Source organism: Rhipicephalus microplus, chromosome 7 (assembly GCF_043290135.1).
Source record: "Rhipicephalus microplus isolate Deutch F79 chromosome 7, USDA_Rmic, whole genome shotgun sequence".
Classification (NCBI taxonomy): domain Eukaryota; kingdom Metazoa; phylum Arthropoda; class Arachnida; order Ixodida; family Ixodidae; genus Rhipicephalus; species Rhipicephalus microplus.
The window spans coordinates 7,129,236-8,189,977 of NC_134706.1; the positions used below are offsets into that span (position 1 = coordinate 7,129,236).

General features: G+C 46.1%; 18 protein-coding genes, 2 long non-coding RNA genes and 1 other non-coding gene across 55 annotated transcripts in view; 9 read left to right on the forward strand and 12 right to left on the reverse strand.

Annotated features, from left to right (window-relative positions):
* Positions 1–8,939: 8,939 nt before the first annotated feature.
* On the reverse strand, positions 8,940–52,506 carry LOC119179898 (mitotic spindle assembly checkpoint protein MAD1). 2 transcript variants are annotated; one of them, XM_075868563.1, is made up of 18 exons: positions 52,180–52,504; positions 48,839–48,993; positions 44,953–45,135; positions 43,740–43,792; positions 41,772–41,843; positions 39,804–39,885; positions 37,812–37,942; positions 37,332–37,505; positions 36,115–36,201; positions 34,863–35,007; positions 31,454–31,585; positions 28,454–28,539; positions 28,328–28,346; positions 27,193–27,315; positions 26,338–26,425; positions 21,629–21,819; positions 11,583–11,756; positions 8,940–9,053 (listed from the first exon to the last, which is right to left on the reverse strand). In XM_075868563.1, the coding sequence occupies exons 1-17, from the start codon at positions 52,361–52,363 to the stop codon at positions 11,592–11,594; spliced, it is 2,070 nt and encodes a 689-aa protein (XP_075724678.1). In that variant the 5' UTR covers positions 52,364–52,504; the 3' UTR covers positions 8,940–9,053; positions 11,583–11,591. The 2 variants fall into 2 exon arrangements, with proteins under 2 accessions (XP_075724678.1, XP_075724679.1); XM_075868564.1 differs by lacking the exons at positions 8,940–9,053; positions 11,583–11,756 and adding an exon at positions 17,558–17,990 and having other exon boundaries at positions 52,180–52,506.
* Positions 15,320–17,920, forward strand: LOC142767266 (uncharacterized). Of its 3 annotated transcripts, XR_012884794.1 has the most exons (7): positions 15,328–15,687; positions 16,599–16,728; positions 16,858–17,033; positions 17,491–17,550; positions 17,622–17,664; positions 17,729–17,833; positions 17,889–17,920. XR_012884794.1 is itself a non-coding variant. In XM_075868566.1 (6 exons), the coding sequence occupies exons 2-6, from the start codon at positions 16,613–16,615 to the stop codon at positions 17,751–17,753; spliced, it is 420 nt and encodes a 139-aa protein (XP_075724681.1). In that variant the 5' UTR covers positions 15,325–15,687; positions 16,599–16,612; the 3' UTR covers positions 17,754–17,838. The 3 variants fall into 3 exon arrangements, 2 of the variants coding, with proteins under 2 accessions (XP_075724680.1, XP_075724681.1); XM_075868566.1 differs by lacking the exon at positions 17,889–17,920 and having other exon boundaries at positions 15,325–15,687; positions 17,729–17,838; XM_075868565.1 differs by lacking the exons at positions 17,491–17,550; positions 17,622–17,664; positions 17,889–17,920 and having other exon boundaries at positions 15,320–15,687; positions 17,729–17,871.
* Positions 52,507–61,583: 9,077 nt separating the features above from the next.
* On the reverse strand, positions 61,584–75,979 carry LOC119179670 (uncharacterized). Its single transcript, XM_037430794.2, has 3 exons — positions 75,712–75,979; positions 71,222–71,537; positions 61,584–65,288 (listed from the first exon to the last, which is right to left on the reverse strand). The coding sequence occupies exons 1-3, from the start codon at positions 75,794–75,796 to the stop codon at positions 64,997–64,999; spliced, it is 693 nt and encodes a 230-aa protein (XP_037286691.2). The 5' UTR covers positions 75,797–75,979; the 3' UTR covers positions 61,584–64,996.
* Positions 75,980–77,175: 1,196 nt separating this feature from the next.
* On the reverse strand, positions 77,176–86,961 carry LOC119179986 (myophilin). Of its 3 annotated transcripts, none has more exons than XM_075868567.1 (4): positions 86,919–86,961; positions 81,934–82,043; positions 78,247–78,457; positions 77,176–77,722 (listed from the first exon to the last, which is right to left on the reverse strand). In XM_075868567.1, the coding sequence occupies exons 2-4, from the start codon at positions 82,011–82,013 to the stop codon at positions 77,528–77,530; spliced, it is 486 nt and encodes a 161-aa protein (XP_075724682.1). In that variant the 5' UTR covers positions 82,014–82,043; positions 86,919–86,961; the 3' UTR covers positions 77,176–77,527. The 3 variants fall into 3 exon arrangements, with proteins under 3 accessions (XP_075724682.1, XP_075724683.1, XP_037287013.2); XM_075868568.1 differs by having other exon boundaries at positions 86,888–86,925; XM_037431116.2 differs by lacking the exon at positions 86,919–86,961 and adding an exon at positions 86,254–86,719.
* Positions 86,962–90,255: 3,294 nt separating this feature from the next.
* LOC119179431 (polycystin-1-like) lies at positions 90,256–166,059 on the reverse strand. The gene is made up of 45 exons (XM_037430498.2): positions 165,443–166,059; positions 162,712–162,900; positions 160,794–161,107; positions 160,380–160,575; positions 159,193–159,368; positions 157,501–157,720; positions 155,016–155,246; positions 152,408–152,617; positions 150,424–150,603; positions 149,519–149,742; positions 148,078–148,225; positions 146,661–146,755; positions 146,352–146,483; positions 145,548–145,900; positions 143,520–143,740; positions 142,563–142,747; positions 140,473–140,683; positions 139,639–139,807; positions 137,559–137,743; positions 132,127–132,396; positions 129,447–129,598; positions 128,098–128,266; positions 126,608–126,777; positions 123,852–123,974; positions 116,155–116,263; positions 114,999–115,072; positions 112,800–112,930; positions 109,604–109,730; positions 107,854–108,033; positions 106,313–106,532; positions 105,648–105,883; positions 104,261–104,485; positions 103,518–103,619; positions 103,137–103,252; positions 102,063–102,228; positions 100,576–100,854; positions 99,507–99,636; positions 98,614–98,960; positions 97,883–98,003; positions 96,379–96,617; positions 95,254–95,425; positions 94,146–94,483; positions 92,962–93,318; positions 92,190–92,381; positions 90,256–91,264 (listed from the first exon to the last, which is right to left on the reverse strand). Exons 1-45 carry the CDS (start codon positions 165,540–165,542, stop codon positions 90,668–90,670), a joined length of 9,081 nt encoding a protein of 3,026 aa, XP_037286395.2. The 5' UTR covers positions 165,543–166,059; the 3' UTR covers positions 90,256–90,667.
* Positions 166,060–177,131: 11,072 nt separating this feature from the next.
* On the forward strand, positions 177,132–177,204 carry TRNAS-GCU (transfer RNA serine (anticodon GCU)). The gene has a single exon. It is a non-coding gene; the product is annotated as a tRNA-Ser (tRNA).
* Positions 177,205–213,728: 36,524 nt separating this feature from the next.
* On the forward strand, positions 213,729–242,259 carry LOC119179543 (vitamin D3 receptor). Of its 2 annotated transcripts, XM_075868573.1 has the most exons (7): positions 213,729–219,410; positions 229,269–230,331; positions 231,921–232,077; positions 236,149–236,313; positions 238,543–238,905; positions 240,669–240,914; positions 241,743–242,259. In XM_075868573.1, exons 2-7 carry the CDS (start codon positions 229,271–229,273, stop codon positions 242,088–242,090), a joined length of 2,340 nt encoding a protein of 779 aa, XP_075724688.1. In that variant the 5' UTR covers positions 213,729–219,410; positions 229,269–229,270; the 3' UTR covers positions 242,091–242,259. The 2 variants fall into 2 exon arrangements, with proteins under 2 accessions (XP_075724688.1, XP_075724690.1); XM_075868575.1 differs by lacking the exon at positions 238,543–238,905.
* A 15,326-nt stretch (positions 242,260–257,585) lies between these two features.
* On the reverse strand, positions 257,586–402,483 carry LOC119179430 (uncharacterized). Its single transcript, XM_075868569.1, has 15 exons — positions 402,447–402,483; positions 302,470–302,529; positions 289,837–289,946; positions 285,241–285,434; positions 275,606–275,862; positions 274,800–274,974; positions 273,365–273,439; positions 272,407–272,517; positions 269,648–269,701; positions 267,529–267,600; positions 267,185–267,259; positions 262,159–262,227; positions 261,508–261,607; positions 260,381–260,571; positions 257,586–257,751 (listed from the first exon to the last, which is right to left on the reverse strand). Exons 2-15 carry the CDS (start codon positions 302,493–302,495, stop codon positions 257,680–257,682), a joined length of 1,581 nt encoding a protein of 526 aa, XP_075724684.1. The 5' UTR covers positions 302,496–302,529; positions 402,447–402,483; the 3' UTR covers positions 257,586–257,679.
* Positions 366,682–399,402, forward strand: LOC142767136 (uncharacterized). The gene is made up of 16 exons (XM_075868355.1): positions 366,682–366,734; positions 369,001–369,148; positions 370,102–370,164; positions 370,796–370,857; positions 372,411–372,537; positions 374,895–375,012; positions 382,057–382,238; positions 383,068–383,363; positions 383,797–383,872; positions 384,719–385,000; positions 386,748–386,902; positions 387,344–387,413; positions 389,073–389,171; positions 389,568–389,644; positions 390,714–390,887; positions 390,979–399,402. Exons 1-16 carry the CDS (start codon positions 366,682–366,684, stop codon positions 391,061–391,063), a joined length of 2,067 nt encoding a protein of 688 aa, XP_075724470.1. The 3' UTR covers positions 391,064–399,402.
* A 3,893-nt stretch (positions 402,484–406,376) lies between the features above and the next one.
* Positions 406,377–458,352, reverse strand: LOC119180380 (transmembrane channel-like protein 7). Of its 4 annotated transcripts, none has more exons than XM_075868570.1 (20): positions 458,219–458,352; positions 445,555–445,769; positions 443,874–444,014; positions 442,417–442,520; positions 435,078–435,147; positions 434,320–434,401; positions 433,140–433,305; positions 432,705–432,768; positions 431,979–432,119; positions 428,608–428,759; positions 425,514–425,661; positions 423,023–423,184; positions 422,216–422,382; positions 420,850–420,973; positions 419,412–419,509; positions 418,428–418,535; positions 416,881–416,956; positions 415,330–415,460; positions 413,322–413,492; positions 406,377–408,062 (listed from the first exon to the last, which is right to left on the reverse strand). In XM_075868570.1, exons 2-20 carry the CDS (start codon positions 445,561–445,563, stop codon positions 407,909–407,911), a joined length of 2,268 nt encoding a protein of 755 aa, XP_075724685.1. In that variant the 5' UTR covers positions 445,564–445,769; positions 458,219–458,352; the 3' UTR covers positions 406,377–407,908. The 4 variants fall into 4 exon arrangements, with proteins under 4 accessions (XP_075724685.1, XP_037287466.2, XP_075724686.1 ...); XM_037431569.2 differs by lacking the exon at positions 458,219–458,352 and adding an exon at positions 455,709–456,129; XM_075868571.1 differs by lacking the exon at positions 458,219–458,352 and adding an exon at positions 449,061–449,206.
* Positions 458,353–464,713: 6,361 nt separating this feature from the next.
* On the reverse strand, positions 464,714–481,845 carry not (ubiquitin carboxyl-terminal hydrolase nonstop). Its single transcript, XM_037430723.2, has 12 exons — positions 481,461–481,845; positions 480,006–480,138; positions 479,322–479,435; positions 477,412–477,513; positions 476,808–476,980; positions 476,561–476,708; positions 475,689–475,791; positions 473,931–474,022; positions 473,248–473,293; positions 468,470–468,787; positions 467,273–467,422; positions 464,714–465,132 (listed from the first exon to the last, which is right to left on the reverse strand). Exons 1-12 carry the CDS (start codon positions 481,578–481,580, stop codon positions 465,090–465,092), a joined length of 1,542 nt encoding a protein of 513 aa, XP_037286620.2. The 5' UTR covers positions 481,581–481,845; the 3' UTR covers positions 464,714–465,089.
* A 10,249-nt stretch (positions 481,846–492,094) lies between these two features.
* LOC119179656 (THUMP domain-containing protein 1) lies at positions 492,095–500,185 on the reverse strand. The gene is made up of 4 exons (XM_037430777.2): positions 499,789–500,185; positions 497,322–497,465; positions 494,977–495,237; positions 492,095–492,627 (listed from the first exon to the last, which is right to left on the reverse strand). The coding sequence occupies exons 1-4, from the start codon at positions 499,975–499,977 to the stop codon at positions 492,196–492,198; spliced, it is 1,026 nt and encodes a 341-aa protein (XP_037286674.2). The 5' UTR covers positions 499,978–500,185; the 3' UTR covers positions 492,095–492,195.
* Positions 500,186–500,299: 114 nt separating this feature from the next.
* LOC119180015 (uncharacterized) lies at positions 500,300–504,985 on the forward strand. Of its 2 annotated transcripts, XM_075868577.1 has the most exons (5): positions 500,300–500,462; positions 500,879–501,034; positions 503,576–503,670; positions 504,538–504,650; positions 504,944–504,985. In XM_075868577.1, exons 1-5 carry the CDS (start codon positions 500,366–500,368, stop codon positions 504,951–504,953), a joined length of 471 nt encoding a protein of 156 aa, XP_075724692.1. In that variant the 5' UTR covers positions 500,300–500,365; the 3' UTR covers positions 504,954–504,985. The 2 variants fall into 2 exon arrangements, with proteins under 2 accessions (XP_075724692.1, XP_037287039.2); XM_037431142.2 differs by lacking the exon at positions 504,944–504,985 and having other exon boundaries at positions 504,538–504,740.
* A 1,535-nt stretch (positions 504,986–506,520) lies between these two features.
* CSN3 (COP9 signalosome subunit 3) lies at positions 506,521–535,892 on the reverse strand. The gene is made up of 15 exons (XM_037430656.2): positions 535,701–535,892; positions 535,437–535,566; positions 535,248–535,360; positions 535,133–535,182; positions 534,965–535,057; positions 534,581–534,655; positions 534,382–534,486; positions 525,098–525,187; positions 523,103–523,153; positions 521,600–521,701; positions 519,418–519,489; positions 516,763–516,849; positions 515,234–515,347; positions 514,650–514,730; positions 506,521–506,764 (listed from the first exon to the last, which is right to left on the reverse strand). The coding sequence occupies exons 1-15, from the start codon at positions 535,753–535,755 to the stop codon at positions 506,690–506,692; spliced, it is 1,293 nt and encodes a 430-aa protein (XP_037286553.1). The 5' UTR covers positions 535,756–535,892; the 3' UTR covers positions 506,521–506,689.
* Positions 535,893–541,428: 5,536 nt separating this feature from the next.
* LOC119179960 (RNA-binding Fox protein 1) lies at positions 541,429–947,083 on the reverse strand. Of its 18 annotated transcripts, none has more exons than XM_075868585.1 (13): positions 946,708–947,083; positions 945,346–945,783; positions 628,955–629,086; positions 613,299–613,415; positions 579,961–580,173; positions 578,555–578,608; positions 561,568–561,660; positions 553,835–553,901; positions 551,181–551,322; positions 548,983–549,064; positions 547,683–547,789; positions 546,496–546,580; positions 541,429–545,306 (listed from the first exon to the last, which is right to left on the reverse strand). In XM_075868585.1, the coding sequence occupies exons 2-13, from the start codon at positions 945,499–945,501 to the stop codon at positions 545,262–545,264; spliced, it is 1,293 nt and encodes a 430-aa protein (XP_075724700.1). In that variant the 5' UTR covers positions 945,502–945,783; positions 946,708–947,083; the 3' UTR covers positions 541,429–545,261. The 18 variants fall into 18 exon arrangements, with proteins under 18 accessions (XP_075724700.1, XP_075724701.1, XP_075724705.1 ...); XM_075868586.1 differs by lacking the exon at positions 946,708–947,083 and adding an exon at positions 945,952–945,967; XM_075868590.1 differs by lacking the exons at positions 945,346–945,783; positions 946,708–947,083 and adding exons at positions 683,494–683,541; positions 776,923–779,312.
* Positions 587,429–590,299, forward strand: LOC142767268 (uncharacterized). The gene is made up of 4 exons (XM_075868595.1): positions 587,429–588,099; positions 589,585–589,758; positions 589,814–589,906; positions 589,978–590,299. Exons 1-4 carry the CDS (start codon positions 587,816–587,818, stop codon positions 590,282–590,284), a joined length of 858 nt encoding a protein of 285 aa, XP_075724710.1. The 5' UTR covers positions 587,429–587,815; the 3' UTR covers positions 590,285–590,299.
* LOC119179961 (uncharacterized) lies at positions 871,688–876,991 on the forward strand. The gene is made up of 3 exons (XR_005110922.2): positions 871,688–871,911; positions 874,454–874,515; positions 876,202–876,991. It is a non-coding gene; the product is annotated as an uncharacterized LOC119179961 (long non-coding RNA).
* An 11,400-nt stretch (positions 947,084–958,483) lies between the features above and the next one.
* Positions 958,484–998,810, reverse strand: Arpc1 (Actin-related protein 2/3 complex, subunit 1A). Of its 6 annotated transcripts, none has more exons than XM_075868606.1 (9): positions 998,672–998,810; positions 991,206–991,290; positions 988,943–989,224; positions 983,069–983,246; positions 982,349–982,458; positions 978,310–978,488; positions 969,991–970,091; positions 963,512–963,692; positions 958,484–962,197 (listed from the first exon to the last, which is right to left on the reverse strand). In XM_075868606.1, the coding sequence occupies exons 2-9, from the start codon at positions 991,267–991,269 to the stop codon at positions 962,156–962,158; spliced, it is 1,137 nt and encodes a 378-aa protein (XP_075724721.1). In that variant the 5' UTR covers positions 991,270–991,290; positions 998,672–998,810; the 3' UTR covers positions 958,484–962,155. The 6 variants fall into 6 exon arrangements, with proteins under 6 accessions (XP_075724721.1, XP_037287173.2, XP_037287171.2 ...); XM_037431276.2 differs by lacking the exon at positions 998,672–998,810 and adding an exon at positions 993,219–993,404 and having other exon boundaries at positions 958,484–962,194; XM_037431274.2 differs by lacking the exon at positions 998,672–998,810 and adding an exon at positions 993,219–993,403.
* LOC119180295 (transmembrane protein 104) lies at positions 993,554–1,018,643 on the forward strand. Of its 2 annotated transcripts, XM_075868605.1 has the most exons (13): positions 993,554–993,780; positions 997,439–997,560; positions 998,753–998,891; positions 1,002,993–1,003,127; positions 1,004,625–1,004,697; positions 1,005,339–1,005,406; positions 1,005,483–1,005,513; positions 1,006,466–1,006,565; positions 1,008,205–1,008,331; positions 1,009,594–1,009,687; positions 1,010,989–1,011,281; positions 1,014,215–1,014,460; positions 1,015,290–1,018,643. In XM_075868605.1, exons 1-13 carry the CDS (start codon positions 993,736–993,738, stop codon positions 1,015,596–1,015,598), a joined length of 1,782 nt encoding a protein of 593 aa, XP_075724720.1. In that variant the 5' UTR covers positions 993,554–993,735; the 3' UTR covers positions 1,015,599–1,018,643. The 2 variants fall into 2 exon arrangements, with proteins under 2 accessions (XP_075724720.1, XP_037287351.2); XM_037431454.2 differs by lacking the exon at positions 1,002,993–1,003,127 and having other exon boundaries at positions 993,556–993,780.
* An 8,402-nt stretch (positions 1,018,644–1,027,045) lies between these two features.
* On the reverse strand, positions 1,027,046–1,044,130 carry LOC119180017 (uncharacterized). The gene is made up of 2 exons (XR_005110943.2): positions 1,043,688–1,044,130; positions 1,027,046–1,029,474 (listed from the first exon to the last, which is right to left on the reverse strand). It is a non-coding gene; the product is annotated as an uncharacterized LOC119180017 (long non-coding RNA).
* The window catches only part of LOC119180016 (actin, clone 403), a 24,897-nt gene continuing 3,617 nt past the window's right edge, over positions 1,039,463–1,060,742 (forward strand). Inside the window, exons 1-2 of one of the 2 annotated variants that reach the window (XM_037431145.2) lie at positions 1,039,463–1,039,619; positions 1,060,388–1,060,526. In XM_037431145.2, coding sequence (XP_037287042.1) covers positions 1,060,401–1,060,526 — 126 coding nt within the window. In that variant the 5' untranslated portion in view covers positions 1,039,463–1,039,619; positions 1,060,388–1,060,400. Of the gene's footprint in view, positions 1,039,620–1,059,164; positions 1,059,315–1,060,387; positions 1,060,527–1,060,742 lie in introns of those variants that run through there. The other variant, XM_037431144.2, reaches the window with a different exon arrangement.

Genomic DNA, 1,060,742 nt, shown 5'->3' on the forward strand with positions numbered 1-1,060,742 from the left:
TAATAAACCTGTTAGTTGGGGTAAGCATTTGTTGTGGTCACTTCTTGTCTTATCATTTGCACTGCTTCAAACAATATGGAACCATACCAACTGGCCCAGCTGTCGACCTTGCTAAGATAACTGTGCATTTTGATCATGCTACAAAAGATAAGGCTCCACAAAACACTGACAGACCAAGCAATGTGCATCTAGCTAAAGTAGTGCACAAAACATTTAAGTCTTGCAGTGACCTTAGAATGTTTTACGGCCTGGATTTTCACTCGGCCAGCAGATTTTAGTTTTGAGTGAGCAGTTTTTCTGTGCATTTGCCTTGAGGTAAAATGGTATTACGAGACAGCTAAAGATCTCTTGACACCTGCTCAGGATACACACAGCATTTTGCAAAATGGAGGTGCAGCTCTTTCTTTTTGATAAAGGAGGGGACAGAAAAGGAAAGGGACAGCCCAGACAGAGTCTATTTTGACATCCCAGAAACCCCTAGACTAAATAAATTTAAGAATCTATATTTGATGACCCGCAGGTCGCGTGATCAAATCCCGGCTGTGGCGGCTGCATTTCCGATGGAGGCAGAAATGTTGTAGGCCCGTGTACTCAGATTTGGGTGCACGTTAAAGAACTCCAGGTGGTCGAAATTTCCGGAGCCCTCCACTACGGCATCTCTCATAATCATATGGTGGTTTTGGGATGTTAAACCCCACAAATCAATCAATAGAATCTATATTTGAGAGTTTGTTTAGGCATGATGATTGTTTACTATGGTTGTGCAAATTGTGAATTTTTGGTTTGAAGCGAATTCAAAGCAAATAGTGATTTCGATCGAATAACTTTGAATCGAATTCGAATGGTATGTATGACACATAAAAAAAAAAAGGAATATTTATCATGACCCAACTAACCTGCACAATATTTCTATCGAATTGAAATAGGGGCTCTATGCAAATGCCATTTTTTTTTTCGTTCAAAGGAAGTTGAAACAACCTTGACTAGTAGTTTCAGTAGGATGCGAGGAATAACCTGTAAGATACTTAACGTCTTAAAATTTATTATACTTGGATCATATAAGCCATCATAACAAGCTTAATAAAATGAAGAATTGATTTGAGGGTAACATGTTCTTTTAAAGGGGCCCTGCCACACTTTTTCAAGTAGCCTTAGAGCCAGTCAACATGCTTGTTGCCTCACAAATTTATGGCCGCGAAGTTTCTATAATCAGTCCAGTACGAGTGAAGTTCGAAAAATTCTCTCTTCTCAACGCGACGAAATAGCTGGAACCTAAGCAGGGAGGACTGCCATGGCAAACCTCGTGACTTTGAGCACCTTTTTTTTTCACCGAATATGCAGCTTTTCAGTAAGATCGCGCACATACTCATGGACAAGCGGCGGCCTCCCGCGGTGGCCTCGGTAACGACGAGCGCGCCATGCCCAAAATCAGCCACTGGCTGTGACCAGAGCCGTATATTTATTCTTGGCTGCAACAAGTGATTTTTGAGCTTGTAGTGTCATTTGCTGAGGAAAGAAAACAATTTTTAGCTTTGAAAATTTGTTGTGAATTACAGGCCACATGCTTCGCTAAAATATTTGCGTCGCGTGTTTTCGGTAGCCTCGACTACCGATCGGCAGCATTTTCTGGCCATGTTCAGTAAGTGTTGCAGGGCCCCTTTAAATTTGAAGGGAGGCTTCGTGGCAAAGCGAATCTTTTAGTATGTGCTTTCACTGCTTAGCACTCCTACATTGCAATAAAACCACCTTTACAGGCTGTGACAAACTGACTAATATACACCTATTCGCTCATTGCAAATACTTCGTCGATAATTTAAATTCGAATCAAAGCTAATTCGAATACTCAACTATTCGTTCGAATATTCGAAGCATTCGAATATTCGCAAAAGCCTATTGTTTACTTATGGTAAATTTCAGCAGTACACATGTCTAGAACATAACGTAACCAGTCCTTGGGATTGTCTTAGTAAAGTTTTCAGTCTAAAATGGAAGGAGAGGGCTAGAACCCTTGCCCTAACCCTCTTTCCTTCATGTAACTGACACCCCTCTTGCAAAAGTTATACTTTATGGTATTGTTGTGTTTGAACCAATCTTAACATGGGTACAAAGTCTTTAAAGGCTTTGTTCTACATTTAGGTAAATATTAATGTTCAGGCACCTCTGCCACAGAACACAAGTGCCACCAGCATCAACATATCATGTCTTCCTGTTTGCACACTTGTAAATATTGCTGTATTCTGAATGTCGAGATGCACCTTTTGTCAGTAATATGAATACTTGTGCAAAAAGTTATCTTTCTTCTGGACCCGTCTTTGGTCACGCTAGTGCCACTATTACTGCGTCTCTTCTGGTTTTTATATCTGAACTGCGCACTGCATAAAGAGGCTACCTTATGCAGTTAATCAGCTTCACTGTACTTTAGGCCATTTCAGACCATGCTTGATTCAGTACCACTGCTTCATCTCAGCATAATGTTGCATTAACTTGTGGACACATAAGTAACACATTAATAAGGTCAGCTGAATTCACAAACTCTTTCTTCTCCATTACACTTGTGATCAATCCTTGTTTCTTCTATTCGCATGCTGAAAACCTGGTAGCGACCTGACTTTTTACTGTGCTTTTTTTTGTGAAGGTCGTGAGCAACTCATGTAACACAGCAGATAGATAAAAAATGTGAAATGTATGGCTGCAACTAAAGAAAGCAGAATAAAAATTTTGTGAATGCAACACAAGGACGCGAATGAAAGTTTCAGAAGAATCGTTTGTGTGTGCAAAATTTTCATTGTGCAGCCAAAGCAGCCAGCCCGCCTTTACATATTACTAACGTGAGCAGAGCAGCTCTTCACAGTCTGTACCCCTCGCTCGAAATGAGTTGTGCAGTGAGTACTGCATGTTTTTGTATGTTAAACTATTGTTTGAATCTTACAAATAGATGGACCAATGCAAGGTTCAAGTGCTGCTTTGACTGGTGTTACTCCCTGCTAACTATAGCTTCACCATGCCGCTGATTTTATTTCTGATGCTGAGCCTCTGAACACGTCAAGCTCCACTAGCGTGCATTTTCACAAAGTTGCACCGCGTGTGTGGTGATGTCATGGGAAGTGTGGTACATAATATGACCTAGGCTGATGTAGTGCTTGAGTATTGCTATGTAATGTAGATTATTGTTTAACAATATTGTGCTGTGCCAAGTCATCTCAATACTAAGTATGCCACGTGGGCCTAGGCCCAGCAGCTCCCTCGTATCACTGCAAAGGTTAGCGCAACTAGATTAAGTCTGCACTTTCGCTATCATGTTGGCCTAGTTTTGTGGGCATTCTGAACAGCTTCTACAGTTTAAGATGACAGTTACTCAAGCTGCATTATTGCTCGGTGCTGGCCGCCTGTATCAAAGGTTTCTCGTCCGAGTCAGTCATAAGCATCTTTTATTTTTTCTCTCGTTAAAGGTTGCAGCCAAAGTCTTGATTGTGCATGCATGTGTTCTGGCATCTACGTGTGTATGCATGCAACAAATGCTTCTGCACGAGCAGAGTTTTTCACAGGTGTTGTTGCCGTCATTTGCGTGTCACGCAGACCATGTTCATATGCGAGACCCCGCTTCGCAATGTTGATGTCTGATTCACTGTATTCTACTTAGGCCGCACACTACTCCAAGCACGAATCAAAGTCCTCCCACATTTTCACTCGACCAAGCGCATGCGCTGCACATTGCTGTGTCATCATTTCTACAATTTCTCTTTTTTTTCCTAGACGCACTGACATAGCTTCTTGGATGTGCGCCGAGTTAATTGTAGGTGCATTTGCGACATTTCTCCCATGCCCAAATGCATCGTTTTTTCAGTGTAGTGAACGGGGATCTCTGCCAGGTGTCAAGCGTCACGCTCGGAAGTTGACCTTTCGCCTGCTACTGGAGCAGTGAATGAGCTTGGGGCAGGAGCATCACGTGTGGTTTACGTTACGATAGTGGTGGCCCCTTGTTACAGGCAGGCCCGGCTGACTGACACTGCAGAAGGTCTCCTCGTTGTATCATTAAATGTACATATTGTATCTTGGTCCACTTCTGAAGGAATAAAAAACAAATACAGGGCAGTAAACAATGTCAATCTAGTACTAGACACACTCCCCCCTGTTCAAAGATTGACCCGTGCAAGTTGTGTTTGCATTTCACCGCATGACAAGTGTTGTGAATGCTTGCTGGGGGCAAGCCATACAGCAAAATCATACCGTGAAACCACACAGTGGTAAAATGAAGCAAATGACGCATTAGGGATTTTACCAAGTTAATATAATATAGACATATTTTGAAAAATTAAGTCGGGGAGTATCAGAAACTTACACTCATGTATCGCTGCTTTCAAATTATCATCCAAAATGCTACAAAAATGGCTGAGACACAATTTCCAATGAGTAAGTGTCTTTGCATGCAACTTCTCGGGCAGTGTTTTGCAGTACAAGAATAATGTATTTTGAAGAAATGCACCAATTTTTTTTTTTATAAGCTTGGGCAAAATCAGCTAGTCCATGACTGCAGTGAGTTAAATGCAGACAAAGCATTAGTGTGTACAAGGTATGCTTTCCGTTCGTTAATGAAGAATAGCAATGGAGGTAGCTAAATATGCCACCAGATAACAGCATACAAAGGCCTGCAGTTCTTTTGGCATGCAAGTTACTGGTGAAACAGTAGTGGAAAGTTAATTTGTGGCACATTGTTTGTGGCAAGTTGGCAAAGTGGTTAAAAACAAAACCGGAAGACTATGAGTAAGCAGAGTGGAAAGTTGGTTAAAGTTCATTATAGTTGAACTGCGCGATGGGACGATACAAGAAAAAGCAAGACAAACAAGAGCAGTTTGTATTGCTTCTTTCTTCTTGAATCGTCCCACTGCTCAGTTCGGCTGTAATGTACCGGTGTACTGCCTGGATAGGCTGCCTAGGCTGCTCACACAACCTCCAGAGAGCGCCATCGGAGCCATCCACCTTTGTCAGGGTACGTCTAGAAAGTTCATCAGGATTCGCAAGTTTTCAGATGCATTGTGTCCTCTGACGGTTATTCTGGATCTTTCCATTGTACTCTCAGTTAATTGCAGAGTGTGACACCTAGCATTGAACCTAGTTGTATCGGCATGTACCTCTTGCTCAGCTGATTGGTATGCACTGAAACAGGATCCTGTGCTTGCGTATGGCACACCTATGTGCTGAAATTGGTGGGATGGAGGATGCAGAGTCAATCTGAGAAGCTGCTGAGTGATGAATGTGTCTAGATTAGTGCCGCAGTACACTTTTTGTTCTAGCACTACAAGCTGACGTTGTGTCCTTTTGCGAATTGTTTCTGCCACATTTTAGCAATGTACAAAGATCATTTTTTACCGATTGCAGCTAATAGTTTTCTAGTAACACTATATACCTGAGATTGATTTATAGAAGTATTGTGTTTGTACAACCTTGTATTTGTAGCTTCCATAAAGTGCTTGATCTTTTGCTGGACTACTGATGCAAATTACGCATGCGATATTTTTTATTCATGCACCAAAAAAGTGTGCTATCGACGTTTCTTTTCGTACGTGCGTGAGAGTACACATTCTACACATCCCACAAGCTACATGTCACTGAGTTTCATAGATCTTAGTATGCCATTACCGATTGACCATTTGTCCGCAAGAGATTTTTGGAATTCATTTTTGTACAAAGAGCTTTTTTTTTTTGCATGGATTGGTTTGCTTTTATAGTCATTTTCATAGTTATAGTCTTTCATTTTCAGGTCTTATGGTTTTTTTGTTTAATTTGGGGAATAAAGGTCAGGCATCATTTTTTAAAAAGAAAAACAGAGAAAAAGTTGGATTTTTATATTCTGGCAAAAAAAATGTCGGGAGCAATGAAATTTTCTTTTGTTAAGCTTGTGATATTTCAAGTGTCAAGCGACGATTTGGTTAACTGAGTCGTCGGATGGTAGAGTCGAGCAATGAAAAGTAACACACGGGACAGCACCGGATCAAAGGTTCTTGTTTGCCTATTAACTGTAGCCCATACTCACAGCTATGGACAATTCTTGGAACAACGGTTTTATAACCAGCCCATTAGCCTCTTCTGCCCTTTGCTGTCCAGTACACAAGTAACTTTCAGCAATGATTAACATAACACAGGCGGTGCTTTCATGCTGAAGGCAAATGAAAGCAAAATCACTGACAGAAATATCATGAAAGATAAGAGAGGTGCTTGTGACTCATGTGAGAAACTTGGGTATATACACATTCTCACTATCAGGAATCTTTTACATAATAGAAACACATTAAAAAAAAGCAAATGTAGCCTTATTGAAGGCAGTTTATTTGCCTTATTCTCTTCACCCTTTTGTTGTAAAAAAAAAAACATACACAGTCATGCATAAGGGTCTGGTTTTTTAAAGTTGTGATGCTTAAGAGGTTATGTTGACACACATTACAATGCACATTTTGTCTTTTCCCTTCACCCTAACCACAGATGCAGGAAAATTAGTGAAATACAGAATAGTGCAAGCCGCCACCATCAATAAATGTAACTTGTATGAAAATGCCCTCCAAACATTGCAACTATGTTTTTAATACATAATAACAATGCTGCATTTGCCACCTAGAACAATACCACTGTTAATATGTACACAACGTAGAGAAACTGTAGTGCTGTCCACAGCCACCACTTTTGCAGTTATGTATGAAGTGCAGCTTATAAAAGGGCAGAAAATTTTGCTCACTTAAGGCCAGATGACACTGAATAGATTTGTGATAAATGCTAGTTTTTGCTTTAGTGTCGATCAGAAATGTAGATGTTGTAAACATGGAAAATATGATTCAAATGATAGATGTAATCTTGATCACTTACAAAGTTAGCATTTACTGGTTTTGCATTGCCTTTATTAATTTTTTTTTTTTTGCTTTTTGCAAATGTGTGAAGGTTTGGAAAGAATTGAAGTTTACCCACACTTTTATAACAGCCGCCTGGGATGCGAATATTTGATGCTATCAATTATCTGAAAGTGAAGGAGCTTATCATATATGAACACTTTTATAAACATCCTCATTTAGAGACTCATTATTGCTTTCCCTTATTTTCATTTGCTGGCAAAAATTTAGGCAAGCACATTCAAGCAGTGCTGCGACTGTTTTCTTTGATGTTCTCTTGAACAGCTTTGGCTGTATTGTTCGTAAAAAATCTTTAGCGGAATGGTCTGTCGGAAACATGTGTTCACACATGTTCATGGCGCCAGTGTTGAGTTGTTTTGCATTTCCCTCTTGCTTATGTAATATTGTTCAATGCTGAAATAACTGTGAACAATTATAAACATGGTGGATAATTGCTCCGAATTTCTGCATGTTGTCGGCGCGATCACAGACTTCTTTAGAAGATGAGACTGCAAAGTGCAGCTGGTGTTCAAGGATCGCATGTAATGGGGTGAAAAAAAAAACCTTCTTGTTCAAAGTCATCAAAGAGTTGAAATAAAATAGTCTACAGTTTCGTGTTGGTTGTTTCCTTTTTGTTTTCGTTTTGTTCTGGTACAGAGCGATTGATCCCAGCAATAAACTTAGTTTGTTTAAAAGCATTGCCATTTAAGGGCAAATGTTATTTTGCTTAATGTTTTTTTAGCTTAGAGCTGTCGCGTGCTGCCATACCTACGCAGCAACGAGAATGAAGTGGCTGCAGGCGTGAGCAGGCATGCGCAGGCCATGAAATAAATCAGTTGGTTTCCCTCATCCGATGTATCATTCTTTCTCTGCCTCACTACTACAGTGGTGACCTGGACCATGGAATGACCTTCCACAAGATTCCACTGGACAGTGAAGCAAGCAGACTCGTGCCACTTCGCCCCTTCAGCTTTTTTGTCCTCATCGCTGCGTAGGCACAGCAGCATGCGACAGAGCTAAGAAAACTATATAACGTCCGCATAAAAATATATAAAGATTTGTTAATTTGTACTTGTGGCGTTTCATGCATATATAAAAATGATGTTCATCCCGCCATCAGTTTCCACTTGCTGCCTTAATAAGACAAAAAACTTTCCTGTAATCTCTCTGGTTTTTCTGGTGGTGGATAGTGCTTCATCTGCTAAGCCAAATAGTAGTTCAGTTACAAATTACATTTGAATTGGCTACTTAATTATGAAATTGCAAGTTCAGTCCTAACGCTGTAGCTGTTATAAGCTACCACTGCATACATACTTCTTTCATGTCAACAGCAGCTATATCTGTCTTCAACATGAATGACGGTGCTATAGGCTTGAGGTGAATTGATGTGGGCCCATTGATACGGATTTTGTGATGTTTCTTTGTTTTTGTTTGAATTAGCACTGCTTTTGCAGATAGAGATATCGAGCATCAGCAGTTAATGCTGCTGCTCTGAATGAAGCAGTTAGTGGGACAAAATAAACCCTTCATTTGGTCAGTGAAATTAAAAGATTGGTGAGTAAAACACAATTAGCATGAATGGTGGTGCCATCTAGGAGCGGTGCAGCAAAGTAGTGAATCACAGGCACTCGCAGTGCAGCACAAGTATGAGCGAGCGCCAACACTAATGCTGTTGTCATCAATGATGGCGCCATCTGGGAGTGGTGCAGTAAAGTAGTGCAACACGAAAGAAAACAAGCACTTATGCTGTTACCGTCAAGAAATTGAGTTAATATGGTACCAGATTGACAAGCAGACACCAAGTTGTGTGCATTGAAGTGCTGGGTGTAAGACAAAGTGTGAAGGAGGTTCACTACTATATATGTAAGGGGAACTGCGTTCACTGTAAAATTTTTTTTCCAAGTATATCTACATGAAACAATTTGAAGAGGTGGAGGACGGTGTCTACCCTTGGGATACACACATTAGCGTATTTCTTCTCCAAGAAAAATTATAACCAAACTTGTGGGCATTGCGTTTGTTTGCGCGGCCTCTAAAACCACAATGAAGTCTTGGGGGCTTCAACAGGTTTGAATGGAATTTATTTCAGATGATGCATGCTCTTATCATACATTGCAAAAGCAATTTGGTGAAAGATGGGGTTTTATGCGATATTGATACGCTGGAGCACCAGGTTCCCTAAAAAAGAAAAGAGAAGGTTTCACGGCCACCGCACACATAGATGCCGAATCATATTTCAATTCAGCACTTGAAAGCGACAGAAGCTCGGAGGCAGAGAACAGGAGGGAACCCTATGACATTATGCAGCAAGCCTTGCAAGTTGTGGAAACTTTTCACATGCTATACGCTAGCAGAACAAGCCAAGCAATTGCACTAAGTACAAAAGGTGCACAGAAACACAATGAATGATGCAATAAGGTTGTTGCATCTACTCCCCCCCCCCCTTTTTTTTTCATCTTGTTTCAAAAGTGAACCGAGTGACATTTTGCCTATATTATCACTACGATTGCCGACTGTCGTTTGTGGTTGGTTAAAAGAAAAGAATTGGTTTCATAGAAAAAAGACAAAACAGAGGAAACACCGGCCCAGTATTCCATTCATTATATTAAATCTACACTCAAACTTCTATATAAGAAATGCAGATATAACGAAATATCGGTTATAATGAAGTGAGAAACAGTCTTGCAATAGATGCAGTGTTAGGAACAACCTCAATAATAAATTTTTGAATATAACAAACTTACTTTCTGGTAAGATGCAACTTTGTTATAACAAGGTTTCAGTGTATTCCCATTCCCCTAATCTCTCCTGATATAATAATCATCCCTGCTCCTCAAATCAACCAGCAGTACACATCTGCTAAAATGACAGGCTGCAATTTTACCGAAAGCTAGGCAGGATCAATAACACCCACATTCATGAAAGCAGGAGCGATCAGCAGTGAAGAAAATGCTGCGTGGTTCTTCGAAGTGATGTGACAACTTCTCAATAAATGACCCAACTTCTTTTTGAGCCTGCTACTATACACTCAATGTGGGCATTTTCTGTAATTTTGAAGCTGAAGTTACTATGTTTAACCTATGTGTTAGCTATGTGTTAACCTTATGTGTTAGCTAGATTGAGCAAATACAGTAAAGGCCAATTATTTCAATGTAGAAATGAAAAATATTAGACAAACCAGAAAACAAGTGACCTTATAACACAATTCTTCAGAAAGTGCAGGAACTATGGTCTAATGCTGTATACTGCTCGTGTTGTATGCTGAGCTGTTCACTGTTGGAGTTAGTTAATCAACACGGCCGAAAATAGCGTGCGAAGTCTAAATGCATAGGTGCACACTAGCACAATGATGGCATGGGTGTGATGACAAACTGCGCACAAACTGGACAGGGCCATCAGCGTCACCATTCGCTGCGAAACTCTAAACAAAGGTTTTGTAATAGGCCTTTGCAGATAGTGAATTTTAGGTTGAAAGCAATTTGAATAGTATATGTAACATATTATACAGAAAGATGTGCATACATATTGGTCATGACCCAACCAACCTGTGCAAATGCCAACCTTTTTGGTTCAATGAAAGTGAAAACAGCTTTAAATAGTACCAAGATTTGACTGTTGGTAAAATGCAAGTGCTAACCTGTAAAATATATTATGTTTCAAAATTTACTATCCTTGGAACATATAAGCCAGTATAACATGCTTTTAAAATTAAAAAAAATATGAATCGATGTGAGGATATTTTGTTCATTTAACCTTAAAGAGGAACTTTGTGGCAACACGCATTCCCTCTGAATAGTGTTTTCACGGCTTCGCACTCATTTGATGCAGTGAAAACACTTTTACAAAAAATTACATGCAAATTAGTACACACCTAAACAAATGCTTTCGCTACTTAGCACTCGTACATGGCAGTGAAACAACGCTTAAAAAGTTATATGCGGAATAAAATTCAACTATTCGTTCATTTCGAATACATACCTCGAAATTTTCAACAATTTAAATTCGAATAGAAGCGAATCTGAATACATTATTATTTGAATAATGTCTACTTTACAGCCTACTTTACAGCCTACATTTCAGAAGAGGAGTGACAAGTAGAGTTCACTGAATAAAAAAACAGCTGTTAAGGCCAAACCGCATAAGCGGGAAAATGCACGCAATAGCAACGAGTGATAAAACAGGATGTTCGCGACTGGTTGTTCCCGTGCAATTGCTCGGTTTTTCAGATTTGGAAACTGTTGCTGATCGCCCGGAAGTGCTGTGCTCAAAGCGCCGAAACAGGATGTACATGAGTGACGTGCTGCCACTGTCTCCGTGTACCGCGAAACCATGACCAATTCTTGGCTCGAGTCACATGTGCACAAGGAAGAAATGATGTAAGGTTTATGCACGTGCATATAAAAAAGAAAGTGATGCAAGGCAGTAAAAAACACCTTCCGTTCTATTATGCTACAACACATTTTATTTCTACATTGCATACCCCTGATTATGCAACATTTTTAGTATGAGCAGATGGCCTCATGTCACCAACAGTGGAGTTTGCTCGCAGAAGCCGTCGCGCGAATGAGGTTTGCCTGGGCAAGCAACTGTTCGTGCGAAGGTGTTCTAAGTAGTGTCGAGCGTCACTGTCACGTGCATTTTCGTGCTTATAGGGTTTGGCCTTTACTGTCAGCTTGAACAATGGTGAAAAAAAAAAAGTGTACTTACGGAGCAGATTTACAGCTGTGAAAATTCCAGGTCATTCCGACGCTCAAAAAGCTTCAGTGTCAGGGCACTGAGAAAAGCAGGTATGCTGTCGTACTTCTCGAGGTAAGTGCTTGCTAGTTCACCGAGCTGGCACAGATAATCCGTCTCCAGGACGTTCATTTTCTGCTGGGCATTCTAGAGACAGTTCAACAAAACAAGGTTGTTCCTTTGCCGACCTAAAGACTCATTGGAAAAAAAAGAGTGCAAAAAACGAGAAACCAGACAAAGAAGAACACGTACAGAGCACTGTATCACTTTAGCTAAAGGCCCACTTATAGGTCTTCTGGTGGGAATTATCAGACACACAAAATGCCATAAAATTAGGTGAATAGTGACTTTAGTCGAATAACTTCAAATCGAATTTGAATAGTGTTTATCACATACTATAAAGACAAATGGGAATATTTGTCACTACAGGACAGGAATATCTGTCAATACAGGACAGCGAATGAGCAAAAGTATTTTTGCTGGTGTTGTGCTGTAAGTAAGTCCACGATGGATCCTAACCAACTGGCCCAACGTACCGTCTTCTCTCTCTCTCTCTCTCTCTCTCTCTCTCTCTCTCTCTCTCTCTCACACACACACACACACACACACACACACACACACACACACACACACACACACACACACACACACACACACACACACACACACACACACACACACACACACACACACACACACACACACACACACATATATATATATATATATATATATATATATATATATTTAAACTTGAAGCAAGGCTTGTGCAAATGCAATTTTTTTCATTCGAAGGAAGTGGAAACAACTTCAGATAGCAGGATTTGACTTTTGGTACAATACAAGTGATTACCAGTCAAATACACAATGTTTTAAAGTTTACTATACTTAAAGCATGTAAACTGGAATAACAAGCTTTTAAACTTAAAAAATCATGAATCGATGCGAAGGTAATATGTTCATTTAACCTTGAAGTAAAACTTTGCGGCACTGTGGATTTCCCCTGTACAGGTGTTTTCACGGCTTAGCACCACTTCACTAGGAAGTAACATGTGGACTAATGTACACCTGTAAAGGCACAGGGCGGCCGCCGTGCGGCACCAGCTGCGCTCCTCCCGAACAGCGCCGAGAGTGGCGGCAGGGGCAGCGCTGGCATGTGAAGCAGACCACGCGGAGAAGGCTCTGCAACTTTCGCCATTGAATTCGTAGAGTAGCAGCGGTGTTTCGTTTTGAGCAATCCGAAGCTGTACGGCATTACGTTTGTTGCCTAAGGCAATGAGAAACAGCAGCAACAACACCAGCCTAACGGTGCACATTTAATAAGCATACATGCAAAAAAAAATATTATGCTTTAACGGCAAGTCCATGTTGCAATAATAATAAAAAAACATTCCTTGAACAATGCATGAAGCTTTCAAATGTTGTACGCGTGTTCAAAAAACGGGACCCGTCGTGGGGATTTTGAAAGAGTCCCACACAGTCATTTGCAGTCGTGACAGCGTCTAATGGTCGCCAAGTCAACTAGAAAGGATGACACGTGTCCCTTTCAGGTGTTCACACCGAGGAACGCCTTCGGAACATCAAACGACTTGGCTTCTCTGCGTGGTGCTGTGCTTTTAAGCGTTTACGTTCGAACAGAAGGGGCAGGATGCCTCCTCCCTTTTAGGTCAGCAAATGAGACAGGCCCGACTGGCAAAACATTGTAAAATAGACATTTTTTAAGCTTTAAATGAGTGAGTGAAACAACTTTATTTCAAATTACAAATTTTTTGTCTCGCACTACTCTACTGGCGAGCCCTGACAGTGCAAGTGCACCCATAACGATGCCAGTTGTGTCGTGACTTTCAGAGCTTGACTAGCTGTCGTATAACATGTTTTCATTTGTCTGCTCTGGAAAAGAGTTGCTGCTTGCATGAAGCAGGTCATGTGCGTGAAATCCCGTAATATAGAGGCGACGAGCGTAGATCGCGTTGCAAGAGCACCCCACAGATGATGCGACAAGCTGCCATGTAGTTGCACCATTTCTATTTCTATTTTAAATGTGCAGGAATTCTCAGTGAACTAAGACACTTTGAGTGTTCCTATCTACATGTATATCTATCTACTAGACGCCGAAGTCAATATAGACGTTTTCATGGTCGCCTCCTTAAGCTAATTGGTATTAAGTAATACAAGAATAAGTGGTTACAAGAGTATGACGAACATGAGCGTCTAGTTGTAACATGAGTAGCATGAAAATATTTTCCTGTACGTCATGAAATCCTTTCCTACAGCCCCGTGTGGCCAATACACGAGCCGCGGGATGCATGTAAAAGCTACAGGTGATTCACAGCTTATATCTACCCTGAAGTGGCAAGAACAGACATTGGTACCTTAAACGGGTGCGCGCCAAGAAAATGGGGCATCAACAGCGATGACCCGAGGTATGCAAGGAATGTAAATCAGGATACCAGAAGGAACCGAGCCCAGGCATTCTTAGTGGCCATCAAATATTTTACAACAGAGCCAAGTCCGGTGTTGAAACTGCTTTTGAAAAGACCCTATGTGCAAGAAGATGTCTGTGCAACCTACATCAGTCTTGGCTGTAGTGCTGGCTTTCTAATTTCATGACAAGGTAATAAACATTACTTATGTACACCTAATGCTATGATACAGACGTTATGTGGGCTTAACGCCAATTTTGGTTACAGTACGTGTTGGCTCTGCTTTTATAACCGTCAGATAAAAATTACATATGAGCTTCTATAACTCAGCAAGCTATAGTTAGGCGTTGTTTAACCCCAGAGAAACACTGACGAATGCTATGTACGATATTCACAGCATTGCACGCGAAATGTGAATTGAATCGTAGCCTGCACTTTGTTTCAATGAAAATTACGTCTCTTCCTGACATTACGTCAAACCATAAGTTACCCTGAAACGACAATGTAGTCAGCATGTCTGGCAAGCTCACTATGTTCACACAACTACTCTATTTACAAAAACGCGATGCATTTCGTTGCGCTTGACTCAAAGCTAAAAAATGCAGCACAGACTCACTGGCTGCTTCGCATAAACCTATCCACAATGTGTGGGATCTGCCGAATCTTTCCTAATACATTGTAATTGCGTCTACTCGTTAAAATTGTGGTAACTCGTTAACAGTGCAAAAATGACAGGGAAGAAAAGGAGGAGGTCTCCTTGTTTTCTTTCCTGTCGTTCTTGCGCTGTGTTTTTTACTATGTATGAGAACCTAATCGCCCAGGCTTTAACCTTAGCATGATTACACTTATTCCTTCATTATAGTTCATGCTTGCTCCTGTTTTCTTTTCTTTTCGATGCTTTGTTGACCCTGATATGTTTTTTTAACAGATAATGTAATCTTCAGTCCTCGTATACTTCACGTCGATTTCGGCCTCGCACAACAGAAGCAATGGCAGCACAATGAAAGGAATGTAGCATCCAGCCTTGAACCCCCTCAGCGAGCACCTGCACCCGTTCTGGCCCCCACGTGCCATTACCGTATATACTCGTGTAAGGGCCGCCCTCGTGTAAGGGCCGCACCCCAACTTTGAAAGCGGATATTTCGAAAAAAAAAAAAAAAAAGTTCAAAATGTCCCGCCAGAAAAGTGTAGTTAGTTCATTTACAGCCAGATGGCGCTGCACGCTTTTCCGCTTTTATTCTACTTCCGCCGACGCGCCGACCACGCTGTTGACAGCGCGCCGCCATATTTGCATAGAGAAAGAAGAAGACAAGAGCGGACACTCCGCGAAACCTGGCCTCAGGAAGTGCGTCACGACTACGTAACGAACTAGTGCTCCCACCACACGTCAGAGGGCGCAAGCGCAAAAAAAAACACAGTTATAATCAATGCAACAGAATTGTTTTCACAAATTAATAATTACACGCCCAAATTTGGTATGTTCTTTATACATAAAAACGATTTATTCAACACACCTTACGCGATTATTTTTCTTCAGCCGTACTGTCATAAACACCATCTACCCAGCGACAAGCCCATGCATGACTGACAGCGAGAAGCTTTCGTCGCTTTCGTCAACGTCGGCTGCGTCGGCGTTTTCAAGCGTGAGATAACAGGTGAGGCACGTTTTCAAGCGAAGCTTGTTGAATGACATGTTGTTTGTCTTGTTGGGTCATTTTTTCAGAAAACGGTTACGCCTGCGCGAAAAAGACACCATGCAACAAACATAGAAAGATGCACACACACACGTTGCGCTTCGAGTGTGCTAGTTTGTTTCTTACGCGGCGTCTCATTCACGCAGTTGTAACCTTTTTCTGAAGCTTGTAAGGACTGGGAGGTTCGCTAAAAAGAAAGTTTGTGGCTCTATGCGGCGGCTAGACGGGAACATTGTGCAACGTATGCAGTATAGCGAAGGCGGCACGGCGTCAAGCCGAGGCGACGCGTGCTGCGTCTGCCACGGACGCGAGCGTCTGTGCGCTGAGCATAGCTGGGCAGCTAGGTCGTAGGCTCGGTGCAAAATATTGAGAAGCGTTTGTTGGGCCTCGCATGCTTCACGACGCATTTCCCGAAGGCTCGGAACACGAATAATTCTTGGTGTGCCGGAGGTAAATCTGGACTAGCCAAGTGGCCATCATCTTCGTTTCTTCGCTAGCCTTGTGCCACTAGTGCAAGCTGCCCACAAATTTTTTTGACGTTTCCAATATAATTTTACCGCACAAATTTCAACTACGATTTTTCTTCCCAATGTACTGCTGATACTGCGTACGCACGAAGGTGTTCTAATGGTCCCAGGCCGCGATACCATTGCATTACAAGGGATAGCGGTCTGGAAACTTCTGAAGATCTTTGTTCGTGGTCTTGACGTATATCTTTGTAAGTCAGAGTTTTATGGGTCAGAGATGTATCACTGGTTTTGTATTGTGCATCGATTAGCTAATCATTCAAAGGGGTTTGCTGGTACACTTATGACGTGCACATATCTTTTTTGTAATTTGACAGCGAAGCATCCACTTACTAACATTTTCAGACCGCGCTGACGCCATGCCGTCCGGCGGTCCAAGCTACGGCAGCTACTGCTGTGTATCGTGGTGCTTCAACAATGGCAGAACCCACAAGAAGCCTGGGACGAGTTTCTTCCGCGTACCACGGGACGGCAGGTGTGTTAAAGCTTTTGTATGGTTTGCATGTCTGTAGGCTTACTGTTCGTACTTGCTAAGTGAGGGTAACAATAAAAAATCACTATTCAAGCACTTCCCCTTTCAGCTGATAGTTCATTGCCAATGCAGGATGAAAGCATGGATGCAGTATGCTGGACGCGATGATCTCCTGAGTAAGCCGGCCAGCCTATTGTACGCAATGTACAGGGTTTGTAGCGACCATTTTACTGCTCAAAGTTTCATGGACCCTGGGCACACAAGGCTTACAAGAATGGCTGTTCCCAGTGTGCAACCAGCTGCACCATGTAAGTGATTGACTGAAACTCAAATATGTGCAATAGCAGCCACTTGTATTGAATCAGTGGCGACAGTTAACCGTGAAGATCTCTGTAGCCGATAGAGAAACCTCACTACAGAAGTAACACTTGGAAAGTCTTAAGTTCTGTGAATTGTGGGCTATTACCTTCCTAACAGCAGCTTTACATTTCTGTCATTTTTTGATGCTCTGGACCTGTGCAACTTGTTTTGAAAGACTTTAAAGGGCTATTTCACGTTATCTTCAAGCCTGAGTGCACATGTACGTATACCTTTCATCAGTGAAAGCTGCCACTGTTGATAATTCCAAAAATCACAAATTACTTGTTTCCTAGTTGGTGCCGTCTCTTTTCTTCCACGTTCGACCAATTTATGCGTTTGAAAGAGCTGTTTAAGCTTCCCCATGCTACAAGCTTTGTAACTTGTACCAACTGCACATATATGCAGGTTCTCTGAGCGTCGCTTCAAGTAGTGACTGTGACATGGCTGCAGAAGCTGCACTGCAAGGTGCGGATGAGCTTCAGTTTGTGTTATTATAAGCCTCTTACTGACACATTGTCGTAATTTCATCTCTTCAGGACCTGCGGTAGAGGCTTCAGAAAGCGGCTCCCACACATTGAGGTGCGTTCAGTGTCGCGATTTCTTTTTTTTTTACCGAAATTGACTGTTGACCAAACCTCTGCAGGTGGCAGCTCCCTTGTAGCTGGTGAAAGAATTTCCGCTGACTTCGTCTTGCCGGAGAAAACCTTAACCAGTCATTCAGCTGTCACAAAAGGAACTTGTGTGACCGGTAAGTTGTATGTTCACTTTAACACCAGAGTGGATTGAGATAGAGACTTCCGCAGGCCGCTCGCAAGATTGTTCCGACAGCACTGTCCGAGGCACTGAACAAGCTTCACAAAACCCTCCAGAAGACGTCTCCGCCAACAGCTCCACGCCTGAGTGCCCTAGAGAAAATGGTGACTATGCTTTTATTGCAGCTGTTTTTAATGTGCTATTTTATGTTTAGGACATTCTGAGGAAACTATCCTCAAAAGGACACTACGTGTGCACTTACAAAATGTAAGGGTGGGCTCTCAGTGATTTTCATTTTTTTTGTGCATTGTCAACATTGTGAATGGTTTGTTTTTAGGTAGTGGAATCGAAAACTTTGTACCACAGAAAGTTGTGCACCTTGGGTCTGAAAGAGCGAGGAAAGTGCTCGTATGGGATTAGTTGTTCTTCGCTTTTACATCAATTTTTTTGTTTATTGCAGTGCGTTCCCACTGGCCCGGTGTGTCATACTTCACCAGTTTCTCGGCTTCTGCCAACTCTAGCGATGTGTGCGTTGTCTGTGTTCTCTATGTATTTGTTACAATATTTGTTACAATTTATTTGTAAAGCGAGATGCATTTGTTGTCTACCTTTGTCATATTGTGCTTTTTATATTCTCATACTCTACCTTGCCTTTGAATAAAACATTGCGGATGCTCTGTTTCTTTGACTGATATATACATTGATCACTTGTTCCAAAAGAAAAACACAAGCGCGATGAATAAAACGATAGTGAATTATCATTACCTGCATCTCTTTTTTTTATAACTTAATCAAAATAAAAATTACGTCACGACCGATTCGCACGAACCACTGAACAAAACAAAACAGGGAATCGCTAAATCAAAACGACCTACAAAAACTATCCATTTGGGCGATGAATAGTGGTCTGAAATTATGAACTTACGACATAGCCAAACGTCGGTTATGCAAAGTAATTCAAAAGTTGCGCCAGTGAAACCGAAACCGGAAGCGCAAGCCACTTGCTCTCATCAACCACTAGGTGTGCTAGAGTCGATTGGGCCGCTGGGGTCTACGGGAGTGTCCACTCTTCACCTTTTTTATTTCTCTATGATATTTGCCTTGTGCGGCCTCTTTGTTGGCATCGTTCCTAGCATCGTGTCGATACGTTGGCAGCGCGACTTCAGATCGGTGTCGTCGGTGTCACTTTGTTGGTTGTAGTGAACCCTGCAGAAGCCAGCGCACGTGACGGACGATGGGCCGGCATCTGAGATCATTCACTGCAGCATTTAAGCTGCAAGTGATTGACTATGCCGAGGAGCACGGGAAGCGGGAAGCTGGACGAAAGTACGACGTCGATGAGAAGCGCGTGCGTTACTGGATGAATCAGAAAGATGCCCTCGCCGCTACTAACAGGAGCCGAAAGGCGTTTCGCGGGAAAAAGTGCAAGTACCCGCAACTCGAAAGCGAGCTCGTCAACTACGTCGTCGACACACGAAGGGACGGCTACGCCGTATCGACTGACATGATACGCGTCAAAGCCCTCAGCATCGCTCGCCACATGGAAATACCCCCGGCACAATTCAAGGCAAGTCGGGGCTGGGCTACGCGGTTTATGAACCGTAACCAGCTTTCTATTCGGCGCCGAACGACGATTTGCCAAAAACTGCCGCGCGAGTACGAAGACCACGTCATTAAGTTTCATCGCTTCGTGAATGCTCTCAGGAGGGAGCATGAATACGACCTGTCCCAAATTGGGAATGCGGACCAGACACCTGTGTGGTTCGATGCACCGGAAAGCACCACAGTGGATTTAAAAGGTGCGAAAAGTGTGTCTGTGCGCACGACTGGTGCAGAACGCCAAAGGTGCACTGTGATGTTGTGCATCACGGCAGACGGCAGGAGGCTTCCGCCGTACGTCGTATTTAAAAGGAAGACTCTCCCAAAAGAGAAGTTCCCTCAGGGAATCGTCGTACGTGCGCAAGAGAAGGGCTGGATGTCCGAGGAACTGGTCGTTGACTGGATTAAGACCGTCTGGGCAAACAGACCTGGAGGGCTGTTACAACGGAAAGCCCTCCTTGTTTTGGACAGCTTTAGGGGCCACTTGACCGACCGCGTCAAGAACCGAGTTGCCGCAACTCGTACGGACTTGGCCGTCATTCCCGGTGGCCTGACGAGTGTGCTGCAGCCGCTCGACGTATGCGTCAACAGACCATTCAAAGTGGAATTTCGCCGATGTTACTCTGAATGGATGGCTGGAGGCGTCCACGAGAAGACCCCTACAGGACGGCTGAAGCGGGCGTCGCTCCAACAGGTGTGTGAATGGATTTTGAATGCGTGGCGTGCCATGTCAGTAGAAGTAGTTGCTAAAAGCTTCAAGGTAACGGGAATTTCGAACTCCATGAACGGCACCGAAGATGACCGTCTCTGGGAAGACGCGGACGCCGAGGCGAGCTCCTCCGAGAACGAGGACAGCGAAATGGAATCCGAATAAAAACATTTCTGGCATGTCATTTGTGACTCTTGCACTCTGCTACTGTTGCATAAACAGTACAGACCTTTGGCCTGTACTGCCTGTACTAAATCGGCCTGATTCGTGTAAGGGCCGCACCTAGCAAAATTTTCGAAAAAAAAGTGCGGCCCTTACACGAGTATATACGGTAGTTCCCTACTGCCACAGATCGAGGCGCCATCAGTTTAAAGTCGCCCCGTGCCTGGTGCCTATAGATGCTTTCCCGGCTTAATACCCCTTCACTGCAGCAAAACCATCTTTACAGAGAGCTAAATGCGCACTGATTTACGCTCATTCGTTCATTTCGAATACTTCGAAATTTTCACTATATAATTTCGAATCATAGTGAATTTGAATGCTCTAACATTCGTTCGAATATTTGTACAAGATTACATAAATAACTTGAAGTTTCAAAATTCCTAAATTTGTGTTGGAGCAAAATTAAATATTGTAACACAATATTAAATATTTGAAGCGTGTAGCTATTCATGTAAGCCTAACAAACACCTCAGTTGACCAAGTGTATGGATACACATTACATGTGCAGTCGTGAGCCATACTGTATGACAAGAAACACCACACTTGTTTTCTTAACTAATGGATAATTATAATGTACGTATGAGTGTGTTACACTGAATTCTGAGAGGTACCTTTCAGAATTACCTTTCAGAGGTACCTTTCAGAAGTTACCATAACTTTATCACTAGACAGCTGTGCTTGCCAATTGCATTTAGCTGCTATGGCCTTTAAAAGTGTTTTCAGTATTTCCTCTCCTATTGTAGACGCCTGTAAGTACATATAAAGTAAAATCAAACTTATGTTTCTCTCAACCTTGCAGAAAGCAATAACTGTAAAAAAAAAAAAAAAAAGCTGTGAGTCAAATGGCTTCATTTGTTCACAGCCAGAGAAGAATAAATAAAAAAAAAGGCAAGAAACATTCATAGTGGTAATAGCACCATGATAAACATGTGAATATGACACTTTACGGGCAGTGTATTCAAAATCAGTCTTCCTTTTTTCCAAACACACTCAAAATCAGACTTCCCAAAGAAAGGTTTAAGAGATTCAAAAACAAAATGATTGGACTGTGTAAAAAGAAAAAAAGAAAAGAAAAAGTGCACCATGAAATGAACTTCACACAGGTCTTATATTTCTCTTTCTTTAGAGATGAGAAAACATTCGATTGAATAATTGATAACTTTTCTTGATCTTAGTACACTTGACTAGATGGAGGCACTTCAATATTAAGACACCCCTTCAGGTTTTAGACTGGTTTCAGTGGAATTATTTGCAGCTTACCTGGAACAGCAGGTAGTCGTCGGGAGAGTCGGCATACATGTGTGTCAGCTTGTAGTGGCCATGACTGAGCACATCAATCCGGTAGCCAGTCAATGCATAGCAGCCTTGCCGGAAGTCCTGACTGGTGCGCCGAAACGCATCCATGAGACGCCGGTTCTTGGCCTCAGCCGAAGCCAGCTGATCTTGAAGGCCTGTGCACAGCAAGAAGTTGCAGGTATAGACTTTGTAGCCATTTTCCCACGTAATTCAGGTACTTACAACCAAAACAATTAGTACTAATGATCACCGTAAAGAATCGCCCTAAAGGAGCACTTGTTGGGCGCTTATGACGTTGACACTCGTTACAGCTAGACACGTATTGTTCCGTCGTCTGGCGCATTTTGGGCCAGTAGAATCTTTCTTGAAGATGGCAAAGAGTTTTCGCTGTGCCTAGATGACCGGATGTTGGGTCATCATGCATAGCCTGCAAGACATAAACACGAACACTCTTCGGAACCACCAGAAGATATCGTGAGCCAGTGTTGGTGTAGTTCTTTTTGTGAACTAGCCCGCCTCGGATACAGAAGCGCGTAGGCAATGATTTTGGTTTCGTAGCAAGAAGCTGTTGTATGGTGCTGTCCCTTTGTTGCTCATCCTTAAAGGTCTTGTTATCGGGAAATGGTTGGTCGAGTCATGCAATGTAGGTATCGAAAGTGTCTGCGTCACATTCCGTCGTTGGAAGCGGTAGTCGCGAAAGACAATCTGTGTCAGCGTGATGTCGGCTGCTTTTATAGGAAACCGTGAAGTCATATTCCTGTAGACGAAGTGCCCAGCGCGCCAGCCGACCAGATGGGTCACGCAGATTGACCAACCAGCAGAGAATGATGGTCTGTCACGACGGTAAAGGGGCGTCCGTACAGGTAGGACCGGAAGCGCTGCACTGCGAAGACTACTGCAAGGCATTCTTGCTCTGTGACAGTGTAGTTACGCTCAAACTTGCTGAGTGAGCGACTTGCATACGCTACGACGTGTTCTTGATTATCCAAGCGTTGAACCAGGACAGCACCTACACCAACACCGCTGGCGTCTGAGTGAATCTCAGTGGGAGCCAGAGGATTGAAGGGTCGAAGAATCGGATGAGACGTCAAAAGAAACTTCAACTCCGAAAAAGCAGACTCGCATCCCGGGGTCCAGTCAAACTGCGCACCTTTCTGAAGCAGACACGTGAGCTGGTATGCGATATTGGCAAAGCCAGGAATAAATCGGCGAAAATATGAACAAAGCCCCAAAAAGCTGCGCAGTTCTTTCACCGAGTTTGGTTGCTTAAATGCCTCCATTGCGGCCGTCTTGGAGGGATCCGGTCGTATGCCTTCTTTGTTTACTAAGTGTCCAAGGACGAGTGTTTGGCGCTCTCCAAAACGACAATTTTTTTAGTTGAGCACCAAGCGTGCTTTGCTTAGGCAGTCCAGTACGAGGCCAAGGCGTGTGTTGTGCTCACAAAAGGTGCGCCCAAAAATTACAATGTCGTCCAAGCCACACAACACAAAATCACCATGTCCCATCCTTCTTTTTCACTAGAATTACTGGAGCAGCCCACGGACTACATGATTCTTGAATTACATTTTGCTTGAGCATCTCGCAAACCTGTTCATTGATCACTGCGCGTTCCGAAGGCGATACACGATATGGTTTCTGTCGGAGAGGTCTGTGAGATGTCGTGTCGATTCGATGCTTTATACGAGAAGCAGAGAATGACGGTGAATCATGCCGAGCGAAATCAAAATTACCGGCATGTTTGCGCAGAATACTCGCCAGTTCATTACGCTCCTTGGTGCTGAGTGACTTATCAATCATAGCCATAATGGTGGTGCCCCTGCCGTGCAGATTATCGCAACGGGTCTTATCCGGGGAATCATTGCTTTCTGCAAGGGTGGCAAGCGAGAATACTTGGTGTTCACGAATCTCTGCAAGTTTCAGACCCTCCGGCAGCACTGTAGGTTCATTAGAGCAGTTAATCACCCATAAACCAGTATGCCCTTGTGCAACCGATAGCGTGCAGTAGGGTATTAAAACTGTCTTTTTTATGCAACTGAGATGCACGGGCTCCACAGTTGCGTCAAATGTTTTCTCACTTGCAGGTGAACAGACAACAGGAACACATTTTGCAGACAACGGCGGCACAGCTGTGTCCATAGACACGCAAAGAGCACTTTCTTGAGAGGGCGAGTTTTCCATAAACGCAACTGGGATATCGGAATCTACTGTAATTTGTCCTGTGCATCAATCGACAGTAGCACCACATAGCTTCAAGAGATCAAGTCCCAGAATGACGTCATGCGTAGTATGAGAGAGAACAGCAAACTCTGCGACAAAGTTCTGGCACGCCAAACAAACAGTCACAGTGCAGACACCAACAGGTTGTAACACCTCTCCGCTCACTCCATGAAACGTATCAGGACGGTCCCAACGAAACATAACCTTTCGTCCAAGAAGGCGGGTGAAAACTAAACTCATTACTGACAAGGTTGCACCTGTGTCCACCAACGGCATTGTTGGTACACCATCGATAAACACTCGAACCTTATTTCTAAACATAGAAGCTAACGGAGGTATATCTGTTGAAATCGAAGACTTTCCGGCGACCTCACCTCCAACGGCCGCGCCGGCTAGTTTTCCGTAGGAGGTGAGGGGTGGCGGCGCCGAGGAGACGGTGATCGGTTGGTGCGGGGGGCAGGTGGTGGTGTCACACTGCGGTCAGAGGCCGGAGATTGGTTTCGTAGCGGTCCTGGGATCTCGTAAGATGCGCTTCCCGGAAATGTCAGTGCTCAGGTAATGCCAGAACGGTTAAACCTCGGCGATTGGTCGTACTTTGGCGGCTGCCGGTAGTTGCAATACCTGGCAATGTGTCCTTCGAAGCCACAGTTGTAGCAGACTAGTTGAGGACGCTCGCCGAACCAATGCTGAGACCACTCAGCTGTGAATGGTCGGTGACGAGCTTGCTGAGCGGGGGCTGCCCACCCCTGTGTGGCGGGGCCGTGACGAAGGCGTTGGCCATATCGCTAATCGGCCGCGAATGAGTCACGACGTGGCTGCGGATTTCCAGTTTCGCTGATGTCTGCCACACATACCGATGGTGGCAAAGGAGCTAAAGGCGCCGCCGTGTAGTAGGGTGTATTGGTAGGTGGATGGGGAATGGTTTCGTCAACCCTACCACCTTGTCGCTGCAGCTCTTCACGCACAATTGCCCGAATAGTAGCGGCAAGGTCGGTGGGCGGGCTCACGTCGACGCTGGCGACCATTGTCACATTTGCCAGCCTACCAAATTTCGGGGCAATGCGACGAGTCTTCAATTTTTCAAACGTGCGGCAGTGATGTTAAACCTCGGAGGCAGAGGTGAGGTCATCCCTGCCTATATGAAAATTGTAAACATCTTCCGCTATGCCTTTCAAGAGGTGTCCGACCCTGTCGTCTTCAGACATCTGCGGGTTTATAATCTTGCAAAGCTTAAGAACGTCCTCTATATAAGCAGTTCACGTTTCTCCAGGAGTCTGAGCTCTTCCAGCCAGAGTCCGCTCTGCGCTTTTCTTTTTTGAGTCGGAGTCACCAAAACACTTCTTCAGTTCTTGAGCAAAAAGAGCCCATGTTGTCAACGACTCTTCGTGGTTTTCATACCACATCAGGGCAGTGTCCGTGAGAAACAGCGCGACGTTTTCCAGCTGATCGATAGAGTTCCAGTGGTTGTACCAGCTCACCCTTTTGTAATGGGTTAGCCACGCGTCCACATCTTCTCCTGCCATTACCGCGAACGGGCGGGGTTCCATGTAGTGATGCCTAAGTGTAGCCAGCGTAGACCTGCGCAAAGTCGAGGCGGTTGATTCCTGACCTTCACTCTGGGCCATGACGACTGTTGTCGGCGGCAGACCGGCAAGACGACGGCTCCGGCGAACTCCGAACAGCTGTGGCTCTGTGGTACGTCGACGTGCCGTACCCAGCACCTCCTCCACTCTGTTACGTCTACGAGAGGGGTTTATTCAGAGCGACGTAATGGTCGACTCAACGGTATACAGTAGTGAACGCGCAGCAGCGAGCTCTTGCCACCAACCGAACGTCCTCTTCTTCTCCCACCACCATGTTCCCCGCTACACAGGTGCACATACCTCAATTCCACATGTGGTAACAATATTATTACATGAAAAAACAGTATCTGTTCATCTTGAATACACTTCATTTTGAATACAGGTATCATGTCAGGCAAGGAATCTCATTAACATTCATATATAGCATGGAAGAAAAGTAAAATAACAAGCAGGAATCACATAGTTCTAATTGAGCAACAAATGTATAACTAAATGCTTCCCACCTACCTGAAAGTGCTCCATTATAATTCTTGATCTTGATCAGACACATGCAGCATCAACAAAGTGCATATACTAGTGCCTTAGAGATATGTAGTGGGTACCTTAATTGTCCACAGAAAGCCATAGTGGGTGCTTCCTTGATGGTGCAATGGATATACCTTGAACGTGTCTTTCTATTAGTTGCTCCAAGAGTTTGACATTGGCTCCACAGAGGCCACTCTTTCAGCTTTTACTATTAATGTTGTGCGCATTTCATGCAGGCCTAGTGTCTTTTTTTTTAAGTACATCACTGGCATACATGACTGCCATGTCAGTGTTGCTTTAAAAATGGCCTGAAGAACTTCCAGGTGAGAAAATATCAGAGCTGCTTACTTTTTCGGTCAGGTAGCGCACCGTCCTGTTCCAACTTCAGCTGCACCTGGGCAGTGATGTCCTGACAGTGCCCAAACTCCTCCAAGATCTGCCAGTGCAAATGATGCGACAGACGAGATGAATATGCAGTACAATCTGGTTAACATGACCATTGTTAATTAGGAAAGTCAGATAATTTGGACGTGCTCCTCGGTTCTGGCCAGCATATGCACTGTTTAATGCATCGAACAGTGTTGCTAACAGCTGTAACAAAGTTATAGCATGAAATCTGCAAGAATTTATTTAGCACTTAATTGCCATGACACAATCCTTGGATTTGTAGTCCATTAGCTTCATATTGATGTAAACCAAAAAGAAGTTAAACTCTCCGATTACTCTCGTTTTTCTCATAGGTAAACAATCGCAACACTTGAGCTTCACCACAACATCGCACTTGACACGGAAGGGCCTTATTTATACAAGAAAAAGTGTTTATAGTTAGTAACAATGCATGAACAGCAACACAACTACTCATTTACTTCATTTTAACCAAATTTTGTTAAATTTGAATTCGTTATATTAAGGTTTGACTGTACTTTCCAAACTGGCTGTTAGGAGTGTGGCAGCTTGGGCTAGTTGGTATGGCATGACGATAGTTATAGCGCGAGAACAAAACGACGACACAGAGACAAGAAGGTGTCTTTCATGTCCTTCTTGCCTCTGTGTCGTCGTTTTGTTCTCGCGCTATAACTATCGTCATGGCTGTTAGGCTTGTTTATATGCACAATTTACCAAAAAACAATAAAAAAGTAAAATGAAAGATTCAGACAACAAATGAGCAGTTAGCAGAAAGACATGTAATGTTGTCACCCTTACCTTTATTCTAGCACGTAGCCTCTCATTCTCCTCTTCTAATTTGTTCAGATTCTCCACGCGTTGCCGAAACGCCATCTCCAAAGGATTCTCTACTAAATGCACGATGCGGAAGCTCGGGTCCTCCTAGAATAAAACCCACTCTATGTCACAAAAGCATGCCTGTGTTCTATGCTGAAGCAAGAAAAAAAAGAACACAGTAAATTTTAAAGCTATCTTTAATCTCAAGAACACTGCAAAGATGAAGTGATTAATATTAATGCTCAACTTTTGCCACGTAGGTCATGTGATACTTTTGGTGCCATATTCCCTACAACAGCAAAGCGTACAATGTACAGAAATTTTTCAACTAGTGTGTGCAGCGGCCAATTTATGGGCACCAGTGCTAAATGATGGAACAAAGTTGCAAAAAATTGTGTTGTGCGCATGTGCTTTGTGGGCATGCACTTCCCCTCGCCATTTTCGGAACATAATCTTGTCATATGACGAAGATACACACAGAAAAGTGCCGCTTGCGCTCGCTCGTTAAAGATTTGGGTGACTGTACATATCAACGGCCGAGGGGAGTCGCACACTGCAGGTTTTTTCAAATGGCTCGAAATGTAATTGCGACGAGTTCCTGAAAAGACAACTAGTGGTGATTCAAAGTCGCGGTGCTACGTATTGTTGCAGAAGATCAATTTGTTAGAAACACTAACATCTTTGACGACTGTTCGAAATGCCATGTTTCGGGACCAATATCAATTTCCTCTTTGCTTGGAACGAATACAACCAATAAACAAACTGCGCATGCACTTTGGACTTAATATTTGATTTTTTCATGCAAGAATGGAAGCTGACTGACTTAATAAAATGCTAATCAAAACTATTAATAAATCCAACTCACACCAATAAACACATTCTTTCATTTTCTTTCTTGGGATGTAATATTGAGTGCCTTAGAATAATGACATTCAAATCTGGCATACTGCAGACAGTGCTCCATAATATGTGTCTAACGGGGATATGTGTTGTCATCAGTGTGTTGTGGATGTTTCTGGATGGTCACATTTTGCTCCTCATGGGCCACATGAGGCTTTTGCCCAAGTAATTAGCGCTATAGCACTGCGCAAGAGAAAAAAAGTTCATGCACACTTACCGGCTTGGCCTCAGCAAATCTGTCGCAGAAGCAAGAAAAAAAAACAAGCCATGTTAGAACCCTTCTTTTAAACGTAGGTGCAATGCGGCTGCCAAATGAAGAATGAGAAAGAATACAGTTGCTCACTGAATGTCGTCAGTTTGCACCTCGACGCTGGTTGCAGCGGAATCGGATATCCTCCGACATCGCAGCTCATGCAACTCTTTGTCCGCCTGAAAAGCAGCCAACAACATGATTTCTACATGGTATATACCAACATGAGTACAAGTTTTGCTTAAAAGTATCTCAGGCTTCCCTTGGCATCTTCCGAGGAGATGCAAGAATTGCTTGGCTTCTATAACACGGCCGCTGATCGACCCAGGCATGTTGACCAATATGGGTTACATCTTGGCAAGCATTCTGCATTTGACACATCATGTTGGCTGCAATGCTTTGCCATGTGACTGTAATGTGACTTATATAAACCAACCCCATTGCGACTTTGTTACGCGTGTCATGAAAGAGGCGGGTACAGCACCTCTCGTTGAACACACTCTTTATTCCCCATTGCCGCTAACCTCACTACCCATTTGCAGTGTCCATGACGAAGATGATGACAGCCCCCAGCTGCGGCGCCGTCTAGCGGCTTTACGGTTGCCGCCTCCACCACACAGTTTTTACACAAGTTTCAAAATCAATTGATAAAGAAAAAATTGAGTATCATGTACCTTGCTAAAGAGACCCTGAAATAGTTTTTCGAAGTTTTGTCAGTGTTTAGGCTAGAGCATCATCAAACCACTCGCACCACAAATTTAGTCACACGCCGTGTGACGATGATGAAGATTATTCCCGGAAGAATGGCACGATTCACCACGGAGATTGGCCACAATGCTTGCGGCAGTAAAATTTTGAAACAAAATAATGAAATAATAAAAAGAAGAAAGAGAGAGGAGAAAAGAGGGCAAGAAGTATGCGAAAAAGATAATCTGAACAGAATCAAAATGGCGACTTTGGCACAACCCGCGTGCCAAGGCCACTACAAACAATTCCATCATACCCTCCGTCTTGCCTCTGCCTGGCCTCTTAAACTCATGAGAAACGCTGGCGATTGCGGAGCTCTCATGAACGTGCTCGACGATTTCAGGTTTTACCAGTCCAGACCTCCGAGATTGGACACTGACAGGTTGCACGCAGTCTCAGAGGCCATCACATAGAGCATCCGGCAGCACACACGCTGTCTGGCAACAGAGACGAAGGTTGCGGAGTGGTTTATATGTGCTCCGACGGGTGCTGCCACCCTACCAGCTGATTTTTCTTTCGGGCATTCTAAAGGCCATGACAGCCAATCAGATCAACAGCCACAGTGTCGCGACTGCTGATGTGCTCTAGTCTTGTAAAGTGGCCAGAGCATGTCGCTCCGTAGATTGGCGGCAGCAAATGCGTATGGCCGAGTCGCAATAATCTGCACCGACCTGCAGCGATTCACAGCTTTAAAGCGTTGCAATAAATTACACAGTTTACACAGAGAGCTCAAATCAGTCTCTAAATAAACCTTGGAACTTGGTCTACTGGCCCAATGTGTTTGTACAAGTTCACCAAGACCGTTTCAAGGTCCCTTCAACTCTTCTTTTACTGTGAAAAAAAACAACCTGAATTAATGTACCAAATTAATTATTTTAATACTCAATTTGCAGAGCATTTTTTCCTAAATAAACTGGTACCATTACTTTAATTCAATGGTGTTCCTTTACTTCATCAATTTCCCCTCAAAAAGATAGCTCTATAACAGCTTTACTGCATGGCAACAGAATGAAAAACGGCGATAAAATGAAAGCCCATACACAACTTGTGAAAATTTAGGCATAGCGTCATGTGTTTATTTTGTTATGTTTTTGTTTCTCCTTTGTCATCATTTTTTTTATCAGCAGTAACAGGGCTGGACTGAGGTTAGCTGTCGCTCATAGCAGTGTCATTTTAACTGCATGGGTGACGTTCGGCTGCCTTTTGCAGACCGGTAAAGGGCAAATTTAGGAGAGGGGAATGTGGGAATTGAGGCTAGCCCGCTGCCTTTGCGCGGGCTTTGCCGCCTTTTCTGCCGTTCTCATGTCCCGACATGTCTCCCCTCCTTTGCTGTCTGTCGCGCTGAGAGAGCGGAGTGACGTTTAACCCCCTCACCCGGTAGCGGATGTTGACAGTGGCGCCGCGCGCGGAGTCTCCCGAGAGGTTTTCGCGCGCTGCGTCGGGAGCAAAAGATAGATACTCTCCGGGACTGCAGACCTCATTGAGGTCTGCAGTCCCGGAGGGTATCGCATGTGTGAGCCACGCAATCTTTTCTGTCCGTCGACCCCCCTCCCGTCACTCGGGGCTCGTCGGACTTCGCTGACGGCGCCTCACGCCCGAGGCGAACGCTCACCTTTTTTGCCCTTTTGCGTACGCTCGGCCGAGGAGTGGTACAGTGTCCTAGTGCGTGGCCTAGCTACGCCGACCCGTCTTCCTCCGAAGCCAACGCGAGCGCCTTTGCCCTCGCTCGAGCAAACGGGCCTTGGTCCCGGTGTCTCCGTGGATCACCTTTACCGCGGAGACGTGCTTGTGGCACCCTGTGTAGTACTTTTATGCCCGTGGCGTGGATAAGCCTACTTGCTTTCCCGCCGCACCTTTGCAACGAGCTGTACTGGTGTTGCCACAATAAAGTGTTGCGACTTTGAGCAGTATCGTGTTCTCGCCACGGCGACGGTTAACGCGTGCCCTGCGGCTCCCTAGGACCGGACCCACGCTGGTGGCCGTACTCCTTCGGGATACGTGTACACCACAAACTGCAACAACATGGACGAGTGTGGCCACCTAGCATCGAGAAATATGACTAGGACGAGCACAGCAGCACCACATGGGGCCAATTTTCGTTGATGACAAGTGTAGTTGTCATCGGACATTTTGGCAGAAAATCTTAAGATTACTATACTTGCCAATGGGAGGGAAAGGGTAAGAGGCTGGTGAAGTACCTGAAGCAAGGTACTGCTTTGCACACACACAAGCATGCACAGGTGTTTGCTCCATGCATGCACACACATGCACACACAAAATTCAGCATCAGTGCATCGACTTTCTCCAGCGAAAGCTGCGAATTCTAGAGTAAGAGCAACTGCACACCTGTTCGAGGGAGTGGCGATAGTCGGTGATCACAGTCTCCAGAGATTGTATCTGCTTGGCAGCTGCAGCTGGCCAATCGGGGCCAGCTTCTTTCTGGTAGCTCTCGATCATGGCCCGGTAAGACTCCCTTTCCTGATGAGAAAAACCAGAGCAAGCCTTTTTTTTTTTTTTACTTACTAGGGCTACTATTCGGAACCTACCATTCAAAAAATACCGAATAGTTGCTTTTAAGTTAAATATTATACCAAATAAAAAAAGGGTCAAATATCGATCCAGACATAAACTAAAGTACTAAAAGCTAATTAATTCAGATTTATAGGGACTGGAAAAAACTGTCCGAATATAACAGAATGCCAAATTAACAAAAATATCAGGAAAACAGTGATTAAGCGTCGATTGCTGAATGCACTTTTTCTTGAGAAATATGCAAGTCCTGTCATTATTTTGCATAAAAGCAGTAAAAAAGCCACAATGTTTGTCATTTGCGAATTCCCCCCAAATTTGAATGCCGTTCAACAACCGTCAGTCTTAATCTGAATATTCTGAACCGATACCTTATTACGTACCAATAAGGCGATTGCAGATTGCAACCATGCCTTTCTGTTTCTGAAAGCCCGAGAATGTTTCAGCTGTCTGCCAGCGCAATTCTAGTTTATTTGCATTGCACGCGTGCGACACTTCAGGCTTGGCGAGTCTGATCTAAATTAAACTGAGTTGCAGGTAAATATGACTGAATTAACGAGAACTTGATGCCATCAAATGATGCATATGCTGGCCAAGACCAGAGAAGATGTCCGAATTTCAATTTTCATAGTTACTGAGTGTCAAATCAATGAGCGTTTACTGTAACGAAATTTAATTTCCATAGGCCTCAATTTTTTCAACTTCACATGCAAATTAATTTTATGTTTTGGAAAACGGTTGTGGGTATCGTTTTTCATTCGTTTGTTTGCAGGATGCGTGACGCGGGAACAGTGGGTAGCAGGGGTTACATTACCAGATCGTGCACTTGTTTCAGTTGTAAACCAGCTCGGGATTGTAAAACTGGAGGAGAAATATCAGTCTGGAATACTGTTCAGCTGTGCTGCTGCAACGCTGTTGGAATGATTGAATAATCAAGCTGAGATAGAATCTTCTTAATAAGTCCCGCTTCAGACGTAACAGGTAAAACGTTTGCAACAGATCCTTGACGGAGTCTTTGAGCCTTAAATGTCTGCACTATTAAAAAATTATCACCCCATTAGCTCTTTCAATCACTCTACATACAGTCTAGTACTTATAATAAATTGGACATGGGGTTCCCCGCATTGAGTTATACACAAATGCGTTAGATCTTTGATGTTTAAATGTAATAAAGACCTCATAGCATTTCTTCCCTGTGAACAAGGCACCCTACACTGGTTACCAAACACCAGTTCTGTTCAGCATACTCTAGTTGATAGAGTGCATGTTTTCTTCAGCCTACAGTGTAGCTAAAGCATTACTGAATACTGCAGCATAAGCAGCAAGGAATTACTGACACTACTTTCAGTGTGGATGTGGCTATTAGCCAGTGCCACTTCCACACCAAAGAAAAAGGTAAGGCAGCTTGGTAGCCTTCTTTGTTTCTCTTCAGTTTTCTCTACCTTTCCTCCTTTCTTTCTCTTTTTTCCAGTTTTTTCTTTGTTTGTTCTCTTTATTTGTAACCATTTCTATTTTTTATTTCTATTCCTTTAGGAGCTTGCTTGCTCGCGCGTTGTTCGGTGGCCGATGGTGTGTACACCAGTGTTGCCAGTGTACACTTCTCTGGTCGCCACTCCAAATCCAAATCCAAATTTTATTTTCGCATTGCCCAAAGCCCAATGCAGTGCAATGTTCATGCGAAAATAGGAGATCAGAGAAAAAGCTGCACATGTGCAGCTTGACTAGGCGCTGGTCCCCCCGTACAGCAGGAGAGACAGTACGAAACATATCGGTATCAAAAATATTATTGTCCACAATGTTGTAACGTAAAACAAAAACAGCAAACATCAAAACAGAATAACAGCAAAAAGAACCATGTCTAACGAAAAAAAAAAACTGCAAGAGAAAGAAACTACTGCTAAGAACTACTAAAGAATCATAAGTTGATCCATACATTCATATAAAGACATACATTACAGAAAGAGATCCAGCATGATTTTGTTAGTACTGTTATAAACATCAACATTTTTTTGGTATACTTCATTTAGGGTGAGAGTGAGTACATGATCAAGTTTTTCTTCCCCATAATGAGTACGCCCGAAAGGAATGTGATATGGAGGGGTGATACCTAAAAGGGCAGGAAATTCTATTTGCTTGAAGATTCGCTATTCTTTCAAATAGTTCTATTTTGCCTAATAAAGCAACTTTATATGTTCTAAGCAGTTTATGTTTGTATATGTTCTGAATCTTCATGATTTTATGTTTTTGAAATAAAGGGTCTGCATTTTCCAGACACAAGAAGTTTTCTATTGCACGCGGTGATTTTTTTGGACCAAAAATATTTGCTGCAAGTTTGATAATGTTGTGTTTAACCATATTAGTGTACAATAATACAGGTGCGAGTTAAAAAATATAACATTCTTTTAATGCCCTAACAGGAAAAATGTGGTATCCTCTCCAGTCAGGCATCCTCTCCAGTGATTTTAACAAAGCTCACAACATATATGGCTTGCTGGCACCCAAAGCGTCGGTTTTCGATGGCCCTCGTGACTACGTCCACTTCGTTATCGTCGCTTCGTAGGCACAGCAGCAGCAAGTGAAAAGTTCCCACCATGCGTGTGAGTCTTACATACAGGTACCGATATTCTACCGGGCACCTCCAACAGGCTCACCCTCAAACCCGTTGAAGAATGCGTGCCAGCTCTACGCCTGCCATTCGTGAGCGTCAGGCATTTGACTCACGGCAGAAGCCAGTATGCCACGAAGGGGCAGGTGGTTAACGAGCTGATCGACAGGGCCAAGACTGAGCAGTGTCAGCCGCAGAACGTGCCTGGAAACGCTGCCTTCCACGTACACATTATGGGCCGGTTCGTTAAGAAGCCTTCCTACAGAAACGGTCTCTCTGAGAAACACCCTGCGCTCATCCGAGCACGCTCCTCTAACATCCTTCACTTTGTGTTTATGGCAATGATTTTCTTTTTCTCTCTATTTTTCACTTGCTTTCTTTTTTTTTTCTATAATTTATACTCTCTTTCCACTGACAACTGTTTGCCTGTGTTATGTGAAGAAATGACAGCGTACGACAGCCCCTAAGCGCTCTGCACTTGAGATCATCAAGGCGCTACAGAAAACCAAGCTTTAAGTAATTTTGCCACTGTTACAGCAGGCTACATAAGACGACGACAGCATACAACAGTCCGGGCCCCTAAAGGGCTCTTCTGCACTAGATATACAAAACGCACATCACCTTGCCCAAGAGAAGTAGGCGCCTCTGCATTCGGCGCAGCAACGCTGTCTGCTCGTCAAACTGGGACTGGTTCTTTACAAACTTGGCGTTCATTCGGCGAAGTTCTTGGGTGCAGGTCTCGGCCTTGCTCCGCAGGGTTTCGTTCCTGAACAAGACCAGGAAAGTACGGATAATCGCAAACACACTGTCAAGTCGGTAATTTCAGTAGCCTACAGAGAGCGGCACCACCATGTAGTGACACCCTGCGGTGGCCGTGGTACTTAGCCAGCCCAAGAATGCTCAAATGAGCCAACAGCCAAATCCTTGCCTCTGTTAATGTAGCCGAGCCCATAGCTGATGTGATTTTCTGTAGCACATGCTTAGGTGCTAGTTGGTGCATTCTTTCAGAAAGGAATAAAGCAGTTGCAAGTCTACAAAGATGTTGCTTTTGTTTTTGGTGAGCTGTGTTTTTTTGTGGAATCCTTCCCCTCTGAAAGAAATTGATGTAATTTCTAATGAGAAATTATGCCAAAGACAATTATGCCAAGGTAAGTATAGGGGATGTTATTAAAAGTAACTGTAACGAAGAAAAAAAACTGGATGGAAAGATAACTTGCTGTGGCCAGGTACTAAACCTGCGACTTTCGAGAAATGCATCCGATGCTGTAGCAACCGAGCTACCACGGTGGCTATCGCCCGCCCACTTTATAGGGCACGTATGTGTATTTAAATGTGGGATGACTGATGCTTCCACGTTTAAATGCACATACATACCCTATAAAATGTACGGGGGGAGGGGGGGGGGGATAGCCATCGTGGTAGCTCAAATGGTAGAGCATCAGATGCATTACACGAAGGTCGCAGGTTCGGTGCCTGTCCACAGCAAGTTATCTTTTTGTCCACTTCTATTTCATCAAAATTACATTACAATTACTACAAAAAACATACCCTGTACTTTCCTTGGCCTAATTGTTTGTCAGTTCTCATTAGCCTCGTGTCTAGCCAAAAAAATGAGCCCTTAAATTTGCCCTTCTTTCCGGCTGTCTTTGAAACATAATTATAAACTCCCTGGCATGTGCAGCACTTCCCTGTTTGGCTCACACGTTTGCAGAAGCCACGACCACTGATCGGCAGTGTTTCCCGGCCACGTTCATGTTGGTGCTTGGCTCCTTCAAATTAATTGTGAAGTTTTGCGAGCCAGAAACCCTGTGTTTAGCTGCGAACTGCTGTGGCCACTACAAAGCCCCCATTGGGCCCAGATGGAAATGCTTACTCTGCTAATAACGTTGACTGTCGCTCTGTCAGAACCAACTCAGAGCGCCGCAGATCAGCCAGGCACTGCAGCACTGCTGTTGGACTCCTGCAAGGAAAGAGAAACGGAAAACAAAAACAAAAAATGACCGATCCCTCTGTCTCAGGAATCCCTATACAGTTAAACCTGGATATAACAAAATTAGTAGGACATTTCCCCAAAATCCATTATAAAGAGGTTTTAATTATAAGCAGTCATGGTGCAAAGTTTGAAAAACAAATGCGCAAATTATACAAAAGGGAAACTGAAGGTAGAGCTGGCCAGTAACATTTATTTATTAATGAGTTATTGCAATAGCAATTATAAGGACACTATAGACGAGTTTTTGCCATCATGATTCGTATGAAGTCCAAATTGATAACATCTGCCTGCATATCATAAGGGCAACGAGCGCTGCTGAAGCAGAGATCAAACGATCCGACCTATCTCCATCGCTCGGAGGGCGCACACTGTGACCTGCCAACAATTGTGATGGAGGGGGGGGGGGGGGGGTCACTCAAATAGCAATGAATGAGCTTTAATTCTAAGGACGCAGTCGCGATCACTGCTGCGTGCGCTATCTAAGCAAGTGTCAGTGCATGGCTTGTATACCCTTTTATGTTGCGCTCTCAACCCGAAGAGACTGGGCGAAAAGAGCATTTCTACCTAGAGTGGGTGTATGCTCTTGCACCAGCTTTTAGTGGAATTATGTAATATCGTATCCGAAAGAGTTAGCTGCAGACTTTACTTCGTAGGGTTGTGCCTTGTCTTCCTTGCGTTCGTCGGTGTAGTAAAGTGTCCATTGGTTTTGCTTCAGTCATATAACCACGTAGTTGTGATGGTGAAGAACCAAGCAGTGAAACCAGCAAAGGTTATTTATATCAACAGCAAAAGGAATCACTCACAGTACAAGTAATACTCGAGGTACAACATTAGATACAAGCTTAGCGAATGGTCACTGATCTGATCGTTGGTGAAACACATCTTTTATGCATGTGTGATCAAAAACACTTAATAAATGTAGGCGCAGGCACTAGCAATTGAGCCAGTTGGTGCACCACAAACTTGAAAAGTGAGGTACCAGCGAATGCACAAATACATGCACCCAAGAAGACACTCGTAATAGTTTTTGTCAGTTATGCCCGGTCACACGAAAGTAAAGGAACAAGTATGCATAAAAATACGTGAGAAGAACTTACGCGAGACCGTGCGGTTCAGCAGCCAACTCCTTCCATTTTCCCAGTTCCTCTTGAAGCTGCTCCACATTCACCTGTAGCTGTGAGTTGAGTGTCTGCAGTTCTTTCACTTTGGTTGTATTGTGCTGAGCTGCTATTAAGCGCTCCTGTATCAAGTGCACATTCATACGCGCCCGCCTGCAAGAGAGAACAAGTTGCATTGAAAAACGATGCGCCGACATCACTAACAATTGCAATTAAAGTTTGAGGGTTTAGATCGCAACGACAGACAGGGTGATTCTTTTGTACACTTTAACTTCTTTCAAACTTAGATCAAAATCATTGCATTACAGCTAAAGAGGCAACAATTGGTACCTCCTGTGCATTTCTTGACTTACTGTTAGCTCGTTTCATCAGTCCTAAGTAACAATAAAACAGGCCCCTCGAACAAACTTCTCTCGTATTTAGAGCAGTAGAAGTTTTAAGAAAAAAAAAGTAACTAACCGGTGTTGCTCAACTTCCTCCTGAAGCTTTGCCCGCTCTTTCTCAACAAGCGGTAGCCGCTTCAGCTCATCCTTCATTATGCGTGCTAGTTCCTCTGCCTCCTTCAGCTCATCGAGACGTCGTTGGAGTTCCTAGGACAAAAGTGAGTGACAGACACAAAGCACATATACCACTTTTATGCCCCCACACCAGGACACGATCGGGTGGGACACTGCAGTGGAGAGTTTCGGAAACTTCAACTGCTTCACGTTTTTTAACATGCACATTCTTAAAATCTAAGTGCATGGGGCTCCAGCAAGCTCTGAGCCGAGCGTGAACTAAATTTCCTCGAGACAACTCGCTCTGCCTTTTTTCCTTCTCTCGTTGAATTTACTTCATGTGTAACGTCTGCCTTGTCAGTACAATTTTATCTTGCAGTTATAAATTTTTATTTCGACCCCCTACTAACCTGTGAGTATGAGTGCAACCAGTGTGGTGCACTATCATGTGCTGTCCTAATGGAACTTGTCATAAAGGAAAGTAAAAACAACAAGGTGCCGCTACCATAGTGTGCACCTAAACTTCAGGACTAATGTTGACGATAGTTATAGTGCGAGAACAGAACCACGACAAGGAGACAAGAAGGACACGAAGGACATGAGCGTGTCCTTCTTGTCTCTTTGTCGTCGTTCTGTTCTTGCACTATAACTACTGTCATGTCATACCAACTAGCCCAAGCTGCCCCACTTCTAATGTTAAAGCTGTGAGGAAATATAAATATCGCCAAAACACGAGTCAGCTGGCTCACCCATCGTTCGATCAGACTCGAATAGAGGCACGAGTCCAAGCCTGAGTCAGTCTGGGTGAGGCATACTTTGGTGAGCCCAAGTGAAACCCAAGTGCAAGATATATTTTTTGAGTGGATTCGAGCGAGTTCCACTTTTTTCTGGCCTACGCCTGTGAATTCTGGGCTCTGAAAATTTTCATTCTTGACTACACTCAAACCTGAATAGTATAACAAAGTTGGGTATCACAAAATATCAGTTATAACGAAGTAAATGAAATATAATGATGCAATAAATGCAGTGTTAAGAATAACCTTTATAAGAATTTTCGGATATAACAAACTTATTGTCTTGTAATATGCAACTTTGTTATAATGAGGTTTAAGCATATAGTTTTCCCATAATCTTGCCGAGCTATTTGATGCTACTTGTCCTTGTCAGGGTAAGGTAATCCACACAAAATTACACAAGTTGCAAAACGAATGAGCATTCTTTTCCCTATGATTTCGTCACTAAAATAAATACTAAATACACAAGCAGCACTAATCCTTAAATAAACTAGCATGAATAGCTCGAAAAGGACCAGGTTAAGACTAATTCCAATGTACTTTATTTTCTCCCTTCACCAATGTGTTATTTTTCCACAATTACATCATGCATGCATAGCGCAAGGCCTTTGCCATGTTAAGCAAATGGACGAGTAGCGGAACAAGATTGCCTTTCCATGAATCCTCACTTCTGTGCCCCAAGAAATGTGCTGTGACAATACGATCAATTTTCAACACAACTCATTCACAAAATTTCCTGGAAGCATCAGTATTACAGTGAGGATTTTGCCTAATTACAAGAGAATGAATCAAAAATGCAAGACGTGGGGCCTTTTTTATTTAAATACAATAAACAATGAACAATTCACTTCGGGCATGTCGTAAATAAAATTTGATGCGACTACACCAAACCAACAAACACATATTGGTACCTTTGTTGATTTTTACGTGTGTCGAGTCATAAAGTATACACTCGAACCTTAATATAGCGAACCCAGATATAACGAAATATCAGTTATAACAAAGTAAACAAAAAATAGTCTTGTAATAGATAATTTGTTAGGAATAAACATTTATAACAAATTTTCGGATATAACAAAGTTATTTTCTTGTAAGATGCAACGTCGTTAAAATTAGATTTGAGTGCAGAACCAACAGAAAAAGAAGTTAAAAAGCCTTACCCTGGCTTTGCTTTCAGACTTTCGAAGCTCGGAATTTTCACTTTGCAAGTGGGAGATGAGAAGCTCCTTCTCTCGTATATGTCTGCATTTGGAACAAGAGATGACATTGCACAGATGTTAGCACTGCACGTAGCAACATGGCTATCGCACATGTGCCATAGATGTCCTTTACAAGCTAAAGTAGATAATGAGAAAAAAAAAAGGAAGGTGTCTGTTATTGACATAGGAGGCCTGTCCCAGCCACTACGAAACTTCACAAGGCACGGCTGGAATGTTAGGCCGATAAAATGGCATCAAAGCAGGTACATACATTTCTCTGATTCAAGGCAACACTACAAAGACTTTACTGCCGTACTATAATCAGTACCTTGAGATCAGAAAGCAGTGTGCTAGATAGCAATTTGTTCAACAGCTAATATAAAAAGCAAGCGCTGGAGTTCAATTATTATTATATATTATTTATTTATTTTACTTATAGATACGGTACTGCAATCCCTACTGGTATTTTAATAGAGTAGAATACAGTACATAAAAAGTTCTGGAGTTTATTTATTATTATTATATATTATTTATTCATTTTATTTTATTTATACATACTGCAGTCGCTACCAGGAATTCAGTAGAGCGGAATACAGTACATGAAAGAAAATACAACATAATGGCACTCATAATATATGTACACGCAAAGTCTGCAAATAAAAAAAAACGCCAGAAAAACACAGATTAAGGTTCAGTCATTAAACAAAACATTTATCAAATGCACAATTAAAAATGGAGGAAGAGGCAACACAGATATAACACACACAGTCACTATGAAACTAAACCAATTATGTTTCAGCCATCAATAAGAGATGAAAATGCTGACAAAGATCTGCTTGAACGATGTGGCTGCTAAAGTTATGTGGCTGCTAAAGTGTTTGCCGAAAAAAAAAAAAGAAAGAATACCTGAAAGAGCCATTATGACGACAAAAAGGTGTTATTGTTAGCCCATGCCTCTGACACATCGAATAACCAAAAGAAATGAAATCCATTTACTAACGTCAACATTGTAGTGCCCCTTTACTAACTGATACACGAATTTTAGATGTGCTGAGCGGATTCTTTCAGATAAAGGGGTTAGTCATCGAGCAGTGTCAAAATCGTTATAAATGAATAATATGGCTCTCTTCTGGACATTTTCGAGCTTAAGAATATTACCTTTTGTATAGGTGTCCCATATAGCACCACAGTCTAAGACTGGAAGGCAATGGACTTGTATGCTAATCTTCGCGGAGCAGTATAGTGTTGTTCGTAAAAAGAATAATTTTTGTAAGCATTAGCTGTAACGTAACGGATATGTTTATCCCGTATAAAATTGTTTGATATCCATAGCCCAAGCTATTTTTATTTTGACACCTCAGACAAAAGCACTTCCTTAAAATTATACTTAAACATTAAGGGCTCTTTTTTTTTCAGTTGTATACATAAAAAAAAAAAAAAACTTTTGTGAGAACTTATACACATCTGCCACCGCTGACACCATGAAACAACACGCTGAAAACCACTGTTTCACACTGCCTCATGAGATTTATTTTCCACAACCAAGACATCATTGTCAAGCATGCCACAGTGGGGGCTCGGTGTCAAATATGACCACCTGAGGTTCTTCAATTACCACCTGAACCTGACTACATGGCTGTTTCTGCACTTTGTCCCCATCGAAACGCGGCTGCCATGGCTGGTAATCTAACCCACAACCTCAAGCTTATCAGTGTGACAGCCAACCTGCTGAGCTTGTTTAACAGCTAAAGAAAAACGCAAGGGAAATGAAAAAGGGAAAGTGCTGACTTCAAAACAATTCACTGGGCATAGTGTAGCTCTTTCTTTTTTTTTTTTTTCAGAGCAGGTATACCAACGATGGATATCGCAGATATGGGTTCGGTTTTTTTTTTTTTAGCAGTGGTAATGACCATGGAACATGCTACTAGCCTTTTGAGCATTTCTGTTTGGTCCTTCGCTTCTTCTAAAGAGGTGCGGATCATCACTTGGCTTGCTGACAGTCTAGAAAATAAGTGAACCATACACATAAACATTGCACTTTGGTATGCATGTAACAAGAACACTGCCTTAGTGGCTTAAGAGTGTGGCGGTAAAGTAAAGCAGTAAGTTAGAGAAGTGGACGTCTTGAAAACTATGCATACTTGGAAAAATCAGTGCAAATATGACGTAGACACAAGACAAGAAGGACACAGTATGAGTGCTATCTAACACAGTACAAACACCATTGGGGTTGTTTATAGGATTCCATTCTCCCACAGAAAGGCATACATACGCAAGTCCAGTGAATGCATTTATGAAAGACTTCACCAGCACAAACATACATCAAAGAGAACGTTTATGTTGCATGTTTTAGCTCACTGCAGATCACGAAGCTATAGGCTTGTGCTAATATTCAAGCACTTGGAATTTTTTTAACGAATATTACAGCGCTTGAATTCAGTTTGAAATGAACACTAAATTTTGAAGTATTAGAAATTAAAAAATAGACATACAAACTGCATGTTACTCCCTGTAAAGAACAATTCACTGCAGTACAGGGCTGCTACACCATGAATACATTTTACCAAAAAAAAAAAAAAAAGAAGCTGCAGTGCCGCGAAGCCCCACTTCAAGGTTAAATGAACATACCACCCTCACGTCGACCCAACCATCATTTTATGTTTAAAAGCTTGTTATGCGTGCTTATATATATGTTATGCATGTTTATATGGTAAATATTAAAACCTAACATATTTTACAGGCTGTCAATCGCATTCTACTGAAAGTAAAATCTTGCTACTGTTCAAAGTTGTTTCCACTTCTTGCCCCGCATGCAACGAACCGCGGAGCTACAGCACGTCATGGTCGACTGCCAAGATTCTACTCGAAGCATAACAATGGAGAGTGGTGTGAACTCCTCACAAGTTCCAACTTCGGCTCTCAGCTCATGGCCGTCTGGCGGGCTTGCGAGGTGGCCGTCTGTCTGCCCCGATGTGAGACTAAGCTGGTAGCGCGACATCGTCGCACCTGTTAGACCTAATAAATGTTGTTTTCATTCATTGAACTTCTTTTCAAATAAAAAATAATGACATTTCAACATAACACGTTTTGATCATACGTTTTGATCAACCACAGTAAAACAAAAATTAAATAAAAAACAAATATGCTCATTGTTTTGTATAAGATATGATATATACCATAGATTCAAAATTATTTTGTCAAATCACTACTCGATTCGAATTGCAAATTTACGATTTGCAAGAGCCTATGTGAGTATAGCCCTTTTATGAAACAACAGAGTCATTATGTTGAAACATAAAGACAAACAGGTGCATAAACTCGCAGAAGCCTTCTTCATAAAAATGAAGGAAGATGATCGCATATCTGAGCCTTCTGCTAGTTTGCTAGATTGCAAGGTATGCGCACTTAGTGAACGATTTCTTTTACATGACGTAAAACTCCTCTGCACACCAGTGTTGGCTACCCTGTGTTTGTTTTTTGCTTCAATAAACTTCAGTTGTTAGACAGCGCTTGTAGCCCCGCCGCCGTGGTCTAGTGGCTAAGGTACTCGGCTGCTGACCCGCAGGGCGCGGGTTCGAATCCCGGCTGCGGCGGCTGCATTTTCGATGGAGGCGGAAATGTTGTAGGCCCGTGTGCTCAGATTTGGGTGCACGTTAAAGAACCCCAGGTGGTCTAAATTTCCGGAGCCCTCCACCACGGCGTCTCTCATAATCATATAGTGGTTTTGGGACGTTAAACCCCACATATCAATCATTAGACAGCGCTTGTACTGTGTTCTTGTCTTGCTTATCGGTCATGTTGGCACTGATTTTGCCCAGTAAATTAAACCAATCACATTCGCTTGAGCATGTTGCATACTGTTGCTTCAGCAAGTGGATAAAATAGTTTGACGAATACCTCTGGACCTCTTGTTCAAGTGCAAATGTGGTTTCCTGGGCAGACTCCTTCGTCTATCAGGAAAATAGAAAAAAAAGTACTTTTACATAAAGTAAGTGCCTTATATTCATTTCATCCACTTTCTTGGCATGCACAGAGAACCTTGAAGAAGCACTGACACAAAGATACAAACACAATTTGACTGTTACATCACACTGATGGCCACAATGATGTGCTGTCTATACAATACCAGCCGTTATTAACAGCCTAAAAAGTATATGAATTGAATTTTGAAGTTTGTGAGAGTGACAAATCAGAAACAGAGGCAAGAAATGGTGAGGTTATAGAGCATGCCCCATTTGTAAGATGTACATCACGAGTTTTGGCCGGATTTCCAAATGCACGCACAAGAGAGACAAGGCTGTTAGTGACACTTGATGATGCAAAGCCTAACCAGAGATCTACAAAAATAACATCGAAGCTACTTACCTGCTTACTGACTCTGTGTAAAGCAATGGCAGTGAGATAATTATTAAATCACGTCAAAACAGTGACACAATTAAGAAAGAGGAATAAACTATTATTGTTTGAAATGGTATAGCTGTGTAGGTTCAGCTTCTACCCGAGATGGGAGACTAAGAAAACAGAAAAAAATTGTTCTAGTTAGATGAAGTGCCACAATATGTTGCTACCAGTTCCACAGCAGCTGCTGCTGCTCCTGCTTCAGCCATCAAAGGCGCGGCTAGTGGGTGTCTGCAAATGTTAGGAAGTCTACAGACTAACTAAACCTCTCCACTGCCGGCATCGTACTGTGCTACGAAGGAATAACTTCTTCAGCACTCTAACATGCGTATGTGGAATTTGTATACCTTTAGAACGCAGTGTTGCCCGGTCTAAATATGAGACAGTAAAGCGTACATTACACCATGTGCATGCCGCGCGTACTCACTGTTACATGCCAATGTAGTGGTTTCACTGCATTCATCATCACTTCTCAACCTGCTACTTTTCTGTACTGTTTGAAAATGGCTCGATATAAACGCCAATTTATATTAGTTTGGTTCAACACATCCATGTTTAATTGTTAAACTTTTTTCTGAATTTCTTTCTGAGCTACTGAAATGTTCTTTATGTGACATCGCATTCAAGACAAAAATAACATGCTTTAACTCTTGGTGGACCCAGGCATAAAGCACTTTCGCGATAAACTACATGAGGCACCCCGATTTCCCACCTGGTCTAACTGCTGTTGAAGTTCCAGACATAGCGCCTGGGAGCGTCGCCAGCGCTCCTCCAGTTCCGCGACACGGTTCTTCATTTGCTGCCGCAGCTGTGCAATCTCTGCCCGGTCCTCGGCTTCTTTCTCCAGGGCCTTGATCACCTGTTGCTTCAGCTCGGCATTAACGTCTCGCTCTTTCTGCAGGAACACGTGATTCAACCCGAAATTTTTAAGGTGAGACAACTGGCGGGATAGATCTGTGTGGGCACCCATGCATCATCTATAAAATATCAATGGCTAATATAGCTTAAAAAATTTTAAAGTGTGTGTCGTGCAATTGCACACGAAACTCCCTACCTCACGACACCACCTTGTTTTTACGACGAACCGTCTCTTGCATCATGAGTTGGTAATGCCATGATCAATCCGAGCCCTGAGCCCAAGCTCACCTTTTTAACAAGATGAGGAGTCACCTTCTTTATGAACTGGAAAGGCACTACAAAGGCTGGTACTTGCCTGGGCAATGCATTTTTGGGGGACCACGCATACTTACAACAGTGCATGAGGGTTATAACAGCACCAAGGGAGCATTCAATGAAAGAGTTGTGAACACCTTGCCAATGTGAACATACTGAGTCCACCCTCAATCAAAGCTTTTTGAAACTGTGAGTGGGCACTATAAACGGTCTCCAAATAATGAACTGTTGCACGTTAGAAGAAACAAGGTTTCCAGCCTTGATAAGTGGGTTGTGAGTTAGCTATTGCAAAAAAAAAACAAGGTATAAAATATTTATGTTAGGACTTCTTCAATTAAACATAACAGTTGCATATGAGTTGCATTAGACTGGCATCCTTGATTTTGTAGAAGTCTCAACTTATAAACACCACTATAGTACCTATATCATTATTGTCTCTTACAATATGTTAAGATTGTGGCAGAGGAGTATTTAAAGGCAAACTAAAGACGAAAAACTATTTTTCTCGTATTAGTAAGATACCACCAAAAGCACCCCTTTTGTCAGACAAGATACCTGGCAAGCGAAGAGCAAATAAAATGTGCACATAAAAAAATACAGGTAATGACACCACTTTGATGTTCCCGTACCAACTTGGTGCAACGTCTCATTACATTTTAAAGGAGTCAAGTAGGATCTGCATAGTTCTTAATTGTCGGAACTTATTCCAAGTTTTAGAAAATTTTGTAAATCCCTTAAAAGGGGGCGAAAGTAGAGAGGTAAAGAGTGGGAGGGAGGGTGGTAGACCTGTTTTTTCGCACCGACATTTATTTAAAATGATACGTTCACGCTTCACTTTTTTATTTATAAGGAACCAGCAATCTCCTATTTACTAACAAAGTTGCACTTGAAGGATACTAATATATCAGTCTAAAATGGTTTATTGCTTTATGTTACTGTTCTCAAGTAAGTCCCAGACTTCAATATTGAGTGTGTTCATGGTTTATCTACCTATGCAACAGCCGGATCAATATGGCTTAATGTGGCAACAATTTCATTCTGGCTGTGAGAACTGAACCACCTATTTAGTTATTCGAATGCCCTCAAGCCCTACAGGTTATTACACAAGCGGTGTGTTAATTTCTCTCAATGAAATAGTAGAAGAAACAAAATAACACCAAAAAGAAAGTCAAGTACATCTAACTACAGTTTGCAGCCTATTTAGATGCATTTCAATATGATTAATCTAACTTACTACATCTTAAAAGGACACTAAAGTGAAACAATGCATATGTCTAGTTTATGAGTTCTATTTAATGCCATTAGTTTTATAATCATGTTCATTAATAGGGGATAAAATCAGTTTCATTTCTGAATTTCAAACTGAAACCCTATATGTTCTTCTTATTTTGCCTACGTTGGCTCAAAGAAATTTTCTGAAGCTCAGTGTGTTATGTCTATGGCCTCCTCAGACGATAATGTATACCTACTGACAAAATAAGTCAGGTCATGCAATAGGCGACCACAATCAGATAAAACTGCATCACTATGCCATCTGACATTGTGTGCTTGGTGCCGAGACGTCGCCGTGCATGTGAACATCCTTTTACACTCGCAGTTACGGCTTTTCGCTCGCTTGCAAAATGCTAGCTGATTGCATGTAGTGTTAAGTGGTAGGGGTCACTTTCTTCGTACAATACGCAGTGCGCTCAGTTCAACGGGAGTACAGTGGTGGTGAAGGGTACACCGCTTGCTTGCTTTACCTTTATCAGACAGATAACACGTAGCAGCTGGACCTTTTCTTCATTATTACATGTTCAAACTGGGGTACCACTAGATCACTCTTCGAGTAGCTCTTACAGAAACCAAACTGCTCATGTACAAAACACCAATCTGTCCTGTCCTAGAATATGCATCTGCTGTTTGAAATCCATTTTATAGAAACGATATTAATAGGATTGAGTCCATTAAAAAAAAAGCTATTCGTTTTATCTACTGTCGCTTAAATTGGAACTTTTCACCCTTTTCCAAACTTTCAAATCTCAGTCTGACCACTCTGGCAACATGTCGCCACAACAAAAGCTTAAAGTTCGTGCCTGCTTTGATTGAGTATCCATGCTATGCCCACTTAAACCAGTACTTTCAGTTTGCCCAACCTTCCTGTACTAGTAGCTCGCATAATCTCAAATCTTTTGCATCTTGAATGTAGAACTGATTTGTACAAATATAGCTACTTTCCTGCAACAGTTGAGTGTTAGAATGCCTTACCTGGATTTGTTCGTGCTTTGAGAATGACTGGTTCTTTTTGTCTGCGCTTGACATGTGATGTTATTGCCACTCCTGCCATAGCCCATGATGGGCTGCAGCATGCATAAATAAAAATAAAAAGTTAGGGGTAATCTAAAAATTTTTCCGGCTCCGGGCCTCTGCAATTCTGGTGCGCGGTACTGCGCGGAACGTTTCCACCGAAAATAACATGCACAGAAGGCAACTAATAATGTATGTGGCAACGTTTTGTCCCCGAGACAAAGTTATCTTTATCTGGTAAAGCAACCAGCGTACCTGCTTCATGCCAACTGTGCCACCGTTGAATGGAGTGCATGACAGATTGAAAAAAAAAAAGCACCTCTACCACAAAATGCTACATGTAATCAGCTAGTATGCTCCATGCCAGTAAAAATATGTGGCAGTAGACATCAAAGGATGTGTAGACGCACCGCGATGTTTCGACACCGGACGCTCAATGTCAGATGGCGCGGCAATGCAGTTTAATCTGATTGTGGTCACCGCTTGTGCTTCCCAATGTATTTTGCCAACAGGTGTACTTCATTTTTTACAGACTAGGACCTTGAAGATGCTGTCACAATCTATGACTTCACAACATTTGGCGCGGCAATTTCAAAGTGGCGTCCCGCACTTTCTCGCTTGCTAAGTGCCTTCTTGTGACATGCGTGGCGATTTCAGTATTGTGAAAGGTAGGTTATTAAAATGACAGGTACCTCATATGAATTTCCCTATCAACCCGCATTTTACTGTAGGCACATTGGCGTCTCTTACACTGATTGTCTCTTATATCAGTGTGTCTTATAAAGGGGTTCGACTGTATTCAGAAGTAGTGGCAATACATTAAAGTAAAATACAGTATAACAAACAGAAAAAGTAGTACATTTAAAATGACTGCCAATTAGGCAAGTTGGTATAGGTTCTTAATGGTGAAGAGCTACAAGGAACGCATACTTTCGAACACAGGACAAAGCAGTGCTGACAAGTGAATGTTTTAAGTAGAAATTTTTATTTAAACAAGTTTTGTTTAAATAAAATTTTATGTTCCTAGTATCCCCTTGTCCTGTGTTCTCCACTCTTCTCAACGCTTCGCCATAACAAAAGTAACATGAAATGAAAATAAGATTGAAAATCTGGTCAAAAACGAGAACCACGGCACCAACCTGCAAGTGCTCCTGAAGTGTGTCCAGCTCTCGCGTGTAGCCAAGAACAATTGTTTTTCGTGCAGGTTCCTCCTCATTCTTCTGCATGGTGAGTCGAGCGATTTCTGCTTTGCACTGAAGCAGCTCGGCCTTCAGCGCTCGGATTTCAGCCTCAGCTGGAAAGAGAAAAGCAGGCTGTCAGTGAAAGTACATAGTACACAGTAGGAAGCTGGCTGCACAGTTGGGACATCTCTCTCTCCTGCAACGATAATCATTGTTTATTAGTGTAAATCACAAAAAAGAGTGAGAGAGAAAAAAAAGGTTGGAGCCAGCTCCATGCCTGTGAATTATGAGTAAACAGCAGAGCTGGCAATCAAGCACCATTATCTGGCAAACGCAGACCGAGTACTTTCTTCTTTCTTTATCTCTCTTTTTAAATTCTTTTCTTCTTATATTGCTTTACCTCGATACAAAAAGGTATTCGGCTATATAGAAAGAGAGAGGTCATTATAGAAAGTGGTATTGCCATAGCTCTTTCAATATATTCCTCTCTCCCAAACTCCCTCACCTTCACTTCCCATCCCACCCATTGCTCTGCTGAAGGGTACATGGCTATGCCATGCTTTAACCTCTCTCCCACCTTCTCTCCCTCACCCTAACAATATCACTTCCCTTTCCCACCCCTTTCGATGCTGTACGATGCACAGCTACTCTATGCTGTTTGCAGGACATAAAATGTATTATAAAAAGCTACACTATGATTTACCTTGTGCTTTCCTCTTCATGCTCATAACTCTTCGTTACCACCCCATTGCTATACATGCTATATATGCTAGAAGCTGCTTCGCCATTTGCTTTCTGTGGCACATACCCACCGAGTTTTCTGTCCACGACAGCAGCCTCCCTCCGAGCTTAAAGAGACACGAAAGAGCGAAACAATTTCTCGCATATTAGTAACTTGCTATTTTACAATCCCAAAAACACCACTTTGACCATGACACGATGCTTGGCAAGTGAGAAAACGTGTGAAAAGAAAATGCAGGTAGAGACGCCTTTGTGATATTCCCACACCAAACACCGTGATGTAGTAAAATTTTAAAGGTGTCTACTGGGTTTTACATCATTTATACTCAATAAAATGAAGTACATTGTTCTGTGGGTGTTGTAGATCTAGCATATGATGTTCGGAAAATTTCGATGAGCCAACGTCGCGAAAATACAAAAAGTACATTTTGAAATTTGCTATATCACATGCGGTGATATTGGCATGAAATTTAACCTTAATTTAACCTTTAACTAAACTTTAACCTTGACTTTCTCTACTAATAATAAACTTATGCAACTTGTGCAAAGTGCAAGTTATGGCATTAGAGTTCTCAGAGTGCAGTTTATCAATCTAAACGAAGTCATTGATTCTCTGTAGTGTCCCTTTAAATATCTCAGGCGTTAATAAAAAAACTCCATTGACAGCTTCACCTGGAATCTTTGATGATCCAAACCACTGTACATAAGTTAAATAAAACTAGCAGTAATGTCTCGCCAATATATATGCGCTGCTCGAAACAGGCGATAAGTAACACTGCTATTGTCACTTCACTGTCAACAGAGCTCTTGTGTGGGAGGCGATCCGTCTCCTTTATGGATGTATTTTTACTTTGGCCAGCACTGTACTTTTCTTCATCAATGTCCAGATGTAATTCTGTCTAACTCTGGACTCCATAAACCTGTTCGATATTGCTTTTTTCTCAAAATATTTTTAGAGCACCAAGTTTTATATCTCGAATGTTACTTTTACACCATGCACAGACTACACATGTACGATCCATGCTCTACAAATTAATGTTCTGATAGTGACTACTGCGGAAGACCCCGTTAACTGCCTGTATTGAAGAGAAAACACTTGAAAAACACAGCTGTTCTGAAACTTTTCATAAAACATTCAGGACCACACATTTTTTTGTTTATTTTTATGCATACAAAGTTATGCCTTTGTAACAACCGCCTTGGCTACCTGTGTTTTGTACCGTTACTTAAGCCTGTGAGGTATAAATGTAAAGACATGTTTGAGGATAAGCAACGTTTCATGAAATCCCTCACATATAAAGAGTGTTCTTGACAACTTAAGCAGTTATTGTGCTCAAGTGGAAGAAAACGTCACGCCGAAGGTAGACACAACACAAGGCTACCAATCATGTCGGGACTTAATTGCTGCATCTGAATGGTGCTGCCCGGTTGTGCATTTCTAGAGGTTGGTAATTAGTAGATGAGTTCATCCCTAATGCTAGACTTCACATTCAAAGCTGTGTGACGGCTGTTTCAACCATTGTGGACTGGGAAAACGTGAACAACCTAGGCCATAAACAACAGCCGCATTTCGTAAATGGGTGCAGTGTGCTTGACTGGGCTTATCGGTGTATTACTGGCAAGGAATGAAAGAGCATTTTAAACAGAACAAACTGAACGACAGACACAGCACCAATTAAAAAACCAGAGAACAAAGACCAATGTAAAAATTGCAAATGTCAGCCAATTATTTAAAAGTATGCGTCTATGGTGCATGCGAGATAAGTGCATAATTCTATGGTGCATCTTTGACACCTAGAGTAACTGCCACCAATATGAGAAATAGCGACACGTGATATGTTCCTCAGTTTCATAATAAATATAGCCTACAATCATTACACCACAACTTGCCACATAATTTAAATCAACATCAAAATGTCGAAAACACTTCATATGCATTTTGTAAAGATGTGCCAATTAAACATATATATTTTTTATTTTTTTAAATTATTGTTTTCAATGTTCATTTGTCAGAGCCCATTGTGTATGGTTTCCTGTAACCCTTGCATATATTTCAGTCTTCTTGTGGATCGAACTTGTTTTCATCATTTCTTTATAATATTTACATCTTGGTTTGTGCATTAGTGTTCATATTTAACTTATTTAGTGCTTCTAACAATGCTGCTATCTTTTCATACAACCATCCCGTATGCCTTGTAACGGACCCTCGGCCCAGCCGAGCTGTTTTCCAGCGGTGTTTTGCCAATTCTATCCCCAGAACCCTTGTATTTCATATCCGAAGTTTTGTACATACATGCAACAGCACAACGGTTATTGTGTCAGTGTGCCTCCCATCCCTCTACACACCATTGAAACGAGATTTCATAGGAAAATCGTGTGACAGCTTGCTGGAAAGGTACTTGAGATCGATATCATTGTCGTATGGCTCGTTTATGCAGTGCAAGTCGATTCCTTCTCCCTGCCTGATGGAGCCGATTTGCCGTAAACTTTGGTTGTTTGCGCCTCACTTTGTTCTGTACGAAGCGCTCTTTTATCGCGTTCCGCTGACACTGGCTCACCTGACTTTGCTTCTGAGCTGCTGCTAGTGTCTATCCGAGACTCCAAGATGCTTTCGCCAAACGAGAGCCGACGTGCGATGGTGTCGTCGACACTACTAGTGGAATCCGCTTCTTGGGAACCGAACATGTTTTCTAACTCGCGAAGAGCGCGCAACACGCGACTGTTGTCACGAGTGGCTGACATGGTTGAACTGCGCCAAACCACGCTTGCGGTCTTGCAAACAGAAATGAATAACACCCAGTAACGCGCGTTACATTACACTGCAACAAATTATGATATCGCAGATATGGGCGCTACCATTACCGAACACCGGCATGAATGAGCTCGTGTCGGCTTCATGGTCGGCTCCGAATGGTTTCTGGCAAGCTCTAAGATGTACTGATGGCGATGATAGACAGTTAAAAAAATAACATTACCATGCTGCAAAACATTTGTTGTGGACAACGCGTTTTGGTCTAGTGGAATAGCGTTTACAAAAAAAATTTAAAAGAATACCTTTTCGCGTTTATGTAACACTGTTATGGTATGTATTTACGTGTCCAAGTTGGAATGGTGGCGCCACTTACTAGAAGATATATGCGTTAGAAAAGTGAAAAAAGAAACAAAAAAAACGAGAGTGCTTGTTTGTATATTTGTATCTTCGCGCGCAGCAACGTTACTTTTGTAGATGCGAAACAGCTTATGGCGAAGCTCAATCCACCCCCCTTACTGCGCCCTCTTAGAATGGTCATTTTTCGCTCCCTATGCCATAACCAAAAATTTTCGGGAGAAGCGGGGGGGGGGGGGGATTTCGGGGGAGCAGGACACGAAGCCACAACGTGAAAGGTGTCGGGTAACACTTGACAAGTTGGACACGTGCCAGAGATTTCCGGTATGAAGTGCCGGGCGACCGCTGAACTGAGGAAAGCATAGAGTTAATATACAAACTCTAGAGGAAAAGCTCCCCATGGGCCCATGCATTAAAACTCATAACCGCCTGAGTGCCGCCATTATGGAACGATACTCGGCTTTCGGGTGGCGTTCACTCGCAGTCGCCCCTGCATGCTGCAATTACACCCGGCATTTTTTTTTTCTGTTTCGTGGGTCTCTATTACATCACAGTAATAGACTGTCACATGTAGTCAAGTTTTTGCCTCATGGCAACACAAAAGTTGACAAAACAAGGACGTGGACTCGCCCGGCGTGCACACAAGTCGGCGCAATCGGCCGCACTCCCCATCGCCCCGCTCTCAACGTTACACATAGAGATAATATAAAGGAAAGTGTTAGTCTGAAGTTGGCGTAGCTGTCGTTCGTCTGCTTTCGCGTGCGGGGCCAGGGTTAATTAGAAGTGTGGCAGCTTGGGCTAGTTGGTATGGCATGACGATAGTTATAGCGCGAGAAGAAAACGACTCTGTCTGAGAAGGAACTCAGGTTCCTCGATGGTTTCGGTGCACGCAAGTAGTTATATTATCTTTACCTTTCTGTTTCGTTTTCTTATAGATTTTTCTTTGCCGTTTTTTCTGTGCTTTTGTTTTTTTTGTCTTTGTTTTTCTCTTACTCATGTTCTGCTCTTTGTGCCATATGGTTTTTATCACATGGTTACTGTCTCCTCTATATATTTTCGTGCTCTGCGCAATAAACTCAGTTGGAAGTTAGCGCTCGTGCCTTTCGTCTCCTTCTTGTCTCTGTGTCGTCGCTTTGTTCTCGCGCTATAACTATCGTCATGCCAGGGTAAAGTCGACGCGAACTGTGATAATATCACCGCACCTCCTACACCCTACCGGCTACGAAGGCCATCGCCACTCTGCCATATAGAGTAACATATGGCTCTGCCCTTTCGGCCTTACTCAACTTTCTTGAGGACACCAGCTTGACCAAGCGACATTTAAAAGCCGCTCGCCATGGTGAAACGTGTCCTCCTCCCATCACGCTTGTTTATTTTTCCTCCTCCTTGACTTGACACTCCCCCCCTTTTATTTTTCTTTCTACCCTACTATCTTTTTCTTAAGTCTTACTGTCCCTTCATTCCCCGTTCCCCCGTGAGTGTATCGGTTGAGGTGTCCTCTCACATGAGAGACAGTTATTGTGCACATTCACATCCCATTTTCTTACCTCCCCGCCTTTTCCTAAATAATCACCCCCGCCCCTAGTCAAACATGCTGGCACGCGCTAGCGCGTTCGCGCTCTCCCCCTAGAATATACCCTCGGCACTACACCCTTACACCCTCAGCAATCACGTCATGGCGTCGGGGAACAAGATTCTGCAGACGCGTGATGAACCTCCTGCATCGCGCAGCGTGTTCCAACAAGAGTTCAGGACGAGTGTCAGCAACAGAAACTACAGGGAATTCATGGTGTGCTGAACTTGCAAGGGCGCGTTAACATCGGGCAAAGTGCCCGTGACGAACGGAACTTTAAGTCGACTCAACGCTAAATTCAATTCAAAGCGGGCACGGGCGTCCAACACCACCACCGCCGCCATGTTCTGTCACTACGTAAACCACGCAAATACGGCAATGATTAATCTGGCCATTTGGCGTGCTGCTTTCATGCATACCTCATGCGCGTCTGTGCGTTCACGTTTGTGTCTATACACCGGCAAATTTGATTGATTGATTGATTGATTGATTGATATGTGGGGTTTAACGTCCCAAAACCACCATATGATTATGAGAGACGCCGTAGTGGAAGGCTCCGGAAATTTCGACCACCTGGGGTTTTTTAACGTGCACTCAAATCTGAGCACACGGGCCTACAACATTTCCGCCTCCATCGGAAATGCAGCCGCCGCAGCCGGGATTCAAACCAGCGACCTGCGGGTCAGCAGACGAGTACCTTAGCCACTAGACCACCACGGCGGGGCAGCCGGCAAATTTGAAATATTTGGGAAGAGGGGGGGGGGGGAGTCCAGCACCCCCGTTCTTTGGCACCCGCTTCCTGACTATCTGCAAATCATGCAATCAGGGGTGGTTGCCAAGAAAGCAACAAAGCAGAGGCAACGAATTAGATGTGAATGAAAGAGAGTCGAATAGGCATGCATTACGAGAGTGGTCTGTTGCTAAAGGTGGGAGGGTCCGTTGTTCCAGGTACCGTCTGGCCTATACCACCTGCAAGTCCTGGCCGAAGAGTTTACGTCCTGCTACAGCTTGGAGGTCCACGTCAATAGTTCCCACGCTTCCGAAAAATGGTCTGTATCTGTTGCTGCTTGATTAATCTGAGTGATGCTTGCTTGGATGTGCCCGCATTGCAGCAGGTAGGCTAGAATGTCGGTCGTCGGGCACAGTTGACGGGTGCAACTGTAAAACGTCGGTTGGGCGGCGGGTAATTCAGAATAATATGAGTGAAGGCTTTATTAGGAAGCCGCTTGTAGTGGGTGCAAAAGAGGGAGACATTTGAGACATTATACCGATTGTAAAGAAACATCTGTGCGATGATATTAAGAGCAGCGTTGTGTCACTTGAAGCTTGAACAGACCCGAAATGCTTTTGAAGGCATGCTGTTATCTTTCTGCATAAAACAAACGACACAGGATCTTTGTTACTCAGAGCTTTATGCGTCACGCTAAAAAATTTTGCGAGGCCGGGCCACCCTGGAACACATGCTTTGGGAGGGTGGCAGAGGTGGGGCTCAAGGCGGGGACGCAGCCTCGAAGACAAGCTGTGGGCCGTCCAGCGGGCCGAGGCCACCGCCAGAGCTTAAGGGCGTGGCCGATACCTAGGCGAAGATATATGCCCATATCCCCGAATAACTCGCTAGGCGTTTTTTTTTAAATAAAGTTTCGTCGCTCTTTCTCAGGACGTCGCAATTTACCGAGTTCACCTACCCAATCTCCCACTTTCTAGTGGGTGTGTATCAACAACAGCAAGGTGAGAAGCACAGCAAGAGGAAGCACGGTGCCGCTGCAAGCGGGCGCGGTTTCACCATGGCTCCGTCGCCACACCCGGACGATTTCGGCGAGAGCCGCTTCTTCATCACCACCAATCACATGAAGGCATTCCGTGCGCGCCTGCTCGGCGAGCATGGCGGCAGAGAGACGGCCGCCTACCATTCAAGTGACCGACGACGCATCCTGGACAGCGACAAGTACTGCTGGTGGTTCATCGTCCACAACCACCTGGAGCGGGCCGGGCGCATGGCCGACGTGGCGCTCAAGTGGCGAGCAAAGGCGCTTACCGCAAGTATATATCTGAGCAGCTAAGGGAGCAATTTAGACATTGATCGTCCGTATACCCAGTTATGGTAGGTGTAACCTTAAGAGACAAGAAGAGAGCAGAGTGGATTAGGGAACAAACGGGGGTTAAGGATATCATAGCTGAAATCAAGAAGAAGAAATGGACATGGGCCGGGCATGTAGCGCGTAGACAGGATAACCGCTGGTCGTTAAGGGTAACTAACTGGATTCCCAGCGAAGGAAAGCGGGTTAGCGAGACAGAAGGTAAGGTGGGCAGATGAGATTAAGAAGTTTGCGGGTATAAATTGGCAGCAGCAAGCACAGAACCGGGTTAACTGGCGGAACATAGGAGAGGCCTTTGTCCTGCAGTGGACGTAGTCAGGCTGATGATGATGGTGATGATGATGAACCAGTTACCAACGAAGGAGGGTCGGACTTGCTGCCAATACGATAAGGTTTCAATGTAAAAAATTATAACAGCTTCACACCAGTGAGGCCAAGCCTAAAGGGGAGAGCGGGGCTGCTGCTTTTCTCAATTTTATTCAATTTAATTCAATTTTTTTCTCTTCATCTTTTCTTGTCCTTTTTCCCCTATTTTTTTTTCTTTTTCTGTCTTGCTCTGAAGAGGCACATCATCGTTTTAGCTTTTGTTAATCCCTCGTAACCAACTTGGAGCTTAAACAGCTCCGTTACTAAAAATTAGTTTTATCGCAAGATATAAAGAATGAATCGCTAGAAACAAATTCAAATGCTATATGAAGGCTAGCAAATAGCTCATTTTGGATCCCACCTGGCGTAACTCTACAAAACGGTGACATAAGGAAACATGGCCGCTGCCGCCAATGAGGTGACATCCATGCTGCCTATGCACAACATCGCTGTGCAGAGCTACAGCAGAGCGAAAGCACAGAGGCCTAGCAAGGAAATGGGAGAGGAAAGGATATTGGAGGGAGTAAAGCACAGGCGGACAATGTCCAGGCAAGGGAAGTGGGAAGGAAGGGCAAGGTGGTGGGAGCGAAGTGCAGGCGGCCGAGTGCAGTGGCCAACGGGTTGGAGGACGTTGATGGTGGCGTAACCTCTGCTATGTAAAACGCAGTTGGTGTTTGGCAAGGCGTAATTCGTCAAACCTTGCTAAACAATGCTCGCTTGCCTAGCTTCATTAGTTCCCACTTCATCGCAGAGACTTTCCCGCAGCCCCGCTTTCCTTCAGTCTTTCAACCTTATTAACTGAATTATTTACTTACCACCTTAGTTGATGCATCCTCGCTTCAACTGCACATGTACAGCTGCGACTTCACGAGCGCTTGTCTTGATCTCTTTCTGTCCCCGTGTTTTGTGCGCCCTGTTTTATGAAGAACTGTGAATAACCAACACGCTCAAACCTTCTCCCTTTTGTGATGCACGAGCTGACCGAGTCGAGCCTGCCCAGGAGTTGTCTGCAGGCCGGCTTCGTGTACCCGTTCAACGTGGACCGCTACGGGAACCACGTGCTTCTGCTGAGACCGCAGCCAACATCCGCAGCCTTCCTACGGCTGACGTCAGTCGCGTGCTCGTCTTCTTCGTGGAGACTGCTGCGGCGACAGAAGGCCTCGCGCATAACACTGCGTCGGCGGCGACTGCCATCAGACAAGCCATGTCTTGCCAACCTTGGCTTTACCTCACTTTTTCCTGAACTTTCTGTTCTGTCTACATGCGTTGTAAGGGAATTAAAATGGTAACAGGATAACTTTTCTTGCTAACGAAGGGAAGGCTACGGGGGCGGATATAGTGCACATGTACTCCTCCGCCAAGTAGTCCGGTTCGGGTCGTGCTTCGAATGACGGCCATGCTCGAATAATAACACTGCATTCAATTTACCACGTCTGCTTCAACAGCCATTAATTTTTGTGAGTGACATTCGTCACAAGCTTTTTCAGCAAGTTGTCCAAATAGCTGGATGGCGACGAGCGCTCACCCAAAGAAGAAGACGCCATTTTGAGAGTGAGGCACGTGTACGTAAAAGGAGCGACGTTTTCAGAAGTACAAAAACTCGAAATTACATTGCATGAAGTAAAGAATTATGAATATGTGAGTGGTGTGTGCTACGTCTACTTATGAACAACCTCCAGGAGAAAATAAAATGTTTTTTTTATGATATTCACATGAAAAATACGGACGCAGTTGTGCAATTGTGAGACTACATTCTTAAGCGGTCCTTGGCATCTTAAGCGGTCCTGGGCATTTTTGAAAAAAAAAAAAAAACAACTTATGTGAAGTTTGCGGACTTTTCGCCTCCCTGTTTACTAAGCAAGCCCACCCCCTCCCCTCCTTTCGCCCAGTTCTGGGCAAGACATTCTTTCCCTACCCTTTTCCATCATCCCCCCACCCCTCCCAGCACCAAGTGCTGGGGTTGTGGTGTTCTCGCCTGAGACAGTTACTGCGTCACTAACCTTTTATAATTCACCTTTGTTCAATTGAAGAATCCCCCCTTCTCCTCATCACAGTGTATGCAAATTGTGTTCGTCCCGTAATAGTGTCGTACTAATGCAATAAATTGCGGCTATTAGTCACCCTCATATTTTTGTTCACTGTCTTGGCCTGCGCTGTTTTGAGCATACAACTACAAGATACAACCCGAAAGGATACACCGACCAAAAAATCGTCGGGTAAACTTTCTGTTCTTTTTGGCAGTAGTATCCTTTCGCGTTTGCACTATGGACTTACCCGGTCAGACAGATTGCCGAAAAACCTTGAATTTTAACTGCAAAATACAATGACCTTATGTTTGTGTTCCACTGCAGCTAGACCTTGGTCGGTATCTGATGGCCCTATTCCGCTGCTACTATACCCCCGCTCGCTGGGCTTCGTTCTGCTATGGCAGCCCCCGCGCTTGTTCAAGAGCGTCTGGAGGCCCTGCAAGGGCCTGATGTCCGCCGAAGCCCTCTGGAGGGTACACTTCGTCCCGTCCAGGGACTTCGATCGCTACGTGGACCGCGAAAAGCTACCCGTGCGCATGGGGAGGCACCGACAACTACCACTACGAGTACGTGCCCGGAAGGCCCCTCGGAGAGAACGGTGTCCCAAGCTCGCACCCCTGGAACCCGTCAGCTGCCCGATGGCGAGCCTGCATGTCTACGGTATGCTAACGGCATGACCTGACACGTGTGTCAATGATCACGTGATCAGTTTTCAGAGGAGACAGTGGCGCGCTACGAAACGATGTTTTGATTTGATTGATATGTGGGGTTTAACGTCCCAAAACCACTATATGATTATGAGAGACGCCGTAGTGGAGGGCTCCGGAAATTTAGACCACCTGGGGTTCTTTAACGTGCGCCCAAATCTGAGCATACGGGCCTACAACATTTCCGCCTCCATCGGAAATGCAGCTGCCGCAGCCGGGATTCGAACCCGCGCCCTGCTGGTCAGCAGCCGAGTACTACGAACCGATGTTATTTAGACTGGACGCACGTGAACTTGTGGTGTTTAGTGCCTCGGAAAAAGTGTGACAGCAGACAGACGCACGGGCCATCTTTGGAAGCCATGTTGTTGGTCCCCAGATAAGACTCGAGCGGCCAAAAGCACCGCTAACAAGCGATTAGTGGCTATGTGACAGGACAGAGGTACTGTCGATATCAATGTTATTTGTTAGTGAAGCTGACTAGCATATTGTTTAATAATATGCCTCGCCGGTGCTTCGAAAAGAGCGAGGCTTGTGGACCCAGACAAAAGGTACTGTGAGGCTTAAATATTTTTTTTTACCGAGAACAGCAGAATTCTTTCATCCACCTGATGACGAGCCTGCACATCGATGGCATGTTCGCGGTATTACATGTGTCCCAAGAATCACTTGTTTAATGTTTAATTCAAAAGTGATGTTGAAAATCGGTAAATATAACGAGCGATTCGAGAGGCATTTTCTCGTTTCAGTCGACAATGTGAAATAAGGTCACGCAATGAGGTCACGTAAGAAAGGGCAAACTAACGATATCGCACCTTAATGAGCGAGAGGTTGCGTCGAAAGCTCATGGCTTAGCGTGCAGGGGCGGGGCGTAGGCAGCAACTTTTTCTCGGGGGAAGGGGTGAGAGAGGAGGCACGTCCTTGATTTGAAGTTTGGGCTGGGTGTGCAGATGTGGGCGAGTGCCATTTCGTGCTATTGTATACCACGACGGAAAAAAAATGGGGGGGGGGGGGAATATAGGCCCGGTGTGCCACCACATGGCTACGCCACTGCTAGCGTGTCGCTGATAGAGACCACAAGGTACTGTCGGTACGAGGTAGTTGCCATAAGCCACACGGATGTAGGCCTGTAATAGTTAGAGGGCATAAAACCGCTACCTCCAAATTTTTTCACTTTGCAATCAGCTACCCATCTGCATGCATGGGAGAGGGAACATCATCGCCCCCCGCCGCTCACTCTCCTTTCTCACCCTCCCCCCTCCAAAAATAAAATTGAGTGCCTTCGGCGGCACGGAGTGGGCTTACTAGCCAAACGTTTCTTAATGTTTATCAGTCTTAATTTCTTTTCTTTTTATTTTTATTAATTCGGATTTAAAAAATTTTTCAGTCTTAATTTCTGTTCTTTTTTATTTATTCATTCTGATCTTTTTATTTTATTTTAAATGTTTTTTTTTCTTTTTATTTTCCCTGGCTTATACCAGCCTACGGTATTGATATGATCAATCGTGATTCAACTGACGCGCATATGTTGGTGTCACTATAGCTATCAATTATCAAGGAAAGAAGTGTACATTTTGGGGCTCGTTTTCTTTTTTTTAGACACAATTTTAATGGTATCTAAAAGAAAATCGTGCCAAGGAAAGTATAGGGGATGTTCTTAGAAGTAATTGCAAAGAAAAGCAGGCGAAAAGATAACTTGCCCTGGGCAGGATCCGAACCTGCGCCCTTCGAATAATTCATCCGATGCTCTACCAACTGAGCTACCACGACGGCTATCCCCCGTTTACTTTATGGAATATGCATGTGCATTAAACGTGAGTGTGTAATGTAAGTTATCTTTTTGCCCACTTTTCTTTATTCACATTTCTATTACAATAACATCCCCTATACTTACCTTGGCATAATTGTCTGTTAGATCTCATGGCTATCAGTTATATTAATCATATATTTATATCCGACCATGTTAAAATTGACAAGCGAGCGAACGAGAGCTTTTTTCATTTATAAAATTTTTTAATGTCTTACTTGGGGCTTGCTTAAAAAAAAGAAAGCTTCGCCCACGGACGCTATTAGAAGCAACAAACACTAAACAAAAGCACAGCACACACTTTATTACACAATGACGCCTTGCGAGATTTAACAGAGCTGGACCCTGAGCATGCAGCATGGAAGAACGAACAACAATGCACGTGTCGGGTCAACAGTTCATCGCTTGGTCTTGACGTGCCTGCATAGCAGGCACCGCCATGGCAGTGCGACTCAACTCACAGATGATGTGTTGGGCGGACCATATAGTTTCTTAATAAGTAAATGTATAATAATAAGTAAATGTATAGCACTAGTGCCTATGGGAGCTGCAACGCGTGGCGCTCAAGCTAGCGCGGAAATTTGCAAGAGCTTCGCTTTTTTAGGCTTACCCCCGTATTCAGAAACGCTCCTCGACTCGAATTCCATCCTTCACTTGACTGAGTTGAGCACTGCGCCGCTGCTCGACTGAAATTGACGCTGCGCTTCTCAAGAACCGCTGCAGAATATTGCCGATATGCAGTGACTTGGTCTGCCAAGAGACGGCGCTCCCATCGGTTTTTTCAAGTCGAGGAGAGCTCTTGAGTGAAGGAGCGTTTGTGTATACGGGGGTTAGAGTGGCTTGAAACAGCTTTGTCTCAAGACGAAGCTCACGGTAGGCAGGAAAAGTTCAGAAGTCCCACTTCACCACCTTGACCCACTTAAGACTCGCCAGTTCTAATCAGCTCACGAGGTTTTAGAACGAACGAGTCTTTCGTCCGAAACAAAAGCCCAAACAAAACAAAAACCACGGACACAAGTGCGATCGCAGCCTGAAGCACAAAGGCGCATTCATGAACGACCGATCGTTTCCATGGTGGCTGAACAATTGCGACGCCAGTTTCCTCTAGTAAATATGGCAGGAAACTCTGTGGTACCAACATGGTGAGGAAACAGGCAAGTGGAATGGTTTCGCGGAAAGTTCTCTTGCTAAGGCTGGCTGCGTTAAGCCGTGTCCTCTCCTAAGGACAGCTTAAGTTGTTGGCGAGTACTCCACATAATAGAAGGTAAGGCATGCAAACAAGGACACAAGAAGAGGGAACAAGACAACACAAACGTTGACTATCAACTGAAAGGGTGCACTGCAAAAGCTAATCTGCGCATGCGCTGTTACGGTATTACCACATGCCAGTCCGGCAAAGGGAGTTTACGTAGGAGATAGATCTATGAGCATTTTTTTTAATCGGTCTGGAAAACTGGCCCACACGAACGCTTACACCTCTATCAATATAGGTTTTTTATTGTTGTGCCGGTATATTAATATTAGTAGTAGCATTACGGTTCATTATCGCAAAGGCTACTATGGCCACAGTGCACCAAGGGAAATTGTAAATGTATCGGTGTGCCAGTGTAACATTATGCATTCGTCGAATTTCATTCACACACTAAACAATGTAAACACATATGGAACGGCGAGTATCCGGTTAACGACCTCTTACGCTCCATCAGTCTCCGGTTGTCTGCTCGGCGTAAACCACCGCAGTTAAAATGCCTTTTTCACTTGGCAGGAAGGACATTACCATGACTTTGCTTTAATGAGTAACGTGGCAAACTACTTTTGTGGTGAGGTAATTTAGCAACACAACGAATTACATTGAGCCTGTAAATAAAAAAATACTATTACTTTCCAAGTTACTTTTGACCACCCGGTTTCCTTGTGGCATAAAAATTAGCACAGAGAAGAAAAATTACAAATCCAACCTAACCTGTGTGCCAAACCTCTAGCAATGAAAGCTGAAGAAAGATTTCAATATACATGTGCTGTAAACTGCACGTGAGTTAGTGCATCAGTGATGAACTTTTGTTGGGATAATTTCATTTATGCCATCACTTTACGAAAGTAATAGCGACGCAGTGTCATCACTTTCAGGCCGCTGTAACTTGTGGTGACACTTAATTACATTTCAGAAAATGTTAAAGCAGGCTAGTCGTTATATTCAGCCTGTTTTATAGTCCAGGACAAATGCCTCTCCCAACGATCTCGAGTTAACCCAATCCTGCGTTAACTGATTCCATTTTATACATTTGAACTTCCTAATTTCGCCGCTCCATCCAACTCTCTGCCTTCCCCGACTGCGTTTTCTATCCCTTAAATGGTAACAACACTGTTGCTCTTACTTTCTGTCCACCAGTTGTCTGTTCTACGCATCATGTGGCCAGTCCAGGTCAATTTCTTTCTCCCGATGTCAACTAGAATGTCTGCAACTCTTGTTTGCTTCCATGACCTATTCTGCAGTCCTACAATCTCTTAGTGTTATTCCTATCATTTTACATTCCATTGTGCGTTGTGTGGTCCCCGGCTTTTGCTCTAGTTGCTTTGCTCTCTTCCATGTCAGCCCCTTTGTCAGAACAGGCAGTAGGCAATGACTGTATACTTTTCGCTTTAATAACAATGGTAGATCTTCTGAAATTCAATAAAACGTTATTCAGGCCTAGTTGGTGTATATTCCCGAGTTAAAATTAGCAGCACAAACCTACAGAACACTCTACATAGAAAAGACATGACACGCACAAGAGTTGTATGTCGTGTTTTTTCTATGTGGGGCGCCTTGTGTGTTTGCGCTGCTAATTGTTACTTTTGACACTATTCGGAAGTGCCTGCCGAACGCCTTCCAGCCTATTGTCATTCTTTGGCAAGCTTTCTTTCTGTGATTGAGCCCACCTTTTTATTAATCGTAGCGTAAAACAGCGGAATACAACGAAGACAAGAAAGGCTAAACAGACCAATGACCAATGTAGACAATCAATTTTTCCTTTCTTTTTATTTTTTTATCAATGGGTTTCTGGTCTCTTTTACCTCTTCTACTTTTTCTTTAAATTGCGTTTCATGCTTGTTTCTGTCTTTAATGTTGCATATCGTTTGAATTTTCCTTAATATTTGACAGTGCGACCAACTCCCCTTGTGGGTATGAGCCATTTTATTTCTCAGCTGCAAAACAAACAAAGCAGGACCAGCGCGGGCTTTTACGTTCCATTGATGCGTCGACCAGCGCTATTCGGTCTCGTGTCCATTGTATTGCGCTGTTTTACGCCGATTATGTACGAATAGGCTAAAGTTGATACGCTTTTAAAACTCTGCTTTTAGTACTTGTCCTAGATATACAAACTCTAGTAGACACTCTCATCTACAGTTTCTAATCGTGAACTCTTTCTGTTTCGCACGGATTTTCAGCATTAGCTTTGTCATCATTATAATCAATTATTGCCCTGCTTTCTCAGTTGTTTGTCAACAACTGTGATGCTTCGTCACAATGGTTTGGTGAAGAGTACTATATTGTTGTAATTAGGCAGCTTAATTAGATTCTAGGAGTAATTTATTAATATATGACATTTGTGTCTTGTTCTCAACTCTTCTGTCCACGTTCGCAACGCCTTACCTTAGGTTAAGATGCCCTCTCCTAGAGTATTCCCCCCTTCCACGCGTTCCACTGTCGTACGGTCAGACGAAGTTCTCGTCCAAGTAGTGCTGGAATCCGTTCCGCAGTGGATCCGACACCAGCGCCCTCGCTTGGACCGGGAAACTCTTGAGGAGCAGGGTGGCCGCCGCCGACATGAGTAGCCCGTACGGCCACGGTCCGCTCACCGTGACGTCGGCTCCGATCAAGTCGGTGACACGCACCGCCACCACGCGGATGGGAGACGCGGCGGAACGGGCCGCTTGTCTCCGAGGCAGCAGCACCGACGTCTTGAGCGACATGTGTCGAGCGAACACGGACACCGTGCCTTCAGAGCTGCGAAAATCAAGGGAACTCGGCATGAATTTCCTCTCCCGCTCGGCAATATCGAGAACGTGCAAGTAACTCCGCGCCTGACAAGCGAATGACCGAATGTGTAGCTAACAAGCGCACTCTGCATTGGCAGATAGAGAGGGCTTACTGGAACTTGCGGGGTGTCGAAATGAGGTCGCCGCTCCCGAAACACACGGACAGGTCAGACGCAGTCGAACCGAACCAAAGACAACGTGTACATTTTCTCGATTATTTTTTACATCAACGTTATCGTCAGCTGAATCAAATACATCACTAGTGATGAACACGCTAAACACAACCTTATACAATATTCTAATGCACTCAATCAACATAAAAAAACGCAATGTAACGTGACGGCGTCGTCATAGAGTTTCCCACAATACTAACTAGAGGGAACTCTGGCGCTAGTGTCTATGGGAGCTGCAACGCATGGCACTTCAACGAGCATGGGAATGATTGATGGGTAGTACACACATTTGTCTAATTTTCGTACTTCTGGCCTGCTTTTGGCTCCGTGTATGTTCGTGTGGCTTGGAGCTGTTTTTTTCACGAAAACATAAATTAGCAAATGTTCACCGTTTGTGCTTCACAACCTTATTCTTTTAAGCTTACTATTTCCAATCAAGTCCCTAAGTTCAAAAGGGTTTGTTCTTTCTTTCAAAACAAAACCGAAACACAGCAATAAACAAAGCCGCAAGTACGAAGACTAGGCAAATGTGTGTACTACCCATCATTCCCATGGTCGCTGAACGATCGCAGCGCCAGAGTGCCCTCTAGTTAATTTTGAGAAACTCTATGGGCGTCGTGGCCAATGCTCGACTCACCACGGAAAACGATCAGTGGCGCCATCCCCGTGAGCCCGCCGGCGGAAGACGACAGTTCACGCCTGTCGCCACACGCCAAAAAGAGCCTCTCATGTCTCGTGTGCGTGCCTCGCCGCCAGGCGCCGCCAGTTGGCGCTACCGCGCTTACCGTGATGGCGATTACGGCGGTGAACTCTCGCGAGCAAACGCGCCACCCACTACGTAAAGGTTGTTAACCCTAAATGCGGCCTATCCGCGACACGTGTGTGCCACGAGGCGCAAATGACTTTATAAATGGGTGATAACACCCCCACAAACTGCACTAAGCGCACCTAAACATCTCCTGAAAATACGAAGAACAAACGCGTTATCTTGTCCCAGCGTCTCCCGTCTTTGTGGCGCAATTGATGACGTCAGCTGTTTCTTCGCGTGACGTCAGGATGAAATAAGCTTTCGTTTCGTCCACGGAGGAAGGAAAAGGTAAGGAGAGGCCCTGACGTCACTCGTTGTGAAGCCGCGATGAAGCCGGAAGTCGGCCATAGTGAGTAGGCAAATGCTCCTCTCTTGTTTACATATGAATGCGAAGCAGAAGGCGCGACTCCCTCTCCGGCTCGGAAAGCACGTGGGCTGCGCAGCGCGTGTGTCGTGACGATCCGAAACTAATGGAACTGGGCTCATCACTCAGAGCCAGCGGGACACCTTCAGCGAAATCGCTTCGTCCGAGTAGTAACAAAGAGTAACAGCTCGCTGACAACGAAGCAACTACGAAAGAACGCGCGCTAGACGCACTGACAACGGCGAGTGCTTTCACGTCATTAATTCAGCAACTGTACAGACAACACGATCGGTCGTGCGCCTTCTACGGTTGCATTCCACCACGCGACTGACGCAGCGTCCTGCCACTGTGTCCGTGTTCCGCGTGAAACTCACCTGCGTCAGCATTCTGCGACCGTGGTGACTTTGAGCACGGTGCTAGTGACAGTTGAACGTGGTTGCTGTTACGTTGAGATTACATGCAATGCTGGTGGAGAGTGTACCAAGCGGAACAGAAAAGGTGTTTTAATACGCACATGCAAGTTGTTACTGTACACACACAACACGAAACTACGTATGGGCACATGGTCCTCACGGCGTCTTGCTGGGCTCAACAGCGTCGTCCGTTGTCACAAGCAGGAGCACTGCTCAACCGTCACTGACCTTCAAGGCGTTCGTCGTCATTCAGCTTCGTCATGGTGCCCAACGCCATTTCGCTGAACACTAACTGCTTCATCCGCGTCATCCGCCGCACGACACATGGATATGCACTTGTTCTACGCACTGTTGAAACCCCGTGATGGACAAAGAGATTTGTAAACGTTGCTAAGAGTAATGTAACAGCCAGACGAACACTGCGTAACCAATAACGCGGCGCAGAGCACAGATATTGTCCGCCACGGCTCAGCACGAGACCGGCGGAGGCACACATTCCGCCGCCAGCCGCGGCCGCTCACTGCTAGACCAGCTTCACTGCGCAACACGTAACCATAACAACGCCGCCATTGTGCCTACTGAACATGGCCGCCATGATGTCATTTCCGCCACATTTTTTACGCCCTGCGCTGGCTGGGCATGCCCTCTCCTTACCTTTTTCCTTCCTCCGTGGTTTCGTCGATGTACGAGAGATATCTGTTGTGAATTACAGCCTATCAGGTTTTGCCATACAGCAGCTTCACGGTCTAATTGGTAGCTCGCCCGTTCTGCCTTGTCTCGCATGAATGTCGCGAGCGATGAACTGATTTCACTTCGCTTTCTGCGTTTGCGACTGCGCAAGCTGAGATAGTAGCGTGCAGTCGAAAAGCGCAATATCTTGACTGGCTAAACGCTCAGTGTTGGCATTGTTATCTAAAGAAACAAGGGCTAAAGAATAGATAGCGCTCGTAGGAAGGGAGGCGAAAGCCTTTCAACACGATGTGGTTTAGGGCCCTTTAAACACTGATTGATATGTGGGGTTTAACGTCCCAAAGCCACCATATGATTATGAGAGACGCCCGCCCTAGTGGAGGTCTACGGAAATTTCGACCACCTGGGGTTCTTTAACGTGCACCCAAATCTGAGCACACGGGCCTACAACATTTCCGCCTCCATCGGAAATGCAGCCGCCGCAGCCGGGATTCGAACCCGCGACCTGCGGGTCAGCAGCCGAGTACCTTAGCCACTAGACCACCGCGGCGGGGCGGCCCTTTAAACACTCCCGAGTTTAAAGACGAGAGAGCGGTTTTCCTCCTTACCTCTCCTACCCTGAATTCCTTCAACCGCCATGACCTCGTCGTCACTGATTTCATCATACCAGGTTAACTATGTAAGCGCCAAGTGCTGAACTTATCATCATTTCGTGCTTTTAGGCTGCACGCAGTTATCTCCGCTTTCGCAATTAGAAATGCTCAAAGTGAAGTCGGTTTATGATAATAATTCTTGGGGTTTAACGTCCAAAAACCACCATATATGATTATGAGAGACGCCGTAGTGGAGGGCTCCGGAAATTTCGACCAACTGATGTTCTTTGACGTGCACCCAAATATGAGCACACGGCCCTACAGCATTCTCGCTTCTATCGAAAATGCGGCCGGGATTCGATCCCGCGACCTACGTCTCAGCATCCGAGTCCCTTAGCCACTAGACGATTATGGTGGGCGAGTCGGGTTGTCGCACGCTATAGCCATGCGGAACAAGGCGGAATGCGCGTCGACTGCACTGTGGAGCGTGGTGGGAGAGCGTTCGCAACCGATAACCCTCGTACAAGGTCCAGTCGAGAGCTTATATCCTCGTGACGTCACGCCAGCTAACTGCTGGCGTCACAAATTGGGCCTAAAACGCGGGGAGCGCCGTGAAAAAATACCGCACGTGTTCTTCGAATTTTCGGAATGTTTCGGGGTGCTTTAACAGAGTAAGAATAATAAGCAAGCACGTAAGAGTAGCAATAGGAGCTGAAGTGACTTACAAGTGAGGTGAATTAAGTGTTACCTCAGCGTCGATTATGATGTCTAATAAAGAGCTATAATTTATCCGAAACAATGTTAACAATTAATACGGATAGTTTTAAGCGCACAAACAACAAACGACGACGAAGTGGGTGCTTCTCCGACATCTTTTTTGTGTGCGCTGAAAATATTATGTTTAACGAGTTCCCATCGACTCGGCAGTTTTCATCACATTTTCGAGGTTTAGAAGCCGACGAAGAGCGTCAAAGCAGTGACATGCGCAACGACGTGGTCCTTAACACATTTGTGACGTAGCCAGAATTTTTTTTTAGAGGAGGGCTGGAAGGCTCAACCATATTTTACGTATGTTCGTGCATGCGTTTGTATGCGCACATGTAACTTATGCACATGCAAAATTAGTCATGTTACATGACACACATGTCATGATTATCATGTTTGGACGTGTCATTTACCTATGTCATCCGTTTGTGTCACGTAATACCAAATTTGGTAAATGTGAAGATAGCGAAACGGCTGCGAGCGCATCATGAGCGTAGCATGTAGTCATCTTGGTACGTGACACGTATCTCATGATTATGTTTGCCCCAGTCACATACATTCGTCATACATTCACATCCCTTAATACCAAATTTGGTATATGTGAAGCTAGCGAAACGGCCGCGAGCATATCATGAGCCTGGCATGTAGTCATGTTGTTACATGACACGCATCTCATGGTTACAATGTTTGCACCAGCCACATACCTTCATTATCCATTCATGTCCTGTAATCCCAAATTCGGTATATGTGAAGCTAGCGAAACGACCACGAGCGCATCACGGGTGCGGCATGTTGTCATGTCATGTTGCTACATGACACGCATGTCATGATTTTCATGTTAGAGTGTCGCTTGTGTTTTTCATGCAGTCATGTCATACGATACCAGTTTTGCAACTTGTCATGCGAACAAAACGACCGCAAGAGCCGCAGGACCATGAAATGTAAATAATGATATTCATGACATACATATCATCATTTCCATGTTGTGACCAATCACTTATGTTCGTCATACATTCATGTTAATACATACCAAGTTTGGTATCGATACCATTATCGAAACGGCCAGGAAAGCTAAATGTCGTAAGCGTCTCGATAGATAGATAGATAGATAGATAGATAGATAGATAGATAGATAGATAGATAGATAGATAGATAGATAGATAGATAGATGTGAAGCTAGCGAAACGGCCGCATCATGAGCGCGGCATGTTGTCATGTCATGTTCTTACATGACACGCATGTCGTGATTTTCATGTTAGAGTCTGTCGCTTGTGTTCTCCATGCTGTCGTGTCATACGATACCAGTTTTTCAACTTGTCATGTGAGCAAAACCATCGCAAGAGCAGCAAGACCATGAAATGTAAATCATAATATTCATGACGTACACGTCATGATTTCCATGTTATGACCAGTCACTTATGTTCGTCATGCATTCATGTTAACGCATACCAAGTTTGGTATCGATGCCATTATCGAAACGGCCAGGAGAGCTAAAAGTCGTAAGCGGCTAGATAGATAGATACGCTCAAGGTCGCCGAAGTTCGCTATGAAATGCTTCGCATTTAATAATATCGTGGTTCTCGGACGTAAAACATCAATAATTATTAAATTATTGCATTTTGGCAGGGAGTGTTTGAAACGCCACATGTAAGGTTAAGATAAACTGAAAACTCGACTGGCTGCGCAAGCAAAAAGGAATGAAAAAGGGAGAAAGGAAGAACCTTCCTTCTGCAGGCCAGAAAACTGCCCTGATTGCGCAGAAACTCGTGTTTCCAGAAGTGTGGCAGCTTGGGCTAGTTGGTATGGCATGACGATAGTTATAGCGCGAGAACAAAACGACGACACAGAGACACAGAGACTTTCGTGACCTTCTTGTCTCTGTGTCGTCGTTTTGTTCTCGCGCTATAACTAACGTCGTGTTTCCAGTGGGAACCAACTAGTGTGCAAAGAAGTATAGCAAAATGATCGTCATTAGAGTTGCACGTAATACAATTGATGAACCTAAATCGAATCATTGTTTCATTTGGTGTCTCTTTCGCATACAAGACCGAGCTCTTTTTCTTTTGTTCTTCAACAATTGCGAATACGTACGCACCCGAGCAAGGTCTTGGGGGAGGCCTCCCAGTCGAAGGAGATCTCGCTGTTGTTCAGCGCCACGTGCACAGCGACGACCATGCGCTGGGCGTCGCAGCGCAGCAGCACGGGTTCTCGCAGGTGCGCCGAGGCGGCGCCCCACAGGCGGCCGCGGAGCAGTCGCACGCTGCCGATGCCGCACTCGGGACCGTCGCCCAGCACCAGCGGCTCGGTGGAAGAGAGCGCGGGCCGCAGCTCGTCCATCGCGGTGCGCACCACGGCGTTCACGAACTGCTCGTTGCCGCACAGGGCGTCCACGGTCCTGCGCACGCGCCGACCTGAGGGGGTCAGAATTCGCGCTCTTCAGCGAAAAATACACATGTTGAGGGTCTGTTGATTGATTGATTGATTAATTGATTGATAGGTGGGGTTTAACGTCCCAAAACCACCGTATGATTATGAGAGACGCCGTAGTGGAGGGCTCCGGAGATTTTGACCACCTGGGCTTCTTTAACGTGCACCCAAATCTGAGCACACGGGCCTACAGTATTTCCGCCTCCGTTGGAAATGCAGCCGCCGCAGTCGGGATTCGATCCCGCGACCTGCGGGTCAGCAGCCGAGTACCTTAGTTACTAGACCACCGCGGCGGGGCAAGTTGGGGCTTTGTTACGCCTATAAATATAATCTATGTGCAACAAGCGTTGACAACTGGGCGAGTTGGTTAAGGGTTCAGCAAACTAGCAAACTTTTAGCAAACTGCACAGCAGACGCTACACAAAGAAGCGTCGATTACATCTTCAATACGCAGTGTCTATTCTCCCGGCAACCAGGATAATTGATCAAAAAAATTTCTCCCGGCAGTCGCCTCCCATTGGCTCTCATGTCACGTGACTAACTGTCGTGGGGAGAAGAGAAAAAAATTGGCTGCTGCGGGACAGACTGGGCATACGTATAGCCTAGCGTGCGTTAGATTAGGTTAGCTTAGGTTAGGCTGTCAGAAAGACTGGACAGACATGGCGCAGCGTGCGTTGGGTTAGGTTACGTTAGGTTATGTTGAATAGGTTAAATTAAGTTCTACTGGTTGCCGAGAGAAAAGACACACCATCTCCAATAAGTTAGTTGTGAGTCTGCGCTCGTCTGTCGAGTTTCGTCGACATACTGAGAGGCTTGTAGCGATGTCGGTTTTTTTTTACTAGCAGGCGCTGCCTGCGTCGGCCTTGCGAGGCGAAAGAGGGGGAAGGGAGTGACGGTCTTGCCGGTATCTTCCTGCGCCGGTACCAGACGCGAGCATGCGCTGTGGGGGTGTACGGAGGGACAGCGTTACAGAGGCTGGTCAAAGAGCCGCTTCGCATCTAAAAAACGGCCGCGTAATTATCAAGGAGTAAAACTCCAATTCACCCATTTATCTCGAGTCCTTCGTAATGAAAATCCTCGCCGTACACTCTTCTCCGGTGTATGCCAAATGCCTTCATCACGTCACGCACATAAAAAGGGCGAACAGCTGAGCCGATGTGTTTTTTTTTTGTGAATATAGCTTCCGTGGGAGAACTGAACCATGAATAGATTCGTTTTTAATAGAATTTTGGTCGGTACCTTCTTTTAGAAGCAAGAAAAAAGTTCAGTCCAATATAAGCCCTAGAAGTCGCCGGCTGTGTAACTGCGATTACTGAGCGAATGAGATTTCTGGCTCGGTGATGCACGTCTTTATCATCTTCTTAAATAGGTGACAGCGAAGATCACCATTAATTAAGGACTATGTTCTCAGTCAACGTGAAGATTCAGTGTTAATTTTTTCCCATATGTCTATGTCTTCTCGAAACCTTGCTGACTAACTGTTATTTCATAATACCTGGGTTTAAACGTCCCGAAACCACAATGATTATGACAGACACCGTAGTGGAAGGCTCCGGACATGTCGAGCATCTGGATTCTTTAACGGGCACCGACTTCACTTATAGGCCGACCTAAACTGACCGACTTATAAAAAAAGCAACTTGCTTTCTAACTTTATTCAACTCTCGGCCAACGCCCATCAGTGACTATGCAATGCCGTGGGGAGAAACCATGCAAATGCGAGCACGAGTATTCACTCACCTTTTATTTTCACACCTGAGTGATAACTTAGGTTCCACTATTATTACCCAAAATATACGCTGTACTCACGAAAGGACTGCGAGAATTCATCGAATTCCACCGACAAACCAATGGGCCACGATGCCGAGAAGTTTGCAGGCACAAAATGCAACCAACTCACGCAAGATTTTTTGTAAGTCGAGACCATAGATGGCTGTTTTACCCCCGTAATCACAAACGCTCCTCGACTCGACTTTCACCTTCCACTTGACATAGTTGAGCACTGCGGCGCTGCTCGGTTGAAAATGACAGCGTTACTGAAGAATAGCAGCAAATTATCGCTGATATGCAGTGACTTTCCCTGCCTAAAGATGGCGCACCCACCAGCTTTCTCAAGTAAAGGTGGAGCGTTGAGTGAAGGGGCGTCCTAAAATACGGGAGTTAGTGTTGATGACGACGTCACTTGGTCGCGACAGGCTAGCTTGTACCCAGCAAAAGAAGCGACAGTTGCAAGCAATAGATGCTACATACACCTGTAGCGGCAGGCACAGCCGTCGGTCTGCTCGTCTGTGTCAAGTACTGCTGGAGGCGGAAATGTTGTAGGCACGTGTACTCAGACTTGGGTGCACGTTAAAGAACCCCAGGTGGTCAAAATTTCCGGAGCCCTCCACTACGGCGTCTCTCATAATCAAATGGTGGTTTTGGGACGTTAAACCCCACAAATCAATCATGTGTCAAGTACTGCAGACGGGGCAAGTTGGTGCACCCGGAATCGCTTGAAACGAGAAATTAGCGAAGCGAATGCTTTTGCGAAATCTGTCAAGTTGTGTGCGACCCGTCGCGGAGGGGGTCTAGTCTGCTGATCAGCAGGTCGCAGGGTCGAACTCGGGCCGCGGCCGCCCCACTTTCGAAAGAGGCAAAGATGCTCGAGGCCAGTGTTCCTAGATTCGGGTAGAACCCCCCGGTAGTCGAAATGTAAGAAGCCCTCCGTGACCGGTTTCAAGAATAGCTCGGTTATAACAATGAGAAGCAGCTGCACCGTCAACTTTTGTACGTTTTCTACGGAGATATAATCGGCTTACAGCATTGCCCGTGTGCGCCGTTGTCGTTTATAACAATGAGTTCTGGCTTTTAGGGTGGCTGTGCCTAAACGCAATGGAAAACGAAATCCTTGAAAAGAGAGAAGAAAACGAGCGATTCTAGGTACTAAATGAAACCTGCACCCACAACCCCACTGTCCCGCAGTGCCCCTTCAAATTTGCGAAATGCTTCGCTAAATAGCGTTGTAGTATTGCGGCAAAGCAAACTTTCAAAATCACCAATGGCGCGGGAGCAGCAATGACTTCTGTCAATACACTTTCCGACGTGCAATTTAGGTAAAAAGTTGAAGCTTGGAAGGGCTTCGGTGTCCGAGACTTCGCTGTGAAATAGTGGCTCTGTGGAGCTTCTGGAGGAAAAAAATTGGCAGCTTTGACATCCTTATCACTGATGTCTTTTGGCATATATCGTCGGTTTTCTCACAACAGCCTGCTATTCTAATATTTTGCTTTTTCACACAATTCGTTCACATCCATTATTCCGACAACAATAACACATTCGTGGCATTTCAGTATTGTTATAAGTGGCTTCGACTGTAGTGTGGTTTTGGAACGTTGAACTCCGACAGTTAAATCTTGATTATGATGATGATGATGATGATGATGATGATGTGGTGCCGTTCCTTTTATAACAAGTCGCCGTGTGTAGGGCGTCCTGGCAATAAGGAGTATAAAAACCCCAGCTAATGGTAAAAGACAAGAAAGAAGAAAGATTAAGAAGGATGTGAGGGACAACCTACTCTGAAAATAAAAAGGAGGGTCAAGTTGCGTGTGAGTACGCCATTTGAACTTGATTCTCGTGAGCGATCAACATGTGTTCAGTGAAGTGATCGCTTAAACGGAGTTTTGTCGCCACGTGTCCAGCATCACATGTGCGAGCTACATAATGCGCTGCAGGGTTATAGAATAAAGTTGGAATTTTAGAGCGCATCTTGTTGCCTGCCATTTCCTCCTTTGCTATCGTTTCTTTCCGTCATGCTTGAACCAAGCTGCGACTCTGCTGGTCTGCGAAATTCATCAGCTTTTTTATAGATGTCTTTGGTTTATGGAATTACGATTATGAACGGTGCTTGCGTAGGCTCTAAAATAAATCGCAATATCAACAGCGCAGTCTTTGCACGTAATATTAACAGGAAAGTCAAACACACGCCAAGTTTTCTTACATTGCGGCGCGGTCTACGAAGAGTGAAGGTACAGCTCGTTTTTTCTGCGCGAATGCTGTTCAGATAATGCAATTTACAATAAAAACGAGTAGCATAAGTGCGCGTGGCATTCAGCTGGGAAACGGTCATTACAAGACGACGATGTTGATGATGATGGCGGATGAAAGCGTATGACCCACCTGCCATCATGCGTTGTGGTCCGTAGCTTCCGGTGGTCGTAGCAACGGCTGCCAGGAAAGCGGTCACGGTCACCAGAAGCATCATTGTGGCTGTCAAAGCGAGCGTGTCGATCAACGACAAGATTCGTTTCTGAAAAGAAAGCACCCCGATTACAGTGCCGACGCTCCGTGCAATCACGTTGCCGGTCTGATGCTTTCGGTGGCGCGCCTTCGGCAGACGCTCTGCGCACCCTCCAGTGCCGTTGTCAGAGTACACGAGAATTCGCTCTCGCAGAAAAAAAAAAAAAACGTCCTGTGAGGAGGGTGACGACGACGGGGCAATTTCCAACGTGGGTTCCCCGACGGCGGTTCGTGAAAAAGTTGTGAAACACGAATTTTGCAAGGCATGCCGAGGCATGTTGCAGTGGAGGAATCTGCTGAAAAAACCACGCCAAACGCGAACTCAAGCTGAGTGCGGTACCGCAGAAGCATGCCTCGATATAACCAAGCGCGTTTGATGAAGACCAGTTAAAAAAAAAAAAAAACTCTGGCGTTACGTGCCTTCTGTGGGTCCATGGATAACAATACAGTCATAATGGGCATGTGGCTATTTATTTTTTGTACACGCATGCCCGGAATCACGTGACTACTCCGAGTACAACGTCGAGCTTTCACCATCTTTCACTCGGTAGCCGCAGCTCTTTGCGGCCTCCGCTACTTTCGAGCTTTTTTTTGGGGGGGTGGGGGTGGGGGGGTGGACACGGATCGGCGTCTGTAGGGGGAAGGGGGCGGAAAAGATGAGAAGTGGGGAGACGGGAATCGGCATGGATGTGCGACGTCCATGCCTCAGGACCAGCCAAGAGACCTCTGCCACCGCGCGCATACGGGGCAACAACAAAGGCGGGCTTTGTTGAAGGGATTTGTTGTTGTTAGTGGTTCATGAGGAAAAGGAAGAAGGCACCTAATTTCTGTCTGCCTACAGGCGACACGGCGCAGTGCCTTTGGGGTGGGGTGGAGGGGGATGAAAGAGGAAGGGATTTGCGTGCAGACTGTGGTAAATTCGCTACAGGGTCTATCTCTCTCTCTTAACAACGGTGATTACTTCCAGCCATTCTGTTCAATAACATGGCAGTCGTGCAGCACATGCATTCGAAAAATAAAGAAAAAAAAGAAACACGAAAGAGACGTCCGCAGGGAAGGAAAAGACTGCGTAGGCGATGGAAAACGCTCGAATACCTGAGAACACAAAAACCCGTTCGCTCTTGCTTAGTGGCTGCTGTCTGGCCATGGAAATTTCCTGAAAAATGGCGCAGTTTTTTTCCTTCCTTGGGTTGTCCCGCTCTTTTTCTCTCTACGGGGCTTGCCTCGTAGATAAATAAATACCAATAAGAACCAAACATGGTGACAGTTGACTTAAATACGTATGACGTGTGAATGAGCTCGTAAGTACGAACGGGTAACCATTGTAAATGGGTTCCTCCAGAATCTGTTTTTAATAAAGCTTTATTGCCGATATTGTTGACAGCAAGAATGCGTTAAACACAAATGTCCTGCCTGCTGAAACAAAAGTGCATACGAAAAATGACAATTTCGCTGCATACTGAAATGAGATGTGCGCATCGAAAGTAGCAGACGTGAATGTCCGAAACCAATTGAATGGTACTACGCTGAGGCGGAGTTTATGACCACTGCACTTGGTGAACTTATGACCAGCCACCTTTAAGAGCCAATCAAGTGGACACCTCCTTGCACTCCGATTTCTTTCGATACGTTGGCATATGTCCTTCGCAGGTGGCTCAGGTTTCACTGGGTTGAAGCGTCACGCTGCTTCCGTGCATCACCCGACGGATATGACGTCTTCTCCTTCGGTGACTGAGGGCAGCCGGCGGATGACGTCCCGAACATTGACGTGTGCCACGTAGATGTCATCCCCGATGGGCATGCCGCCGCGGCGTCTCCCCGCCGCCGCGTTCACGGGGTCGTAGGGCTCCTCACCCAGCTTGGGACCCGAGTAGCCAGAGTCCTGGTCCACCTGCGTCGTGACTCCTCGTCATGAACGGCCAGGTTTCGTTCAACAGCTGTCGTCATGAATGGTCATTACTGCCACCTTAATTGTTCTTCTATGCGCCAAAACTATGACATTGTCAGGCACGCCGTGGTGGCAGTTCCCGGGTTAATTTCGACAACCCGGGGTTCAGCACACGAATGTTTATGCATTTTCTCCCGATCTATTACCCGCCACGGTGGTCCAGGATGTCCGTGCACTTAGATTTACGTTAAAGAACCCCAGGTGGTTGAAAATTTCGGAACTCTACACTACGGCGTCTCCCATAACTATATGGTGGTATTGGGATGTTAAACCCTAGCAGTTATTTCATGCCCAACCAGAAGCGGCCGCCGCTGCCGGGATTCGAACCAGCGCCCTCGAACTTCGCAGCGCAGCACCAGCTGCCTTTTAGGCGAATGCATTGTCAACCCTGCGAGCTCTTGTTATCAGAGTGGGAGGGAAACGATAAAAGCGATTCTGAAGGCAGTAGCGACCGATCGCGCGCTCACCAGCTTTCCCAGGGCGTAGATGCACCTGGTGACTCTGGGTACGTGTCGCAGGAAGAGCAGGTCCTCGGGTTGGAAGAGCAGTCGTTCCTCAACTCCGTACGCCTTGGCGGCTCGAAGGAAGAGCTCGATGTTCCGCCGCTTCTGGCGGAAGTCGTTTCCGCTGCTCACTTCCTCCATGTTCACCAAGCCCGGTCGCACGTGGTTCATCAACCTGCGGCACGAAGGCAAAGATCAACTCGAAAGGACAAGAGCGATTTTTCGATGCTGCTGATCGCCATGAGGAAAGAAGGTCATACACAGAACCACGTGCACTGTGTCTACATTACGGTGGGGTGGTACGCAGGAAACACGTCATCGTAAACACTCGTGACGTGTGTTCCTTCTACTTAGTCCTGTTCCTGCGCTGTTTACACGCAGCATCAGCTACCAAGCAACTGGGCCTTCAACATACCATTTTGTCATCGCAGACAGTGATACGTTTCGGTTTCGACACATTTCCTTCCCTAAAATTGGTAAGACAGGGCAAAATTGGGCGTGCGGCAAAACGCAACATTTGGACTTTGCTGACCTCTGCAGCTAACACAAAAAGTAACATTTGTTTCTCTATTCCAGTGTATACGCGCTGGTATAGTTGTCCACGTGTTTATGCGTAAACGTTGATAATTGGTCACAGCGTTCGCGCGGGAAAAATTACTAGTCTGGTGTCACTGTTTTCGTGACCCGTCAAAAAGGAGTGAAATTCTGCTCGGCCAAATTTTTTCGAATCCGTGCATGATGCTACTCCGGCATTAGTACAACAACATAACTACATGCCACCAAAAGTCTGCTTCATTAGATGTCTGTTGACAAAGCAGATTTTTTTTTCAATTCGGACATGTGGGAGGGGCGAAACGAGACAAAAAGGCATGTAATTACTTTGCAGTGTTCAATCAATCAATCAATCAATCAATCAATCAATCATTCAATCAATCAATCAATCAGTTTATTCCAGTTTTTTTACAGGCAAAAAAAACTGAGGATGACAAGAAAAAAGCAGTCATTAACGACTGCTTGACGAGCCTCACCACCCCTACAAGTCAGCATACACAACAACACTGTGAAATTTTAAGAAAAAATAATTGTCACTATTTAGAGGAAACAAAAACAGCACGAGTAATTGCAGGCATTCGAAACATTTGTTCACAACAAATATGTACACATCAGATACAGTTGTTCGTACAAGCATATCACGAAATACAAGGCGAAGTAAAAACGGATACACTGGCTAAAGTCGCAGTTAAAGAGTTTAAAAACATTAAAAGCAAGAAACAAGACGCTTCGGCTTGTTTCTTGTTAATGAGTCCAGGGAACAATTTTCCTGAACTCATTATATATTACATTTCTTTGTTTCGGAGGTATTGAACTTACAAAAGAATATTATACGAAGCTTCCTGTAAGGAAAAAGGCATAAAAAAGCACTGTCTGCTGTTCAGGACAGGGCTCACTCCATTCGCGCTCCATCGAGGTTGTTCCGCGTTCCCAAGGATGCTCTCCGGAGGCACATAAAACTATGAGAAGAATCTCTAAAGTAGTTCAGAAGTGCGTCTTGTAATCAAGTTTTAATAACATTTCACCAGCACCAAAAATTAAAAAAAGCGCTAGAAAATCCATATGTCGTACAGCTTTAAAGCCCAGCTGAAGAAGTTGAAAACTGCAAAGCACCCGCGAAGTTCTGCTTATAAGCAGCAAAAAAAGAAAAAAAAATAGGCGTCAGAGCGTATCCAGCATCCAATTAATGAATAAGCGAATGAATTGCAAATATTAAAAAAATATAACATTAGCACAAAAAAGACTGGCGTTGTTTGATATGCAGGGAGTTTGGAGCATCAGAGCGCCGAGTTCAGTCTATAGATTCAGGGCATGGAGTGCAAAGACTGGACCCATGAAGACTGCGCCGCGGGGTCTCACATAGTAAATTTAAAGTGTAAATTTCTATTGCAAGAACGGAAGAGCCCCGCAGGTTGGGGTAAAATGAGACATCTGGTGCATTTTTTTTATTTCTCTTTAAAACAAACTTTTAAACCCCGGCAAGATGGCCGAAAGTTTCTGCATTTATGTTTTATGGCAATGAGTGAAATAGAAAAAAATGCATACTGTCAAATTGTTGCCGCATTTGCCCCACCGTACCCTTACGAGTTTTTATGCAAACTTAACTAACCCACTATGTTACACGACCACCAACACGCTTTGAAAACGGCGCTATCATAACAGAGTTAAAAAGAAGCCGTTGTTCCACTTGACGATGCATTAAATAAAATCAATAAATCAATTTACACAAAATTGTTATTTGAATATTCCTTTGTCGTTAATTACATCATCTTGCTCTTAATATAAGAAGAGAAAATAAAGATTAAAGCTTCCTTTTAAATTTCGCGCCGAAGTCTCTGCACAGAAACATCAATGTGACGTCGCGAATGTGAAGGTGTTTTTTAGTGTTTTCGCCTCCTTGGTTACACAGTATGCGCCGAAACTCTGACCAGATCGTGTGATTAGAGCCTGGTTGAAAAGAAAACATTGTGAAATAATATGTTGACATATTGCAGCATCACTTTCCCGTTGAGAGTAGGACTATAATTTTAAATTCGGTTCAAAAGTAATGCAAAACCGGTATGTCACACAGCTACCAGAAGAGCGTTGAAGCGGGATGATGAAGTTGATCGCTTTGCATAACGCAGTCACGTAGTCTGTCATGCTCGCCATAATTAGTCCTCAAAGCTCAAAGTTGGAGAAAATATCTCGTCCCGCTCTATTTTGTGCTGCTTACGAGGTTCATAGAGTAGCACGGTGAGGAGCTGCGCTGCCTTGACCAACGTTTCTATTTGTTGTTCTTGACAGCGGCCAGCCGGTGCGCCATGTCGATCGAGCCACGGCGCATGCGCACAGAGTGCGCGCATGCGCAATAAACCTCCGCGCTCGAACTCGAACCGCTCTTGCACGCACTGTTCGCAGCATGTGTTGTCACGTGCCTATACCACTTATTATTCGCCGCAAATAAGAAAATTTTGATGACAAATGTTGAATAGAATTTTACACTTCATCATTCCGTGATTAGACACACTGACCCGTAAGCTTTCAGCAGCTCTAAAGAAAATAGGTACCGTAAAAGTTCGTTGTCGGTCATGTCTCTTGACAGTTAAGGGGATAACGTGCTTTATTATTTATGGATGAGGCATACGCAGACCTCTCTAGACTCCACCGAATCTATGACGTCCCAGTGAGTTGTCGAGGGAACATCAAATAGGTGGCGACACTTGCATGCTCTTTATGCGCGTTCGCTGCCTTACCAAGCGACTCTAAGCAAAACAAGCGGTATTTTAATTTTTTTTTCGTATTGTGTCAAACTGCGAGGTTTTCTTCCACAATGGAATTGATTTTAGAAACTGTCATATTGCTCCCAGTTGAACAACACCTGTTTTGGCATGTATGCTAACAGTATAAATAAATAAATAAATAAATAAATAAATAAATAAATAAATAAATAAATTTTGTATGGCGAAAGGATAACTTACTTACGCAAAAAAAATTTTCGTTTAGGGTCCCTTTGGGAAGCTTGAAAACAGCATCGATGGTTTTACAACATTACGCATATATTTCGTCTGAATATATAACCTATATTTACATATTTTTTTTCTCATCCATGCCACTCACTTGCAGAGAGCGACGCCATCTTTGAGAAACTGTTCGTAGTCGAGGCAGCTGACCATCTCAAGGCAATTCCATATCCACATCAGAATCTGGCTTTCCTTGGTGTTGTCGCGCTGCGATAAAAAAAAAAAATCGATCCTTGTCAAGAACACGTGTACTGCCAGCGATGCTATTTTTGTCAGCACATAACGAGAAGGGAAGTCGGGCTACACGAAAAAAACACCGAGCTCTTGCCGATACACACTTCCAGGGTTTCTAAGCGACTCGCTCACTGGATTCCGTGCCGACCGGTTGTGCCCTCGCGATCACCGACGTCAACGCAGCTCTGGCCGACTGGGCTGATCCTACGTCATCTCCTGACGCCCACCTCCTACGACAGCGAAGCTCTGACCCACTGGACTTGCCCTATGCCACCTCCCGACAAGAGCTCTCGCAAGTGGTGCCCCGTCCTCGGACTCCTGTGACCGTGTTTCTATCTTTCCTATCTTTCCTGTCCCCACGATATGTCCTTGCTCGCTGGCTTAGCGCATCTCTTGTGAGCTACTGTTGAGGTGTCGCTCCCTGAAGCAGACAGTTACGGGGCTCACTTTTCTTTTCTTTTCCTTCTTATAACATAACCCCCCCCTCCCCCCCCCCCCCCCCAGTAGCATTTGCCGAAGATGACTTGAACGAAACCCGCGTTTTCCCTCTCAGTCGATGTATTGATGCTCGACCGCCCTTTTCACGAAAGCGTTCTCCATCTAACGTGGACTTTCACGTGCCTCGTCCGCCTTGGCGGAGCAGTGGCTACGGTACTCGGCTGCTGAACCAAAGGATGTGGGTTCGATCCCGGCTGAAGTGGTCCCATTTAGATGGAGGCGCAACGATACAGGCTCGTCTACTGTGCGATGGAAGTGCACGTTAAACGATACCAGATAACCAAAAGTACCGGAGCGACGTCTCTCATAATCGTATGGTGGTTTCCGGACGTATTTTTTATTAATTTGCACTGGATGCCTCCTAGATCAGGTGCACTGTGGGCTTTACGCACCACCACGTCGTTGTTGTTGTAGCTCATCCTATACGGGATCGGCACACGTCAGTGACTAAGCGACGCTGCCACGCGATGACGTCGACGTCATGCGACCGTATACGCAATGTGGCGTGATGGTGACGTCACAAACTCTGGCTATCTTTGACATCACGATGGCGTCACATGTCCCCATATTGCGTCATCCCCATATTGCGTCATCACGTGAGGACTTTTTACACCGCTCGAGCTTGCCACGACGACACGGGACGCGTCGACGGTTAGTTATTCGCGTTAAACGAGCAATCTAATGGCTTTCGCCTTAAAGCGCTGAATGATTGATATGTGGGGTTAAACGTCCCCGAACCACCATATGATTATGAGAGACGCCGTAGTGGAGGGCTCCGGGAATTTCGACCACCTGGGGTTCTTTAGCGTGCACCCAAATCTGAGCACACGGGCCTACAACATTTCCGATGCAGCCACCGCAGCCGGGATTCGAGCCTGCGACCTGCGGGTCAGCAACCGAGTACCTTACCCACTAGACCACCGCGGTGGGGCAAAGTACTGAATATGTATTGCATTAACGTCAGACACGTGCATGTAAAAATTTATCATTGTAAGAAATTTATTCTAAGAATCTTTTTAAGGGGTACCAAACTGAAATAGTGAACTGGTTGAGACTGGTAAATCTTACTCACCGAACTCTAACGTCGTTATTTCATCCTCATAGGTTTATCAGCAAAGAAAAAAACAACCAAGGTTAAAGATCGATTTTAAGTTTAGCACCGGTATCGTCGAATGGGACGTCACAGATCACGCTCGTCACGCACGAACAACCCCCTTAGAAACAATTTTCTCGCTACGCCACTGGTACATAGTGTCGGAGAGAAACATCGCGAGAAGCTGAAATAAAAATGAAAAAAAATCCGACAAAGAGTTTCCGAGCTCTGTCAATTCTAACCGACAGCTTTTACACGCCACTTGCCTGGGTTGGGCTGATGCAGTCAAATTTCCCAATGGCAGGGCCGAGTCGGCTCGCATGCCATCGGACCGACTCCAACAGCAACGACGCTTCGTCTGCCCGACCCGTCAGCACTTACACAAATTCGACGAATAAATTTTAGTGCGACAAGCCAAGCAAGGCCACTGCTGTCGCATTGATGTCAATGCCCCGTATAAATGAATAAATATAAGTGCGCTTAACACAACACGTCAGGGCGCTACTGGTTAATACATTCTTACCTGAAAATCTCTACATTTGAGGAGGACAAGGAGAGAAGTGCATGACATGACGGGTGTTGTCGTGTCGTACGGTTATCTTGCATTCAAATGGAGCGCTACAATTTTCAAGTAAGAATGCATGTTTTGTAATATGTGGCGTTTCACTCGCCGGAACAGCGATATGTTTATCAGGCACGCTGTAGCGGAGGGCTCGGGAAATTTTGATTATCGCACAGCACACATACCTCCAGCACGTCGCCTCCATCGAAGCGTCAGCGCCACGACCCAGATCGAAACTGCGACCTTCGGGTCAGTAGCCGAACACTGCAGCTACGCCACCGCGATCGACTATAAATGTATACTCTGTCGCAAGATCCATAAATACTGCATGGGATGGTGTTTTAGACACGGCCAGTGCAACGGTAATAGGGAAATTGGGTGAGCCAGGCGCCAGATAACCAGTGCCTCGTTTTTTGATCGTGCGCATATCAACCTTTTCAATATTAATTAATTATATATGGGGGGGGGAGGTAGGTGTCAGAAAACGTCTCTGTCTTTATCACTGCGCATTACTGTTTGTTTGCTTATGAAATTTACCGTCCCAAACTGGCCCATACTACGAGAGACACTGTTGTAAGGGGCTCCACATAATTGCGAACAGCTGGGGTTCTTCAACGTGTACAGACATCGCAAAGTGCGCGGGCTTCTACACCATTTCGCCTCCATTGAAAAAAAAAAGTGACAGAAGTGGTCATGTTCGAACTCGCGTCTTTCGGACCAGCAGCCGAGCACTGTAACAAGGGCTCCACTGTGGTTTCGCTCTGTATTAACGTTCCCGTTACCCTGTAATTGATTGATATGTGGTGTTTAACGTCCCAAAACCACTTATATGATTATGAGAGGCGCCGTAGTGGAGGGCTCCGGAAATTTAGACCACCTGGGGTTCTTTGACGTGCACCCAAATCTGAGCACACGGGCCTACAACATTTCCGCCTCCATCGGAAATGCAGCCGCCGAAGCCGGGATTCGATCCCGCAACCTGCGGGTCAGCAGCCGAGTACCTTAGCCACTAGACCAGCGCGGCGGGGCCCCGTTACCCTGTATTACGGTTGCATGTATTACCATAATTACCGTGTATCATCACCCTTACGCTGAATGCCTCATCAACTATAGCCAGACAATAGAATGCCAAGTTGGGCTAGTCGGAATCAGCGAGGAAGCGTTGCCAGTCTGGTTATTTGGAAATTATCACACGGTGCAGGAACCCCGAAAGAAGACACGAACGCAACGCTGGAATATTTGCGGGGTCGACGCTGCTCCGAAAAGCGAAAGACGCAATTTTCTGTTCTGCGCGTGTCTTTTGTGGTCGGTTTCTCTCTCTCTCTCTCTCTCTCTCTCTCTCTCTCTCTCTCTCTATGTGGACTTGTATGTGTGTGCTTAGAAATAAAGCTTTCAGTTGTAAAAGAGCGCACGTCACGTGTTTTGTGGTTAGGTCGTCTTTCAGCACTCCACGCGTAGTCGTGCTCGCAGGAGGGCACCCCCTCCCCGTCCCCTGATTACACCTGGGGGAGGAACGCAAAGACAGCCCCCGGACACATTGCACGTCATTGTTTAGGTAGCGGGAATGTGACCATGCAGTTTTTTTGACGATATGGTGGCTGAAGGGCCCTGATGTTTCATTCCTATAGAACTGTTTATTTCCCTTATCTATGCTCCCAGAGACCTAGGGACCAAAGGCCGCCCTTAAGAGAAGCGCAGCATCGCTACATTTTAATGCTGAACACGTCTTTTCGGCCCGACAAACGGGAGAGGGGGGTGGCTGCGATGAGACTTTGCCCCCCCCCCCCCCCACCTCCACGTTTCTTCCTTTCTGACATATTCACAATTTCTTCCAAGTGTGCTGAGTCCCCTAACCTTCTCAATAACCACTTCCTAATGAGTCAACCCAGCGCGCGTCAATGGCTGCACGAACCCTGCGGATAGCCCGAGCAACCACTTCGTTCAGTTGCACAGAGCGACCATGCGGTGCAAGGCGTGTCTCGAATTCGGCATACGATACACCGTCGCGCCTATTCGGGTAAAGCGCTCACCTGGTGCGGTTGCAGGTCATCCTCCCACTCCTTCTGTTGCACGTCGGCCTTCTTGAGCTGTCGCATCACTCCTTCCGGCGTAACTAAGCCTAACCTGGTCCGCAGCGAGCAGGCGCCGCTTGCCACTTCTGCGACGCTGCCTCGCGAGCACTTCCCGCGGGAGGAGGCGCTGGGCGATTTGGCCCGGCCCGAAATAGAGCTTAGCGCGCGCCCCCGAGCGAGGAACAAATAGAAACAATAAAGGTTACGGGCAGAAGCAAGAAAATGAAGCCCGGGCGCTGGGCTCGGTTTAAAAGGAAAGCGACAACTGGCGGGAAATCTCGCGGGGTGAACCACGCAAATAGCGCATCATCGTTGCGCACGCATGCATCGTCGTGTTGTTTCGCGCGGCATTCAGTGCATTCTTTCAGGTGCCAATCACGTCGGGGGCTCCGCTTGTTATGTCGTCACGGTGTGTCGTGAAATCACTGTCCATCGTAAAAGCGGGTGTGCGCCATTTAAATAGGATAAATCCCCCTATACCGGTCTACCAATAACGAAGTAGGCCGACGACGTTTGTGGGGCAAAAACACCCCTCCGTGTACATGCTACGCCCCTACCCACTTTTTTTCCCACGCATCGACAGGTTTCTTACCTTCGAATAAGTGCGTATTCAGTATACTCACGGATTGAAACGAGACAATCCAGGACTAGTAACGCACATACTTTAGCTAGCGCTGTCTTCAGCTCGGGTCGTATCGGCTTAATTTCCCCTTGAAGGCGTACCTCAAAAACAGCCTTACTTTTATTGGCCAGATTGATCGCGATATGACGCACTTATCTAGAGTGGCTGCGCATACTAACCGCTATACACGCAAAAAAATATAAAAAATAATATCGCGTTTTAATCTTTCAGTGCTGTACATTACAACGGCCTGTAGCTGCTTAAATAAATACATTTTCAACTAAACCTTGCGTAATGGAACATTAAACCATCCATCATTATTTCACGATCAGTTACTCTTCGTTCGGGGAAAGACAGTGTTTCGTTAGCCTTTGAATTTATGTCGTTATTTCTGCTTGCAGTATGTCTATACTGCAAGCAGTATAGACATACTGCTTATAGACATACTACTTGCAGTATGTCTATAATTTTTTCGCTCTTGTTTGTTCTGTGCATGCCATGGTTTTTATCGCACATTTAATTTTGTATCAATTGTATGTTTACTCCTCCCTGCGAGCCGAATATCAGATCGACGGTACGAAATTAAATAATTATTGACTCATAACGACGCATTTAAGAGATGAGTTGTTGTGAAGCACGTGAAATGAACTTCTTGTTCCCCTATTAATTGTGGCGCATACTCACTGTGTGGGATTGGCCAAGAATTTAGTGGTTTTATAATATAGTATAAAGTTTCGGAATAATGTAGGGTATGTCATAGAAATATTACAGATTACCTATAGAAAATTATGGTGCATGATGTATATATGTATTACACAAAAAACACCTTTTTTCTTAATTAAGAGCTTATAAAATAAAGAAACACACTTATTTTTTATGCGTATGCAATGTTGTAAGCGCGTTAGGCTAATAATACTGATTAATTAGTCAACCTTGAGCAACTTTTTTTAGAGCTTGTCTTACGAAATATACCCCCACGCACCCGCTTCTGTTGTTTTATTACCGTGCACTCGAATCCATGGTGTAAGGTCTTCACAATATCCTAGTCTAGAAATGAAGCGACAACGAAAAAGCGGCAGCTTCGTCCTACATAGTGGTGCCACGTCTGAAGGAACCGCGGAGCTGGGCGGCCTCGTTGTTTTTGTCCTCCGGACGCGGCTCATATCCAATGGAGGGGATTGACCGAGTAGAAAGGGAACTTCCGCAATACTTTCTGCACGGTGTCATTCCTATAGGTGCGCTGAATAATAAATCATCAATTATTTTTTTTTCTTTCAGCTGTCATTCTCTCTCTTCCTCTCTGTCTATCTTCTATTTTCCAGCTTTCCTGCGCTCATTTTCTTAGAATTTTTATTTATTTGTTTTTCTTTCCATCTGTCGTTTCTTCCCGTTTTTGCATATCTTGCTCCCTTCCGCTTTTACAATATTTATGCGTGGTTTTGCCTGCGTTACGCCCATGGACGACAGCATATGTCTGCCCGAATATCTAAAGTGCTCCGTACTTAAAAAAAAATGTTACAGTGACATTTCTTGAGCAGAGCGTGTTCGTACGTACAATAAACGATGAAATTGTGAAGAACTATATTTACGGTATTTACAGCTCCATGACAAAAATAAAATTGCATTATGGATTCTTTTGAGTGCGGTAATTTCTGGCGTGTCACGTGTGCGCAGCCTGGCCACTAAAAATTACGACTCCTTCTCCTCTTTTTTTCTTCTTTTTTTGCTACTTTTGTGATCCAAACAGTGTACAACTCCTTTTAAAGAAACAAGTTCACTTTCTTGTGAAGATTCGTGCGTCTCCCAACTTTTCTAAAGAGAATCAGGGTGACTATCAAAATAGAGTTATACTTGTGAGAGCCGCATATGCAGCAATGAAGGTCAAATGAACTTCTTTATCTTACAGTGGATGATGCTCGAAGTCTAGTGACGTGATAGCAGAAACTAATTCCTTGAGCGCATATAGATTAAAGGACTGCATTTGGCCGTCTCATACGATATGACAATAATTATTGCAAGCGACTGATATGATAAATCTACTCTGTCGATCGAACGTTGGCTCAGATGTATATTGATTCGGTCAATTAGATGTGACGCTTTCGATCCGTATTGAAGTATTTTTATTTCGAACATTGTTGACGCAAGCAAACGCTATCCTGTGGTTATAGTAAAAGCATCCGAATTTATAGGGTTACGGTCACGACTTATGGCCCAACTAGAAGTGATAAAGTTGCTTTTTTATACCTGAATAAATGTATAAATAACGATTTCTTCAATTGTTCAAACTGCGGCCCCCATGTCAACAATAATTATTGTAATAATTTTTTTTACGTTACGCAGCGCCTTTCTTCCATCTTTGAGCATGTGAAACCATTAATGGTATTTCACCAGTTTGAATAATTTTGCCACAGTTCTTACTTACTGGTAATCAAAAACAGAACACAAGTTTTTTATGTCACGTGATCTCTATAGTGGCTTGTTCTACATCCCGTAACGTAAAGGGTCTCACGTGTAGAGATACCCTTACGGAGCTTTCATTCCGATACCTTCGCTCACATCATTCTCATCAAGATAATTTGCCAATAAATGCACTTTCAATACCACTAATATACTATGCGAATAAATTGATCCTGCCGTTTGATTACAGAAACAACCTCGGCGGTTATCATGAAACAAACTGCGCGGAAGGTGAATTGCTCCGGGAAGCATTAAACATGTGTGATTAGGAGGACATAGCACAACTACATACCCTCGTGAAGTTTTCCCCTTCACTTATTAAGAGCCTCTGTGACAGCAGTCAACTCATTTTTTTGCATGTAATGCATAAAACTTTGAACAAGGAGAGCACACTCGAAAATATGTCGCGCGTCGTCAGTTTGCCAGACAGCCTCACCCAATTATGCGTTGAATGCAGTCAGTAAGGAACAGTTAACAATTGTAACAGCATGCAGAGGCGTCCTTCATCTCGGCTTGAATCAGTTCGGATTAGCGAACCCTGAGATCATCCGTATATCGAAAACCGTGTTCAGGCGTAATCAGAGTTCTAGAACAGCACCGCGCCATTTACGGTTCGAGCCATGAAGAGTCAAGTGCGACGCTGAATACGTTGTGTTAACGGGTCGCTGTGCGCATATTGTTTGTAACAGCTTGAAATGAGACTACAGTCTGCAAGACGTTATTTAAGTGGTGCACTTCATGCCATAGGTTTTATTGAAGGAAGATTTTGTGAAATCGCTGAATTTCTCAGCAGTCTTGCAACCGTAACCAACACAAGTGAGCATCACTATGCAATCAACGTGTACCAGCACATGCCGGAAAAAAAGAATACCAAGTCATCCTTCAACGAAAATATATGTATTGAAATCCGTTACATCAGGCCGACATTCGCGTACATACATTTTGGCGCGAAACATTAAATACGAAACTCTGACCATCATTTCGTCGTTTAATAACGTGAACGTAATTACAACCGCGGCGTCACGAATACTTTTGCAGTCTAAACTGGCTCATCTTCTTACATTAGTGTACCGTTCAACAAAACCGAAATGTTTCTATAGCCTATGGCCATGCAGAATTTCGAGTTAAACGTGGCAGCTCTGCCGAAAACGAAATTCATTCAGGAACTTAGTGTTTTAAATACTGAGTGTAGTTTCTCGTACCCGAGTGGCACGAGTAAAAAGCTATTACCAACATGACAAGGGGACAGATGAGACAACAGGTTTCCGAGTGGGGTCAAGACTGCTCACGGCCTTAGAAACGGTTCTTCTTCCTTCGTCGAGGGGCGCTCTGCGAGTCCTCGAGTGGTTCGTCAGACACTTCCATCCAGTCGAGCATCGGTGCTTGCAAGGGTGCCTGCTGTGCCTGTGTCGGCTCCGGCGCCTTGTACAGGGCTCGCAGAGCCCGCTTGCCGGACAGGTCAAGCTGACCGTCGAAGTACATGTCGTTGATGTAGAACAGAAGCCGATCCACTTTCTCCGGGAAAGTGCTGATCTGCGCCTCCAGCGTGGGCGGCTTGGAGGTCTCGGGTTCGAGGTCGGCCGAGGCCAGCCCCAGGAATCCCTTGAACTTCTTGCCCACGTAGCTGACCATCTCGAAGTCGTTGCACTGCTTCTCGACGTCCTCTTTGACGGACTGGAAGGAACTGATGATGAGCGTGACGAAAATGTTGAGCAGGATGACGGAGGTGACCAAGGCGAAGACGAAGAAGACGAACGGTCCCACGACCGGAGAGGCCATGGCGATGTCGTCGAACTTGAACTGACCTCGCGCCATGTCGAACGCCGTTTCGGCGGCCGTGACAAAGGTGGAGAACTCCGCCATCTTGGTTCCCAACAGAATGTAGAACACCTGAAATAATAGTAGATGCACGGCAGGCCATTTAAATTTCATCTTCACGACGTGAAACGAGGGCACAGGTACAAAAGGGCAAAATAAGTACTGATAGGGAAATTAGTGCGAAAATAACTTCGCCCGTGGCCCGAGGTTAAAATAGTAGATTATTGTGGTAAAACAGTTGTCATCATTCCGTGCTACTGGCCCTGCTTACCTAGGCCGGTGGCCTGCTGAGGTTATAATATAGAGTTCCTTGTTACCTCAATCATAGTAATGGACGTGCCAGCTATCACATGACTGCCTCATTGTTATGTAGTGAGATCGATACTAGATAGTAAAAAATGAATGTAAAATAAAGCGCGCATACAAAAGTGATTTAAGTAAAGGATGCTGACATGTGAGGACAAGAGGCAGAGAGGAACAATAACTCAAAACATATCCGACAAAGAGAGATGCCGAAGAAATTGAAACAAGACGATTGTCAACGTTAATGCAATAGTATTAGCGTAGAATCAACGTGTCCACACACCCTCTTACCGCCCAAGTATATAACCAATGTAATCTGGACTGCATTAAAACACTGCCGAGCACATGCTACTTTGCCTATATGTTATTCGTGGACATTTCGATTGTATGAAGAGTTGTGTCATGTTAACTTTCGTGCTGTGTGGAAACATTCTCGCATTAAAAACAAAAACTAGGGCTGACTGCATGAGTGTACAGTACCGTACGCCTTCGTATGTCTTGCAATTGTACTCTTATTTGTGTCAACTATTATGCAAAAGCAGAAGCGTAGGCGGCACCATAAATTGACATCAACATCTCCTTAAATACAGTTATTAAAAAAAGCCAACTCTTAATGTGTTGCAGCCTAAGCCTCATGGTATACTAAATGCAGCAGCGGTAAGGTGCACCAGGTCATCGTGAAAAGAAAACCAACCTGCACGAATGCGAAGAATATGACCCAGAAAACGACGAAGAAGGAGCTGAGGTCCCTGGAGCATTGGGCCAGGGTGCTGTAGAGGATGCCGATGCGCTTGTTGAAGCGCAACAGCTTGGTGAACTTCAGAATGCAGATGAATATCAAGAAGGACATCAGATAGCCGAACAGCTCATCGATGGCCGCCACCACCTGCGAAAGCATTTGCACAACTGTCACTAATCGGAATGTCCTTAGATGACTGTAGACGGGAAGCACCACAGGGCATCTCGCAAAAGGGCATGGTGCGTGTTTTGTGCATCTGAACGAACGCAAGAGCCATCCGTCCAAAATAGTCGACTATAGTCAAAGCTCCTTCGTGTTTGTGCAAGAAAAAAAGGGAGAAAACAAAAAGAAGAAGGCAAGTAAGTTAACCAGACACCAGTCCGGTTGGCTACCCTACACGACGGGAAAGGGAAAAGGTATTCGAAAGGAGAGAGAGAGGAGCGTTCACAAAGAGAGAAGGAGTTCACAAAGGCCCGTAGCCTTTAAAAAGCATGAAAGTGCTTTGACATGCCTTATGGGCTGACTAGCGAAGAAGACTGTGCTCCTGCAGAATCTGCTCGGGGAGTGGCCAATCGTACAATCGTCACATCGGGACAGAGACTTATGAGCTCACTCGAAACAGTTGATCATGTCACTAAATCATCACGTTAATCATTGCCGTAATAAATATTCCAACCACTGCGTGCTTGTTACTGCCAAGTCTAGAATAACCAAGTCGCCACGATACCTGAAGCTTGACGTAGCCGTTGCCGTGACTGCGCTCGAAGGTCTTGAGTATCTTGTTGGTGACGACCATGCGCGATATGTAGAAGAACATGGCCGAGTAGGAGAGCCCGAGCGCCACCAGTTCGGCGATGTTCCAGTAGCTGCGGAAGTAGTCGATCCTAAGGTTGAGGAAGGTGCGAAACTCGTGCATCGTGAAGTAGACGATGAAGCCGACGAACACCAGTTCGCAGAGCAGCACGAACAGGCCGAAGCCCTGGTGGTAGCGCATCAACCGGATGGCATCGATGCGGACGTTCGGAATGACGCCGCCTCCGGGATGGAACTCGGCCACGATCGTCACCACGCCGAACAAGTTCACCTGCGCCGCACAGATGGAAGTAATTGATTGCGCTATAGGTTATGCATCGGAAACATGATAGGCAAAAAACAGTTACAGCGCAGAGAAAAAAAACTACCATTTCGCTTATGGGTGAAGCAATGGATGTGATAGCAAAAAAAAATTGTCTTGCTTTACGAAGTGCAGCGAACTCCTTATGGATGCAATCTCGTGTTACTCAACAATGCGCTGGTTTAAAGGAATACGACAGCTCTAGAGACTGATGGGGTTTTGTGCTGACGGTTATTCAAACCTGAAGTACGCATTGAGAGCACAGCAAGTCTGTGAGCTGTCTGCTGATGCCTATATCGAAACAGAGCGCGCGCCAGCGAACGCGCGCTTGGGACTACGCAATCCTACGAGGCGTACTTCTAGAAGGCTCTTGACATAGCCGTGTGCAAAATTATCCATTAGGTGCAAGGAAAGCTTGACCGCAGTGACCCCTCCCCAGCCTCCCATTCGATTAAGTTCGGAATGTATGAAGCGTTGCAATATATGCAAAAATAAAAATGAAGTGATGACATTCTTTTCACAATGACCTGTACCTGGAATCGGATGGAAGTGGAAGTAAACAGTCCTTGGAATAAAACATCACGATACCGTGATGCTGAAATTATAATAGAAAATCACCATGGCCATAGCCGTGCACACGAAGCTGTTGAGGTGCAGCCTCCCACCTGAGTAAAGGTACAGGCAGACTCCGGCCCCATTCAATGGTTAGGAGCGGTGGCCCTGTTCCCTCCACACTTCGCGCGCACGCCTATGACTTTTTGGCACTCACCGTACTAAAACGTTAAAACTGTCATCACCTGGGCATTGTAGACACTGAACTCGACGAATACAGCTCGGGTGCCACCGTCGATCCAGTCGGACTTCTCCAGGTAGTCCAGCCTCTCTTTGATCTTGTCGTTGGGTCCTCGCAGCGGCACCACGTATCCGCCCCCGCCGTACACGTCCAGCCTCCCCCAGAAGGGCAGTCCGTTCAGCTCTTTGGCTCGGCGGTGGTGCCACTCGTCCACGGGGCTGTCCGGGTCGGCCCGTTCTTTCCAGCCCGGCTTGTAGCTCCACTTGTCCTCGTTCAGCAGGTTCGACTGGCCGCGACACTCATCCACGAGGTTACGCATCAGCTTTTCCACTCGGCAGGAGTCTGCGTGAGGCGCGGAACAGCTGCTTAAACTGGAGCGTGTGTGAACTTGAGGTGCAGAGTCGCACTTCTCAGAACTCAGTGGGAAGAGTGGTAATGATCTCCAAAAAGATAGCTGCTGTATCTCTAAACGAAGTTATATATTAAGGCGAAAACCCCAGATGCCTTGACAACTGAGAAAAGCGACTGTCAGCGCTAACACAAGTGATGCAGAAATCATCATCACCATATGCACCATCATGGCGACGCGACGTCGCCATGACTGCGGTAAAACCTACATGCGAGCGAGTTGGAGCACATTGATTCTTGTGCAGCGCACAAGACAACACGCGAGAAAGAATGCTTGTTCTGTGTTTTCTATGGAGTGTTAATTACCTTGCACGCTGCATAAGAATGGTAATAATGACGTCACAGGCCTCCCAAATTTGTGACCCCACTATGACGTCATGACGTAGTCACGTGTCGTCATCCAGGTGTACCAATCCCGGACTACGTTGGGCACAAAGCCTTCGAGGAGACGTGGTACATATGGTCGACCGACAAGAAGGCTCTCGTCTTTCAGGTGCCTTGGTCAATTGCAAAAGGAACTGTGTGGCAGTTTAGTTCAGGAGTCATCAAAAATAAATGTAACAGGTATTTTTTTTCGAGACCAAGCCTCATACTGTGGGGTCAGGAATTAGCGGTGTGTGGAAGGACGCGAAACAAGCACAGTAATCTCGCTACGCCCTGAACCAGGGCGCACGTAATGTGGTGAATTCGCAATGCATACTCACGGGGCCGAGCGCGTATCTGCCTCAGCGATGCGAATCCCATGATCCGGTTCACCCGGTCACCGAGGAATCCGCGCAGTCCGAAGGGCTGGTCACCATTGTACCAAGGGCCGGCCTTCAGGTTAGGCACCAGCACGTCCCGCGACCACTTCCAGAACTGTTGGGCGCTGCTGATCTGCATTTATTATTGAATTATACTAGTTGAACAGCCGTCACGACAATTCACCATTGCCGCTGCTGGAGGGAATATCTGAGGGATGGCGCGTGACGTCATGCTAATCAGGCATGCTTATTTGTTTGTTGTCCTGCTGCGGTAGTTAATTCCAAGATATCTTCCGTTTGTTAGCCCTCAGCTATGCCTCAGTCTCCTACTTCAGCATTCTAGTTCTTTTGTTTTAATGAGCGCCACTTGCGCTTCGGCAGGTCTTGCGCAAATGAGAGGCTTCATCTCAACGAAAACGCTATCAATGTCGACATGTTGAGACCATGGGACTGCTTGCCACACCTCTGAATGGCAACGAATGAAATCGCTGCCACGATGATTTCTTCAGAGGACCGCATTGATTGACCCTTTGTGGCGCTAAGCGCGGTACTGTTGTGACGTCTGCTTGCAGTAACAGTGACCTTTATCTCCTCTTATAACCCTTTCTCATACCCCAGTGTATGGTAACCAACCGAGATCAGCTGTGGTTACTATTCTTCACCTCCCTTCATTTCACTCGGCTGCCTCATGTAACCAACATTTCACCAACTCGCCCTATACAGCAAGTCTGTATGCATTTTTCGGGGCGTAATGATTGATTGATTGATTGATATGTGGGGTTTAACGTCCCCGAACCACCATATGATTATGAGAGACGCCGCAGTGGAGAACTCCGGAAATTTCGACCACCTAAGGTTCTTTAACGTGCACCCAAATCTGAGCACAGGGGCCTACAACGTTTCCGCCTCCATCGGAAATGCAGCCGCCGCAGCCGGGATGCGATCCCGCGACCTGCGGGTCAGCAGCCGAGTACCTTAGCCACTAGTCCACCGCGGCGGGGATTATCGGGGCGTAATGTGTATTTAATAAAGCCCTTACGAGTGCACTTCGGTTTACAGTGTCTGCTCCTGTACAAGGCTTCCTACCTCCATGAACTTTCCATTGTCGATGAACTCGTGCCTGAGGCTCTGCTGCAGGAAGTAGGCGCTCGGGTCTCTGTTGCCGTACGAGAGCACGGTGAGGATCCACAGGAAGAAGAGGTAGCTGCCAATCTCTCGGAGAATGGCCGCCATCTTGAGTTCCCGGAGGCGCTCTTCGCGGACGCGGTCCAGTTCCCAGCTGTTCTGCGGCTTGTACAGCCGTCGCCGCCGGTGGTTCGGCGCATCTGCGAGTAAACCACGGTTTCGATTCATACTCAGCACGCAGGCGACAAGCCTTATTTTGCACCTAGAAGTCATGTATAGTCAATACGTTAACAACTACTATTACTACGCCTACTACCCCCGCCACCACCAACGCACTACTACTACTACTACTACTACTACTGATAATAATAATAATGTTGATGATGATAATAATTATCATTCGCCTAACAACTTCCAGTGCTGGGCCTCTCCCATGTTTCGCCAATCAAGCCGGTGCCGTGCTTGCTGTGTTCACGTGATCCCACAAAACTTTCTAATCTCATCTGCCTGAAGAACTTTCATTCTCCTACTAACGCACTTGCCTCCAACTGGAAGGCAGTCGAGCCATTCTCATGCACATTCTTCGATCCATAGTGTGTAGGGATTGAGAAATTTGATCCTTAATCAGGCCCGATTGCCGTCCAAAATTTCCACAATATGAAGACGGTAAGATGACCTGTCACTCGATTAGGTGAGTCATGAGTTTACACCTACATATCTCTCTTTGAAGATACATGTTCACTCCATTTTGGAAATTTGAACCTCTCACTACTTCCCAAAGAGAGCATGACTTCCAAACTCTATATTAGAGTTTTACTGATTTGAAAAATTTGCAAGGAGAGTAATGATTTTCAAAAGATAGTTAACATGTATTTTTAAAGAGAGCTATATGTATGTGACAACTCCATTTTATCTCTTTCACAGAGCACGTGCGAGAGAAAAGAAATTTTGAGGGCTTGTTTTTATTTGTTAAACACAACCATAATTAGAACAGACAATACATTCAAGTAAAGTATACGAGATTTTATTGTGATGCAATAAGAAGAAAGTAAAGTGGACGAAAAGATAGCTTGTCACTGGAAGCTCGGGACCATACCTGTGACCTTCGAATACGCCTCCGATAATCTACAAACTGACCTACAGAGGCGGTCATACCTCCATCCACTTTATGCGGCATATCTGCACATTTAAGCCTGGGAGCGGTAATCAGCGCCCCTGGTAGCCATGATGGGGAGTTAGAACACTTTCTTTTAAAGCCACAGCTGAAGCTTCAGACGTATTATTTCAAGGTTGCAGCTTGGTTCCTACTTTAAATCTTACTCATATCACCACGACTACAACTAACACGCCCTATATACTTTACTAGGCTTGATTGTCTGCGGTTGTTAATTAATGTTTTTGCGCACCACGTGACACTCACAAGCCTGCCGCTCCTTACACTTCGCCTCTCGGCCACGCCACTCACCACTGTGCAGCCACTCCTCGTGCTCGAGGAGCTCTGGGTCTTCTTCGTCCTCTTCCGCTTCGTCGTCGTCCTTGTCCGGAGACTTGAACAGGCTCGAGAAGATGATGGCAAGCATGAACACCTGGGCAAACGACACGGCGTGAACTGCCGGCGCGCCGCATCTTTTTCCCCCGCATGTAGAGTAACCTCAGCGCCAAAAACTCTCTGATCCGAATAAAAAAAAAACAAACAAACAACAAAGAACTAAAGGGCAGTTGTTCACGTACGCATAACGAGCACCTCTCAAGCTACTCATAAATTATAGAACGGAGTGTCACGTATTTTTTTTTTGCGCGTGTGTGACACTGGTTGTGTTAGCCATGTACGAAGTATGTGTAATGCAAAGTGACGAAGTAACGAGAATGAGAGGAGGCACGTAAACAGCATAGACTCGTGCTGCGATAGCAGCGTTAGACTGTGTTAGCGAGGGCGGCTCCACTCGTAGTCATGGTGGCTAATCTGGAGCACTTCTGTACCAGCTGGCGTCACGCACAATGCGATTTTTTCGCAAGCTGGAAGCTGACCAATGAACACTCGCATGCTGCCTAGACGTCAAGTATGCCAGGAATGACACCCTAGTTACGGAAGAAGGGCAATGGATCAGGACGTGGCGTAACTACAGGACCATTGTCTCTTCTCACCTTGATGGGCTGTGTGATGGCGTAACTACAAGGAACGAACCATTGTCTCACCTTGATGGGCTGCGTGATGAGTACGGACATGAAGAAGGAGACGAGCAGCGAGGTGATCCACTTGCGAGTCTTCTCGTCGCCAAACTGGACGCCGTAGGCCCAGATGAAGAAGATCGAGACGAAGATGGAGGCCAGGCAGAGGAACCAGGCCACGTAGCGGCACCACCAGGGGAACATGAACTTGCCCTTGCGCTTGCGACGGCCCTGCTGCAGGCGACGCCGCTGGGGGCGCTCCTCGAACACGTCGTTCAGCTCCGTCTCGGTCAGCTGCATCGTCGACTCGGACTTGCCGGCACGGCCCAATGGCTTGGCAGCCGCCGACGAAGCGCGGCTCACCACAAGGGAGTCTGCGAGTTGAGAAGAGTGTAACGCACCGATTTGTTGACGATGGGGTTCGTACATTCGAATCGGCGCGGACAACGACCGAATACACCAGTGGAAATAGCCAGAATTTTTTTTTTGAGGAATGGAGCGTCTTACGTTTCTTTCTATATTTGAGTATGTATATATGTTTGCATATGTTTGCGCATATATAGTCGTACAAAGTTACGTAAAAGCTTCATGGGGCGTGACGTTTGAACCCACAAACCTGGCTAGGCCCCTCGAAGACATACACATCAAAAGGCTAATGGACAAGCACTCGTCCTGAGTACTTTCTCATGCTTCTTTCCGTGGTTGTCCGCACTAAGTTTAAGTATGCATTCACTGAAATGGCCCAACTATATACCTTTATTACTATACAAGAAATGACCATGTCAGTGGCTAGGTTGGACTTTTCAACATATTGAATTGAGGGGTAATTATTAAGAATCCAACGTATTAAGAATATCCTTAAGATATTCACTTGAGTGTCTACACTCATAACCGTAAAATGCGTGAGTGGATGCCGTCACCTCTTTTCTGGCGAAGGGCCTCGGTGATCCTGTTGGGTCTCTTGCGCCTCAGGCGCGACCTCCGGAAGAGTGTGATCATCAGGAACGTAGGCGGGAACACGATCAGGTTGGCCATCACTCCTACGCCCACCTGTTGTGCACATGAGACAAACGGTTCAATGGAAATCTCGTACAGGGCGCGTCTCTGAATTGTCAATGCTTTCGTATCTGGTGCCAAAAGTGGGGAAGTGAATTTTTCTGTGGGATTTTTAAAAATTTTATTTCTATGTTGTGTTAGAAAAGCTGAGAAGTCGACCTGAATCGATGCTCCATTGGACTCGGTTCAATTCCGTAGGTAGAAGTATGAAGGTGAACGAAGAAAAGATAAAGAGAGCTAAATGTAAAGGAAAGAAAATTATGTGAAATGAGGTAACACGGTATAAAGATTACTAACTTAGTGCATATATATGCAGTTCTTCTTAATTATGTGCACCCCTCATTGGGTACCTTATATGCTATAGTAGTAACAGTTAGCAGACGGTTGGTGTTCGTGGCACTAAATCTCGCTAAAGTTTATATCGCGAGAACAGAACGACGACGCAGAGACAAGAAGGACACGAAGGACAGGAGCGCTAGAAGTACACAATGGACATAGCGCTCGGGTTCTTCGTGTCCTTTTTGTCTCTGCGTTGTCGTTCTGTTCTCGCGCTATAACTATCGTCATATCATACCAACTAGCCCAAGCTGCCACACTCGCTAGATTGTTTCAGTGCCAGGAAGTCATAGCCATTGGATCCGCTTGTTCTTGTGTTCTTGAGTTTTATTGTACATCTCCTCGCTTTTCCACTGTTCGACAGCCACACCCAAAACAGACACAAATAAGAGTATAGCCTTGCGTGCGCAAGTACTTTGGGGGCCCAAGTTTTAATGCGGGAGCTGACAAGCGGCTTGCGTGCGTAGGAAGCCCTTGCGTTCCTTTGTATTCTCGATGGGTGCGGTTTGGAGTATAAAACAACGCAGGAGCGCGGGAACGCAAGTGGCTTGGCGTCCCTAAACCAGCAAAGCTTTCTAATGATTAAATTTCGTATACCTGTTCCGGGCTGAGCGAGAAAGGGCCAACGTTGAATGAAGAGGCGGACGGCTTGGAAGGCACGCGTCCGTACCACATGGCGTTCACCAGCATGGAGAGGTAGAGAAGCGCCACGCAGCAAGAGACACGCTGGACGCGCGTAAAGCGGCTCTTGGGCGGACGCATGAAGACGCTGAACCAGAGGTGGCCGTCTGCCAAGTTCTTCTGTGACTTGAGCTGGAACAGGTGGCTGAACTCGGTCGCCTCGTCTTTGCCGGCCACAGGAAGCAGGCGGTCAGTCTGCGTTGAGCCCATGAGATTAACATGTTAGATGGTAATGCACGGAAATCACAGGCCGATGCACCGCCACGACACATCCACCTTATTTGGGAGATAATTTAGACCTTGGCCTAGGAGTCCCCCAACTTAATGTGCCCCCAGGGCAGCACTGACATCCACACTCCACCAAATGGGCAATACGATTTCATTTCCAAAGCTCATGAGGCACACAGTGAATTTACTTGGGCTTTCTATCTAGTCCGATGGGGCTTCACTAACAAATTATGTGGAGCTCAAGCTATCAGCTGGTGGCAGCTTATCCAAACCCATAGGCGTACGTACCATAGTTATCTATTACGACAGCACCTTTAAGGTCACCGATATTATGCTTGTTATACCCTCAGACACATTCACTAGAACGCGAAGCGAATATTAACGGCATCAATTCTGATGCTCTCTTGTCGAAGTGGGCTGATGACCAGCACAAATTTGGCTTGATTGCCAGCCAAATCTGAGTGGTTTGGTAAGTCCTCGAAGTGCACATTAGGCAAGGCCTGGACGTCCCAACATGGGAAATTTGAGTCAGGGTCATCAAACTGCAGGGCACGGAATTGTTTTTAAACAGACACCGAAACGTACTCTGTGCATTTTACAGGGCACTGCGAACTTTTATTTATCTAGCACATAACGTCAGCAACAGTGCCACTACAGGCACGGATGACAAGACGAAATAAAAAATGACGGCGACCAACATTATATCGTTCACCTAAGTTTCACAGATGAAGCTTTGTTTGCGAGTGCTCTGGTGTTCTCATTTACAACTTCAATCTCACAGAATACCAGATACATGTGGATAATTTTTACCAACTTAGACACTGTTAAATCTCAACGCTCTTGCTTTATGATAAAATATCTAAGACGTCTTGAAGATGGCTCGACGTCTGAAGTCGAGTGTTCTTTACTCCGTTTACTCTGGGTGGCGTAATCTGGTGCTGCTGTCAGTTGCCGAGATCTTCAGTGCAAGGTGTCTATAGGGTTGAAACGCTATATGGCATCTCACATTCATCATTTAGCTGCCGTGCTCCTGTATACTGTATTAGGCGTTGTCGTTATGAACCTGCATGAGATCCAGATGACACAGATGTTTTCTTCGATAAACCATTTTCTATTTCGTGTCTAGGGGAGAAGTCTTTGTAGTCAATGAAGGAAACAAGAGCTGCTGTACGTACGAGGCCGTCTTCCTTCTCGACGGCGAACCACTTGTTGGCGATGAAGTCGTAGCGCGCGTTGGTCTGCACGTCGCGAACGGAGATGAAGCGCAGGTGCCAGGAACGCATCGAGCCTTTGCCGCCGTTGTCGTGCCAGATGCGCATGTAGTTCAGACGGCCGAGAGAACTGCGCGGGCCAAGACAGTGGACAGGTAAACTAAAGAAAACTACGTCAGGCTGAATTAGGCAAGGTCGAGGAGCACCAGAAAGGTAAAGACAGGAACGTACAAACAGGTGTATAAGAGATCAGCACTGGATTGAAATGCTTCTTTCGCGCCAAGTCGTACGTATGTGTAAGAAATCACGTCCTTGCAGGCAATGGAAATCATATAGTTATCGCCCTGACAAAACCAAGTCACCTGTCCAAACTTCGGTAATAGCGACACCATTGTTCAGCGTGTTATGTAACTTATATTGTGGCAGAAAAGCTGAAACGCCAGCCTGAATTCATTTCCTGGCCTGCTACTCAGCATTAAGAAAGGGAAAGGGGTGGAAGATGTAATAAACTATGCAGTTTCTTCAGAATAGTATGGCGTCATCTATGTGAGAACACGCACACCTAATGTAAGGTGTCACTGACATCCGATCGAGTGCAAGGTTAAGATGTCCGGAAGCGAAGTGCTGTTGTGTGCTGACATAAATTTCACTTAGCATTTTACATTCTCAGTTGTCGTAAAGCGTCCGCGATGTCGCTAAGTTCACAACTACACGTTCGGCACATACATATATTCCTTACTGCAAAGTCTTCCCAGTGAGAGAGAAACATCTTTATTAAAGAATAGGACGTACTGTTGGTGTAATACGGGCTCCTAAATGCTATTATCTCCATGAAAGGTGAGAAGTTCGCATAAATTGACACAACATAGCTGAATCAGCACGTTTATGATCCTGAAAGTCTGGTTCTGAATAGCGGTGCACATACAATGCAAGGCCTAGCTAGGCCTACAGTTCTAGAGTGCCAGAGTCGGGCTCAGTACCGTCCGCATTGTGAGCCGTCAAGGGGTGTTTAGAAAGTGAGTTGTCAGTCATGCTTACCGAGGCACCGTCATGACGAACGTGTCCACAGCACCTTTACGGAATATCTTGCGCTTCTGTTCGCCGAAAGTGCGAACCTCCGTTTCGTCATCATCCCCGGAAAGAATGAAGAACACCTGAGAAGGCAAGTTGCAACGGCGTCATTGAGAGTGGCAATGTGGGCCTGTCTCTATTGTAATTCTGCTTGGTGGCAGCCCAAGCTATAGTCGTATACAAACGAATGCCGATAAACTCGAACTGAAACTAATTGAAGGGGATGACAGTTTTGTCTCGAGTGAGCCTTTTTGTCGTCCCTGTCAATTAGCTTGCGCTACCATCAAGCAGGATGCAACGACGTCAACCTCGCCTTACGAAACAGTACGTGTGATACTGAGCACTTACATTGGAGTCAGTGGCTGCTCCTTTCTTGTCGCCCGTAAATACGACAATTTCATAAATGTACTTGTCCTTGAGATCGTTGTCTTGAAGTGGCAGTGCTCCGAGCTTGAACGAAACCAGGGAAGAGCAAGTTATTAAGAGAGACTTGGTGTGGGCGATTGCGTGAGGTGAACTTTTTAGAGAACCGGCCGTGAATACCAGCACATAATGGTAACGCATACACAGCGTAACTTAATATGACATAATATAATACAGCATAATAAAACAAAAGGTATGAATGTGCAATACGTCAGTAAATTGCTTTCTGCAGGTGATCACATGCATATAAACATAGTATAGCAGTAATATTAACTATTGCCTTGACCCTTGAAACACTAAACCTATACGACTGTTCGTCGACGCTTATGTTTAAAGTAATCCTGGTGATAACTCTTGTGATTTATTGAAATAACATGAACATGCATGCAATGGCTATCGGAATAAGTACTTCTGGGGTCCAACTGGCCGGGTTCGACTGCTAGCCACAGCGGTCGCATTTAGACAGGGGCAAAAGTCAAAACCTGCCGTGTACGTATAGATCTATGGGTGCACGTCGGAAAATCATCATATTGATATTCTTGTTTTGGCACGTGAAATCTAGGAAACAGTCATTCTTTTTGTGAAACAAACATCTGCAAACCTGTGAGGCCGTGTTAAAGCGACCGTTGTTTACTGAGACTGCATGAAGCGGCACTTGAAGGAGTTACCTTCTCGACGTCTTTCTTGTCCTCGTAGCGCGCCCATATGAGCAGCATGATGTACACGAGCATGGTGACCACGACGGTCATGTAGATGGTCACGTTGTCGGCGAAGCCCGCGTTGGCGAACACGTACGAGAAGTCGATCGTGTTGGGCATGACGAAGAAGCCGCTGCCGAACGAGGTCAGGTGGTTGCACTTGCACTTGGTCACCGCGTAGTTGGCGTTCGCCACCTGCGCAGTTCGATGCACCATCTCTTCTATTCCACGAATGACGGCAAGATTGATTGATTGATTGATTGATTGATTAATTGATTGATTGATTGATATGTGGGGTTTAACGTCCAAAAACCACGATATGACTATGAGAGACGCCATAGTGGAGAGCTTCGGAAATTTCGACCACCTGTGTGGTTCTTTGACGTGCATCCGAATCTGAGCACACGGGCTTACAGAATTTTCGCCTCCATCGCAAAATGCAGCCGCCGCAGCCGGGATTTGATCCCGCGACCTGCGGGCCAGCAGCTTAATACCTTAGCCACTAGACCCCTGTGACGGGGTGACGGCAAGAATGGTAACAAGCAATGTTGACTTACAAATTGGCGCAGAAAGCTTTATACAAATGATATTGCACCCTAATTTTTTGCTAAACATGCTATTTCTGGCCCAACGCTTGAAACAAGATGAAAGGTCGGAGAGGAGTCGGAGCAGCGCCAACTACCAAGTGTTTATCGATCGTCAAAGCCGGAAAACAAGTGAACTTCCGAGCACGCGCCGTGGCGAGAACGAGTGACGTCAGGCATGTCAAGCTGTCTATTAAGAAAGAAAGCATTATTAATATCTGTGCATTGCCCTAAAATGTACCGCAGAGCCAAACCATACCATCATATATGCAAGCTCTCACTAATCTAGTCGGTTACCCTTGATGATTGGAAGTTATCCTGCCTAGACACTACACGTTCTGTCCATGTCCTTGATTTAATATTTTTAATTTTTTTATTTAGAACAAGATGTCCTTGTTCTAAACTCGTTCGCTCCCTGGCACTCTGCTTTCATCCTGTCGCTTAATGTTGCCCCTACAATTTTAATTCCCACTGCTCACTGCGTTATCCACAATTTAAGTTGAACATGGGAAACTTAAAACTACGCATAGAAACAATTGATAAAACAGGAAAGAATTTGGCGGCATATGAGCCGGTGCCGTCGACTTCTTTCCTCTTGTGTCTTGTTTCAAGGCGCAGGTTGAAGTTTTCCATGTCGTACCATCTAGCCCCGTACCGCACGCTTAAGTTGAGCCCTCTTTATAAGCCTGCAAGTGTCTGCTCCCACTTAGGTGAGCACCCACGTGAGTTGCACCCTAACAAAGCTCGCTCAACAATTGACAGAACGGGCTTACGTAGCAGCCGTCGGCTGACCACATCTTCAACTTGGAGTTGAAGAAGTAACAGCCGGAGGTGTAGATGCGCACGGAGTAGTTTGTGCTGAACTCCCTGCTCACTTCCGACAGGGTCAGGTTGACCGGGTCTTCCATGCTGAATCCAGGAACGCTACCGTTTGGCTGGACCAGGCCCAGGTAGAAGAAGCCAGTTCGGTTGGCAATCAGAGCGTTGTCCAGGAATATGTCGTACGTGCCTGCCAGAGACGTTCCAAATGACATACGTGCCATATCGCGAATGCTGCGAATTTCAAGTGCAAATAAATGAGCGCTGTCATTGCGCATGCGTACACGAGCTTAAAGAGGCCCTGCGACAATTATCTAAGCATGGTCGAAAAAAGATGTCATTTGGTAGTCGAGGCTCCGGACAACACGTGAGCCAGACATTACAACACAGCACGCGTTTTTTTTTAATTTAAACTTAATACTCAAAATGAGCTGGTGTTGGGTAGAATTTGTTACTGGCAAGCTCTAGGGCTCACTTTGCAATGAGCTGTTCCTTTAGGGTCCATTTTTTATGTGTGTACATGCACAATAGACCCTCTACATCTATTTTTTTGCTGAAAACCAAAACTTTGTGGGCGTCTGTATCATGGTCCTTTTAAGTTTGGCATTATACTACTCACCATTGACGCTGCGTATGGTGGACAAGTTGACCATGAGGTCGTACGCGTTGAGCTGGGGCTTGACCCGGTGTTTGATGTAGACCAGGAACTGCGCGCTGGGATCGTGCGGCGTAATCTCGATGTTGACAGCCGAGTCCGGCTTGGGCACCACGAACTGGTGGTACACCATCTCCTCGTTCCACTTCACTTGCGGCGCGAATTCCGTCGGCTCCGGGAGGCCCTGCGTTTTAGCGGACGCTGTACACTGAGTCCGACTTCCACTGAACGCACTGTTCTTATTTTTTTTGAGATTTTGAAAACTCTTTTTAGTCACAGTACTATGCAGTCTCATGAACGCACTTGTGGAATGCGAGTTAAGTGCTCCACTTTTCACAACCCACTGAAAGCAGCGAGCACTATAGGCAAGGTGTCCCACAGAAAGCGACCAGTATATGCATGGTCTTTCTCAGAATCTATAGAAGCTACCAAGTAAACCAATGAAGAACCGAAACTACATGCACACGTACTCCCATTTCATGTCCCCTGCTGACCGAATTTGCATCATCGTGCATGAGCTGGTTCCATTTTATGCCTGAGATCTGTTTGATTTCGTCGCTCCATCTAACTTTCTTCCGCCGTATACGTTACGTTTCCAATCTCTCAGTATCGATTCCGTCGTTCAAACGGCTATCTGTCCTTCGCATTACGTGATTTGCAAAGACTCATTCTTTTAAAATACTAAATGATAAACGGGAAGCATAATATTTAGTAAAACTGCACACATCTTCTTTCTATGTCACCGTGCTTCGAACGGGTACATTACAAACATTCCCTTCCACAACAGCACCACGTGAATTTTCAGCGGGTATGAGAAATGGTTGTTATGAAAACACGAGTTCACTTAGGAGCGAATAGATTTACACGTTGCCCATACCTTTCGAACAGTAGTTGTCTGGTCAAAGTGACTATAGGCGTCACTTAGAGCTAGGCAAACTTCTTAAATCATAGCAGTTGAGAAAATCTCCATAGGCTCCATAAGCGAAATGAGGACACACCACTGGAAGAAATCGTTGAGCTGTGCTGATTGTAGCACTATCTTTACGCGGAAAGGGAAGCTAATAAACGATACGTGTGTGTGTTGCGTTGTGCGAGCCCGCCATCGATACCGCATTGATAAAGCAAGCAGTGCGTTTACGTTTTGTTGCTTACATTTTCATACTGTGTGGCCAAATCTTGCTGTGGCAATACATCCAATAACAGCGAAGATCAGCGATCGATGCAATGAGGCGTGTTTTCTATTGTCGCTCAAAGGTGGAGCGTCAGTCGCTCCACCTGTCGCTCCACCTATTGTCGCTCACAGGTGGAGCGTCACAGGTGGAGCGTCACAGGTGGAGCGTCAGTTTACTATACAATGCTCCACAAGTTAGTTCATGGTCCAGGTTTCGGAGCAGAGTTTCGCGACTAGTACGAACTAAGAACTCTATAGGGCCTGGATCTGGTGTCGTTCGGAACCGAGTTACCATCGACCGCAGCCCCAAATTAGCGGGGTGACTCTCGCCTACCGTAGCGTTTTCCTTGGCCCCTTTGCGCGGCACTATGATCTCGAAGTAGTCCGTGGTGTTGGTGACGTCCACGCGGTACAGGTTTTCGTCCAGGACGACCAACTGCAGCGTCTGCGTGTCCTCGGACAGGACGTCCACGCTGCCGCCGAAGGATTGCAGGATCGACGGCCACGACACAGCCTGCGTTCGCGAGAACGTCAAGGGGTTACTTACGTGAAACAAGGGCCGACGTGGTAGTTGTGACCTCGAATGGGGTTCAACACGAACAAATTTAAGCTCGCTTTCGGTTGGCATTGTCCACCATCGTCACACTTGGCCAGATAACATATTCACATCCTGTCTTTGCACAGATACAAAAAAGAGGAAAAAATTATTCGCGGAAATGTCAGGAAAAGGACTTCATCCAAGGAAAAATGCCCGGCATGCTTGCAGACGTCAATGCTTCTAATTGAGCGGGAACTTGACCTTTTCCAACCACAGGCTGGTGAGTTTAATCTTTGCCGCTTCCCTTCCTGCAAAAGGTTGGTGGGGCATACTAGCTTTTTGGTAAACAAAAGGTTACCGAACCCTGATATAGAGAGTCTACGAACAGGGATAAGCGCCTGAGAGAGACAGGCCGATGTTTTGATAGCAGGATCTGTATTCGCCAAATGAGCATCATCATCCTCGTCGATTAAGCTTTGATAGCATCACTCACTGACGTCACGTCACGCGATGTTTCTTTTGGTACTCATGACAAGTGCCAATGACGTGTCTCATGACAAGTACCAATGACAGTATGTCATCTGATGACAATAACCGACGATGACACCACGTGACATGACGTCAGTAAGTGATCCTTCTTTAAACCTTTTAAAAGTGACTTTCAAAGGAAGATCTGGCGTCTGTGACAAATAGAAATCCAACTATTCAAACGTTGGCACCTGCCTGTACAGAGAACCTCAGTAGCATGCTGCGTTTCCATCCGTCGGCTACGACCTGTACTGAATGGGAGGGACAATGGTATATTTGCCGCATGGGTTAGTTAAGGTTCTACATGTAATAGGCTACATGTCATGCTCACGTGGTAAAAAGTTGCGAAACACAAAGAAGTGGTTCGTATAAGGAAGAACCGAACATTGTCTTGCATATATCATGCACAACTTTATTTTTAATTCAGAGTGCCCTCGTCTTTTTATTCAGCCATGGCGTTATTCCAACTGCACGCAATGTCTTACACATCATCGAAATGCTCGTGCATAGTTGTCACGTATTTATTACTTTTCGCTGGTATCTTGTGTAAAGTTTTTGAAACAGTTTATGAGGCTTTTCCATGCTGTCACAACCAGAAAACAAGGTACAAAAGGGTGGAGGAGGCAAAACACGACAAGCGAGCATTGTATACATAACCTAGCTTATCGGCCTCGCCTTTAACGTAATTATTCAAAAGCAACTCGCCCACTGCTATAATATTCAGCGCTACTGCTCTGCTGCTCCCGAAACTCTTCTTCGTGCCTATAGCCCGGACTTGATTGGGCAGGACGCCAAGTCAGCTTCGAGCAATGGCGGCATCGTAACTGACCAAGTGCGAGCTAGTCCTCCGCCTCACCGAGGAGCGCGTATCAGATCGAGTGAAATGAAGAATCTCCCGAGGTTGAGAGATGAGAGAGAGAAGCGAAAAGAAAAGACCCGAAGGGATTTGTAGACCCTATAAAGGCAAGCTTATAAGTGGAGTGCGAGCTGTAAGCCCAGTGGCCTCTAGCACTCTCACCATGACGCCTAGCGTCTCGTTCCCAGCGCAGGTGGGCCGGCTGGCGAGGACGTCACAGATGCCGGGAAATATGTACACCGCATCGCCGTGCTGAATGGCGCGGCCGCTTAGCGCTCCGCCGCTGAACCTGCACGGAGGAAACGTGCCGGGAACGTCAGCGAGAGCCGTTCGTTCAGCACTGTAATAGCATTGCATTATAAAGCAGACAGCCTTAAGTGCCTCATCAGACACCTCTTGACGATGACGTAGCCACACCGGAAGGCTTTCGCCCTCGTCTCTCACGCGAATAAGTAAGGGACCCCGCGAGCTTCATATCTACAAGTGACGAAAAGTCGTTGATGCATAATGCGTGAAGACGTATCGCTTGCGCAAGCGGACTTGTCTTCTGCCTCCCTTGCGGGTATATGCGTCGTACCTTTTCCTCCAGCCCCCCCAAAAAGGAGGATGATGGTGCAACTGCGTATCAATAAGGGAACGAGGCGCCCTGAGGAACACAAGTCACTTTGTCGGAACGTTGGATGCAGTGACATTCTGTGTTCGAACCATTCATTCCTCTAAGTAGTCATATTTTTTAACAGCTTTAGCTTATTATTGTATTCTCAAGGTTTACACAGTCACATTCAAGCATAGAGGCTCAAAACAAGGCTTTTAAGTATTTCACTTTCAACTATAAATACACAATGGAGTGCTATGTATGCAAGTAAAATGTTAGTTAATTCAACGCGCTCAATCAGTGCACCCGTTGTTCAAAATTTTATTTCAAATTTTGTCTACCTCGGAAAGATTACTTATTATTGTTGATTTATGGTGAAATGTCAGCGTGCACAAAAAATAAGGACATACGTGCACTCCTAATCAACTCCTGGCTAACGTGCGCCCTGTAGGCGAGACACTTCAAGATGCCGAGGAACTCATGGCTGTAGTATGCCTCAGGAAATTAGTTAGCCGTCACAAGTATATATAAAAATCGGTCACCCTTCACCACCGCCTCGCAGACAGCCCACAGTATTTGTGGCTCATTGGTGTAAGCCTCGTAAATAGAGAGAGAGAGAGAGAATAAAAGGAGGGAAAGGCAGGGAGATCAGCCAGAAATCGGAGCGTCCAGTTTGCTACCCTGTACTAAGGGAAGGGAGAATGGGGAACAATGATGGGAAAGAAAGCGAAGAGCGATATAGACGTGCGAAAGAGAAAAAAATAGTGATCTGGGGTGCTATAGCCTATTCAATAGGCCACTACCACGCAAAAAAGTTCATTAAGGCCTTCACTGATTTTCTGTGCGAAGACAGATTAAAGCCTTTCAAGCACTGACTGTTTAACAGTTTAACTGCCTCGTAAATGGAATCATTTATGCTTCCGCGCGTTGTAACTTGTCGGCGCAAGCGTCGGTGCCGGGAACAGATGTTTGTCCACTACACTTTGTGCTTCTCTTCTGCACGCGCCTGCATTTCACCGTGAGCCAACTCGCTTAACTATTCATTCTGCTTCAATGCATGTCCCTGTTGTCCGAGTTGCAGCTGTAGAAAAAAAAATTGCCCGCAGCTTCCCTCGGGGGAACACTGAGGAGGATGCGGAGCATATAATTGGTTAACGGGGTGTTAAAGTGCGACTTATTTGGGTCGATGGCTAAATTGGTTAACGTGGTTGTGAAATGGGGTGTTAAATTGCGACTCACTTGGGTCGATGGCTAAATTGGTTAACGTGGTTGTAGGAGGGGGTGTTAAATGAGTGAACACGTACACACGTATGCGAAAGGGCGGCGCTGGTCGAAGGGACGTCGATCATTGTGTTTGTGGATTCGTTGGAATTCATTTCACCGCGACCTTGGACGTCGACGCGCCGTACAAACCAACCGACGAGCGGCAACTGAGCGAGCGAGCGCCGACCTTGAGTATATATACAGCGCGACGGCGCATGCACTGTCAGCTGTCGAATGTTCGAGAAGGGGGAGAAGCGCAACGGCGCATGCGCGCGCGTCAGCTGCCGATGTTCTCGAAGCGCGACGGCGCATGCGCGCGCGTCAGCTGCCGATGTTCTCGAAGCGTGACGGCGCATGCGCGCTACATTATACAGCTAGCGAATGTTCGTGAAGAGGAGAAGCGCACGCGGTGTGTAGAGGAGGAAGGGTGCACAGATGGTGAAGGAGTGAAGCGCGCGCGGTGTGTAGAGGAGGAAGGGATGCACAGATGGTGGAAGAAGGAGGAGGAAGCTTGCGGACGGCGCCGCACTACAAGCCTCGAGTATTAGATGCTCCGCATCTAAAAAAAAAAAAACTCTCCAGGCCTGCGCGGAAGGCGCAGCACAGTCACAGCGAAAGCTGGAAGAGCGGCCTTTCAAAGCCTTTTCTAAAGACACTCTTTGGACAACTGCTGCCACTTTCTGGGTACTCACTTCGCCATAAATCATCATAATTTTTGTGTGGTAGGCCAGCATTTGTTTGTTTGTTTGTTTGTTTATAGCCATAAATTCATGACCCATACTCACTCTGGGGTATTGGTCAAGAAAACATATAGTATCATATTGATGACAACTGCACTATTGCTTAAAAACAACAACAAAAACAAAGATGTAGAAGAAAGACAGTATAATAATATTATTAAAAAAAGATTCAGAGAGTGAGGAAAAATTACTATGCTACCCTTCGTCATTCTTCGGAAAAGCGTGGCATCCGCTACACGCTAGCTAGGAATTGTGTGCGATTTCATTATGCAGTGGCTAACGACGAGAAAGAAATATATGACTGAAGTGGGTACGCGCCACACTAAATAGGGGATCAAGAACAGGTTTTCTAATGGGTTGGGGCCTCTGTTGCCCCACTAGTTAAGCAATTCGCATTGTGTGACAACTGGTTGTTCCTTTGATGTTCTGAAACGCTTTATATTACTCGTATCGATGCGATTTCTTTCCTGACATCAAGCCTGCCTAAGGCCAGTTCAGAAACGCGTTCAATGCAACGGCGTGTCTCAGTGGTAGAATGCTAAGCTGGCACGCAGCGGACCCGGGTTCGAATCTCATTGTGTCTTTCGTGTCTTTTATCTACTGAGAAGTTTATTTCCTATTTCTCGCGATACTGGTTACGGACACCGGCGGCGGTGGACAACTACGGCGTCCGAAGTGACCCGTGTTCTGATCTCAAAACAGATTCCACTGTAAGAACTAGCGTTCGAAGTAAACGGCGCGTAAGGCGGCGACCACTTACATGGATATGGTGAGACCGAGACCGCTGGGAGCTCGAAACTCCAGGGGTTTCTCTCCGACGATGATGTTCCGAAGAATGGCCAACACCAGATCCACGGTAAGCTCCACCATTGTGCTGATCTGACGCTCCGCCTGCGTTTGCCGGGAGAGGCGACTGAGGAAGCATTCCGGGACAAGCTTAGCCACTCGCTTGATATTGAAGTTATACTAATTGCTGGGGTTTCTGAAACCAGGAGGAGGAGGAGGAGGAATAAATGAGGAAGGACAGGGAGGTTAGCCAGTTCTCAGACCGGCTGGCTACCCTGTACTGGGGAAGGGGGTAAGGGGGATAAAGGATGAGAGAAAAGAGGCGTTGTAAAAAAAGAGAGAGAGAAGGTCATCAGACGATCCACGACGCTGTTTACAGTCTGTCTCTAAGACCACTTGCTTGCAGAAAGCGCAACAACGCTCTCAGTGCCTTGCTTGCAGAGGACGGTCTCGGCCAGTGTCCTAATACCCTTTCTTCCGACAATTGGCGATTGTCTATTCTATCTAAAGCTTTTGACAGTTCTTTTCTTGGCACGCTGAAGCGGGGACACTCGCAGAGAACTCTGAAACCACAATTATGAAAGATGCCGTAGTGGAGGGCTCTGGAAATTTTGACCATTTGGGGTTCAATAAAATGCACCTCAATCCAGTACGCGGGTCTCTATAGCATTTTTGATTCCATCGATAGATATCTGCAAAAGGGAAATTAGACAACCAATCATTTGTGGCACGAAGCCACAGGGAAATCCGCACGTGTTTCTCAGAAAGAAAAAACTTCTTAGTTGCCGAAAAATTCGTCCTAGTGCGGGGACCATGGAGAATGCTTACTCCCCGGACCAGGAGTGATTTTACAACCAAGAAGTTTTTCTTTCCGAGAAACCCACACGGGTTTCCTTGTGGCTTCGTGCCACAAATGGTTGGTTGTCTAATTTCTCTTTCTTAACCTTTCCGCCACCTTGCGGGTCTCTGCAAAACTCATTTGCAAAGATATTTATGTGTGAAGTTAGGTTGGTTGGTACACGTTGGTACACTCTGCATGCATTCATACGCGTTAATTGGAAAATGTTAGGGCGATTGGTGCAGGTAACTTTTAACACGAGTGTTATGGAAAGGCACTGAAAATGAAAACAAATGGTGTACGAACGCGAAATGTTGGCATTTTCGTGGCGGAAAAAAATTGTTAAGTGATGCGCTTTTTAGCAGCTGCTCGCCCTTCTATGTAGCAGCGGTTACTTATTTTCAATAATCACTTGAGTAGTAAAAATCACTTCCATTAAAATAAAAATTACATAAAATCACCACTAAACATACCTACCAAACGAGAGAAAAAATAACTTGAATTACAAACAATTGTGAAGATTTTTTTTCTTCAGGAAACTTTTATAATGTGTGACGCAACATTGCATGATGTGAGGCACTAACATGTAGTACACTTGTATCATTTTATGACATCTTCATAAGAAAGCACATCCAACATCAGCCCACACTAACCAACAAAAGCCAGCGATAATCCGGCCCAACATGATCTTAAAAAAAACATTGACCAGTGTTGGATCTCTGTGTGCAAGTGGTGGAATTTGGGCTCTTTGTGTACTTTCTTGAAAAGTCAATAATTGACATTTTGTCTTGGTACTCTTATGCAATAGTTAATTTGTATAATACCTCATATGTCTTCTTTTACATTCCTATAGGTGAATACAACCTGAGAAGTCAGGAGAGGCCTATCCCAGATTCCCGAAGCACAACAGCCGATCACCTCAACTAAGAAAAATAAAAATAAAAATACAATAAAATCCACAGCCACTCAGGCGTGCGCGCTCATTGGTGCATACTCATGTTCATTCAGATACGCGTATAAAATGCCGCTATCTTCTAAAGTTGTTTACGACTTAAGGGGACACTTTCTTTTTTTGCCATTTTTGATTGATATGTGGGGTTTAACGTCCCAAAACCACTATATGATTAACCACTATATTTGCCATTTCAGCACAAAAAATGTTTTTGTTTATGTTGCCCCAAGGACTGCTCTGAAACCGCAGTTTACATCCAATGTTGTGCTTTGCATTTAAGATGTGCCCTGCCTGCTTCATTATGGTTACAGCGGCTGCTAGCATAATGAAAACCTTTATAGCAATCGGCACCAGTCTTCGAACATTGTGTAGAGACGTCGTACCTGCTTTTTTTCATTGAGGACAACGGCCCTCGCTAAGGCGACATCCATGGGAACTGTTCCATCGAAGAGGCTTTCTGAAAAAAGAAGTTCATTTGCTGCTGGTTAGAGTTCTTAAAAATAAATGTAGTAGCTAGAGCGACAAAGGAAAATTCAAGCTGTGACATACAGGACACAATGATGTGTCCCTTATATTCTTAGTCCCATAGTCCGCGCTGTGTCGCCACAATTTTCACCTAATAACTCTTGTTCGAATTGTCATCCTATCATATTTCTTGTGCCATATATTTGGATGCATTCCGCCTTGTTTAGCATAATAACTGAGCCAACAACAATACAGCCGTCAAAGTTGTACATTCGAGCACAATTGTAAAGATATTGCACGAGTGTCAACCGGCCTACAGCATCCCAGAAGCCTACCGCTGTTTTAAGGAACAATGAAAATCATAATTCCGCACTCTCCCCTCCGAGTCTTGTTGGCCGTTCCACGCTTAAATAATCATTTCCTACAGCAAACTATTTACAGTTTTTCTCAATTTTAAGCTTTTCATTCATTGTGAGCATGGACATAGCTCATTGACTACTATGTCCATGGACGACAGGGAGAATGATGGGGAAGATGTGGTAAAGCCGGTGCTTGCACTGCTTCATTTGAACGACTTGCTAAGCTGTACACGATATAAAACGTCACACCGTAACTCAAGAAAAAAAAAGAACAACGAAAATGCCCTTCCCTTATAGAACAGTGTGAGAGAAGCAGGGGCGTGGGCAGAATTTTTTTTTTCGGTCCGGTAGAGGGCACCTCCTTGGAATTGTCGTTTTTTGCTCTGTATTTCATGGCCGAAAACATTCGGGGAAAAGGGGGGAGGGGGCATGGGCCCCTTGTGTTACCACTGGGCTATGCCACCGGAGGCAAACTTGTCTCACACCTCCCCCTTCGCAATAGAGTATTCTATTGCCGCGGCGCAGTCGTAGACCTTGGTCGAAGCTCGCGCGACCACCTTCAAGTGTTGCTAGACCTTACAAAACGGCCGCCTTCCTGAGAGTATGTTTGCGAATCATCGTGCTAACACTAGATGTCCCCTAGCGCTGGTGCGATGTTAACTCTTCCCACCACGCACTCGTTTTAATGCAGTTTGGTGGCACAACTGGTGAGTACCTTTTTCAGGCTCTCCTTCCAGAGCGATCTCGGTGTCGTACTCAATGTTGACGGCCTTGGCTCGGTCGGTGGGCATCACGACGCCCGAGATGAGTTGCTGAGTCATGCGCTGCAAGGCAATTGGAGGGTAGACGTCACGCACTGGAAGCTAAGTCTACGTACACTATAGCCTCTAGCATTCATGTCTCGATCGAAATTAGACCGCCGCAGAAGATTGAACCGGCGACCTCCGGCCTATAGACACCCGGCAATGCAGTTTACGAGATCTGATGCGTGAGCCAACCTTCGGTGGCCTTGCATGACAAAGAGTTCGCGCTTTTAGATAAGGGTTCGCCATTTTATCATTGTACCTTCTTTTTATCAGACCCTTCCCAAGAATATGTCACGTTGCTCACGTTTGCTGTTAATAGATTGCCTGTTGTATATATCATCATGTGTGCTGCGAATAATAAAATTCAGTTGGTAGTCGGCGCTCGTGTTGTCCTCTTTGCTTTCCTTGCCTCGCCTTTCGTTTCACTTTTCTTCTAGCACCTTCGTGCTCGCGCTGCAGCCCTTATTATCATGATGGTAGCGCCAGAACACACAGGCTAGCGAGTAGGTGCAGCAAAACCGAGTCGTCCAATGCGTAGCCTAGCGAGTAGACGCAGCAAAACCGAACTTGCACGTGCATATTATTTTTAGGGGCGAAGCTCCTTATAGCGGCACCTGTTCGTCCCTCGTAGCCATTGTAGTAGTGTGTAACAAGTAAACATTTTGACCTCCAAGGTGGTGCCTGTGAGAGATTTCTTCTGTGCGTTGTTGAACAATAAAAAATAATGCTCAATGTACATGTCAATGGCTGCTAAGGGGGAATGAGAGACAGGATAATTTGGCTTTTAGTTAACGCGCACGCTGCGAATTTTTATTGTTCAACAATGCACAGAAGACAAGAAAGGGTTGCTACGTTATACTCGCTGGGCGTAACCTCCTAGGTTTTAGAAAGGTCTAGCGAGCGTTGGGCCGCAGTGCCATGAATACAGTGAACTAGTATATACCATGAACTCGAGATGGTTAAAGGTGGGAAGTAGACACGAAGCGCAAGCCGTAAGAAAGTGTGCATGTGCCCCCTCACGTTCAGTCCTTGGAATGTCCGCTGGATGGCGGTGCTTCTATATGAGGAATATATCATGAAAAAATGCGAGATGGTGGTACTTGGAGTGTTGAATAGGTGGACGAACGGACACACAGACATATGCATGGACGGGCGCACGGATGGCTGCACGGACGGATGGACGCATGTACGGACGCAGGAGCGGATGCATGGACGAAAGCAGGGACGGACGCACAGATGAACGCGCGGATGCACGAACAGACGCACGCACGGATGGTCGGATGGACGCACGGGCGTCCACACAGACGCACGCAGGAATGGACGGAAGCAAGAACGAATGGACGGACGGATGCTTCGCCTCACTATCCATCATTCACTCCGTGGATATGCTGCCATTTTTTTTAGTTGTGAGCTAAGGGTCATGGCTGATTATGCAAGTGCCTAGGAAGCGTTCTTTGAAAACGTGCCAAAAAAGACATTGACACTTCAGCGTCTCAATGTGTTCAGCGAGAATTTAATTTTCTTGGTATCCCTGGCGGTCGGTACCTAGGAGGATTAATAAAATATCCTGGAGTGGAAATCATTGCCTAGGAGTAATGCCGTGCCTTTGGCAAGATGGCGGCTGCAGCGGCCATCTTATTAGAGGCATGATAGAGTATCACCGTTCGGCGATTAAGAACGGGGTGTATCTTTCTCGCGCTTAACGAGTCTAACGTGGAAACTTTTTCGGGTCACTCAGAGCTCCAAGTGCGTCTTAGTGTTGCTAGTTTTTCTTAGTGAGCGTCTTATTGAATGCAAAGTTCTTGGGAAGTTCAGTCACCCATACTCGTTTCTGTGTGTTATTTCGTCGAAAACAACTATCTTTTATTATAAAACTAACGTAGCATTAACACTAACATATCAAAGCCACTTGATCTCCAAGTGGGCACTATCAGAAAAAAGAGCATGTTTCCGCCATGTTGGCAGTGGCAAAAGCTGGCTTCGCTTCTGCTGGCAAGGCACTGCGGGAGATTCCACCCTAGCAATTATTTTCAATCCTCCTTGGTCGGTACCAACAATGCTGAGGCGGGCCAAAAAGCTTCGTCGTGCCCTCTGGTTCACTGTCGGGTGCCTATAGTGAAGCCTTATTGGTTTATGCGTGTCAAACTTGACGACAACGCTATGGCAATAATGCGAGGACACACGAGATGGTGAAAGGGTGCTCCCTTAAACTGTTCCGTAGTTATTAGCCAATACTAAGTCGTCATCAACCTACTCTAGTGACATGCCCTGTCCACGTGTAGCACGTGAATCTGTTGGGTGAACAGTATACTATAGTAAATAGCGTGCGTACCCAAGCAACGCACGCCCTACATACATGAACCCGGCTGCAGAACTTTCACCGTAGCATGGAGGAGAAGCAGAAACCTTCATTGAAGCAGGGGATGGTAGATCGCCCTAATCTCCACCCGGCTGGTCGACATCCCTATAGGTAGTGCGGGACGCCATTAGTCGAAGCCGCCGCCCGAGCCAGCAGGACCATAGTTCACTGTTCCTACTGTTCTGACATATTGAGCAGGGTCGCCACCCAGTACTATTTGGTTGGGCTGGGTATTGGGGTTACTTTTGGGTGCAGTTGGCAGGCCCTGGAGACCATATAGGCACACGCGCTCCTTTCTTTCTATGTTTATGTTACCACTTCATTACACGTGTAACTGCGGCATTGCGAAAATCGCGTCCATAGGACTGTTAACCATTTAGATAATCTTAGAGCCTTCCTATGAGACTGCGCGCACAACACGAATATTGGTTTGTTCTAGAAATTACGCGGCCGCTGGTTATATTGCTAGAATCTTTGATGGCGCACGTGTAAATGGCGACGCGCTTCGCCGCTTGTCAGATGATCGACCTCCGATGCTCGATTCGCCGCTATCTAACACCATGCATTGCTTACGGCATTGTTTGATGTAGTTAGAATTCCCGTTTCCAGGCCACAAGTTTGAACAAATAAAGATGTTTCAATTTTAGATACGCCGACTGCTGTCTTTGTCAACGTCACGACCACGTGACAATGTGGAAAGTGTTAAGAAATCTCCCGTGTAACGAAATAACAAAGAGCGTGCCGGCATCTCCAGAAGAAGAGAAAGACGACTTGGCATCGTGATGCGTGCCTCGAGGTGGCTTGACGTCATTCGCTGGCTTGCTCGGTCTCTGCACGAGCTGCGCGTTCTGGGCTCTCGATCAAATCGTTCGACGTCCGCCATCAGAATATGCCCATCAGAATCGAGGCTTCGCCTATTTCGCCTTTCCCGCGAGGTCCCAGCGAGCTGCACGACATGGTCACCATGGGCGGTCGAAAGCGCGGCAGGCGAAGGAAGCCGAAGGCATCGGTCAGTTCGTCAAGCAGCTGTTCCAGCGACTTGACGTCGTCGAACTTGCTGGCAAAGCTTCCAGAACTCTTCGCCCGTTTCACGCTGCGGCAGACAGCGAATGGAGAAAAGCGTCACTGCGATGCTGCTGGGCACGGTCCACCTGTGTCCAAGCCCTGCTCAGAAGGTGAGCTTCCGAAAATGTCCCCCAACGACGCGAACGAAACGCACTCATCACTCGACAACACTAAGCCTTCTGTGAAGGAGGGCGAAACAAGTGCGCGTCAACTTGTCGAGAATGAAGCCGACATTGTTCGAGAGGCAGGAAAGATCGTGAACGAAAAGGCCAAGACTCTCACCGAGTCCTACGTGATGGATGTCCTGGCGCGCATGCGTGAATTCTTGCAAGAGTGGGGCCCTTCCCAAGAAAAAGACCTGTTGGAGGCGCTGGGCTACGTGCGGGCCAAGCCAGTCCTTGAAGCGCACGGCACGTTGATCGCCTTCCTAGACCGGTACTCGGAATTCCGAGTGTTGCACGAGGACCTCTACACGTTTGTCTACTACCTGGACCCTGACGACGAAGAGGGTGGCTGCTCGTCCCTCGACAAAGACAGAGCTACCACCACGTCATGTATGGCGTCTTTCGCAAAGGACGGTGGCGGACCCCGGTACACTGGGGCAGACGTCAGCAGACCCCAGCGTTCACGTTCTAGTTCATCGAGCAGCAGTTGTTACGAATCGGCTTTGGATGAAGAGGAAGACGACCGAGAACCGCGTCGACGTTACCCGACAAAGGTCGTCTGGAGCCAAGGGCCCTCAAATCCTTGTTACCAGTCGCGAACTCGGCGGGAGGGCCAGCAGATGTGCGACGCCGTGGCCCAGACTCAAGGGTGGGTAGTCCATGACCGCATCATCGAGTTGGAGTTGATGTTGCGCAGGCGAGACGCCAAGATTGCGGAGCTCAGAGAAAGCTTGAAGATTCTTCGCGAGTGCCACGTCCGCCAGGTGCGTCAGCTTCGCACGAAGATTGAGAAGCTAGTCAGGAGGCGCTCGCCCACCTCACCGCGGCTGAAGAGTAACCGCGCTGCTGTGAACGAGCGGAAGCTTAGCGCCGCAGACGGGACGTGCGCCGCCCAAGACCTCCCGCAGCCACGGCGAGTGTTTCGTCAGACGTCTCCACCACCTTGTTTCAAGCCCGACAAGCTGAGCGCACGGCCCCCTGTTCTGAGCCCTCGGCTGGTGCACAAGAACCTCAAGACGTCAGTGGTGACAAAGTGGGCGCCGATGCTGGATGTTTACGAACTTCCAGAAAGCAAGATTAAGGCCACTGTCCAGTGCTCGAGCGTCGAGTCTAGCCTCGGTGTATCCTCCACGCAGACCAAGACAGAGCAACTGATCTCGAAAATGGTACAGATGGTGAAGAAGCAGCAGCCAAACTACACGGACCAGGAGATCCGCAGGAGGGTGGACCACTTGCGTCGCGTTCATGGCGGGTTCTCCGGGATGACCTTCAACGCCATCGTGGCACTGATGCTCGGCCACTTGAAGACAACACCACAAGTGAAGCGCTGAAAACATCGGGACACAGCGATCTTCAAGGGCAAGAAACAAGTTTTCAGGTGGATTAGAGGAATGAGAGTCTTTTTTTTTTCTTTTTGTTTTGGTTATGTTTTCACATTTAAGTGTGATCCGAAAGGAAAATGTGGAGATGTAATAAAAGCATTGTCATGGGAATATTTCTCTGGTCTGCCAAAACTGCATGTTACGAATAAGTACAAAGTGAAACCACAGAACATGTGCACCTACCAGTTGGTGAAACTTATCGATAACAAAAACCATATGACCTTCTTAAACCACGTTTGCGTGACGATCCGGCTAGCTCAGCATTGCAAGATAGTTGGGGGCCACCTAGCAGGTCCGGGAAACTGTAGAAAGGCCAAACGGCTAAATCTTACTGCGAGCATCTGGGCTGCCTTGACAGACTGACGGCAAATCTGCAGCTCTTAAAGAAACTCGTCCGATGTAAAAGGAATTCGTTAGCATTACGTGTGAATGGGGTTGGTCTCTCTCGGAGGGGATTCGATAAGCGGCAATGGAGGCAGATTGGGTCTATTACAGAAGCATATGGTTGTGCTCTGTTAGGCTAAGTGGTCCTTAGTAGGGACGTTTAATTACAGCGAAGCAAAAATGTAGTGTGTCTAGCGTGCAATGAACAGCTTCACGAAATCTTCGTTCCATGCCCACGAGTAGGGTGGTCACGGCTGATGGGATACTGCACTGAGTACGGTATACACACTCGGGATCTGTCGAACGGCACTGTGCTTTCTCTTTATTGAAGGGAACAAACGGTGTATGTCTTATAAGGAGGGTCCCGTGACTAAATTTCAGAGTGTGCGAAAAAAAAGTCAGGTGCCGCCCGTGCGGCTCATGCAAGCGAGCTGCGTGATCGATTCTTCGCGGCTTGCGTGATTAAAAAAATAAAATAAATAAAACGATAACCGCGCGACTTGGCCTAAAGCCACCCGCGCGTCTCGTGGATCGAAGTGCCCCAGCTGGGCGTTCACTTCGCGGCATTCACGTGATCGAGCGAATAAACCTATTTGGGTTCAGCAAGACGCGTCGAAATGCGCACTCGGCTGATCGCAAGACTGGACTGATATTTTTAGCCGACCAACCCGATTACGGGCGCGCTGAACGACCAGGAATTTGGTCTTCGGCAACGAGAACTGCATTTTCAACAGCGAAACTGCCCTTAGCTGAGCTTTTCATGTCCGCCGTTGTGGAGGGCTGCATGTGCTGCGAGAGTCGAGGGTGGAGGATGTATACAGAGGGGCAAACCTTTGAGACCCGTGCCAAGATGGTGTGTTGGCGAAGCGCGGTGGAGTGGGTAATATAGCGTGCCAGTGTTCAGGAGTTGGCGCTTTCAAGTAAACGAACATTTCTCCCGGTGAAGAACGCGCTCGACGTCAGCGAGAGTTGACGCGAGAGCGGGCATGTCGTAGTCGAGCTAACCGCGATGTTCGCGCAAGAGAGGTCCAAGCTAAGCGCCAACGAACGGAAGGCTTGAAAAATATTGTGCAACCTGATAAAAGACGGGCCTAAGTTTCGCTGCTTCTATAGCGTTCGTCCATTGCCACGGAGTTGGCTGTAATTTTTTTCTAACAACGGAGCTCATCTAAAGGCTTGACCTGACAACTTCTGGTCTGGTAGGTTAAATATACCCATCGTGACTGCCTCGGTACATGTACGACATGACAGCCACGCAACAAAGCGGGGCAGGACGGCTTGGGCGTGAACAGGCCCAGAAGTCACTGGGGCAGGTCTAGCAGGCACTGCCACACGAGCGTTAGCGTGACCTGCACTCTACAATTGACGCAATCACTGACACCAACACAAAATCACAAGGTCAAGGCGAGGGAACCGCAGCTTCTGTTTCTGCAGATTTCACGCTGGTGGAACAGGGCCATTTCTTTACTCGTCTGTCTTGGCTGTTTAGGTACTTGTTGTTGTACTGTTGCCATTTATTATTACCACTTCATTTACCTTTACACCATCTAAAGTTATCAATGGGAGCTATTTCTTGAACTCTTCCAGCCAGGCGGTGCCGCCGAGTGCGCCGCCATAGCCGTGACCCGTAAGTGACCCGGCATATGACAACGTGATATTCGGTGGTGCTGCACCTAATTAACCCATTTTCATAGGAAAATGTGAACATAACACGTGCTGCCGAGAACTATGCGCTTGTGGTACCGCGTTTCCCTCTTTCACAAGTTCTTCTACAAATTATCCCAAGCTGACCTCATTGTTCCCGCACATTACCACTCAAGTCGGACCAACCACGAGAAGACCGTATACCCCCTTCAAGCTCACACTGTTTCCCATGCATCCTCCGTCTTCAACCTGACATCAAGGGTCTGGAATGGCCTTCCCACCAAAGCAGTGCTTCAATCTGACCCAACCATGTTCAAACGTATCATAGAAGAGCTGATGTTGTAGATGTGCCCGCCCCTCATAATAAAAAAAAAATAAATAAATTGTGTTCGCACGAGACCACAAGTATGGCGACTGTCGCGCTAGTGTCCCTCGTGGATGACGTCGCGTGAATATATCCTACCGCCACAGATTGTCTTGCAGAGCAATCTAGTCGGCCTCGGCAATAGAAGAACAGCATCCCGTGACTCGGGGCGCGTGAGCTCAACCCAGAAGGGGCGGGAGACGACTTCGCTCTCATGAATAATTGCGCCCCGCATGATACGCACCGACACGATGCCACCCATGGTGCCGACGGCGTACATGCAGAAGTCGAGAAGTTGCTGGGGTGCTTCCACTTTCAGGTTGGATGCGAGCGACACGGTCTTTTTCAGCAGCTTTATGATCACTTCCTGCGGAAACAGCAAGAATGCCCAGTTAATGTAACTTGCTCGGACCATTGTAGTTTTCATTACATAGAAAGCATTTTATTTTTGTTCGTTATTATTCTTTTTTTGCAGAGCTACAGTAAAAACCTAGCTTGAATGTATAGTCGATGTTCGTAGCACCGCTAATTCAGTATGCGCCACCAAAATTGCACTAGCTTTCTTTTACACTACTCACCAACGCTACACTGATAATATCTGTAGGTTAGCGTCCCAAACTATTGATATGATTATTAGGGATGCCATAGAAGAGGGTTCAGGAAATTTTGACCACTCGGTGTTCTTTAACGTGCTCTGGAATCGCACGGTATACGGGCATCCAGCATGTCGGCTCCGTTGGAGTGCGACTGTCGCAGCCGGGATCTAACCCGAGACATTCGGGTCCGCAGCCGAGCACCCTAACCACGAGAACACCATGGTGGGCATGTCCACTAAAAAGCGATTGTATACTTTTCGCTTCAATAGCAGTTGTAGATTTTCTAACATTATTTGGGAGTGCCTGTGTAATAAGCTCCGCTCCAGTTCTATTCTTCGGTGAATTTTCATGATTACGCTCCTCTCCTGATAGTCATTGACCTAGATACACATATTATCGTATACACTCCAATGCATGGTTTCCAATAATAAACTTTTTTTCGCCAGGCTATTCGGCATTATTCTTGTCTCTACCCTGTTCGTTTTGAGGCATATTTTCAAGTCTTTCTTTGGATGCTTCGACGCAAAATTTCAGTCTGTCTGCCGGTGTTTGTCAAACGATTCAGCCCCCTGGCGAACGTTTAACTCCTTGCTCAACGCCCACCCATTTTGATCTGGTGGCTGCGTCCATACTTGGTGAACACTGTCCATCAAAAAGCAAATGTTACGCATATTTGAGTCGCAACATCAATACACGAGTGTTAGGCAGTGTGTCTTCTTTATTTTGAAAATGCATGGATACGTAATATTAGAAATGTTTATTACGCTGTGCTGAAAAACTGTGACACTATGAATGAAAAAGCGGGTGTTTCTTACGCTTTGCTAAAACATTCAGCGGCTTTAACTAAAACAGCCCGGTGCTTCCACCTACCAGCGGCTCTGCGTTCTAAAAAAGCTTTTGTTTCTTCACACTACTGCCAGATGGCACCATATCTCACATAACCCCTCCAGACGGAAGATTATCGTCTTTCAGCGTCATTTGCAGCAAAGCACGGAGATACGCGGCCAATTTTATAAAAACATGGTTTATGACCTCGATCACATTTTGCAATTAGTTTCCATTATTATTGAAAAGCACTACGACATCAGCAAATAGTGTTGCTGAGACTATCACGGAGTTTTATTTCTGCCTTTTTCGAATTTTAGTTGTGTAAATACTCCTCCCTACGAACGCAGCGCATTTTGAGAGCTTTTTTGAGGAAGAACCTCCACTGCTGGATACATTAAAAGAAAAAAAAATAATAAATTGGTGGTGTGTTTGCGTGCTTCGCTGGCAAAGGTTTTCACAAGACGATGATTTTCTGTCCGGAGAAAGAGAGAGAGAGAATAAAACGTTTATTTGCCGCTGTACGCGAGAAAATTGGCAAATAGGCGCTTCGTGAGATATGGAAGCCATCTAGCAGTAATTTGAAGAAACGAAGCTATTCTAGAACGCAAAGCAACATGTAGGTAGCAGTACCATGTAGCTTTAGTGCAGCGTATGAAGCACTCGTTTTTTCGGTCATAGCGTCACATTGCCAGTGCCACGTAATAAGCACCGCGGTGTTGGTAATTACGTATCTATGCATTTTAGAAATAAAGTAACACACTACCTAATCACCCCGCACTGATGCTGCGCCAAAACATGCGTAATATTTGTTTTTTGGTTGACATTGTCAGCACGTATGAACGCAGAAAGCACATCAAGATGGCTGATCACTTAGAAAGGTGTTCAACTTTCGCTATTTTACTGAATTGAAGGGTGACAGACACAAAAGCTGAAAAGAATTGCACACACAGGCATAGTTTTCTTTGTGCCCGTTAGAATTTCTGTTTACAGGTACAAACAGCTCCTGTTGTGCATTTGAACGTATATTAGGATATAATAGTAATGACTTGAGAACGAAAAATGCATCATATGAATGTCTTTTGTGTATGTATGCTTCTTTCAGAAATAAATACTCTTAAACACACACAGGCAGACAGACCAAAATGTCTGCGTTGCAGTTTTCCAATGTAGACTACCGTCTTTTAAAAAAAATCACGTTAAATACATATCATTTATTTATTTTTACCAAGTACGTTACAGATGGACGACAACAACAACAAAAAAAGAAAGCTGCCAATTTGGCGGCCTAACTAGTCCTCAGCCCAATGAAATATACGACGTGCTGCCAACAGCAAAAAAAATCAGAGTCAAGTAACAAGTGAGGACATATGTTTAGTGCAGAATAAAAATAATACACAAGTGTGAAGCAAAAGCGCACAATTATCCAACGTTTGGATAAATGTTTTTTTCTAGAAACATCAATCAAGGTTTTGCGGAGGAACTGAAGAAATCAAGAATGATTAACCGAATAAGGTTTAACAACGACAGCAAAGAATAAGCACAAAAGCTCCGTGCCAGTATTAAAGCGTGTACGTACTTTTCCTTCGTTGTCTACGCCACTTCCGTCTCCGGCAATGGCGGTGAGGGCACTGCCAACCTGCTCCAGGCTGCTCAGCGTGTCCACGTTCATGATGGAGGACACGGAGCGAACCATTTTGGCCCGAAGCAATGCCTGCTCCTCGAGCTCTCGATCCAGCACAGAGGGGTCTGCGATAGGAGCAAGCCCAGGACCAGTGATACCATGTCGACATATATATATATTGTGAGAAGAGCCTGCACCACTACTGTATCGCAGGTACCATGTCGACAGCTGGCGCCATAAGTAACAACACTGCCGTATAGGATGCAGTGCTGGGTTCTCAGAGCAAAACTTTCGTGGTACGTCAGACATGCGCCATTGCTTGTACTCGTACATTCAACCACTTGGATCACCAGTAAGGAGCAGCACTTGGCCTGACGTGCAGGCGGGCCGATGAACAGGGCGAAAAACAAGCGAGAAATTGTCGAAGTGAGCCAGGGCTGCTTTTGGATTATTAAACGAGTGTAACTCCGCTATTACGACACCGTTTTACAATTTTTTTATTGCGGCTTTTTGTTTGTTTAAGGCTCGTGCGCAGTTGCAAAGCTACAAGTATATTTCGACCTTGGAATAAGTTAGGGCTCCTTAAAATATGAAGACTCTATATTGTTGACAGAAAAAATGAGGTTTGGCGGCGAACTGCTGTCATGTAAACTTGTTAACAGCGTGCTGCCATTGTCTCGTTGAAGTCAAGCTTTTTTTTTTTCAAATTCAAATCAATATCAATTTAACCGTCACAAATACGTTGTGAGCAGTGAAGACAAAACCTTGAAATCTGGCTTGAAAGCATCTGCCAACCGTTACTTTTAAATGACTTGAAGTTTAAATACACGCCGGGCAGGAAAAGGACAGGACAAGCTCTGTCCACCATGTATTTTTTTCGCTCTGTTAAACCTCGAGTACGCTAAACCAACTAGCCCAGTCAGCCACTTTGCTAAATTTCTTTATATGACATTCTCCATTGGGAGGTAAGGAAAAACAAATCCTCGGCCCGCATTATAAACATATAGCAGTCAATGCCAATTAGAAAAAAAATAGCTTTTATATGATAGTGTAAAACGGTTAAAAAGTAATACTGTATTATGATTGTACACAAGAACATAAAACATATATATACATAAAACGATACATACATATACATAAAACGATCAACGAAGTACTGCTGACACGTTCATGACACGAATACGAAAAAAAGAAAACAAAAAAGAAGAAAATGAAAAAAAGTCAATCATGACTTAATAAGGGCTTAACAGTGTGTTCAGTACATGCAAGTGAGTCAATAAGCTAAGCTTAATGCACAAAATTCCAGGAGTAAAGTATGCACCCTGCTAAGAACAGTCAGCCTGTGATGCTCATGACATGTGTAGTATAGGTGGCGATGCTGCATCGCATTATTTCCCTGACGCTTCGGCAGTAGACCTGCTACAGGATCTTTGAGAGAGCCTTACCCGAGTAGTTTATCTCGTTCTCAAGCTCGTCGGGCAGGCGCACGTTCATAAGCGACGAGATGGCCTGCGACATCTGGTTCATGCGAGCCTGATCCCCTGCGGCGTCCGCGTTGTCCAGCGAACGCTCGCCAAGGTACCGCTCGAAATCTTGCTTGGTGGGCAGGTACGTCTGCGAAAAAGTGGGCGAGGGAGCGAAAACATTATTGAAGACGGACAGAACACTCGCAGGGCATACGCCCAAGACGATTCGGAGGCGACAATTGTTTTTTTTTCTTCTTCTCAGGACCAAATGTGGGCCGTCCAGCGGGTCGAGGAAGCCGCCAGGATTCAAGGACTCCTGGCCGTAACCTAGGCGGGGCCAATCGCCCACCCCATCTACTCGCTGGACTCTGAATAAAGTTCTTTCCTTCTCCTCCTCCTTCTTCTCAGTCCATGTACTGATCATCCTTCGTCCTTTTCCCCCCACCCAAAACATTTCTACACCTAACGTGGTTTTAGAGAGTCTTGATGGTCGGAGGTGTTTCAAGGTTTTCGCACCTGACCTGGTTTTGAACTGCCTCCGTGATAGGCCTCCATGTGACGGGGCGACGGGATCAGGCGATGGCAAAGAAGCGTCACAATGACGTTCATGTGTGTTCCACATTATGACTAGTGAAATATGTTCTTTATACAGTAATGTTATGCCGTACCAAGTTTGGCGATATCATTATCGAAACGGCCAGGAGAGCTAAATGTCGTTGGCGGCTAGATACATAGATAGACACGCTCAAAGTGGCCGAAGTTCACTAAGAAATGCTTCGCACTTAAAAGTGCTCCAGGTCATGACGCGTGCATGACGTAACTTCCTCTCTGTTTAGCTTCCAGCGCACTCGTCGGGGAAGGTGAGGAAGCATTAAAGCGCGCTAAAGATCCCTACAACTCTTCTCGTACCTGACAAATTCTATTTTTTTTGCGACTGTTGATTAGTGAAGCAATAATCTTTACTGAAGCCGATCGATGATTACATGGGAAAGAGTTCCTCTAATTCTCGGCCTTAAAAAAATATATTAAGGCGACTTCAAACGAGGGTTCTCTGTTTCTCTTCAGCTTCCCTTTTCTTTCCTCGTCTTTTTATTTCTTCTCTTTTTTGTTTCCCGCCTCTATTTCCGGTTATTTCTTTCCCCCTCTTCATTTCTTTCTCTCCTGTGCTCTTTTTTTTCCCATTTTCTCCTTTCTTATCTCGCTCACTTATTTTCTTTTCCTATACTTATGCATGGTTCTGCCTGTGTTGCGCCAAGTTAGGACCACATAGGACAGCCCGAACCCCTAAAGGACTCAGTAGAAGAGCCTCGTCGTGTAGCAATGCTCACCAATATGGTGGTCATGTTGACGCGCGTGGTGGCTCCTTCCTTGTCCTTGACGTCGGCGCCCACCTGGAACTCGCCGTAAGGCAGCACCAGGGTCACCTCGCTGTCCGGACCGTACGTCAGGAATGTCAACGCCCCGTTGGCCACGTTGCGCACTGCGACGTCGTCATCCAGCAAGGTGAGAACAGTGATGCATAGAGGAAATAACAACAAGCAGGGCTGACAGGACGCGGTCAGCATTATCTTGTTACGGCTCACAAGAGGCACAAGGCTCTGCAGTTGCCAATAATACAAGTGTTGGAGGAAAGTGCCCACCGTGTGATATTTGCGTGTGAACTGCTAGACGCTTGTGTATGTGAGCCATGAATCATAGTTTTGTGGTTTCGTTGGATGTAATCCCTCCTTTTTTCAGGCAGTGCCGTCATAACTGGTCCAGGCCGGCGCATGTCCGTAATAGTTATTGGCTTACAGGCCGCTACGGACGCTTCATTGGCGCAATATGAACAACTCTCCTGGAATAGCACATGAAGATCCCATGCACGCTTTCGCTATTGTGCTGTGCTGCAACTATTTTTAACTTCATATATGCTGCGTGCCAAGCCATCTTTTCATTAAAAGGACACCAATGAGATACAACGACTTGGTTTAGATTGACGAACTGCACTCTGAGAACTTTAATGTGATATGTTTTACTATCATAAGCTCTTATTCGTGGAGAAAATCAATGTTGAAGTTTTATTTTCATCAGATTTCGCACCAGTCTCTCGGCTCTGAACATCAAAATTTTCAAAATGGATATTTTGTATTTGCACAATATTGGCTTGGTGAAAATTTTGGTGAAACCAGTTCGTCTATAAGGTTAACCTCCCTGTCTTTTCCTTTTATTTATTTCTCTCTCTCTCTTGGTGGCTCCCTAAACTAGGTCTTTGGCACAAACATGACAATGTACTTGCTTTTTATAGATTAGAGGCAAGCTACGCAGGAATCAGTAGGCAACGCCAAAACCTATGACGTCATGGTGTTGAAAAGGCCACTCACCAGGCCCCACACCAAATTTTAGTTTGACAGTGAAAGTTGTTGGGTGTACGATGAGGAACATTTTGTAACAATACTGATTGTTGGCCTAGTTGGTACTTGCTTACTGACATGATTTGGCCGCAAATAATACACACACAAAGTAAAGAAACACTCAACGACAAGCACAAGCGGCACTTCCAACTAAACTAGACCGGGTGGAACTGAAGTTCCACGGTGGTCGTCTGCTCCATGCGCTGACCGCGGGGACACAAACGCATGCGAAACGCTGGCACATTAGCCCCGCATCTCGTTGCAATTCACGGGAGCAAAATGGAAAAAAAGACGCTCACATCCCTTATTGCTTCTCATTATTTATCTAGAGTTTTATTGATATTTTCAAGCAACAAATTACATAAACTACGCATGCCGTGTTAAATAATTTTCGCCATGTCACGTGCCACTGTTTGCAACGTCAGAGCAGAGTCATCTACGTAGAGGACCAACGTCACTGCATTGCCGTGTACGTAGGGTCAATTATACGCGCACGTCATGCCCTCATTCTCTGGGCGCGCGCTCGCAAAAAAAAAAAGGGGGGGGGGGAGGGGGGAGCAGCGTTCATCTTGAAATTTATCCAATTTCAGTGGAGCGTAGCGTTGCAAATTTTGGCAGACGTGATTGTGAACGCCTCGTCTACGCGTTGCGCTTGTCAGCTAGTGAGTGGCCCTTTAATGTGGCCTCTCCCCCGTATTTTCTCTTCGCGCGTTTTCTCGCTTACCAAACGCCATGGATGCGATGAGAGAGGTGTGTTTGAGATTGTGACACTGTACTTTACTATTAAGCTAAAAAATAGTTTTGCTCTTTAGAGTCCTTTTGAAGTGACATACATTGCGTGGACTACGAATCCCGGTCTATGTGCTCTGGGCGAAACGACCGCGCTCCCCATGAAGAAATTCCCCTTGAAACGTCGGTTTTTGTTCAAAGCTTCTTAAGTTAGAGGCTTGTCCGTTGGCATGCGTCGAATCCGTGATTAAGATGACGATGACGAAGATGATTACGGACAACGACTGACTTGTGCAGTGCATGACGTCTCGATACAATGTACGATGCATTTCGTATGACTGAAGACGAGCCACTAGAATAACGTTCACGGGCCTCGCCCTTGCCGATTTTCAGGCTATATCTGATACCACAAAGCAGTAATATGAAGGCGAAACGAAATTCACAACTCTACACAACATACCATTCATGTTGAATAAACGTATATAACTGTACGTCGCTTTGTCACGCATTAACATGCCCGAGTGATCAATGTGACGAAAGATGGCATAGTGAATGCCTCCCTACTACACAAAAAAATTACGATTTATGACGTAGTTGGTACCTTGCAAATGTGCTTGTAGCATTTACTCAAATAGTGTTTAAAAAAGGCTCTGAAAGGCCGCTCTTTCAGCTTTCACCCGTGATTGTGCTGCGCGTTTCGTGCAGACCGGGCGGTTTGTTTTCGAGCCTGTCTTGCTCAGGGGGTCCCCGTCTTCCCCCTAGAAGGCGAGGAGGGGCTGCGCTCACTGAACAATCAGACACGTTGTCACGTGACCCGACATTTCCCCTTCTTCCCCCTGTAGGAATACCATTTCTAAAGTGAAACGAGTGACACTGCTTGCCTCACCCCAGAAGGCGAAAAACTCGATGTCCTGTCCCTCGGGGTCAGTCCATTCCGAGCACGAGGCCTTGAACTTGTCCATGAGGGCACGTCCTTCCTGTGGCTCGAAGGAGCAGATGCCGTTTTCGGGAGGCTTGTTAATGTGCAGGAACAGGTCCGAGATGCCGCTCACACCCCACTGGTTGGTCACCGTCAGCCGAGCCACGAAGTCGCCGAACGTAGGATAGTACACTTTGAAGAACTCGTCCGACAGCGCCATCTTTTGCTCCGTGGCGCCTGCGTAGGAAAGTCGTCAGAACATTCTACGGGGTGTCCTGCACCATTCTTAAGAAGACTTGAAAATGAAATCACTACGACATAATAGTTGTTGGGGGTTTTAAGTCCCGAAAGCCCGATACGATTATGAGAGACACCGTAATGGAGGGCTACAGAAATTCGAATCATGTGGTGTACAGGGGCGTCTAGCACATCTACGCCGAAATGCGGGTGTCGTGGCCGGGAATAGATACTGCGACCTTCGGACGAGCAGTCGAGCACCTTATCCACTAAACCACGGCTTTTCTCAAAGTGGGTTCCGCGAACCCTAGGGCTTCTGCAGGTTTCTCCAGGAGGTTCCGCGAGTCACTCATAAATTTTTCCTGGTTCCACACTAGCCGAGTCAACACAGTGAACTTGAGATGCGATCGAGTTAAAGAACCTTTACTACGTGCCACTGTCAATAGTCACACCTTCGTGGAGTCGGTGCATAACAAAAACGTGCGACCTGCGTAATAAATGCCACTAGCAGTTTATAGCCAGCTGGACTCCGAAAACGTGCTGCGTGGTTGAGCTACTGCCCTTAAAACTCAGCAGTCCTATATTACCCCCATGCGCATTTCTCCTATTTGAAGATATCTGTCGAAGATGATGCAAGGGATATGCTGCAGCCATTTGTAACATATTCTTGTGCGCAGGCATTCTTGACACTATTCTTTCTGAAAAAGATGAAAAAGTGGACTACAGCCACTCTCCGTCAGACGGTCATCTTACTTTTTGGCCTTCTAACAAATAAAGTTTTTCACCACCACCACCGTCAACTGCTACTTTTTCTCCTCGTCTGCAAGGGCCAGCAGCGTGGCCGAGTCTTGGCTTCGACCGATACGACAACAATCCCGTCCTTAACAAGGCTTCTTCAGTACAAACGGGGCCACGCGTTCGCAGTCCACCCAGTGACAGGCTTGGTTCAATGAGCTGGCGTGTGAAGAGGATGGGTATAACCGTCACCCCAGCTCAACATTCAGCTTGATTTGAACCTGCCACCTACCGACCAGTGAACGCTACGAGAATGACTATTCGATCACTGGTCGGGTGATCGCTAAGTAGTTTCGTGGCAATATATGCCTGCTATGTGAAACAAAAGGAAAGAATTACTTCCTCGATTGACACTTAATGGAGCTTAGCAGGGTTCCATGGGATTAACATGCTTGAGCACCCCTGAAACAGACTACCGTGGTGCATTTGAAGGCGAGAGTTTGAGCGCCGATGCAGATGGGCGTGTAAACACATGTCGTTTGGTGTGTAAGTCCGATGCAACGAACGCGTGGCCGGTGTTTGTGACTGATAACACAGACAATAATGTGCCCCTTGAGGTCCGTTCTCCATTATCCTGTTACTCCATCTGGTGCCATTTTATGACCGCCTACAAAAGCGTAGCTAATTCTTTTAGGGGCGAAGCTCCTTATAGCGGCACCCGTTCGTCCCCCGTAGTATGTAACAAGTATAACATTTTGACCTCCAAGGTGGTGCCGGTGAGAGACTTCTGTACGTTGTTGAACAATAAAAAATAGTGCTCAATGTACATGTCAATGGCTGCTAATGGGGAATGAGAGACAGGGGCATTCGGCTTTTAGTTAACGCGCAGGCTGCGATCACCATTAGCAGCCATTGGCATGTACATTGAGCACTATCTGACAAGAAAGGGTTGCTACGTTATACTCGCTGGGTGTAACCTCCTTAGCTTTAGAAAGGTTTAGCGAGCGTTGAGCCGCAGTGCTATGAATACAATCAACTTGCATATACCATGAATGAACTCGAGGTGGTTAAAAATGGGAAGTAGATACGAAGCGCAAGCCGTAAGAAAGTAAAAGCCGAATTCTCCGCCTCTCATTTCCCATTAGCAGCCATTGGCATGTACATTGAGCACTATCTGACTGAAAAAGTTTGCTACGTCATACTCACTGGGCGTAACCTCCTTGGTTTTCGAAAGGTTTAGCGAGCGTTCAGCCGCAGTGCCATGAATACAGTGAACTAGTATATACCATGAACTCGAGGTGGTTAAAGGTGGGAAGTGGACCCGAAGTGCAAGCCGTAAGAAAGTGTGCGTGTGCCACCTCTCGTTTAGTCCTTGGAATGTCCGCTGGATGGTGGTGCTTCTATATGGGGAATAAGGTCCCTAGATGAAACAAGGTAGCGTCACTCATTGTTCTCGAGCCGTCCTCCTCACTCTCGATTACTCCTCTTTTTCTCCGCCATCCGCGTCTGTAATTGGTGCATTACTTGCACGTGATTTTGCAAATGGCTGGTGGTGTTATTTATTATTATGCAAAAGGTTCAAAACGAGTACGCATGCGCATATGGCTCCAGCCGGATTCTCGCCGTGACCAAAGACAAAATCGCAGCCAGAACATAAACTGAAGAGGAGGAGCGTTTCGGTGTGCGCTAAGTCGACCAAGATTGTTTCGCCATGCTCGTTCAATGCAACATCTGCGTTTTTCAGCAATGCTGCGTTGCCGTAAACAACAGAAAATGGTTTCGCTCTCTTCAACTTACCTCGTGCTTTCCGAGATGAAGCGCACCATGAAGTGCAACGATGAACCATTTCACGCGAATGCTTTCGTGCAACTACGTCAACGTATGTCGACGCGGATCTGCGAAGCGAGTTCACTTGTCGGTTTTTATTGAAACGCCAGGCGCGCGTCTAATGCGTGTCTAGTGCATGCCAGTTGGTACAAATACATGTGGGTATGCACGTATACAGAGCAGCTGTAGGTTGTAATCAACGCACCTTCAGAAACATTTCACTCTTGACAGGTCCCGCTTGAGCCGAAACGCGCTGCTTCGAGACACCTCACCAGTAGAACTCTCACTTTTCAGGAAGTTCCCAGCACCGCATCAGAATCACTTGGCATCACGATTGTCCAAATGGACACATTAAAAAAAAGCGTCATCGCAGTGCTGCTGAACGAGTGTTCGTACCAGTCTGGTCGTAGTTTTTTTTCTTGCGTGTGCACAAGCCGGTTGTAATCAATCGTCACAACGTCACGCCCTGTGGCCACTTACAGGATCCAGCAAGAAGCACGTTCACTGTGTCACAGCACGAACAAAACACAATCAGAGAAGTGGACTAGTTAGAACTGGACGAAATACCGCGGCCGTGGAACTAAAATGTACTACGCGAAACGCCATGGCTAGTGGTGTAAAGTATAGAACTGCCCAACGTTGCCGGTTGAGTAACGCACATCCCGCTTGCTCTTGTGTTGTGCTGTTTATGTTCATAAAGGTAACTGTTTATTCTACGTCTTATTTCGTTCCATTTTGTTTCATTTACATCTATTCACCGTAGCAACAGAACCCAAACATTCGCTTTTGGATGAAAGTTTTAAACCTTCTAGGGGGCGCTTCAGGCAAATAAGCGAGGAGGAAAAGGGAGGGTGTCGCTACCTTGGAAACTTGTTTCATCTAGGGACCTTAATGGGGAATATATGATGAAAAGATGCGAGATGGTGGTACTTGGAGTGTTGAATAGATGGACGAACGGACACATAGACAGACGCATAGATGGACGCATGAACGGACGCAGGGGCGGCTGCAAGGACGAACGCAGGGACGGACGCACGAACAGACGCACGCACGGACGGTCTGATGGACGCATGGACGGACGGAAGCAAGAACGAATAGACGGACGGAAGCAAGAACGAATGGACGGACGAATTCTTCGCCCCACTCTCCATCATTCACTCCGTGGATATGCTGCCATTTTTTTGAAGCGAAGCTTCTGCGAGTTGCAGGTTACGGTGCCGGTGGCATAGCTCTCAAACACTGGGCGCCGTTTATCTCACAGACATACAAGTGTGCACAGACACAGCCCTCGCAGGGGCGTCGGTCACAAGCGCGTTTGTTACAAAATGCTGTTATACAAGCATTGCTTGGTAAGGTTGGCTCATAACAATGTATTTAGTAATGCAATGCATGTAGACTGTAACGCTTTTACTTCACTTTACAAAATGCTCCATGAAACGCAACAGTCCTTACGAGAATATTTGCCACTTTTCTCCCTCACCCTGATCTAGAAAATCTATTCGCAAAAAAAATGGACCATTTCCCCGAAAGAAATCCTGATGGGATGCGAAGCAACCACGTTTCGCACGGGTGGCGTCAAGGGTTGTACGGCACTAACGCGGGTGCTGCTGTGAGCGTTGGAAGATTAGTTTGAAGCGATGGCTGGCGTAGGTCTCGTTGGTGACACGCACAAACATGTTTCAACGCGTACATCAGGTGCACGTTGAATTATTGCGTGTGAACCGACAAGTAGGCGGTGTAGCAAGCAGCCGTCGTGGTAGCGGAGCGAGCGGCTGTAGAGGCATATGTTGCGAGGGAACGGACGAGGCAGCAGCTGCATGTGGGCACTGCGGTCAGCGCGCGGCAGGCGAGAAAGAGAGTAACGTCAGCGCGCTGCGAGGGCAGCATGACGGAAACGCGCAGCTTCGGGTGACCTAATTGGCACCGCTCCAACACCCGCGGCGAGGGGAACGCGTTGCGGCGCGTTCCTACGGACGCAAGTACGTACGGCGTTACGCACGTGAGTCAAAGAGCTGCTTCGCATCTAATAAAACTGCTGCAGTAAGCCAACGGGTGAATGTCGCGCATTGGTGGAGCGAAACTGAGGACAGCAAAACGTGAAACGCCGGCACGCGTTAGTGGCTTAAGATAAACTTCTGCGTTCCACATTGCTGAAGTGCAGAACGCGTGAGCGCTGGCGTAAGTTTCAGGAGCTCACACCACGCTGTTTCTCTCCTTAACTGACGAACGCGCGTATCGAGTAGTGGTGTGTAATGTGTGCTTTTTTATGCCATTTTTGTTCGCGAAGAAAGATACGCTGTGTTCAGGTACATCTGTTAAAAAACTTCAGTTACCACAACGGTTAAATCAAGATCATGGCTGGTAGTCGTTGCGATGGAGATGTGCCACTAGAAATAAACGTGGCTTTGTCGACGTCAAACGGTGCTATAGCTGCGAAACGCCAATAGAAATTGTACAAAGTCTCAAATATAGTTTCACAATAAGGGCTACTTCTATGAAGACATCATTTTCGTGTTATACCGATTCCTATGACAGAGGGATCAGCCATGTTTTTTTTATATCTACATACACGATATTTTAGAATATTCAGTGCTTCTCACCGACAAGGTAGTCCCTGGCATCCTCCAGGTACACCTCTGTGAGATTGTCGCTGCCGAATACTTCCCAGTTGTAGATCATCTCCCCGTCACAGTTTTCGATGCAGAGCCCGATGAGGCCTACACGTACGGGGTTGATCTTCTGGCCGATAGGGTCGTTGGGGTAGCAGAGCTTCTCCGTCTGGCACCTGCGTGTACGATTCATCTCGATGTCTCGCGCTTGATGGCCAAACAATAGGCATGACCGAATAGCACCGGGATTGATAATTAGTGGAAGCTGTGAGAAACGGATTATAGATCTCATGCGGCTCTCCAGAACCTTCAAATCGTAACCATGAAGTGCGCAAAATTTACGTACTAAAATAATAAGGATTACTTGTGAATTGCGTCATATATGTGTGATGTGCTTAACCTGATACTTTAGCTTAGCACGCGAACATTTATACATCTGCCACATCATCAAAAGATCACGTGTCACTTGACGCCCTTTGAAAAAAGTAATGTTCCCAAATCGCCATCCTAAGGTCCCTAGATAAAACCTGGCTACGAGCGACACAGACTAGCACTCCAAGAGATTACACGCGCAGAATATCGTCGTGTAGTTCTATTGGCACATGGGGATGAGAATGCGTTGTAAATTTCCAAAGGCAATTACTTTTGTCGTCCATGATAGCGCGCGGCTTTCGCTGTAAATGAACGCAATAAGCAAATACCACACATTTCGCTCAATATGCGATTGACAGCTTCCTGTGCTTGCGTAACATCAGCAGGCCTGCTCCACGAACTTGTAATGTAAACGTTATTTTATTTTCTACGCCTTCACCGTTTGCTTATCACTACAGCTGCTGGCACAAGATCGATTGTGTGCTTATATAATTAATTATAAACAAAATAGTTGTTCTGATTTCCTGGCAATAGTTGCCACCTTATTTTTGTTTGTTAAAAATGAATGAATACATTCTTCCATTCGGCAAGTTAAAATTTAAGAGTTATATTTCTGAAAAAGAACGTGAAAATCTAATGCACCCAAGTGCGACTCGCACTCTTATTGTAGTCCGTTGAGCACTCATCACAAATGCAAACCTCTTCGAAGAAATGTTCAATCACTTTCAGCGTTTTGTAATGCGTTATTACGGCGGCGGGCAATCTAATTCGGCAAGTGAAATAATTTTAGCGTGAACCCAGTAAACAGATGTCCTATTCGAGTTACAGTCTATGTGTGATGGGGCTTAATTGAGACATTCGGGCAGCAGGTGAGCTGCATTCTCATTGTCGTGTAGTCAAGAGTCTCTTAGAAATGGCAAGCTTTGCCATTTCAAATGAAGGCCACAGGTTCGGATTATGCCGGTGGCAAGTTATCTTTTCGTCCGCTTTTCCTCCTTTACATTTACATTACAATCACTTTTAATGACAACCCCTATACTTTCCCTGATAGTATTGTCTGTCAGTTCTAAATAATATTGTGTCTAACAAAGAGCCCTTAAATTTACACTTTCCCTCACATCTTGCATAAGCACCACAACGTGTGAAGGCGTCGACGTGATGGTACTTGAGGTAATACTGCATGTAAGATTGGTTCTCCAGCGCCCTCGTTGAAATGGTGTGACACCGAACGCACTCCAAGTTTCTGTCCTAGTAAACTAGTGTGAGTCCTGTAAACTCACCTGTAGCCGTTTTCTTGGGGACTCCGCAATTACCTTTAACCATTGTTTGCATGCCACTTCGGCTAGGATTCATTTTACGCTCGAACGAACTGAAAGCCCACATAATACGACCGAACTACCAAAAGTGTCAAAGGGTCACTTCCGAAAGCGATCGGGCCTGGTCCGCATGGAAATTCTACAACTTTTTTTAAAGCCCTAAGCTCTCTTCTTTAAGCAAGCTGCAGAAGGCAGCTTAGGGCTATTAAGCAGTTTCATCAGTATCGGGCTTTATAACGATTAGCAGTGCCCCTTGTCACACCACATCATATCTTTAGCTGCATAATCTTTGCTTCGAAAGAATGTTCATAATTTGTTCTAAAGGTACTTTTAACCTAGCAAAGACCAAGCAAACCGAGCGAACCACATGGACGGACTCTTACTGGACGCTGATGGAAGGTGGCACTTTCTCCATGAGGACAAGTTGTATGGCTCCCCAAGACGGCGGTCGATCCGGCTTCTCCAATTTCGCCAGTATCTCGTAGGTGGCGTTAGGCTTGTAGAACACGATGGTGCTCCATTCGAGGTCTCCGCCAGTGATGTTGATGCGGCCTGGTGATAGGATGAGAGGTCAGTCCGAAGCCTAGCGCAGCTTAAGCGCAAGAATCGCAAACTTAATTGCGCTAAACCACGGCTGAAAACGCAGCATAAGTAAAAGGATCCCAGAAACGGAGTATTGGGTTCCCTTACGCATTTTTTTGATGACTTGAAGGTGAAAGTCGTTGTTTTCTTCTTAGTCATCGTACTAATTAGATAAATTATTATAATGAAACATTACGTACAGGTTATTCGGGTTCCTTGTTTGATAAGAAATAAAGTATATTTCAACGAATACTCTCTTTGGCATTCACAAAGAGCTATGTCTTTAATCCTGACTGTATAGTTGCGTAAATTGCAGATGGAAATAAAATATGTTATGTGTTAGTTTTATGTGTTAGTATTGCAATAACCATTTTCGAACTGATAAAACTGAAGCCTACGAAAAAACGTTTATTTTAGTAATTGGCGCGAAATCAGCTGTTTCTTTTTTGTTATTAGTTCGCCATAGCGCTGCGAGTCCATCAGTTGTGCACGAATGTTGGAGCCCTTTTTTTTCTTGCATTCTTTCCAATTTTTCAATGTTTTATTTTTGGCAGTGTCTCAAATCATCAAAGCATATTCTTTAGCATGAGGCATAGAAGGCCTGTCCGAAACGTTTCGCAAGCAAACGTGGGCACCTGGTCCTGTGCCGAAGCATCCTCCCCGGTCCTCCATGTTCTCGGCAGCGAGGAAGCCGGCCACGTCGAAGTCGTGACCCTTGGCCGTGATGTTCTCCAGGTGGCGTAATCGGTGGTACAGGGGCTCGGTCACGTTCTGCTCGTCGTCCGGGATGGTCCGGTTGATGACCTCGTTTGGAACTCGGCGGCAGAACCACGTCACGCTGAAGTTCTGCGCCACGAGACGGACACTTGTTACCGCACCGAAACAGCCAGCTGGGAATCTCGGTATACACTTTTGCGCAAATGAAATTGTCAGGCAATGGGCTGACGCGTATGTGCCACCGCGGCATACCCGTCAGCCCATTGACTGACAATTTTTTTCTTTCTCTTTCCTCTCTATCTCTCATCTTTATGCCCCGTCCCACTCCCCCAGCGTAGGGTAGCAAACCGGGCATGTGCCTGGATAACTTCCCTGTCTTCTCTCTTGTTATTCTTGTCCTCCTCCTCCTCCTCAGAGCTCGGACACAGAGAATGTTCAAATCGGCGTCTGTGTGCTTGTGTGTGTACGTGCGCTGGACATCTTTATATTGCATCTTACTTTGTAGCATGTTGCTTCTTTTCTTATTTATTCCGTTTCTTATCCCGCACGTGTGTTGCGTTACTTTGTAGAATAAGAGTCAGAATGCTTTATTGATTGCCTTTAGGTAGAAAGAATGTCGAGTTAAAATCAATATATGCATAAGAAAAAAAAAGAAAGAACGTGAAAAAAAACGAAAAAGAAGGACACAGGACGAGCGCCGTCTATCAACCGGTATTCACCGAACAAGCGGGAACACACGAGAATCACACATCGAGCATGCGCAGGGTTCCACATCACTCGGAAAAAATTTCCTGAGCATGCGTACCTCGCGATGGAAGGCCCATTAAATGACCGAAAGTTCGCAAAGACCGCGCCATAATTGTGTATCTGAACTTAAATAGCGAGGTACACATGCTCAGCAAATTTCTCCATTAGACGCAGAACCATGCACACAGATGGTGTTGGTTATTAGCAGCAGTAATAGTGGTTAGTTAAAAAAAAATGACGCTTATTTCTACAGCCCAATAGGGAGCATGGTACAGAAACAGGGGAATGGGAAATAAAGATGGGAGAAGTGAAAGAGAGACAACAAGGTTCTCGTCCAATCGGGGGGGGGGGGGGCGAAGGGAGACCAGCGAGTTGCTGGTGCTCAACGTTAGGCACAAGTTGCGATGCGACGCGTTCACGTACGTCCTAATCCATTTGTTCGACAGCACTCTTACTGTGGTCTTCTTTAACTGTGTGCTGCTATTTTATCGTTTGTATTCTCTTGCATTTGTACGGCAACCATGGCTGACAATGATCCATTTGCTCTAAATATAAACTCGTACGATAAATAGAATATATGTTATCCATATGCTGAAATAGCATTAACGATTAAAGTGACATATGGCCACTGATATGTGAATATGTGAATATTCATACCTTCTGAATAAAATGGCTACACAATCCGGAATTTCATCCTGTTGCCGATATTTGGCGTCGAAAAAACTACCGTGCACTCAGGTGCCATGAACCAAACTCTTTCCTTGACTAACTTTCTGTGCACATAACTTAACTTGCTCCACTTCGACCTGTGATATATTTTGTTTGATCCTCTTTTTATTGCAGGTTCGGAAGCACTTTTTGCAGCAATGCAGTGGCACGAAACGAAACCATTTTATAAACGAGGCAGAGCAGTCACCGGAAAAAAATTAGGGCAAAGACTGTAGAAAGGTGGCCTTGCTCACTTCCCTTTTCTCGGGAAAGAAGTAGAAGATGCAACCGCATCATCGCAACACAATTCGCAAGTTCTGCTACGTGTAAGTGTTTAGATAAATAATACGGTTATCCTTTGCCACTTTTGGAATTCACCTGTGTGGTCTGCTTTGGTTCGAAGAAGGCGCAATGTTCACCCGAGGATGTGAGCATAAATGATGGCAGAATAAAAAAATGACAATAGCTTCCAAAAGCACATAAAAATATTTTTTGTGCTTTAAAGATAGCAGCTGTTTGCTACCTTCGGCAACGCAGCATTAGGCGCACTTACCTTATCGGACGGGTCATCGGGGTTGATGGAGTAGTTGCCTGGATTCAGAATGAGCGTTTGAGGAAAGCCTCTGGTTATCCTCGACTGAGCTCCGTTGGACATTTGAGGCAGCAGTGGCGAGGGCTTCATTTCTATGTAGGTCTCGGCAAATCGCTTGTGGAACATAGGCGGCTTGGCTCTCGGTGCTGAAAGGACAACGTTGAAGGTCATTCGCTCGTCGTCTCTCTGACATCGGCCAAAGGCTTGCTGCTAGGCCTTCGCGAAATTCGACGATCCCGGCGGACTCTATTTCATCACGAGCAGCGCAAGAAAAAAAAATGACACACAAGGGAGTGCCATGCACTCTTGTGTTTTCGTGATGAGTATATTCCAATTGGCCCAATTTGCTACATTACTTAAGAATCTATTTCTAACACCACTAAACACTGTCGCAGAAGCTGTTCTTGGTAGATCATTTCGCGTTTGTTATGACATCTGGTGTCACAAAACGAACTATGAACCCCCGTTAGATCGGCTTGATCTAAGTTCATTGGGCTAAGCTGCTCGTTTACTCGTGTCGTTGATAATATTGCTACGTAGCTAACACACCGAGGTTTAGACATCCTGCGTACAGACGACGGCAAAGTGAGCTGGCCTGTCCTCCATTTTGATCAGTGTGTAAATGCATTTGCAAATAGCCACGCCTCGTGTCATTTTGCGTAAATATATCATATAGTTATCTTGTCCACGGATGATCTCGTTGTGTACTTGCCTTCCACATGGGTTAACACTTCAGCCGCGGTTAAATAGTAGTCGGCATCACATTGGCAAGAATAGCAAATTTCTAGCTTCGGAAATTTTCCTTTGAAGTAACCACACGAAATATTTTTCATCATGTCGGCGACCTTCTCCCGTCTGGCTGTTAAAGGAAGACCTCCTTGGAAGTGCTGCACAGTAACGAGATGCTGCCAAACGTACCGCTCATGTTCACGTTGTAGCGCAGCTTGTAGAGCCCGGCTTCGAGGAAGAATTCGGGCAGGAAGATCATGGACTTGGTGCGCGAGTCGAGCGTGGTGAGGTCGATCTGCCGCACGGGGTCGCCCGTCTCGTTCAGCAGGAACGCCTCCCAGGCTCGCGTTACGTCGATGGAGATGTTGCACTCGACCGACGTCAAGGTGTACAGCTCGACTGGGCGCAATCTGGCAAAACACGCGTGCATTGCTCCTAAGCGCAACGAACGTTTTAAATATAGGGGGTTACACCTTGTACATATTTTTTTTCTTTTTTTCTTTCTCTTGTTGTTGTTATTGTTGTTGTCTGTTTATGTACTGAGAACACCGTTGTACGCTGGTGCCAAAACGAGGGCCCGCAGCTTCGTCAAGCTATACTTGCGATGGCTTTTTCTGCCGGCCTCCGGCATTGTGTACTATGTACATGATGTCAATAAAGTTCACTGTTCACTGTTCGCATTGCGACTTAGAACTTTCTACAGTATCTTAAGTGTTAGGCGTATACAGTTTGTGTTTCTGGATATGGCAACTAGACGCCTCAAAAATTTCAATATTTTATTGCAATAGATAAGAATCAATGGGCGAGAAATTTTTGTTGATGATTTGTTGAACACTATGCCATGTTACCCATGCGAAGGCTTGTTTCATTGTCAAGCTGCCACGATGACAGATTTTTTTTTTGCAAGCATCCCTCGTCGTGTATGTCAGTGATGGAAATTATTATTATTATTATTATTATTATTATTATTATTATTATTATTATTATTATTATTATTATTATTATTATTATTATTATCATTATCATTATCATTATCATTATTATTATTATTATTATTATTATTATTATTATTATTATTATTATTATTATTATTATTATTATTATTATTATGAGCACTTTGCAGAAAGAGGAAAGGCTTAAACGACACACTAGCTGCGCAGTTACCATTGTGTTATGACTGGTTGTTATTTTTCACTCTTCTGCCACACGAAGACCCGTGTTCGAATCCCATTCAACAACGGGCTGTTTTTTCTTATTTCATTATTTCTCGTGTCATCTATCGGTTAATTTTGCATGTCAGTGGGTTACGTACGCTATACTAACAGCAACGAGACGGCTACGCCTCTCAACGCAGGAACGGGTGCCTAAGAGCTGAGCCCTTAAAATTCAGCTTGTTGCTGTCAACTTAAATTGCTGTAATCTACAAAAGAACTATGTCACAAACTTTCATTCGGTGAGGCGACTTTGCTGGAAAACAAACCTTAAGGATGACTGCCTGTTGGGCGTGTTGGTAAAGGTTCATGATGAAACAAACGCAAAAATACACACACTCAGAGAGGACACAGACAAGCGCTTACTAGCAACTGAAAATTTTATTTCGGAACGAACACTAATAAATACATCACACGCATGTACGTCATTCCCAACTTTCCCTGTCATCATCAACAACGTGATATAACAGAATATGCACTCCCATAATCTATGGCACACAACCGGAAACAAACACGTGTCAAGAATTAAGAAAGGAAAAAGTAAAACACAAAAAACCGGAAAAAAACCCCAAAAAAGCACGTAAAACAGAAAACGCAAAAAAAAACAAAAAACACTGGGTTATGTGACGTCCGTGTTTTACGTGTTTTTTTGTTTTGTTCTGTTTTACTTTTTCTTTTCTTAGTTCTTGACACGTGTTTGTTTCCGGTTGTGTGCCATAGATTATGGTAGTGCATATTTGTTATATCACGTTGTTGATGATGACAGGGAAAGTCGGAAATGACGTACATGCGTGCGATGTATTTATCAGTGTTCGTTCCGAAATAAGATTTTCAGTTGCTAGTAACCTCTTGTCTGTGTCCTCTCTGAGCGTGTGTATTTTTGCGCTTGTTTCATCATAAACAAACCTTGTTCGTACAACGGTTCGCCCAGCTTCCACCACGTGACAAAACTGTTTCACACTTGCCTATTGCGACCTATACCTTCGAAGCGGTGCAACTCACATACCTGTAAAATATGGTGGCGTTTTCCGGGTCCAGCACCTGGTTGCGGATCTTGATGATGGGCGGCTTGCAGGGTTCGTTGTTGACGGTGAAGTTGAGCACGCTCGTCTGCTCGCTGATGTCGTTGAAGGCGGTCAACGTGAATACGTAGTCGAACCCGCGCTCGTACACGTTCTGCAGCCAGAGCGGGTCCTCCAGCTCCCCTTCCAGCTGGAACTGCTCGGGCCGGTAGCGCGTGAAGCACTGGGAGCGGGAGCCGTAGGCGCGCTTGGGCGACTCGTCGCCGTAGTCCACCACGACGCACGTGTCGGTGCCCATCAGGTCGAAGGTGACCATGAAGTTGCGGATGTGCTCGTCCTGAAGCACGATTCACGCGTGGGAAACAGTTTAGAGGACAAACGATGCGTGGAATCGCCTTAAGCACTGTATCCATCGAGGACAGTTGTTATAAGTTTCCTTTTAGTTTAACCGAGCACAACCGTTATTTCGTAGTTCAATAATCTATCTTCGCTTATACAACAAGTTCCGCATTATAGTTAACAATTGTGATGCCGTCTATCTTGTTTCACAGAAAAATATAAGTAAGGAAAAACAAGGAGAAGCAAATACATGACTACCCAACTCCGCTCTTCTTAAGAAGTTTGGCCGCACCAGTGCGAAGCTGCCGCAACTTCTTTCGCTTCACTTATCTCATACCGGATTTTCATTTAAGAGCATGCGTTCGCGTGAGACATAAACGCCGTTGGTCTTGATATCCTCGAATGAGTATGCGTTTGTGTTAGTCAAAAGACAGGAATATGCCGCATACCTTCGGTGTGGTCTGATTCATGTACACATCCAGTCCTTCGATGGGCTCCATGCTGCGGAAACTGACGACGAAGGGATCTGTCCTCTGTTGGACGTGGTTCCAGGCGTACACAAACACGTCATTTTGGCCGGGCTGCGGGTACAGCCGACATAAATGAGAGTTAACAACACTGGTGACGTCACGAAACGGGCGAAGGGCTGCGTAGATTCAACTCGCACATGCAGGAGGTGTTTTTTTTCTTTCCTCGCTCATTTAAATGTCTCATGCAGGTGCTGTGCGCATGCACTTGTGCAATGCAACATAACGTACCTCAGGAAAGTTGAGAGTGTACTTCAGCTGCTTGCCAGTGCCATTGGCAAGGAGTTGGCCCTTGGCAGTCTCGATGATGAACATCTCCACAATGCCTGAAAGCCAGAATGTCTTGTGTACAATGAGTCGCAAGGGACGCGTTTGAAGTACACGATACGGAATACTTTTGACGAATTCTTGTTGCACACAAAAAATATTTCGCTGCGTGCTTACGGTAATTGTATTTGAACATAGCTCCCACATCTGTTCCTCTGCGTTCTGTGTTGGGTTTGGATTCAGCGCAGGCCTGGCGTTTTTTCTTCGTCCGTGTTGTTTACGCTGTTTTAACCATAACGCTCGTTTATATGACCAAAAGGCCGCGTAATTGCACGTCAGTTGTAGCTAACGCGCATCAAGTATAAAAAGAAAACGTTTCTGCGCGAGAGAATGAGTGTGCATTGCTGTGAACCACCTCTAGAAGTCCGCATTGCTGGGCCTTGTTCAACAGTAAAGGATCAATAAAAAAGTTTAATTATTTCAACACTGCGAATAACTCCTGCAGAAATTATGAAGGCAGTGCAGTTAGAGTGAAAGAAATACTCAAGTTTAGCCGACAAGTATACAGGAAAGCTTAAAACTTGATTTAAATATTCCTCAAAATTTTGTTAAGTACTTTTATATGGATGACAGTTGTGTACCGAGTGTGAATTATGTACTACAGCTAATTAAAAAAACAGAACAAAACAAGATTTTTAATATCCAGGGAGTGCAATCATTTGCCTAACTTTATTTTGCTCGTTATGTAAGGCACTCTAAAGCGAAACAATGAATTATTTTAGAGCAACAAATTATTCCCTGAACACTCTGTTGTTCTTTTAACCATCATACTAAAATTTGAGGATAAAATCAAGCCCAATTTAATTTTTATTTTTGGGGCTGAAATCTCTGCACGTGACTTCATAGGTTCTAAACTTTTTTTCGCATTTTGGCAGCATTTTTTCAACAAAGGTTTACAGAACTTTGGTATGTTGACTCTCCGCCCTCCTTCAGAGGACAACGCGTACTTCACATTGGGCGATCACGAAGTAGGCCCTCGTAGAAGGTGCCAGAATTTATGACGCCACGGTGATTGGTCCGTTAGCATCAACGTGGTGTGACCACGTACTCTTTCTTTTTGCCGGTTTTGTCGGGGCAAGCGGGAAATTAGGAATTCGGATATAGTAATTCATTATTATGAAAAGAGGTTGTTGCGCTCCTTAGTGTACTTTAAAAAGGCCAAACGAAAAAGAAGTTCAAGAAATGCCGAGCTTCGTGTTAAGTATAGTCTTCGAGAGAGAAATTTCCCTGTAGCCTCTGTTAGGAGAATTCTGATCCATTTGGAATGAACAGATGTCCATACATCGTCGAAAATAGCGTGAATAGTGCGCGGCTCGCTCACCAGTTCCCGTCTTGACGGTGAAGACCACCGGCCGCGTGGTCGGGAAAATGTCGTTGGCCGAGCCGAGACCCACCCGCAGCGGAGCGTCGTCCGTGGGCTGGAACTGGACCCTGGCCACGAGACCCGTGGTTCGCGTGGCTGTTTCCACCTGTTGACCAGAGTCGGAGATCCTTACACGCGCTCAACGCTTTCAGCAGCGGACGGTAAAAGTTGCGCCCTATTTGACTTGTTTATGAACACGGGCTAACCTTCCTCTCTTTTTCATTTCCTGTGCTCCTTTTTGTTCTGCATAAACTCAAAACGAGCGAACAGGCTCTAAAGCAAAGGAGCAGGAGAAATCTTGGACTCAGCGATAGCGCAACTCTTTAACGAACTTCCACAGAGAGAGAGAGAGAGAGAAAGAGAGAGAGAGAGAGAGAAAGAGAAAAGAAAAAACGACCCAGTGGACGCGTAATAGGGAATATAGGGAATAATATTGTAGGGAATATTAGGGAAGTTAGCGTACACTTCGCTCTTGCAACGGCACTGTTGTCCATCGTCAAGCGGTTTGGGTCACGACTGCTGGCTCGAATGTAGTGGGGTCGAATACCGGCCGCGGCAACCGCATCTCTTTGGGTGCGAAATCTTAAAGGCCCGGGTAAATAGATTTAGGTGCAAGCTAATAATACTCAGATGCTTCAATAAAACTTTCTGTCGGGCTAGTTGGTGTTCTATCTCAGACGTCATATACACATATATATGTATAATTGCGCAGACAGGAAAAAGAAAGAGCTAGTCGAGAAGAAAAGAAGATGGTGAACAGGGCAAGCGTGATGCTGATGATCTCAGATGGATGGCGCTCACCCACAGAGGGGGATGAGCCAAGGACCGGGCGAAAGGATACCTTAATGAAACTAAAATGAAATTAAAGCCAATCTTAAAAAATTACAGATCAAACTGCCAATAAACAAAAATTCTTGCTGAGCAAGCGGTCAAACCATTTCTTGTTCCTGACAGACATAGCTACGAGTTATAAAGATCTGAAAAGCTTAGGGTTCACTAGCACGATAATCTTTTAGTTGCATTGATGTAGTCAAACACAGCGGAGCATGAATTGTCTCATGCACCATCGTCTTCTCTTCTCGGCTAGTTCTTTGTTTTTCCTGTTCGCGCTAAAAGATTATGGCATCTGAGATAAAACCTCAGGTGGTCAAAATTTCTCGGGACATTCATTAAGGCATCTCTTATAATCATATTTTGGTCACGGGACGTACAGCACCAGCAATTATTAGTAATTCATTAATAGCTAGTACCTTAATCGTGTTGTGTTCTGTCAAAATTTCGCGCTGTTTTTTGCCGATGGCGCCCTACCCATCTCGCAACATTCAGCCTATATCGCGAATCGACTAGTTGCTTATATACAAGAAAAGAAAAAGACGAAAGCATTCAGAAAGCGGCCTACCCTGGTGGTGAGAACGTAGTGTGATATGAGGTTGGAGATGTTGACGGCCACGTTGTAGTAGCCAGGCCGCAGGTACACGTGACTGAACTTCTGCGACACTTTCTCCGCGGACTCGCTGGGCACTTTCCACTTGGTCTTCTGCCGGTCTCCGAAAGATATTCGCGCCACGGCGTCTGTCGGCAGCTTCTCTGTCTTGGGATAGGTCAAGGTCAGGTAGATGGCCTCTGTGAAACGCCGCACATGGCAGAAGGCGGAGCTATAGTCACCCTAAAGGTTCATCTTAATCTGCACTGTGGACTGAGGGCTGAGCACCTCGTCATTGGACATTCGTGCTTAATTATAGAGAGTAAATTTTTCCGAAACAACTAAATGCTAGTTAAGCCAAAATTAAAGTTGACTAGAAATTAATTATTTATAGACGATTGGTTGTCGGCTGTTGTATTCCTGTTGTCTACGTTGTCTATTTTTGTAGTTGCATTGACTAATGGTACGCATGCTTCGGTAGTACGCGGGAAGCGGTTTGGCTAGCTATTTTCCTATATTATATAATAAAACATTCGGTTATACGAGTGAGCACTCAGGCTGTGCCCTCTTCTTGTCGAGGTGGCACTGAGCTTCTCTAAGTGTGGGTCGCCTTACCTCGTGGACATACTTAACACTGCAAATTTTGTCTGAAATAAACATATTGATATCTAAATTGAAAATATCCGAAGCCATCCATAACGACGTTCCTTGTAGCCTGAATCTCTTTCACACGTTAAACCTTACGAACCAACCACCAGTTCGCCATGTAAGCTAATGGCAGCAGTGCTTTCTTTCGCACTTTTATGCATTTTCCCCATTTGTTATCGTGAGTGGTGCTGCTGTGTCACCGATCTATCTTACATCCGGCCGGCCTGACATACCCGGTAGGATGACTGGAGAGTTCGTGAAGAGCTCCCACGCCTCGGTGACGGGCCTCTGGACGGAGATGCTTCGGCGGGCGATGAAGTTCCCGTGCAGGTTGGACGAATTCACCTGCACCACGTACGTGCCGGGGTCCTTGAAGACGTGCTTCTTCAGGAAACGCTGTCCAGCTAGGACACCTGCAAGGACAACGAGAAAACGTTCCAAGAGAATCCACTACCATGTAAGGTCGAGGTAGGTATGTAGCTTCAACTTGGACCACCGATTCAGATTCTTAACCTGAGTAAATGAAAAGCATCATTCCCGATTTCATTTTGTTAGGTCCTACCTTGCCAGGTACAAAAAGTTGTTATATAGATTCAAGAACTTGGTTTTTATGCATACAGTAAATGCATGCATGGCAATTGGTGTCTTGCAGCTCTAACAGCCTCTTCCGAAGATAAGTGCGGGGTTTTTTGGTAGGAAGGTTTAATACTTGAAAAGGGAAATAAAAATGTTTCGATATCTGGTGGTGGCTTGTCGCTTAACTTAGGAGTAATGACACTATTAAGAGATGCCGTCATCTTTTTACGTGACCATGTTGTACTCTCACTGTCATGCACATCGACTGAAAAACGCGCAAAGCAAAAACCACTCTCTCGTGACAAAATAGTATAGAATAAAAGTAGCAGGCCTTTGGGGATGTGAAAGCTATACGACCTCAGTAGAAAACCAAATGAGAGTGCTAGTAATGAAGCAAGAAGACTGTTAAATTTATTAAAAAATTAAGATATTTCATTGTCATCTCTAAAGTCTAAACGCATGACACACCCAAGCCCAGTGTGGAGTTTAATCCTGTCACTATCGTATCTTTGGTCTTTGGCTGCGACACCTTAAAGGTCGTTATTGATTAAATTCACAATCGTTCTCAATTATTATGGGTCTCAAGGCCAGGTTACTCGTTTTACGTATACCTGTTCGATGTGCCTCATGGATGCAAAGAGACCCCCCTATATGCGTAGACCACCTTGAAGTATTACAGTATATACATAGATTTAATATCGCGAACCGGCGTAACCATAGTCGTGCGCAGAGCTCTCTTCCCTTTTTTTGGGAGGGGAGGGTGAATGTTCGTCGCGGCGTTTTATTCATATTATGACAAAGTATGGGGCTGACTTTGCACCCCCTCCCCCTTTTAGGTGACTATGGGCATGCTCTTCTGCACCCCCCCCCCCCCCCGTATTGCACCACCGGTTGGTGTAACTGAAGTCGTACGAATTAGTGATGAGCTCAAATATTTTCCTATCATTACCATATTTAATATATTTTACTTGTTTTTTTGCTTACCTTTTAGATCTCAACTTAAAAAAAAGAAAAAGACAACCACCCGTTAGTAGCCTGAAGCCATAAAGAAATCTATATGGATTTCTCAAAAGAAAAGCTTTTTAGTTGCCGGAAAATTCGCCCTGGTCCGGGACTCGAACCCGGGACCAACGTGGCCCTAAGAAAGAAGTGGCCCTAAAAAAAGAAGGCGGCCATAAGCGAAGCAATGAATGCAATGTCATTGTCTTCTTTCTCTTTCTTAACCCATCCGCCACCTTGCAGGTTTCCGCAGAACTCACTTGCACACCTCTACTTAAACTTGAGAACATTTTTGGAGACCCTAGACATCTTTTTTAGGCTACAATAGATAATGTTTTTCAGTCTATCGCTTATGTTAATACGGCCACCTTTGCATACAAGTTTTAAGCAATAAGAAATAAGGGGCGTCTCAAGCTCCCAAGCATGCTACGTCTGAATATTTTCTTAAATCCCTAAAAGTACCTGTGGCCATAAACACTACATATGCCGACACGACACACTTTTAATTCAGTATACTATCTACGCTTTATATTTCTCACATAAAAAAAAAAAACACATGTGAGTGCAATTGGACTCGTATTGGGTTCTACTATTTTTTTTTCATATGGCCGCCTCATCTTTAATAACATCGAACAGACTTACTTTTCACTACTTCCTTAGTGGTTTGACCATCACCGAAATTCCACACCATCGTGACGTCACTTCCTCCAAACATGCGTGCAGTAATCTCGACTTCGGTCCCCGTCGGCACTTGGTTCCTGGAAACCTCCAGACGGAAGCTGGTCAATTTCTCTTGACTGCTCACATCGGCCATCTTGCGCACGGTTGTGTCGTGGTGCCTATTCTGCAGGCCTGAAAGAAGCGAAAGAAAAATCTCAGTTTCGCCTCAAGAGTGAAACAATGAATGCGAAAGCGAGGAATAGTAATCCTAAAGTAAGGCTAGCAGCTAACTACTTTGGATTCGTTCTCGCGTTCTACAAAATGCTGGTGTAAGAAAATACGGCCACTCCAGGGTAATAGTAACGGCTTTCATGTAGCCTTTGTGAGCGCAGCACATGGAAGGGTATACAGGCCGTCCCCTGACGCCTGCCGAGATGGCGCATTCGCCAGCGATCGGGACCACTCCCTTATAGCAAATGTTCACAGCTGCTGCTCGAGCGACACTTCCTGTCCCGTATCCCAGCGTCTCTTCATGCTCCTTCAAGGCAGGTGGCGCGTATTTTGTCTCTGCTTGAGTCGCAATCGATGGTAGGCCTCACAGGCGAGATGTTATCGCATCCGGCCTCCGTGCGACGCAGATGACCGACTTGTTTCATTTCTATTTTAGCCGCGTTCGTCTACAGTGCTCACGCGCTTTTACTCGTCGGAAGAAAATACAAAGCGAGGGGTGATTTTGTCGACTCTTTGCCCCACCGGGGTGGTCTAGTGGCTAAGGTACTCGGCTGCTGATCCGCAGCTCGCGGGATCGAATCCCGGCTTTTCCGTGGATTTCCGATGGAGGCGGAAATGTTGTAGGCCCGTGTGCTCAGATTTGGGTGCACGTTAAAGAACCCCAGGTGGTCGAAATTTTCTGAGCCCTCTACTACGGCGTCTCTCATAATCATATGGTGGTTTTGAGACGTTAAACCCCACATATCAATAATATCAAACATGATTTTGTCGATTTGAACTTCCTAGGAACATGACGATGCCACCAACAGCAGAAACCCGTCGGGAGTGTCTATTTGTTGTTAACGAAACAAAACGCGATCATGTAGATGCTGTTCATATATCAAGGTTCGTGTTTCTAGGCAGCTATCTCAGGCCAATTTTCTTGATGTGAATAACATTATGGCGGAAACTAGTATTGCCAATTCTTATCTATCACGCTGAATAGTCGTCAAATTGTGCCAATCCTTCATCCGTATGTACTTGAAGCACCCCGAAGAAACTTGGCTGCCAAGTCTGTCTCAACCCACACTTTCGCTTTTCCCAATTTACTTCGTGGCAGAGTGGCAGGCCAGAAACACGGCTTTTTACTAATATTACTAGGAAAAAACCTCGCATTGCGATCACATCGCTATGAAGGAATGACTTCGGGCAGTAGATTTTTTAAGTATACGTGCTTTTGTTTCCAACTTTTTTTGTCATTCTTATTATTTATGCCTTATCTTTGTAAATATTCAATGAATCGTACTTTGCGCAACGAAGCAATGATTTACGGCAAACATGAGTACTGATGTTGGATCTGTAGTATAACTTTTCGTATAACATGAGCTTGCACTAACATGAACGTCTAACTCTTCTGAAAAAAAAAAATGGCCTTAAGCGTACCCATGTGATCATTTTTTAAGCCGACTAATTCTTCATGCGTGTAACTCGTGTAGACACTAACACCACAGTTCCCTCCCCTTACATTTAGATAAATATTCACTTTTTTACATCTTTCAAACTCCCTCATCCCTATCCCCAGTGGAGGGTAGCATACCGGTAATTGTAGACTGGTTAACATCCCTGCCTTTCCTTTCCCTCCTGTTCTCTTCTCTCACTGCTAGATTTATTTACGTCTGAACAACCCCTCCATCCTTACAATCACTGGCTGGATACCCAAGGATTGCATGGATACCCAGATGCTCAGGTTGTACAGGTCCCCTTCATTCACGAACTATGATTCACTGTCTGCAAATGCGTCATATTGGCATAGCCGGATTCCCAGGCACTCAGTGTTGCATTATAAAAAGAAGACAAATCAATACGTTGATTTGTGTGAGTTTCAGTAATCATAGTGAATTAGCCTCTAAATATGTAATTATTCTGCCACCAGTCAGTTTTCAGTTTCTGTATAAGAAGAATAAATCGTTGATGCCTAAATGCACGCCCAGATTGTGTTCTTGGTTGTGTTCGTTTTTGATCAAAGGGGAAAAAAAAAACTAGTGAAATCGGTCCTGGAATACGGCACGTCGAACGATCGTCGTACGTGGTAGTGTAACCTGCAAAGCAATCTTCAGCAGCAACTACACAACATAATGAAGTTAAATGACCACTATTTGTTTGCTCAGTAGGCCTGCATGCACGAATGTACACACTGAGTTTCAGGCCATTTGATGAAACACGTAGTGCGTAATACGCCTTCGATGTTTATGCGCACAATTGTGTATAACGTGCCTGAAGGGGCTAAGACACCATAATAGAGGCGCCTAATACATGCATTCTGCTAGCGAGGAGGTGCACGAATTGATAGGGATGCACGCAACAACGATAGACCACTCACTGATCCTGAACTCGTACGCGCCGGGCTCCACGTACAGGTAGTCGTAGGTGAGGTTGACGGAAGAGGAGACCAGCGCGCCGACGAGGTATCGCCGCCCCATCTCCAGCAGGTCATCGGTGCGGACGGCCTGGCCTTTAAGCTGGTTCCGTTTGACCAGGTCCGAGGGCTCGCCACTGTGGGTGGCCCGGTACGCCAAGCGTCCACCCGAAGTTGTGAAGCCCAGGATGTCGCCTGTGAGTGGTTCGATCGGAGACGCGGTGATCAAAACGAGTTCCCAATGCTGACATATCTATTTTTCACGAGTGTAAGGTCAAGCTGAAGGCAAGCTTGTAGCTCAAGAAATAATAACCGCTACGTCAATGTCGTCTAGTTGCTTGAATTTATGCGAATTGGCACACGACTGTCTTATTTTACACAAAAAATTGTTGTTGCTGATCGAGAAATACACCTTAAATAAGATTAACTTTACTTCAGCTTTGTGAAAAGATGTATTTTAAGTGTAGTAACCGCACGAAGAACACACCCTTGTACCAGTTTGTCTTATCGGCTACGTTGTCTGTGAAGCTAACCAGGGCCACCTCAAGACAGTTCCTATGGCGTACCATACTGCCTTTAATAGTGAACTCTGATGCTCTATAACGCCATCTAGAGTGCACTGTAGCGCCGAGTAGAGTGTACTATAGCCAACATGTACTCTATTCTTATACCGGGTGTTGAAAGTTAAGCTTTATGATTTTCTTAAAACTCAGCACTGGGAAAAACACCAAAACCACCTTTGCAGACCGCTCATGTATCCAGGAAGACGCAGAATAAGAAAATAATTAGGATTGTCAGTGTCCCAAATAACTAAGAACAATAATTAAGTTTTCAGGGAATGCAGCAAGTAGGCATATTTGTATTGAAAAGTTGTAGGCAGTCGCGTTTCTACACAGCTACACTTGGAAGAATTCTCCTAGCATGCCTGTTCACCGAGATATGCCGCGGCAAAGTTTAATTGCGCTTTGCATTATTACGCATGCAATACAGTCAGCGCTGGCGCGAAGCACCTCCTCGATGGGCCGCGACAGTCGCGTGCGTCGTTTGATATAACAACTGGTCGAAGGCATCGGCAAAGATGATAACGGTTGCCCCTTTACTACTGGCTAGCGATATCAAGCTATGACTGTTCGTCACATCGGGCAGGAACATTGCGCCGATCTTCACCGCCTTGCATGCGTCAATCATGCACTGCACAATTAAACTTTGCCACGGCATACCTCGGAGCACCGACATGTTAGAAAAATTCTTGCAAGTGTGACTGTGTAGAAACACGACTGCCACTGACCTTTCAATACATATATGCCCGCTTTCTACATTCACTGAGAAGTTAATTATTAAATCTTAGTTGATTGAGATAATGTCAGCCGTAATTATTTCTCCCTTTGCGTCCCCCTGGACACATGAGTGATCTGCAAAGGTGGTTTTCATTTTCTTCTAAGTGCTGAATTTTACGAAAATCACAGAGCTTAACTTTGAACACACGGTATACCCATCATATACTCAGTGCACTGTACTAACTGCTGAAAATGCGGAATAACTTTTGATAAATGCTGTGTATTGGAAGTTCATTGCCCTGACCCGGGTACATAGTTCCGTAGGGTATGGCACAATTCAATCAATGCTAACTGCATCCCTGCCTTTATTGCTACAATTCCCATAACAGCGACGGTCAATATGAATAGCGTATGTACGACATCCGTCAGCAAAACCTTATGTGCCACAGAAATTGGGCAAACTCCAATGCTCACCACTGGTCCAATAAAAATAAGAGAACACGCGGGCGGCAAACAACAATTAAAGTTTTTGCCCCTAAAACCAAGCGTGTGCCCAGACAACACGATGCATGTCATGAAAAAAAAAAAAAACACCTACTGTTCAAATGGAAAACTTTAATAGGAGCGTACAATAGGGACATACTGTAAATTCAATAGGGACTTTCTGTACTGACATTTCGAATTCAGTTGCAAAGTGTGATGAGCTATGGTTGATTCCATGTTTCCTTTATCTTTTCTCTTCCCGAAGGAACAGGTAGGCATTGTGCCCCTCTAGGTGCATGGCCGCTCTCAGCTGTGCCTTATATATTTCCTCTGAGTCCTCGCATTTTCTACGTATACAAGTCAAACCAACAAATAAATTCTGTGTCAGCTCTGTGCCATATGCCAAACAGCTTCGCTGGTCCTTCACATTCGGAGAGTGGAATGGCTTCTGAACTTATAACGCTAATATTATCGTAATGTAAAACGCACACACACATAAAGGACAAAGTTGAATTGTGAAAGCCGTGGGCTGGGAACTGTTCTCCAGAGGCGAACCTAGAGTGCTTGTTATTCAGGGAATATGCGTAGAAACTGAAAACTGGCAGGACACAAGTAAAAAGAAGATGCATTTAGCCCGCTTGCCTTGTTGCTAATGTGACAATACTGATAACGGAATAATCATTACAAACCAGCGACTATGGACACTGGGCTGGATAGACGTTGCACGAAGTAGCCCTTGTTGACCATGATGGAAATGGTTTCGACCATCTTGTAGATGGAGTAGACCTGATTCTTGGGACACTGGTCGTTGCGCAGACAGTTGGCTTCCTGCGAGCACAGCGAGGCCCCTTCGTGGCAGGTGATGTTGTTGCCCAGGAACGTGCAGCCTTGGCACGTGGGACGCAGGAGCTGCGCATTGGAAGCAGGTTATACAGATACAAGACTCGACAGATGCGTTCAGTCGATACAGCAGCATCCCGTGAGTAACGCACACTTTCTTTATTTGACTTCGTTTTGCTCGCCAGTACATGAGCCCACATTTGGGGAAGACAATGTAAGTACGAGATTTATATTATGCTGCGGCAATCGCAAGCCGTGTCTCACTACTTGCTGCACCTAGCTTCATGTACAAAGTGAAAGTATGAAAAAAAAAAGAAACTGGGCGAGACAGATTTTGTGGAGCCACTGACGTTTACTATCATGCGAAGTAACTGAATTTTTTTACACCAAGAGATGGGCAGAAAACTGCGTAAGTTAGCCATTGATAGTACTAGCAAAGAATTCTTCTTTTTACTGGCTTTTGACAACTTTCTTTGATGGATGATATAAATTTTATTTTCTGTCCACTGTTCTTGGTCATATAGCAAATTTTCGCATTACCTTACACATGCACTCTCAAGTTAGCCTGGATGTATGCGTCTACTCCTTTTTCGTCCATAAAACAGAATTTTTGAGTCAGTGCATGTTTGTTTTCCCTTACACCTGGGTTGTGTGTGCGCTGAAAACTTTCCTTAATGCCCAAGCCCTGTCTAAACCTTTCATCAAGTTTTGCCTTTGTGCCAAGGAGCGGGGAACACGCACTGCAGCTTAATTTATCCCTTTGTGCTCTTTATTTTCTAGCGAACACAAGCACAAATTCTTCACCTGTCTATAGGTACAGGCAGCAAGTTCTTCAAGCTGAATACTCCTTGACGGAATCGTCCGATCGTCGATTCAAGCGAAGCTAAATGTCACCGTAGCTAAAGACAGAATTCTAATGTCCATTTCTTAGCGATTTGCGTAAATAGCTAGATGGGATGGCGCACATTCGCCAAGAAATCTCCAAATCCGAATGGTAAATCACCTCCATATCTGAGGAGGGAGTTATATATCAGCTTCATCTTACCGTTACTTAAGTAGCAGAAACCTCGAGGCTTATAAAGAGGGTTCAACTGAAGACGACACAAAGTAATACAAAGAAAAGTAATAGCTGTAACCTTAAGGGACAAAAACAGAGAAGAATGGGTCACGGAACAGACTGGTGTTGAGAACATCGTAGTCAAAATCAAGAAGAAAATGGACACCGACAGTGAAGGTAGGGCGTAGACAGGATAACCGCCAGTCATTATGGATAACCGACCGGAGTCCAAGAGAAGGCAATCAAGTTAGAGGGAGACAGAAAATTAGGTGCGCAGATTAGGTTTAGAGGTTTGCATGTATAACGTCACTGCAGAAAGCGCTGCAGGTTGATTAGCGAAACATGGGAGAGGTCTCTAGCCTGCGATGGGCGTATTAAAGATTATTATTATTATTATTATTATTATTATTATTATTATTATTATTATTATTATTATTATTATTATTATTATTATTATTATTATTATTATTATTATTACACTCACCAGTACGTCCATTTTTCCTGGAACACTTCCGTATCCGTGGATGACGTCAATCTGACCCGAGTGCGCGGTTCGTGCCATCGGCAGCACGCCCGAGTCGGCAGAGTCGTCCTCGTCCGCCACAATCTCCTCCATCTGGAACTGGGGCACCGGCTCTCCCATCAGCACGGGCACCACGTCTGCGTCGTAGTGCAATCGACGCGTGGAATGTACTGCGTTGAACTTGTCTACAAGTGGCGCGTTGGCGGAGACTGGACAACAGTGATGACGAGTTCCATGTATAGAGAGCCAGTGACACTTCATTGGCATCCTGATATGCGACAGAGATTCGGTACCTCGGAAATGTTGCGAGTACGATATTGAGATAAAAAAAAAAAAAAAAAAAAATCGGGCATTGACATTTTGCAGTCGCGCGCGTAGGGAAGCATGTCCTACAATGGCTTCAGAAAATGAAGTTGTTTTCTCTTAGTGGTCGAAATTTCCGGAGCCCTCCACTACGGCGTCTCTCATAATCATGTAGTGGTTTTGGGACGTTAAACCCTACACATCAATCAATGTTTTCTCTTAGCTGTCCTGTCGTGCGCTGACGGAGTTCAACCAGCCTAATATGTATGTATGTATGTATGTATGTATGTATGTATGTATGTATGTATGTATGTATGTATGTATGTATGTATGTATGTATGTATGTATGTATGTATGTATGTATGTATGTATGTATGTATGTATGTATGTATGTATGTATGTATGTATGCATGCATGCATGCATGCATGCATGCATGTATGCATGTATGCATGTATGCATGCATGCATGCATGCATGCATGTATGCATGTATGCATGTATGCATGTATGTATGTATGTATGTATGTATGTATGTATGTATGTATGTATGTATGTATGTATGTATGTATGTATGTATGTATGTATGTATGTATGTATGTATGTATGTACGTACGTACGTACGTACGTATGTATGTATGTATGTATGTATGTATGTATGTATGTATGTATGTATGTATGTATGTATGTATGTATGTATAACGACCCAAGATCCTCTACCGCCCCGACTCCCCGTAGCTACGTCAACAGTGTTGTGTGTCGTCTCTGTGCCACTTCTTCGAAGATGTAAACGCATGTGGCAGCGCAGGGAAAGCACGTAACCAGCGCTATAGCATAACTTATACGCACCGGGCAGTTTCATGACCTGGCGTCGTGAACCATCGCCAGGGTCAACATCCGCGGTCATGTCGGCGCCCGCGCTCACGCTCAAATGACAAGTGAAACCAGCCCCAGGCTCCACCAGCGCGGGGCAGTTCCAGTGCACCGAGTCTTCGTCGGGAGCTGTGGTCACCACCACCATGGCCTCCGCCCGAACCGTGTACAGCTACAGAGCAAGCAAGAAACTCTGCAATGTCCGCTCAAAACGAATTTATACGTTATAACGCATGCGGCATGCACGCAACGCAGATGACTATACTAGATCCACTGAGCTAGAACATTGTACGTTCCTATAGAGTCACTGTTACCGAGAGATGGACGTTATTCGTATATATGCATAACGTCTATAACGCGGGCAGTGCCGATACAATAGACTCCACTCACGTCCGAAGCACCGACGGGAGTGGCGAGCACGACAATCTTGTACGTGCCGGGCCTCCAGTAGATGTACCGGGGTTCGGTGCTCAGCGTCCCCCGCGTGCCGGGTAAACCTTCGCCGAAGTTGAAGAGCACGGTGGCGTTGCGGCCGGACTTGACAGCCAGGTGCAAAGTGACTTCCTCGCCGACGTTCACCACCGAGGCTGAGGGCATCACGCGAAGACCCTCGATGGGCGAGAAGAGGTCCGAGTGGAAGAAGCGTGTCGACAGCTGCTCGCCTTTGTCGCACACATCCTTCTTGGTGGCCGTCAGACGCTCCGCTGAAACCGAACGACACCTCTTAATAGGCAGCGCCGCATGCGCAAGAGTGGCTTTGAACTTGGCGCTACGGACGCTCCTTAGCTCCGACAAAGAACCGCCCATGAGGTGAAGACAAGACAGCTGTCCTGTCTTCAACTTGTCCTGTGCTCGTTTAGTACGCTACGGTTTCTGAAGTACGATCAACCGCCAACACGCCAACACGTCATCCCCACGATTATTGACCCTATCAGCTGCGTTTAAAGTGTGGGCAAGCACCCAGAGACTGTTGTGCGATCACCTCGATGAATTCAATAAAGCATGAATGCTTCGGGTATGTGGACATCTGGACGTGCGAAAATTGCTGCTACTTCGTGTACAATTATATTGCAGTGCCAAGAATATGAATGTTATTGCTCACTCATGTGTGATTTTTTTATTATTGTGTGGTTATTGCCAACTTTACGATGCAAACTATTGTGTAAGACAAAAGAGGTAGTCGGGGTCACGCCTATAGGCACGAGCCTCTCCTTAAACACATTTAATAATGAAGTGCTGCTGGTGTACTTTAGCACTTCACACCTTGACGAAACACAAGAAACCACTGGCTTGTATAGAAATGTGCACGTGTGAATGGGCGCGTTATTTGTGCGCACATGAGATCATTGTATGGTTTATTTCGCACACAATAAGTTGATCATTTTCATGAGCCAAGTAGGCTCTACGCAAGTCTTGCTAAAGTCGTTTGTACATACGATAGTTACCCTGTTCAAAGAAAGTACTTAGGTATTATTTCGTAGTGATGGCGTAGAAGGTGTTTTTTGTTGTTTAATGTATGACATAGATTGACAGAGAGATTTATTGTGGCATAAAAGCTGGGAGGTTGGTCCGACTCCTAGTTCTAACCTGCTCCTTAGTATTGGGAAAGTGGTGTAAAGATATATGAAAAATGTGGTGCTAAGTCGACAGATGATGATGATGCTCAAAGGCTCTTCAAAGCCCCATCGTGCTCGCTCCTGAGTGACAATTCAATGAGAGCACTGGTTGTCTGAAGTACATGTCAATAAGCCGACCACAGTGCCAAGAGAACCTTTTCAGCTAAAGGTTTATGAGTGAAGTTCGGCGAAAAATCTGGCAGTGATAGCCTTCGAACATATGAAGGGTAGGATGGAATAAAGCCAATGGCTATCTCAATATATTCTTGAGACAATTAGACTTCCCATTTCTGCATAAGTACACATAACACATCGCACGAACAAGAAACACACTTTGTAAGAATGCTTCACCTCCTACAGAATAAACTTCTTGTAGCGGGACGGCTCAGTGCTCTCCCATAGTTGAGTATGAAGTACTCGAAATCGTTAAACATTATTTCTAATACACAATAAACTTTTTTTAGCGGGACAGCTCAGTGCTCTCCCATAGTTGGGCACGAAGTACTCGAAATCGTTAAACATTTTTTTTCTAAACACGTGCGTAACCCTCATGGTGAGACCCACGAAATGGCTTTATGCCCTGTCATAAAAGAGAACCAAGTACTCTAAATTGCTAACCACTCTTTCTAAACACACTTGTTCCGGAAGGACATCCCCGTCTTCGGAACGAGGCTGAAGTGAACGGGACTCACCGAATGGGTCGTCGGAGCAGAGACAGTACCGGTTGGACTGTATGCCCGAATAAGGCGCCGATATGGAGGCGCACAGGTTCTGGCAGCGGGCGCCGTCCATGCCTTTGGTCGGATCGTAGCCCCCGGGTGAGAGCTGGAAGTACGACGCTGAGTCCGAGCGCAAGCAATCGCCATTCTTGAGGGCGTTCCCTGGGTGGGCACATCAGCGTAGTTTGTTTAACTTAGTTTTTAAGCGTTTTGCTAAGTAATGCGAATGTTTATCAATATTTGGAGATGTAGCGAGACGGCATGACACCATGCAACTCCTGGTGAGAAAAGAAAGAAGTGGAGTGACGGTGAAATTCGCGAATAAAAAGAGTGCACTCTTGGTATCATGAAATTGACATCTCTAATTAACGTCGAAATGAGTTAGGCCTTGCATGTGCTCATTTTTTCCGTTGTCAATGCGGCGATGCTGTCAATGGCTCTATCTTATAATGTCACATAAAAAATTTTTCTCAAAAAGAACCCTGATCGGATGCGAAACAGCAGCGTTGCCAACGTTTACGATCGGCTTACTGAACGTTTAAAGAACGGCAGATGGATGAAGTATGGGTCTCAGCTTAACATTTTTCCTGTTGACAACCACCACCTCATCCTTCACATCGAGGCTCTGGTATTTGTTGTACGTCTAAGAAATGTCTTAAGGGGCCGCTGAACAGTCTATCAAAATACAAAAGAACAGAAAAGAAGAAAAACGAGTATGTTATTCTCTTTTGGTGTATCTCGTTTTTTCCGGTGCACTTCCTGACGCCAAAAAGATTATTCAAGTGACGTCATTGAGGTACATATTCCCGATAGGTCATCATACGAGAACTATCAATTGTGAATTGTCTGCTACTATACTTTACTATGCAGTAACCCGCCGGTTGTCACTTGCCTTGCTTGTCGAGGGTGGTCAGCGGGACAAGAACCTTATTTCACTTCCTTTTGTGTGTTTCCGACTGAGAAAGTGAAGGTAACATCGCATAGTCGACGAGCGTGAAACATCGATAGGCTCAAGGATTAGCGCTGACATTGTACACGTGTTTTATGAAGAGATAGGTGGCGAGGAGAAGATGTCACCAGTAGGAAAGGCAGCGAAGGCGAGAAAGAAATCATGCTGTCTTCTTTGAACTCGCAGTGGTTTAGGGGCCTGCTTTTCTGATAGAAATGTTTGCTTCAACATTTTTTTTTCTAAACATAGATACTATGTCCTAAATGCATTTGCGATCTCAGTAAACGTTCAAATACCCATATATGTTTAGGTACGTGCTGATTGACCGAAATATGACAAAAGGTGAGCAATTCAACAAGATTCCTTTCAGCTAAACACAACAACATGTACCAATACATGAAGCTCCGTATGTCATAACCTGAACCAAACTTGGACAAACGATGCTATGACATACGAATATTATTGAGGTTTCAGTTTATTATCCATTATTCATGGTGGATGATGAAATAGAATTGACTGTTGCAGGATATTTGCGCTAATATGAGTACCATACGCGCCTTACTCCGCAATTCTCACTTATTCACGAGGCTTCTTATTTCTTTTGCTCATTAGTTGACACTGAAATACCAAGCTCATGAACTATCAAGGCTTGTTTTAGTGGCATAAAGCCTGAAAATTGTAAAAAAAAAGGCATGGCGAGTATCTCGAGAGAAGCATTCTTAAACTTCCGCGTACACTGACGTTTCGGTGATATGCCAGTATTTCTCATTATATCGACTTGTAGGCCCAATGCAGGGAACATGAAGACCACCGCTCAAATGCAACCAGACAAAATGACAAAGGAGTTTGTGCAGTTCTGTATATTCTTTCTAAAAACTTTTTGATATAATAATAATTAGAAAAAGTTTTTCATTCGTGAGTACAAGTGACTACATACCCCTTGACTCCACTTGTATCATGTGCAACAAGACTATTAGCTTCCACCTCCTCATGTGGGCAGTCCTCACCTAAAAACATTTCGGTGACTGCAAACATGACCTGAAGTTTTTAAATTGTACCTGAGAGAAGGAGCGTCTACGAGCAGTACATTCTAAAAATATTTGAATTCAGCTGTATAAAGTGCCAAAACAATATGATGCAGAGGCATGTAGTAATGGAGGACTCCGGAATAGTTTTCACTGTGATGTACTCTTCAAAGCAAACTTAACTATAACTACACCGATGATTTCGCCCTTTGGCGCTAGTGAGATGCAGTCTACAATTGAATCCATGTCCTCTATAAATTATGTAGCTTTTAATAGCAGCTTGGCTATAGAGAAAGGTTAAAAAGATTTCACGTTTCTTTCTCTTTAATATTTTCTATTGTTTAACGAGCCAAAAGAGTGATATGATCATTGGGGACGTTGTAGTGAAGGGTTCCAGAAATTTCAACCCTCTATATAACATGCACTTACATAGCAGAGTACGTGGTTACCCAGCATTTCGCTTCTATCTAAATGCAATCGCAGTGTTCGAGATCTAACCCGTGTTCTTCGGGTAAGCATCTGAGCATACGCTTGGCTGTAAGCACTGACGAAAAGTCATCGGTAAGTTCGCTCGCTGTTCTGTAGCTGCTATCAGCGTGCCTGCAGAGCGTCTTAGTCTTTTGCCTGCGTTTTAACTTTTCACTTTTCTGCTTCGTGTTGGCTCCTCTTGTAATAGCAAATTCATCGTCTCCCCGGACAACGTGAAGTAATTGAGCTTATCGCATCTTACCATTCTGTACGATGGCTCCGATTACGAAAATCCAGAGTCCCAGCCGCGCAAGAGCAGCTTTTGTTGGAGCACCTCCGATGGAGGCAGTCGTTGATGACATGTTCCACCACTAGCTCTTGATGGCTGCGGTCGCGCGAACGACTACCACCTGATTTACTCAATCAAGTCAAGTATACTGATTATCAGAAAATAATCATTGCCATCTTGAAGATAAGCAAGGCGGTGGCTTTGCGTCTAATCAAATTGCCAACTGGACTTATGCTTGAATAACTCCTAAACCGCAGTGATTTCCCTTTGGAATTGTCTGTTCGGGCAGTCTTCTAGATATTATGCAACCCAAACACTGAATGCCAGCTCCTACTTCTAGATGAGGTTGAGATTCTGATGCGGGTTTTGGAGATCCCGTTGAGTAAGTGAAGAACGTTGCGTCACAGTTCCGATTCCAAGAAGAATGATCCTGGTTGACTTCAACATGGGCACCCACGGGTAAGTTTTTCAGTCCAGAAGCACGGAGGCCTCGCCACCTGGAGACCAGAAGGTCACGCGAATATTCTTCGCAAAGTGGGGCTTCCTTCTGCCGACGATGCTTGGCGGTTTGGGAACCGCCGTGGAACTGCGCCTCGCTGGCACCGTGAACGAGGCGTGTTGCGCGCGCTGGAGCGCTTCTGTTGTGACCCCGGTCACCCTGGTGACAACGCATGGTCAACCACGGTCGCGCCAAGGTCGAGACATCGTGGCGCGTCGTCGCGAATGGCGATGAGCCTGTTGGCTTCAGTCGCCAGTGCATGTTGCCCATCCGTGTGCGCGCTTTCGTTTGTGACCTATACGGACCCAGTGTTTCGGTACACGTACGGCGTGTGCCGCAATTTCATCAGGGCAACAGCCAAGGTTTGACGTCACACAATTGACGTCAAATGGTGAATGATGTGATTCGGCTTTCGGTAGGGCGTAAAAATTAAGCGACTGAAGAATGTACTTGTCGTACAGAAATATGCTGATTTGGCCTGTACTCTGCTACTGTTGTCGAACACATTTTCATTTTATTTATTTATTTATTCAATACTGCCAGCCACCCTTTGGGCAGGGGTGGTACAGCGCAGAGTTTGAATACAAAGTTTACACGTGACCAGTAACACGGTCCGCGGTACACAGGGAAGCAATAATGCAGTCAGCTTTCAGATTGTCACGACACACACACAAGCGCGCGCAATCAGTAGCACGACCCACGATTCGCATTAAGCAAACATTACATTAAGCAAACAAAATCAGCTGGCCAACCAGGAATTCGTTCGCTGGTTTCTTTCTGGTTTCCTTATTTATATATAAGTATGTGCCCATTCTCGGTCAATCAGCAACGAATAATTCCGTAAGTTCTCTAACCTTGAATAACAGTTTACTTTTATGATTGTTACATAACCCTCCACCATATTTAGGTTATACAACTAGGCCTTCAATTGATTCCGCCATAGTGCCTGGCTTGCCCTGTAGTGGAGCTCACCATACCGGGAATCTCTCTCTCTCTCTCTCTCTCTCTCTCTCTCTCTCTCTCTCTCTCTCTCTCTCTCTCTCTCTCTCTCTCTCTCTCTCTCTCTCTTTCTCTCTCTCACACACACACACACACACACACAAACACACACACACACACACCTGTAATCACTTTCTCAAAGAAATGAAACTGAGGAGAGGCGAAGCATCTAAGGAAGGGTGTTTCATGCCTGAAAACCAGGCGAGTAAGGAAGGATGTTTTCGCTTTGCTAACATCATCGGAAAATGCGGGGGAAGTAGGCTTACCCTCAGTTGCTACTTCTTCTGATAATAATTGATAATAATTGATAATAATTGTTTGGGTTTCACACCACAAAACCACGATATGATTATGAGAGTTGCCGTAATGGAGGGCTTCGGAACTTTCGATTACCTGCGGTTCTTCGACGTGCATTGATATCTAAGTACGCGGGCCTCGATCATCCTCCACCTCTTCCTACTTCTTCCCTAAATGTCCAGTTTCAGTTCCCTACGACATCTATAGGGAAGGGTGTTTCCTCTCTACGGACGTCGTCGACCATATTTTGGGCTAACTAATGCCTTCATTTTCAGGAAACTCGCTGCGAGTAGTGGGACTTATAAATTTTTTGTGGCGAATACCCGTTTATGATGAACTGAGACTACATGACACACTGTGACAACATTAGACGACGATAAGTCGATATCCTAACGTTCTTCGCGCCTAACAATTTATCTTTGATTGTTATTCTGTTAGCTACGTGGGCCCATATCTAGTACTGTGGCCCAGCAGGCTTTATTGACACACTGTATTCAGCGGGTGACAACTGAAGCCATAAAAAATAACGGCTGTGACCAATTAGCGCAATAAAGAGAACTACAAGCGGCACAAGAAAGAAGAGGAACACATGAGTTGCTTGTTTTGCAATCGATCCTTCAGACCTTTCTCTTTCCTTTATCCCTTCGTACCACATGGAAGTGATGAGTGGAATCACTTTATGGCAGATGCTGTATTTAAATAACGATACTAACCGTTTTACAGAAATCTTGTGCAATATCTTGTTCCACGTTTTTGTTGTTCTTTTTTAAAGATCCCCACCTTATTACAGATGCAGTGGTGAAGGAACAAGGCAATCACCAGTGGGGCCGCCCCTTGTTGCTGTGCGCTAGCTTTGGACGGCGAGCTCTTTCAGCTGTTCTTCACGGCTGTACCAGCTGTCTTCGTGCTACCAGGCGTTGTTAATAAGCGCCCTTTCAAAGGAAGTCAAACTCGTGCAACAGGGTCAGCAGCTGCCCTCGTTAAGCCGGAGCGAGATGGCTGTCGATAGAACGGTGAAATGCACCAGAAGACACGCCGTCCGAAGCACATATAGATATTAAATAACTACCTTCATTTATATTGCAAACTTTGCAAAGTAAACGCGATAGCGTTTAAGAGCTTGTTTTGCCGAAATTCCAGCGTTGGCGTCAGTGTCGGCCTAGACTTCGTTGGTTGTGAGAGAAAAATCCTCATCTTATGCACGACCGAAAGGCCGTGAACGTTGCAAATAAAATAAAAAAACAAAAAATCCTGAGCCAGAGTGGGGATCGAAGCTAGGTTGTTTGGGTTTGAGTGGGGATTCAACCCGGGTAGCTTTGAAGCCTGAAAATTTGGGCAAGCTGGTAGGACATGACTGAATATACGAACAGTGCCACTAAGTTAGGCTGTAAATGCTAATTGGTTGCACTGTTAGTGTATTCAGTCGGGTCGTTTGCGTGACAAGCGGATGTTCCACCACAAGGCCACGCTTCTGCTTGTGAATAAAGGGAAAATAACATCATCTGCTTGGAAATGCAGTGAAAGCAACTTTGAAGTTTTTCACAAACACGCGACCTGTATACATGCTTCATAATACAACACGAAATATTGCAGGACTCGCTCTATGTATTTGGGGCCGACCGGTTGTGCCCCCGCGATCTCCGACGACAGCGTAGCTCTGGCCGACTGGGCTCGCCCTACGCCATCTGCTGACGCCGACAAGAGTTCTCGCCGGGTGGTACCCCGTCCTCGGACTCCTGCGACCATGTGCGACTTTCCTATCTCCTCTTTACTTCCGTCGTTTTTAGTCGTTCGCTGTCCCTGCGCCTCGCTCTCTCCTTGCTCTCTCTATATATCTCTTTACTTTTTAATCCTATCCTTTTAATCCCTCCTTTACCCTCCCCCCTTGTGAGCTACTGTGGAGGTGTCATCCCCCTGGGAAACAGTTACGGGGCTCACTTTTCTGTTCTTTTCATTTAAAATCATTTAAAATCACTCACAGTATTATTGCGTGCTACAAGCGCCCATTGTCATCGAGTGTCAGAACATGCGATTATCATATCGACTTTATGGTTTAAAGCGGGCCACCCACTACAAAAACGACCCCCGCTACTGCACCATTAAGGTCACGTAGTGGGTGCACAGCAAGTCCTAAAAGATTTCATGCACTAAGTGGTCGAAGAACGAACTATAGAAACAGAATATCGCTTGCACGTTGAGCTCCTAAAGGCGAAGCTTAAGAGTCCCGCAATTGTTAGTCCCTTATTCTGCTTTCTTTTAGTGCCGCTCAGTATATGAACTGGCGTAACTACTTCTCATCTATTACGCATTCATACATGAATTGCTGGGATTAATCTTTTAACTATCCGCTAATATAATGTAACTTCCTGTGACCTGCTGCCGACGCATTTGCAACTTTCCGGGCACTTTTGCACGGTCTCAGGGATTGGAGGCAATATAACTTTTCTGCATTTCAGCTGGTTGTGCATGGCTTTGTGATCGTCTACCAAGCGAAGTTGAAACATTGATGACATCACCACTGACGTCGTTAGCACGCTATCATGACGTCACAAATTTTCGCTGCCTGTGGGGTCGTCACAGGAATTCTTTTCCATCACTCGCATTAATGCCACTGGCGCTGATGCCGACGGTCAATTCTCGAAATGGACAAGGCATTGGAGGCGTTTACTTTATTAAATTTATTTTTATTTCTCGGTACTGCAAACCTCTCTCCGAGCTTAAGCAGAGTAGATATAATGTATACATTCGCGGAATTTACAAAATGCCAAATAATAAAAATAAAATTAATAAATGTAGAGAAGTATACCCTTTCGAAAAAGAAAACAAAGCCTCGGCATGTTATGCATGATCAACAGCAGCTGAACAGTTGTTATTTCTATGGAACGAACAGTTTTGACAAGGCGCCCCTGATGCTCGGAGAGCAGCACATGTAGTGACAAGGCTTCTGCGGGGCAATTTCAACCTGCCTCGTCATATTGGTATGCCACTCACCGCACCACCCCGACTTTCACGGCATTTATACGACGCAAAAGTCGACTCTCGCTCTCGGTGGTGCGTGGCTATCCGTGTACTCGGCGAAATGAGAGCGCGCCGGGCGCTCAGCCATGCGGGGCAAGCGCGTTCTTTTCGCCCAGGGCACGTATACCGCATAGACCGCGGTCAGCGGTCCGCACAATGTATCTCACTTAAATGAGAAGATGCCTTGACTCGCAACACGTTAGGAGTTAAAAAATGGTTGCAGCACAATACGATAGCGAAAGCGTCCATAAGGTCCCTGTGTACAATCTGGAGATAGTTGTCTGTATAGTGCGCAAATGATGCGCCCGCGGCTACAATCAAGCCTTTATTACAGGCATGTCCTGGCATGAACTAGTTGTGAGGAAGCCATCGAAAGACAGAGGGCTTGCACCCAGCGAGACCACAAGATTATGACTCATGGATGCACGAGCCCAAACATAAAATTCTGTGGACGTATATTGCGGAAACCGGCCTCTATTCATACATCTACCTGTATAAAACCATTGGGGAAATTTTGAAAAAATAATGAAAAAAAACGTTTTTTTCCAAAGCAATACACTTAAAATGAAAGGCCATAAAAAAACACGGGCGAGCACTGACATTCAAATGTTTCTGTTTTTGAGAGTCCAAGTAGTATTTATAGCTGAAGCCATTCAATGCACGAGTCGAAAACAAACACCTTTAAAATTACAAATTTATGCAAGTTATGTCTTGATGGGTATCCCCGGAAGGCTTGTGCTTCGTCTAAAGTTATGGGATTGACTACTTTTTATTGTTATCAAGTGAAGAATCAAAAATCGCCTATCAGAATTTGCGTTTACTGCATACAAGTGCTCCCATGCAGACCCTTGTATGCAGCTTAGTGACAGGGATAAAGGCGACCTAGAAAGGCTATCGAATAAAAACATATGAGAAAGTTTAGTGCTGGGAACCTTGAGCCGTTTGAGTACGCTGCTCTTGCGTTCCTTGGCACTCCAAACCGCACCTATGTGAAGAGTAGGAACGCGAAGGCTCACGAACGCAAGTCTAAGAATTGGTCAAAACGTCTGGTCTACTCATGACAGGTAGTCTGTGGTTCCCCGATTCGACTTTTATTTTTGCTTGTAACACACTATAACCATTAAATTGTTCCATTGGATGTATCGGTGGTACTGTAATTTAAAGATGACGATACATGTGCCCACTACAGTGTGGAAATCACGGTACTATGCACACATGACTGATCGGGCAATCGAGGCGTAAACGTCGAGACCTGTGCTATCCACGTCAAACAAAAAATATCGCAGAGCTGCGGAACAGGATTACAGCGCCTGCCAATCGTGATAAGTGGAAGGCTCACAGTATACCATCGCGATTGATTGGCGTTGTTCAGGCTTCATTTGGCGCGGACAGTACACAAACAGTGATTTGCCATCTATTTGCCTTTTGTCATCTCTACGTGTTTATTGCGCTGTGTGGTATGGTATTAGAGAGTTTTAGTACTGCGTACGTGGCGGCGTTGCGTACGTAAAGACGCCACGTTCTGCGTAGTGCGCATGCGCAAACCGCAACGCGCACGTATCGCGTTACGTACGCAGCTGCTACGTACGCACGCATGAGATGCGTGCGTGCGTACGTATGAGGTGATCGCGCCGCTCTCGAACAAATTCGCGACAGCGCGAGACTTCGTTTTGCAAAATGGCGGCATCGAAGGCAAGCACCGACCGGCTCTGTGGTTTAAAATATGGCCATAATCTGGCTATAACACTTGGATTGGCTCACATTGGCTGTCAACAACACGTACTTATACCAGATGACGCAACACGCTTCACGCTCGTTACGTGCGCGGGTACTACGGCGTACTAAAAGCCGATTAGTGGCAAACGACGCCACGTAACGCTAGGCGCTTGCGTGATGCGTACGTAGCACCCTTCCGCAGTACTAAAACTCTCTATTATACGCGTTAACCTCGGTTGCTTCTGTACGGAAAGTGCATTGGTAACGGCCATTTGGCGCGTGTTACAAACCACTGTCATAGAGCTTTCACTCTATCGTAGCCTTCGGAATCATAAAGGCTTGGGTGCCTCTTCGAACGCCAATATTGACCGTCGGCGTCGGGTGCGTCGATACGAGTTACGCAGAATCGTAATCACGTGATCATGACCTCATTACCACGAGATGACGCCGTCACAGACCGCAAAAACGCGTGACGTCATTTTGACATCTCTCCGAAGTAATCACGACGTCACACAACGATGCATCACATGATGACGTCACCAAGCGAGGCTGTCGTTTGGTCCCTGATAGGCCGATAGCGGAGGCAGTTCAAAGGAACGTTTAGTAGACAAAGCCTTCGGAAAGTGACACGAGGGAGGATCAATACACGACTGCGAAGAAAAATAAAGGCATGTTTTTCGCCTTCGAGTACTTTTAGGCGAATGCATATGGTAACCTGCGTGCCCGTCGCTCGTCTACTTTCGCCTTTCGTGAAACAATCGTGCGCCCACGCGTGATGCGTATTAAACAAGGAAGTGAACTATAAAAGGAAAGGCACTTACGTAAACCTAGCTGAGCGCAATATTAGGATCACTACCGTGAAGTAAAGGAGCGACACTTCGTTTCCGTACTTATTTGGTGGTGAGCAGTATTCCCGCACGGATTGCAAACGAAAGCGCCATTTGTCATCTTTTTCGGGAACCACTTCTCTCTCCCTGCTGAAGGAGAAGCCGGCGTGCGATTCTGAATCCTGATTCCTCGAGTTGCAACCGTAGGTCGGAAAAATTGTGGAGCTCACGCAGACTCACTCGTGAAATATATTTCGCACTAAGGGAGATCGCTCGGACTCAGACTCATCAAAAAAAATTACTAACCAGGATTCACTCAGACTCTGACTCATGGCTCGATATTAGTCTGAGTGAGTTCGGGTAAGTCGACTCAAGAGTACGTTTGCCGACCTATGGATGCAACCCACCCAATGGTGCTCTCGAACAGAATTGTGAACTCTCCAAGCGTTCAAAAGCGCTGTGGCGTTTTCTTAAAGACACCGGCCTGTTTCATCGTTTGTGGTGTAAAATTATTATGCGTCGGCCCAGTCAGTGACCTTTTTTCTCCTCCTCTATGACTTTCCTCTCCCTCTCCCCTTCCCCAGTGCAGGGTAGCCTACCGGGGTTCAGCCCTGGTTAACCTCCCTGCCTTTCTCTTTATGTTCTCCCTCTGTATATCTCTCTCAAAGCATCGACGGAAGCACTGTCCGAGAAAATGCGGGGCATGATGTCAAACGAACACGTCAAATGACAAAAAAGGCCTTCGGGGCAACGCTGACGTATTCTCGTGGCGTGGTTCCAGTGCAATACGTGTCCGCGATGGTTGGTAAGGCTGTCATTTTCTCAACGCAGTAACGGCAAACGCACCATTTCCGATGCACCAATTTTCCACATACCTGTGCCGAGTGTGTCTGCAGGCTGCTTCGGCGTACAAGTGCTCCGAGCGACGCTAGCTAATCCTTTGCTTACAGGGCACCATGACCTTGTTGTGTGCAGCTCCATTGGACGCTTACTTGCGTCTTACCTGAGCCCGAGTCATCAATCTGGTGGACAACTAGGTTTTTTCCACCCGTCCATTCACAGAAGCAGTCGTGACACAGATATGAATCGCCGAAAGTTGTCTTAAGACCAAACGTTTCTAGCCATTTGTATAGAGGTATAAAAATAGGCGAAATATAGCTTTGGCTGGTCCTTTTAATTATTCAATTATTTCGCATAATATTTGATGAGAAATAGCTAATACGTTTCATGTATACTGCGTCAATGACTGAAGTCTGCTCCTGGGCCGTCGACTTTGCCGTCACCACGATCATCATTACGATAAAGTTATTGCTAATAATAGAACGATTGAAGTTGCCGTTATCCTTGAAGTGCATGTACTTATATTTAGGTGCAAGTTAAAGAGCATCAGAGTGTGGAACTTTTCGGATCTCTCCACCGCAGCATCCCTAATAATCGCATGGTTGCTTTTTTTGGGAAGTAAAACCTCCTCAATTATAGAAGTCGGCATTACAAATTTTGGTTGTATTGTTTGTATTGTTGAATGCTCTATCTAGTCGAGTCTGAATGGTCTGCTGATCAGCAGCTCGAGCCGCTACAACCCCGTTGGTTGCGTCAAAACGCAGCCGTTTCAGAACAAGGCGGTGTGGTGGAATCTTGAAAGGCCCAATGTTGAAATTTGCCATGTTATCATATTTAAACAGGACGACAGGGCTCTTATGAGCTGTTCAACTTGTTCCAAGTGACCGCGTGGCTGAAGTGGATGGGGCAGAGAACAGGAACGATAGAGTGATAACCCATTGCGTTATTGCTGCTTACTCGGCAATCGTCACCAAACTTACGTGAGGTCACTTTGTCGCATATAAGAGGGTTATACAGATTTACACCAATGGCCTCTTTGGTTCAGCGCTTTGTGAACGGTTTTGCCGTGCTGGCACAAAAACGTAAATTTGGTCATTCGGTGGAAAGTGACAAGTTATAAGTGCTGTGCAGTGAATTTACTTGAAAAAGGAGGAAGCTTGGGAGGGCTGGTAGTTCATGGTGCTGCAGACACCACAACGCAAAAAAACATAATAAAGTAATAAACAGCAAGGTACAAGATGAGGACAGGATGAGCGCTGCAGTTTCAGATGTACATTCATATATGCTCAGGATGTACAGTGAGACCGTAGCTGAATGTAACGCTTGTCCCTTCCTCATATGAAAAAGGTTTACGTCTCGCGCTGAAGCTTTCTGCAATTTGTGCAACGATGTCACCTGCTGGACGGTCTCCCGTCAAGCTCTCGACTTTCTTCGGCATGCTGCACAGAACAGCGTCGGCAAAACGGGTAGCGGACCGTCGATCGACACGAGTGGCCTTTTTTCCCCAGAAGTAGTGCATCGTTCTGCTGAACACGATGCGAAACGCCGGCGGCCACGTCTTACGTGAGTGTAGCAGCGACAGCGACGACAATAGAGAGTTTTAGTACTGCGTACGCTGCGTACGTGGTGGCGTTGCGTACGTAAGGACGCCACGTTCTGCGTAGTGCGCATGCGCAGACCGCAACGCGCACGTATCGCGTTACGTACGCAGCCGCTACGCGCGCACGCATGAGATGCGTGCGTGCGTACGTATGAGCTGATCGCGCCGCTCTCGAACAAGTTCGCGACAGCGCGAGACTTCGTTTTGCAAAATGGCGGCATCGAAGGCAAGCACCGACCGGCTCCGTGGCTTAAAATATGGCCATAATCTGGCTATAACACTTGGATTGGCTCACATTGGCTGTCAACAACACGTACTTCTATTTTGATCTACCAGATGGCGCAAACCGCTTCACACTCGTTACGTACGCGGGTACTACGGCGTACTAAAAGCCGATCAGTGGCAAACGACGCCACGTATAACGCAAGGCGCTTGCGTGATGCGTACGTAGCACCATTCCGCAGTACTAAAGCTCTCTATTGCTCCGCCCAAACCAGCGTCTGGCTCCATGATCGCCGCAATTACGGAACCGCAGCGCCACCGCTTCTTCTTCGGGTGCATCGCGCACCCGCTGACCTCGAGACTGAGGCGTCCGTCTCCGCCGCGGATAGACATTCTCAAGTATTCGTTACGGTCGTTTGTCATTTGGTGCATGGCCTCCTCTCTCTCTCTTATCGTGAGCGTGCATGTTTACGCGGAAGGAGGAGAGAGGGAGATATATGCATCCTTCTACGTGAGAGGAAAGTAACTTATGCATCGCGTAAGGACTTTACGGGTAGCCATTAACCACCATCCACATTACCTGCCATCTATATCGGCTTGAGTTTCTTGAGTCGGTATATCGAATGCGACGCTATATGTACAAGTTGTTTCACATAGAACATATAGTAAAGGAACAGTCACGTAGGGGTGTGCGTGTGTGTGCGTGCGTGTGTGTGTGTGTGCGTGTGTGTGTGCGCGCGTGTATGTGTGTGTGTGTGTGTGCGTGTATGCGTGCGTGTATGCGTGCGTGCGTGTGCGTGCGTGCGTGTGTGTGCGTGTGCGTGTGTGTGTGTGCGCGTGTGCGTGTGCGTGTGTGCGTGCGTGTGTGCGTGTGTGCGTGTGTGTGTGTGTGTGTGTGCGTGTGTGTGTTCGTGCACGCACATACGGTTCACTGTTGAAGGGAACACTACAATAGGCTCCGTTAATTTTGCCAGCCTTGCAACAGCATGTGAACAAGGTCGCAATGATCATGCACGACATTAGTCTGTAAAAAAAGAGTCTGAGCTGTAAATCACCAGTACAGCGTTATGCAAATTCAAGCCACTATGCTTTGCAAGAGCGTGAAATCCAAACCGTGACGTCGGGCACGCAAGTTGCCCCTTCAACGGTGAACCCGTCTGTACATTCTGCGTTCTATTCTGTACGACGTAAATTGCGACTTATTTACTTTTTTGTATTATTTATTTTTCTTTCTTTATGCCACCTCATTTTCTCTCCGTTATATAGCCAGGACAGACCTCGTTCAATTTTTCATTTCTGCCAGACCTTTTGAGGAATGCAACCTCACAACGCTGCAACATCTGAACTCGCCTGAACCAAATCACAATGATGCTCTCAATACTTCCCCAGCAACATCATTTGTAGCACCCAAGTGTGCTTGCTTCCTCTTCTTAGTTTCGTATATTTCGGTTGTATACTTTGTACGCACACTTTCTACGTAACGCCTTTGACCTCCACCTTGGACCTCGCTAGTGACATTGAGACATAAAAAAAATCTGCAGAGTAGAGTGGCAGTAGTGATAAAACTATTGCTTCATTGCTGATGTGCGGTGCCTAACGTTGGCATACATTTAAACCGCCCCTGAAAATACAAAACCAAGCCCCGCCGCGGTGGTCTAGTGGTTAAGGTACTCGGCTGCTGACCCGCGGGGCGCGGGTTCGAATCCCGGCTGTGGCAGGTGCATTTCCGATGGAGGCGGAAATGTTGTAGGCCCGTGTGCTCAGATTTGGGTGCACGTTAAAGAACCCCAGGTGGTTTAAACTTCCGGAGCCCTCCACTACGGCGTCTCTCATAATCATATGGTGGTTTTGGGACGTTAAACCCCACATATAAATCAATCAAGGGGCATAGCCAGCTTTTCCTTCCAACCATGAAACATATCACGGCGTTATAGCGCGCGCCGAGCGCTTGGGCGGGGAAGTAGCAGACGACGCAGGGCACGAGCCGCCCTTGCGTTGAGTGCGCATGTTCCGCGTTTCCAAATCTCGCCAGCAGATAGCGTCCCGCGGATCGGCGGCCACGCGCTCGCGTGTTCCCCCTAACAGTGGACCGTACTGTACGTAAATGCCATCGATTGGTTCCTATAATTCAAAACGTCATACGCGAACAGTCTCCTACACTGCTTCGCCATGCAGCCGCTCATCCGTTCCTTCTTGTCTCGCATGACTATAGTGCACGGCGAACTGATTTCACTTCATTCTGTGCGTTTGCGACTGCGTAAGAGGAGATAATAGCACGCAGCCGACAATCGCTAAATCTTGATAGGCTTAGTGCGGACATTGTATTGCAGGCACTTTCAAAAGTGGCAAATCGCCCGTTTTAAAGCGTAGTGAAGGCGAGGAGAAACCCACTCCGTCGTCTTCGAAAGCGGGGTGCCGAGGGTATACCTTTGAGAAACCACCAGCCGGATAACAGGAATAGTAATCTAAACAGCGGCCCGCTTTTTCAGGGTCGCCAACGTTTCCTGACCCTTCTTCGATGCAAGGCTCGGTCCTGCATGCATACAGTACGACCTTGCAGTCTTGTCTCGGAAACGCACCGCGAACTGACGCCAATTCCCGGTTGGTTAAGTGCACCCCTTTGGTGAGAGGAAGTGATGTTGGACGTCCGCTCAGCACAATGCCAAGCTATAGCTTTTCGCCATTGATTCTTTCTTTCTCTCTTTTTTAAAGGACATGCTTTACGAGATTGTCCGTGTCCGGAAGCCCCGGTTACGTGAGCGCTCGTTTTGCGCACGATTTCTCACCGAGACCTATCATCAGCTTCGGACGGCACAGACTTCTTTCGCTTGTCCCTGCACGTAAGAGGCCTTAACCAGCCAACATATGCGCGAAGGAAACGAGACGCTTGGACGGCTCCACACGGGTTTTCGGAAAGCTACCGTACTTACTCGGGCAATGGCAGCGTCTACGTAAGACGCGCACTGAACACCGTGTGTTTCAAAAATTTTGATGAAGAAATAAGGAAGAATGAGTGAGAGAAAAACGCATGGATGTTAACAACATTGGCATAACCAGTATGCTACCCTGCAAAGGGGAAGGGGATATTGCAAGAAGAGTGATTAGAGAGAGAGAAGCACACACGCACACACGCACATAACGTCCCCGCGCAGAGCGGCAGTCTTGTGCAGTATATATATGGCATCTTTAAGAGTCTAACGCCACTGGTGTATGTCTGTTGTAGTGGAGAATTTCAGCAATGCCTTCGGTGCTTGAGTTCTCGACGATTTTGCAGTATGGCGTGGGAGATTAGTCTGTACTGTCATTGTTCGGTTGTCAAGACGAGCGAGAGCGCATGAGAGGGATCGTCTCTGCACAGCGTAGCGAGGGCAGTCGCAGAAGATCAAAGGCGTTTATTTACCGCGTGATGCTACAATTTAGAAATATAGTTTCCAATACACTCGACCAGCTGTTCGGAAGTTCGAAGACGATGATATGTTTGAATGACAACACAGTGATCTTAAACAAAAAAGAAACAAAAAACGCCAGGCCTGTGTGGAAGGCGCAGCACAGTCACAGTGAAACCAGGAGAAGTGGCATTTTAGAACTCTCTGGATAAATTTTATAAGCAGGTGTGTATAATTAACACAGTTCGAACAAATTGGTTGTTCATACTGAGGAAAACAGCGCGCTCGTACTGATGAAGCAACGCCTGAGTTTGTTTCCTCGGTCCGTCCTCGTCAGTATACGCTCTGTTTTAACCTCGACATGTAAGCATAGCATGCTCCCGGAGATACATCATTTCTGCAGTGCCTAAGAACGACGCGGAGCGACGGCTACGTCACTTCTACGGGGATGCTGCGGCCGAAAGCGTCCGGCAGCGCGCGCGACAAATCGTCGGAGTGGCAAGAGCATTTCAAGGGACCGACAACAGGCCAGAACGTGCGATTAGATATCGGTAGAAATGAAAAGACCATGAACTAATACACACAGCGACAGATGCCGACATTCATCTCGCGTTGGGAGTAAAATTGTATTTTGAAATTGTGTCAATTGATTGATTGATTGATTTGTGCGATTTAACGTCCCAAAACCACCATTTGATTATGAGAGACGCCGTAGTGGAGGGCTCCGGAAATTTCGACCACCTGGGGTTCTTTAACGTGCACCCAAATCTGAGCACACGGGCCTACATCATTTCCGCCTCCATCGGAAATGCAGCCGCCGCAGCCGGGAATCGAACCCGCGACCTGCGGGTCAGCAGCCGAGTACCTTAGCCACTAGACCACCGCGGCGGATTGAAATTGTGTCAAGGAATTACAAAATACCGGTATGATACGCAGCCGGAAGGGCCTTGCAGGTGGATTATAGAGTCGATAACTTTGCTGTACGTATACACTCTGAAACTCTCAAGATCGCCACACAATTATCCCTTAAAATTAGAGTATATGTAATGTTATCTATCCACGCTCTGTTATGCACCGATTGCGAAGTACCGACTTCGCGGCAGCTATACTGCAACCAGTCGAGCCGCGGTGGATGCGCGGAAAACCACCACGTACGAACACAAACTCTTCTAGCACCCACTGTTTGCAGCGCGTGTTGTGTATGACTTTACATTAGCCACATGAAACATAAACTCCAATCACAAACATTTCACGGCGTTTTTCAGGGAACCAGTTCATGATTAGACGGTCTGACCATGGTGAACTATATAAAAACAAAAAAAAAAGCAAGCGGGTGATAAATTCGGTCCTTTCTGAAGCAAAATAACTTTTTTTCTCTCCACTGTCGCGCAACACCCGAAAGAAAAAAAAGCTTTTTTTTCTTTCTTCCTTTCTCCATGTACAAGCGAGTGCGACAGACGAACAAGGTTAACAAGCATCAAAGTTATTTACGAGAAAAATTATGGCAGCTGTGCACTGGTGGCGCCAAGCACGAAGGAAGTGCTGACAAACTTCTTGGTTTCTATTCAGTTTTCTTTCTTAACTCCTCCCTTTATTTTTTCTTTTCGAGTGTTTTTCTGTTTTTCCCCTTTACTGCTACCTTTTAAAATCACGATCAATGCGCCCGAAGAATGAGAGCGAGCAGAATTCTCTTTGGCGTGAGCACGCGCTGAAATGGCTATAGGCCATGGTTTCAGCTGCGTTACGCCAATCTATGACAGCATACTACGACGATAGCGACAGCCTGACCTCCTAAAGTGCTCGGCGCTTGAAAACCTGCGGCCGTTACACGAGAGTGTACGGTACACGCGCACGATTATGACGGCTGCCTTATGATGGGAAAGAAGGAAGGAAGTGAACCCACCCCGCCGTGCTCACGGTTTCCGTTGGGACCGCTTGTGCCCTTGGAGGCATTAGGTGCACGTTAAGTAACGCTCATAGCTATCTAGATGGAGGCCAGCTAGCGTAAACCAAGGTTACTGCCTCTAACGACAAGACCGTTGGGAGAGATTGCGTAAGCTCTCTTCCCATCACCTTGGATTCGCACCAAAGCATCTTCGCGTTGCCTTCGCAGCGTGTTTGTTACCTGCCTTGCGCAGAAAGCCTGCGGAAGGCACGAGCGCGCATTTGCGCTTTAGGTGTGTGTGCGCGTGATCCACGGTCCTTATTACATTTTAACGCGGTATTGTTAACGTGGTTGCTTGGGCGAGTTGGTACGACATGATTAACTTAAAAAAAAACAGCGCCAATAACGAGGGACAAGAGAAAGAAGGAGACAGACAGCGGCACTGACTTACAACAAGATTTATTTGCCAGAACCGCACAATATATACTTGGGCAGTATCTAACAAAAAAAAGAGAAAAATACAAAACAAACAAAACAGAATGCACCTAACAACCACGTAGTCATCTCCACAACGCACCATGAACAACACGTGTGCTAACGTGCCGAAGGAAATCTATTTCTTTTAGTGATAGTGCAATCGGTATTGTTAAAGAGCTAGTGTCCCAGGAATTCCGGCGTTGGTGTCGGCGTCGTTGGTTGTGAGCGAGGAATAATCTTATCCGTGACAGAAAAAAAAACAAAAAACGGAAAGGGTGCTAATAAAAAAATAGAAACTTTCGGTTTGAGGTGGGACTCGAGTCCAGGCCGCCTGCAAGCAAGTGTTCTACAACAGGGCAACGTCATTGCTTGAAGCTCCGTTGCAAAAAAAAAAAGAAAGAAACACTATGAATGCAACGTAGGAAGGAGTTTCTATAAGGCAACTCAGCGTGGCAGTATCCTAGAATTGCACCAGGCATCAAAACAAGTGCATTGTGCAACGAGTGGGTGGTTTTAGGCTGCCCACCCGTTTCAAGGTGTGCAGCTACTACCGAGTAGTGGGCCCTTCATCAATTAGAGAAAAAAAAAGAACTATGCAGTGGGCATTTATCAGTTGTATGTATGGTAGATATTCTCGGGTAGTATTAAATGGCCGACGTTATACGGACAAACATTGCTCTCCTTGCGGCATGGATGGGAACGGAACCTGCTTACGCTTCAACTTTTGAAGGCAAAGCTGAAGAAACCTCTTTTTTTAAGTGTGAATACACTTTATAAGCGACCCCAAACCATCCACCGCCGTCGGCGGCGTCCGCAGTCTTCTCTCTATCTTTAAAAGAAAGAGGACTTGGCGGGCCGCAGCACGACGCTCTACCGAATAAGCCACGGACGCGACGCTGATATCGGTGTCAGTAACGCGCCTTATATCTTTAACGCCGCTGCGCGTTAAAGATATAACGATTACGAAAGATATAACCAAAGATATAACGATAAAGATTGGCTTTCAGTAGGAACTGTACGGTCCGCTCCGTCTTGCCGGATCCGCTCACCGTACATTTTTCGGATCACAAAGCGCTGGTACTAACCGTGAGCTACAACGATAACACGAATAGGCGCTAATCTGTAGTGTAGTTTGTGTGTGTGAGTGACGCGCTCGCGATGTGTGCATTTAATGCATCGTACGAAAATTGTGAAGTGTACATAAATAATACTTCGTATATAATGTATCTGTGTACAAATGCTTCATGACAAACAACACTTGAATTAATTAATTACACTTTAATCATCATCATCAGTAATAAAACTCCCAAGCATTTCCCCGAGGGTGAACATGGTTAAGTGCGAATGCACGGGGTGATGCTATGAGGTGGAGTAAAGTTAAAATCCGTTGGCATTCGCCAGTGAGTCAACGTAAACTCCCCCGTGTGATCAAATTGCGATTCCCAGGAACCATTACACCATAAAGGCACCATAGTGTGATTAATAAATATAATAGTGCGAATTAATAAATACCCCTCATAGCATCACCCCGTGCATTCGCACTTAACCATGTTCACCCTCGGGGAAATGCTTGGGAGTTTTTTTTTTGTACAAGCATGCATATGATGCTTCATAAGATGGCGTAGCACTGTGCAAGAAAACTATCCCGCACTTCATCGTGACACACGCTCAGGTTATACCATGACACGCGCGTAAACCACTTTTGCAGTAACTTTTTGACTGAGACTCTGCTACGTTGTAACAGCTCAAAAAAAGAAGAAAGAAAAAACGGATGAGAACAAGAAAGAGGACAAGAATGCGCTATATGGTTGATGCTTCGGCGGTTTATGTAGAGGTGGCTCCTCATCGCCGTTACAACCCCCTTCCCCACCTTTACCTGTCATGCAATCCATGTATGTCATCGTGACTTGTCCTTTACATTGGCTCGGCCTTTGGAGTACACCTTCAGCTGATGGTCATCGCATGTTGGCGTCTCCTTTTAGTGTTCTCGTCATTTTCCTTTTCTTTATCAACTACCACAACTTGCCATTACCCTTACCAACTATCCCAACTTACCACTCTTTTACTCCTAATTACCCCCTTTTTAAAACTATACCTTACAAAATACCACAATGCGCTCGTCCATTTGTTTACATAATCAGGAAATACACCAGCAAGAAAATCACATGGACTTAATTTATTTCTTACTTTGAATTTTGCTAACATCTAACGAATGCGTGTCACTGAAAAGAACTCCAGGCGAGTGCGGCCAAGTGGACCAGGTTGGCAAAGATGCATTAGTGCATTAAAAAACGGAGGCAGAGAAAAGTGACGCAGACAGGACACGCACCGATGATCTCTCGCTTGTCGCTAAACGCGTCCCGATTAGCGGTTGTTTTGTCTACGTGTTCTTCTAGGCATTCATTTTTTTAAATGCTCTACTCATTAGAAGTAATTTCACTTCGTGCGAGCGAATGCAAACGAAACACTCGTAAGCAACACCGAACTTTTTCGGAGTTAATTTTTGCGACAGCATTACTTCCCGATAGGGCATAATTAGAGCTAACAAGCAAGAAAAGGAAGTATAGGGGATGTTAATGGTGGTAATCAAGATGTAAATGCGGAGGAAGCAAAGTGGACGGAAAGGCAAGTTAAAACTGGCAGGAACCGAACCTGCGACCTTCGAATAACGCGTCCGAGGCTCCACCAACGGCTCTCCAATTAATGGGGTATATATGTGGATTTTAACCTGTAGGATTGTTAGTCAGCCTCGCTAGTATCCATGACGGTGAGCGTGGAACATTATTTTCAAGCTGCTGGCATGAAGTTGCACGTGATCCTTTTTTACGAGCTGGCAGTCGACCAATAATCCCTCGCATACATAACCAAGGGCATCGTGTCTGCGAAAACAAAACTCCAAATTCATGTTGTGTCTTCCAAAGAAAGACATACGTTTCTTCCTGACATGGTTCCTCATGTAGAAGCCGCCAGGATATGCGGCTACCGGAAGGATAAAAACATTCACTGCGTATGAAAAGTGTTGGATGAATTGCGCAGTGGAACTCAGCGACGCGGTAGCCTATGTTCGTGTACCCTGCGCCAATGATAACTCAGGTTCTGCAGTTTCGTTTTTCTGAAAGCGGCAGCTCCAACTCAGGCTTTTACGATCCGCGTTTGAATCTGCATTTTTTCTATGCACTGCCGTATCTCGTTACCGTTTAGTAACGGCAGCACATTTCTGGCTGCCAGAAAGCCCGATAGAAACCCTATGTAGCTGTAATTCAAGGTCATTGAGTTCCGTAAACACACCCGATGTGCGTAACTGATAATGTCACGCAAAACGACAAAGCACCGAAGAGCGACACGCAAAACAGCCCATAAATGTATGCGCCTCGAATTCTCGCGCAAAACGAAAAAAAAAAGGCGCGTATACACGGTGTAATCAGCCGATTCAAAAACATCGTTTGAAAAGACGCCCGGCAAACTTACCGGCGCAACCAGAAGAAATTCCTTAGGTGACAGCCGTGACGACTGTTGCTCACCTCACCGATGAAGCTTCACTACTGTATCGCAGCCTGTTGAAGGTTTGTTGCGTCCTTCTACTGATGATCGGTGTGGACTATTCCCAACCGGAAATCACGTACACTCTACCACAAAAGTTTACGGAGCACGCAAGCGCGTAGCCTTCGCGACACTTTCGCTACGTCAGCGGTGATCGACAGCACTGCATCGCCCGAGACGCATCCCTCCCTTAGTATATGGCCTGTCTGCTTTCTGACTGGGTGAAATAATGTTCACCTTCCACTTTTTAACGCGATGAGTTTTCTTGCATCTTCGTCTACGTGCATCTACATCGAGAGCAGTTTATGATCGTAAGTGTTATCAGCCGCAATCTTTATCAGAAAGTGACACCTAGCCGCCATAGGCACCCCGTCATATAGTGTCGATCGTGCTATGAAACCAAAAACGTGACGGTCATGCTGCAGCTAAACGCTTCGCGTGAAAACTGCTAACTAACAATGTGCCACGGGGAAGTAAAAAAATTGGGATGTCAGTGAATAAGAACACCCATTCCGCGGCCTGCGGTCGACGGTAGATGGAGCACCGTTGGGTGGCGCGGATAGGCAGTCTGGCATGAAGTCAATATCCAGGGACTTTCGTTTGGCGCGCTCTCGCGTGCTCCGCAAGATTCTGTGGTGTACTGTACCTTTTCTTCTGGCCGGACGCGGTATAGAAGAAATCGTGGCGAGGAATGTTGTCGCAGTCGCAATGTCGTGAACCGCCCGACACTCGTTATGTCCTTCAAGAAACGGTGACGGCAAGAGCAACGCCCGAAATGCACCGAAAAAAAAAAAACGCTGTAACGCGCTATCGCGTTGCCGAAAAAAAAAAAAAACGCGCGATTCCAGCGACATCCACAACATCGGAGCTTCGCCCACTAACTCACTTTGTATTTCTGACGAACACTATTGCAAGCCGCCTTCAGGTAACACTCTGTCATGCTTTCTATAGAAAAACAAGCATTTCATATTTCCCTTTTGTTATATTGCCGTGCCTTAAGGTAGAAGTTAAGGGGAATATGGATGCTTGAAGAGATGAAAAATTTATAGAGCACTTATCCTAATCCAATGCTATAGCGGTGTTATTATGGACGCTGTTGATTCCGACATATTGCCAAATTTCGTAATGGCCAGATTTCAAACCGTAGAGGCCGTAGCAGTCCTCTTGGCCAACCAATGTTTACCACTGGCTTAATCGGACATGGTACGATTTGACAATGTCCAGAATAGAACCCCCCCCCCCCCCTTTCAAGTCTGTCACACCATCATATGCAAGGTATTCCCGTGCAACGTTCACTGTGCTTGCCGCATTCTACCATGGGTTCACCGGATAAGATTGCCCCGCTTGCTGTATTATCAATAACTTATCATGCTCTCTTTTTCCTTCCTGCCACCCTCCGATCAGCTGCGCAGCGTTCAAGAACGCGTCCCACGATGAGTAAACGGGGGGATTTTTTTTCCTCGCACTGCGTGCGTCGTCTGTTCCTTGGGCCGGCGATCATCCGGCCACCGAGATGGTGGCAGCAGCGGGATAGATAGAGCCACGCTTAACATACGCTCTGTGAATGTGAGGCTGAGCAAAAATGCATCGTTAAACTGAAGCAGACGCGCACGATGAAAGACAGAAAAAAAAAAAAACTAAGGCAGCTTCGCACTATAGGACTGCCAAGCTTGAAGGAAGGGCAAAGTTGGGAAACCTTACCTCCGTATTCACAAACGCTCCTCGACTCGACTTTCACCCTTCACTTGGCAGAGTTGCGCACTGCGCCGCTGTCCGGCTAAAAATGACGCTGCGCTACTCAAGAATAGCAGCAAATTATTACTAATATGCAGTGACTTTCACTGATAGGAGATGGCGCTCTCACCGGCTTTTTCAAATGAAGGTGGAGCGTTGAGTGAAGGGGAATGCGGGAATTAGTTTTTCTCCAATTTTCTATTTTTTCTTACCGCCTGTCTTTGTTTCCTTTTTTTTCAATTTCTCTGCTTTTAGTCTCTTCATTTCTATTTGTTCCTCTTTCTTGGTATTTGCATTTCTTCTCTTTCTCTCACTTTCGACGACACGCTTGCTCACTTTTGTTTACTTTTATACGTCCTTATGCCCATGTTACGCCAAACGCTTTAGTTACTTTCTTCCTGATGATGAGATCATCATCAAGGCGTTCAAAGAAGAAGACGAAAAAGACTCCTTTTTGGCGCTAGCGCCCTCTCAATATGCTATGCATGGAGCGTTACGTTAAGCGACAACGGCAGCATACGACAGCCCGACTTGAAGTACTCAGCACTTAAAAGGAAGGACAACGGTGCTTTTCAAGCAACTAGCCGAGTTTTCGATTCTATTTCAAACACAAGACTGCTAGTAGAGACCTTAGTTTCGGCGACAACCATGTTCAAGTATTTTTCATCGCTTGTTATACATTCAAAGAGAAGTGAAGAGAAAAAAAAAAACACAGCATATCCACGGAGGGAATGATGATTGGTGGGGCCAAGCGTTCATCAGTCCGTGCGTGCTTCCGTCCGCACATTCGTTCTTGCTTCCGTCCGTCCATGCGTCCGTCTATGCGTCCGTCCATGCATCCGTCCATGTGTCCGTCCGTCCGTGTGACCGTTGGTGAATCCGTACTTCCATGCGTCCCTCCATGCGTCCGTCCTTACGTCCGTTCTTGCGCCTTCTGTCTGTATGTCCACGCATCTGTTCGTGAGGCCGTCCCTCTGTCTGTATGTCCATACGTTCGTCCGTGCGTCCGCCTTTTTATCTGTCTGTGCGTCCACCAGTCCGTCCGTCTATCTGTATGTCCGTCCGTCCTTCCGTCTATCTGATGATGATGTTTGATTTTTTGTGGCACAAGAGCCATTTCATGGCCAAAGAGCGCCAGTTCATCTTACTACTTTTTGTCTATCTAGATAACACTCCAAGTACAGCCATCTCACATCTTTTCATCATGTGTTCATCATATTATGCAAGTGCCACCATTCAGCGGACATTCTAAGGACTGCTCTTTCGGGTATGTGCCGCCAGTGGCTATATACACCATTGAAGGATAGACAAACCCACACCCTAAAGAGCTTCGCCCCTTAGAAATTCGGAGGATACTTTGTGCATTAGCCCCAGTAGACTGGAAGGAGACAGCCATTCGTTGCGGCCATATTACGGTGGGCATTTCTTGCGCTAAACGGTGCTGAAACGGTGTTGTGGTGGTGTCCTGCTGGCGGGTTCAATCCCTTATGCGGCAGTGGCGATTCGATGGAGGCGAAAAGATACAGGCCCATGTACAGCCACGGCCACGTCTGTGTAGAGCACGCGAGGAGCCGGTTTCAGGCTATATGATGTGGTCAGCCAAACAGCTAGGCCGCACATGCTTCTGATACAGCCCTGCAGAGCCCGAAACTGCCTCGAGGTTTCACCCCGCAGAGCGAAAACCGGCTCTTCACGTGCTCTACACAGACGTGGCCGCGGCTGTACTGTGCTATGTCCGTGTAAGGTAAGCATCACATGGTCGAAGTTGCCGGAGTCCTCCACTAAACGGCACGTCTCTTAACCATGTCTCCGTCACGGCGTGCAAACCCCAGATGCTATACATTTTCTGAAGTCACACAGCAAACACGGGGCTCCAACAATTCGCCTCGAACGCGCCATCGCCATCGCCATCGAACACGCGTATTTGGTTTGGTTTAGTTTGGTTTGGTTTGCTTTTATTCAAGGCAAAATTGAGCAAGATTGCCTTGGGGGACACGACTAAAGGCTAAGTAAAAGCCTGACTTGGTCGTGCCACCCTGGCAGCAAAGCAGAAACATACCGCAAGTACAGTACTCAGAAAATTACAACGTTCGCGTCATCAGCCGAACATCGTAACCACAGAGTCTCTGCGGCACCTCAAAATAAACGAATTGCATCACTTAGCCAGCGAATCATCCACATATGCTCCGATAGCAGAGCGTTGTCGTTCGCCAAGCAACGCGCGCGTTGTCCTTGCGGTCACGGCCCCAGTGTTCTTTGTTGAGAATCGGTGCACGCGGAGTTCCGGCTGCCAAGTCACGATCCTCTTCGCGCATTCTGGGCGCGAAATCTTCCCGCCTTCGCCTACAATCGCGTCCTCGCAGTGCTGGCGCGTCTCGCCTCAAGGCTTCCTGAAAAGTACGAGCAAAACAAGGCCACATTCCTTTTTTACATTGCATCCTTCTGTGTGAATCGTCGCCTTTTTTTTCTTATTTCTTTTTTTTCGTATAACATTACCGAAAGGAGGCGTGACGTTAGATCTCTAAATAGCAGCAGCGGCACTCTGATGAAATCGCCGTTGCAGTCTACGAATACCCGATGAGAGACCGTGCTCGGAAGAAAGGAAAATACACGCCCCGAAAACAAGTCTTCGATGCGCGCGGCTGTTTCTTTCTCCGTCGGACGCCGAGAACGACAACGTCGAGAGTCGTGTAACACGTTGGCGTAACTTCAACTGATGCAGACGGCGAAAGCCCATACAGGATGTTTCACGAAACAAGTTTAAACTTTATTAAATGCGAAGTATTTCTTGGTGAACCAAAGACACTTCTATCTATTCATCTATCTATCTATCTATCTATCTATCTATCTATCTATCTATCTATCTATCTATCTATCTATCTATCTATCTATCTATCTATCTATCTATCTATCTATCTATCTATCTATCTATCTATCTATCTATCTATCTATCTATCTATCTATCTATCTGCTGTTGGCTCATGTGGTCAGATTGGGCATCTGACCACACGGGCCTACAGCACTTTCGCCTGCGCCGAAAATGCAGCCGCCGCAGCCGGGACTCGAACCCGAGACCTGCGGGTCAGCAGCCGAGTACCTCAGCTGCTAGACCACTACGGCGGGGCACGTTCACACCATAAGCTCTCCCCTCAACATAATAGAATACTTGACTACAACTTATCGTGGTAGCGATGCGAAAGCTATAGCTTGTAGTTGATTTCGATTTTGCTCGATCATATCGTTAATGCTCTCTGAAAATTACCTACTCGAAAAAGGTGAGTGGGTGAAACACTTCGATGGTTCAGTGTACATTTTAGCGTTATATTACGACCACATTTTTTCTTCGAGAACTAAGCGGGGCGTTTGCTGCTGGTCGCTGACCCACAGTCATTAAACATGGAAGCCATGTTTAAAAACTGTATTTTACCAAAGACATTCGGCACCTGTTTGGGTCTCATAATAAATAAATCAGCATTTATTTCAACAAGGCAAATAAAAAATATTACTAAAGTTAAGTACTATTTTTTGGCGCGGTATGAGACATGCCAATAGTTATAGCGCGAAAACAAAACGGCGACACAGAGACTGTGTCGTCGTTTTGTTCTCGCGCTATAACTATCGTCATGCCATACCAACTAGCCCGAACTGCCACACTTCTATGAGACATGCATTTTGGTTGTGCAGCTTCTATGCTGCCACAAAAAAAAAACAAAAAAAAAAACGTTGCCGTGTATAGCATTGAAGTGACACATAAAGATAAAACAAGCTCACTCGAATAAAATAATGCGAGAATAGAAAAATAGAAGCACTACGTACATTTACAATATGTGGCGTATAAACAATGAGCAGAGTCCAAGGACATAGTCCAGCAGCTACAGCGTGGTCACACCGCTGATAAAGCTCGTATGGATATAGTCTTTGTGAACTTACATATATCGCGACTGTGAGGCGTGTTCATTCTGCCTCTCTTCACTTCTTAGCTGCATCCTTGCTAAGCATCGAGATGTTGTCTTTCGCACGAATCACGGCTCATCACTTTGATGAGCTCACGCCTTTTTCTGGAGCTGTACATACGTGAAGTTTGGGTCACAAAATAAAAAGAAGATAAGCATGTACTGCTTGTCAGTCTGTTTTTCTTCTTTTTCTTTTTATTCTGCGTGTGCACTGCCGCGTTTTCTCGAATGCCAAGGCTGCGCGATGCTTCTCGCGAACTCGAGCAGAGGCCGCACTGCCTCTGCCTGAGTTGCGGCTTTCGGTGAAGATCTACGTGCCCCGAATACGAATACATCCGAAGGCGGACCTAGCCGGCATTGCCGATTACACTGTTTCCTTCTTTTGTGTGCCTGTTCTCGCACGTCTAATATTTCTTTTTCCTCCGGCCGAAGGTGAAGGTGGGGAGTCGTTTATCCTGCACTCGCGTCCTCTCAACTCGCTTGAAACTTCAGTGTGCGTTGCACAAAAGAAACAGTTACAGGAATTAACGAAATTTCTCGCCGCAGGGAGCCAGCTGTTCCCGACCGTGTATGTTCCGTGTTAGGTGTAGCGTACAAATCACAGAGCCGTTGCTGCCCCTCCCGGACGACTACGAGGTTTCAAGGATTTGCAGGGACGTTGAAGTCAGTTTACACTGATACATTAGAAAAGCGAAAAACCTCAGATGCTTCATGAATCACGAAAACTGACCGTGGCCATGAGCGTGAGTCATGTGACAAAATTGCTGCAGATTCTCGAGGTGAATGCTGATGATGAGGCGAAGCAGCACGTGTTTGTTAATGAATCGGGGCCTTCAATTGTGTTCTAGTAATCTGTTATTTTTTTTATTTCGTTCTTGTTAAACTTTTCTTCTCTTACATGTTGTGATTGATGGATGGTTAAATGTTAATACAGAAATGTGGCCGTTTATTTTGTTCGTTGTGTTTAGCAACCTTTTGCCACCCTTTTTGTTGTTTCTAAATGTTTTTATTTGTTCCCATGTTGTGGGCGTTGCCCCTATGACGGTTGGGTGGTGTTTTGTTTAACAGCATTTCATTTTATTTTTGTCAGTAATTCCTCTGTAAATGCTTTGATTGATGGGCGGGTAAATGCCGGTGTTCGTACGGAGGTGCAGGCTTTTATTTAGTTTTTTTTAATTATATGCGCCTTATCTATGCTCTGTCGACGCACAGAAGCACGTTGCGTACAGATATTTCGCACTTGCGCCTCAACTAGGGACTGCAACGAGCCTCGACAACAACGGTTTTCGTGCGACCCTAAGAAGCACAGCCCCTAAAAATCATGATCACGTGATGACATCAACTTGTGACGTCAAAAACATCAGTCCACCATCGCTCGGTCAAATGTGGGCCCATCTCGGAGGCAATGCATAAACCAGGTGAGCTAGAAAGCTTGTCATACCACCGGTCTTATAGGCAGTGAAAGGCGGGCGCAATAAAGTTTCAGGGAGTGCCAAAACGGATCAATACACCGACTGAGAAGAAAAAGAAGATTGTCTTCACCTGAAAGTCATCTTAGCTGAATGCATAAGTGATCTTGGGAAATTTTCAGTGGCAACTTTACGGCCATTTACTTTCAGACCAAAAGATTTGTTTTTGAAAAAAAAAATAGTAATTTAGGTTCAATGTCTCATTTCCTGGTTTCGCGTAAAAGTCTGCGCATAAAGGTTAGTGCTATGCATGATCGACTTTTGAATTCAATTCAATTTTATTTCATCCCAAGGATGAGGGCAGGCTCGGGAGAAAAGTGACGTTTTGTCCCTTGAGGAGAACCCGAGCCTCCCTAATACATGGCAAGCAACGTGGACATGGGTGAAGAAACATAGGCCATGAACATATAGGCAATGAACATAGACCATGAGATGTTTGGCGCAGTACAAGTCGGAAGATGCACGTACAGTAATGCTATGTACAGAGACTAATATGCGTAAGTAGTTTCTTTCATTTTTTTTTCTAATTTTAGCTAGACTGGCTCGATCAACTGCTGAAAGTAGCTGCGTAAAGTTTCTGGCTCTTTTGCAACACAATATAAATGGCATTTTCTTTTACGATAGCCACTTATACAGTTCCCACCAGGGACTGCATAATTGAAACAAAATTCTAGGCAGTGGTCATCCTCTGTTTCAGCATCCACACATTCCACAGTTACTTTCAGCGCAGCAAAGCCCTCAACGTCAAAGGTTTAGCGTCAGCGGCAACGTCAGACGTTGAGAGTCATTGTCGCTTAACGGGGAACAGCATATGGCCAACCGCGCCAGCAGCTTTCGACATAGGCACTACTACCATACTTCTGTACTGTGCAGTGTTACACTCTGGTCTTCCTCAGTCTGACACACACACACACACACACACACACACACACACACACACACACACACACACACACACACACACACACACACATATATATATATATATATATATATATATATATATATATATATATATATATATATACATGTGTGTGTGTCGTCTGTCTATCTATCTATGAATCAATCAATCAACCAGTTTATTATCGTGTCATAAAAGGATGATACAGGGAGTAAATCTATCTATTGGTATCGGTACCCAAATTGGTATGGCATAACATGATTGTATGACGAGAAAAAATGACTAGTCATAACATCAAGATCATGAAATGTATGTCATGAACGTCATGATTTACATTTCATGGTCTTGCTGCTCTTGCGGTGGTTTCGATGCAAGACGGTTACGGCCTTCCTTACATGACCGTTATACTGCAAAACTGTTATGGTATTACACGACTGCATGACGAACAGTGACAGACCCTTACGAGTGACAGACCCTAACGTGTAAACCCTGACATGCATGTCATGTAAGTCATGACTACATGTCAAGCTTATGGTGCACACGCGGTCATTTCGCTAACTTCACATATACCAAATTTAATATTACGGTACGCGTGAACGGATGACTAAGGTATACGACTGGTGCAAACATGATAGTCATGATGTGCGTGTCATGTAAAAAATGGCTACATGCTACGCTCATGGCATGCTCGCGGGCGTTTCGCTAGTTCCACATACACCAAATTTGATATCCCGTGACGTGAGGAGACGACGAAGGTAAATGACACGTCCAAACAAGATAACGATGACATGAAAGTCATGTACGGCACAATTTACGTCCGCCTCGTAACGTTCTGCTTATTTTAAAGTGACATATCAACCCTCCTCCTTCGTGCTTCGCATATCATCGATTCCCAGTGTACGTAGGATCTGCCAAATTTTCTTTTTTTTTTTCCTGTCATATTAAAGATTTATAGGCTTCACAAAGAGATGCATTCAGTGCGGGAAATAGAAAAAGCCCGAACAGGGTTTTTTTGTTTGTTCAGTGTCCATGTGGGTCCGGTTTGGCGATTATACTGCAGTCACACCTGCATGGCCTGGCAATGCCATGCGAAAGCGCCTATACCGTGCTAGGATCAATTAAAGCTTATCGAAAGGAACCGGAGCGGATGCGGCGTAACACGAGGTACAGCCAAGAATGAGAAATCGAGGGCTGCCGTCCTGTATAATAAAGAAATAATGAACCGTTTCGAGGACGCACGACAGCTGAAAGCTAAAGACGTTACGTTCTGTGGGTGACCAGCTAGAAAAGCGTGTTCCGTTAATCCCCGAAGGTCTCGATGAGCGGGACGCGTGCGGCGAGTTGCGTTTCCAAACTGCGGAGATGCTACGAAGAACAGCGCGAAAGAAAAGGAAGCAGCACTTTAAGATAGATAATAGTGCACTTCAAGTTGTAAAGCCCTAACCACATAAGCGCGAAAATGCACGCGACGGCGACGAGCGACGCGACGTAGATCGTCGTCGCGCGATCAGTCGCTAGCGCAGGCAAACCTCATTCACGCGACAGCTTCGGCGAGCGAATTCCACTGTTGCTGGGATGAGGCCGTCAACTCGCACCAAGAAAACCGCGTAGCGAGCGGTTTCCAATTTAAAAATAAGATATATTGTTGTGTAATGAAACGGAAAGTGTTTATTATTGCCTTGCAGCATTTTTTATATGCGCATGCGTAATAAACATTGCGTTATTTCTTGTTGCACATACGTGACTCGGGCAGGGTCACGTGCACCTATGTAGTCTTCGTCTTTTCAGGTTTTTCGCTATTGGCTGCTTGAGCCCAGCACTTCCGGGCGATGAGCGACGGTTTCCAAATCTGGAGAACCGAGCGATCGCGCGAAAACGAGCACGCGACACGTCGCGCGAACGCCCTGTTTCGTCGCTCATAGCGTCGCCCGTCGCTGTCGCGTGCATTTTCGCGCTTATGTGGTTTGGCCCTAAAAGTCTAGGGTGCACGTTAAAGAACCCCAGGTGGTCGAAATTTCCGCAGCCCTCCACTACGGCGTCTCTCATAATCATAGCGTGGTTTTGGGACGTTAAAACCCCACAAATCATTCAAGTTGTAAAATTCTATGTCTACTTAGCACAGGTAATAACCACGGAGCCGAACCACGAGACTGAAGTAGCTAGAAGAATAGGATTGGGGTGGAGCATATTTGGCAAGCATTCTCAAATCACGACTGGTAGATTGCCACTATCCCTCAAGAGGAAGGTATATAACAGCTGCATCTTGCCGGTACTTAGCTACGGAGCAGAAACCTGGAGGCTTACAAAGAGGTTTTAGCTTAAACTGAGGACGACGCAGCGAGCATTGGCAAGAAAAATGGATACGGCGTCTCTCATAATCATATGGTTGTTTTGAGACGGTAAACCCCGCATATCTATTTATTACCAGTAAGGGAGACGTGTTACGCGCAGTGCACAAAAGGACCCGCATACTTTGATTTAACTGCTCGGTAAAGAAAATAGTCCAATTTATTTAGTCCATCTCTGCAACGCGCCTCATAACTATATAGTATAGTTACTTCACGTTACAGCTATAAAACGTAATTTGTTTAGCGTTATTGGCGTTCGTAATAGCCTCGATATTCAACTACGGGGCACAGATGCTATTACGAAGCGCCAAATTACCCATTTCTGAGGTGGCTAATGAATTATGCGAGCGCAAAAAAAAATGCTGCACGTGTTAACAATCAATATTACTTTAGAAAATACTCATTTCTCACATAGAATGTATTTCTGGGAACGGTGTGAATATTGTGCTATACTTTTGCACATTTTCTGGTTTGTACAGACAGAACAAGGTATGTACATGCAGTAGTTTTTTTTTTCTTTTACTGATACAGTCGTCAATTCAAAAAGCAATAAATCCAGGCCATAAAATGCCCCAAAACCGGTAATGTCAGTAAATATCTTTCTAGAAATCAGCACACAGATGATGTATAGGCCGAGCACTGCTGCCAACGAAGTGTGCAGCCCGTCCGATAAGTTCCACCGCAGGAGCGAGCTTGAACCGGCATAAAACATGAGACTATATGGCATTGACGATAAGTGGCAGGGAGAGAAAAAAATGTTAATGGCTCGCGATCATGACGTAAGAAAGAAGGCGACGGACGCCGTGCACTGAGGTAATTATAGTTACGGAGGTGAGCACGGCACCGTGTAGAGCACAGGGTGCAGTAGAAGAAGAAAATATAAAACCGATCATATGGCTTCGTTGTAGAACAATGTAGCCTCGGCTACGTACTTCTATGTAGGTTGGTGATTGGGGTTATGGTGAAGACAGCTCGGTCATGATGGTGATCAGCGCTCTAAGCGAACGCCAAACAACCAAGGTTGTTCTCATTTACGACAGCGCACGTGCAGAGCTGATCACCTTTTTGCCCAAACTGTCCCGGCTAGCACTGATCACTACCCTGCACTGAGTCATTCAGTGGAGGCTACATTGGTTACAACTAGCCGAAATGATCGATTTTCTTCTTCGGCTGTATAAAGCAGTCATTATATGGGGAATGGTCTCAAAGAGCGTGTTCGTTATTGAATATGGCGAAGCTGACACTATGGTAAGCAGCGTTGTTGTTGGGTGGAATTGAAAGGGCGCCAGAACTCGGGACAAATGTAGCCACAGTAGCCACGTAATTTTAGATAGTTTATTTATTTACAGATAACCTACATCGCCATATAGGAATTGCGTGGGGAGAGGGGGGACAAAATTGTTATCAGTGCAAAGGAATGCATAGAAAAATATATAAACACTTGTAGAAAAATCTCCGCCATATTTATCAGAACACAAGAATGGATCAGGAAATACATTTCTAATACACGTAGTACATACATAATGCAAAATGAATTTCACAGCATTGAAAAAAAAACATTTTTTGTTATATTACTAAGTCTTCAGTTAAGGTTTAACCTTAAGATACAAGAAGAGAGCCGAGTGGATCTGTTAAGGCTATCATAGTTTAAGCAAAGAAGAATGAATGGTCATGGGCCGAGGATGTAGCGCGTAGGCAGGAGAACCGCTGGTCAATAATGGTTGCTGACTGGTTTTTTAGAGAAAGAAAGCGGGTTTGGTGGAGACAGAAAGGTACGTGGGCAAATGAGATTAGGAAGTTTGCGGGTATAAAGTGGCAGCAGCGAGCATAGGACCGAGTTGACAGGCGGATTATGGAAGCGGCGTTGTCCTTCAGTGAACGTAGTCATGATAATGATGATAAGCACTCTCTTATTGTTCTTGGAAAGAATGCGTATACAACATGGGTTAGACGTGCACTTGAAGATATATATATATATATATATATATTGTGAAGAAGAAAACGCATCGTTGGCAAACAACATCGCCACCGCTTGGGTACTGGGTGCTTGGCTTCGCTCGCTCGGCTCGTGCTGATCATCGCCGGCTTCTGCTCGACCGTTGCTCTTGTCCGATCGTGTTTCATCGTAAGACCACCGTCGCAACAGTCGCCAATAAACCCTTTTTCAATTGGTGGAGGGTGCTGACATTCCCCGTTGCCTGAACCTGGGTGCTGCCATTCGCCGTCGCCTCAACCTGGAGCTGCGCAACCGAACGCTACCTACCATCATGGCTACCAACAACGCGCAACCTGGCTCTTCCACTCCATCCCCCAGCAACCCCGGCGTTCTTCGTTTGCGAGAGCCCAAAGTCTTTAGCGGAGCTGATGAGACTGACGTGGAAGACTGGTTCGCTAACTACGAACTGGTAAGCGCAAACAACAAGTGGGATGACGCGGACAAATTGACTTACGTCATCTTTTACCTCACTGACGTAGCCGAAATGTGGTATAACAACCACAAAAACGACATTACGACGTGGTCCATCTTCAAAACGTTGTTTGCTGACGTTTTTGGCCGACCCGCTGTCCGCAAGTCCAGAGCCGAACAACGCTTGCGGACTCGCGCACAGAAGCCATCTGAATCGTTCACCAGTTACATCGAAGACATTATTGGTCTTTGCAACCGTGTGAACACCACCATGCCCGAGTCGGAGAAGATTCAACACGTCCTCAAAGGGATAAATGACGGTGCATATCAGCTGCTCCTGGCCCGTAATCCTGCCACCGTTGCGGAACTTGTCACTTTGTGTCAAAGTTTCGACGAGTTGAGCAAGCAGCGCGCCCTGACTCGGCCATTTTCCTCACACGCCGACTCGCTCTCCAGTCTCACTTCCGTTCCCGACCACGCACCAACCCTGCAAGAGATTAAAGACTTCGTGCGAGAAGAAGTAGCTCGGCAACTGTCGTTGATTCCCTTCACGCAGCAGCCGCCGTCCTCTCGTCTGCCCTCACCACTCCGCGACGTTATTGCCGAAGAGGTAGCTCAGGCTGTTCCCGTCGCTGCCCACCAGCAGCCTGTGGCCGTGACTGTTCCCCATGCGCCGGCTATGCAGCCCGTGGCCGCGCCTCTTACTTATGCCCAGGTGGTACGCAGCAGACCCCGCCAGCAGCTTTTGCCACCCATGCCTGCAGTTGCTCCCCACTCTACCCCTCTTTCGACACCTTGGGCTGCACCGCGAGTCAGCAATTCCTGGCGCACTGCTGACAATCGACCAATCTGCTACGCCTGCGGTACTCCAGGACACGTGGCACGATATTGTCGTCGTCGTTTCCAATCGCAACACAACGCTACTTGGCCGTTACCGTATGACCCGCCGCCCACGCACCTACCTGCTCCCTATCCTTCACCGCAGTATGGCTACACTAATCTTCCCGGGTCTCAGTCACCCCAGCGCCCAGCTCCGACTCACTCTTCCCGCTCGCCGTCTCCTCGCAGGCGATCTCTGTCCCCAATGCGTCCCCGACCCGCTTCCTCCAACCGGGAAAACTGAACGCCGCAGTTCCAGAGGCAAGAACTGCGCCGTCATCGAAATGCCCAAGTCCTCGCACTTCACCTGCTAACGTCGTCGCCATATCTGTCGATGGTGTTTCTACATTTGCCCTCATCGACACAGGTGCTGCCGTTTCTGTTATAGCCGCCCAGCTCTGCCGCTCCCTACGCAAAGTGACCACGCCGCTCTCTGGACTATCGCTTCGTACGGCTAGCGCACAGCCAGTCAGACCTCTCGGCACCTGTACAGCCCGCATTTTCATCCAAGGCTCTATGTACGTTGTCGAGTTCATCGTCCTTTCGGTGTGCTCGCATGACGTTATCCTCGGGTGGGACTTCCTGTCACAACATCATGCCGTCATCGACTGCGCACGCGCTGAAGTTCAATTTTCGCACCTGTCTGACGAACCTTTGCACGAAACTCTTGAGCGGTCTCCAAAACTCGTCGTACGTGAAGACACTGAAATTCCGCCAGCCTCTCTTGCCGTTGTCCCTGTTTGCTGCGATGACCATAACGACGCTACAGTAATGTTTACACCTTCCGACATTTTCATGAGCCGCAGAGCCGTTTCCTTGCCTTTCGCTACACTCGACGTCACTGCGGGCCGAAGCAATATTTTCGTCCACAACCCCCTTTCTGCACCGCTTACGCTACTTGCCGGCGAATGTCTCGGTCGAGTGGAGTACCTCGATTCCTCTTTATTCCTTAACATGCCAGACGAATCGTGCAGTAGCGCCTCGACCGAACTTCATGCCCTTTCCCCACTGGAATGCTCATCGAGTGACACCTTCTCGAGTTCCATCGCCGACACCTTAAGTGCCCATGAACGCGCCGAGCTTCTTAATCTTCTCCAGCACTTCGCGAATTCATTCGACGTTTCTCAGCCGCAATTGGGTCGGACTTCCGCAGTGCACCACTACATTGACACCGGTTCGCACCAGCCATTGCGTCAAAGACCGTACCGGGTCTCTGCAGCAGAACGTCACGTCATCAACGACCAGGTCGAAGAGATGCTACGCCGTCGCGTTATTCAACCATCGCACAGTCCTTGGGCATCTCCTGTCGTTCTAGTTCGAAAGAAGGATGGATCGATTCGATTTTGCGTCGACTACCGGCGATTAAACAAGGTGACGCGGAAAGACGTCTATCCATTACCGCGCATCGACGACGCCCTTGACAGCCTCCAAGGAGCTGAATTCTTCTCCTCCTTAGACTTACGATCTGGATACTGGCAGGTTCCTATGGCAGAAGCTGATCGCCAGAAAACTGCGTTCATTACACCAGATGGCCTGTACGAATTTAACGTAATGCCATTTGGGCTTTGTAATGCTCCTGCCACGTTTCAACGACTCATGGACAACACACTGCGTGGACTGAAGTGGTCTGTGTGTCTATGCTACCTCGACGACATTGTCGTTTTCTCTCCCGATTTTCCTACACATCTGCGTCGGCTCCAACTGGTGCTGACGTGTTTAACCAACGCTGGGCTCCAACTGAACCTTAAAAAGTGCCGCTTCGCCGCGCGAGAGCTGTCCATCTTAGGGCACATCGTGTCCAAGGATGGTGTTCGACCCGACCCTGCAAAACTGCGAGCAGTCGCTGAGTTCCCGAAACCTACTACACTGAAAGAATTACGCAGTTTTGTCGGACTATGCTCGTACTTCCGGCGCTTCGTGCGAAATTTTGCGTCGATCATGTCACCACTGACCAACCTCCTACGCGGTGATGCAGACCTTTCATCCTGGTCTTCTGACTGCGACGTCGCGTTTGCCACGCTCCGTAGTCTGCTAACATCTCCTCCAATTCTTCGGCATTTCGACCCAACAGCTGCAACGGAAGTTCACACAGACGCTAGTGGGGTTGGTCTAGGCGCCGTCCTCGCCCAACGCAAGCCGGGCTACTCCGAATACGTCGTCGCTTATGCGAGTCGCACACTTACTAAAGCTGAGGCCAATTACAGCGTCACTGAAAAAGAGTGCTTGGCGCTAGTGTGGGCGCTTCGCAAGTTCCGCCCTTATTTGTACGGTCGCCCATTCGACCTGGTAACGGACCACCATGCACTTTGTTGGCTCGCCACATTGAAAGATCCTTCTGGCCGCCTAGCTCGGTGGGCACTGCAAATCCAGGAGTACGACATTCGTGTCATCTATCGCAGCGGACGCAAGCATTCTGACGCCGACGCCCTGTCGCGTTCGCCTTTACCTCCCGACTCGGCCTGCGAAACCACTGGTACCAACTCCGTCGCATCTCTCGACCTCGACTCCTTTACCGGTGAACAACACAAGGACCCGTGGATCGCTTCCCTTTTTAACTGTCTCTCTGGATCGTCAACCACTGCGGTACCACGATCTCTCCGACGTCAAGCTGCTCATTTCGCGATTCGTGATCGGCTGCTACACCGACGCAACTACGCCCCCGAAGGTCGTAAGTGGCTCTTGGTTGTCCCGCGCAGCTTGCGATCACAAATCTGCGCCTCCTTTCACGACGATCCCCAATGTGGTCATGTCAGAGTTTTCAAAACTTACGAACGCATTCGCCATCGCTTCTACTGGCGCGGAATGTATAATTTCGTTCGAAAATTCGTTATGGGCTGCCCTGACTGTCAACGCCGCAAATCACCGCCTTTCCACTCGTCCGGTGCGCTTCAACCGCTCCCGTGCCCTGCCAAACCTTTCGATCGGATCGGAATTGATCTCTATGGCCCTCTACCGACAACATCAGATGAAAATCGGTGGATCATAGTCGCTGTGGACCATTTAACACGCTACGCTGAGACCGCCGCCCTTCCAAGTGCCACTGCGCCGGACGTAGCATCCTTCATCCTTCATCGCTTCATACTAAGACATGGTGCACCTCGAGAGCTACTAAGCGACCGAGGTCGAGCCTTCCTATCAGAAGTCGTCACGTCTCTGCTTTCTCAATGCCATGTTGTTCATCGCAAGACCACTGCATACCACCCGCAAACCAACGGGCTCACGGAAAGATTTAACCGCACCCTTGGCGATATGCTCGCCATGTATGTGACATCCGATCATACTAACTGGGATCGCATTCTTCCATTCATCACGTTCGCATATAACACCGCGGCACAGTCTACCACTGGATTTTCACCTTTCTTTCTTCTTTATGGACGCGAACCATCCCACACCATCGACACTCTCCTTCCATACCATCCTGACACATCCGAATGCCCGTCTGTGTCCGAAGCTGCCCGTAATGCGGAAGAGTGCCGTGAACTCGCACGCACCTTTACGTCGCAAGAACAACAGCGCCAGAAAGAAAAAAAGCCGACTCTTCACAAAGCCCCAGCTATTCCCCGGGATCACTTGTATGGCTGGCTGTTCCTTACCAAAGCCCCGGCATATCCTCAAAACTCGTTCCAAAGTACGAGGGCCCATACCGCGTTTTGGAGCAAACCTCGCCGGTGAATTTTCTCATCGAGCCACTTTCCCCATCTGACGACATGCGCCGGCGTGGACGTGACATCGTCCACATCGCCCGCCTTAAGCCATATCATAGCCCTCTGCCTCCAGACTCTTAGGTCGCCAGGATGGCTCTTTTTCGGCGGGGGCAAATTGTGAAGAAGAAAACGCATCGTTGGCAAACAACATCGCCACCGCTTGGGTACTGGGTGCTTGGCTTCGCTCGCTCGGCTCGTGCTGATCATCGCCGGCTTCTGCTCGACCGTTGCTCTTGTCCGATCGTGTTTCATCGTAAGACCACCGTCGCAACAGTCGCCAATAAACCCTTTTTCAATATATATATATATATATATATATATATATATATATATATATATATATATATATATATATATATATATATATATATATATATATATATATTGTCGCAGTACAACGCGAACAAAGCACAAGTACGCCTTGAGGCAGCGAAAGCAGCGTGTTCTCAACAGCTGAGCCACAAGATCTTCTTCGTTCTCGCGTCAAGCCAGAGGCCCACTACCTGGTGTCCGCTAAATCCCCCCATCATCGTTTTTGTCCAATGTAGACACGGGTCATTTGCCTCCCTCTCAAAGAGCATCGACCCGATGCGAAGTCAATAATGCAGTTTTTGTTAAAAGATAAGTCTCACGCAATCACTCGCTGACGTAAGGCTTGATGCGCACTACGTGAACGAGTTCAGGATGGTACTGGCGACGATTGGTACTACACGAATTGTCGGGAACAACTTCGTAGGTGACGTCACTCAGTTGTCGCAGCACTCGGTATGGCCCAAAGTATCTTCTTAAGAGCTTTTCTGATAGTCCTCGTTTCCGTACGGGTGTCCAAATCCATACTTTGTCGCCAGTTTGATAGACAACTGCTCTGCGGTGAGCATTGTAGCGGCCTGCATCGTACTCTTGCTGCTGGCGGATCCGTAAACGTGCCAGTTGTCTAGCTTCTTCCGCGCGTTCCGTAAACGTGTTGGCGTCTGGGTCGATGTCGTCACTTTCGTGCAGCAGCATCGCATCTAACATAGTTCGTACTTCTCGTCCATGAACGAGGCTGAACGGGGTCATGCGGGTCGTTTCTTGCTTGGCCGTGTTGTACGCAAACGTTATGTATGGCAAGATTTCATCCCAATTTTTGTGTTCAATGTCTACGTACATCGAAAGCATGTCTTCAATGGTTTTGTTCAGACGCTCCGTCAGCCCGTTTGTTTGTGGGTGGTAGGCAGTGGTCTTACGATGCGTTGTTCCACTCAGCATCAGGACGTGATCCAAAAGAGCTGCCGTAAATGCGGTTCCTCTGTCTGTGATCACGACGGTTGGTGCACCATGCCTGAGTACAATATTTTCGATGAAAAATCTTGCCACCTCCGCTGCTGTACCTCTCTGAATAGCTTTTGTCTCGGCATAACGGGTCAGATAATCCGTCGCGACGATAACCCAGCGGTTTCCTGCAGTGGAAATAGGAAGTGGGCCCAAAATGTCCATGCCTATCTGGTAGAATGGAGCTGTTGGGACCTGCACGGGTTGCAGTAGGCCAGCTGGTTTAGTCGGTGGTGACTTGCGTCGCTGGCAGTCGAGACAGGTACGAACGTGGTGCTTCACGGCTGTGGTTAGTCTCGGCCAGTAATACCTTTGCTGTACTCTGGCCAACGTTCTCATGTAACCCAAATGGCCAGAGGTCGCCTTGAGGCAGCGAAAATATATATATATATAATGCTATTAACACAACGATTAGGTGTGTGGAGTGGTTTATCAAGGTAGCTATGATGATTGATTCCTGTGCGTGATATATCTAGTGCAACAATTTAAGCCATAGATTTTGTCTAAACGTACATGTAGCAGATCAGAGCCCAAAGTGGCCTTCATTGGTTAAACGCTGGCGCACGGTCTATAATTATTTAAAACAAACCTTGCTGCTTGGTTCTGAAGTTCTTCCGTTCCATTTATAAGATGGTCTTGATGGGGGTCCCATATTACGCATGCATTGTCAAGTACAGACCTGACCTGCAAAAAATATAATGTTTCATGATTTCACGCGTCGCCTGTCTGGTATTCCTGCGAATAAAGTAAAACGTCCTAGTAGCTTTTGTTGTGGCCCTGTCAGTGTGTTTGTTCCATGTAAACGATTCTGTAAAATGAACACCGAGATAATTATAATTGCAGTGTATGTTGATAAGTACGCCATAAATGTTATATTGATGATGTGATTTGAATATTTTTCTTGAGGTACTCACGCTGTAACACTTTTTAATATTTAAATTCGTTTTCCAATTTTCACGTTTTCTAGTTTGCTACGTGATCTAAGTCGGTTCAAAAAATGTGAATGTCAGATTCAGTTGTTATTTCTCTGTATATGCCACAGAGATCAGCAAATGATTTTATGGGAAATCTAATGTTTGAGAAGCACAAACAGCTGGGCGAGTTGGTAATTCATGTTAACTGAATTCGCGAAAAAAAAAATTGACGTACAAAAGGGAGGCACCTGGACGCAGCGCACATTTGACGACAAACATCTACATCTAGTGTTAGTCGCCAAATTCGCATCCAAATAGAACAGGAATGGTTTCATGAACAGAGCCTTAACTATTGATGAATAAATAAAACCGTTTGAATAAACAAAACGAGAAATTCAAAAGTAGCCTGTAAGTAAGCGTGGAGCCAAGTGGTGATTTCTGTCACCAAAGGGCTCGAAACGCAGCCAATTAGGCACGAAACCAACGACAACCCTGACTCCGAAAAGTCCCGCGAGGGTTGGCGGAACGAAGCTGGACGAATCTGAAGTCTAGTAGTAGCGAACAACTTCATTATTTTTTAAACAACTTTATTAATTTGAAGTCTAACCTATTTGCTTCTACGTTGTTGCTGTAGGCTTCAGCTAGGTCACGCTAGGTTGCTTCTAGGCCGCTGCTTGGTTGTAGATGCTAGCAAGTTGTTCTAAGTTTGCGTCTCAGCGCAGAAACGTTCGACACGGATGTCGAAAATGCAGAGATAGATACCCGCGCCGAAACCTAGCGTCCACAGCTCCCGTAGATCTACAGGCACGTCGGTTTCCAACGATTCGAGGTCTGTTCGCAGCCGCCATTGCCCATGCCGATCACTAGTCGAGCCGTATAACGACGTTATCTCCCTGCACTAAAACGAGCAGCAGCTGTGCAAGATGATAGTCAGTCAAGGACAGGGGACATTTAAAGCGGTGTCTAAACCTCCTGGTCTTGGCGTTACACCTTCTTCAACACGTCAGCCCACTACGGCGTCTCTCATAATCATATGGTGGTTTTGGGACGTTAAACCGCACATAACAATCAATAAATCAGCACATCACCCCATGGAAAGAAGGAAGGAGATTAAGAGGGAAGAGAGGTGAACATGTTAACCGGCCTAGAAGAACTGTTATACTCCACAGTTAGAAAAGGAATAAACCTATAGGCCAGCGCTGGTTCTACATAAGGGGGAGGCGCAGTTTCATTGCAGCCCCCCCCCCCCCCCCCACACACACAGTCTAGCTGATCTACGGGCACGTCGCCGTGCTCGTAGGCCTTACATCACTCCGGAGTTTCTTCGTAGTCATCATAGCCTTTTCCGTTCCCTATCACTGTCTGGTTGCACGCGGGGCAGAAGCCAGGAATTTTTTCGGTGTAGTGTTCATGAATCGGACGGCGAACTTTGGCAACTGGAGAACAATGTGAGGTCGTCTAGATTATGAATAGCAACCTAGAAGTTAAATTTTGAAAAAAAAAATCGAGAAGTATCAGGACACCCCCCACCCCCTTCCCCCTAACTCGCCCTAGCTACATTTATCTACGTGCGTACTTGGCATGTTCGACTAGTCACAGACATTTTTGGGGATAACTGTTTTTTTTTGTCAATTTTATTGGGCTAGCGGTCAGTCGTGGATTCACCCGAATTCAGTGTGATGTACTGCTTTGGGATGATGATGATATTTTTCGACCATCGACTAGCTAGAAACAATTTGTTGAACAGTTTATGTGATATACACAAAACTACGAAGCATAGTGTTGTTGGCCAACGATCTAAAAGCGCCACCTCTTTGCTAGATAGTGCAAGAGATGTCGCGCTCAAATACGTGTTTTCCGCAAGTGCAATGTTCATAGCCTCCATAATCTCTCTAACCTGCTTGTCAGTGTCCTGACTTCCTTCACTCCTCTGGGTAAACGGCTTGCTCCTGAGGACCCGGATTGACCTAGTGATCAAGATGCAGTTCCACATTCTACACAGTGCATGCTTAGGTGTCCCTGTTTTATGTCTCGTATTCTCTTACACTTTGTCTTTCTTCTTTCGCTATTTTTTGTAATTTTCTCTCTCTATTTGCAACATTTCTTTCTATGCCCTTTTATTCCCCTCACTCCTTTCCCTAGTACAGGGTAGCCAGCCGGTCTAATAACTAGCTAACCTCCCTACCCTTCCGCCTAATCTTTCCTCCTGCTCCTCCTCGTCCTCCTCCTCCTCCTGTTGACGTGTCTACCTGTCCGTCACCTATACTTATGGCCACAAAATAACGGTGTGTGGCAAATAACACTTTCATCACAAATTGAACACTTTCTCACGTGGTCAAACTTGTACTGTTTTCTTTCTTAGTTCTTACACGGACTTGTCTTTTTACAAATATGTACAGTTTCACGCACTGAAAACTCCACATTAACCCCGGCTCGTCTCCAAATTTCTTTTTTTTTAGATTATGCAAGGCTTGGTGAATCGGTGAATGATCCCAGCAACTTTCACTAAATGCTACCGTAAACAAAGATGTTCCTAGCTTGAAAATGTCCCAATGTCTCACATCATTTCCCCTGAACTACAGCCAGGTAACAGCTGTGCGTATATAGCCTATTGTGGGCTTCGCTGTAGGTGCCCTGACAGTGCGTCAAACTCGATCATTTGCCAAACATCACATCTGTCCGATGGCAGGTGGCAATAAAACAGTTTTGGACTGTAAACCATGGCGGGAGTACCTTCCGCCTCACCGCATGCCAAATTGTGCCCACTTCCTTCAGTGGCGGCAGCTACCAACAAGAACCCCGTCATCATGCACCACATATATACCAAAGTCTATAGCACTAATCTATGTCAGTAATGCTATGGAAATGTCCAGCGTTAATGAGCAATTCTGGGCCCCATGTGGGAGCCCAGCCCAGCAATCTGTCAGAAATTAATGAAGATTATCCCTTTCTCTCTCTCCACCACGCCCGCCAAGCTGAGGAACTCGGCCTTTCGGTCTCGACGTGGGAGTGTTCCTCCGCTTAGAATTTTCTACAATACTTGCGAGAGAGAACTCGCTTGTTTCGATCATTCAGCCACCATATCAATCACGAATAGCATACACTAATTTGCCTAGTATTTGTGCTTGCAAGACTTCGAATGCACTCGTGGCTTTGTATATCTTTGCGTTTTGGCGGACGAAATTTGAATCAGTAAAGAGGTCAAGGTTTGGAAGTGCAACTGCTGATCTTTGCAGAACATCGTCTCGCGAACAAGTGGCTCTACACCTCACGGAGCCAAACAAAGCCGGCGCCCCGCCGCGGTGGCCTAGTGGCTAAGGTACTCGGCTGCTGACCCGCAGGTCGCGGGTTCGTATCCCGGCTGCGGCGGCTGCATTTCCGATGGAGGCGGAAATGTTGTAGGCCCGTGTGCTCAGATTTGGGTGCACGTTAAAGAACCCCAGGTGGTCTAAATTTCCGGATCCCTCCACTACGGCGTCTCTCATAATCATATAGTGGTTTTGGGACGTTAAACCCCACATATCAATCAATCAATCAAACAAAGCCGGCAGAACGAAGATCAGACAAATCAACGCACCACCCCATCATTACCTTGCTAGCGTTAGATTTCCTCTAACACTAGCGTTACATTTCCATCTTGTGTATTATAAAAACACGCTATACGGCCTGCGACACAGTGATCTGTGGTTTGTAGGGCCCAATAGAATTCTGTCCCTTCCAATCCAACCTCTTTGGCATCTCTTGGCAACGGCAGTCTTGTTTGGTTAGCCAGTATAGATAAGTGTCTTGGGCCCTGTTTAGAAAAAGTTTATTCTCTCATGGGACGCAACAAACTTAAGGGACAAGCGTCAGTATAACAGGCACAATAACAAACAAAAGACAACGCACAACATACATTACACATTTAAACAAAAGTGTCCTAGTCCGTAGGATGACCATAGTTCATTGTACTAATAACTGTACATACACTACATAAACGCACTAATCACAATATGGACAATGGCCCTTCCCGAGAGCGTTATAGCTCGGTTCCGCAACGAACCATATATTTTAGCACCGGCCAGGAGATACAAACGGCAGCGTCCCCGTTACACTATCTGACAGCTTAGTCGCACGCTGCACTCGTGAGAACGAATGCATAATGCACTGGGGAGCGGCGTCTCGCCGTCGTCCTTGTCGCGTTGTGCTTTCTTTTCGTTAGCGGCCCCGACGGCGACGTCGTAACACATCTCGCAATGCCAAGGTAGGCTGCAAACGCCAAGGTTGGCGGCCGCCGGCGCCAGTCCTAAACGCACCTCCCGTCACCAACGCGCAGGCTGTGCGGAGCGTTGCCGATGTTTTACGCCACAGCTGCCACAGCAAAAAAAAAAAAAAAAGGCCAGCTTCATTGACTGAAAACTATCGAAACACGAAGCCGATGCTCATCGAGAAAAGAAAAATCGAGTATTTGGGGAGCATTTCTGCCACACAACCGTGTAGCCTAACCATCTATCTCGCACGTATATACTTTCCTTGCGTTATCACCACCGTCTTGGCACTTCCAGGTCAGGAAAGGTGTGCGCGCGAACAGTGTGGCATAGACTTCACGATAGGAAAGCCGGGTTTTCAAGATTTGATTGATTGATATGTGGGGTTTAACGTCCCAAAACCACCATATGAATATGAGAGACGCCGTAGTGGAGGGCTCCGGAAATTTCGACACCCTGGGGTTCCTTAACGTGCACCCAAATCTGAGCACACGGGCCTACAACATTTCCGCCTCCATCGGAAATGCAGCCGCCGCAGCCGGGATTCGAACCCGCGCCCTGCGGGTCAGCAGCCGAGTACCTTAGCCACTATACCACCACGGCGGGGCGGGTTTTCAAGAAATGAAACACGAGTAAGGCAGACGACGATTATGGTTGCGGGACAGAAATACTTCCCAAATGCTCCATTTTTTACAACTCCTTCTTACTATTTAAATGTTTTAAAAGTATTTTCTAAGCATTGCGGGTTTGTGTCACTGCTCGTTATTTGGCACTCTATATGCGGCTGCGCTCTGTTCTGCGCCGTTTTCACTGAAGATTTCTTTTTTTTTTTTTTGTTCAGGTCAAGAGGTGCTGTTCCGGTCAAGCCATATACATTCCTCTCTACGACATGCCCATTCATGGCCGCGCTAGAACGCTACCAAAGCGTCTACGCTGGAACGCAAGCAGCGTTGCAAGCGCTGATGCTGTATGTGATATGCGCGCCTCCAGTGCAAAGCGTTACAAAGGCGCCGGCGAATAGATAGATAGATAGATAGATAGATAGATAGATAGATAGATAGATAGATAGATAGATAGATAGATAGATAGATAGATAGATAGATAGATAGATAGATATGGATAGACGGATAGATAGATAGATAGATAGATAGATAGATAGATAGATAGATAGATAGATAGATAGATAGATGGATAGATGGATAGATGGATAGATAGATAGATAGATAGTTAGATAGATAGATAGATAGATAGATAGATAGATAGATAGATAGATAGATAGATAGATAGATAGATAGATAGATAGATAGATAGATAGATAGATAGATAGATAGATAGAGAACATTTACTTGGTCCGAAAGGAAGAGAATGAGGGACGTGTAGATTCAACTCCTGACTGCATTGGCCGCGGGGGCCTTCACTAGAGAGGCCAGCGCTGCGATCGTGTTGACGTCACATATAGGATGGTAGTTGTGGAATACGGCAGCTTTGCTTTCGCGACACCACTTGCATCGTCCCCTATGGCTGCACCGGTTCTTAGTCGTGATTTTATACGATGCAAATTAGATACGACAGTGCCACCAGGAGCACCGATTTGTAGTTCGCTTGCCCGCATATATTATCAGGTCTTAGCGCTTCTTTAATCACTGAGCTTTAAAACAAAGGGAAACACGCACGGTGTCCACAGCAAGAGCGCAGGAAATGTGGTTTTCTAGCAGACAACACAACCCGGCATACCATGAGTGACGTCATCACGTAGGTGGCGCCCCGGTATGTACTCGAGGTCAATGGACCCATGTCGGGACGGCGAGGCCGAGCCTCTCCACCCTGGCCTTCCGTACAGTAAGGAGCTGGACGTCGAAGCTGGGGTCGTGGAGAATAGCGGTCTATAGAGGGCTTCTGGACAGCAAATGATTTATTAAGTGTCCGGAATATTAATGGCCCGGGATCAGGTCTCCCAAGTCAGGACATAAAGGCTTTGCCTCTCCACCACTTCACGGGCCTGCTGGACTGCTCGATTTGTTGATCCCGCGGTGAGTTGATCCCGCAGCCATCCGATCAGCAGTCGAGCACACACTATACCACCACGGGGAATACAGGCTAAACATGTACAAGTATACATCAGTCTTATTCTGGAAATCTACCGACAGCTCGCATGTCCCTGTCGTTGTCACTATAGATCAAACTCATGGCATTACAAAAAGGCCGAGCACGATGTGAGGTAAATATTTACGTTGAACGCCGAACATCATGTGATGGCTTTTAATGTTCGGCACGTGCTTTGCGAGACTAAAAGATAAGGAATGTTTCTGCTTCTTTATTAAGTGTTCCCACAGAGCATTAGGCGCTATCACGAGCCATCACATAAATATTAAGTGCCTTTACAGTTTCACCTTAACCCTTTCCAAGAAGACAGGTGAAACGCAATCGTAAACAGAGCAATGTCGCATTTTTTATCTTGTTTCCCTGAAGCGATATAGCGTGTCTAAAAGGCTGGATCTCGCAGCTTATGCCAGCTCTTGTGTTCAGACTGTCAATGAAAGTTTTCGCGCACCTATACAGTGACGCTCGGGTGCGATTTTCAACAATGAACCACTCCTGGAGAAAAGTAAATAAAGAAATGAACGCAAAAAAAGAAAAGAAAGAACACATCAAACGCACGATAAGGTCCCATGTATTGCGTACCAGAGTTTTGGGTGGCTTCCAAAAAGAAAAAAAGACCGCGTATCCAAATTAATGCCACGGCTCCACCTGCTTTCCGGACCCTCTCGTTTACAACGCGCTGTTCTTCTTATAGGTCGCGATGAGTGCAGCTCCATCGCTAGCGGGTCTCTCATTGGTCCTGGGCAGTAGAAAGGGCGTGGCCTGCAGCAGGCATGTTCAAGGACGAAACATGTGTTTCCGCCTTCGATGCTGTGTTACCATTCTTAACTTCGTCGCGATCTGAAAACAGTTTTAGGCGAAGTTTGTTTCGTTGTTAAAAGCGTATATATGGGTCTAGCTGTATCTGCATTCGAAGCCATAACTGGTCCTTGGCTTTGCGTAATAATTAGTGCTTTTATTAATAGTCGTCGTTGATTGCAAGCAGGTGCAAAAACGCACCTGCTAGGTTTAAGTGAGCCGCTCTGAAACGTTTGACAATTACACATCTCTTGACGCGCGTTCAACTGCCACCTGAGATACGCATCATTAAAAAAAGGTTTCGTAGGACCGGGTGTTTTGCTGTAACCTTGAAAGGCTACTACAAGTTAACGCAGACTAGGTATACTATACGGGCTTCCTATAGTGTCGCCTAATACTCATACAGTGACAACAAAAAGTTCAGTTCGGCTAAGTGTTTAGTTTTAAAACTTGAATTGGGATGGTTGTAGTGGGGACATCTTCAACAAACATCACAAGAGCGTACAATGCAAAAACAAGGAAATAGAGATATGCGGTAACGTGTTTAGTATTTATTTCTAGCCTACGATCGACCATTCAGTGAAGCCATTGGTGAAAAAGTCATAGGATGTCCCGTAAGGCGAGAAGCGATCATAGGTTTAACTGGGCGTTTTCAAGACGATGCGGTGCATTGCATGTTAAGTTGAGAGAGGGAGCGTCTGGCGAATATTGTCAAGCACACGGCTACAGCTAAGACGTATCTGCTCATTCCCATATCGAATATCATCGTGAATGCTGGGAGCGGAGCCAAAGCGCAAGCTTTCACCACAGAAACCGTGCAAAACAACGGAATGAGTCCGTTGATATAACATGTTGCGTAACTGGCTCTGTCGACCAAATACGTCTGATTTATCCTCGTACGCTACTAATTCTGGAATAAAGAGATGGTGCCTTTGGCTAACGTCAAGGTCAAAACAGGCTCCCTAAAAGTTAATGATGTTACGTTCCATCAATTGCTTCCTATCCTACCTTATAAACATCGCTTGCAATATTGATAGTAGTTCATACATACCTCTATAAAGTACGTGGGTTCCGGTCAAGTGGCCGCAGAAAGCATAGGTACAGGATAATAGTAGAATCAGGGGAAAGTAGGCTTTTGCCCAGCAGGGTGCGTGGTGAGACCGATGGTAATGATAAAAGTATGCGAGTGTGAGATGCAATCAGTACATAATTGTATATAATGTTACTGCATACGGGATTCGTGTATGAGCCTCTGGATAGCGGGGAACAGGGAGATTAGAGCAGACGTTTGGCTAGCGCCTCCGGCGCGCGACATTTTCGGCTCCAACGCTACGTCACAGCGGAATAAACCCATTCGTGGACGTTACAATACCACAGCAGTGCTGAAATCGCAAAATGGGCACTTGCCCCCCTCAAGCCATACCAACACATTCCCTCACCCAAGCTACAGCAATGCTCTCCCGCTCCCCACCCGCGAAGCAACACTGGTTTGCACCCTCCAAGAGAAAATCCTGCCGAGTACCGTGGCGTCGAAACACGTGATGCAAAACATTACAACTTGGTTACGTCACCATGGCAACACAGACCAAATTGGAGAAGTCATTATAAATTCACATCAGATCCCACGGTAACTTGACATCAGCACTTGACATCGTCTCTAGGTCAAAGATAGGCCAATCACGGAGGCCGTGTTCAACAAGTAGGTGCAGGAAGCCTCCGATCTCGGGGGCAGTGTAAAATCACGTTGGTTGCGGAAATTTCTCGTGCGAAGGAAGGGCGGGGGGATAATTAATACATCAACTGTGTAGAAAAACTTATTGTTTTTGCCGTCGAGCAGTATTAGGCCATTGCATAGGAGACCCTGCGAGAATCATCCTTCCCTGTTTGCGTTCTCCTCTTGAATCAATGTATCCGTATAGTTCAGGTATCAATACTAAGCCCCAGGCTGAGTCGTTGGGTGCGACCAACGTATTGTGGCACCTTCAACGTTAGATCACAGCTGATTTCGAGAAACAATCGTTACATGCTTAACGGGAGACCGTCAAGCAGTGAAGTGCCGGCGGTCCGCCAATGCGCACAGCGAGTAAACGGGTTTTTCCCGCGCCCAGCGAGAGGAGCAGCCTTGGCCGTCGTCGCCAAGCCGACGCCGGGGCGACTTCGCGCCGCTTCGGTTGCGCAAGGCCACTGCACGCAAAGAAGCGTGCGAGCGCGGCTGCCCGGCCGACGTTGCTCCCGGTGCTCTGCCTCGGAGATCCGATCGCTCATGTCTTCACCAACTGTGGCACGCAGCGCCCCGCCGACTTCGCGAACTTCCATCCCAGAGCCGCATCACGAGAAACCACAGCCACTGTGACCTCTTTGGACTGATCCAGAACTAGGAGGCGCCCTCGGCCCTAAGCTACATTTGACAAAGACACTCGCGGGCTTTGACTGCTCCAAGTGCGACACTGATGACGTCATTATTTCTTCGTTATGGCGGATATGCCGAAAGAAATTGAAAGAAACAATCCACTAGGGCAGTGCCATAAGGATCTACCAGATGCCTCAACCCAGGCCAAAACCACATTGTTGACTCCAAAGTAGAGCAAATCCCTAGACCGGAAATGGATTACAAGACCCTGCGTGTGATGTGTATTATGCTTTGATGGCGCCTGCGTTGCTGTATTGCCAGGATTGCATCAGTAATAGGTGCGATGGTTAACTCTTTCGACTTTAATATGTCACCGGATTAATATGTGCATAAGGCCTGTGGGCGAATTGTTGCCACCGGACATCATCAGGTCAAGCTTGCGGAGTCATCTGAATGCAGTTCGCCAACTGGGATCGCAAATCGAGACTGCAAAAGCTTGGTTCCAGGGTCGACGACTTCGTGCGTGTGATACCCTCGTATGCGACGTTCGCGAAGAAGTATCAGCGTACACTGAAACCAGAGGCACATTGCTGGATGTCTGCAGTTGTGAGACCACCAGTGCAATCGTCGATGCGACCGTCATGCACCTGCTCCAGAGGTGCCCTGCTGTGGCCTGCTATGTTTCTCTTCGTTCAGTGTCTATTTACTCTAATTGCCATCGTGAGCCCTTCTGAGGTTGGTTGGCAATAGCCCGCGGACTACGTGAAGTGACGCCGGAACCGTGGCCCGTGAGCGACAGCTTCCGGCGTGACTGTGACGTCTACCGGTAGCCCATGATTGCCAACCGGTCCCCCAGGCAGCTCAGGGTCGGGCTCTTTCGTCTCTCGAGGTCACCCAGACTGTATCGTCCCAGCCGTGCCGGATGACGTGAACGACATGTGTGTCCCCTTCGGCAAAGGATACCTTCCACGGAGCTTCTCGTGAGCCGTCCACAGTTCTTTACGGAGCATCCTCCTGTCCGTTTTCTCGATCTATCATCTGGCGCTCTAGGGCGCCCTTGATGCCTTACTTCTAACAACATAGGTGCGACGCAACCGTTGTCCGCCATCTTGCCGCGGTTAGAACCAAGCCGACAGTTCGTCACGTCAGGAAGCATTGACGGTGAATCCCAAGCCACTTTGAATGCGGAATGAGATGGACCTAAAACCCTTATGGCAGCTTGCGGAACTGCCTGCTTCCGTGACTGTGTTTTCACGACGTAAGATTAATCTTCAGCACAATTAGAGCTGCTTCAGCGTTCACACGATTTAAGAGCTACGTAATAACCTACGACAGCAGAGCCGCGTGGCGAATGCGTCATTTCCTCTGATCTCAGTCCTGTGTTGCTCGGCTTGTGACTTTCGTCGATGTTTCAACCCGTTTGAGACAGGAGGTTAAGACGGGAGGATAGTGTAGAAATTGCGAGATCATCAGTAAGTTTTCGATGTACTGATTTTCCATCGGTTGCGGAAGATACTTGAGTAACGAAGGTCTGCTCAGGAATTGATCAAGCTGTGATAAGTTTGAGCCAGTGTCAAGGCTGAATCGTCATTTCTTTTTTCTTTCGGCACATTGTTTCACGATATAGCTTAAATTTTTGAACTCTTTCACCTGATCAGCTGTCACTTCTCCCCCGAAGCCCATCTCCACTTTTTGTACCTGACACCATATTTAGGGTGGTCAATTATCGTTCAGTAGAGTGAGGTATTTGAAATATCACTTCATGTTAAATTATTTAACCAGCATATCTGCTGACTTCAACATCATCAATCACAATACAATACTGAAATCTACCAGCCGTTACGCAAATGTTATCTTGAAATACTGCACGTTATCAGCCTCAGCTGACCACAACGAAGCGGCACATTACACAGTTTATTCATGTTTTAAGCATAGCATGCCTACGCTCTATTGTGTCGAAATCTTTGTTCTTCGATCACAATTACAGCTTTGGACAAATTCACGCGAATAGCGCCTTCTAAACTTTCGCGGTAGTTCAAAAGCAGTCTTTCGAATACATCGTGTTCATCTACATGTCACGAACAGGCAGGCGTTCAGCTGAATTCGCGAAGATACTTATTCTGACAAGAGCATCGGAAAAGATGAGAAGAGATCATACTTGTGTATAAGTACCACTCATAATTCGGCTGAATTTATATGATACTGCGAGGCGAACAGATGTGGACATCTTAATGTTGTACAATCATAGAACGATGAAAGAAACATCAGGTGATGATATTTTTAAAGAAAGACATGGCCGGCAAGTTCTGAGAAAATATATGTAAACAGCGAGTCTGAGCTTTGACGGCGCCAGTTGCTTCGAAGTATCTGTCCAGAAAGATAACCCGAGCGGCGCTGAATAACACTTTAACATCATCGAGAGCTACTAAGAAACCTATATTTGAGGTTGCATGACCACATAACGTCGTCGCACGCACAGCGCTGCACCTTTCGTCAGTTCTACAGGATATAGCATCTGGTCAACCTCCCTGGCTTGCATTTTTTCTCTTTTCTCTCTCGTCAGTTCTACCGTATATAGCAGGTTTCCTCGCGTTCCGTAGTGCTTTGTCACACCAAATTGCGCGTCTAAGTAGTTCAGTGGACGATGATTCTGCGGTACAACCGTCCCGCTAGATGCAGTATATATATACATTTTTTTCCCGCTCAGCTCGTTGTGATTAGGTTCACGAACGGCGGAATCGAGGGAAGCTCAACGTCACGAAAGCCACTCCCTGCAATATCACGGTTGGGGCGACGGTGAATAAGTATTTGCTGCGCCTGACGAAATCGAACAAGCTTCTTCGTCAGTCGTGCCTTATGTTTTGATTGTTTACTTCGTGAAGAATAACGAAGTGAATGTGTGAAGATTACGGCGTGCTGGGTAAAATTACCAAGCTCCGCTGAAAAAAACAACACTTCACGGTCCTAAGTTTGTCATTAGGACACGGCAAAGAGGTACCGAGTTTTTTATACGTAGGTTCCCAGTACCCCCCAAAATTATCATTCATACAAATATAAATACGTTAACTTTATGGAATCAATGTATTCACTTTATCACTATTTCACTCAGCCTTCGATTGCGTCCTGCTATTATGCCGAAACTTGAATTCATTTCGGGTACTTAGGTCCGAAGTGATAGGATCATATGTACATCTATAGAATTAACATCAGAGAGCAATTGTCAAATCTACAACTGTATGCCGCACGCTATACGTTTAGCAGTACACTGAGCTCAGCTATTTAGTCAACAAAAAATACGATTGCCCTTACGAAAATTTTCCCGACCCATATAATTTATCCAAAGGCCCCGTTGTTTGTGAGCTGATTACGGCAGATGTCCTAAATGGCGTATTTACTTTACATTAACTAATTTGCGTCGTATAAACACTCGTGGTAAGTGTATTCCCAGCGGGAAAAAAATACATGCTCTCAAGTAGTGGGAGGCGGTCCTGCAGCGCAGCTTTGATAAACATTTGTCGTTCAGTCACTAAACATGCGCAGATTAATTTGCGTCAGTGCCTGCACACTGGTAAAGAGTCAGCGTGTGAAATTAGTAAATTAACAGAGGTGTTTCTTCGTGCTGTATGAGATGCTCCGCATTATCATGTTGTGAAAACATTTATCTCACTTTCCAAGCTTTTCCTGACCAATAATTGGCACAATGAAATCAGAAAATCTCTAATCTGCGTCAAATTTCACTAATTGTCTAACACATCAGGAAGGTTTCAACGTAAGCCTGCTTTCTTCCAAATACTGATGTAGTTAGCATACACAAAAGCGATTGTTCCTTTCTTTCAGCTCGATTGCTCACATCGACATTTAAGTTGACATTTCGCAAGCGTAGCTCGCTTCACGTGCCGCTTATCAGCCAGGTTTGTTGTAGAGCGACTGAAACGAATTCGAATTCCGGATTTACGACCAGGCACCCACTAAAGTGCAGATCCTTGTGAGGTGCCCTCCAACCACCGCTCTAGCTCTCCACTTGACGATAAACAGCCAGTGCATAATTGAGCAATAGTGCGCTTACAACACAAGCTTTCCTTTTTTTTCTTTCCTCCCCAAGTGAGACTGCGTCACCTTGATCTCTAACTGGCTCTGGAAGCGAGGCCTTCGAGTTGACGCGTCCTTGCTCATTTTCTCGCGAGGCTTCTATTTTTGTTCCTTCTTTTCGAGGGGAGCTAGTCGAGGGTTGCGGATCTCTCTCTATCCAACCAGACTAACTCGTATTGTGCGCATGCGCGAGGAGGGTGCAGAAAGGTGCGCGATCGCGCCTGTCAAAAAAAAAAAAAAATTCAGTTGATCGTCGCTTTGAATTCGTGGAGTTTGAGAGGCTATTTGTCTCTCTTTAATTCTCTCTCAAAATCGTTCTTTCTTATTTCTCTTGATATTCGTTCAGTGCTAAGTCCTCCCGGTGCAAGTCTGTTCCTGTAACTCTCGAGTTGTCACAGAGCCGTAGTTTTTGGGCACCATCCGATTGATAGCGTTTTAATTGGCTCACTCGTGCTTCTAGCGTTCGTATTCCAAATGTATGTGCAGCGAGCGTGCAAAGACCAGGCCACTTCATTTAACATGCCGGTGCTTTCAACGCCGAAATCACGCAGGTGTGCCACCGGGACTGCTGAGAGGCCGACACATATTTCGCGCAGTCGCGGCAGGATACTCTACTTGCTCATGGGAGAATCGAAATGGAAGCACGCAATTTGAGCAAGTAGTCGCCTCCTCAAATCATCCAGTGAAAGTTAAGGCCAACGAGTCTTATGATCGAGACAACGTTCACTTAACAAAACGCGCCTTATCATCTGTGCAACCTCGGGAGACGAGCATTCGCACCACCCACTCTGTGCCGATTGCGCGCAGGTTTCACCGGAGAAAGCAGTTTAGTCTTGCAGTGCATTCAAGAAGGCAGTGAAAGAAAATATTGTAGAGTTACAGCACATTCTAGAAGCCCGCACTTCAAACCCCAATTCTTCCATCATGTGATGCTAACGTGAACGCACACTCGCCAGCAATGCGGTCTCAGTGCTCGCAACTCTGTCGCATGTTAGAACGTGCCGCGTAATGTGACGGAAGCGACTGGCTTGAAAATTGTCTTCATCACTAGTAGCTCGACAGTGCGTGTCCTTTGTTCCCGGCGTTCTCCTGTGGTGTTTCACAAACCTTGCATCGCCGAAAGTGATGCCACGCATGATCTCATTCTGACGTATCTCGAAACAAACAAAGGGGCGAGCACGTCGACTATACAGAACGGAGATAGGTCTTCATCTATACTTTGGATTCTTGAGCTTCGTATTTTTCTTTTTGTTTTTAAACGTGAGCGCTTTTCATAGACCAGGACGGCCAGAAGTGTTCTTCTCGTGCACCCTACGCATGCCGGTGTTATGAACAACGTGTTCCGTCGTCATGCTGGATATCCGCCGCGTAGTTGCTTCTCGTGCAACCTGTTTCGCTGGCCTGGGAGCACCGTGAAGATGTGATCCACGGGTAAGTCAGTTCACGAGTCGTCTTATTCTACAATGCATGGTATCTGCATGCCCGCAACACTTTTGTTGAACTTCTATACATTGCTTGTTAACCCTAATCTGCAACGGCTCTCTTGTTTATTCTCACGCTGCTGCAGAACTTACTGAACATTTAAATTGGCGCAAAATTGTTTTATGCTCCGTGGAAATAATGAATGCGGAAACCTCATGAAAACAAAGTCACGCATGATAAACTTAGACATTTACTTAGAAACATGACGCCCCGCCACGGTGGTCTAGTGGCTAAGGTACTCGGCTGCTGATTCGCAGGTCGCGGGATCGAATTCCGGCTGCGGCGGCTGCATTTGCGATGGAGGCGGAAATGTTGTGGGCCCGTGTGCTCAGATTTGGGCGCACGTTAAAGAACCGCAGGTGGTCGAAATTTCTGGAGCCCTCCACTACGGCGTCTGTCATAATCATATGGTGGTTTTGGGACGTTAAACCCCACATAACAATTAGAAACATGAAATTTTAGTAAGGGACTAGGTCTACTTTATCACAAACGCAACGATTGCGAGCGTACTTTTTCCGCGCGGGCCTTTGTGTGCACCGTTACGTTGCTATGTACAGCTAACGCTTAAAGTACCACGCCATTTTGCCTGTATGTCCTTCATTGGTCCCGCTGGTATATCAAAACGTCATCTTGAGCTTCACTCGACGTAATTACGCGCAATAAGTCAGGCGAATGAGTCCACTCAGAAAACTTAAAAAGTTAGCACAGCTAGTAAAAAAAATTATTGTTATCTTTACTAACTTCGTAAAATTAGTGGCTTGCCGTGCTAGTCTGAATGTGTTCATGAAGCTATACCAGCGATGCTTCTTCGGATATCTGTGAGTGGCTTGCGAAGAATCTCGACATAACACAAAAAACTGACGTAAGCTCTCCCACCACGCATAGAGACGTAGCCTCAGAGGTTTACTCTGGAAGTAGTGCACACAAATTGTTTTCTGCACAGTACACTTTTCTAACTTACAAGTGCTGCTGTGTGCTTATAAAGTTGGCTATGTTTGTTACTTTCGTCTGAAATGTGCAAATTACATGAATGGAAAAAAAGAAAAAAAAATTGTACTGTGAGGGGCGCAATTTTAAACGTGCGCCCCTTCACAATACAAAATTTACTTGCACAGTGTCCTGTATGCATATGAGTTACCCACAAGGTGGTGGAAGGGTTAAAAAAATGAAGATTAGACAACCACCTATTTGTGGCATGAAGCCACAAGGAAAATCCGTATGAATTTCTCAAAGAGAAAAGCTCTTTAGTTGCCGAAAAATTTGTCTTGTTCCGGGAATCGAACCCGGGACCAAGTTGCTTACTTCCACGTTAGCTTAGCTGGTAGAGCGACAGCCCCAAAAAGACGTTGGTAACGGGTTAGATCCCCGGCAGAGAACAAATTTTTCGGCAACTAGGAAGCTTTTGTTTCGGAGTAATCCGTACTTATTTCCTTGTGGCTTCCTGCCACAAACGGGTGATGGTCTTCTTTCATAAAGAATTTTTCTGCTTATTGAACTGGGCATGCGTTCGGAATGAACAGCCATATGGAGTTCTTTTGTGTGTGTGTGTGTGTGTGTGTGTGTGTGTGTGTGTGTGTGTGTGTGTGTGTGTGTGTGTGTGTGTGTGTGTGTGTGTGTGTGTGTGTGTGTGTGTGTGTGTGTGTGTGTGTGTGTGTGTGTGTGTGTGTGTGTGTGTGTGTGTGTGTGTGTGTGTGTGTGTGTGTGTGTGTGTGTGTGTGTGTGTGTGTGTGTGTGTGTGTGTGTGTGTGTGTGTGTGTGTGTGTGTGTGTGTGTGTGTGTGTGTGTGTGTGTGTGTGTGTGTGTGTGTGTGTGTGTGTGTGTGTGTGTGTGTGTGTGTGTGTGTGTGTGTGTGTGTGTGTGTGTGTGTGTGTGTGTGTGTGTGTGTGTGTGTGTGTGTGTGTGTGTGTGTGTGTGTGTGTGTGTGTGTGTGTGTGTGTGTGTGTGTGTGTGTGTGTGTGTGTGTGTGTGTGTGTGTGTGTGTGTGTGTGTGTGTGTGTGTGTGTGTGTGTGTGTGTGTTTTACCGTGTACACAACATAGACAAAAATTTGAGCGTTGAAACGTTCCATTTTAAACTGAACTCTTGCCAGCGAGCTGTCCAGTAACGCGTCATTTTTGGCATTTGTTTCAGTTTGCTATTTACTTGCCTTTTTGTTTTACTTGTTTCTTTTTATTTTAGTATTACAAGTCTCTGACTGTGATTGTTGCAGAACGCAGAGAAACGGATTACATAGCCAACGCTCTGCATATATGCGAATATTTTCAGAACAAGCTTGTTGTAGCAGAACAGAACAGAAGATTGATTGATTGATATGTAGGGTTTAACGTCCCAAAACGACCATTTGATTATGAGAGACGCCCTAGTGGAGGGCTCCGGAAATTTTGACCACCTGGGGTTCTTTAACGTGCACCCAAATCTGAGTACACGGGCCTACAACATTTCCGCCTCCATCGGAAATGCCGGAACAGAAGGCAGATAACTATTCTACGCTTAAATTTCATAACAGATTTCCCACCTACCTACAGCACGAAAAAAAAAAACTAATGAAAGGTGTTGAACCAGGATGAATGACAATACGCGATAATTTTTCCTCAGCCTTGAGTTTGTTTTATTTTGTGGCGCAAGTAAGTATCCAAATGCATAACGTTCAACAAGATATGGTGCTTCATGACGTCATCATCATATCGTGCGGTAAGAACATTCCTGCAAGATAATACGCCACACAAACTAAATGCCACGTTTGGACCAACAAAAGTGGCGAAATGCACGCCTTGTCCTGGAAAGTTTAAAACTTCAGTGTTTAAATATTATAACCTCCTTCCCGGGTCCAAATCTGTGGTCCCAATTCATTTTTTTTCTCCTTGTTTCTTTGTGTACGGATAAGTTGCACCTCCTGCATTATCTATGCATCTTCTTCTGACATGATATTTTATGTGTGTTGCTGCTGAGGTCACAGAGCTAAATGCGCTACTATGTTCGATGAGTCATTTCCGATGGAGCATTTCCGATGGAGCATTTCCGATGGAGGCGGAAACGTTTTAGGCCCGTGTGCTCAAATTTGGCTGCACGTTAAAGAACCCCAGGTGGTTGAAATTTCCGGAGCTCTCCAGTACGGCGTCTCTCATAATGATAAGGTGGTTTCGGAACGCTAAACCCCGCATATCAATCAATCAATCATTCACAATCCACGCACGAAGGGGACATAAAAGTTCCCACGAAATGTCGTTACCAGTAAACATGATAGCAATAGCGTAATTTGTTAATAATAATAATAATAATAATAATAATAATAATAATAATAATAATAATAATAATAATAATAATAATAATAATAATAATAATAATAATAATAATAATAATAATAATAATAATAATAAAATAATAATAATAATAATAATAATAATAATAATAATAATAATAATAATAATAATAATCAACAAGAAGCAGAAACGCTGTTTCGGCGTCCCAAAACCAAGAAACTTTTTTTTTAAACATGATTATGAAACACGCCGAAAGGGAGCGTTCGGAAAATTTCCACCAAATGCGGCAGTATAGCCTAACCAGAATTTTTTTTTTAATTTGGGGGGAGGGGGGAGGGCTGTCAGCCGTTCTTTAGATATGTTCATGTGTGTGTTTATATTTGTGCGTGCTTACAAACACACACAAACATGTACGTATGTATGCATGCAATATTTTAAAATTTTCGGGTGTAGGTTCGAGCGCCCGACGAACGCTCCCACGGTCTACATCATTGACCTGGGATTCCTTAACGTGACGTAATTTGTTTCGAGGCGAACTTCTGGGAGGTCAAGTACATGGTTAGCGATGCCAGGTGATAACGTGCGGTCGTGCTTTTTGGTGTAATCGAAAATAAATGTGACGCTAAGCTGGTTCGGCTGTTTCCCCAGTGCATATGTGCAATCTGCTACCCATAAAACGTAGATTTCATATGTATACCAGCTGGTGCGGCTAAAAAAAAAAACTTTTTGATCCCTCTCGAGAACTAGAAGTGATTAAGAGAAACAACACCTTCCTCCCCTTTTACTTCTCTAAATTATCTTGTAGTAAAGGCACGTTAAACGAGAAGTACAACGGAACGCCCACTGCGATTTCTATTGATTCTCTGCAAGTGATAACGGCTAACCGCGAGCGGAAGCCGCAGTGGCAAGTCTTCGTGCACTGCCTACGATTTTCAAGGTCTCGCAGATTCTCGGCGAAAAAGAGACAGATACGATCGCGGCGTGGCTAACGACGCACAGGGGAGGAAAAATAGATGTTGACGCCTGTTTATTTCGGAACCTTGACGGCGTTGTAGTGTGCACGGTCTTTCACTTTCCTCTTCGCAATGCAGATTGGGGGGGGGGGGGGGGGGGCATTCTCAAACGAGTCACTCCCATGCGTGCATGCAGCATTACGAGAGGACGTGCCCGCTTGTCTCGTGATCGCTGGAACTCGGACGCATCAGTTGCAGCTTCTTTAGGCGATAGTCTTTCTTGGGATACTTAAGCGTAGAAATTTCGGCCGGCCTGTGTCCGTTCGTCCGTCTCCCTGTCGCATAATTCAGACACACGACGGTAGTTTAAGCACTTGCTGAACGCCCAACCGCCTTGAACTACTGGCTGCGTTCATACTTGCGAATATTGTCGATCTCTCTCCTCTCTTACGCTCCGCTCTCGCCTCGCAACGCCCACGCAGGCAGCATGTGCTAGCCTACGCTCGTTGCCCCCGTAGAGTTTCCAAGAATTAACTAGAGGGAACTATGGCACTGCGATCGTTCAGCCACCATAGGTATAGTGAAATGATGGGTATACCCATCAAATGATGGGTATACCCATCAAATCTATGTACTATAGTACATGGATTTGCCTAGTCTTCGTACTTGCAGGCCTCGAATCGCACTAGTATATAGGCACTACACCTTTACCTCCAAGGTAGTGCCGGTGGGAGATTTCTCCTTTTGGTTGTTGAACAATGAAAATTTTCAGCGTGTGCGTTAGCTGAAAGCGGACGGCTGGTCTCTGTGTCCAGTTCGAGTCTTCTGTCTCTCATTGTCCACTAGCAGCGATTGGAATGTTGCACTAGGATACACCCGTCCATCACTGCGTACTTTGCGCATCCCCACGTTTCTCTCCGGCGCAACGCCGTTCTCAGTGTGTTAGCATCCGCTGCTTCGCATCTACAAATGGTTCCATGTAGAATGAGATGGTGCATACTTTTTTTTTTTCGTCAGACAGCTTATAGTGCCTACTCCATGGCAGTTTTTGCTGACGCGTAAAGCCACCCTCGTGATTTTATGCATTGGTTACTGGTGTTAACCACAACAACTCCGCGTGCTTAAAGGGGCCCTGAAACACTTTTTCAAGTAACCATGGAATGAATTCACTGGAAGAGCTTATTTTCTCATGAATTCAACGCCGCAAAAATTTTAAGAATCCGTCCAGCGCGAGTGCAGTTACACAGGTTTGTCGCATGCTGCAATTGCATTATCTCGTCCCGACGAAAGCACTGGAAGCTAAGCAGGGAGGGATGACAGGGCCAAGAAAACCGTCACGCACGCCTCGGGACCTTGAGCACTTTTTTTTTTTCCAATGCGCGGCTCTTTCAGGGTGATCGCGCGCACACGCATGAACAAGTAGGAGCCTCCCGCGGCGATCTCTGTAACGAGCGAGCGCCCCATGTTCAAATCAGCCAATGGCTGATAGATGGGCTTTTTACGTGTGATTTTTGGGCATATTGCGCGATTTGTCGAGAGAACAGAAAGCAATTTTTAACTGACTGACAATTTATTGCGAATTCCAGGCCGCGTGCTGCGCTATAATATTTGGCTCGCGTGTTGTCGGGAGCCTCTACTACCGATCGGCAGCCTTTTATGACCATTCTCAAAAAGTTTTGCAGGGCCCCTTTAAAAGGAGCGAGGAAGCATCACTGAAGATACAGTGAGACAAACCCTTTGAGAAACACTTCGTAGAAGCGTCTTCAATCCTGCTAATATTCACATACGTCTAATGTGTAAACACACAGATGAAGTAAACATTAAAAAAAACCTAGAGAATAAAAATGCAGCGTAACATGTATGTCGTCATGGTATTTAGAGATCGAAGCGGGCGACACGCGCTACAAACATGAGCGCAACAGAACACCAGGCATTCAACAGTGTATACAAGATTGCACAAACACAGATCAGTAAACACTTTGGGCTAACTGGTACACGTTGAACAAAGGTTGGGTAACTTCCCGCTCCCTAGGTGGTGCAGAGAAAAAAATATTATAACAGCTTGGCACTTGTGATGCCAAGCTGGAAGGCAGAGCACAACTGGATGGCATGCTTATCTTTATATTTTTTTATTCCTTTCTTCTCTTTCTTTCGCTGTATCCCCGTTTTCTGCATCTATTCATTTCTATATATTTGTATCTTTCTGCATTTATTGCTCGCTCTTTCTGTCTTCATTCTTTTTTTTCTTTCTCCCTACCTTTGTTTTTACTGCGCTCCTTCGTGCTTTCTGTCTAGCTTTCTTTTTATAATCTGTTTCTCGTGTTTCCTTCCCTCTCTGCCTAAGCTTATCACTCCTTCTGCTTCTCTTCCTCTTTCTCTTTGTTTGTGTATTCCATTTTTTTTACTTTGTTACTTTCTATTTCTTTCCTTCATTCTTTCACGCTTCGTTTTTCTGTCGTTTTACCGTGTCATGGATCTATACTTTCCTTATTTATCTTTTTATCCTTTTCTTTCTTCATATTTGTACTTTTCTATTACATGTTCTTATGTCCTTGTTCAAATGATCTTTCTAATTTTGCATTCCTCGTTTTATTACTTTCTTTCTCCCTATCCATTTATTTATTTCTCTCTATATTTCATTGTCTTTCCTTCTCGCTTTCTTTGCCCGTGATCATTTTTGCTTGCAGGTCGCGGGTTCGAATCCCGGCTGCGGCGGCTGCATTTCCGATGGAGGCGGAAATGTTGTAGGCCCGTGTGCTCAAATTTGGGTGCACGTTAAAGAACCCCAGGTGGTCGAAATTTCCGGAGCCCTCCACTACGGCGTCTCTGATAATCATATAGTGGTTTTGGGACGTTAAACCCCACATATAAATCAATCAATCATTTTTGCTTGACACTTGCGTCTTCTGTACACAGTAGGAGAACTTACTCAATTCGTGTGATGCCACTGATCTAAACTAGGGGAGGTCAGTGTGCCCACCTGAAAAGTTGTGCACGATGGAGCACAAGTTTCCGATAGCTTAACGGGGAACTCCGGCGCATTTTTGACCACATTGAGATAATCGCGTTTTCTAGCAGTATCAACAGTGCCATAACAGCTATAAGGGTGGTTAATTTTGCCTATACCATCGTCAACAATATCAAATAAGCACTAAACGACGGTTCGAAACCGAAGCAGGAAGCTGCTGCGTGTTGGGTATGCGATGACATCACGAAATGCGCTCCACGCCACCACGGCTGGCAGGGTGTAAACGTAGATCACGTGCCTTTTTTGTCGCGCGAGAAGAAAGTTGGCCATTCGACGCGGAATCGAGCTGTACCAGCTCCCGTTAGAACTAACCGGCGCCGATATAATGATAATATCAGCAGTTTGACGTCACAAAACAGCCGTATGATTATGAGAGATGCCGTACTGGAGGGCTCCAAAAACTTCTACCACTGTTTTTTTTTTTTTTTTCGTAACGTGCACCTAAATCTTAGTACACGGGCCTCACACATTTTCGCCTCCATCGAAAAAGTAGCCGTCGCAGGCGGGATTCAATCCTACGACCTTCGGGATAGCAGTCCAGTGACATAACCACCGAGACGAGATTTACCAGTGCCGAGTTCAGCGATGACTGAAGCTGCTATGTGAGTGCGGAGGCGTCGCCTTTTTAACTTCAACCCACCGGCGTATGATGAAGCTGACGTACCACGCATCGATCTCCTCACTGCTCAACATTGTGCGTGCAAGACCCGATGTCAACGACGACTATCAGGCAATATGCATCAAAATAAAACTGGTTCCCCGTAGTCGTCATCTCGTAGAAAAAATCCCGCCCTGCCTTTTAATGCTGGGCAAGGCGGGGTTGCAAAAGAGTAGCAGCGTTACGTCACACACACAAGGTGATATGCGTTCACGTGGAATCGCCTACGAATTATGTATGTTCGTATTCTAAACAAATAAGTGACCTGCAGTTGAACAGTCAGGGTTCTGAAGAGACATATGTTGAAAGCTTTAATGGAATCAGTGAAGTTATTTCAGTCAATCAATTCATTCCAAGCCTCGACGTTGCAGATTACACGAAAGTGATAAGAATAATAGGTCAGGTCCGGTGCAGTGTAAAGGTACAGCACTACTGTTATACTCCACAATCAGATGATTGAGTACGCTTGTAGTCACGATCACCACAATACGAGTTAAAATGACCCCTCCTGGCCTTTACGCAGAAAGCTGAACTCTTTCTTTTTATTTAACTCATGCCGCAGGGTACACTGGCGCCAAAAAAAAAAGGGAGGGGGCTACGCTACGCGGCTCGAAGTAAGTTGATGTGGATAAGTTTATCCCGAGCTCATTCCCAAGGTACTTCATCTTATATTATATTATTGTTTTTTCAACAATGCCTTTACCTGACCAGACGGCATTCCGTCGAACTTCGAACTCTCGACTACTTCATCTTATATTAGCGGCAATGTCATCTTAGCTCATCGGTTCGGGATAACTATTGCATAAGTCTCTCATATTACGAAGAGGAAATAAAACGATACAAGTTGAGAGAAAAAAAAAAGGATTCGACTGATGAAAGAATTCATGAAAAAGCGATGTCAACATTTTTTTTTGTTCAACCGTTTCTCATGCCAAGCAGAAACTTGAGGAATCCGCTCTACAAAAACATGTGCAACCTTGTATCCTGATAGGCGCTGTTCTGTCCTAACTGGCTTGCCATGGAAAGTTTGGCACTTATATCAATTCGGCTAAACCATTTCTGTAAGCTCTAATTCATTTCTGTGTGCTCTGCAGTGCAAAATGAAAAAAAAAAACGGTTACTCAAAAGCAAAAAAACATGAAAAATGTTTGAATGTACTGAAAACTGAAACGGAGGAAACGGCAATGCCGCAGTGCAGCATAATAGTCCTCAAGCCAGGGATATATGCCAGAAAAGTTCTTGCAAATGTTTCAATTGTTACAGTATCAAGTGCGCGTTGGCCAAGGTATTTTCTATCTATGTATAAAGGCTGATTCAAACCTGCGACTAGCACCAGTCTCGCAACTGAGTTATTCGCATAGCGGTCGCGAAGAGATGCTGTTGTGGCAAAGCGACTACTTTGGCTCCCTCGCTGGCGATTCGATTCGCGTTAGGCGACTTTCTTTGCACTAAGCAGTTGCGCGGGAACACGACAATGGGGCCAGACATGAACGTGTCGGTGGGTATTTGCTTTGAACTTAACTTGCCACCGCCTTCAAGGCAGCGCGTTCGAAATGCGTTTGTGTTTAATAGTTCGAGACACGTTTGCGCTGCATTGAAGGCGGTAGCTAGCCAAGTTTAAGTCAACCCCCGTATTCAGAAATGCTCCTTAACTTGATCTTGTTTTGCCATCGCCTTCAATGCAACACAAACGCGTTTCAAACGCGCTGCCTTCAAGGCGGTAAGTCAACGAGCGTTTCTGGATGCGGTGAAGTCGCAGTGTAGAGGCGCATTGTGGTCGTTATTCGCTAATGGATGCGCTACCGATAATAGCCCCTGGTGTGAACGATCCGATCCTTAATACATTCATGCGGGTAGTTTCAACCAGCTCTTTACTCAAACGATTCCTACAAAATCTATGTACGCGCAGATATGAGCGACGCCCAGGAAAGCCACCCGCAGCAACGCCAACGCCCCAGTGAAAACCAGAGGCACTGCGACGCGACGACCCCCACAGCAACCTCTACCACTCTTCGGACCGATAGCACGATTACCTCGCCGTCCGCAGAGTCCAGCCTCGCAGCAGCTGGCTCGGTAAATCCGGAGTCGGGAACCAACAAGCCATGGCCGCCGCGGATATGCGGCGTGTGCGGCGACCGGGCCAAGAGCTACCACTTCGGCGGCATCTCCTGCGACAGCTGCAAGGCCTTCTTCCGACGCTCGGTACAGAACGAGTCGCACTTCCAGTGCCCCAACCGCGGCAACTGTCGCATCACGCTCGCGTCTCGCAAGAGCTGCCAGGCGTGTCGCTTCGCCAAGTGTCTCGCCATAGGCATGGAAGCCAGTTGGGTGATGACCGAGCAAGAGCGCAGGGCCCGAATGCAGCAGCGATTGATCGCAAAAGGTGACAGTGGCGGCCGACCAGCGCCGCCACCACGGCCTCCGGAGACGCCCCCGTCCGCCGAAGACGTCGGACTTCTGGAAGAACTCGTCCACGCTTACGTGGCTGGTTGCGCCGGTGCCCCTTTCGCGGCGCACCTGCAACGCGAAGAGAAGTCCAGGACAGAACTCCTGGACGTGTTCTTCACGCTCGTGCACCAGATAAGCGGATTCGCACAGGGACTGCAAGCATTCGCCAGGGTTCGCGAGTCGGACAGACACATCCTCCTGAGGACCGCCGTGCTCGAACTGTGCTTCCTTCGAAGTGCGATGAACTTTGACGACGAGGACGACCGGTGGCCCTCGAGGGTTCACTTCGGTGATGAGGCAACTTCGGTGCCGTGTGTGCGCGCTTCCGACGTGGAACGCTTAGTACCGGTTGAACTGTGGGCGCTGCACCGGAAATTCCTGGTGTCCACGCGGAGGCTCAAGCCCGATCCTCTGACCCTGCTCTTGCTGTCGGCGATAGCGCTCTTGTGTCCGGACAGGGCTGGAATCAGAGACCTGGAGACCCTTGCCCTTCAGCAGGAGCGTTATTGCGCGCTACTTCGCAGGTGACGTTATAGGCGTATGCGTCCACAGTGTGCCTGCCTGTTTGAGCTAGCTGGTACAGTGGTCAACTCTCATGTCTATAGAACGACGGTGTGTCACGGGAGGAACTGCACGAGCGACAGTCGTAAACAAGCCGCATATGAGCATATGTGGCAGCAATGCCGCTCCTCCGTCGCATTATCGATCCTTGTTTATCCCCGCGGATGCAAGAACCACTTTGGCCGTGGAAAGAACTCTCAACGGTGTCGGGCAAAAGCAAAGACTGACGACAAAAACAAGAAAAAAACCCTAAGCGCCCATTGCAAACTGTGCTGTACTCTTATTCTCTGTGTGGTCCCACTTTCCCAAGAGCAGATTTGTGCCTTCTTGTCAGCTGAATGACCTTTTTGTGGTTTCGACAACATTCAGTTGACAGCGCTTCTGACGGCCAAAGCTGTTGTCGCGTTCGTGGTGATAAACAAGAATGGAAACAGCAAGACATGCAGGCACTTCGTTGGCGTCGCGCATGCTCAGATGTACGTGGCCCGTTTCAAATAGCAGATTTCGCTCATGTTCCGAGCTTGACGCACCGTCGTTCTAGACGGGACAGTTAAGCACTGTACAACATATTCGACTGGTAGTCTTTGAGTGCGCAGAATTCTTGAAGAAAGGGCAAGATAGGAAGAAACAAACACTTACAACCACGTTTATTTTTCCGACGCCGGAAATATGTGTGCAATAAAGTGGGGGTTAGGGTTCAAAAAAGACAGGGGAATACAAATGTGCGAAACTGCTAACATGTTGAAATGCATGGCTTGATCTCAAGCGATACTCTAATTCATTATCTAACAGATGAATAGACGGTGCACTCGCACTCTCGTTTCATGCACAAGAAAAAAAGAAAAAAAAGGTTTTTTGTAGTGCGCAGTCTCCACGCTAGAAAAAAAAAGTTTTTTCTTGTAAAGCAGGGGTAGGGTGGTGGCAATAGTGCTGATGAACAGTTACAAATGTAGAATAAAAACTCGTAATGAAATAGAAAAAAGACGCGAGGTAAAGCGTTTCTGTAGCTTCCCTCACCTGCATTTTGCACCATGTTCTTCGTCTTCCTGCATGTATCCTTAGTTTTTTAGTGCAACATATCAACCACTTTTCTGCACAGAGACTTGTAGGCTATAAATGACGTGTTTTATTCAAAGCTGATTGAGATATAATTGGCACAGGGCAAGTTTGTTTAGCATCTTTAAGCTGCAACGGTCATACTCCAGCTTCGAGCTGAAAAAAGAAATTGCTATTAAAATTTCAAGGCTGTTACAAAATTACCGCAATATAAAAAAAAGGCCAGCCTTGTCATGGGTGTGACGCAATAAATTCCATAGCGAATATAAAATGGAAGGTTAACGACCAACTAAGGAGAAGTGTGCAAGGTTTTTTGCACTGCCGGACCGCATGGACATTCATCGGTGCCACTGTATTGCTTGCGGACTCGTCATCATTATTGGCTGAAGAGTTCACCAATGCGAATTTCCCGTTAATGTTGAATAGAAATTACACCGGTCTTCTCGAACAAACTCGAGTGATCGTCTCTAGACTGACAGTCGATCGTGTGTCGCAGGTACGTGACGTGGCGCAAGGTGGCGCCCATCGAGTTCGCCAAGGTTCTCATGCGGCTTCCCGACCTGCGAGAGCTGGCGGACACGCACGCCGACTCGGACTTGCTCTTCGATGCCAAGGAAGCGGCTGACGTGCAGAGACACCTTTCCAACGTCATGGTGGGTTGGATTGGGGTTACGGTAGTTGAATAGGCGAAAACGTACGTTCAAAAGGCGTTCAAATGGAAGCGCCGTGCGAAACAACAGTGTGGATGTAGGTGGAGCCTTTATTCAAAGTATACATCAAAGCATCATGGAGGAAGTGAACCAGAAAATTGTCTGGCAAATACTTAGAAAACGGCAGGGGGCTGAACCAAAAAGAATTATCGGTTAAGAAGGTGAAGGAAGCTGAGACCGATATGTGGAGAATTGGCATGATTAATAGGTCCGCACTAGATATATATCGAACCTTTAACCAGGGAATTGCGAAGGAAAGGATCTATGATAATACTCGGGGTAGTTCTTAACTGTTTGAGGCCAGGACGGGAGTATTGTGAACCAAGACATATCGGGCCAAATACGAAGGGGTAGACGCGGTATGCAGTGCGTGTGGAGAGGAAGAGGAAACTGCCGAACACTTGATATTGTTCTGTAAAGGGCTTCACCCTATAGTTCAGGATGATGGCGCAGAGTTTTTCAAAGCACTAGGGTTTAGGGACAGGGAGGGCAAAATAGGCTTTAAGCGGGTATAATTAACAAGATGGAGGTTATCTGATTGGTGACTACAGTCAAGGCACGAGTGAAAATTAAACCCTTCACTACAAAGTACGAGTCCTCAACCTCACTATTTAAGAAAAAGTAAACTTAGTTTTTGGTTCACTAAGTGTTACGGCTCGCTGGTGTTAGCCACTGCCCGATCTAAAGGGTACAGCCATATCAATCCAATCCATCCATCCATACACTGCGCGCCTGACCACAACGATCATGAACAAACCGAAGAACTTGTTCCCAGAGTTCCATTTAGTTTGTTGTCCGAGCTGAAACCATTCCCTTTTGGCTTTGTTTGTTTGTTTGTTTGTTTGTTTGTTTGTTTGTTTGTTTGTTTGTTTGTTTGTTTGTTTGTTTGTTTGTTTGTTTGTTTGTTTGTTTGTTTGTTTGTTGAGGGAGCCAAAGGCGTGAAAATCACAGCCTATGAATGGTAGCCGGTTCAACGCCTTCCGCTGTCAGAAATCGCATAACGTGTCGCTACTTTTTAATCGTCTGACTTTGCAATATGAACAATTTTCTATTCTCACACGCCCTGCCGCGTCAATTGAACTTCGCTCTCTATAGATTGCCCTGCTCTCTCTTACGCATGCGGGCGCACGTGCATAATCCAATTCACGGCGGATAGTCCAATCACATCTCTATATGTCTCGCTATAGTCCTCCCATGCATGCATAAGGGGCATGCCATATATGTAAACGATCATCTTATTACGATGCTACATACATTTTTCATCTGAAACACCTCTTGTATATTTACGGGTATCTGAGTTCTCATTGCTTGATATGTGAGATTTAACGTCCCAAAATTACCGTATTATTATGAGAGACGTCGTAGTGGAAGGCTCTGGAAATTTTGACCATTTGGGGTTCTTTAACGTGCAGCCAAATATGAGCACATAGGCCTACAGCATTTTCGCTTTTATCGAAAATGCAGTCACCGCAGCCGGGATGCGATCCCGCGACCTGCTGGTCAGCAGCAGAGTACCTTGGCCACTAGACCACTGTGGTGGAGTGAGAATCCGAGTTCTTGGTGGCTTCTCAGAAACACATAATCTCGTATCTTATCAATTATCACCGTATTCGCCCGTCACTCCAAGTGCTCTTCTATTGCACCAATCGCAAAGTTGTGCCAGAATTCGTGCCTGAAGGTTTGTCTCATCTAGTCTCGTGCCCAAGTAAAAGCCGGTCATAAATAAGTATGTTTGATGTATATGTTAAAGAGATATTACCCGTAAAAATAACAAAAAGCGAGGCGAATGCCGAAAAAAAGCACGTCAAGTTGATAGCTGATCACACGGGAGCAACGTTTGTAGTACAGCGGGTAAGCAAGCTACAGAGTACTTTTTTTGACGTTACTCAAGTGATTACCTAGCGCTTAGAGAGTATACACCAGCCTTTACTCGTGACTGCACTGGATTGGATAGCAGAGCAGATCTTTATATAGCTAAGCGCATTTACGTGGTGTACACAAAATTTCTCCATCCCGCTTAACTTTACAGACAGTTGATCTGTATATACCAAGGTTGAAAAGAGCGTGATGTTTTTCACGATAGAGAGAGAGAGAGAGGGAAAATAAAAAGCCGGGCGCTTTCAGGTTTTCGTGAACAGTCTGCTATCCTGAATTGGGGGAGAGCAGTGAAGATGATAAAGCTCAAGGAAACAGTGAAAATACAACAATTATTGCTAACAAACGTCACCGGTGGGTGGACCACCTCGTCCGGAAGACCATTGGCTCTTGCCACCGTCTGGGCTTGGTCGACCAGGGCCTGTTGCTGCATGCCATGGGTCAGAGCTGGACTAGGTCGCTTCCCACTAAGCTCAAAAGGACACAAGATTTATTGCGCACTTGAGACTAGCTAGTTAGTTATGTTGGGTTTTGTGGTGCAAGAGCAACTAAGGCTATGCTGCGTCAGACTCATGGTGAGAATACCTACAGCGGACAGGGCTTTGACAATGACTCTGAAATGTCTTGACGGCGATCACATGTGGGATATGATGAGCGGTGAAGCGTGGCTGTATAAAGGCCTAAAAAGATTGGCTCCGTAAACGCGTGAAGTATATATCTCGTATAAGATTATGTGTGTCCTACTAGCCTCCAGACTAGCCTCCAGGGAAGTAGATAGGACGTAGACAGCATAAGCGTGCGCAAGGTTGCCCTTCAGAAGAGCCGAAGGTTCACCGTAGCACCCCTCCCCCCCCCTTTTTTAAGTCAGTGCATAGTAGGTAGTTCTTAAAATTAATCTGGAGAAAACGAAAGTAATGTAAAACAACCTCGGAAGAGAACAGCGCTTTCAGATATGTAGCAGTGCACTTGAAGATGTAAAAGAGTACGCCTGCTTAGGACACCTAGTAACCGCGGAGCCGGACCACGAGATTGAAATAATTAGATGAATAAAAATGGGGTGGAGCACACTCGGCAAGCATTTTAAAAATCATGGCTGGTAGATTACCACTATCCCTCAAGAGGAAGGTATATAACTGCTGCATCTTACCATACATACATATTGTGCGGAAACCGGGAGGATTGCAAAGATGGTTCAACTTAAGTTGAGGGCGGCGTACAGAGCAATGGAAAGAAAAAGGATAGGTGTAAATCAAGAAAAAGAAATGCCCATTCGCAGGGCAAGTAGCGCGAAGGCAACATAGCCGCTGGTCATTCAGGACCACCGAGTGGATTCCATGAGACGGCAAACGGCTGAGGGGGACACAGAAAATTAGGTGGGCAGATGAGATTAGAAAGTTTGCGGGTATAAAGTGACAAGCACAGGACCGAGTTGACTAGCGGCACATGGGAGAGGCCTTTGTCCTGCAGTTGGCGTAGTCAGGCTCGTGATGATGGTGGTGGTGGTTGTGGTGCAGACTTTGCACTCGCCCCCTTCTTAAGTCTCGTACGCGCGTCTACGGTAGGAAGGTTGGCGCCTCATCCTGTCTCACGACTCTCATCTCTGGTGTCTGTTCACAAGCGCAGTTTAAGTTCGCATAATGATTCCTCACCAACTAGTCTCCCTTCCCATCCCCCCCTCCCCCCAAACACAGACGATCCTTGGGGAAAACTACACAAAGGTACAAAGGTATCAGTGAGTCTGAATTACGTGCGTGAAATGTGAAGCCCGACGTGGATGGCGTAGTAGTCAGCGCGAACTTAGCCAAAAGGCAGGACGTTACCAGCACTGACAATTGCAAAACCACGCTGGTTTGCACTTTTTAGTCATGAAATGATCAAATGCTGCGTTGTACTTTTCAGTACACTTTACAGAGGTACCTCTAGTTCGGATGTAATATTGATGATACCTAATATACAATGATACCAAGAGAAGTATACGAATACTTATAGTATACTTCTCTTGGCACCATTGTGCCCAAAGAATATTTCGGTGTGGTCCAAAATAAACCAACAGAGAAAGCAATGCGTTCATGCAGGTGCGTACCGTTGAGGTTCCGGCTCAAGTTGGTGACGTAACGAGCGAGTCCCCGTCACTTCCAGCGCCACCAAGGTGGAAGTTTCCGGGAGACCTGCAGCCGCTCAGCGCCGCCGAATCAGCCGGAGAAGATTCGGCCGAGGAGGAATCGGCCGAGGAGTCGTCTAGTCAGGGATCGTCAGACCGGTCGGTGCCAGGAGCCCGCAAAAGCTGACGCTCCCGGAACGGAGGTACGGGGTCTACTAAATCACACGGTTATATATATATATATACGCATGCATTTATGTTATGGATGCTCGTGTGTACGTGAGCAGTCCATCCGCCTCGAGAAAGTGCTAATATCTGCTGCCTGTTCATACCGGTGACGCGAGCTGGCGGCCTGCTACATCAACATCTCGTTCCAACACAAGGTAAAACAATTGACGACTGTCTTCGTTGCCTCAGTGTCGTTGTATGAAAGTCCGTTGCCTCGTCGGCCTAACCCGGATGCTTCCAAAGACAGTTCCGCATAATAAATAATTACGACAAAACGCCAACCTTCATTACCAGCTAAGAAGGGTTTACTTGTTAGAGAGAAGGAATCGAAAAGAGAAATCAAGAAGTAAATGAAGTTAAGCAGTAGCGCTTGCTGTTGGCAAACGACATTTATTGAGAACTTATCCTGCGGGGCTTCCGCCTATTCGTGTTCCTCCGCAAATAGTAGCTTGTGGCTGGTTTCGGTTTTGCTCACCCGCATCGTTAACGCGTTTAGAGATTCATATACATTCTCAAATCGTGAATGGCAGTTACATAAGCAGCAGACACCTAGATGATTACAAGAAGTGTTAAACTTAAGTTGAAGACGATGCATCGAGCAGTGGAAAGGAAAATGATAGGTGTAACCTTAAGCATAGGCGTGTGCAGGGTTGGCCTTCAGGAGGGGGCGAAGTTAGTATATGGTGCTCGAGTCAGTGCCCCCTCCTTGGATTTGCGCCCCCTTTTCTAGGCAACCTGAAAGGCGGCCGCCCCCCCCCCCCCATGCACACGCCAATGACCTTAAAAAACAAGAAGAAAGCAGTGGACTAGAGAACAAGCCGGGGTTAAGCATATCATAGTCAAAATCAGGAATAAATCGTCATGGGCAGGGCACGTAGCGTGAAGGTAAGATAACCGCTGGTCATTAAGGATCACAGATTGGACTCTAAGAGAAGCCAAGCTGGTTAGAGGAGATAAGAAAGTTAGGTGGGCAGATGAGATTAGGAAGTTTGAGGGTATAAACTGGCAGCAGCAAGCACGGTTTGAGTTGACTAGCGGTACATGGGAGAGGCCTTTGTCCTGCAGTGGGCGTAGTCGGGCTGATGATGATGATGCCCGAAAAAAATGTGAATTGGAGAGACATTTCGCTGGTAGTTGCAAGGTGAGACAAAGATAAAGGTTACGTGGGACACCGGTGGATTGGCTGGAAGATCAATGTCCAATATGCTACGGCTCTCCGGGAAATGGTAAGCGGACTCAGTAATCCAAGGAAGAAATAATGATAATATTTATGAAAAAAGAACTAGCACACACTCACTTAAGCATGGGAGTGTCATAGCCGTTCAACGTAGCCGTTTGATCGCAGGAACTTGAGCAGCGCCATCGCCAACTTCTGCTTGGACGCTGAAATGTTTCACAGTTCCAAGACTGATCGCCCCCGCATACTTGTCGTCGAGGTCTGATAACGTTGCCGAGAGGAACTGTCTCCGGGAGCTGTAGCGAAGGCACGTAATGACAAAGGTTGTTTTCAGTGGTTTAATCACTGTCGCACTTATCACGGAACGGCATTGTCGGCTATTTCGATTTGGCATGCAAAGGTTTTCATCAATGACATCAATCCCCGGGAGCTGGGGACTGGTGTAGTGCAAGTTGATGTTGAAGCAATACCTAGTCGATGAACCAATAGTGAAATGACCTCAGTGAAAGTCTAATCATTATGTGGCAATTCATTACAGTCACAGGTTTGCGAAACCGTTAAAACTTAAAACTTCACTATTATATGTCAATAACGCAACTGTGGTGTTGAGGCCAACATGTTACGCGACTAGTGTTACATGATTTTACGTCACCTGAGCAGTGTTCAGCAATTCTTACGTCATGTGACTTGTGTTGCATTACGTCGTGGCACGTTCCCACTGTGTGTGACGCAAAAACCATAATTATACAACGCTGTGCCCTCCATTACCCTCTCCCCACCTCATTTACTTCCTCATTTTCACATTGCTCCTCTTCATCATCACCTCCCTTTTCCACCATTTTGTTATAGTATACCATGCATATCTGTGCTCTGCTTGTCACTTACGTGCTTTAAATGGTACAGGCCACTTACGATGATAGTTTTCTGGCGAGCATTCTTACATAGCCCTCCTGTTAAAGAAAAACAGATGAATATCCTCGAGTTTCCACCCACTAAAGGTGATTTCAAAGCATTTTCCAACGCATAGCCCAATCTGCAACCTCCTAGCTGGCACGTGCCGTTCGCAAAGGAACGCGGAAACAAGGTTAGAAGCAGAAGAAGAGGAAACGTGGTGCGGCTGCAGGCGAGGGTCGGTTGCACCATGGCTACGCCGCCATACCCGGACGTTTTCGGCGAGAGCCGCTACTTCATCACCAGCGAGCACATGAAGGCGTTCCGTGCGCGCCTGCTCGGCGAGCATCGCGGCAGAGAGACGGCCGCCTACCACTCGAGCGACCGGCGACGCATCCTGGACAGCGACGAGTACTGCTGGCGGTTCATCGTCCACAACCGCCTGGACCTGGAGCGGGCCGTGCGCATGGCCGACGCGGCGCTGAAGTGGCGAGCAAAGGTGCGGCTGTTTCAGACGTAATCATTCGGCAGAAGTCTGCCCAGCTCGCTTCAGTGCAGTAGTGGTCATATGAACACTGTATGCCTCAGCCCCAGTCACCCCCAAAGAAGCGTCCGAGTTGATTTCGAATTTATCGGGGTTTTAAAGTCAAAAGTCCGTGCAGTTGCACTCAACGTGAAAGCCGTAAGAAGCGCGGAGCAGAGGTTCGCCTGCCCTTCGGTGGCGCTCAAATTCACGGACAAGCGCGCGCTGGCGTTCAAAACGTACAACCTACTCGGCATGCATGGCTCTAAAGGGCCCCGTTGGTGGTTCAATAACGCCCTGTCCTCTCCCCCTTTTCTCCCCACACTCACGTCACCCCTTTCTTCTCCCACTACCATGCTATATTATACTACAGACGGCTATGCAGTGCTTTCCTCCCCCTTCCTTCATCTAAACACATATCTTTCTCAGTCCTTGCTATAGTGTATACACGGCTATGGTACTGTACCCTTTCAACCTCCTCCTCTCCCTTCTCACACGAAGTTCCCTTTCCCAACAGCCTGATATAGCATACAAGGTTATACAGTGATTTACTGGTGTATTTCGCCTGCGTTACGCCAACAGGCTAAGACGTGCGACCAGGGCCCATAAAAAGGGACCTGCACATACAGTGACAGTCTTCCCGCAATAACGAAACGCCGAGTACGACAGCATCAAATTGGTAATATACGCGATGTAATGCGATAGCAGCTTCCTCATTCACGGTCCACGCTGTTGTCTACAAAATGTTAAAAGAAAGAGGAGAAGGGAAAGATGAAAGCTTACGGTGAGAAATTGGTAAGCAGGGGTGTATGTGCTGGATCTGGCGTTCGACAAGTGAGCTTGCCTCTTCAAAGCCTGCAACAGCCTTGAAAGACAAGTCTACTTGCCGACACTTCGGCTTCGGCTAGCAGCATCCCCTGTTCATCAATGTCTCATCTACAAAACGTTACAAATCCCAAATTTCGAATGGTAGGCAAAGTAAGACTAGCAGCTAACTCTTTCGCCGAATTCAATACGGCGTAACTACAAGATGCTACAAATAATGAACGAAGCAACGTTCGTGCTGTCTATTGTTCTGACAAGTAATATGTGATTGTACAACACGAACTAATGCATGACCAGTTTCCTGATCTCCGATTAGATAGTGTACGTGCGACCACGGCCGCTGGATCACAAGTTGCAGCATCTAACGTAGTGACACAGCCTCCCTCCCGCTCCGCCTTTCTCCGGCATTCAAGCCATGCACACGGGTGGTGCGTCTGTTACCTGATTGAGCCGCGGACAACGGCTGTCCTCGCACACTTTCAGTCACACATATAACGCGGGGCGATGTTATGAATTTTGAGTTTATACGGAACATGGAACAAAAATATCATACTCGGGAAACGTGTTCATATGGCCGCCGCGGTGGTCTAGTGACTAAGGTACTCGGCTGCTGACCAGTAGGTCGCGGTTTCGAATCCCGGCTGCGGCGGCTGCATTTCTGATGGAGGCGGAAATGTTGTAGGCCCGTGTGCTCAGATTTGGGTGCTCGTTAAAGAACCCCAGGTGGTCGAAATCACCGGAGCCCTCCACTACGGCGTCTCTCATAATCATATGGTGGTTTCGGGACCTTAAACCCTACATATCAATCAATCAGAAATGTGCCTCGAGTTTTCATATAACTGCTGTTACAGTAAATGTTTTTTTTTCCTTGCAACCTTGGCTCATGCCGTATCGTTTCAACTACACATATACAGGTGCGACTGCACGAGCTGACCGAGTCGAGCCTGCCCAGGAGTTGTCTGCAGGCCGGCTTTGTGTACCCGTTCAACGTGGACCGTTACGGGAACCACGTGCTCCTGCTGCGACCCGCCAACATTCGCAGCCTTCCTATGGCCGACGTTCGTCGCGTACTCGTCTTCTTCGTGGAGACTCTGCTGCGGCGACAGAACGCCTCGCGCATAACACTGCTCGTGGACTGCGTCGGCGGCGACCGCCACCAGGTTAGGTACCAGATGTTTTGCCTCGAACCGACAAAAATTGATTTCGGCAACAAAAAGAACTCGCACGGTATCTTGTGCATTCGAATCCAAAAGCGTTATCACGCCTTTGCCTTGCGCACACGGAGCGTAACGTCCCGACGGGGGTACACTCTTTGAAAGGCCCACCATTGACGGAAGGAGTTCTTCATTTGAGCGGACTCTTACCCTGCACGCCTATACACACATTCATTAAACTTTCACAAACTAAAATTGTAAATTGATAATATAACTCATTTGAATTCACTGTATATCAACACTAATTAACCATCTATATAGTTAATATTCATTAGGTAACCGTCACTTATCACATATTCCTTTGTAGAGACTTCGTCGATCAGTAAGGCCATGACTACGTATGCCCACAATGAAACTGCATGCACTCTGCGCTAGATGAGATGCTGTAATCAGCATATGGTGCCATAAAATACTAAGAGCTGGATGCTGTTGAACGTGTGGAGTGGTTTAAACGCGATAAAACAACATGGGTTAAGAAGGAACACGCCAGTGCTGTCCTCCCAACTAACTTAATTAGCACATGATGTAGTTGCTCCTTAGTTAGTCCACCTTTAATTCTTTGTATTTATCACCTGTTTGACGTCACCGGCGTGTGTTCACGTGGTTTAAGGCCACGTTTAAAAAATGCGTGTATCTGCGCTTGTGAAGTTAGCTGTGAGAACAGCACTGGTGTTCGTGCCCCGTCTTTACCTCTGTCCTCGTTGTACCGATCTGAACTTACTCAACATGGTTAAACACAGAATACATTGAGGTTCTTTTTGTGTCCAACTGCAGCTGGACCTGGGTCGGTACCTGATGGCCCTATTCCGCTGCTACTACCCCCGCTCGCTGGGCTTCGTTCTGCTATGGCAGCCCCCGCGCTTGCTCCAGGGCATCTGGAGGCTCTGCAAAGGCCTGATGCCCGTCGAAGCCCTGGAGAGGGTACGCTTTGTCACGGCCAGCGACATCAGTCACTACGTGGACCGCGACAAGCTACCCGTGCGCATGGGGGGCACGGACAACTACCATTACGAGTACGTGCCCGGAAGGCCCCTGGGAGAGCGGTGTCCCAAGCTCGCACCCCTGAACCCCGTCACCTGCCCGACGGCGAGCCTGCACGTCTACGGCATGTTCACGGCATGACGTGTATGTGCGTAAGGCTGCTGTTTAGCAGTGAACCGCAGCCCACCAACACAATCTGCTATAGCCCTCTCTCCCACCACACGTTTACAGCTCTGTTACACGGGGCCTACGATTGCATAGGTGCTGCAGATTAAGAAAATTCTAATAAAAACTGTTTCGCTGCGTTTTACGCGCTATTACTACATGATTAGACACTCCAACCAGTAAGACATGTGCTGCACTGAGGAAAACAGCAACCATAAACCTTTGTGTTCGCCTTTTAAAACATAAATGGCCCCTAAACCACTTTGAAGGTAAATATGAGAGTTACCTCTTTCTCGCCTTAAAAGGGGAAGGGGTGTCCGGGTAGTTAACGATCCCCGTTATGTTTAGTCTAGGGGGGGAGGGGGGGGGTACGCTCCTGGAAAGTGTCACTCCTTGAGATGAATATTTCGAACGTCATATTCGAAAATTTTTACCGGTATAACTCACTATCCGTAAAACGAACCTGGAGACGCGGATTGCCCTTCCTGCGAGTACAACCGGCACCGGCAGAATTCATGTGGATCAAAAAGCCGCTTTTCGTTTAAAACTATCCCCGCCAAATCGACAAAGTGAACGATGTTAGAGGAGCTTGCTCGAAGATGATCGGATAACCCGCGAGTCCCACGTACACGTTCCTCTACCACCACATAAGGACGTGACGTGGTTGCTTGACGGCGCACCCACTTCGCTTCTGCTTCGCTTTCCCGCAGCGTTACTACACGTTGCTATAGCAACGTGTAGTAACGTTGGTCTTGAAGGCGAGCCTTTTTCGCTTCGGTCCCCCTGGCTCTCACCGCAATGTCTTGGCGGCGAGCCCGAGGGCCTGGTATACGTTGCTGCCTTGGCTCCTGAGGTGTTCGTACTGCGGGTTGGTGTTCACCGACTCCTGAGTGAGCTACCAGCGAAGCGAAACGTGCCAAACGCGGCTGCTGTGTACAGTCGCGGCTATCTGGCGGTCACCTATCTAACTTGATCAGGTGTTCTGCGACTAGACCCCGCGGCGCAAAGTGTATGCGGGGCCGCTACAGCGGCGGTGTAGCGGCGGCCCGCCGCTTGCGTGCTCACCGGAGAGAGCGCAGCTACACTGGCTAGAATATTCTAGCCACTGTAGCCACCTAGTTTTAGGGGCGAAGCTCCTTATGGCGTGGCTTGTGCGTCCCTCGTAGTACGTAACCACCAGTCACACATACCCGAAATAAAGGTCCTTACAATGACTGCTGGATGAGGGCACTTGAATACATGATGAAAAGATGTGAGATGGCTGTGCTTGGAGTTTTCTCTAGACATATGGACGGACGAACGGACTGACACTCGCACGGACGGACAGACAGAGGGGCGCACGGACGGATGGACAGACAAAGAGATGGCCGCAAAAAGAGATGGACGGACAGACAGACGAATGAACAAACGGACGGATGCACCAAGGATCACACAGATACGCGGATGCAAGAACGAATGGATAGACAGACTGACGAACGCTGTGCCCCATCAATCCTCATTCACTCCGTGGATATGCTGCGATTTATTTTTTCCTTCCTCTATGCTAGCCACTGTAGCGCAGCTGCGACCTGCACGTCCTTTCTACATGCCTCCACGTTAACGCAGCCAGCGCCTCCTGCATAGAGGAGGCGTGACGAAGTTAAGGAGGTTATACTAAGGCTTCTAGCGCGGCGGAGGGGCTCCGTGGCTGAAGCCGACAAGCCGCCATATTGCTCAGGGCAGTAAGCGATTGGGCGCATTGTAGCGTACGTGGCTTTCGCGTTGTTTTAAAGACGTTAGTCTTTCTTGGGGACCTTCGACGGAAGAATATTGGTCTGTCTGTCTGTCTGTCTGTCTGTTTGTCCGCCATAACGATACCTGAAACGGCATCGAACGGCCAACCCCATCCGCAGCGCCCACCAATATTGCTCAAGGTTTAGCGTTCATATATAGCTGTGTGATTGTCAATTAAAAAGCAATTATTGCGCATATCTGAGGTGCCACAACAACGCTTCGATGTTTTACAAGCGTGCCTTTATGCTAGAAGAAGCACACACAAGTAACTCTAAGGAATGTAGCGTTTAATCTCACTGCGCTGACAGTGCAACGCGATGCTCAAAAAGGTGTTTCCAACGCTTTGCTACGACGTCACGGTGGTGGCACCTGCCCGTCGCTTTGCGTTCTACACCTTATCACCTCCGAGACGGGCGTGCATTTTTCTCCGCGGACTGCTAGCTTTCGTTTTCGAAGGTAACTGCCAGATGGCACTTTTGTCTAACGTGCCTAGATGCGCTCGTTCACCTCCGCCACATGCTCGAGGCACTCTAACGCAGTGCCTGCAAAATACCATTCACCGTTTTTTTTTTGTGCTAATAATGTTGCGTGTGGTGCCTCTAATTGAACAAGATAGTTCTGACTACGTCTGTGATCACTTACGACGATGGTGGGCTCTTGGGTAGCACTTGGTTGAGCGAATCGTGTGAAGCGGCCACCGGGCACAACTTTCGATGCGTAAGTAGGCATGCTTCGCTCGCTCGCTTTTCCTCACATATTTTTGCGGCTACATCTGCATTCGCGAGTATATGCATAGATTTCCTTTTTGCGTCCGTGGGCACAAAGACACTTTGAATTATTTTTGTACGTTTCAATATTGCAAATTTGTCATACTGCGTGGCACTCGAGAGTGCGCTCTGAGGCGAGAAGGTCAAGCGCCAAAAAAGAAAGACGACTTATGTTCAGTACATATGTTGAAGCAGGCTGCTTCGATGAGACAGGGTAAATAATGAGACGACGGGCTAGTAACATTACTACCATGTTTGCACCATTTCCATGCAGATTTACCAAAACCCAGTGAGTGAGTGTGCCTAATACAAGTAAGCGTTTCGTTTTTGAAAGGTAGTTAATGTAGCACCGGCTCCGCATTTCCGAGATTTTTAGTTTCTTATCTTTGCATGAGCACTGCGCTCCTAATGCCAAAATTTCCGATGCTGTGATATGCCTCTCTTTTTGTAGGATAAAAAGGAAATGTGCTCCTCTGAAAAGTCAGGGAAATAAACACTTTCGCCAAAACTGAAAATCCCGCCCCCCCCTCAAACTTCACCCACAAAGAAGTTGTACAGGCAAATAAAAAAAACACCTGAATTAATCTCGAACGAGGTATAATCAACAGCTGAAAAAGAAGGGTAAGATATCATAGCAGTACCAATGGGGCCTTTTGAAATATACATATTGAGGCTTCTCGGAATATCATTGATCAGATAAGGGAGTACGTTAAACGAGCACGTGAAAAAGCAAATAGCCTCCCCCGTCTCATAATAAAAAAAGTTTGCACACACACTGCACTGTATTTCGCTGCATGTCCTCACTGGTCACTCCTACTACAGTGTAAACATATGATGTGAATTGGTATACCTGAGTGTTTTTGTTTTTTTTTACAGTGAAAGCTGTTATGAGATCAGAACACCGGTCATGCGCCGCGCCGTAGTTTTCCGCCGCCGCCCGTAACCAGCATCGAAAGAAAAAAAAAAAAGCCTCGATCAATAAAAACCACCAATGACACAATGGGATTTTAACCCGGGTCCGCTGCGTGCCTGCCCAGTATTGTACTACTGAGCTAAGGTAGTGCTATGGACTCTGTAAATAAAAAGTATCAAGCACCAATAACACAATAGGATTTGAACCCAAGTCTACTGCATGTCAACCCGTTATAATCTACCACTTTGCCACGCCAGTGCTTGAAACTAGTTTCTAAACTGGCCTAAGGCAGGCTTGATGTCGGGAAAAGGAATCGCTTTAATATGAGTAATAAAGCGTAGAACATCAAAGGTACAGCCAGGCGTCACAAAATGCGAATTGCGTAACGACTGGGTCGTCCTATGACCCAATTCGTTAAAAAACTTGTTCTCGATCGCCTATTAACCGTGGCGCATATATACCCACTTCACGCATGTTTCTTCATTGCCATCAGCCACTGCATAAAAATCGCGCGAAATTTTTAGCAATTGTGTAGCGGATACCATGCTTCTCCAAATAATGACGAAAAATAGCATAGTGAATGCTGGGCTACTACACAAAATGTATGATTACTTACGGTACTGTGCGAACCCAGCGGTGTGATTGTAGCATCGCTATGAGTGTTTAGTGTTTGGCTCAGAAAGGCCGTTCTTCTGCACTCTTGAAAAAAAGTTAGTAGAAAGGTAGCAATTGCAGGCAAATAGGCAGTAACTGCAGTGGTTACTACCTTTCTTCGACCGTTACTACCCTTTTGCTACCTGTTTACAGTGACTACCTGCAACCGTTACTAACTTTTTGCGACCTCTTTACTACCTACGTTAGGAAACAGTAACTGAAATGAAAGGTAGTAACTGCAGCCGTTACTACCTTTCTTGCCCCGTTACTACCTCTTTGCTACCCGGCTTTCGACTATCTATTCCAATATAGTGTGTGAATGTGATTCTGATAATTTGAGAGAAATCGTCTCGACGTACAATCATTACACAGAAAAATGACGCGGAAGGTATCCATAGACCAAGAAAATACATTTTGTTTTAAATTACGCAACCGAGATATGTAAACGTCATTCTGATATTGTCGCAATGAAGAAGTAAAAGTTAACAAACCATAAGCAAGTGCTACACGTATCGTAATAGACAATCACAACAAACTTAGTAAATCACAGCTCATATTAACAAGACCGACAGATCGAAATAACCAGACGGTCACAATTAGCCTCGAGGACAGTCACAGTTAATCCACTGCGGCGTGTCTCCAAATATTATCATTGTTTTGGCGCGCCAAACCCCTAAAACGATTATTACCTTTTAAACGCAGTTATATTAGTTGTGCGAAGCAAATGCACTGAGAATGAGTTCGATACATTGCTCTGGCCACTGTACGTAATGCCTTTTTGTGGCCATTTTATAATAAATAAATATGATATATAATTGTTTATAAGCATGCCTGATTAAAGGTTTTGTGCTACGTCACTAAACACACGTAATCAGGTAGTAAAATATAGTGCTATTGGTTTACATTTGTGAAAATTCATCCTGAAACGCAAGTGCTCCCCTGTGCCAGACATGCCCCTGCAAAGTAGGGCTATATATACCCCACGCTTACTCTTACTACATGTATACGTAAAAAATAGTGAACTTTGCTCGCTCTCCGGCGCGCCGATGCTGGTCACAGTGTAGCAGGGCCACGAAGATCTCACAATGTGAGGTCCCGAATTGAATCTGTACGTGTTTCAATGAAGTTTATCGGCCAGCCGTTCCGAGCATTCCAAACAGATATGACTCCTGACGTGTGGCCACTCACAATTACATCCCCTGATGTCTTGAGGCACGTGCACTTGTTCTTTGAAAGGTCTAAGGTTGCGAATGTGATAGGAAAGCTTTGAAACAACCCTTATGCTGTACCAACACTTATAATATACACTGAACCAGTCAACTTGCATAGGTCGAGCTTCATCCTTTGGACATGAATCATCGAGCAGTTCATACAGAACGTCATGGTGGAATTCTGACTTGCATATCATTCTCCAAATGGCATGGCCGTGTTGCAGTATCGTTTCCACCAGTGCCAGCCACCGCTTGCAAACCCGCTTGCACCTGATGAGATTCGCGCCATCCATTAATGTCAAGATGGGCAGCAGAACCTCGTTTGGCACGGCATCCATGGTTGCTTTCACTGTCATCACGTTTCGGCGTGAACGCTTCATGTGTAGCATACTGAGCGCGCGCTCGCGCCAAGGAGAAGTCATCATCTCGTTCTTGGAGCGCTTATGACGATATGTGATCATCATCAGTAAAAAAAAAAGAACAGTGCGATTGGTGTAACGCATGCAAACCCAAGTATAAAGACAGAAAAAGAGAAGCCAGTGCGAAATGGAAATTAACACAAAGAGAAAAATAGAGAGAAAATCAGAAAGAGTAAAACAGTGAAAGAACTAGATAAGAAGAGAGGCAGGAGTAAATAAAAATAAAAAAAAAACAGGAAGCAACGGGAAATGAGAAGAAAGAAAGAAAGAAAGAAAGAAAGAAAGAAAGAAAGAAAGAAAGGGACGATGAAAGACAAAGAAGAAAAACGAAGAGAAACAGAGAAGGTTTCGCAACTCCGCACTTCTTTCAGGCTTGACGGACCCAGTGTGCAGGCGCCTCAATTTTTTATCTCGTATACTGGTTTGTAGTGATTTACGAAGAAATGTCAATCCTCGATTCGCTTGATTGCGATTGTGTTATCTTTTGAAAAAAAAATATCGCCAATGAACATAAAAACGCGAAGAAACTAACTTGCCATAAACCGTACGCTTACACTTTTGACTACTCCCAAAACTGCTTTTTTTTATCAGGCGCCGACGATGAAGCTTGTTCTTTTTAATTAAAGCATGGCCTTAACATCAGATAATCAAAAATAAAAATTTCTCAACGATCACGGTACAACCTAGTGGGAATTTGAGTGCAGGTTCGTGTTGTGGCAAGGCCAACTGTATATTCGAAGCTTTGGCTTCCCGCAAAGTATCGACAACGTCATATATCATAATTGCTTCAAGTAGTACAGAACCCACTGCGCCATTATTAGTCTTTCTCCGGGTAAGCGAGGTTCCCGCTGCACACACTAAAAGTATTGTGAGCACTTTTATGATGACGCATGTGGCTGGTGACGATGAAGAATTACGGACGTATCTCTGCCTGTCATTTTGTCTTTTGGAGCTTCCATTTCTGGTTTCTCTAATGCGACAGTATGCGCGGCCGTCCGGGACTATATTGATGAAACTAATAGGTTGACTAATTAACCAGTTTCATTATCCTAACATCTCCACATAATTACATACGTATAAAATCAGATTATTGCTCTATTCTAAGAATAAATTCGTATATGTAAACATTTGTACGCATTACATTAAGCACCACACTTTCCTAGGCTATCGGTAATCTTTCTGTTAAACCTCCATCATACCAAATCTTAACAGTAAATTTTGAAACCACTCGATTCTTGGCCAATCTCCCACAATGGGTATGCGTCACTTAACAATAGGAGAACAACAATAACAACAACAATTACGGCTGAGCACGTTGCAGTTGATGGGAAGCATTAAACCGCACTCGCTGTGCAATTAACACTGGTTGATAATAGGTGGTAATTTTATTCTTTTGCCACTCTATACTGCATGGTTTAACCCGATTCCTTGCCCGACATGGCGCCTGTACAGGGTCTTTTTGCGAATTGCTTTCAAGCACCATGCAGCACGGCTCTGTGGTACTGGGTATTTTTTTTCTCACGTTTTGTTTCTCGTTGTAGGTTGGTTAGTGTTCAATGTCAATCGGTTACACCAACGACGGCAGCGTCCGCGCCACTCAACGCAGGAACGGGCGTCTTTAAGAGCTGAGCTACAAAGCATGTTTATAAAAAAAACACCAGGCCTGCGCGGAACGAGCCGCACAGTCACAGCGAAAGCTCGAAGAGCGGCCTTTCAGAGCCTTTCTGTAACACTCTTTGAGTAACTGCTACAAGCACACTTGCTGGATACCCAGTGCCCACTATGCCATAAATAATCATATTTCTTGTGTATAGCGGGCCAGCATCCACTATGCTGTCCTTCGTCATTCTTCAGAGAAGCGTTGTATCCGGTACACATTTGCTAGGAAGTTTGTGTGATGTTCTTATGCAGTGGCTGACGATGATGAAATATGCCTGAACTGGGTGCGCGCCTCTGGTGACCGAGAACACGTTTTCTAATCGGTTGGAGCATTGGACGACCCACATGTTACGCAATTCGAATTCGGTGTGACACCTGGTTGTTCCTTTGATGTTTTGAAACGCTTTATTACTCATAACGCGATTGCTTTTCCGACATCAAGCCTGCCTAAGACAAGTTTAGATACGCGTTCTAAGCGCAGGCGTGGCTCAGAGGTAGAATACTGGGCTGGCACGCAGCGGACTCGGGTTCGAATCCCATTGAGTACTTGGTATTTTCTAATTTCTTCCAATACTGGTTACGGACACCGGCGGCGGACTACTACGGTGCCACAAGCGGCACGTGTTTTGATCTCACGACTGCTTTCGCTGTGAAGGTCACGAGGCCCGCGTGCATGCAACGTGCAGCACATGTCACAGCGCGAGCTGAAAGAGTGGCGTTTCTAGAGACTTATTAAACTCGCTTGGCGCAAATACTTGTATGGCACCCCCTGCCCCATGAATCATAACTAGTGTGAAATGTAGACCCCTGCTTCACCGAAGTTATGTACAAAGGAGGGATCCCTACATCACAACAATGGTATACCTCAAGACCATTAATCGTAATTGCGCGGAGAAGCCAGGTATACGCACTGTATATACATATGCAAGCTCTGCAGGGTTACATCCTCGGCAGGGTCCCACTTTGCCGGTGAAAGTTAACATGTGTTTGAATTTAGCTGACAAATATGTTTACCTTTGAATCAATTTTTGTATACATCCCAATATTGACATTAACACTGTTTGCAAATACTTGGTTGACTCTGTTTTGGTGCTAATCTGCAATGATTGTTCTTTGTTGGAGGAGGCTCTATTGCTACTCTCAGGGGATGTAGAGCTTAACCCAGGCCCTATGAACTCAACCGAAAAAAAGCAGATGGCGAACATTGAGAAGATCCTATTGGATGTACAAAGTAGTCAGAAAACCATGCTTACTAAACTTGCAGAAAAAGTGGCGAAGCAAGCCGACCTGGAACAGAAAATAGACAGCGTGATAGCAAAATCAAATGTAATAGAGGAGCGCATTAAGATTATTGAAATATCCGAAAGAAAGATAGAGGCTAAGCTTGACGATCTCGAAAACAGGAGCCGCCAGTTAAACTTAATTTTTTTTTTGTGTGTGTGTGCTAGACAATGAGCGCAAAGAAACATGGGGAAAATCTGAGAGCCTGGTTGAAGAGATTTGCAGTAACGTGCTCAAGCTTAGTAACATTCTGATAGAAAGAGCTCACCAGCTGGGGGCATTTACAGAGGGGCGAATTAGGCCTATCGTCGCAACCTTCTCGGGGTGGAAAGCCGGGGAAAGTGTTATGCGTAATACTTACAAATTTAAGAACACCTCTTTCAGTGTATCTGAAGACTTCAGTCATGCTGCCAGTTCGCGAAAAACGACGGCTTCTTTGGAATTATGCCAGGAAAAAGAGAGATAACAAGGGATACCGAGTGCGCCTTAACTATGATAAGCTTGATATCAACGGAAAGACGTTCGTGTGGGACAGTGAAATTAACCAACCTGTCCCACTGCACGCACATGCGCGATCACAAGAAGCCGACTGACGTGACGTCAGTCATCGCAGAACTGGGAGAATCGATACTTCAAACACGTGCGGGCGCATACCACTGCTTCTTGTGAACTGTCGAAGTATTAATAATAAAGTGGACGTCTCTGCGTCCCTTGTGGCAACTACTCAAGCAAAAATTATTATGGGTACAGAATCTTGGCTGGACAGTGCGATACCTGATACTGAGGTCTTCCTACATATGGCTGCACTGCTTATAGGAAAGATAGAAATCGCCATAGGGGGGGGGGGGGGGGTCGTATTTATTTTTGTAGCGAACGAGTGGACTAGCGAGGAAGTTTCTTTCCACAATTCTGCCGAGGCAGTTTGGTGCCGTGTGTTTTTTTTTTTTACCGAAGGGAAATACTGTCGTGTTTGGTTGTTTTTATCGACCACCAGGCAGTGGTGATACTCCTATCACACTGCTTTCAGAAATGGTACAGTCAATTCCAGACAGTGTACTCCTGAGTGGAGATTTCAATCTACCAGATTTTGACTGGATAACCAGTGGTACACAAAACAGGTCGTCAGTGTATACTTTGGTGAATTCTTGAGAGTGTTTGGTTTTTGTCAATATGTGAATGTTCCAACGAGACATGATGCCATTCTGGATTTAATATTATGTAATGACCCAGATATTGTTTCCTCTGTGTCGGTGATTCCTGGTATAAGTGACCATAAGGCCATTGTGGCAGATTTAAAGACAACATACTGCCAAGTAGCACAGGCAATACCCAGACAAGTTTTCCTGTATGAACAAGGTGACTATGATTCTGTTTCTGCAGAATTCGAGTCGTATTACCCAACATTCTTGCTTTTGGCAGAAAGTCGTTGCTCTTTAGCTCTGTGGTCTCATCTTCGTGATAAACTACTTAACGCCGTTGAAGCTCATGTACCAAACAGAATACTAAAGAAGAGAACAAAACAAAAGCCTTGGTTTAATAAAGACATTCGCAGGTTAGTTAGGAAAGCACGATGTTCGTACAGAAAATTTCGCGATAGGAGTACCACGTCTAATGAACAAGAGCTTAGGCATGCAAACCTGACACTGGAATCGGCAATAAAAACAATGAAAGATACTTTTTTTGCCCAATTAAGGGATAGGTTAAAGCAAAACCCGAAAGAGTTCTGGAAGTATATGTGAAACAAACTAGAAAAGACGATATAAGTATTCCTGCTCTGACCGTGGAGAGTGATACTTTGTGCACCGATGAAGAAAAAGCTGAAGCTTTTAACAACTACTTCCCATCAGTTTATACTCAAAGCACACTTGGCGATGTGGGGGCACTTCCAGTCTCGTGGCCTTCCATGAAAGACGTGGAGGTTGGCATTACTGGTGTTGATTGCTTGTTACGGCAGATAGATACAACTAAAGCAGTTAAACCAGATGGTTTATCACTATTTGTTCTTAAAGACTGTCACAGCGTCATTGCAAATTATTTATGCATTATATATGAAATTACACTAAATACTGGAGTTGTCCCACATGACTGGAAAGTTGCAAACGTTATCCCGGTTCATAAATCAGGTGAGAAAAAGCTTGTCGAAAACTACAGGCCCATCTCGCTAACAGCAATTTGCTATAAGTTATTTGAGCACATCATATACAGTGAAACAGTTAAACACCAAGAGTCAATCAACTTCCTCACTCCATCTCAGCATGGTTTCAGAAATAGACGGTCATGCGTAACTCAACTAGTCGAATTTCAGCATTACATCGCACAATCTATAGACAGTGGCGCTCAAGTAGATGCAGTGTTTCTTGACTTCCGGAAAGCCTTCGATACCATCCCACACAATCTGTAAGAATTTGCAATGCTCTCTGCAAACACTAATCTTAAAGGTATCGATTGGGTAAAGAACTATCTAAACGATCAACAGCAGAACGTAGTGCTTAAAGGATCAAAATCATCTGTGGTAACCGTTACGTCCAGTGTACCACAGGGGAGCGTATTAGGACCTTTGCTTTTCCTGATTTATATTAATAGCATAGTCGATGGTATTACCTCTCCCATTAAGTTATTCGCAGATGATTGTGTAGTGTTCAGAGTGATTAAATCGCACAGATGCTGAAATTCTGCAGCATGATCTGTACCGAATATCAACGTGGTGCCAAAAATAGAAAATCATTCTAAACGTCTCTAAATGTTGCTGTGCATCATTCACCAACCGTATTAGTAAACTAGACACAACATACGAAATAAATAATTCAATAATTAGCAATGAATCGTATTATAAGTATCTGGGCGTCTATTTTTCGGACAATTTCAAGTGGAATAAACACATTGACATGACTGTGACCAAGGCAGGCCGGATGCTATACTTCATATGCAGAAATTTTAGGCAAGCTTCACAGACCGTGAAACAAACCCTTTATCTCATGTATGTAAGACCTCTGCTAGATTATGCTTGCGTAATCTGGGATCCCCATCAGCAATACTTGATTGACGCATTGGAAAAAGTTCAAAACCAAGCAGCCAGATTTGTTAGCAACAACTATAATTCATTTGCAAGCATCACAGAAATGAAACGAGCATTGAAATGGGAGACACTAATGGTAAGGGGGCAGAAACTCAGGCTTAAATTTCTTCATTATATAAATTATAATGGAAATGCCATTAACCCTCTTGATTATCTGTTCACACCAACGTACGTCTCTAATCGTCAAGAACATTCACGAAAAATATTAGAATACCGCTACAAAACCCACTCTTTCGGTGGTTCTCTTTTTCGTAAAAACAATACAGGAATGGAACCGTATACCGGATGATCTCGTCAATGAAACTGATAATAAATCCTTTTTTTCTTCCTTGTAACAACTGCTACAATATCACTGCCACTAAGAATGGTTTGCTGTCTCGAAGCGTGTGGGTGTTTACAAATGCATGACTGTGACGTTTTCGCTCAGCAATATTCGAGTGTTTTTTTTTTCTTCTCTTAAAATATTTTGAGTGCTGTTTTATTTGTTGAATCTATTGTTTCGATTGAAAACTATGTAGTCAAATTATTATGTGTACCTCCCCTACGTAATGCCTCACGGCGATGTAGGTGAAATGTGAATAACATAAAATAATTAACAAAACGACCAGGAGACCACGTAGTTGATTTTGGCTTTTTTTTTTTGTACCTACTGATTAACCTGTGATGATGAAATTAACAGTAACACAGTTTTGAAAGAACAAATTATTTGCAGGCGTTGACCCTTAGTTACACTTTAGTGGTCATTTAGGACACACTAAGGTGAAAACCATTTTCTATAACATTTGTAAATTACTCTGACAATCAATCCACCGCACCTCAAGCTTTCCGCGCAAAGACACTTTGTAAACAAGAAAATTTGCAAAAAAAAAAAACGAAAATGAAGCTGGTGACTCCACCTTGAAGTTCCCGTACCAATCACCGTGACGTCATACATCTTGACTGTGTAGAATAGGGTCATAGCAGTTCCTAATCAATAAGACTAAAGCATGTTGTCTTTTAAGGGTACCGTAGACCAAGTTTCAGAAAATTTCGTTTAGCCCATTCCACAAAAATACCAAAAAACACTTCATAGGCAATACCTTGAAGATACACATTATCCATCTAAACTAAACGAAGGAAAGAAAGTTCCAGTGCTCGTTTCTTTGTTTGACTCAATCGAAATGAAAATCAACGGGCTTTCATAAAAGTTGAATCTAAACAGACTCATTTGTTCACTGCGGTGTCTCTTTATGAACCTACGAAGGCAAAATAAACGATAGTCGAGTTCTCAAAAGAACATTAACTGGTCTCGCTAAATCATGACGCCGACAAGCGCGAGGTGGAGAAAAGAGCGGAGGGGGGGGGGGGGTGCAGGCAAAGTGTATGAAATTTGGAGACTCGCCAAGAATTCGCGAAACTGCATAAGTAGTCATCTTCATTTGCAGCAGGAATCTCGAAAAGTTGCGCTGAAACGTGGGTTATAGGTGAAAATTCCATTTTATGTCAAAACTGCAAAAAGGCTAACTGGAATAGGCTCTTGGCTCATTTCCTTCTTTGTTTTTATTCCTGTTGTTTATTATATGGACGAGGGCTGACGCGCGCGTAGATGTATTTACGTTCGTCGCCGCAATAAACTTCAGTTGACTGACAGCGAGCGCTACGAGTGGTTGTCCTTTACTGTCCTGCTCTAATGGAAAGATGGGGGCAGGGGGGTGGGGGGGGGGGGGGGGGGGGTTGACGTCGTGCTTGGAATCTGCATACTACTGCGCCGTGGGCTGCAGACTCAATCTCTAAATGAAAAAAAAAAAGAGCAAAAAGGGACGGGGAGAGAGGCCTAGTCGCCTCACGAGACACCGCACCCGGAGTCTCGCCCGTCGGGGCACCGGCTTTTTCCTGCCGCCGCGGCGACCGGCCCCCACGTGCGCCTTGCGGCGGCGTACTTCGGCAGCGCCCGCGTGCAGCGGCGTTTCAATCCGGGGGTCTATCCCGTGCAGGCGAGGGGCCTCTTTCGCGAGGCCCCCGCAATGCTCTGCGCGGCTTGGAGAGCCGAGGGGCTTCGGGACCCCGTCCCTCCCAGGGGCGACCGCTTGACGACAACCCGGCGCCACGGGTCAGCGGGTCCCCCTGTACCCGATCAGTGGAAAACGCGCCGGGTATGCGCGCGGCCCTGGAGTTCAAACGCACCCGCACATGCCGCGCGAGCGGGGATTCGAACCCACGACCTCCCGATGCCGAGGCGGACGCTTCAGACCACTAGGCCACGGCAACGGTGAGGAAACGAGCGCACTAATCGGCACCTTATCCGAGCTGGCGTCGTAAAAAGTTCACGTACGTTTCTCTTAGTGTTGCGCCCCCGGACGAGCAAAAACTCGCTTTCAGTATCTTCAAGTGTTTGCTTGTTGGCACAAAACAAAAGTAACGCACTGTAACCATTACAGAGCAGGATTATTGTATGATCACGTGACCTCTACCCCCTTCTCTATCTCTCTCTCTCTCATTAGCAAAAATGAAACACCTAGCCGCCCATTATACGTTTACATATGTCCTGGTATCTTCACAGAATCAGCCCTCTTTAAGTGCAGTGCGATGCTCAAAGGATGAACCTCAGTAGGTACTTAATTTATTTACTAAGACGGTCGAAACTATTACTGCCTTCAGACGAAATTTCGAAAATGGGAACCGCGAGGTGAAGGGGGCAAAGAAGCGATCTTCGTCAGTCGAATGGCGCGCTTTGAAATCTTCCGCCAACAGGCGCTCGACGAATGGCTGAGCAAATGAGAGCACGTCACGACGCCTCGCAACCACTGACGACCGAGACCAAGCAATTTCGCTCGTCGCCGCGGTGACAACCTGAGTTTTGTTCTATCATCTGCCCATAACAAAAACCGCCCCTAAACAGCGCTTGTTGGAATGGGTGCTGCCATCTAACGGTTGCATTTGCAACAGAAACGGTTAAATTGCAGCCTTCAAGACGGCAGACGAATGCTCCGCGCCAATTTCCCCGAGGCCGCGTTTTTACTACTACTCTGTATATTCTAGGGGCCGTAGTACTACGTATGAACTGCGTCGCTTGGAAATGTTTGTGGATACCATGGAGGAAGGAAAACACTATGAGAGGCATAGCGAGAATTTTTTTTCTTTTTCCAGTGGGAAAGGGGGGAGGGGCTCAACCTTACTTTAGGTAGGTATCCACCACCGTTTTTTTTTTTTTTTTTATGTGCGCGTGAATATATACGCAAGCAAAACTGAAAACATTTCGAAGGCGCTGCGCCGTGCTCCGAACCGGGCTGCAGAAATTAGGCACCTTCTGCTTCTTCTAACGACTACGACCACCAAATTTCGAAAGGGGCGGGGGATTTGAACCCCCTCTACCCCCACCTTGGCTACGCCCCTGGCCTCTATCGTTTTTTTTTAATTATTATTATGGCGGCTACTTTTATCAACCCGCGACAAGATGACCGACAAAAGAAATTCGTCTAACCAGGCCTTTTTACCGACACGGGGATGCTAAAAGAGAGATCGCTGATTTTGGCACCTAACTTCAGTCCAATGCCGACCTCGGCCAGACATACTGAGAATAATTATTGCACTAGCCAGTACCAGATAACTCTGTAGTTATTGTATAAATAACTCAACAGTTGATGGAACATTAACCAATTGAAGACAAACTTCACAGAGCGGTTTTTGTTCACTCTGCTATCACAAACTCCCCGAAGTTCTTAAGTTTCCAGCCAAGAAGTAAGCACTCAGGTAAAGCCTTTAATTGTAGGCCTATAGCAATCAATCACAGCCGAAACGCCGTATTTAACAAAGACACACCGCTTTTTTAACGCTCAGTCACTTCGTATTTCTTTCCCATTCATCCGTCCACTCTTGTCGTCAATCCAAGTCGGTGGTGGACCAATCTGGAACAAGAGAGAAACATGACAGCTTATCGGAGCACAGGAACAGAGCTGCCACCTTCAGGCGCGATTCACAATTATTTGTTAAATACTATAAAAGTTTCAGTGATTTATTACAGTTTTACTTCCTTGAAAGATAATTGGGGTTCCTGGTATAGATGTTGCTTTGTATTCATTTTATTGATGATAGCTACTGATTATTAAAGTTTCACTTAATTTGTAGTGTGATATACTATCGCTTTGCATAAAAATAATTTAATAAACTGCTTGGGTATACGTCCACAAGGTAAGTCTCATTGTCCGCAAACAAGGGGGTATACACAAATCTTTAATATTATGTCCCTCACTTCAAGTTTTCTGAACTCAAGCTAGTAAGTGTGTGGCTGAGCTTGAAGTCATCTACTTCTCAACGACTGTTGCTTGTTCCATCTCTGGCCAGAACTTGCAAATACCTTATAGTAATATATATCGTTACGGTTGAATAAAGGAACACACACGGAGCACCCGAAATTCATATAAATAACGAATATTTACTCTAACTCTTTTCGCCAAAGTAAACAGCGCAATTTCTTGTCTTTTTCCAGTTTCGTAAGATAACACTTCTTTTATCACTGTTTCGGTAATGTATAATGTGTTTCGTATGAATGTGCCCATAGTTATAAGCAGGGTGAATGTGCCTAATACTGCTTTTGCGGGACTTTTTTTTTTTTGTCGTCAACCTGTCTGATTCGCTAATCTTGTAGCGAGCATGTTTCCATGAGTGAACATGTGTAAATCGAAATCAATAAATCAAGTCAAATAATTATACCAGTATAAACAACTGTAGCGTATTAAAGGGACACTAATAAGAAAAAAAAATATCGTTTCAGTAATCTGTTCCTTCACACTGCCAAAAGCACCGCTCTTATCGCAAGACGGTTGGTAAGCGAAAAAACGCGCAAAAAAAAAAATGGTGGTGACGACGCGCCTTGGAATTGCCGTGCCAGTCAGCATGACGTCATAGATATTTAAAGGTGTGGTCTACTCAATTTCTAATTGGCAGAAATGAAGTTCACTGTCCTCTGAGGGGGCCACAGACATAACGTGCCAAGTTTAGGAAAGTTTCGTGTGGCCAGTGTCTTCAAAATAGGAAGAGAAAAAAAAAGACACTGAAATTTGTGACGTCACTTGCGCAAATCTAGCGCGAAATTTTAAAATGAAGCTTCGACCTGCACTTTATGTTCTGTCACTGAATCTACGGTGGTTAAATTAACGAGAGCAGAGTTTTTCACAGAGTAATTTATCATATCAATCTGACCCTTCTAAAACTGCTGCTTGGGCGAGCTGGTTCACGATTAAGCTGAGGAAGTCAGCTACCTATACTGCGCATGCATTTTCAATAGTAGTTTTACAGTGTTTTATACATTTCTTATTTTTCATATTACTTTTTAACATTTTTAACGAAGCTTAAGGGTCTCCCATTTCTTCTTAACATTCTTGTGTGGCTGCCTTGGTTTTTTTTTTTTTGGCTTCAGCGTGTTTGTAGGTTGGTTTAAAGATCAACTCTCTTCTCCTATTCTTTCGTAATAGGGGGCGTATACTTTAAGGTTTCAGAGTAATCGACTGCACGATGTTGCCTTTGGTTGATTGTCTTTATCGGCAAGCACATACCACGTGGTTTTTTTCATCGCTTCTTTTCATCGTGTGATCTTTCTGTTGCTACAATGAGTGTCTTGAAATAGGCCTTGCGTTCCAAGCAACAAATCAGTGGTGAATTCATAGCTGTGTGTCACCGCAGACATGAACTGCAAGTGTCACGCCCACGTGCTCACACCCTCACATTTTTCCTCTCAATTTTTTCCCCGAGCAGCAACAGATTGGAATGGCCTTTCCCACACCATTGCAGCCATTACTAATCCATCAAACTTCTTGGACAATGTAACAAACTTTCTTACCCAGTGAATTCATCTGGCTACACTGTATACCCATTCCTCATGTAATACCCCCTTGAGGAGTCTTTAAGGAAATAAAGTGATGTGATGTGATCATGTGTGTTGGTGTTTCGTATTTTTGCGCTAGTAAGTCTATCTTAATCTCAAACTGACTCGTTAATTGTTTCCTTTTAGAGGGACTCTAAGGAGCAAAAACAAGTTTTCGCGTATTAGTAGAGTATATAAAGTCACAGTCCCGAAAACACCACTCTCGCCGCGACGCGGCGCTTTGTAAGCGAGAAAACGCGCGAAAAGAAAATGCTGGTGGCGACGCCACCGTGAGATCCCCGCAACAAACACCGTGACGTGAAAAATTTCGGAGGCATATACTGGGTCCTACGTAGCTTCCAATGGATAAAATGAAGCACATTATAATCTGTGGGTTACACACTTAGCATACGAAGTTGTCTCATTGAATTTCATCGAGCGAATGCCATGAAAGTATCGAAAATACATTTTGAAATTTCCTACGTCACGAGCGGAGACTTTGCCACGAAATTTAATCATCAAACTTCAACCTTGATTTTCTCCGCGATTAATGAGCTTACGATAGTGAAACATAATACAGAGTTCTCAGAGTGCAGTTTGTTAATCTAAACCAATGAATCGTTTCCTCTTTAGTGTCCCTCTAATAAACGTTTCAAGTGCTCCCAACGTCTCACCATAAGTCTCCTCCAACCTTGAGAGAGTTTGACGAGCATCTCGTCGGACTCCATGACGTACGCTAGGCTGCCCACGGGCTGTGACGACGCCGACTTGAGGAATGAAGCGGCGTCTCTCCATGCCACCGTCTTCCTCACCATGGGACCCAGCTCCGGCACTGGGGGTTCGTCGCCGTAGTCCGAGTCCTCGTCTGAGCACGGAGGGTTGGCCGAGCAAATTTCATAAACTCCAAGTCACTAAAACATCGAAAATGGGGAAAGCCGGAGAAGAAGCAGAGACAGTGGCACAGAAATGGCTACTGACAAACTTTGGGGTGTGTGAGTGGTTCTTAAGAAAGAGAAAGGAAAAGAAAAGTGAGCCCCGTTACTGTCTGCTTCGATGAGCGACACCGCCACAGTAGCTCACAAGGGATGGGGGTGCGGAGGTATAAAAAGGGTAGGAGTAAAGGTGTAGAAAAGAGGAAGAAGAAGCGATAACAAACTGAGGGGATAGGAGAGACAGGAAAGGTGGGAGCACGGTCACTGGAGTCCAAGGATGGGGTACACTTGCGAGAGATGTTGTTGGCGTCTGTAGATGGCGTAGAGCAGGCCCAGTAAGTCAGAGCTTTGGGGTGAAAAATGTGTAAGCGCACCTTCTGTGTTTTCAACCAGGAAAAGGTGCGATTTTCTTGAACAATGGTGGCTCCCGTGGATAAGATTGGCGCGGGTGATTTTGTGCATGCCCGGCACTGACTTAAGTGGCGAGGTTTTTTTTGTTGTTGTTGAAATTAAATGTCGAATGTTAGTAGCCAACAGTGTATCAAACTGACCGTTTGTGCATCACCGACGGAGCCATGGTGCAGACCGGCCGTGATGGGAAGGCTTGCCGAGAAACTCGCTCCGTATTATGACGCCATGGTACAGTAGAAACTGACACAATCCTTAAAAAGCATGCTGCTGTTACTTTTTTCAGTTTGGTCTCACGCTTAGCAGTACATTTTTTTTACTGTTCAGGGACTGGCCTTTCATGTGAAGCAAAAATACAACTAAATGCTTTCATGTAAGTACACAGCTTTAAGAATAGTTGGTGCATGAATGACCCCTCAAACAGAAACTCGGTTGAGAAGAAAAACTCTACCAGCACTCACCTTTATTCTCCTCAAGGATGCTTCTGGTGGCGTCCACCCAGGGCATGGGCAGCCCCGGTGCACCAGGTGGTCCAGGTGGTCCCGGTGGACCACACTCGCCCTGAAAGATGGAGGGTAGACGCTGGAGTATATAGCACATCGGCTACGGCGTAAAGCTGTAATCTTGAGGTCACGAGTTGTTTCCAGCCGATGCGGAGGCCATATCCAGTTGGCACATCATGCAAGAACGTCCCTGTACGTTTATTTATGTGCACATAAAGAAAACGGTGGCGAAAGGCACGCTGGCTTGGGGGCGTGAGATGGTACGTTCATTGCGTTTATAATCGTATAAATGATCAAATGTTCAAGATCGAACCTCTATTACAATTGAGTTCTCAGTAAAGGGTTTGGTCCTGATTTCGATAACAAAAACAGCACAACTCCTTGAATAAGGAAGCTATCCTTGCTGAGAACATCTAATATGGATTCCATTGTGAATCCGTGCTACAAGCGAGTGGTTTCAATAGAACGTCTTCTCGAGTTAGTTGTGAGTGGTTGCCGATTATCCCTTCCATAACCATTCCCTTTGTCTCAAATAGACACACGGTTTGAATTGAAATGCAAACTGTTTTTTTTTTCTTTAGAATGGAACAGCGTCAAGAAGGCGCTCACCTTTTGACCCGGAGGTCCCCTCTCGTAGCGAGGTGGGCGGTGTAGGCTTTCCGCCTTCACGAAAGCACCCTGCAAAAAAAAAAAAATAAAAAAATGGGGGACCCTTAATATTCACCTATAAGTGTCGAACGCGATATTATGCTCCTATAGTGTGTACTTCAAACGCTTAGAGTGTGAAATCTTTTCGAACTTGCTACGCACCCACTCCATGTTGGGTGCAGTAGCGCGCGTGCCTTGTGTAGTGGCAGACTGGATTTAAACCGTGAAGTCGTGATGATAACCCCATGCTCTGACGTCCCATGGCATTTCACGCTTGTACCACGCATTATTGCGGCAATATTTCGTGTTGTATTGGGAAGCATCTATATACAGGGCGGGTGTGTTTGCAAAGAGTGGAAGTTTCCTTCACTGCATTCACAAGCAGACACGTGACTGCGTGGTAGAACACCTGCAGGTTATATCCCCACTCAGACCCAGAATTTTTTTGTTTATTTTGTGCGCATTTTTCTCAAATTTTCGGTCACGAAAAGATTATTTTTTCGCTCGCAACCGCCGATGCCGGAATTTCAGAGAAACGAGCCCTTTCACGCTATCGTGTTGAAAGAAGAAACGCGTCGAAAGCTTACCGACGGAGCACACTTCCACAGTACGCGGAAGCTTTAGTCAACCGAAACCAAACTGAAGAAGAATTTCTGAATTACTTATCCCTTTCGCAAACACACTCACGAGGTGTTGCGTGAATAGCGTCGGAAGCCTTGGCGACTTCGGACGTTTTGTAAACTCATGAAAGAACGTCTTTCCAAACAGGGTGCCACTCGTAAGCACACATGCCTCTCACGTCATATTCGTACAAAATCTCGCAAAACTATTCCTGAAACGAATCGTCCGTTGGTAGGGTCCGCTTTAATTGTTCGATCACTGATATTCTTACGGTACTTAAAGACACCCTTCTGCAAGGAAAGACAGTCTTGTTCTATATAGAAACTCGTCACTCGCTTGCTGGCCGAGTTGCGAACACGGAATCGCAAAGCACGTCTTTAAGTTGCACATAAAAAAGTTTATATTTCCCTTTTCTATTCATTACAACTCATGCTAAACTAACTTTTCGTGGAGCTCAATTCAATCAAGAAACCCGCCCTTACGCAAGCTTGGCATGCACGTGCCAGAAGTGCTACTTTTTCACCCTTTCCATTTTACATTCTTTCGATCGCATTGCGCAATGCTCCCTCCCAGCTGTTTCTTTGGTCGATCATCTTAGCAGCACAACACTTCAGTTGGCACAAGAAATAAGGATTGCCATGCGTCTCGGCAACAATGAAATGTGACAACGTAAAATCACACGTCACCTCATTAAAAAATCAAATTGCCACACCAAAAATGGCTGATCTCTGAGAAGCTTACAATCGAGAAAGCATCGAATATTAAAAGGCGGCAGATACAAATACGTATTTGGCCAGCGCGCATTTGAAGGCTACATTTTTCTACGTCCTGACTGGCACCGGTTTCTCCGCGTATCGTGACGTCACTAAAGTCTGCGTTATAAAAATATCGCATAAAATTTTCTTACGCCTATTTTATTTTTAAATATAACAGCATATCTACCGAGTGAATGATGATGAGTGGGGCGAAGCGTCCGTCAGCCCGTCCGTGCACGGCCGGGCTAGACTGCAACTACGCGCGCTTAGCGCAGGTCATGATGTCTAGCCCGGCCGTGGTCCGTGCTTTCGTCCGTCCGCGCGACCATCCGGTCGTCAATTCATGCGTCCGTCCGTCCGCCCACGCGTTCGTCCGCGCGTCCATCTAGTGAACACTCCAAGCACCGCCATATCCCATGTCGCAACCCCTGTGGCACATACCCGCTCTAGAGCGGGTATGTGCCACCGGTGGCTACATACATACATACATACATACATACATACATACATACATACATACATACATACATACATACATACATACATACATACATACATACATACATACATACATACATACATACATACATACATACATACATACATACATACATACATACATACATACATACGGAGGAGGAGGAGGAGGAACGACAGACCCAGGCCATAAGGAGCTTCGCCCCTAAAACGAGAAAGTTGACTCTAGCCGTCTACAGCTCAAGAAACTGCGAAGTTGGTCGAACTTAGGGGCTTAATGAGGCCTTCGCTTGGCTGGTCGCTGTTACTCGGCTCGCGCCACGCCGGACAGAGTTCTTATAATCCGCTTTTAAGTGTTTCCGCGTCCGCCACACGCTTTCGTCGAACACCCCCTCGTCGTTGCCGGTTCGTAACCGCTTCACGAGGCCCACGCAGGCGGAATCCAATCACCGTGGACGGTTGCGCTTTCAGTTCGGCTTTACAACCGGCAAGTCCACTGAAACTGCATTTTTGACATTAAAGGAAGCTATACTTCATAACTTTGAACAAAATAAATACTCAGCATCTTTCTATAGATTTCATTAAGGCATTTGACTCGCTTCATCATTATATGTTGTCAGACAAATTAGAATCAAATGGCATTCGTAGAGTTGGCAAATCTTTAATTCAGTCTTAGCAATAGGTGCCAAAGGGTCTACATTAATGAAAATAGCTCGTAATTTTTGACGTCACTCGCGGTGTGCCGCAAGGCAGTATACTCTGTCCGCTCATATTCAATGTTTACATTAATGATATCGTTTACATTAATGAGATGCGGACGATTCAACAACAATCCTTGATGGCTTAGAAGACATTGTAAGCAAAGCAAGCGATATACTTTCGAGAATTTCGTCATGGTCCGGAATGAACCGGCTTAAAGTTATTCTAAATAAAACCAACTTGCTATTGCTTTTCGTGCCAAAAATAAAGTACTCATTACACATCAACCTTTAGTTCTTGAATCAGTGCCGATAGCTATTGTTGATACCTACGAAATACTTGAGTTTAGTTTTCTTCAAATCTAGGCTGGGATACACATGTAAATTTTGTTTGCAAAAAACTTTCTTCGGTAACCAGAGCGATGCCTCGTCACCGTAGTATTTTGCTGCTCAAGGTCAAACTTCAGATATATTATGTGCTATTTAATTCGAATCTAATGTATTGAAGCCTTGTATGTGCCACGACAAGTATAGCAAACATAAATAAAGTCATTACTCTTCAAAAAAAAAAACATACTCCGCCAGATTGGAAATATTGAACGGTTCGTAACGACGTGTGTAGCTTTCCAAGAATTTAATTACAATACGAACTGACAACCCTTACACGTTTCGCTTATCGCACACTCTTTATTTTACGAATAGGGAGCTTTCCAACATCATGAGATTACTCTCCCGCCTAGAACGTTGTCTCATTACAATTCCCGCAAGAAATAGATATGTGGCTCGTAGACCTGGTTCTAGTAACGTTGGCTCGTAGCTCGTTTCCGCACTGCATATAGATGCCGATTCTTGGCCTATACGACGTTCCCACAACACTTAACACGCACGAAAGCACAGTCATCTATAACAGGAAACAACTTCACTCACACTTCTGCTATCTGGCTTCATAGAAACATGCGCAACAAACTACTCTCACAGTCTATGTACTTCTTTTTCATAGTTTAGTCTAGTGTAAATAAATTCCATCATAGTGAATGTTGTTATTTTGCGTTGTATTAGCTATATGAATATATGTGTGTTCACATAAATGTATATATGTGTTTTTTAAGCTTATAAGTGTTAATGTATTCGATCGTCTATGCACGATGTATATTGCTTCTTGGAAAACCGTTTTTTAGCATTTAAATGGGTGTTGTACGTAACATAATTAGTTTAGAAATCTTTTTTTTTTCAGTTAGTATGTACTGTTCATGTTCTATATTGTACTCGCATGTTATGTATGAATAATCAATTCCGCACTACTGCCATATGTGTATCTACAGGTCACCAAGGCCTTTGTCAAGCCGTTCTGACGGGGTTTCAGCCTTGGAGACCTTCCAGTTTTGTCTGGTAAATAAAACATCGGAATTTGAAAAATAAAATCCGCCGCAGGGCGACAATTACGGTAACCGGTTCCTTCGCTTGTGCGCAGCTTCTTCAGCCGAGCCATGGATACTCCTTAAATCTGGGTACTGCCATGAATACTGCCATGGAATCTGCGCTTATAGATGCTACGACGTACTCACAGTTGCTAAGCGATATAGTGCTGAGTGATTGATTGATTGATTGATTGATTGATTGATTTGCGGGATTTAACGTCCCAAAACCACCTTATGATTAAGAGAGACGCGATAGTGGAGGGCTCCGGAAATTTCGACCACCTGGGGTTCTTTAACGTGCACCCAAATCTGAGCACACGGGCCTACAACATATCCGTCTCCATCGGAAATGCAGCCGCTACAGCCGGGACTCGATCCCGCGACCTGCTGGTCAGCAGCCGAGTACCTTAGCCACTAGACCACCGCTCTAGACCACTAGTCATACCTACGGTTACGTGCAATACTATAGCTCGTCTATGCGTCGTCTGTGCTAGCTGCGACACGGTTAGAGTGCACATGGTTATACATAGGCCACACGCATTTATGCCATGTGACGGTGGCCATGCGCGGCCATACTACGTCCCACCAGCTACGGCGCAAGGCCGTGCGTGGCTATGCCGTTGTCACACCCGCCAGTAGGCGGAGCTCGGCTCGGTGGTTGCGCAACAATAGATGCACGGACTGTCTCCGACGGTGGACGTTGCTTTGTAGCGACTGCTCCTTGGCGCATGCGCGACTAGGCGAGGTTGAATCCAGATGGCGCGCCACTGTGGCTAGATTGTTGCTAGGCAACGGCTCGCAAAGCCTTTTGCGGTCAGCGAAGCACTAAGATATCTACATACGAAAAAAAAAATTCTGACAACACACTTATACATAATAGAGCTTACAGCAAAGTCACTCTGCAGAATAATAACGAAGTGTCAGTGCTGGACGAGTTACAGACACTACTTAGACAAAGATATCGATCACCTTTTTATGTTAAACTTTGGAGGACTATAGAGCACGGATAAAACCATACCGGAGGCCCAGGAGGTCCTGGGGGACCGGGACGACCGCGCTTTCCACGACGACCAGGATCACCCTTCTCGCCTTTCTGCAAAGCACACAGCACAATTGAATCAACCACGACTTCTCTTCACCGGCTTGTTGACGCGTCTCTCGTGTGGTCGCAAGATCTATCTTATGCGAAACTTCTCGAAAAACAATACATCCAGGAAAGTGAAGAATAAAAAAAAAGCGTCGCACACTGCGTATATTCAAAATGTATGATGCTGTACCCAAAGCCCGCCACGTGCTACTGGAACTCTAAATTCTGAAGATTACTACGACGAATAATGACATTCACGGCAAGGTTATGCTCACTTCTGGAACGAAGTCCTCCCTCTTGAAGGACGTTCCCGGTTCACCCTTGATTCCCGGCCCTCCTTTCTCGCCCTGCACCAATCACATCTTTCGTGAATTCCACGAGGTTGTAGACTCCTACGGGCATCAACCACGAGTTTCAAAGGATGAAACACATGTGTTCGAATAGTTGCCATAGACGGCTAAATAGACAGCAATCATCTTAAGTCCCATTCCACTTCTCACTGTAGTCATAAAAATAGACAGCATCGAGAAGGCGACGTCGCAGACCAAAACGATGCAGGCTACCTTGCTGCACAAACAAAAATGGTAGCTCATCGAATTGCTCGGATAGCTCGAGTTTCGCCGGAATGGTCGTCTGCACACAAGTAGATGCTGCTTCAGACGCTCAATGTCGGTAACGTTCAATTTTCTCAGATTTCAACATGAAATAAGCTAAAGAAATAACTGTTATGTTCGTTAATTTTAGCTTCCTGTTCTCGCCGCGAGGTGGCATCTCGTCGCGCAGATGACATGCAGACACCTTCCACTTCTCGAACAACATGATGATGAGCGCGTGCTGTCTTCTAAGCTTTCAGCGTAGACTGTCTACCATGATGTCTGGAATCGAAACACAGACTTAGTGAAACTTGGGAGCTTGCTATCATCATCATCGACAACATGACTGCACCCACTACTGAGCAAAAGCCTCTTCCATTCTCCTCCGATCCGCCCACTAGCCGGCGCTTGCTACAGCCATTTAAAACATGCAAACTTCCTAATATCTGGCCACCTAATGTTGATCTGCCTTCGCTCGCTGTTTAGTCTTGGAATAAGGTGCATGTGTTGCAGCAGCTATCTTGCTTTCGCGCTACATGCCCAAATACCCATTTCGATTCTTGATTTCGACGAATATGTTCTTGAAGGGCCCTTCGCCAGCCTATGAACGTACAAACAAAGCTTTATTCTCTTCTGCCGTTTCTCGTCTTTCTAACGCACTTTGTGAAGCAAGAGCAGTGATTCTCGCGACGTCTCCAAAGTACACATACTCTCGATTGCTATATACACGGGTATTATATCACGCGTGTAGATTTCCTCCTACACGCATTGCCATGCAATTGCCCACCCGTTTTTTGTCTTGCATGACTACCGCTCAACTGATTTCAGTTTGTTTTGTGTGTTTCCGTGTTGTACGCAAGCGGCAACGACAGCGTGTAGTCGACAAGCGCTAAATCTTGATAGTCTCAATGCTTAGTGCTGACATTGTGCACGTGTTTAATGAAGGAATTAGTGGCGAGGGGGGTACATCGCCTGTGCGAAGGGTAAAAAAGGTGAGGATAAAACCAATCTCTCGTCTTTGAACGAGAAATGGTGAGGTGCCCTTATTTATAGAGTTATTTAAATAGGGCCTTATAGTATCTGTTTAAAACATCGAATCGGCTAGCCATCCAGCGTTGAACTACACCCTTGTTCCGCCTAACACTGCAACGAGTGCGGCACAAGTGTCACCAATGCAAGTACGCGCCAACAAATTTCAGTAATAGTTCTCGCGGTTACAGCGTCACAGCCGTGAAATGAACTTTCTCACGAGTACGACCCTTCGACCTTATCAAAGCCCTAACGATTACTAGCGAGAGCCACCGTCACCACTGCTAACCACGTTTAAGAAAACCAACTCTTTTCATGTTAAGAGCTACCGGGAGACAGTGTTTTTTGCAACAGGAAACACTGGTTATGTCTCGAACAATTATCTTACTAATGCTATAGACTGAACTGAAAGTTCCGGAGTCACCGCATGGGTGACCCCGAAACTTTGTTGTTGCAAATCGTAACACTTTTGATGGACAAGCGATGACCTGCTTTGCTACTCTGTATAGGAACCGTATCTCGTAGACATTGCACCATTAGAGGCAGCGACACTCGATTAAAATTATCAAAACGAGACGATTATGACGACCTAAATGCATGACTCACACCCCCTCTATAGAGCATTGGCCAAGAAACGAGTAATTAGATAGAGGGGCTCACATTACTTGTAAATCATAATGAATTATAAAATGATTAGAAGAAATTCAATTTTACTAATTGAGAGATTTGCTATCTAAACTGCCTTGATTAGACTGAGAATCTTCCTACGTACCTTGAGCCCGATTAAGCCACGTGGTCCGCGAGCACCTTCATCGCCTTTTTCCCCCTGGCGAAAAAAAAAAACCAAGCAGTAAGACGATGTGTGACAACTGGTTAATTCCTTGTGCTTAAGCATATGTAGTACCTTAACCACAACAAGTAAGGTAATATCATTTTTGCGTGATACGAAGCGTTCGGTATTTAGTATTTCGATGGCAAATCAGTGCCAGCGCAAATACAAAAACGTTTCATTCAAGGAAACGAAGTTTCCAACACGCTTGAATGATGCATCTAGAATCCTTACCCATTCAAACCATGCTATGCGCTGCTTGCTTCGTCTACTGAAGCGTACTTGAATGGGCCAGGACACCCTATGTTCGTCATAATCTGTGGTACACGTGGGTTAATACTTGAGCATTCACAAACAAGCTGGCGATATTTCACTGCATTTAGCTAAATAACCTAATTTATAACGAGCATTTTTATAAAAGCAATTAAGACCAGCCTGACAGGCTGACAACTGTGGCGCACTCGTGAGCAGTGACGTATAGGAAGGCGCTTGCTTTGTCTGTGTTTCAGCCAACGATATTGTTTCGTGGTAAGCTGCGCGCTCAAGGGAGCTGCCAGTTCGGAGCTGCTGCGGTTGAAACTTGGAGGAGGAGGAGGAGGATACAACTTTATTTGAAAAAAAAAATCAAAGTAAATGTGGTTGGTCCCCTAGACGTCCGGGAGCCCCCTGGCCGACATCTCTAGGCAGGCCCGGTGCAACAGCCACAACTGGTCGTCCGAACCAGTGACCCGAAGAGCGGCCTCTTACGAGGAAAGGGAAGGGTTAGGGATAGGGTTTACACCGCCATGGGCTTTGGGCAGTTCCACAAGCAGTGGAAAAGATCATCCCGGAGTGCCCCGCAGGTGGTGCAATGTGGTTGGTGAAGAGTAGGGTAAAATAGGTGTGCCAAATAGGGAGAAATCAATGATTTTGTCTGCAGCTGGCGCCAAACCGAACTGTGATTAGGGGTGAGCTAGAAGTGCGGGGCAGGGAAATCTCGTCTGCCGTTCCGGTGATACCTCGTAATCTCATGGTAGGTGCGGATTCCCTCTTGTGGTTTTCTCACGGGTTTGGGTGAGCGATCCCCCAGGGTCCTGGTGAAAAGACCTCGGACATGCGCATGAACGCGCTCATTCCCGGGGATATTCTCATGGCCAGGCACCCATGTGATAGTCACCGGATGTAGAAGTGAAGGAATGTTGCTCAGTATACGTGAGACTGTCTTTGGTGCTATGCCTTGACGGAAGTATCGATAAGCGCTCTGGGAATCAGTGCGAATTTCTGTAATGGTAGAATCTGCGGCCGCATGCACCACTGCTAGGGCTAGTGCCACCCCCTCGGCCCCGTCGGGGGTGCCGTTTTAACGGACGCGGAAATGCTAATGGGCCCGTCTGCTGTCATGGCAGACGCCATGGCCGTTCCTTCAAGTGGGCCTACCGCAGCGTCGACATAGAGGACGTCTTCACGATTTTTGTACCTTCGTATGTAATAATCAGCGTGTGCCTTGCGTCGGCCTGGATGGCGTTGTGGATTCATGTTGCGCGGCAATGGTTTGAGTTGCATGGTCGCCTATTTTTTATTGGAATGGGCGACCATGCTTCTTCGTATCGCATCGTGTCTCTTGATTCAAGCCCCAGGGTTCGGAGCAGGTTCCGCCGTAGGTGTCCGAGAAAGGCGCAGGAGCTGATTGCTTCTCTGTGCTTCTATTATTTCTTGCACTGTATTATGCAGACCTGTCTCTAGGAGGAGAGGAGTTTTGGTGCGCATCTGAAACTTGGAAGAACGGCTCCACACCATGAAACATATGACGTCACCCACGCCATGGCGTTCACCGGCGGTGGATGATGCACTTTATTCCCTGCTACAAGGGTGGCCTACTGTTACATCTCGTATTGGACGTAGGGCATTACTGTTACATCTCGTATTGGAACAAAACATTTTTAGTACAACTTTTAATGCATATACAGTTAAACCCCTTATATAAGAGGCATGCTTCGGCCATCAATTCTTGTTTCTTACATGAGACGTCTCTTATAAGCAGGGTACATCATATGAATTTTCTTGTCAACCCGTATTTTATTGTAGGCACGCTGGTGTCCCTTATAACCATTTGTCTTTTATATATCAGAGTCTCTTGTAAAGGGGTTCCACTGTACTTACACAATAAGCCATCTACTTCTATATTTCGCTGCAAACCGCAATTTGGAGCGCTACTTTGGCTACTTTCGCGAATGTGCAAAGCCGAGACGCCATTATATTTTGTTATTTTGGTGAGCGTATACCTTGTCGCTATTCGCGATACATTTTGGTTGGTATACCTTTTCACAGTGTACCTTTCGAGATTTTGTTTTCCACATCCAAACAAGACGGAAGTCTCGCTTGGTTTTGCGCTGCAGCAGGCTGATGCCACATTGATAATGTTGACGTTAATGATTAGATTAACATTGAAATGAGAAGTCGCGGAGCATGAAATAGCGCTGAAGCCTGCGTTTCGACAAGGGAACTTATCTTCATTAGGGCAGCGCTTGCTGTCATGACGAAGGCTGCCATACCCTAGCAGAAACGTTGTCATCAGTGACATTCCTTGTTTGATGATTTTTTTGCCAAAGCCAGCAAAATAAATTTCCACGTCTAAGCGTGCTACAAATAGCGAGGGTGTATACGTCGCGAAAAGCAGATAATTTATAGCGGATACAAGCTCATCCCGAATGCACTTCTCTGACCTTGAGGCCCGGATCAGCCGACCTCTTCCAAGGTTCAGTCTCGGATGCGGGCTTGTCTTGGCTGCCATGTGGCTCGGCGCGTTCCATCCACGGTACTCTAGCTGCGTCGTTCTGCAGCCAAATGGGTTACATATATAATTAGTGCATGCAAGATGTCGCAGCGAAAATGACTAACACAAAGACACCGCCCTGAAGAAAACAGCGATAGTATAAACATACATCTGCAAGTGCTTCGAGTACATTGTTATGTCTCGCAAACGGGACGAAGAGATGTAATGTATCAGTTTGTGGCATTTTTAATGACTCACAAAAATAATTGCACAAGAGGCATAATGTGGTGCTAAATATTGCTGTTTGGACAACTTAACAAGTCTTTCATGCCTAAGCGTAATCATAACGTAGTATTTAAACATAAATGCTAAGATAATATTGGTCCGTATTCCAAAAACCTATTCTCGAATTTTATTTGCCATCGGCTGGTGGTCTTCGCTAACACAAAAATCATTCTGAGAGCTTAACGTGCCGAAACCACGATATGATTATGAGAGACGCCGTAGTGGGGATACCCGCAAATTTTCACAGTGCACCCGGTGTTTTTTAACATGCCGCTAAATGTAAATGCGCAGACTTCAAGCATTTTCGCTTCCATCGAAAATACCACTGCCGGCATTCGATCCCACGACCAATGGATTTACAGCAGAGCACCCTAACCACCAGTCCACCATGGCGGGTTCTTCGCCAATATGTCCGGCAGCAGCATCGGCTGTAAACTTTCCTCACTAACAATACATAGTGAATGTAGTGTCCATTGGAACCGATCGATCGTCCGAGTAAAATAACCCTTCTTGTTTTTCTCGGACCGCCACGGGAAATCTAGGTCTGCATGTTAATAAATTGTGTTACTCTTTATATTCAAGGTTATTGGTATTTCAAGGCAAATCTCAGCCATGCCACTTGCCTGATATCCTAGAGTGTCCTGGCAAAGAGGCACAAGCACTGGCACGCTGAAAAGCCGTAGAGTCTGAATGCGACCCTAAATGAGACAAATGTATAAAGAAATACTATCAGATTCGTTAAATATGCAACATCCAACTCTCATTCGCATTCGAATGTATCAGTTTGATGAGGCAGCGGTATCGGATGCGAACGTACGTGCCCACAGACCAGTAATCTGAAACGTGCGGCCCGGGACTCGCACGACTCGCTTGCGGCCTGCTCATCACAGTCTCCGTCCCGCATTTCTTTTACGACCTTGGGACTGTTCGCGACTCTTCTGAATGGTTTTCACGTTATTTTCTTGTCTATCGCGAATAACTCTTTTTGCAGGTAATCTGCACAGGCTAGACTGGTCTCAAGCATTCTTTTTCGTGGTGTACCTGATTCGACCAACTTGTGTTGAAACATAACCGCGGAACAAAAAAACTATACTTAGGATCAGCGTCCAGATTTTCGTCATAGTGTACCGATAATCGGTATCGATATGCTCCTGAAAACCGGAGGCCGAAGTCCCATTAGAAACGACCACATATGAGACATGAAAACGCTTTTTTTTTTTTCGAACGGCAACGAGCTGATATGTAATTCAAACTCAATATCCTGCTTACCGGTTCCCATTTGTTTACTGTGGCTGATCCTTAGCGGGACTAAGTTTCGCGACTGCGGCCTGGTAACTGAAAAGTTAGCTTGAGACTCTTGCCATATACGCTTTGTTTCATGGCAGCAAAGTGCTTTCAAGTTGCATTCAAAACAATTGCGAGTGAAAATACAAGCGCCGAAGTAGGATTATGATTATCAATTGAATATCAACAAATCAGCGGTACACGTACAGCTCCCTCCAAGACAAAATCAGCTTTATTTCTGTAACATTTGGGCATTTGGAGCTCGTCAGAATTGTTTGGTATAGAAAAAAAAAAGATGTTGCGCGCACTTTTACTCAAATCGCATGTTATGCTGACGAAAAGCTTATTGTTCTGAAAAAATAACCTACCGTCTATGATCAGCAGCGTATGAGCGTGTAGACGTAACGAAGCGTCACGTAATACACAATCTGGGATCGTATTAGGTCAAAACGAAATCACATATAAGGCCTGCATGATGTTACCCTATTGTACCACATCTAAGAGCTCCACGCACACCCAGACTTGATTAATTAAGAGCAGGCGGCCCCCTTACAAGCTTTGTGCCTTTAATATCGGTGACCAACGAGTATTTGGCATATAGCTATGCTCTTAGGTTGACACACAAAATCAAGCGATGGTCCTCAGTGTACACCGCCTGGAACGGCAGAGTATAGTGACGTAGTTATTTCTGCCTCTGCATCTGAGACTTGTGCATAAAGACCCCCCCCCCCCCCCCCCTGCAGCGTCGTGTTCGTAGAAGACAGAAAACCGCACCAGAAATGTGCCGCCCAGAATGGGTCCCGCTTGTGCCAGGTAGAGAGTGGAGGCGTGGTCGAACACGAGCTCCTTGGGGATGCGGGTCACGTGCTGCGCCATGCGCACGTCCTGCAGCGTGCTGCAGTTGAGCATCTCCAGGTTCAGCTGGTTCCCGGTCGCCGTCAGGCTCAGTCTGCGAACACGAAACACCCATGACTACCTTCATGCTTTCAGTCACATTTGTATGGTTTTCACTAATCTATACAGACGGCACGTGATCTTTTTTTTTTCGCTACATTTCTTTCAAGCTGGCGTTCCGCTCAAGGTCATGCTCACGCTGTACATCTAATTCAAGGTGTGGGAGAGGGCTAGTTAGTATTCTACAACGGCAAACTTCAGAGCAAGCCGTTCACAGCGTGCAATAGAATGAAGAAGACAAGCGCTAATTTTCTTGCCCTCATCGACAGTCCTTATCCACTGTGCTCTTGTTTGCGCTGAAGTTTCACATTATACACGTGATGTACCGTGGTCGGCTGTGCGTGCAATGGTCCCATTGAAGCTTTAGCCAGTTCGGCAGTAAAGGATTTAACGGTTCAGCTAGTTAATTTGCTTTGGACGACACCCTCTTTCTCTGCTGTTAGGAAGGCGAAGAGCCATCGCTGTCCGCCTTCCTCACGACTGCAGGACCATCAGCGTGGTTTCTTCAGGCGGAATTATAGTTCCAAGTTGCTGGTGTACGCTCTCAAGCTACGAAGTTTCACTCCACTGTCGCGGCACTCGCGTGTCGCTTTCGAAGGTATTCGGGGCAACGCGCCGATCATCACCTGATCCATCCGTGTGGCCCAGTGGCCTGTTTGGGCAGCCGGAACGTGGCCAGTCGTTGCGACTCGAGGTGCATGGACACGTCGGTGTAGTAGAGGCTCACGTGAGACGCGTCGCGAGACACCGCCAGCCCCAGCTGAACGAGCGTCTCGGACGGATTCACGACGGCGAACAGGAACTGCTCGTCCTGGATCGAGCTGGAAGGAGTCACGGCAGCGTGTCCCGAGGCATAGTGGGCTGTGGCCGGCCGGAAGACAGCCTGCACGGAAGATCATATGCGCGTCGTCAGCGTAGCGTGAACGCCTCGAGGGCGTGTATTATGTTGGGCAGGCTGGTCGCTGTATGAACGTAACAGCCAGGGAACGCGCGTGAAAGAAATCTAAAGAAAGAAAATGAACTTGCGCATCTTCCTGCGCATTGCGAAGTTTACAAGTGCGAACCACAACTTCATGAGGTGATGAACCTGGGTAAGATGAAGTATCAACAGCACTTGAGTTACTGGAAGCCTTACATCACTAACCCCCGTATTCACAAACGCTCCTCCACTCAACTTCTACCCTTCACTTGACAAAGTTGAGCACTGCACCACCACTCGGCTGAAAGTGACGCTGCGCTTCTCAAGAATCGCAGCAGACTATCACTGATATGCAGTGACTTTCTGTGTCTAGAGATGGCGCTCCCATCGGCTTTCTCAAGTGGAGGCGAAGCGTCGAGTGAAGGAAAGTTCTAGAATACGGGGGTAAGTTGGGTGATTAATAGCACTTCAATACAGCTGCGGTCTTCTGAGATAAGATTGTGCGAGAGCAGAGTAGATTAGGCAGTTCTGGCTATTCTGCGCATACGTGGGTCACTGTTTTATATCGCTCTTTCGTGTTTGAAATGAATCAGCTGGAGTGCCGCCTGTGTCATCGTGTTCATGTCTCTCTTTCGTGTGCGTGTTTTTTTTTTTTTAATGGTGGCAGATTGTGATTAAGTTCGCGCTCCAACAGGCGGTCGTATAGAGAAGTCAGGGGTGCCCCCCCTCCCCTTTTACCAATCATTAAAAATAGAGCACCAATTGGCAGCCTCTTTATTCGGCCAGATTTTACCTGTCATTGTTTAAAGTGCACGATTATGACCGTGCATGTTTTTGAAGATAATGACGGCTGCAGACCTCTGATGTTGGGAAATGGTATACTCCCCAACTTTGCCCCGTAAAATCGTGCACTAAAGACACGTCTTTGTGCGAAGGATATCTTTGCTTCATTTTCGTTTGCCCATCCATCGTGAAGTCTGTTTGAAAGGAGCGGTGGCTGCGATGATGCCTGAACCCCTCCGCCCATAATGTTCTCTATAATGGAGGTATAGTGAGAGTGGTGCAAGTGTCATCGCAGTTGCCCCCATAACGGAGAACATTATGGGATGAGGAGAGGAGGGGAAAGCACTCTCTCAGCTGCCTCTCTACCGTTGTGACCGACCGATCGCTAACAGCGAGTGACGCCCCACACGCGCGCAAGTGACGTCATCGGAGCGCACGTACACACTAGATAAAGGTAGTGAAATAAATATTCCGGCCGTGACATCTTAACTAGGGACCTGCAGTACTGAGGCGCGATGTTATAACCACAGCTATAGAAGCAACGCTGCAAAGTTGAGAACAGGAAAAAAAAAAGCTTGAGTCACAGACAAAGCGTATCTAACAAGGGAATTTAGTGAAACGAAAAAAAAAACAGAAGAAAAAGGGGGGGAGGAGTTGCATACAAAGGAGAGAGCCCTGTACGCAAACCGAGCATGATACTACAGGGGTGCTATCTATGGAGTAAAACACGCATTTATCTAATATAAACATCACATTTATTCTGCTTCATACATATATCAAAGATGGCACTATAATGTTCCGATTAAATTTATATTTGCATCGCTGAACATTCCATGGCACTTGCCTATCTGTGAGTACATAGAAGGACATGCGCTAAATTTCTCCGATATCATACTGTAAACTTAAATGATAGTGCTTCTGATTTTATCTTAGCTATTCGCCAAAACAGTAGTTTCCCTCAAAATTGGGTTACGTTTCCTATAGAACAGCGTTGAACGAGATTCCCTTCGATTGCAAGCCTATTACACAACTTATTGTGTTCCTGAAGCCTTTTATTTAGGCACCTGTCGATCTGCCCTATGTGAGATGCCCCGCAAGTAGAAGGGAATCCTGTATACTGCTACTACAACCAATGTTGGTAACAACTGACCCCAACACATGCTCTTCTCAATGTTATAGCCATTACGTCGCAGGCACATAGGTCTCACCGGGCAGAATAGAAAACAGTTTTATAATGTCCCGCGCACGAGCAATTTACGCGCGCTTAGCGCGTCTTCCACCCCGTCGACAGTTTCTACAAGAATTTCCATCGTACAAGCCATCGCGTTAGGATGCTTGGTGCACTTGCACCAAAATGGCGGACGGTCAACCAGTGGCTGTTCAAGAGAAAGTGGTTAGAATACTCGTGCATTAAAATGCGACCATGGGGGCGCGTTGCTGCTGGTACAAGAAGCGTCTCCATTGAAATGCGGTAGTATAAAACTCTTGTTACCTGGTTTGTTAATTAGTGTTTCATGGCGCAAAAGCACGAATGATATGTGGCCGCTTCTCACAAGGTATTAAATGGGCCCTGCAGCACTTTTTGAGCATGGTCAGAAAATGCTGCCGATCGGTGGTATAGGCTACCGACGACACGCAAGTTAAATATTATAGCGCAGCACGCGGCCTGGAATTCACAATAAATTATCAAAGTCAGCTAAAAATAGCTTTCTCTTCTCTCGACAAACGACTGAAGATGCTCAAAAATCACTCTTAGAAAGCCAATCTATCAGCCATTGGCTGATTTTATCATGTCACGCCCGGTCGTTAAAGAGATCGCCGCGGAAGGCCGCGACTTGTCCACGCGTGCGCGCGCGATCACACTGAAAACAGCCGCGCATTCGAAGAAAAAAAAAAGAAGTGCACAAGGTCACAAAACGTGGGTTACAATTTTTTTTGCCCTTGCCATACCTCTCTGCTTAGCATACAGCGCTTTCGTCGGGACGAGAGAAGAGAGAACGCAATTGCAGCATGCGAGAAACTTTTAACTCCACTCACACTGGACGTATTCTTAAAATTTTTGCGGCGTTGAATTCGTGAGGCAATAAACTCTTCCAGTGAATTAATTCCATGGTTACTTAAAAAATGTTTCAGGGCCAAAATGCGGCGTTGAACTTATGAGGCAATGAACTCTTCCAGTGAATTCATTTCATGGTTACTTGAAAAAGTGTTTCAGGGCCAATTCATGTAGTTTTCACATTCGTTTCAAAAGTTCAGCACGTCAGGCAAGGGAGAAAACAAGAGTGGGATCTCCTGGATGCAGAGCAAGGTGTAACGGTATGTGTTGCTTGTGTAGTGAAGAGGAATGCCCACTACTGCAGCGACATCGACACGTTGGCGCGAGGCACGAGCTAAGACTGCCTGGTTGCTGCTGCGACACTGTCCGTACATCCGGCTAGCTCTTGCTGCTTCTGTACCGACGCTGATACCGCTTTTGACCTTGCATTTACATTTTATTTCGGTGGAGAGTGCTGCGGTCTTCCCCAGTCCTGAAACTGCGTAGCCGAAAGTTGCCGTCCGTCATGCCTGACGACGCTGTCTTCACACCCCCACCGGCTTCGCCATGCAGGAGCTGTCCCGGTGCCCAGCTCTTGCGAGAACCCGACATCTTCAGCAGCACCGACGAGAAAGACGTTGAGCATTGGCTGGAATCTTATGAACGAGCCAGCGCTACTAACAAATGGGACGATCTCACAAAGCTTGGTACCGTGATGTTTTATTTAACGGATGTTGCCAAGCTGTGGTACAAAAACCATGAGGCGGATATCCCCACTTGGACTACCTTCAAAACCTGCATCGCAGATGTTTTCGGACGCCCTGGTGTGCACAAACTTCGCGCAGAACAACGCCTACGAGGCCGGTCCCAACAAACTGGTGAGACATTCACCAGCTACATAGAGGACATCCTCGACCTCTGCCGGCGTGTCGACCCGTCGATGGCAGAAACTGACAAGGTGCGACATATCATGAAAGGCATTTCCGACGACGCCTTTCAAATGCTCCTCTCCAAGAACCCTGTCACTGTCTCTGAGGTCATCGAGTTGTGTCAGAGTTTCAACGAGCTGCGACGACAGCGTCTTCTCACGCGACGCCCTGACGTCCCGGATGACACCCTCTCAAGCCTGACCACCACATCTGACCTTCAGTCGCTGCTATCGCAGATCAAGGTGTTTGTTCGTGCTGAGGTCGCTCGTCAGCTATCGCTGCTATCAACGGCCGGCCAACCACCGTCACCTCTGCCAGCAAACATTCGCCAGGTCATCCAGGAGCAAGTTTGCGCGGCTCTGCCATCTGCCCGTGACACTTCACCATTGCCGAGCCCTGTTGCCTGTGCCGAGGTAAATGCACCTCTAAGCTATGCTGAAGTAGCGGCTCGACCACCTCTTCAGATTTTACGTCACTTCCCTTAACCGTGCCGCTCCGACCCACTCCTCGGTTCGCTCAGCCAAGGTCCGTCCAGAGTAGTGGACAATGGCGTACACTCGACAATCGCCCAATATGCTTTGCCTGTGGGCTACCTGGCCACATAGCGCGATACTGCCGTCGGCGCGTCCCTGTCTACCGCCAGAGCTACGACCAGACCTTCGAACCTGCCCTTTATGTGCCACCGCGCCCTTCGTACACAGGCTCTCATCCCCCGACCAGACGTCATCGTACGCCGACCACCGCCCTCCTGTTAACCGCTCGACGCCGCTCGCCATCGCCGATGCGTCGTCGTCCTTCATCGCCGGAGCGGGAAAACTAATTGCCGCAGTTCCAGAGGCAGGAACTGCGTCGCCAGCGAAAAGACCAAGGCCTCTCACTTCACCAACGAATGTTCTGGACGTACATGTGGACGGCGTCGCTGCACTCGCTCTTGTCGACACTGGTGCCGCAGTTTCAGTGATAAGTGCTAGACTCTGCGGCTTGCTCAAAAACGTAATGACGCCACTGGCGAGAATATCACTTCGTACAGCCAGCGCAGATCACGTCACACCGGCCGCTGCCTGTACTGCTCGCATCGCGATTGATGGCCTCATTTATGTCGTTGAATTGCTAGTGTTGGATTCCTGCTCCCATGACTTCATTTTGGGCTGGGATTTTCTCTCCGCGAATAAGGCCGTCATCGACTGCTCTCGCGCTGAGGTGGCATTTGAAGTGTTTGACGACGCTCCATTATATGATGCTCATGAAACCGGGGACAAACTATTTGTTGCTGAAGACGTCATCATACCGCCGCACTCTTCTGCCCTTACCATGGTGTCTTGCAACTCTCTCGCCGAGTCTAGTGCCCTTTTCACGCCATCTGCTCTTTTCGTTCGTCGCAAGTGTTCGCCGCTACCTTATGCCCTTCCAGAACTTTATGGCGGCGTCAGCAGACTGCTCATCTCGAACCTGTTGAACTGCCCTGTAACACTATTTCTAGGTGAGTGCGTCGGGCGTGTTTACAGTCTCGACCCTTCTGCAATTATCGACATGCCGGCTGGTCCTTCCGCCGAACACGAAGTCGCCGGAGTGACCTGCGCCTCTTCGGCGCAGACTACTAGGCCGGACGTACTGAGCAGCTCCATCGCCGACCCGTTAACCGTTTCGTAACGTGCTCAGCTTCTACGACTGCTGAACAAGTTCCGTTATTCCTTCGACTGCCAGCATACTCCCCTCGGCCGCACGTCAGCCGTGTGTCACCACATCAACACGGGTACCAATGCGCCATTGTGTCAAAGACCCTATCGCGTGTCCGCAACCGAGCGCCAGGTTATCGATGACCAAGTAGCTGACATGCTCAAGCGTGGCGTCATCCAGCCTTTGAACAGCCCCTGGGCATCTCCAGTCGTTCTCGTTAAGAAGAGGGACAGGTCAATTCGCTTCTGTGTTGACTACCGTCGTCTTAACAAAATAACTCAAAAGGACCTTTACCCGTTACTGAGAATCGACGATGCCCTTGACTGCCTCCAAGGTGCGGAGCTCTTCTCTTCTATTGACTTACGTAGTGGCTACTCGCAAGTCCCTCTGGCACCTGAAGATCAGCCTAAGACGGCCTTTGTCACACCTGATGGCCTTTACGAATTCTGTGTCATGCCTTTTGGTCTTTGCAACGCACCCGCAACATTCGAGTGGATGATGGACAATCTTTTGCGTGGCCTGAAGTGGAAAACATGCCTGTGCTACTTGGATGACGTGATTATATTTTCACCGGATTTTCCAACGCATCTCCGCAGGCTAGATAAAGTGCTGCAGTGCCTGACGCCGGCCTTCAGCTCAACCTGAAGAAATGCCGCTTCGGCGCAAGTCAGCTCACCATCCTCGGTCATCTTGTATCTAAAGAGGGTATTCTTCCTGACACCGCCAAGCTTCGGGCAGTTGCAGAGTTCCCTAAACCTGCGTCTCTGAAGGATCTGCGCAGCTTTCTTGGCCTCTGCTCGTATTTCCGCCGCTTTATTCGGAATTTTGCTATGATCACCGCCCCCTTGACTGAACTTCTACGTAGTGACTCGAAAAGTTACGCTTGGTCACCCGCCTGTGACGATGCTTTCGAAAAGTTGCGCCGCCTGTTAACCTCGCCGCCAATCTTGCGTCATTTCGACCCGACTGCTCCGACGGAGGTACACACCGATGCCAGCGGTGTTGGACTCGGCGCCGTGCTCGCGCAGCGAAAATCGGGATACCAGGAGTACGTAGTCGCATACGCAAGCCGTACCCTCACAAAAGCGGAGAAGAATTATTCCGTGACAGAGAAGGAGTGTCTGGCCATTATATGGGCTCTAGGTAAATTTAGACCGTACCTATATGGTCGCCCTTTCGACGTAGTCACTGATCACCATTCGCTTTGTTGGTTATCCACGTTGAAGGACCCCTCCGGCCGTTTAGCTCGCTGGGCTTTGCGGTTGCAAGAATTCAACATGCTTGTTGTCTACAGGTCTGGCCGACGTCACACTGATTCCGACGCTCTATCACGCTCACCTATGTCCTTCGAAAGCTCTGCATGTTTTATCTGCCGTGGACGAAATGGTTGCGTTCCCAGAAAACTGTGACATGGCGTCTGAGCGACGCAAGGATGACTGGATCAGCTCTCTTCTGCGATTCCTTTCAGATCCGTCGACTTCTCCATCTTCTCGAACGTTGCGCCGCCAAGCGGCTCACTTTGAGGTCCGCGATGGCCTCCTTTATCGCAGGAATTACAAGTCTGACGGCCGAAAGTGGTTACTGGTCATACCTCACCATCTTCGTGCTGCAATATGTTCAGCTTTCCACGCTGACCCTCAGTGCGCACATGCGGGCATCTTCAAAACATACGCTCGGCTTTCCTCCCGGTTTTATTGGCGAAACATGTACAACTTTTTTCGCAAGTACATTCAGTCATGCCCGCAGTGCCAACGACGGAAAGCTCTGCCTCATCATACCTCTGGTCCGATCCAGCCAATCCCTTGCCCAGCCAGGCCTTTTGACCGCATTGGGATCGATCTGTATGGGCCTCTTCCATTCACGGCTTCCGGAAACCGTTGGATTGTTGTCGCTGTCGACTATTTGACACGATACGCAGAAACAGCCGCTTTGCCTGCTGCCACAGCACGCGACGTATCTTCTTTTCTCCTGCGGCACTTCATTCTCCGTCATGGCGCACCGCGTGAAATTCTCAGCGACAGAGGACGTGTATTCCTCTCTGAAATCGTCAACGCACTCCTTGCCGAATGCCGTATCATTCACCGAACTACCACCGCCTACCATCCGCAGACGAATGGATTGACGGAAATATTCAACCGTACCCTAGGGTATATCATATCAAAGTATGTTGCCTCAGACCACTCCGACTGGGACCTCATTTTGCCTTTTGAGACATACGCCTACAATACTGCTCCACAGGCGACTACGGGCTTTTCACCATTTTTCGTGTTATATGGCCGAAGTGTAGTGAAGAGGAATGCCCACTACTGCAGCGACATCGACACGTTGGCGCGAGGCACGAGCTAAGACTGCCTGGTTGCTGCTGCGACGCTGCCCGTACATCCGGCTAGCTCTTGCTGCTTCTGTACCGACGCTGATGCCGCTTTTGACGTTGCATTTACATTATACTTGTATAATTCGCTCAAGTATTGTTCACTGTTTCGACATCGGGACATGCTACTAAGATGTGCATAACTGTTAGCAGGTAATGGCATTTTTTTTACATGTTGGTTGTTCTTTTGTAAGCTGGAACTTTGTGTCAATGTGCCTGCTCAGGGCTGAGTTGGCATTATATGGCTTGAATAAATCGTTCTTGGTGATGGTCTATGTCTTCCCTTCACCGAGCATAGGCTGCATCAGATGGAGCTTGCTACTTCGCACAAAAGCTGTTGCATTGGAGCATGTACCGCTAGAGGGCGAGAGTTGTTGGCACATGAGCTTCCGGTTACCAATGAGCAGTTCTGCTGCTCACCGTCAACGTTACTAGAATGAGCTAGTAACGATGCTTACCGTAGCGCCAGCGATGTGCCGCAATATTGGCTCGTTTTGATATGCTGAATAAAGTGACTCGGCTACGTGCACCGTCATTTGAAGCCCGCCATGTATGCATCGCACCACTGGCGCTACGGTGACCAGCTCATTCGCGACTAGAAGCAGTCATTATGTTCCAGCAACACTCTCGCCCTAGCGCTATACCACAATACAACAGCTTCCTTCCACCGCATTTTTTTTCTTCCCCTTCCTGTCCTTTCTTTTTATTTATCCTACCTTATCTTTTCTCCGAATCTCTACGAGTGTTTCGGCTAAGGTATCCTCACTGAGACAATTATCGTGCAATCCTCCCCCAGTTCCGTACCTTTCCACTCCAACTTTCTTGTTTTCTTTTCTTTGCATTTTTTTAATGAATGAATAAAGAATCACTCACACACCGGTTACCATCCATGGCCGGCCGTCTCCTTGTACCAGAGGCCAACGCTCCCCACTTTCATCAAACCATGGGCACTGTCCAAAGTATTTTTTAAAATAAATGATTCATCAAAAACCATTGCACGGCTTCTAATTGTTACAGTGATCAGATTGTTCTGTACGGCGCTACCTTTTTGTGCGTGTTTTAACAACGATGTCACCTTATCCGGCTTAGCAGTAAGCATGTCATGACAATCATGTTATATGTTCGAGCAGGTAACAGTATCGGGCATCCACTGCACCAAAACAAGATACGATTGAGAGGCACGTCGTATAGGGCAGGGCTCTGCAAATGTCGGCAATTTGGGTTTTTTTTTTAACGTGCTTCTAGCATATTGCCTCCATCGAATTGAAATGTTGTCACCGCGATCGGGATTGGATCTCGCGATTTTCGCGTCAGCAGGGAAACACCATAACCACTACGCCACCGTGGAAGGTGCAGCGTGTTGACACTGCGGTGGACATGTGTTCGAGTGGATCACACCAGGCGCGCAGCCAGAAATTGTTTTCGGGTGGGGCGCCCCCATAAAACGGCCGCCCTCTATGCCATGGCGAAAAAATATTTCCGGGTGGGGTGTGCCACCCCCTGGGTCACACGGTGGCACTTTCGTCATGCAGTTCAGTAATACTCACGTGCAGGGCGAAGTCCCTGAAGAGGGCCGCCGGAAGCAGCAGACGGTAGGGGAACTTGACGTCCGCCCTGGGGCCGAACTCGAGCGCCAGAGAAGGTCCGGACTCCGGGTCACCGGCGGCGAAACGCACCGTCTCCGGCGACGCCGGGTTGGGACGCACGCGGCGTAGCAGGTCCACCTCGGCCGCTGGGTAGCCTGCGCGACTCTGGACGATGCGCTCTGTGCTGCTCGACTCGCATCACGCTCGACTCTTTTAATTGACTTTTAATTGACTCTTTTAATTGAATTGGCGGCTCTGCGGACGCAAGCTCCCGTTGTAAATGGCTGGCAGCATGCGCCTGCGGGGAGGCTGTGTACGGCCCTACTGTCTACTATCGCCTAGTGCCAAACGGTCGTCCTTTTAAGAAAAAAAAAGAAAAGCAACGACTACTTCGCCAATGTGCCGGTGATCTTAAAAAGACGGAAAGTTGATATAGTTGGTAAGAAATTCATTGTGGAAGAAGATAACGCCGCAAACACGGTCGCAAGAGAAGGGAATAGATTGGATAAATTTAAAAATTTGGGCATTTATGGTAATGCTGGAATAAACAGTGGTCTGTATCTCACCAGTTAGAGGTCACTTATACCAGACGGCGCTGTACAGTTCCATCACTAAATTATTACCTTAACAAAGTTCGACTCAAGGCATTGCCGCTGTGCATTTTTCGCAACAAAAATTGAAACAATTGAACATTTCTTTTTATTCTGTCATCGTTACTCTTATCAGAGAAAACGATTTTTAGTAGCCCCATCACAAAAGCTAGGAATACAAGTAAATCTACCAGTACTTTTATCACTTGGCGGCACTTCATTTGGTTATTGCCATAGGGATATATGCTCCGCTGTGTTTGATTACATCAATGCAACTAAAAGATTACCGTGCCAGTGAACCCTGACTTTTTCAGATTTTTAGTTTATAATTCGTAGCGATGTCTGTCAGGAACAAGAGATGGTTTGACCGCTTGCTCAGCAAACATTTTTGTTTATTGCCAGTATTATCTCTAAACATTTTTTTCTCTAAACTTTAATTTCATTTTAGTTTCATTTAAGTATCCTGCCGCCCAGTTCTTGGCCCGTCCCCCTCTGTGGGTGAGCGCCATCCATCTGAGGTCATCAGCATCAGAAGGGAATAAGATAACATTACCGCCGAACTGTGAAAGGGACCCCAAACAACGACTGAAAACACAAAAAAAGGGGAGCATGCAGGGAACGATGTTTCCACTCCACTAACTGGAAACCCAAAAAGTGAATGAGGCACGCAGTGTGCGCCGGTGTTTTCCAAAGCAAAATCTTTATACTGCCTTATACGGGCCACCGGTCCACTTACTCATCATCACTTTGCAGATGTCTTTCGAGATGTGGTGTTTCAAACAGATTGATTGATATGTGGGTTTAACGTTCCAAAACCACCATACGATTATGAGAGACGTCGTAGTTGAGGACTCCGGAGATTTCGACCACCTGGGGTTCTTTAACGTGCACCCAAATCTGAGCACATGGGCCTTCAACATTTCCGCCTCCATCGGAAATGCAGCCGCCACAGCCGGGATTCGATCCCGCGACCTGCGGGTCAGCAGCCGGGTACCTTAGCCACTAGACCACCGCGGTGGGGCGGGTTTCAAAGAAATGACGTCACCGTAAAAGTGCACGCTGGTGTCTCAGGTTTTAGATGTAAAAAAAAAAACAAAAAACAAGTGAGTGCCTTAGTAAATTTGGTGAGGTTTCCTAAACCACTGCTAAGTCAAACATAATGTTTCAGGCACTAACGATGAACCCTTCCCTCATAATATGCGTAGTATGAACCGGTGATGGGTATAGTAGGACTTACCCAATTGTTGTGGGTATACTCGCATGTGGGTCGCGTCAATTATAAACCACGACGACGACATGACACGCCGAGTGCCTAAGGTGCTTCGCCCCTAAAAACGAACGCGGCACTATTCTTGAAAAAAAAAAACAGTGCTAGAAACGAGAGACCAGACGAAGAAGTAGACATATCAAGCGCTGTATGTGTACAGAGTGCTCTGTATGTGTACCCCTTCGTCTGGTCTCTCGTTTCTCGCGCCATTTGTTTTTTCAGCTACGTCGTTCCAACACGCCCAAGCAACCACTTTAGTGCTATTCTTCTTGCATTTCCCGTATTTTCGGCTCAATTTGTGACTCCAGCAGTCTGTTCGTGCGACGTCACCAGGAAACACTCAGCTGTCGAAGAGTCCATAAATGAGGCATATTCGTCGCGAACGGTGTCATATCATTCGCTCTGCAGTCGCGCTATTCTGCCTTATCTCGAACGGCTACCGTGCGCGATCAGCTGATTTCACTTCAGCTCTAGCGCTCTCGACCGTGCAAGCGTGGATGAATTAAATGGCATGTAGTGTGTAGCCGAAAAAAGTGCGGAATTGTGATCGGCTCAGCGCTCGGTGCTTGCATCGTCCACGTGTTGTTCTGAAGATATACGTGGCGAGGAGGAAAAAGCGAAGGGTAGTGAAGGCGAGAGAGGAGCTTCTCTCTCACCTTTCAACTTAGATTGGCTGCACTGAGGCGGAAAGGAAGGTGGACCAGAAACCTCATCCTCGCATGCGCAGATACGGTAGCGTCACTTGTCGGTTAGGCGCCCTTACGAAAATAGGCCATATACGACATTGATATTTCTTCTCTAAGCAAGTAGGAGGCATACGCGGAAATTTTATTCCGAGGTGGGGGCACCTCATTGATCTGAGGGGGGCTAGGCAGTCAGGTATGGTCGAGTGTCATTTTGTGCCTTGTATGCCGTGGAAAAGGTTGTTATGGAAGGGGGGGGAGGGTACCTTTGGCTATGCCACTGATGCAAGTTAATCGACAATTTACTCACGGATGCCTTCCATACACTCTTATTAAGGTTTCGCTTAAAGTGCTAGATATAGCTAGTATACCAAACATTTTTCGTCTGGTTTTCTGGATATAGCCAGCATTTATCCAGGATCTTGATTAGGGTGTACGCCAGGCCATGGCTATTAGACGCGTTTTTTTTTTCGTTTCTGTATCCATACAACAAAGAAATTGCGGGCGCAAATTTATCGTATTTTGGTTTTGAGGCGTTAAACCCCACCAATTATTATGAGTCCACGTTTTATCTATTACCTGCTCACCTTTTTTTTATGTGCCAAGAACGCATATCTCACCGCATTTACTAACAGCCGTAAAAACAACGTTTATATATATATATATATATATATATATATATATATATATATCTTCCACTAGTGTCTGTTCAATAGGGGCCTGCGTAGTTGCTGTCTTGTTTCCTTCTTTTACGTCCGTGTGTGCACGCCCCGCAGTCTTCTACGATGCTTGAGATACTACACTTTCACCCGCGTGCAGAAAGGCAGTGCATCGCCTCTGTCCGGACGCTACTCCCGCCTTTAGAAGTATCCACCTTGTCATTTATCGCGCTGCGCGATAATTTGCAAGCTGTATGTTTCCGGAAAGTTAGTCCACGCGAGACATGCTGGCAAATTACAGCACTCTGCTGGGTCCAACAGAGTGCTCTTCCAACACAGCCGTTCGCAGTCACACGGACACGTGTGACTACGAATGGCTACGGAATCGAGTGGAAATAAATAGTCTTCGAACCTTATATAGTTTCCCTATTTTTACTAGACAAAACTCTGGCACTGCAATCGCTCGTCTACAATGGTAATGATGGGTCGTATACACCAATTCGCCTAATTTTCGCGCTTATGGTTTCGAACGCAATATTGGGGCTTTCTTCACTGTTGTGTTTTGGCGTTCGTTTCAGATAAAAAAAATAAGTAGTTGCAAGCTTCGTGACCAAATTTGAATAACTAAGCCTAAAATGGCATGGTGTTGAAGCGCAACTGCTAAACGTTTATTAAATCGTTCGTCTTGTGACAAAGCGAATACTGGACGCACGGTGTCAAAAGAATGATTTTTATACAAGTACAACAATTTGCCCTACCCCTCATTCTCATGTTGGCTGAAACACCACGCATTGCAGCTGCCATCGACCCTAGAGCCAGAGTTCCCTCTAGTGCACTCGTAGGAAACTACATTTACAACAATAGAATAAGTGTGCGAAATATACAGCATCAAAGGCGTAGACAAAAACTTTTTCCGTGAGGGTTGTGGGGGTGGGTGCGTTTACGCACCCGTCTTGTATGTCTGCTCATGCATTGATCTATGTGCGTGCTGCGTGTGTGCGCCTGTCTTTGTAAGTTCCCATATTCATCGCATCCGAAGTAGCAATGTTTTTTTTTCTTAGTTTTTTTAAGATCTATTTTGACCGAAGAGCTCGCTTCTAAACACTTCTAAGTACACGTACACACACTCAAAACGGAAACGTTCCGGGAGAGTTCACTCCCATCTCTGCGTCATCGATGATTAGCATAATTGTTTGCCTGTGGTTTCACTCAAGCATGGCATAACCAGAGTCTGTTCGGCATTGCTTTCGAAGACGAATAATACACGACAACACCATTTCTAAATTTTCATGGTATGTACAAGTGATCAAAGCTTTCAATTAAGGCAAGCTCGCCAATTGAAGAGCAAAACTAATCACCAACAGCGGCCGAGATGTCGCGCAGAGGGAAAGGCAAGGAGCGCGTGGATCTCTGCGATGTCGCCAGCTGGGTGGCCATGATGCAGATGACGAAAACCGTAGATACGTATCTGAAACAAGGAGATCGAGGACGTTGTAAGCTCAATCGCAAGACGTTTCTATAGTAATTTCAACCTGAGAACAAGTGCAAGGGTTTAAAAAGACACTAAATGGGCGCTGCATGCAAGTCATTTTTTTGCTATATTTAACAGTTTGCTTGATTTGATTTTGCTTGCGTTCTTTTTTAAATGAGTGCCTATGTATATCAAGCTAGTTACAAGCTAATAAGTATGGATGTTTAAAAAATTAAATGTACACGTGTATTCTCTATACGTATATGATCGTCTTTCTTTCTTCTCTCAAAGCTGACCTGTGCAGCGTTTACTGCACATTACATTGGACTGGCCACTAGCCACTTTAGGCTATCGGTTCAAATAATCCTTGTATTGGTATTATTTTTTTTCATGAAAATAAAGTTCAAGTGATTGATTGATTATTTCACGGATTGATTTATTGATTGATTCATTGATTGGATGATTGAAAGACCAAAATCTTTTTTTCTCGTATTAGTTAATGACTCTTCCACAATACCAGCATCACCCCGCTTGCCACGAAAAGACGCTAAGTTAGCGAAAAAAACCCGCAAAAACAGAACGCAGGTGGCGACGCAACCTTGAAATTCCAGCACCAATCACCGTGACGTCATAGATTTTGACGGTGTATGTTAGGGCCTTTGTAGTTACTAGTCCGTAAAAATAAAAAAAAGCATTGTCCTATGAGCGGGCTTGATCGTTAACACGTCAAGTCACAATAAATTTCCTTGAGCTAATGCCGCCAAAGTACGAAACATTCACTTTGAAACTTTCGACGTCACACGTGAAGATTTCAGCGCAAAATTCAAGAAAATTAAAGATGAAACTATCACGTTGGTTTTACAATACAACGATGAACTTAACGACGTTTCTAGTTTCCGAGAAGACTTTATCAATCAAACCCGATTCAATATTTCACCTTTCTGTCTCTTTGACCCTTTCGCCCCTGGCGATTTCGATTGACACCCCCACACAACATTTCTAAAGACCCCTAGCACATCGGAAATAAAACTAAACTGCTCATTGTTGGCAGAATACGTCCTCAATGATCCCCACTGCGATCGATAAAAAAAGTGACTTGCTTGTGGAGCTGGAGGCCACAATGTAGTTTCATCGAGGTCTTCGGTGAAGCCGAGGCCCGTTAGCTGAGGCGGGTAAGCGCGATTTTCGGGACAACTTACCGAAGCTATTTCAATGAGTATCGCCGACAAATAAGACGTTTGTTCACATTTCGTGTACTTTATAGCGAGTAGCCGGAATAAAGAATACATTTTCTCACTTCTTAAGAACTCAGCCCTGATGACCTATATCGATGTCATGTACATTAATCCATGAATACTTGCACCACTGGCTCAATTCTTCGTTTGTGATTGATGATTTGATTTGTGGGGTTTAACATCCCAAAACCACCATATGATTATGAGAGACGCTGTAGTGGAGGGCTCCGGAAATTTCGACCACCTGCAGGGTTCTTGATTCTTCGTTTGTGGTCTTATGAGGTACTAACACGCCCAAAAAAGTATCCGACAAAAAAAAAAAGTCCAGCGATGAAAGGACCAATAACAGTACAAACAGCGCCCGCTACAGCAGAGGAAAAGGGGCGGAAGGTACGTGGCATCGAATGTTGGTTTTAATTTCATTAAAATCAACCACAGCGTTCGAACGCGCTGCAGTCTTTAAAACCCGGTCGGTCGTAGAAAAATGACGAAAACATTTCGTTATTCAAATTCAAAGAAAAACGGGAAGGGTCCCCATTCCAGGACACCTATGGCAACCTCCGCGACTCCAACGCTTGCGAGTGCATGGGATATCCGGCCCGTGGTACCATCGTGTGGTATCCGGCTCGTGCGGGTCTTGAGGGAAACGAGACGCTGCCGCCCGCGCGCTCACTCACCGGGCATCGCCTCCTCCTTATCCAGCTCCGCAACCCGATTTTGAATCCGGCTATCACCTTTACAGAAATCACCTCTCTTTATCAATGCTCTCACGGTCTCCACCCTCCCCTCTGTAAAGGCCTCACCAGGGTGGAGGAGCGCTGGCTTATCCGCCTTTTTACCAAATACTGCACTGTACTCGCCAGTACTGAATCATTTCAGTTCAACAGCCCTGGCCCGTACAAAGAGCGCCCGACAAACCTCGGGTACGCCGTCACGAAGGGTGCCTTTCCACTGTTCATTTCATTCATTTTTCATTCCATTTATTGATACTGTCAGCCCTTTGCGGGCTATTACAGGAGTGGAGTCGACCCATATAAAACAGAAATGTGCATAAGAGAAACATAAGAAAAAAGGAACCTTCACAACTGGAACAAATCATTTCAGAGCACATACAACAAATATATCATAATGGCTAAGCATATAGTTTACAGAGAAGTTAGTAAAAAATAAGAAAAGAGACCATCATCATCAGCCTGTCTACGTCCACTACAGGACATAGGCCTCTCCCATGTTCCGCCAGTTAACCCGGTCCTGTGCTTGCTGTTGCCAATTTATACCCGCAAACTTCTTAATCTCATCTGCCCACCTAACCTTCTGTCTCCCCCTACCCCGTTTCCCTTCTCTGGGAATCCAGTTGGTGACCCTTAATGACCAGCGGTTATCCTGTCTACGTGCTACATGCCCGGCCCATGTCCATTTCCTCTTCTTTATTGCAGCTATAATATCCTTAACTCCCGTTTGTCCCCTAATCCACTCTGCTCTCTTCTTGTCTCTTAAGGTTACACCTACCATTTTTCTTTCCATTGCTCGCTGCGTCGTCCTCAATTTAAGTTGAACCCTCTTTGTGAGTCTCCAGGTTTCTGCTCCGTAGCTAAGTACCGGCAAGATACAGCTGTTATATACCTTCCTCTTGAGGGACAGTGGCAATCTACTTGTCATAATTTGAGAGTGCCTGCCGAATGTGCTCCACCCCATTCTTATTCTTCTGGTTACTTCAATCTCGTGGTTAGGCTCTGCGGTTATTACCTGCCCTAAGTAGACATAGTCTTTTACAACTTCAAGTGCACTATTACCTATCTTGAAGCGCTGCTCCTTTCCGAGGTTGTTGTACATTACTTTCGTTTTCTGCAGATTAATTTTAAGACCCACCTTTCTGCTCTCCTTGTCTAACTCCGTAATCATGAGTTGCAATTCGTCCCCTGAGTTACTCAGCAATGCAATGTCATCGGCGAAGCGCAGGTTACTGAGGTGCTCTCCATTAACTCTTATCCCTAACTGTTCCCATTCTAGGCTTCTGAAAACGTCCTGTAAGCACGCAGTGAATAGCATTGGGGAGATTGTGTCCCCCTGCCTTACACCCTTCTTTATTGGTATTCTGTTGCTTTTTTTATGAAGCACTATGGTAGCAGTTGATCCCCTGTAGATTTCTTCCAGAATGTTTATATATATTTCATCTACGCCCTGATTCCGCAGTGTCTGCATGACGGCTGTTATTTCTACTGAATCAAACGCCTTCTCGTAATCTATGAAGGCTATGTATAGTGGTTGGTTATACTCTGAGCATTTCTCTATTACCTGATTGATAGTATGAATGTGGTCAATTGTTGAGTAGCCTGTTCTAAATCCTGCTTGTTCCTTTGGTTGATTGAATTCTAATGTTTTCTTTACTCTGCTAGCAATTACCTTTGTAAATAGCTTGTATACTACAGAGAGCAAGCTGATCGGCCTGTACTTATGTATACGGATGATGTTAGCGTTCTTCCAAGACTCTGGTACTTTTCCAGTCAGGAGACACCTCGTAAATAGAGTGGCTAGTTTTTCTAACACAATCTGTCCTCCATCTTTCAGCAGATCTGATGTTACTTGATCATCACCAGCAGCTTTGCCTCTGTGCATGCTCTCCAAAGCTTTACTGACTTCTTCTATCATTACCGGTGGGGTGTCGTCTGGGTTACTGCTAGTTCTTATAATAGTATTAAGGTCGTGGTTGTCTCGGCTACTGTACAGATCTCTGTAAAACTCCTCCACTATTTTAACTATCCTATCCATATTGGTAGTTAATTTGCCTTCTTTGTCCCTTAGTGCATACATCCGCCTTTTCCCTATCCCAAGTTTCCTCTTCACTGCTTTGACGCTTTTTCCGTTTTTCAGAGCGTGCTCAATTCTCTCCATGTTATACCTTCTTACATCGCATACTTTACGTCTATTAATCAGCTTCGAAAGCTCTGCCAGTTCTATTTTGTCTGTTGTACTTGACACTTTCATGATTTGACGCTTCTTAATTAGGTTCTTCGTTTCCTGGGAAAGCTTGCCGGTGTCCTGTCTAGCTACCCTGCCTCCAACTTCCACTGCACACTCCGTGATGATACTCGTCAGATTATCATTCATTGTATCTACGCTAAGGTTGGTTTCCTCGCTAAGAGCAGAGTACCTGTTCTGCAGTGACACTCTGAATTCCTGTACTTTCCCTCTCAGTGCTAGCTCATTGATTTGCTTCTTGCATATCAGTTTCTGTCGTTCCTTCTTCAAGTGTAGGCGGATTCGAGCCCGTACCATTCTATGGTCACTGCATCTTACCTTGCCAACCACTTCCACATCCTGCACGACTCCTGGGTGTGCAGTCATTATAAAGTCTATTTCGTTCTTATTTACGCCATTAGGGCTCCTCCATGTCCACTTGCGGTTTTCTCGTTTTCGGTAGAAGGTATTCAAAATACGCAGATTATTGCGTTCTGCGAATTCTACTAGTAGCTCTCCTTTGGCGTTTCTAGTGCCGATGCCATAATCTCCTACTGCCTGGTCTCCAGCCTGCTTCTTCCCTACCTTTGCATTAAAGTCGCCCATTACTATAGTATACTGTGTTTTCACCTTACTCATTGCCGATTCCACGTCTTCATAGAAGCTTTCAACTGAAGCGTCATCATGGCTGGATGTAGGCGCGTAAGCCTGTACTACCTTCATTTTGTATATTTTATTCAGTTTAATTACAATGCCTACCACCCTTTCATTAATGCTATAGTAATCCTCTATGTTGCCAGCTATGTTTCTGTGAATTAGGAACCCTACTCCCAGTTCTCTTCTGTCTGCCAAGCCCCGATAGCAAATGACGTGCCCAATCTGTAGCAAAGTATAGGCCTCATCTGTCCTCCTAACCTCACTCAGCCCTATTATATCCCATTTAATGCCTTCTAGCTCCTCGAATAATACAGCTAGACTTCCCTCACTAGATAACGTTCTAACGTTAAACGTTGCTAAGTTCAAGTTCCAATGGTGGCCTGTCCGTATCCAGAGATTCCTAGCACCCTCTGCTGCTTTGCAGATCTGACCGCCGCCGTGGTCAGTTGCTCCGCAGCTGGTGGGGACTGAGGGCCGTGAGTTAATTGACGAATGCCTACGGGAGGGGGTGGCCAGATACTGCACCAGGGTGGCCAATCCTTCTCTGGTGAGATCATCGGTGCGTACCGGCTTTAAGCCGGTACGATCAGAGAAAAGAGACCATCCCTGCCGAAATACACATCATATTTTGCGCATAATAAAACACATAATAAATATCATAGCCTAGTTACAAAGCACGTAATTCACACATATTCACAATCTTAGCGCAAGGTATCAGAGTGCACTATATGTTTTATTGCTTCTAAAAAGGAAACTGTGAGAACTCTTCGAATTTCGCGCAAGCTCCACCCCTGAACTGCGCATCGCCTGCCATTTGTCTGCGCAAGAAAGTTGACGATTGATGCATGGGGTTGAACGTGCGAAACCCACCATATGATTACGAGAGACGCCGTATACGGCGTCTCTTGCGATCAAATCGGCGGAGCCCTCCACTATAGTGGAGGGCTCCGCCGATTTCCACTAGCTGCGGTTCTTTAACGTGCACCTAAATATGAACACAAGGACCTACAGCATTTTCGCCTTCATCGAACTACCGCAGCCGGCATTTGATTCCTTGACCTGCACGTCAGCATACGAATACTTTAGCCATTTAACCACCGCGGCGGGGCTGCGCAAGAAAGTCGTGCCGGCTGGTTTCTGCTCCAATTATAAGTACTTTCTCACTGCTAAGACAAATATTGCCCCCATAAATAAATAAAAGTGCGTAGCCCATCATTAAATTATTACGTTTCACCAAGCAGTTAGGTTTGCATGTTTGCTGAAATTGGCGAGGAGGTTAAAGCTTTTGACCGAAAGCTAGTGACACTAACACGGGTCTGCAGTCTAAGTTTGTTTCCTCACAACTCGCAAACAATTCGCGGAGTTAACACTGATTCTGGAGGATGGCGGTCTCCATCAGAAATAGGCGTATTCTACGGAGAGGCGCTACACTGTCTGTAGTCGCTTAGGCATGAATTTTTGGGGACGGCTTTAAGCTCTCCCATAGTAGAGTACCCTGTACTCTAAATCGTTACCCACCTTTTCTTGCACACGGGCAATGTTTCATTTTCTGTCCATTGAAATACCGATAGACGAACTGAATTTTCATTCCCAGGCGTTGGTCTTGATGTCATATTTCTTTTATCAAAAGTATGAACATCACGTAACATTGGGGCGTTTATAGTAGCGTTCGGGCACAATCTCCCTACTCTTAGGAGACCTGCATTTGGCCTCTTCTTTCTCCTAGCTGTCTTATTATACAAATAGCTTCGTAATCTCCAGCCATCTAGCTTTTTATTAGGAAACAGGGGCCCCACTCTTTTTTGCTTGAACACGTAATGCATTGTAAGACGCCTGTGCAGGTAAGATTGCTGTGGTCACTACTTAAATGCCCGATCGTTGGATAACAGTCTGTCTTTTTTTGTGTGTGTTTCCGTCTTCCGGAGTCTTCTCTTTTCTACCCCCTAGCCAAACGCAAGGAACGCAACAATTGATAAGTCCTCATTATGTGATAAAATCCCAAGTACTATGTCAGCGCCTTGACGTACTTCACTTCCTCCTTTGTCCTTTAGTGCCCTATCTCCTCATTTAACTTCATTCTTCCGTACACTCAGCCGACAAGCCTTACACGGCAAAGAGAGCGCATGTATAGGTGAGATATCTTTTTTTCTTTCGGGGAGTGTCTTACGCGACTTCGCCATAAGCTTAACGGCATATTGTTGTACCATAGCAGCCCACAATATTATTGGGGTCCCTGCTGAAGTGGCCTGCCGTCTCACCCACGTGCACGTTACGAAAACCGAGGCAACTCAAAGAAACACAAAGAAATTGACGGGACAGTGCTAGCACCTGCGGTGTCCAGCTCACTTTTTTTTCACCTTAATTGTCTGTATCTGACCAAAAAGTTTCGCTAGGCCGTCACTCGGACCTTTGAAAATCACCCTGAGCGGGTCCGTTGCGGTTTGAATGGGCATCACACATTCTTATCTCCTGGCGATAAGCATACAAGGATGACATGATTATCCAGGTGTCAGTGCCGTCTGCCCGATTAAAAAGCTGCATAAGCTCAAGACACAAGACGTTGTTTTACTGACAGTATTTTGATTGGCTGGCCTAACATCACGCCGTTACCGCTCAAAGACAGGGACTCGTTGTCAGAATTGAAAGCCGTTTCAAGGCGGACGCCTATACTGTGGGCTCTTAGACGACGTGCCGCTCCCATATCTCGTTGGGGGACCATTCCCAGATAACACTTTCATACTCCAGCATGATAACTCCACTATACATAATTAAAAAAAATTCTCAGCGTTTAAATAGTCGCGACGTTGCAGTTCTTGAGTGGCATGTACAACCACCTGACTGAAACATCATTGAAAATGTGTGGAGGAACATGAAGCTTGCGATCGTCCACCACCAACTCCATGCCGTCTCAGCGGATGAACTTTGGGCTGTTGTCCAAGAGGAGTGAGGGCAAAGCAGAGCCTACGCAAATATTTGTCGGTCCCTATACAGCAGCCTCCCCAATAGAATGAATGCTGATATTGGAGCTGGAGGGAAACCTACACCCGCTGCTGATAGTTGCTAACTTTGGAAAACGCAGCACACAAGCAACGAACTTGGCATCCTACTGTCTGCAAACTTCTTTACGTTTTTTGAACTGTACAGCATTCCAATGCTCCAGAAAAAGCACGCAAAAACAAAATGTCTTACAATTATGAATCTCGATACTTGCAGAGTGTGCAGAGCCGTCAGAATGACCCGCTGCGGAGGCTTACTGGTCGACAGTTCAGCTAAAATTAGTCGGGACACACAAGTTCAATCGCGGCAGCACGTGCCGTGTTTAAATGCGGGGGAAATGCAGAAACACTATAGCACACGAAATTTCAGGACACGGGAAATATTTTCAGGTAATTGAAACTTCTCAAAGCACCACTCAGCGGCGAAATTTTTTCATGGACAAAAACAACACAAGCCAAGCAAAACCGATACTGAAGAGTTTGCAACACTGTATACATCAAACCGGTATTCTGGTGCTGAAACAAGAGGGATCACCCACGTCTCAAATATCGTGACTGCACAACACGCTGCGCTGAGCTAAGCCCGCTTTCCTGCAATGTTCGTGGTTTCTAAGGTGCTTTAAGTTTGCTTCACGGCAAAACAGACACGGCGCGCTCCCGCGCTTTCAATCGAAACGAAGCTCCGCCCCCACGCTCTAGTGCACCTGCGTCGGTAAGCTTCGATGCGCGGCCGCACCGCTTGCACTGGCGCTCCGCGTAGCGAACCCAAAGAAGCATTGTTAAAAGCAGTAGAAAAAAGCTTAAAGGACGGACAAATACCGGACAGTTGGCGACAAAGTAGAATGAACTTAATCTATAAAGGCAAGGGAGAAAAGGACAAGATTCGCTCGTATAGACCACTAACCATTACATCGGTACTATACAGGTTGGCGATGCAAGCAGTAAAAATGAAAATAGAAACATGGGCCGAACATAACGATATTTTGGGAGAACTTCAGAACGGATTTCGAGTCGACAGGCGGTTAGACGATAACCTGTTTGTTCTCACTCAGTGTATAGAAATATCTAAAATAGAGAATAGGCCCTTGTACGTGGCTTTTCTAGACATCACTGGGGCATACGACAACGTTAATCAGGAAATTTTGTGGGATATATTGAAAGGAATGGGCATGGGCGACGACTGTATACAGCTTTTGAGGGAGATATACCGAGAAAATACAGTTTGCATAGAGTGGGAAGGAATGCGTAGCAAAGAGAACGTTGAGGTTAGCAAGGGTCTGAGACAGGGATGTCCTTTGTCCCCGCTGTTATTCATGCTGTACATGGTGAGTATGGAAAAAGCGCTAGAAGGTAGCAACATTGGTTTTAATCTGTCACACAAACAGGGCGGCATGATGATTGAGCAGAAGCTTCCAGGTTTATTTTATGCGGACGATATCGTCTTATTTGCGGACAGTCGAGATGATATACAGCAGCTGGCGAATATATGCGGAAGGGAAGGTGAAGCTCTTGGACTAGGATTCAGTGTAACGAAGTGTGGATTGATGGTATTCAATGATCCCTGTGATCAGACGGTGTCCATACAAGGCCAAGAAATACCGAGGGTAAGCGAATACAAGTACCTTGGAGTATGGGTAAATGAGAGTGATAGATACATGGAGGTACAGGAAAAAGCCTCGGCAGCAAAAGGAAAGAGGAATGCGGCAATAATGAAGCACAGAGCGTTGTGGGGATACAATAGGTATGAGGTGCTTCGAGGTCTGTGGAAGGGTGTAATGGTTCCAGGGCTTACTTTTGGGAACTCAGTGGTGTGCATGAGGGCAGAGGTGCAATCGGGAATGGATGTAAATCAAAGGACTGTGGGACGCCTCGCGTTGGGTGCTCACGGGAAGACGACAAACGAGGCTGTAAAGGGCGATATGGGGTGGGCAGGTTTTGAGGCGAGGGAAGCGCAGAGCAAAATAAGGTTCGAAGAAAGGCTACGAAATATGAAGGAGAGTAGATGGGCAGAGAAGGTGTTCCGTTATTTGTATAGGAAGAGCGTGGACACACAGTGGAGAAAAAGAACTAGAAGACTCACTAGTAAATATACGGCTGGTATTGTAAGCCATATGTCAACAAAGAGCGTTAAGGGAAAAGTCAGGGAGGCGGAGAGGATTTACTGGATGGCAGCTATGGAGAAAAAACCGGCTTTGAGTAACTACCAAAAGGGCAAAAATGAAATAAGGAGGGAGGCATTTTACGATAATTCAAGGGGAAGCGCTTTACTGTTTGAGGCGAGATCGGGTTGCCTTAGAACGCGTAGTTATAAAGCAAGATTCAGTAAAGAAGAAGAACAATGCACATGCTGCGGGAAAGATAAGGAAACGGCGGAGCATGTTCTGATTGAATGTGGAGATATCCACCCAGGTGTACGTTTGGGCACGAGCCTACAGGAAGCCTTGAGTTTTAGGGACAACAATGGAAAGCTGAACACACCCGCGATTGAAATAAGTAAGAGACGGTTAGAGTATTGGTGGCAGAACATTAGAGAGAAAGGACAAAAATAAATATTGGAAAAATAAAATATGGACAGTGTGCCGTAAATGGCAGAGAACTTAAGCTGAAAATTTACCTTTTTTCCATTAAGATAGAATTTATCGAAGTAGAGGCATTAGGCCAACATCAAAAAAGAAAAAAGGTTTTTTTTTTTTTTGTCGAGCCTGGTGGCATATTTGTCACCACCCCGTTATAAAGGGGACGCTCATAGCATCCATCCACTAGGCGCCGTGTTCGTACTAAGAGTGGACGGCCCTGCACATGTGTGTTTAGAAAAAAGTTTTAACGAATTAGAGTACGAGGTACTCTACTATAGAAGAGCATAAAGCCGTCTCGTGTGTTTAGAAAACGTGGGTAACGATATAAAGCACTCCGTACTCTACTATGGGAAAGCTGAAATCCGTCCCATTGACCTCGAGGAAAGCTACACTATAAGAGTCAGACGTGTGATCGCGAAACAGTAAACGAGGGAGAGAAAAGCGTAGGTGCTTGATTTTTACAGTTCAGAAACGTGCCGCTAGGACCCTGCACGTTGGCCAGGTCGATGCACATGCGAGAATCTTCATATTGCGCGCGGTTGATATCGAAGAACAGAGCGTCGGTCGTCGATTAAGTAATCACCGTCGGGACAGCCCGTCTTTTATACATCGCGTGTCAAACTTTCCAGCCTTATCACTGGTGGTCGCGCAAGCTCTGGAATAATGTCGGGTGTTCGCGTTTTGTGCGCAGCCTTAACCAAACGGTCTGTTCTCGAACACTGATTGATTGGTATGTGGGGTTTAACGTCCCAAATCCACCATATGATTATGAGAGACGCCGTAGTGGAGGGCTCCGGAAATTTCGAACACCTGGGGTTCTTTAACGTGCACCCAAATCTGAGCACACGGGCCTACAACATTTCCGCCTCCATCGGAAATGCTGCCGCCACAGCTGGGATTCGAACCCGCGACCTGCGGGTCAACAGCCGAGTACCTTAGCCACTAAACCACCGCGGCGGGGCTGTTCTGGAACACTGACGCGCGATCTGCGCCGAGTATTGCTCAGTCTTTGTATGTTTAAATCGAACACATCGAAATAACACTGCTGTCAATATCACAATTTAGCAGAAAAAAAATACATTGTAAGAGAATCAGAACAGAGGAGTGAAATATTGTGTAAAGGGGGTAGCGCAAAATTAAGACTGCCGCGCGCATTGCAACGTTTAGTGACATCGATACTAGCATATCTATTGCAAACCAAATAATCAATAACTCAGATGATCCCTCGAACATTTACTTAAGGCGATTCCAAGACAAAAGTCATTTTCCTTTTCTTGCTGGCAGGAACGGATACAGCGACGCATTTCGAGGGGAGTGGTCGTTTCAAGTAACACCGGCACAGGGGGGGGGGGGGGAGTCCTCAATTTTTTATTTTTTTTTCAAGTAGAGCGAAAGCCGCGTCAATGCACAAATAGTGTTAATTTGGGCTCACAACAGTACCACTCCTTTTTTATTATTTGGTGATAGAAGGTGGACGACAAGCACTGAAGAGAAAGAAAGGGAGGGGTGCTGACACAAGCTTTAAAAAGGGGCTATAGCACCTACCACCCCCCTTTGAATCCGCCACTGCTTCCTGATCAGTGTATTGTTCCTGCCCCACTACCCTCAAAAAGCTTTGTGCACTTAACGTGGTGTCTGAACTCCCTCCGAGATCGAAGGCACCTTCAGCCAAGCTACGACATCATGTGATTGACGTTATCACGCGACGTTACTTCGCCTGCCTTTATAGGACGTGCCGAAATTCTGTGACGTCATCGAGCGGTGTTTTCTTTTATTTTTGCGTCACTCGTGTTGACATCGTCTGTGGGAGTCACCGATGCCGGACAATTTTCGTGCTTGCTGAGGTAGTCTTCTGTCTTTATAAGAATAGAAAAATTTGAAAAACATCAATTGGGATACAAAAGCACAACAGTCGAGTAGAGGAGCGAAATAAGAAAGCAGCAGAATGTGACTACGCAAGAAAATTAAGTTAAAAATAACATGTTTCGGGAGGCTTCTTTTTTTTTAACTTGCTGCAAACTTAGACCTGACGGAGACGATTACGGTCCTGAATATAGAGCATGGCGTCTGGTGCATGAATGCAACTGTTGTAGCTTACCTGAAAACAGAAGGTGATCTCTGCATAATCTTCAGGAAATGTGGGGTAGAAATCAAGTTTCTGCAAATACACAATAAAATAACAAGCATGATAAGCAAGACCGGGGGGAGAGAAAAATAATGGCATAAGGACTCTAGTGGCTCAAGTTGCATGCCGACAGAAAAGTAGGTTGTGGTGCCTACACCCTTTCCACATATAGGGTGCGGGCAAGTATGTGAGAAAGAAAAAAAAATATGCGTGTGACCCTGGGTGATTGGTCAAAATTCAAGGAACGAATAAATGTCCATAGAAATGAACACATATGAAGTTGTGCAGTTATTCAGTAACAAGTACGCTGCAAATAAGTGGTGCACATTTTTTTTTCTTTTCACATATTAATCTTCAGGGCGTGCAATGCGTGTTACTCGGCCTACATTTTCAGGTGCGCCAGGAGGATAAAGATTTGACATCAAGTGCCTTAAAGACACATGACAAACAATGTCACTGAACATGCTCATATGATTGTACTTTATGAGAGTTTTTGCGCACAGAACATACATTGCACATTATGAGTACATTGCACATTATGGATTCGAGACCATACTTTTGATATTTAACTATCACTTTGAAGTCACGAACCAGTTACTTTTCAAGCAGCTCGCATATAATATTGTTCGAACATAATGCGTTTCAGACAGCAGCAGCCGACCTATGCTGTTGAAACTCAACTTGACCTCAACTAGAAGTTATTTCACTGCCCCGCATCCGATGTAGCGCCTGCAATCGTTGCAATGTCATCGCGCACCAGAAATGGAATGCAGCGCACGCAAGTCAACACTCTAGGCAGAATGTAAACTTAAAGCTTATGTAACATCATTTGGGTGAAGGTAAGTCCTCTTTTTGAAACGCTTACTCCATCGGCATACTTACTCAACAACTTCTGATAGTTAACAAGTATGAATCAAAAGGTATATATGTTATCATATATCTTACTCATTTCTTAACATACTGAACTTCATTCAAACTACAATAAAGGCTGGTTGACGCGAACTTGGTCTATTCGAACATACAGTTAATTCGATCTGACGTCCTGGTTCGGCACAACCTCGTTTATATATTTATTGGAGAGAACTCCCGATAATGCAAACTTGTTTTTTTTTTTTTACAACGGTTAATCGGAACTGAGAGTGCCTAGTTGCCATCGTTTGCCCCGCCGCGGTGGTCTAGTGGCTAAGGTACTCGGCTGCTGACCTGCAGGGCGCGGGTTCAAATCCCGGCTGCGGCGGCTGCATTTCCGATGGAGGCGGAAATGTTGTAGGCCCGTGTGCTCAGATTTGGGTGCACGTTAAAGAACCCCAGGTGGTCTAAATTTCCGGAGCCCTCCACTACGGCGTCTCTCATAATCATATAGTGGTTTTGGGACGTTAAACCCCACATATCTAGTTGCCATCGTTTCTTGCAGAAAGTTGGCCAATAATGATCACGACGTGTTGCAATTGATCAAACCAAGCTAACTCAATATGTAAATTAGCGAAGCATTTCTCAGCAGACGAGAACTCGGATGCTGAACTGGAGCTCTTAGGCAAGCTGCAGTCGCGGTAGAAGAAAAGCGGGCAAATGTATATTACTGTTTACTACTAGCATTGATGGCGTTATCTCTGCGTTTAAGCAAACTCAATTTAGTGCATAAATAACGTCATATATTCCGAGTATAAGGCTCACTGATCGCATGAATGCTTGTAGGTGCTTCTTTCTGGAGTATCACTCTCTGGTCAACCAATTCTGTTTGCTGTTAAGAGTACCATGTCGTTAATTTATCAAATCCCCTGCCACGAACATGTAGTAACGCCTTATTTACGATAACGCGTCCAGCGGTGGCTTCTTTGGATTCTTTCCACGCAGGGTGGCGCGATGTTCGTTCAACATTCTAGCGCCTGGTCGCAAATTCAAACTCTGTTTAGTTAAATCAATTATATGATACACTCCGAGTTAGAATTAACCATCTTCTCCTGCGTTGCATTAGCTCATTGCAGCTTTACATTTTCATGCAGCTGATCATTTACTTCATACGCTTTGCGAGCGACTGCAAAGTTTTGTTCAGAAAGAAAGCACAGGCGAGTGACTTGTTAGATTGACCTCTCCGAGCAAGTGTTCTTTTGCGAGCGATTTTTTAGAACTCGGCGTCGTGCACGATGGGCGTCCCACTTACCTTACGAAGGCGCCGCCAGTTATGTGCACGCATTAAACGACTCCCGGGGAGGACCACAACTGCGACCGGCGCCTCGCAGACGCGACTGGCCGTCGGCGCATGCGCAGAAGAAGGGAGACGAAGATCCTCCCCTTCTTCCCGAACCGTCCCACGCCGGGAAGAAAACGTCCCAGTTCGAGGCCGTCCGGTGCTCTCCAAGCATTCCTCAAAACCGATACAGCAGCGAAATTCCACTTCAGAAACAGATCACTCTCCATGAAGCATTCAACAGGACGCTTGAACAGACGTTTGCGCCACGCATGAATCAAATATTAAGCACTTTTGGTAAACGAAACTTTTATTTACGAATAGTATAGTTATATTTTGTAACAATAGATGACGCCACTCTTTTTAAGTAACAAAATCGAGTTTCCTTAGTGGTTGTTTTCTTGGAGCACAGTAATGATTGGACAGTTTTGCCACTGTCCTTAGTAAACGGCCCTCCCGCTGCATTTCGCCAAACAAATAAAAACAAAGAAAAACAAGAGGAAGATGGTCCCTAGCGCGCGTTCTCTTCGACCGCGAGCTCCTATCCCCGGCGTCTCCATCGCCAACTATATGCGAAGGCTCCGGCAGTTTTTCATTTACTCTTGCTCTCTGTGCTCCGTGTATGTGCTGGATGCTACGGTGCATGGCGGTGTATTAGCGTGTCTCCTATTTTATTTTTGCCCGACGTGTTCGTTCGTCAAAGACAGATGTTAATGCGAAGCAATTAGAAGGAAGTTAACTTCCGGAAATTTCTTTCTGCTCATGTTCTTGCCGTTCTTGGGACCATCTCCAGGACAAGAGGTCGCGACGGTTGCAAGAAAACCGCTATAGAGCTCATGATGGCTGCTTATGGCTTCATGCATTCAGCTTCTTTTTAACTTCTGTCGCGACTTCGGGCATATATGTCAATCACCAAAAAAAAAAAGCTTCTATGAATATATCACTCATACGAGAGCTTCTAAACCGGCTCACTTCTCATTGATTTGACAGCCTTGTAGATGCCTCCTCAAACACGAATATAAACAATTCACATTGGTGTAGTCGGCGGCGTCAGAGGTGCCAACGCGAATAATGCGAAATATCATCACATAACGTCACCCAAATGACGTCATGACGTCAGAGGTTGCCAAATTTTGTGACGTCATTGCACGGCGTCGTTTCTTGTTCAGAGGTGTGCCGATCACGGAGCCAATGCAAAACAAGGTGTGGTACAAAATAGCTTGCAACGCCTCCGATTATGGAGGCAATGCAAAGCCACGTTGAGTGAAAAAAGAAAAAACTATGTCAATGTATGTGAGGATCAATACACAGGCTGGAAAAGGACTGGAAAAGGAAGGAGATGGCTTCGGCCTTCGAGCCGTCTTAGCAGGAACGTAAGCAGAATTTTTTTTTCGGGAAGGGGAGGGGGGGGACCCCTTTTTTGAAATGGTAATTTTTTGCTCTGTATGCAATGGCGAAAAAAAAAACTAATTGGGGCTGGAGAATGCAGTCCCGGGCCCAATGTGCCAGCCCCTGGCTACGCCACTGCGTCTTAAGCCCTGTCAGTTTTTTTTTAAGCCCTGGAAGACACAAAAACTGAGACAGAGGTGGGGATAAGAGAGGTTCATTAAACACAGACATTGACCTACGCTTCGGGCTGACACAGTAAATTGACCCAAATTCGAGAACACAAAATATGGCACATAAACTGAGACTGCTGTTCACAATTCACACATGCTGTTTGTAGGACTGGCAAAAGTTTTAAAAGCGGCCCGTGACTAAAAAAAAATAGGCATCTTAAAATTTCTCGACAGAGAAAAACCTAGAGACACCCTAATCCAAAACTTGTAGGGGTCTGATAGCGGCACTCGCATCGTTTCCATCACCTTTATAGATGTCTTAAGCGTTCGTGTTTGGCGCCCAGCCGAAGACACGTGCAACAGAGCGTGGTTGAGATTTGATCCTTCAGGTGGCGCAGCAAGCCCCACTCGATTAACATTCGATGGTCTTCCGAGATGTAATTGCTGTTTCCACTAATGTATACTATTATGTTACTCTAATTTTAATATATGGTATGCCTTAGTATCCACGGTATTTATACACAACTTTTAGTTTACTCATTGTACATATATTTTTTGTATATGTTTCTATTAAGTGCGCAATACTTTAGGGAAAAGGTGTAAGACAAAAGGATACGAACCCTTAATGCTATTCACCGCGTGCTTACAGGAGATATTCAGAGGCCTAGAATGGGAAGAGTTAGGGACAAGAGTTTTTGTAGAGTACCTGACTATAGCCTTCGCTTTGCCGATGACATTGCATTGCTGAGTAACTAATGGGACGAATTGAAGTTCATGATTACTGAGTTGACAAGGAGAGCAGAAAAGTAGGTCCAAAATTTAATCTGCAGAAAACGTAACTAATATACAACAACCTCGGAAGAGAACAGCGCTTCGATATGGGTAGCAGTGGTTGTAAAAAGAGTACGTCTATTTAGGACAGCTAGTAACCACTGAGCCGAACTACAGGATTGAAGTAATTGGAAGGATAAAAATGGGTTGGATCATATTCGGCAAGCATTCTCAAATCATGAATAATAGGTTGGCACTGTATCTCAAGAGGAAGGTATATTGCCGGTACTTACCTACGGAGCACAAACCTGGAGGCTTACAAAGATGGCTCAGCTTAAATTGAGGACGACGCAGCGAGCTATTTATTTATTCACCATTATTTATTCACTTCAAATAATACTTTTTACCTGCTTCCTTCCTAGGTAACCATATGATTGTCCAATTTTATGTTCCCTAGATATCTGAATAACTCATTTTTCTTCATCAATATTTTAAATTACTTTTTTCCTATTACATTAACCACCGGTTTCATCGCCAATCTCCCGTGGTAGGTACGAGTCGCAGCATATAGGTACAAGCAAACAAGTAATATAAGCAGGAGAGGAGGAAGGAAAGCTGCCCAGCTCAGCGCTTTCTTCAGGCTTGCCACAACTATGCGGCGACGCTGCCTTATTATTATCCTTTTTTTTATGTTGGGGTTCCCAGACAACTCGCGCTGGCGCTAAGTAGCGGGATAGTCTGGAAGATGGGAACACGTGTAAATCGGTGCTCTTGCCTTTAAAAAACAGATTGGTTGCGATATACTCGGTTCATATTAAATAGAAGTTCATCAGATAATGAAGACTTAACGTGACAAGAGAATTTAAAAAAAATGCGGGGTGGTTAGCAAAAACTAAGCCTGGTTTTGTTTACAACCCTGCACTGGGAGAGGACTAAAGGACGAAAAGAGAGAGTGAATGTCGAGCTTCTTACTGACACACGCACACAATCTTTCATCACAAGCGTTCGTGTAAGTTGGTGCCTCTCAAGAAGTGCAGAAGCGCTTTTGTAGCCTTGTAAATCATAGACCCATGGTCAATACCTTATTTTATGTACGAGGCTGTCAAACCCTAAGAACCTGACAAACGAGAAGAATGGAATGGAATGAAAAAAAAAAAACTTTATTTCAGTCCTGCATGACGCGCTTAGCGGGCGTCTCCCACATAGGGACCGACAGGGAGTACCTGGCGGCCGCTTCGTGGGTCTGCTGGACGGCCCATTGCTGGTCAGCGAGAAGTGAGCTCCTGAGGGACCTCTCCCACTTGCTTGAGGTAGAGTCGGGAGGAGTGTTTCTACACTCCCAGAGCATGTGTGCCAGTGTCGCCGTGTGTCCACATGAGGGGCATGTGTCACTGGGGTATGGCCCCAAAAAAAAAAATGCGCCATGTGCTCGCCGTTTTGTTATTTCATCGGCCCTCAACGCGATTAATAGTGCCCACGTGACACTGGTATAATTTTCTTTCGGAGCTCCAGGTTTCACTCGTGTGGCAAATGTTAGGGCTTGCAACGCCAAATATGGCATTTCCGAGTTGTCGAGTTCAGTTGAATAAACTTCGTCTGCCCAACAGTTGTTGCTGCGTCCGGGGCCAGGCTGCCAGGAATCCGCCGCTCGAGGAAAATCTTCCGAGGTCATCGACCAAGTACTGCCGTACATATTCGGCCTCCGTCGCCCCGCCGCGGTGGTCTAGTGGCTAAGGTACTCGGCTGCCGACCCGCAGGGCGCGGGTTCGAATCCCGGCTGCGGCGGCTGCATTTCCGATGGAGGCGGAAATGTTGTAGGCCCGTGTGCTCAGATTTGGGTGCACGTTAAAGAACCCCAGGTGGTCTAAATTTCCGGAGCCCTCCACTACGGCGTCTCTCATAATCATATCGTGGTTTTGGGACGTTAAACCCCCCGTATCAATCAATCAATCATATTCGGCCTCCGCGGGTTCCCTTTCTCGATTACGTCAGTGCGTGGCTCTACGGTGCGCTCTTTCTGAATCAGTGGACGAGTTTACGCTGCATCTGGCTTTTGCAAAGAGAAGCTTAATGCCGCAATTTTATGAGGCACTGCGACACGCCGTTGCAGTAAAAACGCAGCCTTAGCTTTAGTGAGACGTTCTGGCGGGCGAGTCTGTTATTAGCTTTAGTGCGTGGTTTCTTTTTTCGCTTTCCCGCTGTTTCACGGTCATGTACGACCCCTTCTGGGCGCATGCAGGAGTTGCCACAGAGAGATTTTCTCAGAGTCAGACACAAGTGGCTCTCGTCTCGTTCATTTCGAGACGTCTCGAGACACGAAGCGTGCACGCAAACACAAATACTCCAGATAGCTGATCAATAACAAACCAACACCACGAGGAACCACCGGAAGACGCGCCGCGGAGAAACGAAGAAACTGTTGCAGACAGTCAACCAATGAGCACACTAAAAAAAAAAAGCTAATAAGGTAAGAGACAGAAAGGGACGGTTAGTGTTGTGGACGTTGTGCAAATCGATGGCAGCTCTGTAGTTTTCTTAAACTGCCGCTAGGCGGCGTCCCCGCACAATTCCACGGCTCGACCCACGGCTCAACAGCCGAGGCACCAGAATCAATGACGCGAAAGGTAACACCGATCTGCGCTAAGGAAGCTTGCGCGGCGTTGATTGCTGATTACGGCAACGCAAAGCAGTGCCAGAGTGGGAGTCTCTCATTAAGGTTACGTCATGCGGGCTGCCGATTCAATGTAGCGATGTTTTTTTTTTCGTTTTTTTAACCAATCCGAACTAATGATTCACGCACACTGTCGAGGCAGTTTTAGCTCACTCTGTGTCGACGAACAAACGATTCGAATGATAATTATTAATGCATTCCTTCTTGGGTGAAATCTTTCGCGTCAACCCTACGAGTTTGTCCCGGTGTACTGTAGGCCTACTTGCCGTAGTTGATTACTCGACGTGGTTCCGATAATATGAAGAAAAAAAATGCCTCCGAGGGCAAGAATAAACCGAGCTATCATGCGAGCTAACTATGCACTGTCACCTAGGATGTAGGGACTCACCCGGGAATAACGGGTCTAATGCTCCACCAATCGGACGCGTTATTCGAAGGTCCCTGCCCACGGCAAGTTATCTATTCGTCCACTTTTTCTTTCTTAACGATCACATTACAATCACTTCTAATATTATACCCTATACTTGATTTGGAATAATTTTCTGTCAGTTCTCATTAATACCGTGTATAACAAAGAAAGCGAGCCCTTAAATTTATCTTTCCTTGCTACATGACACCATAAATATCACTATGCCCCGGCTTTACGAAGTAACAAAGAAAACACTGACGAATGATGGGACGAAACTGTACGAAGTCCCAATTCAGAGAAAGACTTTACGGGCATGCAGTCCACGTGGCCCGCGAAACCACCGTAGGCCTATAGGTCTTTAGGTACCAATGACGGAGCGACCCGCTCCGGCCTAGGACCCTAACACGACCTATTCTCTCATAATAAACGTTCACTCTTTCTCTATCATCCATTCCTCATTAAAATACCTGGACGAAGCTGTACTCCTTGACAGAAAGACTGAGTGATGGGGCGCTAACAAACTCCGAGCTTATGCGTATCACTGCGAACTTTAAAACGCTTCCCGGAAGCGATTGCCTTTGTACTTTCGCTCGCGGTCCACTGTTTAAATGTTCAAAATAATGTGCATAAGATCAAAGAGTGCTAGCGCTCGCTAACGCATCTTTTTTTCACAAAAAATACAGCTTTCTACCAGCAATCTTAATGATTTACTGCAATTTATATATATATATATATATATATATATATATATATATATATATATATATACATATATATATATATATATAGCCTCAGCCGCTGCAACCATTCTTCTTCTACCTATATATTTGTTCACGCACAATAACACCTTTCTTGGCAGTCTGTGCCCGTTCTTGTGTGCTATTTCCATGTCCGCCTGTAAAGTAGCTATGTATTTTATTTGATTGATTGATTGATTGATATGTAGGGTTTAACGTCCCAAAACCACTATATGATTATGAGAGACGCCGTAGTGGAGGGCTCCGGAAATTTAGACCACCTGGGGTTCTTTAACGTGCACCCAAATCTGAGCACACAAACCTACAACATTTCCGCCTCCATCGGAAATGCAGCCGCCGCAGCAGGGATTCGATCCCGCGACCTGCGGGTCAGCAGCTGAGTACCTTAGCCACTAGACCACCACAGCGGGGCAATATGTATTTTATTTGCTTGTTCGTTTGTTTCTTTTTCTTTCTTTCTTTCTTTCTTTCTTTCTTTCTTTCTTTCTTTCTTTCTTTCTTTCTTTCTTTCTTTCTTTCTTTCTTTCTTTCTTTCTTTCTTTCTTTCTTTCTTTCTTTCTTTGTACAGATGTATTCTTCGAAATCTTCGAACTCAGCCTTGCTCCTTCTCCGACCATGTGATTTTTTGCGTTAACGCGTGAATTAAGTCAATCAGACTGCCCTTTCGCATCGACGAGAAACAATGACACGGTTCGTACGCGCGAAAGACGCGCTCTTTTTCGGGGCTTTACTCACGTGACCCGCGCCGCGCGCTCCTCCTGGCGCCCGGCCGCGAAAGCTCCGCGCCGCCGCACGTGACGTCACCGCGCCCGGGGGTTCGAGCCAGCGTAGAATCGCCGTCCGTGGCGCGGGGTGGGAGGCCGTCGAAGGAGCTGCTGTCTCCAAGCTGTGCCGCTTCAGTGTGTGTGTGTGTGTGAACTGCGCGGTGGACCCACGACGGTGGCACGACGGCCGATCAAGAGGCCGCCGGTAGCCGGAGCTCTGACACCTCGTCGCCAAGACGCCGCAGCAAAGCTGACCGCCGCCCAGCCAGTGGCCTGCGCGAGAGGTGAGTGACGAAAGGACAGCTCCCCCAGACAGCGCACAGTCGAACAACCATACGGGGTTGCCTCGAGTGCTTTTCAGGTGATGGGGAGTGCGAATCTTGGTTCGTTCCCAATGCAGTATATGAAGGGGGTCACTAAGCGGACGAAGCAACATGCATGAGAAAGCATTATCGACTGCCACCCTAAGCCGCGCTTCCAACGATCTTTAGGGCCAGAGAAGGAAAGAAGGGAATCGCCCGAGAGGTTCGTTTTGTGTACTATACGCGTACATGAAGTTTATACGCGAAATATGAAGTTTGTGCGTTCTGGTCCCAGTGACTGAAAGGGTCATTCTTAGTCCACTGTCATTCATTTCAATTTCAGCGAGAATCGTTGCACAATACGGCGTAACATAAACATAATTTATGGCGTTTAACATCCAACGCTCTAGTGGAGGGCTCCAAAACTTTCACCACCTGGGGTTCTTTAACGCGCACCTAAATCTGAGAAAACGGGCATCGAGCATTTTCGCCTACAGCGAAAATGCGGGTGCCGAAGCCGGGATTCGGCCCCGCGACCTGTCGGTTAACAGTCGAGTACCATCATCACTAGACAACCACGGGTGGTTGCTACAACGTGAGAAACCACAAATAATTCTCCCTATGCTTCCCACGTCTTTGCTGTCTGCCGTTTTCGTTACATTAGGGTATGAGGTTGCTAAACCTTCACTGGCTTAGTTGCCATAGTTTTAAGTTTTAGTTTTAAGGTTTGAGCCGTACAACTGCAATCAATATCAGTGGAATGCTTTGGCGGGCTATAGTTGGCATGAATATCCATATTGCTTTTATAGCGCGAAACGACACCACAAGACAGAACACAGCACCAAGCACTTTGTCTTACTTTCTGTCTCGCTGTGTCGTTCGGCGCTTAGAGAGCACTGCACTAGTAGCAGGTCGCATTCACAAGTGTCGTCGACTGGTGAGCGTGTCTTGTTTCTGTTGCTTCAAAGATTGTCGCTCTGCCCTTGCTCGGCATATTTCAACTTGCGTATAATAAGATTTTCATTTAATATAGATACCGCCCCTTCGTTATCACTACTATTAGTAATAGTTGAGTTTTTGCACGCCAAAACCCACGCATGATTACTAGGCTCCTTGTAGTGGGGTACTACGGATTGAATTTTGAACACCTGGCATTCTTTACCACCGCATGCCCAAATCTAAGCACATGGTGTTTTCTCTGCATTTCGTCTCCATCACAATGCGACCGTTGTTTCCGGGAGTCGAACCCGCGCTCTTGAGCTTAGCAACGCGAAACGTTGCGTGTCAAGTCACCACGGCGGGTACCATACAATTTGTAAGGGTTCAGTATACGTGGGCGATGCAAGCGAAGTAAGAAAGCATTGTCGACTGTGCCAAGCCAGCACCCACAGGCAGCGACTCTAACGGTAACTCACTTTGCTAGACTCGAAATGCACGTCATCACTGTCGAAAAAACTAGGCCCGTGGCCATAACAGGCCAATTACAATGCGATGAAAGTGCTTCAACGTTTGCAAGTTTGTCTGTTAGTTCTTTTGAAGCACTAGTGTTTGTGGTGAATATTGAGTGCCCTACACATCGCAGGCGTACACACCACGCCAGCATATGTGCCCTGTTGAAACGAGAACCTTTGAACCCTCCAAATGTAGGAAGTTATGTATGCTTATGCGCGTTCTTTTTCTTTGTAGTTTTTCACTTTAAAAAACCAACTGTAAATTGGTATCCATCACCAAAGATAGCGACAACTTCATTTACTTTTTACTTTAATAATACAAAAAGAATTATCTTCCGAGTAAACAGCCGCTACAATAACCTGATGGGAATAGATGCAACGTATGTTGAAAACCAGGCACCTGGTATTGTGTCCTGCATCTTGCCCCCCCCCCCCCCCATGTTCAACTCTAAATACGCACACAACACCTAATGTCATTAAATTTACCTACTGATTGACACCAGACCGAACAAGCTGTGGGACCGGACCACTTAGAATGGATCCATGATGCATCACGACGCGCACGTTTCACGGCGGACAAAGAAAGGCCCTATACGTAACTCAAGAATAGTAGATATCGTTATAGGTCTCTTCATATTTTTACGGGCTAAGTAGATACCTGAGAATGACGACGACAAAGTTCTGTAGGGAAGGTGCATGGACTGCAGCAGCGTTGTACGCATTTGCCCGCAAATACAGCTATGTATATTTTGTAAAGAAATGTTTACGAAAGTTTGCGGAAAGTTTTTATATTTTTTAATACTAAACTTCTGCTTGTATTAAACGCACGAAAAAAGCAAAGAAAAAAAACACTGCTTGAGTGCCTGTAGAGCGTGCTTTGCCACATAAACACAAATATTGCAAAAAAGCGCACTTGAGTAATGTCACGTCCTAGAATTTTATTATAAATATTGCAGTATGCGCAGAGGAAAGTGGTGCACAAACATTGAAATAAAACCAACTATTTTCCAGCAACTGTTTATGCTCTCCTGTTTTCTCGCACAGTCATGCTCATTTTTTTCGGCTGCACCGTTGCCTCACCTCCATCCACTCCAAGCGACATCTAGTGCACAAAAAAAAACACGGCCATGCAAACTGTTGCGAACTGTTCTTTACTACAAAATGGGCATATCTGCTTCAAAAATAGACGTACAATTATGTATATTATGCTGGAATTACGCATTCAGCTACGCAGGGTCGTCATGCATACTGAGTTACGAAAGTAGTCGTACAGATAGGGTCACTAAATTGTACGCGCCCAAACCTACTTTGTTTTCTCCCTGAAGCATGCACTTCCAATAAGTGAGTGCACTCATCGGAGCGGTGGTATAGGAGGAGGTGGTACAATGGTTTTACTAGGGAAAGCTTCGCAACAAAACAACAATCATAGTGGCAGATGAGATAAGCAACAACAGTGCGAAGTGTATTAGTAAGCTGTCCAATTCCATAAGTGATCGGTCAGACACATGTTTTTTCTTGCAAATCGTGCCTATATTCGCTTTGACGTGATTATATCGCTTTTAGTGTTTCCTTGTTGTTTTGTTTGACTTGTTTGGTTGCAAACGTGCGCGCACTTTGGCGAGCGCCGTGTGAAATAGGCTTCGCTATTGTCGCAGAGTGTTTTTTTTTAAGATGGCGCACAATACGCGAACAGTCAAGCTTATTCCGGAGCATAGGATACCACCAGAATTGAGGTAGGGTTCAATGCGGGATGTCCCGACGATGCGCGTCCCGACGATCATCAGAGTTTTATTGACGGCTGATGCTCTGATCTCCGATATCATTGTACACCGTGCATTGCTTACTCTAGTTTGAGCTTTGTTTGCCGGCCAGGAGTTCGGCCAAATCGAGAGTTTGACCTTTGACACGCCACCTGTATCATATTCCTCTGATCTTTGTCTGACTTCCTTGCATTCGGTTTTTAGCTTGACTTCCTCTTTTATTTGTGAGACGAAATTGATGCAATACCACATAAGGTGCACGCCGGAAGGGAACTACCGGCCCAGCAGCCAAATACAAGTGTATTTAAATCTTCATACCACGCAAAGTCTTTAGAATATTCGCGGCAGGCCCATCGATAGGGTGATTGTTTTATCTTCTCCCCCCCTCTCCCCGATATTCAAATCGAGGGGAGTGTTTTGCCGAGAAAAAATTTGAATTGGCGTTTTTCATAGCCTTTAGCGAGTGTCCACACATCCCCCCCCCCTCTGAGAGAGAGGGAGAAAGATAGAGAACCGGGAGGTAAACCAGATAATGGCGTCCTGTTTGCTACCCAGCAATAGGGGTGGGGAAACCGGGGCATGAAAGAGGGTGTAGATAGAGAGGGGAAAAAACGTACGTGCACTCACGAGAAAACGAAAACACACACAGAAAGGGCGTTCTCGCTACAACCGTCCAGAAAGGCCGGTCAATAGCAAAAACTGCAGTAGCACTTTCGGGGCCTTCTTCTGAGAAGTTGCAGCTTGTCTATACTGTAATTTTTTTCCTCTGACAGAAGTTGATTATCTAATTTGCTGAGTTCCTTGCGAGGACGTAGTCGTTGTCTGAAAAAACTTCATGGCTACAGGCTTGCATCGAGGATCAGCTCGTACCACTCTTTAGTCATTTAAAACAATCCCAACAAACGCAAGACGTCACTGAAACATGACAAATGGCAATTCTCGTATCCAGAAAGGAGACAAATACCGTGTTAACTCGATTTTAACGTAACCACCTTGTGACGGGACGGAAGACCTTTGGTTGCGTTTAGGAAGAAAAAACAGTTATTCCGGTATCGGAATGTAACGGGATGGTTGACTAAAGGTAGCAAACAAGTGGAAAAGAGGGAAAAAAACTGTCGTTGCATTCCAGTGAACACAGTACTTGCGGAACGATTGCTTGTGGACTTCCACGGTGGTAAAAGCCTGGAAGGAGCCGGAGCAGCGAGCACAGCCCGGGAACGACACGCCAACGACACCATCTTTCTTTCATGACTTGAAATATTCAGCTGAGCCCGCGGCGACTTCTAGCACCAGATCAAGCCCGTGTGCCTTCTAAGTGTGAAACTTTGATGGCGGTGCGTCCACCGCTGCCTTTCTTTGCAAACAGACTCCGCGCATAGGAGCACATGCCGGTGAAGCTGGCGATGCGATGAACATGAAATATTCAATGCTCTTCTTAAGAAAAGAGAAAGAGCCCATGCCGATGAAACGGTCCCACGTAGGCCTCATCATTCATTAATGAGGAAACGAGCACAGGGACCCATCGGACGCGTCGGTTCAACAAGACCGAGTTCTAAATAGACACGCTTATGCGATATGTCGTGTTTGTCAGCAGGGGTTTGCTAAGCCACATATTGACTTATCTACTTTACGCAAACTTCCGCGCTCTTGCAACTGCCGAAGTCGAAATTATTTACTAAGTCTTCTGCGGCATGCTTCAGCTAACCCTCCTTCATGTTCTTTAGCGCATAAGTTATCGCGCGCCAAGCAACAAAGTCCGGGTTCATGTGAGTTCTGAAAAAAAAAAAAAAACTAATGGAAAGACTGCGCCAAAAAACTTACGGGGTCTTTTATGCGTTCCCGTGACACTAGGAGCGCAATCAGTAATATTTTACGAGTTAGAGAGAGTGCAGCAGGGGAGGAAGAGAGGGGGGGGGAGCGTCAAGAACTTTTTACATATATTCTTGAGTGCAGCTGGTTGTGTATAAATGCATGTGTGTATGCGAAACTGAAAAAGAATGTCGGGATTACGAACACTGCCAAAGCGTCTATGAAACCTTGTTCATGACGTTCGATGATTATGTCTTATCTTGGCGTTACGCAAGGGTGGTTTTTGTACGCTCGAGCAAGACTACGTATTCGATGTAATTTACCAATAAAAATGAGTTGGAAGTAAACGCTATACGTCTCGCTGTGTTGGCCGGCTCCACCATTTCATCTTTACCGCCATGCTAGGTAGCAGCTCAGGCCTCCCACCCAACTTGTTCTGCCAGTTCAAACCATAGAGTTTCCTAAAATTATCTAACTCTAGTGCTGCGATCGTTGAGCCATCATAGCAATCATGGGTAGCACACAAATTTACCTTAGTCTTTGTGCTTGCGGCTTCAAGCGCACCTGTGACATTGTTTATTGCCGTGTTTTAGTTTTGTGGTAAAAGAACGCATCGTTGGGATCTTCGTGAGCCAATTTGAATTGGTGAGCCTAAAAGGTTAAGGTGGTGAAGTGCAACAGCTGGAAATTCGTGATTGTCGTCTTGTTAGAAAGCGGCTCCAGGCCATGCGAAGCCAAGATGAGCCTAAAGAACGAAGATTAGACAAGTCCGTGTACTGCACATCGCATCGGCTGAAGCACTATGTGTTGCAGCCCCCATAGACAATAGCGCCACAGTTAACTCCAGTGTATTTATAGGAAACTTTATGCCTAAGCGACATAAGAGGCTAAGAGACTTCTTACCTTATAAGAGACACGAAAACAGCAGAGAGATCAGAGCAGGCCAGGAAACAAACCGGGGTCAAGGATATCGTAGGTGAAATCAAGAAGAAGAAATGAACACGCACCGGGCACGGTAGCGCGTAGGCAGGATAACGGCTGTTCATTAAGGATCACTGACTGGATTTCGAAGAACGCAAGCGAGTAAGGGTGAGGGAGAAAGTTACGTGGGCAGATGAGATTAGGATGTTTGTGGGTATAAAGTGGCAGCAGCAAGCACAGGACCGAGTTGACTGGCGGAACATGGTAGAGGCCTTTGTCCTGCAGTGGGTGCAGTCAGCCTGACGGTGGCGACGACGACGACGACGACAACGAAAACGGTGATGATGATGATGATGATGCGATGATGATATGCCTAAAACTACTTGAAGGTGACAGCCATCTTCCTAACGTCGTTTGGTATTTACTCCCTTAATTTATCATTGCCTCCGGGATCAATTCACCTTTTGCCAAGTGGCGAACGCTATTTGAGGACGTCATCGTGTGTGACGTCGTAGCGACGTGTTGCTGACGTCAAAATGGCGTCACGTTTGGTGATCTGTGACTCATTATAGAGCCGTGTGGTTACGTCATCGCCTTGGGATTTTCTGCATCACTCGTGTGGGCATCGGTGTTTGACTACCACTCACCACGGTGGTCGAGTGGCTAAGGTACTCGGCTGCTGATCCGCAGGTCGCGGGAACGAATCTTGGCCGCGGCGACCGCACTTTAGGAGTAGGCGAAAATCCTCGAGGCCCGTGTGCATAGATTTGTGTGCACGTTGAAAAACGCCAGAAGGTCGAAATTTCCGGAGCCCTCCTCTACGGCGTCACGCATAATCATAGTGTGGTTTTAGGACGTCAAACCTTAGATATTATTAACTTGATTAGGTGTTCAACCACAGAGCCTAGCCTATTTTTTCATTGTTGCACAGAGTCACGGAAGCACTTGAAACTATTTCTGAAAAAAATGAAAAGGGGGGAGGAGGAAATCTACGAATGCCACGTAAGGCAAGGAGCTTCCTTAGCGCACGAAATACTGTATGGCAGAACCGTACAGTCCGACCACGCATTAAAACATGTGAATTGCGCAACGAGCGGGTGGTTTAAAGGCTCCAACCATTACAAAGAGCTCCGACATCTTGGATCACCATCAGCAGCAAAAGCATCGACCAAGAGTGCTGCAGTGGTGTGTGTTGCCTTGCGAACGAGCAGTTGGTGCTTCGCTGATTCAGTAAAGGTAGAATTACTGTGTAGTGGGCACTGCATGGCCTATCCCCGGGAGTGTGTTGTGCCAAAATGTCGAGGAAGCGACCAACCAACCAATCAGCGGTACTTTTAATAGGCACCATAGGATTGTTGTAAACGGTATATGTCCCTCACAAAAACGTTTTGTTACGTTGCGGTATGTTTGTGGTGTCCTGAAAGAAGCGAAGCGAGGTGAGCGATTGAGAAGGGGATGCTAACGAGGCCCGATTATGCTGTCGCCTTTCACTCTTGAAGGCACACTCATAAGTCATCCAAATGTTGATTCTTTGATATCAATAAGCAACTGCTGATCAAAATCAATTCGTAGTCTCCCACTATTTCTCTCATCATCATACGATTTTGCATGAACAACCCTTAAGGCTTCCAAAGTACACTTCGACTTAATTAACGTTTCGAGACGCAAGGCAGTGGGCTCAATACACTGGCCAACGACGAATTCACGAAGCAACGTGCGACTTTTTAACGTGTGCCTCGAAAAGGAGTTAGCTACTCCACAATGCATGGTTTGGACAGCTACTTTCATCCGCGTCAAAAAGAAAACAAAAGCTAGTCAGGTCGGTGGCAAACATAGCGCGATACACAACAGAGCGATCAGCAAGTGTTGCGATGCGGCGAAGCCCTTGGGGCGCCCTTTGTCCGCGTTACAAGGTACGTTGGTGCGAGGCTCAAATGAGACCCCCCCTCCATGTCGATGATGCTGCCGCGCTATGCGCGCGTGCGTGACAGTGAAGCGTGCCCTTTCGGCGGCACCTGAATAATAGCGGCGTTCGCGCCCGGCCGGCCGTGGCGCCGGAGAGCCCTACCACAGGCACCCCTTCTTGCCACCGCATCTCTTTTTGTTTCCTACGCGAGAAAAGAACATGGCCGCGTCGCGTGGATCATTAGCCTGCGCAACGGGACCCTCCCCTCAAGGACGACCGTGCTCTTTCAAGGCAGGGCATGCGGAGAAGCATGTGCCGCGATCGCCGCCTGAAAAGGTCCTCGACGCTGTGTTTTTTGTGGGAGCACGTTGGCCGTAAGAACAAAACGCTCAGTGTTGTTAAAACGTGAACTCATTGTGTAAGTGTTGTGCTATGTACATATGTATAGCCTTGTGTTTGTTACAAAACGTGCGATGCCGTCTTTTGTGCAAAAGAAGCGGAGTAGCCGGCACCACGCATTGGCACCAACCTCTCCTTACATACATTTATTTAAAAAAAAACAAATACTGCGAAAAATAAGGACGAAACACGCCAGGCCGGCGCGAAAGCGCAGCACAGTCGCGGTGAAAACTGGGAGAGCCGCATTTCTAGGTGCCGTAATGGACTCACTTGGGGCTACTGCACGGAGTACTTGCGAGGTACCTGCTACTCTTCATCAGTAAATCACAAGCTGTGTGATGTTTGGAAACACCCACTGCACCCTTATTCGCTTATCTGTACATAAGAGATGTACCCGCTGCACGTTTTGAAGGCGTTGTGTGCACTTCGTTGATACGATGGCTGATAACGATGAAGAATGATTTTTTTCGAAATACTGCCCTTTGGCATAACAAACAAACATGAGACGCGCATTCTACATAAACAAGCAAGTTACACGAGTTTAACAAGGATTGGCGGAACGGTCCTTTTATTCACTTTCGTAAGTCCGGAGGGCAACCGGGACGGTGACCTGAGCCCTTTCTAATGAGTTGGAAGCTTTAAAGTACCCACTAGTTACCTAATTTTCATGTTTTGATATCTGGCTACAAATTCACAATCTCTTAGGCCCCGTTGTTACTTCACTCTTCTACCACGTTATAGTACATATTTCTGAATTTTAACATTGTTCTATCCCAACATGAAGCCTATACAGGGCCTTTTTGCGAAGTTGTTTTAAGCACCGCCATGACTGTTTAAAAATACTCGGCTGCCATGTAGAGGGCCAAGATTCGAACGATGTTCCATTCTGGGTATCATTTTTTTTATTTATGTCTTGCCTTTTTTGTACTTCACGATAGCGGTTCCGGACACCGGCGGTGGCGAAAAGCTATGGCGCAAAACAACCGTTGTTGTGAGGTCATAAAATTTTCACAGTAAAATAAAAAAATATATATGTCAGGCCGTTGCGGAACACGCAACGCGGTCAGTGCAAGATATTGAAGAGCGGCCCTTCTTGGGGCCCGCTGAAAGATCCCTTGGGATGACTACTGCAAAACAGTTACAAGGTGCCCACTGTGCCATAAATAATCACAATTTTGCTAACTGCGCAATTCCCTCATACGCAACTGTTGATCATTCTTTGGAGAAGCGAGTTACTGATCCGTAAGGCGTTGCGGGCACTTTGTTGACACTGTGGCTCATGACGATGAAGAATTGTGGCTGAGCCCTTTCTAATGTGTTGGGAATATTTAAACCGTCCTCTCATCACGTCATTTGCACTGCACGACTCATTCCTTATTCTTTATTGAAGGATTTCCCGCATTGATTGAAGACGTTATAGCAGGTCGGTTACAGGCGGGAAACAAACAAGTCTAGCACAGCGCATTTGCTCTTCACACAGCCGGTTCCACTGAACAACAGTTCTGGCAAAGAAACAGTTTGCAAAGGCACGGTACTCACATGGTTGTTTCGCAGTTCAACGCGCCATATCGCACCCGTCAACGTGATTCTTTGTCCGGAATGACGCCTGTTCGAATCTGGTTCGAATCTGGTTGGATCCTGGATATTTATTTCATATTTCGTGCGATTGTGGTTACGGACACCAGCGGTGACGGACAAAAATGCCACAGAATCGGCTATTATTCTGGTCTTATAACAACTTCCACTGTTGAACTAAACGTAGATGTCAATGTGTGGGAAAATCTTTGTAGCTGTGCAGTTTGATCCCTACCGAAACAACGTTCTTCTATAGTTTTACTCCCATACATTGTAATTAAGATGTGACGTGCATACTTGTGCTGTGAACGTGTAGTAGTAGTAGTAGTAGTAGTAGTAGTAGTAATAATAATAATAATAATAATAATAATAATAATAATAATAATAATAATAATAATAATAATAATAATAATAATAATAATAATAATAATAATAATAATAATAATAATAATAATAATAATAATAATAATAATAACAATAATAATAATAATAATAATCAACCATTCAGCCTCCACCTAAATGCGACCACTATGGCCGGGATCGAACTCGCCACCTTCTTATCAGCAGATAGTGTGAACGCCGTGTGTTACTAATGTAAGGAACACCTGAGACCCAGTCAAGCTGCCCAGACCAGATTTTAGCCGTGAATACAAATGCAGACATTTCTCGTGCAAAAATTGATAAAGTACGCGTTTATAAGCGCACGCATTAAGAAAGATAGAAAACAAAAGAATGATACGTAATATTTCAAACTCCTTAGAAATCTCGACAGTGTTCTATTCACACTAGCCTTCACAAGTTAACGAATTTAATTCAGGAATACATCTACTATACTAGTCCCGTTGTTGTGTAGGGACACTGAAAAAACTAACAGGTTCCATTATGGATTCAAATGGGCCCTGCAACACTTTTTCAGCATGGTGACGAAATGCTGCTGATTGGTAGTATAGGTTCCCGAGAACACGCGAGCCAAGTATTATTAGGCAGCGCGTGGCCTGGAACTCGCAATACGTTATCGAATCCCGCTGAACGTTGTTTTCTCTTCTCTCGACAAATGACGGAAGACGCTCGAAAATCACTCGTAGAAGGCCTTCTATCAGCCATTGGCTGATTCGAACATGGTGTGTTCGGTCGTTACAGGGTTCGCCGCGGGAGGCCGCCACTTGTCCACGCGTGCGCGTGCGATCACACTGAGAATGCAGCGTGTTCGAAGAAAAAAAGTACTCGTGCGTGAAGTATTTTTCTTACACCTGCCATCCCTCCCTGTTTAGCATCCAGCGCTTTCATCTGGACGAGAGAAGAGAGAATGCAATTGCAGCATGCTACAAATCTTTGTAACTCCGCTCGTACTGGACGGATTCTCAAAAAGTTTTGCGGGGTTAAATTCATGAGGCAATAAGCTTTTTTTTTTTCATTGAATCTATTCCATGATTATTTGAATGAGATTTTCACGGCCCCTTTATGGACTCACCTAAAACGATTGGAAGGCAGAGTTTTTTCTTCATTTGAGTCGATGCATTGATCCAACCACGCACCCCTACGAAAGATTTTTGCACCTAACATGATTATGCATGGCCTCCGTAATCGACACACCTATCATGTAATGACTTCAGTTATCACGTTATGCAACGTTGTGATGACGTCATCATGACTTTATAAAACGCCATGACGTCACATGCTTTGTCAATCTGCATTTTGTCATCGCATGATTACGATTTTTTTTTCGCATCACTTGCGTTGCCACCGCCAAATGTCAATTTTCGCGTCTGATAAGGCATCGGAGGCTTTAGTCATATTAACTTCGGCAGCCTGCACAAGGTTGCTCAACGTGCCAGTAAATCGAATGGTTCTTGCATTTAACCCCCCTGGATGCACGCAATTCGCCCTGTTCGGGCGCGTTTGTCCGAGCCGCGTCAAAGCAAAAGCAGGCCTTAATAATGTTAGCTCACTGTCACGCTACGCTTCAGACTCTGTCATTGAAACAGTGGCCAGGAAACCTTGAACAAGCGCGCGCACACTTGGCAATAGGCGCACTAGTGCCGTGGCTGGCTGATTAACTGTGACGCAATCCCCGCGGTTGCCCTCGCACGATGGTCAAACGAACGAGCCACTTAAGAAGCTCGCAACGGAGATCATTAAGAGCGCTTGGCCGAGTCAATATTTCTTCACTAAATCTTAACTAATCACTGCCGTTAATACAAGGAAAAGAAGCGATTTGTGGCAATAACACGGAGAACAGCGAGAGCTTTTTCCGTCGTACAGCGTATTGGTCATGTCTAACATTTGCGTTGTTAGACCCGTCAAACTGCACTTAAGAAGGTTTGGTGAGCGTCAATACGATTGTAGGCGAGACTGACGAGGCTGTTCACTTCGTGGTCTGGCTGATAGGTGGGCGTGAACTATAGGTCCTTGAACTCAGGAGCAGTTCAAATTTGGACAACAGGCTTCAGAAAAGCTATTGAGCAGTGTTATAGAAGGGCATACTAACGTTAATGCGTACATGGAGGAGACACTTAAAACCGGTACATACATACATACAGACAGACAGACAGACAGACAGACAGACAGACAGACAGACAGACAGACAGACAGACAGACAGACAGACAGACAGACAGACAGACAGACAGACAGACAGACAGACAGACAGACAGACAGACAGACAGACAGACAGACAGACAGACAGACAGACAGACAGACAGACAGACAGACAGACAGACAGATAGATAGATAGATAGATAGATAGATAGATAGATAGATAGATAGATAGATAGATAGATAGATAGATAGATAGATAGATAGATAGATAGGTAGATAGGTAGATAGGTAGATAGACAGACAGACAGACAGACAGACAGACAGACAGACAGACAGACAGACAGACAGACAGACAGACAGACAGACAGACAGACAGACAGACAGACAGACAGACAGACAGACAGACAGACAGATAGATAGATAGATAGATAGATAGATAGATAGATAGATAGATAGATAGATAGATAGATAGATAGATAGATAGATAGATAGATAGATAGATAGATAGATAGATAGATAGATAGATAGATAGATAGATAGATAGATAGATAGATAGATAGATAGATAGATAGATAGATAGATAGATAGATGTCTGCGCCCATGGGTGAAGATGAGATTGCAGGCGCTGGCGTTTAATAATAATAATAATAATAATAATAATAATAATAATAATAATAATAATAACATCTGGGTTTTTACGTCCCAAAATAACGATATGAATTACGAGAGACGCCGTATTGAAGGGTTCCGGTAATTTCGACCATCTGGTGACGTGAACAGACATCGCACAGTACACGGACTCCTTCCACATCGAAATGGGAGCCGTGGTCGCACCCGCGACCTTTGAAACAGGCGCGAGCACCTTAGCCACTGTTCCACCGAGGGCGCTGGTGTTTACTAAACCGTGCCGCGTTTTTCGAGATGACGTGCACGTAATACTCGCACGCGTTGCAGCAATGTGGCGTCACGCGAAGGGGTAGAGCGATCTAAGGAAACGATTTCGTCATCCGCAAGTCTTATAACGTGGGGTGTTACATGTTCTGTGACATCTCTTTTTTTTTTGCGCACACACTTGTCTTTGTAAGCTAAGATACAGAACTAAATCTATTGTAATTAGTTCAATGAGAACTTTCACCAGTCAGTGCCCTCAGTCCAACTGTCCGAGACAGTCCCTGACAGCAGTGTTTGCACGACTCGACGACCAGACGCTTTGCGAAAAATTAATTTTGGGATACCAGAAAGATTGAGCTTCACGCCAAAAAGCGACGAAGGCCCTCCTGAAGTTTCTGCGATCGACCCACCTCGTCGAACGATTGTAACATTCTAGTGTGTGTGGGTTTTCGCTTTCTCCCGCTCTCTTTTTCTTTCTATTTCCGTTTTTCTTACATTTTTTCCCATTCCACCATCCCCAGTGCAGGGTAGCAAACCAGATATGTGCTTCCCGGTTAACCTCCCTGCCTTTCTTCATGCCACATCTCTCTCTCTGTCTCTCTCTCTCTCTCCCTCTTCACAGTGTTCCGTTATACACGAGTTTACTGCAAGCGCCGAAAAGGCCAACGTGACACCGGCCGCCCTTCTGCAGCACACGAGGAGTGATTTTGTTGTGGCCAGAGGGGTTGAAAAACGAGGGTCCTCTTGAAAGCCATCACGTGACACGCAATAAGCCAATAAGCGCGTCAGCGTGGCTGGCGCAATAGGCGCGTCAGCGTGGCTGGCGTCGAGTCTGGAAGCACGCGATAAGCCACGTCGGGTGTAGAGGGCGCGCTCGTCGCGATGAACAACGAGTGAACGTACTCGCCTTCCTCAAATAAGACTGTAGTACGTTTCCAGCAGTCTATTTGGTGGGTGGGTGGAGAGGGGGGCACGAGCATATGAGTTGCGCTAAACGTTTAAACAGTCTAGGAAATTAGCTCGGAAGATTAACCGCGATTGGGGTTCATTCGGATGGGTCATCTCGATCGCGATCAATAAGTTGGCCACTCGTACGCATTGTATACGGCTTAATGCTGGTTGAGCTTGGTGCAAACTTCAGTGAAGAATCGTGGTCGGGAGATAGATCGCTGTGCGCAGATAGCGACCGTCTTGATTCCAATCGAGCTTGATCATAGGCGTGCGCCGGTTCTTTACAGCACCTCTTTCTCTATTCTCTCAATGTATGATCGATCGTGACTCGGTAGCAGCGCAACTCCTAGCTAGCCATCTTCAGCACTGCTATCAGCTTTACCTGCTTCACGTTTACTCATGTCTATGCACAGATGTTCCAAAGCAGTGTCGTTCAACTCCGATTTAATATTTTTTTATCAACGGCGTGAACTACGTAACTGATTGCCTTTACTTCTCCCCCCCCCTCGCCCACCAACTCTTCCAGAGAACTTATCGATAAATATATTGCTGCTTATATTACACAGCACCTCCACCAAATATGTCACGTGAGAGAAGCGACGCTGTATCGGCGAGGCTGTAGACCAAATATGTTATAACCAGCAGCTGCGGTGTGACCGGTTAATCAGTGATCGAGCTGAGACAGCCTTTCATCGTCAGGCACACACGCCCATTGCCTCAGAAAACGTCGATATGCATGTAGCAATATGTCACGCTGTCATCTCTTCCAAGAAAAAAAAATTAACCTTATAGGTTCGCAAGCACTCATAACTCGTGTTCGGACATGCTATGTCAAACGGTGCCATGAAAAGCACCAAATACGTGTGACACCGGTGCTAAAGAGCATTGACACCATGGTCGAAGGCGCCGATTCCAGGCTAACGTATACTCATGAGTCTATACGCACTCGTACTCACCAAGACTCAGATTGAGCCGTGAGTCTGGGTGAATCTGGGTGTGTAATGTTGCCGGTGAGCTTGAGTACGAGTGGGTCTGGTTGAGGAAACTTTTCGTGAGGTTGAGTCCGAGTGAGTCCAAAGCTGGAAATACATTTCGTGAGCGAGTCTGAGTGAGCTCAACAGCACCTTATCCAGATTGTACCTAATCTGGATCGGTCGCCGTCGCGATCAAAAGCGCCCGTGTGACACCGCTATTACAAAACACTTCCTACTATCGGTTACAATCCGAGAATGATTACAAGCTCCGCCCTCCGAACTACGGCGCACCTGTCATTCATATGCGCAAAAGTCATGATTGGCGGTTTCTGTTCTTACCGTAAGTACCTATACATCCGCTGCTTATGTAATCGCTATGCATACAATGAATTAAAAGTTCGCGGTCCCTACTTAAAATACTGCATTTCTTCGAGCAGTGCTTGCCGAATACTAGCTCCAATATCTGCCTGAAAGTTCAGATTGTCCGACGAAGAGCTCACGACACGTTAAATTACATGTGACAAAGGTCCTTTACGTCACAGAAATATGAGCAAATCCAATTGGAGGAGCATCTACGCAATTTTCTCTTTTTTTAGGCGGGAAAACAATGGTTGTGGGTGGAGCTTAATTTTATTCTGAGGTTGACACCGACTAGGAAATGTCTAGGTCGTTTCTCTTTTTTTTTCATCACAAGGCCGATACTGTTATTTCTTACAGTGTCATTTAAGCCAAGCTTATTATGACTCACCTTCAGGTTTCCATCATGTCTTGTTCGATCATAGTCCGCTAGTTGGTAAGTATTCATTCCGGAAAAGATAGAATGTACAAACACGGACGATAGTAAGAAGTCCTGACGCCACAAGATGCCCAATAACAACGACGGAAAAGAAAGATGGCTAGAAAGCTTGTCTGCGCATGCCCGTGAAATAGGCCAGCTTATCGGTTTGGCCCGCGGGGGTTCTACTGTTCAAGGGCCGCCAAACAACCTCTGAATATATGAAGAACGAGCGTAATACTGCCTCCCGTGGCTTTAGCTGTTGGTTCCGTGACGTCAGGATGAAATGGCTCTCGATTGGTCGATGTACGAGAGATACCTGTTGCGTAGTGTTGCCCGCCATAATCTGCCAAGCAGCACGCAACTGCATGGCAGTGGAGAGCTACTTCAGCTTGGCGTCACGGAAACAAAGACTGGCGACATTCATTCTGCCTCAAAGACGGGAGAGAGCGATTCGATCGAAGCATGGCAAAACAGGGCAGGCGACAACGGCCATCCTGGTGTCACCTTACTTTGTCCTGTCTTTGCATTTATTTTTTTAAAGTGTTAAGTCCAATACGGGCGGTCGCCACGGTGGACTAGTGGTTTTTTGATTGATATGTGGGGTTTAACGCCCCAAAACCACGATATGTTTATGATAAACGCCATGAAGTGGAGGGCTCCGCAAATTTAGACCTAAGTCCGCGTGTCTCAAGCATTTTAGCCTCCATCGAAAATGCCGCCACCGCGGTCGGGATTCGAACCCGCGACCTGTGGGTCAGCAGCCGAGTACCTTAGCCACTAGACCACCACGGCGGGTCCGGTGGCCTAGTGGTTATGGGTCTCGACTGCTGACCCGCAGGTCGCGGGTTCGAATCCCGACCGCGGTGGCCGCATTTTCGATGGAGGCTAAAATGCTTGAGACACGCGGACCTATAGGTCTAAATTTGTGGAGCCCTCCACTTCACGGCGTTTATCCTAAAGATATCGTGGTTTAGGGGCGTTAAACCCGAAGATTTATTATTTGTGTTAAATACGAACAGAAAAAGAAAACGAAACAGCGCTCCGTATGTGACCCTATTGCGCTGTCTGTTACCGTGCGATGAACGTCCACCAACTAACCCAACTGGCGTTTGTGCTTTAATCAGATAAGACAGCCGAGTGTTCTGGCATTGCCAAACCCTCAAGCGGCGAGAGAGAGAGAGGAGAGAGAAACTTTATTAAATGCGAAGCATTTCTTAGCGAACGTCAGCGACTTTGAGCGTATCTATCTATCTATCTATCTATCTATCTATCTATCTATCTATCTATCTATCTATCTATCTATCTCGCCGCTTACATTTGAATGCTCTCGGGGTCACCCCCTTAACTTGGCGTGAACCAAAATTAGCATGGGAGGGTAAGATGGTTTGACGAATATGAGCGCTGGTCAAGACATGAATAATGTCACAATCCCGTCGCGTACGTCATCAAACACTTCCCGCCAGACAGCGGCACATACCCACGGGTTGAATATGTGCCACTGGTATGCGGGTATGTGCCACAGATAATCGACGCTTAGTATCTACCCAGGAGCGACGAGAACACACGTAGGCAATTTTAACACGCGAACGTTACGAAATACCCGACATCGGTAGCGTCGACCAGACGAATGCAAAGAATAAATGCCAGGGTCCCAGCTGAAATCGAACCCAAGCATTCTGCGTGGCAAGGAAGCATTCTACCACAGAGTTACGCCAGGTCTCGGAACTACTTTTCAAATAGATGCTAATCTTCGTGAAACGTCAATAGTAGTTGCAGTGCTGCCTACCCAATTTTATAAACATTACATATGTACTCCTTTGACGCAGCCTTCACGTCAATTTAACGTCAATTGTGGTTAGTTACCATGCACTGAAGTTGATTTACGTAGCAGTGTTCAGGACCAGCATCCTCGCAAGCTTCATAAGCTTCTAGTGTTGCTAATACGCATGTTCCAGTTGGCATCATTGCTCAAGTGCAAACAACTGGTTATATAAACATCTGCAACCCTTCAACATATGTCTGTGCATACAACATTTGTACATATAATTAGCGTCATTTCATGACGTGTTGCTCAATAAAAAAAATTGCAAAACCATCACCTTCTCTCCACATGCTTCGCATAAAGTCGATTCCTAGGTACGTGGGAAATGCCGAATTTCCGAATTTTTATTTATATATATACAGGGAGTAGGAGGAAGATGGCCTGGTGCGATCCATCCCCCCCCCCCACACACACACACACACACACACACACACACACACACACACACACACACACACACACACTATAGGTGGGCTCCTCGTTACAAAGTCCATTGCAGAGTCCATTGGCAGCCAGCGTGACTCGAGCTCGGTTGACCAGGGCCTTCTAGCTCGCTAGATCGGAACAGCTAAACAGAGCTGCCTCCCATGTTTTGGTGGACGACTGCAGCCGTGTACCGCCCCCCATGGTCAAGGCCGGTGTCATCCACGTAAAATATGCCGTGTTTGTTCCCATAGTGGCTGACTAGTGCCTCCGCCCGCGCAAGGCGCCTGCCATTGTGGTGGTCACGTGTTATGTTGGCCGGAAGAGGGCGCACGTGCAGGGCATATCTTCAGGCTTCCGGAATGCGTACGCGCTCCTCCGTCTGTGTTGGGTGGTGAACGTGTAGTCAGGCTAATAGGCGGCGACCCGACGGAGTGTTCGAAAAGTCTCGTGTATTGGTTAATCAAGTGTGCCTTCCGGAGCTCTGCGAAAGAGTTTACCATCCCCCGGTCCATGAGGCGCTGGTTGGACGTGTCTATAGGGAGATCGAGGGCACGCTTGTACATCTTTTTGAGAATCGCCTCAAGGGCGTTCTGGTCAAACTTGCGCAGGTGGAGGTAAGAAGCCGAGCAGAGGACTCGACTGGTTACGAATGCATGCACCAGCCACAAGGCATCTTTGCAACGTAACCCCCCGCGCTTGTTGGAAACCCGGTGGACCATACGGCCCACCTGCATGGTCCCACACCTTACGCAGTTTTGTCAATGTTTTATCGACTCTTCGATGTTTATGAATAAACAGACCCAGTACTCTGTTCTCACCGTGTTCTGGGATGGGTCTTCTTCGTAAGGACAGTTCAATTTTGGTAGTGCACTTTGCCGAGGGGCATATTTGCACAAATTCCGATTCGGTCGGGGAGCACTGGAGGCCGCAGCGGCGGGCGTAGGCGTCCATGGTCTCCGCCGCTTGCTGCAGGTTGTCTTCTATGTTTTCTACCGATCTGTGTTTAGCCCATATGGTAATGTCGTCAGCATACAGCGCGTGCTGTATGCCTTCAACATTATCCAGCTGAGCCGGGAGTTTCATCATAGCCAGATTACACAATAGGTGTGAGAGGACCGCACCCTGTGGGGTGCCTCTCGTACCTAATTGGTAGGGGCCATGTTCTTCATCTTGTATTCGGATGTATGACTGTCGGTCAGAGAGAAATTGTCGAATGTATTGAAACATGTTGTGTCCACAGTTGGTTTGGGAAAAGTGCTTCAGTATTATGTCATGTGTGACGTCGTCAAAAGCCCCCTTCAAATCAAGGGCGAGTACAGCCTTGTCATTAAGAGGGCATTCGACAGGATTTAGAATATCGCGGTCTAATTGAAGCAGGACATCCTGTGCGGACTGGTACGGGTGGAACCCGAACATTATGTCTGCAAATATGTGTTGGTTTTCCGAAAACTGGGACAAGCGATCTCGCACCATAGTCTTTGCCAGCTTTCCCGCACAAGACGTGAGAGAGATGGGGGCGGAGGTTGTCCGTATTTACGGCTCTGCCGGCTGTCGGAATGAAAGTGACCAACCAGGGCGGTCTTCCATTCGATTGGAAGGGGTGTCCCACCAAGCCGTATTGAGTTCTGCAGCGGCCAGTAGATGCCGCGCTTTCCTACCTTTGCCACGTCGTCTGTCCCTCCCGCTCTACGCAGTGTATGGGTGCATTTGCGCAGCAGCTGCAGCGGCGTTGACCGGGCCCATCGACCCGCTGGGCTGACGCGGCCGTGTTTCGACGCGCCGGCGATGGCCCCTCTTCAACCGCCGGTCGTCATGGGACGCGCAGTGCAAAAACACGACGCTTAGAACGCATCACGCGACAAAAGTCCCCCCCCCCCCTCCGACGTTATTGTCAGTGCGCGACGACGTCGCCTGCAAGTACGTTACGCCAAACATCTCCCTATTGATGACAACAGCGTCCGAACACAACGCCTGCGGGTGGTGTTATGGCAACGGAACAAATAATGGCGGGAACATATAAAAATGGGGGGTACATTTCCCTAAGACGAAGTGCGTGAAAAAGCTGCCCGTGCACCCATGCTGCCTCAGTAAGCAAACAGTAGCCGACATCAGTCAGCCTTAAGCCAACAGTTGCCGGAGCTCGTCAATATTAGCTCTAGCACTGGGGAACAACACGGCAACCCTCCGGCTACATTACGCCTGGTGTAATACTCCATGGAAGTAATCGTTGTTTTGCTTTGATTGTATCTTTATGGAACAATCCATACCCTACTTTCTTATCGTTTCTTTCTGAATTGAAGTTTATCATAACATCATGCAAATACAAATGAAATGGTTCATAAGTGTTACAGAAGAAGGTCCCGAAGTAAACACGTTTAGGGAAACCTCCCAGCGGTATTCATTGAATGCAGATCAGGCAAGTGGTGAGCACAAAAGAAACACACACACACATTGGCAACACTAAATAAAAAAAACAGAAAGCATATTTTAAAAGCATGAAATGCAAGAATAGCATAAAGCAAAAGTATAATACATATTAAAAGAAAAGAACGTCACTTCAAAGTAAACAAGGCGTAAAGCAATCCAGACAACACAATAGAAAAACGGTAAAAATGCAATTACTATAAAAATGACAAATCTCGTTATACTTCAAACCCGTAAGTTTTATTTTGAGGTGACCTCGAAATATCGCTTCGGAAGGTCTTACTTACACCGCGCCACTAACAAATGAGCTTTGTTGCATGTGGTAACAACATAAATACGAATGAACTAGAAAGAAAAAAATTGGCCCCATATCTGCATGTCATCTGCTAATGTCGTCGGAAGACGATAGTCTTGCGTGTGGAGAGAGCGAACAAAACATTTATTTGACGATCTGTGAATGGTATTGTGGAGGCGCTGCGTTAGAGTACCTCGAGCGTGCAGCGGAGGCGAACGAGAGCATCAAGTCACGTCACATGTGAGACATGAGCGCTATTTGGCAGTTTTTTTTTTTTTTTAACATAGCGCGTGGCTCTGAGAAGGGTGTGCGCGCCCGTCTCAGAGGTGATAAGGTGCAAAACGCAATGCGACGGGTAGGTGCCACCACCATCTAGTCTTAGCAAAGCGTTGGAAACAGTCGCCCTTTCGTGCAAGCGTGGCATGGTCAGCGCAGCGGGATAAGCGCCACGGTCCTTAAAATTACTTATGTATGCATTTTCTAGTAAAAGACGCACGTGCAGAATATGTACGTGTTGTTATGATGCCCCAGATATGCGCAGTAATTGCTTTTTTAATTGGCAATTGCACAAGTATGAACGTTAAACCTTGAGCAACGATGGGGGGCGCTGCAGATGGGGTCGGCCGTTTCAAGTACCCGGTGCTGTTAAGAGTGGACAAACAGACAAATGTACAGACAGACAGACAGACAGACAGACAGACAGACAGACAGACAGACAGACAGACAGACAGACAGACAGACAGACCAGAATTTTTGCGTCGAAGGTCCCAAAGAAAGACTATATCGTCTTTAAAAACAAAGAAATAAAAGTTGCCTACACCACCACCGACCCACATACCACGTCACAGCAAGAGCGCCATGACAAGGACACTATCTCTTTTTTTGACATCGAAATAGCTAGGTAGCTCGCAGAACTTTTAGATTCAAACGCCTCAACAATTTCGCTGGTCATCTTATCTTAATTTCTTACAAGCACTTTAATTCTAATCAACATTTTGAAACTTAAGATATATTGTTACGTGTGGGATAAGAGACTATGCGGCAACACGCGTGTAGCCGCATAGAATTTTCAAATGCATGCATATACCAATATGTTCCTATTATTAACCCTGTAACTGCTGTGGATAATTGTACAAGCTACGACTTGACTATTTTTCTGCGTGTTGGAAGTGATTTCCACCCCAGTTCTGTAATTTGCGTGAATTTCGAATTTCACAATCGTAATTTCCCACGATGAATCTTGCAGCTTTTTTTTTTATTCAGAGAAATAACATCTATTTGCACCCATCCAGAGTGACGGGGGAAGATGGCCTTGGCCTCTGCCCCCGTTTATCCTTTTAGACATTCAAGAACATTTCTGGAGGGGTACCACACTGTGCATGCCTATTACGGGCTTAATACTATACTCAGGGACCACTTTCTGTGGCAATGAAAGAGGGCGGAGCAGCTCACACATGTTTTCCTCCGCTAAGTAGTACGGCTGCTATAGCCTCGCTTTTCGAATGCCGGTCGTTTTCGAGTGATGCTACTGCATTGAAGTTGCTACGTCTGCTTACACAGCCATTTGTGAGTAAAATTCGACACAAGCTCCTCCGGCAAGTCGTTGGAATAGCTGGAATGCGACGAGCATTCACCCAAAGACGAAGACGGCATTTTGACTGTGAGGTGTACCTAGAATGTGTGACGTTTTCAGACGTGCAAAAACACCAAATGAACGTTCATGAAGCTAAATAAATATAACTATCTCCTTTGTTCGTGCAGCGTCTCTTTATAAACAACATCACGTATAAAATATAAAATAAAACAATATAAATAAAAATATAAATAAAACATTCCGTGTTTTTTTTTTTACTATCACGCAAAAAACGCAGACACATTTGTGGGACTATATTCTTCTGCGCCGGCTCACGCGCGCTTTGGTTCCGTATGATTCCCTTCATTGCCACAGAAAGTGGTCCACCAGTATAGTGAGATACTAACTTTGCCCCAACCCCCCAACCTCAGCAGGGAATCCTGCGTGCGTCTTTGGAATCTCCCAAGGCAATGCACCGACAGGTGCAAATTATGTAAGAAAAGGGCGGACCTATATACCTCCTGCACATCCTGTGGACCTGTCCAATGGTGGTCCGACAGGGTCGCACAATTGATAATTATGTACAGTGGGACACCATGTTGCTCAGCTCAGACCCAGAGAAAGAGCTCTCGGCAATTCGACGGGCCGAGGACGCAGCCAAGGCCTAAGGGTTTCTGGCTGACATCTAGGCGTGGGATCTGCACCACCGAGGACGCTGGATTCTTAAAATGAAGTTTTTTTTTATCCTTCTGTTCTTCTCGTGCGGGACAGTGCAAAGTGACGACACAGCAAAACTGTCACGTGCTACATAGCTAACCAGCGAATAATCATCAAACAGAAGGGGAAAAAGTAAGGGTACTTTCGGGAAGCCCAAAAGGAGAGGAAACTTAACAAAATTTTCTGGTTTTTGAAAATATCAATATTTAGAATAAAAACTTTAAAAAATGTTTCTAAAATACAAAGGGTATCTTCAAAAACTTAAATATTTTGTGCGGTGACAATATGCACAGCTGTGAACGAAAGCACGTATTTATTTTTTTTCACCTTGTCACCACTCGGGTAATCATACGCGCCTTTGGCAGATTAACAGTACTCGTTAATTCCCCGAGCGTATGTTTCGACTTCTACTCTCAGTTACAAGCCATTATCAACAAACGTGCCATCAGTGTATGAGGCGGTCACTAAAATAACTATATTTGAGGAGGAAATACACATTGACCACTTCCCCAAGAAATATCACAGCATATCCACAGAGTGATTCATGATGAAAAAAACAAAACGCCCGCCCACCCACCCGTTTATCTATCCGTCCGTCCGTCTGTCTGTCCATCCGTCTATCCGCCTGTCCGTCTGTCCATCCGTCTATCCGCCTGTCCGTCTGTCCATCCGTCTATTCGCTTGTCCGTCTATCCGTCCATCCGTCCGTCTGTCCGTCTATCCGCCTGTCCGTCTATCCGTCTGCCCATCCGTCTATCCGCCTGTCCGTCTGCCCATCCGTCTATCCGCCTGTCCACATGTACGCCTGTCCGTCTATCCGTCTGCCCATCCGTCTATCCGCCTGTCCGTCTGCCCATCCGTCTATCCGTCTGCCCATCCGTCTATCCACCTGTCCGTCTATCCGTCTGCCCATCCATCTATCCGCCTGTCCGTCTATCCGTCTGCCCATCCGTCTATCCGCCTGTCCGCCTGTACGCCTGTCCGTCAATCCGTCCGTCCGTCCGTCCGTCCGTCCGTCCGTCCGTCTGTCTGTCTGTCCGCCTGTCCATCTATCCGTCTGCCCATCCGTCTATCCGCCTATCCATCTATCCGTCTGCCCATCCATCTATCCGCCTGTCCGTCTATCCGTCTGCCCATCCGTCTATCCGCCTGTCCGTCTATCCGTCTGCCCATCCGTCTATCCTCCTGTCCGCCTGTACGCCTGTCCGTCCGTCTGTATATCCGTCCGTCCGTCTGTCCGTCCGTCCGTCCGTCTGTCTGTCTGTCTGTTGATTTGATTGATTGATAGGTGGGGTCTAACGTTTCAAAACCACCATATGATTATGGAAGACACCGTAGTGGAGGGCTCCGAAAATTTCGACCACCTGGGGTTCTTCAACGTGCGCCCAAATCTGAGCACACGGGCCTACAACATTTCCGACTCCATTGGAAATGCAGCCGCCGCAGCCGGGATTTGATCGCGCGACCTGCGGGTCAGCAGCCGAGTACCTAACCACCGCGGCGGGACATTAACATTTCCGCCTCCATCGGAAATGCAGCCGCCGCAGCCGGGATTCGATCCCGGTCTGAGTGTACGCCTGTCCGTCCATGCTTCCGTCCGTCCATGCGTCAGTATGTCTATCTGTTTGTCTGACTGCCTCTTTGCCTGATACTGGTGGTTAATAGCAACAGGAAAATTGTACAAGCGACTAGGCGACGAATGAACCCCAAATCTGCTTATTGTAAACGGAGCATGCATGTTATGCTCCGCAGCCAAGCCACACCAACACTGCATGACTCTTCCGAAAGCGTTCGGCAGTGGCGTACCTCGTTGATTGCCTGCATCCTTTGTATAACGGCGCACGGACACGAGAGAAATAGTGTGCGCGAATTGCGCTGCGCGCACGATGGGGCGTCCGTGCACACGAACGGTGAGGATCGATCTCTGCGGCCGGCACAGAACAGAACGCGAATGAGAGTCACGGCACAGAGAAGAAATGGCGCGGGGCCAGGGGAAAAAAAATGACTTCATTCCGGAAAGCGGCGCTTGGCACCCGTTCCGTGCGCTGGGTTAAGCGAGCCCGAAACTGTGGCCCGGTCCCCCGGGCGGTTAATACAAACGCCGCCGGAAATGTAGAGGTGAACGTGCTCCCTGCGTTTGTTGATTGCTTTCTCCCCACCACGGTGGTCTAGTGGCTAAGGTACTCGGCTGCTGACCCGCAAGCCACGGGATCGAATCCCGGCTGCATTTCCGATGGAGGTGAAAATGCTGTATACGCCCATGAGCTCAGATTTGGGTGCACGTTAAAGAACCACAGGAGAACTAAATTTCCGGAGCCCTCCGTTACTAGCGTCTTCCATAATCGCATGATGGTTTTGGGACACGTTAAACCCCACATATCAATCGATTGCTTCCTCGCCCATCCCCCCCCCTCCGCAGTGGCTTCCTCCAGTTGAATGCATCTATCTATCTATCTATCTATCTATCTATCTATCTATCTATCTATCTATCTATCTATCTGTCTATCTATCTGTCTGTCTATCTATCTGTCTGTCTGTCTGTGTCTGTCTGTCTATCTATCTATCTGTCTGTCTGTGTCTGTCTGTCTGTGTCTGTCTGTCTGTCTGTCTGTGTCTGTCTGTCTGTCTGTCTGTCTGTCTGTCTGTCTGTCTGTCTGTCTGTCTGTCTGTCTGTCTGTCTGTCTGTCTGTCTGTCTGTCTGTCTGTCTGTCTGTCTGTCTACATGTAGCCTTTGCAGGTTGAAAATTATTTGCGAGTGAGTTCTTTAGAGGAGTGAAAATTAATCAGAGTATAGCTGAACCAAGTGAGCTCAACTTACGAAACATAATTATATCGTGATACTTAGTATAAAATATGGTAATTGACGTTGTATTGCAGTTAGAAATACAATAATCAGTCAATATCAATTACAGTGAATGTTGGACGCTGATAGCACGCGTTGAAATAGCTACACTGGATAGCTTTCACCCTATATATTAAGCGAATTCACGAGAAACCCTGGGCTACTATGGTCTTTCGTCAACTAAGGTTATGCGATACAACCCTCCCCACATAAATAAATAAATAAATAAATAAATAAATAAATAAATAAATAAATAAATAAATAAATAAATAAATAAATAAATAAATAAATAAATTGAGCCAGCCAAGTGCACCAAACAAGTGGACTGATACCATTAAATGCACCTAAATGAAATATCAAGGTCGTCTTTAATGTGGAGCATTTCTTAGCCACACAATGTCACGCGTCATGCGTCGACGTTGTCCCCCCCCCCCCCCCCCCCCATTGCGCATGCTCGCGTATCACGTCGCATGCTTGCGTCTCGTGCCAACTGTTTGCTTCCCCTTTCCCTCTCTCAACTCGCAAAGCTGACGCATGCAGCGTCTGCCAGTAAAAACTTACTGCTCGAGCTGCACAACCATTCTCGGGCCATCCCGCATATCGACGATTTTCCGCAGCGGTGCACGAGAGCTACCATGTCTTGTCACGTGACCGTAACCGCCTTCTCCCTTCCATAAGACAGATGCTTGTGCTAGTTAGTGATTGGGAATCAACATATTTGCACAGCGCAAGACTACGAGTAGTTACGACGTAACTACAAAAGAAGAGACAAGGACAGAAAGAGTGCTCTTTCTGTCCCTGTCTCTTCTTCTGTAGTTACGTCGTAACTACTTGTAGTCTTGCACTCTGCAAATATGTTGATTCTCCCTGCCAGTTGCTTCAGCCAAGCAGCCGTGGCCGTTCAGTGCCAGTAGCAGGGGTTGGACGCCAACGTGGCAGCACCTACGAAGACGCGACCTCAGGCTTTCATCCGAATTCGCGCTTGCTACTAGCCCACTATTTCACAGCAATAATTAAACGGCGAAATCAGCTATCGCTTCGAGTAATCTCAGACTCGAGCCAAAGCATTAGGTAAGTTCCTTCTTTATTGCTGAGATTCGTGGTGTTTGTTTAGCTATGCCTACTAAGCCTCATCTGCTACTATTTCAGAATGAATCTTGAGAGCACGGCAAAATACCGACCAGTACATTGCTCTCGAAGCTGCAGGACGTAAACAGAAAGCAAATAAATGTGGCCGTTGCGAACTTACGGGACGCACAATGCAGAACGGCGACGTCATAAGTTCGAGGCGGAAGGAAACTGAATATACAGGTGCCGCCATGTGAACTTCTTAGGGGCGAAGCTCCGTAAAGGCCAACTCCGGCATTTTTTTAGGTCAATAGATCTCAATTAAATTCGCTGGGTACGTTCCTTTGCACATTTTCGTCATTTAGGGTCGGGCGTCCTCGATGCCAGTATATGTAGCCACTTCTCGTTTAGTCCTTGAAGTGTCCGCTGGACGGCGGTTCTTGCGTATGATGATTATATGGTGAAAATATTAGAGATGGTGGTACTTGGAGTGTTTACTAGATGGACGGACAGATGGACAGACATGCATACAGACAGACATACGGACGGATACACAGACAGACGAGTGAACGCGTGGACGGACGCAAGGGCGGGTGCACGGACGCACGCACGGATGGACGGACGGACGCGTGGACGGAAGCAAGAACGGACGGATGGATGGAAGCTTCGCCCCACTGATCATCATTCACTCCGTGAATATGCAGCGATTTTTTTTGGCACTGCCGCCTGCTTGCTTTTACTCCCGTGCGCAGACGCGGCGGTAAAATATACCCCCTAAAGCCCCCTCCCCCCCCTAGAGTTACTGTAAATGCTAAAGTCCCCCCTCCCTAGAGTTACTGTAGAGTTACTGTATATGCTGCCTAAAGGTAGCATCTACAGTAACTCTACCCCCCCCCCCCCCCCGCCACGGTGTGGTGATGCCATCTAGTTTGGATTGAATTAAGCGGCTCCGGAAAATCGTCTGTATAGACCGCTTTCCACAGCTATTTTTGTTTGTCTATGCAAAACTAGATGGCGCTACCGCACTGAAGCGCCACGGTCTTCTCCTTGGCGGCGCTGCCACGATGTGGCGTGTGGCGAACGTTGCCCTGCGGCCTACGGAGAGAAATGGTGGTAAAAGTGATCCTTGAAAAAAGAAAAAAGGGCACCTCATTTCTGTCAGCCATAAGGCGACACGGTGCAGTGCCTAAGAGAATAAGAGAGAGAGAAAGAGAAATGAGTTCCGCGGACTCTGCGGTGCGCCCGCTTCACTGTTCTTCTACCCAAGAGCGGCGGCGAATTGTCCGACCATCGCCGACGGTGAAGAAGTGGTAAGGAGAAGGCCATTAGACCACTAGGCGTCCCTTCTCCTTCATACCCAACTACGCAACATTCACGCGATGCCCCCACGACTCTGCGACGACGATGTAGAAATGGCAGACCACTGCATTAGCCATACGCTTTCCTACTTTTGTAGGTATCAGAATAAAGGATAAAAAGTAATCTTGAAGTTACTTGTTAGTCATGACATGCATGTATAGAGTCTAGTTTTTGGATCACTTAATTAGATATTCGGACGAATTCTGCAAGCAACTCAGGGAAAGCGCGAAGGCTTTTCAATATGACATTATTGTAAAACTCCGCGGTGTATTCGGCTTCATTCACAGGTTTTGGAGGTTTACGCACAATGCATCACAAGTAGTTGTCCTGATTCTATAGTGGGCCCACGGGACGGCTTAAAGCTCTCCCATAGTAGAGTACCCTGTGCTCTAAATCGTTACCCCTTTTTTCTACCCCCCCCCCCCAATCTATGCTGTGCGCGAACGGGGCGGCTTCATTCTCTCCCATAGTGAAGTACCAAGTCCTCGAAATTGTTAAAACCTTTTTCCAAACTCACAACATAGTAGAGTCAGCCATGTAATTGCCACGACAAGCATAGTCATGTTCGTCGTGGCACGTAGATGTGCCGATGTCTATGTGTCCCATATTGATAAATTGCTATGATTTTTTTTCGTACATAGTGTGAATAAAATTGTTCTAAACAGTAGCGTTGTCGCTGTTGCACATACTCGTCGCGAACACGTTCACGGCTTCTCAGCGTGGCCTCATCAAGGGTGATGTCCATGGGACGGCTTTATGCTCTGCTATAGTGGAGTACCAAGTACTCCTAATTGTTAAACACTTTTTCTAAACAGAACATAGTGATTTTTGTCGTGGCACATAGATGTACCAATGTCTATGTGTCTCTTATTTCTAGAACGTTATGATTTTTTTGTACATAGTGTAAATAAAAGTTTTCTAAAAAGTACTTGGCAATGTTTAAGTGTTGGACGCATTTTCTGTGTGTCCCGTCGGGGCAGCATATTACTCTCCCATAGTTGGCTGCAAGGTACTCTGAATGGTTTAATATTTGTTGTAAACACAGTGCGTACAGTGCTCTAAAGCGTTCACAATTTATTCTAAACACGTTCACTCGCTCCTAATGCACAACCCATTCTTCTTTGATGAATAAGGACTGAGACGGCTTTCTACTCTCCTATATTACAGTAAAAAAGTACTCTAAATTAATCGTTAAACACCCTTTACGAACACACAGAATTCTAGTTGGGAATTGAGATGGCCCATTTATCTTCCGTATAGTTCCTCAAACGAAGCCGATATTCCTTTAAATGTCTAAAGAAAGAAAATTGTATCAGGTGATTGACGAACATTGGGCCGTGCGTAAGTTTCCGATTAGTACAATAGAAGGAACTCTGACGCTATAGTGTCTATGTGAGCTACCACGCATGACGCTTCAGCGAGCATCGGTAAATGGGTCGTATACATAGATTTGCCTAGTCTTCGTACTTTAAGTTCATTTTGTCTTCGCGTGGCTTGAAGCTCGTTTCTCACGAAACAACAATCAGTAATAGTTCATCAGTTACGCTTCGCCACCGCTAAGTTTTTAGGCTCACCACTTTAAATCCGGTCACGAAGTTCAGAACAGTTTCTTCTTTTATTCAAAACAAAACCGAAACGCAGCAATAAACAAAGCCACGTGTGTGATTCGAGGCCCGCAAGTACGAATACTGGGCAAATCCATGTCCATAATTTCCATGATCGCTGAAAGATCGCAGTGCCAGAGTCCTTTCCAGTTAATTTCCTGTCAAACTCTATGGGGCCATGGTCAGGCCACAGGCATGCGGTGTGACATCAATTAATACTTTCGTCGATTATTATTTTCGGCGAACCATGATGGGAATACCAGAAAAATGGCGTCGATATACAGTAGCGTGGGGTAAATAGCTATACTGGATGAGTTTTGCTTTAGAGTCGTCTTAAGTAAACCCCCAGAGAATCCTGTAATATTGTGGTCTTTAGTCACGTCTACTCGATACGACTTCGCAAAGCAAAAAAGAAAGAAAGAGAGAGAGGTCATGTTCGAGTCAGGGACGTGAACCAAACGTTAGGGGCTCGCGTCATTAAATACACTTGAATAAAACATTCCAACCGCCGAAAAAAAATTAAGCTAAAAATTTCGAAGTGCTGTATTAGAAGTATATTTATGTGCTTTCGAATATGTTAGACTAAAGGATACGGAAGGATTTTTAACACAATCGCCGTGAAATGTATAAGGTGTAGTCACTCAATGTGTTTGTTGGATACTCAGCGGACCAAATGAGAAGTGCGGGCGCTTTTCAGTATGGGATGTGTTTAGAGTGAGTTCGTTAATGTGGCTCTATTCGTACTTTGGTCCGGTAACTGAAGATGCCGCCATTTTGAGTTTTATGCTCTCCCGTAGTAGAGCACCTAATACTCTAAATTGTTACTCACTTTTCGGGGGGAAGCTCCTTATGGCGTGGGTCTGTATGCATGCATGCATGCATGCATGCATGTATGTATGTATGTATGTATGTATGTATGTATGTATGTATGTATGTATGTATGTATGTATGTATGTATGTATGTATGTATGTATGTATGTATGTATGTATGTGTAGCCACCGGTGGCACATACCCGCTCTAGAGCGAGTATGTGCCACAGTGGTTGCGAGATGGCGGTATTTGGAGTTTTCACTAGGTGGACGCACGGGTGGACGCGCGGACGGATGGGCAGACAAGGAGGCGGACGGACAGATGAATGGACGCGTGGGCGTACGGACGAACAGACGGATGGACGGGCTCACGAATGGACGCACGGACAGACGGACGGACACATGGATTGATGCACGGACAGACGGACGGACGCATGGATTGACGCACGGATGGTCGTGCGGACGGATGGAAGCACTGACGGGCTGACGGACGTTTCGCCCCACTCATCATCATTCACTCCGTAGATATGCTGTGATTTTTTTTTCTAAACACACAGAGCAATGCAGTCTTGTGTCTGTGGATTAGCACAGGGCCATTATTCCTTGTTCGTGAGCTCGTTCACGGCATAAATGTTGTCGTCACGGCTATAATCAAGTGTGAGGCCCCTAGTCGAGTACCCCGTACTCTAAATCATGAACAACTTTTTTCTAAACACCAAGTACTCAAAATCAAACACTTTTTTCTCATCACACCCACAGAACCGGAGTCCGTCCAGGACTGTGACGCTTACGGGACGGCTTTAAGCTCTCCCATAGTTGAGTACAAAGTACTCTACATCTTTTCTAAACACACATTTTATACTACTCATAATAAGCCTGGATCCTTCGAAAGTAGTGGTCATGTAGAAAGTCCGTAGCTTAGTGCTCTAAATCACGCATTTTTATTTTCTTTCTAAACACGTTTGAGGGATGACTCGCTGCTCTCCCATAGTTGAGTGCGAAATACTCGAAATCATTTACGCACTTTTTTCTAAACACATTGCGCAAGCACTTCACACTACGAAAATTTAAATGCTGCTCAAACGAGGCACTTTAAATTTCGAAACATAGAAAATAATGAGAACCAACCGACAACAATGCCAGAGAAAGTACAGGGAATGTCAATAGACGCAACTTTAATGTAAATGCGAAGAAAGAAAAGTGAACCACAAGATAGTTTGCCAACGGCAGGATTCGAACCTGCGATCTTGGAATAACGCGAATAAGGAAATTGTGTTGGGCGGCAGCTGTGCACGTACCGGGTCACGGTCATAAAACAAGCGTAAGGAATGCAGGGCACGTGACGGCTCTGTTATGTTTCGCTGATTAATATTCTCGTCGAACAGTGATGGGAACACGAGCGCCCGTTTTCATTTTCAACGCTTGGCCGCTGCAGCGGCAAGTCGCGTCAAAGGTCGAATACCCAGAGCTCCGCTATAAAAGAGACCGTAGCCTCGACTGTGGGCTTCCCCCTGCACCGCGAGCGGCGAGGTGGCTTTCCCGTCACGGCCGGCGACCGCCCATGTGTGTAAAATGGTTTCACATGTGTGACGAACACATCGCACCCCAGTGCCCCGAAAACAACAAAAAAAAGAAAGTACAACACCGCGGAAGCTCGGAGAAGTGTACAAACCTTTCCAAATGAAAAATACAGCGTCACAAAATACGATCTCTTCATGGACAAGAAACGCACCGCAGCCAGAGCATTGTCCTACAACGAGCACGTGGCAGTGTAATGTCGTTCGGTAGTTTGCCCGGTAGTAAACAAGACCCAACTGTCATGGACATCGTAGTGTCAAAGACATCGTAGTAGGCGTAAAGAAGAAAAAAATGAACATGGCACGTAGCGCGCATGCAGTATAACCGCTGGTCATTAAACGTAACGGACTGGACTACAACAGAAGGCAATAAACACGGTAGGAACGTGCCAGAATTGGGTCTTTAGATGCATATAGTTTCCTACAGTAATACTAGATGGAACTCTAGCGCTCAGCTATCATGGAAATGATAGGCAGTACGCCAGTAAACACTACCTACCTACGCAGCACTTACCGTCTTCTACTTCCATCACAAGCTATATACCTATACGCAGTATACCTATTGCGTACCTAAGCAGCACCTTTAGCTTGCTTGCAGAGACGTAGTAGCCAAGGAGTGGCACAATGACCCCCCCCCCCCCCTGGATTCTTCGACATGGCATAGAGAGCGAAAAATAACCATTTCGAAAGGGTGCCCCCCTGATATCTAGGGGATGCCCCCTCCCCCCCGTAAAAAATTTCTGGCTAAGCCCCTGCTTGCTTGTACATACTATGTACGCAGTACGTCGTACCTATTAGCATATAGGGCTAGCCTATACGCAGCTGCCACGGCACTGCGCGGTTAGGCGAGACGAAACATGTAACAGCAATTCTCGTTTGCGTCGAGCGAGCGGCCGATTGTTATTGCCGCTTCATCCCCAACCCGCTCTGGTGCACCCTTTTTTTCTTCTTTTTATTACTCTCGCCCTTCTACTAATCGAGTCACGCAGAATTGTTTATGGCTGGATCGTGACCGCCGTGGAATCGGTGACTGGCAGTTCCCCGAATTCGCCAGTACGGGCTCGCTGGTGCGTTCTATCTCTGAATGAGTATATAAATGAAAAAAAAAAAAAGGAAAAACGAAGTGCGTCACTCTGCGTCGGCATAATCATATTAAGCTAATCGCGCGGGATTTATATCGGCTGCGCCCATTAAAGCTGCTGCGCACATTCGGGCACGGCAATCGAGGCCACGTCCCATACATCACCGGTGTGCCAGCCGTTACACTACAGAACCGGTCACACTTCGGGTACAAAGGTGGCGCCCCCTTGAGCTAACAGTGGAGCAGTTTCAGGGACCGTCTTGTCGTCGTCTCACGTGTCGCGTTGTTGTCATCCAGGTCTGTACACATAAGCCGAGTAGGTTGCACGTTCGGATTGCCAGTTCTTGCTTATTGCTTGTGAACGCCAGCGTCGCCGAAGAATTCGTCAGCCTGAGCTAGCGAACGCGTCACAACGGCGTCGCTTCAGGTTCCTACGGCGTAATGCCACGCGGTGACGCGCTGTAACGCGTACATGTAGTTTGGGCCGCTTCAGACGCAGATCTATACGGAAGAGTTCTAGAAGTGAATGCGTAGAGGCAGCACCGGGAGTTAGGCGCACCACGCTCGAAGGCTCAAACAGAAGAGTGAAAAGGATACCATGAAACACATTAAATATAAAATATCTGAATAAGTCAGATCAACACAAGAAAATAACAGAAGCTGATAGAAAATGACACTAAAAGAATATAAAATAGCACTAAAGAGCAGATAAACACAGGAGGAGAACCAAAATGAACGAAAAGAGTCTACACACGTGAAACTAACACAAGGGAGACAAAAGTGGATCGATGCTTCGCAGTTCGTACAGCTATCCCTTGGGAAGGCACTGGCTTAGATCACATTTCATTGCTTTGTGTGATTCATATGAAACGAGGCAGGCTTCCAGCGTGCACTTTTGCACACATTCTTGGTCTTTTCTGGTAAGAGCTGAGCTATTCCTCTAATCTGTTCGTATTAACGTGCCTGGACGTAATGTTCGTTGCAATGAAGGTACGAACATACGTGGTAACTGAAGGGAGGGGGTGGGGGTAATATGCAAGGCACTATCGAAAAGGACAGGGGATGCGAATCCACGACTAGCATCCGATTCCTTTATTCAGGAAAAAAAAAAGCACCTTCATAAACATCATATGTCTTCTTGTCCTGAATAAAAATCAGTCGCTTGTAGCGCGTCGACCCGTCTCGTGTGTGCGTGTGCGTGTGTGCGTGTGCGTGTGCGCGTGTGCGCGTGTGCGCGTGTGCGTGTGCGCGTGTGTGCGCGTGCGTGTGTGCGTGTGTGCGCGTGTGCGCGTGTGCGTGTGTGCGCGTGCGCGTGCGCGTGCGCGTGTGCGTGTGCGTGTGCGTGTGTGTGTGTGTGTGTGTGTGTGTGTGTGTGTGTGTTCCACGCGCCCCTCAGTTATCGTGAACCAACACCAACTCACTTAAACCTTTTACTTTGCTGAATACTAACATATGCGGCCATTGGGCATTGTAAAAATCAGCATGCACGCCGTTTCTGAAGTATTTGCGAATCATTCGGCACCGATTCGCCAGACCAACATTGCAACAGAGTTCGACTGTAGTGCTTCGCCCTGTGTATACATGATTATATCTGATCCCGTCATTCCAACGTGGAAAACGAACCTCTAAGTCATCAATCACCACAGCTGTCGTTCGCAAACTCTGTGCGCGATTATATCGCAATCGCCCCACAGGAACGAATCGCGCTAGCTTAGACTCCCTTCGCTAACACAAAAAAAAAAAACAACCGACGGATGTTCGAGCTTCATCTTAAAAGTGAAATGCGACGGCGTAATCGGGTCCTGTTAGCATCGGCTGCTCAATCACTAGCATCGGCTACGCTCCTCGAGAGATACCCCACATGCACCGCAAGGAAATCAACGTCGTAGCAGTTGCCGTTGACACCATGTGCTCCGGAGTGGCTCAGTGGTTAACGCCTCGCTTTCACTTACCGTTCACCCTATACAATTCCTACGGCAATTGATGCAGTTGTGAAGTGCCCACTACACGATAATTCTTTTTTTTGTTTTTTTTGGGGGGGGGGAAATCGGTGAGAGAGAGAGAGAGATAAATAGAGAGGAAAGACAGGGAGGTTAACCAAGCTTGGCTCGGTTGGCTACCCTACACTTGTGGTGGGGGAAAAGGGGAATAATAGAACGAAAAGAGACAGAAAAGAAGAGGAGCAAGAAAGAGAAGCGTAAATAGTCAGCTCGAAACTACACAGCACGGCCTCGCACAGTTCTTTCACAAGCGGTCGTGAAGTTTGGTGTTCCTTAAAAAGTACAAGAGGGCTTTCGTGACTTTGCGCGTATGGGAAGCCGTCGGCCAAGGTCCCAGAATCTTCTCTTCTGTAAGCGGCCGTGAATCCAGCTGACAGAGCTGGGAATCGGTGAAGTATCCACTGGACGTCCGTAAGAAAATACGCTCACCAGCGTAGCGGCTCACTTTCTTTGTGCCTTTTTTCTGTTAGTGGTGATTAAATATGTCTGAAGGCTTTGTAATGGCTAGGCCTTTAAACTGTCCATCCGCTCCGTTATGAAGATTTTTTTTTTCCTTCCTACTCCAGGTGGGACCTTACGCTTCTGCCACGGAACATTGCATGCATTAGGGAGACCCCCCGCACTAACCAACCAACCACTTACTTGATACAGTATGCGGTAAAAATAAAACCAAGCTCGAAACATGACATGCGTATAGGGTTTCTTCCCGGAAACAGTTCCAAGCAACGAATGGCATGGCTCCGTGGACATTCTTTCCACGCAGAGGGTTTGAGTTGAATCTATGCCGAATTTTCGCTCGCGGACAACGTCGATTTCTCGCTCGCAAAGAACTAATCTGGCACCGGATATTTTCTAAACGAGACTGTCGCGTTAAAAAGAGAAAAAAAAAGGGGGGGGGCCTTTCCAGCTTCGGGAGTGTTGCACGTTGCCATGGGACCAGACTTCATGTCAGTAACGTGTCAAGAAGTAAAGCTGTCACAGAGCCATTGGTCGAGTGCTTCGTCAACTTTGTTTTTGTCCGAGCCTTCGCTTCGACTACGGCGATGCGTTCTTCATTGCGAGGTGCTCGATAAATGGCGGGTGGTGGTTGACTGTGCGATGCATGGTGCTGTCCACACGGCTGGTGTCGGCGGCAGCGTTTAATCAATCGCGCGACAACGACGGACAAAAGTGCACTTAATCGATTTTAATATCCGCCACCCGTCGAAGGGTCCGCGCACGACACGTCGTGTAGAGAACAAAAGCAAAAGTATGAAGGAAAGGGTACACACACGCCTCCGCTCTCCACCAGCACGTGTAACGTGAAGACACCAAGCACGAGAGCTCTCTTGTTGCTTTCTCGGTGCGTTGGTTGGGAGCTCAACTGGCCAGATAGAGCTCGCTCATACAGGAAGAACGAGGTTTTGCTACACAACATCATCAGAAGAGGCGTGGTAAACTATTTCTGTGGTCACTCGTGCATGAACCCTTCCAATAGGGTGAAGCTCTCGGACAATGGAATCTTTTGGTGGATTGATTAATTTATTGATATGTGGGGTTTAACGTCCCAAAATCACCATATGAGTATGAGAGACGCCGCAGTGGAGGACTCCGGAAATTTCGACCACCTGGGGTTCTTTAACGTGCGCCCAGATCTGAGCACACGGCCCTACGGCGTTTTTGCCTTCATCGAAAATGCAGCCGCCGCAGCCGAGATTCGATCCCGCGACCTGCGGGTCGGCGGCCGAATACCTTAGCCACTAGACCACCGCGGCGGGGCAATCTTTCGGTAGATGGTGAGAGTGTTATTATCATCGCCATCATCATCACCCCCCACCAGCAGCAGCACTAGACTAGCTTTCTTATGTCTACAGTCATTTTATGCGGCCATCAGGGTTCTTAACTTTTCATAGCGTTAGTTTGCCCTCGGAGCATCAGTACACATTACATAAAATTGACCACACCTGTTTCCGCCATGAAGTCCAGGTGAGACCTGTGATTCGGCCCGTATATCCATTGTTTCAAGTCGAACAGCCTGGTGTGCTGAAGTCCGGACACGCCGCAGGTGGCGTCGAGTAGCCGCTTTAGCTCGGGAACGTTCATAAATGGTGGTTCAGGTATGCTTCCCGCACTGGCTACCTCCAAGTTGTTTCAGTATACCCCCACTTCACGTGGATTAAAGGCAGCACAGCCGCACTCACGCGAATGATTGGGAGTCATACTTCCTTTTGACGAGTAAGTCCACTCGGGAGGCCATCACCATGTCTAGGCATGAGAGCTCGCGAAGTGCGCCGATTTCCTTTGTGAATGTCCACAATGTCATAAGATGGTAGCAGAAACAGAGGTATGGTGGGCATGACCATTACAGAGTAGCAAGCATCATCTCATGCACGCCACGAGCTGGAAGATTACAGAGAGCAACAAGCTATGTTAGTACGTAGGTAATGGAGATCTCAAACGCATAAGAGCAGGTCTACGTGCAGGTCTACGGAGAACGGCACACTAAGGAGGTGTGCTGCACAGCCAGCAGGACTGTGCGGCATATACGGGATGATACAATTAGAGCAACTAAACTTTTTAACTTAAACTCTATGACACTAATTAACAGAGAAATGAATTAATATAAAACGTTAATTAGGTACACTTAAATAGCAATACCTGATTAGTGAGCTTAAACTACTGAAAGTTATTTGGTAAAAATATAATTAAGCGTTGATTAATTAACATCAAGATCGCGGTTAAATAACCACACCGGATGTCGTTTGCCTTTGAGTCATGTTAGGCGAATGCACAAAGGACTCTGAGACAGACAGACAGACAGACAGACAGACAGACAGACAGACAGACAGACAGACAGACAGACAGACAGACAGACAGACAGACAGACAGACAGACAGACAGACAGACAGACAGACAGACAGACAGACAGACAGACAGACAGACAGACAGACAGACAGACAGACAGACAGACAGACAGACAGACAGACAGACAGACAGACAGACAGACAGACAGACAGACAGACAGACAGATAGATAGATAGATAGATAGATAGATAGATAGATAGATAGATAGATAGATAGATAGATAGATAGATAGATAGATAGATAGATAGATAGATAGATAGATAGATAGATAGATAGATAGATAGATAGACAAACAGACAGACAGACAGATAGACAAACAGACAGACAGACAGACAGACAGACAGACAGACAGACAGACAGACAGACAGACAGACAGGCTTTAATGATGCCCTCAGGGACTATAGCTGGGAAGGACCCACTGGGGTCTCCGACTCGACGTTGGCTGCTCCCATGTCGGAATCAGAAGGCCATGCTTCTCCCCCTCTGGACAGCCGTTGATCGGGTATACAGTGCAGGATTTCTGATGGCGTCTTCGGAGCATTGTTCGCTAGTGTGTGGGGTTTTTTTTTTGCAAAAGCGAACTTGTTGAAGTTCGAGGTAAAACGTCCGGTGTCCGCCGAAAACTCTCTGCGCCGTTCCTTATCAGCCCGCGCCTACCGACACAGACAGTCCTCGCGTGCGCCGCGCCGAGTTTTCCCGTCGTGGCGCGAGCCGAGTACGAGCAACGACAGGTCCGAGCTTCTACCGGGCGTGAGACGGCGAGCTCTGCACGAGCAGGAGCTTCGCCATTCTTGCAAGATGTGTGGTAGGCTGCGGTGCGGCTCTACTTTGTCTACACCTAAGAAAGACCAAACATCAGTCATGAAGGCCACGTTGAGCCTCTTATATAAAATAACATCAGCCAGCTTCGCTGTTTTTAAACTTCAGACGGCTAGTGTAAAGTTCCCCCCCCCCTTTTTTTTTGGTCGGTTAACTATCAACTATATCGTCAAACAACGTCAGAGTTCAAGGTAAATTTGAGCAGCAGACGTACTGTAAATAGCTTCAAGTGTAGCTCATTCGTTTGCACTGCAGATTAAACAAACAGAGTTTATCGGCAACTAGAAGTCATCTGGGTTTGTTTGCACGTATCGTAGCCGGTCGTGTGTTGTAAGTAATGCACGGACGAGAAAAAGTGTGTCGTCGCTTCAAGGAGTTGAGTACACGTAAACAGAATATAGTAATTAACAGTGCGAAAAAAAATATAACCAGCTTCACTTTGTGGACACTGATGAAACAGCTAAGATAGCGACTTTCCTTTTATCGGGCTTTGTCACATTTTTATGTATTCGAAGTCTTTCGTATATGTTGTATCACTGCTTCTTTATTATACACTCTTTGTATATATAGTTTTGTTCGATCTCGACTATACCACTTTTATACAAATGCTTACAAAGAAACCTTCGCTTAAGATGGTTCGATATCTGTCACTGCTCTTTATTAATCACTCTTTAATACGATATGATGGGGTAGTATAGCCCGCACTTTTCCTAAACACCGAGGGTCAAGTGACAGTGGTGTGGCCTGCCATTTGTTAAGCTAACTGTTGCCTCCACATTTAGTGCGCCAGTGATGAGTAGTGAGACTCATTCATCCAATGTATGTGGCGCACACACGTTCGGAATGCCCGCCAGCGTTACCGTAGATCCCTGACGTGAAAGCCTCGACTATGAACAGACTAAGAAAGAGTCAGGGCCCGCAACTACGATACAACGCCGAAAGGACACGACCGTTAAAAGGGCGCCGAGAAGGGGCTTCGAGCAAAAGGGCACACGTTCATCGATTCCAGGTTTCCACGCGCGTTTCGCTCCCACTGCGATGCAGCACGTGCAGCCCTGCAGTGAAAAGGCGTGCTCCTATTTTCACCGGCCCTTGTGTTTTCATTGCACATAAACAACAGCGAAAAAAAACAGCGTAAGTGCGCGCATGAGACAAAATGTTTTTTTTATGTATTCATGTACTTAACTGGCTTTTTTTACAGCGATAGCTGTATATAGCCAGGAGAAACGAAAAAAACCGCCCAGCAGCAGTGTCATAAGCGGTCTCCATTGGCTGTGTTATCACTCAGTTATACGTCGTTCGCAGTGTCATGCCCAAGGAGGTTTTAAAAATAAATTGCTGGAGTGGAAGCTCCCGCAACGCTTTGCCAGCAGTAGTGAAGCCAGCTTTTGCCCTCCAAAAATCTCAAAAACATGGTATTTTCTGGTGGTGCCCACTTAGACATCAAGCAGTTTTGATTTTTAGTCTAAATGCTACGTTAATTATAAATTAAAATAGTTGTTTCGGAAGACCTAATTTGCAGAAACTAGTATCAGTGACTTGATCTCCAATAAGATTTGCCTTGAATTCGAGGCTTAGTAAACAAAACTAGTAACACAAGGACGCACTTTGAGCACTATCTGACCCGAAAGAGTTGCCATATTAAACTCGTTGGGCGTGCGATGAAAACGCTCCTCAATCGCCGAACGCTAACAGTTCATCATGCCTCTAGTAAGATGGCTGCAGCAGCCGCCATCTTACGGCTGGCACGGCTTCACTCGTGGGCAAGAATTTTCACTCCAGCTTTTTTTTTTAAATTGTCTTGGTCATGCCCAAGCACGCGCGCCATTGGCTGTGTTGTGGCTTAGCTCGCGATGCCAAACGCTTGCAACAAAGCTGCGTTGCCTAGGTATATGTAAACTGGTATCGTAACTTCTATAGCAATTCGTGTATCCAGTAGTTGGCGGCTCCTTGCTACCGTCGCCATCTACGTACAGAGGGGACAACTAAGAGCTAACAAAAAAAAGCAAAATACAACCCGAAGCGGTAGCGTCGCCGTGCCCTACATAGCGCGAAATAGAAATTTGTTATCATTGCTCACCTTTTACGTGCCCTTATGAATACGCTATTTATTGCGTCCCACGGCTCACTGATTGCGTGAGCGAGAAAAAGGAAAGACCAGCAAGAGAGATTGAGGAAACAAAGTTGTTCTATTAGCCAAATAGTGTACTTGCAGTATACACAAAAAACTTCGCAGATGAAATTGTGACACAGCTGTTTACCAGCATAGTAGCATAATAGTTCGAAAAATAGTGTTGCCCTATCACGGAAAACTACTGCAGCCTTGAAAATATCGGTTTGACAACCGTGAAGTACAGCGTATCGTTGCTTAGCGTGTCGCATTCACCGTGTCGCATTCAGGCGAGGGCACGCCGCTTAGCGTGTCGCATTCGAACGAGGGCACGCCGGCCGTGCGCAAGCGAAGGCAGTGGAGGAGCGGCTCTCTGCACATTCTGTGAGCTGGTTCAGCTCTGAATTGTCACGCCAGTAAGCAGCTCATAAGCAAATACGTAAACTACGGAAGGTGCGCATAAAATCACCTTGCAAAATTGAGCGACGCCACGTTGACCCGGCAATATGCGCCGAACTAAACGCAAGCTCTGATAGCATAATGCCTGGATACGCCTCCATTTGTGGCACTCGACCGAAAATTGAGACAATCATCTATTTAGCCAGGTGTCAGATAAACCTTAAAGTAAATTTAAAGCGAACTTTGACATATATAAGATTACGGCTATTTGAAAAAAAGATATATCAAGCTTTTAGTTTTGGTTATTTGGCCCCTCTTCACCCTTAGTCACGCTTCAATAGTCCGCAGGCGTTGACACCTGTGGCAATAGCTTTTCGACACTTTTCGTTCCTGTTTTAGGAACCCATATGTTTTGATCATGGCGTTGTGGCGTCAATGTGACGATTGGGGGAGCGTGTTTGGGCCCCTTTCAACGGGAGTTTCGGCACTTAGGCTTCGGCTGCGACGTCTGTGACCAGCTGTGGTTCGAAAACAACCACTACGATTAACGCATTTGCGAAAGCACTCTTTCACGACCGTGATCATGCGAGGCACAATAATGTGCGGCATGTGAAATAAACACAGTGTTAAGCCTATAAGTCAAACACGTGTCTATAGCCTCAATAAGAAGCACGAACATGCAACCAATAATTGTGAAAGGCTTCAGTGTAGCATCGGGCTGAACCCACTGCTATACACCATGGCCGAAGGTTCAGTTTTCACTGGTTAACCGTTCGTGTGGAGTACTTGGGCAGCGATTTCTTTTTTTTTTTTTTTACTAAGAGCCTGCGCACATGCTTCTCATCTGCCCTGGAAATTGAAAGAATGCGTTTCATTTGTTATCTGCCCTAAAACAAAGCGAAAACGTTTTCTTCCATTAAGCACAGTTGCATGTACAACATCGTTGTGTGTTTGCTCTTTTACTTAGTCCCGTCTTACTAGGTGTTGTTTAAGTACACTGCGTTTTTTACGAATTTGCTTAGTCGTTCATCTTTATACTAGCTCTGCATTTGCTTTTTTTTTATTCGGGCCACTCGTATCAGCAGATATCGTTTAAGTCGCACCTTCTGGCCGGGGTCACGTTACTCACAGCTCGATTTGAAACAGACTAGCACTATGAAACGGGTGCGTAAATGGGGCACGCAGTCCCTGTTTCACAGGGCTCGTCTGTTTCGCTTCAAGTATAAAGCAACTTGCCCAAATACACGTCTTCTTAAGCTACTCACAGCATTCGTACAAAGCTCAGCTTTTCATGTCGAGATATGTACTACACGTTTCTGCAGCTCTACCGCTAACAATACGGCACATTAGAGACGTGCCCAGGCAGAATAATAAGCGGCGCAACATGTCACACAGTGGAACACAAGATGTAACAACACCTGCAGAACAATCGAATTGCAGCTCATTAATCGCATGTATTCGAGCACAAGCTCAAGTTTGTAGAATAAGTTCGCAAGTACACGTCCAAACTCAAATATTCCCTATGTCTTGACATGCACAGAAAAACTCATAGAAGATAAATAATTACACATAACATGAAGCACGCAACCACGAAATAACATTAAGCACGGCAGTACTACTACAGTCCAGTGCAACGAAATTGGAGAAGTGTTAACATATACCAAGATTAAGCATATGCCAACACTGTAAAGGAATGTACAACAACCTCGGAGGAGAACTGCTCCTCGAGACAGGTAGAAGTGCACTAGAAGTTGTAAAAAAAGTACGTCCACTTAGGACAGTAACCACGGAGCCGAACCACAAGATTGAAGTAACTGGAAAAGCACATTCGGTAGGCATCCTCAAATCATGAATGGTATAATTGTCCCTATCCCTCAAGAAGAAGGTACATCACAGCTGTATCTTGCCAGGACCTATGGAGCAGAAACCTGGAGGCTTACAAAGAGGGTTCAGGTTAAATTGAGGATGACGCCACGAGCAAAGGATTTCGACTATGATGTCCTTAACCCCCGTTTGCTCCCCCACCCACCCCTCTCTTTTCCTGCCTCATCCCAATGTGCGCGGTAACAAACCAGATAGTTCTTCGGGATAACCTCCTTGCCTATCTTTCATCTTTCTCTCCCTATTTATCGACCTAAGCATGGTGTACAACTTCCCATGAAAAATAACGTCGCGACATGACCCGACCTATAAGGTCTGCGGAGTGTGCGCCATATCTATATCGGGCTCGGGTTGTTTGGCATCATTATGCGCGTTCTCTGCAGTGAAGAGCATGGGAGCCAACGAAGCGTGAAGCAACGACGATGTCACGTTCCTCTCGGCACTGAACTTCGCGAGTCGAAGCCGCCTCTCTCCCTTCGAGCGCGTGGTAATGTTTCCGGCTAATCGGATTGCGCCCATAACGACCGTGCCGCCGCCTAACGAGTCTTTTCTCGTCTAATGGAGCGATACAGGAAGTCATTTTGCAAGCGCACAGAAAGACGGGAAGTACTGTGTTATTTGCTTCACTCCTTCCTCGACTCGGGGCGTGTATTTTCGATTCCAAGGCAGCTTTCGCTAGAACAGTATTGCGCGCGCATTTGGTGTAACTGTACTTGCACAGCACGGAACGCGTCGCAGGTGCGAGAGTGAACAAAATAATTGCGCGTATTATGGGGCGCGGTGAGAATTGGCTTTGACGGGAACAACAACTACAACAGAGCAGCTTGACGAAGTTCCCGCCAAGAGAGGATAATAGCGAGCAAAGAATGTCATTAAGCATTAAACCATAATGCCCATAGGTGAGGAAGGCATATAAAAGATATAGTGGTACACATTTTCACAAAGATTTGACTGGTAAGAACACATCACTTTAATTACACAAAAAACTGTACCCAGTGGATCGAATAATTTAAATATTCAACATAAATCAAAATAATAAATGTTGTCCATTTCAACAATTATCGCACTAACACCAAACACAAAATGTTAACATAAATGATGCTACTAATGGGAATACAAATCGAACACGATAAACTACATGTGACAATTTAATACATTTGATATTGGAAATATTGCGTTGGTGAAACTCCGCGTAATCAATCAATTGATATGCGCAGTGAGAACTCTCTTAAGCTATTTTCCAGTAATAGTATACACATCAATCGATAGTAACCAATGAATTGGGGTGCACAATAAGAAATCTCTTAAGCTATTTTCTGGTAATATAATATATACACATCAATCGATAGAGATCAGCATTATCGATAGAGGCTGAATGGTAGAGGACAAGACGCAGAAATAGAGAACTAGTCATTTGTAGCACGAAGTCCATACGGTTGTCTCAGAATGAAAGGCCCTCGATTGCAGGAAAATACCTACTGGTCCGGTGATCAAGCCCAGGACCAGCGGGACCAATGACTAACGCACCAAATCTACACAGCTGATTTGCAATGATAAAGCTTGAAAAGTATAGTGCTTGAGATGCTTTAAGAGTGATCGTATGTACGCCGCATGTCCATTAGTCGCCTACGAAAGCATATTGTCACGGGGTCGTGACGTGGCCGAAGACAGGAAACTTCGTGTTGGGATTTAACTGTTTATTTGGGCGAACCTGTGCCCGGTAAAGGGAAAGTCTAATTACAGCAGCAGTCTTGCACAGATAGCAGTCTCGGACTGATAGCGGCGAACGCAGCGTCGGCCTTCGATCAACAACTGACAAGCGGCGAAGCGCGTCGGCATTTATACTCTTGCCGTCGAATGTTCTAGCGTTATCGCTGGCGGTGGCGTAGCTTCCAGAACAATCTGTACCGTTCGCACAGTGGGCGTGATCTTATCGAAACGATCAACTACAGTCCGGAACCTTCTAGAAAACTGCAGGCGCGGTTTGCGCTGAGAATCGTGTGGTGTTTTGGGACGATAACAAAAACTTGGGAAATGGAACGTGGCATTATAATCATACGTGCCCTCGTGCGGCGCCGGTGCTGTCTCGTGTAACCATATATACGACATTGTTTCATGTGGGGCACATGTGTCATGAGGGGAATATTTAAGGGCTCGTAGGGCTCCTTTTTCTGTGTTTGTGTTCTCATTGTACTTATTATAGTCTGATTTCTGACTATTTGCAGTTTGCATTACATTTGCTTTGTATGACTTCCTTCATGCTGTACACGTTGTTGCATTCTACTTGTACAGTTTGGTCCACTGTTAAAGGGAACACTCGAATGCACACCATCAATATTCCGGGCCCTCTAAGAGCAAGTGGATTAGGAAACAATCTTCATGCAAGTCAATAGTCTGTCAAGAGGAGTCGGAACTTTTAACCACCGGTAGCATTATGCATATCTAAGCCGCTATGATTCTGCGAGATAGCGAAATCTAAACATGCAGCTCACGCAGGTGTTCCATTTAACAGTGAACTTCTGTACTTATTACACAATGACAGGAGGTCCCCTTTTAGCCAAGTCCTCTAGGACCTCTTTTGTATACTCGTGAAAACAAGTATGTTTTTTTCATGAAAATTAACTACCTGAAGTGACACACTACAATAATGAAACGCAAACTTTGCACCTTGAAATATATGACGTCACGCGCGAACTTCGGTGCGAAATTTAAAATTGAGCCTATGACCATGATTTTCTCCTCTGCTAGTAATGTTGCGACGGTAAAACAACGGCAATAGAGTTTTCAGTGTAAAAATTATCAATCTATAGTTTCTAAGCACACTGACTGCTAAGTTTGACGAAGTCCACCACGACAATAGAGCTCATGCTTAATATATCTAAAAGCAAGTACATCGTATTGCAGCCTATCAACAAGCCCTACGAGGACGACATTAACATCTTGTTCAAACCCTAAGGCTGAAGCAGGTCAAATCACAAAAATTTCTCGAAGTGCGGTTCAAAAAATTTTTTTTCTGAAATACCCATGTCGATAATCACGCCTCATAAACCATGACTGTTGGGTACATTTTTAGCTAAATTCACTTATACCAATTTGGCGTTTAAAAAAAGCGCCGGGTCTGCGCGAACACGAAGCACTGTCACAGCGAAAGCTCGAAGAGCGGTCTTTCAGAGTCTTTTCTTAACACTCCTTGAGTAACTGTTATACTACGCTCTTTTTTTATTCGCGTTTGAATTATAGTATGCTTGTATGGGGTGGTAGAAGTGAAAAATTTTTAACAAACAGGAAATCTTACAGAAAAAAAGTTTTCCGTCTATTCGAAGTTTATTATGGCAACCCAAGGGAGATGTCTTGCAGTCTACTGTTTATAAAACATGTTATACTCAAAGCAAGAGCAAGGCAGCTGTATGAATATAAGTTATTACTTTAAATTTATAAAAACAAACTCCACACTATGACAGCACAAGAAGGTGCACTCAAATGCACGCTCCGTAGGCAGCCAATTCACGTTCCTGCTACCAGGACTGGGTATAGTTGAGCCCTATTGCATATCGCACCACACAACTTCTAAATCATTTAGGGGAACAATTAATATCTAACCTCTCATTAACGCAATTCTAATAACACACCAAGGATCTACTCGTGAATGGATTAAACTAAACATTATGTCTACACTAAAGTATAGGCTATGTCCCTCATGTTACACCATGTCTTACCTTTAGGTACTAAACACGTGTATATGCAGAAGTATGTGTCTATGTATGTATGAATGAATGATGTACGTATGAATATATGAGTGTAATCTCATCATCATCATCATCATCAGCCTGACTACGTCCACTGCAGGACAAAGACCTCTCCCATGTTCCGCCAGTTAACCCGGTCCTGTGCTTGCTGCTGCCAATTTATACCCGCAAACTTCTTAATCTCGTCTGCCCACCCGACCTTCTGTCTCCCCCTAACCCGCTTCCCTTCTCTGGGAATCCAGATAGTTACCCTTAATGACCGGCGGTTATCCTGTCTACGCGCTACATGCCCGGCCCATGTCCATTTCCTCTTCTTTATTTCAACTATGATATCATTAACCACCGTTTGTCCCCTAATCCAATCTGCTCTCTTCTTGTCTCTTAAAGTTACACCTACCATTTTTCTTTCCATTGCTCGCTGCGTCGTCCTCAATTTAAGCTGAACCCTCTTTGTAAGTCTCCAGGTTTCTGCTCCGTAGCTAAGTACCGGCAAGATACAGGTGTTATATACCTTCCTCTTGAGGAATAGTGGCAATCTACCTGTCATAAATTGAGAGTGCTTGCCGAATGTACTCCACCCCATTCTTATTCTTCTAGTTACTTCAATCTCGTGGTTAGGCTCTGCGGTTATTACCTGCCCTAAGTAGACATAGTCTTTTACAACTTCAAGTGCACTATTACCTATCTCGAAGCGCTGCTCTTTTCCAAAGTTGTACATTACTTTCGTTTTCTGCAGATTCATTTTAAGACCCACCTTACTGCTCCCCTTGTCTAACTCCGTAATCATCAGTTGCAATTCGTCTCCTGAGTTACTCAGCAATGCAATGTTATCGGCGAAGCGCAGGTTACTAAGGTACTCTCCATTAACTCTTATCCCTAACTGTTCCCATTCTAGGCTTCTGAAAACCTCCTGTAAGCACGCGGTAAATAGCATTGGGGAGATTGTGTCCCCCTGCCTTACACCCTTCTTGATTGGTATTCTGTTGCTTTCTTTATGAAGCACTATGGTAGCAGTTGATCCCCTGTAGATTTCTTCCAGAATGTTTATATATACTTCATCTACGCCCTGATTCCACAGTGTCTGCATGACGGCTGATATTTCTACTGAATCAAACGCCTTCTCGTAATCTATGAAGGCTATGTATAGTGGTTGGTTATACTCTGAGCATTTCTCTATTACCTGATTGATAGTATGAATGTGATCAATTGTTGAGTAGCCTGTTCGAAATCCTGCTTGTTCCTTTGGTTGATTGAATTCTAATGTTTTCTTTACTCTGTTAGCAATTACCTTTGTAAATAGCTTGTATACTACAGAGAGCAAGCTGATCGGCCTGTAATTCTTCAAGTCCTTGTCATCTCCTTTCTTACGTATTAAGATGAAGTTAGCGTTCTTCCAAGACTGGTACCCTTCCCGTCAGGAGACACCTCGTAAACAGGGTGTCTAGTTTTTCTAACACAATCTGTCCTCCATCTTTCAGCAGATCTGATGTTACCTGATCCTCACCAGCAGCTTTGCCTCTTTGCATGCTCTCCAAAGCTTTTCTGACTTCTTCTATTATTACTGGTGGGGTGTAATCTGGGTTACTGCTAGTTCTTACAGTATTAAGGTCGTGGTTGTCTCGGCTACTGTACAGATCTCTGTAAAACTCCTCCGCTATTTTAACTATCATATCCATATTGGTAGTTATTTTGCCTTCTTTGTCCCTTAGTGCATACATCTGACTTTTGCCTATCCCAAGTTTCCTCTTCACTTCTTTGACGCTTCCTCCGTTTTTCAGAGCGTGTTCAATTCTCTCCATGTTATACCTTCTTACATCGCATACTTTACGCCTATTAATCAACTTCGAAAGCTCTGCCAGTTCTATTTTGTCTGTTGTACTTGACACTTTCAGGCTTTGACGCTTCTTAATTAGGTTCTTCGTTTCCTGGGAAAGCTTGCCAGTGTCCTGTCTAACTACCCTGCGTGCAACTTCCACTGCACACTCCGTAATGATACTCGTTAGATTATCACTCATTGTCTCTACGCTAAGGTTGGTTTCCTCACTAAGAGCCGAGTACCTGTTCTGCAGCGACACTCTGAATTCCTGTACTTTCCCTCTCAGTGATAGCTTATTGATTGGCTTCTTGCGTATCAGTTTCTGTCGTTCCTTTTTCAAGTCTAGGCGAATTCGAGACCGTACCATTCTATGGTCACTGCATCGTACCTTGCCAACCACTTCCACATCCTGCACGATTCCTGGGTGTGCAGTCATTATAAAGTCTATTTCGTTCTTATTTTCGCCATTAGGGCTCCTCCATGTCCACTTGCGGTTTTCTCGTTTTCGGTAGAAAGTATTCAAAATCCGCAAATTATTGCGTTCTGCGAATTCTACTAGTAGCTCTCCTCTGGCGTTTCTAGTGCCGATGTCATAATCTACTACTGCCTGGTCTCCAGCCTGCTTCTTCCCTACCTTTGCATTAAAGTCGCCCATCACTATAGTATACTGTGTTTTTACCTTACTCATTGCCGATTCCACGTCTTCATAGAAGCTTTCAGCTGAAGCGTCATCATGACTGGATGTAGGCGCGTAAGCCTGTACTACCTTCAGCTTGTATCTTTTATTCAGTTTAATTACAATACCTACCACCCTTTCATTAATGCTATAGTATTCCTCTATGTTCCAGCTATGTTTCTGTGAATTAGGAACCCCACTCCCAGTTCTCTTCTGTCTGCCAAGCCCCGATAGCAAAGGACGTGCCCATTCTGTAGCACAGTATAGGCCTCATCTGTCCTCCTAACCTCACTGAGCCCTATTATATCCCATTTAACACCTTCTAGCTCCTCGAATAGTACAGCTAGAGTTCCCTCACTAGATAAGGTTCTAGCGTTAAACGTTGCCAAGTTGAGGTTCCAAAGGCGGCCTGTAGTCCAGAGATTCTTAGCACCCTCTGCTGCGTTGCAGATCTGACCGCCGCCATGGTCAGTTGCTTCACAGCTGCTGGGAACTGAGGGCCGTGAGTTATTTGACGTATGCATGTGGGAGGTAGTGGCCAGATACTGCACCAGGGTGGCCAATCCTTCTCTGGTGAGGTAGTGCGTTCCCGGCAGTGGTTACCAGTGAGGCCGCACCCCAGGCCTCTTAATGCAGTTCCATTAACACGCGGATTTTTTTTTCCGGTTGGGAACTGCGCGGCACCGCGATTTGAACCACGAACCTCTTGCATGCGAGGCGGGTGCTCTAACCACTACGCGATCGCCGCACCCAAAGGCTATGTCTACAACCCAAAGGGTTGTATGTCTTTACCCAAAGGGTAAAGACATACAATCAATAAAATCATGACCATGCCGTGAAAGGTGTGTGTGGTGCGAATAGATGACAAAAGTTGGTGATAATAAAAACGATGGTGGACATGTATGGCATTAGCACAAGTGCCTCACTCGTTCATACCCTTGCGTCCAAGGGCCATGAGGCAAGTGCTTTGTTGTGTGGCCACCGCAGCGAAAACCTCTCTGGAGAGGTCGTGCTACGGAATGCCCGGGTATACGATATGAAAATTATGAATTTCTTTTAAAAATGCTAACAATGATTTATAACTAAAAGGCGGTTCCCTACCAACGAACATTGCAGGGTGTAAAGGTATATGTTGTCGGTAGGGTAGTGGGAAATGCTGTTTTCTCAGAGTTTCTAAGTGTTTGCACTGAATTAATCTATGAGTGTATAAATACTTAATACAACAGTGTAAGTGTGTGTCTTTTGAACTTAGTTTTATAGAATACAAAGAGCCTTGTAACGTTTGCAGTGCTCGCCCTCTTTCTACGTCGGGGCTTTCTGATAACATGGCCCGATTGCTGTTATCTTGCTGTTTTCTTTTCTTTCATGCCAACCTGCGATTGGCTGCGTAGCGCTTAAAAACGCGCCGCAAGGTGAATAAACTGGGATTGTCTTCCTGGCACTGCTTGAGTCGTCTCTTTCCTGGGCCGGCTGTCGTCCAGCCGCCGAATACGTAACAGCTGGCGGCAGCGGTGGCGGCGGTATGGAGCGCACGTCGGGGGCGGCCTTGGCGTCCGGTTTGGTGAGAGCACGGCTTGCTTGACTTCATTGGGAGCATTAGCAGCATTTACTTGGTAGTCGAGGTTCTTTTGTATTTGTTGTTGACTTTGCTAAATAGTAGTACACATAACGGGGTAGCACTTGTTAACAGCAGTCATGATCCTCACGTCGTTAACGAAACCCAACCTAGTGCTGCTAGCTGAAGAGCTCGGTATCCCTGTACAGAAGTCTATGCGGAAGCCTGCAATTATCGAAGCGATATCCAAATGCGGAGCAAACGACGACGAAGTCGAGGAGTGTTGGAGGGCAGTCTCGGAAAGGCTCAAAGAACGAGAAGTAGAACTGAAGTTAAAAGAGATGCAACTGCATAACCTTGAACGCAATGACAGTTTCGATATGCGAGGATACATGCAACCTTTCAAGGCTGGCAGTGACATCACTTTGTATCTCGTCAACTTTGAGAGGACGTGTACAAGAGCTGCACTTGCAAAAGAGACATGGTCACAACGCCTGTTGACATTACTTCCAAATGAGGCAGCCGATGTAATCGCGAGAATGCCAGATGAAGATGCTTATGATTACGAAAAAGTGAAACTTCATTTGAGGCGAAGGTACAGCTTGTCAACAGAAGCCTTGAGGATGAAGTTCCGTAACACGAGGCGTGGCCAAGGGGAGTCATTTTCAGAATTCGCCTACAAATCCATGAGCTTGTTAGAGGAATGGCTTAAGAGTGCCAACGCATACGAGGACAAGCAACGTCTGATTGAACTGTTTGCGCTCGAGCAGTTTTATGCGTCCATTCCGGACCAAATGCGGCTGTGGATTCAGGACAAGCCAAACGTAGAGACTTTGCAAACGGCAGCCAGCTTGGCGGACGAGTACCGTTCCCGTAGAATGGAAAGTTCAGAAGAACAAAGAAAGAAGCCGTCAGGAGCGTTCAAGAAATTTCAGAAAGGAACGAAAGAAACTAACCAAGGAAAACCAGGCGACAGTGTTCCTGCCCAAGGGCATGCAGCCAACGCGAGTGAACCGAAAAGTTCCAAGTTCGAAGAAAAACAACCGCTGGTCTGCTATAAATGCCAACAACCGGGTCACATCGCAGTCGGTTGCCGACAGCCAGCAGTTTCCGTCAATTTGCTAACCGAAGAGAGCGATTTACTCTTGCCCTACACATATGACATGAAGGTGAACGGCATCAGTTGCAACGTTCTGCGCGACACAGGAGCAACATTTGATATCGTCCACCCGTCATTTGTTAAGCCCGAGAACTTAACAGGTTCATGTGTATGGGTACGCCAGGCACTAGAGCCAGACATGAAGTGTTTGCCGGTAGCCAGAGTCGAAATGAAGGGCGCCTTCGGCACATTCGAAACTGATGCTGCGGTTTCCGATAAACTTCCTCAGAAAATTCCCTACATTTTTTCTAACCGATCAATGAGGGACTTCCAAAATGCAGGACTGGAACTTAATGCTAACCCTGTAATGGTCGTCACGAGGTCCCAAACAAGAGCTCAAGCTACCAGCGCTACCCGTAACACGGAAATTACAGACCAGAGTGAACCGACACAAGCTACTGCACCAAGCGAAACTGTTCCTGTCGACGCCAATTGTGTCGCGCCAGCCATTGATAGCAGCACTCCCGTCGGTAATGCGCTCTCAGGTGAAGCGATAAACCCAGTCAGTGAAAATTTTCAGCTTCTAGCAAAGTTAGACAAAAGCGCTCTCAAAATGGAGCAGGCAAACGACCAGTCGCTGAAGACGTGCTGGGAAAAATCAAAACGGAAACAAAAAGGAGCCGTATCGTTCATAGTCAAAGAAGGCATTTTGTACAGAACATTCAAAAACAAGAAAGGCAGAACCTTTGAACAGCTTGTCGTTCCCAAAAAGTATCGAGTCGCACTTTTGGGTTTGGTTCACAGCGATAGCTGGGCTGGCCATTTAGGTATCAACAAGACCAAGAGCAGGTTATTGAACGACTACTACTGGCCGATGTGCTTCAAAGAATCGGAGAACTGGGTACGTTCCTGCAACGTTTGCCAAAGGACGGGGCGGCCAAACGAAAAACTCAAAGCACCTTTGGTCCAAGTGCCTTTGATTGGCGAACCCTTTCGCAGATTAGTTGTCGACATTGTAGGTCCATTACCAGTAACAGCGGCGGGCAACAAATACTTGCTAACACTCATTTGCCCTGCTACGAAGTTCCCGGAAGCAGTGGTGTTACCCGAATTAAGCTCCACTGCAGTTGTAAACGCGCTACTCGGCGTCTTTGCAAGAATTGGATTTCCTAGTGAAATCCAATGCGACCAAGGTTCTGTGTTCACAAGCGCGCTCACCACGACGTTCTTGAAGAAATGCGGCATATCCGTTCACCACAGCTCAGTCTACCATCCGCAAAGTAATTCAGTCGAGAAACTTCACTCTGTAATGAAGCGCATTCTGCGTGCACTCTGTTCCGAGAAAGGCGCCGACTGGGACGAAGCTGTTCCCGCGATGCTCTTTGCTCTGCGCTCCGTCACTCACGAAGCGACTGGGTTCACGCCGGCGGAACTTGTTTACGGTCGAGCGCTTCGCTCCCCGCTAACGTTGTTGAAAGAAAAGTGGGAAGACAAGTTCGTAGACAAATCAGTTGTCGAGTACGTGCTGACCTTGTTGAAGCGCCTACGTGAATCGCAAGAACTGGCGCAGATAAACATGGCAGAAGCGCAGCAACGCTCAAAGGTGTACTACGACAGATCCGCACGCACACGAACCTTCAAGGAAGGCGATAAAGTGCTGATTCTGCGGTCGTCAAAGGCAAATAAACTGGAAGTAGCATGGGATGGGCCAGTCACGATTAAACAAAAGCTCTCCGACACCAATTACTTGGTAACGACGCCCGGTAAACGCAATGATGTGACGATATATCACTGCAATCTAATGAAGCCTTTTATCGAACGCAGTGAGACGTTGAGCATTGTCCTTAACGAGCCTGAAGAGATCAACGTTCCTCTACCCCAAGTGCCAAGGCCCTGCTCTTCCCCATCAACAGAAGAGATAGTCCAATCTGTCACTAAACAAGCTTCTCTAACTGACAAGCAAAGAAAGGAGTTAGAACTGCTTGTGCGCAACTTCAGAGACTTGTTTAGTCCCACTCCCGGCAGGACAAATCTCGTGGAGCACGACATTGAGTTAACATCCAACCAACCTTTCCGAACCAGGATGCACAGATTTTCCCCCCGTCACGAGAAGATCCTGAACGATTGTGTTCAAAACATGTTGACACTGGGTCTAATCGTGCCAGGAGAAAGCGAGTATGTGTCACCTATGTTTATTGTAGAAAGTCCAGGCAAGGAACCGCGACCCTGCATCGATTATCGAAAATTGAATGCGATAACAAAAACAAAGATGTTTCCCATTCCAAACGTTGAGGGCTTGATCGAGAAAGTGTCCGCGGCACGGTACGTTTCTACGTTAGATTTGGTACGCGGTTTCTGGCAAGTGCCACTAACGGAAAACGCCAGTAAGCTCGCCACTTTCATGACACCGACAGGCACATATCGCCCTCTCGTGCTCACTTTTGGCCTCAAGAATGCACCCTTCGCATTTTCAAGGTTAATGCATGAAGTGCTCAAAGGAGCCGAGTCGTTCGCTGTTCCGTACCTTGACGACATAGCTGTTTTTTCGAGCACCTGGCAACAGCATTTGGAACATCTGCAGCAGGTATTCCTTCGAATACACGAGGCAGGCTTGACTCTCAAACTCGCCAAATGTCGTCTTGCGTGCTCTGAAGTCCACTACTTGGGGCATGTTGTTGGCCAAGGGAAGCGACGTCCTTCCGAAATAAAAGTTGAAGCAATCACTAGCTTTCCTTTGCCGAAAACAAAGACTAACTTGCGTTCCTTTTTGGGTTTAGCCGACTACTACAGAAGCTACATTCCCAACTTCGCAAATATCGCTAGTCCTCTCACAGACGCACTGCGCAAAACTGAGCCAACTATTGTAAGTTGGAATAAGGCTCGTAAAGATGCTTTTGCTGAGATCAAAAAGATTCTTGTCAGCAAACCGGTCCTCGCGGCACCAGATTACTCTCTCCCCTTCTTAGTTCAGTGTGACGCCAGTGACCGCGGAATGGGCGTTGTTCTAAGTCAAGTGAACAAAAAGGGCGAGGAACATCCTCTTGTCTACGCCAGTCGAAAACTAACATCACGCGAGCAAGCCTACAGTACAACTGAAAAAGAATGTGCTTGCTTGGTCTGGGCTCTCGAAAAGCTGTCGTGTTACCTTAAAGGCTCCTCATTTGTTTTTGAAACTGATCACTCACCTTTAGTGTGGTTAAATCAAATGTCGAACAAAAACAGCCGCTTGATGCGTTGGAGTCTAGCACTTCAGCAATTTGATTTCTCAGTGCGGCACAAGAAAGGCAAACACCATGCTAATGCGGACTGCCTTAGCCGAACCTATTAAGTGTTCCTTGTTTCTTTTGTGTGCATGCAACTTGGCGCAAGTATATATATTTTTCTTTCCCTATCGTGTTCGGCTTTCACGTTATCTGCTCCCAGTGAAATCAACTGTCGGGCTTTTCTAAGCTTGGGCGCCAGGTTGCTTTTGACGTGGTTTCTGCGTTTCTACCGCTCGTCCACTCAGCCATTTCAGATCCTGTCGTACCAGATGGCGAAATCAACCCTGCTCCAGGCGCCTGCAGCCAACTCCCGAGCTGCAGCCAATCGACACTCGGCGAGTGGTGCCCGTTCTGAACATTGCCTGTTCTCGACATTGCCTCCTCTTGGCCTTTAATGCCAACCTTCGCGGGCGTGTTCCAGCCAGACGACGCGCAATGCCATTTCCATTTCCTTCTGCGGTGGCTACTTCAACGACCAGTGCCACCATGCACCTCAGGGTCTTCGCCCACGCTGTGCACAAAGACAACATGACCGTGCGAAACGTGTCAGTGCTGTGCTTGGAGACCTGCCCACGTGTTAGCTACCTGTTACCACCTCCAGCCGTTCATGAAGCGTCATCCTCTTGAACGCCTTCCGCTAGGGGTAGCTTTGGCCGAGTTGTAACGTTTGCAGTGCTCGCCCTCTTTCTACGTCGGGGCTTTCTGATAACATGGCCCGATTGCTGTTATCTTGCTGTTTTCTTTTCTTTCATGCCAACCTGCGATTGGCTGCGTAGCGCTTAAAAACGCGCCGCAAGGTGAATAAACTGGGATTGTCTTCCTCCATGGCACTGCTTGAGTCGTCTCTTTCCTGGGCCGGCTGTCGTCCAGCCGCCGAATACGTAACAGCCTCGATGTCAGATTTTATATGTATATGTAGTCTCGTTTGTAAATGCTTGCGCCATTGTTGTGCTCTGTTGTTTTGCCGCTCCCTTTATTTTATTAATTATTTTTTTACAGATACTGCAGGCCATTCTCGGGCCCATGCAGGAGTGAAAACAAAGAAATGCATTCACAAGAATTCGACATACAACTTGACAATGCATCAATATTGCTCGACGTAATTTTAAAACGTACAACACACATAAAGGCAGCCGTAAATATGCTTACACATTTATTATGCAATGTAGCACTGTTTGTCGGACGTTTTGATATTGCGCGTAGCGAAGCCACGTCAGGCCGAAAGGATTACAGCTTCACTTCGTTTTTATGCGTATTTTCAGAAATAAAATTTGTTCATTCATATAAAAAAACGTATGATCGCCAACACGAACTGTTCCGTGCAGCCGGGCCCTGGCGGCCGGCGGCTGGTGCGGTGGGCCGTGGACGTCACCCCCGACGAGCCCGCTCTGGCTGGCCCACACGGACAGATCAACGGCGAGGCGCTGCAGGGCAGACGCCGCACCAGCTGCAGCGACACTCGTGCTGGCCATTGTGAGTTGAACCACTTGCATATGTACCGAACGTGGATCTTTTGAAGGTCCCCTAAACTACCTCCGACAATTGTTTTTTAACGGACCAACAACTGGCCGCAATGTGCGATTAGATCATATAGTAGAAATGAATAGACCACAAAATATAATGAGATTCCAACATTCTTTGCGCGTTATGACTAGGATTTTAAAAGTAACAAAAGCTGTCATGTGGCGCTTCCTGGTGGAAGAGCCTTGAAGCTAAATTATGGAATATGGAGTCGACCACATTGTTGTACGTAGTCGCGTAGTCTCATGCTGTCATGCGTGCCAGTTCTCAAAATTAGAGTGTGTATATTATTACCCACCACCCTCAATTCTGTGCTGCTTACGACATAAATGAGATGCATTGTGGGAAGTGGCGCCACCGTCGCGCATGCGCGTCTTCTTGACAGCGCGTTTAATAACAAGCCGGATATCTCACTTGAAGGCTATGAGCATCTGACGTACAGTCGATGTCGATATTCAGCATTTGACGCCGACTAGTTGCACGTCTATCATGCTTTCGTCCACTTTGCATAGCTTTTGTCCGCTTGACAGATCGCGTAGTATCTTTTGTACGCTTTCGTGTCTCCGTCACTGTTTTACTTGAAGGCCACGTTCGCACCAAATTCAGAAGACTTTTGTCTGAATTGAAGACATACGGTATGTGAACATGACTATGCAGTCTAATAAGATGAACTTGTTGGGTGGCTGGTTGAACAACTTGCGTCAGGAAACAGCACGATAAAAACAAAAAACGAAACATATATAGCCGCACGTGGTGTGTTCGAAGTTTCATGGGGTGCGTTGTTCGTTCCCGAGCCTTCATTTTTTACCGCGCTGTTTCTTGACACACGATAGCTATACACCTTCCTATGAAAACGCAACTATTGATGTGAAAGTAGCATCACTTCATTTCATGTTTCGTTGCAGCGAAGTAACAGCGTACCACGGCTTAAGATACGCACGACTAGGAGATCTCCACATTCTGCAAGGGTAAGCATTGTTCGTTATGATCAATAATTCATTGTACTTGAGAATTGAACCAGGTCGCACGGCGGGATTTGTTGTTGTTGTTTCTGTTGTTGTCATTGTTGCACGGCCTGTCTGGACGCGTGGTCTGGAGGGAGCAAGCGTGCCTCCAGATTGGCCTCAGTTAATTGTCGTCGTCGTCGTCGCCGTCGCTGTTGTCGTCGTCGTCGCCGTCGCTGTTGTCGTCGTCGTCGCCGTCGTCGTCGTCGCCGTCGTCGTCGTCGTCGTCGTCGCCGTCGTCGTCGTCGCCGTCGTCGTCGTCGTCGTCGTCGCCGTCGCCGTTGTCGTCGTCGTCGCCGTCGTCGTCGTCGCCGTCGTCGCCGTCGTCGTCGCCGTCGCTGTTGTCGCCGTCGCCGTCGCCGCCGTCGCCGTCGCTGTTGTCGCCGTCGCTGTTGTCGCCGTCGCCGCCGCCGTCGCCGCCGTCGTCGTCGTCGTCGTCGTCGTCGTCGTCGTCGTCGCCGTCGCCGTCGTCGTCGTCGTCGCCGTTGTATACACAGGCTTGAATGGAGTTGTATCACATCTGTGATTCGTCACTAGCGACGCTTAAGCGGAAACGGGGCACTTCACTTTTCTTTGTTTTTTTTTTTCATTGCAGAACTATGAATCCAGTCGGGACTCGTCTGAATCCGCGAGCAGCACCTGTTCGACGAGAAGAAGGTAACCGAAGTGTTTGGCATATATTTATATATTTTAAACACACGCTTACTGTCGTTTCATAAATGAACAAGTCGGATGAGCTTGGAGACCACATTAAATCTTTGTAGAATTATTTGCGGGTACTGTTAAAATGTTAATAGTCATGGGATCGTCCCGAGTATCCCCGGGCGCGAGCTTTTCAGGACCTCAGTAAGGAGCTTGTCATGCCATGTCAAAGATATCTTGCGTTTTCAAGCCTGCAGTTACTCCACATGCATGGCACAATCAATTCATGTCATATTTTATTTCATGAACGCTAGACATATTATCAGTTCTTTTTTCTCTCCTTTCTAAGAGGTAACGAAACATCGGCCAATTTGTTCGTAGTTTCTTTGCCTCATAGGGAAAGGGTAGTTAGCTATGCTGGGTTTAGAGGCACAATCACAGGTGTGCGCAGTGTTTCGCATCAGAGAGGTAAGGGTGAGAGGGCGGCGAAGGTTTATCGTAGCGCCCCCGTCATAAGTCCAAGTATAAATCACATCCTGTTCCCTTGCCTCCACTCCTCCAGTGCGCACGTTAAGGAAGCAAGAGCAACCAAGGCTTTGCTGCACCTTAGTTGCTCTTTAATACAACCGTTACTCGATAAAACCACAACTTTCAAGTAGCAGCGGTTCTATACTGTGAACTGCTACATAGTTTTCCTTAATAACTCATTATTTAAGCACTAAAAGTGCTTCACCACTATTAAAAAGTATCGCAGCTACACAAGAGAGCCGAAACGAACAATATTATCGGTGTACGCACAAATTCGCTGGGTAAAGCAGTGCGTTTTCCATAAAGGGATTTGATATATTAAGTTTAACAAAGTGCTGGTTGGTGCTGCATGGTAGACGAAGAAAGTGCCTAACAGCGCAAACGACAGGAGAAGATAGAAGAGACGAGAACAGAGCTTTCAGCGCTCTGTTCTCGTCTGTTCTACCTCCTCCTGTCGTTTGCACTGTTAGGCTGTTTGTCGTCTAATATATATTAAGTTTTTTAAATTATGACGACTGTAAGGATGGTGCTGTGAGGATGATGCCGGGGAACTCCTGCGCCGTCATCCTTGGAGTGTTTATGTTTGTTTGAAGCCAACAATACAGCGCAAAGAGAGAAAGGAAATAGCTATAAGGCGGTAATAAAAGTGTCTCTCTGGTTACAGTACTCTTGGAAAGATCTTCATTTTGTTTTCTTTTTTTGTTTTTTTTTGTTTTTCGAGAAAGAGAAGTCAGTCAAATGTAAGAACTGGGAGATCAACCAAGAATGTACCCGGTTCGCTACAGTAAAGTGAAGGCGGGAGCATAATAGCGGAGATAGACTTCTATATACTCATAGGCACAGTGTCGCTCTCGAATCGTTGTCCGTTCGAGAAATCGTAGGCCTCTGTCTACTATCTACAGATTTTTTGATAGTATCTATAGATACTGGAAATACGCAACACAAAACCCGACCACGACAGTTTTCTTTTAAGAATGACACCGTAGCAATCATACAAAGTCGCAGTCTTGCAAGTGCACTGGTCTGTCTCGTGTATACAGAAACAGGGCTATGAGGTCGGAGTGGGCGAGCACGACAGCCAGACCTCATCTGCCGCCGTCGGAGACGAACAGGAAGGATTTCGAGCCTGCACCGAACCCGGCAGCCACTACGAGCGGTTATGCCATGGTACGTGAAATATATTCTAAATTGAATGATGCGGCGAACAATTTTCTAGGGTAGGGGGCTCAAACACCCACCCGGCCCACATGCCGCATGCGGTCTGCGACCGGCACAAGACTGCCTTTATCCTACCTTTTCTTTTTTTTATGCGACTTCAATAATTTTTTTCATCCATCCATCCCTTTGCTTAATAAGTATGGTCATGAGCTCGAGCTGCACGACAGGTTTAAAGCATCGTCTTCACGAGGCAGCGTATGTGGTCACCAGGTGTCGAAACATAAGCACAAAACAAAAGTCATTTCAGAATCGGCGTCCATCATTTTACTGGTCTTGTCGATCAATGTAAACATATCAGTATCCTGGCGCCTGACCCGTAAATTGTAACAACTGTGGTTTTACGTCCCAAAACCACGGTATGATTATGAGAGACGCCGCAGTGGAGGGCTCCGGAAATTTCGATCATCGGGTGTTCTTTAACGTGCACTTACATCGCACAGTACACCGGCCTCTACCATTTCACCTCCATCGAGAATGCAGCCGCCGCAGCCGGGGTTCGATCCAGCGACCTTCGGGTAGGCAGCCGAGCATCCTAGCCACTGATCCACCGAGGCAGACAGACACGTAAATTAGATGTGGGAATGGTTTTCTTTGAAACTGTAATGTTTCCTGATAACATGTGCAAATTACCCCCCTTCCCCCCACTCTTACCTTCTCCCCTACACCCGCCCTTGGGGGGTTAAATTGTGTGACTGCAGCCCCCACTGGCTAAGGTGAGATCAAGACCCCAGCTTTAGCGGAACAACACCCCGACTTTAAGCGTGTGAATGATAATTAATGAATAGTGACAATGATCTATGTCAAGTGACTTTGCGGGATATGTTAAGCATACAGTCTTGTTTTTTGTGTTTCAAATGTGTCTCTTCTGTTTTTCTAAATGCGAAAAAGCTTCCTTCAGGCGCCCTGTGTACAGCTGCCCAGGCAAATTTTGAAGGTGCATCGAACACCGTGTGTGTTTTTTTTTTATCGCTTGAAACGCAGCGTGTACATTCATGCGCATAATTCCTGAATAGACAAATAACGCTCATCTAATAAAAACAGCGTTCTTTAATAAAAAATGTCACAGTTTCGCCGCAAGGGTGAAGCAATGAATGCGATAGCAACAACTTCGAATGTAACGCTGAGAATGGCAAGCAGATCCAAACGTGCAGCGCGCTGCTCACGCACAAGTGACACAAAAACAACACACACAGGACGAGAGCGAACTAATAACGTTCACAGCTCTACACTTAACGCGATGTTTAAACAAAACCGACGCATGAAACGTAATCAAAAGTATATATGGCTGCCAACTAACAAGTGTCCCAGTTGTTGGCTAAGGTACTCGGCTGCTGACCCGCAGGGCGCGGGTTCGAATCCCGGCTGCGGCGGCTGCATTTCCGATGGAGGCGGAAATGCTGTAGGCCCGTGTGCTCAGATTTGGGTGCACGTTAAAGAACCCCAGGTGGTCTAAATTTCCGGAGCCCTCCACTACGGCGTCTCTCATAATCAAATGGTAGTTTTGGGACGTTAAACCCGACAAATCAATCGTGTCCCAGTTGTTACTTCACTGTGTCTGAAAAACGCGCTCTTTTCGCAAACGGGGCCTGTGAAGAAAGCGAAGTGACCTTTGTGCGCACGGCAAACTACAACCAGATCCGGTGAAAGCCCAAGGCGTACGATCCTACCACACCACGAGATAAGCGCACGCACGCACAACTGCCCCACTCCCACCTCGCGGGGCAAAGTACGCGCGGGAGATGAGCGCGCTCTCTGTACCATGTCGCTGGAAATGCTGAAAATACGCTGACATTTCCCCCGAGATCAGAACCACCAGCTGTAAGTTGAGTTTATAAATAGCTTGCCGTTTGAGCGTTGACGCATTAGCGATTTCGTGGCTCAGTGGCTAACGCAACGCGCTGAGGTGGACATTCGATTCTGCGCGCCGTGAAGTATTTTGCTAGATTATTTTTTTTTCTTTCTTGCGTTTCTGTATATATAGATGTGTATGCATATACCGTGAATGACGGTGAAGACACGTGCCGACGCCGGCGTCAAAAGCCAGCCGGAAGTGTCCATATAACTGCTATCGAAATAATAATAAAGGTGTACCCCTGGTCATACTGTCTGTTCTTATTTTACTACGGGTGCACATGCGCGCTTGCATATCTGTGACGTCACAACGCACTCCGGTTGCATAACAGCCTTTTAATTACATCAAGAGCTATATTTCTGCGCATATTGACCAATTCGATTAAGAGGAGCATTTAAACTGCCCATGTCATTGATTGGCTGATTGATTAATTGATTTATTTATTTGTTCGCAGCCTTCCGTGTACTACCTGAGGCGGAGACTACTGCGACACCACTCATCGCAGACAGAGGAAGATCCCTGCACAGAAACCGACTCAACCCAGGGAAGCTGTGGCTCTCCGTTACAAAAATGTGAGCACCTGCCATTTTTTTTAATTTTTATTAACAAAATATTTTTTATTTTTATCGTTTTATTAACAAAATAAAAACCTAGCAGTGGCTTAGCTCGGCGATGCCAGGATATACGTATGGCGTGAGCTAAAGTGGCGCTGCTAAACTCAACAGTCCACGCACAGCACCAATTACCGGCGTCTTTCATGTGCCATATAGTCTTTCGCGGACGTCGCACACACATTCAAACGAATTGTTTACGAAGTCCGTCTTGAAGATCCGAGTCGCACTGGCGCTTTCATTAAGTTTCACCGTGTCAATCAGCTTTCATGGCGACGAGGCTTTGCTAGATGTTCCTCTCTCTGGCAAGTGTTTTCAGCGCGCGAACATATATGAAAAAAGGACAGGGTAGACGGAAAGAGGGAAACAAACAGGGAGAAATTAGAAAAACACAATTTTTATGTACTTTTTCTTATATTCGCACGCTGAAAACACTTGCGAGTATGCCTATACGAGCCAATAGCCCAAGCTTCCACTCTTGCAAGTTCATCTCTTTGCTCCGGTGCATCCACTGCACGTTTAGCTTTCTCCTGCTCGTTCTTCCGACGTTCAACCACTAATTGCCAGGCAACCACTTTGGGATTCGATGATTTAGGCTTCTCCGCTTTTCAGCAGCCATTTCACTCTCCTTTCCCATGGCCATACCATACTGGCAAACGCCCCGCATATGTATGTAGAGCGTGGCTCGATATGCACGATTGACGGGATACCATGGCATGCACAGACCAACGACGCGAGCGCAGTATGGCCCTTGTAAGTTCCCGCGAAACCGCTTTGGCTGGGCCAGTAAAGCCACCGCTGCAAAAACCGAATGTACCAGCACCTTAAAAAAAGAATCAACACCACTTAAATCCAGAACGTTTACTAGGCATCCCCCCAAAGAATTTCATAAATTGGGTGTCAAATCAGGAATCCTGCTTTCTGTGGTATGTTTATAAAAAAGTGTTTAACAATTTGGAGTACTTGGTACTCTATTATGGAAGAGCACGAAGCCGTCCCAGTTGTGCTTAGAAAAAGTGTTTAACGACTTAGAATACTTAGTATTCTGCTGTGGGACAATAGTGAGCTGTTCCATAGATAGGTTAAATGAAAGTCATCTATATTGCTGTTTAGAAAAAAATATTTTCACAGACATCAATAACATTTAAAAAGAACACTTTAATGTTAGACACGTAAACGGTAATGAAAAAGCAGACTTCATTTACATGAGCATCATATCAATGACGTGGAAGGAACATGTACACTGTCGTTTTTTTTTTTTATGAAAGGGAACACGCGAACGCGTGGCCTGCGCTCTGCGGCGGCTGCCTACAGCACCATCAACCGACAAGGGAAGAAAGCACGTTCGCTTTTGGCGTCATCTATGGCGAAGCGAGATAACGAGTCATTATACAAGCGCTGCTAGATTACGTTCTCTCATCGCTCGCGCGACGAGCGATAACGGAGGATTACTGCAGCTTGCGCCGTGGTTGCGAACATCGTTAGATATGTTGGCAGTGGACTACACACTTCAGGCGTGAGCAGAGTTCAATCTAGCAGCGCTCATCTACCGGGCATAACTCGTTATCATTTTTTTGGCAACAGATGTCGCTGAAAGCGAACGTGTTTCTATTTGCTGTCGGTTGGTGGTGCTGTATAGGCAGCCGCCCCAGAGAACAGGCCACGCGTTCGCGTGTTCCCTTTCATGAAGGACGACAGTGTACAGTCTGTTGCCCCGCCGCGGTGGTCTAGTGGCTAAGGTACTCGGCTGCTGACCCGCAGGGCGCGGGTTCAAATCCCGGCTGCGGCGGGTGCATTTCCGATGGAGGCGGAAATGTTGTAGGCCCGTGTGCTCAGATTTGGGTGCACGTTAAAGAACCCCAGGTGGTCTAAATTTCCGGAGCCCTCCAGTACGGCCTCTCTCATAATCATATAGTGGTTTTGGGACGTTAAACCCCACATATCAATCAATGTACAGTCTGTTTCACACTTAGGGGAAATATCGTAGCGCGTGGCCTCGTGATGCGGCCAGCGCGGCAGTCGAACACCGGTAGCAGCTCGCGCGTGCGCAGATGGCAGAGGGGCATTGTGTTGAAACGGTTGAACCGCGTCGTCGGCTACGGCGGTGCACGCTGGTCACATCGCCAGGCAGCGGGCGAATTTCACCGTTGCTGCGATAACTGGGCCGATATTTCTCATCGTGTCACAGTACGCCTCACTGCCGTTAAAAATTAGCGCCGTCATCGCTGCAGCCGCTGGGGACATGTCGGGGTGTGAAGCTGGAAGCTTCACGCGTGCATTTTGGTGCCGACGAGTGACTTCTGCCTCAAGTCATGAAATGCCAAGAAGCACTTTCACGTCGCTATCTTAGCCTACAGCATTCATGAACTCGTCCTCGTTTGTTTTACTGTGTTGATGCCGCGTAGCTGCATGACAGTTGCTGTTGAGTGCTTAGCGTTTTTTTTTTATTTGACGTAAAATAAATGCAACGCAGTGCTTATTATGGCATTCCCCGTCGCAACATACTGCGGTTCACACACACACACACACACACACACACACACACACACACACACACACACACACACACACACACACACACACACACACATATATATATATATATATATATATATATATATATATCGAGCATCGAACGCGTTATTCGAAGGTCGTAGGTTCGATTCCTACTCACGGCTGGTTATTTTTTCATCCACTTTTCTTATTTACATTCCATTGGTTCTAATAACTTCCCCTGTACATTCCTTGGCATTACTGTCTGTTAGATCTCATTAATATTGTGTTAAAACACGGAAAAACGAGCCCTTAGGTATACACTTCTTTCCCTTATATATATATATATATATATATATATATATATATATATATATATATATATATATATATATATATATATATATTTGACGTATGCATGTGGGAGGTAGTGGCCAGATACTGCACCAGGATGGCCAATCCTTCTCTGGTGAGGGAGTGCGTTCCCGGCGATGGTTACCGGTGAGGCCGCACCCAAGGCCTCTTAATGCAGTTCCATCAACACGCGGATTTTTTTTTAATCCGGTTGGGAACTGCGCGGCACCGGGATTTGAACCACGGACCTCTTGCATGCGAGGCGGATGCTCTAACCACTACGCCATCGCCACTCTTTGTATATAAATATTCTATAAGTGTGTATAAATATTCTGGAAGAAATCTACAGGGGATCAACTGCTACCATAGTGCTTCATAAAGAAAGCAACATAATACCAATCAAGAAGGGTGTAAGGCAGGGGGACACTATCTCCCCAATGCTATTTACCGTGTGCTTACAGGAGGTTTTCAGAAGCCTAGAATGGGAACAGTTAGGGATAAGAGTTAATGGAGAGTACCTTAGTAACCTGCGCTTCGCCGATAACATTGCATTGCTGAGTAACTCAGGAGACGAATTGCAACTGATGATTACGGAGTTAGACAAGGGGAGCAGTAAGGTGGGTCTTAAAATGAATCTGCAGAAAACGAAAGTAATGTACAACTTTGGAAAAGAGCAGCGCTTCGAGATAGGTAATAGTGCACTTGAAGTTGTCGAAGACTATGTCTACTTAGGGCAGGTAATAACGGCAGAGCCGAACCACGAGATTGAAGTAACTAGAAGAATAAGAATGGGGTGGAGCACATTCGGCAAGCACTCTCAAATTATGACAGGTAGATTGCCACTATCCCTCAAGAGGAAGGTATATAACAGCTGTATCTTGCCGGTACTTAGCTACGGAGCAGAAACCTGAAGACTTACAAAGAGGGTTCAGCTTAAATTGAGGACGACGCAGCGAGCAATGGAAAGAAAAATGGTAGGTGTAACCTTAAGGGACAAGAAGACAGCAGAGTGGATTAGGGGACAAACGGGGGTTAAGGATATCATAGTTGAAATAAAGAAGAGGAATTGGACATGGGCCGGGCATGTAGCGCGTAGACAGGATAACCGCTGGTCATTAAGGGTAACTAACTGGATTCCCAGAGAAGGGAAGCGGGTTAGGGGGAGACAGAAGGTTAGGTGGGCAGATGAGATTAGGAATTTCGCGGGTATAAATTGGCAGCAGCAAGCACAGGACCGGGTTAACAGGCGGAACATGGGAGAGGCCTTTGTCCTGCAGTGGACGTAGTCAGGCTGATGATTATATATATATATATATATATATATATATATATATATATATATATACTCCACATTTCGCGTATTTTACATAATGACTTATGTAAATACCAGGCCGGTTGAAATACAGGTTTCACTCGTCCGTCAACGACCAACACAAAAGAGCAAGACCAGTGCTGAGGGAATTCCTCTTCACCGAAAAAGAAGAGCTCCTCCGACATAACAGATAGCAGCTCAGAGTGCAATCGCTCTATAGGATCGGGAAGAGCGCGCGATGGCGGCGGCCCGCGATGACGGTTGCCCTAGAGGCAGAAAGCTCGGGAAACAATGAGAAGGCAGGCGAAGCGACCTCGGGAACAACGCCCAGAAGAAAAAAAAAGCGATTTTACTCTTAGACTGCGAAATGTGGCACGTAGGGTTCTCCAGAAAAGACGAACAATGACACAATGCCTCAGATCAAGGTCATTCGTTTCTCAAAGCGAGCGATTCGGGAATGTTGTTGAGTGAACCACTCCCCACCTCTCGAGGTGATCGAGAGTTGGAAGCACACCCCATCATCCCAGGCGCCGCTTGGAGGTGTCCAGGCAGATAGGAGGCCGTTATAGCGTGCTCCACGACACCCGACTAAAGCGAGCGCAGTGGGCTGGGGGAAAAGCTACAAGGAAGCAGTTGTATTGGTGTGTTTAAAGTATATTTAACAATTTAGCATACTTGTACTTCATTATGGGAGAGCAAGAAGCCGTCCCTGTAAAACTGGCGGTGTGTTTTAGAAAAAGTCGGTAACGATTTAGAGTACTAAGTACTCTACTATGGAAGAACATAAAGTCATATCATGGGCCTCACACTCGATAAGACCTGTTGACAAAAATGTGACGGACCACCCACAAACTGGATTCGTTTTGTGAACAGTGCATCACAATTGTGTTTAGAAAAAGTTCTGAACGATTTAGAGGTACTCTACTGCGGGAGAGCATAAAGCCGTCCCGTTGGGCCGGGTGTGTTTAGAAAAATGGCGGTAACGATTTAGAGTATTAGGTACTCTAATATGGGAGAGCATGAAACTATCATATCGGGCAGCGGGGATTCTTCAATTTTAAAAGTTAAGTCTCTATGGTTAAGTACTGCAATGTCAGTTATTTATCACTGGTCACCATACAAATCCATTGTTAAGTTACTGGTTAAAAGTCAGGAATCTTAACGTCCTAGCAAATTTATTCAGAGAATCTGACATCACTGCGAAGCCAAAAAGTCATGTTTTAGATAGCAACGACGAACCTTTATTTATTCATACGTGTGATTTTTGCAACAGCACATACACAGAGTACTTATTATTCGAAAGGACTCCAGTCTGCACGATTCCCTTACATGGCTGATTTACAAGCACGCCGCGGACTTGTGGGAGGAGCTTGTCTTCTTTCGTAGAAGTGCTTGAAGTTGCGAAAATGGAGCAGTAATGTAAACCCACACTGACCAGTGACGACTGTAGGCGGAGCAGGCATTTTTGTTTAGGTAGGGAGCCTACATGACCGCCTGTTTTAGGGTGGAGACATCTTAAAATGTGCTCTAAAAACTCAGCCAAAATCAGCGGGCAGTCGGGCACGCCGTCGCCAGCTTCTGCCAAATTTGACATAATTTTTTATGCGCTGCCATTTTGGGGCCAGCCATACAATTCTCCCCCTCCCCCCAGCTACTCGTGATCTGCGAGATTAGCGACTTGCACTGTAATTTCAAAAGCCCCCCCCCTCCCCCCTTTTGTTCAAGCTAAATCCTTAAGGCGAAAGCCTGCGATACATCAGGCGTGAAATGTCGGTGGCGTCCAGTGTCGGCGTCATCACGACGTAATAAATGCATCAGTGACGTCAACACGTTACCAACGCCTCCGGTTACATGTATCAAGTTCAAAATGTAACATGTCGGTGGCGTCCAGCGTCGGAGTCAACACGTTACTTACATCAAGCTCAAAACGTAATTGTCAGCGGTGGCGTCGTCCAGCGTCGGCGTCAACACGAACCTTCACGTGCATCAAGCGCAAAATGTAACCGTTGGTGGCGTCCAGCATCGGCGTCAACACGTTATATGCATCAATCTCGAAACGTAACCGTCAGTCCGTCTACTCGTACGTCCGTCCGTCCATGCGTCCGTCCATCCGCTGCACCCCACACGTCATCATTCACCTCGCGAATATGCTGCGATTTTTTGTGCTACCTGGGACTGTGATGTATCAACTGCTTTGTATTTACGTCAACGCTGGACGCCACCGACGGTTACATTTCACGCTTGACGCGTCTACTGTTTCGTGTTGACGTCGACGCTGGACGCCACCGACGGACACATTTCACGATTGATGCAACTACTGCTTCGTGCTGACACCGACGCTGGACGCCACCGAAAGACACATTTCACGCTTGACACATCTGCTGTTTCGTGTTGACGCCGGCGCTGGACGCCACCGAAAGACACATTTCACGCTTGATGCAAATACCAGTACGTGTTGACGCCGACACCGGGCCGTATTCTCGAGAATGAAATGGAGCCAGGCGGACACGCAGTGCGGGCCACAACATGGCGCGAAAGTGCTCCATTGTCGTCTGGCAACATTGTGTTTTGGCGGGCGGAGGAGCGTTGGCGCTTGGCGGCATGTAGTGAGTCAAAGGCTGGCACCACCCCAAAACAGGCGGTCATGTAGGCTCCCTATGGTAGACGAAGAAAGTGCTTAACAGCGCAAACGACAGGAGGAGACAGGAGAAACGAGAACAGAGCGCTGATGTTGTGCTCTGTTAGTACTGCATGTTACCATGCAGTACCAACCAGCCCAATCAAGCACCTTGTTAAGGCTCCCTATGCTTAGGTTGTAAACAATTATATGGATATTCCCTGCGCAGATCACCCGAGCCCTCCTCAGGTGAGGAGACGAACAAGCAGCTGTGCCGACGGCGTCTGCTACCCGCGTACCTCAGACCTCGACTCGAGCCTCGTGAGCAGTAGCAGCGGCTCGGGTGGAGCACCGCCGGCGAGGCTAGCCCTGTTTAGCGGCGGGGCCATTGCGACAGAGCACTCTGACAAGGTGAGTGAGTGAGTGATAGATATAGATATAGATAGATATAGATAGATCTAGATATAGATAGATATATAGACAGACACAGACAAATAAATAGATAGAGATATAGATAGATATAGATAGATATAGATATAGATAGATATATAGACAGACACAGACAAATAAATAGATAGAGAGATAGATAATAGATAGAGAGATAGATAATAGATAGAGAGATAGATAATAGATAGATAGATAGATAGATAGATAGATAGATAGATAGATAGATAGATAGATAGATAGATAGATAGATAGATAGATAGATAGATAGATAATAGATAGATAGATAGATAATAGATAGATAGATAGATGTCATGATGTCAGATATATGTCATGATCTTGATGTTATGACTAGCCATTTTTTGTCGTCATACAATCATGTTATGCCATACTAATTTTGGTATCGATACCGATAGATATATAGATATATAGATATATAGATATATAGATAAATAGATATATAGATAAATAGATAAATAGATAGATAGATAGATAGATAGATAGATAGATAGATAGATAGATAGATAGATAGATAGATAGATAGATAGATAGATAGATAGATAGATAGATAGATAGATAGATAGATCTAATGTGTTGTGTTTATCTCTCTTCCCTCTCTCCTCTTTATCTTTCATCTCCCCCATCCCCCTCCCATGCGCAGGGTAGCAAACCGGCTGCCTATAGGCTGGTTAATCTCCCTGCTGTTCTCCTCCAATTTTCTTCCTTCTCTTCCTTGCCTGCCTGCCTGTCTGCTATAAAACAATGTTTTGGCTCTCTCTCTCTCTCTCCTCCAAAGGGACCGAGTCCAGTCAGGGGCGCTTCATCGACGTCTCAGTGTCATAGCGGCGGAGCCGGCGACGCAGCCGCGCAATGCGGCGGCGGCGGCGACACCGGCTACGGCGAGACCTCGTCGTCCGAGGAACAGGAGTCGAGCTGGAGTCGCTCCACGGAGTCGTCGGCGGCCCCGTCCTCTACGTCGTCGCCATCGGCCGACACGGCGTCCGGGGCGCTGGCCTCGGTGTCGGACGACCAGGACGAGACCCAGGCCGAGGATGACGACGGCGATGAAGACGACGGTGAAGTTGATCTCAGGTCAGTGTTGGAACTGCCATACACGATGGTCATGTGTGTAAGGCACTCAGCTGCTGACCCGCAGCTCGCGGGATTGAATACCTGCCACGGCGGGAGGAGAAAATTTTGAGGCTCGTGTGTTCAGATTTATGTGCACGTTAAAGAACCCCGGATGGTCGAAATTCCTGGAGTGCTCCACGACGCCTTGAATAATCATACGATGGTCTTGGGAAGTTAAACCCCAACAATTATTATTAACAGGGCAGTACATGACGCTTGTTGCTATGCTAGTGAGGGGGGAGGGGATATGCAGGTACTTTCGAAGAAAACTTGCGTTGGGGCTAGCTGAAATAGCAGACTCGTTGCGTAATGTTGCACAACTATTGCATACAACACAACTATATACGGTGAACAGATCGCCCGCTGATGTTTGCTTTGTCGGCCTTCATTGCAGCAAAGTGGAGGCCCAAACTCAAGCTGCACCCTTCAAATGGCCGCCGACAACCATTCCACATGTGCCGAGTGGAGAGGTGAGGATGCTGTACCACGACATACTACTTCTCTTTTTCTGTCTGTTTTCTTAATCGTTTGTTTCATTTGAACCACATAAAACGTTTTACTTATATCCTGTGGCAGACGGTGTCAGCTGTGGGAAAAAATTATTTTTTGGGCTATCGAGAAGTGTTCAGGACAAAGGCGTTTGCAGGACCAAATTAATAGCTAAACATCGCTTATACTTAATTACATTCGGAATATTGCGGAAGAGTACTCCCTATTTTTAGATGTCCATGCCGAAGCGAGGGCCGTTCGTGTTGTCGTTCCATCATCGTCATGACCACCATCAGCTTACATTATGTCCACGGCAGGAAGTGGGCCTCTCTCAATGGTCTCCAACCCATTCTTTCCTGCACGATCTGATTTCGCTGTGTGCATGCAAATTTGTTAATTGCAACGCTCCATAACCCTTTGCCATCATCGACGGCGCTTACTGTCTCTTGGTATCCATTTCGACGCTCTCACTGAACACCGGCTATCTGCTCTTTTCGTTGAGTCACATGCCGAGTTCCATTTTTGTCCTATGTCTACTAGGACATCGGCTACACCTGTGTGATATCCAATCCACTTTGTCGTTTTCCCATCTCGGGGACTGACGCCAATCATTCTTCGTCATATTGCATGGCTGGGTGGTCCTTAGCTTCTCCTAGACCTTTTGTCCTCCAAGTGTCTGCGCCCCACGTGTTAAAACCGGCAAAATTGCAATGATTGTAGAGGAGAGTAACTTCGATGTGGCCAAGTCTTTTCGCAAGGTGGTGCTGAAACCGAACAAAAGTGGCAAATAATTGTCTCTTCATGGAGTTGTCGCCACGTTTGCCCAGAGGGAAGACACGGAGCAGGAGAGCGAGCCCGGAACGAGTGAGCAAGTGACGTCCACCGAAGAGCAGCAGTCGCACTCGCTGGACGCGGAGGACGTGTCCCAGATGACGGCAGCCAGCGAGGTCCCAGCAGACGACGACGCCGCGAAGCCTCCTGCCGAAGACCAGACCGAGGAGGGCGAAGCTCAAGCCATGCAACCTGCCGAACCGTCGGTGCCGCCGACGCCCCAGTTCCTGAGGCCAACCATAGAGATCGACAGCAGTGACATCTTGCACACGGCCAAGGTGAACGCCTGGCTGTTAATGAGACACCTAGTTCACGATGAATATTCGTATATAAAGCCTACAACTGAGTCAAGCTTGACATTACTTCCATTATCTCGTTACCAAACGTACCTTCAGCCCCCATTTAAATGTATTACCAGAGCGCGGATCTCAGGCTTTCATTCCTGCGTTGAACGGCGTAGCCGTCGGTGACGTAACCAACAGACCAAAAAAATAAAATGACACCCGAGTCCTCTGTGTGGTAGTCGAGTATCCTACAACAGAGCGACGATGTTGCTTGAAACCGATTTGCAAAAAGATACATGCGTCATGTCGGGCAAGAAATCGCGTTAACTATATGTAATACAGCGTGGCAGAAGACTGAACAACAACCAGTCATCAGATAATGCTAATCACGTAGCGAGTGCATTGTTTAATGCTTCGCACCTACTCAAAAGTGCCCAGCCATAATTGCTTGTCATCGTCAGCCACATCAACAAAGTGTCTACGCCATCTTACAGGTGCGTAGAACGACGAATAATTGCGTAGTGGGTGCAGTCATACATCCCAAAAAATATGTTATATGGCGTGATCAATACCTTGCGGAAAGTCAAAACTTAGAAGCACAGTAGGCCTTGCTCCAACACGACGCGGCGCTCATAATTTGCATTAGGTGGCATCGCAATCGTCGGTGGAACCTTTATCTGTATCTCCACTCGCGTATATATTTATTTACTTGCAAAGCTGTTTATTATGCATACTTCGCGAACAGCGCGTAAGCGTGTGCCAGGAACAAGGACAACAAAGAAAAGTCCACACAAAAGAACAAAGCTTCATTTTTGTACAATTAGGTGAGCATCAAAATTTCATCCTAAAATTTGTAATATTTTCATTCTATGACTTTTATTATTCTAAAACTCTATCAAATTTTATGAGACCACTCAATTCATAGCCACACTCACAGTGGGCCCGAGCCAAAGGAGGTGAACGATAACAAGATAAGATAGCACAATTGCAGAGTGAAATCTTTTTTTTATTTTTATATATTACCCAGTCTTCCCTTATTATATTTAATTCTTAATCTTTCAAAATTGTTCAAAATATCCACTAAATTTAAAACTACGACATCCTGGCCAATCCCCAAGAGTATGTATATGCCATCTTCTATCAGCTTCAAAGAATAATAATAAATAAATGAACGGGTGCCCCTCCAAGAGTGGGTATGAGCCATATTTAAGGCGTCGTCGTCGTCACCATCATCATCATCATCATGTCCTTGTCCCTTTCGCCCGCGTAGTCACTCTTTGTGAAGAACTTACAACCAATTGACCCGATTGCTTACCCTACATACTGTTTTGTGGCCCACTTTCAATGCATTTTCGATATCTCGAGCCCCTTCCTACACCACACAATGTAAATCCCTTTTATCAGGCTATAGAGGGTGCGATTGGATAACCCGTATAATAGCATTACGAAGAATGATAAAGCAGGGCCATTTTTTGTTTGTTGTGCATGGTCTCATAGGCTAGCCCCAAGCCGACACGGGATGAAAGAAAGACAAAACAAAAATGTACAGTGCTGACAGTCTATCGTTTAACTTTCTTTTTTGCCCCGCATGCAGTGAGTGCAGTAAGGTTAGTGCTACTCTGAGATCGTGCAATCTCCGATACGCAATTTTCTTTCTCGTTGGTGTTATCGGTGACTGCAGCAAATAGATGTTTGCGGACTGCCCAAACGCGCTCACCCCGTCAATGTGGCGCGTATGCAGCCCGAGATCGACGAAGGCGACTTCGGCGTGGGTCTATCGTACACCAAGATGACCGAGGCGGAGTTCGTGGCTCGGCTGAGCATCCACGAAGCCGCCCGAACCGGTGACCTTCACGTCATCAAGCTCTTGCTCAAAAGTGACCCCAAGCGAATGGAGTGAGTACTATTTGAACCGTTACGTATGCCTTTCAGGCGCCCAGAAGGAGTCACCGTCAGAACATGACCTCGTTTATCAATAAGTACACGACTCTGACTGAATCTAGTGAGAAGGTACTTTAAAGCACATCTCAAGCAGCCTATTGTATTACTCAGTACGTTACAAAGTGTACAGCGCAGGTTTACGTCTGCGCTGTACACGTGTAACATAGAACGTAACATTATACAAACTTATTTATTTTCAAGAAGTCGCAGTATGCATTCGTAAGCGACCATCTACAAAAAAAAACGACTAGCCCGCGAGTTTACCTTCTAATGCAACATTATATTATGAACATTGTATTATACGTGCCCTTTAGCTATTTCTTGCGTGATGCCCCTGGCGTACGTTTTGTTGTGAATACAGAACGTGTTTTTTTTTTCCTTTCATCGCTGTTGCAGAACTGTCGACGAACGTGGCTGGACACCCATTCACCTAGCAGCAGCGAACGGGCATGCAGAGGTTGTGAGGGTGAGTTGACTTTTTACGATGCTGCCGAGATGACTGCGCGGATGAGTCGTTTGTGCCGCCAGGCATGCACCGTCATTGCGACGGAGGCCTTGTGTGTGCCATGCGAACGTGACCTCGAGCGAGAAGACTTCGTTAGAGAAGCAGATCACGAAAAAAAAAAATCTCTTGACGTCTAGGCGAGCCGAAGCCATATAACAATGAGCGATACAATGACTGTGCATATAAGCGATGATAATCAAATCAATTCAAGAGAACAATGGGTTGTTCATAGAGAGCTAATACAGCGAAACATCTTGGACCAAATGCGTAACTTGAGGGACACTGAGTTTACTAACGCCATTCACAGGACCAGCCGAAAGGCGTCGAGTCGCATACGAGACACGATGTGGTCGAGTCGAGTCGGCTTGGTGGAGCAAAATACAGTCGGGATAAGCGCGAGCTTTGAGACTAATCAAACCAAGGTTGATTGGTGCTGCTGAACCACTGTGCAATATGCTTGATGAAATTCGTCGCATAGACTTAAAAGACTCTCAACGCTCGTGTGCATTTACGACCAAACAGCTTTGAATTCGCAATACTGGTATTACGCGTTACATAATTAGGTATGTCACAAGGACCAACACGTAAATGATTCAAAGTGTAGATAAGCTTGCTATCACTATCCTAGACCAGCAGAATAAGACAAAAGAAAAAAAATGTCAGGCCTGCGCGGAAGACGCAGCACAGTCACAGCGAAAGTCAGAAGAGGGGCCTTTCAGAGCCTTTTCTAAACACTAATTGGATAACTTCTGCCTTTCAGAGCCTTTTCTAAACACTCATTGGATAACTTCTGCAAGCACACTTGCTTAATACCCACTGCGGCATTAAAAATAAAAAAATCTGTGTAATAGGCTGGCATTCGCTGTGTTATTTTTCATCATTCATCTGAGAAGCGTGACATCCACTAATATATTGTGAGGAATTCTGTGCCGATTGTTCAGGTAGTGGCTGATGACGATGAGGAATTGTGCCTGAAGTGGGTATGCACCACAATTAATAGGTGAACAATCTTTTGTAATGGGTTGGAGCATTGGATGACCCACTCGTTACGCTATTCGCATTGTACGACGACTGGCTGTTCTTTCGCTGTTTTAAAACGCTTTATAAGTGATTGCTTTTCTGACATCAAAACTGCCTGAGGCAAGTTTGCCCATTAGTTCCAAGCACCGGCGTGGCTCAGTGGTAGAATACTGGGCGTGCACCCAGCGGACCCGGGCTCGAGCCCCACTGTGTCATTGGTACTAGGTTTTTCTGCTAATTTTCTGCTAATTTACGGACACCGGTGGCAGCGGACAACTGCGCGTGACTCGAGTAGTGATCTCCTAACAGCTTTCGCTGCAAAAGCCAGTACAACCTGACTAGACAACAAAATAATATAGTTCACAGGATATAATGACGCGTATATAGGACCGCAACGTACTTGCTTGATGTGTGTGACACGATCGTGATCTGTAGTTTATGTTTGCCTTACACTCATGTCTTGTGTCGATTTTGACAGATAGATAGATAATGGTAAAAGGGCTTAGCTTTGCCGGAGAATACTACGCATATAAACAGCTGTTAAAACAATGCCTTTCTTCGCATGTCTACTCGTCATCTACGTGACTTTGCATCGCGCAGTACTTGGCGGTTGAAGGCGCTGACGTGGCTGCACTCGACCCAACAAGTTACACGGCGATGCACTTGGCCGCGATGAACGGTCACAACGCATGCCTCGAGGTAAACTTATCTCTTTTTCATTGCTTCTGTGCGTATATGTATTCTAGAGTGAGGACTACCTGGGCATCACAGTGACCCCATCTGAAGTATTGCGAATTCTCGTAACACCCACCATGGCTATTAAATCTATCATAATGATGAAAAGTCGAAAACCCATCCCTGAGGCAACCTATACTCGTCATGCACTACATATGCTGTTACATATGTTACATGTTTGTGAGAGTGTACTCTATATTTAGTATACTGTTATAATGTGAGGAATACTCAACTTATTCAGTAAGGAAATATGGACATACAAGTGCTTTAATATGGCCGTCGTGATTCTCGAAGAACTCCTACAGGAAAAAAAAACGTTTCCTGGATTAAGCCGTGATGACACATTGCATATTTGTGCAGGTGCTGCTGAAGATGGGAGCCGATGTGGACAATATCACTGCCGATGGCTTCACACCCCTGCACTTGGCCGCACTCAAGTGAGCCTCCTGTTTCTTCAAAGCTCGTCCCTCACTCAAACGTGTAACTGTGAACAATAATAAGTTCGCTGTTCAACATAGATGAAAAGTCAAGAGTGAAGTTCTACGGGCACGATTTCGCGTAGCGTATCTATATTATGTTGTTGTTAAGGTCCCATCCCTACCTGCAACGCGGCGATATTGCGTCTTAACTGGCAGTACCCTTTGTCAAAGGGTTCCGGCTACTCCACGAATATGTACCAATCTTTTTTCTGTTTATTGCGATATCAATTAGATGGGCATAATTCGCCGTCGCCGTGATGTTTCGTACACAGTGTTTAAGTACGATAAGCACTCCTCTGTACTCGGTAAAGAAACACGAGAAAGAATTTTTTTTAGGAAACAGATAGCATTAGACGGAATATTGTTCCGATAGAGCTCAAGAAATTACGATAAGATAACATTACTTTTTGTACGATAATGTTTGTATGGCGTTGTATACATAGACTTAATAATCATTTAAAGTAATATCAATAGCGCTAATCACTTGTGTGTACTTATGAATACGCTGACAGAGAAGTAAGGAGGACAAGATCTTGTGCGGTAAGTAAAAATGCGTTGCAAGAGCATTTATTAAAACACAAGCATTGTATCCAGTATGCATGGTGCGTTGTTCTCCTGCATTCTTATCGTAAAAGAACAACAGCTGTACGGGCTAACATTTAGGAACCCTTAACTACGCGAAGAGAGAGAGAGAGAGAGATAAAGATGCAAGGAAAGGCAGGGAGGTTAACCAGATGCACATCCGGTTTGCTACCCTGCACTGGGGAAGAGATAAAAGGGGAGAAAAGAGGTTGCAGAAAGATGAGAAGGTACACACAATCACGAGCACACTCGGGGAGCACACACTGTTTACAGGCGGTCGCTCAGGTTTGTTGACTTAAGGTAAAGTAGCAGTGCTTTAGTTGTGCGCAACTGAGGCAGATGCCCTCAGGTCCGCTCAGGTCCTCCCTCAGCTGGTCGAGTCAATATTTCGCCTTTTTAACTACGCCAAAGGCCATATGTAAGTGCTGCCCTCAAACGTTCGCAGCAACTACGCCGACTGTGTGCGCACTCTGCTCTCGTGGGGTGCGAACCTGGCGGTGGAGGACGCGCTGGGCCGCACCGTGCAGGACATGGTCGAGGAGTACGCGCTGGACGACGTTTCGGCGCTGCTCTCCGGCCTCTGGGCGCATGTCGACAAGTACACACAGTCTCGAAAGCAGTTAGTATACATGTATCTTACTAATATGTCATGTGCCCTTTTTTTTTTTCTTTGCCGGTTGTCGAAATAACGAGTGCGTCGGCATTCGCAGGAACGGGCAGTCGGGAAGCAGCGGCCGGAAGCGTTCGACCCGGAAGCTGGTGCAGATGGCAGCAGCAGCCATGGGCAAGCGGTGAACGCGCACCCGAAACTGATCGTGCCTTTCGACCTTCAGCCAATGGGACGAGGACTGGTCGCTCAGTGCGAATACTCCTGATATTGAACGGAACTGCCAAGTTCCCGGACCGGCTTGAAGGAAATGGAGGACGGCGATCTCACGCCTCACCGATCGCACAAGGCTTGTACGGTATCGCCATTCGATACTACCCGACACCCAAGGCCAGGGAACTGGAACAAATGCACCAATTGGCCTTTGTCACGATGCTACGGCACATGCGCCCTCCTCTATGATGGGAGAGTCGCTAAGACGCCGCGTTAGGGAAGAAGTCTTCCTATAGGGATCGCAGTCTCCGCACACCTTTTTATCTCGGAAGCTTTTGTTTTGGCAATCCTGTTTGACCCAGATCACTCTGCGAAGCTCCTCCACCCCCCACCAAAACGACAAAGGGCAGCACCGAAAAATTGAAAAAAAAAAGGCAGATTGTGTACCATTTCGGATATCCCAAGTTTTTTTCTGTTTCTTTATAAAGACCAAGCAGTTTTGACAACCAATCAGAACTGATCAAGTGGTGAATTCGAGAATACGGACAAATTGGAGTGTCCAGCCCCGACAAAATTGGCTGACGGACAACCGAGTCGTGCGCTGAATGGCAACGCCCTCACGCCTTTATCAGAATACCGAGGCGTCGATGCGCACACTAAAAGCACAGTTTTACATGAATTCAGCCAAAAGTCGAGAACGTTTCATTTTGTTTTGACATTTCGTAACGAGACTCGAGGTCAAGACGGAAATTCGCCTCCACGCGGGAGCCTTCTCGGTCACGCAATGTCCCAGTTCCTTCAAGTCGGTCCAAGTAACGGGCGCTGCTGCAGAGATGACGCCAGAAAAAAAACACATTCCACATAGCACGTTGACAGGAGTAGCCCACCGCATCGCGAAGCGTTGTATACAACACATGGGAGTGTTCCATATGGACTAAAACGAGATACACGAACACACCTCACGCACGGCAATTACCTTACTATACTGTGCGTCACGACCTGAAGGGCAGTCTATCATTACAGTTTCAAAGGTCCTCGTGACGGAATAACTGATATACAGACGCATTGCGTGGTAAATATAACTTCATAACGCGGTTCTGCATGCATCCACGTTTGATTTTCGCGAAGGTCTCGTTTGCTGAAATCTGAAGGAAACTCTGGAACTTTCCCTGGGTTTCCAGAGTTCCGCCGCAAGACAGTTCGACCACTATCTTGTGGCGAAGACGTGCACACAATATAAAACACCAACCAAATTCCAACTCTCGATCACCCCAATTCACAGCGGCGCGCAATGAGCCTCTGTTCGCGATGTAGTGCATTTCATTGCAAGACTTTCCACTGAAGTTATGAACTGAAGGGACCACGTGAAGACGGGGAAGCTTTTTTTTCTGGCGCGTCAGTGGCAGTTACCGGGCGCGATAATTGCGCACACATAATCTCAGCTGAACGCCGCCGTTCGAACTTGCCACAAATAGCCTCGCAGGACAAATGCTTCATACAAGGCACTCGGTGGAAGCGTCGTATAACTTATGAGACGACGAGTCAAAAAGGTGCTGTGATCGTCGTTGTAGTTAGCGTGTCGTGGCAACGAGCGCTTCCGTCACGGCCACTTGCGAAAGCATATCTGCACTGCAAGCATCTATTGTTTGAAACGGGGGAGTCTGTACTTCCGCACTTCGCGGTCGCGTGACATGTGCAGAAACGTCACGTATGACGTCACAGCGGCACGCCGCTGTCAACTCGGGTTCTCGCAGTATACAGTGGTGCTGGCAAACACTACTAGAAATATATTGTCTGACAGCTGAATGCGTGCAGGATGTCTCAGCCAACTTCGGCTAAAGTTTCCACAATAGCCCGTTGCACAAGAGGGTTCAAATAGAAAGATAATGTTGGCCACCTCACAGGGCAGGTCTTTTTTGTTGTATTATGACATACGACTTTCTGCTTCCTTCTCAGTAAATCACTGCACATTGCGGTCAAACAAGGAAAAAAATGTCTTTCGAGCGTGTTACATCATTGTCATTACTACGTGTCCGTTAGGTTGCATTGTTCGTATCAAAGAATCGCACAATCGCGTGGGAAACTTCGACAACTGAGGAAGGGACATTCGTTCTCAACAGTTTGCCGCTATGAAGACGCAAACTGTCAGGCGTACAACTTCGGGTGCGCGAACATCTCTTCAGGTATACCAGAGTCGCTGGCGTATTCAAGACCAAAACTCGCTATTGAAATACATTTTCAGTTTTTGCTGCGAATAAAGTGCGCGTTAAGATTCGCCGTTAGAAACTGACCATATGTTAATTTTTTTAAAGCCAGCCATCAGCTAAGTAAGGAATTTCTGGTTGAACGACGTTGCTAGCCCAAGGTGTCATTCTAAACGTTGTCAAACTACGCCATATTGTCGAACTCTGTAATGGCAATCCTTTAAGCCAATCAGAGGGGCCGTAACAGCCCCCTGGACCAATCAGAGTTGACAAGATGGCGGAATTTCGGTAAATCACCCCCAGTCAATGGAGCAGTGCAGATATCGCAAATGGCAACACTGAGGAAGTCGCGCCGCAGAGGCAACGGACCGACGAGCTGCTCTATGCAAACCGGGATAATCAATTTACTCGGTGCCGAGCATGCGCTGTATAGATGTAGAAACCTCGGAGAGCTCTCGCAGAGAGCGCTTATCGAACAAACACAGACCAGCGATGCTGCTTGCAGTATTGTTTCGCATTCGAGGCGAACTCATTCATTCAGCTGTACATTCGTAGATGCAGCGTCTGTTTGCAATTTCTTTTTCTCATTGCTAATCCGCCTTTCTACGGCATTCGACTCGCCCGTAACGATCGATCTCGTGTTGTTTCATGGGTATAACGTGGCCTCCGCGATCAGCTCCAACACGGCGCTGCCGGAGCATATCACGGAGGCCACTTCAGCGTTCAGTAGAGTTCAGTAAAGAGCTGCAGTCGTGACCGCAAGCGCGACGTTGATATAAGCGGCACCAAAACAGCACGAAGTGTTCAAAGTTGTTTCAAAAAACGAAGAAAAGAAAACGCTTTGAGAAAAGGGTGTTTTAGCTTGTTTATAAACGTATTGCTTTTTATCGAATACCAGGTTGAAGGAGGCGTAATTGTGAAAGGTCTGGTTGGTTGCACCATCTGGTGTCACAGAGCTTAACCAGAACGGGAAAAAAAATGTGTTATTAAGACCAAACATGTGCTCAACTGCAGTAAAATGGAAAGTTGACCTAGTAGAAATCCATGCATTATTGATGCAGCACTACAAACGAAGACCAAAAAAACACTGCAGAGTACACAGGACGAGAGCTGTTCAACTTCCTTGCACTTGTAATGCGTCAGCATGGTGATGACGTTCATCTCAGTTATTCTTATGAAGCACATCCGCAAACGGAAAAAAAATATTTGCCTTTACTCATCGCAGATGGGCGAATTTAAAAGTCACACGGTGTCAACTGGCACCGTAAACAATATCTAAACAGTCGCTCTCCTTTGCGGAAAGGGAGATACGTTTACGGCCATGCTAAAACTACATAATGCATTTTCCTGTAGCGAAATATGCACCGTATGAGGATGTGTTACAATCGATTGCAACATGTAGCATATGCCGTTCATGAAAACCGATCAGCACACAGCGTTTTGCATAAATGCCATTAACATATCATATCGCTCTTCGATTGTTACTTTCGCCTGTGTTCGCAACAACCCCATGAAACTGCACGAGATGTGCGTGGCGGCGAGAGGAAAAAGAAAAAGCACTGCGCATGCATAAAGCGAGTGTGTACAAAGTTTTCTGAAGACCACCATAGTGCCCGCCTTTCACTTATTATTACTCCTCAAGGTGCACGCAGTTTTTCGACACCACGCACACAACTCGTCCCGAGCAATACATTCAGCCTGTACTCTCCGCGAATGCATCACCTTTAGCACAGTCCAATTTACTGCTACTGAGGTCGCCAAGTCGACGCTATTATGCACGTCGTTCCTTTGCACTATCTTCTCTCAGTCGCTCCGACATTTATTTCCAACTTATATATTCAGCAGCACAGAGTAGACAGTGACGCCGGCAGGTGGCGCCACTGCACAAGCACGCGATGCAAGCTTCCTCTCCTCTCCACGCGCAAAGAAATGTTTGGTTTGCTGGAGCAAAACGTCAGGACGATTGTTCATACATAAGATTCGCATGTAGGATTGTTCACATATAAGATCGTTCGTACTTGTTTACACATGTAAGGCGAGAGCCTTGTGTGGGCCACGCGAAAATCGCCTTGAACGAAGGGTAGGTAGAAGTGAAGCAGATAAATCACGTGACGTCTAGTGGAGCGAAAGATGCACAAAAGCGAGGGATAGCATGACTGCATGTATATGAAAATTAATCAAGTAAGTCAAAAACTAATTAGTAAAACACAGCTAGTTGGTATAACTATGGAAAACCAATTTAGAAAAGTAGTAAGTTAATTCGCGAAAGCAAAATTGGTAATGTTTCTATATAATAAAAGCAAAATGGGTATAGTGAGTGGAAATTAACAGCCTGACGCTGTTCAACGCAAATTAAGAGAAATTTAATTAGTGACATTTAGTTAGTAGGGATTCATTTGAATTAAGAATAGTAGTATTTGAGAAATTGAAATTACTTGATTATCAGGGCATAGTGGTTATGGCTCAGTGAAAATATTGAAATGATGATGATAACGCAAATTAAGTCAGTATTCAGTCATACGTGACAATTAATAAAACTTAGTTTGTGAACAGTGGATGTCGATATAAAGTGCATATGAGATCGCCATACTGGGTGGCTTTTGCCTTCATGTCGTTTGGGTGAAGACCCCTGCCAGTTTTTTTTTCTGCTAACGTTTATGAAGAATGAATTACATATAGTAATATTATAAAGGCTGCATTGAAATATGACGTTGAACGGTGCAACTAAATTTGCGTTGATTACAAAAAAAGAACGCAACGCAAGATTCACTCTACGCATTGAGCCACGATAAACACCGCCAGATCACGGGTACACGGTGAGAGGAACAGTAGGCGAACTTACTGTCACATGATGCAGCGGAACGATCCTCCCAACGTTTTGCTCCACGCACGCAGATACAGACGCACAGCGCCCGTTCGACTGCGTCGCGTAAATCCCCACTCTTGGTAAGCGACGCGAGACTAAACGCAGCACAGGAGACGAGAGAGGCGCGCCCGCGACCTTACTACTGGGTCTCTCGCTTCCCTCCCAACAGAACGCGCTGGCAGAAATAGGAAACGCGAACAAACATTAGCGGCAACTTTGCGTTCCCGTTCAGAGTAATGGTGCTATAGTGAGGGGACCACCAATGCAACGGGTTAGATGCAAGATCGCGGACGTCTCATTCATACGCGGTTGGACGCACCACCATACTCAACCTTTGTGCACAATAGGTGGATCGGTGTTATACATTGATGCGCTAACTCCTGGCGCTCGTTGTTCCTTTGAACTGACTTGATAAACGCCTCATTCAACCCTCCGTGGTATTTATCGCAATTTACAGTACAGAACCTTACTCATGCGTTATCGAAAAATATGTAACGTGAGAAAAACGTACTATATGCGAGAAACCGTATAATCCGAATTTACTGAAACATCAGGCCGTCTCATTCGATAATAATTTGGCGAACGTTGACACCACGTAATTTCCTGTTTAGAAAAAATATATTGCCACAAACGTCAATAACACTCAACAGAACATTTCCTTCTATACAACGGGAACCTATAGACGATGTTCTACTTTGTTTCCGCTAGGTGTGCTCCGGTCTCCCATATATGCAAGCTGTACCGTCCTTTTGGCACAAGTTAGAGAACTGCCAAAATTAATCCCTCTATAACACAGCGATCCTCGATGCACACTTCCAATAAATGGCTACGTTGAGTGTTTTATCAGCTTTTAAAACTTTTTCGCAATCTACAGGTAATTAACAAATACCATTTAACCCTTCGCGACACGACGTGCTCATTTGGAGACAAGACTTGCTAGCTAATTGTAAATTAAGTATCCTTATTGTTGCTTGTATCACTTTTGAATAAAATACTTTGCCACACCTGATCGCTTTGGTGAAGGTACTAGTACAGTGCTTAATGAAACGTTGGCCACGTGGCATTTCAGCAGGGATTTCATTTTTTTTTCACCTTTTCAAGCATGGTGGCTACCAGCACATGATTACCGCATGTAATTTGAGTAGGTGGTTCAACTCGGTCAATTAAGAAATTTAGCATAATTGACTGTACGACATTTAGATCATATTAACCTTGTAACTAGTATAAACTGCTGTAAAATACACCAATTGATTCTAATGTTTCGAATTGCTTTAAATCTGTCATCCAGAACCTTGGTATCAAGTCATGCAAATTTCGCAAATTTACATACAGTCCATCGTAATACGTGTCGCAAAGGGTTTGAAGCTCACACATACACAACACACACACGTGTTAGCACAATAGAACACGGCATACTTTCGTGAGGGTGCTGAGAATAACACGTAAAACTCTGACAACTAGTAACGGGATTATAAAAGTGAGGATTTACGCGATGCGTATATATTCACGCACATATAGACGCTTGCCAACGCGCGTTGGCATAAAATCAAACGGCAGGGTCTCCGAGATTGGCTCCGGCAACGCGCTGCTGGAGACGATCTCGGAGACCACGTGAACACCCAGCTCTAATGCACGATTGAAACGGAGCGCGGCGCGGCAGTCGTATAATCACCCAAGCCCGGTGCGTTCTCACAGCGCGCGTCATCTCATACGTGCCTTGCCTCATACATTCTATACTTTCTGAAAGCTTTTATATACATATATATACAATAGCGAAACACCACTCGACTCGCGTCCCCACAAGTGTACAGTTAATATATGCACAGTATGGCAACCCGCGCAACCATGCATGTTAACCGCGACGGAGGGACCTTCGTCTGACACTGCAATATCGAAGTTGGCTGCCATTTTACCCACCGTTATGAGCTGAAACGTGTTTCCAACTAGAACTAGTTAATTGAGTCTGCATAGATGGCGCTCTGCGCACGACTTGGTTAACACCATCGGCTAAGCAAGAACAGTTGGACCTGTTCTTAACACCATCGGCTAAGCAAGAACAGTTGAACAGTTGGACCTGATTTTTTTACGTGCTTCTGCTTCCGAAATCTCGGCTACGTAACGAATAAATATTCGTTTGCGTGAAGCCCAAACACGACAGGAGGCATAAAAGTAAAATAACTATTGTAACGCAATTCGTAACGACATCATTCCTTTAGTGGTTGTGAAATGATGTTAAAATCCAACAAGTCCAAGATCACAACCTTCTTCGAATAAATATGAACGTGGGCCTGTTCATTAAATTAACTTTGCCGATTCAAAACTTCACCTCGTGTTGCGGCGTCTTTAGTTTGAAATATGACTAGGTGATAGGTAAGGAACACCTATCGTGTTTGATGCCCAGAACAACACTTTCTCAAATCTAAGACTATCACGCGAGCCATACTGCTGATTAGTTAAACCCGATTTTGAGTCTGTACAGTAACGAGTATCGTATATAACGACTTTACTTACGGCCCCAATGACACTTCGTTTTACCGAGGTTCAACCTGCCGCGTGGCCAAGTCAGTCGCAAAGTGAATGGTCGCAAATTGTCGCAAAACGACTACTTTGGTTCAGTCACTCGCTGGTCTATTCTTCAGTCGCGCGACTGGAGTCGCAGACATCTTAACCAATCAGGTGCGCAGGATCAGTACGTCAGCTTATTTTGCTGAGTAGACGTGAATTCTGCTTGGCAGCTTTTCTTAAATGGGGATAACCGCATGTTTCCGCATGCTTTCCTTTAATGCGAATTACCGCATGTCTTTGCGCATATATGCGGCTTTCTGCATGTACAGCTTTCCACATATACGGCCTGCCGTAATCCAATGATTCCGTATGTACGGAAGCCGTACACACAGAACGCTGGGCTGGACTGGCTTTCTGGTCGTCAGTCGCACATGTCCGCGAGACTGCCCGATGCTACGTAGTCGAAAGTATGAACCTGGCAAACAGCTCGACTATTCGAGTGGTGGCAGCAGCCTCCGGTGTAGTGCAGCACGCAGGTCTCTCCACCGCCGGCGTTCATCGCTCCCCATGCACACCGTCTCTAACCGAGGTTTTCAATCAATCGAGATTTTATGCAGGAGCCCGAACTTATAGATGTGCACCAATACGGAAATATTTGTAACATGTACATAAAGCACCCGTCGCTTCGATATTTTTCGATGACGTTGTCGAGACGATAAAATAAAGCAGGCGTTATCAATTCTGTCTCTGTCCCTTCTTTTTCTCTGCGCATACGCTCTGCGCATGAGCAACGCTCACGTCATGGAGCTTCGGGGACCCCGTTTTCCATGTGATGTATTGTGACATGCTGTTTCCGTGGTGTAGTGTGTATACATGCGTGTGAATGAGAAGGTGTCAATACACCTGCAGAGTTGGCAATATCGCACTCAAAACGTAATTATATGGATTACATTACTGTAGTCGGATACAACTAAAGTCCGGAGAGGCTCTTACCATACGACCGAAGAGCCCCCGTGACTGAAGAAATAGTCGCGCTCATTAATGCACTCCGCAATGTTATCTAAGGGGGAGGTGGGAGCCACCCCTTGGACTCATGACGTCGATCTGGAGAGCGCTCCCATTGGCGCAAGCTTGTGTGCCTTGGCAGAGAAAATGTCGCAGACTTCCAAAGCTGTATTCGACAGTAATTATTTATCAGGAGTTCTTCAATACGTATACTTACGCACTGCAAATTACAGCTGGCCGAAAATAATGACATTGCATTGCTATTACATTCAAAAAGCAATTATTCTAATTTTAAATTACTTCTAAAACAGTTTACCATAACCTGCAGTTCGAGGGATCAGATCTTCTAGGATTTTTATTAAGTGTTTCGAGTTCGGATGTGACGCGAATTTTCTGTGGGCCTCACTCTTTCCCAAGATCGAGGTTTCGCGCCCAGACTGACTTGCCCTTGAAATTTCTTTTTTTTTACAGTTCTTTAAGCTATAAACATAAAAGTCAAGCTCAAAAAAAAAACCGACGAGGCACAGGAAACAAGTAGACAGGATAGAACGCTCACTTCCAACTGGTTCAGTTACCAAAGAATTGTAGGATAATCTGCAGATCGTACGTCATAACAGCAGCAGTGCTCATCACAAAGCTTTTCATATCATTAACTATAACGGCATAGCAATTGAAATTTGCACTCCCGCAAACACACTGACATCTGGCTGACGCAATCTTCATCCTTCAACATTACATGGAACGCCTCTAACAGTTCACGTGCAACCGTTTCCCTGCTGCGTCCTAGCACTTTCAGTTTATCAAACAAAGGCACACAGCCACACACTGCACAAAAGGTGCGCGCCCTTATCGTTTGTCAACGTCAACTCACGCTCTCGGACCCGCTGGTCAACACATCGGCCACTTTGCCCGATGTATGATTTGCCAAAGCTCAATGGCTATTCATATACCACCCCACCGCACAGTCAACGTAATGTCTAGTGTGCTTGGTTCCACAATTTGTAGTCTGTGTAACCTCGTCCGGAATAGGCTCACATCTTAAACAGCTTGCGCGGCGCTGAAAAGACGATAGGCAGATTGTGCCTAGTCGTAACTTTCTCGGGGCTATGCGCTACCTGGTGGATGTAGGGGATCATCTCAGGCCTAGTGTTGTTTACGCGGGTGTTTTTTTCTTCCGGTTCTGGCATTTTACCTTCTGTAGCAACGACTCGGCGGAAGCCACCAGAAATGCGCCAGAATACCCCGAGGACTGCGACCATTGCACTTGCCGATAAACACTGTCGGTGGCTGCACGAAAGCATGACTTTTTGAGGGCGGATTCTAGGCACATGGAAGCGATTGCACGCTTCACAGTCTTTGAATGAGCCGAATGAAACGGCAGTGACGGCTTGCAGGAGCGCGGATTATAAGACCAACACACAAGCGAGTGATACGTTGTTAGCTTCACGTCCAAAAACTGCAACTTCCCGTGTGCCGGAGTCTCGCGTGAGAATTACAACCCCTGTCCCAACAAATTAAAAGATTCTAAGATCTCGCCGCTAAAGGGATCAACACCATTCACCTCAATACCCTCCTGCTTCCTAAGAAGCACCAAAACGTCATCAACATATCTACACATGGCAAGCACCTTGTCACTATAAAAAGCGTTCTTCAAACGCGTGTCCAAGAATGGCAAAAAGATATAGCGTAGGACCGGTGCTGCGAACGAGCCAATGCATATCCCACGTTTTTGCAAATACGTCTTACTCTCAAAATTCACGACGGTGGAGGGTAAATAAAATTCTATAAGCGACACGAAGTTCCCACCAGCTCTATTTCGAAACAGTACTTCCCCATTTTTTTTAAGTGCATCCCTTCACCACAAAGAGCAATTTTATAAAACAAGTCCTCCACATCGACAGAAAAGAAGTACGCCACCGAATCGTTGTTGCGCACCAGATCTATCACTTGACGCGAATTTCCGTTGTTGTTGTAAACGGGTCGTCAATGTCCAAGTTACTTAAATGCTTCATCGAGCACCCGCTAGGGTGCCGTTGTTAGGATCCTTTCTCGCTCACAATTGCTCTGAATGGCACAGCTTCTTTATGTGTTCTTGCCGTAAAAATATCAAACAATTACCTTTACTTCCATGAATGGATCCTGCCAATCTTTTCAGCTCAAGCTTTCTGCACCTCGCTTCTGTTTTTTTTTTGTTTTAGTCACATGGGCTTTCACACTGAAGGGACAACGTTCTTGGAAATGGCCGAGTCAGCTTTTCGACTGAAGTATGGTGGCTAGAATTCTAGCCACCATAACTGAAGCAGTCCAATGGCGTTATGAAGCGTGGAAGCTTGGGCAAGTTGGTAGGACATAACTGAATGCAGGACAACAAACATCCCTTCCTCATCAATGGCGTTACAACAAACATCCCTTCCTCATCGGCTTCAAGCCCGGCCGCGGTGGTCTAGTGTCTAAAATACTCGGCTGCCGACCCGCAGGTCACGGGATCGAATCCCGGCTGCGGCGGCTGCATTTCCGATGGAGGCGGAAACTTTGTAGGCCCGTGTGCTCAGATTTGGGTGCACGTTATAGAACCCCAGGTGGTCGAAATTTCCGGAGCCCTTCACTACGGCGTCTCTCATAATCATATGGTGGTTTTGGGACGTTAAAACCCCACATATCAATCAATCAATCATCGGCTTCAAGCAACCGCAGACTGTTTTCTCTGAGCAACTGTACAAGTGAACCTATAAATAGACTGTTTTCTCTGAGCAACTGTACAAGTGAACCTATAAATACCTTGCGTCGCTGCGTAGGCTTTTTCTTAGTTGAAGCCAAAGGACTGTCCACACCCTGCAGTAGGTACCCTTCCTGCTCCTCGTTTTCTGTTCTGTTAGCCACTCTTCTATCGATAGCGAGAAGTTCACACATGCAGCTCAAGGCAATACTTCGGTCCCATTTTCAAAACACTGTCAATCTCGGCTGGAACGTCCACATCTCCGATGGCTACCGGATCTTGGCGTGCGACTCACTTCCATTTAGGTCGCTTCGGCACATGTGCCAGGGTGGTATACGCCACAGGAACTCGGGTATTTTGCGTAGCTTGTTTTCACTAATACCGCAGGTTATTTTCTCCTATCAGGCCACACGGAGCAGGTCGTTAAACATCATCCTCAGCTGCCTTCCAGAACAGATAATGCGGCACACCCGTTTTGCGTGGTTCGGCGACGGTACCACAACCCCAAATAGGGCACTCGCTTCACTGGGAACGTATCCTTTCCGAAGGCAGAAACCGACGAATCTGATGCGGCACGAAGCAGCTGCAATGTGGCATACGATTACGGCTGCGGGGTCGGTGAAGTGCGGATGAGACGAAGGGCCCATTGTAGAAAAAATATAGCTTAATAAAATGCGTTGCTGGACGAGTTGGCGCATGCCTAAACATAAAAGTCGAGCGCAAACGATAAGGGCGCGCATGTTTCTGCGCACTGTGTGCCTCTGATTGATAAACTGAAGGTGCTTGAACGCAGAAGAGATAAACGGTTGCACGTGAACTGTTAGAGGCGTTTCACATGAATTGAATGGTGAAGACTGCGTCAGCCAGACGTCAGTGTGTTTGCGCGGGAGTGCGAATTTCAATTGCTATGCCGTAATGTGTTATAGTTTTGTTGATATGAACATCCTTGTGATGTGCGCAGCCGCGGTTGCGACGTACGATTTGTATTTTTTTCGTATTTCTTTCGTAATTAAATCAGTTAGTAGTGAGCGTGCTATTCTGCCTATACTTGTTTCATGTGGCTCGTGATTTTTTTTTTCTGCGCTCGATTTTTATGTTTAGACATGCATCAATTAACTCGCCCGCTACAAGCCCAAAATTAACTCGACACAGCCATTGTATCAGTCATTGGCCGATTTGAGCAAGGCGCGCTCGGTCGTTACTGGGGCCGCCGCGGGAGGCCACGACATGTCCACGCTTGCGCGCGCGATCACACTGAAGAGCCATGCATTCGAGAAGGAAAAAAAAAGTACTCAAGGTGAAGAGGGGACTGTGGCGTATTTTCTTTCTCCGTGTCATCGCTCCTTGCTTAGCTTCCAGCACTTTCGTCGGGACGAGAGAAGAGAGAAGCGCGCCACAAATCTTAAAGGGGCCCTGAAACACTTTTTGAGCATGGTTAGAAAATACTGCCCATCTGTATTAGAGGCTCCCAACAAGTCATATATTATAGCGCAGCACGCGGCCTGGAATCCACAGGAAATTATCAAATTCAGCTAAAAACTGCTTTCTCCTCTTTCGACGAATGATGCCATAAGCCCATCTATCAGCCATTGGCTGATTTGAACATGGCGCGCTCGGTCGTTACAGAGATCGCCGCGGGAGGCCGTTACTTGTCCACGCGTGCGCGCGTGATCGCACTAAAAAGTCACGTATTCGAAGAAAGAAAAAAGTGCTCAAGGTCACGAGGCGCGCGTGACGTTTTTTCGTTTGCCCCTCCCATCTCTACCTGCTAGCTTCTAGCGCTTTCGTCGGGACTAGAAAGAATGCGATTGCAGCGTGTGACAAGTCTTTGTAACTCCGCTCGTACTGGACGGATCCTAAAATTTTTTTTAGATGCGGAGCATCTAATACTCGAGGCTTGTAGTGCGGCGCCGTCCGCAAGCTTCCTCCTCCTTCTTCCACCATCTGTGCATTCCTTCCTCCTCTACACACCGCGCGCGCTTCACTCCTCCACCATCTGTGCACCCTTCCTCCTCTACACACCGCGTGCGCTTCTCCTCTTCACGAACATTCGCTAGCTGTATAATGTAGCGCGCATGCGCCGTCACGCTTCGAGAACATCGGCAGCTGACGCGCGCGCATGCGCCGTCGCGCTTCGAGAACATCGGCAGCTGACGCGCGCGCATGCGCGGTTGCGCTTCTCCCCCTTCTCGAACATTCGACAGCTGACAGTGCATGCGCCGTCGCACTTTATATATACTCAAGGTCGGCGCTCGCTCGCTCAGTTGCCGCTCGTCGGTTGGTTTGTACGGCGCGTCGACGTCCAAGGTCGCGGTGAAATGAATTCCAACGAATCCACAAACACAATGATCGACGTCCCTTCGACCAGCGCCGCCCTTTCGCATACGTTTGTACGTGTTCACTCATTTAACACCCCCTCCTACAACCACGTTAACCAATTTAGCCATCGACCCAAGTAAGTCGCAATTTAACACCCCATTTCACAACCACGTTAACCAATTTAGCCATCGACCCAAGTAAGTCGCACTTTAACACCCCGTTAACCAATTATATGCTCCGCATCCTCCTCAGTGTTCCCCCGAGGGAAGCTGCGGGCAATTTTTTTTCGGCGTTGAATTTGTGAAGCAATACGCTTTTTCGGTGAAATAACTTCATGGTTACTCAAAAAAGTGTTTCAGGGCCCCTTTAAACTCTGCTCGTACTGGACGGAGTTTAAAAACTTGTTGCGGCGGTGAATTCATAAGGTGATGAGCTCCTTACATGAATCCATTCCATGGCTACTTGAAAAGGCGTTGCAGGGATCTTTAAAGAGCTCGTTTCGTTGAAGTTCCAGTATCATTGGCCGCGAGCAAAAAAAAAATCTTGTCCGCGACCGAAAAATCGAGAAAAATGCATATAAAAAAATAAAAAATCTTCGGTTCGAGTGAGAATCGAGCCTAGGCCCTTCAGCATGGCAAGCAGATGTTCAACCACAGAGCCTCGCTTTAGCTTGAAGCTAGCTGCTTCAGGGGAAAAAAAGAACACATGAATGTCATAGTTTAAGGCATCTAATATTGCGTGGAAGAAGCGCACAATCGTGCCAGAGGTCAAAACATGCAAATTTCAGACATATTTTATCATAATATGCTGGGGAAAAATATCAACGATCTGAAGACCTGCGTAAGTTCGCGCGTTGCCCCACGGATGCGTAGTCGGCCCTTCACCGATTCGCAAATGGAAGAATTATGGCTTATTAATAGGCACTTGACTGTTCTTGCAGTAGGCGAGGACAGTTTGAAACAGTCATTGTTACGCGCACAGACATGTTATGTTAACAGAGCACAGCTGATGAGCAAGTCTGTGGTCGAGGCTATTTGGTAGAAAACAAACTTGCGAGCTGTGGCTATCTTGCAAGCTGTCCCTTTCAACACACACTCGTAGAAAGCTAAGGTGAAAGTCTTCGATGCGTTCCCCGCGGTGGTGTAGTGGTTAGGGTGCTCGACGGCTGACCAGAAGGTCGCGGGTTCGATCCCAGCCGCAGCGGTCGAAATGGTAGAGGCCCGTGTACTGTGCGATGTCAGTGCACACTAAAGTTTGATTGATTGATATGTGGGGTTTAACGTCCCAAAACCACTCTATGATTATGAGAGACGCCGTAGTGGAGGGCTCCGGAAATTTAGACCACCTGGGGTTCTTTAACGTGCACCCAAATTGTGCACACTAAAGAACACCAGGTGGTCGATACTCCTGAAGCCTTACACTAGGGCGTCCATCATAATCAAATTGTAGTTTCGGAACATTAAACTTGAGATATTATCAATGCATCAGACGCAGAAATTGGCAGTCGACTGCAAGAGTTAGCGCGTGCGGCGAGTGCACGGACCTCCAAAATGGCGACCCCACCACTAACGCACCTCATGGATGACGTCAGGAGCACACCCCCTGTACATAGATTGCGAAAAACATGGCTTTTTTTTTTTTGCCTTTAGGTCATCTTAGGCAAATGCAACAGGAATCCCGTGAGCTTTATTTTGAAGTTCCCTTTTCACACTAACCACACTTTATTCAAAACAAACAAGCACAAAAACTTGCATTCAAGTATAAAACAACAGTATATACAAAACTTTTTTTTTTCTTTTCACTGAAATATCAGAAACTGAGAACAACAATATGCTAAAACAGTAAACCCCAACCAGGGCCTATTACACAACCTTTAGAATGTGCAGGAAATATTGTGGTGGCAAAAGTGTCATAACATGAAAAGCCAGGTGTGCAGTTTTCTCCAGCAAAAAAAAAAAAGATCAGACATTCGGTCACCTGAGCGAACACATAAGTAATGCCGTTTCAAAAGAGTCGGTATTAATGTGGTCCTTGAAAACTGAGAATTATTCATGCAAGGAGAGATTAAATCCGAGCTGTGAGAGTAACTTCATACTGAAAAGTGAGACACACACACCAGAATTCCCAACAGACAGGCGATCCGAATAAATTGAGGTAAGCTTGATAAAAATGTGGCCACATGAAGGTATTTGGCAGACGTTGGACTGACACTTGGTTATAACTTGTAGTACAAAGTTGGACCACAAACCTCATGTGATCTAGGCGTGATACAAACAAACTACGTGAACATTCTTGTTTAGAATATCTGACCAGCAGCACGTGCAGGTTTCTCCCACGCCGTTGCAGATTTATGGGCTTGCAGCAATAATACAGGTTATAATATGTCTTTAAATACTATGTATCACAGTCTTCTGTATTAATGCACAAACTTCAATCAGGTCGCTAAAAAGTAATCGGCAGTCATAATCTTTAAAACCAAGCATGTTTCATAAAACTGTCCAGAGAGAGGATGCGCTAGAGTTAAAAATAAAATCAACTACAAAACACACTTGGGCAACAGGCTAGTGTTCCTCGGCTTGCTTTACAGACAATGCTGCAAAAGCCTACTTGCGGTTGCTTGAGAAAATAGGCTCAAGTAACTTCACGCGGCTATGAACACGAAGAAGGTGAAACCAACTACAGCATCGATTTCGTTGGTCACAGCTATATGAAGCCATGCCACACAAATATGGCCAACTTGACAACAGTTTATGCAATGTGGCCAAACTAGTCTGCAAATAGGTTGTCACCACTTAACTCTGAGCCTGCTGTACAAAATGCCTCGTTTCGACCAGAGAGCTCCGGACAGAAATTACAGATCATAAAATAGCAATCTAGCAAGTTAACCACTCCCTGCTCCATTTTAAAACACAGTTGCGGAAGCCATACCTGTCCAATGAAACTTGCACGAAACGACAGAAACAACCATGAAACGCAGTATCTGTACAAATGCACATACCGCCTGAAGCCTAAAAGTCAAGGCCACACAAGGTGCCGTTCAGTTACAAGTTCATCGCAGGCATTGAAAGGCTTCAACTGCAGCTGCTACTGCATTCCAAGCTGAGATATAGCATCAGCCTTGGTCATATATATGTGGTGGTACTAAACGAGCTTTGATGTGAACAGGTCACATCAAATAGTTGTGGCAACAACAGCGCTTTCATGGCTATGCTGTTGAAGAAGGTCGTTGACGTGCAACTTCGGTAATCCTAGCAAGAAGGAATTGCTTGTCCTTTCCTTCAAGGACAAGCTTGTCCTTGAGAACCTTTTCCATGTGAGCATGCGCAGCTGCCACTGAATAGTAGTAGTAGATGCTGATTCTGAAAAAAGGAAAGAAAAGAATATCATGCTTACAGATGATGAATTAACTAGGGCTTCATAATAGGAATAAGCCTTTAACACAAAGCATTAGCAAAAAGAGCATAGCTATGTGCATCTGTAACTGGGTTGCCAGGTAATTGAAAAGAAAGAATGGTATGGAAAAAAGTTGAACTTTAATCACCCATAGCTAGAGCCAACAGTGTAGCTAGACATTTTTTTGGTGGGTGTGTTCAACCATACTTTATGTAAGTTCTTGCATTTGTTCATGTGTGAGCCTGTACACAGACGCTGACCATTTAATCCGACTTGGGGAGAACCGCCGAAAAGTCTAAATAATCAAGCCCGAAAGATTCACCGGAAAACAATATGGCGTAATTGGCCCAGTAGTTGGGAAAAGTTGTCTGTACACTCTGCTAACAAGGACAGTCATAAATTACAAAGCCGGCCGGTATTTTACCCAGTGTTTAGTCACCCCTGTAGATTGTCAATAGCACTGTCACAGCCTTCCCTGCATCCGCATTTCAAATAGTGTGGTGGGAGGCACTTCAAGGGAGTCATTGTTACTCCGCACTAGTCTGAGGACCTACAGGCGATCATTATCATCCAAGTCGGCAATACCTCCCAAGGAACATCACACTGAGGTCGGCTGCTTTAAACCTAGTGAATAATTGCAGCTTTCTTCACCGTCGTTCACACTTTGCAGTTGCCATGTTTATAAGTATCGACGACTCATATGTAACAGGTGGCGTCGAAGTCATTTAGCACATCAGGTCTCACATGTCAAGCAACTAGTGAGAGTGAAAGACACAAAGCACAAGATGCAGATCAGGATTTATTTATTTATTTAATTTATTTACAGTATACTGCAAATGCAAAGCACCATGCAGGTGGAAAAAGATACAGTTGCAAGTTTACAAGCACAGGTGGAGCCGTAGGGCACACAAGCTCAAAGAAAACAGAACAAAGCAAACCTACTGGCAAGTCTAGAAGTATTACGGAAATAAAAAACGCCAGGCCTGCGCGGAAGGTGCAGCACAGTCACAAAAAAAGCTAGAAGAGCGGCCTTTCAGAGCCTTTTTTAAACACTCATTGGGTAACTGCTGCAAGCACACTTGCTTGATGCCCACTACGGCATTAATATTAAAAATTATAGTGTAGTAGGCTGGCATTCACTATGCTATTTTTCGTCATTCTTCTGAGAAGTGGGGTATCCACTAAACTATTGTGAGGAATTTTGTGCCAATTGTTCATGCAGTGGCTACGTGTCACAGTTAATAGCCGAACAAAAACAAGCTTTTGCAATGGGCAGGAGCATATTGATGGCTCACTCATTATGCTATTCGCATTGTGCGACCCCTGCTTGTTCTTTCGCTGTTTTAAAACACTTTATAAGTCGTATTAACGTGATTGTTTTCCCGACATCAAGCCTGCCTAAGGCAAGTTTGCCAACTAGTCCCAAGCACCAGCATGGCTCAGTGGTAGAATACTGGGCTGACACGCAGCAGACTCGGTTCGAGCCCCACTGTGTCCTTGGTACTAGTATTTTTTTTTCCTTATTTTGTGCGACAGCGATTATGGACAATAGCGGCGGTGGACCCGAGTTGTGATCTCATAACAGCTTTCACTGTAAAAGCTAGCACAACCTGACTAGACAACAAAATAATATAGTTCACAGAATATATTGAGGCATATTTAGGATTAAAATAAAAACACATCCTCACCCTTCCGCTTTTAATACTTCCATAATCAAGTGCAAGAGATGTAACCACTGGAAATCATAGAGAAAAAACAAACAAAAAGCTCTCCCCAAAATAAATAGGGTGTGTAAATACAGTATTTGCAATTTGTGAAGTAACACTGCATTAAAAGAAAAAAAGAATAGAAAATTACGAAATACAAAAAAGAAAGCCCAGAGAAAACTGGAAGAAAAAGTCGCATGAACATTCTGTAGTTTACTGCATTTCCAGATGGGTAAGTAGCACAATTTGAAATGTACTTGTAGATTCTCAAGAAAATAATATTTTCAGGCAGCGAATTCCAATCAGAAATGCTTTGTGGAAAAAAGGAGTACGTGAAAAGATTAGTGTGCATTTGATAAGAAAGTAGATTATGAGCATGTAGATTTTTCAACATGCGTGATAAAAATGGCTGAAAATACACACGCACACTTATATTAAGTCTGTTGTGATAAAGCAAAAATAATACTCTAAATCTTGATATTTTCCTGCACTGCTCTAAGGTTGGAATCTTATTTGCAAACACTAGAGATGATTAGGTCTAGCTGCAGAAACAGCAGACAACGCAGACTCTCAAATACCAAGAGGGAACGACGTTGAGCTAGTTCAACCTGTAGCGTTCATGAAGTAGTCAGTGTAAAAGGACTGAAAGCTGGGCCAGTTGGCGATAGTACTTGAACAGCGCTGCGGTTTGTCTTCTCTTGTGTCCGCGTAGTAGTGCGCTGTGTTAAAATATGTTCAAGTAGTCAGTAGAGTTTGGCAGTTCTGCCTTTCTCCATGTAATACGGGCAGTCATTCACATAGCCACCACCAGCTGACTCTGGGCACTGCTTAGCTTGACTTCCAGTTTGGCTGTGGTAGCTAAAGAGTTTTCCAAAATTAATTAGAGGGAGCTCTGGCCCTGCGATCGTTCAGCTATCATGGGAATAATGCGTAGTACACGGATTTGTCAAGTCGTCATGCTTGAGAGGCTCGAACGCATTTGTGGCTTTGTTTACTGCTGTGTTTTGGTTTTGTTTCAAATGAAAGGACAAACTGTTGTGAACTTTATGACGCATTCGAAATGTTGAGCCTAAAAGGTTAAGGTAGTGAAGTGCAACTGCTGAACATTTGCTGGTTTTCATTTTGTGACAAAGCAGATTCGGGCCACGTGAAGCTAAACAGAGCCGAAAGTATGAAGATTAGACAAACTCTTGTACTACCAATCATTCCCATACTCGCTGAAGCGCCTTGCATTACTACTGTGTACTGGGAGAGCGCAGTGGGCACTCTTTTCGGTGGAGGCAATGTGGCGGGGTGGCTACCCAAACGTTGCCAACTTGCGCTTCTCTCTTCGTCCGGGCAGCGGCACTGGCATGGTCATCAATAGAACTTGGAAGGAGCGTTGCGGGTGAAAGAGCCGTTTAGCTCTTCCAGAACAGCAGTAGTCAAGCCACGTTTCATTGCGGTAGACGCTGTAGCACTAAGCTTTTGTTTTTGTTTTTGTTTTTTGCAGCATTTAACTGCATGCACCATGCACCAAACTAGTGTGCCTTTTTTGTTCCTGATCCACGCCGCAACATCAGAAAAACCAGTGCCATGAGTCTAAGTGCCAAAAAGATTATGTCTGTGTGAAGAGCACGTCAAAGATGTCGTGTTTGGTATCCCGAAGAATCAGAACATGCGTAATGAATACAAAAATAATCTGTCAGAGTGGACAAGCTCTTGGAAGACACCACCTGGAAGACAGGAGCTCCACTTTGAGCTGTCGTGTGCTCAGAGGCTGTATGCAGATCATTGATGAAAAAGAAGTGTGGATACCTCGTGGGAGACCTATTCTCCATGGCGATGCTGTGCCACGATTCTTCCCAATCTGCCAGCCTACCTTAATAGAAAGCCGATGCAAGACAGGACCGTTCAGAAACTTCAGATCACAATCATCAGACAGGCAATCCTAAGCATGCGCAAGGTTCCCCATCAAAGGAAAGGGTGGAGGCAGAGGTTCATTGCTGTGCTTCCTCCATCTCTCTTAGCGAATGGTAGCTAATAATGATGGTTAATAAAAGCCCCGAAAAAGCTACTTCCTTTTCCGCAACAACCAAAATGAAGCAAAAATAATTAAGCTACAATATTTCATTCAAGCATAGCGAAGGCACAAAGCCAGCAAACATACCTGCGTGTTTAAGCTTGGCAAAGAAGCGGACGTGCTCTATTTTCCGATTCCGAGCTGCGAGGTGAAATTTAAGCATAATCTTGATATAAAAGTTTAGGTCTACACGGCATGACACCGCATGTTTTGGAAGGTACTACATCGTCCTTTTCCACGAAGTGCCATATAGGGGCAAATGTGACGTGGTCTAAAAAAAATATAGTGAATATGCGATGAACTTAAGTGCACCAAAATAACGAAAAATTATTAACTGCATCGCACCAAAAAATATAAAGAAATGCATGGGTTTCGTTGACTGCCTTTCAGCTGACTGAGTCAGTTGGCTGACTTTCAGCAAATTCTATCACGAAAGAAAAAAGAAAAAGACTAACCGAGAGCGAGATAACTTCTCAATATAGTCAGATGACGGTTAGTTCAAGCAAGATTATTTTCAATATCAAAGGATTGGGCGTCGCAACTCGTGTACGGTTAGCAGCGAGCAGCTTCTGCAAATGAAGCTTCTACTGAAGTTGCCTGTGGTGCCACCTATCACATGCTATGCCAACTGCCTCAGAGGAGCAGCGGAGTAAGCTCACAACCCTCTTCTAGTACACTGTAGCGCTGCAGCTCCCATAGACACTAGCGCCAGAGTTCCCTCTAGTGTATTTATAGGAAACTCTATGGTGGTAGCCATTCAATGGATACTCGGCTGGCTAAAGCCATATGGCATCCATTATGCGTAGAAAACGAAAAGCATTCGAGTTCGGCAGTTGTAATTCCAGTGTGGATTTTTGCACTGGCATGATCTCCAGCCATAGCCAGTGCTGGTAACCTAGCAAAGATATTGTAAACATCGCAGACACCTTGTTACGGCATTCGAAGTTGCACTCAATAAGCCAGCCAGGGTCTGAAAAATCAAATGGTGCACTGTGGGGCGTCCAAATTTTAAATCGCAAGTTTACATTGCTTCAATGAGACCAGTGGCGGTGCCGTGAAGGTGCCCAAATAAGTGAACAAGTCTGAATTTTCTGCATCCAAAGAACGGTCAGTGGCTGTACATACAAAATTGGAAAATTTTCTAGGGAAGGGGTGAAAGGCGGTTGAGCCCCCTCAACTACCCTTCCCTGGCTGTGCCTAAGGCTATATCTCGATACAAGATGCTTCCCTTAAATCACAATGCGAATGGCTCACTCTAGTTGTAGCCTAATCACTTATATGTTTTAAAAACCACTTCAGGGACCTTTTTACATGTTGTGATTGAGCATTTACAAACTAGCAAGTGCTAATTGCTTTATCAATGATCTAAATATTGCACAGAAAGAGTGTGCCACAAACTATCAGTGACTGTACACCCTTTTGGGCCTGTAATTTGTGAATGGGCAAGCGATACTTACGCTAACACTGCGACCACAGGCACGCCAAAAGCAACGCTGGTCAGGAAGTCCACTGCCTTGACCACATACCATCCCCACGGATGATCCTTCCACGAATTTATTACATTAGGCACCACCTCCCAGGTAAAAGAAAACTTCTGGAATGGCCCACACGACAGCGATGGCTGTATCCTGGACACATGAAACACAATGAAAACACTCCACCACTGAGAACAGCAAAATGTCCCTTGTTTTTTAACAACTGCAGCTCCAGCAGCACACAATGTTACTGCCAGAGCAAGAGCAAACTCTCACACTCCCGATAACAACTTCCTTGATAGCATTGTTGAACTTACAGAACCGAAATGCATGCCTGCTACTGCACCAAGAAAATTGTATTCAAGTTTATGGATGATTTTCTCAATGGCCTTGCTGAAATGAATGCTGCTTTATTTATTACGAGACTCGAACTAAAAAAAATATAGTTGTTGTTCACTTTGCGAGAATACCTTCTTTTACTATTCATTTCTTAGACAGCACCACCTTTTCAGCATACCAATTTTCCTAAGTAAACATTGCGTCCATTACGTAGTGGGTCAGTGTAGGGCCGCAAATGCGCTGTTTAGTTCTCCAAGAAAATGTTCTCGTAGTATGATACTAAATTGTACACTGAACAATCGAAATGCTTCTCCCATTTACATTTTTCATGTGTGAACAATTTTCTGAACACCCTAATGATTTGAGCAAGCATAATCGAAATCGGCTGCAAACACCCGTACTACTTGCCAAGTATAGCAAGCGTTCATCAAAGCCCATTTTTGGCTGACTGGGCTAAAATAGATGCGACACCTAAAACAATAAAATAATCAAGTGTCATGTCTCCTACACAAACACACTGAAAAGCAAGCAATTTTCTTGAGCATAACATTAAAACATGATGCTTAAATGAATATACCAATATAACATGCACAAAAATATGCAAAAAATGGCACCAAAGGGAAGATGGAAGCTTGCGATGAAAAAATCTGAAAAACATGAGTTATGTGATCGAGCTGACCTTTCAACTAGAGGACTTGTCTTCTACAGGAATAGAACTCTAGCCTTGAGGTTTTAGAAGTTCTAGTTTTGAAAAAGCCCACTTGTTGAAGTGCCTGCTAGAGGACACAACCCCTGTTTATGAACTTTTTAATGAGCAAAAAATTTTCTGCACCCCCCCCCCCCCACACACACAACACAACACAATTCGTTTTACCGATGTAAAATTATGCAGCCCTTGTAGCAGCTATCGAAATCTACGTGACGTGAGGTGCTGCAAAAACTTCCGAGGTAGCATAGCCAACCCATATTTTAGATGCGAAGCAGCTCTTTGACTATCCTGCGGAACACTGTCTGTTCGTGTCTTCGTGCCAACGCGCCGCAACGCATTCTCCCGCGCCGCAGTTGTTGGACGGATGCCAAGTAGGTCAAGTTGCAGCTGCCCGTAGACGTCACTCTCTCCCTCACCTGCAGCAGCTGCTGGCGTCTCCCAACACATTTAGATGGTGTTGCTCCTCCGCCCGCTCACAGCACACTTCCCTCTCACTTCACCCTCTCCACCGGTCCCAGTGCTCGACCGCACGTTGAGTGGAAACACTTTTTCGGCTTGTTTATCTGCGATGAAACTTACACGAAACCGAACTCCCCTCCTGTGTCTTTGCGTTTCAAAGAAATGCTTACTCGAGTAAAGGCTACACAGAGTTTCGCTTCAAACTGTTCTTCCAGAATACCCCCAAATGACTTCTTCCAAGCGGGAGTGGTGTGAACAGGCACTTTCTCATATTTTAATGTCCCAGAGATGCCGCTTGCCATGTTAACTTGGGGCCACAGATACAAACACACACCTTGGCAGTTGAAAACAAGATGGGGTCTGCATGCGAAAGTATGCCACCAGGAGCCTAAGCGCCTGGCTGCGAGATAGCCAAGCTCTGGTCTATAAAAAGAGTAAAATTTAGAAGGCTTAATAAACAAACAAAAGGTAAAGCATACTTACTCGACTAAGGCATAGGCAAATGGGATCACAGCAAAGACCAGAGCCAACAACAGGACGATAACAAAGAATGTATTGGACCGAGAAGCCCTATACGGTGTTTGAGATGGCGCACTGTTGTTCATCAGTGTGAACTGGAAGATAAGATAAAAATATTTCTTGCAGACTTGCAGACAATCCCATATGGTATAAGAGAAGCAAAAATAAGTAAAGTGACACCACCCAAAACCTCAAGAGACTGTCTATGATTTGCTCAGTTTTGGGATGAACTTAAGACAGGTTCACTTTTTCATATTATAATATACACAGTTTTTCTTAAGCAATACAGATTTTCTCATACACTATAATAGGTAGTACCTTGTCGTCTTAGCATCCAATTTCTAGGCAGAGGTGGAAAGATATTGCCACTAATTAGATTGCTCATAAATGATTAATTGACAAAATAATCGATTACCTTTTTCTTATCAATTTTAGGGTAGTTTATATCGTGAAGTTGATCTACATCACGAATCATGGCAACCCTAGTTTTTAGAAATTGAAAATATTGTCACGTGCGTCCCGCGAAAAAGACGAAGGCGACAGCGCATACGCGCTTCTGCACGCTCTTATGCAGAACGCAACAACGAGAAAGACGAGGAACTCTCTCACGCGCTCGGTTATTAAAAAGACCGACCCGCTGCTGTTTTCTCAGCGTCTTCAAGTACAACCTCTGTCTTGACGTCGCGACAATATCATACATGAGTTGACAGATCCATCATTGAACTTCCACACCAATAAACCGAATCTAACGCTCCGAGTGTGTTAGTTTCAACACACTCGGTACGTTAGTTTCGGTTTGTTCGGCAGCGCGATCTGGAAATTCGACGATAGATCTCTGAAACCACGCATGATATTTAAAATTTTTAAAACTAAGCTAGCCATAATTTGTGATGTAGAGCAACTTTGCCACATAAACAACCACCTTAAAATTAATAATAAAAAAACATTATTCAATTATTTTTGTCAATCATTCCTGAGTGATCTAATTAGTAGCAAAATCTTTTCACCACGGCCTAGAAGTTGGCTGCCAAAACGACAAAGGCCTATTACAGTTTTTTTAAGGAAAAATCTGTATTGCTTAAAAAAAGAACACCCTGTATAACTGTGGATGTTTTAGATCTCAAAACCACAATATGATTACATAAGACGTCGTGATGTAAAGCTCCGGAAATTTCGACCATCTGATGTTTTTAAACGTGCCCCTAATTTTAAGGATATGGGCCTCTAGCACATCGCCTCCATCGAAAATGCGGTGACCTTGGCCGGAATTTAATACTGCCACCTTCAGTTCAGTAGTCAAGCCCCACAACCATTAGAACACTGTGGCGAGTACGTTTAGTATTTAGTACTACCAATGTGCAAAAGAATTCTGCAAGCCTTTTCATCAATACATCTGGGTTCCGCAGCTGCCGCATGGTAATGAAATGAATGCGGTGGAAAATGTTTTTTCTGGAAAAAGATTCGAGCCATTAGCTTTTCCCCCTGATAAACCATAAACTTGAAGCCATTACAAACCTTTTGTACATAAAAGATGATGAAGTACTTGATGAAGGTGATTGCAGGCAAGAACGGACAGTAGAAAGTCCCAAGCCTGACATAAAAGAACAAAAAATATTTTTACTGTGAGCCACAGACTACATATGCACACAAAAAAAGAGAAGATTTGCTCCAGTTTACTGTTCAGTTGATATTTAAACATGGTGCAATGCTCACTTTGACAAACACGCACGGTGTATGAACTTTATGCTGTCCTTTCAATCGAGTTTTACATCATTACATCGTTTCCTTCTGTATATATATGCCTGTGCTGAGGGGAAGGCCAGCTGCTTTATATTTGTTTTGATTTTTAATCAACTCTGATGCAACTTGCCGAGTTTATGCTTATTTCTTCACTTATTTTTTTAGTGCACTACATGCTTTAATAAATATAACATTTCACGTGCCTACTTGCAAGCAAGACTCTTCCTGAACCGAGAAAAGTACAAAATAAATCAACATATCATAATAACCTTATGTTATAACAGTACGCACCAAAACAGGAATTGACGCTCTAAACCCATTTTTAAAGACGTTATATGTTGAACATTCATAACTGAGTCAGTGTCAAGCTGGGATTTCACACATAAATGTTCAACATTCCATAACGTTTGTTCAAGTGCATTTAGAACATCCATTGTACCTTCAGTGCATAAAGGTCTCAATTCCAAAATTGTGATATGCTAATTTACTTTGCAAATCTCTAAATTGAGAAAAAAAAATTTTGCTCCCGAAAAGGTACATAAATTTTCTGATATTTTTGAAAACTATACATTGTGTTAAAAAAATTACTGCATTTTGAATTCACAACACAAATATACAAAAAGAGCCACCTCTACTTGTGGGTATTTTCCACTCTAAGAGCAGCTGAAGGCCCAATGCGTCTTGTTAATAGCTTTCAGCTGCTTGTGCTACCGCTGCCAGTAGTGAACATAAAACTATACTCCGAAGAGCTACGCAACTGAAAGCTATGTATACCACCGTGGTGGGTTGCCTTACATTCGAGTGCCGTATTTACTCGCATAATGCACACATTCGCATAATAAATGCACCCCCAACTTCAGTCATCAAAATTTGGATTCTTTTTTTTTTTTTTGCCCGCGTAATAAACGCACCCCCTACATTCATCCGCTGCAGTCCCGCTATCCAACACCTGGCGCATCCTCCCCCATTGGATCTCTTCCATTTTTTATTATTTTCTGTTCTGATGCAGTTCTGATGCAGAAGCGAGGCAACGGCCGTGTGTTGTCTTTAATCTTGTGATCGAAGGTTTGTTGTGATGCTTTGGGGTTTACTTGCTACAATGTTAACGGTGTTGTCGCGGTCGTCGCGCAAGGTTGCGGCGAAGTTGGCAAAGCATCCCGCGTAATAAACGCACCCCCCAACTTTGGCCTGATTTTTCGTGAAAAAAAGTGCGTTCATTATGCAAGTAAATATGGTAATCTAAATAATGAGAGCAGCTGCAGCACTACAGCAAATCAACCCAGAAAACAACTTCAAGGAGCAAGCACAAAAGCTGCCATTACCAGCAAAGTGTCTGAGAATAGGCGAGATCCAAGACCCTATTTGGAATGTTGAACTCCTGCGGGCCAATCACCTTTGCCAGTTTGCACTGGCAACGAGTGAATATCAACCTGCATAAGTAGAAAAAAGAAAAGAAACGGAGCAGCGCATCAGAAGGAAAATGTTACTTGCAAAGTAAGATGCCACCAAGAACGATTTTTCAAGGATGGTTTTTGGCATGCTTTGACTACACAGCCTTTGGCATGTACAACTTTTGTTGTAAGGGCCGATTAAAATGCGGGGGCATCATGCTGTTCATCACGAAATAAGTAGTTTTTTCTTGGGTGACGATACGGTGTTTTGATCATTGTTGGTTGATACATGGGCACAGATTCTGAGAATAAAACTTAATTTGAAGTTGGTGCATCTTGCCTAGCTAGTTCATAGCTTGTGTCTTCATATTTTTGCGCTACCAGCTCTAATAAGCATTCTTAAAAACTCGCCCAGAAATTTCATTCTCGGAGAAATGATTTTTCAATTACGTGATATTCAAGTATACATGTAAATAGACTATAAAGCATAGTAATTATGGGATGACCACTTCCCATGACATAAGTATAAAATGTTCCATTAGACAATGTGACAGGTTAAAAATCACTACCAAACTACAACAACATTACAAAGCATTTGTTCACAGATAATGTATATTGTCTCTTCCCTAAGGGAAAGTGGGTATCGGATGAGAAGCAGTACTTAAAAACAACACTGAAAAAAAAACACTCCATCATAAAGACAAATAGCAAGTCTGCAAATGGTGTCAAGTCAGACCTACATAGAGAAAATTTGGGCAAAGAAAGTGATAGTAAGACCACATGTAGCATGCCAAAAAAAAGCTATGATAGCTTCCAGTGGTGGCTGTGCTGCAATAGCAATAAATAACATCAGTTCCGCTGGTTGTCCAAAAGTCATCCGCACAAATCAACACACAGAGCAGTTGACAAACTCACTTTCGCGGGCACTCCACAACAAAGACTAGAGTCACTCCTACAATGAAGTCCAGCATGGTGAGCTTGTAGATCTGCTGACCAACAGCTGTTTCCCAGCACTGAAAAAAAAAAAAGAAATGCATACAGCTAGCACCAAGTCGCCCAAGGCTGGGTCACAGCAGAACTGGTGATCTGCTATCCAGACCCGGCTTGGCTAAGTGTTGCTTGATTTTCATAAGTGCTTCTATGTTATGTGGATTATTTCGATTTCTTTCATTCTATCTTCATGTATTTCTTTCTCCTTCTAGCTCATCTATCTTACTTTCTTTTCATTCCCGATCTATATTTATTGATCACTACCTCTTTCTCTCTCTTTGCTTTCCTGCTATGTTATACTTTACTCTCTCCCACCTTCCTGTCCCACCTCCTCACCCTCACATCTATCTTTTCCCTCTCTTCCATTTCCCACCACCTTGCTATACTATACTACACGATGTCATGCTATGCTCTGCTAGCATGCCTGGATAGCCGATGGGTCGGGACGCTTGCCTTGTGATTATGGGTACGTGGGTTGGAATCCCACCGCAGCAACAAATTTTTTGGCCAATATTTTCTCTTTTTCTCTTTTTATCTTTTTCTCCACTTTTCTTTCTCCCTCTCTGCACTTGTTCTCTTGCCCATCAGAGTATTTGCATCCCCCACTGGACATGCACAGCGCGTGGGATGCACAGTTCCCATTGCTCCAATAAAGCATTGGTTGATAGTCCTGCGCCTGTTTGTGTTTTACTCTTCTTTTGTGTTCCCACTTGTTGCGCAGTTACAGCATGTGCCGGTACCAACATACCACTCACTCTCTTCCAATCAATGCAGCAGATTTGCCAAGACCACATGAACGAATTTGCCAAGCCCCCTGTTTTGCTAAGCCTCCTATCGAAACACTGGCTTCAGTTATATTCTTTTCATTTGCAGGGCTCTCACGATTTCAAGCCTCCCATCTTTCCTAGAACTCCTTTCTTGTTTGGAGCCTTATAGGGTTAGGTCTTGAACCTTCTAGGTGATGCACTTGAAAAATATAGCAATAATAAAGTGTTCTTACTGATCCCCAAGTGAAGCTCCAACTGAGTCCCCAATTGAGTCCCCAGCTGATTCCCCAAGTGAATCTTCAACTGTATCCCCAAATGAGTTTGCAGCTGAATCAACAAGTGAATCTTCAACTGAATGCCCAACTGAATCCTCAACTAAATCCTAAATTGAATCAACTGAACTTCCAAATGAATTCCCAGCTGGATCCCCAACCAATTCTTCAATTGAGTCCCCACCTGAATCCCCAAGTGAATCAACTGAATGCACAACTAAATATGCATCTGAATACTGAAATAAATCAACTGAACCCTCAAATAAATCCCCATTTGAATTCCCCACTGATTCCCCTCTTTAACCTCCAACTGGATCAACTCACTATTGGCTTCTTGCAATCCCCGTCACCTTCTAGGCAGTTGTCCTCCTTGACAGGGGAGCAGTTGATCTGCTTGGACAGAGACACCAGCAGAACGAAGATGGATGTGAAGCGCAGGAACACTGTCCTGGAAAAGACAAGGCAAGGACAAGCTCATTGGGCCTCACTCGGCAAATCGGACCACAACGTGACCATTTAACGTCGTCGCCGCATCTGGATGCTCCTATAATGCTTATCGTTATCCTTTTTATTGTTATCCTCATCATTATTCCTCTTACCTTTATCCTTATCGGCATCCTTATAATTATGATCATCCTTCTTGATGTTATCCTTCGTGTTATCATCTCAGTGCTGCCCATTTACATGATGCTCACTCAAAGTTGAAGCCAGTTTGACATGGTTTCTTTATTACTTGGCACAAATCTCCACATTTGTTGCATGAACATAGCCCCGTACTAATTCCCCAAGATGTTTGCTGCTGAGGAAAAATTTAAAAGCTTGTTCCGCTTTCCTTCTTAAAATAGAGCCTCACATTTGCATCTTAAAAAAATAAAAAATAAAAAACAAACACATCTTGTTTTAACTGTGACTTCATTATTACTGTAATTAATCATTCATTGGTTTGTTCAACATGCACCAGTGACTATTATTTCCCGCACCTTGATAACATAGACACATCAAAAAAGCATAGCGTGTATTACAACCCGTTTGGCAATACAGGGTCAAACAGTGCATGAGTTCTGGAGCAAGTTACCAGCTACTGCTGACCGCAAACACTGCCATGCCATACAGCACAACTATTAACAAGGATTAGTAGAAGTAAGTTTTTAAAGCTGTGCAAGACAGCTTTACAGATATTATCAGCTTTACATATTTAGAATTATTAATCAGCATTTCATTCCCTGTAAAGGTAGTTTCACTGCACTGAAAGGGTGCTACATCATGAATGTACCTCACCAGACCTACTTCAAAGTTGAATGAACATATTACCCCCTTGGATTCATAATTTTTTAAGTTTTAAAGCTTGTATGCTCTAAGTACCAGCTTAAATGCTCTAAGTATAGCAAATCTTAAAACATAACGCATTTTACAAGTGATCAAATCGATTCTACAGGAAGTCACATTCGCTTCAAAGTTATTCAACTAAATCACTATTCACTTCAAATTCGCTTTAACCTAAAATATCATCTGTGTCCTTCCAACTTTTGTCCTATGTTGTGCTGTTGCCAGTATAAGATATATTATTTGCACAAAGCTAACGTACACAGTTGCAAGGCACACACTAGATATCAAGAAAACTTGTGGGACAGATCTGTGTCCACTCCTATAAATGAAATGATGACATGCCCTGATGCATATCGAGGGTTACCTGAGCAAGGTGAGCTTGACCTGATATGCAACCGAGTAGTTCTCCAGCCGAATGAGCTTGGAGAAGAGTGCAGGTACTATGATGTTGAGGCCCGTGATGACCAGCGAAGGCACGAACTGAATCACCAGTGCGAGGGTCTTGTGGGTGGTCTGGGCCTGAGATTGCCTCTGGGAAAAAGCAGAGAAAACACATCAGCTGGGTTTGCAGCGACAAAATGAGGTGACGAGATGACTGCCCAGTTGCTTAGGCTAACCGGATAATCAGGACAGGCAACACAAATTTTTCTTTAAAAATAAAGAAGCACCTACAGAAGTTTTAATGCAAGAGAAAAAAGTGCCTTAGAATATTCCAGTTACACAAAGGTAAGAGTACAAAACACAGATGTTAGAGGACTGAAGGAAGCACTAATGGAGACAATGTATGGTCATCTGTTCATTTGTGTCAGAAAAATATATTGTCAGTTTAGAATGAATAGCTTGTGCAAGTAGTATAACAAAAAAGAGTGTACATATGCAATCAGTACTTTCTTAGTCCTTAGCCAGTGAGTGATAGCACATTTCACCAATTTCATCTTATTCAAAGTAACTCTTTCTTCACCTAATCGGCAACACATGCCATCTGGACAGACAATGTAATCTGAGTCTAACATGGAGAAAAATGAGCCCATAAATTTCCTACTTTCGGACATGCAATGGTTGTTCATGATGAAATTTCAGTACGCACATAAGATACAGACACAGAGATACTGACAAATAAACGAGGGTTCAGAAATCATGACAATCTGACCAAGTAAGACAAGCAACTGACCTGAAATGAGAATTTGGTTGCATGGTAGACAGCAAAAAGAGAGCCCACCACGACGGCAACCACTAATAGGTTGACCAAGAGTCGCACAATGAAGAGGCCAACTTTCTTGCTCCGAGTCCAGCTGGCAATCTCTGCTCTGCGCCGCTCCTCAGCCAGGTCACTCTGTTGAAAAAATTTATTAGCTCAATTGATTATTTCACTTATTCTTCATTCACCAATCATTTTACTTTTGTCATCCATTACTGATGGGCTAACCTTACCGACGAGTGAGGGTTGAAGGAGGAGGAGGGGAAAAGCCACAACTTTCTTTCCTCAACCTCTCTTCTTCCTCCAACCATCACTCATCAGAAATGTTGACCCATCAGTAATCGATAACATAATCAGCGAGACGATTGTGGCCCTATACATTTGAATGCCCTTGTCAGGAAAGAGCAGCTGACAGCTGTCAGTTTGTCTTGTAGTTTCCTTCGTCTTGTCCCACGTTTTCTACGCAGTTTTTTCATCATAATTCACCAACTCGCCCGAAGTCTATCCCACTAAGATTCAGTGTTATGGCTGGTGCTTTCCTGTTTGTCTTTTTTAGATGACAACATTGCAGAACACACCGGTGTCACTACAAATTAAGCACTGCATCGAACCCACATAAAACCTCTTTGTTGATGAAAAATTCATCACGGTCCCTAATTAGTTTATTTCTTTGTAAAGTAAGAAGGCCTTATTTTGTCAGAATTCCACACAGATTTATTGACTGATTGATTTTCAACGTAGTTTCACACTACAAGCAGGTGAATTGAAATTTACTTTCACAAGCTTTCGCTTCCCTTTTTGTACAGTTAGACCTGGATACAACAAAATTGACAAATTCCTGGAAAAATAAGAAGATCTCGTTATATGCAATTGCATTACGAAAATTAAAAAAAAAACGCACAAATTAAACAAAAGGACAACTGAAGGCAAAGCTAAACCAAAACACTCATTTGGCGTCAAAAAATGCATTACTATTGAGATAGCACTTGTTTGGACACTTGCGGCGGGTGTTTGCCGCCGCTGTCATGTTCGGTAACAAGTACAAATTGATAACATATCCCATGCACCGTAACTTTAGGACCATGTAAGCGCATGAGCGCTGTTAAAGCAGAAATCAAACGAGCTGGCCCTTCTTTATCGCCTGGAGGGCGCATACGATAACATCCCCCCACGTGTTGGAACTGTCGTTGAATACTCAAACAGAAAGGAAACCACCCGTCTTGAATAAGAATAAGAAAACGCGGGGGGCGGATGTCCGTCGAGTAGCAACGATGAACTTTGATTTTAAGGCCGCGATCACTGGCACGCATGCTATCTCGGCAAGCATCAGCGTGCTTTCAACCTGAAGAGACTTCTTAAAAAGCACTTCTCCCAGGAGAAGCCCTATTTGCTTACACCAATATATTATAGGAGTTACACAACACCAAATTCAAAAAAGTTGGCTGCCAGCCTTACTTTGTATAACATCGAAATTTGTTGCTATCACATTTATTGCATTGCATTCAACATGCCATCATATTGTTGCCAGAGCTAATCGGCTAATCTCAAAGGCTATGGTCCCGCAAACTCGCAGTGAGTGCAAGATGGAAGCGCGTGACAGGTTGAACTCCAAAGATCTGTTGTCACCGTAGTCTCGGAGAGTTTCCATCAGCGCTTGATCTGACATTACCTCAGTAGTGACCACCTGGCTGTTCGCATAAAAAAAAGCAAAGCTTAGCTTCGTCAGGGGCCATGCACACCATGCGTCCGCAATGAAACCATGCACGCATGCATGGCGTCGAAAACGAAGTGCGAACGACACAGAAAACCACAAAAATTTATTCCGTAAAGCGCAGTAAAGCCATATGCAGTACGGCCCCACATATGTGATGCTAACTAAAAGCGTGGTACTGCAAATACAAAATCACTTTTTTTTTTCCTTTTAGTGAGGAGGGAGGGGGAGGGCACATTCGCGCATGCACCCGCGGCGGCAAGAAAGGCAACAACGCCGGCTCGTGAGGCACAGGCCCACCTGCCTGCTTCCTCGCGTGGGAGTCGCCGGGACCATAAGTGCACCGTGCACACCACCGCTGCTTCGCACTTCGGCGGCAGCAAGGCAACTGCGGAAGATGCGTGCTTGTGCCAAGATGAAAAAATCTGAACAAAATTCCTAGATTTGTCGTGGCAAAAATTTGTTATATAAAGCATGTCTCTCGTAGTTACTTTGTTACATAGAGGTCGCAAATACATGTGCTTTTTTGGAGTAACAGCGGGGAATACAAAACTTTGTTATATAGAGAGGTTCGTTATATGGGGGTTTATTATATATATGCAGGTTTAACCATACTTCCAAAGAACTCATTTGCCAATTATAGTTCTTCCATCATTACTATAATACAAGTATGATAAAAAGTTATAATAGGAGGTATAATAAAAAGCTGCCTTCTGTGAAAGCAGTCACACAAGAGAAAGAGAAAATCTCTACCTTGAGCTCCTGAACGATGCTGACATGCTTCAGTCGTGCAGTTCGTTCGTCGGTGATGCAGAAGTCCCACGAGGCAAACACCATGTTGCAGTACCGGTGCAGCTTCCCTTCCGACACCAGCAGCGACTCCCGAACTCCAGCTGTCGTGCTGCACACAACGTGTTGCTGCTTCGCATGCATGCCACAATGTGTAATGTCTAGAGGAGCTAAATTGATTCTTTCCAATGGGCAAATAACGAAGCAGGGCACCTCACACGAAGAAGCATGCAAAAACATTTTAAAATGGGGCAGCTACACACTAACAGTTGGAAGACTGAGGAGCTGGTGGCACTACCCTCTTTTTCTCCTCCTCACCATCACTTCCCTTTCCCTCACTTTGCTATACTATCAGGAAGCAAAAATAGAATTTGGACCAATTTTTGAGCAGCAGAAAGTTACTTTTGGGGCACTAAAATATCAATTTGGAGCAGGTTGCGGCAAAAAAAAAAAAAAACACTTATTTTTTTTATCACGACAGACCAAATTTGGAGTATTATAAAAAAAGGGCTTACATTTAGAATAAAAAAATGTGTACAAACCATTCAACATCCCCTAGATCGTGCAGAGTGAATATGAGCACTGTTATTTCAATAAAAGTTGCATTTCTAACTACCCCACTGAGCAAACAATGATAAAGCCCACACTAGCGTTTTCCATGCCTACGAAATCCTTTGACGACCTCTGAGGATTGAAATGTGGATCTGCCAAACTGGCGACCTTAAGATTCGTAAAACTGAGGAATAAAGATAATGCAAAAATCATGCACAGTTTTATTTTATTATTTAGGGCTGCAGAAATGTCACACAGTGCTCCATGTGAATGCCAGTAACTTTTTCGCTCATCAGCGATCATATTAGTACTACCCATAATTATGCAGCGTATACATTCTTGAGTCCTTCAACTAGCTGTGCTATGTCCTGTGACTAGTGCTAACATCCAAATCTTGAAACGCTTTTCCGCAGACCACAGGTATACTGCAGCAAAGGTGGTATAAGTGGCGTTCTGCACAAATTAGAATAAGGCCAAGAAATCATGGCACCCCTCCACCCACCCCCTTTTTTATTTTTTTTTTCATGACAGTGTTCGGGGCAAAACCTCTGGATTTGCTTGCAAAGCATGTCTGACTAGATAAAGTAACAACGGCACGCACCCGTTGCCCCAGCGACAGCACCAGATATTTATCGCATGTGCTGTTGCTCCGGCAGCAACGTGGTTGCCGGCAACGCCGGCAGTCGTCGCACGTTGAGTTTGTTCGCGTGCAGTAAAAGCGGCATACACTTCCGACTTTAATTAATAACGTGCCATGGCCGCGTGTGCTCATTCAGAAATTCATACTTCCCGCGAAGCGTCGCTGGCTACGGCAACTCATATTTGTCTTGAAGTTGCGCCCTTCCACCGACAGATGACAGATCATGCAATAGATATCCGCTGCATTCAGCAGACCGATGGGTTGAGGGCGTTGTTACTTTACTCGTCGATTTCATCAACCAGGTTTTGCAAGTGTCCTGGTCTAATGAGTATTTATCTTGCACCGCGGTTTATAATTAGGGTCTGCGCACCCGAATCCCTAGATTCATTGATGATGCAAACTACAGGTGGCCAATGTAACCTCCATTTTTCTTGGTGAAATTAGTGGTACTAAGAGCATTTTGAGGCTGATCGGGCTTGTTGGTGCAGTGTGGCGCAATTTCGGCAAATTTTGTGGTTTTGGGGCAGCACGGCACAAAAATTAGGAATTGTGTCAAATTGGTGCAATTGGCACAGCTGTTGCACCCTTGTACTGCTATACTTTGCCCTCACCTCCTCCATTCTCTACTCCTCACCTTTACTTCCCTTTCCCTCCTCTTGCTATACTACACTTTGTGAAGACTGTGCTAAATGTTGCCCTCTCACATCATCCTTACCCTCACTTATCCTTCACTCCCCTTGTTATACTATCCTATGCAAGATTTACATACTTTACCCTCTTGTTCACTTACCTTTCCCTCTCCTTATAAGTCCTGTGTATACTACACAGGACTTATAAGCCTCGCCCTCTCGTCTCTTTATTACCCTTAATTCTCTCTCCTTGCTATGCACGCAAACCTCATATTAACAGTCACACCTGCCACGAAAGTAGTTTGTTATATGCAAAAATTTGTTATAAACATATATTTGTAGCACTGTATCTATAACAGAGCTGTTCTACATTTACTTCGTTATAATCAATAATTCCTTATACCTCGGTTCATTATATTGAAGTGTGAGTGTACTATACTGTACATGAGTATGTTGTACTTTACCCTGTCACCTCATTTGCTTTCTCGTCCGACTCGCTTTCCTTTCCCTCTCATTGCTATACTATACTACATTTGGCTATGCTTGCTCAACTTTTTTGTTCTTTTTTTTTGTTATCTCTCTCTCTCTTTCTCACTCCATGCTCACGCTCTTTCTTTTTTCAACACTTGCTCTGGCATCTGTTTTCCATAGAGACACGTCAAGAGCAAAGAGGATAGCATCCAGTGCCCACTGAAGACAGCACCCATGGCAGAAACAGAGCTTTGCAGAGCCGAAAAGTCTTCTTATTTGCCACTTGGAGAAGGACTGTGGCTCTCGCAGGCTAGCATGTATTCTCGTGAGCTTTTCCTGAGCAAACGCACAGTCTTATTTGCCACGTGCTTGTCATGAGCAACAACTGGGGTTGCGGATGCAGTGTTGGCGTTTAACAATAAGGCTCTATGGGCACCTCGCCGATGGCTAATCAGTGGTCGAAAGTGGTTTCCCAGGAAGTTGTCAGAGCACCGATTCCAATCTATGCACCTGATCAGCGGCGCTCAAAGACGTTTGTTTTAAGTGCGATTTTGTGCCATTGAAATAATGTATATTTCCACAGTCACATGGGTATCAATCGTGTTTTAAGTGAAAGTTCGTTTTAAGTGGCGCCGTTATATGTGGGTACTACCCATCATACCAATGGTGGCCGATAGATCACAGCGCCAGAGTTTCCTATAGTTAATATTGCTAAACTGTTCAGTAATTTGCTGCAATGCCAGAACAAGAGTAAAGCAATACTCACTATCGAACCATAAGAAGCAGGCAGAGCACGAAGCAGGCAACATTGGTCAACACGTAGGCCAGGGGAAAGTTGTAGCGAAGCTTGGTGCCTGCGATGTGGTCAACGGAGTTGATGTAGCGACCAGCAAACAGGGCTGTCAGTTCCAACCAGCCCTGAAATGCAAAAAGTTGAAGAGTCAAGCCAAACTACCATCAAATTCTGAGCAAGTGCCCCGCCTTAAACAACTCAACAATACCGGCAAAGTGGTTGGAGCGGAGGTACTCTCTGGGAATGGCACGAAAATTCAAGAATGGGGAGGCAAGCCATAAAAAAATAAACGAGTCCACATGAACTTCATCAAAAATCTCCTGGCTTTCATCCTGGCTTTCGTTGATGCCAAGAGACCTCACAATAACTAAAAAACCATAGGCCTGCACAGGAAGTGCAATATAGTCACAGCAAGAGCTTTGGTTTTTACAGCCCATAGTAAATTCTCTTGGGCTACTTATACAAGTATACTTGCAAGGACCTACTATGCCTTAAATAATTTTTTTTTTTCAAGCTAGAAAACACCAACTGCGCCACTATTACTCATCCTGCAGAAAAGCAAGGTAACACTCAGGCACTTGCAAGGCGTTATGGTGCGCACATAGTTGATGCATCAGCTGAGAAAGATGAATTATGGCTGAGTCTTTTATAATGGGTTGAAAGCATTCAACAACCCACTCTTTAAGCAATTCGCATTGCGTGATGCCTGGTTGTTATTTTGCTCTTCTACCATGCTATGTAACAAATGAGAAGATAGTTCACTCTTGACATGATGCCTAAATAGAGTTTTTTTGCAAAGGAGTTTCAAGAGCCGACATAGCTCTGAGCTAGAACACTGGGCTGCTACTGAAATGACCCAGGCTTGAACCCAGTTCCATCCTGAATTCTTTGTATTTAATTTTTTGTTTCTTATTTCGCACAATAGCAATTACAGATGCCACTGCCAAAAACAGTCCCTGTTGCAACCTCACTGTAAAAGACAAAGCCAACACGATTAGACGAAGGCAACCATGGTAATGAAGCACCTCTGTGGTGAGTCCACACCAATGAAGGTGCAGAAACTTGAAATTAGCTGCGATATTGTAGGAGGCACTTGCTCAGTATTTAGGGGCAGGTTTTAAGAAGCATACTGTTTAGACTTTTCAGGATTCCTTGTAATCAACCACCAATTTCTTGTGCCCTTTCATAATTTGCCTGTCACTCTTTTAACAGGAAAAATAGTCCACTTGTTTTTGCAGTTTTAAGCGTAAAGGAAATCCAAATAGACTGTTGTAGATTGGGGTATAAAGTATAGCACTGTCATAAACCGGCATTGAACGCAGGCACCACAATACGCTGTTGCGGGCCAATACGTTCATGGTGGAATCAAAACATGTCACGTACCTCAAAGCACATGTTTGCATTTGGATATTTCTTCAGGTTACTGTATCAACTTTGCCAATGCCTAATTCGGCCACTACTTTCACCCTTGCATTTAAAATGCAAGATTGAAAGTAGCGGGTGTGTGTACCAGTACTTAAACATTTTTAAAACAGTGCAACAACGAGAATGAAAGAGAAAAGAGAGACAAACCGCAGGGCTGTACCACAGGTTGCACACATTTAAATTTCCAGCTTTTTACATCTTTCCAAAAAAAAAAAAATGCCTTGAACACTTTGAAAAGCCTTGTACGCAGTTGTGTACACAGCATACTTGTGCTGGTTGCATGTACTAGTCGCTAAAAAAGAGCAAGATGCATTCGTGTTAGGAGAATTAAACTTTCCTCGTAATACGTGTGTCTTCACTTAACTGAATTTCGCATTGTACAGTTGTATACGAAAATTTTGCTGCAAGCACTACTATGTTTGATAGGCCGTTCGACGTGCCACTTTCCACAAGCTATGACAAAAGCCTAATTTTTTTTTTTTTTTTGCTCAGAACCGATATGACCGGAAACGAAATTGAATAATAGCTTTAGTTCCTGAGGTTTGCTCCTATTTACGTTCGTTGCCATGGTGAAGCAGTTGCAGTGCTGAGCTGCCGGCACGAAGGTCGCAGGTTTGTTCCCAGAGACAACTGTTGCGTTTCGATAGAGGCAAAGTGGTAGAGGCCCCTGTACTGTGTGATGTCAGTGTACATTAAATAACACCAGATTATGAAAATTTCTGGAGCCCTCCACTAGGGCGCCCATCATAATCATATTATTTTGTGACGTCAAAGCCCAGATCTTATTATTTGATTTTAGTTCAAGGTGCAACGAAAACTCCTCAGGAAAGGAGTGTGCACTAAATAAAACAGGAACTGGCTTTGTCCAAAATCACTTGCCTTTTTCTTCGTACAAGGTGAGTGCCTGATTTATTTCTTCAATTATTTGATCCTACTACACAAACACAGAACAAGAGAACATGAATGTCTTCAGAATAAATAGTTCATTACAATTTAATTAAGATTAGTTACTATAAAATAGACAAAACAAAAGTATGACGTTATTCTTGTTGCGATCGAACATAAAATGTTTAACGGTGTTTTTTTTTTTTGCTGCTGCAATGTGTTGCTGGGGACCTGTTAGTCATAACACGTCACAATCGTTTGCTGCAATGCATGACAAACAATTAATTACAGGCTCCGCTACCAATCTTGTCTCAATTTCGGTTTGAGCAAGCTCCAACAACGGCAAGCCGCCGGATGCGACTATCACCTAGTGTATGCGACGGCAGACCGTGTTGGCACACAAAAGTGATGCACTTTTGCACGGTCCGTGTCAAGAAGTCTTTTTCAACAGGAAATGGGGCGGCAGGGCCACCAAACACAAAACTTTCAATGCGTGCACCACGACCATGGACACGCGAGCAGCTGCCGAGAAGTAGTCTGCTGGCACTAACGCAACAAAAGAGAAATGGCAGCTATGGCGTCATCATAACTTGTATCAGCTTCAGCATGGCGACGTGAGGTAGGTAAAGGGGGTCACCGTCGAGTCACTTTAGAGAGTGTCAAAGCCGCAATAAGGTGCAGCTCATAATGCTCAATCCGGCACGCAAACTTCAAATTCATATAAAATACTCTCAAAGCCACTTTTGGTGTTAATACTTTGCGGATGATATATGCATGCTCATGGGAACAGATACCACTAGCTACCTCACCCGGGAAAATTTTGTGTCAGCACCCCTCAAAATTTTATGCATTTGCAGATGATTCCTCATTGGTCGCGCTTGAAAGGGATATTTATCATGCTTCAACTTTTCATTTTATAGCTTTTTAAATGTTAGTACTAGTCACTGATGCTTCTGATGCTTTGAAAGCAATTAAAGTTAACTTCACTAATTAGCAAGTCTTTCACACAATTTGTAGGACAGCAAAGAGCTCACCGTTCCTTGGAGGAAGTCCTGGAGCGGTGAGATGCCCCCCTTGGTCTGGCTGGTCACCAGAAGGTAGTATTCGTCATAGCACTGTTGCATCTTCTTCAAGGTGCGGTTGCCAGGTTCCCAGATATCGCTCATTGCTTCTTCCTAGGCATATGAATAACATGTTAAATAAAAATTGCTTTCATTTTTTAGCTGTAAGTAGCAACCTTTAAATTATTCTGCAGTTAAATTATCTAAAATTCAACTTTAATGCATACTTTTACGTATGTTGCGAATTCTCTATATGCCACAGAAGCGAGGATCTTGCAACAAAAAAATGTACTTCAGAACTACGTAATATGTTGTGTGTTACCGCTTCAGTGTGCACACACCAAATAAACAAAATTATTGAAGATAGAAACTACGTCACCAAGGCGAGACAAAACGAAGAAATGAGAATTGTTGCACGCACTTTGCACTCTCCTCCATGAGCTCCAAAGTAATCGGTTTTAGCCTAAAATACCTTGGACGAGACTGCGCTAGGTTTTCAATGCTTAAGGCTACATGTCCCGTGAGTACTTGGCAGCCGGCAATTAAGGTGGCACACATTTCGCGTCTTACTTGCTCGAATTTTTTTGGTATGTCGAGAATTCGTGACATCGGGCAGTAAGGGGTTAAATGTCTTTTTTACATGCATTGTTGAAACAAGCACAATGAGTTTTCAAAAAGACAAAGGAATTTCTCACTCACGGAAAGCTGGTTTGGTCGAGACAGCCTTACTGACCATGCCATTGTTGATGGCAGTGTCGGCACGCTGAAAGTGAAGTCACTGTCATGAGAACGTGGCAAAATTACCTGTCACTTTGCTAAATAAATAATATTGCTGATATCAGTAGGCACAAGAAAGCACGCAAAAATGATAGCAGTTCAGTTCAACTACAAGTGGGGCAGTATGAGCTGTTCGAGCAGTTCGAGTAGGACTGCAAGCAGTTGAACTTACAAGTGGAAATTTCAAAATGGCCTCGCCACCAACTTTTTTTGTTTTTTGCACATTTTCTCACTTACTAATCGTCTCCTCATCGCACGCATGTTGATTTTGGCATAGTGAAGGAGTACTTTACTAATATGAGAAAAGCTGTTTTTCTCTTCAGTGTCCCTTTACTTTTCGTTACCCGTTCATCTCACCCTGTAACTGAAGTGGAGGCCATAGTTTCATTTGGCTCGAACACAGTCGGCAGAATCCAGTGTGGGGTGACAATGAACAGTGCCGGCAGCACGAACATGAGAACATTAAGCAGCAGTAGCCAGCGCAGGAAAAGGAAGTACGACACCACCCCAGTGCCAAAGTGACCTGCAACAAACAGAGCCTCTTTCACATCTTGGTCAACTGACAAGAATAGAAACACACGGGAATTCCGCAAAGTGGTACCGACACCAATTTTCGAAGCTGTGTCAACTCTCAACTCTGGCAAACAAATCTCCTCAGAGCAGAGGTGGCTCCGAGCAAGTGCTCAGCAAATTCTGACAAGATATTCAATTTTGACATTAAAGTACATTTCCTCATGGTGCACCTACCGACATCAACACTACGCAGACGTCAGTCTACAGTATCACTTCTGGTGACATCACACACCAGTATGGTGTGAGTATGGTGACGTCAGGTGCCAAAGCATTCAAAAGAGACACATGTGCATCACCAATGGAGTCGGGAAGCAGAGTGGTTATGTAAACATCACGACATCTAATACAAGCATTTGAGGATAAGCTCATATTGTGTAGTGAAGTTGGGGTACAACAGAAACTGCAACTAGATTTTAAAAACACTTTGTAATAAATTTCTCAGGATGCACTTAGGCTTACGAGAAGATTTTGTAAACTCTTGAGAGATTAGGCTTTGATGCAAAATGTTTGAAAACTTCTGTGTCAGTACCTCCTTAAAGGAGTACTCACACAAAATTTTGAAGGCGAGATAATTTGTGATACAGATTTGCATAGGTGCATTTACATTTATTATTACTGGCTAATGTAGCATAGACTATTTAAAATTAATCTTAGAGTGCATGCCATGAAAATGAACACAACTGTATTTTTACTCTCAATTCAACATATGGATGCAGCATATGCATCTAATACAATATTTTTTGTATTTGACCTTCCTAGATACAATAAAAACAAAACATCAAAATCTCGCAAGCACCAGTGCTGCGTACTGTATCTTTGCTGACCCTTAGTTTGAGCTTTCTGTCACTGAGTCATCCTTATGCATGTGCACAAGTTCTCTGACATCCCGGGATGCAATGGAAAAGACGGTTCTTAGGAAAGATGGAGTGATTGAAAGAATCTTGCCCCTAGAGCAAATTCGTACCTTCAATGGTTTTGAGTGAACTTGACCACATCGTGAGCCACGCAGTGATGTCCCTGCCAAGTTCTGAGGCTTTCTTCATTGCCTGAACAACAGAAGCGTCAGTCTTGTGCAAGTCGCCAGAAAGAAATGTCGCCGGCAACAGCTCAGTGACGAGCACCTCAAGAAATTTACTCACTTTGTCGGGATACAAACTATTTGTGTCGATAGAAGCCAAGCAGTGATTAATAGATCCTCAGCAAGCACCCTATCTAAGCTGCTTAATTACTAAAATTAAGGGCTTTGTGACATCATAAACCACAAATCCAGTTGCTACACTTGAAAGAATTATGGTAGCAAACTTCAATGTGAAATGTTACTAGTAAGCATTAGGGTGACTACTGAAATTGCAGTTTCTTTGAAGCATATAAATAATTAAATAAAAGCAAATCAATGTGAACCCCAAAAAAAAAAAATACGGCCCCTGAAGAAGCGAAGCCTTTGCACAGCACATGCACTACTATCTGCGCTATCATGGTATCTACAGTCAGGTCCACGTTATTAGATATTGCAAGTTATTAAGTATTGCAAGGAGGTTGCAAGTTCCACTCTCATCAGTGACAATTTTTACCCCTCTTTTATTCCTTTTTAGCTTACAAATTCCCCACATCAATTTAAGCTAAGCAAAACTTTCCCTACGCATAAATCGCCTTCCTTGTCAGCAGGCGTCATATCGCACGCATTTTGCACTAATAAAGAACACTAAAAGTAAGCTATCAAACCTTGAAGCTCTTCAAGTTCCAGGCATCGAATTTCTCCCCTTCGTGTGGTGGCGACCTCTGCAGTTGATTTCTGCAAACAAAAGTATGCGGTATAAGCAGTGAATTGGCACAGTAAGCTGCCCAATTGGAGGTAAACATATATATATATATATATATATATATATATATATATATATATATATATATATATATATATATATATATATATATATATATATATATATATATATATACTTGGTCACTAGTGATCCCACAGAATGATTTAATATTAAAAATATATTTCTTGACATCACTGAGTTGAATGTAAAAGATGATGTAAGGCTTATACTCTGTGTGAAAAGACTGACAATGCGCGATGAACCAGATCAAGTATCAATGGCACGTGCCCATTGGTCTTTCAACAGCAATAACTTCGCACGAAGATACAACTTCTAGACAGGGACGCTCATTCTTTTTTTCTATGTTGTGATATAGACACCCTTAAGGGACACTAAATGGAAAAACAAGTTTTCTTGTACTGGCAAATCACTCTTTCACAATATTAAAATCACCACGCTTACTGCGAGAAGAAGCTTGATAAGTAAGAAAACGCGAGATAAGAAAATGCGGGTGGCAACGCGACTTCACAATTCGCGCACCAAACGTTGTGATGTCGCAGGCTTTGATGGTGTCTACTAGAGCCAATCTAGTTCCTAAGTGGTAAAAATGAAGTAAAAAGTCCCCTGAGGAGACCATAAACATAACAAATCAAGTTTCAGAAAGTTTTACTATGCCAATGATCGAAAAAAAAAAACATGTGCAATGATCTTGGTGCAAAGTTTAAAAATAATACTTTAATTTCAATTTCTTTTCCTTTATTAACCTTAGATGGTCCAATTAATTTCACAGCACAATAACATGTCAATCTAAAAAAATTCATAGCTTCACTTTAGTGTCTTCTTCAGGCATAATACTTTGTGTGTACGTACATGAGTATTTACTGCGTACTTTAACATCGACGTTGTGTGTGAGGTTTGATATACCATTGCTCTTACAACCAGCACTTTGCAGGAAAACCAAGTTCAATGATAGAAAAGCGCATGCCAGTAACGCAGCATGACCAAACAGTTGTCAGGTACATGTTAAATGCAGGTGCCTCTGTTTCTCCGACGGTGAGCTGCTATCACCATGCCACTCAGTCTTCCCACATTTTCCTACAAAGCGGCATTTGCTTTAGGATAAAAAGACGGAATATTTTTGGTCTTGCATTTGCAGCAATCAATGGGATAACGCAACTTCAAGGGAAAAAGCTTTTACCTTTCGTTACATCACCCCGCCGACTGATAGCCACTGCTGTTAGAGGACAGACAAAGTGGCGCATGACATTGATGCTTGTCACATCAATCATCCATATTGCCTCACAAAAAGCCATTATGTGGCCCCCACAAGAGTATAATCTTACACCATAGTGTAAACTCAAGATTACAAGGCACAAGAACATAGCTATCGCTCCAAAGAAGCAAAAAATGTGTTACAGGTACAAGAAGATTGTTAAAAAGCAGGTTACTGATCAGTGTCAAAACAAAACAAAATGACATTTCAGGATACATATGGATATCCAAATGCACACGGATCCCGAAACGTCATTTTGTTGCACCTCAAGCACTATCTCTGCATACCTCTTGGCCCAACTTGTGCGCTTGATCTGTCCATGAAACTCCTCCAAAAATTCTTCTGCCTTCTCTTCCACTGCCCTTGCATCTGCTTTGGCTTCTTCCATTCCCATTTCCTCCGCGATCCTCCTTGCATTCTTCATCGTCGCAAACCTCTGCGACCCTTCAGCCACAAGGGATCTAGCAGGCCTCCCTAGTGCCCCACATTGTTTTGTCCCGCTTTCTGCACATCGGGGAATTTCGAGAAGACCACCTTTGGTATAACCATTAGGAGAAAATGTGGTTGGTGTCAGTGGTTTACGCTTTGGAATGGCCGTGCCTGAGTGTGCTGCTGGTTCTGGAGTCAGAGCAAGCTCAGAGAGTCCCTCTGCATGTTGCTTCCTAGCAGAACATTGGTTTAGTTGCGCCGATTTGAACACCACGTCAGAGCAGCGCGATGCCCCTCGGTAGCCCTGAATGACATCCCCACCTCCGTAACTTCCACCCACAAACCTCCCTGAACTACGATCCGAAAGGTCGTCATCACAGAGCGTTTGTTTGCAGTAAGGAGTGCGATTGTCACCACTCCTTTCTTCTCGGTACAGAGGTTCAGCTCGAGAGGCATCTTCACTTCCACACATGTCATCACTTTCGTATGCGCTGTTTCTGTACACATGCGATTCACGTTCACACCTGTAATGATCAACATGTCGTTGCGCTGATGGGGTGTCAGTCCTGCGGAACCCACGCTGACGGAAACTCCCAGCAGGGCTCTGTTTTTTGTCCATATGCGGTGAACCTTGGTGAGGCAGGTATTCATCATCAACCCCTCGCTTACGATAGTACGGGTGTTCTTCACTGTCACTCTCTTCCTGGTTTCTATGATCACCATGATAAGTGTCACGGGTATCATGCCTGTCATCATACTCGTATACACTCTTTCTGCTTCTCTCATGGTGCTGGTCATGATCCCTGTGATAACTGTCGTAGCCCAGCTCTTTAACATCGTCATGACTGTAGCTGCTAGCCTCGTCATAGCTAACATGAGCATGGCGATGCACACCCAGCCTCACTTCTGTGTAGTAGCGATCACTCCCATGGTAGCAATCCCCATTACCCTTAGCATATTCTTCTTCACCTTTGTTCTTTCCATTCAACCTGCCATGGTAATTATGAGAAGTTTCAAGGTCATTCCCACGTCCTTCAGGGGTCGAAGAGCGACTGTAACCTTGGCCATGATGATAACCTTTTACATATCTCGTCTCAGACACTGGATATACTGCTGGTGGACTTCCATGAGTATTGTAGCCTCTATAAAAGCTATTTTCCCTTTGTATTGCTGGCCGTTGACTTCTCGAAGCATTGTAGCCTCTGGCAAAGCTATCTTCCCCTTCTTTACCTCTTTGTACATTTTGACCACTACCATAACAATTATAAAAGTCAACTGCATAATCACCGTTCTTTTTTCTCACCCCATTGTGGTGACTGCCGCTACCTCTTCGGTTGTGATCGCTGCGTCTTGTCAGCTTTTGCTGGCTGCCGTAAAAGTCATCATCATAGTTGCCATGCCAATCTTGTGATCTGCGCTGACCATCGTTATGATAGCTCTCACCGTCACCACCACGGACATGCCTTTTCCAAGACTGCTGCTTTTCACATCCACTATCTCGATAATAATCATGCTCTCTCACCTCTCCGTCACTTGCACATGCGTATATCTCAGGCTCGTAACCTCGATTTTCATAGGCTTTGTAGTCCCGTCTCGATCCTCGCTCGCGACACTCCCGTTGCCGCCACGAATGGTCAGCAGCACCCATGTACGAGTGATCATCGCAGCGTCTTGGATCCTGATATCCACCTTCCTCGTAGCGATCACCGTTCGTCAAACAAGATCGATATTGCCAGAGCCTATCCTCGCTTCTCCGATCCATGAGAAACTGCTTCGCGCAGTCCTACGAGCGTAGCATACGGGAACCCTGACAGCTGGGGAATGTGCCAGATGGGCCACTCAGCGCAACGTGCGCTACCCTATCAGACCCAAGAAGATAACGGCCCCTTTGAGAGCTTCGTGCCCCTGACCTGCTCTCCTTGACATATGTGCCGATAAGTGTTCAAAGGTGTCCTCAAACAATGGCAGTACACTGTCTAAAAGGGTACAGCACACATCTTCCAGATAAGGTAACTGCAGGAAGGTATTTCTAGTACTCCATCTACAACTGTGCAGCACGTGATTTCCAGGATAAGGAGCTCACACAAGCATATCCTGGTATAAGGACAAAAAAGAAGAGAAATAGGCACTTGACTTCCACAAGCCTTTCAGTTAGCCCATTTCTTACCTAACAGCAAAATGCCTAAACTAAGTTTCAAATGTGGAGTTGGAATGCTTGTTTCAAGTGTTTGTGTTATTTTATTAACCAATGGTGTGTGTGTGTTGTGTTTGTGTTAGATTTTATTAACCAATCATCTCGTATTTGGCTTCCTAATAATTATCAACACAAGATTACAAATATTGTACTATTCCTGCTCTGTAGTAATCGTAACCATAATTTTCTCTTTTTTTTACTTAACCAAACTTCTTTATATGGTCTGTTGGCCCAGAGAGTATCTTTATTTAACAATTAATTAATGAACATGGGGCATGTCAGCTCTGGAGTGAAGCGTTCAGTAAAATATTCTCTTCTCAAGTCTTTTTCATAAGAGCAGTATTTACTGACAAAACTGAAAGACTACAAGATACTTACATATAGGTATATTTTAGTCCAATCAGCACCCAGGCTAATGTTCAATCAACATCCTGGCTCAGAACAACACACTCCCACAAGCCTGAATGCAACAGTTAAACAACTACAAAAAAAACGAGCAACAATAGTAGTCATTACACAGGCAACTGAGGCAGAACTGTACGATTCTGATGAAGGTAGCATGTACTAAGGGTCTACTATATTAATTTTACTGTTAGCGTCTTACAGCAAGGCTACCCCCAAGGCAACCTGCATTTTCCTTATTTACTAACAAACACATCATAATATAAGAACCAATTACTGCTTTTAAGCAATCACAAAACAATTCAGAAGTAATCACGCTTCTTAACCATAATAAATGCCTTGATGAGCGTATAACAGATTGTGTTTATACACATATACAGAAAAGATAAACCTTACTATGACTCTTTTCTACCCAGATATTCCTAGACTACTGTCTATGCATATACAATAGCTTTGGTATCGTGGTAATTTTGCGAAAACATGGTGTAAATTTATATCTTTAAGCTGTGTTGTTACTGTGCACGTTCGTGTGCCCATCTATACATATATGCAATGCCTTTGTACTGTGAATATGATGACCTAGTACAGGCTCACTACAGTTTGACAAATGATGGGCTATCCTACCCCATTGATTTTTGTATTTGATGCAAAAACACCGTTTGTCATTGTTATCACTCACAGTCAGAGCCTGACTAGGATTTCTCGCCAAGCACGCTATTTCTTGTACACTCATTAAAACTGGGTAAATTTCAAGTTTAAATAATGTGGACTTGTAGTAAACTTCCAATTTGGTTCTGTCTTCCTTTTTCCTTTTTCTGTTTAGAAAGTACCAGTAGAAAAAATATGATTATTTCAATGAAGTGGCCCTGCATGTACTTTTTTCATATAATATCGGCTGCACACAACTATATGCACCAAGCTGCCAACCGGGGAGATAAAATTGCCCCCACTTCCTAGTGCTTATCTTGGTTTGCCCACTCTCTGCACACATTTCTGATAGCTCTGTCATTTCAACTGAAAGATAAGCGATACTTCCTCGAAGCCAGTCAGACCACACCTATCATAAGAAAAAGAGAGCAGCTGCCCTGATAATACTCATGTTTGCAGAATAACACTGTAAACTCAATCAGTGTGTTCAAGCGATGCTGCCCTATTCACACTTAAACGAGACCTGCGACACTTAAAAGTAATCATCAAAACGAATCTATCCCTGCAAAAACTTTCGTAATCTGTCAAGCATGAGCGGTATTACAGGAATTCGCCACATGCTTCATCAGCGCATGTCATCCTTCATCAGCGCATGTCATGAAAATGAGCGCAATCTTTTCATTTTTTTTTCTTCAAACGTGCAGCTTACCTTTAGTGTGATGATGAGCCTGTATGTGGTCATGCGGAGGTCAAGATAATTACGTGGCTCACAATGCTCAGATTAGGCGAGGCCCACGCATTCTTGCCTATAACAAGGTCTTTTTGTATACATGCCATCCTTGTCAAGAGGGAACGATTTATTGGTGACATTGAGAATTAATTGTAAATTACATGTTGTGTGCTGCACTAGGATATTCCATGTAGTGGGCTGCCCTAGGTTCTTCAACTGGTGAAAAAGTGTTGCAGGGCCCCTTTAAAGCCGAATAAATTTTCAAGTATCAAGAGCGTGAATTTGTAAACATCAACTTTGTTTCTGTTAGACTTAATGAGTAATCTTTCATTAGAAATATGACTCATTATTTTAAGTGGAATTCATTATTTCAAGTGAAACTTCAAGTAGAATTCAAGAATGCAAATTCTTTGTCACCAACTGCAACCAAAGATTCACTAATACATCCACCTGTACACTTTTTATACAGAAAACCTCCGGTATTTCATGGAATGTTTTTTAATTTTATTTGTTCAATTGTTTCAGCAAGACAGTGCCATCACAAAAAAACAGAATGACAACGATGCAGAACACTGTGCTTCGATAGGTGTGAATAATTTTCTATGCTGAGAGAATATAGAAATTGAAGGTTAAGCTGTCAAACAGGAGAGCTATTCTCAATGTGTCCACTCCGCAGTATCCACTTCAGCCGCCACAGACTTGATCGAGCTCGGCAAGCAGTGCACCTCCTGTTTCCCGCTACTCCTTCTTAACATTGTTTTAATGTCATGAAGCTTTCACAACTCTCGACAGAAAAGAGAAGGGCGGAACCTGTCTTGATGCAATGAACGCAGACCCCAGAGATCTGCTGTTGGGCGCACATCTCGGAGGTCGTGCATGAACTTTGATCATGTTAGTCCTCGAATTAAGTTTAATGCAGCCGCCTACCTAACACATTTATAAGGTCAACACACATTCCCTGCATCGTTTTCAAACACCTGAACTTGTTCATATGCAAGTTCACCCTTGCCAAGTTTGTTCAAGTGCCCTGTTACTGTACAATTTGTCCCCTTTCTTTTCTTTAAACTGGGGATGTACTGGCGAGTTTGGTGCATCGACACGTTCAATAGCCCCATGAAGTTGTGGCTCACCGCTTTTTTGAGTGTCTGAATGTGCTTTGCCAAAATGGACATGTCCACGAGGTGGACACATCAAGAATAGCTCCTCAGCTGTGAGTTAAGTGATCGTTTGTCCACTTCACTGCATCCATATTTTTGTGCGTGCTGAAATTCTGCCATGAGCCGCCATCTCATCGGTGTTTAACTGCAATGATAAATCTAGAGAGATTTTTTTTTTAATGTGCCAATTCTTTTTAGACATCTGAATTTGCCACCATTTTTCTTTCTTGTAATTTAATACCAGGAGCCGCCTGAAGACTTTAAAGAATTTGCATAATGGTTAACGAGTTAAATGTTCAAATTTGATACCTTTAATACCCACAATAAAATTTTCATAGACAAGAACTTGAACAAGGACACAGAAAGAGACAGACAGACAAACACGTCATTGTCTTAACCAACACTCACCGGAAGAGTCGGCGCATTGCCAGGGGCACAGGGAGGCTCCGAATGGCAGCTCGCATTTCTGCTTGCTCCTCCTCACTCAGTGATTCCTCCAGTCCCGATTCAAACTGGAAGAAGAAATTCAACAGCTTTATTGATTTTAGGGGCCAAGCTCCCTATGGCGTGGGTCTGTTGCTCCGTGTGTATGTATGTATGTATGTATGTGTATGTGTGTGTGTGTGTGTGTGTGTGTGTATGCATGTATGTGTGTATGTATGTATGTATGTGTGTCACTGGTGGCACATACCCGCTCTAGAAAGGGTATGTGCTACAGGGGTTATGAGATGGGAGATGGCGGTACTTGGAGTGTTTACTAGATGGACGCACGGATGGACGGACAGACAGACTGGCAGACGGGCGGACAAATGGATGGATGCGCAGACGTACGGACGGACAAATGGATGGACGTGCAGACGAACGGACTCATGGACGGATGCATGAATTGACGCACGGATCGTCACGTGGACGAACGGAAATAAGAAGGAACGGACGGTCGAAAGCAAGGACGGGCTGACGGACGCTTCGCCCCACTCATCATCATTCACTCCGTGGATATGCTGTGATTTTTTCCTAGGACTTCTCACCGTTTATGCTTTCACGAGTTACAGAGAAAGTATACATAACGGGCAATGAAGTAGCTGATGATTCAGAATCTAATCGCACAATATTGCAGATATCCATTTTTATGACAACTGGTAAACGGGGTTGTCCTCTCACAAACAGATTTGTCTTCATCACCCCCATCATAACAAAAAAGGTGGAGAGGGGAACTGCAGATATGGGGGGGAGGCAGAGGGGAGCACTGTGGCAAATTGTGTGATTGAAAAGGGGAGGGACATTCTACAAACAAAAAGAAAAGAAATAAACGTGGTGACATTTCACTGAATCACAGTGGTCAGAAGAAGCAAAACTTAATGATGGTAGACTTGAAATTCCTAGAAAGAGGGCTTAACTCTGATAGGTTTTCTTTGTGTATGTACCATATCGAATGGATTCAAGAGCCCCTTTAGAAACATTTATACCTATTGGCTGGAATGTATTGAACTTGTGAATAAGGTGTGACTCTTTATATAAGTAGTTTTTGTCTCTTGCGGACTGGAAGCTTGACTGAAGTATGTAATGTTTCAGATTATCGAAGATGTGTCTTTCAGCACTGGTACGGCAACTTTCGGCACTAGTATGAGAACTTCTTTTGCCTCAGCATACACCAGCATTTTATGGGACAATCAGAGCTGCTGAAATCATTTTCAGTGAAGCTTTCCACCTGTCTCTGCACATGAGGACACCACACAGTGCTGTTAGAAACCACATTAGCGACATGTAGCTAGAAGCACTGTGCGGTGTCCCTATGTGCGTTTCCATGTCTGTGTGCTATCTCTCACTGTCTCGAAGCTGTTCCAAGACCCCCTATGGTCACTTACCACAGAATCGTAAGCATCGAGGCCACCTGGCGAACGCATACTCAAGGCACGATTCAAGCAGCTGGATCCTGTCCGCCGTCTATGCGTAGCAGACGACAACTGCCGCCGTACAATTAATGTGTCCGGGTCTTCAATGGATGCCTGCACAACACAAGTTTCAAAATAGAATGTCTGAAAGCGCAACATGTAGTATTTATAGTTTTCTTGAACATAATTACAAAACTTGCCTATCATATTGCAGGTGCAGTAAGCACAGCATATTGAAAGCGACATTCGCACTACATCAAGTGATATAAAAATTACGCTGTGTAAAGTTCTAAAGTATCCCTTAGGAGTCCTGAAAAGAATTTTTGAGACTGAGCTTACTATGCTACACAAATCTGCTTGTTGCAGACATGACTCTGGCCAAGTGTGAAGTATAGACAATGCAGATAAGACATTTCATTTCAACTTAATGTCAACTTCCAGGTAGCTAACCTTTTGATGCCAATACTAGCGCGACTATAATTGTGTGTACGATCTCGATAATGCAATACTACTACTTTTGAGACATTTTTTGCCACTAACCTCAACACAACAAAAAAGAATACAACAAATTATTGAATTTGACAAGATGATTTGAGAATGTTTGCTGCTAATATTGGAATGCAATAAATATATGTTAACAACAAACGTTGTATAAAAAAGTTTATAACTTTCTCGAACCCTTGGAAACGCGTCGCGCTGTTGCAATCGTTTGCTTACTTCACAAATATGTAAGCTGCCCTTATCTATTCTTCCTTCCCCTAGAAACTCCCGTGTGCAAGTCAAATGGACTAAACAACCAGCGAAGTGTCTAACGCATTTACGGCCGCACTCAAGCATTTAATTTATCAGCACTGCCCACAGCCGTAACACTATGGAATGTTCTTCCTAACACAGTAGTTTCAATCACTGACCATACACTATTCCGCAACCAAGTATACCGGCATTACTTTTCTCAAAAATGTAGCTCTGTATACCTGTACATATCTGCAAATGTGTTCTGACTTTGTTCCTCGTGCTCATGTTTTGGCACCATTTATTTTATTTTGAGTACCTGCCATTTATTCAATTTTGTATTAGACACCACCATTGTAACTACATTGTTTTTGCATGCCCTTCCTCTGTAAGTTATGTTATATTACCACATTGTAATGTTTTCTACTCTGTTGCTTCTGTTATATTTTGTGTTTTTTTTCCTCACCCCCCTTACTCAATGTCCCTACGGGAACCCGTAAGGTAACGTGAATGGTGACATGGCAAAATATGGTTATTAATAGAACCATCAAATGTACAGGCACCCTGTGATGTGCCAAAACACAGTATTTAGTGTGGAACGTAGTGTTCGGTCAATGTACAGATGAGTTCACTCTTAAAGAGAACACTTTAGTGTGCACCATGTCCAGATTTTGCTCTCTGGCAAAAGCATAGTGGCTTAGATTTGCATTAGGCTACTGCTGGTTGACTTTAGTGGTTCCTTTTGATAGACTAGTGTTGGCACAATATTTCTATGTTTACTTACAGTTATGAGGCCCACAATATGGCAGGTGCTCATTAGAGTGTCCTCTTTAACGGTGTACAGTACTATACACACAATATGCCTTCGTGAAAGAGGTTCAAACCGAAACTCTACACTACTGTTAAAGGAATCTGTACTCACCCTCGACATGGCTGGCAGGGTTGCAGCAGCAAACCGCCCAGAATAAACAGTGCTCCGGCGGCGTGATGGCAGCAAGGTGCAAACTGCCCGTGCCCAGTCACGGTGACCACTCCAGTGCGAAAGGGTGCTACAGAGCTCGCCAAGATCAGTCTTGCTAGACCGCCGCCCAAGGGTGTACTGCCAGAGTCGCACCCGCTCCTCTTCCCCCTCGGTGTCTGCAAGACAGAGACGCAGACTCATTAACTTGCGGTTAGGCTATAGCCTGAGTTAGTTGGCATGTAGCACTGAAAGATTGAACCAGACAAAAGGACAAAGGAAAGCAATTGCACACACAACAGCAGGGCTATCAGCTGGGCTATATTAACCAATGCCATCTTCCTGAAAGACGGGGGGAACATGCGCTGTTCCACCACCAAAATCACAAAGGTCTACTTGAAAATCTAGAAGCTAATGCATAAGTGATAGGAGCCCAATTTCCTTCTGCATCAAAGAAATGGATGAAAGCTGACACAGTTGCCACCCAGGATACATTTCTTTGATGGAGAAAGAACTTGGGTTTCTATAAATTTGGCATTAGCTTCTCAGCTTTTAAATGGTCCTTTGTTATTTTGCTGTTCAAACAGTGCATTCGTTTCTGGCTTTCTTAGAAGATCGTGTGTCTTAATAAAGCAAAGAAATACACCTGTCATTGTGTGTGCCACTCTTTTCCTCTGTCCTTTCAACTGGTTCATTTTTTCAGGCTCATTTACTTTCAAGCTAAAAAAGAATTGATGATGACTATAATACTCTCTAACGTAAAAGTTGAGCACAGGTCTATGTGGTGCAGAGATAACATTCAAATTTTGTGCGAGAGATGTGGAGGTACTATAACTCTCTGCAAAGTCATTTGCGCCTCGTGGCACACACGTGTTTCGTGCATAAGCCACATTTAGAGTTCACAACTATCGAGCGGAATCAGTTGTACACGCAAGCGTTTATCACAACCATCATCATCATAATGGTTAGTGCGGTAGCGCCAATAGTGACACCTAACAGCAGGGCTGGCTGGGGGTACAAGATATCAGCGGTCCTCTTTGGTGCATGGTAGCTGTCGCGAACAGTTGTCTCCTGTGGTGTATTCATAGGTGGATGGCACTGCGGGTCTTCTGCCGTGGGCCCTTGTGGTGAGTCGGGCGTTGGCGGTGCCCCCTTCGTGCTACCTTGCGTTTGGTTATATGTTTGACTGAGTATCGGAATATTGTGTAAAGTTGTGTTTAGCACGTTGATCACTAGTGATGTATTTTGATTCGGCTGATGATATTGTCGTTGTAAAGAGCGGTTAAAAATAAATGTGTTGTTTGGTTTGGGTCTGACCGCATCTGCTGTGTTTGTGTGTTCCGAGAGCGTGCCTCCTTTGAGATCTCACAGCGAGTATCGCAATCATCGATGATGTGTGATTTCATTTTGTGATGTACTGAGGCAATGAATTTCGCGGACATGTACCTAAAGTTACAGAAAAATTCTGATTTGCGGGTCAAGCGTGAAAAAAAGAAATGATGGAGGAGTTCACCAAGAAAGCGTCCAAAGTGGTGTTGACGATAAATATGCGGAAGACAAGGATGCCGCTCGATGTTCCGGTGACACAGTAAGAATTAGTGCCTTAGGAGCCACAGTGACTCTCTTTTGCATGATTGACAGCTATTTATTTCTGAGCCCATGATGGCATGCAGTTCAAGAAATTAGGGTCATGCAAAAATTTATTCAAATGCCACACCAGTGTACTATGTGAAGAATGCAGTAACCATTCTACTAGCCACCCTCTCCCAGAAAGAGCCTTGTGAGCTAAAAACTGATAAAATCTTATGAAGAATCAGCTAGCGAGTTATAACTGATAGTCTTCTCAGATATGCTATGTCAACAAGGCCAAGCCACTAAAGGAGTGGCTCAATTAGTGCACATTGAAAAAAACTTACCAGACTTGTCCACTATTTTTAATCCTGAATGTGAAGATGGAAGAAAATTTTGAAGCCACCTGGTGTGTTTATTTTACTATGCACTTTATATCAATGCTCACTAATGGATCCCTATTTATTTTCCACTAATTAACCCAATACTAAGTTAATATGCTTCGAGTATCATCATATATATGCACAGTCACGCTTTTACTTGCTTCTGTATGACTTTTGCAGCCCTAGACATCACACGATTTTTTCGTATGAGGCTATGTTCATACGACACATGAAATATAAAAGGCTTTTGCCTTAATAGAAAAGCAGTTGTATCAGCATGCATTAGTGCTTGCTTGCATCTTGGCTGTCCATATCCCTCTATTGTGCTTCTTCGTTATGATCCTGTATCTGCATGTTTCAATAGAGACAACCTTTGAGGATTACTAAAACATAACTGCGAAGTGTTCTCAATTCTCAAATGTTCAAGACGGTATGAACACTGGTGTGGAGTTTTCCTCTCACTGCATCTGTTCAATTCTGTCTGTGCCTCCCAGAGGTCTTCATTACTTGGTAAGCAAATTATTACTACACTCAATTGTTCTTTTTTTTCTAAATTTTCTCCTGCTACTTATGCAATCCCTTATTAACCAATACTTTGGATCAAGTTATTGACTCTAGGCGTATTTTGCAAGTGAATCTGTTATGATATGTACCAGTTCACTCAAGTATTCCAGTTTATACTGTAAAACACCAATAAACAGGTAGCAAGCAAGAAAGAAGCAAACAGAAAAAAGCCTGGGAAGAATGCAGCATCAGAAAGAGAGAGGAAAGAGTGCAGTTAGCAAAAAAGGACAGGAAAAAGCACTTCCTAATTTGGTACTTGCACAGCACGCTACCCATTCAATGATAGGAACCAACTAGCTTGCATAAAGGTCTTATGGTAAAACACCACTGTACCTTTAGACACTCAAGACATCTGAAAGGCTCACTCAGTAGAAAAACAATTGAGATGACTTTACCATAGAAATATAAGCTTGCCTGTCTAATGAAATACTCTGTTCTGGCCTTACATATACAATGAAACCATGTCACCACATTCTTGTTTCCAATTCAATACCCATAGGGTCACAAATATTATCTTCCAGGCTGTTACATCCAAGAAAAGCAAAAACTGTAAACCTCTAAAATATAAAAAACTGCACAACAGATAGGTAACAATATTGACATAACTGTCACAAACCCTTCAAACCCAAAGTTGCACGGAAGGGTGTCGAAAATTCACAAGTACAGATGTGACTAAAGTTGAGTTTTGAGAATATTTAAATGTTCCCAGCTTTAAATTTCTGTATTCACAAATTTCGTAGACAATTTACAGCCTGAAAACAGTCAAAGTTTTTATGACTAGCTCTATCCTCCCTGGCTTACATACATATAAGTTAACAAAAATACTGTGTCTAGAAAAAGCCAATATGTAAGTAAAACTGCTGTTACGGTGTACAGCATGAACTATGAATACATATGAATAATAACAAGAACAATGCATAAAAATACAAATGCGCTTGTTAAAGTTACACTGACCTGTGCAGCAAAGCGTGCCCAAAGCAGCTCCAATAACACCTTACTGAGCTTGTAAAGAACGCAGGCTTTCAAGAAAAGCCAACAAAGCATGCTGGGCTACAGAAGCACAATGCTGCCCAAAACAATCCAACATGCATCTGAGCAATCCATAACAAAAAAAATGAAAGCTTTTTGCTCGAGCCACCACGTGGAACTATGTCCCTCTGCGACAACATAGTACTTTCCTCACTGGCTCATTTTGACACAACAATGGCTCGTGTGTCATTTTCCAAAGCAGCAGTGTCATGACAAGTTGGTTTTGCGTAGAAACGTCACAACAGACAGCCAAAAACTATATTAAAAGAAACGCTGCCAATGGAATATTTAGATAGCCTTGAGTAATTCATTAAACAGGAACAAATATATCTCTTCATGATTTACATTGTGAAAGCTGCACAGACCACGAATTATGTATAACTATGGACCATTTATAAACTGCCATATGTCTTACTGTAATTAAGACATATGCCAGTTCATAAATGGGTCCATAGTTATAAAAGTATGGAGAAACTGCAAGCAGATGGCAATTTCTGGAACAGAATTGAACAAGAGTCAATAAGTACCCCCCCCCCCCCCCCCAAAAAAAAAATCACATAAGGTGCTTCTCAAGCAGTTTCTGAACAATGGACGGTCGTGTCAGCCATTACCACAAAGCAATGTTCACATCCCATATGTTCACATGGACAGCTATGTTGACATGGACAGCACAGAAAAGCAGTGTGTGAGTGGCCAGTCTGAAATAAGTGTGTTCTCTAAAGGGAAGTAAGAGTAAAACAAAACAAAAATGGCAATAAAAATATTAATGAATAAAACACCAAGTCTGCATCAAAGGTACAGCACAGACACAGCGAAAGCTGGAAGAGCAGCCTTTCTAGAGCTTTCCTTTTTTTTTTAACCCTCTTTGGGCACATACTACTCCTTAAATCATAATTTTGTGTACTAGGGAAGCATCTATTATGACATTCTTCGGAGAAGTGTGGTACCCGCCGCACACTTGCAAGAAATTTTGTGCATTTTTTTTATGCTGTGCCTGATAACAACGAAGGATCATGCCTGAAGCTTTTGTAATCTGTAGGAGTATTCAACGACCCACTATTTACACAATAAGCACTGTGTAATACCTGGTTGTTCCTTTGATGTTCTAAAACACTTGATTACTCATATTAACGAGATTTTTTTTCCCAACATGAAGCCTGCTTAGGGTCAGTTTGTGATGGAGTTTGAAGCACCAGTGTGGCTGAGTGGTAGAATACTGGGCTCGCAAGCAGGGGACCCAGGTTTGAATCTCACTGTGTCCTTGATTTTCTTTATTTTTTTTTTCCTTATTTCACACGATGCAGACATAGACGGTGGCAGCGGACAACTACAGCACCAAAAACAACCCTTGTTGAGATCTCATAACAGCTTTGACTGTAAAAATAGCGATTCATAAAAACAAATTTTCCACAGGACCTGAATGTATGACACCAACAACTGAAACCTTTTATACTATAACCCCCACATAAAAAAAAATTAGAAGCCTTTCCTCAATCTGGAAAATGGAGATAACTTGATGTGTGCGTGCCTCACTGGCTACTGTTCTTTCTTTCTATTGCAATGTGCAATGCATCCTATAAATTTTTTCTTTCCCCCATGCTGGGAATCAGACCTTTCCTTATGTGCTTAGCAGTGCAACACTTCTGCTGCTACAGGCAACAATGCTGCTCGTGCGTGAAACAATGAAATTAAACACTGAAAGGCAACAATGAAACATAAAAGTGTGAAGTGACAAGTGACCTTGATATGAAATAAGATTGCTATATCACAAACAGCTGATCACTGATAAGCCCGAGAGAGCATCTGTTATTTTAAAAAAAATGCATTTGGGTGCACGTTAAAGAACCCCAGGTGGTCGAAATTTCCGGAGCCCTCCACTACGGCGTCTCTCATAATCATATGGTGGTTTCGGGACGTTAAACCCCACAAATCAATCAATCAATCATTATTTTAAAAATGCATGCGTATTTAAAGTAACCATCAATACGCATGCGATCGCTGCACCTACGAGGGCTTATCTGTGTGCACGTGCATTTCTGCACACTAGCTGGCACTGGGTTTTTTGCTAACTATGCCACCACCGACATGACCAAAATTTGGAACGTTTAGATACTTCGCTTAAAAAGCAAGAAGGCACAACCAGGACCTGTAGTAATGTATCATAAATACTACTAAAAGGAAAACAAGGAAAGAAAGCATGACACGTATGAGGTTATCATTCAAAATTAATCACTGTTACGAAGGATACGTAGCGGCAATGTCTTCCGATCTTTTGTTGTACAAGTAAAAATGGAGCACCTAAATGTATACGCTTCTGTTTTAAATGCTGTTATCGATTGAGCATAATTTTGGCTCTATTTGATGTCCTTTATGACGAGGTAGCTGTTTTAACGGTGAACGAAAATTCTAATTTGAACATTTTATGCCAGCGCTGTAAGTCTGGGAATTTAGTTTAGACACAACCAAATGAATATGGCTGACAATAAGGCCAGGAAAAACCCACGGGATGTTATTTGTATTTAACTGTTGTGTGCAACAATGACGAAAACTAAAATGATCTAAAAGTGAACTAGAAATCGCTCTTTCCATCGGTGGGATCTGAACCCACGACCTCCGAATAAGGTTACAAAGGAAGGTTCTTCCCCGTAAACTTTGTTGTCTGTTTCTGTACATGTAATCCCTGAAAGTGTTTGTTAGCCAATACTACTTGTTGCCAAGAAGGCAAGCTTTATTTTGATGCAATTATGTTGGTGAGTCAGTCAGGTGGTATCTATTAACAAAAATGAAGCAAATTGATTTCTATTTCATAGTTTATGATGGCAATGTTCATTTATTTATTTATTTATTTATTTATTTATTTATTTATTTATTTATTTATTTATTTATTGTATCCTCTAGACCCAAGGGCCTTACAGAGAAGAATGGTAAACAGAAAATTGTACAAAAACTAGGTAGCAATATAATACAAGAAAATTATACAGTAACCCATTAAAACAACAGACTGGTAACAGCAGTACACACAATGATTTTAGGAAATGCTTCACAAGTACTAACATGAACAAACAAGGTAACATAAGATTATTTCCTGCATATATAATGTTAGCTAATTTTTTATTAATTACTCAACAGCAAGAACAATAAAAAGAGCATGATATATTTTACAAGTTAAGCAATTTCAGTTATAAATTCGTAAAAAAGTTTAGCACTGATGGTGACTATGTCATTGGGAAGGTGGTTTTATTGCAGATATGTTCTGGGGAGAAAAGAATGACCAAAAGTGTTAGTATTTCCTGTTTTAATTCTAACCTTGAAGTGATGGTTGATATAGTACGACAACTGATGCAGCAGTGAAATGAAGACATTTTGTAGTGATGGATGATGATATAACTTTATAAACAAAGTTAAGCAAGCTATTTTTCTCCGAGATGCTAGGGATTGATGGTTAGCTTCATAGGTTAGCTTTCATTGAAAATATGATGGAAGTGCACTTATAATTGGAATAAATAAAATTAACTGAATTATTTTGAATGAGCTCTAAAGAAAAGATGCACAAATGTGTGCATGTTTAGGAGCAAGTTTAAAATGAGGGTAATATAGTCTACAAGCCTAAACATGTACTAGAACTTGCCAAAGTTTATATATACCTGAGGGAGCATAACTCGAGAATATTAGATACACATATGTCAGAACTGCGTTTACTCAACGGTATTTCTTTTTTTCGTTACCACTGTACCAACGTAACTGGCTTACTACTGCAGGTGATAGATATGGTATTGTATAACGTCGCACCATGCAATTTTTATTTTTGGTCATACTATTATAATGTAGACTTCTGGTAAAGGGCAATCTCTTATATGGAACTGCTGCTTAAATGTAACAAGTGCTTCTGGCGAGATTGGCGTCATACTTCTATTCTGCACTCTTGTTCATGGAATTCCAGTTGAAGGGAACATATTTTACTGGTTCATTCAGACTCCATTTAACAAAGAATCTGCTGCATAGTGCTTTGTCAGTGTTTGCTTCCACGTCCGATCCTTCGAGCAATATCGCAAGGTCAAGCACTCTCATGTAGTTCATCATATATACCAGTAATATTGTTTCATTGTGAATATGCGTGTCAGCAACTGACAGTACTTGAGCTATAGAAATGCACAGATTTATGTATATTGTTTCATTAAGGAGAATAAAGAAGTTTACTTGGATTAATGATGGCAGATTACTATTGCATCCACTTGGACAGCACTCTTATGTGAATGTATGCAAGTTTAAACCTGCCTTCTTCGCGCAAAATTTGGCAAGGGGTGCTGCATGAAAGCATGAATTGTCATAGCAAATGCCGGCTACCCGTCATTTCCAGTGGCTAAGAATGATGAGATGCCTGAGCTATGTAATCACGCTGTCCCATCCACTATGTGGAACAGGTCGAACTGCCTGGAAACATTTTTTGTGCTTCCCACAAAATATCTTATAGCAGAATATTTTCTAGTTCAATAACATAGTTTCACTCATAAACAGGTTCAGCAGTTGATATCACAAGCATTCAAAGCTATACAAGTTGCAAAGGGTTTATCTTGCAAACTATGCAGCAGGCGGGACACAAAGAATAAAACAACCTCGTTTGTCTCGTTTCGTTCCTTCCTTGTGTCCAGTCTACTGAGTAGTTTGTTTGAAGATGAGCCAGTTTGCTGTGTCATCACATGAATTGCTATGAAGAAATGCCTCTTGCGAATTCACAAAAAAAAAAAAGAAAGACAACGCCTGCACTAAGTTGTGCAAGGCTTGAAACTGCAAAACTAAGATTCTGAAGACTAATTTGATTTCCTTTATGTTGTTTCTAGGCCCTAGCTAGGTGATGCAGGTTGTTTTTAGGCCATAGCTAGGCTTTAGCAAGGTTGTTCCTGCATTGATTTTCATAACAGAGAGGTTTGAATTAAACCGCAGACAATCACAGCTCCGACCCAAATATCCAAAGTCAAGACATAGAAACTCGTGCTGAAACGAAGCACCACACCCGTCTTGGACCTAAGGGCTCATCAGCATTGGCGTGGGCCTGCTATCGCTTCAATGTCTTCTCGCGGCCGCCATTGCCTTTCCTGTTACCTAGTGTTCTCTCGTACGTATTCGGGGTCTTTGGCTCACTGCCGTTGCTTCGCTGCCATTTGAAATGAGCTCTGAGTTGCTTTCTTCGTTACAAGTGGACCAGGGCTGAGTATTGGGATTTACCCACATTGTGGCGCGTACCTGTCTATGATAATGATAGCTTATTTCTAGTTCATCGGACAAGGAACATTTCAGTTAACAGCTTTGCTGCTAAAGAAAGAAATGGCTGTAAAGTTCTTCACCACGCAAAGCTGAATAAGATTATAATAGTTTGGTCATGTTTTCTTATTATTACATTCCCTGAACAAAATGCAATGACCTATTGTAAGTAAACTTATCATTTTGTTCCATTGAAATCCACTGCGGCAAAACAAAATCACCTCGTGCAGGATGAAACGTTTACTAATTGCTTTAGTCACTTCATACATGCATCTCTGCCTTACTTATTTCACAGAATCCAAGAAAGCCTTGTTCAAAACATATATAGTCGGTACGGGTAGTTTGCAGCATCGGCAAGTTGTTCTTTTGTCCCTCTATCCTGGCACTTCTATGTCTCATTTAAGGTATAAAAATTAACGTGATTATTAACCCTTCCTTTTACCTACTATTGGCTGAATGCATGCATGCATGCACATATGAAGGGGACAGGAAACCAATTGGTTTGTTTTTTTTTTCATAATCCCATAAATCATAAGCAAACAATGGGAAGCTCCTTCTTGTCTGTCAACTTCACTATGATATATGCATCATTATGAATTAAGTTATCATCGCACTTGTAACGTATCAAATGGCTATCAGCTACGTATCACATCCCTGTTGAAAATTCGAGTGCTTTCTATTGCGTGGCATGTCAGTCGTGCTGTGCTGATATGTCCAACTTATATCAGCAGCGTAGTGGAGGCGTGGAGGTTTGTAAATAACATTACGTCACCTTAACATTGCGTTTTTCTGTCATGTACTTTGAACACTAGTAGTAAGGGTTTTTTTTTTTTCTTTTCGGGCTTCTTGATGACCGAACGTACGCTATGATCTTGATATATTGGAAGACGGCGACGTTATGTGAAATTCTCCTGACAACACAACAGATTGCTGCAGTGTTCCGCGCCAAAACCTCGATAAGATACGCCGTAGTGAGGGACATCCGGTTTAATTTCGACAACCTGAGAATCTTTAGCGTGCGCTTAAACATAAGTACTCGGGTGTCGGCTTTTCGCCCTCATCGAAACCAGAAACCAGAGAGCGCCAGGGGGTACAAGATATGGAAGTGACGAGACACCTGCCCTGCGTAGAAAGTTCGACATAAACGCTTAGTTTTACTCGAATGGCAGCCTACCAGTTACCCGCAAACACTACAGAGAAACTTGCTAGCAGGTCCCATACTTTACAGATATATAAAGCAACAGGTGTTCAGGGCAAATTTACTTGAGCCATTGACCCAGCTGTAGTACTCTCGGAATACTTTTTTATTCTCACCTGATGGGTCCGAATCATCGTCGTCGCCGTTTTCACAGCGTTCTCCCAGTTTCGTCGACATTGTCACGCCAAGGTGCCAAGGTTACGAAGGCTACCGCAGTGCGAGACAGCGTAAAAAAGTTTGTTCCTCAACTACTGCGTCGGTGTCACTTCGGCATATTCATTTTCTGGTAGTTCTGGGAGTAGAACAGCAGTGTTCTGGTCCCTTGGACGCACAACACGAAGGTTACGTTACACTTTTGTTACTTTTGACACATGAAGTCTTGTTCCACGACGGCGACAGTTTTCAGCTGATGACCAATGAACTTAACCCTATCATATTCGCTAGAGCAACGTCAACTTAGCAGCGCTCACTCAAGCAAAATATCAAAATATCCAATTGAGTCAATTAATTGACGTATTGTGCTTAATGATTCTCAATGATAACCCAGTGGTTTGTATTTTCTCAAAGTTTTATAAATATATGTCATGATGTCATTTGACAAAGCATTTGCTTTATCTGACCACTGTGCTGTAGCAAATTCTTTAACCCTACTCTCCCATAAGAAAAGATTCTTGCAGAGAGTTTTTTTTTTTTTTTTGCTCTGCGCATGCGTATTATCATTTGTGTGTAAGCGGGTGGTTTGAAGTGCGTCATGGCACCTTATTCTTACTTCGGTCTCAAGTTTTTATTTCCCAGTGTTTTGTTTATCTGGCACCTTCCCTAAAGCGTATGTTCTCAGCGAGATGACTTAAAATGTGGCATTTGCCCTTGCCACTCTTTCTCATACGCTTATTTCTTACATTTCTTTACGTATGTATGAAAAAAGGTAGCTAAGAAAGCAAGCCTCTCTTTTTTTTTCTTTTTTTTACACAGAGCACATTATCAAGCATGTATTATAAGGCCAAAAGAGAATGCTATGGAAAAGACGTGGCAAAAAAATACACTAACAAGCTTGCAGAATGCGGTGGTTGTGGTGTTTCGGTAATCGCCCTGTTGTGTTACATCCGAATTTGAAGGGCCACATCGGTTGTCACTTAGCCAGAAATTTTTTTTCGAGGGGGGAGGGGGAGAGTACGTGCCTGGTGTGCCAGCCCCTGACTACGCCCCTGCCTAGCCGCACGAAACTCTCAGCGCGGATGTCAAAAGGTCGTCTTACTGAAGACGGCGACACGTGCACGCAACATTTTCGAGACCTTTTGCATTGAAATAAGATCTGACATGAGCGAAAGCGCTCGTTTAAGATCTGCTAGTGACACGATACAGTGTGTCAAGGAAATCGCATATCTTTAACACAGTCAAAAGTGTCAGCTATGATCTGATTCACGTAAATTTCATTGTATTTTATGTGGGTATAGTAGCCCCCATGGGCATCGGCAGCGGGTGCAAAAGGGGCACTTGCCCCCCTCAAGCCACACCAGTACCTGCCGTCACTCACGCTACACCAGTGCTCTTCCCCTACCACAGAATGATGCAAAACATTTAAAAACTGCGCTACAGTTACTGTGGTATACCAAGTAAGGAAGGAGACACAAAACAAAGTGGAAACGACATGGGCACACTTCACTTTGCTCATGCAAGGCTGGTTTGCACCGCCCAAGAGAAGATCCTGCCGGCGATCATGTTATCCCCTCTCCCTTTTTCACAAAATATTCTAGGTACGCCCTGCCTCGAGGTGACAAACATGCTTTGAACAGGCGACACCGCCGTTAAGTTGAGTGCAGCTATTAGCCACTTCAGTCAGTCAGTCAACAAACTTTATCCTGGTCCTAGGGAGTAGTTCAAGCCTCCATTTCATTTTTTTTTTGAAGTTCTGTGTGAGCATTTATAGGTAGGCGGTCGCGGAGTTTTCGCGACAGGAAACTCAAGCAAGATGTCGATTATTGCAGTGAGACAGAAAGACACGCTAAATAATCCTTTCTTTTTATGGAGTGCGAAAGCACCAGGCTTTCAATATGCCCCAGGAGAAAAGAGTTCCATTTTTCAGCGGGAATACCTCCGGTTTGGTGAACATGTTATTTGTGGCGCAGTGCTTGGAACATGAAGACGGGGAAGGGAGAAAGACAGATAAGCGATCATCTGTCTTTCTTCCTTTCCGGTCTTCATGTTCCAAGTAATGCGCCATAAGTAACACGTTCAGCAAACTTACGCACCAATTCGCCTAGTAAAAAGTTCTTCTAAAATACCTCCGGTTTAATAATGACCACCTGAATTCATCGAACCGAAAGTCTATCCAGCTGAAAAAAAAATCATATACAATGATCCAGTCGGATATGACCCTTTTTCATTTATGTGGCATGCAAGGAAATTCGCACGCGGGATGACAACAAGCGCTGGTGAGACTTGGTGGGGCGCCCGTGCAGGGGGGAGGGGTGGGGCAATGCTACTTTTGCATTGCCTGCCTTGCCGACGCCCTTGGCTATGTTATCTAGGCATAAATTACAACAAGGTGATATTCTACTCATCCCTTGTGACGACATCGACACTATCACTATAGGCGATTGTTTAGAAGCACGCAAAAGATCCTTACCTCGAGCTCATCAGCTCCTGGGTATGTTTACAGCAAGCGTCACGCGGAAGCACAATACAAACGCAACACCAAGGCGGGCGTATAGAAAGCGTGGCCTAGCACGGCACGACCTCAGGTCTCGTGTGCGACTGGCCCGACCTCGCACCGCCCGAATTGGCACCGGAGTGCGTACGTCACGCTGACGGGACCGAATGGCAATAAACAAACACACAAACGACGCATGATGGCGGCTCTTGTCACGGGCCACGCGGAGTTTTGGCCCACGTCCCAGTATGCGAGTGGGAAGATGGCCCATTATAAAAGCAGGCGGCGGCGGTCTCATCTTCAAACCCCGACGTATGCATGTACCGACAAATGGGTTCGTTGGCGATGGTTCTTGATCATCTTAAAAACAGCGGGAAAACGACACGGACGGGAGAAAATGGAAGGAAACCAGACTGTGTCGCTTTTTTCAAAGTGTTCCAGAATTCACCACGTACACGTTCACTACAAGGCCGGTTCAGCGCTATTTCCTTTTTTTATTTCGTTGTTTTCACGTGATTATAGTTTATATATTAGCATAAGGGCTTCGCCAGGATTTTGTCATTGAGGGAGGGGGGGAGGGCACCATGACAAGTGAGTTCTCCCAGGGTGGCAAGAAGGCGGCCGGAGTAACTCATGCATATTCCGCTCTGGCTATGTTTGCTCATGGCGGGAGGAAAGGTGGCATCTGGAACTATTGAAGAACTTCAGCTCCACCCCACCACCACCACCACCATATTCCCTTGTATTTGCACCTCCACGAATTCATGCGTATCCCCCGACGTGTGCAGGAACGTCAATGTGAGTGAAAGGCCAGTCGACTAGAGCATTCAGGGGTGCGTGCAGAGGGGGAGGGGGAAATAAGCCTTCCCTCACCCAGAACTTTTTGAATTCTGTAACTCACGCAGGAACGTACGTCTGATAGAATCCCGTCTGGTCGGGAGCCATTGCAGAAAATAAATTAACGCTGACCCCAATGAAATTTCTACGTTAAAAAAAAAGACGTATCGTGATTGTGAACAAAGCGATTGTGCGGGAGCCAAAACTTTTTTTGTTCTGGTGTTTTCATTGTGGTCGGCGTTTATTTCTTCTAACACGCACAACAGGACCACAAAAGTACCTTCAGTTCAGTCTTCAACCTTCGCAAGATTCTGACCATGCCCCCGCCTACCAGAGCCAGGATCAACTGCAGCGACGTAGTGACGTAGCGTATATAGAAAGAAACGGAGAGGAAATGCAGGAAGGTTAACTATATAGTGCAAAGATTTTTTTAGTTAATGTATGTGACCACTCACACCTGTTCTAATCTGGGCGCGAGCACTCTAAACATCCCGCTTTATAACCTCACAGTACTCCAGAGAAATCAGCGTCACCGCCCTAAAACAATCAATTGAACTGCCATCACTCGCGTCGCGCCGCCTCATCTCGCGCCTATGCCTCCTCCACAGTTTCTTTTTCCGACTCCAATCAAGACACGAACTTTTACAGCCCACAAACAGAACTTCTTCCCGCATTAACCATTCAAAGCTTATTGCACGAATCAACGGCCGTACATCCGCAATGAACGACTCCTTTTCCCCCCAAGCAATAACACTTTGGAATCGCCTTCCCGACACCATTGTTACCACACCTGACCGCATATCATTCCGCGCTAAATTGGAATCCCACTTTGATTCCACCCATTAACCCGTGGCTGTAAATATATTCTACCAACGTACTGTATGTATAATTTGCTTGTGCCTAGTTGTTTGTACTCTAATTCCCAGCCAAAGCGTTTCTTTTGTGTGTTATTTGATTCATTTTTGTTGTCATTTTTGACCAAACTACCATATTAGAACTGTACTGTTTATACTAATTTGTTCAACTTGAATTATACACACTCACAGCGTATTTTTTGCCCCCCCCCCCCTTATGTAATGCCCTCGGGCCTTTAAGGATGCAATAAATGAAATGAAATCCGCAGCTGCTGTTCAAATGTCAATTGAAGTCTTCTTTTTTTTCTTTCTCTTTTTTTCAAGAACTGCGAAAACGAAACAATAGGATTGTAAATAAAAGTGCACGTGTGAACGTGCTGCGGCGAGGGAGGTGCGCAAAAACACAAAATACATGCATATGTTATTCTTCAGCAAGGGTGTCGCAAGTAAGCTAGGAGGCGATTACAGTTGAGAGACAAAAAAAAAAAATTCCGCCATATCCACGAAGTGAATGATGATGAGTGGGCGAAGCTCCGGAGGTAAACCTGGTAAACCATGAATCCTCTGTACATTTTGCCCACTCGATTTTATTACATCGCTCCCCCTAGCGTACGTCGCCGCACTAAATCGAACGATTGCCTTCAACCAATGACACGCGCCATACGTGACATCATTCCTATTTTATAAGATCTCGCGTCTTTCATCAACTACAAGTACCGCTTTCTAGTTTATAACATCTTGCATCTTTTCATCATCAGCTACAAGTACCACCATCTAGTAAACACTACAAGAACTAAACGAGAGGTGGCTACATACAGGAGACGGTACCGCCATCTAGTGAACACTGCAAGAACTAAACTAGAGGTGGCTAGATACAGGGGACGGTACCGCCATCTAGTGAACACTGCAAGAACTAAACTAGAGGTGGCTACATACAGGCTACAGGGGACGCACAGCCCACGGTCTAAGGAGCTTCGCCCCTAAAAATGGCAGCATATCCACGGAGTGAATGATGGATAGTGGGGCGAAGCATCCGCCCGTCCATTCGTTCTTGCTTCCGTCCATCCATGCCAGCGTCTGTGAGGCCACCCGTGCGTGCGTCTGTTCGTGCGTCCCCACGTTCATCTGTGCGTCCGTCCCTGCTTTCGTCCATGCATTCGCTCCTACGTCCGTCCGTGCGTCCATCCGTCCGTGCAGCCATCCGTGCCCGTTCGTCCACCTATTCAACACTCCAAGTACCACCATCTCGCATATTTTCATCATATATTCCTCATATAGAAGCACCGCCATCCAGCGGACATTCCAAGGACTGAACGAGAGGAGGCACACGCACACTTTCTTATGGTTTGCGCTTCGTGTATACTTCCCACCTTTAACCACCTCGAGTTCATGGTATATATACTAGTTCACTGTATTCATGGCACTGCGGCCCAAAGCTCGCTAAACCTTTCTAAAACCTAGGAGGTTACGTCCAGCGAGTATAACGCGTAGCAACCCTTTCTTGTCTTTTGTGCGTTGTTGAACAATAAAAAAATTCGCAGCATGTGCATTAACTAAAAACCGAATTCTCCTGTCTCTCATTCTCCCTTAGTAGCCATTGGCATGTACATTGAGCACACACACACAGAACAACGCACATGTACAACGCACATGTACAACACATGTACAACGCACAGAAGAAATCTCTCCCCGGCACCACCTTGGAAGTCAAAATGTTATACTTGTTACACGCTACTACAACGGCTACAAGTGACGAACGGGTGCCGCTATAAGGAGCTTCGCCCCTAAAAACCCCTACCGACGTGGAGTTCGAATAAAATCAGTAAACTATTCTTGCCTCCCGAGATGTAAGACACACTCAATAAAAAGCAATTGAGGGCGCATTCGGGGAGACTCTTCTGTCTAACAGCGATATACCATCATCTGTCTCGCGTGCCTCAATTTTACTTAAAGGGCCTGGCAACACTTTTTTAGGGTTGCCATTGAATGGATTTTAAAAGGAACTTATTGCCTTACAAACTGATCACCTCAAAAGTTTTTAGAATCCGTCTAGCACGAGCAGAATCGCTAAGATGTGCATCGGGAAAGAAAAACGTCACGCGCCCCTTATGACCTTGAGCATTTTTTTTCTTTTCTTTGAGTACGCGGCGCGCTTTTTGATCGCGCATGCACGCTTGGACATGTCGTGGCCTCCCGCGGTTGTTTCTGTAACAACCAAGCGCGCGATCTTCAAATCAGCCAATGGCTGATACAACAGCTGTGACGAGTGATTTTTTAGCTTGTTTCGTCATTCGTAGAGAAAAAAGAAAGCAATTTTTAGCCGACTTTGAGAATTTATTGTGAATTCCAGGTCGCGTGCATCGATATGATATTTGGCTCGCGTGTTCTCGGCAGCCTCTACTACCGATCGGCAGCGCTTTAAAGTGTTGCAAGGCCCCTTTGAAGTGGCTAGTGCCGTAAGGAAACCAGATGATGATCAATTGTTATGGCGAGAGAGAGCAAATTAACATTTATTTGCACCCGTCCATAATGACGGTTAAGAAGGCCTTGGAATCTGTCTCCATTCAACCCCCTAAACGTCGGAACGAAAAGACTGCCCACCACGGGTGCAAATTATTGCCACCTTAAATTGATTACATTCGAGTACGAAGGTGCACGCAGATGCAAGGCACGTGAGATGACAATTATCAAGGCGAAAGCGGGCACAGCACGAATAACGAAAGAAATCATTGTGATGATGATACCTTTATCTTTCGTCTGATCAGGTGGCCTTCTACGCCCCGGCACACATGCCTAGGTGACGGGGGCTGGCACCTCCATGATTAAACGCACGCGAATAGGTCTGAGCTCTTCACCGCGCCTTTTCCGTCAGCGGAATTGTTTCTGTGCAGCAGGTTTCTCGCTTCGCAACATGGCTTCCCAGGCCTTATATTTAGCACCTGAAGATCTATCGCACTGCCAGATTATGTGGTTCACGCTACCTCTCATCCCACAGAGCTTGCACTTATTTTTTCTATCGTTGGTGGGAACATGATATGCCCAGACCGGGTTTATGCGACTGCCTCTCTATTGGTTGACTTCTATGTGGGGCTGGGACGTACCTATCTTCTCATCACGTAATAATGTCACCACAATCCGTCATTACAACGTCTACAACAAAAATTTGCGGCTTTGTCGTGATGTCAGCACAATTCTCACGTGACGTCACGATGCCGCCATCACACAGACGGTAGTGGCACGCTACCACGGCCCGTGCCCCCCCCCCCCCTCCGTCTCCGAAAATTTTTTCGCACTGTCATACAGAGCGTCAAATGACCATTTTAAAAGGTGCCCCCCCCCACCCTCTGAAAAAAAAATTCCACCTACCGCTGCATGACATCGTAGCTTGGTCAAACGTGGGCCGATCACGGAGGCTGTGTAAAACAATACTAGGCACACAAAGCTTGCAGAGGGTGGCAGGGCAGGATCAACACGTACATTGACAAGTCTTGGGTGAACCCACAAAGGATCAGGCGAGTTTTTGTTGTGTAGCAGAAATGCACCCCCAGTTCTGCCCTTTAAGAGTACTTTTGAAAACTTCACTGGGTTGGCTTAGCAGTTAGTTGGCTTGGCAGCTATACGGTCCCTGGTAGCTGGCTTGACGGCTTTTTTTTTTTTTCCTGTCTGGTCCCTTACTTCGTAAACGCGCAATCTTGCTGCTGCTGAGCTACTGCCGAAGCATGTCCAAAGAACTGGCACGATTAACTGCAGCTTAGTGCACACTTGCCTAGGCATCCCATTGTTTTTAGGAATTCAGGTCACTAACCTGTAGCAGCTGGCCGAGTGTCAGGAAAAGCTTTTTGTAGATTAGTGCTTATGGAAATAGGGGGGGGGGGGTTTGCTTATTGAAGGATCTGGTAGGTCCCCTTCTTTGGCAGGTATATGTTCGAAAATTAAGGTCGGGGATGGGGGTCAGAACATATTGCCTCCCTAACACCTGGGTCTGTGCACAGCCAGTGCAGGGGCAGTGCCAGTAGGGAGGGCTCAAATTACCATACATGGCTCCTTAAATTAAGCCACCTGCAGTAGCTCTAGGGAGGCCAGAGTCTACTTCACCTGTCAAATGACTACTTCTTTATTTCCCAAAACTTTTTCAGTTTTTGTTGCTGAACTGAGGTAGGCATACTCTACATGCTCAGTTCCTGCAACCATTTTGTTTTCAATTTGTAAAGATTTTTTCTGTGGACAGTACGCAAACTGTTTCAAAACCTCATTGCATTGTTTGGCATCTCACGAACTAACGTTGCCATTAGCAGTTTTACTCATCACTTCACATGTCAAATTGACATTTGCATAATTATTGTCTTTAATATTTTGTATGAGGCTTGAAGACATTAAAAATATTCTTGAACATTGCCCTCGGAGCCAACATGAAACAAGTGGACTAGCCTTGTCAAGGCAGCATTTGCAAGTGAGTCCATGCCAAGGTGAGATTTCATTCACGATTGTTTAACATTTCACAACTTTTGTTAAAAAGGGTTAGCAAAGTCCATTATTGCCATATTACTTTGTTACTCTCACAGCTTTTGCAAACTCTTCCTTTCAAAATCGTAAATAGGATGAATGATATTCTAAAAACAACATATGGTACTAAAAAGTGATTGCATATGATCTGAAATTAACATGTATATATGCAATAACTTAGCAAGTCTAATCAAAATCTATCAATAATTTAAAAAATCTTTTCCCAGACCACAATTCCCCCTACCCCAAACCCTTGTCAACACAAGCACAGGCAGAGTAACAGCATGCGAGGAAGCAATAATTTATTGAGCAAGTGAAGTGGCACAGTGTTGCCAAGCTCAGAGGACAGCGACGATGATTGGTGAAAGGGGTGTGTTGTACAGCAATTGGAAAACCTAAGCCATTCTCTCCACGATTCGCTCGAAAAAACACTCGATGATGCAGACCCGTTTTGAAACCGTCTGCATGTTGCATTCGCTCTCGGGGCAGAAGACACAACCGACAGTGATACAGTGATGAGAAACAAGATCACAGGAAATTAAGTCTCTGCGCATGCACATACACACACAATGTACGTAAACGGGCTAGTTCCAAACTAGGGCCTGTTCGCTCTTTTCTCCGCATCTCGACAAGGAATGAACGCCGGGCTCTTCTTATTCGTACTCCAGGATCTGCTTGTGGTAGAACAGTAAGTAGCTGAAAAAAAAAAGCAAGGCAGTTCATAGAAAGTTACCCACTAAAATTCACGAAAGCACCCCTAACTTCTCATACGAGCGAGCTACCGCTCCAATTTCACTGCTGATTACAAGTTTCGATGCTGGTCCAGGAAGGCCCCTCCCCCCTCACTTTACACCCCGATCATGCACATTGTTCATGCACTACCGGCCTGCTTCAATTCCACCTAGTCCTGCTAAGCAGTCCAATCACTAAGTGCCTACGCCTAAAATTGGTCAAAATTTCATTCCCTGCATAGTTATTGCACACTGAACTTGGCACTAGACACCTGTTGACTTTCAGTGTCTTTCAAGCAAAAGCATGGCCTTCAAGATCTGTATGGACAGTAAAGTATTGTGTAGCAATAGGAGAGGGGTGTAAGCATGCACTATACCCAGTTAAGATTGTGGCTACTATAACATCTGCTCTTGATTACAGGAGAGCCAACTATTTTTTTGTGATGTTCTTAATAAGACAGTGGAAGCTTAGTACATACGCCAAATAGACAAACAAGAATTCATTTCATGTTCAAAGTGGGCACATGTAACCACACACACATGTACGTACATACACGCACATACACGCACAACTCTACAGCTGCTCTACGTCTGGAGTTACAATGACTTAAAGCACCACGACACCCAATTACAGATCATATTCTGTGTTATGTGTGTTACTCCTTGCATATTTCCAAATGAGGTGGTGAAACTGCATTAATTAATAATTGAATATTTTTATAAATACACGAAATTTGGGCAACACTGTCACACTCTTGACTGGTGAAATAACCTGCAGCTTCCTGTGCAAGCATCTGGATTCCAGCTAACGATTTTGATGCCTGGTCCGCCGCACCTGCAATCAGGCTATTTCGGTCTAGCTTGGCATTGAAATTAAATTAACTGCACTGGCTGAAACTTTTGTAGAACATGAGCCTATGCAGCACATGACGTCACATGCGCCGTGGCAAAGTGGCAGTTGCCAACGGGGACAGTGTTTATAGCCAGTGATTTCTGGGGCTTCTTTTACACTAAAGTATTCTTTAATAGTTCATTTTTCATGTACAGTCGACTTCCGATTTCTCGGACGCCCGATATTCCACACATGCCCGATTTCTTATACTCACCTGTGGCACAGTCAACTTCCCCATAGAGTCAATGTATTAAAAGGTCCGAAATTTCGGACACTTATAGCTTTCCTTATTCGATTTTCATGATTCTTTACCGCTAACCACTAAACACTGCTAATGTTTAGATTCCAGTCAGGACAACCCTTGAGGACTTTGCCGAAGCTGATGAAGACTTCAAGCTGTGTACGGAATTGACGATGACGAAATAATTCGTCAAGTCCACGAAAATTTGGACGACTCCGACACGGAGATCGAAGAGGCAGCGTCAACATGGACAATGAGCTCGGAGTTGACACGAGCACTGACACTGTCATTGATGTACAGCAACAGCTTGACAATAACTGAAATTAAGGTAGACATCATTGTGGACAAGTGGAACGCCGTGCAAATTAAAATAAGTGACTTTTTCTTTTCTTTTTTCGCATAGGCATTTACAAATGTGGTAGTGCCGGCCGTATCAGATTTTTTTCTTTTCTTGGGAAACGATTTTAACTTCAACCAAAAAGTATGTGAAAATGCGTAAATTCGACGTTTTGGAACTGACTTGGTTCGTTCCTCCAAGAGGGGTGGGGGTGGGGGGGGGGCACTCGCGGGGCGGTTATACAAGACTCTTTTCACAGCACCTAAAAAATGCATTTGCTTATTTGCTTAATTGCTATGAGAATTATGTACTCCTGCCATAACCTGCTCCGTCAAGAAAATACCTATTTAAAAGCGTTTTCGCTTGCATCTGTTTTTCCAGACTGCCCGATTTTCCGGACGTTTTTGCAGTCCCTTGGGGGTCCGGGAAATCAGACGTCGACTGTATGTATAGGCACGATAGACCCAATACTTTCTTTTCTTGTTGAAAACAGCAAATTGTTGGATGACCATGTTATGGCCCCATGAACAAGTATTGGTCTGAGACAAGGCTTCCTCAATGAAAGGTAGATTCATATATAAAAACAAATTAGCCCATATACAAATGAAGGTAATGACAGAGCTGTGCACACTCACCCTTCTGAATCTAACACATCCTGTAGGCTGGCTCGCGTGATTAGGTGGTCGTCACACTTAAACCACTGGTCCCGGTGTTGCCGCACGTAAGCCGTGTAGTGGCCAGTCTCAATAGTGCCACTGTGGTTCACGACAGCAAATAGGCAATACCTGCAACATCAGGAATCCCTCAGGGCTGGCTGCTACGGGACACTTTACGCTTTCTGTACCTTGAACGAGTGTAATTTAGCTGAAATACATGCATGTGCAAATACAGACGACTAGAAGCCGAACAGTTAGGTACCAGAAAAGCGCGTTTTAGGCACTTCTTAACCTTCCTAAACCTCTGAGTCACGCTCATATATCATAGAGGAACAATAGGAACGCGAAGTACAAAATGGGCATTTGCCTATTATCCATTCTTTAATGATGACAAACTTAGCGATCGTGAGGGCTTGCTCTAACTACTAAATAATATGGCATACTATCCCTAGATCAGGAAACACGTGCAGATGGTACTGTCCAATCACAGATCACACACAACATGTATTTGCTGATTTCAAACTGTTGCAGTATAATTTGTAGTCTCCAAAATACAAGGCATTTCATGCGCTTTTTTGGGACCAGGATTTTGCCAAAACTGAGATAGTTACAAAATCAATAAGCTGGAATAGAAACTGTTGGCAGTAAAACACAAACTGATATTCTAAACCCATTTGAACATTACTCAAGGTATCATGTGAAACATTAATGAGTGAAATCCCAGCATGGCATTCACCTGTTCGTGCACAATTCCGATTCCATGTTATTTTGACATGTCTAGTATTCACTTTTTAACTATCTTGGTTTAAGAAAAATTGTGCTTCTCAAAAGGGACATGAAATATTTCATATTTAAAAAACAATGCATTACGTATAAGAGAAAAATGAGTGCATATTAAACGTGTTCATAAGTGCATATAAACATTCATCTCAGCAAGTATCAAGATTGACTATACCTGGCCAGTATTAAAAAAAATTGATGCAACTTTGTGTCTACTGATTTCAACACCCAATTATTCAGCTTGGCTGAAAATCTTGGCAGCAATAGTTTGTTGAGCCTTCTTTTATTGTAAGACGAGAACACTACCTCAATTTGGTACAGGCACAAGGTAAACATAGCATACTGCTGATGCCTAGTTAACACCTCACGCTGCACGGAGACAGCTCTGCGACTCACTTGTTATCGTGGCAGGGCTGAGGAGCCGGACTGGCTGGGCTCGAAGAGGTGGCGGCCCGTCCACCTTTGGAAGACGACGATGACGACGACGGAGCCCGGGGTCCCGACATGAAAGGGCTCATGTCCAGGTACTGCGGAAAGCTGATGAGCGAGGAGATCTTTTTGTGAAAGCGAGACGAATGCTCGAAGCGCTTCAGGTGGAAGCTGCACACCACGGGCAGCTGCTTCATGGTCAGCTGTTTGGTCGACTCTTGGTAGCTTTCGCACCGGCCGCACCGGATCTTGGCAGAACTGCCCAGGTGCTCAGGACGGGTGAACCTGGCGACAGACACAGAGTTCCCAGATCGTAGAGTTTCCTGTAAATACACTAGAGGTAACTCGGGCACAAGTGTCTATGGGAGCTGCAATGCACGGCGCTTCAGCGAGCAAGGAAATGATGGGTAGTACACGGATTTTTCTAATCTTTGTACGGCTCCGTTTGCGTTCCCGTGGCCTGAAGCTGTTTATTCACGAAACAAAGATCAGCAAATGTTCAACGGTTGCACTTTACCACCTTAATCATTTAGGCTTACCATTCCAAATCAGGTCACGAAGTTAAAAATGGTTCGTTCTTTCCCTCAAAACGAAACCGAAACACAGCAATAAACGAAGCCTCAAGTGTGATTCGAGGCCCCCGATTGCAAAGACTAGGCAAATTCCTGTACTACTCATCATTCCGATGGTTGCTAAACGATTGCAGCGCCAGAATCCCCTCTAGTTAATTTCAAGAAACTTTATGTCTTCGATTGCTTGATGACTTTTCTCTAATTGTGAAGGAAAATGTACATATAAGGGCTCAAGTTCTTTTTTAGACAATATTGACAAAGCATAACAGACAATTATGCTAAGGAAAGTATAGGGAATGTTATTAGAAGCAATTGTAATGTAAATTTAACAGATAGTCAAGCAAAGTACAGAGGATGGTATTCCAAGTAATCGTAAATGTAAATGAAAATTTACATGACAATTAGCTGTAATAACATCCCTTATACTTTCCTTGGCATGATTGTCTGTTAGCTTTCATTGGTACTTCTCCGATCAAGTTATTCTGAAGTACTTTTGAGACAACTCAGTCTTAAGGGTATGTAGACACATTGTTACAACCGGGTTTTGCAGGCACCGGAGGTCCGGGATGATTTTGACGAGGCAGGAGGAAGAAAGTCTTGAAGAGGGTTTATTTACATTATGTACAAGGTGAGCTCTCGTACATGACGAGCTCTTTCTTACATGGCGAGCTTTCGAACCTGGCGTTCCTCTACATGGCGTTCCTTCGAATGAGCCGGGTGGCTCATTATAAAGGGTATGTGCTCCCCAGATCCCTAGATCAGGGAACACATGCAGATGGTACTGTCCAATCATAGATCACACACAACTGGCGAGGGGGACGAGCATGCACGGCCCACGTGAACGTCCAATATTGAGGCGTGACTCTGCACTGCAAGGTGGCGCCAGCGGGGCTCTTCGTCGTCGTGTGTGTGTGCCGCTGGTCGAGGGGTCCCAAACTCGTGATAGCATACATCAAAGGGTCCACCGATCTGTTCGCTCAATCAGCGGGACGATTTGCGGCGGTCGCCGCAGCATCTTTCACGGAAGCCGCTGCACTTGTCTCCCGAACCGATTACGATGTCGTGGCGACACGACGCCTCACCCTCCGGCTAGGAGGGACAATGCCTGGCCGTCATAGGCAGCCAGCCTGTCGGCTACTTGTTTGAAGATCCAAAGAGCGCCGCTGCCTCGTCAGCTCCGACGCCAGTCACAACAACGTCCTTTAAAATTTAATTTCTATTGTCGATTGATTTCAGTGAAACTCTTTGAGTCTATGTATATTTGTGCGCCGACTGCAACTATGCAATTATCTTTCTATTGTAATGTCGAGTTTTTAAAATGCAGTCGGTCCCGGATGTATCGAACTCGAAGGAGATCGTGAAATAGTTCGATATATTGAAAATCTAAGATACGAAATATTCGTATTTAAGGCCTAAATTAGAGCATTTCAGGCTTCAGAAATCATTACAAGCACTAACATATTGATTTGCTTACATTAATTGAAAAACGAGGTGTTCGAACCACACTTTTTTTTCATGAAAATAGTCCATAAAATTGCCTTGCTTCTAGCGCGCCGTCAAATTCCCGTCATCCACAATCATTGAAGCTTTTGAAATAAGCGAATTCAGCTCCTTCGGCCACAACAACGTTGATTGACGCAGAACGCAGATCCAAGCTTCGTAGCGTGGCAAAAGTTTGGTTAGCGGCGGCAGTAAAGACGTTGGCGCACAACTGCACAGCTACACTTCTATGGCACCGGCAACAGCAGCCATGACCTCAGCATCGATGCAGACAGAGGTAGCTACGTCGTCATCTGTACCAATGAAGTTGCTCACTGTTCGAGATGGTGCCCGGAAACGCTGATGAGTCACAGAGTTCACTGAGCCACCGTACGCTGTTGTCAGTGGTCATGACGCACCCGAAGTCGTCACCTGGCTTGCAAGGAAAGTTTAGGGCGGTGCTTTACTCGACATTGCTCACAGCGTTAGTTATAATTTTTATTGCTACGATCGAGTCAACGTTCAGTTCAACTACCGCATAAGGATTTATCAGGTACAAGGCGAGAAGTGGCTTTGCAGCTGGCATTCGCTGCTTTCAGCTGCTTTGATGTGGAAAGCTAGAAAAGGCATAGCCTCCGAGACACGTGTTTTAAAACAGACAACACTACAAATACGTCACGAGGTTGTTCATCTCAAAGGCCATGCTTTTCAGGCTCGCATGCCATTTCCTGCTAACAAACAAGAAAGATAACACGGACATTGCAACGAGATCACTGAGTCATTTCGCATTTTCAATTTGGTGTTCTCGGCAGTTGGTCCTTTTAAAAAACACAATGGCCATGCACCAAGACCTGCAGATCGCGCACCCAACATATTGGTGAACTCGCAAGTGCTGCGCAATGAACCAGATCACCACAACCGAAAATAACACCATTTTTTCATCACCTGCGCGTGAAAAGGAATTGGAACTTGTTAGAATGTGGCTAGAAATCGATCAGTATTTGCCAAGAAAATTGCACCTTCTGGGCTTTGGCAGTGCAGCGTTCGATTTTAGCGGGTGTGTCACTGTGCGGGAGTTTGATATACGGATGCACCAGTCCCATACTTCTGCATAGAAAATTCAAGGTAATTTCTCAACTGTTCGATATATCCAAGTTTGATATTTCAAAAATCGACTGTATATAACGTTTCAAGTGGCTTTTGTGAGCAATAATTTTCCTACACAAAGATTTACAAAGTAAACTAGCATCTGGAAAATAATCTGGAACCACAACAGTGCACAGTGCCACTGAAATAAATGCTCTAAACCCAGCTGAACAAAAGTTATGATATGTTGAACATTGGCAAGTGAGCGAAAATTGAGCTAGAATCCAGACAAAAGTGGGCACAGTGTGACGACATAGGCTGCAATATAGAAAACCCACACAGTTTCTCAAGCAGCAAATTTTTGCAGCAGCCATGGTACTGTACCCATGTGCATACACAGCACTTGTTGCCCAAGAATGGCTAGATGTATTGGGAATTTGAGACTGTCATTTAATGTCAAGAGTAGTTCTTTCCCCGCTCAGAACAGTCACCTGAAATTCAACATAGTGAAAAAAATCACAGCATATCCACGGAGTGAATGATGATGAGTGGAGCGAAGCGCCTGTCAGTCTGTCTGTGCTTCCATACATTCGTTCGTGCTTGCTTCCGTACATGCGTCTGTTCATCCGTCCGTCCATGCATCCGTCTGTCTGTCCGTTCATGTAGGAAACACTCCACGTACCGCCACCTTGCATCTTTTCATCCTATGCAAGTACCGCCATCCAGTGGACATTCTAGAACTAAATGAAAGGTGGCTACTACTGCTATGACGACAATACGACACGTACGACCCACGGTATAAGGAGCTTCGCCCGTAAGGATCACTTATCGTAAAATGCCCAGCAAGCACACCCTTATGGTGAAGGATTACTGGGGGAGGGCACTTGCTTGTTCCCGGACAGAAATTTAAGACGGCTGCGGGAGAGCTGCTAAAGATTTTAAAAATGCCCATCCGTGTCAAAAAAAGCCCGGCCATTTGCACTTATTTCAGATCTCCCGAAAAAGAGAAGGAGGCACTTGCTCGGGTGAAGGCACTTGTTCGGTTTTCCATGGTAGGCATTCTCGTAAAGTGCAACTCCGGTGTTCCGTAATGCCAGCTTTCTTATCAAGCATGGTCTTGTATAAGCACAGTTAATACACAGTAATCCGAATTACGGATGGCGTAATAGTATTAGTGTAACACTTTGTGTAACAACTTTTAAGCTGTAAAAATTTAAAAAACAAATGCTGTCAACTATAGTACGTTAATTCACATGTATGCTACGCAAAAAAATAAAAGGTCCACTTGAAGATGGCCTGTTAAAGAAGAGTGTTTGTGAAACTCTTCGTTGTGGTAGGTTTCTTTTTTTCCAGAGCATAAATAAGTCACTGCACAGATTTTAAATCAATCCAATCACGAAGCTGATTGAGTGATTCAATGACTGGATTGATTCATCCTTCAGTGCTGATAAATAAGGTTCTTTGTTGACGCTCATAACTACACAAAGGTTACCAAGACAAGGTCTAATAAGGTACATCATACCTCAATTACCATACACTACAAGAATACTCATATTCAAGGTACTTATTTATTTAGATTTTACCAAAACCGAAAATTCCTTGACTCACCTTTCTAGACAGTCTAAAAGAGACGTTGGTTCTGAGTCTTCTGCCTCTGTAAAAGCAAAGGAATGAGATTGTAAAATTACCTTTTCAAACTCAACATTTTTTTGTTCACCTTTTCTTTACAGCAACATGCCAATCATTCATTAATGTTGGTCAACACTAATTAATGACTAAAAAAATGTTATGCCGCACACGAGCATTATGCGAATCAGTGAACCTTCTCGGCAGCTTTCTTCATACATACCGACAACTATAAACACAATATTCAAGATTTAATGTACGCACAGCTGTTCCAAATACCAACCATTGATTGATTTATGTGTGGGGTTTAATGTCCCAAAACCACCGTGGGGGGCTCCAGAAATTTCGACCCCCTGGGGTTCTTTAACGTGCACCCAAATCTGAGCACACGGGCTTACAGCGTTTCCCCTCCTTTTCCCCGCTTACAGCGTTTCCCCTCCTCCTCAGCGTTTCCCCTCCAGCCGCCGCAGCCAGGATCGGATCCCGCGTCCTGCGAGTCAGCAGCGAGTGCCTTAGCTACTAGACCACCGTGGCGGGTTTGTTGGTGCAATTAGATTAGAAGATTATAACATAATCAGGACTGATTCCAGACATCTAGTGCCCGCCGTACAAGGCAGAGGTTCATGTGTAACGCGCTGGTTAGGCATAGAGAAAAGGCATTTCACCTGGTGAAGAGTTGTGCTCCTGCTGTTGGTGGCTGCTCGGACCCAAGTCCAGAGAGATGTCCCAGAATGGATCGATGGTTGTGGACACGCCTCTGCACAGAGTCAAGACATACAAACTGGTTTCATCACTTTGGGGTTACATGTACTACAAGCAGGCATCCCCCCATACTCTGCTTGAAATAATAAAAATGTGACCGCCAATAGTGCAGTGACTTCCCAAAAGTACTCTAGACTTGAACCACTAGGAGCTGCACCTTACGATACTCACCTGATTGTTAATGCAGACCCCTGACCTTGCCCAATATTATTCGTCAAAGAAAACAAAACCCAAATTATAATAAAGAAAATTAATAAAATAATAAGAATGGTCACAATACTTGGCTGTGCTGCCCACTTGGAGGTTGGTCAAACTAAAACTTTATGGTATGCTTAATTTCTACAAACTTTAATTATTGTCAGTGGCACACCAGTGGCAAAAAGGCCATAATCACTTTCTTTCTTTATTTTTAGTAAAAGAGATCAAGAGTTTCTGACTGGTATTGATTACGAAGTGTCTTTAAGGGATAATGAAAGTGTCAAAAATGTCATACACTGGCCGAGGTAGTCTAGTTATCCTAATTAGCATTTTCAATTAGCTGTTTTTATACAATATAGTACATTCAGCAACATAATGCCGATAAATATACATATTCCAAAGCCTGAAAACTAAATGATGCACTCCAAATCAATGCCAAGAGGTCGAACTTCCAGTTGACATGCTGTCACCCCCTTCTTAAATTAAAGCTATCAAGAAAGCTCATACATTTAAAAAATGATAAATGACATGTTACAAAGACGCATAGCCTTCCCAATTTAGCAGGGTGGAGAAAAGCCCAAGTAGCTGTGTTTTGAGAGGGGTAGATTAAACAAATCGTTGTCATCATAAAATTTTCTAAGTTTATGCTCAGTTGATTCTTGCACTATAGTACTAAAATGTCTAGAATGCTAAGGTTTCTTATGTGTGTGGGGGGAGGGAGGCAGGAGGTGCTGAGCACACTCTTTCAATCTCTAGTAACAAGTCCTTTCAAGGCTTGCGATCACTAAAGGCATTTTCAACAAATTGCACTGGACCACATCAGGGGCACCATGGAGCACCATTCCATTCCCTCACCACGCCTGGACACCTCGAATGCCATGCTGGTGTGGTTGACCACTGGTGTGGTTAGTCCAATTGGACCACTACACTTCTTTGACAGCACCAGCAGTATTTATTTGATTGATTGATTTAATAAAGTGATTGCAAGTCTTTTTAGAGGCACGGGTAAGGGAGACATCATAACAATAAACGAACATACGTAGTAAATGTACATCATAAAGGATGAAAAGGTATTATGAATACACAAAACTTTACAAGCACATTACAAGGTCAATAAAAGTAGTTTTATAGAAGCAACCTGACTATTACAGTAGGAACTGGTAGAGGTATTTCAATGTTTTATACATTTAAATACAATGTCTTATACATAAGAATATGACATTAAAAATGTTAAGGCAGCCATTAACAAGAATATCACATAGAAATATATTACACCAAACATTTCATTTGGTCATTCCTTTCCTGTCATTTCCGATAAAAATTATTTGACCAACAAGAATGATAATAATAATGCCTACAAAAACTGGCTCTTAAGGTACTAGTGCAATGTTGAGTCTAAGAGCGACGCACAGGTGCGAGATAAAGGGGGTAAGTGAATAAAAAAACATCGCTCGGCAACTCACTTGCAGGACTGGCACACCACGTCCGACTGCAGCCCGCCAGTGAAGATCTGATCAATGATACAGTTGCAGTGGTGCGGATTCGTGGTGGACATTCCGTTGGTGCCTGAAGTGCAAGCATCATGCTTCACTTGCACCGATGCGCACTGAACGAGACCGTAAAAATCTACGCTGCCATCTTCACAATCAGGTCTTTGCCCGTTGGAAAACTTTCGAACCAAAGTAACACAATGTGTGCATTTCTGATGGGCAGGAATAAGAAATCAGCTCTGCGTGTATTGCGCGATGCTATACATACTACTCATCTGCATGAACATAATGAGAGTGTTTTGCTCCTTGTGGGAGTACATGTGTTAGCAGTGCCCACCGTTGTTACTGCTGGAAAAAAAAACATGGCCAGGAGCCATGATTTGTGAAAATAACAAGTTCTCACTTAGTACAAGAAAACAGCCTCTAAATAAAAGTTTGTAAAAGTTCTCTCTTGGCACCTCTGATTAAAAGTTTGATTGTAGTTGTCCTAGCAGCCTAGAAAGTCTTCCAAATACTGAAACTTTGCAATGGAGCTCATGTTGTGGAGTATTTTGTCCCAGAGAGTATACATGTCTCAAAGACCACTGCAATGAAACAGCCAAGATCCCCAAGTGCATCATTAATGCTACAACTGGCCTACAGCACTAGTAACAAAAAAGCTGCAGCCCTAATGTTTCAAGACATCCACCTCAAAAAACCAACATCGAGTCGGTCAACTCAGCATGAGAACTCACGTGCAACACATAAATACAAGATCAGCTTAAAATCCTGACATCTCAACTACTTTAACCATTTCGAAGCCAATAGTCATGGCAGTGACATAAAATGCTGCCCGGCAAGCTGACCTTTGCAATGCCGGTGTAGCACGTCCAGCGTGGCAATGAAGAACTCATGGGCGTCTTGCTGCTCGTAGCCGGCCAAGTGGCGAGCATGGGTCCAGACCAGGTGGAGTAGCCGGTACGGAATGTGGGGGCTCGATTTGCCAGAGTAGAACTGCACAGACCGCGCAAAAGATTCAGCATTCAGCAAAATGCAACCCGCCCAGAATTAAACGTGCAAATGAAAAATGAGCAATATAATGGTATGCATCACCTCTTGGAAGAGCCTTGACATTTCACAGACAAGGCACATGGATGGGTCATCACGAAACTGGCAAACATGTCGGTCAGCCAGGAAGTAATCTCGCAATAGCGGGGTGTGTGTTAGAGCTTGCACAATACAGTTCATGAAGCAAGTGTTCCCGAGGTTGATCAGCCCCCGCAGGCCTGGTGAGAAAAAAAAGAGACAAGACATATGGAGCTACAATGAGCATTCTACACCTTAGGTGCTGAAGCGAGGGAGTGAAATTCGAGAATAAAACACTGACGCACAGGTCGGCTAACTCAATCATGGCTAAACTTGCTCGGACTCGGATTGAGCGGTGAGTCTTAGTCTGAGCGAGTATGCGTGAGTTTGCATTCTAGTGAGACTGGTTGGAAAAGTTTCAGTGAATCTAAGTAAGTTGACTAGATGAAACCTTCGAGGAGCGAGTGTGCCCCCCCCCCTCCCATTCTCTGCCGACTTATATATTGACGTTCTTTGTCTGTTGTAATAATGAGCATAAAATGACACAATAGCAGCACACTCCTACCAGTCTGAACTAACTCTGTGTTTCCCAGTGGTTTCCCTACAAAGCAGAGAAATAAAAAGCACAGACCTATGTAGGAGTTGTTAGCAATGCGCTTTCTTCGCGGATTTCTGCGAAGCAGGTCAAGCTCGAAGTTGCTAGGTTCCCAGTGCTGGTAATACTCCTGGAGACCTGCATTCAAGACAGTTTCAAATGCGACGATTTAGAAAGCTGGTGTTTTATTGAACAGTACAGAGGAGGCAGTTTCGCGATTTTCCTCTCCCATCCCGCTACTGTTAGAAACACATTCGACTTGGTGTTTGACAGACATTGCTTGCTATTAACCCAAATTACCTCCTCAATGAGGAGGTTGAGGGTTAAATTTCCAACAGTTCTTCTGATGGATTTCATTTTCATTTATTTCGTATTTGCATCATGCTAACTAAATAAACTACAAATAATGTCCTCTGCACTTTCATTGCCTTCATTGTCTGTTTTATAGATTGTTCAAACTTTCTTTATAAGTAAACTTGAACAATACTTTAGTACATACAAAAAATGTCAAACTAGACTAGCATGACAACTGCTATAAGTGTCACGACATTAACGATACATGCAACATTTATTGAAAAGAATATCAATAAAAGTAACAATAACAGTAATTTTCATCTTTTTCACAAAATGTTTATGTACAGCCTTCGTGGTAGCACCACAGAAGTGGCACTGCAGCAGTTGAAAATGATTATCGAGCTATACAAGCACTGTCCTAATCTACCACAGCTTAGTCACCTTGCAGCTCTGCAATTAGAAGCATACAGCTAACTACACTACCAATGAACAAGGCTGACAACTTAATTTATGCAAATACTAAAAAAAAATCGAAACAGATGAGGCTGCTCGGTGTGGACAACAGTGATAGCAATATCCACTTTTTCCATAAATCCACCTGTCTAGTGACTTAGCGAATGTTTAGCAATGCACTAAATAGAAGGTAATTTACGCTCTTACAAGCAAGTTTTCACACATGGACCCCTTTTATACAAGGGAAAAATCTATGCTCTTTTTTTTTCGTAACTTCCAAAAAACATGTCAAAATGCTTGTTATGCAATTGGGCCTGCCTGTTGCATCATAACCGCTATTTTGCTATTTTAGGAAAAGCCCGATTTTGAGATTTGACACCACGTCAGAAAACAGTGTCTCCATTTTAGACGCACCATTTTAAGAAGTTACTGCTATTTCTTTTTTTTTTTTTCAAAGCAGTTAATTTAATGCCGTAGTTTCAAAAGCCAGAAGTCCAGAAACGAATGAAGTAAAAGAGTGCATTCCTAGCAAGTCACAATCCTTTCCCCAGTTTTGCTTACTTTTTATAATATGAAGTGATCTCGGCCACCACCTGTTGATGTTATCCAGAAAAAAAAATTAAGTTAACGACATCGAAATTATCACCACAACCTAGAAATAAGCTAAGCTTACGTGTTTCGATTTGAAGTGAAGCATGTGAGCATCAGCACATTTATTGAATAAGGCTAATGTATAATTCTGCATAAGCCACACAACATATGTGCCTCTTAAATTTGACAATTTTTTCAATATTTATATTTTTACTAATAATTGGCAGACCATTTATGTCCATTTACCAAGTGCATACCACTTATTGGCACAATGCATCCCACTTTTCATAATACCCAAAGCACCAACTACTAGAACTGTGACAAAAAAAAAAGTTAATTAATTAGTGTAATTCAAACATGTCACTTGACAATGATGCTTGAATATTAAATATGACAATGATGCTTGACAATGATGCTTGAAACATTGAATATTACTTTGAAACTGATTATTTTTCACACAATTTGTCTCGCAATCCAAGTAACTGGTCTACAATAGGATATATATATCAATGGAATGTCCTGTAAAAAATATGTGAACATTTACTAAAACAATGAACGTATGATACAGCAAACAACCAATTAGGAGAAAAGATTTATAGTTATCTTACCAAGTAGCCTGGCACAACGACGGCGATGTTTTCGGGCAATGGCTTCGAGTTCACGATCGTAAACATAATCGGCGCACGTGAAGCAGTACACTACTCCATAGGAAATGTCAACAGCTGAAAAAGTTTGGCAACACACACACAAAAAAAGTTCCTGTCAGTGCACCTCCAGCAGTTTCACATGTTTGCTTTATTGTAAGTATAACCTCCATTTATTCCCTCGCATTTCATTCGTTGATAGGAGTAATCCGATAAGGAGATGGATCAAAATTTACATATCTTCCTATCTTGGCGATATAATATTAGAAAAGCATTACGCACAATACAAAGTACTTCTAAAGCTTTCAAAACAAAAAAAAGCATCAGGGGGCAGGCTCTCGGAAGTTAATAAAAAAACACATCAGACATCCGCATGTCATGACGACAACTATGAACAGCGATATGGGCTAGCTTTTGCCCATGGCCAATATTGCGACCCTAAACATGATGACTGTCATGTTAGCACAAGAACAAACTGTGTTAGTCGTGCCTTACATGTAACCATAACATTCAGAAACAAACGTGTTTTCAGACACTGCTGCGCACGCAGCCTGCGACAAGTGTTGCAACAATTTATTGTGGGTGAAGCCCGATCACATTAAAACAAAATAACTCCTTTGTGATGACTTTTTTTACAAGAGTGCTTACCTAGAAGATGTTGATTAGTGCGAGCATGCTCATGAATGTGCCCGTTCCCATAGCAGCCAAAGTAGACACACTGAAGGCATGCGTGAAGCCTGGGACCTCTTTCGTGGCAAACGTGGCACACGCAAAGCTGAGCCTGCATGTTCAAGAGAGAAGAAAGAGAAAAGCTTTCTTGCATTAGTAAATTACTCTATTCAATTATCAAGAACACCCTGCTTGCTGTGAGAAGACAATTCATCAGTGACAAAAAAAAGGAAGAAAAATAAAATGGGGGCGGCAATAACAGCTAGACACCAGTCACCGTAGTGTCATAGATTTTGATGGTCAACTATGGTCAACACAATCACCAAAGGGTCAAAATGAAGTACATTTTATTCCAGGAGAACCAGAGACCTGACATACCAAGTACCAGACAATTTTCTTGAGTCAATATGGTGAAAATACAAAAGAACATTTTGAAGTCCGTGATATCAGCACCAGAGATTTGAGGGGAAAACTTTTTAAATGGTCATGAAATTTTAAATGGTCATGAAATTTTGGGCGATAGGTTTCAGATATGTAGTAACCTATAAAATTCTATAAGTATCAAAGTTTGAAAAGAAAACAGTGCGACAGTTGCAAATTCTGAGGGTTGGAAAGCTGATTTCGCACAGGCATGAAGAGTACCATTCCCAGTCGGCTCGTTTACATGCGTTGCTTTGAGACGCGAGAAGAAAACGCTACAAAGAAACAAACGCCATACAGAGCTCAGGTGTTGCCGGTGCTTCAATACCCCACGCTCTCTAATCGCGCAAGCTGTAAATTTTGGCGAGATTAGCGTAACCACCGATTGAATAAGCGGCGTCACACCGATAAGCTACAAAGGCGAAACGCAAATTGTGGAGCTCGACTAAGCAGTTTCCAGCGATAAGTATGGCTAAACCACTATGTATATCTCGGCATCGTAATTCGACCACACGCACTAACAGGGCAAAGTTCAGCTTTATTGGAGAGCGATGTGTAACGAGAAAAAGAAACAAACATGCAGCGCTAGTTTGCGCAATTTTTTCCCCTTATCCCGCGAGCGTGTATTTGTCCTTGCGCTATTTTAGTTTTCTTTTTTTAAAGGTTAAGAGGGTTTGTTTCAAGGATACCCGAGCTGATCAGCACGCTACTACGGGATCAGTCGTTCGTCGGAAATGCTGGAACTGAGCCGCGTTTATAAACCACCGTGGGAGAAGAAGACATCGACGATTTAAAAGGGTTCGCGCACAGCAGTTAAGCTGCTGTTAACGACCGCTGAGACACGGCTGCTTTCGACGAAAACGCGTGCGTCACTGCGATTGACTCAGAGCCGAACCTCCAAGCCGGTTGGCGTTGACAAACTGGTCGAACGTCTCGGACAGCGCGACTGAACCAACCGAACGCTGCTTTTGTTATGAAAACAAGGGAAGGAGTCCTTGTGGCGTCATAGCTCACCTTCTTTGCACGAGCCTCCTTGGAGACGCAGCAAACGAAGTAGGAGTGGATGAGCCGGTAGGCTTGAGTACCTTTGGTTTCCTTGAAAGTTGTCAGATGCGGACAGCCATGTGCGCTCATTTTTTGGGTCGTCGCCGACACAAGTGAACTGCGGGCGCGGACAGCTGTTTTTAATTCACGGCGACTTCGCAGTTTCTTTAGGCGCAGACAATGCGTTCGTGCGCGGCGGCGTCGTCAGCCGCCCGGTACTACGCCAGCCGCGCAACAAAAGAGAGAGGCCGGTCCTCAACCTGGCTGGAAAAGCGAGACGCCGGCACGCCGGCTCGCGTTCCCTAGGATCGTGAATGGCTCGAGTGATCACACAGCTTCGGCGCTTCGGTTTTTGTTGTTGATGATGATGATGCTCCTTGGTACCTACCATGGAGGAAGAAATATACTTGTCTTATTTGGAAAAAGGAAAATTGTCTTACTTCGTACCATATCCAGAACTTTTGCAGCAGGGTGGGCGGACCCGTGGCCGTACTGCAGTTTCCAGCTGAGAAGGCACTGCACTGCCGAAAACGGCCTGCCGTGCTCTGAGCAACGAAAAAGCACATGTGCAACAAGGGGAAAAAAAGGCCGTCACCTTATCACTTCCTCTTCCTATGCACGCGCATGCATGAGTTTTTTTGCAGGGAAAAAAAGTTTATTACTCCAGGGAGCACCTATGTGTGGGTGCAACACGCTTTAGGTCTTCCTTCTTCACTTCAACAAACGGCCTATAATAAAATGTGGAAACGAAAAGCATGTAATTAAGAACGCAAACTATGAACTTAGACCAAACCATTCCAAGCACTGGTTATTCAAAGTAATTTTTACTTTGCCACCACCTTTTTCGCAGGGCACGGGTCACGTGCGGCGCCGTAGTTGTCCGCCGCCGCCAGTGGTGTCCGTAACCAGCATCGCAAGAAATAAAAAAAAAAAACTCGTAAAAATTAAATGCCAAGGACACAATGGAATTCGAACCCGGGTCTGCTGCGTGCTAGCCCAGTTTTCTAACACTGAACCCCGCCGGTGCTCAGAAATAGTTTCGAAACTGGCCTTACGCAGGAGTGATGTCGGGAAAGGTTCAATCACGTTAAAATGAGTGATAAAGCATTTTAGAACATCAAAGGAACATAACCAGGTGCCACACAATGTGAATTGAATAACGAGTGGGTCATCCAAAGCTCCAGCCCATTAGAAAACTCGTTCTTGATCACCTATTAACTTTGGCACATACCCACTTCAGGCATGATTCTTTTTCTTCGTCAGCCACTGCATAAAAAAATTGCACAAAATTCCTAGTAAATGTGTAGCACATGCCACGCTTCTCTGAAGAATGATGAAGAATAGCTTAGCAAATGCTGGCCTATTTACTACACAAAGATTATGAATATTTATGATGTAGCGGGTACCCAGAATGTGTGCTTGTAGAAGTTACCCAAACACTGTTTAGAAAAAGCTCTAAAAGGCCGCTCTTCTAGCTTTCGTTGTGCTGTGCGTTCCATGCAGGCCTGGCATTTTGTTTAACACTCTTTAGGTAACTATCACACACACATGCAGGGTACCCACTACACCAATAATCATTGTGCAGTAGGCAGGCATTCACTATGCCATCCTTCGGAGAAGCGTAGTATCTGCCGCACACTTGCAAATAACTTTGTGCAATTTTTTCGTCTGTGTGCGACAATGAAGAATTATGGCAGAAGCTTTTGTAATCCGCCACAGTGGGTACGTGCCACAGTTAATATGTGAACAACATTGAGATTTTGTAAATGGTGGGAGCATTCAACGACCCATTCTTTGTGAAATGCGCATTATGTGACACCCAATTGTTCCTTTATCGATTTTTGGGACACCTGCCTATTCCCGACATCGTCTGTCTAGGCCAGTTTGCAAAAGAGTTATCATTATTTCAACTTTCTAGTTTTCTTTTTATTTCTTATTTTTAGTTTTCATGTGGATATTAAATACTTACTTTATTCCTTTATCTTTGCATTTCTTTGTGTACTGCATGGACATTTAGCGTCTATCTACGTATAAACGTATCTAGCTTTCTATGAAGCAGTCTACGTCTGTGTGCTCTCGTGATCACCCCATTAACTTGGGGAAAACCAAAATAAGTATTTGAGGGTACGGTAATTTGAAGAATATGACTTGCTGGTCATGACATGGATAATGTACTGTTCCTTCGCATACCTCGTCAAACCCTTTACGCCAGACACGTGTGACACATACCCGTAACCACGGGTGGGTATGTTCCACAACTATGTGGGCATGTGCCACAGGTGATTGACAGCTCATATCTACCCAGGAACAGCGAGGACAGACATTAGTAATTTTAAGGCAAGAGCATTAAGAAAAAGTTGGCATCGGCAGTGCTGACCCAATGAGTGCAAAGAATGACCGTCGGGGTCCCAGCAGGAATAGAACCCCAGTATTCTGCGTGTGCCACGTCAGCTCCCATGTCAGGTCCCGGAACTGCTTTTCGGATAGACCCAAATGTTCATGAAATGTCCATTGTAGTTGCAGTGGTGGCTGTTCGATTTCATAAACATTACATATGCACTCCTATGATACAGCTGTCACGTCTGGTTAACGTCCATTGTAGTTAAACATAATCTGCTGAAGTTAATTTAAGCCGTGTCCAGAGCTACCATCCTCACAAGCACAAGCGCAACATATGAGCTATATGCATCTGGTGTTGCTAATATCCATGTTGCTTTTGACATTGTTAGTCAGCTGTAAACAACTGCCCGTATGAAACATATGAGAGTGTTCAGCGTATCGTATGCGTCCAACATCTTGTAGTGGGTCTGTCCTATGTACGGCTGACGCAGAAGCCTAGCTAATGTTCCAGCTGCACACTGTCATACCGTGCACAATTAAGGTCCCCTATCCAAAGCTTGTCTCACTGCAGCTGCACGGGTTCGGGCGAATAGGGCAACTGGCTAGGTCAACAACACACTTTATTGCTATACATGGGCAATAATGTATAAATGTCGCGAGGAGACACTACAAAAAACAACGCTAGATGCTTACTCCTTCATTGTTGTCGTCCTCGGCTCGCAGGAGATTGCGGGTTCGACCTCCTTCTTTCTACACCGGTGTCAGAGAGAGCGTGCGGCCATCTGCACGCTAGTTTTGTTCACTGACCCGGTTTCCCTCTCCTTAACGAAGGTTTGTTTCGTTGCTGAGGGAGCGAAACCCGTTCTGTGCGCCGGGAAAGGGGGAATCACGAGCGGGGGTGTTCCATCCCTTTACAAGAGGCTTTATTGACTCGTACCTTAAGGAACAGACATGTCCACGCGATTAGGCTGTCGCGAGGCCGTAAAAGAGAAAGGGAGGCTGGGCGCACGTGCTCCCCCACAATGTGTACATATCTTTAACGTCAGTTCGTAACAATTTGCTCAATAAAAAAATTACGATGCGGTCAGCTTCCATCCGCATGCTTTGCATATCATCGATTCATAAGATACATAGGAACTGCCGTTTTTTTTACATACTCTGCTGTTCCTGTGCAATAACATGTTCCTGTGCCATCATGCCCTATAAAGGAGAAAGAGTGCTCCTTCACCCCATTGTGTGATATTTATGTGCACTTAGTCTCCGAGAGTGTTTGCCAGCCCCACTGATAGCCAAGGTGCACACTTTGCGATAACCTTAAACAAATAGAAAATTCATGTGTGCCTAGACCTGCAATAAGCACACGTGAAAGTGATCCATAATGGTTCACTTGCGATGTAAAGACTTGCATTAACGGGAAGAAAAGGGCTTATAGAAAAGTAAGTCAGTCAAATAAGCCAGAAGACTGGCAAAAATATAAATAAACCTCAAAACAAAACAGAAAAGGCCATTATTGAAGCAAAAAAATAAATATTTCATCTGCACTCTACCAAATTTGCTAAAAACAGATCCTAAAATGCTTTGGAATGTAGTTAGTCCTTAACAAGATCAGTTGGTGCCATCTATGCTAGGTGCCAACAGCAGCATGCCAACACTAGGTGAGTGTGCCGAGCAATTTCATAAGCACTTTGCCGGAGTCTGCACAGATGCATATCCTATTAATAGTTCCACAATCCTTCCGCACCAAACCATTCCGTTAAGCCTCCTATCAATAATCATAACCACAAACACGCAATTGACCGGTTGCCATTCAAGGCCAGCCCAGGCTCGGATGGCATCTGCGCTAAACTTCTGAAATTATCCAGTCATTTTTCAGTAGTTGTGCCTTAATTCTTTAGTGTTCCGACAGTCAATTGACTCTGGATGTGTACCCGAAGACTAGCAAATACCTCATGTTCTTCCCATACCTAAGAATGGTGATAACACTGTCTTCAATAATTATCACACTATATCACTAACCTCTATTAACCTCCATTAGTTGCAAACTGCTTGAAACATAATCGACACACACAGAATGGTGCATGTCAATCGAAATAATGTACTCATAAACAATCAGCATGGTTTTAGACTGCAACTGTCAAGTCAAAAGTAGCTTTACAAGTTGGTAAGAAACATTGACAACTCGCTGCACTTTTCCAATTTTGTTGACGGAATTTTTATTGATTTTTCAAAGGCCTTTGATAGCGTACCTCGCTAACGACTAACACTAAAGATAGGTAACCTTGAACTTGACAGCGAAACAACACGATGGCTTGAGGAGTTTCTAAAGGATTGCTCTTAGGTAGTTAAATGATGACATATCCAGTCCAACACTAGTCAAGTCTGGTGTCTCTCGAGGTATCATAATAGGACTGTTTTTATTTTTGATATTAATTTTGTAAGATATACTTATTTTCTTTATATGTATGGCTTTGAGCGTTACTGTTTCATTTTCTGTATTGTAGTTATTGCGTACTCCGGAGAGCAGAAGCCAAGTCAGTCGATTAAAACCTTTAGCCTCTAGCTCCTTAGGGAACACCTGAAATAAAGTTGAATTGAAAAAACACATTTAGGATGAGCGTGATCGAACAACTGTGGCAAAAGGAAGTAGAGTTGACGTGCATATTGTGTGCGACGCCGTGGCTATGCGAAATTATTTGATGGTACCGCTTCGACATACATCTGCATGATGTCGAACGTGCTCAATCCCTCGCTGACTCTCACAAACGTGGCTGCCCTCGGGCAATGCGTATGTAGACACCTGCTACCGCAGAAGTGGCGGAAACATACTGTACACTAAACAGCATCAAGACTACATCATTCAGTGCCACCACACCAGCTTTGGCGGGACTAAACTGCCATACGAGCCCTAGACATGCTGCGGGGTAAGCTTCCCCCTGACATACGAGTTTCCAACCTGGGTGCTTCACAACCTTGCCGACGTGCCATTTTTGTTCGGGCTTCAAAGCCATCATAGGTTATCGACTGGGATTACATTTGGCTGTCTACCGATACCGTGAAAGTCCTGTGACGTTCATAACGGTTCCGATGATGTCTCATGGCATATTGGAACCATTTATAACTGTTGAAGGTGATGCTGTCATGTGACGTTCAGGCAAGTCTGGATCCAGGCAAGTCTGGTTCAGGCAAGTCTGGATCGCTCAGCCTGCTGCTGCTTAAGTGATTTAGAAAACAGCTGAATAGCCCGTCTTTTCGCACTGTAGTCTTCTTTGGGATTCTCCTCCTCAATATGGCCGTGCTCTTTAGCTGTGTGCTCCAGTCCAGAAAAATGAGAGAGCTTGCTTTTAATGCAAAAAATCTTGCATGATACTGTTATGCCAGTAGTTTTTCAAAATTTGCTGCAACAAAAAGGATTAATGTTGGTCACCACCTTGCAGAAAACATTTTACAGCTTCCCTCCAAAAGCTAGAATGATGGTTTTATCTTGTATGACTTCGGTAAATTTAAACTTTAATATAATGAAATCGCACAGAATCTGAAAAAAAGAATTCTTAGAAATCAAAATGTTCCAAAATATACATATCGCCTCAACAGTCATAACAAAAAAAAAAAATATATGTCAATGCGACAACGCGACTTGGCAGATATGCTATGGAGGCTACAAAAGGGCAGAAGGTGCAGCGAGAATTCTAGATGTGGCGCAGCGCTGCTGTCGGCTCCATAGGCATATCGGCCGATGTTAAAAACGAGTGCGAGCCCCCCCAGCACACACACACTGAAAAAAGTACCCTCAAACTTTCGACAGTGGCCAGTTGTTGGCTGCACACTGGAAAACCAACAAGCGACAACTAAGGCGACTTTTTCCTTCACTTCTTACAGCTGAAGCGCAAAAAAGGTAGACTGCGGACGAAAGGGACAACGAGGAAAAGCGCTAAATTCCAACTAAAATTTCATTGCGAAACCCCAAGTACCTTTCACATGACATCACAATCATAACGATTAATGCACTAGGGTGAAGACAAACTAGAACTTAGCAGCAGAGAAATTACATAGAAAAACTATGTGCCGGTGAATGAAAAAACTCTAGTTCTTTTTTTGTCCACTGTCTACCTTTTTTTGCGCTTCAGCTGTAAAAATATGCTATACCAACTAGCCCACTTCCACACCATTTGATATGGTTATGAGGGAATGCGACAATGCTTGGTGTAAATGGCCGGACTTGTAGACCACAGTGTGCGTGAATTCTTGAAGACAGAGAGCCCAGCGAGCCAGGCGACCTGTCGGATCCTTGAGTGTTGAAAGCCAGCATAGGGCTGGAATTTACCAAATGCCCACAAGCGCCAGGCATTCACGCTCAGTAATTAAATAATAGTAATAGGGGAAAGTAGCTGGCTGGCATATGAAAGGACTCTATCATGACCGGATTATTGTTGACCTAGCACAGCGCCACTCCCGTTGCCGCTAACAACAGTGCGGACCTCGATTGGCGTGAACGCGTCGGAGTGAGTGAGAATCGGTGGTGTGGTCAGTAAGGTAATGAGGTGTGACAAAAGCAGCGGCTAGATCATGACCCCACATAAATTACTCATCCTTCTTATTGAGATCAGTTATAGGGCATGCAATGTCCATGAAGTTCTTGGCAAATCGTTGGAAACATGAGCACAGGCCCACAAAACTGTGAACGTCCTGGTGCAAGTTCGTACAGGAAAATCCAGAACAGTTCGAACTTAATTGGGATCACACTGGATGCTAGATGAGTCGACGAGTTGCCCTAGGATGGCAACTGGGCGATGCCCGAAGTAGTATTTCGAAGAATTAAGTTGTAGCCCAGCCACACGAAAAATGGAAAGAATGGATGCAAGTCGGTCGAGATGAGTCTCAAAAGTTGCCAAAAACACAATGACATCATTAAACGGCAGAGGGAGCATTTAAAGCTGCACAAAAATGTGTCCATCATCCGCTCAATTTGCGACTCCCGTGGCATTGCACAAGCTGAACGGCATAACTCTGAACTGGTAGAGACTGTCCGGCCTTACAGAGGCGGTCTTTTTACAGTCGAGGTCGTCTACTGCGATTTGCCAGTAACCGAAGCGTAGGTTTATCGAAAAAAAAAAAAAAGTTGCACCGTAAAGGCAGTCCAGAGCATCATCAATGCGAGTTAGCGGGTACTGTACACATCCTCTTTAGTTATTTTGTTTAAGTGCCGATAGCCCACACAGAAACGTCAGGTGTTATCTTTCTGTTTAACTAGGACAACAGGGGACATCCACTGACTCAAAGAAGACTCAATAACGCCCTTTGTGAGCATTTTGTCAACCTCCTGCTGAATAACTTCGTGCTCTGACGGGGGCACTCGGTAAGGACGCTTGTGGTTTGGAGACGCATCACCAGTGTCTGTGCGGTGCTCGACCTCCGAGATCTGACCTAGGGGTACCTAGATTGGGTCTCTGACCTAAAGGTCTGACCACACGCACCTGTTATAGTGCATCAGCGCATGGCCATCTGACATGACATCGTGCCCTCTCCCTATAGAGAGAAAGAGCATTTGGCTATGCAAAGCTGCGCGCTCACTCTAGCCGAAGCGGATGCGACGCCACGCCAAAAAACCCCACGCTGACGTGCTGCAATGGGTGTGTGTAGTCCAGCCTTAAAAGTACCTAATGATACCTAGATTGAATTTCTATGCTAAGCCACATCGGCTACTGCTGAGTTAATTGATTGGCGATTCCAGTGAAGGTCCTCCGAGATTCAAGAAGCACCTCACTAAGCCTAAAACAATGATTATTCTCCCATGTTTTTTTGAAAAATGTGCCGAACCCACGCAAAGACTTTACTGTTGAATCTAAAGCAAATACAAGCACCAGTTCATAACTAACAAGCTACAAAGTGCTCGACGGTCACTTGATAGATTACAGGTGGACGGCAACACCTTTCGGCAGTGCAGCCGGTGGAGCAGCTTCTCCACAGAGCATGGTTGCTAGCGGCGTTGGAAAACAAATGCGCTACTCTGCTACCTGAAGGTAGCATATATAGTGACTCTATGTATCGTGACAACATTTGAGAGCGTGGATGTGCAGCTGATCGTGCCGGCTTCCTTGTGCACCGGTTGTGTCGTATATTTGTCGTCCGTGTTTTGTTGCCATGAGCTCGACTGTATGTGGCAGTCTCTTACTGGGATACAATAGAGATCCATGACACAGAAAAACACGCCAGGGGTTATTGCAACATGCAGTGGCAAGTGCAAGTTGACGTCAACTGGAAGCTGGTACCTATGTGAAGCTTTTGCTCTAGAGTCTGTATATCAACTTTGTGAACAGCTTGTCAAACGGCTGGTGCCATTGTCAGATAGGAATAAGACACAGTGCCCAGAGGCACTTTGTCCCAGAGTCTTACCTAACTCATCAACCTATCATGATTTGTACGTCTGTCCCGGCACTACCCTCCCAGGATTTGGTGAGAGGAAAGGTTTGTTTTGGGCAGACGCATACCCTGGCAAGGGGGCCACCGCTCGGCGCTAGGTGCCAAACAGACACGACCCGCCTCCCGGCGTACAAACCAGAGAGACCCAACAAAGGGTCTCTCTTCGGTGCGGTAAGTTCGGTTACAACGCACAAAGCGAACGTATTCTGGCAAAGTAGGCTTTCACAACGCGCAGGGCACGTTGCGGTGATGGCCCATCCCCTGGCTGCCATGGGTCAGGGAGACTCGAAAGAAAGGCTACCCTATGGTGCGGTAGCTTCAGTCACCGCACACAAAGTGACCGGCTAGTACAAGCCCCCAGAGTAGCCTAGTAACACTGGTCTGCCCCTTCATTTGCCTCTTCCACCTCCATGGCCTCGTCCGTGTGAGTGGGGGAATTTTGAGGAGTCTCGTGAGTTGACATCACTGGGCTCCGCCTTTATCTCCCGAGTAAAAACCAAACAAAAAACATGACCGCCTTGACTTGTGCCAGCCAATGGGAGGCTCGACAAAAAGGGCTCGCCTAGTGCGCGCAAGTGCTCTGGCCAATGAGCATTCAGAAACATTCAGAAAAAAGCGCCGACAGCAGACATGGCGACTGGTAGTATGTAGGTGTTCTTTGATAAAAGTTCCTCCATGATAGCAGGTGTTCTGTCGAAGCGGCGCTATTTTGAAACCCCGCTAACACCGCTGTGCACAAACAGCTTCAAAATAAGCCCAAGATTGCAGCTATCAGCCAAACAAATTTTCGAACAAATTCCTTCGAACAAATTATGCCTCCTGCGATGACATTCGCGGCTTCCGTGGCATCCGAAATGAAGTTTTGACCCTATTTACCTGGTGAAATCGGCGTTAATATTTTGAAGGTACATACCTGTCTAAAATGCATTTTTCTCATAACTGTTTCTTTTGGCCTTTTTTTACAATTCTAAGACCTGTGCCCACCTTAATACAAGCAGGAAAGATAGAGATGTACTGTATTATATGGCATTTTGAAATATTACTGGTAATATGTAAGCAAGATCTCTGCAAATTGCTCATGAATGTTGGAAAATTTCAAGATTCAGTTCTTTATCTGAATATCTTTACATTTGGTTACGAATGTGTACATTTGTACATCAGTTTTATTTTTGAACAATTCTAGAGCATTCTTTAAAAAAAATTATACTAACCTAATCCCAATATCAATGTTCTGCTTACAGAAAGGAAAACACTGCTTCAATTATATTTTTTTTCAAACTGGTGCAGCAGTTGCTTGAAGGTATTTTTATAATATTATATGTAGTGAAAAATCTGTCACCGTCAAGATGAAGTATCATCTGAAAAGGGGCAAGCAACTGCTCCAAATATACAATTAAAATGATTCCACTACTCAAAAAATTGCTTATTGTATTGGTTAAAACAAAGCCTATTTTTCTAATTAAGTGTGGATTCCCATTTTTATTTTTTCACTGAAGTCATGAAAAATGAGTTGGCACACCGAGCGGCAGAAAAGGCAAGACGCATATGATCCCCACGATGTGACCTTTCACTCGTGTATGCAATTGATGGCACATGTTACCCTGAGGACCATCTGGCAGTCTCCCGCAACACTCAGCTTTCCTGCTCACCCTTTCACCATGCTCTCTGTGCTCCACGTTAACTCTGATCTTTCACTGCAATAATTTTCTAAATTACAACGATGCAAGGCACACGGACGCTCATTGCAGTAATAGCCATCTAGGAGATGTGCTTAAAAATGAAAGAAGTAACACACAAACACAGTGCTACGTGAAATAAATGCATCCCTCAAGTGTATGTCGCTTACGTCAGTCATAACAATGAACATTTAATGCCAGCTTTTCTATGCCACGCGTCAAAATAAAAAGCAAAGGGGAGGAAAGGGTCAGTGAAAATTGAGAGAAAAGTCTCAGTCTTTGGCAGCTTCTTCAGCTTTGTGTGACCCTACATTTTCATCTTCTGACGTGTTTGTTGAGGGCTCCACGGTGCCACCATTAGATGATGAACTGTCTGGTTTGCTCTCTGCTGCTTCTGCAACGTCTGTTGTAATGTCTTTAGCAGAATCAGAGGGTTTCTCATTTCCTTCACACGCTGCTTTTTCGTCACTCACGAGTTTCTCGTTCTTGCCCTCGCAGTTGTCCTTTGGCACACTAGCACATGGTTCCTTTGGCATCTCCGAGTCTGGCTGTGGCTTTGTCACTTCCAGGAGGTTGTACTTTTTGAATTCCAGGTAATGAGGCATCAGGGAAATGCAGCAGATGTTTTGCAACACGTCTATCATGAGCACCAAGTCTGGCTTGTGTAACTCCCCTGTCCACAAAGGCTTGGCACTCTTCACCACCTGCAATTAACAAGCAGACAGGCTTGTTTGTGCAAGAAATTCAATGCACTACGTTAGACACAGTGTAGAAAGAGCCATGACATTGTCGTTTACATTTGAATAGGCTCAAGAGAAATATAATGCTCAACATCCTCGTAAAAATAGGTGGCACTAAGCCATGCAAGCCTTGAAACAATAGAACTAGACTAGTATGGTTGTTTCTAGGTTGTTTGTAGGCATTTACTAGGTGATAAAAGGTGTTTATAGGTTGCTTCTAGGTCGTTTCTAATTTTTAGCTACGTGTTGCTAGGTTTCATCCACGTTGACGCTCAGAACTGATGTACGAGTTAAACCACGAGCAGCCACAGACACGACACGGATGTCCAAACTCCAGAGACAGAGGCTCGCACTGAAACCAAGCATTCATACCTTTCATAGATCTCACAGGTCGCCGTTGGTGTTGCGAAATAGTAACGGAGCAACTAGGATCATGTGAGACTCCATCGAGAAAGAGGAAGCTGAGGTAGCATCGAAGGATGGGGCACATGCATGTGGTTGGGGGCAGTTCACATTAAGCATCAACAATAAACGGACTTCTCTCTCTCAGGAAATCAGTCATATCGCTACGTTATTGGCGCTGCAACACGCAATATTCTAAGCACGAAAGCGGATTGTCTGCAAGTACAGAAAAGAATGGAATCGTTTCGATCAAAGTGGAAGGCAGTAACACTGGATCGGCGGTGACGACATGCGAAGTCTCTTTTGGTGGTAGTGGTCAAGCCGCGCTGATGTGCGTGAACAGAGCTTCGCCAGCAATCATTTGAAGAGAGAACTTATGCACAGCTGTTACAATATGGGGTAGACGAGAATGAGTCAGTGGAGCAGTTCAGCAGCATTCTGAAGACGAAGAAAGAACTGAGAGAACAGCATTAAGAGATAACCAATCCTGAAAGTACAGGCAGAAGTTGAAATGGTGGAAGCTGTAACATGAACGATATGATTAAAGATGAATGTGCGGCAGTCAGTGACCAACTGAAGAAGCAGGCAAATGAAAAATCTGCCTACAGCTTGCCTACCAGCAACGATGACTCATTCGATTTCCTCGGTGATAGAACCAGCAGTCTTGTGTTTCCTGTGCGCCCCCTGCCATCGTATACATATGCTAGATGTGAGGACATTGTTCCGCTTAGCTTCGGAGAACTGGATGAAGCTGTGAGAAAACGAGGCAATGGTCGCCTAAAAACGAAGGTGAAAAGGCTGCTTCTGCTTCTGAAAGTGAAGCTGAGGGACCTGAAAAAGGAGCTAAAGCAGGATCGCCACCGTGTGAGCCAGCCATGCAAGCATCGCAGCAAAGATACCCCTACAGAGCAGCGAGAGAGCAGGGCGCAGGGTTCGAGCCGCAGCGAGAAATGTCGCTGGCAGCACTTCATGGAGAAAACTCCATACCGCTGCAGTGAACGGTCTACAGGTAAACCTGAGTGTGCAGTACACCCGAAACACCACACCGAGATGGAAGCATGCGCATCATTTACGAGTTGGATCAGCAGGCTTCATATCAGATTGGTGTCAAAGACGTGGTGATAGTACAAGAACAACTCTCCAAATGGCGTAACTGCATCACAGACGAGACGAAGTGGTCAGAGCCTGCTCTGTGCGTTCGGCAACCAACCACGTGGTGAACCAGCCGGTACAAAAGTTGAACATGTTATAAATGACAGCATGAATTGTGTCACATGCGTTCCCCCCCCCCGTAGAATGCTGAAAATAAAGAAGAGGGGCGTGAGGGGGAGGGGTGCGGCAACAGACGTAAAGTAAGAGAAGAAAAAAAGTAGGGAATGTGGAGCCAGCCCTGATCGCGTAAACATCGTTTTCCAGTTCCACTAGCGCAGGTCCTCGTTCTTGGCAGTTGGCACAGGCCTTCCATCATTTCGGAGTGTTGACGCAGCCGCTGTTGCTTTTTTCACTAGACCAGTGGTGAGTAGTAGAATTTACCCGTGGCCCTTTATGAGGATGATAGTTTTCCAATGGGCCACACAAATTTCCATGGCACATACCCGTTCCTTGGGCTGACAGTTGTCTAATGGACCTGTGGTAAGTAGTGAAATTCCACTAATTCCAGACAAGTGGGTATAAGAGACATCAGTTTGCCTACTGTAATATACCGATGGATAAGAAAATGCATATAAGGTACCATGCTAATAAGAGACATCTCATATAAAAGACGAGAATGGCTATCCGGAGCATGCCTCTTATAAAGGGGTTTAACTGTATATACATTTTGAAATGAATTTAAGAGGTCGAGCAGCAATGCTTTGTACGATCTCATGTGGAATCACCCAGTAGACTCCTAAAGGGAGACAGGGAACTGACCTGCACGATCTCTAGAAGCATCGCCTTGTGCTGAAGGCTGCTGTTCTGACGAATTTTTCCAGCGACCAAGTAAGCGACCTCGGGCGAGGCAGAGTCGTCGTAGGATGCGAGCACAGTCTCCACCTTCTTCTTAATTGTGTCCAGATGGGCCTTGCAAGTTGTCTGCACGGGCAGCAGGCGCTGGATGAAGCGGCTACGCTGTTCATGCTTTGCCTTCAGGTCCTCGAAGATGCTTGTCACCAAACGCCCAGGGTCATCCACCTGCGTTTTCCAAGAAAAACAATCATTGTCATCATTACCAAGCGCTGTTCCTGCCAATCGTGTGCAGCATCAAGGAGATTCCCGTTGTCAAGCCTATCCACATCAAATGCACAGTGCTACAAGAAGGATATGATGATGAGGACAATTTCTATGTCGCTGTTCAACAATAACAAAAAAATTTGCAGTTTTTCCATGTGCAAATACAACCAATGCATGAAGCTCCTTATAAATGAGACCCAAATGACTATGCGCCTGATCTCGCTGCTGGCCTCCACGAAAACGGTAGGGTGGGGAGCACGTCTGCTGTGCTTGGTGGTGGGAACGACTGAGTGAGTGTGCGGCGCATGCAGTGAAGCGCGAGCCAGCCCAGGCAACGGATCATCGAGTGGCCGAAGTAAAAGCCCGAAAATGCCACGGCATTGAGGACAACAGGGCGAAGCGATGGTTTCGCGCATTGTCTGCTTTGACGTGAGTGGGCAGAGACGAATAAAAAGGGAAAGACAGGTCAGAGATGGGTGCAGGCCCAAGAAACTTTGCTCCTAAAAACAGCAACAACATAAATATGATAAAGATGTTCTAACAAGTGATGTATTGTTAAATAGCTTAGTGTACGCTCCCAGAACTGGGTATGTCTTGTCTTCCGTCCATGTTTGTTTTTTCTGTTTTGCACAATCATACTTTAGCAATAAAATAGTGCTAGCTTGCTCAGAATGCTGCTTTCAGTGAACATCTAGCAATCACGTCACAGATAATCTTTTTCAGAACAGCACTTAAAAAAATGAAGGCACTGTCTGCTCCCTTACATTACAAATACAGTCGAGTCTCATTAATTCGAACATGCTTAATTTGAACTTCCGGTTAATTCAAGCTCACGATGAGGTCCCGTCAAAGCTATGTGTATTTCAATGGGCGAAAACGCCCGGTAATTCAAACGCGCAAGCATTTGCGACGATTAATTCGAACATACCGCGCTACGAAAATGCTCTCAGCACTCGACAACTCTACGCTGCACGCGAAGGAAATGAAAAGGAAAGAAAAGGCTGCGGTGGAATGTTTGCCCTCTCTCAAATGCCGATCTGCGACATGCCCGTGTCATGCTTCTCCCTTTTCCGTCCCTGCCAAAAAACCATTCTCCTTCTAACACCGCACATGAAGAGAGAGAGAGAAAAAAAATAAAGCTGTCGCTGGGTTGAATGAATGTGTGGTTGAAGGAAAGGAAAAAGGCACTATCTTCTGCAGCCCTTGTCCCTTGCGGGAGCACGGCTCTGCGCCTTGAGGGGGGGGAGGGGGTCTCTCACGCGCCAATGCAACTCGTTCCCCTTTCCCGTCCCTGCCACATAACCCTTCTCCTTTCAACGGTGCACGCGAAGAGAGCAAAGAAAAAAAAAGAGCGACCGTGGAGTGTCGGTTTTCTCTAAAATGCCGATCTGCTTCTCTCCACTTTGAGACGCTCCTCCTTTCTCGTCATGTGGTGGCCATGCTGCGGCTGCGTAGCGGCGAGTTGAAGTCCGTGTTGTCGTCGTTTCTAGGAAGTGTTGGCGCTGGACATTTCCGCGTGCAACTTCTCTTGCCAGGAGAATACTGAAGCCAAAGTAGAAATGCTTTGCAAGCTGCGTGCGAAATTGATTGACTCGCTGCAAGGCAAACATGTGCAGAGGTGCATAACCGATTACTTCAATTAATGATGGATGTCCTGTGATTTGTGAGTAAATGTAAGTCTTCTGAAACTCCCCCCCCCCCCCCCCCGTGTTTGCTCAATGTACGTGCGCCACTGCATGGAGAGCCCTCTTTTATTTAGCTTTCATTAAGTCTAACTTATTTTAATTCGAACAAACTTTTGGGCCCCTTCGAGTTCGAATTATCGAGATTCGACTGTAAGTCATTTAGTTAACACGAACTTTAGAGGTCCGAACACAGGGATGCAGACAAAAGATCACAAGAGAACACATATAAGTATACAATAACAAATAAATAAGCATATCATAGCAATAGAATAAATAAAGATGACATTTCACTTGTGCATTAAACAGTTAACGCCACACAATGAACAAGGTAATGCTAGATGCATAGAAACTATTACTCACTGTAGTCGTTACAAAAAAGTTTCTAGCCACATCCGTCTTGACCTTCTGGAAGCGGCGAACTTTGTCTTTGGACTCCTTGAGCTCACTGAGCTCCGCAGCTATGTCATCTTCGATAGACGCTTTGCTGTCTTTATCCTCTGGTTTCTGCAATATCGAAAAGAAAAATACAGCACAAAATGACATAAGTCCTAGGCATCGTATGTCACAAACACTGTGCTTGACACCAGCAACACTAGGGCGTCTACAAATTTATATTCCTGATTCCCAACTTTTAAAGGTTTTTTTTCTTAATGATAGTTTTCAGTATATTTCACGATTGGTAAGACTGCTTGAAAAACTGATTATCTGTGGGCTAGAAATTAGCCCTTTAATGGTTAAAAAACAAAGAGAGCTAAGGCACTTGCATAAGCTGAGTGCGGAATTGAGAACGTGTGCCACTGAATGAGCTTGACACGGTCCGGTAAGCCTTAGCTCACAGTGGGTCATGGCAAACCAGAATGCCTTCCAGCCAAGCCAAAGTCATGACCAAGACAAACAAGCACAAATTTACTGGCACGATTAACCTCATGCTTGGGAATTGAAATTAGCAGTACCCACTATTCATTTTTTTAATGTTAGATTTCTTCTTAGTTGTCTACTGTCGCGGCATAAAAAAGGAGCGACATTATAAGCTTTAATTTAGGGTAAAAAATTTTTCCATGATGATGATGATTATGACGCTGTAGCCATAGCCTTTTTGTAACAGGCTGGTGTCAATTGACTCCAGGCCAAAGACTGCGGAATAAAAGATAGACAGAAAGAAAATAGAAGAAAAAACACACACATGATTAAGAAGCACTAATGATTGTGCAGACTGCCATCTGCAGTCATTTTCCAAAACCAGGCTGGGTATTTCCTTAACTATACCAAGCTTTTTCGGTTGTTAGACACCTTAAACTCTATAACAATTAGCTTGGCAAGTAGAAGCTGCACATTACGGTAAAGCCATTGCTTAAAGAAGTGGAATTTTCTCAGGAACTCATTTTTGTAGGGCACAGCCATACAAACCCAAAGCAAGCAAAGGGGCTCTAGTTGCAGTTTTAATTTGAAGGAGTATGGAGTGGAGTGACGTGTCATGAACATAGAACAAAACAACTTACTGCCAGAAGGACATAAACTCACAACCTCCGCATTGTACACACCATGTATTACCATATTATTGAGAACTAAAAGACAATGATGCCTTGTCTGTTAGTTTTCATTAATAATGTATTACTGTTTGTGATACAATGATGGTTATTCCACTGTCAACATTCTATGCTATTTATGCGCGTGTAACCCAAGACACTGCTCAGTGATATCTGTACCCGGCCTTTCAGCACAAGTGTTTTGGATCTACACAGACATTAAATGGACACATAACATTTAAATACATGATTGGAAGACTATTGCTAAGCATGGCAGCAGTTGATTTCACAGCCTGTACAAAAGAAGTCAAACTGCTGGCACGCTGGATATGTGCCAGTTATGATGTCCCTTTCCGAACCGGTGAAGCTCAGCCATGCCCCTTTCATGTAATAAAAAGATTGGCTGGAACCACTCTTACTGCATTTACAAAAGAATAACAAGTGCTGCCAAATGCCTGATGTGATGCATTAAGTTACCATCTTACACTTGCAAGAAGAAAGACAAAAAATAACATTATAAAGAATACTTTAAGCCATTTATGATTACAACAGTAAAAATCAGCATTGATAAGGTATTGCAATCATGTGTGGTGGAGACACGCGTGATTCTAGTCCAGCCAAAGAAGTCTTACTGTTGCCATTTCATAAATTTGTGGTACCAATTGTGTCAGCTCGGGGCACAACTGGTGCTGTTTGGCTTATTCATCGACATCTGCAGTGCTGCAAACAAGGCTTTGTTTTCTGCTACTGCTATTTTTGAAATATTGAAGGGCTAGAGCATAGAGCCTAACAGTACAAACCACGAAGTATGATCATATGTATGATTGAAATAATTCATAACATAAATAAGGGAGAACGAAACTATTAATTCTGGGCTGTTCCATAACTACAATATAATTGCTAGGCATTTGGTAGTGAACTACGAATTCATTTCGACCAGCTAGGGTTTCTTTAACGCACACCCAAACCTACGTGTCGGCCTTTTGGCGCCATCGATATGCGGCCGCTGTTGTTAGCGGATCGAACCCGATTACTCGATATTATCAGCACCAAAACTCAGTCACTGCGTTATCATGGCCAGTACGATTGATTGCAAGTAAGGTGAAAAAGCGCTCGACAGTGCACATAGCATAATTTTAATATTGAGAAAAACAGCGCTTAAATGTGGTGGCGAGAAAATCCGTTCGCACACACGTCTGCGCTTTGTTTGTCGTTTGCTAGAAACGAAGCATGCTTGGTCCATTGCATAAACATTTTGTCGAAGGTAAGGCGTCGAATTAAATGAAACTGCGCATACTAACTTCAGGACCCCATATTTTGTCGGCGTATTCGTTGAGCAACTCGTAGCAGTCCTTCACGGCCTGGGACTCGCTTCGCTCGAAGGTGACCAGAAAGCCCGTCATGTCGGTTTCCAGGGAGCCGACTCTGCGCTTTTTGGCGAATGACTTGTAGTAATTCTTCTTACGTTTCTTGCCATCACCGCTGCTCATGGTTGATTTTTAACTTGGAAGTTTCCGAGTTCAAGATGACAATGAAAGGACAAGCCAACCGTGTTGAGCAGGATTCGTGTTACCCAGAAATATTTTCGCTAATATAGTTACACGGACAGTCGAACTGTTTAACTAATGTTAACAAATTGGTGTAGGTTAGCGCAATTGAGCGGGGAATCCACCAACGAACTTATCAAGCACATCCAGCCACGCTTGGGTTACTTGGGTAACGCAAATGCAAAGAAGCATACAATGCGGTTTGGCTTGGCTTCACGTGGTTGCGTTTGTAAATTAGCCGCCTGTTTTGTGGTCAACTCGGGTCACGTCGAGACAATCCGCAAGTACCGCAATGCCGATTTTTTTCGTCTGAGCAAGGCAGTCGTGCTGCATGTGTATTCCATTCATTCAATCAAATTTGTTGATTTGCAAAATGTCAGCTTCCCTGGTGCGAAGGGCTCTGAACTTGTTCAATGATTTGGAAGAAGGTAACCTACTGCGATTGACTAGCATGAAATTCAGTTTGTGGCACGTGATGTAGGTCACTACCAGTGCTTTGAACCTGTCGCGATTTCCTTAAATGTGCTAGATAACTAATAGAACGAAACATTTCTGATGTCACATTTGCATATATTTAGCACGGCGTTGTGGTTAGCGTAAACAGTTCTACCAGGCAGCCTTGCGCGTTAAAGCTAAGCGGCGTTGGTTGGTTGACTGATTGATTGATTGATTGACCCTTTAACCTGGCGCAACCCACCCACCAAGTGGCGTTATGCATGTAGGAGATTGCTAGCAGTTTGTTCCGCAGATAGTTGGGACGTTCGTTTTGATGATTCGCGCATGCACGTGTATTTGGACTGAATTGTCTTGCCGTTTAATTGAAGCTGAACATGTTTGAATGCAGTTCGCGAGAACCAAAAATCCAAGAAGAAATGCAGGGAGAGGCGACCTCAGGCGGGGTCAACTCTTCACGGCACGAAAAAGAAAGCCCTGAAACGTCAAGGTGCGGTGCGCCGCAAAGCAATACCCAGCGAGGAAAAGCGGACGCGAGCCATCATAGGTAATTCGATTTTATTTCTGCCAACGTGTTGCACTTTTGTACACCTTAAGGAAGAAAAGGTAACTGCTTACGATTGCCTCCTTCAAAAATCTAATTGATTACACTCTCCACTAACTGCCCAAGAAACTTATCGAATGAAGTATTGAGAAGTAATCAATTGGGTATACTTCTCATAACATTTATAATGTACAAGTAGCGCATTTATTAGACTGTGCCACGGTGTAAGACGAACGGTTTAGGTGCGACACTTCGACCAGATAAACTAACAGCGACACGTGTCCGTCGAACCGCTGTCGGCAGCCCTTGCCTATTGGCAAGCCAGCGCAACTGCAATATAAAAAAAAACCCTACCATTGCTATAGCAACCGGTAAAGCCGGTGGCGACGCCGGCGTTCAGCGATCATTGCATTTGTCATTCGCGAAAAACAGGCCATGCAGTAGCTGTAAATGCTAATGTGCCTTATACACGTTCCCTAACTGCAGTTTTATCATCTCCGTTTCAAAAAAAGCTCATGATGTGGTAAGCCGCCATACAGAAAATCTGGCGAAAAAAAACGTCTAAGCGATTCGTTACTGGTTACTGGTCAGGTTACCCTACAAGCCAGGAAAGAGAAACACCTCATTCAATGGTCCTTGCGATACCGAATGCCTCAAAGCATGGGTTAAAGTGGTTCCCAGAAACGACCATATGCTCAGCACAAAGGATGCAGTCTGCAGCAGTCACTTCATAGATGACGTGATTCTGAAGAAAAAAAAGATACTTTGTACCCCCCTTGCACCTGTAAGGGAAGGAGGATCTTTCTGCTAATTAAAGTTTGTTCATCATCATCGGCTAACAGCAAATATCCTGATCGACGTCACAAAAAAATTCTTTCTGAATATGCAATATCTTGTAATTTCCGGTCTTATCCTCTACACCCTTTTTTGAAGTCCGGGAAAAAAGCCACCTACCACGCAGCACAATCATTTTATGTTTATGCTACACAATGAGACATTGTGATAAATAGTGGTTTTTCTGTTACAGGCACAGTGAGAACTTCTGTATCTCTTATGTTGTGCATTCACTGTTTATTTGTGCTTAGTGCTCGAATGGCATCCTTAGAAAAGTACGCTGATTGTTCGAAGCAAAAAAAAAAATTACGAGCTCACTGTAAGAAGGGGTGGTGAGATCAACGTGAAGATATGCTCAGGTTCCCCCGTAAACATTTCTCCCACAGGTAATAATCACATTGTGGTGAACTTTCCGCCGTACATTTGTCATTTGAGCCACAAAAATAGAATTCAGCGCAATACCAAACGGTAGCTATGTAATGCACGCCAACAAATTGGTCTAGGTATCTAAGTGGTTGCTTCTCTTTTTACAAGCAATCACGCGGTCTTATTAAAGTTCTGCTTTGCTGGTCACCAAAGCATGTGCGTCCCCCCGCGCTATTCGCATGCTCCCTAGATCTAGCTTGCCGATCCGAGTGCATCACCTACGATCGAATGCATGAAAACCAGCGTATTTAAATAAAAAGCCGCTTCATACGAAATTTTGGGAAAGATATCAATTATGTACGTATCTGTCACGCCCCAAGAAGTGTTAAGTTTACTGGGCGTGCGAGAAGCACTTTGAAATACAGGCATGCATTTCATAGAGAAGCACGGAGACCACGCTCTCCGCGTGTCTCAAACCCCTGTCATGCTTAGAGAGAACAGTAATCAATTTTCATTCTTTGGCAGGAATGACGCTCTTGTGTCATTAAACTCAATTTCCCGTGAAGGGCTGGTTGTTATAGCAACACCTCTGCCTGTCTTCAAGTTTCGTCTACTGGTCGATAGGTATGCGCTGCCGGCAGAGGTCCATCAGATGTGTGTCGCTGTTACTTTATCTGGACGATCGCGTCTCCCGAGTGTCCCCACCTAAATTGTTTGTATCTCACATCGTGGACTATGCTCATCTGGATGCTTTTCACTGCATCATCTGCAGCTCTTCTCACCTTGTTTAACTTCAGTAACAATTGGTTTTTAAAAACTTCTTCAATTATCAACAACTCCTTTGCCATTGTAGACATCGACTGTGACCCAAAGCTCACCTGATGTGCACGCTGGAGGGAAGGTCGGCGTACACATATGAACACCTTGTACCACAAAGGTTGTGGTAGCATAGCCACAGTGCCTGTGCCTCAGTTCTCGCCAAAGTGATGCATTTTACAGTTTCTACAGGGCCTGGATGCTGCTATTAGGACCTATGAAAGTATTAATTGATCAAGTATTAATACCAGGATTGAAACAACAGAGTATATTGCTTGCGAGAACAGTCATGACCTTCATGCTGTGCATACCTGCATTATGTGTAATGTAACCGTTGTATTATAAAAATTGTGCGTGCTGCACGTAGTTGTACAGCATTTAATTGACGTGTTCAGTAAAGCTTCAATTATGTAGCGACATGTAATGCAGGGTATTTGAAAACAGCATAGCACAGTGGAGCACACCATGTCTATTCTACATCTTGTTTGAGTTCTGGTTCTCATATATTTCCGTTTTTATTGTTTTCAGAGGAACTAAAGCAGGCACAAGAGGCAGACCACACAGAGGAAAATGTCAGGGCTCTCATGAAGCTGTCACAGACCTGTAGTAGGGTTATCAACAAGGTATTGCATGATCCCGTTTTACTGTTTCATGCCGTGTCCTCCTAAACAAAGGGTTTCTGAAGTTGCTGTACATACATGCAGAGTGCAGCTTAATTTTAACCTTATGAAGCTTATGCGAGACTATTCACAAACAGACAGATTTTTTTGCACACCAAGGCGAAACATAATACCCCCACATCACTTCTTGATTTTTAAAGTTTAAAAGCTTGTTAATCGGCTTATGCGCTTCAAGTATAGTAAATTTATTACTGAACATATTTTACTAGTTACCATTTGCATTCTACTGGAAGTCAAATCCTGTTACTCTTACATAGTTTTCACGTGACCTCGCAGACAGCTTATCTGCGCTAGGTACCTTGACATCACGGCCATTGTGACTTTCTATTTTATTAAGTAGACAGTACAGAGAAGCACACAAGTCGCTTCATTCTCGCTTCCTTTCGTTCGCGACCGTGCCAAAGGGGAGCACAAAGGAACGCATAGGGGCACCTGCACTAACCGTGTCACCGTTCCTTCCTCTGTGTGTGTCTTTGTAAGAGTTCACAATGCATCTCAACCAGGTGGTACCCCAAGATGGTGACCATGGTTATGTCGATGAAAACTATGTAGTCGAAGTTGCTTCCACTTCCTTTGAACAAAAAATAAGGACATTTGCCCTTGCCTTGTTTCAATATTTTAAAAAATATTGTGCAGGTCATGACAGATATGCTCTTCTTTATATATATATATAATATTTAATATATTTGATTAGAAATTATTTGACCAAGTCACTATTCGTTTAAAACTTAATTGACTAACCCAGTGGGCACCTATCTGGCAAGGTATGAAATGTGCGAAATTGCTCAAGTTTCCTATGCCATGTTTCAGGCTGGCTTGCATTCCATGATGCAAAGGGCAAATGCTGATGTGCCAATGCAAGATGACGACAGACCAACTGCCTTCACCGACGAAGACTTTCGTCGCTTTGAGGAAGAATACCACATATCTTAACAGAGCTCTCATGGTTTTTGTTGCTTTATGCAAGTTGCAGTGTCCTTTAAAAAGTGCCTTTCACTTTATTTTCACCGATATCATTAAGCCCTCTGTTTCAATTTTTCCTACACATTATTTCTGTTACACAAAGGAGCAATTACTGACACCCCTGTCAGACATGCAGATTCAGTCATTGATCAAGAGAAAAAGCATTTCCTAACAATGATCAAGCGTACTTGCTATTCACAGGCTGCCAGACAGATGGAATGACACTTGCCAAGAAGGGCATCAATCAAAGTTGCATATCTTAACAGAGCTCTCATTAAATGTTTTTGTTGCTTTATGCAAGTTGCAGTGTCCTTTAAAAAGTGCCTTTCACTTTATTTTCACCGATATCATTGAGCCCTATGTTTCAATTTTTCCTACACCTTATTTCTGTTACACAAAGGAGCAATTACTGACACCCCTGTCAGACATGCAGTTACAGTCACATTGATCAAGAGAAGGAAGCATTTCCTAACAATGATCAAGTGTACTTGCTATTCACAGGCTGTCAGACAGATGGAATGACACTTGCCAAGAAGGGCATCAAACTTGCTTTGCAAGATGTATAGCCCTACTACCAAAGCTACATAAATGCTAGGTTGATTGATATGTGGGGTTTAACGTCCCAAAACCACTATATGATTATGAGAGACGCCGTAGTGGAGGGCTCCGGAAATTTAGACCAACTGGGGTTCTTTAACGTGCACCCAAATCTGAGCACACGGGCATACAACATTTCCGCCTCCATCAGAAATTCAGCCGCCACAGCCGGGATTCGAACCCGCGACCTGCGGGTCAGCAGCCGAGTACCTTAGCCACTAGACCACCGCGGCGGGGCTATAAATGCTAGGTTGCTTGAGCTTTCTTGCAGGCACTTCTGCACTAATTGCATAGAGAACCAACGAAACCAATCTTGGTCTTTCTAGTTGCCAATGTGTGTCTGTTTGCTGAAAGTTTACATTTAGCAAATTTTGTCGAAATTAACAAGTATATAATGCACCAGCCGATTGTAAATGCTGTTGATTCAAATTATTCTTTAGCACAAGAGTATACACCCCCGAAGTTGCATTTGCTAAGGTGAAGTGTACTAGTAGTGTTACTCACTGAGTACTAGTGTTTCCATTCAAGGAAGTAATGCATCTTTTCTATTATCCATGCCAGGGGTTTGCAAGTTTTGGAGGTGGACGGCCAAGCTGGATGATGCCAATAGAGCGGGGGCCGCATGGCTAATCGTGAATTGGGGAAGGGGGTTTGGCAGGTAAAGAGAAACATTCAGCAAGTTCATCATTATACACAAAACAAGAAAATGAATCACGATTATTTTGAGCACACATGTTACAAAGTCGAAAGTAAAAAAAAATAGGTTACTAGCAAAATTGTCATTTGAGGTAAAAACTGCAGTGTGTCTTCAGATGGGAAGGGACAAAGTGAGAAAGGGGTGGTTTTGACACTGTGCTGGGAGCTGCACAATATTGCACAACATGGGTGTTGTGTTATTGACCCCTGATCTATGCCATATGACTCGCCGATGAAAAAAAAAAGAAATCAACTTTTAGTAGGTTTTGGACACCAGAAACAATTCTTCTTCTTCTTTTTTTTGGCTGGTGAGGATGAACAGTCACTAGTTGTGTGCGAATAAAATGCCTGCATAAACGAGTGAGGATCTGCTGACTGGCTTAGCAGTTCTTGTGTTTTGATTTGTCTTGCGCAGAAGTTGTGACGCTGATGAAAACAGGTTCGGCGGCATTCCTTACTCGGTGCCTTCTCATCAACTGCAGTTACTAAGGTATTCAAAGCTGGCACATGCATAGAAGAACACACAGTGGGACGGTGTGATGCTTCACAGCTTTATTTTCGTCTTCTCAAAGATGACGCATTGTCAGCATGGCTGTTAGGGCAATAATCTTTAGTACAAACACTGCATAAACACTTGCACAGCACCTACCAATATGAATATGACAAGTGGGCAAGCGCAAAACCGGGGCTACAAAGAGCGAAGCATTCACATGGAAAATGTGGGCAGCTTGCTGCTTCCAACGGAACTGCCGGGCTGCTCGTCTTCCTGTTGTCCTGAGCACTGCAAACGGAGTAACAAGTTCGCTGTGTGACAAATGCCGCAGGAGAAAACCACAAGGTTATTTCGATCAACTGGACCTCTTTTAAGATAGTTGCTTGCTGGGCTAGTTGGTTAGTTTCAATATATGTAACCGCGCATAAAACTAGGAAAGACTAGGAGCCTTTAGCAGTTGCTGTGAAGGCAAACATAATTACGAGATTGCATGAAACAATAAGCTTTTCTACATCAAATAGGTAGCATTCATTAAATACTGATACAGACTGGTAAAATTTGTCTTAAATTTAATTCATTACACTGAAGTATGACTTTACACACACACTTTGAAAGAGCTATACAGGTAGCGTTTCACAAACATTGTTCTATATTTACATGTAAATAAGTACATGCAAACAAAATGTTTACATATAGGGTGGAAAAAGTTTGATCAGGATGTATTTTGGGGTTAATTGACAGCTAGTTAGCTGTTTGAATTTCATAATACTAATAAGAACTTCTTAGGAGAGTTGGTGTTTGATTTTACAGCAAAAGCGTTAATGAGATCACAACTCGGGTCACGTGCGGCACCATAGTTATCCGCCGCCGTCGGTGTTCATAACCACTATCCCACAAAAAAATGAAATCACAGCATATCCACGGACTGAATGATGATGAGTGGGGCGAAGGGTCTGTCCGTCCAACCAAGGGTCGATATGTCCGTCCATGCATCTGTCTGTATGTGCGTCCGTATGGTAAACCCTCCAAATATCATAATCTTGCATCTTTTCATCATATATTGATTATATTCAAGTACCGCCTTCTAGCGGACATTCCAAGAACTAAACGAGAGGAGGCTACTTACTACATGCATTGAGGACGCGCGACCAACGGCTTAAGGAGCTTTGACATTCAGAACTAAACGAGAGGTGGCTACCTACTACATACATCGAAGATGCACAACCCACGGCTTAAAGGGCCTCTAAACCCCCTCCGATATTTTTCCAAACATTTTAAGTAAACATGCGCATCGAGGGCAGAATACCGTCACGATAAACGATCCCACATGCGGCAGCACTACAGGTAGCTGGTGCGCCACCATTTCGAAAAAACAATAGCTTCTCCTTTCTGGCCCCCGTCATTCCTGCCATAGAGTTTCCCACAATAATTACTAGAGGGAGCTCTGGTGCTAGTGTCTATGGGAGCTGCAACGCACGACGCTTCAGCGAGCATGGGAATGATGGGTAGTACACACATTTGTCTAATATTCGTACTTTTGGCCTGCTTCTGGCTCCGTGCGTGTTTGTGTGGCTTGGAGCTGTTTTTTCACGAAAAAATAAATGAGCAAATGTTCACCGTTTGCGCTTCACAACCTTATTTTTTAGGCTTAACATTTTTAAACAAGTCACTAAGTTCGAAAGGGTTCGTTCTTTTTTTCAAAACAAAACCGTAACCAGCAATAAACGAAGCCGCAAGTACGATTCGCCGTCCGCAAATATGAAGACTAGGCAAATGTGTGTACTACCCATCATTCCCATGGTCGCTGGACGATCGCAGCGCCAGAGTGCCCTGTAGTTAATTTTGGGAAACTCTATGATTCCTGCCACTGACATGTGTGACATAATCAGTGAAACTGGATAACGATACCGCTTTCGCTGCTTGCCATTGGCCGAACGACAACCGACGACTTCCGGTCACTGCAAACAACTGTTCGCACGCACCTTGCTGTTCTTGGTAGTGTTGCCGCTTGCGAATCGACATCTGCGGCCCGTAACGCAACACAGGGTCCATACCGGCACGATTCATAGGGGCACGGGCTGGCACGACAGCAACAGCGGTTAGTCAACGATCAGTGCTCCCAGATGAAACACACAACAAAGTTGACGGCGAGCTGAGTCGTCGAAGTGGCGGATCGCGGCAACCGAAAGTAGACGCTGTCTCAAACAGCGTGCCAGCGGTGACATATGCCATGCGAGATGAGGAGGGGCACTCAGCTGACTCGGCGAAGAGGCGCCATGTGCTTTTGGAAGAGGGTAGCATAGAGAAAGAAGCGATCGTCGCACTTCGATCATCAAACGTGTGTAACTCCGCTATTACAGCACCATTTTGAAAAATTCTCACGGCTACGTGTTCGTTGTTAACTCGAGCACAACTTCCTCATTTTAACTAAATTTCGACCGCTGGGTGGATTAGGGGCCCTTTAAGGAGCTTCGCCCCTATAAGTCTATCCCCTCTGGCACATACCCACTTTCTCGGGTATGTGCCACCGGTGGTTACAAACGATAACGGGAGATGAACGGATGCCGCCATAAGAAGCTTCGCCCCTAAAAAAACTCATTAAGTGAAAAACAACAAGGACTCTATCCTGGGTCCGCTGCGTGCCAGCCCAGTATTCTACAAATGAGCCACGCCGGTGCTTGGTACTTGTTCGCAAACTTGCCTTAGGAAGGCTTGATGTCGGTCAATGAATTGCATTTATATAAGTAATAAAGTGTTTTGTACCAGCAAACAAACAACCAAGTGTCACAAAATGCAAATAGCGTGACAAGTGGGTCATCCAATGCTCCAACCTATTATAAAAGTTTATTCTTGATCACCTATTAACTGTGGCACATACCCACTTCAGGTATGATTCCTCATCATCGTCAGTCACTGCACGAACAATTGGCACAAAATTCCTTGCAAGTGTTTAGCGGATACCACGCTTCTCAGAAGAATGACAAAGGATAGCATAGTGAATGCAGGCCTACTACCCAGAAATTTTGATTATTAATGCCGTAGTGGGTACCCAGCAAGCGTGCTTGCAGAAGTTACCCAATGAGTGATTGAATGAATTTCCCGTGTGCACTGGTCTCTATGCCTCATCACCACAGCGGTTTTGTTTAATTCAGCTGCGCAGCCACACTGCCGGCAATGGAGGGCAAGATGCACAGATGGTGTACCTTTCAGGGAGCTAGCGTGTTCCCTTAAACAGACGTTGAGGCAACATCGCGTCTGCCCAAAGTACGTGCCCCCGCACAATCTGTGGTGCCAATGCCAAATGCGAGCGGTAACATTAAAGTGCACCGACATTCGTTTGCATTCATCAAGTCCAAGTGAAAAGTTGGCACATGTCCAACTAAAAAAAACTAGTAAACTCCAACTCAAAAAGAAAAAAAAAAACAGTAAACTAGGCGCTCACACCGAGACAAGAAAGATGCCCTGTGTACTACATATTGTCACGTCACTCCAGGGGGTGTCGACAAGGTTTACTGACGTTTGAGCAACAGGGCTCTAACCAAGCGCGTCGGTTGGGCTTGTTTGCCAGAGCGGGGGCCCACGTGCACTTCTTTCTTCTCTGTGGTGTGAGCCTTCACCTTGGCATACGACCCACTACTAGAAGTAGGTGGCAATATTCCCCCTCAACAACAACAAAAAAAAGAGCATCCTCCGGATGCTGTAAAGTTATTGAAAAAAAAAAACGAAACAAAGTAGTTTAAACAATGAAAAAGGGCACCAATAATCAAATGTTAGACGCCATAAGTTCACCAATGATGAGGCGATTGTCGGAGCACAAATAAAAAAAAAACACAGGAAAAGTGGTCTTTTAGCAACGCGCAAAATAAGGCTTCATGCGCACCACGTGAACTATGTCAGAGGTCGGTTGTTTTCGTTGTACCCATCGTGACGACGTAGCGTCCGGAACCACTTCGTAGTTTACGTCACTCACACGGCGTAATAGTTTATACGGACCGAAGTATCTGCTGAGCAACTTTTCGGAGAGGTCACGGCGTCGAACAAAGGTCCAAATCCAAACTTGGTCTCCCGGTCTGTAAGATACGTCATTGTGACGCATATTGTAACGTTGTGCATCGACCTGTTGCTGCTGACCAGTGTGTAGCCGGGCGAGCTGGCGAGTTTCCTCGGCACGCTCTGCAAATTCTTCTGCGTCAGTTGTTAATTGATCGGCGCCTTCACAAGGAAGCATCGCATCCAGCATCGTCTGAACTTCGCGGCCGTAGAGAAGGCGAAACGGTGTAAATCGGGTTGTTTCTTGAACGACGGTGTTATAAGCGAACGTCACATAAGGCAAAATGCGATCCCATGTTTTGTGTTGGTCGTCGATGTACATGGAGATCATGTTTGTGACTGTCTTATTTAGTCGCTCGGTTAAGCCATTGCTCTGCGGATGGTAAGCAGTCGTCGTTCGATGCCTAGTGTTACTTAGTCGAAAAACTTCATCAATAAGCTGTGCAGTGAACGCTGTTCCTCTGTCGGTTATCACTGTAGATGGAGCGCCGTGGCGCAGAACAATGTGGCACATGAACTGTGCTACCTCAGAAGCCGTGGCTCGTGGTATCGCCTGTGTCTCAGCGTAGCGGGTCAAATAGTCAGTTGCAACAATGGCCCATTTGTTGCCGTCGGACGATAAAGGAAATGGGCCGAGAATGTCCATGCCGACTTGGTCAAATGGCTTGTGGGGTGGATCAATTGGCTGAAGTAATCCAGCCGGCTTGCTTGGTGGCGACTTTCGACGCTGGCATTCACGACAGCTTTTAACGTACTGCTTCACGCTTGCCGAAAGTCCGGGCCAGTAGTACGCCTCACTTACTCTGGCGAGCGTTCGCGAGTAACCTAGATGACCAGATGTGGGCTCGTCATGACACGCGGAGAGGACTTCGTCCCGCATGTCCTTCGGAACGACGAGGAGGTAAGCGCGGCTCGTAGAACGGGCGTTTTTTTTGTACAGGACATTATCTCGGAGGCAGAAAGATGTCACGACGCGAGATAGATGGCGAGGTATAACGGCGCTATGACCCTCCAGATAGTCAATGAGCGGTCGAATCTCTTCATCCTCTCGCTGGCGTCTGCTCAAGTCAGATGAGCTAAGGGCGCCCAGGAAACTGTCATCGTCCTCTTCTTCTTGATTGACTAAAGGTATGGGTGAACGCGACAGCGTATCAGCGTCTTCATGCTTCCGTCCAGACTTATATACGATGGTAACATCAAATTCCTGTAGACGCAAGCTCCATCGGGCCAGTCGTCCAGAGGGATCACGAATGTTTACTAACCAGCAGAGGGCATGGGGGTCCGTCACCACTTTAAATGGACGACCATAGAGGTACGGGTGAAACTTGGTGATCGCCCACACTACTGCGAGACACTCTTTCTCTGTGGTTGTGTAATTCACCTCGGTACGGGACAGTGAGCGGCTGGCATAGGCTATGACTCGTTCTTTGTCGTGTTGATGCTGGACGAGCACTGCGCCGAGGCCGATGTTACTAGCGTCAGTGTGCACCTCTGTGTCAGCATCATCGTCAAAATGCGCAAGAACAGGGGCTGATTGCATCTGCTGTCGTAGCTCGGCAAAAGCAGCCTGTTGCTCAGTAGCCCATACAAACGGTGTGTCGTCGCGTGTAAGGCGAGTCAAGGGTTCCGCTATCTTCGAAAACCCTCTAATAAATCGTCGATAGTAGGCGCACAAGCCCAGAAAGCACCGAACAGTCTTTTTGTCTGTAGGATGCAGAAACGCGGCTACAGCGGCAAGTTTGTCGGGGTCGGGTCGGACTCCTTTGGCGTTGACTACATGGCCAAGGAATTTGAGCTCTTCATAACCAAAGTGACACTTCTGCGGTTTGAGTGTAAGATCTGCTGATTGAATAGCCTGTAGCACACTCCTGAGGCGGTGAAGGTGTTGCTGGAAGGTTTCAGAAAAAACGACAACATCATCAAGGTATACGAGACAAGTTTGCCACTTCAGACCAGTAAGCACAGTGTCCATCATTTGCTGGAAGGTTGCGGGCGCTGAGCACAAACCAAACGGAAGGACTCGAAATTCATACAGGCCATCAGGGGTCACAAATGCCGTTTTCTCGCGGTCTCGCTTGTCAACCTCAATCTGCCAGTACCCACTTTTTAAATCCAAAGAGGAAAAATAGTGGGCGTGGCATAATCTGTCTAACGAGTCGTCGATGCGTGGCAGCGGGTACACGTCCTCTTTAGTCACGCTGTTCAGCTTCCGGTAATCGACGCAAAAACGTAGCGTTCAGTCTTTCTTCTTGACTAGGACGACCGGAGAGGACCACGCACTGTTGGAAGGCTCGATGATGCCGTCATCAAGCATTTCTCGAACTTGCGTACGAATGGCTTCTCATTCCTTCGCTGACACACGGTAAGGCTGTTGGTGTACTGGGCGGGCGTCGTCGTAAGTGATGATTCTGTGCCTAGTGATCGAAGTCTGGCGCACCTTAGAGGAAGCAGCGAAGCACGACTTGAATTCAAGCAAGAGTTTTCGCAGTGCTGTCTGGTTTTCTGGTGTGAGGTTAGAATTAATATCGATATTGTTTAGAGACGTATCGGCGGCTTCCACTGCTTCCGACGAGAAGCAGATGGGAACGGTTCCTAATTCATCTGCAAATGCTAACGAAGTGCCACGGAAAAGGTGTCGGTGTTCGTTGCTGAAATTTGTAACGAGCAGTTGAGATCGGCCATCACGTAGCTGTACGATACTCCTAGCCACACAAACACCTTGAGTCAGCAGGTGTTCAAAATTACTTTCTGCAATCGCTTCACCATTTCGCAATCCGCAGCATGTGACGTCGACAATAACACTGGCTCTTGGAGGAAGCGTTATACTTTCAGCAGAAACGCGAAGAACGTCGGCACGTTGTTGGTCGTCCTGCTTGTCGATTGCTCGGTCGGCTGAGAAGGTGATGCGATTCTCTTGAAGATCAATGACAGCTCCATACTTCTGCAGGAAGTCAACGCCAAGAATAACGTCGCGTGAACATTCACGGAGCACAAGGAAACTTCCTACAAAAGTATAACCGCAGACCCGAACTCTACTCGTGCAGGTTCCAAGCGGAGAGACGGTGTGGCCACCAGCCGTTTGAACCACGGAGCTATGCCAGGGCGTGATTACCTTCTTTAGTAGTCTGGTCGTTTTCCCGTTTAGTATCGAATAGTCAGCCCCGGTATCAACTAAAGCACCTACTGCATAGCCGTCTATCAGCACCGGTATATCCAGAGAAAGCCGCACATATCGCTCAGTCGAATCTACACCCTTTACTGTTAGCGTCGATCGGAGGTCTTTAGCACGTCGACTGCCAGCGACCTCGCCTCCAAGGGTCGCTTGCGTTAGTTTTCCCGGCGGGGACTGGAGGACCGTGCGCCAGCCTGGCGCTGTGGCGAAGATGAAAAGCGCCTCGGCGACGGTGAGCGCGACTGCCGTCCAGAAGGCGGTGGCATGCGCTGTTGAGCCAGGTAGTCCTCAATGTCCCGGGGTCGCTGGCCATACCGAGGAGGCGCTGAATATACTGAAAATCCGCGCAGCCCGAGGCGCCGCTATGGACACTGGCGGTACAAATGGTCCGCTTCACCGCAGTGGAAGCACAAAGGTCGGCGATCAGGAGTGCGCCAAACATCAGATTTCCGAGGCGAAGCACGTCTGTCTGTATGCATATAGTTTGCTGGTTTAATTTCTTGTTGAACATGTATATGCATTCCACCACCTCCACAAGAATCTGACTGCCAGTACCACAAGTTATTCTGCTCAGTCTGCTGTATTTATACTTTGCAAGTCAGGCACTTTATTCCTTTAACATTATTTCGCTTCGAGATCGCACTTTTGCCAAGGAATTGTGTGTATAGTACAAATTAACACATAAGGAAGCCCACAAAATGCAGCAACTACAAAACTGCTCCGTAAAACAAGCATCTGTTTGACAGCAGTGCAGTCGGTTAAAGATCCTCTTCTTTCACTGTTGACAGAGAGGTCGTCTGTTCGATGACTGACACTGGAACATTTTTTTCTACTTTTTTTTTCTTTCACATTTGATCTGTTCATTTTTTTTTTCAGACACATTTCCATGATGATAATATGCACATCATGAAAGTTTTGTTGGACACTTTCATGTTCAAGAAAAACACTCACCTTTTGAATGTACTTGGGGTCTGTGGCTATGTCCTGATCCATCTGCTTCAGTTTATCGTTGAGCTGAATAAACTTCCTCATCTGAAAAGACGAGATCATCCAAAGCTTTGCCCACTTCGTCACTTTCAAGGTGCAATGGCAGCAAGTAGTCCTGTTCACTATACTTTTACAGCATTTCAGCGCAATATATTGAAACACTGGCCAGTGCAGGACCTGGTCAATAATTGTGACTAGATGCACAAGTTTTCCCTTGCAGAAGCACAAAGCACTGTCCAGTCTGCTACACTAAATAACGCAATAAATACAGCTCCACCATGAAACACAGCAATGCTCTTTGTGAGCACAGACTCTGCAAGAGTGATGTTCTCTTAAAGTTAACAAAAGTCATCACATTTTTCAACCTGTTGAACGTATTTCGTTAATCTCATGAAAGCATAGGCATATCATGACAGCACATCTGTTCAATATAATCTGATACAATATACAGCACTACTTGGACACTAACAAGCTACAACTAAAAGATGAGTTAATACATCAGCTTACTAAGTTTGTAGCATGAAATTAGTTATGCACAGAATGCTCACCTCTTCTTCGAGCCTCTTAAACATGACCGGTGTGTTGTACTTCTCGGGATTGTCCACAAACACCACCATACCGTCTTTTTGGTTAATTGAAGCAAATATTTCCTCATCTTCAATCTAAACAGATGGGAATAACAAGAATGTTAATTCAAATGTTGTAGCAAAAACATGTTTTACCTACACACGCTGAAAAGTCTGTCTGAACTGCTGAGTAAGCCGCTCTAATTACAAGAGGCATAACAAAAAAAAAAAAAAATGCCAGGCCTGCGCAGAAGGCGCAGCACAGTCACAGCGAAGGCTAGGAGAGCGGCCTTTCAGAGCCTTTTCTAAACTCATCAGGTAACTACTGCAAGCACACTTGCTTGATACCCACTACAGCATTATTAATAAAAATGTTTGGTAAAATGCCGGCATTCACTATGCTATTCTTCATCACTTTTCTGAGAAGTGTAGTATCCGCTAAACACTTGCAAGTAATTTTGTGCCAATGTTTCATGCAGTGACTGACGCGGATGAGGAATCATGTCTGAAGTGGGTATGCGCCACAGTTAACAGTTAATCTAGGAGGCTTCTTGGCCCTGTCGATTGGGCCGCAACTAAAACATATTCATGATTGCACTCTGAAACACTCGTTGTGGGTGTTAGTTGACCCTCGCGGGGCTGTTTGTTCGACAAAGTTCCCGCCCGAAGCAGACGATCCGTGCACAGGAGCAATGACTGCTGCAGCGCAGTTGAGGGCAGAGTCCACAAAGTGACGTCACACGTGAGAAGGCGCCACTCCATGATCTTGAGGCCAATAGATAAGCATGCTGAGAAAGTACCGTAAAAGTATTACCGCTCTGTCGCAAGCCCTTTCTGAAATAAAGACACAAAGCGGGCAAAAAAACCTTTCCTGGGTCGATTTTGAGATTTTTTATAAAAATATGTGCACTACCCAAAGAAGCGAAAAATAACTGAACATAAGCACAAATACGCATATATTTAGCTAAACAATTTTGAAGTGTGTAGCTTGAATATATTTTGTGTAATTCATTGCCAAACTCGAAAAAAACAGCAGAGCTGGTAAGCGTCGCACTCCACCTCTTCCATCATGATTTATTTACTGTGCTTTGAAAAATTTTTCCAGCAAAAAATAAAAATTTCAAATAAATTTAAGAGGTCGACCTAACATGCCTTGTTCAATCTTTTGCGGAATGACCCAGCAATGCCATAGATTTATTTATTTTGCTTGGGTCAGACTGGCTCAGTTATCTCCCTAAAATTACCATTATCTTGAGAAAAACACCAGATAAGAAACAAGTACCAGAAAAGATTGCAGTCATTTAGTACGAAATGGTGATCTCCAATAAGCACCATCGTGAAAGCAAATAAAGAAAAATGATGAATTTTCTACGATACTTTTATATAAAGAAAAGCTAATGTGCATTCATGTAACCAACCAGGGTCGAATAAGCAGAGAAAAAATATGCGCCAATGTTGAGACTTGCAAGTGGCTTGAACGACAATTTCTACAGCAAAGAAAGAATACATGCCATGTTGAGTATGTGCTTCTCCGCATCCCCAGTTCCGGACAGTTGCACTCTGCTTGCCATGTCTGTCAAAGACAGTGTCAGAAATGTCTGCGAAAAAGAAAAAAAAATTCGGGACACAGAAGCTGATCAAATGGTCCTCACATTCCAAACGAGCCTAATAAAACTGTATTCTAAATGGCCCGGATCTGTTGGCCTCACCGTCCCTTCAACAAGGCTTACTTGTTTACCGTACCCTTTGAAGCTGACATTTTAACTTTGTCAAGGGGAGATGCAGGTCGAAAAACGTGCATTTTTTTCATAATTACCTATCTTTTTTTTTCGCCTGTTCTGATAAGATTAGTACCTCTACTGTTATGAAAAAAATAATACAGGTCGAGACTTAACTGGAAATGCTTTAAAATTTCATCTAAAGAGCACAAGGTGCCTGTTAAAAGGTCAAAAGTGTGCAGTCTTCGAGCACCTTGCCGCCGATAATGCGCCGCCGCTAGCCATTGTTGATCGCATGAGTCGAAGATTCAAGCCTCACTCCTCAAATAACAACAGTTTCTCTTGCTGATGCAGCGCAAGAAATAATAAAAAGAATCACTCTTCTGCGCGTTTTTCGAGCGCCACGACTGGCTTATTACATGGTACGAATCAGGGACCGCCATTGGCCGCTGCGCGCCTGTATGTGCTGTGAAACCTATTTGCTGGGTCCATGTCTTGTCGAGCAGCAAAGCTGAACAATACTTTTCTCGTGTAATTATCTCCTTTATGAATTAAAAAAGGCATTGCTCGCAAGTGAAAGCCGTTGTGCGGCGCGCGATGTGGGAATAGGCTACGAGCAGCTGGTCCGATTTGTGGCAGTTGTTGGCTTGCAAAAGCCAATGCATCAAAGTCATTCACACCCGCCATCCGGAAAGTTCGTGATGCGGCAATGGATGACGTCAGCGCCAATCTTGAGCGGTCGAAAGAGCTCGCAGTGAGAAAACTTAGCAGGGACGATATCGCCATTATGTACGACGGTGTGTGGCACAAACATGGCTGCAAAAGGCATAACAATGGACTTAGTTTGGATTTCGCAGTCCTGTCGAACTTCTTCCTAGCTTGCAGTTGGCACATGGCTCTGCTAGATGGAGCGGAAGTTTGGCAAGCGTTTCATGGCCCTGTCTGTGAGCGAAATGTCTGTGAGGAGTCGACTCGAAAACGCTGAGAGGGACAAACTCATGGTGCTAGCGTATTTTAGTCGCAGTAGCCACTACAAAAAGGATTGTTCTTTTTGGTGTGAAAATTTCATCTGATTTAATAATATCTTTCATAAATAAAAACTCAATTTTAGCTTTAAAACTCGTTTTTCTTAAAACACAAAATTCGCCATTTTTCCCAATGTGCCCCTCCTTTTTCGGGCTCAGATCTGCATGAAATTTTGCCCAAATGTTTTCCAAAGTATGACAAATGCAATTATCTAGTTTAAATTTTAATATTTTATTGTATTCTAAAACATTGTATGTATACATTTACTAGGGTAGGTGAAATATGGACTTTTTACGTCTATTATTTTTCTCGCATACTACATATTTTGTATGTACTTCGTAATTAGTTATTTGCGCTCTACACTTTATTTCAAGTATTATGAACTATGAATGGTAAAAAATTAGAGAAATTTAGGGATGAAAAGAGGGGGGGGTGGGGCAAAAGGGTTAAGGTTTTCACTTTGTCATGTTGCAGAGCTAAACGTGTGTAACTTGCAAGAAAACCAATTGTATATTTGAAATCAGCATAAAAAGTTCCATAAGCAGCTCAAGTTTCATTGCTCTAGGGTGAATATTAAAGAAAAAGTGTCTTCGAGTAGCATCTCCCCTTAACAACAGAATAAAAGGTGGCACCATAAAGAAATGAAAAAAAAAATATCACCAAAAAGCCATAACTGAACTGGCACACTTTTGGAATGCAGAGGAACCTGCTGTGTATCAAAGCTTACAGCTATTTCAGACAGCATGTACCTAATACACTCATGCAGGGGCCACACTTGTCTTCTATTATTTTGATGAAGGGTGGGCCTTCCACGGAACTGTAAAATTTTTGATCCAAGTATGGCAAAGCCTATTCAATCGTGCCATATATACCTAATAATGGGATATATGGCATTAAGCAGTGGAGATCCTCACTAGACGTCTTCATCGGTATCGCTGCTCGAGCTCGGCTCAGCGCCGCTGCTCAGGTCATCCACACGTTCATGCATCCAATCATCCTGAGTGGCGTCCATGGCATTGGAAATCTCACAGTTAGTGCCACGAGACAAAGCCACAGGACAGCTTTTGCCATCTGATGACTCCAGCTAAATGCGCCATATGCGAGACGCAACGACATTGCTGTTTGTTGGAATTTTTTCCTCCAGATTTTGAACTGCCAAGTTGGGGCCCTTATACGAGTGCAACCCTTAGTCGAGTGTATACAATATGAACGAATATTAATTACACATATTTGAAAGCACTAAACCAGTATAGTAAATGAGTGATAACATTATTACCGACTATAATTTGAATTTTACAGTTGCAACAGTAATCAGTTCAGGTCCACCTTTGCATGAATATATATGTCAATAAAATACCGCTGCAGAGCTTCGTAACATTTTTGTGCACCTTTGCAACTTGACAGGACACAAAAGAAGGTTACCTTGGTCAGCCTTTGAATGTTTTTTTTGTAAAGGGAAGCCAGGCACTGCTTTGTCAGACCTGTGTTGTTATCCTGGTGGAAAATGTGCAAACATAAATAAATTAAAAATAAGAATGTATACAGAATCAGCGGCCAATGCAATGAAATGTCTGGAATTGGGGGGGCCTAAAGAGAGCACTGCTCTCAGAACACATGAACACAGTCTTGCTGTTGAGCGAACAAACAACACATGTGCATATTTTTAGCCTGTTTTTATGTCAGCAAGCTCGCCTGCTGGATCTAATACATCATTAGGTACACGCTACATAACGCAATCGAATGCCAATACAATATATAACAACACACACACGGTACATTGAAATGACGCACAACTCGCAAGGGCCAGGGACTTGACACAGGACATCGTACCCTGGACCCAGCCGAGAGCCAATGCCAAACTGCCCCGAAATGAAAATTTGCTGCGGTTTTCTATATTCCGACTTAGCCTCTTTCCCGAAAAGCGGCGATGCTGACACCACAGTGCCAAATCTGGATGTATGAATTTGGCTGTACTCTTTGGGGGGTGGCTAGCGCCACCAGGCCGTAATACTTTATGAACCAAAAACTAGATTTACTTTTTTTTTCCTTAGATAGTTAAGTTGGGGATTTGTACTTTGCAGTGAAGGGTTTAATTTTCATTCATGCCTTGACTTTAGCCACCAACCAGATAACCTCCTTCTAGTTAAGTCTACCCGCTTAAAGTCTATTTTGCCCTCCCTGTCCCTAAACCCCAGTGCTTTGAAAAACTCTGCGCCATCATCCTGAACTACAGGGTGAAGCCCTTTACAGAACATTATCAAGTGTTCAGCAGTTTCTTCTTCCTCTCCACACGCACCACATAACGCGTCTACCACTTCGTATTTGGCCCGATATGTCTTGGTTCGATATTTCTGAATCATGCAAGCACAGCGCCACCAGGCAGCACTTAAGCGAACTGTGACTATTGTGTGGGACGTGCGTGCACCATAAGATGCAAACAACTTTAGAGTGGATGAAAGCAAGCACCCCTACAGGTTCAATCAAATGTTAACTGAAAGAGCAAACAGTCCAACAGGAGCCTTCAAAACATAACAATGAATAGATCAAACAAAACATGTTTTTGAGCGCAACAGCTGCACACTACAAAAACGTTCAGCTACTATGTTTCATGATCCTGCATCCCACATGATTTGGGTTTCACCTAGGCCAAGCTACTCGGAAATCTCTGCAGTAACCTTGCAAAACGTTTTGCCACAACACATTTTTTATGGCCAGCAAAATATGAAATACAGTCGACTCTCATTATTTCAAACTCGAAGAAACCTCTGAATTTTGTTTGAATTATCAGAAGTTCCCAGATATATAAATCTGGGCTAAGCGACACCACACATTATGATTAGGCATTGATATTATCACTCTTAACTTTTTATTAAAAGTGTTTTTAACTCTAACTGCACCCAATGAACAAAAAGCATAGTTGTAAGGTCCACAAGTTTACTGTATTGGCCATCTGATCAGACCTCTTAAAGAAATTGTGAATTGCCAACTGCATTTTTGCTATACGAGCCTTCAGTACAAACCTCTCTATAACAGTTGAGAAGCATCATGGTTTACCGTGGGTGCTTCATTTAAACCACTTGTTTACTAGCACAGCCTTTTTTCTCTAAGGCCTAAGGTGCTTTTTTGTCATTTTTAGACTGTCAGGATTACATAAGCACACAAATTTTTAAATAGTAGTAAGAAAGCAGCAGATATTTTCCTGTATGGAACCCCAAGATAGAATGAATTAACCAATTGATGAATTAGGATTAAGAAGCTTTTAAATGCATTACTGTATAAGTACAGAGGGCCAACCAAAAATTTGAATTTTGTTTGACTTAACAAAAAAATAGAATTATCAGTTTTAATTACCACAAGTCTACTGTAAATTGCTTTAGAAGAACAAAAGGTATGGATAGTTTGCATTGATCTATGGAGGTACTTTGAAAGCAAAAAACACACGAAATACACGAGAAGAACTAGAGATGAGCGTTCTTGTGCCCTGCCTTCTTGTCTATTTCGTGCTTTGCATATTTGAGGTACCTTCATTAATAAATTGCTTACAGCTGCATCAGCTTTGTTAATTAGTATGAGCAACTTTTGTGAACTCAGCGGGTCATCTTACCCGAGAAAAAGTCTCAGCATGCTTGGCGAGGACAGCCCTGACCTCGTCCGGGTTATTGGAAGTGTAAGCTGAAGCGAGGTCCAGGTAGGGTTGGCTCAATGGCTGAAACAGCAGAAATAACGCTTGCTTGTCAAGCTTTCTACCCACACCCTCTAAACTACCAAGTTCTAGTGATACCAAGGCTCATTTCACCACTCGAATGGTCAGCCACACACATCAGTATTTAAATATCTTGAGATATTATTAAAAAACCTGCGAGCTCATGCAGGCGTTTCACGCCTGCATGCACTCGCAGGTTTTTTAAAAATATTATTATGGTATGCTTGTGATCAGGGCTTTGTATTCTGACTCATTGCCGATTTTCTGCCCTGTTGTATGGCGGTTCGTTTTATTTATTTTTATGGGCAGATGCTTGATGTTATTGCTGTTGTGTTACTTTCTTGGTTTTCTTTTTTTCCGTGCGTGCACACGAAAATCGCTATTATTGTGTAAGTACTGGCGTTTCACTTTTTCTCAGTGTTTAGCTATGCATGGTATGTTTTCTTTTTTGTTGCATTTCTACATGCTACCTTCTTTGTATCGCCCACCGCTGCCTAAGGCCTCATGTCAGAGACTGGCAGTATTTCTGAAATAAATAAATAAATAAAAATCGGCAAGGATCGCTTAAAGAGCATTCCAGAAACCCCACAGTTCTTCTTTCATGCTAAGTTGCAGAAGGAAGTCACGTTTTTGCAGTGCACATACCCCTAGCACGAAGAGCATGTGGAATTCAGTGAAATACGTCAACATTTATACATATGGCCTCTTGCCTTTCATCATTGCTGCTGGCGCTTTCGCAAGATCCAGAATAAGCTCGAATACTTGCACTGTGCGTGCAATGTTGTTATCAAACCATTATCATCACCACCCTGACCGCGCCCACTGCAGGGCCAAAGCTTCTCCCACATTTAACCAACCAAACCGGTCCTGCACTTGCAGCAGCCACATTATCACCGCAAACTCTTTAATCCCATATGCCCACTTAAATTTCTGTCTCCCTTATGTACGTATGTTTAAAATACTGTCTTAATATTGTTACGCGAGACCCCACAGCTCTACCAAATATCTTTTGTGAGAGAAGCGACGCTGGGTCGATGAGGCTGTAGACAAAATATACTATAGCCAGCATTTGCGACGTGGCCGGTTAATCAGTGACCGAGCAGAGACTGTCCTTAATCCCTTCATCAGGCACACACGTGCATTGTCCCAGAAAATGTCAATATGCATGTAGCAATATGATTGACCAGTGGTTATTCTGCCTATGTACTACGTGCACACCACCCGTGCCTATCTCTTCTTGATATCGACAAAGATGTCCGTAATAACCGTTAGTCCCCTGCCTACAAAAACAAGCATGCGTGTCGATATGATGGCAGACTATACCCGGACAAGCTTGTCACTAAACCATGCTTGTGGCAAGCTGGCGATGACACGTGCATATTATGCAGACAAGAGCGTGCTTACCCTGATAAACCTGGTGACAACTTGAGAAGTGTACTTGGGCAAAGTGGGGACCTGCGCAAGTTTCCCATCGATAAAGTGCAGTGAAAATATTATGGACTGTAAGCCTCATGGGTGCCTGCACCATTGATAACATTAGAACATGCAGCGGAGGTACAAAAGCACAAATATCATCTTTAAAGGACCACTGACATCCAAAGTTTTGTTTGCGACTTTTAACTGCAATTTGTCGCTTGGCGTCAGGTAATGCCGAAATTGAATCACAAATGCTGTATCGCATCGTATAACTAATGCTATCATTAATTTAGAACAGCTTCACATAAGTTCAAAACACACGCTTAAATACCGTAAAAAACTAGCGCCCAACAGCGGGGCAGCTTCTGAGACTAGGTGCGCTCAAGCAAACGTCAGCGACGCTGAATGCGCTGTTTTCAAATAAGGGAACCTGTGGGCAGCAACCAATGAAAATGTGGGTGCTTCAAGTGTGCCCCCCCCCCCCTCCCAAGAAAAAAGAAAAGCATTTCTTAGCAGCCAAGAAAACATTGGGAGCAGTCAGCTAAGTGTTCTCTGAGGTCGACAATACTTGACTGACCTCTGTCACGTACCCTGAGGGGACCCTCCGCCCCCTGTCTACGTCAAACCACAAAAAATGTCGACTGCACCCAAATACTCGAATGAGCCCTCACCATTACTTTAAAACAAAGGTAAAATATATTATAGGCAACGCTCATCACTATTAATCGGTCAGTCAGGACTCTGAAACATCACAAGCATCTAGAGTTTCCAAAATTGGTGTCAGGGGTCCTTTAACAACACTTGAAGTGTCGCAGGCCAAAAGCTTTTCCCAATGTGGTTCAATTATATATGCGCCAAATTACACCCACATCACAACTGATGATCTAAATACTATCAGTACTCTTTGGATATTGCAGACATCAAAAAATATGCCAATCAGCATGATTTTCGAAGTTACAAAAAAAAACAAAACAATGTTTCCATTTACACATTCAGAATCAAAAATGATTTTATTTCAACATTAATTGAGTTACAAATTCTTTGTATGCATAAGGAGGTCCCATAGTAAGACTGAATTGGAATATTACATATATTGACCTCACATTCAATGCATAAAATATGACAGTTGACCATGTATGTGTTAAGCGAGGGCAAGAAAAGGCAGGCCACAACATTTGGCTTTGGTTGTAAATGAATGATAATACCATATGCTACACTAAATAGCTACCACAGTGCTACTATACTGATTGACAGTACTGCTATAATGAATGCTGCATATCCAGATTTCCTCATTTGGTCCGACATTTCATTGGGGTAAGCCCCGAATAACTAATGTTAAATTCCAATGGCAGAGTCGGAGCAGCCAGTGAACTCTATGAGCGAGCACTTGACTCTGGTATAAAGCAACACCTCCAAATCCGCGATTGGGACACTATCTTCACCACCAAACCAAGTATAGAAGCAAGGAGAAAGCAGAGGTCCTTGAAACAGCCAGAATACCTTGCGCGAAGTTATTCCATTCTGCTAATTTCGCTGTCGATTTCTGATGAATTACTGCCTGTACGTAGAAATTTCAGTGCTGGTGACACAATTCAATAAACTATTTTAGCTTTTTTACTTGGAGCTGTCCCAAAACATGGGACAGCAGTGGCACCACCAAGCGGGCGAATGTGTTAAAGGGAGTGCGTCATGCAGAGTTCCGGTCTACTCCACCGATTTTGGTGAAGCAACTTTTCCTGCTCCTCGGAGTCACTCTAGCTATGAATCCATTTCGACTCTCTCATCGGAACACTTGACCCCTGCCCTCATTTCACCATTAGGACACACTTACCCCAAATAAGCAGAAAAACTTGCTCCGGCTCTGCTATTGAAATTTGACATAAGTTTTTAAAAAATGCCAGTTCAATTATCATATCTCTTTTCTGAGCTGTTCAAAATCTAAAAGCCAAGGCATGTTCACTATAACACTGCAATGTAACTTGCCTTTCCATACAGGATTAGTGCCAACAGAATGTACTTCTTGTAAGCCTCGAGCATAATGTGGCTCACTGCCATGCTGGTTGTGGTGATGGCCTGGAAAATGAAACATGGGCACTTGCGCTAAGCTTGGATGTCCTCGTTCCTCACAACATAAAGCTTTCTATAGGTACACTAACAGGAGCTCAGGCACTAAGGTCTATGGGAGCTGCAATGCTAGGCGCTTCAGCCAGCATCGGAATGATGGGTAGTACAACAATTTGTCTAGCCTTTATTCTTTTGGCAGTGTGGGCCAAATTCGCTTTGCCACAAGACGAAGTTGAGCAAACATACAGCAGTTAACATTTCACCACGTTGACCAATTCAAATTGGCTCATGAAGTCCGCAATGATCCAATATTAGAAATAAAACCAAAACAGCAATAAACAAAGCCACAAGTGTGTTTAAAGCCTGCAAGCACTAAGACAAAACAAATTTGTGCATTACCAATCATTCCCAAGGAGGCTTACCAATCACAGCACCAAAGTTCCCTCTAGTTAATTTTAGAAAACTCTATGCTTCACAATGCACGTAACCAACTCTAGATTGTTCCGTCCACAAGCTTGCAGTATCCACAGAAACAGAAAGGTAAAGGAACAGTGAGATTGCAGTTGAACTGAAAGATCGTGTGACTACTGTACATGCACTACTACAATGTTTCTATGTAAGGGCAAACATTTACAACAGTAGCACCATAGTTTATTCGTGTAACGTAACAAGCTTGCGTAGGTTGTAGATATTCAAGATGGCCATATGAAGAACAGGCGCCTTGAAGCCATTAATCAAAATGCCTCTGTCTCCTCTTCAGACACTACGCAATCGTGGTGGATTAATTGCATTGAACACTTTTTTCAGTGCCACCATTACTCGCCAGACAAAAGGCACGAAAATTGGTGTCACAAGACATTAAGCAACATGTTACGTTCATAAAATGTTGTAAATTATGTGTATGAACTAGCAAGTGCTGCTGTTTTACTAGGCTGACAATGTTCTGCTTTAGGTTTTTAATGAAGTATCGTGATGTTTATAAATGCTAGTATATGGATGTTCTTAAACTTATGTGTATTGTCACCTGGTGTTCTGTGCCAGTGAACAGTGGGTCAATTCTGTGCCGGTGAACGAGGAAGACGAAGCCGAGCAACCCCTGCCAGCGGACACGTCCTTCTTTGTCTCTAAGATTTTGACAGACGCATTCCTTTGTGCGTTCCTTCGAGCTCTTAGTGTGTGACAACTGGTGGAGGTGCGGGGTACCCTATGCACCGAACCCATCCCAGTACAAAAAGCTCCAGCATCATACCAGTGATTACGCCTGTTCACCGTGCTAGCCGCAGGATCCGTGGACTGGACCCCGAGTTCGGACTACTCTCAGAAAAGATGACGGCCCCAACTATTCCAGGCAGTGCCGTCCCAAGCGGCTCCAACCCAGCCGGTATGGAAGGCGCAACGCCATTGCAATATACGCTGTTCAAACCACGAACGCCGAATCCCTTTCATAATGCTGTCCATGAGGATGTTGAAGATTGGCTAGTCCACTATGACTTCGTTGCCGCTCAGAAAATTGGGATGACACAGACAAGCTGCGACATCTCTACTTCAGTTTGAATGACGGGTCACATAATTGGTACGAAAACCGGGCAGGTGTGTTCACGTCATGGGTGGACTTCAAACGCCGGCTTCTTGAAACGTATGCAAGTCCCAATCGCCGAGAGAGAGCTGAACGTGAACTCCAGTGCTGTATGCAAATGCCAAATGAAGGCGTAGCAATGTATGTTGAGGACATGACGCGTCTTTTTTGACGAGCCGACCCTCACATGCCGGAAGAGAAGAAGGTACGATACCTGATGCGTGGAGTGAAGGAGCAGTTGTTCGGTGGTCTTGTACGCAGCCCCCCCCCCCCCCCCAAGACTACGTCAGAGTTTCTTGCTGAAGCCGTCCTGATTGAAAGCACGCTTCGGCAACGGACCCAGACGTACGAGCGACAAGTGAGCTTTGCCTCTGCTACGGACTACATGGGTGGTCTTGGGGGCCATATCGACTTCTTCCGAGAGCTCATACGCTCTGTAATTCGCAAATAACTGCAGAAGTTATCTGTAACCTCGGCGCCCACTGTCAGTTCTTTGTCCGGCATCGACCGAGATGAAGTTCAGCAGGCACTACGAGAACCGTCCTGTCAGACAGAGCCGCGGCCCCGAAATGACTTCCCTTGCATGTTGTATGCGCAAACTCTGCTCCAGCCAGCACCACCTTTAACTCCGCTTCCCACCGCGGCCCCTGCCATGCTTCCGGCAGACCAAACTCTGCGCCAACCTGCACCACATTTCACTCCGCCTTATACCACAGCCCCAGCCATGCTTCAGGCAGTCCAAGCGGGCCCGTATCTCAGTGACCACCGACCGATTCCGCGAAAATCAGACGTGTGGCGGGCCCCCGATCGACGTCCCCTTTGCTTTCACTGTGGTGAACCTGGGCACATCTACCGACAGTGCTGGGACTTCGTGGTTTTTCAGCCAACTCCCCTGGGTTCGGCCAGCGGCCTCCGGAAATCGCTGACTACGTTGCTCAGCAGCGCGGATCGACATCTCGGCACAACTCAAGCTCTCCATCACCTCGGCAGTTCTCGTCGAATCATCGCACCTATGCGGGCGTGGCGCAGGACCGGTCACCTAGCCCGCATCAGGAAAACTAGCCTCAGCGACCTTCAGGCGCAAGGCCACTCAGACTGGTCATGCTCAAGGCCCCCTATCGACGTAGACTGAAGATACCGACGATACATCGACAACGGCACCACCGGCTGATTGCGGAAGAGTTTCCTTAGATATTCCTGTTTTGCTAGATGGTCCCGAAGTCAGCGCTTTAGTGGATACTGGTGTGGACTATTCCATAATTAGCGAAAAGCTGGCCACCCTTCTCAAGAAAGTAACGACGCCTTGGAACCGAACGCCAATTCGTACAGCTGGCGGGCATATTGTCACGCCACTCGGTATGTGCACGGGAAGACTGCAAGTCCGCGGTTATACATTTGTTGCCAGTTTGAGCGTTCTCCGGCAGTGTTCTCGAAACCTGATCATTGGCATGGATTTTCTCAGGGAGCATGGTGCTATAATTGACATTCGACGAGGTCAAGTCACTTTCGCGACCACAAACGCCACAGCAGCTTACGCCGACCCCAGCCACTCCCGAGTGTCTCTTCGGTTGTCGACGACGCTGTCACGTTACCACCCCGTGCAACTGTTGTGGTTCAGGTGGCTTGGGACGGAGTGATGCACGGTGAAGCAGTCGAGGAAAGCAATCACTCGCTTCTGCTGTCTCAAGGTGTCTGCGTAGCGAGAAGCCTTGTGGACTTTCGTGATGATCACTGCGACGTTTTTGTCACAAACTTCAGCTACGAGTACCGGCATTTTTTTCCTGGAACTGTCATCGCCTACGCCGACCCAGTCGCCAATGTCACCGAGTGTTTTGCTTCCGAGGCCATCGGCACTGCTGAAGCGCCTTTCCGCAGCGTCGACATCAATCCAACACTTTCTGAAGCGAACAAGCAGCGTTTGAGCGAGCTGTTGCTGGAGTTCCAAACACGCTTTGCTCGTTCTTCGAAGATACGTCAAACACCGATAACGAAACACCGTATTATCACCTATTCCGACATGCATCCCATACGGCAGCAGCCTTATCGTGTTTCGCCAACCGAACGGCACGAGATTCAAACGCAGGTTAAGGAAATGCTTCAGGATGGCGTGATACAGCCTTCAAGCAGCCCTTGGTCATCACCAGTCGTTCTTGTGAAAAAGAAAGATGGCACACTTCGCTTTTCGTGTCGACAACAGAAAGTTGAACAATGTCACAAAGAAAGATGTGTACCCATTGCCCAGAGTCGATGATTCTCTAGACAAACTGCGACGCGTGAAGTATTTTTTGTCCGTCGTCTTGAAAAGCGGTTATTGGCAAATAGAGATCGATGAACGTGACCGGGAAAAGACCGCTTTTGTAACACTGGATGGCCTTTATGAATTCAAAGTGCTCCCTTTCGGCTTCTGTTCCGCTCCAGCTACATTCCAGCGAATGATGGACACCGTCCTGGCAGACCTCAAGTGGAAAAGCTGTCTCGTCTACCTCGATGATGTCGTTGTGTTTTCAGAAACGTTTGACGAGCATCTTCGTCGCGTTCGGAATGTGCTCGAAGTCATTAGATCGGCCGATCTCACACTCGAGCCCGAGAAATGTCATTTCGGCTACGAAGAATTAAAGTTTCTTGGTCACGTTGTGAGTGTCGTTGGTGTTCGGCCTGATCCTGACAAAACTGCTGCCGTCACCGCTTTTCCACCTCCAACTGACAAGAAAAGCCTTCGACAATTTCTGGGTCTGTGGGCGTATTACCGGCGCTTTATTGAAACTTTCTCTGACATTGCGGAGCCACTATTATGCCTCACGCATGATGACACACCATTTGTCTGGGCTGACGAACAGCAGACTGCCTTTGTGGAACTACAGCACCGGCTCTCTTCCCCTCCCTTGCTCGGCCACTTCGATGAAGATGCTGACACTGAAGTATGCACTGATGCCAGCAATAGTGGTCTTGGAGCTATTTTGGTACAAATACGAGATGGCATTGAACGAGTAATAGCCTACGCAAGTCACACACTGTCTCGCACAGAATCTAACTATTTCACATAAGAGAAAGAATGTCTCGCGGTCATTTGGGCCATTACAAAGTTTAGGCCATATCTCTATGGAGGACCATTTAAAGTGGTGACTGATCATCATGCTTTGTGCTGGTTGACCAATCTACGAGACACTTCAGGACGATTAGCACGATGGAGTCTGCGCCTACAGGAATTTGATGTCACCATCCTGTACAAGTCAGGCAAAAAGCACGGAGACGCCGACACGCTATCACATGCACCTCTTCAATCCGCCAGTACTAGCGCAGAAGAGGACGGCACCTTCGTGGCAACTCTCAGCGGACCGGATCTGATGCCTCATTAATGAAATGACGCCGATCTAAGAATGATTATAGATCACTTAGAAGGTGGCCCCGCGCCCATTCCTCGTCTGTTGTCGCGAACGTTGCCATAATTTTGCCTACGAAATGACGTCTTATACAAAAAAGAACGCCGGTGCTGGTGACAGATCCCATCTTCTCGTCGTGCCTGAAGCCCTCCGCGATGACGTCTTATTAGCTTGCCACAACGAGCCCACATCTGGCCATCTGGGCTACTCGAAAACTATGGATTGGGTGCGACAACTCTACTACTGGCCTAAAATGTCTGCCTGTGTCAAACGCAACGTGAAGGGATGCCGTGAATGCCAGCGTCGCAAGACACCCCATTTAAAGCCTACAGGCCATCTATAACCGATTGATCCAACACGTACACCGTTTGAACAAGTGGGGATGGACGTCCTAGGCCCGTTTCCTTTGTCTTCTTCTGGCAACAAATGGATTATTATCGCAACCGATTACTTGACGCGTTACGCTGAGACAAAAGCGTTGCCACGGGGGACCGCATCTGAAGTTGCCAGTTTTTCTTATGCATCAAATTGTGCTACAGCATGGCGCCCCGTCATATGTCATCACTGATCGAGGGACATCATTCACAGCGAAACTCTTGGATGATATCTTCAGGTTGAGTTACACAACCCATCGAAAGACCACTGCATATCACCCTCAGAGTAATGGTTTAACAGAAAGGCTAAACAAAACACTAGCTGACATGATCTCTATGTACGTTGTGGAGGTGCTGACAACCCCCCCTGTAAAGTTGTTTGCGCCGCGTGGCGCACGTGTCTCGCCCCCAGGCTTCATTTCGGTGGTGACCACCGCCAGGCGATAGATGGCGTTGTGTTCGCTTTGAGTACCACTGTTGGTAGAGTGGTAGCGCCGGCGGTGGCCCCTAGCGGAAAGCGGGCCTTGGTGGTGGGCGAGCGTTGAGCGAGTCTCTTCTGCGCGTGGCGGCTGCCGCGAACGGTTGTCTGTAGCACGGGTCCCCGGTGCTCGGCACCGCGGGCTTCGCGCCGGAGTCCGACGTGGAAAGTCAGGCATTAGCGACGCCACCTTGGGTATGTGTTAGTGTGTGTTTATCATGTTATTGTGTGTTTAGTGTGTCATTGTGTTATGTTGTTTGTATGGTAGCGTGTTAATTAAAACTGATGTACCAATCGGCTGACGATATCGTCGTCTAAATTAGTTAACAAATGTATGTATGTTGTGTGCTTTGTACAGACCGCTTCTGCTGTCTCCGTTCACTCCAAGAGCGTGGCATGGCGAGGCGCTCGTTCGCCTCGCCGAGACGCCTCACTAGCTGCCCAACGTGGAGCTCTTGGAGTATCGGACGACAGTTTTTGCGGTTCAATACAGGGATTTTGTTAGAGCCGGAGTAGAGTAGGCCTAGGGGAGACTTCTTTGCTAGCGTCGGTGGTGTGCTTTGTTGAGAAGCAAGGAGATTGGTTTTGTAACGTGTTTGAATTTGTCGGCAGGTTGGCTTTCTATTTATTTTTTGCTCGCAAGTGTTGTTATTTTTTTTTGTTAGTTTTCAAAAACATTGTTAAATTAGGACGAGAGCCAGGCGGTCCGCATCCTGGGGTGAGCAAGGCCTTCAGCACGTGGTTTGTAGGCCAGGCCCGAAGCGAGTGAGTACGGAAGCCTCGTGGGTGGTCCGATTTTCTGTAAATAGCTTCTTCTATTATCTTTGGGCTCAGGGAGCCGGGCGTCGTTGCTGACTTGTATTGCGACTCGGCGCCGGGGCGGTGGACGCCGATCGCTTGGTAAGCTGCTGTGTGCGGCGAGCGATGGGGTTACCTCACAGAGTGGACGTCTCCTTGCGGCTGCCTCTTCTGCGCCTAGGCTGGGTGAATGCCGGTTGTTGCCAAGCGACTCATTAGGCCTAAGGCTCTGCGCAGCCGCCTGTCGCACGTGGCACAACTAGGTGGATCGTGGCGTTGAGGTGTTGTGCTCTGCTTCCCTCACTTTTTTTCTTGTGAGCACGAGTTAGGAAAAGTGATTTTTGTTTTATTTTGATGGGCGTCTCGGCCGCCACCGATGTATTAGCTAGCAGTACTGACCAACGTACCACGTGAACGAAAAGCTCGAAGCTCCCTTCCCGAGAACCTGCTCGACTGTTTTCTTTCAAGTTTTTTTGTTGTTGTTATTGATGTATTCAGCGGGAGGGATGTCATACACGGCCGGCTATCCTGCACATCGTCAGCGTCGCTGGCCAAGAATGCGGTCGTGAGGTCGGGCTATGGAGATGCCTGGGACTTGCGCAACTGCCTGCAGTCCGGCGCCCTCGCGAGTGCTGGTCGCAACTGGAAGACGTGTTGGCGCTAGCGACGGATCGTCGCGCCGACGGCAACGTTGCTGTTGCGGGGCCGGTACTGAGGTGAAGTCTAGCCGGACAGTGCAGCAGTGTCGACCAGCGGCGGTGTCGTGGTGCAAGGACATTATGGTCGTGCGATATCATTTTTTTTTGTTAAAGCTTGGGTAGCTAATTTTTGATTTCGGGATATGGTTTGATTTAAGGTTGGGGGAATGTGGGGGTGCTGACACCCCCCCTGTAACGTTGTCTGCGCCGCGTGGCGCACGTGCCTCGCCCCAAGGCTTTATTTCAGTGGTGACCACCGCCAGGCGATAGATGGCGTTGTGTTCGCTTTGAGTACCACTGTTGGTAGAGTGGTAGCGCCGGCGGTGGCCCCTAGCGGAAAGCGGGCCTTGGTGGCGGGCGAGCGTTGAGCGAGTCTCTTCTGCGCGTGGCAGCTGCCGCAAACGGTTGTCCGTAGCACAGGTCCCCGGCTCTCGGCACTGCGGGCTTCGCGCCGGGGTCCCACGTGGAAAGTCAGACGTTGGCGACGCCGCCTTGGGTATGTGTTAGTGTGTGTTTATCATGTTATTGTGTGTTTAGTGTGTCATTGCATTATGTTGTTTGTATGGTAGCATGTTAATTAAAATTGATGTACCAATCGGCTGACGATATCATCGTCTAAATTAGTTAATAAATGTATGTATGTTGTGTGCTTTGTACAGACCGCTTCTGCTGTGTCCGTTCACTCCAAGAGCGTGACGTGGCGAGGCGCTCGTTCGCCTCGCCGAGACCCCACAACGTGGATGTGCAGCACAAAACGTGGGACGACATCCTGCCGTACGTAACATTTGCATATAACACTGCAACGCAGGAAACTACACGCTTCACACCATTCCGGCTCGTTTATGGTCGAGATGTTAGAACTATGCTAGACGCCGTGATTCCGTACGAGGACATCGACAAGCTCGACCAATTAGCCCCCGGCATCAATGAGTACATTCAGCGCGCTGAGCAAGCATGTCAACTGGCTCGTGTGCACATCCGAACTCAACAGTACGCAGATCCACGGCGGTACAACATCCACCATCGAGAAGTTAATTATGAACCTGGTGACCAAGTTTGGGTTTGGACACCCATTAGGAGGCGAGGTCTCAGTGAGAAACTCTTGAGGAAGTACTTTGAACCTTACAAAGTACTCCGACGTGTGAGCGACGTGAACTACGAAGTGGTTCCAGACGGAGGCTTACCATCATCCCAGCGCAGGTTACCACGCCCAGAGACTGTACACGTAGTCAGCCTAAAACCATACTTTACGCGGTGATGTGAATTTTCTTCTTGTGCCAGTGAACTCTTCCTGTGAACAGTGAATGCCGTTTATTTCAGATTTCCGGGCCCAGGACGTATTTTCTCTCGTACACTAATTTGTTTAATGTTTCTTTATGTTGCCTACTTCGACCCACTGCTGTGCACACTTTTGTTAGAGCATCGGGTCGATGCTCTCTTGGGAGGAGGAGTAATGCCACCTGGTGTTCTGTGCCAGTGAACAGTGGGTCAGTTCTGTGCCGGTGAAGGAGGAAGACGAAGAGGAGCAACCCATGCCAGCGGAGATGTTTCCGAGATTTTGACAGTCGCGTCCCTTTGTACGTTCCTTCGAGCTCTTAGTGCGTGACACTATCATTTAGCCTTTATGATAATGCCCATCTCGGGCACTATAGGTACTTATAATAAATAAATGAATGAATAAATAAATATTTTGAATGAAGTAGCACCAAAAACTGCGGGAACAGATTATGCTTCTATGTAAGCAAGTAGGTAGACAAACAGTGCTGTACGAACAAGGACACTAAAAAAGGAAACACAGCACTAGTGCTACTGTGTTGTGTGTATCTGTTCATCTAGTGCTATTTTTGAGAATAGTATGCACCAACAAGCCCAAATTTAAACCGTGTAAACTATACTTACCACTTCAAAAAAGTAGAGCGCACGTTCGTAGTTCTTTAAGGCTGTGTATATCATCCCACCGTAGTAGAAGTACAGTAGGAAGTGCTTGGCATCATACTGGTCATTCTGTAAATAGTTAAAATTTGGATTGGTTACCCACGCAAAGTAAAACGGGGGGGTATAAAAACTGACGACTGAAATCCACATGCGCTGAGCCCACCTCTCGACTGATATCCGTAATGTCGACATCAAGGAACTGGAGAGCTGGCTTCAGGCACTTGGCAAGAAGGCAGAGCTGTTGAAAAACATGTACATAATCATAAATCAATCTGTGCGCACATGAAAACACAACCGTGCATATCACAAAGTGTACCGCACATTATTTCAGCGATTTCGGTAAAGTTACAATGTATAGTTCAGCACAAACTTTTTGGCACCTGAAAACTACTGTCTGTGATAAGCTCTACTTCATCACACTGACTGCATTAAACTCCAGTTGCCTACCTTAATGCATGTTCATTCGTACGGCGCATCTATCCTATTATCGTATTTAAACTTATTTTGTTTTTTTCATTGAGTAGGCTATGGCAATATTGTCTCTTGCCTGGCATAGGTCAGCGTGGATCGACGTCAGCTGTGACGGCAGCAACTGTATCTTGGTTATGGCACACGAGAGGAGTTGGATTCCACGCATTGGCTGCAGAAAATATGTGGCACCGTTGCGCAAAATCCACGCGACACTCTTGACCAAACGCGAGGCTGGCGCGCTTACCTGTTGCCTTTCGACGAGGGACTGCGTAAGAAGGTGACAAAGGTCCGCAACTGAAACCAAAACCAGCCGTAAGCGTCCCGCTCAGGCTACTCTACGAGGCACCAAGCGAACTCACAAGTATCCGTCGCGCAACGGACTTGTTCGCCGTTACAACCTAAGATGAACTCTTGAACTTGCGCATAGAGCACGTCAAAGTCGGCGGCGTTGGTTACGCTGAATTTGACACAGCTGCGAGAAAGCAATGTTAGTCTCACTTGGCGAGCTCTCGAATAAATAACGTCGCTTTTTTTTTTTTTTTACTTACAGGATCGCCAACACTCCCAGAGAGTGCTTCTGAAGATCCAACGTCGCCAAGACGTCTTCCAAGTGGGACGCGTTTCGCATTAGCATATCGCTGCTCTTGCTTATGAAAGTGTACAGCTGGGAGAAGCTCCCTGAAATAGAGATACATACGAATGCGATGGGACAACGTCGGCAAGCACTTCGCCAGGCAACGAAACGTTTGCAAAGCTCAGACTGCGCGCAACAAACTGAGCGTTACTGTAGCGAAAACATGCGGAGGACTTACCGCTAGATGACATATTTTGGACGTTCACCACAAACTGCTCGAGAGGTGTAGTCATGTTGAAGCGATTTTCAGTGCGCTGCTGAGTGAAATTAAAGCTGCGGCATCAACGAAGCCCGATGCGAAACACCAACGAGACTCTCCACATAGGTTCACAAGCCATTCACATGCAGCAGCTCATGACAACCAGGGAGGGAGAGCTAGACAGATAAGCAAGAGGGCAAATGCAACAAAAAGCGTAGACAAGTTACATGTGTTCTATCCCTGAAGCAGTGTCAACGCGCGCTAATAGTCATTGTGGTGGTTAAACAACTTACTAGCGTCATATAAAACATAGCCTTTAAGATTTTACGCTAGTGCGTTACTACTGGCCTCTAAAAAAAAAAAAATCTCTTTTAGTAGAGATTTGTGCGCGTAACTAGTCATCGAGCTTTGAACTCTTAAACTTGATAACTTTGTTTCATACTCAGATATTGTATCACACTGTATGAATACTTTATGTTACCAGCCATGGAGTTTAATACATGAAACTCTCCACTTCTTTGTTATATAAAAATCTCAGAGGCCGTGTGTTAAATATATTCAGAGTTATGTATTCTCTGGCACTGATACCAGTGGAAGCAGTGGAGGTCACTGTTCTTTTTTCCTTCCTCTATGTTCTCTGGTGTATTGTTTTTTTTTTATTGCTGAGAGTCAAAAGTAACGTCAAGTTTTATTAGCACACAATCCCGCAGCAACAGTAGAGCGCTGTTTTATTTGCAGAACTGTGTATCCTCCGTGATTGCACCCCGTACATGAAGGAAGAAACATTTAGGAGGTGCAACTCCGCTTCTTGAGGCGACCATGATAAACCAAATCATGCTGTTGGCGTCTTGCAGTCTCTCGTCCCCACAGCGTTTCTCAGACTTCAATAAAATTATGGGTCTGTACTCCCTACACAAAGAAAAGTTGTTTCAGCTCTGAATAAATCAAGAATATTAATTAGCTACTGAAATGATGTCGCCAGTTTTTTTTTTTTTTTCAGCGTAATGTTTAGTGGATGCCAGCTGCCAGTTTTTTCTGATGCAGAGTTGCATACCTTCTATGTGCATACATTGCAGGTAAAAACAAGAAAAACGACTAAAAAGTCAGACTCTGGTGATGATGATGATTTGTGGCTTTGTCCTTTGTAACGGGTGAACACACATATGTTGTGTTCCAGCCTAGGTATATAAAAAAAAGAGCAAGAAAAGATCAAAAGCACATAGTGGATGAATGGATATGGCTGTACCCCACTTCCTCCGTGGCTGTACCCTTTAGATTGGGCGGTGGCTAGCGCCACCAAGCCATAATAATTAATGAACCAAAAACTATATTTATTTTTTTTCTTTGATTAGTGAGGTTGAGGACTCGTACTTTGCAGTGAAGGGTTTAATTTTCACTCGTGCCTTGACTTTAGCCACCAATCAAATAACCTCCTTTTAGTTAATTCTACCCGCTTAAAGTCTATTTTGCCCTCCCTGTCCCTAAACCCCAGTGCTTTGAAAAACTCTGCGTCATCATCCCGAACTATAGGGTGTTGCCCTTTCTTTACAGAACATTAACTAGTGTTCAGCAGTTTCTCCTCCTCTCTACATGCACTGCATACTCTGTCTACCCCTTCATATTTGGCCCAATATGTCTTGGTTCGCAATACTCCCGTCCTGGCCTCAAACAGTAGTGAACTACCCCAAGTATTATCATTGATCCTTTCCTTGGCAATTCCCTGCTTAAAAGTTCGATATATCTCTAGTGCGGACTTATTAATCATGCCAATTCTCCACATATCGGTCTCAGCTTCTTTCACCTTCTTAACCGATAATTCTTTTTGGTTTAGCCCCCTGCCGTTTTCTAAGTATTTACCAGACAATTTTCTGGTTCACTTCCTCCATGATGCTTTGGTGTATACTTTGAATAAAGGCTCCACCTACATCCACACTGTTGTTTCGCACGGCGCTTCCATGTGCACGTCTTTCGAACGTACATTTTCACCTATTCAACTACCGTGACCCCAATACAACTCACCATGACGTTGGAAAGGTGCCTCTGCACGTCAGCCGCTTCCTTGGCATCGAAGAGCAAGTCCGAGTCGGCGTGCGTGTCCGCCAGCTCACGCAGGTCGGGAAGCCGCATGAGAACCTTGGCTAACCAGGCTACGAATTTATCTCCGCTAGTCGGACGCGTCACCGAGCCACCGTGAAGTGCTTGGTGGTTCACTCACCTTAAAGACGGCGAAAACAAGAGAAGATGCAACAGCTCCGCGCACTACGAAAAAAAGACCCCATTCCGCGGTACTGTAGCGCTGTCTGTGAATCGCCACTGACGTGAATGACTACAGTTTTACTGATTTTCCGCAGCTTTCGCAAAGCAGAATAGCGAGAGCGCTAAATACAGGCCATTGCGGACGTGCTGGGTAAGCGAATTACTCGCGTTCCCGACAGCCGTACGCAAGCCGAGTAAGCGTGATAACGTAGGTCTCCTGTTAATTTTTTGAGTAGACTTGACGGAGAACCCTGTTAACATTTATAATGTACGTACAACAGTAGACAGGTGACGCCCGGGCGCAATAAACATCGCACACGCCACGACCACGGATAAGCTGAAGTTATCGCCGCCACACAGCAGAACACACGTAGGGCTTTGAAGGCTCTAAGTCCAGGCTTTAACCAGGAAATTCGAACACGTGCGTAATACAGGTAAATCGCAAAATGATCGCGACCACAGTCAGTTTTTTTCTCTTTTTTGTTGTTGGTTTCTGTGATTACCGGAGCTATCTCGGAGGCATCGGCTTTGCCGTTCGTTGTACACTGAGAAAGTGGGCACGCATATATCTCAATTTGCAGTGTCTACAAACTGAGACAACCGTCAACAGGGCATTCGCACATGCGTAATAAAACAGTTCAATGTACAGGAAGCGAGAAATCACCCGGGCTATTCGTGCCGGGTAAAGCGAGCTTCGTACCTCTGATCGCATAGATTGTTCGTGTATGCACCTAATCGCTTTGGCATCATATGTATGCCCAAGTTTAACGTATTTAGGCGTTAAACTTCGGTATAGGCCTCGAACTAGAAATTTAGGCCTAGAACTAGACGCCATGCGATGCTCGCTTGCATTTAAATTGCCTGTTGCAGCACGCCAAAATAAATGAAACAGCTTTGGCAATAACCCCGCATTTCGTTTTGATGAGCTTCCTGCTTTTATGAAGTGAGGTTGTATTGAAGGAAGAAGCTTCAGGTCCTTGATTTTCAGAAAACCGCACCCCAAGACCAACGAAAGAGGGCCTGTGCACGTTCGCTCGTAGACAGCTCTCTGTGCACTACCTATTTGTGGCCGGCGCGGCGATAGGGGCGCTGGTGGCGGTGTTTTTCGCAGCGCCACCTGGACAGAGTGGCTTGGGCCTAATTGAATTGAAAATTATAGTTTTTCAACACTCACACACCTCTGATGGGAACGCCCAAACGTTCTAGCCGAGCAAGCAGCCGTACGTGGCCCTTGTTGCCCTGGAATCAGGAATCCGGGCCCCCTTTGTAGTTCCCCTTCCCAATATCGATACTAAATCCCACAAACATTTAAAACAGCGCTCTTACGCCTCTCTCTGTTGGTACGTAGTTTAAGCGTTGTCTTTAAAAGGGGGAGAGAGAGAATAAAACGTTTATTTGATGTCCTGCACCAGAAGGTCGGGATCCCATAGGCACGGGCCCCTGTCCTCGCACGTTTCACGAGGGCCTCTTGCGTCTTCGGATCCTAGACGAACAGCCTCTCACCCTTTGAGTTGGGTCCTGGGTTGCATAGGTGGATTTTGTCATAGATTGAATATATGTTGTGTTCCAAGCACCCCTGTGTCACCAGCGAGCCTCCGAACCCGCGAAGGACCGGTTGCTGAAACTGCTTCCAGATGTTGACTCCTCCCCTTCCCCCGCTCGGCGCAAACGAGCCACCGTCGTTTCCCCCGGCAGTTCAGCCGCCGCCTCCATCCGAATAGGAATAAACTTGTTTTTAACCGTTCGAGGCTGTCTGAGCTTTTTGGACTACCGCGACCAACGCGTACGCACATGGGCCGACGACAACACCGGACATAACAATATATTAACTCTATAGATTCTGTGTGGTCAAAATTTCCGGAGCCCTCCACTTCGGCGTCTCTCATAATCATATGGTGGTTTTGGGACGTTAAACCCCACAAATCAATCAATCTATAGATTCTGTGGACACTCCCATATCTGAGACCTCCCTTTTTCTTGTGCTGCCCTCTGCTGTTAACCGGGCGGAGCTTTGCAGGGTGATCCGGCTCCGGCTCAACCGGAATCTGTCCACCATTATTGATATGCTTGCAGCGACCGAACTACAGAACACCTATGGAGTATTGCCTACCGAACCACAGCCGGACTCGACAGCCCCCTCTCTTCGGAGCAGTCTGGCCGTGTCACTACCGCAGTGTTTTTTTTTTTTTTTGTGACAGCTATTACATGGACAGTCTCAGCAGGAAGGAAGCAGTAGCCTCCTTTTTTTGCGGAGTGAACGTCACCTTACCGGTCGCGATCATTCACGCACGCACTTTCGAGAGCGAACAATGGGGGACGGGGGGCTTATATATTAACGTGCGGCTCTTGCCCCCCCCCCCTCCCCCCACAGGCGGGAGCTTCTACGGCCTGTGTTCTCAACGCGAAAAAACGGTTCCAAAAGTGTTCTTGGAGCAGCCGTCCACATATAGATGCGCTCTACACACAACAAACTACCACTGGCGACTTAGTAAACGGCATGCGCTGCCCACGGGATTCGCTTCTAATCAACGCCGTCACTACGCACAAACCTTGTGGTGGTCATCTACTGTGGCCGCGCCGCAAGAAATTTAGTTACTTAGCAAGCGCTTGTTTGCTAAAATTCATATTTCTTCTAAATATGCTAGCATTGCTTCGTAAAATACTCGGATATGTTGCAACACATTCGTTGCTTCGCTGTTTTAGCGAAACTGACTTTCTGTTTGTCCTCTAGAAGAACGGCGCACGCACATAAATAGACATGACATCGCCGCGTCCAAGCACACCAACCTGTCCTGCTTCACCATAATGCACGAACCAATTTGCCCAATCTTCAACCCTTGCATCCGCGTCACTTCTCACCCCTGCCCATTCCTTCTCTAAAGAGTGAGGCACGCTAGTGTGGTCTTACCATCTGAACTAATTGTTTCATGTTAGATCTAGTTGTCAAGCTGGGACACAAATTGTACTATGCATTTATTGCATTAGTATTCTTCACTGCAATGGATGTATCCTCTGCACACCAATTGTCAAAGCCAGTTTTTTCAAAAGGCCCACATTCAACGGGCCTGGAACGGGAAGACATTAAAACTTGCTGCCAGTGCATAGCTGTGAGTGACCATTTATGCAGGCCTAGGCCGTCCATTCACCAGATTTTGAAAGTTATTTTATCAAGTTTTGGACCTGCTCTTGTGGTTGAATTTCATTGCTTACTCTCTCTCCTAGGTCTTTTCATGCATGGCAATACCATAGAACCACACTAATATGCTTCAAGTTCCATACAACTTCCCGGGACCAACGTTTGTGGTGTCATCATGCAACATAACTGCAATTAAATTGAGTTTTCCCAGATGTATTTTCCATTTTTGTTCAAAAAATGCAGAACAAGGTTCTACTGTAAAGTATGTGATATTACTGGCTAGCACGGCTACTCATAAATAAAAATAAGTGACAATTCTTGTACATCGGCCGTTTCGTTTATTCAACCATTATTACACATACAACACATAGAAAAGGAGAAAAACAAAGACTGCTTGCCCACTTCTTGCTTCGCTTGTTTTTGTTTTGTGTAGCAACAAGAGGAGATTCATTGCGTGTACTGTTCGCATCCTTTCATGAAAGAACAACATTCGGGAGAAAATACAAAAGAAAGTGTGACACTCACATCACTCGTGAAAAGCCTAGGTGGCGACAACAGAGAAATTTTTCGTCAATGGATTTGTAGCAAAAATGGTCTAAATTTAAAACTGCACACATGGGCACACATGCAAATATTTAGCACGAACTCGTGAAACTTTTATAAGCTAATAAAAAGTTTTCTTCCCTGCTTTTCATATTTGCCATGAAAAGTAAAGGGTATCAAGCGATTTGAAAAGCGTTACAACAATGGGGTCAAAAGTGTTGGGAAATTTTGTACTTGAACAAACCAGACTGTGTTGTCATGCCTGTATTCTGCTCTCTCTTGAACAAAAGAGGATCCAGAAAAGCAAAAAAAAAAAAGTCGAGCTTCTCACGATAAAACACCAAATCTTTTTTTACTCCACTATCGAGGGTCCCAGCAAAAGGTTAAATAAAGGAACACCTATGACATTCTTGAGGTAGACAAAACAAATCTTAGCACATTTACACTGAAAAAAAGAAAGTAAAAAATTTGAAATGAATCTTAATGAAATATTGCTGACATCAAATTAAGATACATATTTCACTGCAAGAAGTGACCAAGCAACAAAGACAACTGATGCGTAGAACATTGATTGCATTGGGAACTCCGTCTAAAGAATGCTGTAGGCAAACATGAGTAGAAGACATGTTCAAAGCGAAATACAGAGGGTTTCACACACACACATACACAAGTACTGCAAGAGCCCTTACTAATGGGCATCAGCTGCCGTCGACCTCACACACAGGAGCGGTTTGGAGTGATGCAGTTCGAATAGTCCAAGCACACGAGTCTTGTACACACGTGGAGAACTACGAATCAGCTGCAACAACAAAATTTTAAAAGCATAGAACAGTCCCGAGATGCACAACGGCAGGACTACTTTGCAAGCAATGATCCGGTATAAATTTAGCAGAGGGTCGTTGAAAGATGAGAATGGTCTGAATGAACGGAGACAAAGACAATTCAAAAAAGAACTGCCTACTGACAAAGTTTCCCACCTTAAAGCCACAGCATTTAAAAAGCCAATGCCAAAAATGGGCCCTCTTGAGGGCGATGAGTATGTGCCGTTTGCCACTCGATCTGTATGTCTCACGAGCGCAACATCAAAAGAGGCATTTTGACACACACGAAAAATAAAACCACATTCAACATTGTCTCAGGTGGGAAAACACTTTACAGGAACGAAACGGCCACATTAAAGAAAAGATGACATGCAGCTACAGTGTCCCAAGTGCGGATATACAAGCACAGGTCTATTGAGAAGACAAACTTTTTAAAAGCCGAAAGGGCATGGAAACGCAACCAGAAACTACAGTGATAGAAAAGACCAAGAGGAGCTATGTAAACTTCACGCCAGGCTAACAAGAGTGGAGGCGTCGACGACTTTATCAAAAACGCGTGCAGAATGCAAAAAGCAGAAACTGCTCTACGATACAAGAGTTTCGAGAGGGATATCTGCTTTAAAGAGGGAGGAGGGTGGCGAGGCTAATAAGAACTGGTGCCCTCACTGTCTTAGATTAGTCGGTGATGCTAACAGTTGATGCTTGGGCTTCACCTTTCCCTCTTTTTCGATCACTCATTGTGTTTCACTCGTGACGCTTGCAGAGTTGGCTTTCGGCACTGTCGACACAGCCAGTTGAACAAGCAGGAATAATAATAAGAAAAAAAGGGGGGGCTATTTCACTCATTTCACAGTACTACACGACTTAAAAAGTTTTAGGAATGCAGAGGGAAGGGTATGACTGCTTGGACAAGATAATAAATATGTACAAAGGAGGAAAAAGAAAAAACACACAAAACTGAGCTTGTGTGTATGTCACCATCGTGCAACTTTCCAAGAGTATTTTAGTCTTTGGCGACATGACTGACTGCCCGAAGTATCCGGTTCAGGAACTACCCCATGCCATTTTTTTTTTGTGCCACGAAACAGAACCGTAACGGAGCTACAAAACATAGCCATGTTGCGGCAATAAAATGCTCTACCAGACTCCGTGCAATAACTAATGCCTCGTAAAGCCTGAAAAAAATATATACTGTTAGCCTGAGAGCATAATTATGTACCTGTAGCTACATAAGCAACGACAGGAGACTCGCTTGTCATAGGTTTGAAACTGCAGCTGCTAGATCTGCAGTGTTCTGTGACAATTCAGTAACTTTTACTTTATTCTTTCAACATCTGGAGAGAACAATGCGATGATTTTATTTAGTTCCTCTGCATAGCTGTGTAATGCCAGTGCTTCACATTTTTTTGCTCAAGAGAAAACACTGTACCGACGTGCTCCGAGCTTAACGAGACGAGAAAATTGATTTCTAGGAGGATTTCAATGTCTTTTTCTTGCCAATAACCAAAGCAGAGAGAGAGAGGGCATCTGGTGCTTTCCGTAAAAATCTCTCCTTAACCATCACTTACAGGCCTTTCTTTTTCCCCCTCTACTGTTCTTTGACCGCGACAATGCACGCTGAAGTGGTGACCTGAATCGAAACATGACAACACTAACAAAATAAAAGAGACGAAGACTGAACACAAATGCTAAAAATGCGCCTTGGCAAACGACAACAACGAAAAAAAATTACAGTAAAAATAAACGCGAACGCAGGTTGACAAACAAAGGCCGATGCAGCTTAAGAAGGGGAAAGGGGCCCACCAGAATTTTCAAAGAATAGAGAAATAATGATGATGTTTCAAAAAACGCGCTCTAAAAAAAAGCTAGACTTATTCACTCGAAAGAACAACATAAATTACAATGCAGTCGCATTCACTACAGGAGGTGAAGATGCGCCGCCAACGACCAAGAAGGTAAGAAAAAAAAAAAAGGGGGGGGGGGGGGGGGGGCTATCCCCAAAGGTCCAGAAAAAAATGTCATAACTGCAAAGGAGGGACCAATGCAAGTACGGATAGAAGCACGACGAACGGCTACAGTGACCTCGGCATGTATTAACGGGTAAACTAAAAGGAAGTTGCACGGCTTCATACATTCCTTTTGTGTGAAATTGAAATAAAGGTAAGAAAGAATAGATGCTAAATCGGGGTTTAAAGGAAATAGAAATTCAGAGCCACAAAGTACCGCACAAGAAGTGAAACCAGCGGGCCAACAGAAGTCCACAAAAAGTCTTCTCCGTAAGGGGGGGGGGGGGGGACAAGTGACGAGACGATGGCTCGCATCATAATCGGCGCAGCCGGTGACGTGCCAACACCGTCATGTGTCTTAGGGAATCGGGGAACCCCACAGCCCCCGTGAGAAAATGAGCAGCACAGATTCTCGCGAGGGACGACAGAAGAAGTGTACGCACACTTGTATACGGGGAGCGGCGAGTAATGCAGTGATCAAAAGACAGATTTTCTCCACCTGAATATTTTTTTTTTGCCTTATGTGCTGAGTGAGGAGTAAGAACTAAAGGCTGAGGGGAAAGACAGAGAGAGAAAAAAAAAAAAGCCAGACGATGACAAGTAAGGGAGCGACAATGAAGGTGGCAAAGTTTCCACGTTGCACGCTGCTGTCGGTGACAAGATTTTTCTTTTTGCTGCATTTTTTTCCCTTGGTTTTTCCTTCTTGCCACAGACACCACCTTGTCCTCCCTCATCGTCCCTCCCCACCCGGCGTAGCTGCTCCACTAGCGGGACACCTTCAGTAGGGAGTGAACCGGTTGTAGCCACTCCGGTAGACTGCAGTCTGTTGGAGAAATAAAACAAAGGGTATGCCAAATATAAAACTACATGCTAGCCATGCGGTTCTACTTGATTCGACTTGAGCTCCCGTGCCAACTTTCACCAAGCAACAACAGCTACCAATCTCAAAGGAACCATGATGGTAGTATACTCAAACCACGACATTTAATAGCGCTCGATATAACAAAGTAGTATCGGTTATAACAAGGTAATTAAAGAAATAATCTTTGCAATAAATATAGTGTTAGAAATATACTCTTAAAACGAATTTTCGTATTTAACAAACTTATTTTCGTGTAATATGCAACTTTGTCACAATAAGGTTTGAAGTTACTACTGTAAAATCCCGAGCAAAATTTTCATATTTAACAAACTTATTTTCGTGTAATATGCAACTTTGTCACAATAAGGTTTGAAGTTACTACTGTAAAATCCCGAGCAAGCACCCCTCGTCCCTTTATCGGGAGATTTTATCTCCAGTCGGCGACAGGTTTTTCTGACTCCAAAAACTTAGACTTGTGGGATATGTCGGACTTCACAAATGCACCGTCAAGGTTCCCATTGCACTGATGCATTTTTGCTACCGATTTTTCGAACGAGTTTGTGTACCGAAGTTCCGATTTTCCAGACCAAATTGGCCGTTTTGATACACCACTAGACTTTGAAAGCCACTACATTGAATTTTTTGTTGGATTGGTCGATTTTGACTTGCAGTGGCTAGTTGAGCGGCCCCCAAGATTAGAAGCACGCACAATCTTCTAGTATGTTTGATCTTTCTTGGCTAACGGAACCGCAAAACTTTTTTTTTTTTTTTTTTTCAGTGAGCTTTATCGACATCGTTACTACGCTGGAATGTGATTTTATTTTCTAGGCCGTTTGTTGGTCGTGTTATTGGTGTGTTGAATGTGTTTGAGCCGTCATGCGTGTCACATGATCGCTGCTGTTCGTGGTTGCTCAGTAGCACTCTGTGGACACGGTACTCCTTAAACACGTGAGCTCAATCATGGACACGGGAGTAGCGCTTTGGCAGTGGTGAAATGCTAAAGGTTCATGTACTGTGTGATGTCGGCGCAAGTAAAAGAAACCCAGACCACGTTGTTAAACTTCACTAAACAGGCAAAAGTTATTATAAGAAGCCGAAAAATCTGTCGGCGACTGTAGCAGTATGTGAAGACCTCCATTACAGTACTCACCCCATAGCCGGCGACTGGTCCTATGCTGTGACCCAGGTAGGGGTCGGCATACTCCCGCCCGTAGCTGTAGTAGAGCGAAGGGGAGCTGGGTACACGGAGGAAACCAACGCATTAGACATTGCAGCAGCCAGAGTCAAACTCGAAACTTCACGAGACATTGCAGCAATGCAGGTGCACCCCCCCCCCCCCCCACACACACACACACGGTTCAGATCTGGTGACATATGGAGAACAGTCTATACTCTGCTTTATACATCAGGTGCAATGCTACAACAGCTAGCAAAACTTCTTGCAATAGATGCGTGTGCATCATGAAATGGTTCAATAATTTTACCAGCTGTCGGGACAGGCCATATATGACGAGGGAACTTCAAAACAAAATGCTTTGAACAATGATTAATACTGGATTCACACGATTGTAAGTAAACTAAAATTTAGATCCGCCTAAAATTGCACGAAGGAAAGAAAAAGTGAGAGAGCACAAGCCCATTTCACAAAAAAAAATTTATTTAGAATGTCTCTAAAGAAAACAAAGTCTAATTTCAGAGTGCCACAATGGTTTCGCAGCAGTGCTTGAAAGCCAGCTTCACAGAAATAAGCAGGGATTATTTTCAGAAAGATTTTACAATCGAAACTAGTTATCAATTATGGGTCCACCGTCAACTTAGGATTTCAAATTACGAGAAATTGGGTCGACCTACAATCATATAAATACGGTAAGCATGTAGATAAATTTGATTTCCATTATTCTCATGCTATATGTGGGTGAAACATTTTTTTTACCTCCGGTTCACTATTCCCAGAATACATTTCAGACTACATGCGGGTCGGAACAATAGAAGTGTTTTTATGGTTGCCTTGCATAGCCATCACCAAAGCAGCCACAGGTGAGCCCCCTTTCTCAAAGGTTACACTGCAACTTGACACAGCATGTGGCTTGTTATGACGCAAGATTAAATGATCAGCTTTCACGATGCCGCAAAAATAAGTGAAAATTTTCGGACAACTAGCATTCAACTTGAATGCCTCCAATCAAAGTTGGCAACAATGTATTGCACGTTTATGGTTGTGCAGCGTAGTTTGCTCTGTACAGAGAGATGAATGCTCCGTGAAGAAATTTCAACTCAGCATTAAAACACACAGACTGCAGAAACAGGAAGGCAGTGTCGCAGAGAGAAGACACTCACCCTGCCACAGCAGTGTAGGAAGCCACGGCTGGTTGCGCAGCTGCCGCTGCAGCCGCATAACTCCTCGCTGCTGCCGCTGTGTAGGCAGCGCTCGCTGCATACGTTGCCTGCATGCCACATTATATTTTCAAGTCAGCAACAAAAAAGCTAACTGGTGGTGGGTTGGTGCCACTCAGACATGAAAGATGGGAAAACATGACTGACAGTTGGCAATATAATGTCTAAGTGACAGCGCTTTTAAGAATCTGCGTTATAGAAAATGCAGTGGCGGTGGCATTGTCCGAGAGTACAAGAGACAAATACAAACTAGGGTTGGAGCCGAAATCGAACCCAGTGAAACAGTCATGTGTTCTATCACATGGCCACGACTGTGCTTGAAAAGAGATGTAATATTGGTGGCAAAAGCTTTATTTCTATTCAGTTAACGTCTCATGTCGTAAATTTGTGCTAAGTTTATTAAAAAAAAATATTTACAGCATATTCACAGAGTGAATGATGATGAGTGGGCCAAGCTGCGGAGCATCGTTAAACCCTGAATCCTCCGTAAATATTGCTCACTTAATAACAATGTAAAGACAGTGAGCACGCGCTGCAGCCGTTTTATTGAGCCCTCCGCTCCGCCGCTTTGGCTTTGTCGCCCATACTCGAAGCACGTGGACTGCCGGCAAAAGAGGACGCGCACACTTTATAGCAAGAGTGAACGCGGTCTCCTATCACACGACAGCATGCATCGAAGTGGAGCAAGCGCCACAGTACCATCTAGTGAGTGCTCCGAGTACTACCGGTGGCTACTACGACGCAGGACTGGCTCACACCCTAAGGAGCTTCGCCCCTAAATATAATTCTTACTTGTCCAGACTGCAGTACATTTAGTCTGGAAGCTTTTGCATAACTAGATGTTAAGATGCAGCACACATTAACACAAGCTACACGTAGCCTAACCATGACCAAACAAAACTACCTTGCCTTCAATTAGAAACATCAGCACTTAGTCTAGGTGCACTGGATGAAATGACCGTTTCGCAAATGAACTGGTCATGCAGATTCTTAAAACTAATGCCGCTGTTTCCATTACGGATGAACAGCTGCACTTCCCAGAATACACTTAGTGAATACCATGAAATTCTCAGGAAGCACACCCTCCAATTTTACTGCTAATTTTAAATGCTAATTTTAAATTCCCATGCTATTCCACCAAAAAGGTGTGCAGAAGGCCTCATGTACTCTTCAAATCCACAAATAACTAAAAAAATTACACCATAACACTGAAGTGAGTCACTATAAAATGTCAGAAACTCACCGGAAGTTGGTACCTCTCAGCACCTGCATATGCGAGGAATGGGTCCTGGTACACACTGGAAGGGAATGATTCAGGCCAGAGGCTGAGCACAACATTAATGTAGTTGACTGATTGTTTATTCAATTATGATATCATCTGCATCAACAGACATCACAGAAGAGAGTGGTGAAAACGCAAAAAGATCACAGAGGAGAATGGTGAAAAACACTGTTACAAATACAGTATAATACAGAACAAGAGACAATACAATTTAACATGAATTGAAGAACAATGTAAGTTTACAGAGCTATGAACAAGTCCTAAATTATTAATGTTATGCATTGACAGTGCCACCTGTTTCCGTGAAAAATTCCTCACTTCAACCAGCAAGAAAGTGCTTGCACCCTTTTAAACGTATACAGTCGAATTCTGCTACAACGAACGCTGCCTCAACAAAATTTCCACTACAACGAAAGATTCACGATTCCCCGTCAGCAATCTATAAAAGTTAATGCATAAACATTGTCCCCACAACGAACACTTTTTCTTCGACCGTCCTGCTTCAAAGTTTGCGATGCAATTCCAGGATCAGATACTTATTTCTATGCAGTAAACCCAATCTTTAACATTTTGATGCATTTTAAGAGCCTGAAAATGTGTTAACTAAGTCTGAAACAGGCATTGGCACCACCAAAAACGGCCAACAAGCACGTGTGCCGCCTCGATAGCAATGGCAATGAGACTGCCCTGCTTTTTGCCACTGGCTTGCTTTTGAGCCGCAGACGATCTGAGGCTGAAGTTCAGTCGCTGAGTTCATGGTTTCCTTTACGCAGCTGCTGGATGCAACCACGACTCGCTGCCTTTTCCGATGCTTATTATTATGTTCGCGTTTGGCCAGTGTGGTAACCAATAAGAGCGGCTGTTCGTCCGCATTATCAACAAAATCAGCTAGCCGCGAATGAGGTACGATAAGAATGTCATAGAATAATGCAAAAGCCGCCGCTCCACGATACCCTGCCTCCAGCTCGGCGTTGTCGGATACTTTTGATGGCGGACAGCTGCTGGTGTTAACGTCTTAATGCAACTGTTTGGTTCGTTCACAAAGATGGTTTTAGGCATTGTTTCAGCGTACTTTTCACCATGGCCTCGCTATGCATGGGCGAGAATCACGTCGTGACGCTGCTGGGAAAGAATAGGAAGCAGCGGACATTTGTTAAATTTTGAGAATCAACGTTATTTTGTTTTGCTAGCTCAGATCAGCTATATTTTTTTTCGACTTCACTACAACCAGATTTTTTTTCCGCGCCCCATCAGTTTCGTTGTAGCACAGTTCGACTGTAGAACAATTTTTCTTGTGGCACTGAGTTATGGCCTTGTTTCTAAGGTTTCCTTTGTGGATGCATAGGCTTGCATATGAGTTAGGCAGTAAATTTGGCTTGGTCTTGCGTGTGGCTGCCATTTGGTGCGCTTTCATAAACTCATGTTTTTATACTGTTCATTATTTTTCGAAGGGCGGTTACTTGAAACTCGCTCATCTATTCTCCACAGTGGTGCAGCTATTTGCAGACAGGGTATAGTAAATAAAAACGATGCTGCCATGCATGTGCACATCCTTCCTTGCAAAATGTGAAAATCGATTGCACCTCATTATACAATAAATTGAAGGTTGGGTCAGTGCAATTTTCCCATTTCATATTTCTGACGGCAGCACGACCGCAGCTTTTGTGCATGCACTCACACAGAGCCATTATGCAGAACGAATATAGGAAACTGGAGAATTGGATTACATATGCTATTGGCATGTACTACATCAGTTTTTCTGTTGCGAGTGAGTCAAGCAGCCATTCTACTCTCCAAGTGTCGCACAAATCCAATGTTCGGAGTTGGCAATAGTTCAGACCCCCCTGAGAGCAATTTATCAGTCAGAAACTGTGCTACATCGCAATAGGACAGAGGTGATTTTTTATGAATGCTTTTATGAGCATTTTATGAAAGATCAAGTGCTTAAAACTGACGAGTACAAAAAGAAGAGCAGACACAGGGTCTTTTTATGCTCGTCAATATTTAGCGCTTTTTATTTTAGAGTTCATAGACAGCCAAACAGCCAAACAGTCTGTTCTGCTATGCTCTTTTAGTTGACATAACACAGGCCTCTGAAAGTGTTAGCCCATTACGAAGTGTACAGCATGAAAAATTTACATTGAGTATAGGTTACTCACGGAGTGTAACCATGGAGTGCGGAAGCAGCAGCAGCAGCTGCAGTGAGTGGTGATGGGTGTCGCGCAAAGGCGGCAGCGAACGGGGCCGCGGCCGCGCCCCGCGCTCGGCCCCGCTGGATCGCTACGCCCCGCAGAGCGGCCACTGCACAGAAAGAGGACGTCACCGCAGACATTAGTGCATTCTAACAGCAGGTCTTCTGGACAAAACTAGCAACTGATGCACGTTAAATTTGTGTTCAGAGATGCATATCCAAACAGACTACCATATTTACTGGTGTAAACCCAACTTTTTTTTTTCCAGAAAGGTTGACACCAATTTGGGGTGAGGGTTCATTACGCGGGAAGAAAAAAGTCATGAAAGTTATAACAGCAAAAATTTCACATGACGGCTTTGCTTGGTTTGGTCTGTGAAATGCGCGACAAATTCTTTTTGTAGCGCGAAGCTCTTTTTGTTGCCTCCCGTAACGAAAGCACGCGGCTCGACGCCAAAGTGTCGTCCAGCTACTCGGTTGCAATGCTCCAGCGCATGCTGTTTGTAACCAGCCGTGTGGCTAGCGTATCGGCCTAACGTGCCCTGCGCAGCAGGTGTGCCAACTAAGTTCACAATGACAAACCCGACAACAAAAACGCAGCGTCGGATGGCAGCGCACAAACGTTGCGGTAGACCTTGCGGGTGCACGTCTTTTACGCCGCACGCCCGCCATTTTGTAGGTCACACGCTTTGTTTTTTGCTTCATTTTTGTGCCGCTGTGCTTGCGTGACCCTATCAGCAAAAAGGTTTCTCCAGCATTCTATAGGTGGCACTCTGCACAAAAGGTGCGACTTTCAAATTTTGATTGATGCCATTCGCGCTCGCGATCTTGCAACTGTTTAGCATGGTTGCGAAACTACGTTTTGATTTTGATTGCGTTGTTGTTTTGCAATATAATGGCTTGATTTAATGCTGTCTCAATTGTCAACGACACTGGCTATCATACTGAAATAAAATGAACAGGCACGTTAAAAAAAAGTTTATTTTTCCTTTTTTTTCCAAGACCAAGGAAGGGGTGGGCTCATTATGCAAGTGGGTTCATTATGCGAGTAAATATGGTACTTTTCAGGGCGAGAAATTCTTTTTAAGGTAAATGTTATCACAGAAGAAAAACTCAATGCAACACTCAGAGCAATCAAGCCGTGAACTAAATCTAGAGGAGCACAGAAGACAGTTCCACATAATGTATGGACACGTTTTCCCAGAAATGCCTACAGAAATTTCACATCTTTTTCTTTCCTGTTTTTTAAATTTTTATTAATTATTTTTTTATGTTGCATCGTTGCTATAGCCCACTCGTCACAGCTGGAAACCTTGTACATTCAAGTATTTGGAGACATTTTTTAGTACCCTGTCGCAGTATCGATTTCAGCGGGTGCCAGAAGAGCCGGGACCAAGCCTGGTTTGTAAATACAGCTGACCATAAAAAACAAAAAGATGCTGACTAGCAATGTGCACACCACGCACCATCACATGGGCATCAGCGTGCATTGAATGATATCAAAACTGTTCACTGTTCGGATGTCATAATTCCGATAGTATTTTCTACCTTGCTTCAATATACAAACCACACTCAAACGTCATAACAAACTTGCACTTTGAACGAAAATAAGTTCGTTATATCCAAGATTCATTATACAGGTTTATTCCTAACACTATATCCATTGCAAGACTATTTTTCATTTACTTTGTTATTAGCAAAATTTCATTATATCTAGGTTCGTTATATCGATGTCTGAGTGTATAATATTAACCTACTGTCGTGCCATACTGAGCATTACTTAATATTTTGTGATTCGAGCTGACGTGACGAGTCTCGTTTAACATTGTACACAAATATCATTTGCATTGTAGCATTCTTCCTGCTTGATGCACCTACTGCAAAGACCCCTAATGGGCTAGCAATATTCTAACAAACAAGTTAAATACGGCCTATTGCTGTGCTTTACTCTTCAGTCAAAGCACACACACAGTTGGCCCAGCAAGTTTCAAGTCTGCTGCAATTTAGGAGCAGGAAATTTTTTTTTTTTTGTCAGAGCAGAATAGTGTTTAGGAGCGCATTTGAAGCTGACAAAATGGAGTAAACGATTACTTGGAGTAATACAGCTGTGAGTCTGCAGCTCATTAGTATGCACTCTTATTGATGAGCAACAACGAAACGCTGCTCTGACATAAAGAAAACCAACAGTTAAAGAACAACCACCAACGAGGCTGTTTACACGAAATAATGTCACAGGCAGGCTGCTTCGCCGCAACATACATGTTGTACATTGGGGTGAAGCATTAGTGACAAAGTAAGCATATCACACACGTTTTGTGTGAGCGACAAGTGTGAAAACACAATTCCCTCCTGGTTTTGTAGAAGGGAAGCATTATGAAAAGGTTACATGCATTAGGGACACAACTAAGAACAGGAAGGCACAATATAATGATTGGTGCAGTAATGCACAGAGAAATCGAACTGTACCAAAACGGGGCAGTTGAACCGCCATTAATACCCCCTCCACACACTAATAAAAATATTATTCGCTAACCACTGGCCTTCGCCAAAGGCCTCATACATGTGCACCCCACAATCAAGCAAGCAGAGCAGCAGTCAGATGAAGTATAGAAATTGCGTCACCTGTCTGCTCACCGTTGGGTATTGTCGGCGTCTTTTTGGTCTGTACCCGCGCTGTCGCATTGTTTACCTAGACACGGGAAGAATAAAGACATCAGACAAGACAAGCACACAATGTCGATGGCTCAAGAGAATAAAAATTTATCAAAAACTCCAATTCGTGCACGACCATAGCAAGTATTCTGCATGCAATGTGGGCAGTCAGGACATCGGTGCCTAAAAAATCGAGCTTAACGAAAGTCTCATTTGTAAAAGATTGCAAATGACAATAATTTGACTTTAAGGGCTGCAACTGCATGGGAGTACTACTTTTGTGACAACTGTTCATTATTACAATATTTTCTCCTGCCTTACAATATTTTTGAGAAGTAAGCATCTTCTTTTTAAGAACCTTCCCCTTACTACATATGAACACACACCGCATTGCCTAACTGTGCAAGGAGATGACAGTGAAGTGAAAGTTCTGCAATTAAGGACTACAAAGCACACACAATTCTAGATTCCAAGATTAGACGGTTGTTTTTCAAATGTAAACAACTATTCATATATAGCCTTGTTATTCTTGATTTTCAACACAAGTAGCACTGGCATTACAAGAAGCACGAGCATTACAGTAGTGTCAACAGTGTAATTCACTTCACATTTCTGTGTCTGTAAAAGAAACAAAAAAGTGTGAATTTTGCCTCGAACAGAAACTAGATTTACTATAACCACCATTTCGGTGCAAATTCCTACTTTGTAGTCTTTTGCACTAACAAGTCCCATGCAGTTATGAAAACAGACAACATAGTGGCTTGTACAGCTAACATGCCTCACAGATCACATTAAAAAGCCTTCAATGTGGCTATGATAAAGAGCCACAGTTAAGCTCGATCAAGTCAAGCATCGGTGTATTAAAACTAAAATGCATGCTCCTTGCACTTCAAACTTGTAGTGTTAGTTACAGCTTTCAAACATTTCCCATACAGTTAATGTGTCCTGCCATTCACAATACCATTATGCCCACATTAAAAAAAAAACTAGCCATACAATAAGGTGCGGTCAGTTAACGCACAATTAACCAAGCATGGACAACACAAAGCTGAAGTGCACTGTGCCCGCTACACACCAGCCAATTCAACAAGTTGACCGACTTCTGAGTAAGAGGACTTTTTCAGTTAATGCTGCCCATAAAGCCAGGGATGACCATATGGAAGACATTCCTGGTGTATAATTGATAAAGAAAAACTTGTATTAACATAAAGGCTTGCGCATAACTTCAAAAGGCGTCGCCAACAACTGGCATCACAATTGAAATTTGCGTCCTGCTTGCAACGTTTCATTCTTCTTTCTAGCACATTTAACTCAACTGTTTTGTTATTCAAGCCTTTGTGAAGCCCAAGTTTGATTTACTGTGAGTAGACTGCAACAAAGAACACTGTGCAATGAAGGATGTGCTAGACTGATGAAGGCTCTGCATCATCAAGCCTGGTTTGACAGAACCTCAGACGGCTACTCTGGGAACGGCAGGAGAACTGCAATTGACGGCCTGAAATGCCAGTGTAATTACTCAAAGCAACATAATCCCAGAGGCCAAAAAATGGGGAGCTTAGTGCCTCCTCAATAAGACTACCAGCATAAGGATGGTTTTATAAATTTTCTGACAATGTTGAAAGTATTACAATCAACAGCCTTTGCAGTGTAGTTACATGAATAACAAAGCATTAAAAAGGTCATGAGCAATTCGTCATAAATGCATTTAACCTAATCACCAAACAGCTACGTGAGATATTTAACCTCATAAAATAAACCTGTACATGAATTTGAAGAACTAAAATTTTAATGAAATCTTTGAAGCATACTAGTCAGACATTTGGACTTTTCCAATGCTTATTCCTATGTCGGCTTATGCAACATTCTTCTAAGAACTGTGGTTATAAGAATCTGCTAAACATAACATTGCTACACCACGGCTGTGACGAATATAGCGAGATTAAGGGGCTAATAATTCAGCCAAAGCTAATAATAGCCAAAATGCTTATGGGCCTGAGAAATCTTACTCATAATGCATCATTATTGATTTTACTTCATTTGCACAACTACGGCCAGTAAAGCCATTGTACCCTAAAAAAGACAGAAAGAGTGACGTCTTACTCTTGTTTGAAAGTTGCAAGGGGCTTAACTTGACGAAAAAGTAACTTTCTCTAGTTTTGACTTAAGGCAACGTTGCGGCCGATATTTTCCAAAGAACAAGCCACACCTTCAACATTCTCAGAATGGATGCCTGTCCACTACTTGGCTAATCTCGCAGCTGCACAACCATGCTTGAGAAAGGCATTTCTTCAGTCTAGCACAACCTTCGCAATTGACACTTTGCTCAACATAATGCATAATAAAGAAAAAGATCAGGAGCGGAAAGGAGGAAGTTGTTGAGTGGATGTAAGAAAAGTGTAAGAAAGCACAAAAGAGAAAAAAAAAGGTCAGAGGGTAGCCGTCAGGTTCCTTCTGCTGAGAGCAAGCATGGCTGTGTGTAGAAGAAAAAATATAAGAAAAAAAGCAGTGATGCGGGTCAACACGCACGCTGGGCAAGCAAGACGTTATGTGAAAGTCGAGTGAGAGGAATGTAGTTGCTCTCTCTAAAAGGAGCGCCTGCGTGCGATGCTACAATCAACCATGCTTGTTTGTCAGCTGAGAGATACCAACAGTTGGTCGTTGCACCCAGGGCCAGAAAAGAACGTGGCTGCATCCATAGCTTATATCTTTGAGGGTGCAATAAACTGGAAAGTCATAACGGCCAGTGTTTGTTTTAATGACTCAATCGAATACAACACTGCCTCCTGAATGGGTTAGCGAGAGCAGAAATTTGCAAGTTCAGTTAATGAACTCTGCTCGCACTTGAATTCTAAAATGTTTTGTGGCAGTGGATTTGCAAGGCGATAAGCTCTTTTAATGAAGCCATTTGGCAATTAGTACTTGAACAAGCATTGTAGGGCCCCTTTGATAACATGACACAAAACGGCAGCAATATTCAGCTACAAGTATGCAAAGGCTTACTGTAGTAAGCCTTTGCATGCTGTAAAGGCTTATGCAAAGGCTCACTGTATGCAAAGGCTTACTGTAACTCTATGCAAAGGCTTAGGTAAAGTATGCAAAGGCTTACTGTAACTCTATAACTTTAAGACAATGAAATCCCTTGCATTCACAAAGCTCCTTCAAATTAGTAGGCTCGTTCAAAAATGAGCGGCCACTCATCGGGAGGATTATCACTGATAAGGTCTCAAAGACAGCCGAAATTACCAAAGGGCCAGTGACGAGCTTCCCTTACAACACACACCCTCAAGAACGATGAAACCGAGGATGCAGCCAGGTTATTCCCCCTCTTAAGATGTTCACGGGGGCGGGGAGTGAAACACCCAGACACTTTCCATCAGGCACCGACAGAGACACTTGCCGCACACACAACTATAGAGGCAGAACAGACTCCCCCCTTTCCCACATTGCCTCTACCAGCAGCAGCCAACAGAGAAACTACGCAAGGGTGCGCTCCCCGCCAGGCCAACAGACCCTGCCCGATCCTGGTTCAGCATACAGAAAGTTATCAGCTATTAGAAAAGAAGGTTGCTCCTGCATTGGCTGGTACTTTGCCTAATCCTTCATCCGCATACAAAAGGTTCTCAGCAGTTAGCCAAGAGGGTTGTTCCTCTATTAGCTGGTACCCTGTCAGATCCTGGATCAATGCACAGGTCATCAGCTATTATAAAAGGGGAATCGCTCCTGCATTAGTTAGTGCTTATATCTCGCTTAAAGGGACACCAAAGAGAAAGTCAATTTTTCTCGTACTCTTTCGCAATAGACAAATCGCTACGCTCACTGTGAGAAGATGCTTGACAAAAAAGAACATGCAAAAAAAAAAAAGAAAATTAGGATCCCGATGCCACTGTGAAGCTCCTGCACCAATTGCCAGGTCAGATTTTGATGGCGTCTATTGGGACCCACCCACGTGGTTTATAATTGATAAAACTTAAGCAAATTGTCCAGTAGGAGCCAGAGACTTAACATTCCAAGTTGCAGGTATTTTGTTGAATCAAAGTCTCCAAAATAAAAAAAAATGCACTGAAATTGGCGACGTCATGACACAAACATTGGCACGAAACTTAGAAATGAAACTTTCCCTTAATTTTCTTATCCATGAAAGTTACGATGGTGAATAACAGTATTTAGTTTCCAGTTAAATTTATCTATTTAAGCTAACTCATCGTTTCCCTCTAGTGTCCCTTTACAGCACCAGCATGTAGCACAAGCATGACAAAGAAAAGCATTAGCAAGGACTGGCTAAAAACTGCACTAAAATAGTGAGTCATTGAGCTAGATGGCTTTAACTAATGGCCGAGCTGCCACACAATCTATTGCAGCAAGCACTATCTAAATGCTTCCTCGTGACATTTTTTTAACATGTCCCCTTGTACTTGACACATATACATCATTTGAACATTATGGCTGGTGGATATTATGACAGTGAATTAAATTTAACTTGACCTCATAAAATAGAATGACGTCCTTAACATGCACGTGCGCATGTGGTCATTAGGAAAACCACATTGGCCTCTAAGAAGGAAGTCTCAAAAATGAAAAACTAAGCTGCTGAATAGTTTGGTATCGCATGACTATCTCCAAAAGTTTTACTGGGTTGAGTATTCTGAAACTGCACAGCACTCATACAGGGCACTGTGGTTGTGGTCTAGAGGCTATATCTGACCACCTGGTATTTCTTGCGGGCCTCCAGGAGAGCAGACAGCAACATTTTGCAGTCTAAGTCCTTTAAAATAGAGCTGCGCACAAGGACATGACCTCCAGCCTTGTGCAGAGCGTGGCAGGTAACTTATGAAGACTACTGTTCGAAACATGTACTCTGTTTCATACATGCGGTGCAACACTACAGAAGCTACCGAGAATACTTGAACCAGGTGCATGCGAACCAAGAAATAGTTCAGTGATCTACCCACAAGTAATCTTTTTGTTTTTAGACAGAGTAACTAATGAGGATGCTTTGTGCTTTAGAATTAAACTTTGCTATTTATGTGGTTGTCAAAAGGTCATTCTGGATCACTTAGTATCTGTTTCAATATTGTGGCCCACACAATTAGTTCTGGATACAGTTGTCACCGATTACAGAGGCCATGTTTACCGGAACGAAAAACAAGTACTAGACGCGCATACTTTCACATTTTACTGAATAGCTTCTGCACAGCTCCCACAGCGTTGTGCCTCATGTATTAAACGGAGTATAGTGTCATTAAAGAGCCACAGGCAAAGACGCCTTTCACTTCAAGTCTGAAGCCCGATTCAATTAATGTAGGGGCTGCCACTGTAGCTTGAGTTTAACATTTCATGCATCTAGCTTGAGCCTTAGCCAGAATTTCACCAGTAACTGCAACAGTTTGAGAGACATTTTGAGGACAAAAAGGGCAGGGTCTGCATGGCAGCGGGTTGCGACCCATCCGCGTTCTAGGGCACAACCTTTGCAAGCAGAGGTACGTTCCTTGGTTTGATTCCCTTCGGAAGAAGAGGAGATCGAAAGAAAAAAATTGAGTGAGAGAGAGCACAAAAACAGAACAAATGAAGAGAAGACTGGGGCCGTGCGGCAGGCAAAATGCTCTCTGGTGTAGTTATACACATCCAGCAACCACTCTAGCGCAACCCCACGCACGCGCAACTCTGGCCCGAGCAAGCGTGTGTTGTTTCAAGGCACAGCCACCAGGCACAGCTGCAGACGCAAAAAAGGAGCGGGGCCCCACTGGCACCCTCCCCACCGCTGCCGCCACTCTAGTTTAGAAATACATTTACCTAACATTGTCAGCCTGGCTATACCTACAAAAGGCCTCTCGCATGTTTTGCCAATCAGCCCAGTTCTGTATTTGCTGCGGCAATGTTACTTTTGCCCACTTCTCAACTGCTGACCTAACTTTCTGCCTACTCCTCACGCGCTTTCCAGTGTCATTTTTAACAATCAGCTCTGATGTTGTGTACCGATGCATTACATGCCCTGCTCATATCCATTTTCGATTCCAAGTAAGATGTCCTCCGCATTCGATTTTACTCCGACCCACTCTGCTCTCTTCTTGTCCCTAAAGCTCAGAATTTTCCTCCGTTTCTCTCAGTAGGCGTCCTGGTTTCTGAAAAACACTGGCTGCTTAAGTGTTCGTTCCACCAGCAGTGTCGCCACAATATGAACAAAGGCCTATATAACCTGAAACATGGCTGTCAATTCTGAAAAGAGCATTTATTGTGCTATGACACTAGTGTACAAGGCTGCAACATAAGGCAGTGCCTGGCTGAAATCTTTGGCCTACAGCTATAACAGCAAAGCATGGCACTACACCATCCCTACAGGCGAGAACCTCCCTTCTCTTAATGCAACTAAATCGAATCTATTACAGGCTGAAGTTAAGCATGCTTGCAACGTTGCCTGAACATTCTGTATTCAGTCTTTCTTCAATGCTTTCACTATGAGACTCCTATCACGCTACTATTCCGAAAATGGCTGCGGCAGTCAGTGGAAGAGGGGCATTGGGGCCTGAGGGAGGTGTGAACCGTGCGCTCATTCTCAGAAAACACTTGCAGGAAGGTTTTTTTTGTAACTTTTCCCCAAGGCGAGCAACATTCTTTCTCGAGCGAGTGGGCAGAGTTGCCTTTTTCGAGGTCTTACCTTTGACCTCCAATACACAAACTTTTCCCCATGAGCGCTTTAGCTAACGCCGGCCTTTAAAGCCTCGGAGATGGGCGACACACTCTGAAGGAACGAAAGGTCAACAAGTCACACCACTGCATGACGGCAAGTCCGCGCACACACGCGGCAGAGAAAAAAAAAAAGCACACCGCCCCTGGCATAGTTTTGTCAATGAGTGTGCTACGTTAGGCACATTTATCGCCAAGCTTGGTTGGAGACTCTTCCCTTAAGTGAACAGCTGGTTCCTGTTTCGCCAAAATGTGCGTTTTTTGCAGCGTCCAAAGACTGCAGCTGTGTAAAACTGGCGAGTTAAAGGTTATTGGCCAAAATAAGCTCTAAATAACAAAAGAGCTCACTGGTATCGGTTGAAAAAAAACAAAACGGGGAAGGCCTCCACACAAGCTCAGTTGACACAATCAGAACAGGTACCATCCAAGCACACTGTAGCTGAACTGGCTAATTGGCCATCAGTTCAGCGACAGTGGCAGATGTGCACAGCTTGCAGACTTAGAAAAAAAAAAAAAACACTTGACACCTTTTGCACACTGCAAGGTGGTGGCAGGTGTCCCCATTGGGGAAAGGGGTCACCAACACTCACTGAAGTGCTGGGAAAGTGTGGGGTGTGAAACTAAGGGTTTGCAAGGGGGCAATTCTTTTGAGCAAAAAAAGGGGGTAGGGGAGGGGGGAAGGATATAAGGCGAGTTTAAAAAAAAAAAAAGGATATCGGATTATGTAGAGAGAACTGCACCAATGGGTGCAGTAGGTATGAGGGAAGTAGAGAACATAGGAAGAAAGGGAGTAGGCAGAGTAAGGAACATGATGAAAGAATGATTGGGTGAGGAGTGTGGGAATATATGGATTTAGTCAGGCAGCAGGTCAGAGAACATTTCATTGGTTTAGAAGTGCCAGAAATTAGGGAGGAAATGAACTCCAGTGGGGAGGGGGGATACAGGGGAGCAAGAAAGAGGCATGGAAAATTGAGGAGGGCAAACTGGCCGGAGAAGTAGGTAAAAAAGACGTCCATGCACACCTCGATCTTTCTGCCTTCGACAACTGTGCCGTTCAATTGCTCTCGTGCTCGGTCCGCATCCGCACTAGTTGCGAACGTGACAAAACCGAAGCCCTGCATGCAAGAAAGAACAAAAGGCAAAGAGGGGCAGCGCTCCAGACAGCAGAGGTAATGTTTTTTTTTTAAAAACTGTCCACAGGTCAAAAGATCAATCATGCACCACCACGCACGGACTGCCTGCACCCCTGCCGGGCCTTGGAAGGAAATAAAAATCCCGTACACAATGCAGCGACAAACTCGGCAACGCCTCCAGAGGGGCACACGGGCAGAGGTGGAAGGCCGACAGGTCGGAGACCTATCATGGCGTTCACCACTGCCCAGCCCCTTCTGACGACCTGCCACAGACGACAAAGCAGTGCAAGGTGCAAAGCGCTCTTGGGGTCGCAGGCTCAGGGTCGCAAGCGGTGACCTCTCACTAGAGGCTGTGCTGGTGGAAATAAGGAAGGTACAGGCAGTGATCCCACTGGCCTGTGAATTAAAGAATTAAATGATGGTAGTGAAATGAACTCTTGCGGCAATTGCAGGTTTTCTAGGACATAATACTACCCGCTCAAATAAGGTGGCAACTATATCCTGGATAGGCCAGGATACTGTAACACCATAGATAGATGCGAATGGGCAACACGCTACTAGTTTTTGCCCAAGTATTACCTCACATATCACCTAGCTGAACGTTCAAACGAGTTCTTACCATTAATGTTGACCATCATGACAAAGGCAATTAAAGCAGTGAAGGATCTTTAGAAGCCCTATTTCTGTTAAGGTAAATGCAGCAGGTGTGATGGCAACCTTGCAAGAGAACAGGTCCTCTTTTCTTACGCAAGAGCAAATGAAACAGCTTGCTGCTGTTTGCATCGCTGCACCGGAGGCCTGAAGTAAGCTCTTGAGAAACGTGAGAGGCACATGAAAGCCATGCAATCTCCGAGCACTGCAGCATCTGCAAACCGTAACTCCAGCAGACCATGAGCTGCGACCGCCACCACGCGCTATGGCGATCAAATGCAAGTCACCCAAAGGCCCGGACCGGTTTGCATGTCCTTGCGTTATTGCAGTGATTTATTTAGGCATGTTTGGTTGCGTTCCGTGCACCAAAAAGAAAATATCACACAAGAAAGTAAGAGAGAAAACAACAAGCTCAGTACAAGCAAGCTGGCAGAGCACTCTCTGCCACGTCCTTCGCTTTCACATTGCTCCCGAAATTCTTGCGAGCAGGTAGCTGGCTTAGAGCACCATTTACTCGGACTTGATCTGGTAAGTTCATGAATTTACGGTATGAATGGAAAGGCTTAATGCCCCACTTTGCTGCAGACTGGCATAACATGACGTGACAAGGTCACATTACTGTGTCATCAGTCTGTGAGAAGCGGTACTTGTACAAGGCTGAAGAAATTACTTTACAAGAAATGCATATACCTAAGAAGGATGATACATTTAAATCAGTGACTTAATAATGGGTGCATGGTAACAAAACTAGCATCTGCAATTACTACAAGATTTGCTTACTCATACATCCCATTTGTTAGGCATAATATAACAATAAACTGAATTAAGGTTTTCATTAAAGGAGCGGCATAATACGATGCAAACATTATACAGTGCTTCATAGGCCAACTCAGGATGAGACACCTGCAAAATCGACAATAAAACTACAGTAACTGTTAGGGACATGCGCAGATGACCTGCGCTGCCAGCTTGCTTAAGAGTGAACGAGCAGCTGAAGACACCTCTCCGGAGCAGACAACATGTCCACAGCTTGCAGACGGGGAGCATACACACACAACACTTCTCAGCAACAAATGTCAGTGAAAATTCTAGAGGCAACGTGATGCAAATAAAACAAACAGCGAGTGCAGAGAGGAGCATCGAGAAAAAAAGTGCGGTTACAGCGCGGTTACTAAAAAAGAGAATGGCCCTGGCATTGCTTCACCTTCTGCCATAGGTAAGGAGCAGGCAACCACAGGAGCATGCCACCCGACTCGCTTGCGGCACGCAAGTCTTCAGCTAGCTTACAATCGTATGGCGGTACATGCTTCTCAGTGGCTACGACACTTCCCATGACAAGGCCACCAGTTTCCAGTTGTAGCAGTTAAACCCAGACTGGGGTACAAGTACATCAGCAAGGCAGATTGCGAGGACCCCGTTATAATTTCTCTGACACGAAATTAAAGATGTAGAGTTCCTTTACCATTGAAGAAGTGGCTCATTCCACTACTCAATGCAACACATGAAGCTAATTGATGCAAAAGAGCTACATAACAGCCATAATTAGAAATTATTATACTGACCTATTTTATTTGTTAACGCAGCTGCCCCAACAATGAAAGTGATGGCCCCGTAGCATAAGATAAAACTTAACCATGCAGGAAATTCTACAAACACAGTTTGTATCAACGTTCAGCTTAGCAAGGCACTACCATGACTACTTAGCAGTTAAACAAACTATTATTTCGCTCCTTGCTAGAAAGTGTACTCCTCGGGACAGACATAATGGATGGTCCGAGAGAAACAGGCACGTCAACACTACATGGCAAGCCATTCAAAATACCAATACCCTGAACTTGCTGCACGAGCTCTGAACAACAAAAACACCAATGCAACTCTTTGCTTTGCTCCACCAATGAGCTACATGCTATTTTCTGTTTACTAAGGTCACCGCCGCGAAAATTTCAACGTAAGATAAATATGCACCTGTTTCAGTGCTTGTGCAGCTTCAACCACGAAGAAAATTAGGTTCTTCAGAGCCATGCAGAAAGAAACAAACCCTTTGTTCCTCAGCGAAGACAGAGTCGGACAAGGCAGAACTTAAGCCACACAAATCGGCGAACAAGACTTGGTGCAGCTATGTCTTCATTTTTAGGTTAAGGGGAGACGCGGGTCGAAAAGTCGCGTTTTTTTTCCTAATTTCACCTTTTCTGTTTTTTGTTGCTTTATCATCTTTATACATTATATTTTGACATCTGAAAATATCACAGCGAAATAAGCATCAGAAGTCAGTGAAAAACGCGTCTGAGTGAGCGGCAGTGACGCGCGGCATCACGAAATTTACACAAAACGGGCTGCTGTTCGCGTGCTCGCGGGGCCGCGAAGAGAGCTGTCCGCCATATTGCGGCCGCTGGCTCGTGTAGAGTTGTCCTTACTCTCCACGATCCCGGTTCTTGAAGTCTCGTACGTTCACGAAAAATCTAAAAAAAAAGCAACAAAAACAGTCTTTTCCCGCCGTTTCAAACCGCGCGCCACTAACGCAGGGCCGCCATTGGCTGACAGCACCCGTGTTTTCTTGCCGTAGTTCGCTTCACTGTTTTCCGGAGTTATTTTTCGCTGTTTTCGTGCGATGGCAAGCCCGAAAAAGGCCGTTGCCGACCATCGGAAATACAGAAGTAAGAACAAGTTCAGAGGGAAGCGGCGGAGGACGTACAAGAAAGCCACCGCCAACGAAAATGTCCGCGACGGGCCAGCGGCCGGTAGGCCTAACATCGACCACGGCAACGTCGACCATGGCAACTGCGACGACGAGATCAACGCTGCAGTGAATTTTGTGAGTGCATCGCAGAAAAAGATCGCGTTATTCGAAAACGACGTCAGGCCGAATGCCGATCGTGCCGAAAGCGTAGTGCTGTGCGAGTTGGGTGCATTGACGGCCGTCGTCGCAGGCGCGGCATGCCCCGTTTGTCACGAGAGTAAACTCGCAGTTCGGGCACCGAATAAAAAGCGGAAAGGCCTTTCGGCGTTTCTGGAGCTACACTGCGAGAATGCGGAGTGCTCGGAGAGCATCCTTTCGTCCGCGTACTCGTCGAAGCGGGTCGCGTCAGATGACGGCCGCGGTGCAAGCAGAAGCTACGACAGCGGGAGTTCGCGTGACGCCTTTGCCGTGAACCTGAAAGTGGTGCTTGCAGCGCGTGCCGTCGGTATCGGGCATGAGCAACTTTCACGATTTTGTGCAGTAGTTGGATTGCCAAACCCTATGCACCATAAGACCTTCCATGCTATCGGCAAAAAGATTCACAGTGCGGCAGTGAAGGCTGTCTGTGAAAACATGCAAAGGGCACGCAGCGTCACCAAAGAGGTGGCTGGTAACAGTGACGTGCCAGTCATGTTTGACGGCACATGGCAAAAAAGAGGCCACAAAAGCCACAATGGTGTGGGAACTGTAGTGTCCTTGGACACTGGTTTGTGCCTGGACTATGAAGTGCTTTCCAACTTCTGCCTGGCGTGCAGTTTGCATAACGACATGGGAGGCGATGAAGAAACATGGCAGGCGTTTCATCATCCCGTTTGTGAGAAGAATTGCGACTGTTCTTCGCATGCCATGGAGGCCGAAGCTGCAGTGCGCATTTGGCAGAGGACTGTGGACTATGAGACACCCCTGCGGTTCACCATCTTCCTAAGCGATGGAGACAGCAAGGCCTACAACGGGGTCTGTGATGCCAACGTGTACCCTGACACTCCAATTGAAAAAGAGGAGTGCACCAACCACGTGGCGAAACGTCTGGGCACCGGCCTGCGGAAGCTGCCAACGCCACTTCCACGAGGGGAGAAGCTGAAGGAGACCACCATCCAGAAGCTTCAAACTTACTTTCAGGTGGCCATTGTGAACAATCGGGGAAATGTCCACAAGATGTACACTGCCATATGGGCCTCATGTTTGCACTCGTGCTCAACAGACGGTGCTGGAAGTCACAAGTTCTGTCCTGCAGGCCCAGACTCGTGGTGCAAGCACCGACGTGCTGAGGCGCAGGGCCAGCCTGCACCGTGCCACACCCCCCTCCTGACCAAGGCCCAGGGTTTGGCAGTCCTCCCAATCTACAAGCGTCTCACAGATGCGAAGCTGCTTGCCCGGTGCCTCCACGGCAAGACACAGAACGCGGCCGAGTCCCTGAACAGCAAAATATGGCTGCTGTGTCCAAAGACCCGGTTTGCTTCCCGGACTGCTGTGGAAACAGCCACAGCCATTGCAGTCCTGTGGTTCAACCGGGGCCACGCGAGCTTTGAAAAGGTGCTGGAAGAGCTTGGGGTGCTTCCTTCGGAGGCCCTGGTTACCCTCAGCGACCGCCGAGACAGCATGCGCATGCACAAGATGAATGTGCGTCAGACCGCTGAGGCGAGGGCACACCGTCGCAGTGCAGCCAAGAGGGCCCGGGTGGAAGAGTCCTGCCGCACCAGCCGGGAAGGGAAAACCTACGGTGCTGGAGAGTTTTAGACAACTGATATTCCCTCTGGACATGTGTGTATGTGTTCAGCACAAGTTTCGTGCTACTGCGTTTTTCATTTTTGTAAATACAGACTTTCAAACTTTCAAACGCGTTTTTCTCATTTCGCAATTTTGGCCAATTTGCATTTTTTGCGGGAAGTGTTTCGGGCACTTAGAATGGTCATACGACGACGAAATTTGGCACACACATTGAGGAGAGTGCGTAGGGTGCCGATATCTACTTGAATCAGCACAACCTATCAGCTGTAAATATCTATTAATAAATTTAATGGTGGTCGAGTGGAAAAAAAAGGGTACTTTGCTACACAGATGTTTTTTTCATAGTTTCAAAGTTGGAGCACAATTTCTAGCTAGATATCGGCACTCTATGGCTAATAGGGAGCAAAAGGAGCCATTGAACAACTCTCTGCATGAACATTTAGTATGCGCGAAAGTTCCCGGAAAACTTATCAAGTTTCACCATTACTTGAAACACAACTCCCAAACTATTGCACTTATGTAAAAACTGATTACAGATTTGGAATCAGGAGGAAAAACTGCATCAGTGGTCCAATTTCTGAAGCTCTAAGTTGAATAACAAAAAAAAAGTGCTTTCGAGGAGCGTCTCCCCTTAAGTCAGCAATGCGCAGTGCGAGCATGCTCACCACCAAGCTTTTCTTCTCATCGAGACTGAGCAGAAGGTGAATCAAAGCTAGAGAAAACAAACTAAAAAAAAAGTTAACAGATACTTTGGTTTTAGAGACAGTAACATGATTAGGTTGGTGACAATAGAAAAGGGGCAAGCTAGAAAGAGAGAGAAAAAAAAAAGAGCACTCGGAGAGATCGCCTTCAGAGCAGCTCAGTGGTTTAAATGCAACACATGTCATCAATGAAGATCATTGTCAGGGTCAACAAGAGGTCAAGAACTGTCTTGTCACAAGGCCATGTCAAAGAAAAAAAAAAAGAGGAAGGAGAGAAAGGCCATAACCAACTAACATAGCAAATGCTCCTCTATGACACAAACCACCACCGTATGCCATGACAAGAAGCGCCAAATACTGGTGTCAGCAGGGAGAGAAAAAAGGGGAGGGGGAAACCAGGAAAGACAGCGAGAAGTGGGGATGTGCACACAGGAATGGTCAAACTAACGAGGTCATAACAAAATAGTTAAATGAACATGAGGAGAAAAAATAGAATAACATAATGCAGCATTAGTACTACCATGCTGGCTAATCCACCCCACAAATGACGAAATCAGCCCTTAATGCTGGCAAAGAAATTTCGGAAGCGACGCCTGTTTAAGGGGGGGCGCGGCAAGTAAAGTGCCGATTTTGGTCAAAATATGCGATTTTCTGATTTATTTTTTTTCGTAATCTTCAGACCTTCAACTTCCTTGTTCTAAAATATTACAGCGAAACGTGCGCTACAAATCCCGCAAATAGTGTTTTTGCCGTGGCTAGTCGCCGAAAAGTGCGAAAAAAAAAAGCCCCTGAAACGGTGTTGTTCACGCCACACAAACGCGCCAAGTTGTTGACCGTGGGCCGCCATTTTGGTAGCTTTGGAAAGAGGAGAAAGCCGGCTTCCCGATGGTCGCGGTCTCGTATTTCGCCGAGTGAAAATAAAAGTGCGAGGAGCAAGCAAAAAAACGAAAACGAAGAACGGCAATTGGCTGCGCGGGTCACGTGGTAGCAGGCGCGACCTCTTACTGGTCAAAGCTGCGCCGCGCACCTTGGCAACCTTGGAAGCGCGAGCGCATCTGCGGCCGCCGTGTCGAGAATCATCCGGCGTGCGCTTCGTTTTTTGCCAGTTTGCTGTTTTTGTGATAGTTCGCGTGCTTTTTTTACCAAGCTTTGTTTACATCGGTGGTCTCTTCTGAGTGCTTGCTCATACTGCGGTGCTATGTTGCCGCAAAAAAAGTTCCGGAGCGTCCACAAGTACGGCAAGCGTCGGAAAGCTTGGAACAAAGGGCAGACGACTGCGGCTGCCGTCCCAGTCGCAGTTCCGGACGGAGCATGCTCTTCAAGCGTCACGGAGCCTCTACTCAGACCCTTCGCTGATTGTTGTGAGGCCGAGAGTGTGGAAGGTGCCACATCGTCGCATGTCAGACCGCCGGATGCCGTCGACCGTGATGGACGCTCTCGCGAACCCGATTGCGGTGGCACCGCGTCGGCAGCCGTTGCAACTCCGGGCGTGCGCGCGTCGAACATTCTATCGCGAGTTTCGGCCCAGATTCCGAGCAGTGAAGAAATCGCGCAGCGGGCGCAGACAAGGCGGGATGTTTTGGATGCCGTAGCATCGAAATCCGCTTCAAAGCGGAAGCTCGAGCTTCTGAACGAAGGCTGCGACGAAAATGACGGCGGTAAGGACTCCACATTCTTCATTGTAAATAAGAAGATGCTGAACGGTCTGCTTTCGTCAGTAAAGTGCAACAAGTGCGACGAAGGGTCGATACGCCTCGAGACTACGCACTGCCTTGGACTCGCGGCGAGGATGGAACTTTTTTGTGACAATTGTGGCATAGTGAACAGTGCGTGGTCGTCCCCGAGGTGCTCCGGGCAACAAAAAACGAACCCCTTTGAGGTAAACGTGCGTGCTTTGAGGGCTGTGCAGTCACAGTTGGCAGAAAACAATCTGCCATAAATGACATTTTTTCTGCGATGGACATTTCGCATCGAGCACTGCACCACAAGTCCTACCAGAGACTGCAAAGAAAGTACAGCCACCCTGCCACCACATCAGCTGCCACCCGCATTGAAGCAGAAAGTGCACAGAAGGTGCATGACATTTACAAGGACCTAAGAGGAGTGCCAGGCAACATTGACGTCATTTACGACGGCACATGGATGACGAGGGGGCACAGAAGTCATATTGGCGTGGGCTGTGTAATCGAGCTGTACACAGGCTTGGTCTTGGACCACTGTGTCCTGTCCAACTACTGCCAAGGCTGTGCTGTTGGCCCCAAGCCTGGTGACGACAACTATGAGGAGTGGCTTGAGAAACACAAGCCACAGTGCCAAAAGAACACCGATGCTAATGCAGGCCAAATGGAAGTAGAAGCAGCTAGGATCATGTTTGAAAGATCGTTTACCAAGTACAAGCTTCGATACATCAATGTGCTCTGCGACGGTGACAGCCGTACGTACCTTGCCCTCACGCAAGACAAGGTGTATGGCTACATGGTGATTAAGAAACAGGAGTGTGTGAACCATGTGAAAAAAAGAATGGGCACTTCCTTGCGCAACCTTCTTGATGAGCACAAATCCAAAGGCCGAGGACTGAGCATGGGTGGCAAAGGCCGGCTGACGCAGGGCCTGATAAAGAAGTTGACGAATTATTATGGCTGGGCCATTAAGAGCCACCCCAACGATGTTCCTGGCATGGAGAGGGCCATCATGGCCACTTATTACCATGTAACATCCACAGACCAGGATCCACACCACGACCTGTGCCCAAGTGGGACTGACTCCTGGTGCCCGCACAATCAGGCATTGGCCAAGGGAGAGCCGCTGCCGCCTCACAAACATAAACTGCCCCCTCACGTGCGAGTGGCACTGCTGCCAATCTACAAGCGCCTCTCAAACAAAGAGCTCCTTGAAAGGTGTGCGCAGGGAAAAACCCAGAACGCTGTGGAGAGTATGAACAGCCTCATTTGGTCACTCCAGTCCAAGAGCCAGTTCGCCTCCCTTCGAAGTGTGGAAAGTGCAGTTGCAGATGCAGTCTGCCGTTTCAATGGTGGCTGCAAGAGTGCGCTGCAAGAGATCACTGCTCAACTGGGCTTCAATCCAGGAGACTGCTCTTTGCGGCGAGCAGCCGAAAAGGATGCCAAAAGGGTAAAGAGGGCTCAAAAGGCGCATTGTTCCACGACAAAGAAGCGCAAAACTGGGTTGCGCTCTACAGAGGCCAAGGCCACAGCATCTCAGGATTACTGCCCAGGAGGATTCTGAGTGTTTTAGGCATGTTGTGAACTTCCAAACAAGAGTGAACTTTCAAAGTCAGTTTTCTCAACTCTTGATTTTCGCCTATGTGCCTTCGCTAGAACATCTGTCATTTTCTAACAAAGACTGATAGAGTCGTTCCGTTTTTTGCACTAGGCTCAGGAGGCCTTTAGCAGTGCAATAAAGCTTTATCTCTCTTCTTACTCATCATTTAAAATTTTTAGAACACATTTTATAATTACTGCGATGTGTGCGCAAAACAACATCCATGTTTTGGAAATTTTATTTATGGTTACAAGAACTAGAAAAATCAACTAATAGCTTCTTTGCACAAGTTGATGCTTTGGGAACATAATAATATGAAAAAATAATTTCATTTAGCAATAATTATCTCTTTAAGTGTGAAGAGCACTAATTAGTATAATTATGCTTGTAACCCAAAAAGTACAAGAGGTATTTGAAAACGGTTTTCATATTTGGAATCCTCACAATCATCCACATACACACACCAAATTTCATCACAAACAGTACAATAATAAAAAAATTAGTTTTACTTGCCACATCCCCCCTTAACAAGTACGCCTAAACTAACTGGCACCTAACAACGTCGACCAATCGCATCCTAGGCTTGCAAGAAAGCAAGCGCACACACTGAATTGGCAAAACGCTTCTTTAACCTTTCTGAAATATACGGCTGACATTAAAGCACTCCTGCTGAATTCATCGAAATAGGTATCGCTGTTGAAGTGGCTACCATGCTGCATATTCATATGAAAAAGATCCCCGTGTATCTGAAGTGGGTGTCCCATTCATTTCTTAGTGGTCATTGATTGCTATAGGGCTTGCACAGTCAATGTGGCACAGACCAACATTTTCATTGAAAAGAAATAAATCCTAGAGGATCAAAAATGTTTAGCTTGGGCTTGACTTTCCTTGTTATTTAGTGACACAATGCATTTAAGACTAATGGTAGCAATGACAACCTTTCCCAACACATACCTTAGGCTTTGCATATGAAATAAAGTGGAAATCAGGTTTAAAGGTATCGATTTAGCACTGAAATGTTTACTTGAATATACTGTATTTTGTGCTAAGGCTTCACACCTGTGGAATCACTATGGGATATTGCACAATGCAGTTTCAGACCTTTCACTTGGTGGCTAATATTAGTCTTGAGCCACAAGATACAATAATGCTTTGACTTCTCTGCTAGTTGTCGTCCGAAATTAGGATATGAAAACAGAACTAGAAGTGTCAGGGGTGTCAAGCCATTTAAAACTGCACGAACTAAACAGCTAATCTGGGAATATTTGAGGCTCATGTGAATGGCCGAAAGGAAATGAGTTTTTCAAAATGAGCACCAATGTAGGGATATGTGTGTGTGTAGCTAACAGTCTTAATGTAAGTGTGAAAAGCAACATGCTGATGTGCAATCACCAGCACGTTATACGTGCAAGCACGCACTTACTTCATGACTGGTGTATAGCACTCACAAATATAAACATGACAATTTAGAGCAAAGTAATAAACATACTTTTGTTTATATCGTCTTCAGACCATGTCATATTGGCATGACTGTAGATAAAACACTCGCATCAGAGCCGGCATTCCCTTCAGCAGCCAAATTGTTATCAACCTTACACGGCTATCTGTAGCAGTTATGTATACAAGCCGTCATGCTAAAACATTCGATTTCGCATTTCTAACCGTAAGCACTGTATGTGGCCCAAAAGCATTTAAAACAGTACTTCAAGAACAGTACAAGTCAGCAGTGTCTAGTATCAGTTATTCAGTAAGCCCTTTCATCTATCGGTCCCAGCCTTTCTGACCGCAGTGATCTTTTTGTTCAGAAACTTAGCGACACAATTTCATTTTGACTTCACGAGTAGACTTTTAAACGCTCCCAATTTGTGAAACGCTGATGATGTCAGAACTTATACTCATTTATGCCTCAACCAGCTAACCGACACTCATTCGATGGCGCGCTAACTAATAAGACAAGCAAGGACAACACAACAAGCTTTATCATTAACCTTGCAGAGTCGAAGACGTGCCTCAGGAGAGACGCATGCAGAAACTCTACTTGTAACAGCCATACCTCCTGCACAGTGTTGAATGCACGCTTATTTTCCGTACTGTCTCAATATTTGCTTAAATAGTAAATGAATCATGCATTATGCATGCTACTGCAGCAGTCGGGATTGAATAATTGAATATCATTTTCTGCAAAATTTTGGCAACTGCAAGTTTCTGGTGCTAAAATGCAGTCGTATGCAGTATCAGAGGCAACACTCAACTTATAAAGCTTAATAGCTATTCTACAGGTGATATGCTCATACCAATATGACAGTGAATTGCAAGAGATACCTGTTTGCTTGAGCATATAGCGTTACAAACACTTTTGTACTTTCCAATTGAGCTTCACTGCTATGACTTTCTGAAGGTAGTTCAAGTGCCCCCTTTCCCATCGTTGATAACTGTACATGCATGCTGTGCGCCTCTGTATGTCTACGAATCCCCATGTTGGTGCTCATTTTGAAAAGCTCCCTCCTACCAACATGCCCGAGAGTAACGGCCAGCTAGAACAATCTTGGCAGCCCAAAATACCATCACAAAGAAACAAAGAGGGGGAGAGGAGGGGGGAATAAGCAATGGCGCAGAAGCAGCTCTCTACTGTAACATCACGGGCCTTGCTTGGCATTCTCAGACGGTACGACAACAGGCCAACAGAGGTGTGTGAGTGAGTACTCGATAGATAGAAAGCAGCATGTGAGGTGGTGTAACGTGGTGATGAGAGTACGAATATTTGTGGGGGGGGGGCAAAGGGGGGAAGAAGAGGAAGTGTGGATAGGATAGGATTTCTTTGGGGGGTGGTTCTTTGTTGGCAGATTGCCTCCTGTAGCCCCCTCATCGAGTGTGGGAGGGAAAGGAATGAGTCGACCAAAAAAAACACTTTCTCCACTCACTGAAATTGGCAGCAGAGACAGTCTCTGAATTTGGCAATTGAACCCCGGTACATGATGCATCGAGATGCCAACTCGCTTGCGCTCTTACAATTATGCTGGCCTCCCTAAAACTATGCAACTGTTGACTCTTCCTCTGGCCTTTCAGGCAGTAAGTTGATCACATTTACTATAGATAGCATGTGTGATTGCAAAGTAAATCTTGATTTGAAAACTAGCACTATGTTAGAGTCTTCTCTCTCAGTCCCACTTGTGTTGCATTGCTCTATGTATATTCAAACAACAATCCTGGCAACACGTCCTTACTTATAACGTGTCCTTACCACACCTTGAACACCTTTCTCTCTCAAATGAATACAATAAAATAGCCTTTTCACACACACGAGCGAGCTTTGAAACACTCTCCTATGTACCACTCGCTTCTTACAGAAATCATATCCCTATGGTATGCACCTTTCAGGCCGGTAAATAACTTCTTTTCTATTTATAGGACCTCTTCTGGGTATAGTTTTTACCGCTAGTAGTATCATCTTGAATTTCTGCCTGCAGTTTTACTAGCATCGCATAATGCTAGCACTCTTATTACAGGTACAAATGGGGCTGCAGTACATGCAAATAAGATAAATAGAAGCGACTTTTAGTTAAAAATGGTTTCTGAGAATAATTTTGCACTGGGAAACCACAACAGAAGAGCTGAACATGAATCACTCTAGCATGGCCAATGCCCATTCTCTGCCATTTTGCAATTTTAACGGGACTGCTTATAGCTTGCTAGTTATTACACGAAAGGCTTATCTTAAACAGTACTAAAAAGCCTCATGCAGTGCATTTACATGTAATAGCTTGTAAAAGCAGTAAATTAAGCTACGAGGCCAAGGCAGATTTTGCTAGCAAATGTAATCCACGGCTGTACCAGCTTACAAGTTAATCATTCGATTGTTATTAAAGGGGCACTGACACCACTTTGCGGAGGTATGTTTACACTGCCATACAAATATCTAGTATGTATACACAGCCAGTGTGAGGGTTAGCTCATGCGGGTAAGATACTTTATTTTATTAAAAGTCAACTTTCCTGTGATGCACCTACTGACATTGACAATAGCTAGAGGTCAAGCTACAGTACAAATTCCGGTGACTTCACACAGCAGTCTGGCTACTTGCAATGCCGTGAGGCACCGAATCTAACGACGTAGGCACAAACTTAAAGTGATGACATAAGCGAAGCGATTGGTCAGCTTTCTTCAGAATGAATTGAGATATTGAACTTGAAAATGAAACACCAAAATATAGCCCAGCAAGTCTCTTGTACCACCTTGATAATCTTTTCTTTCTGTATTACAGTGCTGGAAGCCACTGTAGACTAGTAGGGCTATTTGTCTAGCTAGCAGGCAACTGCCTAACATTTAGTTTCGCTTTGACGTCAATGAACTAATACTATGCGTGCACTTGCTCACTTTAAAAATGGCAACTTTAAAAAGCAGTTTTATCGCATGCAACAAGGTTCAATTGCCAATGTTTCGTACCCAAATGTTCATTACGTAAACCTCAGCAAAGCTTCACAAATGCTGCCAAGAAAGAGAAAAAAATAAGCAAGTAGAGGGGAGTAACCAAAACAAAACCCAATAAGATGAAGACAGAAAAAAAAAAAAAGATTTGTGCAGAATGCATCATGGTCGTCAGCAGGAAAACTTGCTCAACATGTCTGGAAAAGGTATTTACTGAAGCTCATGGCTGGCAGTTGTGTCATCTACCATCCTTAAAAGTAGCTCAAATAATCTAATCTCTTACTCTGGTGCCGCAATCACAAGTTACAAGCAACCACTTCCTCAACTTGAATAGACACATGCATTAAAAATGCGAGTTCTGCAGTGATGTAGAATTCCACCAGAAACGTATCTTTATACACAACCAACCTAAGCTGCGACCTCTAACTGATGACACTTTTCTGCTAAGTTACCAAATGAGAGTCCACGACTTTGCAAAACTGGTTGTAAGAGTACTAAGAGCTAGCATTGGTGGTTGACACGCCATAATCTGTTGTATCGCCAAAGCTTTGTTCTTAACATTTATTGAAATCCTTTCTTAATCTTGCAGTGATCACAGATGCAAGCAGTGATTCAACGCCTTCGCGCTATATTTGCTCCGAGATTTAGGCCAATGAAGGTAGAAGACACAAACGCTCAAGGCCACCAGCCAAAGATTAGAGAAATCGTTCTCGTAGGGCCTGAACATTTGGTGCACTAGCATACGAAAAGAATGGGAGTGGCGAGCAAGCTCGACATACGAATGCATTCAGCTTTCCTGGTACCACTATGAGGCATTCATAATTATGCGCAACATTGCACTGCAAGTAAAAAAATAGAAAGCGAAAAGAATTACGACAGCCAGTAAATGAACCTGAAAACACCAACAGCAGATGCTCTCCGTTTAACTGCAATGCTAGTTAAGAAGTTTTCCTGCCACAAAAGTATAGAGAAACTTGAAAAGGTTTAGGAGATTTCAAACAAATCGATAAAAAAGAGCAGGTAATGGCACTGTAACAAAAAAATACGAGTCAATGAACACTCATTCAGGTAGAGGACAAGGCAGGTATTGGCAGGGTGCATTTCTAGCACACTGTGACATTTGCTTCACAGTTAGGGAGTTGAGAGTTTTACACGTGAAACCATAGTAATGAGATCCTTATTAATTTTATGAGAATCAATCGTAAATGGCAGCTACCAGCACGGAATCATGAATGTCTTGATGGCAATGTATAGACAAGAATCGGTGTTTCTGATTAAGCTTGGCAAGGAGGTTATCGCTATCAGACGGGCCGAAATTGATATGCACAGGAGAAGCAAGCTGAGTGCTCGTTTTTTATCTGTGACCTTATTTAAAACAGTACCACCGATACTGTAAGCATTTCGTATAGATTGCCATGGGCCCGTTAGAACAGCTAACATCTCATCATCTTTATCACAACTTGAATCTGGCGGCGCAGAAACCGGCTGCGACATTGTGTAGCAATATATCGGAATATCTTAATTTACTCGAACATGCCTCACATTAAAGTGACACAATCTAAGCACACAATACTTCAAGTCAAACTGGACAGCTGCCAACGTCACAGTGCACTAGAAGTCCCAATATGTCAACAAAATACAACTTGAAAAGAAGTGCAGCAAGTTGGAACAATCTCAGGAACCTAAGAATTGCTGGAGATATTATATTTACAATTGTATTGACTGAAAAACTTTGCAATTCAAGCAATGCAGCGAAATTTTTCTGCCAATGCAGAAAAACTTGGCGATTGCTTCATAAGAGCAACTTGCTGCAATAATTTGCGCTGCATCTAATAGCAATATGCAGCAACGCACAAGACAACTTCTTCAAAGCAAGTTCCAAAACTAGAAAATATTTCTTTGCCAAAGATTCACAAGTAATGATTAATCAAAGTTAAGAATGATCTGGAAAGCATTCAACGTGCATACTGTGTCAAAACAGGCTGAAATCATTTTGGTGAACCTACAGAATGTATGACACATTTTTATTAATTTTTTTCCTTGCTCTGCCACTAAGCCTGCTACAAAGCTCCAAGAAGTTATCATGCGCATTACTGTCAGACACTGAAAACAACAACAAAAAAAGGAGCCCAACTTCGATAGGCATCACAGATCACCTCTGGTATTAATAAATATCCATTTGACAAATAACATTTAATTTAGCAAGCGTATGTTCAGAATGGCTGGCACAACTGCCAGAGATATATCTAACCCTCGTATGACTCGATGATGGGCTAGGTAAATCTGACTACTCATAATACACTCAAACCTCGATACAACAAAGACGGATATAACAAAATATTGGTTATAACAAAGTGAACAAAACATATACTTGCAATAAATGCAGTTAGAAATAACCTTCAAACGAGTTTTTGCATATAGAGAAGTTATTTTCTAGTAAGATGTGCAGCTTTGTTTTAACGAGGTTTGAGTATAATACCTGGGGTTTAACATCTCAAAACCACGATACGATTATGAGAGACTCCACAGCGAACGGCTCCGGAAATTTCGACCATCTGGTGCTCGTTAACGTGCGCCAACATCGCACAGTACACGGGCCTCTAGTATTTCGCCCCCATCGAAATGCGACCGCCACGGCCCGGATCAAACCTGCTACTTGTGGGTCAGCAGCTGAGCACCGCGACCGCTGCACCACCGCGGAGGACAAATTTGACTACTTGGTAGATTAATTACAAAGCTAAGCTTATTTCTAGAGATTAAGGTTGAAATCATAGGTTTCTTAGAAGCTGGCCAATGAGGTGGACATACAAAATTTCGCTTGTGCAATATTGAATGTTTTTAGGGTACTCTTTAGGCAGTTGTGCTGTGGTGATAGCTTTTCTGGAAGATACTGAGAGGCACAGAAGTTGCTGTGCATTTCTGAGGCATACTTGTATTTTTGTTGCCGTACTCAAAGGTGGGCTCCGTTGCACAAACACATCCTGCATGCTTGCGCCCATGTGAAATGCATCTCTGCCAGCTTACTTGTCATCCACACTTTATAAAGCACACACACACATAAAAAAAAGCAATTTTGTGATGGAAACACCCGGAAAAACAAACTAGATTCAATGCCTTCCTCTCTCTTTTTCTATAAGGCCCCTTAAGAGACGGCAAAAACATGAATCAAACAGCACTGCATGGACACTGCAAACCTCTTTTAAGAGGTTGTTTGTGACACACTCAAAGCTGGCAAAGTTTACATGTCACAAGAATGGCAGAAGCATGCTTAGAAAATTAGAAAAACAATTGTTAAAAAAAAAAACTTAGTAACAACTGCACAAATATGCAGACCGATACTGGTGAGCGAACTCACCTTCGAACCCCGTTCGTTGAAGATGATTTCAACATCAAGAATGGCACCAAATTGCTGCAATGAGATTGCAAACACTCAGTACACTTAACACTCACAATTATCATTACTTGTCACAATTATCTCTTATAAAAGAACTGGTGGAGACACTTTGGTCCCATGCACGAATCAAACTCCGTTGTTAATTACTTTCTCTCTCTCTCTCTTTTTCAAAGCACATTGTTTAGAAGTTGTGCACCACTCCAGGGTCTGTTTAACACAAAGGATGCAAGGAGTGATGCTTTCTACATTTGCTCTAGACGAGCTCAAAGTTATGGTATATTTTATCTTGGACAAAACAGTAGTAGGCTGTACAACAATCACGACTGCCATATTATCTTCACTTGAAATTGAGCATTCATTGCATCCCCACACCATTTCAAAGGTTGCACAACACCCAATTTTGTCATAACCAGTCCTTTGTGGGTTATTCCTTGTGCATTCAGAAACAAGCTGGCATTTAGTGTAATTGGTAAAACACTCTGCTTATATAATATTTTTCATAAACATGCGATTGGCTTAGGGTCTGGCAACACTGACACACTCTCAAGTCCTGACGCTACAAAGTGATCAGAGTTATTCCATCATATGAGTTGCGAAGCTTCCTATAGGCTGCATGTATCGAAATCCGGACACGTGATTGCCTCCCCTCCCACCACATGGCGCTACCTGTTGATCCGCACACCTACTATTAAACGCATTGTGTTTTTGTGCTGCCACTCCCAGGTGGCGGGACGGTCAGCTAACTTCTGAAAATTTGGACCATCTGTGTGTTTGGATTTTGGAACACAGTTTCGGAACTGGTATAATCAAATAACTCTGACAAGCTTTTAGCTATGCAAGTGTCTGAATTCAAGTGAACGATTTTGTTCCGTGGTTGGCTATGCGTGCAATCGAGCTATTACATTTTTTTTTTTAGCTTGGCATAGAAATTGAGTGTTTTGTAGTGACAGACACTTTGATAGAAGACGATGGATACGACCATGATGGCAAAATGATGGTCAGTGGTGTGGAGTGGGGTTTATAGCTGGCAACTACTAGGGCTAATTTTGCACAGAAATATTCTTTTCCTTTACAATCCTTTATATATATATATATATATATATATATATATATATATATATATATATATATATATATATATATATATATATATATATATATATATATATATATATATATATATATATAAAAAGAAAATAGACTCTCTAGCCCGTTTTCGCTGAAAACTGCAAACTGCTCCGTGACCTTGTCGTAGCCGTTTAAGTGGGCTCAGTTATACATTCATATGCAGATGCATAATCTTGCACTATTGCTTTTCGGCCCAAAGAGTAAATGAACAAATAACTAAAGAAGGAAAGGCCACTCACGCCAAACAGTTGCCGCAGGTCGGGGTCTCGAAATCTGAAAGGGATGTTTGAGACGTGCAGCCGCTTGGGCTGGCCGTTCTTGGCTGCCTCCACGGCCGCCATGCCCGCCGCCGCCGCCGCTGCTGCCGCTGCAGCTCCGGCTCCGGCCGCCTGGGCACCAGTGAGTACCACTCCCGTGGCACCACCATTGGCATCGGGCTCCAGGTCAGTTTGCTGTTAAGTGGCAGAAGAGAAAGAGAAACAAAACACATGCACGTGACAGTTAGAGTGACATATGCTCTGTTGCAGTAATGAGGCAGCACGCTCCAAGGCACATATACCACTTTTCAAAAAGGAAACCGAGGCTGTGTATGTGCAAGGGTAGCCTGACTCTTCTATTGGGTCATCATCATGATCGTCAGCCTGACTACGTCCACTGCAGGACAAAGGACTCTCCCATGTTCCGCCCGTTAACCCGGTCCTGTGTGTCCCGGTCCTTCTATTGGGTCATAGTGCATTAAAATTACCGCTAAGGTGCAATTTTGTAGGCCTTCTGGGACAGAATGCGCTACCACGCGCCACAGGATTGGTGGAGGCACGTCCGACAGTTGGATGTGCCTCCAACTGTCAGATGGCATTTGGAAAGGGAAGCGCTGCCGACGGCATTTGGAAAGGGCAGCGCTGTCAATGATTTTGTCGTCTGCCAGGCAAAGAATGAGCACAGAACGAATAGACACGTTGTTTTGTCTGACAGAACGGATAAAGAAAGGTCTGTGGAAGTCTTGGATTGGATTTAAATGACAGCACGCGTGCTAGAGAAGCGAATTAGCCTGCTTTGTGTATGGCTTCATTCAATCCCATGCCGGCAGCTCACAGGAATGGCAACCAACACCCTCACCAATATTCTCGTGAATTCGCGACGCAGCCTAATGCATAATTGAAGTTTTTGCGCACACACACAAGGACACAGAAGAAGGGAACACAAGGACCAGCGCAGATCCTTGTGTCGCTGGTCCTTGTGTTCCCTTCTTCTGTGTCCTTGTGTGTGTGCGCAAAAACTTCAATTATGCAGCAGTACCAACTAGCCCGTCTTTCCGTATTATTGCAGCCTAATGCCCAAAACCATGAGCAGAAAAATTGTTTTCACACGCTCTTCCCTTTCAAGCTTTCGTAAACAATGCCACCAATACTAATATTCCGTTATAATAAGTTATAATACCTCTACATTCATCCATGCAATAAAAACATTTCTGAATTTTCTTGGTAGACTATGACAATGTGACCGATTCTTTAAGGACTTGCCCTTCATCTATTGGTCGTCTACTCTTTCTTTCTCTAGTGACATAGCATTCCACTTTATCCCAGAACGCGTCTATGATTTAGCCTCTAGAATAACTGCATTACGACACAGACAGATTCCAGATTTTGCTGGCTTCATAACCCGCTCGCTTCCTGTGGGTGTTGAAAAAGAAATAGTGGACGTTGCCTGATGGGCAAGGCAACAGTGACAACAAAGTACTGCCATTTCATCCTAGCCTGGAGTAAAAGGAGAAAATGAAGCTATTGTTCACAGGATGTGTTGACTGGTCATTTAGAAGGCTACATTATTAAGTGTGAACAAACAGTTACGAAGAAATTATTGCAAGAACAAGGAAGGGCAAGCTTCCCCTGCAAGCCACCTGTCCCTAACGGCCACGGCTTGTGAGCCCTGTCAAAAAGCGTGCACTTTCTTCCTTATGTGCTACGTAAGCATCCAGCTGCCTCTTCTCCGCATCGTCTAGGGAGCCTTAGTTAGCTGTTGCCTTGACTCATAAATCTTTGTGACGTCATCCAATATGCTGCAACGAGTGGCAGCTTGATGCCAAACCCTCTCTGCACAGTGGGTTTGAGGTTAAAAGTGGTTTGGTTAAGGGAACACTAAAGTGAAACATCAGAACAGTTATGAAAAATATGTTTTTTCACCACTATATGGCCATTATTTCTCCACATTGGGATAATTATTACGAGAGTAAATGAAGGACTAACTTTCATTTTCAAAATGTGCACTGAAAATTCGGCATGCTAATGTCAGCATGACATCATGGATTAAGTCTTGCCAATTTTGGCCAAATTTATTTGACAAAATTTCATCGAACTCACTGCATTGACTTTGGGTCCTTTGGAACACAATGTAAACATTGTTTACCAATAAAGGATTACCTAGATGCCCTACCTTCCATATGTCATCAAAACCTGTAATGTCAAGACAAGCTACTGCAGTAACTTTATCATTACAGTGACACATGTATTTCTTTTTTTTTTGCATATTTTCTCGTGGTAAGTCGTGCTTTTGGTTCTGTTAAAATGTAATTTACTAATAGGAAAAAAATTTTTGCTCTTCAGAGCCAATTTAAATAAATATGCAACTGCAATTTTTACAAAGCTTTACAGCAAAGAGAGCACAACAATAAATGGCTCTGAAATAAATGCTCCTTATGAGCACAGGTTTCCTAAAATTACACAAAAGAGCAGAATATACACCATAAAAGCTGCAAACTAAATGAAGTAGGCCTTTGAGTTTCACTAAAAGCCAGGAGAATCCCACTAGGTGCTGCTGAAGACTAAAGGGTAGAGAGTAAAGCTGATTAAATTGACTTTCAATGGCAGTAAAACGTCTCGAAAAACTTTTCCACACGTATGCTTTTCATCAGCTCGATTAAAGAAAGACCTCTCAAATATTTTGTAGCTTTTTATTTTAACACCTTCTGTATTACTGGAGCATGTGCAGTATTCAATAAAAAGATGAATGCAGAAAGAATTGCAAACATTACGGCACGAAAACTGTAGTTACTAGTTCTTCAAATTCAAAATTCAGGCAGAAAAAAAAAGGGGGGGAGGGGGGCGTCTTTCGCATTACACTGCCAATAACACCACTTGTTGCTTCCTATCACATACACATCTATAGATATATATCAGAAGTCTCGCCTCATAGTGGCCATTGCACAGTGTACTGCAAGTGGCTTCAAAAAAGATGTAAAAACAAATACTGTCATCATCATCATCAGCCTGACTACGTCCACTGCAGGACAAAGGCCTCTCCCATGTTCCGCCAGTTAACCCGGTCCTGTGCTTGCTGCTGCCAATTTATACCCGAAATACTGTCATATTTATCAAAATATAGATAAGGTTTTTGAGTGCATCATCATCATCAGCCTGACTACGTCCACTGCAGGACAAAGGCCTCTCCCATGTTCCGCCAGTTAACCCGGTCCTGTGCTTGCTGCTGCCAATTTATACCCGAAATACTGTCATATTTATCAAAATATAGATAAGGTTTTTGAGTTTCCAGGTGCACAGCACAGTGGCCTAGCGGTGGCCACGCTTGATAAGCCAATCAGAGTGCAGCGCTATAGGCATCACTGTCACATGACCAAATGTCGCGTCTGATCACAAAAATTACCACTGTTTGCCTCTGTAGTTTGAGCAGAAGGCGGTTTCTTCACTAATATCAAATCAGAAGACTTAGTTTTCTGCGACCATACTTGCGCTGCAGTATCACTGAAATCCACAGTACGGGAAGGGTTGGCAATGAGTGTAAACGCCAAGACTTTAGACAAAAATTTCATCATTCTATATTCAAGTATGTTTATAACAGACACGCAGAAATTCGCAAGTGCGCTATCGTGTTTCCAGTAATATTACACGATTCACATGGAACCATTTCACGATTTCGAAAATCCCCGCTAAGAAGTGAGAAACTTCCAAATAATGAAACAAATATATAGTGATGGCAACATGATGTGTAGTGGTGAAGTGGTGGCATCAGCGGAACCAATGTACGATCCGCTATATTTCACACATGCGAGACAGCTTTGTGGTCATCATAATCCTCCCTGCCGTAGCAAGTGTACCGCGACAGCCCTTGCAGGTATCAGTATTTCACAAGTATGACAGATCTGTAAACATCCTCAATTTCATACAAGCGATTTTATAATGTCTGACATAGCATCATCTACATTTGTGATGTTTCGAAAGACATCGACATTAAGTTATATCATTAGCACCAGTTAAGTCTTTTAAATATACAACAAGAAATGAGTTGAGCACATTTCTGCTAGCTGCTACATACAAGGCTATCAAACCTGAAGCAAGCATAATGTTAAATAATGCTCGCCAACTCTTTCTTTTTTTGGTTTAGGGCGCTTGAAACCACTTGAAGCAAACACAACCGATATAAGTTAAAGATATCAGTCCTTTTGTCTGCGAGCATCAAAAGCATGTGTGAAAGTCACTTTGCATTCATGCAATATCTCAACTATCAAGCACCAAAATATTGGCACACCTGCCAAGCAAAATATATACAGCATTTGACCGTTTCTCATGAAACAAGCCCACGCACAAATACACATCATTGCCCCCATCACAGCTGCAGCCGACTACATAGTTCGCACTGACGTCACCTTGGCCGCCATCTTAAAGCTCCCAGCTGGTTGAGATGCGGGGTGAGCTCAAACGGTGATACCAAATTAGTGCCTGTACCTCTGCCGTTCTCTCGTGCCCCCAACACGCCTCGCAAACAGGAGAAAGTGAGGTGAACACAAAAGAACACCAGGAAGGACTCTGTGTCCTCTTCTGCAGTGCCACTCTCTAGTAAGATAAAAAGTCATGGTTGCCGCCATCTTATGGTACCCAGTGCAGAGAACCTGTCTTTGACGTCACGTGCATACTATGTATAGACAGTACGCTGCAGCAGCACACACTAAAGACTAGTCCCCAATTGGCAACTTTTATTGCTGCAAATGTAGTGTGCCGGGTCATCCATGCTGAAGGTAGAGCCTTCATTAGTAATCAATAGCTCATTTAAGCTGATATTTATTGCATAATTGGGAAAATTAGTATTCTGTTTATAGACACCATGAGCAGATGCCATATTACGGACATTTCACTTGTTTAGTAGAATAAACATTTTAGCTCTACTGGCTTGAATACTAATGAAGGGTTTATCCGAGATTAAGTCAATTCTGTACAACAGCTAGCACAAAACGCCAAACTACAAAATCTGTGTATCCAGAAGACACAATGCGAACTACAAAGAATGGGTCCCCAACATGCGCACATCTTGTGTCCCCTTGAGTTGTAATGAGGGTTAGAGGTGTTTGAACAGTTACCGCATTAACACATCAAGAGAAAAGCCTAGGGACAGTGACATTTCATTACCTCCGGCCCGAGTCACAACTCAGTCTGCACCAGAAAGTAGTTGGCAAATGCAACAAAACTTGACAGCTCGTTTAAGTGTGGCTCTCACCAATACAGCAATAATATTTTTACTCTCACAAAGATTTTGAGCTGCTGCATCCCATTTTGAGCAGAAAGAATGGAAGATCATTGATTATTAGGAAATATTGGTACAAAATGTTTCGCTCCATTTATTATATTTTTTTTGCCGGCTTGCCCATTTTTTTTCTTCTTTTGCCGAGACGTTATTTGACCAAACCATATACAATTTAAGGTACGTCTGTGTTTCGCGAGTGACTGCAACTTGAAAAAAAAATCTAGGGTATCTTTCCTCCTTTTTAGACACAATGCAACGTGCACCCATTCTTTGAAGCTCTCATAGGATGTTATAGCATTTCTCAGGACCCAAATAAATTTCTGTGTTACCACGCAGAAAACAGAGAAAAACAAGTGCGTTCACAGCAGATTGAGCGCTGACAGTCGAAGCAAAACGCGCTCTAGTTTTTTTTTATATATTTGCAATTCCAGGCCAAATACGCACAAGGTCTGGTGCTGCACAATTAAATATACCGGCTCACAAGGAAATCCTCGGAAACGTACGTGCATCTTGGGACGAAACCGATCAGGCATGCATTTTGAAGCGAACACCTTAAAAAGAAAAAATACGTTCTTCCAAGGTGAGAGAGAGAGATGCACTTCCCCGAAAAAACGAACAGCCAAGCAGCTGTCGCCTAGACTCGGGTCTCGGATAGTTCGAGCATTTACGTCGTCGCGCGAACACACTCGTGGTTAAAACCGCGCCGCCCTCGCACCTGCAGGTTTACGAAGGTGACGTCACCTCACGGCCGCAGGCGGCGCGCTGATAGCAACGTGCTCGCAAGCGCCATAACGTATTTCGCCGCAACATGGCCAACACAAAAAAAAAAGCAGCAAACAACTGGTCTGGTCGAAGTTGAGCGAACGACGCATCTCAATAAAGTTTTTTTCCGTCCGTCCGAACGACGCATCGGAGACGTCGAATTGAACCAGTTATTCCCATCTAAAAAAGAAATAAGCAGAATATAACTACAGCTGGATTCGAGGCGGACGGCTTCTTTCTGATCTGCCGACCTTCGTCGAGAACAAAGGACCCGTTCCCGAGAGAACACGGCAGCGGATCTGCACGGATCAAATGCGGACAGCGTAACATTAAGGCGTCACGGATTGGATAACACGAAAGGCAATTGGCAGTGAGGGAGCAAGGGGGAGGGGTAAAAATGAGCATCGTGGTGTGCATTTATGTCGCACTTTTTTTTTTTTTCCGGAATGTCACGAAAGGACTTCGCAGCGCGGGCGGAGTTTCGAACGATTCAAGAGGACTGCACGGCCGCGACGAGCGCAGGGCGAAGTCTCGACTCACGTGAACACCAACATCCGTTTGTAGAGAAAAAAAAAAAAAAGTGCCAAGCAAACGAGTGTCGTGAGCGTCGAACTCAGCTGCCAGGGGCGACGACCACGTTAGCTAACTCGTTGTCGCGCCTTGACAAAGCTAAGAGAGAACAAATAAAATCCCGCACACACGGCCGCGGGTATCGCGACCTCTTCGGTTAAGCCCGCGATTGTTCGCCGCGATAACAAAAAAACACGCAGCAGCGCAACGCAACGGCGACAGCAGGTCGCGCAGGCCTGGCGGGGGGCTCGCTGCTACTTGGGGCGAGCGCAAGGAAGAAAAAACAAAACAAAATAAAAAAGAGAGACCGGGGAGGTCTTTAGATGCACTCACTGCTGCCTGCGAGTCCACACCGAGAGCCGTGGAGGTTCCGTTGGTGCCGTGCAAATCTAAGCACGGCAGCATGTTCATTTGTGGCGCGGCCACTACAACGACCATTTAGACGTGGCCTGGACTTGTCAGGGCAGCGAGCGACTCCTCTCGAGTCGTGGTCGACACGGCAACACGAAATACTCCCGACGCGCGGCACGAGGGCAAACCCCTGCGAACGACGTAGTCTCGGGGGCGAAGTGAACACGCGAAATTCGGCCCAAGATCCGCACACGATTGAAATCACACTTCGCCGCACCGAAGGCCCCACGAAACACAATGCAAAAAGGCCGACCGACCACCACAAAGACGCCGGCCCCGGTTGCCAGACGAGATGGATTAACTGACGCCGAAGTTTCGCAGGAACGAAAACAAAGAAAAATAAGCCTAAAAAAACCCACACTCATTGCACGGTGCGAAATGGGGCCCAGAAAAAAGGTCTCTTCGTTTTGGCTGCACCGGCTGAACCAGTTCAAAGGGTGCAGCACCTTCGTCCTCGTTTTGCCGGAGCAGCGCGCGCCCTCTGTCGCACCCTCTGCACTGGCTCCCTCGTTTTGTCTAGGTGTAAGCCTAGTTCCTGACGAGTTCTGTACCGGCGTGCACGCACTCCAAAGCAGGTGCAGAGTAGTGCAGCATGGCGGGCGTCCCCCCAAGGCCAGAGCAGACGACGTTGCAAATAGTTGTTCAGGGCGTTCAAAAGGAAGTTAAGGCACTTCACAATCCCGACGGGTCATTTATGACGGACGCCAACGGTTACGTCTATGAGGCATCAGGTAAGTCAGGCTGCATGCATTGCCAAAAAACGTGGTTAGCGGCCAGGAGTCGTAGTCGGTCAGCAAACAGCCTCGTAGCATTGCTTATGCTATGTCGGTATTTTTAATCTTGGTTTTCGCCCTTGCAGACGGCAAGCGCGTTACGTTGCGGTTCATGGCAGGGAATCGTGAAAATGACCCCCCTCCGGCACAACCGCCGACGCCTTCTCCTGCCTGCGACGGCGACGTTGACAGCGATGGGGCTTTAGCCGCATTTCCAGCAGCAGCCGCGTCGGCTGAAGATGTGGAAGAGCTTTGGAGCGCCCGAAAAACAAGGTTCTTCATCGCCAAATACTCGGAAATGAAGGACTTGGTGGGAAAAACCAGGGCACTTCGGTATGTCATCCTATGTCCAAAATTATTTGCAGCTTTTTATTATTCCGTTTCACTCTAGGCAAGCACCAACAAGATAAGGTGCAGCACCTCCAAGCTCAAGCCATGTTGCAAGTGTAGTGCTGCCTTGAGAATTTGCACTAGAGGGAATTGCATGTTGTTATTCTGAGGCACATCTCTAGCAAGTCTCGCCCTGCAGTCCTTGTGTCTTCACTGTCTGTCCGCATTTCTCTCGCACTGCCACTTTTCAAGATGGTGCAGCTCATTGTTAAAAGAGATATGCTTCACGTGCTACCCTATCTTTGAACCTAGACTGCGCCGTCGTGTCAGCAAACAAGGTTGCGCAGCTGCATGTTTTACAATGGGTTAGAATATGGCTGTCTCCTTAGTGTATGATCCAAAAGAGTGATTTACACAATGTTCAACTTCTCCAACATAATGCTTCCCGCACAAAAAGAACGTTCGCAGTTATCAGAAGTGTGTGAATAGTGAATTTCGGAACCTAATCAAGTAAGAGTCAAATAGTAATGGCACCAAATAGAATACAAATAGTAATTGAATACTGTTTGAATAGTAAGTAGACCATTTTCAAAACAGCCTTAGAACAGAACATTTTATTTGAAACAAATAGTCACAAACTTTCGACAAAGGCCATTACAGTCAGTTTGAATCTACTCAAAATACCACAATTACGAAAACTAAGGTAATCTCGTATGCAGCAGGAACTAGAATATTCGTAACATTTTGTAATTGTAGGTTCAACTACGGCATTGACTAGCGTTATCAACGTGAGACTTTGTCACCTCACTTTAAATAAAATTGGGACACAAAAACAAAACAATTTACAACCAAACATTGCAGATACAACTAAATATGTAACGGAGCAGATCAACCCGTCATCACAACATGGCCTGCGCACTAAAAGCGGATAACAATGGGCGTTGAAATTTACATCTGCAAGAACAATTTACGCAAACGCAAAACTTGTATCTGTTGCTAGTCGTGAAGCTGCAAGCACTCGTAGTTCCCACCTTTGGTTATTACAAGACGAAGACAGGAGCTGATAAATGCGATACAGCTAAAGTGCAGTAAAAATTGAGCAAGAATGGAGCTTTCAGAAGCGCATTCATTCGACAATCAATATAGTGTAGGTAGTCTTGCAAAAGCTTGGGCTGCGTACAGGTCACATTAGGGATTGAAAGAATGACTTGTAGCTGTTTCGTTGTTTTGGGGTTCTCCCGCCAGTGCCGATTATTAAAAGAATATTTGTTACTTAGAATATGTGCAATTCGATTCGACTTAGGAACCGAATACAGTGCTGTTTGATTCATTATCCAAAATTTTCGAATAATCGAACATCCCTAGCAATTATCCCTGAAAGCTACACATATGAAGTACTAAGGAAAGGTTCATGTGCTACTGCAAGACTTGGGTCACGTTACGTCGCTTCCTTCTTTCCTACTAACTGTGCTTTGCTTTTTTGTTTAGCACAAGAAGGCTTCTGTGGAAGAAGTTGGCTGAGGCCATCAATACGGAGTTCTTGTGCAACGTGACTGCCACACAAGTGGAAAACAAATGGAAGTCGCTGGACAGAGCATATAAAAAGTCAAAAAAAGACAACAATTCTTCAGGTCACCACCGTGTGAACTGTGAATATGAAGAGTAAGTTACGATTGTGTCTTCATATCTTCAGTGATTCTCATAGTGTCTATTACAGAGAGCTGGCAGAAGTCTTGGAAAAAGAACATAGTGTAAATCCAAGGCTGCTCTTGGAGCCTGGAAAAACAATCCTGCCTAGTGCAAGTCCAGAGTAAGTAAAAATTACTTAATTTGTGCTGTAGCCTGGAAATGACATGGCACCTGTACAATTACTTTCAACAGCACCAGCATCACTGAAGCACCTCAAGATGCAGCAGTCCCAGTCGAGTGCAACACAGCATCCAAAGTTCGGAGCAGCACAACGCCAAAAAGGAAGCGCCAGAGTAGGTCCCAAGTCACGCCGCTCTTGGAGGCATTAGAAAAAATGCAAGCTTCGAGAGCTAAGCAAGAGGAGGCAGCAGTGAAACAACTGGAGGAAAGAAAAAAATGGGAAGAGGCAAAGGCAAAGCGGCATGATGAGCGCATGCAGCGATTCGATCGGTTGATCGACGTACTCTCAAATAAGGACGGGTTATTATATGGGCAATAAACTTTTATAACACTAGCAGTGTCTACTCCATCTAATTTGTTAAAAAAAAACATTGCTTCTAGACGCGGCACCCCACTTCGCAAAACATTTGCACACTGAATAAATCGCGAAGCAAAGATGAACTTCTAGCACTGTTCCTTTGCAATGAACTCTCGCAGAGACTGACTGTAGCCTGGCAGACTGCAATCAAAATCTCCTTCACTTTCATCATTGCCCACATCTTCTTCTTGGGGAAGCGTTGCAAGTTCCTCAAGGAAGTCCCTTTCATCGTTGCACATGTTGTGTAGCACACACGCAGCCATAACTATATAGCAGCACTGTTGCACACTTTTTGCATCAACAAGGTAGAGCCTCCTAAAACGCTGTTTAAGCAGGCCGAAGGTGTTCTCAATAAGCACTCGTTGTTGACTGTGTCGTTTATTGAAGCTCTTTTTCCACGTAGGAAAAGAACTTCCATTGTCCTTGAATGGGGTCATGAGCCATGGCATCAGTGGATATGCACTGTCACCCAGTATATAATTGTCTTCACATTCCTGAATTGCGCGTGCAAAGAAGGGGCTCTCCCTCAGGACACGGGCGTCGTGAACCGAACCTGGAAACCCAATAAACACGTTCAGCAACTTGTTCCTGTCGTCGCAGATTCCTTGCAGGATTATCGAAGGCCACTTTTTCCGGTTGAAGTAAGACTGCGTAGATTCGCTTGGAGTGAGTATCCCGATGTGTGATCCATCGATACAGCCGATGGTGTTTCTTGGGCCCTTGCCTTTACTTTTGGCGAGGAAGCCGTTCTTTATGCGGGTCACTTCCGCGCTACTAGGCCAGCAAATTATCTCATCGCTAATAGCGTGTAAGAAGTGAACGACCCGTGTCACACAAACATGAACAGACGACTCGGTAACATCGAATTTGTCGCCTATGGCGTACATAGATATTTGTGAGCCTAGGTACACAAGCGCTATGAGGCATGTTTTTTCGGCACTGATTTGTTGGCGGCCTTGCACTGCCCTTGGGTAGAAGGCTGAAGTCTTGAACTTGGCACTGAAACTATCAAAAGTCTCCCTGGACAGCCTGAAGAGGCGCTTGAATTCATACTCATGGTACCTGCCGATAATGCTTTCGTACCCGGGTACACGGTTGGCATCGTCGCGCACCAACGCGCACGCGACCAAGATGCACGCATCGTCGTACTCATCGTCGCAGTCACTGCAAACGGCACCGCTGACGGAATCGTCGTCGCTGCTCGAGTCCAGCAATTCCATCGCAGTCACAAGAAGTGCCATCACGGCCGTGTATTGATCGGACAAGGCGGCGGAGGCGGCTATTTTAGGCTTACACTACAAGGTGTTCTCCGGCCTGCACTCACGTCAACTCACGCCTTCGTTTTGGCTGTAGCCGTCGCGCGCTAGTGTCGGCTAGTGCCGAGGCGTGTTGAGGCTGCACCTGCACTTGCTCGACCGGCGCTGCACGCTCACTGCACCGCTTGGCACCGCTGCGGCACTTTTCTGAACTAGTGCAAGCCAAATCGAAGATTCCTAAAGACTGCTTTCGTGCTGTGGCGTCACCTACTAAAAAAACTGTGAACCACGCAAAAAAAAAAAGCATTTAAGCGACATATAAGCGTTGACCGTCTTTCGCTAGAAGATAGCACAGTCGCTATGTTATTCGGAAAACTGTCGTTGCGCTTTGCGAGCCAACTTTAGAGCCTAGTTGCGCAAGTACCGTGATTAGGAAACTCTGCCCGGTCTCGCAGACCAAAGGCGAATGCACGCAAGCGCAAACAACCAAAAAGGGCGTATTCAGGGGAAGAGACACGCACAAAGCCGAGCCAAATCAAGCCGCTTCGTGAGCTGGCGCTAGGGGGAAAAGAAGCGCGTCGATCGGTCATTGCACCAGTCACCATCTTGTGTGGATATGCACGAACAGAACGAAACAAATGTAATGTGATAGTTGATAAAGATGGAATTTCGCTGCTCTCACCACGTAAGAGTTTGAAAATTTGGCTGAAAGCGCTAGATTGCAAACTTCGAACCTGAACAGTGGACGATTCCCGGACGACACGCGACGGCTAACAATGCTGCTTGAAAGGAAGGGAAGGGAGGTGTTTTTTGTCGAACGCAAGCAGCTGGTATCCTCATAAAGCCTAATAAAATATACCAAACCCGGCCAGTGTTTGGTACAAACCATTGTAGAAATGGATGAATGGTGTTTTCTTTCTCAAGCTATCCTAAAAGAAAACTTTTATTGGCAGTGAGAATAAAAAGTGACAAGTGGCAGCTGACGAATGTCTCCCGTGTGTACATGTGTACAATGTGAATATTGAAAGCATTGTTGCTGTTTCCTATATCACCTTTCCTTTGCTACGTCGGGTACTTGGGGGACGATTGTGGAAACGGCGTCTATATTACCAGTAACACAGATTAGAGTATTACAAGTTATGTGCGTGGTATTGACTTTGCGTTTGCGCGCTTACTTGTTGCACCTTGACACGATCGAACGTTGGGCGAACTGGTAACCCCAAATGGTATCATGGCGTCTGAACCATTCTCATAAATTCGCTGCTCTTTTCGGGGTGTGCTTGGAAACAGTAGTTTCGCGGTCGCGGACATATCCTTTTGATCTGGTTTATCCATTAAGTAGTGGTTCTGAAATTAGGTGCAACAATTCACTCCGAGTGGGGGTTTCTTGCGAAGCAAGAAGCACAAATAGAAAATTCGGTGTCCGTACTCACAAAGCTCCCGATAGTACGTTTTGACTGCATGTACTGGCCCGCGATAACTCGCATGCCGCTTAACTGCTACATGCCGTATACATTCCTTTAGTAGCGTACTGACTCAATGTACGTATTAATATACACCGATTTCTTTCGCATTTAATGCGTAGAGATGCATGAAAGCGTGTTCAGACATGTGTAGTATTTGGGATTTATTATTAGTCAAAAGTGGTCACATTTTTTTTTTTGTATTGGATCCCACGGCACAAACGAGGAGAGGGCGACGGAACAGCCAGCGCACTTTACCCGCGTGTGGTTCTGGCAGCCCAACAAATGGTGTGCACGTAACCATGGTGACACCACTGTCACGTGACACTTTGCCATTACAAAAGGTGGTGACTGCGTTTAATGAAAAGCAGCGACAAAACATAAAGGACTTGTAAAAAACAAAACATCACAGAAACACGTTAGCCTGACGAAGGGAATGCCACCAGCTTGGCTGTTTCATCGCTGTCCGCGAAGCACAGCTGCTTCAATTTTTACTTATTTTTTTTCGAAGAGAGAGGAGGAGGAATAAACTTTATTATAAGACACCAGCAGGTTTAGGTGGCCGGGCCTCCCATGAGGGGACGTCAAAGGCTTGCCTCGAGACGGCCTCACGGGCATGCTGGGTCGCCCAGGTTTGGTCGTAAAGAGCGGGGCTCCGCAGAGCCTCATGGAGCTTCGACGAAAGGGTCGTGGCGTTAGTGTGTCTGTACAGTGCCGGGCAATCCCACAGCATGTGCGCAAGCGTAGCCGAGTGAGTGCCGCAGCACCGGCAGTGGGAGGTTGTGGGCACGTCCGGGAATATGAGGTGAAGGTGGGCGGGCGAGGGATACGTGTTTGTTTGAAGTAGACGCAAAGTGGTGGCCTGTGCTCGGTTTAGAGGGATTTTCCCACTTTCTTTTTTAAAAGTTTGAAATGCCGGTTTAGGTAAGGAGCGAGTATTGCACGCGAAAATACTACATTGCGGAGTAGGAGGGAAACGGGATGAAAACAAAATAAACAGTATCCGTTTTAATTGCTGGGTATCCCGTGACCTGAGCCGAAACGTCACGTATGACGTCACTGCAGCGGCACGTCGCTGTCGATTCTCACTATGGCAGTATAGCACATGCTAAAATGCTAAGTAACATGTAAAGTAACGAAGAGTAGACGTACGTTACGTGCACTATCTAGCCCCAATCAATCGTTGCTTGACCAATCTGGCTGTAGTGATGCTACCAAAAAATGGCGAAAACGTAGACTGCATGGTCCCACACTGACAAAGGCCAACCACTGATATTAGCAAGATAATGAAACGTGCAACACCAGATACACTCCCACCTTTCATTCTAACTGTAAGGCGGTGGTGACGAGTGTGTGTGTGTGTGTGTGTGTGCGTGCGTGATTCACATGACCATTGTAAAACAATATAATACCCATGGTAATAGCCCTATCACACAGGGCAACTTAAAAGCACTTTGGGGCAGTGCATTTTGCCACTAAATATTGTAACTAGCCCGATGTCACACGGGATTCCCATAAGCTGCCAAAAAAGAACTTGTCGGCGAGTGCGTTCGCCAAACTATGTCTAGCTTCGGAAGCGGCGGCTCGAAAATAATTTATTATTTTATTCGAAGCCGTACTTACAGCGTTTTTTAAGTATCTGTTTTTTCATTATCCGAACGAATGTCATGCATTAAAACACACTGTAAAACGAAACTCTACACTGCCTGTAGATGTAACATACTATTGAAGGACCATTGACAACAAATATGGAAAATAGAGAAGCTCGTGTTGTTTCAGAGAACTGCATGCGGCGCCACTTTTGACAGATTATTAGTGACGAGCGTTGCCTATAATATATTTTCATCTGGTTATAAGGGAATCAAATCGGCCTCTTCTTCAAGGACGGCAGGTGTTTTTTTTTTAACAAAACAGTGAACGTGTCGTGAGTTACTCGCTAGCTGACTCTCAGTGCTGAAACGCGTATGTCACTGCGATGTTAGGATTGTGCGTCTTATCTGTCTCTGCATCATTTCCTGTTGCTGCTAGCTGCCAGCGCTGCCAGTCACGTGTACTTAAACCTATCAATAAATAAATTAGCGAACCAACCAATCAATCAATTTTTATTTGTCACGCCAAAGAGGTAATACACTGCAGATAAATATGTAATGTATTATAAATATATTTTGTATAAAATATATAATTCTGGATTAAACCGTATAAAGGCAAACATGCAGAATTATGGGGAGAAACTGTGGTTGTCTGTTATCGTACCGTGTGGGCAAGCGTCTTGTACGAGCTGCGCCATCACTCTTAAAAAAAATTAGTAAAAAGGACACAATTAGGTAGTAACAGCACCGCTTACTACCTTTCTTGGGCCGTCACTACCCTTTTCTATCTGTTTACTACATCCGTTAGTAAACCGATACTAGCTGCAACCGTTACTAACTTTTTCAACCTGTTTACTACCTACGTTAGCAGACAGTTAGTAAATGTAATGAAACAGGTAGTAACTGCATCCGTTACTACCTTTTTGGCACCCGGCTGTCGACTATCTAATCTAAAGGACTGTGTATTTCCGATTCTGATAATTTATGAGATGAATCGTCTCGACGTATCATCATTAAACGGAAAAATGACGCAGAATATATTCATAAATCAAGAAAAACACTTTACTTTAAATTACGCAACCGAGATATTTAAACGCAATTCTGATATCGTTGAAACGGAGAAGTACACGTTAACGAACTATAAGCGAGTGCTACACCCGTTGTAATAGACGACTACAACAAACTTAGCGAATTACAGCGGATCAAAATAACCAGACGGTCACAATTAATCCGCAGGACGGTCACAATTAACCCACTACGGCGTGTTTCCAAATATTATTGTTGTTTCGGCACGTCACACCCCAAAAATGATTATTACCTTTTAACCAGTGATATCGTGTGAAGCACTCGAATTCACTGAAACTATGTTGAGTTCGGTAACTCGTATCGGCCACATTAAATAATGCTTTTTGTGGCCCTTTTATAATAAATAGATGTGACATAATTTTTTCATAAGTAAGGCTGATTAAAAGTATTGTACTACGTCCCCAAGCATACGTAACATAGTATAGTATGATATGGTGCTCTAGATTCATATTTGCTTAAATTCATACTGAAACACAAGTGCTTCCTTGTACAAGACATGTATCTGCAAAGTAGGGGCTATATATATCCCACGTTTACTTCATGCTGCAGCGCAAAAAATAGTGAACTTGTTAGGTCAGTGTATTCTTCGCGTTCATGGCACACCACGTAAGGTTACCCGAAATTCTGTAGTAATGAGACATTGACTGACCAACAATAGCAATGAAGAAATGATATGCCAAAATAAGTGAACAAGGTAGCATCTGTTACTGCAGTTACTAAATGCAGGTAGTAACAGCAAAGGTGGTAACTGTTACCACCCTCACCATTACTAACTGCGCTTACTACCAGCGTTGTCACATATGTGACAAACCATTACTGCCCCAAAGTTAGCAAGTACTACCACCTTTGTTGTAAGAGTGATTGCCGAAAGCGCATACCGGCCCAACAGTTGTTCTCGCACCTGTCACCAGGGGGCAGAATCGATCTTGCGGATGGATATCATCAGTCTATACATCTGTTGTCCCCGCTAATCGCATCAGACCTCCCCGCGCGTCTTTCCATGGCGGACGGGATCACACGCTCTGTTATTGATTGAGCGAAAACAAGAAGAGATATTCCCCTGAGGGGAGAACCGTCTTTTGTTCGGGGGACGTCGTACCCTTTTGTTTACTCTGCGCTAATAGCTTAGTCGCGCCTGTAACTCTGTTTGTATTATTCGCACAACGCTCTTCCGTGGCAGGTCTCGGCGGAGTAGCTCTGACGTCATCGTATAGCACGTCGTCTGTTTCGAGATTCGTTTATCCCTGGAGAGATGACGAGACAGACATCTCGCTCGGTCGCCATCTTTTTTTTTGTTTTTTAGTCTTCCTCTGTCGTTCATTTCTATTGTTGGTCTTGTTTAACGGACGCTGTTGTCGCTGCCTGGTTTAGCGCGAGTGTCATGCTGTCACCGCGGTTCCATAGCTGGTCGAAGAGCGTAACTAAGACGGACAATTCGATTTCGTCACGGCTGTCCTCTTCTGTCCCTAATATGTCGTCTTTCGTGTTCTTCTTCTTTGTTCAGCATTCTCTTGCCCTTTTGCTCCACATGTCTGGTGAATGATACAGTCTTCTGAACCAAGGCGTGCCCAGTGTCATGTCTTAAAAGGCATTCGCCTTCCAAGTCGCCTCCAAGGCGCACTGACACGATTCCGAGGCATCGCAAAAGGGACATTTCAAATTTCCTTGACAGTTAGGGTAAGCGCCCGCCAAACACCGGAGCCAGGAAACGAGTATAAAATATTTTGGCTCAATTTTCAAGTTTTAGTCGCACAGCACCTGCAAGCCAACTCTACCGCAATGACCGTTATCGCGAGGAGTCAACACTGTTCGCACGGTTTGAGAACTCTGCGCTATGAATGCGGCGAACATAGCTGTCGAAATTACTGGACGGCAATTGACAGTTGCACTTGTTTGTTCGGAAAACGAAAACAACTGACAGGAAACTACATAGTGACGGCTCATTAATTAAATTAATTAAGTGCGTTCTGAGGCACCACGATGTTCTCTTTAGTGTTCCCGACCCCAGTGCTTTTATTCAGGACAACAACACCAAAATTTTTTTTAATTCGTGTCTGTACTCCTTCGAGCGCATATAAGACACCGGACATTTTACGCGCGCCTGGGGCCTTGTAGGGGCGCGCAATACGTACGAAGAAAAAAAAAACAACAAAAGGTGAGGAGGCGTTGATAATTTATGCACCAGTACGATAGTCTCTTTTCAACACAAAACACCGTCTCAAAGCAGCTTCGCCTTTTTCGCATTCGCAGCATGCTTGCGCGAAACGTTCCACGGCAGTGGGGAAAACGAATGGCATCACCCGTGTGGCACGTTCGCATTTCTTCCGCGCACTCACAGTCCTCCGTAAAGTAAGCGCCACGAAACGAAGTCTTGCAGAGCTTCCGCCACGACCTGCCACAGAGCGCTGCACGCATACGGCAAGCTGAACTTAGTGCACAAACTAATGTTGTTTTCCGACGCGAAGCTGAGAGCTCAGCTCATATATAAAAAGCCGGAGAAACCTCGCGGTGCTGAAATACAAATCAGCTGCGGCATGCTCGCAGTCTTGCGCAGTGAAAAACTGCGTACGGCGGACTTAGGCCTCGCAAGAAAGAATTTGAAAAAAAAAAAATTCGCCTATGAGCCTGCCATCCGCCATAAATTGCGAAAAAGTGACATCAATGGCTCGCCCAAAGAGTCGCTGCTTTCTTTTGACGAATAACCCGAAGAAATAGAATAGGAGCTTCAGCACCATGTGGGTGAAGACAGAATACCAGCGAAGTTGTCTGTTTTGTCTAATACGGTTTTACCGTAGAGAAACATACTTTCGTGAACAGTGGCCATTTAGGAACTCGCGCCAATATCGCGACCAAACAAGGGTTTAAACAACCGCTAGATGGCGTTCCCTTGCTCGCTACCACTTGTGACGATAGTTTTGTGTCCTTCTTGTCTCTGTGTCGTCGTTTTGTTCTCGCGCTATAGCTATCGTCATGCCATACCAACTAGCCCAAGCTGCCACACTTCTAAACCACTTGTGAGTCAGCGCATGAAATATCCCTCTCACGAGGTTCATGAAGACCCAAAATTCGGCATCAAAATTTTTCAAAGAACAAATTTTATTGATTTGTACAATTCTTCATGTCGGCTCGACATTGTGCCCGGCTGAAGACGTTAAATGCGCTACTACAAAACTCAGTAAAGTCTGACTAGAAAGTGCTGTCTTTCTGCATTAGTTTGGCACCAAGGGTATACACATTAATGTGGTTTAGACGCATTGTACATGTAGTAACTTTGTGGAAGCATGGGTGTGTAGCCTAGTGGTAAAGACACTCGCCTTCGGGGCATGAGGGTACGGGCTCAAATCCCAACATATGAAAGAAATAACAATTTTGTTGTTTATTTATGCCGAAGACGTTATCGGTCTGACCAGCCACTCATGGCGCAGTAGGTCAGGCACAGGTCAACGACCGAAGTTGCGTCTCGTTACCGCCACTGCCGACGTATACGAGCATCAACGGGAGCCATCACCGTGCTGCAGCCTTTTGTCGACAAGCATTTTTTGAGAGATGTACAAGAATACGGCCCGACAGAAAGGAAAAGACGCGGAGTAGAGGTAAACGTAGGGAGGACGCGCTGACGTTTGAGGTGGCAAGCCCAGGCACAACTTTACTGAGCCACGGCTTGCTATACACGCCCGCACACCGGCACTTTCTCGGGGTAGCCCGACTACACGAAGTGTCGGATCATCACCTCCGAAGTGTCCCACTGCGGTTCACGCCGTAGATTGTGGAAGGACGTGCAGTGAACTACAGACAATCACATACGCCACAAGGAGCGGATTCCCGGACAACCCCCGGTTTCGACCTGTCGTGACACATAACGTTAAAACAAATCACAAAGTGGTACGCGCACACACCCATGGCGGACATCTTGCTTTTATAAAAGTGTTTTGTTTTTATTATGTAGAAGATATGATCGTGCTTTTAAATTAAACTAAACGGAAACGAGCATTTCAGAAAGCTTGTACTCTACAATGAAGAGCTTCTGATTTCAGAGTGCCACAAAAAGTGCGCTATCCTTTACTGCAAAAAAAAAATCAAATATAACGTTCGAAAGACAAATCTCAAAGGCGGACACTTGCAAGGGGTGTCCCCCACTCTGAACACAAGAATGCTCATGACCCCCCCTCCTCCTCTTCAATGATCACCACTGTGACCGTAGCTCGACGACCAAATTTCGATATTTCCTTCAGTAATGGCAAAACATTCCTTCGAATAGAGGAAGAGCTGGTGAAAGCAAGCCAGAGTGAACGCCCCGCCGCGGTGGTCTAGTGGCTAAGGTACTCGGCTGCTGACCCACAGGGCGCGGGATCGAATCCCGGCTGCGGCGGCTGAATTTCCGATGGAGGCGGAACTGTCGTAGGCCCGTGTACTCAGATTTGGGTGCACGTTAAAGAACCCCAGGTGGTCAAAATTTCCGGAGCCCTCCACTACGGCGTCTCTCATAATCAAATGGTGGTTTTGGGACGTTAAACCCCACAAATAAATCAATCAATCAGCGAGCCAGAGTGAGCTGGCAGGAGTTATGCGAGCTCACAGAAACAGCCAAACTCCCTCCAAATAGCTTGAAAATATACCACGGTTCGGCGCAACTGAACAACATTAAAGTACGCCGGGCCATGCGCTCAGGCGATGTACCTCGAGCGCGTCAGTACAATGCAAGATGAGCAGTACGAGTAAGCCGAGCCCGCATCTACATTCGGCGCTTTCGGCAATGCAGTGATGTCACAGATGACGTCACAGCCCCTCTCTCCCAAACTCGAACGAAAGGTCTCGCACTGCATATGCATCACGACTCTGCCACTGACAGCAACGACAATCAATAGAAGGCGGGTGTGACTGAAACGGACAGGGGAAAGGAGAGAGTCTCGGTTCCCACCATTTTGCCAGCGTCACCACTGCGTCGGCAACGCGCCGCACTGTGCAATGGCGTCATGTGTGACTGCTCTGCTCAGGTCACGTGACCTCAATCTCGTGATGCGCAAGAAGATTCTACTCCCGCGCATATGTTGTGAATACAGGTACAAGATGGCCTGACTCTGGAACACGTGAAAAAAGAAAAGAAAAAACAGTCTGACAGACAAGACTTAGAAGTGTGCAGCGGGTAAAGCTGCACCACTTGCGATGTATGCGCAGCCGAAACTCCCCTGGAACGCCACGCAGCCCGCAGAGCAGTGCACGGTTTTATTCGAAGAGATATGCATGAAAGCGCATGATCCACTTCGAAAGTAAGAGCGCTGCCCGGATTGGATTATACAACGAGCGGCAGTGGAAACCGGACGCCCGGGAGGTTTCCGGAAAGACGCGAGCGACAGACCGCCTTGGGGGCAGAGATTACGCAAGAAGGCCGAAGAAAGATAAAATAGTGCAATCTTAAACGTTGTATCTTCAAGTAGCCATTAGCGGTAACTCTATCTTCGAGGAGCTGCCGTCGAACTGCGCATTCGTGGAAGCTGTCGCGTTCGACCGCGTGGTGCGTTTCCGCCCGTCTCCGTTTGCGACGGCATCGTATACGGCATCAGTGCACGGCGACAGCCGCTCTTCGCTGGGTCCTGTCGACTGGACGCGTCTTTCCAAATTATTCGCGCCTTGCTAAGTTCCATGATTAGCTTAGGCTCACATTATCCGAGAGGAAAAAGAAAAATTCTCGAGCGCGGTCGTCTTCAAGGCAAAAGAGACGAAACACAGGGAGGTTAAAGACAAGAACTGAACTACAAGGTCACCAGTTGTGGGGTTTTAGGTCCCAAAACCACCATATGCTTACGAGAGACACCGTATAGTAGATGGCTCCGGAAATTTCGACCACCTGGGTTTTTTTTTTTTCCTCGCACTGACATCGCAAAGCGCCTCTACCATTTCGCCTCCATAGAAATAAGACCGCCACGGCTCGCATCGAACCCACGACCTTTTTAGTCAACAACCGAATCACTGCTCCACCACGGTTGACTTGTCTTGTAGTTGTTGCATGCCTTGAAGAAGACATGACCGCTTGTCTGTGGGCGTCACAGGGCAAGTCCAAAAAGGGCACTTGACCCTTTTGCACCTCCCCCCCCCCCTCCTTTCCATGCCTCAAGCCACACCAGCGCCGTCTCAAGCCAGAATGCAACACGGGTTTCCACCCCTCGAGGCAAAACTCCTACCGACGCCCATTACCTAGTCCAGACTTTGCCTCCAGCGACGTGCCGCGATCAAGGATCTTTCATATTTTCCAAGATTCCACCTGCGCTTGAACTCCTGCCTCATTTTGGCATCTTGCGAGGCGCACATAGCCTCGCACTTGCAGACGACGACGAGGCTTATGCATGAATCACTAACGATTCAAGCAAGTAACGCAATCACAATGGCGCTGAACGGGGATAGTTTGTTATTCATGTTCGCAAAATGAGAGCGCGAAAAACGACGGACGAACACAGGGAGAGAATCGAGCGCTATTTGTCTCTCCGTGTTCGTCTAGTTTACGACAACACAATCGACGCATCGAACCACGCGATACTCCTGGACTTTGAATCGGGCGTCATTCTACTGTGAACTAAAATTCATACGCGTCCCGAAACGCCAATTTTTGTTTTACATTGTTGGTCAGTGACCTGCACTATACCAGTACCTCTGCCTGACCAGGCGGTATTCCGGGGAACCCTCGACTCGGTTAAAATACCTCCAGCACCAGGATAATGGCTGTGACAGGAGAAGAAAATCGCCATTTGTATAATGGAGCTGCGACACTGTACATGCAGATTTCACAGGAAAAAATAATTAAGAGTATTTACGCCAAAATTTGTCTCGTATTCGCACCCGCCACCAACGCCTTCCCGGTACTATCGCTGTCCCGTCTGAGCTATATAGCCAAGACGCCTGCAGACAACAGCGCGGAAGCACATCCTCTGTTTCTGTTACCTATACGCAATACAGGGAAGCTTTATAGGGTCCGTGTTGGTTTTGTTCCGAACTGCTCGCCGCAGTCGGGAAAACAGAGAGCTAAGCAGGAAGCGGCCATTTTAAGTCTCGCTACAGTTCTAACGCATATAGCCAGCGAAATTGAGAGCTCACTAAGAATTCCTCAAGTATTACATTTCAAGCTTACGGCTTACTCTTGGCTTGAGTGAGTCTACTCGCGAGTGAACTGGCCGACCGCAAACAAACAGAATGCAGCCTATTTGGCTGTCCGAACAAAATGACCGCTGAAATGAACGCCAGGATTACATCGGTGTGGTCGTCTGCCTCCAAGTAGACGCTTGATAACGCGCTAAATAAAAACTGCGTTCAGTTTTTAACACGTTCAATCACGATTGAAGTCGAAAAAAAGAACAGTTACATCAGTTTCCCTTAGCTTCATCTTGTAGATTTGAGGCGGTGTCACGCCGCACAGGCATCGCACAGACACGTTTCAGACATTGGGACTCGATGCTATGTATCCTAAGGCCCGAATCGACAAATCAAGTTCATACTTGGGCCACATTTTCCTTATCGGTTTTGTGTAGGCTTGCGCGAATAGTCAATTTTAGGTTCGAATCGAATAGTGATTTTGATTGAATAATTCCGAATCGAATTGGAGTAGTATATATCACCTGTTATAAAGGAAAATGCGCATATTTGTTTTGACCTAACTAACCTGAACAATAAGCATATATTTATATAATCGAAATCGACACAAGGCCGGTGCATGTGCCTTTTTTTTTTGGTACAAAGTGGACACAACTTTGAATAGTAGCAGGACATGACCTTTAATAGAAGGCAAGTGACAGGCTAACCCGCAAAATATGTTACGTTTTATTATTACTATACTTACAGCATATAAGCCGTCCCACGTCAAAAAGGATGAATAGACATGAGGGTGACATGTTCATTTAACCTTGAAGAGTGACTTCACCGCAGTCGGATTACAAATATATATATATATATATATATATATATATATATATATATATATATATATATATATATATATATATATATATATATATATATATATATATATATATATATATGTTTTAACGGCGTTCAAAAAGGTGCTTTTACGGCTTAGCACCCCTCTACTGCAGCAAAACCACCTTTCCGAAAGTTACACGCAGACGCATTCGTTGGTTTCGAATACTTCGCAATGAGCGATAATTTAAATTGGAATAGAAGCGAATTCGAATACTGTGATAATCGTTCGAATATTCGAAGCATTCAAATATTCACACAAATCTAGTTTTGCGTCTTTAGTGCATTTGATAAACAAAGTAGGCCGGTACACATTATCCTAATTTTTAGCTATCTTTTACACTGTTGCCATTTCAGTGCCCTTTGAACGCACGTACAAAGTAGAGAAGTCTAAGCAAAACATGAGATAAGAATGGGCTTGGTTTGTGAATGCGGGCCTTTGCTTACAGCATGCTCTATTGACAATACTGGCCAGAACTGCTCGGATGGGCCGCTATTCGACCTATTCAAACGCGTACTTCAGTACTCGAAATCGCGTCTACTGGAATTAAAATTACTGGAAATTTCTAGGTATTCAAAATGAACCCATACACGCCGGTTTTGACCACATGAGAACCACCTGATGTGATGGGTTCACTGCAGCGTGTAGTTGCCATGCCACAAAACCATCGACCCGACAGAGATGCGCACTGTCTCGAAACTACACTTGAAATTAAATACAAGTAGTATCTCAAAGAGACACTAAAGTCACATAACAAATTACGTCAGAGTGAAAGCTCAATGTATGACAACATCTAAAACAACAATATTATCAAGAACAGTGCCGTACTTAGCGAGAAATTAAGGTAAATGCACAATAACACATGCACCGCAAAGGACATTCTCAAAACGAACCCGATGACATCAGACGGACCGCCTACAATTAATCACTACTAATCAATAAGGGGCACTAAATAAAGAAACTTCCATGCATAAAGAGACGCAACAAAATGCTACTTGTTCGTTTCTGTTTGATTCATGAGAAAAAAAAACCGCCGGACGTTACTATGGGGAATCGCGCGATTGGTTCAAAAATTCAATTTCCGCATAGTTGCACTGGGCAGGTGGTGCCATCTAGCGTGGTGCAGTTGAACAACAAAAAAAAAAAGTCTGCAATCTCGGAGCCAATGGCGGGAAATTGATCAATGGCCGTTGTTGCTGATGCGGCTCCCACTGCTTTCGGTCCGCTGCTGCTAGCGCAGTAAAGCCGGGCAACGTTGTGCACAACAGTGACGTGAGTTGGTCCGGTAGGTCCGCTTCTTGAGGCGGGTAATTTGAAGTGCGCTAACCCAATGCGGACCACCAAAACACGATTTTACTTAAAAGTAGGCCCATCCTTGGCACAAAAGTAACACTACGAGGTTTCTTAACCGTTATTTCAACAATCAACGTCGACTTAATAGTTGCCTTTAGTGTCCCATTAAGGAGCTCCGCTCCTAAAACAATGCACGACGACATGTCGCCCACGGACTTTGGCACCTCTGACGCAGTGGACGTTGCGTGGGCGTTGCCGTCTCTGACACCGCTTGGCACCGCGTGTTTCCGCGCACCGCCCCGCGACGTTAACGATAAGGCGCCTCATCATCCGATCCGGTCGCTTGGACCTCCATAAACGCGACGTGCTGTTGCCGCACCCCGGAAAAAAAAATAAACAACGCGACAAACTCTTAGAGAGCTACACGAGCGAAACAGTGCATAGTGACCAACGCCCTGCTTGGCGCCGCGCGTGTGTATACATATACCGTGGCTATGCGGCCACCTACACCCACCAATCTTCACGCTTTTTCATTAGGAAGAGACGCGAGTCCGGTCGGTACTAAATCCGTGCAGCGCTGCCGAACCTGCCAGCGCGTGCGCATCGTCAACAGATGCGCGCGACAGAGAAGGTGCCAACATTAAGCGGTGTTTGTTCAACGTACGCGGCATGCGATCAATGTCGTCTGCTCGCTATTCACGACAGCAGACGACGAAGGTTTGACGTGGATGAGCGCGTGAAGACGCGTAAAATACGCTCCACCAAAGCAGCACCCATTCCCGATTGACTATAAGAATGGCTTTCGTGACGCTGAACGGGTTCGCCGACATAAACCACGCGAGAAACACACGCACGGTATGGGTTAGTCCCAAGGTCCCCCCCTGTCCCATCAGTCTCTTTCAGGCCTTCCCGCTGAATTTGCTGGGTCCGAGAGATGGCGTCCGCTCCGTGCAACGTCAGCACCAACACCGCTTCTATCATGAGAGGAACGGACGGACGCGAGAGCGCACGTAACCTCGTCCTTAATGGAGAACCACAGGACGTCGAGATGACATTCGACCGTCTCAGAGGAGCTGTCGCCGTTCGTTCGTTCGGCCTGTGCATACATGCATATCGGAGACGACGCTAAGACTAACGTGGAGGCAACCGGCCGAGTTAGCCGAAGCAGACGAAAACCTGATTGCGAAGAAACGGGAGAAATCTCATTTCGGGCGGCGCGGTGGCCACGTCTCGACTGTATATCGTGTTTCCAGCGGATAACCCGACCGCCACGACGCATCAAACCGAAACTCATTATCGCGCTAGCGAGAGGCGTCGACGAAGATGGACAAGAGCGCTCGTTTATATTGGGCGACGGTATTTGCCAACCGCGGCATGCCGAGCAGCCACCTCTACGGAGGTTTGAAAGAAGGTGCCCTGCAGTGGCAAAGCGTGCTTCGAGACGTCGCCCCTGTTTACACTGCACGGCTGTCGCTCACCTATAGCTGTTTAACGAACAAGGCGGGTTATACTCAGACTCGGAGCTTCCCAGGAACACGGTTTGCCACTGCTATACGTTGCAGAACAAGCGAAAGAATGAAAAGATTGCGTTGAAATTCGTTCGCGCGTATAAGGGAATCGACTAGAGGCCCAGAAAACGAACTGAGGCTATGCTATTCTATAGAGACCTTACTGACGTCGTTCTTCAGCGTCAAAAAAGGTTTAAAGAAACACTGCCACAAAATCTTTCAATAGAGGTTTTTATTCTGCTTTCTTTCTTTCTTTCTCTCTTTCTTTCATCACACGAGAGCCAGGTCCTCAAGATCCTAGAAAATGTATTGCTATGCGTGGGCACCCGATGAAAATTTACCTGCATTCAGGAAACTCTAAGGCGATATGTTTCATTCTCATAAGTTTATCATTAGCGGAGGAAATCAAGGTTGAAGTTGCACCTTTTTTTTTAATTTCACGCCGAAATCTCCGCACGTGATGTCGAAAATTTCACAAATTCATTTTTGCACATTTTCACGATTCTGGCTGGATGAAATTTTCTCAGTCTTCGTATGCCAGATCTATGGCACCCACAGATGACAATGTGCTTCAATTTTATCCATCAGAAGCTACGTAGGACCCGGCAAACGACGTCAAAATTTGTGACGTCACAATGTCTTGTGCGGGAATCTCGAAGTGGCATCTCTACTCGCATTTTTCTTTTCACGCGTTTTCTCACTTACGAAGCGCCACGTAGCGGTAAAAATAGTGTTTTCGGGATGGTGAGAGAGAGAGAGAGAAAGAAACGAGAAAAAAGGAAGGCAGAGAGGTTAACCACATGCTAGTATCCGGTATGCTACCCTACACTGGGGTTGGGGAATAGGGGGTTGCGCTCTTTAGTGTCTCATTAAGGGCTCCGTCTTGCAGCATTGAAATAACACGAGCTACGCGGTCTTGACAAACGACGAGTTTTAATTCTAATTGCGCATCATTACTTTCTTTAAGATGCCAGAGGGCTGGACGGTACAAAAAACATCGTAGCATCAGCATACACAACAGCATCAGGCATCAACGCGCAGCAACATGACGCAACACGAAAACGGTTTCTATTAATCATACTCCCACTGAAACGCCAGTTCTCACATCAGCATTTGTTTAAAAACAAATTAGGTTGGGTAGCGTGACTACCATTTACAGAAAACGTCAATTTTTACAAACCCGCGCATGTTCCAAGAAAGTAAACGCGTTTAAGGTGAAGTAGCAATACATGGCGTCAGCTGTTTCGGCCGTCAGTGAAGCTGTCGCGTTCATGCATTTGGTGACGTCACACTGGTCGGTTTGGGGTGCTAATGTCCAGTTTCATCGCGTTTCCACAGTTGCTTAGCCAGCTGTGAATAAGGCCGGTTAACCTCGGCAGCGCTGTATGCCCAAGCGATGTTGCACCGTCACCGATGGACGCTTGATATTGGGGCGGTACTAAACAGGCATACGGCAGTTCTGAAAAGCACAAAGCTTCATTCAACTGAACTCAAAAATAAGCCCGGGTCCACAGATCAATATTTACTATACCGACATTCTTGTAACTGGACGATTTTTGCGTAGAACCGAAAGGAAAACCACTGGGAAGGTCGTCATTCTGAAAAAAGTGCGTTAAGCAAACGTTCTGGAGTCCACTGACATCGTGCATGGTTATCATGCTAGGAGCTACTTGGCACATATACCCGCCCAGTTATGTGCCTGACGTCACCGGGAGTATCCCCGAGCACCAACGGCTCTTGTTTGTTTTTCCCTCAATCTATGACACGTACCTGCTCTGGGCCAAGAAAGCGAAGTTGATAATTTTAAATGTTGTAAGAATGGTAGGTGATTCAAAACATAAAAGGAATGACATGGCAATAATACACAATGCTATTGAGCTTGTGTTTCAGACTGCGTTATTAACTTGATGAGAGCAATGTTGAAGAGATAAATTTTGCCTTATTTTAAAACGAATAATTTTAAATACCATATTAAAATGGTACACGTTGAGTAGCTATATTGAAATTACACGAGGCATCAAAGACAATCCTGTGGCATTAGGCACCGAAGCTTAAAACAATTTCTTCAGTTAAGGTCAAGCATATTTTCTGCAGTTGAAAGTTCGGCTTGTTCATTCGACTTCGTTTTCCCAGTGTTACGGTGTCGCCTGAATATCACTCGCCCAATGACTCATCCACTGCTCCTATGGATGGCAAATCACGATCCGCCACCATGAAGCGCAACCCCCCCCCCCCCTTCTTACCCCTTTTGTTTGTGCTCTCATAATGAACGCGTATCAAGAAGACATACCCGAATGCATTCAAATAGCGTCGACTGCTTGCACAAGAATATCGCACGGTCACAAATGCGCTGATCTTAAGCGATTCGCGGAATCACACGGGGACAAATAAGTGAATACACACGAACGAGTGTCGTCTAACAACTGCAGTTTCTTTATAGAAGACATTCACTTAACAAACCTCCGATCTGCGCGACCTGGCCGAACAAGTCCACGAAAGAGCGCACATGGCACGACTCGTGATCGCATGCCCTATAATGTACCATCGTGAGCAATATTAGACTGAACACACGAGCTCGTGGCGAATAGCCTCGAACCCTACATCTGCTGATTCGCTGCCGCCGCTCTCAGAATCAAAGCGGAAAGTGCGGCGCACTTCCATTTGTTGTTGACACTCCCGCCTCGATATTGTTGCTGCAAAATGTGGCTGCTAGCGGTGACATGACCTCACATCAACGCGCACAGCCACAACCAATCAGGCTGTGCAGCTACAAAGATATCGGCTGTGACGTAGCCTGCCGCGATGCACAGGGCGTACTAAGCTTACTGAACATTTTGATGCGCGTCTCTCACTTTTGTTGTGGAGGCATTTTCTTTTAGCGTTATCATTGCTGGCGGCCGATGGCACGCGATCAGGTGCCGTTTCACAGCAACAATAATGCGGGAGTGCGAACAGTCGGAGGAAGAGCGCCCTCATCTCCCCCTGTACTGTTTCGGCAGCGCCATCCACGCATCGCGTTATCTCGATTTTGAGGCCATTTGCCACGCGCTAGTGCGTTCGAGCTCATATTGCTCACGATATAGTACAGTTGCCCGCAATATGGATGTTAACGCGCGAGCGCCGACCGGCCCAACGTCCCAGGGGGCTATAGCGGCAATTTGGGAACAGTGAAAATCAAGATAGCGCATTCTTCTTTTTCCATCGTTGACAGTTTCATGCTACAGCAATCGCCACTGCAACAGATTCTCAACCCCATCTCTCTCTCTCTCTCCTTTTTTTTCTAGCCTTCCATTCGTTGCGATCATGGTTGCGATTAAGTGTATTCTTCGTGGACCCTTACGTCTACAGACGATAACAAACCTGCTGGTAAAGATGCGTTAGGGCGGGTGCTTGACACCGATCGGTTTAAACAGCTTCTTCAGACGGTCCTTAATGTAACTGTACAAAAAACGGACGGAAACAACGAAGGAGAGAAAAGGGTAAACAAGCTCAGACTATCAACTGAAGCTTTATTGCAAGAACGAGGCAATATATAATGGACAGAATAATAAAAAGCAAGAAGGGGCAAAGGGGCAGGAGTAAAAAAAAAAAAAAACGCGAGGGACCAAATCACCGAAACCTAGGCGACGTCAAGCATAGCAAACCCATCACACAAAAAAACAAGATGGCCTCTCTTTATCACATAGGGAACACTGACGCAAGACTCAGAATTCTTGATAATATGAAAGGCCTCAATAAGTTCACGCACTCTTTGGTTCTTGTGCCGGAACAGAGAGAGGGATATATAGACTTTATTAATATGCCGGAACAACACAGAAGTATTACCAATGAGCGGAGCGTAGCCGCATTTAATACAGTGGGCTGCTCGACGAACGTCGAAGTGGCCTATAAGGGAACTAAAATGTTCTCGAAGGTTTTTAGTGATTTAGTCCCTCGTGCCTTTTTCCTCCTCCCCCTTTGCCCCATCTTGCTTTTTATTCTGTCCATTATATATTGCAACGTTCTTGCAATAAAGCTTCAGTTGATAGTCTGCGCTTGTCCGTCCTTTTTTCTCTCTTCTTGCCCCGCTGCGGTGGTCTAGTGACTAAGGTACTCGGCTGCTGACCCGCAGGTCGCGGGATCGAATCCCGACTGCGGCGGCTGCATTTACGATGGAGGCGAAAATGCTGTATAGGCCCGTTTGCTCAGATTTAGGAACCCCAGGTGGTCGCAATTTCCAGAGGCCCCCACTACGGCGTCTCTCATAATCATATGGTGGTTTTGGGGCGTTCAACCCCACATATCATCATCTCTCCTCTATTGTTTCCGTCCGTTTTTTGCGCAGTTACATAATGGATCAGTATCCACTCGCCCAACTCACCATTCTTCTGATGTTCATTCTTCCTCAGACGGGAGTGATCGCAGCTTAAGGAACAGCAAAAAGAATGAGTGGAGTGAACGCTCTTCTAAAAAAATACCCTGGGCACAGTTGTAGTTCTTGGTCGATAGTCACGCGATAACCTTGAAATCGCACTCGACTGTAAAAGTGTCAAGACTACGATTTCTTTCTCAGCCAAGGCAACCGATGGCTAACGCACTAGTATTCTTTCTTGTCTTTTACTTTGTTTGAGGAAGAAATTTCGCTCTTGTCATCTCCGCACTTGGGCATGCAATCGCGAGTTGTACTATGCGCGTTTTTTTTTTTTCATGGGCTTGTTCGACCAAATCGCATAGATTGGAGGGTTGTTTAGGGTCAACTCTAACAATTTTTCGAGGTCAATGGGTGTCAATGAAATTCACTTGGTACGTTCATTTGCACGTTAGCGCCATTCATGCCAAATTGTAGGCTTGAGAAGTCCACAGATTTTTTTCAAACGAATTTTCTAGCTTGCCTCGATCCGCTCACCTCGTTCGCCAGAGTTAATGGAAACATTATGTGTGTGACGCCAGGCGAAAGTGACGGATTGATTGATTGATATGTGGATTTTAACGTCCCAAAACCACCATATGATTATGAGAGACGCCGTAGTGGAGGGCTCCGGAAATTTCGACCACCTGCGGTTCTTTAACGTGCAGCCAAATATGAGCTCACGGGCCTATACAGCATTTTCACCTCCATCGTAAATGCAGCCGCCGCAGCCGGGATTCGAACCCACGACCTGCGGGCAGCAGCCGAGTACCTTAGCCACTAGACCACCGCGGCGGGGCGGTGAAAGTGACGGAAGGAACCGATGTGCCACTGCAGCGTCTGCTTGTCTGCTGTGAATTGTGTTGGTTTGGCCGGCGCTTCCTTGGTTCAGCGTGCGATGGGCGGCAAGTGCTGTTGCGCTGTGGGCCGCACGCGATTCGCCATATATTCACATAACAGCATATACGTTTTACCCTATCGCCACAGGCACGAACTTGGATGGATGAATGGATTGATATGGCTTTGATTGTAGCCTCGATTGTAGCCAGCAACCATTCAGATAACCTCCACTTAGTTACTTCTACCCCTTTAAAATCCATTTTTCCCTCCCTGTCCATAAACCCCAGTGATTTGAAAAGCTCTGCGCCATCACCATGAAGTGCCTGGACAAACAGTGCTATCTGGCGGCGTTATGCGGAACCAGGCAGGTTCTGACAAAGTAATACGTGATACGTAAAAGAGCACTCGGTTTAATTTCAGCACTGAGGTTTTTCGCTAATTGAAAATTAATTCCAAATTGGCTGAGCATGTTAGCTATCGGGCGCGTGACAAGGAACATAAAAGCACCATTATCCTGACACAGTAAGAAATCGCCGGAGTTGGCCTTTAAAGGCGAATTCCGGCTATTATTTTAGTAATGGCCAACTGCGACGATTTCTGTGGGTAATGGTGCTTTCATGTTCCTCAGACACTCTTGGCACGCGCCCGATAGATGAAGTGCTCAGCAAATTCAAAAATATTTTTATTTAGCGAAAAATCTCCATACCGAGATGCATCTGAGTGCTCTTCTGCGTATCACGTAATACTTTGCCAGAACTTGGCTGGTTTCCCATAACACTGCCAGATGGCACTGCTTGTCCAGGCCGTCCAAGCTCATGCCTGCGGCGATCGGCTAAAACGCCTATGCTGGTATGGTGGATATATGGCGAATCGTGTGCGGCCTACAGCGCAGCACCACTTGCCACCCATCACACGCTCAACAAAGGAAGCGCCGGCCATACCCACACAATTCACAGCAGACAAGCAGACGCTGCAGTGGCACATCGGTTCCTTCGGTCACTCTCGCCTGGCGTCACACACAAAATGTTGTCATTAATTCTGGCGGACGAGGTGAGCGTTTCGAGGCAAGCTATAGAATTCATTTGAAAAAAAAAAAATCTGCAAAACTCTCAAAGCCTGCAATTTTGCATGAATGGCGCAAACGTGCAAATGAACGTACCCAGCGAATTTGATTGAGATCCACTGACCTCGAAAAATCGCCGGAGTTGGCCTTTAAGTGAACGTTTTCAGAAGAAGAAAAAATAAATAAACCAATTGCTAAATTGTACTCGTCGATGTGAATTCTTTATTTATCTCCCGTGTGCTAGCACGAATCCACTAAGATGAACTTGTTCTAGCTTGGGCAATTGCAGTATTACGAATCCGTTATATCCGTTTGGTAAGTGTTTGAACGCCCAGTACGGTGCAAGGGGAGTTCTTGAAAACGACAAAACGATGGCGCGACATGTTTAACGCTGTGAAACAAACACAACTGCGAGAAAACACCGCATGGCGTATAACACTTTGCTCCGAACAATACAGCAAACAATTCGCGTCGGTCATTGACCTCGCCGACGGCCTTCGCTCGTGTGTGTCGTCGTATATACGCACTTTGTCGACGGCTGCGCCGGTGATGTCCCTGGCTTCGAGAGCACCTGGTTGCTCGAGGTAAGCAATGCGCATGCGCGCGGCTGCGCCAGCATCGGCCGACAGTTTCTGTTTCACGATCTGCAAATGGGCAAGTCAACCACACACAGCACACACACACAAACCAGAAAGAGCGGCTATAGTCGCTTTTTGTCAATCAAACTCTTTTTTGTTTTTACACAACCACAGTTGAGATCATGTGCTCGGTTCAGACTTACGAGCTGTATCCTCCTGCCTCGAGTTTACCGAACGTGACGTCACGATTGCAGAATTGGCCCTCGTGACGTCAAATTTGTCTTCGTTTTTCTACTTTTGCCAACTCACAGAAAAGCGAAGAGGTGCAACATGGTGCTTCTGTCAACTTTACGGTGGCAAATAAAAAAAAAATCCCCTTTGCCACTTCCCCAAGCAAGCTATTTTTGCTGTTACAGTACGCGCTTAACTGCACTATAAGAGCTGCCTAATCTAGTGCTGAATTTCAATCGCAGATCAAGCTTTCATGCTCTCTATGACGCTACCCGATCGTGTGCTATGTGTTCCAATGGCAGATTGAGACTAGCCGGCAATTCTTGATAGCCACGCAGGCTTATCCCAGGTCACGGGATCGAATCCGGCATCATTTTCGGTAGAAGCGAAGATTATTCACGCCCGTGTGCTTATATTTAGATGCACGTTAAAGAACCCCAGGACATTGAAATTTCTGAAGCCCTCCAGTGCTGCGTCTATCAATATTACATCACGGCTTTGGTATACACTAAAGCCGAACAATTAAATAGGGCTTTTTGAATGATCTCAAGTTTACCCTGAGTAGCGCGATTCAAACCACCCGCCTTTGAGAAATAACGTATGATGTAGCATTCGCAATGCCTACACTACCCAACAGCCGGCGCTGCTTACCCACAGGCTAAGCGAAGCTACAGTGCAGCGGAGCACAGCCCGGCGAAAATTGAACTTGCACCGTTCCCAAGAGTAACGTAAATTATTTTTTCGCGTGAACCAGACCGAAATGCAAACCTTTAACTTCGTTCGGTCTTGCAATGCACTTATTTCTGTCATCGGTAGTTCGGTCACTTGTGGTTACTTGTACTGAGGCCTCAGCTACGTCTTCACATTTGGGTTACCGAATGTCCACTGGTGGCGGATTTCGATTCCTGCATACGCCATCGTTTCTCGATAACTAAGGCTCTGCTGTGCTTTTACAGGTTCTGACGTTTTACAGGTTCTGAAGCGCTGATATTTCACTCTGACATAAAATGTTCTTTGCCTTTAGTGACCCCTTTAGCCAACCCTACCCCACCCATCCCCTCTTACAAGGGAGCACACATATTTCAAACGTTAATTTGGCGGGAAAGCCATAAATAGGTAGGAGGAACGCGCTCGGTTCGTGATTAGGCCGAGCACTGGCCATCTGCCATTGGAATTCAACTGAGATATTCCCTTGACATTCAAACGATGTAAAATTAGCGAGCTTATCTTTGTTCAGAAGTGGTCATAAAGTTCACAAAGGAAAAAAAATACATAAACACGATGTAAGCAGTCATCAACTTCTACCAAGAAAGTTTATATAATTCAGATAGAGTAAGTGCTGCCTTGATTCATTGATTGATGTGTGGGGTTTAGCGTCCCAAAACCATCATATGATTATGAGAGACGTCGCAGCGGAGGACCCCGGAAATTTTGACCAACCGGGTTTATTTAACGTGCACCCGAATCTGAGCCCACGGGCCTACAACATTTCCGCCTCCATCGGAAATGCAGCCGCCCCAGCCGGGATTCGATCCCGCGACCTGGGGGTCAGCAGCCGAGTACCTTAGCCACTAGACCACCGCGGCGGGGCTAAGTGCAGCCTTTGTTAAGCAGTGTGTCTCATACACAAACACTAGCGTTTTAGCGGCTGATTACTGTTAATGTAATAACTGATAAAAAATTCTAAAGAAGTCGACTTAATTGCATGACTGATCAATGAGATATTTATATAAACTAGTACATACTATCGCATTAATACCTCTGTGCCACCTGGTGGCACACATCCCCGTAGGTTGCAGGCTATAAGAATAAGGCTTGCTTATGCAGCTGTGTAGTGGCTCAAACGAGGGCTCACATACTCTGCACATAGTTTCGCTCTCAGAAATAGGACGCATAATATATGTGCTCTCTAACGCAGTGAATAGGGGATATGGAAGCTGGTCTCGAGTTTGTGGATTATCTTAACTACAATTACTTTAACCGTGTGTTTAATTCATCAAGTCATATGCAGCTTTCCGGATTGGCAGGAAACAAAACATCAAAAGACAGCTCACAGCCCACACAAAAAAAGCAATGATGTCAACTGTGGCTCACAGCAGACTCTTTACACTCAATATTTAATAAATCGGCACATCCAATCCTCTTCCTGTGCCGCTGTGACGTCACACCCTGTTCCTAAACTGACATTAATAATTCAGCGTGACAAGCGAAGACCTGAATGGATACAGTGATGACAAAGCTTGCAGCAAGGCACCCAAAAACTGTGGACAAAGACATACACAATCCCAAGACTATGAGCTAGATGCACAAACAGAATAAAAACAAACACAACAAACAATGTAGCGATGCACCGAGAAGTGCTACATCACGGCAAGGCTTCGGCTACGGCAAAGAAAGGGCAGCAGCAAGGCCAAAAGACACTATGGACAGATATGAACGACGACAGTGTCGTGTGTGTGTATCTACTAGGGTGGTGTGAGGAAGCCATGATGAAACCGACGCAGGCACTAGTAACCCGTTACATTCTTGCGGTGATGGTAAAAAAAAACGTGTCAGCAAACCAAAAACCACATACAAAAAATAATAAAGATGCCCAGACACAGTGTGCAGATTTTCATGCATCATGGTCATAACAGTCATGGTCGTTATAGTCATCATCAACATCGTCGTCAAACCCACAAGTGCGCGCGCCGCGAAGCTGTCATGTGGTAAGCGAGTTTTATTAGTGTCACGTAGGCTGCCCCAGCGGCACACACTACACGGGTGTTAGTGAACCACACAGAGAAGCCAGAACACAGCCAAGACCACAGAACCCGACGCGCGTTAGCGAACATGCTCATACCACGTTGATATATATATATATATATATATATATATATATATATATATATATATAGACTTTGCTTTCGCATTTCTCATAAGGCCTGACCACATGCATCCGTTGCAGCGCCCTCTCCCTACACAGAGAGAGGGCACATGGCTACGCGAAGTTGCGCTCTCTTTCTCTCTCTCTTTTCATTTGGGAGAAGGCTCGGCGCCGCGCCAGAAAGACACGCGCCGACGCGCTCCAACGCTGCATGGGGGTCAGGCCTTTAGGCTCAGAACCTGCACTTGAAGGGCCTCTAAGCAACCTTCGAAAATAGAACGAAAAACGAGCACGATAACATCCCCCGGCGTTTCTGCTGTTTTAGGGTCAATTCGTGATAACGGAGACGTCGTGATAAAATAAGCTTAGGATTGGTTCCCATACGAGGGATATCAGTTACGGTTCGTCTCCCGCCCTCCTTTAGGCCACGAAGTCACACGCTCATTCTGTCTTGTCTCGATGGCTATCGTGCGCAATGAAGTGATTTCTCTAGTGCGTTTCCGACTATGCGCACGCGGAGGTAACAGCGTCACTTGTCTTGATAGGCTCGTCACTCGTCCCATTGCCCGCGTGTTGTGTGAAGATATAAGTGAAGAGAAGGAGATAGCGCATGTAGACAAGGGTATAGCGAAGGCGAAAAAGAAACGACTCTGTCGTCTTGGAACTCACTAGTGATTTAGGGGCCCTTAAGGCACCATTAAAACGACAAAAAAGTACGCCTGCGACAACGTCAAAAAACATGCCCGCCCGCCCGACCGCTATCAAAGTGTGGCTGTCACGCGACATCAGATTAATGTAACATATATCGCCGAAACAAACGCGAGACATTACGCAAACTATCGCGGCCCCACACGAACATATCCGAGATTCGTAACGTCGGAGATATCAGAGGCTACCGAAAGGCGATCAGAGAATCCGGAGCCGTGAAACTCCTCTATACTGCCCTTTCTTTTTCTTAACACTTCACGCATCCTACTTTTGAACTACAAAAATAATGGCAATGATACTTGCTTAGACAGGTGTCCGTGTTTGGATGCGCGCCTTATCCAGCTTAAACATGACCCAATACCAATCTGCTCGATTATACGTGCTACTACAATGACCCTTCGCTCGACACTTGGAGTGTATATTTTATGTGCAAATGGTGATTCACTGCTACTTTGTTTAATTATACCATCGATGAGGCATAGTGACCCACGAAGCTGAAAGCAGCCGCTGACAGTTTCAATGCCCCCCAGTGAAACGGACGAGTGGACACGTATTCACGGACCAAGTAAGGTAAGGTAAGCCCAGAACAATTACAGTAGCGTATGGTGCAAACTGAATGTGGCCCAGCATGCAACTTAGATTAACCTACAAACTGGTCAAGCATATAGACTAACATAACTACTCGCTTGTAAGAAACGGCGCTCCTCCTCCGCCACAATCCCGGTTATCCTGTAGCAAGTTCTGAAGAAGATGTTCCTTTGGAATACAAGATAAGCCAGGCCATATTAGAATCGAAGTACGCATTCCACGATTTCGAACGATGGTTTCTCGAATGGAATGGAAATGACAATATAAGCTATTCACCCCCCCCCCACACACACACACACACAAGAAAAGACTGACGCCAAGTTCTACAGCGCTGCGCAGTATTATACTTGCAGACTGGATACGTAAGCACTTCGACGACCCTACCGCTTCTGCGCCAGAGATTTATAGGACAAATAACAGTTTCGCGCACACATTTTTTTTTTTCCTTTTGGAACACGCTCCCGGCGGCACTTGACGGCGTTGCTGACGCCTCGAGTTTCTTCGAACCCGATATGTGAAGCGCGTTATGGCCGCCGACTCTATAATAAAGCGGTGGTGATTGATTAAGTCCGAAAAAATGTCTGAGAGGAGGGCGGGTTGCGTAACAGAGACCGCCCGAAAAAATAAAAAAGAAGTAAGAAGACAAGTCAAGTGGGAGCCGGGGCTCAATATCGAGCCCGCCGTGCGCGGGCATCTGTCTTCTTTCAAGCATACACTGTCGAGCCAAACTTCATAAAAAAAACAAAAGAACTCGCAATCGTGCAGTCTACAAAGTATATACGGAGACGTCGTCGCTTCCCAAGTGTTGGGTGAAAGCGGCAGAAACGACCTCTCATAAAAACAAAAAAGTGGAAAAAAAAACTATAACGGTGAACACTAAGGAATAGTTCTGAAAACTGCGACGACCGAGACATCTCAAGTAAAATACGCCTATTCCTCCGTTATACGTAAATATCAAAACGGAACAGCCGTTATACGAAAGCCGAGGATACCACAATGACGCAGCGCATATACGGTGCCTAAAAAAAAGAGAGAGAGAGAGCAAATATTGGGGGACCGATAAGGAAAAAAAAAAACGAGCAAGGGTGTAATTTGGCGTCGCTCCAGGGAACATTGTTCCAAGTGCGATGGGCCCCGGTATCCAATTGCGAAGCTTCTCGAACGCGAAAGAAAACAAAGTGGTCAAAGTAGTGAATCAACGTTTCCGGAATCAAGGAATGATGGCGAACTGAAAAGAAATGATAATAAGAAAGCTGACGACGCGGGAGCCCTTCTCAAGCGCGCATCTTAAGCGGGGAAAAAAAAATTACGCGATTATGTGAAGACCGCGCGAGAAAATGCGAGTTGTAGCCCAGGGTGAAATGGGCCGTAACGCGAAGGGACAATTATATTACAGCAATTTTATGAGGGAATCTGCGGCAGCAGACGACGTGCGGATGAAGTGGGCCCGTATAGCAGACGATAGACCGCAGAATTCGCAATGGCGATGCACTATTCCGCTTCTCGAATTGCGTACAACGCCATCTACAGCGAGAGTTGTTGAGGTGTATCAAGGATGTTCAAAAAAAAAAAAAGCACGAATGGAAGCCTTTGCAACGTCATACCGGAAAAAGTGATTCAGAGTTTGCTCTCCCATGATCTCGAAGGACATGCTCTTTGCAAATGGCCCTTGCTTAGAGATCTTGTTGTTTCATTCTATTAATGTGAGTGCTAGGTTGATTTTCAATTAACGAATAGCTGTTCCCGATGAAAGTAACATATTAGGATTAGTATTGATGACCTCGTATAAAATTTTCAATGGAGACGATAATGTTCGAAGCCCGTGTGCTTAGATTAACGTAGAATGCCCAGCCTGTCGAAATTTCTAGATCCCCCCTTACGAAGTGTTTGGCGATCATATCGTGACTTTGGGACGTCAAACTCCAAAGATGATGATTATTATACGGTTTTTTTATTTGTACGATCATATGTAACTCTCCGTATTCACCTCTGCAATAATGTCTTCAGGAACCGAAAGTATTTGAAATACGTAGATATAAAAAAGCAAAATAAAAATAATTTCACCATTTGCCGATAAAGAGAACCACGTGTAGATGCGAAGCAGCGGGCGCCATTGCTTACACTGGCACTCGTCACGGTGCTGCGCAAGAGCAGAAACCTGGGGAGGCGCAAATCACGCTGCGATCGACTGGTGTTTGTTATTGGAGCATGCCAATCGCTGCTAATGAGAGACAGAAGACTCCGATTGGACACACGGACCTGCAGTCCGGCTTTAGTTAACGCACACGCTGCGAATGTTTTTTTTTTGAAATCTACCACCGATACCGCCTTGGAAGTCAAGATCCAGCGCATATATATAGAAGGTGGCCAGTGAGCTGTTGCGGAGCACGAGCAGTCAGTTTTTCTCAGTCAAGAAACTGTATATAGCAGACGCTGCCTCCATCGCCCCACCACGGTGGTCTAGTGGTTAAGGTATTCGACTGCTGACCCACAGGTCGCGGGAACGAATCCGGGATGCGGCGGCTGCATTTCCGATGGAGGCGGAAATGTTGTAGGCCCGAGTGCTCAGATTTGGGTAGACGTTAAAAAGAACCCCCGGTGGTCGAAATCTCCGTAGACCTCCACTAGGGCGTCTCTCATAACCATATGGTGGTTTTGGGACGTTAAACCCCACATATCAATCAACGCTGCCTCCATCGGCGTTCCGAGGCGAGAGAGAGAGAGCGCGGACGCCACCGAAACAAGCTCGCTGATAAGATACTTCGCATCTGATAAATAAGTAAACAAACGAATGAGTAAATAAATAAATAAATTCTACCATTTCTGCTTTTACGCGGGAACATGCAGGTGGCGCCGAAGACGACCGAAAGAGTTCATCTAGCGGAAGATGCCAGCATAATTGCGCGCCTTTGTGGCACAAGTGCATGCGGCAACTACCAGGAGAGCGGTAACTAACGGCACGGTCAATAAAGTGTCGCGCAGCTGCGCTCAAGCACCCTCTAAATTTTAAGCTTGACGCCCCTGTGGCACACACGTCTACGCCAGAGCGCCTGGTGCCGCAAACGTTGCCAAGCTCCCACTTTTCTTCTCTTTTTTTTTTTGACAGTGATTACTCTCACTACATGCCTACCTCACTTGGCGACTTCACATTTACTGTAGTTTTACTCTTTCAGAAGTTTTTTTTTTTCAAGTTCCTCGCTTCTCTACATCCGCATTTTTCTATTTACATATTCCTAATATGTTCAATACTTTAGTTTCTATTTCATCCTTTTCGTAATAGACGAAAACTCACCGAGGTTACTAAGGTACACACCTGAAACGTATGGAAGGCGAAAGACATTTAGTTATTTTCAGTCTATTTACTAGTTCCATCTCACCACCCATGCGAAAGATTTCTACACCTAACGTGCATTTGCACTGCCTCCGTGATCGAAGGCGCAAATCACCTGGTTTTGCATGGTCTCCGCGAACGGGCCATCATTGACGGAGCTACTTCAAATGATGACGTCATCATGCGACGTCATAACGTCGCATGATGTGTTTTACACAATAATATTGAGATCTAACAGACAATAATGCCAAGGAAGGTATAGGGGAAGTTATTAGGCCAATTGTAATGTAAATGAGAAGAAAGAAAAGTGGGTGAAAAAATAACTTGCCGTGGGCATAACTTGCATAACGTGAATTTCCATTGCCTCCAGGATCGGCGGCGCACATCACATGTTTTGCACGGCCTCCGTGATCGGCCCGCCATTGACGGAGCTACGATTTCAAGCGATGACGTCATCTGGCGCCGCCAACACGTGATGATATTCTGCATCACTCGTGTTGATGCCACCGATGCAGTATGCTGCCCAATTTTCGCGTTATATGAGGCATTTCAGGTTTTAGCTTTGGTTTTAAGAATTCTTTCGTGAAAACGGTCCGCTTTTTTGGCCAATCCACCAGCGTAGGTATGTGCCACGAATACGAAAATCTAAGTACTCAACTCTGTAGGAAGTATGCACTGACATCACTGCAGCCGCAGTTTTGTAGTTAAGAAAGCATACTGGAAGGCACGTTTTTTTTTTTTATCTTAATCTGCTTGTCTTCAGAACAGTGAAACTCCGAATTGTATAGCAAAAAGGCGTACGATGACGTCTACTAGCTTTCGCAGTGTTGCACGGTACTAGTCACAGAAAGTACACGACCGCGCATATCGAAAGGGTTAATTATTCAAAAAAAAAAGAGCAGTCAGCGTCAAAATAACTGCGCGCCCATTTAGGCGCCACATCTGGCGGCAAACCGCAGAAGACAGGGGAACGGCGAATGGAAAATCGCGGTGCGGCGGCGAATTGCCATATAATGAACGCAAATGGATCGGCGAAAGAAAATGCGAAACCACGTAATTCCAGACGTGCGCCTGCGTGTAATATAGCGGGTCTTATCAACACACTACGCTGCAAGCTTCATTTAGCCGTGATGTCACTCCGACACATCTGCCTTCTCAGAAACGACGACGTTAGTTTTCAGGAAGTTAATCACGCGGAATAAAAAAAAAAAAAGCCTCCGAGTACACATTATGACGTCCCTTATAGGTGAAGAAAGGGCACTTTGTTCGCGCTAAGGCTAATGAGTGCCTATAGCTCGGCACAAAGATCTCACGTGTGGACGAGCGTCAGGAAAACTAATCTACGACACTGTCACACGACTCCCCTGTCACTATTGTAACAGATTCACAAGCTGCTTGCCGTGCTTTCGCTCAAGGACTTGTGGCTGCACATACACACAATATCCTCTCTTCTGTCTCACCGTCTGCATCACGTCCTGTGCGTATCGTCTGGACTCCTGGACACGCCTCTCTCCATGGTAATGAACGCGTTCATGCGGTTGCCCGAGAGCTGACCGGCCGGGCTCCATTGGAAGAGCTGTCCAATCCAGACGACGCATCGACAGAACCACTAAACTACAACGCTACGCTGAAGTACTACCGACAGAGCCGTTATACGTATCCTCCCCGTCATCCTTCACTTAACAGAGCAGATGCTGTCGCTTGGCGGCAACTACAGACCAATTCGTTTCCTTGCCTTTATATGCTAAATCGCTTTCATCCGACTCTCTACCCCTCCTACTGCCCCTTCTGTGGATCCGTACCGACAGTGTACCACTCCACTTGGGAATGCTCTGCCCCACAGGGCGTTCCTCCCATTCCCAATCCCACCCCTTCTTCTTGGGAGTCTGCACTGCTCAGCTTACGTTGGCAGGAACAGCAGCAGCTGGTCCAGCGGGCTCGCATGGTCGCGCAAGGCAATGGAGCCCTGGACTGAGGGTCCCAGCCAAAGAAGGCTCAGTGTGCATTTGTTATTTATAAAAGTTTATTCTCTCTCTTTCTACGTGTTTTTATATTACAAAACGATTGATTGATTGATTGATTGATTGATATGCGGGGTTTAACGTTCCAAAACCACCATACGATTATGAGAGACGCCGTAGTGGAGGGCTCCGGAAGTTTCGACCACCTGGGGTTGTCTTTAACGTGCACCCAAATCTGAGCACACGGGCCTACAACATTTCCACCTCCATCGGAAATTATATTCCAAAACGTTCGAAAATGTCAATATGAAGGTGGTCATGCACAGTTTCAATGACTCCACTGAAAGCAAAACCTTGAGCATAATGCGATGAGGACTATCGCCATCGCTACCGCTTCACAGCATCGGAGCACAACGTGCACGTACAGTTCAGCGGCTCTTCAGATGGGAAACTGCGGCTCATAAAATGAGCACGCCCTGCTGAGGTAAACCGCTGCAGCTACATGGGGTGAGCTCGCGATTGCGCCACAAAAAAACTGGGTTCAAGAGAGAGATAAACAACTTTATTCAGAACAGCAAGTTTGCGAGGAATTATATCCTCTCCCCTAGCTGGCAGCTAAGAGTCCTTGGGCCACAAAAAAATATATGTCGCTCTGAAGGGACGCTACAGAGAACGACGACTATTCTGGAATTGGTAAATGATTCTTTCACGATACCAAAATCCTCACGCTTGTCGCGAGAATAAGACTGGTAAGCGAGAAAACGCTCAAAACACAATGTGGGTGGCGACGCCACTTTGAAAATTCGCGCGCCAATCGCTGCGACGTTGTAGCATTTGTAGACGTCTACGCAGTTGCCAATCGGTAAAAAGCGCATGGTCCCTTGAGGGAGGTATAAGCTCTTTTTTTCTTTTTTTTCCAGCTAGGCCTTCTCCCATAGCAGGAGCGCAAGTTTAGTCATCGCGCATGTCGTCATCAAGGCGTATGTCGTCATCAATACGTGAGCTTTACAACACGTAAGTATCCACCAACCCACCCCATTGGATCACCTCGAAGTATGTTTGAGCGAGTTATCACCATAGACAGAGCGCCAGCTATTATTCCCACCTCGAGCGAAACAACGAAAAAATAAAATAAGGAGGGCCCAGTAGCGAAATGAGCGCCAACCTTCGACTGTTTTACTACAAGGTTCGAAGGCTATATAACATCATCGTGCTTATGACACTATTGAAAGATATAGCACTCACCTTGCTCCACGCCCCCCCCCCCCTTTTTTTTTTCGCTGTTTCGCGATAAGTAACTATAGTCTTATGGTTAGTACCAACCATATATGGTTTCCTAACGATAGACTTCACCCTAATATTTTCCGGACTAACTGCGCAGTTACTCCAAAAGATGAAATCAGTGCAAAAGTCTGCACACAGCACGGCAAGGAAGGGCGCTTCGCTCCTTGTGTCCTGTTTTTGGAGTAACTGCAGAACTGTTCGCGCCGTGTGCAAATGGCCTGTCGGTGTACACATAAACCTGTTTCCTTCCAAACGGTGCCATATCGTGGCGTGGTGTAGTGGTTAGTGTACGCGTATGCTGACTGAGTGGTCGTGAGTTCGAATTCCGCGTCTTTGCTGTAAATTTTGCTGAAGTTTATTTTTGAATGCGATGCTTGCACATTGACAGTACATCTAATCACATGCCTGCACACACTTCGAAATACTGGTTAAATCAAGGAAAAAAAAATCTTATTTTTTTTTTCTGCGAAAAATAGCTATTGCTTCCTTGGGGAGTAACTGCGAAAGGCGGAGTAACGCCGCAGTTACCTCTCCAATGGGGTGTGGCAGGTCAGTTGCTCCTCTAAAGGAGCAGCCTCGATGGCCCTCTTCCTCCTTTACTTCTTAGGGCACTAATGTGTATTGGAGCTGCAACGCACTGCGCTTTATGGCAATGAGTGCAAGAATTTGTTTTAACTTCACCCTTCCGGCTCCTTGTTGCCTGTAACCGCTTTGTCGCAAGACGAAGCTTAGAAAGCGATCGCCAGTTGCATTCCACCCACTTTGAGCTCTTCAGCCTCAACGATTCAAATCGGCTCACGAAATTCACAACGATCCATTCTTTCACCCGCAACAAACACCGAAACACAACAATAAACAAGGCCACAGTGCAATCGAAGTCGCAAGAGCACCATCATTCTCACGGATGGCGTCCGAGCGATTGCAGCACTATAGTCTCCTCTGCAGTCAGTATTGTAGATGACCAGAGCTATTCAATCATACCAGCTTCGAAACGGCGTTCCAGAACCCGGATACGCAATTGGCCAATTTTGCGGGAATCAACAAACTATCGCGCCATCTGGGAGCGGCAACGCAAAACACAAAATAAAGCGTTCACTAGTTGGTTTGCTGATGAACAGGTGAAGTGACGATCTGCACACTTCTACCACCTCGGCCAATCGTGTGTCCGGATTTTGACACACGGAGACTATGAAAGGTTTCGAAGCTCGTATGATTAAATAAATCTGCTGATGATGACAGACGAGAGAGCGCCCGCTCGGACAGACAAGGCCTTGTGGGAAAAGCAGTTTCTCCGTTTCTCTGAATAATCATGTATTTATTTGAAGTTCTCTTTCGTTTCACGCGTGATCAGCAAAGCGGTACATCAGCGAACAACCAACCCACCCGACAGCCACCAACCGGTGGTGTTTCGTTTAGAGTGAAACACAAAGAACAGCGCAGCCAGCGTCAGACAGTGAGTGTGTACTCCTCTACGGTAAAACAGCCAAATATACATGTCAGGTGCGACGTGCAGATGCTTGGGGAGGAGGAGAAGGAGGAGGGTAAAGGGAGAAGGCACGGACGCGTTGTAAGGTTGCGGATGCGATACCCTTAGAGTTTATTGGGCTTTATTGGTCATCTTCCACAGCACTTGAGAAAAAACAGTTCTTAAAGCACGACTATGCTGTGCCAAGCATTTGTACACTCGATAGTGATTCAATTTCTTACAACTAAGGTAAAGAAATGGCGAAGTTTTCGTTGCTTGACTCCAGAAAATGATTAGCAACTAAGCTGCCTACATAATATCAATGTTCCTATTCCTGCTACGCAGAAACATATAAAAAGAAAAATTAGGTATCATTCGTAAGAAAGTAAGTAATACGCATCTTTATAGTAAGCTGTGATGTCGAACAGGTGCATAGCTTTGTACACACACTAGCGTAGCTGATTTAGTTTGATTAATCTACCCAATCACTAGGTGACTTATCACTAGGTGACTTGCAAAGATGTGGTATTTGAGACGATGCCACATGGTGGCGTTGGTGCGTATCATGCGCGTACCTATGCAAATTGCACGAAATGGAAGATTTCAGCGCGAGTTGTTTCTGATAACTTTTTAATTACCCGAAAAGTAACAAAGAAACTTGCAGGTAAGGCTGGCAGTGTTACGTATACTGACGTCGGAACACGAAACGTCCAACTTGGAACTTCGTTGCCGCGTTTATTCGACAGCTATTGGGTCACAGTGAGGTGACGTAGGCAAGAGGGCGGGAGGATGAGAGGTAGGTGATTGCGGTGAACAAATACGAAACAAACAAGAGTCAGTGACGAGTAAGAAGAAGCTACCATTCCCGCACTTCCGATGCACACACGCACACAGACCAACAGCGCACGCAGCATGCGTCCAAGCAGCCAATCAGAGGACGTTTCCACCTCGTGACGTCACCGAAGTGGGCGGTGACCGGTGCAGCAAGGCTCAAAGAACTCAGATCTAAGTCAGCGCGCACTAGGCCGGTAAAGGGGAGGGGGGGAGCAGATTAAATAAACACCATCCAGCGAGCTAAGAAGACGGGAAGTGCGTCACGAAACTGACGCCACGTCAAGTCGATGCGCACGTCCGCGATTAGCATACCGCGCAGTTCTAAACATGTTACCCGATGAGTGTGACACACGGCAAACTACGTCAGAGCCAGGCATGCAGACCACGCATGCTCAAGAGGACATGGTCGGAAAGACCCGATTGCATCGCCAATCACTAATGGGTGAGCATGTGTGAAAATAAAATAAAAAAACACAGTTCCTGGAAGCCACGAAGATTGTTACGCTGAAAAGGACACCACAGTGACATCAGGCAGGGCGGCCTTTTAAGACATATCGCGTTCGAATTTGCGAGTATCACTCGTGCACACAAAATATGTACTAGGCCGACATTAACGAAAAGAACTTCATATAAAGCTGAACAAGTTTGATTAGATGTTCGAAATCTAACCATAAGTTACTGCTGGCACTGCTGCCAGAGCGAGTAAAAAAATTTAACGATACCTTAAATTCGAAAGCGAGTGTCTATCAATAATAATAATAAAAAAAACGGCCACACATGTTTTGAAAATGACACGCACACGACGTGCCCAGGCCCCGAAATATCAGTCCGAAGATTTGCAACACGGAGCGAAAGTGAAGGTGCGCGACCACAACGCCGAGACAGACTGTAAGGCTGTCATATCATTAACTCGTCATTCCCCCATTTTCGTTACGTCCTGAACCGTTTTACCACGAACGAGTTTCTTTACCAGGTTAGCGAAAGCGAAGCGCCCAGCAGGCGTCCACGAAAACGGTGTCCGAGGATCACGTGACCTTTTCCACCGGAACTGACGCAGAAACCACCCGCCAATGCGGCGTAGGAGAGCTTTCGTGTTCTCATCTTATGAGATTATACTTAAGCATCTTCTGCAAGCTTTTGAACGAGGTTTCATTCATCTGGCGTCCCTTATCTGGCTTTGGTTCCGCAGGACTGAACTTGCTTTCTTCCACCTTCCGTCCCTTGCTTCAGTTATATGGTCTAATATTCAATATTTGCTTATGCCAAGAAAAAAAAAACATAGAAGTATAACGGGTTTTTCCCCGTTGTTGCCAGTGAAATTGTCAAAAAACGTAATCTAGTATACACGATACGTTAAATTAGTTAAATAGGTGCGACGTTATTACGACCTGTTTCTTTCGAGGCCTGAGCACTGTCGGCGACGAATACACACACACACAAAAAGGCGGCGACACCACGAGCGGTGCGACGCACGTGCAGGTCTGTGTGTCCAGCCTTGCGCGGATCGCATTAAGGCCGCACAAAAGAGACTCAAGAGGAATCGGTCTTAACAGAGTACGAAGCGAACAGGCGCACCAGTGGTGCGGTTTCCCGGAACAGTTGGCACGCGACGACCGTGCGAAGACGTCCGCGCGGTACAGATGCGAACACGTGAAAAAAGGACCGGCCTTTATCTGGGACCGTTTTTTTTTTATTTATAAGCTCACGTCTGCATCTTGTAGAGCCTCTCAGTGTGCTAAACAAGCAGATGTAGTAATCTAGCGAGAATGTTTGCGAGGAACGCCTACAAAACTCGGAAAAAAAATGAAGACGCATAAATGCAAAAAAGAAAACGAAAATCTCAGATGTATTCCTGGCCGTTAATGTAAAAGTCACTTCATCTCTCCTAGCTTAAAAAAAAAGAAACAGGAAGCAATATACTTTTAGATTCGGCTCCCCACCAGATCCCATCTCTCACAATTCCCCATTATTCAAAGTAGATCAGAAAAAAACAAAAAAACGCCCCGAGGCGGCAACATGTCACTTCTGCATACGTACATAGAGAACACCGTAGACAAAATTACAAAACACGAACGACCTCCACCAGCTGTGAGCGGTAGCCTAAACTGTCACATTAACGATTCTTCGCCATTGAATATTTCGTACAAAATAATAAAGAAATAGCTTTTCTTCTTTCCTCCCGAAAAGTTCATTTTCTACGCCCATCAAATGACCGCTGATCACTGGCCTTTCACGATCCGAGCAAGTCGAACACACATCGGCACGTCGGGGTGATTTAAAAAAAAAAAAAAAAGGGGGGAGACAGAATAAGCAGAGAAATACTACGAAGTGGCTCACCGTCTGCTGCTCTACGCCGTTCGTGGTGACGATGGGCAGGGCGAAGGAGCCGTCCTTGCCGTCAGCCCGCTCGCCGCCATTTTGGGTCACGTACTGTGGGTAGGTGGACGCCATCTGGGTCTGCACCATGTGCTGCGCATTCCAAGGAGAAGGATAACGAGGCTCAGTCAGATTTCGCTCAGCTGTAAGTGCAGTCTGTCTACTGCTACACATTGTCGAATATAATACGTAGGTATTTAGAAAATAATCCTCGAACATTTCATACGACGCTCTTTCCTGCACTCTCGCTTCTTTTACTTTGTGTTGCACCTTTTGCACATTCCACTGTTTACAAGTTCAACCCTGTAACACCCAAACAGGGTTCGATGTTAATTGCAAAAAAAAAAGGGGGGGGGAGGGGAATACGCCAACTTGTTTAGTTTCGACACTGTTCAGTGGGCTGTTTTTGTAACAATGCCTTGATCTGACCAAATGGTGTTCTGTCAAAAATTCGACCAAGTTCAAGATATGGAACAAATAAGTCATCTTATTCACAGATTTTTTTCGCCAATGAAAGTATATTGATAAAAAAAAGAAATAAGGAAGGCTACCGAAGTGTTCCGACTTTAATAATATAAGAATGAGTCCTAGCAGCTCATACTAGAATGGTCTCTTCGATAAAGCCATCTCGACAACGGATCGTGAGCAATTTATTTAAAACAATGTGGTTTGTTCTGTTAGCTGCAACGAGAGTGCATTATTGGCCCTACACCTTACAGGCCCGACGGAGACGGTTAGGCGTTTCTTTGAGTAGCTTATTTATTTAGGAACCTCGCCCCCCCCCCCCATAATAAATACTACGTACTCTCAAAAACATGTGCTTTAAAGGGATACAAGCACTTAGGTGTGAGCCCGGAAAGTAAGGCAGATATGAACTTCACTCCCGCGAACGGTTAACCTGCACACGCTATTTTTACAAATTTGAGTATGCATATACAAAAGAACACATACCAATGCACCGAACATACATGAAGAATGCCTGAAGCCCAGTCAACGTTCCCCACGAATGAAAAGTTCTGGCTACTTCCCCGACCCAGGCGGTTAAATGTGTACGCGCCATTAGAAATGAACACCACGGCCATGCTCTTCATGCACTGATTTTGAAGGCAGCATGGTGCCATTTCAGTATTAATCTTTGACCTTCGCAGGGCTGCCTATAGATGGCGCATGCACACTGGTACGTCAATGAAAAAAAAAAATCTTGAACGTACGAGCAAACTCAGAACCAGTCAAAAAGGGGGGAGGGAGGAGTAGGGGGAGGCAAGAAGCAGAAAATTCAATTTGGGAGCATTCCGAAACTGCTCCTCCGATTCCCCTTCCCCCCCGCCGCAGCTTTGCCTTGGGCGCGAAGTAGCGAACAAAATTGTTGAATAAAACGATTAAGAACAAGAAATCCACTAAGAAGGGAAGAAAAGAATATAAAGGAGCGACGGGAAGAGGAAGAACGAGGGCGAGAGAATGGCCACGAAGGAAGGTAGACAAATATAAAGTAATACACGCAAATGACAAGCGACAGGCCAAACGACATCAAACAAAGACTGTATAGACGGCGCGAAGTTTTTTGTTATTTTTTCCCCTTCGCTTCTTTACTCGGAAAAGGATGCGGGCTAAGATGAAACGCCACTGCCCCTCCGGCGAACACTGGTATTTGATTACGCACTCACAGTGAATTGCGGCAAGCAGGCTGGCTGTCCTCTCCCTTTTTTAGCCTCTCTATAATTCAACCGTGGCACCATCCTCACCCTTCGACACCTTTGATGGTGACCCAACCAGAAGTGAGAGCGCAGGAGAAAAAAAAAAAAACAGTAAAGAACCAGACGTGGCAGAAAAGTGAAGCCACTTTGACCACGCAACATCGATAGCACGCCTGTCCCTTCTCATGCAGTGTTTCCCTCTTCCGGTTCTTTTTTTCCCTCTCCTCTCCTGTAAGGTTAGCGGGGAGCACCGAGAGGATTACTTCTCGGAAAGAGCCCGAAAAGGAGTGACGCCCCCCAATATTCTCCCAACCACGTTATCTTTCTCCTTCAATTGGCACATCGAACACATCTCGCGGCTGTTTCACCGTTTTTTTTTCTTTCTTTCTTTTATTTTTCGCCCCCCCCCCCGAGGCTGAGCGTCTCCTTCTATATTGGCTTGTCTTCATTCTGCTGAGACTCTGCCGATAAAGCTCACCGTTTGTTCTCTAGACGTCGTAAAAGAAAGAGAGAGAAAGCGGGTTCCGACAATTCGAGCCTTCGAGACAAGAAACCCATTGTTATTCAACGTGACGGCCCGATTCCTTCGGCAATAATGAGATAGAGGCAAGGTAAAACATCGTGATTTCGCGACAAAGAAGACCGCACTAGGGAGCCTTCATGTGCGCGCCGGCTCCGCGAACACGGAGGCTTCCTAGACTGCACCCTTAAACGCCGACACCGTATATAAGCGTAAATGGCGAATTTTAGCCTTTCCAGCAATTTCTAGTATAATTGGAGGAGTTGATGGTGCTGTGGCTAACGAAAAAGCGTTCTTATACGTGCAAAACGCAGTCAGGTACTCGAGGTAAGCAGTACTAAAGCTCTCTAATGGCGATCTAAGTTAGTGCCGGTGAGTCCACATCACTTGCTTGCACACGCTCTCGCCTTTCCTTGTTTTCGAAGCCACAACCCTGATGAACACAAAATAACGCAAGGACATACGTGCGGAAGCCGCTTGCGGTTATTGGCAATAAAGCTCTCCAAACTTTTAAAGACGATAATCTTTCTTGGGGAACTTCGACGCAAAAATTTTGCTCTGTCTGTCTTTTTGTCCGCCCTTAACGCTACCATAAACGGCACCAAAGTGGCTAAACGATACTTCGAAGGGCCATCCGCAGCGCCCACCAATATTGCTCAAGCTTCAGCGTTTACACTTGTGCGATTGTCAATTAAAAAGCAATTACTGCGCATATCTGAGTCACCATAGCAACACGCGCCAATATTATGTATGTGTGTCTTTTTACTAGAAAAGGCATACATAAGTAGCTCCGCCGCGGTGGTCTAGTGGCTAAGGTACTCGGCTGCTGACCCGCAGGTCGCGGGTTCGAATCCCGGCTGCGGCGGCTGCATTTCCGATGGAGGCGGAACTGTCGTAGGCCCGTGTACTCAGATTTGGGTGCACGTTAAAGAACCCCAGGTGGTCAAAATTTCCGGAGCCCTCCACTACGGCGTCTCTCATAATCAAATGGTGGTTTTCGGACGTTAAGCCCCACATATCAATCAGACATACATAAGTAATTCTGAGGTCCGTAGCGTTTATCACGCTGCGCTGACCATGCGACGCTTGCACGAAAAGGCAAGTGTTTCACACGGCGGTGGCACCTACCCGTCGCCTTGCGTTCTGCACCTTATCAGCTCAAAGACGGGCGCGCACGCCGCAGGCTTCGTTTTCCAGGATAACTGCCAGATAGCGCTGGTGTCTCACGTGCGACGTGACTTGATGCGCTCGTTCGCCTTTGCTGCACGCTCGAGGCACTGTAACGCAGCGCCTCCAGAATACCATTCACCAATTTTCTTGCGCCGAACATGAAATAAACGTTTTGTTCGCTCTCTCCAGACGCGAGACTATCGTCTTTCGACGACATTTGCAGTGTAACATGCCGATACGGCGCCAATTTTCATTAGAGCAACTTAGGGCCGGGGCACCTGGGGGGGCTTTCATACACAAGCTCTCGCGTTCCTTTGTACTCTTTTTGGGTGTCACTGTAGCGAAAAACAAACAAACAAAAAATGAAGGCAAAGCACACGGGAAGATCGTTACACGTTTCTCGTGGAGAGTGCATGGGACTGTCGAAATTGAGCTCTGTTCTGTTTTGTCGGGCTGCTTAGCGTCGCCACTCTGTATTTATTGTTGGCTCAAATGTTGTTGCACCGTGCGCCTCCTTTCGAGTGGGTTTTATATAATTCAGTCTGCCTCCACGGGGAGGCCTTACCGGCGACTAACACGAGAACGATGGTATCGATCTATTTTCGTCGCAAATTTTCGCCGCTGCTTTTCATGCTCTGTCTGGACCCTTAAAGTTCTTGTTCTTGTTTTCAAGTGACATGCTCTTCTAATACGACGTATTATATAATTATTATTATGATTATTAATAATAATATTATTATTATTAATATTATTATTATTGCTGGAACTCTTAGTTCATGAAGCTTAGTTCAAATTTAGACCACCTGGGGTTCTTTAACGTGCGCCCAAATCTGAGCACTCGGGCCTACAACATTTCCGCCGCCATCGGTAATGCAGCCGCCGCAGCCGGGATTCGATCCCGCGACCTGCGGGTCAGCAGCCGAGTACCTTAGCCACTAGACCACCACAGCGGGGCCCGGCTGATCTTCTATGCAGTGGTTTGCGCTAGCATAGTAGAAGTTTTAAAAAAAAAATGGCAGTGGCTTAGCTCAGCTATGCCAGGATATACGTAGCGTTAGCAAAGGTTCAGCTGATTATTCTTAGCTTTGCAGAGTGTCTAGGATTCGCTTGATTATCATGCTTACTGCTGCTGCAATGACACACGTATATTTATTTTGCCGGGCAACTACTTCGGGATCCGATGAGTTAAGCTTCTCCGCTCTATACTGCACCGTTGAGCAGCATTTGCACTCTCCTTCTCCGTGGCTATACCACAGTGGCAAACGCCAGTCAGAGGCGCTATCAAGCGGCTCCAGCGCAGTGTCAGATGGCGACTGCACAGGGAAGGCGCGCGCGTCGGCGTCCATATGTCTACCAAGGCTATGACGGCACTCCTCTGGAAAGCGCACACCGGCCGCGGTGAGTCGCGCGCGGCCGCGGCCGAGTGCGAGGGAGGTGCCGGCTCCGGTGCGTTACACCACTGATCGCCTGCGCAGCGCATCGAATTGCGCGCACACCGGCGGCGAGCCGCGTGCGGCGGCGGCGGAGTATCATTGCGCATGCGCAGACCAGTGCCACGCAAAATTTGGCTCAGCGATGCCAGTGTAGCTAACGCTACAAAAAAAAAATGTGCAGCTAGGTCAACCTGACTGACACAGGTCGCAGTTGAGATGAAAAAGGGTGGAGGTTAACATACGCGTAAGGAAAATGGAGTCAGAACAGGAGAGGTGTTTTAGATGCGGAAGCATCTTATACTCGCGCCTTGTAGTGCGCCGTCCGCACCGCTTCTCGAACATTCGACAGCTGACGCGCGCGCATGCACCGTCGCGCCGTCGCCCACCATCTGTGCCGCGCGCGCTTCTCCTTCGAGAACATTCGACAGCTGACAGCGCATGCGCCGTCGCGCCTACGCCATCTGTGCCGCGCGCGCGCTTCTCCTTCGAGAACATTCAACAGCTGACAGTGCATGCGCCGTCGCGCTGTATATATACTCAAGGTCGGCGCTCGCTCGCTCAGTTGCCGCTCGTCGGTTGGTTTGTACGGCGCGTCGACGTCCAAGGTCGCGGTGAAATGAATTCCAACGAATCCACAAACACAATGATCGACGTCCCTTCGACCAGCGCCGCCCTTTCGCATACGTGTGTACGTGTTCACTCATTTAACACCCCCTCCTACAACCACGTTAACCAATTTAGCCATCGACCCAAGTAAGTCGCAATTTAACACCCCATTTCACAACCACGTTAACCAATTTAGCCATCGACCCAAGTAAGTCGCACTTTAACACCCCGTTAACCAATTATATGCTCCGCATCCTCCTCAGTGTTGCCCCGAGGAAAGCTGCGGGCAATTTTTTTTGTTTCTAGTTTTTTTTTCTGTAGGTAACTTAGAAAGGAGTCAACTACTGTCGGCACAGAACGAAGAATTGGTTGTGCAAAGCTCAGTGTAAGTAATCGTGATGGCTGCAGGTAAAGTCCGTCGATGCAACCTAGCAAGACTACGCATCGGCGAGGTCGTGAAGGCGACTTCGTCACGACACGATTCGGTACAGTCGCCAAGGCAGGATACGAGGGTTCCACGCTCCCTGTGTGATAGGACTCGTGCTCTTCAAACGCTCTTTTTCGCGAACTCGGTGACGCTGAAATTTCGTCCGCTTGGGGTCGTGCTTTTTCTCTCTCTCTGTCTTCCTCTCTATTAATTTCTTTTTCTTTAATATTCGTCGACCATTCGTAGTTCCTTCGCATATCCGCCCCTTGTCAAGACACTCGGAGGTCAAGAAAGCGTAAAAAAAAAAGGGGGACTTGGCGGGAGTGGCGTCTGCTATCCGTATAAGCCGTCGTCAGCCGCAGCCAAAGCTGAAACTCGAGCTGAGTGCCAAGTTTTTCAAAGGCTGAAAGGGCACGTAGGGTGAAGAAACCATCAAACATCGAAATGGCCCAATAAGAAAAAAGAAAGAAAGGAAGGAAGATAGAAGAAAATGCTTTCGTCGTTCCAAGTCATCAGCTCCTACTTGGCGGCAGGAACACCTAATGTGGCGTATAATGTTATCGCTCACCTTAACTGAATCATTGTTTCTCGTTGCAGTTTATCATTAGCGTTATCTTGATTGTTTCGTATCTCTTTATTTGCTTCCTTCGTAGCCGCCAGAGGGGTTGTTGTACCGCATCGTTTTCGTTTTTTTATCCCGTTATTTGGTCGGCATATCAATTCTACGCACTTAAATTGTAGTCGCCGCCCTCTAGACTCTTGTGCCCCGTTATCTTTCCTTCCGCGGACGAAGAAACTTTCGGGAGGGAGAGTTTTTCATTGGTTCTTCTTAGTTTTTCATTTGTCGCACCATCGGACGTATCTTTTTTTTTCGTCTTTCAAGCTTTTCTTACGTCTGTTTTTGTTGATGGTTTGGTTTTTCTTCTTTAATTATTTATTCCACGGCATGTACAGTTTGGGTGACAGTCATCGACTGGACGTATCTGGTCTTTTGCATGTCAATTTTGCTCTGTTATATATATATATATATATATATATATATGCGATCGGTAGGTCTACCCTTAGCGACCTGACGCAACACACCGTGGTGTATCGGTCATGGCAACGATGGTACCTTACTTTAAAAATATGTTTTAACAATTAAAATATAGCTGCTCTTTCTTTTTTCATTTTTTTCTTTCCTTTTGCTTTCGAACTACTCTCATTGCAGGAAAAACGAAGAACCTTGATCCTGTATCAGTGAAGCTGTTGCCGCCTGACAATGTACCGAACAAGCAAAGACCGAAATCTTCCGTCTAAACACAACGGAGAAGTGAATTAATACCGCCATTAATTTCGTTTCTGAGGTCTGCCGAGTTCCTTGTTGTTCTTTCAGCTGGTTGGCAATCTGTCTCCTTTACTATGTACATGTGTACCGTTCGGCCCCCCACCCAACCGGTTCTGACAGTACCTGATACTATAAGGTTTGTTTAAATTTACTTGAAAGGTCTCTGGCGCAACATCGCTTAGCAACCTTGTGAATCATGGGTACAACACAAATTTGCCTAGTCTTCATGCTTGCGGGCTTTGAGCGCACTTGTGGTTCCGTTTATCTTTGTGTTTTGGTTTTGTCTCTATTAAAATAAAAGAAGGGACCATTTGCTGATTGTCGTTTTATGACAAATCGACTCCAATCCAAGCCATGGGAAGCCAAATGGATCCGAAAGTATGAAGGTTACACACACACACACACAAATATATATATATATATATATATATATATATATATATATATATATATATATATATATATATTATTTATTTTGTGTCCTACCTCGATTAAATATATGGGCGTCACATTTGAGCGTCATATTTGGGCGTCATATTCTTGGAGTGTAACCTACCAGACATACATACCTTTAGAAAAACTACAGAGCAGGGTACCGAAAATAATTAGTTATCGAAAAAGCAGCACTAATGTACATCGTGAAAATATTCAAACACATCATGTGGTATCGGTAAATGCTTTATGTCATCGCAAAAAATCAATTTCAGTTAACAACATTATGTGCACCAACTTTCCCGTTCCCCGTGATGTGTTTTCCTTTCCAACACGCAGTAGGAGACACGCTCTAAAAGGCAATTGGAACTTACTTAAGTGTTATAATTATACGGCAAAAAGGTAATTGAATTCAGAGGAACTAATATATAGAATATTTTACCCCTAGAGGTTAAAACCACACAGAACTTTAAGTAGTTTCGTAAACACATTGTAATTTTACTTCTTACCAGAATATCTAACAAACCTATATTGACTACTTAGGTGTACATTAGGAAAAAAAGTGATTGATATGTGGGGTTTCACGTCCCAAAACCACCATATGATTATGAAAGACGCCGTAGTGGAGGGCTCATTAGGAAAAAAAAAAACTCTTTATGAAGAACATAGTGTGTTTTAATTATGTTGCTATTGAATGACGTTGCGTTAAAACTGTGCCACAAACAATGTTTTATTTTTAACACTGGACCGGGAACTAGCCTTTCCTGGCTATCGGTTCAGATAATTGTATATATGTATATTTAAAAAAAAATATGACCACTTAAAGAAATTATGACGGTACTTAATAGCGCAAAAAACACAAGACACACAGCAAACGAGAAGCAGACAACGCGAGCGCTCTAAGAACACAATAGCATAAAATAATCAAACCAATAGTGGCAAGATGATTAGCATAACGACAAAATAGTAAGATAACCAGAGAGCCCATTTAAACAGTTTAATTAACAAAAAATAAGCGGTCAACAAAATAGTATAAAAATGACGCAGCCTTAAAGCGACTGTTAGATGTTTCGCTAAGTGCGTTTTGTGGTAGCAGAAAGAAAAAAAAAACCTCACGCGAAACTCGTTATATTTAATAGCAACTTCATTTCTAATGCCTCTGCCACATCACGTATTGAAAAACGGTACAACACACCTTTTCGTGAGGTACATGGGACAGTGAATGCTTCATGAACTAAGAGTTCCAGCAATAATAATAATATTAATAATAATAATATTATTAATAATAATAATAATAATTATATAATACGTCGTATTAGAAGAGCATGTCACTTGAAAACAAGAACAAGAACTTTAAGGGTCCAGACAGAGCATGAAAAGCAGCGGCGAAAATTTGCGACGAAAATAGATCGATACCATCGTTCTCGTGTTAGTCGCCGGTAAGGCCTCCCCGTGGAGGCAGACTGAATTATATAAAACCCACTCGAAAGGAGGCGCACGGTGCAACAACATTTGAGCCAACAATAAATACAGAGTGGCGACGCTAAGCAGCCCGACAAAACAGAACAGAGCTCAATTTCGACAGTCCCATGCACTCTCCACGAGAAACGTGTAACGATCTTCCCGTGTGCTTTGCCGAAGCAACAAACTATCGCATTTCGTTTTCAATCTAAATAGAATAGCACGGAGAGAGAACAGGAAAGTCGAAAGGGGAATACTTATTATTATTTTTTTCTATCCACATCAAAGGCGAACAAATATAATCGCTTCGCCGACGCGCCCTTAGGAATTGCGTAGATCAAAGAAAAAGGTTGGAACTGTTTCAGCCAGAGGGCAATACTACGGTCTGCTCAAAAGGCGATTCGGCAGAAAGAGACAGAGAGAGAGTGAAGGAAAGGTTATAAGGCCGCGCGATGACAAATCAGAAAATCGAACCGACTTTGTAGCGGAATTCTCCCGACGCAGGAGCGGAAATAACAAGGAAACTCCAGGGCTCGCCAAGACGATTTCAAAGGAGCGCTGCAGCGGCTGCTGAACGACACTGAATGAATTAAAAATGAATTTCTGGCGTAATTACAATTCACGCATTATGTACACGCACGTACACCCCTCCCCTCTCCCACCCCCTTCATGTTGTTGCGTCGCTCATGATCGCTCCGAAATAATACCAATGAGGGAGAAACAAGCAGGCGTGCCGCGTTCGCGTGACCGGCTTCGCGACTTCGGATTCGGCTCGGCTCCGAACGGCCGGTGTAGTCCCGCTGGGGACGACGAAAAAGCGACTGCGGGAAAGCGCTCTTTACAGCAAAGGAAACAGGTGTGTAAGCAATGCACTTATTGTGCGTACGACACCGCATCATTATGTACGCATTTCTGTTTTTCGCGTGCCCAAACCTGTCGTCTGGCCTGGTCAAAAGCTCACTGACGCTATACAGGGCGCGCTCTTAGCGCAGCGCCCAGATCGATAATTGTTTTCCGAGAACGACGAACCAGGACGAGTACGTCGCTAACGACCGCGCGAAGAGGACAAAAATAAGAAGAAGGTCAGAGTGTTAATCGATAGTTATTCCGAGTGAGCCCGGACACAGGTGGCTTCTGCCAACGACGGCCGCTGTACAAGCTGTAACGGGAGCGACAGACGAGAACCGCCGTACGAAGCAGACGACGCGACCATAACAGGAGCAGACGACGGGGCAAGAGGTCGTCTGCTGGCGACGGTGTCGCCTCTACACGGCACCCGATGATAGCCGCTTAATCGCAGCAGTTTGGAAACTTTGAAATCCCCCTGAAGCGTCGAAGAAGTTCCCGCTGAATAGAATAATAATGCACGAGGCCCATGAACTTGAGCGCAACGCGGGAATGAGATAGACGCGGCGGCTGTTGGTGTTGCAGGCATGCGCGATGTGTGATTTTAAAGTCTCAAAGCCTCCTACACGTGGTAGAATTTCGAAACAAGCTTGCAAGGGTTTCAGAGTAGGAATATCGACCTCGGTTACATTTTCACTTCGTCATCACAAGAAATAAAAACTGAACTATACGCCCACTGCAGGGCAAAGGCCTCTCTCGTGTTCCGCTAATCAATCTGCGGTCCACAAAACCTAAATCTAAACACAGATAATCAGTCATATTTTAAAAAATGAATGACAAAAAATGAAACACACTAACTGAGCATCGCATCACACCGTATACTAAACATTTGTCTTGGTGCAGCGGGCGTCTCCCTCTCGACTCTGTACAGAAAGAGAACTGCAAATGACGAATGGGTATACGCAAATGCACGCGCTGCATTACGGGCGCGTAGTGGGTATTTCGTAGTGGGTATTTCGCGTAGTGGGTATTTCGCAGTACGTCAAGTGAATTCATCGAACTATGCCTTGACTTTAATTTCACCCAGCTTGTCTCAGAGCCCACTCGCGATACTAATATTTTAGATCTTATTCTGACAACAGAGCCACATACCATAGGTAGAATTGTGCAATTAGAGGGCTTTAGCGATCACAACCTTCTACAGTTTTCAATTAATATTCCACTAAAATTTCCGGGTATTCAGCGCAAGGTAATCAGGGATTACAGCAAGGCAAATTACGATCTAATGAAATCTGAACTTGATGTCTTCCTACACAATACATTTCTTCCCTCATTCACCAACAGGTCTGTTCAGTATAACTGGAATTCCTTTAGAAACATTATAGCGCTCCTCATAGATAAATATGTTCCACTAATAACAATCTCTAACGACAAATCCAACCCATGGTTTAGTAAATCGCTTAGATCGCTCAGAAATAAACAGAAAAGGTTACATGCTTCAGCTAAAAGGTTATCATTTTCTAACTCATGGTCTATGTATAAAGACTGTTTAAAATCTTACTGTCTTGCGATTAGCGAAGCGAAAAAGAAATATTTTTCCGCGGACCTGTCTTCACTTTTACTGACTAACCCTAAAAAGATTTGGCGTGCCATTTCGCCTGACCGTGGCAGTGACATTGTTACATTACATAACGCCGATAATGTTCCTGTCTCTGCATCTGAGTGTGCTTCAACCTTCAATTCGTTTTTTTGCTCGGTTTTTACTAATGAAAACTTTCCTTCGGTTCCCTGTGTCCCCGATCGTGAGTACTGCTTCATGCCTCCTATCATTGTTTCTGTTGAAGGCATATCTAAACTTATACACGGTCTAAAGCTGTCTACATCGTGTGGTGTTGACAATATTAATTCCAAGGTACTTAAAAACACATCCGCTTCCTCCAGTCAAATTTTATGCCACATTTTTCAACAGTCTTTATCTTCTGGTCAACTTCCCACTGACTGGAAGATAGCAAAGGTTATTCCGATATTCAAGGATGGTAACAAACACACACCCGGTTACTACCGCCCCATTTCGCTAACATGCATCTGTTGCAAGCTGCTTGAACACATCATCACCTCTCATATATACAGCCATCTTGAGTCAAATAACTTCTTTCTAAATCAGCATGGTTTTCGGAAAGCGTTATCTTGTGATGCTCAGCTATTAGAATTTACGTCTGATTTACATAACGGCATGAATAGTAATAAAACTGTTGACTGCATCTTTTTAGACTATGCGAAAGCATTTGACAGAGTTGCCCATTGTCGCCTAATAGCTAAGCTGTCTGCACTTAAACTCGACTCATCAACATTATCTTGGCTTAGAAATTTTTTGTCAAATCGACAGCAGTTTACATTTGTCAATAACTTCAGCTCGTCTACTTCATTTGTTTCATCAGGTGTGCCCCAGGGCAGTGTATTAGGCCCTCTTCTTTTTCTGATTTATATTAATGATTTGCCTTGTAACATTTCTTCCTCAATTCGTCTTTTCGCGGATGACTGCGTAGTGTACAGAACTATTAACTCTGAAGAAGACCACGTACATTTACAAAAGGACCTCGACTTAATAAATCGGTGGTGTGACCGTTGGCAAATGACGCTTAAGACATCTAAGTGCTGCGTACTTTCTTTCACCCGTAAGAAATGGGTTTTTAACTTTTCTTACTCTATCTGTTCAGCTGTAATTCCCCGTTCATCTACATACAAATACCTTGGTGTCCATCTTTGTACTAATCTTGCCTGGTGTACTCACATCGACAAGATATGCGCGAAAGCAAACAGAACTCTGGGATTCTTGCGCCGGAATCTGCATCATTCCCCATCTACCATTCGGCAGCAGGCCTACCAAACGTTTGTACGTCCTCAGCTGGAATAAGCTTCATCGATCTGGTCTCCGCATCAACAATACCTAATAGACAAAGTGGAATCCATCCAAAATCGTGCAGCCCGCTTCATCACTTCAATGTATAACCGCCACTCCAGCATCACCCAAATCAAACGCGATATTGCCCTTACTAAATTGGATTCCCGCCGCTCTGTCACCCGTCTATGCCTCCTCCATAAGTACTACTACAACTCGTGGACCAGCCGTCTATCGCTTGACATTCCTTCGCGTACATCTAGTCGACTTCATAATCATCTCAGTTTCAGACGCATCTTCGGCAACACACAGTCATTCAATAATTCTGCATTGTCACGCGCCATCGCAGTTTGGAATAGACTTCCGGATGAAATTGTTTCTTTGAGAGATCCGGCCAAATTTCGTGAGCTACTGCAAATTTATATGTTCTCTTGATTTTGTATAACGATGCTTTATTTTTTTCATTTTGTTTTTTGCTGCATTTGCTTATAGTGTTTGTTCTTCTCCCTTCCATTGTGCAATTTTCTTTGTTTTCTTCGATATATTTCTTTTTATGCTTTATGTTATTGTGATTTTTCTGTAACCCCCCCCTACTCAATGCTCTTCTGGGGCCTGTAGGGTAACATGAATAAATAAATAAACTGTAAGGCACCCCTCGATTACTCTGAGCGGGAAGCAAACCGCGAATCTGAACGATGCAGGCTTGCACTTTTGATAGTATTCATCTTTTTCTATTTCAGGTTTCAGAAATACAAACTATGTTGTGAGTACAGAGCACGTGTTGCCCTATCCCCGTGTTACAAACCAACTAGCCCATAAGTATGTTCTCTTGTGCCCTGAGGGAGTTCACAATGAGAACCATGTCTGACGGCACGGTCGGGTGTCCACCGAGAACGGACTCGTTACAGGCGAATGGAAAGGTGATACGAACGCGGTAACTATCATCACGCTGCACGTTTACAGGCAGAACTGTGCGCATGGTTTCCAAATGAGGGGTGGCGCGAGCTTATCGCAGCACCCCCCCCCCCCCTCTGTAAGCTACTGTATTGGACACACTCTGCACCCTTCCCCTGACGCACGCCTATGCCGAGATGCCAAGCCTAAGCGTCTCCTCCAAATCTCCCTCCTTCCTTTTTCTTTACCGCGTTTGCTTGCATAACGCATTCTTACGTAATGCCGGCCAGAAATCTCAGCCGAAATGTACCGTTACGTAACGAAATTCCGAGGAAAACAATACTCAATTAAGCCACCGTCTCCTTACGCAACAACACGCAGCCTCCGAAGGGTTTAGCGGAGAGTGAGGAAAAAAAGAAACAAAGATGGGGCTCCATCCCGGTCTTTGTTTGAACGTAATGTGTCAGTAACGAACTCAGGAAGACGGCCCGCACAGCAACGACGTCCGTGAATACCAGCCGTGAGATGGGAAACAGGATAATGCAATTACGGAAAGCAACTGCGCTAGTGCACCAATTTGCGGAGGGAAAGCGTTTCTAAATAGAAAGAAGACATGTTACACGCCCATGCAGGGGTGCACCTAACTGGGCTGGTTAATGCGCGACTAAGAAGTAAAAAGCTGCGCTGGACACGGGACAGGATCCCGTGTCCCTCAGCTGACGTCGATCTTTCACTGTCCCGTTTCCAGCGCTATTTTGCTCCCGTCTTAAGTTACACGCCTAAACTGGCTATGCGCTCCCCTATTCTTGAGTATCATTCTCGAAAAGCATCACATTCTTAGATACCAGTCCCTTAATGCATCACATTCTTCAGTACCCGCCTCTTGAGACATGATATTCTTCAGTATCAGTCTATTGAAGCATTAAATTCTTCGGTACCAATCTCTTGAAGCATCACATTCTTCCCTATCAGTCTCTTGAGGCATCACATTCAGTGCAGGAAATGTGATGTAGTGGTCCTTACTCGTTTGAAGATGATATTGAAAAAAAAAATTACACGGTTTAAGGACATGGAGAACACGTTTGTGCTGTGCACGACACGCCAGCAGAGATTCGAGGATAAGAGACGACGTGGAAATCGCCATCTTTACCGACGAGACATTCCTTGTGTCACAAGAACTGACCCGCATCGCGCCAAATGTCACAAGGGCGCCCCGCAGAGCGAGACTAGCGGCGAGAACCCATGGAGCTTAACGAGACCGTGCACGGCGTCCGACAGAGCCACAACGACGCATTCGAAGCAAGCAAGAGGGCTGATATAATGCTGACGCAACCACGCTAGGGACAAAAACCACGCGTCCAGCGAGTGGCTGCTTGCATTTTTCGTGCGTAGACAAAAAAAAAAGTATCTTACAAAGGTCAATGAACGAATCTCGGAGAGGGCCTAAGCATGTAGGGAATGAGTGTTTGAGCTCCACTAACGTGGAAGCTGGGAAGGGGCGAATCAGAAAACGCCACTTAAGCTAAAGTGTTTCTTCTCCTTTAGTCCTAGATGTCCGGTTCTTTACGGCATATAGAGAAGGCAGTTGAAGCTCCACTAACATCGTCGGCTATTTGTTGACATAACCGTTGCCTTCTACATATCTAGTGGACAAGTGGCGACTTGTGGCACTTACCATACTTTTCAGGCGCATACACGTTTTTATTATGGACCGTGACTGCATGACAAACTATGACGACATTAGACGCCGACAAGCCGAGACCTTAGGGCGCTTGTGACCTTAAAAAAGATTTTAAAAAATAAACCATGCGAAGCAGCAGCGGAGCGCACGGCGGGGACCCGGTTGAAACGGGCGTCGACGCGGGTGCTGGAAGAACGGTCTGAAGCGAAATTCGGTGTAGCGTTTACTCGAGTAAACGTTTATTTGAAACGCATAGACACGGGAGGCGGGTTCGGTTTAGTGTGTGCTTCATCGCAGATAAACGAGCCGAAAGAGTGTTTCTCCTCGACGTGCGGTCGAGCGTTGCGGGCCGTGGAGAGGGGGAAGCGAGAGAGAACTGTGTTGCGAGCGGGCGGAGGAGCCGGGACAAAAGCACCCCATGCAGTTCATTAACACGGGGCGGCTGCGCGTGTTGCGGCGAACAGGTTGTTGCTGGTGAGGGAGAGAGTGACATCAGCGCGCACCGGCAACGGAACCACGCGAGGGGAGCGTGACGTCAACGCGAAGCTTCGGCATGACCTACTTGGCACCGCTCCCAGAACTGCGGCGAGGGAAACGCGTAACGACGCGTTCACGCACGTTCATCTACGGCGTTACACGCACGAGTCAGAGATGCATAAAATGCAAAAAAAAAAAATGTGGAGAGCAAGTGGCATATTGGACGCCAGAGGCGCCGATCGACGAGAAGCATCGGCGCAAAAGGAGTCCTCGTCACTCCGACCTATCGGGCTTAATTCAATTAACCGGGGGCTCTGCAAGAACACCGCTTATACACGCAAAGCTGGCCGATAACACCACACGGGGAACCCGGCGGTTTTCCGAGAAGCCGAGCCTATAGCTCTGACGTTCCATGCATCCTGCAGCGGCGTTCTTCGTAAAGAAGACCGCACGATCATATTAGGATAGCAAGAGAAAAATGTCGACTTGAATCAACGACAAAGTGGAATCCTGCGTTATGTGTTTTAGAACGACATTGTGTTAAAAATATACTGTCATTTAATCGATCAGCATATATCTTAATTGAGGGAAAAGAAAATTGAGATGACAGTACGGTTGAAGATTTCGTGCCACAGTCCGTGCGCATGAATGTCAGCGTGACGTCACTGAATATAGAAAAAAGGCAGAAGCTCAGGGTAAGACGGAAGCTTGAAATGCTTGAGGCCTGTGCGCTTAGATTTAGATGCACGTTAAAGAACCCCAGGTGGTCGAAATTTCCGTAGCCCTCCACTACAGCGTCTCGCATAATCATATCGTGGTTTGGGGACATTAAAATCCAACAATTTTTATACAGATGGAAGCTTCAAGAGGTGCGAGAAACTTATGAAGTCACTGATTTCAATGCCTTCCGCCCCCTTCTCTTTTTTTCGCGTTTCGCTGTTTAATAGATTTTGACCAACAGTAAATCCTATTATTGTTGGACTTGTTCAACAGTTGCGGTGGACTTGTCAAAATGCCGTCTTAAGCGACACACTCTGTTCTGAGGATTTTAGGGGCAACGCACCTTATAGCCGAGCCTTGTCCGTCAAAGGAAAATTCATAAATGTGACACCCCCACCCCCAAAGAAAAAAGTAAAAAAAAAACAAAGGAGTTAACAATAGACTTATATCAATCCTAATTATGGGTGAACAATACAATAAAACACCTAGAAGCAGAAACCTTTATAGCGGTCGGCGACATCAACATGCGCTCGCTTAAAGGTTACGTATTTCTGTCCACGGCATTCCTGGGTAGATATACGAACTGTCAATCGCATGTGACGCATAGGCGTAATACTTGTGGCACATACCCGCCACTGGGAATTAAAAAAAAAAAAGGTTTACAGCAGACGGCCATCATACTCGTAATACTTTTGGCACATATACGCGATTAGGAATAATAAAAAAGATTTACAACAGACGACCATCAATCATAATTGTGACTGCGCAATATAAAACACCTTCAAACACAAACCCTTCATACTAGTCGGCGACTTCAACGTAGATATTTTGGACCTAAGGACGTCGCTTTGTCGTCGACTTATTTTTTTTTTTTTGCATTATACGGGGAACGTATGGCTATTCACCGATTCGACACCCAGAGCTTCGCCCACTGGTCAAAGTTCACTTCGTCAAGATGCTTGGATGTTTTTTTTATTTCTCGAATCACAATGAATTATAATTTTTTTTGTACTTCACTGTTGCATAACGCGAGAAATAAAAAAAAGACTGCTGATGTTGGTGACGTCACACATGCCGCCAGCAACGACTGACCAATGCGAGTGCAAGCGCTGTCCTGCGCGTTCCTTTTTGTCCCTACATTTTGGTGCGCTTCAAACAAATTCTCAATACAGAGTAGCATTCCAGACTTTTTCGCCTTTTCCACCACTCCACGAATCACTGGCGATCATGGAAAAGTTGCCCACCAAGTTTGTGCAGTGCTTTCTGAAAAAAAAAAAAAAAAACGTCCGTTAGCGCCCAAGACCCTACAAAAGTACGGGCGGCCTGATTAGACTGCCGTAGTAAATAAACGCCCCGCCCCCATTTTTCATATTCGCCGCAACTTTTCCACCGCTATCGCATTGCATGTCGTTTTTTTTTTTGCCTTCCTCATGCGGCGCGGCATTTTCGAAGCTTTTGTCGCAGCGCCTGAAACTAGTGCACCGAGTGCCTGTTGGCGTGCGTAGCGTGGCGCACGCGGACGAGCGCTTGCCGCTGGCACTTTGCGAGTGGTAAACAAATGGCGCACTCTTTCGCATCAGCCAAAGTTAGTTCAACCGCAACGCGCCGCAGTTAAGTGGCGCAGACTTCGAGACCATGCGCGATAACAGCGTGCAGCCGGGTGGAAGCGAGATTGCCGACCGGCCACAGGGAATGTTCATTCGAACGGTCTCAAGCACGCGGCCCGCAAACGTTTTCCTAGCGGCCCGCGGCTTCGGAGGGAGCGAAATTCTGCGACTTCTCGGCCGGAAGCGTTAGACGCCTCACTTGCGAAATTTGACCGTCGGTGGTGTCTTGCGTCCCACGGCGTCGCCGACGAGTGATGGAAAAGATTGTCACCAATAACGCTACGCGCCGCCTACGAAAAGGGAGACGGAGAAGTTAGCCAGATAGATGGATAGATAGACAGCCAGACCGATAGATTAGATAGATAGATTGACAGATAGATACATTAGATTAGATAGATAGCTAGATAGATAGACAGATAGATAAATAGACAGATAGATAAGATAGATAGACAGATATATTAGATAGATAGCTAGATAGATAGACAGATAGATTAGATAGATAGACGGATAGATAGACAGACACAGACAGATAGATTAGATAGACAGATAGATAGATAGATTAGATAGATAGATTAGATAGATAGATTAGATTTGATAGATAGCTAGATAGACAGAGAGATAGACAGATATATAGATAGATAGCTAGATAGATAGATTGACAGATAGATTAGATAGATAGACAGACAGATTAGATAGATAGATAGATAGACAGATAGATTAATAGATAGACAGGTAGATAGATAGACAGATAGATTAGATAGAAAGATAGATAGATGAAGAATTTTAGTGGCAGACGAAAAGTGCGCAGCACAAATAGAGATAACAATGCATTTATGGAGGCCTAACCTCGATGGATGTGCCCATTGAAATAAGAATCACACGTCTCTAGCATTGCACCCACGCATATCGATTTACACTACTGCTTGTTAATGCACCACTTTTGTTTTACTTGTTTGCTCAAAACGCATATTTTGACGACGCATGTGGCTGACCTACAGTTTATTTTATGTGCGTGCGCATTAGGTAGGTATTAGCCTAAAAGGTATTGGTAAAAGAAGTTTATGCAACAAACAACGAATATTCTACAACAAACTACTGATCGATAAACTACTGATCTATCTATCGAACGATCGACAACTCTCTACAGAGGGGAAGGTTGGCGTCATGTGGGCCTCAAGCATTTTAAGCTTCCGTCTTACCTTGAACTACTGCCTTTTTTCTATATTCAGTGACGTCACACTCACATTCATGCACACGGACTTCGGCGCGAAATCTTCAACCTTACTGTCATCTTAATCTTCTCGGCCGCAAAGTGTGTCACCGCAAAGCAAGGTCGGCCGCTCGCAAGCTCTACCCAGACGAAGGCGCGGCTGTATACACTGGCCTTTAGTATTCCTTCACCGAAATCCCACCACAAGAGATCGGATCAAACCCACGTTTGAAAAAAGCAACAACGGCACTGATCTGCTGGCAAACAACAAGAACGCCAAGCTTTTTAATTTTAAGCTTCATGTACTCAACCTTTTAATGTATCAATAATTATACGATAGATTCACGGACTTTTATTTTTGTGAACACCAAACTTAATAAAGATAGCGATTATTCGGACATATAGCCTAGTGGCTGATGACCGGTTCACTAAAATTGAAAAAAAAAAACTAAAGGTCAGCTAAGAGGGCAGAAGCAAGAACAATAATAAAACGAATACATAAAACCTAGGGCTTGTAATTTACAACTTGCTATTCATAGGTAATCATCGAAAATGAGGCAATGAAAATAAAATCAAATACCAACATGCACACAGGTTTACCTGCCTTGAAATGATAACAAAAACGACTTGTATGTTAGACTGAAGATATCATCATCATCGTCATCATCAGCCTGACTACACTTACTGGGGTGGAGCACATTCGGCAAGAATTCGCAAATCATGAATGGTCGTCTTTCTCAAGAGCAAGGTACAGAACAGCTTCATGCCGGTACTTACCTATACGGAACAGAAACCTGGATGACAGAAACTATGCACTGCACAAATGTCAAAGGGGGATCATGTTCAATACTTTAGTTCCGATTAAGTTCTACTAGTATCTCCGCACCTTTCTCCATTAACTTCCGCACTCTTAAGGGCAACTTCTAGTTAATATAGCGGGCGTATAATAGCGCATAAAATCGCTTATAACGTGCCTCGCACACATCTGCTTAAAAACAAAAAAGAAGGCGGGAAAGATCTGGCCGGTTTTATGGCGAGAGCACGAAAGATCGATTTGACGAGCGAACGTATTGTTTGATAGCGGCCCGGCATATACCCGGGCTCTTTTTTGGGAGATCGGTTTTTTATATTCCGCTTTGACGACGGCGCGAGAGCGATAAAAGTGAAGTTTGGGAGGAGAGAGAGCTTAGCCTAAACTTTCGCGATCCCACATAAACCCGACGTCGCCGCCACGCGCGCGACATTCTACTTAGCGGAGAAACAATAATCTGGCTTTCCAAGCGGAGTTCCTTGCGGTGCATTTTTTTTATCTATGTTTGCTTCGCTCCCGTCACGGATTAGCGCTTATTTTCACTTCGGAAGGAGTTTTGACCTCAACCACGCAAACAAACAGTATAGCGTGGCTATACCAGAAGTTCCCTCTCGGCTTGGCTCGGCCACCGGCTGTTGCTACGAGCATTTACGACCCCCTTGATCTCTTGGTCGCGGGAACATTTTTTTTTTTACGATCGGCGATCACTATATTCCATCGAGGTGGTCATCGCAGAAAGACACCCCCCCTCCCCGGCCCCCGATTTCTTGACTTCCTTTTTTTTTCAAGCTCTATCTGCGATTACAAACATAAAAAACACTACCTCAGATGTTTAACGAGCAGTCATGTGCGTGCGTACTGCCCCTGCTGAAACTTGAAAAATAAATAAAACAAAATGCACGGACGTTCTCTCTCCCTCTTTCGTGTTGTCTGTCTGTCTGTCTGTCTGTCTGTCTGTCTGTCTATCTATCTATCTATCTATCTATCTATCTATCTGTCTATCTATCTATCTATTGGTGCGTGCGCGTATGTCGCGAGAGAAGAAATATATAGAGAGAAAGAAAGCAACAGCACGCGTCATAGATCCTGATGTGTAAAGGAAACCTGCGCGCATTCACAAATAAAACACATTAATCGCAAAAAAGGTTCGAAGCGAGGACAAGCTTAAGGGCAGATACGCAAAAAAAAAAAATCATTTAGCTTCATACAAGCTTCTACACAAACCATTTGAGCCCGTTATTGCACTCGTTCACTACCCTTCCAAAAAGCAGTGCAAGTAAAAAAGAACTCCGCGGCAAAAAAAAAAAAAAAGGTCGCTCGCCATGGTAGCTCATCGCATCTCGAATCTGAATGGCAGAAACCAGACATGCAGCCTTAAATCACATCAGAAAATTTTCTATTCATCCAGGGAAAAAAAAAACGAAAAAAACTTTGCAATTGATCTCGACAGCGACTTCTCATCCAGCCCCTTTTTCTCCTGCATTAATTTGCTTTTTGTTATTCTCGCTTGCGAATGAACTCCGCAGTAAACAGCTTATAACAGCCCGTTTTCCCCGCAAAAATACGCAAACTATATACAAGTAAATAAATAAATAAATAAAGGGTACACAAAAGAGTCCACTTGGAAAATCGGGCATGCCGTTTCGTTTTGCGCGTGCAGCGCGGGCGGAATAACAACGAGGTTGCAACACGAGTCGGCGACGAAGAATAAGCTTTTTCGCATTCCACTTTTCACGAGCGAACAAAGAATCGAGGCGGCGTTTCGCAAAACGTCGGTTTCGTTTATTCGCGCGTGCGCACAGATTACGGTTCATCAGGCGCGAATCGATACAGGGACGAAATGGCAACAAACATCAAAGGACCCGGGCGCCACTGTCGAAATTAGTAGCCTCCTGCGAACAGACAGTCAGTCGTCAGGGGTTGTGTACCTCCACCATTGATGCAGCGATGCGTTGTTACGTTCCGAGCAGTTCTTACTCCCTGGTAATGCAAGCGAAAGTTGCAATGAATGGTCGACGGCAACTACGGACTGCTGGCGGAACTATTCTGGTTTTATAAAGCATCTAGGGCTTTCGCTTTGAATGTCGTACTTACTTCATTAAAATGCCGCCAAGACTAAGGGGAGCCGTCAGTTTTCACAGCATCCAGGAAAAAACAATAGCTATTTCGGTATTTACGTTTGCCACGAGGGCCGCCTTTAAGTAGCAAAAATCTCGAAACAACAACAAAAAAAAACACACGTTTATTCAGCGTAAACAATTGTTTCGGGCCAGTTGGTATGAATCCATCTTGTGTTGTGTGTTCTTGAAGCGCTTGTGTTGTGTGTTCTTTGTAATAGTGGTTGCGCTTCCTACCAAGACGTAATCAGCGTAAATACGGTAACGCTGCACCAAAGCACTGCAACGTGTCAATGTCGTGTTGTACACACGACAACTGCTCTCGTGAGAGCGTTGCGTAGAAGTTCACTACGCGAAGAACATACAGCACAAAATGTGCCCAAAACTAAAGTGCCAATATCAGCACAACGTGCTTTTCAAAAGGGGAGAAAGTTTACAAAAATCATAAAGAAACAAAGAAGGAAGAAAAGAAAACCGAGAAACGCGAGTCCTTCACTCACACCATTTCGGCGTTCAAACGAATCTGTAGAATTACCGGGAGCCGTCGAAAGGCACGGTCGGGAGGCGTGTGCGTATACGAACAAGATCGGCGCACACCATCTTATCATCGTTTCGCTCACAATGAGAGGTCAGAATAAGAAAAAAAAAGAACGCAGCCGATATAGGAGCCACGCGCGTACGACACGCACTCGGAAATCGCGAACAGGAATGGAGTTTCGAGCAACGAGTGCCCGTTGCCGGGAAAAGAACAGGCGAGAGACAATGGCCGGAAGTCCATTGTCTTTCGAAGCTTCTCAACGGCTGCTTTTTTTATTTCTTTGTGTCGATTTCAGTCGTTCTGCATACGGCTTCATGGCCATCACGATCTTGTTCGGCTTCTTCTCAGTTTGCCTGTAAAGCGTGCACCCCCGCACAATGACTTTGTTTGCAAAGAAGCACCCGCGTGAATAGCAGGGGCGCTGTTTAATTGCGCTTTGCAGAAAGTCCGCAAAAGTCGTGCCAGCCATGCGCCGAGCATAAGCAATAATTGTCCGCACGCAGCGTCGGGTACATTGATTAAAGATTGCATAAACCGTGTTTACATTTAGTGTATGGAAAATGTCCGGTTTTCCCAGAGGAAAAAAAAATCAAAACTGCAACACAGAAGTTTCTTGCAATAATGCTATTTGTTAGTCGGGGAACGTGTTACACTCCCCGACTAATAACATCACGCACGAAGTATTACGCACCCAGCGATTCCCCTTCCGAAATGCACGCTCGCACTCCTCAACCGGTTACATTGCCGGCAGCCACGTCATTGGCCGGCTTGTGTCACGTGAGCCGTCCGGTCGGATCGCGCCATGCTCTCGCTTCGGAGTCAGAGCGGTTGGGAGCGCTCTGAGTCGGAGGCTGACACTCTGAGAGAACCAACCGAAGGTAGTCAGAGCGCTCACATTCTACCAACCGAATGCGCAGCCACTTTCCAGAGCGCTCGAAAACACTCAATCGAATACGCCATTAGAGAACACCAGACGGTCGAAATATCCGAAGCCGTCCACTATACGGCGACTCTCAATTTCACATCGTGGTTCTGGGACGTACAGTCCCAGATAGTATTTTTATCATTTTTAGATGATGAAAACCCAAACACCTTATATTTTCAAGGTTTATGCCCACCATCACATTTGAAACAACAACAACAACAACAACAAAAGCACAATGGCCGCGTACACTCCACGTTAGCGGCAGTGGTATATTGACGGGCATGAGTTGAGAGTGCCTGCCGTATTTCTTTACTTACTTCTCGAAATAAACAGACACTTAGACTGATGCTGCAGCCGCATTACTAACCTTTTGCCAGACGAGCTGAGATAGAATCACCAGAAAAAGTTGATGGGGAAAAAGAAGCCGCTTTAGACACCAAGCAGGAACAGAGAGCGAGATAAATGTTCTTCTTCTTAATCTCATTAGGCGCCCGTAATGCGCTAGCAGCAAGGTTTTATTGCCCTCGCGAAAGGAGACGTGCAGTACAGCTCTTACCACGATATAACCCAGTTCTGGGGGGGGGGGGGGGAGAGGAAGAGCAAAGCGCACGCTAACACGGTTACCAAGATAACTTGGTCAACCCTTACTGCACGGATCGCCAGTAGGACTCAGGATAGACAGTATGACCAGACGACTCAGGTTCAACTAACTGCATAGATCACGTTAACAGCAACGTGAAATGCAAGTACGAAAGGACGGCATTGGGGTCGTTCGGGATAAAAATGAACATAACACGTGGGATGTTAGAGTCGGCTTCAGTAAATGAATTTACTACCTCTCGAGTCGACTACCGCAATAAGTTATTTTTTTTAAGTACCATTCAAGTGCGAACGATATTGCATAGTATTGGCGCACGCTGTAACTGCTCTCTCTCTCTCTTTTCTCTCGTCCCGACGAATGAGCTGGAAGTTAAGCAGGGAGGAAGGGCACGGAGGAAAGAAGCCACGTCAGGAGAGTGTCATGGCCTTGAGCAATTTTTCTTCCTTCGCACGCGCCGCCTCCCCCTTAGCGTGGCGGCCTCCCGCGGCGACTTCGGCGACTATGCCGCACACGATGCTCAAATAGGCGAATGGCCGCACATATGGCACATGGCGCGGTGATCTGAGTATATGGTATCGCTTGAAGAAAGAAAAGGCAACAAGTTCTAGCTGACTGAAAATACCAGGTCGATTGCCGCGCTGTAATGTTTGGCACTCACGTATTTTCAAGAGCCTCGAATATCGATGGGCAGCGTTTTGTGACCACGCTAAAGAAAATGTTGCAGGACGCCTTCAAAAGAAAAGCGACAAAACAAATGAGAAAGATCATCGCATAAAGTTCGTTTATAAAGCTCACTTCGAGTAATTAGGATTTAGGTAGATGTTTACGCGACTACAGCCTAACGTACTGGCTGTTTTCTTTTCTTTGTTTTTTTTTGTTCACGCAAAGATTATTGTTACGTGAACATTAAAAATTGATATCGCAAAAAAAAAGAAAAACGGAAACATGTCATTAAGTGGCGGAAATTATCCCCCTCAGAACGCTCCCACCGCATCTGGAATCTTGCGAAGCATGGCAGCGCCCAAAAGAGAGAGAGAAAAAAAAAAGCCAGTGAACGCCTGGAGAAGAAAAAAAAAACTCCATATATTCGTCGGGGCCGCAGCTGTGGTCCGCACGCGATCCTCATTAAGGGTGACCACCCGATGGCGCTGCCGAGGAAGGGTAATATATTACGCCCGATATTTATATGCATTAGCGCGGTCTCTCGTAAGCTGACCAAGTCAGATCCACATTGGCGTTGAGATTATATTAAGCCAAATACATGCGTCGCTCTTCGAAAAGCAGTGGGAGTGAATAGAGAATCTGCGCAGCACGTACGAAACGAATACACAGCGTTCTGCGCAACTGAAAATGGAGTCTTTGAGCAAGTTACGGAAATACGGTTCGCAAATGCGCAGGTGTACGACGGTAGTACTCCTTTTTGCCAGTCTAATATAGGTTTTTAGCGTGCGCTAAGGCAGTACGGAATACCAGTTACCAGACAATGATATCGACATCTGGTTACAATTAGTGCATCCAAAATTTACAGACGGATTCGTCTGTTTTCGCCCAGTGCACTACAGCACACAAAATAAGAACACAAATCATTAAGTATTAGGCGCCGAAGATATGCACTACCAGAAAAGTAAAATGCCCTGGAATTCCGGAGCAACAATTCTGTGCTTGCCTGGTTTATCTCGGCCCCTGTAGATGGCACAATATATCCAGCCTCTGACCTTCACGCCGACGATACCCGGTAACACGCTAACGCGAAGAAGTTTGTAAAAAAAAAAAAAAACTATATCTCTTCATTATGCAATAAGGCACCACAACACCGCGAAATATCAGTTTTTTTTAATTTTTAATTTTCTTTTAATTTTGCGTTCAAAATGAGGTTGTCGCACTTCATCGTCACCTGTCAGCCTACAGCTTGTCAATGAAGAGGTGGGAGAGGGGGGGGAGAGGACGACGACACGGTGTTACTGGAAGTGGGAGCGGCTTAGGCACAACGAGCGGAAAAACGAAAACGCTGCCACAGTGCCTTTCCGTATTCGCGCAACAATTTTCCGTAACTTGCTGAAATACACTAGTAGTCAGAAGAAGACGTTCTGCAACACGCAAGAGGTCTTCTAAATATTCGTTGAAGATTTGCGAAATTCAGTACAACACTTCATCCAGCAAGGGAACCACCCAATTCTTCAATTTATTCCATGGCATACGCTAAAGACCCAATGGTCGTTACAGTGGGCGGGTGTAATTATACCCAGCCCGCTGTACTATATATATATATATATATATATATATATATATATATATATATATATCCCGACTGACGAGTAAGTGAGATAGGTACGCGCACCGGTACGCGAGCCATATCCTTCTCGATCCTTAATCTTCCATTCCCGTTCCTTTAAATTCAACGAATTTATGAATAGGGCTCGTCATTTAATTGCCGCCCTCGCAATCCTAGAGCGGATTTTCCCGAGAGTTCATTACATATTTTTTTGTCATTTCTATTTTCGTATAACACGCTGCCGTATTTGAGATGTCTCGCCGAATATCCCCCTTAATAAACTGGTCATCCAAATAATTCATCCGCTTTCAGTACAACTCCGCCGCCACCCAGATTTTTTTTCCGACTGGCCCATAGTCAACATGTGTCTACGCTTACACCGGATATCCAGGTACTCAAAAACGGCATGACGGTAACAACATTCCAACAACTACAAAACCCGACCGAAAAGAAAGAAAAGAGCAAGATGAGGCGGGTAAGAGGTTTTAGAATACTAAACTCGTTTTCTGAGCCCCCGTAACGGCAACCAAGAAAACATACACTGCGAGAAACGCTTGCAAAAATTGATTTGAAGAGTATATACCGACCGCATTAATCAATTTTGAGACAGTCTATACACCGTAAATAAATTTTTGTAAAGGAAAAAAAAACCACACAGAGGAGCCTGCTATTGACGCGATAACGCTGAATGTATATACCACAAAGAAAACCGATTTTTCTATTCGTAAATTACACCCCCACAAATCCAAAATCATGCCGCTAGCCGCGAGGAAACGCTTCGAAAGCGAAAAAAAAAAAAAACGCGCAAAATGAAATTACCAACATAACACTGAAATACGAAAGTTTTCTGCGCGTCCGCAAAAAAGGACACCGAAATGTGAAGACATTTTTGGTAAGCTGTGCAAAGAAAACGACCGAACACCGATGACTCGCCACAACAAAGTGCCGAGTCACCGAATCGAAGGCCATCCAGAGAAACGCACTGAGGTGAATTGCGCGGAAGGCAGGTCGCTGACAGCGAGAGAAAACGTCATCTAGGCCGATAAGGCGAGTGGAGAAAGTGTGAGAAGGCGACCGATAAGATATATAAAAAGATTGGCTTATCTAAACAAAAACTATAGATAGCGTTGGCAACGTTGGCGTATTAATTTGCTGCGCTCAGCGCAGAAGGGCGAAGATAAACACCACCGACACCGTCAATGCCACCTTCAACAAACAAACAATACAGCGACGGAGTAAAGACAAAGTCACAACGACAAACACGTGTTTTTTGTTTTTTTTTTTTTTCAAAAACGCCAAGACCCTTGAAACATTTCTTCTTGAGAAAGTTCAGTGACCGTCTTCTTGCTTTCTGCAAACTCGGCAAGGGAGTTGTTTACATTTGCCCATCGAGGACGCCTGGGACGAACGCGGCCGGCGCTGTTATGTCAGCGTCGCCGTTTCCAATTTCCCGCTCCTCTTCACCGCCCCTCCTGTGTCTTTCATCAACACACACACACGACACCGAACAACATCGCCGAACAACATCGAAAACAAACACGCACGACACCGAACAACATCACCGACTTTGTCACACTAAAGTGCGAAAGGCCAAGTATTGAAATACAAGGATGCACGAAAACAATAAAAAAATACGAGAATACAATTAATACAAAAAAAACTGAAAAAAAAGTGATAAAGTACCTGTTGGTTCTACTTTTCGTGTGCTAACGATGTTAAACACAGAAATCAATGAAGATAAGAAAATAAAGAATAGACAATATGATTACGCAACGACAAAGCAGAGGAAAAAAAAAACACACAAGGTAAACTAGGCAGCATATAGCATAGCTAAAGGAAATATGGAGGGAAAAAAAAAACGAAATGATAGACGCGCTATATAGAGAACACTGATCAATCACAAGTGAACTGCACCACAAGCCCGACAGTGATGGATTAAACGGCGCCTGGCGTCTGCTGCATTCAGCGAATTTCTGAAAAGTTCGCCAGCAGGACGAAAGGAAGGAAGCCTATAGTACTGCATCGCTGCTGAGCCACACTAATGGCGATGCTGCGCGTGTGTACCGCCTCCACTTTTTCACAGTGTATCCACCGCATTCGGCGTCTATAGAGCTACTCCATGCTCGTAGGAGAAGAGAGAATAAACATTTATTAACAACAAATGCACACTGAGCCTTCTTTGGCTGGGGCCCTCAGTCCAGGGCTCCATTGCCTTGCGCGACCCTGCGAGCCCGCTGGACCAGCTGCTGCTGTTCCTGCCAGCGTAAGCTGAGCAGTGAAGACTCCCAGAGGAAGGGGTGGGATTGGGAATAAACAGCGGCAGGCGCCGTCGATATACCGAGGGCGCTCGTAGAGACGTTGGAGCGCTTACACTCCGCCCAGCCCAAAGCTCGCCGCGGCCCTCCACGTTCCGTCCGTGACAGCTGGCAGGGCAGCTGCAAGCCGCCTCGGAGCACAGCACGTCACGAAGCCTCTGCGGCGTCGCTACAAGCGCCTCGGTATGTCGACGCCAGCTACCAGTGTTTATGAACAAGCTTAACAGGAAAAAAAATAAAAAAAGAATGCCCGAGCTTCGCCTTCAGGCACAGGTCAGCAAACTCAACCATACTCGTATCGAGCTTATGAGAGAGTCCTATAGTGAGTAATATATTGGTGAGACCTTCGCCTTCGAGAGTAGCCCGTGCTCGTAGCTCAAGTCATATGCCCCGAGAACTGGGCGCTTATGTGTTGGCCGTTTCAAACTATATCCCAGAATGTCTACTGCGAGAACAGTCAAGTGCCCACTATGGTCCTGCCTTTGGCGAACCAGCGGAAGGCCCACCGCGCGTCCATTACGCGTGCGACCACAAGAATGACCACACCATGTCAGCTGCTTCGGTCATGGCGTCAAGGCCACGCAGCCTCGCTAGTTGGGTCATTGATATACGCTTATTTTCGCTGTTAAATACGAGAGCGTTAATTGTCAGCCTTCTTCCCGCAGTTCATCGCGTGTTCATTTCCTCGACGAGGGCGACAAAATTACCAAGAGCTACGGCCCAGAAAAAAATATCAAAAGGACAACACACGGGGGAGGAACAAAGCCACTTCATGCGCAGTGAACTTTATTCGCTTGAACTGTATTCGTTTTAGTTTTTTTTTTTCCCTTGTGCGATTATACGGCTGACCCTGTCTCAGAAGACATGAAGGCACGTGACACAGGGCACCATAATGCGCATAATAAGCGTTATGTTAGCGCACTCCTTTCGTGATTTTTTAAAAATTCGTTACCGTGAATTTACGCATGAGATATGCATGGAACTCCTTCTCAATTTAAGGCATTAAATGTGCCACTAAGCATTTGTTTCTACTATTTTGTTTGCAAAATTTTGTATTATCACGATAGCGTCGAGTAGCTCATTTCGCAGGAATTCCGGCGCAGGCGTCATTGGTAGTGAGTGAGAATTGTCGTTTTCTCCATGAATGAAAAATCAATAAAGATGCCAATAACATAAGTAACAAAATATATGGGGCCCAAGTGAGGATCGAATCAGCGCAGATTGCGCGGGAAGCAGTTGTTCCACCACATAGCAACGCGTATGCTTTGAAACTAGGGCGAAAATAGCGTCCCTTGCTTGTAAAGGCCGTGAAAACTCGATCTTGACCAACACATGCGTCCTGTGTACAGGCGCCACAATGCAATATGCAATGTATGTAACACCACAGTAATACTGCGTGGCACTAGCGTACATTGCAATCGGGGGTCAGAACTTGTGACTATCATTACGACTTCGTGGTTTACAGTTGGCCACCTATTACAAAAGGCACACACGTTGTTGCATATGCATATGAGGCCATGAAGTGAGTGCATATCAAGTTCACAAACATTTATCGCACAAGATTTAAAGCATGCAAGCCGGTGAACTACGTGCTAGGGACAAGATATCACTACTGCGTTCAACTCTTAAAGACAAAGCTTAAGGGTCCCCCCATTTTTTATTTTTCATTCCCCCCCTTTTTTGTGTTTCTCTATTCGCGCACATCTGCACATTACTTTCTTAAATTATGTCTAAAAGAAATCGGCACCCGCAAAGCAGGCAAATAAATCATGCGCTACCACGAGAAAGAGAAACGTTTTTCGAAAACGTCACAGAATAAGACTGCCTCACTAACCCACAACATGTCGGCTACATAAAAAGGACGCATTTAGGCAGAAAATCTATCGGAGTAAAATAACATCTGCGCGTGACTTCAGGAGAATAACACGGCGCTTCGCGCACCTCTACAAAGAAATAGCTAGAAGTACGGTTAGGAAAGGAAGAAATGAAAAATATCACGACACGACAGGAAGCATCACCTCGCTAGCGTCGCCAAGGCGTCAATTTAGAACCGAAGCGAAAACCGAGAGCAGCCTATATAGCATCAAGCGTCACAGTCTGTCTTCTGCGGTTGCTATAGAAACTAAAACAAGAAGACAGGAGCAGGTGCTGAAGTGAAATAAGTTGTGACAGACTCCCAACGCAGAAAATATTAAGAACTGAAGTACCTTTCCCTGTCCAAACACGGCAACCACTCACCGTCGAGTTATAAAAAAAAACAAAAAAAAAACAAAACAAAGTCCAGGTTAGTGTCAACACAACCACCCGTTGACCGCGTAGTTCCGGGCAGTAGCAAGAATTAGATCCCTGTTCCCATGGCGAAGTGGCGAACGGTGTATCTTGACATGAGTTACGTAAGGACTTAATTGCTCACAGCTCGTTCAAGCGTATCGCTGCCTTTTCCGAGCTTCAGTGAAAAAAAAAAGAAGAAAAAGCGCACTGCGCGGTAAAGCCACCTGCATAAGAAGGCTTTCCTACATAAAGAGTGTTCTACAGTTACCTGGAAGAAACTCTGCCACTGCGAACGTTGGGCCAACATGACAAACGATGGTTATGATCCTCGTGTTTGCAGCATCGATATCATTTACGGCTTTGTTTAATGCTGTGCTTTGGCGTTTGTTTCGGATAAAACAACAGATCGTTGTGAACTTCGTGATCCCATTTGAACTGGTGGGCCTAAACGTCGAATCGGTGAAGTGGAATCGCTGAACGTTTGCTGAACTTCGTCTTGTGACAAGGCCGCACGGAGCCACACAGAGTCGGAAGAACAAAGCTTGGACGAATCCATGCATACCCTTTACAATTACCGTGCTGGCTGAAGCGCTGTGTGTTGCAGCTTCCATAAACACTAGCGCCCAGTTTAGTGTATAATTAGAAAATTCTATTTTAGTGTATGATTGGTAAATTCTATTCTATATTATTACGCAGCCTTTCATCCACAAGAAAGCTTTTAAATACGCACAAGATCGCCCACATCCAATGTGAACACATCATAAGTACTAAATACGTCATATGTCATAATGTACCAAAGCATAGTTGAGAAATTCAATATTGTGATTAACGACAAAGTGATAAGACGTAATATAGAGTGCATTTACTTCGCTAAGTACTATAGAGAGAGAGAGAGAGAGAGAGAGAGATAAAGATGCAAGGAAAGGCAGGGAGGTTAACCAGACGCACATCGGGTTTGCTACCCTGCACTGGGGAAGGGATAAAGGGGAGAAAAGAGGTTGCAGAAAGATGAGAAGGTACACACAATCACGAGCACACTCGGGGAGCACACACAGTCTACAGGCGGTCGCTCAGGTTTGTTGACTTTAGGTAAAGTAGCAGTGGTTTAGTTGCTTTCTGCGCAACTGAGGCAGATGCCCAAGGTCCTAGTATCTTCTGCACACGTACTATAAAATGCTTGAATGCTAATGAGCTGCTCCCTCTACATGCGGTCGACCTTGTACCAAAAAAAGAAGCAACGTCAAAAATGACGTAACTGTTGGTGCAGTATAACTTAGTAAGTTGCTTGTGATAAATAATCACGTTGGCGTTTGCGGTAACTCCCACACAGCGACACGGGCACACCACTGAAACTGGAAAAACAGCGATACTTGCCCCAGCCGCTGAAATAAAAGTAAAAAAGCCCTGGTAACAACAAATGCTGGGGTTTAACGACTTAAAACCACGGCATGTTATGAGAGACGTCGTAGTGGACGGCTCCGGAAATTTCGACCACCTGGACTTATCTAATGGACGCCTAAGTCTATGGCTACACGGGCCTCGATTACTTTTTGCCTCCATCGAAAATGCAGCCGCCGCCGACGGGATTCAATCCCGCAACCTGCGCGTCAGACGCCGAGCACCGTAATTAAATTAAGTGCACTACAGTGCTTATTTGGGCCGGTTAAAACAAAACAAATGAGAGCACGGGAGAAGCGCGAACGGGCCGAGACATCACATTGCCATAAAGAGATGTCTATCTCACACGGCACTCGCTTTGTCAGTCGATAAAAGAGCACCAACTTTCGGGCGCATGATTCTCACTGCATATAGACGGCGCATATACCACGTAATGGCGTCGAACGTGCGAAGTCTATTTCAGCTCGCACTGCCGACTTCGAGCTCAAGATTCTCTTGGGTGCCGTCTTCTCCCAGGCGTTCCTCTTCAACCCGGAACTTCACCTCTCGAGGCTCCGCATAGCTAAGATCATGCGCCCACTCGCCCTGGCGCATATCGGCCTGAGTATACGGTGTCCGCGAGTCTTTATACGGTCGTGGAGCGTCAAAAAAACTTCGCCATGCCAATATTCCCTGGCGCAGTAACCCGAGAAATGGTTCCTATAGAAAATGGACCCATCTCGAAAGACGCCGCCCGCCAGACGCCACGGTTAGACAATGAACGTACGTATACGCTCGCAGGCAATCGTGGAAACGACAACGCTTTCTTACATTTGGCGGAGCAATTTTTTTTTCCGGAGCGTAAATTTCCGGCCCGTATTGACGATGGCAGACCCATATGCATATGTAATGACGACTCGTACAATTTGGCTAAAGATCCATGCCCGCCTCTCACAACAAAATTTTAAGGAACTTTTCGTTGTATGTATAGATATAGATAAAGTATACAAGTACCGTATATGCAGTAAATATACGGTATCGAAGGAACTTTAGAAGGGCAGTATTTTTAATCCAATCGCAAAACAGTTTATCCTAACGGAAAGAGCGCACTACGTACTTCAGTGAATAGGTGAGCCTTAGGTACTTGCCTGTGTGCTAAGCAGGTAGCTGGCACGTGTTTACGAGGGTATTTGGCGGGTTCCGGTGTCAAGGTTAGGAGGAGCTAAGGCGAATGGATGGATACTTAGAATGCTTAGGACATAGATGCTCCGCTACTTGATACGATGTACTCAAGTGCTTAAGAGGTATTATGCTCGTGTTTGGGTGCTACTTGCGTGCGAGTTGGTTCGTTGCATGGGATGTACTTAAGTGAATATCTGGATGCTTAAGCACTCAATACTTAAATGCTTGAGGGGTTTCACTTATTACTTAAATACTGAGGGAATTGTCGAGTAGAGTTTAGATGGTACCAGCGTGCAAACAGTATTCTGGATAAGGATACGATATGACACTACCAAACTCTGTAAATGCTAAAAAAAACTTGACTGATCCCTCTTTTTGATTGATTGATTGATTGATTGATTGAGTGATTGATATGTGGGGTTCAACGTCGAGAGACGCCGTACTGGAGGGCTCCGGAAATTTCGACCACCCGGGGTTCTTTAACGTGCACCCAAATCTGAGCACACGAGCCTACAACGTTTCCGCCTCCATCGGAAATGTAGCCGGCGCGCAGCCGGTATTCGAACCCGCGACCTGCAGGTCAGCAGCCGAGTACATTGGTCACTAGACCATCACGGCGGGGCCTCTTGTTTTTTTTTTTTAGGAATCGGTACAACAACCCTATCGGAAAAATTTCCATGGTGGATACTGGAAAACATGGTGGGCGTAGTGGAAATAATAGTGGGCATGGTGGAAATAATAGTGGGCATGGTGGAAATTATGATGGCTATGGTGGGACGTAGTGGAAAATATGGTGGTTATGCCGGGACATACTGGGTGGTATGGTGTACAGATGATGGGTAAAGTGGAAATGATGGTGGAAAGCAGAGGCTAGATAGTGGGCAATAATGGGACACTCTGCCCACCATTGCGATAATGCTGGGTAGCCCTAAGCATATGGTGGGTGGTGCTTATTATGGTGGGCTACATGGTGTACCAAGTTGAGAAACTCTTCCCACCATTGCGATAATGCTGGGAAGCACTAAGCAGATGATGGGTGCTGCTTGTTATGGTGGGCCACATGGTGTACCAAGCTGAGAAGCTCTGCCCACCATCGCGATAATGCTGGGAAGCAGTAAGCAGGTGATGGGTGGGCTTATAATGGCGGGCAACTTATATAGTGTACCAATCTGGGATCAGTACACTACATGTTCTACCACCATGATTTCCATCAAAGTTAGGCCTACCGACCGAGCCCGCACAATTGTGTTATCCGTGCTTCTGGGTTTCAGAATACACGATTTAGACGATTAAGTATGACAATACAGCGCAGCCATGGCATCAATTAACCTAAATGAAGCATTTTTCATTGTGTATGGTGTCCGCTCAAGAAGCAACAAACATCGATGCGACGCGATTAAAGCACTCCCAGAGAACGTAATTAAGTGTCTTCTCACCGACAGCCGCCGGTCGCACTCGCTGGCACTTCTCTAGCTTTTGTACGAGAACTCAGACGTGGCAATTCGTATGCTTGGTGAACCAACATGAAGCGTAATGTTTCCGGCACACTGCATTTGTTTTGGCCAAGCCGTTTATTAAGTTGCTTTAGCGAAAAAGCTACAGCATTGAGCTGGCGCGACCGCCCTCTACATTGCGCGAAAAGCATCCCAATACTCAATCAAATTAATTAGGCGGGCGTATCTATGGAATGAGCCTAGAGGCGTCATAAAGCGTGAGCAGATGTCACCCTTTAGAACGAGCGCGAAACGAATATTAAACTTGGCAGACCCCGCCGGTAAACTGTTGCTGCTCCCCAGTCCACTTGGTTTTTTTCTTGAAGTTGTAAATTGTAAAAAAATAGCACTAGTGCCGTTAACATAGTGGCAATCGCAGTTGCTTGTGTTTAATAAATGCGCAATTTTTAGTAGCAGGTGTAGATCTTGTCTATGTTGTGTACACGACAAACACAAGTTGAACCGTAAGTTTGTATGCCATCTAAGTATTTAACACCCGTACAACGTCATGTTGGTGTGGCGCAGTGGTTAGCGTCTTCGAATGGGAATCCGAAGGTTGCACGTTCGATCCTCCGTGGCGCGTTTTTTTTTTTTACGGGACGGGTGTTTTTTATACTGTTTTTATAGAATTCTTTTTTTATTTTTTGTGGCAGCTCGTCACGGTGATTATGACGTAATTTCGCGCTCAAGTGTTGCCGGCACTGCAGCACCCACCATACCCACCATGCGCCATGGTGGGCGTTTCCCACCATTCACCCACTACACTAATCCACTATAATGGTGGGTGGTGGTTTCCACCATGCCCACCATTCGTTTTTTTCCGATAGGGAAGTAACCGAAACGTGTCTTCACAGAGGCAGTTCAGTGTTGCGCATTGTTTCGCCACGAACGCGAAGGAATAAATTCTACACCAACAAATTACAACGTCACGTGAAGAAGGGCAAGCAGCTCGAAATTTGCAGCGCGCACCTCAATTAAAACGCGCGAAGAAGGGCGAGAGCCCAAAATTTGCAGCGCGCACCTGAATAAAAAAAAAAACGCACGCGCGAAACGCGCACACACAGGACGGGCGCGGACAAACAAGTGGCACAGCTCGACACTAACTGAAACACGCCGCTCAAACAGAAACGAAGACGCATGGAACGAGCGCACACTTATACACAGGACGAGCGCGAGCAACTGTCACGATTCTTACTTCGTGTGCGAGCAGCGCGCTCCTTTCGTAAACGCGGCAGACAGTAAAAGTGACCTTCGCGTGCTACCTGTATAACTTCAAAGCAAACTTGCGGTGGAAGATCAAGCGGTTATAAAACACCCAAGTCCCGAGATAAGCGTGCGCGCGAGTGAGCTACCACGCCAGAGAACGACTTTTACGCACTTTGGCCACGTTATATGGAGGCGCATAGCAACGCGCGGGGCAACGACCTTTAGAGCACACGTGCGAGCCACCCCGCTACTGATGACGAAAATGCCCTGAAATAGCTGAGCTGTGAGGACGGCAAACGGTACATGGTGTGTGTATAAATGGCTCGCCGTTGTCCGGCTGAGCATAGTACGCTGCGTGGCCTCGTGGCTGGCGTAGCAATATGCATGTGGTGCAATATGTGTGTAGTGGCTGGCGTAGCAATATGCGGAGCAATATGTCGTGGTTAGACGCCTAGCTGGGGTACTTTTCATTCTTTTTTTATTATTTCGCAGTGTTTACATGCATACTTTACAACGCCATATCCGTGACGGAAATACGTCAGCGGAGATGTGGTGGACCGCGACATAAAGCACTTTCGAGATTAAAAAAAAAAGCTGCCCTTCTCAGCAAAATGACAAAGTGCTCATGAACCAAAGACGCAATGAAATCATTTAGTACAGAACCAAGAGTGATATGACAAGGCGACTAAAAACAAGCGTCCAACTGATGCAAATCCTAGTCGCAGTTCAATTCATCCTTCATGGTAAGCGCGTAGCTCTGAGAACATACACACATAATGCGCGACCCTGCAGCCGCTGGTCGCACACTACACCTGGCACAGCAAAGCTCCGTGATCATAGATGGCGGTGGCGAGCTTTGGGCTGGGCGGAACCTAAAGGCCCGGCGTCTCTACACGCGCTTCAGTATATCGACAGCCCCTACCGCCGTTTAAAAACGTAGGATAAGTCTATACGACAGACTATCCACTTTTTTAACAATGCATGCCGACGCGCCTTCCCGACTTCCATGCACATAGACGGCAGGCGGTGCTGAAGAAAAAAAAAAACAGCAAAGGAAAGAAAACACCCGACGCCTTTCCGTAAACATCGAGGGGAGCTATCTGCACAAGACGATTCTGTCGCTAAGCTCCGAGGCGTCGTCGGAGTCAGTTATTGGCCTAGCCCGCGCGTGTGCCAAGTATAGTCCCGCATGAGTGAGTGAGTATGAACTTTATTGAGGTCCTGAGAAGAAAGAAAGCGGTGCCGAAAGCCCCGCCATCAATCCGGCGGCTCCACCCAGGTCGGGACCGGTAGACAGAGTCTTTCGGCGACGGCCCGGGCCCTCTGGACAGCCTTGAGCTGAGCGATGAGCTCTGTGCTTCGAAGGGCGGAGTCCCAGGAGGACTGGTCAGAAAATTCTGTACCCACGTTGGCAGGGCACAACCAGAGCATGTGGTCGAAATTGTTATACTCGTTTCCACAGTGTGGACATGCAGTGGAAAAGTCCGGATTAATCCTGCTTAGTGTCGTTGGTGTGATGTATGTACGTGTCTGCAATTGTCTATAAGTGATTGCTTGTGCTCTGTTCAGATCTCTGTGAGGAGGAGGAAAAGTTCGACGTTCTAATCTATGATGTGAGGTGAGTTCGTGATATGATACAAGTGGGTCTTTGTAGTCGAGGTTCCTGCGGGCTGCATTTAAGCGAGGGGGCGAACCACTGACGCGGAAAGTGAGCTCTCGCGCCAGTGTGTGTGCCCGCTCGTTTGGGTTGCCAGCAAAGCCGGAAATGTTTCCCATGTGGGCTGGGAACCATGCGATGTGTGAAGACCGAAAGTTTTCCTCCTTCGTCTCGTGGTTGAAAAGCCTGTTAACGACCTCAGCTGCCTTCGAAGAGACTAGGGCCGCCGAAAAAGTTCTTATAGCTGTTCTAGAGTCCGAGTAAATGACAGAGGCTTCAGTGCAGCTTCGAAGGGCTAGCGCAATGGCCATTTCCTCTGCTTCGTGGGTGAAATTGGTAACTACCGTGGCTGCGTTGACGAGCGAGCCATGGGCGTCCACCACAGAGACTGCATAGGCACCTCGATTCCAATATTTTGCGGCATCAACGAAGAGGACCTGCGTATCGTTGCACATGATCTTGGCGAGTATTGCCTTGGCTCTCGCTTTTCGTCGTCCTTCATTGTGGGTTGGGTGTATGTTTCTGGGAATCGGGTCAACTGTTATCGCTTTCCTGGCTTGTGTGCAAAGTTGGGACTTTTCTGGCGGCATGAAGAAAGGCTGAAGACCGGCTTCAAACAATATCTCGTTGCCCGCCTTTGAGAGTGAGAGCCGACTAATCTGTGCATGCCGCTGTGCCTCAAAGAGTTCGGTAGCTGTATTATGCAGGCCCAATTGTAAGAGTCGTTCCGTACTAGTGTTGCGAGGGAGGCTCAGGACCCTTTTCAATCCTGTTCGAATTAATGTATCAATTTTGTTGAGCTCTGTCTTCTTCCAGTTGAGGAAGGGGGCGGCGTAAGTCACGTGGCTGATGAGAAAGGCGTGAAATGCTTTCATGAGGTTGTCCTCTTTCAGACCAGCCCTTCTACTGTTGACCCTTGATAATACCCTGGTGAAGTTGAAGACACTTTTCTCTATACGTTTGAGGGCCTCCGCGTTGTCACCGCTGTAAGCACCAACTACCATGCCCAGGACCTTGATTGTGTTACATATTGGGATACTACCTCCGTCCTTGGTGTGTAAGTGAACGGGGAGGGAGCTAAGGAGCTGTCCCTTTCTGGGGCCGTGTTTACACAGAAGGAGCTCTGATTTGCTCGTAGCTAGCTTCAGCCCCGTATTTTGTAGGAAAGCTTGTGTGGTGTCTAGGGCATGTTGTAGGTTCTGCTCCAGGGAGCCTAGTGGGCCACTTGTGGACCAGATGGTAATGTCGTCTGCGTAAATCACGTGTCCTACCCCACGAACTTTCGAGAGTCGGTTCGCCAGATCGTGCATTGCGATGTTGAAAAGAAGTGGCGAAAGCACTGACCCTTGGGGGGTGCCGACGTTTCCCAGCTTGTGCTTACGGCTTCTGATTTGTCCGATGTTTATGGTAGCCGTACGGTCCGCCAAAAACGATCTGACATAGTTGTGAAATTTTTCTCCGAGATGTAAACTGGAGATTTCGTTGAGGATATGTTCGTGCCTGACCGTATCGAAGGCCTTCGTTATGTCGAGCGCCAGGATGCCCTTTACGTCCCGTGATTTATTGTCTATCACAGCACTCCTGATAAGGAGCATGGCATCTTGTGTTGATAGTGATTTTCGGAATCCTATGAGATTGTGGCGAAAAAGGCTGTTTGCTTCGATGTGCTCTGCAATTCTATTGTGAATGACATGTTCGGCGACCTTTCCGAGGCACGAAGTAAGGGATATTGGTCTCAAGTTCTCGGCATGGAGCGGTTTTCCGGGTTTGGGGATGAGAATTATATTGGCAGTTCGCCATTCATCCGGTACGCGGCCCGCCGTCCATACTTCGTTTATTTTCTTTGTAATGATTTGTATGGCTTGGTTATCTAAGTTTCTGAGAAGTTTGTTAGTTAATCCGTCTGGACCAGGGGCCGATCGGCCGTTAAGGCCATGAAGGGCGTGCACAATCTCTGAGACCTCGAATGGACGATCCAGTGAGCGTTGAGGTGTCCCCTTGTACTCGCATGCCGGGTCGTCCCAGGGGACTGATTTGCTTTCTGTCGGCAGGTATATGTCTGCCAGGGTGTTAGAAAAATCCTGAGGACTAGTGCCTTCAATCGTGTGCAGGTGGACGAGTCTGTCGAGCATTATTCGAGCATTGCTCTTGGTCGGTTTGTTGCTGTCGGCGAATAGGTTTTTTAGAAGGCTCCACTTGCTTCCCCGTCTCATTTTACCATCCGCCTCATTACAAACCTCATCCCATTGTTGCGCACTCAGCTCTCTGGAATGTTCTTCGATTTTTTTGTTTATTTCCCTTAGTTTAGATCGCAGCCTCCTGTTTAGCTTCTGCTTTTCCCATCGTCCTCTTAGCGCATTCTTCGCCTCCAGGAGGTGTGCGAGTCTGGAGTCCATGACTGGAACCTCCAGGTCCAAGGTTATTTCTTTAGTGGCTTTTGCCACCGTACTTTTCAGATTTTCCAGAAGCTCTTCAAAGGTTTCCCCTTGGCTGTCCTCGCTACCCCTTATTCTTCGGAAAAGGTCCCAGTCGACGTATCTGTACGTCTTAGGTGGAGCGGGTGTGATACGGACGTTGATTTCTAAGATGAAATGGTCGCTGCCAAGGTCCTCTTGCAGATTGTCCCACGACCCTTCCGCGTTTCCGAGGAACGTCAGGTCGGGGGTGGTGTCTCGCTGAACAGAATTGCCTCTGCGTGTCGGAAACCTTGAGTCCGTGATTAACTTCAAGTTGAGGTTGTTTGCACACTCCGCAAGGTTAAGACCTTTCCTGTCATTGGTACTGTAGCCCCAAACGTTGTTGTGCGCATTGAAGTCGCCGGCAACGATCAACGGCCGGTCCTTGGCTTGCGACACCGCCGATGATAGGAGTTTGGTAAAGTTCCTGAGTCGGTCGGTTGGAGAACTGTATACGTTCAGTATGTAAAGGTGGGCTTTAAGAGTTCGACTCGGAATGATTTCTGTTATCATGGATTCCAGGCCTTTCTTGTATGTCGGGGTGTCCCTGTCCATAAAGCTGATGTCCTTACGGATGAGGGTGGCAATGCCCCTGGCTTGTTTGAAGTCGGGGTCCAGGGTTGGCCTGGAAACCCTGTACCCCGAAAAGGACATGTTTTGAATGTACTTTTCCGCCCCGCACTCCTGTAAAATGATGACATGTGGTTTTTCTTTACATGATCGTACTAATTGCGTTAGGTTAGCTTTCTTTTTGTTGAATGAATTACAGTTCCATTGCCAGATCTTGAAAAATTGTGGTGTGCTATCCATGGTGCTGACTTGGCATGACCCCCTGTGTGTTCGCTTCACCTATTGGACCTGGTGGCTGAGGGGATGTCGGCAGCGCAGGTTGGGGTCCCTGGGAAGACATGGACCCCGGGTCCGGCGTGGGAATTCTTCTCGTGGCTCTGGGTTGAGCAATTGGTCTTTCCAGACGATCGAGTCTACCGCAAATTTGTATGAGTGCCTCTTTAATGTCGGCAATTGCTGATTGGAATTTACTGAACTTACTCTTCGTCTTGCGGTGCTTTTTGGCTTTGTTGTCACTAGCTAAGGCGTTAGAAGGAGCTTCGCTGACGTCGGACATAAAGTCGTCTACGTCTGATGTGTCGTCATCTGTCTCGGTGTTTACGGCTCTGCGTTTATTTGGGCTACATGACGCGACCACAGATCCTGATGATTGAGGGATGGGTGGCGGTGTGTCTTTTAGGATACGTCCTTCTAGCCTGGCGAGAGTTGCCTTCAGTTCAGCTAGTTCCTGTTTGAGTGCTTTGTTTTCCCGTTCTAGTGTGTGTATTCGTGGATCTGCCACATGCTCTGGCTGTACCTTACCTTGCTTTGAAGTTGTCGATGTTGTCGGTGCAGAGCCGCTGTCGCGAACCATGTCGGCCCAGGTCATTTTCTTGCCAGGACATCTCGACCAGGATCGGCCCCTGGAGCAAGAGCGCCCGCTGGATTGAGAGTGCGCTGTGGAACGGGAGCGCCGTCTGGAACGGGTGCGCCGTCTGGATCGGGAGCGTCCTCTGGAACGGGAGCGTCCTCTGGAACGGGAACGCCCTCTGGAGCTGGAGCGCCGCTTGGGAGTGGAACCATCTGCCATCTCCGGTTGCATGTCCGCGAGGTCGTTAACCTCGTCAGCGTTGGCTTCTTTCTCGGAGCGGTGGCGTCTTTGTCTTCGGCGTCGTCGCACGACATATGGGATGTGGTATCTTTTGCTGCAGCAACGGTCACCTGTTGGGTGATCACCTTCACAGAGCTTGCATTTCGGAGTGCAACGGTGGGCTTCTGCAGCATCGTTTGAGAGTGCGTCTCCGCAGTTGTGGCATTTACTTTTCTCTGCCTTGCTCTGGTGGCATACGTCGGCCCGGTGTCCGACTCGGCCGCAGGCGTGACAAACATCGACTTGGCGTTTGTAAAGGGAACACGGCACTAAGGCCGTTCCGCACATGACGTTTTTGGGAACGCGAAGCCCATCAAAGAGTATCACAACAACGTGCGTGTTTTTGATTCTCTTGACTTCAATGGCGGTCGGGTTTCGTTGGTTGACAATCATGCCTCTGAGGGTGTGCTCTTCTATCGAGGGGTCAACATTCCTGATGACGCCTTTACAAGTGTTTTCCGGGGCGGCTAAGTAGGCAGAAACATCAAATGCGCCGACTTTCGTGTGAATTTTCTGAATTCCAGCGTATGCGACTGCGTTGGATCTGACCGGAGTCGAAATAACAAGAATATTCTGTACCTTGTTGGGGCAGACTGTATCTTCCGATGCTTCTTGGTCAGTGAGCCCAGCTGCCATAGTCAGAGCTCTCGACAGCAGTACCATGTCCGTCTTCGAAACGTCAAGCCCTCCGCGGGGCCGTACAATGACCTTTATCTGGTCTCTCGGCAGCCGAGGGAGTCGCGAAGCGGCTACAACCTTCTGCACTGTTGAGAGGGAGCGAGCGTTGAAACCATGCTTCTTTGCTGTGTTTGCCGTAGACTTTGCAGCGGTAGCAGACGCTGCGTTCCTTGCCGGATCTCGTTTCCGCCGGGCGCCAAGGGCGGTGGTCCACCCCGCTCCGTCGAATTCTTCCGGAGTGATATCCATGCCTTCAACTGTCACCATCTCGGGCATCCTCGCTGCCTAGTCAGGTGCGGCAGGGGCCTGACGAGGCCCGGCGCTGCCTCGAAATGAACCCTAGCTCCGTACTCGTAGCCGAGGGGTTAGTCCTAGAGACGCGTCCCTCGCTTCGCACACTTGAAGTTCAATAACTCGCCGAAAAGTTCACTCACCCCAACGAGAACGATGTCGTGAGATAGCTTGCACAAAACTGGTTTAGGAAAGTCCAATGGATCGGTGGAGAACACAAGAAAGATGTCCGAAAACATTTAAAGAAGCGGGAGCAGACGCGTCCACGTCTGCACTCCCGGACGCCACCTAACGGACCATAGTCCCGCATCGAACTCACAAAGATGAAAGCGAAGAGACGGAAGTGCACACTCTGGGGAGCCGCTCGAAAAGCCTGCCGATATGCATATAGGCGCTACAGCGTCCCGAACGCGTCACATGTTTATACTCGGAGAGAGGAGAAATAGATAGAGGGAAGGACAGGGAAGTTGGCCTGTCCTCGGGGCTGCTGGCAGTCTTGTGCTGTGGCACGAGATCCAGTGACGGTGCATTGAAATAGACCAATCTTTTTTTTTTATTTTTTACACTACTTCCTTTCTAGAAATTATTCTACACTGAACCTTTTCTTTCCTTTTTGGATACAACTTAGCCCGTCGATCTCCCGCTCCAAGGGGAAGAGGTGGCAGACGTCGTCATCATCATAAGGGGGCATTATAGGAAATATATGCTGCAATAAAAGAAAGGGAGAAGAGACACTCGACTGGGCGGAACAAAGAGATCAAAAGAAAAGAAAATGCTAACAGAACGGAGAAGTGACATGCGAACCCGTTTGGAGCAGTTATAAGGTGAAAACCGAGCCGCAGCACGACGTCCGATGTATTTGCGTTTCCCACCCGATCGTAAGAAACCGATAGTGGGGACGGCCCTTTCCAATGCCGGGAGAATTCTTCGCAGGACACGCTGCGACAGTTTACACTCATATCCCGCACGGGCTGTAGGAGCTACACTCGAAGGGTCAATGCGAAAAAAAAAAATCAAATCATGAAAGACGGGACGCGTCATCCGCGTGTAAGCGGGCCACTTTCAATATTTGACGACGAAGGGAAGAAAGCGAAAGCGCTGCGGAGACGACGCCGCCGCCAGAGGGCGTTTGGCGCGTGGACGAGTTTCCGGTGTTTGCGCTGCAGTCGAAGCTTCTCGTATAAAATTCCGGCAGTGCGAAGTTCTTTGAACGAAGACGCCTCGGGTGCCGCCACCGACGCGACGCCCTTCGAGAAAAAAAAAAATAAAAGACTAAAAATAAGTGCGAGCTCCCTGAAAAATTAAACGACATCCCGCAGGAATCCGCGACGCCATCCAAGTCAAGAACGAAGCTCGAAAAGATGAAGCGGTCATCGGCAGCCACTGTAGGATAAGCTGAAGTAGGGTCATCTATTCTGATTGTTGGAGTTTGCAAGCCCCGCAATGTATTATTATTATTATTATTATAACACAAGTATACCCACTACCCGCTATGCGTAAGGCAATAATCGCACCCACGTTTCCGCACTCTTGCGCTCTCGCTGAACATGAGGATGATTGACTTTGCCTGAGCCTTTATGCCACTAATACGTTGCGCAGTTAGAATGATGCGAATCCAGGTGTAGTTCTACCCATCCGCCTGGAATATTGCATCTGTTAAGAAGACTCCTCGTCCTAGATTGTTTGGTTGTGGATGAAACCCAGATTTTCGTTATTTCTATTATTTGCGTACATCGCAATATTTCGCTCAAGGACGCCGCCACCGGAATTTGGCACCGGATTTTTTCACGAAACGGGCTTATTACGACATAAGGCCTCCAGTGCCGGCGAATTTTTCTTCGGCGCGCTATCTCGGAGGCCCTTGTTTAAGGATATCGCGCAAATAAGGTCTCCCTTGAGTATCGCACGCCAACAGCAAGAGCCCTACACTCGACCACATATGCCGGACAAAGACGAAAATAGAAGAATGAAAGAGGCACCCGAGAGACCATGCTGCGAAACAAAATCATACAAGACAATGCGAGTAAGGATTTGCATCCGATTCAGCGAAGTTGTTCTAGCTCGTGGTAAACTGTCTGTCGCAGGTGGCGGGATCAAATCCCGGCTGCGGCGGCTGCATTTCCGATGGAGGCGGAAATGTTGTAGGCCCGTGTGCTCAGATTTGGGTGCACGTTAAAGAACCCCAGGTGGTCGATATTTCCGGAGCTTTCCACTACGGCGTCTCTCATAATCATATGGTGGTTTTGGAACGTTAAACCCCACAAATCAATCAACTGTCTGTCGCAACCGAAAAACGTGCGTGGCGAATAGCCACGTGCACTCTTCGTCATCTTCTGCCTCGCTCCCGTCGAACCGATGCGGCCTATTTCAGTCCCGTTGAAAAATGCGTAACATGTCTGTTGCAAGAGTGTGAAATAAAGGGAGAAGGAAATAAATAGAGATGATCATGCCTCGAAAAATTGGGAGAGCAAGCTGCGGTCATCGAACGCGCTCAACCTGCTATCCGAACGCGGGCGCCTTAACCGCTGGATATATTAAGGCACGCTGAGAACGTGGCATATTTTGGCATATAGTTCTTGCCACAGTGCCCCAGTTATTGCATCGTTTAACAAGAAGCGGGAAAGAGGAGTGAGGATGAGAAGGATGAAAAGAGGGAGAGGAGAGAGTGCACTACAACACATAAATAACCAGAAAGAGAGAAACTGAAAGAAATGCTGAAAAAGAAAGATAATCACAGAGCGTGAAAAAAAATTAATGGAGAGAGAAAAAAGTATAGAAAGAGCAATGGAGACTGAGACGAAAAAGGGAAATAAGACTAAAAAGTAATAGAAACAAAACTAGACACAAAACAAACAAAAAAAAAACAAAGAAGAAGAGAGAAAGAGGGAGAACTATCGAGAACCCTAGAGGGCTTTCCGGCTCCACACTTCATTCAGGCTTGACACCACCAGTGCGATGCTTTCCATCAGCTCCACTGCCTTCTTTTTTTTTCTTTCTTTTTTCCCCCGCCTCCAGTGCAAGCAGCGCATAACTTGTTGTATTTGTTTTTTGTGGACATTACGGTTACGCCATGGCTCAGTCTGGCAGAATACGATGAACAATATCACGCGATCGGCACTAGAGCGCGGCCGTCGTCAACCAACAACAACTGCTACAACCACATTGACTAGAACAAGAACAACGACACAGATGGGAGACAATCTACGCGAAAGCCACCCGCGGTGATATCTGGAATCCCTGCCGCCCAAAGTGAAAGACGAAGGCACCTGCAGTCGCAGCCGGAAAATAACGAATAAACAAACAGAAAAGCGGGCGATAAGCCAGATAAGCTGCAGCAGCAGCGGAGGAGCAGACTCGAGGGACCCGCCCCAGAATGGGAGGCGCGTCCGGCTTTCGAAGCGACGCGAGAACGTGAGCACCGCGCCAAAAAAGACGTATTCCCACCGTGTCCACGGGTGTTTTTGTTTATTTATTTTTATTATTTCGCTATACTTTTGTTGATCTTTTATTCGCCCACTGCATTTTCCTGCCCCACTTCGTAGCAGCGAAATCGGGAAGAAGAATGAATGCAAGTTTTGATATCGCAATTTTTTCATGACTTTGGCAATGCGTTATACACGGAGCCTTTGTTTCCGTGATCATTTTATAAAAGCCAAGGGATTAGACCCCTCACCAAACGCCGAAATTGACCGGCGGCAGCATGAGGACGAGAGATGAAAAACAAAATAATAGCGATAACACTACGACGTCATCCTATGACAACACCACAAAGACACAGTGGACCTTTTATCGACCTCTTTAGGATCAACACAATGCACTGGGTAAAAAAACAAACAAACAAAATGCTTTCGTCTCCGAGTCATTTTAGGCAAATGTGTGGCGAACCTTGTGACTTCATTATATATCCTTTTTTTTATTTTTGCCACCGTGTTAACTACGATAGTTAATGGCCAACACATTTCATGGATTACTTGGCAAGCACAAAGCCACCACAGAAAAAAAAGAAAACATATTCTTGCACGAACACATTAGCCTAATGAGGTTACGGCTCTGAATTACAGCAACCACTTGGCAGAGACTAAGTAACGGCGTCTTAACGTGTCAAAATCACGATGACAAGGTGCGGTTAAACGGGAAACAGCTGACTCACCTTCCCCACCTGGGTTCTTTTTAATTTAACAAATGTAATTAGGTGAAATCAGCCCAATTACTACAACGTAAATTCAGATAACAGGATGGATAAAATGAATGAAGACAACTACATCAGCTGCAGTTCCAAGTAGGTCAAATTGTATTATATGGAACACTTCTCGAAGTATCTAGCAATCGTTTTCTATTGGCTGCCGGAACATGCCATGAGATCCCCCCCCCCCCTTTTTTTTTCACGAATTTTATAAACGAAACAACTAGCTTGCAAGAAAAGTGCTATACAAGCATGATATTTTTATTTATTTATTTATTACATTTTACAAACCACCTGGCTTGCATGAGGAGTACGAACTTCGACAAAATTTTTATAAATACCATGACCTAATGTTCTTTACCAACATCTAAAGCAAAAAAAAGTGCTTTTTCTACATGCACTATTACCAGGGCTTCGTAAAAATGAAAATCCTTATTTCTCCTTTCCGAGTCAAAGGAATAACTCAGCTACTTAGTGATTGTACATCGTTTCGCGGACATTTGCATATCGACGGGGAAAAGGAAGGTCACCTCCTCAAGTCATTATCAACTAGGCTCTCCGCGCAGTCGATTATGCCGTCAGAAGAGACAGGGTCCGTCAGTCGTGCAGCATAGCTAGCTGCCAATACAACGGAATAAACGCACAAAAGGGCTACGGGGGTGAAAACGCGAGAGATTGACAAACACTCCGGGCTGCCGCTGTCGGCATATCGGGAAATTTTACATATAAAAGGAGCGTCCCGATCGAGATGGCGAAAACCATGCGGTTTATCATACATCCCATCCCCACACACAGCTTTATAAGCGACGCATTCCTTTCCATCCCAAGGAAGCGTCGATGCAGGCGAAGCGTGACCAAGCCGCACGACATGCGAGCACTCGGCGATAGTGAAATCCTCCTTTCTCGTCCCCCGGCTTCTTCTTTCATTTATATTAACGTCTTTTTTTTTTCAGTTCTGACTTCGTAGATGGCATTCTTGGGCATTCGTGGTCTTGCTCGCTGAACTGTCTTGCGTCATAGAGCTGTTGAGGCGGTGCATTTATTTCTCTTCTACACTCCCGGCATTATATTTTGTCGTCGATCGAAATACTACTCCCTTACATTATTTTTCTTTTTTCTTTCTAGTCAGTTTATTTCTCCCGTGATCCTGGGTATCACATTAGTGGGATGTATAAGATTGACACAGAACAGCGCCACGGAGAAACCATAGGCACGCTTTGAATTTTTGCTGGCGCTTATTTCAACCCCCCCCCTCCCCCAAAAATCATATTCGTAGACGTGTTGCCCCCTGGGGAAATATCATAACCACCATTACTACATACTTTTCGATAATTCTTTCCTTTTTTCTATTTTTGTTGTTTTCTTGTGCCCTTCAAAAAGTCATGCAGAATTGTAGAGCATTTCATTATCTCACCAGAGACGAATCTTCCGGTAAACTAGATTGTATTGAAGAGCTTGGCACGCGTTCAGCTACATCACTCCTATTTATTATCGCTACTGATTATCCATCTATCTATCTATCTATCTATCTATCTATCTATCTATCTATCTATCTATCTATCTATCTATCTATCTATCTATCTATCTAAGTGCACGAAGAACTCACGTCAGAAGACTTCGAAATACAAATACAAAATAAGAAACTGCACCACAATTCCCACATTTCGTACTTCACTGACAGCGTAGGCGGCTAGGCCAGTGATGGGGGCGATTCATCGTAAGTACGAGACATTTATCAGCACTTCACTTCCTAAACGGGCGATGCACGCAGGAAGCAATCTGATTAAGTGAACTAATATTTATGCGAAGCTCTTTGATCTAGTTACATATATGGAGGCCAGTCACGAACCTACTTGGCAATCAGAACGAGAATAATTTCATTACAGAGAGCAAAATTAAATTTCATGGACTCGCGGATGGATTATATCAATTTTACTCATCTATACCAGTACATACAAACACGAAATGTCAAGAGTGGAGTTCTGTCACATTCATAGCATGCATATAGACTTTCGCTGCGATGTAAATATATATAAGCAGACGAAGCACGCACGCTATGGACGTAAGTAATAACCTTCGCATTTTTTTTTTGTTCATAAGTCAACATCTATTACCGACCTGACGAGACAGGGAAAAAGCTCAACTTATTTAAATATCGGCTAATTTGACTTTGCGCTCAATAGGATAATGTGGCTGATATGGGATTTTATTCAAATGAAAAAGAACCAGTAAGTGGTAATCTCGAAGCGCACACGAACTAGAGTTACTGTCTACGCTATAGCATATACAGTGACTCTAACGAGGACGACCCCTGGTCATCTATAGCTTGAGGTCAGAAGGGCGGCGCAGAACACTATAGGAACCTTTTGCCACTTTGGTTTTACATAATTTGATCGCGAGCAATTTATGTGCTCTCAGCGGTAGCGCATAAACCTATCAAAGTGTCGCAGTAAAAAATTGATCTCTGAAACGTGATTAAACCGCAGAGCTTAGAAGCAAGCGCCACCACCTGGCGAACGCCGATTGGGTTCTTTCTTAATGTGCTTATAGTTTTTTTTATTCTTTCTTTCTTTTCTTACTTATCCTTCTTCTCTTTTTCTATACACTGTTCTACTTTGTCTCATCTTTTATTTTCTAAACAGTATTATACGTTCTTTTATCTTTCTATTCGGGCATTAGAGCTGCGAAGGTAATACCATGCTGTCGGTACATAAATGCTGTACTGTCTTCGCCTGCCAATAGACTTTCCTTGTCGGCAAGAGCTCCAGTAGCCCCATTAATCATGCCCTCACGTTACCGCATGCAATCATCAAGCCGCGTGCCTAAAAATTTTTCAAGAAGTTACACGTGCCATTCGCGACGCCATATACGACATTTCCGCACTTACTGCATCGCAAAGCTTAGACTCAAAGCAGGTGAAGCGAAAAAGACACGGGAGGTGAAAAACACGACAATTATCAGTGACTTGATCGCCCTGCTGAGCTCAGAACTCACGGACCAATTTTGGACCGTCTAGCGAGCCTTGGAGGCAGCGCGAGAGAAACAGCTCCAAGCGTCCGTCTATAGACAGCCCCAGGCCCGGGCCTTCCATTCGCCGGATTTTAAACAAAGTTATTTCATGATCCGCGTGGGTTTATAATAGCTCAGAAAAAAGTGAAAATGAGAATTCCACCTCTGATTCGCCCCTCCCAGTCTCCTATATCACTGTTTATGTTGATCCTGCGTCCCCAGTGCTATGCAATATCTACAAGCTCGGCCCTTGAAGCCATTGAGGACGCGCGAGAATGAATATCGTTTGAAGCACAACCGTCACATTGCCCCAACACTGCAACTCGAAACCAGATATTCTTTATTTGCAATAAACGTACGCCATTATTGAACATAGAAACATGCACAAACCCAGCCTATGATATCACTTCTATAATCTAGTAGAACTCGCTGTTGGGCTACCTGGTGCACATGTCTGAATTCAATGGTCAATTTCGCGCCAAAATCACGGCCGCACAAACGAAGACCAACACTTACGGGCGCCCGTCCTGTCTGTGTGTTTTCTTCGCTTGTGCGGTCGTGATTCCAGAACTACTGAATTCACTTCCATATCTCCACTTTCATAGAGGTTGGTAACATGGGCGCTCGTAAAGCCTCCCGCTTTCTTCAGAGGCCACCCAGAGACCTTAGTAGAAATCAGAGTGGTGTATATATAAAGAGCGCACCTTCCCAGAAGCTGCGACCTAATCGGGTGCCCTCGGATATACAAAGGACGCCGCGAAAGGCTTGCACAAACATTCGCCACTCTGATCAAGCAATCTCTTTGACTGTATACGGTGCTCTCTTTTCGGCGAGTTACCTTCCAGCGCCTGGCACCTCTTCCTTTCTACTCTACACGCAAAAGCTAACCTTTATCGCTGCCTGCCAAATACAACACACACACTGGCGAACACGCAAAGCAAAACGGGAAGCCTTTTGTCGCTTTCCATAGCCGATATGGTCGCGCCACGGCCGCTCCCCAACCAGCCCGCACGTTATCCCTTCGCACCTCGGACGCCCTGTTTATTATGACGTTCTCCCGCCAGAGGACGCCACTCGGTTTATCCCCCTTTTGTCACGCAACGACGCTCCACGAAGGGCAGCGTATACACACCTGGACAAAAGGAGACCGATACAAACAAAAACACCGATAGGCCGTCTTCTCGCCACCCTACTTCGCCTTCGAGCCTACGCATTGTTCTTTTGTTTCGCTCGCCGTTCACACATAGTGGCCACCGCAAAAGCGAAGCACGACAGGAGGAAATAAGGCGTCCTTACAGACGTCGCTTAGGCAAATACGCACACGGTTGTCAACGCAAAAGGGACGCGCACAAAGAAGGCAGCAGACGGCTCGGCGCTCGTCTTTGTGGAAGCACTGTGCTGGCGAAAGTAAAAGAGTAGCGGAATCATCTGGGGGGCTTCTTGTTCCGTATTGCATTATACACGACTAATGAAACTGACAGACCATTAAGCCAATGAAACCATATAGGGGACATTATTTTGTGGTTACAGTGTAGTCTAAATTCAAAGAAACTAAAGTGCACAAAAAATATTCCCTTCCATCGATGGGATCCGAGCCCACAACCTTCGGATTATACGCTTCCGAAGGTACCATTTTCACTACATCTGAGGGAGCTCTCTCGTTCCCCTTTTCGAAAAGCGTTTACAAGAGCTTCATACCTGAAAGGAAGCTAGCGCCGCTCTAGCCCTGGTGGCACGTGCGGGACGCTCTCGCATTTGCCAGAGAACGTCATGGAGCCCGTTATCCCAGCACGTAGCGGCGGCTCAGCGATAATACTGACGAACAAAGACACGCTCAGGATATGAAAAGGCACACGACGCCATAGTTCAACTGCCAACGAGCAGCGATATCTGCTCTCTCTCTCTCTCTTTGTCCAGGTACGTTTGCACAGATGACTATGACCGTAATCTATCTGACTAAATTTTCTCCTTCAATTAAGCGATGTATTTGAACATGGTTGCCGTATGGGCCAGTCAGTGTGCCACTGGCACCTATATAATGTCGCGTACAAAATATACAGACAAGATTAACGAAGAAACAAGCGCAACCATTTACCGAAGACTTCCCAACGATACCTGAGAACCCCCAAAGTCACTGTAGGAAATATCTTTCCAGAAAAAACACTCTAACCCCTCACTCGTGCTTCCTCACTGATTCACGTATCTTTTATTCCTAACTATCTTCAAACCATTTATTCCTACTTGATCCTTTCTTTCTTTCTTTCTTTCTTTCTTTCTTTCTTTCTTTCTTTCTTTCTTTCTTTCTTTCTTTCTTTTTCTTTCTTTCTTGAGTTTTTAGATATTGCCGTTCACGCAGTCAAATCCGCCGTACACTGCAACCAAGCGGACAATATGTCGACCTCTCTCGTGCATTTCTTACTTCCTTGTTTTTGACCTTTCCCTATTATACACGGTAATGCGCGGCACCGCAGTTGAACGTGGAATTAGAAAAAAGCGCCACTCCTCGCTAGTTCTTCCTCGGAAGTACCTACTTTCATGTTAAGAACCACTTCCCTATGGCATGTACCCCACGTTCCTCAGAGAGCAGAAATCCCCACTTGCGAAACAAATAACTGCCGTAACTACCTTACATAAAGTAAAAGTACATAACAGACGCCCACGAGAGATGTCGACATTCCCGTTTTTCACCGCGCGACTCACGGGCGAGCCGTAGAGCAGAGCTTCCCCCGTTTTTGATGGGGAAAGTTGCGCTTGTTGCGGCGTATGGCTCAGCTGGGGATTTCCTTTAAACACCGCACGTGGGGACCGTGCATGCCATTTTGAGGTCGTGCGAGGAATGGCGCGCGCGTTTGCCACACTCGGCTCTCTAGTGCCGCTTGCATTGCGGCGACTACGGCGCTTAGCAACATTGCGCAAGAACAGCACCAAAAGCGTGAAAGTGAACCAGAAGAAGGCAGCGTGAACTACGAAGTGTGTGTTTTTTTTTATTGCAAAGCATACAAGACATAATAGAATTGCACCCCTCGTAGACGCGGTACGACATCGTCAACAGCAGCGGAGCTTGTTGCAATATTACATTGTTGAAGGCCAGCAAAGGCAAAACTGGGTAGTATATTCTGACTCCAAAGGAGCGCTGCAAATGATTAAGAATTTTTACTTTCATATATTCCACCATAATCATATCGCGAAAGAATACTCACTCCCGGGCGACAGAAAACCGGACAGAATAATAACGCATAGCCTGAAACATGAAAAATTAAAAAAGGCTAGACTATAATGCGCATGAAGAAAGGTATTCCGAAAAAAAGACACACAGAGAGCGAGACAGAGAGAAGCAGACACTGTGCATATTAAACAGCTGCCTTCAAACAAAGAGAAAGACGGAATGCTTGGTTTTCCCACTGGCTCGTCACGAAGGGTTGTTAAAATTCCGGACCATGCATTCGTTACGAACAGTCGTTTCTGATTCCGAGCACAATATCGAACACATCGCTAACTGATGAACGAAGCTCCCCGAGGAAGAAATCGCATTCAACGGGGACGGACGGCATTTGACAGACATTAAAGTAATGAACAAAAACATACGACTACGAGAAAAAAAACGAGAAAGAAAAACAGACGGGATTTTCTTAATGAACAAGAAGAGGAATGACATGAACGAGGTAATATTTTGCTTTGAAAAAGATTCCTCTGATGAGGCACTATTGGTGTCAAGGCTCCAACTGGCCGCGAAAAGAAGGGTGTTTGACCTCCAACGACGTCATCAGAAAACTGGGTCGGAATGCGCATTACCCTTCTACTTCTCAGTGCCCGTAAGCAACAATTTTGCCGTAAGTTGTCTTCATGTTACACACCTAAATATGCCACGAAGTGTGCTTTACAAGAGGAAACTTTGCATTTGAAACGAATTTCGAGGCGGAATTTAACAAACTGCTGTTAAATAACGTAACTGAATCCTGATACTTCATCGGCTGTTTATCATTTGACCACAGGTGACTCGCACGTCGAAACTCACGTTCCACCACGACTCGGGAGAAGACGACGTCCGGAAAGGGAAACTCACCTGCAAGAGAAGACACGAGACACAACGTTATAGCACGCTCTACAAACACCCCGTTTAACGCAGTATGTAGACAGTCGCATTGCAAAAAGCAACAGTAAAGCCTATAGCTGCTCAACACGCGATAATTAAGAGTACAGAGAGTTTCCGACTGGAATTGAGGGTGGCTGTCACGATTCTTGGTTGCTACACGATCACACCAAAATTTTTCTCAGGAGTGTCCCTTTTCGGACAGTCCTGGGACAGCCCTACCCTCTTCTCGGACAGTCCTTTTCCTTGAGTAACTAGTTTCACGGCACAGCAGACAGACGCTGCGTAGAAACATCCTTTCAAGGAAGGTATCATGCGAAAAAGCATAGTCCTTAGTTTTGAATAGTAGATAGAAATTTCAGAAATTTAAAATGGTGCCGACGTGAGCTCAAATATTGCAATATTCGTTCGCTGCCCCGTACTTTTCATATATGACCAAACGACGATGTTAATTAAACAAAAAAAATGCGCTGCCCGCCATGCGCACATTTGCGGTCAGCAAGCAAAGAAGATTCATACCCTATGAAAAAACCATGGCAATATAATATGAAACCACAGTACTCTGTTGCGTAGCAACGCAGCATGCGGACGAAACTCGGACGGCACGGTATACCAAAGCAAGCGTCGCATCACCGCGGCATTCGGCGCAAACAACTCGGAGGATTTCTATGCTGGAGACAATGCATCAATCTTGCATAAAAGCGTGGGTGAAAAAAAAAAAAAAAACGGCGAACCAAGGCGCGTTGCCTTGGCAACCAGAGACGGAGACACCTTCTCGCTTCGCAGCGCTGGTTTCATATACGTCCATGTGCAAACACAGCGGTCGCCCGAAGGCGTCTCTGCACAAATGTTTGATGCGGCCACGTCCGCGGCATTCGCTGCAACAACCAACCGACGAAGCAGCGTCGCGAGCAAACCGAGGCCTCTGGCCAATCAGGTGAGAGGCTGCATAAAGTGGCAAGGCTCTTGTCTGCACTGCATGCACGCATCGTCTGCTCGTCGAGGGCGGTGAGCAGACGACGCGTTGCGAAGCCACCGACATCGAATGAGGAAAGTCGTGAAGGGTAAAGAACGGCACAAAACGATTTCGAGAGCGTATCGATCGATATGACTTCAAGAAAACAAGCTGTTCCAGCAGGTTAAATCAAGGTCTTAATTACAAATGCAGAAACACAAGTGCAGTGAGAAGCACGCGCTCCTTTAGTCTGATGCCTCATTAGAGCATGTCTTTTATTTAAATGTCAAAGGAAGCGAATACAAGAGAGCCTATTTGAGAGAGCGACGAGACGACTCCATGGATGGGCGTCGCCAGGGGGGGGGGGGGGTAAAAAGGCTCCCCATCAAGCTAAACCAGTACTACCAATCCTCCCCACCCCCCCATTCACTCCAGCGATGCCACTTGATATGCGTGCGGTACGTCTACACACCTCCGTGAAACTTTTGCAACAAACCACTTTCTACAGCAGCGACTGCCCAGTGTTTTCCCATGTGTTCGCCTTTCTTAGCGCAGCAAGAATCAAGATGTTAATGCAAGACGGTTCTTCGACCCCTTTCCCGCCTCCCTCCCTTCAAAACAAAAACCTGCCGGCGCGCCCATGGTCTACCTGCATGCCTAGCACAGAAGTTTGTACAGAGTGCGCTGTGGCGACGGCGGATTGTAGAGAACTCGCCTCTTGGGCGACGATGAATTACGAATGAAAGGAGTCCGGTCGTGCCACCGACTTGATTAACCAAAAAAATGACGACGACGTTTCTGTCACCCGGTCACGTCGCTATGGCGCAGGGCCGGAAGGGTCCCTTTCTCGGAAGACGATGCCGGGAGCGGGTGTGGCGAACTCGATTATCGGCGGGGCTCGCGCTACGAGTTCGCCGGCGCTACATAGGCGACGGCGTCGTCACGTTAGAGCTTTGTACCGAATGCTTATAGGTTACGATGCGTCAGAACTTCGTCAGTGTTAGCATATACCGGAGGCATCGGTGCCTGTCAACCCCGCCTATCGAATGACTAACGGATCGGGCATCCGTGAACGACCGAAACACTGAGATGGTCTCGGGAGGTATTTAGTACGTGTGAACTCATTTAGACATTGCATAAGCTGCACCGAGAATGAGGCTCGTCACCCTGGACAACACCAAAGGCAAGTCAAGCACAAGAGCAGTTGCAATATATAGAAATGTAAGCCTTCGATACATAATACTTGTAGTAGAGCTGATCTCGTTGGAAGATGCCTGCAGCCACATATTATTCCTCCCGTCATACTTTCATGATCGTGAAGATACAATAGGAACGCTATCGCCCGCAATGACGACAAAAAAAAAAAAAACGACAGGTCCAGCGTACTGTCAAAGCTACCAAAGAGCGCTGGCACTTGAGAAGTAGACAGATGACGAGGACTAATGTAAAGTAATTTGAACATCTGTTACTACTTATTACACCATGCGGCCGTGTTCTATGCGTTGGGCAGACCCATACGTACCGATAGTTACAGCGCGAGAACAAAACGGCGACACAGAGACAAGAAGGACACGAAAGACACGAGCGCTCGTGTCTTTCGTGTCCTTCTTGTCTCTGTGTCGTCGTTTTGTTCTCGCGCTGTAACTATCGTCATGCCATACCAACTAGCCCAAGCTGCCACACTTCCAGACGTACCGCTTGTAGCCAGATAAAAAGAGTGAAGGCTGCAAATATGCAGGACACCCAGTGTTTCTCCAGTAGTTTGCTTTTGATCTCATCTGGAGTGCATAGTTTTACTCCATATGTAAAATACTTACTGCTAGGTTGTCGGGTCTTTCTTTAAAACCGTCCATGACAAAGCGATATTGGAACAGTTGCAGAGTGACTTATGAGGAGCATATATGTGTACCGGCAAAGTATAGGAAGGCGGACATAGTTGAGACCCGTGTGCTCATAGATCTACGAGCACGTTAAAAAATCTCAGGTGGTCATATTTCCGGCACCTTTCACTACGGCGTCTGTTATAATCATGTGCTGGTTTTGGGACGTTAAACTACAAAAATTATTATTACTATTATGAAGCAGATGTCCACTCTGGGAGATCAGCCAAGAAAACATATGATAGTCTGTGAATGGTAACTACACAATCGGTTACAAATAAAAATATTGTCAAACAGGATAAATAACTATAAGAGAAGAGCAACAAACTGACAAACAATCTAAGAAAGTAAATGAGCGCTATTACAATAATGCTAATTTGATTTTTTTGAGCCAACGCAAGTTTAATGTGTAACAACCAAGAATGCATAGCGGGGGAAGGGTGTCTGAGCGGTTACGTTTAGGAAAACAAAAGTGGAGATATCTTTCGAAGTCCTTAGAGCGGAAATATGTGGTTCAGACAACGAGACGAAAAAGATGGAGAGAGAATTCCACGGGCGGAAGTTGTGAAAAAGCCGTACCTTTTTTAAATAACAAAAATAAAAAAAACAAAATGAGAAAACCAAAGAAGAATAAGGAAGCATCCTGGAAAAATTCTGAGCACGTAGCGACCGTCTCAACAGGCTCTCACAAGCAGAACGCGACGAGAACGCAACCCCCGTACGCAGATGGTGACTCCCCTGCTCTCTTCCCTAGACTCGCGAATCTTCGACGCAGCTGCACACATCTTCGTCACTTCTTGGATCCCGCAACAACGCGCAAGCAAGAGCGCGAAGTAAGGAAACACGACCGCGAAACGTGCACCACGTTTCAGTTTCCGTAGACTGTGAGCGCCGGAAAAAAAAAAAACGCAGCTATGAGACGTGATAAAACTTTGGAGAAAACTGAAACCACGAAACCTGTAGAAACCAGCAACACAGTATGACATAGCAGTGACATTAGAAAGGCTCATGACCAGTAGCGTAGCCAGATACTTTTTTTTTTTTCGGGTGGGAGAGGTGGTTTAGCGTCCTGTTACCCTGAACTCTACTTGTCAGGCAAATACAAGGCTTGCGATGCAAGGGCATCCCTGGGCCCCACACTAAATGGGTGTACTCGAGCTCAGACGACAAAGCAGACAGAAGGCGTGAGGAGGTACTCTCTAACCACAGAGCACGCTGAAAAAAAAAAAAAAGCTATACTCCGCTTCCCATTAAATATTGTCGGCCGTCTAGCAAGCCGCGGCCGATGCCTATAGGCCAGCCTAGGCCAAGATTTGTTCCCTTTCTGCAAGGGAATTGGGAGGGGTTCAATTGCTTTTTACTTACGGATGGCGTTCTTGCGAGCGTTTGTAGGTGTGCATCTAATCTACGCATGCAAAGGTAAAAAAAATATGGGGAGACCTGGACGCCCCACCCCTACGGTCCCCAATGACTGTGCCAGTGGAAGAGAGAGAGGGGAGAGAAGGAAAAAGAAGAGAAAGAGAGGCAGTGAATTCGCTCCAGCGTCCGGCACCTCACCGAAAGCCCGAGTAGCTCGCAAAAGTCCGTCGTTCTCCAGAAGCACGAGAGTGCTTGCACGACCTTGTGGGCCGTAGAGATGTAGAAGGGGCTGTCATAGCAACTACACAAAAAGCGGCCTATCATTCAGACGACGCAATGCGTTGGAAAGTACAAATGCTCCAAAAGAAAAAAAAAACACGCCACCTGTGGCCAAGCTATGAGAAAGTGAATACCCCCGCGCTACGTCAGAGAAGTGGTTCTTTATCTTTATAAGAAAAAAATGAGCCGGCAGATAACGCCATCATTTCTATATAAATATAAAGAAACACTTCTATGTAGAGCGCGCAGGCGTTCCTTTTTGCGTAGCTTTGCCACAGCTCGAGAGCTATGTTTTACTTTTTGAGCACCTGTACTTGTCCCGCCGAGGCGAAACGAGGACACTGTCGCCGCAGGTGTTCGATGTTTTCCTCACTGCAGTAAACGTCACACCCGGCACTGCCAGTCGCTCCTATCGACGACGCTTTACTGAAAGTAAGTCCCAACCGAAGGCGAGAAAGAAGCGAAATTTCACACAGCGGTTACGTCAACTTGGCAACGGTTCCTCCTTAAGAAGCGCGAAAGAAACGCAGGGAGGAAGGAAGAGATTTAGTGCTTCTTGGGGACGAAGTTTGACGTCGGCCGTGTCGAGACATCGCGGTCTAAGCGTCACCGGGTTGATTTCCCGCTATTCAGTTATGGCAAGTATTCCAGAGCACCACGATGATCTGTCCAGCAAGAGAAAGTCGCCCAAGTGAGCAGGACGACGACGTCGATGAGTAGAGAACTCCCTGGCGTCGTATATTACGTGTTGAGGGGACCGCTTCTTCCATCCACTCAGGCCCGCTGTCTTGGCTGCATACGAACGCCAGAGTAGGCTGCTATCGGCACTCTCACAGAAGTCAGGAAAAAAAAAAAAGAAAATGGTTCTCGCCAGATCATTCCGCGCACGTAAAACGGGACACGCCTCGGCGTTTCAGATCCGGTCACGCATTCCTCGGAGCCACGCCCTCTTTCCCTCTGGGACAAGGACTCGGACGCATCCCGGTTTCGCCATTTCTTTTCTTTGAACTTTTCTTTTTGTTTTCTTCTTTTGCAGTCTCTAGCCAGAAAGGGGCTTTGCGCCAATAAACGCCTCGTATAATCATCCTGAGCAGCAACTGCCTTACGCGTAGACCGAAAAATAAAAAGCATGTACAAACCCCATCGGCGGAGTACTCAGAATATCCAATAACCACTTAAAACGAACGTTAAGTGTCATCATGATCATCATCCTGACTACGTCCACTGCAAGACAAAGACCTTTCCCGTCTTCCGCCAGTCAACTCGGTCCTGCGCTTGCTGCTGCCACTTTATACCCGCAAGCTTCCTAATTTCATCTGCCCACATAACTTTCCGTCTTTCCTTTACCCGCTTGCCTTCTCTTGGATCTATGATCCTTAAAGAACCGCGGTCATCTTGCCTAGGCGCAACGTTCCCCGCCCATGTACATATATTCTTCTTCTTTTTCGTTTCACTTATGACGTCCTTAACACCCGTTTGTTCCCTGACCCACCCTCTTCTTGTTCCTTAGGGTTAAACCTATCATTTTCCATTCCATTGCTCGCTGCGTCATCCTCAACTTAAGTTGCTCCCTCTTTATAATATTCCAGGTTTCTGGTTTCCAGGTTTCCGTAGGTTAGGTGTACTGTCTAATTAAAGCAATCGTTTATCGTAACACACCTATATGTGATATAAATTCCAACTAAAAAGAAGAAAAAGAAGAAGCTCGCACGGCCCTTAAGCATTCGCCTAAGACGACCTCAAAGGAAAAAAGTCGTTAAGTGTGGCGGTTTTATCGTCACGATCATCGGAGCTTCCAAGATCACGCGAGTGGACGCACAGTTTGTTGATGTTGATGAATCACTGGCCTTCTAGTGTACCAAGCCAACCAAGCATTGACACTGGCGAAAGAGCGATTCATATCCAAGGCAAGGCACGAACCTTGCCTCCTTTCAAATGGTACAGCGGTTGTACAACGTTTCAGTTCAGGTCACGTACGTCTCTCTCTCTCTCTCTCTCTCTCTCTCTCTCTCTCTCTATATATATATATATATATATATATATATATATATATATATATATATAAGAAGAAGGGAGTGTATACTCGAGGGCTCGCTTTTTCCGCGTTTTGACACTGTATTAATGACATTTAACAGATAGCAGATAGCAATGCCAAGGAAAATATAGGGGAAGTTATTAGACCAATTGTAATTTAAATGTGAAGAAAGAAAAGTGGGTGAAAAGATAACTTGCCGTGGGCAAGAACCGAGCCTGAAACCTTCGAATAACACGTTCGATGCTCTACCACTGAGATACCACGGCGACTATCCCCCCAGACACTTTATTCCAATATATATGTGAATTTAAACGTGGTAGTGTCAGTCAGCGCCACGGCAAGGTTCCTTTTGGCGTTGCATAAGTGGTTGCCAGACTGGAAGGGTGGTTGTTGCCAGATTGCCACTAAATTTGGCTGAAACATTTTCTCCTGCGCCACCAGTAGCCATGGAGGCGAGTGTGGCACACTCTTTATGAGCCTGTGTGGCGTTACGTAGCACGTGAACTTATTACGAGCTGGCAGCTGACCATTAGTCCCTCGTATGCAACCTAATGGCACCAAGTCTGCCAGTACGAAATCCTCGTTTATGAATAAGGGAAAGAACTGTATACTTAAGGGCTCGTTTTTCCATGTTTTGATACACTGTTAATCAGATCTAACAGACAATAATAGCAAGGAAAGTATAAGGGAAGTTATTAGACCAATTGTAATGTAAATGTGAAGAAAGAAAAGTGAGTGAAAAAATAACTTGCCATGGGCAGGAACCGAATAAATAAATAAATATATATATATATATATATGAGTGATTGTGTGTGTGGTTGTATGGCTTCAACAAGCACGAAACAGATATCGTATATCATGATTCCACGGGACTTCAATGTAGCGCACGTGATGTGCTGACGCAGTTTTCACGACAGCGACAAAAACCCGACAACAGCAACAAAAAGTGCTCACCGCAAACATGAATTTACATGAACCCTTAAACGAAAGTGCGAACCAGAAGAAATAGATGGAACATTTTTTATTCGCCTTCGCAAAGTACAAACTTTTTTCCAGCGCCGGAACAGAGCGTGGCGTATCTGACGCGGAAACACCACACACACGCATGCACGCGCAGACGTCAGCGAAAACATCGCAGAAAAGGCACGACTAATTGGCTACGGCGGGGCAGAGCTTAAAGGAAACATACTGAGCGAAAATTTCGAGCGACTGAAAAACCGCCGAGCTCGGCTGATTTTACGGCGCGCGACTTCTGAACGGCAGTGCGCCGATAGTGCCATTATATTCGCTCGGCAGCGAACGAGTAACTCCTCGTGGGGAGGCGACATTAAAGAAAGAGAGAGGGAGAGAGAGTGAAAAGGGAAGCACAGCACACGTATTGATTGCTAGCTTTCCTGAGTCAGACACACGGCGTTAAACGATTGATGTAAAGCGATCACAGGCTGACGTATCGTTGCTCAAATTATAGTGTGCACGTGCAATTATTACACACTTGAGATACCGAAAAACGTGCGCGGCCCGCGAAAAATCATGCAGCCACGTTCACACACTAGTCAATCTTCTCTGCATAACTTTGTTCGACGGCGAAGCTGAACTTCCAGAAGCTGCAGCCTTGTTGGTTCGGTCGCGACTTTTTTTCGTCCAGGTAGATATGAGATGCCAACCCACAATACCATCACCACGGAAGAGCGCAAACGCGGCGGCTATCTTATACCTTGGTTTGCAAAAAAGAGGGGGTCGCACTTCCAAAAACAATTTTCAATTTAGCATACGCGCGCGCACGCACACGTTACAAGACCCACACTAACACACGTAAACGTATATAAGTCATGGTTGAAACCCCTCCGCCCCCTCTCAATTTGCGAAAAAAAAAAAATCCGGCCCCGCGGCGGCAAACTTTACATCAGTGGCTCGAGGGGGGCGTATACCAAGCTCACAAGGTTCTCGAAGAGACATTCTTAACGCGATAGCATTAGAGAGCTTGTTTCCCAATGATTCCAGCGTCGGCGTGGGCGTCGTTGGTTGTGAGCGAAACATCATCTCGTGTATGGCCGAGAAATCGAGAAAGATGAAATGAAATAAATCAATCAAAATTTCCGGGACCGAGTGAGGATCGAATCCAAGACGCCTGCGTGCTCTACGCCACAGCAGCGCGTCTGCTTGGAAATGAAGCGTATATAACTTTACCTGTTTAGAAATGCCGTGACACCAACACGTTTTACAACCACCCGAGTCCTTTATACAGTACGTTATGTTGGGCTAGTTGGTACATATTAGGCTGAAATACGTGGCGCAAGGCTGACCAAGAGAAAAAAAAAAGACGAGACAGAAAGAGCGCCAATCCTGAGCCTGAGTAGAAGGTAAAACAGACTGCAAAGGGCTCCTTGTAGAAGAAATGAAGCTTAATAGTACGTTATGTTGGGCTAGTTGGTACATATTAGGCTGAAATACGTGGCGCAAGGTTGACCAAGAGAAAAAAAGACGAGACAGAAAGAGCGCCATATCCTGAGCCTGAGTAGAAGGCGCTCTTTCTGTCTCGTCTTTTTATCCTTCATACAGGTTTCACTTTACTATACTTTCAATATCGCAGTAATAATGCGTGGTACCAGCAGTCGGGCGTCATATCGTGCGATCATCACACCGACTTCATGGTCTAAAGCCGACCACAAATTACAAAAACGACACATGTACACGCTACTGAGCTTACATTTCTTATCTAAAACCAGAGACACAAATATGCTTCTTACGGTGAGGTAATCTATGTGAAACACCAAGCTTTGAAACATATCTGCAAAGTGAAGGCGCTTTATTCGCCACCTGCCCGCTAAAATGCAGCTTAGTATACGCCGCTAATCCGGACCTTCTAAACAGGGAGAAGCGCAGAAGAGAATGCGAACTTTCGAGCAGCAGAAGCTGAGGCTCGCCGTGCAGAGCGCCGTCTGTGCCTGACGTGTGGGAGGAGCCGCAGCAGCCTATAGACGCCACGACTGATAATTAATAAATATTCATGCACGCGCGCGCATGGTTGAAGAGCAATAATCCTCTTCTGTCTCTCATTTCCCACTGGCAGCGATGCCGCTGCAGTTAACTCTGGCACACACTTCATGCACGTTTCATTGCTCCTTAAGGCTAAGGGAGCTGAAACAACCTTAAGCCCCCCCCCCCTCCCCCCCCCCTTTTTTTAATCTCAAACCCGGTGTGGTAGACTCGCTGCTCCCGACACAAAAGTTGCAGCATACTGCACGCGAACAACATATTCTCTGTACGGTGCGCAGCCGCCAATAGACGGAAGCCCCACGCGTGACGACGAAGCCTCGCATGGATCCGACTATACACAAGCGGCGAAATCCGAGAGGCGCAGGCAGACATTCGGGGCACGAGGGAGGACGGAAGCCAAGGCACTCTCCCGTAATGAGAGACCGAAACGGACGCGAGCAAACTGCAGAAGCGACTGCTTTGTGCCGATGTCTATATGTGGCTCCTTGGATACCCTGTCTATATGTGACTCCTTGGATACTGCCATCAGTTGATGATAGGCACAACCCCCTGAATGTGCTTTCGTACTCTCGTTTATCAGTCTTGACACAAGGCAAGCCTTTTCTGCGTTGCATAAAAGGTCTATGAAGCACACGCGAATACTAAAATCCATACACTGGGCATGGATGCACAGGCCGGCGTTTCGAAGAGCCGACCAGTCTTTTTTTTTTTTCATGGTTGAAGCTGAATATTAGGACTTATATAGTCATCTATGTAGGCGAACGCACGAGAGACTTCTTTTCTTTTGTTTAGGAATCTTAAATTGGTGTCCAGTGTATGGCATAAGATTACCTTTAGCCGGGACACGTTTCGGCCATCTTTCAAGGAAGTATACTAACGCCACCTTTCCGCAATAAAAACAGTCTACTAAACAGTCAGTGCCTATTGCTTCACTTGACACAAATGCCCTTGGCTGTAAGGGCAAGTTACGTTCATTGTGTCGTCGTAACTGCACAGCCAACGAGAGACGACGTATAGGCAGCAAATGTGCATCTCTATCGTGCCTTCTGTCATTTCGCTTCCCTATCGGAAAAAAACGAATGGTGGGCAGGGTGGAAACCACCACCCACCATTATAGTGGATTAGTGTAGTGGGTGAATGGTGGGAAACGCCCACCATGGCGCATGGTGGGTATGGTGGGTGCTGCAGTGCCGGCAACACTTGAGCGTGAAATGACGTCATAATCACCGTGACGAGCTGCCACAAAAAATAAAAAAAGAATTCTATAAAAACAGTATAAAAAACACCCGTTCCGTAAAAAAAAAAAGGCACCACGGAGGATCGAACGTGCAACCTGCGGATTCCCATTAGAAGACGCTAACCACTGCGCCACACCAACATGACGTTGTATGAGTGTTAAATACTTAGTTGGCATACAAACTTACGGTTCAACTTAAGTTATGTTTGTCGTGTACACAACATAGACAAGATCTACACCTGCTACTAAATATTGCACATTTATTAAACACAAGCAACTGCGGCCTGTAACGATTGCCACTATGTTAACGGCACTAGTGCTATTTTTTTTTTTTACAATTCACAACTTCACGAAAAAAACCAAGTGAACTGGGGAGCAGCAACAGTTTACCGGCGGGGTCTGCCAAGTTTAATATCCGTTTCGCGCTCGTTCATAAGGGTGACATCTGCTCACGCTTTATGACGCTTCTAGGCTCATTCCATAGATACGCCCACCTAATTTATTTGATTGAGTATTGGGATGCTTTTCGCGCAATGTAGAGGGCGGTCGCGCCAGCGCAATGCTGTAGCTTTTTCGCTAAAGCAACTTCATAACGGCTTGGCCAAAACGAATGCAGTGTGCCGGAAACATTACGCTTCATGTTGGTTCACCAAGCATACGAATTGCCACGTCTGAGTTCTCGTACAAAAGCTATAGAAGTGCCGGCGAGTGCGACCGGCGGCTGTCGGTGAGAAGACACTTAATTACGTTCTCTGGGAGTGCTTTAATCGCGTCGCATCGATGTTTGTTGCTTCTTGAGCGGACACCATACACAATGAAAAATGCTTCATTTAGGTTAATTGATGCCATGGCTGCGCTGTATTGTCATACTTAATCGTCGAAATCGTGTATTCTGAAACCCAGAAGCACGGATAACACAATTGCACGGGCTCGGTCGGTAGGCCTAACTTTGATGGAAATCATGGTGGTAGAACATGTAGTGTACTGATCCCAGATTGGTACACTATATAAGTTGCCGGCCATTATAAGCCCACCGATCATCTGCTTACTGCTTCCCAGCATTATCGCGATGGTGGGCAGAGCTTCTCAGCTTGGTACACCATGTGGCCCACCAGAACAAGCAGCACCCATCATCTGCTTAGTGCTTCCCAGCATTATCGCAATGGTGGGAAGAGTTTCTCAACTTGGTACACCATGTAGCCCACCATAATAAGCACCACCAACCATATGCTTAGGGCTACCCAGCATTATCGCAATGGTGGGCAGAGTGTGCCATTATTGCCCACTATCTAGCCTCTGCTTCCCACCATCATTTCCACTTTACCCATCATCTGTACACCATACCACCCAGTATGTCCCGGCATAACCACCATATTTTCCACTACGTCCCACCATAGCCATCATAATTTCCACCATGCCCACTATTATTTCCACCATGCCCACTATTATTTCCACTACGCCCACCATGTTTTCCAGTATCCACCATGGCAATTTTTCCGATAGGGTTTCCTTTTCCTGGGCGATATAGTGCGCTTAAACCGCGGGCTTGCTCACACGCATATATATATATATGCACGTATGTGTGTCCAACACAAACCTGTACGCTTCGTTCTCCACCTTAACAACACGCTCAAACGAGGCTTCACTATATGGCAATACACAGCAACGGAATCGGCACTGCAATGGAGGAGCAGAAAGAGAGAGAGAGAAAGAGAGAGAGGGTTAGAGAGAGAGAGAGGAAAAATAAGAACAAATGACGCGTTACAACTGAATGATGTCGTCTCGTGTTATTGCTTTGTCCTAACTGCCAGCGAGACTCTATCGAAGGCAATCCCACTGCAAGTTCAATAACAGGGCAATCGCAGTTTCTTTGTTCCGCGACGACTTAGCCCGTCACTTAGGGTTTGAGTGGTTGCTCCATCGTTGTACTCGAGAAGCGTAGGAGAAGCCGAGTGCTTTTCAAATCGGACTTTTCACTTGAGGGCTTGCATGGCCTAACAAAAATTAAGCTGAAACGGCCCAATAACCCCATACAGGCATTAAATTAATTCTTGTGCGGTATTTTTCCGCTTCCTCATTAACAGGATAGAGTTCGGATGGGGCGCCGGTCGCATTTAAAATAGTGCCTCCTCCAATGGGGATAAAACCGAGCAACACAGCTCCACGACTCGTGTCAATTTGGGCGCGAGGTAACTTCACGGGAGCTGTCAGTCACAATGTAGTCGAAGTTTGACAATCTTACACGAATTCCGGTGCGATACCTGGGACACGTTGTGTAATGAGCCCGAAAATGCTAAGCTGTTCGCACACCCAACGCCCCATCGGCCCAGTCATCAAAATCGTAATTTAGCAATATTGTAGAACTCGCCTTCTAATAACGGGTGCGTTGATACCCGATCATATGACTGCGATAACAAGAACAAATGCTTCACAAGTAAACGAAACGTCATAAGAACACAATAAAAAGAAACCAAATTAAATATGAACAAGGATACAAAAATAATATAAAATAGCAGGAAAAAAAAAAGACAGACGCACAGGCAGTACTTCAAACTGAGCGAGAAGTGTGACAGTGCTTTACTTCAATTTGAATAAAAATGAACAGGTTGTGTGTACTGCCCTTCTCTTCTCTGAACTCGCACTAAAAAAAAAAAAAACATTGGAGACGTGAGCACATAAAGAGACGACAGTCTTCCACCTTCCTTTATTCCATTTTCCCGCACTCACTGAGAGCATAGCACTTCATGGGAACGCACGTGCCAGCCCTTATGAAGCATCACGCCCATCCTCGGTTGCTGCGTGTGCAGCCTCGGATGGCAAGAGAAAAAAAAACTGAAGGATGAAAAAAAAACGAACTAAAGAGCAAAGCAGTGGAAACACGTGAAAAAAATACCACCAAGAAAAAAAAACGAAGAGCACAGAAGCAATGAACAAACGCACGAAAAACAAAACCTGCAAGAGATGCAAAAAAAAAAAGGACTTACACAGGAGAAACGAACCGAAGAAGAAAAACGTCTCGGAACAGGCATAATTTGATAAGCCGCGCTGCAGAAATGCGGGCCGAAACAACGCGCATGCTCGAAATGAAATAAACGCGAGCAACGGAGACTGGAAAAGCACGAATTAGGTTCTCTTCGAGAACTCTTCCGTGCCGCAAGAGCGGCCGCCTAAGGGGAAGTTTTCAATGGAGGCACGCGTACATAACGTTATCGCCTGACAAAAGCCTGCCTTCTTTCGAGTCGAACAAAGATGGGGTTCCGCCACGTAGTTTGCAAGCCTCGTGCAGCTAATAGAGTGCAGTGGTGCGGGAGTGAGGAACGCTGTGCCGCTAACAAAATGCTGCAGTATGTTCGGGGTGTCCTATACTCCCATATCAAACATTGGCGGCACGTGAAGAGCTGTATAAACGCGTTTGTCTGCAACATCCTCCGACTAAACCTTCAGTCTTGTACTATAGTTATTTCCACCTACTCGGTTACCCGCTGTATTACAAGTGTCGTGTGCTAATAGAACGAAAGCCCCGCCGCGGTGGTCTAGTGGTTCTGGTGCCCAACTGTAGAGCCGTAGGTCGCGAGATCGAATCCCAGATGCGGCGGCTGCTTTTTTCCATGGAAGTGGAAATGCTTGAAGCCCGCGTGCTCGGATCTAGGTGCCCGTGAAAGACCCCCCTGGTGGTCGAAATTTTCGGAGCCCTCCACTATACGGCACCTCTCATGATCATATCGTGGTTTTGGAACGTTGAACCACAAATATTATATTATCATAGCTTTAACCTGAGAACCCCGCATACAATCACCGCAAATAACAGTGCAGTGAGCGTACATCGATGGAGGCGCACATAACGAGGGGCGCGCGAAAAACGCGAGTCCCTATTTTCTTTGCCTTCTGAAGGTCAGCTGACAAGGTGTTCCCATCAGGCCCAGTCGGGCAACTCTCGTCACGTCATTAGTTACTTTAGACCCCGAGCAGACTCGTTCAGTTCTTCCGTGCCAACCGCATGCATAAATTAACGTCACAAAGGTGCATATGCCACTTATAGTGGACAAGCTCAAAGTTCACGCGTATTCTAATGTCAACGGAGACACGTCCTACCATTGGACGGAGCGTTTCTACGTACTAAAGGAAGCGCCGTCGGAACGCTCCGTCAACACAACATGCGAGCTATACGTGACTTGAGTGGAAGCGTCAAGCACGACCGCATACCACCATATCGCACGATTCCATCGACAGAGAAATGTCCGAATGGCCTTTCGTAAGTGTCGCTACTTTGAGAGTAGAATCTGCGGCTGGCCCATGTCGCTCGGAGTGTGGCAGTAACCTACACAGTGGCGCAGCGTTACTTTCCCAATCTTGCCAGCATCATTATACTGGCAGATCCGGAGTCGAGACAGCGACATTCCTACGTACCAGTGACGCCATACGACACGCTCCTGCACAGCTCACGTGAGTGTTCCGAAAGTGACGATGACCAGAAGTTCCACTCCTATGACAACTCCCCTACGATGCAGTTCTTTCTAGCTCTTTTTCGCGCTATTCCCCTACCCCATGAACTACTACACATACCTGTCCGATGCCTTTTTAAACCGCCTCGTAGGATTCGTACGCTATGTACGCTATTTCCCAGTACAAAAAGAGCGACGAACTAGACGGACGAAGACACGCCGCTTAGTAAACTTACCATATCTATGGTTCTGTAGTGAAGAGTTGGACGAAAGTTCCCCTGCTCAGGCATTATCATGAAAATGAAGATGCGGGCACATAGACGTTTCGGCACCCGCACAAGGATGCGTGATGAAGAAACCCCTACGGATACCGAAACGTCTCTTGTGTTTTCAACTTCACTTGGTCACTGAGCGCCTTTTGACAGTCATACGGTACCCTTCATTGTCAGGAAATAGGTTGAACTTAAATGGCTCATTTTTTTTACACAATATTAACACCAACTCACAGACAAGGATGCCAAGAAAAGTCGGTGAGCTTCAAATGTCTGCTTGAACTCCATAATTGTGCATCCCTTCTCGTCACGTTTTATGGCCAACCAGCTCGTTATAGCGTTCGCCCTAACAACGGCCCTGCAGGAGCTCTAAAACGAAAAAAAAAAACTTCGCCAAATCGTAAACGATTTACACTCACGCGTGCAGTCGACCAAAACATTAATTATTGTGCACAGCGGCCACTTTTTTTTTGTCTTTCAGCGCCATGTTATGGAGAGAAGTTACAAAAAAAATTACACGGTTATACTTTACTGTTTGCGTGATAGCGGGAGTTAAGGGAATGACGTTACCGTGCAGCAAACATTCGTTGCGGACAGCGTCTGACGGTTTAGCGGAATAGCGTTAACGTGGTTTGCGCCACCGTTTTCCGGGCGCCGCTCCCCCGGCTTTTGACGATTGCAGCAACGCTATTGGTCGCGTGGAATCACGTGGTCATAGGTGGTTCGAATTCACTGCGGAGAAGCCACCAATACGCAGCCGACGCCGATGCTTCGCAGTGTTATTACGAACGTGGACGCGCCTCAATGGCGGTGCTGCCCCCCTCCAACGTCTCGGCATCTGTACAAGGCCGGCGCATCTAGCATCGGAGGCTCGTTCCGGACATTCGTTGTAAATATCATTTTTTTGTTACCATCTGGCTGCCATTTACCTTGCCACAGCTTGGATGCTCCAGGCCTGCCCAGCGTTGGCCCTCAAAAATAAAAAAAAGAAAGCGAAAAAGTGAAACAAGCAACGCCAGTACTCTGAAGCGCGAGCGCTGCTGCTCCTACGCGGGTGGTGAGTGGCTTTCCCGCGAGACTTTTGAACGCAGGATGGCACAATTTGGCGCAACTCTGCTACCTAAAGGTAGCATATACAGTAACTCTACTTAAGCTGGGATAGTAGCGCCGCCTATAGGAGGTTGAATAAGTTGAAAAATAACGAGAGAGAAGTGAGAACGAGAATGTTTACCTGTGTCAGCGCGTTAAGCATTGTTATTAGTTTATTTTAATAATATTAGCAGTAAATAAAGATGAACGACACAGCAAAAGCGAAAAAATTTATGTTGCCGATTTGTTTACATCGATTAGGCCTAGAGACGTTCGAAATGGGAAGCCATCTCAAAAATTATGACGCTAGCTTATCCGTAATACTCGTTCATTGAAGCTGATTGAAGGCAAGCGAAGACATTTCAAACAGTCGTTTGCTACGAAGGAAGTGAATGTTTCAACAACTACGCCGAAATCCCGTCGAAGCCGGTGTCTGAAAGCGCTGCCTTGTTTACGTACACAATACGTACACTACGCTAACACGGTGACGCTAAATCGAAAAAAAAAATAGCGCGCGTACGGTAAGCGGGAAGTGCGCAGCCGCACTTCTATTCCGCTATCAGGGTAAGCTTGGTATACTCTGTCTATTGCTTCGTAGACACGGGCTCTGTGGGCATACAATTATCCTCATTTTTTTTTTTTGCTACTTAGTTCAGTCGTATGGAAAAGATACACAGAAGAAATTTCCGCCCCCGATGCACGACATAGCTAAATATTCGGCCGACTGTACGGCAAGGTTCTGAAGTTGATGGCGCGCGACGCTCTCTGAAAGGCGTGACAAGCGCTGCACGCTTCTGAACCGCAGCAAAACGACGACCGCTTATTGCATTACGAACGCACGCGTGCACGGCAGTCGTCGCCGTCGTTTCCTGGCCGGCCCACTCACCGGAAAACGTAAAAGCGGCTTCTTCCCGCCTTCGCGGCGGCTCTCGTGAAACTTGGCGCACTCTGACGCACACACCGCGAAGGAGAACGTCGTTTCGACTTGGAGTGTTCTGGACAGCTCCTTTTTGTTCTCAGTGTTCCACACTAGCGCACCACTTGACGGAAACTTATAAGAGCAGAAAAGCAGGTGGGTATGTGCGGTAGGGTGAGTACACGTTCGCCGGCTCGACAAACACGCTGCAGGCTTTAGAGTTTGCTCTGTTGTTAAAGCTTCGCACATGTCTCAAGCGAGTGCCACCTCAAACGAAAAATGCCATGTGAATGAAGTTTACAAATGTAAGTTAGAAGTGTGGCAGCTTGGGCTAGTTGGTATGACAGGACGATAGTTATAGCGCGAGAACAAAACGACGACACAGAGACAAGAGACAGAGCCCGTAGGGGGATTCGTCGTAGAACAGCGGTAGACAGGCATAGCAGAGGAGACAACGCAAGCGAATCAGCTGGCACTAGTCCTGTGCTGACTTCTCTATTGTGTCCGGGTGGACACGAGATAAACGCTCCATGAAGTCGCGAACGCGTAGTAACGAAGTGAGGCAACAAGATCCCACGACAACTAGTGGAAAGAAAGCCATACGACGAAGAATGCACATATGCGACGATACTCATCGTACTGTCGATGAAAATTATGGCAAGCTAAATGAGCACTGACGTAACTAGTTAAGGCAATAATAATAATTGCTGGGAATTCACATAAACGTGTGCACGGGGAGGGGGGGGGGGGGGGGAGTTCGTCGTAGCAATCCCCTTCCTGTGACCTCAATCCGTGCAGCACGACGAAGCCTGACAGCCTGAAAGAGAGGACTCGTTTATCAAGAGCCTGCTTTGGATTACGATCGCCGAGAACACTGGATGTAGACGGTGCAGCAGGAGCGAGTCGGCATACGCCCACGTGTCTCGCTTTAAAAGGTGCGAGCTGTTTCCTTTCAATACCTCGCGTGATAACTGGAATTAAGTACGGAATTTAGTGCTCAGAAAGCAAGCAAAACCTAATTAATTATACTAAGGCGGCAGGAGCATCCTTCAATGGCAGAACGAACTTGGCAGAACGCACGCGGTTGTGGTTTTTTCAGCCGCTCTGGCGTTTTCGTTTTCGCACCACTACTCAAGTGTGAATGTGGCCGTAGGGTGCCTGCACTTCGACACACCAAGGCACCGGAAACTCGCGGAACTTCACGCGATCGACGCAGGGCCAGATGACGGTGTCACCGAAACCGGCTTAGCAGCTTCTCACATGTGCCCCGACGTGAAGGCGGAAGACATCTTGCTATTTTCTTCGCCGTTTATTGTAGTGGTGCTCTCGTATCGGTACCGCAGTGATGAGCAGGATACGGGGGTCATCCACACCAAACGTAGCCACGCTAACCGCGCTATCTCGACGACACATAAACAAGAATATAACACCTTGGTTTCTTTTAGTGAACAAAAACCTGCCGTAAAAAATGCAGCCAGAAATGTTACGGGAGGCGGGAATAAGGGGAAGGGGTATTAACTCCCTTACAGTGTACAGTCAACCACGAAAGTTTATAATAATCATGTAAACCGTGAGAGGAGGGGGCATTCGGCCCCTACCTTTAACATGTCGGGCTTCTGACGTCGTTTTTCAATGCACCGTGTTACGCATGTCTTTTTTTTTTTTCACTACTGAAGACTAAGGGCCCCTTACGTTACACATGAAGGAATGCTCACTTCCCACTTTTACCCCACATAGCCGGCAACCAATGACGACATGCATTTGTGAAAACCACGTCATAGGTTCATCTTCTTTTCTTTCTTCATCCTCTGTTTCTTTAGGACTCGACGGAAAGACGTCGGGGCGGGGGGGGGAGGGGGGGGCTTTGTGATGAAAATTGCTTTCTCCGATGCAGAATCCTACGCGCGTCTACGCCCACAGTTAAACTGTGCCCCTAGCTCCCTGAGCGTGCGTCATTAGCGCGAGGAGTGGTGTTGGATCGAACGCTAAAGGACAGGGTCTTCTTCAGAGGACAAATCGGGGACAGGGCCAAGCGCTGCGCGTAGGCGCGCCCTATTAAAAAAAAACAACAAAAAGAGCACTGCGAATGCGACGAATGTTTCCCGAAAACAGGGATTAGCGGCGGAGAAGGCGCAGCGGTTCACGCGGGTCAGAACTGGGATTAAGGAGAAAGACGCTCGACAGGACACGGCCGATCCAAGATCGCAATTAGCGCGGTCCTCTATAAAATGCAAAGCGTCTTTAATTGGGAGCAGGCGAGAAGATTTCATCACTTATCACGTTCTGATCCCACCACTCCGAAGCGGCATGCGGGGCACTCTGCGAGCGGATTATTGATTCGGCTAGACTTGAAAGCGCGACGAGCCCACAGCGCGGCTGGGATTTCATTTAGGGGGGCTGGAGGTGTCTCGAAATTCCCTTCGTCGTGCGCCCAATGCATTCGCACGCGCATTTGTATACAGTTCAAACTAGGTTTAACGAACGAAATCGGGGCGCTTGGACACGTTCGTCAAATCGGGAAGTTCGGGAAACGAGTTTTTCGGTCCTTGGAAAGTTGACATTGTTACACGTCGTTCAAGTAAGTGCTTGTGGAATAGGTTGTTCGTCAATAAGGCACACGGCAACGCGCACCGGGGAAAACGACAAACACACACGCACTGTTGTCCCTAGGAGTAACGGAAAGATGAGATACTAGGCCCGTATTCATTCTAAACACACACACACACAGTGCAAAAACACAGACACATTAATCAGATCAGATCGGAACATAACAGATCGCTAACCGGAGGCTCAGCTTCTAATCTTTCCTTACAATGTAGGGAGTTTAGGCGCACGCCAAGATTTGATGAATGCGCAGTGTAATATATACCGGCACAGGAATGACGGGACACATGTGTTGATTGAGGTATGGCATATCGATAATAGTCGTAGCGCACGCGTGAGCCAACAGTCTTTTAACTTGCACAAAGAAGATCAAAATTAATGCCTAAACTGTAGGACTGTGCGAACATTCATACCAATAGAACAGCATTCAAACTACCTTCGATTCGAATTCAAATTAGTGAAAATTTCGAAGCGTTTCAAATGAACGATTAGGCGAATGTACTATAGTCCGCATGTAACTTCCGCAAAGGTGGTTTCACGGCAGCACGAGAATGCTAAGCACTGAAAACAGGTACAGCCACGAAGCCCGACTTCAAAGTAGAACGAAAATAATATTTTGAAGTTTTGCTTGCGTATATATATATATATATATATATATGCGCAGCGTAATATTCGCTATGCCATTTTTCGACATTCTTCTGAGAAGCGTGTTATCCGCTAAACACTTGCAAGGAATTTTACATTCCAATTATTCGTGCAGTGGCTGACGACGATGAGGAATTACGGCTGAAGTGGGTATGCGCCACAGTCAATAGGCGAACAAGAACAAGCTTTTGTGATGGGTTGGAGCATTGGACATCCAACCCACTCGTTATGCTATTCGCGATGTGCGACGCTTCGTTGTTATTTTGCTGTTCTAAAACGCTTTATTACTGAAACTAACGCGATTCCTTTCCCGACATCAAGCCTGCCTAAGGCAAGTTTGCGACCAAGTCCCAAGCACCGGCGTGGCTCAGTGCTAGAATACAGGGATAGCACGCAGCGGACCCGGTTTCGAGCCCCACTATATCCTTGAGGCTAGGTTTTTTTTTCCCCTTATTTAGCAATGGTAGTTACGAACACCGGCGGCGGCGTACAACTACGGCTCCGCGCGTGACCGGAGTTTTGATCTCATAACAGCTTTCGCTGTACATCGAGGGGCGATCGCTTCTTTACTTCCTCTAACTGGGGGCGGCATGCTCAAATGCGGGCACACCGAAACGAATGAACCAACAAGCAAACCACAACGTCCTCTCTACGGACGAGAAAGGGAAAATAGAAAATATGAGAGTTTACTGAAAAAAGAAAAAAAAAGCCATAAATTCACAGTAGAGGTGTGAGGAAAACGCCGTGGCGACAACAGCCACGTCCCACATTCGGCAAAGTTAATCGTTCACTCTCACTTTTTTTTTTCTCTCTTCGTAAATTCTACAGTGGGCACCGCAGCCAACCCCATAGGCTTCTTGTGAAAGAGGATAATTCGCTTGTATTAGACGCACAAAGTAAAGTTATTGCGTGGGTGCTGTCCCGTGTGAAGGTGAATTAGGTCATAATAGATTATAACAGACAGACAGACAGACAGACAGATAGATAGATGTTAGGATATGAAATGTGAGTGTTTTTGTTTTGTTTTTGTTGTTTTTTCACGTTAAAGCAATAAATCGTTCAGCACTCCCTAGGACGAGCTAAAGGTTGATGCACACGGACAGCAATACGAAGAAATAAAGAAGGTGTGCAGCAGCACCAACCGAGTGCACAACCGAGAGTGGTGCAACGGTGGAGTTTCTCAAAAAGTGCGCATGCAAGATGACATCACGAAGTCGCTTGTAAATCGTAGCCGCATAACATTACTGGCCCACAAGAAACGACATAGAAATAAATCATCTCTCGCCCTATATCATTTTATGTCGCGCACAGTATAGCGAGCCTTCAGAAGAAAAAAAAAGCTGATTTGGGATACCACACTTTCTCCTCCCACGGCCTACTCCTTTGTGTGCTGAGCTTAGCACACGTCGAGTAAGACGACGCTCCGTTATTAAGACGAAGAACGTCGGCCAAGCAAAGCACACAAGCACCGCCCCGCACATGAAACACGCGACATTCATATTTAATAGCCTCGAATAACGGCGACCCTCCGCGCGTTTAGCGCCATCTATATCGCCCTCGCCGTTAGACCTGGCGGCACAAGATGACGGCGTCTGCGAGAACGAAAGTAATGGCGGATCATCCCCAGCGCCATCATGGCACCTGATGGAATGTTTATGAGGTCTTGTCTCGGCGACTCTCTTGCCTTCTCCAGAGCTTCCGACGGGCTTCATGGAGCGACCGTGAAATAACAAATTGTAAATTAACCTTTGAGCTCAGGGCATAGTCTTGTGAGGCGCCAGGGTAGGTAACTGGCGCCTCACTACGTCGGGGTCATATATTACGCCCAAAAAGGGAGAATGTGTATGCCAGGTTATTTACTCTTATAAAGGAGCAACCTCGATACCCCTTTACTCTTTAGAGTGAGGGCTGTCGCGACGGAGCGCGAAAGCTGCCGTCGCAGCCTCGGCAGGGCAATTTCAGAGGCGGCGCACACTTCGAAGCGAAAACTTCAAATACCTCATCAAACGCTAAATTTAGACATCGGCGTTCCGCAGTGTCTGGGACGACCAACGCAAAAAAAAAAAAAACTCATCAAGTGCTGACATCATACGACGACACGAAGCTGACAGATATGATAGACCGCCGAAATTTGTGGCATCATACTGACATGACGTCGCGCGATGTAACGTCACATGACGCCATTTACGACATCATTGCTTGGTTGAGAGTGGTCCGATCACGGAGGGAGCTCAAAAACAGGTGACGTGCCTTCTATTTTTGAGGCAGCACGAAAGCACGTTAGGTGTAAAAACATTTCCAAAGGTGGCGGGGCAGGACTAATACATCAACTGAGAAGAAGAAGAAAATGGCCTTAGCCTTCGCGACGTCTTAAAGGGCCAGTGAACAACCGCGAGGTCTGAAAATTGTTAATAAGCGAAACATGTGCACTTTTGTTTTGCGAAAATGCCGCCGAGAGATTTTTGCGAATACGTGCTATATCGGGGACGTTACAGGGGTTAGAGCATCGGTTTCAGCTGGTTTCGAATTTGTGCGCTGCCTCGCCACCCTTCTCCCTCACAGAAAGGGCAACTTAGCCTGTCGTCACGACTGGTTTCGACCAATCGACGAGCTTCGTGCTAAGTCAAGTCGCCGATCGGCGACTTTACGTCACTGCGCGTAAAAAGAGGATTGGTCAGTTGTAGGAAATGAGCGCAGAAGTTTTTCGAATATTCGAAAATTCGCAGAATATTCGAAAGACGTGAGCGCAGCGCGCTTCGATATCATCCTAGAAAATGTGGCCTCCGTGACTGGCTCCAGCAGCGCGCAGCCGAAACTAATACTGGAGGCGAGGATGCGGAAACAGGGAGAAGTTATGGGCGACCGAGAAGAACATATTGATAACCGTGTAAATAAGCGGGTTTACTAGAACGTTTTGCTGGGCTTGTTGATTCATACTGCAGAGTTGTAGAAGACGAAAAATAGGAAGGCAAGGATAGGGCGAGTTTGCACACGTGTTTATTCATTCCTCTGTCTGAAAACGAAAAGTAAGTCGCACTGCGGAGGGTAATATCACCAAAATATTTCGCACCGCAAACGCATCTACTACAAGTCTCGTTAGCTTTCATGACGACACATCTGATTTATGAAGCGGAGTATAGATCAACGGGCAGCACTTCAAAACCATAACAAATTATATACAGCACTGAATCACAGAAAAGATGGAGCACAATAATACATGCCTCAGAACGAGTATAGCAGGTACTCCGGAGCGCGTTGACAGCTTCATTCCGACACAGACGAGCGTCGTCTTCGCCTAGAACATCGGGGACGGCCGAAATGACAAGATGGGCCGTTATGAATATGCTATTGTGGACACGGGCCCAGACTGCAACGGTCAAGTGAGTACGATGCACGAATACGACTCCTCGCGGGAAAGCTGTGGCGTCCCCTGGGAGCCGCCTCGCACACTCGTATGCGGGAGATGCGCAAGCGTGTTATGCATACGCAAACGCGAGTGCTCGTAGTCTCGGCTGACGGGTCTCCTTATGGCCGCACGTTCTTCTGATCAGGCACCACTTCATACTCTCTTCTTTTTTTTGCGCTTTCTATAGATATCTATATAGACAGCTACCGTAGAGCAGAGGAGCGCCTGCCGGCATGCGCGGAATGTGTTACAATCGCACGAATGCGGTGGCCTTCGACGAGTATACTATAAGGGCTTTTAGCAGGCTACGGAAACACGTTACGGAAATACGGCACGGTTCATTCCCGTATGCGCGTACAGTGGTCGCGCATGCGCACTCGTAAGCCGGTTCCGTGTTGCCGCCCTTCCATAACGTGTTTCAGTAGCTTGCTAAAAACCTCTATTATTCTTCGTGTGTATATATATATATATATATATATATATATATATATATATATATATATATATATATATATATATATATATATATATATATATATATATATATATATATATATATGACGTAAGAAGGCAGAGATGGTTAGGAGAAGTCGATGAGGAAGAAGTGAGAACGGAATAAACATGGCGTATGAGCCAGGCCACGTCACCCAGTCATCGTAGCGTTACACAAGTCGACAGGATGGAGACCTGCCTGCCCCTTCATCAGTCACTCATCATCGACGCAGTTCCCCAGAAGACGCCCTGACCATACACATTGACTACCGAATCAGCGCCTAGGAGGACAACGACCAGCACCATGACAGAACCATCGGCTGACCTCGACATCCCTAAGTACTCCGGATCAGCGGACGATGGACCCGTACAGGACTGGTTCAACCTGTTCGAACTCCACGCTACCGCTGCATCTTGGTCGGAACGGGAGATGGTTACGAACTTCAGCGACTACGTCACCGGTGAGGCATTCAAATTTTACCTAATTCACATATTCGAAAACAACGAATCATGGCAAAAGATCAGGGAAGAGATGATTGCCCGTTTTAATGACTACGACAAGGACTTCCTCATTACCGACCATCTGCATACAACCACACTCGACCGTCACAGTCCACGCTTATTTCTCAAGAAACGTGGCGTTCCACCAGGTTTCTCTTCACGAAAGTCGGCATTTCCAAAGTCGTGGCGCCAACATACGACACGAGACGTCGCTCACCCTGCTGATGCCTTTCATGCTTCGTCTTGCATACATGGTCCACCACCTGGTTTTCTACGACACAGCTCTTCAAAGGCTCCTAACGGTCACTATTCGTGTCATAAGGACGCCTTGTTCATGGTAGACCAGCTGACCCATGGGGAAAATGCCGAACAACGCCATGACGACTCGAAGAGTGAAAATCAGTCTTCACCCATTGGATCAGCTTATTTTCCATCTAGCACAATTGGGCTACCTCCTGGTTTTCCGTCACTTGGCTCTTTCGTCGCTCACAACGCCCACCTCACATCTAGCACGCTCACAATGGTCGGGATAGAGCTGCGGAGCTCGGACGATGCTACGCCAAGCCCTGGACATACCACCCAGATTCATGCGCCAGAACAGCTCGCATCGTTAGTTGCACAGAAAGAGGGCCATTCACAACTCAAACCTTACCGAACTACCTCTGTTGCAATGTTGCCGTCCAGTGCGCAGCCACCAGAAACTCCAAACACAGAAGGCTCAGACGCATCGATCGTCGCATGCTACCAGGCGCAAGAACCACTCATAGTGAGCCGCGAAGAAGAAGCCCCTGATGAACTATCTATCAACTCTGAGTGTTTTTTGTCGCAAGAGTTCATTTCCACGGCACCGCGGACTTGCCAAAATTTGAATTTTCAACCTGGTGATGCGACGTCACATGTGGTACCCTCATACAGTGGTCACCAACCCAAGAATCGAACCAATTCAGAAGCAAATCGTACATCAAACCTCATACACAGTTGTTTTTCAGAAGCGTCCGTAATCAACCACGTCACAGAAGCCTCTGAAGAGCAGGCTAGCAATGATGGCGCACCACCAACCATGCCCGATAAGCAAGAAACCTGTTCACCATGTATCAGCTATCTACAGGACGCCTCAAACCTCAAAGTAAACGAATGTCTCATTCCGGAAGGCTTGCGACTACAGCCATCTCCTGAGCAGCATCAACAAAGCAAGCATAGCCAAGCGCGCAACCTCATGCGACAACAAAATAGACTGCAACGAAGGCATCGGCGAACGCGAAATTCAACGGAAGCACACTCACCAATTGAAGAACAGCGGAAAATAAGATCTCTAACCCAAAAAGTATTCCAAGACGTCTAATTTTCTCGCACAGAGAAAAGTCGCTCCCTGCGCCTGCAGTTACACAGACCGCAACACCACGGAAAACGCCAAGAAAGATGCGGAAGCACTTCTTGCATACCGCCAGCCCGCAGGCATCACGCCGTCACAATCCGTCAAGAAGCACGCATTTTAGAAGCAAAGCGTCTGTCGCAGCCACGACTCAGAATCCAACGCATGAGACATCCGACCTTCCAACGCTACAAGGACTCCCAACCTTGTTCGTTCCTCAATACTAACCAGGTTGTGCCATCATCATTTTTAACGCTGAAGGCATGGTTATGCTCTCCAGAACGCAACAGCCAACCTCGCCCACCTGAGGTCTCCTAGGTATCACCGGACTGCCTTTCCTGTGAACATTTTGTGCAAGTGCATGGAACTACTGCATTTTCTGGCATTATTTTTTTATTATAAGACTCCATTTGTTCATGCTTTCTAGATTGTAGCTCGCGCATTCTTTCGGGGAGAGGGGGAATCCTGCGACGTAAGAAGGCAGAGATGGTTAGGAGAAGTCGATGAGGAAGAAGTGAGAACGGAATAAACATGGCGTATGAGCCAGGCCACGTCACCCAGTCATCGTAGCGTTACATATATATATATATATATATATATATATATATATATATATATATATATATATATATATATATATATATATATATATATATATATATATATATATATATATATATATATATATATATATATATATATATATATATATATATATATATATATATATATATATATATGCATGTTGCCCGTTGGGGTGTAATGTGACAAGTGTTTTGGACAGCTGGGGATTTACAGCATGCATGAAATATATTGTGTCGCCCTTCCTTCCTTCGTTCAGTTCACTTGCGGCCTGCTCCGAAAGTAAGGCTCAGCTGTCCGCCTACAGACCGCCTTGGAAGACCCGTTTTTCTTGCAGAAATCTTTTCTGGGCTGCCTCTCGGCGCGTCTCTCTATACGAGACCACCCACCATGGAAAAGCCTGCTGCTACGGAAAGAACGACCGGCAATTTAAGCACACAAAGCAGAGCAAGTGGCGATAAATTTTCGGGGACGATTTGTTGCGTCGATGCCGTCTCGCGAGGCCCGCGTTATTGTCGTGCCCCGTCTTAATTTCGAGAACTGACGTTCAGACACTGCGTGGGCGCCCTCGGATATACTTCGCTTCTTCGGCGCCGACGAGCAGCGAGAATAACGAAAACACGGGGAACTCTGAAAACAGTATCGAAGATCGAACGTTTGAAAACCCTAAAGCGATAATTCGCATTCTTTTAACCGTTTTTTTTAAATAGCAGCTCCTTTTTGCGGCACGTCTTTTTTTAATCGCCATGCAAGGATGTTTAATGACGCAGGGAACTGTGTGCCCCACACAGTTGTAATGGTGACAATATTCGGCGGCCCACCCGAAACGTGCGGGTTCGATCCAGTGCACGGTAGGCACCTTTCGATGAATACCCGTGTACCGTGCGAGCCCACAGTGCCAGTGAACAGTTTTAGCCCGTATAGGTAATGAGAATTCCCTTTCCGCGGGTATGACAATAACCAAGAAGATGGTACGAGTGTCCACTATTTACCTCATACAGATTAGTATTTTCGCTTAATTGATATAACGAACAGCTGACCATCTTTTCATCACGTTCTAAGCTGCGGTATCACCTTTAAAATGGTCGATATGAAACAAAAAAAAAAAGCCGTGCTCATCTAAATCGGTTAATCGTGCATTGGAGGCGGCATTTACAAGAGACAAAAAGAAAAAAAAGACAGCGCTACTTTTCGCTGATTAACAGCTATTCGCTGGCACGCATTTAGTCACTGGCATGCTACTGCGAATAGGGATAGGGAACGAAGAGAACGTGATGGCAATTTATGCGTGACTCTGGCACTGATTCCCCGTGTTTCGAAAGATGTCTGGTCACCGACTCTTCACCTATGCACTTGCAAGGCGAACTTTTGTTTTACAAAATAAATAAATGAATATTTACCGTAGCAGGTGGGTATATTGATGTTACGTGAGCGGGCAACAAGAAACGGTGAATGCATAAGAATGTATGTGTGTATAGCAGGATTTCGTGCCTACCCGTTGTGCCACCGCGATCTCCGACGACAGCCCAAATTTGGCCGTCTGGCTCGCCTTATACGACATCTCCTGACGCCGATCTCCTGACGCCCACAAGAGCTCTTGCTGAGCGGTGCCCCGTCCTCGGACTTCTGCGACCGTGTCCATCTTTCCTACCTTCTCCTTATTTCCGTATGCGGCTGTCCCTGCGCCTTTCTCTGTTCCTGCTCTTCTCTCTATCTCTAAACCTTCAATTCCTCCCTATCCTTTTTGATTCCTCCTTACCCCCATCCCCTCCGCAGAACTGCGGAGGTGCCCTCCATTGAGAGAGAGACAGTAACGGGACTGCACTTATTTCTTCCCTTTCAAAAGTCACTTATGACTGTATACACTCTCGTGTATACATAAGAATGTACCGTACGCATTTAAACCGTGCGTCTATCTTTATAACACAAATAACACAACGTTACTACTTCAAACCTGACAATCTAACTATATCTAATGGAACATAAGCTCAGGCAAACAAAGATCCGGGCAGTTTCACGTCTCTGCGCGCGTTAATTGCCGTTGGTTTCTTTCAATAGCAAACACATCGGCCGGTGTCACGCGAAAGCGGCTCGTTAGCGGCGGAAAAAAGAAAAAAACGAAGCGACCACTTGCTTCCCGAGCGGCTCGCAGCGGCCCTGCAGCACACCGTTTTGCCGACACACGTTATGCGTGGCGTGCGACGACGTCGTTGCGTGTGACAGCGCGATGAGTGCGCAGATGGAAGGAAGCGTCGCACGACACATCCCCGCGAGACGAAGCACCCCGCATCACGCGGAGGTCGGGATCGTTGTTAGCCCTTCTTTTGTTCTTGCCCCCTATAAGAGTATACACCTACTTCTCTGAAGGTGCTGCTGTGCGCCTCACGTGCCATCGACCAGGTGTCCCAGATCTTATAGCAGGTCTTGAGAGGCAAATTAGATTCGTGAAAACGAGACGACATGATGATTAAGAGATCTGTCTGGCGGCTGAATTCGACTCGACAACCGATTTCTATGCGGTACGGGCAAACCTCCGGAAACGCACAAACCACAAGAGCCGCCGATCACAAACATATGGACACAAGAAATAAGTCGATACAGTCACTGTGCCTTGATTTTCTGACTTGTGTTTTGTTAAGGGATTGATGAAGGCAGGTACGGCGGGTTTCTTTACGGTAGCTGGCTCCACGCCATCGTCTACATAGCCGATGCTCGCCAGTGAGGAGGCGCGTTCTTGGGTGATAGGACGAAGTTTATTAACATGAAGATAAAGATGGAACTCTACAGAGATTCTGCAAAGATTCAGCTGATATTCAGCGATTATTCACAAAATGTTTCCGGCTTTTTATAGCCCGCCGTCTCCTTACACGGATGTCCGAAGAAAGCAGTGACTACTTTTGCCACAAATCAGGTGACGAAGTCTCAGTGGTCCACCCACCAGAAACGGCGCAGATATTGGACCACTCGGCTGGTGAGAAAGACGAGCGAAAAGGTCATACGGTAGCACAAGTGCACCACACAATGACGCAACCGGTTCACGCCTCCAAGACGTCCAAGGGCGATGAGGTAGAGTCCGGCGGACAGGGAATGTCGAGCTCCTCTGGGGAGAAGACGGCCGCTGAGACAAACGTCAGCAGTGGTCCATGGCTGCGTTCTGCTACAGTATTTCCAGAAGTTTGTCGAATTCGGCAGGCCAGACGCTCGCTCCCTGAGAACTAGGACTGCGATGCCTTCCCAAGCCGGGCATTTCTGGTCTAGTTTCATGGTTATGGCGAGCTTTTAAACAGGACCCAATTGAAAGTATACGCCGCACTAACCACGTAGAGCCGTAGCGTGAGAAAGGGGAACCCCCACAGCAGACTTCGCAGACCTCAACGGCCGGTTTTGATGTCGTAAGTCATAATAATATGTGGGGCTAGCGGTATAATACTAGAACCCCAATATTATTCGCAGGGATTCCGTTACGGAGGGCTCCCGAAATTTCCACCGCAGGCACACGGGCCTCCGGCAGTTCATCTGAATCGAAATGCGACCGCTCCAGCCGGTATCAAACTCTCGACCTTTGGGTGAGTAGCCGAGCACCCCAACCGCGGTGGACTCTCTTCTCACAACATGCTTAAGATCCTCTGCAACGTTTTTTTTTTCTATTTTGTTACCGAAGCCCTATCGACGACTACAAATGAAAGGAAGGAGGAAGAACAAGAGATAAGGCAAGTAGGTTAACTAGGCACACGTCCGGTTTGCTACCCTACGCTGGGGGATGAGAAAGGAAAGTATAGGAATAAGAGAGGGAGAGAGGGAAAAGATAAGAGACAGAACATGGTCAGTAAACGAGCTGACGCGTATGTAGCGGTAGCACTACAAAAACGTTTCATTTGTACGACACATACGACTGCGAGCCTATGTGAAGTACAAATGAAAGAGGCAAGAAAAAAAAAAGAATCGGACACTCTCGCGACGTTTCGTGCACCAAGCCAGGTTGCGTTGCAGGGAAGAGAGGACCAGGAGGAGACGAATCTGCACAAAACGTCGGGGAGACTCTGGGAGTGGAAGCTGCATGACAATTGCATCGGTCAAACCACACCTGAAAGCAAGGAGAATGCCGTGATCAAAGCAAAGAGTGACAGGCCAATGAGCTGGGAGACCAGCGGGAGGGAATGAAGAAAAAAATAAGTGCTCGCAGCTGCGACCTCAGGTGACCATAAAGACAGAACACCCGAAAGAGAGAAAAAAAAAAGAAAATAGGTGGCCTATGAAAAGATTCTTGCCGACAGATCCAAGCGCATTATCCGAGCGTGGAATAGCGGGCAAATGGGAAATAAAAAAAAAAACGCTAACGCACTCGCGACAGGAAAACGGCTGTAACCGAACAAGTGAGCAAAAACACGGGGCAGACGAAACGCCACGAAAGACACGAGCGAATAAGAGGACGGATCGAGGAGCCAGTTGATTTGGGATGAGGGAACCGCATTGGTGAAGGGGAAAAAAGAGGCGTCGAAAAGCCTCTCATTCAGCCCCATTATTCGGCGAAGGAGTAGATGATGCACCAAGGATCTCCGAAGAAGCGCCGCTAACCCTCACCTACGCGCCAGAAGAAAGCAGTGCGGGGAGCAGCCGGCGAAACGGGGCGAAGAAAAACCGCATCAGGCGTCCAGGCAGAGCAGCTGCCCTCGGACGCGTGTGTTTCTCCAGCTCCAGACCAGCCGTGCACCAATCCAATTAAGGATCAACACGGCACACGCTGAAGAGAAGGAACGCGGACGCAGGAGACGTCCAGAAGTCCAGCAAGTTACGCGCAACAGAGAAAGCAAGACCGGAACCGCTATAGTGAAGAACGAAGCAAGCAAAGAAGCAAAAAAAAAGTTACACACAGCCGCAACTTCACGCATATCCACCTTTGATTATTACTTTTTTTTTCTCTAGCTAGCATCAGAGACTGCACCAAGGAGGTTGAAAGAAAAAGAATGGCTTTTAAACCTCCTTGGACTACACCATACACGCAAAAGGGATCGCCTTGCCTGCCGGTCGCTACTGATAAAAAACGCAGCTTTCTCGACTCAACAAGACATAGGGCGGAATTTTTTCGCTTAGCCTTGCTCGGAAGTGTGGCAGCTTGGGCTAGTTGGTACGGCATGACGATAGTTATAGCGCGAGAACAAAACGACGACACAGAGACAAGAAGGACACGAAGGACACGAGCGCTACATAGTTGCAGGATTAGCCCGTATCTTTATAAACAAGGTGGAACGCCAGCCTGCAGAAATGGGGAAAAGCGGCAAAGTACTTGAACGGGAGTGCGTACGACCTATAGGTCATGAGTGCAATCAGTAATGGCGAAGTTACCTGCGAGAGTATTGCGCTTTATAAGCACGCACTCTTTAGAACAGTGAAATAGCTTGCGTGGGGGGCTAGTTGAAACATACTGTAAAGAAATATTATCATTATTTTTTTTTCAGTAACTGCTGCAGGCGACCAATCGCGCGGTGCCTACACAAACCTGTTCCTTTACAAACAGTGCCGTAGATGTAGAGTGGTGTGGTGTAGTAGAACACTGCGCAGCCCAGTGCTCCGAGTGTGTGTTTTCTTTTTTTATATATTATTGCGGCAGCAACACGTGCACGTAAGTAGCCGATGTTGAACTCGACGGCAATACGATGATCGAAGGATAGGAGGTTAACAAGAATACAGACATCCGGTTTCCTACCCTGCACCGATGAAGGAATAAGGGGAGGGAGAAAAGTAAGAAAAATACGTAAAATTTTACCGCGTTTTGTGGGTTCATTTCTCTTATTTAAGTTTCAGTTTTGTTGTGTTTCATCGAGTAGAGATCATATTTCGGTTATATTTGTTTTTTGCATAAGATCGCATGTTTTGTTTCTTTGTTTTGATTTTTCACATATTGCAAACCGTTCATCTCTGTTATGTTTCGGCAATCGAGGGTAACAAAAAAAAAAGTAAATGAGAGTAAGCCCAACACCAGAAAAGACGTCCCTGATAAAAAAAAAACGACACCTGCAGTATCACTATTATCCTTTCTTTCGACACGCCAGAATCTATTTTATTCTAGTCGAGCAACAACAAACGGCCGGTGGAAATTTTCCAGCCTTCTTTAGAGCACAAAAGATACAACAGAAAAAAAATACGTGAACAGTAATTAAACACCCACACTTTCGCTCACACGATCCGTCAACTTTTAGAACCCTGTAGTGACACCAAACTGGCACAATGGCGCGGCGATAATGCTATTCAGTATTGAAGTTTCCCTCCGGTGCGACAATGGGGTCAGAACGCATAGCGACGCAGACGAAAGCAGAAAAATTGCGCAGTCACCGGACTGGAAGCGAACGCTACGCGGGCCGCTTTCTTTCTTTCCTTCGTTATTTTCACTTTTTCTTTCTATTTCTTTCTCCCCCAGACCGGCACCGGGCTGGACTAGCCGAGACGTCTCATGTTCATCGTCGTACCCCTGGCGGCGATATCGGCGTCACTGGGTCATTGAATAAGAGTTATATACCCAGCACCCTCTGGTGAAGCGCACTCACAACATACTTTCGTAATAATACACCAGGGGGTAATCTCCCGCTAGTGTCCACGGGAGATGCAACTCGTGGCGCTTCAGACACCATGAGAGTGAACGGTAGTACGCAGATTTGTCCACGCTTCATTCTTTCGGCTATGTCTGGCTCCGCATCCCCCGCGGGTACTTCGACGCAAAACGACCAAACGTTCGGAAGCTCCACTAACCCATTTAAGCTCATCGATTCAAATCTGGTCCCGAAGTTCACAACGATCCCTTCGTTTATAAGAAACAAACGTCCAAACACGAGGACAAACAAACCAACAGGTGCATTTGAAGTCGCAAGCGCAAAGATTGGGGAGATTGGTGTGCTACAAAGAGATCGGTTGCAGATCGGATCCAGTGAATGGTGTAGGGAAACTCCATTAGCGCACGGCATCTGTAAGCTGAGTTACTCAGCAATGCAATGTCATCGGCGAAGCGCAGGTTACTAAGGTATTCTCCATTAACTCTTACCCCTAACTGTTCCCATTCTAGGGGACGAATTGCAACTCATGATTACGGAGTTAGACAAGGAGAGCAGAAAGGTTGGTCTTAAAATTAATCTGCAGAAAACGAAAGTAATGTACAATAACCTCAGAAAGGAGCAGCGCTTCGAGATAGGTAATAGTGCACTTCTAGTTGTAAAAGACTATGTCTACTTAGGGCAGGTAATAACCGCAGAGCCTAACCACGAGATTGAAGTAACTAGAAGAATAAGAATGGGGTGGAGCACATTCGGCAAGCACTCTCAAGTTATAACAGGTAGACTGCCACTATCCCTCAAGAGGAAGGTATATAACAGCTGTATCTTGCCGGTACTTAGCTACGGAGCAGAAACCTGAAGACTTACAAAGAGGATTCAGCTTAAATTGAGGACGACGCAGCGAGCAATGGAAAGAAAAATGGTAGGTGTAACCTTAAGAGACAAGAAGAGAGCAGAGTGGATTAGGGGACAAACGGGGGGGTAAAGGATATCATAAGTGAAATAAAGAAGAGGAAATGGACATGGGCCGGGCATGTAGCGCGTAGACAGGATAACCGCTGGTCATTAAGGGTAACTAACTGGATTCCCAAAGAAGGGAAGCGGGTTAGGGGGAGACAGAAGGTTAGGTGGGCAGATGAGGTTAAGAAGTTTGCGGGTATAAATTGGCAGCAGCAAGCACAGGACCGGGTTAACTGGCGGAACATGGGAGAGGCCTTTGTCCTGCAGTGGACGTAGTCAGGCTGATGACGATGATGATGATCTGTAAACTAATAAGGCCAGAACCTTCCAATGTATGCGCGTCCACGTTAAACCCGTGCCTACACCACACAAGAACAGCTGTCGAATGTATAGTGGCAAATTAACAGTGCGACCAAGCAGTTATATAAAAGCATAGTATAGTAATAGTATAGTATTGTCACGTGGTCGTGACGTTGAGAAAGGACGCATGCGGTGTGTACAAGACGAAACTCCTTATTTAGGCGAACAGAGCATCAGCTGCCGATATCTGCGGTGAAGTGCGTCGGAATTCGAACATGCGGCATCGAATCGAACATTCGAGCATTATAGCACGTGCTTCAGCAAGCTCTCGAATAAACTTTAATGTTCGTTTCTCCTGCCCGCAATCTCATCACAAGGAGCTCAGACGATCGCCAAGCTTCCGAAAAAAATTCCAGATGTGGTCTGCGCCGAGAAGCGATAGCGGTTTCTATGGGCGAAAAACGAATACGCCACAATCCCACGATAAAACAGCGTGCCTCTATTGTATAGCATATCATAGTGCAGTACGTTGTAGTGTATACATATGGTGCGGTCTACATAGCATAAGTTCGTTGCGCTGCTTCCAGCGGCAATTGGGGGCACCTGCAGTCGCACTGCACGAGGCAAGAACCGACACGCGAGGAACGATTGCTCTTCCGCATCGGGACTGCACAGATCCCGTACACCGCCGGATCGGTGAGACGAGAACGATTCATTTCCGCTCTTCCGTGTCCCTCCTTAACGATGGCGGAGGCGTTCTGCAGCAACCGACGCCCACCTATTCGCCCTCGTTTTCGTTTGCTTGCTTGAGTGCAGTCACGTGGAGAAAAACCGATGGGGTCTCGCGTTTATAGGCTTCTTTTTTTCATTCATGCAACATTTTCGAAAACCAGTTAGTGGTATTTGTTTTATTTTAATCTTTCCAAGTACTTTCTTCGTGTCTTCCTCTCCTCTGTTTTCCCTCTCGCGATGGATCAGCCTGGCCTTCTGTCCCTCGATTTGGAAGTGGTCAGCCAGTTCTCTATGAATTGCTTATGGGCCATTGGCCGTTCAGTTTCCACAACAACAACAACAACAACAACAACAACAACAACAACAACAACAACAACAACAATAATAATAATAACAATAATAATAATGCTCGGGAGACCACTCCCAAGAAAGACGAAAAACTCTTTTATGAGAGCGAGCACGTGGGTGAGAAATACATGACAGACCTGGATCTTAAAAGGAAACAAAGGACGGACGCCTATAACAACCCGTTGAAAGAGTTAACCACGGAGGCCACGGTAAGGAGGCGTAACTTCACTTTACTGCTCCCAGACTTCATTATCTCCCCGCCCAACAAGAGCACTGTGGTAGGCGATGATGATAATATGTGGGGTTCAACGTCCCAAAACCACCATATGATTATGAGAGGCGCCGTAGTGGAGGGCTCCGGAAATTTCGGCCACCTTAGGTTCTTTAACGTGCACCCAAATCTGAGCACATGGGCCTACAGCATTTTCGGCTCCATCGGAAATGCAGCCTCCGCAGCCAGGACTGCGATAGGCAAATGGTATAGATATAAAAGGCACGTTTGTAGCAGTTTCGGAATGTCTGATGTAGTGGATAACGTCCAGGCATCTGTTCTCTCGGACGGGAGGGGAGGTCTTGTGTTCGACTTCCGTTGACGGAACTTTTTTTTTTCTTTGTCGTCTGATCAAGTTTATTTTTTCGACGTCATTTCCGTGAAGGAAATACGTCACTGAAGACGTGGTGGGCCCTGCCATAAGCACTTTCGCGTTACAAACAAAACTAAAAGGAAGAACAACCCCCCCCCCCCCTCCCCGAGTGTTGAATTAGGTGTAGATAATTTTGCTTTGATAACACCGAATGTGCCAACTTCATATGATTCACTGCAAAACCACGTCTGCAAAGGCCATGAATCGAGCCCAAGACTTCGTGCTTAGGAGCGAGAATCAATAACAAGAAACAAACAAACAAAAAACAACACTGTGAGGGGTCAAGCGACGACACCGGCGCCTGCCCACACGTGCCCGCTTCCGTACGTTTCCGAAAGGCCGAGCCGCTGCACCCGCGGTAAGAGCATCCAGCATTGCGCGCCGATTCCCAATTTGCGCGAGCCTATCGACGGCGGAACGTGCGCGGCACTCAAGCACAGAGGCGAGGAGGAGGCATCGCGAAACACGACATGCCACGCACTCGCAGCATAACGAGTCGTGCATCAGAAGTAATCGCCTGCGACGACGCGAGAAGTGCACACGGGCACGCGCGAAACGAGATTCATCACGCCATTTTTGAATTCTTTCCTTTGTTCTTGTTTTTCAACACAGGCGCGCTACCTATCGCTTATCTGACGCCACAATTTGTGCGTGTTCGATGGGGGGAAGGAGGGGCTTCGGTGAGAGTCGGTTACGCTACAAAGTTCCAGAACCCTCTGGAACACGGCAGTACGAGTGCTTGATTCCTGAAAACGACTGCTACGACACCTTCCCACGCTTCCGAACTGTCAGTGCTTTGCGACGACCTCGCGTAGGCGACAATAGCCGAGTCGAAAGGCTGCAGTCTCGCGCTCTTAAACCCGGCTCAACAAAATAGTTGTTCGCAAAGCTTCGGTCAAGTTCCTCGTAACCCGGCCACGGAAAACTGCCTGGCTCACCTGCAGGACAGCGTCGTGCTTTTCCCTTTTGGGGCGCCGATGGGGTTCAAAACATTCTAGCAGACCGGCTTACGCAAAATGGCGTCAGCCAAGATGAACTGCCAGGCCAAACGTAACAACGCGTGGAAAGCAGAATTCCCTATCACGAGGAGAGATTCACCTTTTTTTTTTTTCTACACTTCACTCACACCAGCTTTTCGCTTTAGTCAAGCGTAACACCAACGACTAAACGCTGCAAGCGCAGTCGACGCTGCTACAATTTTTATGCAACCGGGAACCATTCGGGCGGACGTTTTCACGAAAGTCGATGCACGTCCTTCGTTGCATACTCGGCACTGAGGCAGCGATCCTACGAATGCCGCTAAGCAGATTCTACTAATTACGAAGAACATACTGAACTAAAGGCGGGTAATTTGTCCCCCCCCCAAAGGCCACCTCGATTAACAAAGTTGCAAACGCCGCACTGTGTGTCCTCCTCGCGCCTATTTATTCGGTGTTTTTAAATAAAGGGAGCTATGAACCACCAGAACTTGGCGCACACGCAGTGGATCAAACGGGATTAGGAGGAGGCGAAATTGCGGAGGACCCTGTGTGGATTAAACACTGACGGCTCACTGGCGTTGGGCGGAAGCAAACTCGGGCAGCACTAATCCGAGGATGGAACGCGGAGGGAGGAAACCGGGCATGATTAACCCGTCTCCCGCAGCGTCGTGGGCACCGTGTTTGGGGCAAATGCGAGAGACGGCGAAAAAAAAAAAAGGGGGTAGGGGGTGGCACGAAGGCGACCAAGATAATCCGCTCGGGACGTCGTCTAATCTCGGTGCGCGGTCGCCCGAAGAGAATGGACGCGAGAGCTCAGCGTGCGAATGCAGAACGATCCACCGATAGGCTCGCTGCGCCACTGAACGCGGAGAGCGTGCGGTGAAACCCACCACAAGGGCGCTGTGTTGATGTCGAAACGAGGAAACGCACCGGGGCCAGCAAGTTGCAGTAAATCGGTTGCAAAACATTAACACATACCGAAGAAAGGACAACGACATGGGCATCTGGTACTTAAATTTCACTGAAATGAAAAACATGACCCTCTAAAAAAAAGCGCCTATCTCTGTGTTTCGCTGCAAATGTCCTCGAAACCCGATAGGCCTTCCTTCGTGACAAGCGTCGCACTACGGTCTTTATAATTACGTATATATGTATTTTCCAGTAAAGCAACACACTACCTCATACTTACGCATTGATGTTGACCCTCATATATGCGTAATGTTTGCTTTCTGACCGACAATGTTGACCAAGTGTGAACGCAGCCACCAGTTGAAATTGGCTGGGCGTTCAGCTAGTGCGTACACTTTGGTTGGGTGGCTGAATTATCTGACAGACAGACAGACAGACAAACAAACAAACAAACAAACAGACGTTTCTCTTCGGTTTTTTCTTTCTTTCTTCATCTCTTGCTTTCTTGTTCACTTTTACCATTTTTGCTGTGCTGTTTCTGCTTCTATTTATTTCAATTTTTATTTCATATTTCTCTTTCTAGGTCTCGATTGCTTCCTCCCAATCCTTATGAAAGGTTCATGCTGCCGTGTTTCCCTAGCCGTAGCAGCAATGACCACACTTAGCATCATCACCAAGGCGATCGAAAAACGAGAGGGAGAAAGCTTCTTTTTGCCACGATTCAGCGTTCAATATGCCAACCGGCTATGCTATATATGTAGTTTTGCACTGCGGTACGCTAAGCGAAGACGAGAGCATAGGACCCACAGCATGGGACAGAACGACGGCATTCGACAGCATACACCATCATACAATGCACCAACGTACGCCAGCCCACACGACAGTCTGCAGCACAATCCCGCACGGGGGAAGACGCATACGAAGCCGCTCAAGGGCCCCTCGGGGACGAGATCAGACTCCGAACACTCGGCGGAATGAGAGAAGCGCTGCTGACAGTGAGTGATTAAGCAAACGGGAAGTCGGATTAGGCTTGATCCACGAAAGGAGGCGCGCCTACCTGCAGCTACGCAATTAGCGAGATTGACGCGGGAGCCTCTAATCGGGGGCATTAAAGTGCGTAATTCCTGCCGACAACTCGCACCTGTCAGACGTCAAACGAGGCTTTTGCGCAGGGACCACGTCACTGCGCAGAACCCGCGTTTGAAATGCCTTGCCGAGTCCTTCGAATCTTCTTTGCCGGATATTTATATGTTGAAACGAAGACAGAGGCGCTTGCGGAACGCGGACAGTGTCTGCTTTGACAAGGCTATCGCCGAACATTCTGGAGACAATAAAGCCCACTTGCCGTAGCCGACAGCTGTGCAGTGCGCATGCGCGTGGTAACAGTCTAGATAATGCTTACAGATGCGTACATGTCTCTAGCTTAGTCGACCTATCGGCGAGAAGGAAAGCAGCCTCGCTCGTATGACCCAACGCACGAAAACAAATTCCGTGGAAATGTTTCTCTATCATACTTTCAAAGACAGAAAAGAAAGAAAGCGAGGGTTATGATGGCACCGAGAACGTTGTCAGCGACCGATCAAATTGTTTTTTTTTTTTCAGCTATTCCGCAAACTCAACATACGGAAATCCAGTGCTCACGCGCGCAAGAGCTTATTTGAAGAAAAAATAAAAGGAAAAAGAAAGCACTCAGAGAACGCTGAACGCCTGTGTTTAAAGCTGAGGACATCCAGACAGCTATTCTTTTCATTACACCAACGAAAGACGCGAGAATTCACACCCAGACCAAGCGCAAGTAAAGGGGGAAAATATAAAGCGAATCCTCAAAGGGGAGAGCTGCAGGCAGAGGCGACAATGCTGAGTTGAATTATTTTACACACACACACACACACACACACACACACACACACACACACACACACACACACATATATATATATATATATATATATATATATATATATATATATATACTGCAAAAATAGACGAGAGGAGCAAATATAGTGGTGAGACATACAATAAAATACAATTGGTAGGTCGACAGAGTACAAAGAAGTGCTGCGGTGTTGTAAAATTGCGCAAAGGGGACCCACTGAAAAGAAGACACGAAACGAACAAAAGGACAGCCTCAAAGAGAGACGCCACAAAAAGAGAGCTCTGCGCGAAGACGACGAACGACATGCTCGAGGATTTTCCAGCCCAGCGTGGTGCGAGCCCGACGAGGAAAATGGTCGCACGGCATCGCAGAATACGAAGAAGAGAAGGTTGGCCACCGCCGGGCTTCCTCTGCTTCCAACTCGCCGAGATGATTGAAAACACGCTGCGGGGGCGTCGCTTAAAAGGAGAGCCGGCGAATTACAAACAAACAAAAAAAAGAGAAGGGGGCGAGGCCTTATATTGCGCCAGCGCGCTATACATCGAGGGTAATACGCACTCTTACAATAGGATTTAATGTTTGCCTGACTCACCAACGGAATTAGTTTCAACGAAAATTGCCACATCCCTTGTGCAATACTCGTTGAAAGGCTTCGAAGGGAGAAAAAAATTTTCATAGCGAAAGGCCAAGCCTAGAAACATTCGCTGGTACGTATCAGTTCAGCGTAAAAAGAGCAAATAAGGTATGTTTTTCTTTAAGAGCTACTTTCGGTTCGTACTACAACCTGACGTCACGACACTGTAGAGCTTCTCTTCAGGTGCTCGCGTATGATCGAATGACCTTTGCGCAGCCACTTCCTTTCACGGCACCGTCGGTCCCGCACAAACGGCCATTTTGAATGTTTTGGTGACGCTGAGGGGGGCCACTTGCTTTGTTTCGTTTGACGCAAACGTCACCATAAGTAGCCACACTGGTGCGTGAAGTCACCGATATCGACACTGTACGTCGACGTCACGATAGTGCCGACAACATCTAACACCGTGGTGCTGACGTCAGTTAAGTGCGCCATGCGAAAGTTCACTTTTATGTCAAAATAAATTATCAGCATTTCCAGAACATTACACGTATTTGTATCCAGGATATTTGTATGATGTAGTGAACTTGGCTTCGAAAATGGGTGTGACTGTCCATCTCAAAAAACTAAAGAGTAAAACTTTTTTTTTCTTTTTGTCATTAGTAAACTGGCCTCTCAGAATAATAAAAAAACACGCCTCTAGGCGACAGAAAACGCTTAGTAGGCGAGAAACCACACTAATATAGAATACAGCTGGCGCAGCCATGTTGAAGTTTCAAATTACTGGGACATCACAGATTTTTGGCATGCCTCATTGGACATGCTTCAATCTCAGTCGGCAAAAACGAAGTACCCTGTCCACTGAGACAAGTAAAGCAGATAGTTATCGCAAATTTCATTGAATCAAAGTGAGGTCTCTCATATTTGAAGTCTTCCCTCTTGTCTTTTCTTTCGTTTCCCAGTTTCGCGTAAATACATCCTGGGTCAGCAACCAGACGAGGTGAACAAAGGAAAAAGCACACATACTACTATCAGAGATAAGGAGTAGCCGGCGCCTCATTTGTGCACCTGGCACGTAGACTGTGTCTGTTGGAGTGGAACACCCCAAGCATAAGACATACCGAGACTCTACCAAATATACCCTCGACTGGAACTTCGACCTCCATCCGGACTTCGTCGACGTGAAGCTTCGCTCCTTTGTCGCCTTTGGTTGGGGGTTGCCTCCACAAAAGCATATAAAACCCTCATAGGATTGACCGACAATGCGGAATGGGACGTCTGCTGCACCGAAAAAGACATCGACCATCTGCTATGCCGTTGCCCTCGATTAGCCTCTGAAAGACAGAAGCTTTCTGACGCATAGCTACAATTGGACGATCGGCTACTCTCATGCAGATGCCACTGGAGCACCGTCCTCGTCTTTCGTCGGCTCAAAAGGCAGTCAAAGCCGTCTTGTGCTTTTTGAGGACTACAGGCCTATGTGAACACCTTTAAGCTTTGAGTAGTGCCACCGCTGCATACGCGTCAGCCCATTGACTGACAATCCTTTTTTTTTTCTCTCTTTCTCTTCCCTTTCTTCTCTCTCATCTTTATACTCCCCTTCCCATTCCCCCAGCGTAGGGTAGCAAACCGGGCACGTGCCTGGTTAACCTCCCTGCCTTCTCTCTTGTTGTTCTTGTTCTCCTCCTGCATCTCCTTGCACCGGGTCCATAAAAATACCTAAATTAGAGCGCCAAGACATCATTAAGATAGCGTCAACGATGACGCAATAACAGCCTTTGCGAATGCATTCGCACAGAGAAGCTAGCTGGATGAGCACGTGTGCGCAACAACAAAAATCAGCGTACACGAAGACATCGCGCTGCTTCAAAACGCCGCCACAACGCGCTATATAGCGACCCCGACGGGCACAGACAGATATGGCACTTCTCTAGAGTGCTCCGACAGCCGCTTTAGATGTAGATTTGTGCAGAAATGCGCAAAGAGCAACGCCGTAATGATAGCATGGTCATACTGCGTGGCTAGGTCCTCGTGCTACAATTTATAGCACAAACGGGAGCTTGTAGCTGACGTGAGGTGTTAGAGACAACAACAGCATCCGCAGCCACGCGCTTCACCTCTTTGTATATACAAGCGCGATTCCGCCTGTACATCATCCAGCACTTCATCGGCGTCTCTCGCATTTCTAACGCACACAACGGCCGTCGGGGGGCGACCTGTCACAGCCAGTTCGACACATCGAGCCAGCAGAGTACACACTCCGCTGTCGAACGCCGCGAATTCGGTGTCGCACTCCAGGGGCGGGAAACAAGCGCGAGCCAAAAAACGACATCGCCCCGAGCGACTGACGTCTGATGTCGTCGTCGTCCCCTTCGGAAAGTGCTTTCTGGTGGCGCTAGAGGCCTGCAGCTACTATAAAGACGTCGACAGAAAAAAAAAACATAAAAACAAAACACGTCTTAGCCGGAAAATGTCCCCATGTGAAAGATCGGACAGCTTAGAAAAGGCAATGGTCGTGAAACTCGGTCCAACGGTGGGTTCGTTGCGGACGGCACTCTTTTGAACTACGTCACGCGCCTGTCTTGTATGCTTCGGTGTGTGACGCGAGTTTGAGCAGCACATCAGGATTGGGCAAAAGTGAACGTCTTTTTGTTTGTTTGTTTGTTTTTTCAGTGGACAGAAGTACGTCCAGTAAGGTGGTTATTTTTATTACGAAAGTGCTTTATTCCGAGCTCCACGATATTTTAAGTATTTGTGTCACGAATATAACGCTGGCGAAATTCGCACATAACAGATGAGAAAGGAAGCAATAAAAAGAAACGGCGTAAGAATCGAACCCACGCCGTTTCGGTCATACTCGGCGCTCGGTCGACAACGCCAACGTTTTTTTTTTTTTTAATCTTTTTTAATGTTTTTTAAATTCCCGCCAGCACCAGCGATACACACGCAGGAGGTTCTAGAAACGCGCGTCATACTTCTCACGCATTCCTAGTTGATTGATTGATTTGTGGGGTTTAACGTCCCAAAACCACTATATGATTATGAGAGACGCCGTAGTGGAGGGCTCCGGAAATTTAGACCACCTGGGGTTCTTTAACGTGCGCCCAAATCTGAGCACACGGGCCTACAACATTTCCGCCTCCATCGGAAATGCAGCCGCCGCAGCCGGGATTCGAACCCGCGCCCTGCGGGTCAGCAGCCGAGTACCTTAGCCACTAGACCACCGCGGCGGGGCACGCATTCCTAGTCGCCTGCTGCCCTCTGCAGGCGGGGCGAGGCGGTGCCACCGTTTGCGAGCGTTGAACTGAAGTATACTGCGTCAGTACGACACTGACGAGCGCCTACAGGCAGCGATTTCGCGACGACGCAGTTTAGGCGCATCGAGTAGCACCGATACAAATGAGGCGCGCTGGAATCGATCGAGAAGTCGTCCCAGACGCAGTGACGTTCTTTCTTTATTTCATTTGCTTTTATTTGTGGATTTGATAGTGGTTTCAGTGATGGCCACAACCTCGTGTCACGATACCACATACGGAAAGCCCGGATGCGTCACAAACCGTGGCTGGGCGACGTCGATAAGTATTGAAGTGGAGATAAACGCGCTTCGCCTTATCTCGGTGCCACATCGTCTCTGTGGGGAATTTTCATGCAGATAGAGAGAGGGGGATTATCTTAATGGAGAGCTAGAGATGCTTCTCTGGCTTTCCGCCTGACATGCTACTCCAGGTACCGGGTGATGATTATACAACGATAAACACGTAACACATACAGCCAACACACATGCACAACACTATTCACAACGTTTCGTTCGGGCTTTCATGTGGAATAATGTCAGTAGCGCTTTTGTGCCATGTATACTGTCTTTCCAGGGGCCTAGAATGTTTTTTTTTTCTTTTTTCGGTGAAGCACGTCTATTCCGCGTGGTGCCGTCCCATCTGCCGCAGTATGCGAGGCGACCGTAACGTGATACCCCGCGTTAGTCGGACAATGACACTGCCCTAATGACTACGCGGCGCATCCATAAACTTATCTCCTTCCCTCTGATACCCCTGCACAGGGCAAATCTAATGGCGTTCGTCTGTAATGCCGTTTGTTTTCTGTCACACGGAGAAACTATAGTCCCATTTGAGGAAAACGACCTTTTCGATAGAGTTCCCGAAACACATTCGCATTCGATTTCGGATCGAATGCATATAGTCTCGATATCAGAGGATTTTTTGGGTGAAGGCTACTGACATATGTATAGGTTACTTTTGTCATTCGTAAATACCTCACTTTTTACTAGATTAACTCGTGATTATAGTTTCTTGTCGTAGTAGCACGTGCGAACTTTTCTAAAATAAAGCTCCTCTCAACCTCTGCAGCCGGAGGACAAGATTCATTTGGGCCAAGCGGTCGTTGTTGCCTGCATCGCGGGTGCTGATGGGCCGATTGCGCCTGTTTTGGGTGATGAAGGTGCTGACTGCACGACTATAGCTGCCACCATCGCACTTCTGCAGCTCTAATAATATGTCCCTGCTCCCCCACTCCAGTTCACCCACGTCTGTTCACACCTTCCACCGCGATGGTGCTCGATTAGCTCTTGGCTTGACTTCGTTTATGTAGTGGTTGCGTAAGACGACTGCGTTTATATTCTAAAAGAACCTTTTTTAGTGATGAAAATTATTTCTGAGGCTACGTGATTGTTGCATACGAGCTTTAATAGATTTTCCTTTTTTCCCAATGTGTCTGCCCAAAAGGGCTGAAGTTAGTTCCCCGTAAATGACGATTTGTCGTGTGACAGGGCTATAAAACCTCCTTCCCAGCATCAGGATAGCCAAATGGAGGGGTAAGCTGTTGGGCTATACCGAAGCTATACGGCAGCCAAATAGACAGGTAAATAATTAGCTGCCCGATTACACGCGAGCCGAACAGCTCACACAGCAGCTTGTCTTGCCATTGCTTACTAACCAAGTGTCTCTTTACGATGTCCTCGACGACGCCGTTTGTTTTCCACGCTGTCAAGAGACGCAGCGGCAGCGGAATGAAGACGCAGCGAACGCGCCCAGCCTGTTGGAAAGTCACGCACCGGGAGGCCGCCTCCGCGTCATTCGAAAAACGGCTGGACGCGTTTCGGGAACAGCCGGTGACGCCGCGAACGCAAATGAGCGAGCCACCGTCCAGCGAAACTCGGAAAGCCAATCGACGCGCACTCGCAAAAATTAGTTTCCCGCAAAAGGGAGTGTCCGCAAGGGAGAAGGAGAGCTTGGGTGTTCGCCTTTGCACTCGTTAACGGCGGCGGGCCTTCGGTAACGACCTCCATGAAAGTGCCCAACGGACGCTGGCTGCGAGCTGCCTTTGTTTGTTTCGGCAATGCGTGGAGTTTGGCCACACACGTTACACGTACAGCATGGTTCACGAAAAACCTCATCAAACATCTGGCGTCGTCATATGCTTGCGCACAAACGGGATGGGTGCAAGTGGGGAAGAGAGGGGGGGGGGGAGCTGCACCCTAATTATCGAAAGGGGGGCACGGATTCTTCCCCATACCATCGAATCCTCGAACCTTCGACGTAATGTAGTTTTCAATGCACCGGGTTATGGCTAAAGCGTGCATTTTTTGTCGACAGTGGCGACAAAAGGAACCCCGATGTGAAGTTCGCTGACGTACTTCCGTCGCGGATATGACGTTGGTAAAATAAACGCTATTGGGTGAGAGAAAAAAAATCGGAAAATCACGAATCCGATGCAGACCTTTTTGACATCATTTAATTTTCAATGCACCGGGTTATGGCAAACGCATGCTTTCTTTAAGACAATGGCGACGAAAGAGATTCGACGTTAAATTCACCGACGTACTTCCGAGACCGACATGACGTTGGTAAAATATATACACTAAAGCGCGAGAGACCAAAAGTACAAAACCAGGGATCCATTGCAGACCTTTTCACAATGCCCATCAGCACTTCATTTTTATTTTCGCACTGATAGAAAAGCTTCTCGGACCAGATCAAATAAAGGGGGGAGGGGAATCAAGTTAAATTTGTCTCTTCCTCGCTGTATACAATGAAGAACACATATATGTGCTAGGGCCTTGACGATAGCGCGGTAAGCTAGAGATATCAGCACGCCGAGTGTGGTTCGATAACCGCGAAGTGACACTGACGACACGCTTCAGTTTTGACGTGCTTACACAACGTTAAAAGGACGAGTACCACAAAGTTCAAAGAACCTTGACGACACCAGCGCTTCTTCGAACTTGGTCCTCGTACTTTTAGCGCTCTATATAAGCTGGTCAATGTGCACTACAGTGCCAACTTGCTCAGGTGTATCTTCTTGACGCGTTTCAGTCTTTGATGGATCGTTAGCGAGGCTCCCGCCTTCCGATCGTCTTAGCGATGGCGTCCTAATTTTGAGTGCGCCGCACTTGAAGGGGGCCGAGTTGACGTATATAAGCTGCCTGCCGTTGTCGTTTCGCGTAACGCTGGCAAAAACTATTCATATAATAGCAAGTTGTAATAGCGCTGACACCAAACAGAAGCCTTCCACCTGTTGTTCTTGGAACGCCTCGGGGACGACATAAAGTGGCTAGGGAAACACAGCAATACAAACAACGCATAAAAGCTGGAAGAACTGAGCAAGCCAGCGATATAAAGATTCAGAAAGGAGAGAAATACAGGAATAAAAATCATTAGAAATAATGGTGAAAAAAAAGAAAACCAGGAAAGTGGATCAGGAATGAAAAATGGCGGGAAAGAAAGAGAAAACCAAAGAGAAACAAACCAAAACAAGGCCTAACACCGCACTTCTTCAGGCTTCTTCGGTCAAGCTATCTTCGTTTCTCATCACGACCCGAATAAAATGAGTCGTAATGTGCGGCTCGAGAAAGACGAGCGGCGGTGAAGAACAATGCAACACACTATATGCACGCCGATTGACGCCCTTTACGTGTGATGCATTCGAAACGGGCCTGGCATAAACACGCGGAGGGCCGCATACATTAAACGTCGGCGAACTTCCACAGCCGTGCACGCGAGGGACAGCTGCAGGGTGACACCGAGACGGACGCGAAGTAACGGGTGAACACGAATCTCGAGTTAGCGTTTAACACGAACACTCGAAAGTAATCCACACGAGACCCGGAGGGTTCACGGTGCCGGCTTTCAGAGGATAACGCGCGAAGGAGAGCTTCGGGCTATTAGGGAAGGCTGGCCGCATTTTAATTACCGCATCTCGGTAATTGACGTAGTTTAACGAGACGTGTCAGAACCTCAACAAACTTTCCAAGGCGCGACGACACATCCGGTCATCCCCTCCTCCACGACCTCGTTTAAGCGGTAAGTATGCACTTGCAAGGTGTCGCTTCCCTTTGCCAGACGTGGCAGTTTAACAGGTAAAGTGTCCCATTGTTAAGCTAGAGGTCGCGGGATCGATATGCGAAAAACGCTCGTATGCTTACGAACAGGGAAGGCGGGGGGGGGGGGGGGGTGCACTGCGAGGAACCTTTTTTTTTTCTTGAAGGAGAACACAGCGCACGCTCATGGAGGCCAAGCGCCTCCCAGGCGTCCAGAGAGGCTTCACTATGGATTTAAGTAGACTATTCAAATCAATATATTGATCCGAGCTGGATCCATGTTTGTTCTATATTCATTCTCCGCGGTAATGCGTGCAATAACTGTTGAAAAAGAGATAATTTGAGCGTACTTTCTTTATAAAAAAAAGAAAAATGGAAGCGCCATCGAAAAACGGTTTAAAAGCCTCGGGAGTTCTAAATGCGCACAGCGCAAGGCAGAGTCGTGGCAATAGCCAGGCTGGCGCATTAGCGTCATATAGAGGATAAACAATAATGTTTCGAAGAATAATAATAGGTGATCTAACGCAGCTTCGGCCTAACGTACACACAAAAAAACAAAAAAAATCGCAAGCGCCCATATGCGTGCAAGCTCTATAGCACGCGCCGATCCGTACATGGGCTCTTCTTCCCCAATACCGTGCAACACTGTGAAAGCAAAAGAACCAACAATCCGTCAATCAGCTCATGCGCGCGACACCTATGGGTTCCAAAGTGCGTGACGTCAAATGTGCACTCATGTGGCCATGGGCCGCCAGATGCCAAAGCCGGCCAATCCGAGAAATCTCACCGAACTGACAAACAGCTCTGATTATTCCCCTTTTCCTAATCGCCACCCTGTGCGCCACCATAGCCCTCCTTGGACTGTGCAAATTGGCGCGTCCCCTCGAAAATGCACTGGCAACGCTGCGCCCTTAACCTTTGAACTCCCGCGCACAGCCCATCACGGCGGTTTTTTTTTTTGTTTTTCCTTCCTGTGAAAAGAGTCTGCCGGAGGTTGCAGTGTACTGGAACCCGGAGAGGCAAGCTGGCGCCTTCCAGCAACGCCGCGCCATTTAATAAGGACGCAAACGAACCAGCTCGCTCGATCAGGTCCCGCGTGCTTGCGCTTGGCAGAGAGTATAATCGAACGCGCAGCAGGACATGGCCAATCATTAGCGCGGTCCTGCTCTGAACCGCTCACGAAACGGGAACACGGAACGCGCCTATGAAAGCGAAACGAGATGCAGACGAGGGGCTGTACCAGCGGACACTGGGAAGCACGGCTTTTCTATGAGTTAGCTATAGAGGCAACCAACACATGAACAAAACTTTCGGAACCCACGCTATGCTTGAACAACAGCATCACTGCGTGTGCATGCTTTACTTGGAATTTTCTTGTGGTATACGCAGTTGTAGAGCACTTGCAGAGCACCGTCACAATCGCGACGAGAAAACTCACTTTAATATCATAACAAGTCGCAATTTACAACCCAAAACAACGATAGATGCCGCAGTGGAGAGATCCAGAAATTTAGACCGCCTGGTGCTCTTTAACATCAATCCATATCGCACAGTACACGGGCATCTTAAGCATTTCGCGTCCATCGATATACGACCACGTAACGAGACCGGAGCCGGGACCTGCAGGTCAGCAGCCGAGAACCCTGATCGGCCCAGGGTTCTGCAGCGACCGGCAAAATTGACTTTGACGACGCTTAGCATATATCCGCTCGAGTACTGCAATATCCAGTATATACAAATATGTAAACATGGGCCGCTGGCTTAGAACGATACCTCTGGAACTCAAGGGCGAGATAAAGCCGGGACCGAGGTGAGAAAATAAGACGCGGCGACGTTTCCGTGAACCAACAACAGTGACCCCCTGTGGAAGGGACCGAATCAGTCCCGAAATGTCACACTCTCTTCGAACTGTGGCTGGATTCATTTCGGATTACCGATGTTTTACATTTAAACTGCAGCTACATATGCTATAGCCGCAAGCGCCATGCATTGTTCGGGTATCGTCTGCCCCAGTTGGCGCCATCCGAAGGTTGTATACGTTCGATACGTAAAAAATGTATGTTTTTTTTTCGTGCACTTCGATTGCTCTACTAGCGTGTTATAACTATCAACCTACACACAATAACTACCACTGATATCCCTATACCTTTCTTGATTACTCTGTCTGTTTATTATTTATTTGGTTTGTGCACATGGGAAATAGGGAGGGAACAGACTGACAACCGACACCTATAGGGGGACAACGCCTTCCTGCTCCTTCGGGAAGGGGAGACATAGAGGAAAGGAGGAAAGAAAGATAGAGAAGAGGAAAGTAAAAAGAGGGAGGGAAAACACACACACACGCGCAAAAAATAAATAGTCACAAGAAAAATGTCTATAAACGCGCCGCCAAGTCCGTTCTCTTTAAGAAAATTGAAAGGGCTGTATGAACATGGTCACGCCTAGACGCACATCCTCCTGGGAACAAGCAATCGTCAAGGGTTGTGCATCTAAGCCCAATCAGTCGATAGTACTTTTTGAGTAGTGCTCGCTGTGCAACTACTTTAGGACACTCGACGAACATATCGGACTGTCGGCACGTCCTTGACGGTACAATCGTTCGCGAACTGACACTGAACCAATTCTGAGCTTATATAACAAGGTTCTGTCACGACGACTCAATCCACGACCACGACTACTGTTGCCTTCATAAGGATGCACATAACAAACACACATAACCGATTTTTAATAATTTCTCCTTCCTTCTGTCACGGAACTATGAGCCACATGTGTTAGTAATGAGCATGCGTAACAGCCGACATACACGGCCATGATAATTTTCATCATCTCTCCGAGTCGATTCGCTGGCCTGAGGGTTGAGCTGGAAGTCCAAAGCGCCCCGCATCCAAATAGTTCGTTCTCTCCGACATGGCAGTCGACGCTCTGCCTACATATTAGAGCCAGACATCAAGCGAACCTACCCTGAGATTCTAACAGACGGAAAGATACGCGGCCGGGATAAAATGCAAAAAGCGCCGCAGTCCGCTCAATTGATCGCACGGAGGATGAGGAGGGGGGCAGTGTATATATATCACGCAGCGTCGTCCATTTCATTCGGGGCACCGAAATTAGGGATTCTAGATGATGGCACCCGCACGTCCGTGCTAGATTGGCCCGAGCCGCTCCAGATTGCAGTTATAGCAGAGGCGGCGAGGCACGCGCTTGGCCCACACGATCACGGCGGCAGCCGGGCGAAATTGGGATGGGCTGGGACGGAGAGGATTACCGCGTTTAAACGGGAAGCATCGGTCGAGATTAAGGATTTAAGGAAACGAGCCGCACTTCAGCCGTCGCTCCCGATTGCCCCGCCATTGAGTTACGGGAAGGGGGAACGGTCGGCAAAGCCCTCGCATCTTTCTTTACTCGTCGAAGCTGCAGTGAGAATAAACAAAACGAAATCACCGGTTTCTCCGCCAGTACGCACTTGAAGGGACGCCAGAGGGAGTCTTCGACGATATAAACGAGCGCATTGTTCACTCCCGGCGGCGTTCCCCGGCAGCTGCTCGGCACAATTCGTCGCGCTCGCAGTCTGTTCACGTGACTTCACGAGAACAAAAATATAAAAAAAGAATTTCGATTGGTTTATAGAAAAGAGATATCATTCGGGAATTGCTTCTTATATATGATTTTTCCACGCACCCGCACGCCCGTTCTGCCTTGTCTCTTAAGACTATCACGCAAGATCAACCGATTCCGCTCTGTTCTGTGCCCTTTAGAGAAAGCACCATAATCATAATCAAGATCATCATCATCATCATCCCGTTTACTACGGCCTCTGCAAAGCGAATGCCTCTCTGATCTTCTGCCAATCAAACGTGCTTGATGCTGACACGTTGTAACCGCTCTCGTCTTATTACCGTCGGCCCGCATAGCTTTTTAGTTGATTGATTGATATGTGGGGTGGCATAACGTCCCAAAACCACCATATGATTATGAAAGACGCTGTATAGTGGAGGGCTCCGGAAATTTCGACCACCTGGGGTTCTTTAACGTGCACCCAAGTCAGAGCACACGGGCGTATACAGCATTTCCGCCTCCATCGAAAATGCAGCCGCCACTGCCGCGATTCGAACCTGCGACCTGCGGGTCAGCAGCCGAGAACCTTAGCCACTATAGACCACCGTGGCGGGGCCACCTAGCTTTTTGTCTACCCGCGACGCGCGGTTTCTTTCGAGTGAGCGAAACGGATGATGAATGGTGTAGTCGAAAAGCGCGAAATCTTTGCAGGGTCGAAGCATAGCCGGTGCTGGCATTTTCCAGTGTTTTGGAGTAGAAGATGGCAACTACAGCGACCGCAATCAAGGCGAAAAAGCAACCATTATCTCACCTATCATCCCGGAGTGGCTTAGTGTTCTTTTAATCCGACAGGGAGGCTCGTATGCTCGTCGGTAGAGCGCGAGTCACGCAAGACAAAGACGGCACCCAGCTCGCAAGCATCGGGCCGCGCTTGAGAGCCAAATGTTGGTGTGGGTCTTCGTGATTACGCCGGATCTGCCCCTTGATAAGACATGTGAAGCGGGTCCTACAGAAACACTACAGGGAACCAATTAATCAGTTTCAATTGGCAAATTGTATTCTGAGAACTCTCACTTCAAATTGAAGTTTATTTCAGCAAAGACCAAAGAAGTACAATTTGCCAAGGGAACCAGCGAAAAGGCGTAAAAGCCTGACGAGGTGCCTGCCCCCTGCAAACCCAAAGTCTAACACAATGACACAATGCTCAGTGCAAAATTGAGAGTGAACAAGGAAGCAAGCATGAAGAAGAACTCCTACGTGCAAGCCACACATGTATATAAAACGAAAAAACAAGAAATTGACCATAGCCCAGGCAATGCCACCAATAAGTGGTTCATGTGACTAACAAATGGAACACAGATTGAAGAACGTAACCAAACGTGAATGTAATTTACAGAACAAAAAAAAATAACATTATGGGACCCAAACTCTTCGCCTTCAAGAGTTCAACGCGAAAGCGATATCCTGCCCCTTGTGAATGCTTCAAACACTTGGTGCATGAAACATGTTAACTTGATATGCACCAGTAGCGTGTGTGCCGTATGTAGTAGTATGGCCGGCTTTAAGCCACGAACTCAAATGATACCGTAATCGCATTTTTCTGACTCCCGATTGCGATGGGCGCTTGTACTATGCGCATTATTACCGAAATATTTCACGCTGTATTGTGAAGCGTGTATATACCGGTGTTTGTAAAGCACGAGTTAGTTTCACTGCATTTCAAAGCAGGGGAAGTTATTTTCACTGTACTCACAAGCACACGCCTGGCGGTGTGGTAGAACATCCGCTTCCCACGAAAACGACCCGTGTTAGATGCCCACTGTGACACCAAGGTTTTTTTATTGTCTATTTTATTAGCATCATTCTCGATTTTTTCGTCACGCCGGCAACAACAACACGACAACAGAATTTCCGCGAAACAAGCTCTCTAAAGCTATAGCGTTAATAAGGCACTCGACACATGATACTTCAAGAATTCAAAAGCAACAAATACTTTAGAATACAAAACAATGTTTATGATGATGGTGATTATGTTTGCGCAGACAGTAATTGTGACTTATCATCCTTTTAGGAATGCAGTAACAGTTCATATCTTCCATCAAAATAGATTTATAATAGGATGTTCTTCGAAAAAATGCGCAATCTGACACAATAGTTCTTGCGTGCCGTAATTTGTGCGTGGTTTCTCTCTTCTGCACGACCTATGCCATACGTTGTGAATGTGGTGAAACGGAAGACGTCGTTGATAATGCATGCACTGCACAATCAGATCGTGCCTGTTGACACTTGAGCACTGCCGATTTGTGTTTCGTGACGTTCCATTGATTTCGTTGAATTCCACTACGATAGCGGAGAAAATGGGCATCAAGATTAAATTTTCCGATTTCACGCCGAAATCATCGCCAGCGACGCCACAAATTTCATGGCATACGTTTCGTATTTTGGCGAAATTTGCTAAAATATGTTCTTTTAATGTTGACATGCTAAACCTAGGGCAGCATAAGACGACAGCGCAGTCCATTTTCACCCATTAAAAACTACGCAGAGACTGTCGAAATCTATGACGTCATGACGTTGGGTACGAGAGCTGCAAAGTGGCATCACTGTCTGCATTTTCTTCTTTCTTAATAGTAATATATTATTATTAATAAATTTATATCCACCAATACAGTGTTAATGGAGGAAGTGGGAAAAAAGCAACAGTCCACTGTTTCTTTTGTACTTTCTGTTTTTTTTGTAAGCGTTTTCGCGCTTACCAAGCGTCTTTTCTCGGCGGGCGGGGTGATTTTGAAATTGCGAGTCGCATTTACGGTGAAGTACCGAGCTTCACATGACAAAAATAATTTTTCTTTCTCTCCAGTTTTCCTTCTATCGGAATCAAGAAAGCTGAGCCTGGCAACTTGGGCTAACTTACTGCATTTTCTTTTTGCAGATGTATTGCGTGAAGAAATATTCATAAACAAAAAATAAACCACTCAAGCAAGCATTTCAAAAAAATTTTTGGTGTGGAACAGAATTGGCGCGCACGTATACATCCCCGATAGCATCCGTTGGGAGGGCTCTTGGCGCTCGTAATTGAAAAGACCGCACGCCATAACTGCCTTGCGTACTATAGCTATGCCGCAACGCCGAGCAACCATGCGGGAAAATACCGCACCCCGGGGAGTTTCCGGGCCACTTTACCACACCGCACGTTCGCCGTATGCACCACGGGCCACAAAAAGTACCCTGCCCCGCCGAGGCACGAGGCATTTTCCTAAGTGGAGGGGCGTAACCGCCACGGCTACACACACGTCCCATAGACACTTTGACACGGTACTAAAGATGGTCCCAACACGGTGCCCAAGCACGAAAACAACATTTCAGGAAAGAGAAAATAAGTATCTGTATAGCTGACCGATAAGAGCCTAAGAGACTACTTTTGTCTTGCATATCTATTTTGTTGACCAAGAATTGTACGTGTAGGCCCTGCTAAAGGAAACTAAAAAAAAAAATCGGGGGGGGGGGGGTAAATACGTCATGGTGGAGCAGTGGTTATGATGTTCGAGGTTGCCCTTGGAAACATATTTGCAGCATTTATTTATTTATTTATTTATTTATTTATTTATTTATTTATTTACTGCTACACTCTGCAAACAGCCAGTGCAGCAGTGGCGACAACACATGTCGATTGCAGACGAAACGTCCGTCTTGGGCATCGAGCCAACCACTCCGGGCAACGAATTTGAGAGTTCTATTGTTCAACAAAAATAGTTGCATTTGTACATATCAGTCCTGAATTTCAGAGTCAAAGGCTAATATTGCAGCAGCCAGAGTTCGGGAAGGCTGAGCAAACTTGGAGAACTTACTTAATAAGAGGGTTCAGCGTGCTTTAAGTTTTCGTTGTGACAACGGGGTTCTACAGAATACTTATATGATAAGCTTCAGCTCGAAGTCGAGCGTTTGTCCCGAGTGTTTATTTCTCTACGTGTTCGCAATGTTATCTTGCTCGCACGTGAACAGTGTCACCTCTAGGTCAGTGATCCGCTCGCTTATCGCGTTCATCTGGTTTAAGTACTAGAATCGGCCCAATGTCCTGTGGCGTATATTTAAGAAGGAGCTTGTATGCGCATGCGCTAGCCGATTTCTCTGAGAGCCATTCACTCCGCCAAACTCACGTTCCACCCACACTCAGAGCAAGGCGGCCACATCCACCACGGGAAACTCACCTGCAAAAGACAAAGAAAAAAAAGTAAGACAGCGAGTTAGAAACAGCTTTTCGGCAAACATAACCAGCAACACTGGCAATATCACTGTTTCGCAAACAGTACGCGCAAATATGCACACAGCCTCGCCAGTTGAACGCATCGACCCTTCCGAAATGGATCCCAAACCCAGTCCGGCCTTCGCTTTTCGAAAGATTACTCCATTATACCGATTCGGCCATGCCATTTATCCTAAGCCCTGTAAAGACCTTACAAAGGCCGATGAACGCACACAACTCCGCCTTTACACCAATACACTGCTGTGGCCGGCAGTACTATATACAACACTTCGATCAGGCCTGTACAGGAAAATGCCCACACTGTGTCGAGACGTCTTCGGGCATTTTTCCGCATGGTGTGGGCATGCCAGTCAATCCCGCACTTTGCCCCAATACTACACCCCACGCGGGAGGACAGGGTGGCGGCCCTGATCAGCTGCTCGCACCTGGTGAGCCAGAAGGCCCTGGTCGACAGAGCCCGAGTTGCGGCGGTCGCCAACGGGCTCCTGTAATGAGGAGCCCACGTAGTTATTGTGAGAGGTGACCCCTTCTGGCCCTCCTCAAACTTTCATGGCAGCAGCAATATTTTTTTAATATTTTTAAAGCAAGCACCCACTCGAACAATACGGCAGAAAACGCCCTCGTTTGCAACAAAAGGCTTAGTCGGGAATCTCCGAGACGCGCTTTCAAACCAATGATCACTGCAAGAAGCGTGAATGTTACGCACTCCTACAGAAGACCAAAAGGCGTGGAACTCTTTTCGTGGCCTCCGAGATTAGCTCCGGGAGCACGCCGTTCACTCGCGTATTTTGTACCTTGCCAATCTCAGATGGATGGATGCGAAACATTATTGTAAGTCCTAAAGTGCACGACTCAAAGCGCAACGGGCCGCTCCCACTTTGGGACAGTCAGGCCAAGACCAACCACCGCATCGTGGGCCTTCTGGACATCGGAGCTCTTGATAGCGGATAGCCACTTGTCTTCATTGAATTGGCCCTTGCCCCGTAACGAGGGGCTACGCCAGAGCATGTGGTCTAGGCTACCTAATTCGTTCCAATGCCTACAGGAGATTTTAGGATAAATGTCGGCACGAATTTTAGGCAATAAAGCCGGGCTGAGATAAAAACCCGTCTGCAGTAGTCTTTCTAATCTGCGCACTGCTCGGGAAGGGTCGTGAGCTTGCGAACTCGCCAATGTCATGGCGATATTTGCCGTTCTGAAGGTCGTGTCTCTGCATCGACGGCAATAACATACCGTTAACGCTACGCTATTGGGGTCCCGTGTTAGATGCACCACGATACGAAAATGTTTATCTGAGCGAGTGTCCCAAAACGTGCGGTGACATCATGAAATTCTCACAGTGGTTGATTCACGTCTTCAAGATTATACCATCAGCGGTACGGATCAGGACGATGCATTCGGCATATTCAGTTAAACGTCCGCAAGAGCTCTGCCCAACTAAATATCGTCAAGTATCAGTTGCAACTGTCACCGAGAAGCCAGAGCCACGACAAAGCCGTTTTATTAACGCGTAGCGTGCTTTGGCAACCGTAAGAAGACATCCGCACAATAGACCAGACGAAAGAGATTACTGAACAAAAGACGGTGTTCTCTGGTCCATAAATCCGAAATGCGCCACCAAAAGTCTGCGCCTTTGACTGGATTAGCATACCAATGTACTGCACAGAGAAGTCTCATTGTCGCACCTTATACGGCGCATATTAGCGGCGAACTGGTGAATACAGATTATCTAAGCAACACAACGGATCGAAGCCCTCGGTAATACGCGAAAATTTGCGCGTAAAGAAAAGAAAATCGCGATGGTACAGCAAATAAACATCACTAAAGTTGATGAAGAGGGCCGTTGGTCCAAGCAGAAGAATGAATTTTGTCGGCATATTCGCATTCCGAAAACGTCATTTCCTCGTTCTAAAATTTCTATGCAAGTAGTACACCTTTTCCTCTCACCACAAAGTAAGGTAAAATAAAATAAAATGCACCACCGAATCACGCCTAACTGCACGGTCCGACTTTCAGGAACTTCTGACTCTCAGAATACTTCGCACACGAAAAATATCCAGCTGGGAAGAAGGCAGAGATTGGGGGCTTTTTATTGCCGCCTTTGAGAGTCGCCTCGGTCCCAGCCATGTCATCGTTCGCGGTGCCACCCGAAAAAGCTCGACTTTCCCGGTTCCGAATTGCGAAGTCGTGGCTTCAAAGGAGGCCGCATCGGGGATGCTCTGAATCTGGCTGCCTTCTACAGCGGTGCCAAAAAAGCGCAATAAAAAACAAAAGGCGTGCCTGAAATCCATGCATAAGAAATGACGTGGAAAGGAAGAAGGAATGAATAATAACAATAAAAAAAGCTCGAAAGAAAGTTCTCCGTCGACATTGAGCGATATTCACAGACGGTGCGAATTTGGCGCCCTATTAACGCACAGATCAGAGAGCCGTTCCTCCTTTCTCGTTTTTATTTCTTCCTCCTCAAAATCCCAGAGCACTTCCCCATTTGCTTCCTTCGACGGTTCGCACCATTTGCATTTCTCCCCTTTTTTTTTATTTAAAGGAAGCGCCCCTTTCGCACCATTCTAGGTGCTCGTCTTCCAACGCGGCCGGCAGTTTAATTATTTTTAATGACGCCGCTATTAAGGCAGCCGCGAGACGTACGATCAGGAGAGACGTCGAAATCAGGAGCACGCTACGCGATTCACACAACTAAAAATATCTATGTATACTAACGCGATAATAAACGACCCATGAAAGCTTGCTCTTGAGCATAACGTCTAACGAAGAACGAAAATGGGCTGCCGTCACAGACAAAGAACCACCTTTGGGGGGTAAGCGATGCAAAAGCGTAAAAGTTCATAGTAGGATGCACAGTTTCTTATGAAATTATTAAAGGGAAAAGAAGAGAAAAGTAAGCCCCGTAACTGTCTGCATCAGAGTGCGACACCTCAACAGTAGTTCACAAGGGATGAGGGGGTAAGGAGGGATTAAAAAGATATATATATATATATATATATATATATATATATATATATATATATATATATATATATATATATATATATAACACGGTCACGGGAGAGTTTCTTAATGACACACCATGGTCGGACACGATTTAGAAGCCGGCGGCGTCTCCTTCTGAATGGCGGATGCCTGACCCAAAGGGTGCTCGCAGACCGAGCTGACGTCATCAGACGGACAGCCGGTGACACCACCTTTGGGAAAACTCCTGCTGTGCTATACGGCCATCTGGCCCGGGCCACTCCGGACTTGTGAAGTTGTGTCCGCCTATAGAGGCAAATATGGCGGCAATGACGATCGAAGCGGCGACGCCCGGCGCTTCAGCCACACGGGAACAAATGTGTCTCTAAGCTCGGTTCTTTCGGCTCCGTCTGCGCTGCTGCCACTCAGCCATAAGACAAACCTCAAAGTGTTCATCTGATCCACATCCTCCCCCTCGACCCCTTAAGGCTCACAAGTTACGATCGCCTCACCTGGGTTATCCACAACGAGCCGTTATTTTGCACGAAGGATAAGTGATTAACACGGCAGCAAACAAAGCCACAAGTGCGTTCGAAGCCTGGAAGCACGAAGACTGTAGGCAAACCCGTGCACTACCCATCATTCCCCCGGTGGCTGAGCGATGGATGGATGGATTGATATGGCTGTACCCTTTAGATTGGGCGGCGGCTAACGCCACCTAGCCGTAAGCGATCACAGCACCAGAGTTCCGTCTAGCGAGTATTGTAGAAGACTCTATGGCTGCTGCGTCCCCCGGCTACTATCAATGATGAAAAGCTCATTTGGGAGTTGCATAAGCTAACAGCTTTACTCTAGACGTTACGGCCTTCCCTATAACTCTTTCTGCGCGGGAAAGAGCGGGAGGGCGTCGCATAACGTCTTCGTTCCTCTTTCCCTTAGATCATCCAAGTACTATAGTGGGCCCCTTGGAAGCCTGATCTCGAGATCACAGAAATGGGTGTGGTACTTGCTAGCTGTTATACCACGACACAAAATTTAAGCATTCACGGCATTTATTTTTTACACGTTTTTTTTTTCCACCGTAGGTAAGTACAACGCATTGACATGCTTTAAAATATATTCACATTCGGAAAGCATGGCCGCTTATGGCAACACAGTTTCCCAAGAAACGGGGTCTACCCAAGCTGCGAGGATACAAAACAAAAAAACATTAGGAACGAAAAAACAAACAAACATTAGGAATAAAACAAACTCATATTAGGAATTGAATGAAATGAAATATACAGCTAAATCGGAAACCACACTGATATTAAGATACACAGCAAAGAACGAACGTGACAATCTATGATACGGCTTCGCACCGCAAATCTTAGGTATGAGGAGGAGACAGGCCGTAGTAGAGGAACCCATATTAATTTCGGCCACCTGAGGTTCATTACGCGCACAACAATCGCACAAAACGGGCACTTTTTTGTGTGTTTTATTGACACGCTCTTTGAGAGATGATGATATTCATGTACCATATCAGTTACTCACTTTCACCGATAATAGGATTAGTGAAAAATCGCAGTCGGGACAACAACTGCGTATATCGGAATGTCTTATACAAGCCGGCCAGGCACTATAGCGGGTATCTGCGGCCATCGTGGGCAGCAATAGAACCCACGCCCTCAAGCTTGGCGGAAGCACACAAAAAGGAGAAGTGAGGCCACAAAATAACACTATCTTCGTGTTCAACGTCCCCAAACCACGATATGATAATAAGGGACGCCGCAGGAGGGCTCCGGAAATTTCGACCTCCTGGGATGCCGACAAACGCGAGCCACCTACAGAATACAGGTTACAACCATCAATAAAGAAAAAGAAGAAACGTGCACAAGCTTTTTTATGTGTTCGTTTAAGATGAACGACTCGAAGCGAAATTTTTTTTGTTAGTCGGTATTGATCCCCACCACCCCCGCAAAACTCAGAAGCTTTCTGCATCTATATACCGTTTGTCATTCTTTGTAATTTTTTCAATTTTTTTACGTTTGCTATTTTTATTTTCATGTTTGGCGAAGGCGTCAGTCTAGGTGCGAAATGCAGCTTTTTTTTTTCCCCGTTGCACCAAACGACGTATACAGTGTATTTTGATGTACCTGTCACGTAGTTGAATTGCAAGCATAGACGACGCGACAATGTCACGTGATGCCAATAGAAGAAACGTTACAAGACGTGACCACAACGTCCCGAATTTCGGCGGCCTGCATGCGGCGCAGTCATATGCCATGACGTCATCGTATAATGATGATTTTTTTTTTTGCATCACTCCGGTTTACACCTTACACAACGAGAGACGCGCACGGTTATAGTTTTCACGTTTGACGAGGCATCCGATTCTCTCGCCTTAATAATGCGAAATTCACAAGGAGAAGAAAGGCTCGACGTGCGAGATGCCTCAATATTGCCTTGTCCACGGTAAAAAAGCATCGAGGCGCGAGAGATGGGGCCCCGTTCTCCGGGCGCGCCTCTTTCACTCTCAGAGCGCCGTTATATAGCGTGTCTCGATATTATTAACGAAGCTGGCGACGTCCGAGGCGGCGATGACACGTGAACGGAGCCGCTGCGCCGATCGAGGCGCGTACAACGAAGCCACGCATCGCGGAACACGCCGGGAAACAAGATAACCCGCGGACGATGAAAGGCGCCTCGGTGGGAAGACGCGATTGAGAGTGTGTTTTTTGTGCCGTTATAGGAGGCTCGAGCTCAGGGATGGAGGGAGCATCTAGAAAGGGTAGTCTCATCTCACGACTGAGACCACGCAGCCTTCGTTACGATAGAGACGGAAGCCATGGGCGAAAATGAGAGCCCGTGGGTAAGGAAAGAAGGTACGAGGAAAGAAAGGACCGGAACAGAGAGGTCAGGAAAATAACGGAAGAATGACCGGGAGGAACGAGAAAGGGCAGAGTCGGGGAAAGCAAGTATAGGGATTAAGGGACTGAGAAAAAGAAAGCAGCGGGCCACAGAAGAAGAGGACGGGGAAAGGGCAGAGAAATAAATTATAGGAAAAATGACAGGAAAATAGGTGGAAAGGGAAATAAAGGAGAGGAACAGGAACGAGCAGGACAGGCAAAAAGAGAAAAGAATGAAATGGGGAACGGGACCTGCAAAGAAAGGAGAATCCCAAAAAAGACAGGGAAAGGAAGAGAACGGAATAAGCTGAATCTCACGAGAAAAAAAAAAACAAAGAAAACGAGAGCGTCTAATACGGTGAAGAGATGTAGACGAGCGCTGAGCGAAGAAAGTAAATAGATACAAAAGACACAGCTGACAAAGGAAGTAACACCGGAATTAAACTGAGAAAACTGCTTATTCCTGAAAAGACAGGCGCTTCACTGAATGTGAAGGTAAGAACAGTTTCTTCTACCTTTGTAGTGGCGCTGTTCCATATGCATGATCCTGTCAGTTTACGTTTATCATGTGCGCTCTATCCATTCAAGAGCCAAAAAAGTAGATGGTGGCTTATCTGTGCGCCAACATCACCTTTATACCTCATAATGCCGCGCCTTTGAACCACGGCAAACAAGAATTGTCACTTGATGACCATCAATGTGATAGGCGAGGTCGGCGCAGACCATTGGCGAAGGGGGCCAAAATCTGCCCAATACACGGGGGAGGTGCAGAATGCAATTAAACTTCTGGAAGAGAAATCCTGCGCGCGCCTATGACAACGTCGCTTACACGGGCAGTCGTATTCATCGTAACGTTTCGACCCGTGTGTGTGTGTGTTTTCGCTTCGTCTGACTTCGATATTTTTTTTTACATTTTCGTGCATAATTCAAGATTTGTATCTGATCACTGTGCATACAGGGTCCCGGTACGGTCCCCTGGCCTAGGGACCCTCATCGCTATATCCTTCACGCTGTAACAATGCTACGCGAAATAAACTTTGATCTGATGTGAAATCGTCGTATTCATTGTTTTCGTTCCTGCGTCAACCCCCGGATGCTCAACCAGATCGCAGAGAAGCACGGTTATCCACGGCCGCGTACCGATCGTTTCCTGGATAGGCTACGAAACGCTCACCCTTGTATCGATAAAGAATAATGATAATGACGACAAGAAAACTACGCAGAAAAGTTGGCCGATTAGGAAATCATCTTGATTTTTGCGCTAGGAAAGACGAACACATGAAAGAACAGGGGCTATTAACAACAGCTTTATTATTGCAAACGATGCAGTGAAATATTCAGCACGGTGCATATCAAGACAACTTGCACTTACATTCTTGAGTATACACATATTGCGTCAAAACACCTATACTGGCTCTTGTACAGGCACATGGACGTGTATCTAACACAATCAGTTCTTTTTTTTTTTCCTTTAAAGGTACGCCTGCCAGATTTCACGGACTGATTCGTCCCGTTTTCTACCTAGAATCACGGCGTTCCGAAATATCGGCCCACACGCGCATTTTCGGCCGAACAACGAAGTAAGAGCACCGTCGACTTCCTTTATATCGTATCATGCTCCCTCAACCGGTCCTTGGGACAACGAGGAGTTCTGACAGCTCGCGAAATGTAGTCATCTAAGCCACTACCGAAAGAGTCATCTAAGCCACTACCGTGTACCTGCCTGGGAGCTTTTCTTCCGTAAAAGGTCGTGACCAAAAACAAAACAAAACGAAGTTCTGAAAACAAAAACACAAATAAAGACCTACGTGGGCTCGGGAAACCCATTCGTCGAAAGAAAAAACACAGAAGGAAAAGTGTACGCACTCATAAGCTGAAAGAAACGCTGCGAGACAGCGCGGACGAGCAACGGTCGCGCGGGAACTCACAAATCGGTCGACCGACGCGAAGGGCTAAAGTTGCTCGAGCTCCTTTTCGAGCAACAACGCTAGCAACGAGGAGCGCGCACTGCCGTCCTCCCTCCCGCGTAGGCGACCAATTAACGGCGCCTCGCGCACGGAGCCGGCGCGGGCAGCACTAATTCTTCTTGTTCGCGACGTCCGAATCGATACGCTCGCCATAAAACTCGTGGCGAGACCTTTCCGAGACGCGGCCGAGCACGGCTGTTTTGTGCGGCGACCAGAAAGAGACGAGTACATCTTTCAGCAGTTCACACGGTCGAGCTCATCGGCGTCAGCAGGGTTCCCCAGTAATCAGGGTGGGGTGGGGGGACACCGGAGCATTCTTTTTTTTTTTGTCGAGCACTCAGAGAAGCGGCCTATAAACGATAGCGGCAAAATGCGGAACATATCACTCCACCGAAAGAAAAAAAAAATGTACTTCGGAGTATCGCTCCCATAATCGTCATCTACTTCACGTATCTTTGTACAGCGTTATCACCCAAGTCCAGGCAAGTACTTCACGGTTAGGAAAGGCGTGCACCCTATCAGCGTGACAACGCATCTTTCAGGACTGCATGCTGAGAGCCAGGTTTTGAAGAAAGGAAACACCACCAAGCCAAATAATAATAATAATAATAATAATAACAATAATAATAATAATAATAATAATAATAATAATAATAATAATAATAATAATATTTGATTGGGCTTAACGCTCTAAAACCGGCACATGATTATGACAGACGCCGTAGTGCAGGGCTCCTGACCACCTGGTCTTCCTTAATTAACCTGTACCTAAAGCTAAGTAGTAGTAGTAGTAGTAGTAGTAGAAAACTTTATTATGTACACTGGCCTCCAGTATTTTCGCCTCCATCGAAATTCCACCGTAGCGGCCGAGAGTGAACCCGGTACTACCTTCGGGACAGCAGCCGAGCTCCGTAACTAATCGGTATAGACCACCGCGGCTTAAGCCTGCGGCTGTTTTACTTACAAGTATAATTGTTGAGTACACATAGGCGGGCAAAGTCACACCCGTCGCATATATTGCCGAAAATAACAACAAAATTTTAAAAAAGACGCGTTACGCTTATCAGATACCCTCTACTCTACTGTCATTAACTCTACTGTCATTAACTTTACCAGTATAGCTTTATTATGTAAGAATAATTAAAGTCGCGCAGAAATGTTCGGAAGCACACTATAAGAAGAAAACAGAAAAGTATGTGCGACTTCTTTCGGGTATTGTGCCGAGACGACGTGATGATGGCGCGATATTGAATTTCGCGTGTGCAGCGCGCGAAGTTGAGAACATCCCGATTCCGCATGCCTGATTGGTTCTTCGAGCCAAGAACAACCTAATAACACCGCCATGGTGAAATTTCGGGGTAGGCGTATAGTGCTCACATATCGAACTGCGACGAAATTTAAGCGCAGCATCGGAAACAAAAATTATGCGCCGTAATTACAGTTCCCGTGCAGCCAAAGGGAACAACAAAATAATAAAAAAACACGGATGCTTCGGAGCAGCTTGCGTTTGTGTCGATGCCAACAAGCTGGATAGCGGTGGAGAAATTAAGGTGCTAACGGCTCTGCTGCGAAAGTCAAGTTCGACAAACTTTCGTCGCGAGGACGCCTACAAGATAAAGGCAGTTAAAGACGTAGACTCAATCGCGCGAAGCTACGTTGACAGATCTGTTCATTGCCCCTTTGCAAAGGCTAATGTTGCCCTGACTACGCCCACAGAAACTGTTAGTTGTGTGCAGTGAGGCCGAAAGTGCGAGGAACAGCGTTTACAAATGCGGGACGATGCATTCGCCATCCTGGCAATTTTTACGATCTCAACATTTATCCGTAGTGTACACTTGAAAAATAAGTATATAGAGTCAGTGAATACCGTTGCAGACGTTGCGAACGAGTACAGGAGATGGTTGCAACACGCTTTCCATCATCAAAGCGATGTCGCTGCAATACGTCATTCGCAACGCTGCACCGAAATATGCCAAGTGAACTGAGGGTGGCGTGCTGAAGAAGCGTAAACGCGAGATAGGCTCGCCAGTTAATCCTTTAACCCTCCCATTAGTTGCTAGGCGCCCGTTAATTGCCCGTACTTTCGACGTAAACTAAGAATGGGAAAAATTTCGCCGGCTGTTTAGTATAGGCGCCTGCGTGTAAGTGGTCCACATAGTAAAGGGCGCATCGACGGAAGAGAGGTCGCCGTAAAAATTTTTCAGGACCGAGAGTCTCCGAGCCACAACAACGGCGATGTTCGGGCCATCGCATCGTAAACGACGGTGCACCAGGCAATAAGAAAAAAAAACGGTAGAAAAGGGCGCCCGCAAGACCGATAGGTTGTTGCAGACGAGCCAGTTTCGTCGTCAGAGAAGCAGCAATTTCCCGTGAGAATGCGTACACACTAGACAGTAACAGTGATTATTTATTTATGTATTTTTTCATTAAAACAATCCGATGGTGCGCTTGTTTCAGAAGCTTGTTTCAAAGTATACACTCATATTATAGACGGGATGAAGGCTGAAGATCAATCACCGCTTAGAGGGCGTGGACAAAACTGCACAGGCGCAAAACTTCAATCGCTGCTTGATATACACACACGAAGGGCGTCAATGTTACAGTGACGATACGACTAATCGTGGTGTTACGTCCACGTTTAAACATGTGTAAATCAAGAAGCGATTAAGATATCAGAGAGAGAAATATTTCAGTGAAAAGCTGTAAATGTTGGCGTGGCTTTTTGTTTAACATGTTAGTTCAGGTACTGAATTGTTACTTCAGGTACTGAACGATAATCATGATGATATACACACTGACACAAAGCAAAACTGCGATTCGGCCTGGTTTAAACACATCCATATCGAAATATTTGCGCAGGCACAGGGAAGAGACGCATTTCGCCCGTTTGTATGTCTCTTCTGTGTCCCTGTGTGTCTGCGCAAATATTTCAAGATGGATACAACGATAAACCCGTAACGCACACAGCCACACACACGTAGACTGCGCAGTTTATACTAACTTTCGTTCACGAGCATGGCCCGCAAGAAAGTCAACAGCATTTTCGCGACGAGTGAGCACAGGTGCTGCTTTGCCGTGGGCTGGTAACAGTGTATCGCAATTCTAAGCACGGTTCCTGCCTATTATAAGATGTAAGAAGGCAGCGTTCAAAGACCGCCTCTCTCTCTCTCTCTCTCTCTCTCTCTCTCTCTCTCTCTCTCTCACACACACACACACACACACACACACACACACACACACACACACACACTCACACACACACAAGCACGAGCACGATTCAAATCAATTCAAGATACGTCACACAACGCATGCACATGTGTTGAAACGTATGCCGTCCACCCAATAAATCCAGCTAAAAGTGTGTTCTTCTTTGTGTGCTGTTCTATTCTCGTCCTCTAAGCGCTGCGCAATAACGTAGCAATAAAGGTGTTTTTTTTCTTACAAAAGGCCACACCACGGTTGTTTCGGAAGCCTGTTCAAAGGACTTTCAAATCAGAGACGGCAAGAAGGCTGCAAATTAATCCCGCGCGGCAGCAGCCTTCGTTAACAGAAAGGGCCCGACAAGCGTGCGACAAGGCAAAAGGATAATAGAGCAAAGACGACGACGCTATAATTGCAAAGCCGTCTGCGGGTACGCAAGAAACGCCTCGCGTGGCGACTGCATTCGGTTCTTTTCGGCATCATAAAAGAACAATAAAATAAAGACATGAAAAGCTTCTTCGTTTCGCCCATCTAGGAAACGAGTCATTCGCGTGCTGTACACTTTCAACGAATCGCCCACAGTCAGGTCTGTTTTGTATTGTTCACATGATTCCTAAAACTTAAAGGCGGAAAGATTTTCGATGGGTCAGAAATCAACGTAAAGAAAAAAAATAATGAACCTCAGCTTCACCTGGAACGATCGTTCACGCATTTTTTGTTTATTCTACTTTTCCTGGGAACAACGTGATGACCAAGGACGACGCAGTCGTATAAACATACGTTTAAGTACAACCCTCCATAAAATACTGTATAACATTGGTGCAAAAAAAGAAAAAAAGCACCGAGGCATATCAGTTCCGTAAAACAGTGCTCAGGGGGCGTCAAGCGACAACTGTTTTGGGGATTCAAGAAGGACCTTTCCTCAACTGCAAAAGCAACACCTCTTTTGACTTTCTTTTTTTTTTTGCTCCTTGTCTACAAAACAAATACTGGAAACGCTGACCAAAGTATACTTTGATAGCTTGCCATCACTCGTCTGTCGTGGCAATAATGGTCTTCGAAAAGAAGCTACGAAGATTCCCCCCTCCCCCCACTGTCTATTTTGTGGAAGCAGCAATGAATTAAACAAACACGCAAAATAGACATATCAAAACAGCCCTTTTTCTCGATTACGTCTATATAAAGTCGCCAGATGGCGCCACGCGGTGCGTCCCCGCACGACGCACACTCGGCAGGGTGTGGCGCGGATCGTGGAACGGTCGTTTTCCGGGCACCGAAGACGTTGTGACTGTTTCGGAAGAAAGCGGTGTGCAAACAACTGGTTGCGCCTTCGACGGGGTCGTTTCCGAAATGATTCAGTAGCGCCACATACGACTCTCGGAACGCAAAGAAACGGAAGAGGAAGGAGACTGCGATGGTGGGAGTAACAGCGGAGGCGAAGTGCCTGCTGCGGCGACGGCTGCGAGTTCTCGGGCGCCGACGCGAGCTGTTTTCCCGTCGGCACAGGTCATTTATCATCATCATCATCTAGTATCGTCGGCACCGATCACGGAGGCACGGAACCGGAAAGACGGAAGCGAAAAAAAAAAAACAACAACAACGCTGCAGAGCCCGGAGATTTGCTCCCATGCAATGGGAGGTTGCGACGAAAACGATGAGGATCCGGACGTCTGTTGCAGCGCGCGCCCACCGACAAAACGAAAAAAAAAAAGAAACGGAAGGGTCGTTTATACTTCTACTACCCCAACGCTTATTCTCCATTCTCGCTTCTTTGCATTTGTAGACGCATTCGTGATAGCGAGAACCCGGAGCGCGAGCGAGAATTCGCGCGTGCCGCTTTGCAGGTTTGAAGGTTGTGAACGGAGAAAAAAAAAATGCGCTTCGGTGAACCGTAACAAACAACGAAAACCTGGCAAAGAAGCGCCACGTGTTAACCGCTTCTCGCCGAGAGACGACAAATAAACCATCGCTGTGGAGCAAGATATACGGAGCGTGCCTTCAGGCATTCAAGAAACATGGAAACCATAAAAAAAGGGGGCTCAGGAGTGTTGTTTCTTCGGCCAACTGGAATGATGTACTGTATTAAAAAGCATTTCTTAACGAACTTCGGCGACATTGAGCGTATCTATCTATCTATCTATCTATCTATCTATCTATCTATCTATCTATCTATCTATCTATCTATCTATCTATCTATCTATCTATCTATCTATCTATCTATCTATCACTGCAAGTTTGCAACCACTATTGAAGTTTTACGAAGGTTAGCGTCTGTTTGAAAAGTAGTTCCGAGACCTGGCATAACTCTGTGGTAGAATGCTTGACTGCCACGCAGAATGCTTGGGCTCGATTTTTGATGGGACCCTGAAATTCATTATTTGCATTCGTCGGGGGGTCAACGCTGCCTATCTCACGTTTTCAAAACTTAACACTGACATTTTTTTTTTTCTATGCCTTCGTTGCGTCGGCGCTACTGATGTCAGGTATTGCTTATAACGCTCACGCGTAAAATGGCCCACGAAGTTCAGTCAAATCAGTACATACGTAATGTTTATAAAATTCGGTAGGCAGCACTGCAAGTTGCCCCGCTGCGGTGGTCTAGTGGCTAAGGTACCCGGCTGCTGACCCGCAGGTCGCGGGGTTCGAATCCCGGCTTCGGCTGCTGCATTTTTAATGGAGGCGAAAATGTTGTAGGCCCGTGCGGTCAGATTTGGGTGCACGTTAAGGAACCCCAGGTGGCCGAAATTTCCGAAGTCCTCCACTTCAGTATCTCTCATAATCATATGGTTGTTTTGGGACGTTAAACCCCCACATATCAATCAATCAAACTCGTCACCATATGTATGTGCGTGCAACATTTGTAGATATCTTCAGCGTCATTTCATGACGTGTCGCTCAATAAAAATTGCAACATGGTCACCTTCCCTCCGCATGCTTCGCGTAACGTCGATTCCCTGGTACGGGGGATCTGCCGATTTTTTTTTTTTTTTTGACACGCTCGAAACATAGGACGCAGTGAATGAATTAATGAAGAGAATTTCGCGGGCTCTTTTCTTTGGTTGACACAGCCTTAATAAAAACCAGCAGCTAATGAAGCCAGGAAAGGTATAACGAACGTTTATTGCACTCTGCTAAGTGCATCGCAATAATTGTGCTTATATATAGACACGAACAAAGTTTAAGTGTACGAAAAGAGAGCTTCCCCCGACAGGTATTCAACCAGCCACAAACCGAACCGCCCTAGAAAACCAAGTTATCGGAGCATTCCGCATATATATATTGATAACGTGCCAAATTGAACCATATGACTTATGCTATCGCACCATCGCAAACAAAGAAAGAATTTTGACCACAACGCAACCTACGCATATGTAGTGCCGAGAAAAAAAACATGTAATAATATAGGAATGATGCTACAGGTCACTGTCATCATACCTCCTTATTTATCTCTTTTACCCTCTTTACCCCATGACGACAAACCGACTGGTAAGCCGCTTCCCGCGCCACCTTCTCCTCATTCATCTTCAGTGAACATTATCCTATCCTTTCTACAGCTACTTTAAATCGCTACCGAAGCGACGCCAGGCGGTTCGAGAGAAGTATTCCACTCTTGAGACTGGGAGGCGGCCCTGCTCCGTTGCCAGGACCTTGCGGCCCAACGAGCCATGGTCCAGCGTGCCAGGACAGCGGCCACGACCAATGGGGGTGCCTGACTAAAAACTCCACCTAGTACTGCAGGGAGGCTGACCCACTAGAGGCTGGTCTCCCTGGCAACCTCTATTTGAAAAAATATTTACTACTACTACTACTACTACTACTACTACTACTACTACTACTACTACTACTACTACTACTACTCTTGAACTTGGAGGACGCTTGAGCTTCGCACTGAAGAGTTGAACACGATAGCGTAATCAGGCCCCGTTGGTACAACATTATCAATTGCTAGCCTGCCTCCTGTTCTCAATGGATGCTATGCTAGAATGCCTACTGCTAGCGCAGTTACGTTCCCACTATTCGCCACCATCTTTTTGCGAATCAGTTAAGGGCCCACTACGCGTCCGTAAGGCAACGCAGACATCTTAGTTTCTAGACAATTTTGCTATTTTATTATTCATTTATTTGGTTCGCATCTAACGAACAACATTAATTTTTCTCGCTCAGCGACCCCAACACCGAAATTTCCGCGAAACGAGTTCTTTAACGGTATCGCGTTCAAATGCCACCTTCCTTCCTAACCGCACATATTTCTCGGACTGTGCGTGATTCAAGACACAGCGCCGGTGGGTCGGGCACGGTACGAGCCGAAGAGAAGGAAGATGACGTCTTCGACATCGAACGCCCCTGGCACATTGTCCAGAGAGAAGTCTGGGCGGCCATCCGTCTGTGTGATTATTATATACCTTGTTCTTTTTCGCGCCGAGGCGAGCTTCCACCGAGGGAGCACGTTTCTGTAAGAGAACTCGGATCGATTACCGAGAGACGTAAAATGTTTCTCGAAGGGTTTTTTATAAGCACTCTACAGAGCAGCGGACATTATAAAAATGGCTTCGTGCGAAGCCTCCACATCAGGGTCGAATTTCAAAAAATATTAATAAGAAGTAACTAAGAGATAACGCCAATGAAAGTATAAAGGATGTTATTTGTAATGATTACATTATATAAACGTGAAGGAAGAATGGTTAACGAAAATATAAGTTGTCGCTGGCAGTCACCTGACCTGCCAGCGGCAAGGTTCGGCAAGCAGAATGCTGGTTTGAGTTATAGTTGGTAGTGGATCATTAGTCATAACTGAGGAAAATTTACGGCGCAAGTCGAACGATGACACATTGCACAATAGAACAGGACGGGCGCCAAGGTTCAACTAAATTTATTCCACAGTGGAAAAAAGATCTCATAGCACACACAAACCATGAACATGCTGATAGGCTCGCACATCACTGTGAAATTAAATTAGTTGAAAGTTGGCACCTGTCCTGTTCTATTAACAGGCGTCTTTGAAATTGCGCCAAAAAGTTTCATCAGCCATGGATCAGCACGGTTAGGCAATTTCTGTGCCGGTCGAACATTGCTGACCTCTTTTCGTCCACTTTTCTTTTTTCACATTTACATTACCTCCAAAAACATTCCCTATAATTTCATCCGCATTGTTATCGCTATGTCTACCGAAGAAAAACAAGTGGCTAAATGTCGTTTGCTTCCCTTTCTATTTTACCATTACATACCATCTAAATTTTCACCCAGATAAGTGCATATATTCCCAACTATAAGACGCGTTCTTCGCCCCAGACAGTCAAGTCCCTATCGTGATTTGGCTGCACTATAGGCTCCTTACTTGTCCTAGACTGAAACAACATCGTGATTCTTGCCGTTACCGATTGATGCTGGCCTTTTTACCTTCACTTTCACTCTGTCGCTGCAAAACCGCTTCCAACATTAGACGAATATTTTTGGCCGTTCCAAAAACGGGAGGACCTATTTGCCCGTCAACACCTCGAGTGTCACGTGACCCGAGTGGAAACGTCACGTATGACGTCATACCACTGGCGTAAAACCCAAGGCGAAATTTGCAAGGTGGCGTCTCCACCCGCGTTTTTAATTTCAAGCGTCGTGTCACGGCGAGAGCGGCGTTTTCGGGATCGCGAAATTGTATTTTACCATCAATACGCGAAACACCTCTTCATAGTGTCCCCTTAAGGTTGCCGTTTTTTTTTGTATCGTTATAAATAAAACGAGCAGAGCCGTATACGGCGCATGCGCGTTCCAACGGGAGGGTTGGTGCACATTTTGCCGACCATATATATATATATATATATATATATATATATATATATATATATATATATATATATATATATATATATATATATATATATATATATATATATTCAGTGCATGAAATACAAGAAAGAAAACATTCGCTGAAGAGCGCTCAAGGTGGCGGCATCCGTATTACGCGAAATCGTCCACATATTCTAGAATCCAAGTCGGCACGACTGTCGACGTCGCGAGCGAATTTTTCCAACCAGATCACGTGAAACTGAGCTATATACAGATAGACTCTTCTCTATATGACATCAACGCGCAGTATACGGCAAAAAAAAAAAATGGGATACAAGCTCGAAGCAAAGCCCTGTGCTGCTCTCGAAGCATTCTTGTTGCACATCGTATGCGACAGGGCCAACCTAGGCCTTAAAAAAGGAAAGCAAAAAAAAAACAAGAATCGAACAAATTCGGCACGAAAGAAAAAAAAAATTCCGAGGCGGTGCATACGAGCGTCACACGCGTCGCATCGACAGCTGCGCGGCGTTTACCAAATCACGGCGGATGAGGAAATTGCGTTTCCTGCTACTTCTAAATGCGAGCGATAAACATCGGCAAGAAGAAGAATGCGCCTCTCGCTAGACTGCGAGGCCATTCCATCCCACCGGGATGAGAAGAAAAGGCGGGGGGCAAAAGCACCCCCCGTCACGGCCGGGCATGCACGAGGAATCGGAACATTCGCGGGTATCCCGCGGGGGCGGTGCAAGAAACGTAGAGAAGACAAGACACCCGGGGTGGGTCGCCTTTCTTGCTCGGGAAACGAACGGAAGGAAGCGCACGCTGCGGATGAAGCCGACGACGGCAGCAATAAATCCCCGCACGAAAACTCGGCAGGGTGCCTCCTCGCGTGCATTCGACAAGGACGACTCCGTGGCGACAGCCATACAGAGCGGTCGTCGTGACGGTTGTGTACCTTACGTCGACGTCCAACAATCTCTAGTTTACTTCTAATTGATTATAGCGTACAAATTACCCTCACATAATAAACTATCACAAATTGGCGCTGTGTTCGCTTAATTTGATTATTATCATTTAGATAATTTCTCTCCCAATTACCTTATTGTTCTTTTGGCGGCAGAGCTGCTGAAGGCAAGTTACTTTGGTCTTGTCGTTCCGGCCATCGGATAACCGTTGCCAAATTGAATGCCTAGTACAAGTGGAGGGCACTAAGAAAATGATACGGTTCGGGCAAGTTTACGGGTGGGCGCTGTCTCTCTGAAGTCACACACGGTGAATCGCCTAATTAGCTGACTCGCAAAAACTGACGGGTTCCCTAATGTATTCACCTAAGACAACGCGAAGCCGAATGCCATCTCCTTTATATTCTGCGTCAATGTATCCCGCCAACTCATTCCAAAGCTTTTTCAGGGGGTGCAACAGCCGAAATAGAATTTGGAGCAACTTTTCGAGCAGCAAAATGTTACTTTTCAAGTACTAAAATCCAAATTTGGAGCGATATGAAAAGGAAGGCTTACATTTAGAAAACAAAAATATATATGCATAAACCATTCAACATCTCCCGAATCATACCGAATTAATATGAGCACTCCTACTTCAATAAAAAGTAGTACTTTGGACCACTCCACCCAGCAAAATATGATAAAGTCCACACTAGCATTTGCCATGCCGGTCAAAGCGTTCGACAGACTCTGAGGATTCGAATGCGGATCTGCCAAGCTGACGACCTTTGAGGTGGCGAAAAAAAAAGAAAAAAAATTAGCACGACCTTCGTTTCATTTTTTAATGCTGCAGAAACGTTATACAGTGCTCCAAATGATTGCCACTAACCTTTCTAGACGGCAGCAATCGTATCGCAACTCACAATTATGCAGCGTACACAATGTACTCAAACTGTGTTGCGTCCCGTAAGTAGTAATGCTAACAGCCCGTTCTGAATCACAAAAAGCTTATCCGCGGGCTACCCGTGTATCGCAGCGAAGAGGCCTTAAGCGGCGTTCTGCAAGGTTTTGGGAACTTAGAACAAGGCCACAAGATGGTCGAAATGCTACAGCCGCAGCCCCCTCCCACCACCCCCACCTTTTTTTTTTCACACTGTAATCAGGTTTAGGGCGATACTTCTCGACTCGCCTGCAAGGCCCATTTTACTAGATAAAGTAACAACTTCCTCAGAGTATCTTGTGGCATCGCAACACTGTATTTGTTTTTCTTCTTCTCTTTCTCTCTCTCTATACGCATGATTAACGTTGTGCATACACCAGACTCAGACAACATGTATTAGTAACACAGTTCACTCGAATTTTTAATGTTTTCGTCACGCAGCATGCAAGCCCCACATCAATGAACATTATCACGACTTTCACCCATTCTAAGTCTTTCACGACGTCTATATCGCAGAAATCGGAAAACCATTCATTAATCGCTTTTTACGTGCACCACGTGCGACTGGTAGAACTTCGTACAGCCGGTATACGCCACACGTTGCCGTCTCCCCGTGAAGTCAGACTGTGCTTATAACATGTCCCTGCGAAGTCGCCCGCTCGATATCGAAACCGATAGAGTCGATTTAAGGTATCGGTGTTATAAATATATTTGATGTAATGCAGGATGCCGGTTTTGCGGTTTGCAGTCAAAAAGTTCGACGAACGTTCGCCTGGTAACGTATCGTGATAAGGATGAGGACGCGGGCACCCATCGAGTCAAGGCGAAAACGCACGGGTCTCGAAAACATCCATGCGTTGGCACCGTGACTTCGTCAACGATCGCATCACCATCAGCATTTTAGGATTCCTCGACACTATGGCGATTTCATGCGGAGCAATCACCTTAGAATATTTGAAATTCCTGCCGACACTCCTATAACAAAAAAGTGACCAGCGCGCCACATGAGAATAAAATACTGTGCCAATAGGGCATCCTATATATCGTACGCTCCAAAGCCTTCAATGGGCGCTAGTATTCCTTTCCAGGATTGCCGTTCGCGGATCGCAGAGAAGGCGTCCAAATGGAGCTGTCTCGTGGCAAAACTCTATAAAGGAGCTTCCCGAAAAAAAAAAAAGTCTAAATGCCGGAAGGCGAATCGCAAAGGAAAAGGAGGCGACGTTGCTTCGAAGGCGGCCGAAGACGCGACCTGAATACCGGAAATGCACCGAGAAAGCCGGCGCGCCGAGGAGGAGGAGGAGATTGTTGCCGTTGCGCTAAGAATAAGGTTGCGCCTTTGCCGCGAAAGGGACGGATGCCGGCGCGGCGATAAGAGCGAGCGCTCCTCCGATTCTTTGTCGCCGTCGTCTTCTTCCTCTCGAAGTTCTATACACGAAAAGCGTCGATAACTGAAACGCGCGGCGAATGCAGCAGCAGAGATCGCCGTCGGGTCTCGCCTCCTTTATCAGAGCTTCGGATAAGGACCTTACGCAGCTTTGTTCTTTCTATAGACACAACGACACCACGCTGTTCCAAGCACCGAGGCCCTGGAAGAGCTGCTTTCACGGTGAAGGGAGCAAGCGACCCCCGCCCGGCGCACTAGATTCGCTCGGTTTTTTTCTTTTATCTCAGGCCGTTAAAGAAGAGCACCGTCTCGAACATAACCTATGTCGCCTGGAAGAAGAAAAACGCTATAGTGTGCCATTCGTGGACGCTTCGTACTGAAGCCGTACAGCGTTATCCAAGTCTATACGAGGTAGGTGTCGGCCAATCACAAAAAGGTGGCGCTCAACTGATCGCGCCACTCTGCCAGGGAAAGCCGAAAACCACAGCCACGTTTTCTGATTTTGTAGGCAACAAAATGAAGATCAAAAACACGTGAAGCAAGCCCTTTGTTTTTGTAAATAAATTAAAATAACAATCATTCCAATGCGTTTTGCCAATGAGGATACTGATTTCAAAGAGCATTCATTCCCTAGAGTGCTAACTTTAACATTTTCTTTCGCTCCTGTTCTTCCTTTTTCCTTCCTTGTTGACATAAAGACACTTAGAGACAAATGAACAGATCTATTTTTTTCTGCAAAGCCTCGTTTGTTTGTCAGACACAACTGAGTTCATCCAGCAAATATTTAGGCCAAGAAAGTCGTAAGAATTATTAATCGTTGTGTTTCATTGGGCTCAAGTAAAAATAATGCAAATTGAATTAAACGCGAGGGCCCGAAATATCATTGTTTGCCATCAGTGGAATCTGTGACCTCAATCACTCGCGTTTAATTTAGTTGATATTATTATTAATATACAACAGCTATACACAGCAATGGTCCGTATGCTTTCACTGACAGAAACGCCTGTTCGATCATCCCGCCATGGTGGTCAGGTGGCTAAGGTATACTCGGCAGCTGACCCGCAGATCGCGGAATCGAATCCCGGTTGCGGCAGCTGGATTTTCTATATGGAATCAAAAATGTTGTAGGCCCATGTGTTCAGATTTGGGTGCACGTTAAGGAACCCCAGGCGGTCGAAATTTACGAAGCGCTCCACTACGGCGTCTCTCATAATCGTATATGGCGGTTTTGGAACGTTAAACCGCACATATCAATTAATCGAATAAGAGCTGCAACAGTGCCACGACAAGGAATACTCTTTTCGAGGAGTGGGTGGTGTCACGCAAGTTTCACTAACTACTTTTGCGGTTCCATAACCTGCATTCACTCCAGTCTTGTGAAGCTGATTAGACGAAGCAGTGGCAATTGAGCACCAGCTTTAACACATCTTTCCCATTAATTTTTTCAATCCCCTGCGGAGATAACAGAAGAAGAAAAATACCCTTGATCACGACGAACCAGAGGCTCAAATTAAAGAAAAAGGATCGAAAGTTTGTTGTAGGGGCGATTGCTGTAGCATGAAAGAGCCAACGAAGGAGAAGAAAATGCGACGTCTTGATTTTTCACACTTCCGAAACGCGCCGCTGGGACCCTGGGATGTTAGGCGGATCGGCGCTCGTGCGATAGCCTTCAGTCTGCGCACGACTGTACGTAGACTTTGGCGTCCGCGCAGGGCAAGTCCCAACGTACGCGAAACTGGAACTGTCTAACGAGCTCGCTTCGTACGGATAGCCGCGACCACGCCTACTCAATCTATACATCCTTCATTAACTAAGTGTCCTCCTCGCAAGCGGACGATTTTTAAAAACAATAACGTTCGTAGAGGCTATATAACTTGGGTCACTCAGCGTAAACGCACAGAGAGAGGGATGTTTGTACGCGGCCATAAACGTCTGGCATGGGGCCAACTGTCACGTGACCCGAGTCCGCAGAGTTCCGCGCTGACTGCATCTACGGATTGCCCGGGCAGACAAAACGCGCGTGCAGCGGCGAATTCACGACGACGTCGGGGAAGCTAGCGCGCAAGCTCATCGACCGGGACTTCTAAAGCGGCCTCGTCTAGGGCTGGCGCGTAGCCAAAGGTCACGCATGCACACTTTGTAGCCAGATACACCACTACACCAATTTCTCCGCGCATTATGGCTGCTATGGCAGCTGAGAATGCAGCGGACGAAATCGGGGAGGCCGTAAATCTGAGCGAAGCGAATCACCCACAAGAGAAAAGGGGCTCCGAACATTAGACTCTTGAAGCAGCGGTCGAGAAGATGACGTCGCTTTGATACAATCAGTTGTGTGTGTGTGTGTGTGTGTGTGTGTGTGTGTGTGTGTGTGTGTGTGTGTGTGTGTGTGTGTGTGTGTGTGTGTGTGTGCGTGCGTGTGTGCACGTGTGTGTGTGTGTGTGTGTGTGTTCTTTTTATGTTCTTTTCAGCGCAAGAAAAGGAAAAACAAGGACTGAAGACATACGATCTGTAGCCCTTACGCGGAAAAAAAACATCAAATACGCCGCACTCGAACTAGCCCAACGTTGAAGCTTTCGACTCTGCGTTTATCATACGCAGAGTCAAACGCAAGCACAGTCAGGATTAATTCCACAATACACCACACACAGCCATAGAAGATGGCAACGCAAGCAGTCTTTCTTCCCAGTTTTTTTCCTGTCTCTCTCGAGGCTTACGAAACCGCCATACGTGGAAATAATGTGCTGAATTTCGCTTCTACACTAGCGCCATCCTGAAATCTGCCGCTGTAACCGCGGAACGGAACGTTCCACAGCGATAAGGTCGTTACGCAAAAGAGCTATACGTTTTCTCATCGGTGGGTGATAGAACCAATGGCGTTAAAGCAAAAACGACGGAGGAACAGAAAATCATGCACTGTTAAAAAAAAGGAAGCACGCATTTGAAACAAAAGACGATATAAAAGACGCTATAAAAGTTTATGCAACCCGACGACCATCTGCAATTTATGCTTCGCCGACAAAACCTTCAGCCACAAGCACTTGAAAATGGTATCCGGTTTCTGCAGTGAAACAGAACTGCACGAAAATGCTAAAAAAAAAGCGAGCACATACATGAAACATTTACGTAATCTTTGTTCTGGTTGCTAAAATTTGTGAAACTTCGTTACTGCGTTTTCCCCAATGCATGCAACCGCATGTGAAGACGGTAAAATTTTCACGGTGCACGCGCAATCATATCCGAAATTGAGTGGCGGTATGTAAAGAAAAAAAACAATTCATCGATCGCGATAACAGAAGCTACAAATTAGGAAGTCGCGGGTTCGATGCCCAGCCGCGGCGACCGCATTTTGTTGAAAGCGCAAGAAAGAATGAATAAATAGAAATTGCCTATGAATTGTGCTATGGTTCTATAGCAAGCAATATAGCAAACCCAAATGCAACCAAAACGTACACACGAATGCTACATTTATTGCCGGTCTAAAAAAAGCAAAAAAAAAACAAAAACAAGCGAACTGCCACAAGGAGAACCAATTTTGTCCGTGATTTTTCCGCAAAGGTGATTAGCCTTGCTTTGCAAAGGACGATTCCGTTGCCTTAAACATGGCGCTCTGCGGTGCTCTCGATAGAAGTTTCACCGCCATGCGCGCCGGCTTGCAGGCAACGGACCTGTCTCTTTCTCCACTCGTCTTCTACATAGTTCTACCACTCTTTTTAATCCTCTTACTCGATCCCCTACAGAGAGCTTAGCCGCGTCGCCAACTAGGCTCACAAAAAATAGCTCCATTTTCCTTCATTTCGAGAACCACTACCATCACCAACTACGCGACGGAACCAATTTAGATGCGAACAAAATACGCTTTGTTGAGGAAATCCAGCGCAATCATCTCACGCAACGTAATCATTTTACGCGACGCTTTAAGAGCGAACCGATAAAAGGAAGACATATTTAAATGCGGAAGGACTTTTGCGCATCATCACACGCAAAATTTGCCCAGCAAATTCCGTTAGCGTTAATACAAGATGCAAAAAGATCCGATTATTACGACAACGCGACGTCAGAATTCCCCTAATTTCGTGACGTCACACTACGACGTAATCGCAGGTCGTCGCGCCTTGGGTCAACGGTGGGCCGATCGCGGAGGCCTTGCATAACTACATCAGAAAGAAAACAGTAAACCGAGACGAAAAAGAAGATTACTCTATCTTTGTCGTCATCCTAAGTGTGTGCATCAGAAACTGAAGAAGCTTTGTGCATTGACATTACAAAAAGTGTCAGTTACGTCAAGTTAGGAAAGTACGTGCACAAATCGGCTGGTTCACGAAAATGTGCCCTAAAGTATGTGCACTAGAAGACTACTCCGACAATAAGCCAGTGTGACACCCTTTCCTTCGCCCACCTCGAGTAACGCGGCAGGAAAGCCGAGCGGGCGATAAATTTCGTGCTGCTATAGAAGAGAGAACAAAAAAAAAAAAAACATGCTTCGGAGGGACAACAAACACTTAAGTGGCCGAGGCAGTTATTGATGAACCAATGGAGCGCGCAATATCGGACGCGCGCGGTGTTTGGACGAGGAAGGAAAAGCGCTATCCAGGCTAATCGATGACGGACAGGGCGTATCGATTGCGTCGGACGTCACGTGAAGGAAGGGGGGCTTCCAGGCCGCTGCCCTTCAAAAGCTGCGTCCAAAGGAGGCGTCTCAATGAACAAGTGGCGCAGACCCCGCACTTGGAGGGCGCACACTCGAAGGCGCACTTCAGCTCACGGGCGGCAAAGAAAATGTTTTTCTCTCCAGCCGAGGGTCAGTTCGATCCGTATAACGCGGTCGCATAGCTTGGGAAGCGTTCCGGCTGCAAGAACTCGAGCGATGGCGGCACCATCAACTGAGTCTCGAAGGAATACACCAAACAGCAAAAAAATTGTTTTTTTCGCGTATTAGTGAAGCACAATTTCGCAATCCCGAAAATACCGCTCTTACCGCAATGCAGCGCTTTGCATATAAGCGAGGCAACGCGCGAAAAGAAAATGCCGGTGGCGACGCCACCTTGAGATTCCCGCACTAGACACCGTGACGTCAGGAATTTTGAAAGCATGAACTGGGTCCTAAGTAGCTTCGAATTATAGTATAAATAAAAAAACAAGTACATTCTATTGTGTGGGAACCATAGACTTAGCATAAGAAGTTTCGTAAAGTCGCAAAAAGACAATGCTACGAAAATAGCAAAAATGCACATCGAAATTTCCTACGTCACCCGCAGAGATATTGGCGCGAAATAAAAAAAAATGAAACTTCAAGCTTGATTTTTTTTAGCTAATAATGAACTTGCATGGCAACATATAAGCATGAGAGTTCTCACAGTGCACTTTGTCTACCTAAACAAAGTCATTCTGCTTTCGTGACCCTTTAGGTCTCTACTTTCAACGGGTGAATTAGGTTACACGAAAATTGACCACCGTTTTTCACCGATAGGGAAAATTTCCTGCGTCTTACGTCATGACATCGCCGTGACCTCACGTCATGCGATGACGTAATCGCACCACGCCGCCAACAGAAAGCAGATCACGCGGTGAGTGCAAAACTATGTGAGGTGTCACCGATCGTGGAGGCAACGGAAAATCATGTTAGGAATATCAACATTTCGGAGGATAGCTGAACAGAATCACTTAGACAAAAAAAAAAGTAGGCTTTCACCATCTGGTCGGCTTGAGTGCGTGAAAAAGGAACCAAGTCAGTTTGTGCGAGGTATAGAAAACGAGCTGCCACATTAAAGTTCCCACTAGACGACCTTCATCCCTTCGTACAGAGAGGACAAAACATACCGGAGCCCAACAGGGTAGACCGACAGAAATCGCTGCGAAGCTCGACGAAGGATAGAACAAAGATGCTCACAGCGATCACGGGGGACAGCTTGAATTGCATTCCTGGTTAACGCGCCGTGGGAGACTCATACGCAACTCGAAGTTAAAAAAGAGATCTTCACGGGAAGTTTCCTCGAGAGCGGATTGCCTGCCCCCCCCCCCACCCCCCTCCCTTTTTTGTATCGTGTAGTTGTTCTGGGCGGCAATTCCCGAGACGCCCTACACAACTCGAAAGGCAACACCGAAGAAAGGAAGTTGTTTGCCAGTCCGGAAACACTGGTGCGTATTCCAAGACAGCAGCCCTTGTTTGCCCTGCGTACGCGTCCACCACAAAGGCCAGATATAAACGCAAACGGCAAAAAAAACAAAAAAATTTACAGGAGGAGGGGATAGCGCGTGATTCTGCTACCATCGGCAGACCAACCTCCTTTGACGCCGCTCTTAATGCCGTTCCTCCGCGGCCCAGCGCACGGCGCCTCTTGCGAAGGATTACGCTCTCCTCCCCGCAGCATAGTTGCGTACAATATATACCAGAGTAAAGTCTGGCGCGAGTGTATATGGGAGCAGCGCAACGCACGGCGTTCCAGGCAGCCTGGGAATGATAAGTCTATAGTACACGGATTTCTCTAGGCTTCGTTCTTGCGGTTCCGTTCGGCTACGAGTGGCCACGAGCTGTTTCGTCACAAGACGAAAGTTCAGAGAATGTTCAGGATTTTGAGTACACCGCATTAACCTTTCCAAGCTCACCCCTTCAACTCGCCTCAGGAAGCTCTCATTGATTCATTCTTTCATGCTCGACTAACACCAAAGCAGAACAAGAAACGAATCCACGAGAACAAATACTAGGTAAATTGATGGGCCAGCTATCCCTAGCATTGTTGCTCGACGATTACAGTGCCACAGAGTCATCTCGTAAGTATTGTAGGGAACTCAACGCCCCCCAGCACCAAGAGCAGACACAAGCAAAGGACAACTATGACGTAACCAGGGCCGATTTCACACTCGATTGCACGTCTAGGCTTCATGATCATCACAGAATTCCTAAAGCATTCCGGTCGGTCAGAACCATACTCGACGGCGCTGCCTCGTCTGATGAAGACACAACGCGCCGACCAGATAACCCCGCCTTCCGATACAGCGTGTTTCGTACGCTGCTTCAACGAGAACGATACCGAAAGAAATGAATGCACAGAAGCAGAGCAGGCAACACTGGACAGAAAGAGAAGCCTGTGCCGATCCTTCGTTTGATTATCAGTGCGTTCCTATGTTAGCAGACAGAATGAAGCCGCGAGAGCATAGCCAGGCCTAAAGCAATCATTAGGTCGCTACACCCTGTGCCACAACCATAGACGTAGTTCTTTTTTTTTTTGTCTGATTTACAGGGCATCATGTTGTTCCTTAGGTTTTCTACGTTTTTCGAGTATCTCCCCGTCAGGCACAAATTATGGTGTACTGTCTTCTTAATTGAGTCAAATTCAAATAGCATAGCTCCAAGGTACGCAGTATTATATTTTAAGAAAGGAAGTGTGCCAATATGTTGTTTCGTGCAACCTCACTCATTAAATATAATTCGCATGTAATTAAGTGCTAAATTATTCTGCACTCAGTCACGTTTCATTTTGACATAAAAAGAATATCGTGGGCTCCAAATGGGCGGACAATTAACTTCTTTATTAGTTAAGATTTAAGAACTATAAAATGACCGGACGTTTCGGGACCCATTCCATCCCTTCTTCAGGGGGTGACTGCTCGGCCGGCTCCGAAGCTACCAACATTTTTTTTGGTGGTGTACCACTCTCCATCGTCCTTCTTCGCACCTTTCTTGATGTTTCAACGTTCTTTTCCACTGATACAGCAGACCATGCACGTATACACTCGGTAAGGTTCCCGCCGTGGTGGTCTAGTGGCTAAGGTACTCGGCTGCTGACCCGCAGGTCGCGGGTTCGAATCCCGGCTGCGGCGGCTGCATTTCTGATGGAGGCGGAAATGTTGTAGGCCCGTGTGCTCAGATTTGGGTGCACGTTAAAGAACCCCAGGTGGTCGAAATTTCCGGAGCCCTCCACTACGGCGTCTCTCATAATCATATGGTGGTTTTGGGACGTTAAACTCCACGAATCAATCATCAATCAACTCGGTAAGGTTCCAGTCGAGCGGTTAATAAGTGTGGCTTCCAATGACCCGAGCGTCGTCAAAATTGGTGCGATGATCCATCTCTTCTGTGTGTTCTGCGAGAGCATTTCGTGCGTTGAAGCTACGCACGTCGTTTCGATGTTGCCGTATCCTGTCGAGGAAGTTCTTTGCCTCACCGATGTAAGTGACCCGAAAGTCCGTACATGGAAACCGTGCATGAAACCAGCCCGGGGAATCTTTCTTTTGGCAGCCGGCCTTTTGGTCGCGGCAAGAGTCGCCCGAGTTTATTTTATTCGTATGAGCTTTCACCCAGCCATATATGATGTCTCTCGAATGTGTTCACCTTCAAATTAGTATCTGGTCGCATTCATTGTGAAGAAAAAAAAAACGTAGCATCTTCCACGTTGTTTCTGAAACGCGGCACACCGAAAGACTAGTCACACATCGCAGTGCCTTCGAGAAAGTGGCCGGCCATACGCAGATCGCCGAGTTTACGTCAAGACATACTACGGGAAAAGTCCAGTTCATCTAACGAACAACGCATCTTGTTCGCTTACGGCCACAAGTTGACACAACTATAGCATGAACAAGTTGCGTACACAAACGTATAATTACCACCGCTGAAGGGGATATCTCTTGCTCACCGCCTTTGTCATCATTACCGCGATGTTAAGCTGTGCAATGCACATTTCCGCATCTTCTCGATTTGCCTCTGAGAGACAAAAAGTTTCCGACGCGTTGCCACAATTGGACGATCGGCCGCTCTCCGTGCGGGTGCTGCTGGAGCACCGTCTTGCGTCTTTCATCGGCTCAGAAAGCATGCAAAGCCCTCTTCTTGAGAACTACAGGCCTAGGTCAACACCTTTAACTTTTGTGTATTGCCACCACTGCATAAGCTTCAAGCCATTCACATTTTTTTTTTCTACTCTTTCCTTTCTGTTTTCATCTTTATACTCCTCTCCAAAGTAGCAAACCAGCTATGTGCCTGGTTAACCTCCATGCCTTATCTCATGTTGTTCTTCCTTCCTTGCTTCCGTGTTGATATCGCGTTCATGTGAACCTAGCGCCGGATAGTTGGTCATTTTGGCACGCGCTATTCATCTGCGGTTTCTTCTAATAAACTTCAGTTGATAGTAGGTGCCGTGTTGTTAACACGTTTATTCTACTTCGTTCGCGCCAGCCTCCCTGCATCTATGATGATTTTTTTTATATCTGATGAGCGCATTACTGAAGCGATGTACTCAGGCGTGCACATTTACCCTCCAACTATCGAGCCGTCATGAAGCACTGACAAAAAAAGCGAGCTAATCAAAGCAGGGTTAGAAAAAAATTTTAAGGCGGGCTGCCTATTTTCTTATCCGGTCTCGCAACTCTTCCTCGCTACAAAAAAAAAATTAAAAACACGCAATAATCAGCGGCTCGAAAAGTTCACGCGAGAAAAACGAATGTAAAGAACCTTCCTCCAGAGGGCACTCACCGTAAAGAAAGAAACAAGCAAGTCAACAAAAAAAAAGGGGGGGGGAGATTTTTCGGAAGCTGGAAATCCTAGATCCGCATCCATCTTGAGGGACGTCTCCCTGGGCCAATTCCGTTTCCCCTCCTCCTTTCGCCGTCGCTCGAGTTTCAACCTCCTCTCTCGCACATCCGCTCTTCTTTCCCGACGGCAAGCAGACTCTGCCTCCGCGCCACGTGACCAACGAGGCGAAGATGGCGCCGAGACGGCACGTTCGCAGAGTCGAGCCCCCGAGGTGTTTCTCGAGGCGAAAGACTTGGGTGCTTCGTTATGACGTCATGAGTCGACGGCAATAGCGATGTCATCGTGCCATTACTGTGACGTCAAAGTGTACGAATGGCAGACCTGCCGTGTTGGTTTCGCATGTTTTGATTGTAAGGCGCGACGACGACGACAAGGGACAGGGGGAGTGCATTCTTGTGTGTCTGTTGCTGTCGTCGCGCCTTACACTTCAAATATGACTCCACATAACGCGCCATCACGTGATGACGTCACAAGATGACGTCATCGCTTGGTCATAACTGGACCGATCACGGAGGCCGTACAAATTTATACTGGAGGCGAAGATGTGTTTCGGAGAGGTGTAGCGGAGGACCGACACGACAATTCAGGAGAAGATGACGGCTTAAAGGAATACTGAACAAGAATAGCAAGAAAAAAAAAACTGACGAAACTTCGAAATTCGACTCGGAAGATTGCACTGTTACTATAAACGAAGTTTATTACCCGCATTTTTGAACAGTTGGTTGTATACTTTTGATGGATTGTCAGAGCGCGACGGCTACTCGCAAACACGATCCATGACGTCACACTGACCAGGGAGAGCACGCAGGATGCACGTGTTCTCGTCCTCCTCTTCCTTTTCTCCACCTCTCCTTTCATCCCACTCTGTCCGTTCCACAAAAGCGCTGGTGCTTTGCTCCAGCCGAGAGAATTGTTCGCTGCTGTTGCTGTTCATGGGTGGTTTTGTGAACCGAAGCGCGAGTTCAGCGCAGGCGTAGACTGGCATTGTTGACTTGTCCGTTTCAGCTGATTGTGACGTCACAGAACGCCACCACCTCTAGTTCACGACATTCATTATTCATTATTTTCCTGTACTTTCTGTCTGGAATGAAGGTTGTTTCTATAGATTCCAGGGCCCAAACTTTATTTGGCTGAATATATCAGCGGCAAAAATTTGTTGTTCAGTTCGAGTCGTCTTAAGAGGATGTTTAGGAGACACTGAGTTTTTTGCCTTACAAGTACAAATGAAAGAAAAACAATTTTTCTTTTTTTTTATCGGCAAATAACCATTTCATTATAGCAAAAGTATAACCCCTGCCAAGAGCAGGCGCTCGGTAACCGAGAAAAGGCCGGAAAGGAAAGAGCAATGCAGGTAGCGACGTGGCCACCTCGATGTTCCCGCACTAACTCATTGAGGCGTCATACCTCGCGAGAGCATCTGTTCAGGTGCACAAAGCTTTTACTCGGTAACAAACCAAGTTCCTTCCCCCAGATGGGGCCACTACTATATTTATGAAATGCCAGGAAATGCTACGCATGTTTGATACAAATAAGGTGTGAATTTCTTGTAAAAGAATGATCGAGCATTTGTCAAAGTAACACTGAAGTAATTTAAACAATCTCCAAAGGTGATGTAATGTCGTTACTCATGGCCAGATGTAATTTGCAATACATTTTCGGTAAACTTTCAAACAAAAGGGAACCAGCTTTATTATTTGTAGTTTAGTTATTTCTGAGAATCAATAGTACCATTTCTAGATTAGAATGACACCAAATGGGATCACTCACATAGTATCCTAAACTGCGCTGCACTTACGACAGCCACCGGCAATCGAGATTTGTGCGGCACATTAAGCGCGCATGATAGATCGCACGGAGTATAATACAACAAGTCTTCCCCCGCCCCCCGCCCTCGCAAAGGGCACAGGGAACAAGAAAACGAGACCCATCTGTACGAACCCGTCTCGCATTGTGCGGATTCCGCAATAGGCTGCATATATCCGCACGGGGCGCCCCGTATGCCCGAACCGTTCCCTCTCTCTTTTTTTTTTCATTTCTGTACACGCACAAAGCCTTACCCTTCTGCCAAGACGAACGAAGCTCGTGTCCATTCTCTTAAATACTCGCTCAATCTATTCCGCATTTTCCCCGCGGGGCGAAGTTGATGCGGATGCGTAGCCCTATATAGTTTTCCATTTCCCACATTTCCCACGGAGGTTATGCATCCGCTCTCTATTTCGCGGAGCACATCATTTCTCGATCTATGTGGCACCGCTCGATTCCTTCTCTATTTCAGAAGCTGCTCGAGTTAAATTCCTCGACGAGTCCTGTTTGTTTCTCTTTTTTTTCCTTCCTTTCTTTTTTTTTTGAGTGCCGTCTCATCCGGATACGAAAATAAAAAAAACCGCGGCAGCAACGCATACGTGTAGCACATTCTATGGCGAACAGAATGAAGACGAGCATACCAAAGCGGGGTAAGGAAAACAAACACACAAAAAAAAACATTCCTCACAGGAACTCCATGGCTCGACTACAAAAGCAATAGAGATGAACACGCCAGCCGACGCACACGAAAACACCGTTCAATTCCGAGACCTCCGTGGAGCAGGGATGCGCGCGGTAATATGCAATGCAACAAACTCTGCTCGTAGTGCACGCGATGAGCTCGCTCGCCTCCGATCGCCGTCCCGCAATGCTTCCCGGCCCGTTCGCGCTCAAAAAAAAAAAAAATACTCCGCAGTAATTACGCCTTCCATTTCATTTGTGGCGCATGCATAGAGCCAGCGGTAGAGGAAAGATATCTTCCAGCAAAAGCGGGGGTATGGGGAAGAGGCAGGCGGGGAGACGCCGATGCATACGCTGCACTTTTCTACAATAAATCGCGGGGGAGCTGTAGGAGCGTGAGACTGCGCAGGTTACTGCATCGTGAAAGAGGCCCCAGCAAAGAAAGCGAGCGCATTTGCGAACCATTACCGTTTCCCAACCGGCCGGACGAAAGCGAACTCTCTCTCTCTCTCTCTCTCTCTCTCTCTCTCTCTCTCTCTCTCTCTCTCTCTCTCTATATATATATATATATATATATATATATATATATATATATATATATATATATATATATATATATATATATATATATATATATATATATATATATATATATATATATACACGACAGGTATAATATAATGGCTACTTGGTCAGAAAATTTCCTTTCCAATAAGCGCCCGTCTGATTAAAAATTCCCACACGGCGGCCTTCCCTCCATGGAATAACGCAGCTCACACGTAGAGACGCTATACGGCTATATTATGTCGGAACATGTGAAAGGTAAGCGCTATTATCGTGCGTCAGTTTCGAAAAAAAAAAAAGAGTGTGCCGTTATGAGTGCTCAGGCTGCAGAGGCCAACCTGAACAGAAATAGGGGAAGCTATAGTCTACGAGGCTTTCTGAGAACGTCTCACGAAAAAAAAATACTGAAATTTTAATGCTGGTCGTCATTAACATACTCGTCGACCGAGATTCGTAAACCATCCGTCGGTTTGTTTTGTTCGTTTTTGCCTTCGTAAGAGCCACCCGCACGTGCACTGCGGTGGTCTCGTGTAGCACTTATGTTGCTCGATGGTTGACTCGAAGGTCGCGCGATCGAATCCCATTCGGGGCGGCCGCTTTACGATGGAGGCGGAATTATAGAGGCCCATGCACTTACTTCGAGGCGTATACGTTAAGAGAATGCCGGGTGCGGGGCGAAAATTTTACGGAGCCTTCTACTACGGCGTTTCTGGTAGTCATATCGTGGTTTCGGGACGTAATACCTCCACCATTATTACCACGTTACAGATGCAGCTGAAGCCGAACCTTCATTGCGAGATCCGAAAAAAAAATTGTACTAATAATGAGAGGATAACCGTTGTTTTCAGCGACAGTGGATTCGTCGGCCTCATTCACGACCATCCCTGCACGTTACGAGAGCTATCCACGGAGATCTAAAGCGACCACAAGTGAGTCGTTATATACAAGTGCTGGTACGAAACGGCATTACGTCACATTAGTGATGTTCGCTTGCAGACTACATACATGTAGGCTTGAAGCTCTGGCGAATAAAAGTTTTTTTATCAGGAGATCTCTCGCTAATAAGTCGCGAGTTGCTGTCTTTCCGCAACGCCACGACGCGTCCCAGAGAAGCCAGCATCTCGATATTAAAACCAAAATGTTTTGCTTCTTTCTCTTACTATTTTTTCTAAGGTAGCGGCATGAAAAGGCTTTCGTAGCATTCTTGGACACTGTAATATTCGTTAGAGCCTTCTCGATGCGAATGTTTCCATTTAAAAAAAAATGTTTTCATTTGTTTTTACGATTCGTGTCAGTACTCCTTCAGCACATCCAGTACACCTTAATGTACTTATGGGTGCTTGCATTCGTCATACGCCCATTTTTTTCTGTTGTTATTGCTGAAAGCAAGGGTGTATAAAGATAGTTCTGTAAAGCATCGATTCCTCAGAGGCCTAAAACGCATGACTGCCTTAACACTTTACGCCTCTAAGAACGCGATGTCGGGGCACAAAGAGGGCATATTGCCGCAGGCTTTGTGTACCAAGTATACTTCTGTAAAAAAAAAAATGGCTAAGCTCCCACTAATTCGCGAAGAGCGGCTTCAAACAGCCCCGTAAGTGTCTTACCTCGAAGTCTCGAGAACCTTTTCTAGTTCGCGCTAGAAACGTTGAGCAAATAGATGCCATATAGGCGTACACAAATCGCAATGCTGCTGCACAGTTTTAGCGCGGCGATTGTTTCCAGACGAGCGACGTTCATCACCGGGCTTCGCCGAAGGACACGCCAATAAAGGCTCTCCCCGGTAACGAATTCAAATCAGCATGCTGGGCGCGCATTCGCAAACCGCGGTCCTCGTTTCGACCCGACCGCCAATATGCGCGCCACTTTTGACGAGCGCGGTTCGAGCACGGCTGATTAAAAAACTTTGTTCTCTCTGTTCTGTCGAGGCGTTCCTTTAATGTTGCGGTGGTTCGCGGCACGCCTGGAGGAACACGGGTGTTCGGACGACGTCGGGTGAGCCTGAAAGACGGCGCTTTGAAAATTTTTCCCGTTTAAATGCGGAGCTCTTTATGCTGGCAGTGCATGCGCCATTGAAAGAGGGTATGCGCTAAACAGCTCCTAAGCATAGCATATCCATGTACACCATACTAAAGAGAGGCGTTGGTTAAAAAAAATGACGGTGAGGAAAGGGTAGCATAGCCTTGTACAGTACTGTACGGCAAGGCTGTGGGAAAAAGAAGTGAGGATGAGACAAAAAGAGAGAGAGGGTAAATCATGGCGTAGCCTTGTACAGTATAGTATAGCGGGGGCTGGTGGGAAACAGAAGTGAAAGTAAGGAGGAAGCAAAGAAGGAGAAAGGGTACTACACGAAGAGATAACGAAAAAAATTAAATAAGAGAGAACAAGATGAAGAAACGTGAAAAGATAACTCCGCTGTTAACACAGCTTTCACGGGTATCGTGGAATTGCCTTTCTTTTTTTTACTCAGATCTGCAGGTGCACTAGTCGATCCCGCCTAAGCAAATACGTATAGACTGTTTCAGTCTTCCATATTATGCGACAGGTTTGCTCTTTCTACTAAGCGCAACTATACGCAGTATCTACCACTGTTTTCTGAACGCCAACAAAATAATTCCGGAGTAAAACGGAGAGCGGAGGATACGGAATCATCGACCGTTGTTGCACCGCCGTGTACGCCAATTTACGCGCATTTTTCGCCACCGCTCACCGGAAACGGGAAGTCGGAAACCAATCGAGACACGCCGCAAAGCGACAGTCACACATGTCAGCGTCGCCGTCCACGCTTCTTTCTGGGATAGCAATAAGGGTTGTCTTTCCTGCGGCACGCGTTATAAAAGAGCGCAGACGCAAACGTCGGATATCGCCACAAAAGAATAATTACTCGACTTTGTGTGTGTGTGTGGGGGGGGGGGGCTTCAGACTTTCCTTGCTTCCTTGCTCAAATCGCTTGCTTATTTTTGCTTATATCTCTAGCAAGGCTAACCTGCCATATTTGCATTTCATCAAAGGCTGCTCACTACACCCCAAAGCAAATTTCGAATATACGTGGATAGATGAATTTGATGAACCTGCACTGAATCACGGGGCGGTTATAAACTGAGCACGACAAAAAAATATATATACACGACCTAATTCACCACGCCTTGCAAAAATTGCCTTATTTCGACACTATTTATTTCTGTCCTTCGTCTCTACTTTTCTGCCACAAATTCTCCAACCAATGCTGACTTATTTCTATCGCGGACATGGCGCCTTTTATTTGAAGTTTTCACCAAGTACGCAACGCACGAGTGTGTCATGTCTTGCAAACGCGATTGCTGTCGACCAATCTATGCACCGAGCATGTTGATTTTCCGATGCGAAAACATGCCTATTGGCCTTTCAGAACTGTTCCTCAATACTTGCACATCTGACAGTGCAAGAATAGTCTGAGCAGATGTCTGAGCAGATTAAATAAACAGGAAGGGTCTGCTCAGTGATGAACCTAGAGACGACCGCTCGAGCGTGAACCGAAAACTTCGGTGAAATATAGGTAGTTACACCCGCAGTCATCCTGCACTCATTCCTGAGAAGAGCCATCGTGATTAGGAAAACGGGAGACATGATGGGGAGGTGGAGGAGGAATAAATGAAGAAGGACAGGGAGGTCCATATGGACCTCCCTGTCCTTCCATATCCATATCCATATGGACCTCCCTGTCCATATGGATTTGGACATAAGGATATGTCCTTATCCTTATGTCCATATGGAATATGGACATAAGGGTATGTCCATATTCATATAGATATGTCCATATCCATAAGGACACATGTGTCCATATAGATATGTCCATATCCATATGGACATATGTCTATATGGACGGGACCGTCCATATGGTCACAGGGGTAAAAAGCCAGTTCTGCCTCAAGGACGGAGCAGTGATAAGAAAACCAGAATGTTTGGATGTTGCACAAAGTAAGCTTAGAAACTTGCGCCCTAGGGTATAATGCGGCCGCTACAGCGAGCGAAGCGAACTTAGTATGGTCCATGCCTTCAGCACAAACTTAGCGCTGAAGCCACATAGCACATAACACACGTGCAAAAGTATGGGCCATTTGCTGATCTTCTCTCAAGATGCGGCGCGTGCGACCACGCCCAGTGGGTCAAAGTACGCATTTCCTGCCGGAAATACGCAGCCTCCACCCCTTCAGCGATCGTCTGCAGCTCTAGCGTGCTTTCGGTTGCCAAAGAACAGGCTACGTATACGCGCGGGACGATGTTGTCGATTACCACTTCATGCGGAACATAACGGCAACACTGACGGCGAAAAAAAAAAGAACGTCACGAGCGTCCATTTATTTAATGCTGCCATAACAATTAGGTACAAGCTTACACAAACTCGCGCCTCACTTTCCATGCACGTTATGCCTCGCTCCAGCGTTCTCCATCTGCAACGATAGGAACAATAAGCGCAGAAGGGCCACTCGGATACTATGGCTGCCTTGCACTAATTTGGCATGTTTATGACGACGTCGTTGCTAACCACAAGAATGCGTGGTTGAACGTAATGAACATACAAAGGCAACACTAACGCCAATTGTTGCCTTCCTCTCTAAACCGTTGCTAGTGTTTATTCTTCGTGTGCTCACCGCAGGAAACCGGTGCTGCAGTCCCCTGGCCGCCGCCGATCCGGGCGGCGAGCCAAGCAGGAACAGGCAAGGTAGCTCCGGTGGTGGTGCGGGGCCGAGCGGGTTGGGCGCCACTCCCGGAGGCGGCGGAGGCGCGGCCGCCGGAGGGGCCGCGCCCGCGGGACCACCCAGCAGTCTCGTCTGGTGCGGCGACAGGTGGTGGTGGTGCAGAGGCGTCAAGTACGCGGCAGCGGCGGCGTCCGTGCCAGCGGCGGCCAGCACTTCCAGCAGCGGCGGCGCTGCGGCCGGTGGCGCCCACCACTTGTCCAAGGCTAGCGCGACGCAGGGGTCCTCCTTGAGGTCGCCGGCGACCCCCGGTTCAGGCTGAGCGTAGACGGGAGGCGGCGCGGAGGCACACGACGACGTCCCGAGCGGAGCAGCGGCGGCCGAGGAGGAAGTCGTCGTCGTCTCGGACGCCTTGAGGAGCGCCACGGAGGGTCCCCTTCGGCGGCGCCGCTGTCTCCTCGGCTTCTTCCTCCTGCAGGCCGCCAACGAAGCGTGCCGCCGGCCACGCGCGGCCACCGGCTGCTCCTCAACGGCGGCCGCGGCCGGCCGTATCGCGATGACTCAGCGGTGCTGGCACGGGGACCACATGCGCTCCAGCGCTGGCTCACGCGATGAACCCTCGCGATTCGGGAGCGAAGCGCACGCAACTCGTGAGCTGAGAGACAGATTCCACCTGACGCGTCCTCAGCTACCACGACGTCCAGTGTCTGAATGTCCCTGTGCCTCAACTACGTGCACCAACCAGCGAAATAACTATTCCAACGTGTCAACGATAATGCCCTATGCAAGCCTCCGCGAAAACGTGAGCAACCTTGCGAGCGTCCGTGACAGAGGTGTTGGCGGTACAGGAAATGAAACGAGCAAGCTGTCACGCTGGAAATCACGAAAGTCACTGCAGAGGTGAGATGCTAGAAGCAACAGCCGAGCCCGAAAAAACCTACGGGTCGCGTATGTTGAAAAATACTTCGCGATTACCACTCGTCGTCAAAATCGACCCGAAAAATAGACCTTGGCACTTGTAAAGTTTACACTGCACGACAGAAGGTGGACATTAGGGGCATAATCTAGTTTATAACGATTCCGGTTCCAACCTCCTTCAATTTTTCTGATGACAAATCACTAGAGCTCTGCAACCAACTTTGAAAGTAGAAAAGTGCTATAAATATTCCGGCAACAGAGATGCGCTGATAACGAATGGTTCGATCTTGCATTAATTGCCTAGATGAAATCGTGCAATGAATGTATTTCCTATATAAGGTCCGTTTTCAGTGGGTGTAAGAAATGTTTTCTATAGATGGGGTTCTTCCTGATGTCTACACATACAACGCTCGAGACACTAAGCAACTGCTTCACCACAGTGCCTGTAAATATACTTGAAGTGCCTGAACAACTATTCAGAAGTAACCAGTGGAAAGTGCCATCAACGAATAACCACACCGCGAAAACCTCTAAGAACGAAACAATCAGGTCAGAAACGTCAAAGTGCTTGAAAACGCCACGACGACTTTCACGCGCGCTTAGCGGATCGAGGAGCCGATTGGTGCAAGCAGTTCAGCTCTCTCATTAAGCACCACACCAATCTTTGTTAGAAACGGCGTCTTTCGCACGCAATGCGACAAACATTCAGCGCCCGGGTGCTTCCATATGTTCACTTCCGCCGACGCCCAACGGGCGCCGATGAGCGTCGCCGGACTATAATGGAACGCTGCGAGCTTGCAAAAAGTGCCTGCCCGGAGTGACGCAGTCCCCGTTCGCCTACCGGCCGCTACCACCGCCCCGCGTGGCCAAGAGCTCAGGAGACAAAAGACGAAAACGGGGGGAGTCACTCTGGGTTAGAACACAGTGGGGGTCAAGCAAACAATCTCGACAGAACTCCTCCTCGAGAAGTTAACTCCACGCCGCCTTCTTCGGTCAGGACGGCGAAGGAGCGTCGCAGCCAAGTCCCCAACTGACCGTTGCGCAACGAGGAACAGGGTGGTCGATGCTGGCGTGGTGTCCGGACGAAGGCGCGAGCAACGCCGGGCACAGAGAGAGAACAAGCACCAGAAGTTAGCGACAAACGAGTCCAAGACACCGTCACCACAACGCACACAAAACGGCAGGACAACGCGCACAGCCGAAGTCCTCTAGAGAAGGCGCTGCTGGTTGACGGCACGACGTCGAGGACAATAGGCGACGGGCCACTTCGTCGGCGCCTCGCCGGAAGCGGTCGACCGGCTGGTGCGGTCCGGCAAGCTCGCCGCGACCGGGAAGAAAAAAAGGCAGCCCCTCTCTCTTCCCGAAAAGTGCTCGTGCTGCACCACTGGAGTCGGCGCACACACGGCGCGATCCAAGTCCTACTGCGGGCGACGACACGGCGCGCTCTACTAACGCCGGCCACGGGCGCGCGCGACGACTGGAGCGATGTTGAGGGGAGGCCGGATCGATGGAGCACGGGCAGCGCCGCCACAGCGGCGACGTTTTTCGGGAAGAGGCCGAGAAAGAGTTTGCGCAAAAGGGAGAAAAAGGGCCGCGAACTCCCCGGACGGCTGTGGCTCTGTAGCCAGCACGGCGCTCTGGCCTTTTCCGCGAGAAGAACCCCAGCGGGGAAGGGAAAAGAAGACGAAAACTAACGGAGGCTGCCTCCCCATATGCGCCTGCGCAATCGTACAGACCTCCTCTACAGTGGGAGAAGGGAAGCGCCTCAAGCTAAGCAGAGAGAACAAAAAGGGGTCACTGCCGACGCACGAGAGAAGCCGTAGAGGGAGACACGCACTCTCTCCGGCTCACAGGAGCCGAGGGATACAGAGTACCGTTACCTCGAAAAGAAGGCCGTCCGGAGTCGTACCAGGCGCAATGAAAGATGGGGATAAACTCCCGAAACGCCTCCACTCCCGCTGCCCCGAGAAACCCCGGGAATGCGGAGGCGGCTACTGTGGATAAAAGCAAACAAACAAAAAGGCGCCGACGCGTGGAACAACAGCCGACGAAATCTATTACACGTTCGCCTGGCACCCGCGATGCATACGCCAGCGATCTTTGCAGTGAATTTTGAGACTTGGCCGTTAATCTGCGATGACAAATGATAGTTAAACGAAACCATACGTTTCCCCCTCAGTGAGATAGAAAACAAAATGGGAGCCATTACCTGAAGTGGGCACAGCTGTTCAGAACTCTCGGGCACGCCGAAAATCAGTTGACGTGATAGAGAACAGCGGCTCATCAAACGAAACGAGCCTCCCTACATATTTTTACTTATCGCTACATATTTTTATCTATCTTCCATATTTTCCTCCTCTCTTTTTTCAAATCTTTTAGCCTCATTCTCCGTCTCTGTACAAAGTAGCATGTCAGCGATATTTATAAATGCTAGCAAATATCTGTTTTTCCTTTTAAAGTCCCTTTCTCTCTCTCTCCCATTAAGTAATTAAAAAGTGGTAATCTCAACGATGCCGTACAGCCACAAATACACAATATGCGAAAGAACACGTCCAACGTGAGAAAGCTACGGGACCAAGCATCCTGCGCAAACTCGTTATTTGTACTTTTAACTTTTGACGCTCCCAATTAAACTGCTCGGTCTGCACCATGTGAACGGCTAACGTCTATGTTTATACTATTTGTCAGCAAAAGAAAAAAGAAAATTGCTCTCGTGCAAGGGGCAAGGAGTGAATGGGTGCGAAACATTCCGGACAACAGCTTCTGCCGATAGTAAAGCGTCAGTTGCGGGACAGCTCGGGTATCCGAAGCGTTGTTGAATACGGCTCCTTCCTTCATTCGGCAAAGGCACGGAATGCATTCTCCAGCTATAGAAGACAATTACTTCAATTTAGGGGCTCCGCGACAAAGAAGAAAGAAACTATCAGCGAGAGTTGCACCCCAAGTAAAAGGTGTACGAACCGCGGAGTATCGACTCGTCTGTGTTTCCCTTGTGCTTATCATGTGTTTATCTCATATTTTTTACGCTCTTTTCTGGTATTTATGTGCTATTTTTCGGTCATAGTCGCGTCACTGTTTCATGCCCTTCTCTGCTCCTTCTAGTAAGTATCTTTATTTGTTTAGCGAGCAACTGTTTTCCGTTCTATAGTCTTCTTTTTACTGTTTTTTCTACTGTTTGGTGCTCCGAGCACGGTGCTTTCTAATTCCCGGCGCTGGCAGTTCGGCTCCGCTTCTTTCTTCCGTGCACCTGAGCCACACTCCAAACGCTGTTGCTTCACTGGTTTGGATGGACGAAGTGAAGCCTAACCACTTGTACGCGTTGCAGCGCATGCCTATAGTGGACACGGCGTCGCGCCCTCTCCCTTTGGAGAGAGAGAGGGGGTAAGTTTTGCGTAGCTGCTCGCTCTTTCCCTTCATTGGAAGAGGGCGCGGCGCCACTTCTACAAAGGGCGCGCTGAGGCACGCTTCAACGCGTTCGTGTGGTCAGGTCTTTAAGGCCATTCCACGCGCTTCCCGCACAGCCGCAACGCACGCCCCGGGACCCCTGCCGCACGCAAGCGGGGGACACGTAAGCCAATTGGCGACGCTCTTTCACCCTCTGCTTGGGTAACGCAGGTGTGCCGGCACGTGCGTTGCGGCTGTGCGGGAAGCGCGTGAAACGGCCCTTAGCCCTTCGGCGATGCTCTCGTCAAGGACAAGTGCGCACTGTGGCGTTCCGAACGTGGAACCAGCTCGGTTTATGCGCATCAAAGATGGGACTTGCGTTACGCCAACGCGAGAAGTGGGAGGACGACGACGGGGCAGTCCCTTAAACTGCGCCACGAAAAAAAAAGAAAGAAAAGGTCGCCCAGTGTTCTCGCACACACGCATTTCCTTCTCTCCTCCGGGAGCGTGCTGACGCGTGTGTGCATTGTGAATATTCCAACAAGGAGCGGCCACGTCTACGCGCAGGAGGGCAAACAGACGCGGCGAAGACTGGGGCGAAATAAAGACGAAACCCGAAAGCAGGCACGTGTCGGTCTCCTCCACTTTCGGCATTCTTGGTCGAAGAAAAGGCGCCCGCGGCGAATAAAGAGCGAGAGCCGAGCAAGATGAAGTCGTCATAGATACGACACGTCGATAGACGCGCCCACACCGCCGAGAGCGAGGCGCGAGCGATCGTCCGGAGGGAGTATTCGCCGGTCCCGCTTTCCCCTTTCGGGAAAAAGAGGCGTCGACTGTCCACGAGGGTGGGGAGGAGCAGATAGCGGCAGAACGCTCTAAAACAGGAGACCATCGACCGGAGACGGCGACCGACAGAACGAAAAGGGTGACACCTTCGGTTTGTGCGTGTGTTCCTGCCGCTGTCTCGGTTTGCGAACTTGGAGAACGCGTTTAATTCCAACTTTTATCGACGCGAGAGTCTTAGACGCCTCATAGAGTGCGAAAATTGGCAGCGTCGCGTCGGTGGCGGAAACACAGAGGGCACAAAAAACCATATTCCCGCGATGACGTTAACCTATTGGTACGGGGACACGAGAAAAGACGGCTGTATTTATAATATTTACGCGATCAAAGTGAGCGGGGCAAACAGCAGCCGAAATGGCGCAAACAGAAGACAAACCGTCCTCCTCTCCTTCGTCATCTAGGTCAGCGGCACGCAACATTATGGCGCCGTAACGACGTCGCGGGATAGACGTAATTATGGCGTCACTGCGGCGTCATCTCAGGACATCACTGCTTGGTCAAAGGTGGCCGATCCAGGACGCAGAACACAACAGCGTGAGATGTACAAAGCTCACAATGCCTCCGATCTTGAATCCACTGCAAAACCACAAAAGTTGCCGCCGCCATGCTGGGCTTCGCTCGAGAGTGTAGAGGCTGACGTCAATGCTTCGGCAGTGCCCTTTTTTTTTTTTCATGGGAGGAAGGTCGCGCTTATTAAGCGCAGCTCAAACACCATGGCGGTGCCTAGTGGGCCACCTGGGAAAAGGCCGACTTGGACATCGGCTTAGATGACTTTTGCCACCGGTCGACTGAAAGTAAGCTACTCCAAACGGTGCTGCGACACGTATTTATAAGCCCCCAAGAGAAACGGACTCCACTCGGTCTCTCCTGGATATAAGCAGCAATACACGCGAGCAAAAAAAAAAAAACGCACATCTGTGAAACACGCGTAGAAAGAAGCACAAGGTTCCCAAAAAGCACGATAAGTTGACGTGCACTGCCCGCACCTAAAACTTTACTGTCATGGTTAGGTTGAGACACCATACGTTTGTTTAGAACATTCAATATGCACGAGAAAAGAAAACAGCGCAAAGGGTCATTTCCAATTAGATCACGCTTTTACCTTCTCATCTAAAAAATCTTGACTGATTGATATGTGGGGTTTAGCGTCCCAAAACCACTGCATGATTATCAGAAACGCCGTAGTGGAGGGCTCCAGAAATTTCGACCACCTGCGGTTCTTTCACGTGCACCCAAATCTAAGGACAAATCGGGCCTACAACATTTTCGCCTGTATCGAAAATACAGCCGCCGAAGCCGAGATTCGAAACCGCGACCTGCGGGTCAACAGCCGGTATACCTTAGCCACTAGACCACCGCAGCGGCAGGGCGCATTGAAAAATCTTCTCACCTACTTGCACCACGGTAACCACATTCACCAACGGTCGTTTCTACACGGTGCATACGTCTATTCATATAGTAACAGCTCACCATAAAAAAGGCTGCCAGTACTTGTCATACAGAGCAGTTCAAGTGGAAAGCGGAAGCGCAGAAACAAAAAATAAAGCACCATAGTATACAGACATGAAAGACGAATTCAGACGACCGGAAGCTGTCTGAAAAACTGCCTCCTCGCTGTGGGAGCGAGGAGAAGACGAGAAGAGGGCATTCAACGACGCCCGCAGCTCTGAAAAAAAGGTATTCAGTCCACTCGCTATTACTTAGCCATCCCTTGAGTTTTCGCTGGGTTCCTTATCACACTCAATTTGCTTTCTTGCTTTCATGTCCTCGCTACCTTCTCGTTCGCATTTTCTTTTTTAAATGTCCGCCTTTTTCCCTTGGTTGTCTGTTCTTTACTTTAGTGTCGTTCACTTGTTTTTCTGTATCACACACACACACACACACACACACACACACATATATATATATATATATATATGTGTGTGTGTGTGTGTGTGTGTGTGTGTGTGTGTGTGTGTGTGTGTGTGTGTGTGTGTGTGTGTGTGTGTGTGTGTACCGCTTTCTACCACGGCTCTCTTCACTGCTTCGCGTTAGCCAGGTTCTTAGAAATTGTCACTTCTCCTAATCAATAAATATATTCTTGAGTCGCATCTGTTACTCTTCCACTTATTCCATCTTACACGACCAACAACGCGGGTCATTTGAACATGTGGAGCCTAATCAACAGGCTATTCCACTCTAATATCTCAAAAATAAAAAAAACACAATCTTTGAGCTCCGACTGCGCGTGCGTGTTTTTCTATGAATACAGACTCTTTGGAACGACGTGGGAGGAGCGATTCCCCCTTAGAGGGTTAAAATTCGTCTTTAAAAAGCGTTACAAGCGTGACAAACAGAGACTTGCAAAAATAACATGCACTTTCTTTTTCAACAGCGTATAGCTAAACACCATGCAATGCGCGAACTGTCAAGCGAAGCTTGGACAAACCAAACGGGGCGATAATATATCCCAACTTTTTTTTTCTTTTCGACCCCAAAAAAGAGAGTCTCATAACAAAACAAAATAAAGAGAAGCGCAGACGGCACGGACTGCCCGGGGGAAATTGATCGGCAGCTAAAACGCTACGAAAAAAAAAAACAATCATTTTCACGCAGACGTTTCTCAGGAGGATATAACACGAGGCGACAAAATATGCGCATGAAACGACGCCACATTCGGGGAAAAATAAAAAGCAAAAAAAGCCGGTACATGCTGTATTCTGCGTTGAAGAAGGGAGGAGCAAGATCGGCGGAGAAGACGCACATCACCTTCCTTACGAACCACTATAACAAAATTGTTCAGAGCATGACAGAGCCCGATGACAGCGTTGGGATGAACAAGACAGCCCACCAGCCCCCTGGGAGAACACCAGCACGGCAATCAATGGCGCGTCACGTAAGATGCCGCTTTTCGAGCTTCCTTGTCAGCGCAAAAAAAAAAGAGACGTCCAATGGAACGGATGGACGCTGGCACGCACGCACAAGTTCACGCACGGCGAAAAAGACGTTAAAGGCAGTGAATTAACGAATAAATTCGGACTGATAAATAATTCATTGAAAGCTCACCTATGGTTAATCTCAACATCATATGTATATTATTGGAAAAGCATTTTAGCAAGACAGTATATATATTTATGCCACCGTTGAACATGTTCGAAATGAAAGTTACGCTTTGTATCGTCGTACGCTTTATTTTAACATCAACGCGCGTATGTGAACATGGACTACGTCGCCTTAATAGTAATGTTATGTATTTACGTGATGCTGCATCTACATGTTGTATAACTTCAGAACTTCACATAAGAAGGTCATAGTTAGTATCATTGAGACGTCACACTGGTATGGATGGTGCTTTTCATAACGTTGTATGTGCTACGGGTTTGTTATGTTTGGAAATGTGGGACCCTTGGTGCTCTGTATACGTGCTAGCCGGCGTCGTGTTTGTGCGCCTACATAATCTCATATGATATGAATGAAAACAAAGATTAATGTTAACGAGAGTCTTCTTTTGTAAAACTATTTCACGCCGATATGTATGCACATGAAAGGCGAACGGTCGCACTGACACACGGATGGACGGACGCACGGACGGAAGCACGGACGGAAGCACAGACGGATCGACGGAAGCTTCGCCCCAGCTTCGCCCCACTCATCATCATTCATTCCGTGGATATGCCGTCATAGTTTTCTCCCTATTTTTGCCGCAGTGATAAACAAAAAAAATCATTTCAGGTATGTCATGTACACGGTCCCATCAACGAATACGCTAATTCAACTTTACCGACTAAGAACAACGTAAGCCCGGGTAGGCGGCGCTAAACTCTATAGGTCACGAAAATTTCGTGCAGGAACTCCAAAAGTTGGGAAAGAAAGGGGGAAAAAGACAACCACCAGTTTGTACCACGAAAATAGTAGCACAGGTAAATCATTTCTCAGATATAAATACTTGCTTAACCCTCCCGCCACCTTGCGCGTTTCTGCAGAACTCATTCTCAATACTTGTACAAGTCCGTGTGCTTCGAGTTGTCGATGAATTCGGCCTCACGCTGCCGAATGCTAGCTTCCTGGTTAGCCCAATCGGTTAGCCCCAGAAAGGCGTTGGTCTCGGGTTCGATCTCCAGACCAAGACGCATTTTTCAGCAGCCAAGAAGATTTTCTTTCCTAGAAGTCCGTACGGATTTCCTTGTGACTCCGTGCTACAAACGAATGGTTGTCTTGTTTCCCTTTCTTGATCCTTGCGCAATATTGGGGGTTTCCGCAGAACTCATATGCATAACTCCGTGTTGGTATCGTTGCCATTTCTCCCCGCCCGCGGTGGTCTAGTGGCTAAGGTGCTCGGCTGCTGACCCGCAGGTCACGGGTTCGAATCCCGGCTGCGACGGCTGCATTTCCGATGGAGGCGGAAATGTTGTAGGCCCGTGTGCTCAGATTTGGGTGCACGTTAAAGAGCCCCAGGTGGTCGAAATTTCCGGAGCCCTCCACTACGGCGTCTCTCATATTCATATGGCGGTTTTGGGACGTTACACCCGACAAATCAATCAATCAATCAATCAATCAATCATCGTTGCTATCTGCGCTCTCTTCATCCGCGTTTTCTCGCCTGTCGCAAGCCTCTTCTCGCCACGAGAGTCGCGCTTTCGGTGTTGTGATAAGAGTAATCAACTGATACAAGAAAAAAAAAAGTCAGCGCCACTGTTAACGGCGCTATGAATACGAGGCCAAAGCCGTAGAGGAACAAAGGCGCAAGCTCGAGGTTGGTTTCGGAGTGGTTTCGTTTCGACATCTAACTGCGACAGCTGCATAATTATCGGGGTATTGACACGGAAATTTCCCCCCCCCCTTTTTTTTTGGCGCAAAATAAAACGACGAGCTCTAAAAAAGCCCTGAAAATGCACTGATAAGCGTAAGTACACCATGAAAAATTCATTACGAATTTTATTACACACATACTTTCGGTTCCTATAGTGTACCCTGACGTCTGAACACGGTACGAACTGATCGAAGCGTGCTGCCACAATTTACCACAACGTTTCCCATGCCGCACGGCTCCGTCGGTGATGCAAAAGCGCGGCCACAGTATAGATGTCTTGAGGACGCACAAGTGGTCCTTCGGGAAGTTCTTGTGTTCGACGTGATCACACAACACGCAAAGGCTGCCGCGCGACGACACCAGAATCAGTACTGAAACCTGAAGTAAAGCTGTGGTGGGGATATCGTTAGGTGGGCTTCGGGGGAAAATGGTCATTAATATGAAAATAAAATATCGACATTCGCTGGGCTCCAAACTTGTTGAGAGCGGTCTCCGCATACAGGAGATTTGTACGGCAGTGCAAAACTCCACTTCGAAAAATGACATAATCATCATAATCATCCTGACTACCTCCGCTGCAGGACGAAGGCCTCTCCCATGTTCTGCCAGTCCACTCGGTCCTGTGCTTGCTGCTGCCAATTCATACCGGCAAACTTCTTAATCTCATCTGCCCACCTAACCTTCTGTCTCCCCCTAGCCCGCTTGCCTTCTCTGGGAATCCAGTCAGTTACCCTTAATGACCAGCGGTTATCCTGTCTACGCGCTACATGCCCAGCCCATGTCCATTTCCTCTTCTCGATTTCAACTGTGATATCCTTAAACCCGGTTTGTTCCCAAATCCACTCTGCTCTCTTCTTGTCTCTTAAGGTTACACCTACCAAGATACCAAAAATTGCATCAGTGATCCCCTTAATCAGCACGTTAGACGGAAAACCAAGAGCACAAGCGCACAGGAGAGAGCATCGGTTCCGTGGGAACGTGTTCGCTTGGCACTTCATATTTCCTGCTGATTAACTTAACATAAGAGTGGTTATCAAGTTAGCGAACGCACCAAACAAGGCGTTGCTCTTCGACTTCCTTACATGAACCATCAGCTTCCTCATTCACCCTGAAATTTAAGAGTAATTACGCGGATTTGGTCGCAAAAACGCAGAACGCACATAAAGTCCTTCCCCCAATTCTAACCGCAAACGGCGAAAGCGAGTGAGGTAGGCGTCGCGGTGACGTATCCATCAAGGTAGGGCATCCCAATTCTCGACTTGTTTTTGTGTTCACGAAAGTGGGCACTGTTGCGCAAAAGTGCTCGCTTGTTTCCCTAAAGCTTCAGGAAAAACAACAGGCATAGTTCCAGCCTTGAAGAAGATAAGGTCACTCGTGAAAACCCCAGCTCGAGCAGGTACCCTCTGCTAGTATATTTTTATCGAAAAATAAAATTCCACCTGCCAGTCCGCACCGATTTCAGGGAAAATGCAAAGAATTTTACCGGCAAGGCGGCAACCGCCGTCAGATCGTACGTGATCAGTAAAACGTAAAAAAAAAGAAAAGAAACAAACAAAAAACTTTCGCTTAAGGTTGAAACGTAGCAATACTAAAAACGAAACACTGAGCAGTGGAGGACGTAGCAAAGAGCGGAGAAAATTCGAAGACATATTACAGAGTACCATCGAAGTGCGTATGCTGACCATATCGGCTTGCTTTGTTCTTGTCCTTGGAAAGAGGCGAGAGTCCCAGCTATTTCACCCAGGACAAACACCAAACCGAAGCACATGACGTCACCTGACGCATCATCCAACACGTCACGAGTCGTGTTACTTCGAGATTCCCCAGCAAAAAGGAGGCGCTGTAGTCGCTTCCCTTCTGAGAAAACACGGGCAAGCCGCGGAAGTCAATAAAGACGCGAAGACTACGCACACGGACGAGAGTTATATACTAATCCTGCAAAGCTGATAAACTGCTACATATTCCTAGCCCGAAGCACAGCTCAGCCGCACTGAATCCCCGCACGGTATCTCGCATGGATGCGTGCCGCCTCGAGAGTGTGCAGAAAGAGGCACGTCCACTCCAGAGTGGCAGGGAAACTCCTAAGCCGCACTCGGCGGGGAAACCGCGAGTCGGGCACGCGCCGGGCCGATGTGCCGCGGGCGCAAACAAGCCGGTTGGGATAAACCGAGAGCCGCCCTCGAGACGTCCGGCTCTCCGCCGGACAAAGAGCGGACGCGGAGAGCTGTGTCAACGCCACGTGGCGGCGGCACTCGTCAGACTCGGTCGCCGTACAGGAGACAATGGAACAAGTATAACTCTCGTTTTGTTTCTACACTCCTAACCGTTTTACGTTTTTTGGTGGTTGCCGAAAAAGCATAGAGCCCCGACAAAGTGTAGCCGCATCGGTGGCGCCCTCTGCGAATACAAATCAATCGCCCTACGCCGTTGGATATTCAAGTCGAAAACATTAGATGCCTCATAGAACGCAAACATTGACAGTTGGCGTTAGTCAGCACGAGGGATTAAAAAAATCATGATCAGGTGATTACTTCATCACGTGGTAAGTGAGTGAGTGAGAATAACTTTATTATGGTCCAGTTAAGACGCTGATGTTGCCACGCGTCACCAGTCTACTCCCACGTGGGGATCGGCAAATCAAGCCTGACGATGATCGACAAAATACGTGACGTCACAGTGATGTCAAGGTTTAACCACACACACCCGTTGCAGCACGTCAGCGCGTCAAATTTTGACGCAGCGGCACGCCCTCTCCCAATAAAAGAGAGTGAGCGCGCAGTTTCGCGCAACGACGCTCGCCCTCTCCCGAAGGCCTGACGCCTTCTTTCTCCACAAGGGAAAGGGCGCGGCACCGCGTCGAAATTGCACGCGCTGACGCGCTGCAGCGGGTCGGTGTGGCTAGGCCTTCACGTGATGACGCAACCACACAACGTCGTCGCTCGAACAAGGACGGGCCATCACGGCGGCAGTGCAGAACCAAGTGATAGCTTGAAATGCCTTCGATCTCGGAAGCCGTGCAAAAACCAACGTTAGGTGCTGAGAGCTTTGGGAGGGGAAGGGGGCGTTTGCCTTCAAGTTGTCTCAGGCGAATGCATGACCGGTCCATCAGTCGAAACCGTTGGAAACAAAATTAAAGTAACCACTAAGTTGTTCCTCATCTTTTCCCACGTACGTTTGGTCCACTGGAAAAATCTTCAGTATATATATATAGGGTGTTCCACATAACTTGAGCCAAGAATCGGAAAATGAAAGACACCTCAGTGGCGAATTGAACCAAACGCGTACTACTCGCACTAGTCTGTAAGTACTCAGGCTATTTTTAATTCTCCCAAAACGAATTATTTGATAAGTTTTAATTACCTTATTTTAAATAATGGACTGGAAAGCTAAAATATGAACACTGAGATGTAGAGCACTTTCAGAAATCACCGACTAAATTGTTTCCTGCACGATACGTCTAGCACTTATTTTTTCACGTTGTAAAGAAAGCCTAGCAGCACCATAGCAGTGCACGCGGTTCGTCACACGGCTGCTTTTCATATTTCGCGAGCAGCTTTCTATGCAAAAAAAATCGTTAATCAAAAAATAGAAGTAAAAAGGGAAAAGAAAATGAAATTCGCAAATGTGAAGCGCGGCGAACTTCAAACCGAGAGAGTGGTTACAAGTGACTGAAAACTTCCCTGCGGCCCAGACAGAGAAAGCCGAATTCATTAAAACGTGCTCGCACATGTCAGCACCAGACGCAAGGCTGCTGAGACGCAGTGCCGCAGGAGATGACAAATTAAAAAAAGAAACAGAGCAAGTAAAGCTGGAATTTGTACGTCCAAACATTTCGCCATTCAAGATGAAGCGCTCTATAAGTGCGATTCCATCTCATGTATGTATGTATGTATGTATGTATGAATGTATGTATGTATGTATGTATGTATGTATGTATGTATGTATGTATGCCGCAGACCAATAGAATAAAGAAGCAAAATAAAATGAAGTAGGGCATTCGCTGGCACCGCACAGCACATTTTCGAACGTTTCGTCTGGTTGGACCAGACGTCATCAAAATCTATCGTAATTGCGACGTGGTTAGGAAGGCAGGAGGGAGGGATCAGGATACGTAGGGAAAGCAGCGATACTGTCAAGGAGATTTATAGAGCGGAAAGGTTGTTGCCAGTCAGGCGATGCACCAGCCGCTGTTCACGAGCTCGAGCCTCTGCTGCACGCTCGATACTGCTGCCTCTGCACCGGAGCGTTTCCGATGGAGGCGGAAATGTTGTAGGCCCGTGTGCTCAGATTCGGGTGCACGTTATAGAATCCCAGGTGGTCGGAATTTCCGGTGTCCTCCACTACGGCTTCTCTTATAAAGATATGGCGGTTTTGGAACGTTAAACACCACATATCAATCAATGCCTCTGCACCGGAGTTCTCTACAATATTAACTTTTCTACCCAAACTGCTGAAAGGGGAGAGCGACAGTATATATATATATATATATATATATATATATATATATATATATATATATATATATATATATATATATATATATATATATATATATATATATATATATATATATATATATATAAGAAATAAGGGAAAGAAGTGTATACCTAAGGGCTCGTTTTTCCGTGTTTTAACACAATATCAATGAGATATAACAGACAGTAATGCCAAGGAATGTACAGGGGAAGTTATTAAAACCAATGGAATGTATATAAGAAGAAAGAAAAGTGGATGAAAAAATTACCAACTGTGAGCAGGAATCAAACCTACGACCTTCGAATTACGCGTGTATATATATATATATATATATATATATATATATATATATATATATATAGATTATGCACACAGACAAATTTCCACACCCAAGATTCACAATATCGATATTGGTACATAAACGCCGATACAAATCTGCCGTCTTGAAGAAAACCGGGAGGTAGCTGACGTGCGTACTGTATAACCTACCGCAACGTTGACGTCTCAAAGGAAAAGTTTCGAATTAGTAGCACCGATGGAAACCTCGGTTTGCCGTTTAAATAAAATCTCCTCGAATTAGTAGCAGCGGAAACACTAACTGTCATCTACACGTGTTCATGACGGTTCTTGCCAAAACGAAAAAAAAGGAAGGAAGAAAGAAACTCGTAGATAGGCAGGAGAGGAGGAAGAGCCGGCGAGGAATCGTGCTAATCAAGCCTACTGGGCTAATAAAATGCGGAGACATTCCTCGATTAAAAGCAATGTCTGTGATTCGCGCACACACTGACACTGATTAGGGTTTGCTCGAAGATTTTCATGCACCTCGCGTGCTTACAGCGTGGAACGCGGTGCACTTCATTATCCCCCTTTCGAGTGCAGATTCCCTATAAGATAAACACGTTTACTTCAAGAACGTGCGCGACGGGGAGATACGCGAATAATTTACGCAAGTGTACACACATCTTGGCATGTTTTTTTTTTTCTACGCCTTCCCCAGGACACGTTGCACTTGAAGGGGCACTACAACCTATATTGGTTAGTTGTACTCTGATAACCTTACTGTCGTTAATTTCACCAATAGAAGAGTATCAATAGAGGGAAAAAAATCCAGGTCGAAATTTCGATTTTTTTAAAACTTCGCGCCGTAATCTTCACCCGTGAAATCACGGATTTGAAACGCTATTTTTAGCATTTCGGAGACATCAGCTCCACGTAATATCCCGAAACTTGTTAGGTTTTATCTTGTCCCTCACATAGTACGATGCACTTTGTTTTTACCAATCAACAATTGGCCTAATGAACGCCGACAAAATCCATAAAATCACGGCGTCTTGTGCGAGAACATCAAGCTGTCGTTGCCACCCACACTTTCTTTTTGTGCGTTTTCTCGCTTACCAAGAATCTTTTCGCGATAAAAGTAGTATTTGCGGCATTGTGAGTGTTTTTTTTTTTCTTTTTAGCGTGCTTTTATGGCAGGGGTCAGCCACCACCGAGTTACAAGAAGCCGACACGGTCAGGGCTGCAAGACCAGGCGGGGGTGCGGGGGGGTGTAGGCATATATAAATTATTCTGGATTTGCAACTGACGCCAAATCAGGAATAGAAATCATGTTTACTTTCAGAACGCCTGTCGCAAGGTGGATATTTCTAAACATAGGTCATAAGTGCAAACCTTTTTTGAGATAAAAACTGCCATGTCGGCCTTCAGATTGGTTGTGACTAGGGGAAGGGAGGAGGCGGATGGAGAAGGGGGGGGGGGAGTCCTCACGTCGAGCCGGGGGCCACATTACACTATCACACTAGCCGCAAGCGACTGCAGATTGCCGAACCCTTCTTTAAGGAGTGGGAAAAGCCTGATCATTCGATGTATCCACTCTGTCGCTGAGAAGCCTATACGTGACATATTCGTATGACTTCCGGTGTTGCCGTAAGTTCACCTGTTGTTTTCTTTTTGTTTTTTTTTTGTTGTCTTCATCACTACGGGTGTTTTTCCTTCGGTTTTTCAAATGTTTACACAATACCCTCGTTCATTATTTCTTACCGTGTTTGCTTACTGTTTGTGTTGTTCTGTTCACGCATACGGTATCGGGCATGCTTGGACTGCTGTAACCGCTCAGTGTGTGAGGTGGCCAGGTTCTCCTCAAGCTGCTCAGTGCAGCTTTTTCACCTGGTCTCCTCGCAACCTTGTTGCGCAATAAACTTAATTCAATTCAATTCAAAGTGGCTGCTACAACGGGTATGAGAACTAAGCATCCTTAGCTATTACATTATCCTGGGCATACTCGTTACGAATCCCATGGACGCCAGTAATGCCTCACCTTAATCAAAACAAGCGGCTATTCAATGATTGCCGAAACAGAGCAACACCCCCCCCCCCCCCAATCCTCACTTACCAAAAGGCAGGTTTCGGTGGGCGAGGATTTGCACTACAGCGGAACGTAACATCATGTAACCTCAATTAAAAACATCACGCATGACGTCATCACGCAGTACAATTTAAGCAAAAGGCAAGAAAACCAGAGCCCTGTCGAGGTGCAATTGTTGGGGCGCTGTTTCCGTCAACGTCATATATCCCGTAGGAAATTAAAGTTGCTTTGTTTGTTCGCTTGCTTGCTTGAATGGCTAGTTATTGAATTGTCGCGTGATACTGCATATATTCCAACAGAATCGGGGGTTAGTTCACGCCATTGGGGAGACAGTATCCTAAGTGGTATCGCTACGCGGTTCTCACTATATCGCCAGCGTCACTACAAATTGAACCACCGGTCGACAGTGATAGCATTTCCCACAATACTTACTAAAGGGAACTCTGACGCTGGTGTCTTACGGGAGCTGCAACGCACGGCGCTTCAGCGAGCATGGGAATGGAGTGTGGCTTGGAGATGTTTTCTTACGAAACAAGTATTAGCAAATGTTCAGCGGTTGCGCTTCACCATTTTATTTTTTGTAAACTTACTTTCCAAAGTGGCTCACGAAGTTCAAAAGGGTTCGTTTTTTCTTTCAAAACAAAACCGAAACACAGCAATAAACGAAGCTGCAAATACGATTCGCCGCCCGCAAGTACGAAGACTAGGCAAATGTGTGTACTACCCATCATGGTCGCTGAACGATCGCAGCGCCAGAGTGCCCTCTAGTTAATTTTGAGAAACTCTATGTCGACAGTGACGCACCACTCTAGAAATGACGTCACGAGCACCGTTTCCTTTCCAAATCACGTGAACACTGAGATCATTGAGAGACGCTGTAAAAGGCGGCGCTTCCAATCGTCCTCCAAACGCCCAACAACTGCAATGCCGGGCACTCGTGAGGAGGCGGCGACAGTGTAACCACCGAAGATAAGCGCTCACTCTATACAGCTCGATCGATGATCGCGAAGTGACAAAAAACGCGCGCGGCTGGTCGCTCCCTCCACGCATATAAGCGCGTCGTCACACTCTACACCACGGGAGCGTCGATTAAGTGATCGAAGGGCCTACAGCGGATCCGCTAATGGTTTCGCCCTCATTTCGTACAGCGTCACACTTAAAATGTTTGCGAATCTTTCACTGTTCGCTCCTCGGCTCGTTTCGCATTTCCAATTTCCTGCAGCAGGCTCCTCTTCCATCCGAACCCAACGATAAGCTCTGGCGGTCATTACCCGCAGAGTCGGGACGTGCTGCCGATTTTTTTGGAGCTCCCATAGTGAGCAAAACTCGCCTTCAATTAATGTGTCTCCGGGTTAGGCGTTCAACGAGGAAAGAACAAAAACAAAGACGATATCGACTACCACCAGACAGCGGTCGCCGAGTGTCGGAACAGCAGGAAAAAACGATGTTAAAAAAAAAACAGTACATACAAACTTACGATCATTCCCGCCATCACAGCACCCCCCCTCCCCACCCACCCACCCACATCATCTACTTTTTCTCAACATAAGTATATTGCGGGACGAAGGGCTACCAACTATTTCGCTCTCGTGGTTGCAGACAAACCGGCAAACGTGAGACGATAAAGCTGCTTAGAATTCAAATATTCAATGCCACCAATACATCAAGTGCGGCGCAGTGCTGTCGTCGTATGCTGTCGGGAATTGACGTAACGCAGCCAAAGCCACGTACAGCATAGCCATCTATATATAGCATATTCAGCACGTACTCAGGTCAACGAAAAGTCTTATTACACACGCTCTTCGAGCGGCTTGACGGTGATATCAAGCGCTAGGCGCTTCAGTGGTGCGGGCTGTCATACGCTGCTTTCGCTTGGCGAAACGCTGGCAAGCCCTCGTATAAAATAAAATAAAATAAAATGAATCGGAAGCGAGCGAGAAATGGAAAAAGAGAGAAAGCAAGGTAAAAAAATAAATGTAAATAAAGACAAAAAAGAAAACTGTAAAAGAACGAAAGAGGGGAAACAAGAAATGAAACGCCGAAAAAAAAGAGAAAAAGGCTGGCCAGCTCCGCACTTTCCTCAGGCTTTTGATAATTTTGAGAGTTTATATTTAAGTATAAAGTTATGCAAGCGAATTACCATGAAGTTGTTACGATATTGCGTTAATAACTGAGTAAACGTTCTACTGCTTTTTGTTCTTTTTGCTTGTGCAAACGTTTTCTTCGAGACGGTTTGACCGCTCTTCACTTGGAAGCCAATTCGGCCACGAGATCATTGATTCGGGGGCCACACGCACTCATGACCCGCATTTTCCGTAGCCTGAACAACACGTTACCACAGTCTAGAGGCTTCATTGTCGAATACCACGTATTCTTCAAATGAAAACGCGTCGTGATTGTAACTGGCACCATCCTCGAACTACCACACGGTCAAGCCAGAAAAGACGGGACACACATACCGGCCGACGTCCGTCCCGGTTACATCCGTCCCCTGCCCCTGAAACCGCTGAGAACAGTGCGGGGGAACTCACCTGCGGAAAGAGAACCAAAAGTGTAAGCACGAGTTCTTTCAGCACTCTATAGTCATTAATTTCACCATCATAGATTATCGCGAGAAGAGAAAATAAAGGTCAAACTTTCGTTTCTGAATATTAAATTCGTTAACGTCCGCATGACGTCACAAATATCACTGTCTTCTCGCGAATCGGAGCCACATTCGTCAAACGAAATTTTCTGAAAATTGGTGTGATTCTGAGACCTTTAGAACGAAGCGTAAACATTTTTTTTAACGGCCAAACCATTACGCAGGCGCTGGAAAACGCCCCCAAAACCTACGACGTCACAACGAGGTGGTGCGAGAACATCGAGACGGTGGCGCCACCTGCACTTTCCTGTCGAGCGTTTTCTCGTTTACCCAAGTGTCATCTGCCGGTAAGAGTGGTGGTTTTGGTGTTGCAAAGTTCTGATTTACCAATACGACAAAAAACACCGTAAAAAGTTTGTACACGAAGAACATAAACCGACACGACCGGAAGCAGTATATCATGGCAACAGTCGTTACGACGACGCTCCACGCCTCGTCCACACGCTACTAGACACATACTGGCCGAGTCATTCTGTCTCCAACCTCATAGCCTGTTTAAAAATTGCCAAAGCGAAGCACACGAGTTTGAGAAAAAAAATTACTGTCAATTTTAAAGACTTCTGTTGAAATTACCACAACTAAAGATATTAAACAGAACACACTCTACAGAAAATTCTATACAAGAACAAAAATCAAGAAAAAAAAGAAAAGATATTTACAACTCTACCAAACAATAGAATGATGTGAAAAACACGGGTTAAAACTCAGACGTTCGCATAAGACGTTCGAAAACTCATAGATAGCCGCAAATACAAGAATAGTTCCTAGAGGCAAGCGTTTCGTCCTGGACGTCCAACGCAAATAGTAAAAAGAGAAAGACCAATAAAACAAGAATGTTGAAAAAACAGCGACGCGACGTTGGCGTTATAGTGGTAAACCGCAATGATCGCAAATATTGAAACGCACTCGCACACACACACACGCAAGCACGAAAACAGCAGGGGTTCGCACTCTGGCATTGACCGATTCGACGAAAAGGCAGTGTACACTGGTCTTCATCGTTGGGTACACACACACACACAGTCGTCGTCCCTCACATAACCAGAGCGCACTAACGGACTGGAAGAGTAAACACAGTGGACCCCGCATGTTTGCGACGGTCCCCATTCACGCGACCGATCCATCGGCCTTCTGTGCTTGACCACTATAAAACCATGCAGCACCGCCGAAGCTACCAGCACAAGCAGTAGCTCCGTCAAACCGAAGTAGTGAGTCGAAATAGGCAACGTATCGAGCATTTTAGGCTAACTAAGCTCCGTACTCCAAACTTCTATTCTCATCGAACTTCTTCGATGGTTTGGACACCGATTATCTGTCGGTCATATGCATCGGAAGGCGAGTTGGAAGCGGGTGCGTCCCTCCTCCTCCCGCCCGGGCCTACCAAAAACGACACCAGCGTTTCCAGCTCTACCAGCCGCGATGCATCCTGTGCTTGCACCCTCCAAGACAAAATCTTGACGAAGCCCCCATTCAACATCAGTCATCCAACTCAACCTCTCAGGAAGCACTGACAAGCTGTTAACCTTTGAACTTTGCACATACGTTCAGCCTTCGGTCGGTTGCAGCTATACTTTTTGTAGTGGATAATCCAAACAGCCAATTAAAAATGATTAATTATTTCAGCGATAACAAATTTCTACAGCCACAATTTCGTTGCTATTTCATGCAGCTGTGTCCCGTAGCGTACAAAAAAATAAAAGGCTTGACCTTTCCTTTCAAAAATCTTTCATCCACACAGAAAGTCGCAAATTGAGCAATTATAGTGCACTTCACATTAGACGAATACTCATGTAGGCGACAGTTAGGCAAAAGCAGTACTTATTGTTAGGAAACTCATCACATAAAAACGCAAGGCCCTTTTATATATATATTTTTTCATGCAGCACGAACAATATTAGCGCAGGTGATCCAAGAGGAGGCCTCGGGAGGTGCACCGTCGCGAGATTAATTACCACGCGCAAATGAGGGCCGAATGTGGACGTTCATTAGCTAAATATTCAGCACTCGAAATACTAGACAATTTAAGGCCAATACGTGGGAGACGGGAAACAGCCGAGTGGACAAAAAGACGGTCGGCGGATAACGAATGGAGGGCTCGAAACCGAGGCCATCGTGTAATGAGATGGGGACAGACGCATCAATCGCGTCATCTTTCGCATCCTGTATATCTTCTCACGAGCAGTATGAACTTTCCCTAACCAATCCAAGCTTATACCCTCTAAAAATTCATGCGCACAGACTTCGATCACTGAAATCTGCCGGCTAAGGAGAGAAAAATATTGAGTATCATAGCTGAGTTTTCACAAGCCACAATTAGAAAATCAATATGAATGATGTACGCCGTAGTTCCGATTAATTCCGGCCACCTCGGGTGCTCTTTAACGCCAGCGCAATAAGGGCACGGTTGTTTTTCGCATTTTTCTAACATCTCAATGCAGCATGCCACGACAGGAAGGACCCGGCACGTCGAAGACGGGCGTAACAATCAGACGCGATTATCCGCACTGAAATCTCGCAATCCTGTTTGGAAATAAGGGTCTGCGCTGGTCCTTCTCTCTTGTCTCTGTTGTTTGTCTAAATTTTTGCGAGTTTACTAATTGATTGATATGTGGAGTTTAACGTCCCAAAACCACCATATGATTATGAGAGACGCCGTATAGTGGAGGGCTCCGGGAATTTCGACCACCTGAAGGGGTTCTTCAACGAACGTGCGCCCAAATCTGAGCGCACGGGCCTACAACATTTCCGCCTCCACCGGAAATGCAGCCGCCGCAGCCGGGATTCGAACCCGCGACCTGCGGGTGCGAGTTTCCTAATGGAATACCAACTAGCCTAATCCCACCCTTACATTCTAACCGGCATTTCCAACCGAGCCAAGCTTGGTTAACCTCCTTGCCTTTCCTCTCTATTTATCTCTCTCTCTCACACAAATGGTCGTTCATTAAACACAAAGTCGGTGTTCCTTCTCACATTGCGCGCGACCGTATACCTGTCACTGCCCTGCACCGATCTAACGAAGGCGCGCCGACGGCGTCAGAATTGGCGCCTGCCCACGAGCTCTTTGGTCGCGAGTAGGCGCGGACCTAATTTCGCGAATACAGATCGCGAAAACAGATTTGATTTCGCGGGATCGGAGGAGAGAGCATAACTCGAATGACGGTTCCGTCTAATAACCATTACCTAACTCAACACAGTCACTTGAGATAACCGAAGAGCGCCACCACAATTGTTCCGGTTCTAGAGCATCACTCAGTCTCTGAATCCGTATAGGAATCGATATCGGCAGTCTTTTATAAACTGCGGCGCTGAATTTCAATGCACTACACATTCCGACTGTCCTATTCATTAACGCCCAAACGTATGCATGAAGCTTGAATTTTAGCAAGACATTCACTTTAATGACGTAGATTAATATGCCGGATAATTCTGTTCGCAACGAAAAGCGCACGTGCCCGTTTCGCACTGAGGAACTACTCGTGATCACTCGGCACAGAGGTGCCTGACAGCTTAGAAGGCTTTAAAAGTACTGAAAATAAAAAGAGAACAGGAAAAAAAAAAACTCGTTTCTTAGAAATATCTCGGCTGCGAATTTTAAAAGAAAATCTTTGTTCTCTTCAATGCACATTTTCTTCGTCAATTTTCAATTGCTGATAATATGTCCAGACGACCGCTGTTATAAATTGATACAGTAAGCATTAACAGCAATTTCAGATTAACTAGATATATAACTACCGGAAAGCAACAGGGTATAGTAACAGTCTAAGAAAGTTACTGACGGCTGCAGTTACTACTTACCTATGTACTAACGTATGTGGTAAAGAGGTAGCAATGGTTAGTAACGGTCCAAGAAAGTTACTACCTATTTGTTTGCAGTTAAATATTTACCAACTTTTCTTAATAAGTGCACTGCTCCACTCACCCCGGGACATTAAGTCGTGGACGCCTTTGAATTCATGCTTATGTATATACGAATCAATGTAAACCTTCTTCCACAATTTTGGAGGTAAACTCTTCAGTCATTTTTTTTTCTTTCTGCCCTCTCTGTTCCATACGTACGTTGTGTCCTTATAGTTATGAGACTTCAACAGCCTGCTGACTATTGTCGAACTCTGATACTTTCACAGCTACTAAACAACACTTCCAGCGCGTTTTAGGCAACTCTGGGCACTGCTATCGGACGTGTTATCGGTTCCAGCCGTAATGTTTTCCATCATTATAAGCTCTCCATCACCATCAAGATGGCGACCGCAAGTTCTCCCTCGCATGTCTGCATCAACGTCTTATCAACGAACACCTAAAGAGAAGCTGCAACGATTCATTTCGCGCATTGCATGGTCACGCTGTATATTTCCTCGTAACTGAATATACAGTCACTAACGCAATTCTCATTTCCATTTTCCCCATCATGCGCAAGAGGACTCACAGGGTCCCTTATAGGCTTTGGCGTAAGACGAGTCACGGCGCGTTTCCGGATCTAATCGCGGAGGCCACGGCCATGGTACAGTATACTTCACTTTACCTATCCCAGACGGCAGCTACCCCCGATACCCCGCCCACAAACGTCACTTGAAAAGGAGAGTGTTTTGTGAGGCCTCATGCATGAGCATTAGTAGCACTGTGGGCAGAGCGCCCGGTACCTATCGTCGCAGACAGAGAGAGAGAGAGGTCGTGGGTTCGACCACCAGGTCATCTGATTCAATGAAACTTTTCCCTTGGCAACTCTATTTTACTAGTGTATTTCCGTGACGGAAATATGCCAGTCAAGCCCCAGCCTTGAACACGTTCATGTTGCAATATGACGAAAAAAAAAACCGCTTACAAGCTGCCAAACATTTAGCAATAATTATGAGTTATCTCAATATAGTAGTGAATAATAACATATTATCTCGAACTTGGCATTGTGGAGTCGGTGATAACAATGTGTTGCATCAAGGAACAAGCGCACCTAAACGACACATTCCGCGGTTGCTAAGACAACACTCGTTCCAAAATAAATACACCAAATAACCATCGCAAGGATCAATACAATTTACAAAGAAAGCAATGCGCAGACTACACTTGCAAAATTTAGCACTGTGTCTCAGCTATACTAAAAACACGAAATTCAGCCCTTGTGAATTATTTACTGCACAACAAAAAATTGCGCAATTTTGTGTGCCCTGTCACTTAGTCACCGGAAGAAGGTAAATTAATAATTAAAAAAATGAAATATTTTGTGGCCGATTGAGAAACGTCCGACTGGTGTTCTGGCAAAACAATGTCTTTGTATTCGCTACGCCCTCATTTTCTCGAACATGGAAACCACGAATGCGACAACAGGGTGCTACTTACCTTTTACGCTACGCTATCATCGTTCCGCGTTAAGTGGACCACGATCACAAAAGGATTTAGCCAGATGATGACCAAAACATAGTTGCGCGAGTTGCTGGTATGTAGACGATTGCAAAAACTGGGCTCTAACGTCGCGAGGTGGCTATAGTGCCGATTACGTGTCTTGCGGATTAAAACATCGACGTGCCCTACCACGGCAGCACGGTACTTACCTCACACGCTAAAACCGGCACTGCCAAAAGACCCCAATTTGCCCCAATCAAGACACGACGAGATGAAGCGCAGAAACCGAATCTCTTATTTGGCGTGTACACCAGGCGATGTGCCGACAGCCGCAAGCAAGCACGTTGCGCCTCGTTTACCGAGAGAAGTGCGCTTCCCAGCCAAACAAGGCGGGGGGAGGGGGCACAGGTACTCGGCGTGTAAGTGCCGCGAAACGCGAGTGTCCCTATTCACAGAGGCGCACTTAACGCGGCCGCTTCCTCGTATCCCTAAACGTCGCTTTCCCGCCATCAGCGCCGCGGGATATAAGCAGCCCGCCGACCCCCAACCACTTTGGCTCGAGTGGATGTTGCCACGCCGCCCGCAAACTGCGTGTGTCGGCGAATCTCCGCAGTGCTCGTATACGATCGAGAACGGCCGCTCCGGAAGATCATGCGATCAACCCCGCGGTTTATGGTACGACACCGCACATGCAATGTCCCGATTCGGGAGAGCAGTTGCGGAGAAAAAGCACGGTTCGTACATATCATTTGAATCAAAATTCAAGGACTTTTAAAGGAGTGTTAACTTAATGTAATTTTCTCACACGACCTAAGAAAGGGCCTCTACTTTCGTGCTAATTTTTTTTTTCTTTAAAACAGCTGAAGCTGCGCGCAATTTCACTGTCTGGAAACATCTTTCAAAAAAATAGCTGCGAAATCGCGCAGTGGATTTATAGGAGTAGAGGGACGACACAGCTTTCACCGTTCACCACAATACCTGTGCTTCGATCACGGAATCGTATTTCCTGCATTCTTCGTCATGTGTAGCTGTTCGAGAAAAAGTTACCGTTCTTTCACGCTGACAGGTCACCTCGGACGTCAGTTTTGCCGTTTGCATGAAAATTGCGACGGATGACCAGCCCTCACCTGCTGCCGTTTTGGATCGGGGCTTCGCGCCTTTTTTTGGTGACTTTTTCAAGGCAGATTCCACCATCGTTGCAATGTCGACCGTCTTTTGGCATATTGCGCACTTGGCTGGATAAGGATATCTTAGTTACGGTCGCACCTGGTCACGATATTCCGTATGATGCAGCCACGGAGGCCGAAACTTGCACTTCCCGCCTGGCAAGTCTTCAGAGAGAACACAACGCACTTCGATAAATGGCGCACACTAGCCCAACGGACAAAGGACTACTCACTAGTGTGCCGGCCGGGCGTGGGTGCACGGAGAGTGATGCCTGCCGTTGTCAGCCGCTTGGTGCGCTGCGCTATACGAGACCGTAGGTCCGTTCGATTCATCTGCACCAGTTGGAACTGGTTCACGGCTGTGCACGCGAAGTTCAGGAATTGTGCAGCGTGAGTTCAACGGTGCAGGCACAGCACTACACCCGAAACGAATGACGATGTGCCGACAAGGTGCAGGCCTTATTTCTTTTCGCTTAATTTACACCGTTCAGCTAACACTGAACGATGACGAACCGCACATGCGGACAATTTATGAGGCGCAAACATCGTGGCAAAACACACAGCGTTGGTAGAGGCAGATACGGCGCATACGCCCAAGTGCTGCGTCGTCTGCTCAGTTGCATGCACGGCTGCACCAAGCCGGCACCATCATAATAGGTGGTGCACGAAAATCGTGAACCAGTGCTGCACCTCTTCTGCACCTTTTGAAACGAATGACAGAATTCAGAGGTCGTCGATGCTGCACCACTGAAACGAATGGCAAAGTGCAGCACCCCATGAACTGGTTCACGTGGTGCAGGCGAATCGAACGGACCTCGTGCCGAAACGCGGGCGGACCAAAACGTTGGCACTCTACGCGCGTCTCCCCTTTTTGTGCCCGGTCGCAGCTGGGACCGTGCCCTGCACGTACCAGTCACTGCCCACGCGAATAGAGCGGAAATGAGACGCGATTCACCGCCGATTCCGCCTGCGCGGTTCCTGCGGCATTCGCTCCGAACTTATGTTGCCCCTGAACTTGTGTTGTCAATATCAAGCGTATGTAAGGATTTCACGGGGCAGTGCGACCACAGAAACCACCACAGCTGGCAGCGCCACCTGGAATGACGTCAGAGAAGGAGCCGGTGAAATCGCGTTCCAACTACACATGGGGAGCCAGCGTTCCATCGTGGATGTGGGTGTCTCGGCGGGATTTGTCGGTGGATACAATAAGTGAGTCGGAGAGGCTGAAAGACGCCAGGCTTAGTCGTCGGAATGAAACCAAGAGGAGCCGGCGAGCAGAGAAGATGGAGGAAGAACGAGCCACACGCCTCGAGATTCGTAACCACCGAAAGAGCCAAGCTAAACCATTAGATTGCCCATGCGCGGACGCCCAGGCACAACCGAGTTTAGCCACAGCCTTTTTTTTTTTTTTTCCACCGTTTGCTGTTCCGAGCACGGTATGTCTAAATCCCGACCGTAGCTCTTCGACGCCACTCTTCTGTTCCGTTGACGTGTCTTCACAACTCTCGAGGCTGGCGTTTGCTCGTCGCTTCGCTGGCTCGGACAGGCGAATTAGCCCCTCGGCAACCGAGGGACGAATTCGGCAACCGATCGGCGCCTGCCGGCAACTGACTGATTTCGCCCTTCGGAATTAGCGCTTCGGCATCCCAAAACGTGCAGCCTGCTAGGCTTGTGCGTTATCAGACGTTACCACCAAGCGAGACATGACGCGACGACGGGGCGGCCCCTCAATTTGCGTCGTTGATAGACTGATCCACAGTGGCGCTTGATAAGCGACAGTCAGACCCTGTTACGCGGGGGAACGTCAGCATCCAGGCGGCCCAAAACAGATTCGAGCTCGGATTGCTGCTTCGTCGTCAGCCACCTTCAAGAAAACCGAGCGCGATCCGCGTTCGTCATCTGTCCTTTCAGCGTGTCGGCCGGAGAGCAGCACCGCTTGTGTTCTTTCTGGTCGTCACCCACTCGCACCACAGCTATCCTCGGGAGGAGCAGAGTCATTGCCGTCGGCCGAGGGAGCCGCAAGATCGATGGGGTTCCGCGCGCCTCCGCCGGAAACGGGACCCGATTAATGGCGACGACCCGCGCGGTATAGCCGCCGAGCCTCGTATCTTCACCCTAACGCTGCGCCAGCAGTGCTCGTTTTCCTTAAGCAGCTCACGAAGCAATGCGAGACCATTCGCTCAACTGACTGCAAGCATGTACACTGTAGTCTTCTATGAAAGGGAACACGCGAACGCGTGGCCTGCGCTGGCGGCTGCTTAGAGCACCATCAACCGACAGCAAAAGAAAACACGTTCGCTGCCAGCGTCATCTGTTGCCGAAAAATAATAATAATAACGAGTTATGGCCGGTACACAAGCGCTGCTAGATGCGGGAAGCGCGTGGAACGGCCGTAAAGGCCATTCCAGGCGCTTCCCGCACAGCCGCAACGCACGTTCCGGGACCCCTGCCGCACGCAAGCGGCGGACAAATAAGCCGATTGGCGACGCTGCGTAGAGTGAAAGAGCGTCGCCAATTGGCTTATTTGTCCTCTGCTTGCGCGCGGTAGGGGTGCTGGCACGTGCGTTGCGGCTGCGCGGAAGCGCCTGGAAGAGCCCCAGGCCTGACCACACGATACGCGTCGCAGCGCATGGCTTCTGACATGGCGCCACGCCCTCTTCCTAAAAAGAGCGAGGGTGCGCCGACTCGCCTGGCCCCGCGTTCTCTGTCTCTCTACTGAGAGAGAGGGAGAAAATCCCTCAAAATCTCTCAAAATCCTTATGTCGAAAATCCACCCGCTGAAGCGCTGCTACACGCACGTACAGTCAAGCTTTCACGTGTATCATACGTCCGAGCTCAGTGAGGCCAACGCGAGAACTAAGACGGTTTGACACCAAACCGGGGCATGAGACGACTGCAGCGCAGTCCCTAAACCCCCTGCACGCACACGTGCTTGTCTTGTCGTCTCAAGAGCTTGTAACGATACGCAATGCAGTTTATAAGCGTTGCCCTTTTCAGTTACAACAGTTACCTTATACAGTAACGCTAAAGATTTCAGCTGGAAAGCCGAGCGTATAGTTTTTGCACGTACGACGCAGCTTTCCCAACAGGACAGCTACCAGGGCGAACGTGATGGACGGCGAGCTCCATCCTTACAAGTTTCGATTTTTCTTTTTTTTTTATTACGCGTGCGCAGAGCACAGGTGGCGGGTCAGCGCACGATGTACACCGTCACCAGCAAAAAAAAAAACAAAAACAAAGAGCGTTTGCACCATCGTGCGCTGTTTGAAACGTGACGGCGAACTGAACTCGATTAGGAAATGAAATGTACGCTGCGGTGGTTAGCCTCGCGAAATCTAACTGGCCGAGTTTATTATAACGCCGCAGAACTTTTTTTTTTTTAGTTTCCCTACGCACGCGACAAACGGGCAAACGCAGAGAAACAAAACCCGAAAATGGTTTAGCAGGCTCCCCCGCAGAGCGAATTACAAAAGAATTTATTCAACAAATGCGGACAAAACACGTTTGAAAAAAAAAAAAAACGTTGAATATCGTGACGTCACACTAATGTACGTTGCTGAAGTTCCAGCGCGAAATTCAAACGTAAAACTTTGACCTTCAAATTGTCATTCTACTAAGCTATGGTGGTGAATATATTGAAAATGTAGTTCTCGTTATGACTCAATAAATTACGTGTTACAACCATGGAGAGAAAAAAAAGAAGAGGGGACGCACCAAGCGGTCACAAGCCAACCTCCACTTACGTCCGTCCCCCCCCCCCCCCCTTCCACATTTTCCATCCGCGAATCATAATAATCCTGGTTTATTTATTATGGCTAGACATCAAAAAGTTTCACGTGATGCTCCATTCCAGTTTAACACGAAGGTGTGTTACGCCGAGTATACCAAAATTTGAGTGACGTATTTCCGTCACGGAAATTACGTCTAAAAATGCGCATGATCAGATGACTAAAAAAGATGTTTCACCAACGCGAGTTAGACTGGCGCCCTCTCGTTTTGCGATAGCAAGTACCGGGCACGCTATCTACTGTGCGACAGTTACACACTCTAGAGCATATTTTCCCCTATTTAAGCTGTTTTAATGTTTCATCTTCGCTTCACATAATTACATTTCCGTTTCACATGTGCAATGAAGTGAATGAAGCCCTACCCCACATATTCGGCACACATACAAAGGCTCTCCCACACCACATCTTTTTCATTGTTTATTTATTTGTCTCCTTCCACGCTGACGATCAGGACGCCAGTGCATCGTTAGAGGGAATCCATGCAAAGGCGTCCAACAGGGAGAAACCATCAGCCCTGACAACTACATGTTTTCCCACATCATATTCATCCCAAACAAAAGCGCGACGAAAGAGAAAGATAAAGAAAAGGGGCGTCATTAATCTCGCGTCCTTTCAGTGCTCCCATTCAATTCGTAATCTTTGGGTTAAACCCCACCAAACACACAACAACACTGCCAAAAAAAAAAAGCTGCGCGGATATCAGAATCGCGTATAGGATCAGTACAGAGGCCAAGATGTCGATACTCACTCGCTGCAGCTGGTAATAACCAACAATCAAACAAACAATAGATCACCGTATCTCTGGTGCATTCGCCAAGAAGACTAGACGAAGATGAACTTGACGCCTTAGCATCGCACTGAAGTTGTACAGACACACTCAGTACTCAGCATTATTACTTAATTAATTATTGTCGGCCCGGAAGTGGGCAGTTACTGGGTCGAAGGTTCTCAATAAGCACCAGGCAAAACTTTTTACAAAAATTAAATGATTATTTGCTAAAAAAACCTCGGAAGATTGTTACTAACAGCGAAAATGCACAAATGCGAAATGCAGCTGCGTTTTCACTTTCAGCGCTAACGAAACGGAAACACCAGAGCACAAACGACGCAGCGTGTAATCAAATCTTCCTGGTTTTTCTTTTTCATTTTTTTTACCGAAACGATGGTTACAAGAGATTGGTGATTTCATGGCAGCAACGAGTCCTTCTCGGTTATCAAAACGTGGTTAACAATACGAAGGAAGTAATGAAGGGGGCACAAAAATATGTGACACACTAGGACACAATATGAGCAAGCAGATTACAATCCCAAACAGCACGCGAGTCACAAACAGATTGTTCCGTTCGCGGCGTACACAAAACATTTCAGACGCACTCGCCGTATTATAGATACCACGCTTCATTAGGATATACGCGAAACATTGCGCGCACTATCAGTTACAGTCAACCTCCGTCGTGGCCAGTATGCACAGTGCCTCGTTAAACTTGTGCCAGTTGAGGGCACGAAAGGACACGGACAAGTCCGCATCGCCACCCTCTCTTAATTTACGTGCTTGGGCAAAGCTATGTAACCCCCCCCCCCATAAACACACACACACACACACACACACACACACATCAGTTTATCATAATATTCAGCTCAGAGCATTCAGGACCCGCTAATTTTCTCTTCAAAAAAAAAAACTGCCGCTTCCGTTGGTTCACTCTAATCCCCTTTGCGTCATTATATACGTTTCAGTCGTTTTGATTTGGTTTCCTTTTTTTGTTGTTTGTCTTTTATTTCACTGCTCGAGCTCATGGCGCGCCCTCCTCGGCTCTAAAGACCGTCATCATTCATCGCTCTCGTACCTGCCGCTCTACCTGCACCCCAACTTCACATAAACAAATGTGTACACAAGACCGAGAACATGAAACTTGGTTACGAGCGGGGCTGCCTGTGGTCGTCGTTAGCGTGAGCGGCTATACGGGCGGCAACAAAGAATAAACCGCGTGTACCGGCCAGCGTTTCTCCGAGTCGCATCTTTCAGAGAAGGCGTGAAGAGGGCTGCAGGTGAAGTAATTCATTAAGCGGAAGAGCGTGCTTAGACTGGATGATAAACGAGCGCTCACCTGCGTTACCCATTAGGAAGAACGGACGAGCACAAGATGACAAGAGCAGACGAAAATGATTGATAAACGCTGGAGAGAGGAAGATGGCGACTTTTCGATGCGGGGTGCTGCACGCCGAGCCGAGCGCAAAGGTCGCTGGATCGAATCCCGAACGTGGCGGTCTCTTTTCGGTGGGCGCGGAATGATATAAGAGGCGCGCGTCAAAGAAACCCCCAGGTCGTCGAAATTTGTGGAGCCTGTACGGCATCCGTAACGATCACATCGAGGTTTTGAGACGTCAGAGCGCCAACAATCGCGACTACTGAGATGCACGCAAGGTGAGAAGAAGCGCGGCTTCGCTACCGCATAGCGCAGTATAGGGACGCTTCCGGTCACCGTCACATGTGACAGTCACGTATACTCGAACACGAACGTCATGTGCGACGTCATACCAGCGCCGCGAAATTCGAATAAAAGAAAGTGGTTCTAGCTAGTAGCATCGCTGTTTTGCCGCTGTCGAGTGGTTAGTCCGGACCACGGGGCTCTCAGCAACCTACGCCGTGCCCTAATCGCGTTTGTCACTGTTTTCTTTTCCACCATCCCAACTGCGCCAACTCTAGTCGAGCGCGAAGTGGCGCCGCTACATTGACGTCCTACGTGGCAGAGGGTAACGTGACATCTCACACGTGACTGCAACCAGGAGTTGCACTAGTGCAGCTTTATCTTTTATTTTTTAGGGGCATCAAAACGAGTGACAGAGAACTCAGTGATTCTGCATCGTGCGAAGGTGAATCGCAGATAAGAAAAAAAAATGGATAATTGTTCGATTTTCAACAAGAGATGCTAGCATAATCACGCGCTTCTTTCCGTTACTTCGTGTGAAAACAAACCCGAAATGCCACCACGGGGGAACTCTGCAAGATGACAAAATAGGTGTGTTCCAAAAACAAGCAAAAGCAAAAGTACGCGCACAGCGAAACAATGCGCGACAGGCAAGGCAAACGCGAGGGGAAAGATGGCGGAAAGAAGCGATAGCGGAGCATTACCTCCTCTCATCCCCATTAGGGAGAACAAACCGGAAAACCGAATCTGACGCGGGCCTCCTGCACGATCACAATACGAAACACAACAAACAACAAAATGAAGCAGGTGCGAACAGAAAGCGGAGCCGCATCGGCGGCGACCGGGAATCGTGGCGGCAGCGAGAAAGAAAACAAACCTCCGGGCAGGAAATGAATGTATAGCGCCATCGGTCAGGTGATGCGAGCGCCCCCCGCCGTCGAGTAATGCATATTGGATGGCGCGGAATGCAATAATTGCTCGCGACACACAACGCTGCACGGCGCGAGTGCGGCGGCGGTCACGCGTGGCGCCGAAGATAACAGCAACGCCGCCTTCACGGGGACTCCTGCTTCAGCGACACCTGACGAGGGGGGACAAAAATATTGACCGCCTGCTCTCTCGTTCCTATGGGGCTAACGCATGGCACTTCAGACTGCGCGGAGACGATGGGTAGTGCAAAAAATTTGCCCGATCTTCGTTTTTTCCGGCTCTGTTTGGCTCGGTGTGGCCCGAATCCGGTTTGCCGCGAGACGAAGTTCAGCAAAGGTTAAGCAGTTAAGCTTCACCATGTTAACTTTTCTTTAGGCTGACCACTTCAAACCGCCTCAGGAAGTTCGCAACGGCCCGTTCCTTTATTGGAAACAGAACCATAGTGCAACAATGAACAAAGCTAGAAGACTACAAGTAAATTTGTGTACTACCCATCATTCCCACGGGAGCTCAACGATCGCAGCGCCAGAATCCCTTCAAATTCATTTTGGGTAACCGTCCATCTGTCTATGGTGTGAACGACAGATGGGGAATGGAAGGGCTCGTGCTCCCTTTGATGAGAACCAAAGGACAATGATGCCAAGTAAATAATACCAACTGCTATTAGTAGGAAGTGCAGTGTAAATGCCAAGAAAGAAAAATAGACCAAAATATCACTTTCCGCTGCAGGGACCGAATCCGTGACTTTCGAATCATCTGCCCTACCAACTGAGCTACAGCGGTGGCCACCCCCATACACTTGGCAACATTGTCTGTTGGTTCTCGTGAATATTGTGTCTGACCAATAATGTAAGGCTCTTTGCATATAATGTAAAGGCACCGCCTACTTCCAGTTCACGCTATGCATTGCCGTCATGGCGGATCTGACACTTCTGTCACCTTCAGCCACGCAAATATACTAACACGGAATATTGCCCAAACATTTCTAATAATAAACAAGAAAGACGGGGCACGAGTCAGTCAACTATCTCTGAGTATGCTTGATACCAAATTTAATCAATTGCAGAAATCTGGTGTCATACTAGTGACTTTGATGGTGTCTTTCGTGTGTTTTCGTGACTCGTGATATGTTTGCGCGCTCGTGCGCTCCACCCTCATGTAACGTGTTTTTTTTATTTTATTCTCCGTTATCTTCTTTGCAATAAATTCGGTTTCAAGTCAGCACTCGTGGTGTCCGCTCTTTTGCGTCTGTCCCTGTTTTCAGGGCTGTGAAGTTGTTCCGTGATGTCACACAAAACTCCCCCCAAGCTTCCGTGCTCTTAAAGAAAAACGAGCCCATAAATTTTCACTTTTTTTCCTTCATGGTTTCTTTTTTTTTTTGTCTGAACCAACCGGACGAGAACCGAGCAGAGTAAATAGCGTACGTTACTGGTGGCAATCTTGATACGAATGTGAAGAATTTAAAGTGGATCAACAAAACATATAGCCGCCGGCAGGTACTGGACCTTCAACCTCCCGAGTAACGCGTCCTATGCTCACGCCATCAGGGTAAAGTGTGTACCACCTTCCCCGCCGTGGCCACGAGCGGCGCTGCCTAACACTCCCCCTTTGCGGTGCACGTATACTATATACCTGACAGAGTGCACAGAGGGACGCCCGCTGTCGTAGCTGTAATGGTGGAGCATCGGACGCGTTATCCGAAGGAGGGCAAGGTTTGATTCCCTGCCGGCGGTAAGCTCTTTCCGCCTACTTCGGTTTCTTCACATTCATAACGTCACTACTATGCGAATGACGGCCCATATACTTTTCTTCAGTTTCATTGTCTGTTGGTTTCCATTAGGATGCCGTCGGCCTTTTATTTACTTATTTATTTGTCGCGACCGCGTTTTTACATGTTTCATCGTGTTCGTCATGCTCTATCGCGCCAGAGAGAGCGTATAGTAGGAACGCATCGTGCGTGTCGGCAACAGTACTTTACGGTCATCGAGCGCACGGTGTCGCGCCTAGGTGGAGCGTTTCGTGATTAAATGGGCGCGTGAATTAGTAATGCCTCGGCATACGAGACGGGAGCGAGCGAACGTCGTCCTGAATAAGTAGTGAACGGCGGCGAACGAATGAATCATCAACCTGCGGGGTTCAAGTGAACGACTTGGTAAACCACCGAGCGCGGCAGGCCGAAACGACGCGCCAGCTGAAGGAAAGATGATGATGACCTAGCTCTCAAGTTAAGCAAGCCCTCAAACCGCAACGCAGTAAGCGCAGCTCAACAAACTCACGTATAAGGCCACCCACATTTGCGTCAACATCACTTCATTCAAACTTAAGCTCCGTTACTTACGAGCTTACGACGTCCAAAAGATCATACACAAACAGCAAGAGCAATCTATTAATGATGACCGCAAAGTGACGTGCGAAAATTTCGACCGTCTGCGGTTATTTCAAGTAAACCTGACCCATCGCACGGGTGTTCTTGTGTATTTAATCCGAGTTTAAATGCGACCGCCCTTGCCGGAAATCGAACGCGACACCTCGAGCTTATACGAAAGCGACACTTGATAGCACCCTCTCCCGTACACACTTTGTGCAAACCAGCCCGGCGACTCCGAGGGCGTCGGTGATATTCCGCTCGATAGGTGAATACTTGCTATTCAATTAAACCAAAACGTTTTTCTTTTTTTAAAACGAAATTCGCTAATACTTATGAAAACATACATTCTATGTGATGTTTGACATTTTCTGACGAGAATACTTTTGTTAGCCTGCATGCAGTAAGGACTCACACCACGTAATTTTCCTTGGGATTACTGCAAGAAAGCGTTTTCGATTCCCTCTGCTTGACCCTTCTGCCATCGACCGATTTGCATTAATATGCGCCCATGTGCCTCGAGTTGTCGAATGATTTACTCTCGCGGCGCCACTTGCTGGCTTCCAGGCAAGAACAAACTTTTCGGCAAGCATGAAGTTTTCTGTTCGAAGTCTGCACAGATTTTTCGTGCCTTCCTGATGCAAACGTATGCGTGCAAATTTCAATTCCTTTTTTTTTCTATCTCTGAAACAAGGACAGACCATGTAGACGCAGCGTGAGAAAAAATAAAATGATAAAATGTGGTAGCCGAATTTCTTTCTTCTCAGCAACACGCCTCCGAAATCGGATCACCAGGATTTGGAGAGACAGCAAAGCGTTTGAACAGAGCACAAAGATGGGTCGGGGGGCACAGTTATTGCATGCACCTTCGAGCCAAAGTACATAACACTCTTGTTGGCTCAACACGGGCCTGAATAAAACAAAACAAGCTGGTTCCAGCACAAAGCGAAACAAAGCCAAGGTGTTCAAGATCCATCCCGCATTATTATTTCTCTCGACACCGGTACAACGATGAGCGCATCGAAGCAGGCGAGACGGAAAAGTCGCTGTCGTGACAAACTCTTACGCGCGCTTGCCGGAGGTTACACAAAGGCTGGAGGAAACGCAGAGCATTCAGTGGGGGAAAAACAGGTCAGCAGCTGGAATGGATTGAAGTCGGCACGGCGACTGCAGTGCGAAATGAGAAAAGCTCGCCGAAAAATATAAAAAAATGCAAAATCTCCCAGCCAAAACACCTTTTGTGTACTGTCCCCGTTTCCTTGGTTCGATTCGAAAAGTTCTCTTTCGTTTCCACTCACTAACAAATCGCTTCTCTCACGAGATATAGCTCGACTTGGTGCCAACATGGAATAATTGTTTTAGTGGGAATTATTATTATTATTATTATTATTATTATTATTATTATTATTATTATTATTATTATTATTATTATTATTATTATTATTATAGGTCAGAGGGTGAGGGTGTACAAATATACAGTCGCCAATGAAAATGTAGGGCAACACTTCACTGCATGGGTGGTCGTTTGTGAAGCAAGTGAAATTATGCCTCGGTGTGAATGCTAGATACACTTCCACAACAGGCAGTGCTTCGGCGTGGTTCACAAGCGTCTCGCACATTTTGGCACCAATAGCGTTATTAATGCAACGGCGCACGTACCACACTCAGCCTCATCGTGATATCAGGCAGCCAGGTACGCCAAGTACTTGTTTCTTGTGAAGCAAGAAATAATAATAGAAAAAAAACACGCCCGTCGCTATAGCTTAAATTCACCTTCTCCTTCGAACACGGCTACAAAGAATGTATTATTGAATTAAATTTCCTCCGACACTTAAGAAAGACACGACGTTCAGAGTTTGGCGAGGGCGAACGAAGCACGTACACGCGCGGATTCAGTCCGACGCTAACAACAACAACACGCAGTAACGTGGCGGGAGCGGTTATGAGGCCACGTCGTTGCGATTCCGCGGGGCTTTACGACGTCGACGAGAACACGACCGCCTCCGAACGCAAGCGGCGAAGAAACTGCGCAACGCTATACACGCGATGGCCACGCAACAAAGAATCACCGCAACAAACCAGGACGACGCTACCTGCAGAACGTGTTTTTTTGCGTACATTTCAGTGTTATCCTTTCGTGGGGTTCCTTTCGGTGTTGTTCGTTCAAGCATGCATCACCCCTTTTATCCTGAGAAACGAGGAAGCATTACATGCAAAGTTGTACATTTCACGTTACTTCTTTCGTGTTGATATTTTTTTGCATCTTTCCTTTAATGTCATTCGTTTTAGTACAGTTCATTTCATGTTCTTCTTTCTGGAGATATTCATTTTAGCGTCACCACTTTTTATTCTACGAAACCGAAAAAGCATTCCGTTTAGACTTTTTTTTTATTTTCCTTTCGTGTAATTCATTTCATGTTGTTCCTGTGGGTACTATTATTTTCGGTATTGTTCTTTTGGTGTTGTTCATTTTCCCATCCCTCGTTGAGTGCCGCTCACTTTAGTGTGGCTCATTTCACGTTGTTCATTCACTGTTCTTCCTTTCAGTACTATTCGTTCGGTGTCGTTCTTTTCGGTATTCTTCCTTTAGTGTCATTCATTTTAGTAAACGTTAATTACATGCTATATTTTTCGGCTATAGTCGCACACGTTCGTCTCGTTCGCCATTGAAAGGACACGCCAAGAAAAGGAAAGGGCGATTCCGGTTACGATTATTGCGGAGGCGTTCCCCAAACGAGCATGCCGGTACGATATTCAAGGTAACCTTTTGCCCACCTTTGTTACCGCATTTTTTTTTTTTGAAATATTAATCTTCACTAAAATCTCGCCTCCTGGTACTCTTCCAGATACGAGTGTTTACTTTCGAATTCCCTTCCGTGAGCTCTTACGCTGAGACTCGCAGAGCGGAAACCTTTCGCGATGCTCCGAGAGCCTCGCACATGTGATCACGACACTTTTTTCTTATTTTGTTTCGCTTATTCTACATTCGGGCTTATTCGCTGCATTCGCTACACAGGTACCACTGAATAGAAAAACTAATGTATTTCAAAGAGAACACACCTGAATATTTTACGAGAGGGCAAGTGAAAATACGATATATAAAGAAACAAGACGTTAGTGCTTCTAAGGCCACCAAAAATAAACCCCCTTCAAGAAAAAAAGCCCAGAGTAGATATGTGTAGCACCATAAATGACAGTCTGACATTCTACTAGTGCGGTTCTTTCAGGCGAGTTACAAAATTTTGAATATAGTACTGTAATCACATCCACAGCACCAATCATACTCTTCCTAACAACATAGGCAAACTTGTAAGGCCTACGAGCAAAATTCGCAGTTGGTACTTTACTAGTCATTGCATTGTTGTTTCACTTCTCATGCTGTAAAAACCTACCATTTTCGCTTCTCATGCTGTAAAAACCTACCATTTTCTTACTCACTTTGCACCCACCTATGATGCAAAGCCAGAAAAATACGCAGAAAAAATGTACAGTAATAAGCGGAAACGTTGAGAGATGGGGAAATATGAAGACAAAGAAATCCTGTTTTTTTTCTTCATTTGCATTTTTTTCATAACTGCGTGCTTCATTATTTCGCAGGCGTTGCCTTCTAGATGGACCAAAATAAATAAAAATGTTACGCGCGCGTGTGTCCGTACAAGTGCGTGCATATGTGTGCATATCTGTACGTGCGACACACTTCCGAAGATTACCGAAGTCAGCAAAGCAGGCACGGATGCAACCGATGAAAAGACGTTCTGACGTATTTCTCGCCTATCATTCATTTCTCACTCTATTTGAGTGAAAAAGCAATTGTGCTGAAGAAGCCCCTGTAGAGGGTACTTCACTGCGAAAATAGCATCATTGCAAGAAAGCACCACCCCGACGGTGAGGCGCCACAACGAACACTTAAGCAACCATAACGTGGTAGTCATACGTATAACTATGACAAAGGTGTCCTTTCTTTGCCCAACACGACATTGCTGGTATCAGAAACGCGCGAGTAGGAAGTTGGTTGGTTGATTGATTGATTGATTGATTGATTGGTTGATTGATTGATAGATTCATACGTAGGGTTTAACGTCCCAAAACCACCATATGATTATGAGCAACACCGTAGTGGAGGGCTCCGGAAATTTTGACCACCTGGGGTTCTTTAACGTGCACACAAATCTTAGCACACGAGCCTACAGCATTTTCGCCTCCATCGAAAATGCAGACGCCCCAGCCGGGATTCGATCCCGCGACCTGAGGGTCAGCAGCCGAGTACTTTAGCTACTAGACCACCACGGCGGGGCAGACTGGAAAGTAAGCTGACCCGGCAATAAAGCATTAAAAGCTTATACCTAAGCCGAAGCAGAAGGTAGCTAACTGCCTCTAGTTCCATCACCTCCCCAGAACAAACAAGAGGTCGTTAGTGTCAAGAAACGCTATTAGGCACGCCTAATCTACTATAATCAACACCACGCTTTGTTCTTCCAAAAAGAAATACTCGCAACCAGGGCCGAGGAAGCAGTTAGTGTCCACCTTAACGGTCGCGTAAGTCAGCTCGTGCGTTGCAGTGTCCGACAGGAAACTGCTGTCCTAATCCTCAAAACCAGCAAACACGCTTTGCGCCACGGACTGCAATGCCAGTTAATCTGGACAAACGAGCCATTGCCTACCACACGCCAGAAGATAAAACAAAGCCGCGGGACGCCAGAGGCACCGCTTTATGTGTACGAACGTGAAACAACGAATGAGAGGTAAATCCGAGCACGTGGCGCTATACACAATAAATAGTACGTGAGGCGCGGATCAGCAGAAAGATAAGCTATAGGCGCGCGCAGTAGATCTTGCAGAGGATCGACGCAAGATCAACCTCTGGCGTGGCACCAATTGTTGCCAGACGCCTATACTGCTCGTGCGATATCCGCATTGCGGAGTGGGCTCATGGCCGGAAGAACAGAGATCGATGAATCTTACCCGGCACTATCCGCACCGTTTCTGTTTTCTTTTTTTCTTTTCTCAGTCACATTTTGGTGTTCTTTCTCATCGCCTGCGAGCTACGTGCCACCGGGACTAAGCACCGAATTCGTGACCGGAAGTTCGTAATCGCGGTAGAGGGGGGGACAGATTATGCGCCGAGCTGATGGATAGTCCGAGCCGCGCGTTGAATGCACTATCGCCGACGGCAACGTTACGGGGCAGCGACGCAAAGCCCGGATCTGGATTAGGATAATCACGGAGCAAGGCCCGCGCGCGCAAGCAGCCACTGCGTGGATGGACCGCAGCTTTACGATCCATAAACAGCTGCGCACTGTCTTGTGTTTCCTTTTGTCGCGCAACATTCGATCGTATTCTGGAAAAACTGGCATCGCTTTATGCAAGGGTCGTCGTACGCGCTAACATTCGCAGCAACCTCGGTAACTGCTTTATTGCGTCGGTTGCGACACATCGTAGCGTGCTGAAATCACGTGCAGCGATTATGTGGTCGCTACTCGGGAGATGATGTGGCCATATCGCGTAGAAACCCCCCGAGCCCTGCATGCTGCAGCGTTGCACGCCTCAACCATAAAATATAGCTTCTGTGTGTATTTTCCTCGTGCTGCCGGGGTTACGCCACGATATAGCAGTTACCCGCTGCGGTGCTTCGCTTTGGGCAGAATTCCATCAATCCACAATAAATTGCCGGCGGCGGCTCCTCCTGGGAGATCCCAGAGAAACATCGGACACTTGGCGGGAATTAATTCAATGCTCCAATACAAGCCGCCGCCTGTATATACTTTCTTATAAAAGAATTTAGTCATTCCACTTTCTGTAATTAGCATCTTCAACCATTTTCCGGTGTATCTCGCCAACGAAAAAAAAGTAGTGCTAAAGGTACCGATTCTAATGTAATTACGGGGAATTTCAGGAAGTTGTTGAAGCACCCTGTATAGTACGTTGCGTGAGTGCGACAGCTAATCAAGCCATAAAAATTAGAAAAAAAAGGACAGAGGAGAGCAGCTATTCCTCGCTGAAACTAAAGTTAAGCAGTAATAGGTTTAACGGAAACTCAGCGACCGCTTACCCAACGTCCTGTGTAACCGTGCATGCCCACGAGATTTAAAACACACCTAGTGAACACAAACACTAAAAGTTCTTCGCATCGCCATGTTCTTCAAACCAGCCAATGAATTCAAAAGCTTTTCAACTGCAAGAAACATGCCTCTCTTCCGCTGACACCGTCAATCACCAACGTGTCTGGTAGCGAAGGTAAATAATTCGAAATGCAGGCACATGCCGAGTCTAATCCTTTCAAGCGGCAGAAGAAAACGACTGTCACGCGATGAAATAAACTGCGGTCGCAATGAAAAATGGCGCGGAGCGAAATCGTGAGGTGGACGAACTCGCAAGCCACTCGAAAGAAAGGGGTAAAAAAATGGAAAACCCTTCTGCTGAGGAGTACACGAAAATGTACTTCCGTGGTGTGAAAGCAGTTCCGTCATAATCCGCACTTCCCCGCATGGCGAAAATCACGTTTGACTGTCTTCCACGAACTCCGTGTCGCGTGTAATTTATTTTTCTTAAAAAACACATTCTCCTCAGCTGCGCTGAAACGGATATCGTGCGCCGGTATAGTTAACCACTTTCGCAGGCGTCAGCGTCTGATTGCTATCGCCGATGTCATTCCACCGGCTGTCTCAACTTGTCGTTTCTGCATGGACGCACAGCAGCCCTTGATGTTTGCTGCCGAGAATTTTGAATGACTGATTGATATGTGGGGTTTAACGTCCCCAAAACCACCATATAATTATGAGAGACGCCGTAGTGGAGGGTTCCGGAAATTTCGACCACCTGCGGTTCTTTAACGTGCACCCAAATCTGAGCACACGGGCCTACAACATTTCCGCCTCCATCGGAAATGCAGCCGCCGCAGCCGGGATTTGATCCCGCGACCTGCGTGTCAGCAGCCGGTATACCTTAGCCATTACACCACCACGGCGGGGCAAATATGAATGACTGCCATACGGTTAAGCGTTCCTGGTTTGTCTACCACATGCTCCATTTCAAAGTATTTGCAGCACTTTTTTTTTTAGGGTGAGTTTCGCTGCTTCCACAATGGGCTGTGGATCTTGTCATGGCGGAAATTTATCAACAAAACGAATTTCTGCGGCGGATGAATAAGCATGACGACGGTTGGGTTGGTGCATTCCACGTTTCCTGGCCTTACCAATGCATGTCGCGATGTGCAAAGATGTGAAAAACAAAGAGGAACACGAAGAGAAGGAAGAAAATGAACGAGGGGAATGATAAAAGGCAAGAAGAAGAAAATGGGAGGAAGAACACTTCTTCCTTGGCAATGCAGGAAACGCTACGCGGGCGGGGCACGCGCACCCTCGCGCGAACGTAGTCCGGCTGCACGCGCGTTTCGTTACGCTGCGGAGAGTAAGGGCTCGACGACATAACCACTGCGTGTATACCATTGGCTTCGTCTGCTCGGGCGGCCATCAGCGGGTGGCGTTCGTCACAGGCTTCGTGACCCAGTAGACCGGAAAGCCAGCAGGGGAGGGTTACGGACGGTGCGGCGCGTGAATTGTGAGTATTTTCTAGGCACCGTGCGAACACTCGCGCAAAGACGCGGATGCACGATATGCGGACTGATCCGCAGACGCAAAAACAACAGCAAGAGAGAAAGGGAAAAAAAAAACGAATGATGCGCACAGCACCTGTCTTCATTCACGGTTTGAAGAACATTCCTTGCTGTGCTTTGAGAGCATAGAAGAAAAGAAAACGACACCCTCCACGATTCTAGCCTTGCCTAAATACACACGTAGTTAAAATAAATAAATAAAGTATATAAAATTAGTTATTGCTTGTCGCTGGGTTAGTCCGACTGGCAGCATTGTAAAAACAAATACAGCGCTAGTATACAACCAGGGAGAAGTGCAAGATATCGTTGAACAGCTTTTTTCTTTTTCGTATATACATCTCATGCACTGCGGCAAAAAAAAAACATAATAATCAGTACGCCTTCCATTCCAGTTTTACTGCGCTGTTTATCTGTTTTTTCATTAAAAAGAAGAAAAAGCTAAGTTGGCGCAGGTAAAACTGTGGATCAATACACGCAGACATCTTCGGGACGTAAACCACGAAAAATTATAGACGCTCGCAAGGTTATATATATATATATATATATATATATATATATATATATATATATATATATATATATATATATATATATATATATATATATATATATATATATATATATATATATATATATATATATATGTGTGTGTGTGTGTGTGTGTGTGTGTGTGTGTGTGTGTGTGTGTGTGTGTGTCGTAACAGCCTAACAGTTGTCACAGGTGCTGCACCAAATTTACCCGGCTGCGAACACGGGCGACACGTAGCTTCCGATTAAGTATGGCGCGCGTCCCGAGTCGCGTCATGCATTAATAACGAAGCTCTCGGAGGCCGTGCATCCGCCCGCCAAGAATGCGGCTGTTCGACCGCGATAAGCATTTAATCACCAATGGCGCCGAGTTTAGCCGTAACATATACATTCACCCAAACTTTACTTATGATTACGTTCCTCGGCATATTCAGCCGCTTAACTACCCAAAAATAAATAAACAAATAATCCTTCCAGGCCGCGCACGTACGCACGGCGTAACATCGAACGTGCGTGAATAATTGAGTGCGCCAGTTGCACGGGCTGAATATTTCGCGTACTTACTGCCGCAGTGGTAAGCTGCGTTACTCGAAAGCGCGATGCAGACTGTTTTCTCTCTTTCTGTCTATCGGAATTCGAGAGCCCTTTGTGCACGGAGAAATTCTGGCACCCCCCCCCCCCGCCCCGCTGCCGTACCACGAAACGGTCGCGTGGGAGACAGAAAAAACACTCCGAACAACCGTTCCGTATAAAGAGTAACTGATGAGCCAGGGCTTCGCTAATGGTGATCGACATGCTGGGTTCAACGTCCAACAACAAACGTATGATTATGAGAGACGCCGTAGCCCACGGAGGGCTCCGAAAATTTCGACCACCTGGGGTTCTTTAACGTGCACTCAAATCTGAGCACACGTACGGGCCTACAACATTTCCGCCTCCGTCGGAAATGCAGTCGTTACAGCCGGCATTCGTTCCCACGACCTTTCGCTAATAATAATAATAATAATAATAATAATAATACCGGCTTTACACATCCTAATTGCAATACGACTCCAGTGCGCAAAAATAAAAAAAAACATCGAAAACGCGGGCACCCAAGAAGATACACCAAGCACTGAGAGCGTCTTTCTTGGCCACTTTTATTTGTTTATTTACTTATTCACTTGTGCGGAGTTATGAATTAGCAACTAGCTCCAAACTGCTGCTCTAAGCGCATGAGAGACGCCGTAATGGAGGCCTGGCGCCGGAAATTTCGACCATCGGGCGTTCTCTTAGAGCGAGCACCGACATGGCCCAGTACACGGGCCTCTTAACATTTCGCCTCCATCGAAATACGAGTGGCGCTGCCGGGATCGAGCCCGCGAATTTCGAATCAGTTTAAACCTGTCCAGTGTTTCACATTAGTGGCCCTTTAAGGACACCCTTCTGCTAGCGTTCGCTTAGCGTTCCAATTTGTTGGCATCGGAGGCATTGCTTTTTTCGCCGTTGCGAAAAAAAAAAAGGTTTCTTTTCATCGTTGAATGAAAAATGAATGCGTGACAACTTCGCATTTCCTTCTTTGTTGCTTCGCCACTTTCTACGATACCGGCTTATTATCTAGAAGGCGAGACTCGCGACGAAAACCGAAAGCAGCGCCCGCAAGAGCTTAGAGATGCAGCCGCCAGAGCAGCACACCCAGAAAGAAATAAAATGTAGTCGATGACAAAGAAACAAAATCAACTCTATACCATCGTGCATTTCCAAAGGAACGAAAGGTGGCGCCGATGAAAACGCCAGAGCCGTGTCGAAGGAAACAAAGCCAAATGACCAAGGAAGCGGTGGCTGCAAACACTCAACAACAGAAGGTGATAGAACAAAGTAGAGAGCAAAGCAGGCCACGGGACCAGAGCTCAAAGCTGGGAAGTGAGCCCAGAAGCACGCAAAAAAAAAAAATACAACGCCACACCCTCTGCAACTATGCGCCGTCATGGCGGCAAGGATCTAGACGTCCAATCTCCGCGGCTTCTCAGGCAAAGGGAAGAAAGGAGCAAAAAAGAAAAAAAAGGTACGCGACGGGTGCAACGGGGCGTTCTCAGAGTGACCGCACGGAGTCTCTCGGTCTTAACGACTTCTTAATGGCCTTCTCGGACGACTTAAGTCCCTACTCGTGGCCTTTATCCCCCCCCGGCGTGCATCAAGCTGGCGCTGTTGTTGCCAGGCCCTTCTTGAACTGTGCAGCGTCGTTGCAGCCGCGCAGCCAACGGTGCAATCGGGGTGGCCGTGTTTTTCTGCAAATCGCGGGCTATACTTAAGGGTCAACTGCGATAGGCATGATGCTTAGTTTACGATGGCCCATACTTAGGTTGCGGTGCGCGGCTGCTGACCCACAGGTCGCGGGTACGATCCCCGGCGTGGCGGTCACACTTCGGAGGAGGCGAAACGCATGGAGGCCCGTGAATACTGTGCGGTGTCAGTGTATACGTTTAAAAAACACCAGATGGAACAAAACTTTCCCAGCCCTCTACTAGGGCGTCTCCCACGACCTATTATTATTATTATTATTATTATTATTATTATTATTATTATTATTATTATTGGGGCGCCTAACTACACCAACACACAACAACACACGGACAAGGGCATACACAAAACAGGGATAAGCACACATACGCGCTTGTTCCTTGATCTCGTATATCAAGCATCATGAATCACCAGCTCCACCCAATCAGCCATTCTAACAAGTTATCGCAGCCACTTACGCGATATATCGCGTAAGTGGCAAGCAAGGCCTGGGGCATTAACTATAGTTAATGCGCCAGGCCTTGCAAGTGGTGATAATGTGCGAGAAGAATAGAACAGCTACAAACAACAGCTTCAGCAGGATAGGAAGGAAGGACAAGAACAACGAGAGAGAAGGCAGGGAGGTTAACCAGGCACATGTCCGGTTTGCTACCCTACGCTTGGGAAAGGGGGAGGGTGTAAAGATGAGAGAGAGAGAGAGAGAGAGAGAGAGAGAGAGAGAGAGAGAGAGAGAGAGAGAGAGAGAGAGAGAGAGAGAGAGAGAGAGAGAGAGGTACACGACAATGAATGAGACAGCCGACGCGACGGCCAAAAGCATTTTAATTAACTCGGGCATCTGCTAACCGCTCCCTGGTTGCGCACATAGTATTACCCAATTAGAGAGCGGCGTTCGCTTTTTAGCGCAACGAAGTGAGGTTCACATTAACGCAGCTAGCAGGAAAGCGCTCCATCGCTCTTACGGGATTAGATAACGGTTTGAAGTATCGTCGAAAGGAAAGATGTGCCGGCAAGTGCTACCGGATAAAATTTACAAGCAAGTATACTACTTAGAGAGCTTCACGGAGAGACGGAGAGAAATTTAATGACAGAGACAGCCCGAGCCTTGGCGACCAACTTTTTTTATTTATCGTATAACAGGCCCGCGAGGCAGCGGTGAGGGAGGGCCTGGCCGTCCCCGCGCAAAAAACCTAACGTCCATTTGGTGAATTCAAAGCTCTGCAGGACTAGCAAAAGAGAAGTAAACAGCAAAAATAGAAACACACGTTGGCACTTCATTTACATGCACAATATATGCAATTGAAACGATGCGCCTTGCGATATACTCCAACGGCACGTCGGACGACGTTAGTTTAAAGACTCGGTTTTATGCTAGACACAATACTAATGAGGACTGACAGATAATTACGCCAAGGAAAGTATAGATGATGTTATTAGAAGCAATTTCAATGTAAATGTGAAAAATGGGCAAGTTAACTAAAAGATAACTCTCAGTATCAGACGCCTTATTCGAAGGCCGCATGGTCGGTCCAAAAAAAATATACATATTCACGCTTATTTATTTTCAGAGCCTCAGGCCCTATGCAGGACTATTGAGGAGTGGGGTACATTTACATGAACGAAGTACACTTTACTAAGTACTCCGAAAACTTTCTGCGCCTAACGTTGTTGTGTACGGCCCCCGTGATCAGAGGCACTCCAACATGTCTCCACCTCACGCGGTTCTGTACGGCCTCCGTGATCAGCATACCTTTGACCAAGCGACAATGTGATGTGGCGACATACTCATATGACGTCACCTTTGCTGATGTCAAACTGATGACAATGGGATGTTACAAAGTTTGGCGATATGTGACGTCAAGACGACGACATAGTCCATGGTTCGACGAGAACTCGATCAGGCAAGGAGGGAGGATTCGTTGAAGACGCGGGGTAAAGTCGCCAAGATATACAGACGTGCTCTGCGCCACCCAACACATAATTAGTCCCGTCCTCTTTGATCAACTTGATTGTGAACCAAGAGAGAAACGAGAAAAAAGGAAGGCAGGGAGGTTAACCAATTGTGAACCAAGGAACCGTAGCAGCCCCTAAACATCAACTTATGTTTTTTTTTTCCTTCGGACAAGGCGAGTGCTTGTTTTAATTCGTCAATGATGACGTCATGTGGCCACGTCACCACGGTATGATTCTTTTGCATCATTCGGGATAACGCCAACGGTATATTCCGCTTTTCTTAAGGCACCAAACACAGAGTTCCGTAATATACACTATAGGGAACTCTGGCGCTAGTGGCTATGGGAGTTGCAACGCACGGCGCTTCAGCGAGCATGGGAATGATGGGTAGTACAGACATTTGTCTAATCTTCGTACTTCTAGACTGCTTTTGGCTCCGTGTGTGTTTGCATGGCTTGGAGCTGTTTTCTCACGAAACAAAAATCGGGAAATGTTCAGCGGTTGCGCTTCCCCACGTTATTCTTTTAGGCTTACTTTTCCAAATCGGTCACGAAGTTCAAAAGGGTTGAATTTTCCTTTCAAGACTAAACCGAAACAGAGCAATAAACGAAGCCGCAAGTACGATTCGCCATCCGCAAGTACGAAGACTAGGCAAACGTGTGTACTACCCATCATTCCCATGGTCGCCGAACGATCGCAGCGACAGAGTGCCCTCTAGTTAATTTTAGGAACCTCTGTGGCAAGTGAAGACTCGAGACTGGGCAAAAGGAAGCCAGCCTGGTGTTAACGATCATATAGCAATACTAGTATCTGCGGACGTCCTAGCGGACACGAAGCGCAAGTGGTCTGCAGCTTGAACAGCGCTCCCCCGGCAACTCCGCGTCGCCCACGCCAAAGGCTGGCGTTGTTTTGTTGAGCACACTCGGGTCGCTGTTGGCAAAGCCACGCGCGCGACGTCGTACAAGACATCCCGCACTGTCACGACGGTTTGACGCGCTGCCGAGAGCGAGCAAAGACGAAACTCGAACGAGCTCGGCGGGGGGCCCTGCGCAAATTCGTCCCGCAGCCGAGCACAGCTGTTACTCTTCTTGGACCGACTATTAGGCATGAACATCCGAACGAACCAGGCCCGGATGCGCTGGCGGGCTTATTTATATGCCCTAACTAAACGCAAACTGCAGATATTCAAATGGTTACCCCTGTACGGCGGCAAGGAAAAAATAATGCTGATAGAACTAAGCCAAAGGCTCCGCGTCAGGAACGGGGGAGTATACAGCTACAGTGCGAGGACAACGGAGCACTAATGTCCGTTCATCGTGATCCTTAGCTAAGTTTATTGATACATTCGCAGATCTCGTACCTGTACCCCGAATAAAAACTAACATGCATGTAACCTGAGTCTTCTGGCTGCTTGCAAACCACGGTGGTATCGAATCCCAGCTGCGGCGCCTCCATTTCCATGAATGCATCATGCTAGATACCGGTGCACGTAAAAGAACCGCACGTGGCAGAAAGTTAAGCTCTCAATTACGGCATCTGCCCATAATGTCACGGTTTTAGGACGTAACGACCGACAATTATTATTATTTGGTTATTTAACTAAGTAATACTCACCCAAACAAGCGGTACAGCCACAAAGCAAGGCCTATAGGCCACGCGTCAGTCTGTGAGCTGACCGCCTACTAACGACGGTTCTCTACTAGCCAGCAAAAAAAAAAAAAAATATCTGTCACACTCGCGATACCGCTCCTAAACCGTGCACACTCGCACGAACGCGCACGTACGAACACGCATGCGCGCGGGAGCAACGAAAGCTGTATTACTTTTCACCCGAAACTCATTAGCGTTTGAAGGCTTAGTCAGCGTTTGTGAAAAATGACTCTCCCAAACCTTAGAAACTGCAAACTGGCGACCACGTATCTATGTGTTAGCAAATTCAAAGAAGGGATCGATGAAAAGTTAGATAGAACAAGAATTATCTCCAAATAAAAGAAGAACAAAATAAGAGAATTTAGAAGCGGTTCATTGGTGCGTATAAAGAGGTTCTAGTTTGGAAGCTCGGGACACAGTCCAGTAATTCTCCTAAACCGAGGCCACGATGCGCATGCAAAGTAAAGTAACAAAGATTCTAAGCAATGAGCAGCTCTTTCTCCAGAAGTTCCGATTAAATAATAAAAAAAACAGACGACGGCCAATCTAAAAAAAACATACAACGGCCATTTATGGCTCAGTGCCGTTGTGGAAGACTCAGCCAGTACGGAAACTGTACTGTTTTCTTTTTTTAACCCGCCTAATTCTCCTTAAACGTAAATTGCGAGAAAACGCGAAACATCTACAAAAGCTAAGCGCTGACTTGGCAAGATCAAAAGTCGACCGAGGTTAACAAAATTCTAAATTTTTCTAAATTCCGTTACACCGATTCGCCAACAGTGCTCATGCAAACTCATGGAATACAAACATTGAAATCAAGACGTAAAATACTCAGGCTCAAATTTCTTTTTCTTCTGAAGAATAACAAACTCTCTTCTCATCCTGGACCATATCTACGCCCGTTATCAACTAGATTAACCAGACATCATCATCCTCAATCTTTAACTCCATATCATACAAGAACTAACACCTTCAAATTTTCTTTTTTTCCTCGCACTATTAACGAATGGAACTCACTGCGATTATCATTGATTGATTCAGTTGAGTCAACTGACCTGATCTCATAACCTAACGTTGAAATTGAAATGTAAGCGTTTATTTTGTTTGTTTTTCGCCTTTTGAAATGCTGTGTGTTTTGCAATTTACCCCTCCTGCCTGGGCCCATGTGGGCCTGCAGTATGTTGTAAATAAATAAATAAATAAATAAATAACCAGAAGCATGAACTATATTCACACCACCGTTAAAAGTCAACTTCGGCGCTGGCATCCACAACTGGGCCAAAACACGGCCGCAGCTCAGCCGGTTGGGGCTGCCGCAACACGGCCGCCAGGCGACACCGCGAGTTGGCTGCTCCGTCGAGCGTGCATCCGCGAAAATTACAACCTTGCACGCACGCGCTGCGAAGAAAACCGCACTCGCAGGCAGAAAACCGCAGCCGGGGGAGTCCCGAACATTCGGTTGCTCCTGGAAACGTGCAGAACGGCGAAGGATGGCGCCTCCCGGCTCTGCCCAGCCGCAGCATTGAGCCGCATTTTGTCAAAGCGTATGGCTGCGCACTAGGCCGGAGTCATGCGAAGAATACCGAATTGCGTTCGCAGGCCGATATAGACTATTTTACGGATGGCTTTGAGTGCAGCCATACTGTGCTGCTAACGTTTTTTTTTTATCTTTAATAACTGAACGAACAATGTTACGGTATATACATAGGCATAAAAACGCTTGGGTCGGTGCTTACGATCTTTCGTTGCCTGATACATTCACGCTGTGATATATTAAAAAGAAGAAAACATCAAGTTGACAGCGCAAGGTGGCTGCGCCCAGACGTCTTACGGAAATAGAAATGGCCGAAATGATAAAAACACATAAGAGCCCTAATTCATTTCGGTGCTTCATATGTACTCTCACGCTCACATAAAGCACGCTCACATAAAGGATGAAAACACAAGCGCTTGTGTTTGCGTCCTTTATGTATGCGTGTTTTTGTAGCCTTCTCTGCGCTGCTTCTTCCCAAAATAATTCAGATTAATGCAAAAGCCCTCTCCCTCCCCCTAGGCGGTCCAAATTATTACGGTGTCAGTCCACTACGGCGTGAAGCCGGGCACGTGGCGGCCTCCCGCGGCGGTCACGTTCACTATGCAACCAACGGTGCTCAATTCACCCAATGGAAGCGAATTCGGGTAAAAGGCGCGGACAAATAATTGAGTATGCAGCATCATTTGCAGAAAGAAGAGGCAACGATTTCTGGCTCACTCAGAATTATCTGTAAATGTCAGGCCATGTGCTACGCTATAATGTTTGGCTCTCGAGTTTTCAGACACCTCGACTACCGATCACCGGCGTTTTCCGACCACGTTGAAAAAGTGCTAAGGGGCCCCTTAAAAAAGAAGTGTTGCAGAATTCCTTTTAATGGGGATTTTTCGCATAGCGTACGCAAAGCTTTGCCTGTACGTTGCGTATGCCTCGTACGTTCACCTCTTGCGAGCTCTAGTTACGAGACGAACGATAGCGCTATGCCCGCAAACTTAGCGTACGCTGTATTCGAAAACTGCCTAATTGCACGCAGCAAGCCTAAAATTTCTTCAAAACCCTGCGTACTTCACTAATTCAGCTTATGTGCAGAAAGCTCGAACTTCGCGGGTAATATGACCACCCCGGCATATCTCGCGAGCAGCGAGGCGTCGTTGCCAGATGTTAGCGTAAAACTGCTTTCTTGCGAGTCTCGGAGGACGCGCAAATGAAACATATGTTGCATGTGGTTTGTGAGCATCCAGCCACAAGGTAAAACGCGTTTAAAGAGAGGGGGAGAGGATACCGGCTGCCAATACAGGGTTCATGCGAGTTCATGCGTCGCTACGTTGCTCAAACACATCTTTTATTAACGTCGAGCGTGATAGTGAGATGGTTCCTGTCTGCATTTCTGAGTTCTCGGGGGCAACATCCGAAATATACACTTCGGAGCAATTTTAGGCGCAGAAAAATGTTACTTTTGGAGCACTAAAATCGAAATTTGGAGCAGCTTACGGGCGAAAACATTCAATTTTTATCGCGAAAAACTAAACTTGGACGAGCATGAAAAGGAAAGCTTACATTTAGAAACAAATACGTGTAGAAACATTCAACATCCCCTAAGTCATGCATGGTGAATGGGGGGCATTGCTATTTGAATAAAAGTAGTGTTCTGAACCACTCCACTCAGCAAACAATGATGAAGACGACAGAAGCATTTGCAAAGCCCGTCAAATCTTTTGACAGACTCTGAAGATTCAAATGTGAATCTGCCAAGAAGTCCACCTTGACTTAGATGTGCGGCAGCTTGAGCTAGTTTGTATGACATGACGATAGTTATAGCGCGAGAACTGAACGACGACAAAGAGACAAGAAGGACTCGAGCGCTATTTTTCAACTGAAATTATTGCGCAGAGCACGAACACATACAGAGGAGACTATAACCCATGTGACAAAAACCATGTGGCACAAAGAGCAATACATAAGTATTTGTTTTTTTTTACTTTTTCTCTTTAGACATGACTTTTGTTTTTTTTCCCTTAGTCATGTATTGCTTTTTGTGCCACATGGTTTTTTGTCACATGGTTTACTGTCTTCTCTATATGTTTTCGCACTCTGTGTAATAAACTCAGTTGGAAGTTAGCGCTCGTGTCCTTCTTGTCTCTTTGTCGCCGTTCTGTTCTCGCGCTATAACTATCGGCGACCTTGAGTTTCGGCTGATCACTAAAACCAAGTTCAGTTGGCGAGAAAAAAAAAACAGGCGCACCGTGTTTGACATTTTTAGGACTACAGAAATGGCATACAAGGCGCCAGGTGATTGCCAGTAACATTTTTCAGACGTGATCAATCATATTATACTCATAATTGTCCGACATAATCACGCATGAGTAATTGAACAAGTTGTGCTGTGCCCCGTGACTATTGCTAATGGCCCCTTCCATATGTTAAAACGCTTTTCCGCAGGCCACCGGTGATCTGCGGCGAAGGTAGCTTAAGCGGCGTTCTGCGCGAATTGTACAACGCCAAAAAATTTTTCGAATCCCAGCAACCTCCCCACCTTTTTTTTTTTTTACGATGGAGTTAGGTTTATGGCACAAGTTCTTGGCCAACTTGCAAGGCGAGTTCGACTACATGGTGTAACAAAGACACGCGCCCATCAACCCAGCGACGACCGGATATCTATCGTATCTGCCGTTGCTATGACAACGTGGCCGACGGCAACGCCAGCGTTGTAACAGCGGCCTACGGCTGCAACTTTATTTCCTAACATTCCATAACGTAATAACATTCATAACATTCCATGTCATGACGTTGCACCGTCCTGCTTCCGCTATGGTCAGTGGACCAGTTGCTGCACGGTGTCCTTACTTCAACTGGTCGATCGCGTTTATCGAGTTTGCTGGCCTAATGAGTATATATCTTACACCGTAGTTTACAGTTAGGGACTTCGCGCCCGGATCCCTGAATTTATTGACGACGCAAACTACAAATGGCCAATGTGGCTTCCATTAATCGCTGAAATTAGCGCAACTGAGAAAATTTTGAGGCTGGTCGGGCATTTTGGCGCAGCGTGGCGCAATTTCGACAAATTTCGTGTTTGCGGCGCAGCTCGGCGAAAAAAATACTGAATCGTATGAAATTGGCGCAGCTGCTGCGCCTTTGCGAGTCGTTTTTCCTTCGCAGCGCTGCTACCACCAAATGATGGCTCTGAGTTCAGCGATATCGTTTGGGCCGAAGTACAGCAGTACAAAGCTGAAAGCGGTCCTTACCTCTTGCCGTTAACATCGCACAATACATGCCCGTCATCAATTTAGCCGAGAAAAGGCGAATACGTAAACACATCCGTAAGAAAACGCAGCGCTTAAGGAACCCAAAACACGTGAGACAAGAACGAAGACGTGCGCTGACGGGCAACACTCGGTTGATTGTGCGTTAACACGTTAACACACGCAAAGAGAGCGAAAAAAAAATAAGAGACGGGACCGAAGAAGGGGAACATACGCGCATGGGTGTGACAATGCTGAAAAAAAAGCAAACAAAAGTGTGCGCAGATATAAGGACAGTGTGGCACGGCACATTTTGAAACGCACACGATGATGTGCAAAGGCACCGAATGTGTCAGTGCTCCTCCGCTCACATTAAGTGGCAAGGAATATCTCGAACAATAATCGGAACCATCCAGCTCTAATGTCATCGTAACACCCAAGCGCATATGTTCCCTTTTTTTAAAGCCCCTTCTATCTCTTTTACATTCTACCTGCCCGCCGCTTCCTTGACACCATTTTGCCTTTTCATATACTGACGCAGACCATCCTATCGCACACTCTCTGTGCCGCGCAGAGGAAGCACGGCGCGTAGCTCAGGTTGGTACGGTGGCCCACCAGGACCGTTCCAAGATCACGTATACGACTCACGGCACAAGGACCTGTCTTACGGCAGAGGAGACATACTCTGGCTCAGGACGCCTCTTCGCAAGCGAGGCCAGTGTCAAAAGTTTCTGGCACGTTACACCGGTCCCTCGGTCATCGTCGATCGCCTCAGAGACCGGACGTACTCGATAGCTCGTCTCATAAATCACGGCTACCGTTCTCGGCAGTCGCAACTTGTTCACGTCACGCGCCTAAAGCGCTGTCATCCGAGCTCACGTAGCCGTCACTCGCCTGGTGGGCTTTGTCTGTGGAGGGAGGACTGCTACGCTAACCCGACAAGCACGAAAAAGAGAAGAGGACAACGAACAGAGATTGTCTTGCGAGCGCATCAGTGCTGCGGGGCAACCGCTCAGCCCTTTTCCATCAGCCCATCTTTGAATGAAAATCTTTCATCGCCACAATATGTTAACGCACAATAAACCGTACCAACGTACCAACGACCTCGCTTTGACAGTCTCTCTCAAGTCACATAAACACAAGAGGACACACTCTTGTATTGCTGTATCTCACATGTTTGCCCCGTGCTTGTCTATTTAGCGCTAAAATGAAAATGTCGCGAAGTGCAACTGGCCCAGAAGCATGTTCTTATTAATACATTTGTAGTCGTATTAAGTGTCGATCGAAATGTGGTTGCGAATTCCTTTCCATATTAACAGCTTGGTTTATTCATCGACTACTTATTTATTGGTTTGCTTGTTTGTTTGTTTATTGTAAAGCTAGTATAGACACGCCACAAACGAAGAATCGACGTGTAAACCATCCACTGTTGTCTAGTGGTTAAGGTGCTCGACTGCTGGTACGCATGTCGCGAGATCGAATCCCGGCCACGGAGGCCAAATTTTCGATCGATGCAGAAATTCGAGATCCCTCCACAACGGCGTCTCTCATAATCGTATCGTGGTTTCGGGACGCTAAACCCCGACCATTATTATTATTATTATTATTATTATTATTATTATTATTATTATTATTATTATTATTATTATTATTATTATTATTATTATTATTCGACGCCATTCAAATAGACGCAATTTTTACGGAAGCACCGCTAGCATCAAGCGAAAGGTCAGAAAAGCAGCGGGAAAGAATGTGGCCGGAACAATCCACAATAAAAAGAGACTTTCAACAACGGCAGCAGACTGATAACTATAAGGCAAACTTGAGTAGCGGCCGCCTGCGTGTGCGATACAACGTGGCCGGCTCCCATCGGTCAACAAAAGCGTGAACACAATTTCCTGTACTACGCGATCTGCACAACGAAAACAGAAATAAAAGAAAAACCACCGCGGGGGAAAAAAAAAACATCTATCCCGCTCAGCGCACCTACGTCACGCCACGAGTGACGGTGACAGGACGGCGGTGCAAGTATCGATCAGTGGCAGTAAGGGCTGGCGATCTGTTGTGTACACTTCCCCCGAAACGACTCGACATACGCGAAGAGACGAAAACGACGAGAAAGCATGACAGTGTATGTACTGAGGCAAAAAGAGCACGAGATTATATTAGACAGACAGACAGACAGACAGACAGACAGACAGACAGACAGACAGACAGACAGACAGACAGACAGACAGACAGACAGACAGACAGACAGACAGACAGACAGACAGACAGACAGACAGACAGACAGACAGACAGACAGACAGACAGACAGACAGACAGACAGACAGACAGACAGACAGACAGACAGACAGACAGACAGACAGACAGACAGACAGACAGACAGACAGACAGACAGACAGACAGACAGACAGACAGACAGACAGACAGACAGACAGACAGACAGACAGACAGACAGACAGACAGACAGACAGACAGACAGACAGACAGACAGACAGACAGACAGACAGACAGACAGACAGACAGACAGACAGACAGACAGACAGACAGACAGACAGACAGACAGACAGACAGACAGACAGACAGACAGATAGATAGATAGATAGATAGATAGATAGATAGATAGATAGATAGATAGATAGATAGATAGATAGATAGATAGATAGATAGATAGATAGACAGACAGACAGACAGACAGACAGACAGACAGACAGACAGACAGACAGACAGACAGACAGACAGACAGACAGACAGACAGACAGACAGACAGACAGACAGACAGACAGACAGACAGACAGATAGATAGATAGATAGATAGATAGATAGATAGATAGATAGATAGATAGATAGATAGATAGATAGATAGATAGATAGATAGATAGATAGATAGATAGATAGATAGATAGATAGATAGATAGATAAAAACCGAGTCACCCGCAATATAAGAAACTACTCGTCAACGGCAGACATGTAATCATAGCGTGCACGCCAAGCGGCAGCAGAACGAAACAAAAATTGATGCAGCGTTAACACGATAAAAGCGCGAATGGCGGCGCGAAGTGAGCTGTAGCCGGCCTTCGTTAAAACGTGTTTACGCACAAGAGCGGTGGGGCACAGCGACGTCTCAAAGCCGTGTCCGCCGAGAGCTGACAAAAAGCAGGACAGTAAGAAATGAAAAATCTCCAAAAGGTACACACTCCTTGATCGCTCGAAGAGATCGGATCATTTTCCAACGCCGTCAAAAAAAAGGGGGGGGCTGCTTCAGCTCCGACTGTGTTATTCCGAATTTTAGCCCGCACACACACACACGATGAATCGCGGCATATTTTTTTTTTGCATTTTAAACGTGAACCATCTAACTTCCGTACTCCCTTTTTTTCTTTTTTTTTTATCGCGAAAAGTCCCACTTCGATTTCTGAGAATTTCACGTGTCGCTGCGTTCAATAAACTAGCGCGAGCTAACATTCATTTTTCGTTATCTTTTTTTTTATAACTTAAATAAAAGCCCACGCGCGCCACCAGATGAAGGCTGTTCGCACCATCACTCCGCTGAGCCGAAAGATAAACACCGACGACCTCGCAACAGCCCGACCAGTCTCGCGGATGGCTCCAGAAGAAAAAAGAAGGAAAAAAAAAACGGGCACGAAATGCGTAGCGAAAAACACACCCTTTTTTCATGTTCTCGTTCTTCGTAAAATTACACGCTGTTTCCGGCGCAATACCGTATAAGAAAGACCCGGAATTTCTTCGAGACCGTCAATCGACAACGCGCGAGCACTATGCACGCAACGATTCCCGGCGCGCGGCTGGCGTTCCTGCGCAGGTATGTATGTATCCGTAATCTTGATTCCGGGAAGGCGAATTGGGGGTGCGTGTGGAATTATCTAGGTGAGTTAATGGTGTTTACCACGAGTACGTGCTTCAAAAAAAAAAAAAACTACTAAACTTTCGACGTTTCGCTCGGTTCCACGTGGATATGCCAAGCCCATTTTCGCCGTCGCCGTCACGTCTCGTCTAAAGTTCTTCTGTTGTGGTATTACTCGCATACGTCAGTGTTAATGAACCGAGGCGTCGGAAAAATGAAATTCGGTAGTGAGGATGCACAAGTCCGTCTCTTTCTTTTCTCGTGCGTGACCCTGTACTACGCCTCATAATTTTTTTTTTCCCCTAGTTAAGCCCCAAGCAGCACGACAGCACACGTTACTCTCTTAAACGGACAACACTGTTCGGGGCGTCGTATGTTTGGAAGGGATAAGACAGAGGGCTCATACTTTTGTACGTGTTGGCCTCTCATCGCAGTTTGTGCTGAAGCCGTACACACAGCACGAACGTCATTTCACTCGATCTAGCGGCCGCGTTTCAAGCATTCAGGGGTGAACTGCTAGACTTTCTTCGCGTTAAATCCCGATCTGTTGCTATCGCATTCATTGCTTCACCCTCGGAGAAACTGCGACCTTCTGGAGCACATGCTTATTACCTACTTTCTTCGTCTCCTAATTTTTGTGCTTGGGCGTGTGGCTGCGTGTGTGCCAGTGTGTCAACACTGGACGTGCACACACACACCCACAAAAGCATCGGAATTAAACAGTCCACGCAACTGTCTGATCATGAAAATAAGCACACAAAAAAAGGTTGGCCGTGAAAGCGGCTACCAACAGACGTTCACGTCCCAACTTTGACTAGTTCCCAAATAACGGTAGCGTACCATGTTGATCGAACCAGTCGCTGCGCCGCCAATGAGGGAAAAGGTGGCGTTAATGTTAAAGCAACAGCAAGAGGAGACAAAGCTCATCGAAATAGGCATTTAAAAAAAAAAGAAAACCACGCGAACCATGGCCTTGAAAAAAAATCGAAGTATTCGACACGGCGAAATAAGGCCACAACGCGTTGTCCTTGACTGGCCCGCTATAAGCCGGATTAAAAAGCGCGCGAATGTGTTCGCTTCTCTTTTCTGTAAGCGAGCGGCATCGAGAGAAAAATGAAAGGGGCACGGAATCGACGCTTCGAAGGAAAATCCGGATTCGCCGGTTCGAGCGATCAGGCTACTGGTATCGACGAGGCAATCGCCGTCTAATCCCCGCCCGTACCTCAAAAAGAAGAAGAAGATTGCGGAGAACGGGAAAAGTGAAAGACGCGCAGGGAACCGAAAGTGTGATTACACAAAAGGTGTCGCCGCAAATCTTCCGAGGCACGAGAATCGAACCAAGTCGGGGGCTAAGCCTGGATGTAGCGGCGGCGCCCGGCTTTGATCACTGACGAGTGAAGATACAGTAGCGAAACGAATTTTAAGACCTCCCCGATCTTCCGAAGGAACGAAATAGAGCGCCTATACGAACGTTGATGCTTTTACTACAAGAAAGGATTTAAGGAAGCAGACGCCCAGCAGTTATCTTTCTCTTCCAGCTTCGATGCAGTGGATACAGCAGTCACGGACGGCGTTACAAGCCCCTATACATAGCTGAAACCGGTTGAACTAAAAGGGTATATTAACTCGGTAATTGCTATATAAAAACATTCCACAGCGATTAGAATTAGGATTTTGTAGATTACCGGCGGATCAAGCTTTGCGAAATTTGCAGGCAATCGCACCGCCCGGTTTGAGTACGCGGGCCTCAAATGCTTGAGGGCCGCGTACTTAGGTGCACGCTAAAGAACCCTGCAGTGTGCGGAGGAAATTTTCGGAGCCCTCCACTACGTCGTCTCTCATAACTATATCTTTCTATAAATAATAAATAAATAAATATCGTTGTTTTGGGACATGAAACCCTAACAATTATCATTGCTAAAGCAATTGAAATTGGTCCAAAGAAGTATCGATGGCCGGCTCACACAGTTTTCGTCCGTTTTTTTTTTTTTTTTTGCTTCTGATCTGACATTTGTTTTCTGCTTCTTTTGCACTTTTCGCAATAGACTTTGCACACAGGAAAAATAAACGAGAACGAACATAAATCTATCTACACCCAGCAACTTGTCCGACAAGATTGTTCCTTTGGCCATATAGCAGTAATGTAACACGGCGAAAGAAGCGGCACGATGTATAGAAGTGCTAGAGACCTAATACGAAAGAAAATATCGTTTACCTTGTATCACGACACTTTCTCATTTAGTGTTTTTTTTTTTTTCAATAAAGAAACGAAATTCCCCGCGAGCAGACAGGACACGAATTGAGGAATCCCGCAGCCCGTAAACAGAGAGGAAGCTACAGCGCGTATACAGCCGGGGAATGGGGATTCCACAGCGCGGAGCCTGCGAGTCGAAAATTGCGAAACCGGATTGCATTGCAACGGGAACAAATAAGCGAGCAAGGCATCTCCTCGGTGTCGCTTAAATTGAAAAATTCGAGCAGGGTGATACCGCGGTGAGGTGACACGGGGCTGCCTTAGAAAGAAAGAAAGAAAGAAAGAAAGAAAGAAAGAAAGAAAGAAAGAAAGAAAGAAAGAAAGAAAGAAAGAAAGAAAGAAAGAAAGAAAGAAAGAAAGAAAGAAAGAAAGAAAGAAAGGAAGAAAGAAAAAAGAAAGAAAGAACGAAAGAAAGAAGGAAAGAAAGAAGGAAGGAAAGAAGGAAGGAAAGAAAGAAGGAAAGAAAGAAAGAATCCGATTCCGACACTCTAGGCAGAAGCACAGCTCAATACGCTGGACGAGCTCATTCATCAGAGGCGCAAGGCAAGGATGACAAAGCACAGCTGCTGCCTTGGCGCATTATATGGACCCTATAGAGCCCCGCTCGACGAACCTACTATAGAGCCCCACTCGACGAACCTACAACCAAGTCTCTCCCATGTATCCGCCGAGGGGTGAATCCGTCTTAATATACCCAGTTGCACTGAAGAATTTCGGAGCCCCGCCGCGGTGGTCTAGTGGCTAAGGTACTGGGCTGCTGACCCGCATGTCACGGGATGGAATCCCGGCTGCGGCGGCTGCATTTCCGATGGTGGCGGAAATGTTGTAGGCCCGTCTGCTCAGATTTGGGTGCACGTTAAAGAACCACAGGTGGTCGAAAATTCCGGAGCCCTCCACTACGGCGTCTCTCATATTCATATGGTGGTTTTGGGACGTTAAACCCCACATATCAATCAATCAATTGATGAATTTCGGAATGTCAGAAGCTGTAAATGGGAGCATATGTCGATGCCGGGTTAACACCATCCGTACTGCACACTTCCTTAGTGTCTTTCTCATTCACATGTCGACCAGACTTGTTCTCATGCATTAGAGATCCCATTGCATCCGCATACTAGTTGCTCTCTGCGATGGTCTTGCGGCACTTCAACCACTCGTCAAGATGCAGCACCCAAAAAGTGTCATCCTTTACACAGAACTCGATGCAAGTTGTCCGCGCACTCCATCGCGCTCACCGTTCTGTGGGTGCAGCAGTGCAATTTTTTTTAACAATAATGCCAATCTCCTCAGAGATTATAACAGGGAGGGCATATGAAAGCGAATATTTGTTTACACAAAGTCATAATGAAGGAAAACACAAGAAAAAGCCGGAATTACAAAATGACATACAAATCAAAGATTATTCCACCGTTGTGCTGCAGCTTATCCATGCTCAGTTCTGAGTGTGCTGGATTCGCCGATCCTGTGTCCTTGCTCATGCCGCGGAAGATCCCGCTTGTTATCCTGCAGCCATCATGTACCCCGAATACTTCTGCTCCTGTTGTATACCTTTGGACACTGCGGACGTTCACAAGGAAACTCTTCGGCGCACCACGCGAACTCTCATGATCTTGCGGGTGGACTTACTCGCCGAGAGGAGGTTTAGCTCCAAAGGGTTAGTGCAGCCGTGACGCCTTCAAAAATAGGATTAGTGTCAACAAGACACTGCCACTAATCAGCGTATATGCAACAATGTCACTGAATCGGTGTTTTAGTTGTTGTTTTATCTTTATCTGCATTAACATTCGACTGAACGGTCGGCGACTCCAAGAAAATCCCACAGCAGTGTTACGCAACGCGGAACATTTCTTTCAGGTTGTATACCCACTGATGATGCCTACGCACGTGCCCATAACGCAGGAGGGAGAGTCCATTCACACCTCAGCACTCCGTGGTCACTTGCAAACTTCCCCAATGACGTCATTGATGGTGATAATACGGCATATGTGACATATCTGTTGAGGTCCAGTGAACCGTATACCAGTGTAGATGTGCATACGCTCTCCCATAAGATAGCAGCGGTTAGAGGACGAGTATTGTGCTTCGGCACTACAGATGCTTAAGCATTCATAACAAGGTCTACCCTGTGTACATATGAGCTACACTGACGCCACTCGCGTGTGTTTGTGACGTTGCTCGGTCCGAAAGTAGCTAAGAAACCTGCGTGGTAGTAGCCTATTGTATAGGCTATATCAACCCATTTCAATTTTTTTCTCATTTTTGCGCGTCTATTTTGTTCTTCACTTTTTTTTCATCTTTCTTCCCCATTCTCCCTTCCCTTGGTGCAGGGTAGGAAACCGGAGGCTCCAATTTCTGGCTAACTTCCCTGCCTTTCCCTCATTTTCTTCTCTCTATCCTTTCTACGCCTTTAAAAATGAAAGCCACCACGCTTGTTTCGTGGATATTGTGCAGCTGTGTTTCGAAGACTTCTTTCCAGAAGAAAGCGTGGCAACAAGACGTGCCGCAAGACGAGACACGCGTTTAAAATTAAAGTTTGTCACCTTCCGAATGTGTCAATGGCTGCACAGAGTGTTACACATCAACGACAGATACGAGCGCACAACGGTGTAGAGCAGCCGCACTGCATGGATACTGCACACCCGAACTAGTTAAGCGCCGGAAGTAGCTAGCCGCGTAAACAGCACATCGCTAATAGAGCGGAAGTTTCCAAAAAAAAAAGAAAAGAAAGAAACGAGATTAGAAGGACTGGGGCGCCACCCAAACTTCTGGCCCGAAAACGCGGGAGAGAAGGAGATAAAAACTTATACGACGCACGCAACTCTTCGTGCACACAACTCCCACCTTTACCTCATTATTTTCTTTTTTTATCGTTCCTTTTTCGCACGAGCTCTTCTCCTTTGATTACGCAGAATGGAGGCAGTAAAAAGAGCACTGAAGCGGGAAAGTTTCGAGCGATAAAGAGCGTATATATACGCACTAGCTTTGCGTCGATAGTGTGAACGGGGATGTTGTAGGGAACCAAACCGAAGAAGCGCGGCGTTCGAAACGGCATGCTGCTTCGTTGCACGCAGTAGGGTCACGATGTCGTCTCAGGTTGCAGAGACGATGCTACATGCAAATGGAATGGAAAGAGGACGACCAAACGCAATACCCAACTTCTCGTACAACTAATCAAAGGCATCATTTACGATATCTTCCACTACACGAGACTGCTATCGCAATGATAACGGGAAGTTCTCGGCGGGTTTTTGCTATCACCATCATGTTCCGCATGAAATCTAAATCAATAGCGTCGATCATCCGGCTCATAGTATGTTCTACCTACGAGTAAAAGAGCGCGAGCGCTGGCAACGGACGCGGCTGAAGCAGATATGAAACAAGCCGGCCATATTAGTGCGGCATCACCCGGAGAGCGAAACCTGCACACAGATTGCTGCCCAAGCATGAAAAAAAAAGTGCCGCCATATCCACGAAGTGAATGATGATGAGTGGGCGAAGCTCTGGAGGAAAACCTGGTAAACCATGAATCTTCCGTACATTTTGCCTACTCGATTTTATTACAATGCTCCCCCTAGCGTACGTCGCCGCACTAAATCGAACGATTGCCTTCAGCTAATGACACGCGCCATATGTGACATCATTCCTATTTTATAAGATCTCGCGTCTTTCATCAACTACATGTACCGCTTTCTAGTTTATAACATCTTGCATCTTTTCATCATCAGCTACAAGTACCACCATCTAGTAAACACTACAAGAACTAAACGAGAGGTGGCTACATACAGGAGACGGTACCGCCATCTAGTGAACACTGCAAGAACTAAACTAGAGGTGGCTACATACAGGGGACGGTACCGCCATCTAGTGAACACTGCAAGAACTAAACTAGAGGTGGCTACATACAGGCTACAGGGGACGCACAGCCCACGCCCTAAGGAGCTTCGTCCCTAAAAAAAAAGCCCCGCTCGTCCTGAAGGAACATGACGGGTCGCCGGAAGAGGGAAGGGGGAGGGGGGGGCTGTGCTGCTCGAACAGCCACTGTGAACTTTGATCACAAAGGTACGGTAGCGATCGCTGGCGCGCGCTGTCTCTAAAAAAACCTCGATAAACCACCCGTGCGCCCCTCAATGTGCTGCGCCGCCATGGGAGGAGACGACTGTACGAAAATTCTTCCCTTCTTGGAGCGTACGTATATACGCTCTTACACCAGCGTTTTGTAGGGCTACGCGCGGTAGAACCCGAAAGTGTTAGCTGCTAACCTGATTTCGTACAATATGCCAATTTGTCCCTATCACATTTACTGCTTTCGCTTTGCGGCGAAACTGCTATAGTGTTTGTTTATTTTTTTAATTTATCACGATGTACGGAAGTGATAGCGCTCAAAGTTCGACATGTTGGCAAGATTGACAACGCAATCAACAATTCAGTGATTAACAACTTTCCTACACCCAGTTCTCGTTTCGATTTCCAAGCTCGCAAAAGGTGTTCATTGAAAACAGGCCATCAAAACGTTCCGACATTGGCTCTCCGACTCACAGTGGTCTAGCCAAAAGATGGGAGGTGGGGGGGGGGGGGGGGTGCTACTTGGCATGGCGTGCATATATACACCCCTACATAAAAACGCATGCACGAACATACGTAAGGAAGAGTTGAATCCCTCATCCTCCCAAAAAGGATTCCTAACGGCGTTACTGCCGGTATATACTGCTATCTCGTTCTCGACGATCCGCCTATAGTTGGATCGCGCATTCTTTAGTGGGGGTCGAAGCAAGCGCCAGCATAAGAAGCGCAACCACTCCCTCCGATTCAAAATTACGCGGCGGTGGTATGACGTGCCCCGAACTTTGTAAGAGGCAAACAGCGCGAAAAAACGAGGACAGAGACATAGAAAGACACAAGACAAGCGCTCGTATTGTGTCTTTCTATTTCTGCGTCCTCGTTTTACGCGCTGTTTACCTCTTACAATGAATCGTTACCACTTTGCCCAGTTTTCAATACTATACTCAGCACCCCGAACTGTTGAGGTGCGAACCCTCACGACTCCCAGGGGGCGTCACAACGATGCACTGTTTTAGAAAGACGTAAAATGCAGAGAGCGCGACGATATTCGTTGCAAAGCAGATATATTTTATAAGTATGTCCGGGTTTCCATCCCATTTTTAGAGGAAATCTAGGGCCGTAAACGTCCTATCATTTTCTCTTTTTTTTTAAATAAGTTGTTCGCGCACGTGTGAGTGTGTGTGTGCGTAGCGATGACTGTTTCGTCCGAAAGGCCCGCAGTAAAGACCCGGCCACAAGAATACGAGCCCTCTGGCACCAGCGTGCGAGTCAAGGCAATATATACCGCTCTTTTTCGAAAAGCCCCGCTCTTCCGTGGGCACGCGTTTGTAACTGTTTGCTTACGCTAACATCTGGCAGGCCCTCTGCGCTATCAGGGCGAAAACGCGGCCTTCACAGGTTGTCACCGGATAAGATGCATTTCGGCAAGGTGCAGGCATCAATCAGCCTTACTGGCAGCAGACATCGTCACCACCTCTTCACGCGGAATAAATCTGCACTTTTCGCGAGATAGCGAGTCGCGGAACATACGGCGCCGGCGTATATAGGCCGCGTTGTCCGTGAGACGAAAATGCACTTCGACGCGAGGTATATAGCTATAGCTTGCAAGTGGCGTCGTGGGCGCAGTTTCTTAACGAACGGAATCACAAACATGACAGCCTCGATGACGTAAAGACGGCATAATCACGTCGCATCTAGCCTGTTTCAATATGACAACGGTGCCCCAATAACAAGAGAACTCTACTACGCGTGGTTCTTCAAGGTGCACACAAATCCAAGCACGTTCTTGCCCATAGGTTCGACCCTTGCACACTACAGCGCGAAAAAGACACAACGTACAGAACAAAAACGACAACGACACGTTCCATCCGTTGTGCGTTTCTTGCACTGCAGTGTGCCAGAATAATGTAACAAACCCAACTCGGCCAATTTAATCTAATCTAAGCACATGAGCTTCAAGAATCTTTGGACCCCAGCAAAAACGCGGCCGGGATTCGTTCCCAGTGGTATGCAGTCGAACAGCATAACCGCGCGCGTAAAAGGGGAGATACGACAACATCAGATAGCAAAGCGAAGTTCACTTGGCAGTCCAAGTACATCGCGATAGGGTAGTGACACAACGAAACAGCTGCGAGTAAGGAAAGTCCGTTCGATGAAAGCGAGGCGAACGACGTATCGAAGCGCGGCAACCATTTCCCGTTCGTATTCGACTGCGATCAATCGATGTTGTTCGTTGGCACCCGGTGGCGGAGGCAGCGCAGTGGAACGCTTCCCCCCGCCAGACGAGTGTATCCTGTACACGGCCAATGCTGAGAAAAACAGGCCGCCATCGGATGGCAACCTCTGTTATACGGAACCCATCTGTATTTCCTGCAGCAAACACGAGTGCACTCGAAAAAAAAAAAAAAAAACCTCAATGGATGCCTTTCCTGCACCCTTCGCCTGCTCCACTGCCCTCGAGGATGGGAGCCTGCTCACACAACTAAGGCTTGTATCTCCGAATGTCAATGTTCCGCTCTTTTTTTTTTTTTATCAAGCTGCATGCCCCTACTGAAGCGTTCCGTATGCGGGTCCAATAATTCCATATGTTTCCATACAGAATACATATGTTTCCCATATATTTCCCATGCATTTCCGTAAGATTAATACGGAAACATACGGAATTATTGGGCATCGCATACGGAACGTTTCAGTAGGGGCGTTTCGCTAACGAGCCTATATACCTTTATTTGCATTCTTTTTGAATAGCATTCACCGAGTTACGTTGACAATCAAAACAGCCCTTCGTTACACTACCATATTATATTATTTTATTGTAATTATTTCCTGGGAACAGCGGCCAGCCTACGGTATACAGCTGTGTTTCATTAGTTTCAGCCCGGCGGATGCTGATTCTCTAGATCACGCTTTGTGCAATCGGTGCTTGCCTCTGGGTAAGCATTGATGAGCCGTGATTTTCTCGAATCAAACTTCGCTCTTTCATCATTTTTACATTCTTCTCAATTTCCCCACGCGCCTATTTTACCCGCCATGGCCGCTCAGCGCAGCAGAGTCGGGGGACACAGGTGGTGTTCCATTGACGGTCGCATTTCGACGGGGGCGAAGTGCAAAGAGCGCCCGTGAGCTGTTTATCGAGGTGGGCCTTACAACAGGTGGCCCAGATGGTCAAAATTAATCCGCAGTACCCCGCTACCTCCCAATTAGAACGCAATTCTGGAGTGCCTAACCCCGGCCACTGTTAGACGACCTTGGGGCCCAGGCTTGCCGAGGCCTCCTTACGTCACGGTGTACATGTAGTCACGATCGTGCAATAAAGACGGATATGCAGCACAGTGAGTAAATGGCACAGCAAACAAACAATCGGTCCACTAAAACGTAAGAAGGCAACGGTTCGGCCAACAAATAGCCGACGACGACCGGTGCCACAACCCTTCCCGACGTGCCGTAGACCGGGAATGTAGAGAAAAAGAAAAAAGAAGAGCCTTGCGTAAGAGCCACAGTGGAGGCATCGTCATCATGCTGCATTCTGACGAAACTTCGCGATGTCGTTATCGTGGTGCGGAAACACCCTTTCCTATACAGCATGCCGGTTTCAGACTCGGCATCACGTGAGAGTGCCTCGTCAAATGAATCTCTCCCAAAAACACCGCATACTTCACTGCTCCGCGGTTTCCTTTCTCTCCCTCCCTCTTTCCGTCGTTCTTCGTCCTGTACTCAATTGAGCTTCCAGTACTCAATATCCATTACGTTCCGCCGTTGTCTTCCAGTATATGACGATACGAGAGCGGCCTTCACTGAGCGAAACTAAGAAATTGCGACGCTCAGCGAATCAGCCCCATCATAACCACACGCCATCTACACTACAACTTATGAACAACGAAAAAAAAAAGGGGGGGGGGGGTATATGCGATACACACAATGACAACATTCTTTCCAATGGATAGATTTCTTTTCCTAAATTAAATAAGAACGAAACGAAAAGCGCGTATGCGATAGTCATTTATAAATGGCATCGGCATAAAGAAAGGGCGGTTGCCGCGAAGCCGTAATCTTAGCGGAAAGACGAGCCTCTTTTTTTGGCCGGGGATCTAAGTGAGACAGATTCCTGGGCGCCTGTAATGGGAGCGCTCGGCCAAAAGTCATCACGACTGCCGTATAAGAGCTGCATCAAACAGCGCCGACACTGCCATCGCATTCTTCGCGGAACCTCGTTAAGAGCCCCACGCATTGGACGCAGTCGCAGCTAAAGGAGTACTGACATGAATACTGAATACTTTCTGATCGCTGCTTCAAACAAAAGCACTGGTGTTGAGAACCGTAAAAAAAAAAAAAGAGCATTGTGGTATCTGAGAATCCATCAGATATATTTTTAATGCCACTAAAATTTAGAAGAACACCTTTAGTTTCGTTATCGAGGGGGCGGCTTCTCGGCGACGTATCGTTGTAGTGTGACGTCACGGGGAGGCAGCAATTAACTCCTGTTGCACGTAAACGACGATGGGGTCATTTTTGTCCAGTGACCGCGACATCAGTTTCTGCGATTCCGACTGGTGCGTGTACAGGACGCAGAGTTCTTCGCAAACTCGGTGTAAATGTGTTCACTCGTCAGGGTAATGTCCATTGCGGTATATAGGGCTCACTTGCTGATGCTCAGTGACGAAAACTTTTAAAAATCGGGGCGAAATGTTTCATACGTGTAGTCCGATTGCGATGTGCATGCGGCGAGCGTTAAAGAACTCCAGGTGGTCGACATTTCCGGAGCCCTCCACTACGGCGTCTCTCGTAATCGTATGGTGGTTTTGGGACGTTAAACCCCACGAATCATCATCATAGAACACGTGCACAGATTTGTCCGGCGTGGGATGCACTAACTCTGATGGGCGACACGACGAGTACAGAGAGAAAGGCGGGGGAAGGAAGGTAAAAAAAAAAGAAACGAGCTAAATTGAAGAAACGCCATAAAAACAAACTTTTAAGAGACCAAAAATATACAAAAAAGAAATGCAGCCACAAATAGATACAGTAAAGATAGCAAGAAAAAAAAGAACGAGGAAGAGAGATAGACAAAGAAGGAGACAGAATCGAAGATAGAAAAAAAAACGGAAAGAGATCACAAGAAAAATGAATAGAAATAGAGAAACTGTAAAGTGAAGAAGAAGAAAATATGGGAGGAAAGAAAGAGAAGACCGAGAGGAAGTTATGGAGGTTGCCCAGCTCCACACTTTTTTCAGGCTTGGCACCACTGTGCGGCAAAACTGTCTTAATCACTCCCTCGCTTCACGCACGGTCAACACGGAAATGCCGTCGACCACACGCATCAGGAATCCTAACGTTTTTATAACAATTCCGAGTGACGCGAGCAAATGCAACTGCGGCTGCGCAAGGTGGCCGCGGCCACACGCTGCAGCGGTGTTGAGGTGAGAGAGAAGCCGCTAAACTAAACAAAAGAGGCCAGCAACAAAAGTGGAGATGAGGACGGGGGTACACACCTCTAAGGTAAAGTAAGAAAAAGAAATCTTTCACGACGCAGCACCTAACGGAGGATTATGCCAATTTGCCTCGCCATCAGAAAGAGCGGCACGCGTGCAGACGTTTGGCCACGGCGCCTTCGCACCTGTAATGCTTTTTTGTTTTTTCAGGCGAGCAGCTGTCGCACAAGTCGGTGACGACGAGTCCATTAGAGCACTATACACTGCCGGAGGATGCGCACGGGAGAAGAGAAAACGCGCTTCCGGGTCTTCACAGGGCGTTTCGCAAACACACACACACACACACACACACACACACACACACACACACACACACACACACACACCTATAAACGTATGCCTGTGTAATAGTACGACAGCGTTAGGACAGACAGAAGAGAAAAGCGACGGCGTCTGCAACGGAGAGCATATAGCCTCGCACTTTGTGCGAGACGAGAAAAAGCCTAATGAAGACGGCGGGCCTGCCTAACAAGTGGGCCTGTTGCACACGCGCTCTCCCGTCGCCCAACACAGCCTCGTTTCCGTAATAAGAGGCGCGCGCACCTATAAAGGCAAAGGGGGCTGATGATAACTGCGTCGCCGTCTGCGACGAGAGCCGCTAATGTGCACGCCACCGTCTTTTAAAGCGCTGGAAGTATTCGAGGCGCTTCCCCTAATGAGACGCTCCGACGAGACACTTGTAAGAGGCGCTATAGACTCGTTCTTCGAGTCACTTCCTTTTTCTTTTCTTTTTTTTTTCATGGTGTCGAGTAGGATCGCAAGAACAAAAGCGAAGAGATCGTTTCCAACGTAGCACGCACGTCAAAGAAGTCGTTCTTAATTATCTTTACAAACGCGATTCTTTAATACAATCTAGGTCTAACATTTCCCGACAACCTTGGTGCGGTGAAAGTGGGAGCCATGTGCGCATACACGTGCTACTGAAAACGCAAGTGAGTGTTGCGAATCGTTCAGCCTGAAGGACACCAAATTGTAGAGAAGCCATCGATGATGGTTGGTTGATTGATTGATTTGTGGGGTTTAACGTCCCAAAACCACCCTATGATTATGAGCGACGCCGTAGTGGAGGGCTCCGGAAATTTAGACCACCTGGGGTTCTTTAACGTGCACCCAAATCTGAGCAAACGGGCCTAACACATTCCCGCCTCCAACGGAAATGCAGCCGCCACAGCCGGGATTTGATCCCGAGACCTGCGGATCAACAGCCGAGTACCTTAACCACTAGACCACCATGGCGGGGCGATAATTGTTGTTCCTGCATACCAATAGCTCCATGCTTCAATAAACCTGTTATTAATAATAGTATCTGTGGTTTGACGTCCCAAAACCAACAATTTATTATGAGAGACGCCGTAGTGGAGGGCTCCGGAAATTTCGACCAGCTGGTCTTCTTTAACTTGCACCCGAATCTGAGCACACGGGCCTACAGCGTTTTCGCTTCCATCGAAAATGCAGCCGCCACAGCCGGGATTAGATCCCGCGACCTGCGGGTCAGCAGCCGAGCACCTTAGCAACTACACCACCGCGGCGGGGCAACAAAACGTATTTTGCATATTGAATCAGTGACGGGGTACATATTTTGAAAAAGCAGGTAACCAAGTAACTTTCATTGATGTATGCTTTACTATTTCCTTGTTACTAACGAGCTCGCTTCCGACCTCATTTCTCATGATGACTATCATACAATTAAATTTCACTAAGTGTTTATCCAAATTATTATTAACAAGGCACTAAATCACAAATTGCTTAGATTATATTGATTTAGCCTTAATAATCAGGAACTACGGCGAATAAAAAGGGATTCCGATCCCCATTTCCTTCTCGCTATGACAGAAATCCCGAGGAAAGCTTAGTACGAAGGAACCGAACTGGGCGCGCGTATTGCGTCCCATAATAAAAGCGGAGGCTGGTAGCATCACGACGAGGAGAGAACTATAGACGCAACGTTACGCACGTAATTACATCGTTATCGTGCTCGGAAGTGCCTTATCGGGTCCGCTCCTTTTGGTCCCGGCGCCCCGCCACATTGCGCGTACTTGAGGCATTCATTCTGAACTGCTCCAGTGAAAGAAAAGATTACACGACCCCAGTGGGAGATTACTTTCACAAGAAAGTGTTTAATGTAGGGAGAATATAACTACGTCACTTCCGTCACGGAAACGACGTGTTTGTACACAGGTATCAGTCCTTTCTCCCATCCGCAGCGTGGGGTGACAAACCAGATACGCGTCCGCTGCCTTCATCTATATATAGCACAAATGTAATTTTTTTTCTTCTTCTCTGTCAATCTCTCTTCGTAATTATCCGAACTAAAATATCACTGTAGTGAGCAAACAAGACGACCATGAGCGAGCCAACACTGAAAACAGAAAACAAAGGGACAATAGGGTAGCCTCACGAGGAAAAAAAAATGTTCAAAAAGGGAGACAAACGGGCCACCAGTAAGAAGCTGACGAAAAAAAATTCAGAGAAATGAGCACTGCGACCCAGAACACCGCGACCGTATCATCCTCGAGCGAGATGAAAAGCGATAGCACCTAATTGGTTTCGCACAACTCGCTATATAATAGTATACGTCATAAACCTCGAATGTCAGAAAGGAAGTGAGAAAACGAGACGATAATGAAACGAATTACACGACTCAAGTGGGAAATTTGATTTTCATACGAAATCGTTTAGTGCAGGTAAACTAAAATGACGTCACTTCCGTCACGGAAATGAGATGAATATAATCGAATAACGGTGCCATAATTGAGGCTGTCAAGTAGGTGTAAGACTTCTCAAATAAGGCAAACACGACTGCGTTCGTCGCTAATTTTCAACAGCGCAAGCAAAAGTTGGGAGAGAAGTTTTTGACGGAGACAAATACTGCATCAAGATAAGTAGCTAGATGCCCACTGCCGATTTTCGTTTCCTTTATTTATCGAGTGGTGTTGATGGCGCACACGTGCCGCGTTTTATTTATGCGCATCTCCTGCACTCCTGATTGGAGGAGAACTGACACGCATTTTAAATAATTTCGAATCATAGTTTTAAAGCGAAACCCCGCTGTCGAACATCCTAAAAGCTTATGATGGTGCCTGGGAATGCATTAAATGTATTTAATACAGCTGCATTAAAAATTGCACTAAAGTTACATATCGAGTAGAGGGGTTTGGCAGTAACATCAGAGTTTTGTACGCTCTAGAGGAATTTAAGCAATGTCTGACGTCACAGGAAAGACAGCAACTCGCGGCGTAATAACAGCAACTATAGTCCATCACACGTGGTGCACGTGAACAACGGCGAATGATCGTGTTGACTCGTCGTGATACTTACCGTTGCGGTGGGGCTGGCTTGCAGATGCCGTGTGACCGAAATTTTAAAAGTGCAGGTAACTTATTTTATACGTGTTTTGCGGCTTCGGCGTGTGCAGACCGTTAGCGCTGCATAACGAGAAAACATTTTTGCTCCTTTCGCGATGCCTCAAAATCGTGTCAGTGATCCTTTAATGCGTCCCCTTATGGGTTCCCTCGCCTCACTGCCTGTCGGATCCGTTTCGTTGTGCGCGTTACAGACACTACCAATATGAGTTGCAACAAGTCGTCCGCGCTCAATGGGGCGCCTGCACCACACAGCGACATCTACATACCAGAAATTAGTGAAGTATAAGGACTGCCACGATTACTGGTACTCTGGACCGATCTAACGTTTGTCGGTGCTACCTATATAGTAACGTTGGGTGCTACCACTCAGACTTGGGCCGGTTCAGCCGCAGCTGCCACGTTGCAAACTGGGCGCGACTGCTGATCCGGATAAGGTTGCATAAAGCTGTAAAAGCCGAACGACATCATCGACAGAAATCGGCAAACACCTCGTTGCACTAAAGTCTTGCATCTACTTTCGGTGCAAGAAAGTCTAAAAGCGCCGGCAAAGCTGCAGCGACCTGTCGATACTTGGTCGGTGTTAGACGAGCAGCGAAACGCGCCGAAGGCGCCGGCGTGAAAAACTTCGTTTTAGAGCCTGCCACTTACCGACCTGCCGCTAAACACCGACGCCTAGGTAGAAAGAGCAAACAAAAGCCGCTCGGGAAAGGGAGGGGGGGGGGGTGCTTCGAGCAACGAGAAACTCTTTGCTCCCAGCTCGCGCTGCTCCAAACGCCTTCGATCAAACGCCGAACGGCAGAGGCAAGCTCACACGGGATCGCTTCAAAGTGCCTCAGAGGGAGGAAGGCACTCCTCAGCGCGCTAATTACTCGCCAAGCACCGCGACACCGAGCTCGAACGAGCAACTCGAGCAGCTTTCCTCGAGAAGCGCCAATCAGTGTGCGTCTTCGAAAAACACGCCAACAAATATCGAACTCGCCGGGGAAACAAGGAACGTCGATACTGCTGCGATCGTTCGGACTGTATACCGCGGAAACGACGGTCACGAGGCGTCATTTAGGGGTGCGCCTTCGAAGCTTAGGAGGCAGCAAGGTTCTCTAAACCGTGGCATACGAAAAAATAAACGGAAACTCGAGTTCGATAAGGAGAACTTGGCAGAGTTTGTGTGCCCGAGTTTGGTAAACTGCAGTATAACTTCGGGCGCAATGCAAGAAACAAAAAAAAAAGAGCGGAGGAGCGCTACACTATATACCAACTGCTATACCATTTCCACGCATGAGCAGTGGCGTGAAAGAGTGATGTCGGCGTGTCAACAAGCTGCTACTGCCTATTTTGCTGGTGTCCCCTTTCACGTCACTGTACATGCGCGAAAGTTTTATCGATAGCCTTTGTCGGCAATAAACGCTCGAAAGTTTGTCGTTGCCCTGCCTCCTTCCTAGAAAAGAAGTTATTGGGATGTCGGCCTGCGGTTTTGCGCATGCGCAAGGCTACGAAAACCCCGTTGCGCTTCTTGAGGACGACCGGACTTCGCCAACGCCCGTGAACTAACAGCGCGAGCTCATGCTGTGCATGCTCGAACTAACTGTTCGGACTTCCTTTTCTTACTTTTTTTTCTTTCTGCTCTGTCCTCCCCCCTCCTCTCGTAGGATAGCCGACCGAGTCAAAGCTTGGTTAACCTCCCTGCTTTCCATTTCTGTTTCTCTCTCGCTCCCCCCCCCCCCTTTTTTTTCGTGTCTTTACCTTTGCGTCAGAATTGATACGTTTGGCGAACTGACGTCTTAAGGCTACCGGTTTACCAACACGGAAGCTACAAGAAACGCTCTAGTTTCGAGTCAAAACATCAGTGAACCATTTGTTCTTTTCGGTGGCTGCGTCTTTCCTCGTTTGCAGTATGCGTGCAAATAAACGCGAAGTATGCAGCGCTGAAACGAATGGGACGTATATAGCGGAAGGAACACAACACAGGAGGCACTGCATACACTCAAGAGGAGATTAAATGGTGAGAACATATACGTACACGCGAAAAGTTTGGACAGGCGAAGAGCAAGTGGCGATGACGTGTGCGACACAAAATAAAAAAGAAAAATCGCGAAAGGACGGCATAACGTTTCGTACAAATAAACAAAGGCGTGTCAGTGCAAATGCCCGCAATCCAGGTAAATGCAGTGGAGATCAGCCGGAAGTTTCTCGTGTAACCAGATCGACGTTTGGCTTGGACATGACTCCTTAGCTTCGCTGATGCAAAACGCCGCTATTGGCAGTCCGATTCTTATGAATAAACAGCACTTTAGTCTCAAAGAAACGTGGCGTGCTTCCACACGTCTGGCAGCGATTGTTGATTGATTGATTGATATGTGGGGTTTAACGTCCCAAAACCACCATTTGATTGTGAGAGACGCCGTAGTGAAGGGCTCCGGAAATTCAGACCACCTGGGGTTCTTTAACGTGCACCCAAATCTGAGTACACGGGCCTACAACGTTTCCGCCTCCATCGGAAATGCAGCCGCCGCGGCCGAGATTCGAACCCGCGACCTGCGGGGCAGCAGCCGAGTACCTTAGCCACTAGACCACCGTGGCGGGGCTGGCAGCGATTGTTGTGTGTTTCTGCTGTCGTGAGCGGGTGAGTCATTGTGTTGTGGTGGCAAGCGTGCTGTAACTCCCCAGTGGAATATGTGCTCGTAATATGACACTAAAATGTACACTGAAAAAAAAAAAATCGAAACATCTCTCCCACTCACGCTTTTCGTGTATATGACGCTTATTATTTTTTTTAGCGCGTTAGCGATTCGAGCGAGAAAAACCGAAAAATAAGCCGCAGACTGCCGTACCACTTGTGGGACAACGCGAATGTGCGGAAGCCCCGCCTACGAAGCCTTCGTTCCACTGCCAAGATAACGTGCCCAGGCATAAAGCTAAGTCACCTAATGAGCTTCTTCCCTATAGGCTACTTTCCGTAAGAAATACGGGCGCCGCATTCTCGGGCTGTTAAGCCACTCTTTTTCTTGCTGTCGTAAATCGCAGCATGAACTAAGACCCTGAAATATTGCATGCTCCACCAACCCAACCCTTTTCATGGGTATGCAACGCATTTCATTCGCTCGTCAATAGTCAGTTATAGTATGCCGGGTTTAGCGGGATAGCGGGCTTACCGTGATAGCGGGATCGAAGTGCGCATGCGCCGATACGTACGTTACCCGTACCGCCACCATACGCACGCTATTTTTTTTTTTTTTTAGATCTAACGTAACCGTGTTCGCGTGGCCTACGTAGTGTACGTAAACATGGCGGCGCATTCGGACGCCCGCTTCGGAGTGATTTTCGCCTAATTCTTGAAAGATTCACTTCTTCCGCAGCAAACGGCTGTTTAAAGTGGCTTCGCTTGCCTTCAGCTAGCTTCGATGACCGAGTATTGCAGATAAGCTAGCGTAGTTTTTTCAGATAGCTCCCCATTTCGAACGTCTCTATGCCTAAGTAGAATATCGACGAAAACAAATCGGCAATATGTTTTCGCGATTGGTGGGTGGTACGTATTCATTTACTCTTATAGTTACTAAAGCAAACTTCTAACAATGCTTTGCACGCCGACATATGCAAACATTCTTGTTTCCTTTTCCTTTTCACTGTTACTTAACCTATCAACCCTCCGATAGGTGGCGCCACCATCCCGGCTAAGGCACGCAAACTACGCATACGCTATCCCGCTAAACTATAAGACGCTGTTCGCAACGACCGTTTGCTTCACGGTAACGTCATTCCCTTAACACCCGCTATCACGCTGACGGTAAACTATAAGTTTCTAACGACACAAGACACAAATATGGTAGCGACAAAACCAACGCGTAAGATAGTCTAAACGTATACTCGCAGTTTTTATACACAGAGGCCCTCACGTCATTACATATTCTGTAGAGGACACCCTGCCTTCATTTTTTTTCTCCACGGGGTCAATAAACTCCAGCTTATTCCACAACCACTACACGCGACCGCTAAGTTTGCGGTCGGCCCCTCGGCTTTTCTTTCGCCGCAAAAGAGAAAGAAGAGCCCTGATTGTTGTCCTTGTGCCGCGGGTATAGCGACGACACGAATCACTGGAAGAGGCTCGCCGCAGTATCCAGGGAATATCGGGACAACAAAAGGAAATCTCCCGGGAATGGGGACGGTGCGCCGCGTCTTCGCTTAAATCAAGGCGCCCGCCCGCCACGGCGTGCATGCAAAAAGAGTGCTTTGCGTCGCTGTCCTCTGGTTGTCGTTGTTGCAGCAATATTTCCCCAAGAGTATCCCCCCAAGAGTGTCCCAAACTCACTTCTTTTTCGCCTTCTTTTCTTGTTGCGTATCTGCTGCAGGTTTTGCTACTGTTGTGGCTACAAGACCTTTCCACAGCCACTGCGGAAGCAGTCTGTGCCTAACAGCCTCCGCTTGTTCTCGACAGCGTCGAATGAGAGCGGCTAACGAAGGACGCTTGTCCCACAGCGCTGAAGTCAAATACAAATTAGCAAATATCTCGCAGCCGAGATACGTGTGACTGCGCAAAAAGAATTATCCGCACAAACCATTTTCGCGACGTGGCCAAGCTGTATGTACTGGACTATGTCCCTAAGCTGTGCCCATGTTTTACATACGCTCTATATTGCGTATATGTACAGACGCGACCACCCTTAACGGAAGCACCCGAGTGCACAGCAAGTTTAGCCTTTGCTATCTAACAGAAACATAGTAGCTTTGATTGTGCATAGGACCACTGGTGGTTGAAAGTTCCCGACTCCTCTTGATACACTGATGATGTGCATGCACATTGTTTTCATATCCACTTGCTGTTAGATGTTCATTGACGGTGCACATTCGAGTGTTCCCTTTAACCATGGACGGCACTGTACATAGTGCTTCTGATGTCATTGTTCTTATTCTTTTCGTCTTCCTAATTTTCTGGTCTTCGCGAGTGTGTTGAATACTATACGCCGGCGCAAACGTAGTCTATCTTTCCCCATATTATCATATATAGATAAAAAAAAAAGAGAGAGAAGTCCACAGAGACCCCTCACAAATGACCTCAAACGTCCACTGCAGGAGAAATGCACCTGCTCGTGGACTCGGCAATGTTTTACGAAAAGGCGCGAACACCATCCGTCCGGCTCATGACGTCCATTTGAAGTGCACGCCCGTTGGTGCACCCTATAGTGTGAATCCACCTTCGTTCAGGGAATGCCGCGGAACTGTAACATCGCACTCGACTGCAGCGTAAACTGATCAAAAAGAAGGCAGCAGCACATTGCTTCCTCTCCTCTCGACAAATCACGGAATGTGTCCAAAAATCACACGTAGCAAGCCCATCTATCAGCCGTTGGGATGATTTAAACAAGGCGCGCTCGCTCATTACAAAGATCGCCGCTGGAGGTCGCTACTTGTCAACGCGTGCAAGCGCGATCACACTATATATGTGTGCCTAGTCACACTGAAAAAGCCCCGCATTCGAAGAGAAGAAAAAGTGCCCAAGGTCACGAGGCTCGGTAGTTACTTTGCCCCTGTCACCTCTACCTGCTTAGCTTCCAGCGCTTTCGTCAGGACGAGAGAAGAGGGAATGCAATTGCAGCATCCGACGAACCTTTTGTAACTCCACTCACCCTGCACGGATTCTTATAAAATTTGCGGCATTGAATTCTCGAGGTAATTAGCTATTCCAGTGAATTCATTCCATGGTTACTTGAAAAAAGTGTTTCAGGACCCCTTTAATGGGGAAGGCAGCGCTGCGACAAGCCTTCACCCCCCCCCCCCTCTTATTCCCGCATTCCCCTGAACGGGAACCCTGGGCATGTCTATGTATGTTCTTGAGTATATTTTGCCATACATTGCCCTGTTTCACTTATAGTTAGCTCGAGAATATAAGCTTGCGCAGGTTCCCCAAACAGAGGGGGCGAAGCTTCACCCCCGCCTAGAGTAACTGTATATGGTCTCTACGGGACCAGAGTAGCGCGACTGTTTTGCAACGCCGCCAGCAACCATGCATTGCAAAGAAGCTGACACTCAGGCCAATTTCGCATTGGCGCGAATCATCGCTAGTAAAGTTCAAAACAAACCCAGCTGGTCTTCGCGCATTTTCTGAACGCGGCTCATGGATGCGCGCGGGTGGCTGTGGATCAGCTCTATGTGCGCACCAAGTCTGCAGTTCTACCATCACTGCCATCGGAATGTCACAATGACTGGGTAAACTGGTAAAAGACATTTTGTCAGTTTTACCAGCTGCTGAGTGCTCCTTCGTTTGTAGCGTACATGCTAAAAGGGAACTGCGCTGTTCTTTGTTGCGCATTCACATCTGTTCGAATGGAGACTGATCACATATGTCTTCATGAAAAGGAAATATATTTATTTGCCACTGACGTAGCTACAAGAGCGCGGTTGTCGAATTCGCTGAATTTTACAGCGAAAGCCATTGAGATTACAAGGGCCGATTCCAGCGCCGTAGATGTCCCCCACAGCCGATGTCCGCGACCACTATCGCACGAAATTAGAAAAAGACAAAAACCTAAGTAAAACAATGACGCTTTTGAATATCGAACTCGAGATTTTTTTAGTGGTAGTCCAATACTCTACCGCAAGGCTTCACCAAATCTAGCAGCAAACTCTAAACTGACTTTATGTAGGCTGCATATCGGGTAAGAATTTGCGTTTACGTGTGAAATAGAAATTGTTTCAGAACAGTTAAGTAACAACCGTGCGTCACACCACGCGAATTGTGCAAAAGAGCACGCCGTTATGCTCTTACGCGCTTCAGAAGCCCAAGGCATAACTCTTCATTGAGTTATGTTCACCGAGCCCCGCCGCGGTGGTCTAGTGGCTAAGGTACTCGGCTGCTGACCCGCAGGTCGCGGGTTCGATTCCCGGCTGCGGTGGCTGCATTTACGATGGAGGTGGAAATGTTGTAGGCCAGTGTGCTCAGATTTGGGTGCACGTTAAAGAACCCCAGGTGGTCTAAATTTCCGGAGCCCTCCACTACGGCGTCTCTCATAATCATATAGTGGTTTTGGGACGTTAAACCCAACAAATCAATCAATCAATCAATCAGTTATGTTCACTAAGATTAATCGGGTAAGTTCATGTACCGTCTAGGTCATCGAATGTCGCATTTCGCCAGCGTAACGTGAATACTGGTTGTTCCCGCTCGTTAGCCGCATTAAAAATTCCAAAGAAATTGAAAAATGTGAATGTAGAAAGACAGAAGAATTTGGGAATTTTCGCTCTGCACTTTTCACCACACGCTGAAAAAAACGTCGTTTCGTTTTTTTTTTTTTTTTTTTTTTTGCCGCGCTATATTTAGTCAGCTCTCACGTTGCACTTTGTTGGCAATCGGGCAAAAAAGCAGCCTTCAATCAATGGAAACAGTGCGTGAAGGACGCAAGGTAATTATGGCAATATGCATCACGGCAAAAAACACACACACACACAAACACACACGGCAGGGATGTTGTCTGCAAAAACAGGGGGCGATTTCGCCGCAAAGAACACGTAGTACAGACGCTTTGAACCTTGTACCCTTCAGGTCTCGTTTGGATTGTTTCAAATTCTCTTTTTTTCCGCGTGTGGTAGAAGTTTGGAACAAGCTTGATGGTGCATTGCATGGACTGAACACTGTAGAGTTCGGGAAAAATTTTATGTGTTAGTCCCATAAATTTGTGCGCACTATTGTTTGTTTCTGTGCTTTCGTTGATTTTTCTGTACCCGCTCCTGCAATGTCCCAGGCATGGGACAGCAGTATTTGTAAATAAATAAATACATAAATAAATAAATAAATAAATAAATAAATAAATAAATAAATAAATAAATAAATAAATAAACAAACAAATAAATAAATAAATAAAGCTGGTTGTAACCAGGCAAGATGACGGACCTATGCGCTGCTCTGGTCCCGTAGGGACCATATCCTTTATCCCCGCCTCCTCATCAAGTCAATGTACAGGCCGGATTTTGTGCCCTCTTCCCTATTAAGCCAATGTATTGGGCATATTTCGCACGCCCTCTTAGGTCACTAAGGGGGGGGGGCGACGGCCGCCCCCTCTGCCCCCCTCATGCGCGTGCCTATGAGCTTGAGCGCTTTGCTTTTGTTTTATTTTTGTAATTGTAGCTGCTGAGAAGTGTAGCCGTCACAACTACCACTGACACGCAACAAAGTTGCAACGTCTTCCAACTTCCCTTCTCTCGTTTTTTAGACTTACCTAGCTAGTAGGCTATATATTATCCACTCCACGTATAGTTTGTCCTCCAGACCTCCTAGGCTAAGTTTGTTCGTGGGATTTACGCCAAGCCAGAATCGGTTATGAAATATTAACGAAAATGGCGACGAAAAGTGAGCCATCGGTGAGTGCTCACACAGGGCTGTAAACCTTTTTTTCTCCGTACATATCCGTGTCCGACCCTTCTGCAGAAAGTTTAGCCCGACGTGTAAAGCCTTCACGCCTGTCTGATTGCACTCAAGGAACACTAAAAGTAAAAAAAAATGAGTTGGTTTAGGTTGATGAAGTGTTCGCTGTGAACTCTAAATGTCGTTAATCTTACCCTAAAAAATTCATTAATAGAAGAGGAAATCAATGTCAAATCGCCATTTGTGAATTTCGCGCCTAAATCTGCACGCATTGCGCACACTAAGTGTACTTTGCTGTTTTTTGCCGACATCGTCTCGAAGAAATTATCTGTAGCTTCGTATGTTGACTCTGGCCCTATCAGCCGGCAATGCGCTGTAATTTTACATAATAGAAACTACGTAGGCCTTACTAAGTAGCGTCAAAATTCATGACGCCAAGGCGTTTGGTGCAGGAATTTCAAAGTGGCGTCGCCAGCCGCTTTTTTTTTTCCTGTTTTCTCGTCTACCAAGCGTCTTCTCGCAGCGAGCGCGATGATACTGATACTGTGAAAGCTTAATATGCTAACAAAAAGAAAAAAAACTGCTTTTTTTCTTTAGCAACATTTTAATCCCATATGCTCTGGGAGTACGGGTCAAAATCGGGCCGGTAGCTCAGGGGGTAGGCCGATAACACCCCCCCCCCCCCCCCAAAAAAAAAAGAAAATTGCTAAAGGGGGGTGTTTTGCCAAGGAAAAATAACAAAAATTGAGTTTTTTAATGATTCAACAAGCCCCCTCCCCTCCTCCGGAAAAAAGAAAGAAACTCCTGGCTACGGGCCTGGTCGAAATACCCCATGTTCCGCAAAAGACGTTTCTGCGTAGTTCCGCCACGGGCAAGCAAATTCTGGCTGTGCGGCAAGCACGGACGTGACTGCCGGTCCCGACCAGGGACTGGCAGGAGCTCAACAATAAAGTTGTTTAACTCACTCACGTGACCACACGGACGCTCACGGGCGGCGCATGCGCTGAGAACAACTCACCTGCAAAGAAGAGAAAGGAAGTAAATCTCATTATTGCATGCGTAACGTGACACTGACATGACAACGTTCACGGAAAAATGGACACACAAAACAGATGAGACAATTTTCTCGCGGACGCCGCCATTGTTGCACGGAGGGCGACGCTGTCCGTCCGGCAACACACTGGCGCGCGCAAACACAAACACTCGCCTTTGCGTGGCTACACTGTATAGCACGGCCACGCGTGAATCGAGCCCTTTTGCGCACGCCATCTCGCGCACTTTAAGCTGTCACCCCCATATTCTTGTTGATTGATTGATTTGTGGGGTTTAACGTCCCAAAACCACTATATGATTATGAGAGACGCCGTAGTGGAAGGCTTCGGTATTTCCGACCACCTGGGGTTCTTTAACGTGCACCCGAATCTGAGCACACGGGCCTACAACATTTCCGCCTCCATCGGAAATGCAGCCGCCGCAGCCGGGATTCGATCCCGCGACCTGCGGGTCAGCAGCCGAGTACCTTAGCCACTAGACCACCGCGGCGGGGCAATATTCTTGTTCGCCTTACCCACACTAGAAAGGAGAAAAACGCCAGTCGCCCGACCACTCCGAAGCTCGTACGGTCTATCGAGATCGGGCCGGGTCACATGAACAGTCAAGCGGGTGACGACAGTGCGGATCTGACGGTAGGGTCACGTGGTTATCTGCGAAACTCGGAGCGCGCATGGTCAAAGCTCGGTGAAGTGTAGGGTTTGACGAAAATTCGTCTGGCAAGGGAAAAAAAAAACACGGTTGAAGAAAACGTACACTCGCACACTAAAACACACACACACACACACACACACACACACACACACACACACACACACACACACACACACACACACACACAAAATCAACGTTTCGGCGCCAAAGCTCCGTGAGTCGCCGGAGCCATAGAGTTTCTTGCTTGCTTGCTTGTTCCTTTCTTTTGTGGCTCTCACCCACTAAGGGGGATTGGCCAAGAAGCCGGTGGTTAATGCAAGTCAATAGCCTAATCTAGAAAATCTATAGAGTTTCTATGGGGGGAAACCAGGCTGCCTGGGGCCTTCATCTTCGTCACAGTTAAGGCCGAAAGCTGAGGAGTTCGTCACCACATGACGATACGTCGGTTGCGCGACGATTTCGGAGGCAGTGAAACACTATCTACGCGAAGTGCGGGAAGGGAAAAGTGCAATCAACCGAGGACGCTAACTTAGGTAACTTTATGGGCCTTTCTCTCATTCAGCGGCTCGTTTCGTCTCGCAAGACGTCTGAGCCATAACATAGCGCACTATTAGGAGAACCCGCAGTGAAATCTTTGTGAGAACCTCTGTCAAGTCGGTGCAAAATTTGAGAAACCACTCCCGAGAGACGTGATCATCACCTTCGACATTTTTAGTGAACTTTCATGCTTTGTGTGGACATTTCAATTGCGTGATTACTTGTGTGTGTTTTTTCCCCGACTCTGTGTGGTGTGTTCAGATTTCTGTATTGAAAAACTTGGACTCAGTGCATAACTGTTGTGCTATGCACCTATGTATAACCTTGTGCCTTGTGTTTGTTATCTAATATGCGATGTCCACTGTAGTGCAAGAGAAGAGGAGCGCCACGCGTCAGCACTTACCTCTCCTTATATATATATATATATATATATATATATATATATATATATATATATATATATAGCGTTGTTACAAATATTTGTCACACGCTGCAATATTCTTATCATTTTCTTTTCTCTGGCCTCGACGGAAACGGTGGTAGCTAAGCAGGGAGGGGTAGCATGGGCAAGAGAAATACGTCACATGCTCCTCGTGGCCTTGAGCACTTCTCTTTTCTTTTTTCTCTTCGCATAGGCGGCTTTTTCAGTGTGATCGCGCCCTCACGGGTGCACAAGTCGCGGCCTCCCGTGGCAATCCCAGTAACCACCACGCACGCAGTGCTGCCAGTTCTAGAGAAATTTCCCTAGATCTGGGAATTTTCGTTGCATTTAGGGGAAAAAGGACAATTCGTCAACATCTAGAGAAAATTTTTGCTTCCACGTGGACCGAGCAGATCGGCGGAGGCGTAGAGTTTCGTACCATAATACCTGTATGTAACTCTATGGACGGAGGGACATCCCGCCCTGGCTGGTGGAAGAATGCAAAGAAATATTTGGAACGAATATATGACAGTCAACATTTCTTATAAACATATATATCTTTTCGTTACCATTCAGCAGGTTGCGAGGGACGAACTGCCACACGGCACAACATGCTTCCATGGTTAAAACCATGTTTCCTCACACTATCCTGCATCGGATATGAAAAAGATTGAGAGTGACGTTTTTCAAGACATTGCTTATACATTAAGTAAGCGTGATTCATGTTTTATACGAACACCACCAAGCATTTTCTGTGGGAGAGTTGCAAAATAACAGAATTGATGATTAATTTTTGAAACCTACCTCGACGGAATATTTCACGTACTGCACTTCATATGCTCGTTCTGGTTATTATTATTAGTTATATTATTATGACTGTTGTTATTGATATTATTAATTTGTAACTTGCATACTATTACAAGTGCACTGAATTGTAGTGACAGCTAGCAGTGTTCCTAAATGTTATTTCGATAATTTACTTCTTCTTCAACCTTTATGCAATGCCTTTTTTTTTTTCTTGGTGACTTGTAGCCCCGCCGCGGTGGTTTAGTAGCTAAAGTACTCGGCTGCTAACCCGCAGGTCACGGGATCGAATCCCGGCTGCGGCGGCTGCATTTCCGATAGAGGCGGAAATGTTGTAGGCCCGTGTACTCAGATTTGGGTGCACGTTAAAGAACCCCAGGTGGTCAAAATCTCCGGAGCCCTCCACGACGGCGTCTCTCATAATCATATGGTGGTTTTGGGACGTTAAACCCCACAAATCAATCAATTGGTGACTTGTACAAAGTACTGCGATACTACATGTCCCCCCTCCCCCTAAATGTTATGACCGCTCACCCTTGTGGTTTCATGGGATGAAATCACAACTTCATGGGATTTCATGGGATGAAATGTTGTTTAAAGCTTTTCAATTTGTGCTGCAACATTTTTTTTTCACATTCAGCACGGTGATTTTAGTGAATATTTTCAAGCAAATGCACAAATATAGTTCACAAAAGTGAACTTGAAAATCATTTTCCACAGCACAAACACATATTAGTCTTGATGAAAATCTAAGGTAGTCTAGGGATTTTTTTCACTCCAGAGAGGGAAAAAGTGGCTCCGCAGGTTGGCAGCACTGCGCGCACGCCATGTTCAAATCAGCCAGCGGCTGATGAAAGGACATTAACAAGTGATTTTTGAGCGTCTACCATCGTGTGTCGAGAGCAGACACACCAATTTATGGCCGACTTTGATAATTCACTGTGAAATGCAGGCCGCGTTCTGCGCTATATTATTTGGCTCGCGTGTTCTCAGAAAGCCTCTACTGCCGAGTGTCGGCCTTTTCAGCCCATGCTCACAAAGTGATGCAGGGCCCGTTTAAAACGTGCGTGGCTCTGTAAATAATAATAACAAAAAACATGACGACAAATGGCGGCTTCGATTGAAAGGGCGTTCAGGGGGAAGGCTGACAACAATAGAGAGAAAAAATCCAGCGACTTCGCGAGGGACAGCAAACTAAACGCGAACAAATCGTCACAGTGAAAGCATGCCACAAATAAAGAAAGAAAGAAAGAAAGAAAGAAAGAAAGAAAGAAAGAAAGAAAGAAAGGAAGGAAGGAAGGAAGGAAGGAAGGAAGGAAGGAAGGAAGGAAGGAAGGAAGGAAGGAAGGAAGGAAGGAAGGAAGGAAGGAAGAAATGTTAATCCTAGTTTCGCAGAGACAACAGCGCGCCACGTGGACATCCCGAGCGGCGACGAAAACCCCAACGTCTCATCTCGTTGTCCCGAGCCTGCAGCTATCGATGACATGAAAGTCCGCGGTGGTCTAGTGGCTAAGGTACTCGGCTGCCGACCCGCAGGTCGCGGGTTCGAATCCCGGCTGCGGCGGCTGCATTTCCGATGGAGGCGGAAATGTTGTAGGCCCGTGTGCCCAGATTCGGGTGCACGTTAAAGAACCCCAGGTGGTCGAAATTTCCGGAGCCCTCCACTACGGCGTCTCTCATAATCGTATGGTGGTTTTGGGACGTTAAACCCCACAGATCAATCGATCAATGACATTAAAGTCGGACGTGTTGGGGCCAGAATTAGCAGCCCTTATCTCACGCTATACCCCGGAGATCCGTACCTCAATAAAGTGGTGCGGCGGTGCTTCAGCCGTAAAACGGCATCCGCCGTATACATTAGCGCAGAGTATCCGTCAAAGCCACGCGAGAAAACAAATGTAAAAGAAAAAAAAACACGGACTATATTAATGAATCGCAGTGCAAAAGCGTGACGCGTTCGTCTAGTAGACACGACATTTCAATATCGAAGAGAACAAAATTTCCAATTAATGCCTACACCAATTAGGGCGTGTAAATTTCTCTTTGATTGATTGATTTGTGGGGTTTAACGTCCCAAAACCCCTTCATGATTATGAGAGACGCCGTAGTGGAGGGCTCCGGAAATTTCGACCACCTGGGGTTCTTTAACGTGCACCCAAATCTGAGCACGCGGGCCTACAACATTTCCGCCTCCGTCGTAAATCAGCCGGGATTCGATCCCGCGACCTGCAGGTCAGCAGCCGAGTACCTTAGCCACTAGACCACCGCGGCGGGGCTTGAACAACAGCGTCAATGTAGGCAACACCTTGATTCCTCCTCCGCATCATCATCATCATCATCATTGTCGTCGTCGTCATCATCATCATTGTCAAATAAACAATATCGATTAGATTTGTGGGGTTTAACGTCCCAAAACCACTATATGATTATGAGAGACGCCGTAGTGGAGGGCTCCGGAAATTTCGACCACCTGGGGTTCTTTAACGTGCACCCAAATCTGAGCACGCGGGCCTACAACATTTCCGCCTCCATCGGAAATGGTAAATTTCTCTTTGTTAGACGCAGTATTATTGGTAACTAATCGACAATCATGGGCAAGAAATGCTTAGGGGATGTTATTATCACGTAAATGCGAAGAAGGAAAACTGGACGTAGAGATAACGCCACTCGCGGGGAACGAACGTGCGACCTTCGAATCGACGACTGCGATGCAATGACCTAACAAGCGGCGGTCATCCCTCTGCTTGTGAGGTGACGCCACCGTGTGAAGCAATCTACAATGACGTCATAGCGACGTCATGATGACGACACAAACTTTGGCGACTTGAAACGTCATCACGTGGTGGTGGTTTTTTTTTTTTTTCGCATCCCTCGCGTCGACGCCGTAGCAATAAGCTGGACGGAACCTTGGTTAGAGCTAGTTGGTATACTGGTTGATAAACCTTTTCGAACGCGTCTTCGTTCAAATCGCGCCGCAACGGTCGCTCTCAGTTACGACGCCGAACGGAGCCCACTCGGGTTTCCGCATATCCTCGCGAAGCGGCGGCCTGCAAGATTGCCAGCCAACTCAGCACGTTACTCTCTCATCAAACCGCCGTGCAGTGACAAAAAAATCACAGCATATTCACGGAGTGAATGATGATTGGTGGGGCGCAGCGTTCGTCAGTCTGTCTGTCCATTCGTTCTTGCGTCCGCCTATCTGTGTGATCCTTGGTGCATCCGTCCGTTTGTTCATTCGTCCGTCTGTCCGTCCATCTCTTTTTGCGGCCATCCCTCTGTCTGTCCGTCCGTCCGTGCGCCCCTCTGTCTGTCCGTCCGTGCGTGTGTCAGTCCGTTCGTCCGTCCGCATGTCTAGAGAAAACTCCAAGCACAGCCATCTCGCATCTTTTCATCATGTATTCATCATATACAAGTGCCCCCATCCAGCAGACATTGTAAGGACCGCTATTTCGGGTATGTGCCACTGGTGGTTACGTACTACGAGGGACGCACAAGCCACGCCATAAACAGGAGCTTCGCCCCTAAGACAGGCTGTCTGCGCTGGATGCCCATCTGCGCCCGTCCACTCAGCTGCGGATGCATTCCCGTTCAAAAAGTTCCGCGGACGCCCTCCATCCACTGTTTCCATGACAGACATCCGCGACAGGCCTTAGTATCGTTTTTTTTTTTTTTTTGCTGTACCTCGCTTTCCACTCTGTTCAGACTTCTGCGTGAAGAGACGTCCACCGGTGACGTCGCTTCTCGTTAGCGCCGCGACCAGTGTGACGGCGCGAAGCCCAAAAAGAAGTCACGTCTCTCTCTCGCTCCTGGAACGGGATTTCGCTCAACAAGGGCCTGTCAGACGCCGACGTAGCCCCAAACTCGGACGACTCGCGAAATAAGAACGCATCTCGCAGAGGATAGAAGAAAAAAAAAAGAAAGCGTTCAGTGGGAAAAATGGAAAAATCGCCCTCGGACTCCAAGGCGTCTGACATGGATCTGGATTCGCCCAAGGGCCACCGCGTCAGATCCGTTCACCGACAACAGATATGTATGGTCTTGTGAGGGGGCCTCATGATTGGATCCCGCTCGTTCGTACTATATGCAACTTTCGATGGCTCGTCGAACGGGAAAGAAAGAAAGAAGGAAAAAAGGAAAGAAAGAAAGTGAGGCGTTGACGCAGGAGGCGAGGGAAGAAAGATTTCTCATCATCGTTACCATCGCCAGAAGTGCAGGCGACAAGTGTTCAATTTACCGGGACGTGGAGCGGGAAAAGGAGCTCGGGCGCTGCAACCTCCTTCCGCTTTCACGTAGTCATGTCCAGTAGCATTCCCATACTTTATGCATACTGATGGGCCAACCTCCATGCGAGATATGCTGCAGGGGCGATCAGACAGATCAGTATACTGACAAAATGTTGCCCATGGGCCACAGGCACGCGCGCGGGCGTTCCCCCCCCCCCCCTTTCCCTCATCTTCCCTATAATCATCGAAGAGGGCGCCACAGACGCTGCACACTATAATCGTAGCTTTTGGACTAAAACTGTAATTTTTCTCGAAGGTGTCGACGTACCTTAAGGGAAGCAAGGACCCGAGGCTAAAGCCCCTAGAACTTACCCGAGGCGTCTCTCAATCTTTCTCTCACACACACACACACACACACACACACACACACACACACACACACACACACACACACACACTGCCCCTCCATTAGCCCACACCAAAATCTGCCCCACAACCAAGCCACACACAAACGCATCCACCCCTTCGCGGCGATGCAAACAAAAGTGTGACGCCCCTTCCCCCCCATTTCCCAATACAAAATCCTCTAGATATTAACATGCCCAAAGTTCCTGCGCTACACACACACAGCAAGCGAATGATTTTCTACCCCTTTGGCAACGTTCACCGCACTGTGGTCTGCAACCATTTAGTTCCTTCCTATTCGTCCTCCTTGCTTAAGGAAGGAAGAAAAATAGAGGGAAAAGAAAGGCAGGGAGGTTAACCAGCCTATAGGCAGCCGGTTTGCTACCCTGCGCATCGGAGAGGGATGGGGGAGATGAAAGAGAGGGAAGAGAGAAACACAGCACATTCGGCAGCACACGCGCGCACACTCAGTCATAGTCCAGTCTTGTCTTTCGCGGTGTGTGACATTGCTGATACAGTCGCTTGATCCTTGCTTAACGTCTCCAACGCAAGTATAGCAAGAAAAGAGATTGTACAGCAGCACGCCGCCATCCAAAACCATACAATCGCAGCCACGTGCAATTAATGTTTCGTTTCTGTAGAAATATGGCTATAACGAAAGTAGACAAGACGTCAGGTCAACAATTCTTTTATCGAGCCTGGTGGCACAGATGTCACCGCTCCGTTATAAATGGGATGTTCATAGCATCCGTCCATCGATACAATTGGTTCTTTTTGCTATTTGTCGCAGTTTTCTTTTTTTATATATCAAGAGTACTGCAAAGGATGCGCAGGATTCCCCTTCAGCGAAGGCAGTGGGAGGGGGGGGGGGCAGGCGAAGGTTCGTAGCAGCGCCCCCCTCTTCATTAGGCCAATGCCAGGGGCAACCTAGCCGCCCCGCCCCCCTTCCTCGCGCGCGCCTATGAAGGGGACTGTCAAAGCATCATGCGCCGTATACTATAGCACATCACTCCCCTTTGACCTCCAGCGACTAGTTCTTGATCGGCAAAAGTAGGCTCGGGGTCGTGAGCACGAGCTGTATGATGTCGACAACGCAGAACATGATCAACCGCGTCTAACAAGCTTGCTAGTTCCCTCAAGCGTTCTTGTTGGCATTTGGCGATCGAAGATTTGAAAGAGCGCAACGAAAAGAAACGTTTTCTAAAACGAACAAACCAATCATACAAAGCACAACACAAGCGCACACCGTAAATACAAGTACGTATTTGTCACTACAAGTTTACGGACTTACCGACCGAGTCGACGAGGCTTAGCACATATTCAGTGCACACAAGAAGCATGCATCTCCGCAATACGTATACGATCGCATCAGACCAGAGAGAACTCCTATGCGACCAATACTGCGATCACAACAAGGACGCTAACTTGATAATCGTTTCTCTCTTTTTTTTTTTTTCGGAGAGAGGATATTTACCAGCCCGTTCCTACAGAATTGCCGTTTCCAGCCTACTCAAGCTTGCCAGTCGGTTACAAACCGCGTGTTTTTTGAGCTCGCTCATTAGCTCCACCCTTGGAGGATGGAGTGAACTCCACCGCAAAGCAATGGACGTCCCGCACAAGTTACGCTACGCTCTAGCATTTCACTCGCTACTAATACCACAAACATTCAAACTATTATTGCAAAGCGCACCTCTGATTTTCCGACGAGGGAGCAAAATACAGGCAAATTCGGCTCCTTTCGCGAGACTCTTTACAGACGAACCAATCAGCGACGGCCGTGCCCGTGAACTCGGAGATCAGGCGAGTCCAAACTGTGCGGTTGAGTAGGGGATTCCGTCAGCCCCGCCACACGGACCAGACAACGTTTTCGCCGTGTCGCCGAAGAGGTAGACGGAAATTAGGTGCCTTCTTGCTTCATGCAAGCACCACCACGACTACTACTACTACTACAAGACTGCGCGAAGGACTGGCAACACTCCTACGGGTTACAGGGGGTCTCACTTCGAACACCGGTGCCGCCGGAAAAATGGCGGCAACGTTTGTCCGTGCGCGGAACCTAACGGATATTTCTCGACGGCGAATAGAGAATCTACCACGGCGCTTACCTGGTCTTCGACGCGGAAACGTTCTATGGCGGCGTCAATGGCGTCCCAGTCGGAGTTTATGTCCTCGGCCAGAAGAGCTCTGTAGGCGAGGTAAGTTCTTCTTTGATTAGCGCCACCGCGGGCGCCGCGCGTGCACCGATCCTCCACGCTCGAAGCTCTCAGCACTGCCGGACTCGCGAGGGTCATATATACGATGACGCGCACTCTTGCCGATGGCGTCTCCTCGACGATTCTCTCGGGCAAGGTGTCCTCGCACACCAAACTCATTGGGGGAGCGCCGATACAGGCGAGCGATACGGCCCGTGCGACCCATGCGAGGTCGAGGCCTACTCTGGGGTAGCCGCGGCCTGGGGATGATGACGGCGCTGGGGAACGCGTGGCGGCAGTGACCGTAACCTCGCAGCGTGCACCGTCTTGTCGGGGAATAGTTTGGGGACGCGAAATCCCTTCGGTCTTTGATAAGTCGAGGTCGGTTTCCCGTGCTCGTAAAAAGGCAAGGTGTGTTGCATGTGCAGCGCGATAGCCAGGACGCGCTTCTTGCCGCACAAAATAATTGTTCGCAAAGCGTAGTGATTTTGAAACGATATCGAATAACAGACGGACGACGTATGGTTACATCGTTAGCATTCGCATAACGCGTACTGCTGAATCACGCTGACCATTTGTTTACCTGGTTTTTTTGTGTGTTGTGTACATTTATTTGCGGGAAACTCTTTTGTCAATTTTCATTTTATGTCGCACTGTAGCTAGTTAATATTTGCGGCTAAATGATCTTTTGTATTACACCTTACATAATGTTATATGTTCATGAGTTGAATTGTATTTTCTGTATTAATCAATATTTGCCTGTATATATACTTCTCTCGCGTATATCCTGACCGCCCCTTTGCACAAGCATCTCGAGGGCTCTGTAAGGTGCAGTAAATAAATAAAAAGAAAACTATTCTGAGCCCCTTTTTCTTAATAACAGGTTCGGAAGTTTCACGTTTTGTGTGTCGAATCATCGTGATCGCACGGCCATTGTGAAAAGTTGCCTTCATAAACATATTGTTCGAAGTGAACATTTAGCATAGGCTCAAGAACGAACGTTAACACCTGTCGTGGAGGAAGGAATTCTTTGCTCCGTGCCACCTGTGCAGGAAGGAAGTGGCAAACTGATCCCTTGAACTGTAACAGATGCCACCTACAAAAAACATTCTCCGAGTGTCCGTTACTGATTGCTATCAGGTGATAACCGCGGCATAAGTTGGGTCTAACTAAGATGAGCCGAGACGTACTCCTTCGAGCGAAAAAAAAAAATATGCTATATGACTGAAATTCGCTACGCACAGCGTCGTCTATAAATCGGTTTCACAGCGGTATTGTCGGACCAGCACGTCCGGTTTCGCGACGTTTCGTGTATGACCTACGCCATCTACGAATGGCAGCATCCAGCACCACGGTGTCAGAAAATCACGAACGCTGACGACGAAAAAGGTAGGTAGGTAGGTAGGTAGGTAGGTAGGTAGGTAGGTAGGTAGGTAGGTAGGTAGGTAGGTAGGTGGGTGGGTGGGTGGGTGGGTTGGTGGATAGATAGATAGATAGATAGATAGATAGATAGATAGATAGATAGATAGATAGATAGATAGATAGATAGATAGATAGATAGATAGATAGATTTCACACGATGACAAACAACAGAACACACGTTTTCTTTCTTCCTGTCTAGGAGGCTGAGCAATGCTGAAGAATTGTGCAAGAATGCCGCTCCTAGGCTTGATGCTGATCTATACACCTTCAGAAGTTGGGCGCAGCTTTCGATTTCACTGGAAACACGGATGGCTCCGACTAGTGGTAACTTAAATTGAGTCTTTCTCAAACATACGGCTTTATAAAGTGCTGTAGACGTCTTGTAAATACCAGTTCGTTCTTCAGACGAAAAGAAATTTAAAAAAAAAAAAGCGACGCGGATGAAATCGCACCAGGCGTCATGCAGTGGCTTGGTCGGCGGGCTCTGTACATTATTTTTCCGCGTTATTACGCGTTTCTCGGCAATGTACCCGGGATGGCCCGTGCGGTACGATATAAAAAGACAATCTCTCCAGCGATAATTACGAAGACCACGAACTTTCGCAGTCGCGATAAAATTTTTTTCCCCGGCACACCATTCCGCGCAGACGTCGTTTTAAGAGCTCTAGAGGCCGAAACAAATTAATGACCACGAAAAATTCCCTCGCGCCATTAGTATTGCTTTTGCCGAAGTATCGAGCTGGGAAGCGTTATTGTACCGTGCGTGAGCGACCGCGAATTTACGATGCATAGCCCAGTAGTGCCTGCGAATGAAAAAAAAAAGAAAAAAAAGTTTAATAAAAGATTCGGCAGCTCCGTAATGAAATTTGTGGCTTTTTTTTTTTTCATTCGCGCCTGCAGCTCCTTCTTTTCCCGTATATATATAGATATTTTTTTTTACGTCCTGCCTTTGCTAGCGAAAGCCGTTATTACGGCAACCCAGTAAAACTCATCGTCACGTTCCCTGTTCGTTTTGTTGTTATATTACGTCCATGCAATGTGGGGCCGTGCACGCACAATGAGCGCATAGGTGGCGTGCGCGGGTTGTGCTACCCGAACGCGCTCGTCAGCATTGTTTTCGGGGAAGTTAATAAAAGCTCACGGCGCGCACTCATCACCAGGCAGCGCCCCGGATCGCGTGAGGAAGGAAGCCTGCTGTACAGCTCAAATCCGAGCACCCGCCGCCCTCTTGGAACCCCCTCTAACAAACGAACGACTCGGCTCATTAACGAAACGGTCCAGATATGGTCGCTAGCGGAGGCGTATAAAAAAAGGTCCCGCGGTGGGCTTGTGGCACCCCCTGGCGGCGGACTAGTGGGCACCGCGTGCAAACGGACTGGTCGAGTTGTTGCGTTGCGACCGCCTGCCGCGACCATACGAAACGCGCCCTAGCGGGCTGTGCATTGTTCCCATTGTTTTGCCCCCAGTTAGTGTGCGCAAACAAAATTTACCGGCGTCGGTCACAATTACCCTTTGCCTGTTGCCTACATCTCACACAGAACATCCTCCAAGAGGTCGGGCTGTCTGCCGTGCCTCCAGCTTTCCTCGTAGGAAAAACAAAGGAAACAGGAAGCTGACAAAGCTTAGCGTGAGTTATGAACATGCTTCTCGCATCAGTCTAAGTGGCACCTCATTCAATCACCATTGCGGTGTGCTCCTGAACTAGCGTGTTACACTAGCGCGTCATGAATCCTCAGCGAAGATTGTAATCATGTATGACACAAGCGAAGAGCAACAACTTAATCATGGGCTGACTTCTCGCCTTGGTTAAATATATGCTTACATTTAGCGCAGAACCTTAAGAATATGGGGGACTAAAGGACAGAAAACTTGCAAAAGCTATGTCTACTTCATTGGATGAACAGCTAAGGCTGCTACATTGCACGTAGTAAAGCAAGGGGTACCATGATAGCAGATGAAAAAAACCAGCAAGGAACAGCAGACACAGCAAAAAAAAAAGGTCCACACTGTTGCCTTCTTTTGCTGCGTCAAATGTTCCTTGCTTTTTTTTTTTTTTTCATCAAGAGTTAGGCACCAACTAACTTAACTATCCACATTCTTGCAACATATTTCTTATTCCATGGGAAACTTCCTTTGATATCATACAGCTTCATACTGTCACCTTATTTTTATGTGTCCGTTGTTACTTGTCTTTTTTTTTTCCTCAGCTAATGCTGTCTTTAAACAGTTAATAAGACATAAATTCACAGGTAAATGGGTAGCTTGAATGAATGACAAGATTGCCAAACAGGAAGTGTCATTGGAACCACCATTTCAACAAGGGGACTTGTGTTGATTGGGGCAGTAGGTGCTTTACTTGGAAACGTTTTTTATGAAATTGTTGTTCATTCTTCCAACTTTCAGTAACTGAGGAGTACAAGAGTAGACATCAAGGCTGAACAAACGGCTCAACATTAATGCAGTAAGGTTAATCTGCAATCAGGCAGATATTACAGTTGCCTTTTCAGGTTTCACCAAATTTATGAAGTTAGATGATGGTGATCAAGTTAAATTTTAATGTATTACTTAATAGCAAATTTACAGGCAGCACTGAAAAACATATAACTTTTTCATTGAGACATTATGCATGTTCTTTTCTAACATCACAAATTAGATATAATTGATTACAATGCAGAATCTCAATGTGCTCCATTTAGTCAGCTTTGTGTATAGCTAAAAACAGCCATGCAAAAATATGCTGGTTACAAGATGTGCAATGTTACATGTTAGTGAAATACTATTTATGCAACTTGCAATTCATTGCCTTTTTGTCTCGAAATGCTTCATCTGCAAATGATCAAATCACTCGTTTTGCAGATCTCTCTGAAACTTTTAGGCACCTGCGGTTTCTGCTCATGCCATACTAACCCAAATATAACTGGCACTTCTATTCTACGAATCTTGAAGGTGAAGTAAAGGTAGCTCTGCAATAAAGCATGCAGTTGCCCTTTGAATTCGCAGTCCACAAGATTACCGAAAAACGCTCACCATTCACTATGCAGTATTTTGCTACAGACATTAGTAAGCACATGCGCTACCTAGTTACACTTGACTGCAGAATTTGGGTGAGTAATGTTTGAGAGAGCACCATCAAGCTTTTCATGTTCTTTGCATTCACTAAGAGTGCTTTTATAACCGAGTAATTAATTTGAATAATCAGAGGCATGCTTCTCCAGTTTACTTAGCACCGATAGGTCTGCAAAATATTAAGCACTTGTATAAGCTACTATTGCGATGAAATGCACCGAATCATTTAGACACTTTTGTAAACACGTACACTATGTGCATGAAACGAAAGTGAAATAATCATTTACCTATGCAAGCACCTAATTATGTAGTCTACAGGAACATTTATACTGTTGCTGCCTTCTTAGAAAAGCTTACTTTAAATCTATATGAACACAGTTGTTTTCAGATTTGGCTTTTTTCAATTCATGAAATCAACTGTTGTTTCTCTAACACTTTTTTATTGTTTTTCCTTTCACTATACACAGCCGCACGTTGCATCTTACTAATTTAATTTGTAAAAAGTAAAAACGGAGTGGAGGAGATGAATCATGAGCTCCTTTGTTTCATTGCCTGAACAGAAAGTGTCTTTGATGTAGCCAGCTTCAAAGAAACTCGGTCGTCTCTCAATGGCACATTCTGCTCTAATTAGCAAATGACGAGACTTGGAGAGAGGGTCACTTGAAGCACTCCGTTCGATCAAGCTCCCCAGAGTGACAGGCTTTACCAACACACGCTCCTCATTAGGCTGACTCAAGCTAATTGAGGCTTGAAATTGATGTTGCTGGTAGCTTGCATTGTCACATAATGAGTCCCTTGTGATTCTGCAGAACCATTAGGTCCTGAAGGGTGGCCGTGTAAGGCTTGTGTCTCCTGGTAGTCTGGTGTAGTTTCAAATGTCAGCGTGCATTAATTTTTCCGTGTTCAAGCATTGGCAATTCATTGCCTATAATATTGTCAACTGTGGTACTTGAATTTCGACAGTGGAAATCGCAACTCTAACCAAGTGTGAACACTTTAGAAATAACATCAAATGCTGAAGCAGACGTACACAGTTTTAGCTATTGCCATCCAATATTTAAAAAAAAAAATTCATTTACTTTGTGTGGCTCTCTAATGTGCAGCTACTTTGGCTTCTGCACCACAACCCCTTGGCTAAACCAGGAAACTGCAGCATTGTTTGAAGGTGAGTGGAAATACTTCATTTTAATAACAGACTATGCAATATACATTTCGGAGTGTCATTCTTTTATTAGTTTCACTTCTTGACTCTCTGCTACACAATGGGAACTTGAGGCTGTTTATGTTCTTCATTTATTTTCTTGTATTACTGCTTTCCATTTGATATTTTCTTACTGTCACAATACATACAGTTATCTCTACAGCTGTGCTGTGCTGAAATATCCTCCAATATATACTTTTACAAGCATTGCTCATACAATTTCCTTTCGAAGAGAAGCTTTACTTCAAGGTTTGGAGATGAGAATAATGTATTATAGTGTACACATAGCTGCTAAGTCTTCATAATTTTTCATTAGCTTTATGCATAGGGACTGATTCTGTAATTTTATAAATAATCGAGACTCTTACTTGAGTGAGCTAATAATTTTTAAACACTGTGCATGAATAACAACTATTGAAGAAAGAGCAACACACTGTTACATTTGGCCCGGCAGTTCGTCTGGGCAGGCATCATTGTGCGTAAGCCGGTATGCTAAGATGCTTTCAACCCCATCATCACCCAGTCAGCTGGACGCTTTCCTGTAGAGGTTCCAGGTAGTGGTCGGTTCACAACGAAAGCTTCGCGAGACAATCGTTTTGTTGAACGGTTCGAATGAACAGCATGGGACGGCGCCACTGTGATAGTTCTCATGGAGTCAACCTCTCGACTCGGCTGTCGTCGCCGACGTGAAATTGCCACAAAAGCACCGAGAGTCCAAAAGCATTGGAAGGCGTCGCAGTTGCAGTTCTCAGGGATTGAGCACCTGGCCTGCCGAGTTTGGGAAACTTCTGGCAACACTGTAGCAGAACGCTGCCTTGGACCACTACTGAGGTTCGTATCAGCGGCCATCTCCCCGGAGGAGTTCAACTTTCCCCATCCACCTGACTCTACTTCCTCGCCTTTCGACGTCTTCAAGACGTGGACTGGGTGCGTCATTGTGCGGTGCGCTGGCGTTATACCATTGGACCTTTTTGCCCCTGTTTTTTCACCAGCCGAGTGGTCCAAAATCTGCACCCTTTCTGGTGGGTAGACCACTGAGACTTCGTCACCTGATTTGTGACAAGAGTGGTCACCGCTTTCTTCGCACCTTCATTTAAGGGAAGGACGGGCTACAAAAGTTGAAGACTTTTTGTAAAGAACAACTGAATCTCTGTTGTACATAATGCTGAATCTCTGCTGATTCACTGTACAGTTCCATCTCTTTACATCATGTAAATAAACGTTTGTTCTATCTCTTTTTACGCGTCCCCTCACTGGCTAAGATCGGCTCTGCGGACGACGGCGGGAAGCCAGCTATTTTAAAGAAGCCCGCCGTTCATGCCATTGACTTCGAGTTCTTTACAGCACACTGCAATCACCGTGTCAATATTTGAGAAATACAGTTCACAAAGCACTTTTTTTCTTCCTCTTTTTTCCTGGTCTTCCTCGACACCTTTGAGAACTAATGAAAAGACATTAGGTGGAGTACTTCTAATATTTTTATCCAGGCACGTCTCTAACCGGACTAAATGAGTCAAAGTGTAGACATTGGGAAAGATCATGCGACCTAAATAAACAGCCATTAAGTTCCTGGCGCTCATACTGCTAGTGCTTCTTTGCTTTGTTTGAAAGTAAATTATCATTGGTTAATAATCTCTATTTGTATCACAGGAAGTGTGCATTCTGAGAGCAGGAAAGGAAAGGGAGCTGCCCCTCCTCTTGACCTTTTGGTGTCTGCAAGGTTGAAAGTCCACAAACCGACAGGTATGTGCACCTTGACTGACTGAACAGCCCTGAGCCAACCAAACATTTATATCCTCACCTGCATCTTTTGCCCTTCCCCCATACACTATGCAGAGCTTTAGGCATGCCATGTAAAATGGATAATATCATGTGTTTTTGTTTCTTGCATTTAATCATGAACATCATTTTCAGATTCAAATGCCAAACTGCTGTCTACAGGAGCATGCATTCGTAGCTTTGAGCAGCACTCTCTTACTGCTCACTCATTCAGCTTTATTCCAGTTTTTCTTTTTTCACTTATTTCACAGTGATCGAATGACTTCAGATGCAAGTGTAGTAAGGTGTCTTAAGCTAACAAACCAAAGCATACTTTCTCATATAACTGCTGGAAACAGCATGTGGAATACATTTCCATAGGAGTGTGCTGTTCGTCTGACTATTTCTTTCTTTGCGTCAACTAGTTGATTACATATGCTGCAGCACACAGCAGTCAGGATGCAAACCTATTCATCATCGCAAACAGCTACGTGAACTGTTTACGAAAACTGAAGCAAGAGGGCAAATCGCTTACAGCTTCAACTCTGATTATATTTTCCGTAGACGGTTTCCAGCAATCATTGACCCTAATTTATTGTGTGCAGTTACTTTCAGATGCAGCAGTTCAGTGCTTTTATTAACAAGTGATATGTTTAGAGCGGGAGTCTCAAACTCACCTCAGTCAATAGGCTGTTCTCGTGCAATTTACTACCATGAAGGCTGGAACATGAGAGGTGAAAGGGGGAGGATACGGGGGGGGCGGGAGGTAGGCTGTACACATTGCCAAGAAATTTCATGGTCTGAGAGAAAACCTTTTTTTTGTTTTATATATGGGTCAGTTTGAAGGAGATATAGTGCGCTAAATTAAACCATATGTGGATCCCATAATGCCGTAAGATCACTTTTTTTCTCATGAACAAGAGGAACAAGAAGGACAGGACACTGTCCCTGTTAGTCATGTAAAAAGTTCACTACTATTACCACTGTCATAATTATTGAAGTTTTTCAGCCTTTGTGAACAGGACGAAAAAATTAAAATTTCGAGGCATTCCAAGCAAGTGGTTTGGGACTGGTTCGTCCAAAGAAAACCCACCAGCCAAGAAAGGTCATTGTGAGCTCAACTCAAGAAAAGCCATTGTGTTTGCAAGGCTTTCCAGGCAGACAAAGAGGCAGCGTCCCGTTTTCAAGCTCACCAAGGCTCTGGAAATCTCAGAACCAGCGTGGTATTTGCAGTTTGGGCTGAAAGCTAAAGCCAAACTGGTTGTGGCTGCATCTAAGCCCCTCCTTCTAGCAAATTAGGAATGGAATGTGGGGTTGAAGGGAAGGAAAAGGCACTATGTGCTGCAGCCCTTGCAGGAGCCCGCCTCCAAGACGAGGGATTAGTTGACCACTCTTCCTTCCCCCTTTCTCCATAGTATTGGCTGAATGGGGTGGCATATTTTGACCATATGCTGGCCCACCACATTGTCCTACCCAAACAGTCAGGCAAATTTGACACATGCACTGGCAGCTGGTTTTTCCAACCTCACCCAGCTGCCAGAAGAATCTTGGAAACCAAAATCATCGAACGTGCGCGAAACTTGGTGACGTGTACGAAAACGTAACGTCGGTGCAGTGCTTTGGTGGCCATATTTGGGCACCAAAGGGACTGTGCCTTCTCCGCATGCATTGTGTGGTGTCTTTCCTCTCCTTCGCGTTGCCCCGCCGCGGTGGTCTAGTGGCTAAGGTACTCGGCTGCTGACCCGCAGGTCGCGGGTTCGATTCCCGGCTGCGGCGGCTGCATTTCCGATGGAGGCGGAAATGTTGTAGGCCTGTGAACTCAGATTTGCGTGCACGTTAAAGAACCCCAGGTGGTCGAAATTTCCGGAGCCCTCCACAACGGCGTCTCTCATAATCAAATGGTGGTTTTGGGACGTTAAACCCCACAAATCAATCAATCCTCTCCTTCGTGGGCGGAGCACCTAGACCATGGAGCGCCTTATTGGCGGAAGCCGCGGACAATGTGGCCAGGGTTGGCAACAAGGCGCTATATAAGCCGAATAGTTTCGTGTATTTCAATTTAAGTTCTACAGTTTAACAGCTCTCATGTACAGTTTTTGACTTCTCACTTCTCATTCTAATTCTCAGTTACTAACCATGTAAATAAATTGTTGTCGCTGTATTGGCGCTGTATCTTGGTGGGCAGTGCGCATGTTCACGCTCTTTCTTTTTCTTCTTTTTCTCTCCTTTCAACATATATATGTGTGTGTCACATTTCCATCGAATAAACAGTTGTTAGTTCGCGCTCGTGTGTGTCCTACCTGTGCTTCAGTGTGTCTTTTATTTGTGTGTTTAATTCCAGCGCGGTGTGAGTCTCAACAAATTGTTGTCGTTTTTACGAGCGCCTCATCTGAGTTGTTCGACGATGGGTCCTAGGACGGGCGCCCGCTACCAAACTGAGGCCCGCGGGACCCGGAGTCGCAACACTACTGAACCTTACGGTATAATGATCAGTCACCAGCTATTCCGGCTTTCGACCTTATTGAATCTCACGAAAATGACGATGCCAATTGCAACATGCCCAAAATTGTGTACACCAATTCTGAAACATAGTTTTTTTTCCCACAGTAATGTTTCAACACAAGGTGACCGCATGAACTTCCTCACTAAAACTATTGTGTACACATCATTCCTGTGCAGCTCAGTAACATACTTATTGAAAATTTTTTTTTTAATGTGGGACAAAAACAGTCATTCGTGGGTTGCAGATGCAAGGTTTACGGTCCGTGTGTTTGAGCCCCTGTTCTAGAGTGTTTAGGGGTGAGTTATGTACTGCAATTAAGTTTCAATATGCACAATCACTACTTGATGCCCTACAGATTATGCAAATCAACAAAAAGAAAGTTCTGGCTCTTATCCATAACTAGAAAAAAGTTCATCCAATATTAATTACATCACTAATTTAGCCACACTTTTTGATGTCATCAAACATGAGTATCTAACAGTCATTTTGTCATATGATCTATGATGGGAGGCTAATGTTCATTACATTACATTATCTGCACAAAAAGATTGTTATTTATAAAAAAGGAGATTACACCAAGTCCCACCAAATGCAAAGTTTGCCATTACCAACGAGTAATGCTTTCTTGCTCTTTTTAACTTGGTAAATACTAATCCCTATACGCTGCTGGGTCTCTCATAAACACCAACGTATATCCTGCCGTAATCGTGACACTATGAAGAAAAATTTATACCACCTTAACTTTGTCGATTACATTGAAATAAAAATTTCGTGCCAAGTGATCCCACACATGGAAGGGCAGACCATGATGCGTACAAAACGTCCATTATTTCTTAAAATGCTATGGTGGCTAACAGTGTGCTATTCTAACGTAGGAGCATAAATAGCTTTCATACGGCTGCTACAAAACACAATGCCGGCTAAGTCTTGATATTCCGTGTGCGTGTTTGCGTGTATGTCCTTGTCTGTGATTTGTTCATGTCTCTATGTATGCTGCTGTGTAATTAGTGGCAACTATTTATTCAAAATTAATAATCACACTTTGCTTATTATCCTTTATGTACTTCTGTGACTGAATTATCTTGATGTGGTAATGTACATGCACATATAGATGCCTGTTAACTAAAGGTTCAGTTATGTATTAATTGTTTGGCTCAGCACTATTGACGAACTACTTTACAAACTAGCAAGTTTCACTAATGAGTATTTTACTACCTTCACTTAATAGGAGCTTAATGATTTTTATAAACAAGTAAACGGTTAGTGTTTATTTAGGTGAATAAGCAGGCCTTTTTTTTAAGAGTGCATGTTGAAACGAATGGTGTTATAATATTGCTTAAGATTAAATGCATTAATGCTGAAAATAACGACTTAGTGAATCGTCGCATCCCTGATGATTCAGGGAGGCGTTGCCTTGGTTATGTGGGATCGCCTGCTTTGGCTGGCTACCCGAACCAATGCTTTTAAAAGCCTATTTTATCTTTCTTTGCACAGTTCGTCTTGTACAACAGTTTATCGCACGCACAGTTCACACAGCACACAGTTCATTGTGTACAAATGTGCGCTGCGCTGACCTACAGACCTTTGCGAGATAGTTTCAGCCAAATGCACCCAAGTGTGTAGGCAGGGGGGACAGCACTGAAGAAAAAAAAGGGGGGGGGGTTAATATTCACTGAAACTGCACAAGGTATAAGGTGGGTATTTCGCCACAATATAGTTCCGCAAGACGAATACCATGGCTTAGGGTCGTGGTTACGCTACTCTAGTTAAGTGAAGAATAGAGGAAAACTTCTGATCAACGGGTCCCTCTCGAGCTTTTGAAAAGAGCGAATGTGCGTTTCTTGCTCTCGCATCTCTTGCAATGCTCCCGCTTTCTTTCGCATAGGCTTTTTGCCAGTGCTTTAGCGTTCGTTCCCCCCCGCGTTTCTGCCGCGTCCGGCCGCCCCCGACATGGAGTACATGGTTGAAGGAACCAGGATTTCGGCAGAAAAGTGGTCTGACAGCTCTTGGCAGCCGTCACCCGATTTTCGCGCCCAGGAAAAGCGACGCCTCGACCTCCGCCAGGCAACGCCGCGCCTGAACGGCGCCCAGCAAGCGACACCCCCACGTAACGACGTGAAACCACGCCTGCCGCCCCTACGACGACCTGGTCCACTACTTAGGATACCGCCTGATGCCATCCACATCGCGGGACAGTCAAAAACTCCCGTCGACCTGACGAAGCTGCCGCCAAGGCAACTGTACGAAGCCCTGCTGAAGGCCGCGTCGCTACCAGACTAGCCACCAGTTTCCCGCGACAAAGAGTGGGTTCCCCCCACAAACAACACCTTCACGCTTAGTGTGCGGGAATACATTCGAGCACAAGCCTACCTTCGCATCACGTCACTGTAGATCGGAGTCCGGACCATCGAATTTCACGTTTACGCCCCACCATCCAACAATGCATTTCGTAGCATCGTGTTCAATGCCTACGACAGCTTTACTGACGCAAAAATCTTGAAAAACTTGCAAGAGAGCAACCCAACTATGCCTGTCGTGGGTGGCCGTCGCATGGGACAGACCAACCACGTACTCGTCACCATGCTTGGAGGTTGTTTGCCACGATGGATCTTCTATCACAGCGTCTACATTTGCCTTTACCCCTTTTACCCAACAGTAGAAGCATGCTTTAACTGCCACAAGGTGGGTCATCGAACTAGCGTTTGCCCTCATCCAAAACGCAATCGCTGTGCCCGTTGTTGCGAGGAACACCCACCGATCCCACAGGGCACCCAACTGACATGCCGTGCCCGCTGCATCAATTGTAATGGTGGTCACGCAACAAACAGTTCGAACTGCAAATACCGTTTCGTCAAGAAGCCTACCCCATCCGGCTACGCTCTGGCACAAGCACCCGACGAAGAGCCACAACAGCAGCACCCACCAATCCTTCGCACCAATCACTCACCGTCCCAAGAGCGGTCGTACCCGCCTCTCGCCCAGCCACAGCAACTGCAACAAACCGAGCATTCCGGACCCCGCAACCGTGGCCGGTCGCCGTCGAGGTCCCGATCCAGGCCCCGGTCCAAGTCCGAGTCCCAGTCCAAATCTCGGTCCAAGTCACGGTCCAAGTCCTGATCGCAGTCCCGTTCTGCTAGCTACTTCAACTCGTCTTCATTGCCTCTCTCCTCCTCCGTTGGTTCGTCCCAGGGAATGTCACAGTTATCATCCGTGCCTGGTCCCAAGAAGCTTGCCTGGGCCCAAGGACCCCAGCGTCACTCAAAGCGTCATCAACGTCGTCGCAGGATCCACAGGTGAGGGAGTTGGTCAGGGAGAACTCCTCACTTAAGGCACAACTTTCCTCACAGCAGTCTCAATTCTCTAAACTAATATCCCAGATAGGAAAGCTCACACAATACATCCAGTCATTAGAAGCAAAGCTAGACAAAACACTTGAGCAACCAGCCGCAACCACGTCAGAACCGATGGAAGCCGTCTCTTCCCCATCCCAGCCACAATCGCAGCCCCCGGGTAAGCGCAAAGCGAACACATCCACCGCGTCGCTTCATGCCGAAACCGATATCGTTACGGCAGTCTCTAAAGCAGTATCTGCGGCTCTCACGACCCTGGACGCGAAATTCGAAGTCCGTTCCAACGCTCTGCAACAAGCCATTGCAGGCACGAACACCTCACTGAACGCCCTGAAGAGTTATACGGGCGCCACCAATAATTCACTGAATGCTCTAAAAAATTACACGAAGTCCACCACCGCCGAAATCAATGCACAGCTCGACCGTCGCGAGCATCCGCCCACGTTCGGCCAACCTGCCACGCTGCAGGCGGGCCCCAAGCCTGCAATGGCTTAATCATGGCATATCCCTCACTGACCATATGGCAGTGGAACTGCAGGGGGTACCGAAAGAAACTGAGCCACCTGCAGCAGCCCGTACAGAAACTGCAAACTGATCCGTAGGCAAAAAAACCGGTCCCGAATGTTATCGCCTTACAAGAGACGTCTACTCTCTCCACCCTCCCCAGCTACGTGGCCTACCATCAGCTTGATATGCATGCTTCCCCCTGCACATCCACGCTCGTTCACAACAGCCTCACAGCTGTACAGCTCGAATTGCAAGCAACGGGCATTCAGCATATGATCGTAAAGATTCTACCACGCAAACGCACAGGCAAGTCGCTCTTCGTCCTGAATGTGAACAGTTCACCTCGTGAGAAAGCGGCAGATTTCTCTCCCCTCTTCCCTAAGACAATCGCTCTCGTCGGAGACGCGCAGCTGCTCCTGCTCGGCGACTTTAACGCACGACATCCCGATTGGGGCTACACGCACACGGATCCGAAAGGAGGAAAGATATGGTCGTTAGTACAAGACCATTGCCTTACCCTACTTAACGATCTACAGCAGCCGCCCTTATGCATAGGCAACAGTGTGTGCCGTGACACATCGCCGGACCTAACACTGTGCAAGAATGTTACGCGTGCTACTTGGGACAACACAGGCCTTTTAGTGAGCGGTGACCACAACATCCTCGCGATAACAATTCAAACGCGCCTCCGCAAGAAGCCAAAACCCACAGCTCGCATTACCGATTGGCCGAAATTCCACCAGTTGCGTGAAGAACAAGCCTCCGGCACCATTACGAACATCAATGAGTGGATAGCTTCCTTGCAAGAGCACGTGTAAGTCACTACCCGTGAAGTGGAGACTACCACCGACTTGCCTACAACCGACTCTTGCCTCCTCCACATGTGGGACGCATAGGCTGGCCTCATGCGCAGGTGGTGCCGGGAGCGTCACAAGAAATTACGCCGCCGCATCGAAGCGCTACTGCGCAAAATTGAGAACCACAGCCTCACCCTTGCGAGACAGCGGTAGAGTCAGCTGTGTGACAGCCTCGTTGGGCAGATGAGCTCCAAGAGAACGTGGCACCTACCACGACACTTGCTCAATCGCTGTGCATCCAGGTCGTCTGCACAAAAACAGCTTCACCAGCTGCTACATTGTTACCCTGGCACTGACTCCGAGCTGCTCGAAGAGTTGGCTCGTCGTTACGTGAACCTCGCCCAGCCGAATGCGCCACCTGAGCACTTTCCTCCATACAGCGGCAAACCGAACTCCCGACTGGACGAAGATATTGTGTGCCCAGTCAGCGTTGGGTTCCCGTTCTACCCCGATCGCTTCGGTCCGAAGTCCTCAGAGCGCTTCATGACCATTCGACTGCTGGTCACCTTGGTTACCATAAAACCTACGATCGCCTACGAAGCCGGTTTTATTGGCCAGGCATTACCATTAGTGTAGCTCGGTACGTTGGGTTCTGCACTACCTGCCAATGTAGAAAACTACCATCTACTGCAGCCGGCACACTACAGTCTGTTCTGTGCCCAGCCACACCATTCGAAGTTGTAGGGATCGATCTTTGGGGCCCCCTTCCAGTCAGTGCTGCTGGAAACCGGTGGATAGTAACAGCCGTTGACCATTTGACGCGCTACGCCGAGACGGCATCCGTCACTACTAATTCAGCTTCTGAAATTGCCGATTTGATCCTCCGAGCCATTATACTGCGTCATGTTGCTCCACGTGTATTGCTCAGTGACCGTGGAAGGGCATTTCTTTTACAACTAGAACAAACTTCTTCACGCCTCTGGCACAACTCATAAAACTGCCTCTAGTTATCACCCCCAGACTGACGGCCTCACTGAGTGATTCCACCGCACTCTTGCTGACATGATCGCCGCCTATATTCAACCAGACCACAAGAACTGGGACGTAGTTCTACCATTTGTAACTTTCGCCTACAATACGGCCATTCAGCGGACAACCGGCTACTCACCATTTTACCTAGTTTATGGACGCTCTCCTAGTTCTTTCCTGGACGTCTCTTTCTTTACCTGCCACGCGAATTCATCTCCATCTTCCTCAGAGGAATACATTTTACGACTGGCACAGTGTCGCCAACGTGCTCGTACAAATACTGAAGCCCGACAGCAAGACAGAAAGCTAGTTTATGATGAATCGCATCGTGCTGTATCATTTCAACCTGGAGACGGAGTGCTCCTTTGCTCCTTATGACGCCTATTCACACACCTGGTTTGTGCAACCAATTTCAGCCACCGTTTATCGGGCTATACACAGTTCTTGAAGAGACTTCACCGGTGAATTATCACGCGACGCCACTTGTAGCCCCAGCAGATCGCCGTGATCGAACTACTGAGGTCGTCCATGTCTCTCGTATGAAGCCCTTCATGCGACGTTATTTGTCCCCTTCACTTGCCGCGGCCAGGCTGGCCGCTTTCACGTGGGGGCATCAGTGTGGGCATTCAGTATACCCATCCTCTTCACAGGGCTCAGTTTTAGGGCCACTTTCATTTTTAGTTTACATAAATGATATTTCAGCTGGTATTTCATAACATATTAGATTGTTTGCGGACGATTGTATTGTGTATAGACAAGTAAAGAATGACAGAGACCTTACTCAACTGCAAACTGATTTGGAACGTGTTCAAGATTGGTGCTCTACGTAGAAAATGAACCTAAATAATAAAAAGTGTGTCCATGTCTCTTTTACAAAAAAGCGGGAACCTATGGAAACAGAGTATACTTTAAACAATGAACGTCTAAAAAGAGCAGATAGTTATAAATACCAAGGGGTAGTCTTGTCATCCGACTGCTCGTGGAATGCGCATGTAGATGATGTGGTTTGTAAAGCTGGAAAGGCGCTAAACTTTATCCAACCTAATTTAAAAACTTCGGAACTGAACTTAAAAAATACAGCCTATTTAACATGCATATGACCTATACTGGAATACGCTTATGCCGTATGGGATCCTTCGCAAGCCACATTGATTGATAAAATTGAAAAAATTCAAAACCGGGCAGCCAGGTTCGTCTTGGGATAACACAAGAGAGGGGAGAGCTGCACTCAGATGAAAAATGAGCTTGGGTGGGAACTGCTTTCCTCACGTCGGCAAAAGCTGCGACTGAAGTTCTTTTTTCAGATATATAATGATAAAACAGAAATTAATAAAGAAAAATACTTTAAGGAACCTCATTACCGTTCATCTAGAACTGACCATGTTTTTAAAGTAAGAGAATTATGCACCCGGATGAACCTGTTCGCAAATTCATTTTTTGTTAGAACTGTTAAAGAGTGGAATGAGTTGTCTGCCATGCAAGTGTGCTGTAAGAATGAAGAATTGTTTATGTCGTTTCTGTAAACCCCCTGCTGTGACGCCTTTGGGCAATGCGGGGTAACCCAACGTTACTTGAACCAGGTCAGTTTCGCAGCTCCCCGCGCGCGCCGGCACGAGCGGCTGACGCGTGAACTAACGGCACTGCTGTTCCGTCTTGCTTCACATACCACGCCGCGCGTCGCGACGCGCGTGTTGCCGCTTAGACACAACACGTTTTCGGCGCTCGGTTGCTTCTTCGCGCCATTATTTAGTGAACTGTCGTTTCTTACGAAAAAGTTCTAACATGTGACAAGAGCGCCAATAAACAATGCCTTATTGTTGTGCCCCGGGCCGCAAAAGCGGCTATGGAAATGACATTGATCATCATTTCTTTGAGCCACCCTGGGATCGCGATGAGTTTGAAAAAAGCCACCCGCATGTTCCCGCGGAAAGAAGTCGAGTAAATGCGTCGCAGAGTGAGGGGGGGGGGGGGGTATCGCGTGTATGTTGCGTAATTGGGTATTGTTATTTCATCTTATTTACGGAATGATGAAGAAGCGCGTCCTTCAAGGAGTGTTTGGAGGCTGATGTTGGGTTGTGCCCCACTACTGGTTGAAGGTACTGTTGCTTCCAGCGCATCTACTCGAGTCGAGCAAAGCGTAGCCAGAAATTTTTTTCGAGGGAAAATTGAGCGGGGGGCACCTGCTTCATTTCAAGCAAGGCACCCCCTTGAAATGGTCATTTGTTATTCTCTATGCTATCGCGAAAACAATTTTCGGGGGGGGGGGGGGGCATGAGCCCCGGTGTGCTATCTTCTGGCTATGTCTGGCATGGACACAAACTGCACTCTGTGTAACACCAGAAACGGTTGGACATGCTGTGAGTGAGTGCTGGGATCCGATATTCTTTTGGGATGTGGTACAAAAGACCCTGAAGAAATATCTGCCGATAACACCTCATGGCATACGTTATATTTCAATACAAAATGAGTGTGGTGTTCCATATAATATGACGCGATTACTGGGCCTTTACAGTCTCTGGATAAAACGCATGGCTGTGAGCCACATGGATCCTAAAGCAAAATTGGCACGGGAAACTTCATTGAATGCGTAATATGTGCGCAAGATAGATCGAACGTTTGTATAACCTCAAAATCGTATGCAGGTGTTTGATGAATTAGTGAAAATACTGTTCTTAAATCGTCAAAGTGGTGCAAGTAGACCAATATTGTTTTTATGAATATGTATTTATTTATTTCTCAATAAAAAGGTTCTAAAAAGCACACGCGTGCCTGTGTAGTACAACTCCCGCTCTCCCCGCAAACTGCCCGGGTTCGACCCCCCCTCAGACCCAGAACTTTTTATATTTGCATCTTGCTCAATTTTCCAGTCGCGCCCAAGATGATTATTTTTCGCTCACAACCAACGAAATCGACGCCGACGCGAGAATTTCTGCGAAACGAACTCTTTAACGCTGTCGCGTTAAAAATGGGCACAGATGCTGTGCCGCAAGGATGGGCGGCTGACTCACAAGTCCGCTATATGTGAGTGACATTTTGAGGTGGACGATAATGTCAAATATCATAAGTACATTATAATTGGGAAATTAAATACTTCCACCTCGAGGAAAATGGGCGCTAGTGCCAAACACATTACCTCGCTTTTTTCCCGATCTGCCAGAGTGCATATCGAAGGCACATGTGACGACAATAACAAGGAGGTCACACACACACACACGTGCAAGGGATGAGCATCCCTAGGGAAGTCATGGTCATGGAGTCGGTCGAGTGATTTTAGCGACGACGCATCTCCGGGCAGATCAGACGTCTCGTCAGCTACACCGTTCACGCTCAGTGAAGCGATGAACTTCTCGTTGCCTTCTGCATGCAGGAGCCAAAAATTAATCGATGATGCCGTGTCAGGGATGACGTGCGATGTTTTTCTACTGCAGAAATCTTGCACCAAGAGCTGCTACTACAAAAAACTGTTATTGTGGAACGAGGTGGTAGCTCTAGATTGTGCCCACAACTATTAGTGTTCATCGTAAACACTGTACAGTGTTTACAAAGCGGCCTACTAGCTTTCTCTGCCTGTCCTACGGAGGCCACTGCTAGCCAGAAAGCCTTCAAAGGTGGTGAAAAGCAGAAAACAAAAGGTCCGCAACCTATCGAAGAAGTTCGCCCGTGCGGCTGCCTCAAAAAGGAGGTCCTGGCTCTTGAGCGAAAGCTTTCCACAGTTTTGAATGAGGGAATCGAAAGTACCCTTGCTGAGCTTCGTCATTTGTTAACGCTTTCATTTATGACATCACTAATGTAACGAGTGTTCGGCAATAACCCAGCAAAATTATTCGAGAAAGATGGCTAATACTTTATCATTTTTCGTGCGAGAGTTGGCATGATAACTACAATTTTTTAATGCCCTCATAAAAGAATTCTCTCGCGAGAAAGATGGCTGATAACTACACAATATAAAAAAATGCCACCTTGAGCAAACTGTATTTCTAAAAAGTGTTTTCATTATAGCGCAGTGGACATTTGGCTGGGAAATTTTGCAGGCCGACGAACACTGGCAAGAACGTGAATGATGCACAGATGATTACAAAATAAACTACGCTTAAGATGAGCCACCAATATAGAAGGACGATCGCATACTAACAACTCGTCCTGTGTACTTCTCTTCTGGCGTCTTGTGTTTCGAGCTCTCTATTTTTATAATGTATTGCGAACTAGCGCCCAACACAAGCTTCTCGGGCACAGCCGATTCCGCCCGAAAACAGCGTTCCGGGCACTGTTTGCAAATGAATAAGTAAAGAACTAAATAACAATTAGTTTCCTGATTGGAAAGGCTCCTGACTTTTAGTGGTGATTATGAAACAGATGTTTTAAAAATTTTCCTTTTTGAAGTAGTTGAGTTTACCGCTTAAGTGTCAATGGCGAATCTCGGTTATCACGACTGACGAGAGCTGCGACGAGAATGCGAATCACTCGCGCTGCAGCAGACGACGCGCGCGGCTTGAAGCAAAATGGCACAGCAGCGCCACTAGTTCTCGCGTCGACCACCACGGCCACTTCAGAGAGCGCGCGCCTACGGGCAGCTCCGAAACTGACCTGGTTCTAGTAACGTTGGGGTAACCTTTGAATAAAGAATAAAGTTGTGTGCGCTGCATCGCACTTAAATATTCAAGAGTGCCACCATGATCATTCTGTAATTATTTCCTTGTATCCCTCTTTTATGATTTGCATCTTGTCGTTATTTTATTAACATTCCACGTATTTGTCTTTGTTTGTACCTCTTGTGGTGTTCTTTTAGAGCCTAGTTTGTTTTATAGCCGTTCTTTTTTATCGCGTATCAGTTTTCTTCCTCTGTTATTTTTGTTAACTCCTACCTTTGCTCTTGTTTTAATTAAATGCTTGTTTGTGTGTAATCAAATCTCCGTGTCTGCTCTATGAGTACGTCAATCAGGCCCACACATCACCACACGTGCCACACGGGTCGACCAACCTGATAATAAATTTGAAATGTGCCACTTCGAGGCCTTTCAGGCGTCACAGGCTGAAGCGTAAAGTGGAAGCCTGCGAGTCTGCCGCACGTCGATGTTGGATCAGCGGGGCCTCACCCGAAGTGTGTGACACTCACTGAATACACTGCACACTGAACGGGTGAGTCGGCCCAGCTATACTGTTTTGATCAGGCCGCTAAACAAAGTGCATGTGACACATTCCGAAACGAACCCTTACAGACGTCATAGAGCAACGCGCTCCGCCAACTTTTATTGCAGAAATGTCAATTCTCCGCTTTGACATAACCAGTAACTGCATACAGATTACACTTCGTGATGAAGGTCATTCCCGCAAGCTATGCACACTCTCGCGCTTTGTGGCAACAGTCAATGAAAGCATGCGAGTAATTGATGTCGACACATCGCCTTTTCAGCCATACGCAGTCGTCAGCTCTCGTGGGGTAATAAAGACCAGACCCGACCTAACAATTGAGTACATCAAAGCGCATCTGCGCTGTAAACAGGCAACAATCACCGATGTGTGCATTCTCGGTAAAACACAGCTTCTGCTTTTAAAATTTTATACAGACTCCATACCGAAACGCTTGGTGTTTGAATATGAAGTCATCCGTGTTCACGAATATCGGCCTTGCCTGGTCGCATGCAACAACTGTCATCGTTTGGGCCATGTTGCCAAATACTGTTCCTTCCTGACAGCATGATGGAACTGTGGCAAAGCTCCGCATGAGGTCGACCCAAACTGTAAGCAGTTTCCTCATTGCGTGGCTTGTGGAGCGTCCACACACATTTCACTCAGCCCTCAATGCCCTGAACGAAATATATCTGAATCAGCTCTTCCTCGCAATACTAATGATTCATCATGTACAACATCTGCCACATAGCCTACCCCTCCAACACTTCGGAAAGTAACCTAGGCTCAAACAGCCGCTTCTTACGATCTAACTAAGCTTATCAACAGCCTTCGCCAGGAAGTACAGGAATTACGACAGGAAAATCAGAGACTTTGCGACCTCGCGCTGGACCAAAAGAAAGGGAATCGGTCCCCAACACCGAGCCGCAGTCAGTCTCGAAATGAAAAAAAGAGCCGTTCTCCGACACGTCGTTCTGAATTGGTCACGGACAAGGGCTCCGTCTACTATCACATTATTCAGCTCCTGGGACAGGAACGGGCTCAAGAATCTAATAAGTTGGAGCATGCGATTCAGTCAGAGATGATTAACACAAGCCCTATTTACCATGCAAACTCGGTTTCAAAATATGTTCGATGAACTGCAGGACAACGTCCTCGTTGATGACAATAAGCACCACAAACTAGGGCCTTCCTCATGAGCTCTTTCGCTCAGGGGGTGCAGTGGAATTGTCGTAGTTTCAACTAAACGGGCTCCACCATCTGTTCCACCATCTCCACCATGTTCAATGGCGTCGCCTCTTGTTCCTTCTTCTCCAGGAGACGTGCGGCACGTGCTCCCTTCCTGGTTACCGTGCTTTTCAGACAACAACCATCAAACATAAGCGGCAGCTTTCCAAAGGCCAGGCAGTGCTTCTGGTGCATAATGTCTGCCTGGCCACTCAATTGGACATTCCTGATCTCAGTTCTGATGCTCACAAAATAGTAGCTGTTAAAATTTGTCCTTCTGGCCAAAAGCCCTTCATAGCCGTGTCTGCGTATTTTCGCCGAGGAAATATTTCAGTTGGACCATACACATGGCTGGAGACGCTTAAGCAAGCATTTAAGAACCTCCCTCTGCTCATTGGAGGGATTTTAATGCTCATCACCCTGCCTGGGGTGCCCCTAAGCCGAATAAACGCGGAAAATATCTTTACGAGGCTATTGAACTCTCTTCTGTAGAAATTTTTAACACCCCCGACACCCCTACAAAAATAGGAATACATAGAGTGCAGAGAGACACGACCCCAGATCTTACCCTCGGCAGCCCCCAATTTGTACGGCACTGGACAGTCTTCAGCCAGTCATCAGTGATCATCTCCCGATATTCGTGGCACTTCATCGAAAATGCCTCTGGATGAAAACAACAACAACGATGACTAATTGGAATACTTTTCATAGTGATGTTACTGGATCCTTCTCAACAGTTGAGGGCCTTCTGGGCATATTCAACAGGCCCGTGAGCTGGCACGCAAAACAGTGCCATGCGAAGACCATACTCAATCGACGGATAACCATTTAGGCAATTTATGGAGAACAGCAGACTATTTAGTCAGAAAATACCGCTCGCACAGCAAACGACACTCGGACCTCATGAAAATAAAGTGCCAATTTAAGCTCATGAATGCATATCAGCTCCAACTTCAAAGTGAAGCCTGGTAATCCATCTGCGAATGCTGGCCGTGTACTGGGCCTCCAAGGTCTATGGCGCATTTTTCGTAGCCTCAGCGGGAAAGGAAAGGGCAAACCTCCTTTGGCCGAGCTGTACCTCAAAGTAGATCTGTCAGTTGTAGAAGACGAAGTTATTACCACTTTCTTTTCTCACACTTCACTCACTCCACCTGCATCTCCGAAAGCCTGCACCATAACGCAATCTGATTCGAATCTCGATCGCCCATTTAGCATGGGAGAAATGCTAGCGGCCATCAAACACGGGTGTCCTCGATCGGCGCCTGGCCACGACCGAATCACATGGCAAGAACTCCGCAACCTCGCAGATGAAGCCAAAGACGCACTTTTGGCGGTAATCAATGACTTCTGGGCCTAAATAAATGTTCTGGAGAACCTTAAGCTGTCTCTCATTTATCCTATTCCGAAACATGCAAAAGACAAGACCCTCTGCAAGAACCTTCGACCAATATTTTTAACGTCTACTTTCTGTAAGCTCATTGAACGCATGATTCACACACGCATGTCTCATTACCTCGAGATAATCCGGCCGGGATACCATCCTGCCCAGGCGGGTTTTTGCTCTAACCTCAACACCCATGACTGCCTTTGGCTGCTAAGGCACGTTATCAATCGTACCTAACGAAAGATGTTACCTGACTACTTGCTGTCCGTCGATGTGCAGAAAGTGTTCGATAATGTTCACCATAACGCCATTCTTGAAGAATTAGCCAAGTGCTACTCAAGTCAGTGTGCGCAGACATGTATTCAATATTTCCTTGCAGCTTGGCCCATTCGCGTACGCGGTGCATCGCCTGGATGGAGCCCGAAGACTTACTACTTGGACAGAGGTTTTCCACATGGATCTATTTTATGACCAACGCTGTTTAATCTGGCCATGAGCAGGGTAGCATAAAACCTAGAACGGGACATCACGGCTAGATTTGCCATCTACACCGATGATATTACTATATGAAAAAAGGCAGTGGATTATTCTGATAAAGAATCAATGCAGACCAAGCTTCAGGCAGCCCTCCTTAGTTTGGAGTCCACTCTTAAGGAAGTAGGCCTGCATCTGGCTCCACATAAGACAGAACTTATAACATGACGGCAAGAATCGCACCAGCGCGAAAATGTGCATCTCACCCCATATTGGATCACACACTATAGAATTAGAAAACGGACAAATCAAAGTTTTAGGTTTACCAATAGCCAGCTGCAACAGCCCACAAAAGTCGGTACGTGGACTGCGGTAGGCATGGCCAGCCACATTACATATGATACGTCGTCTGTCCAACAAATAGGGAGGTGTACGACAACAAGCCTGTCACACTCTCGCAAGAGCTGCGGCCGTTGGAAATATTTTGTACGGCACACCCATAAACACGTTCTTTCCAACAGACATCCAAAATTTGGAACGCCTTCATTGGGCTACTCTCAGTACCATCACGGGGCTCCATAAACACACTAAGATATCCGCCTTTGAAAGTGCAGGGGGCTTGCCCCCTCTGCAAGACATCATCCGTGAAGCCCAGCCTCGACACCACATCCGCCTGGAAAACACGCTGCAAGATCGTCGCCTTCTGGCCTGGGATTGTCAGCGGCATGATGATGCACCTCTTCTTAATCACTCTTTACTCCCATGGGAAACTCCAATAGCCTCTCGACTGTTCCGTCTCCCATATCTCGTCACAATAATACTGCCCACCAATTTCTTGCCACGCGACAACTCAGGGGAGCGAGTTTAAATACCATCGACATATACACGGACGCTGCTCTCTCCGATGGCGAAGTTTGTATAGCTTGGATCTGCGCACAGACGTTCGAGTACACTGGGGCCTACAGGTGCCATCTACCGAACGGTACCCCTATGCATGCCGAACTACTTGCCATTTGGGAAGCGACTACAAGCCTCCCATACCCTATACAAAAACATTTTCGTATCTTTACTGACTCGCACACTGCCTACTTGGAAATACTTGGCCCAGCGCCAGAGGATGCTACAGCAGCTGCTATTCAAAGCATCATGCGTAGGCATAAAAAAGCCGACAGGCCGATAGAAATTATCTGGACGCCGGGGCATACAGGTGTGCCCGGGGGCAATACGGCAGCACACGCCGCTGCTGCTTCCGCAGGTGGGTCGACCAATCTTTCTCTGCCCCCACTCCTCAGGGTGAACCCGTCTGAGCTCTTAAGTCATATGGCTCCCTCGGTAGCCACAATGCACTATGTACGCACGTCCCTACGTCATGCTAGTAAAAAACGCATTGCGCAGGTCACCCCACCAGTCCTATTTTCTAGCAAATGTCCGCTTTCACGCTGCCAAGACGTCTTCATTAATAAGGTCTACGCAAATTCTGCATACACACCATGCTCTTTTGGAAAATGGCGACAACCGGACATTGCGACAGTGACGTGCAATCGCTGCGGGCTGCGCTGCCACGCAGACCTTCACCGCTTACTGTGGCGGTGTTCTGCATTTGAAAAAGGGCGAATGGCTGTACAAGCTTTGCAAACCACAAATTATCGTGAAGCACTCCTTACGAACCAGGACACGCAGTTGTTGTTTGCCCAATATGGAAGTCAGAGCAGCCTGATCGGAGTAGTTTAGGGGGTCCGACAAACCACAGTGTTGACCCTATACCGCCTCAGTACTAGTGATGGTGAATATAATAAGTGTAAAACTCGTGACTCTGTGAACTAGTAGTGTAGTTAGAAACTCCTACTTATCCCCACAAAGGTTCTGTGCCTCCCCTTTTTGCTTTTTCAATAAAAAACTTTTCATCCTTTTAAATTACTGCTTTATTGTTAAATTCAAGGGTCTCACCTAATCAAACAGCATATCGAGGAAAATGTGCTCTATTTTCGGAATACGAGGCAATTATTTTTTCATTCTGCAAAAAATGTGCTTAAATCTATTCCTATTCCCTTCCACCAAGCATTGTGGCCATTCCATTCTCATTCTGGTGTCATGAAAATGTGGAATGATTCAGGATTCATTCCAATTCCGGAGTGGCAAAACTGACTCGGACTGAAGAAGTAGAAAAAAGAAACAAACTGGTCGAGTACAGGCCATTGAATGTAACATCACCAGTTCGCACGCAGTGTTGGCATTCCCATTATTTTATAATGCACCTCATACGGTGTAAATAGTCTACAATGCAAGGGACCCCTCATTCACATAGCAATATGTCACCAAATCAAAAAATTTTCTGTTTCAGCACTTGACAAAAAACTTGCTGAAAATTGTTCTGCCAACAGCAAGGTCTTATAGTGGAAATAGTTTTTACTCGCACTTCTATGGCGCACTTGAAGTTCATAGGCTTTTTCAAAGCAAATGTATTAGCGCAATGCAAAATATACTGCTAAACAAAACTATTAAGTTAACAGTGGCCAAGTTAGTGCTTGTTGGAGTGTCTAAAACTAAAATTGGTACTTTGGAGACATATAGTTTAATAATTATAGTGCAGCAGTACTCAAAGAAGCTTATGAAACATGTTTAGCTGGCAACAAAAGCTAAAGTTTAGCTGGCAACAAAAGCAAAAAGAAGCTCGTGAAACCATGTTACGATAACGATGCTGTTAGGCACATTGCTCATTGGAGCACACAAGGTTGACTGATATGTAGGGTTTAACGTCCCAAAACCATCATATGATTTTAGAGCACATGAGGTATCCATAAACATTGATACTGGGAAATATCATGTCAATATGCAAACTGCAGTTTAATAAATTACCTTTTTACACAGCGATGCCAAATACTTGAATAGGGAATATCGCTGAAGCTATTGTATTGACAGGCACCATGTGTGTAGAGAGCAAGTGTGCTTGGACAACCCCTTTTGTTGCATTAAAGAACATCTGACAACAAAATTGGAACCTTAAGATGTTTGTGTTGTTTGATTATTCTGTTGTATATTTCACTTGTGGCTGACTATAAGTGTCGAACATTGCCTTTAAGATATTTTAATTTCGTTTCAAAATAAGCACAAGTGCTCATCCGAGTTGGCAGCACCTGACGACATCGACACTGCTTTGACGTAGATCAGGGCCCAGTGCGACTTTCCATGAGTGAAGCAAGTATTGTGAATGCCACAGAAGATTTATAATGTATAAACAAAGATTTGCAAATGTCTGATGATTTATAATGTCACATAAGGTATATAATGTTATAATGCATAATGTTGTTATCTATTTGTCTCTTTGTATGCCTCATCTTTATTTCGGGATGACAGGTACAGTATAATGTTTATGTGTTGTAGAAATTCTTATCACTTTCTTTTGAGTCTGCATGCGTATATGTATGAGAATCACAATTTCAATGTATCTGCACGTTTGTAGCGAACTGCTTATGAAGTGTCATAATGCCTTGTTTACCGCTGCTACCGCTCAGACTTTTCATTTTTGTACTTCTCTTCATGGGGCTTCAAACTAGTCAAGCTGTTTTAAACACAGCCTCTTATTCACAGTCCTTTCTTTGCCTAATACAGAACAAAAAATGTCATTTGACTTGCGGGGTACACGTGATACTTGAATAGCACCTGATGAGGGGTATTGTTCTTCCCCTCTGGCTCTGTTGAAAGGCTGATATCAAGGCAGCACTACTACTTAAAGCAGGAATATTTCTTTTTTAATTTCTTTTTTTCTTGGGGGACTCACTCTTGACAGTTTATTGAATGCTTAAAAGGCTTAACTTGACTCAGACTGAAGCATTCATATTGTTTTATTATTTATCCTGCACTGGACTCAGTCTGAAAACTGGTTTTTCAACATCGCCAAAACTTCAGCGCACATGATCTTAAGTTTCTCCCTACAGTAAGGTGCTAGTTTCTTATGATTTTAGGCAAGTCTTTCAAAGTGACACTAAAATTGGTTTTGAATTATCGAGGCTAGCATTTAAATTCAATTCTGAGATTACCATACACAAAGCTATAAATTACAGACAAAAGTCACCAACAAGGAGTTTTCTTCCAGGTTCCTTTATATGCAAGCTGTATGTAGCACTGTGAAGCTCATAGTGTATCTCGTACCACAACAAAAAAATGTAGTAATCCATGGTCTGTGGAGTACAGACATAAACTTATGTTTAATATATCATCTTTAATTCCCAATTTTCATTTCATTCTTCATGCTTATTTTAGGCTTCTCATGAAGGTTTGTACCTATGTTGGTGGGATTTAAAAATGTAATCAAAATTCAACCAGCAACTTGGTTTTCTGGATTTCTGCTTGTGAATATTAGCCTTATTTGAAATACTTGTTACCTGTTGCATGAGGGCTGGAAATCCAAAAAGGTTCATCGTCTGCCGGTCAATTAGTCTTGGGAACATCTGTAATGTGGGATCCAGTGCCAACTGCAGGGCAGTCGGAGTTGTGGCTGGTGTTGCAGCCGCTGCTGCCGCGGCTGCAGCCATGTGTGCACCCGTAAGTGATCCATCAGCTGTGGTTGATGCCATGTTGTAGTCTGTGTTTGCCACCACTTCACCCTCCACAATTGGTCAGGATGATATCACAGTAGTGATAGTCTCACACTTTCGAATGTGGCTTCGATGCTCAAGTACCGTCAGTGCGGATTTCTTTCGGGGTTTTCAGCAGATTAAATGCCTGCTAAAGAGCAAGAAGTATCTGAACTCGTCAGTCTACCTTCAAGGTGCTGTAAAAGGGTGTGCTTGTTTCAAAGCAGATTGGGATCATTCAGCTGTGGTAATTTTCTCAAACGAGAAATTCTTATACAAAACAATCAACAGCTGCCAGTCCAGCCTGACAAACACCAGGGCCTTCGAGTGTAATAATAATAGCACCTTGCTTTTCAAGTATGCAGTGATATGAACCTTGTGCGTTGTCCTTCTCAGAGCAGCTGCTCAGTCACAAACAATCGCCTATCAATCTATTTAACCCTGTCAAACAGACTTTCCTCAGGTACTTGCCGTCCAGGGTGTTTGTGACTGATGCCCTCCTAAGCACACATCCATTGGGCTGTTTGCAAGCGTACTTGATGTGCCTGTTTTAACCACTCCGATCAAAACACAATACACGAGAGCACAAACTTCACTTGGATTGCAGAAGCACAGGCATAAACTTACTTGGGCTAAATCTCAAGGATAGTTTGTTGAAGCTGACCTTCGAGAATGAGCAGTTGCCTCGCTTTAACCTATGAATGAGTACCCCTAAGCATCCACTTTGGGCGTTGGGTAATATGAAAACAAACTTTCTTGCAGTTTCAGCTACAAAGAACACTCTTCAGATGAACTTGGACAAGGAACAAAAACTTGTTTTTTTTTCTGCCCTCCATCTGCACATGAGGATAAGCATTTGATGGGCACACACTGCATATGCATGGCATGCGATTCTTCCGTTTCCTTCAGCTGGTTAACTTTCAGGGTGGTATTACAGACGAAGTGAACTGCTGTTATGCGAGACACAATAGGTATGCGTTTTCCTTGATGGGGCAAGAATCTGCGCAAGAATATCGTACGCAAGGGTTTCTATCAACCTTACTGTCTCGACCAATACCACAGTTACACTATTTTTTACTGCAACATTGTGTAATAGTGATCACTTAATCATGAGTGCACACTCCTCAGAGTTTACTCTTCCACATCACACTAACACCATTCCATTTCAGTTGGCTCGGCTGAATTCCACAGTAAATTTCCTGGCAATCACCGGGCAGGCTGGTGTGTTTTGGTAATACTGGTAACTCAGGTGGAACGAGAGGTCAGATCACATGAAACAGTGGACTAATCCCCTTCTCTGCTGCAGCATGGGTTCGTTCTCTAGATGCACAACATCGAAGGACGTTGATCAGTTCAAGCGACACACGTTGAACGTGACGCTCGCAGGCAACGCTGCTCACACAAACTCGGCCTCGTATTTTGCACACTCGACCGTCAACACACACACAAAGTATTGTAGCTTAAAAGAACACTCCGGGAACTGCTGGTTGATGGCAATGAAGAGTGGACGGATCACGTAAGACGGTTTCGTTGGAGGCACAGAGACAAGATGTCTTTAGCTACTCGATGAATCCCCGTCCGATTCCAGCCGAGCGAGTGAAATTACGAATCACCGCGATCTCGAATGGGCGGTGGGAATGGCTCGCAAGGAATGCGCGGGCTTCTGGGTCGTTGCAACGTAGGGTCGGCTCTTTGCAGTAGTGGGCCGAGATCTCGCGAGAGGAAGCTAGAAGGAACGAGCCGCGCTATTTCGGGCCTTCCTGTCCAGTGGCCACTGACGTCCAGCCGGGAAAGATTAGGCAAAACCCGCGAGCACACACAACACGATCCAGGAGCGTCCGTTAATCCAGGGACAGAGGGCGACCATGAGCGCGCTCTCCTCGTGGCAGTAGGCTTATACTAACGTCACTACGCAATCCCGCTGGATGGGGGCACCGTGAGTGTTCGCGAAGGAAGGAGCCGGAAAGGCGAGGCAGACAAAAAAAGCGCGCCTTGTGAGATTTTTCCCTTTCCCTCCTTCGCCCCGAGGCTCGGCGAAAGAAAAAACCGTTTGGTTCGCGTCACGGGCTGCCTATGGCTCCGCGGGGAGGGGACGGCCCCCACCTCGCGGCGGCAGCTCGGGGTTTCTATATCGGGAACCCCGCCGAGCCCCGGCCGGTGGGTTCAAGGAAAGGAAGAGGAGAGGGCGTGTTTTGCGTGTACGCGCTTCTGCGCTGGTGCTGGGATAGGCGGGAACGAAGACGACGGCGAATGAAAATGCGCCACGAGAACGATTTACGTTCGAAGCGCGCATCCAGCGTCGGCGGCATTCGCCGTTCTCTTGCGTCCCTTACGGTGCGAGCCGCGGTGGCACCGCCATGATTTGGCTAATTTGGCCGCGCCTCGCAAGAGGGCGCTCCGCCCGCACATGTGGTCACGCCAGATGGCGCGAGCGTCGCGACTTGCGGTGGCCCGACTTCCGCTGCTACGTTTGAGAAAGGCGGCAGTAGTTCTAGAACTGATTTGGTGGAAGTCGCATTTCGCCACAAAAACTTCGGCGTGCTTTAAAGGGCTGGAACGCATTAGGCGGGTACTCCCAAATAATGCCAGGAAATCTACCACTACTATGATGAAAGCGAGAAGTATACAACCACTGCACACTGCCAGGTCTAACATATGGGCCTGAAACGTAAAGAATAACAACAACTAGAGCAAACGCGGAGAACAAGAACACTAGAACAACTAGAACAAACGCGGAGATATAAACGAGGCTGCTGAGGAGCTTGGCATCTCAGTCCCCACGTGGGAGCTGCCCGCAACACAGTGATCTGTGTTTTGGAGGACCAAATAAAAGTTTATCCAATCCAATCCAATCAAGAGAAAGAAATGGGCCTGGGCTGGTCACGTAATGCGTAGAACAGACAACCGATGTACGGTGAAAACATTCACAGAATGGTTACCAGGAAATGCGAGACACAGTCGGGGAAGACGGAGAGTTAGATGGAGTGACAAAACTAGGAAGTCCTTAGAAACAAAATAGAAATAGCTAGCGCAGGATAGAATGAACTGGAGTTAATTGGCAGAAGCCTTCCTCCTGCAGTGGACTAAAAAAGACTGAGAATCCGGATGATGAATAAAATTTTCTCGTTCTAGTAAATTATTATTTAACAATACAAAAAAACAGCATGCTTGCTGCGAGAAGAGGCTTGGTAAGCGAAAAAACGCGCGAAGACAACGTGCGTAGAGCGAGGTCACCTTGAAGTTCCCGCAGCCAAAGCCGTGACGTCACAGATTCTGACGGCGCCCACTAAAGCCTACATAGCTCCTAGTTGGTAAGAATGGACTTGTGTGAGAGCCAGAAACTTAAAATATCAAGTTCCGGGAAAGTTAGCCACACCACCTTGAAATGTGTGACGTCACCATCATGCATTTCAGCGGTAAACTTAAGAGTGGAATTTTTTCCTCTTATTTTCTTATGTGTAAGTAGGCCTGTAGTGTTGAAACTAACGGCACTAGAGTTTTCCATAGTAACATTTGTCAGTCTTAACGAACCTATTGTTTCATAGCATACCGTATCAACTTTTTTGACTTCACAATCATGGATTTCAGCAAAATAAATTAATTAATTAGATGAGTGAAACTTTTTTCGTTGATTTCTTTGTGTATAAATAAGCCTATGGTGATAAAACTAACGACACCATACTTTTCAGCGTAAAATGTATGAGTGCAAACTAACTTAATATTTCACTTTAGTGTCCCATTCAACTTTTTTCTCGATGCGCGGCGTAGGTGGATTTCGCTCCTTGTTTGTCGAAGCTGAAGGGTTGCCCGTTAGCCCGTATGTGTTGAAAGGTAGCTTGAGCGCGGCATGTGTATCCTTCCGGGCCCTGCCGAAGGTTCATTAGGCCCGTCCCGCGTGGGTAGAGACTATTTCAGGAATCTCCGGGTCATGATGGCTGCGTGCGTGTCAGAATTTTCGCCAGGGGGTCATCACTCACGCCGTAAAACCTAAATAATCGGAGGCGGCAATAGCAGAGGTGCCTGCATGATTGAAGAGTCCGCCCGTTCACGCATCCACCGCCTTCGTTGAAGATTGCCCCCCGCCTCCCCATTATACTCAATTTTACATGTGCGTATATTACAGCGCTCTAGAACTGCATATACATGCTCATGTAATGAAGTGTAGTGCATATAGGAGGGTCGCATGGGAGCGGAGCCCCCGAGATGGCGCCAGTGTCATAACGGCAGCGCTTTCGCATTGGTGGTTTCGGCGTACTCAACCGCACCTTATGCGTACACACTGCAGCGTAATGCACACTGTGACGTGCCCAGCCTCGTCGCCGATCCGACAGAACCGAGGAAGCCACCCTACGACATCTGCACCACCACGGAGCACCGAGTTGGCGGCGGACGTTGCTAGCGCTCCAAGCGGACGGCGTTACTTGCAGCCCTCCTATAACAAACGCGCGCAAAATCGAGCATATAAAGGGGTCGAACCACCCTCCAAAAAAAATTATTTGATCACGCTTCTGGATGTGAAGTTCATGCTGGGCATTAGATGTTCCAAGTGGTCATATTGTCAGCATTTGTTGTTTACTTATTCCTCGCCTGCGCATGACCTTAATCACCATCATCCGTTTGTCTCTGTCGTCATCATCACCGTGTGTCATTATCGCCGTCATCGTGTTGGTGTGCGTTCTGCCTAGATTTTTTCTCTTTTACCCAAGTACCGACAACTGTCTCGCCTCCCGGACCCTTATCACACGCAGCTGGCGGGCGCCTGCTGGCAAAGCGTTAGGAAAAACATGGCCGCCGAAAACGAACGTTAGCCGATGAGATTCGTTGATAGCACATCAATGGTTGTTGGCTTCGGGGAAATATCTGGGAACTTGAGCTCTGCCTGTTCGTTTTCCGAGGCCTTGCCTCTTATAAACGACGTCGGAACCTTGATGTCGTAATATAATATAAACACTCTAAGAAAAAAGAGTATGTGTGACCCCTTTCGGAGAGTCGCAACATCCCACGTATTGGTCTATTTAAAAAGGCACCTTGACGTTCTTGAGCGTCACACGACTCTCACAAGATAGTACGATGACCTCCATAGAAAGTTGGCGTGCCACTTTAATGGAAGTCACATACGTGGCAAGTCAGAAATATTTCAAAGTAGTCACACGTGTTTTTTTTGTTTTTTTTTTTGTCGTGAAGTAGTATGAAAAAACTAGAATGTTAAGGGTTAGCTTTTATTTGTTAGACACGACTTTATTGAAAAGAGCCGACAGTCTAGTAGACACCGTTCTTATATGGCCACTCAGCTGGACACGCGAAGACAGGGGGCCAATAATCGATGTATCGAGCCTGCTACAACGCGCAACGGTCGTTATGCGCATGGTCACCTGTCCGGCTACTCGCGCGCTGGCCAGGGCAGCAGTGGGCGCATACCATCGCAAAAAGTTCGACGACCGTTTTTAAAAGCAGTATGCCAAGTACGGAGTCTTTGTATGGACACGTGAGAGCATCGGAAATCGGTAACCGCATAACAGAGGGTCACAAATCCCACCGAATCGCAAACAACCGCAGAATCAAAGCTCCGCCGACTCGGGAGATATTCTTTCCATTCGATGCCCAGGTTTGGCAATTTTCGTTCGCCCGCCCTTTCCTACGCCCAACATGGGCATAAGTGCCCAATTATTTCGCTACGTTCATACAATATAGATGCGGCTGCCGCAATGAAGCATGGCCACAGAAATATAAAGCGGGTGATAGAAATGCAATGTTATTGAAAGTTGGGGTTGTTGTTAAAGCAGGAAGTTAAAGTACAGTGCCAAAACAACGAAGACGAGGCGAGCTTTGGGCTGGGCGGAGCCAACGCGCCACGACGTCGCTACAAGCGCCTCACTATGTCGACGGCGCCAGCCACTGTTTACAAACATGGAAGGGCCAGTTACATAAAAATAAAAAAGCGCACGTGTCATTATTACAGAGGCCAACTATGTATTTTCTTGGCCGAACGAAATTCCCAAAGGCTTCGAAGATAAACATGGCATACGGAGAAAGATGCCGGTATATTTTCCTTCGTACAGGTCAATAAACACGAAAATGAAGAGGGCAGCTTCTCCCGGAAACAAAAATACGGGGAGCCATCCCTCAAGAGGGCGCGCGGGTCGGTAGGGAACTACAGGGCGCCTCGATGCGCGCGAGGAGCGGGCATCGAGGCACTCTGTAGGGAACGTGTCCAAATATCGAGGAGTCGAGTCTGTCGACTTCCTCGAGGAAGTTCATCCCTCGCGTTTTCTTTTCCTTCTTCCATTTATGTTTCAGTTTTTGTATTTCCTTCCTTTATAAAACGGAGCACGAAGGTGCAATCAGAACAAGGAACTTCTGCAACGGGCACAGTGCAGAAAAAGAAACAAAAAAAAAACAAAACGGAGAATGCGTGACCGAACACAATGGCGGCCGATCGATTCGTTCCTTGGACGCGCGCGTTTAGTGCACACATGTGTATGAGCGCGTCGTGTGCGTTTCGAGAAACGAGGAAGCGCGCAGAAGTGATGGGGAGACGGCGGATATACTCGCCAACCCAGTAACATTCCCCTCCCCGCCTGCTTTCGTTAACGCTTAACACTTTGTCAGCAATATCAACGCCCGGAATGTATATGTGCCCATCGTTGTTTCATCGGGGCGTATAGTGGGGCGAGTTGGCATGCGCTTTCCATTTCGAATTGAAATGAACGACGCGAAAGACGAGGCCGAGCGAGAAACAACGAACACTAAAAAAGAGAGAGGGGGGGGGGGATGGAGAGAGAGAGATAGAGCAACCGAAGCTATTTTACGTGCGACTTAGAGGTGTGGCAGCTTGGGCTAGTTGGTATGCCATGACGATAGTTATAGTGTGAAAACGAAACGACGACAAAGAGACAAGGACACGAGCGCTCGCGTCCTTCGGAGGCTCATCGTTGTTGTGCGGGACAAGGTGCTGCCGCACTCGCCTACATCCGGGAACGCGGAAAGAATAGAACTGCAAGAATGAGCCTTGCACGGAGCGGCGAGGATCTTTTTCGATATTTCACGGCTGACACAAATAAATGGTTGCAACGGCGAGTGTGCAGCGGCGCTGTCGCGAACGTGGCCGGAAAGAAATAGGCCGCCGGCAACGGCGCGCTTAGTCGCCGTGAGCGTGCGTGCGTGCGTGTGTGCGCGTGCGTGCGTGTGTGTGCGTGTGTGTGTGTGTGTGCGTGTGTGCGCGTGCGTGCGTGTGTGTGTGCGCGCGTGAGTGTGTGTGTGCGTGTGTGTGTGTGTGTGTGTGTGCGTGTGTGTGTGCGTGCGTGTGTGTGTGTGCGTGCGTGTGTGTGTGAGAGAGAGAGAGAAAGAGAGAGCGCTTCTCAAGCGTCCTCTACGTGAACCCGTGATGCTCAGACAGAATGCAAGTCCACGCTGCATTTGAATTTCTTTGTTTATTCCTCGTTTTCTCTAGCGTTAAGCCTTACTTAAGGTTCTGTACTGTGGCGCATTTCCATCAGACCACTTATATGTCGCGCTCAGTCTGACCAGCAAACGATATCGTATATACAGCTACAGTGTCGTCCACATCTAACGTCAACATCTCATTGGTAGCCATGATCACACACATGTGTTTAATAAATAATTCGGAAATTAGTTGTGTCTCTGGGCGCCTTGGTTAGTCGTCATATAACGGCCTTTTTTTTTTCTCGCCAAGTATGCAACAGTCGTTTTAACTTTAACCGGCCTAAATACCTATGAGGTCTTCACCTTAGATGTGATCAGGCCTGCATACCGGGTGTGTCATCTTATGCGAAGCACTCATCAGACAACTTTACACCATGCTTCGCTTTCTGGGACATATGAGCGCGAAAGTATGCTTCGCGCTACCAGATGCGTGCCTGGCTTCTTGCAGATATAACGAGTGGCGCTGTCAGACAAGGCCATAGGCAGTTTTTTAAAGTGACCATCGACGCAAAAACTTTGGTTTGTTTGTCTGTACATGTGTCTGTCCGCCGTAACGATACCCCAAACGGCCGACCCCATGCGCAGCGCCCACCAATATCGCTCAAGTTTCAGCTTTCCTACTTGAGCGATTGTCAATTAAAAAGCAATTATGGCGCACATCTGAGGCACCATAACAACACGTCAATATTCTGTATGTGTGTCTTTATACTAGAAAATGCATAAGTAATTCTAAGGCCCGTAGCGTTAATCGCGCTGCGCTGACAATGCAACGCTTGCACGAAAAGGCAGGTGGTTTCAACGCTTTGCCAAGGCGACACGGTGGCGGCACCTACCCATCGCCTTGCGTTCTACACCTTATCGCCTCCAAGACGGGCGCGCACGCCGCGCGCTTCGTTTTCCAAGATAACTGCCAGATAGCGCTCATATCTCACGTCTGAGCAGACTCAATGCGCTCGTTCGCCACCGTCGCACGCATCGAAGCACTTAAACGCAGCGCCTCCGTAATACCGTTCACTGATTTTCTTGCGCAGAACATCAAATAAACGGTTTGCTCACTCTCTGTCCAGACGCAAGACTATCGTCTTTCGATGACATTTGCAGTGTAACATGCAGATACGAGGCCAATTTTTTGTTGTTGTTTTTTGGAGGGGAGGTGACAGGCAAATGCGGTTGAGTGTCACTTTGTACTTTTTGTGCTATGGCGAAAAATAAAAACTCCGGGGAAGGTTGTAAGCACGGGCTTGATATGCCACCCCTTGGCTACGGCACTGCTGTAATAGATACGCGTGAAATTACCTCGTCGCGTTTAGTCGATTACGCTTTGACGGAAGGCTTTTTCGTTGCTCAATTGGTAGAATATCAAGCGCGTGATTCCGAGGTTGTAGGTTTAGATCTTAGCGGCAGAAAGCATGCTTTCGGCTAATCTTCAAGCAAGTGCAATGGATGCCACAATTATTGCGCTACAGCTCTTAAAAAATTTAGGCAGCTTTGTCCTAGCGGTGCCAACTCTGAAGGAGGTGCGTAGTTGTGTAGATATCTTCGTTTACCTTCGGTCCTATCTTTTTCTTCCTTACTCTCTCTCTCTCTCTCTCGTGTTTCTTTCTTTTTTGCATTTTTCAGTTTCCATTCTTTTTTTCTTTGTTCACTGATTAATTTCTATTTATTTTTTTTCTTCCTCATTTTTTTCTATTTTTCGCTTTCTTCCCCTTCTTTTCTTTTTTTTCGTATTTTATAAGTGGTTCCAACTGCGTTACGCAAGCGACAACAGCACACGACAGCCCCTAAAGTGCTTTTAAATTCATCATCAAGGCGCTCGAAGAAGAAGAAAAAAGAAGAAAAAGGAGACTTCTCCTTGGCGCGCGCTCAATGTGCTACGGATTTCTATTTCCGTGGCCCAATTATTGGTTAATGTTACTCGGTTGTATCTAACAAATAAACCAGTCCCTCGAACAAAGCCCCCTCTTCCGTTAGCTCTTTTTTCAACAAAACTCTTTACTCTGCCTAAGCATTTTTGAGCGCATCGATGAAGAAGTAGATGTAAAAGCAGTCGAACGTATCGCTCGAGGCATATTCTACTAACCGACGTTCTGGCGCATCGCGTGCTTCTATTGTGCACCTGTCAGTGTCTCCCGACATGACAGGAACACGCGTTAAATGCATGTCAGTGTCCTTTTTAAGCGCTTGTGTTGTCTATGCCGCAGCGGTTCGCGTTTATCGGCGCTTCCGCTTGGCGGCGCAGCATTGCAGCTTTATTTCGGAATGGTGTCTCTTTCCCTCTTGTGGAATCACACAGCAGCGCTTGATCGATGAAACAGACTTTGTTCTGCCTTTTCGCTACCCTGTACTTCCGGTCATGGTGGTCTAGTGGTTATGGTACACGACTGCCGACCTGCAGGTCGCGTGTTCGAATCCCAGCCGCGGCGGCCGCATTTTCAGTGAAGGAGGGAGAGCTTCGAGCCCGTGTTTCCCGTGAGCCGCGTTACATGGTCGTCGGCAGGATTTTCTAACGGGGGTGTGCAAACCATTGTTGAATGGCGGCTTAGGGAGAGGGAGAGCGCCGGTCTGGCTTGTGCGTGAGGCAAGTGTTGTTCTGGCTTGATTGGGGGGGGGGGGGGGGGGGGGGCAAGTGCCCCTTCTGCATCGCCCTGCTGACGTCCATGCCGCGTTATGAGATTTCTAGCTAGAAGCTTCCCAAAGTATAGGATGCGGGATGTGTTGGCGTAGCGTGCAACTGTGGTTTGCGAGCGCAAACAATTGACGGGACACTAGAAAAGTTCACGCACGAATCGGAGCTCTTGCAACAGTCTTACAGTTAACAAACTACAGTTCCTCAACTTTGTTATTTTACAACATTAATGAGAACTAAGACACAATCTTATTGATTGATTGATACGTGGGGTTTAACGTCCCAAAGCCACCATATGATTATGAGAGACGCCGTAGTGGAGGGCTCCGGAAATTTAGACCACCTGGGGTTCTTTAACGTGCACCCAAATCTGAGCACACGGGCCTATACAACATTTCCGCCTCCATCGGTAATGCAGCCGCCGCAGCTGGGATTCGGTCCCGCGACCTGTGGGTCAGCAGCCGAAGTACCTTAGCCACTATAGACCACCGCGGCGGGACGCAGCTGTGAAATGTTTCAGTGAACAAGACATGGCAGGCACCGGTTTAATCGTGCGTTCTCGCACCGATCCCATTAATTCAGCTGCCAGGATGATTGATTGATTGATTAAAACTTTGATTGATTAAAACTTTATTTAGCTGCCAGGATGCATCTCGAACTTGCGCAGCGCTGAACGCGTTCTGCGAACGCCTCGCAAGTCGGCGAATTCGCTGGGTTGCTCTTTGTCGTCTCGTGCAAGAAAGATAAAGGCGCGCTTTGTCTGCGCGTACTTACAAAAAGGTCAAATTCGGGACTGCAGTTCTTCGTAATGAAAAATAAATAAATAAATATAGAAGAGGGGCACCCCGCCAGATAAAAGAGCGGCCTGTACGGGGGGTGTCGGATGACCGGTCAAATGACATTTTGCGCATGCATGCCCGTTTCGTACACGTGTGTTTACAAGGCGTTCTTGTGCGCGCGGCCTCCCCGTTCTTGTCTCCCAAAGGAAGAAGGACGCGGCACAAAAAGCCGGTCGAGAAAAAATTCCCTTCGATGCCTCTTTATTCCCGCTGCCGCTTCACGAGCGTCTCCTTCCATTTTTTTTTCCCTCGAAAAAAGAAGCGGCAGCCGAAATTGACGCCGGCATTTCGCGCGCTGCCGGACGGCATCCCCTTTTGTGCGGATAAAATCCAAATAGCCCCCCGTCTCGTCGTCGACTTCTCTTGCGAATTTTTACATTTGTTTAAATGACACGCCGGCCGAACGCTCTTTCTGTGCAGTTGCTCCTTTTTTGGCGACCCGGCCTGCGGCGAATCATACGGACTTTGGCGACGCCATTTTAATTCTTATTTTCGTGTGCCGCTTCGGGTTTCGCTCGATCGTCCTTCCATTGTTGTATGAGCGCTCTTTCTGTGTGTTTTCGTGAAGCTTCGCTTGTGTGTGTGTGTGTGTGTGTGTGTGTGTGTGTGTGTGTGTGTGTGTGTGTGTGTGTGTGTGTGTGTGTGTGTGTACGGTCCGGACGCGTCCAGGATTTCATTTCTTTCTTTTTTGTAGATTCACAGCAAACCCGTCCGCACCGTTTCCGGCTCGCTGCGCCCTGATCGCCGCGCAGACGGCTTTTCCATCTCGCTTCTCAAGATTTATACTCTTCACATCGTGTTTGGAGCGCGAAAACAACGTCTGCGTTTCCTGCTCTGTTTTTTTTTCAACTTAATCGTCTCGACCGCCCCACATTGTTTACGCAATAACACGTGCGGATCGTTTGTCTTCGCGCCCTCGGTATTTAAATACCAATGTCTTCCTATTGGTGGTACACAGCCTACGTCATCTGCCTGGAGCGCTAGCGTTTCATCAATACTAGGGAGTTTTCGTATAGCGTACCACGACGTAACGCGAGTCGCTGTCCGCATTTGAGTCCCCCCCCCCCCCCCCATATAGAAAATATAGAGTTTTAGTACTGTGTACGCTGCATACGTGGTGGCGTTGCGTACGTAAGGACGTCTCGTTCTGCATAGTGCACATGCGCAGACCGCAACGCGCACGTATCGCATTACGTACTGTTAAGTTTGGCCTGGAGATTCGTCTGGGCAAACGCCTTTGTGCGTAAGCCGATCCACTGGAGAGGTTCTAAATCCCTTCGGCGCCCAGTCTGACCGACGCTTCCGAAGACTTGGGCCATTATCCAGACCAGGCAGCAAGCAAAGGCGAGTTCCCGTCCTTCAAATGCGGACCTTTTGTCGTCCCTTCAAGCAGAAGCGTGACTGATGGCCTCGGCGACTCATCGGGCGACAGGAAAGCTGGCGTGGCCGGCGCCAGAGCTGACGGCGGAGCGGTGCTTCTTTAATCCTCAGTCAAGTAGCCGACCGGCCGACTGCCTATGCCCGCCAGGCATTGTCCCTGCTGGCCGGAGGAGGAGACGTCGTGTCGCCGCGACGCCACGACTAAAGTGGGCAACAGGGACGGCGTCTTCCTGAAAGAGACTGCGATGGCCACCGCAGATCGCCCCGCTAAGTGGGCGAGCTGTGCGGAGGAGGAGGAGAAAAACTTTATTCAACAGAGGAGTTTGGAGCTGTGCGGCGGACCCTTTGAAGTATGCTGCCAGGATCGTGGGAACTCTCGAATAACGGCGCACACACGACGAGGATGAGCCCTGTTGGCGCCACCACAGTGCAGTGTTCATGTGGACCGTGCATGCTTGTCCCCCTAACCTGTTGTGTGTGTGTGATTGGTGCTCCACTCGGAGAGGAGGAGCCCGACAGGGCTTAAAACGACGCCGCAGAGTGCTGGACGTCGCTCTGAACTATGTAACGTTCAACCACCACGCTCGTGGTTTGTTAAACCACTATCCCTTCTTTTCTGTAAATATGTGTAAATAGTACCATAAACCTTGTTTTTGTTTCCGTATCCTCCAGCGTCTTTCCTTCCCTGCGACGCTACAACCATCTCCAGCGTCCTACTTCCTTCCCACATCTAACAGTACGCACGCATGAGATGCGTGTGTGCGTACGTATGAGGTGATCGCGCTGCTCTTGAACAAGTTTGCGACAGCGCGAGACTTCGTTTTGCAAAATGGCGGCATCGAAGGTAAAGTGAGCTAGAATAGGGTAGTGGGCTCACTCGCGGGCCGGCACCATGCATTGTGGTGACGCCGCCAATGTCACACAAACGTGCTTCGGCGCGCCTCCGTGGCGCGGCGCCACCGCCGCATTAAATGTGGCGAGCGTTGGCGCTGGGGCAGTTGCTGCCTGCTTGGAGTGGCGGTCGGTGTGTGCAAGTTTTGTTACTTTGAGAACTCGTCGCGCTTTGCATCCTCAATCCCCTAGGTTCTTCGGCGAACAGTGATGTGGCCTGACAAGCAGTGACCCTCAAACGAGGTTAAAATGCTTCCGCGGCGGCAAAACCACTGTTTTGCGCCAGGCTGTCGTACAGGTTACGTCCACGTGAAGGGCAGCAAGAAGCCGTCTTTGTTCGGCGTTTCGAAGGATGCAGCCCCGAAGAAGCAATGGGAAAGAAATTCGCATCGAGTGGACAAAGCCCTGGACGACACATCTGCCGTGTGTGACCTTCATTTTCAGCCGAAGTATGTGCTACGGGACTACGTGCGTATAATCTACGTGACTGGACTGCGTGTGACTATAACCAGTGTGCTAGAAATGCTTTCTTATTTGACAGGGAAAGTTGCATTTAAATACATAATGACATCAAAGACCAGCCAAGACCCATTAGGAAATTTATTTGGTATTATACGTCAGTCATCCGGAAGCAACGACCACCCAACGCCAACTCAGTTTTTGCTAACCATTACTTGTGTGTCATTCTATTTTCTCGTGAAAACAGTTAGCCAGGGGAATTGTGACCAAGGCGAGCTAGCTTCATTGCTGGAGATCAATGCTGCTACTGCCACACTGCCACAAGACGATTCAGTTGGCAGTGCAAGCACTGTGAATGAGCCTGGTTTTGTGCCAGCACCTATTGACCACAACCAGCATATTATTGCTAGGAGTGATTCCAGGCTGATCTTTTATGTTGCTGGCTATATTGCGCGAAAGTGTGTCATTAAAACAAACTGCGAAGTTTGCGTAACACTACTCACAATGCCAGTTAAAGGAAATATTCAGCTCGCTCGTCTAACCACCTTTCGTGACAAAGGTGGACTGTTGTATCCATCTAGCCACCTGTACAGTTTTGTGAGCAAGCTAGAAAACATGTTTACGGAGTACTTTTCTTGCCACAAGTTGCATTCTGACAGCATTTTGGATGTATTGACAATCGTGAAAGAAAAGTTTTGCCAAGAAGTTGGGTGCGCACAACATGCCCCTGGCCTCTCAAAAGACGTAATCAGCTTTTATATTGTTACGCGGTTTTGTGAAATGCATTAATTCTGACGGAACCTAGAAGCGGGAAAAGGCAAAGCATCTAAAGTTGAGCCGCTGCTCCTGAAGAAGAAATATCCAGTAAGCAACTGTACCCGATATATATCTGATGAATAAACTTTCATGTACTTGGGGAGAGTGGCTTCCTGCTTTTCTTATCTGTGGATTTTTACAATCTTTGCATAGGAATATTCAGTGGAAAAATAGCCAAATTACAGAGCCAAGATAGTGGAGATCTGCAGAAAGAATGAGCAGCTGAAAAATTCTAAATGCTGTGAAATGTATAACGTTAAGAGCTCGGGGTAAACTCGCGAGTGTGTGCCAAGGTCAGCATCAATAATAATTTCACACGCTCGTAAAAGGCGTGCGTGACAAAAGTAGGGCCCGAGAAATGCAAAGAATTCAGTTTACAATTGATAGCCGCGCAACGTAAGCTTTGAAAAGTTCGCCATCGCTGCTTATCACTTGTAAGAGAATATAAATGGATCTCATGTTTGCACAGCATCCCTTGCTTGCATCGAGTTCTGCATGCAGTTTAATCGCACAAGCTACGCGGACAGAGTTTATGAAAAGAATGTTTTCTACAGCTTTATTTGTACGAATACTGACGGTATACGGTGTGTTTCATTTAACATCAAATAACGAGCTAACAGTATAGCTGCATACACCATGCTACAGTGTTCTAAATGGTTACACACGCGCACATGTAGGCCAACGGCCTACGCACCTAGCTCCACGCTAGTTTTTTTTTTTTTTTTTTGTCTTAGTGACATCAGCATCACCGTTTCCACTCCGAAATTCGCGTGTATTTCCGTCCAGTGCATGGAATAACAGCGCACAAAAATCATGATTTCAGTTGCGCACCAATGCCTCCGTCAGGCAGTGCCCTACATCGAAGTCGCTGGTGGCGCCACCACACGTGTGACATACTCGGCGTCAAGCAGGGGACCCCAGCAAGCCCACTACCCTATTCTAGCTCACTTTATCGAAGGCAAGCGCCGACCGGCTCTGTGGCTTAAAATATGGCCATAATATGGCTATAACACTTGGATTGGCTCACGTTGGCTGTCAACAACACGTGCTTCTATTTTGATATATCAGATGGCGCAACACGTTTCACGCTCGTTACGTACGCGGCTACTACGGCGTACTAAAAGCCGATTAGTGGCAAACGACGCCACGTAACGCAGGGCGCTTGCGTGATGCGTACATAGTACCGTTCCGCACTACTAAAACTCTCTAATATTCGAAATAGCGTGCGGGCCGCAAAGCCCCTTTGGGCGGTGCGAGCGTGTTTAAACGAGCCTACTCATATGACACCCATACGCAAACGCTATGCCCGTAACTTTACGCCATTCGAAAACTCTCTACTGTCTGTCTGACTCACGTGACTTTCGCTGCTAAAACGGGTGCCCCGTATTCAAAAGATCGGTATGAGACAGAGGGCGGCCGTTTTACTCTCAGTGTGAACTCTCTGTTTGAAATCGCACTGTAACCGAACGAGCGATCTCATCTGCGATAAGCGTCCGCGGTCACCAACCCTGTTGGCCGCCCTCTTTTCACGGTGCATATCTCTCTCTGGCCGGATGGACAAAAAAAAAAGAGAAAAAAAAGGGGGGCTGTGTGGAATAGAAGGCGGAAGAAAAAAAGCAGCTCTGCTGGAACGCGGTGGGGTCTAAAATAGGACCCCGGGCTAGGAACGCGCCACCGATGGCCTCCGGCCGCAGTTGCCTTTTTCGGGACTCGCGACGACACACCCGTTCCATTAGTTCCACGTCCCCTGCGGCTGTGGGAGGGTCGAGCCGTCGCTTGGCAGCGCGGGTTTCTTTGCAGAACGCCCGGTGCTACTACGTGTACGTATATTCAGTTTGCGGAAGTGAAAGCACCTCACGTGTTTCAGCAGTTGAAAACTCGCAAGAAAAAAAAACGTTTTAAAAAAAAAAGCTCGCGGTCTTGCCCGAGGCACTGGCAATGATAACGAGACATCCGAATATATTTTGCGCGACAGTTCGCAGTTACATACGAAAAGCGCAACTTTCACTAGACGTTCTTCTGAACTGTCGACGACTTCGCCCTCAGCATTGGCGGCATCACAGACGTACGCGGAGAGGAGGAGGGGTCCCTCGATCGAGAGGGTGCGAAGTTAGCCTTAATCTTTACTCACTCGTATGTGCACCGTCCATTGCGCAGTGCGCACGCGCATTTAGTTTAGCTGCAGCAGCAATGCTAGAAGAAACCCCGATGAAGTTTACCCGAAAGTTCCCGACCAAAAAACCAGCGGCACTAAAATATTTCTATCGTTCTAAAGAATTCAACTATCTGAAACACTGGAGAAAGCTTCGACGTCGAGAGAAGGAGTAAACACTATTGCTTGAAGCGTTTATATTAATTCTCTGCGGGATGAACGGCCATGGCTGCGGGCGGAGGCTGCGTTTCTTCCTGTGGTCGTAGCCATAGGGTTCCCAATATACACTACAGGGAACTCTGGCGCTAGTGTCTATGGGAGCTGCAACGCACGGCGCTTCAGCGAGCATGGGAAGGATGGGTAGTACGCACATTTCTCTAAACTTCGTACTTCTGGCCTGCTTTTGGCTCCGTGTGTGTTCGTGTGGCTTGAAGCTGTTTTCGCACGAAACAAAAATCAGCAAATGTTCAGCGATTGCGCTTTACCACGCTATTTTTTTTTCGAATTACCTTTCCAAATTGGGTCACGAAGTTCAAAAGGGTTGAATATTTCTTTCAAAACAAAATCAAAACACAGCAATAAACGAAGCCGCAAGTACGAAGACAAGGCAAATGTGTGTACTACCCATCATTCCCATGGTCGCTGAACGATCGCAGCGCCAGAGTGCCCTCTAGTTAATTTTGAGAAACTCTGTGGTCGTAGCAACAATAATATCTAGGGTTTTGCGGTTCAAAAGCACGATACGACATCAGCGACGTCGTATGGTGGAGGGTTCCGGGTGATTTCGACCCCCTCCCGGGTTTCTTTTAACTTGCGCTGACATCACACAATACACGAGCTTCTATCGTTTCGCCCCCGTCGAAATGCCACCGCCGCGAACCGAGATCGAACCCGCGACCTATACGGGTCGGCAGCTACACCAATGCTCCACCTCTTTTTCTGGGGTAGAAAGCGAGTGAATATAGTACGAGTGAATAACTTTGATGGCAGTAGCGCACCTTCAACGAGTAACTGAAACGGCCCAGCCGGCAACGACCTACCCAGCTGCAGCGTCCACCGAATTCCGCGCAGCCCGGTATTTTTAGTCCGTGTAAACTAAGCCGGATGCGTTAAACAAGAAAATCGGAGCTGCGATAGCGGTCTTGGAAGCACCGCGTGGATTGGGACGTCGACAGACGAGAAACAGACGGCGTCGCATGTATACAGCGCGGGGCGGCCTGCTCTTTCGACACCGTTCACCATCTTCGTGCGCCACGGTAAGCCGAGCCAACTTCGAAATCTTCGATTGTGTGAAGACAATTACTGCGTTGTTTCACAAACTCGCCGAAGACAGTTTACTACGTCACACGTCTACCGTACACAGAGACGGATCTGAAAGACAGTAAAGCTCTGGATATCCCAGTATGTTATGATGACTTTAGAGTCAATTTTTGCGTGGCGAACAGGCCAATTTCTGCCGACTTCACACCTGGCTTTCGCAGTACCAAAATCACCATATTTGCAACGTGAAGACACCTGGTGAGCGGGAAAATGCTCACAAAGAAAGCGCAGAGAGAGAAAGAGAGATAAAGATGCAAGGAAAGGCAGGGAGGTTAACCAGACGCACATCCGCTTTGCTACCCTGCATTGGGGAAGGGATGAAGGGGAGAAAAGAGAAGAAAGCGCAGGGGCCGGGGGCTACGGGGGTGCTGGAGCCAACCCCGGTTGCGACCCTATACCTTGATGTGACATAATAGATGCTCACGGCACTTACTAGAACCTGCATAGTTCTTAAAAATGTGAATTACCTTCCGAGAGGACTCTCATATTGCCTGGTTTGAAAAAAAAAAAAAAACTTTTGTTGACCTGATATGTGGCCAAAGCATGAAAAAGCACTTTGAAATCTAGGACGTCGCGCTGACGTCCATATGCGGAGATTTAAGCGCAAATTCATCAGTAAATCTATAAATGTGAAATTAATGACAGTAGGGTTATCGAATAATAAGCTATCAATTTGGATCTATTCTTTCTTTTTCCCTTTAGTGTCCCTTAAAGGGGTGTTGACACACAAACTTCTTTGTGCGTGCGTGTGTGTGTGTGTGTGTGTGTGTGCGTGTGTGTGTGTGTGTTGGTGTGTGTGTGTGTGTGTTGGTGTGTGTGTGTGTGTGTTGGTGTGTGTGTGTGTGGCTAGTTTCGGTTCCTGACTTTACGACACAATATGAACTTCTCGTCACGTCCTCTTGCAAGATATTGTTACGGCGGCTAATTATTAAGGGACCGTCAGTCTGTATGAAAGTGAGGTCACACAGCACAGGGCGTACAGAAATCCAGTCGGCAGGGCAACTCAGACTCGGTCCCGCATTAATTATGTTGTCTGCTTCCGTTCGGCGCCATTTCAGCGGCTCTGCCGGACTGGTATTTTTATACCCGTAACAGTATCGTGAACTTTCCACAGCCACTCCGCTCCGTTGGTGACGCACCAACGGAGTTTCTGCGTCGCCAACGGGGCGGAGTGGCCACCACTGCCAATTTTGTCATTGCACAGCGTGCATTTCTTGCTGTAGTTCGAGTTTCCGTTTTCGGGCCATAAGTTAGGCCAAATAAAGGTTCATCTTGGACACTCTCCGACTACGGCCGTCGTCAGCGTCATGACCACGTCACAACATTAAAGGGGACACTAAAGAGCAGACCGATTTCTCGCGCGTTAGTGAAGTGCTTTTTCACAATCCCGAAAGCTCCACTCCTACTGCCATAGAGTTTCCCAAAATTAACTAGAGGGCACTCTGGCGCTGCGATCGTTCGGCGACCATGGGAATTATGGGTAGTACACACACTTGCCTAGTCTTCGTACTTGCGGGCAGCGAATCGTACTTGCGGCTTCGTTTATTGCTGGTTACGGTTTCGTTTTGAAAAAAAGAACAAACCTTTTTGAACTTAGTGACTTGATTCAAAATGGTAAGCCTAAAAAAATAAAGTTGTGAAGTGCAAACGGTGAACATCTCCTAATTTATGTTTTCATGAAAAAACAGCTTCAAGCCACACGAATACACACGGAGCCAGAAGCAGGCCAGAAGTACGAAAATTAGACAAATGTGTGAATTACCCATCATTCCCATGCTCACTGAAGCGCCGTGCGTTGCAGCTTCCATAGACACTAGCGCCAGAGTTCCCTCTAGTAAGTATTGTGGGAAACTCTATGCCTACTGCAACACGACGCTTGGGGAGCTAAAAAAACGCGCGAAAAGGAAATGCGGGTGGGAAACGCGATGGCGAGATTCCAGCAGCAAACACCGTGACGTAGCAAGTTTTGCAGTGAAGTGCACTGCCACGTGCGGGTGCCATAGATTTAGCACGCGAAGTTTCGGAAAAAAATTTCATCGAGCAAGTGGCACGAAAATACGAAAAAAATATACACTTCGAAACTTCATACGTCACTCGCGGAGATTTCGGCGCGAAATTTAAAAACGTAACTTCAGCCTCGATTTTCTCCGCTAATAATTAACTCGCGACAGTGAAACGCATGAGATTAGAGTTCTCATAGTGCAGCTTATCAATGTGAAGCAAGCCGCTGTTTCTCTTTAGTAACCCTTTAACAACGCTGCACGCAATTAACGTCTCCTGGCGGAAGACGAATCGAAATTCCGTGCTTTCAGGCCGTCGAGACACGAGGCAGAAACCCCTTCGGCGGTTGGGACTAATCGAGGCGAAGCGAACGGTCTTCTATTCTCGGGTTCCGCTGGGGAACAAAAGGCGCAGCTGTACAATCACAGGGGGGTTACGCGCCAAAGGGGAGGCCAGAGAAAACAAACCGAGGAAACATTGTGAGCGCCCGTCCCGGGGCGATGTTTGGTTAAGGCTCGGACGACCGCAAACCGACGCTTGAGTTTTTTTTCGAAGCAGCACAGGGAGACTTGGGGATGGTGCCGATATATTGTAAACATGCACCACGGGCGGCCGCATGCGCGCGCTGAGATCGGAGCGCGCCTGCTGCTGGGTGTACTCGCCAACTTCCGGAAGTGCGAACGGAGGATAGATTATCGGGATCGCCTGTTATAACTTGCTCTCTACGGCACTGGGAGTAAATAAGCGGGAATGTTGAGGCCACGCTTGGTGGCATGCATTCACGAGGGTACGCTATGCAGCTATGCCAGGAACAGAAAAGTGTTGGTTCACCACGCTTCACGCATCTGCGCTGCATCAGCGCTCTCCTCGAAAGCAGTCTACTCATTTGCATGTTCCTGTACAAACGCTTTGTGCTTAAAAACGTGGTTCTTCTATCGATGACCTGAACACACCACGTGCGTGCGTGTGTGCACGAGATGCGCCACCTTGCGGAGAGAGATCGGCGGATTTACACGAAAGGCTGCCTGAAATTAGTGTCGCAAAACGCACCAACAATTTTAATTATTCCCTCACAGGTACGGCGCTGAAGGTACCTTTTAGCTGCGGTTGTTCTTACGCAGGACAAAGGGGTCCTTGTGTTAATTACAGAATAGTGGGAACGATATCGCCAACTGCATGCTCAACATCACGTCTGCCTTGAAATGGTCGAGAGTGCACGCCGAAATTCGACGAATGTGCAGTTTCGTACGTGCAGGCGCAGAAGTGAAGAAGCGCGTGTAACAGTTGAGGCATCGTAAATCAGGGGTGTCCCGTGTAAAGTAAGAACACTAGGGAAGTCAGGTACCACGTGGTTTGCGCCAGCGGCTAAATTTAAGTGCAACCCTTTTCCTAAGCATCCAGGTCCCACAGGTAAGTGCCGGTAAGATGCATTTGTCATGTGCTTTCGTTTTTTCTTTTTTTTTTTTTTAGAATGCGCTGTGTGCGGGTCCTCGTGCGCCTCGTTTGAGTACCCGTCCGCATGCGGTACAGTAATATTCCAAGATGTCACGCCAACGAGCCCGTCTTGCAACACCGGTTGACTACGTGTTTTCGTAACGCTGCCTGCCTTCTACGGCTAATTTAAGCAAATAACGCAGTGTCGCAAAAAAGAAAAAAAAAAAACGCGTACGCGTGTTCGAGGCAACTAAAGTGGCAAATGTCGAAACGCACTCGCGGTGATGAAGGGGGCCGAAGCGGAAAGCAGCGTCGACGCGCCCACAAAAAGACCCTGTTTGAGACTTTAGCGCCGGCTGGTGGCATTTTCCCGAACTACAAGCGCTCTCTCGACTTCCTATGCAAAACAGAGGTGCCGCTAGCCGTCTTTGCGACACCAAGGGAGAAGAAATGCTGGAGGCAGGGCGCGGTTTTCAAATTGGCTCTGCGAACGTTTCCTTTGGCGGAGACTGTTTATTTGTTTGTTTGTTTGTTTGATCATTCAAATAAATCTGGAGGAAACACAGGGGAAATTTATTGGTTGTTCACGTCTTGTCACTTTTTTTACAGACACTGATATTGTATCGCCTTGTGATTTCTCATTCGGCAAGTAGCAATGCTTAGTTATGTGGTTTTACACACTATTGTAAATCCAAATAGTATGTGAAAATAGAGAAATAAATTAATAAGTATACCTGCTTTACTACAGTGGTCACAGCTTCGAACAAAATAATGGGGTAACAGCCGACGATTTTCTACAAAGCTGGATTTTTTTTTTTTTTTAGAGCAAATACTGAGGAACAGGAAGGGAGCGGAAGGGATTAATGTGGGCTAGTTAGTGTGACACGACAGTTGTGTTCCCTTCTTGTTCTCGAGGTTTCTGTGCGGTCTCTTTTTAACTACTTAGACAATAAATCTGTGAAGGCGTGAGAAGAAGGCTTTATAAACGAGGCAGCGCAATACTGAAACGACAGTAAAAGCAAACACTCCTCCAGTTGGCGAAGAAATGACTTCGTGGCGGCCTAAGGAAGATTCGTCAAAATTCTGCAACGTCGATTTTACTTTTACTACTAATTGTGGTCATTCGTGTAATCATCAACCCCCGGCCCACTGTCCGACAAGCGGAGCACAATCTATGCAAGTCTCCTCGCTTCGAAAATATTAGACCTTCGAGTGACCTACATGACTGGAACACATTCAAGGTCGCTGCTGCTGCAGAGAGGCTAAAGATTAAACTTAAAATTACTTTATCTTGGAAAATGCTTTAGACGCCTCATCGAATGCGAAAATTGACCACTAGTGACGCAAAACAGTCATCACGTGATCTGTCATCATCATCATCGACAACCTGATTTCGCCCACTGTAGGACAAAGGCCCACGTTCATTTATTCTCCTTGATTTCGACTATGATATCCTTAACCCCGGCTTGTTTTCTGGCCCAGTATCCTCTCTTCCTGTCGCTTAAGGTTACACATATCATTTTTTCTTTCCATCGCTCGCTGCGTCGTCCTCAATTTATGCTAAACCCTCTTTGTAAGCCTCCAGGTTTCTGCTCCGTAGGCAAGTACCGGCAAGATGCAGCTGTTATATGCCTTCCTTTTGAGGGATAGTGGTAGATTAACATTCGTGATTTGAGAATGCTTGCCAAATGTGATCCACCCCGTTCTATAGTAATGATTGAAAGGTTGGGGTTCAGCGTCCCAAAAGTACAATATGATAATGAGGGTCGCCGTAAAGGAGGCTCCGGCAATTCAGAACACCCGGAGTTCTTTAATACGCCACGTGACGACCGCGCCACACGACAGATGGCCAAGTTTTGTGGCGTAATCATGGCGTCACGATTGCGTCACATTCCGTGACGTCACCTGGTAACGTCGCGACGTGACATCAGTGCTTGGTCGAAGGTGGGTTGATCACGGAGGCCACGCAAATCCAGTAAAGGCGCCGGAAGCTTTCGGTGCGGGACGGGGCAGGATCAATACATCCAGTGAAATTTAAAAAGGATGTCTTATGCCTTCGGCTCACCGCCAAAATTGGGATGCACAATAATAAATCCAGTCTGTATGATGTACTCGACTCTTGGCCGAACTCCTCAGTGGTTAGGTGCTAATCGTCCAAGCATCATCATCATCGCCGCCGCTTAGGCGAATGCATAAAGTACCATGCGAGTAATGAACATACCTAGGTAAGCACGGATCACCCGCCGCGGTGGTGAAGTGCTTATGCTGGTGGATCTGCTCACCCGCAGGTTGCGGGATCGAGTCCCGGCCGCGGCGGCCGTATTTTCAAAAGAGGCGAAAACGCTTGACGCTTAGATGTACACGCTCGCGTTAAGGAACCTCAGGTGGTCTCAATTTCCGGAGCCCTCCACTACTGCGTATGCCGTAATCATATCGCGATTTTTGGACGCTAAGCCGTACTATTTATTAAAAGTAGGTATCGGGGACGTGATCTCATGAAGGCTTCGTAATGCGAAACTGCTCGATTGCCCTCGCGTGATTGGTCAGAATCGCTCTTTTCGCTCACGCAAGCCTGACTTCGGCCAGTCACGCGATAGGACAAGCGAGCTGCTTCGCCTTACGAGCCATTTCAAGATTGCGTCCTTGGATTGGGCTAGTCGACTGGTCATGTGACACCGCGACAGCATAAAACACGGTCAGCAGAGACGCGAGTCGTGCGTCTGCTTCGGGCTGAAAACGTCTCGCGCTGAGCTCGCTTTTTACACGCTAAGAGGCGGTGAAAATAACATTAAAAAGTTATATAATTACACTACGAATCGCATGTCACAGAAAGTAGTGACGTTGCGTTACTATTATTGCGTCACTATAATTAAATTGTTTATGAGAAGCATTGAATTTAGTTGAACAAGGGTTCGCGATTCATACACTAGCTTTCGTACCGTGATTTCATTTACAGCTTAAGTTATAACTTGGGCGTTCTGTGTGTCATAAAGAAACCTGGCATGCTGTATTTTAGTCAAAAGCAATTTGGAAAGTAGTGAGGCCCATTACTCGATTGAGGTAACTCATTACTAAATTGTAAGCCGAGAAATGTAGTTATTAACATCACTGATTATTCCCTCTCATTTTTCAATTCCCTTTCCCCAATTCCCCAGAGTAAGCCAGTCGAACAGAAGCTTCTCTGTTCATTGTATTTACTCGACTGGTACGCGAGGGATGACTTTTTTTCACTCCGTCCAGAAAGATAAAATAGAACTACAGTATTGTATTTTTTATTATTATTATTATTTATTAATACTGTAACTCTCACTTGAGGGTCATTACAGGGAGGAATATAAACACAAAACAAAAACAATACACAATGACAAAACAGACATTACGTTTCATGTTGCCGGTAGTACAATTCTAGCAAACACTCAAACGCTTTGACATTTGCGCTAGTAACAGCGTACTCTGGAAGTCTATTCCACACTTCTATACTAAACTAAAGGTAGGCACTAGGTTGCAAAAATCTGCAAAAAAAAAAAAAAACTACCGTTACATTCGAGTTCTGCCTTTTGTTCTTTGCACACTCATCACTTGGATAAGTAATTGAATTACTCTAATTATCTGACTGCCAAGTCCGCTTACGCGACACTGTGTCAGACGTGACTCGCCGAGAATTAATTAGGCATGACGTCACGTGACACGGACGAAAGTCGGGAAGTAAATGGGAAAGACGGGAAGAGTAGGGACGGATCGGAAATGAGTCGGGCACCCGGATCGGTGTTTTCAACCTCGAAACGCGTCAAGCACGATTGGACACGAACGGCGTGCGAGAGGTCCTCTTTTTTTTTTTTTTTTTTTTTTTGCTAGGCGGTCGTTGGCGCGCACGTTTCGGCGCATCGCCTTGGAAACTGCCGGGCACGAACAGCGCCGCGAAAGCGCTATTGCGAAACATATGGACACGCACCGGGGCTGGTTTCGTGACGCTAACGTTGCTGCATGCGGTTTACTTAATGTTTGCGTTCCCGCGTCACATTCCGCATTCAGAACCCGCCCAAAGGTCCCGAGTTCGAATCCCGGCCGCGGCGCCAGCATTTTCGATGGAGGAGAAATGTTCCGGGCCGCGCCTTTACATTCCGATCCGGATCAAATGCAGTGCAGCGCGACCACACGCAGCGAGTACTTTGGTGTGACAGCGTTCATAACTAACGTCCAGACAGAACAGCCAGCACTCGCGCATCGCCATATTCGCAAGGAATTAATATCGCAATTATACAAACCGCCGCACGAACAACACCGAAATGCACGGTGTTGCACTGCACGAACAACACGAACAACACTCGTAGGTGTTCTGTGCTGAGACACACAGCCAGCGGCGCCTTTACATACCCGCACCACTCCAGCCATAGCGGGCTAGGGACTAAAGACCCTGGGGATGTTCGCGCGATTTGGTGCCTAGGCAGCGCGCGGTCGCCGGAAAAGCACCTAGCGCGCGTCCACTCGTATCAGTTCGCGCCGTGACTCGCCGTGGCGCTGCAGTCACCGGCTGAAACGGTGCCGGAACGTAAAGACGCTTCCAGGCCCGCGTGTTTATGTTTAGATGCACGCCTTGACGCCTTTGTTGATCCTAATTTTCGGAGCCCTACACTACAGTGTTCCCCATATTTATATCATGGTTTTGGGACGTCGAGGTTTTCGGACCGCTTTCGACTGGCAGAGGAACATGCAACCACCTTCGGACTTCCTGAAGGACAGAACAGTGGTCCTTCGTTGCCAAATTTAAAATCATAACCATCTTGCACTTATTACCCAAAAGCTTATTCTGCAGAAAATATAACAGCGTTCTAACGATTAATGACCTTCCAGTGCTTTTTCTTATCTTCACTGTGAGCGTTCGCTTCTTCAAAGAGTGTGCGGGTTTTCTTTTGTCTTTATTACATATCTATGCATGTTGTTGTGATAATAAATCTTCAAGAGAGAATGGTGAAATCTAGCTAATGGCACGTTGTACTGAAAGCGAGATCAAATCGCCTAACGGTACGAAAATGGGTATCGAAACGTTTCTGAAAAATTTCTTCTGCAGAAGGACAAATTAGACTTGACGTACTTATAATTTTGGAAGAGGTAAAAAAAAAGAAAGTGTGAGGTTTGTCACGGAAACAGATTTCTTTTCTCTGGACGTAGAAGGTGCAGTGATAGTTTTTTTTTTTTTTTTGCTTCTGATCCGCATCGAAGAAAAGACAGGCGTGAAACGTTTCCAGTGCTCTCATTCTGCCGAGTTCTTCCACAAGAGTTGTAGTCAGTGGCCTTCCTCTGATAACAATCGTGGCAATAACTGAGCTCTAAGAGCGATACAACGTTACCTCTTCGGTGCGGGTGCGTTAAGAAGGCGAATCAGGCCGACCGTGAAGGAGGACTCGGACAATGCTCCTGTGTAGATGCGTTTCCTTTTCTTTCTTTCAGTCTGACCGCTGTTCCCGAGAAACCGGAAAGTAGCAGCAATTCTGGCAACACTTAACGAGGCATTCGACGAGAACCTATGACAAGACACGCGACTTAGCGGGAACAAAACTCCATCCGTTCTTCCCGAAGTCCCCCTCTCTCTCTCGCCCCTTCTTCCTCTTCTCCCTCGCCAGATCGAACTGGGGACGGCCGAGCGAGGCACGCGATTAGATTAGCCTTGCACGCCATAGTGGCCGTCGTCGTTCCAATCATTCCGAATCTCGGGTGTTTACCATTCTTTTATCTCGTCCCTCGGGGGGCTCGCTACTTGATTGGCTCCTTCCCGATTCGGGTCCTCGAGACGTGTTCCTCGCTCTGTCATCCTCGCCTGTGTCTTGCCCAATCATCGATCCCGCAGTCTGTCTCCCCTCTCTCTTATTCTATACATCCATCTGCCGTCACTTACTCTCTCTTTTTTTTCTGTAGCCTCTTATTCTCTCTCTACATCTGTCCACTCTCCTTTCATCCTGTCCCCTGCCTCTCTCCCTCGTTCTCTACATCCATCTACTCTCTCTCCCTCATTTTATAAAACTATGTACTCTTTTCTCCCTTTACATCTACCCACCCTCCTTCTCCGCTTCGTTTTCCTCTTTCTCATTATTTAGGTCCATCCACTTTCTCTAATGGTATACATTCATGTACGTTTTTCCTCATTTTACACAACTATACCCTCTCTTTATATCTCTACGTCCATCTACTCCCCCCTTTGCCTCTCCCTCATTCCCTACATCCATCTACTCTTTCTCTCTCCTTCATTCTATACAACTATGTACTCTCTCTTTCACTCTCTACATCTATCTGCTCGCATCTTTTTTCTATAGATGTGCATACTCTTTCTGTGTTTCGTTCTTATCCCTTTTTCCGCCGTTGTTGTGCTGGTTGTTCCCCATTTCCGAAGCGCGCAGATTGGTCCCCGATGGTGCGGTCGATGATTGGTCCTAATCTCCACAAGCGGCCGGGCGCTCATTTGGCCCTGCGGACTTCGATTGCCGCCAGAAGCGAGCGTTCTCGTTTTTTTTTTCGTTTTTTTTTCTTATTGCGGATTACAACTTCGCACGAGTGAGTCACTGTTGGCTTCCCACGCCCGCGGTCGATCGCATTTTCCAGATCCGCTCAGTCTGTTTGGCGCGATAAGTGGTTAGCGACGATCGAGAAACGTTTGGCAAACTTACAGCGTGTCGTAACACAGGCCGTACTAATCCGACCGGGTACTGAGCAACGACAGCAACTGTCGTTGACACATCACGCGAGTAAGTTCGCTCGGCGGAGGTGTTTTAAGACTTCAAGAGCTTAAGCCTGCGTGGGCTTAAGCCTGCTTGTAGCGTTCTTGATGAAGAACGGTATTAGGACGATGAAACTGCCTAGTACAACGCAGCCCGGTTATTCTGCGTTATGAAATGGGATAATTGGCGACCATCTGTTGGCGACCATGCAATAAGCTATTCGGAGGAGGATCACTTGTACAGTTTATTCTTGATGGACCATTTCTTAGCGGCATGTTCACTTGGAGGTGGCAAAGGCGACGTAGAATTACCGATCAACGTCACTAGAACTCTTCACAAACATATCAGGCTGCTGCAACTACGGGATGCAAGTTGACGTCACGCACTTCCCGCCAATAAGCGGAGGCCCCGGTTCGCGCGCTCACTTTCTACGTTTGCTTTACGGGACAGACGCAGTGGCCTTCCATCGGTATTCTCACGCACGCTAATCGAAAAGCGATGCTGGGCGGCTCTCCACTATTACACACATATGAGTGCAGTATAAGATGGCGTGGGTAGCCATCGCCGCCGTGGTGCACCACCAGATTATAATACGAAGGTAGTGGGTTCGAGTCGCACCGACGGCACGTTGTTAACGCTATGTCACCAACATTGTCAGCGTAGTTCATGTCCATCTTTCAAATGATTCCGACGAAGTGCAACGAAAAAATGTGGACAGTAGAAATGGACAGGACAGCACTTACACTCATAACTCATTCTTTGTTTGTCAGAAAAAGGCATATAAAGTAGACAAACGATTCTTTTGTGTGTGTGTGTGTGTGTGTGTGTGTGTGTGTGTGTGTGTGTGTGTGTGTGTGTGTGTGTGTGTGTGTGTGTGTGTGTGTGTGTGTGTGTGATTTTGTACATATATCATTGGTATTCCTGTGTTACTGCAGCTTGTTTGTCTCGTTTGTACCCACCCTGCTGTGATGTTTTAAACAAACATTGCAAATATTTATTAGAAAGAGTAAGTAACGTTGAAGCTTAAAGGGGCCCTGCAACACTTTTCGAGCGTTGTCATAAAACGCTGCCGATCGATTGTAGAGGCTCCCGAGAACACGCGAGCCAAACATTATAACGCAGCACGCGCCCTGTAATTCAGAATACAATATAAAAGTCAGCTGAAATATCCTTCCTGTTCTCTCGGCAAACGACGGAGGAAGCTCAAAAATCACTTGTAAAAGGCCATCTATCGGCCATTGGCTCATTTGAAAATGGAGTGCTCGGTCGCTGCTGGGATTGCCGCCAGAGGCAGCGACTTGTCCACGCCTGCGCGAGCGATCACAATTTAAAAAGCCGCATATTTGAAGGGGAAAAAAAAAAGAAGCAATCAAGGTCACGATGCGCTCGTGACGTATTTTCTTTGCCCCTGCAATTTCTCCCTGCTTAAGCTTCCAGCGCTCTCGTCGGGACGAGGAAAGAGAGAATGCGATCGCAGAGTGCGACAAATCTTTGTAACTCCGCTCGTACTGGAGAGATTCCCAAAGCTTTTGCGGCGTTGAAATAGTGAGGCAATTACTGAATCCATTCCATGGTTACTTGAAAAAAGTGTTTCAGGGTCCCTTTGATGTGTCCGCAGTCATCTGGCGAGCACGTGTAGATGAGCGGGGGCCAACTGGAGCCCGCTCTGTGCGCTTTGGCTTCGCTCTCGGTACGGTGCGTCGCGTGTAACAAGAGACGCGCCCTGTTCTGCCATTCTCCCTGCAGCACATACTGCCGAGGCGCAGTGCATGAAGTAAAGGAGCACAGCCTTCTCGGAGACGGCATTAGTTATTCACAGAGCGCGCGACAAAAAACGGCAACAGACGGCGGCGCCTGTGCGGACGCCTTCATTTGTTTGTTTTATTTATCGTTTTCGCGCCGAGACGACGCGGGGCGGGTCCCCCTGGCGGCTTCGCTTCGCGTCGCTTGACCTCGGGCGGCCATTAACGACGACGATTGGCCGCTTCCTGTGGCTCTCGTCGTCTGATCCGCTGCTCGCGTCGTCTGCTACCGCGTTCCTGTTACACTTGCTCACTTTACTCCCTCCTTAATAGGCTCTGTTGAACGAAGTGGCGTCAATTGGAGGCTTGTGTGCGTCATGTCCGCTGGCGAGCGAGGTCTTCTCTGTGCACAGTGTGTTTCTTTTCCCCCCTTGCTTATTGCCAGAATGTTGTGTGCCTATGACATGTCAACTTGTGTGTATGTGCGTACTTCGTCCGTCATTTATTATGAGCGTGGTGACTTCGTATGACCACTTTCAGTAATACGAAAAGGCGGGCTAGTTGGTGAGGCCGAATACTGAGACTTTTTGCGCATAAAACACGAAGACACAGTCGGATGATTCACAAGGACCAGCGCAGACTATCAAATGACCTTTATTTCACAAAAACAAAATACTATATAAACTCGTTCTGCTCATGCGAAGTGATCGTGAGGTGCTGTAACAAGTATATATTGTGTTTTGTTATAGAATAAATATCAGTCGATAGTCTGCGTAGGTTCTTGGGAACCTTTCGATTGTGTATTCGTGTTGAGTGCGCAAAGGTTTCAGTATGGTCACTATCATTGTTGTCATGCTGTCTGTCAAATCTATCTTCTTTGGGGCTTTTGGCCGACGAGGAGCGGAATCGGAAGTATATATATATATATATATATATATATATATATATATATATATATATATATATATATATATATATATATATATATATATATATATATATATATATATATATATATATATGTGTGTGTGTGTGTGTGTGTGTGTGTGTGTGTGTGTGTGTGTGTGTGTGTGTGTGTGTGTGTGTGTGTGTGTGTGTGTGTGTGTGTGTGTGTGTGTGTGCAACACCCGCGAAAGAGTTGGTACACCACTACGCCACTGCAAGAGATGACGCAAAGTGGTTGGTGTATATGCTACTTCTAGGCACCAGAGTTGCACGCTTTTTTTTTTTTTTTCAAAATGCAGCTAGCAACTATACATTGCAGAGAAGCTGATTTCCAGACATACAGCCGCCTTCAAAGCAGAACTTGCATGTTTCCGGAATGATATCCCGATGCTAAATGTATTTACGTGGTAATACTAGTGGCACCGTGGAGGATATACTCCGTGGTGTGAATTGTTTGGGAATATTTAATGCATAATTCTTTTTTTTATTCTTTTCTTTTTAAAAAACTGCCATCATCCCCCCCGATGAACCGCAATGAAGAGCAGCTCTGGCCAGCGCAAGACTCCAGGACCAACTTGGAGCAATCAAGCTAGCCAGGGAAGCTGCCGAAAGACTCTCCACTACGCCGGGAGCGGCTTATATAGAACCGAGTCATCGATTTCCAGGGCATTCAATAAAGTTGTCTATCTAGAAAATGACCACTGCAAAAAAAAAACAAAAACGGGTTGAACAGAGGACCAAACGCAAGACACGTTCCATAATGAAGCAACCAATCCTTTACTTAATTCTCATACTCGTTAAAGTTGTCGTCGTTGTTGTCGTTTTTCCCAATAGCTGTGTCGAGAACCTGTAGCAAGAGTTCAGCAAGCGAGAGTCTAGTCCCGGTGTGGTTGATCAATATTTAAGAATGTGTATCACTCACTCAGTCATTCATTTTAAGGGAACATACTGGAGCTCGCTTGAACTTATACACGGTCTCGATTTCCATATCCGCATAGCGGGCCGTGCGAACGTTCACGCTGCGCTGGAAACGGGACGCATCCTGCCCCTCCGCGACGGGGCGAGGAGGAAAAGATTGATGGCCGTCGTCGTGGCACGGAAGATGTCGACGTCGTGTCGCGGCCACTTGCCGCTGGAACCGCGGCGGCGACGAACCGAGGAGTCCCGAGATCATTTAAGAGAGAGAGAAAGAGAGAGGGGCGTGACTGCTTTTCTTTCGAGACGACTCCCAGCAGGCTGGGCTTTTGAATCGAGGATAAGCGAGCTCCGGCACATCTGAAGTGAGGAAAGGGGGGCGTTCAGCACCTCCCCGAAACACCCCCTCCCCAAATTTCCCATGTGTGTATATACGCGTACACAATATATGCACACGCAATTACATATTTAAAGGTTGGTTGAACGCCCCTTCCTCCATGATAAAAGTACAAATTGAAATTCCGGCTGCGCCTCTGATATCGTGCCTTAATCGTCGAACGGACACTAAAGAGAAACGATCACTTGGTTTATGTAAATAAACTGAGCTCTGAGTACTCCAAAGCCACATGTTTCACTATGATAAGTTCATTATTAGCGGAGAACATCAATCTCGAAGTATCACTTTTTAAATGTCGCGCCGAAAATGTCGCGTGTGAAGTCAAAATTTTTCAGATGTAGATTTCGTGACATTGGCTTGATTAAATTTTTTCGAAACTTCGTTATATTAAGTCTACGGCACCTACAGGCGACAATGTAGTTCATTTTTAACGCGATAGCGTTTAAGAGCTTGTTTCGCAGAAATTCCGGCGTTGGCGTCGTTGCTTGTGTGAGCGGAAAAAAAATCACCATTTTGTGCGTGACCAAAAAAACGAGAAAAATGCAAATAAAACAATCGATTCTCGATCCGAGCGGAGATCGCACCCGGGTCGTTTGCGCGGCAAGCGAGTGCACAGCCACGCGTCTGCTTGTGAACGCCGTGAAAATAACTTTTCCAGCATGGTAATGGCGTGAAAATAACTTCTCCAGTGTGGTAGTGCCGTGAAAATAACTTTTCCAGCTTGGTAATGCCGTGAAAATAACTTTTTCAACTTGGTAATGCCGTGAAAATAACTTCTCCTGCTTTGTAATGCAGTGAAAGTAACTTTCATGCTTCACCAACGCACGCGTCCCCTATACATGCTTCACACCAAGGCCATTAGTTCGATTATTCTCTCAAAATTTTTTCAGCAATCTCTGGATTCATCTACTTTGCCTATACAATGGAAAATCGGTAAGCACTTCATCAACCAGGCAGTAAATGTCTTGCAACTTAAACCATGTCGCTGTTAAGTGCTAGCTGTGAACTACTTGAACACATTATTTTCAAACATTTTGTTAGCTTTCTCGATCTGTTCTTTTATTCGAAACAAAACCGAAACGCTGCAATGAACGAAGCTACAAGTGCGATTCGAGGGCCGCAAGTACGGGGCAAATCCATGTACTGCCAATGATTTCCATGGTCGCTGACCGATCGCAGCGCCACAGTCTCCTCTAGTTGAATTTAGGAAACTCTATGTCGCAAACCGACCTTTGAGCAGCGTGAACGTGTGTCACTTGCTACAGTAAATCATTTAGCGTTCAAATTAAACCAGTATGTTTAAACGAAACTACCGCACTTCGTTTTGTTCGCCTGTCAATTTCATATCGAACAGTAAGCACAGGTCGCCGTACTACTCTAAGGGGGGAAAAGATATGCTTTGGCTGATTTGTGTGAGTCCTGATTGCCCCGACTCTCTTCAAATAGGCAAACGAGTTTTCTTTGTGGAGGTTGCTATACTCCCGTGGGAGAGTCGTGGGAGAGTCGTGGAACCCAGAAAATAGTTGGCGTGTTTCCTTAAATGGAGTCAAATACTTAACAAGACAAGACTCACCAGAAGGAGTCACAAACACGCCCTTTAAAGTGCCAGTAAAGAACCCCGAGATCCAAAAATTGTTATGAAAAGAAATACGTGCACTTTTTTCTTTGTGAACATGCTGCCGAGAGAATTTTGCAAATACGTTCTATATCAAGGACGCTGCAGGGGTTAGAACATAGTTTTCAGCTGGTTTCAAGCTTTCGCGCGGCCTCGCCACCCATCTCCCTTACAGGGAGGGGAAGGCCTAGCCCGTCGTTGTGACTGGTTCAGAACAATGGACATCTACCAAGGTACGTCACAGCGTGACATCAGCGGTGCACGTGCAAGGCGGTGGTTGGGAAAACACTCCCGCCGGTGGCTGAGTGGGTTGCAGTCACTTTATGCTTGGGGCAAGTTTTTTTTTTAAGACGATAGTCTTTGTTGGGGACCTTCGACGCAAAAAAAAAAGGTCTGCCTGTCTGTCTGTACATTTGTCTGTTTGTCCGCCTTTATCGATTCCTCAAACGGCACCAAACAGCCAACCCCATCCGCAGCACCCACCAATACTGCTCAAGGTTTAGCCTTCATAGTTGTGCGAATGTTAATTAAAAAAAACATATATTGCACATATCTGAGGCGCCATAACAATACGTCAATGTTTTGTATGTCTGCCTTTATACAAGAAGAGGCACACATACAAGTTTTTTTTTTTTTTGAAAGCTGTGGTATGTGTGAGGGAACATCTAGGTGTGTGGTAAAGTGCGTGATGAAATATTTGCCACGCTGGCTGGCTGTTAATCTCGGAGAAGTGAGCACATGGCGGCCTGTGCGAGTAACAGCGGCATCGTCTTCAAAAATGTGCAGTGTTGACTGTGGCGTGTAGTGTGCGTTGAAACACATCGACAATATTGGCTCACCTTTACGGGCGGTGAAATTATGAATATTGTTCGCAGTGTGAATAACGCGACGCGTCCTGTTTGCGAAAACACGTGTATTAGTTGCGGGCCGGTTGCAGTAACCGATTGTCCATAGAACTTCACGATCTCACATTTTAATCAATGTAAAAATGCATTTGACGCGATCATCTGCGAGTGGGTGCATCTCAGTGTATTCGCGGCGTGCAGAAAAATAAAAGTGCATGATCACCGCGTGACATATAAGACTACGCAGGAGCAATGAGCACGTTGTAGCGTTGTTGAATCTGCATATATATATACGCTTCACTATGGCTGTACCTTGTAATATCGGATACCTGCTACATTTTAATGGAAACAGCGGAGATTTTCGTTTCTTATCTACTTTGTACCTTTACGGCTCGATCCTTATGAAGTGACAATGCTCATTCGAAGTTTTTGTATCAGGCATAAAGGATCAATATTCGTAGAATAACATGTTACAGGTGTCAAATGCAACAAGGTAGCTGTGTCAGATAATAATTAATATATATTACTAAGTTGTCAGGTTTTACGTTACATGAATTTGCACAGGGTTATTGACAAATGCAGCGGCAGAATTTCACTTCAATATTCACGAGGATATGTTAACCTCAGCCTAACGCAAAGCAAGAAGTGTTGCTTGTTTCTTTTTTTCTTTTCATTATTCTCCAATCAGACTTTAACGAAATGAGTGAGAATGTTATCCGTGACGTCGCCCACAGCAGCTCGAAACCATGCTGCCCCCCAATGCTGTACCACGTTTAAAACTGCATTGCACATGCAACGATGGAAATTGAATAAGTTTAGATCCGTGCCATGCAAACATTTCTCAAAGTTCCATTCGCCGTGTACATTCAAAACGTTCGTTTTCGAAAAAGATCAGATTTTCTTTTTATGGCTTCCAACTACGTGGGTGAAGCCCACTGCGTGCTAATCGCGTCTCTCTCAGTGCTCTAAATAATGTTGGCAACGCACCTGTGTGGATGTGATAATGGAGCCTCAAAGTGTTTGGCGAGCGTTTCGGTTTCTCTCGTCGTTCGTTTTTTTTTTTTTTTTTTTTGCGACCCACCCCGGAGGTCTAGTGGTGCTCGACAGCTGACGCGCACGCAGGTCGTGGAATCGAATCCCCCGGCCGCATTTGCGATGGAGCTGGAAATGCTTGAGCCCCGTGGGCTCAGATTTGGGTGCAGTCGAAATTTCCAGAGCCTACAGCGTCCCTCATAATTGTATATTTCATTCATTTCATTTATTGATACTGTCAGCCCTTTGCGGGCTATTTACAGGAGTGGAGTTGACTCATATAAAACAGAAATGTGCATAAGAAAAAGAACCTTCACTACTGGAACAAATCTTTTCAGAGCACATACAAAAAATACATCATAATGGCAAAGCATATAGTTTACAGAGAAATTAGTGAAATATAAGAAAAGGGAGCATCACTGCCGAAATACACATCGTTTTTTGCGCATAATAAAACACACAATAAATATCATAGCCTAGTTACAAAGCACGTAATTCACGCATATTCACAACCTTAGCGCATGGTATCAGAGTGCACTATATGTTTTATAGTCGTTTGTGGACGTTAAATTCCAACAATTTTTTTTCTTTCTTCGCGTGTTGATAGGGCAAATGCGTCACTGTGCCGACCTTCCTGATCGAGCGACAGCCACGCAAGCATCGTCTTTTTTTTTCCCTTTCCATGAGGGCGCGGCCGGACGTGAAGTTTGACGACCCTTCGACGAAAGGCGTATCTTTGAGTAATTAACACTGAATAAGTGATGAACGAGCCGCCGTCGCTATCGAATGCCGAAACGCAATGCGAACCCTTGCCGTGTGGCGCCGCCACGGTGGCTTATAGTAACTAAGGTACTCGGCTGTTGACCAGCAGGCCGCGGGATCGAATCCCGGCTGCGGCGGCTGCATTTTTCGATTAAGGCGAAAAATGCTGTAGGGCCGTGTGCTCAGATTTTGGCGCACGTTAAAAGAACCCCAGGGGGGCCGAAATTTCCGGAGCCCTCCATTACGGCGTCTCTCGTAATCATACGGTGGTTTTGGTACGTTAAACCTCACATACCAATCAATCAATCGATACATTTCTGAAAAAAAAAATGTATAAGGTTTCAGAATATGAATAAGACTGTCAGGAAAAGCTTGCAAGAACAGTGATTCTTGAAATTGAAAATAACTAAAAGTAATAATAATCACCGCTCACTGAAAGGGGCACGACTTATTCAAAGTGGGCTCCTAGACAGGGCCTCTGCCAAGTACCGCACGGAACTCGGCATTTCACTCCCCCGACGATAGTTATAGCGCGAGAACAAAACGACGACACAGAGACAAGAAGGACCGTGTACTCAAATTTGGGTGCACGTTAGAGAACCCCAGGTGGTCGAAATTTCCAGAGCCCTCCACTACTGCGTCCCTCGAAATCATAGGGTGGTTTTGGGACGTTAAACCCCACAAATCAATCAATCAATCGAGACAAGAAAGACACGAAAGACGTATAGCCGGGAGGTCGACTGCGCCTTCCTAACCTCCGTCGAAAATTTTCCATTTTGTGTGTACGCATATACGCGCACACGCACAAACACACGCAAGAACATTTACTAAGAGTTAGAGTTATTGTATATATGCTACCTTTAGCTCTACAAAAAGTAACTGGCCCTCCCTTCACAGCACCCCCTCGACCCACTGACAAAAAATTCTGGCTACGCCCCTCCGGTGGCGTTCATTGGGGTACGACCTTCGTTCTGACACCGAATTTTCTGGTTCTGCAGACGCTCCGCGCGCCGTACCGATCAACGCCAGGTGGCGCGCCCCGTTCTTCCATTTCCTCCGTGTTCTTTCGCTCGCCTTTCCTCGAAGGCGTCTGTCTCTCCCCGGCCGTTGCACATCTTCGCTCTTCTCGCGCCGTTCTTGATTCCGTTTCGTGCGCCGCACATCCTCGAATGCCATGTCGTTTGCATGTTGGAACCACTCGTGCACACACACACGCACGCACACGTCACGCACCGCTTCGTTTTGGTCGCGACGCGCGGGCGTCGTGCGCAGCCCCACCTGACCTGTTTTTTTTTTATATTTTTTGCATTTCGTGCATTTTTTTTATTGTTTGAGTGAAAAAATGTTTCCCGCTCGCTTCGAGCATCCGCGGTTACGTCACCGCCTCGAACCTCTGCGACGCCGCCCCGATGTTAATCGCGTGACGTACTGCGCGCGCGCTATCGCAGCGCTGGAGCGCGAAAATGCGCTTGGAACGGCCTCTGCCACGCAGTCGACAAGTTTGGTGGACCACGGTGGAAGGAAAGAAAAGAAAACGCAAAGGTTAACCAGTCTAGAAGGACGCCGCGCATGCTGGGGAAAAGGATGAGGGAGTTTCAAATATGAAGAGAGAGAGAGGGGGGGGAGACAGCACGCACATACAAAGTCGCACACCTCACAGTCATTATAACGTTGCCAGTTTATAATCGCCGGTGCAAGTCTGATGAGTTGAATAAGTTGAGCACCACCTCTGTCGTCTTGACCCGCAATAATATTTTTCTGTGCCGATGATGCCCTCTTCTTCCAGCCGCATTCTGTAATGACGATGTCCGATTTCGGAGCAAAGAGGTTCAAAATACAATAGAAAGCAATGGCCCAGCACCTCCGCCAATCCGCTGTTTTTGTTAACTTTTGTTGCTCTGCTCTCAGTTGTTTCGGTAGGGGGGCAGAGCTTTGCAAGGTGATCAGGGACAACCGACAGAGCTGAAGGCCCCGACTGATTGAAGAAATCACCTTATTTTCCGTAAATATAACAGCCCACCGCGACCTCGCGCCCCCGTTGACGTTTCGGAGTTAGGGGCTTTCTTAGGTCGGACTTTAAGCTTGAATAACACAGTCTGCAGATTTACGGTCCGAAACCACGATATGATTGTGAGGCAAGCCGCAGTGGAGGGCTCCGGAAATTTCTTCCATCTGGTGGTGTTGTTTATCATAAACTGACATAACACAGTGCACGGGCATACCGCGGCGGACAGATTTTATCGACACGGGCCTTGAAACATGTATTTACAGCAGGCGTGTCAAGTATCGTTTGTACGGTGTCCAGCCCAAGACGGGGCACTGCAAACGAACAACGGTATTCGGACTAAGAACCATAGGCGCGCGCAGGGCCATTCACGGGAGGGAGGCTTGTCTCAGATTACCCCCCCCCCCTCACTATTATTTCAGTGTATGCAGTTGACCTTGCGCCTCACCCCCGCCACGTGCGCATGCTTATGCAAATAACATAGTTGCTCAGCGAAACCTTGTGAACACGAATTCTAGACACACTTGACCGGTGCAGGTTTTCTGCAAACTTCGATGCAGCTGCTGTGCGAAAGAAAGGAATTTTTTTTTTCGGGAGGCTCGTTTCTCTGTCATATACAACCAAATGAACGCAATAGACAATTACACTAGAGAAAGCACAGGAAACGTTAACTTGTGTCATATAACAGTAGTTAAGTATTACTGACGTACGTAGAGTGGGAATGAATTGCGAGCGGACGAAAAATCACTCTGTCCGTTGGGACGTATAGTATACGGACCGTGCATGGTCGATACACGTTACACCCCACCAGCGCCACTTGCTCAGTGAGAACAGCTGTCGTCTCGGTTACGTTCCCAATGCCAGCCATCTGTATGCATCGCTCTTCCCGACCGATCAACTGTCCGAACTCTGAGAAACACGGTCGTGCTTATAATTACTGCGCCCCAGCTGCGTGACGAAGCGCATCGTTTTATCGGAAGCAATTTCAGCCCGTTTCGGGAGCGATCGACCCCTTTTCCGCGCTTCGCGAGTAATCGATCCGTCTGCGTCTCGAATATTTTGACACCGCCGCTGCTCGCGAAATCTTTGCGAAACTGCTTGCTGGGCGGGTGGCGAATTGTATCGGGAGACGCCGCCACTGTGGATACAAGGTCACATACGAGCGCAGTGGTGGTGTGAGCGGGATGGGGGATGCGCTCCCCAGGCCACGTGAGGGGGCGCAATGTCTGTTTCGTATTTTTTTACTCAGGTCTGGCCCATCACGTCCTTTTTTAAGGACCAGAGTGCTATGACCACGCAAGTTTTCGACAATTTTGGCGGCCGAAGGCACCCTTGAACTTCTCCCATTACCATACTTACCCCGATAACTCTTTACAATGCCCGAAGTACTCCAAAAGCTTTAGTACTTACACATCTCTTTATCTTTACTCCAAGCACTCTTTACTTCCCATCTTCATTCATTGACTGCAGGAACTCTCTACAGTACTACAAGACCTCCAGTACTCCGAAATCTCTTATCCTTATAACTCTTTGCTTCCCATATTTACTCATTTACGGCAAGAGCTCTTTATACAACACTCGAAGTACTCAAATAACTCCTATATCTACTCCAAGAGCTGTTCACTTCACATCCTTATTCCTTTACCCCAAAATTCTTTTTAAAGCACTCAAAGAACTCACTGCTTGCCATCTTTAGTCCCGGAACTAAAGCGAGACCATTGTGAGAAGATCATCGTCGCTTAACTTTCATGTTTTCGTCCATTGTGACATCGTGCTGGCTTCTGCACTCGACCAGGTGGGGGAAGGGGTAGCGGCACTGCGATAAATCATTGCCCCCCCTTCCCCCAATGGTAAACCCTGCGCACGCCGATGTAGGAGGTGCACATGGACCACCCCTGTTTACTTTGTTGAAGAGTGAACACCGATACATTAAGATCGCTTACAGCATCGCTCGCGCCTCAAAGCGTCTGCCTTCGTGCCAGCCACGGCATGCGTCTTTGATTGGCTCCATTGATTGATCGATCCGAGCAGTGCAGGTGGAAGAGGAGAGACAGTGGCGATCCCAAGGTCGAGCAGGGGTCGACCGTGACGCCGAAGCGCGCGTGATCGAACGCGCGCTTCGCGCTATTTGTGGAATCACTCCTCGAGAATTCCTCTACGAGGCGTCCAGAGCGCCCTACCGCCATCTTTCTCGCGAGAGGAGGCAGTTAGCTTAGAAGCGTGGCAGCTTGGGCTAGTTGGTATGGCGTGACGATAGTTGTAGCGCGAGAACAGCACGACGACACAGAGACAAGAAGGACACGAGCGCTCGTGTCTTTCGTGTCCTTCTTGTCACTGTGTCGTCGTTTTGTCCTCGCGCTATAACTATCGTCGAGACAGTATCCAAAAGCTATAGTACTTACAGTGGCGTTACTCCAGTTACAAATTAAAACATTTCCCAATCTAGTATCACTTCATTAATTTTACCCGCAGCACTATGCAGACCGCTGCCCCGGCTGTGGAAACTCGCCCACGACCTCCCATGTCTCGATCGAGTGCACTGCGAGCATCTTTCCTCCTCCCTTACCTGCTTTCCTTCACCCTTTACGTAACGGAGCTGTAGGACGATGCTCTCCGCGATGGACCTCCCGAAGTCCTCCGAGCCCTGATACAGCGGGCCCGACTCGTCGCTGGAGTCGTCCTAAAGGCCCCGGACTATAGGGGTTCCTCCCACGCCCTCCTTCTCCATGTTTTTGTGAATAAAGACGTTTCCCTCTCTGCGAGCCGTCCGCAAACTACGAACAAAAAGCTCGTCTACGACTTGCAAGGGCAAGCAGACAACTTTGAGGGACACAGAGAAAGAAAGAAAAAATTAAAACAGCTTCGCACTAGTGGCGTCAAGCCTGAAGAAATTGCAGAGCTGAACATCCTTCCCTCTTTCCATTCGATTTCGCTCTTCCTTCCCTTCTCTCTTCCTTTCTTTGTTCTCTTTTCCAGTCTTTTGTCTTCTTTTTTTGGCCTACACAACGATTTTTTTTGTGTGTGTTGGGCCCTCTTTTAAGCTTCCTCCGTCTAGGGTTGTGCTTCTTGCATTTTCGCCTACGCCCCTGTCGTCGTTAACCTTATAGTGCAGCTATAAGGCGCCCGTTCCTGCGTTCAAAGGTGATTGATTGATTGATATGTGGGGTTTAACGTCCCAAAACCACTATATGATTATGAGAGACGCCGTAGTGGAGGGCTCCGGAAATTTAGACCACCTGGGGTTGCGTTCAAAGGTGTCGCCGTTGTCGTCGGCGTAACCGATAGAGGGAACGCGGACGAAAAGGAGACTACCCCGAGAAGCCACCGTGAGAGCCAGCGAGCCGCTGTGTTCGCGTCTGCGATGCCTCGTACCTGCAGCTCGCGCTTCTCATGGCAGCCCGACGTACGCATCTCGCGCCAGGATTTGGGCGACGGAAATTGATCTTTCGCCGGAACGCTCGCACAGCGAGCAGCTTGTGACGTCACGGCGCGCGAGTGCGACACTGCTGTCCGACTCGGTTCGCGCGCTCATAAGAAATATTCGGTCGCAAATTAGGCGCTCGACTAAATGCGTTGAAACTTCGCCGGCTTGTTTATTTATTTTATTTATTCATTTATTTATTCGAGTACCTACAGCGCCCTATTTGGGCATTACAGTAGGGGGGAGGAGACATAAAACTTGAAATTGATACAGGGTATGAATACCGATAACAAAACAAGTAAGCATGCTCAGCTTATACAGTGTGTACACATTCTCGGGAACACGAGGCAATCAAGGAAAAGTAAAACACAAGCAGAAATGCAGACAGAAATTGGCATCTTTCATTTCAACAAAAATTGTGACAGAGCATTTTGAAATGAGGGTGGCGGGGTGGATACAATATATTCTGGTAGGTTGTTCCATTCGTGTGTGGTTTTCGGGAAGAAGGAGTTTTTGTAAGTATTTATACGACATCGGTATTCGCGAACTTTGCGGGAGTGATCTAGGCGAGAGGATACATAAGTGGGATCTTTAATGTACACGTCTTTATTTAAACCAGTGCTACCAATATAAATATTATGAAATAGATTTAATCTTAAGAATTTGCGCCTGTCCTGCAGGAGAGGCCAACCCAAATGTTTACGAATGCACGAAGAGCGGTTAGTGAAATCATAGTTACCAGACACGAAACGCGCTGCTCGTTTCTGAACCCTTTCTAGCGCATTAGTACATATTTTAGTGTCTGGATCCCAAGCCACACAACCGTACTCTAAAATTGAGCGAACGTTAGAAAGATAGAGCGTTTCCTTTAGTTTAGGTGGGGCCTGTTTAAAGTTACGCTTCAGGAAGTTCAATACACGGCTCGCTTTAGCACCGACGTATTCAATGTGGTCGTTCCAGGATAGATTGCTCGTAAAGAAAACGCCTAGGTACTTATATTTAGACACAACTTCCAAACGATTGTCTCCAAGAAAGTAATTCGTATTTAGAATGTTCTTTTTGTTTGTGAAGCGAACGGTATTACATTTTGAAAAGTTAAGTGTTTTGAAAAGTTAAGTTGTTTGTCGGTGCAGGGGGATAACCCCCACAAAACGCAGATCATGGTCAAAAGTTTGGTGTAATAGTCACTTCAATGTTGACTATGATGAACCCACACAACACAGAATATGGTCGAAAGTTGGGTGTAACATTCAGCTCAATGTTGACTATCCGTCTTCATTATTTATTTATTTATTTTCTTATTTATTTATTTGTTTTACCTTAAAGTCATGAGTTGACATTAGGCAAGGGGATACACAGCAACGAAATTTGTCGCTGTGTGTCACCTTTTACTCAATGTCATCTCATGACCTTTAAAGCATTGCAACTGACGTTAGTACATAACATAATATAAAAAGGACACAGCAAAGACACAAGTAATGCAATGATCAAGATACAGTATAAGTGTGAATAGATTAATGAAAGTGTGCATACACCGACCGCGGCCTCATTCCTTCCATATAACTCCAATGACTGAGTCATATCTCTCTCTCTAACGTCTCCAAACTATCGGTTCTCTTGCAAGTTGTCGCGGAAGACGTGACAAGCGACGATGTCGTCGTGTATGTACTCGTAACGCAACGCCATTGCCCAACCGACGTCCGCCCATTAGCGCGTTTGTCATGGCTCGTTGCCGCATCCGACAAGGTTCCGAGCGAGGACTACCTCGACGCCGAGGACGGATGCGAGTCGATCGCAAAGACGGCCACAGCGGGTGCCACCGCTCGCACACAGGGCACCCTTGCTTATGACTGCTACGCCGTCTGCAGACGAACACCTTTATCAGTCCGGCGGTCGCCAGGCACTTTTTGCCGGAAATCAATGGCACCTGCTCGACCTGTCATGTCCTCGCCGACACATATCACGTCGTAGCATCGTGCCCAGTTAATCCCGTCCCTTTCTCATCCCCTTTTCCCATCCCAACTAGAGAGGCTTGGGAGGAGCACCTGCTCGGCTGCTCTACCTTGGCTGCACAACGCTCCTTGGTGGAGCGCGCACGGGCAGCTTCCAGCTCCACTGGCGTCCCGGAATAGGGTATTGCCACTCTAGCACGCCGATGGGCCACGTCGGCACTCTCTAGTAGACTTTTTTCTGAAATAAATGTTTTTTACCACCACCACCACCCTTGCTGCGCGCCACTCCTGAACGACCCCTGGGTGCCGGATTAATAATTCTTGGGGTTCGACGTCCCGAAGCCACCTTATGATTACGACAGACGTCGTTTAGGTGCAGGTTAAAGAACCCCGGGTGGTCGAAACTCCGGGAGTTGTGGACGAGAGATTGCCAGCGCAGCAGTATACAAGATGTTCGGCTAATCGGTATGGTCGAGTGATTAAGGGTTGCTATTCTTACCATTGTCGAATTGCACCGCATTGTCAGATTCGTAACGACGGCGCATGAAGCATATCATCCTTTTTTTTTACTTCCTATTTTCACGATGCCACGGCGCATGCGTTCTTCCCCTAGCGGGCAAATCGCGAAACGCCCACTTGATCTCGGAGGCTTTCGTTATCGCGGCGATATCGGTTGTCCAAAACCCTACCAAGACGGTGGAGGTCAGCACAGGAAAAGGTAGAGCCAATCAGAGGGACCGCGTGGGCCCTCTCGGCCAATCAGAGTCGACAAGATGGCGAATTGGACAACATGCGGAATCAGACAGTATCCGGCATATCACACATGACCAAAGGGAAACATCTGGAGTGAGCATGATCACGAAGAGAGTGATGATGGTCCGGTGAAGCGAGGTGATAGATAAGGGCCTTAATGTCTACGTTGAAGTCGCCGCCTAGTGTAAAGGGTTTGTGATTGTAGGCGGTTTACATTGTTCCTTCACAATTACAAAAGTTCGCCTATTGTAAACCTTCGTTTAGGGGCGAAGCCTCCTACACCGTGGGTCGTATGTCTCGTGCCGTCGTAGTCGGTGAAGAAGTAGACAGTTGCATTGCATTGCATGCCAATAATAACAACGGTGTCACAGCATATCCACGGAGTGAATGATGATGAGTGGGGCGAAGCGTCCGCCAGTCCGTCCGTCCGCTTGGCTCCAGTCGCCATCATTCACCTCGAGGATATGCTGTGTTCTTTCTTTATTCAGATACAAACTATAGCGATAGCTTTCCAACCACCATGACAGCGGACAGTCAGCTTCGACGACAAAGCTACGCCCTATATAAAGTCCGTAAGGCGCACGTTCAAATCGCCGACTAGCATAAAGCGTTCACGCTTCTAGGCGTTTTATATTGTTTCGTCACAATTATGATCCATATTAGTCTATTGTTAAACATTTCTTTTTTGTCTCTCACATCCACGAATCTCCTCGTGAAGGACGCGGACAACGAGGCTAGGTCGCCCCTAAATATGACTATATATCGGTGACCACGTGATCAGTTATGCCAGGGCGCTTATGCAGTCAACACTTCCTCTGTACTTCAAGGCCTTCGCTGTCCAGCGGGTGAGTGACGATGCAATTTCACTACGCAATGCAATTTTAATTAATTAAAGCCGAAGGTCAGGCACGTATACACCAAGTTTCGCATGCACGGCTCCTAATTTTTTTGTCAATGTATTTCTCGGCCCACTCAACATTCTCAAAGTTGTACTATGAAGATGACACTTGGGAACACTTTGCGATCTTGTGAGAGCGAGCGAACATACGAAAATATCGAACAAAGTTGTTTTCTATATCGAACAGCGAGTCGGATAGCGTTCCGTTCGATTCAGCACCGAAAGACTGCACCGAAATGCACCGAAAGACTGGGCTTAGTACTAACTCCGTGGCACGCTACAGCTGCTATGCAGACAGGTCGCGAAAGAAAGGGCGTTGTTCCTCCTTCGCTGACTTATGCATCAAGGGCTTAATGAGTTTCTGATGAGCCTTCACACGCACAGGTTTGTCCATCTCATTTCTCTTTCCATGGCAATCCTACAATCTTGCTCGCGGCGAACCTTTATTTCTACCCGTTTTTCCGATGAATATTTCACGAGATGACAGATTGTTAGCAGCGTCGTTTGCGACTAGCCGTCACCCACAATTGAAGGTACAGTGAAGTCACGTGAGAGTGATAAAGTAGAAGAAAGAAAAAAAATGTTATGCGGGACGAGACGCGGTAGAGCCCTTCGACGGTTTGCCTATGTTTTTGACAGGATGATATAAAAAAAAAACGGGCTGTCGTGTACTGATAAACACTACAAAGAAATAGCATGAAACAAAAATTCATCAGTCAAGCCAGCACTTCACTGGAAAAAAAAAAAAAATGGGCATGCATGTCCCACTGACTCATGAGAAAGTTTTCAAAAAGTGGGGAAACTTGGTCCCACTGACACATCATCTCGCGATTGCATCAACGCCTTATAAGACGACATGGCCGAAGCAAGTGGCACAGAGTATCAGTTCTCAAACTGCGCGCACCTAATTTCCAGCAGAGGAACGTGAGCCGCACTTGACCTCCATGGCGCCGTTGTCTGTTCTTGTAAAGCACACTTCACTGCATGCACTTTTTTCTCTCTTTTTTTTTACACCTTCGTCAGATGTCGAAATATTCGAGTACTTGTGTTGTCTCCGACTATTTTGTCACTTTTGCAGAGGCGTACATATTGAGAAAAATATGAGCGTCTTAGTATGTTGAGATGATGCATGCTGTTGTTTCACTGTTTTTTTACGCATTCGTGGTGGTGCCCTAGGGAATAGCGTTTTTCAACAAACTGCGATTTTGAACCCAGCCTCGTTCTGTGCTCTCCTTTCTACGCTCACGTCTGAAACTTGCTGTAACCCTTCACTGACGAAAGCACACTGCTAAAACACAGGCGCACACTGCCTGCTTCGCCCCTGCCCAGGTCTCACGTAAGTGGAGCTGCAACACCTTCCCCCCCTAGATGCCCCCTTTCCTTTACCCCCAAGATACAAACAGAGAATCGGAGCCGGACTCGACACGTCATTCGAACCGAAACCACATCGTACGGAAGTGCGTATGCACGGCGGACTACAGTTCACTACGCGGCAGGGAGCGAATGAATGAAAACAAAACGCGAGCGGGCCATGCGGTCTGTGTGACGCGAGCAGCGCACGCCCCCCCAAACAAACGCGGACGCGAGAGGAGAAGACCGCGCGGCCACACGGATCGATTTTACGGGAGAGGAAAACGCCCGGCCGCTTTCGTCGTTCTCCGTTTATTTCGACGTCGCGTCCGCTCTTCCTAAGATCACTACAGGCACGCGGAATGAGTTTCAAGGTGCACGGAGCTGTGGGATATACGCGCGACAGATGCGTGCTGCGACGAAAAAGAAAAAAAAAAGATTGTCTGCTCGCAGATGTTTGCTTCGCAGACGAAAAAGAAATCGTGACGTGCGCGACAACTCATCGCGCGGAACGAGAGGAAAGATCGTACATCGTGCGCTGCCTTTAAACAGCAGACGATGTTTTGTTTTTTTTTTGTTTTTTTAAAGCGTAGTAGAATGCGATTGCAGAAGACGACGCGCGGAACGAATCCACAAAATAACAACAATTATCGCTCCGCGAGCGTCGTACCGCGCGTGTGGCAAGGGTGCGCTCGGCTCTTTTGGTTCTCGGGCGACTGACCGGAGATCGCGGTGGACGGTGAAGGCGGGAGACATACACGACCTTGACTGGGAAGCCAGAGTGTATAGTAATCGCAGCCACACCGAGCACCAGCTAAGCCTAAAGGCTTTTGACACCGCGCGCGAGTGCGGAGACGCGAGCCCCTTCTCGGAGAGGTCATAACTGGCGCGCGTCTGTCCGATCTGGCGCGCAGACGATCCGCAGGCGACGCGTCTTCGCGCGTCTGCCATTCACGCCAGGCTACCGTTGTCTGGCCGATGACGAACGCTTACACAAAAGGTCGAGACAGTGACGGCTAGCCAAGTGTGTTTTCTTTATTTCATTCCACGCTGGCTGCGCACGTCGGGCTGACAAAGAAGGATCGATGCGATCGGCGTCGCAGAATGGAGAGGTGGGCTTTCCCGGAAAGCACGCACCCGTGAATTGCGCGAGTAGACTCGGCATCAACGTCCGCGCGCGTTGCTCGGAGACGACGCGGTGATAGGGGGACAGTCGCGATTGATAATAAAAAAGAAAGGGGAGAGTGTTTGCAGCGACACGGTTTGCGATTTTGCCTCGGTGGCGGACACATTTTTCGTACCCCGACACAGTGGAACGTTGCTGCGAAAAGGATCGCGCGAGAACAGTGGAGAAGACTCACCTTCGGGTCGATGCCGCCGAGTGCCTCGTACGAGACGGCCCCGTTGTAGTAGGCGTCCGCCTGGGTCCCCGCCGACGACTTCTCCTTGCCGATGAGGTCGAGTCCGGGGTTCTGAACGAGTCCTGGGGCTCCGTTCAGCAAGCGGGTGGTCGCCATGAATCGTTCGCCGTGGTTGGAAGGAGGTGCTGTGGTGGCTCGCTCTTCCCGTCAAGCCGCGCTGCTCGCGTCTGCCGTGCGCTTTTCTCTGTCGCCTTTAGGCCTAGCGCTCGCTTTGCCTGCTGGTGTGCTTGCTCCACGGGTTCCCGAGTCTGCGCTGTGCGTCGCTTGCACGTCCGCCGCTTGGTTTGAAGTAGCGCTCGCTGGGACTCTCTCACGTGGAGCCTCTTGTTTATCGCGTCTCGGAGACCGCAGTACGTCCGTACCCGAAGCACTTGGCACCTGCACAGATCGCGGAGAAAACAGATTGCCTGACAGTACAGAAGCGAACGAAATAATAATAATAATAATAATAATAATAATAATAATAATAATAATAATAATAATAAATGTCCGCTGAGCTTGGACAAGCGAAAAAGACAACGAAAGTTATAAAAGTGTAAGGCGTACTGGTCTTCCTATATCGGTGAGCCGGAGAAATCCCCTCACAGGCACGACCTTTAGAATGGAAACCGTTTATCGGCAAAACACGGAGAATGTCGCTTTCCATCGACTTCTTGTCAAGGAGAGGTTTTTCATCGCTCGGTTACTCTCCTTTTGTGATTTATTTCATTGATAAGTATTTACAGAGCCATGAAGCTGTCCGAGAACAGCCGTTCGTTTCCCGATTCGTAGTTCTGTAAGCTTCGGTGCCTCGCAAGACGAGCGCAATCGAAAAAAAAAAAAAAACAGCACTCGTCTGCACGCGAAGTGAGCAGACGACAACCAGTTTACTCTATGACCCAGACGCGCACGCGTGGTAGCTGGAAAAGGTGCATTCGATCGCTTTGACGCACAAGCGCCCCCCCGTGCACGTCCCATGCCGGCTGCGGTGCACCGAACTTTTCTTTCTCATCACACCTCCCACAACGGGATTCGCACTCTCGCAACAAGCCGATTTTGCTGCTTTACGAGAGGAAAATGAGAGAGAAGCGAAAATAAAGCGTAGCTGACGACATCGGGGTTGTCGTTCTCCCGATTTAACCGGCGAGAGTCGGGTGTGACAACATCTACCTTCCTCTCTCTTTCTCTAGCAGACGAACCAACGTGGCGGCGTTGACAGGCGCGCGCTTTGTCTGCAACCGAGGACGCGTCTTTGTTACGATCTTATGGCGGGCGGCCGCATCTTCGAGAGTGCGACAGCGCATGAAAAAAGAGAGAACCTACCTTGGCTTTCGGAATAACGATCGATCGATTGTGTATCGAGAATCCTTCGACTTCGCAATCGGCCAGCTGTCGCAGGGACCGGCGACACACACTCACAAACACGCACACAGCCTCACGATTCGCGCACGAAAGCACCTGGGAAAAAAACGCAGACGATTTTTTTCTTCCCAGCAGAGGACGCACAGGAAATTAACGCCGAATTAACAACGTCAAAATCGCACAGATCACAACGCAAGCGTTGGCTGTCAAAGGAGCTATGTCAACGTGCGTAGTCACAGCGGAGATGAGGCGAGGGTTAGGGGGGCACCCGGCGTTCTTCTTCTGCGGAGTCAAAACGACGCACGAGAAAACACAGTCCGTCACCGGTGTGGCAGAAAACACGTTTTCCCAGCCCAGTAGTGGAGACGGGACGGGCCCGTTCGCGTGGAAAGAGGGCGAGGAGGCGGGGCATTCGCGAGAGAGAGGTAGGAGAGAGAGTGAAGCAGCGGGTACTGTCGCGAGAAGAAAACATATAATGGCCGGCGTTTGGCCACCACCCCTCCCTACTGTTCCTTTCTCAGAAACGGGGGTCCCCGATCGCTTTTCACGACGCCAGAGGGGCAACCATCGGAGCGAGCACAGAATAAACCAGAGGGTAGAGCTGTGTGTTGCCTCTTTCTGCGAGCATTTGTGGAAGAGCAGCTCTCAGAAGAAGAAGGAAAAATGCCCCCCCCCCCCCCCGTGTCAGAGTCTCTCCCCTCCGAGAGATTCCTGCGAGAGAAAGGGCCCAGCTTTCGTACTCAAAGGCACCACTGAAAAAGAGAGAGAGGGGGTTACATAATGAATGGCAGAACAAGATGTCGCCTTTCCTCCTCGCTTCTTTCGCAGGATGTGGGTGAAAGAATGAGCGAGGGACGCCTGTTCAATCGCTCGCTCTGCACTTGAGCATCTGTTTAGAGCTTTGTTCTTTTTTTTACTTCTTGCCCATCCTCGCCCACCATTTAGCGTTTCGTTTCCCGCCGCTGCAGCTGATCTCGTCAACCAAACCCGTACGGCACGATGCTCAGGACATCTAGCGGACCGCACCGTGCTGACGATGCACGTTTGCTCCAGCTATCGCGATGGAAAGCGAAAACGTGGTTCTAAGGCGCCGACTGTTTGTCGTCCTAGAAGCCCTACGTGAATGCACAAGCGGATTAGCCGGGCCGCGATCTCCCATGTTTGCTTCTTGCGGTTTTCCGGCACCTATTGTATCTCGTCTTGTTCTTTCTTTCTTTCTTCCTTTCTTTCTTTCTTTCTTTCTTTCTTTCTTTCTTTTTTTCCTTCTTTTTTTCTTTCTTTCTGTTTTGTCTGCAACGAAAAGCACGTGTATTCTGCCAATAGTTAACTAGAATTCTAGTTCACTATAATTCTGTCCCATGCGCCCGCGGATGCAGAAGCGTAGTCATAAATGTTTTTCTTTTTCAGAGGGGGGGGGGGGTGAGTCAACTACATTATGCATGTTGGTACGACTCTATGTATGTGTGTGCGCATATATAGGCAATTAAAACTGAAAAAAAATGGGGGAGGGGGTAGAAACTCTCCCTGGTGATGCCCCCTGCGAGGATGCAAGGATCATGTTCTGAGAAATTTGCGCTAGCTGTTAAGGCAAGTAAGTTTATTATTATTATTATTATTATTATTATTATTATTATTATTATTATTATTATTATTATTATTATTATTATTGCTGCCCTGTTCCCGGTATTACACACTATCCTGTACTCCAAGAATGCATAAAAGGGTGAGATAGACTTTCTAAGCCACCGGGCTGACTTCCAATGGACATAAGTCACTCTCGTAACAGCTCACTGGGTCACAAAGCAACACGTCAGACTACACGAAAGATGCGGTGCATTTACATATAATGATGGATGGATGGAGTAACCTTATCCGTAGTACTGAGATGCCCGAAAAAATATAATAACAGGCACTTGTTCTTTTTTCCTGAAACTCCTAAACATGAAAAAAGGGTCCCCCCTTTTAGCGGACGTGAAGCAGTTGTTGGTTAATGCAAGGCGTTAGGCGGAGGAGCAGCCTGTCGTAATAATGACACGTAGTTCCAGTACGCTGCTGATGAGAGGCGATGACTTGTCAACAGCGTCGTCTGCCAGCATTGTTGTCCGGAACAACTTCAGCGCATGTGCGTCGCAGAAATACGTCATCGCCCCTGCCGCTTCACATACATCCACCACTCACTCGGTACGGCGGCGTACAGCGAGAAGCTATATTAAAATAGGAGGCCACCTTTGCCATCTAGGCCTGTCACTACAGAGAACCGTGAATAGCTTTCAATAAGCACGCCCGATGTGCAGTACAGTTGATGGTCACCTTCAACTATGTTGCTCTGTACTATCAGTAACACTGAGGTCAAAACAGCAGTCACAGAAAAAGAAGATCCATTTGACTGGCACGACATTGCCAGCTTGCTTTGTCACCATCTCAGAGTTTGTGCAGTTGTTGTTGCCAGGTTTAGCTGGTTTGTTTACACTAACGCATTGGCTAAAAAAAAAGAGAAGGAAAAAAAAAGCTAACGTATTGAACTTTATTTTTTATTTTTATTTAAATACCCTAAAGGCCCGAATGGGCATTACATAGGGGGGGGGGGGGGGGAATAGAGTGGGGTTATGATCACAAGTACAGTACAGAACATAAATGAAGGCAGAGATGGTATACATGTCTACTGCATCGAGAAACTGAAAGTGCAATCCAGAAACAACGCCAAACAACAATAGATTACATTGAATGAAAAAAGGGGTTCACGCGAAATGCACTTTAAAACAGTAAACAAGGACAAAAAAGCGCGATCAGTACACTCAACAACAGTGTGCAAAAAAAAGAAAAAGAAAAAAAAATACAGAGAGAAACATAGAAGAAGAAGAAAAACAAAATAAAGATTTATGCGTCATCATAAATCTTTAGTACACTTGTCCGTCACTGAAGTGACCAGACATGCCGATTCAGGCGGGACATATGTCCCGATTTTTCGGCTGTGGACTGTGGTCCCGCTATCCGGTCAACCAATCTTCAGAAAGTTGTTTTGTTTTTCCCGCTTTCGGCCGAAAGCCGGCTCGCAGTCAGCTAGCCCAGCCGCCGAGCGCCCCTTCACTATACATGACTTTGATCTACTTTCTTTTTTATCCGTTTCTCTTACTGTATTTCGTTTTTTCCATCTTTCCTTTTCTTATTCTCCTGCCAATGGCAACGCAATCATATTTTATTTATTTATTTTATTTACAGTATACTGCGGTCACAAAGGACCATGCAGGACCATATGGTTCCTATAAATGATTTTCGAACTACCGCGTCTATCGCCGAGTGGTTACAGCGCTTGCCTCCGGTTCGCGACTACCCTGCTGGTTCGAATCCCGCCTTTCCACTTAGTCGGGCCGCTTCCTTCTCGCCCTCCTCCATCTCTCAGCAGTCCCCGCCGTTCTTTCTATCTAATGTTCTCGCCCCTGCTGTACTCGGTTATAACTATGTTGTGGGGCTTGTTTGTCCAATTCCTATGTGCAGTCGCAAGTTTTTGCGTACACTACGCGGCATTGCTCCAAGCACACGTGACCCCAGTAATAGGTGTGTCTATAGTATTGGCTAAAATGAGGCCTGTTTTTTTATCATGAAACGCAGATTTAAGCTTTTATTTCGTCGCTCAAAATTACTTTTGCCGCCCACATGGGAGCAAAACAGTGCACGTGCACACGTATCTATCACGCGACCTTTTACTGGAGTACGCTGTATACAACAGTACAGAGGCACTTGTTTTTTTTTTGTTTTTTTAACCCAGTGACCGTGACAGAGGTGAATATCGAAAGTATATACTCGTACAGTTAGCCTCTGCCGGCGCCTAGAGTTGGCCAACGCAGGGCTCCTGTCTGTTAGAGAAAGGAAACACATTTTCACCGCAGCCCCCCCCCCCCCTTCCCACGTTAGACGTTCCCGAAAGAAAAGCAAGCTTTCCAATGCACGAGATATGAAAATCAAGCAACGACGTGCCGCTCGAAACTGCCTCTACCGCTGGCTACGCTATTATATGTGGTTTTCCCTGCGTTACGCCAAACGACGAAGACAGCGTACGATGTCAGCATGTGACAAACCGGCCCCACAAAGTTCACCAATCGTCAAAAAAAAAAAAAAGAAAAAGTTGACGGGACACGTCCTACTGTAAGGATGTGCATTTACATCTCGCCCCCCCTGATGATATGTGGGCCAGCCAATCTCTTCGTGCTCGACGTGCTTAGGCTGCACTGCACGCATTTAACGAGGCCTCTCTTTCATCGGGCTTTCGGGGTGCAAGGTCGCCGTCGTTGTCGACCGATGATGAAGCGCACATGTGCGTCCCACGGGGGCAGGCAACCGCCGCCTCGCTTAAACCACTCTCGCCCTGCTCGAAGATGGCGCGACGTAGCTACAGCGCCACCCGTGCAGCTAAACTGGTCGATATTATTTCGAGGCTTCGCTCACTGCTCACAAAATGCCCCGCCGCAGTGGTCTAGTGGCTAAGGTACTCGGCTGCTGACCCGCAGGTCACGGGATCGAATCCCGGCTGCATTTCCGATTGAGGCGGAAATGTTGTAGGCCCGTGGGCTCAGATTTGGGTGCACGTTAAAGAACCCCAAGTGGTCGAAATTTCCGGAGCCCTCCACTACGGCGTCTCTCGTAATCATATGGTGGTTTTGGGACGCTAAACCGCACATATCAATTAAATAACTGCTCACAAAAAGATTGTTCACTGGTGGAAAAAAAAAAAGAACGATTACCGAAGAGACAGCGCCGATGTGTCGGGGTACGCATCACCGACACATACTTTGTGAAGTCTTTTTTTTTTTTTTTCTCGGGATGCAGAGCACAAAATGACACTCGACCACACTTACCTGTTCGGACCCCATGTCGGATCAAGGACGTCAAACTTCAACCAACAGGAAACACGGTGGCCTTGTTCTCCCCCCCCCCCCCCCCCATTCTCAGTGGCGCATTGTCCGCAAGCCTACAGGTAACATAACGCTTTAGATGTTAACGATACGAGTTCGCTTTAGGTGAAGACACCTAGCCATGAGACTCACTCGACCGCATAAAGTAACAACGTTGCATGCTATCAGGGGCGGATCCAGCCACTCTTTTTATTTGGGGGGGGGGGGGGGGAGGTCGTTTAATGTAACACCAGAGGGAAAAGCGTGGTCATTACGTTTTTGTTTTTTTTTTATTAGCACTGTAGCGACGAGAGAAGGAGAGACGTGAGATGACGTCGAAGACGGCCGATGGGGCCGAGCCGATCTCGCCACTTTATTGCAGGCCTGAAGCGGAGCCGCGGTGGCTGTCCACGTCCGACGCGCCAGGTGCGTGAGCTCGTTCTAATCCTCGCGCAGCTCGAGCTCGCGCCAGCTGCGCGAGAGACGCGGCGCGGTGATGGAAAAAATGACGATGGTGATGATGGCACTACAGCACAAAAACTTTATCATAGCATAAATACTATTATTGTGGGCTCTAAGGTATCCCACTCATTTGTCCTTATTGGTGATAGCAGGTGGACGGCGAGCACTGAAAAGAGGGGGAGGGGATACCTGACAGGCTTTGGGGGAACGGTAGGGGCGATGTGGAGCCGCCTGTGGTCTATAGACTGTGGTCTATAGTAATGGTCTTATGACTGCAGTGAATCCTGTCGCAAGTACTGTAAGTCTTCAAGAGAAACGATGGCGTTTCGCGGGAAATGGAAATTCAAACACATATTTACAGACGGTCACGTCTCGGTTGTAGCCAGCTGTCGCACGGAACGGGGCTTTCCCCTCTCGGGCGCCTAGCGGACATGATCCAGGAGCGCCAGTAGAACTTCCGAGCTGGTGAGATGTGCAGAGATGTGCCCCCTTCAAGGGGGAGGGGGGGGGGGCGCAGGTTTACGCTCGTGCGGAGGATCGTTTGGTGTAGTGCTTATGACGAAGAAGAATCGTTCATGACACTATGCAACCTGCAGCGATGCAGTGTTGACCAGGGGAATAGGATCCTCCTAGTCCATGGCGTCGCACGTAATGGGTGAAATCTTCGCACGAGTCACCTACAGCAGCGCTCTTCGCCACTCACATTTTACGGCGTTGAAACCACATTAATTTCGTCGCTGAATGCTGCATGCATACAACAAAGGCAACCCAATAACGCAAACATTGTTCAATGTCTTGACGTTCTTCAAGTTTATGCACGCGTAGACCGTGTTCTCAGTTTTTTTTTTTTTTTTTTTGCAGTAGCGTGCGGACTTGTGATCATCTTTGCAGTGCGCGTACCAACTCTTTCACGGGGGGGGGGGGGGGGGGCTAATTTACTGCAATCGTTAGCCGATATATATATATATATTAAGGGATAATAGACAACTTTTTCGACGCGCTCGCATTTTCATGTGATTTTTCATACTCAAAGCACTCGTTAGCCGATATATATATATATTAAGGGATAATAGACAACTTTTTCGACGCGCTCGCATTTTCATGTGATTTTTCATACTCAAAGCACTTTCATACTCAATAGCGTAAAAAAGGACAGTCAGTTTTAAGCAGCATGCACTGGGACAGCACGTATATGTCTGTCATGCATGATGCATGTAGTCATATTACACACGACGATTTCTATGCATTACCTCACAACTTCCCGCATGAATACAATTATGTTAATGGCAGCCTCGTAAACAGTAAATATTTAATTATTGAATGAAATTTTGAGTGACTAAAAACAGCTCAAAAACAATTCAGGTTTCAAGTATTGTGGGGGTGCTGACACTCTCTGTAAAGTTGTTTGCGCCGCGTGGCGCACGTGTCTCGCGCAGAAGCCGTAATTCGGGATCACGACTATTGAGTGGCAGGTGGCGTTGTCTTCGCGAGTGGTGATCACCACTATCATCATCTCTGTTAGAAACATTAGCGCCGGCGGTGAGCTTAGGTGGCGGTGCGCGACCTCTTTTGGCGTGGGGCGGCAGAGCAGGCGGTTGCTTCCAGCGGTGGATCTGCCGTGGACGGCACCGCGGGCCGTCTGCGGACTGCGGTGAACCCACGTGGATGGATGGAAGGATGGATGGATGGATGGATATGGCTGTACCCTTTAGATTGGGCGGTGGCTAGCGCTACCAAGCGCCGTAATACTTAATGAACCAAAAACTAGATTTATTTTTTTTCTTTAAAAAGTGAGTTTGAGGATTCGTACTTTGCAGTGAAGGGTTTAATTTTCACTCGTGCCTTGACTTTAGCCACCGATCAGATAACTTCCTTCTAGTTAAGTCTACCCGCTTAAAGTCTATTTTGCCCTCCCGGTCCATAAACCCCAGTGCTTTGAAAAACTCTGCGCCATCATCCTAAACTACAGGGTGAAGCCCTTTACAGAACATTATCAAGTGTTCGGCAGTTTCTTCTTCCTCTCCACACGCACTGCATACCGTGTCTACCCCTTCATATTTGGCCCGATATGTCTTGGTTCGCAGTACTTCCGTCCTGACCTCAAACGTGGTGAGCAGGCGTAAGCGACACCACCTTGTTTGCCATGTTGTTGAGTGTTGTTTAATATTGTGTAAGGATGTCTTAGCGTATTGATGTTATAATTACTCGGCGACAAGGTTCCATTTGGCGCTGCATAAATGGTTGCCAGACTGGAAGGGTGGTTGTTGCCAGACTGCCGCTAAATTTGGCAGAAAATTTTTTTTCTGTAGTTGTGGCTTCTTCGCAAGAATTTGGTGCTATCCGCGTTGCTATTTGCGGTGCACTTCTTGGCTGAAAATTTTTCTCCTGTAGTTGTGGCTTCTCCGTCAGACAGACAGTCGGGAACAGCACAGAAGCGGCCGCCGACATCCGAGTGATGGGGAATTCGCAAGGACCTCGGCTTAACTATGGTGACCCACGATGCAGTAAGTCGTCACGTACAATCGCCCCGGCAAAAAAAAAAAAAAAAAAAAAAACGAGCAGACCCACACTTCAGGTACAATGGTTGCAGGAAACAGCTAGCTGTCCCAGCTCCGCGGGACACTCACAATGCTGGGTAGGCAGGGGCAAGGCTCCTTTTTTTTTTTTTTTTTCCTCTCGAGACGTACTTGGTCGTTGCACGTCTCAACGTGAAAGACCTTTTCCTTCAATTAATGGAGGTGATCGCTCGCCGATATCCTGTGCTCGACTTTTGCTAGGCTCGGTTCCTTCCGTTAATTAAAACGGAATTGAAACGGCCTCTTAATTGCACGGCAGCACCGCGCTCGACTTCTGCTAGGCGCGGTATATTCCGTAAAGAAAACGAATTCTGTAATGCGCGGTTCATTCCGTTAACTAAACGGAATTAAAACGGCCTCTTAATTTCGCAGCAGCGCCGCGCTCGACTTCTGCTAGGCTCGGTCCATTCCGTTAATTAAAACGGCCAGCGTCGCTCATGCACTCGCGAAATTCACCGCGGATAGCACCAAATTCTTACGGAGAAGCCACAACTACAGGAGAAAAGTTTTCAGCCAAGAAGTGCACCGCGGATAGCACCAAACTCTTACAAAAAAGCCACAACTACAAAAAAATTTTCTGCCAAATTTAGCGGCAGTCTGGCAACAACCACCCCAAAGTCTGGCAACAAATTTATGCAACGCCAAATGGAACCTTGCCTTGCCTATTCGGCTAACGATATCATCGTTCTAAAATTAGTTAAATAAACAAATGTGTTGTTGTTTTGGTTTGTTCCGACCGCGTATGCAGTTTACGTTCGCTCCAAGAGCATGGTGGCACTCGCCATATCGAGACCCCACAATGTGAAGCACTCCTAGAGGAACCAAATGTACTTTCAGCATTTCTATCTACTTACTCTAGCTTTCCGCTGATCTCGAATCCACTGCTTTATTTGTCGCCGCTTCGCAAGCTGCCCCCATCGCTCCAAGTTGCCATAAGCAAAACTGATCCGATTTATCGGAGATTAAAGTGTAATCGTGGCGTTTCCAGTACGGCAAAACTAAAATATTTAGAAAGATTAGTCGCAATGATGTGCTCACAGCAGCTTCGACAGAGCAGCGGGGATGGTAACACTTTTTGATGAAAGAACATGATTTTCCTGAAGCTGCACATGCTTTGACCGGTCCATAAAAATGTTCGTTCCCATCTACAACTGCATCGGCCAGTCGCAGCACAATAAAAACATGAACAAGTGATGTAATATATAGGGCCCCTGTTAAACGCTAGCCTGCTCTGCTGTGCTGCTGCACAGGGCGAACGGCGGCGCAAAGCACCTTTAAGGAAAATTGTCACTGATGAAATGCTAGAAAATATCACTAAATTGTACCTTTGCCTCGTAATATTTTCTTTTTTTCGTCACAATGTAATTGACTGATGAATGTGGTCAATCAAAGTTTTGCCTTAGTTGTTGTTTTCCCCAGCATGCAGCCGACGGTGACCACTGTCGAAAGTGGCGGGGCTCAGCCCTGTCAACTTCTATCAGAAAGGGGGGGGGGAGCTTGCGCTCCCTTGCCTCCCCCCCCCCCGCCGGCTGATACGGCTATGCATCTTCGTTACACACACACACACACACACACACACACACACACACACACACACACACAAACACACACACACACACACACATATATATATATATATATATATATATATATATATATATATATATATAATCGTACGCTAGACCCACACAGCCCAGCTCGGTGTCGTCTGCTGCGATGTGTTTGGTAATGGCGGCGCATGCCGAGATTGTAATCCAAAGTCCCGCGGTGAGACGTATAAACAAGTTTTCATGTATAAACAAGTTCCTGGTCCGTCGAAAACGCCCACAGAAAGTTCCTTCTGCCCCTGCTCAATTTGAATCGCCCGCGTCAAATGAAGGACTCGACGTCATCATCTGTGCTGCAGGTTTCCGCCAACCAGCGGAGGTCCAAGAGCTCCAAGGTTGCAATGCTTAGCAATAACTGCGGTTCACTGCACGTTTGTTTATTGCAATATCGTAAAAATGATCTAATTCACTTTTCATAGAATAGCAGCAGAAGTTTGTACATAATTTGCATTGACGTCATTGTGGCCGCCATCTTTGGCACTCAACCGGTTGAGATCACTGTCCTCGCGTTCCTGTATGTAGTGACGGAAGTGACTTTTTACATTTTGGAGCATACTTTGGAGCAGTAAAAGTACTGTTTTGGGGCGGCCACAAGCATTTTCGGAGCAGAAAAAAAAAGGTAGTTTAGAGCAGCTGTTGGTGTTTTAGGAGAATATATTAAACTTGCTGCACATGAATTGGAGTTCAGAGCATTGTCGAAGCACCTCGTAAATAATAATGTATTTAAGAGACAACAATCAATGTAAAATTCAAATACTAGTATTTGTGACAGAAATCATATCGGACCGGAAAAGCTGAATGCCACATTTTTGAAGTAGTCATAGTCCCACTCCCATATAACAGTTGCCAAATAAGCAGAAAATAATCGGTATGAGGTAAAAGCAATCCTGTTCATTTTCTTCACCACACTAGCCTGGATGTCGAGCTGAAAAAAAAAAAACGAACAGCCAAATGAGCTATATGCTTAATTGCCAGTTCTTTTCGCACAAATGAGGTCAAAGCTGATAATGCTGCACACTGAGACGACAGAACATAGATTATTTTCAATTTCTTTAGGACTTACACGAGTCGGTCAAAAAGTGAACGTTAGTCATTCTCGTTCTCTCGGTGTCACTTCAGAGCAAGTTTGGAGCAATTACTAACAAAAAGTGTTGTTTGTAGCAGCATCTCTCTTTTGGAGCAGTTTGGAGCAGCACTTCCATCACTGTGTATGTTCCTTCCTGGCACGGCCAGCGACAGCTCCAGAGGGGGGGGGGGGGTAGGTGAGATCGCCCCCCCCCCCGTCTCTGTCAGTACCTCCTTCCCTTACTTTAGTGGTCGTAGTTCACCTATTACAAATGAATGAAACTCCTCTGACCACACATTAACAGTCACAACAACGCCCCCGTCAGATGTTAGTTGAGGCGACCCTTCCCCCTAAATGTGTGTGGTCCAAACGTGTCCCCCTCTGTCCACGGATCTCTCATGGGATGTCCAACGGATCTGGGATGTCCGAACGTGTCCACGGGTCTCTCATGGGATGCGAAGCAGCAGCGTTGCGCACGGGTGACGTCACGGGTAGAACGGCGCTAATGCGGGTGCTCTTGCGAGCGCTGGAACATTAGTTTGAAGCATTGGCTGGCGCAGGTCTTGAAGGTGACACACACACAGACATGTTTCAACGCGCACTATCGGTACGCGTCAGTATTGCACGTGAACCGACGAGTCGGCGGTGTAGCGAGCGGCGGTCGCGGCAGGTGTTGCGGGCGAACGGAGGAGGTGGCAGCTGCGGGCGCCGCCCCAAGCGCACGGGCAGGCGAGGGAATATGACGTCAGCGCGCACTGCTAGTGGAGGGTGACGTCAGCGCGCAGTAGCGGCGTGACCTACTTGGCACCGCACAAACACTTGCGGCGCATTCGTACGGATGCACAGCGTTACAGAGGCTAGTCAAAGAGCTGCTTCACATCTAAAAGTCACAGTCCCTGCCTTCTTAGGGCCTCCAGCACTGTAAACATTCCCGTGACGTCAAGTGAAAACTATATCAAAACAGGGACACCACACAGCTCGCGAGGGTGCCACTCCAATTTTCCAACTTTTTTTTTCACTCAAGAATACTCTGTTCTTGCCAGCAATGGTTATTTTATTAATACACAAGCATAAACTTTCAATCTAGCTGAATTTGATGTTCCCCTAGTGTCCCACCCATGCTCAGAAGAGCCCAGAGAAGAAAGGCATGTGTCATTTATTTGTCATTATCTTACAACCTCGAGACCAGGGCTCCCAGCATAGAGACACGACCATTGAAACATCCGTAATGCAGTTTTTAAACAGTGCACAAAGGAATCGCAGATGCAGAACACCTGCAAGAATAAATTAAGCAGTTACACTGCTTTTTCCCACAGTAAGTCAGGCCAAGGCTCAGGGACACTATCAACAATGTTTCATTCAGACAAACATGCAAAGCATTGACAAACGAAAATTGCAGCACACGTTGCCCTGGCAGTCAGCCTTCAACAGCTTACCAGCATTTACTAGTTTATTGGCTGAAGAAGCTAGCACGTTTTATTTTCACTATCTCGCTGAAGTGATTACCTTGCAACTGCTAAAGTGTGCTTCCTGAACTGCCTTTCTTTCAAACAAACCATTACAATGGCACTTTAGCCATAAATATTAGCCAATAGCTTTTTTACTGCAAGCGCATACACATGTACCACTCGATTCGGAATGTCTAAAGCGATGAAAAAACAGACCCCCCCCCCCCCCCCTGCAAATACCCTTAAGTTCACCAACACAAATTATGGTAATTTATTTTCCCCTCTACTTCGCAATCTCAAATGCCTGCCCTTTCTCATATGCACAAACTAAATGATGTGGCATGAGGAGGGGAGGAGGGCAGTGGGGCTCTGAGTCTCTACAGAATGCACATTTTTTAATGTTCATTGTCCATAAATTCAACCACAAACCAACTCTCCGAAACCAAAGCTCTGCATAAACCATGGACCATATGCGAAATTCAAGAATGCAGCCATAAACTGCGGTACACAACAAAACGATGAAAGAGACGAGGGTATTGCTGACAATGCTCCAGTGCCAGAAGAGCTGTAGTCATCTCAAGTGTCTATCATAGGCAAGAAAAATGCCACAATTTGATTTAATGTTAGCCAGGCAAACACCATCTGCTACGCAATGCGCAGTCACAGAACAGCTTCCACCCTGACGTACACTTTGTGTTGTAAAAAGCAAACTCTCAACCACTGAAAATGCAACAAACCGATCAAATATAGCTCAGCTGATGCACTCGCATAGAGAGATCAGTCAGTGTGTGCACACTGCTGCTTGAAACACTACAGCGGCTTTGTAAAACACATGCTGGTGTTGCTGCAAATAACACACCATCAACAGCCAGCAATAATTCTGCCCTCGTATGTCTCGGTGTGACAGCTAACATTCCCTAAAAACAGCCCTAGTCTAAATATTGAGCACACTTCGAGAAATACGCTAACTACAAAAAATAAAACTTCGACAAAGGTACCCATGCTGCAGTGACAAGGCTTCACATTTCACTTGTGACATGACAAAATAGAATACCTAATTGGCATTTACTGAGCTTTACACTTGCTCAAAGCAGTCTCTATACTGGAGGTTTGTGTGGTGGGGTAAGCTCAGCTCGAGAAATTTGTATCAGTGCCCCGAACATTGCAAAGGTGAGCTTGTTACATTCAGATATCAAGTTCAACAAGATGAAAACTTGAAAGCTGAGAAAATCCACATTTTCTTTTATAGTTTCCAAGGCATGTGTGGCCTACCCATAGCGGAAAGTCTTGAATGGTAATTTTGGTACATAGTTGCTCCACATGTGGCTCAATCTCACAGGCTTCCGTTCTGCTGGTCCCGAATTGTGATGCAAAACTTCTTCAGGCTATTAAAACATATACAGTGGGACAGCTTACTGCTTTCGTGAAATTTGATGGTGATTTGCATGTAGGTCCACCAGGCATCAACAAATATTTTGTCTTCATTGATAGCTTTAGATGACTATTTTTCTGATATACAGCTTTTCTTTTCTAGCAGTAAACTATTTGTACACATCTAAGTCGTTACAATTCTAATGCGCACAAATATAAATAACATATCCTTCTGAGAGACTGCTCAATGATTACAACGTGGTTTTTACGACAATACATGCAAAACCAACAGCGAGAGAGAAACAACATCAGCTTCAAAATTTAGGGGGGTGCCTAACCACTAAGTCCATGATGTTTTAGATGACTGGTACATCTCCTAATTACATTGCGCCAAAATGTGAGCCCGTTTTTCAGCCATAGAAAGCCATAGATGGCAATACCTGCAGGCATGAGCAGCAACACCAGACAAGAAGCTAGCCTCGGGAGAACACTCACACAACCTTCTTTACGATAAATAAGGAATGACTGGAAGAAAGAAACCCGACAATAGCCATTTCACCTTTATCGCAACCTTTTGAATCAGTTTAATGAATCCAAATGGTTGACCCGACTGAACACCACTCGCATCATAAATCCAGAGTAACTTGAGCTATCTGCTTCTGTGCACAGATTTAAAGCAAAAGTAGTGACAGCTCAAGCGTATGTCACAATGTCAACAAGTTGTAGCAAGTGGGCTTTGCTTGCACCGGGAAAAACTTGTGGTGGGCTGGTGTATACGTAGTAATGATTGCTTATTCTTCATTTTCTTTATCATAATCCCTGTTTGGATATGGTTTCTCCTATTGATAACATAGGCAGAGTACCACTATGACTACTGGCCAATAGAGATTGCTACATTACCGTAACTTTGCCAAGTGCACTAAATTACTCTGCAATTTTGGAAGAGTGAGTTGGCCTTGCCATAATAAAGTTCAAGCAAAGGCTCGAAAAACAGTGTGCATGTTAAAGTGATGTTCACTCATGTCACGCAGCACTGCGTTTCTTGGCAATCTTGTCGCATTCAGAGTCGGCTCCAGTGGGCTTTTCCCAGAGGCTGCGGCAAACACTCCCAGTTCTACAAAGCTTCAGCAATGATATCATTTCGGTAATCACAGAAACGTAAAAGCTTTTCGGAACTACTAGGTGCCGGTGAAAACATTTGCCAGGATTCACCTAGGCCAACAATGTAGCTTCAGCATCTATGTCGTGTATAGAGAATAGCCAAGTTGCAACACAGTTTTTATAAAATACTCTTGCAACACCAGCAGTACTCAAATCTGAGCCTGCAAACAATATCTTGTATTATTTTTTCTTTGCTTTAACAACATTCAATTCTTTAATCCATGTGGCGCTGGCAACTACATTATTCAACATATGAAATTTCGACTTACAAGTACCAAGAAAAAAAGATGCACTGGTGCACTTTTCACGCTTTTCTTGCAATAGGCTTTACTATGCTGGTATTTGAGGGTTGTAAACTGAGTGCTTTTCACGACAATTTGTATTAATCAACTCCTAAAAGCCACGAAGACGGCAGAGAAAATAGTTGGATTAGTCAGCGTTTAAAACGCACTGTACACAGCGGGGGGGGGGGGGGGGGGGAGTACAGAAAGGGCAAATAAGAACAAAAGATACTCAAACAGTCACCAGCAGCAGAAACAATTGATTCGAAAAACAATGCTCGCATTAAGTTATTGACTTATATATATATAAAAAAAATCAACACAGTCCTTCCTGGATGCCTTGGGCAGCAGCATGTCGGCATGGAAGCTGTCGTCTGGTTTGGCTCGCCGTCCGCGTGGAAGACACTGTCGCGGACCGTAAGGGAGTCGTTGTCTGCCCTCTTGTGGCGGCAGGTTCATGCGCACGCTTTTTGTCCTTTGCCAACGTTAGACGGGTAGAGTGGCTCGCTCCAGCCACACCCTAGGTCGACTACTGCGACGAGCGGAGGTCAGACGATGCGCATGCCTGCCATTGAGGACTGCAGCGTCTGCTTTGGGTCAAAAGAAAAAAAAATAAGATAAAGAATCTGTACATCCGAGCAGAAGGGAACAAAGGCTCAGCTACACATCGCTGCTGGGATTGTCGCAATGCGACCTCATTCTAAAGGACCAGGCGTGCAAATGCCAACACAAGAAGGAATTCGAGGCTTTTTGAATGCTGGGAAAGAGAAAAGGCTCAAAAACTTGGCTGCGCATGCTCATGCAATAGGCAAACCTATCAATCTGGCACACACCATGGGCTATGCGAATGAGATTGTTTAAGCCTTTGATTTCACCTTTATGCAAGTTAATCATCAATTACCTCTTCATGCAAGTTATTCGTCGACTCGCATGAAGATTAAATAAAATGTTACCTTTCACGTTGATTCCTATGCGTGCCGGACTGATTAATGCGTGGGCCTGCACACGCAAGTTTTCGTGCCTTTTTTTCTTTTCTGCCATTGTGTGCATTTTCAGTCTTTAGTAGGATTTTGTAGTATTCCGACTCCCTTCTTGTGTTTGTGTTTGCAAACAGACATTTAGAATGAATACGAACCAACTAGCACAGCTCTTGTTATTCTAAATGTGACTGTGATTTATCGCATAGCGCTACTTCAACACTATCACGATTGCTAAACTAAGCTCTGTACACCTGAAGTCATTACAAGGAGGTTATTGAATCTTGCACGCTATCTCACCGAAACATGTATGCCATTTTTGAGGGAATGAAACCGTGCTTTGAAGCACTGCTGCCAATAATAATATCAGGTGTTAAATGCCCGAAAAACATGATAATGAGGGGCGCTGTCGAGGAGGGCTACGGAAATTTCGGTCGCCAGATGGTCTTTAGCGCGCACTGACATCACACAACACACAGGTGTCTAGAATTTCGCCTCCATCGAAATTATACCGCCACGGCCGGGGCTAAACCCCCCCGAGCTACGGGCCTGCAGCCGAGCACAGCAACAACTGCTCCACCGGGACGGACGTAATGTTATTAACCGAACGTCAGATGTCACTACCTTTGCACTCACACCTATTTTGCTGCACTCGACTTTTTGATACTAACCTGCATTGTTCTTACCTTTGTATCTGATACCATACCTCTGGCACAGCGCCCCTGTAAGGCCTATGAAATATTTGTATATACACTCAAACCTCACAATAACAAAGTTACATCTTGCAAGAAATTAAGTTAGTTACATCCATAGATTTGTTACTTAACACTATCTATTGCAAGCCTATTTTTAATTCACTTCATTGAAACCAATTTTTCATAATATTGAAGTTTGAGAGTAATGACAAAAAACAGTATTCTATTCTACCTTGATGTCCCACAAGATGAGTCTTCCATCCATGCCTTGGGAGCAGACGCGCGATGCGCTGTCCCGCTTTCCCTGCACCAGGGTCACTAGGGTGATGGCATTTTGGTGCGCCGTGTCCAGAAGGGTGTCACCCCGGCTCTCCATTGCATGCTTGTCCATGTTGAGGAACTTGCGCATGGCACTGCACATTGAAGAATTCCACATTGCACACTGGTTCTGCAAGTGTCTACCAAAAGCCCAGGCTGACAAGTACAGCTGGTCGTAACATCAGTTGTAACATCCGGCTCGCGATCAGAGCATTGTCAACACTGCACGGCGCGGCCGACATAAAAATTAATGACGTGAACATTGTTTTTTCTACTGTGGAGCTATTCTCGATGCGCTCACCTTATGGACCTTTCCACTTCAGCGGAGCACATTTTACTCTAAAAAGCAACTAGTCTCGACGCCATGGTGCTCTCGATCCACGTTGACGCATTAAACCTCCCAGGAGATATCCAGTGCAAAGGGAAAGGAGGTGGATGACGTGTACAGTAGCACGGCACAAATATGAGTTTGCATATGAACACATCGAGATATTTGAGAGCAATGTTGGGAATGTGTACTGACCTTTTAGGTGCATTAGGTGGTCAGTCATATTAAATTTGAATAGAGGGGTAGCGTGATCAGATTTCATGCATAGCCTCCGAGATCGGTGTCCAAAAACGAATTTCTGTGGCTGCATTTTTTGGGGTGAAGCGAACACCATCCTTCTCATTCGCGTCGAAAATTGAAAAAGCTTCGCCACATCCAAAAGAGGCTGTAGAAGAAAAACAGGAAACCGGGGCCTGCTGTTCGTTAAGTTCTAGCCTATCGGCGGCAGCTGAAGTTGACAGTCCACAAAATGAACATGTCAGGTACATTCCCCACATGTTTTCAAAGTCAATGTCGTGCATGCCGGTGCTACAGTATAAGCTTGATGCTCCGTCAACCATGGCCACCACATTGCGACTCATATTGAGTGCCACTGTACATGGTTTCAGCGGGTATCACCACCATAACAATGTAGTTTTCAGTGCCTAATGTGACATTTCCGATGAACTCATTATGCCATAAAGCAGCAACACTTATTAGAAAATCTCACTGCCCCTTCTCCAATTTATATACACTAGACTATCAGCAAACGGAACTGCTGCTTAAATGGAACAAATGGAATGCAGAAGATTGGTTTCATTCTTGTATCCTGCAACCATGTTAATCTCTCACCAAACGGAACTCCTGTAAAATGGAACATATGGCATCTTCAGCTGGTGACACTGGTGGTGTTTTCTGTGCACTCGTGCGGTGCTGTACGTTCGTTTGGAAGCCACGCATGCGGTCCCGCATGTTAGGCTGGGCCAGCCGCGACACGAGTGCCCACTATCGTGGCAGTCGGCAATGGAGCATGGTGCAATTGCATCAGCCCGCGCGCACTGGCAGACGACGCAGTGACTTTCTGTCATTTCAGGCGTAATTAACAGCTGGCACTGCTGGAGAACACGGCCGGATGGGACAGAAGAAACGTGCACGAGCTTACATCGTCCGACCGTACTCGCACAAGGCTACTTCGGTGCCAGGATTTCACTGGACACTGAAGGCAATGCGAAAATTATCGTAACGCTCGTTGAGTTGGTACAGAACTGATGCAGCACAAACGCCCGAAAAACAGACATGCACCCCCTGGACACACAGCGTCTCGCGAGTGTATCTCATTGCATGGTTTTCCCCCGTTTGCTCTTTTATTCCCAGCACAAATAGGTCACTAGAAATTGTCATCTGCTGATTGGCACGTCTCGCAGACGGTGCTGCTGTTGTGGATTCCAGTCTTGTGATTCACACGTCTGGCCCGAGGTGGGGCATGAAACTCTGGTGGTGCTTGACGTAACTTTCCTTTCACCGTCACAGTGCGAGTGCACCTCAGCCGAAGATGCCAATATTTTCCCGGTCCCTTGAAGTTCAGTTCAATGAAAGGCTACCGTATCGTTGCCGGGGCGTCCCGAAACAACGATCTGTATGATTATGAGGGGCACTATAGTGGAGGGTTCAGAAAATTTCAACCAGCTGGTGTTCTTTAATGTGCGCCTGAATCTAGGCACGCAGGCCTCTAGCTTTTCGCCTCCATTCAACAGCGGCTGCCACAGTCGAGCTTCAATACCTGCGGGTCAGCAGTCAAGCACCATTACCTAACCACTGAACCACAGGGGTGGGTTTCCAAGCTGACGTTAGCTAAAATATTTGGCTGCACATACTGGGTGCAAGAAATGACAGAACCGGGTGAAAAAGACAAAAAAAGATCTCTCTTTGCCCAGTGACATACAGTACAAGCATGCAAATTCACAGGCAAATAATCTTAAAGAATGGTATACATAGTCATGCAAATTTATGTACTGTTTTTTTGCCTTGACATCAGAATTAACACTATCAGTGTTTATGTGCTCATGCAAGGCACCCACCCCACTTGCAGTTATTGGACACTTCATGAACGCTGTTGCCAATCTGCTGATAAGACTAATATATGTAAGCACGACCTATTCTGGATTGATAACATGCACATAAAACAGCGGTAAAATCAAACCAATTTATTAGAGACACTGACATAGGAGACAAATGGGTATAACAGACATCAGTATGCAGTAAAATACAGGTGGATAAGAAAATGCATACAAGGTACCCTGCTTGTAAGAGACATCTCATGTAAAAGACAAGAATCGCTCCCTAGAGCATGCCTCTTATAAAGGGGTTAAACTGTATTCAATTTAGTGCTTGCACCTGTAATTGTCACCTAGACATTGCTTCATTTTCGATCGTTAAGTTAGCTCCCAATAAACGCATACTGCCACATACTATATCACCGCGTGTCTCTGCCTCGCCGTTCATGAAATTGCAATACAATCCTCATAGCCAACCGAGATATGAAGATCCAAGGCCTTGTCGTGGATCGAATACTGTCAATGTTCGCTGGCTAAGCCAGCAGGCAGAACACTCATCACTTCAGCGGTGTACCGTGGTGTCACACAAAGGCCAAGGCATTCCCAAAAGTGACAAAAAAATGTAGCACCTGCACATAAAAATTTTCGGTTGCTGTAACTCTACATAACAAAAACCAATCAGGAATAGTGTTAAGAAACATAAGAGATCCCTGAACTGCTCCATCTCCTTGGTGAAAAAACACATACAAAAGAAAGCAAACACTGCTGTGAACATCTCAGCCACACCTTGCAGTTGTGTGCCGGAAGAAGAGAGTTTATAAGTGAAATGCATAGTTGCACACAGAATCATACTTGACTAGAGCACCCGGCCAGTCGCTTCAGTTGCCGTTTTCTGCAGAATTATCCAAAACCAACGCCGTAATAATACCTAACATAGTCATACTGCATGATAGGCCCTTGAGCTATAATCCAAGCATGAACGGGAAGCTTGTAGCTATATGAGCTAGCAGCTTGAGACAACAGCATCCACAGCCACGCGCTTCACCACTCTAGGCAAGCGTGATTTCATCTTCTCTACTTTCTCAGGCACGTTGTTTTCGTACAGAGGTCTGTCCTTACTCTTGCTATATAACCCCAAGCTACCAAGCTTGGTTTCATGATTGTTTCTCAAACCGTTCAAGCGCAGCATCAGCATGCTTGCCCTGCTGTTGCTACCAGGTTAATAAACATCGTTACGTTTTATGTTGGGATCCGTCCTTAACCGACTCCGCATCCCACACTCTCTTCTGAGCTGCTGACAGCTATTGGCCTAGAGCTGTCCTAAATCAAGAGGGCCATTTAGATCGGACACACTACTTGCCACACTGTGCTCACGTGCCAGCTTCAAGCTCTGCAGTGCAGCAAAATTGTGCAACACAGTACCGGAAATGTCGTGCGCCTAAATCTTAAGGGGAGAGAGTGATTGCATTTCACGATGCGGGCTAATAGTCATGGCATGTGCCGACATAGGTTCTTCTCTCCTTGTCATCCACTCCCTGTGCAGCTTCCAACGCGCTCGTCATAATGAAATGAGAGATTAGATAATGATAAGAGAGAGCGTAGGGTCAATCCTTGTAAATCTGGTCGTTTTTGGCGTATTTGAATAGGTTGTTTTAGCAATCGATCTGTGAGGTAATAAACTCCAATTCTATGCTCATTTGATGATTACTTGAAAAACTGATTCAGGACTTCCTTTAAATGCCAAGCCAAACACACTGTGAAGTTTGTTAAACACAGTGCACACAGCAAACCAACACAGCAACAGCAGGGGTAACAGCAAAAGTAGGTGGCACAATGTTACCTTGTACTCTACTACCTTGTACTCTATCAATCAAGATGAGGTAACTTATGTCGTAGGCAGAGCAGTATCCTCTACGAAGGAGGAACACAGTGACCTTGGACTATCCTGAGAGGTGTGTAGCTGCCGTAGCCTCCGCCTTGTTGCCAAGATGCCATTAGTGCACTGCTACACTGCTCGCAAGGCTACCACACAGAGAAGATGCAAGCAATCACGTTAGTCTTTTCTACTCAAGCATTATCAGGTGCGCCTCGTGGATGAGCAGGCTCTTTCGAAACACACAGGATTTGCTCACATACGCAGCTGGGCTGATAACTTCGGGGTCATCATCCGGCGAGCTGTGCTGGCCGCTTCCGGAGGCTACCTCATTATCACTGTGCACGATGGAGGAGACACATCAGCACAATACATACTCTTAGAAGTGACACACGACATGAATCAAAGGTTCGCAACATGGCAGTCACTTCAGCAGCTGTTTGTGTAGTCTCCTGTGGCACCACCTGACCATAAACACTTGGATCTCTGTTGAGGACTGCTGCTGCCCAAGACTGGTACGACTTCCCACGATTGGTCACTTACAGAATATACAATCAAACCTCAATATATCGAACGAGGATATAATAAAATATCGGCTATAAGGTAGTCAATTAAAAAAAGTTTTGCAATAGACACAATGTTAGAAACAACCGTTTAACAAAATTTTGGATGTAAAGAACTTATTTTCTTGTAAGATGCAATTTTATTATAATGAGGTTTGAGTGTAGAAGAGACTCTCAGTAAATGAAAATGTGACATAAAACTGCCGAGTACAGTGGAACTCCAATTATACAACTTTTAGGGGACCACGCAAAACCATCGTATAATCGAAAAAGTAAGGCTATAGACCGCAACACTGAGCCTTGCCCGAAAAATGGGTACAGACTACCTGAATAAGCCCATGGCACGACCTTCTTGTTCTTAATTTAACCTACCCTCCGCAACGAGGGTATATTAAATTATTGTTCCCAGTTGTAGTTAATGGCAGCATTAATTAGTTGAAGGAGGTAGGAGCAAATCTTTATTTTCAGCCTTAAAAACAATCAAATCCAACGCGCACCTTTTAACCAATAAATAGAGCCCGAAAATTACCAGCGTGTGAAAACGAAACCAAAACAGTGTTGCCGTTAGCCTCGCATCAGAAGAGTCAGACGCAGTGTCAACGCTATCGCGTAATGGCGATGGACAATGAGTTCAAGTACAATGCGTTCGTGCACGACTGAGCTGTGTGCATTGTAATTTGTTGCCTCGTGAAGTGCAACTAGTGGTGTCCCGCTGTTGTTATGAGCATTGATGTCAAGTGAAAGTAAACTTGCACGGCAAAAGCAGCTGCGTCATGCCCTAATGCGTGCGCGTACCAGTGACTGTGAGTGCGACAGAGGCAGGAGATCAGCCATATGTCGACAAGGAAATATTTCCACGGACCTATAATGTGGTATAATGTGACAATATCAGCTTTTTGGTCAGCTGAACCTACACTATGTGGATAGAGGTTGACAAGGTAACGACCCCGGATACATATGCACGCAATTGAGGCGTATGTAGAAGTGCATGAACTTCCGGGAGAATAAATTTTCCATTCGATGAAGATGACTACTTTTCCTGTAGTCTTCCTTGGGGTACGCAAGTTCATATTTTGCACTCCTGAATATTTGGTCGACATGTGATTCGAGTAAAGGTGTTTTTTTTCTTTCCGACAGAATGTGAAAGTCGTTGTAAAATGTGGGGTCGACGTAAAACTGCGTCGTATAAACCAAGGTTTTTAATACATTGTTTCTATGGGGATTTTGCCGGGACCAAACCGATTCATCGTAAAATGCAGGTCGTCGTGAAACTGGGAGACGTATAATTGAAGTTCCACTGTAAACAGAACGACTGCCTCTAATATGGTTAGTTTCGTACCTGTATTCTCCTGTGAAACTCCTGTTAAACGGAACATATTTTCCCGGCACACATCTGCCCACGAAATTTTGCTTGGGCCAAGCTCTCTTACACTGCACACCACCACGAGGACAAAAACTAAGGCTTGGCCCATTGTGCATGGACAAACCACAATGCCCATCAGGGCTTCAGTTTCTCATACCTCCAACACACAACGCCAAAATGGTGAAAATTCAGAAACACTAAAAAAATTTCGGCAGCTTGAATGCGACTCTCACCTGACGCCATCCACCTCCTTGCGCTGAGACTTGTCGAGCTTGTCGACAAAGGTTATCTGGTCCTTGCTGTACTCGTACACCATGGGGCAGCAGTCGTAGCCCTAGGTTGACAAAGAGGCTGTGCTTAGACGACCAAACGTTTAGAGGAGCTTTTAGGTACCGATTGCTAGTGCAAGCATCATGTTCTTTGCACATGTATTTTTTTCAGAGCATAACACTTTGCCCACTGTATTTTTAATCAAAACCAATACAAAAATACAGGTTTTTTTAAATTCCATATTCAATTCCAGGTGTCTTGAAATACAAAAAAAAATTAATTAAAGGTGCTTTATTCACATACGACTGAAGCAAGGTGTCACTTATGCCGTTGTTTCCCAGGTAATGTAGAACGCCTCAAAACATTTTTTTTCGAGTCTTCGGTGTGCCACAACCGAAAGTATCAGCGTTGTAAACGCTAGGAGTGCGCCCACACTGTCTGCGATGAATGGCTTGGCAGATGAGTATCGTCATCCGTGGGTAGGGAGGCCCTGTGCTTACCGAGGCCATTGTTAAGACCACCGAGGCCACATGACAAAGGGAGGCAATAAATCCCGAGTAGTGTAAGGCACAGATGTTGGTGGGTGTAAGCTAGTCATACGGTGCGCTCATTGTTCAGTTGTTACTTAAAGTCTGTGCACTAAACCACGATGGAAGAGAAGAACTGAAATGTGTTTTGCATATTTCCCACCAACCAGGCTCACCAAATACACTTAAACCTCATTATAACGAAGTTGCATCTTACATGAAAATAAGTTTTTTATATTTGAAAATTCGTTACAAAGGTATATTCCTGACAATATATAGCAAGCATATTCATCATTTGCTTCATTATAACCGATATTTTGTTATATCTGGGTTCGTAATATCGAGGTTTGAGTGTATATTACACACAGCATACACCGCTTATAGCATTAATCGCAGGAGTCGCAAATATCCGCACCAGAGCTGACGTCCGATTTACCAGATCCTCAAGTGACTGCAAAAACGTCTGAAAAATCGGGCAGCCCGGAAAACAAATGCATCAGACAACGCATCTTTTTTATATAGGTCTTTTTTTCTGACGGAGGATATCACGGCATCAGTAAAGGACTCTCATTTTAATTCAGCGAATGCATGATTCAGGTGACTCTGAACAGAGCTGTTTACATAAAAAAAATAAAGAAAAAATGTGGCCGCAACTAACCATTTGTAAACACTTCGGCGCAGTAAAAGTCTCTAATTTTCATTTGCCTTGGCGTTCCACTTGCCCGCGATGATGTCTGCCTCAATTTCAGCTAACATCATGCTGTTGCTGTACACAGATGACAGTCATCAGTTCTGGCCTCAACTCCGAGCTCGTTGGCTGTGTAGGCGCTCCCTCTTCGATCTCCGTGTCGGAGTCCTTCGTAAGTTGACGAAGGATTTCGTCATCGGTTAATTTCCCACACAGCCTGAGGTCTTTGTCAATACCGGCGATGGCCTTGGAGGTTATTCCGGCTGGAATCGAAACGTTGGCAGCGTGCAGATTGTCAAAGGCAACGTCTGCGGGTGGAAGTTCCCCGCACACGCTGTTCCCTCTGGGTGGGACAGCCGCCTCGGTGTCCAGTATGAAGCTCGCGTGGCGAAAACAATTCCAGGCGGTCTGTCGCATAACTGCCTTCCCCGAGTCTGCAAGCACGCCAGTCAATAGCATAGCTTCTCCCACTATTGGAGCGCAGCACCATGCGCCTGTGGCCACAGGTTTGACTAAGCTATGGCTGGCAACGCATTGGCGTGCACTAGATTTGGGCATTTGCGGTGCTGTGCTGCTGGCCACTGCTAGCCACACCTGCGATGCGAGTATGCTGGGTTAGAGGGTACGACAACAACCAAAATGTCGACGTCGATAGTGACTTTGAGTCTGTGGCTAGCGGTAAGAAGTTCGAAAAATGAAATGGCAAAAGCTATAAACGTCCAAAATTTCAGACTTTTTAGTACATTGACTCTATGGGGAATATGACAGTGCCACAGATGAGTCCGGGAAATCAGGCATATCCGGAATTTAAGGTGTCCGAGATCGGACACCGACTGTGTAAACAAACCAACCCTTTTCAAAAGCTGCAGTTGCCTGAAACGTGTTGAGCATGCAGCCTCAGGTGTCCGAGAATAGAAGCATGTGATGCAGGGTGTTTACAACAAGTTAAATTTTTGAACGCTAAAACTTAATATCCAAAGACACATGCAACGAAATGAATATGAAAGAGAGGGGAGGGGGCTAATAAAAGAAAGCACCAGTGCGGAAATTCGCAGACCACCTTTCAGACTGCCTTGATTATTCACACTACACAAACTACAGTTAAACCTCGTTATAATAAAGTTGAAGGGGGTGTTATAATTACTTCATTATAACCATTAGTTCGTTATAGCCAATATTCATTTTTACCGACAATTGGCCAGCAAGAGAAAATGTACACGCCAACGAATATCAGAGTAGCCCGCCGCAAAGAGGAAAACGGCCGTCGTAAGCCAAAAAATAGCAAAATAACAAAGAACAATGTACTTTATTACCACCAAATTCAGCACACCAGCTGGCAGATCACTTGAAAGTAAAATTGATCCTTAATATCATTGACGTTTGCTGACTCTTCCCTATGCGGATGACTGCTTTTTCAGCTGCAGCAGTTGTTTAGAGACCGTCCTCGCCGTCATAGTAAGCACCAAAGAAGCAGCACAGCAACTCTGTCACATCCAGCGCTTGTGCGGGCGTCGGTATGTCGGGTTCACCAACATTAGGCTCACGGCGTGGACACATTCGTCACTGTCGCCATGCACTCCCGTCACCGCGGGAACCATTTCCGCATCTGACAAAACTTCGGTTGTCACCGTGTCAGCATCGGCACCGACGTACACGCGGAAAGTGTCACAGTCAGGCACAACACCAGCGTCATGGAGAGCGAACCACGACGTCTGGGCCTGGTCGCCTGCGGCACCCAGTGACATCGCTGAAATCTTCGGCCACTTTTTTATGATCAGTAAATGCTCATTGCAGATGAAGAATGCTTCGTTATATCCATTGTGAGGAAATTTTCACTTCGTTAAAATGAGGTTTGAAATACATGGGCATCTATGGGAATTTCAAGAGGAACTACAATTGCTTCGATATATCCCGCTTCATTGTAATAATGTTTTACTGTACATGGAATCCTGACTGAAGTTTCACAAGCTAAACAATACCAATCATTTGATTTCACAGGCACACACCCGATTTCAAAACTATACAATCGAATCGCGAACCACCGTTCGAGTGTTACACATATCTGTCACCCATAGCCTTGTTTCATTATCGAAATGTATCCCCTTCTTTCAAGTGCAGCTACCAAAAAGAATTTCGTTGCTTTCACACCAAATTGCAACTTTGACTGCCCACGACCACTCCCACTCAGCAACCAATGCTGATTAGGCCTAGCCTGCTGCCCGATAAATTGTTGCGGGCAGTTTGTCTAAGACTACATGAAGATTAAGCGTCGAAAATATCTCACTCAAGTACAGTAGACTCTCAGTAAGATAATCTGTTAAACAAAACTACTGCTTAAATGCTTGTGTTCTGCACTCATGTTCATCTCTCGGTAAACAGAACTCCTGTGAAATGGAACACATTTTCCCAGTCCCTTTAGGTTCCGTTTACTAAGTGTCTACTGCACTAAAACAAGAGCAGTGCGCGGTAGTGAGATTGACGACAACAAAATCCCGCAAAGCTTACGCAAGTTCGTGTACTGGCAGGAAAGGCGAAAGATTGCGTCATAAAGCCGTAAAACAAAACTTGGAAATTCACTGAAGAGGTAGCGAACGCAATACCTGTAGTAAGAGTGACAACGATGGCGCTTTTTCAGACAGGAAACTCACTTGATGAGGACGTGACAGCACGTGCCATGGAGAGCGCACGCGACCGGCAAGCGGCCGGAGCCACGCCAGCACCAGTGCAAAGGCTTCTCTATCACATAGTAAACCACCCTCTTCTCTCACTCGGCAAGCTTGCACATCACTGCAGTGGTCTCTTTCCTTCTCCTCTCCTCACTCTGTCCCTCGTTCATTCACTCTGGGTTTCCTCCTCCTCTCTAATAACCTCGTCGCCAAATCCTCAGCGGTCTCACACTAGCTACCGAGTTTGTCACAAAGATTTTCCAGCAACCACATTATAACCGATCTTTCATTTTAGAGGACTGCAAGATCACGTGTATGCATACAAATGGTGTTCTATGGGAGGGTAAACTGGAGTTGAAAAAAAGACCCCTTTGTAAGCAGTTCTTCATTATAAGTGAATACATTATAAGTGGTCTGCACTGTATTTGAGTAACCAAATACACAAGATTGGATTCGCGAATCGAATTATTCAGGAAATTCAAATTCGATTTGTATTCATTACAGTCGAGCCCACACATAACGGGCCCCACTAAACTTTCATTTGAAACGAACAATATCCGCGTGACTGTTAAAATATACATTGTTTCAATGGCACAAAATCGCACTTACAACTAATGTCTCTAAGCGCCGCCGATCGGCTACAGCGAACGGAGTCTGCACTCTGCCGACTTCCCGGGAAACCACTTCCGACCACCCATCAGGCGCCGGCAAGGTGACCATAGATTCTTATTGTTAAACGCCGACCCTGCTTTTGCACTCTTCTAGTTGCCGCTCTCCCCCATTGCTTTTTGTTACGCACCCCTTCGTCTTTTGCCCCCCCCCCCCCCCCCCCCGCTACCCCACCGACCCTGATAATTCGCGATTCAATAATTCGACTCGGCATGCCCTCCGCACGCGTGCGGAAGCGTAAAAACGGCTGTTATCGTATTTTTCTGCATATAATTCGCCCCTGCATATAATCCGCACCCCCACTTTCAGCTCACCGAGAAAGAAAAAAATCCTCGCGTATTGCCCGCACATTTGATATACAGGAAAGGCTGCACAAAAGCTACTGCTCAAGCAACATAGCACATAAGTAGACAGAAAAAGCTTTATTTAGCAAGCAGAATACGCTGTCTGCAAAGCCAGTCACAATTCACTCACTGTCGCTGCTCTCGCTAGAGCTATCACTTGAGCCGCAGTCCTCACTATTATGCACAAGGTCATCTTCTGTTCCATCCATGTTGTTAGTGATGCAACATTTCTTGAAACTTTTTCGCACCATCTCACCTGGAATAGCCTTCCATGCCTCGACAATCCACTTGCAGAATAGGGCAATATCAGGCCTTCGGACTCGTCCTGTCGGCGTCAAGTCGTAGCAGCCTTCGGCCGTCCACTCGGCGTAATAGCGCTTGACATGCGCTTTGAAGGGCTTGTTAAGCGACACATCTAGAGGCTGAAACATTGGCATCATTCCACCGGGTATAACAACTAAGTCGGTGCCGTTGCGTAAAACGTGGTCCTTCACTTCCTCAGTTGTGTGGCCGCGGAACGAGTCAAGAACGAGCATGGACCTCTTTGCGAGCATCGCACCGGGCCTCTTCTCCCATACCATCTTGATCCAGTCTACGAACAAGTCACTGTTCATCCACGCGTTCTCGTGTGCGCGCACCACCACACCGGCAGGCAAATGAACCTTTGGTAGAGTTTTCCTTTTCAAGAAGACATACGGTCGCCGTTGCGTGCCGTCGGCGAGGGCACAAAGCAAGACTGATGCGCAGTTTCGTGTTCCCGCCGGTCAGCACGCTCACCGAACTGCTGCTCGTCTTCTCAATCGTTGTGTCCAACGGCATTTCAAAATAAACAGGAGTTTCATCCGCATTGCCGATTTGAGAGAAAATGTAATTGTGCTGCTTTCGCAGGCCAATTACATATCTCTGGTACTTGAGCAGCTTCTCCTCATAAGAAGCCAGCAAGCGTTGACATATTGTAGTCCGCCGTCTGATTAAGAGCCCTTGCCGCTTCATAAAGCGGTGCAGCCATCCGCGGCTCGCACTGAACTCGTGAGGTAGGCCTAGCTCCCTCGAAAGTCACCGCGCTTCTACTTGGACCATCTCGGTCGATACGGCGTGACCCCTGCTTCTCACATCTTCGATGAACTTTACTAGCTCCGCCTCCAGCTCAGGGTAGACACCGGTCTTGGAGCCACGAAATGACCTACGGTCGCGGTGCGCGGCTTGCAGGCGCTCTTTCTTCTTTCTCCACAGTCGCACGCAGGACTCAACCACATCGTGCTGTCTTCCCGCTTCGCGATTTCCAAATTCCTCGGTGACGGCGATGATCTTAAGCTTTTGCTGTGCCGTGAAGGCCTGCCGCTGTACGCTACTCATGGTGACAGAACAGATCGACTTAGGCTTGGCAAACGGCTCGAGATGTGGAGAACTAGCGGTATCAGCGAGATAAAGAGCGCTCACACTCGACGACAACTTGACAGCACCAGCCCTTCTAGTACACTGTAACAGTACCCTGGAAACAACAGAACCGAAATGCATGCCTGCTACCGCGTCAAAAAGTAGTACATTAATTTACTGATAATATCTCTATAGGCACTATAACATCTCATTTGCCTTGCTGAAATAAATACTGCTCTAATTATTATGGAACTTACTTTATTTATTATGGAACTTTCTTAGGCAGCACCACCTTTTCGGCAAGCCCTTTACAAAAGTAAACATGGCGTCCGTGACGTAGGGACATGTGGAGGGTCACTGAGTGGCCGCGAACGTCCAAAAAATATACTTGTGGTGTGACAGTGAGATTTTACACTGAACAATCGAATTGTCTCTCCCCAAATGTTTTTCTAAATGCTTCAACGATGCAAGCAAGCGAAACCAAAATCGGCCACAAGCTGCCGTGCTACTTGCGGAGCAACACGAATTTGCGGAAACCGCCTCCATAGCCTTCGCTGCATTGTTAAGGGGCTTCACAGCACAACACTCATTGCTGTGAAGCAGCACTACAGGAAAAACCCCGCGTATTATCTGCACCTCCACTTTGTCACTGAAATTTTTGGGTTTTTGGTGTGGGTTATACGCGCGAAAATACGGTAATTAGCGCAGCACACATCGCGAAATATCAAAGTCAGTGAGGCCACGCAAACACGCTGGCGCAACAAAACGATTCTTTGATCACGGCCGCCAATGCATTGAACACTGTGGCGCGCGCAGGCACTCTCTGAAGCTTCTCTACACGCGAGTTGCGCGTTTCGCGGACCTTTCAAGCAAGCTACCTGACCTGCCTCCTTCCCGCATGTTTTGGTTTTCAAGGTCGACTTTCTGCTGTATCCTCTCCTCTCCTCACGCTATCGCAACTCCTTGCCCTTTTCTCGCAAATCTGCTCTCCTAACGACTCCTTAGCCTGTCTCCGCCGCTCCGCGACGCCAGCCACGCTGGCTCGAATTCAGAAGTTTCGTTTTCCGACTACGAACTGACTCAGAGCTGTACCACGCGTTCTGGCATATGTTTCGCGTGCACAAGTCTTTCTCGCTCTTGGTGTGCGCGTGTGTGGTCAGGATGACTGACGAGAGGTCTTGCACGCTTTTTCCTGCCGCTGAACACAACGTCGAAAGTAGGACCGCTTGGATTAGGAGCCGCGCTGCAGAGCCCTTGACCACCTAGCAGCCAACTTGCCGCTTCGAGCGTCCCGGTATTCAGCTGTGGAGACGGAAAATATTTGGTGGGCGGCGGTGACGACTATTGCGCGCGAAACTGTTTTCGCGAGGCCGACTTTGTCAACGTCGAGCCTGATGCCGAGCCTGAAGCTTCTGAACAGGACCACAGCGGCGGCGATTTGTGGCAGCACGTCGTCGACATCTGTTCTGATGGTTTCATTACGGCCGATGATGATGCCGACACTGTGTAACCGTGAACAGATTAGGGCATAGTGAAGTACGTGGCAAAAGCAATTGAAGGAATCGGATTGCGAGAACGACGAAACTTTGGACCCAGTGCCTCATGCAGCTTATGCCATGGACCTCGGCGAAGAGAATGCTGCTGTTTGAAATAAACTTGGGACCGCCCTTATCGCTCCTGCTCTTCAAAACACGTGCATCACAGACTTCTTTGGGCAAAAAATTTTGTGTTTTCACTTGCAACTTTTTAAAAAGTTGTGTTTTATTTACTACGAACTTCGGGATACAGCGAATGAATGCCGCGTCAGCCTCAGGTTCGTTATAAGCGGGCTCGGCTGTATTCGAGTATTCACACACCCTTAGTTGTGTCAGCTAGTCCAGTCCAGTTTAGTCTAGCCCAGTTTTTACCTGTGTCTTGTGTTTTCTGCCTATCTTTATCTATTCTGACAATGTACTAACTAGCCCAGTTCATTGCCTTCGTTCTCAAGCTGAGGTGACAAAAGAATACTCACAGAAACCAGCAACCTTGTCGGGGATATCCAGAGGCAAGACAGAAACGGCAGGTACCGCGTGCGCACAAAAGTGATCGCCTGTCCCTGTTGGGCATCCGCGACACATATGCTCGAGTCGTGGCCCACCCAGGCCAGCCGGGTGCCGTCTCCCGAGAAACACACCGAGTGCACCCAGCCGACTGCAAAAGAGCGTGTCACCGAACGTCAGGGCGCAGCACTTATCGATGGGGATGTGCGAACACTTCTAACATTCAGAAATGTTACACTCATAATTTGATTTCGTTTCAACATGAATGTAAGTTATCCCGAATTTCGAAGCATTCAATATGAACGGACAAATCTTCAGCCAAATCTAAGCAGCTGAAAGGGTGATTTTACTGCAGCGTGGGCCTGCTACGCCATGAAACTACCTATCCAGGAGAAATCTACAATGCCACAAAGTAATACTTCCAAGGTTAAAGTGCAGAAATTACCTGCACCTACATTAATCACTTTCTTTTTTCTGAGTTTAAAGGTGTGTTAAGAGGACTTACATGCACTAGGTATGCCAAATTTCAAAACATACTTTATCACTAATAACTTAATTGTGCTCTATACAAATTCAAATCCTGCCACTTTTCGAATTTGCTTGCAGTTCAAAACAAGAAAGTAACCATTGAATGTTGTTCATCCAATTCTTCAAAACATTGTGCAAGTTAGTTAGGTTATGATAGAAATTCCCCTTTTATAACACGTGATAGATACCATTTAAACTATTCAATTTGAAATTATTTGATTAAATCACTACTTGCTTCACAACTCAAGCTTACTATTTTCCATCCCGAGTTATCTACATGTACTGTGAGCAGAAACAGTGAGCTGGACTTATTATGGAAGAGCCTTTTGTAGGAAATCTTGGGTTTTAACAATTACAGGTACGATGGCAGACTACAATGTTGCAGCAGCACCCGACAAAACAACAAACAAAAAACGCGCACTAGTTTTCAAATGCTCCAAATCTCAAAGTCCCAGGATGGCAGGTATGCACATGTGAATGTTTAATCATAACACAAGTTAGTACGTTGTCTCAGGTCATATCTGTTGGCACATCTGATGATTAAAAAATACTGGCGTCCTCTCAAGTTTGAATTGTTGAGTTGACTGTATACACGTTTAGTAGGCATACAGTGGAATCTCAACTATTCTACTTTAGGGGACCACCCAAAAGTGTCGTATAATCGAAAAACTAATAATATAGAAGGTGACGCTCAGCCTTGACCCCCCACTCCCCCCCCCCCCCCTCCCCCCAAAGAAAAGGGTACAGACCGCCTGAATAAGCCCACGGCACGACCCAGTGCTTCACCAAGGAAGGTAGATTGAATTATTTTGAAAATGGCAACATTACTTAGTTGGAGGATGTCTGATTGAATCTTTATTGGGAACTTAAAAAACGAATGCATCGCGTGTCTTTCTCCAAATAAATCAAGTTCCAAAATTGCTCGTGCGGGAAAACCGAAACCACGTAGACAACAGCCTCCTGTCAGAAAAGTCAGACAAAGTGTCATTGCAATCACATAATAGCGCCAGAGTTTGCGTAGGATGCTTTTGTGACCGACTTAGCTGTGCGTGTTACAATTTGTTGCCTTGCGAAATGCAACTGGCGATGCCCTGCTGCTGTTATGAACGTTCATGTTAAGTGGAAGTTAATTTGTATGATTGAAATACATACCTGCCAAGCTCAAGGATTCTGAATCCGGGATATTTCCGCAACGTAGGGGCGGGGGGGGGGGGGGGGGGGGGGATTGACACGCTGGATTCTTTTTTTTCCTTTTTTTGCGCCAAAAAAAAAAAAAAGACATCGCGCAAGAACAGTTGGGGGGGAGTAAATCGCAGGCGCCAACATCGGCGTTGCGGTCTTATAATGGCTTGGAGTGGCCGAACACACTAAGGTGAGAGTCTCAAAAGAGTGCAAATACTCCCGAAATTTCGCACCATCAAAACAACTAGCAAAATTTATTTCCGTCAAAACAACTCGCGTATGTCTTCCAGGGATACACGTGAACAGATGGGATGGCGCAGCTGGCTGCCGCGAAAGCGCGTGTCAAAGCTTTGGCTTTGCTCGCTACTAGACTCTTTGGGCAGGAACACCAATATGCTTCCAGCCCTTTTTTTTACGACTTTACTGCCCTTAATCTATCGCTGCGTTAGCCACATGCCCTCGGAGCTCGTAGATCGCTATCGCGCCGCCGCACCTGTGGCCGTTTTATATCCGTCAGCGCTGGCTGCGCACGTGCCTTTAAAACTAAGTCGTTTTATGCCATGCATGATCGCATCTACCGCGGTCTTGTTCACAGAGTTTGCGGAAAGAAGCGTTGCTTTGACTGGTCGAGCGTCGGACGCACGCACACTTTTCAAGTACTGTTAGTAACTTCGTTGCCATACTTGATCATGTCAAGAAAGACCGCGATTTATTCCACAGCGATTGTGGCAACAACCACATGCTCTGTAGAAGACAATGCGTGCGCTGGTCGCACGCGTAATTCTGAAACTTCAAGCATGCTGATTGTTATGTGGGGTTTAACGTCCCAAAACCACCATATGATTATGAGAGATGCCGTAGTGGAGGGCTCCGGAAATTTCGACCACCTGGGGTTCTTTAACGTGCACCCAAATCTGAGCACACGGGCCTACAACATTTCAACTTCAAGCATGCTGCTCTCGGTCGGCCTTCGTACGACAGTTTCGGTACTGAAGTTCACATCACACGCCGCGTTTTGGAAAAGGGTTCGGAAACTTCGAATTTCGGCTCAATGGACCCAGTAGAATTTGGCTGGGGAATTTTACGGATTCATATCTGCCGCAGTTTCGCATCACTGAGACTACTGCATGTTTAGATGAGTGCCTCCTAAATTAGTTTATGATAAAATGCGGTGGGTTCGCAAAAAGCCTGGTGTGAACTGACCGGCATTTTCGTCAATACAGCCAGACCACACAAAAAAAACTCGATTTACGGGATATTTTCTTGACAACCGTACAAACAAAAGAAACGGTCAAAACCCAAAAGTCTCCCAGACAATCAGGAAGACTTAGCAGGTATGAAAATGGCTGTGTCACGTCCTTTCAAGTGCTTCACCCTCACATCGACTTTGTTCTGCAGAATCGTGCTCAATGTACTCCAAGGAATATCGAATGCTTCTGCGACCGACAATTTTTTTTCACCAGTCCCCACCCACAAATGATGTCGGTTTTTGTTGTCAAGTCCAAGTTCCGCTTTTTCACATCCCTGGCAACTAGTGTCAACAAATACCGCACACACCGTGACCATGCTGGTTGTGCAAAGCAAGCGCAACTTAGAAACGTGGGAGCAGCTAGAGGACAATATGGAAGCACGCTGCAAACAAAAAAAAGCTACGATGGCAACATAACATGGGTGGCTGCTTTTGTCGAAACATGCTCTCGGTGACGGCAATGGCACTTGGGCTTTCATAGCATGCAGTCGCGACATTGATTAAAAATAAAAAGGAGAAAACAGAGAAGGCAAGAAGAAAAACCAGAGCGCACAGTTTGCAAAGGTATGGCTTTTGAGATCGGAAGTAGCCACTATTTCACCAGACATCGATGAAAGGTCTCGAAGGCTATGCTATTGGGGATCGCATCTTTGTGTGCGTGGATGTGGACACATTTCCGATGCACACGCACGAAGACGCTCCTTGACTTCTTCACAAGGCAGCCGAATCTTGGTTTTTCTTATGGCTCCAGCGCGCCAGAGCATTCGATATATCGAACGTGTCGGAGCAGGAGTATTCAATATACGTACATGCGCAATATACTTCTACGTAAGATATTCAATAAAATTTTTCAGCAGTTCGATATAGCCAATAATTCTATATATCGGAGTTTGATATACCCGGGATCGACTGTATTCGATTGTAGTGTGATGGTCGACTTCAGGTAGCGAAAATCTCGAAAAAGATGCGTGATAAATTTAAGTAAATATGGTATTAAAAATTTCCACACTGCAATTTCAGTGTGACCACACACAGTAATCGACGACACTTACTGCCACTGGCAGACAGTTCGGCCACTAGACTCCCGAATGAGGCAGTCTTGTCCCCCCAGGGTGTTGGCTCGGGAGCGCTGTCCACCTCCTTGATGTACGCAGAGAACACCCTGCACACATAGAAACGCACATCAACGAAAGTATGAAAACGGCAGGTTTTCTCTAGCATCCCACCTTTCTCCAGAATTCACACACTCCATCTACAGATGAACATATATTATGGACAAAAATACAGCTAACCAGAGAGTTTTAGAATAACTTACCCCGAACCTTGCATACGCATTTTTCTTGGGTTGTTGCCACTTTGCATGCATCATACGGTTACCACTTTTTACCAACTGCATGGTTACCAACTGCATGCATCCAAGCATTCACCTAAGCTCTATTGCATTGATCTTGTGGAGATATGGTAACTTGTGTACTGGTTCACGAGGGATAAACTACTGTATTTACTCACGTAATGAATGCACTCGCATAATAAACGCACCCTTAACTTCACTCGTCAAAACTTGGATTTTTTTTTCTCCCGCTTGATACACGCACCCCCACATTCGTCCGTGGCAGTTCCGTTAACCTACACCTGGTACCTCTTTGCCCATTGGATCTCTTCCGTTTTTTATTATGCCGATCCCCCTCGGTCACTTCTTCTCGCTCCCTCCCCCCTGCTTCGCCTGCTGATGCACGCCGTATTGTTTTTCTATCTATTGAGGCAGTGCCAACCTGGTGCGGAAGTCCGTGGAGCCACAGGCCAGCAGGCAGTTGTTGGGGTGCCAGTCGACCGAGGTAACAGTTGACTTGATGGGCTTCTTGATGTGCTTGCTCACCCACCAGTTGTGGTCCTCCTCAAAGTAGCACACCGACACTAGCTTGGCACCAGAACCCACTGCAAACTTGTTTTCTGCACAGGAAACAATGTCGCTTTGAAAACTTAGAGCCATGGGCCGCCACTTCTATGCCTCTCCAGAGTGAACCTCATGAATGAAGTCAGAATGCATACAATCCTTCATGTCGTTCTTATCCTCGAGAGGCCTTTATTCTGCCACAATAAAACAATTAAGAAGCCTTAACATAAAAAGTTTTCCCTTAGCATTTGTTTGTAATGCTGGTACAATGTATTTATATGACTCAAACATATTTGTTCTGCAAGCATGGGTAATTAGCCTGTCTGTGTACTATCACCCCCTGTGAAGTCGTTCTCACCTCATGATGCACACATCCCGTGGATTAGTTGCAGTAAGCTTGAAAGGATCCCGCACAAAAATTGGAAGAACAGACGAAAGCATCTAAATTCCGTATTTTTGGGCTATTGTTGGTGCATGGTGGCCATGCGAGAGCAACCCCAAGTCGTGATGTCTCATTCTCAGAGGCACACGCAGGGTGCACATGTCCCTACCCTTCTCTTTTCTTTCTTCACGTCTCCTTTCACATTCTGCACTCCCCCTTCCACAACTTCAGCAGAGAGCATTTCTCACTACCGTAGCTGCTCGCTATGGTTTTTGGAACCATAGTGGGAGTTGAGCGTACTGGGAGTTGGGAGAGACGTGGGCGACGATGGGCAATGTTTCCAACGAGTTGCAACTTCACCAAACGTCACCTCCTCTAGTTCACAGCGCGGCCACTAGACCCGTGGTGCAAGATTAGCACTGTGGCACCAGGAGTGTCATCTGGCGGGACAGAAGTCAGGATGGTGCACAGGGAAAAGCAGCAAGGCTCTTTTAGGATTTGGCAATGTGCGTGGATGGTCCGCTCTTGGGGAGACCCATTGGCCTGACGCGAAGAGTTGTATCCACGGGCCCTCATAGTGAATCTGACATTGGCAAAGCTGCACTTGTGGTACATTGTATATGTTATGTTTTCTATGTATTGGGTTGGCATTAGGTATCTGGTTATTTTGTGTTACTAGTCAGGTATCGACTTGGCTGGCAAGCTCGCTGCTGTAAAAGCAGCAGCTATGTGTTCTTCTGCTCAATGGTGTCGACTGTGTCAGTGTGATCCAAGGGTGCGCCTCTTTCCAGACCCCACAAGCCCTGTGGTTGGGACATGCCTTTCAAGTGTGGGGCCCTAGGTTCAAAATATAGCACTGCCAAGAAAGTTAGTTTTGTATTATGCACCTATTCCTTTCTAGCAATTCATCTTGTGTGAGAGATGGGCAGACAGATTACCTATTGAGCAAGCACCAAAATGCTCACGATTATAAAACAGCGGCTACTGAGAGCCCGCCCTTATGAGTTAGATTAGCATGAAAATGTAAGAGAAAAGCCTGACAGTAGTTGCAAAACACGTTCAAAGAGGTCCACTGACTGTGTCACACACCAAACTGCACGGAAACTTCAAACATACGACCTGCTCAATGTGCATAAAACATGCTGTTTTACTGCTTGCTTTATTTATTTTTTATTTCAAAATACTGCAGGCCAACTTGGTCCTAGCAGGAGGGGCAGTACACATATAAGAATAAAATACAAGGATGGCTTAATACATAAAATGATACAATTTGGAAATAATTTGTGCATATAAAAATTGAAGCATAAAATTAAAAATGCTCATACATAGAGAATATAAAGCAGCATCAACACTAAGGAAACAAATATTCTAACAAAACATATGCTCTTCCAGAGCTTCGACGAAGTTTGGCGACGTAATTACTGAATCTGGCAGTCTGTTCCAATCCTCTATTGTTTTAAGAAAGACGCTATATAGGAATGACTTAGTTTTAGCAAAACTCGCTTTCAGTGCATGAGGTTGTGTGTCTTGTGTTAACAGGACGAAGGTATGATGAGTCCCCTACATTTGAGCCACCAGCCAATATGTTATGTAGGAACTTCATGCGATGAAACTTTCTTCTGGATTGTAACAAAAATATCTTGTTTTTGGTCATGAGGGCACTAGGACAATTCTTATATAATGCTTATATTTATTAAAAATGAATCTAATAGCCTTGTGCCGAATCATTTCGAGCTGATTAGTATATTCCAATGTATACTGGATCCCAAAATTGTGATGCATACTCTGATTTTGATCGCACAAAGGTGTTTACAGCAAGCAAGTGTACCTGAAGAAGATTGATTGATTGATATGTGGGGTTTAACGTCCCAAAACCACTATATGATTATGAGAGACGCCGTAGTGGAGGGCTCCGGAAATTTAGACCACCTGGGGTTCTTTAACGTGCACCCAAATCTGAGCACACGGGCCTACAACATTTCCGCCTCCATCGGAAATGCAGCCACCGCAGCCGGGATTCGAACCCGCGCCCTGCGGGTCAGCAGCCGAGTACCTTAGCCACTAGACCACCGCGGCGGGGCGTACCTGAAGAGGAGCATGATGGAGCCTTCTATGCAAGAAGCACAACATTTTAAATGCCTTCGAGCATGTCTCTGTAATATGTTTATTCCACGATAACTTATCAGTAAAGGTGATTCCAAAGTACTTGTAACTGTCAACTGTTTGAATGGGAACGCTTCTGGATAGGTACTTAAATATTATTGGGGCTTTTTTCCTAGTGATACTTTATAAAACTGTTTTCTGTACATTTAGCTGCATATTCCAAGAGTGGCACCAAGAACTTATGTTATCAATTGCTTTTGGAGCCAATCTTGGTCACCAGTAGAAGTAATTTCTTTAAAAATAATGCAGTCATCTGCAAACAGCCTTACTGACACTGATGATGAAATGCCCTTCGTTAAATCATTTGTATACATTAAAAATAACGACCCCAAAAACACTACCCTGCGGCACACCCGACCCAACAGGAAGCACCCAAGAATGGAATCGCCCGATGTAGCCTTTCACACAAGTAACGCCACATGTTGGCACATTCAGTAACTACAGGATGTGCTTCATTTCTGGCCAGCATCAGAGTCTATGCTTTGAGCTCAGAAGACAGCATGAAGCGGAGACAATAGTTTGTTGCTGAAAAGCATGAAATTCTGACGTTTACTGCTGAAAGACGGTTGTATGTAGTTGAATGGCCTTGGCAGAATAGTGGGATTGAAATGTGCATGTGCAATACATTAAACGAAACGTTTGCAGTATGCAACCTGTTTTTCAGATTTAGCATTAATGTGTTTGTGTTGTTTACGTGCTGGCAGTTTGCAAAGCTCGTTTCAAGCTGAAGCTGGCACTGCTGTAGAAGAATTCACTTTTTTCGCAGCAAATGAGCCTGTTAAATGGCTTCACTTGCCTTCAGGCAGTTTCTACAACTGAGTACAGACTAGCCCGCTTATAATGAACCTGAGCGTGACGCGGCATCCGTTCGCTGTATCCCGAAGTTCGCAGTAAATGAAACATAGCTTTTAAAAAAAGTTGCGAGTGATAACACAAACTTTTTATGCCCCAAAAAGTCCGTGATGCACGTGTTTCGAATAGCAGAAGTGATAAGGGTGGTCTCGAGTACATTTAAAACGGCAGGGTGCTCGTTCGCCGAGGCATAAGCTGCATGAGGCGCTGGCTCTCCAAAGTTTTGTCGTTCTCGCAATCCGATTCCTCCAAATCGTTCTCGCCACGTACAATGCCCCAATCTGTGCACAGTTCCACAGTGTCGGTATCATCATCGGCCGTAATTACACCATCACAACGGATGTCCCACCCGCTCTCTCAGGTCGGAGTTGACGACGCGCTGCCACAAATCGCCGCTGCAGTTCGGGAACTTCAGGCTCGGCATCGGACCCGACGTCGACAAAGTCGGCCTCGCGAAAACAGTTTCGCCCCCACGAAATATTCACCATCTCCACAGCTGAATACCGAGACGCCCGAAGCGACAAGTTGGCTGCCAGGTGGTCAACAGCTACGAGCAAGCACTCCGCAACCCGGCACCTAACGCGCGGATTACGCTCAAGCCAAGCGGTCGCACTTTTGACGTTATGTTGAGTGGCAGGAAAAAGTTGTGCTAGTCCCCCTGTCGGCCATCATGACTCCACATGCACACCAAGAGCGAGCAAGACGCGCACACGCGACACACATGCCAGAGCACGTGGAACAGCTCTGGGCCCGTTTCCAGTCAGAAAACGAAACTAATTCGAGCCAGCGTGGCCGTAGCGGTGGAGACGGGCGAAGGGGTTGTGATCAAGAGAGGTGAGCAGGCTTGCGAGAGAAGGCAAGGAGTTGCGATAAAGAGAGGGGAAGATGTGGTGGGAGGGCGGCCTTGAAAACCAAAACACACGGGAATGATGGAGGCAGGTTGAATAGCTTGCTTGAAAGGTCCGCGAAACTCGCACGTAAAAAAACCTGGAAAGAGTGCATGGCCGCCTGAATCAGTGCGCGCGGCGGCGTTCAAAGAATCGGCGGCCGTGGTCAAAAAATCGTTTCGTTGCGCCGGCGGGTTTGCGTGGCCTCATAAACTTCGATACTTCGCGATTCGTTCCGCGCAAATTAACAGTCATTTTCGCGCTTCCGCACGCACGCGGAAGGCACGTGGAAGCCGAGTGCGAAGTGAGCGAGAACAAGTCCTAAACACGAAACGAATCACAAATTATCAGAGTCGGTGGGGTAGTGTATGTGCGTGCACTAGACGCAGACTATCGGATACAGTCGGTGGCCGACGATGTTGGCAAATGGTCTGGTCACTCCAGGCCGGTGACGCCAACGACAGTACCAGCGATCAAAAACAGGGTACGTGGCCGACTGGTCTTCGAAAGATCGGTGGCAGTGTGAAAACACGGGCCTCGTCTGGTGATGCGGGGTGCTCAGAGTAGCTGGGGGACAAAGGACGGAGGGGTGCGTAACAAAAAGTGGTCGGGTAGAGCGGCAACTAGAGGGGCGCGGATGCAGGGTCGGCGTTTAACAATAAGAATATATGGGCACCTCGCGGATGCCTGATCGGTGGTCGAAATTGGTTTCCCGGGAAGTCAACAGACCGCTGACTCCATTCGCTGTAACGGATCAGCGGCGCTCGGAGACGTTCGTTGTAAGTGCAATTTTGTGCCATTGAACCAATGTATATTTTCACGGTCACGCGAATATTGTTCATTTTAAGCGAAAGTTCATTTTAAGTGGGGCCGTTATATGTGGGCTCGAATGTATACTATGGGTAACTTAACGGGGTTTTTGAGACCACTTGCCATTTCATATGTCCCTAAGCTCAACAAGAAGATCACTGTAAACAAAGCTGCAACATGTAAGTAAGCTTTCGATTTTGGTGCGCGGCTCATATTTATTTACCTTCACAATTAGTAAAAAATGAGCAAAATTGCTGCATGCGGGGATACAGGCGAGCATTTTCAGTTGTATTCCTTTTTTGAACACATATTTGATTTCGCGAAAAAACACAGACGAAGAAGAGTACACAGGACAGGCACAAAATCTTGCCTTTTTTTTTTTGCTAACACATTCATCTTTTGACATGTGACGCCCCAGTTACACCACGTAAGCGCTATCCAGCTATACTAAAACGCGTTATCCAAAATGAGAGTTTGTGGCATGGTAACACTATCACCCTATTGCTAAAATGAAATGGTCTATTGTCTAAGTGCTTTGTGCAAAAGTAAGTGCCGATGAAAAAATAGCACCTGTAGGAAGAGAGGTGAAGGCGAGAAAGAGACCGCTCTCTCATCTTCGAACTCTGCGTGGTCCAACACTGTAACAGAGTTCACTTACCGCTGGGAGACCACCGGACGCATGTGGCAGCACGGTTTATCCGCAGCAGCACCAAGGTGGGGGTCCACACGGTGGCATTGGTGCCGGGTTCCTCAGAGCCCAGGGTCCACACGTAAGCATTGCGGTCAGCAGCGCAGGTCACAATGCGGTTACTCTGCGGTGCCCAGTCGATGCTGGTCACTCGCAGGTCGTGCCGGCTGAGCGTCTGACCCAGAGACCACCCTCCGTTCGCTTCCCGCTTGTACAGCTGCACGTCTGTGCTGTTGGGACACAGTGCCACCTCTGGAAAGACGGTGAGGAGCGAAAAGTTATTGCTACTGTCGGAAATTTAAAAAAAAATGCATACCACCAAGGAGAAAGTTAGTGGCTTTTTTGTGAACATTTCTTTTGTCTCTTATCGAGCGTTCTCTGACGAGCATGTGAGGCAATGTGTGCATGCACAGTTGCTACGGTTAGGTATGTCGCGGATGTTCTGAGAATAACGTTAGTTGCGAGTAACACTTTTCCTGTTCCGTCCTTAATTATTCTTCCTTGATGATATGCGTCTTTTTGTACTTCAGTGAGCATGTACCAAATAGCCCAACAAAAAGTTTTATTAAGCTACTGTTAGAGATAAGAGTTGGATTACTGGGGCAAGTTACCGACTAGGGATTCGTGATTGCTGCTAGAGTCATCACAGATCAACTTTTTCACAACAAATGCTTCCACAAGAAAAAGAAAACCAACAGACAATGAAACCAAGGAGGATATAGAGGATGTTGCTTGTAGTACAGTTTAACCCCTTCAGACATGCTCCGAGCAGTAATTCTTGTGTTTTATATGAAATCTCTCACAAGCGGGGCACCAAGTATGCATTTTCTTAACCGCTACTTCAATGCTGGTAGGCATTTTCTCATCAACTTCTATTTCAACGGTGAACTGGTGTCTCTCGTATCCAACTGTCCATTACATCAGCATGTGTGACGAAGGGGTTAGACTGTATATCAACTGTACAGTAATAATTGTGATATAAATGAAGAAACTGAAGTAGATGCGAAGACAGCTTGCCGCCAGCAGGAACAAAACCTGCAGCCTTTGGATAACTGATAACTTGACAACAGGACGACAACCACTGCCATAGCTCAACTGGTAGAGCATCAGACGCACTACCCGAAGGTTGCAGATTTAGTGCCAGCAGCAAGTCTTTTTGTCAGCTTTTAATACTTCACATTTATATCATAGTTATTACGATACAATTAAAAGGCTATATATAATGTTACCTATACCTTTCTTGACCTGACTTTGACAGTTATCTTTAAAGTTGTTTTTAACAAATAAAAACGAGCCCTTAAATGCCCTTTTCTTTCGTTCACACAATGCCAATGATGCGTATATAGAACAGATTCCTTACACACCAGCAACACTACCAGCATTACTGTCTGTGACATTTTACAGTGAAGCTGCTCATATAACAAAGTAATCTGAAGGCCCTGGGCACTTTTCTATCAAAGCACTTGAATGTATGCACTTACACATGTAAAAATGAAAGAATTAACAGGCCTGCATGAAACGTGCAGCAGTCACAGCGAAAGGTGGAATAGCAGTTTTTCTAGAGCCTTTTTTGAACACTCTAAGGGCAACTACATACTACAGGTGAACTTGCATGACACCCGCTATGCCATAAAACTCATCAAAATTCTTGTGAAGTAGGAAAGCACCCATTACCATTTTGCCAATATTCATTCTTCGGAAAAACGGGCTACCCTCTTAAGGCATTGCGTACACTTTGCTGATGCTGTGGCTGATGACAAAGAACCATTGATGAGCCTTGTGTGATAGGTTCAAAGGATTCCACAACCTACTCGTTACAGTATTTGCATTGTGCGATGCCTGGTTATTATTCCTCTCTTATAAAATGCTTTAGTGCACATGTTAGCGCTATGCCTTCGCCGACATGAAGCCTGCATAGGTTCTGGTTGGAAAGGATTGCCAAGCAGCGGTGCAGCTCTGTGGCAGAATATTGGGCTGGCCCGCAGAGGGCCCCAGTTCCAGGATATATTTTTGTTTCATTTTTTTTTTACATCTTACTTCAAGCGATCGTGGTTACGGACACAGGCGACAAACTACTACAGCACCAATGACTGCCATTGTAGTCTCATAACAGCTTTCGCTGTAAAAAGTAGAGAGCTGCAACTTAGTGTTGTCCCTAGCATTTTGCTCCCTCTGTGTACTAATCTTGTGATGGAACTTGCGCACATAACGGGCAGAACCTCCATAGGCCTACCTGTGCGATTCTCGTTCCATGCATGGCAGCTGATGGGCTCCACACCAAAACTGTGTACGTCCATGGTCTGTGAGCGGAGGAGTCACTGCATGAAACGTGTGCATAGGGTTAATATATATCTCGCGTAATGTCATCGTAGCGTTGCATGAAGGCTCATTGTTCGTGTATAGAGTTAGACAGAATGAGAATGCATCTGCTCCCATTAGCCAAAGTCTGCGAGTACCTCGACAAATGTGACAAGGTTTCTACATAATTGTTGACATTTAACAACCAGAATCATAACGCACACAGCCAGGCTTGCAACCGGCCCGTGCAAGATGGCAGTATTGTTTGGAGCAACACAAATCGTGACCCACGCAGCGCGGTTCACGCCTAGTCAGGCATGACCCAAGCGGCTGCGCATCGCTGCTTGTGTCTGGGTCGACCTACTAATGAATGACGCACCACCTTTATGCCAGGTTGTACTGACAAACAAATCAAGTTAGACTTACCGCAGCAGCACACTCTGGAAGCTTCAAAACACCAGTTAAACTAAAGAGAAAAGGGTGTTTGTGGGTTCCCTTGGTGGAGCTTGTGAACACGAGGAGCAAATGTGATATGTCGCTTGAATGGGAAATGAAAAAATACAGAGGCTAACTTAGAAAAAAGCAAGATTGTGATCCGCTTGAAGTTTTTGTGTTTCTAGGAAGAAAAAAGAGCAATACTTTTTTGCTGTTCTTTGAGGGAGGCTGTCCTTAATGGTTGACAGAAAGCTAGCAGTTCTGAATCAAGAGTGTGAGTCGAACAATTACTCTAATGTTAATGGTAGTTTGAAACCTTGAAACGACAAAGTATGCGGGTTTCTGTTCAGTTAACTAATGACAGGCCGTGAAAAACCTGTAAGCTCAAAAAAAAAAGGATTCACTCATCACAACGACAGGAAAAGTATGGCGGGACAATACAACGGGTCTGACAGTGATAAGCAGTACCGCGAGCCCAGCTGGAAACACACACTGACGCATTCTTCGCTGCCACTTCCTCACCGCCTCGTTTGCGCACGGCGTAACAAGTTCGATCAGCTATCCGAGACTACGGCTAGGCGACGCCGAGGAAGTGATACATCCAGCGGCTTTTCCGTCCAGCGGAAAAGCTCCTGTCGTCACAAGCCGCCCACTCTCACCGTCCCTTTTCCGGCCCCAAACACGGCGGCTTGTTAAAGCCGCAATTGGAGCACAAAGCAAAAGGCTACACGACACAACGAGCACGTCATTCGGGCCGCTTAGGGCACGTTTAAAATTGGTTTTCTCGCCCTCGGCGCCACAGTCTAAACACTCCGGTCGAGGTGGTTACGTCACGGCCGGATCCACAACGCTGAATCACCGCCAGATTTCAGCGCAGCAGCTTGAAACGGCCGAAATCACCAAGTGCCGCGGCGCGCTTTGAAGCGCGTCACATCGCCGGATGATGACCTGGCTCACAATCGGCATTTCCAAAAGGCCTTCCGCAGTTCGCAAGCACCGAGCAGATAAGACCGACGCAATGTAACGGTGCACGGTTTCTCTGGGCTCAACGTGTTTTCTAAGGAAGTATGTACAAGTTCGAGCAACGAAATGCGATCTCAATCGAAGTGAGCAGTCTGACGAACACACCTGTCATCCAGTCGAGGCAGGTGTCGGTGCGTTCGGCATTACTTTTCGGACTGCGCGAAGAACAGCAGCCCACCGGTGTCGAATACCTGTTGCGCTCCGGCTGAGACTGTGAAAACTACGCTACCGCACCAACAGTAGACGGAAGAAGCTACGAGGGAAGAGCGCGATGTCACTCGAGGCAAAGACGAAGCCGCGCCCAGTGCAAAGATTGCGACTCGTATCACCGGAACGGTAGCACATCCTTCGTCGGCAAACATTTAGGCCTAGTGCGCTTTGCGGGGGAGTAACCCATCACACAGTTCTGCAGACAGCTCGGCTTGAAAGTAGCGATTTCTACGAGACGCAACCGTCCGGATTAATGTGCGGCGATCGAGGCGCTTCTTACCTTTGCGTCCGGCAGTCTAGACATGAAAGCGGGTACCGATTGTTGATGGAAATCGAACGAGTTTCGTCGACCGGGGAGCTTGCCTCCGCGGTCTCGGCGATAAAAAAAAAGTGACTTGTATTTTGGTTCGTGTTGGCTTCGCCGGCGGATACCGGAGCGGCTAACGCGTAGCCAAGTGCGCGTGGCGCACCGTGGTTTTGGAATATTTTACACGCCTATCAAAACTTGTACAAAGTTATTTCGTTGACGTTTGTAATAATAGCTTCAATAAAAAGCTTTAGCAACATTCAAAACATGATTAAGTAGATAAGATTCACGTAAATAGCCGTGATGTGGTGCTGCGGTCGCCAGTGCGCTCAGCTGCTGGTGTCGTCGGCTGGGGTTTTGTGGCTTCGCAATGCCAGCAGCGCGTACTACGCTTCTAAATTATCTTAGTTGAAATTTTTAATACTCGTTTTAACCCTTACTACTCGCAATTTTTACAGCGCTTTGTTGTTAATTTCTAGCGAAACCAATCATGGCAGGCGACTTGGCGGACGCGAACGACAGTATTTCGCCTCTGGTGAGCATTCGTTGTTCTCAATTGTGCGATTCCCTGCGCTTTTACTTATTCCGCATCAATTTTTTTTCTCGCTCGGTCTGCAAGGCGTGATTGTCGCCACGCAAAGAGTCCTCGTCGTTCACGTTTTAGCGTACTCGGTTGGGCCGAAAACTTTCCTCCGAGTACTGCCCCCTGCAGCGGTCTTGGCGAGCGCTCATTGATAGCGAAAGCAAATGACGTGTTACACGGCAGTTCGTGATGAGCGGCTCACACGCACTTGTCTGTTAATTACTCCTTTTCTAACTGCCACTGCTTGAGTGGGCTAAGCAGCTGTTGCGCGCAGCGTCCATGTGTTTTCGTGTGCGTTATCCTCCCTCCTGGAAGCGACGTTTTCCCGGCGTTGCTGTTCGTCTAGCGGGCTCCAGTGTGCGCTACGAAAATGCGCCTAAGAAGCACGTAGATTATTTAAAGAAGATCTAGTAGCTCGCGGCCAGATTTTGTTTAGTGATGCTGTGCGCAGAATTTACGTAATTGGGTTATCGCGCAATGGATACGACAAAGTGAAAGTCCGTTCCTTCCGTGTCTTGTCGCATGCACTGTCTAGCAGTAGAGAAACAAACTGTGGTGTCGTCGTTTATTAAAGTAGTGTCATGTAGTTCAAATTAGAAGTTGTGACTGGGCGCTTGTGCTGACGTAAAGGCTTCCCGTGTTATGTGGGGAAATGCTGGAGGAGTTAAACCAGCATTTTCGGAGGTCGGTTTGCATCTCTGATCGCTCGGCATGTTTTTCAAAATGTCAAATCACGTTCTTTTTTTTAACTTTGATTAATACCAGCGAACTTGTCCACCTCGAGCCACTTAGTTTTACACCGTCGAAAGTGATTTTCTGTATTCTGGTGATCTCGTAGCCAAAGCCGGCTTGTAGCTGCTGGCATGGATGATATACTTCCTGTGAACAGTTTCACTAAACCGTCCTCTCAAAAGCTTCCTGTGTTTGGCTGTCCTTTCATGTAATTCTACTAACCGACTTGGACTTGGGCAAGCATCTTTTGTTGGGAAGAACTAGTGTGTGTGATAAGTGACAGGCACGCGGCTTTTGTTATCACCACGTATCTTTATTTGGTCTGCTTTCGCAACATAGATTTCGGAAGGACAGTGTGTCTCTCAACATGTTTTTTGTATCTGTCAGTTTAAGCTATTTTGATAATTCAAACCTTATTCAGTTATATAAGAAGGAAGTGCGGATGGTTGTGCATGTTGCTTGATATCACGCTCGGTATGAGCTACACCTTGGAAGCACGTTGGAGCGCGTAAGGTTATATAGGGGTGTCAATCGTGGCATGCTTTGAGTTAACAGGAGAGGACTTGGTTTTTCCTGTGAGCCTGGACTTGTTATCACTTGGTATCATGCTCGCCCTTGTTTTGTCCTGTGGTGACATCGACTTCACAAATGTTAACTTCAAGGGTGAAAGCAAGCAAAGGGGGAGTGGGAGGGCAATGCGTGCTCACAGGGGCTGCTGAACCCTGTTCCATTAACTCTGGAAATATGCCCTGATCAGCACTTGGCCATACGCCTGCGTGGTGTTGCACGCTGAGCATGATAGTACACACTTCAAGAAACGGCACAAAAGACCACAGGCTCTCAACAATTGTGAAAGAAACAACGCACTGCAGTATATACCAGCAGGATGCCATCGATAGATGGAAAGTGCTTTACCTCCATATTGACAGCCGCCAGCAGTACTACATACAGACTCCGAAAAATTTGTGACCAAGAATTTTAGCTCCTTGGTCTATAACACTATTGGCGTGGCAGTTAACTGTGCCATCTTCTGAGTTGCAATCATCTCGTAGCACTGAGTGCATCTTCTCTTGCTCTGCTGTTTTTTGATATATATATATATATATATATATATATTCTTCGAGAATAGTGCAGTATAGGAAACAAAACAATAAAATATTTATTTAATCCTAACAGTTTCGGCTGGTGGACCAGCCTTCTTCAGAGGATGTAAGTCATTTCAATTACACCCTCATTTCACTTACATCCTCCGAAGAAGGCTGGTCCACCAGCCGAAACTATTAGGATTAAATATTTTATTGTTTTGTTTCCTATACTGCACTATTCTCGAAGTTTATAACTTTTTTTACGGTAGCCTGAAGAAACTCTGATCATCTATTTCATCTATATATATATATATATATATATAGATGAAATAGATATATAACGCTTCATTTGTGCTCTATTCGTGACATAGGTGTGTAACTATATTGCTGGAGCCTCCTGTGCAAGAACCCTTTGTCGTTGCTGCTTCTCCAAAGCAGTCTCTATTCCCGCTGACTCTGTAGCTGGTGTCGCACATATCTTAATCTAGAAACGCGTTTATCTGGTCATTGGAACCCTGACCACCACACAAAAGACCCTTGAAGTTAACAGTAGAACAGAAAAAAAACAATGCATGTAACTAAAACCTGAAATGCTGCTCCTGTTGTGTTCAAAGCAGCAGACATTTCTTGCCACTGTGAGTTACCGTAGTTGAAAACTTATTCATCTTGACACTTAGAGCTATACTTATAAGGTTAGAGAAAGAGAACTTTGTGGGGCAGCACGGTTCTAATGCTTCCATTTAACACTCATTACCACAACTTCCCCTTCCAGGATACATACATGATTCGTCTAGCTTCGTATAATTGTCGTTCAAGCGCACGAATAAACAGAAAGAAAGAGAGGGCAAGTGCTTTCTCGTAACTAAACGATTTATTAGAAAGGGAAGAATATATAAGCAGGCAATAGCCTGGTTATATGTTCTTCTCTTTCTAAAAAATTATTTACTTGCCAGAAAACGTTTGTCCTCTCTTCCTTTCTGTTTATTCGTGCGCTTGAACGACCGTTATACCATGCATATCCAACTAGCGCAACTTTCGATTTTGTTGTCTAGCTTCTGTTGGTAAGAATCTTCTTATATTCACTGGGGTTCGTGTTGTGATGCACCGACACGACACCGCACCATTTTGTCATGGCTTTCTAAAAACTAGTGTTTTCCCAAACAGCTTATTGTGCCTTGCAGATATAAGCAAAACATTTGGAAATCAACCTTGGGCACACCCAGCAAACACGTGTGTGGAAGTGTTTTACACATTGCAGACCAAAAATAATTGTGTGTTGCCAATCCACCTACCGGGGTGATATTGTGGTTATGATGTTCAAAGGCTGGCCTCAAGGTTGCCAAGTTGAATGCCAGCCGTGGTAGCAGCATTGTGGTAGGGGCAAAATGTTTGAGGCCCGTGTACTTTGATTTAGGTGCGCGATAGAGAACCCCAGGTGTTTGAAATTTCCAGAGCCCTCCGCTGCGTCTCTCATAATCATCTCGTGGTTTTGGGCGTAGCACCATAATTACTATGCCACCCATTCGTTGAAATGCCGGATAAAAAAATGTCTATATTTTCCTTGTAACTGTAAAATCTACAAGTTTCGCACAGGTCTGTATGCTAGTGATAAGACTGGTGATTATAAACTGCTTGTTTTTTGTGCATCTTTCTCTGAAGCTGTTTGTTTCGCACAAGGCATCGGTACATCTTTCCCAGCATGCTCAGTTGGTGTTTTGTCATTTGCATTGCACTGGTCCTTATGTTTTTTTTTTTTTTCCCACTTATTGATTCAACATTGTGACTTCTTTCAGGTGGGACTGGTGTACATATTCAACTTGATAGTCGGCACAGGCGCACTTACAATGCCCGCAGCTTTTAAAGATGCCGGCTGGCTTCTCAGTCTCATCATCGTCGTCGTGCTCGCCTTTATGAGGTGAGAGAACAGGTTTTTGTCACTCTTGTCAGATGATCCTGCCATCTTTTGGGCACGGAGGCCTGACATTTGGCGCATACTCTCAAAAGAAAACACTGAAAGCAATATAGGGGATTACAGACTAGGTGGCAGGCGGTCAAGTGATACGCATGCTGTCAAAAATTTTTAAAGTTCACATCTTTTCTGTCCTGTTTAACCCAGTAAACAGTTCGACTTACGGGAGACTTCGACCATTAACGTTTGTCTTTCCATGTTCATACGAAAACAATTACTGGGAGCTTTGTGCCTCATGTGAATGTGGCCTGTAACAAAAAAAAAATGCAATGATGGCTCAAAATGGTTCAGAAACTGTCGCGAGACATCTTGGGCCTGTAGAACCTATGCAGAATGGGCAAAAGTGTGATGCATACATACTTAGGATTATAGGACTCAATATGGTCATTGCACAGCCATTAGAAATACGCAAGTCAATTAGTTGATTTTAAAGGAGGTATCCTGGTTATTGTTCGAAGGGACCACGACACCCAATCTTTGCTCATTAGTATCTGCGTTGTGTGGCCAGTGGCTATGGTCGTGTGTGGTTTCGTAGTGGCTGGAAATTCGGTAGTAGAGGGCTCCACTTCAATAAGCACAGAATGTCGCACACGCTGTAGTAATATGGCAGTTGCTGGCTGTGCGCGGGGTTTATTACTGGCGACTTCTAGGGCCCATTTTCCAATGAAATACTTTTTTGCAGTCCATTTTCCATACATGCGCAGGCACAGTAGACCGTCTATATACATGCATACTTCTATTTTATGCTGAAAATGGCACTTTGCTAAATGATTGGGTCATGGTCCCTTTAATTAGTTCGAAGTATGTTCTGTGTATCCTCTCTATGCACATCAAAGGTGCTAAGGCGCTCACATTCAAGTACTACATTCATACTCAACATCATGATTTTTCAATTGTTAGCATTTGAGAAAGCACGAGCATTAGCTGGATGTCAAGAAAGCTTAAGATTTATCTAATGTACTGACGTATAGGCATCAAATCTATCCATCGTTTTCTTTGCTACTTAGACTTTATTTGTAAAATAAGCTGTTATCGTGTTTCAAATAAAATCGTTCACCTGACTGCATGGTGCCCCTTCATGCGGTAGCGTCTTGATTCCTGTGCGTTGCACCCCTTTTTTTGTTGTCGCCTGTGGCAGCTATTTGACGACGACGTTTGTGATCGAGGCCATGGCTTCGGCCAATGCTCTCGTCCACTGGAAGACGCTGCAGCACTACAAGCGGGTGGTGGACGAGGAGGAGAGCACCATCACGCAGGCCAAGCAAGACGACATGGTGGTGAGTCGCTCATTGCTGCACGTGGTTGCCAGCTGCATAGCTGTTGCCACTTCGCTTTCAACACAGCGCAGAACTCTCAGCGAAATCGTACAACATCGCAGCTGCAGCACATGGCAGAAGTTGTCTCATACCACACATAGTTTTATAACAGTTCACTAGAGGGACATCTTTTGCAAATGTCTATGGGAGGTGCATCACTTGGCATGTCAGCAAGCATGGGAATAATGGGCATTACAGTGATTTGTCTAATTTAATCCTTTCGACTTTGTTTGGCCTGCTGCCACTCTGTTGCAAGTAGAAGTTCAGCTGTCCTACTTTACCAGCTCGACCCTTCTTGGCTTGCCAATTTGAATCTGCTTGTGAGGTTCACAATGAATCATTCTTTTATTCAAAACAAGAGCCTACAATGCAACAATAAAGGAAAGAAGTAGAAACTTAAGGGCTAATTTTTCTGTATTAGACACAATATTTATTAGAACTACAATAAAAGCTTGTTAATATGAATTCGAAGGGGACTACAGAATAGTTTGAATTGAGCAGTTTGAATTTGCTGGTTGGCACTGGAATGAATAGCCATCACGCTGCACTGCGTGAAGAGGAAAAAAAAGTTACCTCTGTACTCATTATCGTGAATTAGGCGCTACTACACGTTTGTTGCGAGCGATCTAACAGCAAGAAGAATTGATCAGTCAGTGAAATGCCAGAAACAAGCACAGATGTGCATTCATGTGAGCAGTGAACCATAATTTTTAAACATATGATGCCATTTATGCTCCCAAACTTGTCTTTCTTTTCATTGCAGAGTTAATGCAATTAACATTAAAAGTACTTGATTTGCATTCTCTTGTGTTTTATCTGTCACGGCTCCATGAGCATTGTTTGTAGCTTGCCTAGGAGTGCTGACAGTGCAGCATCTGAATTAATGGCTGTGAATTGCCTCTGTTTTATTGTTTTACATCTCTAGCAAATTGGTTTTGTTTGGTTTTGCAACACATTGTGATCAGGGGCAGGGGCAACTTCTGTGATGAGCATTGAAAAACAGGGGCTTGCAATTCAAAATATGATTGTGCATACAGACTTTTTGACACTTTTGTTTTCATACTACATACATTTAAGCTCTTCTAAGGCAGCATGGTCTTACCACAGACTGCAGAGGTTTTTACCACAGACTGCAGAACTGTGAGCCGACTTCAAGATTAGGCAGGTTCTGGAACAAACAACCTCTTAGAGGCATATATATTGATTATTAAAACAGATGATCTGTTTCTATCAAGAGAACCCAGCTGGAAGGTTATACTTTTTGAACAAAACAACGAAGTTCTGTTCAAAAAGGGTCTGCCAGTATGCTGTGGGAGTGATAATGGCGTCCGCCGCAGATGTTTTCACTCTGAGCGGAGGAGCATGCATCCAGGCACTCTAGGTTCGAGGGGGGAAGGGGGGGTTAAAACTGGAGAGCGCGTCAAAGAAGTCTCTTCTTGATTTCAGATCAGGGCACTCGAAATTGATTAAACGAGGTATAGCCACTTCCGCTATAAGGTCCGCCCTCAATAAGAGTTGTCCCCATCGTATGCTTGACAGCGTTAACTATCAGGTGGCGAGGCTGCGTGATGCAGGCTTTCCTCACTCTATCATTTCTACGACTTGCGATAAGCTGCTGCGTGAGGTCAAGGGGCAGTCCTCCCGAGTGAAAGAAAAAGATTTTAGCCGTTCTGTCTACATTCCATATGTTCATTCTTTTTCGCACAGATTAAAGAAAGTAGCATCTAAGTTCAGATTAAACGTTGGGTTTTCAAGCAGAACGAAGCTTAAGGGACTTTGCCAGGCAGTAAACACTCGCATAGAAGGCAGGAAGACTGGAATTTATCAGCAGTGTAGTATCAAACATACTATGAAGTTTCTCCCGTGCATGCAGAATGTCGTGTACTCAACCCCATTTTCATGCGGGCGAGAGTACATTGGTCAGACCGGGCGTTGTGTCAATATACGGCTAAGGGAACACCACAGTTCCTTGAAAGGATTTGCGCATTCACATTTGTCTTTGCATTGCCGTGAATGTGGATGCCACCCACTTTTTGAAAAAACAAAAGTACTCTTCAAGCACCCAGACAAGCTTTCAAGAGAAATTATGGAGGCATTTTTTATAAATAAGAAAGGGTCTCAATGCGTTAGCCAGCCGTCTATCGCCTTACTTGGTAATGAATTATCTTTGTTAGATAGTGGCTAAAGTTCATTCGTCTGCTCATGCCCGGTTTTCTTGGCGACATTGGAATCTTATAGTTTGAAGTATGTGTTATTTTTGTGGCAGGATTGCGTGCACATGACAAAGCCTTGTCGCCGTGTATAATTTTTATCGATTGAGGGGGCTGGTTTGGTCACGAGGTCTTCTGTTCTGTCTATATATATATTCTCGTGTTTTCAATAAAAATTTCAGTTGAAAGTCAGCGCTGTACCGTGTCCTTCTATCGCTCCTGTCCGGGTGTTTCGCGCTGTTAACCACGATGGAGAGCGCGGTTTACTTGAACCTAGAGGTGCCTTGATGCCCCCTCCTCCGCTCGGAGGGAAGACATCTGCGGTGGCCGCCGTTGTCACTCTCTCTGCATACTGGTGTTGCTCTGGTGCGTAGTAACCCATTAGCTAACGCAGATGGTTGTAGCCCTGAATAACTGAACATCCAGGCATAACATGCAGAAGAAAGCCGTCACGTGAGCTATACAGCTTGGGGAAGATGCTGCAGGCACTACAATGGCGGAGGGTGCAGTACAAGAGGTGGCAGCACCCTGAGCGGAGGCGCGTGCATCGAGGCACCCTATTTTAACCCTTTGAATTCTGGATCGTAGGCGTTGCCAGACACATTTTTTGTTCTTCTGAAATCAATGCTCCGCTTCCACTCATGACAAGTCCCCGAATTCTGAAGTCTCTAGGCTGAACCGGTGGGAAGAAGAAATGGGCACACTGCCCCTAGCCGCCCATTGTCCAGGGCTTTTAGCACAAAGGCAGGCTAACCTCTGGTCATTTAGAGTAACAGCCTGGATCCCAAGAGATGGCAAGCACGTGAGTCTGAGGAAGACACTTCTCTGAGCAGATGAGCTTAAATAGTTTACAGAGATGATGTTGCAGCAGCAAGCACAGGAGTGAGTAAATTCAAAAAACGTGAGAGAGGCCTTTGCCCTGCAGTTGGCATAGTTAAGCCGAGGTAGATGTACAAGGATCTTTAGCATTGATGTTAAGGTAGAGCATTGATGCAACTTATCAATCATTTATCGATTGCCTGTTTGATTTCAGGGCATTTGTGATATTTGTTCTGTGCCTGTGTTCACGACTTGTGGTGTGTGTAGTTGCTTTGGACTCTGTGAAGCTGCGAGCAGCAACGCTTGCGCTGCTGGCAGAAAATTTTTGACAGACTCGCACCTCCTCGTACACTTAGTTATGCTGGCTTATTGTGAAACTTGTGCTGCTTTTGTGTGAATTTATCCTGCGCTGTATGTTCTGCGGTGTAACGCCTCTACCAACTTGCTCAACTCTGAAACCGTAACACTATTCAAAGAATTGCCAGATGATGGCAAAGGATTAGACCATGATGAATGCTTATCATCTAGCCTAACCTACTTTCGTTCTTATACTCAAGATAGGTTTATAATGGCTAGATTAAAGAATTGCCTGCCTTACCAATTGTGCTTAACTTTATGAATTTCATGCAAAAGCACATAAAGATAAACATAGGCGTGTGCGGGGTTTCCCTTCAAGGGGGGCGGCGACAGCTCGTCACAGCGCCCCTTTTCCCTGTTCCTGTTAAGTCTCTATGTGGGGCAGACTTTGTGCCCCCTCCCCTCTTCTTAGGGGATTACGGGGGTGTGGCGACCACCCCCTCTGCTCCCCTCATGCGTGTGCTTACGGAAATAAAGCTACCTTGAGCTGAGGTTGTTTCACATGAACGTGTTCTTATAGTCAGATTCGTAATGCTTGCATGGGGTTATGGACAGCTGGTTCTACTGTTGCACAAGACATGTTTATTGAACTGTATTATTTTTGCTGAGGATGCTCCTGCCAGTTGCGGTGATGCCAACTGTGCGGTCGACGATGCTCTTGGCTTTTTCTTTCCAGTACTGTGCTTTGGGGTGCTCTAAGTGCTTGAAATGCAGTGAGTGCCCTACAGTGAAACTCATAGGCCGCTCAGTGGCCGCCAAGGCGAAACTACCAAAGAGAAACTATCTGGCAATTCAGATTCAAAAAGTAACTGTGTGAGTAACGAGCGCATGGAATCTCCCTGGACTGCGGACAAACGTGGTGGCGGGTCATGCCAAATTGGCCACTTCTGTTGTGCTGTCGAAAACAATGTTTGCCTTGAACCTGTATTGTAAAGTCTCGTTTATTCTCTGCTGTTTCGTTTTTTGGCCAGCCTCGGCTTTTCTCTTTGCTGTGGTATATCTGCTGAATGCTTTTTTTTCTGTCTTGGTGAGTCTTCGTATTCACTGTGCTGTAAAATTCGTTTTGTCTTATTTGGTGATGGAAAAGGCTTGTGTGTGTTTAATGTATTACACTTCCTAGTACGTATTTGAAAAATAATTTTTTGCTTTTGTGTGGAGAAAAAATGGTCTATTATACTGACACAGTAGCTGTAAATGATTAGCTCAATTTGCAAGATTAATGCATTTTCTAGCATGACTAATTAAGTGAATTGTTACTGAAAGGCGATGTTCACACTGTACATTTCCGTGTGTGCGACTAATGCAGGACAGTGGTAACTATTATGAGGTCCCTGTGCTGCTGTGGAGCTAAGCAGGCTTATAATGGTGGTGTTTTATACCAGCTATCTTAGCATAGCTCCCCCATTGCCACATTTTATTTTATGATGGGAACATACACAAATTTATCCAGCATGCAGTGTTATTTATGCAACTGAGAAAAACAAAGTTCTGGTTATGGAGCCAGAGAGGCATTGTCCAGTAATCAATGACACATCAATGACACTGAAAACTAAAAATGGAACACTTGTGCATGCATAACTCGAGTATGTGCCGGATCCATGTAATGAGAAAATTTTCATGGCATCTTATGGAACAAAAAAATGATAGGCATCATCTAGAGACTGGAACAGGGCAGACTAGATTAAAAAAAAGAACATTGCTAGGTGACATTGAGAATGAAGAGTGGACATGAGAAAGTCGCATGACTCGTCAGGCAGGTAACTATTTGCGAGTCGGAGCAACAGAATAGAATACCAAGAGATTGGGAATGCGTCTGACAACAGCAGAGCTTCAGTAAATAGGTAACGGGCAATGCGCAAGCATGAAATGGAAACGGCTCACACAAGATACGGTAAACTGGAAATCGTTCGGAGAGGCCTTTGTCCTGCCGTGCACATCAGATGGGCTGAGAATGACTATAATGTGTAACCTTTGTATTCAGGAACGCTTCTTGGCTTGACTTGCCACTACCATCAATGCAGCACAAACACGTTCAAAACGCACTGCTCTAGGAGGTGCTAAGGCAGAACAAACACATTTAAAACGCAATGTATCGAAGGTAGTGGCAAGTCAAGGAGCATATCTGGATACGGGAGTAAATCTTGATTATGCTTCAAAAGAGTGGAGTGCGGTGCAGGCTCTATAGGGTAGATAGACTTTGTCACAGAGCACCAGCGTAGAAGTTTCCAGAGTGTGTTGAATGAAGCTTTGCGGCATGTTCATCTTGTAGCTTTACCTCATTCCTCTGCTTTCTCTGATTGGTCTCCAGAATGAACTCAGGACGGATGACATCATCTCCAAGTGTGTGGATGAAGATGAAAGAGTGCCCCTTCTCTTAAGCAGTTGAGTTTTTGAAATCGCTCACATTTACCTTCGGATGTCTTGCTTTTATTGTGATTTTGCAGTACGAAGTGTGAAGTACAATGTTGCGCAAGTGCGTGGCCTTCTGGCACATGATGCAAAAATTTTCACCCTTTAATCGATTGAACAGTTACTGAAAGGTGATTGATTGCACTTCTATATTGCAGTAGACTCTCGTTGAACCGAACCTGAAGGGGTTGGGAAAATATGTTTAACAGGAGTGCCATCTACCGAGATGTGCACTGGGGTGCAGAATCCAGCTACAAAACCAACTGCGTCAGTGGCAGTTGTTCCAATTAATAATCAAATAGTGGTTTTGGGACGTTAAACCCCACAAATCAATCAATCAATCAGTTGTTCAGTGGCAGTTGTTCCATTTAGGCCGCAATTTTGTTAACAAGATTTCAGTTTACTGAGAGTTTATTGGGCATCGTATGTTTCAGCAAACAAACGTAAGCAAAAAAATGTGATGTGAAGAAAATGCAATGCTAGTAACTCCTTCAAAAGCACAGAGGAATAAGGGTGCTTAGGGAGATTTTAAGTAAATCGCAGAAAAATGTAGCAGCAAAGATTTAATGATGCTGATTGTCAAACAGTGTGCATTTTTGGCTCTTGTTTTCAGGTGCGGCAGAGCGAATGGCGGAATCTTCACACGTCAATTACTTCGCCATTACTGAACGTTTTGAGCTGGTATAAATACCTTCTCATCTCCACCAACCAATTTTGTTGAAATTGTGCTCTCTTTAACACTGTTTTCTCCATGCAGGGCAAAATGGCATCCCTCTTTTTTAGCAAAGGTGGGTGTTGTCCAGTCTCCGCTCGTGTGCTACCTGAAACCTTTAAATTGCACATCATGAGTTCGAGCATCTCGTCTTGTTCTTTGCATATTAGCCTGGTACACGATGCCTCAAGAGGCCGTAAAATACCATCCCTGAAATTCGCTTCACTTTGAAGTAACCTCCTCGAGGACCCCTGTACATTGTCTAGTTATAGCTTAGCCTAGTCACCTGTTTACGGGGAGACGTGGGTTTAAAAACAACTTCTTTTTAATGGTTGGTTGAACTAAATGAAATTTGGTACACTTCTTCAGTTTTTACTGAATATTTCAAGTGTCTCGGTAGTTTGTAAGTAGCTACATAACAAAAAGTATACCAATTTGCATTTTTCAACATGCGTGTTTCGGGGATTTTCAGCAAGATTGCCTCAAAGTGGGATTAGCTGGGGATGCTATTTATTTTGCTATAATATATAAATCGCATTGTAATTCTTGATAATTATGAATAGTTGATAGTGAAAAATGTTCACATATATTTTCATCTATTTGTATTCTATTAAAGGTTTGTTCAAAATAATCAGATGCATTGTTATTGTGCATGGCTTAGTAATGTTACCGAAATATCCCCATAAGAAATGTTTTCAGAAACTAGATATCATTTGCTCTAATGCAGATGATATGAATCAACTCGAATAATTGTAATCTGTAGAAAATAAGAAAAAAAATGTGTTAAACTTCATTCATTTGTCCCAATTAATAAAGAAAATTTTTGAAAGACTCAAATCTCTCCTAGCGCTTAAGCTATGGGGTCTGAGTATGATATTTATGCTGCTTTTGTGTGAACCTATCCTGTGCTGTATGTCCTGTGATGTATAACACTTTTACCAACTAGCTGAACATTGAAAAGGTCATCCAGGGTACTTCAAAACACGAGAGGAAAGCTTGTGTCATTTCGTGTCGTTTCTCTTCTGCAGTTGGCGTGAATCTCTTCTATATCTGCATTGCTGTGTACCTGTATGGAGACCTTGCCATATACGGCGCGGCTATTTCGAAGTCTGTTCGGGACGTAGCATGGTAAGCTGCTCATCATTTCTTCTTCTTTCTTCTGTTTTTTTCTTCCAAAAGCTGCTTTTACAAGTTCGCCTGCACTGTGTGTGCACTGTTCAGTTTCATGAAAGGCTAATGGCAAACTTTAGCGTCAAGACTTTCTCCTTCCTGGAAAAGAGGCAAAAGGCAGGCTAGTTGGTAGATAACTTTAAACTTGAAAAAAGAGTGCAAAGATGAGGTGAAAAGAAGGGACATAAGAACTGGCGCTTTCATGTGTCTTCATGTTCCTTGTTATGTGAATAAAAATTTCAGTGTGCTGTCGACGCGCGTTCTTGTCTCGCCTGCCTTCCTCTCGTCTTTGCACTCTTTTCAGGTTTTTTGCTCTTATTTTTTTGTTCCACTTTCTTTGAAGAATGTACGTTAGACTCGTTAGACGGAACCTCAAGCGACCAGGATAACGTGTTCCATTTAACAGGACTGCAGTTTCCCGAGAGGTTAACTGGGGTGTAGAGGCAAGTATGAAGGCAATCGTGTCAATGCAATTCGTTTCATTTAAGCAGCGATTTTGTTCAAGACTCTCAATAAAAGGAGATATGTTACTGTATAACTGTGGGGACTCCATTGCAGTACAGAATAAAATATGTGTACTTCTACAAGGAGGAAAATCTGAACATACCTAATGGCATAGTATCAAGCACTGTCCAAGCTTCTTTTCAAACATTAAAGAAGAAAGACTTAGTAGGAGAGCAGGCAGAGCAAGGCTACCTTGCACATATTCACCAGTTATGAAAGACTCTTACTGGCATAGCACTTTTGGGGACTGACTATTATTTAAAACTGACTCGTGTACATGCAATATTTATTTAATATAGACATACCATACAGTTACATTCATTCTGTTCTGTGGCATTCATGTGTCAAAGTTATGCATTGGTGTGAGTACAAATTAACTGTTCCTCTTTATTGTGAATCAAAACCCCCCCTCTTTTCCCCTCACCCCCCTCCAACTCCTTTTGCTAGCTTAGCACCTAAAGTGTTGCGTTGCTAAATTTGAGGGGACTGGTTCAATGGCCGGCCATATCAGCTGCATTTTGATGCTGCCAGATCGCAAAGAACACCAGTGTGCTTGGATTGAAGTGTAGGTTAAGGAAACTCTGGCAGTCAAAATTGGTTTGTGGTCTCCGACCATGGCGAGTTTTGTAATAGCATCTTTACTCTCCCCTGTGACTGCCCAGCATTTATGTAGTGGGTCGTAAAATATACATCTATGCTAATCATGCAAAAAGGATGGATCCTAGCACAAGGGGATGTGTGAAACCATTTAAATATCTTCCACCTTTTCACTCTAAATTAACTGTAAAGTAGGTGCAAAAACATTGTTTTCAATACAAGTTTCTTGAAAGCACAACTAATCAAGATGTATGGTCAAAATATTTCACATCTAAATGTTTGTTTCCTAACTGGCTGCTGTTTATATTTGTCGCCTCTTCATATTAACTCAAGTAACTTGAGCTTATTAGGGCTGCAACTAGATAACAATGTAATAATATTTTTTTACTCTTTCTGTGCTAACTGCATTGTTAGTGAAGTCGAAATGTTTGGTGCATGCTTATGCAGAAGTCTAATGGTACTCTGTAATGAAATTTCTGTCCCGTTCTCCTTGTAGCCAGCTACCAGCGACAGCAGTGGAGAACTCTACCATGTCCAATCTCACGAATGTAACCCTTTCAAATGACTTGCCATGCTGGGCAAACTACTCCCTCACTCGTGGGAATGCCTACAGGATATTTTTGGTACAAATTTTTCTTTTCTTGCTGTGTAAGGTCGGGCTTATGGATTTTGTGGCTTTGTGGCAGAGAATTGCATCGCACTGCAGTATAGCAGAATAGTTGTTTGCCACTTATTTAACATCAATTGTGGTCACAATATCAGCTGTCTGTTTGTTAAGAGTGTAACAAGCATTGCAAGAGTACTCCACTGCAAGAGTACTCCACTGCAAGTGTACTCCACTGCAAGTGTGCAAGCATTGCTGTGACTTAACAGGCTATGCTCTAGCGTTGATAGTTGTGGCGGCATCACGCCAGCCTTTGCTGCCGGCATTTTGTTTCAATAAATGCTACGTCTTTAGTGAATGCAAATGCCAGCATTACATTGGACCGCACGCTGCCCTTTGCACACCAGGATAGTCAGTGCACGGTTAGCCCTTGATGGGCACACTACTGAATTTACAAAAATGTGTTGATCCATATCGTAGCACTTGGCCCAAAGGACGAAACAAAAGGTGCAACTTGATTTCCACAGTGCATGAAACCTGCAGGAAGCTTTTGTGCCAGTCTGTCTGCTATGTTCAATGCCGTTTTTCGGTTTATCATGACATTTAGCAGTCTCCTTCAAAATCTGTCGTGGAGCGTCCATTTCAGCACACTAGTGCATTCTAGTTTTGGGCAAAGCACAGCAATGCTCTTTTTAGGGTTGGTTCCAGAAGTTGTACATGAATTCGCAGAAAAAGTATGTACGTATTGTGTGGCTTGAGCACATCTCCTAAAATTAGTTGTTGGCCAACTCTACGCTTCAAAACATACAGTGGCTAATTCCATAAGGACACAATGTTTTTCGCAGAGCACACGTGCATAATTGTGGAGGAGTTGTGCCTTGGACACCTGTTGTGCTCAACTTTTTTAGATTTGAGCTCCATACGATTCAAGTTGCCCCGTGTAGACAATAGCAGGGTGTCTTTTGGAGCGTTAGTTTCACTAATTGATCGAACCATGCACAAATTGCTGTTTAAAGCTCTTCTGGTGGTCATTGCAAAGTTACTTGCTAACAGCACTCATTCTGGTGGGAGGGTTGGTAGTGACCCATTCTTTGGGGATACCACACAACAGACAATGCTCGAAAAGAAAACGAGACGAGCTCCTTTTTTGTCCCATTTCCTTCTTGTGTATTGTTTGTTGTGCGCTGCCCAAGAATGAACAATTGTTCACTAGAGCTGTTCAAATCTGTTTGCGAGGCTCGACAGGCCAACCGACTTGTCCTGTTGTGCATGTCTCCTCAGTTGATGTTCCTCTGTATGGTTGGGCCGTTCACCTTCTTCAACATGCAAAAGACAAAGTACTTGCAGATATTCACGACCCTGATGCGCTGGATTGGTGAGCACCTTTTTTCACTCGCTCGTATAAAGCAGCACGAACCGATTAGCAGAAGCATTTGCTGCTGTGCTTTTATTTTTGAACTTTTAGTTTCTTTCACCATGTTTGTTGACATGTCTCATTGAATGTCGACCCCCTCCCCCATGATATTTTTAGCATTAAGTGTCTTGCATTAATTTGAGTTGAGGTGTCATCCTCACACGGCCTTTTTTTTTCTTTTTGTAGTTTTACCTTTGTCCCAGAAACTATGAAGGCAGACTAAAATTTCCGTATTCACCTTTAGCATTCCTTTAATAAAGTGCTCTTCATCATGTTTAAGCATTGAAAATGGTCTTCAGTGATATCTCGATCAGTGTGATATCGTGAGAAAACAATTACCCTGTTTGTTTGTTTTAGTTTTTGCTGTATCCAGCAAACGCATTGCAATCTCTTGCCCCTGTGTCATACATATGCACCGTCGGCTTGGCTATGCAGAACAGAACTTTAAGATTGCCATGAATTGCTTAGCGCTCAATACAGCCACTTTACAACAGAGTGTACGACAAGAAATTGTGACTGAAGCTTTGCAAAAAGTAAAAAGACTGGTGTCATAGCTACAATGCTTTATGATCGATGGCATGTCATACTTTTTTTTTTGTTTTTACCAACAGGTATATTTTTGTAAGTATCTACTATGTGGTGTTGATATTTCCTCCAATTTAAGCATTATATGCATTATGAGAAGGCGGTGAGACGGCTTCCACACAGTACAGGCTGTAGAATCCTGTAGACACCTGTGAAGCTGACCATGTCGATGACCTGTTGTCTAGCCTGGGGAGGTCACTTCAGTGAAAATTTCATAAGTTATAGGAGCAAATTGATGACACTTGATGGGCAGACATAGTTTGTCTTGTTAATAAAATTAAAATCTGTTAAGAGAAAAGCATTTTATTTTGCGAGATACAACATTTCATAGACCATTATTGTCATTCCCTGAATAACAATTGAAGGGTAAATTTATCAAGATTTTTTTCACGAGCGTATTCACGAGGGCCTGTTTTAAGCTATAATGCTAGTGTTTTATTTTTTAATGTTCAATTGAGCTTCAACAAAAGTATTTTTGAAGCATCCAATAGATAGTTTTACAGACTACTTTTACAAGAAAACAATTACAGAAATTGACATGACAAATTTACCAGAAGGTTCGCAAAATGTGAAATTAGTTAAATTAGAGGAGGCGCTTGCTTGAAACTTTACAGCATGTTCTCATCAGTTTCCATGTGTCAATAAATGTGTACTCCCCTCTTTTCTACGTGCAACAGCCTTCGTCTCGATGATCCTGCTGTGTGCTCTGGCCCTGGGCCAGGGCAAGGGTCAGGGCCACCCAGCCATGGCAGTGCCCACGGGACTGCCCAACCTGTTTGGCGTGTGCGTTTACTCGTTCATGTGCCATCACTCGCTGCCCTCACTTGTGACTCCGTGGCGAGAGAAGCGACACCTTTTTCCGCTGCTGGCGGCCGACTACACCCTCATCCTGGGCTTCTACACTCTGCTCAGCTTCACTGGCATCTTCACGTTTCCCGAACTGCACGACATGTACACCCTCGACTTCCAGGTGGGCTTGGTTTGACATGTGGGTTTTAATGTGCCAAAGCAACTTGTGCTGCTAGAGATGTCGTAGCAGAGTGCTCGGAGTAGTTACGACTTCTTGGAGTTCTTTAATAACCCTACCGTGATCGTTCACAACTGTACTAGGTCACATGTGGACCCAATGATGACTGCATTCACTGTAGTTGTGTCCTTCGATGCAAGATGGCTCCATAATGTGGGAATCAAGGCTGGCCCATCATCATCGGGCGGGCTTTGTCGCCTATTTGTGACGGTCTCGTGTCCTATTATGACATTTCCCTCCTCTCTGATCTGTTGGAGCTGGGAGAGCGGGAGTGATGTTAACCCCTCTCACCCTGTAGCGGAAGTCGACAGTGGCGCTGCGCTCAAATCTCCCGGGACGTTTCGCGTGCCCGCACGCATGTCGGGAGTCAGCCGGTAACACTACAAACAACAAAAGTTGGCAAGCATTCTTTTCCCTTCTGTCGGCTCCCTTTTGTTTGGAGCTTGCTCAGACTCGTCAATTGCACCTTGTGTTCGCAGCAAATGCTTACCTTTTGGTGCCATTTCCGAACGCTAGCCGAAGAACTGTGCGCTGTTTTGCGCGAGGGTCGTACTAAGCAGACCCGTACTTCTCGAAGCCAACGCCACCGCAGTTTGCCCTCACTCAAGCGATCAGGCCCTGTTGTCCTTGATTGTAGAGGGCGCAGCATATTCGTGTGGGCCCATTTCCCTCAGCGGCGTGTCACCGTGAATCCTTCGTGCCTACGAAGATGTGCTCGCGGCACACTTTGTGTTGTACTTTCGCTCGAAGAGTAGATAAGCCTCCTTTGATTTCCCACCGCATTTAGCAACAGGGGCTGTACTGCGTTTTTGGTGCTGCCGCAGGCAATAAAGTGTTGCGCCTTGTTTGAGAACAGTACTTGTGTACAGTGTGTGTACGAACACGTGTGCAGCAGCATTAGTTATGCGAAGCGACGGTGGAAGCAGCCCTCTTGCTCACTAAGACCAAACTCGCACTAGTGGCTGTACTCCTGCAGGATACGTGTACACTGCAACTTGTCCATGTTTTTTTTTTCATAAAGTTTATTCCTTCGCCTGTTCCTCTTCTTTCATTGCATTGCTGCCTCTGTTACACAATTAGAAAAAATATCGAAATGTTATTTCATTGAAATAACTACAGTTTTATTCGAAAGGAAAAGATTTACAGAGTGAGCAAAAAATATTCTCATTATGTCACTTTTTTTTTTCTTTCTCTTCGGTTGCAAAAGGTTTCACAAGCACATAAATTAAAGTACATCAGCCTCTAACATTTCGTTTCTAATGAAAATGTGACCACTGCAGCTGGAATCGAACTCGCATCTACAGAGTCTGTAGCCGAGTACCATGGCTGGTGTACCTTGTCAGCAGCTTTTTTTTTAGTGTCTGCAAAAAGCTACAAGGCCATGTTGCTGCTAGTGTTGGGGAAAACCAAGGTTAGCCTCATAAACTCTGATAAACGTTTGTGCGCCTTGAGGTATCAAATAAGTTGTCTAAGTTTACTCGTCATCAGTTCACTGGTCACTGCTTTAGTGGAATGTACACCCGTTAGCAAAAGTGTATGAACCACGGGAGTGCATGCTGAATTCCCTGTTTGTGCCGTTTATTGACGAGATGTCCTAGAAACTAAAGTTCGGCTAGTTGGTGGTTCATGCTTGGATGTAAAAACAGCGCAAGTGAACAGACAGAGACTGAAGAAGAGACGATAAGGCACTGAACTCGCAACTAAACTTTATTCAAAGGAATATGCACACATACCAGGCAGAAGAGCAGCAGAGCAAACGAGGTACAAAGAAGAATCTAATGACAAAGAAACTCGACACATTTGTAAAGACCCGAGCTGTCTGCTGATTAAACAGTCTCCGACGAATATCTCTCGAAAGCATTACTCTGACGGAATTCATCGAAAAAATTCTCCCGATGGTAAACGGCTCGCCGCTGGACGGCACGAATGGTAGAAGTGTACGGACGCAAACGGTCCGTATACTTTTGCTCACGGACGTACAACGAAAAATGGAGGTGTGGATATGCTGCCTATTTGGTGCTGTCTTTCAGTGCAATTAATTTACCCTCTCTCTCATTTTAGGTGTGCAAATGTTTTCAACCATAAAGATCGTAGTTTTAATCGGAATGTGAACTTTATTGTTGACATCATTGTGATTTTTTGTTTGCTCATCTTCTGGCAAGCATTGCGTACGAACACTGGCTACATAGTAGTGCTCATTGCTGACTCCACGTTGCTACAACGTTTTGAATTCTGCCTTGAAGGGCCAGTCAACAACCTCAGACTTTTCGACTACACCCCCTGAAGAAGCTCGGCGATTCGTTGGGCAGACTGCAGCGATCACGTTTGCCTAGTATTGCAGCGCTGCGCACCGCGCAGAGCCTCCACTTTCGAAATACGATTCCTGCACTCCTTTCCTACACTTGACCAATCCTCCTTTCGCACGCAGTGACACAAAGTTGCCGATCGGCGACTTGACGAAGCACGCAGCTCGTCAATTAATTGGTTGGAACCATTCAAGACGAAGGGCTATGCCCTCCACTCCCTGTGTGACAGAAGGGTGGCGAGACTGCACGAAAATTTGTAACCGGCTGAAACTGATGTTCTAAACCTGTAACTTCTTTAATATAGCATGTATTCACAAAATATCCTTAGCAGCATGTCTACAAAGCAAAAGTGCACATATGTCTTCATAAAATTTTTGGACGTCAGGGTTGTTTACTGGCCCTTTTAACATTGCATGTGTGGCTTTGACATTATGGCAACAATGTGTTTTTGTGTACTACACTTTCTGAAGTTTTTGAAATGGTGGGTTGTTACGGCTATGGGTTCTATCTTGACTTGGAACTAATGTCGTTTTCTTTTCCTTTTTTTTTTTTTTTTTTGCTAATATGCAGCCATACAGTGACACTGGGAGCTCCATCATTCCGAGCATTCCAGTGCTCCAGTACTTCCTCTCTCTCTTCCCAGTGTTCACACTGAGCACCAACTTTCCCATTATTGCCATCACGCTGCGCAACAACCTGCGCTCCCTCTTTCTACGCGAGGAATCCAGCCAGCAGGGATCCAGATCCCGAAGCTTAACGTCATCGGGCAGTTCCAACCAGAGCAGTACAGCGCCGCCGCCACAGTCTTGCAACCAGGTGGGTGCCTCTTCCTTCATAAAAACACTAAAGAGAAAAACTGCTTCTCCAGTATTGGTAAATTGCCCTTTCACAATACACTCAAACTTCGTTAAAACGATTTCATCTTGCATGAAAATAAGTGCATTATATACGAAAATTTGTTATAAAGGCCTAATTCTAACATTATTGCAAGACTTCTTCATTTGCTTCGTTATAGCCAATATTTCGTTATATCTGAGTTCGTTATGTCGAGGTTTGAATGTACCGAAAGTACCGCCCTGGCCGCGAAAAGATATGTTGTAAGCAAGAGAACGTACTAAACTAATTCTGGTAAAGACAAGTTCTCACACGAACTCGCTGGGATGTTGTTTTATTTTGAGGTCATTTACTCGGCCCTACCAAGTTCTCGGTTAGCTGGAATGAAATGCAATTTCCTCAAAAAATGGCAGAGACTTAACGTACCAAGTTGCAGTTTCAGGAAGTTTCGCTGGCCCAATGTGGCCAAAACATGGAGGAAGAAAAAAAACTTTAAATTCATGGCATCATGTAGACCTGCATGTGCAAGAACTTGGGTGTATGAAATTTAAGAACTAAACTTTGACCTCAATTTCGTTCTCTATTACAAAAGCAGTGATGGGGAATGTAATGATGGGGAATGTAATGAAGTCCCAAAACAAGTTTTACTTGCAAATGTGTCGAGCAAATAATTATGAAAGGATAACAGAGTTCATAATTGAAACATTGTTGTTGAGCAGTTTTGTAAAGCAAGTGCGCTTCTTGTGTGCTTGACAGATATGTTTATGAATATTCTGTCATAAGTCTTGTAAATTATCCACTTTTTTTATAGGTGCTTGTAGAGCGCTTCTTCTTCCCATTGCTGGCCTTGCTTCCGCCCATTGCCGTTGCATTAGCCACCGAGAGCGTAGAGTTTCTTGTTGGCTTCACCGGTTCCTACGCCGGTGCCTTCATTCAGTACATCATACCAGTGGCACTGGTGCACCAGGCAAGGAAGCAGGTGCTAGAGGCACTGGGGCTCGGCGTCGAAAACCAACATGCCTCGCCGTTCCGCCACGGTGCTTGGCTTATCTTTGTGCTGGTGTGGGCAGTGGCCTGCGTGACGCTGGTCACCGTGAACCACATCATCATACGGGCATAGCGTGCCTTCCTGTGGTGGCGACACAGCAGCATCGACGTGTTTGCGTCAGTGGTTGGAGTTTTGAAAGTACCTCAGTTTTACCGGTGTTCAGCGTTCCTTCAAACCTGTACAGTGTTCGCCATAGAACTCTCTTGCGGATTCAAATGCCAGTGATAGTACGGTCTCCTGTCCTTTCACCACAGTCATGGGCGTGCACTTAGGCTCCTGATCAACTGGCACCATTTCGTTCGCTTTCAGCCAGGTGTGTCACGTTATTGAGTGGCAACGATAGCATTGCTACCACCAAGCCAATTTCACATATCTTGTTCTTGAATGCATTTTCGTAGCCCTAATGTAGTGGAGAACACATCTGGTTGAAAATGGACAACAGACAACTACTTGCCATTTTTTGTGGCCTGCAGTCAATCTACAGCAAAACTGAGGTAGCCTGTGTGCCGTTTGTGCATATTTTACTGCACACCAGTAGATATGAAGTGCTGTTAGCAATGATCCAAAATGCACCTCGGACTAACAAGCAGGAGCATCTGGTGCAAAGTGGATAGCAAGGTATTTTCAGGCCGAGCTCTGCCCATTTTTAACAAGTCTGTTTCGTGGTCAAAATTATCTGTGCAAATGCTCATTTTGTGTTGATATCCTCTCGGTGTTTTCAACATGGACATACTTGACCACACATTGGGCATGATGGATGGCGGCAATCATGTCTGGTCAGCCAGACCCATCTGGGACTCGTTTCTTTAATCGTGGCCCAGTGCTGAAGTCTTCCACACTCTGCAACGTGCATTTTTCACACCATATGCATCAGTATGCAGCAGTGATTGTTCTCTATGCCCCTCCTGCCCACGAAACTTTCTCTCGTATCATATTCTTGGCTGACCACTTTGAAAGATGCATTCGCCAGGAGTGTGTCGTAGTGATCAGCCCGATTGTTGTGTGAACAAGAGGGCGTGACTGTTACACCTGTTTAGTGCTTTGTGCTACAATGTTATGCGACAGGCATGAATGGGTAGTGTGTGGTACAGAGTGCGCTCGTCTAGCCACTGGTGTAAACTGAAAGCGGTGTTCACATGACTGGTTGAGTGCAGTCTGGCTGTGCTTCATTTGAGGTGTTGCAGATTATTGTTGGCATCGGCCGTTGCCACGCATGGCCGGTGCAGTATGTGTTGCTCCATAATGGGGGCAGTGCCAATGAGGGAACAGTGCGCTGTTGATACAGATGCCTTTACTCCACCTTATTGTACCTGAATGCAGCACATGAACTGTTTGAACTAGAGCACACTGTTAACACCTCCTGCCTTCTCCTCCCCCTTTTCCTTTATCCAGTCAGCAAAGGTGTTAATATTACTCCCTAAAAAAATGCACATAAGCTGTTAGCAGGTCATTTGTACAATAAGGGACCGCCATTCCAAATGCATAGTAGCAAGAAATTCAGGCCTGATACTGCGTGTCATGTTCCTCTTGCTTGGCACCATGTCCGCGGTGGTCGCAAGGTGTAAAACTCTTCCACTTGTGTGCTAGAACAGTTAAACAACACACTGCCATTCCAAAGAGACAGAGGATGTGTGTTGGGACTAATTTCGCCTCTGAAGCTGGGCCCATGGGGCCTATCTATTTACTTTTGTGGACCACTTAATTGCTTCTAACCACTTAATTGCTTCTTGGCGTGCAGTTTGCATAACAATTTTATTGGCCACCTGCTCTTGGAGTATGGGTTTTGTTTTTGCAGCCTTTACAGCTCGTTTAATTTCAAGTTGGGACTGTACCTTTTTTTGCTTTTAAGATTGCATGTGGTGTTGTAGGCTTCACGATCGGTAAACAAAATGGTGCAACTAGGATCTTAAACTCTTACGCAAAATAATTTATTTGTTGTAGATGTGCTCTGTTGTGTTTGCCATGCTTGTTGACGGTTTTGCTGCATGCCATGGCTGCATAATTACTATGCTCTATTAATGGGTTATATTAAGATTGTTTTTTTTCTAGTGTTCCTTTTACGTGGAATTTTTGCTTGCCATAATCTCTAGTGTACTAGGTTGAACTTCTTAAAATTTAATTAAGGCAATTCCAAATGTGTGCATCTGCACACAGGTTTTGTTGATTAAGGGTTACAATGGCTTTGTTGCAGTTGCAGTGTTCGTGCAGAATCCAATCTTGATGCAAACTGAACGTGGTGGTAAACATCAAACACCATTATTGTCGGAGTGATGGGACCACTCATTTTATAACTCGCACTTTTCTTTTCTCGGTCTCGAGCTGTGAGCATTTTTTAAACTGCCCACAGTGTGCAATTCCGTCCATACCCGTCATGGTGTAAAGGCACAGGACTGTTATTGTCTGCAAGAGTCAACAGGAAACGCAGATCCAGTGCAGTCATTCAGACTTTGCAAGCATCTGACAACTGTCATTCCCAACATTTTTTTTGCTTTTTTTTTCCCCAAATAGGACTAGTGTCAATAACAAATTGTTGGTGACATGTTTGCAAAATGTCCCTAGTGTACAAAGTAACATTTTCTGAGAAGTGGAATCCACCCTTTAATGTGTGGGCATCACTTGCTATTTTTTCACTGATGGATTTTTTGTGCCCTTGCCTTGGATTTGAAGTGTCCTTTGTTATTGGATTTCATGCTAGCCTCTTAGGTCCCCTGTGGTGTGCCCAAAGTGCGTTCTACACTTTCATTTGCTGTCAAAAGTTCCCGTTCATTTTCGTCTTTCTCGCTGTCTTTAAAGATGCAGACAGACTGATGAACTGCGTGGTGAACTTGTCTAGTCGTGAAAAACGCAGGCCTTTTGCCATTTTATTCTCCACAGAACCTTGCATGCACCAATGTGTCGTAAGTTACTGTTTATTTTTAGCTTCTCTTGTTTGTTCTTATCCCTGCTAAAGGGAATAAGCCCCTGCACAGTTTCACAGGCCACAACCCTTCACTCTTCATGAATTAAGCTTATTTGAACAGTGCGTGTGAGATTTTGTGTTTGTTCACTACTGTGTTATTTGCAGGGCTGCTTTCCATCTTGCCTATGAACGAGTAATAAATTGTATTTTTGAGTAGACTCTGGCCTTGTGCAATGTTTCTCTCGCATAGTGTTGTAAAGATGCATTATATCATAAGTGAAGTGACAGCACTACAGTAATGCAGTCACTTGTAAAGAGTGAGTGCATTTCGAGTACACAGCTCTGAATTGAATAGGCTGCACGAGGAAAGGCAGGGGTGGTGCAAGGATTTTTTTTTTTTACTAGGTGGGGAGGGGGGATTTTTTTAGGGGGACAGAAAGGGTGGGGAGCATATGGGTTTTGTTTTGGCTTTGCTTGCTCACGAGAATGGGGGGGGGGGGGGGGGGGGCATGCGAAATTTTTCAGCCCCCTCCCCCCTATACCGTGTGCTCGCGCGAGGCCTGGCGCCAGCAGAAAGGGCACAAACCTGAAACGCTCCTGAATAAAGGGCATAAACCACGGCGCCGATTGACAACCAAATCCGTTTTATTCTTTCAGTCAGAGTATATACTCACCACTATAATTTCTTCGTGTGGAATTTTTAGCGCTGTTGTTTTTACTGGAAATCGCAAACTAACCAGTCCTCATGCGTACCCTGCTGCGAACATCTGTATGTACGCCTTTCGTCGTCATTGCGTGCATGCAAGCATTGCGAAATCGCGCCATTTCGCTACGGCGAAATGGCGTGGCCTGAAAATCTTGCAAATTTCGCTGCAGTGAATTTTGTAAAATTCTGGACCGCGCACACGCCTATGCACTAAAGGAGCTCGCTTTAGGATCGCCTTTTTGGGGGGTCACTGGGGCTAGCCGACATGAACTTGCCGCCATTTTAACTGCGAGAAATGCGCAGGGCGGACTTCACTTTGAATGTTCGCCTGTTCCCCGTGTTCTTAGGGCAGTTTTTAAAAATTCGCGGTATATAGGTAGACTGTTATATCCCAACTACAGTAATGCTAAATCACTTGCAGTATGACAAGCTACCAACATGCCCAACAAGTTTTGACACGCATTGCTATTTCCCTAATGGTACTCAAGTCTCCCTGTGAAGTCGCTAGCTTTGTAGAAGTGTACCTAGACAAACCTCGCTATCGCTCTGGAAGTCGCCGCTGAAGGAAATAGAATCTTCTGATCCGTAGTCAGACGCGTTATCCGTTGCGCCACAGGCCCCGACGCCGCTGAATAAATACACTCGCCGTTCGGGAAATCGCTAGGTTCGAGAGTGTCTGCCTCGGTGGTCGCATTTCGATGGAGGAGGCCACAGAACACCTACCAGTTTAGGAGGCGATAGGGTAGTGCACTGTAACGGTAGTGTACACGGGATGGTAGAAATTTCCGGGCCCCTTCACTACGGCGTCTCGCATAATGATGTCGTGGTTTTGGGACGTAAACCTCCGAATGTTATTAGGTTCAACTGTGTAAGCAGTTGTATCGGTTCAATGTCAAAGTGTTCCAAGAACGCTGGCAGATGATTGCCGCAAGTCTTGAGGCGATTTCGGATATGCCTTCTCTCGTCGCCTCAGCAGTTGTACGTCGGCGACGCAGTAGTGAACGTGTGAGATCCGATACCGAAAGTGGCACATGCCGAGTCATCGATATTAAGGCCTGCTGCGAATCACTTTTTGATATTGCGTGATGTACGATCTTAATTATGTTGCTTCGTTCTTCGTGACTGTTCTCTAAATAAACCTTACTTGCAGAGATTTGATGGTATCAATCATGGCGTTGTCCCAGCTGGGAACTTGATAGGCGACGGTGCGTTAGCTTGCCGTAAGCGCGATTTCTCAGCACGCGCTTCTCACCGCGCTGTTCGAAAGTCGTGGCTTCTATTCTCTGCCATGGCGGCCGATGGGGCCGTAGTGCGAGAATTAGGTTGAAGGGTTTAAAGTGTCCAAGGCGTTTCACTAGAGTACCCCTCTGTGACGGGCCTTGTGCGACGTGAGATTCCCATGTGATCGCTGCCAGCCACGATCACCGCGCAGATCAACCATGTGTCGCAGAAGCTGGGGAAAAGATGGCCAGATTTATTTTTCTTTACAGTATATTAATTTAGCTACGTGCGTAAAGGTTGTTTTTATAAATTTAGCGCAGCTTGCACTCGTGCAAGGCTCGGTCGCAGCAGAGCTGCTTCTCTCTCCCACCCCTTGAATGCTTCATGTTTTTCATTCTGGATGATTTTTTTTTGTCCATTTCTTTATCGCTGTGCTTCTCTCTCGCCCACCTTTCTCTCATTCTCGCTTTCACTTTATTTGTCGTTCTCTCTCCTCCTCTCTCTTTCTTTGGCTTCGACGCTAGCGCGCCTTCAAATCGCGGGTTCGAATCTCACCTCGTCAATAATCTTTCTTGGACAAGAGTTCATCCTCCTTTATTATTTAGAATCAGGTAGTTAAAGCAAAAAAGTCTTTGTTAGAACTGCCCAGTTTTTGACCGATCCCCCCCGCGTGGGTGTGTGCACACAGATTCTGGGCTCTAGGTTCCATTGTCAGTCTGTCTGTTCGGCTACCTTTGTGTACTCGTGCTTTCAGCCATCAAAGTTGAATCCCATGCCGGACAAATCGGCGCACGTGTTCTGGGAGCGAAGCGGGAGCAGGCGATGAAGAAGAGGACGAATAGAACATGTTCCGGGCTGACGACGATAATGATTTTCTCCATAACGACACACGCCAAACTTCGAGCGTAACAGCTGTGCAGTGAAATGCAGCTATGCAGTGAACGGCCGCAGCTGATAAGCCAAATAGCTGCGTCAATGTCGCCATTGCGCTGAGTAGAGTTGCAAGTGGATTGTGCAACGCATAGAGTTTCATGCGGTAGTGTGAAACTCGCCGGTGAAGCGGCCTCGACACACGCATCTTTCGACATGAAGCTACATAAAGCTATAAGGTCGATAAATCGACTCTATAGTTGCAATAACGTAGTCAGAACTTAGGGGGTGCGGGAGGGGGTTAAACCATACATCTCCGTGCATGCTAGTTGCGTGTATGTACCAACCTGCAAATTTGAAAAAAATTTTGGTAGGCAAGCTTCTTCTCTCCCACGAAGCTTGGGGGGGGGGGGAATTCACCCGTCTCGCACCTCTTCCCGCCACACTTTGTCTACGCCATTTGTGGCGCTCGTGTTCACCCTTGCCGTGTCACTTGCGGCGTTTCGCACTGGTCATCTTCACCGTGACCGTTTCACCGCTTGACCCCCTACATGGAGCAAATTTTTATCTGTATTTATGGGTGACATCGCGTTGTGCCATGCTTAAGGGCAGGCTTTCGAAGAAGAAAAAATTCCACGTAAATTCAGGGTGTCGCAAAGCTAGGTGTGTAGAAGGGTGCTGGCTGCAGGACGGTCGTTGCACTTTTCTCGACACCGCTTTAAAAAACACGTGCTGTTGTGTGTCGTTGTACCCACTTCGTAGCTACCGTCGAGCCATCACGGGTAACAGGTTGGTGTTACAGATCCATGGAACTATGACCCAAGCGCCTTTCTTTCTTTCTTTCTTTCTTTTTTTCTTTGTCTGTCTGTATGTCTTCAGACGGCTTTTTCCTGACAACTATAGTTCTTTTTTTTTAATCATTGCCTGTTCAACGATGATAAGTGCGTTGTTCTCTTACGACAGCGCGTGTAGCTCCGCTGCGCTTGGCAAGAAATATTAAAAAAAAAAAACTTCGTTAGCACATTCATTCAGGTTGGCGAACTGCGTGGAATAGACAGAAGAATAAACACCCTGTCACTTACGGAATGAATAATGTTCCCGGCAAAACCCGGGGAACGCGCGAATCGAATAGTCAGATGCATGCAGACGTCACGGAAGAGCAAACGATATGTGTTACCTTCGTCCTTTCTCGTTTTTACTATTTTTCTTTTCGTGCGCATCATCGCTATTGGATTAACACGTCTCTCAAGACGTATCTCGCCGTCCTCCGCACCCGGGAATCATACCCGCATCATTCAGCTTACCAGGGCAACACCAAGATGCCTGAGGGGCCCTTAAACAGATAAAGGCGACAGACAAAGTGTGCATTATTGATGCAGCGCTGGAGACGACGTCATAAGAACGGCGTGCTCAGGACAATGTGTTCGTCTTTAGCGAGCTGCATCAGCCGTGCAAGTAACTATAGGCCAACCTATCGTTCTACTGCAGATCCAAGGAAAGCGCAAGAGACAAGTGGCGCAGCCCAGGGAAGGTCGGGTTGAAGCTTCTCTCGAATTTATTCAGTTTTGCGTGTGTGTGTATATACTCACACATATACAAACGCACGCACGCACATATATAAAGTGTAGTCCAACACCCACTGCCCTCCCCCCCCCCCCCGCCCCTGACCAAAAAAGAACAAAATTCTTGCTACGTCTCCACAAGCATCAGGGGCGTAGCCATATGGAAGGGCAAGGGGGAGGGCAGAAGTTTCACTTTTGTGTACGTACATGGGCACAGATACCAATGCGCGCATGAACATACACATAAAATGTGGTTGCATCCCGCCACCTGAAAAAAAATTAAGGTAAGTTATTGACTTAGGCTCGCGATATAAGCAACACTATCCTACCCAGGGGCGGATCCAGAGAAAGCGGTAGGGGCGATCACCCCCCCCCCCCCCCCCCAAAAGCCTGTCAGCACCCCTTGACCCTCTCTTCAGTGCTTGCCGTCCACCTCCTATCACCAATTAGGACAAATGAGCCGGATACTTTTGAGCACATATTGATAGTACTTATGATATGCAAGAGTTTTTGAGCTAGTAATGGTCATGCCCTCTCTCCCTCTGGTGTTACTTTAAGAACCCGCCACTCCCCCCCCCCCCCCTTCCTAAAATGAGTGGTTTGATCCGCCCCTGATCCACCCGCAGTTAGCTTGAAGGGAACGCTCTACGTTCGGCCTTTCCAGCAGACGTTGGCACGCTGATATTCTTTCGCTATATTTATGTGCCCGCATTTCCAGGTCGTAGCTGGCTGTTTCACTGTTCGAAGGACGCCTTCACTGTGTGAGTGATGTGGTTAAATTGTGCGGGATCTACGGTGTCACTGAACATTCGTCGCGCCGTGCGAGGAAGAAAAATGTTCGTGCCAAAGTGCGACGATTCTTTGTGGTAGAGTCTACCAACTGCACTTATATTGCGAGCTAGCACTTTGAAACGGAACGTCTAAAAAATGTCTCCGAGTATACTTAGAAGGGTGGCAGTTTGGGCTAGTTGGTACGACATGACGATAGTTATAGCTCGAGAACAGAACGACGACGCACAGACAAGAAGGTCCTTCGTGTCCTTTGTGTCCTCCTTGTCTCTGCATCGTCGTTGTGTTCTCGCGCTATAACTATCGTCCAAGTATACGTCGCAAACGTTTTGGCAAAATGAACTGTGGCTATGACGTAGCGGTTGAAAATATAGATAACAGTCTGCAAGCACATTTGAGTCTCGAATGCTCTTTTTTTTTAAATATCTTTTTTAAGTCTTCTCTGGTATAGCCCTTTTGTGAGCGTTTCGAGACGTCCTTTAGGGGTCGTGTGTTTCGCGGTTTATACAGGGCCATGTGACCTGAGCTGTAACGTCACGTATGTCATCACCATCATTAGATGGTTTGGATTCTTTTTTGGAGAAAAAATCACTGCGTGACTTGCGCTAAGCGGCGCAAAGCTGAGTGGCAGCAGAACTGGTAGGACTTATATCCACGACTTGACTAGGTTTTAACCTCACACCTGCATGTTTCTTTTCCACCCGGCACATGCTTGCTCTATGCTTGTTATTATTTGTGTGGGGGGAAGGGGGGGGCTGTTTACCCTTCCTATTTATTGATTTTAGTATTTACTTATTTATTTAACCTTGGAATAAAGGAGAACGACGTGGGTGAGTAGGCGTTCGGAAATAAAATAAGACAAAAACAGTCGGATTGGATTTTATTCGAATGCAGTAAAAAACCACTTGAACAAACGTAAGTTAAACGAACTACTTTACACGAACTTTTTTTAATCCCCCGCCGAAGCGTCATTGGACCCGATTCTAACGCACTTCAGTTTAACGAAGTACGTGCTGAGCGCTTTTCGACTTTACGGGCATCTTTTGTCACACCATCCAGTGTTCTTCGCGTCAAATTGATGAGCTATTGTCTGAAAGATTGGGCATTGACGTCGCCTTTTTATTTCAGCACTATATACGCAACCGATGACTCACGCCGTAAGATATGCGCCACTGCCACAGAAGAAATTGCAGCGAGAGTGAAAAAAAAGGGGGGGGGGGCAGAATTTAGTAACCCATGTAAGAGGAGCACCGAGAATTTCAACTAAAGAAGCATCGATGCTCACAGAAAAAAGGAAAAGTCTTCGACTGTTTAGCAGAGTGTTGTGTCGCAGAAGGTCATGAGAGGTTGGACACAGTGACTGAATTCATGACCACTGCAGTCCTAAGTGCACGAACTCTAGGAAAGATTCCTGTCAAATCTAAAACATGCTATAGGCAGAAATTCGCGTTTAATTAAGCAGCATTGCAAATGAAAGGCTTCACATTTAATTTCAACAACTAATGATTTCTTGTGCTCCCGATAACAAGTTACACTATCTACATACATTTCAGTACAAAGAGCTTTTTTTCCTGCATGGGGTACCCTGATGTGCGTGCAAGGGAAGTTCCACTGTCTATATTTTCCTAACGCACGAGAGAAAAGGCACCCAAAACATATCTAGTATGAGGTGCTTGGGGTGCAGTATTTAGAATCCACTTTGCTCTTTTTTCTTGCATTATTTTCCCGACGTGAATGAGGCACGGGAGGGTCCTTGGCTTGAAGTTAATCTAGCGAGCGCATCGCCGCCTGGCGAGAATTCCTGCCAATCCTGCATCGGCTGAGTCGACGCCAGGGGGGTCACCATGATGAAATCAAGCCAACACACAAAAACGCACGCTGTTTTAGCAACAAACAGCGCGAGAATGCCAAACGCATTGCTCTGTACAAAGTACACTCGGTGACAAACGGGTGTTTCTGTGACGTTTTTTTTTTCTGCCACACAACTATAATATACACTCCAAGAAGAAATCAAGTACTCGCGGAGTACTTCTGCCACTCGTCTACAACCATTTCAGCGGTGGTGGCTACGTTTGTCTGCGCGACTTGTCTATGCCGGTTGGGCCAACTTAACCTTGAGTAACCCAATGTCCATTTATGTGGACAAAACATGTCAGTGTAAGTGGGGTAAGACAATCCAATGAATTGTTTCAAGAAATCTATTTTAAACGTTCGTGTTACTTTAGTGTACTAAAAAAACACCTATATATGTTGTCACGCGTACGTAGAAACGGTGGTACGTGTGCCCAGAACAATGCCATTCTTCTCGATTCACCTGTGTAAGAGTGCTCTGAGGTCTGACTTGTGTCTCACCCCTTTCCCGCCCCCTCCTTTCTGGTGATTTTTCAGGATTTGCGGCGCTAATCTTTTTTTTTTTTTTCGAACGAAACTGATAGCGTAAAAGAATGACAGGCATCGGTGCGTGTTTTTCTGCCGCTCAGCCCATATGAGGCGTCGCACATTCCTGCCGTGTCACCTGTCACACAACACCGCGACGTGCGCGCAGGTGATATCTTGTTTTCTCGCCGCGTGCGCAGTCCACTCTAACCGGGGGTGTCGGCAGGAGTGTGCTAAAGAGCCACTTGCCGCCCCCCCCCCCCCTCCACTAAGCGCGTTCATGGGGGCATAGTCTCATGAAAGTCCTCCCTCCACCTGTAGATTTGATTGATATGTGGGGTTTAACGTCCCAAAACCACTATATGATTATGAGAGACGCCGTAGTGGAGGGCTCCGGAAATTTAGACCACCTGGGGTTCTTTAACGTGCACCCAAATCTGAGCACACGGGCCTACAACATTTCCGCCTCCATCGGAAATGCAGCCGCCGCAGCCGGGATTCGAACCCGCGCCCTGCGGGTCAGCAGCCGAGTACCTTAGCCACTAGACCACCGCGGCGGGGTTCCTCCACCTGTAGGTCGAACCCGAAGGACAACACCCTCCACACTACATAAAAAAAAAAGAAAATTAACATTCAGCGCCTCCCTTTGGTCCCTTGCTTTGTGAGAGTAAAAATGGACAATAAAGAGTTCTCGTAATGCAACATGAAGGGCCTTTCGGCTGCCATTATCGGCAGAAACATGATTGTTCGTGGTTAACTAAACGTGTGGGGAAGACTGCGTCCGCGCTCAGAGGCTATTGAGGGAAAGGAGGAGCAATCTCCCCCGCGTGCCCCTTTGTGCGCTCGCACCCTACCCAAGCTACACAAGCGATTACCCCACTGCGATCCGGTTGTGCACCCCCTTCTCACCCCACACACTCACTACCAACGCTATAGCACACCGATTTAATAGCTGTGGTGACTGATCTACTATAACATATGAAAGTGCAGTGCTTTCTAGATATTTTCAAAGATCGTATACGTGATGGCACGTGTAAGCTTCGTGTTTGTCACGTGTACGGGAAGTTATCCACTCTCGATCACATACAACCACGCCTTGTGATTTCATCGCATTTATTTATTCTCCCGCTCTTTCTGTGGCAGCTAGGGTGTATCGAAGAGCAGAGCCAGTCCTTGGTTACATGCACCCAGTGGCCACTCAATTCAGGGGCGAAGCACTTTTTTTTTTTATTGGGGGAGAAGCTCTTAAAGCCGTGGGCTGTCCATGCATGGATGTGAACGGTTTCTAACCACCTAGTTGTATGACAGCAGGTGGCGCTAGAATGAGTGACAGGCAGACGGACAGACAAACAGACATATATGGACGGACGTACAGACTGACAGACAGACAGAGACGGACGCATGGACGGACAGACGGAAGCAAGAACAAATGGACGAACGCTTCGCCCCATTAGTCATCATTAACTCCGTGGATATTCTGCGATATTTCGCTTCATACCCGTGGGCATGTGGCGCCATTCCGTGGCGGCCGTGGTAACTAGGCAGCCCACGATGCTCAAGCAGAATCCCCACTATGCACTCTAAGATCCACTCGTCAGAGCAAGGTGGGATATGTGGTGCGATGTCTTGCGCACGGTGCCCATTCACTACCCAGCAATAACAAGCTGACCAGTTTGAGATCACCTGTCTTTTTCTTCAGTTTGTTTTTCTTTTTCTCTTTTTTATATGTGGTGCTGAAGCCAATAAGTGAGAGCACATTGCATATAGTTCAATAAAGTATTCAATCAAGTGAGCCAGTGGCCGTGAACTTTCGGTCTATGACGCGGTAACTTGAGTTCATGGCATCATTTGTATAGAGGGATTGATTTCATGTTTACTTTGAGAACTGTAAATTCCAGGTGGCGTGCTGCGCCATAAAGTTAGGCTCACCTGTTCTCAGAAGCCTCGACTGTCAATCTGCCGTCTTTTCTGATTATGCTGAAAAAGGGTTGCAGGGCTTTTCAAGAACAGCGCAACAGACAAAAGTGGAGAAAAGCACGTACACAGTGGTGTGTGTATGTGTCTGTGGTGCTGTTCGTCAGTTTATTATGCATGTCCTTCCAACGTAACCAATTTTTCGCCCTTCACGACAGTAAAATAATCGTTGAGACTACTTACCTCCGTATCACGGCTGTTTTATGAAAAATAAAGTGTGGCCTGCTGCGTCGCGCCGCTGTCAATGGGGAACATTTTTCCTTCCTCCGTGGGGGAACGTGTCTCGGCTGAGTTGACAGTTGCGGCCGCTGTTTTCGGTGAGGGCGCCACTACTCCAGTGTGCAATGCAAATGCCCAAACGCCGGTTCATGTTACATTGTGGTCGCCTCAGGATTTATGCGGGTCCCTGTGCTTTTATTGTGCGCATGTGTGTGGGCAGCTTGCCTCATGTTTCACGCGCTTGAGCTCGGTGTTATGGTGCGCGCGTGTGTGGCAGACAGTGTTTTTTTTTTTTTTTCTCCACTGGTGTGATGGCGCGAAGCTGTTGTGTTCCGCTGTGCAACTCGAACGCAAGCAAAGACGCTAAGTACCACTTTTCCTCTGCGACCTGCAGTGACAGGAAGCACGTTATGCCATGCCTCTATACTGTTTCCACAGTGGGACATTCATGAATATAATGACATATGTTAAAGACTTCTCGATATCAAGCGCCATTATTTGCATGGACATAGTGTAACTGTCTCACCTTTTACGCGACGTAACATTATGCAGTCGTGCATCTTTATAAAGCACCTGCGGTGAACAGACGTCGAAAAAGAAAAAGACAGTGCACGCCCTCAACAACGACTTTTGTCTAGCTAGGCCAATGCGCTAACGCAAAAAATAAATGATATTTTGGTTAACACCGTTTCTTACTGCTGAATGTAGGCAGTTTCACATTGGTGTACTTGCCACGCGTGGACTTTACGAAGACGCTGTGGGGTGCTTTACTCTCGTTTTTTTTTTTTTTTTAGCGCATCATTACACGTTCATGTTCAGTCTCTAACGACTGTAAGCTTCGGGACCAGGTTGATTGTAATCTGCTTTTTTTTTTGCGCACAGTAAACTATTACTTAATGAGGCTGTCAAAGATTCCGTTGTTTTTTTTGTTTTTTTTTTTTTGTGCCCTCTTGGGCACATAATTTAGCGTGAATAACAGAAGTGGGCTTACGTGCTGCAAGAAAAAAAAAAAGAGAGAGAGAAAGCATCCCAATTATTCCCTCCAGCGAACATCCCCCCTTTTTGGCGCCCGCCCTGCAACAACAAAAGCAATACGAAATAAGTGAGCGCTTATATAAGGAGGTGCTCGTAGCTCCATGCGTGCCTTGTGGGTTTTATGTGGACCAGCGGGTCAAGCAGCCGGAACGTAGCCTTGAAGCGTGAGCAGACGACGCGGAGGGGCGGTTAAAAAGAGGAGACGATGCACGCAGCACTTCACCGAGTTTCTCGTGCGCTCGGCGGCATTCACATGGGAGCAGCTCTCGCACTTTTCTGGCCATCTCGTTGGAATTCCTGCGAAAAGACGCAGAGAACAGAAACTCGGGGCTCGTGGGAGCACTTTCACACCGCGGAAAGAAAAAAAAAAAATAAAAAGAAAAGGGAAACGTTTTCTCGCAGAGTTGGCAAGGAGCCGAACCCCTGCCTCGCGCAGGTGTACAGTTTGCTCCCCGCATTGATAGTACGCTTTCTAAAAATGGCATCCCCCCTTTGCCAGACGGGGTTCTCTAATCATGCTATTTCGTGAAGAATCTGGCCACGTATGCTGGGCGACTATATAGGGCTCTGAGATAAGCTGTACATGTTGTAGTACTAGCGCTTCAGCAGTTCAGACTCATTAGGCTACTCTGCTGCCTGGTAGTGCGGTATAATCTTCGAGACAATACTGTACGTTGGCATTTAGCACCTCCAAGGCACTGCCTCGGTTGCGAAAACACACGAGCATACACTTTATCAAAGGAGGCGCTGACTTTACTCACATGTTCGACGCTCTCGTAAGCAAAAATTCGCACGCCGTACCACTTTTGTCAAAACACGAGGTACGCAGTTATAAACGGGCATCGCACTCACTAAAAATGTGCGTTCCAGTTCCAGATGATGACAAGTAAAATGAGATTTCCGTTAACTGTACCGGTGATGATATTGACATAATGCTTTAAAATAGAGCTTGTAGCAAATCGTTCATCTAAATCGTTCACCTAACTGTGGTGTAGAGCCTGAATGGTACTGTAGCAAATCGTTGGTGCTTGTACCAAAAGCCGTTGACATATTTTGTAGGTGATGGACGTACGTGTGTCCACACGTATACCTGTCTCGCAAGTCCTCTCACGTTAAGATGTTTGTATTCGCAGTACTCGTGTATATATCCTCGTGACGGACGCACGCAGCAGGTGTAGTATTACGTGGCGGTACTATATAAGATGATGATGATGAACAAACTTCATTTGATTAGCAGAAAGATCCTCCTCTCCTTTCAGGTGCGAGAGGAGAAGGGAGGACCAAACCTAGACGACGGCCATGATCCCATGGGCCCTGGCGGCGTCTTCGGCCTGCCGTATTAAGCGGGCTTGTTATTGAGAGTCAGAGCTGAGGATATATAAGAAGTTATTTTTTTTTTTGTCAATTGCTCGGAAGGAGCCTTGCTTATGTCGAAAAAAAAATTAAACAAAACTGCGACATCAAGCGACAGGAACCGTCTGCTGTCTGAGGCTTACGTTCAAGGAGGAAGAAGTGTGACGAGCGCCGAGGGAGAGGTTAATTCATAATTTCGGTTAATTCAAAAGCAATTAAGATTTTTGGTTGGCCCGCTCTTCTTTCTGTTTACTTTCTGCAGTTATGGTCTTAAAACGCTTTAAAATTTTAAATTGTTATGAAAAGCAATCCTTAATTATAATGTGCGACGTCACCCTTTGGTCAGAGTCATATATATAAGAGCTTGTGATAATCAAACAAAATCCAGGGTTTATCGAAACTGACTAAACGAGAGTGGACTGTATATATTGTGGCCATTTAGTATACCAATCCTCTTCATCTGTACATTATCATCATTATCATGTGTTGCTCATGCATCCTCATCGTTGTCACGTATCATCATCATCTTGGTTCGTTCATCTCAGCTGTCGGCTGCCGGTTCCTCGCGCCTAATAAAGGTCTTCCAAACCAAGACTTCATACGTGGTGGAGGTGCTGTTAGATCCCTCGTCATCCTCTCGACCACTCTACCCCCTAGATGTGTGTGTGTGTGGGGGGGGGGGGGGGGGTTTACAAAGAGAGACACTAATGTAGTCCTCCATTCGTGGGGCAAGCTGTATAGTGTTTATGAAGCACCCGTCGCATCGTATGTATACAGACAGAGAAGACACCGCACTGACGACTCATCACAAGGGAGGAGTGTTGTGTGTCGCGCCGTCGCCCCCACTGCTCCCCCCCTCCCCCCTTCTCGTCCTCCTCGCGGTGGCCCGTGCCGACAGAGCTGGTGCCAGCATTGTGCGCATTTGTGACACATTGCGCGCCCTCATATGGTGGCGGGTTCGAAAGGTCGGAACCCCGCGCCCACCCCTTCACACCGTGACCTTCCTCCGGGATGTGACCCACATCCGTCGAGCGTTGAACGGGTGGAGTAGAAAAGTAACGATAAATAAGCGAATACAATGAAGATTCATAAGAACGAACAACTGTAGAGCCTGTGAAGCCTCAATTTGGGTACACCAACTGCGATTACGTGCCACCGCAGGCAAATATTGTATGTCATAATTAGCGAGATTCAAGGTCACAACTATACTTGGCAGCAAGCTAAGTAAGGAAATGTATCAGGCCCGCATACGTGTTTTTTTTTTTTTTTTTTTTTGCAGTGACGTGGAGGGTTGCAGCATGGGTGTGGGGAGTGCCTTTGCTGAAGGCCTTGACTATTTGAGGAAGGAACCTATTTGCGGAAGAACCAGTTTCAAACGGGGAGTGGGGAGACCCCTCCTCCCACCGCTGCCTAAACTCAGTACGCGCATCCAGGATGGCACATGTCCTCTCAAAAATTCAGGATGGCACACGTGTTCGCAAAAAACCATGCAAACGTTGGTTATGGTGGTTGTGAGTAATATCCCCGCAGGTGAAGCACCAGAGTGCCACACAAATAACAGTCCCTACAACACAATGTTATTTATACCCAACGATCAGAAGTTTCCTCCAACCAGTAATCATCATCATCATCATAAGCCTGACTACACCCACTGCAGGATAAAATCCTCTCCCATTTTCCGCCAGTCAACTCGGTCCCCTGCTTGCTGCTGCCACTTTATACCCACAAACTTCCTAATCTTATCCGCCCACCTAACTTTCTGTCTCCACTTTGCCCGCTTGCCTTCTCTTGGAATCCAGCGGTTATCTTGCCTTCGCGCTACGTGCCCTGCCCATGAGCATTTCTTCTTCTTGTATTCGACTATGACGTCATTAACACCCAGTATTATACCTCCCTTCAAAAAAAATAGTGTTGTTCCCTTCTGGGTACTTCCCGAGTACGAGCATACTCCGAAAATACACTCACGACCTATAGCTTCGCTGTTTCCGTTATTGCGTCGTAAAAAATCAGCTCTGCAGATGCACTTCACCCTTCACTTACCCCGCACATCCAACATCGAAATCGACGCAGGTGTCGAAGTCCGTGTCGCTTTCAGTGTTTCATACATGCACCAGTATGTAATAAGAGCACACGCAAGCAGCTGCTCACGTAATCGCTGCATGCGATGTGTCATATAGCCACCAATAAGCATATCATCACATTGAAATTTTTTCACCGTTGTTTTATCTAGCCTCCCGAAAACAAGCGTATTCCACGTTTCCATGATCCGTTTATAGTTTTTAATTTTAACTTTAGAAACACTGGACTAAGTGTGATGTCATATGTGGGGTTTAACGTCCCAAAACCACCATATGATTATCAGGGACGCCGTAGTGGAGGGCTCCGAAAATTTCGACCACCTGAAGGGGCTCTTTAACGTGCACCCAAATCTGAGCACACGGGTCTGCAGCATTTCCGCCTCCATCGGAAATGCAGCCGCCACAGCCGGGACACGATCCGCGACCTGCGGGTCAGCAGCCGAGTGGACTAAGTGTCGCCGGAGAACTTATTTTATTAGTATGCTTCCAAAAGCGTGACAATTTCCGATATTATTGCAGCAACGGCGAACTTATCTGACGTTTATTTGTTGCGCAATATTTCTACGGTGCGCTCACGTTGTGTCCTTCCTTGAGTCATTCAGGAGGCCTGTTAGTTATTAGCTTCCCCAACAATTTGCAGCGCATTGTCTTGTTAACCATCGCTTAAATGCAACCTATTAAAAGGCGATCATAGTCCATATCTTCGTGTCGTCCACGCACCCTCACATAGTAGAGTACCAAGTACTCTAAATCGTGACCCACTTTATTCTAAACACACACTCTAGCTCGGCAGCAGCTCTCAGCTCATTCCGAGGCGAAGAACGCTTGAACCTTGATGGAAAATCAACGCTAAACCACGCACCTTCGAAACAATAGCCGACGACGTGGAAAAAAAAAAAACGGTCTGAACGCTGGCGAGGCTCACGCGTGCACATCTCAGCATTCGTGTTTGCGCCGTCTTTATATACGCCGTCTCACGATCTCGTGAAAACGCAAGCCGTTTTATCTCGTGCATAACCACACCGCCTGCCTCACGTACACTTTTATAAAAAACTGCCAAGCATTTCCCCGAGGGTGAACATGGTTAAGTGCGAATACACGGGGAGATGCTATGAGGGGTATTTATTAATTCGCACTATTATATTTATTAATCACACTATGGTGCCTTTATGGTGTAATGGTTCCTGGGAATCGCAATTTTATCACACGGGGGAGTTTACGTTAACTCACTGGCGAATGCCAACGGATTTTAACTTTACTCCCCCTCACGACCCGCTCTCGACGGGAGACTGAGAGAGAAGGCGGGCGCGCGAGAGAGAGGGGTGCGCGCGCAGCTGCAGCGAGCGAGGAGAGCGGAGGAGCGACACCGATATCAGCGTCGCGTCCGTGGCTTATTCGGTAGAGCGTCGCGCTGCGGCCCGCCAAGTCCTCTTTCTTTTAATGATAGAGAGAAGACTGCGGACGCCGCCGACGGCGGTGGATGGTTTGGGGTCGCTTATAAAGTGTATTCACACTTAAAAAAGAAAAAAAAGAGGTGGGCATATCCTCTAGTTGGTTACAACCTAAGAATAAATGGACGCTCCGCCCCCACGGTAATGCAGTGCGCTTGATATTCACCCGCGCAACACAGCAATGATTGGCCATTTCCGTTCTAACAATAAACACTCTTTTTCGCTGATAATGCAAATGCTACGCATATTATGAATTAAAGGTTCGTCGTTGCTTGTTAAAGTATTACGTTTGACTGAGCAGCGAAGTCGAAATTTTTGATACAATTCACCAAGAAGTAAAATTTTTTTCGACCGAAAGCTGTCGAAATGAATTTGTGCCTCTACGGATAAGTGATGCACCTGAAATGCGCGAAAGGTCCTGACGTCATGTAAATGGCCGATTGCGATTTGGTGCGACATTTATGCAAATCTTCCATTGGCGAGACGGTTACCGCTGTAGGCGGAGCTTACATTATTCTTAGGCTGTAATCGACTGTAAATACTAATCGTTTCCTTGTCACACACACGCACACACACACACACACACACACACACACACACACACACACACACACACACACACACACACACACACACACACACACAAAAATCACTAATCCATTAGCAAGTCCATTTAGTAGAATGCAGATAAGTGAAATTTGCTACCTTATTAGTAAGTCAATGTATACCGTTCAATTCCGAGAAAGCGCTCCCCCCCCCCCCCCCCCGTCTCCTGACGGTAAAATAGAATCCGAAAAGATATGGAGGGAAGGCTTGCTCGGCCGAGAATCAACATTCAAGATGCAGGAAGAGGCATTAAAAAAGAGACATTAAAAAATGCACACTTCTAATAAAGTGATTTTTCTAGCAAACGTGCATTAAACATTTTGAAAACAGTGAATCAAACTACGTATGTAAATGAGGGAGGGTGGGTGGGGGCGTTCGCTTTGTCACTGACGCGTATTTCAGATCCCTCGAAAAAAAAAAAAGGAGGAGGCACGTGCCCGGGATTTTACGGTATAGTACTCACTCGAATGGTTAGTCCCTTTTTACGTATAAGTTGTAAGTAACCGCAATAGCAACTCAGTAACCACACTGAAACTATAAGGAATCACAGTTACAAACTATAATGAATTACGAAGGCTTTCGCGTACTTGGTTTTTTTTTTTTTCGTGTGTCTGCATTCCCATATCAAGTTGATCTTATGAGAAAAGCAAATGCGATTCTAATAAAATAAAATCAATGATATTTCCTGCAAGGGTGTGTAGTTGGGCATGTTGCTAATACCAAAACTAATAGTATCGCTGTGCATAAAAACTGAGACACAGGACAAGGGAAGGGGCAAAAGGGGGAGCGCTAACTTCCAACAAAATTATATATATAGTTAGCGCTCCCCCTTTTGCCTCTTCCCTTGTCCTGTGTCTCAGTTTTTGCGCGCTACGATATTATTAGATATTTCACGGCATCATCCTCTCTAATTACCGCCAATTATTTCGAGGAATTGTCATTGTAAATACACACCAGAGAAACGTATAACTAAGGGCACGAATGGACCCCGCGCCAAAACCCGCCCTCACGCACAGACCCTATATCGAATTCCGCGTATACCGACGCCTATAAAATATCACCGAGATATCGCAGCTTCGTACGAGCGCCGCAGTGTCAAACGCGATGTGTGACACCTCCTTCAAGAGCACGAGCAGACCTCGTGCAGAGTGCACGTGCACTAAATATAGCTGTAACCCATTTCCATTCAGCTGCGTGGCATGGCCCACCGCAGCAGCACACACACAGGAGGCGCCATTGTTGACGCGGTCGCGGTCCTTGCACAAGCCGTGCCTCACGTTTGTTTTACGTTCATTACAGTTCTTCGAGAAGCCCACCGTGCATTAAGACGCCTTTTGAATCTATCTATCTATCTATCTATCTATCTATCTATCTATCTATCTATCTATCTATCTATCTATCTATCTATCTATCTATCTATCTATCTATCTATCTATCTGTCTGTCTGTCTGTCTGTCTGTCTGTCTGTCTGTCTGTCTGTCTGTCTGTCTGTCTGTCTGTCTGTCTGTCTGTCCGTCTGTCCGTCCGTCCGTCCGTCCGTCCGTCCGTGCGTCTGTCTGTCTGTCTGTCTGTCTGTCTGTCCATCTATCTATCTATCTATCTATCTATCTATCTATCTATCTATCTATCTATCTATCTATCTATCTATCTATCTATCTATCTATCTATCTATCTATCTATCTATCTATCTATCTATCTGTCTATCTATCTATCTATCTATCTATCTATCTATCTATCTATCTATCTATCTATCTATCTATCTATCTATCTATCTATCTATCTATCTATCTATCTATCTATCTATCTATCTATCTATCTATCTATCTATCTATCTATCTATCTATCTATCTATCTATCTGTCTGTCTATCTAGCAGAAGTAAGTCCGATCAGAGTTTTAAAACCAATGTCTGTTCCTCGCGCACAAATTTGTTCATTGCTAAGGGAGGGAATCACGAACCTGGTGTGCCACCGCGTGGCTATACGCCACTGCTTTGAACTGCTTTTTCTGTTGTCCTTGTTACAGACGGGAGGAGCTCTGGCAGGGCAGTGTTGTTTTGGAGGTTGACTACAATGGCGCAAACAGTGTGTGGCACACCAATACCGTACCTCCTTTTCCACCCGATTTTTTTTTTAAATTTTTTTTTTGCCGTGGAATACAGAGAGCCCAAAATGACCCTCAACCCCGCCTGCCTGACCGGTCCCGACTTAAGATCGAGGCTGTGGTCTGAAGTGGGGAAAGAAATTCTGCCTATGCCCCTTTAGGCACCCTTTCTGCAGTGTACACCAAAAAGGCCGCTGCTGATGATGAGTTCCATATTAATGCGCATAGGTGGCACGTATGAAAGCACGTGGTTTTCCTTTTTTTTTTTGTACACATTTGCTAGGCGTTCTAGAAATTCACTGTGAATCTGAGGCCACAATTCACAGTTAAAATATTATGCATTAAAACGACAAAGTAAACAATAACGCCCTGCACCTCGTGAAACCGATCATGTCTGTTCGACCTGCAGTACGAAAAACCTCTTTAGAAATACCTTTACGTGGTAATGGAATGGATTTATCTGTGTCTGTCGTTTTGTCTCTTGGAGCCTCTATTTTTCGTGTCTCCAATGCGAAGACCTGCGCAACTGTTAGATACTATATTAAGAAGAGTTATCAGTGTTATTATCCTAACGTGTCTACAGCGCATTATATAAGTTAAAAATGAGCGCATTGCTTTTATTTTATTAACTACCATTCAAGAAAAAGTATTTTTAATAGATATGCTGATCGCATCAAGCACAATTCCCTAGGTAGTCTGTTATCTTCCTAATATATACCCTACATTGTTCTAAAGCTCCATACTATTTTATAAGACAGTGCTAATTTCTTGGCCAATCCCACAGAGTGGGTATGCGCCGAAGTTAATGGGTGAACAAGAGAAGAACTACGGAAAGGATACTTTTCGCAAAAGTTGTATTCAAAGTTGCAGGTCTCGATACGGGTACACAGCCTTGAACGGGTTGTGAGATGGAGGCCTCGGCGACGACGACGATGATGATGATTCCCGGGGGAATCACACTACCCACCTCGGGGGTTCAGCCATGAGGCGTGTGGCAGTAGTACTTGTGAAACAAAGTAAAACAAAATAGAATGAAAAGCTAAGTCTTCGTCTTTCGCTACTTCGTCTTTCCGGCGTTCACGCGACTTAAAAAGATTGCCACAGAGATGCATTCGATGCGGTGTGCAATTTCATTCAAGGCTCTAAAACGTTTTTCAACAAAAGGCCCACTTTAACAAATACTCAAAAAAAAAGCGGGTCGAGAAGTAATTTTTGAAATGTGGATAAATCTGAGACATACCAAATTAATCGGGTTTGGCAAACTCAGTTGTCTGGTCGGCTCCCAAAATCAAGGTATGTTTATTACATTGGTGTCTATTTTCTTGTTGTTTTTTCTCGCTCTCTGAATCCTTGTTTTTTTGTGTACTTTTTTCATTTTACTTCTTTTTGCCCCCCCCCCCCCCTTCCTTTTTTTGCTCTGGAAATTGCTTGCTTTTTGCTCTGGACAATTGTCCAGAGCAAAGTTACTGTTTTTGACGGTAGCCCTCGCCGCTTCTGTCCGGTTCGAGTGACTAACTACGAAACGTTCGAAAACGAAACTCGTTGTTTTTCAGGAAGACACTATCAGTGAGCTGACGGCAGCCCAGCGCCGCGAGAAACTTCGTGTTGGCCAGCACCAACGCGGTGAAGAACGCACGACACGCGCAGAACCCGAAAGAAAGGTGGCCGACGAGTTGAAAATTGGCTGGCAGAGAAGCTGCCATCTCGTGGCTGGCAGAGAAGCTGCCTCACTCGGCAAAACTTCCGTGCGACTCGGTCTGAGTCACGGCGCCGTGCTGCTTATGCATTAATAAAGCTGCGCTCAAGACGTCGTAGAGACGCGATGAGAGAAAACGCCCTTCCTTCGAGTTGGTCGACAAGCGCGTGGTGTACGGAGCCGGAGGAGCGTAATTCTTGAGGAAGAGACGCGATCAGCCGAAGTCATCATACGCTGCATACGACACTGTGCCGGCATTTTACGTTTCCATGACACCTCAACGCCCTTTGTACACCACCAGCGCTCGACCTTGACGGTTTGAGAGGCCGTTTACGGGCACGGAATATATCTTTTGTGTCTCTCCCTGCAAAACACAGAGACGAGCACGAGGAGGCACCGCAAATATGAGCGGCACAGAATGCCTGCGACGAACGCCACCGAATACGAGCTGGCTTGATGCACTGCCAGACAAGCCAAACAACCAAACGACATTGGGCAAAAACAGCCACCCCCGATCCGAGCAAGGGGAAATACCAAACACGGCACGAGGTAGCGAGAATCGAAACGTAGACGAATAAAAAGAACGTGAAACCACGACCCCGTCCAAATATTGTATCTTTATTATTTTACTGGTCCAGGCCAGTCGACGGCGCGCGGCAGCTCTTCACGAAGCGTGCTACCGCGCGCCGTCCAATCGGAGCTCGCGGTGCAATTCTTTACCATATTTGGAAGTACGCCACGCCTAGCCGCCGTCAAAAGCCGGTGGACTTGACGTCAACAACCAAGCACACCGAAGGCATCCATCCGTCGCCTGGACTTCAGGCGACAACGGTGAGCCACGTAGGATATTTTCTGCGAGTTGAAAAGATCCAAACTTGCCGAAAATGGCAGACCGGTGGTGCCGAATCGCGATTTTTGGTTCCGCCGCCGGCGACCGCGTCGCGTCGCATTTTGAGGTCGCCCGCGTTCTCTCTCTCAGTCGGGCGACGTCTTTCCTCCTCGTCCCCGACCGGCGCAGAAACGCGTTTTGGCCGGCGTCTGCTCCCGCGGCTTCTTGTCTCTATTCGGCGCCGTTTGGGAAACGCCACTTGCCCCGACCCCCTTCAAAAACGCCGGGACCCAACTTTTTTCTCTTCCAAATTCTTCCCCGGAGAAGGTAAGCCCCCGAAAGACCGCTGCACGGTCACCTATTTTTGAATATGCCTGCCGCGAAGAAGAAATACCGTGCGTTGTTTCGCAATAACGCTTCTCGTTTGACGTCTCAGCAACCGTCGTCACCTCATCTGCCAACCAGCCCGAGAAAAAAAAAAAAAAAACAATACCGGCTGCCCGTCTAACCGTGGAAGTGGGTGCCTTCCACCATCGCTACCGATTCTAGCCGGTGCAGTGACGATTCTTTTAACGACCGGCATCTTAGGCCTAACAGCCTCAACAGTCTTGCTGCGATACTAAATAACGTTCACCGCGCGTCAGCATTAGTAGTTATGATGGCGTTTCGTGCATTTATTAACGCGCTTTTCGAATCTACAGCAACTTGTGTATTGCAACGTGTATCGAATGCCGAAGCGAAGCGTATAATGCAGCCGCCGGGAACACAATGAACCAGATCCGGCGGCAAATCGAGGTGCTACCTTTTTGTTCACTACTTGCGACTGCTGCGCCGATTTCTAGGCATTTTCACCTGCGCCACCGAATAGTTCACATTTTTGTGGTCATTTTGTGATTGACTTCATTACACAAGACGTCTACTGGCGGTGCACGCCCCTTCGTTGTACCGGCGACTCTGACCTCCGCCCCCCTTCCCCCCCCCCCCCCCCATGAGCTGCCAGAAAGATACGATGTACTGGAATCTGCCTGCGATAAGGAAATGCTTGATTATTTCGAAACATTGCGCGATTAGTGCAGTGCCTCTTAAGGCTTCCCGCGCTACCAAGAGCTTGCTTATCTTTTTTTTTTTTCTCTCTGGTGCCCGATGTTTGCCGGTTGGGGCACGTTGAGTGTATCCGCTCAGTATACGTGAAGTGGCACTTGGAACAGTCTAGAACAGTCTCACCATTTTGACCGTGTGGTTAATAAAGAAAAAAAAGGAAGTTGCATTCGTGAAGACATGCTTGCGCCACAGATAACAGGTAGTCGTGCAACTCCATGGACGTTTTCGGCTTTGAAGCCGCGCTTGCTTCGGTGTTGATAAAGCAATTTTCGTGTAGTAGACAAGTCAAGGGTCGCCGATCGTCATGCCATACCAACTAGCCCAAGCTGCCACACCTCTCAAGGGTCGCGTTTTGCATTTTCGAAATAAGCCTCTTCGTTGGCAATATGCATAACTAGCGTGGTTCAACTCGGATGAATGCTCTGCTTTTACTATTTCGAAATTGAATGCAATTGACATTTGCATTTTATGTGATTGCCACTGTACGTAGAAGAGTCAAAAAAAAAAAAAGCCAACGCATTTTTTTTTTTCGGCGGAAATAGGTGACACGCGAACGGGATGCATTCCATTCTGCTGCCGGCCTTTATCTGTTGCCTCCTTGCGGATCTCTTATCTGATGAAAGCCGCTTACATTTCGCTGCAGCGGCCTCTTCTGCCGAAAGGTTGGGGTGTGCCCCTATCCCTACGGGCATGTGCCCGCCCGTGCCGGGGAGGGGCGGTTCAGGGGGGGGGGCGCGTAAAGATTGCTTTTCACTGTTCTCCGACGTTCCCCGTAATCTGCTAAGGAGCAGGGTTTTGTGACAGCGCAAGTTTTTGTTGCTAATGGCGTTGGGAGGCCCCTCCCGATGCTGCATTCCAAGAACTGTTTACTCCCCATCTTTACTCCCTTAGCGATTGTTATAGCGCAGGTTCAGAACGATGACAAAGGGACAAGAAGAAGACGAGCGCGCTCGTCGTCTTCTTGTCCCTTCGTCGTTATTCTGAACCTGCGCTATAACAATGGTCATGCCATACCAACTAGCCCAAACCGCTACGCTTCTAATTTACTTCCCCAAAAAGCGAGGAGTTATTCATTGCGAAGCATGTTGCTAATTGGGCTCGACAAATGGGTTGGGGGGAGGTGGCGCTATTGTACTTTCTCCTGGCCTCTATGCAAGACCGTACCCATGATTTTTTTTTTTTTGCGATTGGGGGGGGGGGGGGGGGGGTATTGGCAGAGCGGCTAACTTTGACAACTGGAGGCCAATGTAAAGCTAAAGCATGAAAATTTTCGAGGGGTGTCAGCACCTCCCTAACCCCCCCCCCCCCCCTCCTAGTTGCAGCACAGCGCCTGCGCTGGCCTGTGGGCCCATATAACGCGTGTAGCCTATGTAGGCCGTAGTAATTCGACGGGTATTAAAAGCTGGACTTCACGCACGGCTTGATAGTAAAAGCGCAAGGGTCGACATGCAGGGAAGCCGCGTAGCGGGAACACCTTTCAAAGTTTAACGTAACGTTGCATTGCGTCAGTGTGGAAGGTCCACAAATGACGATAGTTATAGCGCGAGAACAAAACGACGACACAGAGACAAGAAGGACACGAAAGACACGAGCGCTAACTTCCAACCTATGACTATCGTCATGCCATACCAACTAGCCCAAGCTGCCACACTTCTAAGTTCCACAAATGAAACTGGTTTGTAACCAACTACGAGGAAAAAAGGTACGAAAAACGAAAAAAAAAAAGCGGTCGTCGTTGACTACTAATGACTCCTCCGAAGGGCTAACGTCCTGATGACGTCATCGAGGAGGGGAACTTATTAGTTCGCCGAGCGCTTCCTCGTCGAGCGGGCGGTGCTTGCGGGGTACTTCGGAATTCGTGACGTCATCGAACGCGGGGGGGGGGGGTGTTGACTTATGACGTCACCTCGAGACCCTTCGGCGACGTCATGTCAGGATTTAATGAGGATGCCTCCGTACGAATCTGCAGAAACGCAGTGATCTTCTAAAATGCCGGCACTTGATTTTATTTTTTTTTTGTCCGTACATGACATTGTATAAGATGAGGAAGCTTTTACACAACTTTGTGTGATATATAATGGAGTGGACCATTTTGCAATGTATAAAAACGTCTGATAAACATGTGAAAACTTAATGAGAAATCACTTATTGCATATTTAACATGTTACAGTGGAGGTATACTAATGTACTCATATAATCGATGTAATTTGTAATTTAAACTTGCATTATGCCTGAAATAGTTTCGTTATCTTTATAAAGAAAACGAACTCTACAAGAGGAGTAAAATGTAGTGAGTGTCGTCTCACATTTTTTTTTTTCTCAAGGCGTAACTTTTTCTGGGCATTACATGGTTTAAAGCCATATTTGAAAAAACTGTCGCACGGCGCTCGCTCTCTTCCTCTGGAGGAACGTCGTGCGTGAAAGAGTTAACTTGGATGCTAAAAAAATTTTTGTTTGCATTGCTGCGAACTATTATCACAAATATCTCTGATAAGGCAACTCCGCTTTTGAAACAGAAGCGTGCATCATTTACCTAGGTGGATCGTGTTGGGAACCGCTAGTTTTAAACGAAGAAAATTTTTGACTGTTTGCCTGAGGTCGGTCTATGCGAACTTGGAGGGGGGGGGGGGGACGCATCGTTAGTTCAGTGCAGTACATTTACAATGTTACCCGTGTGTATAAGCGTATCAGTTTTAACAAATATTATGTCGCATCCATTCTGCCACCGGTCATGCGAATTTCAATGATCGTCGATCTTACTGTAGAGCTCACCATTGACAGTGATTATTCGTCTGCCACTTTTGACTAAAAAACAAGCGGCAGTGGTGCACGGATCAGTGACAGTCTTTTATAGATTTCACCGGTATTTGCTGTTTGCCGCTGCTTTGATGACTGCCTGACTCTTGTTCGTAGTCACAGACATTGTTAACTCGGAGACGCATTAGCTGCGCTCTAAGTGCGCCTAGAAAGACTGCGACGCCCTCACTCGCATCTATTGTCCTGTTGTGTGCTAACATTGAAACGAATAGAACTACCTGTACAGGTTATAAAATGTAGGGTGTGCTAACACGGACGCAGCCAAAACACACCGCCGCTGCTTGTGGTGTGCTGACTTCTTTTTAGCGTCCGTGTTTTCACGCCGTACTTTAGAATGCTTACCGACTAGCTCGGCTCTGTATTATTCAAACGCGTACACGTTAAGCTCGATTGCGGGTCGTGTGACAGCCGTCTGATGGGGAAGACTTAAACACACTTGCTCTGAGATGTGTTATGCGAAAGCTTACCCTTCCTTACCTTACGGTTGCTCATCCGTGTGGGCGGCGCTCTCGTTCGTTTGTAGGCGTCGGGTGCTGGAGACAGTTACCGCATTCGCACGCGAACGAAATCTGGTCGTGGTAAAGTAACTATCGGAGAGCATATCCAATAGACGAGACCCGCACGACTTTCCGCGATTTCGTAGAGTTTCTCGCTGTGAACAGTCCCGGGCTAACCAGCCTGCTACCAAACTGAATAGTAAACTATACAAATAAAAATGCCAGGGGCGTGCGACTACCTCAGCTGCGGAGCGAAGCGCAGAATTTTTCCAGAAGTGACATCGACTGGAAGCAGACGATTTCTGAGGCGCGTGCGCGCCGCCATTATCGCTGCGAAAAGAAAGAGGGCGAGGAGGGTTTGGAGCGTTGCCAGACGAAGCGTGCCGGAACGCGCCGCGCTCGGCTTAGCGGAGCGTCGGGGGAAGGGGAGAGCGCGGCCTAAAAACGGGCCGCGAGCCAACGAGCGTTGTTCGGCTCGCGGTAGCGCTTGCAGACCGCCGAGGTTTGAAACCTGTTTAACGGACCTTTTTTGAGCAGCCGGGCGCGTTCTAAACCCGGGTCTCTCCTCGTCAGTGGTGCGGCAGCCCCACCCACCCTCGGAGCGCTGCGAGCGTCCATGGCCAAAATTGGGTCGGCGAGCGCCCAGCCAGTGCGTGGCTCGCAGCACCCGCGAAAAGCGAAGCATCGGCGCTCATTTGTTCACCTACTTTCTCGATTCTTTCGAAAGCCACCCTTGTGTCGTGCAAAAAAAAAAAAAAACAGGGTTAAAAATTGCCCAACTCGCAGTTTTCAGGTGTTTTGTAGATTATTTAGCGACCCAGTGCTCCCATTGCCGTGCCACAGAGAAACGCTTTCGTAGTTTAGTTCTGGACGTGTTTATTTCCGGCCATATTTGCCTGTGCCCGGACTGTCACCGCGGTTTCTTTCCGGTGTAGACACACTGAAAGCACGTGAACGTCGGACTCGTCTCTAAAATAGGCACGCTGCAAGGAAAGCGAAATTTTAGTTGCATTGATTGTGATTTCCCCAGCAGTAGTCGCCCCTTTCACTGCGTAGGCACGACCAGTAATTTGTTGCCATTTGGCTTGCACTACTACTGATCTTTCGCGAGGTGGCGTCGATACTGCTCTTTACGATTAGTGTATATGCGCTGACGTGTGGCATTGTCGGATGGGCATCGAGCGATCGCAGCTGTATTGGGGTCGACATCTGGCACTCTGCGAACGGGCTTGTTTATATCGGCATCTCGCAAAACACGCTGTAGAGCGCTGTGATTTGTGATGCCCTGTCACGCAGCTGTACACTCTGTGGGTGCGCGCGTAGTTGCCGTCACACTGCGAGGCGAGGTGCATCCAGATTTCCAACTGCAGCACCGAGTGTGTACCGCGGAGCTGCCTCGAGACTCGTCATGCTTGTCTAATTAGTCCCTTGAGGTGCGGAGGTGACGCGGCATCACAAAAACGCATTGCTTCGTCGTTGGCCTGGCAGATGGCGTGAGGTGCTTGGGGGACCGCTTTTTGGGGAAGTCTATTTTGGATTGCGAAGTGGTTGGAGAATGCGCTGCTGTTTCACGAACGGAGAGAACGTAGTTGGTTGACTTGGAGGTTATTGGAACGTGAGAGATCGCTTTCTTAGCATTGTCGTTTATGTAAGCGCGTGCCAAAACGGCGCAATTTTGTACCGGCATAAGAATTAAACGACGCGTCTAATGATTGAGGCATTGTTAATAGTGGCAGTGCATGCGTGAGCCAACTGGCTTGCACAAATATGAAATTGAATTGAATTGATTGATCGAACGTTTATTATCATTTGTCACATGAGGTTTACAAACACTGGTTGGACCCCATAGCCTGAGGCTAGTGTAGGGTCCAATGTGAAAAGTAATGGACAGAAGCGGGAAATATCAATTACACATAGTACATATGTAGTCATACAGACACTGTAAATATACACATATACAGAGTAGAGAAGTCTTTCTCTTCTTAAACAATCTGGTCACACCAAATAAAACTGCATGTGCGCATACTGCATGTGCGAAATGGCATGTCTTGACAGTTATATTTCAAGTAGAAGACCCCCTTGCGTGCCGGATATTCGCTTATACTGCATGAGCATCCGCTGACAAGCTTTGATTGATTGAATATGATTATGAGAGACGCCGTAGTGGAGCGCTCCGGAAATTTGGACCACCTGGGGTTCTTTAACGCGCACCCAAGTCAGAGCACACGGGCCTACAGCATTTTTTGACTCCACCGAAAATGCAGCTGCCGTAGCCGGGATTCGATCCCGTGACCTGCGGGTCAGCAGCCGAGTATCTTAGCCGCTAGACCTCCGCGGCGGGGCACACACAAGCTTTCGAACCTTTTTTTTTTTCGCAGTTGTGCGCATGTTCAACTAGTCCGCGTTGGTCTTGTAGAACACGGTTGATCCTCTGAAACCCGTTGAATTGGTCCAATCGAGTTAGGATAATATCTGGGTTATACCGTCCCGAAACGACGATATATGGCAATGAGGGACGCTGTAGTGAATGGCTTCGAAAATTTCGATCACCCGGTGTTGTTTAATCTGCACCGCACTCAACAAATTCGCCTCCATCGAAATGTGACCTTCGGGTCAGCAGCCGAGCACTGCGGCGGCGGACGTACTTTGCACTCCGGATCCTTCCTCTCGAATGCAGGCCTCGGAGTAGACTCCATCATTACCGTAATAATTTGATGCTTTTTTAATGGTGAGGTGACCCAGACTGCTCGTTTTAGGTCGGCGCTTACACTGAAGTGCTTTCGGACGTTAGCGTCCCGTGACTGAAAAGTAAGAATAGCCTTTGAAGTTGCCCGCGAATGGTGGTGGTCAAAGCAAACGGGGAATCTACCGTGGGAACGGCGCTACCAGTAACGGACGTCTCGCCAGGCTCGCTTACGTAGTTCCTTTTTTCAGCACCACTGAAAGATGAAGCCAGCTTCGCCCTGTAGCGGTATCAAGCTAGTACGGAGCTGTACAGCCTTCTTTGTTTTCTCTTGATTTTTATCTCCCTCTCTTGTTCTATTTTCCAGTTTTTAGATGAATTTCTACTTATACTTTTTTCAACTTTATCTCTTCCTATTGTCGATTGCTTCCCTTATTTCAATTTTTATACGCGATTTGCCTCTCGTGTTTCGCTAGCTATAGTCGTGAAATGTCCGCACTTAATATCATCATCATCAAGGTGCTCGTAGAACAAGAGGAAGAAGACCTCTCTTAAGCGTGATCGCGTTCTCAGTATGTTACATGTTGCTGTGTTATACGCGCATTTTGCCTGCGCTGCGCAAAGAGACGACACGGCAGCGTACGATCACTTCATAGGACAGCCCGGCCCCCTAAAGAGATCCACACTTGGAGAGGGAGGGGGCAAATGCAGACTGTGGCAATAATGTGCGTCTCGATGTATCGAGCCAGAAATTGCACAGGGGATGGAAGCGGTGCGTTTGAGTACCGCTCCGATACTACGTTGGTCTGACCTGGCGTTGCTTTTGTTGCTGGGCTCGTTGTTTCCTGCATTTTCTTTTTTTTTTTTTTTTTTGCTTTCTGTCGTCCGTGCATGAAGCGGTGGTCGTTTGGAGTGCGATTATGAAGAGCTGGCGAAACGATCTTCTCTCTTTTCCCGAGGAGCCACCAGAGTTGTGGAATGTCGGTGTCGACGGGAAAAGAAAAAAGCGTCAGGAGATGGCACGAGTGACACAGTTTCCTTAAGAAACCATAAATTCCGAGCTTTACCTACATTTTTTTTCCCTTTTCTTCTTTAAGCGTGTGCTCCAGACAGAAGCAACGTCGCTGGGAGGAGTGGGCTTTCAAGGTTGCCAGAAAAGATCGCTCGTTGTTTGGAGAGCAATTTCTCCGCCGGGCAAGCGTTGTTGCGTAATGAGAACCAGCTAGGATACAGCGACGGCATTGCCCCTTGTTTTTTTTTTTTTTTTTTTTTTTTTGCAAGAGAGGAAAAAGATGTGCTGATGACCTCTCCGCGTGTTTGGAGCCGTTGTGGCGCGGCCGTTCTAACGTAACGGGTCAGTCCTGATTGTAACCCCGCTCCGTGTCGAAGTTTGGGAACTGTGGACGAAACTCCTCGCCTCTTGCCCACGCCCCGCGCGTCGTTCGAACAACGCCTGCGCTTCAGAACGGAATGCTGGGGAGCAATGCTCGGGGCTTCGTTACTGTTGGTGCCGACAGCTGGCACCGATCTCTGAAGTCCCATCGTAGGCAGGCCTTACCTTCGAAAGGGAGCATGTTACTGTGGAGCGAACTGCTCATGCGCCGAAAGCAAATGTAGGTGTCGTCACGTATCGATTCTGGTCGCAAATTTCGATTTCACATATACTTAGAGGGAGAGAGTGGGGCGCGATAACTGAAAGCTCAACCGGAGGGGTGGGGTCTTCATTTTAATGCAGCTCTGCTGTTTTCAAATGAAGACACAAGCGAAGAAAATGCTGTGCTATGGCGGCTGATGGAGCGGGGTTAGTTTTTGAGTCAGGCGTTGGGGCAATCGAGGCGCTCTTGTGGAGAATTATCTGCAGTACCTGGACCACGATCTCGAAGTGACAAAAAATCGAAATGTGCTGCCAAAGCTTTTCTTTTCGCCGGTGATGGCGTCGGGGAGCCCTATTTGAGAACCACTGCTCTAAGGTATTTAAATCGGTGTGCAAGTCCACGGTGTCTTAAGCATCTAAATCGAGTCGAGAAGACGTTCAGTGCACGCATAGCCCGTTGCTAGGTGTTGCGACAAGTTCGGTGTATCGGCATGCGTTGCTTCGCCGCCGTGCTCCCGCGGTACCTCGGCAAGGTTGGCGATCCCTTCATCGTCGTCGCGACCTCCCCTTCCTCCTCGACCGTCACGGAGGGTGTGTTGTTCTCCGTGCTTGGCGTTTTGTGCAGACTAGGCGCGGGGCCGTTATGTGGGAGTGAACATGACCGCTGTACTTCATCGCGGTTATTGTTGTTCACCGTCTTCCGAGGGCGTATACTCCTATTGCATGTTTGTAGACATGCTGGGGCGCAAATAGACATTTGGCAACAGCCGCTTGCCTTGCAGCTACTTCGCGGTGATATAAGGATAAAATAAAACCAGCGGCCGTTGTTACGGTCACCTATATCGGGTGATCTCCTTTTCTCGGTCTTGTCGCTTCCTAACGTGGCAGCGTCATCGGCGAGCAAGGCGAGACGATTGTTGCTGTTCCGATTCTTGCTTTATATTCACGTTAAAAGCCGTCGACGCCGTTGGTGAGTTCTGCGATGGGCACTCGCATCGAAAGCTGCGTTCATCAAGCTAGATAGTGGTCTTGTTTACGGTCCCATTGTTCAGAAAAAATCCTTGCAGCATGCAGCGAAGATTTTTGAGGCTGCACGTTCAGTCTTTTTTACGCTGGAAGCTTCGAAAGTTGCAGCATAAGAAGTCTGAACGCGCGCGCGTCCGGCTGACTTGCGATTGTATCCGTGGACAGTCTTTCGTTTGCACTGTTGTTAGGAGTGGCGGCTACTCCTGCTAGTCGACCACGCTAACGATAACGCAGAATCGAGTGAACTGAACAGTGCAGTTGCTGCCGCGTTAGAACACCGAAAAAAAAAAAAAAAGAAAATGGAGAGATTTCGTGGCGCTTAATCTGAAAGTGGTCGGCATATAGAGGCGCACTCGTTGAACGAGTATGGCCAAGAGTGGTGTAGATGCGTTGTTCGGAGCTGGTTAGTAATCGTCCTACTTTCGAGATCTGACGCCGCCGGCATACCGCGGGCGCGTGTGCTCCATGCGCGGATGGGTTGGCCTCGCGAAGGCGGCAGCGTATTAGCGGTTGTAATTCGGCGCGCGCTCAAATAGCCCGTCTGTCGGATGCAGAGCCCGAAACGGGCACGCCACCACTGCATCGGCGTACGCGTGCTCGCGGTGCGAAATTGCGCCCCTGGACCGGTCACTGTCACGCGCGGCGAGGATAATTTTCAAGGTTATAACGGTAACGCCCGGTCCGGCGTTTCGCACGACTTGGAAATCTCTTTCGTTTGGGTCAGCTTAACGCGCAAACATCGGTGCAGGGAGAAGGTTAACAAAGCCGTTTTAATTTCCGATGGAGGCGGAAATGTTGTAGGCCCGTGTGCTCAGATTTGGGTGCACGTTAAAGAACCCCAGGTGGTCAAAATTTCCGGAGCCCTCCACTACGGCGTCTCTCATAATCAAATGGTGGTTTTGGGACGTTAAACCCCACAAATCAATCAATCAATCAAGCCGTTTTAAAGCGGGGCGCGAATTCTGCCACGTGCCTCCTTTATACTCGGGCGGTCATTCGTGCAATCTTTAGTGCGCAGGGCTATCTATGTATGGCTGCGCGTGCGCGTTGTTGTCAGTCGAATACGTCAATAAACTAGGTGCTGTGCAAAAGAAAAATGCACGGTCTTGCTCTCTCCTTTTTCTTATTCTTCATTCGGACCCGGGGGGCACGGAGAGAAGCTCGTTCAAAGTGCTGTTAACTTCCTGTAGGTCTGAATTCGAAGTCGCCGCGTATGATCTTCGAGGATCACTGACCGTTGCACCGTAGAACACGCACATAAGATAGCGACTCAAGGCGTCCTTTCAGCGCCGGAGCCTGAACACCACTGACTTTTTTTTCTCTCTTTATATCTGCGCCCTCTCTCGCCAGCCTTGCTGCCACGCCGCTTATTCTCCCTTCACTGTGCTGCAATACCGTCGATGGCGCTACAAAACTATGATCAATCCGCACACAGAATGCACTGACTAGCACAACAGCACGTGCTGCAGCTTGAAGGCGTCAAAGCAGCATTAGCCCCCCCTGTATGTGCCGCTGATAGTCGTGTGCCACACCGCGAGGGGACAGACTCACTGGAAGGAACGCAGTTTTCGCTTTGCCGATTTTCCGACGCGGGTTCGCATCTTCTTCGCTACAGCGAATTGTCTACGCCATAGAGCGCGCGCCTGGGCGGAATTTGCGGACCGTGGCTAACCAACATTTCACTCTCGCGAGTGGCATTTTGCCCGTTCGCCTAACGACGCGGGCGTAGTAGAAGGGGGTGGGTGGTCGCCCTTCGGGGAAAAAAGAAAAGAAAAATGGGGTGGTGCTGCAAGGGGTGCCCATCATGCTGGTGAAATAAAGGCGCGCTACCGAGCGTCGCTGCCAAAATTGTGAAGCCCTGAAAACAAAAGATATGCTGGGCAGAGTGGGTCTTCGCTGGTCGCCTCGTGAAATTAATGCGCGCGCGTTTCTTGGACGGGACGTGCACATTCCCGCACCGTAAGCAGTGAAAACGCTATTTTTTTTTCGTGTGATACTGTTTTCATCTCTTTCGTTATACACCGCTCCCCCCCCCCTCTCTTTCTGTTTTCACGGGGGTACTTTTCCTTAGCCGACGCTTTTGTGCTACTTTGGGAGTCTTTGATTTTGTCGCTTTGCTGTGCCAGCGCAGCCTCTTGGCTCTATCTTATACCATGTGTAGTATTGTGGTGTGCCTGTTGTATGTGTGAATAAAAAGCGTTGGTGACGAGCACCACTCGGACGAGGCGGAAGTGTGTCCTTCAGTGCTCTGCGTCACGTCGTGTGGTGACTATCCGGCGTTCCCGTCGGCGGGCTGCGCTACTTTCTCTTCGTCGGGGCCCTCAAGACACGATACAACACCATGTCTCTCTTAACGTGGGGTTCATTGATTGATTGATATGAGGGGTTTAACGTTGCAAAACCACCATATGATTATGCGAGACATTATTCGATCCCGCGGGTCAGCAGCCGAGTGCCTTGTCCAATAGACCACCGCGGCGGGGTGAATAACGTGGGATTGTTAGGGGGGAGACAGCTGTCGCCACTTGGTTTTTCATTCGAAGAAATCATGCAGCGCTCCTGAATATTCGCTAAAGGAACCGTCTTAAAAAGTCGAACGGTTTGTGATGGAGTCTTTATATTCTGCTTCGTTTTTATTTAGCTCTTAGGCAACATTCTATTATTTACATGTTAAGATGTCGAAAGTTTGGCTTCGCTTTCAGAACGCTGTTTCCGCTCTTCTATGAAATAGTCAAGGTCTTCTTGGGCTGTACTATCAAGGTACTATTTTTTGGCGAGTCTGGTATGTTTGCGAGGCGCTTGGTGTACTGTCGCTTCTGCTCAAGGTTCGTGTGTCAAATGTAATTGCGAGTTGTTTAACCCTTGAATGGGGTTCATCCGCACAGTCACTACGAAAGTACTAGGCTGGCCAAAAGTTCATAGCCCACTATCCCATGTATTCTCATGGCAGCGTGGCCTGGGGTTTTCTTGTGCCACTTTTTTTTTTTTTTCAACGTGGGCTCCGAGTGTTGGTACATATTTCTATTCGAAGAATTTTTCGGCTTACGGCGCTGCGTTTTCGCGAAGCGAGAAAGCACGGAAGAGCGAGTGGGTGGTGCCCGATATGTGCCCCGAGTGCCAGTGAACTAAACTGGGTGCGTACAAATTATGAATATCGCGTCCTAACCGAGACGAGCACGGCACCAGCGCGGACCAACCGATGCACGCAAGGTCCCTTGCGCAACTTAGATCCTTCCAAAACTGTATAGACTATATATCAGTCATGGGTCAAGAAAAAAAAACGAAAATAGATGAACCGTTAGTTGGACGCACATATAGACGAGTGCGATATCCAAACATGGACATTCACTTTAATCTCGTCGGCATTGTTTCACAGCTGACGCGATTGTTACGTCCCATCGCGCGCGCGGTTGCACACCCCTCTGCCAGCGTCATTGTTTGAACGCGGCACGTTCCGCTGTACGTGATGAGCGCATCGCGTTTTTTTTTTTTCTTCAATTATTCCGGTCATGATTCATGGCTGAGACGCGATGCGTGCGCAGTCAGTAGCCTGACCTGCCGAGCATTCCGCTCATTTCGTTAAATTATGCCTTATCGGCGTGGTAGCGTATCAATCATGTTTGTAATCAATTTACGTGTCAGCCTGTCTTGTCGTTTTTTTTCGAAGTTTTTTTTTTTAATCCCAGTTTGACATATACCGTCCAGCCCTTCGATATGGTTCTTATCGATGTAGTTTCATTTTCTGGGCTTCGCATTGTCACCGGCAGGCAGTTGACGCACCCCCGCACCTGGCCGCTGTTTATCGACGCGCGTGCAGGAAGCGATTAGTGCGTGGTTTCCTTCTTGGCGTGATTTTGCTCCGATGGCGCAGTTGAGCGGACGGTGACTAGACGGGACAACAGCAGTGGACCAGTGTTGTGTTCCTCATTTTAGTTACGTGTCCGCATCTTGAAAAAACGGGCAAAACAAAAATCACTTCTGCGTGTACTTGCACGTTCCCATACGCACCGCGTTCATTTTATTTGCTCGGTCCGAAGGTATTATCGACCCGCAGGTCGTGGGATCGAATCCCGGTCGCATTTTCGATGGGGGTGAAAATGTCCGAAACCGTGTTCTTGGATTTGTGTAAAACTCCAGGTGTTTGAACTTTCCGGAGCCCTCTGCCTCGACGTATCAGAGGGCTCGTATGGCTTTGGGACGTTAAACATCAACAAACAGTTTATAGTAAAAGTTTTTGATTAGACAGCACATCCCGTTTCTTTTCCTTTGCGTTAAAGGAAATTGTACTTAATAAAGCCCTAGGCGCCGTGTCCAAGATTGGGTGGCCTTCTCCTAGCGCTTACTAGCCTTGCCGTGAAGCTACGCTCACACGAGAGCGCCGACTTGGCAGTCGCTCGCGGTCTTGCGAGGCACGCGTGGGGTCTGGCGGGACCGTAAGCAGCGGTGTAGGCGTTCCTTTCTTCGGTGCACATCGCTTGGCATTAGCGCCGAAAGTTTTTGGCCCGACAGTAGTGTGTGGATCATAGAAGGTTCTGCCCGCCTCGTGTCCGAGGAACGCGTTCGCCTCTAAGCGCGCCGTGGAGCGCTCGTTGTATTTTTTTTTTTTCAGAATGAATACCTATGAACCATCTCAGCCCTGGTATAAGCTCGTTGCAATGAACACTCTCATCCGTGGTTTCTATACAGAGGGGCTGCTTGGGTGCTGCTCTGTGGTCGGTGTTGTAAGCCTTGGGTGCCAAAGCTACAATATGGTTTCGAGGCGACGCTGTTGTCGCGGGGGGTATCGACACCAAAATTTTGAAGATGAGTACTCTGTCGCACAAGTATTTTGTAGACAGAGATAGTTTCTGCGCATCTATAAACGTCGGTAAACGGTGATGAGTTGTTTTTTTTTTTTTTGACGCTGAAGTTTGTTTTTGCGTGGCGCACCTTCTGACGTCAACACTGCCGTGACGTCAGCCTAGTTACAATTCTGGTGATTTCACGTACGGTTGTGGCTCTACTGGCCATCGGTTACAATGGTCTCATGTGCGTCACCAATGGAGCCATTGCGCGGAGCGGCCGTGAAGACTTCGCGGTATCTTGCACCTCCCGTGTAGCTCTTACCGTGTTGGGACGTCATGGTACGGTAGGAACCGATTTCATATGGGATAGATACTGGGTGTTTAATGTCTCGAAACCACCATATGATTATGAGAGACGCCCTAGTGGAGGGCTCCGGGAATTTCGACCACCTGAGGTTCTTTGCATGCACCCAAATCTGAGCACATGGGCCTACAACATTTTCGCCTCCATCGAAAATGCAGCCGCCGCCGCCGAAATTTGATCCCGCGACCTGCAGGAACTGAATTTAGGTCTTGTGAAAATACTGTAATTACTATCATAGTAATTACAGTATAGTGATTTTACAATAGGAGAAAAAGATGATGAGTGAGCCCCGCAACTGTCTGCAGCTAAGTTCGGCACCTCGGCAGTAGCTCACGAGGGATTGGGATAAGGAGGGATTAAAAGGGATTGCGTGAGAAGTAACGATTAAGATAGAAAATGACTGGGACATGGTCGGAAGAGGACGGGGGCACCACTCGGCGAGAGCTTAACGGCGTCAGGAGATCGCGGACGGCGGGCCGATCAGCGAGAGGTATACACTGCAGGCGTCGAACATTGCGGGGGCGCCACCATTCGGCACGGAGTCCAGCAAGCGAGTCCCTTTTTCATGGTGCATTCACGCATGCCAGAACATTTTCTAGGCTCTTGGTGGCTTTGCCTACAATAGTGTCACTATTTCTTCAAACGTGCACCTTTCATATATTTGCATAACGAGCATCTAAGCCTTAATTGAACCTATTCAGTAGTCTGCCTCGGTGGAGCAGAGCGTACGGTGCTCAGCTGCTGATCAGAAGGTTACATCCCGGCAACGGCGGTCGTGCTTTTATGGAGGCGGAGTGCTAGAGACCCGTGCGCATTGTCAGCGCAACATTAAAGAATCCCGGGTGGTCGAAATTTTCGGAGATGATCACTACGGCGTCAATAAACAATCATATCGTGGTCTTGGAGGTGTCAAATATCAACATGCTTACGAGCCGTTTCGTATTTCGAAACATAGGAAAGGCCACCTGGACCCGCCACGGAGGTGGTTAAGGCACTCGACTGCTGACCCGCGGGATCGAATCCCGGCCGCATTTTCGATTGAGGCGAAAATGCTTGAAGCTAGTGTGCTTACATATAGGTGCTCGTTAAATAACCCCAGCTGGTCTCAAATTTCCCGAGCGCTCCACTATGGCGTCTCTCACAATCATATGGTGGTTTGGGGACGTTAAACCTCAACAATTATTATTATAAACACTGCCGGTGATCGCACCCGTGGTGTCGGGCTTAGCAGCGCAATGTCATAAGCAAATATATGATATGTACCTTGGTGGTTCTCAGCTCAATTAAAATCCATATCCGTTAAGGAAATGCGCGTTATGTGGGCGAAATACACCCTCCTCGCGATATTACCGACGCTTGTGCGATTTACGCGAGACCACGTGGTAGCGACGCACCGCAAGCAAGCACGTACGTACACGCGTGTACTACAGCAGCCTACCGTCGCGCTACTGAACCTTGGTGGCGGTCGAGATGCTGGTATTTTCAACCAATAATTGTAGCAGCAGAGAGTACTTCACCACTCGAAAGACGCGGGTTCCATTTCGTCCCTGGTGGTCGCGTTTCGATGGATGCGAAGTGCTAGCGCTCCATGTGTACTTCTTGACGCCAAAGCACGTTAAAAAGCTGCATTGACATGACGGACGAGATCGCGGGCGAATCAGTCGTGTGGCGTGGTCCGGATCTTTCCGCAGCCGGCGTTCACACGACGATGTACAAGCGATGATTTGGGCATTGCTCCCCGAGGATTGATTTGATCCTCCGTTATTCGACGAAACACTCCGCGCAGATCGGGAACGGCTGACGAATACTGATAGTTCGAAATACGTGGGCTCGTGTCGCGATGTGCTCCGTCGTGTGAATACAGCCTGAAGGGACAGCACAGAGAACGATTTGTCTCTTTTAGTTAGCTGTGCTTTCAACGTTTTGGTATCACCGCGCCAATTGGCGCGAGAAGGAAATGCTGACGGTGACGTCACCTTGAAATTTCTGCACCGAGCGTCGCAGATTTTGACGGCACGTGCTAGGGCCTATATACGTAGTTCTCGGTCACTAAAAAATGCAGTACATTGTCAGTGTTGTAGGCTTAACATACCAACGTTCCGAAAGTTTCGTCTATCAAATGTCTCCAAAATGCAACCTCCTCCCCCCACTAAAGTCCATGACGTCACATGCGGCGATGTCGGCGCAAATTTTAGACATGAAACTGAAATTTATTTCCTCCTGTATTAGTGGGGGAAATTAACTTCAGAGTACAATTAACCAATATACACTGATTCAGTGTTCCGCTTCAGTGTAAAATCTCGGGTGGTCAAAATCTGCATACGGCGTGCCTCCTGCAAATTCGGGCCGAAGCTGCTCATGGTGGAGCAAAAGCAACATCGGTTGAAGTCTCACAGGACATGCTGGATTTCGCAAGTTTAGGCACGCAAATCCCCAGAAATTATTCTTGTTAGAGTCATTCACTTAGAGCTCCGCGCCCCGCCGTAGTGGTCTAGTGACTAAGGTATACTCGGCTGCCGACCCGCAGGTCTTGGGATCGAGTCCCGGCGGCAGCTGCATTTTCCATGGAGGCGAAAAGGCCGTAGGCCCGTGTGCTCAGAGTTGGGTGCACGTTAAAGAATACCAGGTAGTCGAAATTTCGGGACCCCTCCACTACGGTGCGTCTCATAGTCATATGGTGGTTTTGGAACGTTAAACCCCACATATGGCAATCAGCTTTAGCTACGCTTCAGAGCTATGAAAGGACTAAGGCTGTCCTGCCCCGCCGCGTTGGTCTAGTGGCTAAGGTACTCGGCTGCTGACCCGCAGGTCGCAAGATTGAATCCCGGCTGCGGCGGCTGCGTTTCCGATGGAGGCGGAAGTGTTGTAGGCCCGTGTGCTCATTGTAGGTGCACGCTAAAAAACCTCGGGTGGTCGAAATTTCTGGAGCCCTCTACTACGGCGTCGCTCGTAATCATATGGTCGTTTTCGGACGTTAAACCCCGTATATCAATCAACTAAGGCTGGGCAGTGCGGCTTTCGCCTGGTCTCAGTTTCATCGCAGAATCGACTAAAAAGAGTCGTCGAAGGACCCTGCGCTTTGCGCTCTTTGTGCAGCCGATAAGACAAGGATGGGCTGCTCGACCCCGTTGATAAGAACGCCCACTTGTGGCGACAATCATGGAGATATCGATATCCTGAGCTCAGGAGTGCGCGGTTATTATGCATTCCCAATAGCCGAAGTCATGCGCTTGTCAGGCGCGGCCGTGTGGATTTTTACGTGCCTTTTTAGTATTGACGAATCTCGCTGCGTTAGGTTTATAACTGCGCATAGACTGGTCGCAGTAGACACAAGTTGGGCGTACGTAACGAACCTACGTACGCAGCATGGCCAGGGAGAGGAATGAACATGCGCAGAAGGTATCTATTCCGCGGATGCGTGCGTACGCCCGAAAAAAAAAAAAAAAAGAACGTCCCGGCGCACGCAAACGCAGCGATGCGTAGCACGAGCTATACGTGACTCTCACGCGAAATCGTGAATGAAAGAGCGGCCAGATTGCAGCAAGGTGGCACCGAACGTAAAACCGTGAATCCAACGATTCGGTTCGACTTGGATGCTGGTAGCCCTTATCAGGGCTGCTGCTGCACGATGACGCGGAGAAGTACTCGAAAGCTGTTTCGTTTCACGTATGATAGCGTCTATTTAAGCGAAATGCATCCCGGTACGGTCGATACAGCGTACGTTGGATTGTTGCGTATACGTCCAACTAAAAAGTGCCTATTTTCCTCGGATTGGTTTAACGACGCTGTTCAGTTCATCCTGGCCGGTAAATAAGTGCGCTGAGGTTTGACTGACTCGACGGCGATTCGAGCGTGCGTCAATGTTGCCGTTGATATTTGGTTCTTGTATTATCGGATCTACCTGTGCAGCAGGCTCTTCATTGCTAAACATCATGTGCAGCCGCGACCATTAGTGTGGAGACCGGTTGATGCCGCAATGAACTTTCTTTCGCAGCCCGAGTGTTCAGGGTAAAACAGCGGTGTGCAGTAAAACGATGACTGGGGCCAGTTGGTCCATGTCTTGCGTAGGCGCTCTTCTGAAAGAAGGAGAGATGAACAGAAGTATAGACGAGGCAGTTGAGAATTGAATGTAAAGTTGCGCTTTGTTCATCTATTGTTTTAAAATAGCGCATGTGCGAGATTTTAGAGTATGCTGCAGCCAAACAGCGCACGTTAGACTAATGTAATGCGTTGAGGCATTCCTACTAATTTACTATTGAAGCACGTTGGTATCGTGGCGCAATGGTACGCTAAGTTTCGGTCGAGACTGTGCGTATAGCAGTACGGTTTGAACTGGTAGCGTTAGTGTGGCCTACTGATAGCAGGCTGTATACACTGTTATGTTCTCGGCTGTTTTGAGAGGAACGTACTAAAGTGCTCGCACGGTGTACCATCTCGGAGGCCGGGTAAGATGCACAGCACAACAAACTTTCGGAACACTTACGCTGCTAGCCGGAATGCTCGTCCTCTCTGGATTGCTATAGTCAACTTCAACGGCATCGTGGGCGCTATGAAAAAGTTACTATGTACCGCTTCTCTGTTCTGCCCAATTTGCTAGCTGCGCCTGGCGGCCATGCGTTAGAGGCTGACCCGATCGTAGCGGCGCCTTCGAAGCTAAGTGTCGATACTACTCGGACAGTAACTGCGGGCAGTGGCCGAGCAAACCAACAAAACCAAGAAAAAAAGCCTCGAAGCGAATGTATGGCTGAGCCAACGGCGAAGGCCAAAGCGGGGCATGGCTCGCGCCGCGGCTTTTCCAGGCTACTCGGGGGCCGAGCTCTGGAGGAGGGTGGGGTGCGGCTCGAAATAGCGCGCCCGGTGCCCGAACCCTTACCGCTGGGGCTGGCGTTGTCCATTCTTGGCTCTCTCTGCATGCAGCGGCTCTCCGCGCGCTTTTGCTGGGAAGCGGGTGAGGGCGTTCCTCCGCTGGCCCTATATGGCGCTGGCCGCGAGACGCCGGCGTCTGACGTCATGTCCGCTAACCACGTGACTTCCGCCGCGAGGGGGGAGTTCGTCCCCGTATATAATGTTGGTGCAGAGCCGGGAAGCGTCACTCCGGGCCTCTCGGCGTTTACGAGAAGTTTACTTTCGTCAAGGCGGGGCAGCTGCTCTACAAGGTGAACCGACTCGTCCCAGTGTGCTCTTCTGCTAGCGTCGCCTTCAGTTGGATTACCTCCGCGAATTAAGACGTCCCTAATTCTCTCTCATCGGTGTTGATCCGCCTAGCTATCTTTAAGTCGTCAGATAATCCCTTTGGAAGATCGCCGTGCCTCTTGGATTACTACGGTTTGATTTGCCTGGCTGGCTGTTATCGTCGCGATTTAAAACGTGCCTTTGCTTCTCGACGGCAGTTTGACCGTAGCCGTAGCGCAACTGCGACGACGTGCCCTCGTCTCGAGCTGTGTCCAGTGACCCTAGCGAGGATCGCAGTTGGCGCCGGATGCGGCGTTCTAGGTCATCTCCTTTAACGGTGCGGCCAGCGAGCCGAGCCTAGTATAGGGGGAGGGGGGCGTGGCTCTTTTCTCCCCGAGAGCCGACGCGAGAGCTAGCTGGAAGCGCGCCAAACTTGAACGCGCCGGCCACCCTCTGTGGTCATTTGCTGAACGTGCTCCGCACCTTGCAGTACCTGCAGCTCAACGCATTAGGTTTTGATCCCCCTCTCCGTTTTACTAAGTGCAGTGTGTCGTGTGTACGCTTAAGCTTAAAAGTTTTGCGCCTTGCTGTGTAAAGAGCCCTCGTGAACGCGATAGGTCGTTTTACATAGTCGAGCGTTCCGTGCTGTATGTTCTCCTTGAACATTAAGGCTCCTTACACATGCTGTCGAGCTCGACAGCTTAGTGAAGCGCGTTAATGCATGTTATCGTTCGCTTGATTGCGCGGGGAATCCGTTGCCGATGTATTTTCTTATGTACCTCCTGAAACCGTTAAAGCTGAACCTCTTGCCACTGTTTCTCGGTATAAAAAAAAGCTATCACGACGCTTGACTGGAATTCGGCGTTGCTATTCGTAAAATCTGCAGTCTTTTCGTCAGCGGCAATGGTTGCGATGTCGCGTGGCTGCCAAAATAGATCAGTCTCGCTAATGAAATTAACGTGCTATTGGTTCAGCTTCTCGACGCTTTCGAGTGGTAATATTACTTCGCGGTGGTATGTGTGTGTAACAACGGCTTTTTGTCCTTTTTTTTGTGCAGCTAAACAATCAACATGTGTGACGACGAGGTTGCCGCCCTGGTGGTCGACAATGGCTCCGGCATGTGCAAGGCCGGTTTCGCCGGTGACGACGCTCCCCGCGCCGTCTTCCCCTCTATCGTGGGTCGCCCCCGCCACCAGGTCTGTATCCCCGGCACTCTAGCCTAGTCGGCGCAGCTTAAGACGCGAGAAGACAGGGCTAATCCACGCGACAAACTAGAGCTAGATGCAGGGAGCACATTTACGATACTTTTCAGCCTCTCAACCTATCGCTTTTTCCCGCGACCTCGTAGATTACACCTTTCGCTGTCATGCGGGATAATACTGCCTCGGAATAGTTTCATTAAGTAGTGTGTG

Bases quoted from the DNA above. Each gene is read 5' to 3' on its own strand.
- LOC119180380 (XM_037431569.2), bottom strand. From the start codon at position 455,769: ATGTCGACGAAACTGGGAGAACGCTGTGAAAACGGCGACGACGATGAT. The intron at 428,760-431,978 runs GTGAGCTCTTTG...TTTGCATTTCAG, and splicing joins AGGACTTCCTCCAAGGAACG to GGCTGGTTGGAACTGACAGC. The intron at 420,974-422,215 runs GTAACCCTCGAT...TGTCTTTTCCAG, and splicing joins GTCAAGCTCACCTTGCTCAG to GACAGTGTTCCTGCGCTTCA.
- Arpc1 (XM_075868606.1), bottom strand. From the start codon at position 991,269: ATGGACGTACACAGTTTTGGTGTGGAGCCCATCAGCTGCCATGCATGG. The intron at 983,247-988,942 runs GTAAGTGAACTC...TTTCCTGTGCAG, and splicing joins CGTCCGGTGGTCTCCCAGCG to AAAACAAGTTTGCAGTGGGT. The intron at 978,489-982,348 runs GTAAGTGTCGTC...GCTCTTTTGCAG, and splicing joins CGAACTGTCTGCCAGTGGCA to TCGGCTGGGTGCACTCGGTG.
- LOC119180295 (XM_075868605.1), top strand. From the start codon at position 993,736: ATGGCAGGCGACTTGGCGGACGCGAACGACAGTATTTCGCCTCTG. The intron at 997,561-998,752 runs GTGAGAGAACAG...CGCCTGTGGCAG, and splicing joins GTCGTGCTCGCCTTTATGAG to CTATTTGACGACGACGTTTG. The intron at 1,003,128-1,004,624 runs GTGTGAGTAACG...ATTGGTCTCCAG, and splicing joins TTCAGATTCAAAAAGTAACT to AATGAACTCAGGACGGATGA.
- LOC119179430 (XM_075868569.1), bottom strand. From the start codon at position 302,495: ATGCAGAGATCACCTTCTGTTTTCAG. The intron at 273,440-274,799 runs GTGCGGTTTTCT...TGTCTCATTTAG, and splicing joins TTCTGGGCGGCACATTTCTG to GGTCGCATTCAGACTCTACG. The intron at 269,702-272,406 runs GTCAGAGAAGTG...TTTTTTCGCCAG, and splicing joins CGGCTGATCCGGGCCTCAAG to GGGGAAAAAGGCGATGAAGG.
- LOC142767268 (XM_075868595.1), top strand. From the start codon at position 587,816: ATGTCGGTATTTTTAATCTTGGTTTTCGCCCTTGCAGACGGCAAGCGC. The intron at 588,100-589,584 runs GTATGTCATCCT...TTTTTTGTTTAG, and splicing joins GGAAAAACCAGGGCACTTCG to CACAAGAAGGCTTCTGTGGA. The intron at 589,907-589,977 runs GTAAGTAAAAAT...TACTTTCAACAG, and splicing joins CTGCCTAGTGCAAGTCCAGA to CACCAGCATCACTGAAGCAC.
- CSN3 (XM_037430656.2), bottom strand. From the start codon at position 535,755: ATGACTACACCTCTCGAGCAGTTTGTGGTGAACGTCCAAAATATGTCA. The intron at 535,058-535,132 runs GTAAGCGCGCCA...TATTTTCTGCAG, and splicing joins CCCTCGTCGAAAGGCAACAG to CCAATGCGTGGAATCCAACT. The intron at 516,850-519,417 runs GTAACCTTCTTT...TCTTTTTCGCAG, and splicing joins ACATTCAAAGGCTGACCAAG to ACATTTCTGACACTGTCTTT.
- LOC119179960 (XM_075868578.1), bottom strand. From the start codon at position 869,042: ATGAGTTTGGTGTGCGAGGACACCTTGCCCGAGAGAATCGTCGAGGAG. The intron at 546,581-547,682 runs GTGAGTGTCTTC...CCGTGTACCCAG, and splicing joins TCCTACACTGCTGTGGCAGG to CTCCCCTTCGCTCTACTACA. The intron at 545,307-546,495 runs GTGAGTACTGTA...TTTCTCCAACAG, and splicing joins GACCAGTCGCCGGCTATGGG to ACTGCAGTCTACCGGAGTGG.
- LOC119179543 (XM_075868573.1), top strand. From the start codon at position 229,271: ATGAGCGACGCCCAGGAAAGCCACCCGCAGCAACGCCAACGCCCCAGT. The intron at 232,078-236,148 runs GTGGGTTGGATT...CGTCACTTCCAG, and splicing joins GACACCTTTCCAACGTCATG to CGCCACCAAGGTGGAAGTTT. The intron at 238,906-240,668 runs GTGCGGCTGTTT...ACACATATACAG, and splicing joins CGCTGAAGTGGCGAGCAAAG to GTGCGACTGCACGAGCTGAC.
- LOC119179986 (XM_037431116.2), bottom strand. From the start codon at position 86,319: ATGCGACAGCTCAAGAAGGCCGACGTGCAACAGAAGGAGTGGGAGGAT. The intron at 82,044-86,253 runs GTGAGCGCTTTA...TTTTTATCGCAG, and splicing joins ATGACCTGCAACCGCACCAG to CGCGACAACACCAAGGAAAG. The intron at 78,458-81,933 runs GTGAGTGGCATG...TTCGTGCCGCAG, and splicing joins GATGGCGTCGCTCTCTGCAA to GTTGATGAACCACGTGCGAC.
- LOC142767136 (XM_075868355.1), top strand. From the start codon at position 366,682: ATGTTTCCCATTCCAAACGTTGAGGGCTTGATCGAGAAAGTGTCCGCG. The intron at 366,735-369,000 runs GTACGTTTCTAC...TGTTCCGTGCAG, and splicing joins GAGAAAGTGTCCGCGGCACG to CCGGGCCCTGGCGGCCGGCG. The intron at 369,149-370,101 runs GTGAGTTGAACC...GTTTCGTTGCAG, and splicing joins CGACACTCGTGCTGGCCATT to CGAAGTAACAGCGTACCACG.
- not (XM_037430723.2), bottom strand. From the start codon at position 481,580: ATGAGCGCACATGGCTGTCCGCATCTGACAACTTTCAAGGAAACCAAA. The intron at 479,436-480,005 runs GTAAGCACTCTT...AAACTTTTTCAG, and splicing joins CACTAATCAACATCTTCTAG to CTGTTGACATTTCCTATGGA. The intron at 473,294-473,930 runs GTGAAATGCCTT...TTGCTTTTACAG, and splicing joins GGAGCACAACTCTTCACCAG to AGGCAGAAGACTCAGAACCA.
- LOC119179670 (XM_037430794.2), bottom strand. From the start codon at position 75,796: ATGATGCTTCTGGTGACCGTGACCGCTTTCCTGGCAGCCGTTGCTACG. The intron at 71,538-75,711 runs GTGGGTCATACG...TGACCCCCTCAG, and splicing joins ACCACAACGCATGATGGCAG to GTCGGCGCGTGCGCAGGACC. The intron at 65,289-71,221 runs GTGCGTACGTAT...TGATTTTCGCAG, and splicing joins TCCCCCAAGACCTTGCTCGG to CTCTGAAGGCACGGTGTCCG.
- LOC119179898 (XM_075868563.1), bottom strand. From the start codon at position 52,363: ATGTCAGCCACTCGTGACAACAGTCGCGTGTTGCGCGCTCTTCGCGAG. The intron at 36,202-37,331 runs GTAAGTTCTTCT...CTTTCCTTGCAG, and splicing joins GCTGAACCGCACGGTCTCGC to GAGTCCAACAGCAGTGCTGC. The intron at 35,008-36,114 runs GTAAGCATTTCC...GGTCTTGTTCAG, and splicing joins CAGTCAACGTTATTAGCAGA to GAACGAAACCCTGCGGAGCA.
- LOC119180015 (XM_075868577.1), top strand. From the start codon at position 500,366: ATGTGTATTCCATTCATTCAATCAAATTTGTTGATTTGCAAAATGTCA. The intron at 501,035-503,575 runs GTAATTCGATTT...TATTGTTTTCAG, and splicing joins GCGGACGCGAGCCATCATAG to AGGAACTAAAGCAGGCACAA. The intron at 503,671-504,537 runs GTATTGCATGAT...GCCATGTTTCAG, and splicing joins GTAGTAGGGTTATCAACAAG to GCTGGCTTGCATTCCATGAT.
- LOC119179656 (XM_037430777.2), bottom strand. From the start codon at position 499,977: ATGAGCAGCGGTGATGGCAAGAAACGTAAGAAGAATTACTACAAGTCA. The intron at 497,466-499,788 runs GTTAGTATGCGC...TCGATATTGCAG, and splicing joins ACAAAATATGGGGTCCTGAA to AAACCAGAGGATAAAGACAG. The intron at 495,238-497,321 runs GTGAGTAATAGT...TGGAAAACGCAG, and splicing joins ACTTTTTTGTAACGACTACA to GTGGATGACCCTGGGCGTTT.
- LOC142767266 (XM_075868565.1), top strand. From the start codon at position 16,613: ATGCCGTCCGGCGGTCCAAGCTACGGCAGCTACTGCTGTGTATCGTGG. The intron at 16,729-16,857 runs GTGTGTTAAAGC...TTGCCAATGCAG, and splicing joins CGCGTACCACGGGACGGCAG to GATGAAAGCATGGATGCAGT. The intron at 17,034-17,728 runs GTAAGTGATTGA...AAACCTCTGCAG, and splicing joins TGTGCAACCAGCTGCACCAT to GTGGCAGCTCCCTTGTAGCT.
- LOC119179431 (XM_037430498.2), bottom strand. From the start codon at position 165,542: ATGTCATCAACGACTGCCTCCATCGGAGGTGCTCCAACAAAAGCTGCT. The intron at 126,778-128,097 runs GTAAGGCTCTCT...CTCCTATCGCAG, and splicing joins GAACGAGATAAACTACTCGG to ACCCCTCTGTGCTGGATCGA. The intron at 116,264-123,851 runs GTGCGTATCATG...ATTGCCTTGCAG, and splicing joins CCATGGGTGGCATCGTGTCG to CGCATGACTCAGCAACTCAT.